The sequence below is a fragment of the Caretta caretta genome, chromosome 4 (genome assembly GCF_965140235.1).
Source record: "Caretta caretta isolate rCarCar2 chromosome 4, rCarCar1.hap1, whole genome shotgun sequence".
NCBI lineage: Eukaryota > Metazoa > Chordata > Testudines > Cheloniidae > Caretta > Caretta caretta.
In genome coordinates, this window is record NC_134209.1 from 143,534,087 (window position 1) to 144,687,519 (window position 1,153,433).

At 41.4% G+C, this 1,153,433-nt stretch overlaps 2 protein-coding genes and 1 long non-coding RNA gene across 6 annotated transcripts; 2 read left to right on the plus strand and 1 right to left on the minus strand.

Moving 5' to 3' along the window:
* Positions 1–15,682: 15,682 nt before the first annotated feature.
* On the minus strand, positions 15,683–819,229 carry CTNNA2 (catenin alpha 2). Of its 4 annotated transcripts, XM_048846330.2 has the most exons (20): positions 819,081–819,229; positions 741,588–741,730; positions 724,315–724,421; positions 660,692–660,887; positions 613,532–613,698; positions 604,475–604,594; positions 601,438–601,704; positions 555,448–555,651; positions 183,024–183,104; positions 159,358–159,510; positions 99,366–99,458; positions 98,920–99,076; positions 91,453–91,653; positions 73,857–74,008; positions 66,441–66,554; positions 61,652–61,833; positions 58,059–58,164; positions 53,852–53,986; positions 42,949–43,092; positions 15,683–16,818 (listed from the first exon to the last, which is right to left on the minus strand). In XM_048846330.2, exons 3-20 carry the CDS (start codon positions 724,414–724,416, stop codon positions 16,531–16,533), a joined length of 2,862 nt encoding a protein of 953 aa, XP_048702287.1. In that variant the 5' UTR covers positions 724,417–724,421; positions 741,588–741,730; positions 819,081–819,229; the 3' UTR covers positions 15,683–16,530. The 4 variants fall into 4 exon arrangements, with proteins under 4 accessions (XP_048702287.1, XP_048702289.1, XP_048702290.1 ...); XM_048846332.2 differs by lacking the exon at positions 741,588–741,730; XM_048846333.2 differs by lacking the exon at positions 42,949–43,092.
* Positions 242,184–244,950, plus strand: LRRTM1 (leucine rich repeat transmembrane neuronal 1). The gene has a single exon (XM_048846335.2). The coding sequence runs from the start codon at positions 243,063–243,065 to the stop codon at positions 244,626–244,628; it is 1,566 nt and encodes a 521-aa protein (XP_048702292.1). The 5' UTR covers positions 242,184–243,062; the 3' UTR covers positions 244,629–244,950.
* A 27-nt stretch (positions 819,230–819,256) lies between the features above and the next one.
* On the plus strand, positions 819,257–825,032 carry LOC125635100 (uncharacterized). Its single transcript, XR_007356144.2, has 2 exons — positions 819,257–819,432; positions 823,485–825,032. It is a non-coding gene; the product is annotated as an uncharacterized LOC125635100 (long non-coding RNA).
* The last annotated feature ends 328,401 nt before the right edge of the window (positions 825,033–1,153,433 follow it).

A 1,153,433-nucleotide genomic window follows, 5' to 3' on the forward strand; every position in this document is an offset into this window, starting at 1 on the left:
TATTCCTTAGTGTATTGAGCTTAGTTTATGTATTTTGTTTTATTTGCTCAGTAATCCGCTTTGTTCTGTTTGCTATCCCTTATAATCACTTAAAAATCTACCTTTTATAGTTAATAAACTTGTTAAAACCCAGTTTGTGCAATTCATAACTGGGGAGGGGGGGCAAAAAGCTTATCTTGCATATCTTCCTCTACACTGAGGGAGGGGGCGAATTTTATGAGCTTACGCTATATAGCACTTTATACAGCACAAGACAATATAATTTTGGGTTTAGACTCCAGAGGGGGTGTGCACCAGAATGCTGGGCAATTCCCCGATGCTGAATCCTCCCACACAGAGCTGATTGCAGACACTGTCTGATTCTGCATTTGGGTCTGTCTCTACCTGTGTGTGTGCTGTGAGGGGGGTTGAGAGCCTGTCACAGCAGCACAGAGTAAGGGGAACCTAGGCTGGGGGGACAGGTGGGCTCCATTGGACCCCAGCACATCAGGTGGCAACTCGGTGAGGGGGGGGGGGTCCAACCCGTCACACTGACTCCCCTCTGGGACTCCATCCCCATTCTGCTTTGATCATGTTGGCCCTGGTTCTGTGCAGTGCAGAACTCCCTGGACTCCCCTTGTTCTGACAGACACCAATACAGGAGCACAGATAGATGAATGGGTTAGACTGAAGCTAGGGAGTCGAAGCCAATGGGAGCTGCGGACACGCTACCTTGCAGAAATCCTCAGTAGCTTGAAGGTTCAGCCCCAGAGTTGATGCTGATTCTCTAAAATAGAGTACAGTAATACCATAAAAATAAAGAATGTACCAGAGGTCAGGAAGGATTGAAGGAAGCAGAGAGGTGCAAAGCGACCATCTTGAATAAGAACAAACAGTTCTGAGGAAGGGGAATGCTAAATTATACATTTTCAGATAGTTCTATGATGTCTGTTAAAGGTTTCCCAGGAGTCCTATAATAATCAATTGCAATTGCAGTTACTTTTTCGTACCAACCTGAGTTTATTAACCGACTTAGCAAATGCAAATTTCACTAGCTTTTCCACTCAGTCAGAACATTTCTTGGGGATCTCTTAAAAGGATATATGCTAGGCTCTTTTAGGGATAGATTCTGCCACCTTTGCTCACCTTGAGTTGTACCTTACTTCACAATCAGTTCATAAGAGCTGATGAGTGTGAGTAAGAGTGATGTAATCTGGCTGTTAACATTTGCCTGCCTACAGGTCAGATATCTGGGTTTAGAGTCACTAACGCACACTGCAGAGCACAATCTTAACAAAGAGTAGCTAAAGGGGTTACTTGATCATAGTGTGTAAATACCTACACGGGGAACACAAATTTGATAACAGAGGGCTCTTCAACCTAACAGAGAGAGTTATAACAAGTTCCAATGGCTGTAAATTAAAGCTAGACAAATTCAAACTGGAAATAAGATTATTATTATTTATCCATGATTGTAATTGACCGTCGGAACAATTTGCAAAGCATTGTGGTGGATTCTCCATCACTGGAAACTTTAAAATCAAGATTGGATGTTTTTTTCTAAAATATGTGGTTTAGTTGAAACAGAAACAGAAATTAATTGAGGGCAATCATATGGCCCGTGATATACAGGAGGTCAGACCTGATGATCACAATGGTCCCTTCTGGTTTTACAATCTATGAATCATCAGGGTTGCATCTTGCTATAGATTAAACCCATTACATCTTGTCCGACCATCAGTGGACATGGAGAACAATTGATCACAGTCCTCTTTATAACAGCCCTTAACATATATGAAGCCTTATCAGGTCCCCCTTCAGTTTTCTTTTCTCCAGACTAAACATGCTAGTTACTTTATATCACAATGAGAAACAGATGGCCCCTGCACTGATTCCACAAACAGTTACACATGCTCTCAACATACACACTGGGAGTAGTCAGCGGAAGAGCTCACAGAGCATAATGTTAATCCCATGCATTTGTAGGATTAGGACTACTTGTGAAGTGACAGGCAAGATAACAACATTTTGGGAGGAGAATCGGCAGATGGGAGCAGGGGGAGGAAGTGAAGAGTTTTTTAGAAGAGTAGACTCCTTACTGGCAGCTGGGTGTGACATAGCAGGCTCTCCTCATCTAGTACCCACTCCTGACAGCAATTCTGGCCCTGTAGTGGCCTGATTCTTCTCATGACTCAGCCTTCTGGGCAGGTCACTTGAAAGTCTCATTCCTCCTGGGGTAACAAAAAGTCTGGCAAACAGTAGCCCCATGGCCTTGAGAGAAGTCTTTGGTGCAAGTCCCAACTCCTTAGTCCTTCCATCCCCGGTCTTCGATATCTTCACACCAACTTTTTCAGTAGTCAGTTGGGGAACCTGGGGCCTCCGTCTTCTCTAAGTTCCAGCCCAGGAAACTTGTAATAAGCAGGCTAGTTCTGCCTATTTACACTCCTTGCTTCCTCCTTAGGCTTCTTCCTACCTCAGCCTGACTTCAGGCCTTTCCCTCCACCCCTATCTGGGCCCCCTGTATAGTTCTAAGGGTCCCCAAGATCTCAGACTTTCCCCCTCCTTGTGGCCATGGCTCACAGGATTCCCCCTGGAGTTCTCAAAAAAATCTCAAACCAAAAGTACAAACTGAAATCACTTCTGCCTCTTTTCAGGCCCAAACTTTAATCCTGCCCAAGTCTTCCCTGGCTCTACTCCTCAGCTGAACACAGACATCCCAGAACAGCCTCCCTGGAGTCTTGAGATCCACAATAGGAGCTAACTCCCCTCCTTTGGCTTTCCCAGTCCTCTTCTTTCCTGACTTTTATCAGATCATCTTAGAGAGCAGGAAATTATTCCCAATCTCCTTTCTCCTGGGTCTCTCTAACTGAGCTCTCTGTCCTTTTAGGGAAACCCGACTCCTTTCCAGATGGACCTACTAATTAACTTACTTAACACCTCTCTAGGTGCCAGCTGGCCAGTTAATTTAGCTATCAAGCTCCTGTTAACCATTTCAGTACCAGTATGGGACTTACCTGTAGAAGTACAGCAATAAGTACAGCTCTTACAGCAATAAGAGCATTTGTTTACTCAGTGTAGGTATGTAGTGATTAGAAAGATGATTTATGAAAGTGACGGTAATATATTATATTCTTGGCTCCCTTCTTGTGGACATCAGGGAAGTAGTGTTAAACAGGAACTTGAATGAAGAGGAAAGAAATGGCTTGGCAGGCCAGAATCACGAATTGTTGTTCACAGTATTGTTGTGGCTGTGCAGGTGACAGAATATTAGAGAGACAAGGTGGGTGAAGTCATATCTTGTATTGAGCAATTTCTGTTGGTGAAAGAGACAAGCTTTCAAGCTTATACTGAGCTCTGTGTCAGCTCAAAAGCTTGTCTCTTTCTCCAACAGAAGTTGGTCCAATGAAAGATATTATCTCACCTACCTTGTATATCCAGAATTAGGAAGACTTTTATATTAGCCCAGTGCCGAATCCGTTGAAATCAATGTGGCAGGTCTGCAACTTGAAATCTTTAAATCATTATTTGAGACTTCAGTAACTCAGCCAGAGGTTAGGAATCGATTACAGGAGTGGATGGGTGAGGTTCTGTGGCCTGCAGTGTCAGGGAGGTCAGCCTAGATTATGATGGCCCCTTCTCATCTTAAAGTCAATGAGTCTTCAACTGGAATAAATTGCTCCATTGACTTCAATGGAGGTATGCCAATTTACAGCAGCAGAGGATGTGCCCCGTAGGAAATCTTTCCATTTATTTTATAATAGAGCTGGAGGGAAAATTCTTTTCATCAAAAAATGGCCTTCTCTGCATTTCAAATTTCTGTTTCCTTCTAAATGCCCTGGCTTTTCAACAACAACAAAATACTTCAATTTCCCCACAATTTTTCAGTGAAATATGTCAGTTTCTAAAAATTAAAAAAAAATTATTGAAAACCAAAGTCTTTTTTTTCTTTTTGAAAAAAGAAAAAAATATTGGGTATAAGTTGAGGGGGGGGAAACAAAATGCCCACGAAAATGTTGGAAAATAAATCCATGGAAAATATTTACAGTTTTCCAACATGCTCTACTTCAAAGGTATGGAGCCCTATATGAATGTCATTTAAAAACTCTTTTTCCCCCAGTATTTATTTTAATATGGGATTGATTAGATGCTCAGGGAGTATGTTACATAAGGAAGCATTATAGAAAAAGAGGATCGTCCTGGATTGTCACATTGCACTTTCTGCGAGATAGAAACTGAGCTCAGTACTCTCCCAAGGTTTTGGGTATATTTGATAAAAATCAATTGTCAAAAGTAGCTCTCAGAGTCTGATTGTAAAATTATTCCTCCTTTCTATGGCGGAGGTGATGAATTAACTCAGCAGATATCACACATCATTTGAATAATGTCTTATTTCCCCTTCAGGAAAATGAGTAGCTAACCACTGCCTGATATGTCCAGGAATTTGTTAGATAGGGAGCTACTGGAGTTGTAGAAGACTATTCCCTGAACTGAGCCTCAAAGCTTGTGAGCATCCTCATATTATTTGCTCTGGGGAAATAAAAAATGCTAAGAGAGCTTATTGCTTTGCCCCAAAACATTAGAAAATATAGAAGCCCTGTCGCTTCTGAATTTCAAGTTTGCTTTATTCCCCACAGTGGTGAATATAAATATTTCCCTTAACCAATATTTAACGCCAGTCATTCCGACTTGCTTGGTTTCTTATACTTAGACAGGCAAGTGTGCAATGTTCATTTTGGATACTCATCCAGGAGCACCAAGGAATTTGGGTTTCATTTTTAATTTTGATCATCAAACTGAAAACAACATCTAGGGTTCGTATTAGCTGTATGTTTTTTTTTTAACTGTGTGTAGCAAAATCCCTTCAAAGAAAAACAGCATTCATGGCAACTCTATGGTACAACAACAAAGAGCTACCCACAAGAGAACAGCTGTAGCGAATTCACTCACACTCAGCCCTGAGCTATCACCTATTAACACAATATGCTCCCTGTGCCCCAGTAAGCTTATCTGGTAGGAGCTTATTATTTAGAACCCTTGGTGAGATTCTGTCAAGTAAATAGCGTTTCCAGTGGTTTCAAGACCTCCGAAGTTCACTGGAAAATTGTAGATTGTTTACCATTGGTGCCACTCTTTTCCTTTTTCTTTAGAGTCACCTTAGCTCTATTAATAGTAGGACTTGAAAAAATATTCGGCCCCATTCCCCTCTGTTACCTCTGTGTAAATCTGGCACTTACTCTGCTGTAATGGCGAGCAACTTTTGGATGAATTACTGGTTTAAAAGTCATCGGGCCTGATTCTGCTCTCTCTTGGGATGGCATAAATCAAGTCACTTGGTCAGATTCTCTGGTGCACTGTAAACCTTTGTAGCACGCCCATAAAATGTGAAAGGGTTGTAAAGCCAGATTAACCGGCTTCCTGAGGAATCTCACTGCATGGGGCATCCCAGGTGGCATAAATCTGGCAAAACTGGCTCTACATCACCCCTTCCTTGTAGCCCTTGAGGATGTGGCCAGCCAGAGGATCTCTTGCCTCATTAATGAAAATGTCCTTTAATCTAGTAACCCAGACTGGTGAGTAACCAGCCCCAGGACTGAGGAACTGCAAATGACTCTTTTCTGCCCCACATCTCCTTGCCCACACATTGTCCTTCCATTTTAATGGTCCTGCCTCTTCAGCTCCATGCTCAGTGTAGGATCATAGAATGTCAGGGTTGGAAGGGACCGCAGGAGGTCATCTAGTCCAACCCCCTGCTCAAAGCAGGACCAATCCCCAACTCAATCATCCCAGCCAGGGCTTTGTCAGGGCCTTAACAGCTGTAGAGCAGCCTTGAGGCCGAGTTAGACCCAACTGCCATGGCACCCGCTAGAGAATGTCCCAGCAGCCAAGGATCACCAGAATTTATGCTACCTGCGTGGTGTGAAATGACCAGATTGCAACAGAGGACTGGGCCATTATTTTAAATTTCACCGATGAGTTCAATTAATGCTAAAAAGGAGACTGAGCTGCTATTTCTTGATAAAAAGAAAAGGAGTACTTGTGGCACCTTAGAGACTAACCAATTTATTTGAGCATGAGCTTTCGTGAGCTACAGCTCACTTCATCGGATGCATACCGTGGAAACTGCAGCAGACTTTATATACACACAGAGAATATGAAACAATACCTCCTCCCACCCCACTGTCCTGCTGGTAATAGCTTATCTTGATAGTAACACCATTAAGGATAAGAACATATGAACTTAGTCTTTAACAGTCCAGTGGAAAAAGATATCCATGCTAATATGAATTTAAATCTGGGTCAGATTACTACTGGTAGAGGGAATAAATGGGTAAGAACAAGATGTTAAGTCACTGTATTATAGTCTAATTTAATTTATAATTGAAGGGCCATCATGACAATATAATTATATACCATTTATGCCCAAGAGTGAGTATTTTAAATGCAATCCAGTTCAATTTGTATATGTAAGTGGAATTTAAGTTACTCTAATGTTACCGCACAAGACAAGAACTCACATTTGTTAAGGTTTTATAATATAAAATGATACATGATTTCCTAACAGAGACTCAGTCAAATCTAATTAAGAATGAGGCATCTTTGTGACAATTTCAAATAGGATCCGTCTGTCCTCCTGATAAAATTCTGCGGCATGAGGTGTAATGCAGTCTAAAACACCTCATCACCATTCTCTACTGGCTCCCTATCTATCAACATACAGACTTTAATATGGAATTAATCGTGTCTGAGAGACTGTTCATAGAATGTAACTGAAGTCCTTATTCAGTTAATGGGTGTTTTACCTTAGTATATTTTTACTTCAGCATTGGTCCTTCAGTGACTTCTTGATATCTTTTTATAATTATTTATTATCTATTTATTAATCATAATTATTATTTATAATTACATTAGTGTCTAGAGCCTCCAAGTGAAATGAGGAGCCCTTTGCGCTAGGCCCTGTACAAAAATAGTAAGAGACAGTCCCTGCACCAAAAAGCTTATGGGCTAATAGACAAGGCAGAAGGGAAAACAAAGGCACAGAGAGATGATATGATTTGGCCTAAGCCTCTGACTGCCAGAAGCTGGGACTAGACAACAAGGGAGGATCGTGGAAAGATTTCCCTGTTTCTGAAGCATCTTGCCCCAGCCACAGTCAGAAGAAAGGATACTGGGCTTGATGGACTATTGGTCTGACCCACTATGGCCATTCTTATGCCCAAGGTCACAGAGAGGGGAGTAGCTCAGCTGGACTCAGAACCCAGACCTCCTGAATCCCAGTCCAGTGCCCATTCCAGCTGACCATGTTAGGCATGGACAAACTAGTCTGGATAAAAGTATTTTCTTCCTCCATTCCCCGCCCTCTTGAATCCCCCATGACTCAAACCCAACTCCTCCTAATTTTAGAGACAAATCTTTGCTGAGCATTCTGAAGAGTTCTGATGACATTTTCTACCTTCATTTTTGTGAGTGGCTCTGTCCCTGTAAGCCCTTAGTCATATTTTGCAAATTCAGTACGTTGGGCAAACTTAGATATTTCTTTGACCCAAAGCTAAACACCAAACCTTTGCAGTTTACCCATTACTGCCCTTTATGCCCTTGTGCTGTCATACCCATGACCATAAAGGAATTTCAGGGTTACCATGACTCTGAGCACCACAAGCATTCAGAACTTCATGGCAACATAAAGGAGAGATAGAACGCACATCCTGCTGCTCCAAAAATGGATGACTCTACCACTTGAGCTAAAGAAGAATCTCTGGTAGCTTTCAGAGTAACAGCCATGTTAGTCTGTATTCGCAAAAAGAAAAGGAGTACTTGTGGCACCTTAGAGACTAACCAATTTATTTGAGGATAAGCTTTCGTGAGCTACAGCTCACTTCATCGGATGCATCCTGTGGAACATCTTCTGTATTTTCCACAGTATGCATCCGATGAAGCGAGCTGTAGCTCACGAAAGCTCATGCTCAAATAAATTGGTTAGTCTCTAAGGTGCCACAAGTCCTCCTTTTCTTTGGTAGTTGTTAACAGTATAGTGTCTAGGGTGCACAATTGAATAATTGTGATTCCAGCCAGTAGAGTGATTAGTTATGTTTAAGCATTAGCCAGTCATTAAAGTATTTCAGTGGAAATTCATTCCTGACTTCAAATCTGGGGGTCTAACCTACATCGTGTTTCCCTCCCAGTCAGATGAGTAACAAAGTGAAGTAACAAAAAGTGACTTACCAAGGCTGGTTGGGATTTGACAGATAAAGGTCTCCTATTGAGGTTCTTGGTGCTGTTATAAACTAATGCACAAACCAGAACATCTGCTTTTTGAAGCCAGACTTCTTAGCTGACAGCAACTGAACTCACAGCTCAGAGAAGTCAGCATGTGAAATTATAGTGTAGCTCTCATTCCTCTCCCCCCCACCAGGCACTCTGTTTGTTCTGTTTCCTCTGTTCTTGTAGGTGAGGAGATCCAAGATTATGAACATTTGCTAAAGGTGCCTTTCCTTCTCTCCCAGGGTCTAATCTGAAGACCTTGCTCAGGCAAAGAAGCCTCCAGCACCTTTCTGTCATTCCTGGGAGTACTGAATTTTGGTATTGAAGCACTAGAGATGCCTTTTAACAGTCAGATAAGGACCAGATGGTGTACGTGAAGGGCTCAGGACAAAGCTATTGTGGGCCTGACTCTTAAACAAACCTGGCTTTATCATAAAAGGGTAAGAACACAAGTCCTTTTGCATTATCTTAGATTCAATTAGTGAAATACTAGACAGCTGAACTGAGTTGCTACTGGCTTCCATCAGAGTGAACTGAATAGGTAGGGTAGCAATGATGTTGGTCCTGCATAATTCTGCTGCATTTGCAGAGAATGATATCAATATGATTCTGTTTAACTCAAGAGGTTTTTGATGCTGAAATATACCCTCGGCCATATGGCATTAGTGACAAGGTGTGATACTCTGTCCTGGCCTGCAGGATTAGAGTGGAGAAGTCCTAGATTCTTAAGGATGCTGCTTTTCTTTACTGAATAAACTCTAAATGATAGAGATCCTTTCCTCCCTAGTTTTCTTTAAAAGATGGCTACAGCAAGAGAGAGGTGTGTATTTAACACCATTTCCAAAGTTCTTTTAACCTCTTATCTTTATTTATTTATTTCCTTAAAGGACATAAGGGCAGCATAGTCCCTGAGGGATAGGGCACTGGTGTCAGAAACTGATGACTCAGGTTCTAGTCCTGGCTCTGCCACTGACTCACCATATGACCTTGGGCCAGTCATTCAATTTTTTGCCTCATTTTCCCCATGTGGGGTTAATCATGTTTCCCCACCATTGTCAAGTGCTTTAAAATCTACAGATGGAGAGTGCCATGTATGTGTTTTAATATTATTTGTTGATATATTTTATTCATTGTCTTCATCTCCCTTTAGTTTCTTATCTTAATGGGCCTTGTCGTTGTTTTCTGCTAGCTGAGAAAGGAATCAGTTCCACCCCCACCCCCTAGCCATCACTTAGCAACAAAGCAACTGGTGAAATTGGTGTTTTAAGGTCCAATCTTGAGCATCTGCAGTGAGGTGCTGATTAGGATCCTAATGATTATTTTCCCACAAGCCTCATTTGAAAGGTTTCCCGGTCTGAAATGTAATGGCTTTCTGGCATCCACTGGCCTCTAGAAATGGGATGTAAAACTTTTCCCATGGCTCTTCTAAAATGGAAAGCAGTCAGATAATTTGTTGCTCAGATGATGTGAAACTTAGGTCCCAGCCTGAGACTTTAATGGGTAAAACTGATTGAGACCCTAGGCACCTCAGTATTCACACCTTACATGTTACTGCTATAATATTGGTACAGAATATGCTGTATGAGTTATCATATGAAAGCTAATAACACGTTGGTTATTTATATTGTAAAACACATGTTAATGGTACATGGGAAGTTATGAATTCCCTCTGTATGGTGTTACTAGAACATGTTTAAGCCTAGGCTAAGTAAAGGTGATAAACAGGTCTGTCCTAGAAAAAGGAATGTGGAATGCTAACCCAGCCTAGGTTATCCTGAATTTGAGAATTAACATGGCTTTGGCATCCCAAAGAGACACAGGAGAATGAATCCCCAGGAGGCCTTCCTGACTCGTAAGACAAAGACATTCCCCTTGGGGACATAAGTAACAGAGAGAGACTCCATCTTGATCTTTCACCTTAGGAGACAAAGGAACAAAGCAATTTCATCTCTAGGATGGGTCCTGTCCAGGCTGGCCCGTAAAATTTAGAATGAAGATTGTAGGTGAGAGAAACCATCTTCAACAAAGACGGTACCTTGATAGCTTAAGTTTTAGTTTTTTTAATTCATGTTTTCAGTTTTATTTGCTTGTAACCATTTCTACCTTTATCCTTTTATCTTGGTATCACTTAATCCATGAGGAATGAACGGCATATGTTTAAACGTATACACCAGATCAGAAGCTGCCCAGAACCATTCACTGTAACAGAGCTGAAGAGACACTGGATAGCATCAAGTGTGGAATAGTTGCAGGCAATGACAACATATCTCCAGAATTCCTGAAAAACCTTGGCCTCTGTGTTCAGCTTTGGCTTGTGAAATTCTTCACCAGGGTCATCATTGAAGGCAGGCTACCGAAGATATGGCGCACTGCAAAAGTCTTTTGATTGTAGAAGGAGCTGAAAATACAAGCAACCTTGAGAGTGTTGAAAGAAATCTGTGGTCCACTTTGTATCACTAGGTAGACTTATCACAAGTGGGGAGGGCTATAAGTTCCTACAGTGAATACTTTCCCAGGTGTTTGGCTGGTGGGTTTAACTGATCACCATATTTGGGTTCAGGAAGGAATTTTCCCCTAGGTCAGATTGGCGGATACCCTGGGAGTGTTTCACCTTCTTCTACAGCATGGACATTGGTCCCTTGCTTGTGTAAACTAGACTAAATGGTGGATTCTCTATAATGGGAAGCCTTTAAATCATGATTTGAGGACTTCAGTAACTCAGCCAGAGGTTATGGGTTTATTACAGGAGCGGGTGGTCGAGGTTCTGTGGCCTGTGATGTGCAGGAGGTGAGGCTGATGATCATGATGGTCCCTTCTGGCCTTGAAGTCTATCAGCACCTTATTATCAGGGGAGAAAAACAATTGTTGTATTGCACTGCCAAAAAAATTCAGATGAGACATTTTAGTTTTTGGGGTTTTTTTTGACTTTTCATAGGACATTTCTAAATAAAATGAAACTTAAAATTTTGTTTCAATTAAAAATATTTTGATTGGAATAGAAATTTTTGTTTCAGTTCAGTTTTCAAAAAACAAAATGAAACAAAAAAATGCAGTTCTAAACTGAACAATAATTTTGATATCATAGAATATCAGAGTTGGAAGGGACCTCAGGAGGTCATCTAGTCCAACCCCCTGCTCAAAGCAGGACCAATCCCCAACTAAATCATCCCAGCCAGGGCTTTGTCAAGCCTGACCTTAAAAACCTCTCAGGAAGGAGATTCCACCACCTCCCTAGGTAACTTATTCTGGTGTTTCACCACCCTCCTAGTGAAAAAGTTTTTCCTAATATCCAACCTAAACCTCCCCCACTTCAACTTGAGACCACTACTCCTCGTTCTGTTTCGTTTTGAAATTTCCCATAATTTTTTTTCTTTAAAATATTCAAACAAAACCTTTTGTTCTTGACAAAGCCAGAATTTTCAGCTGAAAAATTATAGCCAGCTTTAATCACAGGAACTTAAAAATTTAAAATAGAAAATATCATCCAGTCCACCTTTTGGCCAAAATAGGATTGTTGTCTGCAGTGTATTTCTAGTGCTTCATATCCACTCTGCTTTTAAAGTACTCTAGCAATGGGTCTCTTGAAGGTAGTTCACCATGGTAGATCACAACTGTAATAAATATAAAGGGAAGGTAACCACCTTTCTGTATACAGTGCTATAAAATCCCTCCTGGCCAGAGGCAAAACCCTTTCACCTGTAAAGGGTTAAGAAGCTAAAATAACCTCACTGGCACCTGACCCAAAATGACCAATGAGGGGACAAGATACTTTCAAATCTGGAGGGGAAACAAAAGGTTTGTCTGTGTGTGATGCTTTTGCCAGGAACAGATCAGGAATGCAGCCTTACAACTCCTGTTCAGTTAGTAAGTAATCTAGCTAGAAATGCGTTAGATTTCCTTTTGTTTAATGGCTGGTAAAATAAACTGTGCTGGATGGAGTGTATATTCCTATGTTTGTGTCTTTTTGTAACTTAAGGTTTTTCCTAGAGGGATTCTCTATGTTTTGAATCTGATTACCCTGTAAGGTATTTACCATCCTAATTTTACAGAGGTGATTCTTTTACCTTTTCTTTAATTAAAATTCTTCTTTTAAGAACCTGATTGCTTTTTCATTGTTCTTAAGATCCAAGGGTTTGGGTCTGTGTTCACATGTACAAATTGGTGAGGATTCTTATGAAGCCTTCCCCAGGAAAGGGGGTGTAGTGCTTGGAGGGATATTTTGGGGGAAGACGTCTTCAAGTTGGCTCTTTCCCTGGTTTTTGTTTAAAACGCTTGGTGGTGGCAGCATACTGTTCACGGACAAGGCAAAGTTTGTATCTTGGGGAAGTTTTTAACCTAAGCTGGTAAGAATAAGCTTAGGGGGTCTTTCATGCAGGTCCCCACATCTGTACCCTGGAGTTCAGAGTGGGGAAGGAGCCTTGCCAACACCATTGGGAAATTATTAGACCAAAGTGTTATTTTGCTTAGATTCATCCCCTTTCTACGAATCATAGCTCCGATTCAGCAGGGTATTTAAGCACATTTAAGTTTAAGCACAAGTAATGCCATTCCTAGGCAGAAATGCACTTAAGCACTTGCTTCAAGTTAGGCACACACTTAAGTCTTACTGGGAACTTAAGTTTTAATACATGCTTAAAGTGAAGCATTGGCTTAATTGTTTTGCTGAATCGGGGCCTGTAATCTGGCTTTGGCTCGCTCAAAAGATTTCTTTGATCGTCTTGATTTGTGCACCCTCCATACACTTGTAGATGACCACCAAGTGCCCTGTCCCATTAGCTGCCCTTTGGACTAGATCATATTTAACTTTTAAAAGTCTTCTTCCCTCCAATTACTATTAAAAAATATGCTATCATGGAAAAGTTCTTCCCAACCTGCAACAAAAAGTCCACCAGTTCTGTGTATTCACAAGTACCTGAGTCAGAAACTGATGGTTATACTTACCAAAGGGAGAAACTGTAAAACAGAAACATTTTGGTTCAGCTTCATCAAGGTGGGCTCCAAGCTCAAATCCCAAAACTCCACTGTATTCTCTGCAGAGGCACAGTTCAGAAGAAGCAGCCATTGTTGGAAATAGTATACGGGCCAGTCTTGTAGGTTGGATCTCTGGTCTTCTATGCAGAGGCCACACGTTCTGGCATTTGAACAACAACAATAGTGACCACAGTATGGAGGGCTATGCCAGGACTTTTTTATTCCTGCTAAAAACAGAATCCAACTCAGGGATGCCTGCCAGAACGCCACACTGTTCTTCAGTCCAATGGCTGGGAGTCTGCTCACCAGCTGGAAGCAAATCATTATCAAAAAAGCCTGATCCAGTGCAAGACATGTTACCGAATTTTACCTCCTGCAGCCAGAGGCTTAATGCTTTTCCTTGCACTGTAATTATGGTATGATATTGAGTTAGAAATGTGGCACTCACTCACTGTTTAAATAACTCTCTTTCTTTGGATTGTTACTGAACTGAATAATTGATCACCTGAGGTTGTTAATTGTCTTCACGTTTGAAATGTTGGCTTTCTACTGGCTCCCATTTTTCAGCCATCATTTATGCTGATAGGTCGGTCTGTTTACTCCTACTAAAAGTGGGGAGTGAAGGGAGGGAGACAAACAAAAAACCCACATTTCTTCAAAGAAATGGTTTGTATCATGTACTATTTATTTTTTGAAGTCATCATTTTGGAAATGCTACTTAAAGGTATCACAATGGTAATATTGAAATTAGGGAGACCAATGCCCACAATTTACACTGTTCTTAATTGGCATACAACTAGTTATAATTAAAGTAAGCAAACCACGTAGCATATAAAGATCCTCAGAGTTCAACGTGAATAGAAGGTATTCCAGTGTTACCTAATCCCAAAGGGATACTTCGAGTAGTAAGAGATCCCTTGGGAATACTTCTGACGTGCTGTGATCTTTTTTTTTTGTGATCCAGTAGTTAGGCCCTAATTGATGGCCATGAGGAACTGGTTGCAGGTTTCTAATTTAGGGCTGCTTGGCCCCAGGGTAAATTAGAGAAGGAAGGATACTGCTCTAAATTATGCTACTAAAACTGCTGGTGTAAGGACCCTACCATCAAGGACGGGTTCAGCATAGCTCTGCCATGCTCCATCCAATCCTGATACATACGCAGTTCACACCTGACTCACCCCTTCCTTTATCTTTTGTGTACACAGAGGGATTCTCTGCTGGGAAACTCTGGCCAGTTTAAAGCCATATTTTGTTGGCCTTAGAGGACTGGGAAATTTGGGCCACCGATTTTAAAGATTTCGGGGCAGGGATTACAAGGACTCATTCTCTACTGCTGTATCTCTGCTGAAGCCAATGGAGTTACACCAGCAGGGAATTTGCCCCTTGTGTCTTTGTTTTGTAAAGAGCCAACTACACCTATGGTGCTCTATAAGTAATAATAATGAATACCATATGTCATGACAATTAGTGTCACGGATTTCAACTGGCTTCTGAGGTAAGGTTTTCAGGGGAGGATTCATGTCTTCCAATGTGTTTGAAGCTCACCTAGCACAGTGGGGGATGGTCTTGACTGAGAATCTTCAGGCATTAGACAAATAACACAACATAGCCTAGGAAAACTCTTATTGTGGTGTGACTGAAAGGTATTTAATGCGTTCAGTCTGTATGTGAGGAAGCAATATAATGCTATTGTGTTGCACTGATGTTCTGACAGACAACAGCACATGTCCAACCAATATATCCTGGGCAAGCATACTAACTCAGCTCTCAAAATAATATAAAGCAGATAAATGCCATGTACTTTATAACTCACTTTGCCCCGGACAAATTTTATTCATGCTCTTTCATCAGAGGTCAGGAATCCTCTATTAAGTTCTAGGAAATAAAAATTAATTTCAACAAAAATATTTTCATGCTGATTGTCCTACATTCAAATAGAGGAAAAACCTTGTTATAGTGATATTAACCCAATTAATGCAGTTCAACCAATTCTTAGACTGTAAAGTGAATATAAGTTAATGATGCATTTTTCCGTACAATAATGTGTAGATGGTTCTATGCAACCTGGCATGTCAAAATGATCTCCCAGATGCTCAGACACCTACATTAAATAGAGCTTTATAAATTCAGTACAAATTAACTACTGTGTAGCTGCTTCGGGGTGAAATCCATCAGATCTTTTCTGCCACATTATATGAAAGAATCTGTTTGGGGAAATTGTTTTGTTGCTGTTCTGTACAATTGATAGGAAGGTATTCAACTGAAGAATCACTTAATTTTATCTCACATACATCCTCCATGCTGGGATTTGACACCCCTCCCCTTCCTTGTTGTGAGAAAGTGAGTACACAATACACTACTTTGTCTCCCCCACCCCCAAAATGCACGCAGAAATGCAAAATAAATTGATTTCCATCTGAAGGCCATGGTGAATGATACCTGTGCATTAAAAGACAGAAGTCATACCCAGGACTCCAAGGTTAAATGAGTTTATTGAGATTTAGTGGTTACAATGGTATATTAGATACCAGTAATCCAAGCTACACCTACATATTTGCCTCTAAATTCTCACATAATTAATTTCTCTGCCTCTAAGCATTCCACCACCAAGTCTTCTATTTCTAACAATAATATAATAATAATAATAATAATAATAATATAAAAGGCAATGTCAATCACCATATTTGTGCTTCATACTTCACCATAAAGAATTCAGTTGGCAAAAAGTAAAACTTTTTCCATATTAATGGGATTAATTGAAACATGAGCATAGTCATAACCACTACTAGAATATAAAGAATAAAATATGAATTAAAAGAAGCATTTTAAAAATGGATTAGTTTTTATCCTTGTTCAAAATTCACATACTATGATGAAGATGAATTAAATTTAATTATTGGGCCACACATTTAAGCATATTGGCTAGTACATTTTTGCACTGTAACAGAAGCAATACGAGCTTTATGGTCTACCATTACACTTCCAGGTTTTTTCAATTAAATATACCTGCCAACTTAATGTTTCTTGCATGCATAAAGTTTTGCTTTTCAGTTTATTATTTACCCCCACAGTTGAGGTGCAAATTCTTTGGCCAATTTTATGCTATAGTTTAAAAAAGTAAGCTTGGGATAACTCCATGTAACATCAGAATAGAATGGTCTGCATTCGTGGGTTGCAGATTGTTAATTACTTTAATAGAGCCTCAGGACGCATGCAAATTGACACTGCTTCATTTGTTTTTTCCCCCATGCCAGACGCATACAAGTCGGCAGGTATGCATACAAAAAGGAATATAAAACCCTCCTGGTAAAGCCTACTGTTTTAGAAGGAATCCATAGCTTTAAATTCACTTAAAGCCTGTACTGGGGAAATGTGTTTCTTCTGGGAACCTCTTCTCACTCGTGTCTGATATTCTTCTGGCTTTTCTCTCTTTACTAAGGGTTTCTTCTCAGGGGCCTTCATCTTCCAAGATACAACAGGTGAGTTCACTGCAGCTGTACCATAGACCTTCTGATATTTCGTAGAAGCCACATATGATGCTTTCACCGTAAGGACCACAGCGTTCATCAGATTTTTAGCTGCCTGGATGAGGGACGTAGCGCTGTCCAGCTGTGGATAGAAAAGAGAATGAAATATGAACTCACCCCCAGAAGGATTTGATATATACTCTCAGATCTGATTGGATTTTCTTGCAGAAGGCCAGCAGAATATTATACAAAAAGAACAATCTCTGTACAGGATACGCCCAGGTTTGTAGCACAGGTGTCCCAGGAACAGCCCACCAGTAATGTGCACTGAATCGGACTGCCAGCTACAGAGAAGCTGTGTGATACTTTACATTAACTTTACAAACAGTTCAAAAGAAAAGAAGTTGTTTTTCTTGTGTGTGTGAGGGGTTCGATTACATAAATTCCTCTCAAAAGTGATGTCTCACCAAACCTCTGACAACGTAGGGCTCGCCTGTCCTAGAAGTGCTGTGGCTGTGCCGCTCCAGCACGTCTGCTGAAGATGCTCTGTGTCGCCAGGAGGGAGCTTTCCCATCGGCAGAATAAAACCACCTCCACCAGAGGCGGTAGCTATATTGGCGGGAGAAGCTCTCCCGACTACTGACCACTTTCCACCTCAGTGCTTAGGTCAGTGTAACTTACGTTGCTCAGGGAGTGATTTATCACACCCCTGAGCGATCTAAGTTATACCGACATAAGTGGTAGTCTGTACAAGCCCTTACTTTTAACTGTGAGGGACAGCCAAACAGGTCAGGTGGGATTTCCCCAAACTCTCAGCTTTAGCCTAACTGCTCTCATTAAGTCAGTGTAAAACACCAATTGTTGTCATTGGGAGAGTTAAGCTAATGCTAAGCCCTTTGGGGAATCCCACCTGAATAGTTTAGAAAAGGTTGTGAAACCCTCAAGAAGCAGAAAAGACAAAGTAGCTGAGCGTAGATTTCACAGTTATATGAGTAGGTAAAACAATGGTTTCACAATTATACATGTGTAAAACTATGCAAACTCTCACCCAGGTATTCGCAAAAAGAAAAGGAGGACTTGTGGCACCTTAGAGACTAACCAATTTATTTGAGCATGAGCTTTCATGAGCTATAACTCTGAAACCCAGGTATTATTGATTCTGTGTGTTATACTTGTCACTGCCTGCATTTTCCTCCAAAGGACCTTGATTTTGCAAACTATCCCTATTCATCAAAGCCCTTATGCATATGCTTAATATTAATCCAATAGGACCTAAACATGTGCTTAACTTTAAAGCAATGCGACTTCAAGTCAACAGGATTTAATCATGTGCTTAAATAAGTATGTGATTAAGTGCCAGATTTTTTCGAGGTATTTAGACTGCTCCTGGGGTTTTGGAGGGCAGATTTGGGGTTTTAGACATAGATAGGTACCTAGTGGAATTTTGGAGCTAGGTATCCAGACGCTTTTGAAAAATCCCACAAGAAGCTACATGAAAATGTAGATCAGTGGTGGGCAACCTGAGGCCCATGGGCCGCATATAGCCCGTCAGGATAATCCGCTGGCGGGCCGCAAGAAAGTTTGTTTACATTGACTGTCTGTAGGCAGAGCTGCCCGCAGCTCCCAGTGGCTGTGGTTCACCGTTCCCAGCCAATGGGAGCTGCGCGAAGTGGCACGGGCCGCAGGGACACGCTGGCTGCCGCTTCCCACAGCTCCCATTGGCCGGGAACAGGGAACTGCGGCTACTGGGAGCTGCGGGCGGCCGTGGCTGCAGACCGTCAATGTAAACAAACTGTCGCACGGCCCACCAGTGGATTACCCTCATGGGCCGCATGAGGCCTGCAGGCTGCTCACCACTGACGTTGATCCTCAAACTCCTAACTGACAACCCTGTAAGTGCCCCAAATTCCTAGGAACCTACATTTCTGCAAGTAAAATCCTCACGGTGCCAACATTTCTGGCCATGCGTGTGCACATTGCCATCTTCTGACACTGCTGACACCATCTAAGCCACAGGGGGATTACAAACTAGGCTTTCCCCCCTGCTTATTTTACCTGCGGGGCCTGATCTGGTAAGCGTGCTCTGAAAATGCCTTAGAGCACACGTACTGGATCCGATCTCCACACAAAATGCACCCCAGAGGAGGTTTACCCAACAGCTCACTCACCCAGGATGTTGAAGACCTAGGTTCAAATCCCCACTCAGCCTGATGTAGGGCAGGGACTTGAACCAGCATCACTCAGCATTTTCCCCAACCACTGGGCTATGAAGGATCCTGGGACAGGTCTCAATCTCCTGGGGAGGCTGCTCCACTTTGTGAAAGTAAATAATTACTCACTGGGCCAGAGAGACAATGAGAACGACTCTGTAGCCTGGTAGTTTTTGTAAGAAAGGGCTCACTTAGTTTATATGGCTAACTCTAGGAGGAGGTTCACCGCTGTGAATTCTGAGCAGATTGAGGAGCCTCGCTCCCTTTGACGGGCACAGCTTAAGCCACACCCACCTCCTTAGCATTTCCTGCTGGCTCACTTAGATGGCTCCCCACAAAGATTGTTGGCTTTTGTGGCTCCCCTCTTGTAGATCCCTAACTCTCTGTGTACCTTGTATAGGGAGCTAGGGCACCTGATTTGGGGCTGAAGATTTCACCAGGTGGCAGGGCACCTGAAATTAGGCACTGAGCTTAAGTCCCCCTTGTAGATCTAGCCCTAGGCCCCTACCTGCATCTTTAAGTGCTTATAAATCTTTGAAAATCTGGCCCTAAGGCCCAGAGCCACAAAGGTATTAAGGCACCTAACTCCCATTGAGTTCAATCAACACGAATTAGATGCCAAAATACTTTTGAGGATCTGGACCTAAGTGATTTGCTAAACTGGGGCTCAAGTTACCACGTTCATGTAGTTCTTTGAAAAACATTGCAAAAGGGGGGTTAGTTCCTTGTTATTAAACCAACCAGGTCCTCATTGCAACAGGTTTAATTTTCTGCTAAAATAACAGTGTTTTCAGGCTTGTTGGGACTATGTCAGATGAGACGACTTACCATAGCGCTGCTTCCATCCCACTCTACTTTCCCAGCCAATTTCACAGTCGTTCTAATGAGCCCCTTCCCTTCCTAGTTCCCTCCGGTCCCAGCTTTGGGTGATGCATTTTCATCTTTCACAACAATTTACATGTATGTTTAAAAAAGGCAAAATACACACAAAGGCAACATCAAACATATAATGTGCAGAACACATGGACACTATGAAAACACTTTGTGTTACTCAATATAAGCAACGATGTTGCCCTAATCAACATGCTCAAAATATAACCAGAAAGAAACCCGTTCCTCCAAGAATAGAAATGGGAAAGGGGGAATGGGCAGCATAGAAGTATTATTAACAATGTTCCAGAGGCCTGGAGGATGTGTGTGAGAGAGCAAGTGAATTCACAAAGCAGAAGGAAGCAGAGGAATCCCTCACTGTCAGCAATGAGTCGCACTCTGCAGCTTCTCCGTGGAGACGGAGACACAAGGATTCCACCATCCCTGCTCCGCACAAAAATGGAGGCTCCAAAATCCAGCGAGATGACATCTCTACAGCACCCAGATTTTTAAAATGCAGTGGGAGTGATTTACATGTAAAAAAACCCCAGCAGTGTGCTCTTCACCAGCACTCTATTTCAAGACCTTTTGCACTCCGCATCTGTAACAGAAAATGTTCACGGCACTGTTTACTTTGTATTCCTCCTTGTCAATGGGTATTTCACTGCCTCATTCCTACATTTGTGCCAACCCCTGAGATTACTACCTCGGGTGGAATAGTGATTGGCTCTGTGATGAGTCGGACTGGCCCCGCACTGGGAATGAGAGGGTCAACCCTTCCCTGCTGGCAGAGGAAGCCATGCCCCTGAGGCTCTGCTAGGCATGCTCCAACAGACAGTCCAGTATAAAAGCCTGCAGAGCTGCTCAGTCAGGGTTGGTGGCTGAGGAAGGAGGACACGCAGTGGAGGCTTCAGCCCAGGAGCAATGGTGACTCGTACAGGAGGGAACTGAGGGGCCAAGAAGTGGGACCAGAGACCGGCAGCTGTGGGAACCCCAGGGAGCACCACGGCTGAGGAACCTTGAAGACCCTGATGCCACAGGGAATGCTACGTTTGGAGAACTGGTAGGAAGTGACCCAGGAATGGAAAGGGAGTGGTATCTCCCACCACTCTGAGGGCAGTGTGTTGCAGTAGGATTCCCCGTTGACCCGGGGCGGATCACGCCATAAATGACAGAGCCCTGGGTTGGAGCCCAGGCTCCCCTACCGGGGGTCTCCCACCCTTTTTGTGATGACATAGTTCACCAACCCCTCTCTTACCTCAAAGGAAATAGATGAACTCCGGCCGCTGGGCTGCACTATCCTATGAGGGGAAGAGGACTTAGAGGGACTCTAGCCCTCGGGCCACACTGCTTTAGGAGCGCAATAGAGAGACTCCGGTTGCTAGGCTGTGCTGTCCCACTAGGGGAAGAAGATTTAGAGGGACTCTAGCCATTGGGCCATACAGACCTGACTATCAGGGAGGTTGTAGAACCGGCATAGAAGCCGGGAGATGGGGTTAACCTCCTTCCCCCCAACTCCTCCACGCCCTGGAATCAAAGGGGTTGACAAAGTACAAAACCCGGCCCAGGCTCTTACAACTTGTCATGCTTCATTCCTACACTTTCTTGCTCCTTTCCCTCTCTCTGGCTGCAATGACATTTGGTTCAGTGTGCTTCCTTTTGTGCCACCATTTGTTGCTGATGAGCCCTAGCAGTCACAAGCAGATTTGTAGCACCTGATTTGAGGTGCCTTTTACTGCCTCTGCTAGGCCATTAAATCAAAGCTGAAGCCAGTGGTTTGTCACTGGAAGGGCAAAACATAATGACTGAGCTTTCATCAAAATCGTGCTGATGGAGACTAGCTAACATAACATAAGAACATAAGGATGGTCATACTGGGTCTCACCAAAGGTCCATCTAGCCCATTACCCTGTCTTCCGACAGTGGCCAATACCAGATGCCCCAGAGGGAATGAACAGAACAGGTAGTCATCAAGTGATCCATCCCCTGTCGCCCATTCCCAGCTTCTGGCAAACAGAGGCTAATGACACCATCCCTGTCCATGCTGGCTAATAGCCATTGATGGACCTATCCTCCATGAATTGATCTAGTTCTTTTCTGAACCATGTTATAGTCTTGGCCTTCACAACATCCTCTGGCAAGGAGTTCCACAGGTTGACTGTGAGTTGTGTGAAAAAATACATCCTTTGGTTTGATTTAAAACTACTGCCTCCTAATTTAATTTGGTAGCCCCTAGTTCTTGTGTTATGAGAAGGAGTAAATAACACTTCCTTATTTACTTTCTCAACACCAGTCATGATTTTATAGACCTCAATCATATCCCCTCTTAGTCGTCTAAGTCAGGAGTATTTCCTTTGTAAACAATCAGTGTGGGACAGTACTTTGCGCTCCTATGAATTCCTTTCAGAATTTCAAAGAGCCTGACAAACTTCAATTTTCATGACAAAACTTTGAGGAGGGAATGATTATAGGCATTTTCGAGATGGTGTGAACTAAAGCACAGAACCATTAAGGGAACATTTTCAAAACTTCAAAAGCAAGGCACCTAAATCCATATTTACAGCCTGACCTTACAAGCATTTACCCCATTCGGTTAAGCACGAGGTAATTCCACGAGGGCCAATGGGCCTATTCACGTGCTTAGAGGTAAGCATGTGTATAAGTGTGCGAGGACCAGGGCCTTAGGGTACCTCCACACCACAAAAAAATAACAAAAAAAACCCCAAACAAACCCGTGGCAGCGAGTCTCAGAGCCCAGTTCAACTGACTCAGACCCACAGGGCTCACATTATGGGGCTAAAAATAGTAGTTTGGTATACAGTCCAGCTCAGGCCGAAGCCAGGGCTCTGAAACCCAGTGTGGGGCGGTGGGTCTCAGAGCCTGGGCGGAAAACTCTACATTACTATTCTTAGCTTCTATCGGGTGCCCAAGTCAGATTCTGAGACTCACTGCTGCAGGGTTTGTTTTTGCAGTGTAGATGTGCCCCAGGATACCTAAAAATGTGGCCTGATTTTCAGAGATGCTAAGCACACCTGCAGCTTCCACTGATGTCTCCCATTGTCCAGCACCTCAGAAAAGCATCTCACTTATTTTTGTGCCTCTTTAATCACCTGTCCCTCCTTTTCAACCCATTATTACAGCAGATAAAGGGCTGCTCATCTTCACCAGTACTAATCTAAGGATGAGTTCCAGACATCCCATCATTGGTCTTAGTATTCATTTACATTCTAATATGCCTCCACGCTCTGAAAGCTTATGAGAGACATAAAAAGCCCCTACCATTATTAGGCCCTGGGTGTCCACCAAACCTGCTCATAAGTATCCCCCATATCCAATTTGGCCACCTAAGTGAGTTCCTTATTGCCTTCAGGTCCTGGCCTGTAGTTTAGTTCAGCAGAGAAGAATTAATCTGAATGAGCATCACTTCAATTCACTTTTTAGGCCTTGCTGTGCCACTGTGGTACTTCAGTTTTAAGCTGGCCTGTTGAAATCAGGAGGGTTACACTGGCACAGAGCGGATGCAATAGTGAATCAGGACCTTGATGTATTAATTTCCTACAAAATCTGGGCACAGAAACACACACACTTTCCCAAATATGTAATGCTGATAACTGAAAAGGGGAAATTAACGTTGAAAATAAAAGCAACAGCAGGATATTATTGTGCAGACACAGAAAGCAAACACCACTCCCTAGCAATGGAAAGGAAATTATTCATGTGATGATACCCTTCGTGATAATAGCTAACACAGTCTTTTTGACAAGCTATGCAAGTGATATATTTTCAAGAGTTCTGATACTTGGATCACTTTTTGCTTTCATTTAGGGAAAAAGCCCTCGAAGTCACAAAAGAGAAATGTAGGCGATTGTGCCATAAAACTTCAAAAGCAAAGAAGGGTGGGGAAGGAATCACAATTCTTAAAGAAACTTGGAATCATTCCGCTGGAGCCTGGTCATTCATTCAGGTTAAAACAGCCATCTACCCAAGAGGAGGCACAAATCATTCGGAAAAAAGACTTTGCTACAAGCTAACTTTGTAATTAATGAATGCAAGGTTAGAGAACTGGAGCAGCAGAGCCTATTTCCTGCCAAGAAGATAATTTCAGGTGTAACAAAACTGCATAAGGCTTTCAGGGATGTGTGATCAGCTTCTACGCTGTGCTACATTTCCCCTGAAATAGAGGCAGAATTTTCCAGCGTCTTGTGGCAATAAGGATATTTTGCTTCTTTTACAGGCACACCATAATCAGAAGTGTCTGAATAACAAAAAGCAATAGCTACAAAACTAAAGCGGGGGGAGGAAGACTGCTCATGTTTTCCTCAACAATATTTAAACGTAGAATAATTTTCCCTCTTCCTTTTATTATATCCTTAATGTGAGGGAAAATGATGACTCAGTTTTAAAAGGAAGAGCATTTTCTTTCCAGCAGTCACCCTATGATTTAGAGAAGGAGAGAGAGTGGAGCTAGCAGAAGGGAAGGAACCCTGATCTTTCACAATTCAATGTGCTTTTTTCAATGCAATGTTCATCTTTTTCTCCCTTTGGTGAGAAAGTGGTGTCGCTGAAATAGGAAAAGAAAAAAGTTACAGAATAGTTGGATACATTGGATGTATTCAAGTCAGAAGGTCCAGAAGATATTTATGCTAGGGTACGTAAGGAACTACCTGAATCAATCTTCAAACCATTAGCAATCTTCTTAAAGAACTCATGGAGGACTGGCGAGGTACCAGGAGTCTGGAGAAAGGAAAACATCATGCCTATCTTTAAAAAGGGAACAAAGAGGATCTGGGGAATTTTAGATCAGTCAGCTTACCTTCAATACCTGGAAAGATACTGGAACAAATTATTAAAAATCAATGTGTAAACATCTACGGGATTAAAGAGTAATAAGTACTAGGCAAAATGGATTGGGGAAAAACAAATCATATCAAACCAATCTAATTTCCTTCTTTGACAGGGTTACTGTTCTAATGGATAGGGTGGAAGCAGTAGACATAATATATCTTGGTTTTAGTAAGGCTTTTGATGCAGTCCTACATAACATTCTCATAAACCAAATTGGGAAATGTGGTCTAGATGAAATTACTATAGATGGGTGCATAACTGGTTGAAAGACCATAATCAAAGAGTAATTAGCAATGGTTCACTGTCAAATTGAGAAGACGTATCTAGTAGAATCCAGCAGGGGTCTATCATAAGTCTGGTGCTATTCAGTATTTTCATTAATGACTTGCATAATGAAATGAACAGTCTGCTCATAAAATCAGCAGATGACACTAAGCTGGGAGAGGTTGCAAGCACTTTGGAGGACAGGATTCAAATTCAAAATAACCTCAACAAATTGGAGAATTGGTCTGAAATCAACAAGATGAAATTCAATAATGACAAGTCCAAAGTACTACAGTTTGGAATTAAAAAACCCAACTGCTCAAATATAGAATGGGGAATAACTGGGTAGGCACTAGTCCTGCTGGGGGCTGGGTGCACAGTGGATCACATATTAAATATCAGCCAAAAATGGAACGTAGTTGTTAAAAAGGCAAATATAATTCTGGGGTGTATTAACAGGAGAGTCGTACATACGACACAAGAGGCAATTGTCCCACTCTACTTGGCACTGGTGAGGCCTCAGCTGCAGGACTGTGTCCAGTTTTGGATGCCACACTTTAAGAAAGATGTGGAAAAATTGGAGAGCACCTAGAGGAGAGCAACAAAAGTGATAAAAGGTTAAAAAAACCCTGACCTATGAGCAAAGGTTAAAAAAGAAAACTGGGCATGTTTTGTCTTGAGAAAAGAAGACTGAGGAGGGGGACCTGAAAAAAGTCTTCAAAAATGTCATGGTCTTCTTCAAAGAGGACTGTGACCAATTGTTCTCCATGGCCACTGAAGATAGGACAAGAAGTAATTGTCTTAATTTGAAGCAAGAGAGATTTAAGTTTGACACAATGTCAAATTTTCTGACTATAAGGATAGTTCTATACTGGAACAGGCTTCCAAGAGAGGTTGTAGAATTCCCATCACTGAAGGTTTTTTAAGAACAGGTTAGACAAACATCTGTCAGGGATTATGTAGGTTTACTTGATGCTGTGTTAGATCCCCTCCAGCCTTACATTTCTAAGGTTCTATGAAAATATTTGTCTGAGGAACTCTCCCAACCATTAGTGTTGATTTTTAATAGGTCTTGGATAACTGGGCAATTTTCAGAGGACTGGAAGAAAACTAATGTAGTACCAATATTTTAAAAGGGTAAATGGGATGACCCGGGGAATTATAGACCTGTCAGCCTGCTCTCAATCCTGGGTAAAGAAATGAAATGACTGATATGGGACTTGATTAAAAAGAATTAAAGGCGGGTAATATAATTAATGACAATCAACATGGGATTATGGAAAATAAATCTTTCCAAACTAACTTGATATAATTTTTAGATGAGATTACAATTTTGTTTGATAAAGATAATAGTATTGATGTACACCTAGACTTCTGCATGGCATATAACTTGGTTCTACACAACAGTTTGATTAAGAAAAGAGAACAATACAAAACCAAAAAGGTGAATTTAAATGGTTCAAAACTGTTTTGATAGATCTCAAAATATAATGGTTAACTGGGAATCGTCACTGAGTCGGTATGTTTGAAATGGGGTCCCGGAGGCATTTGTTCTTGGTCTTACACTATTTAATATTAGTATCAGTGACCTGGAAAGAAACATAAAATCATTACTGATAAAGTGTTCAGATGAAACAAATAATAATGAAGAGCACAGGTCACTGATACATAGTGATCTGGATTGCTTAACATGCTGATACAAGTAAACAAAGTGAGTTTCAATAAAGTCAAATGTCAGGTCATATGTTTAGGAACAAAGAATATAGGCCATATCTACAGCGTGTGGGGACTCTATCCCAGAAAGCCGTGACTTTGAAAAAGACTTGATGGATATTCAGTTAAATATCATCTTCCTGAAGGATGCTGTGGCTAAAAGGTCTAATGCAATGCTTGGATGTATAAATAGGGATATATTGAAGAAGAGTAGAGAGGTAATATCTCCATGTTCAGCATTGGTGTGACCATCACTGCAATACTGAGTCCAGTTCTCGTGTCCAAAATTCAAGAAGGATGTTGATAAACTGGAGAAGATTAACAAAAGATCCTTAAGAATAATTAAAGCACTGGAACATATGCCTTGCAGTGAAAGACTCTAAGTGCTCAGTCTGTTTATCTTAAGAAAGAGAAGGTTAAGTAAAGGGTTACTTGATTACAGTCTGTACATACCTACGTAGGTAACAGAAATTTTATAATAAAGGGCTCTTCAACCAAGCAGACAAAGGTATAACAAGATACAATGGGCAGAAGTTGAAACTAGACAAATTCAGTCTCATAATGAAATGTAAATTTCAACAGTGAGAGTAATTAACCATTGGAATGACTTAGTAAGGCTTGTGGTTGATTCTCCATTACTGGAAATGTTTAAATCAAGGATGGATGTTTTTCAAAAAGATATGTTCAACCACAGCTACTAGACTTGAAGCAGGAATTAATACAGGAAAGTCCTGTAGCCTGTCTTACGCAAGAGGTCAGACTAGAGTATGACAGTGGTCCCTTCAGGCTTTAAAATTTATGAATTAATTTTTACTACTAGTACTAATGGCTATTGTTAGTCTGATTGGCTTTATCAGGTTAGTTTGTGGTTGTTGTTGTTTTTAATTATTCTTATCCTTGGTTATCATATATTACAACAGCACCTAAAGCCATTGGAATGGGCACTGAATAGCAGTGTAAGGGCTAGATTGAGATTTGGATTACATAACTGTGCAGGACCCTCTTACACCCCTACTCTGGCTAACAGGACCTAGGTGCCGAGAAATAAGCAGTGCTATGCATCTGCTTTCTTCCTCCCCAGACCAAGTAGCAAGAAAGAAGTGTGAAATGGATCCATTCCACCCATTGTTGTAGGGGTAGTACTGGCCAATGAGCTTCTGGTACAGGCCAGCAGTGAAGTAGTATCCCCTGGGAGCCAAGAGGAAACAAGGGAGGAATTGCAAAAAGAAAAGGAGGACTTGTGGCACCTTAGAGACTAACCAATTTATTTGAGCATAAGCTTTCGTGAGCTACAGCTCAGAAAGGTGTATGAGGAATAATGCCTCCTAGAGCTACTGCTGTGGAAGTTCACCTTCTGCAACAGCCCTTGCTCACAGCTATGTCTTAAGGCAAAGGGCAAGTCTACACTACAAAATTAAGTTGACCTAAGTGACTTAAACGTACAGCTACCGAAGTAATTGAATCAGTTTTACATATCCACACTATGCTCCTTGTATAGGTGGTGTGTGTCCTTACCAGAAGCACTTGCACCAATTTAACTGCCAGTGTGGAGTATTGTGGGATGGTTTCTGAAAGGAGGCAACTGTCAAAGTAAGCAACACAATGTCTACATTGACACTGCATCAATCTAACTATATCAACTTAAGTACTACGCCTCTCATGGAGGTGGAGTTATTAAGTCAGTGTAGTGGGCGATTTAGATCAGTGGGAGATAAATTTTAGTGTAGATGCTTACAAGTTAGGTCGAGGTAAGGCCGCTTACATTGACCTAAACTTTGTGGCATAGACCAGACCAAAATCTAGTCCTATATAAATAAATGTATATTTTTCTCACAATTATAGTAATGCCACCTGACATTTCTGTAGTGCTTTCCATTGCAAAGCATTTTACAGTTTTACAAGTGTGTATTAATGACAACCAATATACGAATCACTACACCCAGGACTCAAATGCAGCCATCTCTGGGTTGTTTAACAGTAACACTACACAGTAGGCTAAGGCCCCAATCCACCAACTAATATAAGCACATGAGGAATTCCACTGAAGTCAATGTAATAAAGTGCTTTGCTGGATCTGGGGCTAGGACCTGAAGAAAAGTAAAATCCATTAGTCAGTTGAAAGTACATGGCAATGTGTTGTAGCTAAGCAAAATGCTATTATCCAAACCGGAATGTGGCCATGACACTGATGTTAAAAAGGTTTCATGGTTAGCTAGAGAAAACAAAGTATATTCCCCCTTTTCTTGATATTTTCCCATTGGATTGCAATTAACTTACTCCTCTTGACATGTTGACGTTTTAACTCATTTAGGTGGGTAGCTGTGTTTCATAACTTGCCAATTCACTGAGTACTTCTTGTCATTTGCATTGTTTCAATTATAGGTAGGTAAACCATAGGGACTCCCAAACAGACTTAGTTATACTGAACACATTCTGCATCCTTAGCACGGTTTTTCATACCATCTCCCTCATCATAATGGGAAACAGACAAATGTACCAAGAATTATGGGTAGCTCCTCCATATAACATGAATCATTGCCATTTTGAGGAGAGACTTATATTGAACTTGGTTGGTTACCAGTTTCATTATGACAATATCCAAAACTATAAGTAGTGTTCTAATAAAAGAAGACACACACAGAGGCAAACACACTTGATATAGAGACCGGGAGGATGCATTTGTATTGCTGAATAAATCACTTTGACCAATATTAATTGCCAAAAAAGAAAAGAAAAAGAAAAAAATAGATCCCATTTTATTTTCTTTGTATAAAAAGGTCTATTTAATATAAATAAGTATTTAATTTGTGAAAACAAAATATCTAGAGATAAATATAATAGAAGATATTCATTGAACTGAGCTATGTTTTAAATCACATTTAACAGTTAAATGAAGAGATAGTCCTTAAAGAAGTAATAAATATTATTCTATGTATAAGAATAGGTTATAATACATAATTTTAATTAAATTAGTTTTAAATCAAACCGGTTGACCGATAACTCCTGATGGTTAAAGGCTGCCATAAAGGACTTTTAATCCTAAAAGTTAACAAAAATATATGCACCAGCCCTAAAAAACCTTTCACTTTGTTTTTACACTCTGCAACTACCCAGAGATAAGGATTACCTGACTGAAAAAAATCAGGAAAATCAGGAAAAATCTTTATATCACAGTGAAATCTATTTTAAGTAAGCAAATATGAATCCAGCCCCAAATGGTCATCCAGTAGAAAAGGTCTTAAACCCTAATGGTGGGTTTCAGAGTAACAGCCGTGTTAGTCTGGATTCGCAAAAAGAAAAGGAGTACTTGTGGCACCTTAGAGACTAACCAATTTATTTGAGCTGTAGCTCACGAAAGCTCATGCTCAAATAAATTGGTTAGTCTCTAAGGTGCCACAAGTACTCCTTTTCTTTTTGCGAACCCTAATGGTAGTGAACTAGAAAGTTTGAAGATATTTCAAAGTGTTAATTTAAGATGGGGTTTGTGTGTGGATGTAATCACTAGTTCACATTTCACTGTTATGCTACTTGCACACTGCATACCACATGCAGCAGCATGTAGGGTATGTTTAGCTACACTCCACAATCAAAAGCAGGCTGTGTCCACATTGCAGCGTGTAGCTACATGTGTTAGTGAAAGGCTCTGGCAGGGTCAAGGCAGTGGGGAAAGGCTCAGCAGCAGGGAACTGCCAGAGCCTGTTCCCACTGCCTCCCCACTATCAAGGTCCTTCCCTGTTGCTGGAGTCTTTCATTGCAGCGGCAAAAGGCCCGGACACCTCCTTTCTACTGGAGTCTTATCCTGCCACAGGGAGCTGCCAGAGCCTTTGCCCGTTGCTTCCACACTGCTGGAGTCTTTCCCCTCTGTTGGATCTTTTCACTGCAGTGAGGAAAGACTCCAGCAGTGAATAGGCAGAGGGACACTACACTGCTAAAAACAGCAGTGTCATCAGGGAAGGCACTGCTTGGGCAAGTAGAGAGCCATGTAAGGGATATACCTGGGTGCATACCCACAAGATCCAGGTGTGTCTTTGCTCATCTAAGAACTCCCTCCCCGTCTACACTGATATTTGTACCCGTGCTAAGGGGGAATGTAGTGTATGTACTCCACATGCCACTGAAAGGAGTGTGCAGTGTAGATGTGCCTTTTATGTAATCGAGTTTAAGGCCACAAGGGATCACCAGATCATCTAGTCTGACCTTCTGTATATCACAGACAACTAATACCACGGCCACACTGACCCCAGTGAAATCTCTTTCTGAGTTTACTTTCACTGATGCATGGCCCTGATTCAGCAAAGTACTTAAGCACATTGCTAACTTTAACTTCAAAGCAGACTACTCACTCACTTCAGTTTAGGTATGTGCTTAAGTACCTTGCTGAATCAAGGCCTAAATCCAGAGTACCTACGATGGATTTAGAGTAACTTACTCCATGTCTGCATTGCAGACTTCTGTTGGCACAGTTATGTTGGTCATGGGAGTGAAGAGGTATGATCCCTGACCCATGTAGTTGTGACGATGGAGGTCCCTAGCGTAGACACAGTTATATCAGCAAAGCTGAACTTTTACCAGTACAGTTTGTTTCACTTGTTGTGGGAGGTTTAATTACATGAGTACAAAGTGAAGTTTTGCTGGTATAACTGCATCCATATTAGGAGCACTTTGCTGGTAATGTTTTTTCTTGCCTTCACCTTGTCCTGTTAGTTGGGCCAGCAGCTCTTGTTCAGGTCCAAGCACTCTTGTTGACTACTTTTGTCCAAGCTGACACCAACTTTCTTCATGTCCTGCTTCGGCATCTCGAACCACCTTTTTCTGATTCTTCCTCCTGGTCTTTGTCCCGTGACTACTAGATCTGATACTCTCTGACCAACACACCACACGTCTTGTTGTCTCACATGATCCAACCATCTTAGTAGATACTCTCTCCGCTTTTCCATGATGCGGGCCACCTGCATGATAACTCATACCATTTCATTGTGTGACCCCATCCATCAACTCTTGTCTTCCTAGTGTTAACCTAAGCATTCTCATTTTGGCAGTATGAAGTAATTGTTCTTCTCTCATTCATCCACTAACTTTCTGACCCATATGTCATGGCCAGTCTAATTATGGTCTTATATACTTTGCTCTTTAGCTTACCTGCCATATTCTTCTTGCAGAGAACTCCTGTCAACTACCTCCTTTTCCACCAAGTGCTCTTCATGTGACCCCTAACATCTGCTCCATGGTCCTCACATGGCTCAACACTGAACTGAGGTATTTAAATTGTTGCACAGACTTTAACTCTATACCATCTAATTATACTGACTTCTCATTGTCCCTCTCAATAAAGCATTGCGTGAATTCCATCTTTTGTTGGTTGATTCATAAACCATTTTCTTTTCACGCAGCCCTCCACTATAATGGTATTGCTATACCAAGTTTTAAAAAAGCACCTTAGTGGTATCGCTGTATCAGTAAAATGTTCTTAGTGTAGATATGGCCTTACCTCAGAGTTTGGCCCATATATTCTAGCACTGAACAATATATTGGGCCAGATCCTTAGTTGGAGTAACTCAGTGTGGCTCATTTCAGTGGAGATAGGACACTTTACAGCAGCTTGGCTTGATTAGATCAGCTAGACCATGCCCCTGACAGTGCAGGATTGGTCCCTATTGCACATTTTTCTAGAATTATAGACTCTAGAGTAAGAAAGGCCTGTTGCGGTAGCACAAAGGATCAGATTTATGTGCTTTAGCAGTCATCCATTAGCAGTAATTCCACTCCAGCTGAAATTTTGGAAATTGCTTTATCAAAATACCATTCTTATGTCAATGGCTGATGTTCCAAATTGTCAGCATTTATCCTATGAATGAGGCATGATGAGAGCATAAATTTTAACACTCGAAATGAAAATATGGAACACAAGCCAAATGGAAGCCACTGAGTTTTTAATGTTGTCCAGCTATAGCTATGTAAGTATTATTATTATTGGCTTCTTTCCATCCTGATAGGAACTGAATGTTAAGAAACAGTACTGTGTTCCACACATCTGTCATAAATCTCACAGGAAGCAGGGATATAGATCCTTGTATTATTGGTACAATAGTCTTAAAGCAATGGGGGGGGGGGGGAAATCTGACATTTCCAACTAGCTAGAGTGGTGTGGGAGGCAGTGAAACTGGACATATGGATGAGGGTTCTATTTGGGATACAGTGTTTCTTTATCCGAGTATAACAGGGTGTAGCAGGGCCCCACTTGGTCCTGCCTCTTCTCAGCTCTAAAAACCGCTCCAAGACCTTCTGCCTCAGCAGTCACCAGTGCAGTTTATTTACATCATGCCATCCCACCACCTTCTCACCAGGCACAGCTTGGGGCTTCCAGCCTTGAGGACTTCTTAGCCTTCGGACCCAGAAGGGCAGAGCTGCTCCTTTCCCCTTCCCCTTCCCTTGCTTCCTCCTTTCTATCTGCCTCCCTTAGCTTCCTTCCTCTGCGGCTTTTATACTGCCCCAGGCTAATTAGGCTGGCAGCTGTTTTCCCTTTGCCAATCAAGTGCAGATTTCTCTAGCCAGCTCCAATTTGCCTCCCTTAATTGGAGCAGGGGTGACAGAGGGCTGGCTCAGGAGTTCCTGCACAACACCCTGTCACACCGAGTGTAACTATAATAGAAACTTTGTGTTTGACATCTGCATTAAATACAGCAAACGAGTAGCTCACACATCAGAAAACTACAAAGCCATTTATTTAAACGTAATGAATTAATATTACCCACATATCGCAAAATACTTCAACTCTCTTTGCAAAGGCATCAGATTTCATGTAAAATCTAATGTTACAACAATAAAATCCTCCAAACCATTCTGCCATCTCAGCTGGATCTTTTAGTGTCTGTGGATGGATAACAGACACAGTCCCAACCACATCTGGTTTGAGGAAAAGACGAATCACAGTGTGGAGGAGAGGATGAAGGTCCCATCACAAAAATAAAATAAGATTACATCTCCTAGTGTGGTTGAGTCAAACAATACTTTGGAGAAGACACAAGATCCCAATCTATCACAGAAGATACATTGTCAGCATGGATACTGAAGTGCACAGAATAAGAAGTCTCTTGAGAATCCACTGATCCAACAAGAAGTTAGTTAGATAAAAATTCAGGTGAGTGATCTGCATACAACCAGAACTTCATAAAACTTTTTATGCTCTGATTCACAAGCAGGACAGATACACACAAATCAGTCCATCTTTGATTCTGGACATCTCCTGAACCTGAGATCGTATGTAAAACCCACAGCCAGGTCTCTCTCTTCACTAACCCTCCCTGAATCTGAGTACCCATTTATGTCAGATGCATGAAAGAAAGTGCAGGCTTTCATATTCAGTTACTATTACATCTATAAGAGGCCGATATAGGGTAGCATGTCAATACTATTGATTTGTCTCCTCCTGCTTTGAATTTTGTATTGTATGCCTTTTGTGAGACAGTTTAAAGATGTAACATATATATCTAGATTTTTTTTATATATTTCAGTTTTTCCAAGTGAATTTAATACTTCTATAAAGGTGTTAGATTGCCAACCCTGGAGACCAGTCTCCTCTTATTTATCCAGAGAACAGGAACAGCAACTAGAGAGACAGTGCATGTTTTTCCTTACTGTCTTACCTGGAGAGACTTGGAATAGACTCATGTTGATTGGTTATTGCACAATCAACACCAAGTAGCGTAACTATCAGACACAAAGTGAATCATACAATCATAGAATAACAGAGTTGGAAGGGACCTCTGGAGGCCATCTAGTCCAACCCCCTGCCCAGAGCAGGACCAATCCCAAATAAATCATCCCAGCCAGGGCTTTGTCAAGCCTGATCTTAAAAACTTCTAAGGAAGGGGATTCCACCACCTCCCTAGGTAACGCATTCCAGTGTTTCACCACCCTCCTAGTGAAAAAAATTTTTCCTAATATCCAACTTAAACCTCCCCCACTGCAACTTGAGACCATTACTCCTTGTCGTGTCATCTGCTATCACTGAGAATAGTCTAAATTCATCCTCTTTGTATCCACCTTTCAGGTAATTAAAAGCAGCTATCAAATCCCCCCTCATTCTTCTCTTCCGTAGACTAAACAATCCCAGTTCCCTCAGCCTCTCCTCATAAGTCATGTGTTCCAGTCCCCTAATCATTTTTGTTGCCCTTCCCTGGACTCTCTCCAATTTTTCCACATCCTTCTTGTAGTGTGGGGCCCAAAACTGGACACAGTACTCCAGATGAGGCCTCACCAATGTCGAATAGAGGGGAACGATCACATCCCTTGATCTGCTGGCAATGACCCTACTTATACACCCCAAAATGCCATTGGCCTTCTTGGCAACAAAGGTACACTGTCGATTCATATCCAGCATCTTGTCCACTGTCACCCCTAGGTCCTTCTCTGCAGAACTGCTGCCGAGCCATTTGGTCCCTAGTCTGTAGCGGTGCATTGGATTCTTCTGTCCTAAGTGCAGGACTATGCACTTGTCCTTCTTAAACCTCATCAGATTTCTTTTGGCCCAATCCTCCAATTTGTCTAGGTCCCTCTGTATCCTATCCCTACCCTCCAGCATATCTACCACTCCTCCCAGTTTAATGTCATCTGCAAAGTTGCTGAGGGTGCAATCCACACCATCCTCCATATCATTAATGAAGATATTGAACTAAACTGACCCCAGGACCGACCCTTGGGGCACTCTGCTAGATACCGGCTGCCAACTAGACATGGAGCCATTGATCACTACCCGTTGAGCCCAACAATATAGCCAACTTTCTACCCACCTTGTAGTGCATCCATCCAGCCCATAATTCTTTAACTTGCTGACAAGAATACTGTGGGAGACCATGTCAAAAGCTTTGCTAAAGTCGAGGAATAACACGTCCACTGCTTTCCCTTCATCCACAGAGCCAGTTATCTCACCACAGAAGGCAATTAGATTAGTCAGGCATGACTTTCCCTTGGTGATTCCATGCTGACTGTTCCTGATCACTTTCCTCTTGTCTAAGTCCTTCAGAATTGATTCCTTGAGGACATGCTCCATGATTTTTCCGGGGAATGAGGTGAGGCTGACCAGCCTGTAGTTCCCAGGATCATCCTTCTTCCCTTTTTTAAAGATGGGCACTACATTAGCCTTTTTCCAATCTTCTGGGACTTCCCCCGATCGCCATGAGTTTTCAAAGATAATGGCCAATGCCTCTGCAATCACATCCGCCAAATCCTTTAGCACTCTCGGATGCAACGCATCCGGCCCCATGGACTTGTGTACGTCCAGTTTTTCTAAATAGTCCCGAACCACTTCTTCCTTCACAGAGGGCTGGCCACCTCTTCCCCATGCTGTGCTGCCCAGTGCAGTAATCTGGGAGCTGACCTTGTTCGTGAAGACAGAGTCAAAGAAAGCATTGAGTACATTAGCTTTTTCCACATCCTCTGTCACTAGGTTGCCTTCCTCATTTAGTAAGGGGCCCACACTTTCCTTGGCTTTCTTCTTATTGCCAACATACTTGAAGAAACCCTTCTTGTTACTCTTCACATCCCTCGCTAGCTGCAACTCCAAGTGTGATTTAGCCTTCCTGATTCCATTCCTACATGCCCAAGCAATATTTATATACTTATCCCTGGTCAATTGTCTAATCTTCCACTTCTTGTAAGCCTCTTTTTTGTGTTTAAGATCAGCAAGGATTTCACTGTTAAGCCAAGCTGGTCGCTTGCCATATTTACTATTCTTTCTACACATCGGGATGGTTTGTCCCTGTAACCTCAATAAGGATTCTTTAAAATACAGCCAGCTCTCCTGGACTCCTTTCCCCCTCATGTTATTCGCCCATCAGTTCCCGGAGGGAGTCAAAGTCTGCTTTTCTGAAGTCCAGGGTCCATATTCTGCTGCTTTCCTTTCTTCCTTGTATCAGGATCCTGAACTCGACCATCTCATGGTCACTGCCTCCCAGGTTCCCATCCACTTTTGCTTCCCCTACTAATTCTTCCCGGTTTGTGAGCAGCAGGTCAAGAAGAGCTCCGCCCCTAGTTGGTTCCTCCAGCACTTGCACCAGGAAATTGTCCCCTACAGTTTCCAAAAACTTCCTGGATTTTCTGTGCACCACTGTATTGGTCTCCCAGCAGATATCAGGATGATTGAAGTCGCCCAATGGACTTGAAGTGCAATGGACTTTCGGTCCAATGGCATCAATAAAGCACATAGACTAGAACATTTATTTTCATAAGACTGCGTTAGCCACAGCTGTTCCTCATGATTTTGTCAGTGTGATCAAATAGCACAATGTGGCATTTCAATCTATATTGCTAAAAAAAAGTGTGACTGTCCAACTTTTCCATTTGTAAAACTGTCGGAACCTCTGTGTATGTGTTATATTTCTGTCTTCATCTGAGATGATATCTCACATTCCAAGGCAGATTGCTTCCTAACTAAATTCAGATGCCTGCAATTGCCTTTGCCCAGGTCAGCATAAGAAGAGTTTGAGGATGACTTTGCTGGCATACATGGTTTTCCTCAGGGGAGCTTACCAAAACCATCAATCATATTCAGTCCTGAAATAAATAGGATGTAATAGCATTGCTGAATGGCAGATATTGGCAGGATAACAGTTCTTCTATCCTGGCATGGTGTTTCACTGCTTGCCAACTAATATTTTGCATCTTGTATAAAAAAGATAACATAGGGTTTAAACTCACAAGTGCTGAACACTTGGTGAGATATTGAGTTCCCTCCATTTCCACTTAAGTCAATGAGAGCATTCAGGGCCTGATCCAAGACCCAATCAATGGAAAGATTTCTTTTGATTTCGGTGAGCTCACTCTTGCAGGTCTGAGCCCATAGCAAAAGGAAGAAGGAAAAGAAGTCCTGACCACATGAAATATGATCACATAGACAGTAGAGTATCTATATTCCAGTTGATATGATAGTCTGTCAGCTAGCAAATGCATAACTCAATTTTTCAGCAGAGGCTTAGCCATGTTACAGATTATGTGAAGATTCTCGTCAATCACCGAATACATTATTTGTGAATATAAAGAGGTGCATTACTATAGATACTATTGGCCATTTTACTCCTTAAAAGAAGCAGTTTGGAATTTCTGGATACTTTGTAAATAAATTAAAACACAAACAAATGAGTTAAAAATTCAGTAGAGATTCCAAGAAAGAACAAAAAACAAGGGAAAGTAAAATGAACCAAACCCCTCTCATTCTATTCACAAGAGCAGTCTTGTGCATGTCAAAGTTTGGTGGCCTCAGTGGGATTACCCAGACGAGTAAAATGAGAAGGATTAAGCCCAATTTAGACAACAAAGATACTTTTTCATCACTTATGTCAATTCTGCAAATGTTTATACATCTGAGTAACTTTACCGATAGGAGTAGTCCTATTGAGCTCAATATCAGAGTTACACACATAAAGTGTTTGCAGGACTAGGATTTAAGTGAATAATGATCCATTTGGCCAACTTTTAGAATTTGCAATGGAGGTCATTCAAGAAAAGTGCTAGAGGACACTAATCACACATTTGGCATTGACAGATATTTAACAATTCATCAGATTTGGCTGGTCCAACACCATTTCCTTTAGCAATTACATGTTATGTTACTGAGTTACATTAGGAAATTATAACTCATTTGGTCAAAGTTTTATTTTGAGCTTCAGAATCTTGGAAGGAACTTTACTCTGACAACACATGCAAAGGTACTTACAATGCAGTCTGAATAATTCACATGCTTTAAGATTTTTTGTACTAAATATCCTTGGGACACTCGTTTCTATGTCCATGCAGAATAATGCAACCCTCCCTCCAATCCTTCTCTCCAATTTATAATTGACCTAGAAATGTTACACAGCCAATCTCAGCCTCTACTTTAAAATGGAAAAATAAAAGGAAGCCCCTTAACCTTTTCCTTTGTGAAGACAACCCTGGTGTATTCTACAGATTTGGGGTTATTTATGGTTCTCTGTACAGTTGCCTAGAGCTAGTATTTGGTACCTGTGAAAACCATGGCCATGTGTCCCTTTATTTTGTGGAGGATCCATGATTTTTTCATGACTATGGGGGCAGAGTTGCATGAGATGCTACCAACGACAGCCTTCTCAGCTGTCTGAATCTGAGCCACTTCCTCTGCTCTGAATCTCTTTTGACGCCTGGCCTCAAAAAGGAATAACTAATGACCATGATAAGGACAGTGTGGTCCAGGGGCCTAGGCATGGAATCAAGAAGTGCATCCTAAATCTGACTCTAATGTGGGCTTCTTCTGTGGCCTTGGTCAATACACTTAGATGTAAAATGCCTGTTATATATGGATAAATCCATTTTTGGATGCCTAAGCTGACTGTCTAATTTTTGAGAGCTACTGAGCACCCAATTCAGTCAGTGAATGCTGAGGGTGCTTAGCACTTCTGAAAAAATCAGTTCCTTGTTGTCTCCAATTAAACAGGCCAAGAATTATGGTGAACAGCATGGGTGGATACTTTTGAAATTGTTGTCCTTAAGCTCTCTGTCTTATTTTTCCAAACTGCCAAATGAAGATAATTACTTACCCCATGGGGGTGTTGTGATTATTAATTAGTTGATGTTTGTAAAATGCTACAGAAGTGTTAAAACTCACCAATACCTAGAGGCTCCAAGACCCCTGGTTTATTTAAATCAATGTTCTTTGCAAAACTTTGTAAAAGTTTTGCCTTGACTTCGGTACGAGATGGGCTCCATTTCTCCAACAGCCCCATCTCATTCCCAAACTCATATTTTTTCATGTACAATACAAGGCTATTAAGCATGTTACTGAGAACATGGCAGGTGTTGCCTCTAAATGTTCAACCTTGCTTTCTGAAGCAGATTGATACCTCTTATACTCTGAATTTTCTTTGTCAGCAACATTCCCAGTGTAATCAACTGAGCAGCTAATATTTAGTGATGGGTTTCTACGAATCCAAGTTGCTATCCTGGATATCTGTGCTAATGGTATTGGTAAATGATAGCCATAACTCAGAAGTGATTTCTAATTTTACTGGAGAATACTGGGGTGATTCTGGTGCCACTGCTAATGAGCTTCCAGCAGTGATACAACCAGGTTTATGATGGAAATGGTCGACTAAGTAACAATGGCAATGACAGTAAAAGATGAAGTGTTTATAACTCAAAAGATATACAATCTTCAGAATTTGTGGTCAACTGGGATGCTTTATACAGTACAAGTGCTGCATCCTTTCATAGCTGGTGTCCTCCGTCCAACCCCCACCCACTAGTTCTTGTTGTTTTAATCTTTTTTGCCAGGGAGAGTGCAGACTGGGAACTGGTGAGACCTGGATAGGGAAGGTAGGTGTCTCAAAAATTATCTGAGGACCTAATGGCTTAAAGCACAACTGGGAGTCATGACTCCATGGCTTTCTTTCTGCCCATTACTTGATATGATGGCATTGTTCAAGCCATTCACCCTCCCTGTGGCTCCTATATTCTCATTTGTAAAACAAATAGAATAAATATAAATAACAAAAATAATAATAATAATATTTGTTTCCACCATGGGTTTTGTGAGGCTACATTGTTTGCAAAGTCGTTTGAGATACTCAAATGAGATACATTGTGAAAATGCACAGTAGCATTATTAGTTATTATGGTGAGTCTGGCAGATGACTGATTGGCTAATGCCTTTGAGAGAGGACTCTCCTTCAGACAAAAAGTCTAGGGTATTAAGGTGGTCATGGTCTCCTTCCTGGTTCCTCTGACCACTGGCGTTTAGCCAGCTATGGTTTAACATTTCACTGGTGGTTCAAGTGACTACAGGACAAGGTTTAAAAGAATTGTGATTTAAACCTACATGAAGGGTTCCCTGACTGCTATGGGTCTGACTGTATTTTCAGTGAAACAGGGATAAATCAACAGTAAGACATTTGATGTCGATGGAGTTACACCACTGTAAAGGAATTACAAATGAGGGCACAATGATGATCTGCCAGCTGACAGTTTTTGAAGAGATGGAACATTTCACAATTTCACAACTCCTCCCTCACTCCCAAGATCATAAATGGAAAAGGAGGAGATAACAGTCATTTCTAGCCAAGAAGCCTCTAATTCAACTTCTGAGAGAGTTCAGACTGGCAAGTGTTGAGGATTTGGGAATTATAGGGATGCCCATTAATCACACTGAAAATGTGTGTGGATTCATGCAGCTGAAGCCATATAATTAAGCTGCTACTCAGAATGTAGCGTTATGTGCTTGAGGAAGCCACATGGGATTTCTGTGTGTTTATCTGCTTGCACATACATGTATAGGTAAACCTGAGTAGTTCTTTTGTTCTTATACTGCTAGGCAGAGTGAGTGCAAAACTGATCCAAGACAAACTTGGATGTGTGCCTTAATTTTTTTTTTAATAAATAGTGCTGTCGAGTAATTTTCAATGCATAAAAGAGGTTGGGAAGGATTAACTAGTTCAAAGACTGGATATTTGGAACAAATTGCTCAGCTTGCTGCAGATACAGTGCCCATATTACACACTGAATGAGATCAGTGGGAAAAGAACTGGACCACCATTTCTGAGTTGGTTTTTTTTTTTACTTTACTTTAAGTATGTAACTTTCATGCACAAATACCAGAAAGTACAATCAATATTGCCAATGACAGAATAAATATTTCATCCTGTGCAGTGTGGAATATAAGTACTTTGTACTTCCAATTTCTTTATTGTCTTTAGCATATTTGCCAATTAAATAATTGAACACGGGAAGTGGTTAGCTCTGTAGATTAGTAATAGGTTATTTAGCCTTTCACTTTCAGGCTGCAGGGTCCATTACAGTCCTGGGATAGTACTGACAGATATTGTTATTATGACTAGCCATAGGCATCTGCCTGTTTTGTTGTTGCTTAGGGTTGTGTCACTTTGCATGTCCATCTCTTTACTGTCCTTCATTCAATCTCCACCCACGGGTTGGCCCACTATGGAGACCCACCCTCCCTGCATTTATCTTGGAAAATACATTTGGGGAACCAACCCTCCATGGCCTTCAAGTGACAAATGCACTGATCCCACTGCATGTCACTGCCAGTGACCTAGAGATGGAGGATTCTGCATCTTGTACCCAATTCCTCAGAGCTATCCAGTCATCTGAAAAAAAGTATGTCATCCAGCACTTTTAAATTACACTTGGGTTGAAAAGGCTATGATCATGCTCTCTTTGTCTTTTGATTTATAGAGTATGCATTACTGCCTTCTAGTACCGTTCACTGTAATATGATAAGGCCCCACACAGAGCTGGGAAGGAGCTTTAAATGTACAAGAACAGCAATATCTCTGCCATCCCTAGAGGCCAAAATCCTCACATGACCCTTCTTCTGCCCTTTAGTGAGAGAGCTCTGACATCGTGACAGCTTTAATAGGTAGCCAAGAGGCAGAACAAGAGTAAAAGATCTTTGCAGTCCATCTTGTCTTTCTAAAATTCTGAGGGATACAGGGAGGGAAACCACACACAAGTAGTAACACCAGGACCAAGAAAAGAAAAGCAAGCTTTAAGTGCTATTAAATACAAAACCTATGGTTAAATAACGTAAGGGCTGTAACACAAACCAGCAAAGCCAGGATTTTCCGTTAGAGCTCATTCTGCTCCACCATTAATTCACAGCATTCTGAAGCTTTGACTTTGAATTTCAAAGATTGTGTCTCGTTTGCGTCTAAATATTAATCATGTGTTTTGGGCTTACATCACTTGCTTAAGAGGTTTTCCTCTCCTTTTTAATATTTTTTTTAAGAAAGGTTCTTAAAAATGGCCTGATGTCAGCAAGTAGACATACACATATTTAGAATTAAGCAGAAAAACAAAATAAACATAGAAGATCTGGAGAAAAGAAATGTTCCATCTATCCTAAAAAAGTAGACATATCTCCACAGTTAATAGTAATAATAATAATAATTAATAATACATACAGGAATAACAATATCTTCCATTTATAAAGCACCTTTAATCCCAAAGCACTTTACAAAGTAAGGGCCTGATTCTTCACCCATGAAGTCAATGGAAGTTTTGCTACTGATTTCAAGGGGACCAGGATTGGGCTCTTAAATTGATATTTAACATATTCAGAGGGATCCCTTCACCCATTACTAAAATGTGGCCATCTCTGTGGTAGCTGTTTTACAACTCAGAGGAAGTCCGCACAACAGTTTAGATTGGGAAATGAAGAAAAAAAAATCTTTTCAAGTTTAGAAAAATAACATGCAACTGATTTTGTGTTAGCGCTGTACTTTAACTCCTCCCCAAAAAACTAAACTGACCAACAAACAAAATGCCCTCTTAAAATCTTTCCCCTCCCCCCCACAAAACAGTCAGAGCTTTACATAATGGTATAAATTAGAAACAAGGTTACTCACCGTGGAGGAGTCACTGCTTCCGTTCCCAAGCGTAGCTCCCTCAGCACAGGTGGGTAGGTGGGTAGAAAGTTGACTAGCCCTGCCCCCATCTATGACATCACATTCTACCTCATAAAAGGTAGTGAAAGTGCTCTGAACTCCAGTCTGATTTCCGAGAGATACAGAAAAGAGAGAGTGAGAGAGAGAGCAAGAGAAATATTGTACCCTAGTGCAGAGGGGAGAAGAGGAGAAAATGTGTGCTGAAGGAGCTATGCTTGGTAAAGGAAACAGGGACTCTTCCATGGTGAGTAACCCCACTGTGCAATTCCTCTCACTTGCTCCCTTACCGCAGGTAAGAAAATTACTGAACAATTTGCTAAGAGGGGAAGAGTGAGCTATGGTCCTATATGATGAAAACTAGAAGGGCCAGGAATGGCTACCCTGTTGAACCATGATTGCACTAGAGTGGGCTAGGGAATTTGGCAGAGGGATTAAAAAGTAACATTTCAGTGTATCTTTTTAAACACTGGGAACGCACATATAAAGGCGATGTAAGCAGTTGGAATTTCACCGACTTCAATGGGAGTTACACACAAATACACTAGGGTTGAATTTGGTCCATACAGAAGTCAGAGGAGAGTTTTAGCCAACCGTTTTATAGAAATCAGATGAGAAGGCAGGGAACCTTCACTAGCATGAAAGTCCAAACATTGTGGTCAGAGAGAGTCAACTTTCTCTCACCCTGCCTGCCTGAGCTGAGAGAGCAAGTGAGGGGAATGGTAAACATTCTGGGCAAACATTTATTTACAAAGCACACTTTAAAGTTCTATAAAGTATCAGCAAAATTACACAAAGGTGATTGCTTTAGAGAGTGTATATTTTAGTCTAGTAATTACACACAATGGCACCTTCTAGACTGAAGCCAATTCTCTCAGAGGACAACTTCCCTATAACCAGAATTGTGGTTTACAAATGGGAACTTTCATTCTAATTCTCTCTAAATGGAATTTTGCTCTATCAAATTCTGTATAAAGCAGGTTTGACAATATATATTACCATTATCCATTACAGTTTTGATTTTCTTATAACCCAACAAGGCGTCCCAGCTAAAAATGTAGTATATTTACTATGGGCTAAATCTACCAGCCTCCCTCATATTGAGTAGTACCTCCATCAGTAGGTAGCCACACTGCTTCCAGAGTAAGGGACTACTCAATGTGAGCAAGAGCAGTAGAATCTGGTCTGATTTTTTTTTCTTGATGTATAAGGAATGCTCTTAAGAGTCAGGATTACAAAGTTACACTGAGCAAATACTGATATTTTCCCTTAGGATCTCAGTTGCTACAAGGATAATGTAAATTGTAATCGACCCAGGATTATTTTTCAGTTTCACTAATGATTAATGTGCATCCTCTGCTCTGCTTGTGTTGGTTTTGGTTTCCCCCCTCTTCCGCTATAGCAAAAGAAAGTCTTTTTGATTAATGGCTACTACCAATCACTTCATCTAAAAACAGAGGTCAAGGATATTGCCTCTTTATCTGAACATCTTTCACTATATTTGGAAATGCAACAGCATTTTAACATTCAAAGTAAAAATTAAAAGAAAAGAGAGAGCAAGAACAACTTTACTACCTTGATTAGCTCCTCCAATCTGGCTTGTTCTACCTATCTTAAGCAAGAGCTACTGTAACTGTAAGAGGCGAAATATGAGTTCAGGAACCCAATGCAAAACTAGGCTGCATCTGAATGATGCAAAGTGATGGTGGGTGCTGTAACTTTAGGTTTATAATTGAATTAAGGATCAGGATTTCTAACTGATTCCTGGTTAAATGATGTCTTTAACCTACGTCAATGTTTAAAGAGGGAAAAATAACTTTTCTGCCTTGTAATAGGACTGGATTGAGTTACGTCCATCTGAACCTTATGACCTACTGCTAAAGGCTTTCCACATTTTGGTGAATCTTCAATCAGTTGGTGGAGACTTCATTGTTACCTTTTCTAACCAACATGGGTTATTACTAATCCTCCAAATGGACAGGGAAAATTTATCTTTTACGGGCCTTTGAGGTAAAAGGTAACTGCTGTAATCCAATCAGGTCACAATCCATAGGATTGTCTTGACCATTGCACTATTGTTGATTTTGCCAAATGAAGTAGGAGCATATTCTAAACTCTTCAGCAGATATCAGAACTTCAGAGGCCCAAGCAAATAGTAGTTGGCATGGTAAGACTAGATTTTGTGGGGAGATGCAAATTGTCATTTAAATATTACCCTCAAATGGAAATGCCATAGCACAGAACCTTCTGATGGATGGTGATGGCCAAATAAATTCTCCACTAATAACCTATTATTAAAAATGAGGCCATCAGATCCCACAGTGATAGCATGGTATAAATACCTAGAAAGATTAGGTTTGATGATAGACTATTAGAAAATATGAGAGGTTTGCACTGTGGAGACCGCACCTGGTGTACTGCTTTGGGCCACTCAGTATCGGAAAGACTTTGGTTGAAAAAGAAGAGGAAATGCAGAGAAGAGTAAAACAATAGTGAGCAGCTTGAAGGGATTGATTTAGGAGGATATACATAAAATTTGGTTAAACAGAGAACTAAGTAAGAACTACTACAATGAACTACAAACACTTGCTGGGCAGTATATTTCAGAAGAGAGAGAAATTGCTCCTAGTGTGCCAAAGAACTATAACTATGAGTAACTGGAAGAGCATATGCAAAGTTGAGTATCAAGAGGAACTAGATGAGGGCTTTTAGGTTGTCAAATCACTTCCTAAGGGAAGTGGTTGCAGCTCTGTAGCCTAATGATGCTATAAACTTAGTTCAGCTAATGATTTGACATCTTGCACCTAACTGTCTAGCAGCCAGGAGCTGGATTTGTCCAGGTTTGGTTTCACAACAATCATCTGTCAAATAAAACAACAACAAACTTGCTTAATAAGAATTTGGCAGAAGGTAATAAATGAATAGGCTCTATTCAGGCATTGGCGGGTGCCACTGAGATAAAGTTTGAATGCTTTCCCTCAAGATTGTGGACGTCTGAGAAAAATAATGACTGCTTAGAAATACCAGCCCATAGATGTGCTACTGTTCCAGCTAAGGAAGGTAAAAACTGATATACCATGAGAAACTCAATGATGACTTGGAATAAAATATCACACTCAAGGCATGTCAAGGTGCCAGGTTCATAAGGGTCACTAAGGGTCAAGACAGAGACCTTAACTCCACACCCCAGAAAAAAATTCTGTTTTGTTGTTGTCGTGGATTAAGTTGGTTCTGATGGATGGATAATGAAATCCATCTCATTCATCACGTCATATCCAAGGAATGGCCAAACAGATAATATCCCATATGACACTGGATAGAACATGCAAGTCCTGAAAGCTTTTAAAATTGGCAGATAACATGTTGAATTTAGTTATTGGTATGTACGAGAATTCTTGGTATGGTCTATTAGCTCAGCGCTGGATGCAGTCAACATATCTTTCCCAGATTATCCTAAAGATCTAATAGGGCCTTTAATGAGGGCAGGGCAAACCATTTGAATTTGTTGCCTCATTTTCCCAGTCTGTAAAATTGGGGTATTACTACTTACCCAGCTCACAGGGTATTTTGATGATGAATAAATTCATGTTCAACAGTACACAATTCTAGGCATTATCATTTTTAGGGTATTTTAGGAGGATTGGTCCTACGTCTGTGTCTTAAATCAATAAATATTGGCCTCACATATAGGGAGCTGGTTTGTAATTCAAGGCTAATGGTGTGATGTGGAGGATAGACATATGTTTTCCTTTCTCCTGAGAAATTCATGAATAAAAGCAGCCAGATTACATCTGGTGACTGGAAGAAATGACTTAAGAAGTTTGACACACAAGAGACTCTGAACTTTCCTAATGCAAAGGCTGATTTGCTGCTTTTTTCTTCCTAAAGTTATTCTTACATAGTTTGTGTGATGGAATTAAGTTTCCCTGGTGAGTTTTATTGAGTGTTTTATATGCTGTTTTAAGTATTTTCCTTCAGTATTTGTGATTAGTTGGAAAAACTGTGTGAAGTTTCTCCTTGAGGGTATGTCTTTGTGTGTGTGTGTGTGTACTATCCATCTGCAATGAAAGTTGTCAAGAACCGTAATTAAAGGGAAAGAGATTGAAGAGTCTAGTCTGAAGTTATTATTTCTTTAATATCACATAGAAGACCACTTAGCAGTATTTTGGAAGTGGGATTAAGTCTCACCACTGCACAGATCAGAGTGAAATAATTGGTAGAACTGGAGTTTCACTGTATATTATCAATCAATTCTGATTTTATCCAAAAATCTCCTTCCATTACTATGTTGATTCTTTAGGTGCTCCAGGCCAGGTCTGCCATTTCCCCATGCATGCCATTTAGCTAAATGCTACACCTAAATATGGCCAGATTTAAAGTAATGGGATGGACACTCAACCCTAATTTCTGAGCTGGGGACATAATCTGGCTGCAACTGGGGAAATCTCAACTGCTGTAATGCTGGTGGACACAGATCCTAAACCTTCCACTCGCTCTCAGAGAAGGGAGCCTGATGGGGCAGGCTGGAGCCTTATTTCTCTACAGAAGTTCTCAACTGCATGGTCCTTAGGGATTATAGCCAACTGTTGTAAATCAGAGCAGCACCCAGGTTCCTCTAATTTATTGAAGGGCCGGGGTAGTTTGAGAATCAGGAAGCTGTAAGTGGCTCTTTGACATTCCCTTCTCCTCCATGCTGATCATATCATGGCACAGGAAAGAATCTAGCCTAGCATTCTAGTTATTTCATGAACAGAAGTTTTTTGATTGTCAGATTTCCTATATTTATATAATGAGAATAGTATATATTGAAATATATAGATTAGTATTGCCTTCAAATCCATAACATACTTGTTTCAGGCATCAGCTTCCAATATATAACTTTTATTTTTTTTTCCATTGAATTAAATTGCTCAGGAGTTCTTATTTTTGATATCAGGCTCTTTTTTTCTTTGAAAAACACTCTTAATTGTAAATTTCAGTAAATGTACCGTCCAATAATTCATAAAGTTACTAGTTATTACAGAATATGCACCGTACAGAGAGGGAAAAAAAAAACACTTTAAAATCCCTGTGATTCCAATCATACATGTAGGATCCTTCTAGGGCTGTCAATTAATCACAGTTAACTCAAGCGATTAACCCAAAACAAATGAACTAGAATAAAAAAAAAAGCTGTGATTAATTGTAGTTTTAATCACACTGTTAAATAATAAGAGAATACCAATTTAAATGTACTATCAATATTTTGGATGTTTCTCTACACTTTCAAATATATTGATTTCAATTAAAACACAGAATACAATTTGTACACTGCTCACTTTATATGCTTATTTCTATTATAAATACTTACACTGTAAAAAAGATAAACAAAAGAAATAATATTTTCAATTCACCTCATACAATACTGTAGTGCAATCTCTTTATCGTGAAATTTATCCATTGTTATTTTTACATATAATTGCACTCAAAAACAAAACAATGTCCACTCAGCATAGGTGCTGGAACTAGGGGTGCTCCTGTACCCCCTGGCTTGAAGTGGTTTCCATTATATACAGGGTATACAGTTTGGTTCAATGGCTCTCAGCACCCCCACTATACAAACTGTTCCAGCACCCCTGCAACTCAGTGCTACCCTTTGTTCAGCCAATCGCTAAGACAAACAAGTTTGTTTACATTTACGGGAGATAATGCTGCCTACTTATTATTTAAAATGTTACCTGAAAGTAAGAACAGGCATTCGCCTGGCACTGTAGTAACCAGCGTTGCAAGGTATTTACATGCCAGATCTGCTAAACATTCATATGCCCCTCATGCTTCAACTTGTACAGTGCAAATATTTGTAACAAAAAATAACATAAAGTGAGCACTGTACACTTTGTATTCTGTGTTGCAGATTAAATCAATATAATTGAAAATGTAAAAGAATACAAAGATAAGTATAATTAATTTAAATTGATATTTATTATTGTTTAACAGTGCATTTAAAACAGTGATTAATTGCAACTATTTCTTTTAAATCTCACGATTAATTGAGATTTTTTAAACTGTCTGGCAGCCATAGTTCCTTGTACTATATTCACCGTGATTTAAATTAGATGCAATTACTAACAAACAGAAAGTAGGAATCTTATTATCAATAGCTATGAATTGTGATTAGGAAAAGATTACTATTGTATTTTAAAAAGCAGATGGGAGGACATTCTGTATAAAACATACTGCCGAAAGAGATTTCTTCCAAATCTGAGAGATCAACTGGCCAAGCAGCCCAGCACACAGAGGTCTAAATAAATTTTGGTTTATCAATCTGTTTTCAAGGGTTTATTTCATGCATTATTCTTCTGTTTAAATTCTAATTCAGTAGTAAAACATACTCAGTTAGTGGCTGGAAACAGGAATATTTAGCTTAGATTCATGATGCTCTCAAATGAAAAGTAGGTGACAGTCTTGGCAGTCTACCAAATCGCTCATTGAGCAAGCTGTCTTTCTTTCACATAATGCTAAACTGTTACCCAGTTAAAGCAAGGATTAAATTGCTGTAGGAAACACAACAGTGGACATCAAGCTCCTGACACAAACATGAAATAAAACTAAATGCAAGCTCAGGGCCAAACTGTATAGTAGACTTTGTGCTGTGAATAGATCGGTTTCAAACCGTGAAAGGAGAGACCAGAACTACTGGTTGTTTTCTCCATAGCAATAAGGGAACATACAGGTCGGTTTTGACGTAATGATATATTTTGATACATCTGCTGGAACACCGAGAAAAGAAGTACCCCAAACTTTTGTGAAACTTGGATTTTGAGCTGGATTCAAACTTCATAGATTACACCCCTTTTCAACAACAACAACAAAAACAACAACAACATGCTAATGCCTGTTGTGAGGCCATGTATCTGTAATTGACATTTACTTCAATGGGAGAAATGTGGAACTGCACCTCATAAAAGTTAGTCCATCTTAAGGGTGATTCCTGTTTATCAGGCAATAGCTGCACTTTGCACTGAATAAACTCTCTGGCTGAAGACTGAGGAAATGAACTCTGAAGTTGAGGTGCTTATTATCCCAGGATATTGTAACTACTGATTAATAAGAAATGCCTACTACTACTACTAATAATAATAACAACAATTAATAATGAGGCTGTCAAACTTATTATTAATAATTATTATTATTATACAGGATTTTTATTTGTAAATATTCAAAAGTTTGTATGCTAAAGTACAAAACCACATGGGCTGCAACAAGAAACAAAGCAGGAGATTAAATTCTGGCCACATTGAAGTCAATGGGAATTTTGCCTCCCTCACTGCAGAATCTCAGAGCCCAGCCCAAACCCAAATGTCTACACTGCAATTAAATGGCCCATATCCTGAGCCCTATGAGCCAGAGTCAGATGTCATGGGCCAGCCATGGGTGTTTAATTGCTGTGTAGACATACCTAGTGAGGCCAGGATTTGACTCAAGATCTTTAGCAGGTATTTAAAAATCATTTTGGGCATTTCAGCCTCTATTCCCCTATTTCCTTATTATTTTATGTCTCTCCCTTTATATCTTCCTTGCCTCCCTATGCTTCCCTCACTCCAGGTTAATAAGGCTCTTAATCACAGAAGAGCTCTCAAATACGGTTTTCTTAGACTGTGTTTCAAAACTCAACTGGGAGACAGGGAGTTGGAGTCTCACAATCTAAACATAAACCTACTGGTTCAGATCACCAGCTGGTATAAATCAGCACTCAGCAGAGGCCATTGAAACACATGGAGTTACACTGATTTACACCAGTGGAAGACCTGATGTATGAGATTTACCTGGGGAAAAGAGTCTTGTTGATCGGTAGGCAGAGAACATCTTGGGATGGAAAGATCAAGGGAGAGATGGAAGGGAAGTTAAGGGAGAAAGGATTGAGAGAAAGGGGGGGAATGATTTAAAGGGCTCTTTCCTCTTATTGAAATAATTTCCCTTTCAGGAGTTTGACAGCCTCATTTTCTTTGCTTTTTGATATACTTTTCAGCCTATCTGTAGGTAAGTCAATGATACCAACGAAATCTTCATATATGAGGTTAATGTCATATTGATGGAGAGAGAGAGAGAGAGAGAGAGAGAGAGAGAGACTGGGCATGTTCTTAGGTTTGAATGTAAAATACACTGCACTACAAGTAACTTATTGAGAATATAAAGAAATAGAAATTTCACCGAAAAGGCATACACCATATTATGCAATAACTTCAACATATCACATAAAATGGAACACATTTTCCCTTGCCAGAACAGAATTAAGGTAATCGGAACAGAGTATTTATGTCTCTCAGGTTCTATTCATTTTATATTTATTCACTGTATTTGGAAACACGTATTAACATTCCTAATAAAGTAGAAAGTCAAGCAGAGTTTGTATTCCCCAGAACCAGTGGTTCTGAAATCACAGCTAAACTTCTGGATGAGGGAAATGGTGAATTATACGGTGACTCCTTGTAAATACAGATGTATGTTATAGTTCCATCTCCTCCAAAATTTGTAAATGTCAAGTGCCAGGGTGATTGTTACATCACAAAAATTAATTGAACATAATGCTACACATCAGTTTCCTGCAATAGTGAATGGTTTGGGGACCACGAACTCTGGATTTCCACTGCACTTTCAAGATCATTGTACTGTATGCAAGTTGCCAAATAACTGTTGTTCTTTTTTATGCAAATAAAGTAGTATTTATTTGCAGCTGGCTATCCAAGAGAGAATGAAGAACAAGATGGAAGCAGAAGTGGCAAGTGGATAAGTAGGCTACAGATGCAGATGTGGATTTGGACATCTGATCTCTGGATAGTCCCGAGGTCGGCAAAAGAACATACAGTACCCAGCACTTAAAGATGTAAAGCATGTTTTATGCTACCAGAAAAGCAGTGGATTCATTTTGATTCACCAAGCTCTAAGATATCAGTCTCAAAAAGGAATGTACAAAAGATCAACTTTCTGCACCATCTCCATTAAGTCTATGATGGAGTAACAACTGAAGAAACAGATACGGCAAGCTTAGGTTTCTGCCAATGCCATTAACACTGTCTTTGGAGTCAACTCAAAAGCTAGTAATTTGAATGGCTGAAGTTAGCATTGCTTTGTACTGCAAGTGAATGCAAAAAAAGACAATGGTGATGAAGCCTGGGAAGCAGCAGATGTTAACAATGCCAGCTTGGGAATGAAGAAGTCAAGCATTCAGTCACTTAAATTTCACAGTGTATGATGATGTTTCAATACAACTGTATGTCAGAGGTTCACAATGGCCTGTTCAACATCCACGTACAATAAATAAAGAGAACTGGAAAAGAAATAAACACAAGCACAAAAGCCAAGCTGAGAGAAGATCTAATTTGGGCAATTGTTATAGATGGATGGGTGTGAAAGCTAAATGGGTATGGAAAGCCAGACTTGTATGGCAGCAGGTAAGATAAGGTCTGAAGCATTTGGTATGTAGTACACTTGTCAGTGATATAAGGAAAGATCACTCATTCAACACCAGGAACATGAAAAGGGATTTTCATTGCTGTGGGAAGATCAAGGTGTTAAAATTACACTACTTTGTACATCTGCCAAGAGTTGGAGACCATCTGCAGGAGAGGCACAGGTGGAGTACAGTGCAGCAGCTTCCTTCTAGGACTGCATGCATGCTTTCGAAATAATAGTTCCAAGTAGCCCAGCCAAGTTTTAAAGCTGCATACTGTGCTTTGCAAAAAAATCATTGTTTTATATCTATATTGAACAAAAGGGCATATGTTTTGTTCTCAGTTAGCTTTCAGAAAGCCCACTGATTTCCCTTGGGGGCGTATGGATAAAATAGAGGGCAAAGCATGTCCCAGAAGTCCTCAAATTTGATTGGCTTTAAACAATGAGAGGTTTTTGTTTTTTTTTTCTCCCCAAAATGGCATTTTCAAACAAACTTATCCAAAGTTTTCCCAAATCCCTGTCATCTTGAAAGCACAGTGGGGCTCAGGGAATATAGTATACACTGGTATATGCAAGAGGGAATACAGCATACACACAGTCTATATGCAGCTTGGACAGTGACCAAACTGTGGTTCGGCCAAACCTACTGTGAGCAGCATAAAGAAAAAAATCGGAAGAGCAGGAAATGCTAGTACTTTTTGCCACTGGTCTCACAGAGACAGATGGCTCAAGGTGAGGTGAAGGGGAGAAAACATCTTTTAAAATGCAGCAAAAACAGTTTATGTTCTGACTGCCTCTACACATTTCTAATCTGGGCAACAAATGTCTGGTGATTGTGGATAAAACATTTGCATATTCATTAAAAATTACTGGAACAAGCAAATGAAAGGAATTAGAATATGTATTTTTTTAGGTTTGGCAACTGTATTTGGAAACAGCACATAAAAAGTAAAATATTTTGCTGGCCTTCCAGAGTTTTTGATAAACCTAGTATGCATTGGAACCTGAGTGAATGAAATCCTGTTAGATATTACCATCTTAACAATATGCACTCCATACAGAGCAGTGCTGGCTCCTGCTCAGAGGAGGGAAATTACCAATACTAACAAAGGAAACTAGATTTACAATAAGCAAATATACAAAAGCTCCAAATAATTATAACATTCACGGCTTGGCAATGAGTTTCTAGACTATGAAATTACCTTTCTTTTGGGGGAATGAAGATTTGACAAGGTTACTATAAACAAAGGGTAATTGGAAAATCAAATTGCTCGACACAAGTTATTGTAAGGTCTGGAATAATGGAGATAACATTTTAAGAAGCTTGCTTATGACTCACTATTATTTTTGTCTTTTACATTCTTGTCACTGAAAACACTCCCTGGAAAATTGAACCATGGGATATGTAAACTGCTAAATACAAATACCAGCTTACCCCTGATACAATAAGTTCTCCTCCGAGATTCTGCACTTCTGCCTTCACCTTGCTGCAGATATTGAGCTGGTGGCAATAGAGGGCAATGCGCTGCAGATATGCCAATAGATCCTGCTTGCAGGCTGAATCAGGGCACTGCAAGGGGGGAAAAAATAAGCAACACTGATTAGATCTAGCTCAGTTTATCTGTTCATTATACAAAGGCAATCCAAGGAAACAGTAGCACTGTTGACGCCATGTTAGATTCATCCATTTCACTTAACCCTTTAGTGAGGAATTTGATGAGAGCTGAAAGCTATTCTGTACCTCTTCTATAGCTTGAGACTCATAAATTAAAATGTGAAGATAGCCTGGGTGCTTTACAAAAATAATCTCTTTTTGTCACTTACCTGATGAACTTAAAGAAAACAAACTAATCTCTGTCGATGTTTTTCTTAGGGCATCATTCAGTTTGTAATAAACATAGGAGTCTACTGATGCATAATATACTAGTCCATCTATACTGGAAGGAAATTATTTATAGTAATATACATAACATTATAGAAGATACTTTCAGGCTTGCAGCCCTTAATAAGAAGGAAATGAAATAATTTGGTCTCCTTGCCTGTCTAAGCAATACTTCTCACTACTACTGGTAGGCCATCTAAAGTACTGTACCATTTTGACATATTCCTCATGACAAAAGTGTGCAGAGAAAAATTACACTAGGTCAAACTAAGTAGAATTTGTGAAGGTTTCATAATCAATATAACCAGACAAGGCCCAAGCACAACTCATTTATAGTTCATTGAAATACACTTTTACAAGGAACTGCAGCAACCCCAACAATAATCAACAGCACAATAAACAGCACCCGTAGTTACTATTCCTAGACTTGCCTCCTGAGCACAGGCCTGTATAATTCACACAAATGAACCAGAGTGAAAAGGTCCCCTTCCGAAGAGCACGTCTCCAATAAACACTTGTCAGAGCTACACAACAAAGTCCGCCTTACAATATTGTTTGACTATGGAGATCAAAGATTCAGAGACTTTTGAACAAGTTTCTTTAGGTCATTAAAATGCTACATTCAATTTTCCATTTTGGAGAGTAAAACCACCACATGACACCTTAAATAAACATAATCAGATTAAACACTCACAGCCCAGTGGCCCCACAACTTCTGTCTAAATGGTTATAATAGCAATGACAAATAAGGCACAAGGGAAAAATGTTTACGGTGCACTTGGATGTAAAACAACAGCACTGGTTACATACACACACTGTGGCCCCTAACTCTGAAAGCAATCACTTAGTTTGCTCCTCTGTCTTTAAGTCTAACAAATAAAAAGAGCTGAAAGAACGTGGAGTACTTGTGGCACCATAGAGACTAACAAATTTATTTGAGCATAAGCTTTCGTGGGCTAAAACCCACTTCACTGGATGCATGCAGTGGAAAATACAGTAGAAAGATATATATAAATACACACACAGAGAACATGAAACAATGGGCTCCATAAAGACTGGGAGTGGATGGGTCATTACACAAAGTAAAACTATTTCCCCATGCTTATTCCTCCCTCCACACACACACTCACATAGAGTTACTCTCACCTTCTTGTCAACTGTTGGAAATGGGCCATCCTGATTATCACTACAAAAGGTTTTTTTCTCCTGCTGATAATTGATCACTCTCGTTATAGTGTGTATGGCAACACCCGTTTTTTCATGTTCTTTGTGTCTATATCTTCCTACTGTATTTTCCACTGCATGCATCCAATGAAGTGGGTTTTAGCCCAGGAAAGCTTATGCTCAAATAAATGTGTTAGTCTCTAAGGTACCAAAAGCACTCTTTTTTTTTTTTTTTGCTGATACAGACTAACACGGCTACCACTCTGAAAAAAGAGCTGGGAGTTCTTTGGAGACGTTAGGCCAATAGGCCATTTAATCTGTTCTGTACTTATGATAATACCATAACGTCTTCCTCTCGCATAGTTGCAATATCTTTCAAAAGTGAATTCCTAAGAGACCCTTTTTTTCCTACTTGTGACAATTTAATACAGTAATATTTATCCTGCTCTTGAGGCCTATGAGCTGAAATAAATGAACTTTAAAACAATATCTCTCGAGAGCTGACAAGGCTTTACATGCAAGTACCTTGAATCAAATTAAGATGTAAGATCTCTCTCATTGGATCAGTAATTAAAAATGCCACAGTCAATAAAAAGTTTATACTCCATGTATGTCTCAAAAGTTCTGTAAAATATCACCATGGCCAAGGGATTAAAAGAGACATCTAACTCTCATATTGATTAAAGACATGACTCAAGCCAATATTCTCTATACAAGCTGCGTGTGTTATGTACCTGACATTTATTTCTTTAAACTTTCCCACCTCAAAAACACCAGAATGAAAACTTCAAGATCATTAACGAGCATTTTACAGCTCTCTTGACAGTGGGAATTACATTAACACAGGGACAGATTTCTCGCTCCTAGGATGTATCCAACAGGAGTGGGCTCCAGAGGGGGAAATGGGCCTCCTGGGTGGAACAGTTCACATCACCAAATCTTTGGGGATTATAGGAAAAAGCTGCAGCTCTGTGTACAGCTCTGGCCCAGAGTATCTTGCAGGATGAACCTAATGCCATTCCCATGCTCACGTTAGAATCCCTGTGACGAGCAGACTTTCTCCCATTTTAAGGGGAAGAGAAGGATGGTTAGAGGTCACAGCTGTAGGTTTGGAGGGGGATGATAAGGGAGGGTATCTGAGAGGATATCCTCCTCACCTACAACCCCCTCCTATGGGCTTTCCATGTGAGTGGATGATCCAGGTCCTTCTTCCCTTGGGGGCATTTCTCTGTCTTTCTGTCTGTCTGTAATGAAATCATTTTTGAATGCCACATCTCATCCATTCCAATTTTTCAGGGAATTGTCTAGGTATCAGTGGACAGAAACTCATTGGTTTTGGTGAAATTTGGAAAACTGGAAGGGCTAATGGGCAACTCACAAAGGCCTCTGCATCTGGTTAGCAGGCACAGCAGTGTCGGCCACCTCTGTAATGGTCAATAAAGGAAAGAACTGGTTCTGGCAGCCAATATAACAATACTTCCTATCTCAGCTTTGCCCATCTGCCCAATACAGTTTAAAAAGTTGACATCCTGAATGACTTATCTCTCAGACAGACAGAAAAGTAAAGAGAATGGTGTGGAAAAGGGGGCACATACAGAGCCCCTAAAATGGAGGTCCCAGTATGACATGAATGGGGGCAATAAGCAATGGGGGCACACAAAGTGCCATGGCATGGCTGGAAAATAAGGGACAATGGTATGGGGTTGGAGATAGGGTACACACAGAAACCCTGAAATATGGGGGGATGGGGAAGCACATGGAGCCACTGCCATGGTGGGTAAGGGGGGCTATAGTGAGGAAGGACTGAGTGAGGGGGAACATTGATTCCCTGGCATTGAGAGAGAACTGGGGACAATGGTATGAGGGATAGAGACCTGGAGGGAACACTGAGCTCCTGGAATGTGGCAAAAAAGGGAACAGGGGCACACAGAATCACTGGCAGGAGGAAGGGGTGGGGTGGGGTTGTATGGAAGCCCTGAATTGGAGGGGGATGGGAGGGTGGTGCACAGGGAGCTTTGGGTGGGGGGAGGGGACAGAGAAATGCAAGGAGCCCTGGCATTTGCAATGAGCTTGGGCTACAGAAGCACCAAAGTGTGTGACCTTTTTATTGCTTTTCGCCATCAACATTCTACTGCAATCATCATTTGTAGCCAAGATTCCTTTGTTCCAGATGAAGACTGTTGTAACTTCTGGGCTTTTCTGGGGTTCTTAGACTAGTTTACAGATTTCCCATAGCATGAAAGGTACAGAAGGGTGTGCGTAATCCCCTTTTAAGTAAGGGCAACAATGAGGAGGCTGGAGTAGCTCAGGTCACCTTGGTGTTTTTATCTACGTTAGCTGATGCTATTATTACTTAGTTGGTTTGATTTCTGAACCAGTGAATTAAAGGGCTTCAGTATCAGCTTCATTCAACTGACAATGATCTTTCCAAACTGACTGGTGCTGTACAAACAGCCTGTTTTCAGCCACTAGATCACAGCACGAGTAGAGACATTCTCTAGAGGGTCCTTAAACCACACAGCTAATTTGTACTGTCCATTCAAAATGCTATTGATGGACTGATTCATATTATATATTTATTTGTTTGGGACATTACCTGATCAGCTACAGCTCGTGCCAATTTGTCCATTCTAGAGCCTGCTTCTGCAATCTTCTTGGCAGCATTAATGACATCAGATGTATTCTTCAATGGCCCTTTACCTCTGGAAAGAACAATATGGTTATACTACAATCTAATTAAATCATGACACAGCTGCAGTGTCCTAACTCAGTATATGATTATTTATTTTATGAATGCCTTCCTAATTTACTGCAACTTCACCTTGGACTTAACTACTAATTATACGTTAGCTTGATTAAGAAACGGGTCTGCTATATTTCCTTTCACATACAAAATGCCTCGCTAGCAGGTTAATTTGATGGTGCCTTCAAGCCCATGAACTATGTTTAATAGTGTGCGCATTTTTAAGTGCTCATTAGAAAAATGTCCTGCAGGAATACAAAACTTTTTAAAAATTCTGTTATTCCCAGACCAGCGCTTAACACCAAGTCTGACAAGTCTAGTGCAGAAATGTCACATTAGGAAATCTCTTCTCTTAGAATCATAGAATCATAGAATATCAGGGTTGGAAGGGACCCCAGAAGGTCATCTAGTCCAACCCCCTGCTCGAAGCAGGACCAATTCCCAGTTAAATCATCCCAGCCAGGGCTTTGTCAAGCCTGACCTTAAAAACCTCTAAGGAAGGAGATTCTACCACCTCCCTAGGTAACGCATTCCAGTGTTTCACCACCCTCTTAGTGAAAAAGTTTTTCCTAATATCCAATCTAAACCTCCCCCACTGCAACTTGAGACCATTACTCCTCGTTCTGTCATCTGCTACCATTGAGAACAGTCTAGAGCCATCCTCTTTGGAACCCCCTTTCAGGTAGTTGAAAGCAGCTATCAAATTCCCCCTCATTCTTCTCTTCTGCAGGCTAAACAATCCCAGCTCCCTCAGCCTCTCCTCATAACTCATGTGTTCCAGACCCCTAATAATTTTTGTTGCCCTTCGCTGGACTCTCTCCAATTTATCCACATCCTTCTGGAAGTGTGGGGCCCAAAACTGGACACAGTACTCCAGATGAGGCCTCACCAATGTCGAATAGAGGGGAACGATCACGTCCCTCGATCTGCTCGCTATGCCCCTACTTATACATCCCAAAATGCCATTGGCCTTCTTGGCAACAAGGGCACACTGCTGACTCATATCCAGCTTCTCGTCCACTGTCACCCCTAGGTCCTTTTCCGCAGAACTGCTGCCTAGCCATTCGGTCCCTAGTCTGTAGCTGTGCATTGGGTTCTTCCGTCCTAAGTGCAGGACCCTGCACTTATCCTTATTGAACCTCATCAGATTTCTTTTGGCCCAATCCTCCAATTTGTCTAGGTCCTTCTGTATCCTATCCCTCCCCTCCAGTGTATCTACCACTCCTCCCAGTTTAGTATCATCTGCAAATTTGCTGAGAGTGCAATCCACACCATCCTCCAGATCATTTATGAAGATATTGAACAAAACCGGCCCCACACTTAGATTTCTGTCATAAAGCTGCTAAACTACCTGAGGCATAATTCAGTTGCGCTTAAATCCTGCTTGATTTTTTTTAAAAAAACTTTACTACTAATCTGTTTCTCTTGATATTTGTGAGATGATGTAAAAGACACAAGTTCTTACAAATAATGACACCACCTAATTCTTTTATAGTGATTTTCACCCGCACATCCCAAAGTGCTTTAAAAAGGAGGTCCGTATTCCCATTTTACACATGGGGAAACTGAGGTGCAGGAGGGGAAGTGACTTGCCCTAGGTCACCCAGCAGACCAGAGGCAGAACCAGGAATTGTACGCTAGTCTTAAGTCCCAGTCACCTTAACAGTGACTGCCTATGCTTTGCTGTCAATTATATCAAGAGATCAGCACATCTGGCTGTAACACACTCCAGATATTTGGGAGTTATTCAATTTTAACACCACTGAAGCCACTGTAGACAAAGGAGATGCAAAGGGGTTTTGTTTGTTTGTTTGTTTTTAGTGGAAGATGTTAAAGGAGACTTTATTTAATCTGGTGTAAACAGATGCACTACAGTCCACTTTGACTTTTTTTTAATTTACTCCAAACATGACAGTGATTTTAGTCTCATTTTCACATTATTTCTCATCTTTCGATGTTAGAAACATCCAATTACCAAACTTTCAGTTTGATGATTAAGGTATTAAAACTTATGCAGCATGTGGTAGAGAAACCTTTGTATTCTGGTCCCCTGAGAAGTTATTAGATCATCATCTCTCCCTTCCAGAACTGATAGTGAGGCATGAGGAACTTTTCATTCTGCTTCAGAAAAGAGAGGTGAGAGATCCAGACCAAAAAGAGATTTTTTTTATGTCCCTGTCATGAAGGGTTTAGAGGGATTTTACACTCCTTTCCCATGAAAGATGGGCAGGGGGCTAGCCATATTGTAGGGGGAAGAGAAACTCAGCTCTCTAGAGAAAGATCCCTACATGATTCTTCTGCCTAAGGAAATTATTTTTTCCCTTTCGAGTGCAGAAAGGAAGAATAAGGCCACAGTGGGTTTGAGATTTTTGTTTGCTTGGTTGTTTGTTTTTTGCCTTGCAGAAGTGTGGCAAAACATATCCAAAGCATGAGCTTTGGAGAGGACTTTTTGGTCATTCGCTCCCCAAGACAGCAGGGATTGTAGCACTGCATAGATAACTCTAACTTTAGGAGGGTGCGTTTAATCTCTTGTAAAATGGTCCCCCTAGTCTGATTAACAATGTGACTGGATATAAACAAAAATGATTTTGTTTAAATGATAACATTAATTAATAGCCTTTTGATGCACTGTAATTAGAAAAAATATTAAAGCAAGGAAAAAAGTCATTGTTATTGACAAGTCCTGATGAAAGTTACTTCTGGATGAAATCAAGGGCTGCTTTTTTAAAGAAATTCAGTCATGAGAATGAGTTCAGTGGATTTTTTGCCATTATTTTTGATTGACATTCATTGCGATGAAATGTTGAAAGTTCAGCAAGCCTTACGCATTTTGACTCGTGTTAGACAAAAGGCCATTTGAGGGCCTATCAGGTCACACATTATCCTTGCTGCACCACTTCTGCTGAAATTAAAGATGCGCAAATAACTAACAAAACCATACATCTTAAATGGTGAACTGTCCAAAATAACCAGGTGAAAGGAACTATTTGGGCATGTCAGTAACCTGTGCGCTTTAAGCTGGCTTTATGTCCCCCCCAACCAACAAGTCACTAAGGAGTCTCAAATATAAATGTGTGTGTTTGATGTTCTGGCCCGCTGGTAGGAAGTAAAGCACCTCTGTGACTGATTTCACTGGGGCTACTCATGTGGTTAAAGTTACGCAAGTGGTTAAGTGCTTTGCTGAATCGGGATGGAATTGCTCTTGTGCTTAAGTGCTTTGGTGAATTGGTGTCTTAATACTGAACAGTGTTTAAACAATATTGAAGATCTCCTTTGTGTTAAAAGGCAAATACACAGGGCAGTGATTATAGAACCAGCAATATTAGAATTGCTACAGACACATTACTTAAACATAGTAAATACACTCAATGTTCCTTAAACACCATAATAAAGAAATGATGCAGGGTTTCAGAGGAAGCTCTCAGTCCAAACGCTTTTGTGCTTACCTAGTAAAGTCTGTCATTTCCATCATAATCATGCACATCTGCTTTGCCAACACAATGATGTCATTACCACTGTCATCCCACTTGGCCACCTCAGCATCCAATTTGCTCTTTTCTTGGTGGAATATCTCTACTTGCTCCGCAATCTTAGCCTTCTCCTCCTGGGGCAGTTGAGCCATGATAGCCTGGATAAAACATAGAGTAGTTGCCCATGAAAAAAGGAAGCTAGAAATCATTTTAGTTTCTAAGGGTCTAAACTGGCAAGGTGCTGAGCGCACACAACTTCCAGTGTCTTCAGAGGGAGCTGAGGATGCTAAATCCATCACAGCTGAACTCAGCACTTTTTAGGATAGGATTTTAATTCTGAAAGCTGTAAAGTGAAATGTTTCAGAGTAGCAGCCGTGTTAGTCTGTATTCACAAAAAGAAAAGGAGTACCAGTGGCACCTTAGAGACTAACCAATTTATTTGAGCATAAGCTTTCGTGAGCAAGTGAGCTGTAGCTCACGAAAGCTTATGCTGAAATCATAGAATCATAGAATCTCAGGGTTGGAAGGGACCCCAGAAGGTCATCTAGTCCAACCCCCTGCTCGAAGCAGGACCAATTCCCAGTTAAATCATCCCAGCCAGGGCTTTGTCAAGACTGACCTTAAAAACCTCTAAGGAAGGAGATTCTACAAATAAATTGATTAGTCTATCTAAGGTGCCACTAGTACTCCTTTTCTTAAAGTGAAATGGTGCAGATAGTTTCTTCAGAAAGGATAATTTCACACCGAACAAAGAGACTCCCGGGGACTCCATACAGAATAGCAGAAATCAATCAAAGCTTATAGTGCCAGACGCTTACCTGGTGCAAATCAACATAGCTCTACTCACTTCAGTAGGGTTACACTGATTTATACTAGCACAGGATGTGGCCCCGGCTACAGTGAAATCTGCCATAAATGAGTCCAGTTGTTTTAAGTGGACCAGATTGTTTAGAATAAGTTATAGCATAACCACATGACAAGCAAAATTGAACTGGAAACCTCACAGGTGTGCTTCAGAATGGTCTCTTAAAACAGTGGTTGCCTATTAAAGATGGTCTTTAGAACTGATTTCACTCTCAGAGCATTCACACTATTAAACATTTTTAAATTAAAGTCTATGCATTTAATAACAGGGTCCAAATTTTGTTTTCACTACATCAGCTATTTCAAGAGTAACTGCAACATATTCCTGTAAAACAAGGGATTTTTAAAGTCCTTATTAAATCTTTCCAAGATTAAAGACTGTACATCTATGACATTGCAGACTGAAGAGGGTGGGCCGAAGCCACTACAATTAAACTAAAAGACAGGATTTTTTTATTATATCTAAAACTTTAGACAGATGTAAAATGAAGGAAATACACACTAACAGGCAGCCCCGTAGTTTGACTGAGCGTCAAACACCTCCACCTCTCCATATCTCACTGTCAGTCAGAAACACCCTGGCTTTCTACTCAACTTGAGGTTGAAATAAGCCATGGCATGCAAGGGAGTATGTTTAAAATGAACAGAATGAACGTACCTTTCAATAACATTTAGTGGTTTAATTAGTTCTTGGATGATATGCAAAATGGCACTAAATAGGTTGATTCTAATTTGCCTTGACTATCAACAAAGGAAAAGGAAAATTACCAAAAAAATGGCAAAATTATGGAAGTTACTTTTGAAGATGAAATGGACACTTCCAACAATGATTCTCAAGATGAGATACTATTTGGCTTCAGGGTTCTGAAGACTGCATTATGCATTTAATGGGGTGTGACACATTTAAGTGTCATTAAATTTTTTCTTGTTTATGTCACTTTCAATCAGATGAAGTCTTTCTCTACATATTCTTACAATGCTCTTCGCTTTTAAAAATTCACAATTGACCTTTTCCAAAACTGGAATTAAAAAAGGTTATCTATAAACAGTAGATCAGAAAATGAGAAATTTGCAAGTTAATCAAATTAAAATTCAACACATGAGTTTTAATTAGGCCTTATCAATGTAACTCAGCGGTTTCAAATGTTAACACATTAGTCTTTCCACAGAGAAATGCAGTGTAAGTTAAACTCTCTCTCTTTCTCCCCCTCCAGCCCCCTCTAAACACTCTAGAACTGATGAATTCATTGTAACTAATGGGATGTGAAAATAAAGATCTGTATTATCAGGAAGCTAAGAAGACCAAACTGTATTACTTGTGTTTGGTTCCTGTCTTCGTGGACAGTTTAACCTGAGCTTCTCAGTGCTGGTTCAGTATGTCTTAATGACTCTGTTTCGGTTGCTGATGCCTTTCTAAGGAGCCATACCCAGCAGCAAATGCAGATTGTATATTCAAGTTTTATCTCCCTTCAAAGACAGACACCAATCCTTTCCACTGAAATGCTAATAGCTTTTATGGAGTAGGCATATTATACAAATCTATTATAGCCTCTAACTAAAATCCTAACTTTTCTCCAACAAACAGTCCTATATGGCATCCCCCAGGAGGCTGAGTACAGGGGTGCTGGAAAAGGAGAGTCCAAGGGGCCATTGCCCCATCACTTTTGTCCTGCCCCAAGGGTGAGTGATGGGGGGGGAGCAGGCAGACAGGAGGGAGCGGCGAGCGGGGCCTTGGGGGAAGAAGCAGAGCAGGGGCAGGACCTCCGGAAGAGGAAGAGCGACAGGGCCACCATGGTGGTGCCAGTGGCCCCCCTACATCTCGGGAGCCTCCGGAGCTCCTGGCTGACTAGCTGCAGCTCAAGGGGTCACTCAACACAGTGGCTTTTGCGGCTTATGCTCATCACACTGATCATAATCATCTCATTTTCACCTTGTCTTCCTTCTGATGCTGTTGTATCCACCCATTGGATCTTGTCTTATACTGCCTTTGGGGCAGTCACTGTCCGTTATATTTTTGTCCAGTATTTACCACAACTGACAACCACAATAATAACTATAATAGGATTTGAGATTACTCAATTGCTAGCTGGATTAGGCCCTTAATAAGGATGCTATGACTGTCCCTATTTCTCTTCATCTAAATCTATTTTTTTAATTCTAATTTTAATTACTGAAAGAGCAGCATGATCCCATTGCCCCAGGTTTAGCTATGAAAGAAATAAGGACAGAATCTGAATCCACTAAAGAGCACCAGGAAACTTTTCACACTTGAGTTTATTTCAGCACTCAGTCTTTCTGCATGCATTAAACATTATGTAACACTCTTTAAACCATAAAAACCTCTCAGATATAACTGCCATGGTCCCTGGGCAGGCTGCCTCTTCTGAGACCCTTTGCCAGTCCCCTAAGTGCTCCCCTTTCTAGTGACAGGCCTGTTCCTCTACCTCTCTTTGGAGGGGACCCTGTGATCTGACCACTCTCTGACGGGGTCCAATCTTCCTGGTTACCAACAACAATACATAGCAGGCCTAACAGGTTTGGCACCTGCAAATGTTTTTCTCCAGCACCCAGTGGGCAGCAAGAGCACACAGTGATACAGAAACAACTTTTTATTTTTTTTTTAAAAGTAAGATTTATTTGCCAAAAGGTTCACAGCACTCAGACATGGATATAAAACAGAGAGCTCTGCGTGCCCACTATTTTACCTACATTTGGCGTTCCCCTCAAGGTAGACATGACATAACCTCAGTGCCTCTGTTCTCCTGGGGACCAAGTTACAGCCTGCTTGCTGCAGACCCTGCTCCTCCTTCAGTCTGTGTCAGCCTGCAGCAGCTGAGAGCTTCCCCCTCCCTTTCAACATCTTTTGCTCTCCAGATTCTCAGCCTTGGCAATCAGCTAAGCAGGGTTGGGACCAAGAAGTTGCTGTCGCTAACCTGGCTATGGTGTTTTGGTGTTTGTTGGGATGCTCCCCATCTGGGCTATTGTGTTTCCAGTTTGGTTCCCCTAATAGCTCTCTTTTGATCCATCTGAAGAGTAAGTAACCCACCATAAGCAAACATATAGAGGGATGCACAATAGTAATAAAAATAAAACAGAGATTTTCCAGTTCTCCACAATGTCTCTTCACTGCTTCTGTACCAGGTTAAAAAAGGGGAGGATTTTAAACTCTCTTTCCAGTCAAATACATGTTCATGTGGTGTGTTAACAACACAGTATTCACTGGATTTCTTATCTGAACTGAGGAGCCTACTTAGCAAAAGGTAAACATTAATCAGAGGGTGGAATAATCCTGAGGGTCACCCAACTTCATTTCTCCAGCATCTCTGACCCCTGAAGCACTTGTCCACTCCATTTGCAATCGCCGTGCCTACGCTAAGGTCACAAATCACAATGTCTCCAGTTTATCATGATATAATTACGCTGGTAAAATTACATTGACTCAGTAACAAATGTCTTCAATTACAATTAGGTTACAGAGACTACTCAGCACCTTAAACAGCTTTCCTAGACAAGTCAGCACACTGAGAAACATGACAAATGTAAGATATCTTCAGATACTGCACATTGTGCCCTTACGTTGGTTTGTTTGTTTTAAATTTCGTGAATACTCTCCGCTACAGTACATTCCAAATGTGCAAGGCCTTTTACTATAGTTCTAGCCTGAGCAAATAACTGATACAAGACATCACATAATCCTGACAAAAATCATACAAGAATCTTGGCCCAAATGTACTGCAAGTGAAAAGACCTAAATAAATATCTATGCCTGAAAACCAAAATTCCCAGCCTTCTTGCTGAAGTGACCCCCAAAATTTTAAATCTCCCAATTTGCTTTCAGAGGCATACCTTTTCATTTGGAGCTGAATACAGAGTTGACGGGGTACACGGATTTTATACTCACCCTTGCACTCTGCCCAGCAATAAGCTGGTCATCCTCAGTCTGAACACTTGTTCGGCTGCGGACATCATAATCTTCTTGTTCAAAGTCTGAATCATCCTCTAACTCTTCAGGGGTCTAGAAAAAGAGAGAGAAATAGAGAGAGGAGAAGGCAGTGATGACGGGCTTATAAAAGATACAGACAAACTCCAGTGTACAGTAAGTTCTTATTTCATCGACTACCTGCCCAGGAAACACTGTTTCTTTTTTTCTTTTAAATTAACTTGTCTGCCCAGGCAGTCAGGTCCTGAAATTGAATTGTCCTCAGAATTAAGTTGTTCCAACTCTGGTTTCTTTCACATTCATCATCGCCTTGCTGTGATTTCTCTTAACTCAGTTAACATGATGAATGCAGTCTCATGAACGCATATCTTTTGGATGTATTCACCGCCGAAATGCAATATTTCAAAATAATGCTAATTGGTCTATAAAGGGAGACTAATACTATTAGAGTGCCAGAACACCCTGCCTAATCTTCAAGAGAGAAAGTAAGTACCTGGGAAAAGGTAACCACAGACTGGTAGAAAAAGAGAAGTCCTCAAAGCAAATGCAGGGTTTCCCCTCAAAGGAAATGTAGATGATCTGGTCAATTATTTTTAAAGCAGGTATAAAGTTTTGAAACATGCCATCTTGGTGGTGATGGAAACTAAACACTCTGCATAGTCCTAGGCCTTTGTAACTTCTTCCCCAGGTCCATTGAGTGAAAGATTGTTAGCTTTCAGGGCATGCTGCAAGATACACCTTTTCTCCCTTGCCCAAGAGAATTGGGTGTTGGACAGGGCTGAGCAGTGGTGGTGTGAGCTCTGTTGGGGGTCACGTGGGGAAACCAATTAGTTTTTGTTCTATTTATGTTGTCACTAGGTCCTTTGATCTAGTGACTGATGGAGCTATTTATTTATTAGTGTAGTTTTCCAATTTGTTTTGCATTGGATGGGTGCTCTTGTATTGTAGTTTGGGGGGAAACACAATGACTAAATAAAAATATAGCAATACATTATTAATATTAATATTTAAAAAATACAAATATTTAACAATATATTGAATAGTTAATAATATTGCTAGGAGCTACTCTATCCAAATGAATAATCAAAATAACAATATAAAGAGAGAGATCACAGGTGTCGCCCATTCCCAACTTCTGGCAAACAGGCTAGGGACACCATCCCTGCCCATCCTGGCTAATAGTCATTGGTGGACCTGTCCTCCATGAACTGATCTAGTTCTTTTTTGAACCCTGTTATAGTCTTGGCCTTCACAACATCCTCTGGCAAGGAATTCCACAGCTTTATTGCGATTGTGCTTCCTGTATGGTTATGTGCACATGACAAGAAGAGGCCATCTTCATTTGACTTTTAGAGTGTGAATTAAATATGAGATTTGACGTTGAGCTCTGAAGGAAGAAATACAGTATGACAGTATAGATATGAAACTTTGGCAGAATCACTGAAGGGATGCATGTACAATTAGTGTATGTAACAGGTTACACAGAAGATAAAGTGGAGGTGAAAATATAAATTGTCTTTTCTTTTCTACTACTGGGGAAATTGTTGAATGCTATCCATCATTATAAAATCCCACTGTCTGGTTCTGTTAATATTGTATGTGCTACAGTCATCTCTCAACTGCCTAACAGCTAGACTGTGACATTAAAATCTGCCCTCAATAAGGGACAATGTGTAGCAGATCCAGTCTAGGAGCAAACCAGAAAAGGACTTGTACCTCAAAGTCCAGCTCTTCATCAGCTCACCCCTTGCTCTAAGTGCTTTTCATGAATCAATTTATTTCACACCCACCATGCACTCAGCCAGCTATTGTGGCTGTCAAATAGAGGGTGGAGTCAGAGCTCCTCCTCATTCCTGCTCCTCTCAGCTCCCTCTACTCCCAGTTGCTCACAGGTGACAATACTGGTCAAATAGTCTCTCCTCTACCGCCCACAGCCAAAGTTGCAATCTGGGCAAGGTAGTAAGGGGGTCTTGTAACTACCCTATGCAGCCAGAAAAGGGCTGTGATAATCCAGCCCTGAGAGAACAGCCTGGGAGAACAAACAAAACAATGTGGACAAATGACATCAATTTAGGGCACAGGAGGAAGTCTGTGAAAGAGGTAAGGCATACTCAGAAAGCTCTGCATTTAAGTGGTTTACGCCTAAGAAAGCATTCTGAAACAAAACACAGCCGTTGCTTTAAAATCTGATATTTGTTGTCTTACAAACCACAGTACACAAAAGAGGGAAAAACATCCAATTTGGTTTAGGTGGTGAGCTTAGAAAAAACAACCCCTCGCCCCGCCAAAAAAAACAACAAACGGTTATCATGCAAAAGAAGGGACACTTTAATAGAGGTATTTGTATGTAACAATATTCTACAGTAGTTATATGGAACCTAAATACCTCCTCCATGCACAGCTCAGATCTAGCCCCAAGCTAGCTTTACACATCCATCCCATTTTCTGTTAAGGTTTTCAACTCTGGAGGATGAAATGTCCTCATTTTCTGCTGAAGCTGATTCTTTTCTGCATTAAGATCAACAATAGCAATCAGCTGGTTTTAGGCCCACATTCAAAGTGATTGGCATGCTTTGGAATGTGCCCAACTTCACACCCACCACATCAGGTATGCACAAAAGGGTGAATGCACTTTTGAAAATTGGGGCCTAAAACTGACTAATCAGCTGACTCTTTAGTTTGTTATTTACTATTGCAACATTGCTTTCCCGCAGCCTGATCTCTTAGGTATACCGCCGGATGCTAACTAGCTCTTCAATTTGCTTGGAGACAAGGCACAGGGATACAAACCACACTTTTATAAAACACATATTTTGACTTTTAAAGTACATGCCTTAGGCAGGGTCTTACAAAAAGTGTCATGGGGTCTTTAATGTCTGTGCACAGCAGACAGGATCTTGTTTTTAAAAACTAATCTCCGAGGCTCACAACAGTGTCTGGAACTCAATTAGTTTACTTTGGAAGAATGAAGGACTGATTAAATCCTGTCAGGACTTGAACCTGTTGCTTTTGTAACACTGACAGACCCTGGTTGTCAGTGGGCGGGATCGAACCTGGGACCTCTGGAGCTTAGTGCATGAGCCTCTACTGCATGAGCTAAAAACCACATGGCCCTTAGCTAAGGCTGTAGAGCAGACTCACTAATCTCTCTAAGTGGTCTTGGTGCCACTAGATGGGACAGAACACCACACCCAGGAGGTGTGTGGGTTACATACTTCCTTGAGCTGAGGAAGCGCGTCCCAAGCTTCAGAGACTTCCCAGTTGAAATCCAGGACGAGCCCCCACTTGTAATGCTGACAGAGCCTAGTTGTCGGTGGGCAGGATCAAACCTGGGAGCTTAGTACGTGAGCCTCTACTGCATAAGCTAAGAGCCACATGGCCCTTAGCTAAGGTTGTAGAGCAGACTCATTAATCTCTCTCTAAGTGTCTCAGTGCCACTAGATGGGACAGAGCATCACACCCAGGAGGTGTGTGGGTTACACTATAGGCACCAGTAAGACACCCATTTTAAATCCAAATTGTATCAATCACTGGGGACAGGAAGAGCAAGATCAGGCTACATTAGTGAACTGCAATGAAGCAAAATAATCTTCAGCAATATAAGTCTGTTCTATCTTCCATGTGGCCCCACCATAAACCAGAAGGAATAATTGTGCATCCATAAGATTTAAAAAAAATGTCTATATGAGGAGATTTGAAAGGGGTGTTTGGTCTTTATCCATTTAAATATATTTTATAAAGATAAAACAACCAACTCAGCCATAGTTTTATATGTATTTGACAACTGTAGGAAGTGCAATTTTTATAATAAATCCAGCATTGCTATAACTCCAACAAGCCAGTTTAACCCTCTTAACAAGAAAAAAGAAAGACAAAAAAGAAATTACCCTATTCTCCCATCACCAACCAGACACCCTCAGAATTCTTCCTACTCTCCAAAAACTAGGGGGAATACAAGTGCCTTGGCGCATTCCTTGGAGTGTCATATCTGGAGTATTCTTGGACCAAGAGGGGACTAGTTCCATAACTGAGAGGCCCTAATAGAGAATGTCCTCCTAGCAGCACCTTTGCTGACTGCAGCATTACCTTACTGGCAATGAAAGAGAGGCAGCCTCGCAACAGATTTTTGGATATTTACAGTCTTCTAGGTCAAAACCAACACGTTAAATTCAACCTGGAAACCAACAGGTATCCCATACACATCACAGAACACTGGTGTAATATGCTTACAAGACACACAACTTAACAAGCAGGTGATTAAATTCTGCACCAGCTCCATTTCCAAATAGATTTAGGATGTAGTCTCACACAGAGCATATTGTAATAATCTAATCTTGAGGTAACAATGGCACAGATGACAGTCGCGAAAGACTCCCATCTGAGAGCAAAAGACTCAACCTCCTGGCCATTCAAACATGTAAAAGATGCCCTTGTGGTAGTTGCTAACTGTACAATGGGTTTCATTTCCATTCCCATAACTAGGGAAAACTCATAAGTAGCTATGAAACAAAACGATGTGTAACAGGATCCCTAGACAGTGATAGATGACTGAATTACGTTATTTTCTATCTTCATTTTAGCTTCCATAATTGTATTACTACATTTATGCTACCATCAGTATTTTTTCAAGCTTGGAAGAAGGATTTTTTTTTATACCAACTATATTAATATTCCCCAGTAGTATAATGGTTCTCCTTTCTTTTCCATAAGGAAAATAAAGAAAAAAAAAGATTTCTTTCTCTTTCTTTAGTTTATTAAAAGCAGTAATACAAAGAAAAACTAGTTTAAAAGAACTGGATGTATTTCTTCCCTGGAATGAGACAACTATCTCAGGAACTTCCATTCTTCTGTGACATGCACATGAACAATTATTGTGGAATGATATTTTTTTTCTGTCAGATGCTCCGACAAGATTACAAGTCATTTTAATCCCGGGAGAAGGTTTAAGGCACAAATCGGAGGGGTATGTGAGACTAACTTCATCACTGGGTAAAAATACTTCAGCGATTGTTTTCAAAGTAAGCCTTCGTAACTGTGCATTTAATTGTAATATAAGGTTATTTTCATGGATCCTGTATCTCTTACTGTTGTTACTGGATTCTGGATCTCTTGTCATTATTTATCTCTTGTTATTAGCAGATTGTAGTTTACCTGTTTGTTATCTAAAGGACAGGTAAATTGACAAGAAAATCCTACTATCTCGTTGGCAATCTCAGCAGAGTCAAGACTGATGACTAAAGTACCCTTTTATTCATACAGATGGACTCCTAATGTCATAAATGAAGCAAACCAAGCAAGGCAGTGTGGTAAAATTAGCACTGCCAGTACCCAATATCATTTACAGAAGTCAATTTCTCCTACTTTGCAGTTGTTTGGATGGGTGCTCTAAAGAGAAACTGTTCAGACTGAAAATCACATTTCTTTCTGACATTTTGTACCCACTATCACTATAAGTAAGACTGCTCCTGCAAAAATGGACCCATGTAACTTTATGTCTTTGAGTTGCCCCATTGAACTTGCAAAATAATCTATCCATCCATCCCTCTCTCTTTGCTCTGACAAAACAAGTGTGAGTTTTGCCCAAGTGAGGAATGCCCATCAGGTTCCATCTATTTGTTAATGTTTGGAAGGAAGTTTTTACCCTGACCTCATAATGTGACTCTGCAGAATTCACCAGCTCAGATTTCATGCAGAACTGAAAAACAGCAGAATGATACAATTGAAAATGTAAATTGGGATATTTTCATAGAGCTCACAAGGCCTGCATGCTGATCAGCTTTCCAGGCTAGTGGTTAACATGTCAGGAGGGGAATAAGGGGGCGGGGGGAGGGAAAGGGATGTAAATCCAGAATTAAAAGTGGTGTTTTACTGCTAAGAAAAAAATCTAGCCCTTTCCACTGTAGGAGTGCAGGTGGCCTTGGTAACACATCTGGTATAGTCCTGCTGTGCAAGGGGAGGAGCTGGAAACCAGGGGCTTCTGCAGAGGGTAGCTGAAAGGCCCGATATCTGTGACAGTTTATACAGAGGGAAAGAGGACAGTCCGAGGTGGTCTGATCCTGTAACATAAGCATCCTCTAATTTCCCTCTCACGTGATGGGGTTGCATATGCCTGTTGTTAGGAGGAGGATTGCCTCTGCAAGCCTACCTTCCCAGCTATCTGGGTTTGGCATTAGACACTGGACCGGAACCTAAATGCATTGCAAATATAAAGTTAAGCATCTAAATAGCTTCCATTGCATGTGTAGCAGATAGTGGCAGATGAATAAAAAAAAGCTGACAGCCCACATCCTTCCAGGGTTTTCATCAGTGCCATGCTAGTCACAACCACCAAGCATGGTTACCAGCTTGCTGAAAGCTGCTCAAAGTGAGGGCTATTGTTTCAACACTGCCAGTTGCTTAAATAGGGAATTTTTTATTTTGCTGTGTTTCAGATTCTTTGAAGTGTTTTCACAGCTGCTGTGTTTGCATGGCTTTCACTGGGCCTGAGGCTTGATCCTGACAGGTCCTATCGAAGCCACACATCCCATTGTTTACAAACAGGAGCTCAGTTGTTCTTAGGGCCAGGCTCTTTATGATGTGGCTGTGGTGACCCTGAAGAACTAGGCTGACCTATTCTCTGCTTATTATTGCTCAGCTTATTATAAAAAGGATGACCGATCAAACTGAATCGATCAGCTAGTCCACATTCAAACGGCACCTTCTTTACCTGCATAAACATTTTAAACCATCCATTTGGAAGCTCTGTGGAGCAGCAAGGTAATTTATCTACTCATTTAGGTATTAAGAATACCTACCGAGATGCATGCAGGGATTAACAATAAAATATTCCATGCAAACAACTAAGGTCTTAACAAAACAATTGCACTAACACTGAAATAATTCTTTTGTACTAGGCCTTGCAATACAGAGAAATGTGATCAAATCCTACCCTGGATAATTAGCAAATATATCTTTTGTGCATCTTTTGCTATTTCCTTGGGAACACAGAGCTACATAAACGGAAACCTACGCAACGTCCGATATCAAACTCTGTTTTAAAGAGGCTAACGACTGGAACAACAGGGTGTGACATGTTACAATTCAGGTGCACAGACAGCTATTTGTGGAACCTAGTAGTGCGACATACGGCTGCCGCCTCTGCTGCTGCTCCTTAATTTATCCAAACCTCAGACTCACACACAAGTGTTAAAATAATCTGATCTCTTTACTAACAAGATCTTCCTGCTGTACAAACATTTGTCCTACATTCATTTCCAAGTCAAATGATTCGTCTTGATTGTAAAACAATTTAGGTGCCAGGCAGCTTTTACATTCCTCTCGTCTTTTATGACACTTTCCTTTGAGCACCAACCTTTATTTCCCAGGTGCCTTACATACCCTGATCATCAGAACAGCTTTCCTGATGTCACGAACTCCATCATAAACCAAGCGGGAGGCATCTATGAATTCATTCTCTTCAAATGGCTGCGGGACATTCGCACTCAATGCTTCAATGGCAACCTCAACTTGTTCAGCAAAACGTGGCATAACTAGATTAAACAAAATGAAAGGCAGTATGATTACAGACCTTCTTTCATGTATATTCTCCCCTGCCCTTGGCCATAAATCCTTTCCAGCGGGCATGAAACATGCTGCTGTCATAGTTTCAAGACACAGAAAGGAAGGTTCATTGACTGGATTTGTGCTGACTTAGAGGTGTGCAGGGCATTCTGTCACATTTTGTGAGAGAAAGAAAACAATGTAGTTACCTGTAATTATATGACAAAGAATTAACAACTCTTTAACAAAGAATGACTCACTGTCATTTTAAAGTCTCTAACTCATCTCATATGTCAGTTAAGTACATTCAAAAGCATGCCTAGAAAATTACAACTTGGAATTTATGCTAATACAATGTTATTCATGCAAAATGACCAAAATGCGATTTAGCCGTTATTCAAATTAGTTAACAAACCATAGTGTAACTCACAATGAATAAAAAGTCGTTCCCCCCCACACCCCCAAACCCAAAACATTCTTAGACTGCAAAAATCTGGTAAATGTTATTTCTGAAGGTATGTAAGTCCCTGCTTCTTCATTATAGTAATGTTTATATGATGAAAGACATCAGCAGCTGTAAATTAACAATCCCTTCCAGGTATTAATGACTGGGGTATATGTATGCTCTAAGAATACACACATAATGAATATATTCATTATTTATTTATTTTAGTAGTTGATAGATATTTCTATAGTTTTGTCACTGGAGTAATTGTAAAATCTTAGGGTGCTTCCCCGCTTGTATTGCCAATTTTGATTGGGTGTATTCTTGGAGGTTTCATCACATGACATAAACTTTAATTAAAGATTAATCTTTACCCTATTTCCAACAAGCACTTACCATGGAGCAAAAGACTGTCACAAACAGTCCATTGAATTCACAGTCATTGGTTCTATACAGAGTAGCAAATGTTCCCAGTATCAGGGTTTTTTTCGGCTAAGGCCAAATTCTACATACATTTAAGTACATGAGTAATCTTGCTGGGTTCTAGCCCACGAAAGCTTATGCCCAAATAAATGTGTTAGTCTCTAAGGTGCCACAAGGACTCCTCATTTTTGCTGATACAGACTAATACGGCTACCACTCTGAAAACTATTCAGATGCTTAAAGTTAAGCACATACATAAATGTTAGTAGGATATAGATATAGATATAACAAATATAAGCAATGCATGACTGATCAGTTCCCATTGGTTTCATGGATTGGTTTCATGGATTGAGGTGAATAGATTTATAAATATTTGGCCATCTTTACTGATATATAGATAATCATTATTTGAATTGTGGTAGCACCTCGGAGCTCCAGTCATTGACCAAGTACCCTGTTGAACTAGGTTGTTTACAAACCCATGACAAAAAGACAGTTCCTGTCCCAAAGATCTTACAGTAACATCTAATCCTTTTTCTGCTCTTTTATTCTTTTTCATCCCCTTTATTTCTCACCACCAGCCCAATCCTGCCATCTGTATACATGAGAAACTCCCAACAATATTACTGGGAGAAATGATCTCTTATATTTAGAAGAACCACCGATAGCAAACACAGACTCATCTTTTCCAGTTCTGAGCTTTATGCATGATTTAATTTATTCATTCTAACCTGAATTTGGCATGAGAAATTCTTATATTAATTGGTATTCATTAGACACAACTCACTTTAGTGGAACCTGTTAAACGAATAAATCAACTCAAAATATAGTTTATTCTGCCAACCCCCAAAATATATTTTATGTAAGAAGATAGTGGAGCTTTCTTTAATACATATAAATTAGGGATGGAAAAGACCTATAAGGTCCAGACAGTTCAGACAATGTAGGATTCTCCTCCACTGTATATCTGAAAGCTTTCTCTGATTCAGTTTGAAGTGAATTAAATGAAGAGGCATCTACCGCTTCCTTAAGGAGACTAACTAGTGCATGGCCAAAAAAAGCTCATCGATGGGATTTTTTTCCCCAAGTGAAAAAATGTTTTCTCATTACTTTATTTCTCCATTGTAATTCATCCCCCTGCTTGTAATATATACTGCAATTTATTTTTATAGCTGGGCTATATTTATTTATATAGGTTTTTTTCCTTAAAGCTTCACTTGATCCATGGAAATTAAACACCCCGATGCATGGAAATTAAAAAAAAGATGGAACTCTGTAATGTGTATTTCCAGCTAGCCTGGCCATCAGAAGAGACTCACTGAAATTGTAGCTTTACATATGTGGACTTCAGAGCATATTGCCTTGGAGTATTTGTAAGGGATTATTTACTTGATAAATTATGACTGCTCCTCTGGTATCATGGAAATATGTACTTTAAAACATTGAAAAGGCAGCTGTGCCTGCTTTGTTCAGCAGAAGAGCCTAAAAAATGTACATGGTAAGAAGCACTTCTCACCATAGAAAGGCTGCATATTGAATTTTTGTTTAAAAGTTTGAAACTCACATATTTACCCAATATACCACAATAGAACCCATTATTGTGCATTTCTTAGGACTAAATTGTTAAAGTAAGCAATAGCTCTGTGATAGCCCAGACAGGAGCTAGACTGTTCTCACAGGAGAATAGGGATCATTATGTCTACAAAAATTCTTCAGCTACTGGAAGCGTGTAACCCACATTAACCCAGTGAAAGTCTCTGTTCTCCCTATGCTGGCTAAACCGTGTGTAGAAGTTTATGAATCAGCTACTATTGTCACTAAGTTAAAGGACACATTTCCTTAGCTGAAGCATGTATGGGTCCCCACCTTTAAATTCAGAGGTTGTTCTGGGTTCAAGCCTCACAGATGGTCTCTCTCCAGGTGGTAATGCAAATGAGGCAGCAATTGTAGAATTAAGACTGTTAGCTCAGAGGCTTAGTAACAGATTCATAAACATCTAGCCAAGGGATCGGCAACCTTTGGCATGCGGCTCATCAGGGAAATCCTCTGGCGGGCCGGGATGGTTTGTTTACCTGAAGTGTCCGCAGGTTTGGCCGATCACAGCTCCAACTGGCCTCAGTTCACTGTTCCAGGCCAATGGGGGCTGCGGGAAGCAGCAGCCAGCACATCCCTCGGCCCACGCCGCTTCCCGCAGCCCCCATTGGCCTGGAACGGTGAACCGCGGTCAGTGGGAGCTGCGATTGGCTGAACCTGCAGAAGCTGCAGGTAAACAAATCGTCCCGGCCCACCAGCAGATTTCCCTGACAGGCCACGTGCCAAAACCTGCAGATCCCTGATTTAGCACTAGAGAGGGACAAAGAGCCATGTTTTGTTATCTTTGGAAACATCCGTGTGCTTAACCCCTCTATAAGCAGCAGGGTTTAAAGACCTTTTGGGATGGCATTAGCCAGAAGCAGTCCTTGCACAAAATATACAGTTGTGATTGGCTGCTATGTGACAAAAGGCACTTATCCACTCTCAAACCATTTGTACTCTGCCACACCTGACAATAAACTGTCCCTTAATGTCAACTATCACACACACTTTAATTTGCCTTTTTTAAATGCAGAAAGTTATTAAACTAAATTTGGAATTGCTTGCTTGCCAAAATGCATTTTTAAATCAATGCTTTAGTTGTGGTTGATGTGCTGGACAAGCAGAAAAAAACACATTAAACTAATAATGTCTTATTTCCCATTGTTTCTCTGGCCATACATTATTGTTGAGCACAGTAATGTTTTTTGGAAATTGAGGGAAGAAACCCATTGCTCTCCAGTTCAGGCTTTCGGGCCACACTTGAAAAAATGCTATGACAGTGATATTTGGCAAGTACATACCTTTATTGCATTTATAAAACCCACACTCTGCATTTCAGTCTTACATCTGTAGAGACTGGGATTTTCCTATGCAGACAGCAGAAGTCAAAAGCAAAATTCAGCTGGAACCATAAACATTTTGATTGGGATTTGAAGTTCATGGGTGAGTGCGACTAGGAATTGGTTCAGTTTATTTAGTACAGAGAAGAGGCAAAAAATGGGTTTAGTTTGACCCCAACAACATTTTTTTGGAACTGCCACTGAACCAAAAGAAATCAGATATTCACACAGCTCTAATCTTGACCTTTACTATTTCTTCTAGGTCTTTGAGATGTGGTGATCAAAAATGAAAGCAGTATTCAGGGTATTCATGAATACCCTCATTAATGTACAGCCTAACATCTTATCCATGGGCTGACTGCTGCTGTGCATTGAATAGATATCTCCAACAAGCTGTCCATAATAATGACTAGATATTTTTGAAAAAAGAAAAGGAGTACTTGTGGCACCTTAGAGACTAACCAATTTATTTGAGCATAAGCTTTCGTGAGCTAGAGCTCACTTCATCACGAAAGCTTATGCTCAAGTAAATTGATTAGTCTCTAAGGTGCCACAAGTACTCCTTTTCTTTTTGCGAATACAGACTAACACGGCTGCTACTCTGAAACCTAGATATTTTTGCTGAGCGGTTACATTAACTCAGAACCCATGAGTGCGCATGCAAGTAGATTAAATTACTTCTCTATTTTGTGAAATTGAATAAAATTACCTTTCTTGAGGTCCTTCTGACTTAGTCTTTACAGCTATATCAGTATTTTCCTTCCAGCAAATTTTGCTTCCTCACCATTGACCTGTTAATTAATATATTATGCAACACTGGCCACAGTGCTAACAACAGGGCATCACAGGATTAATCTTTTCCCATGCTTTGTTCTGGCCATTTATTCTTTACTTCTTATCTCTTAAACTATTCTTAATTCACCAAAGGCCTCTACCTTTCACCCCCTGGTTATCAGTTTCTTAAACAGCCTCTTGTGAAAGAATATCAAAATCTTTAAAAAATCTAAATACATTAAATTATATCCACCGAGTCTCTTTTTGTATTACATTTATTTTTTAAGAAGTTATTTAAACAATGATAGCAGATAAGGAAAGTATAATTTAACCTTACAGAAGCCCTGCTGATTTATCAGTCTCTTGTGAGACTCATTTACTTGTTTTATAACTCTATGTTGAATGGTTTTCCATTCTATTCCTCGTAGCAGTGAAGCATAGTACTCTCTGGTTTATAATTCTCAGGGTCACAATAAGGACTGTTCTGAAATATGGGTATAATGTTGGATATACTCTAGTCTTTTAGTATAACAGCTGTTTGGAGTGATAAATTAGATACATCTGTTAGTTGCTCAGCTACTTGGATCTTTAGTCGCTGATTCATCAAAGCATTTAAAAACGTGGTTCAGTGCTTTGTTGAATCAGTGCCTTGATTTCCTTCAGAATTCTTGGAAAAGAGCCTCTGGTCCTGAATGTGATGAAACTCAGAAACTGAAATATGGTCAACTGAAGCCCAACAAAATAAGAAATTAATACTGATCACTTACAAATATTCGTAATCCTGGAATTTTGTAACTCTGCCTCCCACTCTGATATCTCTTCCACCACCCCATCTAATATGGAGCTCATCTTCTTTCCTCCCAAACATTCCTCTCTTTTCTGTCACTGCTGACAAAATTCACCATTACCCCTGTTAACTCATGGGGGCATCTTTGAAGTCTTGCTTACCTTCTCCCTGCATGGCCAGGCCCTCAGCAATCACATTGTTTTTTCTCTTATGATGCATGTCTCCAATTTGCCTTTTCCTTTCCACCCACATTTCTTGGTAAACCTCTCTTGCACATGTTCTCCTATTCCTACCTATCTATCTTAGATACAATTTCTCTCCTTCACTCCACCATTCATTCTCCTTCTCTTTTTAGCCTCTGCAAAGGCTCCCCTCGTTCTTCCTTATACATTTCAGTCTTCTGACGTATAAAAAATTCTACTGCTTTGGCCTCATTTCATACTATAACTAACCTGTGCTCTCCTTAGCCTTTCTCCAAACTTTCCCTTTGCCTGCTCCGCAATCTTTGCCTTCTTCCACAACATCTCTAGAGTTTGCACAGCTTCCATGTCAGTATTCACCAAGGTCTTTATCTAATGCTCATTGAAGTCAATGGGACTCTTTCCATTGACTTCAATGAGTGCTGGACCAGGTTCCTTTGCTCACTTTCAAACCACTGCTAGATATCCGCATGATCTACAAGGCTGAGCTTAACTAACATCCAAATGGAAATCCACCTACTTATACCTGTGTTGACTGTATGGTGTTCTCTCTATATCTTTAGATTTTATGCCCTTTATGGCAGGGTCATGGTTGTGTGTGTTTATCTTACTTTTTACATTGATGGTGTTATATAAATGATAAATAATGATATTGCAATATGTCAAACAGAAATGAATGAATTTCTGCAAAATAAAAAGAAAAAAAATAATTATTTGTTTTATTACACAAACAATAACAACCTGGCAACTGATAGCTACACCTATTATCAATTGGAATTAGTGGCATATATGTGGAAAAAAATACTAACACAATGACAGGTTTCAGAGTAGCAGCCATGTTAGTCCGTATCCGCAAAAAGAACAGGAGTACTTGTGGCACCTGAGAGACTAGCAAATTTATTAGAGCATAAGCTTTTGTGAGCTACAGCTCACTTCATCAGATGCATAGAATGGAACATATAGTAAGATATGGTAACTTCCAACTTATCTGTAAATAAGGTCAAAACAACAGACTGGACTTCTACATAGATTGCTTCCGTCGACATGCACGGGCTGAAATTGTGGAAAAGCAGCATCACTTGCCCCATAACCTCAGCCGTGCTGAGCACAATGCCATCAACAACCTCAGGAACAACTCTGACATCATAATCAAAAAGGCTGACAAAGGAGGTGCTGTCGTCATCATGAATAAGTTGAAATATGAACAAGAGGCTACTAGGCAGCTCTCTAACTCCACATTCTACAAGCCATTATCCTCTGATCCCACTGAGGATTACCAAAAGAAACTACACCATCGGCTCAAAGAAACTCCCTGAAAAAGCACAGGAACAGATCTGTGCAGACACATGCCTAGAACCCTGACAGGGGTATCCTATCTGCATGTCGATGGAGGCAATCTATGTAGAAATCCAATCTGTTGTTTCGACCTTCAGAACGGAACTAGCTGTCAACTTCAGCCCCCAACTAAAACCTCTCCAGCGCATCATCAAAGGTTTACAACATGTCCTGAAAAATGACCCTCACTCTCACAGATCTTGGAAGACAGACCAGTCCTCGTATACAGACAGTCCCCCAACCAGAAGCAAATACTAACCAGCAACCACACACCACACAACAAAAACGCTAACCCAGGAACCTATCCCTGCAACAAAGCCCGATGCCAACTCTGTCCACATATTTATTCAAGTGACACCATCATAGGACCTAATCACATTAGCCACGCCATCAGGGGCTCGTTCACCTGCACAACTACCAATGTGATATATGCTATCATGTGCCAGCAATGCCCCTCTGCCATGTACACTGGCCAAACCAGACAGTCTCTACGCAAAAGACTAAATGGACACAAATCTGACATCAGGAATCATAACATTCAAAAACCAGTAGGAGAACACTTCAACCTCTGAGGCCGCTCAGTAAAAGATTTAAGGGTGGCAATTTTGCAACAGAAAAGCTTCAGAAACAGTCTCCAAGGAGCAACTGCTGAGCTTGAATTAATATGCAAACTAGATACTGTTAACTTGGATTTGAATAGAGACTGGGAGTGGCTGGGTCACTACACATATTGAATCTATTTCCCCACGTTAAGTATTCTCACACCTTCTTGTCAACTGTCTATATGGGCCACCTTGATTATCACTACAAAAGTTTTTTTTCTCCTGCTGATAATAGCTCATTTTAACTAATTAGCCTCTCACAGTTTGTATGGTAATTTCCAACTTATCTGCATGTATATATATATATATATATATATATATATATATATATATATATATATATGTTCCATTCTATGCATCCGATGAAGTGAGCTGTAGCTCACAAAAGCTTATGCTCTAATAAATTTGTTAGTCTCTAAGGTGCCACAAGTTCTCCTGTTCTTTCTTACTAACACAATGTTCACAAAGGTAAATACATCTGAGAGATACTTTAAGTTGTTATAGTTATTCTTAATAACCACTTTCTGTTCTATTTGTTGTAAAAACAAAGCAGAGCTAACTACACAGGGAATAGCTTGTAATACAAACAAAACTAAAATCCATGCACTATTGTAGAATGTGGTACAGGACAAAACAAAAGATTAAACTCTGGGGCCTTGTTTTCCCACTGCAGATAACAATTAACATCTATTGAAAGCCATATGAATTTTGCTTTTATATTTCTAAGAAGTCATTTAGACTTTATGTTTTCATGGTTTTTGTCTTAGATTTCTGCAACTGTCATGAAGTGGGAGTCAAGCATCTGCTTTGTTTTTAAAGGGAAATGAAACTATGTCATTATTCAAGAGGATTTAACCAGCATGTCCTTAATTAATGCTAATATCAAAGACACTGGGGGCATAAATGTGATCAGAACAGGCTCTAACAAGCACAAGAATAAAGGTCACCAGTCAACTAAACACAGCCAAGAAAGCAGGGAACAAATGAAACATATAACAACAAGAAAAAAATTCGTAACAAAAAAAACCTACACATATCAGGAGATTTTTTTTAAAGTCACCATTAAATTAAAATGAAGAAAGGATGGGTTATGGGTTATAAAGTATTCAAAAAGAAGATCATTAAATGAAATCTAGAAATCAGGTACCAAATTCAGATCTTGTGTAAGTAGGTGCCACTTTCCTAAAATCAAATATGAAATCTGTCTTCAAAAATCTCATCATACTGCTGCTCAACAGGTTGAAATCAGGGTAACTCCACTGAAATTCAGTGGAGCTAGGCTGATGTAGGCCAGCTGAGGATCTGGTCCAGTATCTCTTTGAACACCCGGTTTAAAAAAATGCACAAGGCTCTGGTACCCTGAAAAACTATATTTTGTAATTTGGGCTTTTATAGTTCAACAGCCAGATGCATTTCTTGAGCTGAGTCCTCAAAGAGTAAATAATAATAATCAAGGAAGTGTTCAGTGCTATTTTTTCTCTCTCTTATCATTTAAATTAGTTTCCCTGAGTCTACAAAAGCTTCTTCCTTTAAAAATGAATAAATGTTCAATTAAAAAAGATTAGGGACTTACCGTAGTGTTTCACACTCATAGCTATCGAATCCAGTTGGATCCCACATTCATGTCTAAGGGCAGAATCTGTCCCTATATTATAATAACACTTTATCCTTCCATCACATCTTCTCAGGATCCCCAAGTGTTCTACAGACATTACTAAATTAAGCCCCATTGTAAGACATGATAGTAATATAATTTAACAGACGAGGAAACCAAAGGAAAGAGTTGTTAAGGGATTTTGCGTAAGGCCCCATAGTTGGTCTGTGGCAGAAGCAGCAACACAACTTGTGACTTTAGTGAACCCAACTCTGGAGGGAATGAGAGGGCACAGAATTGAGTTAGGAGGCCTGGGTTTTCCCCTCAGCTCATCCACTGACTTATTACGTGACTTGGGCAAGTCATTTCACCTTTCTGTGTCTCAATATAATAATCTGTAAAGCAGGACTAATCATACCTTTGTAATGTGTTTTGAGAACTGCAGATGGAAAAACACTACACTGTATAAGTACAGAATACTATGAGCCAGATCCTCACCTGGTGTAAATCAGCGTAGCTTCATTGACTTGCACAGTGCCAGGATTTGTGCCTGTGTTGTTTTCTGGCTCACAGTCATGAGTGCTTCCACTGAAATGCAGCTCCTATTCTTCAGTGTTTTGCTTTCTGAGCAGTGGCACAGAGGCCAACAGAGAGAGAGAGAGAGAGCTGAAAGCAGAGGACTTTGACTGGAGATCTGTTGGAGGAGAACAGAGGCAAGCAAACCCCTGTTCCATAGTGGCTGTGAGTGAGTTCTTGAGAGTGTGAGGTTGCATCTGAAAAAGTGGGGGTTTTACCCACAAAAGCTTATGCCCAAATAAATCTGTTAGTCTTTAAGGTGCCACCGGACTCCTTGTTGTTCTTGAGAGTCTGTTTGTTTGCTTGCTGGTTTGCTATCAGTTTGCAAAGTCTGGTAGGGGGCAGTGTGTACGGAGAGAAGTAGAGCCTTTGATTACAGCTAAACCTTGATTAGGAGACGGGGCTTCCTTGCAGCCAACTGGCCAGCCAGCAGAACAGGAGCCATACCTGTATGTCTAAAGTGCCACCCGATAGATCCAAGGAAGAGAAGATCTAAGGTTAGGAGATACAGCTAGAAACTATGGTTGAGTTTCAAAGGAGATTTGAGCAGATGATGAGGAAAGTGGCCAGTGGAAGCATGTGACTATGAGAACAAAACAGAGGGAAAGACTGGCTCGTGAAGGAGAAATAGACCTGAGGAATAGGTTTGGTGAGTCAGAAAATGAAGCGGAGAGGCAGTCAGTACCAGAAGATGGGAGAGCAAGGAAGAAGAGAAAGTGTGAATAGCCCTACAAGGAGAGGGGAATAGACCATGGAGATAGCCAGAGTTTGGAGCCCCAAGAACTCTCAGAAATTGCAAGTGAGAAGAGAACACAAGAAGACTTGCAGTCAGAACGAGTAGAAGCAGGAGGCCTGCCAACAATCAGTGGGGCCATGAGACATTTGAGGTACTAAAGGAGCACTCAATGAAGACAAGGCAGTTGCAGAGAAGCTAAAGGAATTTGTCGCATGGGTCTTCATTGCAAAGGATGTTAGGGAGATTCCTACACCTGAGCCATTCTCTTTCGGTGACAAATCTAATGAACTGTCCCAGACTGAGGTGTCAACAGAGGAGGTTTGGGGACAAACTGATACATTAAATAATATTAAGTCAGCAGCACTAGATAGTATTCACGTAAGAGTTCTGAAGGAGCTCAAATATGAAATTGCAGAACTGCTAACTGTGGTATGTAACCTATTGCTTAAATCAGCGTCCATACCAGACGAATGGCGGATAGCTAATGTAACACCTATTTTTTAAAAAGGCTCCAAAGGCAATGCTGGTAATTATAGGCTGGTAGGCTAACTTTGGTACCAGGCAAATGGATTGAAATTATAGTAGAAGACATAATTATCAGATACATAAATGACAGTGATACATTGGGGTAGAGTCAACACAGCTTTTGTGTTGTGAAAGGGAAATCCTGTCTCACCAATCTATTAAAATACTTTGAGGGGGTCAATAAACCTGTGGACAAATGTGATCTAGTGGATATAGTGTACTTGGATTTTCAGAAAGCCTTTGATAGCATCCTTCACGAAAGGCTCTTAAGCAAAATAGGCAGTCATTGAAAAAGAGGGAAGGTCCTCTCATGGATCAATACCTGATTAAAAGGTAGGAAACAAAAGGTAGAAATAAATGGTCAGTTTTCACAGGGAGAGAGGAAAAAAGCGTGGTGCTCCAAGGATCCGTATTGGGATCAGTGCTGTTCAATATATTCAACATATTCATAAGTGATCAGGAAAAAGGGGTAAACAGTGAAGCGTCAAAAGTTTGCAGACAATACAAAATTACTAAAGATGTCAAGTCCAAAGCTGACTGTCCAAAGGGATCTCACAAAACTGGATGACTGGGCAACAAAATGGCAGAGGGAATGCAATGTAGACAAAAGCAAAGTAATGCATATTGGAAAACAGAATCCTAACCAAACATACAAAATGATGGGGTCTAAATTAGTTCAATGTTCAATGTTCAGCAGCAGTAAAAAAACCCTAACAGATTATTTGGAACTATCAGGAAAGGAACAGATAATAAGACAGAAAATATCATAATGCCATTATTTAAATCCATGGTATGCCCACACCTTGAATACTACCTGCAGTTCTGGTCATCCCATCTCAAAAAATGTTATAGTAGAATTGAAAAAAAATATATAAAGAAAGGCAGCAAAAATGATTAGGGAACAGCTTCCATATAACAAGAAATTAAAAAGACTGGCACTGTTCTGTTTAGAAAAGAGATGACTCAGGGGGGCCATGATAGAGGTCATGAAAATCATGACTGGTGTGGAGAAAGTGAAGAAGGAAGTGTTATTTACCCCTTCACATAACACAAGTACCGGAGTCACTCAATGAAATTAGTAGGCAGCAGATTTAAAACAATACTTCTTCACACAACACACAGACAATCTGTGGTACTTGTTGCCAGAGCACGTTGTGAAGCTCAAAAGTTCAACTGGTTTCAAAAAAGAATTAGCTGAGTTCATGGAGGATAGGTCCATCCGTGGCTATTAGCCAAGATGGTCAGGGATAAAACCCCATGCTCTGGGTATCTCTGTGCTCCTGACTGTCAGGTACTGGTACTGGATGAAAGGGAATGGACCACTCAATAACTGACCAGTTCTGTTCATTCCCTCTGAAGCATCTGGTGCCAGCCACTTTCAGAAGACAGGATACTGGACTAGATGGTCACTCTTATGCTCTTATGTTCTATTCTTTCCTAGGTGTAAGGCTGGTGGGTCTTAACCACATGCTCAGGGAATACTGATCACTGTATTTAGGGTTGGGAAGGAATTTCCCCACAGATCAAATTGGAAGAGACCGTGGGGTGGTTGGTTTTTTTGGGTTTTGTTTTTTTTTGCTTTCCTCTGCAATGTGGGACACAGGTCACTTGCTGGTTTGAACTAGAGTAAATGGCAGATTCTTTGTAACTTGCAATTTTTAAATCAAGATTTGAGGACTTCAGTAACTCAGCTTGAGGTTATGGGCCATCTACAGGACTGGGTGGGTGAGATTCTGTGGCCTAAATGTACAGGAGATCAGACTAGAGGACCGTGACTGTCCCTTTAGGCATTAAAGTCTATGGATTTATAGTCACAAATCTACTTCCATCTTATGAGAATAAGATAAGCAGTGACTTTGATCTTGAGGATGGAGCAGGGGATTGGAATTAGGGAACTGAGTTAGGAATTAGGGAACTAAGGTGCCACAAGTACTCCTTTTCTTTTTGCAAATACAGACTAACACGGCTGTTCCTCTGAAACTTCAGCTCCAGCGCTAACTCACACTGTGACTGGAGTGAAATCCCTTCGTCATTTGGGCCTCCATTACACTATTTGTAGTCTGAAGGTGACCATGCCATTGTGAAGCACTTCAATATCTACTGACAAATAGTGCAGTAATTGGTTAGATAAAAGTGGTATTAATCTGATTATTGCTTTAGTTTCCCCTAATTGTGTTGTCTTCAAGATATACAGTTTTCAAAAAGGACACTTCAATACACTTCCACTAAAGAAGGAAGTGGTTAGAATGCTAACCTAGTGATCAGAAAACCAAGGTTCAATTCCCTGCTCTGCCAGAGACTTTCTGTGTGACCTTGTGCAAGGCACATAGTGTCTCTCTATGCCACAGCTCCCCATAAGAAAAGGGGGTTAATAGCAATGTGCTCACCATGATGTTGTGAGGATAAATATATTAAGGATTCTGAGTTGCTAAGATGCTACAGTTATAGGGGACATAAAATTATCTGAGAGAGAGAATGTACAGAATGAACTGAAATACAGGCTTTAAAATACAGTATCTGTAATCTGGAGTCCTCTTTCTCTACAGAACAGCAACCAGGTGCAGTTTTTCCCAGACCTCACAGAAGGGGTTGGAAAAGATGCACTTAATAGAAAGCTATTATCACTTTGTTATAATTCAGGCTTTATTAAAGAACACGTTAACTATGCCATGTAAGTGTTTAATGTCCCTGTTGTAGATCCATTTTATTGTGTTTTTATCATTGTAAATTTGTTCTATGAAAGATGAATTGGACACATTTTACATAAAGTTGGGCCAGAAATGTTAGCATAATAAAAAGTCTGAAAATTAATTTTGTTCTATTTAAAAATGAATTCATATTGTTCAGAAATCGCTCAGTTTACTAATGACAGGTTTCAGAGTAGCAGCCGTGTTAGTCTGTATTCGCAAAAAGAAAAGGAGTACTTGTGGCACCTTAGAGACTAAAATTTATTTGGGCATAAGTTTTCGTGAGCTACAGCTCACTTCATCGGATGCATTCAGTGGAAAATATAGTGGGGAGATTTATATGCACAGAGAACATGAAACAATGGGTGTTACCATACACACTGTAAGCAGAGTGATCACTTAAGATGAGCTATTACCAGCAGGAGAGGGCGGGGAGAAAACCTTTTGTAGTGATAATCAAGATGGGCCATTTCCAGCAGTTGACAAGAACGTGTGAGGAACAGTGGGGGGCAGCGGCACTGCTATGGGTACCCGCATGGCCCCAGAGTATGCCAACATTTTTATGGCTGACTTAGAACAACGCTTCCTCAGCTCTCGTCCCCTAATACCCCTACTCTACTTGCGCTATATTGATGACATCATCGTCATCTGGACCCATGGAAAAGAAGCCCTTAAGGAATTCCACCATGATTTCAACAATTTCCATCCCAACATCAAGCTCAGCCTGGACCCGTCCACACAAGAGATCCACTTCCTGGACACTACGGTGCTAATAAGCGATGGTCACATAAACACCACCCTATACCGGAAACCTACTGTCCGCTATTCCTACCTACATGCCTCCAGCTTTCACCCAGACCACACCACACGATCCATTGTCTACAGCCAAGCTCTATGATACAACCGCATTGGCTCCAACCCCTCAGACAGAGAGAAACACCTACAGGATCTCTATCAAGCATTCGTACAACTACAATACCCACCTGCTGAAGTGAAGAAACAGATTGACAGAGCCAGAAGAGTACCCAGAAGTTACCTACTACAGGACAGGCCCAACAAATAAAATAACAGAACGCCACTAGCCATCACCTTCAGCCCCCAACTAAAACCTCTCCAACGCATCATCAAGGATCTACAACCTATCCTGAAGGACGACCCATCACTCTCACAGATCTTGGGAGACAGGCCAGTCCTTCCTTACAGACAACCCCCCAACCTGAAGCAAATACTCACCAGCAACCACACAGCACACAACAGAACCACTCACCCAGGAACCTATCCTTGCAACAAAGCCCATTGCCAACTGTGTCCACATATCTATTCAGGGGACACCATCATAGGGCCTAGTCACATCAGCCACACTATCAGAGGCTCGTTCACCTGCACATCTACCAATGTGATATATGCCATCATGTGCCAGCAATGCCCCTCTGCCATGTACATTGGTCAAACTGGACAGTCTCTACGTAAAAGAATAAATGGACACAAATCAGAAGTCAAGAATTATAACATTCAAAAACCAGTCGGAGAACACTTCAATCTCTCTGGTCACTTGATTACAGACCTAAAAGTGGCAAATCTTCAACAAAAAAACTTCAGAAACAGACTCCAAGGAGAAACTGCTGAATTGGAATTAATTTGCAAACTGGATACAATTAACTTAGGCTTAAATAGAGACTGGGAGTGGATGGGTCATTACACAAAGTAAAACTATTTCCTCAGGTTTATTTCCTCCCTCCCCCCCACTGTTCCTCAGACGTTCTTGTCAACTGCTGGAAGTGGCCCACCTTGATTACCACTACAAAAGGTTTTCTCCCCGCCCTCTCCTGCTGGTAATAGCTCATCTTAAGCGATCACTCTCCTTACAGTGTGTATGGTAACACCCATTGTTTCGTGTTCTCTGTGTATATAAATCTCCCCACTGTATTTTCCACTGAATGCATCCGATGAAGTGAGCTGTAGCTCAAGAAAGCTTATGCTCAATTAAATTTGTTAGTCTCTAAGGTGCCACAAGTACTCCTTTTCAGTTTACTAATGAAGACTTTAATGGAAATAAACTTCAGTATATTTTGCTGGTTTGTGAAAGTCTGTTGACCCAAGAACCCAGTCACACTGGACAGGTCATATCTTCCTGTTTTAAATCCATGACAACTGCTTTTTGCTAGAGTTTACATTATTTTGCTAATGAAATGCCCTTTTGAAGCTAATTTTATGGTTAAAAACCTTTGATCTTGCATTGAATTTGCAATAAATATGGAATTAAAACAACCACTTTCTGATCCTCTTGTGTTTCCTTGACTAAGAACTATACAAAGATTTTCTATGGAATCTCACTAATGTCAGAGGACTACCACTCCAGCATCTTCAAAGGCATAGAGGGCCAAATTCTCACTCTCTTTGAACACAGGACTGGAAGTGACCACTTGGGTCATGAAGTCCTGCCGCCAACTAGCACAAGCAGCCCATCCTATACTCCCATTTATAAATGTATCAAACTCTATCTTAAACCATTTAGGTTGTTTGTCCTTCACTATTCTTATTGGAAGGCTGTTCCAGAACCTCACTCTGATGGCTAGAAACTGTCTAATTTTCAACCTAAATTTATTCCTGGCTAATTTTTACCCATCTGTTCTTGAGCCAACATTGTCCTTAAACTTCAGTAACTGCTCTCATTCTCTTGTTTTTTTCCCGTTTCATGTATTTATAGACATCAATCATATCCCCTCTTAGCCTTTGTTTTGCTAGGCTAAACAAGCCAAGTTCTGTTCATCTCCTCTCATAAAATAAGCTCTCTAGTCCAATTGTCCACTTTCTCTGGGTGTATCCAAATATAAGCCAGAGAGGTGTTTAAGGGATGTATGCTGATTCGGGCTAAGTGGCAGGGTATAATATATACTATTATGTGCAGGTCACGCTCCCAAAGGCTAAATCCTCCTTTGAAATGCCCCTCCGTAGGCCAAAGCAAGGATAAATTTCACCAGTTCTGCGGAGACAAAGTTTGTTTCCTAGCCTCCTCTAATTTTGATCATACACTGAAAGATGTACAGTCAGAATCTGGGATTCAATCCTTAATCTCCAGCGAAGGGACATAGAAAGCAGAGCTATTAACATTTCACCTTCCTGGTTTGTTTATGGGGCCACACTGTTCAATTGGAACAATAAAATAATAATAAATTATAATCCATGTATCAATATATTTTGCTAGCTTGCTTTATAGCCTGATTTATATATCAAGAATTAACAAACATGCAACCAGTGATAAAGGATTTGCTATGTTGCAGCAACAAATCTGATTGCTTTACTCTAATATTACAGTCACTTATATTATCTGTTGCTACATGTGTTTGAATTGCTCATTGGTTATTTGTCACAACTGGAACTGTCCTGGTGACCACAAAGCCTAGAACAAATACAGTGGTAAAGAAGTATATGAGTGAGAATAGGAGTGGAAAAATTTATGATCCTGCACATAGTCCTACTATGAAATAACTATGAAATTATATTACTTTTAAAATGATATAATCATGAATTGCCAGTCATTCCAAAGGACTTTCACTGAAATTTTGTTAATTCTGAGGTTTTCTTAGATCTTTGGAGAGGACATGAGGTTTTGAAATTAGCCTTATTATTTGGATTTATTTTTTCTGTACTTTTTTCAACATGTCAGTGTGTCTTTTTTATTGTTTTGTTTTGAAACATGAACTTTAGTCACTAACAAGCAGATCCATCCACACAGAGAGAGCACAGATGCTCTTCTAAATTACAGACTGGAAAATATGGATTTAAACTGGTTAGGAACTTAATGTGTTAGAGAGCTTAGTCAGAATAAGCTTACCGGTTTCTGAGAGCAATTTTGTAGCTTCCAGTACCTTCTCAGTATAAACTCCAGCTTCATAGTTTTCCATCTCTGCATTGATGATGTGAATGACTCTGGCTGCACGGCCACGGATTGCACCTGCAGTTCTGTCCAGTGTATCAACATCTCCCTCTTGGAGGGCGATCACACATTTATTCACATCCTCCAGAATATGGTTTTCTGCAGAAACAACACATATAATTTTCAGTTCATCGCTAGGCTTATACGTGTATACTGCAACTGTTGAGTCATACGGAATAATTTGTCTGTTCCGAGTACTTTTCTCGTGTAATAGAATCATAGAATCATAGCATCACAGAAATGTAGGGCTGGAATGAACCTCAAGAGGTCATCTAGTCCAGTTCCCTGAGCTGAGGCAAGGCACAGTAAACCTAGCCCTTCCCTGACAGATGTTTGTCCAACCCGTTCTTAAAAACTCCCAATGATGGGAATGTCACAATCTTCCTTGGAAGCCTATTCCAAAGCTTAACTATCTTTATAGCTAGAAATATTTTTATATTTTATAGAAATATCTAACCTAAATCTCCCCTCCTGCAGATTAAACTGATTACTACTTGTTCTACTTCCAGTGAGCATGGAAAAGAATTGATTACCGTCCTCTCTATAACAGCCCTTAACACATTTGAAGACTGTTATCAAGTCCCCACTCAGTCTTCCGTTCTCAGGATTAAACATGCTGAGTTTTTTTTAATCTTTCCTCAGAGGTCAGGTTTTGTAAGCCTTTTACCATTTTTGTTGCTCTTCTCTGGATTCTCTACAATTTGTCCACATATTTCTTAAAGTGTCTTGCCCAAAACTGGACACAATCCTCTAGCTGAAGGCTCACCAGTGCTTAGTACAGTAGGACAATTACCTCCCATGTCTTATTTACAACACTCCTGTTAATACACCCCAGAACAATATTAGCCTTTTTTGCAACTGCATCACATTGTTAACTCATATTCACTTTGTCATTCACTACAACCACATATTGTTTTTAGCAGTACTATTTCCTAGCCAGTTATTATTTGCACTTTTTATAATTAAATTTCATCTTGTTGATTTCAGATCAATTCTCCAATTTATCAAGGCCATTTTGAATTATAATAATCTCCTCCAACGGGCTTGCAACCGCTCCCAACTTGGTGTCCTTTGGAGATTTTATAAGCATACTCTCCACTCCATTGCCCAAGCCATTAATGAAAATATTTAATAGTAGCAGACTCAGGACAGGCCCCTGAGGGACCCCACTAGATATGTCCTCCCAGTTTGGCAGCAAGCCATTAAAAGCTACTATTTGAGTAAGAGTTTTTCAACCAATTGTGCACCCACCTTATTGTAATTTCATCTACACCACATTTCCCTAGTTTGTTTCTGAGAATGTCATGAAGGACTGCATCATGTGTGACTAAAACACAACAGCTCACAATATTGTTACCACAGCACTTTAGGCCATTTCCAGGGTATACTGTAGTCTCTTAATAAGGGTACATAATAAGTTATGGTGCTTTACATTCCAGGTCTCCATTTTGAGTCTGAACCTAGGTCAGTACTGACCAAAATTAATTTCTGTCCAATGTCTGTTTGGTGACTTATTCTGTGTTAAATAGGTTGAGTAGGTCTTCTCACCACAAAAGTCACCTACATAACTAGCATTTATTCGCACCATTATTCAGAGTCTCAGCAGAGTGAACAAACCAATGACTTATTTACCATTGAAACAGAACTACCCTTCTCACACTACACATTGTCACTCCAAAACAATCTTGAGGCACAGACGGATCCAACAGTTATTTTAAGGGTAAGTACAGCTCTTGGGATTTCCAGTGTTGTAAATCTGGTACTTTTCTCAAACACTGAAATTCACTTCAAATATCAACTCTTAATTAAATTTAAGAGTTACTAAAATAACAATAAATAAAACTGGAGTATAATATGGCCATACATACTGTATATGCATTGACAAGAAGTCAATATTTAAAAGATTAGTCTGTTTATTACTGAAAAGATTTAGGGTGTGAGTTTCAAAGGTGTCTAAAGAAATAAGGCACCCAACTGCTATTGAAAGTCAATGAGAGTTTGAAGCCTGTTATTTAGGTTTACATCATGGATAAAATTCACTCTTGTGAAGAAAGTTTGCATATGCTCAGTCTCCACTAGCATGACATCTGAGAACATGGCCAGTCCAATGTCCTGACCCCTCACCTGCATCTTCACAAAACACTCTGTAGAGAAGGCACTTTAGTAGGTAGCTTTCTGTTGGCTGGGGAGCACAGGTGATTCTTGGCACAATGAAGTCAATAAGAATTTAGTCATCAAGTGCAATGGAGTCAGAATTTCACCTCTTTCGCATGGACTCAGGGGTCTGGGTTCAGTTTCCACTTGCTGTCTCACATCATTTGGTAAAATAATCTTTTTTTATCTTTGTAAGTACTATTGTGTATCGTCTCTACCACCTCTCACCCAGGAATCTTGTTAGATGGGCAGTAGAGTGGCTTTAGAAATAATCTGGGGGAGTGAGAGATTTGTCAGGGGTTCCTCTCCCATGCCCATCAAATGGTATCAGCAGTGGGAGAGTGGACGGAGCAAGAGCTGGTTTTTGCATCCCTCACTGCATCCAGAACCAGGAGAAGTGAGGGATTCAATTCAGGGAGGGAGGTGGAGGCATCCCCATGCAGAGAGCAGGAAGTGGAGGAGCAAGCAGCTCATCCCCTTCCCACAAGACCAGGGACAGAAGTGGGAAGCTTTTATAGCAGGGAACATGCTCCTAAGTGTCAGTGATTGTGGCTGTCATGATACTATACTAATGAACATATGGCAAGGTCTTCAGCTTGTGTACATTATTGTAGCTCTATTGAAAGTAAAGGAGATATACCAATTTACACAAGCTGAGGGTCTGGCCACCAGGTTTTATACACTGCAGTATATCGTGTGTGCCTTACACAGCACTGTCATGTGTTGAAGCTGATTTTCCATAGCATGGAACACTGTCCTTCTCCCCCCAGTCAACATAGTTCAAAAAGTCATGTCAACAGTGAAAGTGACATCTGAATTTTACATTTGGCTATAATCTCAGGCAAATCTGAGCTGCAACTTCTGTTTCTGCTAGTACCACCACAAATGAGCTGGGGATAAAATTACGTACCTTGTAGTAAGATCAATAAATCAAGGATGATTATTTATCCAACTGATTTTTTTATCCATTCCAGGGTTACAAAAAATAGGCTGAAATTGTCATGTGACTTGCCAAAGATCCCACGGTTCGCTCTTAATTTTTCCCCAGAAAAGTTAACAATGTTGCCTTTCAAATGGTAACAATTTTGAATGAGAACTGAAATTCTCCAGTGTTGTGAATGAAGGTCATTTCAAAGGGAAAGTTCACTTCAAAAAAAGGACATGAATACATTTCAAAAATGTTGCTCTGCAAAAAGATTTTTGTAAACCCATTTTGCTTAGCACAGCATGCCCACATTTTGCCTGAAGTGAAACTCTTTCGGAAATATGAATGGACAATGTATTTGAAATGTAAAGTGTTTGATTAAAATTAATCTCAGCTTCCTTCTGTAGCCACTGCACCGATAAAAATGTGCCATCAATTGTGGCAATGGGTAATAAGTGGGGAGGGGTCACTTTGTCAGAAATTCTTAACCAGTCACCCAACCGGTTTTGAATACTTTAATGGTTTAACAACCAAAAATAAGCTATTGCTTCTTTGTGTGAATTTCTGATTGAAGCCAAGACTTCAGAGCTCACTGGTAATAGAGCAGAGTTCTCTAAACAGCGTGGGACAGTACATCATTTTTAAACACATAAGAAAATAAAATATTGAAAAGACAGACCTGAACTCAAACACCAGATTTGACCCACCTTGGCAAAATTTGGCTCTGGATCCAAGTTTTGTAACTCAAGCTTATCCCCAATAAATATATTATGAGAATAAATTGATTTCTGACATAAACAGTCAGTACAAATTACCCCTGGGAAGAACGTGCAATTTATGAATGCAAGTGCTTTGCTTTGAACAGTAGAACAAAAATAAATAATAAAATGGCAGCTCCTCAGCTTGTGGACTGTATCTATGGACCACAGACTGGGTCCATCCATTATTTGTAGAGCTAAGTCTGTGAAAAGGTGCTTGGCAGCTCCAATTGTCAAATCAAAATATATGCTCTCCCAGGTTCAGAAGCACCCAATTTTCGGACAGTGAATTTTCATTTCATTTTCATAGCTTGTTGTAAGCACTCTGCACTGGGGTTGAATCGTGGAGTGTAATCAGGCTCAACTACACCGTTTCCTTGTTACCAGGAATAACATGACGCAACCAAACAGAAAAAAAGAAAAGAAAAAGAAAATGAAGGAATGCTTTCTAAGGATGAATAAGCCATTCCCCCCCACACACACACACACACACTCTATTTAAAATAGTATTTTTGAAATGTGTATTTTAGATAAAGTATATATTCAAAATCTTTGCCTAATATGAAGTTGAGATCCAATAATGCCTCATCTTCCAAGATTCACAAAGAATAGAGAGCAAATGCATAATAGAAACAGGGATTTTCCTGTTACTTTGAAACAAGAACTGATTACATTATTTTATGTAAAATGTATCTCTTCTTTTTTCTAAGTTAACTGTTATTACCTTTTTATTTACAAAAGAAGTATAAGTAAGTGGCTTCTGCACAGTTGACAAAGTTGTAGCAAGTGAAAACTTGTCCCTTTCCTTGGATTTGGTATTATTCTTGAAAGGATCTCAAATTAGACCACCACAGAATTCAGCCCATGCTGTCTCCTGAGGCTTGGCTGCTCTCAGAGATCCTCTCAAAGGACTGCTCAGGCCATACTCTATGTCCTTTTCTCACAACAGCCAATTCCACCTCCCTTACATCTTGATGGTTAATAAGCTACCGCAACAGTGAATCAAACAAACAACTTTTTGCAGCAGGATCACTAGCTTTTTATAGCTAGATTGTAACTTTACATTCTGCCATAAGGAGTAGTGTGTATTTACACCTCCCCAGAAGCACCAGAGAGAAAGGACTGTGAACCAGACAGTCCAAATCCCTTTCACTTTCCTTCCTGTATTTGGATGAGGAGTAAGTTACTTTAAGTCTTTTTGTGGAACAGCTTGCTCTCTACTGTGTTCCTGTCCAGCTATTGTGGTGGGTGAGCAAAGGGGTGAAGGGCCATATCAAGTATACTTCAACTTACACTCCATTCTTTCCCCTTCCCACCTATTTGGTCGCATTGTTGAGTCACAATCTGAGCAGGACTATGAAAGAGAGTAAGGCATCCTTTCTCTCACACTTGGATAAGGACCGTGACAATCAAGTTCTTACAAAATAACATTTGCAGACACTGGCAGCCTGTTACAAGACATTAATGAATGGGGAAAAGGGTGGTTCTGTACTTATTGGCAATAGAGACCGGTCCAGCCAAAACTCTAGACATGAACACCTCTGTACTTTGGTGTCATAAATATAAAGGGAAGGGTAAACCCCTTTAAAATTCCTCCTGGCCAGAGGAAAAATCCTCTGACCTGTAAAGGGTTAAGAAGCTAAAGGTAACCTCACTGGCACCTGACCAAAATGACCAATGAGGAGACAAGATACTTTCAAAAGCCGGGAGGAGGGAGAGAAACAAAGGGTCTGTGTCTGTCGGTGTGCTGCTTTTGCCGGGGATAGAACAGGAATGGAGTCTTAGAACTTTTAGTAAGTAATCTAGCTAGGTATGTGTTAGATTATGATTTCTTTAAATGGCTGAGAAAAGAACTGTGCTGAATAGAATGACTATTTCTGTCTGTGTGTCTTTTTTGTAACTTAAGGTTTTGCCTAGAGGGATTCTCTATGTTTTGAATCTAATTACCCTGTAAGGTATCTACCATCCTGATTTTACAGAGGTGATTCCTTTATCTCTATTTACTTCTATTTCTATTAAAAGTCTTCTTGTAAGAAAACTGAATGCTTTTTCATTGTTCTCAGATCCAAGGGTTTGGGTCTGTGGTCACCTATGCAAATTGGTGAGGATTTTTACCAAACCTGTCCCAGGAAGTGGGGTGCAAGGGTTGGGAGGATTTGGGGGGGAAAGACGTGTCCAAACTACATTTCCCAGTAAACCCAGTTAGAGTTTGGTGGTGGCAGTGGATATTCTAAGGACAAAGGATAAAATTAATTTGTACCTTGGGGAAGTTTTAACCTAAGCTGGTAAAAGTAAGCTTAGGAGATTTTCATGCAGGTCCGCACATCTGTACCCTAGAGTTCAGAGTGGGGGAGGAACCTTGACACAAAATAACATTTGCAGACACTGGCAGCCTGTTACAAGACATTAATGAATGGGGAAAAGGGTGGTTCTGTACTTATTGGCAATAGAGACCGGTCCAGCCAAAACTCTAGACATGAACACCTCTGAACTTTGGGAACACCTGAAATCCAAACCCAGACCTGGATTCAAATTTTGCTTGTGACCCATACCTTTATAATGAGATCAAACAAACCCTGAAGTCTGGGAAGCTTGGAATCTGGAACCAACTCAGAATTCTGTGGCTTGAAGCTATCTCTGCTAATTACAGCAAAGGCAGAAATCCTGCGCTGTGGGGAAATGGATTAGATAATCCAACAGATCTTTTCCAGGCTCAGACCTCCCCTATGTTTGAGCTCTACTAGGTGCAGGTTTGGGGAGTGCATCAGAAAGCCAATTATAACTCCATAATTCACTGATTGCCTGGTCCTTATATTAGTTAGAACAACTAGTGTGTGCACTGAAGTTACTGGCACAGGTGACTGGCACAGGAGTGATCTCTGCCAGGTTTACACTAGTGAAGAATTTTTCTCCAAAAGGAAAATCTCTGCTGAATATTTCTGTCCAGAATCCATCCATTTTGTACCACCTGAGTGGCACAAAGTGAATGGATTGCACTGGAGACTCTGGGTCTCTCTCTCTTAACTTCTTTGACTCCATGAAGGTGGTTTGCCATTTACTGCAGCACGCAGAGAAACAGCCAGGCCCCTGCCCAGCCTCTCTTTTTATCGGGGCAACACCTTCAATTCATTTTGGCTGGATATATTAACCACCGGATACTAAAAGATGCAAATTAGGTAGATAGGTAGCTGTCCAACTACGAATACATGCGCTAGCAATAAATTTTGTCCATAACAAGGGGAAAACTGGTGATAAAAATTTATATTTGTTTTACCTGCAATTGTTTTAGTCCCATCAGGGTTTGAAATTCAAAACATCTCCCAGAAGAGAGAAACACATGTACAATGTGACCAGTTATTAGGGATTAATTGGCAGGACTGGATCACTCCCACTGAGTTCAGCAAGCCAGCATTCGAAGTGGATGGAAGAATGCACTAATGGCTCATCTGTAATTCTAGCTGCCTTTCTAATGTGACCATTATTTTAATTTATTAGTTTATTTTTAGGAGGCTCCTTTGATCCCAGTACCTGAGACAGAGAGGAAGTCGTCCACAGAAGTGATGTCATCAACTGCCTCGGTCAGAACTCTCACTTGTTTCTCCCACTGATCTTTAAAGACATCCATGTTGTCCTGAGCTACTTTGCTCTGGGGTCTGGCAGCCAACGTGAGAGCAGCATTTATTACCTATTATTTAGAATAAGTTGTTACAAGAAATGACAAAACTTTGCTCAAGGGGAAGAACAAATTGATTAAATACTATGTTAAAAGCACAGCTGTGCACTGTGTTCATTCTGTTCATTAAGCAAGGCTCACAATACAAATGTATTTTTCACAGTTTTTGCCAGGCAGTCAACAATATAATGAAAAAGGCAAGGCTATAATCTTCATATGGGACATTTTTCTCTGTCAAATACCTTATGCTCTTTAATGCTTTAACAGTCCTTGAGTACTTTTCAGCAAGGATTTTGCCTACCTGTGGGCATAGACTATCAATCTGGGTTGCTGCCATACGGACTAACTTCACACCTTCTTCGTTATTGGAGATAGAACAGGCCAGATTGGCAACCTGAAATGAAAACAGCAGACAGAGTCAGGTTTTCAGGCAAATGGCACATTTTATATCTGCTTTAATATTATTACTGAACCTTGCTTAGAATGAGGGAAGCATATTAGAAGCATGAACCTGCAACATTTATGCCACTGAGCAGAAACGCACGTGGATCGTTTCCTCCCTCACAAACTAAATGCAGCCATCCGCAGTATTAATATATTTCACATGTTCCTTCACTGCCAAGTGCTCTGCATCTCTCCGTAGTTCATACATGACACTTCCTGTAAGACTGTTCAGGGGATTGTTTATGTTTCAAAACAATTATCGAGATGTTTCTTTCTCTCTCCATGTTTGTTAGAGTGTTCGGGCTCTGTCATATCCTGATAGTCATGCCCTACTGAAGAGATTCAGAGGTCCAGCTCTGCTTGGCTAACCACAGCCAACATTCTGATACCTGTACTCACATCCAGAAGTTCCCTACTACTTGAGTACTCCTTTTAGTCTCAGATTCTGATGCCCTTACTCACATTGAGAAGTACCTTACTTCTCAAGTACTCCCATTTATTTCAATGGGGCTGCATGCAGAGTAAGGTACCATTCAGTGAGGATATCAGAATCTGACCTCATGGAATGTAACCGTTTAAAAACTACATTAAGGAGGACAGGATATACAAATCTCATTTAGAAGCATGTATCCCTCCGTGTGCTGTGGAGCACCATTCCAGGAAGTGGGGCAGGTTCAAGCCATTATAATGCTACGGCTATTTGGAGCAGGAGTAGACTAGGAACAGTTATGGAGATAAAAAGAAAAGGAGTACCTGTGGCACCTTAGGGACTAACCAATTTATTTGAGCATAAGCTTTCGTGAGCTACAGCTCACTTCATCGGATGCATACTGTGGAAAATACAAAAGATGTTTTTATATACACAAGCCATGAAAAAATGGGTGTTTATCACTACAAAAGGTTTTCTCTCCCCCCACCCCACTCTCCTGCTGGTAATAGCTTATCTAAAGTGATCACTCTCCTTACAATGTGTATGATAATCAACGTGGGCCATTTCCAGCACAAATCCAGGGTTTAACAAGAATGTCTGAGGAACGGGGTGGGGGGGAGAGGGGGTTTGTAGGAAAAAAACAAGGGGAAATAGGTTACCTTGCATAATGACTTAGCCACTCCCAGTCTCTATTCAAGCCTAAGTTGTATCCAATTTGCAAATGAATTCCAATTCAGCAGTCTCTCACTGGAGTCTGGTTTTGGAGTTTTTCTGTTGTAATATCGCAACTTTCATGTCTGTAATCGCGTGACCAGAGAGATTGAAGTGTTCTCCGACTGGTTTATGAATGTTATAATTCTTGACATCTATTACCAGCAGAAGAGTGGGGTGGGGGGAGAGAAAACCTTTTGTAGTGATAAACACCCATTTTTTCATGGTTTGTGTGTATAAAAACATCTTCTGTATTTTCCACAGTATGCATCCGATGAAGTGAGCTGTAGCTCACGAAAGCTTATGCTCAAATAAATTGGTTAGTCTCTAAGGCACCACAAGTACTCCTTTTCTTTTTGAGAATACAGACTAACATGGCTGTTACTCTGAAACCTGTAGTTATGGAGATTTGTATGCAGACCTACCTGTCAAATCTTGCCCTTAACCGCTAAAAGGGCTGGAGCTCTATAGCCTGGATGTGAATGGGGGAATCAAGTCTCTCAACTGCTACAGAACGTCCATGCAAAAAATCCATTTTCAAAGGCTTTGTGTCACAGAGGGGAGTTTGGTCTAACTTGTTAAAATAGCAATTCATGCCAGAGTACAGAAAACTAAACAACATTGCACCTGTGATGTTTAGAAATATGAGTAATTTTTTTGAAGAACAGTAAAGAACTTTTTTTAAAAAAATTCACTGGGAAGTATGGCTCTGAATTCTAAGCTACATTAAAACACACATACATTTTTAAAGATGCTGTCTTGGTATTATTCATTGTGCTTGAAGGCAGAACTATCGGTTGGAAATGATTCATGAATTAGATCAAATACCCCAGTCTTTCCAATTTTCCTTTAGTCTCCCCTTGTGGTATTAATCTGTTCCTGTCTTTAGTGCACATCACCATATTTAGCCTTGATCCATCTGTTCTCCACAGAACCCATTTCATTTCATAGTTATTTAGAATGTGGTTTGCATGTATCACTGTGTCAAAATCCACGGAAGGAAACCACCCTAGGCTTCAAAGAGTCTTCTAGGCACTTCCCAGTCAAGATTTTATTATAATGTGGTGATTCTTGTTTTCATTACACGGTGAGACAAATGACTTCGTCTGTTTATTAACAGCCTTACAGCACTGATATCAGCAATGTTCTCCTAAGCTGATATACTCAAACTAATTTGCTGTTTTCTGTAGTCCCTTTTATTTTTTTTTTATTTTTTTGCATACCTCTAGCAGTACCCTTTAATCTTCATTGGAAATAAAAACTATACCAGAGAGTAATTGGAATGCAGTAGCATGTGTGGAAAGTTAGATGATTCGATGAAATGTATAGGAGGATTACAGATTTAAATACCATCAAACAATGTTACATTCAGCACAAATCAGGGTCCTCATATTTTAAAATAAGTCATCTTTTAGATTGACTTTTCTTTTTGAGATGATCAAGATGAATGAATTGTCCTGAGGCCCAAAATGTACTATATATCTTAATTTCTCTCAGGTATGAGCGATATGGAATTGAAAGTCACTTTAATAGGACCATAATAGGTCTCCTGAAATGGCAATAAAACTATCAAGCTGGCATGATCTCGCCAATTCTACTGGGAACAGACTCTTCTCATTGCATTGACATTGAAATAAAATTTTCTTCTTCTTTCTCTGTATTAATTGCTCTCTTGGTTCTATCTGGTGAGGATAATATTTGGAAACTACTTTGTAAGAGTCTGTATCGAGTCATCCTGAGACAATTGGCTATTCTTTTTTGTAAAATCCAACATACATAGTATGGGGAACTGAATGCAATGTCTGGTATAATGATCAGTACTATAAAGAATCCAAGAGTAATCAGTGGCCATACTCAATATTCATCGTAATATGCATGATACCTATCTATATCCATCTATATCCATAATGCAAATTTTTTGATGTATATCAACTATAATCTCTGCCTTTTCCATGAGTTGTTTTAAGTCTTGTACAAATATTGTGCCATGTCCATTGATTACAATCAAATGAAACCAATTTAAAACAGTTGAGGATCTGGCCAACTGACTCGAAAACTATGCACAGCAGCAAACAAATCTTACACTAGAGGTTACACTTTAGTACAAATTAGAATTTAACACCAATTCATCATAAGGGAAATTGTGCCTGTAATGCACAATGTGAGACAGACATTATTTGTCAGGAATTGTGGGGGGAAATACATTTTTAATGCTATTAAGTGTGGCTTCAAGAACAAGAACACATTTTAGCTCATTCAACTCCTCAGTCTTGCAACATTTCTCATGTTTATTGACTATGATTAACTTGGGTCATGATATTAAAATAAGAGAAGAGAGTTCTTCAGAGGTACAGGGAAACCTTGTTTTTGGTGTTCACATTTCATAACAACAATGCATATTGTGAAGAATCCTCGTTGGATGATAAGTTATTTACCATGAATTCCCCCCACCCCCACCCCCGCACCCTCCTGCTGGTAATAGCTCACCTTACCTGATCACTCTCGTTACAGTGTGTATGGTAACACCCATTGTTTCATGTTCTCTGTGTACATAAAATCTCCCCACTGTATTTTCTACTGCACGCATCCGGTGAAGTGAGCTGTAGCTCACGAAAGCTTATGCTCAAATAAATTTGTTAGTCTCTAAGGTGCCACAAGTACTCCTTTTCTTTTCACCATGAATAGGAATTCTCTTAATAGTGACACATGTACAGATCAACAGCCTTGAATCTGGATTGCTTTGAAATGACAATGAAATGGGTTGAGCACCTTGACACAATCTTGACACCTTGTGAAGACTCTGCAATACACAGCAGTGCCATTTCAAACATGTATATTGAATAGTATCCAGATATTTAGGTAGCAAGGTGACCTGTCCATAGTTCCTTAACGGCAGGGTCCAAGTTGGAAGGTACAACCATCTGCAATGAATATTATGTTCTAAGGATGTGAAATAACAGAGTACCGTGCCAAACAGTCTCTATATAGGGAAGTACCAGAAAAGTGAGGACAGATCTTGAATATAATCCTAGCCCCAGTGAAGTCAATGGCAAAACTCCCATTGACTACAACGGGTCCCAGATTTCACCCCTGGAATTTGGCTCGGATTGCAAAACCTTCAGAATGTTTAGAGATGAGAGGGGACTGCTGGTGAGGTGTTCTCTATGAGATGCTCTTGGCTTTGCAACTGACTGTCTCCCATGATCTGGCCAATGCCAGATTTGATGACTTCCAAACCATACTGCAGATACCATCTTTCCTTTTGGGCAGCTGGGGAGGAGGTGGCTTGGTAGGTAGCAGGATTGTTAATGTGGTTGGGTTTTTTTAAATGTCTGGGCAGTATACTAAGTTTATTGAACACATGGAGTTCACTGACTGCCTAAAAGGGTTCTCATTTTTGAATTAAGATTGTCGTGAAGGATCTAGAGTACTTAAATAAATGAACAGGTAACTAAACAAATCAGCAAACCATGAAACACCTTTTGAAATGTATGTGGAACTAAACTAATATTAATCATCTGCTTAAATAACCATTAAGGTCCAGAACTTCAGGCCCATTGATCCTTTTGGACCATCAGAATGATTCAAAGGGACCTTAGTTGTCAGCAGTCATCAAACCAGAGTAGCCAGCTCTATGAAGTCCCTCCTTCACCTGAAAGACTCCCCCCAGCAGTCCTTACCACCGGCCTACTTGCCACTAAGTCAGCCCCAGGATCAGCAGAAATGAACAGATGGTTTAAGAAGCACCTTTACCTTCCTTCCCCACTAGCTGGACTAAGCCCTGTAGGCCCACTCCTTGAAATTCTTATATACATATCTTTAATCATGTAAATCACTCCATTGTTTTCAGTTATTTACAGGTAAAATATATGCAGGATCAGTCCTGAAAAAAAAAATAGAAAACTTTTTTCTGTGATTTAGTCACAGGAATATCCCTGCACTAAGTAAAAATATGGCACAATTGGAAAACAGCATTTTATTTTTAAAATAATATAAATACAACATGTATTCTAATTTATTTTTATCTTTATTACTGTACACAGGATTAAATTGCAGTTCTAGGACATATTAAAGATACTAAGGCCCTTTTACATTTACAGCATCTTTCAGATCCCTTTACACTGCTAGAGTGTTAATGAGTATCAGGCTCAGATATCTTTCTTCTGTATTTCTGAACTGTACCCTTTCCACTTCCCACAGTTGAACTGAACCCTTGGGGATTATTACAAGTAATTGTGATGATCAAAATTTATTTTCCTCTGTATTAATCTTAAATTCAAAGATTTAGCAGGGCTGCTCTGGATTCACTGGAAGTGGTCCACAGAAACACAAATTAATTGCTTGGAGCAAAAATTCAGATGAAGGTTCCACAATATGTTACAACAAAGCAGGAATACAAATATAAATACGACAGGGCATTGAGGGAAATTTGCATAGTCTTTCCCTCCCCCTCTCCCACCCCCCTAACAGCACAGATTGGGTGAAGGTATCACACTGCAGAAGGACTCAGATGCTTCTGGGCTCTCAGTGACTATGCAACAGTTCAAAGATAATAGAAAAAATACATGTTTAAATGGTGATTTTGCAGCTATTGTTTGAGGTTGCCTTACCTATTGTGACAGGGTCGGGCCAGATGGCTATAGGAGAGTAATAGAAGGCAGATATATTAGCCCCAGGCTAAGTAGGTCCCTTTTCCCTGGGTAAGGTAACAGGGAAGGTTCCAGAACAATCAGGAACCTTCTGGAGACAATTAAGAGAGGCTGATTAGAACACCTGCAGCCAATCAAGAAGCTGCTAGAATCAATTAAGGCAAGCTAATCAGGGCACCTGGGTTTTAAAAAGGAGCTCACTTCAGTTTGTGGTGCGTGTGTGAGGAGCTGGGAGCAAGAGGCACTAGGAGCTGAGAGTGAGAACACGGACTGTTGGAGGACTGAAGCATTATCAGACACCAGGAGGAAGGTCCTATAGTGAGGATAAAGAAGGTGTTGGGAGGAGGCCATGGGGAAGTAGCCCAGGGAGTTGTAGCTGTCGCACAGCTGTTCCAGGAGGCACTCTAGGCAGCTTCCTTCCACAGGGCCCTGGGCTGGAACCCGGAGTAGAGGGCGGGCCCGGGTTCCCCCCAAATCCTCCCAACTCCTGGTCAGACACAGGAGGAGTCGACCTGGACTGTGGGTTCAGAAAAACGGCCAAGCTGAGGGCTGCCATGAAGAACCAAGGTGAGCAAATCCGCCAATAAGCACAAGACCCACCAAGGTAGAGCAGGAACTTTGTCCCAACTGGTGTCAGAAGTGGGATCTGGTGTCCACAGTGCAGCGGAAGAAGGAGGGTGTTTGGAAGGAAGAAAAAAAAAGAGGAGAGGGTCTATTTTTATTTTTTTTCACCATAATGGAGGAGGTAGTGCGGGCACTGATACAAGCCATGGCTGCCCAGCAGGAGGCTACTCGTGTCCAGGCAGCCGCCCAACAGGAGGTAGTGTGGCTGCAGCAAGAGACTAATCACCTGCTGATGGACCAGGCTGCTCAAGACTGGGCTATGTTGCAGGACCTGGTAAACCAGGTAAAGGCCCTTACAGAGCTGAACCGCAACCATGATGGGATGCAGTTCATGCAGGCCAGCAATTGGCTGCAGAAAATGACACGAGAGGATGATGTAGAGGCATACCTCCTGGCCTGCGGGAGGCTTGGCCCTGAGAACAGTGGTCTGGCATCCTCGCTCCATTCCTGTGTGGGGAGGCCCAGAAGGCCTACTATGATTTGCCTGAAGAGGCTGCGGCAGACTACCCCCAGCTGAAAGCAGAGATCCTGGCCAGATCTGGGGTAACGACCGCAGTGCGGGCCCAGTGATATCATCAGTGGAGGTACCAGGAAAACAAAACCCCGCGGTCCCAATTATATGACCTCATCCATCTCGCGTGAAAGTGGTTACAAACTGAGTCCCGGAGTCCGGAGGAGATACTAGAGGTTCTGGCCATCAACCGGTACGTGAGAGGACTACCGCCAGACTTTCACGCCTGGGTAAGCCAGAACGAATCCTCCACCTACGACGAGGTTGTCACGCTGGTAGAAAGGCGAAGGACGGCGAGGGAGCTGACCCGACCAGTTAAGGAAAAAGCACCCCGGGTTAAACTAGCAGCACCAAGCCCTAGAGCTCGGGTGACTGGGTAAGAGAAAAATGTTAAAACACTTTAGCTGCCATTTTCTGTGTCCAGAAGTGAAAACACTCATCTGCCTCTGGGCATGTCTACATTGCCCTGCAGTGAAACTCAGGTGTGCATAGCAGTGTGCACCAAAGTGCTGCACTGTAACGTCCCCATGTGGATGCTGCGGGTGCAAAATTAAAGGTTCCTTGTTAGTACTAATGGACTCCTGTTTGAGGAGGACTATATTAGTGTGAACTAGAAATCTTTAAGTTTGTGCCTCCAGTGTCCACATGGGGAAGGTTCAGCACAGCCTGTTGGTGTACACTGCTATTCACCCTCTTCCTTCCCCCCCCTGCCCCAGTCCAAACTGAAGGGCAGTGTAGAAATGTATCTGGCCCCCTTTAGTTTAATGTCCGAATACTTCACGCTCTGTGGAAGTACTAATCCTCACAATACCCCCATGAGGTAGGAAAGTAAGAGTAAGAAAATTGCACAGAAAGAGTAAGAGATTTTCCTAAAGTTACGAAGAGAGCCTGTGGGGGAGCAGGTCTTTCAAGGCCCAGACTAATGTCTGAACTGCCCGACCAGTCTTTTTTTAATCACTCATATTCTGTATTATGAACAGATTTCCATGGAATCGATACAGGCTTTTTGTACATACACAAATAAGTGCTAAAAACAGAGTATCACAGACTACATCTAGCAGCATTTTCTCCTTCACAGAACACAGTTCAGCTAGCTGTACCAATTCTTACTGTTAGGATACTCTTGGGGGCTACTCTCTTTCTCGATACCTGGTCCACATGGAACTGGGGAAAAGACACACTGAATGCTCTCTACAGTTCTAGGTACTTCAGTATGTGGAGGAGATCAACAAGATGGAGAGAATTTATAAATAGTAACACAGATTAAAATGGGTCTAGAGAGCCTCTTGTATGAAAAAAGAATAAAATAGCTCAGATTTCAGGCCTGGGATGAGATGCATGTAGGCTGACATGTGAGGAATGTAATTCCCTTCAACAGGACTCCTGATAAAGACAGGAGTCCACCATCTTGCAGCTTGTTGCAGGACTGGGGTTTTGACCTGTACAACATTAGCTAAAATATGGTTGGAGTAGGTGTTAAAATTGCTGCTAAGAACTCAAAGGGTGTCAGGCCCAAGGAGGAAGAGCTAGTATTTAAGGTTCAAATGAGCAGGAGCAGACAAACTAGTCAATATTGTTTGTTTGCCACTACACAAATGCAAGTGATCAGTCTGTCCCAGTGACTTTAATGGGAAAGTAATCACTAGTTTGCATTCATGAACAAATTAATGCTTCGATTCAAAGCTGAAACACTCAGCATCAGTCTACACAACCCATACAGTATCTAAAAACCTCATTGGCCTAAAACAATGCAATAAAGCATGAACTCATGATTTCCAAACAGACTCTCATTCGGCGTATGTGGTTTTGGGATAACAGTAGGAAAGCACTGTCCCCAAATAACACAATAAATAGGCACATTTAATGTTATTTTTATTCATCTGGCACCCTGCATTGCTCTTTTCCTACCTGTGTGAGCTATCATCACCCAGACAACTCAGTGTTGGTTTTTCAATTCAGATTTCTTTTTTGAGAATAAAAAAAATTAGCCTAATCACATTGCTTTTTAACATTACTAATTATTATTATTTTTGTTTTGCAGTAATACCTAGAGGCCTCAGTCAGACATCGGGGCACCATTGAACTATGTACTATACCAAAATATAACAAAAAGACAATCACTGCTCTAGAGAGCTTACAGTCTAATTAGCAGCGCTAGACAGGTAAATTTATTTTCATAGGCATAGTAACCGCTGAATTCTACAATGATTTTTCTGTGCAATGGAGCCTTCATCCAGAATTTTCTTTTTGTAACATAATGAGATTTATAGCATATTCCACTGGCTGAAAATTAGTGATGAACAATCATCAATAGGCCTGGAGTATATGTTTAATTTAGATAATGGATGGGGTGTGACAGAATACACACCTGTATTCACACCGTACACACTAGTGTCATTCTCTTTGTACAAAGTATGCCTTGTAAGGTATCATTTGAAGACTCATAATTTGCTGGTCAGCATTGTCCTGGTAAGATATGTGTGGCAACATTGTATGTGACGTGATAAGATTTCTCTGTGTAGTGTTATTAACACAAGTTCCACAGCCCTGCTCAAACAGAAGTTGGCAAACAGGTCTGTCCTAAGGAAAGGAACGTGTGTTCTGCTTAATTTGCACTTAAGCAGTGAACAGAGCCATCAAGCAGGGAGGGACACAAAGGAAGCTTAGCCAAGTGCGAAAAGCCAGCAAGGAACATCCTTCCATGTACGCTCTTTGGGCTCGTCTACACTGGCACTTTACAGCACTGTAACTTTCTCGCGGAGGGGTGTGAAAAACCACCCCCCCCCGAGCGCTGCAAGTTTCAGCGCTGTAAAATGCCAGCGTAACCAGCGCTGGGAGCGACGCCTCTCATGGAGGTGAGTTTTTGAGAGCTCTGGGAGAGCTCTCTGCCAGCGCTCTGCCGTGGCTACACACGCCACGCTAAAGTTCTGTCACAGCAGCGCTTTGGCGTTACCGGTGTAGACTAGCCCTTTGTTGGTTAGTGCTCATCTGAACATGTTTTGCAAGCGGGGGCCTGAAACTACAGAAAGGAGGGACAAACACCCCCTGGCACCTCTCCCTCTCCCTGCCTATTGCATTCAATGCTCCTGAATGGAGAAAGGAAGCAGTCATTAAAATCTGGGGGAAAGGTCGTGACCCACAGAGTTTGGTCAGTAAGGCTGCTGAAAGCATGTGGTGAGAAACTTTGCTTGAATCTGATATAGTTTGTTAAGTCAGTAATCATTAGTCACCACGGTATGCATCCGATGAAGTGAGCTGTAGCTCACGAAAGCTCATGCTCAAATAAATTGGTTAGTCTCTAAGGTGCCACAAGTCCTCCTTTTCTTTTTATCTTTATTTGTCTTGTCACCATTTCTGACTTTTATGCTTCGTTACTTGTACTCACAATCTCTCTCTCTCTGTAGTTAATAAACTTGGTTTTCTGTTTTATCTACCCCAGTGTTTTTATACTGAATTGTGTGAATAACTATTTGAAATAATATATTGGATTATTATTTCCTTAAAGGAATAACAGACGTAAAATATCTGTACTGTCTAGGACAGAGGTGGGCAAACTACAGCCTGCAGGACCGTCCTGCCAGCCCCTGAGTTCCTGACCCCGGAGGCTCGCCCCCGGCCCCTCCCCTGCTCTTCCCCCTCCCGAGCAGCCTCAGCTCACTGCAATGCTGGTGCAGTGCTCTGGGCAGTGGGGCTGCGAGCCCCTGGGGCACCGTAGCTGCAGAGCTGTGGCCTGCCCTGGTGCAGCCGTGCCCCTAGCCACCGATGCACCAGGCAGTGTGGTAAGGGGGCAGGGAGAGGGGGGTTGGATAGAGGGCAGGGGAGTTGGGGGATGGTCAGGGGCCGGGGGTGTGGATAGAGGTCGGGGCAGTCAGAGTGCGGGGAACAGGGAGATTGAAGGGGAGCAGGGGTCCCGGGGGATCAGTCAGGAAGGAGAGGGGGGGTTGGATGGGGTGATGGGGGCAGTTAGGGGCAGTGAGTCTGGGGGGGGTAAGGGAGAAGGGGTGGTTGGATGGGGCAGGAGTCCCAGGGGGCAGTCAGAAAGGAGAGGGGAGGTTGGGTGAGGCAGGGGGTCCGGGAGCATTCAGGGGACAGAGAGCAGGGAGGGTGGATGGGGCAGGGGGTGTTGGGGGGCCGTCGGGGGCAAGAAGCGGGAGGGGGATGGGGGGCGGGGGCCGGGTCACGACTGGCAGTTTGGGGAGGCACAGCCTCCCGTAACTGGCCCTCCATACAATTTCAGAAACCCGATGCAGCCCTCAGGCTAAAAAGTTTGCCCACCCCAGTCTAGGAGAAGGCTGGGCTGTACAGGACATACATTTCTGGGGGACTGGGGGTGAGTTGGGATCATCCTGCAGCATAACCAAGGCGGGTGAGAGCCAGAGTGTAACCCAAGTGTGGTTATCAGGCTGCAGATACACACAGACACTTGCATGCTGGAAGGCTGTTTTTGAGCAGTCCAGGTAGGGGCAACTTCAACAAAGCATTGTAAGGCACCCAAGGTTGCAGGGCAGGGATGACAGAGCCCCACAGTGCTCTGGACTGTACCCTGGTCACAGGGGGTAAATCCAACTAGCTAAAGAACAGGTCTGAGAGTCAGGAAATCTGTAGTCCTAGCTCTGTCACTGAGTTATTACACAATCTTGAGCCAGTCCATTATCCTATTCAATTCACCACTCACTACTCCGATACAATTCAGTTTGAAGTCAAATAAGAGTTTATAATGGGGTTAACAAACTCCATTCAGGCCGTAGGCAGAAGAGAAAAAGAGAGCCTTCCAACGCCATAGGCAACCAGGCTGACCACATGCCAGCACAGCTGCCAATCAGGGAACAAATACCCGCAGCTGGAACCAATAAGGAAAACAAGCTCAGCTATAAGGGCAGGAGAACAGAAAGAGAAGAGGAGGCAGAAGGGCCTGGGATGACAGAGGAGCATAGTGCCATGCTAGGCTACCTCTAGGGAACTGATAGAGAGCCAAAGGAAGACTGCATAAGAGCTGATAGAGTTGTTTTATGTTAAGTTGATAGACTGGCTAATTTGAGTTAAATAGAGGAGAGCCAGCTCGGTGAAAATGGGCCACCTAGAAGGGACTGCACGCAGAACCTTTGACAGAGGTACACCTATTTAACAAATTAGGCCCTTCATGTCTAGGTTTCCCCACCTATAAAATGAGAATAATAATTATTTACCTCATGGGTATCTGTAGCCTTAACTCACAGCTTGTAAAGCAGTTTAAAATCATGTGATAAAAAGTGCTATAGACATGTGAAATATGAAGACTGTCTTAATCACTTGAGTCTATAAAACTGGGCAGTAAATCTTGAAATGAATGTATTACCATAATATTTATTTGAAATAATCTCTTTCTCATGAGACTTTCTGCTTTGGGTTTAAAATAATTCTGATAGGAATTAAACCAGTATAGATCTAGAATATATTGTGATTTTCAAAGGGGATTATGGATGTTAGATGCCTAACTCAATTCAAAAATTGAAATTCCATTCTTGGTGGCAAAGTTTGAAGCAATGTAAATGAGATCAGAATGTGGCCCACTTCCTTGCAGCATTTTGGTACTTGCACTTCTGGTCGTGACTAGAAACTAGCAATGCTAGAGGGTTCCAAAATAAAATACACTGGAAAATCCTTACATTTTAGTATTTTCAAAACTGCATTTTCACTGATGACATTTCTTTCTCCATAAAAAATTTTCAGGTGAAAACAGTGACTTGGATACAGTGATTACTGAGATACTAGTGAAATGGGTGTATGAAATATGAAATTATTTTCCACAGCACATGTTATAAACCAAAATCGTGGAAGTTCTGTACCTACTGTCAGCATCCCTCCCTTTTGTGTGTGGTTGCATTTGTGGGTGAGCAAGAGTTTATAGAAATTTTTTTGTGAAAGATTGGCTCTGCTCAGATAGACTGACTCCTCATGAGAGGCCTTTTTTTTAAAAAAGAAAAAAGTACAGATTAGGAAGCAAAAGTACATATTTAAAGCAGCTGAGAATTCATTGACATAGAATAGTCTCTGTGAAATCTAATTCCCTTTGTGAAAAACTTCCGCAGTTGGGCAGAACACTCGTAATTACATATGATCCCCACTCCAGCATCAATACCATGGATCTGGGAAACTTAACTGCAGTACGATTAGGTGACAGTCAGAAATGCTTAGCAAACTAATCAGCATGATTAGGGAATAAAGTCCCATTGAGGTTATTGGATGGTTACCATTATAGACTAGCAGGTGGCTATTCTCATACTAAAATTATTCCTCATTTGAACCACAAACAGACATGTATTCTGGAAATTAATTACTTACTTTGGAGTAGCACATGTATGTACAACTCTCCTGGTGTTGAACTCAAGAACAGATTTATCAATTCTGACCAGTGTTGGTGTTTTATGACTTCCACTGGCCAGGTTTTTTCCTAGCTGAATCAGCTATCCGGGTGTAGAGCCAATCTGTGTGACCTTCCCAAATAAAGCTTTTTGTTGAATCAGCCGTGCAAAATGTACACATTTAGTAGCTCAGACTGTTACTGCATACTAATTTGGGACCCAGATGAGTAAGACACTCAAGCACATGCATAATTTTAAGTATGTGAGTAATCTCATTGACTTCAATTACGAATGTGCCTAAATACTTTAATTAAGAATCAGTTTCTAAGTTAGCATGGAGTAAGGAAAGTAACTGAAGTTACACACCTGCTTAAATACCTTGCTGAATGAGGGCCTTAAAAGGCCCAGTAACTGTAACATCAACAGGCCCTTTAAAATGATTAAACTGTGTTTATTTTTAGTTACTAAATAGTAATTTGCTATTTTGTTTAAATTAATATTATTTAAGCTCTAAGGCCCAATTCCTGACCCTCCTTCTAGAATTTGAAATTCACATATTTTTAGTATCCCTCCATTACAGGCATCCATTCCACCATTTCTGGTGGACTTCGACGCCTCAATTGATTAATTTAACTTTTTAACTTATTTAAAACAAATAACCAAACCCCTACGATATTAAAAAAGTTATATACTCAACTCAAAAATAGAAAACTAATCAGATATGCATGTAGAATAGATCATCTCATGAACATTTACTCTTATAGCTGTCTTCCTCCTCATCCTCACACTATATCATGAATAGTAATCTTACTTCTCCTGTAACTTTTATTATATGAACCCAAGGGCAAGACATTTTATTTTATGGATCAGGACATAGAGGTGAAGGAAGATGGATACAGGGATGGATTTAAGCAGCAGGCCACAATTTTATTATGTGAACCATGGGAAGAAGCAGTATCCACCCACTCCCTCTCACATACCAGGCATTTGACTGGGTCCAATGCAGGTTAAATGGATTCCCACCAGTAGGAGAAAGACCTTCTTCAGCCAACACCTAGGACTCAGTTCCCTTCTGAACCCTCTTGTCTTTCCTCTCCCAAGAGGAATAGAAGGTATCAAGGGGTACCTCACTCTGCAAAGACTTCTCTCCTTCCACTAACAGGCAAAAGGTGTACCAGTCAAATCCCAGATCTCATGTACCTCTGGGAGATGCCCCCTTTCACCTTATCTGTGCCTTGATACCAGCTGCAAGTTGCAACAAACTGACATTCCTATATTCCTACTACCATTAAATTCCTAGTCTTACTATGTTTCACCTAATCCGTGCCTCCACAATGCTGCGAGAAAGACAAACAACCCTCCTGTTTGGCACAGCAGAGAAAAAAATGCTCCCTGATCCCCAAAACAGGTCAGAACCACAACATTCTGGAAACACAGCTCAATAATACCTGAAGTACCAGGAAGCAGGGTGGGACATCAAGAGGGCAACTGGCCAATGGGAGGCAGAGTAGTTCCTTCCCCTCCCTGAGGTGCTCCCCTATCTGTACTTTGAGGCACAAGATGGGAGTTCCCTCCAGCAAGTCTGGGCATGAGCTCTCTCTACTCCCTTCCTCCCCCTAAGAATTGGCCATGCCCCTGCTTGTCCATCCAAACTCCCCGACCCACACTGGTGGGAGGAGCAATTGTTTGTAAAGTACTGCACACACATATAATGTTATAGAAGTAATAATAAAGACCTGCAATGATTCAGGGGTTAAATTAGAGCAGAATTTGGCCTCAGGAACATATTTCAATGAGACTACTTGAGAAGTAAGGCACTACGCAGCATGAGGAAGAGTGGCTGAATCTTGCCCTTAGATAAAAAGAGGTATTATTAGGGTTTATAAAAAAGCTGGTGGGCACTCCTCCATCATCTAGCTATATATAAATTTAGGTGGGCCAAGGAAAAAAGCAATCTAACCTGAGCTAAATAGCTAAATCTACCATCAAGTCCACACCTTTACTGTTCATTATTAGTTAACAGGTACTTCACTTTCTTATGTGGCTGATGGGAAATGAGTCTCAGAGATGACAGCTAGAAATTAATTTGATTTATTTATTTTTTGAGCTATGGCTATAAATGCTTTTTATATCCTGCTGATGCACCTTTATGCTCCTCCATTCGCAGAAAGCAAATTTATAGTCCCTAACAGAATTTTTTCTGTGAAGGTCAGAGATAAACGGGCACATCCATCTCTTTTTACCTTTCTTAGCAGATTCTAGTTGTTTTTCTGTTTAATTTGTGAGTCGCGTTAAGATTCCCCCCCCCATAATTCTGTATAGGTTGTATTATTTATTTAATAAGGAAAAAACATTGTGCTAAACCTTACTCTTTTGTTCAAAGATATAAATCACCTATGCACACCAACAGAACAGAAAGCTTAACTAACAGCAACTTTTACATTTGCACATACTGCGAAAAGACCAAAGGGGACACTCTCTTTCTCTTTGCTATTCCAAGAAAATGAAAACCCAATGCATTACTTGTGTATGAAATCTTTTTGCTGAGCTGGAGTTAAGGCAATTTTGGTTAAAACTTGTCACCAATTATTTTCAATGGTTACTGCAACACCATAAAAGGTAACGTACACAGAGATATGTTTTAAAATATGCCCCTTTCTTTTTAGGGGTGGAAGAGAGACAGAGACTTCAATATTAACAATATTTTTTAATGTTTATTTTAAGGCAGGACAAGTTACAATGTGGATTTTATGTGATCCTGGTGTGGTTTTTTTAAAAAAATATTTTACCATATATGACATTCTGGGGTGCAATTCAGACCAGTGAGGGGCTGTGTCATCACCTGCTTTGAAAATTTGGGTGCCTCACACTGCTTTGTAAGTGACCCAGGTGGGACCTACAGTAGCAAAGAGTCTGCCAGCATGCCGGTAGCACCCGGAATTTCAGTGTATAGCTGCCGCCTGCCAGCACATTCCAGTCACACTCTGGCTTCCACCAGCCTTGGTGCAGGGAGACCCCAACATACTCCCTGTCCCGGATTTTCCCCCCAAATTGTGTTCTGCACTGTCCAGCCCTTTCCTGGACAGTTCAGATATATTAGGCCTGTCACCCTTCTGAGGAGATCAAGATAAAACAGTTTGCCACCTCAAATGGAGTTACCCACACACTTCATAACACTGGATTAGTTTTGATTAGAGTAAAAAGTTAATTTAACTACAAACAGATAGGTTTAAAGTGAATACAAGTAATGGGGCATTACAGTCAGAAATGTTTACAAAAGAAATAAAGATAAAGCGCTTCCTAAACTTAATAAACTAGACTTTGTTCAAGGTGAAGTCCCCTGCCACATGTTTTCAGTACATTGCTGACCAAACCTTCAGGTTAGGATCTGCTCCCAAAGTCCAACGGTTTTTTCTTTTGTCTTCATAGATGAAAAGAGAGAGATGGGTAGGGAGAGACAACTTGGGATGCTTTTGCCCCTCACTTTTATAGTTCGGTCAGACTTCAAAATGTTTTTCCTGAGAGTGACCCTTAGATAAAATTATTTCTAGCTGAGAGCAAGGAGACATGGAGTTTGGTGGGGGAGAGGTTTTTTCCTTGTTGCTTGCTAAGATGCAGATGTCTCTGTTTCTGCCCTTCCCCTTTGCCAAAGAATGGCCACCTGATAGGTGAGGTCCCATCTGCTTTGATGACACTTGGCTAGGAGTGTCAAGTTGTCCTTTATCTTTGAGAAACAGGTTTACCCCCTTCCCAGACTTGTCTGTTAAACACACGTCAGTCATGATGTCAACTTACGTTCATAACTTTACATATAATGTTACATACATTTTACCATTATATTATTGGTCAGCAGGTTATTAGTTTTCAGATGATACCTTACAAAGCATATTTTGTGCAAAGGTTATTACAATAGTGTATAGGGCGTGAATACAGGGGTGCATCTGTCATACCATAGATTAGTGCTAGTTTGATGGCAATGGAAATTGATGTCTTCTACCTAGCCACGGAGGAAGTAGAGCTGGCAGCAGCCATGCAAGATTCCTCTTCCCTTCACCCCCATCAATATGCCTTAACCATGACACAGAAAGACAGCCTGTGTGGGTGGGTAGAGGAGAATAGTTATTCTCCACATTTTCTGGCAGAGTTGTGGCAGCCTTGTAGGCAGAGTGCTAGTTGTGATGGTGATTTTCTGTAATGTGGATGTCTGACCACCAAGAACCAAGGTAAGACCACCAACTTATTTCATGGGAAAGCAGACAGGTGGATATAAAGGATTTTTTATTCTAATATTATTAAGAACAGGGGGTCTCTTTTTGGCCCTTCTTTTATATTCCCTAACATTTTATATTATGTGAGACCATGATGGCTGACATAAGCTATGTTTTTCAAACATCAGAGTACATAGAATCATAGAATACAAGGGTTGGAAGGGACCCCAGAAGGTCATCTAGTCCAACCCCCTGCTCGAAGCAGGACCAATTCCCAGTTAAATCATCCCAGCCAGGGCTTTGTCAAGCCTGACCTTAAAAACCTCTAAGGAAGGAGATTCTACCACCTCCCTAGGTAACGCATTCCAGTGTTTCACCACCCTCTTAGTGAAAAAGTTTTTCCTAATATCCAATCTAAACCTCCCCCACTGCAGCTTGAGACCATTACTCCTCGTTCTGTCATCTGCTACCATTGAGAACAGTCTAGAGCCATCCTCTTTGGAACCCCCTTTCAGGTAGTTGAAAGCAGCTATCAAATCCCCCCTCATTCTTCTCTTCTGCAGGCTAAACAATCCCAGCTCCCTCAGCCTCTCCTCTAAGTCATGTGTTCCAGACCCCTAATCATTTTGGTTGCCCTTCGCTGGACTCTCTCCAATTTATCCACATCCTTCTTGAAGTGTGGGGCCCAAAACTGGACACAGTACTCCAGATGAGGCCTCACCAATGTCGAATAGAGGGGAACGATCACGTCCCTCGATCTGCTCGCTATGCCCCTACTTATACATCCCAAAATGCCATTGGCCTTCTTGGCAACAAGGGCACACTGCTGACTCATATCCAGCTTCTCGTCCACTGTCACCCCTAGGTCCTTTTCCGCAGAACTGCTGCCTAGCCATTCGGTCCCTAGTCTGTAGCTGTGCATTGGGTTCTTCCGTCCTAAGTGCAGGACCCTGCACTTATCCTTATTGAACCTCATCAGATTTCTTTTGGCCCAATCCTCCAATTTGTCTAGGTCCTTCTGTATTCTATCCCTCCCCTCCAGCGTATCTACCACTCCTCCCAGTTTAGTATCATCCGCAAATTTGCTGAGAGTGCAATCCACACCATCCTCCAGATCATTTATGAAGATATTGAACAAAACCGGCCCCAGGACCGACCCTTGGGGCACTCCACTTGATACCGGCTGCCAACTAGACATGGAGCCATTGATAACTACCCGTTGAGCCCGACAATCTAGCCAGCTTTCTACCCACCTTATAGTGCATTCTTCTAGCCCATACTTCTTAACTTGCTGACAAGAATACTGTGGGAGACCGTGTCAAAAGCTTTGCTAAAGTCAAGAAACAATACATCCACTGCTTTCCCTTCATCCACAGAACCAGTAATCTCATCATAAAAGGCGATTAGATTAGTCAGGCATGACCTTCCCTTGGTGAATCCATGCTGGCTGTTCCTGATCACTTTCCTCTCATGCAAGTGCTTCAGGATTGATTCTTTGAGGACCTGCTCCATGATTTTTCCAGGGACTGAGGTGAGGCTGACTGGCCTGTAGTTCCCAGGATCCTCCTTCTTCCCTTTTTTAAAGATTGGCACTACGTTAGCCTTTTTCCAGTCATCCGGGACTTCCCCGGTTCGCCACGAGTTTTCAAAGATAATGGCCAATGGCTCTGCAATCACAGCCGCCAATTCCTTCAGCACTCTCGGATGCAACTCGTCCGGCCCCATGGACTTGTGCACGTCCAGCTTTTCTAAATAGTCCCTAACCACCTCTATCTCCACAGAGGGCTGGCCATCTCTTCCCCATTTTGCGATGCCCAGCGCAGCAGTCTGGGAGCTGTCCTTGTTAGTGAAGACAGAGGCAAAAAAAGCATTGAGTACATTAGCTTTTTCCACATCCTCTGTCACTAGGTTGCCTCCCTCATTCAGTAAGGGGCCCACACTTTCCTTGGCTTTCTTCTTGTTGCCAACATACCTGAAGAAACCCTTCTTGTTACTCTTGACATCTCTGGCTAGCTGCAGCTCTAGGTGCGATTTGGCCCTCCTGATATCATTCCTACATGCCTGAGCAATATTTTTATACTCTTCCCTGGTCATATGTCCAACCTTCCACTTCTTGTAAGCCTCTTTTTTATGTTTAAGATCCGCTAGGATTTCACCATTAAGCCAAGCTGGTCGCCTGCCATATTTACTATTCTTTCGACTCATCGGGATGGTTTGTCCCTGTAACCTCAACAGGGATTCCTTGAAATACAGCCAGCTCTCCTGGACTCCTTTCCCCTTCAAGTTAGTCCCCCAGGGGATCCTGGCCATCCGTTCCCTGAGGGAGTCGAAGTCTGCTTTCCTGAAGTCCAGGGTTCGTATCCTGCTGCTTACCTTTCTTCCCTGCGTCAGGATCCTGAACTCAACCAACTCATGGTTACTGCCTCCCAGATTCCCATCCACTTTTGCTTCCCCCACTAATTCTACCCGGTTTGTGAGCAGCAGGTCAAGAAAAGCGCCCCCCCTAGTTGGCTCCTCTAGCACTTGCACCAGGAAATTGTCCCCTACGCTTTCCAAAAACTTCCTGGATTGTCTATGCACCGCTGTATTGCTCTCCCAGCAGATATCAGGAAAATTAAAGTCACCCATGAGAATCAGGGCATGCGATCTAATAGCTTCCGTGAGCTGCCGGAAGAAAGCCTCATCTACCTCATCCCCCTGGTCCGGTGGTCTATAGCAGACTCCCACCACTACATCACTCTTGTTGCACACACTTCTAAACTTAATCCAGAATCACTCAGGTTTTTCTGCAGTTTCGTACCGGAGCTCTGAGCAGTCATACTGCTCCCTTACATACAGTGCTACTCCCCCACCTTTTCTGCCCTGTCTGTCCTTCCTGAACAGTTTATAACCATTCATGACAGTACTCCAGTCATGTGAGTTACCCCACCAAGTCTCTGTTATTGCGATCACGTCATATTTCCTTGACATCACCAGGACCTCCAGTTCCCTCTGCTTGTTTCCAAGGCTTTGTGCATTTGTATATAAGCACTTGAGATAACCTGTTGATCGCCCCTCATTCCCAGTATGAGGCAGGAGCCCTCCCCTCACAGACATTCCTGCGTGTGCTTAACATCTATTATTGGAAGAAATATTTTCTTATATTTTTTATTTCTTATATTTAACATCTATTATTGGAAGAAATATTTTCTTATAGACCTTAAATACTGCAGTATTATTAATTATTAAATATGTTGAAATTCATATCCATACATAATACCATCTCTAAATTAAAGACTATATTTTCTGCTTTTTGCTGGAGTTTAATTTTTTATTACAGAACTAACAAATATGCACAACTTTTCATCCTAGCAATAACCTGAGCCATATGGTTTATCTGATTAAAAGACTGTAAGAGGGATAATATTGCTGATTTGGCCTTACATTTTATCCCAATCCTCACACATTTTGCAGTTCTATGCATGAAAGACGATTACCTTCTCAAAGGATCATTATTAATTCATAAATACACAAACCCATGTGTACATAATTGTGATTATTTTCTGTCCATCACAAAGAGCTCCATTTTTATAATTTTTCTTCAACTCTTCCAAATAAAAATGTCATGATACAACTCACAGACATCCAGTTTTTATAATGATTTGCTGGCAATACCAGAAATTATATTAATTGTTAGCAAGTTATGCCACTTAATGCAATACAGAAACGAGACACCTAACTGTTAATCTACAAAGGTCAAGATTCTGAATGTTTATAAGGAATCGTGCAGAGAAGTGACAGGAATTTCAGGGATGTGTTTGATTTAAAGGAGGGTGTCAGTGAGTTCTTTCTCAGGGTCACCCCATACCAGCCTCTGTTCCTTTTTAGTTTTGTGGAGCAATGACTGACAGCAAATCAGTCAAAGCCAGGATTGTCCAGCAGAAGCAGGTAGATCCTACCAATGCTCTTAGTCCCACTGAGGTTGCTTTATAATTTCAACTCAATAATGAGTCCACTCTCCTGTCTGTGGAGTCCATTGGGAGGAACTGGTCCTCCATTGGAATAGTTGTGTCCTTCACTACAGAGGAGGGTTGACAAAGTTTGGCTTGTGTGGTCAGCAGTTTGGGTTTTATTGAGAACTCCCTGTTCCACATTGATGATGATCTCCATTACCAAATATAGAAGTATCCATCTTTGATCCTTATGAGAAATATTTTCTCATCCTTTTTATGGCCTTCTGCTTCTCCTGCTTTTCCTTTTCTTTCTTTCTTCGCTAGAAGACCAAGATGACCTTTCTGAGCAAGGTCTCACCTCAAACATATCTGAGGGAAAGTTTTTCTCCTGTGTCTCCTCCTCTTGGCTCTACACTTTGAACTCCAACAAATGGACTTCCTCCCATGAAAATGCACGGAAAACCTCCCTCTTCCTTTCCTTTCTTTTTTGTCATGGGAGCCTCTCTGGCTAGACTGCATAGGACCAGAGGACACTGAGAAAAAAGAAGATGAGTTTCTATATCTACTTTTGGCTTTACATTTCTTAGGCACTAGGGCCTTAGACTACGTTTCTGGCTCTCAGATAGTTTTTTGGTCAGATTTCAACATGAATGAATGAGATTGAGGATGAGATATCATCAGCCTTTTAGGGATCTTAGAAAGAGACAAGGCTGACTTTTTTTGCTTTGATTTTTTTCTCATTTCCTTGAGAGGGACAAGGAAATGCATACTGGTAACCTCTCTACTTCATTCCCCACTGAAAATCTTGGTTGGAGCTATCCCCTTTGGGCTTCATCATTGTATAGAAGGGCTTGTACACTACACCCTTAGTGTCTCTGTCTAGGACCCTCTAATGTAGGTCTGGAGAAGAGGTCTTTATGTTGGCAAGCAACTGACACATTGAGACTGCCTCAGGATGTAGTCTAAGAGAATCATACATGAAAATTAACTTTTAATGCCTGTAATTTTACAGACGGGAATTTCAGAGTCAGAATTAAATTAAAGTAAACTTAATTATAACAATTACATGATAAAATCCACATTCTGTGGGGGGGGGAACATATTATACTGTGTGCCTTAAAATCTTAATGCTTAAAATTTCTGAAACTGTTACGACAGTAGTTATTGACAATAAACTCTGCACTCTGAAAGCCTCTGCATTAACTATTAATGCTAAGCTATCTAGGAACCTATTTTCTATCTAGCATAATTTTTATTACAAAATAATTAAAAGATGAAATAAACATTTTGGTTTGAACAGTATGAGCAAAATGCTAGATTTAAACAAAGAATATTAATGAAACTTCCAACCAGGGAAAACAAATAGAGCATTGAAAGGATTGTGGAGATGCCACTGAAGTGGGAAACAGCATAGGGTGAAATCACTGAATTGTTGAGGAAAGGAACACGAGACGGGTGGTTAGAAAGATGCCACAGGGATGTGTCAGAAATATAGAGTAAAATGGCCCTGTTTGGAAGAACTACTACATTCAGTCAACTTTTGTGTATCCAATGCTATTTAGAGAAGAAAAAAATTATGCACATTATGAGGACTGTACACCTTGAAACGTAAAAAAAAAATTACCTTTAGAACATGCTGATATGAAAATTAATTGGCCAATAATAAACACAAACAAGCCATGCTGATGTGTTTTTTCTCTCCATACACTTCTCATTTGTGGAATCATTGCACAATATAGAAGCTAAAACTGAGATGTGAGTTGCTAGATTTTGTGACTACAAGGAATAAGCAGAATAAAACTATAAATGGCAATTTCAGTAAAAAAAAAAAACCTCTTGGCTTCCTTTGGGACCATCTTTTACCTGATTTATAACAAACTCAGGAAGCTTTAACACTTTTTTTAAATGGTGTCTGAGAAGTTTTACACATCAGTACAAATAACATGAATATCTAAAACAAGAGGTTTGAAATCCCTTCGTACTGTTTTATTTGTGTGTGTATTTGTGTGTTTGAAAGAGCACTGAAAGAGATTATTTATTGAGTCTAAACATTTTCATCCTGTAAATTAAATTCCCACATATTACCTGGACCTTTACAATATTTTGTTGCAAGTGAAAGACTGAAGGAAAAAATGAAACCTTATTAAAACATTTCTCTGAAGGTTTCTTTTTTCTCTTGGGGAGACATCTTTCCCCACAGAAATATGTGAAAAGCCAGTTCCTCTGATCTGATTCTTGTATTATTATCATTGTCTATGCTCCACTGCCTCTCATACCTTAGACACTCACAGCTAAAGATAAAATACTCTGGAGACCTGAATAAGAGCTCTGTGGAGCTCAAAAGTTTGTGCCTTTCACCAACAGAAGTTGGTCCAATACAAAATATTACCTCACCCGCCTTGTCTCTCAGGTGACATCCGTAATGAAATTCTTGATCAGTTGACCATTTGTGTAATGTATACATATAATATACAGTGGTCAAACTTAAAATGGTTCTCCTGGTTTGAAAGATCTTTCCTACCCATAGCGTGGGGAATATCAGTAGAACCAGAAAGCTCATTTAAAAAGACAGAAACATTTGAAGTGTGACCATTGTAAAAAACGTTTCTTTGCCTATTTTTGCATAGGTCAACTATCAAAATATCTTTAGGCACATGAACAGTAAATATTTACCGATCACATACAATAATATTATAAAATGACATAAGGCTGACTTGAAATATATAGCCGTCCCACTCAAACACAAAATTTGAAATCCTCCTCACTCAAACCGCCTCATCGGAAGAAGGCTGAAGGCTAGATCCTCAGCTGATGTTTAGTTGTATAGCTCTAACTTTAGTGGAGCTACATCCATATACACCCGTTGAGGATTTGAACCTGAGTGTATAGGTAGATCATACAATATACCTGGTGGTCAAGACCTTCTGATTCTGTGATGGAAATGAATTCCAGAATAAACCCCCAAACTACATTTGAAATGTAGAAAATGTTCCATTTTCATCTTTGTTTAGGGGAAACAGTATTCAAGAGTTGTTTATGGGATCTATATGTGTATATATGTATCCACAAAGAATAATGAATAATGCATTATAAAAGACGTTAGATTGGTCCTCCCTACTTTTATTCTACTAAAATACATGGATTTAATGGTTGATTTATTCTGAATTCATTGTATCAATCCTCAGCATGTATTTGCACTGCTACAAACTGTGCCTTATTAGTATAGCTACAAACTGAGACTTATTTAGTTATCTGGGGTCAGTGAACATGTAACATAGTTTTATAAACTGATACTGAACAGGAAGAAACAGCATTAGAATGAAATCTGAATAACAATAAGACAAAGACTCAGGAAAATATTTTTTGCTCCAGCTGTTACACACACATATTTTTTCACTGTCAAGAAACTGAAGTTCTTTTTTTTAAAATCTTTACTTTCTCGCCAGTTACTTTTTTTTTTTTTTAAGCTCTGTAACCCCCCTGGCAGTTGCCATGATGACAACCTACTGCCATCTAAAAGGGCAGGTGAGCAAACAGCAGGAGTGCTCTAGCTGTGTATGGCTGAACTAAGCATATGATGGGGTTTCGTCTCACAGACAGGGATTCCCACATGGCAACACAGTGTGCTGCAACTTGGATTTTCAGTCTAACAGGATTTTAATACTATTCTTTTAAGTCTCCTTTTTTCTAGGAACTTTACAGTTTTTAAAATGACATCTTCTGACCAGTTTTATAGCAGTGTGAGATTATGGACTTCAGCAGAGCTAGTCCTCATTTACATTCATGTGAGTGAGAGGAAAAGCAAGCCCAGTCATTTTAGAATAAGAGCTGTTTAAAAGTGTTTATTTGTGTGAACCCAGGGAGCCAAATTCATCTCTGAGTCAATGGAATCATAATCTAGCCTAGGATTTTCTAATTTAATGAACAGCTTTTTCATGTGCAACAATATTCAATCACAAATCGGTTACTTACTATGCATAAATCAAAATAAATTGTTGAGAAACACACCAAGAAGCAATACATAAAACTCAACTATCATGTACAGTTAGACCTATGTGACATCTGAATCAGATACTGTATACTTTGGAACTAAATTGTCTAGTCAATTGCTTTGCGAAATGCCATGTAAACAGACCTGAATTTCTTTTATCATCTTTAGCATAGACCTTGTAAGGAAATATATTTCTCTCCATGAACAATTTCAATAAACCAATGAAAATGTTCTTTGAAATTGTTCAGGTTCTCATTCTAATATTGAAAACGAAAGATTTTTCAGTTTTCAGCAACTGAAAATAAAAAACAAAACAAAAGGACATTACCTGCAGAAACTGTGACAAAAAACCTACCAATAAAATTTTGATGGATATTTTTGACCAGTTCTATGGAATGGTTTAAAATGTGGATACTGTGACTGATTGTTCTGTTTGAATTCATATGACCTCTGAAAAATGTTAATTTCATCTGTATGGACTAAAATAAATTTAATTCATTATAATCATTGACAAACTAACTCTGGCTAAGAAGAATTCTATTTTGAAGAATCATGGCAAACACAAAGTAGGACCAGCTACTGCACTCAATCTCACTGATGGCAATTGCAGATCGCCTCTGCTGAAGTCACTGAAATTACTCTGGATTTGCAGCAGTGTAACTGTGACCAGATTCTGACCTTTGGTCTCCAGACATATTCCAAAAGCATTGGCAATGTCCATGGGATGCGAGTCATTTTCTATTCAGGGAACACTGTGCAAATTGGGATTACACATGTGCTAGACTGCCAAAAAAGGCCACATAACTGTGATAAATACACTTTGGAAAGGAAGAGAAGCTAGAATGAAAAAAAGGAGTAATAACATTTCCCCTTTCATAGGTTTCAGAATATTTAAAAAGCATTCAATCAGTTAAAAGAATCATTCAATGGCCCTCACTGAGCTGCTCTTCAAGTAGAAATGGCTGGAATAGAATCTCCTATTTCCAGAAATGCTGGCCCTCAGCAGAGGCAATCCTTGATGTTTATTTTGAATGTATTGTCTCTACTTTGCAGTGGCTAAAATGCCTCTGGTTTCCAAGGGCTGAAGAAGATAGAGCCTCTGTTGTCTGGTGTTTTGTGTAGTCTTTTACACCTGTGCAAGATGAATGCAAAAAATGGGTATAAAATACTACCAATCTGATTTGTGCTCACGTTTCCTCATGATTAATCTTACTTGTGCTCACATCTAACCCCAGCTCATAGTTGCATAAGACATTAACAACCTTGTGACTCCCTGCTGCATACAGCAAAAAGACTTTTGGAACCAAGCCTCTTAGGCATAGGATGAACAAAATATGACAGGTGTTGTCTCAGGGACAGTGGCAGAGCAGGACACAAGACAGTGACAGGCCAGGTTTGCTGCACAATCCACCTGGCAGACATTTATAAGAAGGCTATTCTTGGGACACTGATGTGACAACGTACCAGACTGTTGGGCCCCACCCTGCCCCTTTTCACCTCTCCAGTGGTGCATAGGGGCTGCTAGGCTGATATAACTAGCCAGCTAGGTATTGTGTAGTGTGGAGGAATCTCTGTGAGGCAAAAGGTAGGTATAACTAGCTTCTACATCAGTGCCCTCTATACCTGATCTTCAATGGAGGGGATATGGTTGGGAAGATGGAGGCATAGCCAGAATGTTGCTGGGTTCTGCTGATCTCCGGGTTGGTTATTAGCCCATTGGAACCATCCCCAACCAGTGTAGCTCAGAGTAGCTCCTAGGCTGCTTAAACTATGCTGGGGCCAAGGCCAATGTGGAAAAGACACCAAGACTGGTAGCTGTAAACAGCTTCTCATTGGCTCCCTCCATAAATGATGTCTAGCATTTACTGAGCACAGTTGAGAATTGAGCCCCATATTTATTTATTTTAAAAATAATTACAAACAAACTGTTCATTTTTTCCAATCCACTTTTGAGCAACCTGTTACTTTAGCACAAAAACCTGTGGAAAAGTCAATTTAAAAAATCCCAAGCCGACACAACCTTAATATTTATTATGCTATCAAAGTAGAGAACAATTTGCAAAGATTTGTGAGGACTAAGGGCTTCTTTCTCTGCATTTGCTTGCTGGCATAAAGGCCATTTTCAAATTAACTAAGGTCATCAACTTCCAGTAATAAGCATTGGTAGCACTTCTGCTGCTATCAAGAAATTTTCTTCTTTAACATGCACAAATCTCAAGTCCACTATGAAAAAGTGAATAACATGTAATTAACTGGTCAAATTTTTAGAGAACATGTTAACCATGATGTCTTACGTCTCCTCTCTGGGGGATTGTCTTTTGTTTCAGAAAATAAAAAAATACCGACAAAAAGGAAGCAGGCAACAATAAATCTCATAAATATCTGGGGGGAGAGACAATGTCGGGGAGGAAACGTCTTTTATTGAACCAACTTCTGTTGGTGAAAGAGACAAGTTTTGAACTACACAGAGTTCTTCTTCAGTACCTGAAGAAGTTGTGTAGCTTGACAGCATGTCTCTTTCCATCAACAGAAGTTGGTCCAATAGAAAATATTACTCCACCTGCCTCATCTGTCATATCCTGGGACCAACACAGGTACAACAACACTGCACACATAAATATCTGATGGTGCATTCTTTCTCTTCATAGATACATTTAGCAAATTACAGGGATGGGGAAGGGGTGTTGGTTGGGGTGGGGCAGTTTAGCTTCTATCCGCAAAACTGCAAACTTCATGTTCATTTTCTGTAGCAACAGAAATACTTTGGGCCTTTCACCCACTGTTAACAACAGAATGTAAGACCCAAGAATCTCAAACCAATTCATACAAATCAACGTCCTGTAAGGTAGCTATTGTTCTCATTGTCCAGATGGGTAAACCTAACGGAGCAAGCAAAAGGCTGGGATTTCCAAAGGAACCTAACGGAGTTAAAATTAAATGAGAATCTAACTCCCTTATGGTCTTTTTGAGAATACCAATCTAAATGACTAGCTTGAGGCAATATCATAAAGCAGGACCTGATAATAATATATAGTGTTTGAGAGTAATTGCCCAAAGCATGGCAGTAGCACTGCTGTAAAATATGGGGGTCAGAAATATTATATTAAAATACTGTGGTATATTTTTATAAGGAGTAGGAGAATCAGGATAATAAATGAGGGATCTTGACACCTAGTACCAGTAGATAGTCCCATTTTGAAGGGCCCAATCCTGCAAGGTGTTGAGTCAATGGGAGGGTATTCAAGGCCTCATAGGATTAGTTCCCACAGCACAAATAAATACCCTTTGATAAAGGTCAGATGATGATAGTTCAAACATGCTTAGTAATAAATAAGGAAAGAAAAATACAGAAATTGTGTCCTTCAGGGAGAACTGTGTCTAAAGAAAATGCATAGCAAAAATTTCTGCCTCAAAGAAACTGCCGTTTAACACCGCATATCTTTGATTTTGTTGGCATAAATCAAACCTTTAATGATGCATTAATGTGGTTTTGTGATGTAACATCCAATGTATGCATTTGTTTTGTGTGCGTGTGAAGAACTTTACATCCAGCTGCTATGACTTCACTTCAGAGTGGCTGTCTTCAGAATGGCGTCACCTATTACCAACACAAAAGGCACTACTGCTTTCATCCACTACCCACATGCTTTATCCTTTAGTACCAAGACTATTCTCTTAGCATTTAGCTTAGTGTCTGCTATTGCCAAAATAATTCAATGAACTATCTAATGTTTGAAAATTTCTACCCATCTTCCCTTAAACTGACATTCTGCTGTGCTGTCCCGCCATGGTTCAGCTTTATGTCAATCACACACTACTCGATACAAGTATATTTATCAATCAATAATCATACCTTACCAGAGAGTTTGAGATTTTCAGACATATTATACCCTACTCAGATTCACGTTGTTGTTATGAAAAAATACGTGTCACTCTGATGCTTAGTAATAATTAGTCAAAGCTACACAGTCACAATGTCTAGCTCAGCAGCTTTGCTAGTATAGCCCAGAGCTGGCGTGTAGAAGAAAATCATTTTGGAATAGAAAATAAATCAATAAAAATTGGAAATGGGAAAATACCCCAGATTAAGTTCTGCTCCAAATAATGATCATTTCAAGCTTCCTTCAGACTGTGGAGAGCTCTACCAATGTTCTTCCAGATAAGTAGTTTTGTTTTAAAGAAAAAAGAATGATCTGAAGGTCTCAAAAGAGTCTCTGGATAGACAGAGATGAACACAAGCAATTAAACTTTAGCCAGCATTTTCCTGTCTATCCCTTAAGATCTATATCTATCTCCCAGTAGTGCCTGCCTTCCTAAAGGTGTGAGTATCTGCAGTGTTGAAGGAATAGCATTTTTCTTTTAAGAAAGAGACTTTACTAGACCAGAAGGTTTGTATTCATTCTTCTGTTGATTACCGTACTGGAGTTACCAAAGAAGCTTGAATTAGCTAGAAGCTTGTTCATTATACCCAGAAATTGCTGAGCATGAAAAAGCATGGGGGACTAAATAAAAGGTAAAATTATATCACCTGATCAATTCTAACCAAAAATAACTTTGACATGTTTTAAGTTCAAGGGACTATTTACAAAGAGAACCAGAGGCATGAAGTAAGCCTGGGAAACCAGAAAGACCAGATCTGAGATAATCCAACCAAAAACCTTAAGCAGGTACTGCCAGCATCAAAGTTTTGCTAATACTCCTCTTGAAAGCTATGAAGATATTTCATCAGGGTAAATTGCATGGGTATTTATTTAAGAAGGTAGGCCAGATAGGCTAGGTTACCAGTTGCAATGTCTGTAGAGACCAGTAAAGTTAATACTTATGTATGGAATAGCCAGAGGATTTGAAGAGGGTAGAGTTTTGCTAAACCAGTTCAGTTCACACCGACTCAGACTGATCTCACTGCATGGAACCACTGGTGGTTATCAGAGTTCTGACCTGTAAAGTGCACCAAGTACACATCAGAGAATCATCCGCAAAGGTCGTCCAAAGCTCTTCTCCACATTGCCTTGATCCTAGCAGTGCTCTGTGCAGGCCATTCCCCCAGATGAAAGTAATACAAGGGCTTCACTAATGTATGCTGGATTCTAACAACCATCACAGTTGAAAATCTAGCCAAGAATTGGCCTAAAATCAGGGTGTGTGACCACATCCCCTCTCCACCAGCGGTGTCCTTTTTCCATGGCATGCTGGCAGCAGGAAGGATATGTGGACATCAGAGCCTCTACACCAGCCCTGTGAATTAACTTTACAGTCAGGTTACAATAGTAGTGTGACACAAAGTGGACACAGCACTGTGGAGAATCTATCCCAAGGAATTTAAAATAGGAGAGAGATAGGATCTCATTCAAGAGACACATTAGATCTCTGTAGTAAATGCTCCCCTAAAATAATTCTCCTCTCACGGCAAGTGTTGACTCCAATATTCTTCTCTCTTGAAATGTGTGGGATCAATAAGAGATCCGTATACAGAGTTAAGATCATCCTGGGGTCTGAGAGGAAAATGTTGTCCTATGTTTCTTACTAATAGAACAAAGGACTGTCTTCAGTAGACAATGAAAAGAATACAATAATAATAATGAGTATTTGAGTATGACACATCTTCAGAATTCTGTAAAAGCACTAAACATTAATAGCACTTTGGTCACAAGATCTTCTGCAGGATTGATCAGTAAAAGTAAAAAAATATATAGTTCTAAGTGTATAATAAACTTTTCTTATTCTGATAGAGATAGCAAAGATAGAATTTCTGAGCACGACATTTTATTTGTCCTTTATTTTTCTGTTTTGAAAGCTCTCTATAAATCATCTCAATAAAGACTAAATAACTCCCTCTTGCAAGATTCAGATTTCCATTACTTTATACACAGGAACACAGACGGGTTTTTCAAATCAATATTAGAACAACAAAAATGCCATAATTACAATATAGGATATGGGAAAGTACACATAGGAGCCTGCTTTATTTATTATACATGTGAGAAAAAGGGAAAGCAGAGACAATGAAAAGAATAACAAAACTTGAGCTGGAAAAGATATAGAGAACATTTATGGCAAGTAAAAATCTGTATTTCAACCTCCTCACTAAAATAACTTTGGTAAAACATACCATTATTGTTTAATTGTATAAGTAATTTGTTTTCTTCTTTTTAATTGAAGACAAAATTTGAGCAAAGAGTTTGAGAGGCCAAGTGTAACCATTTGTAAACAGGCTTAAGCAACTAAAGCACTCACCGGGCTATATTAAGTAAGGGAAGGAGGTGAATATGATGAATCAATCAAACTCTAATCCAGAAAAGCATTTAAGCACATACTGTACTTAACTTTAAGCATGTGAGTACTCCCATAATATCACTCAGCACAATGGGATTAAGCACATATTTAAGTGTTTTGGCGCCACTTCGGGATGAATCACTTGATAATTATCTGTTCTGTTCATTCCCTCTGGGGCACCTGGTATTGGCCACTGTTGGAAGACAGGATACTGGGCTAGATGGACTTTGGTCTGACCCAGTAAGGCCATTCTTATGCTTGATTGGCATTTAAATCATTCATAATCTTCACTAGGGTCTAGATTTCACAAATAATTATTGTGAACAATGTGGGAGATATGTTTTTTTTAATTTATATGATGAGTACTTTTGTTCATTTGATTACTGTAATGCTGTCTGCTATAAGGGGTCAAAGAGTCCGGGGTGGTTTTACACATGTATAAGAAGGCAGATAATAGTTGTAGATACCCCAGTCACTGATATTTAACAATGCAGATGTCGGATCCTTTCAAGGTATTCCCACCACATTCAGATGAATAGGCTGTTTGTGTTTATCCCCATCACCTTCTTATCAACAAGGGGGGCAGGCAGGGAGGAAATCCAAATGGAAACAATTAAACAAAGAAATTTGGAAGGGTTAAGCACCACAGTCCTGAAGCTGAGAGGTGTTAGAAAGAGACAGTGTCCCTCCACTCCCAGATGTTGGGATGTCTGGGATATGTCAGACCTGTCTAAGGTAAGACAATATGCATACAAGCCTCTTAGTTGTTTTAATCCTTTTCCTCTCTGATTGTTAGGTACTTATGGATAAATAAATACTATTTTGTTTTGAAGGGGCTGTTCAGAATAACTATATTTTCATACTGTTCACATATCTGGCAGGCACCAAACCCAGTTGGACCTGCTAAGGAAACCTGTCTGGTTAAAAGGGGTGCTGTAACCTGGTGACCCAATCTAAAAGTGGGATGAATCAAAGGATTCCATGGTGGGAGAAGTGCAAGCAGAGGTTCTGTCACTTTGCAGGTTGCCCTCAGAAGGACCGAGTGAGGGTTCAAAGTACAACTTATCCTGGAATCATAACAGTTATTCACTTAAAAGTCAATTGGACTACTCATGTGAGTGTAGATATTCAGAAGCATTAGTGATTGTGGGATCTGTCCCTAAGTTATGGGCATTGTTAGGCTGATTTAGAGAGCAGTAGGCATGACTATATTCTGTAAGGTGCTCACCACCCTTTTAAGCAAAATAAATGGAAAACAAAAAGATAAAGAAGTGCATGTTTGTTTTTTCTTTGAGATAAAATAAAGTAGTACAAGCAAGAAAACCACTTAATACAAAGAATCTCATGGAACAGATACTCATCTTGATGTAAAATATATTAGTTGACACTATTTCAGCACAATTTCTTTCCAGAGCTTTTTATATGTCAAGCTTTGGTCCCAACACAACAGTACCCTGAAAAAACCATGTGTAGTCCTGCATACACTTATTAGCAAACACAGGGCTTAGTACCATGAAAGTTCTCTGGCTTTCCTACTTTTGGAAAGGGGGGAAGCCTTACATTCTTAAGGCAGTTCATGGCTTTCATCCTCCATGGCTCTCTTTGAAGTCAGTGGGAGTCATTTTCATTCCCATGATATTGATGTTAAAACTAACCCCTTAATTTATTGCAATTATAACTGTTTGCCCTGATTTATAGGGCAAGTAATTCATAGAAACTTATTTGGTTTCATGAATAATAAATATAGCTGAAAGAAAAGGAGTACTTGTGGCACCTTAGAGACTAACACATTTATTTGAGCATAAGCTTTCGCGAGCTACAGCTCACTTCATTGGATGCATTCGATGATAAGCTGTAGCTCATCAAAGCTTATGCTCAAATAAATTTTTTAGTCTCTAAGGTGCCACAAGTACTCCTTTTCTTTTTGTGAATACAGACTAACATGGCTGCTACTCTGAAACCTGTCAAATATTGCTGAGATATTTAACTACTTTAACCAGCCAAGATGCTCGCTGCTGTCTTAGCAGTTTGATGCCAAAATAGTTTTCAATGGCATAAAAAAAATTGAGAACATCTTTGAGAGGCACTGCAGGCTTTTCCATGAATCTTAAATAACTGCATATGTGGAATAGGTTCAGATAAAATACAACTGACAATAAGTGATGGCTATGGGACATTATCTCCTTGTTTTAGTTTGAGTGGGAAAACTAGAAAGAGGAACGCTTTTGCACAGTTGGGGCCAGATCTTCATCTGGTGTGAATCTGTGAATATCAACTCTCACCAGCCCAGCTGAGGTTCCTGCCATTGTTTTCTTGAGTTTTCACCTAGGGACTTCACATTGCAGACTCCAACTGGGCCTTCTGGTGCATATTATAAGGGGCAGATTTTGATTAAAAGAAAAAAGTCTGTGTTTTCTGCAGAAGGTCATTACAGGCACATTATCTGCTTGCTGCACAGTGGCTGGGGACACTGAAAAAACAAAACAAAATCCCTGAGAGTCCAAAGTTAAGTGGGGCAAGCTGCGTAGACCAGGAAGGGCAATTCTTGCTATAAGGAAGAGCAGAAAACTAAAACCAGTAGATAGCAGTGGTCTGCCTGGGACAAACCCTTTACCAAGGTGACACTGACATAACTTGATCTTGATGATATGTTGCATGTTTTATCTACATTTGAATATATAATTCCTAAATGCGGGGTGGTAGCCAATGATTTCTAAAATGGATGCAATAGATTGACCAATACAACTGGCTGTTAAATGGCCCAAGCCCTTTGCACATAACTGAATCTAGTGTAATGTTCTTCAAGTCTGAAGGTTAAATGAAGATAACTGAGACTGTGGAGTGGGGAGAGGGTAGACAGTTAATAAACCCTCAGACAGGAATCAAACGTCTCCCTTCTTATGAATAAGAAATACTTTGGACTGCTAGTTGAGACAAGGGCTGTGTGCCAAATCCTCAGGTACTGTGAATCAGTGCCGCTCCATTGATTTCAGTCATGGTAGAAATCATGGACAAGGTCCTCACCTGATACAAATGAACAGACCTCCACAGAAGTCTATGGAATTATGCCAATATATACTAGCTGAGGATTTGGCCTTTATCTGTGGCATGTGTAGCATCAAGCATTATTGGTGCTTAAAACAACTAAACACTAAAAAAAAGCAGAAGCAGCTCACTCTCCTGTTTTGAAGATCTTGGAAAGAATTATTCCGTAAAAGAGAAATTCATTAGCAACAGTGAAATCAAACTGTGGAAGAGGCCATAGACCAGATTCATCAAGAGAATACTGGGATAGCATTTTTCATATTATACTTTAATGCATATACATGATGTGTAGTTGTGATGATAATTACCAAGGTTGGGTATGTATAGAACTCAATGAATGTCTGTATTTTAAGAAATCAGCACATCAAAAAATGAGAAAAGACATGGAAAGCTTCCACCAAAGATTCCATCAAAACTAAAAATACAGCAAAACATGAGAGGGCCTGGACCATCCTTTGCAAAAGAGATGATAGCTTCTTCACAAAAAAAGGAACAAAGAAAGGGGTAAATCAAAATTTAAGATAAAATCGTATTTGCACATTGTATGCCAGACTCTCTTACTGGTTTCTGGCTTTTCACCATCTCATTCTCTGTGTGCATCTTCAGCTGGGAAAAGTGCATTCAGGATTGATAGTGACTTTCTGAGATGAAAATAGATATCATCACTCAGAAATCAGTGTCACGGTAGTTTCCCTCTAATCCAGAAAGAAAAAGGATGGACTCTTACCTGGTTGCTAAAGTAAGGAGTTCAGAAAGAACATGAACAAACCTTATAAGGCTCATTTTGATCAACTTTTAATAGAACAGATAGTATATAAAAATGGAAAAATGACTGATGGTGTGTTCCACTGAAAGGTCAGCTTAAATGAATTATTTAGGTCATTCATACATTAATTTACTAGGATTCTCAATATCAGCTGTCATAACTAAGTTGTTATTATTTTACACTTCTATAATGGCTTTCAGATGAGCTTGCCAGTGATTTATCAATATTAAAGCTCATGCATGACACATCTATGAGATAGGCAAGTATTATTACAGTGATTTTACAGATATGTAAACTGAGATACAGAAAAATTGCATGGCATGTCTGTCATAAATATAAAGGGAAGGGTAAACCCCTTTGAAATCCCTTCTGGCCAGGGGAAAGCTCCTCTCACCTGTAAAGGGTTAAGAAGCTAAAGGTAACCTCGCTGGCACCTGATCAAAATGACCAATGAGGAGACAAGATACTTTCAAAAGCTGGGAGGAGGGAGAGGAACAAAGGGTTTGGGTCTCTCTGTATGCTGCTCTTGCCAGGGACAGAACAGGAATGGAGTCTTAGAACTTTTAGTAAGTAATCTAGCTAGGTATGTGTTAGATTATGATTTCTTTAAATGGCTGAGAAAAGAATTGTGCTGAATAGAATAACTATTTCTGTCTGTATATCTTTTTTGTAACTTAAGGTTTTGCCTAGAGGGGTTCTCTATGTTTTTGAATCTAATTACCCTGTAAGATATCTACATCCTGATTTTACAGGGGGGATTTCTTTATTTCTATTTACTTCTATTTTTTATTAAAAGTCTTCTTGTAAAAACTGAATGCTTTTTCATTGTTCTCAGATCCAAGGGTTTGGGTCTGTGGTCACCTATGCAAATTGGTGAGGCTTTTTATCCAACATTTCCCAGAAAAGGGGGGGTGCAAGTGTTGGGAGGATTGTTCATTGTTCTTAAGATCCAAAGGTCTGGGTCTGTAGTCACCTAGGCAAATTGGTGAGGCTTTTTACTAAACCTTGTCCAGGAAGTGGGGTGCAAGGTTTTGGGAAGTATTTTGGGGGGAAAGACGCGTCCAAACAGCTCTTCCCCAGTAACCAGTATTAGTTTGGTGGTGGTAGCGGCCATTCCAAGGATAACGGGTGTAATATTTTGTACCTTGGGGAAGTTTTGACCTAAGCTGGTAAAGATAAGCTTAGGAGGTTTTTCATGCAGGTCCCCACATCTGTACCCTAGAGTTCAGAGTGGGGGAGGAACCTTGACAATGTCCAAGGTTACACGGGAGTCAGTGGGCAGAGCTGAGACTAGTCCTGAATTTCTAGATTTTTATAGCTCACTGGCATTGTAAAGACTTTGGACATATAACACTACCCCTCCATCACTGTTCTCCCCTTCTGACAGACTATGCAGATATGAATTATTACAGTTCTCTCTACTTTGTGATTTTGAATGGTTGGCATTATCAGTTAAACAGTTGATATCCAGGTAATATGGTTTCTAGTTTTGGTTTCTAGTACTCTGTAAATTAGTCCATTATTAATATTTTGTTGGGTAGTCTAATCATTGTGGCCTGTAGCAGATACTGTTATTTCTCCTTTAGATTTCACTTTATTTCCAGACTGAATTTGTCTAGCTTCAACTACCACCCATTGGATCACATTTTACCTTTCTTTGCTAGACTGAAGAGCCCATTATTAAATATTTGTTCCACATTTAGGTACCGATAGACTGTAATCAAGTCACCCGTAACCTTCTCTTGGTTAATCTAAATAAATTGATCTCTATGAGTCTATCACTATAAGGCATGTTTTATAATCCTTTATTCATTCTTGTGGCTATTCTCTGACCCCTTTATCAACATCCTTTCTGAATTGTAGGCACTGGGACTGAACACAGGATTCTAGCAGTGGTTGCACCAGTGCCAAATACGGAGGTAAAATAACCTTCTACTCCTCCTTGAGATTCCCCTGTTTATGCACCTCAGTATCAGTTAGTTCTTTTTGGCACAGTATCACCCTAGGAACTCACTTTCTGCTGTTTATGTACCATGACCCCGAAATCTTTTTTTGAGTCACGGCTTCTCAAGTAAGGGTGCCCCATCCTGTAAGTATGGTCTACGTTCTTTGTTCCCATATGTGTACACTTGCATTTAGTCATATTAAAATATATTGTTTGCTTGAGCCCTGTTTACCAAGTGATCCAGAACATTCTGAATCAGTGTTCTGTCCTCTTCGTTATTTACCACTCCCCAAATTTTTGTGTCATCTGCAGACTTCATCATTGGTGATTTTGTGTGTTCTTCCAGGTCATTGATAAAAAAAGTTAACTAGCGTAAGGCCAGGAACCAAATCCTGTGGGACCCCGCTGGTTACAGTCCCACTCGATCACTTGTACCTAAGTTACCATCATTTTTTAGTTATGTGATCAGCTCCTCTTTATTTGTTCGGACGACGTCTAATACAGAACTTCCCGTGTCAGCTGTAACATTTTTCAAGTCATGAAATTGTCATCTCTTATGTTTAAAAATTCCAAGGATGTTTTAGTACTGGTAGCAGGAGACTTCCAGCATATGTCATTCACATTGAAGTCCCCCATGATCATGCAACCTCTTTTCCTACGCATTACAGATAGGTACGTAGAAGGCAGTCATCCTGTTCCCTAGTGTGATTTGGTGGTCTGTAACAGACACCAACTAGTACCTCATTGGGCTTTATCTATTAGGACATTAATGTATAAGCATTAAGATCATTTTCCTCTAAATTATCAGTGCTTAGGGAACAGGCAATGCCATTTTTTGCATAGAGTGCCACTCTCCCTCCTCTTTGCCACTCAGTCCTTCCTAAATAAGTTATAACCATTGATTTTTACATTCCAATTGTGCAAATCATCCCACCAGGTTTCAGTAATACCAACTAGATTGAATTAATGTTCATCAATAATCAAATCCAATTCCTTGTGTTTATTACCCAGGCTCATACCATTGGTATACAGGCAATTCAATAATTTCTTCTCTTCATGTCTTTTGGTTCCCTAATTAAGTTTGTTCTCAGTATCTTGATTTTATGCTGAGTGCTATTGGTTTAATCCCCTCCTGACTCCTCTAGCCAGCTGGTCCCCAAGGATATTGGTCCCCCTCCTAGCGTGATAGATGCTATCCAAGCTATACAGCCCCCTTTCCCCACAGAAGGTAGACCAATGTTCCATAAACCCAATGCCCTCCATCACCTACCTAGCCATAGATTCATTTTCAGAATCTTTTGCTTTCTGTCTTCCTTTGCTTGAGGCACAGAAAGTATCTCAGAGAAAGTGGCTTAGACAGTTTTCTTTAGCATGCTCTCGAGTTCCCTGAAATCATCTGTCTGCGACATATCCCCTGACACAGTGTCATGTGTGCCAGTATGAACCATCACTAATGGATCCTTGCCCGTCAACTTCAGAACTCTCTCTAATCACAGAGTGATGTCTCATGTCTTGGCTCCAGGATGGCAACACACCATCCAGTTGTCTGCCTCTCCCTTGCAGAATGTTCTTTCAATTCTTCTGAGTACTGAGTCTCCAGCAAGGATCCTCTGTTTACTGTTGATGTTTGGAGAACTCTTTGCTAGTAAGCTTGATTTTCTTACAAGTTGAGCTGAGCTGTCATTCACACCTATACCGTAACTAGCTGCCTTCCCTTGGTCCTACTGGAGCTTGAGAGGTATTTTCCACAGTATTCGAGTTGAGCAGCTGCCATGGTTTTGAAATTTACAGCTTTATGTAATTCGTCCTGCTTCTCTTCGACTGTTTGGTGGCCAGAGTCTGCCTACCTTTATCTGTCTCCAGTCATACTGACTGCTGTCACTGTGTCTTGCTTCTGGTGATTGCGAACAGTCAGGACTCCTCTCTGACTTCCTCTCTCACTGATTTCTTTGTGGCCAGCTCCATTCTTCCTTCAACCTGTGGTACTGGTGTTTCCCAAAACTGGTTGTCTAGGAACCCCTCAGTTTCTCTAACTTTTAATAGCATCTCAACTTGTCCTATCCAAGAATCTTTTCCTCCAGCACAGCCACCCACTTGCACTTTATGCACAGAAAATCCCTTCTGGCTTCAAGTAGGAAAGAGAACATGGCACATTCTTTGAAAGTCACCACCACTATTCCATCACGGGTCATCTTGTTATTACACATGTAGCCCTTCTGCCAGGCCAAGTTGATAGCAGCAAAGGCCGGGTTCAATACACAGGGGTTCCCTCTCATCAAAGCAAATGCAAAACTGGCTGGAGCCCCCACCCAGTGACCTGGGAAAATCTTACACACCCCCTGGGCGCCTCAAAGAGGCAATACTTCCCCTCTCGCAAGCACAGAGTCTCGGTGTAGCAGAGAATCTTTAATAACATGAGGTAAACGACATCAGCATTAAATTGGGGAAACACCACAACTAGTGTTCATTAACCAAACCATGAGCAAAGACCCACCACAGCAAATTGGGCCACATCCTTTCCCTTGGGTTCTTGAGTCCCAGAACCCAAACATCTCTTGAATCCAGCAATCCACAAATCACCCAAAGTCCAAAAAGTCCAGCCCCAGAGTTCAAAAGTTCATCTGCAGAGTGTTACTCCCCAGTCTGGCTAAAAACGTGCCTGTGTGTGGGTGGAAAGAGGTAAGGGGCACTTTACGTGACCTGAAGCTGACTGCCCCACAGGGCTCCACTCCGCCGTCTCACAAATGGCTCCGCTCTGCACAACTCAGCTCGCCGTCTCACGAACGGCTCGGCTCGGCTCCGCCGTCTCACGAATGGCTCTGCTCCGAATGGCTCCGCTCGCCGTCTCACTAATGCTCCGCCAGCCTATCCACGAACAGCACCGCTGCACTCTAGATCTTCCGGCTCCCCACTACTTGACACAGTGCTCAGTGATTTCAGCTCTCACTGACTTCAGCTCATAATAGTGGGAGCCTTAGTGCTGGTGCACCATAAGGCCAAAGTGAATTAAGCACAGTACCTGTAGCAAGACTCTTAATAGACCCAAAATTAGCTCTGACATTCCACAGTGGAGAGAGACAGAGGTGCAATTGGTGTTTCAGACCCTCACAAAGGGGCCCACACCACTAGGTACTAATACCTGTCACAAGCCTCTCTCAATTCACAGAGTTTTGGAACCCATGTCCCTTGCCTAGCGACTGCTACTTAGCTGATGGTGAGTCCATCCATCATAACAAAAGGCCAAGTACAGTTCCAAGCACAGTTCCCATAATCAGGGTAATAACAATTTATTCTTCCTGCCCCAATAACAGAGACACTGGGGATCCCACAACAGCCAAAGTGACCATTTGGGCAGCTATGGTCTCATTCTAGGTGGGGTGGGTGTGCCTATGCAAGTGATATCGGCCCCTGAAGTTCTTTTCCACAACTTGCCACACCTCACCACCAGATGTCAGGGTGGAGCTCATCCTGACTCTGCTTACACATATAATACTGAGCCTCTCACACTCCCTCTCCAAAACTCTCCTGTTAGCACCCTCTGTTCGACTGTTGAGTTTGCCTAGCAAGTGATTTTTTTTATACCAAGTCTTCCCTGCTTAGCTCAGCTCACCTCTGCCCCACCAGGGAGTGATTAATCGCTCAGACTTCGAAGAGCTGGGTTGATCAAAGGTCAAAGGGCCAGAGCTTCAGGGACATTAGCAAGGCTCTGACTAAAGCTACAAGAGCTTACTCAGGCTCTCCAGCCTAGCTATGCAAACTGTTTGTTCTCTGTGTGCAAACACTCAAACATACAACCCACCAATTCCAGCTACCTCCACGTACAGAGTCTGCAGCTGGAGTTACTGCCTCTGAAACTTTCCTGTTAGTTGCCTCTCTTCTTGGCTAGACTTCAATTTTTCACACAAATAATAATCACCATCATTTGGTATCATTTCCAGTTCTTCTTACTCATTTCCCATTATTCTCACCTATTAGAACATTTTTATATATTAATATTCTTTTCAAACTTCACTTTTCATTAAAAAAGATCTTCATTGTCTGTCTTATGGTGCGTTAAAGCAAATGTTCTTTTGCATTTAAAACATCCACATACTGCTTTTCACCCATGCACAGAAACACTGTTTTAGAACCATTACATAAGACTGCAGTTTGTTGCAATTTGCTTCCTTGTTCATAATCTATGAACAGTATACAGTGCCCTTATTGAATCATAACAGCTGACATATACTGTTCCACATTTCTGGTTTGTCTGTGAACAAAAAGGATTCTTGTTCTTCAATACATTTGAGGAAAAAATAAACAATAATTGACACACTTAATTTGAGGGAACAGTCTGGAAAACAGTAATCTCAAAAAAGACTACGAACATGAGCATAGCAAGAAATTACACATGTTCTCTAACTTGATATGACAGCAAAAATGGTCAAAAATGTAGATATGTTCCCATGAAAAAGGCAGAAAATAGACTTGGTCTCAGGTAACAGTTTCAGTTTTAGTCAGGGCACTATGAGAGGGAACTTGGGAAGGATTTTACCTTCCTGAAAGCAGGAGTGCTGGAACAATTTGTATAGTGGGGATGTTGAGAGCCACTGAACCAAACTATCAACCCTATAAATGATGGGATCCACTTCAAGCCAGGGGGTGCGGCAGCATCTCCAGCACCCCTAGTTCCAGCACCTATGCCTGAAGGTCCTTGAACATCTGTGAGGATCAAATGGGCATTTCCCACATGATAGATACATTTCTTGTGATTGCACCAAATATAGGTGTAGTCCAACATCCACTGGGCTTCAACACCAGCCCTGGGAACTTACAAGTTGTGGACTACAAAATGCGGAATGTTGGGAGAACTTCCTGGGTCCTACCAGGATGTACCCTCTGCCTCCACAGCAGGAGGTCTCAGCAGTGACTGAGCTGGGAGCATGTAGCAGGCAAGCAGAGACCAGACTGCAGGACTGCAATCCTGTTCTTTGTTCTTTAAGGAATAAAGCTTTGTTCCCGGTGGTTTGTCTGAGTGGGTCTGGCCTGAAGTGAACACACACTGACACACAATGCAGAGCACACAAAGGAGCCTCAGGCCCAGTTTCCCAAAGTTGTTTAAAAAGTTACAAGGCAGGCTTCCCTTATCTTGAACAATCTCATAGGGGGCCAGGCTACACAGGCACTGGGGGAACCTTTGTCCTACTTGGCATCTGTAGTTAGTGCTTTAAAACACTATCTATTTTAAAGGCACTCTGTGGCTTGCAGATTACTTTTTCTAAACTTCTAAAGTCTTAGAACCACTTCAGGATCAGCAAAACACAATTTTATTTAGAGTTTTATAACCACTCTACCGTAACACTATAACTAAGGTTGAGAGGGCACTTTCATTCCAAATCTCTGTTCTCAGTACTTATAACTTTCTCAAACAGCTGCCCTTGGGCTGAAATTTCTCATGCTTGGTCTAAGCCCAGAGGTGACACTTTTTTGGAACTTAGAAGAAAATCCATTGAAGTTCTTTTTTAAGTTATCTGAGCAAGCAAAATGGTGATTTTTCACACTAAGAAATTAATTGAGACCCTTTTTTTGGTGCTGCAGTATTTGATATCTCACAAAAGGGCTTCATACTGAAACCAGATACTGTGCTGTACATAATCCTAAATAAGCAATGGGTGTTTTGCTTCTCTGAAGAAATGTAGTTTCAAACTATGGTTGTGAAATAAATTTGGGAAACTTTTTGATGGAAGTGTGCACCGTCCTGTACATTACGTTATTTAATATTTTCAAGTTCTTTGTTTAGTGTAAATGTAGTGCTCTGCATAGAGGTCTTTAGGAATACAGCATAGACAGTGGCAGTCACAAGTTTCCACACAATGACTCTCGCTAATAATGCTCAACTCCGAGAGTGGAAAAATCACATCTAGCGGGTGAGAGGATATGTCTGTCTCCACATCCATTCAGTGCCAGACTTCTCTCTCAGCTTAAGTATGCAAGGGTGCTGATTAGGGCCCAATCAATCCTCCATACACTGAAGGAGGATTTTTGCCATTGAATTAAATGGAAGCAGGATCACGCTCATAGTGCCAAATATTCATCCTGTGCACAAATCTAGTGTTAATCTGTTAAAAGTTCAAATTTCCCATCCTAATTCACTTTTTAGCAGCTAATGGAGCTCTCAAGTTTGTTGGACTCTACAATTTCAATGTCTTTGGGTCTGATGATTCTTCTGGGTTCACTTAGGATCTCCTGGTTGCCATGACAGCTACAGGTCTGTGTCTCCTACCTGCAACACAGTGCTTACAGGTGGGCACAGAGTAGACAAACTAAAGCTTTTTAAAATGCATGTGTTCAGACCCAGATATAATAAAGTTGAAGTAATCTAGTCTGGTGGGTCCTGACTGTTCGTACACAATCCTCATCAGCTAAGACATGATACTCTCAGATGGAATAAGGTATTTTTTGCAACCACATCTATTTGAGGCTCCAGTAATAATGAGGAGTCCAAAACAACTCAAATAAATCTAATGATCCATAGTCAGACTCCCTTGGTAAAGGGTGACTTGATGGTGATTACTAGATTCTTAATGTTTCGTTCTTCCCACACATATCACCTCTGTCCTGCTAGTGTTCAGCCCCTGGATGAAAATTAGCAGGCTAAAGCTGATTTTGGCCAGACATCGGGACAAGTGGGAGGATAGTACTATTTGCATCTGAAGTGAAAGCACGATAGAATTGGTTTTCTTTTGTCAGTGTATTAGTGCCATTTGAGACCAGGGCATCTCACAGTTCCCCTGAATGGTCTATATAGCTATTAAAAGCATGGGGAGAGAATCAGGACTTGTCGGACTCCACGAGTGAGTATTCTGGAGGTGGAGGAGATCTTTGGGAGCATTCTAAAAGAAAGGGTTTGTTTATTAAAATGCATTCTGCATGAAGATACTACAGAAGCTTACAAGAAGTGGAAGATTGGACAAATGACCAGGGAAGAGTATAAAAATATTGCTCGGGGATGCAGGAGTGAAATCAGGAAGGCCAAATCACACCTGGAGTTGCAGCTAGCAAGAGATGTTAAGAGTAACAAGAAGGGTTTCTTCAGGTATGTTAGCAACAAGAAGAAAGTCAAGGAAAGTGTGGGCCCCTTACTGAACGAGGGAGGCAACCTAGTGACAGAGGATGTGGAAAAAGCGAATGTACTCAATGCTTTTTTTGCCTCTTCTTCACGAACAAGGTCAGTTCTCAGACTACTGCACTGGGCAGCACAGCATGGGGAGGAGGTGACCAGCCCTCTGTGGAGAAAGAAGTGGTTCGGGACTATTTAGAAAAGCTGGACGAGCACAAGTCCATGGGGCCATATGAGCTGCATCCAAGAGTGCTAAAGGAATTGGCGGATGTGATTGCAGAGCCATTGGCCATTATCTTTGAAAACTCATGGCGATCGGGGGAAGTCCCAGACGACTGGAAAAAGGCTAATGTAGTGCCCATTTTTCAAAAAGTGAAGAAGGAGGATCCTGGGAACTACAGGCCAATCAGGCTCACCTCAGTCCCTGGAAAAATCATGGAGCATGTCCTCAAGGAATACATTCTGAAGCACTTAGAGGAGACGAAAGTGATCAGGAACAGTCAGCATGGATTCACCAAGGGCAAGTCATGCCTGACTAATCTAATTGCCTTCTATGGTGAGATAACTGGCTCTGTGGATGAGGGGAAAGTGGTGGACATGTTGTTCCTTGACTTTAGCAAAGCTTTTGACAAAGTCTCCCACAGTATACTTGTCAGCAAGTTAAAGAAGTATGGGCTGGATGAATGGACTATAAGGTGGATAGAAAGTTGGCTAGATTGTCGGGCTCAACGGGTAGTGATCAATGGCTCCATGTCTAGTTGGCAGCCGGTATCAAGTGGAGTGCCCCAAGGGTCAGTCCTGGGGCCGGTTTTGTTCAATATCTTCATAAATGATCTGGAGGATGGTGTGGATTGCACCCTCAGCAAGTTTGCAGATGACACTAAACTGGGAGGAGAGGTAGATACGCTGGAGGGTAGGGATAGGATACAGAGGGACCTAGACAAATTAGAGGATTGGGCCAAAAGAAATCTGATGAGGTTCAACAAGGACAAGTGCAGAGTCCTGCCCTTAGGATGGAAGAATCCCATGCACCGCTACAGACTAGGGACTGAATGGCTCGGCAGCAGTTCTGCAGAAAAGGACCTAGGGGTTACAGTGGACGAGAAGCTGGATATGAGTCAACAGTGTGCCCTTGTTGCCAAGAAGGCCAATGGCATTTTGGAATGTTTATGTAGGGGCATTGCCAGCAGATCGAGGGACGTGATCGTTCCCCTCTATTCGACATTGGTGAGGCCTCATCTGGAGTACTGTGTCCAGTTTTGGGCCCCACACTACAAGAAGGATGTGGAAAAATTGGAAAGAGTCCAGCGGATATTAGGAAAAACTTTTTCACTAGGAGAGTGGTGAAGCACTGGAATGCGTTACCTAGGGAGGTGGTGGAATCTGCTTCCTTAGATATTTTTAAGGTCAGGCTTGACAAAGCCCTGGCTGGGATGATTTAGTTGGGGATGGGTCCTGCTTTGAGCAGGGGGTTGGACTAGATGACCTCCTGAGGTCCCTTCCAACCCTGATATTCTATGATTCTATGAAGACCACTACTACATTATAGCTGGAGTAGAACATGGCAGCCTGTTTGCTTAGTGGATTTCATTGGAGATAGTACATTACAATGGTGCTCCTAATGCTACACTGACTTCTTTTTCACTTCTAGGTGCAGACAGTGATCTACATTTGTAAAGCCCTATATGGTTTGGATCCACCACATTTTGAAAGTTGGGTGGGAAGCTGGGACTGAAACTGGACTGAGATCAGCTCATTTCACGAAAGCCTACAGACAGCCATCAGATGGTAACAACTTTCAGTTACTAATGACCTGCATTGTTATTGAAAGCAACAAACTATATTTCACTGTAAACTCCTAAGCTATCCAATCCCTCTATAACTTACTGATTTAATTACCCATTTAAATACCCAAGCACAGATATTTGTGCAATCATTCAGACAGCTGCTAGTGATCCTAATTTATGAGGTGTACAGGTAGGTTAGACGTGGCAATCTTGTAATCTGGGAGCCCTTCCTGGCCATCATGCATCAAGCATATATAGTATTGCTGAAGCTTTTGCTGCTACAATCATCTACCTTAATTTTTGAACTTGTCATCTGCATAGCAGTTTATAATGCTAATGACATAACACAACTCAAATAAGGACATTGCAGATTTAGAAGTACATCCTGGGAGGGATAAATTATGGGTGTGATAATCAGTTGCAACTAGAAGAATAGCAGCTGAGTGTTTGTAGGGCAGTGGCCTTGGTGGTCTGGATAAACTTGACATTGCTTCTTGTAAAAAGCTGAACAGGATTAGGTCTTCAGTGGCTGTCCTGACCATTATTTGATTTCTAGGCTTGTGGTTAATCTGGGGTAGGAAATGCTAATCTTAATGATTTTAGATAAGTGTTTAATTTCTGTGTTGGACATCTGGCCTGGTGGCTTATATTCATAATGCTCTATATTTTTATGAAGGAATATCTTCTCACTCAAGTAGTACAAAATAAATAAGTGCATTATTAGCTTGAAGTCATACTGTCCTAAACTGTGGTCTTGTGAGATTCCATAGTCTGATCAGTACTTTAAGGGAAGACCTCCGAGGCATGGGGAATTCTGTCCCTTATATTTTTGCCGTCTTGTTTTCCTGTAAGTCCTCCAGTTCCCTGCAACATCCTTATTGCCTTCCCTCCTCCAACTTTGAACCTTTTGCCATACCACTCTATGCATGAATTGTCTTTCTACACAATGAATGGAAAGTTTACTTCTTCCTTTCTTCCAAAAAGCTTCCAAAATATTTATTCCATGAACATTCCAGTTATATTGACCATACGTCACTCAGCCTTTGTGCTGTATTGTATAGCACCATTCAGTGTTTGTCTCATCTCTTATCTGTCTATGCCTTTATGCAGCAAACCTAATTTATCATCTTTAATTTTATCCCTTTGCTCCTAGTTATAGCCCCTTGCTTCTATCCTAAATCATATGCGTTAAGACAGAGTGATGTTCCACATTTGACTCAACTTAATCACATGAAGATCTGAAATACACAACTGGAAAGATATTTCAAATTGCCTATCAATTGAAAAATAGTAGTGTTACTAAATTTCAATAGAAAACCAGCCAAAAATAAGTTGTACAGAAATGAAAAGGTAAACTAGCTTCCCGGGCAGCTTTAAACAAATCCAACTGTAAAGCTGAAAACACACTGAAAACTGCTCCCTTTTAAAGAAACACAATCAACATCTGCAGCTGTGGTTAGAGAGTGTCATCATAGACACAAATGACAGAATTATTTTTCAATGGAGCCTGCATTTCAGCTCTTGCATGGGGCAGTAGATGAGTAAGTGAGACTCTCTAGAACATTCTACCTTTGAAGAACTACAATAGCAGCAAAGTCATTTTCCCTGTCTTCAGAAAGGATGTATCTCCCTTAGATGTCCACAGCTGGAGATTAGAAAATTGGCAAAGTGTCTGTATTCAGCAACACATTAAAAATAGTTGAAATGAAGAGAAGAGACCAAGAGAAACAAATGGAAGGAGGCAAGTGCTGGACACTTTGAAAATATAAGCACTAAAGTCACAATATTACAGCAAGTAAGTGGTGGCACTCAGAATAGTCAAGCTCTGGTTGCAGCATTCGCGCAAACCCTGCTGGACTTTCCCACATCCAGTTTGTCAGCCAGCATGGGGAAGGGTTTCTACAATTATTCCACCCAGCTACTTCAGCTGCTATGGAGCCCACATTAACGGCTGCCTTTCCTCCTTCCCCACTGTCACTGGTCCCTGCTGCCAGGCTGACAAACTGGGAAGAAGAGCCAGTGGGGGAGGAAGAAGTTATGGAGAGTGATGTGATAGTGTAACACTGACAGACCCCGGTCGCCGGGATCAAACCTGGGGCCTCTGGAGCTTAGTGCATGAGTCTCTGCTGCATGAGCCAAAAGCCATGTGGCCCTTAGCTGAGGCTGTAGCAGACTCATTAATCTCTAAGTGGTCTCAGTTGCCACTAGCTGGGACAGAGCGCCACACCCAAAGAGGTGTGTGGGTTAACGGTAGTAAAAACAGACGTGGGTAAACTAACCTAAACCAAACTAAACTTTTTGAGGAAATGTATCAGGAGACAGAAACACCATCCCACACACTCCCCCTTGCCAATAGCTCAGGGCACTCACCTAGGAAATAGAAGCCCCAGGTCTTGGTCCCTACTCTGCCTGATTCACAGCAAACACCCATTGGCTATTCTGGGGTGTCTCTCTTGTGTTTTTTCACAAAAGATTCAGCTTCACTCCACATCAAAATAAAAACAAATTCCAAAACCTAATTTTTTTGCAAAGCAGAAATGGTGCTTCCAGGCAGCCCTACCTGTGGGTATATCAGAGGAGAAGACTTGTAAGTGCAACTTCTGAAGGGACAGAAACTTGCCATCCTCTCTCATCCCAACTTTATTTCCACCTGCTGATCTTTCCCTCTGTACTGTTCAGATACCACCTTGGCTCTGTGAATGAGCAGAAATCACTCCCTGCCATGTTGCCAAGAAGCTAGCTAATAGTATGGTCAACCAGAGTGCTTGCAGTAACTGTACCTCTGGTAAATGTAATCATTTAGCTGAATGGTGAAGAGACTTTCATTCTTCCTACATGGCATAAAGGAAACACAGTAAAAAAAAAAAAAAAAAAAAAAAAAGAGTGCACCTGTCACTAAAGACAGGCAAATGATAGGGTTGACAGTACTGATTTCTGCCTACCAGGGCAGGCAGGGAGTTGGGAATTTTTCACCATGTCATCACACAAGTGTGTCTCTCTTTCTTTCTCACTCACACACATGTTGACAGCTTAAGAACAACCCCTAATGAGTTTTCCTTCTTCTCTGATCTATTAAAGGGTAATTAGAGAAGACTCGGCTATAAGAGTTTCTATTCACATTGTTAACATGACAGTTAATAAAAGACTGACAAGATTACAGGGGCCTAGTTCTAAGTGAAATGACATCTAGGCTTCACATGACCCTTGTCCATAGGAAGGGTCACACATACAGCCTCTCTGAAGTGCTTTCTGCTGTAGAAATCCTAAGAGTTAGGTGCCTGCCAGCTACCCTATTGTATGGAATTTCAGTGTAATGAAGTTACAAATTCAATCCCTGATTAAGGCACAATTGTCATTAATTCACTGATACATAAAAATCAATTATTTAAAATGGTGCTATGAGCTCCTGATTGAGGTATTATGGTCTAAATGACCCAGGCTGCTATATTATAGGAGTGTACCAGCTAGCGTGCAAGTAAAAGGATTGCAGAACTGGAGCTGGTTGGGAGCTTTTCGACAAAATGTTTTCTCGGCAAAAGAAGCTGATTTGTTGAAATGAAACTTTTGACAGAAACCGAAACATTACATTGGGAAGGTTTCTCAGGTCAGGATGGAATGACAGGGAGAGTGCCTCTATAGCCCTTTTGCTAAGGCATTTATCTGGGATGTGGCAGACTGAGGATCATGTTCCTGTTTTGAATCAGAAACTTTTCAAAAAAGGTTTCAGAGGGGTAGCCCTGTTAGTCTGTTTCAGCAAAAACAACGAGGAGTCCTTGTGGCACCTTAGAGACTAACACATTTATTTGGGCCTAAGAAAATACAGATAGTTTCACATATGTTCAAGTGCCCATAAGTTAGTGGTTTGTTTATTTTTAGGGTAGTATTTTGGATGCAAAGTGAAAAATTCATAGGGATATATTTACTGAGCAAGCACAGGGGAGATATAAATTCCAACTTTTTGAGCCATCCTGGATGGCAGAGCTTCACAGAAGCCTTGCCAATGAAGGATGCTGTGGAATGGGCAAAAACAGTACATCTAAGAATGTCCTGGCCATGCTCTCCAACCCCCCAACTCCCATGCCCCTTGGGCCAGGGCTCCACACTTTTACTCCAGTGGTGGCTCACCACAGAGAGAAGACTGCATCCATTTTCTGCAGCCATAACCTGCCCTTGGCACTTTCCAGCCCACGGAGTCTCTGCCAGGATCTATGTTGGCAGAAATCAATGGACTCTCACATGAATATGGTCTCTAACACTCAAACATTTATTATTTTATCACTTCTATCGATAAGGTTTCTTCCCCTGGCGTGTTCAAGAAGCTGAAGGGGTCACAAAATGTCAGTTGCTTCCCCTACCTCTTTTTCTGGCCCCCCTGCAGCAATTTGGTTTTCAGTGAAGTTGGCCATACAGGTTGAAGGGGAAATTTCTGGGGATCCCCAGATATTAGAAACTAGCAATGGGCTACCAGTCCAATGTGAACAGCAGGAGCTGAATATAAAGTCTCATAGCTTTTTCACACATCCCAAGGCCAGAAGAGACCATTGTGATCATCATCTGACCTCTTGTACTCCACAGGCCAAAAACTTCCCCAAAATATTTCCTAGAGAATATCTTTTAGAAGAACATCCAAAATGGTCAGTGAGGAAGAATCCCTTAAAAAGTGGCCCCCAATGATTAGTTACTTTTACGGTTAAAGGAAAAGAAGTACTTGTGGCACCTTAGAGACTAACCAATTTATTTGAGCATGAGCTTTCGTGAGCTACAGCTCACTTCATCGGATACATACCATGGAAACTGCAGCAGACATTATATACACACAGAGATCATGAAACAATACCTCCTCCCACCCCACTGTCCTGCTGGTAATAGCTTATCTAAAGTGATCAACAAGTTGGGCCATTTCCAGCACAAATCCAGGTTTTCTCACCCTCCACCCCCCCACACACAAACTCACTCTCCTGCTGGTAATAGCCCATCCAAAGTGACAACTCTCTTCACAATGTGCATGATAATCAAGGTGGGCCATTTCCTGCACAAATCCAGGTTCTCTCACCCCCTCACCCCCCTCCAAAAACCACACACACAAACTCACTCTCCTGCTGGTAATAGCTCATCCAAAGTGACCACTCTCCCTACAATGTGCATGGTAATCAAGGTGGGCCATGTCCAGCACAAATCCAGGCTTTCTCAGCGCCCCACCCCCTTTTTTTTTCCGGGGACACACACACACACACACACAAACTCACTCTCCTGCTGGCAATAGCTCATCCAAACTGACCACTCTCCAAGTTTAAATCCAAGTTTAACCAGAACGTCTGGGGGGGGGGGGTGTAGGAAAAAACAAGGGGAAATAGGCTACCTTGCATAATGACTTAGCCACTCCCAGTCTCTATTTAAGCCTAAATTAATAGTATCCAATTTGCAAATGAATTCCAATTCAGCAGTTTCTCGCTGGAGTCTGGATTTGAAGTTTTTTTGTTTTAAGATAGCGACCTTCATGTCTGTGATTGTGTGACCAGAGAGATTGAAGTGTTCTCCGACTGGTTTATGAATGTTATAATTCTTGACATCTGATTTGTGTCCATTTATTCTTTTACGTAGAGACTGTCCAGTTTGACCAATGTACATGGCAGAGGGGCATTGCTGGCACATGATGGCATATATCACATTGGTGGATGTGCAGGTGAACGAGCCTCTGACAGTGTGGCTGATGTTATTAGGCCCTGTGGTGGTGTCCCCTGAATAGATATGTGGGCACAGTTGGCAACGGGCTTTCTTGCAAGGATAAGTTCCTGGGTTAGTGGTTCTGTTGTGTGGTATGTGGTTGTTGGTGAGTATTTGCTTCAGGTTGCGGGGCTGTCTGTAGGCAAGGACTGGCCTCTCTCCCAAGACTTGTGAGAGTGTTGGGTCATCCTTTAGGATAGGTTGTAGATCCTTAATAATGCATTGGAGGGGTTTTAGTTCGGGACTGAAGATGACGGCTAGTGGCGTTCTGTTATTTTCTTTGTTACGCCTGTCCTGCAGTAGGTGACTTCTGGGAACTCTTCTGGCTCTATCAATCTTTTTCTTCACTTCCGCAGGTGGGTATTGTAGTTGTAAGAAAGCTTGACAGAGATCTTGTAGGTGTTTGTCTCTGTCTGAGGGGTTGGAGCAAATGCGGTTGTATCACAGAGCTTGGCTGTAGACGATGGATCGTGTGGTGTGGTCAGGGTGAAAGCTGGAGGCATGTAGGTAGGAATAGCGGTCAGTAGGTTTCCGGTATAGGGTGGTGTTTATGTGACCATTGTTTATTAGCACTGTAGTGTCCAGGAAGTGGATCTCTTGTGTGGACTGGACCAGGCTGAGGTTGATGGTGGGATGGAAGTTGTTGAAATCATGGTGGAATTCCTCAAGGGCTTCTTTTCCATGGGTCCAGATGATGAAGATGTCATCAATATAGCGCAGGTAGAGTAGGGGCTTTAGGGGACGAGAGCTGAGGAAGCGTTGTTCTAAATCAGCCATAAAAATGTTGGCATACTGTGGGGCCATGCGGGTACCCATAGCAGTGCCGCTGATCTGAAGGTATACATTGTCTCCAAATGTAAAATAGTTATGGGTAAGGACAAAGTCACAAAGTTCAGCCACCAGGTTAGACGTGACATTATCGGGGATAGTGTTCTTGACGGCTTGTAGTCCATCTTTGTGTGGAATGTTGGTGTAGAGGGCTTCTACATCCATAGTGGCCAGGATGGTGTTATCAGGAAGATCACCGATGGATTGAAGTTTCCTCAGGAAGTCAGTGGTGTCTCGAAGGTAGCTGGGAGTGCTGGTAGCGTAGGGCCTGACGAGGGAGTCTACATAGCCAGACAATCCTGCTGTCAGGGTGCTAATGCCTGAGATGATGAGGCGCCCAGGATTTCCAGGTTTATGGATCTTGGGTAGTAGATAGAATATCCCAGGTCGGGGTTCCAGGGGTGTGTCTGTGCGGATTTGATCTTGTGCTTTCTCAGGAAGTTTCTTGAGCAAATGCTGTAGTTGCTTTTGGTAACTCTCAGTGGGATCAGAGGGTAATGGCTTGTAGAAAGTGGTGTTGGAGAGCTGCCGAGAAGTCTCTTGTTCATATTCCGATCTATTCATGATGACAACAGCACCTCCTTTGTCAGCCTTTTTGATTATGATGTCAGAGTTGTTTCTGAGGCTGTGGATGGCATTGCGTTCTGCATGGCTGAGGTTATGGGGCAAGTGATGCTGCTTTTCCACAATTTCAGCCCGTGCACGTCGGTGGAAGCACTCTATGTAGAAGTCCAGTCTGCTGTTTCGACCTTCAGGAGGAAATTATGCCTTATTTTAACAGTGAGCGTTAAAAGAACCAGTTCAGAGGAGGGTTCTGGGTTCATATGCCACTAGTGGAATGTCTTTTTTCCCCAAAAGCCCCTCTATCTATGCTCCTAGCTCCCTCAGCTTCAGAACAACCAAAGTCTTGTATACTCCCAAGGTAGAGATAATAGACTTACTTAGCCTGGCTGCAGTGGTGAGTCAGAAGAAATAACTCTGCAGACTATTAGAGCTTTTCACGCTCACTTCATACTGATAATTACAACAAATTAGCCTCGCTGAAGTTTAACACATTTCTATATATTATTTTTGCTGATGTTTAATAAGGATTGAGAGCATCTGCTGCTAACACAAGGAGGAAAGGTCTGAGATGGAAAGCTGAATTAAAATGAATCAGTTGAACAGAGGAAGCAGTGGACATAAAGCTTTAGTTTTAAAAATAATCTCTCAATTTGCAGGTCTTGAATTAAAGCAACCATGACCTTCCAAATGCTGATTTATGCAAATCAATTATGAATATCCTTAGTGTATAAATCCTTATCTATTCTAGGTCAAATGTCAGGGAAAACAAAAATATAAAAAACAAATCATATCAGTATATAAGGAGGAAAACCCAGACAAGTATTTATTTTTTATGAAGGTAGCTGAGATAAAAAAGCTCTGAAAGAATATTGACACCTTCTCTTCACTACTTCAGGGTGGGGGTGGAGGGGAAAGTCCTAGGTACTCAGATAACACGGGCACAATATGAACAGAACAGAACATTTCGCAGACGGTCAGGCTTTGTAAAGTATGTTACGTGGGAATGTTCCTTGTTCAGTAATTAACTTTTCAGAATTAAATTTGTTAATCTGGATTTACACAGCTTTAAGTGAGTGCCCAGTGTGATCCTTGTGAATTCATAAAGTTCCAATCAAAGCACAAAGAATGCATTTATTTGTATTTTTCCTTCATAGAGCTTATTAGTAGTTTGTAACACCGAGATAATGGGCCAGATTTCTGCTGCCATAAATTGGCATCACTCCATTGATTTCAGAGGATTTTTGCTATTTTACACCAGCTGAAACCTTGCTCCATGATTCAATCCCAAGAGCTGGCAGCATATGTAAATGATCTTTCTAAAATGTTACACGCCAGGTGAGGTAATATCTTTTATTGGACTAACTTCTGTTGGTTTCAGAGTAACAGCCGTGTTAGTCTGTATTCGCAAAAAGAAAAGGAGTACTTGTGGCACCTTAGAGACTAACCAATTTATTTGAGCATAAGCTTTCGTGAGCTACAGCTCACTTCATCGGATGCATATTGTGGAAAATACACAACTTCTGCTGGTGAAAGACAAACTTTAGAGCTATCCAGAGCTCTTCTTTGGGTCTGGGGAAGAGCGCTCTGTAAGCTTCAACGTTCGTCTCACTTACCAACAGAAGTTGGTCCAATAAAAGATACTACCTCACTCACCTTGTCTCTCTAATATCCTGGAACTAACCTGGCTACAACATGACTTCATATGACAATGAAAGATATCTTTCTAATGATGTATGTCAACTCCTCGAAGTTCCAGTCCATCCTTTCATTTATTCAGAACGTCTGAAGTATATTTCAGAGAGAGGTTTGCATAACACAAACAATGTAGGACTAGATTCTGGTTCAGTTATGCTAGCGTAAATCAAGACTAATAACTCCATTGACTTAAGAGATGTCTCGTATCTAGCTGGCATGGTAAAGAAGTTATTGAACAGATGTGACTGCCCAATTTGTTCCTAGTATACTAGCAATGCTTTTTCTTCCTCTTTCCAGTTTTCAGATGTTTCCATGTCATACAATACTGTAGGATCAATTTGAATTGTGCAGCAACAAATGAGATATCTCATAGGAAATGAAGGGCAGTGCTCATAGTATCTTCATAAGGAGAGAAAAACTAAGTAAGACACTTACACTTCCATGACAATGTGGAGGAAAAAACTTTTCAGAATGACAACTTGATGGTCAGGAGTTAATAAAGGCTCCTGTAAGCCTAGCAGACAAAGAGACTAAAAAACAGAAATAGAAATGTTGTTCTTTGGTCCCATCTGCTGCAAATTACTGTCCAACCATGTGATGTTATTGATTTGCTTGCACTATATCAAATTTTAATCACCATAAACCATAGACTAATACAGGCCAGCCCCCAACAAGTGCTTCTAGTAGATGACTTTGATTATTTTGGACACCCCTGGCCTTTAAGTTTATATGGGAGGAAACTGATAGATCCATGTAGGGCTTCATAAAATCCTTCTTTAAATTAATTCATATTCATGCAAAGTGGGTAGGACACTGTCTTTTGGAAGGGCTGTGTTTTAGTGGGAAGAGATGCAGCACAACATTTAAAACAGCTAAAAATAAAAGTGCTACACATGGTGAGATTAACAATTGTTGAAAGAAAATTTAAGGACAGAACAATGTAACTGATTCTGGTTCACTGGTCTTTGAATGGAAAGTTTAAGTCAATTTAACCCTTTGGGCTCAGAATTTCTTGAGGCTCATGGTACCAGCAGAAACTTTTGACCCCCAACATTTAAGGACTTAATACCATTTGCAATGAATAGGTCACACATGTGAACCTACTATGCATTCCTTCTAGTGATGCAGAAGACAGTTTTCACATCTATTATAAGCCCCATCTAACATTTTCTATTGTGTCCTCAGTGGAAATCCTTTTAGGTCAAAAAAACTGACACCATTCAGATACAGCACAGCATCACCATTCTTGATCTTTTTGGCAATGTCCTTGATATTTCCCTTGAAAAATGTTCCAGCCCATACTCACTGAAGCAATGTTCCTCATCAAGATGCTAAAATAAAAGTACAGAAACCCTCTTTCCATTAAAAACACTGAGAACTACACCGTCTGAAACTTTATTTCCTTTTCACAAAGACTCGCTGTGTCCTCCATCAGATCAATGACAAGATTGTTGCACCCATTCCATTAATTTATTTATCCTCTCCAAATGACAATAGCTATGGACAAACTACCATAGTGCAATGTAGTGAAGAGTTTGTGACATTTTGATTATGGGTCAGTTGCCCTTTTCAATTATGCCATTTTTCATTCTTCAGAATTTTATAACATGACTCTCTGAACAACAGGTTCCAGCTTTGGTACTGTATGCACATTATAAATCCAGCTGCAATTCTCCCTCATACTCCGGCCTCATAATGAGCTCAGCTGTCGTTTTCCAGAGCAGCAGCCTTTTGCTTCCCCGCGCCCCTCCAAAATATCTGTTTATATAGTCAGTTTTGTTGTTGATGTTTACTATTTACTAGAGTTTACTATTTAGCTAAGAATATAAGGATGGCCATAGAGGGTCAGAACAATCTAGCCCAGTATCCTGTCTTCCAACAGTGGCCAATGCCAGATGCTTCAAAGGGAATGAACACTAGACTAGGGAACACTAATATGGTCTACACGGGCCAGTTAGTGTGCAAAACATTTGTGTGCTTTAGAATTCACCTTCCTCTGGTGCACATTGCTGCACTGTGTAGACAAGGCTTTAGGCACTTGGGAGTCTACATCCCATTGATTTTTCATAAGACTTAGGCTGCTAAGTGTCTAAGTCACTTCTGAAAATGGGATTTAATCTTCCAAGGGCCAATGTCTCAAAGGTATTTAGGTGCCTAAAGATGCAAATGCATGCCTCATGCGGTTTTCAGAGTATCTACACAGGTTGGCACCTAACTCCCAAGAAACGAAAACACGTTCTGCAAAACAGTTTAGAAAAACATACAAAGTGTTGAAGTACGGCAAACATTTTGGAAACTTGGCAAGTATTTTCCCTTGATTAGTGTTATTTCATGTTAGATTTTGGGAATCCCACATTTAAGCAGAATATTAATTTCTAATTAGGTAAAGCTATTTATAGTTAGTAAAATGATCACTCATGATCCAGGTAAAGAAGGTAGTAGAAAGCATTTTGGAGGTTAGTATTCCTGAATGAGGCACAGTGTTGACCCCACTCCCTCATAAAAGGGAGATGGGAGGGACAGAAATAGTCAACCAAGGCCTTAATGCAGGATTTTATAGTGCATGTTGCAGAAGATCTTTGAAGAAAGGTAATTTATAGAAGTCCAGTTCTTGCAACATATATCTTAGAAAAGTACTGGAATACACATAAAGTGAATTATCCCTCCCCTTTGGCTGGCCAAACGTCTACAAAAATGTCACATTTACACAAGTACATGCTGTTCTGATCCTGCATTCTGCATTATACCCAAAAAACCCATTAAACTCCGTAGGATGTGCAAGGAATGAAGAATCAGGCTCCAGAGTCACAGACTGAGACAGTAGTAATGCTACTGTGTTTGGATTCCTGGTGCCAAATTCCTCTCTGACATAAGTATGCACAACTCCAGTGACTTCACTGGAGCAGTGCCTGCCTCCACAGGCGGTGACATTGGCCCTCTGCCTGTGAGAGAATCTTTAGCTCCTTAATCAAGAAAATATAATCTTTAAATCACATTTTGTAAGTGCGATGGGCAGCACTATAATCTATTTTTATTTGCAAAATTAGTGACACAAGCAACCACGAAAACTTGGCTGCTATGACATGCCTTATGCATCTACAAATACAAATGATCAGAAAATTTTAGCTGAATATACTCCTGTATATGGACAGTAAACCATGATTTCAAATTGACATGTTCTCTTGGAGCATAATTTCCTATGAACCTACACACCTGAGGTTCAGAATTCTACCTATTCTTCAAGAAGGAAGTATCTATAACATGAACTTTTTTTTTTACCCTGCTACTTACTATGGTATTCCATCCCATTGTCATCAAGAGTGCAATACAACATAGTAAGCCAGGTTCACAAAAGCATCATTGTACAAAAATGAACAGTGTAATATGATCATAGATTCAGAATCATAACACAGTTGTAATGTTTGCAGAATTAAAATGAATGTACCTAGACCCTATTTTCTTTTTCATTGCTACTGCACCAGTCACCAGATAGCAATAATATACATGTTTATCTTAATGCAAAGCACCCAACCCTGCAAGGTGCTGAGTTCCCTCTTCTCACATTGCAGATGCTGGTACTCAACCCAGTGTAGTAGGCAGTCAGCACTGTCTAGAATCAAGCCCCAAGTTTTTAAACAGTAAGTGTCAGTTTGTGATCTCAGTTAGATGGGTAACTTTAGATTTAAACCAACCAGTATAACTGAGATCAAAATCTGTTCCTGCAGTTTTTAAGAAAAAACATTTTTTAGAATTATAACCCAATAGTCCGTGTCAAATCTGCACTATCCAATTTTAATTAAAATGCATGTACCATGAATTGTTATAAAAGATGTTACTACAAGCTGCATAGTCTTCAAAACAGTGCTAGTAAAGAGGAGTTAATAATCCCATATAATAATATCAAAGACTAAAACTACTAAACAGTATTTATATGTTCAAGAAACGAATTTTTTTAATAGTTCTTAATCTGTCATGGAGAGCAAACTTGGCTAAACAAACATGTTTGACTAGTTAAAAGTTGTTCGATAGGCATCTAGGTTCCTGACCATCATGTTTTGTTTGAATTATATCTCGAAAGAGGCAGTTTCAGGAACAAAATCATTGCAGTACTATCCTTGAAACCAGTTACAGTTTGCTAACATTGCAAAGTGTCTATATATAGAGAAGAAAAACATAGAGAAACCCAGTTTGTGTGTACCTATACAAAACAATATACTTACATACACACTATATGTATATAATATATAATACACACACACAGGGTGGGGGAGATGGACAGATTTAGACTATTATCCATTTTATGATGCTTTCACTATTTTAGCTAGACAGTCTAATAATAATCTAGTTTGCTCTCTAAGCAATCAGAGTCAGATACAACACACTGAAGCATCTATTTGGCTTCCTGCCTGGTATAGAAGACAGCCTACTATACTGCACTGCTGGTGAAGTTTAACTGAAATCTGCTTGTTGTTACTCAAGTCACTATTGACAAGACACAGGAAATTCTGCATAACACATGTTCAGCTGGTTTAATCTTACAGTAAAGCACAGGGCTGTCCCTGCCTGTCATTTTTACAAATCAGTAGATTTCTAAATAACCATCCCAAGTAAAAACCCCAAATTGCTTAAATCCCACAGGAAAAGCCTCCAACGTTTCAGCTAATTTATCATTTTCCTTGACCCTCACAAGACAATGCACTCCAATGATGCCATCAGCATAACTTACCTCAACTAACTTGTTGGCATGTTCACGGAAAACTTGAGCGTATTCCTTCACTTCTTTCTCGTTACCACTCTTCGCAGCCTCAATAAGAACAAGTAATGGAACATTGGTCTCCAGGAAGGAGTCAGATATATGATCCATAACGGCCTTCCGTAGCTGTGTTAAAAGAAAGTGGAGCAGTAAATAACTGAAGAGTTATCGATACACATTTCCAGCATATTGATCAGCGAGTTATAGTTGAGTAAATTTGTCATATCTCAATGTTGTACAACGGGGGTTTTTTTGGTAGTATTTATGGATTTGTAGCATTTTTTTTTTATTTGTAGGAATTTCTGGTAGCACTTAAACCTAGATAACTAAAGGCTTGATTCTGCAATCCTTACTCACTCAAGCAATTCCACTGACTTTAATGGGACTACCCAGCTGGACAAGCATTACACACATAAGGGATTGCATGTCTAATGCAGCTGCTAGGTACCCAACACTTTTAAAAGTCAGGTCAGGTCATTTAGGAGTCTAAATGTAGATTTAGGAGGCTAACTTTAGGCAATCATTTTAAAATATTGGCCAGTGTATTTCCAGACCTCATGTGAAATCTGTATTCAGTATTACACTTGGCACATGCATGGTGTCTCGTTTTCATTAGCAAATCTCTAATAGGAACAATCTGAAAACTTTTCCATGCATTTCACAGGCAGGATTAACAAGTGTATAGAAAATGTATTCTTAATGAAAAAATACAAGCCATTAAAGATTGAACACCTGTTCTTCCTTTAAAAAAATACCCATGTTTGAAAAAAAAATCCCACTACTTTAAGAGTGATGGCACAAACTTGTCCTCTGCCATTCTGCAAAGTACAAATCAATGTCAGACTTTCCTAGTCTCTGTAAAATGCACAAAAATATGATTGAAATATTAAATAATTCTTCCTGGAGATGTCACTGCTCTATGATAGTGTGGATAGCAGACATATTTTAGCAGACTTCCTTAAGCTTTTGGGTATAATTGTTATTAAAAATGAAAAATAGCAAACTCAAAGGCACCAGGCTGGAAGCCATCTAGCCTGGAGGTCCAACCAGACATTAGTCTCATTAAGTCATACATCTTGTAGCTAGACTGAAGGTCAATTAAGGTAATCATTCAATTTTGTAAGCCATGCTAGAAAGCTTTAACTAGCTGAGGTCCTTTCAATGCTCAAAATTGCACAGATAATTATTATATTGGGTGCTGCAAGAAAAAAGAGGATTCAAGACCCCTGTGGAGTTCAGCTGCATTGACTGTGTACGGTTTTTCTTCAAAGGGAAAAGCTAAACCAAAATATTGCTGGTGGTGACCACTCCATCCATTTCTTAGTATGGAAAAGGCAAGTGCCATTAACAAAGCAGAATGGTTTGAAAGGCAGTGTAATATTTCCTTTGTTAAAATGATGACAATTAAAATAACACAATCATGATTAGTAATAGATGAATAAAATGAGATATTATATTGCCCTGCCAAGTTGATTAAAGTGCTTCAACGTAATTATAAAAATAATTCATAAAAAATAAAAACTTGACAGCTATGACCACTACCTATGATGTGGACCAGTACAGTCTCATTATTTCCCTGTTCTCCCCTGTCTGTCTGCGTCCATCTGTTGTCTTTTATTTATATTGTAAGTTCTTTGGGGCAGAGACTGACTTGTTCTCTGCTTGTACAGTGCCTAGCACAGTGGGGTCCTGGTTCCTGAGTGGGGCTCACAGGTATTACAGTAGTAAATAAATAAATACATAATAGAATATTAAAACATTGAAAATTTAATATAAAATAACCCATGAAAGAGCAGGTGATACTGCATAACATCACAAAACCTAAGGTGCATTCATAGAATCATAAAATATCAGGGTTGGAAGAGACCTCAGGAGGTCATCTCGTCCAATCCTCTGCTCAAAGTACGACCAACACCATCTAAATCATCCCAGCCAGAGCTTTGTCAAGCCAGGCCTTAAAAACGTCTAAGGATGGAGATTCCACCACCTCCCTAGGTAACCAATTCCAGTGCTTCACCACCCTCCCAGTGAAATAGTTTTTCCTAATATCCAACCTAGACCTCCCCCACATTGTGAGGCTGATGAGTCTCCAGTCACTATCAGATTTTTTTAAGGTATTTAGGTGCTTAAAGACGCAGATTGAGGCTTAGTAGGATTTCCAAAAGCAGCTAGGTGCCTAACTCTCATTGATTTAAATGGGGGCATTCACTGTCTTATAGTGATAAGCTAAGATAGACGCAAAGAGCTTAACAAAGAAAAGATTAGGGTGACTTGATTACAATCTATAAATAGGTATATGGGAACAAATACTTAATAATGGGCTCTTCAGTCTAGCCAGAAAAGGTACAACATGATCCAAGGCTGGAAATTGAAGATAGATAAATTCAGCCAGAAACAAGGTATGAGTAATTAACCATTGGAATAATTTATCAAGGGTTGTGACAGATTCTCCATCACTGATCATTTTAAAAACAAAATTGGAAGGGTTTCTCTTCCCCCCTCCCCCTTTAAGAGATCTGCTCTAGGAATTATTTTGGGGAAGTTCCCTGGCCTGTGTTATACAGGAGATCAGACTACATGATCACAATGGTCCCTTTTGACCTTGGAATCTAAGACATGAACAATACAATTTTTACTCTGGCCAATGCAGTATTATATTTCTGACTATGTCATGATGCTCCCCTACCATATAACATTAAAACTGGAAGAATGTCTAAAAATACACCATTGATTTTCATTGGTAGTATCAAGCACCTCTACTCTTAAAACACACATTAGATGTCAATGAAAAAGGAGATCATCAGAAAACTGCAATTTGGACCTTACTATTTTAAATACAGAATTTATTTATACAGTAATGAACACCTAACTTATAATTAGAGCTGGATAATAGGGTCCTGAGTCCAAAGTCACAAAAACTGAACTGTGTTAGCATTCTGCATCATGGCGGATTTGATAAATATAAATTTAGTAGGTTTCAGAGGAACAGCCGTGTTAGTCTGTATTCGCAAAAAGAAAAGGAGTACTTGTGGCACCTTAGAGACTAACCAATTTATTTGAGCATGAGCTTTCGTGAGCTACAGCTCACTTCATCAGATGTTTACCGTGGAAACTGCAGCAGACTTTATATACACACAGAGAATATGAAACAATACCTCCTCCCACCCCACTGTCCTGCTGGTAATAGCTTATCTAAAGTGATCAACAGGTGGGCCATTTCCAGCACAAATCCAGGTTTTTCTCACCCTCCACCCCCCCACACAAATTCACTCTCCTGCTGGTGCTAGCCCATCCAAAGTGACAACTCTTTACATAATCAAGTCGGGCTATTTCCTGCATAGATCCAGGTTTTCTCACATCCCCCCACCCCCATACACACACAAACTCACTCTCCTGCTGGTAATAGCTCATCTAAACTGACCACTCTCCAAGTTTAAATCCAAGTTTAACCAGAACATCTGGGGGGGGGGTAGGAAAAAACAAGAGGAAACAGGCTACCTTGCATAATGACTTAGCCACTCCCAGTCTCTATTTAAGCCTAAATTAATAGTATCCAATTTGCAAATGAATTCCAATTCAGCAGTTTCTCGCTGGAGTCTGGATTTGAAGTTTTTTTGTTTTAAGATAGCGACCTTCATGTCTGTGATTGCGTGACCAGAGAGATTGAAGTGTTCTCCGACTGGTTTATGAATGTTATAATTCTTGACATCTGATTTGTGTCCATTTATTCTTTTACGTAGAGACTGTCCAGTTTGACCAATGTACATGGCAGAGGGGCATTGCTGGCACATGATGGCATATATCACATTGGTGGATGTGCAGGTGAACGAGCCTCTGATAGTGTGGCTGATGTTATTAGGCCCTGTGATGGTGTCCCCTGAATACATATGTGGGCACAATTGGCAACGGGCTTTGTTGCAAGGATAAGTTCCTGGGTTAGTGGTTCTGTTGTGTGGTATGTGGTTGTTGGTGAGTATTTGCTTCAGGTTGCGGGGCTGTCTGTAGGCAAGGACTGGCCTGTCTCCCAAGACTTGTGAGAGTGTTGGGTCATCCTTTAGGATAGGTTGTAGATCCTTAATAATGCATTGGAGGGGTTTTAGTTGGGGGCTGAAGGTGACCGCTAGTGGCGTTCTGTTATTTTCTTTGTTAGGCCTGTCCTGTAGTAGGTAACTTCTGGGAACTCTTCTGGCTCTATCAATCTGTTTCTTTACTTCTGCAGGTGGGTATTGTAGTTGTAAGAAAGCTTGACAGATCTCTGACAGATCTCTGTCAAGCTTTCTTACAACTACAATACCCACCTGCAGAAGTAAAGAAACAGATTGATAGAGCCAGAAGAGTTCCCAGAAGTTACCTACTACAGGACAGGCCTAACAAAGAAAATAACAGAACGCCACTAGCGGTCACCTTCAGCCCCCAACTAAAACCCCTCCAACGCATTATTAAGGATCTACAACCTATCCTAAAGGATGACCCAACACTCTCACAAGTCTTGGGAGACAGGCCAGTCCTTGCCTACAGACAGCCCCGCAACCTGAAGCAAATACTCACCAACAACCACATACCACACAACAGAACCACTAACCCAGGAAATTATCCTTGCAACAAAGCCCGTTGCCAATTGTGCCCACATATCTATTCAGGGGACACCATCACAGGGCCTAATAACATCAGCCACACTATCAGAGGCTCGTTCACCTGCACATCCACCAATGTGATATATGCCATCATGTGCCAGCAATGCCCCTCTGCCATGTACATTGGTCAAACTGGACAGTCTCTACGTAAAAGAATAAATGGACACAAATCAGATGTCAAGAATTATAACATTCATAAACCAGTCGGAGAACACTTCAATCTCTCTGGTCACGCAATCACAGACATGAAGGTCGCTATCTTAAAACAAAAAAACTTCAAATCCAGACTCCAGCGAGAAACTGCTGAATTGGAATTCATTTGCAAATTGGATACTATTAATTTAGGCTTAAATAGAGACTGGGAGTGGCTAAGTCATTATGCAAGGTAGCCTGTTTCCTCTTGTTTTTTCCTACCGCCCCCCCCCCCCAGATGTTCTGGTTTAACTTGGATTTAAACTTGGAGAGTGGTCAGTTTAGATGAGCTATTACCAGCAGGAGAGTGAGTTTGTGTGTGTATGGGGGTGGGGGGATGTGAGAAAACCTGGATCTATGCAGGAAATAGCCCGACTTGATTATGTAAAGAGTTGTCACTTTGGATGGGCTAGCACCAGCAGGAGAGTGAATTTGTGTGCGGGGGTGGAGGGTGAGAAAAACCTGGATTTGTGCTGGAAATGGCCCACCTGTTGATCACTTTAGATAAGCTATTACCAGCAGGACAGTGGGGTGGGAGGAGGTATTGTTTCATATTCTCTGTGTGTATATAAAGTCTGCTGCAGTTTCCACGGTAAACATCTGATGAAGTGAGCTGTAGCTCACGAAAGCTCATGCTCAAATAAATTGGTTAGTCTCTAAGGTGCCACAAGTACTCCTTTTCTTTTTATAAATTTAGTAAATCCTCATTTAGTTTATGTGCTATTATTCATAGCTGTCAGTGAATCATTCATAGATGTCAGTAGCATATTTCTGAACCCTTATGTAGAAAGGCATTGTAGTTTCTTTATAAATTGATTACCTGAATTTTTGGATGCCCTTGCATGGAAGTTGAAAGGTACAGATAACAGTTTTTATATATGCAGGAAACCACAAGTTTAACTATCCATCAGCACAGGCTATAAGGAATGACTTGACAAAATCATTTGTTAAATGTGACGGAGTATGAACATAAGGCATTCTTCCAATAGCTTAAACAGGTGCATGACAAGGTAATATTAATGGCGCAAGACAAGACATTTAAAGGTATTAGCTCAGCACTACCAGTCTATTGTATTCAATTAGGGCTATTTATCAATGTGAATAATTGCTGGAAAAGCTAATCTTGTATCTTCCTCTAGGTACTACAGCAAAGTCCAGCCAAAGTGATGATTTATGAATGAAGAGTATTTAATTTTTGTATGGATGCCATTCTTTCAAAGGGAAATGCAAAAGACTTGTATTTAAATGGGCATATAAAAAGTGATAGCCTAAGGAAAGATTAATCTATAGGAAATTACTTAACAAAAGATAGACAGCTCCTCTGATCTTGTGAACATCTACAGATGAACTACTTTCTTCTCCAATTACTTAAGAGCTTCCCTGATGCAGATGCAAACACTGTGTGGGTATGTCTATACTACGGAATTAGGTCGATTTTATAGAAGTTGATCTTTAGAAACCGATTTTATACAGTCAATTGTGTATGTCCACACTAAGCACAGGAAGTCGGCGGAGTGTGTCCTCACTGCTGTGGCTAGCATTGACTTACAGAGTGGTGCACTGTGGGTCGCTACCCCAGAGTTCACGCAGTCTCCGCTGCCCATTGGAATTCTGGGTTAAGCTCCCAATGCCTGATGGGGCAAAAATATTGTCATGGGTGATTTTGGGTACATGTCGTCAGGTCCCCCTCGCACCTTTTTTCCTGGTTTATCCGTGCAGACGCCATACCATGGCAAGCATGGAGCCCGCTCAGCTCACCGTCACTGTACGTCTCCTGGGTACTGCATTGCTATACAGCCGCAGCTCCTTGCCTTCGCGGCACACAGTGCAGTAGGACTGATAGCTGTCGTACGTCTCCTGGGTGCTCCTGGCAGACCTCGGTGAGGTCGATCAGGGGCTCCTGGCCAGACCTGGCTATCCTCCTCTTAGAGCACCAAATGGGAGCCAGAGAGTCCAGGTCATTCACTTCTTTAAGTTTCGTCTCATGGAGATTCAGTCCTGCCTGGACTATCATGTGAGCTGGAGGCTTCTGCCTCAGGCTGCTCTCCCAGCCTTCAGCACCACGCGGTGGTGCCTACCCCTTGCTCCCATGGCTCATGAAGCCTGGACAGTAGTAAGGAGCAGTTCAACTATAGGCTGAGCAAGTGCACAATGGTGGTAGAATGTGCCTTTGAAAGTTTAAAAACTCACTGGCAATGTTTGCTGACTAGGTCAGACCTCAGCGCAACCAACATTCCCATTGTTATTGCTGCTTGCTGTGTGCGCCATAATATCTGTGAGAGTAAGGGGGAGAAGTTTATGGAGGGGTGGGAGGTTGAGGTAAATCGCCGATTTTGAGCAGCCAGACACCGGGGCGATTCGAAGAGCACAGCAAGGCGCGCAGAGCATCAGAGAGGCTTTGAAAACCAGTTTCATGACTGGCCAGGCTTAGGTGTGACAGTTGTGTGTGTTTCTCCTTGATGTAAACCTGCCCCCTTTGTTGATTTTAATTTCCTGTAAGCCAACCACCCTCCCCCCTTTGAAATAAAGTAACTATTGTTTTGAAACCACACATTCTTTCTTCATTAATTAAAAAAAATGAGATAATGGACAAGGTAGCCCAGGTGGGGTGGGGAAGGAGGGAAGGACAAGGCCACATTGCTTATTGTAGCCACACTAAAAATCAAACTGTTTGAATGACAGCCTTCTGGTGCTTGGGCCATCCTCTGGAGTGGAGTGGCTGGGTGTCCGGAGCCTTCCCCCACCTCCTGAACCCTGCATTGTTGGGTGTCTGGGTTAGGATGCTATGGAACATGAGGAAGAGGGTGGGCGGTTTTACAGTGGATGCAGAGGGGGCTTCTGAGCTTGTTGGCTTTCCTGAAGCTCCAACAGACGCTTCATCATGTCTGTTTGCTCCCCCATTAGCCTCAGCATTGCGTCCTGCCTCTGCTCTTCACACACACTTAATTCTTTCCTGGCCTCTGCCACTGAATGCCTCCATGCATTAAGCTGTGCTCTATCAGTGCTGGAGGACTGCATGAGCTTGGAAAACATGTCATCGCGAGTGCATTTTTTTCGCCTTCTAATCTGCGATAACCTCAGGGATGGAGATGATAGGGGGAGTGTAGAAACATTCTACGCTCTGATTCTGGGGGGACTGCATGGTCACCTGTGCTGCTGAGTTCACCATGCTGACCAAACAGGAAATGAAATTCAAAAGTACCCGAGGCTTTTGCTGTGTACCTGGCTAGTGCATCGGAGTTCCAAAGTGCTGTCCAGAGCGGTCACAATGGAGCACTCTGGGATAGCTCCTGGAGGCCAGTACCATCAATTTGCATCTGCACAACCCCAAATTTGACCCAGTGAGGTCAATTTTAGCTCTAATCCCCTCGTCGGGGAGGAGTACAGAAGTCGATTTTAAGAGCCCTTGAGGTCGACGGAATGGGGTTGGTTGTGTGGATGCAGTCATTTTTAAATCGATCTAACATGGCTAAATTCAACCTAACCACATAACGTAGACCAGGCCTGTACTGTATATTGTCATTTAGAAGCTATGGCTTATATTAAATTCTCCCTCCTTGTAGTTTAAAATCAAGTGTGGCTTCAAAATGAGCATGGTTTCTATTAATTACAGGGTTAAAGTTCTACTTACTAATAGAGGGTGGCATCAAATGAAAATCATTGTTATTAAATAGAGTATGTTAAATGTAAAGTGAATCAAATTAAATCCAAAAAAGTTGATGTGTCAGCCAAGCACAGAGATGTGACGTGTAAACAAAGCATGCAAATATTCTTTTTAAATCATGAACAGTCTACTACAAGGCACATTCCCCACCTTATACAATCAATGTAGTCAGTTTATGGTGCACAGAGTAAGTTACTGTTATTCATAGCTAAGGGTTCTACCGTTCTAAGCACTAGTTGGGCCTACTTTATCATTGTTGATTCACAGCTCTAATTGCACATTCCAGAATGACGCTTTTCATTGCTGTATAATAATTTTAGAACCGAATGTCTCTGTGCTACTTACAGTCATGTAGAGAATAGAATGTCTAATCGTGACACTAGAAGGTAGAGCCACCGCAGGAGATTAACAGCTCTAACAGATTGTTAAATTTTATAAAGACTAGCAGTATAAAGCTGTCTGTAAAAAAAACTTTACTTACCCTTTGTTCATAACTATATCACACAACAAACAGCATTGCATTCACCACTTTCTACTTAACACCACAAAATATACTGAACCCAGCTCCAATCACATGGCTTGTTAGTGTTCTGTAGCAGCAATTAGGTATAGATTAATTGGCACAGACGGAAACAAACTTTTCAACTGCAGGTCTAGTGAATCAAGTATGTCTCCCGAAATGTTATGAGGAATTGAGTTTTCAGGTACAATATAGTGACCATCAGAAGTTCTTGTAATACTTCATTTAACAGGAATTTAATAATTTGCATTAGAAATTTTGAACTATGGTCACAGAAGAGGAGTGTGTGAAATGCGAACCGCAGGCCTGCCCTAGTGCTCTCTCATCTTCCTTTGCTGGCTCTGTTTTCTGAAGCTCCAAGACAATTTGCAGTGTAGATCCATGGCAGGATTCCTTTCTTTTCTAGTGACCATTCCGGCAGCTTCAGTGGTGATGCACATTTTTATATGCTCCTGCAGAGCTCTCATCTACTACCCATGTACTAAGACTCACTGTAGCTGTCATCATGGAGCAGGTCCTCAAAGAATCAATCCTGATGCACTTGCATGAGAGGAAAGTGATCAGGAACAGCCAGCATGGATTCACCAAGGGAAGGTCATGCCTGACTAATCTAATCGCCTTTTATGATGAGATTACTGGTTCTGTGGATGTGTTGTTTCTTGACTTTAGCAAAGCTTTTGACACGGTCTCCCACAGTATTCTTGTCAGCAAGTTAAGGAAGTATGGGCTAGATGAATGCACTATAAGGTGGGTAGAAAGCTGGCTAGATTGTCGGGCTCAACGGGTAGTGATCAATGGCTCTATGTCTAGTTGGCAGCCGGTATCAAGTGGAGTGCCCCAAGGGTCGGTCCTGGAGCCAGTTTTGTTCAATATCTTCATAAATGATCTGGAGGATGGTGTGGATTGCACTCTCAGCAAATTTGCAGATGATACTAAGCTGGGAGGAGTGGTAGATACGCTGGAGGGGAGGGATAGGATACAGAAGGACCTAGACAAATGGAGGATTGGGCCAAAAGAAATCTGATGAGGTTCAATAAGGATAAGTGCAGGGTCCTGCACTTAGGATGGAAGAATCCAATGCACTGCTACAGACTAGGGACCGAATGGCTAGGCAGCAGTTCTGTGGAAAAGGACCTAGGGGTGACAGTGGACGAGAAGCTGGATATGAGTCAGCAGTGTGCCCTTGTTGCCAAGAAGGCCAATGGCATTTTGGGATGTATAAGTAGGGGCATAGCGAGCAGATCGAGGGACGTGATCGTTCCCCTCTATTCGACATTGGTGAGGCCTCATCTGGAGTACTGTGTCCAGTTTTGGGCCCCACACTTCCAGAAGGATGTGGATAAATTGGAGAGAGTCCAGCGAAGGGCAACAAAAATGATTAGGGGTCTGGAACACATGAGTTATGAGGAGAGGCTGAGGGAGCTGGGATTGTTTAGCCTGCAGAAGAGAAGAATGAGGGGGGATTTGATAGCTGCTTTCAACTACCTGAAAGGGGGTTCCAAAGAGGATGGCTCTAGACTGTTCTCAGTGGTAGCAGATGACAGAACGAGGAGTAATGGTCTCAAGTTGTAGTGGGGGAGGTTTAGATTGGATATTAGGAAAAACTTTTTCACTAAGGGGGTGGTGAAACACTGGAATGCGTTACCTAGGGAGGTGGTAGAATCTCCTTCCTTAGAGGTTTTTAAGGTCAGGCTTGACAAAGCCCTGGCTGGGATGATTTAACTGGGAATTGGTCCTGCTTCGAGCAGGGGGTTGGACTAGATGACCTTCTGGGGTCCCTTCCAACCCTGATATTCTATGATTCTATGATTTAGGTTTTTTTTACCCCAAAGATTAGGAGGGCATTAGAAATCTTACAAACAAAAACACCCTGAGAGCAGCTGACCCCACACATGATAGCTCCTGACAAAATGCTGAGTAATTACACTATCTTCAGAATAGTTCTTCTGTGAACCCAGATGTCAATGCATTCATCTTGTGCCCACAGTAGCTTAAGTGGGGAGAAGGTTCAACATTTAAAGCCTCTTAGACTTTCACTGCAGATCTCCAAGATCGACCATAAGTGATGCATTTGAGGATTTGAACATCAAGGAAATAGTTCCCAGAAGAATGTTACTACAAATAAATGTGATAATTCATTTAATTGTGTGTTTGAGTGTGGGACCTTTTCTCTTCCCTTATCATGATTAATGAGATGAGGGAAAAGTCTGGGGCTGATATTACTGATGGAAAGCAATGGCAAATAGTGATTTTTTCCCATAACAATTTGAAGGAGGACAGAAGAAGTCTTCTCCAGCAGTAATACTACTAAGGGTACAAATTCCAAAAGCATCTAAGTGACTTAGGAGCACAAGACCCCGATCTTTAAAGGTATTTAGGCATTGCTCCTCTCAGCATTGCAACACCTGACTTTGGAGACCAAGTCTCATTTTTAAAAAGTGACTAAGGCACTTAAGGGCCAGATCCTCATAGGTATTTAGGTGCCTAACTCCCACTGATTGTAATGGGAGTTAGGCACCTAAATACCTTTGAGGATCTGGACCTTAGGGCCCTAAGTCCTCTGTAGCTCACGAAAGCTTATGCTCAAATAAATGTGTTAGTCTCTAAGGTGCCACAAGTACTCCTTTTCTTTTTGCGAATACAGACTAACACGGCTGCTACTCTGAAACCTAGGTTTCTTAGGTGCTTTTGAAAATGTTATCTATGTGAAAAAGGCAGAGGAGGAAGTATTACAAGCTCTTCAGGGCAGAAACTGACTCCCACTATAAGATTATAGAGTGAATAGAATGCTGTGGCCCCAAATCTGTATGGAGTCCCTAGGCACTATCATGATACAAATAATAATAACTTATAATAATAAGGGCAGTAAGAAGAAAGGAATGAGCAGTGTGCTGAGTACAGGGCCGGATTTTCAACTAGGCACAGTAGGCACGTGCCTAGGGGTGCTGGTGTTCTAGGGGCACCTTACCTCTCTAAAACTGTGGGCAACACAAAGGTCAGCTGTAGGAAGTGGGAGGAGGGGGTGAAGATGCTGTGCCTAGGGGCACGTAAGGTGTAAGGAGAACTAAGATATAGGAAAAACTAACCAGTGTTTTGAACAAAAGACTGAGAGTTTGAAACTGACACAGAAGGAGACAGAGTTTGGTGTACTTTGTGAAGAGGAGTGAAATGGTCAAAGCGATGGAAGATGATTTTTTAATGTTTGCACTTTGGGTGTTACGGAGAAGGAGAGATAAAAAGATGGGAGGCCAAAAAGGAGGAAGTTACAGCAGTCAAGGTAACAGATGATGACTAAGGCATGAGCCAGGGTTTTAGAAGTAGAGACAGTGTGGAAAGGAGGGATTTAGAAGATGCCACAGAGGAAGAAGTGATAGGATTTTGCTAAAGGCTTGGGGGGGCATGCAGGGGGAAGGACAATAAAGTGTCAAAAATGACAGTGCAAATGCAAGCCTGAGTGACACAGACAGAGCAGCTGTCACTGGAGCAGGAGAAAGGTGAGTCAGAGAAGGGTAATGGAGGAAGGATAAGAAGTTCATGGGGTAATCATTCCATTTCATTGACAGCTACAAATCATGAAACGCTGTAATTCCAATGGCAAAACGATGCAACATATATTGATCAAGTACACTGCATTGCAGGACTATATATATATTATAACTAAAATAGTCACAAAGGATATGAAAATTAGGGGCCAATATTAAAACTGGCTAATTGTGTTCAATGGCTAAATAGTCTGTGGTTACATACCCTTAGTATTTGGATCATTGTGCTATTTCCCATTGTAAGTATATGCAAATGTAAGGGAGTGCTGTAGATCAGTGATTCCTAAAATTTTGGGCCATTGACCACCAGAGGTCCACAGATCACTTGACGGGTGGTCTGTGGACAGCTGACTGGTCACCTGGTGCTAATCCTCCTTCTTGTTTCCCACTGTTAAAGTACATTGACATAAGCTAAAAATACAAGTAGTACTTTTCTAACATCACTTTTCCTGTCAGCAACTTCTGCAAATTTCTATGATGAAGTTACTTGCTTATGAAAGGGAAAGGAGCATCAATCACAAATGGTAAAAGCATTGTCCATGAGATACTCTCTGTTAAGGTATGCTCCACTGTTACCATCTTGTAGTGTGCTTTCTTGAGGAGTTTCAGTTTCTACTGACTGACCCTCCTTAGTTTGCTCTCAGTCAGGTCAATGCCTAGACCCTCACCTCCAATTAGGTCTATGTGACATATTGTGACAAAGCTCTGTCCTTGCTTCCGTGGGTCCCGTGTTTCCTGGTGGATTTTGCTAGCCTCAGAGGCTCACTGTGACCCTCCACGTAACCCTTCTCTCTCTAGAGACAAGGGTCACAGTCTACTGAGCCATTTTCATCATAAGCCTGTGAGGGAGGTGAGGAGAAGTTATCCTTCCTTGCACAGTCTCTGTTGTCTCCCAGTCTCAGTGATTAATCAGGGGGCAAAGGGGGGGGGGGCGGGAAGAGCCGGGGCCCACCCTCTACTCTGGGCTCCAGCCCAGGGACCCTAATAGTATCAGCTATGCTAGCTTTTAGAAACATGACATGAACAATTCCCTGGGCTACTTCCCCCACAGCAACCCTCACTTCCTCAAGCTCCACTTCACCCTTACCTCAGGGCCTCCTTCCTTGTGCCTGACATGGTGTGTACTACTCAGCCTCTCCAACAGCGCAACTTCCTCCCACAGCTCCTGACATGCACACCCACCTGACTAACTGGGAGGCTTTTAACTAGTTTCAGCCAGCCCCTGATTGGCTTCAGATGTCCCAATCAACCTAGCATTCTCCCTGCCTTCTGGAAAGTTCTTAATTGGCCCCAGGTGTCTTAACTGACCTGGAGCAGCTGCCATTTCACTTATCCTGGTACCAGGGATTTGTTTAGCTTGGACTAACATATTTATCTCCCACTACTTTTCTATAGCCATCTGGCCTTGACCCGTCACAATATTATATATATATATATATATATATATATATATATATATATATATATATATATATATATGTCCTTCACTTTTTGGGCTTACAGTTTCCTTCCATCTTCTGGCTGTTTTCTCAAAGGCGGCCTGATGTGAGGCTGTCACCCCTTTGTTGTCCCAGGGCCTTTCTGCTTTTCTTTCCTTCTCTGCACTCTCCCCTTTAAAGCAGACCTTGTTTCCTATATTGGTTGTAGCTGTGGGTGCCTGCCTCAATGATTGGCAGCTGTGGCAGCTGCCTGGGGTTATGTTCAAGCTGCTTGCTTGTAAACAGGACAGACTCAGCTCCCGCTCTACCACAGTGCAGTCTGAGGATTGTCGACCCTGTTAATATCCTCCCCTGCAAGGCCAAAGCCCAGCCTTGGCTGGCATAGGCCAGGTCCCTGGACTGAAAAATGGTGTTGCAATGCAAACTTCCTGCTTGGTGCTCTGTCCAAAAGGCATATGGTTGTAATGACAGTTATCATCTCATGGGATTGATACTAAACTGGGAGGAGTGGTAGATACGCTGGAGGGGAGGGATAGGATACAGAAGGACCTAGACAAATTGGAGGATTGGGCCAAAAGAAATCTGATGAGGTTCAATAAGGATAAGTGCAGGGTCCTGCACTTAGGACGGAAGAACCCAATGCACAGCTACAGACTAGGGACCGAATGGCTAGGCAGCAGTTCTGCGGAAAAGGACCTAGGGGTGACAGTGGACGAGAAGCTGGATATGAGTCAGCAGTGTGCCCTTGTTGCCAAGAAGGCCAATGGCATTTTGGGATGTATAAGTAGGGGCATAGCGAGCAGATCGAGGGACGTGATCGTTCCCCTCTATTCGACATTGGTGAGGCCTCATCTGGAGTACTGTGTCCAGTTTTGGGCCCCACACTTCAAGAAGGATGTGGATAAATTGGAGAGAGTCCAGCGAAGGGCAACAAAAATGATTAGGGGTCTGGAACACATGAGTTATGAGGAGAGGCTGAGGGAGCTGGGATTGTTTAGCCTGCAGAAGAGAAGAATGAGGGGGGATTTGATAGCTGCTTTCAACTACCTGAAAGGGGGTTCCAAAGAGGATGGCTCTAGACTGTTCTCAATGGTAGCAGATGACAGAACGAGGAGTAATGGTCTCAAGCTGCAGTGGGGGAGGTTTAGATTGGATATTAGGAAAAACTTTTTCACTAAGAGGGTGGTGAAACACTGGAATGCGTTACCTAGGGAGGTGGTAGAATCTCCTTCCTTAGAGGTTTTTAAGGTGAGGCTTGACAAAGCCCTGGCTGGGATGATTTAACCGGGAATTGGTCCTGCTTCGAGCAGGGGGTTGGACTAGATGACCTTCTGGGGTCCCTTCCAACCCTTATATTCTATGATTCTATGATCATACTCAAGGGAGTATGATCCTTAACAAGTGTGAACTCATTCTCTAGAAGATAGTACCACAGCCTTTCTATTGTCCATTTGGTAGCCAAGCATTCTTTCTATCACTGAGCATATGTTCTTGCAGGGGAAGTTTCCAGCTGATATATACTATCAGATGTTCTTCTCCATCTACCTCTTGAGAAAGGACCATCCCTAGTCCTATCACCAATGTGTCTGTTTGTAGTATGATCTCCTTTTCAAAGTTTGGGCTATACAGCACTGGATGTCCGCAGAGTATGATCTTGAGTTTTTGAAAGGCAGTTTTGCAGGTGGGTGTCCAGAGCGCCTGTCTTGGGGAGGCATCCCTAGTTAGGTCAGGCAAAATGGGGTATAAATCAGTGACAGTACCCAGGTTAGCCTAGGAAGGCATGCAATTGCCTTTTGGTCATGGGGTCTTGTATGCCTGTGAGGCATGAACTTTATCCACCAATGGACTTGTCCTCCACCAGCTCTGGGTCCCAAGCAATGAGCTTCTTCCTTTCCTATTGCACATTTAGCTGGGTTTGCTCTTAACCCAGCTTCTCTCAGGAATGGGAGTCCCAGTCCTTGATATAGATAACTACATCATCCAAAGCTGATGTTATTAGGCCCTGTGATGAACATCAGCCACACTATCAGAGGCTCGTTCACCTGCACATCCACCAATGTGACATATGCCATCATGTACCAGCAATGCCCCTCTGCCATGTACATTGGTCAAACTGGACAGTCTTTACGTAAAAGAATAAATGGACACAAATCAGAAGTCAAGAATTATAACATTCATAAACCAGTCGGAGAACACTTCAATCTCTCTGGTCACGCGATTACAGACATGAAAGTTGCGATATTACAACAAAATAACTTCAAATCCAGACTCCAGCGAGAGACTGCTGAATTGGAATTCATTTTCAAATTGGATACAATTAACTTAGGCTTGAATAGAGACTGGGAGTGGCTAAGTCATTATGCAAGGTAACCTATTTCCCCTTGTTTTTTTCCTACCCTCCACCCCTTCAGACGTTCTTGTTAAACCCTGGATTTGTGCTGGAAATGGCCCACCTTGATTATCATACACATTGTAAGGAGAGTGGTCACTTTAGATAAGCTATTACCAACAGGAGAGTGGGTTTGTGTGGGGGGGGAGGGGAGAGAAAACATGGATTTGTGCTGGAAATGGCCCAACTTGGTTATCATACACATTGTAAGGAGAGTGATCTCTTTAGATGGGCTATTGCCAGCGGGAGAGTGGGGTGGGGGGAGGTATTTTTCATGCTTTGTGTGTATAAAAAGATCTTCTACTCTTTCCACAGTATGCATCCGATGAAGTGAGCTGTAGCTCACGAAAGCTTATGCTCAAATAAATTGGTTAGTCTCTAAGGTGCCACAAGTCCTCCTTTTCTTTTTGCGAATACAGACTAACATGGCTGTTACTCTGAAACCTACATCATCCAAGTATGCCACTGCATATTGATTATGCTGTTGGAGTAATCGGTCCATCCAACATTGAAAAGTGGCCATCATCATGTGTTCCAAAGTGCACAATCTTAAATTAAAATAGGCCTAGTGGTGCAGAAAAAAGCCATCTTGTCCTAAGAATCTGTTTTAATGGCAAAGTGGGGGTAGTCTTAGCAGCTGTAGTCCACAGTGATATGGCTTCCAGGTAGCTGGTGGAATAGTCCATGATGACAAGTATATGCTCATGTCCAGAAGCACTCCACTCTTGAGGTCCTATAAAGTCAATTCCAATTCTTTCAAAGGCAGTCTCCACCAAGGGGAGCAGTATTAGTGGAGCCCACAGGATTCCCCTAGGGATTGTTAATTGGAATTTGGGACATGAAGCACAGAAATTATCTATTTCTTAAAGACCCTTGGCCAAAAGTATCAGGCAAGAAGCCTAGACTGGCTCTCGTCCTTCCCAAGATGCCTCACATAGTGTGTGTGCCAGATGCAGTAATTTGCTGCAATATACACAAGGTACTAGCAACTGTGTCTGTATCTCTTGTGTCTGCTAGTCTTGGTCTACACGATGTAACTGTAACATTATCCATTGAGTTTCCCCTGCATGTTGATTTTTTCTCACATTAAGAAGGGTGCCATTAAACATTCAACATTTGCAATTCCGTAAACCTGTGGAAGCACGCTTCCTTCCAGTCTAAACATAGGAGGTTTCTGGACTTAGCACAGGAAGCTGGGCTGGTGACCAGTGAGCTTTCAATGGAACTCTATGTATGGGGAATAATATCAAAGCGATCCGCAGGGCTCATCACTCTTTGCATAATACTCTGAAAACACCTGCCTATCGGTTCACAGCATCACACAATAAAAATTAACTGTTTCAAGCCAATGACTGCTGTGAGTTTATAGAACAGTCATGATCCTACCGAAAAGTTTAGATTAACTGTGGCTCCTTCACTTTTTGCCATGCAAAAATAATCTGGTATGAGTACTTAAGTTCCAGATCAATTTTTTCTTCATTTGATGGAAGGGTTACACACAACTACCTGTTATGGGTATAGGTTTCTGAAATACGGCACCATATGTGCATCAGTAAACATTATTTGTAGAGTAAATTAAACTGAGCCTTATAATTAGGCAGTAAGGAAATTACTGCAGACCTGAAAGAGTAAATCAGCATTATTAAAACACTCTCCATTTCCTCTGAAGCACTCTCAAGTGTCATAAAAACTCAATGTCACAGTGATAAACATCTAGAAGAAATATATTTTGAGATGGGCAACAAAAAGACATGGGAATTCAAATAAGCCTTTTAAGTTCAAGTCCAAACCACCATTAAAATGAAGTTTAGGAACCGGCTCTTGCCCCTAACTTTGACATCAGATATTTAGATATTTATTTAAAGCAACTATTCATAGACTAAATATACTAATGATTCTATTAAATAGTAGAAGACAAAAATGGTTCCAGAAATGTATACCTTGCCAGAAACCTACACCTTTCTGAGTCCAATCCTACAAATGACAGGTTTCAGAGTAGCAGCCGTGTTAGTCTGCATTCACAAAAAGAAAAGGAGTACTTGTGGCACATTAGAGACTAACCAATTTATTTGAACATAAGCTTTCGTGAGCTACAGCTCACTTCATCTGATGCATCCGATGAAGTGAGCTGTAGCTCACGAAAGCTTATGCTCAAATAAATTGGTTAATCTCTAAGGTGTCACAAGTACTCCTTTTCTTTTTGCAATCCTACAAAATGCCTCTAATTCACAGTATCTTCAATGCTGGCAGTGACTTGAATGGAAGGTGAAAGAGCTCAGCACTTTGTTGTATTGTGCGCTCATTCCCTGTACTTTGAGTAATTCAGCAACATACCCAGATTTCTATCCAAGACCAATATACCTTTGTACCAGGCTTTAAATCAAATGATTTAATTAAAGTACATATATACACAAAAACAATAACAGTACATATGCACTAAACATTATACATGGCAAAATCAAGTGTCCCTTTGTGCTACCAAGTGATTTCACAGAAACAGCTTCCTGATTTCCACAACCAAGAGCAATAGAGGCACTGCAGTCGAAGCAGTGATATATTAAGCCTCAAGAAGGAAGCTGATGAGATTCCAATGAGGAAAGGCTGATGCTGCAAGTGGCCTTAGGTTCAAAGTTATATACAAGTTCACTCAGGGAGGAGTCACTTTCAGAAATGCTAACATTTTATCAGGAAGCATTCTGATGTAGCAGGATGAAGCAATGTCACCAATCACACTGCAAATTCTCTGGGGGACAACTGAAACTTCATCTCTGGCAATACAATGCAACCTTAGAAAGGGACGGTCAAATGGCTAATTTATTCATCTACAAGCTGACTGTAACATGACTTTGCATCAACTTTGCCTCTGCAAAATAAGTTGCTAGCAAATGCAACTAATTCTAAGACTTAATTTAAAGCTGCAAGCTCTTCTGGATATTCTACTATTACATAACAAATATATACAGCTTTTCAATCTTCAGTATTATTTTATAAACTATCTAATGAATCCTCACAAGGCCCCTGAATTGGGTATTGTGGAGCCTGTGAAGCTCTCAGCTACTATCATGAAGGAAGCCATGAACCCAGAGAGACAGATTTGAGTCCATAGACTAAGAACATTATGAAAGAGTTTATCCATGGTATAATTTGCATTATATGGGTTTAGATACCATAAAACCTACTCCAACAGCATACATTTTTCAGGGTTAGGTGTCTCCTTTGTCTAACAGCTTGGCCTAAAGGACATGTTTTTACTCCTGGAGACTCTAGTGTATACATGAATTTTCAATGGCTTTCAAAGTGCTGTAAAATACGATTTTTTCCCAGAGTTCATAAGCAACGGTAATGCAACTTCCTCTAAATGGCGTTGCCCCACATAAGGAGCATAAAATAATATGTTGTCTCCCGAGTGCTAAGACAAGAGATGTAACAAGAAGGACCAAAGATATCCTGGAGAATGTTGTCTAATTCCACCTACTGTAGTCTACGCTAGAGAAAAAAGTTACACAGAATCATGGACAGTTTCTGAGACCTGCAAAAAGTGCTAAAGATGGAGTTAAATCGAGAGGTTTTCTCAAAGATCCTTTTAGTAGGTTGATACAGGAAACCAATTAATAAGTGTGCCAATGATACAGAGGGTTTTATTTATGAATTATATAAACTTACATATAAATATATAATGTGTTTCATGGTTTTCTACAATTTGAAAGACTTGGACCACCAATGTATTTACTGAAAGGAAAATATCATCTCAGTGATTTTTGGATTTTAACTTTACAATCCTGATTCCTATTCTTTTATTATAACATCCTGTGAACTAAAGTTCTGCAGAGGATGTAAACTCCATTTCACAGAAGACTGAGATTCTGCAACCTGTTTTCATGACTATTCAGAACTAAACCCCCAAACTTCTAAATTCTCCACAACAGAAAGCTCCGATTTGGTTGCCATTGGTGTAGTTGTTTTGGAGAGGTCAAAACACTTTGATTGCTGTAACTTAAAGAAACACTGGCAAATAGTGGCTGAACCAGATCAGCTGCTAAACTGGAGGAGAGTCTGGGGCACAGAGACTGTGGCAGCAAGGGCAGGAGGCAGCAGAATTGACAGGTGGCAGCAGAAATCACCACCTGCGGTGGTGACAGTGGAACAGCTGGTAGACTGCTAACTCTACTCCCAATGATCTGTAGCCATGTTGGCCATCACCGTGCCTTCAGCCGGCATGTAAGCCAAATTCTTCCCTGCTTATCTTTGTTCCAATGTTACTGCAGAGTCACAGTGTCTCAAAGATTGTGTGTACATGCTGTTTCCGATTAGCTGTAATATTTAAACGATAAGAGTTATTATTTTTTCTCAGTAGAGAGAACATACAAACAAAATAACTGGCAATAGCATGCTTCTCTCTGCTGTGATCTTTCTTGTCAGCTGGAGCATGGTGTGAAGGATGTTTCCAATTTAGGGGGGCTGGTTTGTTTTCTTTACACAAACTTGTGTGTATAAAAAAGCAAAAAATCCTGCCAATTGGCACAACTTGTTATCAGACACAGAACTCTCTGCTTTTCCCAAACAACTGAAAACAAAGTAAGTGGCAGCAAGAAGCAGTAGGTTGCTGTGGGACACTTGCTTCTAAGCACTGATTCAGTCTGACTCAGTTTGATATTATTCTCATTCACAGTTGACATAAAGGTGTAAAAATTATATCTACGTAATATTTTTCAAATACCCAGAAGATTCAAAGTGATGATTATACAAGGTGTTATTCCTCCAAAAGAGGAAAAACTGATACTGCTAGAAATTGTGAGATGGATTTTTTAACACCAGATTCCCCACCCACAACCACGTCAGCATGTTTGTGCATTCCTTTGTCTAACTAAATAAAAACCTCAATGAGATCTGGAGTAGAGTGACCTGGGAAAAAGAAATCAGTCTGACTGCTGAAGCCTGGGAAGAGAGCCCTTTCTGAGAGATGGAAGACAATCCGTCCCTTGCCCACAAATTCATTTTGTAGATCACTCAGTTCTAGGGCAATAACAATGAGCTTGGGGAGTCTGATTGACAAGAACTGAAAGAGGCTCCTACTCGAAAAAGTGACTCCGTAAAAAGGGTATTATTCCGCTTAGCGTATGTGCAATGTGCCTCAGGTAGCACATGACCAGGATTCATCACCAAATTTGGTCTGCTAGTTGGATCATTAGCTTCCCTGGCCCAGGCCAGATACTGATGGGGAGCACGACATGAACACTGAACCATGCCCCCGGATGGCATGATGCAGCTCCACATTTGTTGTCCCTGAAAAATGTCTGCTTATAATTTGATTAATTCACAAGTAAAAAGATTGCAAACTGCCAGGCTTGCACTCTCAAACTTGGTTCATTTCTTCTTGAACCTCACTGCCCATAATAAAGAATCTGTTGGACAAATCCTGCCAAGTCCACTGGGCAACCCCACACATGCAAACACCCTGTCTTCAAATGATGTCCTCAGTGACACCGGTGTAATATCATTGCTTACGTGGGGTTGCTTATCTGTAACTGAGTGGAGATTAGCACACATTCTCTTGATGATGCAGAAGGAGAAACAGAATGCAGTTTATGTCTCTTAGCTGTGGACAATTTCCCCTCTGATTATACACTCTTCAGTGCAGGGACTCTGTCTTCCTGTTCATTTCCATACCACCTACTACATTTGTGATTTGATTATAATGAGAAGGGCTTTGGGCCACTACCATAACTCGAATAAATAACAGACTCTTCAGGGCTAGCAGGAATAAAACCCAGTTAGAATGTTAGAGGTTTTGGTTCCAATTCTACAAAAACTGACATACACTTAACTTTGCTCACATGATTAGCTCCAACTTATTTTTGTGATTGAAGTAGTAGAGATGATGCCAAATGCACACAAGGAGCAGTTGTGTTGAGTAAGGAGGTGCCATTTTTACATAGTCCCATCTGAGACAGGAACCTGATTTCAGACGTGAGCAATACAAGTGTCTGCTGGGAGCCCCACACAGAATAGCAACTAGTGTGTTGACCTTGTACTTCACTCTAGCAGTGGGAACAGAGTGAGAAACAAGATGTGGTGCAAACCACACTCTTGCAGTTTGAGGTCTCACAAATCAGGAGGCTGGACCTGCAGAGAGACAGTATTTTTCTGCTCTCATCAACTGTAGCAACAGAGATAATGTTAGCTTTCCTACAGCATGGCTGATGATTCATACTGTGTGGGGGTCCAACTATAGCACATTGTAAAACTGCAATGTTTTTATTATTACTGTATTGCAATGGGCATTGAGGCCAATATTTTCAAACCTGGGTGTCAAAAGGGAAGTAGCTAAATGTATGGCCTAATTTTCAAGGTGATGAGCACGAACATACATAAAAACTGTGGATGCCTAGCACCACTGCAAGCAAGGCTACTTAGACAGGTACCTAAATACAGACTTAGGTGCTTATGTCATCATGCTTATTTGCATAGTTTGGTCTGTTTGTATACAGCAAAGGTCTGATTGGCCAGCCGATCCTTTCTGACAATGTCTCAACCATGGACCAACTCAGAGCTGGGATTTCATCACCCAAAAGAGGAGGAAGATCCTTCTACCCTTAATGTGAAATTGGTAAAACACCAAGGAGATTTAATTTAGGGGGAAAAATCCAACTCCATCCTCCCCGACTCAATTTCCCATCCCCAGTTGCAGAGTTTTGCATCATATTATTCTGTTACAAAATACATTGCCTAGTAGAATAAGAAAAAAAACATAGCATGGAAAAAGCAATAAGCACCTTTTCACTTCTGTTTTTCCATCTTCTCCCTATTCATATGCCGTTTCCATTTAACAAGCATTTTAGCTGAGTTTCCTTTTAAAATGTTAGAGGCTTTGGCTCCCATCCTACAAACACTTACACATGTACTTAACGTTTGTCACATGAATAGTTTAGTGTATTTCAATGGGACTACTCATGTGAGCAAAGATAAGCATGTACGTCGGTAGCTGCACAACTGGCTTTAGTGGTTCCCGGGTTTACTAAAGCTTAGAGTGTTTCCCTTCTCCCAGACATAAAGAGCACTGGGTGATTCATCTAGCAGGTAATTCAGTTTCTCCATTGTTACTCAGCAGGTACCAAACCTGCTGCCACCATTAATTATAATGTAATAATAAATTGTAAACAAATCATGCATTTTTCTAATTCTACTCGTGTCAAAGAGAGTCTGAACATGCAGAACAATGACTTTCTTGAAAATGAACATGCATAATGAATACAAAGTACCTGTCTTCGCAGATCCCTCGTTTTTTTGGTCATCTTATCAATGGCAATGTTCAGTGGGTCCCCTTTTTCTTTTCTCCCAGTCTATTTAAAAAAATATGTTTTTACAGTTAGAAAAAAACAGTTCAAAAATGCAAAAAATACAGTCTAAATATATAGGTTTTAGAATTCTGAAAATGTATCAAAAGAAGCATTTCAAAAGCCACCTAAATATCTATGTATACATGCAGTAAATCTATCTCTGTATTGTTTGCACCCATCACAGCACAAATCAAGGTTTCTTTTCAATATACGTTATCAACCACACTATTAGGGGGACGCTGCTGTATATAGCAGATTTTTGAACAATTCATAAAAGGATAAAAAAGGGAGATTAATGTGACTCACTAGACCGTTAAGAACTTTTGCACTGATACATTATGTTTGCATGCTATAGCACTTGCTGCCAAAATCTGGCAAGACCTCTCACTATATAACAAATATTAAGAGTTTCTAATCTCTGTCCTGCCAGGCGGTGGGTATGTTAAACACGATAATAAGCAGCAAAACAGCTTGAGGACAGAATGAAAATGTTCCATATGACTGTAACAAGAATTGTACTGGCAGACGTTAGATATAGTATAAAGGAGACTTCCACTTAAAACGCTCTCTTGTGCAGGAAGTCTCGAAGCACAGATTCTCAATGAAGATTAAAAAGGGGAGGGGAAGAAAGGGGAAGTTTTTTGCAGCTTAGTGTTAAAAAAAAAAAAAGTTTTAAAATTCCAAGGTACAAAAAAGCTTTAAGTGACTGTCAGATGTATTATCTTTCTTTTAAGAGAAGGCTGCTTCTTAAAGATTTGTTAAATTTTGTATCACATTGAAATCCATTTGATAAGGTTTTTTTTTTTTATGAACAAAGATCTCTTCAATCCTTTCTCCCATTTTCTTTTCCCACATCTGTTTTCAAATATCATATTTACAATTATCCCCCACATACCATTAACCAAGATTTTGTACTTCCAACAGAGCCTAACTGCATATGTTTCTAGGATCTACTGAAAATTCACTTTCAAAAGGTTTTTTAAACATATCCTTTCAATAATGATTTCTCTAAGACATATGACTATGCTATCAACTCTAAACGGTCATCTTCTCATCCTCCGCTTTAACAAGTTAGCTGAGTCAATGTTTGACTTGTATTACTGTAATGTTAATTTTGATAAAAGGCCAATGCATTTATAATCATTCAGGAATCTGTAAATCCTCTTTTCTCAATCTCGAAATTCAAACATTACAGTAGCAAACGACAATAGGATTTCAAACAAAATACAATTTTACTCCTTAGGTTCAGAAAAAAAAATCAATGATAAACCGATTGAAGTGAATTGTACACACCCACAGGAGAGAACAGGAACAATATACCCCTTCAATATTTTACAACAGAAGATATTTGTATAGCCTACTGGTGAGTTTGCATTACAGGTGTGTCTTTCCCCCTACCCCAAGTCCCTAGTGTGTCAGTCAAGTTAGTGGGCACCATGTTTTTAAGTGGTTAGCCTACAGTTTGTCAAGGTGAAATTTAACATAAAAAAGGAAAGAGATTTGGACTGATATGATATGTAATCAAAACATATTTAAATTGTGGCAACCGAAGAGAGATTGTCAAGTGTGCTGGTCTATATAATATATAAATACAGTCGAGGTGCTAGTTTAAACTTAGAATATAAAGTGGTACTCTCATAAAAAAAAAAATCCAGTAACTCTGTTACATATATATTAACTGTTTGCAGTAACAAGGGTTGGTGACATTAGTATTCAAGTTGCAGTGGGGGAGGTTTAGATTGGATATTAGGAAAAACTTTTTCACTAAGAGGGTGGTGAAACACTGGAATGCGTTACCTAGGGAGGTGGTAGAATCTCCTTCCTTAGAGGTTTTTAAGGTCAGGCTTGACAAAGCCCTGGCTGGGATGATTTAACTGGGAATTGGTCCTGCTTCGAGCAGGGGGTTGGACTAGATGAGCTTCTGGGGTCCCTTCCAACCCTGATATTCTATGATTCTATGATTCTATTCAATGCCACTTTCATTTCTCTGTTGCGTGACTCCATGTATGTAATGTTATGTAAGGTCTCTCTTTCTCCTCTCTCTTCTAGCTGGCTACCGGGTGAAGTTCTGATCACAGAGCTGTGGCAAGAGGTACAACTGTATGAAATGTTTTAATCCACATTTATTGCTGTCATAGGGATAATACCTCATTGTTATGTAAAAAGAGCTGCTGATAAACAATGCAAGTTACTCTGCATATTAGGAAAATGATAATAATTAATAAGCTAATCAACAGAATTTAAAGCCACTTCAGGATGAACTTTTTAAATAGTCACAACACTACGCAACAATTGACTAGCATTTTTGTACTAATTTGGTGCAGTGTAAATTTTTCTTGGGTCCTTCCTTGATTTCAGTGATGCAGGATCAAGCAATTCTATTTAGCACCCATTAAAATGGATCATAAAGCTGCCCTGACCAGGCAGCTGGTAATTCCCCCAGAGTTCAACCCTCTCAGTGCAGGGGCCAAGCCAGGGCTGATGAGGGACAAAGATAGAGCGTGCTGTGCTGTGGCTATCTCCAGCCATTCTAAGAGCCATTGCAAGGCACAATAATTTGTAGCAGCGAACCTGAGGATTGTCTAAATTATGCCATGGACTGAACCAAAATCAAAAGTCCTGGGGGAGAACAGAGATGGGATACATCCATATTTTTCTCGCTTCCCCTCCCCCTCACAACCAGGTCCTGTGCAAGCAGAACTCTACCGTAGCTGAGGATCTAGCCTTTGCAATTCAGTTGTGAATGTCCCAAATGTAATTTCTTGGGAGACTGTTCTGATGTCTTACACGACTACTCACGCTCAGGATAATTCTGGGTGACATTCAGCCTAAATGTACACCATCTTAATTTCAACACACGATTTTGATTGACCCAACATGCTTTGGAAGTCATGTCACTCCCTCCTGAGAAATTCCTCTGTCATTGCTGTTTACATTTCTAAAGGGTTACAATGCCTCCCCCAGTACACAGTTTTAAACAGGAGAGCAAGACAAACACCTTAAATAAATAGCATTATTGGCAAAAATGGTAGGGCACATGATGTTACATAGCATCCAGCAGCTCTGTCAAATCCCATCTGTTGTTGGCTGAAAATATATATGTTATAAAAATTTATTTATTGTAGTCTTTAAAAACTCTTGTATAGAAATTGTTACGGGGTAGATCTTCTGCCTGCGTTCCTTGAAGGGAACTGACTGACAAAATGAGGCCTATACCCAATATCATGGTATTTCTCTGATCCTCCCTTCCAATCCAGGGGGCATGAAAAGTACTTTCGAAGTGTGAGAGAGAGATGCAGAACCAATGGTATGTGTGGAAGAAGGGAATGTGGGGCCCACACAGCCCCAGACATGGGAGGGAGAAGGAAATGGGAGGCCCAAAGAGGCTCTGGCATGAGAGGGTAGAATGGAGTAACCCAGATACAGGGGAAGGTGGAGATGCGGGGCACACGCATCAGCTTCAGCCAGGTCAGTGATTCCAGCATCACAACTCAAGCTTAACTATTCACATATTATATCTCTGTCAGGACATTTTCACAGTACCATCTCCATCAATTTTAGTACCATCCAAATAGCCTGGGAGCCATTCCTCGCCTTGTCTGATTTCTTTTCAGCCAACTGGGATGGGTCTTTTTCAATGGGCTCCTGACAAGTATTTGGGGGGAGGGATAGCTCAGTGGTTTGAGCATTGGCCTGCTAAACCCAAGGCTGTGAATTCAATCCCTGAGGGGGCCATTTAGGGGGTTCTGGGGCAAAACTGGGGATTGGTCCTGCTTTGAGCAGGGGGTTGGACTAGATGACCTCCTGAGGTCCCTTCCAACTCTGATATTCTATGAATCTATTAGCGATTATCTTCAAAAAACTGTGGAAGATGAGAAAGATTCCAGAGGATGGGAAATGGACAAATATAATTCCAATCTATAAAAAAGGGAAATAAGGACAACCCAGGAAATTACAGACCAATCAGCTTAACTTCAGTACCCAGAAAAATAATGGAGCAAATAATTAAACAATAGATTTGCAAACACCTAGAGGATAATAAGGTGATAAGTAACAGTCCGCAAGGATTTGTTAAGAACAAATTGCATCAAACCAACCTAAAAGCTTTCTTTGACAGGGTAACAAGTGACTTGTGACTAGGGGGGAAGCCATTCCCAGAGAGCAGTTATCAGTGGTTTACAGTCAAACTGGAAGGGCATATCTAGTGGGGTCCTGCAGGGGTCAGTTCTGGATCCAGTTCTGTTCAATATCTTCATCAATGATTGAGATAATGGTATAGAGAATACTCTTATAAAGTTTGCAGACACTTTTGCAAAAAAAGCAATTATCATTCTGGGATGTATTAGCAGGAGTTTTGTAGAGAAGACATGAGAAATAATTCTTCTGCTCTACTCCTCGCTGATTAGGCCTCAGCTGGAATATTGTGTCCAGTTCTGGGCTCCACATTTCAGGAAAGATGTGGACAAATGAGATAAAGTCCAGAGAAGAGCAACAAAAATGATTAAAGGTCTAGAAAACATGACATGGGAGAGAAGATTGAAAAAACTGGATTAGTTTAGTCTAGAGAAGAGAAGACGGAGAGGGGACATGATAACAGTTTTCAAGTACATACAAGGTTGTTACAAGGAGGAGGGAGAAAAATTGTTCTTCTTAACCTCTGAGGATAGGACAAGAAGCAATGGACTTAAATTGCAGCAAGGGCAGTTTAGGTTGGACATTAGGAAAAACTTCCTGTCAGGATGGTTAAGCACTGGAATAAATTGCCTAGGGAAGTTGTGGAATCTCCATCACTGGAGATATTTAAGAGCAGGTTAGACAAACACCTGTCAGGGATGGTCTAGATAATAATCAATCCTGCCATGAATGAAGGGGACTGGACTTGATGACCTCTCGAGGTCCCTTCCAGTCCTATGATTTCATTGTTTCTGTGATGTCTATTTGCTGGGAAATGGGGATTTCATTACTCTCACAGCCTCAGCTTCCACTACAGTCTCAATTTATGGGAGCAGCCAAGCTAAGAATTTCCCCCTCCCACTCCCAGATAACTTCTCAGATGGTTTGTAAGCCTAAAAAGCTATTTACACATAAAAAGTTGGAGAGCACAGAGTGCTCAGCCTCCATGAACAACCAAGTGTGTGACACTCCAGTTATTTTCCCCCTCTCAAAACTCAACAGTCAAAAATACTTCCTGAACCATGAAACAGAGAAAAACATTAACTGGCCTCCATAAATTGAGCAAAGTCAAAGTCAACAGTTGCCACAGAGTTATTTTTAAGCTAATACAATAACTCAATTTACTTAGAGCAAATAACGAGAGTATCCCAAATACTCCACGCACAGAATTAGGAGTCAGTGTGGAAGGAATTTCATCCACCAGTGCAATGAGGTGTTCTAACATGTAGTGGTTTTTATTCTTAAGACAATTTTCTCATAAGCTGTTCACAGGTGCATGAAACTGAATTAAAGGTATATCTTTCTCTCTAAACATATTTCCATAACCACAATACCTGCTATTCCTTATACCTGCTTAGTAATCAAGATCCACTTTGACCAGCTTGAAGGCATTTACAGAACATTCTTTTGCAGCCCTAGAAATCAGTATGGGGAAAAGAGTTGGGCAATACACTATGGTGTATTGTGTATGTGATGTTATCAGACTTTAGGGAGGAGGCTTAGCTATTACAGAGGAACTCTGCTGCCAGTTTTGCATAAAATTAAATACTACACAAATGTGAGTTATTAGAGTTAAAAAAAAACAACTCCTGAAACTGACACACACAACACAACTAAGGGTGAATTTATATTTTTTAATATTGGAGGTGCTTAGATAATTGTGATGATGAACATTATTATAAAGGCATAGAGATGAAAAAGGGACCTTGAGCTGAGATCATGTATGCTGAATAATCACCCAACTGAGCATTATTACTCAGCCTCAAAAGCTAGATTTGATTAGCCAGAAGAAGGGTGACTGTAAACCCACGTACAAACAGGGCTGAGGTAGGTGCTACACAGGACTCAAAGTTGCTTCTGTGATTACAGAGCTGCATTGTTCTGGTGCAGACAGACGGCACATTTGTTGTTATGTCACCAATAAAAAGGAAGACTTCAAAGTAAAAAGTATGGAAGAAACTACCTACTTTTCCCTTTAAGACGTCTTATCTGGAAGGCTAGACAGAATAATGGTTCAATTTATTACAATACAAAAAAAAACCCTTCTCCAGCTGTGTGAGAAGGAATCAGAAGATGCTATCGTTTTTACACACTCAGACACCTTCTGTCTTCTCTGCTCAGATAAGTGAAAGCTGGGATAGCTCAGTCTCATCATGTATGACATGCTGCATGACCAAGACAGACCTGCTGTCATTTATCCAGTAATTTAGCCCAAAGGAGACAGGTGTGAAGATTATCTATTGATCCAAAAGCTACCGTTCCTTAACATACTTTTAACTATCACCTTGGTAGATGCCTCCACGATTAGAGTTTATTCACAGCTGCAACACCACACTGTTAAGGTATATATTCATCTTCAAAAATATACCAGTCCTAATATCTTCTTTTCACTGCCGAACAACATCACTCTTTTAAAACTATGTTTCTGTTCAACATCTTCATAAAAGTGATGAACTGAAACGTAGTACTAGAAAAAACAGACAAAACAACAGACTCAAGTGGCAGCTTTAAGTGGGAAGATAGGAAAATATGCACTGGTATTTTTAGCCCTGTGGTCTATAAAAGGAGACTAAGTCGGGTCAGGAGAAGACTATTCCACCTATCCCATCAAATAAAGGTAAATGTCAATGGTATTTGAAAACCCCAGGCTAAGTGGAGACAATGGTCAGGAAAATATATTTTGGATGAAAAGTCAGGTCCCCATATGAATAATCTGAATAGAATACTGCATTAGCCATACATTAAGTAAAAATATGTAATATCTGACATATTAAGAAAAACAACAAAAAATTTTGGAAGTGATAGAAAGTTTTAAACACTTTCTCTCTCTTTCTGTATATATATATATATATATGTATATATCAGCCACATACAAACCAATTTTAACCAGATTAACTAGAGCAAAATAGGGATAGATGTTCAAATGACAAAGTTGCCAGAGAACAGTATACTACGGACATTTTAATGAGAATTAGCACCAGTTAACCTTTTGTCACTTGAGAAAGCCATATTTAATTAACCCGTTTTTATCTCTGCACCCTGGCACAGTAACATAGTTAGACACGGTTCAACATATATATCACAATTTCAATTGGCTAACATGCTTTGAATCACTTTGGGAAAACAGGCAATGGTTTAACGCTCAGCTGAATCTTTACTGTGGAAAAAATTGCCTACATTTACGTCATCTTTTTTAGAAAAATTCATCCTATTTAATTTTATACTTTCCCCAGCTTTAGTTTAAGAAAGGGCCTTCCACTCATCTATTAAAAAAAAAAATCTTCTGCTTCCTTCTTTCTAGCACCCTCCCAAGAAGACAACAAACCTTTTTAACTCTTAGACACATGGGGTGAATTTCTGGCTCCACTGAAGTCAATGGCAAAACTCCCATTGACTTCACTGGGGCCAGGATTTCAACTATGCTTTTAAGTAATACCAGGATATATTTTCATTTTTGAATAGTAGAAATGCCTCCTAATAATATGCACTCACTCAATCTGTCCTAATTCAAAGTGTGTGCCTGTAATTGTGTACACACACAATTTTGTTAGGGATTTATCACATACTAAGTTTTAATGTGTACGTCCCATTTTTCTCTTGTCTATTTCCATGATTAAGTGAAGGAGCAGTGGGAAACTTTGCATAGATCAGGAAAAGAGCCCCACTTGGGATTCTTATTCCTAGACAAGCCTTTCTTGTTAATACTGTTGTTTATGTAGAGGCATTTACATAGAGGTAGGCTGGCTCAGCTCACACAGAAAATCTGCAAGGACAGAGCAGAAAGATTACTGTATATTAACTACCTTGCCTAACTGACCTATTGTGTTTATTCAGGGGACCTTCCAAGCTTTAAGTCAGTTCCAGGCTATGGCTCAGTGGAGACTAGTAACTTGTTCATTAACACAAGTGCCAAACTCAAAATTCCCCCCAACTGTCTTCATGGGTTTTCAATCACATTAAACATCTCCAGACAGATCTTTGTTGGTGTAATTAGCACTATCGCCCTGCCAGTGGCATCAATTCGCTCTCTGTACACAGCATCACAGAGATGCAGATATAACAGTCATAAAGGCATGTGCCTCTCCAGCATACCCCTTTTGGCCTGTTGTGACCCTGAAGGCAAGTTGCACTCAGTGCCCCTGGGGTCTTTTCAAAGTTACCCAGACGAGTTCAATCCCTCTTTGCAGGTCTGGTTTACTCTCTCATTCTACAGAGGGTAACTTACTTATTTAGCCACTCAAGTTCACACCCACCCATTCTCACACCTGTGTCAAAATCCTGCTCAGTTTCCACCCATGTGCAGGAGGTCCCAGCCCTCCTCCCAGAACTGGGTTGTACATCAGACAATCCTTCCGTCCCTCTCCTTAAGACTGGGGCCTCTTTTCCTTGGAGCTGGAGTCCTACTTTGGGCCAGCTGTCGAGCCTGCGGCAGCTTCTCCTCCAGCTGGCCCTTTTCCCAGTCACCCTCAGGCTGGGAGGGTTCAGCAGGCCTATTTCCCCCTGCTGCTGTCTTCTCCCTAAACTCTGGGCCCTCATAGAAGCCTTCTTGCTCTCTGCAGTGTCTACAGGTATCTGCCCTCTATGCAGGAGGAGGGCAGCATTTATGCTTGCTCCTACTGCTAGCTCATTCTTCTTTGCCTGGGGAAGAGAAGCACTTTGTCCCATCCTCTCAGCACGGTTCCAGATCATAGTCCCTTAAAAAAATACAGAACAGGAGTCCCTGTAAATGCTACTTCTTCCTGGGACCCCTTTCCTCTCCCCATATCTCCTCAGGCATTGAATATCCGACCAGCCCAAACTGTTAAAAGGCTATGGCACATGATGGGGAGTATAGACCAGCCGGCAGTATCCCCTTTAAAGGGCCAGCTACCCATACATATTTGGTTTTGGCATGCACAGTAAAATGAAGGCAATGTAAGAGGAGTAAACCATGAGATGGAGAACATGTTAATATGTTTGGAGCACAAAGCTTCATTATGTATATGAATTCAATGTCTGATTTCTATAACTCCACTATAAACAATAATGTGTAGATGTGTTCCCTGGTTTACTGTGTCACACAGATGAATGTAATTTGGCCTGAGATGCTTAAACAATTAGTAATATATTAGTAATGTGGAAACAATCCAATATTCCAGTCAAGAAAGGCTCCTATTTAGCCCTCATCACCGTCACATCTGAGCAGCTTCCTGGTGTATGTCAAATGATGTGACTAACATTTATCTCTCATCTTCTCATCGGGGTGGGGGGGGGAGGTAGGGGATTGTGGTGTAGGGGAGTGTTTCTGTTGACTTCAGTAGGCTTCAGAGACCCCAATCAGGATTAGGGCTTGATTACACTCGTTGCTGCAAACAGCAATTGCCATTAAAAATACCACATATACCAGTTATCACAAAGTGGTTAATTAGTGGACAAAACATATTCTTCTGATGCTACTCTGTGATGCTGAACTTATGGGAACATTATGGCTCTGCAATGGCAAACGGTTTATTTATGTAAACAGTACATCCAGCTATGCATGACTGTAGTATGTATTTTTTCCACAACATTTGTTGTGCATGTTAGCCCCAGAGCCATTCAAGATCCAGGATAGTTTCCATAACGATACATAAATCCCATTGAGCCGTTTAAAAGAAAAATTGCAAGAGGGGAAAAAGTTGGAGGTTTCAAAGGTGGGAGAAAAGGCTTAAATAAAACACCAATATTTTTTAGTTAATAACATCAAATATTAGATAAACTGACCATTGTTTCAATCATCTGCCTGTTACTTTAATATTAAACATCACTGTATAAATGCTATTTGCATAGTCATTATTCACTAAAAAATGGGGAATAACTGGCTCAGCAGTGATACTGCTGAAACGGAAGTGGTGCTTCCAGTGGCTCACAAATTGAATACGAGTCAACAACGCGATGCAGCTGCATAAAAGGCTAATATCATTTGCGGGTGTATTAACAGGAGTGTCGTGTGTAAGACACGGGAGGCAACTATCCCACTCTACTTGGAATAACAAGTAGATTGGAATAACAGAGACTTGATGGGATAACTCACATGACTGGAGTACTGTCATGGATGGTTATAAACTGTTCAAGAAGGACAGGCAGGCAGAAAAGGTGGGGAAGTAGCACTGCATGTAAGGGAGCAGTATGACTGCTCAGAGCTCCGGTACGAAACTGCAGAAAAACCTGAGTGTCTCTGGATTAAGTTTAGAAGTGTGAGCAACAGGAGTGACGTAGTGGTGGGAGTCTGCTATAGACCACCGGACCAGGGGGATGAGGTAGATGAGGCTTTCTTCCGGCAGCTCACAGAAGCTACTAGATCGCACGCCCTGGTTCTCATGGGTGACTTTAATTTTCCTGATATCTGCTGGGAGAGCAATACAGCAGTGCATAGACAATCCAGGAAATTTTTGGAAAGCGTAGGGGACAATTTCCTGGTGCAAGTGCTAGAGGAGCCAACTAGGGGGGGGAGCTTTTCTTTACCTGCTACTCACAAACCGGGAAGAATTAGTAGGGGAAGCAAAAGTGGATGGGAATCTGGGAGGCAGTGACCATGAGTTGGTTGAGTTCAGGATCCTGACACAGGGAAGAAAGGTAAGCAGCAGGATACGGACCCTGGACTTCAGGAAAGCAGACTTCGACTCCCTCAGGGAACAGATAGGTAGGATCCCCTGGGGGACTAACATGAAGGGGAAAGGAGTCCAGGAGAGCTGGCTGTATTTCAAGGAATCCCTGTTGAGGTTACAGGGAGAAACCATCCCGATGTGTCGAAAGAATAGTAAGTATGGCAGGCGACCAGCTTGGCTTAACGGTGAAATCCTAGCAGATCTTAAGCATAAAAAAGAAGCTTACAAGAAGTGGAAGGTTGGACATATAACCAGGGAAGAGTATAAAAATATTGCTCGGGCATGTAGGAATGAAATTAGGAGGGCCAAATCGCACCTGGAGCTGCAGCTAGCGAGAGATGTTAAGAGTAACAAGAAGGGTTTCTTCAGGTATGTTGGCAACAAGAAGAAAGCCAAGGAAAGTGTGGGCCCCTTAATGAATGAGGGAGGCAACCTAGTGACGGAGGATGTGGAAAAAGCTAATGTACTCAATGCTTTTTTTGCCTCCGTCTTCACGAAGAAGGTCAGCTCCCAGACTGCTCTGCTGGGCATCACAACATGGGGAATAGATGGCCAGCCCTCTGTGGAGAAAGAGGTGGTTAGGGACTATTTAGAAAAGCTGGACGTGCACAAGTCCATGCGGCTGGATGAGTTGCATCCGAGAGTGCTAAAGGAACTGGCGGCTGTGATTGCAGAGCCATTGGCCATTATCTTTGAAAACTCGTGGCGAACGGGGGAAGTCCTGGATGACTGGAAAAAGGCTAATGTAGTGCCAATCTTTAAAAAAGGGAAGGAGGAGGATCCTGGGAACTACAGGCCAGTAAGCCTCACTTCAGTCCCCGGAAAAATCATGGAGCAGGTCCTCAAAGAATAAATCCTGAAGCACTTACATGAGAGGAAAGTGATCAGGAACAGTCAGCATGGATTCACCAAGGGAAGGTCATGCCTGACTAATCTAATCGCCTTCTATGATAAGATTACTGGTTCTGGGGATGAAGGGAAAGCAGTGGATGAATTGCATCTTGACTTTATCAAAGCTTTTGACACGGTCTCCCACAGTATTCTTGTCAGCAAGTTAAGGAAGTATGGGCTGGATGAATGCACTATAAGGTGGGTAGAAAGTTGGCTAGATTGTCGGGCTCAACGGGTAGTGATCAATGGCTCTATGTCTAGTTGGCAGCCGGTGTCAAGTGGAGTGCCCCAGGGGTCGGTCTTGGGGCCGGTTTTGTTCAATATCTTCATAAATGATCTGGAGGATGGTGTGGATTGCACTCTCAGCAAATTTGCGGATGATACTAAACTGGGAGGAGTGGTAGATACGCTGGAGGGCAGGGATAGGATACAGAGGGACCTAGACAAATTGGAGGATTGGGCCAAAAGAAATCTGATGAGGTTCAATAAGGATAAGTGCAGGGTCCTGCACTTAGGATGGAAGAACCCAATGCACAGCTACAGACTAGGGACTGAATGGCTAGGCAGCAGTTCTGCGGAAAAGGACCTAGGGGTGACAGTAGACGAGAAGCTGGATATGAGCCAGCAGTGTGCCCTTGTTGCCAAGAAGGCCAATGGCATTTTGGGATGTATAAGTAGGGGCATAGCGAGCAGATCGAGGGACGTGATCGTCCCCCTTTATTCGACATTGGTGAGGCCTCATCTGGAGTACTGTGTCCAGTTTTGGGCCCCACACTACAAGAAGGATGTGGATAAATTGGAGAGAGTCCAGCGAAGGGCAACAAAAATGATTAGGGGTCTGGAACACATGAGTTATGAGGAGAGGCTGAGGGAACTGGGATTGTTTAGTCTGCAGAAGAGAAGAATGAGGGGGGATTTGATAGCTCCTTTCAACTACCTGATTCGTAGTTCCAGGGAGGATGGTTCTAGACTATTCTCAGTGGTGGAAGAGGAAGGGACAAGGAGTAATGGTCTCAAGTTGCAGTGGGGGAGGTTTAGATTGGATATTAGGAAAAACTTTTTCACTAGGAGGGTGGTGAAACACTGGAATGTGTTGCCTAGGGAGGTGGTGGAGTCTCCTTCCTTAGAAGTTTTTAAGGTCAGGCTTGACAAAGCCCTGGCTGGGATGATTTAGTTGGGTATGGGTCCTGCTTTTGAGCAGGGGGTTGGACTAGATGACCTCCTGAGGTCCCTTCCAACCCTGATATTCTATGATTCTATGATTCTACTTGGCACTGGTGAGGCCTCAGCTGGAGTCCTGGTTTCAGTTTTGGCACCACACTATAAGAAAGGTGTGGACAAATTGGAGAATCCAGAGGAGAGCAACACAAAGGATCAGAGGTTTAGAAAACCTGACCTCTGAGGAAAGGTTAAAAAACCTGGGCATGTTTAGTCTTGAGAAAAGAAGACGGGGGGAGGGGGAGGGGGAACCTGACAGCAGTCTTCAGGTATTTTAAGGGCTGTTATAAAGAGAAAAGTAATCAGTTATTCTCCATGTCCATTCAAGGTAGGCCACGAAGTAATGAGCTAAATCTGCAGCGAGGGAAATTTAGGTTAGATATTAGGAAAAGCTTTCTAACGATAATAATAATTAAGTACTGGAATAGGCTTCCAAGTTTGGGTGTGGAATCCCGATCATTAGAGGTTTTGAAGGATAGGTTAGAAAAACATCTCTCAGGGATGGCCTAGGTATACTTGGTCCTGCCTCAGTGCAGGGGGATGGACTAGAGGACCTCTCAAGGTCCCTTTCAGCCACAGGATTGTTATCAGATAATACGTTTGAAAGTGTGTGTGGTATAATAGATAAGTGCAATTAATACAATAGTTAATTATATATTTCTACTATATAGCGACTTTCAACCCAAAGGATCCCAGAGTGTTTTACAAACTATAAACAGAACTTTGCTCTTCATTTACATAACAAGGTCACTTTCTACTGACACTTCTAGGGTGAAAAATACCCCATAATTGCATCTAACACGGTTGAGTAATTCGGCTGCTGCCTCCTGCACCAGTTAAATCCTCTGAATGGTCATCAAGTGGAGAATGCATTGCAGTAATCCAATCCAAACAGAAGGATATTCTTCTTTGCATGGCATGTCATCAGCCAGTAGAAATCAGAAAGACAAATATTGCAGCTGGATTTTAAAATGGCGGGATAATTGTATCACTAATATTACCTGTTAATTTCAGGGTGCTATGCCTCTATGAGTTCTCAAGAGTTCCTAAGGATACTATGTGCGAGTACACAGCTTCAATCCCTTCCTTTTCCACATAAGGTATTTGTGCTGTGACAGGGTGCTGGGCAAAGGGTTGCTGATTCAGCCCTCTGCCATGCCAGTTCCCATTTAAGGGAATACATTAGTGTTGGCTGGGGGTAACCTGGCCCTAATAGGGGAAGCAGAGACAGCTACCGCCTAATTAGCCTGGGGCTGTATAAAAGCCTCAGAGGAAGGAAGCCAGGGAGGGAGCAATGAAAAGGCAGGGAGTGGAAGCAGAAGCAGGGATGAAATGGTGGTGGGACCAAGCTGGTGACTAAACTGCACCAGTGATTACTAACCCCAGGGGATCAGAGTGACTTTGTGAACCTAACAGAGGCAGGAGCAAAAGGGGCCCTGCCATGCCTGTTACAGCGCACCTCACCACCTCTTTAGACACCCGAGTCCATAATTTGAAGCCAGTGACATTCTCAAAATTGCCACTCAGCTGCTGCCTAGCCCCTTAGGCGCCTAACCTTCTGCCTGTTGGCATTCATAAAGTCACCAAGCACTGATGGCATTACACAGCTAATGCACTGCTTGGCGCCCTCGCTCAAACCAAAGCCATGGGCACCCTTAAACTCTTCTTCTCTTCCTGCCTCTCTCCTCAGCATTTCACTCCTGGCCATCTTGGACAGGATGAGAGTTGCTTCCTTAGGCACCTGACTCTCCCCATACAATGCACGGGGTGTCTGGGCACCTAACTCAGGGCTGAGACTTCCATTAGGTGGTGGCACAACTAGGGGTGAGGCACTGCAATGTGTAAGTACCTTTACAGACCTGGCCCTACGGGGCAGGTTTTCAACAGTAGACAGGATTGGCACCTAGTAGTATTATGTAAAGCCTAATTCTCATTGATTTCAAGGCAGTTCGGTGCCTAACCTGCCTAGCTGCTTTTGAAAAGCTCCTATTAGGGGCTAGATACATAGAGGCAACTTAGGCCTGGCAATACCTAACTTTTAGGCACATAGCCAATCAGTGGAATTCACAGCCCTGAGCATGTTTCCTTCATTGGGCCCTGTAGGCAAGATAGGCAGGATAACAACTACTTTGAGAATCCCACTGGGGCTGAGGCAAGAGATAGGTGTCTGGGCTCCTGTCTGAGGTGGCAGTGTGCAAACCCAGCAGCGGAAACTCAGGCACCTAGGGACTTTTACAGTGAAAATTTAGGCACCTAGGGAATGCAGATGCCTCTAGAGTTAGTCAGTAGCTGAGCAAGGATTTTGTGAAATGCGCCTAAATATTGGCCTACCACCTCCTGGGAGTTTGAAAATCTGGGGTCAAGTGATCACTCACATTAAAACTACGTTCTAAGATAAAGAAATATAGGCACCACTTTGGGGTTGCTTTCATCACACTGACTTTAAAATTACAAGGAAGTAAACATTCAGGCTCTAGAAAGGACCAGCTCTAGGAAGTCATTGGCATTGCCTGGTACTCAGCACCTCGAAAGGATTAGGCTCTCAGGATATAATAATATATTTGTTGAAACTGGAACCTTGTATGCTAGAAAAATTATTCACATTTTTAGATACGTTTTTCTCAAGGCAACCTCAGTACAATTACATACATTGGCATACCAATTTAAAGGTTTGTACTGATAAGATCTTTAGAGTAGTTTAAGAATGCCTTTCAACTTGGATCGGCTATTGACAGTGCTAAACTGGAAAAAAATAGCCGCGTTTCCATGGGATAAATCATACAGTTCGGCTCAGAAGACACTAATGTACAAAAATTGTTCTGTTACAATTTAGTGCTTATAAAAAAAAAATACTTCTGGAGGCAGAAGCTCAGCTGGTGTAAACAGCCATACCTCCACTGCACGACAATTTACAGTTGATGAGGATCCATCGTCCTCACCTTTTCAATGAAAGCTTGCAGGTGTCTTCATTTAGAAGGTCAGAATCACTTACTCTGGAAAGCTAAATTATTCTAATTTCTTCATTGCCAGCCATTTACATAGTGTCCACCACAAACTCCTAATTTAAGAACCAACTGCTTCCCAGCTGTGAATTGCAATCTGCTTTTATATCTCCACTGCTCTGTTCATAATCTCAGATGATTCAAGGAAAAGGGAAGAGGCAGTAAGCACATGTCCCCATTCACATGATGGGGCTATGTAAGGAAAAGAAGCTAGAATGAAATCATAACTCTCTTAACAAAATTACATTCTCATTCTATCAACAGTAATATGAATATTAATAATAAGTATAATAATACTTAATAACAATAATAATAATTTAATCTTCTCCACTGCTTTCTGCTCAAGAATCTCTAAGTGTTTTAAAAAGCTAACCACTGAAATTTTACAACAGTCCAATGAGTGGGTAAGAAAACTGTAGGGGTGAAACACATCAACTATTCTCACAGAACAGAGAAACTCCATGAAACTATTAAGACAAATAGCAAACAATACTAAGTGCATTTAAAATCCAAAGGAAACGTAAGGAGGTGCAATGGATTTCCCTAAATTACACTTTGGCAAGAATAGTTGGATTAGCACTCCTACTGTTTAAAAAAATGGCTATTTTTTACACTATGAGCTACAGGTAGTATGAATGTAAATAGCAGTGTAGCTATGGGAGAACAGGCAGCAGGAGTGGATGCATGGCTTAGCCATGCCAAGTGCAAACTTGCCTGAAACAGGTGGATATGTTCTCAGCAAGGCTAAGCTTCAGAGTAACAGCCGTGTTAGTCTGTATTCGCAAAAAGAAAAGGAGTACTTGTGGCACCTTAGAGACTAACCAATTTTTTGAGCATAAGCTTTCGTGAGCTACAGCTCACTTCATCGGATGCATACTGCTAAGGCTAAGCTGTGCACAAAAGCAGGGAAAACAGATCCCTACCTCATAGTGTAGACATAGCTTAAGTGACCACAGCTGGCCAGAATCTGAGTTTTAAGTCTCATTCAAAGGACAATGTATCCAGCAAAATTCCTCTCCCTAACACCATGCTAATTAGACCCGAAATGCTGACTCACAGGATAAATGTCCCCAGATGAATTACCTATAACTTTTCCTGCAGCGCGAAGGCACACCTTGGAAATTTCCCTCTGAAGTACTGCTCAGGCCTCACCTTCTTTAGCTTTTTAGATCAAGCAGGATAACCACTAAGATAGTTCGACTGCTAGGAACAACATTTTTAAAAAGTTATATTTGGCTACAATATTTGACCCTATTGTCTCCTGGGGGGGGGGTCTTTTTCCCCTCTTTTCCTTCTGTTAGAGAGGCATTGTGAACAAGAACACATCACTTACAAAGGAAGAGATTTTTGGAAATGTGGACAAACAATTAGCAAAAAGGTAGGCATATCCAATCATGAGACTAGTTGCTGATTTACATGTAAATGTTTGTCTTAATGAAGATGCTGAAGTGCCAACTGTAACTTTTAAAATATATTTTACCAGGTCTATTTATTTTTGGTTCATCTTTTACAGCATAGGTATCGCATAAATCTTAAAAATCTGAGGGTATGTCTACACTACGGAATAAGGTCGAATTTATAGAAGTCGGTTTTTTAGAAATCGGTTTTATATATTCGAGTGTGTGTGTCCCCACAAAAAATGCTCTAAGTGCATTAAGTGCATTAACTCGGCGGAGCGCTTCCACAGTACCGAGGCTAGAGTCGACTTCCGGAGCGTTGCACTGTGGGTAGCTATCCCACAGTTCCCACAGTCTCCGCTGCCCATTGGAATTCTGGGTTGAGATCCCAATGCCTGATGGGGCTAAAACATTGTCGCGGGTGGTTCTGGGTACATATCGTCAGGCCCCCGTTCCCTCCCTCCCTCCGTGAAAGCAAGGGCAGACAATCGTTTCGCGCCTTTTTTCCTGAGTCACCTGTGCAGATGCCATACCACGGCAAGCATGGAGCCCGCTCAGGTAACCGTCACCCTATGTCTCCTGGGTGCTGGCAGACGCGGTACGGCATTGCTACACAGTAGCAGCAACCCCTTGCCTTGTGGCAGCAGACGGTACAGTACGACTGGTAGCCGTCATCGTCATGTCCGAGGTGCTCCTGGCCACGTCGGCTGGGAGCGCCTGGGCAGACATGGGCGCAGGGACTAAATTTGGAGTGACTTGACCAGGTCATTCTCTTTAGTCCTGCAGTCAGTCCTATTGAACCGTCTTATGGTGAGCGGGCAGGCGATACGGACTGCTAGCAGTCGTACTGTACCATCTTCTGCCGAGCAGCCATGAGATGTGGATGGCATGCAGTCCTTCTGCATCGTCTGCTGCCAGCCAAAGATGTAAAAGATAGATGGAGTGGATCAAAACAAGAAATAGACCAGATTTGTTTTGTACTCATTTGCTTCCCCCCCTCCCCTGTCTAGGGGACTCATTCTTCTAGGTCACACTGCAGTCACTCACAGAGAAGGTGCAGCGAGGTAAATCTAGCCATGTATCAATCAGAGGCCAGGCTAACCTTCTTGTTCCAATAAGAACGATAACTTAGGTGCACCATTTCTTATTGGAACCCTGCGTGAAGTCCTGCCTGAAATACTCCTAGATGTAAAGACACCCCCTTTGTTGATTTTAGCTCCCTGAAGCCAACCCTGTAAGCCGTGTCCTCAGTCGCCCCTCCCGGCGTCAGAGCAACGGCAAACAATCGGGCATCTGAGAGTGCTGTCCAGAGCAGTCACAATGGAGCACTCTGATGGGGCTAAAACATTGTCGCGGGTGGTTCTGGGTACGTATCGTCAGGCCCCCATTCCCTCCCTCCCTCCGTGAAAGCAAGGGCAGACAATCATTTTGCGCCTTTTTTCCTGAGTTACCTGTGCAGACGCCATACCACGGCAAGCATGGAGCCCGCTCAGATAACCGTCACCCTATGTCTCCTGGGTGATGGCAGACGCGGTACGGCTTTGCTGCACAGTAGCAGCAACCCATTGCCTTCTGGCAGCAGGCGGTGCAATACGACTGGTAGTCGTCCTCGTCGTGTCCGAGGTGCTCCTGGCCACGTCGGCTGGGAGCTCCTGGGCAGACATGGGCGCAGGGACTAAATTTGGAGTGACTTGACCAGGTCATTCTCTTTAGTCCTGCAGTCAGTCCTATTGAACCGTCTTATGGTGAGCGGGCAGGCGACACGGACTGCTAGCAGTCGTACTGTACCATCTTCTGCCAGGCAGGCAAGAGATGAGGATTGCTAGTAGTCGTATTGTACCATCTTCTGCCAGGCAGGCAAGAGATGAGGATGGCTAGCAGTCGTACTGTACCATCTTCTGCCGAGCAGCCATGAGATGTGGATGGCATGCAGTCCTTCTGCACCATCTGCTGCCAGCCAAAGATGTAAAAGATAGATGGAGTGGGTCAAAACAAGAAATAGACCAGATTTGTTTTGTACTCATTTGCCTCCTCCCCTGTCTAGGGGACTCATTCCTCTAGGTCACACTGCAGTCACTCACAGAGAAGGTGCAGCGAGGTAAATCTAGCCATGTATCAATCAGAGGCCAGGCTAACCTCCTTGTTCCAATAAGAACGATAACTTAGGTGCACCATTTCTTATTGGAACCCTCCGTGAAGTCCTGCCTGAAATACTCCTTGATGTAAAGACACCCCCTTTGTTGATTTTAGCTCCCTGAAGCCAACCCTGTAAGCCGTGTCGTCAGTCGCCCCTCCCTCCGTCAGAGCAACGGCAGACAATCGTTCCGCGCCTTTTTTCTGTGCGGACGCCATACCAAGGCAAGCATGGAGGCCGCTCAGCTCACTTTGGCAATTAGGAGCACATTAAACACCACACGCATTATCCAGCAGTATATGCAGCACCAGAACCTGGCAAAGCGATACCGGGCGAGGAGGTGACGTCAGCGCGGTCACGTGAGTGATCAGGACATGGACACAGATTTCTCTGAAAGCATGGGCCCTGCCAATGCATGCATCATGGTGCTAATGGGGCAGGTTCATGCTGTGGAACGCCGATTCTGGGCTCGGGAAACAAGCACAGACTGGTGGGACCGCATAGTGTTGCAGGTCTGGGACGATTTCCAGTGGCTGCGAAACTTTCGCATGTGTAAGGGCACTTTCATGGAAATTTGTGACTTGCTTTCCCCTGCCCTGAGGCGCATGAATACCAAGATGAGAGCAGCCCTCACAGTTGAGAAGCGAGTGGCGATAGCCCTGTGGAAGCTTGCAACTCCAGACAGCTACCGGTCAGTTGGGAATCAATTTGGAGTGGGCAAATTTACTGTGGGGGCTGCAGTGATGCAAGTAGCCCACGCAATCAAAGATCTGCTGATATCAAGGGTAGTGACCCTGGGAAATGTGCAGGTCATAGTGGATGGCTTTGCTGCAATGGGATTCCCTAACTGTGGTGGGGCTATAGACGGAACCCATGTCCCTATCTTGGCACCAGAGCACCAAGCCGCCGAGTACATAAACCGCAAGGGGTACTTTTCGATAGTGCTGCAAGCTCTGGTGGATCACAAGGGACGTTTCACCAACATCAACGTGGGATGGCCGGGAAAGGTGCATGATGCTCGCATCTTCAGGAACTCTGGTCTGTTTCAAAAGCTGCAGGAAGGGACTTTATTCCCAGACCAGAAAATAACTGTTGGGGATGTTGAAATGCCTATATGTATCCTTGGGGACCCAGCCTACCCCTTAATGCCATGGCTCATGAAGCCGTACACAGGCAGCCTGGACAGTAGTCAGGAGCTGTTCAACTACAGGCTGAGCAAGTGCAGAATGGTGGTAGAATGTGCATTTGGACGTTTAAAGGCGCGCTGGCGCAGTTTACTGACTCGCTTAGACCTCAGCGAAACCAATATTCCCACTGTTATTACTGCTTGCTGTGTGCTCCACAATATCTGTGAGAGTAAGGGGGAGACGTTTATGGCGGGGTGGGAGGTTGAGGCAAATCGCCTGGCTGCTGGTTACGCGCAGCCAGACACCAGGGCGGTTAGAAGAGCACAGGCGCGGTACGCATCAGAGAAGCTTTGAAAACCAGTTTCATGACTGGCCAGGCTACGGTGTGAAAGTTCTGTTTGTTTCTCCTTGATGAAACCCCCCGCCCCTTGGTTCACTCTACTTCCCTGTAAGCTAACCACCCGCCCCTCCTCCCTTCAATCACCGCTTGCAGAGGCAATAAAGTCATTGTTGCTTCACATTCATGCATTCTTTATTCATTCATCACACAAATAGGGGGATGACTACCAAGGTAGCCCAGGAGGGGTGGTGGAGGAGGGAAGGGAAATGCCACACAGCACTTTAAGCACAGCACTTTAAAAGTTTACAACTTTAAAATTTATTGAATGACAGCCTTCTTTTTTTGGGGCAATCCTCTGTGGTGGAGTGGCTGGTTGGCCGGAGGCCCCCCCACCGAGTTCTTGGGCGTCTGGATGTGGAGGCTATGGAACTTGGGGAGGAGGGCCGTTGGTTACAGAGGGGCTGCAGTGGCAGTCTGTGCTCCAGCTGCCTTTGCTGCAGCTCAACCATACACTGGAGCATACTGGTTTGGTCCTGCAGCAGCCTCAGCATTGAATCCTGCCTCCTCTCATCACGCTGTCGCCACATTTGAGCTTCAGCCCTGTCTTCAGCCCGCCACTTACTCTCTTCAGCCTGCCACCTCTCCTCCCGGTCATTTTGTGCTTTCCTGCACTCTGACATTATTTGCCTCCACGCATTCGTCTGTGCTCTGTCAGTGTGGGAGGACAGCATGAGCTCGGAGAACATTTCATCGCGAGTGCGTTTTTTTTCTTTCTAAGCTTCACTAGCCTCTGGGAAGGAGAAGATCCTGTGATCATTGAAACACATGCAGCTGGTGGAGAAAAAAAAAAGGGACAGCGGTATTTAAAAAGACACATTTTATAAAACAGTGGCTACACTCTTTCAGGGTAAACCTTGCTGTTAACATTACATACATAGCACATGTGCTTTCGTTACAAGGTCGCATTTTGCCTCCTCCCACCGCGTGACTACCCCCTCAACCTTCCCCCCTCCCTGTGGCTAACAGCGGGGAACATTTCTGTTTAGCCACAGGCAAACAGCCCAGCAGGAATGGGCTCCTCTGAGTGTCCCCTGAAGAAAAGCACTCTATTTCAACCAGGTGACCATGAATTATATCTCACTCTCCTGAGGATAACACAGAGAGATAAAGAACGGATGTTGTTTGAATGCCAGCAAACATACACTGCAATGCTTTGTTCTACAATGATTCCCGAGTACGTGTTACTGGCCTGGAGTGGTAAAGTGTCCTACCATGAAGGACGCAATAAGGCTGCCCTCCCCAGAAACCTTTTGCAAAGGCTTTAGGACTACATCTAGGAGAACCGCAAATGCCAGGGTAAAGTAATCCTTTCACATGCTTGCTTTTAAACCATGTATAGTATTTTAAAAGGTACACTCACCAGAGGTCCCTTCTCCGCCTGCTGGGTCCAGGAGGCAGCCTTGGGTGGGTTCGGGGGGTACTGGCTCCAGGTCTAGGGTGAGAAACAGTTCCTGGCTGTCGGGAAAACCGGTTTCTCCGCTTGCTTGCTGTGAGCTATCTACAACCTCCTCCTCATCATCATCTTCTTCGTCCCCAAAACCTGCTTCCGTATTGCCTCCATCTCCATTGAAGGAGTCAAACAACACGGCTGCGGTAGTGGTGGCTGAACCCCCTAAAATGGCATGCAGCTCATCATAGAAGCGGCATGTTTGGGGCTCTGACCCAGAGCGGCTGTTCGCCTCTCTGGTTTTCTGGTAGGCTTGCCTCAGCTCCTTCAGTTTCACGCGGCACTGCTTCGGGTCCCTGTTATGGCCTCTGTCCTTCATGCCCTGGGAGATTTTGACAAAGGTTTTGGCATTTTGAAAACTGGAACGGAGTTCTGATAGCACGGATTCCTCTCCCCAAACAGTGATCAGATCCCGTACCTCCCGTTCGGTCCATACTGGAGCTCTTTTGCGATTCTGGGACTCCATCATGGTCACCTGTGCTGATGAGCTCTGCATGGTCACCTGCAGCTTTCCACGCTGGCCAAACAGGAAATGAGATTCAAAAGTTTGCGGTTCTTTTCCTGTCTACCTGGCCAGTGCATCTGAGTTGAGAGTGCTGTCCAGAGCGGTCATAATGGAGCACTCTGGGATAGCTCCCGGAGGCCAATACCATCGAATTGTGTCCACAGTACCCCAAATTCGAGCCGGCAACGTCGATTTAAGCGCTAATCCACTTGTCGGGGTGGAGTAAGGAAATCGATTTTAAGAGCCCTTTAAGTCGAAATAAAGGGCTTCATTGTGTGGACAGGTGCAGGTTTACATCGATTTAACGCTGCTAAATTCAACCTAAAGTCCTAGTGTAGACCAGGGCTGAGACAGAAAATATCTAGCCTATCTTCAAGAATTAATTGCAGGATTATTCTGGATAGTGCAATTGCTAGTGCTTTGCCCAATCTGCTTTTAAATGTCTGGAGCAAGGGGGTTTCTACTACTTCACTTGGTTGAGTCCTTCCCAGATCTTGCCATAAGGGTATATATCCTGATATCATGTCTATATGTCCCTTTTCTCAATTTCCTCACATTATGTTCCTCGGGTGACCCTACACAATTTGTCTCCATTCTCGATGTCCACACTCTATCTGATAGGTGGGTGTCAATGAAGGAAGTGTCCTCCTAAAATAAAATCTAATGTAAGGGACACAGGCAGTTAATACTGGAAGAGACAAACTGGTTTATAGCAGGGAATTAAATGCTTTTCAAATGTGCTTTCCTACTTTCTCCCCTACTCTGTCATCTCCCTCCTCCCCTCCGTCCTCTCTCTCTTTGTTTGCCAACCCATTCTCTGGGCCTCATTTAATTACAGTTTACACTGAAACCATATCTTCAAATGATTTGGGCCGATGTGCTTTTTCCATCAGTGAAATCACTGTTAGTTTCCACCGCTTTCTCTTGGCATATTACTGTACTGCCTACATAATATCAGGTTAGTGCATGTGTCAAACTCTCTGAGAGCAATGACTTGTGTGTTTGGCAGCAAGCCTTTCCCAGTCTGGCACACCTCCAACGGAAAACCCACCTGCAAGCAAACAATGTGCATGAGAATTAATTGGACACATACTGTAACTTTAGCTATCATTTTAAATTAATGGAGATGGAAGCAAGCCTGGGAAAGAAAATGACTTGATCCTCATTAATGTAAATAATGGATCACTATTGAATATTGCCTTCATCTTTGTGCCTGAATATTTCTAAGACATCACTACTCAGAGAGATAGAAGCGGCTGAAGTTTGAAACAAAAAATGAACTGGATCTAATTAAGCCCAAGAAGGAGAGATTCAAAAGAAGACAAAAAGGAAAGAATTGACTCTCTGTGTGTAATTCTTCTCCCTCTACGTACCAGACATAGTTGAGATATAGTAATAAACCTTAGACACTGTGTACTGTGTAGAAATGCTGCAATCTATTCCTGCCACCTCCTCAGATCAATGTGCTAAGTGATATCAATTCACGTTACTTGTCAGTTTAATTAGAGAAAGTGAAACACAATTACAGGGCATTAGTGCAAAGCCAGCATAAAACAGCAGAAGGCCCATTTGAGTTATTGGCGGCAATTAACTGCAGAAAGTAACTGTGCAACATTTTCATCACAATCTTTATTAAAATGTTAATCGAGAAAAACAGTTTAGCAAATACCATTATAAACTAATAGTGAATGAACTAATGTTTTTAATCTGTGCACTCATTAAACCCTTATATTCCTTTTTAGACTACAATTTTTGGCTTCTTTTTTGTTACTGTTTGTCAAAAAAACAACAATTAAATGGAGCCTCTTCTACTCCCTCCATGCTTATGAAACTTTAAGGTTGCAAATCTAATTATGAAAAAAGAAGAATGTTTTTACTGCAATGTGAACTCAGGCAAGCTACACATATCAGACCTGTTCCTGCTCCCACTGAATTCAGTGAGAGTTTATCAGTTTACAATGCAAGTAGGATCAAGGCATAAAATGTATGATATTAGGACATGATGCTGTAATTTATGTATGCCCAAAACTTCTACAGAATTCCATGGGAGTTTTGAATGCTCAAGAAATGCAGCCTCTGAATCGCCCAGCTAGTAAGCACTTTCTTGAGCTTCCTTCAGTGGATATTTGTGCTCGTATGCCATTTGTGCTTCAGGGATTCTACCATCATATTTTCAGACTGTCAGGCGATTGCACCTCTGCTGCAGTGAGCACTGCAGTGTGGCCCTCCTTTCCATCTGGCATATCTCTACCATCTTCCCTTCCCACTTTTAAACAAACACAAACCAATGTTTCCGTCCAAGAATTTTTTTCTTTATTGTGATTAATATTCTCTCATTTGCTTTTTACACACAACAGTTCCCACTCCTCTTTGTAGTTGTATGACAGGGGTTATTATCATTAAAATAGTCTTATTTATTTGTTGTGAATTATTGTTCCGTAGCCAATGTGACCTGATAGGACAGTATATAAATAAAATTAATTTGGCCGAAGGATGGACGTTGCCACCCCACTTTTAGCACAGTGCATACGTACATACTGGACCTATGTTCAAACCCATCACCCCCTTCTGGGGCTTACCTTGATTCTTAATTAAATTAACAAAAGCCTAGCAGAACTGTACTTGCACACATAAGCTTTAGTATTACATTTTCTACTGAGAGAGAGGATTTGTACTGCTCTCAGAACCATATTTCCATTTCCTTGCAGAGCTTTTCTACAGACTCATCCTGCAGGGCAGGTCAGGTGGATTTTGTTAATTGCTCCAAAGAACATTAAATATTAAGGGCCTGATTTGCCACTCACTTTCACCTTATGTACTTATTTTCACATGTTGAAACTGCTACCAAATCATAATTCTCCACTCTTACTGGTAGTAGCATTTTACACTCCCTTTAACTTTCACCTTTTCTGTTCATGAGATATATAGGAATTAATGGGACTCACTTGGTCTGACAAGCAGGGTGATTTAGTGAACAGCTCTGCACTTTCACATATATTCCTGTGAACTGATATCTACTTACATATTATTGTTACATTTATGCAATGTGAGTTAATTTTGCTATGAGTGACAAAAAGGTACTAATAATGATTGATGATTAATTTTGATGATGATTAATATTTGACCCAATATTATATCTAACCTGAAAACACGCCGTTAAAACCTATACACAACAGGCAAAACATTTAAGATAATAATAAAACCACTTTACTTTCTGCCTATCCTTTACAACTTCAAAGAGAAAAAAAAGAGTTACTGAGCATGGTGATTATTTTTAGTGCTTCATATGGTACATCTTCCTCCTAAGGCAAACCTTAAGTCAGAGAAGAGTCTCAAAGGGGCTAAAAGCAAGACAATCCTCTTTTGAACATCAGAATTAATCACTGCCACAAAGGCCTTGTCAAGGTTCCTCCCACACTCTGAACTCTAGGGTACAGATGTGGGGACCTGCATGAAAAACCTCCTAAGCTTATCTTTATCAGCTTAGGTCAAAACTTCCCCAAGGTACAAAATATTCCACCCTTTGTCCTTGGATTGGCCGCTACCACCACCAAACTAATACTGGTTACTGGGGAAGAGCCGTTTAGAAACGCCTTTTCCCCCAAAATACTTCCCAAAACCTTGCACCCCACTTCCTGGACAAGGTTTGGTAAAAAGCCTCACCAATTTGCCTAGGTGACTACAGACCCAGACCCTTGGATCTTAAGAACAATGAACAATCCTCCCAACACTTGCACCCCCCCTTTCCTGGAAAATGTTGGATAAAGAGCCTCACCAATTTGCATAGGTGACTACAGACCCAAACCCTTGGATCTGAGAACAATGAAAAAGCATTCAGTTTTCTTACAAGAAGACTTTTAATAGAAATAGAAGTAAATAGAAGTAAAGAAATCACCTCTGTAAAATCAGGATGGTAGATACCTTACAGGGTAATTAGATTCAAAACATAGAGAACCCCTCTAGGCAAAACCTTAAGTTACAAAAAAGATACACAGACAGAAATAGTTATTCTATTCAGCACAATTCTTTTCTCAGCCATTTAAAGAAATCATAATCTAACACGTACCTAGCTAGATTACTTACTAAAAATTCTAAGACTCCATTCCTGGTCTATCCCCGGCAGAAACAGCATATAGACAGACAGAGACCCTTTGTTTCTCTCCCTCCTCCCAGCTTTTGAAAGTATCTTGTCTCCTCATTGGTCATTTTGGTCAGGTGCCAGCGAGGTTACCTTTAGCTTCTTAACCCTTTACAGGTGAGAGGAGCTTTCCCCTGGCCAGGAGGGATTTCAAAGGGGTTTACCCTTCCCTTTATATTTATGACAGGCCTGTTATAGGAACCACAGTGTAAATATTTCAAAGAATATTAAATGAAATAACACCACAGTGAAAACTAAGGTTCTGCTGTACAACCTGACATAGCTTTGAAAAACCTGTTAATTGTGGCCAGCTCAATTCTACTATTCTAATGGGTGGGATTTTCAAAAGAGCCTAAGGGAGTTTGTGCCCAAATCCCACTGAAATTCAGTGGAAATTGGGGGCTAGATCCTCAAAAGCAATTAGGCATCGGAACATCTAATTTCTAGATGCCATGGTACCCAGTGGAATCCACAGCCCTGCATTAGGTGCCCAGGACTCTCTGTACAATGCACTGGGAGAGAGAGGTGCCTTAGAATGGGATCACAAGTAGTAAATATCCAGGAGAGGGTCAGGGCCTAATCGCCATCCTTCTCAGAGATTTAGCCGCCTAAATCAGCACTGGAGGGAGGTGCCTATCTAGCCTGGGAATTCTCAGACATGAACACTCCCCTGAAGATTGCCTCTGCCTCCTCCTCCTCCTTCCCCCCCCTCCGTCCATGGTAGTTTTGTGTAGGGTTAGGCATGCCTACCAGATTAGGCCCTGCAGGCAAGATAGGTAGGACAATGCCTAGTCTATGAATCCCGCTGGCAATTTGGTGTGACTGCGAGATGTACCCAGGAGCCTAGCCTTGAGGTAGCTGTGTGCATGCTCACTGGAATTTAGGCACAGAAGAACTTTAGGTGCCTCCAGGGATAGGAGACAGCTGAGCAGGGGTTTTCAGGATCTTTTGGCTTATGCACCTAAAGCAGCAGTTAGGCACCTAAATCCTATTGTGGATCTAACCCTAAGTTTCTGGCTCCTTTGGGCTACATTAAACATCTCAGCCTGTGCTGCCAAGTCACCTAAGAAATTTCATTCAGTAAGACAACTTATGGAAAATTTTCAAAAGGGCCCAAGGATTTAGGAGCTCTAATCCGATTTTTTAAAAAAATGGATTTAGGTTGCTACATTACTTAGGGCCAGATTATTAAAGATAGGTAGGTGCTTAAAGATGCAGCTAGGAAGCTGAAGCAGATATGATGCCTAAAGATGCAGATGGGATTTTCAAAATCAATGGGAGTTAGGCTCTTAGGCGCTTTTGAAAATTCTACCCGGTGCCTATTTGCATCTTTAAGTTTCAAGATATATTTAAATATCTGGCCCTTAGGCCCTTTGAAAAATATATTCAACACAGTTTAATTTTGATGTATAAAGGTGTGAATTATTCACCAGGATGTCAATAACAATTCTAGAAGTAGCATAATAGAGCATTCCAGTTTCCTTGGCTTATTATTTTATTCCATATATACAATACATGATAATTTCCACTAGCAAAGGACTAGCATAATGGTTGAAAAGGTGTTTCCATAAAACAGCAACAATTACCAACGGTTCAACTACCTGTTCAGCATCATCCTGCAAGCTAGTGGCTGAGGTGGGATGAGAACCAATGAGCTCCTTCACCCAACGCCAAGTTCAATGTGCCAGGCCAATGCTGGTCTGCTTTCTTTAAGGCGTGAATTGGCTTTAAGGATGAGTCCATTGTACGTGAGATGATCAAAATGTCTAAAGTCATTTTAGAAAATAAAATAAAGCTCTGCAGGAGAAACTCGATACCTTATCACACTGCATGGTGCTTTTCACAGAAAAAACTATTAAGTAAATTACTGAGTAAAAGTTACTGTGAATAAAAAGGCCTGCACTGTGAACAACAATTATTCTAAAGTACCAAATGGACAGAAAAAAACCTCTTATTAAAGCAGTGCCACAATGTTATATGACCTCCCTAGTATCGTTTTGATCAATCTTTTTTCTCTCTTGGGCTGCATCTACACTATGAGCTGGGGTGATTGCCCTGCTTGCGGACACATCCTCGTGCTAGCTCTCATCAAACTAGCGGGGGTATAAATAGCAGTGTAGCGGTGAAAGCAGAGATAGCGGCAGTGTAGCCGCGCCGAGTACAAACCCACCTACCGTACCTGTAGACATCAGTGGGTGCGTATTCAGCTTGCCTATGTTATGTCTCCACTGCCACAACCCATGTTACGGTGCTGTTTATACTCGCACGAGCTCTAGGACAGCTAGCGTGAGTATGTGAGCAGGGGAATCCCATCCCTAGCTCATCACTGAGATGTAGCCTTGGAGGAGCAGGTATAGAAAGGGAAACTTCATTTTCTAATGCCTGGAATTCCCAGGCAGGATTCTCTCTCTCCGGACTCCCAGGAAATGCTCACTGTTCATCCTAATTATTTGTTTAGGCACAGGCGCCAGCTTCTAATTTTTCTCAGGGGTGCTCAACCCCTGCTCAGTCCCAGGCCCTGCCACCACTCCACCTGTCCTGTTCCCCCAAACCTCCACCCTGCCCCTTCCCCCAAGGCCACACACATGCCCTGCCTCTTGCCACCCCCTCCCCTGAGCACACCCCATCCCTGCTCGTCCCCCTCTCCCGAGTGCCTCCTGCACGCCGCTGAACAGCTATTCCACAGTGTGCAAGAGGCACTGGGAGGGAGAGGGAGGAGTTGATCAGCGGGGCCACCGACAGACAGGAGGCGCTGGGGGGGAGGACAGGAGCATGGCTGCTGGTGAATGCTAAGCACCTGCTAATTTTTCTCCAGGGTGCTCTAGCCCTGGGGCACCCACACAGTCAGCGCCTATGCGTTTAGGGTAATGTCCACTATGTGGTAGGTAATTTTCAGATAGAAGTGAAGCTACAGTTCCTGTCCCAATGAGCTCACAAGCTAAGGGCAAAGAGCCAAAACAAGCAGACACAGGTTAGGGAGATCAGTCTACTGCTGTGGCTATGCCATCCTGGAAGAGTCAGGTTTTCCTTGCCATGGCGGAGCCATAACTTATCCTATTTCACGAAGCAAGTTCCTGCGGGGGTGTTAAGAGGAACAGCCCCATTAACGCTGGTTTGTGAAACAATGCTGAGCATGGTTTGCCTTTGTCTACACTTTAGATAAAACATGATGAGCACCAATTCACGCATTGTTGACAGCGGACAACTAGTAATGTTGCAGTGCAGACAAGGGTTTTAGTGTGGGGTATGGATACTACATCCCAGTGGTGTTTCAATTTTAATACTATTAGCTTGATGGATAGAGAGAGGCCTGTGCCTAAACAAATGATAATTTATTCCAGTGGCTGGATATTTTTTTTAAAAATGCTAGTAATATATGTGATTGTCTTAAATTAACTAGAAGTTGGGGGGGAGGAGAAATGCAAATAATGTGAAAAAAGAGCTCTTTCTCTAGGCCAAAAAATAATTCAAATTGGTTGTAATGTTGGATATTGGCTCATTAAAACACGACTATCAATTATAAGGTTATTTACTTATTTACACTGAAATCTGGAGGCAGAATATATGCAGACTTCAGTCCTGATTCAAAATAAAGAGTTGCAAAATTGTGCTAATAGAGTGCCAATCTGAATTCAGTGGTTTATAGGTGCAACTCAGAGAAAACATTTTTAGTTAATGACCTTTTCATCAGTGTAAATGGCCAACATATACTGCAGATTTTTTGAGTATTTACATAAAGTTGCCATCCCAAAGTGATAAGAGAGTGATTTTCTCAAATTAAATATCAGCCATATATCACATAGTTCTTGTTGCAGGGGCAAAAGGAGATGACTCCCTATTATTACTTCTGCAACATACATAATTGCTTGGTCTTAAGAACGATCAAAAGGCAACTTTAGAATCAAGAACACAACACCCTGAAAGTCATTGTAGCCTAATCTGTTCAGAGAAGCCGCCTGTATTCTGAAACAGTTTTCAAGACTTGACCTTTGAAAGGACATACAGTAACATATATGTGCTGCCAGGGGATGGCCAGGGAACAATTTTATTTTGCAAATGAATGTTGAAAAGCACTTTGTCAACTGTGTAGGCCAAGGGTTAGGACTTCAAAGGAGCCTTAGGTTCAGCATTGCAATGCCCAACGTTAGGCACCTGCTGCCTAGTGGAATCCAATGTGCCAAGTTAGGGGCCTAGTCTCCAAATACAAATGGGGAGAGTTAGGAACCAATGAATGGGATACACAAAAGCCAGCATGCTGAGCGGGGAGCTAGTGAAGTTAGTCAATGAGAAATAGAGAGGAGAGAAAATATCATATTGCCTCTTTATAAATCCATGCTACGCCCACAACTTGAATACTGCGTGCAGATGAGGTTACCCCATCTCAAAAAAGATACACTGGAATTGGAAAACGTTCAGAAAATGGCAACAAAAATTATTAGAGGTATAGAAGAGCTTCCATAAAGAGATTTATAAGATTGAGACTTTTCAGCTTGGAAAAGAGACGACTAAGGGGGGGATATGATAGGGGTCTATAAAATCATCACTGGTGTGGAGAAAGTAAATAAGGAAGTGTTGTTTACTCCTTTTCATAACACAAAAACTAGGGGTCACCAAATGAAATTGATAGGCAACAGGTTTAAAACAAACAAAACAAAGTATTTCTTCTCATAACACACAGTCAACCTGTTGAACTCTTTGCCAAAGGATGTTGTGAAGGCCAAGAGTATAACAGTGTTCAAAAAAGAACTAGGTAAATTCATGGAGAATAGGTCCATCAATGGCTATTAGCCAGCATGGGCAGGGATGGTGTCCCTAGCCTTCATTTGCCAGAAGCTGGGAATGGGCAACAGGGAATGGATCACTTGATGACTCCCTGTTCTGTTCATTCCCTCTGGGGCACCTGGCATTGGCCACTGTTGGAAGACAGGATACTGGTCTACAGACCTTTGGTCTGATCGAGTAAGGCCATTTTAATATGCTTATGAGGGGTGTGGCCTAAGCCTTGCCCCACAAAGGAATTTAACCACCTGAATCAGAGTTAGAGGGAGGTACCTATATCTGCTTGGGATTCACCGCCATGAACCTTCTCCTGGAGTCAGACACCTAAACCCTTTCTTGCAAAATAAATCATATAAGTTTGCTGGCTTTTGTGGCTCCCATTTTAGGCACCTAGCTCTCCCTGTACATTGTATAGGGAGCCAGGGCTGTGGATTCCACTTGGCGGGCAGGGAGCCTAACATAAGGTGTTGCAATGCTGAGCTGAAGTCCCCTTTGTGAACCTAGCCCCAGGCCTCTAAATACACATTGTAAATATTTCTCTGCTGAAGTAAAATGTCATTCACAGCTTGACCTCTAGGATCAGAAATTGCTACTTCCAGAAGGAAGAACAGCCATGTCTTCTTAAAGACAGTGTAGTGCTTGCTTACTGCTCTTCAAAATCCTCCTTTAGGGTGAGAATACTGTGCATTTAGAGTTAGGCATAACCTAACTGTGTCCCCACTGAAGGCACTGGAAGTTTCCAGTAGGAACAGAATTAGGCCAATGCTGAGCACTTTTGAAAATCCAACCCTTAAGGCTTTGTTTTCACAAAGTCAGGTGCAGGATTAGACATGAAAATTGGACAGCTGCATATGTGAATATCCAGTAAATACACACCTGGACATCTACATGCACATATATCACATTTGTGTATATTACTGCAGTAACTGTGCTTACAAATTAAAGTCCCAATGTTGCAAGGACATTTGGGCACAGGGATCCACCTATATGCAAGATTTTGTTCTAAATTAACTGCATGCAAATTTTGTACATTCGATTGTATACATGCCTTTTTAAAGATCAGGATCCTAACTTGGAGATCTCAATGGGAGCTGAATGGGCTCAGTATGTCCCAGGGTTTGTCCCTAAGATTCAAGTATCTTGCTTCTGCTACTAGTACATCATTGGAATGAAACAGAACTAGGTTGCTTTGGTCACTTCTGTAAAATTTGGTAAAATATTAAGGCAAGCCAATTACATTCTTTTTTAAAAATTAACCATTTAAGCTGGTTTTCAGGTTTAAAACAAACAAAAAAAACCTCCCCCCCACCCCCAAATGAGTGTCACGAATTACAGAAAAGGAGATGTGTCACCTTTCAAGCATATTATAGTGTGTTAAACTCAAGGATAACATTTCACTTTGTACATAACCTACTAAATCAAGAGACCTATAATCATCTCCCATCTAATATATTAGCTAATGAGCGCAAATCTCAGGTAGGAGTTTTAGAGTGTTTTTTTATTTTTTCAAATGAGGATAGCAGAATGACTGACTAGGCTAGTATTCGTGTTGACTTATGAGTCCCGGAACAGTTTAATATGACAAATAGTTTCTCATAGCAGAGACCTCTTCTTCTAATGGGGATTCTGTTCTCAGAAACGTGTACTTTTAATATCAGAAACAAATTGCAATGACATGAAAAAGAATGAGACTCTGCCACAAAAAGCTATTTATCATTCCAAATAGCTCCAGTTTTCATCAAATGCAAAGAACAGAGCTGGATAGAAGGTAGGATGTATTTTGAAATGATAGAGTCACAAAATGGCTGCTTCCATAATTTGCATCCATTATATTTTACTTCTGGATAAGCAAAACAAATGAAAACAAATACCTAAAGCCAAAGGCAACATGAAGTTAATGCATTTCTCACTTTCATTGTGCCATCTATTTGTTGCATCGGTTCTTAATGGAATATTTAATATTTTCATAATTTAAAGATACACTACCATATACCATGCACTATTTACTTTTTTCAATGATTTATTTCTTGTATCTTCTCTACTCATATGACATTGAAAAATGTTAAAATACTGTAAAAGTCAAAAGTTACAAAATGCCAGGATATATTACTCAAGTTGGAGTTAACAATGACGTTAACAAAGCTATGCAAAGTATCCCATGGTGTTTAAATATCATAGCTGGGCACACTTCTATTTTTCACAAGAAAAGGAATGTCCCAGGGAATGACAGGAAAAGAGCAGATGAGATACTGTGCTGATAGGTGTCACAAAAGTTTGTAAAGAGAAATAAAACTTCCTCAGAATTCCTAGATTGTTTGTGAACTATTTCACTAAAAGGCATGCGTCTTCAAAAAGTTCTATACTGAAAAAGGAACGACTGCAGTATCTCAGATACTACTGAGGAAGTATTGACCTATAATAGGGACCACCATAAAAATTACCTGGCTTTATTTCCAGCTAATGCATTTTACTAATTTGATTACGTCACTGAGTTGATGCATCAGGTTGATCTGTTTTTATTAGTACATTTTAATCTTTTTTAAAAAATAGGACAAGTGACCTCATTTGATTTTCACTGACACAAAACTGGTGTAACAGTGGAGAATTGGGCCCATTGTCTCTTCACTAAGGTATACAAGTCATGAGTATTTGTAACTCCTTGGGCATAGTCCAAACTTATTGTAGTCAATAGAAAGAGTCACTGACTTCATTGACCATTGAATTAGATGCTTATCCTTCTACATGCAACATGGTTATTAGAGTTAGAGAGCCTCCAAGAAGAAAAGAAACCCTACAACAGTAAGCATGGAGATCTAACATATTTAATGTCACATCAATCATTCTATATAGCATGTAATTTATAAACTACTGTGAATAATTCCTCAAAAGAACAGAGTAAAATAAACACAGCAACTTGAAACAAATAGAGACTTTGGGTATGGCGACACTGCAATTAAAACCCTGCAGCTGGCCCGTGCCAGCTAACTCAGGCTCACGGGGCTTGGCTGAGGGGCTGTTTAATTGCAATATAGACATTTGGGCTTGGGCAAAAGCCTGAGCTCTGGGACCCGCTCACCTTGCAGGGTCCTAGAGCCTGGGTTCTGTCTAAAGCCCAAACATCTACACTGCAATTAAACAGCTCAGCAAGCCTGACCCCGAGTCAACTGGCATGGGCCAGCTGCAGGGTTTTAATTGCAGTGTAGACAGACCCTTAATCACAAATACCTCACAGGCCTCCAGGCTTTAAAGATCATCAATAGTTTTGATATGTTGTCTTTTATGCCCATGACATTTTAGCTTAATTCAAATAATTATAATTAATCAATTTTTGCCTTCAATTTTGCTGGACAGAGAAGTCACCTGAAAGTGTAACCACTGAGATTCATATATGAGTAAATCCCCACATTTTTAGAAATGTCCATGCATCTAGAACATAATATGTGAAGAGATTATGTCTGTCTAAATGACAAGGTTTCAGCTGTGCTCCATTTGGATTGGTGCAAGGCTGTGACATCATTAGAAAAGATCAACCAGTCAATCAGAATGTGGATTTGGACAATCAATGTCCCTTGTCATCATTCAATCTGAGTTACTTGTATTCAGTAAACTGTAAAAGAGAATAAAACCTTTTTTCAGTGATTTCTTACATAGATACTAAGTAAATTATTCAAAGTAACAAGCATATTGCATTTGAAAGAACATGCAACTGCAAAAATCAGTATTTAAATTCAAGAATATTTTTAAAGAATGTTTAGAAATCAAACTGAACTTTACGCTTCTTCAGGAAAGGAGAGTTAACTGATTTTTTTCTGAAGTATGATCAGCAAAAATTTATTTTAAAAACCCAACAACTTTAACATAAACCTGTTCAAATATTTCAAACCTGTTTTTAATATGCCAATTGTTAGGATATAGATATTCAGGTCTGTCTGCAAAGGCCTGTATTTTGAGAATTTAGGTGTATTCTTATCACTTGGCTAGTTATAGAGATATAAAAGAATCAAAATCACTGCCTGCCGGTATAAAGGCCTTCTCTTACTGTGACAGTCTGAGGCCTTGTGCTTAGGCTAAGGCCTTCGGCTAAGCAGCAGAGGCAGCCATAAGCTGGGAAGCGACCGGTCACATCCTCACATTCCAAACTAGTCACATTGAAAGAAGGTGCTATTGGGCTGTTAGGAATACAGACCTGTCCTGATAATGCCTATCGCCTCCAGAGAAAGGGAAGTGCCTAGAAAATGTAAAAGGAAACTTCGTTTGATAGCATCCTGTCTGGCAAGAACTCACTGATCAATAGCTGGGATGTGAAATCCTCACTTCTGTATTGTCTTGTCATTATAGTTCCCACTTTGCTCTTGTTTGTCTGTATAATCTCTGTCTGGTTCTGTGATTGTTCCTGTCTGCTGTATAATTAATTTTGCTGGGTGTAAACTAATTAAGGTCGTGGGATATAATTGGTTACATAATCATGTTACAATATGTTAGGATTAGTTAGTTAAATTTCAGGAAAATGATAGGTTAAGGTATAGCTAAGCAGAACTCAAGTTTTACTATATAGTCTGCAGTCAATCAGGAAGTGGGTGGGTGGGAACAGGGCATGGGGGTGGGGAAATTGGAATCATGTTTGGCTAAGGGCAGGAATAGGAACAGGGACACAGGTAAGGCTCTGTGGTGTCAGAGCTGGGAAGGAAGATACTAAGGAAAGAAACTGGAATCATGCTTGCTGGAAGTTCACCCCAATAAACATCGAATTGTTTGCACCTTTGGACTTTGGGTATTGTTGCTCTCTGTTCATGTGAGAAGGACCAGGGAAGTAAGTGGGTGAAGGAATAAGCCCCCTAACACCAATCACCATAGTATCTGAGCCCTGTCATGCAGTAAAATTATGCTAATGGAGATGCTTTTGGATTGATCAATCTTTCTATCTAGGTTAATTTAGTGCTCATGGTTGGTGTTGGACTGGTAGACCCCAAAGAATGAATTCCTCTACATGATCACCAGAACACACCAGATCAATGGATTAGGTTCATTTCAGCAGAGTCTGATGGTTAATTTACATTTTACAATTTTTAAGTCTTTTCCTGGCACCCTACAAATTGCTGGTCCTAGAGCATCACTCTATTTATAACATATGTGTACAGAGCCTAACACTATGAGAATGGGAGCCCTGATTGGGCCCTCTAGATAGTATTGAAATACACTGTACTGCCAACCACAATCATTTAAAAGTCAAGTCAGTTTTAAAAAAATATGAGATTAGTTTAAAAATCACAAGATATTTAAAAAAATAAATTGGGGGTTACAATTCTGGTTCTTTAGCCTTTAGATGTATTGTCAATCATTCTTCCATAACCGAGAAGACTGAAACCATTTTTTAAAAAAAGTCATGGAATCCCATGACTCCAGAAGTTGGGCTTTCCGAAAACATCAAATATTGTTATTTCACATCTGATGAAGTGAGCTGTAGCTCACGAAAGCTTATGCTCAAGTAAATTTGTCAGTCTCTAAGGTGCCACAAGTACTCCTTTTCTTTTTGCGAATACAGACTAACACGGCTGCCACTCTGAAACCTGTTATTTTATTGTAACTCACAAAAGAGCTGGCAATACTGACTACCAATCAGCAATTACAATATCCTTACATACCTATCTTTCATGTTTGTAAACCACTTTGTTGTTCTAGTGCATCTATTCCCTCTAAATCACCCTTTTTTTCCAGTGAAACCCACAACACTCTCTCTCTCTCTCTCATACACACACACACACACACACACACACACACAGAGTGCTAGGAGCTATACAAAAGTGTAGGTAGATATGTTCCCTACCCCAAAGAGCTTACTGTCTAATTAAAGTGAGCGTAACAAACAACTGGACAGAGGCAGGGGGGATATGGAGGATGAGGGACACAGTACTAATATGCTAGTACAGAGGCTACCTATATGCCCAACAGACTGATGGCTAAGAATAATTTAAATCCTCAAACTGTAGCCCCCCCCCCACCTCATGTTCCCTTAATATTATTCTTCCCACCCCCATAAAAAGTGACCCAGGGCTTGCTGCCTATTTTCTGAATATTAATCATGTATTGTTTCCTTTTCGTCCTTCTATATAAACAATCGATAACTAACCTAGCATTATGGAGTAACTTGTATGAAAACCAAACAAGTACTATCCCCATGGCCTCTTCAGGCAATTGGCCTGCCTTCACTGTACATAACTCCCCCGTTGGGGTGGCAGCTCCATGTCAGGTGAGGAGGCCACCAAGACTGCCAAAGGCTTTCTTTGCAACTGTCGCACTCTTTGCAACTGTCAAGTGAAAGAGGGCAGAACCTCCATATGCATTTATAGAGCAATTCACAGCAGTGTGGGGCTAGATATTGCTAGCACCTCCTGTATGTAGCCCTCTACTCAATTACTATATATACCCCACTCCTTCTCCATCAAGTCATTAACCAAAACCCACAAAACAGCTCACAGACTCATAAATTGATGGCATTGTTGGAGCTCCTGAGTCTACAAATGGTCCATCTCTGGCCTTGGAATCTATGAATTTATGAATCCTGGTGCTGCTGGGACACTTCAACAAAAAATGTTGTCACATGCCCCAATTTAAAAACAAACAAACAAATGAAATAAAATGAAAAAGATCTCAGGTATACCCTGCCCCTTTGGTCCTGTTGTCTTTCTCATTCTATTTAGAATAAGCAAATTGGGGCAGGGACCATGTCTTCTTCCCTGTCTTGTACAGTGCAGAAAAGACTTATGTGCAATACTGAACAATAGAAAAAAACAAGCCTAAAAGGTAGACTCTCTCTCTCTTTAATGGTGGGTGTGATCACACCTGATGGCTATGAATGCTGACCCATTACACTGAGGGGAACCAATCATCACAGGACTTCAAAGATTCATGGCAGAGAAAAGGTAATTTAAGAAATGTGCTGAAAAGGCTCATCCCCTTTACTTTGGAAGATTCAGTCATTAATATTCAGGATCTTTGTATCATGTCATATACCTTTGTGATAAATATGTAAACCCATGTTGAATTGTAGCACAACATAACAATAAACAAAATCACATTATTTTTAACTGAAAATACACTATAGAGTATAAAATGTCAGATTTGTTCACAGCAGAACAGCAGGATGAATTACTGTGTGTGGGGAAAATCACAGGATTTCCCTTTTTTTATATGAATCACACTGTTTAGAACCATTTCTTTGGGGCATGATGTGACCTTTTCAGCTTGTATGGATTTCTCATGGGTTCTGGGGCAGTCACAGAGAAGCAGTGAATCAATTCCATATAGCTTTCCCACCAGGAACAAAAATGGCCCCACATTTAATTCACTATTCCTACTGAAATCACATTTTTATTTGAACATACAGGGTCATTCTCTCCCACCAACAGGGATCTGATGATACATATGCAGTAAACAAACTCAGTTTTTGCTCTCGTGTATGGCATAGTGTATTGCATTCATTAAAACCCCATTAAACAATGCCATCGTTACAAATACAAGCAAGGGTTTAGTTTAAATGTCATTTTAATGTCATTATTTAAAATTTCCTTGCTATTTTCATCCTCTCCTTTTACTTGTCCCAAAGCTATTGACCAGCTTTATGTGTAGAGATTTTAATTCTAGTCACACACTTGGCCATCCCAAATCATTAGGCAATACACCCGGGCTACAGCACCACGTTGGCTTAATTCACTTTATTCTATATGTTAATTACTTAAATTCATTATGTTATGGTTTATTTGGTTATGGTACCCCTATGTAAAATAACATCGGTGTTCAGTGAGCAGTCCCATTGATTCTGACCCTTTGTATCTTCATGACGGATTGCAGAATGGCTTTGACGAATGCAGACCCAATACTAGCCCAAGCCTCAGTATGTAAATCAGTTATCATGGACACAATCTTTCCCTAAGTTTGCCAACTGCAGATGGTTCCTGCAGTGGTTCTCAAACTTCATTGTACAATGACCCTCTTCTGAGGAGAAAAATTACTACACAACCCCGGGAAGGGGGACCGAAGCCTGAGCCAGAGTCTGAGCCCCAGCTTCAGCCCCGGGTCCCAACAAGTATAACGTCAGTCCAGGAGACCCCATTAATATGGGGTTGTGACCCGCTTTGGGGTCCCGACCCAAAGTTTGAGAACCGCTGGGTTAGAGAGAAGGCTAATATATTATTTTTGGTCTTCTATTCATTTTCCCAAATTCATGCAGCTTCATAGCATTTGTACCTTTAGATTCACAGGTGCTTCCTTCTTCTGTTTAATATTTTATTTTGTCAACTAATTTGTGCTTTAATTCCTCCTACATTAATTTTAAAAGCTCCTTCTTTCTGATTTGTTTTCCATAACAACATTTTTATCCAATGTGAAATGCATTCCAAATCTCTCCTCTTTTGGCATTCAGAATCTCTGCTTTATAAACTGTCAACCTTCACTTTACTCTCTTTGATGGCTGCTTCTACATTCAGTTTTATAAATCCAGCTCCTCCTGGAGAGACATTGAAGTTTGCCAGGGCTAAATTCTGCTATCAGATCTATGAAACAATGTCTATAATTTAAAAAAAAAAAAAAACAACAACAACACATAGGTGTTACAGGAGTTGCCAGCAATACCTGCATTAAAACTGCAGGTATTGTGCCAACTTTCAACAATGAGAATCCATTTGGGCATAAATAAAAGAAGGGATCGGTGGTGGGAAGTGGCTCTTGGACCACAAGAAGAAAAGACATTACTGTGAACTGCAATTTTCTCTTCCAAAGAGCGACAACCAAACAGGTGTGTAAAAAGCCCTTTCTCCTATCAAAAAAGCAGTGTTTAAATGGGGGTCTGTAAACAAGTAGAGTTCACACTCTGCTCTGTAATACACTAGGCACACCACAGAGTATAAAATCGAAACTTAGTTCCTTCCCAAATTTTGGATTTATTGGTAGCTCATAACAATGACGGTGCATAAACCCCACTTTAAGCTTTCTCCCCATGTTTAGCTGGTTCTACAGTTTTCCTGCAGGACCTCAGATTCTACCACTTGATTCCTCTGACCTAGAAAAGCCGTTCCAAAATCTCCTTCATAATCCTACATTGGGGTTAATTGAGCAGACCAGACCAAACCTCAGAATGACCCACCAACATATCTCTATACTGATTCCAAGCTCCTGACATCACAAGAGCCCCAGGCACAGTCCTAAAATCAGCCATGCTGTTTTAGAGCCTCATGGTGAGAGACTATCCCTAGAACATATCACGACTGTCATTTCAAGTCTAGTGAACTGCAAGTAAGGCCTAAGGGTATGTCTATATGGCAATTAAAAACTCACAGCTGGACCATGGAAGCTGACTCGGGCTCACGGGGCTTGGGCTAAGGGGCTGTTTAATTGTAGTGTAGACATTTGAACGACTACACCACAACCTTAATGTCTACACCGCAATTAAACAGAGCCTTAGCCCGAGCTCCATGAACGGGAGTCACTGGCATGGGCCAGCTGCGGGGGGTCTAACTGCAGAGTAGACCAACCCTGAGGAATGAGGCTCTGGTGTGTGCTTAGTACTGTAAGCAATAGAGGAATAGAGTATATATTCCAGCCACCTTCTTCAAAGATGCAGATTACAGCTGACAAAATCTGAAATAAAAGTCCAGGACAAGCTGCCATTTTTTCTGTGATTGAGTCTACCAGCTGAAGTATAGAAATTATCAACTGAAGTAACTGAAGATGCACAGGACTGACAGTTGTACTGGGACCCAAGCTCAGAGCATCCCCCCAAAAGCATCTGTAACTGGGGAGAAATGGGAAGTGGATGGGGCCCCAGTGAACATGATGTACTGGGTCCTCCAATTTCTCTTGCCTGGCACTAGGACATGGTGCAGCAGCCTTGAATGCTGTTCTGGGGAAAGAGACAGTCCAATGAGAGGGCAGCTAAAGCTGGGGAAAGTGCTCAGACTCTGCCCAAAAGGGAAGTTGAATGGCGTTTAGAGAAGAAGGCGGTGAAAAGAGACTGTGCTGGGGTGAAAAGGGGTTTGGCCAGAAGAAGAAGTGTTAGAGGAAGCTGGACCGTGACAAGCCAGGTGCAAGGAGTCTGGCTGCGAGGAGCACAGAGTGTATGTCTGGCAAGGCTGACCATTGGGACACTAACAGAGACAATACAGTTTGGGCACCTAGAGAACAGGTGGCTCTCCAAGTGAAGAGCTGTCATTCACAGGTGGAGATGTGCGGTCATTGCAATGTCAAAGCAAAGGAGTATTGCTGGAGAGAGGTGAAACTGGGATAAAACTGGACTTTGCTGCCAGGTAGAGAAAGAGTAGATTCTCTCTTGGGGTGACACAGCATGTAGCTGAAAAAAACGTTTTTATTGTGATGGTAATTTACAGTTTATTATTCTGCTAAGCAACTATTTGATGTTATTTTCTATGATATTTTATATTATTTATATTATGTTCTTGTTCCTGCCAAATTTTTTCGTTTTACTTTATAAAGTTTAACATTTAAGATTATCCACTATACTGGTTTGCCTGTGCCTCTCCTCACAGTGGGGATAGCTTAGGTCACCGCAAAGACCTGCATTATTGTACTGGGAAAAAAAACTGTACAGCTGTGTTTCATACACTACATGAGAGGAAGGATGGTCCAGTGGTTAGTATGCTTCCAGGAAACACCGGTTGAATTCCCTGCTCTGCCACGGATTTCCCATGAGACCCTGGGCTTGTTATTTAGTCTCTCTGTGCCCCATCTGTACAATGGGGATAATAGCACTTCTCTATCTCACAGTGGTGTTGCAAGGAGAAATAATATTAAAAGATTGCAAAATGCTCAGATACTGTGGTCATGGGGGCCATACAAGTACTTAAAACAGACTGAGATGTATGGAGAGGTGTCAGCTAAATGGAAAGAAATAACATTTGACATTCCCCAAGAACCTCCTTTTTGCTGAAATAGAAGAAAACATATGAAAAGGAGAGATAGCATTTGTCATTTTTGTGAGGGCCTTTTGAAAACATGAGGAAAGATGTGTACTGGAAAGAAATATACCCATATATAAATACTAAACAGTGTCTGCTGTAATCTACCTGAGTAAATAACAAAGGCTTTGCCTCTGCTATGGGAGATTAATTCCCCAAAGTACAGTTCCCTAACTGGAAGGTGTTCTGCATGTGTGATAACAACTATCAACAAGTGGTGGCTCTGGGTTGCTACCATCTAAGAACGGGCAGGTCTGGAAGCGAGTTTATTGGGCATAATTGATTCCAGACCTTCAGTGAAATAATTTACGCTTTTGAGCATTCTCATACATGTAACTGTCTGATGACATAATCTTTTACACATCCGTCCAGTAAACCAAATATCCCAGTGCTCTGTCTATCACACAGGGACATCATGTGAATGTGGAATTTCCTCTTTCAAGGTCTTTGGGGCTATATGTGAACAGACATGTGTGTCCTTTCCCTTGGCACGTGGAACATGGCTAACATTTTTTTGTTGTAATATACAACAACAATCTAAAGCAAAGGAAATGTGTAATTTAGTACAAGGGTCTATGTGACAGTGTGATTTGTCCATTTAAGTGAATACATAGTATCTTGGAGGCTTCAGAGGGAAGGATTCTTTGGCAACTTTGATGGCAAAAAACAGAGCCACCCATCCACTGGATCAGAGATCTTGTAAGGATGGAAGGCATTCCATGCCTTCTCCCTTCTAAGCCTCTGCGGATATTTCTATTTAATTTTAGGGTTTCTTTTCTTCCCTGGAAACTTTTTTGGGGGAAGAGAGGGTAGGTGTGCACATATGTCATATGAGGCATGAATTTAACTGTTCTTTCTTTTCTCATTACATCATTCCTATCTTCCTAACTGTGCCCCACAGCAAAGTTTCAATTAATGGGCTCTGTGCAATGAAGTCACCTCGGCAGCTTTGAAAACCTTAACCTACACATTTTACTTTAAACACCTTGAACCTTAATGTTTTACTTTAAACACTCAACTGGTCTGAGCTCTCTCTCCACATTCGACTCCAGTCTCTTTGCCACTGAGTGCCTAGAACAAGTTAAGCCCTTTATTATAGTGTTTTACTGTATTAGATCGCCATGACTGAAAGAGCAAATGAAAAGGACATAGTACAGTATATGCAAAAACTGATCCATTACATATTGATCAAGTGACAGGCATTTCTGGATTTTGTTTGTAGAAGTTAAATATAGGATATAAGAAATGGGTCCAAAATTCTATGTTTATGTATCTTATTTTCTGATTATGCATACTGGCATTTCGGTTAAGCTATCTGAACTGTGTAATTTCCTTTTTTATTACATAAAGTGAAATTTTTGGGACCTGAGAAATTGTCCTGAAAATTTACAAGTGTCAGCACAAACATTTACTCACCGCCTCTGCCATGAGGATGATGATAAAAAAAATGATCTCTATTATATATGTGTACACACACACAAGCACATCCTGTGCAAGTGAATGAATACAGTGTTATTAGTCTGGCATAGTTGCTCTGTTGGCCTATATGTCCTACAAAGAAATAACTGGAAAGCCTGCTCTGGAATGCAGAGTCGGGAATGTGGCATATGTGGATACCATGGTGATAAGAATGTTGTAAATAAATACAGTTGATCAGTATGAAAATGAAAATGGCCTTAAAGCAGATTTCACTGTGCAAGGAAAATGTAAATATAGTTATTTATATTACATAGGAGGCTACCATATACAAGCAGTTAGACATATCAAATATGCAATAAACTGCAATATGCCTCATAACACTCACAGCTTGCTTCAGATTTTAGTGGCATCTTTTAGGTAGTTTTGCATTTGTAGCTTCAGAAGGATAGGACTTAGTGAAAATCTAGACCGCAAGAAAGAACAGGACAAGAGTCTGAAAACCTGCGTGCATGTGAGCTGTCCTGGAAATCCAGTGAAACTTTTGGCTCCTGCCAGTCACAATCACAAGCCAAAATTCCATATGTTATTCCATACTGGGCATAAATTTATGGCACACAGCCTTTGCCTTCCAAGGCATATTTAATTTTAGAAAAACACATCAGTAAAAGAAAGAGTTATCTTTTATACAGCTATATTTTGTAAATTGTGAAAACGATATTTTTTAAAACAAGAGTTTGTAACAGAAGGGCCAGCAGTTCACACTAATGATCGTAAACCCAGCAATTCCCACTAATGATCATAAACCCAGAATATCGACTAGATTAATAATGTTCTCATAGTATAGTACTTTCTTTTGAACTGGCTTTTTCTTATGCAAAAAAAGATGAAGCTTAGCTAATTTTACAGCTTCTTTCCTTATTGAAGAAATCCCATATTATACAAACTTTTACTCACGTGAGTCCTCACGTAAGTAGTAATGCTGGCTTCCCCAGAACAGCGGGACTAGTTATGAGTAAGGATTTGCAGCAGTGAATAGCACTTGCATGCTAAAGCCACCAAAAACGGGATGCACTGTTTTAAAGGCTATTCGCACTATGAGTGCCACAGAAGAAATTTGAACTTGTTTTGTGTTATGCGTTTTAATAGAAAATAATGGTAAAACTTCTTCACTGGTGCATGAAATCTTAAGGCTACATATCTTCATCTGTGTGTGGCAACTCAATGGGTTTGTAATGTAGAAAAATATATAGTGGCATAACAGAAAAGAAAAAATCTTAAAGTGTACACTCTGCATTTGCTACTAGGTGCACATGGTCTTTTCAATATGGAAGTAGAATTTTTGCTGAAGTACCTTGTGGCAAATTTGAAATACTAGCCTGGGGGCCCCAATGAGACATAATTCACTATCCTAGCTAGAACAAATCAAGCTTCTACGTCCATGCCTCTGAACTCATTATTGACCTCAGGGAAAATGTTAGCCTTAAGCAAGTTTTAATAAAGACTCCTGTGGAGTAGTTTCTGTGGCACTAAATGAGATAATGAGAAACAAACCACTTATCTGCAATAGACCCAGGACCTGTATATAACCCTAACATCAGTTTTCTAAGATTCTTGGGATTCTTTCCAGAGATGAAACCAAGATCCAAAAGAGATTTTATTACCTTGCTCACTAATTTATTATGTAAAAGTCAGGCTTAAATTCACCAATATTCTGCTTATCCTGTATGACCATCATTTATGTTAATAATGTTTTGGTAAAGTAAAAATGTCCACATTGTAAGCAAAACTCAATTGATAACTAATTTTTTTACTAAACCAGCATAAAGTGCAAGTATCTAAAAATGGCTTTAAACATTAATATTCAGTGTAACTTTTTGTAGTTTATTTAAAACAATTGAAATACGTTATCACCATAATAGGTAGGTGGTGCATTACACCAAGCATGCCACAGGCTAGACTGTTGTTTGAAGGTTTCTTGTAAAACAACTGAACACTAACTACCATTGCTGTAGGTAAATAAAAATAAACAGATGAGCAGCCTGTGTTCTTTTGAGGTTAGCACTGTATCTCATAAACGGTGACTGAACTGCCCCTCGTCTATCATTAATTACCAAATAAAACCTGCTAGGCAGAGGAAGGGGGTTGAAAATTAAACTGTGGTCCGGATACAGAGCGACGGAAAAAGAATCCTATGTCTGATAGTTATGATCGTTAGTTTCCAACCCAGGCAGAGCGATCACAATTTTTGTGCGCGCTCATTTTCATACAGGCATTAATTCATAGAGTGATGTTGTTCTTTATTTTTTGCAAATTCCACAGGCAAGTATTAAAGAATCATGAGATTCTGTGGGGTGAAATTGAGAAAAAAAATACTATATGTTAATACCTTAGCGATACAGCTGAGGGAAACAATAATAAAAGCCAAGAAAAAGGTCAGCAGAAGAGGTACAGAAGGCCAGGTTCTGATCTCTGTTATACTGATGTAAATCCAGAGCTGTTCCATTCAAGGCATCCACATTAATCTGAACCTACTCTAACGTAACTCAGATCAGGCCCATTGTGATTAGGTTTTCATGAGAACAGTCACTTTGATATAATTTTAATTTAATTTGTACCTTTTCACTAGGTTTAATCAAGCATTTTCTATACACAGAGAAAATTAATAGACTAACATAAAACCAGGAAAAATATGTGCTATATGTGTTACAGTGAAATCATCACATATAAAGAAACTAATAAGTTGTGTTTGCAATCAATCAATTAATGTAATTCACATGAAAAATTTCTAGCACTTCTCCTTTTTATGGAATCTCTTGAGTTTTTTTTTTTTAATTGTGTCTCAGGAATCATTGTGTAGTTTATGATTCTGGAGTTACTAGCCATGTGTTTGGGGGGAGGGTTGTTTTTGTTTTTAACTGGTTGGTCTAAAAGCAGATAGTACTTGGTGATTCCAATAAAAATGGAATTGAAGCACGTTTCTATGTAACCAATAGCCTTATATAGTTGAGATGTGGTGGGTAGAGAGGAAAGAACAAAATATTTCTAGTTTGAGTAGAGATTAAATGACAAGAAGACTGGAGTTGCCATCTACTGGAGTGTACAAAGAATGACAACTGACATGTACAAAAATCCTATCATGAAATAATTAGTCAAAATAAGTCCAAGTGTTGCCACACAATTATAAAATAATAATAATAATAAAGGGATATTATTCTTCAATGACAATTTTTCAGCAATTCAAAAAATACATGAGGATGCTGTACTAAAACCATCATATTTGCTTAACTTTTTTATCCATATCTTATAAAAGATTATTCTTAGTACTTCATAGCAGCACATGCCTATTCCCCTATTCAAGCTTCACAAACATAAAACAACACCAGAAGCTGAAAGCAGTGATCCACTCTTCAAATATGAATACCTAATCGTTGTTATATTTTGTTGTGGTTTTTCACCATTATGCTTTGACCTACAATAAGAGAACTTTAGGAAATATCCTTAGCTAATGAAACATCTAAAGACAAAACAGCAATTTTTTTACATTTGTGTTACTATTAATCACAGTTACTCAGTATTCATCTGTGCAATTGTAATCATATGCAAAAAAAGCTGTTCACTTTTTTATTCAAATAAGATCTATAGCAGAAATGATGTTTCTCAGATGCCTCCTCTAACAGATAGCAGAACACACAAAAGCTCTTCAATAAAAACACTTCCAGAAACCACTTAATATACCAAATCATTCCCGAGACAAAACAGATCTTTCCCACATAGATCAGAACACCTGTAATCACCAGTTCAGTAAGGAAAGCAAGAAGTGTAGAACAAGTGCTTCAGTTGACACGCTGGCTGTCTCTGAATTTCTGGTTAGCATATCTAAAAGAGGCACAAAAGCTGCAGGGGAAATTACACCAAACTAGTAGGAGGCATGATGTCCGGTACAGCTACAACCTAGCAATTCAATGTATTCAAAGGGACAGACACTAAGAGTCAGCAAGGGCGTTGACACACTGCATCGATCCTTACAAGAAAAAGACCATGGCTGTAAGACATTTGCATTTCTTGGCATTCTTTTAACAAGTTAATTTTTCTTTAACATTTAGTGAACATATTCATTAGTCTGTTATTAAATCCTTTATATTAAGTGACTGGACTGAAGTCTCTGACGTGATCTTTGTGATTATGATTAATGGAACTCATACACAAAGGATTATTTCTCTGTAAAACGTCAAATTGTATGATCGCTGGAATTAATCCCAAAGGGCCATAGAAAATGTTCTGAACAGTTCCAAGTCACTTTTTTATCACATTTTTCCTTTGACTGGGAGGCGATCTTTAATTGCAGCTTTAAGTAAAGCAAGTACTGTAAGCAAGTCATCAAACATGATGAAAAATGATGTATTTCTCCAACAGAGCCTAAAAGTAACCAATTTATTTTTTACCCCAGTCTGTAGGCAAAATGGCAAAAGCTGATCAATAAACAACAGGGTTTTTTAAAGGGATACCATCAATTTCTTTCATCCACCAAGTTTGGAACCAACCCGACAATTGACATCAGTGGCAGTTTTGTCAGAATAAGGACTGAGTGAAAGATGGTAGGTTTTGGATTTTGGGATTTTATAAATCTAATAACTTTTTTTTACTTTTCTGGATATATATACATGATATTTCTGTAAAAATAGAAATCTGGGATATGTGGAGACAGAGTAATTTAATAATTGTCCTAACAGGTTTTGACTAGATGAGTGAAGACTTAGTCAATCTGCGAGTGGCAAATTTTGCCAGAATATGCCTATTTACCAGAGCAATCTGAAAATAAAGTGTGATTTTTATTTTTGTATGAAAAATTTCTCCATTCTCATCCAAGTGGTTATGTCCTTACAAAAATTCATTTTTGGTGAAATTTTAGAACTATTTATTATTTTTCATTGAATCACACAGAAGTTTTAAAAAACCCACCCAAGGAGTCCTTTAAAATGAGGACAAAGGATAACATTTTCCAAAGTAACTAAGGTACCTGAGTTCTATTGAAAGTCAATTGGATTTAAGCACTTCAGAAGCCTAAATCCCATTTTCAAAAATTATTTAGGAGCCTAACACACTTTTGAAAATGTTACTGTGAAAGCTGAAACTTGACCTGATGTTCAATAAGGAGTTAGTGGAGCAAGCAGCATAATGGGTGATGGGGTTTTGGTACCCATGTTGCTGAGGAGGCTGAATCTGCCTGGGTTCCCTTGTTTGTGTATCTTGGGAAGCATGCAGAAGATCTCTGGGGACAGGTTCATGGGGGATGAGTTTGTAGAGTTTCTCTTAGAGCTGTTTGGGGAAGGATTTTTACATCAGTTTCAGCTTTCATCAGGCTGATGTTGTCTGGACGAGGTATAATCCATTGTAATTTTCCAAAAGACATTTGAAAATGTCAATGCCAGGTCACCACTGGAAAGCAATAGGCAGAGTCTCCTTGATAACTGCAGTTCATGGAACATGCTTTTTGTGGCTGACGTTATGTGAGAAACCAGTTTCAGGAAGGCATCTAGGAAGACACCTAGACAGCAACTACCCTGGTGATTTGGGATAAATGTCCTTCATTGGAGGTGATAACATACTGGCACCATGTTCTTCAAAGTGATTCCTGCTGCCTTCTAGCCTGACTTCTGTCTGCTTGGGTTCATCTTCAGCCAGCTCATCATCTATTTGCAGGTATTGGCCAATGGGACTGCTGTTAAAGTATGATGTGAAGGTTGAATAGAGGTGCATACTAGATACTTCTGCCATTTGAGTCCATGGAGTCTCAGAAATTCTTCCAGTGGCTGCATGAAGATAAGGAAAAGGCTAGGAGAGATGATTAAACCTTGTCTTACTCCACAAGCGCCCTCCGATGGCACATAATCAGATGCCCATCACTACCTTCTGGTTACAGATCTTGAGGAAGGATTTAAATTGTGACAGAATATTTCCTTTCACCTCTTCAATATCTCTTAGGCAGGATAACAATATCCTGTGATCACTCTTTATTTTTGTGACAGAGGAGGGGAAGAGGTTGTGGATGTAACTGATGGGAGAATAGAGGAGGAAGAGATTGTCCAAGGTTTTCAGATACTCCACTTTGAATATGGAACAGGATTTGTGATATTATGCTAAATGCACAAATAGTGGAAAGGTTACTTGTCCATCTTTCTGTTCTGGTGAGTAGAAACCAAAGACGTATGAATACCCATAAAGGTCTGTAGTCGGCCCAGCAGCCCATTCTCATGTTCCAACAAAAGAGGAGGTCACCACTACAGAGGCTGCACTTGAGAAGCAATAGTGGCACAGCTGAATTCGATAGAATCCCACTCTGGTTCCTAACTAGCATTCCCTCTCCTAATTTTTAATTTGTACTCAAAGGATCTGACCTCAGTAGGCTGTGACCAGCACACTGACAATCACAGGATTCACTTGTAGCAGATGAACATGTAATAAAATATGATTATACAGGAACGTCATCATATAAATTGGCCACCTCCAAAATGGAGTACTTTCACTGATACTTCAGAAGCAAAAGCAAATATCAGCAACAGACCAGACAATTAATACCTCAAATAAAAGTAATGAGAACCCAGAATGAAAAATGTGCACACTAATTCCAATTCTTCCTTAGCTACATACAAGCTAGACATAGGGCAAGTTGAGATGGTTTGTATTTGGACTCAAACCTACAAGAATATGGAAACTGCGCACCTTCTAAATTTCCCCTGCTGTATGGACTCCCATACTGACACAGTGTTGTCCTTTACCCTTCAAATAATTATTGTCCTTCTTCAAGGTTAAAGGGTAATAACAACAACAAACAACAACAAAAGAAAAATGTAATCCCAGTAATAACTCCCAAAGCTACATATAAAATTATATTGTAAACCAGCCTTTTTACAACAAACCCTGTTACTGATCTTCCATTTGACAAACCCTAATTACCATTTCTGGAGTTATTTTCTTGGGGGCAGAAATGGCCTTCTAACTCTTATCTGGTATTTTTGGAAGATGACACCTTTAACATGTTTTGGCAGCATATCTCCTCCAATGCTCAATAAGCCTGTGAGAACAAGTGAACATGGCTTCAGCTGATCTACCTCAGCACACAGTTTAGGCTCAGCTAAAATAGCAATCTGAAGAAATACCATGTGACAAATCTTTCCATACGGCATGAAACACGTCACGGGCATCTTCAAATAACTTTATGCTGGCTCCAAAAATGTGTGCATGAAAGCATCCCAGTTTTGTGCATTATTATTATTATTTGTATTGAACCATAGCACAAAGACCTCAGTTGGAATTGGGGTCCAATTATGCGAGGCAGTGTGTCAAAACAGAAACAAAGGAAACAGTACATGTCCTAAAGTGACTAAAATCTAAAAAAAGACAAGGCAGGTGAAGAGGGGGAGGACAGGCATACAACATACACAAAGAATGAGCAGGATGATGATAGGAGGATGCATGATGACTTTTATATATTTTTTGAAAACTATCCTCAAATGCTCCTCCACTCAGCCATTGTTAGTTATTATATATAAGTATATAAACTATGCCCATCTTCCATTCTAGCTACACTTTTGTCCTCAGATGGCATATTCCGAATGGCAAATTGGTTTCCTTAATCACTTTTTGTCCCCTATCTTCCTATTCCCAAGGTGGATCCCATTTTAGGGCCTTGGAAGGAGGGTGGAGTTTGTAGCCAATCTGAAGAATCTCTCATGAACTAGCAATTAAGCAGACTATGATATGAGCAGGGTACTGGGCTGCTGAAGTATCATGCTGGGAAACTCCTGGGAGTTGTTTCTCTTCCCCCACTGACCTGAGGCCACGTGGCTAAGAGAAGAGGAGCTGCTTGGGGCAATGTGCAGCGGGAGGTGGATCCCCAGTCACTGGGTCTGGAGTGGCAGAGATACACTGCAAACTCAAAAAGGGGCACATATCAAGTGTTTTTAGTTTTACATCAATTATTTCCCTTGGATTTACCATTGTCATAGGATCGCATTATTTGGAACTTCACTGACGTAATCATGAAAAATTGTTATTATTTTTCCACAGTCTGGAGTCAAAGTCATATATAACACGCAGAATGGATTTACACATGTGAACACTTTGTTTATAGACAAAAATCTGTAGATAATGTTAAAAGATCTACAATACATTTTGAGCTATTGGGCATTTCACAGATACTGACCACTGATTTTGATTTAGAAGCTCTAACTAATAAAAGCTTGGCTCCATACCAAATCTGAAAAAGAAATCAAGCACTCTCTTGTCAGATTATAAGTATTTGCACTACAAAAAGAGTACAAAGTGAGCCAAGTGTTCTTTAAAAATGGTTCTCCAGTATTCTTAACAGACACAAAAGGCCCTATGTGCCGTTAGAGAGGACAATGCAGTTTTACTATTAAGCCTTACACTAATTTTGCACAAAATACGGAATGGGTCCTAATAAACTCTATGGTATTCATCCTACAGCAGAGATTTCCAAAATTAAAGACTCAGAATTGCATCAGTGAGTACAAACACTCACTAGTTAAGAAAGCTAAGTAAATTAGATGCCCCTGAGACCAAGGTCAACTTCTCAAGTGACTGTGCATCTGTTTATAGAATTCACTGTAAGTTTCAAATCATTTGTTTTAAGACAACAAGTGATCAGTAATAAGCTTTCATTCTATCATGTCTTTTTTTTTTTTTTTGCTGTCAGTTGTGTAAGATCCTTAGCATAGGAATGTGAAAACATAAAAAGATTTAAAGAGGCATGATCCAAAGCTTCCCATTGACTCCAATTGGCTTTAAATGAAGACGTTAATGAACAAAGATAGCTTTCTTTAAAATATATATAAAAAAAACCAAACAAACAACGCTACACACATACACATTAAATTGCTTAGGAATGCCTATTAATTATTGGCAATAATTTAAAGAAAGGTCAGATTGTACACTTGTTAGGACAGTGACCATCTTTATGTTATGTGTTTTTACAGTGCCCAACACTATGGGATCTTGGTCCATGAATGGTGTTTCTAGACATTGTAGCAATATAAATTATAACAATACTTCAGCTTCTCTAGGTTTACCACCATTATCAGAATTAATCCCATGTGATATGATCATCAGTATTTATATTTTTGTATTTTATATTTTCCTACTATATATGATAAGATGTAAACTTCCTGTAATCTTCCAGTGAAATGGATTACATGCAAAAAATGATTTCAAAAGGAGGTCTATATTCTGATAATGGTAATTTTGCAAATTTTCTCCTTTCTGTCTCTGTATATTGTCAGAGCAGAAAAATGGTAGCATAAAAATATTGCCCTTCTAAACAACCAAAATATAGAAAAAGAAACAGATATCTGGGCATGATTTAGTCTGCCAAAGATCTGTTTGTATGTTTTCTATAGGGGTTGTGAGATATTGATCATCATCTATCCCCATGGCTACCTAGGCCAGTCTGTATTGTTTAGAGACTGTAGGAATTCTAGGAGTTCAGAGAACATTTCAGACTATAAAACATTCCAATAAAATTATCTGGAAACATATTGCTTAACTGTAATGCCTTACTCACTCACTTGCAATATTACCTGTTCTGAGTGAAGAAAACACAACTAGAGACTTTATTCCAAGAACTTGTTTGTTCCTTGGCTCAGGTAGAAAAAAACTTGCACCAACCTAGCCTATTTGTGCTGATGTTCTCAGTGCCAAAACACCGGATGCCTTGAAATTAATTTAGTCTCAAACTCTTTAGCTAATGGGGGCAGTGCATACTCCACAGCAATGGTATAGTGGAAACTGTACTATATTCCCGCAAGAAGATTATGAGAAAACAAATATCGACTCAGGGTGGGATTTTTTTTTGTTTTGATTTTCTGGTTGTTCATGAGAAATATATTTGGAAAAGAGCAAAAGAAGTGACTTGAGAAGTATTTCCTAATACTATGAAGAACAGATTTGTGCTTAATGCACTGTGAAGATTTTCCAGGAACAGTTTATCCAGTTGTAAAATGACTCCCCGGTAAAGCTGCCAGGAACAGCTTTTAATTTGTTCACCCCAACCTTCTGAAAACTTATTTTAGAACTTTCTTTCTATGAATTCCTGCACCTTGTTAGTCTGAGTAGTGGTTTTTGGCAGAGAGACTTTGTCTTCACTGCAAAAAAGGTGAGTTTTTTACATCAAGACAGCGATCTCAATGTAAAATCCTAGTTGAGACAAGGCACAGGTAGTTTTTACCTTTAAGCTTTAAGAGTGTAAAGAGTTGATTTTGACTTGCTACTTCAAGGTAAAAACTACCTGTGCCTTGTCTCAACTAGGATTTTACATTGCAAGCACTATCTCAAATTAGCTATCTCAATGTAGAAATGTGTCTCTTTCCAATGAAACATAGCCTTAGGTTTTCTTTATGCCGGGAAAATGAGTTGGGTTACAAGATGTGTCAATTAACACACTTCAATTAATGTGTTTTAAAAACCATTTAGTATGCAGTATAGACAAAGACAGTTATATTTTGAAATGTGTTACCTAGTCATGACTAACCATAAGAGGAAACGGTGACCCTTGGGGTATGTCTACGGTGGTGTGTGGTACCATTTTAACACCAGTTAACTGGAAATCAATTAACGCTAGTTAAGTAACACCTCCAGAAATGCTTTAGAAGGTCTTGGAATAGATGTTTGTAGAGCGTCTAGATTAGCATTTCTGAAGGTGTTAACTAGATTTAACTGAAACGCAATTCACTCGAGTTACAACAAGACCAAACTTCTAGTCTAGACGTACATGAACTAGGAGTTGTTTACAACCAGCTTAATTGTTATATTTTCTTTAAAAGATACACTGACAATTTTGCATGTAGATTGCCTCCATGACTGACTTTACAGAGGTTCACATGGGAAACTGTTGTGGCTGGTGATGACAACCAAGTATCTGCATGAAGAGATAAAAGTGTATTTATCATATTGTCAAAATAAATAGGCTGATTTACATGAGAATATCTATTTCTTAAAGATTGTAACACATCCAATGTGTCTATTCTGTACTGATAGTAAGGCAGCAGAGATAGCTATCTTTTACTTATTACTTCAACACCTCGAATGGCCAGAGTCATTTTGATTAAAGAAAACTTGTATATTACAATGTTTGTGTGCCCACTAAAAATACCATTTTACATAGCTCATCCACTCCTTATCAACTGATATTCTAAATCCTATTTAGGGGGGGGACAGTGAGGCAAATGCCAGGAGTGTCCAAGATGTAAATATCAGAGCAATAACAGATTTAATTTGCTACCCTTCAAGTCATGTCTTTTCTTTTCCTTTCTTTTCCTTTTCTTTCTTTAAATGTTTATAAAAATGCCACAGTTCAGTGCACTTGAAAATTAAAGACTACAGTGTAAAGATCAAGGTTTGAGTTTGTCCATTCCTAGCCACAAAGGGAAATTAAAATCACCAATCAAATTCCTTATTACACTGATAGAAATAACTTAGAAAATACCAAAAGCAAGAAGTACATTTATGGTATTCTTTGTGCATGGCATAAACAAGATTATTTTACACTCTGCTCAATGGGATCTTGCACATTTTTGAGTTTACATATTTGATTGTTAATAAACTAAGAGTATACATACACTTAGAGATTATGAGCCAAATTCTGCATTTATTTACACCGGTGGAACTCTACTGAAGTCATAGATTCATATTTTTCAAGTCTAGAAGGGACCACTGTGATCATCTAGTCTGATTTCCTGTATAACACAGGGCATAAATCAGTATAGTGAAGTACAGATTTGGACCTAATAAATGTTTGGGCATAAATGATACTTAGAGCATACAATACCAGAAATTAATAAATATGGCGCATGATTGAAACTAGTTAATGTATTAACTTTGACTTGTTAACTTTAACTAGTTAACAAGTCAAGTATTAACTAGTTAACTAGTTAACTTTAACTAGTTAATGTATTAACTTTGACTTACTTTGACATCGTGAACAATTTTGCGAATCATTGCACTGGAATACCAGCAAATTTCATTTGTGTGATGATTTCAATACTTATTCAATCAGCTAAACTTTTTCTAAAGCTTTATATTTACCTTCTGTAACCTACTTTGCATTGATTTAATCAGTCTCCTTTAAATACATATACACTTAATTTATACTTCTGAAAACAACTTATAATAGCTGCAGTTTATACAACTAAGTTAAGTCTTTTAATGTATACAAATGTGCCACAGGGTTTTGAACTGTAGAAAATGTGTAAACTTAACAAGTTGGCAGTGATAACAGCTTTGACAGAGGAAATTAAGTCCTTTGAAGAAAAATTAGGTTGAAAGCAGATTTCTGTTTTTATTACAGTAAAAGGTACATTTAAAAATGTTTAGCCACTCTATGATAGACAAGTTTACCAAAGACATTGTAGAACCAAAACACATTCACCCAATTTTATTTTTGTTCGAACCCATATTCCATACTTCTTGGATTTAGTCAACCCACTGCTTCAATGGCTGTAGCTAGACATATTGAGCTCTGCCATTCTTAGAATGACCTGGTTTCTTTGTACAAAAGCATTTTTAGATAGGAGCACATTCTCTCCGACAACAGAGCTCGACTCAGCACACCACAGCTGATTCTGGCCCCCTAATTCTGAGAGCCAGCCTTCACTTTGACACCACTTACATCAGCTGAAGTAAGATCTAATTTATGCCATTGGCATGGGATCCTTAATAGATCCTGTGCCAATGCAAGATGTGCAGCACCTTCACCCACATCTGTCTTCCTCCTACACCAGCGAAGAATGGGCCAGATTTAGAAAATTAATGCCCTGGAGAGTACTCACCAATGCCAGAATAATTATTTTCTGATGATTTGCAGCTGACTATGGCTCCTTTATGCCATTTAAGTAGTAGATATCATCATTACAAATATAGGGCCTGCCAACCTCTCTTGAAGGGATAACAGAATTCTGTGAAGTTCCCTTTACAGAGTTGCCCCTGACCTGTTCAGGGGCAGAGAGTATTGAGCTCCTCCTGGGATTCCAGATCTAAAACCTTGGGGGGTTTGTGCAATTTCCATATAATCCCAATGCCTCAGTCTCTGCTGCTGACTTCATCAAATACTCAGAACTGGAATCCTGAATATGTCCTGGCATGGCCATGATTTTTACAGCCTCCCTTTCCTTGTTAGCTTCCCTTAGTCTCTCCCCATGTTCTTTCATCACTTTCCCCAATGTTTTTGTGTAGTGGGAAAGAGAAGCCAATATGCACTGCCACTACCGGACAGGAACAGGCTGTAGTTGCCACTACAGGACTTCCTGAGCTGTGAATAAGGAACACGAGTGGGAGGAGAAACACGGTCAATTTTCCATCCATGATTAGAAGTCTAAATACTACAAAAGTTTCAGATTTTGGTATGTGCCCAGCCACTCTTATTGGAAAACAATGGATATATACAGTAGAAGGGCATAAATACATTGAATTAGGAGGATAAATAATTCTTGATTCCCAGTTCTGAGACTGCAATCAAAGGATTTTAACACATTTGGGAAGGATGTTTTGAACAAATATGTTTGAAATGATTCACTCACATATTCATGTTTGAATTCCTGAAAATAGTTTTGGCATTACGTTTTCTGTGACTTCCCTTGGAAGAGAACTTCTGTAGTATCAAATCACTGTGTTCCTTGAGCTGTACCAGCACATGCTCAAAGCAGCCAATCAGAATCAAATACGTTTAGCAGAACCAGGATCTTGTATTGATTCGTCAAAAACCTGAAAAACTGTTTTGGTCAGTATTGTAGCCAAACTCAACGCTAATCCAACTTTACACACCCACCTAATCATCAATGGTGACTTAAATAAGAGAACAGCACTTTCTTTTGCATGAAATGTGTTTTCATATCAAACTTCCTTAAAGGGATATACTGAACCCTGAGTTGTCAGTTCCAATAGCATTTGTCAGCCGTCTCACTTCTGATGGTATTTCATAATAGAAAAGAATGGCCAATATCTCCCTGACAATAGTATTGCATATTTCTCGGTCTAAAGATTACAGAGATAGCTTATCAACAGTGGTCTTTTCTATAAATAATGATGAATGAAAATTAGTATGCAATGATTTGTTGGTACATAGAACAAAGGGCAGCACAATTGGGAAAACATAATCTAATCGGGTTCCAAATCCCGTCTCTCCCCACCACAAACACACTGAAAGGGCAACCTGCATGTTGATCTCATTCAGAAAGCACAGCATTCTTTATGCTGCATGAATAATAGTTCTGTGTGCCGTAGCATATGCTGCAAAAAAAAAAAAAAGCGCCATTAGGAAAAGCATGTGCTGACCACATTAAAAATATGCAGGATGGTAAAAGACCAAATGTAATTAAAACATACGAGTCCAGAAATTCGAATTTGCAGAGCCCTGACTGCCTTTCTGTGAGAAGGATTGCACAGAATTCTAAACATGCCGTGGTGAGAGGGTATCAGAATAAAAACATATTCCCAACAAATGACTATAAAATTCAAACGTTGGTCTTGAAAAAAATAAAAGAAAAAAATCCAAAGATCACATTTTCTATACTCATTCTCAGAACAAGAAACAAACACCCACCCCCCATCTAATCCCTATGTGCCTTATGAATCCAGGCGAGTTTAAACAAAAGGGGTGGGGGGAAGAAAGAAAAAAATCTAATTCTGTTCTTCCTACTTAGAAATGCCAGGCTGCTGATGATAATTTTTGTGTGTGTGTGTTTGAGAAATGGAGAGAGAGGCTTAAAGTATTTTCCATTTCATCAAAGAACATATATTACTTTACTGGCTCACTAAAATGTTGGTTTTATGCCCACCCCTTTTCAATCTGCCCATGTCTGAGATGCACAGTGCAGGCGTACAATCATGAGCAGCTTACGACACTCAGTGAGCACTAGGTGCCTCTGCATGCTTTACCAACATACTGCTCAGCTGAAGGGAAGGGATTCTTGCTGTCTCTCTCTCTGCTCTAAGCATCACCTAACAAGCAAAGCGAACAAAGAATGGGAAATAAAGCTATCCTTAGCCGGTCAGTGAGTGAATTGTAATCTGTCTCTGTGGAGTAAAGGTTGTGCTGGTCAATGGTCGTTTCAAATGATGGACATTAAAGAGATTGTCAAATCCTGTGGAGTCGTTAGTAAAGAGTTTGGAGTTTTTTTCACAACGTCACAGTATTAACTGCAGAGAAAAGGACAGAGAGAGAGAGAAAGAGAAGATCAAGCTCATGCACATAGTTCTGAAACTTGCACGTCCTAGAAGTCAGCTAAAAAGCTAGCTGGACATCCCTTTAGCTCTTTGAGCAGAAGCAAAATAAGACATTGTGAGCCTGCCAGCTTTGCACAAAATTGAAAGGGACTGAATTTGTAGCACAGAGAGGTCTTTTTAAGTTCTGCATATAATTAGTCCAAACACAAAGGAAGCAACTGAATGGAGGTTGTCACTCTCTGGAAAAGGGTGGGTAAGACACTTTTTAATTAAATTCTTTCATGAAGAAAGATTTTTTTTTCCTTTGCTGCAGCATCTAACATGAACAAAATCAACATCTTTTTACCTGTGAATGTCTGTGAACTTTAATGCTGCACAGCTCCTGCATGCTGTAAAGTGAAATATTTGCCTGTGTCTTTTTTTCCCCCCTGAAATAAAATATGATGTAGAATTTGAAAAGATTTCAATGGACATTCTCAAGCATATTTGGAAATATTCTTGCTAATGGATTTCCTTCTTATTGGTCTCTGTTTAAACTGGTTGCTGAGGAAGCCCCCAGGGTTGATATTGTGTACACTGGGTGTCTTTTTAAAAATGCTTCCAGCCGTGAATAGTGGGTGTCCACAGCTATGTCGGTGTGAGGGCAGGCTTTTGTACTGTGAGTCATTGAATCTTACAGAGATGCCTCGCAACCTGTCGGGCATGATGGGCTTGTCTCTGCGGTACAACAGCCTTTCAGAGCTACATGATGGACAGTTCACAGGGTTAATGCAGCTCACGTGGCTCTATCTGGATCACAATCACATTTGCTCAGTGGAGAGGAATACCTTTCAAAAATTGCGGAGAGTTAAAGAACTCACTCTGAGTTCCAACAAAATCACCCAACTGCCCAATACTACTTTCCGACCGATGCCAAACTTGCGTAGTGTGGATTTATCATATAATAACCTGCAGTCTTTGGAACCAGATCTGTTTCATGGGCTGAGAAAACTAACAACTTTGCACATGCGGTCAAACGCCATCAAGTTTGTGCCAGTGAGAATTTTTCAGGACTGTCGCAGCCTGAAGTTTCTAGACATAGGATACAATCAGTTGAAAAGCCTGGCTCGAAACTCTTTTGCAGGCTTATTTAAACTCACTGAACTACACCTTGAGCACAATGATTTGGTGAAGGTGAATTTAGCCCATTTTCCAAGGCTCATTTCACTGCATTCTCTCTGCCTACGAAGGAATAAAGTCACTATTGTAGTCAATTCCTTGGACTGGATATGGAAATTGGAAAAAATGGATCTCTCTGGCAATGAGATTGAATACATTGAACCTCATGTTTTCGAAAGTGTACCTCACCTCCAATCACTGCAGCTGGATTCCAACCAGCTAACCTACATTGATCCTAGAATCCTCAACTCCTGGAAATCACTCACTAGCATCAGCCTTTCTGCAAACATCTGGGATTGCAGCCGTAACGTTTGCGCCTTGGCCTCCTGGCTAAGTAACTTTAAAGGTCGCTATGACAGCAATCTGCTCTGTGCCACCCCTGAATATGCACAGGGAGAGGATGTTTTAGATGCAGTGTATGCTTTTCACTTATGCGAAGATGCAGAAGACCCAACAAGTGTTAACATGCTATCAGCAGTAACAAACAACAGTGACCAAATGTTCACTTATAGCCCTGCCACAATAATATATGATGTGCAGGATACTGAAGGAGAAAGAACAACAAATGCCATAACGGTAACTATCCCCAGTGAAAACACTGAGAATGCTGTTCAAATTCACAAGGTGGTGACAGGGACCATGGCACTGATTTTCTCTTTCCTCATAGTGGTTTTAGTGTTGTATGTCTCCTGGAAGTGTTTTCCAGCCAGCCTAAGGCAACTCAGACAGTGCTTTGTGACACAGCGCAGAAAGCAGAAGCAGAAACAAACCATGCATCAAATGGCTGCCATGTCAGCCCAGGAGTATTATGTTGATTACAAACCCAACCACATTGAAGGAGCCCTGGTGATCATTAATGAATATGGATCTTGTTCCTGTCACCAGCAGCCAGCAAGGGAATGTGAGGTGTGATTTTCTGTGGGGATTTAAACAGTGTGCAACCAAATAACAATGGGCAGACAGTTGGATGGGGGTTTACTGTGCTTTTCTGATAATTTCTGATGCACTTCTTTGCTGAAATTGTAAGAGGATCTGTCTAAAAGACTTGATATGTTAGCTTTATTGTGTCTTAAAATCTTCAGGACAGTCAGTCCTAACATTTCATATGATAATATTCCCTTTGAAGATCTGACAATATTCAGGAATCCGAGAGTGTAAAAAGGTACCAATTATTGATTGATTTTTTTTGTAAACTACAAAAACGTTTAAAATAAAAAAAATAGCATTTACAGTTTTTACAGACTGGTGTATACTACATGAATTGTTACCTGTATGCAAAATACAACAGTTTAACCTCTTTTCTCTTCACATAAAGTGTTGAAATGAAAATCTATCAGCAAAGAAGCCACATAAAATTGAAAGATTAAAATTAAGCAGATGGCTTCACAGTGTAATTATTACACATCCACATACACCATGTTATTGAAAACAAAAAAAAGCATGGCATAGCAAATATATTTTTTGTTAATATGCTACCTGTAACAGTATATCACTAAAAGAAGGAGCTGAGTCATCTTGGAAAGGCTAAAGTTCTAATCTGTCACAAAGAAATATTTCTGAAGATTTTTCAAGATAGCTGACTTCTGAGTTGTACTAAGAGCCACAAAGATGCAGCATTTCCCATCAGTACATTCTGTATCTGAATTAATTACATTGCAAAGTCTGATTAAAAAAAAGACAGCCTAAAAATGCTACTTTGTCTTTCCCTTTTTTAAAAAAAAACAAACACCTTATTTTAAAGGGCTTATTTAAAATCTTCTATCATTTCCCCCTTTCATGCTCTTATGCTGTTTCTTATGCCATTTCTCTCTGCAATGTAGAGTAATGATGAAAGGACTAAGGAGGCAGCAATCCAATTTTCAGTGGTGAAAGCTCTGTGTGTTTCAAAAGTAGAACCTTGGGTGTAACACTGCAGGCCCATTAAGCATTGAGTGATTAGACCATACTTATGGTTACTATAGTAAACCACTGTCTTGGGATTGGGATAGCTTGTCAGTCACTGTAATCACAAGACATCCTGAACAGCCCCTCCTTTTAAAAATACCTGCAGAGGAAGAAAGTATATGAGCCCACCTCACTAAGTATTGACACAGGGATCGGTGATTACATTCAGTGCTTTGTTAATCCAGAGCCATGCAGCGGTTTCATTTTATTGCCCTTCTTTAAATGCTTGCTTTTCCTTTTGCATTTTGGATTTTTCTCTCCAATATGTAACCAACCAATATGTACTGACTGCTCTCCACTCATGTCAATGAAAACGAGGGTGTTGCATTTTTATACCATCAGGCAGTGCATCTTTTCAAACCTTCCTCACACAGCATACCCTTCTAATAAAATGTTACAGATAATGGAGTTTGTAAAATGTATACACTTTGTACCTATTTCTTCATGCTAGGGCTAGCAACAACGGAAGGAAGTGCCACAAAATTGACATTTTTAATGTTAACTTAGATGTACAATTTTTTTAAAAAATGCCTATGACACTAACACAGATTTATAAAATGCAGATCATGAAAGGAGCAACCCAAGTTTTTTTTCTGCAGAGAAGCTTAGTAGGCAATAATGTTTAATTGCATAAAAAGGAAGATTTTATAAATTATTTCTAAATGTCAAATGAGCATATCCTTTGAAGAGCCAAAGCTTACTCTTTGTCTGCTTAACAACTTTCACCCTGATTTATATTAATTAAATATGAAGTATTGCTGTAGTGTAATCAGATTATTTTATATAGTAAAACTACAATATCATAAACGAAAGCCATGATCTGCATCGGTAGAGGATCTTTTTTTTTCATTATTGCAAATTTGAAACTCAAAAATGAATGCTTTTGTTTTTAAGCCACTTACAATTTCCCTGCTGTCTTGAAATTTGCTCAGACTATTCTAGCTAGAATGGTATTTAACCATTTAAGCAATAGTGCATTTCTCTTTATGTTCCACTGCAAATCTGCAAGGGTCTAATTCTTCAGCCACTGAAGTCAATGGCAAAACTCCCATTGACTTCACTGGAAGAAGATCAGGCCCTAAATGAGCAGTGATGAGCAGTGATGGAACCAACAGCAAGACATCCCCTTGTTTGTTTCTGTGTCTGCTGAGTTTTGTAAGACAAAATACTTTACACAATGTTAATTTAGAGCCATATTTTCCAGTCTTTGCTCATGAAAATCTCCACTGAGTGCAAAGGGGGGTTTTGCCTGAGGCAGGTCTGCAGAATTTGGCTCTCTAACTTTAATTACAAGCACTATGGTACACCCCTCAAATCAAAATGTAACTTTAATGTCATTTTGCAAACTGATTGGTTTAAGTTGGTTTGACAGAAAGCTTTCAAGAGCACCCCAAAGACAGTTAAAATTCTACATATGTGAAAAACATTGAACTGCCTTTATTTCTTCAGTAACTCCTGTTGCTATAAGAAAAAGTGCCGGTGTCTTCATTTTTCCTCAGCGTTCATGTACATAGAAGATGTCTTGGTGCATGTAAATCTGCTGCAAGACTGGTGCAAAACATACCAGCTTTCCTCATATTTTTAGCATGTGTGTGGGGTGTGTTTTACATGCAAGTCACTGCACACATCTACAGAATTATTCATTCTGTTTATCAGTGTTAGCAATTTCAAATGAGGTTTTGTGAGACTTGAACAATTCAACCTTGGTGATTTATTCACCTCTATGCTTCATGCATCTTGCATTGGCACCGTAAGTAAACTAAGAGAGATAATCTGATTTTTAAAAGTGCAATACTTTTCACAATGAGGGCTAATCACATTACTTCCTCTTACCAGTTCTCTAAAAGGAGAGTAGTTACCACCAATGACTTGCTTCCCATTGCAGAATGATAGCTGAACCCTCCACACATAAGATAACAGATATTCAACTTCAGAGATGATATTTTTCAAATAATCACAAACAATCTTTTTTTCTAAACAGACGAGTGACAAGACAAACTTCTGCTTCTTCAGGTCTCCAGAGGATACCTGTACATATCTCCTGGGAGTCCTGAGCAGTCACCGTGGCCCCTTGTCATTTAAATTAAGCTATATGGCTATAAACCACAATGATGCTCTAAAGGCTGCCCAAATCTCTTCTGAAAGTTAATGTGAGAAATAAATGAATATTCCAAATGCAAAGGGGAAGCATTTATTGTGTTACAATCCAACTAATCAAAATACAGTTATTTCCGTCCCGTTTCAGGCAGCTTGCATGGGTATATTTGAACATCACTACCTTTGTAGTGTACATGGAGCAATAGGAGAAAGCTCTTGCTGATTATTCTTTTCAGATTTGAAATTCAACTAACTATCCACAGAAATGTCAGTGTTTCTGTTCTGATCCCCTTATCAGACATTTATAGTATGGGTACAAAAATATGCTTCTGGGTGAAATGTGACACAGTTTCTCACCCAAGAGGTTCTAGGGGAAGGTTAGTGGGTAAAACTATTTTAAATAAATCCCCTTATTATGTTCCACTAGAAAGACAATCTCCCTTTTTTAACTAGGCAATTAGCTCAAGCTGTTCCTTTCAGTATTTTCACACACAAGACAAGGCAAGGAAACTATCTTTCATGAGGATTGTTAATACTCAGTCAGTGTTATGGATCCATAATAGACAATCTTTCGCTACTAACATCAATACACAGGCACAGTGTACCCAATAATGGTTTTGAAGGAAATATTAGTGTGTATGCTCTGAATACTTATGAGGGATGATTTATGTCCCTTCCCGGCTTTTTCTTTTAATTTCTGAACTACAGAAAAAAATGACCTGAAATCACAAAATCAATGTAATGTATCATATTCTGTATCTGGCCTGAATTTATAAATACAAAGAAATTCTAAGTTAAAGCTGTAAACTCCATCCTTTAGCTTCCTCATTGTGCTTAAGTACTGCTGGTACTTAAGTACACCAGTGGATGATCTTACATGCCATATGCACAGCAATCTCTACGTATTCTATAGTGGGCTAAGGATGAAACCTTAGATGAAGCTCTTAATCTCCTTGCTTGTGTATATCGAAGAAAGATCATATACCTGAACATATTTTGTATAGTTTAACATACACGGTGTGTTTTTATGGTCAGGGTACTGAGAAACTCTTCAAATGTCTATATTTAATCATTTTCTTCTGCTCTGATAAAAAGCCCAGCAATTGCTTTTTTCCAGATATACTAAATTTGTTTCCTTCTGTGTCTTGTTCTACCGTGGTTGCAAAAGAACATTCTAAATAAAAAGCCCAGTTACTTCAGACAGCTTTCAGAAAGGCAAATGGGAAGCAGCATTTAATTAGCAAGCTTATTATTACTGCTAAAATATATTCAAATTAAAGAAAAGAGGAAGGAAATGAAGACAAGGAGACAAAAGACAAGGAGGAAAGACTTAAGTGAAGAGGACTAAACCAGGTCTTTTTTAAAAAAAAGATGATAAGCCTAAAGGACTGGCAAAGATTTAAAAAAAAAATCGAAGACTGAGGTGGGTAGAGAAACATATAGCTTTACAGAATGAGCAAGCAAAGAAGGAAGGGCTTGTGGAAAGGAGAGCACAATAAAAATATAGGTTTGCAGCATAAGAAAGACAAAAAGGAAGGATGGAGGAACATGAAGAAAGGAGAGAGAAGGATAGGTGACAAGGCGGGCAAGATAAGTTAGCTTTTTCTGTGTGTTACCTCCCATGTTCTAATTGGGGGAGAGCCATCCAAAGACATTCTAGAAGGATACTGTCTCTCTCACTCTCAGGCATGAACACACACACATACTCACTCAGTCACTCACTTTCATTGGGAGGCGAATATATACAACACTGTACTATTCCCTCTCCAGAACACTGGTAGTTCAATTCCAACATCATGTCCCTCTTTCAGTTTTATCAACAGCATTTCCTAGTTGTATTAGTAGCAACTCACTATGGACTTTCTAGAAAACTAGATATTTATACCAAAAGCAGTTTGCTTTCCTAACAAAAAGTGCCCATATTCAGAGCTGAGCTTGTGCTCAACTGATTCTCTTATTAACCATACCCGGACTCAATCTCTCTCACACTCAGGTTTTGTAGTCACAGGTATTACAACAAACACATATCAGGCATTTTTCCCATGCACAATTTATCAGTATGCCACAAGGTTGCTTTTCAGGATCAGTCCAGTGTTAACAAGTTGAATGTCCGGTTACTTGAGGACACATATACTTATCCTCAAAGCCTGAATTTGTCTGGTGGGCTGGAAAAAACGCCAGAGACCTAAGGTTAACATTTCAGATGAATACTGACACATACCAAACCCATTCACTTATTAGAAATAACCATTCAGAGTATTTATTAAGTAAAAATCAAACAATCAAAACCATGCAAAGAATTCCTCACATCCTTTGTTACAGCAGAGAAACTTGCTGAAAGAACAGGGTTGAATGCAGTCTGCCTCAGAAGTTGTCTTAAAAAAAAAAAAAAAGGCCTGACTACACTAAATTAATGAAACAAAGCAACAATCTAGCTGGCAAGACAGAAATTTGTAATTGGGTGGGTGACTGTGAAGAACCCAGCTGAATGCCGAGGAGCACTATAATTTTATTGCAATATGTCGGGTTTATAGTGAACATATTTGCAGTGAAATCTGTATTTCTCTTCCAGACAGACATTTTATCATTATTATTAATTAATATTATTATTATCGTTATTAATAAAATGTCACTTGCTGGTACTCAGACACAACTGTTTAGGATTTAGACGAATTGTTCTTGTTCTCTAGTATCAGTCTTCCCTAACACTCTACTTTCAAGGCCAGGAAAAAGGACGAAGAAGCTGTGGGAAATAATTAAATGTAGCCGACCAAAATGAAATGGATTCTGAGTTCAGAAATGTGCCAACTATTTACATGAAGGGAGAAGAAAAGAAATGTACTTTACAAAAGCAATATGTAAAATTCAGCGCTCCTGGGAGCGAAGAACTATTAGCAGTAGCCAAATATAAACAGAATGAGCAGGTGCTAGGCAAACATCACACACAGCTCTACTAATACACCTCCGTCCTGATCCACACCAACTCTCCTGCACTGTTCAAATCCGCAGCAGGCACAGCTAGTAATGCCCAGCTAGGTGTTTGTTACTGTGGACAGCATGGGATTATGACCAATTCATTTCCATTTGTGACATTATCAAGAGCTGACTACAAGACTCCAAATGTGACAGGTTTGCATCAAATCCACTGTACCAGCTAGTCCTCATACTTAATGAAGATGATTTTAAATTATGATTGGTTTATATAATTAGTGACTAAGCACATAGCCTCAGCAGACTTTCCTCTGTGTTCCTCTGAAGACATGCTGTTCCCTTTCCTACTAACAGCAATCTGTAGCAGCAGAGTTTAATGACAGAAGACTTCAAATTGTTTTGTCAATAAAATCCGCGATAAGAAATATGCATGTGTGTATTTAACTGATAGAAAAGGAAATTACCCAATTCAGGTATTCACTGCAGCCTGACTCAAGACTCAAGTTACCCAAGACTCAACTGAACAGCACACCTCTGTGTTCGAATGGGTAGTAAAAGGTGCAGGGAAACAGCTTCCTTATAGATGTGGGATTCAAACTGGCAACTGTTTTATGAAGATCCTTTAAACACAGATTTTCTTTCCTGTTTGTATTAAGTCTGCTCCATTTTATTCTCCTTCTTTTTCAGTTTCCTCTTATCCCTGTCTTTCCACTCCCAGAATTCGTACATCAGCTGAAAAAGAATCTGAATCAAAAGAAAAATCAAATCAAATCAAATCTGAAAATCCAGAACTAAACTGCAAGAATAGTTCACAGCTATTGAATTCTAGGGGGTTTTATTCTTTTAGCAACTGCCAGCTCTTTGAAGCACGTCTGCTATCAATGGCTCGTGTTTGCAAGACTAGAGCTAAAGTGAGCTCTCTGGAGTAAACCTGAATCTGTGTCTGTAGTTCAATGCTTCTACTGACAGTTTGGCTTGCTAAGAGAGAGTGCGGTAAATATTAAAGAATGTTAATAAAAACGAGATAAAACATCTAGGGATTTTTTAAACTAAACTTGGCTCACTACTAAAGTTTATCTTGACAGAAAATTTACTTCTCTGATCCAGATCATTTCCCAAAGCAATTTTCCAACAGCAAACATAAATTTGTGGCTGCTGCTAAAAGGTTTTCAATCCCAATGCTAAAGAGGCCACTGAATGTCAAATGTTTACCTCAACTTCATGTAAATGTCATACTGTATTGGGCACCATTACTTCACATTAGCATAATCAGCTGCTCACGCCATGACCTTAAACCTTAATGTGAGACATTTTTGCTTTCCATATAAACAACTACAGCAAAGGATCATACCATCAGTTCATATATCTAGATAATATCTTGTTTGTAATTAACTACATTCATACATGCATACATACATCTGTAATTACAGAATGATAACCTAATAAGCTGCATACCTTTTTACTACATGAATTTATGTCAATGGGCTAAGTAATTCCATAAGATTCACAGTACAGAAAGATCCAAATCAAAGTACCAATGAGGCTGGAAAACTAGTGCTACTGACAGAAATGTGGTACAGGGCCTAGTACTACCAGAGATGAGGTGAAAGAAGATATTGCTCATATGTTCCTAAACATGAGGCAACCGGGGGGAGAGTAAATGGACAGGGGGACAGGCAGTATACATGATTGTACTCTATGGATTAAACACCATGGACCAGAATGATCAAACTCCAGAAGTTAATGCTTTCTGAGACAGAATTAACTGCTAATAGTGTGTGTATTAGAGATCAAATTTGAGGAATCAAACTCACTGGAGATAACTGGCAAAAGTAAACAGTGCCCAGTGAGGATTAGTCAGACACAGAAGTGATGAATGCCTACAATGGGGATGGCCCTCATCAACAGATCATGACATGACATGACATCCACCCAAAGACACAATCAAAGTACAAAATAAGTATATGCACCATATACAGGGGGAAACCAGAAGTCCACAAGATCTAATATAGACACTCCTGAGAACCTTCATTTGCTCTGGTATTTTCATGCTTCTTTACCCTTTATCACCATCTGTTACCCACATGGAACCTCCATTCCATTTGGCTTAAGTGTACAATGATGAAACCAGAATTTGCTTTCAGGGGCTAGCAAATGGGAGTTTTGCGAGGGAGTTCTCCATGTGAAGGAGGAGTGAACCTTGTGGTGAGTTTGTTGTCTGTTAGTGGTTTGTTTTCGTGTGCTTGCTTGCTTGCTGTGTGCCTGCTTGATAGAAATGTATTGTGTGGTCTGTTCAGGGTGCTGTGTGCTGAGCCTACGGGCCTGCCAGGTGAGGCTAAAATCTGCCTAAGGAGGCTTTAGCCTGTCATCCCTTTAGGATTACTTCATAAGAGGGGCAGGGCTAAATCAGAGAGAGCAGGGGTTTTAAAAACCAGCTCATAAGTGATCAGAGGAGCCAGCAAACAGGAGCTGCAAACAGGGGAGTTTTTTCAAGGGAGCATGAGCCAGATACACCTAATAATCATTCTCTAAACTTAGGCCAATAACACTGCCTTCTCTCTCAACACTCTCCTCCCCACCCCCTCTCCCCAACAAACATAAAGTAACCCTGCAAGCGTAAAAAGAATGCAGGCAAAAGTCTAGCAGCAGAGTACAGGGCTATCCAGTTTATTGCACTGAATGAAGCATGTATGATTACCTGCCTGGCAGGTGGCATATGTGTGTTCAGAGCAACCAGCGCATGGCACTCAGAGACCGAGGATGGGGTCCTGAGACCAAAGTAAGTGAACTACAGGAGACAGAGCAGTACATAGATTAGACTTTCTGAGATACGTAGAACGGTCCCACCTCCACTATGACAGCCTCTGGGCTGTCAAGGAGGATGAACGTCTCAAGGAAGGAGAACATCAAGCTGGAGCAGAAGGAAAGAGAAAATGATTAGGGCTGGGTCACATGAGTTATGAGGAGAGGCTGAGGGAACTGGGCTTCTTTAGTCTGCAGAAGAGAAGAATGAGGGGGGATTTGATAGCAGCCTTCAACTACCTGAAAGGGGGTTCCAAAGAGGATGGAGCTTGGCTGTTCTCAGTGGTGGCAGATGACAGAACAAGGAACAATGGTCTCAAGTTGCAGTGGGGGAGGTCTAGGTTGGATATTAGGGAAAAAAACTATTTCACTAGGAGGGTGGTGAAGCACTGGAATGAGTTACCTATGGAGGTGGTGGAATCTCTATCCTTAGAGGTTTTTAAGGCCCAGACTGACAAAGCCATGGCTGGGATAATTTAGTTGGAGGTGGTCCTGCTTTGAGCAGGGGGTTGGACAAGATGATCTCCTGAGGTCTCTTCCAACCTTAATCTGCTATGATTCTATGAAAGGATCCCATAGTTGGGACCCTTCTGCCAAACAATATCATGGTATCCTCTCACATTGAAGACCCCTCTCTGGGAGGGTGGACCCTGTTATTAGGAAGAGACTTATCTTCCATTCTGATCTTACAGAGTTGTTCTCTTATCTTTTTTTGTTCTTCTAATAAAGTTCTGTTTTTTTAAGAATCTGATTGGGGTTTTTGGGTCTTAAAAATCCAAGGCTGGTTTGTGCTCATCTTGTTTATTCTCAAGCCTTCCCAGGAAAGGGGGTGTAAGGGCTTGGGGGGATATTTTGGGGAAATAGGAACTCCAAGTGGTCCTTTCCCTGTTCTTTGTCTAAATCACTTGGTCGTAGCAGCATACTATTCAAAGACAATGCGAAATTTGTGCCTTGGGAAAGTTTTTAACCTAAGCTGGTAAAAATAAGCTTAGGGGTGTTTTCATGCGGGTCCCCACATCTGTACCCTAGAGTTCAGAGTGGGGAGGGAACCCTGACACCACCTAACCAGAAAGAAGAGGTGGATGTGGCTTTTAAAAAAAAAACAAACAAACAAACAAAATCATCCAAAGCACAGGATTTCATCGTGATGGGGGATTTCAAGTACTCAGACATCTGTTGGAAAATAACACATCAGGGCTCAGATTATCCAACAAGTTCTCAGAATGTATTGGAGACATTTTTTTATTTCAGAAAGTGGAGAAACCTATTGGGGAGAAGCTGCTCTAGATTTGATTTTGACAAATAGGGATGAACTGCTTGAGAATTTGAAAGTGGAAGGCAGCTTTGGTGAAATAGTAGAGTTCATGATTCTAAGGAATGGTAGGAGGGAAAACAGCACAGTAGAGATAATAGATTTCAAGAAGGCAGACTTTAGGAAACTCAGGGAATTGATAGGTAAGATCTCATGGGAAGCAAGTCTAAGGGGAAAAACAGTTCAGGAGAGTTGGCAGTTTTCCAAAGAGACATTATTAAGGGCACAAGAGCAAAATATCCCACTGTGTAGGAAAGATAGGAAGGATGGCAAGAGACCATCCAGGCTGAACCAGGAGATCTTCAATGATCTGAAATTCAAAAAAGAGTCCTACAAAAATTGGAAACTAAGTCAAATTACAAAGGATGAATATAAACAAATAACAGAAGTATGTATGAACAAAATTAGACAGGTCACGGCAGAAAAAGAGATTAAACTAGCTAGAGACATAAAGAATATCAAGAAAACATTCTACAAATACCCTAGAAGACAGAGGAAAATGAAGGACACGGTAGGCCTCTTATTCAATGAGGAATAAAATCATAACCGAAAATGCGGAAATGGAAGAAGTGCTAACTGACTTTTTTGTTTCAGTTTTCACCAAAAAGGTTAGTAGACATTGGACGTCCAACATAGTGAACGCCAGTGAAAATAAGGTTGGATCAGAAGTTAAAGTAGGGAAAGAACAAGTTAAAAATTACTTATACAAGTTAGGTGTCTTCAAGTCACCTGCTCTTGATAAAATACCTCTTAGAATACTCAAACAGCTCACAGAGGAGATATCTGAGCCTTTAGGGATTATCTTCAAAAAGTCATGTAAAATGGGAGAGATTCCAGAGGAATGGAAAAGGGCAAATACAGTGCCAATCTATAGAAAGGGAAATAAGGACAACCTGGGGAATTACAGACCAGGCAGCTTAACTTCAGTACCCGGAAAGATAATTGGGCAAACAATTAAACAATCAATTTGCAAACACCTAGAAGATAATAATATGATAAGTAACAATCAGCATGGATTTGTCAAGAACAAATCATGTTAAACCAATCTAAATAGCTTTTTTTTGGACAGGGTAACAAGCCTGGTAGATGGGGGGAAGTGACGGATGTGGTATATCTTGACTTTAGTAAAGTTTTTGATACTGTCTCACATGCATCATAAACAAATTAGGGAAATACAACCTAGATGGAGCTACTATAAGGTGGGTGTATAAACAGTTGGAAAACCATTCCCAGAGAGTAGTTATCAGTGGTTCACAGTCAAGTTCGAAGGGCCTATAAAGTGCGGTCCTGCAGGGATCAGTTCTGGGTCTGGTTCTGTTCAATATCTGCATCAAGGATTTGAATAACGACATAGAGAGTGCATCTATAAAGTTTGCGGACGATAAAAAGCTGGGAGGGGTTGCAAGTGCTTTGGAAGATAGGATTAGGTTCCACCTAAACCAAAATGGAACTAGATTGTTGGCACTTAAAATTAAAAAGGTCTTAGGACAGTTTTTAAAATAAGGGTGGGGGGAAAGCTGACAGGTGTAGGGAAGACATCCCTTAGGGGAGGATCTATTAATGGAGATTCTCTATGTCCTAGTAAGAGGATGGAAGATGATAAAATACAGGTAGGATCTGATGAGAAACACTCAAATGAAAAAAAGTCCTTTTCGTTTACATCATGTAATGGCAGAACGCTAAAAAGTGACAAGTTTTTAAAGTGTTTATATACAAATGCTACAAGTGTAAATAATAAGATGGGTGAACTAAAGAGCCTCGTAATAAATGAGGATATTGATATATAGGAATCACAGAAACTTGGTGGAATGAGGATAATCAATGGGACACAGGAATACCAGGGTACAAAATATATCGGAAGGACAGAACAGGTCATGCAGGTGGGGGAGTGGCACTATTTGTGAAAGAAAGCATAGAATCAAATGAAGTAAAAATCTGAAATGAACCAAACTGTACCACAGAATCTCTATGGATAGTAATTCCATGCTCTAATAAGAAGAATATAGCAGTAAGGATATATTCCCGACCACCTGACCAGGATGGTGATGACTGTGAAATGCTCAGGGAGATTAGAGACACTATTAAAATAAAAACTCAGTAATAATGGAGGATTTCATATCCCCATATTGACTGGGTACATGTCACCTCAGGATGGGATGCAGAGATAGTTTCTTGACACCTTAAATTACTTCTTGGAGCAGATAGTCCTGGAACCCACAAGAGGAGAGGCAATTCTTGATTTAGTCCTAAATGGAGCACAGGATCTGTTCCAAGAGGTGAATATAGCTGGACCCGTTGGTAATAGTGACAATAATATAATTAACTTTAACATCCCTGTGGCAGGGAAAACAACACAGCAGCCCAACACTGTAACAATTAATTTCAGAAAGGGGGACTACACAAAAATGAGGAAATTAGTTAAACAGAAATAAAAAGGTACAGCACAAAAAGTGAAATCCCTGCAAGCTGCATGGAAAAGTTTTAAATGCACCATAATAGAGGCTCAACTTAAATGTATACCCCAAATTAAAAAACATAGTAAGAGAACCAAAAAAGTGCCACCGTGGCTAAACAGCAAAGTAAAAGAAGCAGTGAGAGGCAAAAAGGCATCCTTTAAAATGTGGAAGTTAAATCCTAGTGAGGAAAATAGAAAGGAGCATAAACTCTGGCAAATGAAGTGTAAAAATACAATTAGGAAGGCCAAAAAAGAATTTGAAGAACAGGTAGCCAAAGACTCAAAAAATGATAGCAATTTTTTTTAAGTACATCAGAAGCAGAAAGCCTGCTAAACAACCAGTGGGCCCACTGGATGATCGAGATGCTAAAGGAGCACTCAAGGACAATAAGGCCATTGTGGAGAAACTAAATGAATTCTTGACATTAGTCTTCATGGCTGAGGATAAACTAACCAGTAATAAGTCACCAGGACCAGATGGTATTCACCCAAGAGGTCTGAAGGAACTCAAATGTGAAATTGCAGAACTACTAACTGTAGTCTATAGCCTACCTTTTAAATCAGCTTCTGTACCAAATGACTGGAGGATAGCTAATGTGACGCCAGTTTTTAAAAAGGGCTCCAGAGATGATCCCGGCAATTACAGGCCAGTAAGCCTGACTTCAGTACCGGGCAAACTGGTTCAAACTATAGTAAATAGCAAAACTGTCAGATACCTAGATGGATATAATCTGTTGGGGAAGAGTCAACATGGTTTTTGTAAAGGGAAATCATGCCTCACCAATCTACTAGAATTCTTTGAGGGGGTCAACAACATGTGGACAAGGGGGATTCAGTGGATACAGTGTACTTAGATTTTCAGAAAGCCTTTGACAAGGTTCCTCACCAAAGGCTCTTAAACAAAATAAGCTGGCATGGGATAAGAGGGAAGGTCCTCTCATGGATTGGTAACTGATTAAGAGATAGGAAACAAAGAGCAGGAATAAATGGTCAGTTTTCAAAAGGGAGAGAGGTAAATAGTGGTGTCCCCCAGGCATCTGTACTGGGACCAGTCCTATTTAACATATTCAGAAACGATCTGGAAAAAGGGGAAAACAGGGAGGAGGCAAAATTTTCAGATGATACAAAACTTCTCAAGATAGTTAAGTACCTCCTTGGGTGCATGCAACCTGCTGTAGACATGGCCTGTGTTGTCTCTGAAGTCATACCCATACTTTTCTGCATTCAACATCTATTTCCCTGACTACTGCAACAAATGGAGAGAACATCTATTAACCACAGTGGACTTTGACTTAGGTTATTTTTGATAGAGCTATAAGGATATATTTTAATGATTCTTCCCTGGAGTGTTAGTTGAAGAGTTTTCTGTTCTTTTCTACAGTCCTTATTTCCTATTTCATAAAATACCCTAGTCCTAACTTGTCATTATTCGAGTTCTAAAATTCAAACTAATATTAGCAGTGGAGGAACTAGGTGTGTTAATAAAAACTACCATTTAGATCACTAAGACTAGATCATACTAGGTGTGTTAATAAAAAACTACCATTTAGATCAGTAAGACTTACCTCAGTATCAGGTAAGTTGGTTGCAACAATAATTAATATGATAAAATACCTGGATGAACTTGACATGATAGGGATGAATCATCCTGGCTTCTATAAAAGAAAAGCATGCCTCTCTAATCCATTTTTGAGTATATAAACATAGTGGAGGATAAAGTAGAAAATCACACATTTGGACTTTCAAAAAGCTTTTGATAATGTCCCTCACAAGAGCTTATTAATGAAAGTCACAAAATGAGATATCACCTACCATCCTATATTACAAAATGGGACAGAAAATAAAAAGAATAAATGGCCAATTTTGTACACAGAAAAAGTTTAAGAATAGTTTGTCCCAAGATTCCATACTAGGGCTGGAGTTGTTTAACATTTCTAGTAATGATCGGGGGGGGGGGGGGGGGGGAATGTGAACAGTAGAGTAGCAACATTTGCAGATGACATCAAATTATTTAGGTTAGTCAAAAGCAGAGAAGACTAAGGATCTGCAAAGGGAGAAGGGATAAAAGGCTAATGGATGAGCTTCAGTGTGTCAAATGCAAGGTAAAGAACATAGGAAGGAATAATTAGAACTACTTGTCCACAGTGCTGAACTCTAAATTATTTGTAACAATTAACTAAAAAGACCTGAACATCATTCTGGAAAACTCAATGAAAAACTCTGGTCAATGTGTTGAGGTGATCAAAGAAAGGAAATAACATTTAAAGAAATGTGAGTAACATAAATGTGAGTATCATTGAAAACATTATAATTCTCTTGTATACATCATGGGAATACTGTGTTCGGTTCTGTCTACCCTAAATAAAAAAGGAATGTAGAAGGGGTTCTGTAATTAGTAATTTAAATGATCAGAAGCATGGAAAATCTGTCATAGAAATGATTCAGGCATACTAATGTAACACAGTTATAAAGTGTGTATCCATTCCCCCTCTAGTGGCTGGTCCATATAGAGGATATTATAAAAGAAACAAAATGGGCAATGAAAATGAACTTGCAACAAACTGGAAACTGATTTAAAAAAAATATTTCTCCCACAATGCATAACTGATCATTGATTTTTACACTGTCCAGAATTGTGTCATTGTTACCTTGTGTTCTCTCTCTACCTGTTTGTTGTACTCCTCTTTGTTTCTTTTCTAATTACTTAGATTGTAAACTCTTTAGGTCAGGGACTATCTTTTTGTTAAGCATTTAGGCTCAACCTAGCACAGTGGGGATCTGATCTATAATTGTTGCCCCTAGGCATTACCTTAATGTGAATAATTAATAATAATAAAAATTAACCGCTGGGACTCATTGTCACGAGGCATTGCTGAAGCAAAGAGCTTTCCAGGATTATTTTTAAAAAGGATGGGATATCTATCTATATATGAGACTATCCACCTATTCATCCACTTGCACATAATAAGAATATTAGGCTGGATAAAGTGGATATAAACTCTCATGCTTCAGGAATAAGACAACCAGCATTTGATACGAGTTGGGGAGAAACATCCCCTAAAGAAGATTTTTTTTTTCTAACCTACTTGATAATAGGAGTTCACCCAGTACGTAAAGTAAAAATTCAACTACTTCCTAGATTTCACTTGCTTTTTTTTTAAGGTAACATAAGGACTAGTTCAAACCTTCTGCCCAGGTTTAATTGCTCCTAGGGTTCCTCAATCAAAACTTCTCAGCCCACATGCTCTCCAAAGAGACACCCTCATTTTCTTATATCCAGGTAGAGTGGTGAGTTACCTGTCTCAGAGCCCAACAAACCATGTTGATTCCTTTCCCAAAAAGATCAGTAGTTGCTAATAGACTGCGATGTTTTAAGTTAATACAGCCATCCTGTTCAATACCTCCCGACAAGTGGGAATCATGTATTCTGGTTTCCCCTCCCTTCCTGGATTGCTTTGGGATGCTCCCAAATACTGAAACAGTTGCCAGAGGACCTACCTCCCGAAGCATCTTCTTTTCTGTGGTCATGAGCCCATCTCATGTCCACAGGTCACCCTCGGTAGCTCATGAAAAACTGAACGTATAGCTAGGCTTCCCTCAAAACAATTGCCCAGGGCAATGAATGGGTCACCACCAATAGGAGTCAGCCCTTCTATCTCCAACTCACAAGGTCACCATTGTAAAAGGATAAGCCCATGAGCTTCAGCGGTTGCAGCAGTCACCTGGAAGATCTCACATCCCCCCCCCCCCCGTACCAATGTTTGGATACACCTTGAATCCACTTGGCTGATACTTCTACTTCCCCTTTGATCCATACTGCCGTAGTATATACTCGGGGAAACCTGAGACCACACAGCCACAGCAAGAGTGCAATCTTGCTCCATTATCACACTTCAGAAAGGGACAACATTGTTCTAAATGCCGCTGTTCCCCACAAAAAAAGAATAGATTGCAGGAAGGCTGGTGACTCCACCTCGGAGTCTGAGTGAACGTCCTTTAGGACTGCAGTCTCAATGAGCACACATATCTGCCCAAACTCATATTTCCTGATAAGACAGAACTTTTTGTGTGACCCTGTTCCCCACAAGCCTGCAGCCTGGGCAATTGATGTTTTCCCTCTATAATCTCCCTATTCTCCCCATCAGTTCCTCAGTCCATCCCTTGGGCTGTCTTTTAGGTCAGAGATGCAGCCACAGATGTGTTGGGCTCTTCACCTGTTCAACCTCTATGAAAAACATGGTGTACTGCACCACTACTCTCAGCACAGATGGCTGGTGAGCCCAAATCTGCCCTCTACCAGGGTATCCAACTGCTTAAACCTTCCCAGAAGGATCAGTTGCTGCTATCAGGATGGGGTGTTTCATCCTGGTAAATGCTGCCAGGTAAATACTGCCAGATTGTTACAGCAGATTATTCCACAGTTCTCTTCTGGGTGTCTTGTCCTATCCCCTGATGCATCTGGAAACAGTCACTTTCACAGGTACTGGACTAGGTGGATTTATTGTCTGATCAGTATTGCAATTCTTATATTCCTGTGGCAATTCCCATTTTCAACTATAGTCAAAGAAGTAACATAGTTATAAAGGGGGTGTATTTTGGCTCCTAAAGCAGGGGTGGGGAATCTTTTTTTCTATTGGGAGCCACTGACCCACAGAAAAAATCAGTCGTGGGCCACACACAGCCACGCAGGGGGGCATGGAGGCCCGGGGCTGTGCCTAGGTTCTGGGATGGGGCCAGAAATGAAGGGTTCAGGGTGCGGAAGGGGGCTCCAGGCTGGGTCTGAGAGGTTTGGCATGTAGGAGTGGGCTAAGGGCTGGGGCATGGGGTTTGGGGCAGGGGTGCAGGGTCTGGGAGGGAGTTAGGTGCAGCAAGGGGTTCCGACCTTGGGCTCAGGGTGGAGGTATGGGCTCTGGGGATGGAGGGTTGGGGTTCAGGAGGGTGCTCAGGGCTGGGGCAGGGGTTTAGGGTTCGGGAGGGGGTGAGGGGTGCGGGCTCCAGTCAGGCGCCGCTTACCTCAGGCAGCTCCCGGTAGGCGGCGAGGCTAAGGCAGGCTCCTCCCCTACCCTGGCCCCGTGCTGCTCTCGGAAGCAGCCAGGATGTCTCCAGGCGGCTCTGTGCTGTGCCCACATCTGCAGACACTGCCCCTGCAACTCCCATTGGCCGCGATTCCTGGCCAATGGGAGCTGCGGGGGTGGTGCCTGCAGGCGGGGGTAGGCACACGCAGACTCAGAGCTTTCTTGATCGCCCCTGCTCTTAGGGGCCACAGGGGCAGCCAACCGACGGGCCTGGCACCCTAGCTCCCCCCCACAGTGGGACGAGCTGGAGCTCACGGCTCCAGCCTCACAGGGGGCTGCCGAAGCTCAGGGCTTTCGGCCTCTGGTACTGAGACTTGCCGCAGGCCGGATGAAATTAAACAGGGTACTGGCTCCGGCCAGGGGGCCGGAGGTTCCTTTCCCCTAAAGGCTCAGAAACAGACACATATTTAAGCTTTGTCTGATAGCTTCTCCTTATTGAAAAATATTCAGAAAACAAAGGATTTCCCCTTAGCCCCTCATTCCAAGTAACATTTTATGAAGGTATCCGTGAATCATTCTTCCCACATCAAATTAATTCACCCGTGTACCACGTATAGAACTGGATTGGGAATCTATCTTTTTCTAGGGCAGTTTCAGACTACACTTGTATTTACAATAGATTGTGTTCAGGAAGGTATAAAGAATAGGAATATAAGAAATTTTTGCAGACTATAAACCAAAGGAAAGAAAGGCACTCAGGTAACATGGTGATGGGGTGCAGTATGAGGAGGATAGATTTATGGATAAACTCACATAAAATTGATTCTTACAGGCCAATGTGAAATGAAGATGTCTCCTCTTATTGATTAAGATGACAAGATTTCTTTCACCAATACCTACAAAGAGAACTATACGGTTATGACTGGTAAACAGAAAATAATGATGTATGTGAGTGTGTGTATGGGCACATTGGGTAAGATTTAAATGTAGGTGAAACTTTTGTATCAAGGTGCTGAAATAGCCTCATAAAATCTCCAAAGTGTGTATAATCCCTCTCCAGCTAATCAGGTTGCATGAAAACTATTCCTCCCAAAATAAATAGAAATCATGCTTATATCTTTAGCCTCTTGCTTTAAAAGATTGTCTACAGATTTTCAGTGAACTTCATTCATTAGTATGGGAAATACATGCTCTTAAGAAAAACAGCAGAACTTCTATAAATAGTGAAATAGACTTTTTTGTTTTTCTTCTCTTTGCCCTAATTTATCACAGACTAAATATATTCTGTCAGATGGTTCCTCATTCTAGTTAAAGTCCCAATGCATATTTTCATTTGAAAATCTAAATCATGTTACAACTTTCAGAAAGGGTGGCTTCTTATTCAGAGTGACAGTCTGATATACTCTGTGATTTCCCAGAGTGCCATTACTGGGGCAAATTAAGTGTCAGATTCCAGACTAATTCATCACTTATTAATTAACAATATCAACAAACTCTTTTTCATTACTGATAACACATTTTACAGACTACCAGAAGGATTTTTATTACTAAACTTATCTCAAAAGCTCTTTCCTGTTATCTACCGCAATAATAAAAAAAAATCATCATTCAATCATAATTTTAATGGCTGATCGTTTTCCCTTCACTAAAATTAAATCATAAAAGCTATTTAATTAAATTGAATAGTCATTGAATGACTTTAATCATGCAAAGAATTAAAATGAAAGATTCTTTCTCCCCAAACCTTACAACATGTAATGACAATGCTGTTCCATGTGGCCTTACACAACAAACTATCTTTCTTGTTCACAAATAAGCTTTTCTATTAACATCATTGTTTCTTTCAGCTTGTAATGGAGAATTTTGAGGCCTTTTGTAAAGTTTATGAAAACTTTAGCATGCATGCTAAACTACAGTTTTACATGTTGATCTAGCTGTACAGAACATTATTAAAACTGCAAAGCTACTATGCCATCCAGCTCCTGTTACTTCAGACTCCCACTAATGTCAGTGACACTGGATCAGCCCTAGGTTACAGAGCCCTGTAAATTACATGCACCCTTTTACATGAAACATTTGTGTGGTTCATAAGATTACACTCAAAGATGAACGTTCACAGTTCATGATGAAATGTTATTTTGAACTGTCCTGTTTTCGGTAAAAATCACAGTTTTTCGTTTTATTTGCTATATTCTAATGTCCTGTCTCTCCGCTGCTAATGAAGACGTTTATCCAATACCTAGTCTAACATGCCATTGAGATTTGATGTACTTTTCCCAAGACTGCAAAGAGGAAAGCTACTTTATACTTCAAATGGTTTTATAAAACCCCTTTCTCAATACCTATTCTTTATGGTTCTAGAGGACTAAGGAAGAGGTTCAAACACAGAGAGTAAAAGGAGGTAGAACAGAAAGTAAAATGTCCTGTTTAAGGAGGCCACGTGGATCGATTGCAAATCTAATGAACATGTACAAATCACAGGCTGGAAGAACACTCATACTTCTATCAAGAAGGCAGGACAGCCACCCAAACCCTTTCAAGCCCAACCCTACAGGAACGAGAAGTGATTCCTTTCAACTGCCTATACCCCAGCAGGCCATCTTCATCCCCATTCTTTAAAAATGTAGGTATGATCCTCAACACTGTTTCCTATATGTCCCTTGGTCTCTTTACTGATCAATATTAGGCCTCCCTGTGTGAGGTGAACATAGCTCATTTTAATTCAGAGTGGTAAACAGCAAACTGATGCTTCATGCATTAACAGATCCATCCCATGACAGTGTCAAGCATGTGTGGGAATTAGAAATAACGTTTGGAAAAACTCTGGCCAAGTAAGTAATTATGCCCCAAATGATTTCGTGCCAGTTGGCTTGGGTCACAGATGGAATGAATTTTTTTTTCACATTCTTTATACACTGAGATAGTTTCCAACAATCTTGAGCTGGAAGTCTCTAAACTATTGATTTACAGTTACATATGTCTATTAATTAATTACACATTGTATAAATTACCATAAATCCTATGAACAAAATCATACAGAAAATGTATGAAAATACTTTCATTTTAAAGCCTGTTAACTGTCGAAATTATAAATAATTGTAACTAAAGATACTGTGTTCGTCAATGTTAGTCTGCGGGACTGGACCCCATGTGAACCCGACTGAACGGCTCCACCTGGCGGGCAGCACCCCCAAGGCAAGGGAGGGCGCGGAGGATTCCCTGTCCGTGTGGTGCCCGTGACAGCCCCCTGCACAGACATGGGCACTGCCCCAGTTTTTACAGTTTGGAGGCCCCTGGGTGTTGTCGGCACAGAGGCACCTGCCGAATACAGCCTATACAGGCCCCGGCACGACTCCAGTCAGGTTTTACCGTTTGGTTTGGTTTGGTTCTGATGCATGGGAGCTTTTCCCAGGGCAGAGTTTGGGTTTTAAAGGGTTTAAAAATCTCCATGTTTGGATTTGCTCTTGGCGGGGGGGAAGGGGGGGCTGAGGGGGACCGGGCTGGACAGACGGATGCCGCACGCCCCTCACGTGCTCTGGGTTCCATTGCCAGCCCCCCCATCTCACATCCTGCCAGTGGCCTCGTCCCCTTCTCTGGGGAGGGTTTATTTATTTGAGCAGCGGTTGGGCCGCGGGGCCCTGCAGAGATGGGTGTAACCCGCCCGGCTCCAGGACTGAAGTGTACTGAACATCAACCTCAGCCTGGACCAGTCCACACAAGAAATCTACTTCCTGGACACTACAGTGCAAATAAGTGGTGGTCACATAAACACCACCCTATACCAGAAACCTACTGACCACTATACTTACCTACATGCCTCCAGCTTCCATCCAGGACACATCACATGATCCACTGTCTACAGCCAAGCCCTAAGATACAACCGAATTTGCTCCAATCCCTCAGACAGAGACAAACACCTACACGATCTTTATCAAGCATTCTTAAAATGACAATAACCACCTGGGGAAGTGAGGAAACAGATTGACAGAGCAAGACGGGTACCCAGAAATCACCTACTACAGGACAGGCCCCACAAGGGAAATAACAGAACACCACGGGCCATCACGTCCAGCCCCCAGATAAAACCTCTCCAGCACATTATCAACGACGTACAACCTATCCTGGAAAATGATCCCTCACTCTCACAGACTCTGGGAGACAGGCCAGTCCTCGCTTACAGACAGCCCCCCAACCTGAAGCAAATTCTCACCAGCAACTACACACCACACCACAGATATCAATCGCTGTAGCAAACCTCATTGCCTACTCTGTCCCCATATCTACTTTAGCGACACCATCAGAGAACCCAACCACATCAGCCACACCATCAGAGGCTCATTCACCTGCATGTTTACTAATGTTATATATGCCATCATGTGCCAGCAATGCCCCTCTGCCATGTACATTGGCCAAACCGGACAGTCCCTACATAAAAGAATAAATGGACACAAATCGGACGTCAGGAATGGTAACACACAAAAGCCAGTGGGAGAACACTTCAATCTTCCTGGACATTCTATAACAGATTTGAAAGTAGCTATACTCGAACAAAAAGACTTCAGAAACAGACTTCAAAGAAAAACAGCAGAACTAAAATTCATTTGCAAATTTAACACCATTAATTTGGGCTTGAATAGAGACTGGGAGTGGCTGGCTCATTACAGAAGCAGCTTTGCCTCTCCTGGAATTGACAACTCCTCATTCGTTGTTGGGAGTAGACTACATCCACCCTGATCGAATTGGCCCTGTCAACTCTGGTTCTCCACTTGTGAGGTAACTCCCTTCTCTTCATGTGTCAGTATAATTATGTCCACATCTGTAACTTTCACTCTATGCATCTGAAGAAGTGAGGTTTTTACCCACGAAAGCTTACGCTCAAATAAATCTGACAGGTTTCAGAGTAACAGCCGTGTTAGCCTGTATTCGCAAAAAGAAAAGGAGTACTTGTGGCACCTTAGAGACTAACCAATTTATTTGAGCATGAGCTTTCGTGAGCTACAGCTCACTTCATCGGATGCATGCCGTGGAAGTGAGCTGTAGCTCACGAAAGCTCATGCTCAAATAAATTGGTTAGTCTCTAAGGTGCCACAAGTACTCCTTTTCTTTTTTCAAATAAATCTGTTAGTCTTTAAGGTGCCACCGGACTCCTTGTTGTTTATGTTAGTCAATGGTGCTTAAATACAAAAGGGTTTTAGACAAGCCAAATATATATATGCTCTTTCAACAATAAACATTATTTTTTCCTTATGTTCAATTCAATTTAGTATTCTTTTCATGTAGACTTTTTCAGGTATTTGCTGTCTCTGTAGAGAATCTGAATTGTAATACAATGTTTTTGAACATACAGCTTACTTTTTAGAAGCACTTTAAAAATGTAAAATAAAACTCCAGGAGAGCTGGACAAATAATAACAAACTGATGACTAAATAATTTGTTTTAATAACGGAAGTTGTTGAATAATGAGTCACTTAAAGCTTTTTCTGCAGCATATACTTTTATATATCAATTAATTGTATCATTGTTAAGCACGTTCTCATATTTAATAAGGAACATATTTTAAAAATCATATTTCTAATGCTAAGACAAGCTTCAGAACAAGATAAATATTAGAAGCCCAATAGAGTAAGATAGTTAAGCAACTGCGTAACTTTAAGGAAGTCAGCGGGACTACATGTGCTTAAAGATACACACATGCTATGATGAATTGGGGCTTTGTCTGTATAACTTATGCATTCAGCTTGATATTGTGAAGTTGTATTATGGAACTGCTGCAACATGAACGCCTACATGTCTGCGGATCCATCGTTGTCAGGGCCTGCAGCATGTACACACCAGACAGATACAAAGTGACCGACTGAAGGACAATGGTAGTCACTTAACCTTTTTTGAGGGCTATGTTAAAAAAGTAAGTGCATCTTTAGAAATCCAGTGTTAGATTCCCCCACCCCACCCCTCCCGCCATGGGAGCGGGGAAGCTAAGAGCAGTGGAATCTTACCAGGAAAAGCACAAAAGACCAGATAACCAGGATGATTTAAATAAAGAAACAAAGACTCTGGACAACCCAAGGGTCATGGACCCCAGCCCAAAGGATGGCTTGGAGGGTGAGGAAACTGAGGTAAGAACATGCACTTAGTGTTTACTGTTCTATGTGATCTGTTCTTCCCTGTGCTTTACATGATTAACTATAAAAGAGCACAAGGGTGTAAGACTGTGCAAAGTGTGTGTGTTGACTGCTTCACAGCCACGGCATGCCCTTGGGAGAGTCATACATTTTATAGGGGGAGTTCTGAGAAAGGGAAATAGCATAACTCAACTTGGCCAAGAGGGAGTACTCACTGGGATCTGTGACCCCTGCTTACGTACCTTCCTGAATCAGGGCCTAGGAAGCCAATCATGCATTGTGTTTGTACCCAAAACTCCCACTGAAATCAATGCAGGGCTGTGACCAAGGTAAATTATGCAGCCAGGCTTACTTCAGGGGATTTTTGTGAGGAGGCTGCTGATGGCCCTTCTTATTCTGTCGAAACACTCCTCTTTATGGTGGCCACTAACATGCCGGCGTAGTAGAAAACAAACCCTCCTCATTATAAGACAGCCATTGCCTCATGCATGCTCAGCTAGGATCTGATTCAACTTCCATTTAGTCAAAGAGAATCTTTCCATTCACTTTAATGAAGGCTGGATTGGCCTCTGCTCCCCATTGTCCATGCTACACTCACCCTGGCAATACATAAAACAGACCCCCAAAATTCACCTGATGTGAAATGATTTTTTTTGCATGGGGGAAAGAATACTAAAACATAAGAAGTGTTAAATGTCACTGTGTATAAATAGCTCTGTTGCTGCTACCAGAAAGCTGAGCCAAAGAACACTGATTTAGTAGCCACGGCTAGCCAATTACCATTCAGATGATATTGACTGGTCTTTTTTGATTGAAGTGCTCAGTTTGGATAGTAGACCACTGTAGTAGATACCACAATGTAAGACAATGAGACTATGCAATTAAAAGTAGTACTGCAAAGACATCTAAAGTGTCTTAATTAACTATGACATTAAATGTATAAAGGTTCATGGAGCCTTTCCTGGGATTCTGCAGAACAAACAATTTGAGAACCAAGCAATAGCAAGGGAGAAGTCAGATGTCCAGGAGAGCTCTCTCTTTCTCTCTCTTAATAAATGGCCTGCAGAAGGAAAACACTGGAGAATTATAGCTAGAGGGAATTCAGTTTATTAACTGGGAAATAGCATCCCACCCACTTCAGAAACATGCATTTAATAGCCGATGTTTTATGTTTAGTAGCTAATTATACCATGCTGGTTAAAATGCAGCATATTGCTTACAGCAGAGGACTGGAAACTGGCCCTGACGCGCTTAACCACTGAATGCATCCAATGAAGTGAGCTGTAGCTCACAAAAGCTTATGCTCAAATAAATTGGTTAGTCTCTAACGTGCCACAAGTACTCCTTTTCTTTAAGCACATATGTAACTTTAAGCACAGGAGTAGTCTTATAATCTTCTTGTCTGGGGGGTATACACATGCTTAAGGGCTTTGCTGGATTGGAGACTATTGCTCATTCTACAAATAATTCACTATGTGGTCCTGTGTAAGTCATTTAACCACTCTGTTCTTTAGTTTACAGTCAAATGAGCTAAAGAATTGCTTATTTCACATATGGTGTTGTGATACTTAATATTTCTTTTTGAGATCCTGTGATCAAAGTGCAATATATTATTAAGGTGTCTTCTTAATCTAGTTGGTTTATCTAATCATACAGCTAAAATTCCAGATTCTGAGATATACTTCTAAAGATGTGTGTTGTCTGTATATCTCAAGATGACTTAATTAAGATTCAACTTCAAGATACTATGCAGGATCGGATATTTTTTTCACAATGACTCATCTGTTATGGGTTGCCAATTTATAAAGCCAAAGTATAGTATGCGAAGGTTTACTTTTGCTATGCCCACTGCAAAGTTTCTGAAATTCAAATGTCTCTCTTTCCTAAGAACCTAAGTATTCAACAACTGGAAACATGTTTCTTTGTATTTTATAGAGAAAGAAAGAAAGACAGAAAGAAAGACAGACAGACAGAAAGACAGATTGATTAATTACCCTGTGTTACAAAAGTTTTAAACATACATTTTGGGGAGAGAGGGGAACTAAGGGACACTATATTTTAGTCCAAATGGGGAATATACCAATATTGACACTGCTGTGCTTAAGACCCAACTACAGATTGAATCTGTGATTTATAGAAATAGGTAAGCTAGGAAATGCAATTACTATCTGTAAATCATTTTGCTATAACTGTCTACTTCAATATTCTTAAATAACAAAATGCAACTGAAGCTATTTTAGTTAAAGCCTGCAGAAAATAAATCCTTTTGGCAACACTCATCTGTCAAGGGATTTGATGTTCTCCAAAGTACTTGTTGGTATTAAGCAAGCAATCTCTCACTTCTAATGGGCTTTCTTATTGATATGTATGAGCTAAGTAGTTTATTACTTATAGTTAAATGTGGAGTGATATGTTAAAAATACAAAATTAAGGAAATTGAATATTACATGATCTAAAGCATTTAATTACAATACAAAATAGCTTCAAGCCTCTCTAAGCTATTCCCTTAGAGGTATAGTAGCACTGTTTTAATAAAATTATGGTTCCTAGTTACCATGGGCCAACAAACATGACACAGTGAAATAATTGTGTGCAGTGTAGTTGTACCCATGTTGGTCCCAGGATATCATTATCTTTTACTGGGCCAACTTCTGTTGGTGAGAAAGACAAGCTTTCGAGCCACACAGAGCTGTTCTTGAGGTCTGGGAAAGGCACGGACCACTACCCTTGAATGGTCCCTTAGAATACATGCTAACTACTTATGCTAAACAATCTGTTCCACCTTGCATTTAGGTGTGATGCTGGTTGCACCTTTCCCAGACCTGAAGAAGAGCTTTTTGTGGCTCAAAAAGCCATATAGCTATATAGAAAGAGATAGATTGCTGTAGCTATATAAATAAAATATAAAGAAAAATAGGTTTCTTAAATGCTTATTTGGAGCTCTGATAATCCATGGATTCTGCAGATACTTCTAATATTATGATACTGATATTACTGTTTGAATTTGAATGTTTAGAGAACTACACTGAAGTAGGAAGTTTTTGGATTCCACATCTGTCCGATTTAGTGATCAAGGGTCCTTCACTCACTATGGCAGTAGACAAGGGAAGACAAGGCAGGAGGAAATTCAGAGTTCACTGTATCCCAGCATTGAGATGTATAATCTCAATTCCATTGGCTTTGCCAAGAGATAGAGGTAGTTGATAGACAAAGATCCCACTCTGCTGCCAAATGCAATATTGCTGGTTACTAAAGTATTGACTGTCCATGCCCAATCCATGGACACATCCCCCAATCTTGCACGTATTACCAAATTTTGGTTGGATGGTTCTGTTGGACTGGTTTTCCAACAGTTGATACCGACAAGGTATTTGGTACAGCATAAGCCTAAAGGGGTTCAGGAATGAGTTGGCATGACAGTGCTGTTTTCATCCAATCTGAAATGTAGGAGGTCTCCCCTTGCAACCCTGGATCAAAGGGGTATAATTCCTGGGATGTTGGGACTCGGTATGTTGTTCCAATAACCCCCTACACTGCAAAGTCTGTGTGAAATTATGAAGTTCCTTACTAGATCTGGGTGAAATTTTTTGACTGAACGTTTATGTCAATGAAAATCTTTCTTCCCCTACATTTGGGGTGGAGCACAATATTTTGTGTCAATTTCTGCAAATTATTTTAGACAACCCCTCCCAACCTAAAATTTGTTTAGCCTTTTTTTTTAAAAATGAAATGTTTAACTTTTTGTTTTGAAATGACTTTTAATGTCAAAATTTTCTCTCTCTTTTTTTTTTTTACATTAAAAGCAAAAAGCTCCACATTCTGATTTGCTCAAAACCTCAACAAATTATTTTCAGAGTTGATCTGAAACAATTAAAAAAATATATTTTTGGAAGAGGCATCAAACTGAAAAATTCTTTATTCACACAACTCTATTCCTCAGCCCAGGGGCTTTGGAGGAATAAACACTGATGGCACTCAGGGTATAAATTCCACCCAGATAACAAAGCCTTCTGTTCTGCTCAGGATTTCATGGGCTACATGACAGCCATGGAACTTACTGGGTCAACTCATATATATAGTCATATTCTTGATTTAGTGTAGGCTGGTATAATAAATTAGATGATTGAAAATTAGACCACTGTAATGAAGTGACCATTATCTTTTGTCAGGGTGAGAGACGTGTGATAGTCCATCCTTAAAGACTTACCAAACCAGGGCATTTTCAGCAGGCCCAGAGGGAAGGTATTGTTTGTTAGTCACATCACTCTGTCTCGGGTGTTAGGATCTGATAATAATCTTTTAATCTCATCCAGCAATATGGTGGCCTTCAGCACCATGTTCTTCCGTTTCATCATCACAGGTCACCTGGTCTTAAAGATTACTTTCAAGAGATGAAACTGAAAGGAAGATTACAGATGGTGAAGCTGATTGGTTGTAGGATAAAGAGTTTTTGAATTAATATAATGTGGCCAAAAAAGAGGGGAAGAAAGATTTCTATGCCTCCATCACACTGTCTGCAAAGCCTTGATTAGCAGATTGGTTTCAGATGATATGTCGTTAACCCAAACTGTCTTCCTTTGTCTGGTAGCAGCCTCCCTTTCTGAGGGATTTTGTGAGTACTATTGATTTGGTTCACCCCAAACATTGATGCAGGCAGGGCAAATCTGGAGGGGACAAATGCTTGGATTTCTCTGCTTGAGTGTCTTTTATGGAGGTTCTGTGTTGGGAGAATTTCCTGCCACAATTTGTGTCTAGGAGCTAGATCAGGGACCCATTGGACTAGACACTGTGTAAACATATATGACTGTTTCTTCTCTCAAGAAGTTATAGTCTAAAATAAAGACAACCCACAATAGGTGGATTAAAATAAAGAAACTGTAAATGCAGGAGAGAGGATGGGAGGGAGAAGAAAGAAGATGGGTTACCAAAAATAGGATAGTGTAGCTCACACTGTTAGCAAAATTCATAGCCAATTAGTAGCTGTACTGAAATATGCCACATTCCTAACTGCTACAGGATGGCAGCTTTCTGTATAAATGATGGCAGAAATGAGTTACAAGGAGGGAGTTGATGAAGGATGAAGATACTTGTGGCACAGGTCCACAATTTACAAATCCCATTTAGGAGTCAGGCTAGAGAACAGTTGTCATGAAGAGCACTTCTTCCTTCCGCATCTGTTTGTCAAGGCAAGTACAGCTATGTTTGCTGGATGCGGACGGTGCTCCATTTATTCATGCTCTTGGTCTCCTTGAGATTAGAAAATTGTTATGTGTACTATATGTGTCTTGAACACTTCCAGAAGCTTAAGCAAGTCCAAAATGTGGTTAATCATCTGTTAAACTGAGTTCTGAACCAAGAACACACAGCTCCATTGCACTGGCTATCGGCTTCTGGATGGACCCGAAGGTGTTGATTTTCATTTATGGTCCCCTTAATAGTTTGGGATCTTGTGTAATTCCAGACACAGTGGAGCTCCAGCATCCCTAATGTAAGAGAGGGCAGCTGCAAGTTGTTTCAGTAATGATCCTTCGGTTTAGGAACTTGCTACCCTCTGTAGTCTGCCTCAGGCCTGTTCTGCCCCAGATCTGTTAAAAGATGCACTAGAAAACCCTTTTTCCCCATTGGGTGTCAAAGGGGTGAAGGAGCAGTGGTTTTGGACTTCGGATATGTTGGATTTTGAGAAAAATGGGCAGTGCATTAAAAGCGGGCACACTTTATTTGGTTTAATTATATTGGATTTTGGCCTCTATAAATTTTGCCCAGAAGTTATTGTTAGGGCCTTAGAAAAATGAAGCCACATGTATTTAGTAACCTCAGTTTAGGAGGCTAACTTTAAGCACCCAAGTTTGAAAATGGGGAACTCAGAAAGTTTTGGACATGAACCTCTTTTAATATTTGGTTAAAAAGATTGAAATCAGTAAATAAAAAGTGTTTACTTCCTGGTGGATTTCTAAAGACCCTGTTCTAATAGAGTAGTCATTTGATTTGTTAATTAAAACACTATCTTCTGAAAAATGGCTTTGCCTAAGATTAGAAAAGAAGGAAAAATTCCATGTAATATTGCCTTTTATATCAGATGTTCTGCCACCAGAATATGAAGTGGTTGTATTAAAGCTAATTGAGTACTTTTAATTTACACTGGCATACATGACTACTAAAAAGCCCTGGTATATCCCCAGACACTCTACATATGCACACATGCACACATATACACAATTAATTAGATACATATCTTTATCCTGAGATTATGTCCCACCCAATGGCTAAGTACTGTTTTAAATAAATAATATTTAGGTTTCCAAATACTGCAATTATATGACATTATTATTTTGTATACTATTTACTGCCCAAATTGTATGGTTATCAGATTTTGCAATACAAGAACATAAGAATGGCCATTCCGGGCCAGACCAGTGGTCCTTATAGCCCATTATCCTGTCTTCCAACAGTGGCCAGTGCCAGATGCTCCAAAGGGAATCAACAGAACAGGACCATTATTGAGTCATCCATCTGCTGTTGTCCAGTCCCACCTCTTGGCAGTCACAGATCTAGGAACACCCGGAGCATGGGGTTGCATCCCTGACCATCTTGGCTAATAGCCACTGATGGACCTATCCTCCATGAACTTTAGCTAATTATTTTTGAACCCAGCTGTACTTTTGGCCTTCACAAGATCCCATGGCAACAAGTTCCACAGTTTGGCTGCATTGTGTGAAGAAATATTTCCTTATGTTTGATTTTTTATTGTTGCCATTATCCCCCTATCTTTTAACCAGTTACTGATGCATGAAAGCACCTTCCCTTTTATCCCATGACTGTTTACTTTGCTGAAGAGCTGTTCCTAAGGGACCTTGTCAAAGACTTTCTTTTAAAAGGACTCTATAACCACTGCATCACCCTTGTTCATATGTTTGTTGATACTGTTAAAAAATTCTAATAGATTGGTAAGGCATCATTTTCCTTTACAAAATCAGTGTTGACTCTTCTCCAAATTATCTGATCCACAAAGGTGGCCCCTATGCCCATGAAAAGTCCTATTGACTCCACATGTAGGATTGGCATCTAGAAGAATCCCACAACTGAGAAAGAAGGCTACAATGGAGATAAAAACTGCCTGTCTTAGAGAGGAAGTGAATGTGTGTGTGTGTGTGGTGTGTATCTATATCTATCTATAGATATACAGAGATACACACACACAAAGCAAATGGGAAAAGGGGGAATTTGATAGCAATGAATATACATTAGAAGTTAGAAATTGTAGAAAAAATATAAGGAAGAAAAAGGGGAAAAAAGGAGAAATATATGGCCAGCAGAGTTAAGGAGAACAAGAAGATTTTTTTTAAAGTATGTCAGGTGGAAATACTTGGTCCAATAGTAGGTGGAAATAGCAGATCTGTCAGTAAAAATGCAGAAAAGCAGAAACATTCAACAAATATTCCTTTTACTGTATTTGGGAAAAAGGCAGATGTTGTATTCATACCAGATTACAATGATTAAACACTTTCCATTCCATCAGTAACTATAGTCAATGATGTTTAACATTTACCTAAGTTAGACATTTTAAAATCATCAGATCTGGATAACTTGCATCCAAGAGTTTTAAAAGAGCTGGATGAAGAGCTCTCTGGACTGTTGACTTCCAATAAATCTTGGAACACTGGGAAAACTCCAGAGGACTGGAAGGAAGTTAATGTTGTGCCAATATTTAAAAGGATAAACAGATGACCCACATAATTATAGGCCTGACATCGACACTAGACAATATAACAGAATTATATGAAACTTGATCATCAAAGAATTAAAAGAGAATAATACAATTAATGCCAATTAACATGGGCTTATGGAAAATAGATCTTATCAAATTAAACTGATACAATTTTTGATGATATTACAAGTTTGGTTGATAAAGGCAACACTACTGAGGAACATCTGTTAGGCATTTGGCTTTGTAATCTACAATATTTTGACTAAGAAACTAGAAAGATACATAATCAACAAGGCACGCATTAAATGGATTAAAAACTGACTAACTCATAGGTCTCCAAATGGAGTTGCATATGGGAAATCATCACCCACAGGGACCATTTGGTCCTATTTAATATTTTAATGACTGGGAAGAAAACATAAAATCATTACTGATAATGTTTTCAGATGACACAAATGGGGGAACGGTAAATAATAAAGAGTACATGTCACTCATAGAGAGCAATCTGGATTGCTTTGTCAGCTGAGCACAAACAAACAATATTCATTTTAATACACAGAAATGTAAAACCATACATCTAGGAACAAAGAATGTAAGCATTAGTTACAGGCTGGGGGATTCTAACTTGAGAAAAAGTGACTCTGGAAAAGACTTGGGGATTACTGTGGATAATAAACTGAACATGAGCTCCTAGTGCAACACTTTTGCTAATAACACGTTCAAGGATTGCATTAACAGGGGGACACTGCATTAACAGAAGTAGAGAGGTTATATTCCCTCTATATTTGGTAATATAGACTGCTAATGGAAGAAGGATGTTTGAAAAATTGGAGATGGTTCAGAGAAGAGCTACAAGAATGATTACAGGATTGTAAAACATGCCTTATATCGGGATATTCAAGGAGCTCAATCTATGTAGATTATAAAAGAGAAGGTTAAGAGGTGATGAGATCACAGTCTGTAATTACCTATATGGTGAACAGAAATTTGATAAAAGTGAGCTCTTCAGTATAGCAGAGAAAGATATAACAAGATCCAATTGCTGAAAGTTGAAGCTAGACAAATTCAAACTACAATTAAGGTAAAACTTTTAACACTAATGCTAAATTACCATTGGAACAATTTACCAAGGGTTGTAGTGGGTTTTCCATCGTAGAAAATTTTGCATTCAAGATTGTTTTGTTTTCTCTAAAAGATATTCTCAAGTCCAACCATAGCTATTCAACTCGAAACAGGAATTAATTCAGGGAAGTCCTCTGGCCTGTGTTATGTAGTAGGTCAGACTATATGATCACCATGGTCCATTAAGGCCTTAAAATCTATTAAAAACATTGCTAGTGCAAATACAGATCAAGTAGTAAAAGTAGAAGACTATAAATATTTATCATCCATTTCCTGTATTTTTATGTAAAGAGTAAACACCATTTTCAATTGGCCATGATGAATCAGCTTTTATGTGGTAACAGTAAAAAGAACATGCTTGGTATTTTAATTCTTTATTGCATTGGAGCTGGATTTGGGAGATTTCAAATAATTATCTACATTTATGTTGCTATGTCATTTATGTTGAGAACTACATGAACACTGAAAGATTAAGACCTTTCTCAATTAAGTTTCATCCTGTCAATGTATACATAGTTACAAACCAATGTTAAATGTATATTAGGTAGAGCTTGACAGTATGCAAACAGATTTGTAACAAAGTCATTACATCGGATTAAGGTAATTTCTGTGGAACAAACTAACCTGCACCTTAAAGCTGGCATGTCAAAGTCAATAAATTTTATGAGTCTTTGCTACTGAGCCATCACCAGCAGCTAAATTACCAAACCTCATTAGAAGACGTATATGACCATCGAAGTCTAATCAGGCATCCAAACATTTGTAGTAAAAAGTTTATAACAAACAACATCTCTTGCTCTCTCACACACATACACAAACATAAGACTGTGCAATATTGGGGCCTCAGGCTCTGAATCACATGTAAGGGGCTGGGCTGGCTTGTCCCCAGCCCACAAAGAACTAACTGCCACACCCAGAGTCTCTTCACAGGCAATTTTTTCCTCCCAAATATATGCAAATACACAAAGTTCCTCAGCCCTTCCTGGGCGAGAGTTCCCAGGGGATTTTCCTCTTTACCTTTCTCTATCCCTCCTGCATCAGGGACTACTGCAGGATTCTGCCTTGCTCTTTTAGCTGAGCACCGCCTCTCCGACCTTTCTCCCTGCAGACTCTTTTGTCCCCAGCAAGTTCCCACTGCCTCCTCCCCCAGGGGACTCTGACAGCCTCTGTAAGGGAACTCTCCTGCTTCTTACTGAAAGCCTGGCTCTTTGTTGGGAACACCAGCCCCCTCCTCAGACACACCTGGTTAATGAACAGGGCTAGCTGGTCCCACCCAGCTACAATGTGTCTAAAGTAAAGCACATGCTTAAGTACTTTGCTGAATATGGATGGACTTAAGCCTGTACTTTTATGCTTTTGCTGCATTCAAATCTCAGTGTCCTGACTCCAGGAGTTCTTCCCTTTAATTTTTAATATGCATACTAGGTTATAAATTAGTCTCTCATTGATTGTATTTGAACACACATACTTTCTTCCACCAAGCAGCAACTAAGGGTGAATTGTTGGCCTTACTGAGGTCAATGGAAGTTCTTCCTTTGACTTCAATTGGGTCCAGATTGCACCCTAAGTATTTTTATAATTAGAACAACACTGTGCCGAATTTCATAGTTGGACTGTTTAAATGATCTTCATGCTAATGAATTAGAAACTGGTAAAGTAATAACTTCATAATCAAATGTACAATCATTGTGTGCTAATCCGAGACTAACAAACAGCTTTGTTCATTAGAATCTATTTAACTGAGTGAAGGAATGTTGGCAAAACCACCATTTTTCACTTCCATCCAGTCAGTGATGTGAAACTTTAAAAAAAATAAGTCTCTTCTCGAGAATGGCTGCACTAGTGATACAGTACCTCTGCCCCAACAGCAATGCCGTGTCAATTCTGGGTATGAGCCCATGATCTTTTGGCTCAGAGGTAGTGTCAGCTGAGACAGAATGATACTGTATGAAATTTGATACAATCTGTAGTAATTACCACAAAGAACCAAAGGACTCATTATAGTCTCTCAAGTAGACACATTTCATTTAGTATTGTGTTATCACATTTAGAGGTCAAAATTATGCCCCAAAATATTCCTTTAATCATCCACCCATTTGCGAAGGCTTTTTTCTACCAGAAGAAGGTATAATGTTTATAAGAGTTGGCGAGTAATATGGCTGGGAATATTGACTGTGTTATTTAAGGCCACAATTCAATATGATAATTAAGCACATGCCTAACTAAACCTCTGAGCAATCTTCACTTGCTTCAAGGGCCTGATCTGAAACCCATTAAAGCAAATGAAAAGATTTCATGAACTTTGGATCAGGCCCAGAATTAGACACATGCTCAAGTACCATGTGAATTGTGGCCTAATATATTTGTGGCAAACTCATCCTCTCATGAAGCTTCAACTACCATCTCTACACTGGTGATTTACAAATCTATCTTTTGAGTCCTGACCTGTCCTCTTCTATCCAGTATTGTATCTCTAGCTGTTTTTTTTTCTGACTTATATGACTTGTTCTACTGACAAACCAAACTTAACCAAGGCCAAAACTGAGCTTTCCAAAAAAACTCTCTCACATTCTTCCTGTTCTCTACTACCTTCTCTATAGTCAGACACAAAACCTTCATATTCCCTGGCACTCAGCCTCATGATCTTGGGGTTACCTTCATTTCTCCTCTTGCTTTGTACCCCTGTACTCAGGCTCACAAGAAGAGATGGTCAGGAATTGTTCAGCAAAATTGTTTTTCGTTTGAAAATGCAAAATTCATCAAAACTGTTTGTCAGGCCCAGGATGGAATTTTGGAGGCAGGCGGAATGAGGGTAAGAGAGAGTTAGGACATTGACCTGAAATTTGGGAGATCCAGGTTCCTAACTTTTGAGTGTTTGACTTTGCAACGTAATAATGTTGTTTTAACATAGTTTGAGTTGAATTTTCTAGTTTGTTTTTCAAGCGAACTGGAAAATCAGAAATCCCATCATATGGCAACATAATAACACCTACATAGGTCATTAGCAAGGTTGGAACCTTCTTATCTACTGCTCAGACTTCTCCCATGTGAGCTGACAGACCGCAGTAAGCTGTCCTCATCTACGTGAGCCAGCGCTTGAAAGAGATGAGACACACACTTTGCCACCGAGTTTCACTGATACTGACTGCTAAGGAATGCTGAGATAGGAATCCTGGGTTCCATTCCAGGCTCTAGAGCAGAGTGTACTATCGTGGGCACAGAATTGTCTGCACATTCCTGCCAAGATTGACCCCTTCTGTGCCATCCCCTGCCACCAGTCCCAGTCTCCACTCCGAGTCCCAGTCTCCTTGTGCAGCCAGTCCCAATTCCCCCCTCTCCTGCTCCAACTCTTTGTCTCCAGTCTCTTTTCCCAGTCACAGTTCCCTCCTCCGATCTCCTCCACCCTCCTCCACTAGCTCCCAGTCCTAGTTCCCCTCCCTCCGAACTTCACGTCCTTGCTCCAAGCATTGGGGTACTAGTGTATTTCAAGAGAAGATTGCAAGATTTTTTTTTAATGGGCAAAGCAATGTATTACTCCCTCAACTTGTTCTCCCAAATGTCTGGACTATTTTGGTTAAAATTAAATTAAAACAAAAATCAGCCTGAGAGCAGACATCGGGCACACAAAATGTCAACCCAAACAGTTGAAGTCTGGCAAAGTTATAAGCAACTGAAAACAAAGTCTTCTCATGGGAAGTGTCAGGCAATCTTGAAAGGAGGTGGTGTTACCAGCTCGATCTGTAATATACTTCTAAGGCAGCACTATCTTCTCAGTCTCCCAGTGTGCCTGATCCAAGATCTCCTCTTTTGTTTAGGTTGGAATCTATAAGGGGCAGACTTTGTGTCCTTATCTGTGTCTTGTGAAGCACAGTTGGCCCTTAAATAAATGGGAAAAAAACCCTGTCATAATAAACTTCAGTTATGCCATGGTTTCATTGTGCTAGCTCCAAATTATTGCCAGTATCTGGCAATATCTGGTCTTTACCTAAAATCCCATTGGAGTCAAAGGATTCTGCCTGAATTAAGTCTTCATGTCTGCACTCTTCAATTATTTTTCTATTACGTAAATGTACCCAGATAAATAGGCTATAGACGCATTATAAATAGAAATGCATAAAATATGTACACTAGTTAGCTAATTAAATATGCACGCATGTGAAGCACCAAAGGTTTGGATTCACCCATCTCATTGGGACTCATGTAACTGTTCACCTAGAACCCGGCCTTCAATGAATATAGATAAACCAAATGATTAAATTACTCTATAGACGATAAATGCAAAATATAATCTCCAAGATCATTTATAGCACCCGAGAAACTGTTGGACTATTTGTGTTCACCAATGGAAGTGAGGGATTCACAATCTAGCTCTGAGTGATTAAAATTTTGTTGACCTTTAGCTGGGCAAATATGCACCATATATAATATATATGTGTCCCTACTGACTTCAGATATTTCCTAGCTCTTGTTATCAGTTCCCAGCTAGGTATTAAAAATCTCGGAAATTCAATTTTGAATGTCTTACATTGTGTACACAGCAATTTAATAATGTGAAATGGTTTATTCCTATCAGATCTTTTGGGGACTCTTAAAAGTAAATCTATACATATTTTCCTTTTGGACTGAGGGACTAAGATTATTGCATGAATATTCATCAGATGAATGACTGATTTGATTCAGTGCTACCTTATTTATTGTGGTCAGTGATACAAAACATGGAACTGTATATGATTTGATCCTGGCTTCCTACCTCTTTCCTCAGGCTCCCCACCATCTGAAATCTTGCCAACAGTGCCTAATTCTTTGGGCTGAGGGTTCTCAGTAGAGAGCCATTGCTGCTAGAATTTGGTTCCCCATCTGGACCTGAGCACTTCAGTTCAACTTGAATTTCTGTTTGATTCATAATGATTTCAGAAGTTGATATTGTGTCATTCTATATGCAATCATAAATATGACTTTATATTTTTGTGTATCTACTGAGAGAGATTAATGACGGCAGATATTAATGACTGTAAATAAATAAAGATTTAGCAAGAAATAGGTTAAAAAGTGTCATTTCAAGAACAGATTATTGACAGCAGCCTATTTGTGGGTTGCTTATTTTTTGTCCAAAGAAATCTCATAATTAAAGTGGCTTAGGGGTTACTAGATATATAAGCTTAAAGTTTAAGGGTGAAATCCTGGCCCCTTTGAAATCATGGGGCTTTTGCCATTGATTTCAAAGGAGACAGGATTCAACAGAATAACCTTAAAAAACGGGTGATATTCAAGAGATGGTCTAAAAAATAAGTTCCTAGAGCAAGAGTGTAGTTGGCACTTCTTTTCTTTCCTCACTGGTCACAAATAAGAAGGCTGTTAAGTTTGAAAAATCCATCATTGCTTTGTTTAGTCTTTCCCAAAATTACCAGCCTCATTTGAATGTTTTACTGTGACTTTACTAGTCACAGACTTGGCAAACATGCCAAAGAGATCTGACGTCTCATCAGATAAGAATTCAGCTGCTAAGGGGAAGCATCCTGTTTCTTTCTGGAATCTTTATGTCTCTTTTAACCAAAAGACCTTTTCCTTTTGACATGTCATGCAGTCAAACAAACAAGACTTGAGTGACAAATGACATGCTTAACCCTTCAGAAAGGAATCTCAACTCCTTTCTTAGAATAAGTTTTTATTTTTTAATCTGAAAGACCAGACAAAGATACATTACCCTGTCTGGGAATTGATGATGTCATCACAATGTTTAGAAAAGAACCTCAACATGCTGCTGCTGTTGCTGTGTGGCTCTTTTCTTTGTTTGTTTGTATAATTTAATAAAAAGTTGAACTTGTAAAGCTCAGATGGGTAGACTGTCCTATATTTCTGAGACTCTGCTCTCCCAATTCAGTGGGGCCTGGACAAATCCGTCTGTCAATTTTCTGCGTGTCAAGAAAAAAAAACTAATTCCAGCACAGCAGAGTTTGAAAAAAATGCATAAACCCCTAGAGCTTTTAAAACACGTTTAATTAATAACTTGATGTTATCACGGTTAACAGTTCTTGAACTATTTTGCCCTGCGGAGGTAGTGGCACTTTCCTCTTCTTACTCCACAGAATCAAAAAAAGAACAAAATAGATTTGCTTCTCTTGCTAGCTTAGAATATGAAGAGGGAGAGCTTGGTAAAGAGTTATCAAGAAATGTGTGTATGTTGAGAAACACAGGTTAAAGTAGCCAATTTTCATAGATATATAAAATTAAGAACAGTAGGACCCAGAAAGTCACATAGAACCTGAGCCAATTTCCAGTGAAGTCAGCAGGAGCTGTATCAGATCTCTGGTCTAGTCCCATCGACATGGAAGGATTTTTACCTGTAACATATTATCAAATGGCTTCTACCAAAATATCTTGATAAGCCTTAAGTCAACCTATATTTTCAATGAACTTGCTCTAAAGAAATATTGTGTGGTATTCAACCTTCATCTTCCTTTGCTCTATTTCATTCCTCTGTCCCAAGTTGGACCTATACTCTCATCCTGCACAATTCCTCTCCTTCCTTAGCACTTATGTTCTTCAAATACTTGTGCAGATTATTATATCCCTCTTCATTCAAGTTAAATCAAAATATTAATATTTAGTCCTTTTACAGTTACCTGGCACAATGACAGTAACTGGAAATATTGACCCTCAAAGGGAGGATAGGGCCTACTAAAGATAACAACTGAGCACTTTCAAAAATAGTATGTAGTAAACTATTAAGAACTACATTTAGAGAACCAAAGGAGGAAGGACTTGTTTCAGCAACTCTTCCCTCAATCTCTTTTAGCATTTTCTTTTTGCAATGGCTCTATTTCTCCCCTTTTGTTCTGAAGGGGGCAATGGCCTACTGTAGTAAGAGCTTGTATGAAAAATGTGTTCAATTTTCTTCCTTGAAATAGAAAAGGCAATGAACCCAAGTCACAGCAAAGCAGCTTGTGACAAATAAGGTATGTTCTACTTTCCTGTTTTTTACTCAGCCATAATAGAAAAAATATGACCATGTGACACACAGTATGGAGGCCATCGTAATATGTACCTAGGAAACTGAAAATGTGCCCCAAATTCTGATTGATTCTCTCTGGCAATAACTACTTAGATGGAAGGCCAATTAATCTATGCTACTCCAAGAGCAGAAACTAGTTTTATATTATCAAAATAAAAGGTCTCTTCAGTGCCGTTTTTAAATAATGTATAATATGGCTGAACAGTTTTTAAAAGATATGTTTAAAAATAATTCAAGAGTAATTTGCACACAAAAATACGTCCGGAAGCGTAAGTGGAGAGACATTTTTATAATAGAGGCACTCCTATCAAACTAGAATGCAAGTGATTTGATGATAGATTTTTCTTCATTACTTTTTTGATTTAGGAGCTCATCTTGTCAACTTTTACCCTCCTGCCTCTCCTCTTGCCATATATACGCACTTCGGACTCTACTTTTCCTCTCAAGAAAACAGGACTATATTTCAAGGAACACTGCCAGGTAGCTTTGGTACAAAAAATAACATTTGAAATTTATACAAATATATATATATCTATATCTCCATACGTAAAGTGTGTGTGTGCACGTGTGTGCATAAATATTGTCCCAGCAATATTGGTAACCTAGCCGGAGCAGCATTGTCAGATGTGGCAAGTGAAACTGACTGGAAACAGTAGCATAACAGTTACTCTCCTTTTCTTTGTTTTTTCTTGTTCCAAAGACTATCTGGTTGGAGCAGACTCCCAATAAATTTTGACAATCTCTGTCCAACTCCTCCTTCCCCAGAGCCATTGCCTTTCAGTTTGTAGTGACTTTGCCCTCTCTGGTTGCAAATACTTAACTACCATGTGTAGTCTCACTGGGACTATTTGCAAGACTGGGACCTCAGTTTGTGTTGTTCTGGGTTGCATTACTCCAGCTTCTCCCGGTAGGCCATGACCCTACAGTGATTTACACACATGCTTAAATTTATGTATTATGAGTTGTCCCACTGGTTCACAGTTTGTAAAGTTAGGCATGTAAGCATGCCTTTGCAGGATCATGACCTTTATATCATAAACTCTTCCAGGTAGGGATCTGTTATCATCTTGTAGACGCTCACCTGTTTTGCAGCATTACACTCCTGTGTTCTGTAAATAACAATAATTATAAAGTATTTATTTTCATTGTCCAAGGTGAATTAAGTGCAAAAAAGCACAAATGTGGAAAGTAAATTGTATAGTTTTTTTAAAAAATCATTCTTAATTATATTAGGTGTTAGAAATACCAGTATAGGCAATGCATTGCATGTTGTTAAATATATAATTTTTGACATTTAAACATTCTCTTTTTAAACAAACGTTGGGCCTGTTTTACTATAACCTTTACATGAATAACCTTTATTTATGTAAGCAGTCCAACTGAAGAATTGATTGTATGAAAAAGGGCTGAGTGAGCAGATTATTTATAAATATATCAATACTGAACCTATGAGTAGTAAAAGTGATGAAGCATGAATTAATCTATTACCTTCTCAATGGAAGGATGAACATTAAACTTGAAGAACAGACAGTTATATTTTTACTAGTTATATTTATACTAAATCCAGTGCAATCATGGTCTGAAAAAATTCAACTTAAATTTTAATATTCATCTGAGTAACGTGTTGATCACCTTTATGACTGGGTGGAAAAGCAAATTCTATTGTACTTTTCACAAGTCCTTTTTCCACTTTTTATTTTTCAGGGACTTTTTTTCCTTTAAATTACTTCACATCTTTATTGAAATATGATTTATTTAATAAGTACCGATTGAACACATACACACAATTATTTACAGATGTACATTAGCAAAAAATAAACAAACTCTCTCCCTCCTCTGATCCCACCCAAAAAATCTGGCAACATTACAGGTCTATTAATCCAATTGAAAATGTAGCTGTTGTGTTTAATGAGTAAATTGCCATATAACCTAATCTTTTACATGCATTTTGAAATACCTAGCACAATTTTCCAGTACTCTAAAGAGTAAAAAAAAAAGAAAGAAATAATATTTTTATCCTTATGAAGACATTTATGCAGAGAAAAGGGAGAAAATAAGAAAGGTCAGTGAATGATAATTGTAACAAGGAACCCTACAAGTCAGGTGCAAAACAACTTATGGACCATCCAGGTCGATCTCCCTTCTCTTGAGGAACTAGTCCTTAAAGTAGATTTTCTAGTACTTTGTTCAGGCAAGTTTTAAAAAATCTCAAGCAATGGGGCTTTAAGTACTTCCCTTAACAGACAATTTGAAACTCTAGTGGGGGTCCCTGTCAGGAAGTTGTCTGGACAGTCAGCAAAAATTTTCTGGTTTCAGAGTAGCAGCCGTGTTAGTCTGTATTCGCAAAAAGAGCAGGAAGACTTGTGGCACTTTAGAGACTAACAAATTTATTTGAGCATAAGCTTTTGTGAGTTACAGCTCACTTCTACAGCTCACTTCATCCGATGAAGTGAGCTGTAGCTCACGAAAGCTTATGCTCAAATAAATTTGTTAGTCTCTAAGGTGCCACAAGTACTCCTTTTCTTTTTTCATAAATTTTCTGTTTCTTAATTTCAACTCACTACTCCTTGCAAGGAACCACAATACATAATTGCTCTGTCTTTAACATTCTTCTAATATTTGTCAATTGTTAGCACATATCCTTTAGTTATTATAGCCAAACTATAGTATACATATAGCTCTTTGAATCTTTCCTCACAGGTCAGTCTTTACAGCCCCTTATTTGTTGCTCTCTGAACTTTCTATTTTGTCAGCATCTGGTAATGTGGACCAGAAACAAAGTCTACTCAGAGCACTACAGAAAAGAATTATTGTAATCCTATTGTGTGATATGATGCCATTGCTAAAAGTGCAGCCATTTCACATTGCAAATTCACGTCTAACTCATTGTCCATTATCTCATCAAGGGTTTGCCTTGACCCACCCCAAGATGTATTAGTGGACAGTTTCTAAGATGAATCTCATTTTGTTACCTTCCACCTATAGCAGAAAATCTCTCGAAATCCCTTATATTTTCTCTCTCTGTTCACTGCCGTTTAGAATGCCTCACAATTTGGGTATCATCTGTAAATTCCATAACAGTGCCTCAGGCTCTATGACACACATCATTAGTGATGGTGTTAAACAACACCCCATCTTACACCAAACCCTACCAAACCCTAGAAGGCAATTCCTCTCAGCTTGATATATTGCTGTTTTATCAGTACCATTTGTTTTTGGTCATTAAGCCAATTTTCAAATCACATCACAGTATTCCTATATAAGCCAATTTGAGATGAATGGTCAGGTAAATTATTGTGGGACACAGTATCAGTTGCTTTTCTAAAATTAAAAAATATACTTAATCTACTTTATTTCCTTTATCCACTATTTCCCCCTCACCCCAAAGATAGGACTTTCAAAGGTAGTTAGGCATTTAAAATCCACTGAATGTCAAAACTCCCTTAGGGTAAGTCTACATTGCAAAGAAAAAACCACAGCACCAGGTCTCAGAGCCCAGGTCAATTGACTCAGGCTTGAGGGGCTCGGGGTTGAAAGCAGTGTAGATGTTCCTGCTCCGCTGGAGACCAAGCTCCGAGACTGTCCTCCCTCACCAGGTTTCAGAGCCCGGGTTCCCCCCAAAGCCTGAACCCCTGTACTGTTATTTTTAGACCCACAGCCTGAGTCCCATGGGCCTTTGTCAATTAGCCCAGGTTCAAAGACTTGGTGCCACGGGTTTTTCTTTGCAGTGTACACATATCCTTAGTCTTCTTTAAATTCCCAGCCTTAATACTTGACAAAAATATTTTGACTAGCAACATTTATTCTTTACAGTCCCATGCTCTTTATTATTTATAGCTCCATTACCTCCCCGAATTAAGGCATTTTTTCACCTCATACAATAAAAACCAAAGGTAAAGGGCTGGAAGGCAGTGTGTGTTATAGTCGTGTAATTACCACACTTTTATCAGCAGAAACTATATGGCTCTGTGTGAAGTTGGGAAACAATAGTAAATGAAACTGCCAGAAATAAATGCCTCCCTGATTCCTTTGATTATCTGAATAATCAAGCCATTGTTTCTGTGGTTGACTTTTCCTGCCATGATATACCTGATTATCAGCTTTCCTACACTGCCTTCCCACTAAATACTGTTCTCTTTATTGTGTTCTTTTGCTCGACTTGGGAGGATTTTTATTTTAAATCTTCCTTTCTCCTATTGAAATTGCCAGTATCTCCCAAAATACTAACTCTTATCCAACTCCTTGACCTGTTTGATTAAGGTAATTGAATGCTTAACTCTTATTTATATGATTCTGTTTAAAGTATCACACTAAAATCAGACATTCTTACAGCTGTAGCTCTTCATATTGCACGCAATATATGCAAGCTCCTATAACAGCTTATATGAAAAGAGTATATGACATTTTCCCCCAAACATCAGCAACTGCTAACACCGTTGATTCACTCATTTAGCATCACATCACCGCCCCACACGCTGAGATGTACACAAAAATCCCTTGATCTTGTCAGATGTTGGATTGCACAAAAACTTGTCACAAGATACTGTAGAACATTTTGTTTTAGATATATGATCTGATTGAGCAACACTTATCTGAGTATTCCTTATTCACACTGGAAGCATCCTCTCTTTAAAAATAGGACTGCTTGCAAGAGTAAGAATTATTCACATAAGAAAGTGTTGCAGGATCAGACCCATAATTTGAAAGCCATATTTTCCATCTCTCTCCTAATTTTACAGCTACAAATTAACTTGTCTGCTTCAGATTTCCAGAAAAAAAGCATGAATAGCTTTTGTTGATGCAATTTATGGAGCTAGTTTTAGAAAACACCTAATGTCAGCAGAGGGAACTATTTTCATCACAGTATATTGTTTAACGACCCTTGATGGTCATCAAATTTAGTGCACCTATAAAATGCAAGGCAGCTGCAGAGGATGAACCAGCAATTTAGAAAATACTAAAGAACAGAAAATTATCTAGTCAAGTTTCCATTTGTCATGTAGCAAATCTACTGACAATGCTGCTTCTGCATGTAAAATGAAAAAGAAATTTGTATCTGTATCTGTATAGCACGCTAAGTCAAAGGGAGATTATATACTATATTAACTGCGATTGACATTGCAAAGTTTCAAAATTAGACAATTCTAAGAACAAATTTAAGCAAATTGTCAAAATTATGAGACACAGTGAATGACTGGCAGGAGTCAACAAGCTGAATAAGTGACGTTCAGAAAATAAGTGAATTTGAACCTCACAGCAAAATCCTTATCAAATGAACCTGGGCCTGATTTCACAACTCAGTTAATTGGGAGTAATGCCAGTGACATTAATAGAACTATACTGGTGTCAATCTCCTGAGTGAGATCAGAATCAGAGCACCAGTATGCATCCGATGAAGTGAGCTGTAGCTCACGAAAGCTCATGCTCAAATAAATTGGTTAGTCTCTAAGGTGCCACAAGGACTCCTGTTCTTAGAGCACCACATGTTCACCTGGTGTAAACTGGTGTAGTTCACTGACTTCAGCAGAGATATGTTGCTTTACACCAGCTGAGAATCTGGCCCAAAGTCTTTCACACGGCCTTAACAGTAATCTAAAATCAGGGAATTTTCCTACAAATGAGTGATGTGACAGTTTAGAATATATACCTGCATATATCTACATCAATCATCAAACTCCATTTTCCTTTGTGAGCACCATTTTCAGTCTAGGATTGTACTTTGCCTAAACTTTTGCCTTTTACCCTTCATCTTCTGCTGAAACCTTCCAAGAAATGTCAGGAGAAATTATTGCACCTGCAAAGGGCTAACAATGGAGAACAATCAATACTAGTTGGTCTTTCAAACAAACAGAAACTCCCTGGGCCAATGAGATGGCTACAGCTCAGAAGAACCACCTCTACAAGGTGGGTTTGAAACCAAAAATAGATCACCTAATGAGGGACTTGAAGTCACCCAGAAGAGTCACCAGATGGGGAAGACATTGGAACCTTATTGAAAAAACTGCTCACTCATCAGCCATTTTAGAGAAGATATCAAAGTAGCCAAGATTGGGCAGGACGAAAGGAGGGTCCTAGGACCCTGATTAAAATGCAAAGTACTGAGATGTGCTTAACTTTAAGCATGCCCTTATTTCCCATTTTTCAGAGTGGTAGCTGTGTTAGTCTGATTCAGCAAAAACGACGAGTCCTTGTGGCACCTTAGAGACTAACACATTTATTTGGTCATAAGCTTTCGTGGCCTAAATGGTATAAGCACTTAGAGTCATAGAAATGGAGAACTGGTTACCTGGTCCAGTCTGAGACAGGACTAAGTACTTTCTGGACCATCCCTGAAAACTGTTAGTCTAAACTGTTTTTTTAAAAACTTCCAATGACAGAGATTCCACAACCTCCCGAGGTAATTTGTACCAGTGCTTAACTACGCTGACAGCTACAAAGTTTTTCCTAATGTCTAACCTAAATCTCCCTTGCTGCAATTTATGCCCAATACTTCTTGTTCTGTCCTCAGCGGTTATGTAGAACAATTTATCACCCTCCTCTTTATAGCAACCTTTTACATACCTGAAGACTATCTTATACCCCCTCAGTCTTCTCTTCTCGAGACTAAACAAACTCAGTTTTTTCATTCTTTCTTCATATGTAATGTTTTCTAGACTTTTAGTCATTTTTGTTGCTCTCCTCTGGACTTTCTCCAATTTCTCCACATCTTTCCAATCGAGGCCTTATCAGTGCTGTGTAGTGTGGAAGAATTATTTCTCATGTCTTACAACACTCCTGCTAATATATCCCAGAATGATGTTCATTTTTTTTGCAACAGTTACATTGTTGACTCATATTTAGTTTGTGATCCATTATAACCCCCAGATCCTTTTCTGCAGGATAGCCTCCTAGGCAGTCATTTCCCATTTTGTATTTGTGCAACTGAATATTACTCCCTACATGTAGAACTTTGCATTTGTCCTTATTGAATTTCATTCTATTTATTTCAGACCATTTCTCCAGCTTGTGCAGGTCATTTTGATTTCTAATCCTGTCCTCCAAAGCATTCACAATCCCTCTCAGCTGAGTATTGTCTACATACTTTATAGGTGTACTCTCTCTGTCATTATCCAAATCATTTATGAAGATGTTGAACAGAACCGTACCCATGACAGATAGTTGTGCGACCCCACTCAGTATGTCCTTCCAGCTTGACTGTCAACAGCTGATGACTATTCTCTGAGTATGGTTTTCCAACCAGTTGTGCACCCACCTTATAGTAGAGTCATCTACGTTGTATTTCTCTAGTTTGCTTATGAGAAAGTCACGTGAAATAGTATCAAAAGTCTTATTAAAATCAAGATATATCATATCTACTGCTCCCTCCACAAGGCTTGTTACCTGTCAAAAAGGATATTAGGTTATTTGGACATGATTTGTTCTTGACAAATCCATGTTGACTGTTATGTATCACCTTATTTTCTTCTAGATGCTTACAAACTGACAATTTGATTATTTGCTCTATTATCTTTCCCAGTATTGAACTTAAGTTGTCTGGTCTATAATTCTCTGGGTTTTCCATATTCTCTTTTTTATAGATAGGTACCATATCTGAACTCATAGATACTAAGGTCAGAAGGGACCATTATGATCATCTAGTCTGACCTCCTGCACAACGCAGGCCACAGAATTTCACCCACCCACTCCTGCAAAAAACCTCTCACCTATGTCTGAGCTATTGAAGTCCTCAAATCGTGGTTTAAAGACTTCAAGGATCGGAGAATCCTCCAGCAAGTGACCTGTGCCCCATGCTACAGAGGAAGGCGAAAAACCTCCAGGGCCTCTTCCAATCTGCCCTGGAGATAACTTCCTTCCCGACCCCAAATATGGCCATCAGCTAAACCCTGAGCATATAGGCAAGATTCACCAGCCAGATACTACAGAAAATTCTTTCCTGGGTAACTCAGATCCCACCCCATCTAACATCCCATCACAGGCCATTAGGCCTATTTACCATGAATATTTAAAGATCAATTAATTACCAAAATCATGTTATCCCATCATACCATCTCTTCCATAAACTTATTGAGTTTAATCTTAAAGCCAGATAGATCTTTTGCCCCCACTGCTTCCCTTGGAATGCTATTCCAACACTTCACTCCTCTGATGGTTAGAAACCTTCGTCTAATTTCAAGTCTAAACTTCCCAATGACCAGTTTATATCCATTTGTTCTTGTGTCCACATTGGTACTGAGCTTAAATAATTCCTCTCCCTCTCCGGTATTTATCCCTCTGACATATTTATAGAGAGCAATCATATCTCCCCTCAACCTTCTTTTAGTTAGGCTAAACAAGCCAAGCTCCTTGAGTCTCCTTTCATAAGACAAGTTTTCAATTCCTCGGATCATCCTAGTAGCCCTTCTCTGAACCTGTTCCAGTTTGAATTCATCCTTCTTAAACATGGGAGACCAGAACTGCACACAGTATTCCAGGTGAGGTCTCACCAGCGCCTTGTATAACGGTACTAAAACCTCCCTATCTCTACTGGAAATACCTCTCCTGATGCATCCCAAGACAGCATTAACTTTTTTCACAGCCATATCACATTGGCGGCTCATAGTCATCCTATGATCAACCAATACTCCAAGGTCCTTCTCCTCCTCCGTTATTTCTAATTGATGCAGATATCTAACTTGTCTAAGTAATTCTTAACTTGATTTTCCCCCTATTTTAGAGTCATATCTTACCCCACTTACACTGATGTTCACTATGGTAGTCATCCAGTCATTGCTAACTGTTTTGGTGAAAATTGAAACAAAAGGGGCATTTAACATTTCAGCCATTGCTGCATTTTCAGTTTTTGTCTTTCCCTCCTGATTGACTAGAGGGCTTACACTGTCCTTGGTCTTCCTTTCTATTCTCACATATTTGTAAAATGTTTTCTTGTTACCCTATATGCTTGTTTTTTTTATATATATATATATTTAGGTTTTTGTAATTTGACCTACTTTCCACTCTTTGTGGAATTTTTTTATGGACTCTTTTTTTTTTAATTTCAGGTCATTGAAGATCTTCTGGTTAAGCTAGGATGACCTCTTATCATACTTCCTATCTTTCCTATGCATTGGGATAGTTTGGTCTTGTGCCCTCAATAATGTCTCTAAAAACTGCCAGCTCTCCTGAACTCTTTTTTCCCTTAGACTTGCTTCCCACAGGAGCTTACCTACCAACTTTCTGAGTTTGCTAAAATCCACTTTCTTAAAGTCCATTGTCTTTATTCTGCTGTTTTCCCTCCTACTATTCCTTGGAATCACCAGCTCTATCATTTCATGATCACTTTCAACCAAGCTGCCTTCCACCTTCAAATTCTCAACTAGTTCATCCCTCATTGTTATAATCAAATCTAGCCTCTCCTCTAGTCACTTTCTCCACTTTCTATAAGAAGTTGTCTCCAATGTATTCCAAGAACTTGGATAATCTGTGCTCTGCTTTGTTATTTTCCCAACAGATCTTTGAGTAGTTGAAGTCCCCCTTCACTAACAAGTCCTGCATTGTTTATAAATTTGTTAGTAGTTTAAAAAATGCTTCATCCATTTCTTCTTCCTGGTTAGTGGTCTGTGGTAGACACCTACCATGACATCACCCTGGTTTCTTATCCTTTTTATCCTTCCCAGCTTTCAACAGGTCTGCCTCTCACGTCTATCTCAACCTCAGTATAAATGTATCCATCTTTAATATACAAGGCAACACCTCCTCCACTTTCCCTACCTGTCCTTCCTTAACGAGCTGTACATTTCTATACCAATATTCCAGGCATGTGAATTATCCCACCATGTTTCTATGATGCCAACTATGCCATAACTGTGATTATTCATTAGTATTTCTAGTTCTTCCTGTTTATTTTCCATACTTCTTGCATTAGTATACAGACATTAAGATGTTCATTAGATTTTCCCCTCTAAATTTCCTTATTTCTCCTTTGTCCCTGCTGCGATTGTCCATGTTCCCCCCAGATTCTGACCCTTCATGCAGGTCTCCATGTTTTGGACTCACTTTTGTCTGCTGCCCACCGTTAAATTGAGTTTAAAGCCTTCCTCACATGTTTCAAGTGTTTTGCTGAATCAGGGCCACAATCATTTCCAGCTTTTCTATAAAGTGAGCCATAATATGGTAATTTCTTTTATTTTTAAATATGAAAGCAATTCCATGTGGATATTGGTGACACTGATTATTCTGTATCTGCTGTTTCAGTTCCACAGGCCTAAGAAAGGACATATTCTGAACCAACCTCACTTTTTTTCACACACAAAATTTCAGTGTAACGTTCTCAGTAGTGGAACTCCCTATCTTGATAACCAGCTGGAGCCCAAGCTTGCTAACTTTCATACAGCAGTACCATGCAAATCACACATCTGTGTATAAATAAACAAAAAGGCAAAATTATATAAGTCCTACATAGCTGATTGATACAATTCCTATCAATTATGTAACACCACAGGATTGGTAGTAATTACTCTCCTTTATCCACTTTCCCTCAGTGAACAAGTAATAAAGCAGTATTTCAGTAAGTGGTACTAATTTACCTCTAGGTCAAACTCAAACTTTTTTGTTGGGGTTAGATCTGCTTGCTTTACACGTTTACTGGTTTATTTAAAAGGGAAAAATATTTTCTAACACTGATTTCCTGAGCTCTGTCGCAAGGTAAAAACAACAACTCTCATTGACAATCAAAAACCCAAGACCTTATACCACGTCTACAGGTTACTCATTTGACATGTACAGCAACACGAGTGGAGAAACAGCCAATTCACTGGAAATTGACAATTTAATGAATTCAAGCAGACCTGGAAAATTATAACATTATTGGAGCAGAGAGTAGGTTAATGAGAAATATTTCAACTCGTGAGGGATGAGCTTACACATGCCATGTGCAACTCCCTCCAGTTCTCTCTCTCTTGCGTTATGAGCTCATCCCTATCTTGTGCAAATATGTTTCACATTAGATTCTTCTCTGTCTTGTGGTCTCTATTTTCAAGACCACAAGACAATAAGGAATTTACTGTTAAATAAATTTACTACTTAACAGACATTTCAACAAATGCACAGTACAAGAGAGCAGCAGCATTATACAACATTAATTCATGTAATAGCATATTCAAAAAAAGAAAAGAATAAAAATAAATAAATAAATAGATAAACCAAAAGAGATGTTTAATGCTTTTTTAAAAATTATTATTGGTATGGCAGAGCCATTATCCAAGTGTAGACCTTATTCAAGAAAGAAATGGAAGGAGATTGGGAAGAGAAGGAAGCAGAGAGGAATATTAAGAAGCCATATTAATGGAAGGGAAAGAGAGGATACCAACTGAGAACTTAAAGACAGGTGTCAACTTTAAAGGCCTCCCCTGTGGACAAGATTCATGATGAGAGAATTTTTTGCAGGAATCCATAATATTGAGAGAATAAGAATAAATTGCTGTTTTCTTGTGTGAAAGATTTTCCTTCATTATGAGCAAGGAAGAAAGTTTTTCTCCATAAGTAACAGAGAAACTGTCTCAGCTGGATTGTGTGGTATAAATATCTACCAAACACACTTCACAGTATTATGGAGAGGGGGGCTGCCAGTGCATGCTATATTTGAGGTTGCAAAATGGTATCTATTACAACTCCCATTTCAATATGCTCACCACTTTCTATAACATGCATCTTTTGGGATGAACTTTTCTGCGCTTGGCTTGCATGCAAAGGTTATTTTTGAGAATGGGAAAAAATGTACAATTTTCCAATTTAAAAAGGGGAAAAAATCAACACAACTTTATTTTAAAAACATGGCTACAGCAAAGAGGTCTGAAATAAGACTGCTGATGGCACAACTTGCAGGAAGGAGATAGGTACATCTCAACAAGGCAGTTACAAACAAACTCCTCTGAAAACAACAGCCTTAGCTTCAGGGACAAGAGAAAATCATGGACCTGGAGGGGAAATGTGGATCCTGCTGCTTTAAGGACTCTGCAATTTCTGCTGCATCTAAAATATTCTGTAGATTCCAAGCTTTTCTTTAAAAATTGACAGCACACTGCCCCCCACCAAAAGAAAGGTGACAACTCTTTTTCCCCAAATCTGACTCATTTAAATGAGGTGTGGATTTCAAAGGCAAGCTGGAAACACTTACACGTTCACATTATTATCACAAAAGAGAATTGCTATGCAAAATTCTGTTAATTTAGACTTAAGGTGATGCAGTTAAAAAAAATGTCAGAAAATGCAGACATTAAGTTTGTAATTCCCACATTAACTTGGCTTTTTTACACATATATTTTTGATTCCTGTTTCCCTGGGTTCTGTGTAGTTTGGTAGATTATTCCATATGTTGTAGAAATGTACATGATAAAATAATCAGGACACACAATGATGCTGATTTAATGGTCCTGCAGCAACCCTCACTTTTGAATTACTTGAATTTTTGGAATTTTAACTGTGAATCCCTTTTTTCCCCATTAAACTTACATACTGGTTGCACATTAATCTTACTTCCACAATAAACAAAATAATTAGAACAATCAGGAAAACAGTCATCAGTGTTGCATAATTATCTGCAGGGTATGTTTGGTGATCATTTAGGAGTCAATTAGTGCTAGAAAGCAGTATACAACAGCATACCCAAAGCACCCACGAGAAACTCAAAGTCATGAATTACGTTAATCCACTCACTACATTTGGGGAAAGACTTACAGGCTAAATCTATATCCTAGTGCATAGACTCAGTTATCAGTCTTATTATTGCTTACTTTTTTCCAGTACGGTCCATGATGAGCTATGCACTATACTTGTAGCAAGGAAGGCATAATTCTTGGTCTTGAGAGCCTGCAATCTAAGAGACCAACGAAGGGTAGCGGAAAAGCAATATCTGGGGCCTTGTTCCCAACTTTGATGTTTCCCCTCTTCACTATCTGCCTCGTGATAAAAATGGAACAAAACAAAAAAACCCAAGCAAAGCTGGATCCCCCATCTTGGGATTCTCCTTGTTTGGGAGAGGCTCATGCTGGCAAAGCCTCCTCCTCCATCATGTCCTGCAGCTCCCAAAGTTTGGGTCCATGCCAGGAAGGGGACGTGTCCTAATCTTCACTTGCTGCAGAATCAGGGAGCCACAACCTGCACCTTTGTGGCTTCCCCTCTTATTTGTGCTCACTGGATACTGGTGGTGACTGGCGATATCTTGCCAAAAGAGTGTTTCTCATTACAAAAGGGATTTTATTTTAAATTAGAAACGTAAAACTCTCCCCAACAGCCTCTCTGCCCCACCACTATGAGACAGGAATTCTCTCCCTTAAGTCAATGTGTGGCAGCTCAGTGGTTTTAGGAAGGTTAATGCATAGTTGATCTACATAAATCCAATGACTCCATTCCCACACACAGGATCGGCTCTAGGCACCAGCAAAGCAAGCACACGCTTGGGGCGGCACAATTCCAGGGGTGGCATTCCGGCCATCCTGTTTGTTTTTTTTCGCTTGGGGTGGCAAAAAACCTAGAGCCGGCCCTGCCCACACAAAAAAAAAAACCCATTGAAACTGGAGAGCAGAAAGCCCCCTTAAGACACAGAGCAGAGTCTACATCCTGAACAGGAGAAGCACCCCTGTTCCAATGTGGCTGCGATCTTTTGCACCCACAGAGGAAGGATTTGTCCTTATGTGAATATGATTTGAAAGCAGACACATAACTATAGCCATACACCTGGCAGTGTGTATACTCTCCAGCCACAAGGCAAAGCAAGGCGTAACTGAAGGATCTGGTCAATTGCTTTTATTAAAAACTAGATATATCAAGAGGCTAAGGAGTATAATCTAATGCCGCAAATATAAGGCCAGTAGCCAAGTTGTTCTCTGTCATGGATACTTTATTACTATTTACACAGATTTAATAAGCTAAATAACTTTACATCTTATTAATTAAGTAACATGTTTTTATGTTTAAAGAGTAAAATGATTCATTTGATTGATAAACCAACATTCAAACAGGTAAAAAGGTTTCACGACACTTCATTCCAATGCTGCTTATGATGTTTTAATGTTACATTTTGTCAATAAGGTTTCCACATTCACATAAGACGGACAGGAGACTTTTTTCAGGCATTCCACATAGTCCAAACGCATGCTACTGAGGGTTGACATTCTAATCCTCTTCTACTGAGCAAGCAACTAACTGTCCTTAATTTCCTCCGGCAAAAAGATGGCTGTTACAGTCCCAAACACGAAGGAGAGTTTGTGAGCTGCCTTCCAGGGCAGATGGGTAGAGAATTTCAAGGACATTCAGTATATCAAAAAATGTGGATGATCACAGATCCAGTAGAAGGGGAAAGGACCCGTCTGCAGGGTGTATCAATGCTGTGTTGACAGAGCATAAAAGAAAATAATGGGCAGGTCTGAGAATTCTTACGTTTCCCATCAGGAAAGCGATACAAGCAGAAGGATTCATTTGGCAGTTTTCAAAGCCAGTTTAGCCGCTAGGCAGAACAGGCTAGGGTCTAAGACACTGAATCTGTGGCCTCCCATGGGGGGTTGGGGTTTTTTTGTGTGGTTTTATTTGTTTGTGTTTTGCATTATTGACAGGCACTGGAAGTTCTCTCTCTTTCTAGGATCGCATGATGATGTCACATACACATAAACAGGTATGACTTGGGCTCTGGAAAGCTCTGTAAGAGGCTGCAGAACTAGATGGGTCCCCATTTCCACAGCAGAGGACCTCTCACTACTAGGGCTCTGTGAAATAGTTAGCCACTACTGCTGCTGTTCCTGTTGGCCCATTATTATCTACCCCATTTTCAGGCCAATTGGGAAGAATCAGGCTGCGTTCTACATGAGTGAGTTAGGGTTTCCCTTCTCCCAGTCTGCTTTAGAACCCAGGGTTTGGGCATGATGAAGGAATAAGCAGGTCCCTCAGCCCACCACTACTGCACCTCTTCTGGTGAAAAGAGGAGGAAAAGCCCTCCCATTAGCCTATTGCTCATATAGTTTGGGTGGGCTGGGAAGAGAAGGACTTGGCTTGTTACACTGCATGGCTGATGGGCCAGGGTTTCCCTCTTCCTCAGCCCACTGCTGTTCCACCTCTTCAGGCAGCCGGGGAAGGAGGAACTGCCATGCTTTTGGGGCTGCAGCACCTGAACAGACAATTCTTATTGGGGGCTGGAGGAACCTCTTCAAAATCCCCTTTCCCAAGCAAAACATTGTGGAATGTGAGTGCATGAGTGGGCCCTGTGGGGTGCTGGGGTTCCCAACTCCTGGAGCAGTGTACTCTGCCACCATTGCTCTGTCCACAAGCAGCAAGTTTTATGAAGATGAGGGTGTGCCTATAGTGGTGGGGTAGGGCTACTGGGGGAGGGATGTAGCTCTCTTTACAGGTTGAGGGAAGGCCTTTTTACTTCATCTAGGGCCTCATATCTCAATGTTACATGTGTGAATGTCACAAACTTGAATCCAATAGTCTGATGATCAAGCACGGTCAACAATACCGCACATTCTTATCGTTTTACAAATTGACTCATTCTGAAGTCCAGAACTCCCAATTTAGAACAAAGAACAAGACAAATAAAAGCTCCAGATGATACAAGAATCTCAGTTCAGGTATGTCAGCCAAAATATAAGCTGCTTTAATTAATCTAAAACACCCTTAAACCTCAAAGCTGGATATCTCTTTCCCATTTATGTCTGTGTGGGACCCTTCACCCTAGAGATTATTGATTTTGCACCAGCTAGAAATCATTGATTTAGGATGAACAAATGTCTAATTTTAAGCAGCAGAGGAGAGTGATAACCAGATGTGGGTATAATCCTGGGGGAAATATGTATCCTGTGTCTAAACAAAGGGCGATTTAGGGTAAATTAACTCTGGAAACTGGATCACATTTTTCTCTCTGAAGGTTGCTGTGAAAGATACCCAGACAGAAGTGGAAGATTACATCTGTCATCCCAGAGTTACTCATAAGAGGGAGAAAATTCAGAGGATCATATTAAAATTAAGATATACAGTATGGGTGTCCATTCCATACTCTGAGGGGTACAGAAGGAAAGGAAGATCTAGCTACCTAGCTAGGTACTACCATAATTGAAGTACAGATACATTTGTTCACTCTGAACAACACTGCGTTGGAATACCATAATTTAACGCCTGTGGTCTGGGAAACATATTCCTGACAGTTCACTGGGATGCATTACAGAGCTTTACAGCAGCCTAGATAAAGTGGGTTAAAAATTGATTGAGTCATTCAACATCCTATCTTAATAATACGAAATACTAGAGGGAACAATTGTTTCCTCTGGGCATTCTCTCCCTTTCCTGCCTTGGCTGTTTACTCCGACACAATCACTTGTTCTCAACCTCACTCTACCCATTCTCCAGGCCTGCTTTCTCTCACCTCTCCACCTCCACTGCCTCCTTCCCCTGTCTTTCTATTTTGTTGCCTTCTTTTATCACCTTCACCTCAACCCAAAAGAAACATATCAAAAGCAAAACAAAAAAATGTGGAACTAAAATGCAGATGGCAGACCAGCTCTTTATTCACTGTGCTTGTTATGTTAGAACCCTTTTCCACAATGCTTTGTCTGTCTTGTTGAGACTATAAGCTATTCTTGGCAAGGACTGTCTTACACTCTGTTTGAACCATGGATAATGGGGCCCCAACCTCGGTTGCCCTCTCGGCATTACTATAAGCTAAATAAACTATAATACCAACATTTGCAAACAAGGTAGAGAATAAATTATTTCTGAGCAGTGCAGAGGTATGTGTTAAATTAAAAAGAGAGGTAGTAAATTAGAGGATCCTAAAGTATTTTTCATGATAATATAGAACACACTAAAACAACAAGGAGTCCAGTAGCACCTTAAAGACTAACAGATTTATTTGGGTGCAAGCTTATGCCCAAATAAATCTGTTAGTCTTTGAAGTGCCACCGGACTCCTTGTTGTTTTAGTTTGTTCTATATTATCATGAAAAATACTTTAGGATCCTCTAATTTACTACCTCTCTTTTTAATTTAACACATACTTCTGCACTGCTCAGAAATAATTTATTCTCTACCTTGTTTGCAAATGTTGGTATTATAGTTTATTTAGCTTACAGTAATGCCAAGAGGCCAATCGAGGTACCCCCTGATACTTGATATAGAACACACTGGATCCAAACCTTTATATTTGAATATACATCCAAATGCCTACACCATTTCTCACGATGACCATTTTTACAATGATTCTACAAGCAAAGTGAATGTGGAATTTTTTGTCAAAGACAAAAGAGGAAACAATGTTAATATTTAAATATTAATGTATGCTAGTGCATTTACTTGTCTGAGAAACTGATATAGCTACTTAGTGCAAATAAATCAAATTTAAGAAATTAAAATTACTGCAAATTGAGTTTAACCTTGACAATGAAGGGAACTCTAGTTGCTCTGTCCAAAAAAAAAAAAAGAGGAAACTTTTGCATGCTTGAATATTTCTAGTACGGAGATCATTAATACCTAACAACATTAAGTTCACAGGTCACATCCAAGACCTTGTTGAAAATTGAGGGAAAAAAATGCTTATTGAAAGACCTATAGCATGACCTTCAATTCCTAATAGTTTAGGAGAAGTAATGAGTCATACATTCATAATGTTCTAATACCATTAACTTCAGTAAATACGTATTGTTCTTACTGAAAACATGCTTTATAAAAGAATGCAGAAGCATTTTATGTCCTCAACTTTCATTTCATAAGGGAATTCAATTTAAAAGTCTGGATACAAATGTTGCATTTTTATACCAAGTATATAATTCAAGCCAATGTGTTTGTACAATTTTCAAGGGACAATCTACAGTATCACAACAGAAAAGCCAATTCATCTGCACCAATGACCTTCAAACAGTGTTCCAATCAATATAATATCAGAAATGCACACTAAAATTTACCCACCCATTTTCAGTAGCAAACTTCAGTTATAACAATGTACAGCCCCCATGCTGTCTCAGGATAGATTGCAGAACACCATCCTATCAAGATCATTTCCCAGTGTAGTATCGGTGCATCAAGGCTCGAAATCAAATACCGGTTCTGTGGTCTACACACCGTTTTTCTTTCTAGCATATCATCTGGTCAGACTATAGAAATGTGATCTTGAAAATGGGAACAACTAGTGTCATAGATTGTGCGATACCTTTGCCAATTGAGCATGTACTTGCATACCTGAAAAGGTTAACTATTCAACCAGCATGGTATCAAGATGAAAACATGTTGAAATCCCTGGGTAGTAGACAGATGTTTTGCCAAAAATGAATAGCCCTACAAGTATGTGCTGTATGTTCAGGACAATGATACCTAATAAAAATGTTAATAAGGTAAATTAAGTGCAAGACGTTAAATGATGCTGGCAGTGCCATAACTGTAAGCAAAACATCCTTTGCATAATGTTCACAGTAAGTTTGGAAAAGGAAAAAAGAAATAAAAACAAATTCTCTACACTAGGTGTCACAGCTTTCCAAACCTAAACAATCTTTTCGGCTAATGAATTCACAATAGGAAATCAAGAATAAAGCATTTTTCAAGGTTTAGCAGGGTGGAAAACCTTTTGTTTGCTTTTAAATTTGCTGTTTGGTTTAGAGGCATACATAGGAAACAACAGAACATGTCCAGGAGTTTGTCAAATGAAAAATAGACAGTTATATGTTTGCTGTGTATTTTATTTATCAGACTACACCAATCTGTTATTCTGTTTCATCTCTTGCTCACCGCTGTTGATATACTTTCACAGGGTGTCTAGTGTGCGCTAATCATTATGGACTTGATCCAGAGCCCATTGTAGTCAATGGGATGGCTATCAATGGCCTTCAGATGATAATGCTCAACAGCTGGGAACTGATAGTCAGGAGTCATGGGTTCTGTCACTGACGTGCTCTTAGGCTTTGCCCACATTTTCAAATGTGGTCTTTATTTTGGGATGCTTCAAACATTGATTGGCCAGCACATACTCACTTAGCCAGCACTCCCTGGCTCATCTCAAGCATGTCTGTACCCCCATGTGTGAAGTGTGCGTCCATCTCATGGTGTTAACTCTGAAAGCTGCTGGGATTACTGCCAATTCCACGGTACACATCTGATGAAGTGAGCTGTGGCTCACGAAAGCTCATGCTCAAATAAATTGGTTAGTCTCTAAGGTGCCACAAGTACTCCTTTTCTTTTTGCGAATACAGACTAACACGGCTGTTCCTCTGAAACCAATTTATACAGAATCCCATTTTGCACACACAGTTCATCTCTCACCTGGAAATGGGGGTAACCTCCGGTGGCACTTGCTCCTTATGATCTGGGCAGCCCTGGTGTAGGAAAGGTTTTAGGGCCAGTAGCATCTCATCCAGGCTAATGCTTTGTTTGTTGCATTGCCAGGAGCCTCCTATCAGAGATGCAAAGGCATGTAGTTAGACTCTATCTCCTGTCCAGCAGAACGAACGGTGTTTACTCTGAAAGGTATGCCATGCTCAGCACCAGTATTGACTTTCCTGGGCAATATCTTATCCTCACTTCCTAGTGCTGGAGTCTCACTAGCATGTGCTGAAGTCACTTGGGTGCAATCAGCACTGGCTTCTTCATGGTGCTTTCCAATGGCTTGTGATCAGACTGCCGAGTCACCTTGTACCCGAAGGTGAAGAGATGGAATCATTCCATTGCAAAGAGCACAGTCAGTAGCTTCTTTTCTATCCAAGCACATCCCTTTTCTGTGCCCATCAGGGTTCTACCAGCAAATACTATGGGGCTGCAGGCTCCATAGGCCTCATTCAGCGGTATTACACTGAAGTTTTAGCTGCTCTGCAGGGTTGCAGTACTTCAGGACTGGTACCTCACTTAAGCTTTCTTTATACATTTCAGTTCCTGTTCCTGTTTCTCTGACCATTCCCACACTGCACCATTGTGTGTTAACTGTCTCACAGATTCCTAGGTTTCTAATAGGTGTGCACAGAATCTGGAAAGATAGTTGGCCATCCCTATACATGGCTAGTCATCCCTGTAAGACGCTAGACTGCCTTCATATCCTTTGATCTGGGCATTTCCTTTATGACTCTCACTTTGTCTGACAAAGACCTTCAGAGGTCATGGATTGTGTCTTCCTTGTCATTTCTTTCTGCAATAAGAATCTCATCTGCCACCATCTTTATGCCTGGGAGTTCCTCTAATGCAGTGGTGGGCAACCTGCGGACCATGGGCCGCATGCAGCCAGTCAGGGTAATTTGCTGGTGGGTTGCCAGACCGTTTGTTTACATTTGCATGGCCACCCACAGCTCCCAGTGGCCGTGGTTTGCCGTTCCCAGCCAATGGGAGCTGTGGGAAGCGGCATGTGCCTGGTCACCGCTTCCCGCAGCTCCCATTGGCCGAGAATGGCGAACCGCGGCTACTGGGAGCTGTGAGTGTCCAGGCAAATGTAAACAAATCATCTGGCAGCCAGCCAGGGGATTACCCTGATGGGCTGCGTGCGGCTCGTGGGCTGCAGGTTGCCCACCACTGCTCAAATGCCTGGATCAGTTTACAATGGAAGACCAGCGGGCCTGGGCTGATGCCCATAGGCATTCATGCCCAGAAGTACTGTCCAAAAGGTTTCAGAGTAACAGCCGTGTTAGTCTGTATTCGCAAAAAGAAAAGGAGTACTTGTGGCACCTTAGAGACTAACCAATTTATTTGAGCATGAGCTTTCGTGAGCTACAGCTCACTTCATCGGATGCATACCGTGGAAACTGCAGCAGACTTTATATACACACAGAGAATATGAAACAATACCTCCTCCCACCCCACTGTCCTGCTGGTAATAGCTTATCTAAAGTGATCATCATGTTGGGCCATTTCCAGCACAAATCCAGGTTTTCTCACCCTCCACCCCCCACACACAAATTCACTCTCCTGCTGGTGATAGCCCATCCAAAGTGACAACTCTCTACACAATGTGCATGATAATCAAGTTGGGCCATTTCCTGCACAAATCCAGGTTCTCTCACCCCCTCACCCCCCTCCCAAAAACCACACACACAAACTCACTATCCTGCTGGTAATAGCTCATCCAAAGTGACCACTCTCCCTACAATGTGCATGGTAATCAAGGTGGGCCATGTCCAGCACAAATCCAGGTTTTCTCACCCCCCCACACCCATACACACACAAACTCACTCTCCTGCTGGTAATAGCTCATCCAAACTGACCACTCTCCAAGTTTAAATCCAAGTTAAACCAGAACATCTGGGGGGGGGGGAGGTAGGAAAAAACAAGGGGAAATAGGCTACCTTGCATAATGACTTAGCCACTCCCAGTCTCTATTTAAGCCTAAATTAATAGTATCCAATTTGCAAATGAATTCCAATTCAGCAGTTTCTCGCTGGAGTCTGAATTTGAAGTTTTTTTGTTTTAAGATAGCGACCTTCATGTCTGTGATTGCATGACCAGAGAGATTGAAGTGTTCTCCGACTGGTTTATGAATGTTATAATTCTTGACATCTGATTTGTGTCCATTTATTCTTTTACGTAGAGACTGTCCAGTTTGACCAATGTAAATGGCAGAGGGGCATTGCTGGCACATGATGGCATATATCGCATTGGTGGATGTGCAGGTGAACGAGCCTCTGACAGTGTGGCTGATGTTATTAGGCCCTGTGATGGTGTCCCCTGAATAGATATGTGGGCACAGTTGGCAACGGGCTTTCTTGCAAGGATAAGTTCCTGGGTTAGTGGTTCTGTTGTGTGGTATGTGGTTGTTGGTGAGTATTTGCTTCAGGTTGCCGGGCTGTCTGAAGGCAAGGACTGGCCTGTCTCCCAAGATTTGTGAGAGTGTTGGGTCATCCTTTAGGATAGGTTGTAGATCCTTAATAATGCGTTGGAGGGGTTTTAGTTGGGGGCTGAAGGTGATGGCTAGTGGCGTTCTGTTATTTTCTTTGTTAGGCCTGTCCTTTAGTAGGTGACTTCTGGGAACTCTTCTGGCTCTATCAATCTGTTTCTTCACTTCCGCAGGTGGGTATTGTAGTTGTAAGTAAGCTTGACAGAGATCTTGTAGGTGTTTGTCTCTGTCTGAGGGGTTGGAGCAAATGCGGTTGTATCGCAGAGCTTGGCTGTAGACGATGGATCGTGTGGTGTGGTCAGGGTGAAAGCTGGAGGCATGTAGGTAGGAATAGCGGTCAGTAGGTTTCCGGTATAGGGTGGTGTTTATGTGACCATTGTTTATTAGCACTGTAGTGTCCAGGAAGTGGATCTCTTGTGTGGACTGGACCAGGCTGAGGTTGATGGTGGGATGGAAATTGTTGAAATCATGGTGGAATTCCTCAAGGGCTTCTTTCCCATGGGTCCAGATGATGAAGATGTCATCAATATAGCGCAAGTAGAGTAGGGGCTTTAGGGGACGAGAGCTGAGGAAGCGTTGTTCTAAATCAGCCATAAAAATGTTGGCATACTGTGGGGCCATGCGGGTACCCACAGCAGTGCCGCTGATCTGAAGGTATACATTGTCCCCAAATGTGAAATAGTTATGGGTAAGGACAAAGTCACAAAGTTCAGCCACCAGGTTAGCCGTGACATTATCGGGGATAGTGTTCTTGACGGCTTGTAGTCCATCTTTGTGTGGAATGTTGGTGTAGAGGGCTTTTACATCCATAGTGGCCAGGATGGTGTTATCAGGAAGATCACCGATGGATTGTAGTTTCCTCAGGAAGTCAGTGGTGTCTCGAAGGTAGCTGGGAGTGCTGGTAGCGTAGGGCCTGACGAGGGAGTCTACATAGCCAGACAATCCTGCTGTCAGGGTGCTAATGCCCGAGATGATGAGGCGCCCAGGATTTCCAGGTTTATGGATCTTGGGTAGTAGATAGAATATCCCAGGTCGGGGTTCCAGGGGTGTGTCTGTGTGGTCTGGAACCCAGACCTGGGATATACTATCTACTGACCGCTATTCCTACCTACATGCCTCCAGCTTTCACCCTGACCACACCACACGATCCATCGTCTACAGCCAAGCTCTGCGATACAACCGCATTTGCTCCAACCCCTCAGACAGAGACAAACACCTACAAGATCTCTGTCAAGCTTTCTTACAACTACAATACCCACCTGCGGAAGTGAAGAAACAGATTGATAGAGCCAGAAGAGTTCCCAGAAGTCACCTACTACAGGACAGGCCTAACAAAGAAAATAACAGAACGCCACTAGCCATCACCTTCAGCCCCCAACTAAAACCCCTCCAACACATTATTAAGGATCTACAACCTATCCTAAAGGATGACCCAACACTCTCACAAATCTTGGGAGACAGGCCAGTCCTTGCCTACAGACAGCCCCACAACCTGAAGCAAATACTCACCAACAACCACATACCACACAACAGAACCACTAACCCAGGAACTTATCCTTGCAAGAAAGCCCGTTGCCAACTGTGCCCACATATCTATTCAGGGGACACCATCACAGGACCTAATAACATCAGCCACACTGTCAGAGGCTCGTTCACCTGCACATCCACCAATGCGATATATGCCATCATGTGCCAGCAATGCCCCTCTGCCATTTACATTGGTCAAACTGGACAGTCTCTACGTAAAAGAATAAATGGACACAAATCAGATGTCAAGAATTATAACATTCATAAACCAGTCGGAGAACACTTCAATCTCTCTGGTCATGCAATCACAGACATGAAGGTCGCTATCTTAAAACAAAAAAACTTCAAATCCAGACTCCAGCGAGAAACTGCTGAATTGGAATTCATTTGCAAATTGGATACTATTAATTTAGGCTTAAATAGAGACTGGGAGTGGCTAAGTCATTATGCAAGGTAGCCTATTTCCCCTTGTTTTTTCGTACCTCCCCCCCCCCCAGATGTTCTGGTTTAACTTGGATTTAAACTTGGAGAGTGGTCAGTTTGGATGAGCTATTACCAGCAGGAGAGTGAGTTTGTGTGTGTATGGGTGTGGGGGGGTGAGAAAACCTGGATTTGTGCTGGACATGGCCCACCTTGATTACCATGCACATTGTAGGGAGAGTTTCAGAGGAACAGCCGTGTTAGTCTGTATTCGCAAAAAGAAAAGGAGTACTTGTGGCACCTTAGAGACTAACCAATTTATTTGAGCATGAGCTTTCGTGAACTACAGCTCACTTCATCGGATGCATACCGTGGAAACTGCAGCAGACTTTATATACACACAGAGAATATGAAACAATACCTCCTCCCACCCCACTGTCCTGCTGGTAATAGCTTATCTAAAGTGATCAACAGGTGGGCTATTTCCAGCACAAATCCAGGTTTTCTCACCCTCCACCCCCCCACACAAATTCACTCTCCTGTTGGTGCTAGCCCATCCAAAGTGACAACTCTTTACTTAATCAAGTCGGGCTATTTCCTGCATAGATCCAGGGAGAGTGGTCACTTTGGATGAGCTATTACCAGCAGGAGAGTGAGTTTGTGTGTGTATGGGGGTGGGGGGGTGAGAAAACCTGGATTTGTGCTGGACATGGCCCACCTTGATTATCATGCACATTGTAGGGAGAGTGGTCACTTTGGATGAGCTATTACCAGCAGGATAGTGAGTTTGTGTGTGTGGTTTTTGGGAGGGGGGTGAGGGGGTGAGAGAACCTGGATTTGTGCAGGAAATGGCCCAACTTGATTATCATGCACATTGTGTAGAGAGTTGTCACTTTGGATGGGCTATCACCAGCAGGAGAGTGAATTTGTGTGGGGGGGTGGAGGGTGAGAAAACCTGGATTTGTGCTGGAAATGGCCCAACTTGATGATCACTTTAGATAAGCTATTACCAGCAGGACAGTGGGGTGGGAGGAGGTATTGTTTCATATTCTCTGTGTGTATATAAAGTCTGCTGCAGTTTCCATGGTATGCATCCGATGAAGTGAGCTGTAGCTCACGAAAGCTCATGCTCAAATAAACTGGTTAGTCTCTAAGGTGCCACAAGTACTCCTTTTCTTTTTGTTCAAAAGGTGTCATAGGTTGTCAGGTGGCTGAATGACTCATTTAGTTTGATATGCCAGAATCCATTCTTGACATCATAGAATCATAGAATATCAGGGTTGGAAGGGACCTCAGGAGGTCATCTCGTCCAACCCCCTGCTCAAAGCAGGACCAATCCCCAACTAAATCATCCCAGCCAGGGCTTTGTCAAGCCTGACCTTAAAAATCTCAAAGGAAGGAGATTCTACCACATCCCTAGTTAACGCATTCCAGTGTTTCACCACCCTCCTAGTGAAAAAGTTTTTCCTAATATCCAACCTAAATCTCCCCCACTGCAACTTGAGACCATTACTCCTTGTTCTGTCATCAGCTACCACTGAGAACAGTCTAGATCCATCCTCTTTGGAACCCCCTTTCAGGTAGTTGAAAGCAGCTATCAAATCCCCCCTCATTCTTCTCTTCCGCAGACTAAACAATCCCAGTTCCCTCAGCCTCTCCTCATAAGTCATGTGTTCCAGTCCCCTAATAATTTCTGTTGCCCTCCGCTGGAGTCTTGCCGATTTTTCCACATCCTTCTTGTAGTGTGGGGCCCAAAACTGGACACAGTACTCCAGATGAGGCCTCACCAATGTCAAATAGAGGGGAACAATCATGTCCCTCGATCTGCTGGCAATGCCCCTACATATACATCCCCAAATGCCATTGGCCTTCCTGGCAACAAGGGTACACTGTTGACTCAAATACAGCTTCTCGTCCACTGTAACCCCTAGGTCCTTTTCTGCAGAACTGCTGCTGAGCCATTCAGTCCCTAGTCTGTAGCAGTGCATGGGATTCTTCCGTCCAAAGTGCAGGACTCTGCACTTGTCCTTGTTGAACCTCATCCGATTTCTTTTGGCCCAATCCTCCAATTTGTCTCGGGCCCTCTGTATCCTATCCCTGCCCTCCAGCGTATCTACCTCTCCTCCCAGTTTAGTGTCATCTGCAAACTTGCTAAGGGTGAAATCTACACCATCCTCCAGATCATTTATGAAGATATTGAATAAAACCAGTCTAAGGACCGACCCTTGGGGCACTCCACTTGATACCGGCTGCCAAGTAGACATAGAGCCATTGATCACTACCCGTTGAGCCCGACAATCTAGCCAACTTTCTATCCACCTTATAGTCCATTCATCAAGCCCATACTTCTTTAACTTGCTGGCAAGAATACTGTGGGAGACAGTGTCAAAAGCTTTGCTAAAGTCAAGGAACAACACGTCCACCGCTTTCCCCCCATCCACAGAGCTAGTTATCTCATCATAGAAGGCAATTAGATTAGTCAGGCATGACTTGCCTTTGGTGAGTCCATGCTGACTGTTCCTGATCACTTTCCTCTTCTCTAAGTGCTTCAGAATTGATTCCTTGAGCACCTGCTCCATGATTTTTCCAGGGACTGAGATGAGCCTGACTGGCCTGTAGTTCCCAGGATCCTCCTTCTTCCCTTTTTTAAAATTGGGCTCTACATTAGCCTTTTTCCAGTCGTCCGGGACGTCCTCCGACCGCCATGAGTTTTCAAAGATAATGGCCAATGTCTCTGCAATCACATCCGCCAGCTCCTTTAGCACTCTCGGATGCAACGCATCTGGACCCATGGACTTGTGCACGTCCAGCTTTTCTAAGTAGTCCTGAACCACTTCTTTCTCCACAGAGGGCTGGTCACCTCCTCCCCATGCTCTGCTGCCCAGTGCAGTAGTCTGGGAGCTGACCTTGTTCGTGAAGACAGAGGCAAAAAAAGCATTGAGTACATTTGCTTTTTCCACATCCTCTGTCACTAGGTTGCCTCTCCCATTCAGTAAGGGGCCCACACTTTCCTTGACTTTCTTCTTGTTGCTAACATACCTGAAGAAACCCTTCTTGTTACTCTTAACATCTCGTGCTAGCTGCAACTCCAGGTGTGATTTGGCCTTCCTGATTTCACTCCTGCATGGACGAACAATTTTTTATACTCTTCCCTGGTCATTTGTCCCATCTTCCACTTCTTGTAAGCTTCTTTTTTGTGTTTAAGATCAGCAAGGATTTCACTGTGAAGCCAAGCTGGTCGCCTGCCATATTTACTATTCTTTCTACACATCGGGATGGTGTGTCCCTGTAACCTCACTAAGGATTCTTTAAAATACAGCCAGCTCTCCTGGACTCCTTTCCCCCTCATGTTATTCTTCCAGGGGATCCTGCCCATCAGTTCCCTGAGAGAGTCAAAGTCTGCTTTTCTGAAGTCACAAACTACTATGGATAAATCAGGTAGTATTTCCTCAATTGCTGGTAATGGGCAGTGACTTTTTTTTTTCAATGCTCTGTCCAATGCCTTTCGATCAATGTAGATCTTCAGTTTACCTGAAAGTTTCCTCACCACTACTAGCCTGCTAATTTTCTTTGTTAGCTTTGTAAGCTTGCCGATCAGTTCCTTCTTCAGTGGCTCCCCTAGGGCTAATGAAATTTTGCATTTTGGTAGTCTCATGGACTGGATGTTGCAATCTATTCCCAACTTCAGCTTGCCCTTTGGGTGTCCGTCTCCTTGAAATACATACTTATATTCTGTTACAATGCTGGACAGGGCTAACAGTGACTGTTCTCCCTCCTCTTTCAAGTTGAAAATTTTCTGGTGTTATACTGAAATCAAATCCATGGCTTATACTGCCCTGCTGTCCAGCAGTCAGTGGTATTCCTATGTATTAGCTACGATAAACTCTATGCAATGGTGTCTCTTATTTCATGGGTTTCTTACTGACAGCTTGCATTTGCCCACTCAGAATCGTTTTATTGTACACCTGGTCACATTTCACCAGTCTAATATTGCTGCTTATCAGTGTGGCTGGGATTAGATTGCAGCTGGCTCCACAGTTAACGTAGAATCAAATTACTCTAATAACATAGATGCAAATATGGCAGCTGAATGGCTGGCAGCCTTCTTTTGTGTATATACTGAGATTCTTTCAGTCTGCTGAAGTCACACTGGAAGTCTCTATGGCCTCGATCACTGTATGTACTGCTGGATTGTTTGCTTGTTTCCTAGTGTAGCTGCAGCACTGGGGTACAAACTGGTTCTGTTGTCTACACCTCTGACACTGTTGCCTACAGGTTGGGCATTTTTCTTTTGGTCTTTTGTGCTGCTTTCCACAGTGTATACACTGGACCATAATGCCTGCACTCTTGGTCAGTCTGTTTTTGTCTTGCTTTCTGGGGTCCTTTAACTTGATCATATACACTAGATTTGCACTAGTGGCTGTCACTATTTTGATCCATAGCCTGGACAGTTCAGATACCATTAGTATTTGGAAGCACATCTCCGGGGTTAGATCTGTTTCTCTCAACAATCTCTCCTATAAGCTGGAATCACGTCCCCCACAAATGATCCCATCTTTAATTAGGGAATCTTTCATGTCTCCAAAGTTCCATGTGGCTGCCAGAATTCTCAGCTCTGTTATGTAAGTGTCTGTTATTCCCTCTTCTGCCTCTTGGTTTCAGGTAAAAAACAGTATCTCTCCACAGTGTCATTCTCTCTGAGGTCACAGCACTCCTCAAACGCCTGCATCAGCTGTTCCAGTTTTTCAGACATCCTCAGATTTGGCTGATCGCAGCACCCACTGGCCGCAGTTCGCCGTTCCAGGCCAATGGGGGCTGCAAGAAGTGGCGCAGGCCAAGGGATGTACTAGCTGCTGCTTCCTGCAACTCGCATTGGCCTGGAATGGTGAACCACGGCCAGTGGGAGCTGCGATCAGCCGAACCTGCAGACACTGCAGGTAAACAAACCATCCCGGCCCGACAGCAGCTTTCCCTGACAGGCTGCATGCCAAAGGTTGCCTAGTGGAACAATTTACCTAGGGTTGTTGTGGACTCTCCATCACTTGACGTCTTTGAATCAAGACTGGATGTCTTTCTACAAGATATTCTTTAGGTCAGCCAGAAACTATGGCTTGACACAGGAATACATGGGTGAAATTCTATGGCTTATGTTATGCAGAAGGTCAGAGCAGATGAGCATAATAGTCCCTTTTAGTCTTAGAATTTATGAACATGTAAATGTATGAAAATACCAGCCACAACAGAAGACAGAGCCCCACAGGACTCAATCCTTATAGAACTTAAACCTGCATCCACTGAAGTCAATGGGAGTATTGCAATGACTTCAGAAGATGCAGGATCAGACTTGTAGACTCTGATCCAAATCCCACAAAGTCAATGGAAAGAATCCGATTGACTTCAGTGAGCTTTGATCAGTCTCCTGCTGTATTAGCGGTGCTATTTGATGAGCTCCTACACATTATATTGTAATTTATGATCATTGAGATGCTTGCATATTGAGTACTCAATTTTTATGTCCCAATTTGCAACATTCTACATTCTGATTTATCTATTTTTATTCTTTTACAGATTCATTCACCAACAGAGAGGAAATCATGCTTATTTACAAATTACCTATAAAGTGTTTTTAACACTGATTTACTGCAACACTTTCCTCGTTCTCCATTTTCCTGGTACTTCTCAATGATCAACATGATAAAATCTATATCAGCAAGCCTACTACTTTTACAATATCTGATTATCTAGTTTTAGCTTTGCAGTTAATGCTCATTTCCAAACCACTCAGAGCACTGATATTTATTTTCATCAGATATTTAACAATCACTAATGGAACCACCCCCATGTAGCTATTTATATTTCAAGACTGAACAATTAACGTTTCTCTCTTCTTTCTGCCATAATGCGGGGGAGTGGGGAGAACGCCTACAAGTAATGGCGGTTTGCAAAGGACACTTCTAAAGCAGTCACTCTGGGTAAATGTGCCAGAATGAACGTAAAGCAGCCAACTGTGGCTTTAAAAAAAACATCTGTATCTTAATTGTCACTGCAGAGGATGCTTCAGACTTGAGTAAGAATCTCAAGATAAAAATACAGCTTCATAAAGGAATCCCCATTTCCCAACCCTATCTATCCTTGCGGTAGGAGGGGGAAGTCTAAGCAAAATAGATTGTGGAGACATTTTAAATATATTTTGGGAAAATGCAATCAGCCTTTAAAAATCCAGTCAAACATCCCTCTTCAGACTGCAGGGTTTTTTTGGTTACTCTCACACATTGCCTGTGAGGGTTTCCCTCCTTTGCTTTTTGATAAGAGTCTAAACTATATCTTTCTCGCTTCTGCTCCTGCTTCTTTGCACACTCTCTCTCTTTCTCTCTCCATTTTCTCCCTCTCTTTTTTCCCCATTCCCTGTCTGACAAATCATGTGTTTTTTACTTTAGTGGGCCAGCCTACACCACATCGCTGCTACCCTGCTCCATCTAGTGGGATTATTGTAGAATGTATTATAAAAATCAATACTCCACAGGAGAAGGGAAGACAAGCAGAACAGCACAGAACCCAGTCTGACCACTAATATTTAACACGCTAGCTTCCAAGGATCACAGCTGATTGATGTGACTAGATTTAACTCTGAAACCCTACACTTTCCTTTATGCAATATTAAACAGAGGATAACGTTACTACTCATATAATGTGTATGCCATAGCAAGTATTAAGCCTCTGAACAACATGTAAGAATTTTACAGAACATTACAACCTTCACAGCATTTACAGCATTACAACCTTTGATTTCACTTGTATAAAACACTAATAAATGCAGAAGCATCAGCTTATTTTTAATGCTCAAAGAGCCAGCCAAAATTATGTGCACACTGTGTGTGAAAGATAAAATGATGCAAATCCCTCATAACTCCTCCAAGAGAGACTATGAACACCAGTTTGGTCAATAAAGTATTTAAGCCCTCAGTGACACGTAGTTTGATGTAGATCAATTTTTGAATCTCTTATAGTTTAACAAGGTCTTTAATTTTATTTTAACTGTAGGCATCAGACCATACACTGCCAGTAGAAGCACAAGACATCGACTTTCTCATTGGGTTTCTTTTAACAGAATGGTTCTTTTAATGGTTTCCTTTAGGTCTGGTCTACGAGACAAAACACTCAGTTACAGCATACAGTCATAAACATTCACTATGGGCTAAATCTTGAAGTACTTAGTCACTGGACGTCTGATCTGAGGATTTGCCCATGGTATTGAAGGTTCGATCAACACCCTCCACATCACATAAATCCTGACTTGGAGCTGGGTTGGCACAGTGGAGCAGCTGTGCCTATGCAACCCCAGTGCTCTGCAGAATGGCTCTCTGCATTGGCCTATGGAAATCACTGAGGCATAATCAATGCTTCAGACTCCCCTGAATCATTTTTCAGGTACTCTAAACTTAGGCAGCTGTCTCAGAGAGGGTGATGGGAGGTTTAAACTATGTAAAAGGCATAATCAATGCTTCAGACTCCCCTGAATCATTTTTCAGGTACTCTAAACTTAGGCAGCTGTCTCAGAGAGGGTGATGGGAGGTTTAAACTATGTAAACAGGTTGAGCTAAGGGGTAAAATCCCAGCCTTGTTGAAGTAAATGGGAGTTTTGCCATTGAATTTTATGGGGGCAAGATTTCACCCGAGAACCTGTTTTTAGATTTTGTTGTACGGACCCGATCCAGTGAAGTGCTGAGGACACTCAATTCCCAGAGATGTCAAAGAGGAGCAGACTTCCCTCTGCTGCAGCCAGAAATGAAGGTGGCATAACCACCTCCATGTGACCAAATAATATAATAATATATAATATAACAGAAAAATATAACAGACAATATTTGCATGTCTATATTTGGACATATGCCTGTATTAACTATGTTGCAATATTTTGTCCATTTAAAGTCAGTCACCAAGTCAGGAAGAAAACTGTGCTCACTGATGCCTCATTATCTTAAAGAGGCCGGGGCAAACTAACAGTCCCAGAAATCAGACAATCGCTGGGCTTCAAAAGAGCCATAGGTCTTTACTGATAAAACCACACCACAAGTGTGGAGGGCGCTGTACAGGCCAATTATAAAAAGAGACACGTACATGCCCTGAAGAGTTTACAATCAGAGAGTCTGGTCATGCAATCTCTTAACCACTAGTGAAACCAAAGGGACTTCTTGTGTGAGTAAGAGTGTGCACAATTAGGCCCTCTCTTCCGTAACTGAGCCCAGACATATCACCTCTATGATGTGTCTAAGCATCACTCACCCAAACAGGGATCTTGAATTTAGTCCAAATCCTGCCCTACAGTATCAGAGGGCCACACATTCTTATTACTGTCTTGTGGTTGTTCTTGGTTTAAGGGTGGGGTGCTACTGCTGACTAATTTTTATTGGATGTTTTTGAAACTATTTTAGATATCTATGAATAAACAGAAAAATTAATTAAATCCTCGCCTTTGCTACTGAATCAGAGTTACTGTTTCTCTTCTGAGCTCCCATTTTAAACTGCCTCCTTTATGATGCTTGTATGCACAATGGAGAGGCACACATTGAAATCCATTTACAAATCACAAAAGGTCCCAAGTTATTCGTTAAAACTCGCTATATGAACTTTGCAGGGCACTTTTATTATTAAGCCATAATTAGCAAATTAAGCATTGCAACTCAGAATGGCCCCTCAAAGTTCCCTACTGACAAGGAGTTCTAGCTTAAGCACTTCTGAAAGATCAGGCCTCATCATACCAGGCTTGGTGTTAGGGAATCCACATGGTGGGGGTGATGAGGAAACAAAGGACATATTGGTCCTGATTTTGAGCAATTTATACATAAAATTAACAATTCCAAAAGTCAAACTCACTCACAGGTACAATCCGGGCCCACAGGTGCTACTGTTAGGAATGAGAACAAAATGACAAAAGCCATCTTCTTTCCCACTCTGCTGGGAAACCAAGACTTGACTAGAATGACTCACAAAATGGGTGGATCTAGCCTGGACTGGGCTGGGATCAGGTTAATTCAGCACATTTCCTGTGGAACCTCCAACAGCTTTCACCCATGTGGAGCCCCAAACACAAATAGAGTTGCACTCCAGCTGTGGAACCCATGGAGGGTGGGAGGCAGCAGTGCCCTTGTCTGCCTTTCCGCAGCGATATGCTCTTACCTCCTCAGCTACGCCCATGGACAGAGATGGGTGTAAACTGCACTGTCCTGATGTGCACCACTACTAGATGATGCTGTCCTCATGTATTTTTCTTGGTTTCCATATCTAACTTTCTTAAGAACTAGAGCCTTACCCAAGCCACCATTAAACTTGCTGGAAAGACTCCTATTGATTAAAATGGTAATTGGATCAGGCCCTAAGAACACATTGATTTTGACTTAAATTTTCAAAGTGCGCTGTGCCCAAGTGTATGCAAGGGACCTAAAACTAAGCCTATGCCTAAATAACAAATGTGACCCTCACCCAATAGGAGCATAGTTCCAAAGTGCACATAAATTGGGCTTGCACAGGTGTGTATCTACATTACCAGTGTAAACCCAACTTATGGGGAAAGCTGTGCATCTATATTAACTGCACACACAAAAAAAGCATGTGCACAAATATGAGCATACAGTTGTGAAAAGATGGGCCCACTTGAGTCAGACAACACTAACAATATAATATGTTGGTATACTTCAATCAAAATATGAGCTTTCAAAAATAGCTACGTTTAGTAGTTACTATGTGGCTTCATCTGAACAAGAAGATTTACAATTTTCTCAAATATGTTTTGGTTAAATAAAACTTATCTATAATTGTAAACCTGAAATGCTAAGTATTAAATCTAGCATAGAGCAGATAATTTCTAATTCTGAACCAGTTAGCCTGAGAAGCATAAAGTGAATAACATTTGGTAGAAATTTGTACAGGCTGCAGAATGGCTTCCTAAGCTCTCTTTTCCCAGCAGAGTTTTAGGGCTATCAATGTTCATCATCAACAAGAGCTTTATTATGGGCCTGATTTCCAGAGGTGCTGAGCACCCACAACTCCAACTGAAATCAATGGGAGCACTGGTTCTCAGAGGATTCGGAAATCACATATTTATCTCCTTAACAGTTTCCCAGGGTTACACACATATTTGTAGTTAATGCTAAACTCCACTAGGTGTCTTCTAGCACTATATTTCTGTATGGAGTAGGAAATTGCCATATCATAACATCTCCCGTGTTAAAAATGTTTTTATACATCATTGGTTTCATGGTGTTTAGATCCTATTATTTTCTGCACTCAGACACTTGTTTCTTATTTTACTTTCACAGACAGGAGTTTTCTTCTAAGCTTATACGGCTAGAAAAATATGTTCTTCCTTTGGAAATACAACTTTGGAAACAAGTCACAGTGTCTTCATTTTTAGAGCCTGACAGTATTCAAATAATGTTTTCTTGTATTTCCATAGGGGGGGAAAAGCCTTCAGCTGTTCTGTGTTGTGTTTCTGTGATATTCCTTGTGGGTGGATTTCACTAAGCAAACAATACATTCCTGAAAACATAATTAAATTACTGCCTTGGCAGTTTTTTAATAAAATTGCCTCTGCTACTGCTGAAAGGCTTCTAATTTGTCTCTCTTCTATGAATTACTGGCAGTGGCAGCAAGAATGGTGTGGTGGGAAGGCTGATTTTAACTTCATCCCATAATCATCTGTAGTAAACTGGTTACAGCAAAAGGAGGGCTTCTCAAGTCCTATTCAGTTAACTAGATACAGCAGTGTGATTTTGATAAAATGCCTTTCAAACGTTCCTTATAATCAGCACTGCACAATTTCCATCTCTTTGTGGCCATTAAAGATCCATACGAAATTTCATAAAAGACTGGGAATTGAAGTCAACATGCTCTTACCTAACACCAACACAGTAATTACATTTTGTCTAAGTAAATCCCTACACCCTTTTGTTTCAGGTTTCTGTGATATTTTTTACTTCCTGTCCTAAACTGCTGTGTGCTACTGTGGTGTTGTGAAGTTCAGCTATTAACAGAAAAATACTTGAAAATCTTCAGTTGTGTCATTATAGTTATTAACACACACAAAGATAAACTATATGTAATTCAGAGTAGCAGCCGTGTTAGTCTGTATCCGCAAAAAGAAAAGGAGGACTTGTGACACCTTAGAGACTAACAAATTTATTAGAGCATAAGATTCCGATGAAGTGAACTGTAGCTCACGAAAGCTTATGCTCAAATAAATTTGTTAGTCTCTAAGGTGCCACAAGTACTCCTTTTCTTTATATGTAATTCAGACTTACTCATTTGTAATGGATCTAATTTTCCATTCATACATGTAATGTATTCCTAGGAACCTTGTGGGTGCAATTTTCAAAGCTTGGCCATTAAGTTGTCCCTGCAAAAGTTCTGTACAACCTTAGTAAAGGGAAACACCACATTTGCACATGCAGGCAAGTACCCATTTTGCAGTAACAAATGTCATTCCTCACAGGAAAAAAAAGACACTATGAATGCTAATTCCTCATGTCAATTTTCACCTTTTAAACCTCAGCTACTGGGGCTGTAAAACTGTCATTAAAAGCATCAAGAATATTTCCAGAATGGGATTGTTTATTTTCCCCTATCTTCACGCTCAAAAGCAGCAATAGCCTCTTCCAACACAGCAGAACTCACTTTCATTTTAAGTCATCAACCTTGCTATACCAACCCTTCCCTGTAGGACAAAAAGTTCTTCCATGTTCGTATATGAAATAAACCAATAACAACATTAAATAATCTAATGGTTCCCCAACTTTAAGATTTAGCACACTCCATCTAATGCTCAGAAGTCCTTGGTGCACTGCCTTAATTAGTATAGTATTAAAGGATTTTTAGCCATATAAGCCAACACTAATACCACCTGATAGCAGCCCAGTGGTGCGTGTGCCACAGTTTTTAGAACCACTGAAATAAAATCTCTCAAAACGCAAGTTAGTCTCTTTTTGGCACTTCACAGTGCATTCTAGCTACTTGGGGCTAGATCCTCAGCTGTTCATAAGCATAGCTCTACTCTCATTAATGGAGATGCAATGATCTACACCAGCTAATCTGCCCTGTGCATCTGTTTTGCTTAAACTGTAAAATCTCTTGAGCAGGGACTATCTATGTTTTGTGTCTCATAATTCAACACACACACTGTAAGCATTTTAAAAGAGAACATTCAATGAATAAATAAAATAACTTAAAAATCATTGTTGGGCATGAAAACTTTAATCTTATAGTAAAAGTTTCAGAAGGTAACGAGTGAGTGGAAACAAGGAGTCAGGATGGGAACTATTATGCAGCCTTAAGTACAGCAGTCACTGTCACTCCTGCTATAATAAGTTTCAGCTATCTCCCACAGACTATCTAGGATAACATGATTGATCAGAACCTTTTGCTGTGACCTCTTGAATAAGTTAAAAGCACTATATCTGAAAACTGCTGCTATGCTGATTCACTCTTAGCCAAAAATGGAATCTCTTTTGCCTTGTTTTCCTGTACCAAGGTGACTTTTGAGCATTATGTTAGGTAAACTGCATCTCAAGTAACCACTAAAAAATAGTCTCTATACAAAATTCAGGGGCTTACACTTAATATTTCATCTGTTTAATTCCAATATGTTGGAATCAATGGGAAAATATGTTTCCTTTGCCATTATTAAAAGCTGTGCTGAATGGAATGGTTAGTACATGATTCTTTATTGTACCACATTTACTTTTGTATAGTAAAGGAGTTAAGTACAGTAATGGAGTTAAGTACAGTAAAGCACTCCATTTTCCCCCTCACTTATGTTGTTATGAACTTCCTTCTTTTCAGGCTTTGAAAATTGGGCAACTCTGCATAGAATACAGAACTGCTTGCCAGGCAGATAATGGGGTGTCACAACATATTTTTGTACTTTTAGATTCATGCACTGAATCTGGATGAGTGTGGATGCAAGTGACTTTTTCAATGACTTCCCTAAGTGGTCCCTTTGTGTATTCATGTGTATTTAACCTACAGATATACGAGAGGATCTGAACCAAACTGATACTTTGACATGTTCCCAATACTTTGACAAATTTTCCTTTTCATTGTGTACAGTAATTCTTATTATTTACATAAAGGCATAGGGTGCTCTACGAAAGATGCACAAGACACGCGGCAAGACTTTCAAAAATACTCAGCTTTGACCTGATAGGAATTTCACCACTGACATCAACGGGAACAGAGTTAGGCCAACATGGAGTACTTGAAAACTGAACCCATGAGCCTTGCTTGAAAGAGCATATTGTCTATTTCAGGAAAGTAAGAGAGCTTTTTTGTCAGACTCAAAAACCTGGAATGAAGGAAGTATGGCACTAGCTGCCCATTTTAAAGCAACGAGCATAAAACTCTTCAGATGAAGAGCTTTCAGCCAGAATTAATGGATTGTCTTGCACACAGTTTTTTCTCCCCTTATCCCTTTGTCACCACTTCCTGTCCATTTATTTTCTCTCCCTTCATCCAATTATCTTTCACCCTGCAAGACAAAAATGCCTCCTGATTCCCTAACTTTCTGTCATGCTCCCAGACAGAACACAGAACACATTGTTCCCTTCTGTCCCTGGAGAAACCCTCTGAATTTTGAGGTGGTGACGACAGCAGGCTGTCTCAGAAGAGACTGATAGAACTCCTGAGACCTTATAATTAATGCTAGCAAATCCACTGAGTCTTAATGGAAAACTACCTTTCACAGATGGAAACTTCAGTGTAAGGGGTTGCACGATCACAACCTGCCTTCCACTGGAACTGCAGGTACAAAGAGATTCAATTTGCACAGTTTGCATTGTGCTTCTAGCCATGAAATTCAGTTGTTAAGATGAGAATCTACAGAAAGAACCACAGAAAACTATTGAATGCTACAAAAATTGTTTGTTGTGACACTGGAATCTTAAAAGGGTAACCTGAAAAAAAGATGCCATTGAAAAACAAGTTTTTCCTGTATTTCATGACAACCCTACATATTTATGAGTAATACAGATCATGTATATGGGGAAGACAGGTTTTTTCAGGCTACAAGAAATAGATATTTACAAGAATATAATATATCATAGAATGAGGCATTTAGCTCAGATCATAGAATCATCTGAAAGGGACCTCGAGAGGTCATCTAGTCCAGTCCCCTGCACTCAAGGCAGGACTAAGTATTATGTTGGTCTTGCTTTTGGGTGATACCCCAGGGACTGTATTTCATAAACAGCTCATCATTGTGTACAGACTATCCAGTGAAATTAACAAACTAGATGAGATTTTGAAGTCTTTCCTCTTTCAGAGTCAAATCGTAGATCAATAGTTGTGTGACCAAGGCAAACATGGTGTCATAAATATAAAGGGAAGGGTAACCACCTTTCTGTATACAGAACTATAAAATCCCTCCTGGCCAGAGGCAAAACCCTTTCACCTATAAAGGGTTAAGAAGCAAAGTTAACCTCGCTGGCACCTGACCAAAATGACCAATGAGGAGACAAGTTACTTTCAAAGCTGGAGGTGGCGGGGGGGACAAAGGGTCTGTCTGTCTGTGTGATGCTTTTGCCGGGAACAGAACAGGAATGCTCTTCAGAACTTCTGTTAAGTTAGTAAGTAATCTAGCTAGAAATGCATTAGATTTCCTTTTGTTTAATGGCTAGTAAAATAGGTTGTGCTAAATGGAATGTATATTCCTGTTTTTGTGTCTTTTTGTAACTTAAGGTTTTGCCTAGAGGGATTCTCTATGTTTTGAATCTGATTACCCTGTAAGGTATTTACCATCCTGATTTTACAGAGGTGATTCTTTTACTTTTTCTTTAATTAAAATTATTCTTTTAAGAACCTGATTAATTTTTCATTGTTCTTAAGATCCAAGGATGTGAGCCTGTGTTCACCTATGCAAATTGGTGAGGATTTTTTTCAAGCTTTCCCCAGGAAAGGGGGTGTAGTGCTTGGGGAGATATTTTGCGGGGAAGACATCTCCAAGTGGGCTCTTTCTCTGTTCTTTGTTTAAAACGCTTGGTGGTGGCAGCATAGGTTTCAAGGGCAAGGCAAAGTTTGTACCTTGAGGAAGTTTTTAACCTAAACTGGTAAGAATAATCTTAGAGGGTCTTTCATGCAGGTCCCCACATCTGTACCCTAAAGTTCAGAGTGGGGAAGGAACCTTGACACATAGTGTGAAGGATGAATAAATACCGCAAGATATGGCCTAGATCAATTGGATTAAAAGAAGCAGCAATACAATTCTTCCTGTAACGTTAAAGTGCATTTATATTAAAAAGCCTGAATCCTCCTTGCTTTATTCATATAAGTAGTTTTATTAAAATAAATACGCGTTGGGATTATTCATGTGACTAAGCTGGATTTGGCCCAGAAACATTATTGCAAAAGTTGCTTCAAGGGGTTCCATCATAACTTTATAGAAGATGGCAACTCTACGTTTGATCCAGTTTTGAAGTGGATATATATATATATATATATATATATATATATATATATTAGTGACACTTTCCAAGTTGTCTGATTTTCTTTGTAAGAGCAGGGTTTTGTTGGATAGACTGTACAGGTCTTTCTTCTTATGCACACTCATCTCTCCCAAATAACTCAGTCTAAGTTGTCTAAATTGTGATCATGTGTGTTGTGTGTTTTATTTTCTCATTCATATTGACCTACAATACCACAAAGAGCTGTACCTGGCCTTCAAATCTCTTAATCAGTGTCATCAGTAATTCTGTCTTGTTTGGTATGATAAGCTGACTCAGACGAAAGGCCTACCTAGGACCTCTCAGATTTGAAGTCCCAGGTTATGTTGATTAAATATAATTCTTCATCAGGGAGACACTTAGCAGCCATGAATGCCTTTTGTCTATACGGACATTTCTCACTATATTAAAAAATAAAAGAGTTTCAGTTTTCCCCTGCAGTTTCTTCTATTCAATATCCTCTCCATTACTCTCAATGCCTTTTCACCATGAAGGAGAGTAACAGCATTATTTTCAGGTGGCTGTGCAAATTTATTTGGGTCTACTGAATAAAATATGTAATTTTCAATACATATGGCACCTGGAAATAAAAATCAACCTTATGGTCTGAATACTCAATTTACACAAAGACTTCTGGGTGGCAGTTGTGTAGGTCTGTCTTATGAACATACAGGGGGCAGGCAGTGGGGCTGTCTGTTTGTTTGTTTCAGGGGAGCCTGGCTGTTTAAAAATAGCCAGAGCTTCGCGAACCAGCTGAGCGGCGGCGAATCAGTTGAGCAGCGGGGGACAGCAGAGCAGCACACAGCAGGAGTTTGCCTGGGATTGGTGAGTATCCGAGTGCGTGTTTGCTGAGTAAGTATCCGAGCGTGTGTTTGCTGGGAGGGCAGTGTGAGAGCCTGAGCGAGTGTCTGATTGGCTGGTAGCCTGCAGGGGGCGGGCAGTGGGGCTGTCTGTTTGTTTGTTTCAGGGGAGCCTGGCTGTTTAAAAATAGCCAGAGCTTCGCGAACCAGCTGAGCGGCGGCGAACCAGCAGAGCAGCGGGGGACAGGAGAGCAGCACACAGAAGAAGTTTGCCTGGGAGTTCGCCTGGAGTGAGCCCAGTGAGGCTTACATCTTGCCAACTTCTCTGAGGAAGCTCATAGTAAGAAGGTGGTATGGAAGGGAGGGGTTCAGCTATTGTGACCTGCACTGGATGTGCCATGTTTGTCTTTCTTTCACAGGACAGAAGCGACTTTGTGTGTACAAAGTGCAAGCTGGTCTCCATACTGGAAGAGAAGATTGAAGGTCTGGAGCAACAGATAACGACCCTGCGTTGCATATGAGAAATGGAGGATTTTCTGGACAAAAGTCAGGATATGCTTCTATGGGCACAAAGCTCTAAAGATTTAGAGCAGGTTGCACAGCGGAGCCAAGAGGCCAGTGAAGAAGCTTGGCAACATGTGACCTCCAGAAGAAGAAGGGGGAATGTCCGGCTTCCAGCAACGCGGACACAGGTAACTAACCGCTTTCATGTTCTCTCCACAGGTACCGTTGTGGAGAGTGGACCAGATGATATGTCTGGGGGGAGAAAGCAGAAGGAGACTCCACTGGTTGGAAGGCATGAGATGCGCTGTCCTGAGATGGGGGGTTCCACGACCACCACTCCCAAGAGAAGGAGGCGGGTGGTGGTGGTCGGGGACTCTCTACTCCGGGGGACTGAGTCATCTATCTGCTGCCCTGACCGGGAAAACCAAGAAGTCTGCTGCTTGCCGGGGGCTAAGATTCGCGATGTGACGGAGAGACTGCCGAGACTCATCAAGCCCTCGGATCGCTACCCCTTCCTGCTTCTCCACGTGGGCACCAATGATACTGCCAAGAATGACCTTGAGCGGATCACTGCGGACTACGTTGCTCTGGGAAGAAGGATAAAGGAGTTTGAGGCGCAGGTGGTGTTCTCGCCCATCCTCCCCGTGGAAGGAAAAGGCCTGGGTAGGGACCGTCGAATAGTGGAAGTCAACGAATGGCTACGCAGGTGGTGTCGGAGAGAAGGCTTTGGATTCTTTGACCATGGGATGGTGTTCCATGAAGGAGGAGTGCTGGGCAGAGACGGGCTCCACCTTACGAAGAGAGGGAAGAGCATCTTTGCGAGCAGGCTGGCTAACCTAGTGAGGAGAGTTTAAACTAGGTTCACTGGGGGAAGGAGACCATAGCCCTGAGGTAAGTGGGAAAGCGGGATACCGGGAGGAAGCACAGGCAGGAATGTCTGTGAGGGGAGGGCTCCTGCCTCATACTGAGAATGAGGGGCGATCAGCAGGTTATCTCAAGTGCTTATATATGAATGCACAAAGCCTTGGAAACAAGCAGGGAGAACTGGAGGTCCTGGTGATGTCAAGGAATTATGATGTGATTGGAATAACAGAGACTTGGTGGGATAACTCACATGACTGGAGTACTGTCATGGATGGTTATAAACTGTTCAGGAAGGACAGGCAGGGCAGAAAAGGTGGGGGAGTAGCACTGTATGTAAGGGAGCAGTATGACTGCTCAGAGCTCCGGTACGATACTGCAGAAAAACCTGAGTGTCTCTGGATTAAGTTTAGAAGTGTGAGCAACAGGAGTGATGTAGTGGTGGGAATCTGCTATAGACCACCGGACCAGGGGGATGACGTGGATGAGGCTTTCTTCCGGCAGCTCGCGGAAGCTACTAGATCGCATGCCCTGGTTCTCATGGGTGACTTTAATTTTCCTGATATCTGCTAGGAGAGCAATACAGCGGTGCATAGACAATCCAGGAAGTCTTTGGAAAGCGTAGGGGACAACTTCCTGGTGCAAGTGCTAGAGGAGCCAACTACAGGGGGAGCTTTTCTTGACCTGCTGCTCACAAACCGGGAAGAATTAGTAGGGGAACCAAAAGTGGATGGGAATCTAGGAGGCAGTGATCATGAGTTGGTTGAGTTCAGGATCCTGACACAGGGAAGAAAGGTAAGCAGCAGGATACGGACCCTGGACTTCAGGAAAGCAGACTTCGACTCCCTCAGGGAACGGATGGGTAGGATCCCCTGGGGGACTAACATGAAGGGGAAAGGAGTCCAGGAGAGCTGGCTGTATTTCAAGGAATCCCTGTTGAGGTTACAGGGAGAAACCATCCCGATGTGTCGAAAGAATAGTAAGTATGGCAGGCGACCAGCTTGGCTTAATGGTGAAATCCTAGCAGATCTTAAGCATAAAAAAGAAGCTTACAAGAAGTGGAAGGTTGGACATATGACCAGGGAAGAGTATAAAAATATTGCTCGGGCATGTAGGAATGAAATTAGGAGGGCCAAATTGCACCTGGAGCTGCAGCTAGCGAGAGATGTTAAGAGTAACAAGAAGGGTTTCTTCAGGTATGTTGGCAACAAGAAGAAAGCCAAGGAAAGTGTGGGCCCCTTAATGAATGAGGGAGGCAACCTAGTGACAGAGGATGTGGAAAAAGCTAATGTACTCAATGCTTTTTTTGCCTCTGTCTTCACGAACAAGGTCAGCTCCCAGACTGCTGTGCTGGGCATCACAACATGGGGAATAGATAGCCAGCCCTCTGTGGAGAAAGAGGTGGTTAGGGACTATTTAGAAAAACTGGACGTGCACAAGTCCATGGGGCCGGATGAGTTGCATCTGAGAGTGCTAAAGGAACTGGCGGCTGTGATTGCAGAGCCATTGGCCATTATCTTTGAAAACTCGTGGCGAACGGGGGAAGTCCCGGATGACTGGAAAAAGGCTAATGTAGTGCCAATCTTTAAAAACGGGAAGAAGGAGGATCCTGGGAACTACAGGCCAGTAAGCCTCACTTCAGGCCCGGAAAAATCATGGAGCAGGTCCTCAAAGAATCAATCCTGAAGCACTTATATGAGAGGAAAGTGAACAGGAACAGTCAGCATGGATTCACCAAGGGAAGGTCATGCCTGACTAATCTAATCGCCTTCTATGATGAGATTACTGGTTCTGGGGATGAAGGGAAAGCCGTGGATGTATTGTATCTTGACTTTAGCAAAGCTTTTGACACAGTCTCCCACAGTATTCTTGTCAGCAAGTTAAGGAAGTATGGGCTGGATGAATGCACTATAAGGTGGGTAGAAAGTTGACTAGATTGTCGGGCTCAACGGGTAGTGATCAATGGCTCCATGTCTAGTTGGCAGCCGGTGTCAAGTGGAGTGCCCCAGGGGTCGGTCCTGGGGCCGGTTTTGTTCAATATCTTCATAAATGATCTGGAGGATGGTGTGGATTGCACTCTCAGCAAATTTGCGGATGATACTAAACTGGGAGGAGTGGTAGATACGCTGGAGGGCAGGGATAGGATACAGAGGGACCTAGACAAATTGGAGGATTGGGCCAAAAGAAATCTGATGAGGTTCAATAAGGATAAGTGCAGGGTCCTGCACTTAGGATGGAAGAACCCAATGCACAGCTACAGACTAGGGACCGAATGGCTAGGCAGCAGTTCTGCAGAAAAGGACCTAGGGGTGACAGTGGACGAGAAGCTGGATATGAGCCAGCAGTGTGCCCTTGTTGCCAAGAAGGCCAATGGCATTTTGGGATGTATAAGTAGGGGCATAGCGAGCAGATCGAGGGACGTGATCGTCCCCCTCTATTCGACATTGGTGAGGCCTCATCTGGAGTACTGTGTCCAGTTTTGGGCCCCACACTACAAGAAGGATGTGGATAAATTGGAGAGAGTCCAGCGAAGGGCAACAAAAATGATTAGGGGTCTGGAACACATGACTTATGAGGAGAGGCTGAGGGAACTGGGATTGTTTAGTCTGCAGAAGAGAAGAATGAGGGGGGATTTGATAGCTGCTTTCAACTACCTGAGAGGTAGTTCCAGAGAGGATGGTTCTAGACTATTCTCAGTGGTGGAAGAGGACAGGACAAGGAGTAATGGTCTCAATTTGCAGTGGGGGAGGTTTAGGTTGGATATTAGGAAAAACTTTTTCACTAGGAGGGTGGTGAAACACTGGAATGCGTTGCCTAGGGAGGTGGTGGAATCTCCTTCCTTAGACGTTTTTAAGGTCAGGCTTGACAAAGCCCTGGCTGGGACGATTTAATTGGGTATGGGTCCTGCTTTTGAGCAGGGGGTTGGACTAGATGACCTCCTGAGGTCCCTTCCAACCCTGATATTCTATGATTCTATGATAAAATAGCATATTCAACTATGGTTATATCAAATAGACAATACAAAGGCAGGATATAAAACCCCCCAAAAGTTCTGGGGAGACTTTGTTCCATATCCACTACTTCATGTAATAAATATTTTTCTTAGTAGGTCATTCTGATTGCAAAATACACTTACGCTGAGTTGATGGGATATACAAAAGGATATTAATTTTATAGCTGTGATCCAATTCCTAGACAGACCCACCATTACTATTCTTTGAGGGGACATTGAATAAGGATGTCCTGTGGTGAGAATGTCCAGTAATAAGGTCAACTGCAGGCACATGATCCTGCTAATGAGATAAACCCATGATGACAATGCTGGATTCAGACAGTCCTGAAAGGCAATTAGAAAGGATACGATGGTAATGTGTGTGAGTGCTGAAAGGCGGAACTGAGCCCTGATCACTTTAACAATGGGATGTTTGATGTTCTATTCTATACAGGTTTTTATACTTTTAATGGTAAAATTGTATTCATCCTGGAGTCCTATACTGTATGGTACAAGGTGCAATGACTACTGAGAGTGAATGTCAACATGCTTTTTACATCACAGTCCCAGTGGTTCTGCCACTAAGAGAAATGTCAGAAACTATTTCTGTAATTGTTTTATCTCAATATGTCTTCCTCAAAAGGATCCATTACCCATTCTTCTCTCTCACAGATCAGATTGTATTGCCTCAACACCAGCAGTCCACTTATTTAGTTATTTAAGATATAACAGCAAGAAGAATAGAAGGGAGCTTTATCTTGGAGTGGAAGAGGCCACATGACCAGAGAATGGAGCCAGATATTTGGAGGAAGAATTGGGGAGGCCTAAATATAAAATAAGTCTGACAACTGTTAGGTATAACATTAAAAAAAAACCTTTTGGTTTCGACTTAGATGAATATTTTTGTTTCCAGTGTTGTAGCCATGTGATCCCAGGATGCAAGAGAGACGAAGTCGGTGAGATAATGTCTTTTATAGGAACAACTTCTCTGTGGCACTTAAAAGCTTGTCTCTTTCATCAACAAAAGGTGGTTGGATAAAAGATGTTACCTCACACACCTTGTCTCATTAACTTTTCTGGTATTTACATTATGAAGTACTCTTTAATGAACAAAACAAAAACACCAATGTATTTACTTAGGTACCTGATTAAATTATATCATGCAACATATCTGTTGCATATTCAGCTACCGATGTCTGTTAATCAGGCAACTTATAATACTCTCCATTACGCATGTATCACAACTTGACAAAACTGATTTGTAATTTCCATTCCACAGGCCATGAGATCTTTACTCCCTAACTCCTTTCACAGGCACATATCTTCACAATCAGACCAATTTATGAGAGGCACAAGGTGGGGTGAGATAATATCTTTTATTGGCCCAACTGCTGTTGGTGAAGGAGACAAGCTTTTGAGCCCCACAGAGCTCTTTTCAGGTCTTTAGGGAAGAAGAAGAGCAGCTCTTGTCTCTTTCATCAGCAGAAGTTGGGCCAATAGAAGATATTATCTCACTCCACCTTGTCTCTCTGACTTTAGGGGACCAATACCGCTACAACAGCATTGCTAATTTATCTCAGCTAAGATGAAAAACAAAAACAACATAGTTATTTACGCTACAGTGACTGTAGTTCTTTGAGATGTTGTCATTAGTGTGTATACCACTCCCCCCGCACATGAGATTGGATATTTTTTTTTAATAGCAGTGTCCATCAGGGCCACTAACAAATCCTGTGCCTCTTTGTGCTCCCATAACCCTTCCGTAGTTCCATCACAATTCAAAGCCCAATATAGCAGAGGACTCTGGAAAGCAGGGGTGGAGGGCAGGATCTACGCTGAGTGTAGTATCTTGAAGAACCAGTGGGTAAGTAACTGAATTTTCTTCTTCACGTATGTGTCAGTGTGGATCCTGCTTTAGGTGGCTGGCAAGGAGCATCCTCCCCAGATGCTGGGCCTGAGGCTTCTCAGGTAACTCAGTCAAACAGGTTTCAGAGTAGCAGCCGTGTTAGTCTGTATTCGCAAAAAGAAAAGGAGTACTTGTGGCACCATAGAGAATAACAAATGTATTTGAGCATAAGCTTTGCATCCGGTGAAGTGAGCTGTAGCTCACGAAAGCTTATGCTCAAATAAATTTGTTAGTCTCTAAGGTGCCACAAGTACGCCTTTTCTTTCAGTCAAACAGGGAGTTGAGTTAAGTTCTTCTCTTCCGAACTTTTGTCGCTGAGGAAGGACGAGTATGTTTGTGCAGCCTTGAGAGCTTGTAGTTCACGAGGTGATAGCAACAAGAAATAAAATTTTGCCATCGAGACAGTCTCATGAGCTTGAGCAGAGGCTCCCTAGGGCTGTAGAAGAACCACATTAAGCTCCCACGTAGAAGCAGGGTCTGTAAAAGAGTCCCCTTAGGTTTTTCTCCCAGATGGTCAGAGACCCTGGCCATACCCAGTTATTGACACAGGTTGGCTTATGCACAGGCCCCCGTTTCTTATCTCTTGGAAAGCGGACCCTGCCTATTGTGGGTCTTAAGTCTCTTTGGATGAAGGGATCAAAAGGAAAGTTAAATGCCCCAGTGCATCCACGAATAACTTCTTCCCAGAGCCCTCAAACAGGAAAAAGGCCAACAGAACCTCCTTAATTCAGGCCCATGTGTGTAGCGGCTTTTGAGGAGTCCTGGTGGGACTGCTGAATTGGGCTCATTCCATCAGCCTTACCCCAATAGCTCACTGCACTCCCCAGAAACTGGTGGGGTGGAAATCTCCTGGATGGGTGTTTCCTGGTCAGGGTGATCTCTCCCCGCAGATGACTGCAGTTTTCTCCTTTTTAAAGACCTCCTCCCTACTCTACATGATTGACAGGGTCAGGGGGTAGGGCTAGCCCTGCATACAGGGCTACTCTGGTGCCTTCCTCATCAGTGTGGGGTCTATACACTCTCTCACAGGATCTCTAACCAAAGGGCAGATATGGAGAAGGCCTTTGGGGAAGCTCAACACCACAGGGTGTTAAAAGAGTGAGTGTGACTGTACTAGAGTGTGGTACACTGATATTGATGTCCGATTGACTTAAAAAAGAGCTAAACCCTAGTCCTATTTGTGTCAGGAGCAGTATGTGGTCCAGACTCTTTGGCATCAGGACCTCAAACAGGTTTAAACCATTTTGCATTTCCCATATGGAAAAATCATATCCACTTCAAGGAGAAAAGATCTGTAATGGAGGGTTTCCAACTCTATAGAAGGAGCTCCCGGATGCACAGAGAACATTGTCCATCAGTCCTGCTCAACCACCCAGCAGCCAGGCCACCAAATGCAGTGACTGTGGGCTATGTGCAACATTTGATCCTGATTCTTTGGGAGCATATCTGGATAGATGGGGAACTGTTTGGATATCTGTAGAAAATCCAACAGCAAAAGTTGCCTCAGACAATAAGGGACTATCATGATGACGATAGCTTGATTCTTGGCCGGGGATGGGGGGTGTGGATCAATGGGAAAGCAGCCACTTGACACCACAAATGTGTAAATGAATCTGGAAGGGAACTGGATCACAACTCCTCTGGAGCAGGAATCCTTGCATTTGCAGTTGTCCACATAGTGTTCCCCACTGCCAGAATATTGGTTCTAGGATGTATTTCTGCAGTGATGGCTCATGTCTGGTTACCATTCCTGCTCAGGAAGTCCAACAGGTCATTGCTGACCCCCGGTAGGTGCAGAGCTATCAGAGATTCTCCATGCTGATGTCACGATTCCTAGAATTTGAGTGCCTTCAGATAGAGAGGGAATAGAGCACCTCACTGCCTATTTGGATAGTGAATCACTGATATGTTGTCCACCTGAATCTACACTGTGGGATTAGAAAGGGCAGGCAGGAATGCATTGCAAGCAAGTATGGTGGCTCTCACTGCCAAGAGATTAATGTGTGGTTTTAAAATACAAACCTTGTATTTTCAGGTGATTCAGGTGGGCACCCCAGCCTGTCCCTGATGTGTCTGCACCCAGTGCCATTGTCAGGGTAGTAAACGTAAAGGAATTGAAGAAGTAAGTTTGAAGAAGCGTTTGAGAAATTAATGCAGAACAAAGGTCTGGTGAGTTGGACACTCACCAGGTTCCATCTCACTACTTCAGGCAGTAAGAGGGAAGGGAGGAAGGGATGTAGTCGCTCCTTTTTTATGTCCCTGTATGGGAACACGAGGCGGCACAGAGCCATAGTGGACACGGTTACAAACAACAACAACAACAAAAACCCTAGTCTTCTGCATTTGGGATGCATGCATTCCAATGCAAATATTCAAAGAGCACACTTTTGTCTGGCTATTAACGATGTACATAACTAAAATAATCTATGGCCCAGTTCTGCCCTCTGAGTAAATGTATACAACTCCCACTGAACTCAAGGGAATTGTACATGCTTAGTTGAGAGCAGAACTTGGCACCCAGTTAGTAAATAATAAGTAATTAATATAATACTAACTCATAGCTTGCGTTGTCACATGGGTGTAATCTGTAAAGTTGTGTGTAATAAAAAGCCAAAAAATGATGAGAACTTAGACACTGGATGGTAACAGTCCACAAATCCCAGAGATGACTGAACCTGGTGATATTATAAGCAAAAAGAGCTCTCAATCATGTTCATAGCTTTTTCCATCACTTCACACTGATGCAACAGACATTCTAGGTTTCAGAATGAAACACAGACAGAGTGACAATCATGGAATCTTATTATGAAGAGAATAAACCAAATTAAAAATCCATACTTAGTGCTTCTATAATGCTTTTCATCCATAGGTGGCATGTGTGACAGATCGGAAGTAAGAATTGGGGAGGCCTGGTTACCTTTTCATGGTCACACAGGAAGACAATGGCAGAACCAGAAAGATAACTCTGTTCTCCTGATTCCCAATGCTCTGCCCTGTCCATCTTTTCCTAGATAGCATAATTTAATGCCCATTAGCACTACAGAAGAATTAGATTACAACACCTGGTATAAAATTTAATGTTCAATGAAATACTAATTATATTAATTTTAAAAGGTGTGATAAGGTTCATTGTTTAAATACCTTGACTACATAAGAGGATATTTTCTTTAAAAAAATCTTTAATATTTTCTTAGTCACTGTATCATAGCAGCATTACACAAAGGACCAAATCTTACTTGCCTTAAAAGCCTTCACAGTTGATCTCTGTATGCATGCTGGTAATTAACATTAATGTGCATGATATAAACACACATCAACAGAGGTAATGACACATATTTGTTAGCTATTTGATAGGTATTTGATAGTCAAATTCTTCTGATGGTCATAATTTCTAAAAACTCTTTGTATAGTTTATTTTGGATATTTGTGTTGGTGACAATCAATCCAATGCAGAACCCTGCAAAAGGGTTTATTCATTCCTTAGACATGTTGCAAGACCTTATGTGGAGCTCACATAGTGTGTTGAACTTTGTTCGGTCTTTTTGCAGTAGGGTGAATTTTACCCATTAGCATGATCCATTTGAGAAAATGAAGGGAGGATAAACCAGATTCTGAACTAATCACTAAGTACATGGGGTGAAGATATCTGGGTATTTACAAGATCTAATGGTTAGGAGTCAAAACTAGACAAATTCAAAGTGGAATCAAGGTGTACATTTTAAGTGAGGTAATTTACAACTGAACATCCTATCAAGGAATGTAGTGGGTTTTTCCATCACTTGAACTCTTTAAATCAATATTGTATGTCTTTCTAAAATATATACTGCTGTTCAAACAAGTTATTGGGCTTGATACATGAATTACTGGGTGAAATTTTGTGTCATATGCTATGTAAGAGGTCTAACTAGGTAATCACAATGGTGCTTCTGGCCTTAAAATCATGACTCCATCGTCTCGCAATGGGGGTAGATCAGGAATAATTCCACTGAAGGCAATATAGTTATACTGATGGGAAACTGCAGTGAAGGAGAGTCAGCCCTGACAAATCTGTTTTATTTCTTCTTTGCTAATGGATACCCATAAATAATAGTTCAGTTCATTTTTAAATGACTAAACTTTTTGAAGTAATCTACTAGTAGCTCCAATGACATTGACAAAAGTTGAACAACTTATACCGGGCACATAAAGCTGAGGGCATGCTCCTTCAGCGTCCATCATGGGAATTTATCATTGGCTGTTCCCTATATGGTGACATTTTTTTAAATAGGCTTTTTTAGCCCAAATAAATATTAATGTTGTCTCAGAAGGTAGACTACATAAAATATCTTCTCTTTTCCAACAGATCAATATATTTTATCTATATAGGATACCATTTTGTTGACTGGTGTCTGGAAATAATGCAAACAAGAATTTTAATAAAACAATAACTCAGTGGGGGAGAAAGCTGTATGACCACAGATTTATGTGCCATTTTAAATGAGAATCTGCCCGACAAGGTTGCAATATTTTATTCCATAGAACAATGTTATTTTTGCTGGGATTTGGTAGATGTATGGACCTAAATAAGCAATGGTGAGATCTTAAAGAATGAAAAAAGAAAAATTAAGAGACTGTAGTTTACTTGTAAAATATATACATCACATAGGACTCATAGACTACATTTTTCTTAAATAACTTAACATAAAACCTTTTTTATGGCCATCACATTGGTAGCCTTGCGATTTATAGTCAGAAACAAATGTTTTCACTAGTTTGGTCAATAAAGGAGTTCCCAAGCTGTAAAAGCGGGGAAAAAAATGGTTACTTGCATTCTTGTAACTGTTGTTCTTTGAGATGTGTTGTTCATGTCCATTCCAATAAGGTGTGCATGCATTGTGTACATGAGAGCTGCAAGATTTTTCCCTTAGCAGTATCCATAGGGTCGGTGTGGGTGTCCCCAGGAGTTGTGCCTTCATGGTGCCCAATAGAGGGCCCTGCTGACCAGACCTCCACTCAGTTCCTTTTTGCTGTCTACTCCGACAGAGGGGTAGGAGGGAGGGTATTGGAATGGACATGAACAACACATCTTGAAGAACAACAGTTACGAGAAGATGAGTAACCGTTTCTTTTCTTTGAGTGCTTGTTCATGTAATTTCCAATCAGGTGACTCCCAAGCCCAAGTTCAAGAGGCAGGATGGGTGTTGTCCACTGATTGTAGCATTGCTCCTCCAAAGGCTGCATCATCTTGGGCCTGCTGGTTGATTACATAGCACATGGTAACAGCGTGTATGGAGGACCACATCGCTGCTCTGCAAATTTCCTGGGTCCAAATCTGTGTCAAGAACACTGCTGCGGAGGCCTGCACCCAAGGGGTCGAGTACGCAGTAATCGGAGGGGCAACCTCCCCTGCCAGGTTATAGCACTCACATATGCAGGGTGCGATCCATGACAAAATTCGCTGAGAAGAGACAGGAAGACCTTTCAGTCTGTTGGCCACAGTCATGAATAGTTGGATGGATTTTCAGAACAGCTTTTTTCTCTTGATGTAGAAGGCTAGCGCTCTGTGGACATCCAATGAGTGGAGCCTCTGCTCCCTACCACTCAAGTGTGGCTTAGGATAGAACACCGAGAGGAAAATGTCTTTGTTGATGTGAAATTAGGAGACAGTCTTCGGGAGGAAAGCCGGGTGAGGCCTGAGCTGAACCTTGTCCTTATAGAACACAGTGTAGGGGGGGTTCTGATGTTAAGGCTTTGAGCTCAGACACCTTTCTGGGTGAGGTTATCGCAACCAGAAACGCCACCTTGTATGAGAGATAGAGTGGGGAGCATGTCGCCAGTGGTTCAAAGGGCAGATTCATTAGTTTGGAAAGGACAAAGTTAAGGTCCTAAGGTGGGATTGGCTGCCTGACGTGTGGATATGGCCTGTCAAGACCTTTGAGAAATCCACTGACCATAGGGTTGGCGAAGACCGATCTTCCCTCTGCACCTGGATGGAATGCTGAAATAGAGGCCAGGTGAACCCTTATTGATGACATGGACAGGCCCTCCTGTTTGAGATGGAGGAGGTAGTCCAATATAAACAGTATAATGGTGAGCGTCAGGGAAGAATGATGCTGCACCATCCAGATTGAAAATCTCTTCCACTTGGCCACATGGGTAGCTCTAGTGGAGGATTTTCTACTGCCAAGGACAACTTGTCTAACCTGGTCTGAGCAGGTAAGCTCAATCGGTTTCAGCCATGGAGCTTCCACACTGTGAGGTGCAACAACTCGAGGTTCAGGTGCTGGAGGCGACTGTGATCCTGAGTTATTATGTCCGGGAAGAGCGGCAAGGTGACCAGGGCTTCCACGGACAACTTGAGGAGGGATGTATACCAATTGTTGGCAGGGCCAGGCTGGAGCTATCAATATCACTGAAGCGTCTTCCTTCCATATCTGGAGGAGACCTTGTGAACAAGAGGGATGGGGAACTCATATAGGAGATGATCTCCCCATGGTAATAGGAACACATCCACTATGGAGCCTGGAACTATGGTTCTGGAAGGAGCAGAACTGCTGACATTTCCTGTTGAGTTGAGTGGCAAAGGGGTCTACCTGGAGAAAGCCCCACCATTGCAAGATGGAGTTTGCAACATCTGGGTGTAGGGACAACTTGTGGCCTTGGATCGACCTGCTGAGGTAGTCCACCAACTCATTCTGCACCTTGGGGAGGTATGAAGCTTGCAGGTGTATCAAATATTCTACACAGAAGTCCCACAGCACAAGGGCTTCCTGGCACAGGGGAGAGGAGCATGCACCTCCCTGTATGTTGATATAGAACATTGCCATAGTGTTGTCTGTCATAACTGAAACACACCTGCCTGTTAGGGAGGCTCAGAAAGTCTGGCATGCCAGGTGCACTGCTCTGAGCTCTCGGACATTGATATGGAGAGCCAGCTCTGCCTGCAACCCGAAGCCTTGTGTCCTGAGGTCTCCCAGGTATGTTCCCCGCCCAGCCCAAGTCTGATGCGTCAGTCACCAATGACAGAATAGGCTGGGGGCTGGTGAAAGGAACCCCAGCACACACCAACTGTGGGTCGAGCACCACAGAAGGGAATCGAGGACATGGAGATGCAGAGTCACGACTCTGTCCAAACTGTCCTGAACCGTCCGATACACCGAGGCTAGCCAGGATTGAAGCGCACCAAGTCTGAGCCTGGCGTGTTGCACCACATAGGTACACACGGTCATGTGCCCCAGGAGTCTTAGGCAATTTTGTGGTGTGGTGGTGGGAAGCTGCCTGAGACTTCGAATGATGTCGCTCATGGACCGGAACCTCGATTCCGGCAGGTACGCCCTGGCCTGGCTCAAGTCCAGAACTGCCCCTATGAACTCTATCCACTGAACAGGGGACAGAGTGGACTTCCCCATATTCAGGAGAAGGCCCAGTGCATCGCACATTGCCATGTTGAATTCGCCTTGCGCCTCTTCTAGAGCCCTGGAGCAGCCCTGGATCAGCTAGTCGTCTAGGTGCAGGAACACTGTACCTGTCGTCTGCACAGGAACGTGGCCACGATTGCCATGCACTTGGTGAATACTCGGGGTGCTGCTGACAGACTGAACCGGAGGACTGTTAACTGGTAGTGGCTGTTGCTCACCACAGACCTGAAGTATTTTCTGTGGGACGGAGTTATTGCTATGTGAAAGTATGCATCCTTCAAGTTGAGGGCGGCATATCAGTCCCCTGGATCCAAGGAAGGGATGATGGAGGCCAATGAGACCATGCGGAACCTGAGTTTCTTCATGAACTTGTTGAGTTCAAGCAGGTCTAAAATAGGTCTTAGCCCCTCTTTGGCTTTCAGTATTAGAAAATACCGGGAATAAAAGCCCCTGCCCCTATAGTCCTGAGGAACCTCTTCCAATGCTCCTGGATAAGGAGTTTCTCATGAGAGGGGTCCCTGAAAAGAGATGGGAAAGGAGAGTGGAAGGGCGGGAGGGCCAAGAATTGGAGAGAATATCTCTTTTCTACTGTGTAGAGCACCCAATGGTCCAACGTAATGCGGGCCCACGCAGGGTACAAAGGGAAAAGACGGGATGAAAAGATAAGGCTGGAAGGATTCAGTCTCTGAGCTGGTGCATCACCCCCAAGTGCCCCTTCAGAAGGCCTGCCTCTGGCCTGAGGAAGGTTTCAACAGGCCAGAGCCCTGGCCGGAGGAAGGATGAGTTCCTGTTCCTCCTTCGCGACCTTTCCTGTCTGCCCTGAGGCTGATAATTCCTTGTGCGTGGGGGAGGCCTGAAATGCCTCCTCTGGGTCGGAGGCATGAGAAGGCCCAAGAACTTCAGGGTGGTCCAAGAGTCCTTGAGGCTGTGCAAATGCGAGTCAGTCCTTTCTGAAAGCAGTGATTGACGCTCAAAGGGGAGATCCTGAATCGTCTGCTGCACCTCGAATAATAGGCCCAGGACCTGCAGCCAGGAACTCCGTCTCATGGCCACCCCCGTAGCTGTCATGCAGGAGGCCGTGCCCGCTGCATCCAAAGCCACCTGCAGGGACACGCAGGAGATCAATATACCCTTCTTTACTAGTGCAGAGAACTCCACCTGAGAGTCAGAAGTTCAGTGAACTTTTGCATAGACCCACAGGTGTTATAATTGTATCTGCTAATACCACCTGATGGTTAGCGATATGTAGCTGCAAACCCCCCAGTTGAGTATATTTTTCTCCCCAAAAGGTCCAATTTCTTGGAGTCCCAGTTTTTGGGAGAGGGTCCCTCGTAGCCCTGTCACTCATGCTGTTTAGCAGTGTCCACTACCAGGGAATCTGGCTGGGGGTCGATGTACAACTGTTCATACCCTTGCAAGGGAACAAAGTACCTCTGCTCATATCTCTTGGCGGCAGCGAGGATGGGGTCTGCCACAGTGTCTTGGTGGCATTGTTAATTGTTTTGATCAGCAGGGATGGCCCAGGAGGGGAGAGAATATCGACCATTGGCTCGGCTTCATCCACCACCTCTTCCCTTTTGTTATTTAGGTTCTGGGCCACCCATCTCAGCAGCTGCTGAAGGACTTCAGTCCCCGGAAAAATCATGGAGCAGGTCCTCAAAGAATCAATCCTGAAGCACTTACATGAGAGGAAAGTGATCAGGAACAGTCAGCATGGATTCACCAAGGGAAGGTCATGCCTGACTAATCTAATCGCCTTCTATGATGAGATTACTGGTTCTGGGGATGAAGGGAAAGCAGTGGATGTATTGTATCTTGACTTTAGCAAAGCTTTTGACACGGTCTCCCACAGTATTCTTGTCAGCAAGTTAAAGAAGTACAGGCTGGATGAATGCACTATAAAGTGGGTAGAAAGTTGGCTAGATTGTTGGGCTCAACGGGTAGTGATCAATGGCTCCATGTCTAGTTGGCAGCCGGTGTCAAGTGGAGTGCCCCAGGGGTCGGTCCTGGGGCCGGTTTTGTTCAATATCTTCATAAATGATCTGGAGGATGGTGTGGATTGCACTCTCAGCAAATTTGCGGATGATACTAAATTGGGAGGAGTGGTAGATACGCTGGAGGGCAGGGATAGGATACAGAGGGACCTAGACAAATTGGAGGATTGGACCAAAAGAAATCTGATGAGGTTCAATAAGGATAAGTGCAGGTCCTGCACTTAGGACGGAAGAACCCAATGCACAGCTACAGACTAGGGACCGAATGGCTAGGCAGCAGTTCTGCGGAAAAGGACCTAGGGGTGACAGTGGACGAGAAGCTGGATATGAATCAGCAGCGTGCCCTTGTTGCCAAGAAGGCCAATGGCAAGGAAAGTGTGGGCCCCTTACTGAATGAGGGAGGCAACCTAGTGACAGAGGATGTGGAAAAAGCTAATGTACTCAATGCTTTTTTTGCCTCTGTTTTCACTAACAAGGTCAGCTCCCAGACTGCTGCCCTGGGCATCGCAAAATGGGGAAGAGATGGCCAGCCCTCTGTGGAGATAGAGGTGGTTCGGGACTATTTAGAAAAGCTGGACGTGCACAAGTCCATGGGGCCGGACGAGTTGCATCCGAGAGTGCTGAAGGAATTGGCGGCTGTGATTGCAGAGCCATTGGCTATTATCTTTGAAAACTCATGGTGAACGGGGGAAGTCCCGGATGACTGGAAAAAGGCTAATGTAGTGCCAATCTTTAAAAAAGGGAAGAAGGAGGATCCTGGGAACTACAGGCCAGTCAGCCTCACCTCAGTCCCTGGAAAAATCATGGAGCAGGTCCTCAAAGAATCAATCCTGAAGCACTTGCATGAGAGGAAAATGATCAGGAACAGCCAGCATGGATTCACCAAGGGAAGGTCATGCCTGACTAATCTAATCGCCTTTTATGATGAGATTACTGGTTCTGGGGATGAAGGGAAAGCAGTGGATGTATTGTTTCTTGACTAGCAAAGCTTTTGACACGGTCTCCCACAGTATTCTTGTCAGCAAGTTAAGGAAGTATGGGCTGGATGAATGCACTATAAGGTGGGTAGAAAGCTGGCTAGATTGTCGGGCTCAACGGGTAGTGATCAATGGCTCCATGTCTAGTTGGCAGCCGGTACCAAGTGGAGTGCCCCAAGGGTCGGTCCTCGGGCCGGTTTTGTTCAATATCTTCATAAATGATCTGGAGGATGGTGTGGATTGCACTCTCAGCAAATTTGCGGATGATACTAAACTGGGAGGAGTGGTAGATACGCTGGAGGGGAGAGATAGGATACAGAAGGACCTAGACAAATTGGAGGATTGGGCCAAAAGAAATCTGATGAGGTTCAATAAGGATAAGTGCAGGGTCCTGCACTTAGGACGGAAGAACCCAATGCACCGCTACAGACTAGGGACTGAATGGCTAGGCAGCAGTTCTGCGGAAAAGGACCTAGGGGTGACAGTGGACGAGAAGCTGGATATGAGTCAGCAGTGTGCCCTTGTTGCCAAGAAGGCCAATGGCATTTTGGGATATATAAGTAGGGGCATAGTGAGCAGATCGAGGGACGTGATCGTTCCTCTCTATTCGACATTGGTGAGGCCTCATCTGGAGTACTGTGTCCAGTTTTGGGCCCCACACTACAAGAAGGATGTGGATAAATTGGAAAGAGTCCAGCGAAGGGCAACAAAAATGGTTAGGGGTCTGGAACACATGACTTATGAGGAGAGGCTGAGGGAACTGGGATTGTTTAGTCTGCAGAAGAGAAGAATGAGGGGGGATTTGATAGCTGCTTTCAACTACCTGAGAGGTGGTTCCAGAGAGAATGGTTCTAGACAATTCTCAGTGGTAGAAGAGGACAGGACAAGGAGTAATGGTCTCAAGTTGCAGTGGGGGAGGTTTAGGTTGGATATTAGGAAAAACTTTTTCACTAGGAGGGTGGTGAAACACTGGAATGTGTTGCCTAAGGAGGTGGTAGAATCTCCTTCCTTAGAAGTTTTTAAGGTCAGGCTTGACAAAGCCCTGGCTGGGATGATTTAATTGGGGATTGGTCCTGCTTCGAGCAGGGGGTTGGACTAGATGACCTCCTGAGGTCCCTTCCAACCCTGATATTCTATGATTCTATGACTTCAGTGTCCTCTAAGGCTGGAGCAGTTGAGGTACCCACCACTGCCTCATCCGGCGATGAAGAGGATGAGAAGGCAGCCGGACCTGGGTTCTGATCACTGTCCTCGGTCCCCAGGGTCCCGCGGGGCAAGGCGCAATGGCGCAGTGCCACAGTTGGTGATGCAGTCGATGGTACCACCAGTGCGGGGATGGTGCCTTGCTTGGTGCCAAGCTCGGCTCCTCAGTCAGTGCTGGGATAGGGGCTGTGGTCGACGCCGGGATTGGAACCACGGGCGATGCCGGGTTTGGAGCCGTGGTCGACGCCGAGACTTTGCCGTCGCTGCCGGGAACAGTGCCAAGGACAGTGCAGCAGCTGGCACTGTTGTCAGAGTGCCCAAGACTGAGGCCACCGATGCCTATCTGGAACGCTGGCTTTGATGATAGGCCCAGGGTGTCCAGAAAGGCCACTGTGGGCCCTGCCACTTGTCCTGCCAGGGTGCCAGGTAGGGATGACGATCGTGGTGGGAGTGGGATCTTCTGCTCCTGCTAGAGTGAGAGGACTCGGCCTCCGAGGTCTCTGATGACTATGGAGAAACGGAGCCTCTTGGTGCCAAGGAACAGTGCCAGCTTGGGGATAGGAGCGGTTCCCCTGCAGAACCCCCTGGTGCCAGTGGTTGATATAATGGGGATGGCCTCACAGCAGACATCTTCGCCGGCTTGCCCACAGAATGTACTGGGCCTGGGATCGGGGCCAGCAACCTGCCTCTCCTAGGAGGTGAGGTCGGCCCCGGAGTGCCAATAGGTCCGCTGCAGCCTCAAATGCCTCCAGTGTGGGGGGGCAGTTGTATGTCCTCGCAGTGGAGGCCCGGTGAGTGGCATGGGTCTGGACTCAACCGTACGCCTCCTGGTGCAGGAGTTGACGGGATCCCGGCTGATTGAGTGCCCAATGGGGGGTTGCTCGTTACGTGGTCCTTAGATCTAGCCGGGGAGTGCCCTCTGTCGGCCTTCTTCTTACGGAGCGCTGGGGAGTGAGAACGGTGCCTCACCGGTGACTTCCCGGGGTGGAGCCGTGTCGGTGCCTAGGGCCTCTAACTGAGTTCTTCCTCAGCACCGGTTCGCTCATTGACGGTGTTGGAGCACTGTGCACCGAGGATGCAGCGCTTTAGGCTGGGACAGGTGCGGCACGCTCAGGCTGGGGCCGAAGAGCTGCCTACATAAGTGGGACTCGGAGGTCCTGCTCTCTGTCCTTAAGGGTCCTGGGGCAAAAAGCCGTACAGATCTTACAGCAGTCTCTGAGATGTGGGCCACTCCTTGGCATAAACCTGCCACAGTCTGAGGATGGTTTAAAGCCCAGGGACCAAGGCATACCCAGGTGCCAGGGGAAAACATCGGGGGAAAGACCCCCCCAAAGGAAACCGATAAGAAAAAACTACCCGAACTATAACTACTATGCTACCTATGTAGACAAGGATAGAGATACTGTGAAGCATGTGCTTGCCGAGGCAAGAGAGGTAGGGAGTTCCAGCTAGCTGTCACAGGCAGTAAGAAGGAACTGAGTGGGGATCAGGTCGGCAGGGCCCTAGATTGGGCGCCATGAAGGCACGACACCAAAGGGTGCCCAGGCCGACCCTACGGACACCACTAAGGGAAAAATCTTCCGGCTGTCATGCACGCAGCATGCATACATCTGATTGGAACTGACATGAACAAGCACTCGAAGAAGAATGGGTGTCCACTGGGGAAAAAAGGAAAAGTTCACATTGCTGCATGCAATGGATTTTATAATACAGTGGCAAAGAGTCCCATGTTTTCTGCAAACATCTCACTTCAGACATGACAAACTCAATACACCAAATGCATATCTTACAGGATATTGATCCACCAACACTAACAGGTAAGGTATGTACAGAACGCTCGTAACTTATCAAGATTCATAATCATTGTGAGATGTATGGATGGGTAATGTTTAAGGACAGATGTGTTTATACTGAAAGTATGCTTCATGGCTTTAGAGTGAGAATTAGTTACCGGGGTAATGTGGCTCGGTAATGACACATTCATGCAAGAGAGTGTCATCACACATCCTTTCTCATTGGGTGACCAACGTTCTATGGTCAACCCTTGCCACACCCCAGAACAGTCAAAGGAAAACCACCAAAGATAATTGCACGGGGGGGGACTCTGGGTGACTTGCGCCTGCAGAAAATGCCCTGCCCCCTCCCCACAGAATTCCTGTGCTTCCCTGCCAAAAATGGGAGGGAAGCAAAGGGAAGCTGGAGGGACAACCAGGGGTGCCATTTTTGGGGGGTTGCCCCTCCTCCAAATAGAGGTGAGGCATAGGGGGCACACAGGGTTATGTGCCACAGCCCCCCTCATTTCTGCAAGTGCAGAGCTGCCCAGCTGAAGGAGGCTGCCTCTCTGCTCTGCAGACTCTGCAGCTGAACACTGCCTCCTGGGTCCTAGTGCCAGTTGGGCTCCCCTTCTGTGTGCTGGGAGCCTTCCTGTTTTCTGTGCAACAGTGAGTGTCTGCAGCGGGGCTGGGAAAGGAGGGTCTGGGGAGAAGAGGCAGTGGGGAAGAAAGACAGGGGGAGGAGAACGTGGCACCGAGAGGAGGGGGATGGAGAGGAAAAGGGGATGGGGAAATCGCAGGGGAAAGCAGGAGCCCGGCATGCGGCATCACCTCGGCAGTAGCTGGGGATCCCTTGTTAAGCAGGCTTATCGAACCCTCATCCTGACGAGTCCTACCGCCTCACACCTGGACCCTTCCAACGAGCTCCCTTCACCCAGACCCCCACTCCACTGATCCCCACTCCCCCAGCACCTGGACCCACCCCTTGCCGAACCCCATCTCCCCAGACCCCTATACCCCTGCTGATCCCCAACCATCTTCACCTGGACCCCCTGCAGAGTCCCATTGCCCTGCAACTGGAACCCCCCGACAAGCCCCCGCGCATCCACATCTCCCACTGAGCCGCCTGCACTCAGATTGCCCCACGCAGAAACCTCTCACCCCACAGCTGGAGCCCCTCCCCACTTGGATCCTGCTGGGCTGACCCTGCCCACTCACACCCGGTGCACCTGGCGCAGAGGGGCAGGGCCCCAGGTTGTTTCTGGGGCAGGCCCAGCCATTGCACTGTGTCAGGGTCAGGTCCGCGTCCCCATGCCAGGGGAGGTGGGGCCTTCAGGGTGATCTCCCACCTCAATGCAGCCAGTGGCCTGTGCTCCCCACTGCCATGCTGGAGCCACATTTATTAATGGCAAATACAATTTCAGAATTTTAAACTATTGGGCTCATAATTTTTATTTTTTTTGGTGCAGAATGCCCTCAGGAGTAAGGGATTGAAGCCACTTAGAGATTAAAAGGAACATTACAGCAGACAGGAGATCATCCTGGCTGTCAAAAGACTGGTTCAATATAACAGTATAGGGAAAGACAATGTATCCATTCACTAAGGAAACCCCTTACGAAGCAGAGGGCTCTCATGAACATTTAGATCCTGCTTGTTGTGAAACCAGCCAGCTCTGCAGTGGACTGAACTTTGGGAGGAAAACCTCCTTTATTAGATAGGAAAGGTAACTATTGAAAAGTGCACCAGGTTCATGTTTTGTGATTTTGTTTTGTTTTGTAACTAGTTTTTTCCATCACTCTCACTTTTAGTTAAATTTTTGTTCCTTCTCAAATAAACCTACTTCTGTTTTACTATAAGTGGTCACAAGTGCTGTGCAGGTTACAGGAGCAATGGATTAAGATAAAACTGGTAAACTGGGGCACACTGGTCTATCCAGATGAGAACGTTTGAGTGGCTGAAAGGCTGGCAGTGTTAGGGAAAAGACACCTAGATACCATATGAAGGACTCCCTCTAGCTTTAGGCAGCAGGTAACAAGGTGACTCTGAGTCCTGGATGTCCTGAAAACTGTCATAAGTACCCAGTGAAATGATGAGTTTGATACAAGGAAAAATATTTATTTGGCTGAAGGAAGGCATTATAAAATTTGACGCACATGGAGCTGTGCCAGACAGTCATGAGGAAGACACAGGACTTTCATTGCTATGGGAATTAAAAAACATGCCCTCTCCCCCCACAATAACTATGCAATCCTCTCAGGTAGGTGTGCTCTACAGCTGTGGGTTCACAGAACTAGCTACTTTGACCTGTGTTCTTTGCTTCAGCTGAGTATTTGAATAATAACTTTCTGTATGATTGGTAATAACAATGCCCTCCCCTACCCACTGACGTCAGTCAATGGCCTAAACGTAACAATATAACTACAGCATGTTTGGTGCAGTAAACTGAAGACTATAAAATGTCTAGAGGCAGGGGAAGATCTTGCTCGATCCTGAATAATTTTCACACTATCCATTTTTCTCTTCCATGTTCCACACAGTGGAACCAATGTTGTTGCCTTACTCACACAAGTAGTTCCTCTGAAGACAATGGGAGCTGTAAATGATCAGCACCTTTAATAATCCAGCCAGTTATTTATGTGCCTAACTATGGATATCATAGACAATGTTTCCTTATCTATGTTGTTTTTTAAAACTAACCTGTGGAATACCTTTCTTCTGTTACATTTCTTAGAAAAGCTAAAAAAAAAATGCTCGACAGCTTAGAATTTCCTCTTAAATTCCATATAACTTTTCCAAAAGGCATGAATCATTAGTGTGTAGATAATCCTATGGGCCTCATCCAAAGTCAACAGAAAGACCACCACTGATGTTACTAGGTGTGGATCAGGCCCATGATTTGTATTGTAGCTCAAAAGTAATTTTTTTTACACAAGTATTCTACTGTTTTTCACTATAAAGTTTTAAAACATCCAAACCAAAACCCAACACCATGTCAGTTCTGCTGTTAGAACTGTGGATGCTGCGAAATGGATGTTCTTCCTATCTGCAGAGAATCAACTCCACTTATTTATTCTTGTCTACAACATAAAAGCCCTGGTGGACATCTTTTCCAAATGCTGTCTGCTTTTCAAAACACAAACATATCACCCAAGATAAAATGCTTTCTCTAAATACATTTTTTTCATAGTCTGCTTCTCAAATAACCGTTTCATCTTCCGTCTCCCTTCTATTTTAACCTGTGTTTCATTTTGTCACCAAACCTTTAAAGGTCTTCACACTGTTATTGGATCTTTCTACCGGGTGTTCCGGTTGAAAACTGGATGCCCGGCAAACCTAACTAGGATGCAGGCTTGTGTATTTAGTAGCTTGTTTCAGATCCAGTCCTGGACATTCTACATTTCATGGCTTGTACATTTTTGGCTTAGGGATGAATGACTGCAGGAGTGAACACAGAGGACAGCTGGGTGTGAAGTGGTCAATGACTCTGCTTTCAGGGAAGCTGAATCTTGGCCACATTACTTCTAAATATCCCTGGATGATCTTTAATATAAGTAGCACTATTTTTCCCTGCCCAGTGAAAAATGGTCCTAATTATGAAAACTGCCTCACTGTGAAGAATTTAGTTTTGTGCCTTATCACTACAGAACTTAGGCACCAGCCATAGCTTCACTGAATGAGATACACTTCATTTCACTGCACCCGAGCCTGAACACACTTTCCCTCCCCAATACAATCCACGGGAAACAATTTGGAGGAAGGAAATAGCCCAAAGGAATCAGTGGTACCACAGAAAGAAAATTCGTAGGCATCTCCGCTGGTGCAGATGATGTGTATCCCCTTTGACCCACCTATCCTTCCCTGCCTCATCCAATCACTGCTCCACCTCCTGAGTAGATCTAAGTGGGAGAATGAGTCCCCTCTTCCCCCATAAAGTAGTTTCTCCAGTGCTTAATAGTGGTTACATGGAAAATAATGTTTAGTTGCTCACTCAGTCTTTTTCCAGTGGAGAGAAATATGTCCTTAATCAATGGTTGTCTTTTCTAATACACTTTTCAAACAGCCACTGATAGAAAGATCTCCAGCGACAGTTTCCTACTCATTCCTAATGAGTCTTGGCAAGCCCACACCTTCAGATATCAGCTCCCTGCTCCCACTCAGCACAGTGAGCGATGTCCATGTCACCAGTGACCACCACTGACATTCTGCCATACACAGATTATTAGACATCAAAGTGACCAGAAATGCTAGTGAATTAAGCTTTAAAAATAGTAGCATTTTGGTTTAGGTGCCAGGGGTTGCACAACTTTTAATCCTAGAAGAAATTATATCATTGTAAGTGGGAAAAGCCTGCTAAACACAACTGATTACACAGGGAAACTCACCCTAATTCCCTCTATTGTATTTTGATTAGACACCAGAAACTAAAAGCATCTGAAAGGCAAACTCAAAAGAATTTATCTTGTGAAGATCCTTGCAACTAATCCTGGTGTTCTTTGTCTGATTTAATGGTACTGATTTTCTTTTTTTTCTCTCCTGATTAGCAACTCTGTCACAACTCACACCAACCAAGGCATAACACAAATAGGAAAAAAAATGCTGTAAATGTATATGTGGAGTTATAGGATATAGCACCCATTTTTCTGTCAAGATGCTCTTTTAAATCCAGATCCGTGCTCCAGTATTGGAATGACTCACATGCTTAAAGGTAAGCACACGCTTTGAAGTACTTTGCTTGGATCGGAGGCAAAGTTCTCAGGAATATTAATAGGAAATACAATGGTCATTATTAAAATGTCAACGTTTACAACAGTTACCACACAGTGGTAGATGAGATACCAGGTGCTCCCTCACTGCCTCCTCCTCATTACATTATTTTTAACAGACTGGGACTATGGCAAATGTTGGCAAACATTCACTTTGTCACAGTGACCACAGAACACCCACTCATTGCCAGGAGATGAGATCTGAATAATGGAAATCAGTGTACTGCAGTGGCAGTATACTGAGAAATTTTCTGTCAAATCTAACTGACAAGGGAGCTGTGAAACCTTATTGGTTTTGGCATACCACCTGATTCCATCAATTTGAGAAAAAGAAGAGAATTAACATTAAAAATATATACCGCAACTTCAAACCATTTTAACACATTCAATTTGTTTTTTGTTTAAAGCTTTCCAGAAGTCTGGGATTTGCCCCAAACTGTGTCAACATGTGTGCTGGAAGCAACCTTAAAAGTAATGCTACTGTTTCTCGACCCTCTTGAAAGGTTTAAAAAGTTGATTGATTCAATGGGGAGTGTCAGTCACGCTTGTCTGGGATACCAAATTGATTAGGTTTTTCTGTCATTTAGCTTAGCCCGATGCTTTTATTATTCCTTTGATAGCAAGGATAAGAATGTGAGAGTGCTTTGCATACTGGCAGACATGTAATAAATGCTTTACATAATTTGAAATTATTTGATTTTTTTCATGGAGTATAAATGAGGCCAAAATACGAAACTGATTCCATGTTTGATATTTTTGGGGAGTGGGGGAAGAGGCATTTTAACTCATTCGTTGTAAGATATGAAAATAAAAATATACTGATATCATAGCAATGCAAGTATCTGATATGAAGTCACATAGTAATTAAAGGGAAAGATCACTAGTAAAATTTTAGATTGGAATCATTATGCAAAACTGGATGCTGCCCATATCAGATGCTGAAAACACTTGTCCCTCTAATCATTGCAAACTTTCAATTGGAGATTGCTGAAATGTAACCCCCACACCTACAAAATACACTCTCTTTGTCATTAACTATGTCACATTACAATGAAGTGGGTCTAAATGGTAAAGTAACACACAGCCAACAGTAAGCCAATATTTGATGATCACTGAACATGACCATTCTATAGTAGTCACTTTTACATTGAAATGGTGCTGTAATCAAATTTCCACTAGAAATGCAATTTAAGTACATCAATATTAAACTGTAATTGCTTACTATAGCAAGTTTAATTTTTCCCATTTACTCCTCAGCACTCACAATAATTTACTATTTTTATTTATTTTGACTTCTAAATCAACCAACTCTTCTTAGAGTTCTAGGCACTTGTACATAATTAATGTATCTAACTCATAGTAAAATTAATAGGAATTAAAAATTATGATAGCATATCCTGTCTGGATCAACTCTACACAATTAACAAGTTAACCAATCAGCCAATGAATGAAATATTAAAGAATTATTATTGGTGAAATCCTGATCCTACTATCAATGGCAAAACTTCCATCGACTTCAATGCGGCCTGGATTTCAGCCTGTATGTAATAATTTAGGATTTAACATTTCTTATAATATGTATTCCCCAATGCTCTACAGCCAACTATAATGCTCCACAATAGCCACAAAAGGGGAAACATTTTCTAAAATGGCAATATTTATGGAACAGCATAAAACCTTAAAACGTCTGCCAATGAGCTCTATTTGGAAGCAAAATACTCTCCCAAAGGAAGTGGTAGAAGATCTTTCATTTGAAATTTTAAAACTAGAATGGACAAAGTACTGTAGGAAACAATGCCCAATATGGAAGATGGAATGAATGACCTAATATAACACTTCAATTATTGTCTGAAATCCATGCCAGTGATTGGAACAAAACTATGAGCCAGACTGTGACCCTCACAACTCTGTGCAGTGGAGTCTGGGTATATCAGCAGCCCGCTCACACCAATAACATTCTGTCCGATGCAACTAAGCCAGTGCAGAATGGGAAAAAAATGTTCACCACATATATGGTTGGTGCAGATCACCTCGCTCATGGAACAGGAAGAAGCAGGGTCAAATTTGTCCCCTCCTTTGCTCCTGGGTCAGCATAACTACATGCTGCCACTTACTGAAGGTGAATTCAAGATGCCAACCCAATTTAGGGTGGCCACTGACACAACACCAGAATACAGGACTTCTGGAACAGCATGGGCCCACCACTGCTGGCATGACCACACCCCTACTGTGATCACATCAGCAGGGGGATAGCAGTGCACATACTGCAAAATGGCATCCTCCATGCAGCCACGATAATACTGGACAAAACCACATTCTGGTTTATATCAGTACTGGACAGGGACAAACTTTACAAAACCAGGACTGTTCATCTTAAAATTGGACCAATGGCCTGTCTAACCCAATGTATATGTTTTTTTTGGTCTTGCATACAATAGGAAATGAATGACTAAAGCAGAACTGTGGCATACTTTATTTTTCCTAATTCTTCCAGCATGTATTGTAACTTGAATGTCATGGGGTTGGGGAAATGTTCTAATTAGTAATGCCAACTGAATTATAAAAATTCATTAAGGTCACTTGTTACTGACTTGAACTTTTACTCTTTGGTGCAACATGTCAAAATCAAAAAATCAATTGCAGTTCTGTGTTAACTTCACTGTAGCTAGGAGTATGTGCAATTAAGGAAGAAATCTTAACTTGTATAGTGCTTTGAATATAGACAGTATTTATCAAAAGACAGAAAAAATATACCAGATACAGTATGCCATGACATTACTATTTTAAAACCTAAGACCAAATTATGTTCACCCAGCCCGTGCTAATGGTCCCATCCACTGTACTACTTGTGTGAATAAGATAAGCAGGATTTGGTCCTTACATACAGTATCAGGAAAACACCTTATAGACTATTTCCCAGGACAATACTTGACATGAAGTTAAATATCCTGACTTCAGACAAGGTTGTGAACCATTCCCTCAAGTTGAACAGTACCTTACTCACTGAACAGTCCCACTGAAATCAATACTCACCATGAATAACAGTTTCAGAATCCAAACCCTCATCTTCACATCTATTAATTAGTATAAATTAACATTTATATTTTCGTAGCACCTAAAGGCCACAACAAGATGGGGCTCCATTGTGCTAGGCACTGTACAACACATGATAAATAACAGGCATTTTCCAGGCTGTTTAATGAATGTCTTTGGAGTGTCTCTCAAAAGACTCTTGGCATTCTTCATGATATTTTATTGTTTTTTTCTGATTATTTTAATTAGGGAAGGGGAAGAGAGAAGTGAGCAGAATCCCATATTTTGTATCCAATACATACTTTTAACTATTCTGAACTGATTGCACATGCAACTTGGGGCCTGCCTAAATAAAAACAGATGCTGTTGTTGCTGTCAAGCTGAAAGAAGAAGAAATATTGCACTCTGTTATTATAAACACAATGGATATATCCAATGGTCATATCTGCTAAGGTCTCCATCCAGTAAGAACATGGCTCCACCTGCCTTTATGACAACACAACTGATTAAAACATTTTTCTGTAACATTAAAAAATTAAATCTTATAGTGACAAAGGAAGATTAAGGACTAGACTATCTCTTGCCCCATGTGGGATAATACAAGAAACCAATCCCATGAAAGGCTCAAGAACCATTTGTGCTCCTGGCACAAATACAAACTGGGAAAGTCTAAAGTTATCAGTTATCTCAAAGAGGGCAGAAAGGAGTGGGACAAAATGGGCAGCAGCTGTGTTCCCCACTCAGCTGATCCCCAACCATCAGAAAATATGGTTACTTACCTTATAATAACTGTTGTTTTTTGATATGTTCTGCACACATGGATCCCACTTACAGTTTCCACGTGCCCAAGCACAGGAGTTTGAAATGTTTTCACTAACAGCGTCCAATAGGGGTTGTGCATACACCCTGCATGCCCTCATGTCCCCCAAGGCCATAAAGGGCACAGTGACTCCCAACCACCACCTCAGTTCCTTCACCACCCAAACTCCTCATTTATAAGACTCCAAGTTGTGGGGCCAAAGGGCAGGTCTTGAGATCCATTTGTGCAGAATATCTCAAAGAACCACAGTTACTATAAGGTAAGCAACTGTTTTCTTCCTTGGAGTTACAGCACACTTGGAACACACTTACCGTGCTTGGCCAGCCGTCATTGTTCAAGGAGGTGGGAGCTAGCAGTTATCTAAAACTAGACTACAAAACTGCTCTTCCAAAGAGCACATCAGATCGTGAAGCAGTGCCTAACAATTAATGATATGTAAATGTATGAGCTGAAGACCAGGTAGCAGCTCTAGATATTTTCAATATTGAAATTTGACTTAGACATATTATCACTTCAGTTTGTGCTCTGGTGAAGTAAGTTCTGATATTCAGTGCAGGGTTCTTCTCATTAATATCATAAGCAATTAAATAAAATCTGACCCATTTCAAAAATATCTGGGATGAAATAGCCATTCCCCTTAGATTTAGTTCTGTCCACAAAGAGTCTTGAAGTTTTAAAAAAAGATTTAGTTCTGTCCAGGTAATATAACAGCAACCTTCTCCCACATAGAATATGTTGTTTAGATTTGGCCAACAACAAGTAAAGTTTTTTGGATTTTTTTTGTGGGGGGGATGGTAAGTGAATAAATTGATTGATATGAAAATCTGACAGTACTTTTGGAATAAAAGATGGATGTGGTCTCATAGTTACGCTGTCCATATGAAAAACTGCATAGGAGGGATTTATCATTAAGGCTTGTAATTTCCTTTTTCTATGAGCCAATGTAATTGCTACAAGAATGCCACTTTCACTGATAGCAGATGAATTTTACAATTCAATAGAGGTACAAAGTGGGTATCCATAAGTGAAGAAAGCACTAGGTTTAAGTCCCATATTGGAGTGATCTTTCCTACAGGAGGAAAAACATGAACAAGCCCTTTCAAATTAATTCACTAGTCAATGAGAAAAAAACTGATTCTCCCTCTACTGAAGGATAGAATGCAGAAATTACTCCTAAGTGGGCTAACTGAAGTGATAGACAGTCCCAGGTGCTTTAACGATAACAAGTAATTGGAATAGAACACTGACCTGGAACATAACCCTTAGCCTCTGACTATAATGAAAATCATTTCCATTTGGCAATGTATGTAGGCCTAGTGGATAATTTTCTGCTCCGAAGAAGAATACTCTGGAGCTCTGAAGAGCACTCCGTCTACTGAGGACATCCAGATATCATCCAAGTTGTGAGATGTAAAGAGGTCAGGTCTGGGTGAAGAATTACACTGATTGTGCTATATCAATGCTTTCTGAACTGGAATTGTGATAAATTGGTGATTTGATAATAGTATTAGGTCTGAGAAACAAAGCTGGCAAGACAAATCTGGAGGCACCACTATTATTTGAGCCTTTTCCTGTCTTGTTCTCTGTAAAACCCTTGTGCTCAGCAGAAAGGGAGGAAAAGCATACATCAAATGGTATGGCCAATGAATCATGTAGGTGTCTGCCAAGAATCCTGGACTCTTGGCTGTTCAAGAACAAAAAACAAAACAAAAAAACCCTATAACAACAGACCTTTCCTATTTTGATCTGATGAAAACAAGTCTATTTGGGGAATTCTCCATTTTTTGGAAGGATTTCGTTTTAATAGTCAATTTTTCAGTTCCCATTCATGAGACAAGGACATATGTCTGCTTAGTGTGTCCACAATACCATTTTTCTCTCCTGGGAGGTTAAAAGCTGTCAGACAGATGTGATTCTGAATACACGTTCCCAAAGTTTTATGGTTCTTGACAAAGATGGTCTGATCTCACACCTCCATGTCTGTTTACATAATACATGGCTGTGAAACTGTCCATGAGAACTTGTCTTGAAGAAGTCCTTGATGATAGCTTGCAAAGCCTTTCTGCCTAATCTCACTGCTCTTAGTTCTAGTATGTTTATATGAATCATGGATTCTAGACATGACCAGAGGTCAGGAGCCTGAAAGTGATCTATACTTGCACCCCAACCTGTCTTGGATGCTCCTTTTATCAGTTTTGGACATGCTCGGAAAGGCAAATGGATCTCCCATACATACATCTCCCTCCATCATCCACCATTCCACTGAGGTTCAGATTTCATCTAGAATCATTACTGGAGTATTGGTTTGTAAGCTGACTCGATCCATGCTTGAAATGGTCTAAACATAATATGGCAAATGGGGTTACAAATATACATGAAGCCATATGGCCTAAAACTTTGAGACACATTCTTATTGTAGTCCCAGGGTAAATATGAAGTAAAGGATCAGATTTTTTAAAAAAAATATTTAAAGTCTCTCTGGTGGGAGGAATGTTCTCACTGCTACTGAATCCAGGAGAACTCAGATGATTTCTTTACTGTGGGATGGATCCAGATTTGACTTCAAGATGATCCTAAAACCCAGGGATGAAAATAGATGAATCACTTTCCTTGCTGCTGCTATAACTTGTTTATGATTTCCCCCGCAGAAGTGGTCCAGATATAGGTAAATGTGCAAACCTTGTCTGTGTAAATGAGCTGCTGCCACTGATAGGCATTTTGTAAACAATCTCAGTGCCAATGACATTCTGAAAGGAAGTATCTGGAATTGATAATGACTCCCAGAGCCATAAAATGTAAATACTTCCAGTAGGCAGAATGCATTTGCACATGAAAATACGCATTCTGTAAGTTGATGGTAATGAACCAATCTATGGGATAACTGAAGCAAGAGTTACCATGCAGAGCTCACGTGTCAAATGAATTTGCAAACTTTCTTGAGAACTAAGTTCAGATACCAGACATCATTATTTTTTGGTATGAAGAAATAAGGAGAGTAGAAACCTTTTCTGATGTACTCCTTAAGTACTAATTCTGTTTCTCCTACCTGGATAAGGCAGTCTATCTCCTGATGCACGATACTCTTGTGAGAATGGTCCCTGAAAGGGGGTGGGTGGAAAGGAGTGGGGAGGGATAGCTCAGTGGCCTGCTAAACCCAGAGTTGTGAGTTCAATACTTGAGGGGGACATTTAGGGTTCTGGGGCAAATATTGGGGATTGGTCCTGCTTTGAGCAGGGGGTTGGACTAGATGACCTCCTGAGGTCCCTGATATTCTATGATTCTATGAGGCAGGGATTGAAACTGAATGGTGTATCCAGCCCTGATTGCTTGAAGTACCCATTGAGCTGTGGTGATCACCATTCAAGCCTCCAAGAAATAAGTTAGACTGTAGCCAAAAGGTGGGGTAAAAACATACATCTTGTAAATTAGTCCAAGATCCTTGACCATCACATCGTATCTGATGTGTCTGTGTCTGACCCAACTGAGTAATGACAGAAGAGGGTAAGAGAGCAGATCACTTCTTCCATAGCTAGTTCTCTTTTTAAATTGTTCCAAAAGCCTCTGGTGATAAGAATATGAAAATAAGAAATTGTTTCTTTTTGAAATGAGGACCATATAAACGCAGTGATCAGAGCATGGATCTTGAATCTTTTAATTAATGCAGAGATTAATTAGTCTTATCACTGAATAGATTCTAACCATCGAATGGCAAGTCTTCTGGTTGCTTGCACTTCTTTTAGTAAACCTGACCAAATAACCACAATAAGTGTTGCATCACAATACCCGTAACCTTTGATTGAGCACCAAAATCAGCAGCATCTAACGCGACTTGAAAAGAGGTTTTAGCAATAATCTGACCTTGTTTTTAAATAGCTTTAAATTCATCTCTACCCTCTGATGATAATGTATCCTTAAAACTATCCCACTACAGCAAGTCATATTTAGATAGCATGGCTTGATGATCTGCTATCCTGACCTACAATAATAATAAAGAATAACATTTCTTTCCACAAAAACAAACAAACCAACCAACCAACCAGTCTTTTGGATTCTCTCCCCTTAGGAGTAGATTTCCCAGAGTTATTTGATCTTTCATTGGCTACAGCAACAACTAGTGGCAATGGAGCCGGATGCATACAAAATTACCAAATCCTCTGGAGGGTACCTGATATCTATCATAAGTATGTTTTGAAGTAGCTGAAATGGCAGCAGGGACAGCCCAGAGATCTTTTGACAGATCCAATATCCCTTCATTATTAGGTAGTGCAACACCACTTTTGGATGCTGGCTGTAGAATATCAAATCATTTATATGCTTTTTTCCTGAACTATATCCAAAGGAACTGCCAATGTTTTTTGCCTCTGTTGTTCCAAATTTCCAGAACTGTTTGAACTTGATCCCTTGATCAAGCTGTGGAAAGTTCTGACTATTGCTGCTTTTGTCTCTTGGAGTTTCGGGATGAATTAATTCCTCAATTTGCTCTAAGGCTGAATCCTTCCTCTCTGATGGCCTATGCTGCTCCCTAGTGCTTTAGGCACTATTTGGGCTTTGAGCCACTTGCTCATTCTGCTAAGTGACTTTCCCCTTCAAAGGTCTATAGATAGAGTCATTCAATTATGCGAAGGAAGACTTTGAAATTCATGTTGCTTGACTGCACAGGCTGGGTAATGAGCAATAAATAAATACATTAATAAAAACAACACACAAGTCCTGTCTGTTTAAATCTTTGCTAATTTCTATCTAATTAAAGTAAATAGTTAAGAGCGAAAGTCTCTCTTCAATGCTGGTTAATCTGACAAACTGTGCAGGCAAGCCATGTCAAGTTCAAAGGCGTCTTCTCCCTTCCTCAGAACTGGAATGTCAGATTCAAGCAGCCAGGGCAATTATGGTTTGAGTAGTACAAAGATATCAAGTAATTTATGGACACAGAGAAGTGGTGAATCTTCTATAGTAGCTCTGAAGCATTCTTTCAAGGAAATTATTTTCCCCAAATATCTATCATTTGGTACAATATAGTGTATTATAAAAGGAAGAAAATACAAACAGTAAAATAAATTGCTTTTCAAAAGTATCTTTATTATCCAGGGTAAAATTCATCCTGTGTGGGGATGGGTTAGCAATACACAGAGGGCAATCAGCAGCACGGCAGGGAAATCTCTCCCTAAATGTGAAAATGTGCGTGTGAATACATTTTACACATAATCATTTCTCTTTATGTGTATGTATTTGTACGTACACACACACAGCTTTGAAAACTAGCTTGTGCCTTTGGTTCTGGAATCAGTAAGCATGTGTAATGTGCTTAAGCATGTTTAAACAGTAAGCAGTAACATGCTTAAGCATGTATTTTTATCAGTGGGATTCCTCACGTGGTCAAAGAGAGGCATGTATTTAAATACCTTGTGAAAATTGTAAGTTCTTCTAGAAGAGATTGTTATATTTCTGACAGAGTTTACCATGTCTATTGTAAAACAATATGTACACTTGTGCTGCTAAAACTCTCATTTTTTTTTGTTTTTATTACAATAATTTGACATTCAGCTTTCTATTAGACCCATGTATATGTCTATATATAACTTACTGTGGCTCTTGCTTTTGTTCACTCTTCTCTCAGCCCTCCCCCACAAACTCCTCTATTTTTTTCTTGTATCTCATGGGTATCTTTCATGGGTTGTTTTCTCTGTCCTTCCCCTCACACCTCCTCTTCTTCCTATCCCTGCACTGTGTTCTCTACCTCCATGTTTTCTCATCTCTGATCTATCCCAACAGTATCTTCCTCCTTCCCAAGGCCCCTTAGCCTGTCATATTTCCTTTGACCCAACCTCCACATCTGTTCATTCCTCTCTTGCCCATAGCCAGTCAGTTGCCTCCTTAGACAATGCCAAACGCTCACCCAATTACACCCATCTGGCCACACGTTCGCATACAGTGTGTGTGGGATTAGCAGAAGGGACACAATAGTCTGATAAGCAGCTACTCCAAATCTACTACTCCAACAAGCTGAGCAGCGGGGGACAGCAGAGCAGCACACAGCAGGAGTTTGCCTGGGAGTTCGCCTGGAGTGAGCCCAGTGAGGCTTACATCTTGCCAACTTCTCTAAGGAAGCTCATAGTAAGAAGGTGAAATGGAAGGGAGGGGTTCAGCTGTTGTGACCTGCACTGGATGTGCCATGTTTGTCTTTCTTCCACAGGACAGAAGCGACTTTGTGTGCACAAAGTGCAAGCTGGTCTCCATACTGGAAGAGAAGATTGAAGGTCTGGAGCAACAGATAACGACCCTGCGTTGCATACGAGAAATGGAGGATTTTCTGGACAAAAGTCAGGATATGCTTCTACGGGCACAAAGCTCTAAAGATTTAGAGCAGGTTGCACAGCGGAGCCAAGAGGCCAGTGAAGAAGCTTGGCAACATGTGACCTCCAGAAGAAGAAGGGGGAATGTCCGGGTTCCAGCAACGCGGACACAGGTAACTAACCGCTTTCATGTTCTCTCCACAGGTACCGTTGCGGAGAGTGGACCAGATAATATGTCTCGGGGGAGAAAGCAGAAAGAGACTCCTCTGGTTGGAAGGCATGAGATGCACTGTCCTGAGATGAGGGGTTCCACGACCACCACTCCCAAGAGAAGGAGGCGGGTGGTGGTGGCCGGGGACTCTCTACTCCGGGGGACTGAGTCATCTATCTGCTGCCCTGACCGGGAAAACCGAGAAGTCTGCTGCTTGCCGGGGGCTAAGATTCGCGATGTGACGGAGAGACTGCCGAGATTCATCAAGCCCTCGGATCGCTACCCCTTCCTGCTTCTCCATGTGGGCACCAATGATACTGCCAAGAATGACCTTGAGTGGATCACTGCGGACTACGTGGCTCTGGGAAGAAGGATAAAGGAGTTTGAGGCGCAGGTGGTGTTCTCGTCCATCCTCCCCGTGGAAGGAAAAGGCCTGGGTACGGACCGTCGAATAGTGGAAGTCAACGAATGGCTACGCAGGTGGTGTCGGAGAGAAGGCTTTGGATTCTCTGACCATGGGATGATGTTCCATGAAAGAGGAGTGCTGGGCAGAGATGGGCTCCACCTTACGAAGAGAGGGAAGAGCATCTTTACGAGCAGGCTGGCTAACCTAGTGAGGAGGGCTTTAAACTAGGTTCACCGGGGGAAGGAGACCATAGCCCTGAGGTAAGTGGGAAAGCGGGATACTGGGAGGAAGCACAGGCAGGAATGTCTGTGAGGGGAGGGCACCTGCCTCATTCTGAGAATGAGGGGCGATCAGCAGGTTATCTCAAGTGCTTATATACGAATGCACAAAGCCTTGGAAACAAGCAGGGAGAACTGGAGGTCCTGGTGATGGCAAGGAATTATGACGTGATTGGAATAACAGAGACTTAGTGGGATAACTCACATGACTGGAGTACTGTCATGGATGGTTATAAACTGTTCAGGAAGGACAGGCAGGGCAGAAAAGGTGGGGGAGTAGCACTGTATGTAAGGGAGCAGTATGACTGCTCAGAGCTCCGGTACGAAACTGCAGAAAAACCTGAGTGTTTCTGGATTAAGTTTAGAAGTGTGAGCAACAGGAGTGATGTAGTGGTGGGAATCTGCTATAGACCACCGGACCAGGGGGATGAGGTGGATGAGGCTTTCTTCCGGCAGCTCGCGGAAGCTACTAGATCGCATGCCCTGGTTCTCATGGGTGACTTTAATTTTCCTGATATCTGCTGGGAGAGCAATACAGCGGTGCATAGACAATCCAGGAAGTTTTTGGAAAGCGTAGGGGACAATTTCCTGGTGCAAGTGCTAGAGGAGCCAACTAGGGGGGGAGCTTTTCTTGACCTGCTGCTCACAAACCGGGAAGAATTAGTAGGGGAACCAAAAGTGGATGGGAATCTGGGAGGCAGTGACCATGAGTTGGTTGAGTTCAGGATCCTGACACAGGGAAGAAAGGTAAGCAGCAGGATACGGACCCTGGACTTCAGGAAAGCAGACTTCGACTCCCTCAGGGAACAGATGGGTAGGATCCCCTGGGGGACTAACATGAAGGGGAAAGGAGTCCAGGAGAGCTAGCTGTATTTCAAGGAATCCCTGTTGAGGTTACAGGGACAAACCATCCCTATGTGTCGAAAGAATAGTAAATATGGCAGGCGACCAGCTTGGCTTAATGGTGAAATCCTAGCGGATCTTAAGCATAAAAAAGAAGCTTACAAGAAGTGGAAGGTTGGACATATGACCAGGGAAGAGTATAAAAATATTGCTCGGGCATGTAGGAATGAAATTAGGAGGGCCAAATCGCACCTGGAGCTGCAGATAGCGAGAGATGTTAAGAGTAAGAAGAAGGGTTTCTTCAGGTATGTTGGCAACAAGAAGAAAGCCAAGGAAAGTGTGGGCCCCTTAATGAATGAGGGAGGCAACCTAGTGACAGAGGATGTGGAAAAAGCTAATGTACTCAATGCTTTTTTTGCCTCTGTCTTCACGAACAAGGTCAGCTCCCAGACTGCTGCGCTGGGCATCACAAAATGGGGAAAAGATGGCCAGCCCTCTGTGGAGAAAGAGGTGGTTAGGGACTATTTAGAAAAGCTGGACGTGCACAAGTCCATGGGGCCGGACGAGTTGCATCCGAGAGTGCTAAAGCAACTGGAGGCTGTGATTGCAGAGCCATTGGCCATTATCTTTGAAAACTCGTGGCGAACGGGGAAAGTCCCGGATGACTGGAAAAAGGCTAATGTAGTGCCAATCTTTTAAAAAGGGAAGGAGGAGGATCCTGGGAACTACAGGCCAGTGAGCCTCACTTCAGTCCCCGGAAAAATCATGGAGCAGGTCCTCAAAGAATCAATCCTGAAGCACTTACATGAGAGGAAAGTGATCAGGAACACTCAGCATGGATTCACCAAGGGAAGGTCATGCCTGACTAATCTAATCGCCTTCTATGATGAGATTACTGGTTCTGGGGATGAAGGGAAAGCAGTGGATGTATTGTTTCTTGACTTTAGCAAAGCTTTTGACACGGTCTCCCACAGTATTCTTGTCAGCAAGTTAAGGAAGTATGGGCTGGATGAATGCACTATAAGGTGGGTAGAAAGTTGACTAGATTGTCGGGCTCAACGGGTAGTGATCAATGGCTCCATGTCTAGTTGGCAGCCAGTGTCAAGTGGAGTGCCCCAGGGGTCGGTCCTGGGGCCGATTTTGTTCAATATCTTCATAAATGATCTGGAGGATGGTGTGGATTGCACTCTCAGCAAATTTGCGGATGATACTAAACTGGGAGGAGTGGTAGATATGCTGGAGGGCAGGGATAGGATACAGAGGGACCTAGACAAATTGGAGGATTGGGCCAAAAGAAATCTGATGAGGTTCAATAAGGATAAGTGCAGGGTCCTGCACTTAGGACGGAAGAACCCAATGCACAGCTACAGACTAGGGACCGAATGGCTAGGCAGCAGTTCTGCGGAAAAGCACCTAGGGGTGACAGTGGACGAGAAGCTGGATATGAGTCAGCAGTGTGCCCTTGTTGCCAAGAAGGCCAATGGCATTTTGGGATGCATAAGTAGGGGCGTAGCGAGCAGATCGAGGGACGTGATCGTCCCCCTCTATTCGACATTGGTGAGGCCTCATCTGGAGTACTGTGTCCAGTTTTGGGCCCCACACTACAAGAAGGATGTGGATAAATTGGAGAGAGTCCAGCGAAGGGCAACAAAAATGATTAGGGGTCTGGAACACATGAGTTATGAGGAGAGGCTGAGGGAGCTGGGATTGTTTAGCCTGCAGAAGAGAAGAATGAGGGGGGATTTGATAGCTGCTTTCAACTACCTGAGAGGTGGTTCCAGAGAGGATGGTTCTAGACTATTCTCAGTGGTGGAAGAGGACAGGACAAGGAGTAATGGTCTCAAGTTGCAGTGGGGGAGGTTTAGGTTGGATATTAGGAAAAACTTTTTCACTAGGAGGGTGGTGAAACACTGGAATGAGTTGCCTAGGGAGGTGGTGGAATCTCCTTCCTTAGAAGTTTTTAAGGTCAGGCTTGACAAAGCCCTGGCTGGGATGATTTAATTGGGGATGGGTCCTGCTTTTGAGCAGGGGGTTGGACTAGATGACCTCCTGAGGTCCCTTCCAACCCTGATATTATGTGATTCTATGATTCTATACTGGCTGGTGAGGAGCAAGTACAGAGGAGCCCAAGGCCTGAACAAAAGCCATTTCCTATTCATGTTCCTGGCAGCCACCAGGTAGGTAGAAGCAGTTCCTGCAGGATGCCAGAGATCTAAACTGAAGTGGTGCAAAGCAATATTCTCCTCTGTTGGCCTGAAGGAACTGCGTTCTCATGGTCTGCTGCAGTGGGACATGTTCTTCCCAGGCCTGCAACCAAAAAAAAAAAAAAAAAGAGACAAAAAAGAATGGCACTATCCTTCCCATTCAAGGAAGTGGCCTATTAGACCGTCTTGCCCAGTCCTGGACTACTCTTCACTAAATAGAGCTATCACGGCAACCTAAAAGTTCTTAGGAGAGGAAAGAAACATTACCAATGGGGCTGCTCATGGAGTATGTTGCTAATGATAAGATGTAAAGGCACCGTAGCTGTCCAGATCACACAAAGACTCTCTCCTAGCCATAATTTTTTTAACAAGAAAAAAGTTGAGGAACTGCCAGACATTGAAAGTAAACCAAGCTAGTGACCACTGGCTTGAAGAAATGATACAGTAGCTTGACTAAAGTAGGCCCTGATGTGTACTGGATGGAGCAGGAAGTCACTAATATGCAAGAACCAATCCATCTTGCTCTTACAAACCCAAATGCCAAGAGCACCCTTGATTTCAACTTCCAAGAGAACCAAAAGGGATTCATAATGCCTGAAATCTATCTAAATCAAACCTTAAGAACCTGACAGTTTTCAGAGTAACAGCCGTGTTAGTCTGTATTCGCAAAAAGAAAAGGAGTACTTGTGGCACCTTAGAGACTAACCAATTTATTTGAGCATGAGCTTTCGTGAGCTACAGCTCACTTCATCGTGGAAACTGCAGCAGACTTTATATATATACACAGAGAATATGAAACAATACCTCCTCCCACCCCACTGTCCTGCTGGTAATAGCTTATCTAAAGTGATCATCAGGTGGGCCATTTCCAGCACAAATCCAGGTTTTCTCACCCTCCACCCCCCCCACACAAATTCACTCTCCTGCTGGTGCTAGCCCATCCAAAGTGACAACTGTTTACATAATCAAGTCGGGCTATTTCCTGCACAAATCCAGGTTTTCTCACATCCCCCCCACCCCCATACACACACAAACTCACTCTCCTGCTGGTAATAGCTCATCTAAACTGACCACTCTCCAAGTTTAAATCCAAGTTAAACCAGAACATCTGGGGGGGGGGGGGGTAGGAAAAAACAAGAGGAAACAGGCTACCTTGCATAATGACTTAGCCACTCCCAGTCTCTATTTAAGCCTAAATTAATAGTATCCAATTTGCAAATGAATTCCAGTTCAGCAGTTTCTTGCTGGAGTCTGGATTTGAAGTTTTTTTGTTTTAAGATAGCGACCTTCATGTCTGTGATTGCGTGACCAGAGAGATTGAAGTGTTCTCTGACTGGTTTATGAATGTTATAATTCTTGACATCTGATTTGTGTCCATTTATTCTTTTACGTAGAGACTGTCCAGTTTGACCAATGTACATGGCAGAGGGGCATTGCTGGCACATGATGGCATATATCACATTGGTGGATGTGCAGGTGAACGAGCCTCTGATAGTGTGGCTGATGTTATTAGGCCCTGTGATGGTGTCCCCTGAATAGATATGTGGGCACAATTGGCAACGGGCTTTGTTGCAAGGATAAGTTCCTGGGTTAGTGGTTCTGTTGTGTGGTATGTGGTTGTTGGTGAGTATTTGCTTCAGGTTGCGGGGCTGTCTGTAGGCAAGGACTGGCCTGTCTCCCAAGACTTGTGAGAGTGTTGGGTCATCCTTTAGGATAGGTTGTAGATCCTTAATAATGCGTTGGAGGGGTTTTAGTTGGGGGCTGAAAGTGACCGCTAGTGGTGTTCTGTTATTTTCTTTGTTAGGCCTGTCCTGTAGTAGGTAACTTCTGGGAACTCTTCTGGCTCTATCAATCTGTTTCTTTACTTCTGCAGGTGGGTATTGTAGTTGTAAGAAAGCTTGACAGAGATCTTGTAGGTGTTTGTCTCTGTCTGAGGGGTTGGAGCAAATGCGGTTGTATCGCAGAGCTTGGCTGTAGACGATGGATCGTGTGGTGTGGTCAGGGTGAAAGTTGGAGGCATGCAGGTAGGAATAGCGGTCAGTAGGTTTCCGGTATAGGGTGGTGTTTATGTGGCCATTGTTTATTAGCACTGTAGTGTCCAGGAAGTGGATCTCTTGTGTGGACTGGACCAGGCTGAGGTTGGTGGTGGGATGGAAATTGTTGAAATCATGGTGGAATTCCTCAAGGGCTTCTATAAAGTCTGCTGCAGTTTCCACGGTATGCATCCGATGAAGTGAGCTGTAGCTCACGAAAGCTCATGCTCAAATAAATTGGTTAGTCTCTAAGGTGCCACAAGTACTCCTTTTCTTCTTAAGAACCTGAGAACATCTAGATTGTGACAATTGTTCTTCCTTTGTTTTAGGATTAGTCATTGCAAATGCCCTGTATGGAATGGATTTAGATTTATATAACAGGTAGCACAGAGTTCATAGGGTGAGAGTCCAAACTGACAGAGTCCCCTCTGCAGCTTGAAAGCGAGGGCTGCATACCCAGTTACAGTTACCTCAGAAAGTGGGCCTGGGGCTGCATTCCCAGGGAGGGAGTTGGCCAGTGTGGGCAGAAGAGTGCCAAAGCAACCAGGTTACTTATTACCCTGTGACTTCCTCTTACCCTCTGAAAACATGCTACAGTAATTGAAGGGCTACAAAATAAGAACTTCGCTTGGGTTACTATCCTGCCTAATCTGTGTGATGGTGCTTAACCCCTATCACCTGCAAGGCTAGTGAATGCACCCAACTGGTCATGCTCTGCACCTGGGGAAGTGACTAGCTAACTGGCTTCTGGCCAGAAGGGGTGGAGCTAAGCCAAACCGAGTAGACCGAAGGAGCTCAGTTGAGACAGGTCTCCCTGGCTGAGAGAAGCCCAGGACTGGGACAACAGATACAATGGGGGCAGCACAGGCTGCTGCAAGGGAAGTCCCGAGACAGGGGTTTGGAAGTTTAAGGGGAGGACTTCAGGACATCTGCCCAAGGGGAGAGAATCATAGAATTATAGAATATCAGGGTTGGAAGGGACCCCAGAAGGTCATCTAGACCAACCCCCTGCTCGAAGCAGGACCAATTCCCAGTTAAATCATCCCAGCCAGGGCTTTGTCAAGCCTGACCTTAAAAACCTCTAAGGAAGGAGATTCTACCACCTCCCTAGGTAACGCATTCCAGTGTTTCACCACCCTCTTAGTGAAAAAGTTTTTCCTAATATCCAATCTAAACCTCCCCCACTGCAACTTGAGACCATTACTCCTCGTTCTGTCATCTGCTACCATTGAGAACAGTCTAGAGCCATCCTCTTTGGAACCCCCTTTCAGGTAGTTGAAAGCAGCTATCAAATCCCCCCTCATTCTTCTCTTCTGCAGGCTAAACAATCCCAGCTCCCTCAGCCTCTCCTCATGTGTTCCAGACCCCTAATCATTTTTGTTGCCCTTTGCTGGACTCTCTCCAATTTATCCACATCCTTCTTGTAGTGTGGGGCCCAAAACTGGACACAGTACTCCAGATGAGGCCTCACCAATGTTGAATAGAGGGGAACGATCACGTCCCTCGATCTGCTCGCTATGCCCCTACTTATACATCCCAAAATGCCATTGGCCTTCTTGGCAACAAGGGCACACTGCTGACTCATATCCAGCTTCTCGTCCACTGTCACCCCTAGGTCCTTTTCCGCAGAACTGCTGCCTAGCCATTCGGTCCCTAGTCTGTAGCTGTGCATTGGGTTCTTCCGTCCTAAGTGCAGGACCCTGCACTTATCCTTATTGAACCTCATCAGATTTCTTTTGGCCCAATCCTCCGATTTGTCTAGGTCCTTCTGTATCCTATCCCTCCCCTCCAGCGTATCTACCACTCCTCCCAGTTTAGTATCATCCGCAAATTTGCTGAGAGTGCAATCCACACCATCCTCCAGATCATTTATGAAGATATTGAACAAAACCGGCCCCAGGACCGACCCTTGGGGCACTCCACTTGATACCGGCTGCCAACTAGACATGGAGCCATTGATCACTACCCGTTGAGCCCGACAATCTAGCCAGCTTTCTACCCACCTTATAGTGCATTCATCCAGCCCATACTTCCTTAACTTGCTGACAAGAATACTGTGGGAGACCGTGTCAAAAGCTTTGCTAAAGTCAAGAAACAATACATCCACTGCTTTCCCTTCATCCCCAGAACCAGTAATCTCATCATAAAAGGTGATTAGATTAGTCAGGCATGACCTTCCCTTGGTGAATCCATGCTGGCTGTTCCTGATCACTTTCCTCCCATGCAAGTGCTTCAGGATTGATTCTTTGAGGACCTGCTCCATGATTTTTCCAGGGACTGAGGTGAGGCTGACTGGCCTGTAGTTCCCAGGCACTACATTAGCCTTTTTTTAAAGATTGGCACTACATTAGCCTTTTTCCAGTCATCCGGGACTTCCCCGGTTCGCCACGAGTTTTCAAAGATAATGGCCAATGGCTCTGCAATCACAGCCACCAATTCCTTCAGCACTCTCGGATGCAACTCGTCCGGCCCCATGGACTTGTGCACGTCCAGCTTTTCTAAATAGTCCCTAACTACCTCTATCTCCACGGAGGGCTGGCCATCTCTTCCCCATTTTGTGATGCCCAGTGCAGCAGAAGAATTATCCTGATTCATTTGGACTTTGTGACTTGGCCTGAGCCACAGAAGACCTGGAATTAGAGGTGAGCAGCCAGCCAGAGGCAGCGAAGTCATACATATAGGCAACATCCCACACTGATATCAGAAGGCACACCCAGGGTGAGAAAGCCCCGCCACTCACAGCATATAAGGGAGGAGCAATTAGTAAATTATTTAAAAACAAAGTGCTGGTATTATTACATCTATAACAATAATTTATTATTATTGCTGCTCAAGCCCTGGAGTGACAGCAGATGTGGAAGATTCCTTCCTCCCCAGACCAACAGAGCTATTAGTTCACAGCCCTGATACGAAGGCTGTGCATTGGGAGTTTGATTTTCCTTATACTGTATGACTCACCTACAGATTTATTTCCTGATGGCATACAGGGTTCAGAAATAAAACAAAATTTCACATCACCTGAGTGTTGTAAAAGCCCACAGAATTCCATGAAAAATAGAGCTTCTAATTGAATCTTCCCTCGTGTTACCTGTTAACAAAATTTCTTTGAATAGGGTTAGGTTTTAATTTGTCCAAACATAAATCCTGACTTGAAGTATGTACTGAAATCCCAGTGAAGTCAATGGAAGTTACGTCTCTGCTTAACTTTAAAACATGTTTAAGTGCTTTGTTGAATTGGGGTTATTTTGTACTTTTTTCCATCTGCATCATCAAGCCCCATTCCCAGAGTTTGTTTTGTATTGTTTTATTTTCTAAAACAAATAGTCACCAGCAAAAGACAGTTTTGTTTCCCATCCTTGAGATATCAACAACAAACTGTAAAGCTGTTGGATAATGCAACAACTTAATATAGGTCATCATCCCTTACACAAATACCCAACAGAACAAATAGCCAGCAGCAGCAACAAAATGTCCTTGTATTAGTGTGAGCAAAACCTGAAATAAATATTACATTTTGAATCTGCACAATAAAAAATTCAGATCCAAGATATTATATTTTATAAATTTTGTGGTTAAGAAAAAGCACACATTTAAGGATATGCCAACTGTTTTAATGAGGCTCTGTCATAAATATAAAGGGAAGGGTAAACCCCTTTAAAATCCCTCCTGGCCAGAGGGCAAATCCTCTCACCTGTAAAGGGTTAAGAAGCTAAAGGTAACCTCGCTGGCACCTAACCAAAATGACCAATGAGGAGACAAGATACTTTCAAAAGCTGGGAGGAGGGAGAGAAACAAAGGGTCTGTGTCTGTCTATATGCTGCTTTTGCCAGGGATAGACCAGGAATGGAGTCTTAGAACTTTTAGTAAGTAATCTAGCTAGGTATGTGTTAGATTATGATTTCTTTAAATGGCTGAGAAAAGAATTGTGCTGACTAGAATGACTATCCCTGTCTGTGTGTCTTTTTTGTAATTTAAGGTTTTGCCTAGAGGGATTCTCTATGTTTTGAATCTAATTACCCTGTAAGGTATCTACCATCCTGATTTTACAGAGGTGATTCCTTTACCTCTATTTACTCCTATTTTTATTAAAAGTCTTCTTGTAAGAAAACTGAATGCTTTTTCATTGTTCTCAGATCCAAGGGTTTGGGTCTGTGGTCACCTATGCAAATTGGTGAGGATTTTTACCAAACCTTTCCCAGGAAGTGGGGTGCAAGGGTTGGGAGGATTCTGGGGGGAAAAACGTGTCCAAACTACGTTTCCCAGTAAACCCAGTTAGAGTTTGGTGGTGGCAGTGGATATTCCAAGGGCAAAGGATACAATTAATTTGTACCTTGGGGAAGTTTTAACCTACGCTGGTAAAAGTAAGCTTCGGAGGTTTTCATGCAGGTCCCCACATCTGTACCCTAGAGTTCAGAGTGGGGGAGGAACCTTGACAGGCTCGTTTTGCGTGTTGTCCTGCAATGCAGTTGCAGTGTCTGAAGGAAAGTCCGGCTCATCAGTATGCACTAGTAGTACTTGTTGATGTATGCTACCTTTTATCATTTATTATCTTGACTTATACTTTACACATGAGTAGTCTTGTCCTCACATCAGTAAATACAGCCACAAAGCAATGAGAAATAGCAGTGGGATGATGACACCAATTGTATTGTCTTCACTTGAATTAAAATTGCTAAACAGTAAATGAGATTACTAGTCTAAAAATAATCTTAATTTAAATGTGAAGCTGCATTTATCTCCTTTTAGCTGTAATTCTCCAGAAGTGCTAAAAAACTGTCTAATAGGAATCTATTGTTTTGTAGGTTTTAAACAAAATTAAATTTCCTCCATCCTCCCACCCCCTATATGTTTTGTTCTGTTGCCAAGATTTACATATGGTAATTTGCAGATCAGAACTGAGAAATCAAGTATTTTCGTAAATTTCCAGAAAGGAAATTGCTTTAATATTCTCTTCTACTTTTTGTAAGAAATCCCTATTACTGCCTATGAAGAAAACAAGGAGATATGGGTTAGTTAAAATGTAGGATTGTAATGGATTTCGTAATTTACAACTGTTCTTTGGTGAATCTTAACATTTCTTTACGAGAGTCATAAAGCAGCACAAATGCATTGTGAAAATAATTCTAAAACATTATTTAGCTTAGCAGCTAACAATGCTAGTTTTTCCTATTAACTAAGGGTTTGTCTACGCTGCAGTGTAAACCCAGGGTTAACAGAACTCGATTTAGCAGACCCTGGGTTTGTTAACCTAGGCTTGAATGTCTACACTCATTTGTAACCCCAGGTTACGAATTGTTGAACCCTGAGTCCCAACCTGGGGCTCCAGTGTCTACACTGCATTATGCAGGCCTGAGTCCAACCACCAATATCTCGGGCTTCCCAGCACCCTCCCAAATGTGGCTGCTTTAGCCCTTTGTCCATTGTACAGTGTGGGAAAACTTGACTGTCCACCATACCTGACTGTCCAGAGGACAAAAACCATCAGCCTGTTGGATTGTGGGATACATTTGGCAGAGTCCAGCGGGGCTGCATCTACACTGCAAAACAAAAGGGCTTGAACACTGGACCCTGGCTTGATTCAGGCTCAGAACCTCCACCACCCTGGTCCGAGCACTCTGTCAATGTGATTTGTGTGTAGATGGAAAGGGGGTTACGCTTGAGCCTGAGTTCAACCCTGAGCCTATGTGGTGGCACAGATACACCCTAAGAGCTATTATTGACAAGCTTAATTAAAAGATTCACAAAGCAGAAATCTTGCTTTTGATGTGTACATATACATACATAATGCCCACAGAGCTTGAGAGTTGCCTCTAGGGGCACACTATTTATTGACACCATGAGCAACATATTGAAACATGCAATTTACCAAAGCGCCTACATTCTGCTGCAGTTTTCAAATGCCCATTACTACCTTCAGTTACATGGATGTATCATGGCGGGCACCACAGAATGCAAAGTCCAGAATCCCCTTTAGGTCAGGTCTGTGACTAGTGGAGCACACCTTGGAAGATACTGTAGAGGTCATGGAAGGCGTCAGCTGACTTGTTCCAGATTGTCGATTTTTTCACTGGTTTCAGGGATCAGCATCTTTGGTACATGGATGTATTGCTATCTTCCTCCTCCCCACCCCAACCCCCCAAAAGACCTGATCCCATTTTGTGCCTCACCACTGGTGGAAATAACTGAGTACAGCCATCTGCTGTTACCTCAACGTGTAGAAATTACAGCCTGTCTCCAGTGTCCTGAAGCTCTGCAGACAGATTTCTTTCTGATGCAAATTGGACCCCTTTTGACATTTCAATGTGGGTGGGTGTCTGCTTAGAAATTTGTCCACATCCCAGTTCATTCAGAGACTAAGCTCTACTATGGTCCCTCTATGTTTGAGTTCAAAGAGAACCACGTGTAATGTTAACACCAAATAATTTTAAGTCAGCAGCCCTTGTTTTTAAAGTAATTGGCTAGCAATGACCTTCACCTTCAATAAAAGTGAGCCAACAGCAGTGAACAACAACAACAACAAAAATCAAAGTTCAGTGGGGAATCGTGGCATTTTCCAACAAAAAAGGGGGCTGTCTGCCGTTGAGTTCTGCCAGAGGATGTCACTAAAGAACTACCCCATCACGATAGTGAGGCAGGATACTGTTGGCCTGCTACCCCCTGATATGTTAGTGCACTCCCTTTTTACACCTGCACAACATCCCCCATGAATCATCTCCTCTTCCCACTCACACAATTGGACACTCCCAATTGTGTTTTGGGTGGCGGCAGGCCCAGCAAAAGAAATGTGGGGCACCAATACATCATGTTCGCTAGGACCCCAACCCTCCCATTTCACTTTATTTACACAGATGTTAGGCATTTGGGGCCCTGCAACAACTGCCCCCCTCTTCTTTCCCTTTAATAAGCACTAGGTGGATTTCAGAATTTCCCCATGTCCCCAGTCCCTCCAACCCCGACCATGCATCTTCTCTGTTTCAATGAGGCACCCAAACCCCCAATCATATTTCTCTTATTAATAAAAAACAGGGGCCACTTTGTGCCCCTAGTGCCAATGAAGATTAGGTACACTCCTGCATCTTAAAGGGCAGAATCCCAACCTTTAATTAAAATGTAAATATTTCCCAGTATTTGTGTGTGTCAGTCTTAATGTATCATTTGTGTGCCTTAATTCTACGCTGATTTGCATTTATCTTCATTAGAAACCCAATTATTTTTGTAATTGGCAATGTTTTATGATTTCACAATCCCAGGCTGGCTTTTAGTAGTGGACTCTAGCAGACTATGGAAGTGTTGAGAAGTAAAAGTCAAAAGCAACAGTGAAGCTTTCACCAGTAGCTGCTCCCACATCTTTTGGTCTCTTTAGTAACACATTTCTGGACTCATGACTTGCTGGTGCTCTGAATTGGCAGTATAGGCGGGAAAACTGTATCCGTTTTCAAACTCAAGCTTTTTTAAATACACATTTCCAACCCACGCAAGTCAGAGTGGCTCACTGCTCTGCCTATCCATGGCATCAACTCTAAATTTGACATTATCCTCAAACTTTCAGAAAGTGCTGATTCTAGAATTGGTCATGCAACTCTAAGATACACATATTGACAGGCTGGGAGGGGAGAAATTACAGAAGATGACAACAGGTCTGATATTACACTGAGATTTCCGAGGTACAGAGAAATCCAAATCTGTATCAAGAATTGCCTCTCCCTAACAAACATTGGTGAGACCACTGAAATCTGTAGGGCAGAGTCTCCTTTATTTTAATTTATTTATTTATTTATTTTCATACGGACTAGACACCCCAGTCATGAACCAGGATCCGATTGTGATAGGCACTATACAAACAGAACAAAATGGGAGATTTGTCTGACCTCCTTATGAGCAGATGGATCCCCCCACCAGTTTTAATGGGCCATAACATGTTCCCTTCCGAAGTTTGGTGTTACACACAAAAGGAACTCAAAATGTAATATTCCAAAATACACCCCATGCCATCTCCCCAGGCTTGGATGCTATCAGGGTTCCTCCATTAGGACAACTCAGCCCACACTCTAGAAAACCACTCCAACGTCCCTCCTATTTTGGTGAGATAAAACTATAAACAGCAGTGAGTAAACAGAACAACATTTTCCAGCAGGAAATTCACCTACTAACAGAGTGGGTTTTTCAAGAACACTGCCAACATGGCCCACACAGCAACTCTTATTTTAATGGTGGCACTAGAAAACATGATTCCCAGAACATTTCCTCTGGAATACTCTAAATACAATGATTAACTCCAGATGCCCTCACAATACCACATCGTCCAGTTGTCCAAATGAGTTTATCTTTTTTCTGTCTATCTACAGCAGAATCATAGAAATGTAGGGCTGGAAGAGACCTCAAGGGGTCATCTAGTCTATCCCCCTGCAGTAAGGAAGGATCAAGTATACCTAGACATCAACCTCCAATGACAGGGATTCCACAACCTTCGTAGGTAACCTGTTCCAGTGCTTAACTGTTGTTACAGTTAGGAAAAACCTTCTAGTATCTAACCCAAATCTCCATTGCTGCAAACTAAACCAATTATGTCTTGTCCTATCCTCGGTGCACATGGGAGACCAACTGATCACCGTCCTCTTTGTAACGATTTTTTCATATTGGAAGACTTGCATCCCCACTTCTCGAGACTAAATGAGCCCAATTTTTTCAACCTTTCCTCACAAGTTATGTCTTCTAAACCTCATCATTCTTGCTGGTTTCCTCTGGACTCTCTCCAATTTGTTCACTTTTTTTTTTTAAAGCATGGTGCCCCAAATTGGACACAGTACTCCAGCTAAGGCCTCACCACCACAAAGTGGAGTGACACAATTACCTCCAATGTCTTACTTGCAACACTCTTAATATATCTCAGAATGGTTCTACTTAAAATGTTTCTAAGAAGATTTAATAGTTTGAGAAGTATTTCCTATTCATATTAGGGTGAATATTAGTTATAACTGTCACACTGGTGAAAACTCAAATGCACCCCCACCCCATCTGTGTACTTGTGTGGACATTTCCTGTATGTCAGACTCATCACAGCATCTGGGGTACCATGATAATTTTAAAATGCCATCCTGGATATTCTTTTTTGAAAGCTTGCATATATTCTGTTATTTTCCTTCAAGAAAAGATCCATTGTGTGTTTACGCAGTCTTATCTCATTTAAACAAATCTTTCTGGTTTAACAATATATGTTTTGCTAACTGCTTCCCTTGTGAGGTCTAGTTGGTTGCCTTTGTGCCACTCCATTACAATCTTTTAAAAGACGTACACTACTGTAAATTGAAAGTACCTGACTCACTTCATTGATAGGCATGAAGTACCATATTAAGCAACTTAATTCAGCACACAGGGGTCTTTCAAACTGACCTTTGTCTGTATTTGAAAGAGATGAGGTATTCAGAGTTGGTGGAAGGGAAGATTAAGAAGAAAAAACAAATCTAAAATGTCTTTCCATCTCCCCATGAAACAAATGATTTATGGTAAATATATTGGAGTGCTGATTACCATTTTCCTCTCGGAAATGAAAGAGGCTATCCTGAGCAAAGCAGCCTGTGAAGCAGAAGTGACTGGCCAGGTTTTAGTTGGTGCTATTAGTTTTGGGGAATAAGATGTAAAATGTGACAACACTTATTAATATCAGCTTTCAGCCTCTTTTTTTTTTTTGCACTAGTCACATACTACCCATTTTCTCTGTTGACTCCTGTCCCTTAAGTACTGTGTACCCACAGATTCTATCCTACTGAGGCCTCCCTGAAGTCTACTGATTGTTTCTGTCCTAATAATTTTAGGCTAAATTTTCAGACCTAATATCTTCTTTTCTAGCACTGTAAGAATAAGGAGTGCCTTGGAGGCAGCATCTTCCACTTTGGGTAGGAGGAAGGAGGTCTTGTGGGAAGCAATGAGGATGAGTGGTTCTGGTTTATATTCCCAGCTATACCATTGACCAACCCTGTCAATTCCTCTAAAGTGTCTTTGAACTGGAAGGTGGTGATGTAACAAGAGTCAAGCTAAGTGGACAGATAAAATTACTACAATTCATTATTCATATTACAGCGGCAGCTAGAATTCCCAATGGAGGCCAGAGACCCATTGTGCTATGCTGAAAAAATTATAATCTATACAGATAACTCTGAAGAATTGTACCTGTGTCAAAGAGTGGGGGAGAAGGAAGTAATATTAGCCTTATTTTGCAGATGGGGAATTGAGGCACATACATTAAGTGATTTACACAGGAAGACTGACACAGTGTATGAATACAAGTCTCCTAAGTTGCAGTCCAGTGTCGTAACTAGAAGACCATGCTTCCCTTCTATTGGTAGCCATATGACTCCAATCTCTTATGTAAAAGAGACAGCTGATGTTACGTTCCACAGGAACACACTGACAGCTGATTTCACCACCAAGTTCAACAGGCTGCACTGGAAGAGACCATATGTTAACATCCTGTCATCATCTGATAAGTTATAGACTGCTGGGCTAACAATAATATATAATCAGCATCTCTATCTTCAGATAATGGCATTGTAACCCACACACCGCCTGGGTGTGGTGTCCTGTCCCATATAGTGGCACCGAGATCACTTAGAGAGAGACAGAGATAAAACGAGTCTGCTCTACAGCCTGAGCTAACTGCCAGTTGGCTTTTAGCTCAAGCTGTAGAGCAGGGGTGGGCAAACTATGGCCAGCCGAATGGATCCAGCTCGTGAGCTATTTTAAGCTGGTCCACGAGCTCCCACTGGGGAACCGGGTCAGGGGCCACACCACACAGCTCGGCCCTTCTCCAGCTGGGGCCCTGGGTCGGGGCCACACCACGTGGCTCCCAGAAGCCGCAGCATGGCCCCACTCTGAGGGTCAGGGCCGCTCCATGCGTAGCAACCAGAGAAAGGACATGCCACTGCTTTCAGAACTGCTTGAGGTAAGCGCCGCCCAGGGCCTGCACCCTTGAGCCTCTCCCCATGCCCCAACCCCTTGCCCCAGCCTTGATCCCCCTGCCACTCTCCAAACCCCTTGATCCCAGCATGGAGCACCCTCCTGCACCCCAAACCCCTCATCCCCAGCCCCACCCTAGAGCCCTCACCCCCAGCCGGAACCTGCACCCCTTTCCACACCCCTGCCCCAGCCCCGATCCCCCTCTAAACCCCTCAGTCCCAGCCCAGAGCCCCCTCCCGCATCCTGAACTCCTCATTTCTGGCCCCACCCCAGAGCCCACACCCCCAACCAGAGCCCTCACCCCCTCCTGCCCCCCAACCCCAATTTTGTGAGCATTCATGGCCCACCATACAATGTCTATTTCCTAATGTGGCCCTCAGGCCAAAAAGTTTGCCCACCCCTGCTGTAGAGGCTCATGCACTAAGCTCCAGAGGTCCCAGGTTCAATCCCACCTGCCGGGGGACTGGGATCTGTTGGCGTTACACCATGATACCTGTAGTGTTATTGATCATGCCATACTAGGCCATCAGAACCTCAAGGGAAACACTAAGGGCTTGTTTACACTTACAGCGCTGCAGATGTGCCACTGTAGTGCTTAGTGAAGATGCTACCTATGCAGACGGGAGAGCTTCTCCCATTGGCATAGGTACTCCACCTCCCCAAGAGGCAGTAGCTATGTCGATAGGAGAAGCCCTCCCATCGACATAGTGCTGTGTACACTGGGAATACCTGGATTTCCCACACCCCTGAGCGATATAGTTATGCCAACATAAGTTTGTAGCGTACACCAGGGTTCAGGAGAACTCCTCTGTGGAGGAGGTAGTTATAGACAGTAAACAAGAATAATCTCTGCGTTTGCGATTGAAGCCCAAACTTTTCTCAATACAACAAGTAGCTTTAAAAAATTAAAGAATAAAATGGTAAAATCAAAAACTGCACAAATCTCAATATCACCACTAAAGCTGAGAGCTCTCTTTCCAGCTTGTCTCTACCCCTCTCCAGCAATTTATAAGCTTTCTTGGCCCACGGACTTTCGTGACATTTTTACTTCATCCGCTTGCCAGACAGTAACCCAACTGAAAGCAGGTGCAGGAAACAGCAGACATTTCTCTTGCAGCCACGGGTTAGCATTCAAGGATTCACCTCTTGGCTCCCTTCCCATATGCTCTTGCTCAAGCTGCAGTAATATTGCATACAACCTGCCTAGTCCCCGCTCATCTCCACTTCCCCATGCAGCATAGTGTGTGTGTTGGTTTTTCAATTGCCTTTGTGCACAAACACACATTACTCTGTGCCTACCCAAGCATTGAGTGTTAACTCTTTCCTACACCAAGGGTAATTGAGATACTTTTTGCATCCTGGCAGTGGCCGTGCTGGTGAGTACTTACATGGGAAACCTCCAAGGACAATCATGGGTACGGCCAGAAGTGGTGGTAATGATTCAGTATTGTAGATGCCATTCTTCTCTTCACGTCTATATTGAACCAAAGGCCTGGCCCAAAGCCCCAGCATGGTGTTAGAGGACTCTGTGGTGTTGGAGGAACCATTTTTAGAGGGGATGTAAAATCAAATTCTGGACCTTAAAGCTACTGGGGCGTGTTTTGCGAGAAAAGAGTTTAAAGAAAAAGCATGGTCTTGTAGTTAAGGCATTGGACAGGGACACAGACTTCTACATAATCTTGGGCAAGTCACCTAACCTCTGAGACTGAGTGTGATATCCTTATTCACACTGAGTATTACCTCACACCATAAGTAAGCCCATTGAAATCTACTGGACTGTACTTGTGGAGCAAGGTTTTACTGAGCAGGAGTGCAGATCTCAAAAATCTGGCTCTCTCTTTCTCAGCTCTCCATCAGCAATATGGTGATAGTCACATGTTCTTTCACCTACCCTTTGTCTGTCTTGTCTATTTGGACTGTAAGTTCTTTCTACGTGTTTTTGCAGTGCCTAGCACACTGGAGCCCCAAACTCTGTTGTGGCTTCAAAGTGCTGCTGTAATACTACTAATATCTCTGTTCTGGTCATTTCTAATTTGGGCGACTACTTTTTACCCATATCATTTCCCCCTGCAACATCATACACACGCACACAATTGTCTACATTTCCTATAACAAGCATTTGTGTGGTATTGCTGTATACTGCTAGGCAGCTGCCACATTCCATTCCAGCGATGGCTGCATTGTAGTGGTGAGTGAAAGGATTTCTATGTATGTAATTCTTTGGGATACTTTGGAGTGAAAGGGGCTATATGCAATTTATCATTATTAGACAGTACATCTAAACAGGAACATGGAGGTCCTCCTCTTGTGTTCTAAACCTATGAGGAAAAAAGAGAAAGGGGAAACAGACACAGAAAGAGGGAAGGAGAGGGAGACATTAACAGAGAGAGAGAAAGAGAAGGAAATGAAATAAATATTGTGAAGGTGACAGAAATAGAAAGAAGGGGGAAAGAAAACAATGGGGGCTCAAAATATCTCCCACTAACTCTAGTATATTTATATAACACTCATATCAAGGATTAGCTAGACTATCAAATTTGCCTTTTGGCAACTCACTTACCCAAATCTATGTGCTTGGCTATTCTGTCTATGAAATGAGCTATTCATACATATATAAACCTCATTTTCAGTGTATTACATGTCTTCCTTTACAACTGGTCCAAATAGGCTGTCTACTCATGCTTCCAGCTATATGTAATCCTTTACTACAAGTGACAGAAGTCTGCTACATTGATGAGGTTCAGGGTTCAAACTCTGCTGATGCTGGGAAGGGGGAAAGGCATGCATGGGAAATTACAGTGACACAGAACAACCTTTATTGGCATTTTTTTCCTTTTTAAAAAAGCCCCAAGTTCTTACAAATATTAATGAATTTAACTGCACAAGTCTCCTGATAGATAGGAAAGCATAAATATCTCCATTTTAGACATAGATAACTGAAGCACAGACACACTAAGGTCAACATTTGAAAACAAATTGGATGCCTCATTGATTGTGTAAGTAACATGAGAAATCTAAGGCCTGATTTTTCTGAACACAATAGTGTTTATGTTAAAACTCAAAGACATTAATTATCTTCATAACACCCTTCTGTGGCAGGTAAGTGTTCTTATTAGAGCTGGCCGGAAAACTGAAATTCACATTTTATGGGAAATTTCAAAATTTCAACAAAAAAATTAATTGCAAAATAGACCAAACACACCAAACTTTCCTACAGAATGGGAATTCCAAAAAAATTGTTTTGAAAAAGTCAAAACTACAATTTATTTTGACTTTGTCAGAACATTTCTGCAGCTCCCAAAGTTGCCTGGACCCCCAGCAATCTACCAGATGGGAGCAGGACAGCTGGGGGACCCTTGAGCCAAACAGCTAAGAAGCCTGGGAGGCAAGCCTTCTGAGAAGCCAGGTTGGTGAGGACTTGGTGGAAGCCTGTTTTCCACGGAAAGTTCATCAAAACCGATAAATTCCTGTGGAACATTTAGACAAACTGGCATTTTCCAACAGCAAAACATTGTCAGAAATTTTCTGACCAACTCCAGGTATCACTCTCTTTTCACAGAATGCAAAACAGATAAAAGGCTAAGTGACCAAGCCCACACAGTGAGTCAATTACAGAGCCAGGATTAGCACTCAGGACTGCCTTATTCCCAAACCAGCGCTCTTTCCTCCAGGACACACTATCCTTACCACCAGAGGTCCTGAGCACTCACAGCTACCACTTAGGGTTGCCAAGTGCCCAGTTTTCAACCGGAAAGTCCAGTTGAAAAGGGAATCTGGCAGTGTCCGGTCAGCAGTGCTAAAAGTCTGGTTTTCCCTCTGCCACCGCGGGGTGGGAAGAGCAGTAGCTGCAGCTGCAGAAGCTGCTCTCTGCTCAGCTGCTCATGGAGAGAAGTAGATGGCTGGCTCCCAACCAGCTCCCAACCTCTCTGGCAGAGAGCTAGATATGGGGGGAAACCTGTAACCCCCCTCACCCCATTGTGTCCCGATTTCCCCTGGTCCCTTGCTCCAGGAACTGACCCCCCAGTCATGCCCTGATTGGGCAGGCAGACAGGCTCCGCATCATCTCTTCCCAGCCTGTCTCTGAAGGCAGCAGGTGAATCCTGGGACAAGGGGGGAGTCAATGACGGGGGTGGGGGGAGCAATGGAGGGAAGTGTAGGACCAAGCGGCGGGGGGCAGGGCCTGGAGGAAGAGGAGTAGATGGGGCCACAGAGAGAAGGGTTGGGGCAGAGGGGTGGACATGCTGTCCTGTTTTCAGCAGATAGAAAGTTGGCCACCCTAGAATGCTCAGCACTTCTGGAACACCACGGTGTCTCACACTGGGAGCTCAGAAAATGAAGCACATACAATTAGTAGCCCCTGATGAAAATCTTGGCTTAAGTAACTTACCTAGCATCACACAGGAATTCGGTGGCACAGCCCGGGATCAAACTCCCACATTCAAACGCCTTAACCACAAGACCATCTTCTCCTCGTATTGCTGTCCTCTGCCCCATTCTGTATAAACCTTTCTACTCCCTATAGTTAATGAGGACGGTGTCCTACAGATGATAGTCTCATTCACATTGCAATTCAGATTCATTTCATGAGCTAAGTCCATCACATTGAATAAGGGTGTGATCCTGTGGGGGGAAATAATGTGATCATTTCATCTAAGACTACCATAAAAGATATGCACTAGGAGTCCGAAATAACACCACATGGATAAATGTAATCCCAGAATTTCCTAAAGTCTGCTTGCTCCCGAATTTAAATTGTATTGTCTGTCAGTCAGATTTCCATTCCTGTGAGCCTCTGATGCTCAAAGATGAGGCCTCATCTGGAGTACTGTGTCCAGTTTTGGGTCCCACACTACAAGAAGGATGTGGAAAAATTGGAACGCATCCAGCGGAGGGCAACAAAAATGATTAGGGGATTGGACCACATGACTTATGAGGAGAGGCTGAGGGAACTGGGATTGTTTAGTCTGCGGAAGAGAAGCATGAGGGGGGATTTCATAGGTGCTTTCAACTACCTGAAAGGGGGTTCCAAAGAGGATGGATCTAGACTGTTTTCAGTGGTAGCTGATGACAGAACAAGGCGTAATGGTCTCAAGTTGCAGTACGGGAGGTTTAGGTTGGATATTAGGAAAAACGTTTTCACTAGGAGGGTGGTGAAACACTGGAATGTGTTACCTAGGGAGGTGGTGGAATCTCCTTCCTTAGATATTTTTAAGGTCAAGCTTGAGAAAGCTCTGGCTGGGATGATTTAGTTGGGGATTGGTCCTGCTTTGAGCAGGGGGTTGGACTAGATGACCTCCTGAGGTCCCTTCCAACCCTGATATTCTATGATTCTGTGAGCTTTGTCTCACTAGGGGAGTATGCAATGAACCTGCTAGTTTGTATGTGTATCACTGCATTCTCCTGAATTGAAATGGAGTGGCTCGGTTGTGGTGAAGGTCCTATATTCGTAATTCTATATTCCTTTCCTACAGAAGACTCTTCTTTAGCTACTGTTGCTGTAAAATTACAGGTAAACAGAGCTTTTAGCACATTGATAGCCAGGAAGCTTGAAGGTGGGCACAAACTTGTCACAGTATATTTAAAATCTTATTTCAAGGTGACTAAAGTGCAGCCTGAGGGCAAATGTGGTCTTCAGCATCCTCAAATATGACTCCTACGTATCTTTTGATATGCTGAATGTTAGCTGTGGAAGTACAGCTCACAGAGACCAATTATCCAAACAGGCCAGCGGCCAAGTGTGCTATTCCTCTTGACTGGCTTTGTGAATGTTTCAGGGTATTTTTTGTTGTTGATGTTTATTTTATTTGCTAGTGAACTCAACACAAGCTATTTCTACCCCTATATCAAGTACACGGAAACATTGTGGCTGTGTGAGTTTATTCTTAATTTAAAAAAATATGTATGCAAACTAGGTGTGGCCCTCAGCTCCAAGAATGTTGTAGTTCTTAGTAGCCGAAAGTGTGGGCATCCTTGCTTTATTTGCTTTTAACTGCAAAAATGCTAATTTAAGCCATTTAAGGCCTATTCATTTATTCCCTATAGGCTGAGTTAAAATAATTAACTACAACAATGACTGGGGCTCTATGAATTTACCTAGGTAGATTTTCAAGCATGTATCTGTATTTAGCAGCATTTACAGTAACAGCTACTTACCACATAGCGTGAACAACAGATTCATAGAGTACAAAGTCATTAAAACAATAACACAATGTCTGGATAACCCTAAATAGCTGTCACATGAACTGAAGTATCTGATGTGTGAAAAAGCCAAGAAAATGGAAGTTCAAAGAAGAGAGTCACTATGCTATCCTGGAGAATGTACATAACATGCAGCAATCTACAGGTTTACAAGGAGTAAAGAGAAATATCTGTGTACAAGTCATGAAATAGAACCCTATATTAACTTTCCTCTCCTCTACCTCTCCAACATTAATAAAAAATAACTCCTCTGTAAATCTAAAAATACAATTTGACTATTTGTATTGCTAAAGCTTCAGTGGTTATGTTTGATAAATTTGATGAGAGGACCCATCCTCTTTTAGAAGCTCCACCTTGACCACGCAATCTGCATGGGCTGAGAAACTCCATGTAGTTGCCGCCATTTTAAAGCGCCACATAGAAAGGAGGTCTTTAAATAGTAAGCCCTTTACATCTAAAACAAACACACACACAGAGTCTAGAGAATATCACATTTTTAAAATATGCTAAAAAGATGAAAACATTAGGTGATGTGGCCATGTAATGATTTCTCTTAGAGGATATCTATGCAAAGCTAAAGAGCCACATTACTTCTGTTGGAAAATAAACAAACACAAAACCAAAACAAAATATGGCACATTTCTATATAAAATATGGACATGCTGAATAGGAGGTTGATTCATAGACTGAAATCCTAACATTGTGGCAGCAGTTTGTTATACAGTGAGAATAAAACTTAAATTATTGTTTAGTCAGCTCTATCTCCTACTGTGGGTAATTTTTCAGCACTGTATCTTTTTTCACTTCCCTCCTCCCACATTATAAATTAAAAAGATTTTCTGGCACTTTTCAGAGACAACAGATGTAGTGCTTTCAGCATTTCTGATAATGCTGAAAAGCACCTCAAGCAGTAAATATCCTGCTTTGCTGCCAACCATTCCCGTTTTTTCTATTCTGTTGTATATATTAATATATGCGTGTGTGTATACACAGAGCATAAATCTTCACGTACACATGCACAAATAGAGACAGATATATATTCATTCTTTCATTCATTCAAAACAACAACATTATGTTTAAGTGATGATTTGCTGTGGTTATAAAATGCTGACATGTGGAAAATCAAGAAATTTGTCATTAAGGGTCTACAAGTAATCCTAATTCTCTTTTGGTGTCACCCATCATCTGTTCTATGGACCAGAAACCTTTTTACATCCTCCCTCAATCAATCATTTCCAATGAAGGCCCTAAATTCTCAAAAACCACCACAATTGACCAAGAGACCATCTTCTGGTTCACCCAGTATTTATAAAGTGTAACTATTGATTGTATAGAATTTACGAGCACTGCTGGGTCTGTTTCAAAGAGTGTACGTTTCATGGATACTAGCTATACTTCTCAAAACCGTTTGGAAGATACTAGTCTAAGGTTTTACTTGAGGAGCCTGTAAACTCCGTAAACCCTGAAATGAAGGACAGAGATTATTATAAATTACAGTAGAAATGGGCATAGGAAGCATATTAGCTAAGCAGGCATAGAAAGGCCATCTTAAGGTCTAAAGACAGTCTTGTAAGAATAGTTAGGGGTCTGTAGTGTTTAGAATACAGTTTTCATGCTGCTAGCCTGCAGATGAGTAAGCTCCACAAGCAATAAACAAACTAACCTGGGCGGATCTGCAGCATTATAAACACTGCAAGACCTATCAGAATGTTTATAAACTCTATAGGAACCAAAGGAGATGCAGAGATTTTTCATAAAGTAAAACCCTCTCTTTTTCAGATGTGTGTCTGGTAAAAGTACCTCCTCTGGTTAACGGCAAACTTCCTTCCAAAATTTTCTTCCACCAAGATACTAGAAATATTTCAGAGTATTTCAGATCAAAGAATTTATCTGAGAAAATCAGTGCTGGATTATATCCAGACATATAACTGAAACTCTCCTGAAACTAGACTGTGACTTCAGGCATAGTAGTGCATAAACTGTGCCAAGCCAAGAGGCAGGAGATATTGTGACTCAGAGACATGGCTTAGGCATAATTCCTCCCCTGCTACCAACTTTGCTTCTGAGAGGTAGAAATTGACTGCTGATCTGTACAAACAGTAAGCAACTGCCCACACTGCAGTGCCTCACATACTCTGGCCAGCAGGTAAGATGTGTAGCCAAAACTAAGTTAATTCCCTGCTCATATTTGTCTACTGATATTTGATCCAGGAATGGAGTAAGCAAGTATCTCTGCTTATTCCTACACAGCTGGACCCAAGATCATGGCATGCTGGGTAACAGTGTAATGTAGGGGCAGATCTTACTCCATATTACTCACTTGTATGAGCGCTTAGTCAAAATCACACCCTATCCCTTACTTTTTTTACTCATGGTATCAGTCTCATGGGATTTAACTCTGAAAATATTCTAATGTAACTTAAAACTTCCACAGGATCACTCAATGATCTATATTGCTGAAATGGATAAGGACAGCGTCCTGTTTTGCAATAGAGGGATTTAAAATGTTTTCCAGTGTCTTGATGCAATATTTTGAACTGTTAATGGGTTATTTCTAATATGAAATGCAAATCGGTTTTTACCATGAACTCTAAAGCATATGTTCTAATCTCAGTTCTGGGATGTACCCACTCACATCCCTGCACGTTATACAAAAAATAAACTCATAAATCTGAAGACGCACACAGTCTTGACTAAGTCTTCACAATCATGACTAAGGGTTACAGGAAACAGTGCAAGGATGCTGACTATGCTGAATTCAAACTGCTAACCGGAGGCAGCACTGAAGAGTACCTATTGCAGACTTATGTTGGTTGTAATCAATCCATGAGAACAGCCCTGAATTAGGAGTGGAAAGATGAGGCACTGACCCAGGTGGAGCTCTGGGTGGGACTTTGCCTCCAACCTTCCCACTATATAGATGGAGTGTACACGCTGCACCATCCTTTAGGAACAAGGTCTTTCATCCTTATTACACTCTCCTGCCCTCTGTGGTGTAGCTTGCATTCTTGGGCATGCCAGGAGGGAGCAGTCATAAAAGACAATGACTAGGAGAGGGGCTGTGGTGGGATGGGATATCCTAAGCCCATGCGTGGATCAGGCAACCTGTGGTGGGGTTCACCTCTCCAGCTCACTTCCACTCTAGCCCTTGCAGCACAGCTTGACTAATCTTGACTCAGAGCTTTAGAGCTCACACTGGAGGTGGGGACAGGATGATGTGGTATTTCCCTATCCAAAAGGAATAGGATCTCATCTGTACTAAATCTACTCCAAGCATCTGGTAATCCGAAAATCTCACTCATCCATCATAGGATGCCTTCTCTCACACACTAGTGCCAATGAGTGAGGTGACAGAGCATAGTTATTTAAAAAAAAATCACATAGTGATCGTTCAGATTTCAGGGGGAATTTCACGCTTAGGCTCAGCTAGAAATATTTATTGCACGTAAAGCACAGGCTCACATTTTCTCTAACCTGTTGGGCAGCTGCCCAGGTGATGTGAATCATTGCTCCACTAAAGTCCATGGGGCCACACCAATTTACCCAGATGAGGATCGAGTTCAGGGTGAGTGACTAAGATGTTTGCAGAAACAAAAGGACCTTTTTGAAGACGAAATGACACTTAAAAATGGCACCAGTTTTCTCTACTGCACATCTATTTGACATAAATTGTGGCTGTGATATAACACAAGGACCATGATTTATTACCAAATGTGTAAAATACAAACTGCACATTAATTCCTGAGCAGTTCCTGTTTGCTCTTTTGCCTGATTTGTGAGGCAGGTGTTATACTATGTATGTATTACTCCAGGGGGTGAAAAATACTGACCATGTGTTCATGCAAGATTGGATAGTCTTTTCACATGGAAATGCAGGTGCTGTGAACTATTTATCATATCTGGCTATTTAAAACCCAAACACATAAACATATGATTAAGTTCCCAGGGACAAACAGTAAAAGTCCTTACACCAGATGTATTTCATACATTAACACTGCAAATTGTTATTGGGATGACACCATTCCAGGACCATAATTTAGTTTTGACATCACTGACCCGGCAATCAATGTTCTGTCCATTAAGTATTTTAAACGTCACAGTAAAATTGAATGACAGTAACAGCAACACAATCAATACTATCAAGATGTCATCTACCTTTACTTTTTCCAGTCAGCTTTACTAATGTATTTTAACTGGGTAGGCATTTTAAAGTATCTTTATTTGGAAATTCATATATAGTTCTTTGCATATTTGCATTTTATTCCTATTTTTGTGTTTTTAATGTAGTGCCCAACACATAGAACACTGAACAAGTCCTTCAGGTATCTAAATAAATCAATGCACTAAAATAAATATTTGTCTTTTTTTTCTTTTTTGAGTTTCAAATACTGACAATATTTTTTTCTACCTCTATCTTCCATACAAACTAGTTTTCCACTATCCTTGAACAAAGATAATGAATCAAACTTGCAAGTTTACCTTCAGAAAGTCTAATCTACTCTATCCCCAGTGCTTTTGTGTTCCTCTTCACTGCAAAAGCTTTGTGGCTTTCCACGTTGTTGAACATCACGGATGGTTTCCTCAACCAGCCAGTTGAATAACCAGAATTCAGCTAGCATCAGAAAGCAATTTTTCAAGTTCTGCAGCTGCCTGTCACAGAGAGTTGATTAGGCCTGCAGACTTCTTTTTAATTTGTCTCTCTTCCCCTTCAAACTGCTCTCCACTTAATTCAAAAATGGTCAGAAACTGACCCCTGCATGACTGTAGAAGCTGCTTTTGTAATTTTAATAATCCAGTTCAAGGCTGGATTAGCTGCTTCAAATCTTTCAAATGCCAACTGGATGCTTCGTATACAGTTAACAAAAGTCACATTAACTTTGCTTTTTAATCTGCTCTCCTGCCTCCAGAAGAATCTTCCATTTCCTAATGTGGAGTGCAATGCACATCCCTTCAAATCATGTTTTGTTTTGTTTTTAAACCAGTCACATCTATTAATGTAATATTTCAAAACAGGTTTTGTAAACCCAGATCTGGTCTGTCAAATCCCTGTCCTCACTTCATTTAAATCCTTCTGAGTATGGTCCAGTAGGTCTTTCTTGATGATAAATAAAGATTTGCTCCTTCACATAGCCTCTGAGTAACCCCTCCACTAACCAGTTAAGTCTAGGGGGTAAGGGGAGCTTTTCTTGCCGAGCATTTTATTATTTGTCTATCTGAACAGTCCTTGGTTGCTAGAGACAATTCCTGAACCTGACTTATGTTTTTGCTTTTCCAGAACAGTGGAATTCAAAAATCCGAGTTTCAACCAAAACGTCCCAGGGACATGCTGCAGCCCATGCTAATGATCTGGAAACCTTAATTGCCGTCATCCATCCCAGTCCATTCATATTGGGATGTTCGGTTATTTTCAGGAGTCACTGAACAAAAAGCGTGACTCAGTTTGGGCAGGGGGAGGGAAGGCTGGTCTGAACCATGAAATGAACTTCCACAAGAACAAAGGATCATCACAAATCTCACCAGCTTCTGCTCCAAGAGCAAGGCACAGTTCTTTGGTCTTACTTTCTCTAATATAAAAACAGAGCAGAGTTCACACTTAAAAAAAATCACCCAAACCCAAACTCTATGTTGCACACACAATTCTTCCACTTGGGGAGAGGATAAAAGAAAGTACAAACCTCACAGGATAGATGTGAGTCATGTCACTTTCTGTATGACTGGAATGTGCTTCTATACTAAGGTGATAATGGCAGTATAACAATATATATGGAATAGAATTTAAAATATTTTAGCCTGGTGACAGCCTTAAGTCATTGTGGTGGTTTCTATGTAAATGTTCTATAGATACAGTGCTGAAGGTTTATATGTCACAGAATCTGAATACTTAAGAAGCAATTAACATTAAACAGATGCATAGTACATTCTACTTATGAATTAATGTAACTTATTCCAAAACCTAAGAGAGCTCCAAAGAATTATGAAGAATTTATAGTTTTGGAAGACTACTCTCAAATACCATTTGTGACACCAAAAAAAAAAAAAAAAAAAAAAAAAAGATAAAACACTGTTGTCATAAATATAAAGGGAAGGGTAAACCCCTTTGAAATCCCTCCTGGCCAGGGGAAAGCTCCTCTCACCTGTAAAGGGTTAAGAAGCTAAAGGTAACCTCGCTGGCACCTGACCAAAATGACCAATGTGGAGACAAGATACTTTCAAAAGCTGGGAGGAGGGAGAGAAACAAAGGGTCTGTCTGTCTGTCTGTATGCTTCTTTGTCGGGGATAGACCAGGAATGGAGTCTTAGAACTTTTAGTAAGTAATCTAGCTAGGTATGTGTTAGATTATGATTTCTTTAAATGGCTGAGAAAAGAATTGTGCTGAATAGAATAACTATTTCTGTCTGTGTATCTTTTTTGTAACTTAAGGTTTTGTCTAGAGGGGTTCTCTGTGTTTTTGAATCTAATTACCCTGTAAGATATCTACCATCCTGATTTTACAGGGGGGATTTCTTTATTTCTATTTACTTCTATTTTTATTAAAAGTCTTCTTGTAAGAAACTGAATGCTTTTTCATTGTTCTCAGATCCAAGGGTTTGGGTCTGTGGTCACCTATGCAAATTGGTGAGGCTTTTTATCCAACACTTCCCAGGAAAGGGGGGGTGCAAGTGTTGGGAGGATTGTTCATTGTTCTTAAGATCCAAGGGTCTGGGTCTGTAGTCACCTAGGCAAATTGGTGAGGCTTTTTACCAAACCTTGTCCAGGAAGTGGGGTGCAAGGTTTTGGGAAGTATTTTGGGGGGAAGGACGCGTCCAAACAGCTCTTCCCCAGTAACCAGTATTAGTTTGGTGGTGGTAGCGGCCAGTCCAAGGACAACGGGTGGAATATTTTGTACCTTGGGGAAGTTTTGACCTAAGCTGGTAAAGATAAGCTTAGGAGGTTTTTCATGCAGGTCCCCACATCTGTACCCTAGAGTTCAGAGTGGGGGAGGAACCTTGACAACTGTAAAAGATACAGTTACACAGAGTATATTGGAAATGCCTAAAAGTAAAAGAAATTGGTTAGAAAAATCCCTTCACTGAACTTGAAGATTGAATCCAGCCAGTTCTGAAATCAGAAAGGCATCTTCCTCCGACTAAATATTGGGTAACATGCATTTGCAATACATCTATACCATCGATCCAATAATGCAATTCAAAAATCTGAGAATGAAGAAACATCACCAGATTCGGAGGTATAGAGATCACATCCATCAAACCCTTCTTTGACACACCACTGAAAGTTCAGAGAAACCTCTATGAAAATACTCGCCAGCTGAGCCCAGCAGCACTTCAGTGTAAGCAGAGCTGTGAACCGACCAAAGCTGGTTTTTCAGCTCTCCTTCAGACTGGCAGTCTATGGTGCCTTCTTACCTGTAATCAGGATCCAAATGGCACAGCTGTGAACCAAAAAAAAATATGGCCATTACACCTCTCCAGTAGCATAGCAGTCAACGCTGCATTCCAGACCCCAAACAGACTCCAAAGATAGAGTAACTTTGCTGGACCCAGGAATTTAAGCTACTAGTGAGATTTCATTTAAACACACACACACACATACACACACACTGAAGTAACTGGCTAACTTTCACCTGGTTCAGAGCCACTAGAGTTAGGCTGAAATTAGACATTAAAAGCTAGTGGTTAATAACTACTCCTTAGGTGTTACCTAGTTGTCTAACGCAAAAGGTGACTACCTAGCTTTAGGGGGGAGTGGCCTGAAAAACAAAACAAACAAGTAAATCAAACCTTCAGACTATTCGTTGATCTTACATGGAAAAATCCTTCCTTGATAAGTCTTCTAAAGAACTGACTCCTCAGTGGGGACTCTAGCAAGCTAGCTGCCTGTATTAAGCACCACTCCAATGTTCCAAATCTCGTAGGCCTTATCAACATGAGAAAATTGTACCCATTTAAATAAGTCAGTTTAGAAAGTGATTTAATAAAATGGCACAACCACCCTGTATGGACACTCTTATTTCAGTTTAAGGATGCTTTATGCTGATATAGCTTAAACCGGTAATGAAACGATTTCAGCTAGAGTGATATTGCCCAATTTAAAATAAAATAAGAATGTCCATGCCAGGGGGTTACACCATTTTAACTAAATCACTTTCTACATTGATTTAACTAAATTGATACAATTATCTCAGGTTGACAAGGCAGTAGGTACAATGGAAAAGAGAGGAACGTGTTTACCTCTTCTAAAGAAGTTGCTATTGATTCAAATAATAGATCATTGTGTAAAACCTAATTGTTTGCATGATCATACATGCAAACTGCAATGTAGCCTTAACTACAGCCAAAAGACACTTTCTAAATTAAAATAATCTTAAAATGGAGGGGATGGTATGATCAAACTGCCTATGATGGCACGTGGCCCTTTGGTGATTGCCAGTAGCAAAAATCCCCAGCTGCTCGAGACGAGACATTAGATGGGGAGGGCTCTGAGTTACTACAAAGAATTATCTTTCCCAGATAGAAGAAGAGCTTTTCCAGATATCAGCCTGGTGGGTCTTACCCATCTGCTCAGTTCTAACTGATCGCTATGTTTGGGGTTGGGAAAGAATTTTACTCCAAGTCAGATTGGCAGAGACCCTGAGATTTTTTCACATTTCTCTGCACCATGGGGCTTGGGTCACTTCCAGATTTAAACTAGTGTAAATAGCAACTTTTCTGTAACTTGAAGTCTTTAAAATGAGGTTTGAGGACTTCCGTAACTCAGCCAGAGGTCAGGAGTCTATTTCAGGAGTGAGTGAAGTTCTGTGGTCTGCAACGTGCAGGAGGTCTGACTAGATGATCACGATAGTCCCTTCTGACCTTAGAAGTCTAAGAGTCTATCCCTTTGATGTATTAATCCCATGCCTTAAAATCCACTAGGTACTCTTCATTACCTTAGTATATTAAGGAGTTGCCTTAAAGCTATTATAGGCCTCTGAGTGCTTTGGGGCATCAGAATTACTTTGTGTAGTTGCCCTGAAAATATTTGCTGCCAGAGGGCTATTGTTGTTTATTCCCTCCAAAGTATTTTTGCCTCAAATGTTTCTCTTATTAAAAGATTAAGAGTCCACTTTGTGCAGAGAAATCTTGATCATTTCTTTTAAATAGAGATTACATAAATAATGCATGCATTTGTTACCTTAATTACGGCTTAAAAAAACGTATTCCGTCTTTGAAACCTGCACTACTTTCTTTTTAAATGGAATGGCTGATGTGTTCCTTTATGTGAAATTCCAGAAGCTGTCAATATTTGTTTGCTAAATAAAAACTATAACAAGAGAAGAAAAGATAAAGGGGGCCTGTTTTAAAACTGACGTCTGAAAGAAAAAATGGTTCCTTACTCCCTGACCATCCAGCTGAGTCCTGGGCAAGTGCAGACCCCTATTGGTGCACACATCCAGTTGCAGAATTAGGGCCTCAATGAGAAAAATCTTGTGCTGTAACAGTAACCAGCATGACCCCTTGTGTTAAACCTTAAGGGGATCATTTGTATTATATCTTCTGAACTATTAAACAAATATGATTAAAATGTTGCGGATATATTTTTTTTTCTTAGAAACATGCTGGCTCCCTAGGCAATTGAATACTGCTCCAAAATAATTTCCCCCCATTCCTCCAGCCATGCCAAAAAGAGAGGAAATAACTATTATTTAAGGGGCGGGGGAGGAGAAAAGGAAAACAAACGAACCATTAATATGTGCCCATGCCTATTGATCAATCATGTTTGGGGGAAGTACCATGCCTGTCTACACTCACTGTAAAGGGGTTTGTGGACATGAAGGTGATAGATAAATAAAAATTGCTACATTGAATTAGATCTGCTGCGACAGTTGTGGTGCATAGAGTATGCAGCAGAACTGTTACAAGCAGATGGAATTCAATATAACTTCTTACTTTTATTTATTAAAGAAGTAAATAATAGTGATGGATGAGCAAAGGAGTTTCAGTGAAACATTATCTAAACTAGACACTGAATTGAAAATTTCATGAGAAAGCCAGGCCACACAAGATTTCTATTATTTCTCAACTTTGGCTGCGTGGGGAATACAGTCTTGTGAAAGACTAATTAGACTAGCTAATGTTTTTCGTCACTTTGAAAATGGAAATCACTAGATAAATGTGTATTACCATCCAAAGTAGTCCACAAATCCCCAGTACAGTAAACATGATGTCAATATTAATTCAGATATTATTTTCCTGTTATCAAATAGGTCTGTGTGTAGTGACTACCCCCAAAGTTTATAGGCACTCATATACTTGGGGCCAAATCTGAGCACTGGTCCTGTACACAGTGCAGAGTCTTCAGGACTTGGATAGTCAGCCTGATCTATACACTCAAGGAGGGGAAGTAAAATCCTGAGGGCAGACCTCTACCGTACATCAGCTGACCTACCCCTTATGGAAAGGTCAATGAGTCTGCCCCAACATTGCTGTATGTGGCTAGGGATCATGACAGGGACCACCGTAGACTGCTATCTAAGAAGGAAGTGCTTTCCTGAAGCCAGTGAGACAGGAAGGATCTTCCCTGCTGTGACAACTGGGGAGTGGATGCAGGGGCAAAATGGTTTTCAGAAACAAGTGCCTATTATGGACTTTGAAACAGAGCTGTAGCAGATGTTTACAATTCTCCTGAATCTTTAGTGCAGTTATGTGGGGGAGGAGAGATGGCTCAGCCCCTGGAATTCTCCAAGCCCCAACCCAAAGAGTAGTTTTGTACCTGTCATCACCAATACTCTCTCACCTCATAGCATCTCCACTGTGGATACCTGAAGCTCAGGGCTGCAGTAGTCTGCATGGAGCAGAAAGGAAGCAGGAGCCAAGGAGGACCAGTCAGTGATCTCCCTGGCCCCTTCAGTATCTTCCTAGGTCCTAACCCCAGACCAGAGGTCCTCACACTCCCTTTCCACATCATGACTCCCTTCCACACCTCTGTACTGTCCTCTAGAATGGTCAGGCAAATGTGCAGTCACCATGTACGCATATGGGGTTAACGTACCTTTACTCCCAAATATCAAAGGGGCAGGATTCAGTCTTCAAAGAGATAATTTATGGTAAGGCATCTTTACTTTCTTGGGTAAAGTTTTCTCTCATCCAGACAGCTGTTTAGATAATATTTATTTTTTAACTTGCATTTTAAGAAAAATGTCAAATTAAATTAAAAATTGGAAACGGTGAATGAAGAGAAAAATACTGGGAGTCCGGGGACAGAATAGGCCCTCTGCTCCTCCTGCATGTTGTAAGAGGGGACGAAAAGGGGGCTTCCTGGAGAGGGACTGGCTTCACCAGGTTAGAAATTTGCCCAAGACACACCCTATGATGAGCAAGTTCAGTATTTTAGCAATCAAACCACCATTTAGCTTCCTATAACCTGACTTTTTGTAACAGGCTGCAGGTTGATGCCTACTGGCATCAATCTTTAGAAACACTTAAATCAAGATCTGTGCATAATCCTGAAAAGAACTAAAAGTCTATTTGTTTTTTATGGCCAAATGTCTTTGAAAACACAAAAAATGCTACTCTCAGCAAGATATTTACAGGTGACTGAAAACAGAACAAAAAGAACTGTGATTTATCAAATATCCCCTGAGAGTGTTCTATTTGTCACTGTGGCTTTGCAGACTATTACATCTCAAAGGTATTGGCAAGCATTTCTGTGGGACCATCAAGGCATTCAAATAATCTCAGAAAGGGTAAAGAAATATAGATGAGATGATCAACATCCTTGATAGGAAATTTTAGGAAAGAACAAAATGATTTGGTACATGTGAATGCATTAAATGCACACTGAATAGCCTTTAACAGAAAGAAAAAGGAAGGAGGGAACTGAAGTAACAATGACCTTCCCCCACACCCCCTCTTAAACAGCAGCTTCTAAAACCTCTGAATTACCCATAAAATTAGCTAGAAGATAAATCTCACTATGGTGATTTGCTCTTTATAAGTCCAGAACCAGTGTTCTGAATTTCTAGCGTATAATTACTTCCACATAGATAAAACATGAGTCATCTGTTCCAGCCTAACCTTTGCATTTAAAATTGCACTTTATTCTCGCTTATCTTTTTTTCTAAACTGATATTACTGTCTACTATGTTTATTAAAAACAACTTAAAGCCACAGTGCATGTCAATCTCTGAATTGAGGCATCATTTGTTGTTATATTGTAATTAAAATGCCTTAGATTAAAATTCTAATCATTCCCATTAAGCTTGTCAAATTTATCTTAAATGTCAAATTTTTGTTCACAAACTATGTCCAGATGCCCAGTGGCCCTCTAGTAGAGCTCTGCAGAGCCGGATGAGAGGCCCAGGTCTGTTTTGTTTCCTGAGCTCACTCTGCAGTGACCACTCCAGTTGGTTATGCAGTGGAATTGGCAAATTCTAAAAGTTACTCCACCTGGCTATGTCCTCAACCTGTCAACTTCAGTAAGAAGAAAGGTTAACATACTGTACGGCACTGAAAGATGGTTTAGGGGAGGAGGGAGAAAAAGCAGGGGGAGCGGATGTTGGAGCCTGCTGCAGTACACACTGAATGGGAGTGTTTCCATTTACTTCAGTGGGCAGTGGATTGGATGGTATCTAAATAGAGAAGTTTCAACTAGAACTTTGATTAAGTACATTCCTTACATGGTCTGGCCCCAGATGCATAATTACACCAAGACATTAAATAAAAGTTCCCTAGGGTTTTAATTTACTCATCCAGGCAGCATGGCTTTCATAGCTATCAGTTGTCTTTTTTTAAGCCATTCTAGAATCATAGAAATGTAGGTCTGGAAAGGACACTGAGAAGTCATCAAGACGAGCCTCCCACTCTGAGGCAGGACCGAGTAAACGTAGACCACCCCGACAACCTGTTTGTTCAACCTGTTGGTAAAACCATTCAATAATGGGGATTCCTCTCCCAGAAGCCTATTACAGAACATAATTACCCTTACAGTTACAAAGATATTTTCCTAATATCTAAGCTAAATATCCCTCACTGAAGATTAAGCTCATTACTTCTTTTGGACATGGAGAACAATTGATTACAATCGTCTCTATAGCAGCCCTAAATACACCTAAAGATTTGTCGGGTTCCCCCTCAGTCTCCTTTTCTGAAGACTAAACGTTCCCCATTTTTTTAACCTTTCCTCATAGGTCAGGTTTTCTAAACGTTTTATCATTTTGGTTGCTCTCTTCTGGATTTTCTCCAATTTACCCACATCTTTCCGCAAGTGTGGTGCTCAGAACTGGACACAATGGTCCAGTGCAGAGTCAAGGTCCTTTTGAATTCTAAGGTTGCTACCTGAAGTGCTTTCAGCCCCTCACTGCTTGGTGTTACCAGCAAATTGTATAAGCATATATTCCACTCCATTATCCAAGTCATTAATTAAAAAATTGAATGATACCAGACTCAGGACTGACCCAGGCAGGACCCCACTAGATATATCCTCCCAGTTTGACAGCAAACAGGGATAACTACTCTTTGAATATAGTATTTCAAACAGTTGTGCACCCACCTTATACTAATTTCATTTAGACCACATTTCTCTCGTTTGCTTATGAGAATGTCCTGCGGAACTGCATCAAAAGCCTTGTTAAAGTCAAGATATATCTCATCTATTGCTTTCCCCCATTCACTAGGCCACTAACCTGGTCAAACGGTTTAATTATGCCTTTAGTGACTTCACAGTAGTGGATTAAGCTTTTTTGTATAAAGGAAATCATGGGCCTTTTGGAGCAAATTGAATGTGGTCCCCTGACATCACTAAATATCCTTTTCCATAAATGCCCAAGGGACGCAAGCAGATTGAAAGGTTCTGCCATGGGGAAGAGGAGGGAGCAGGACGCCAACTGCAGTTTTGTTCTCATGAAAGGCAGCTCAATCAGGAGAAGGCTTTACAGAAGGCAAACAGAGACTTCCTTCCCTCCTCCTCCTGTCCACACTAAAACAAGCCTATTATATATATATATATATATATATATATATATATATATATATATATATATATATATATATATATATATAAAATGCCATGTTCATTTTTTAAAAGGATGAGTGGTCCATTTTTTTATGAACAAGGGGCATTTGACAAAATGTGCACTTATCTTAAATATAATGGAACAAGCTGACATCTTAACCTTCACTAATGCTAATTAAATTCAACAATGTGTCTAGTTAGTTCAGAAAACTGAGTCAAATAGAGCATACTGTACAGGGAAGTTCTTCTCAGCATTTACCAGAACAAAGTAACTGGGCACTCTGTATTATGGTCACCCTTTAAGACATGCACCTACTGTGTAACTCAAACACGTTCCACCATTTACTATGCAATAGTTGATCTTTTCCATCTCTTCAAAGTGTTGATTTGCAAGGAGAAGCACCTTTCAAGGAAAATATCAAAGATCATGTTATGATGGTGTTGGGGAAGGGGCGCTACATCTTGGGTTGTTTACGCAAGGCCAGATTGTCCTAAGATCCAGCATGGGTGTGACATAGGTGAAGGGTCTGCAGGCCAAGGCATACTTTAAGATGTGGACATCTAAAACAATTCCTCTCCCTCCCCTGTGTTCATGTTTGCACCCTTCAAATGTTTATAGGTATTTACTACTGTGCATGGCTCATCCTTTAATCATCTTTTAAGAGAACTGTACACATTTTGTTCCTTTAATCATTTCTCAAAAATTATGTGCTCCAACCCTGCAATCATTTCTGATGCTGTTCTCTTAATCCCCTCCAATGTGTTGATCCTCTCCAGATATTAAGAGTCTTAGAACTATATGCAATAGCTACAGTATTCCAGGCATGATCTCACAGGGTCTTACAGAGATATACTATCCCACCTCCTTTCTCCATTATGTGATTCCTCCCTGTTTAAAACACATTGGGGGAACTCCTGGACATCTTAATGTCAATGGCAAAACTCCCAATAGCCAGGATTTTGATGAATGAGGGCTGGCTGGCTGGTTTGTGTCATCATATCAAACCGAGAGCTAATATTTAATTTGCTGTTCACTATCACCTCAAAGTCACTTCTTTGGCATTATTGTTTGCCAAGTGCCTTACTCCAAGTACATGTGTGGCTTGGACTGGGTTAACTACTCCATCTTCAGAAAGAGTGCCCTGAAAACAAAGCACAGCCAGTAATCAGGGACTGTGAGAGCCTTTTATTCAAAGTGATTGAAAACAGAATTCTCTGGGGAAGGGAGGTTTGAGGGGATTGAGGCATTGGCCTCTGCAGATGTTTCTTCATTAAAGAAGAGTAGGGATCAGGTTTTGTTCAGTCATCATCTGGTTCCTCGAGCAAGTTACTCTCCAGCATAATTGATCAAACAGGGGAAAATGGAGAAAGTACTGTCTCCACTGCTTTAAGCTCCAAGACCAAGGTGAAGACACATGGTTCATATCAGGTCTCAACTGATGCAGACAGTCCTGCTGGTGACAGCAGGAGTGTGGTGGGTCTGCAGATGGCACAACAAAGGACCCTGCTAATGAAGGATCTTGCATCACACAAGGTGCGCCTTTGTGGCATTCAGGGTTACCAGTTTTGTTTGGACATATTTCTGGGGGTGTCATCATGTGACAATCTTTAATTAAAGATAAATCTTTGATTCTTGGAGACTCCAGGATAATCCTGGAGTTGGCAACCATACTACCATTTGTCTCAGGTCTACTGGATTGAAGTGGCTTTGAGAAAAGAAGAAAAATCCTAGACAGAGACAAAATGATGTTTCTGTCTGAGTCACAAATCGTGTATGATTTTTCACTGAGGGAGCAATCACCAGGGATGCTGCCAGATGTAAAGAGAAAGACTGGGTAGAAAAAACATTATTTTCCCCTGACTGACTGCTCCTTGCCTCACTATCAAACAGGATGATCTCGGTGGCCTGCAATGCTGGCAACCATGTTACAAAAACTCAGCTGACCTTAAAATTCTGTTTGGTATCCTCTGGATCACTTTTGAAGTCAGTTTTACAGACGAAGGGCTCTTTATTCATAACTATGCTCTGGATTTGAAAACACACCCGCTATTTCCTTCCAGGAACTCTTAAGTACTTGAAAACTTAGCTATAAACCTATGTAATGACTACCCAAGAGCAGTAGTTCTTAAACTTTGCATTGTTTGATGGCATAGCTGGAATAACTTCTCTACTAATTAAAGGAGGGGGAAGATCGCAGTTTCCAGGCACTGAAGGCTTCTGGAGATACCACTTTAGATCTTGTTAAAATAACCAAGGAACGTAAATTGTTCATACGTGATTAATGCCAGAGTGACCCTTTTACATATGAAGGGATATAGGTGAGTACAGTGCTTTTCAACCTTGTGTACACAAAAAGAAAGACATAAAAAAAAAGACAACTAACAAAAGCAACATGAAACAAACATGACAGGTTTCAGAGTAGCAGCTGTATTAGTCTGTATTCGCAAAAAGAAAAGGAGGACTTGTGGCACCTTAGAGACTAATAAATTTATTTGAGCATATGCTTTCATGGGCTAAAACCCACTTCATCGGATGCATTCAGTGGAAAATACAGTGGGGAGATTTATATACATAGAGAACATGAAACAATGGGTGTTACCATACATACTGTAAGGAGAGTGATCACTTAAGGGGAGCTATTACCAGCAGGAGAGCACGGGAGGGGGGGACTTTTTGTAGTGATAATCAAGGTGGGCCATTTCCAACAGATGACAAGAATGTCTGAGGAACAGTGGGGGGTTGGGGAATAAACATGGGGAAATAGTTTTACTTTGTGTAATGACCCATCCACTCCCAGTCTTTATTCAAGCCAAAGTTAATTGTATCCAGTTTGCAAATTAATTCCAATTAAGCAGTCTCTCCTTGGAGTCTGTTTTTGAAGTTTTTTTTGTTGAAGAATTGCAACTTTTAGTTCTGTAATCGAGTGACCAAAGAGATTGAAGTGTTCTCTGACTGGTTTTTGAATGTTATAATTCTTGACATCTGATTTGTGTCCATTTATTCTTTTACGTAGAGACTGTCCAGTTTGACCAATGCACATGGCAGAGGGGCATTGCTGGCACATGATGGCATATATCACATTGGTAGATGTGCATGTGAACGAGCCTCTAATAGTGTGGCTGATGTGATTAGGCCCTATGATGGTGTCCCCTGAATAGATATGTGGACACAGTTGGCAACGAGCTTTGTTGCAAGGATAGGTTGGTTCCTGGGTTAGTGGTTCTGTTGTGTGGTGTGTGGTTGCTGGTGAGTATTTGCTTCAGGTTGGGGGGCCTTCTGTAAGCAAGGACTGGCCTGTCTTCCAAGATCTGTGAGAGTGATGGGTCCATGATATATGCCATCATGTGCCAGCAATGCCCCTCTGCCATGTACATTGGTCAAACTGGACAGTCTCTATGTAAAATAATAAATGGACACAATTCCCTTTTTATAGATGGGCACTTCATTTGCCCTTTTCCAGTCCTCTTGACTCTCTGCTGTCTTCCATGACTTTTTGAAGATAAATCACTAATGGCTCAGATATCTCCTCAGTCAGCTCCTTGAGTATTCTAGGATGTATTTCATCAGGCCCTAGTGAATTGAAGACATCTAACTTGTTAAGTAATTTTTAATTTGTTCTTTCCCTATTTTAACTTCAGATACTACCTCATTTCCACTGACATTCACTATGTTTTACTTCCAGTACCTACCAACCTTTTCGGTGAAAACTGAAACAAACAAAAAAAAAGTCATTTTGCACTTCTGCCATTTTCACATTTCCTGTTATTGCCCCCCCACCCCCACCACCCCACACACCTTTGAGTAAAAGGCCTACCCTGTCCTTGGTCTTCGTCTTGCTTCCTGCTGTATTTGTAGAATGTTTTCTTGTTATCTTCCTATCATTCCCATGCAGTGGGACAGTTTATTTTGTGCCCTTAATAATGTCTCTGATAAACTGCCAACTCTCTTGAACTGTCCTTCCCCTGGGATTTGCTCCCCAGGGGATCTTCCCTACCAACTTCCTGAGTTTGCTGAAGTCTGCTTTCTTGAAATCCATTACCTTTATTGTGCTGTTTTCCCTCCTACCATGCCTTAGAATCATGAACTCTACCATTTCATGATCAGTTTCACCTAAGCTGCCTTCTTTCAAATTCTCAACCAGTTCCTCCTTATTTCTCAAAATCAACCAGTTAACAAGTCCCTTAGCAGTCAACAGATTTCTACCCATGTTGCTGTTTATTAAAATGTCCTGCAAAAAATATATTTCATACACTTTCATTCTCATCTAGGACAATTATTTTCTAGTGAAGTATCTCTGATTATATTTTTGTTCCTAGCAAAGGAACTTTTTAATACTCCTTTGAACATGACATATAAAGCACATTTGATAAGTAATATATACATGTGTGTTTCTCTGATTTTATTCAAAAAAAGCTTGTAAGAAAAAAATAAAAAATAAAATCTCCATCTATAGGGTCCATCAATAAAAAAAAACCTGCCATCTTTTTTTTTTTCCTGGCAAGAGGTGCTGCTTCTACATAGGCATTGTATCACATGACCATAGAAAGTAATGTCAGATACTCTCAAATCATGTGACACTAAAAGCCAACTAAAAATATTAGGAAAGTCAAGAATAAGGGCAGCTGATAGGAAGTAAGAAAAGGGGGAAGAAAAGAGGGTGAAAGAAGATGTCATTAATTGAAAGAACTGTTCAACCTATTTTGTCTAGGTTTTCAAGATCTTCAATGTAGCTAGCTATGTTGTTAAAGATATATGGGCATATGCTAAATAAGGTATAGGTATGGACCAAGGCAGTAATGCAAACCATCATTGAAACACAGACGCATAGAAGATTAGGGTTGGAAGAGACCTCAGGAGGTCATCTAGTCCAACCCCCTGCTCAAAGCAGGACCAACCCCAACTAAATCATCCCAACCAGGGCTTTCTCAAGCCAGGCCTTAAAAACCTCTAAGTATGGAGATTCCACTACTTCCCTAGGTAACCCATTCCAGTACTTCACCACCCTCCTAGTAAAATAGTTTTTCCTATTTTTCCAACCAGAGCTGTAAACAGGGAAGTTTGAGTGGGAGTTTGTAAGGGGAGTTTGTCTTGTGGTGCTCATTTGGGGTTTGTTTTTCCTGTGGGTGGTGGTGTTTTGGTGTGGTTTGTGTTTCCCAGATTAACAGGTTTTAGGTGGGAAGGCTATGACAGATACAGAGGCAGCAGTGGGAGTGACCCATGTAGTGGAAGACACAATGAAGATGACTGGATGTGGAAGCTGTGGTATGTACATGATCCTGGAGGGGGTACCTGGAAAGAGTTTGGTCTGTATGAAATGCCGTCTGACAGAGCTGATGGAGGAAAAGATCCGAAGTTTGGAGATGCAGGTGGAAAGTCTGGTTGAGTTTAGGAAGGGGTTTGAGCAGATTATGGAGCAAAGACATGAAGTATCTGCAGGGAAAAGCTCAGACTTGCAGATGGAAGCAGGACTGGGGAATTCTGAGGGGAGACTGGGTGAGGAAAGTGGTCAGTGGAAGCATGTGACTAAAAGAACCAGGCAGAGGAAAAGACGGGCTAGTGAAGGAGAAACAGAGCTCAGGAACAGGTTTGCAGAGTTGGAAAATGAAGAAGGGGCTCAGCGGGTAATCACTGAAGATGGAAGGGCAAGAAAGAAGAGAAGAGCGGCTAGTCCTATAGGAAAAAGGGAAGAGTTAATGGAGACTACACCAAATATGAGCCCCAGGAGGATACAGGATGGATTGAAGAGGATTACAAGGGAAAATAGGAATGGAAAGAACTTGCAGCCAGAGGGAACAGGGGATAGACTGGAGAATAGCACCATCACCAGGAAAAGGCAGGTCTATGCCATCGGAGACGCTTTACAGAGAAGAATAGACAGGCCTGTAACCAGAGCTGATCCAGAAAATAGGAGGGTATGCTGTCTTCCAGGTGCTAAGATACGGGATGTAGACCTGAGGTTGAAAAGGATTCTAAAGGGAGCAGGAAAGAATCCCCTAATTATCCTTCATGTGGGAACAAATGATACGGCTAGATTCTCGCTGGAAAGTATTAAGGGAGACTGTGCTAGGCTGGGGAAGATGCTTAAGGAAATCGAGGCTCAGGTGATCTTCAGTGGGATTCTGCCTGTTCCTAGAGAAGGGCAACAAAGCTGTGACAAGATTATGACTATCAACAGATGGCTTAGGCAGTGGTGCTATAAGGAGGGCTTTGGGATGTATGGCCACTGGGAGGCATTTATGGACAGAGGACAGTTCTCTCGGGATGGACTTCATCTGAGTAGAGAAGAAAATAGACTTCTAGGATGGAGGCTGGCACAACTGATTAAGAGAGCCTTAAACTAGGAATTTGGGGGAGATGGTTGGGAGATGTCCAGGTAATCTCCACGCTGGATTTTAGCATTGATAGGAAAGAAAACAAAGTAAGAGAGGATACAGCCGTGGGTAGGAGGAAGGGCAGTGTAGATACCAGTCTAATAGGTTATACTGGCTGTAGAATGACCGTGCCTAATAGAGTACAGAATGTGAGTGAGGCCAAACAGCAAAAATTAAGATGTTTGTACACCAATGCGAGGAGCCTAGGTAACAAAATGGAGGAACTAGAGCTACTGGTGCAGGAAGTGAAACCAGATATTATGGGGATAACAGAAACATGGTGGAATAGTAGTCATGACTGGCTATAGCTATTGAAGGGTATGTGCTGTTTAGGAAAGACAGAAATAAAGGTAAAGGTGGTGGAGTAGCATTGTATATCAATGATGAGGTAGAATGTGAAGAAATAAGAAGCAATGAAATGGATAAGACTGAGTCCGTCTGGGAAAAAATTACATTGGGGAAGAAAACTATTAGAGCCTCTCCTGGGACAGTGCTTGGGGTGTGCTATAGACCGCCGGGATCTAATTTCGATATGGATAGAGCCCTTTATAATGTTTTAATAAAGTAAATACTAATGGAAACTGTGTGATCATGAGAGACTTTAACTTCCCAGATATAGACTGGAGGACGAGTGCTAGTAGTAATAACAGGGCTCAGATTTTCCTAGATGCTATAGCTGATGGATTCCTTCATCAAGTAGTTGCTGAACTGACTAGAGGGGATGCCATTTTAGATTTGGTTTTGGTGAGTAGTGAGGAACTCATAGAAGAAATGGTTGTAGGGGATAATCTTGGCTCAATTGATCATCAGCTAATTCAGTTCAAACTGAATGGAAGGATTAACAAAAATAAATCTGCAACTAGGGTTTTTGATTTCAAAAGGGCTGACTTTCAAAAATTAAGGAAATTAGTTAGGGAAGTGGATTGGACTGAAGAATTTATGGATCTAAAGGTAGAGGAGGCCTGGGATTATTTTAAATCAAAGCTGCAGAAGCTATCGGAAGCCTGCATCCCAAGAAAGGGGAAAAAATTCATAGGCAGGAGTTGTAGACCAAGCTGGATGAGCAAGCATCTCAGAAAGGTGATTAAGAAAAAGCAGAAAGCATACAGGGAGTGAAAGAAGGCAGGGATCAGCAAGGAAAGCTACCTTACTGAGGTCAGAACATGTAGGGATAAAGTGAGACTGGCTAAAAGTCAAGTAGAGTTGGACCTTGCAAAGGGAATTAAAACCAATACTAAAAGGTTCTATAGCCATATAAATAAGAAGAAAACAAAGAAAGAAGCAGTGGGACCGCTCAACACTGAGGATGGAGGTCAAGGATAATCTAGGCATGGCCCAGTATCTAAACAAATACTTTGCCTCAGTCTTTAATAAGACTAAAGAGGATCTTAATGGGACTAAATCAGGGGGCCCAGATAATCTTCAACCAAAAATATTAAAGGAATTGGCACATAAAATTGCAAGCCCATTAGCAAGAATTTTTAATGATTCTGTAAACTCAGGGGTTGTACCGTATGATTAGAGAATTGCTAACATAGTTCCTATTTTTAAGAAAGGGAAAAAAAGTGATCCGGGTAATTATAGGCCTGTTAGTTTGACATCTGTAGTATGCAAGGTCTTGGAAAAAATTTTGAAGGAGAAGGTAGTTAAGGACATTCAAGTCAATGGTAAATGGGACAAAATACAACATGGTTTTACGAAAGGTAGATCGTGCCAAACCAACCTGATCTCCTTGTTTCAGAAAGGAACAGATTTTTTAGACAAAGGAAACGCAGTGGATCTAATTTACCTAAATTTCAGTAAGGCGTTTGATACCGTGCCACATGGGGAATAATTAGTTAAATTGGATAAGATGGGGATCAATAGCAAAATTGAAAGTTGGATAAGGAATTTGTTAAAGGGGAGACTACAACAGGTCCTACTGAAAGGTGAACTGTCAGGCTGGAGGGAGGTTACCAGTGGAGTTCCTCAAGGATCGGTTTTGGGACCAACCTTTTTATTACTGACCTCGGCACAGAAAGTGGGAGTGTGCTAATCAAGTTTGCGGATGATACAAAGCTGGGAGGTATTGCCAATTTAGAGAAGGACAGGGATATCCTACAGGAGGATCTGGATGACCTTGTAAACTGGAGTAATAGTAATAGGATGAAATTTAATAGTGAGAAGTGTAAGGTCATGCATTTAGGGATTAATAACAAGAATTTTAGTTATAAGCTAGGGACGCATCCATTAGAAGTAATGGAGGAGGAGAAGGACCTTGGAGTATTGGTTGATCATAGGATGACTATGAGCCGCCAATGTGATATGGCTGTGAAAAAAGTTAATGTGGTCTTGGGATGCATCAGGAGAGGTATTTGCAGTAGAGGTAAGGAGGTTTTAGTACCGTTATACAAGGCATTGGTGAGATCTCACCTGGAATACTGTGTGCAGTTCTGGTCTCCCATGTTTAAGAAGGATGAATTCAAACTGGAACAGGTACAGAGAAGGGCTACTAGGATGATCCGAGGAATGGAAAACCTGTCTTATGAAAGGAGACTCAAGGAGCTTGGCTTGTTTAGCCTAACTAAAAGAAGGTTGAGGGGAGATATGATTGCTCTCTATAAATATATCAGAGGGATAAATACCAGAGAGGAAGAGGAATTATTTAAGCTCAATACCAATGTGGACACAAGAACAAATGGATATAAATTGGCCACCAGGAAATTTAGACTAGAAATTAGACGAAGGTTTCTAACCATCAGAGGAGTGAAGTTTTGGAATAGTCTTCCAAGGGAAGCACTGGGGGCAAAAGATCTATCTGGCTTTAAGATTAAACTCGATAAGTTTATGGAGGAGATGGTATGATGGGATAACATGGTTTTGGTAATTAAATATTCATGGTAAATAGGCCCAATGGCCTGTGATGGGATACTAGATGGGGTGGGATCCGAGTTACCCAGGAAAGAATTTTCTGAAGTATCTGGCTGATGAATCTTGCCCATATGCTCAGGGTTTAGCTGATCGCCATATTGGGGGTCAGGAAGGAATTTTCCTCCAGGGCAGATTGGAAGAGGCCCTGGAGGTTTTTGCCTTCCTCTGTAGCATGGGTCACTTGCTGGAGGATTCTCTGCTCCTTGAAGTCTTTAAACTACGATTTGAGGACTTCAATAGCACAGATATAGGTGTGAGGTTTTTTGCAGGAGTGGTGGGTGAAATTCTGTGGCCTGCGTTGTGCAGGAGGTCAGATTAGATGATCATAATGGTCCCTTCTGACCCAAATATCTATGAATCTATGATTCATATACAGCTTCTCATCCACTGTAATACCCAGGTCCTTTTCCACAGAATTGCTGCTTAGCCAGTTGGTCCCCAGCCTGTAGCGGTGCGTGGGATTTTTCTGTCCTAAGTGCAGGACTCTGCACTTGTCCTTGTTGTCATGATTATATTTACATAATTATCTACGCTGGCCCTAATCCTGGGAGATGCCATGTTCATTGATCAAATTGTTGAATGTACCTCATGTCACAGTGACCAATGTCACTGTTAGTGTTATTGATTCTATTAAGTTACCACAGTACAGTCAGTCCTTCAGAGCATAAAAAGTGTTTGATCAAAGAACTTTCATTAGTCACACGTGCCATTTATTAAAACAGAAAACAGAGAAAATGGCTATTTCATCTTTCATTGTGACAATGTAATTGAGCTGGGATAAAGTAGATAATGATAATAAGCACCATATTACCATCACATACACATCCCACATACTTCCTAGGCACTATTTGTGCACTACTTAGATTGTTAATATCAGAATGCTTCAAGCAACATAATCCAATATAATCAAAGTTATAAAAAAACACCACACAACACTTTACCTTTTAATCAAAAGAGACTGCAAAGACTACAACCTTGATTTAGGCCCCAATCCTAAAGAGCAATTGTGCACACATGTGATTCAGCCTGTATGAGTAGATTCCAAAGCCCGCAAATCTCTGGATTCTTTAAACTGCATAGAAATTAGGTATACCACTACATTTATATTGTGTGGTCAGTGAGGCAGTCTAAGGGAACATTCCCTCACTCTGCTCATTCCAAGGTACCAGTGTAGGGGAATAAGGAGACAAGGCACAGATATGGAAATTCAGATTCAAAACACCAAACCTAGCAACCTCTCTCTAGCCTTCTTTAATGAAATCTGGGGGCAAATGGTGGTGCAGAGTCCAGAATAGGGAGAAATGTGAAATCTAGAAACAGAGGGCAGGGTGGTGCTGTCACACACTCACAGCAAGAGGAGGAGAAATAGGGAGACACTGCCAGATGGCTCAGGCTGCTGATTCAACTACTTTTGTAAACATGAGCAAGCTGGGGAGCCCAGCTCCTCCTTTCATCTGTTGCAGTGATTACTTTAACCCTGCTGTTACAGGTTCCATGTTACCCCTGGCTCTGAACCAGAGGAAAGGCGGAGAGGAGAGCATGGAGTCTGCAGCAGAAGCTTGAGAACCACATCCTCAGTGAGTGTAAGGACATTCACTAGGACTTGGAAATTCAGACTTACAATTTATATATCTATATCTCCCTTCTGAAAGTCTAAATTTAAGAGCCTTTTCTGTAAAGCACAGAAAACCCAAAATGAGACTGGTGTTACCAACACTTTAAATTTATATGATGGCCTAATCTCATGTCCAGTTCTAGGTCAGCAAGACAGTTATATGGAGGAAGTAATAAGGAGGAAATGATTTGGCTATAATATCATCACAGTCCAGGACAGATAAATATCCACATCCAAACCAGCTGCAAAGAGATATGGTACTTTCACTCTGAATGCTGAAACATTCAGACTACCTTCCTCATAATGCAACATGAAAAATAGAAAGCTATCTACTTAGAATGGAGATACTGTTTTATTTTTCATAAATCTAAAGTGCCATGAGTTTAAACGGAACGGAGTGATACATATGACCAGGGGAAAAAAACAACAAGAAAAAAAAAAAAAAACCTTCAACTCTGCATCTCCCAAGAATGATATTAAAAAACTAAGCAGCACTTACTCTTATTTAAAATGTCATCTCTGTTCAGTGTAACCGTTAGATATTTAATGCAGATAAATGAGCTAAGTGGACTCTATGAAGACTAAACTTCCCCTTTTACATCCACTCTAAAAGCTTTCAAAATCTCTCTGTCAAGAACAATTTGACTGCGTATCAACTGCATTCCCCTACTACTGCAGAACTTGCAAGGGGAAAAAAGGTAAATATACCAGTGACATGAGACACTGTCAATCTAATGGGGTAAAAAAACTGGGATTGTACATAAATCTTACTTTGCTCATTAAAGTTCTCTTGCAATTAAAACAATAGCCAGGATGTTTCAGAATGCTATCAAAATGTTGTGTTTCCAATAATGTCATTTCTGGTGTTTCTCTGTTGACCTCATGATTAATTTGGCCCTCGGACTTTTAAGAGATTGCCCATGCTTTTCTTGCCTTGGCTCATTTTATGAAATGGGCCTAGCTGAAAAAGGGCATGTGTCCATAATGTCAAGCCTGTAGTAGATATCTAGGAATAAACAGATGACTCAGAGACTTGCCTCTATATCTGCAAAGCATTGTCCCAGGTTTCATAATCCAATTCCTTTTGACGAGAACTGGAATTATATGGATAAACCTGCCCATTACTTTCAAAATGGAAGGTCTGGAATTAAGGCCTCTCCTATCTTCTTGGTTCTCCTCTGTTGATGTCCTGTTAGAAATTAAAGATACTTAACCTTTCTAGCAGATGGGAAAGAATATAAAACACATAATTTAGCCTAAAGAAAAGGAGTACTTGTGGCACCTTAGAGACTAACAAATTTATTAGAGCATAAGCTTTCATGAGCTACAGCTCACTTCACCGGAAGCTTATGTTCTAATAAATTAGTTAGTCTCTAAGATGCCACAAGTACTCCCTTTCTTTTTATGGATACAGACTAACACGGCTGCTACTCTGAAACCTATAATTTAGCCTGGCGTTCTCAAAAGGAACCGTTATGGTCTCACACATGAATACATATTTACCAACATACTAAAATGAGCGTAATTGACTCATCTTCCATATAAATCCATATCAGTTATAATTTTGATCCCCCAGGCAAGAAGAACCATTACCCAATAGTTTGCAAATCTTTAAGTCATACTTAAACGCCATGTATTCGTTCAATGATCAGTATTCGTCTCATATCACTTTCATTCCAGCTCTATCCTAGAAAACTTCATCGTGTTTTTGACCAACAACAAAAATACTGGGTATTTTCAAAGGACAACTTGGCACCTTAGCACTAACTCAGAAAATTTCCTCAAAAATAAAGGAAAAATTCTAGATCTGGAAGGAAAAACTTGGGGCCCAATTCAGAACTTATTCATGCTTGTCGTCATTCCGGAATAACTCAATTAAAGACAGTGGAGTTACAGAGATGTGAAACTGGGAAAGAGGGATCAGAATGGATTCTAAATAATTTTTGATATCCCCAGTATGAATCACCACCATTAGGATATTTCTGTCTATAGAAAAAATTAGCCACAGGAGTCAATTTTTAACTATTGTGAACTTGCCATTTTAAGTTAAAGGAAAAACAAAATATTCCTTGCCTCAGAGTTATGCCTGAGTAACCTTTCCATACACAGAGGTGGCACCTTCTGAACAAACTTGAAGCATGCTGGCTGAGTAACGTAGAGAAACTTGTACTGCTTCTACCTACATTGCTTTATCGGTTCTGTGGACAAAGGTTGTAATTTTCCAGGGCTGCCAATCTGGCACTCTTTATGACAAATACATTCTTGAAAGAAAATCCACAGGGTCCTATTAGCCAAGAGCAGGAAATATTGCATTGTTAAAACAAACAAAACACTGAGAAAAAAAAAACATTTTTAAATTTTAACAGGGTAGTAAACATCTATGATTTCTGCCCCCCTAACAAATTCAGCTTAATGAAAGGCAAAATGTGTTCCCTTGCCAAGACTTTACATGATAAATTTTATCCTAGAGTGATATTTCACAGCTGTATTATAAACCCCTAAATAGCAAGGACTCATAATGGAACTGCTGAATTTAGCTACAGGTATACTAGTAACAGAGTCAATGATGTCTTCATAAAATTATACCTTGATGTCCATTTGCCAGAACTTGGCATACAAACTTAATACACAAAACCATCGCTGAAATCTGGCATCATATTGGCTTTGATGGACACTTTACAACATAAACCATGACATTGCTTTGAAGTGAGATTTTACCTTGCATTCCCACTTCTGTTTTCATATGTTGCACAACACAGGATATGTAGGACAGATAAGATGGTATGACAGCAGTCAAAGTTATAGGCAGTATCAGGGCCTCTGAATTTCACTACTATGTTCCTGTCTTATCTACATCATGGTCCAGTTTTTGTGGGATAAGGACCATTCAGAATAATGCCCTGGAGTCTTGACAGTGAACTTACAAAAATGTTAAAAATAAAATACTGTACAAATCTGCACAACTAAATGTGTAGGAATTGTCATTTTTAACACTACAAGGAAGTATAGTCTAGATGCCATTACTGTAATGTGGGTGCACAACTGTTGAAAGAGTAGTTATCAATGGTTCACTGTCAAAGTGGAGGGAAAATCTAGTGGGGTTCCACAGGGGTCGGTCCTGGGTCTGGGGTAGTTTCATTAATGACTTGGATAATTGACTGGAGAGCACTCTTATAAAATTTGTCGGTAGCACCAACCTGGGAATGGTTGCAAGCCCTGTGGAGGACAGGATTCGTATTCAAAACAATCTTGACAAATTAGAGAATTGGTCTGAAATCAACATGAAGAAATTCAATAACAATTCAATAAAAAATTAAGTGAAAAGTACTACACCGAGGAAGAAAAACAAAACAAATACACAATCAAAAAGGGGAATAACTGGCTAGGTAGTAGTACTGCTGAAAAGAATCTGGGGTTGTAGTGAATCACAAATTGAATATGAGAGAGGCAAATATGGGTGAAGAAAAATCTTTTACTGGACCAACTTCTTTTGGTCAAAGAGACATGCTTTCAGGCTACACAGAGCTTTGTGTGAAGGAGAGTTCTGTGTAGTTCGAAAGCTTGTCTCTTTCACCAACAGAGGGTAGTCCAGGAAAATATATTCCCTTGTTGGACCCCTCTCTCTAATATCCTGGAAACATCATGGTTACAACACCTCAAACAAAAACTGAATATGAGTCAACAATGTGATGTACTTGCAAAAAAGGCTGTTATCATTCTGGGTTGTTTTAACAGACCTGTCATATGGAAGACATGAGATGTAACTGTCCCATTCTGTTCAGCGCTCAGTACTGTATCTAATTCTGAGAACCACACTTTAGGAAAAATGGAATAAATTCAAGAGAGTCCAAAAGAAACAAACAAAAAATTATAAGCAGTTTGGAATACCTGATTTATGTGGAAAGGTTAAAAAAAACTGGGCATATTTAATCTTGAGAAAAGAAGACTCGAGTAGGGGGAGACCCGGTAACAGTCTTCAGGTATGTTAAGGGCGGTTATAAAGATGATCTTTTGTTGTCCATGGCCACTGAAGGTAGGAAAAGAAGTAATGGGCTTGATCTGTAGCAAGAGAGAGTTAGGTTAGATATTAGGAAAAACTTTCTAATTTATAAGGATAGGTAAATTCTGGAACAATCTTGGTATCCCCATCATTAGAGTTTTTAATAAGAGGTTGAACAGACACCAATCAGAGATGGTCTAGGATTACTTGGTCCTGCCTCAGTGCATGGGGCTGCTCTTGATGACCTCTCGAGGTCCCTTCCAACCATACATTTCTATGATTCTATGAATACATAACGAAAATAGCACATTTGTCTACAGATTAATTATACAGATCTAAAACAAACATGGGTTTCATTATAGCTCCAGCATTAATTTACGGAATGGACCAGCTCCTGCCCTGTGTTACACTGGTCCCTTGAGCATGAAGAAGGGGATACAGAATCACTACCCGCCACACCCACAGATGTGCTTTTGAAGCAACAGGGCAGGAATCATTCCTCATGCTCAAGAGGGAGCCTAGAAGTGATCTATTTTCCCCATCATCCAGCACAACCCAGTCCCAAAAATTTCCTGCTGATTAGGGGGCATAGTAAAGGCTTCAGTTTGTTAGTGTGTATACCGCGTTCAGAAGTATACAGCAGCTGTAAGGTTGAAAGAGGGTGATCCCCACATCCATGACCTTCTCTGCACCATCCTGATACAGAATGTTATTATTGTCCTTATTTGTAAGACAATGATACTCAGACCTCAGTGGTTTAGGAGCCAAAGGAGCTACAGTCATGTGAATTCATTGTTTCATTACTATAGTACTATAGATTCATATTTAAACTGTATGACAGTGGGAATATTTAATGTATTATTGGTTTTTTTCACAGCAAAATGACTGAACGAGTATTATTATCTTATCAACTACAATTGGTTAATAACACAATAAAAGCATCCTGATTGGTTAATAATTAAATCACAGTGTTATAATAGGTGCTGCAAAGTGCTGCAGGAGGCACGTTACAGAGCCACTTGCAGCTCGTGAGCCTCAGCCTTAGTATTACTGGCCTAGGAACCCTTGTCATGGAACAGGAACCCATTGTGCTGGGGGCTGTCCAAACACAGAACAAAAAGATTCGCAGGGCCCAAAGAGCTTATGATCTAAGCATAAGACAAAAGACCACAAATGGATAGAGACAGTTGGGGGAGTACAAGGAAACAATGAGACAATATGTCCTAAGAAACACACTTATCCTAGCACTCCTGCACCTTCCCACCAGTATGGTCGGCAGATAGTTCAGTTACATTAAGTAGGCTGATATTTAAATACTCTTAAGACATTTCCCTAGAGTCAAAGGTCAGGGTGAGCCATTGTTGGGAAGCCAACATTACTACACACCTTGCTGTAATTGTTCTGAGGTCAAGTCTGTCCAGGAACCTCTAGAATGTGCACAAACACCCTTGGAGGGACACTTGCTGTTAAAAAGAAAAGAGCAGGTGGAGCCATATTCCCTGTGCCCCTGCCATGCCCCAGAGCACATTCATTGTGTTTAATATTTCGATTGCTGGAATAGCCTCATGAAGTTCACATCTCATATTTAGTAAGGAATCCCAAACTGGAAGCCTTATGCATCATGGGCAAAATGGACTTACAACAGTAACTTAACTTACATTTCCTTCCATTCAATAAATATGACAGTTCAAGAGCCAAACCAAACCACTGGTTTAATGTATTGGGTGACGAACCTTAACTGCTTTAAATTTTAACAAATAAAATCAAGTTTTTTGACACTGCAGTTCTTTACCAAGTTTACTACTGTTTGCTTTCAAGCAAGGCCTTTCTAGTCAATAATACACATGCTGAATCAATAACTTACTACATCTCACTGCATCTTTTGCACAGCGGCCATTCAACAGCAGGGGGGGAAACGATACTAGAGTTTCATCATGAATTCTACCAGACCATACTGTGTCTCATGGTTATTGCCTTTCACACCTAATCCTCACAATCTGCACATCCACGTTAAAGTGGATCCTGAGTGGACCTCCCAGAAATGTACCTGAAATAGACTCCAGCTCAGCAGCTCTGACAGTTAATTCTTTCTCAACAACAAAACCATGTCAGGAACACCCTCAAGTGCAGCATAACTGCACCAGCTATACAACATTATGGAGGTTCAGAGACAGTTGAGCCCAGAGCAATACATTAGTATTTCTTTATTTGGAGATTCTGAATACATGGAAGTTATTTATATGTCTTTCAGTATTTGGAAATTCTATATTTTCAGGTATTTTAGGATTCTATAATCAGGAATTCTCACATTTGCCTTTAGTGCCTGTTTATCTCCATACAAACACAAAAGACCTGCCTTACAATAATAATGAATTTTAGACTCATGATTTAAGCTTGTTAGTCAAAATTGGGAACACAATATATAAAAATAAATAGTTTACCATGTTCATGGGGTTTTTTTTTACAGGATAATAGAATTCATATTTTACTATGATCTGTTTTATTATGAACAAGTGAAAGTCAGTCATGGAAACTTCTGCTTTGAAAAGTAGCCAGTGTGTATGGGGAGACTTTGGCAAACCAGTAGAGTGCCTGAAACCACTATGGCTTATTGCTAAAAGCAGCCAAGTCAGCGGGGGGGGGGGTGTTGGGTGCCACAGAAAGGGCAGCTTGACCCCACATCCTTCCTGATAAGAACTGTGTTGAAGTTGCTGATACATGCATCTTAGAAGAGCAGGATGTGCCCCAGGAATGTCTGTTGGGGCCTCAAGGCTGCAAATTCTGGAAAAACCCACACCTGGTTAATCGATAATCAGAAGGAGCCTCTTGCTTGCCCATTGGAACTGCTTGCTTAACAAGTTTTCTTTAAGGGACATGTCATTCTATTACTAATGTATAAATAAGGGGGAAAAAAGTTTGAGGTGGGGGACTCTTCAGGACTGGACTCCCCCTCGGGATGCATCTTGTGTTCCCCAGTAGCAGACGGGCTGCCGTTGTGCCACTTGAGAGCCACACTCAGCTTTGGTAATTATCAGGGGTTCAGGGTGTTTTACTAACCTGTTACAGACATGTATATAAGTGCTTGAGACTAAGTAAAGTTTAGCTTTAAGTGAAAGCTCTCTTGTGTTGTCCCGTTTGTGCCAGCCATCTATCGGTCGGACGGCTGTGTCTCCCCTTATTTATTTCTTGACACCACCTCGCACAGAGTAAAAGTTACCAAGAGCGTTGGGTTGAAAGAACCCCGGGTAACAAGGGCAGTTAGATATCTGAAGACTACGCATGATAGCCTCAATAAAAAATAATGCCGCTCACCTTTTACTTCATCCAAACAAACTTCTGTGGCTTTCATTAATATTTCAAATTTACAAGTTATATTTCTGGCTACAATGCCTTTGAAGTTATCAGTCTTTCAGACTTCAAAACACACAAATAGACTCCCTTCAAGTCTGCCATCTCGTCAAGTGCTGTTTCCTGTGTTCTTTTATTTTCCCAAGGGCCTGAACTGCAGCCCTGACTCCTGTGAGTAGCCCCATTGACTTCACATGAATAAAGCCTGTAGGACTGAGCCCAAAACTAGAGCGTGTGTGTAATCTATATCACACATACATCATATTCACCATTTTTAAGGATGCAGCGATGTAAAACAAAGAAGCAGAATAATGCGTGTGTTTTTGAACATATACAGTACAATGCATTCCACAAGGGAAGAGGAAAGCAGTCATGCCCCTGTTCTAAACTGAGGAGCTTGTGTAGCTTCCAAGCCATAGTGCATCCTTGACATCATCAAGAGAGCTCTGTGGCTCTGGAGGTTACACCATCTTCTTAGCTGGAGAAGGTTCACTGTTGTCTGGTGAAAATATTTCTTCTCCTTTCCTCCGTGTAGTGTTCCATACCCAGCCATGTTATTCCGGTTGGTGAAATGATTTTGCCCATGTGCTTGTGCCGCAGGAATCAAATTCAACCCTGATGTAACTTGAGTGAAGTCATTTTAAATTTAGAACATGCATTGCATTGTTTGGAGCACAGGCACTGTGATATTCTGCTATACCCCAGGTCCACCTGGTCTCTAATAGTGATCAGTAATGGTTGCTTCATAAAAAGTTAAAAACAAAACAAAAACAAAAACAAAATTGCAGACAGTTATGGGATAATTGAAGCAGCTGACATTGGCCACTGGCAGAAACTGGGATATTGGACTAGATGGACCACTGATGATCTGATCCAATTTCGCTGTTCTTATATTCCTGGCCACCAGAGACATATAGATGCAAACTTTGTTTCAAGAGGCCATGTCTTTAGCAATAAAGCTGTCTCTCAACTAAATAAAACACTAGAGAATATACTGTAGGAAGGTAATGATTCTCTGGAGGTCATCTGCATCTCTAATTTCCATGATTCACTATTACTGCATTGCAGTGCCAGCACTGGGTGTATCCTGAAGTGGGAGTTGAAACAGCCTACATCTTCTGATTCAGAACCTTAAGAACAAGTTGCTATTTGAATGAGAAATAAAGCAACATTAGTAGGTCTCAAAAAAACACCACCATAATTTAAACCAAATTATATATTTTTTCAATTCAAGTTTCTAATTCTTTTTCCTTTCACAGTTCCAACAGGCTAGTTCTACACCTCCAGCTGTGTATCAGTGTGCAACCTCAACTTTATCTGATTTTCCAGTCCTCTACCACTTTCAAAAACAGGGAAGAATTTTTGGAAAGAAAGGAAACAGTCCAAATAATCTTTTTCTGTTATCAAATAAATATTTTCTGGAAAGGAAGCGCATGCAAGTCCTCTACTGAAGTACAAGAGTTATTTGCAGGAAGACTGGAATTACTGCTTAATCTCTCCACATTTTACAGAATTAACCATGTCAGCAATGGGAGGAAACAGGCTACTTTCAGTGAACCCCAAAGAATTTCAAACACCTGCACATTACTACAAATGCTGCAATATCATCATGTAGCATATTTCAAATAATGAACATGCATATCTCCTAACTAACCTCACTCAGGTGACAGATTAGCTATGGTCATCTTAGTCATTGGGAAAAGCCTTCATGTAGCTTCAAAAAAAAAATATGTCTGTTAGACAGTGAACTAATATATACCCTGATTTACACTTCTTGTAGCTCCAGCAAAGTCAATGGACTTGCAAGAGATGTATTGATAAAACCTGTAACTTCCCATCAATGGCTCTAGTGGACTTTCACAGGATATCCCAACCTTTCATCGAGGAGCACAGTTCTCTCAAATTTCTGAGCTGGCAGGATAACCATCCTGAAACAATAAAATCCGTGCCATTCTTTGGTCAGACAGGCAGATTGTACATCTCTCTTTCAAAACTAACTACACCAAAACCATGAGTTTGGAGTGGGGGAGGTAGAGGGAGGGAGATATTAAGGGTGAAGCAGCTAGTATCCTCTATTATTAAGGTTGCCTGACGTATCCCATTATAAAACCATTTTCAGTTACATATAATTTTGCCAAATTTTAACTGTTTGATTTTAACATTCCCATGCTGTCTGCCTGCCTCAGACTGATTTTTCTTTTCCAGCCAAAACATTTAAGCCATTGCAGAGACTGCATTAGGGAGAAATATGTTTTGTGCACATTAAAAAAAATTCTGCCAACGGTTTATTTGAGAAGTGCTCCCATGCTCTGGAGCAGGGACTTGAAATTTAACAGGAGGTGTCTTTGTGCCAGGGATGTGACTTTTCCTGGGACAGTAAAAATCCACCCAAATTTGGACAAGTTATAAACATGTGAAAATCAGTTTGCACATGCTCAATAGAGACTTACTAGAGCCTCAGAACTAAATTTCCTGAAAATTACATCCGCATAATGCATATGGACCTGGGAGCCAATTAAGGTTGCAGAGGCAACCTTAATTCTGGAATTCCCTAACTTGAGTGTTTCATTTTACAATCTTAATAGTGTTCTTTTAACACAGGTTGGGGTATTGTTTAGTTTTTTGCTTTAATGTAGTATATTTTAATATTTTTGTGTTAACTATTTTAAACACACACACACTTTATATTACATACCAACTTTCATCTGAAAATACAAAAGTTCTTTACAAACATTAATTACTTAAGCCTAATAAAAACACTCATATTAGACTGAAGATACTATTATTCATATTTTACAGTTGGGAAAACAGACTCTGTGAGGTTTAAGTGTTTTATCTAAGGCAGGATTTCTCAACCCGTGGATCGCGACCCAAACTTAGGTCTCCAGAATGACACCAGACTCATGGGACTGGCTGGACTTGGCTCTCTGCTCTGACTGCTGCAACCGCCAGTGTCACAGCACCACTCCAGTTTGATTCAGCTGCCCCTCCATCATGACGACAGGGGGCCAGTCAGTCCAAACTTGAGTGAATGATGCTGCGATCCCATGGGCCAGGTTGCAATGCCACTCATAAATTTGGGCCAGCTGTGCCTCCCTCCCACAACTGCTGTTTTTCTTTTAAGTTTGACATCCCTTCTACTCTGTTACTGAAGTCATACAAATCCATAGAACAGTAATCTATTTCACAGTTTGCTCTATCACATAAAATAGTAAAGTGGGTTGTTCTAAATAGTCTGTCACTTAAAAAGCCCTCACCAGGGAAATTATGTTCAGCTGAATCTCCTGTGCAAGGTTAGGATTATCAGATTCCAGATTAACAAAAAATGAAAGAAGTTTGCTCCATGTCCACATCACTCCAATGCCCCCTTTCTCAAAGCTCCATCTCTTCTCCTGAGTTATGTTCAAGCTACATTCTGACCTCTGATATATTCTTGGCAGTTCTCTATCACTTGACAGCTGGTTCTCCACCATCCCCTCTTTAGATACTAAATCCATCTTTTGCCCTGTTGCTCTGTTCTTATCCCCCATGCCACATACTTACAGATTCCCCTGCCTCCTTTTCTGCAGTCAGCAGTTCCATGGATATGTCAGTATTTCCTGCACAGAGACCCTGTGTGCTAAAACTAGGCAGTACAGTCTGTATCAGTCAGGCTGGAAGCTAGACAAAAGTGTGTGTATATCAGTCCCATAAATAACCACCTTTCCATTCGATGAAATAGAGTTGTGTTCCTTTTCTGCTGCAAGAACACAGTTGCTTCATACTGTTGCCTTTAGATGACTACTACCCAGGTTACTGTCACACTCCAGTCCACTCCCTTCTGTGTCATCTGATCACAGTGCGTTCATTACTTCTACTTCACACTTAAATTAGGCAGGGTGAGCAGAGCTCCAGCTTGGAGAAGCAACTGAGGGGAGGGTTCCACTAACAGTATCAGGAAGGAGGAAAAATTTTAAATGGTGTATCTAGAGGTAACCTTGTTAAACAGAGCAGATTCACTACAAAAATCTAATTTCCCCCTGCTGATACTCACACCTTCTTGTTAACAGTTTGAAATGGGCCACCTTGATTACATTGGACTCATTAGCACTACAAAAGTGACTTCCACCCCTTCTTGTCAACTGTTGAGAATAGCCCGCTTCCCCCTTAATTGAATTGACTCGTTAACACTGACCCCCCCACTTGGTAAGGCAATTCCCATCTTTTCAGATGCTGTGTATTTATACCTCTCTACTGTATTTTCCACTCCATGCATCTGATGAAGTGGGTTTTAGCCCACGAAAGCTTATGCCTAAATAAATTTGTTAGTGCCACAAGGACTCCTTGTTGTTTTTGTTAGAGCAGACAATGAGTTTGAAATCAGACTCCTGGGTGCTCAAGTTGAAAATCATGAAAGTTGGCCAAACATCGTCCAGTATTGCTAACTTCCAATTCCACACACCAATTTCAGGCACTTAAAATCATGAGATTAAGTTAAATATGAGATTTTAAAAATACATTTTTTCATTCTTTTTATTTGCCTTCTGGATTTAGAGCCTTTAAGGATCATGTTTTCAAGCTTTTCTCTACAGCCATTGAGCTAGAAACTTACTTTTGAGGAAAATGAAAATTGAGATGGACATGCCAATTGTCAGGAGCTGGGGTTTTAAGAAAAATACCGAATACTGTGAGACTTGTGATAAAACTGCAACAGCTGGCAACACTGATTGTGTTTGTTAGCAGATTGACCAATCAAAGGAAGCTCCATCTTGGGAGAGGACAAAGCTCAAGGAGGCTCAGTTTATAAGCATCAGTGTCTTTGCTGAACTATCGTAAAGCTGCCTCCAAGCTCTGCACTTCCCAAGCATATAGGAATGAGGAATGAAGTTCTGAGGAAAGGTACCTGGAGAACATCACAGGAGCCAAGGCCCAGGGAGGGGCGCTGGGCCACATTGAAAGCACAATGGGGGGTGGGGGAAAGGTAAATCACTGCCAAAAACGAATCATGGAAGAATGGTATCTCAATAATAATCTTCCATGAAGAACTATAGTTGTGTGTTCCGGTGGGAGGGTGGGGATGGAGAGTATTTCACAGAGATAGAATGGATTAGCATTGCTGAGGCGTTTGGGGTATTTCGGTTCCATTGCACTGCACAGTACACAGGACCTTACAGCAAAGTAACATGCTGATTTTTGTGAAGAAAAGAAAACGGTGTGAAAACACACTGATGCATTTATTATTATTCAGAGCCAATTAAAAACTAAAAACAGGCTAAGGAAGGAGGATTTTAAGATAAAAGAAACAATCTGTTGGCACATTCTTAATACAGTGGCGATTGTTTAAAAGGAGGGTGAGAGAGAGAAATGAAATCAGCATTAACTTGGAGTTGGCAGGCAGCGGTATCTGAGATAGCCCAGTTATTTCCAATATATAGAAACAAACAAACCCCCCTAAATATGTAAAAATATTCTCCAGGTATAGGGTTTAAATGCAGTATCTCAAATGTATATAACAACTACTGGCTTTCACTCTTTTTAGTGGTGACCATTCCACTTTGCGTGCAAGAGTAAACAAAGTTAACATAATGATGCTATTTCTTACTCACACATCTTCAGTGAGTTATTAACTTTCTGCTTCCCCCCCCTCAAAAAGATTCACAGAAATGCATTCCCTTAAATGGGCAAATAGATAAGTTTCACATTAATATCACAAGTCTGTCATCCTGTGGCAGTATTTTCCACAAGAATATATCGGGTAGGGATTTATTTTAGAGGCTTGTTCTATTTGTGCATTATACATAATGCATTCTTTCAGTATCATTTGAGATTACTGTGTTCTAACATTTCATGTCACACTACTCATCTATCTAGCTATCTATCTACACACACAACACACACACACACACCCTCACTAGGCAATTAGGATTGTCCTATGGTACCTTTCTTTTCATAGATTCAAAGAGTTTTAGAGGCAACTCAAATACACATCAGAAAACAAAACAAAAAAGAAAAAACACTAAATGACTGGCAGAGAGCAAAGACCGGGCAGGGGGGTAACAGGACTCCAGGTAGGAGCAGCACCCTCTGTCAGTCACAGAGATGAGATAGATTTTCTTTAAGGAAAATCTACACTGGTACTGCATAGTTTGGGACCAATAGAAGAGAGCTGAACCACCTGACCCAATGAAGGAAAAAGAGAGCAGAGAGGGTGAATAAAAAGCAAAGAGGGAAGAAGTGTAGGTGTCATTTTACTTTGGCATTAAAATGCTTTCAGGTTTTCAAAGTGCCACACCCCCTTCACCAACCCATTAATAGCTTTGGAATTCACCATCTGAAAATTCAATTTCTTCTCTTGATATTTTCCTTCCTTTCTTTCCATTTCCTCCCCAGTTCAGCTTTGTTATAAATCACCTGCTCCATTGGTGCCTGGATACAGTTCAATGCCAGGAATTTGACATTCCTCCCCCTCTGTGAACTTAGCACATTCCAAAGCTTGGGCTCCTATTTATTGCAGAAGGTAAGCGTAGAGCCCTTGCATTTGTAAATTTACTGTTAAATCATTCCTTGTGCAGCCAGACCACTGCCTCGATGGGAGGCTGTACCGTACACACTGTGCAGTTACATGAAAATATTTCACAGGAATAACCAGCTCGGATAAAGAATCATGAAGAATAGAGATGGAAAAGATGCAGTCAGTCATCTAATATATCCCTTGACAGTTCAAGATTGTTCCCTGGTGAATTAATATTCGTTATATGCTAATTTCCCATTTTGCGCTCTGCAGTGCAATAGGTTTCTACCCAAGGAGATTTGAGAGAGACAAGGAACAGACTTAAACACATGGGATGTGCCCGCGGATGGTGATAATATAAACTTTTAAAAAAATATAATTGTAAACGGGGTGCGGATGGAATTATCTTGATGTCATCTACCTCAGGGAGCCTCCCAAAAGAAGCCTGGTGTTGCAAAGGAACCAAGTCTCTGTGCTTCCTGAACGGTTTCACATAGCACTGCTGCCCCAGTTCTCCCAGCACAACCAGCAGCGGCAACTGCTGACATTTCAGTGGTTAGAAACTGACCTCAAGCCCCCTCACAATCCTGTTTCTCCTCCTGCCTGCTACCCCCAGCCCCATATAGTCCCATTTCTCCTTCTGTACAGCCATGTTCCTCCATCCATTACCCTTGGGTGTCCAACCTGCCTTCCTAGCGTGGAGATGGTAGAAGTATATGAACTAAGGAGAGCGGGAGATTCAAAAAGGCAGGCTAGGCAATGTTGAAGAGCAGCAGTAGTAGCTAGGAGAATGCAACCGTTCATTCGGCTTCTCTCTGGGAGAGCTAAAATAGTTATGATTAATAGGGGGAATAATCCTTATGTTGAAGTCTAAAATTGTCTTATCCCTAAGATGTTATCAAAATGCATGTGTGTGAAATATGGGACTTACAGTTTCTGGATCCTTGTATCTTTAAAATAAAATCAGGAAATTTCAGACTCTTTTTAATGTTAAAACAAAAAAACCCTGATAAAATTATGGAAAATGTAATGGTCTCCAGAGTTGCTGTGTTAAATATGGGAAGTTAAAATACTAAAGCATGAAACTGAGGCATTTTAATCCTGCATTAAAGTGTAATTGTGACAGCAAATTTAACTCCAATTATACACATATAATTGCATTCTTCCGGGGGTTTTAAAAGTCCAAATTATAGAATCCCATTTCAAACAAGTAATTTTCAATGTACACCTCTATTTTAAAGAGCACAAAATGCTAAAACTAAATGTTATTTGAGGAGCTAGCTCAGAAACCATAACTCAATTAAAATAGCAATGGGAAAATTTGACCTATATGAGAAATCTTGCCATTATGTTTGGACTCAGGTGAAGAGGGCAAGAGGTATATCATCAAGAGGAAAGCAGCACAGTAATAACTGTAATGGGACATGACCAAAGTAAGAATTTCCCACGTCATACACGGCAATATTTTAAGTGCTGAAATCAGAGAGATGGTGCTCGTGTCTGCCATTGTCAGAACTGGACATCAAGCACAATACTTCCTCTTCTTTAACTTACTTTTTGTGTTCCTATGATGTGTTTTGCATTTTTGGTTGGGCCTGCAAAATAATGTTTTGCCCCAATTGCCCAAAAAGGGCACGCTTCTCATTTTAGCCATGTGCATGTCACCAGCCTGAGGCTATTGAGGAGTATTAGCATAACTGATATAAAACATGGGGGAAGATGCAGGGACTCAGCAACTTGTCCATGCATAGCTAACAACTTCTACTAAAGCTTGCCAAGGACAATTGCCCAAAGAGTTAAGAAGAAGCTCAGTTAATGAAGAAAGTTATTATTCCATTTTAAAGATGGGGAACTGAGGCAGGGAGTGACTTGACCAAGGTCATGGAAGGAGTCAGTGTCAGAGCAGGATGAGAATGTACAAATCCATGCTCCAAATCCCACAGAGTCCATCAGATCACGTTGTCTCTCATGCTATTAAGCAGTTCACCACTCTAGCCAGAGATTAGACAGCCTGCTCAACAGGAAGAGAGCAAACTAGTTGTAAGCAGCCTTCTGCAATATGCACTTCACTGGCATCTGAAGTGGCCATGCTTCCAACACTGAAAGACGGTTGGGGTCTTTCCCCCCGACACACTTCCCTCCGTCAGCCCCCCCCTCCTCAAAACAAACAAACAAACAAACAAAGGACCTGTGTCTGTAGGTTTCATAGGTCCCCAAGTCAGACTTGGTGTGCTGATTGTGCACAAGTACATGGGTGTGTGCTGATTGTGTGTGTGTGTGTCTGCGTGCATGCTGATTTTGTGTGGGTGGTTGGCAAAGGGAGCATAGTAAGCCACCTGGGATCTTTAAGAAAAAACTGTGACAAACTTTCAACCCCAGTGTCATAACCATACAGCAAAAGGTAGCCTAGAATTCCTCCTTACCTGTAAGGGGTTACGAAACTCAAATAACCTGGTTGGCACCTGACCAAAAGGACCAATGGGGAAAGAAGATACTTTCAAATCTTGTGGGGGAGGCTTTGTTTTGTGTGTTCTCTTGGGAAGCAGAGAAGCATCTGGTCAGAAAACTCCTTCTCCTATAAACCATCCTAAAAGTCTCTCATATTACAAAAATTGTAAGTAAAAGCCAGGCAAGGCGTGTTAGATTATCCTTTGTTCCACTTGTGAATTTTTCCTTTGCTGGAGGGAGGTTTATTCCTGTTTTTTGTAACTTTGAAACTAAGCCCAGAGGACGTTCTGCTGTGTTTTTGAATCTTTTGTTACCCTGTAAAGTTATTTTCCATCCTGATTTTACAGAGGTGATTTTTTCCTTTTTTTAAAAATAAAATCCTTCTTTTAAGAACCTGACCGATTTCTCTCTATTGTCCTAAGACCCAGGGGTTTGGGTCCTCAATCACTTTGTAACCAGTTAGTTAGGATATTGTTCTCAAGCCTCCCCAGGAAAGGGGATGTAAGGGCTTGGGGGGATATTTTGGGGGAATAGGAACTCCAAGTGGTTCTTTCCCTGATTCTTTGTTAAATCACTTGGTCGTGGCAGCATGCCGTCCAAGGGCAAAGAATTTGTGCCTTGGGAAGTTTTAACCTAAGCTGGTAAAAATAAGTTTAGGGGGTCTTTCATGCAGATCCCCACATCTATATCCTAGAGTTCAGAGTGGGGAGGGAACCCTGACACCTAGCAACTGGTTTATATTTATATTCACGGGGGGGGGGTAGATTTTAATTAATTAATTAATTATTAAGAACAAAAGTGGAGGTTTGGTGTGACTTTGCTAGGTCCCCAAAACCATAGGCCCAAAAGGTCAGTTTTGGTTCTCAGTTTTAGATCATGCACCCTATCCAAAAAACATGCACAGAAATAATTGGGGGGGGGGGGAGGATTTAAAAGCTAAATTCATCCCAAGTGTACTTGGGTTTATGTCAACATATTCCATGATGAACAAGAATGTTATATTGACTTTCAAAGTCTCTGCAGCTAGCCATGAGTCTAATTTGCTATTTTGGAAATGCAGCAGTGCCTCAGATTACAGCAGATTCTAAACATTACCATGTAAATCAAGCACTACAATAGGCTACAAGACAACACCCATGCATCTCAGAATGCATCAATATGCATGAAGCAAACACCTCCTCCTAGTGCAATAACCACTGCAGATAATGAATATGTTCAGCTCCCACCTCTCAACTCTCTTTCACTCTCAGATAGGAGTGCGACTTTGCAAACAAAAGCAGCATTTTAAGGCCATTTGTGTTAAAGGGTTCTGAAATACAGATTTTAGAATGACATTTTTTGTTTTACATTAAGAAGAACAAGAGGTTTGAAGTTTACCAAGATTTTTAACTGTTTTAGATAATATTTTTAGAGTGTACACTTCTCCCATTAGAGTAGTTAATCCACCTCCACAAAAGACAGTAGCTATGCCAGTGAAGAAGCCCTCCCGTCGATATCGCACTGTCTACACTGGGGGGTAGGTTGGTGTAACTGCGTCAGTCAGGGGTGCGGATTTTTCACACCCCTGAGCAACATAGTTATACCAATGTAAGTTTATAGTGTAAGCCTGGTGTGTGTGTGCGCGCACACATGTACTTACATGCACACACAACTTATGTGGAGATGATAAAAGGCATAGCCATGCAATAAATGAATTTATCAGGCACCTCTGACTACTGTCTCCTGTCTTGTGCTCATTAACCCATCTTACTCTAACATTCTAAACCTTTGAGAAGTTTCAAAAAGCTGTTATTTTTGTTTAAATCAAGGTGCCACTGAAATATTTCTTCTTTCCCTGCCCCCACAAAAATGTGGATTTCCTCCCAGCATCCCCAAATTACATCAGCCCAAAGGGGGCACAACCCAGACCTAGCTCAGTAATAGCTTTTCTACGGATAAGGATGGTAAAATTTTAGAATCTGATATCCTGCATCTGTACAGGACTAGGGATGGGAGCTTTATCCTGTTGGGAAAGAGAGATTACCAGCTCCTGAAGGGACCAAGTACTCACTTCTGGCTCTAGAAGAGTCCAAGATAAAAGGCTTTACTATTATAAAATTGTTATATATTTTATCCTATTTTCAGTCTTGCAGATTGTTTTTTGATTCCCTCAGAGACGTGTACATTAGCACTCCTGGCCTTCCTGCAGGAGGAAAACCAGCACCTTGCTTTACAAGAAGAGCAATAAAGAAAAATCCTAATTAATTAAATATACACACACACTATATTTATAAAACCTGTTCCCACCCTGTTCCCAGTGTACCAAGTCACTGTTTTCTCATATTCTCTAGAGAGCATAGCTGAGTAGGTGTCATTAAGATAGACAGTTCTACAATTGGATCCAAACTTACTTTATCACACAGAGATATGGCACTGGCCTTTGTTTACTATCCTTGATATTTGCTATCATGAGCAACGGTCAATTATGACCAAAGCATCATAGAAAATCTTACTATTCAAGGTGATCTTCAGAATATAAAAAACAAACTAAAAACTTCAGTATTTAAGGGATACTTTCAACTGAAATCTCAGATTTCTGTTTGAGGATGCTTTATTTACCATTATCACTATAACACCCAAGATCATTACCTGAAAGAGATTAAAGAAATCTTTGCAATCAAATGAACAAAGATAAACACCCTGGAAAAAATACAATCTGGGCCCCATAGCATGAATAATACTCATGAGTAGTCCTGCTGACCTCAAAATAACTAATTATAGAAAGAGTACTACTCAATGTAAGGGTTAGAAAATCAGATCATTGTTCCATTGGTTGTTCATAAGACTTTTCCCACACATTAAGAAAGGAGAGAGGTTTTTAAAATAGGAAAATATTGTAAAACCACACAAACAGGAGTGGGCAAGGAAGATTCAGGGATATGTGTACTCTCCACTAAAACCTTTTCAGTCCCTAAATCACTGACATGCAGGATTGCCAGCCACCCCAGATTTCTGGCATTAACCTGTGTGATCCCATATCCCTGAAGTGCTCCCTTGAGAAGCAATCTAGTTTTGGCGACTATGACATTGAGTTGTGTTGTGATGCTATTTTGATACAAGATCACCAAATGATGTTACAACATGCTGAGAAGGCTTAAAAGTCATGACACTCTGACTGCTGCTAAGTTTGTCCCACTGGGCAAACTCCAAAGACGGTGCAATAGTTCACAATAAAACACAGGCTATATTGGCTTTTCAAACACTCCTTCCACTCCCAAACCAGTGTGTTTTTCTTGCTTTTATTCTATCTATAATTTAGACTGTCCATGGTGTTTTCCATTTAGGTTCTGGAATAATCAGTCAGTGAGATGAGAAAATCAGATAATTTTTGCCCATATTTAGGCCAGACAGAGACAAATAGAGTTTTCTTATGATCAGAAAATTACGCAGAACTGACTAGGTTCACGTGCCTTCTTCAAAGCTTTCAGGCTGAAAAGCAAGGTTCTTAATTTATTTTGTTCAACTTCACATCTGACACAGAACTGCTCTTCAAAAGGTTCAGAATGACAAGCAAAAAGTTTACTGTTAAAAATTAATCATGTTCTCTTTCTGTTCCCACTCTCCTCCTACTCTGCGCTTTTAAAGGGATACACGGCACAGTAACTTCACTTTCACATTACTAAGCCATTTCTTTTAAATATTCCGTTTGTTCAGTTTGTTCTGTGTCATTTCATGTCCTCACAACGTGCAACAGAAAACAATTACACTTTCCATGCTTCTTGATGACATGGAATACAATTTGCTTCATTATTTTTTACTAATAAAGTTTTGCATCTGAAGCCTTCTTTTTGCAAGTCTTCATACTTATCCATGACTCCAAAACGCTTTTTTGCTGAGACTTCCCTGGTCTTTCACTTTGTCTAGCTCCTCCTCTGCAACTTTGTCCACATGAATCCTTAAATTTGATCCCATCACTGCAAATTCTTAGTCCTGCCTTAATGTCTTTCCCATATCAATGGCTGCTATTTACCCTTTACTTATTTACTCTTCACCCCCTGCTCTAAACATTAGGAGGTCCAGAACATTGTAGCAGGCTTTTTTTTTTTATTATTCTAGGAAGTGAGACCTTATCTGGTTGGTGATGCATTGTGTCATCTGCCTAGTTGATCTTTAATTTTCTATTGCATTTCATTTATAACATGCTTCACTTCAACATTTGACTATATATCAGCCAGCTCATCACTGTCCTGGTGACTTCTTTATCCTCTCCTTGTGATACTCCACAGTTAGAGGTTATTTGTGCCACACAGTGTATCTGAAACACCCTTCTCTTAAACACCCAGAAGAAACACTTCTCTTTTTAGCACATTTCCTCACCTCCTTTTTTTCTTGTTTTTATGCTTCAGTCTCGGTAAGGCTTGTTGTAATACCCCACATAACGAAGAAAGGATTGTGTGATCAAGGGCCTCTAGGCAGTCCTTCACTCTGACCCCAGGGTCAATGAGCTTCAGAGTGCGAATCACATCTAATGCTGGGCCGCCAAGGCTCTCTAATAGACATCTTTGCTTTTCTGCACCTGGTACAGCCCACGCCTGCAGCATTTCAGTGGTATGCTCTAACCAGGGTTCAAACTCCTCTTCCCCAGCAAATAACCTTAACTTATGACAAGAGTTTGACGTAGCATAGGACAGCACAATCTTTTCCAATGTTTGCCCAAGGGGATTTCTGGAGCGCCTGCCACATTTCAACGTCTCATGGAAGAAGTTGTGGGAGACATGAATTTACTGAAAGTGCTAGTTTATTTGGATGACCTGACTGTGTTTGGAAGAGCCTTGGAGAAGCATGAAGAACAACTTCTTAAAGTGCTTGATAGGTTGGAGGACTATGGTTTGAAGCTTTCAATAGACAAATGCCAGTTCTGCCGAACCTCAGTGAAGTGTGTGGGTCACACCATGTCCCAAGAGGGTGAGAGTACTGATCCCGATAAAATAGAAGTACTCACTCCCTGGCCATGTCCAAGTAACTACAGAAAACTCAAGATCGTTCTTGGATTTAGTGGCTACTACCGCAGATTTGTGAAGAACTATGCTTCGATTGTAAAGCCTCTAAATGATCTTACCAGGGGATACCATTCAGGGAAAAATACAAATCTAAGACAAAGAACAAGGGGAGGTCCCCAAAGCCTCCTTTGCAGAGACACTATGGCCCCTTCGAACCTTTTGGGCCACAGTGGGATGAGAGATGTGAGAGAGCATTTCAAGAAATCATTATTTGCCTAACTCATGCTCCAGTCCTAGTCTTTGCTGACCCCAGCAAACCATTTATCCTGCATACTGATGCCAGTTTGGAGGGTCTGGGAGCAGTCCTGTATCACGAAGTGGAAGGCAAATGTAAACCTGTAGCCTTTGCCAGCCGAGGACTGTCTGATAATGAAACTCGCTATCCCACCCACAAGCTGGAGTTCCTGGCCTCGAAATGGGCCATCACTGAGAAATTTCGAGACTACCTATATGGTGCTCAGTTCCAGGTGTGGACAGACAACAATCCACTGACTTATGTGTTAACAAGTGCTAAGCTCGACGCTACAGGGCAAAGATGAGTGGCCGCTTTGGCTAGCTATGACTTCAGCATTCAATTCTGATCAGAAAGAAGCAATGTAGATGTGGACGCATTGTCCAGGCATCCACAGGCACCGGAAATCTCTGTGATACCCATGGATGGAGTGAGAGCTATTTGCAGTGTGAGTCATCGAGAGCCAGAGGCCCATGAAAGCCTTCATGGATGTTGCAGAAGCTCTGGGCCTGCCCCCTGAAAGGGTGCCTTCTGCCTCAGTGAGCTATATAGCATTGGACCAGTCTCCATTGCCCACGCTCAATGTGGCTGCCTGGCAAGAAGCCCAGCTGCAACATATTGACATCTGTGATACACTACTTGCCAAAAGAGAGGGGCAAAGCCCAGCTGCAGTTGTCCCACCTAGACCTGAGGGTAAACTACTATTGAGAGAATGGACCAAACTTAAACTGATTCAGGGAGTGCTACAACGAGTGACCCTAACCTTTTACAAAAGCAGCGAGTACAACTAGTGCTGGCAAAAGAGTACAGAGCCCTGGCCATGAGGGCCCTGCATGATGATTTTGGACATCTAGGGATGGAGAGCACCCTGGAACTTATTCCATTGGCCCCGGATGGCTGAAAATGTTCGCAGGAAATGTGAGACCTGCGCCACGAGGGCTGCATATCTCAAGAACATCACCAGCAACAAACCTTTGGAGCTGGTATGCATTGGTTTCTTGTCTCTAGAAGTAGACAAGAGGAATGTCAGGAACTTTCTAGTAGTGACTGACCATTTTACGTGGTACTCACAGGCATATCCCACACGTGATCAGAGGGCCACCACCATCGCTCGAGTATTGTGGGAGAAATATTTCTCAGTCTATGGATTCCTGGCCCAGATACACTCTGATCAGGGGTGGGATTTTGAGAGTCAACTTCTGAAGGAGGTGCTGAGGATAGCAGGAATTAATAAGTCTAGGACAACAACTTATCACCCGCAAGATGATCCTCAGCCAGAGAGGTTCAACAGAACCCTATTAGATATGTTGGGGACTTTGCGATCAGAGCAGAAGGCAACCTGGAGCTTGCATGTCACATTCCTGGTGCATACCTACAACGCCACAAAGAACAATGCTACAGGAGTCACCCTATATCTCTTGATGTTTGGATGAGAACCAAGATTACCCATAGACTTGTGCTTTGGTGTATCAGAGGATGGAGATAGCTATGAAACTCATCAGCACTATGTATCCCGACTAAGAGAACAGCTGCCAGATGCTTATAACTTAGCTACCTCTGTGGCTCGGAAGAACACAGACCGCAACAAACATTGATATGATGCTCGAGTGCATTTGCAGGAGCTCCAGCCAGGGGACAGAGTCCTGCTGCGAAATTTGGGTATTGCTGGCAAACACAAGATAGCTGACAGATGGAAGGCAATACCTTACCTGGTGATGGAAAAGCTGGAAGATCTGCCTGTCTACAAGATCAAACCTGAAGAGGGTCTAGGGCAAATAAAGACAGTGCATAGAAACCTTTTGCTCCCTGTGGGGGAATTGGAAGGCACCCCTTATGAGATGGGCCATGACAGGGCAGCCAGCCAGAACAGAAGTGCTAGACCAAAGCCACAATCCAGCACGGACAGCAGGCCCCCTGTAGCTAACCTACCCCTATTCAGCACATCCGAGAGTGAGTCTGAGGAGGAAGACACAACCGTGGTGTATCCTGGAATAGAGACAAGATTTCAGTCTCGATCAGCTGAACCAAAAGAGAGCTCCCCCTCCTCTGCCCTAAAATCCCATGGCAGAGGTATTTAGGCCCATTACTGGCACCCCTGTGCCACCAATGGGACCCGCCCTGTGATGATGCACACAGGTTATTGGGCAGTGGAGACATCCAGGGGGAGAGGGCCCTAGGCACATTGGACCTTCCACGGTCAGAACCGGAGATGCAGGGGCCTATGCCAGTAGCCGAGGGATCCTCAAAGGAAACCTTTCCATCCGTTGCTCAAGAAGATGTCCCCCCTACCTCTGCAACAGAGATTCTCAATAGACAAGACAGGGTAATAAGACCAGTAAAATAGTTAACTTATGATGCACCTGGAGAGACTAGTGATACACTTAGCACACAGGCTTGTGAAAGCCGAAGTGGGCTTTCTGAGGCCCTTTGGAAGGAACCAGTGAGTTGGTATAATAGGGAGTGTGATTTGTCAGGATGACAAATTCTCAGCAGCGGGGAGGATTTAAGCAGAGTCAGGATGAGCTCTACCCTGACATCTGGTGGCGGGTTGTGGAAAAGAACTTCAGGGGCTGATCTCCTTTGCATGGGCGCACCCACCCAGCCTAGATGGTCACTGTGGCTGCTGTAGGAGCCCCAGTTTCTTTGTTATTGGGGCAGGAAGAATAAACTGTTATTATCCTGATTATGTGAATCAAGGACAGTGGAACTGTACTTGGCCTTTTGTTATGATGGAGGGACTCGTCATCAACTAAGTAGCACTCGCTAGGCAAGGGTCATGGGTTCCAAAACCCAGTGTATTGAGAGAGGCTGGGAACAGGTATTAGTACTTGGTGGTATGGGCCCCTGGTGAGGGCCTGAAACACCAATTGCACCTTTTCCTCTCTCCACTGTGGAATATCAAAGCTAATTTTGATTCCATTAGGAGTCTAGTTACAGGCTGCTGAGCTGAATTCACTTTGGGCCAATGATACACCAGCACTGAGGCTCCCCTACTACAAACTGAAATCACTAAAGAGCTAAAATTACTAAGAGCTGAAGTCACTGAGCGCTGTGTTAAGTAGTGGGGGGTCCTAAAGATATATTGTGGGACGGCTGGCAGAGTGAAGCAGTTTGCGGGATGGCTGGAGTGGCTCACGGGATGGCCGGTGGAGCAGAGCCCCACGGAGGGGGGGCAGTCGGCTTTGGACCACGTAAGGTGCCCCTTTACTCCCCACCCCCATTTTCACCCAGGCTGGGAGGTAAAACTCTGCAGATAAACTTTCGAATTCTGGGGCTGCACTGACCAGGGAAAGAGACGTTTGGGTTGTGGGACTTTGGGTGACTTTTGAGTTGCTGGACTCAAGAATCAAAGGAAAAGAACACGACCCAATTTGCTTGGGGTGGGTTTTTGCTCATGGTTTGTGTTATGAATCCTGTTGGTGGTATTTCCCCAACATATTGCCACAATGTTTCTCTCTGTTATTAAAAGGCTTTTGCTACACTCAGACTCTGTACCTGCGAGAGGAGAAGTATTGCCTCTTAGAGGTGCCGGGGGGGGGGGTAGATATTTGTCCCAGGTCACTGGGTGGGGGCTCGAGCCGGTTTTGCATTGTGTTATTGGAACAGAACCCCTAGATACTGAACCCAGCCCTTGTTGCTGCCAACTCTGACAGGCAGAAGGATTACACTAAATTGACCACAAGTGCATCAAGTCCCATCCAGAATCCACCTGGCCAAAAATCTAAATTAAAATAAAGTATTCTACCTCAGCCCTCTTGTATCACATTTGAATAAGCATCTTAATTAAAATAGTTTCTCATCATATTATCCTCCCTGCAAGAGCTTCTATAAGAACAGGTTGAATAAAATGATAAAATCCTGATCATGCATATTTATGCATCCAGGGCTTACGAAATCTGCACCCCCAGGGTGAGTATGAAGCTTCCCAGATGAATGCCATCAATGTCTACAGAGTCTTAGCTTCCAAAAACAAAACAAAAAAGGTGGGGTTTTTTAATAATTTATGGTTTCAAAGATAATCATCGAAACACAAAAGAGTGAAAAGTCAATGCAGTGCCAGTTTTCTAAATCTGATAACAAGGAAATGCCAAGCAGCAGCTGTGTGAAACTAACAAAACGTTAGTCAGTTTCACAGCATGACCCCAGTTTCTCTTCCAAAGCTTACAAATAAAATTACTGTCTACTATGCTAACTGCTGAGAGACCAATCTTGATGTGTTATTCGAACTAAGGAAGAAAGATCCTGCCTCCCTCTGAAGGGGATTAGCCAAGCATGCTGTCCTGTCTTAATGAATCCCTGCAAGGAAGAAGGGGAAAAAAGGGAGGGGGCGGGGAAAAGGAGGGAGTCTGCCCTACCTCCATCATCCATAGGTGAAACTCTGCTGTTGCATCACACTCGGTCTTAAAAAGAAAAGGAGGACTTGTGGCACCTTAGAGACTAACAAATTTATTTGAGCATAAGCTTTCGTGAGCTACAGCTCACTTCATTGGATGCATGCACTTGGTCTTATATCTGTGGTTTGGTAGACAAAAGCCCACTGCTGCCTATTTGTTTCACAAGCTAGATGTAGTTGTGCCCATGTGAGGTGAGGATACAAGTTACAGCAGCAGTGTCAGGGCTCCTGTACAAGACAGCTCAGTCATCATTTATACCAATGAAATGTTTATTACATGTGACTTTACCTTAAGCTCCAGATGCCATAACTTGAACATTTTCACATGTCATTACACTCTGTCCCAACAAGGGAATATTGCATCAACTGAATCCCATTACTACTATGGTTCAAAACAATAATGGCAACAAAAGGGATGCAGTTGTCATTAATAAAAGTGTCCTTATGTATTTTCCCCCTTACATATGCATCAAACACACAAATAATGAGCTTCCATTTGGTGGTTTTATTCTTCCACTGAGTCATGGAGGAATTTATATGCACAACCTCCACTACTATTCATGGAAGTTACCTGCAATAATCCCCTATCAGTCAGAGGGAAATATATCAGTAAGCTTGCGGTGCTGAGACTAGCAACACAAAAATGCATTATGCTCTATGTCAGCAAAATCCTGAATGTCAAGGGGTTAATCGAACTGAACACTGGAATGAAACATAAAAGTAAACATGTTTTATTGTTAATTTACAAACATTTAGATAAACTCAATGAATGTAACATTTCACTTTTAATAAAGTGAATGCAGAGTTTTGCACACCAACAATTAGACAATTTAATTGTAAATTAAACAAATGAAGTAAAAATGGTACACATTATACTAAACTATTAAAATCATGAAATGACTGTTTCTGGCCAAAGGAACAGAAAAACAGTGGAATTTAAAATGGTTAAGCCTCAGTTACACAGTGTCTATTAGCAATTACAGCAGCCCCACATATTTAGTTATTGCCCTATGATTAACTACACCCTTTAGTGATAATGGGCATTGCATTCAGCCTGCAGGATGATATTTTATGGACTGCTGGAGGCTTTTAATTTCTTTATAGTACATTAAAATATAGTCAGTCTTTGAGCCATTTTAACCTTCTTTAGCATAAATGGTTGAACTTGAAATTCACCGACTTATACGGTCCATAGAGGATGTCATTAAGAATTGCTGTACTGGATAATTTTTCCCCACGAATGTATAATAAATTTAATTATTAATGTTCCTATATCATTTATGGCCCATTGTTTTTGAGCCATTCCAAATCTTTTCACCTTAAGTGTTCAGAGAGTCAGAAGAGTCATAGCACAGCATTCTAGATAAAGACAAAGGCACTTTCTTTTGTCACTACTCCCTGTATTAGCTAAATTAACCTACATTCCTGAGTGCTGACGATTAGACAAATTTCCAAGGTCAAGTAGAGAAATTTACTGGGGGAGCAAAGACATCTGTTGTTATGCAAGTTAATGATTTTTGCATCAATTCTAAGAGTAAATATAAAAGGGTTTTATTGTTGTTTTCAATACAGAAAGCACAAATGTGCAAGGGGAAAATGGAACAACTGTGATTATTTAAAGAAAAACTATGGAGAGGTGAGGTTTTTTCTGTAATGAGAAGGGCTATTACCTTTGCCGGTTATTAATTTTGATTAATACTATCTAAACTATGCACCTGTATTATTGTAATATTTTACTGCCATTTAGAAAACTCCATCTCCATCACCTTTGCAAAAATGAAACAAGCAAAAAACCCCAAACAAACCCTATCTTTTCTATATGCTAATATACACATAATCAAATCTTATGCTTCGGGGCATTATCTGATTGCTGAACAACTCAGGAAGGATTTTTTTTTTTCCCTACAAGAACAGAACTGCATAATTGGCCAGGTTCTGTATTTTTTCATGTATATTTTATTTATTTGCCTTGCTCTGAAACATCAACTCTTGGCCTCTGTCAGGCAGGGAATTGGAGCTGATGGAGCATTGCTCTAATTAGGCATGGAAACACTTATGTTTTTCTACTAATGCTACTGAGATGTCCTCTACAGATCTTTGTCCTTCTCTTCTAGAAGGGTCCTGTGGAAGTTACTGTAGCCTCAGAGCTGAAATAATGTAGGAGTAAGTTGAGAAGTTGAGTATTCTCTAAAAAAAAAACAGGAGTACTTGTGACACCTTAGAGACTAACACATTTATATCAGCATAAGCTTTCATGGTTAAAACCCACTTCAACAGATGCATGCAGTGGAAAATACAGTAGGAAGATATATATATATATATACACACACAGAGAACATGAAACAATGGGTGTTATCATATACACTATAACGAGAGTGATGAGTTAAGGTGAGCTATTACCGATGAAGTGGGTTTTAGCCCACGAAAGCTTATGCTGAAATAAATTTGTTAGTCTCTAAGGTGCCACAAGTACTCCTGTTCTTTTTGTAGATACAGACTAACATGGCTGCTACTCTGAAACCTGAGTATTCTTGGTGAATCACTGACATCTGCCAGTGCCCAGGGAGACAAGGAATTCAGAGACCCCAGGGAGTCTCCAACGGGTACAGGTGGACATCAGCTGCACACCTGACAAAATACAGCTCGAGATAGGGCTTGTCATCACTAGGTTATTTTTTTTTAAAAACTGAGTTAATTGACGGCCAAGGCTCTGATCTAAGGTAAACCACTGTTTGTACCCTGGAACAAATGTGTGGAGAGTGTCCAGAATAGCCTGAGTGTCCTGATTTTCAAAGGTGTTAAATATCTGAAGTTAATTGACCAGGGCCAGCCCACAACATTTTGGCATCTGAGGCGGGGAGTTCAAATGATGCCCCCTCACTTGGGCCAAAACTTTGAAACTCTGGGTCCTTGGCCTCCCCCCCACACACACACAGAGTCTGGCACCTGAGGCAGCTGCCTCAGTTGGCCTCATGGTAAGGCCAGCCCTGTAATTGACTACCAGTTAACTCGGGATGAAAACTAAACATAGACTTATCTGGAGGGTTCATTTAGTTTCCCACAGCCATGGAATGCTACATGGCATAGGTACAGGCCCTAAGATCTAACCATTAATGAAAGGAGAAAGAAACCCAGAGAAGTCCAAAGTGACTCATGGTAACTAACTCATGCTGCTCTATGAAAGTTTGTTTTATAACCTAATAGTCATAATCCTCTGAGTGTCAGACCTGTGCAACATTAGCAAGCTAGGAGAAATGCTACTTTGCATTTATTTTCCGTGTTTGAATTAAAGCCGGTTGGACATTTTCAGACAGAACAGTTTTCCATTGGAACGCGCTTATTTGATGCAAAATATTACCGATTTCCTGACAGCTTACCTACACACACTCCCTGTGGCAGCCCACCTACTGGGCCCCTGGGGAGCCTAGATTAGCAGTCTCCTCAGCTTCTTGGCAGCTCCACTGTCAGGCTGAAGCCCAGGCTCCCAAACTTCTTGGCCAGAACTACCTGCTAGGAAGTCAGGCAGCCAGTTGTCTGGCTCCCTGGGCTGTCCTGTTTTATTACATTTATGTGGATGCGAGTGTGGGGAGACCTGCTGAAGAGCTGAAAATCTGGTTTCAATCTAGGTCATACGGAACCTCTGCCATTCCCCATCTCTGAAATTTGTGAAATAAGACTTAAGGTGTGGCAGGTCTTTTGTATTTGGGGGAGGCTTAGCCTCTTCTATGCACTACCCATGGCTCAATCACGGTAATGATTAGTTACCATAATGTTGGCAAAGCACTTTAATTGTTTTAAACTGCCATGTAAAAGCAACATTTTTTTCCTCATATAAAAGGAACATTCCCCCCCCCCTTTTTTTTCTCTTGCCTGGAATGTTTACATCTCCAGAAGAAGGACCCTTTCCTTTGGGATAGGCCATAACTTCATCCATGGTGGTCTCTGACATCCCACAGGCAAAAACTAACGTTTTTTCCTCTTAAAAATATTCATTTCAACATGTCAAAAAATAAAACTGCAAATAGGGATAGACACTATTCTCTATAGAATCGTAGAACTGGAAGGGACCTCCAGAGGTCTTCTACTCCAGTCCCCTGCACTGAGGCAGGACTAAGAATTATCTAGACCATCCCTGATAGGCGTTTGTCTAACCTCATCTTATTTTATTTTAATTGAACAAGTTTTAAAATTGTTTCTGTTGGACCCATAATTTTTCTGTAGAAGCATCCTTTCTGTGGGTGTATTGTGGGCAAAGCTGGGTCAAGATCTCTATGGTAAACCTCAGATTTCAGAAGTAACGTTATCCAGGCTTAAAACTTGGCAGAGAGGATCTCTACAATTTTGAAATACTTTAGGTTTGCAGTTTGAAATACACACCCACACACAGATACTTTCACATTAAAATAAAGCAATGCAAGCATGGAATTTTTTGATTGACAATTTTGCACTTATTTGCCAAACACAATGGATAAGGATAGTACCCAGATTTACATAATAACTGCCCAGGTTAAATATGTATTTTGATAGTTACTGCTGATACATTGGTTGCAGGTTTATTGTACTAATTTCGAACATATACATCATTCGTTTGCAGACTCATTATCCTTCACAACATAAAAATGGATTTGGAACTTTTAAATTAAAAGTAGATTTGGGAGCCTAAGGAGCCAGAGATTTCCAGTGAAGCTATTAGAACACCAAGGCCGATAACCCATGAGATAATATTTACATAACCTACTTGTTTATTGGGTGCAAAACAAACTGGGGACCCAAACATTCAATTCTTATGCACAGGAATGAAGTCAATGGATTAACTCTCATGAGAAAATGTTGCAAGACAGGACCAATGGTTCAGTAATTGTGTCCACTGGGCTTGACCTATAGAAATACTTTTAATCAAATGCTAATAAAAGAAAATCACAGCCTAATAGGTGATTAAGTATAGGCATAGACCTCCTATCTACCACACACAAATTATTATTTAACTCTGAAGAACTATAAAAACTCACATTTATGTAGCATCTTTCACCTTACGTATTGTATAGCTATAAACTATATACTGAGGTCCCTTCTAGCCCTACGGTGTACAATTCTGTGATAAATACACAGCACTAAAACTACTGTTACAATATATCAGGGGTAAAAGGCAACAGCCAGACAGACTATGCATAGCACAGTACACCCCTGTAGAAAATTTTGGACAGACTCTGTGTCAAACCTCTCCTTCCACAAAAAGTATGATGGGGTTGTTAATGACTGTGCAGAGAAGACTGATCTTCAGTTATTTTTAGTTTTCCATTTGAAATTTACCATCCCCCAACCACCAAACATACAGAAACACACATGTGAACATGTGCTCACACCATAAAATACATGGGACTCCATTCATCTGACTAAAGAAAACTAAATTTACCCTATCGGGGTTCAAACCTCTATTTCTACAGCCTATAGATAAATTAAAAGCACAAGCTAAGATCACTAAAGTCATCCCTTGTAGTTTCATAACAAAATATGGGTACAATCCTGCATGTGATCTGTGCACAGAGTGGCTAAAGAATTAGATCTTAATTTTTTTAAGCTACTGGTGTATTTATAAGGATCTTTTGCTATTTCTAGACACACATTTACATAGGCCTAAATACATGCACATAATCAAGCAGCAATCACTGCATTTGGATTTATCTGATAAATAATCAACGCTGAATAACCAACAATGAATGACTTTAAAGGATATAAAGTATAGACGGATCATTTCCCTTCACGTTTGATTGTCCAGATTTGGTTGGCTTTGATTGTAACTGCAATGTTATTTATACTTATCTTTTCTATTTACTACAATTAATAAAAACATCCTTATCATTATATATGTATTTATATGTAGATTACTATTATACATTTTTACGCCTGTTCACTTCATTATAACCAATGAAATATTAGGTCCCAAGAGAAAAATCGATGATGAACTATCCCCAGATTATTTAAAATGTTCTGCACAATGTAGACTACAAATTGAAAATTAATGAGGAAACTTGTTTAAAAATTGGCTTCAGTTACCCAAGGGTTTAAAAACATTTTTAAAGTGCATGTAGAACTCATTTTTATATGCAAAAGTCCTTAGTGATAAATAAATCACATTGTTTCTCAAAATTACTCCTACTAGATTAATTTTTCAATGTTTGTCTCTATTAATATTATTATAGCATCTCAAAAGACTAGCTTATACAGTAATACTTATTTAAATTATATCCCTTCCAGGCAAGATTCATCTTCCAACATTAGTATTCAAGGTAAGTGACTCCAGACTGGGTACAGCTATTGCTCGTGAATGAGCGGCAGCCTGAAAACTCAACATTTATATTCCAGAGTGTCTTGAGTCAGATACTGTACACATATGTATATGTGCATGCACACACATGACAAGTCCAAGTTATGTGATAAAAAGGGGTCAAAGAAAGAAGTAATGTATGATTGTAATATCTGGAATCTATTTTTTTTTCTAGCTACACACGTTAGTGAACGCCTGATGCAAGGGCCACCTAAGTAAATGAGAGTCTCTTCCTTTACTTCAGTGGATTTTGGATCAACCCTAAGAGAGGCTGAATTGTCTGGGGGAAGAATGGTCTTTCGGTTAAACCGTTGAACTAGAACACAGGAGATCTGCATTCAATTCCTGGGTCTGCTACAGACTTCCTGCATGACCTTAGGTAAGTCACTTAAGCATACACTTAAGGGTTTTGCTGAATTAAGGCCCTGAATTAAGTATCTATCACTAGATACTCAGTACACACCTTTAGGTTTGCATGGAATTAAGTTGAGCTCCTTTCAATTCTTTAGGTGTGGTAGCTTACTCTTTTCTCCCAGCTGAAGATCTCATGGCTAGGTCAGGGCTTTGGTGGTTAGTTGCTTTTCCCCAACTTGATTTGTGAGAGCATCCACATTTCTTCCAATGCTTTAGAATTTCCAGATGGATAATTGTCATTAGGGAAGATTTATGTGATCTTCCTACTGCAAATCTTTTTAGTGTCAGTATTTTTTAGGCCAGCTTACTTTCCAATGGCCCCCAGAAAAGTGTGTTTCCTTGCTATTGATCCTGCCTGGGCACCAGGCATCCACTTCCCTCTTACTCAGCTGAAAACTCCAGTCTCTCAATTTCCATATTGCCAGGAAAGGAAAATGCTACTTCCTTCCTAAGATACTATTTGGCCTTTAATCAATTCACATCACTCTCCTGATGATTTTGTCTCGGCTCCAACAAGCAGTTGCAGCTGCAAATTGCACCAAATGTTTGCCCACATAAAAAAAATTACAACATCATAAGACAAATGGCAACATACACAGATCTTCTCAACTTATAAAAGTTTAAGGGCATTCTAAAATAGAATTATTGTAATATGGTTCTCTCTTTAAAAGACAGTGGCTAGGACTGAAGTACTATTTTACTGGGCATGCATGAGAAAGGTCTCTTTTCCCCTTTATTAAAACCTAATTTTGAAGTGAAGGATTAGTGTTTAAAATGATAATCTAATGAAAGTGTTATAATCAAGCTCATTCTATCTTTGTGTGGGAGGGAAAGGTGAGGAGAGTGCTTGTTAGCGAATATCTTTTTTAAAGAAGTGTTGAGAACTTTCACAGTGAAAGGAACAGTTGATAAATGGCAGTTAGAATGAGAAAAGTGCTTGTTCATTGAACAAAGTGGTGTGTAATTTATTTTACTTCATTAGAAGCTGAATTCTTCAAACACTGAAAGAAATTAGAATGCTTGGAAACTAATTATTATAAGTATGTTTAATCATAGCTTTGAAGTTACTTTCAAAATAGTACTCTACTTCAGATTAAATTATATATCTTTCCCATTCACTGTAACCATCCAGATCCAGAACAGTAGAAAAGCTGCAAAAAAAATCTAAGTGCTCAGAGAAAAGAAAGATTGTTTCTGCTGTTTTTTTGCCTCAGTTCTTCAGAAATATTTTCATATTCACATCTTGCTATTAACCTACCAGTCCCATCCAAAAATAAAATTAAAAGTTAATACTCAGCATAAAACAAAACAACACAATAATATTAATGGACAAACACATGCAGAGAAGTAAGAGAACAAGAAATGAGCAGATAATCTAACAGAAAACAGAAGTCATGCCTATAATTTAGGAAACCCGCACACAAACATTTTAAAGTCTCCAACAAACAGCCACAGGTATCTGTATTTTCTGTTGTTTTGACAGCCACAGATCACGGAGCCAGAAATCCCTGAATTCTAGTTTCAAATCTGGCATTGACTGTGGATTGGAGCAAGCAATTCATAAGGACACTGTCTTTTCTGAACACAAAAAAGAAGCTTACAAGAATTGGAAGATTGGACAAATGACCAGGGAAGAGTATAAAAATATTGCTCGGGGATGCAGGAGTGAAATCAGGAAGGTCAAATCACACCTGGAGTTGCAGCTAGCAAGAGATGTTAAGAGTAACAAGAAGGGTTTCTTCAGGTATGTTAGCAACAAGAAGAAAGTCAAGGAAAGCGTGGGCCCCTTACTGAATGAGGGATGCAACCTAGTGACAGAGGATGTGGAAAAAGCGAATGTACTCAATGCTTTTTTTGCCTCTGTCTTCACGAACAAGGTCAGCTCCCAGGCTACTGCACTGGGCAGCACAGCATGGGGAGGAGGTGACCAGCCCTCTATGGAGAAAGAAGTGGTTTGGGACTATTTAGAAAAGCAGGAAGAGCAAAAGTCCATGGGGCCGGATGTGCTCCATCTGAGAGTGCTAAAGGAGTTGGCGGATGTGATTGCAGAGCTGTTGGCCATTATCTTTGAAAACTCATGGAGATCGGAGAAAGTCCCAGACGCCTGGAAAAAGGCTAATGTAGTGCCCATCTTTAAAAAAGGGAAGAAGGAGGATCCTGGCAACTACAGGCCAGTCAGCCTCACCTCAGTCCCTGGAAAAATCATGGAGCAGGTCCTCAAGGAATCAATTCTGAAGCACTTACAGGAGAGGAAAGTGATCAGGAACAGTCAGCATGGATTCACCAAGTTCAAGTCATGCCTGACTAATCTAATTGCCTTCTATGACGAGATAACTGGCTCTGTGCATGAGAGGAAAGCGGTGGACGTGTTGTTCCTTGACTTTAGCAAAGCTTTTTACACTGTCTCCCACAGTATTCTTGCCAGCAAGTTAAAGAAGTATGGGCTGGAGGAATGGACTATAAGGTAGATAGAAAGTTGGCTAGATTGTCGGGCTTAATGGGTAGTAATCAATGGCTCCATGTCCCGTCGGCAGCCGGTATCAAGTGGAGTGCCCCAAGGGTCAGTCCTGGGGCCGGTTTTGTTCAATATCTTCATAAATGATCTGGAGGATGGTGTGGATTGCATCCTCAGCAAGTTTGCAGATGACACTAAACTGGGAGGAGGGGTAGATATGCTGGAGGGTAGGGATAGGATACAGAGGGACCTAGACAAATTGGAGGACTGGGCCAAAAGAAATCTGATGAGGTTCAAGAAGGACAAGTGCAGAGTCCTGCACTTAGGACGGAAGAATCCCATGCACCGCTACAGACTAGGGACCGAATGGCTAGGCAGCAGTTCTGCAGAAAAGGACCGAGGGGTTACAGTGGTCGAGAAGCTGGATATGAGTCAACAGTGTGCCCTTGTTGCCAAGAAGGCCAATGGTATTTTGGGATGTATAGGGGCATTGCCAGCAGATCGAGGGACGTGATCGCTCCCCTCTATTCGACATTGGTGAGGCCTCATCTGGAGTACTGTCTTCAGTTTTGGGCCCCACACTACAAGAAGGATGTGGAAAAATTGAAAGAGTCTAGCGGAGGGCAACAAAAATGATTAGGGGACTGAAACACACGACTTATGAGGAGAGGCTGAGGGAACTGGGATTGTCTAGTCTGCAGAAGAGAAGAATGAGGGGGGGATTTGATAGCTACTTTCAACTACCTGAAAGGGGGTTCCAAAGAGGATGGATCTAGACTGTTCTCAGTGGTAGCTGATGACAGAACAAGGAGTAATGGTCTCAAGTTGCAGTGGGGCAGGTTTAGGTTGGATATTAGGAAAAACTTTTTCACTAGGAGGGTGTGAAACACTGGAATGCGTTACCTAGGGAGGTGGTGGAATCTCCTTCCTTAGATATTTTTAAGGTCAGGCTTGACAAAGCCCTGGCTGGGATGATTTAGTTGGGGATTGGTCCTGCTTTGAGCAGGGGGTTGGACTAGATGACCTCCTGAGGTCCCTTCCAACCCTGATATTCTATGTTTCTATGATTCTAACTTAAAATTGAGTCAAAAAAAAAAAAAGTTCAGGCACTGCACAAACTCTTGATTACCCCTGCCAATTTTCATGGTTTTCCAATACATTTTCCATGTTATTTTTAAATATATATTTTCTCTCTTCTGTTGATAGGCAAAACACCTACACAAGTAACATATGAAGTGGTGTAGTTGGTTGTCCATATAGAAGAAACAGCAACACTGATGATACCCAAAGTACATAAGTAAAACTCAAAGTAAAGAAAAATTGTAATTTCTTTTAATCTGATTCAGTTCTTGTAATTGTGGATGTTACTGGTAACAACAGTAGGTAAAAATAAAATACTTTGTGGTAGAAGTGTAATTTTTAGTTGATAATCCCTTTAACCACACAGCCTGGACTTTCCTATATTTAAAACAGGGTCAGTACTATTTATATACCACACTGGAATGCTGTGAAGATATCTGTGCAGTAATATAAAACCAGATAATACTTAGTCCAGCCATCAGTGCAGAGGACTGGACTAGATGACCTCTCCAGGCCCTTTCCAGTCCAACAATTCTATGAAACTAGTAGGCTAATGCTGTTGGCAGACTATGTACCTGTTCTTGCAGCAACAACCATTAAATACCTCCTTATTTGGACAGCTATTACTGAACATTGCAGAATGTTCCCACCATTGTTTACATAGTTAGTAACTGCATTGACTAATTTTATGTTGGGTTTCAGAGTAGCAGCCGTGTTAGTCTGTATTCGCAAAAAGAAAAGGAGGACTTGTGGCACCTTAGAGACTAACAAATTTATTTGAGCATAAGCTTTCGTGAGCTACAGCTCACTTCATCGGATACATTCAGTGGAAAATACAGTGGGGAGATTTATATACACAGAGAACATGAAACAATGGGTGTTGCCTTACATACTGTAAGGAGAGTGATCACTTAACGTGAGCTATTACCAGCAGGAGAGCGGGGGGGGGGGGAACAGACCTTTTGTAGTGAAAATCAAGGTGGGCCATTTCCAGCAGTTGACAAGAACATCTGAGGAACAGTGTCGGGGGTGGGATTTGGGAGCACCACCATACATGCAGGCAATGATTTGTTTCTGGTTTAGAAAAGAGTCAGCTGATCAAATACAATATAGGGCTTTCTTGACACATACATAGTAGCATCCCCACATAGAGAAACAAAAAGGGAGCAAGAGAGCAGACGAACTCAACTACTACTCATCAATATATGGAAACTGGGGGGATATCCCCAGCCTTCAATGAAAAGCATCAGGAAAGTCTATAAATAATTTTAAACCTGTCTTACACAACGCTTCCCCATTGCAAGTGTAACTTCTTTAATGACACGAAACAAAGGTTCTCCTGGTCCCATTCTGTTTTTTTGTCGGTTTTTGTTGTTGTTGCATATGCTGTGAATTGAGTATTTGTCATACAAGATGATTAGATGGAAAAAGTATTCAGATACCTAAAACTGCAATATGGCACTGATGATGACTGTTGCAATACCTTCCTATCAAAGAGAGCACTTTTTATTTCATAAGATTGATTGACTTGTAAATTTATGAGCATTCTTATTTCATGCTTGCCAAAATCTATCAAAGCAGCACACAGCAAACTTCAGGGATGTTGAGGAGCCCGGTCACATTTTTAAGCCATCTGTAGTCTTAAATGGATACACACTGACTCACGAGTTAGAAGACATATTTATGTGTTGTTGTTTTTTTTATTTTTGTGACTCAACAGCCCTGCACACAAGTGTACTGACATATCAAACCTACCAAGGGACCAATCCTGCAGGGTGCTGATGATTCTCTGTTCTATGGCTTCAATGGGAATTAAGAGAAATAAGCTTTTTACAGAACATAGGTCCAAGTTAGGGCTTCCCCTTTCCCTTCCCGGCTTTATAACATCAGCTTCTTGATGTGATAAGGATACTAGAAAATAACCAGTAAAGCATTACTATGCCACCACCAAGTACTACTGTCCAGGACCATATTTGACCATGCAGGTCCTGAAATGCTACAGTTAGCTCTTACCACACCTGTCACCCATTCATCTCCAGTCTATCATAGTGAAGAACAGCTTTATAGATCCCATGGCTTGCTAAAGCACTATGGCCATTCCATTACCACTATAGCTTCTCCGTAGCATTCAATATTTCCTTCACTTTAATTCTCTCTCACGCACATTTGTTCATTCTCCTGTCTCTAGTGTTACCAAACATACATCTTTCTCCGCCCTGCAATTAAGGACATAATGCGTGGCTGTCCTCTCCAAACGGGTCCATTCATGGTAAAAACACTTTTGTATAGTTCAGTTTCTATGATCTGGAGGGCAGGAAAGGGATTTAGCACTGTTGCGAATGTTATGCAACTGGTAGCACTGATTGAATCAGCCAATACTTATTCAGAAAAAGTTTAAGGGGTTCTTTGATTTAAAGTTATCTATTTAATGCACTTTTCATTTGGAATTTATGGAAGTAGGGATTCCCATCAGAAATGAGATGGCCATAAATAAGCAGTGGACCTGTGATGTTAAACAGTGATAAGTTAGTAGATTTTTGGTTTTTGTTTTTGTTTTTTTAAGGGGGTCAGAAGAGAAATCTAGCAAACTAATGAAGACAAGGGTAGAAGCATCAATATGTTTATTTCACAAACACATGTTGACACTTTGTAATTGGTAGAGACATTACTTTAAAACTTCAACCATAAGTGGAAGGGTGCCATTTCATCCTCTGCATTTTCTACTTTATTTATTTATTTTGGTACTTTCCCTGTAAAACACATTCTAACACATCCACACACTGTCTACTCTCACTCTGCTCTGCCCACCAAACCACATGCATCCCCTGAAAGGTTCCTCATCAAGGCACCTTTCCCACCTACCATCTGGCAAAGTTTTATTTTTTGAAAAAAGACCATATTTCAATTAAAAAAAAACTTTTTGGGAAAAATTAGTTCTGCCTATCAGTAAGATCACATAGGAATAAAGTAGGAAAGGTAAGAAAAATCCTGACAATATCAAATTAAATACCCTTTTAAAATATAATAAAATACATAGGTTTATTACTAGCAGAAATATCTTACTTTTGGGAGTACTGCATGCTCTCAAATGGAGAAAAAATAAGTTCTCTGTTTCAAATACTCTTTTATTCAAAGTTTAAATTAGTTTATGAACTGCTACAAATTGGCAGGTCTTACTTTTCAATACTCCCTAACTACTTATGGCAAGGGTGTAATAAAATGTAACAGGCTAACGTCTCCTGTGCAAACACCAAACACAAATTGCTAAATAAAAACCCAACTGAAGCCTATTTGTTGTGAGTCATATAACTGGAAATATAGTGTTTATTAAGGTGCTGTTCTTTAAGTATCTGATCCTCATCCTGCTGAGCTTCCTTACCAACACTTAAAATATTAACGTACTGGTTTTATTGCTTCCATCCACTGTTTTTGCGGTTAGCAATACATACATAAAATATGTCACATTATGTGTGTCTACATTATGTGGATCTATGATTTAACTAGAACGTGTGTTTAGAAAATAAGTAGGATACCTTTTTCAGTTACCAGTTATTCATAAGATTTTATATCAAAGCTAGTTTCTGTTGTACGAATTTCAGATAGTTTAATTGCAGTCAGATTTTAATGCAAATCATGGTTTGGAAACACTTAAGGTTTATGTCTGGATAGCTTTAAAAGCAAAACTGCACTGCTTTATTCTCTCTTTTGCAAGGCAGATGCACTGGATGATTGTCTCATTGGCCTTACAAAATTGCAATATAAAGTAACAAATATTACCAGCCAGTTTCTATGCTAAAATAAAAGGATTCCAGATTATGAAAGTGTCCATAGTCATAGTAATTATTGTTATTAATGTGAAGGCATACCATCAAGGATTAGCCTTTTGAACAGTATAAACTAGAAGACAATGAAGGAAAGAGGTGCTGGTACAGTGTCCCAAGTGAGACAATACTAATAACCTAATAATAATTAGCATGTTATAAGTGCTCAGCAAATAACATCAGACCAGAATTGGCATATGAAAAAGGGTTTTACCATTTTGAACAATTTTCCATACATGTATAATATCAATATTGATCAAACAATTTATGGTTTTCAAAGTTTTTTTTTCCTATTGTGTGTCCCCCCATTGTGTGGTAGTGACCACTATAGTTACCATTAGAAAAGGGTCTTCTTAAAAATACCTGTTTTCATATATTCATAACTTTCTGAATTATTCCACTTTGCCGTGGAAGTTTTCTGTTCTTGGTCATTTGGACAACATTCAGCAATATTTTGGAAATTCTAAGCTTTCATTATTTTTAAGGTTTTATTCCCCTTCCTTCTCCCTTTGGGCAAAGGTACAATGATCACTTTATAAACAGATAGTTTTCTGTCAGGCTGCTGTCCTGTTAACCCAGCCTATCTGTAGCCAGACAAGAGAGAGAAAGGGGTAATGATTTCCAGTTAAAAATAAGTTTATTATTGTTAAAGTTTTGTTGTACATGGAGTTTATTTGCGTGTTTTAAATCCAGAACAAATAAGGAACAATCTCACTAAACATTCACTTAGGTCGATCATCCGATATTCTGAGAGCAGGACAAGACAACACCACCTACACTACAATAGAAGTGCTTCAGAACCTCCGGCGAATCAAGATGGTGAAAACGATAATATATTCATAATAATATTTAATAACATTAACAAGATACCATATAAAACATGACTAACAGTTGTGGGACTTGGTCTCACATTTTATGCAATACATGACCTTGGCACAAAGACTGAACTATGCATAGTCTTTGAGATAGCCCCTCCAGAATATTGATGGAGGCATATTGATGACCAGCACTGAATTCCTCAGTTAAGCAATAAATTCAATTCAAAACACAAAATATCAGGGCACATTTTCCTGTTCCACCTATGAAGCTTAACTGTGTTATTTGTGTAGTCCAACAATATAAGGGCTTGTCTACACTACCTGCCAGATCGGTGGGCAGCAATCGATCCAGCGGGGGTCGATTTATCCCATCTTGTATAGACGAGATAAATTGACTGCTGAGCGCTCTCCCATCAACTCTGGTACTCCACCAGAACGAGGAGTGCAAGCGGCATCATCAGGAGAGCATCAGCTGTTGACTTACCGCAGTGAAGACACCGCGGTAAGTAGATCTAAGTACATCGACTTCAGCTACACTATTCACGTAGCTGAAGTTGCGTATCTTAGATCAACCCCTCGCAAAGGTGTAGACAAGCCCTAGAAGGCCTTTCTTAGGCACAAGATTATTCTGTAATAATCATTCTGATAATGCCGAAATCTAACTTTATTTAAAATAGTATTATGACAGCATGACAATTATAAAAACAAGGGTAGGAAAAACAACTGCCATGAATCATTAAAACTGTATTAAGTGAGGACTTCAGAATCAGAACATTGGACATGATGGCACAGTGATTCTGTAAATTGAATTCTTTCATTTACAAGATATTATACCAAGGAACCAGACAGTACTATTAAGGTCTGAATAGTACAACAATACTTGGATAAGTATAAAATGGTAGAGTCCAACCATGACAATTTTTGCCAAGGAAACTTGTCTCTCTACTCTGTCCGAGTTCTTTGAGAAAGTTAAGACCACAGAAGGTAAGCCAACCTACTGGAATCAATTTACTTGGATTTTGAAAATGGTTTTGAGAATGTCCCTAATAAAACCCCGAGACTTTACACGTTTGCCTGTACTTCAGCCAAGGAGCTTTTATTTGCAGGAACTCAGTGATATTCAACACTTCAAGTCAGGAAATTCCATAGAAGAAAGCAGGAATTTTAAAGAACCAGAACTATACAAGACTCACTAAAGAAAATAAACATGGGGAAGGAGACAACGCATGTGTTAACTGATTTAGAGTAGCAAGATAGAAGTCATTATACAACGGGGAGAGAAGTTAACAGTAAGTAAATGCTTAATTTTGGGGGAAGTGGACAGTGAGTTAGTAAAGGTTGCTAATGGCATCTAATATTTTTAAATTTGGTAAAAACAAAGGAGGGTTATGATGAATCCTAGGGAATTCCCCAAGGGGCTTAGGGAATCCCAGAGCTAGATTTACAAAGGGATTTAGGTGCCATTGATATTCACAAGACTCAGCTCAGCTGCCACTTAACCCTACAGAAGTCTAAACACACTCAACGCCTACATGTTTTCAGTCACAGGTGCGTATATACACTGCAGTCTCACTCCAATAATCCAGACTTCTAACCCCAGAGGAATTCACAGACTGGGGGATGATAGATGTTCCTCCGCTTAACTTGCCAGCAGAGCCCGATTGAGAACATTGTTCTCTGATCGTGCCTAACTCCTCACAAAGTTCTCTGATTGGGCCAGAGACAGAGAGAGAGAGAGAATGAAAATAACCTGATGGGTTGAGCACTCACCTAGAATGTGGGAAACCCAGGATCCAGTCCCCCTGCTTCACTGTCTCTATTTATCCAGAGTAGAACAGATTCAAGAGGAGAGATTGAGGCAGACCCACATCAGACTATGCCATAGCCCAATAGTTAGGGCAGTCACCTGAGAGGTGGCAGATCCATGTTCAAATCCTTTCTCCATGTGAGGCATAGGTGGAGCTTGATCCAGGGGTATCTCACATCCTAAGTGAATACCCTAGCCTCTGGGCTAAAAGCTATGAAAGAAGGCCTCCTTCCTGCCTATCCCCCTGCTTCTTGCAAGTAATGCCTGACTCTAGGAGGGGGTTCACAGCAGAAATAGGTGCCTCCTTGCAGCCTGGTTTTAAGAGCCAAACTCCCTGAGGTGGGCAGGGCTTAGGAAACAGCCCTCTTGCTCGTCTCCCATTGGCTAATTTAGATTGCTCCTTGCTCAGTTTGCTGACTTTTGTGAATCCCATTTTAGGTGCCAATCTCTCTCAATTCATTGTACAGACAGCCTGAGCACCTAACTGAGCAATTGTACATCCCAGCAATTTTATAGGCACCTAAAATTGACACTGAGCATCGCAACACCTACATCTCTTTGTGAACCTAGTCCATTGTGTCTGATCCTGAACCACTAGCATCATTTATGTTTTTGTTTTATTGAAAGTGGACCCAATCCTGCAAGGTGCAGAGCACATCTGAGGTGCTGATGTCTCAACGCCCAGTGGCTTCAATGAGAATTGAGATCAATCAGCAGCTCACCGGATCAAGCTTTTTAATAGGAGCAGACTCGGAATACTACTAAACCTGAAATGGTATATGAATACAGAAAAATAGTAATACATTATTCAGTCCCATTTATTTTATATATGCTGCTGGATATTAGTAGTGCAGAATCTCACTAATTCACGTTGAAGACCCATTGCACAATATTAAATTTTATAAATTAGCAATTAAAAGGCTAAACACAAACAAAACAAGGACAATGTAACACAAATAATGTTAATTTGTCCCACAAGTTCTGTTGAAATTATTTATGATCAACTTTCCACCGTACTGGTATAATAAAGAGCCTGAAATACATTTTGTAAAAGTATCTAAGTCTTGTAATACTCATATCATACAGTAACACCCTGGTAATAACTAATAGCTCTGGAGAAAAGAGAGATCATCACAGGAGGCAACCAACGCAACAAGTACAGTTTGTCTGTCATGACCACGTGTAAGGTGAGACTGTAAAGGATCGGCACTGTCTGGGGAATGCAGATGTCACCAGATAGGTCTTGCCATGACTGTCTCAACAATGTTCCCCCAAAGAGAAAAAAACTTGAAATAGGGTGATAGTTACTGTTCATCAACATAACTATTTATATTGGTCAATGGTTTTCAATAGAAAAAAAATGGAACATCAGCTTACAAGGTAAAAAAACAAAAACAATTCACTACCATAGGTACTCAATGTATTAAAGATTTATGGCAGCCTTGTGTTCCTGAAAAAAATTTCTACAATATGTTGTCAAACAAAATTTAAAATGCTCTATACATCCTATTCACACCAACAGAGAGACTGTTTGTAACACACATGGAAGCAGGGTGAAAGAACGAACAAACCATAGGGTTCATGGTAGGGGAGCTCCATGCTGCCCAGAGAGACAGAGGATGAACCAGTATCCCTATTGGCATATTAGTCAACATCTCTAGCACCTATTCAATGAATGCTTCATCAGGGATTCTAGAGTCTTGACCTACAGTATTGCAGCATGTGTGACTTTGAGGCCACACCCACTGCCAGTTCTGACAACAGGCTCAATGTGCAATGAGATGACATGTATAACCTCCAGTCCTCTGATTCTGAGGATATTTATTAATAAATTTACCCCATACACAAGAAGGAAATATATGACTCTATACTTACAGTTACTGCCTGAGCATGAGCTAATTCTGCCTACATTGTATCCAAATTTCTATTTATTTCCTCTAAAAGGGTTAGCATTAAAGATTGATGAGACAGCCATCCTGCTTCAGGTAGCAAATCATTTCTATTCAGAGTCTTTTCACAGCATGCTCCATTTCTTCGGGCTAGGCAATGTGGATGCAAAAGAAATCTTAGTTAGAGTCTATATTCTTACATGTAGACATTATTCAAAGTAAATAGAAAACACACTGTATGAAACTGATACAAATCTGCAAAAAGAACAGGAGTACTTGTGGCACCTTTGAGACTAACACAAGTACTCCTGTTCTTTTTGTGGATACAGACACAGCTGCTACTCTGAAACCTGATACAAGTCTGAAATTATCCTTAAGGGGCAATTAAATAAAATTTAAAAATAATTAAAAACCCCCCTTAGAAGTCAGTGAAAAGCATGCCTGAAAAGCTCAATAGCTCACCTGTAACCCACAGGCTGAACTTTCTAACTACTTAATTTATATTACTTAATTCTCTGTTCTACACTGCAGATCTTTAAATTTGCAATAATTCATGCATTAGAGTGACTACAAGTATCTTCTGTGCTAAACTGTTGACTGGTCAAGATTCTTCAGCCCTCTCAGAAGTGTATACCACTAGACCTATGACCCTGTGTAAGTTATTTTCAATTTCCAGATGTGAGGTGCTTTACAGAATTTGGGGAAACTTAGCCAAATGCATACTTCCTCTGTTTGCTACCACCTTAAAGAAGAAAATCTTAAATCAGCATAGCAGATTATGACAGACTGTGTGCTGCTAAAATGCCTACTGCATAAATGCTGATAAAAGTATTACTAAATAGTAATTAAAATTCTTTAAAAAACACCTTACTATACTGGGTTAAGCTCTCTGTAAAGAGCCTATCTCCATCTGCACAGTAATACATCAAATGCTACTCAATTTGTTAAGAGTGAAATTTATGGTCTATCACTTAGATCATAGGATTTTTCTGAAATAGGAAAATCCATTTATTAAACGGATCGAGATATCAATGTAAAATTAAAACCAAAAGGATAAATAAGAGGATAAATAGTATTAGTCAGTATATTAGAAAATCATTTTTGCATACACAGAAATACTCTAATCGAGTTGGTTGTTGTAGGAAAGTATCAATTGTATCATTTTTTAATGTCTCCATAATCTCATCCAACAATGGATGTATTTACTGAGTTATGTAAACACAGAAGGCAGATCATGTCTGTACTGGCTGAATGCACATTTAGGGCCCTCCACTGGCATTAAGACCACCTGGACAGAGATCAGAGAGATGCAAGCCTCTCACAACCCCCACTTTGCTCATTGGTACAGCTCAAACTGGGCAAGACTGGGCTCCCAGGAGCTGAAGCAAGGCTGGCTTGGAGTTATGCCGAGCCAGTGCATTGCACAAGCAGACTCTGCCTAGGGCCCCTATGCATTTCTGATTATAGAAAAGACTGCTCCATGACCAGCAGAACCACAGCTTAAGAGAGGCAGTTATCAACATCTACCCCGAAAAGTGAAAACCTCCCTCAGCCACTCTCAAGGTGTTGGGACTGCTATAAGTTCTTTTATACACATCAAAAGAATCGGGGCTATAAATGAAGACTTTCTGGGTACATGACAGTCGTTTACTGGCAAGGACATGGCACAGGCTTTCACTGCAATTTTGCCAAGTGGCTAGGAACAGAGTTCTAAGATGTTCTCAGGCTGCTTCCTGCAGTATCCATTTAAGCTTCATTTTTAGTTAAACCTATCTTTTATTTCAGGAATTTTCCTATGTCTCTGCGAATGCCAACAAAACTTTACTTAATTTAACCTGAAATTGTGTTTAGAGCCTGCGGTGTTAGAATGGCCAAGACGGGGCATAGAGGAAGGAAGTCAGAGTCTGTATGTAAAGTCAACAAGCTACAGTGGAGCATTAAAATACTGCAAAGGATAGTTGTTGTTTTTTTAAAGGTGTAGAATATTGTCCACTCAATAGCCCCAGCAAAATTCCCTTCCAGGTAGACGCTCTTTGATGGACTTTTCAGATTTTAGCTCACCACATAGCAACCCCTCATTAATGAGGAAACTCTGACAAATGTGCAAGTTAACGGTCATCTCTTCCCCTTCCCATGGTTCCTTCACTTTCCCTTCTAATGAATGTTAAGATTTTAAAAGTGTTTCTACTTACATCACTCAAAATTGCAAAATGTCTTGTTACAAGACAAATATCTTCTTAAATGTTTCATGCCATGAGATGTCATAGTATGGCAATATGTAACAAGACAAGGTCTGTTCATTTCTCCATAGCTATAGTTCTTCAAAAATTTGTATTGATTAAATGATTTTGTGAAATTCGGATACCTAATTAGCATGTTTGGTTATTAGAAATAAAGTGTGGACTCCAATCGTTACTCTTTCCACCATATTAATCTGCTCCAAAGAGAAAAATATGAAAGTTTCTCAATGGTCAAAAAGAAATTACCAATCTATTGGACAGGTTTAGAGACACAGGGAACATATCCACAGCAAACCCAAATATAGACCAGTGCAAATTAGATCCAACATTTTAAAAAAAAAAAAAAGTCCATTACTTTTTATATCCAACTTCAAACACCTAGATTCAATTCTCAGAGGTTATAAACAGCCCAGATCCTATTGCAGTCACTAGGAGGTGAGGGTTTCTGAAAAATCAAGCCTATATAAGAGAACTGTTGCCCCCTTACTAACATTCAGTGGGGGTGTTTTGGTTCGCTAGCTCCCAGTACTAAAAGGGGAAGGATCTATGGGAAACCAGGCCCCTGAAACTGATAGTCCCCAGGAACAATGGGGAGAGGCCAATGCTCCAGGTCAGCCTGAACCACAGGGCGAGCAGGCTAATAAGGGAGTCGAGGCCAGGGAGGTCCTGTCCTCCGTGTGAGCTGGAATTGCCTGGGTCAGACAGAGTGGGGCCGAGCTAAGGAGAAAGCAGGGGCCCAAGTTAAGCTGGGGAGCTGAGCTGTGCCAGACCCAGAGGGACCAGAAAAGCAGCCCAGAGAGAGCAGACCCTGTCCTGGGAGCAGAGCTGCAGCCCCAAAGCCAGAGGCACAGCCCAGAGAGAGCAGACTTGCCCTGGGAGCAGAGCTGCAGCAACGAGAGCCAGAGGAGCCAGAAAAGCAGCCCACGAAGCAGGTCAGTGCTGGGAGCAGAGTCACAGAAGCAGCCTGCAGAGCAGACCTGTTCTGGGAGCAGAGCTGCAGCAACCAGAGCCAGAGGGGCCAAAGAAGCAGCCCAGGGAGCTGGAGGCAGAGAAGCAGCAGCAGCGCAGAGACCGAGTGGTGGAGCTGGGGCTGGAGCAGTCCGGAGCTGGGTGCGGTGAGCAGCTGGGGACAGCGAGGGGGACCCTGGACGGCGGGCCCAGCACAGGGAGACGCCTCAGCCAAGAGGCTCTTCAGGCCAGGCTTGGATCGTAACCCCGACAGGGCGGAGGCGACACTGGGAAGAAGGGTCCCACCACTTAGTGCCTGAGAACATGTGGCCACCTCCAGAACAAGTGTCCAACCCACAGTATCCCTGCAGCACAGCCAGGGCTGAGAAGAAGGCCGGGGACTTCCTTGGAACAGACTGTGAACTGCCCTGACATTCCAGAGACACTGTTTGTGATGTTCCCTGCCACAGAACGAGGTGATGTGTTTCCTTTAACCTTTCCCATTTTGCCTTATTCTTTTTCAAATTAATTGTTGATTAAATAACTTGCATTTGCTTTAACTTGTATGTAATGGTCAGTGGGTCAGAGAAGTGCCCAGTGCAGAGAGAGTACCCCAGAGTGGGGTCACCCTAGCCCCTGTCCTAGGTGACCACAGCAGGGTTGGGGGTCGAGCCCCCCAGGAATCCTGAGCCGAGCCTTGTTGGGGTTACGAGGACTCTGCCAGACAGGAGAGTGGAAGGGGGGAGTCCTCAAGGGCAGGAAGGCCACTGGGTAAAAGAAGTGGGAACGAGGACTCAGATCCTTTCGCTAGCCCACTTCACCGGGGTAGTGCAGAAGCCAGGAAAGTTCTCCACAATTGCGGGACTATTCCCCCACTTACACCTAGATGTCCAAAGTTGGGCACCCATAATTAATGGATGTTTTTGAAAATTTAATTTGAAGCGTTTTAGCTTGGGTACCTGATGACATTTCATGTACAGCCTGATCCTGGGTGGGGTGTCAGAGATACCCAAGCCCCTTTCCGTGTACAGGAGGGGAGATCCATGTGTAGAGATCCTTCCATATGCAGATCTAAGATTGGCCCAGACCATCCCACTGTTTTCTAGTGTTTTATCTAGTTTAATTGTATATCTCTGGGAAAGGGCATTAAGCCATTTCTCTCATGAAAACATTCCGTAGTCTTTAGAAATGCTTCTATGGTTGATAGGTTATAGACCTCATTCAACAACAACAATGTAGCCTAAGTTTTACATCCTGTTCCTCGTCTTCATTCCAACTAAGCATTTGCTGTCTTTATCCTTCAAATTATTGTTATGTAGTCTTTGATTAGCCACGGAATACAATACTGATCATTATTGTACATTATATTGTTGAAGCACTTCGGGACCCAAATCATAACCAAGACCTCATCGTGCTAGCCAGTGTACAAACACATACCAAAATGTTCCTACCCCAAGAAGCTTACAGTCTAAACAAACACATTGCTGCTTTTCTTGATCTTTCATCACTGGGCGTATTCCCTGACCCTTAGGCATTATCATATAGTTCCAATATTAAAAATCCCGGCTCCCATTAAAGCGCCAGCACTACCGGGGACAGTGCAGAAGCACCCTGGCTTGTTCACACTAGCCTGTCCACTTCTGGAGCCATGGGAAACATGCCCAGGCTCTTCAATGTGTGTGGCGACATCTATCCTGCAGGAGCAGGGTGAAAAGACCCCAACTCTCTCAGCAGCAGTAATGGAAGAGGAGCAGAGTGTAATTTCCTCCCCTTTCCCTTCCCATATAAACATGAGAATCTTGCTTGGGGTTCTGGAGATGCCCTAACTCCTCCATGCTGCTCCAAAGTGATTCTCTGCATAACCTTAATCTTCCCACCTCCAGCTTCCTTGGAAGCCCTTACAGCCCCAGAGTCAGCAGCATTAGCATCACGTACAACAAACAAGCATTCCTGTTCTCCAGCCCCCCACCCTTTTATCAGACCCTTTGGCCTTCAGACTTTCCAATTGCAGTTAATGGATTTCTTTGTTGACATTTACTATTATCCATTTGTTCTTCATCACCAGACACTGCACCTTGTCTCCTGATCCATACCCTCAATCTTTCTCCACTCTCCCCCCAAACTAATATCCTTTAAATGATTATCATCTCTTCAATTTTATACTCTCACAAATCCATCCTCTAAGCCCCCCTTCACCAACTGCCCACACCCAACCTATCTAAGCACAAGAATTAAACAAACACATCAGATCTTTAACTGATGCATTTCATTTAAATTAAAAAACAAAAAACTTTCATAGCATGTTGTTAAGGTTCTTTCCCCACTCTGAACTCTAGGGTACAGATGTAACTCTAGGGTACATGTGGGGACCTGCATGAAAGACCCCATAAGCTTATTTTTACCAGCTTAGGTTAAAAACTTCCTCAAGGTACAAACTTTGCCTTGTTCTTGAACCGTATGCTCCCACCACCAAGCGTCTTACACAAAGACCAGGGAAAGAGCCCACTTGGAGACATCTTCCCCCAAGTCTTACACCCCCTTTCCTGGGGAAGGCTTGATAAGAATCCTTACCAATTTGTACAGGTGAACACAGACCCAAACCCTTTGATCTTAAGAACAATGAAAAATCAATTAGGTTCTTAAAAAAAGAATTTTAATTAAAGAAAAGGTAAAAGAATCACCTCTGTAAAATCAGGATGGTAAATACCTTACAGGGTAATCAGATTCAAAACACAGAGAATCCCTCTAGGCAAAACCTTAAGTTACAAAAACAGGAATATACATTCCATCCAGCACAGCTTATTTTACCAGCCATTAAACAAAAGGAAATCTAAGCATTTCTAGCTAGATTACTTACTAATTTAACAGGAGTTGTAAGGCTGCATTCCTGATCTGTTCCTGGCAAAAGCATCACACACAGACAAACCCTCCAGCATTGAAAGTATCTTGTCTCCTCATTGGTCATTTTGGGTCAGGTGCCAGCGAGGTTATCTTAGCTTCTTAACCCTTTACAGGTGAAAGGGTTTTGCCTCTGGCCAGGAGGGATTTTATAGCACTGTATACAGAAAGGTGGTTATCCTTCCCTTTATATTTAAAACACATGTGCATGGCTACATACATATACTTATAGCAACCATCAAGAGGGGCACATAACTCCATGACCAGACTTGCTCAACCCTTGTCTTACTTCCCCCCACCCCACACTCCCAGCCTATTGTTTGTTGCATCTTGTCCAAAACATCAACTTGTAAACTCTTTGGGACACAGGCTGTGTCTTTGCTATATTTGGACCATACCTACCACCTATTCGGAGCTCAGTGAATATTTTTAATAATGATAATGTGAACTCCAAAATCTTTCTAATCTCTATGGTACCGAGGTGCCCAGAACAGAAAGCACTATTCCATGTATAGTCATGCCACAGATGTATTAAGAGGTGCTATTATTCCCCATCTCAGTGGCATGAGGCCTCTGTTTGTCCCCACGACAACCCAGCCTCCCAGTCGATTCTTCTTTCCAAGAGTTCTCAAACCCTTGCCCCTTCCTGCTCTTCCACAGTAAAGTTCCCCAAGCACCTTCCTTTTCATGACGTATCCCATCATCACTGATGAAACTGAGAGACCCAGAAGTTCGTCACAACCATAACTGTTTATTTTAGCGCTATAGAATTAAACGTTAGCATAACATGAAAATTACATAAAACCAGAGTATGTCCATAAGTTAAATTCAGGTTATTTTCTTCAATAAAATGCACATGGATTAAAGGAATCTAAGGAATGTGCAGTTCAGGAGGGAACTCTGACTAAAAGGTACAAATTAGATATAGCCCAAAATGGGGCAATTCATATTAAATACAGTTTGCAAACATTTTCCCCCATCATCACACCCCCTTAAATATCTAACTTTATCTTTATTACTGTTTTTCAGACAATCACTCTGATTTTGATCCTCTGTTTCCTGTTAAACTGGCAATAAACTTTTACAGAAATGGCCTAAAATTAAGCCATTGTGCTTATAGTTGCAAGTTTTCAATTCCTTTCTAGATTTTCTTCCCCGCGATTACATCCAAACTTTCTTAGAATTCAATTTAAAGAGTAATTAGTGAAATGTATTAAAACAAATTAAATTGATCCACACTGATTTGTCAATACTATTCAGCTGTAGCTAATTGTCATCTAAAGGTCACTTATAATCAGCTATGGAGCATCCGCATAAACTTGCCACATCGTCTTTCTATTGCTGCAGTTAACCTGTATGAATGAATACTGAAGTGTTGCACTCTCTGTTTGCTTGTCTATTCACTGCAGCACCATTTTCTCATGAGCAGTAAAATCAATTCTAAGAAAACTTTATAGAACCAGTTGGCTGGGAACCAGCTTTGTATAGATTTGGATTTGACCTTGCTCTTTTCAAGTCTATGAAGATAGAGAGCAATTCTCTCCCTGTCTACCTTAGGTTAATGAAGCTGTACTGCCTGACTTACTCAACACACAAACTTTTCTGATAATGGGCCATTCAACTGAAGACCAGCACTACTTCTACATTTTTCTTTAATATATTAAAGACTTCCAAGCTACTAAACAGGTTATACTAAAAGGTTGAGTTTTCAAAATAAAATAGCTATACACACAATATGAGAACAAAGTTCCTTCCCGTGAAACTCTGACAGATACTTGATTCACACTGAAGGGATCTGTCTTATAGCCTACCCTCAGGAGTTTTATATTAATAAAAACACAGGGCAACATTTCCATAAAAAAGGCTCATAGAACATCAGGGTTGGAAGGGACCTTAGCAAGTCATCTAGTCCAACCCCCTGCTCAAAGCAGGACCAACCCCAATTTTTGCCCCAGATCCCTAAATGGTCCCCTCAAGGATTGAACTCAGAAGCCTGGGTTTAGCAGGTCAATGCTCAAACCACTGAGCTATCCCTCCTCCACTAACTTTTAAGCAGTCTTCTACTCCTTGGAATGCTTGAAAGAAAAAAATCCTCTTCACTAATATGGGTATTTACAAAATAGACATTACCCTAATCCTATTTTTGCTCATACCCTATACAATCTTTTTTTAAAAAAAAATCTAAAATTAAAGGTATTTTTCCTGGTTTATCCTGTTTGACAAATATGTGGTTGGTGTTAATATTGTCTTTGAGCATTTTTCTCTCATAAAAAAAGTTTAAGAAAGACTTCACCCTTTCATCATGTTCTACTACCCACTTATCTCCCTCTCTAAAACAAAGATACTAAATTTGATTATCTATATAAACAGACATTTTAATTGTGGGAGCTAAAGGACAAAAATAAATTTCCACTTGGGGTACCTATATGTGAGATTTTTCCAAAAGTTTTCCCCATTCTCACTTAGAAATCCTCATTCACCATGGCGGATTGCTCAGTGTTGATCAAGTAGGAAAATCAAGTGTTGATTAGTATGCAACACTGTGTTGCAGCAGATGGAGTTCATTTGCTGAATTTCATAATTTCCATGTGATATGAAGTCCAAATTAAGTATTTTCTCAACAGAAATCCTTGTTTGCCACTAAAAGCCACATACACCCTGCCCCGTCCCCTCCCCCCAAAAACTAAGTTGTTAAAAAGTTATTTTGCTTTTTCAGAAAAGCAATGAAAAAAGGCAACAACTTGTCATTTTCATCCAAAACTTTTGTCACAGCCCTATTACACTCTGAATTTTGAGTCAGAGCTACATGCATTAACTTTCGTATCAAGTTCACAGTCGTTCTGACAACATTTCACTTTTACATATATCATATAGTAGCAAGTAGCACAGTGCTGACCAGAGGTTTTGAAAAAAAAATATCCCCCAGATGCAGTCTAAGAACAAACTCTGATTTATGGAATGTAAGTGCTAGTAATGACTTAGTCTGGGTGAAACAAGTCTATTACCCTGCAACCATATATCAAGTAGCTTTCATTTCGGTTATATACAGAATGTCAGGTAACCCACAGTCAGAACTGAACACTAAATTCACTCCAGGGTTAATAAAACTTTCTAGTGAGCAAGAATGACAGACAAGGTCTTGATTGTAATATGCAAGATAGCAATTTCTGTATAAGTGCTTGAACCTATATTTCATAAGACAAACTTAAAAAACTGAAAATAAAGCATTAAACAGAAGTGGAAATAGCAGAGAGTGGTACTGGTAACTCATTTATAATTGTAAAACCAACCTACACTTTAAAAAAAAAAAGGCTAAAATATTCAAGAAAGATTTGTATGTTGATTATGAATTGCCAACACTTTTCAAAATGCTCATTTTAAAAATCATGTTACCTTTCCTGTTCTGCACACAGTGATAATGTTCAATATCACTTCTGGGAATTTGTGCCATTACCATGAATATTCCTGGGCCAAACAAGCACACTTCATTTAAATTTTAAAAAATAACCCAAAACACTAATCACCAGGAAAAAAAGAAAAACTAAAACAAAAAGGGTGAAAGGCAATAAAATGAAAACACCAAAAGCAAGTTTATTATACTTTTCTACTGATAGATTTTGAATAAATGTCACCGTGCCATTTGAAGACCCTCAAACAACAAACCTGCCAGTGAGAAATTACATGTTCTTTCTGAATTGTCTTGAAATTAACATTCCTTTTGTCCACATCCCAAATGAAAACTACCAGTCAAAACTTTTAAGCAGGAGAAGAGAACCATGGTAGATAGATAAACATATGGCATGCGGAGAAGAAAAAAAAATCACATCAAATCTCATTGCAGAAGAACCGCAGTGAAGTATTAAAAATAGCTTTGATTTTAGGCCTTGTCTTCACTAAAAATTTTAGGGAATTTTCTGATCAATCTCCTCCTACTTATGTTAGCAAAGGTAGACGCACTAATTCAGCTCAGCGGACTCCTCACCAATAGCCCCCTCCAAACTGTCAGCTTGGAAGGGAAGACAATGTCTGCGCTGGATTTGCTGCACGTTTTCCGGAATGGATGCCCTGGGCTCCTTATCCCTCCTGACTAATCAATACTTGGCATGGTTTTGGACTGTGTTAAAGGTTGCTCTTTTGTCTCTAAAGAGTCGTCTTATTGACGCAGAGGGAATTCCCCCCTCCCCACTTCCCCCTCTCCCAAGGAGGCTGAACTGGCGAAGAGCTGAGTTTCATTCAGCCTCTCCTTCTTGCATTGTTGCATTCTTGCATTTGCTTCTTGCAGCAAAGGTTTTCCCTCCCACCCCTGCACTTAGGGCAAGTGACTGGTGTTTAATCCTAGGAGATTGCATTGGCGTATAACTGCTGGAGGTACGCTGGTTTGATGTTCACTAGCCATTGCATCTTTGTTGTTGTTCCGGACAAACCTGAATTACAACTGGGTTACACATGTTCCAGTACATTCTGTTGCAACTTTAGGTGGATGTAGTCTTTGCAGGGGGTACATTTATTCAGCTGTTTATGCTGGGATGGTAAGTAGGGAAGAGTCTCTCTCAGAGAACAGAAGAACTCCCATATATCTGGGACCAAAAGACTCCCTGGCAGAGTCTGCCTGGAATTTGACCCTGCTGTAGCTCTAACCCTGTGTAGAGCGGTGGAGCTTGGCTTTGCACAATCTGTGTGTCCAGGCCTGCATGAGCCAGACAGCATCTCTGGCTGGTAGCCATTTTGACCTTGGGCTCCGTCAATCAGGACACAGGGTGGCTCATGTTTGGGCTCAGCAGCGATGAGCCGCATTTTCCTGCTACATTCGTTTTCTCCTTTGTTTATTTACATTCCTGTTTATTAATAAAGTTGCTGCCTTTGTGCCATAAGCCTGTCTTTCTCAACCTTTCCGGACTACTGGAGCCCTTTCAGGAGTCTGATTTGTCTTGCATACCCCCAAGTTTCACATCACTTAAAAACTACTTGCTTATAAAAATCAGACATAATTTCACTATTACTGAAAAATGGCTGACTTTCTCATTGTTACCATATAATTATAAAATAAATCAATTGGAATATGAATATAGTATTCACATTTCAGTGTATCCTATATAGAGCAGTATAAACAAGTCATTGTCTGTATGAAATTTTAATTTCTACTGACTTCGCTAGTGCTTTTTATGTAGCCTGTTGTAAAACTAGGCAAATATCTAGATAAACTGACGTACCCTCTGGAAGAGCTCTGTGTACCCACAGAGGTATGTGTACCCCTGGTTGAGAAGCACTGCCATAAAGTAGCCTTAATTTGTGGAGCTCTCCTGGGCAACATAGATGAGAAAGGATTTTTTACCTTGCTCACAGATCTAAGATGAGTTAATTTCCCTTAGGTACAGACAGATAACTGATTCCTGCCCTCTAGAGCTCACAGACTAGGACATAACCATCCATAGGATCAGGACCTTTAGACCTGAATATATCTGAAATCATATTTTGTCATTATTTAGATTTACATAATGTTTGTTTTGCAAGCAGCTTGATAGGATAATCTTGCTTCCACAGCAAGAAACTGTCTTGGCATTGTGACTTTAAGGAGACAAAGCCACAATGATACACTTTTAACTTTGACACCGTAACACCTTCTTTGGGAAGACAAAATTTAAAATGTCAAGAGATTGCCATGACACCACTTTAGCTGAGACTTGCAGATTTCAGTGAAGGTGGTACAGATTATACCAGAAGAACTGAATGCAGAATTTGGACCTGTGTCTCTAAACAGGAAATTAGAGTTGGTAAATATTTTGGAAGTGAACATTACTGTGCATGCTACATATGCCACTGTGTGTTAAATTAGTCCTACCCTCTAGTTATGCATATCAGCAAGAATCTTATCACGTTATTCTGAATTACTTTTACAGTTATTATAAAATGTGTGTACAGTGCCACACATTTACACCAAATACTACAAAGCACACTCTCTGCCCCACAGATCTCCGACCTCAGTAAGGGCAGGAGTGTGGATTACATCAATGAGAAGGAGAGAGGGATTGTAAGGAGAGTTTTGAAGGTACAGCGATAGAACACCAGGTGGATGAGGAGAGGGAGACTGTATCAGAAGTCAGGGGCAATATGATGGAAGGCATGAGAATGGGAGGAGATTAACGGATTGGAAGACGGGAAGGGACTAGGTGAGAATAGAGACATAGGTGAGTATATAAGTATGTAGAGGCTCTTAGATGAGACAAAATTTTTAATTTAATGCAGTAGGGCATTGGAAACCAACAGAAGGATTCAAGGCGGGAAGAACATACCATACTCAGAATGTTAGTTGAAGCCATGAGAAGAAATGAAAATGCTGAGAAAGGAGAGAAGAGAAGGGCTCCTGTAGACAGAACTCTGAAAGACAACAGACAGAAGGAGGAAAGAGGGTGAGGTACCATCAAAGTGGACAGTGAAGGAGCAGTCATCAGGAAAGGAGCAGAAAAGCTTGGTCTTAGAAAATGAAAGACAGGATGAAATGAACATGGTCTTCCTATGGGTCCTCATTTTCTCTCCATCCCTTGCCTATTGGCATCTTTCAGGTTCTGTTCAATGTCCCCTCCTTTTGACTTTTTCTCAGCATTTTTATCGGAAATTGATAGACCCTGGAGGAGGAGAGATGACCAGGAGTATCAAAGGAAATAGATATCAAGGATGGTGATAGAGGAGTGCACCTTAGATTTAGAAAGTGGGTCCTCCATAATATTGACAAGGGTGGTTTTGTTAGAGGGGAGAAGTAGCTTGAGCAGTCCAAATAAAAAAGAATCCACATAAGAAGGATCAAGAATGGGAGCTGCAAGAGACCGTGAGAAGTAGATTGTATATACAAGGGTGTCAAAGACAAAAACAGGCAGGGGCAGAGAGAGGACAACAGCAATTTAGAGACATACTGGATTGAAGGAAAGGTGTCTGCATAGGACCTTATTTAAAATCTGCATTGTGTAGACAAATTGTGCCTTCTTGTATTTGACAGTCTTAAGGGGAGCTACAGTAAAATAACCTTGAAAGAGCTGCAAATTGCACCTGTAAATTTTTCAGCACAGTTTTGAAGATTAAGCAAAGACAAATGCAAAATTTATTCTAGTGCATTACTTGCCCATTTCTTCTGAAATAGCAAAATTGTGCTTACTTTATATTCCTACACGCAACACTTAATTCATCAGTCTGCTGCCAGGTTTCCATTCCATATTGTATGTCATTGAAGTGTAAAACTACTGAATACATTCCAATGTGATTTTAATCAGATTACAGAATATGTTCCAAGTTGATGTAATCAAATGGCTTTTATTGTGACAAAACTTAAGTTTACTGCTGCTACCCAAAATTTAGCACACAAAAAGTTGGAACTACAGTATGTGACACTGGGTACTGCTCTCTGTGCATGACTTGGCTAAACTTCACAACAATATGCCTATTTCAATCATTGGTACAAGTACTGTAGACTCCCTCTTTGGGACTAAATGAGGAAACAATGCAAGTCTTAATAGTAAATGAACACTTAAAATACTCAGCTTGAATATTCTCTTTGTTGTTAATGGGCAATGCACAAAATGAGGTTGGTTTCATAGTACAGAACAGGATAGCTTCCTCAGTTATGCAAACCCTTATAGAATCTGGTGCAGGTAAATAGCTTTATACCTCACATTTTGGGGCCATGGAAAATGAAGCCTGCCTTAGCCCCGCTGTGCCACCAGACTTTACCAGCCAGAGATCACAATTGACTCTCAGAGGCTCCAGGATCGACCAGTCGATCATGATCTACTGGTTGGTGACCACTGCCACTCTGTAGATACCCTTTCCCCCCCAGCAAATGGAGAATCAGGGCCTGTATCTTCACTCTGTTGTCAATGGTTCAACAGTAGGGGAGAATGATTCCCTGCATTGCAGGATTTAGTGAGTGAAATGCTATGTGCTGTATTATACACGAGGTCAGAATAGATGGTCATACTGATCCCTTCTGGCCTTAAACATCTGTGTTATCACTGTTTGATGCTTAAAAAGAAAAAAAATCACAAAATAGTACAAGCTACTCATTAACACCTTAGTTCTATAAAGGGCTCTTATAAATAGATTGGATTGAAAACACAAACATGTATTTTGAGTAATATTGGACAGATGGGAAACATCACTGAGTATATAGCAACATTTTCCTGACATTGGCCATGATCAAAAAGAAAACAATATGAAGCTGACTGCCCAAGAGACAAACCATAGATAATTGACTTGTAGAGGTGACCTTTTAAATAAAAGTGTGTCAAGGTTCCTTCCCCACTCTGAACTCTAGGGCACAGATGTGGGGACCTGCATGAAAACGTCCTAAGCTTACTTTTACCAGCTTAGGTTAAAACTTCCCCAAGGTACAAATTATTTTACCCTGGGATTTCCACTGCCACCACCAAACTTTATCTGGGTTCCTGAAAAAACGTAGTTTGGACACGTCTTCCCCCTCAAAATCCTCCCAACTCTTGCACCCCACTTCCTGGGAAAGGTTTGGTAAAAATCCTCACCAATTTGCATAGGTGACCACAGATCCAAACCCTTGGATCTTAGAACAATGAAAAAAGCATTCAGTTTTCTTACAAGAAGACTTTTAATAGAAGTAAAGGAATCATCTCTGTAAAATCAGGATGGTAGATACCTTACAGGGTAATCAGATTCAAAACATAGAGAATCCCTCTAGGCAAAACCTTAAGTTACAAAAAAGACACACAGACAGGAATATTCATTCTATTCAGCACAGCTATTTTCTCAGCCATATAAAGAAATCATAATCTAACACATACCTAGCTAGATTACTTACTAAGTTCTAAGACACCATTCCTGTTCTGTCCCCGGCAAAAGCATCATACAGACAGACACAGACCCTTTGTTTTTCTCCCCCCTCCCAGCTTTTGAAAGTATCTTGTCTCCTCATTGGTCATTTTGGTCAGGTGCCAGCGAGGATTTTTCCTCTGGCCAAGAGGGATTTTAAAGGGGTTTACCCTTCCCTTTATATTTATGACAAAGTGTAAATGTAGTTTAAAGATGTTGCCTAAGAAAGCAGGATGCCAGCTGAAAGTGATCTGTATAGTTTCAATGTAGGCCACATGCCATGGGAGGAAGTTTGTATTGTGATAGACCCAGGCCAGTTGGGTACAGCAGAGCAGTAAAAGGCAGATATACTGGCCACTGGATAAGCAGTTTTCTGTTCCCTGACTGAGGAGAGCAGGGGCTGCTCCAGGCTAGAGTGGACAGATGACTCCAATTAGCCTGCAAAGAGTCAGTTGAAGCTGTTAGGCTAATGAGAACACCTGACTCTAATTAAAGCCCCTCTGATACTGTAAAAGGGCTCACTCCAGTCAGGCCGAGGAGAGTCAGAGGAGAGGAAGTGGGGCTGAAGGGCTGGGTAATGAAGACATCCTCAGCCACTGGGAAGGGAGCCCTAAGGTAAGCGTGAAGAAGGCGTTAAGAGAGAGAAGCGAGGGAGCCGTAGGGAAGCGGCCCAGGGAAAAGTAGTAAATCTGGCAGTGAAAGGTCGGCTGCCAACAGCTGCTGCCATTAGGGTCACTGGGTCGGAACCCGGAGTAGAGGGTGGGCCCAGGTTCCCCTCAACCCGCCACTACAGAAACACCTCCTGCGAGGGGAAGACAGGCCCCTGTCAGGACAGGAGGCTAAACTGTTCTGGAATAAGCCTGTAGGGACAACAGAGGCTGTGGGAGTTCTCTCACCAACCTCCTTGCTGGCTTATGATGAAAAGGGCTCAGTAAACTGTACCCTGGCCCCAGAGAGAGAAGGGCTACGTGGAGGGTCACAGTGAGCCTCTGAGGCCAGCATAAACTGCCTGGAAGCGCGGGACCCATGGGAACAAGGTTGGAGCTCTGCCACAGTATGTAAAGGAAGGCTGGCGAGTGATCCCAAGGCCAATGAGCCTTGGGGTTTTCTGTCACATAAGTATCCATTTTACCTGAGAAAAAGCTGAGCAGTCCTTGAATATCAAAATAAGTCTATGTCAAGAACCTAGATAGATTAGTGTATATAGATCAGTAGTTCTCAAACTATTTATCATTGTGGGCCACATCCAGAGGTGAAAGTAAGCCGGAATGGAGCAACTCCAGCTGAGGGGGAGATGGCACCGGAGTGCCCTGCTGGAGCACTCCTGCCATTAGGGAAGACAAAGCAGCCCCCTGTGGTGAGGGAGAAAGGAGCTCAGCTGCCAATTAGGAGCGCTGCTGGTTCCTCTTCCCTCCCCGTGCTGCAGGAACACACTGCCAGGTTCCAAGTAGAAAAGGGAACCTCACGGAGTCGGTGCCTATGACCACTGATAGAGATGCTTTAAAAGACATATCCAGCTTTGAGCAGTGTTAAGAGTTTTATATTTGTTGAAGAGAAGATTTGATCAATTATGTTAGAATCCATCTGCTTGGCTACCCATATCTCATCATGGACATTTTTCTTAACACACAGCCAAAGACAAAGGTAGTTGCACAATAATAATAGTTCATAAACTAGCTAATTGCATGTGTTAACTTTGAAAAGAACTGGACTTAAGTGCATGCTGAAGTCCATTGAGGAAATAGACCATAATCTGAAACTTTTGGGTGGGAGGGAACCCACAAGCAAACTATTTTGCATGCTTACAAACAAGTTTAATGAGGAATGATTAACTTAATCAGACATTTGCAACTATAGTTGAAGAAGTAGGTTTCCAAGGTTACAAGGGGGAAAACACTTGTGTGGGTGAAATGGTTGTCTTGATTTTAGAAAGTGTATTTAGGGAAATGGTTGCAAAAGGAGAAAAAATACTGATTCATCTTTGAGTTGGTAACACATGTCCACTAATATATGGCTCATTAGTATCCAGGATGCTAGAAAGCCTCTGTCACTGACAGTCAGGAGATTGGTTTTAAAGTTAAGAAAAGAAATATTTGTCAAATGAACCCTCAAACACAGTTGTAAGCATTACAAACTTTATTCCTAGAGTATTACAGTCACATTTCCACCTGTGTCTCAGGGGATTTCTTGCCATGTAGGGAGAATCCCATTGACTAATACCGAGTGCCTATATAAACATAGCTTACAGAAGCATATAATTTGGTATGTTGCTTCTGAAAGGCTCTATGGCAAACTGGATGAGATTTGGGTTGTTATATTAGAAACCTAGGTTCTGTTCCCATCTCTGGCTGAAATGACCTTGTTCAAGCTCTCATTATCTTTGTGTGAAATAGGCAAATGACAGCCACCCGCCTAAGGTAGCAGAACGTGCCCCTTACAAACAAAGCCAGGCTTCAGGCAGACATTTTGTGAAGTTAATAGACAGAGGAGTTAAAAATAGGACTTTTCACAACATTTTCTTAAATATACTGGAAGTTTCCCACCACAGCTGCTGCTACATTGCGAGCAGAGAACTAACAGGATTGGCCAACACATCACTGGAGGTGTAACCATGCCCCCAGGCTAACCAGCATCCCTGTCTTGTGGGTGGCTGCTATTGGTTAATCTCATCACTTTTATCAAGAGGTGGGAACTACTGGCAAGGGACCACTCAAAGGGTGGCACAGAGCAGAAGTAGTCCACTTCTTGCAACTGCCATCTCCTGTTGCATCATGCTCTGCTTTATCGCCTCACATAATGAGTTCCTGAAGAGCCATTCAGCAAAAACAGCAAAGGTTTGCTGCATAAATAAACCCAGGCTTCAACTCAATCAGCCTAATTTGTTCTTCCTTGAACATTGTTAGTTAACATGAAGAGGAACTAAAACATGGCCATCTCAACTTCCTTATAGCATTACTTTAAAAAGTTCCTTTTTTAAATGTAGGAGACTCCTACAGAAGCACATCACACCAGAACTACCATAAAACAACTGCTTCTCAGTTAGCCTACTCATATGATCAAATTATTTTGATTAAAAGTTAGGGCTACGCTAACAAACATTATTCCTGTCTTTTTAAAAAAAAAAGGCCTTAGCAACATAGAATATTGCCTACTTAAAGCACTGTGACACAAATATGTGTAAGAGCAGGTCCAGGGGGGAAAAGTCTCATGGAATTACTACAAGTTCTTGACAGAAGTCAGGGTATTTCTTCTCCTCCCCATTGCACAATGAACTGGAGTTCCCCTCCCATAGCCCAGTATATCTTGCAGAAGCAGCACCACAAAGATTGGGCTCAAACTACAGATTCAAAGGAGCAACAGAAGAATGGACCAGTAACGTCTCATTGCAGAAGAATATAATGGTAAATATCACAACAGGTTCTAAGAAACGGTGGAGAGGGGGTGGTATGAGGCATTTTTCTCTTGAGGAGATGAGTCACAGGTACACTAGTGTAAATGTATAGAAATAATTGTTCATAAATGACAAAGAGCTGCAAAAAAGAAGCCAATTACACTGCCCAGGAAGCTTTACTGGTCCTATGAAATGCATACTCTATGCTACATATTATGAGTGCCATCTACTTACATCTTATCTAGTCACTATGTACAAATTTACCAATAGATCACACTCTTGTAAAAGTGATACCTGAGTCTGGGTGAAGGAAAAGAAGAGGGATTGGTTGGGTCCAGTTGTTGAGAAGAGGCTCATAGGTATAGTTAGGGCAGCTGGGTATAAACTGCATTGGAGCTGGTATACTATTATTTGGCTCTAAGAACGGTGAAGACAATAAAGTATCCAAAGAAATTGAATTTAAAATTTCAGAGGCTTAACTAAACCTTTCAGAAATGTCTGTCCCAAGAAGGTTTTGAAGACAGATCCATCCACAACAATACAGGAAAAATTCAGGGTACATTTGACACAAAACAGAAACAGCCATGGTAGGTCTGTGAACTTCTACCTTAAGTACCTACCACAGTGGGAACTAAAATATAATGAGACCAATCCATGGACAAGAGCAGTTATTGAACGGAGGAGTATTTGTACTGAACAGGTGAACAATTCTCATTTTCAGTTAAATGAATCCTGCAAAGGTCTAGTGCAGCTGTAAAGATGACAGCATGTCTAAAAGTGATCAGATTTCTCAAGCAGAAATTTTATCCAAACAATGAACATCTTAAATTAGTGAAGAACTGTATGTATCTTTTCTTTATTGTTTGTTTCTATTTCTTTGTCTCTACATTTTCATCATCTTCCCACAGTTCTTTTTATTTTAGTCTCTTTATGGTAATGACAGCAGAAGAAAAGATTAAATATCCTTTAAGTTAAAAAAACCCCACAAATCCAGCAGAGAACTGTGTAAGAATCAACATAAGACAATAACCTATTATATAAAAATTTTGTAGGGTTAACTAGCATGTATTGTGAAAGCCCATATTTGCAAACATTTAAAAAATACTCAGACCAGTTCTAAAACCGATCATAGAATGTCAGGATTGGAAGGGACCTCAGGAGGTCATCTAGTTCAACCCCCTGCTTAAAGCAGAACCAATCCACAACTAAATCATCCCAACCAGGGCTTTGTCAAGCCTGACCTTCAAAACTTCTAAGGAAGGAGATTCCACCACCTCCCTAGGTAACGTATTCCAGTGCTTCACCACCCTCCTAGTGAAAAAGTTTTTCCTAATATCCAACCTAAACCTCCCCCACTGCAACTAGAGACCATTACTCCTCGTTCTGTCATCTGTTACCACTGAGAACAGTCTAGATCCATCCTCTTTGGAACCCCCTTTCAGGTAGTTGAAAGCAGCTATCAAATCCCCCCTCATTCTTCTCTTCCGCAGACTAAACAATCCTGGTTCCCTCAGCCTCTCCTCATAAATCATGTGTTCCAGTCCCTTAATCATTTCTGTTGACCTCCACTGGACTCTTTCCAATTTTTCCACATCCTTCTTGTAGTGTGGGGCCCAAAACTGGACACAGTACTGCAGATGAGGCCTCACCAATGTCAAATCATGTAACAGCAGTATTTGGAAAAGCAAATATAGGGACATATTCCATTCTACTGACAGAAATCTGGATTTATACCGGTATAACTGACAGCAGTATTTGATCTATACTAGCTACCAAGAACTATATCGTATAGTTTATGGTGTATAAATGCACATCTGTATGATTCCTGAACTGAATTAAATATTGGTGTTAAACTCCTTGTGTTATAGAAGCACTGTTGGTGATCCCAAAGTTAAGGCTGAGCTGAGATTTAGGGCTTTTGCATTTAAAGTTAAGTGAGAAGGGACCAACACACATTACTTTAATAGTAATGGAGAAAAATACATACAGGGGCAGTTTGTACAAAGAAGTAGATGGACACAGCTACAGAAAAGCCCAGAAACTGCTAAATAAGGTTGACACACTCTTCTCAAAGGTTGATATATTGTTGTATTCTCTAACATGTTCAGATAACCCTGGGCTGCTTTCTGCACATAAATGCAATTGCTGCAACTCAAGATTCTTGAATCTAAAGACAGCTCAGAATGTTTAGATTATAAATCCTGATTGACATACATGAACCACGTCATTGTATTCTGCCTCAGCTGAACCAAGTATCCCTGCATCTAAGGCATTTACTCCAAACTAAAACCCACACATTGAAAGATTCAGTGCACATTATATGATGCACAATGTTAATAAAACTCTCCTATGAATGTGAGTTAAGAGCACAGTATGCCAATTTTAGTACTTAATCTACCATTATGTTGCTTTTATATTTGGGGGACAAGGTGTTTTTCAGGATTAATCTTTTTTGTTCCTTGCCTCAATTTCCAAACTAATAGACACATTTTTCACATTTGAGGGCCCAAAATCAGATCCCTAAGTATTGATTTAGGTGTCTAAGTAAGCTGCCCTTTTTTGATAGGTACAAAAGTACCCACAACAAGTACCCTTGACTTCAGGTGCCTAAATATGTATTTAGTTTCCTAGCTACAGGCACTAAACTTAGAAAATTTTGGCCACACTGTTTAGTTGAATTATTCACATATGATCATGGGTTAAACATTTGAACAGAAGAAAAGTGATTTATTTATCCTTGAAAACAAAATGGTTTTATCTAGTAATTACTGTATGTAAATAAGGTGTATATTTTTGGAAAAGTTAGAAAAGGTTTGAAGGTATATAGACAAATTTCACTGCACATATAGGATGAGGACCTGATCCAAGTGCACATTGTTTCAGTGGTTCCAATATTTTTCCCCTCTCTCATGTGCCGGTCCATTCCAAACTAGCAATATGAAAAAGCACTCTGTTTTTGCAAAAGTACTGTACTTGGAATTATTTCTTAAATTGCTTAAATAAAACGGCCACTGGACAATGAGCTTTTAAATCATGTTTCAAGCCCCTGAGGATTTATATTGCTAAACTACCACAGGAAAAAAAAATCTGGTTTTGTAAGAGAAGTGCTGATGACATGATCAGAGAAGAATGAAGTAGTAATGCCACTCTAATAAACCATAATAACTGTTAGCCTATTGGACATTACTTGTGACACATTTACAACCCATGGCTAACACCAGGCCGGTTTGTTTACCTGCCGCATCCGCAGGTTCGGCTGATCGCGGCTCCCACTGGCCATGGTTCACTGCTGCACTTAGGACGGAAGAACCCAATGCACAGCTACAGACTAGGGACCGAATGGCTAGGCAGCAGTTCTGCGGAAAAGGACCTAGGGGTAACAGTGGACGAGAAGCTGGATATGAGTCAGCAGTGTGCCCTTGTTGCCAAGAAGGCCAATGGCATTTTGGGATGTATAAGTAGGGGCATAGCGAGCAGATCGAGGGACGTGATCGTTCCCCTCTATTCGACATTGGTGAGGCCTCATCTGGAGTACTGTGTCCAGTTTTGGGCCCCACACTTCAAGAAGGATGTGGATAAATTGGAGAGAGTCCAGCGAAGGGCAACAAAAATGATTAGGGGACTGGAACACATGACTTATGAGGAGAGGCTGAGGGAGCTGGGATTGTTTAGCCTGCAGAAGAGAAGAATGAGGGGGGATTTGATAGCTGCTTTCAATTACCTGAAAGGGGGTTCCAAAGAGGATGGCTCTAGACTGTTCTCAATGGTAGCAGATGACAGAACGAGGAGTAATGGTCTCAAGTTGCAGTGGGGGAGGTTTAGATTGGATATTAGGAAAAACTTTTTCACTAAGAGGGTGGTGAAACACTGGAATGCGTTACCTAGGGAGGTGGTAGAATCTCCTTCCTTAGAGGTTTTTAAGGTCAGGCTTGACAAAGCCCTGGCTGGGATGATTTAACTGGGAATTGGTCCTGCTTTGAGCAGGGGGTTGGACTAGATGACCTTCTGGGGTCCCTTCCAACCCTGATATTCTATGATTCTATGATTCTAATGGGGGCTGCAGGAAGCGGCAGGGGCTGAGGGACGTACCAATCGCCGCTTCCCGCAGCCCCCATGGGCCTGGAGCGGCGAACCACGGCCAGTGGGAGCCACGATCGGCCGAACCTGCGGACGCGGCAGGTCAACAAACCGGCCTGGCCCGCCAGGGGCTTTCCCTGAACAAGCGGTGTCCCAACTTTGGGAAACACTGCTGTAGGAGATACATTAATTTATTCTTGAGGGGCTAATTCTTGAGGGGCAACTCCTCATACATTTTCTGAGCCAGAATCTAATGTGAGAGGGCTGGGACACCTTTTGAAAGATCTGACTGTTCTTGTACAAATACATGATTCATCTGTATTAAATGAGTGGTTCATCTTCTTGTCCAGATGACATGTCAACATGCGTTCTTGCATTAATAACTGCAGATAGTGCAGGCTTGATCAGCCTATGGACAGTGCCATCTCAGTCCTTTTTCTAGATACTCTGACTCTTTCACTTCCACAGCTCCATTGCTCCCCCTGTCCCCCATACAAGTTGCTTGCTTTTTTAAAAAAATATTAATGAGTAACCCTTCTGCCTGTCAGAGTTGGCAGCAACGAGGGCTGGGTTCAGTAGCTAGGGGTTCCGTTTTAATAACACAAGGCAAAACCAGCTCAAGCCCCCACCCAGTGACCTGGGATAATTACATACCAACCCCCAGGCACCTCTGAGAGGCAATACTTCCCCTCTCGCAAGCACGGAGTCTGAGTGTAGCAAAAACCTTTTAATAAAAGGAGGGAAGCAATAATGCGGCATTATGTTGGGGAAACACTGCAAACAGGATTCATAACACCAACCATGAGCAAAAAACCGACCCCCAAAGTAAGTTTGACCGTGTCCTTTTCCCCTCAGGATCTTAAGTCCAGCAACCCACCAGTCACTCCACCCACAGTTTTCTGACCATGGTTTGTGCAGCCCCCAGAGTTCAGAAGTTCCTCCACAGAGTTTACCTCCCAGCCTGGGTGGAAGTGGGGGGAATTATGGGTGGGGGGATCTCACATGCTCCACTGCTCGGGTCAACAGCGGATTGCCACACCCCTCCATGTGACTCTGCTGCAGTCTTCACCACCCGCTGCTCCTCTCCACCAGCCGCCCTGCTATCCGCTCTGCTCCACTCACAGTCCTGCTGGCCACGCCTCTCCCCCAGCCGCCCTGCTATCAGCTCAGTTCACCACACTATCCACTCGCCTCGCCACTCCGCTATCTGCTCCATTCCTCCAGTCGTCCCGTGAACTGCTCCACTCCGCTAGCCACTCCACTCCAGCCGTTCCGTGAGTCATGCCAGCCATCCCGCGAACTGCTCTGCCAGCTACTCAGCAATATATTTTCAGCCCCGCCCCCCACTACTTAACACAGCACTCAGTGATTTCAGCTCTTAGTAATTTTAGCTCTTTAGTGATTTCAACTTGTAGTAGGGGAGCCTCAGTGCTGGTGCACCATTCGCCCAAAGTGAATTCAGCTCAGCAGCCTGTAACTAGACTCTTAATAGAATCAAAAATAGGTCTGATAGTCCACAGTGAAGAGAGAAGGAGGGGAAATTGGCGTTTCAGGCCCTCAAAAGAGGCCCACACCACCAGGTAAAAATGCCTGTCCCCAGCCTCTTTCAATTCACTGGGTTTTGGAACCCATGTCCCTTGTCTAGCGAGTGCTACTTAGTTGATGGCAAGTCCCTGTCATAAAATAGTTCCACTGTCCTTGATTCACAATCAGGGTAACAACACTTTATTCTTCCTGCCCCAATAACAGAGAAATTGGGGATCCCATAGCTGCCAAAGTGACCATTTGGGCTGCTGTGGGCTCATGCTAGGCGTGGTGGGTGTGCCTATGAAAGCAAGATCAGCCCCTGAAGTTCTTCTCCGCAACTGGCCACAATTCACCACCAGATGTCAGGGTAGAGCTCATCCTGACTCTACTTACATCTGTAAAACTTCTCTTTTACAATGCAATGGAATATGGGCCAAATCCTGCTTGCTTTATTCACATACATCATTCCACTGATTTCCTGAGATGCAAGCAGTGACACTAAGCACAGGGTTATGAGTGCAGACCAGTATACTAAAAGCAGTGTTTTGTAGCTGCTGGATTCTCCTAAATAAGTAGAAAAGGGGACCTTTGGCAAGCAGCAATGAAACCCACATCTCCATGTTAAAAGAAGTCATCAGCCAAGAGCAGGGACGAATATGTGACTATTAGCAGCTAGGAAGGAAAGGCCATGTCCCTACCATTGACTTACAGCAGTTAGGAAGTTGTCAGTCTTAGAGATTCAGTAGCTGAGCAGCTGCATGTGGCAGGATTCCCACACAACACCCCACCAAGTTTGCAGGAGGGCATCAGTGCTGAGGATTTGAGGAGTGAACTCCCATGAAAGCAAGTTTGTTGGGTTATTCTGGAGTTGAAGGAGTTGACATATTTGGGAGAAGGACTGAGGCTACAACTTTAATCCAACCATGTGCTCAAGATATTACAGGGATCTAGTTTCCTACGGGGTTTCAGGAAAGGGACAGATGTCCTTAATGTCTCCATGTCTGAAGAAACAAAAAGTGTTAGATATTGGAACATCTGCAGACAGAGTTTGATTAGGACACCATCTTATATTAAATTGAAGTTTGAGAAGGTTATCAGGCCAGGGAACACAATGATAAAAACTAATGTAAAGAGTAGTGGGGCCATCAGCCTTTATGACGTGGGGATGCTCTGCTGAATTTCTTGATCATGCTTCCCACATCAAGGAAAAGCAACAAATGGGCAGGTTTAAGCCTGCTAATTTGGGAAATCACTTGAAGGGTGTCTATTGAGGAGTTAGCCTTAATGATATTTGAGACAGTTTAATTTGTCCATTTAAAACAAACATTATCTGTGCCCTCTTCTGCTGACTGAGAGTCCCACTCCTCGACCGTATAGGCTCATTTAACAACTGACAGTCTGACACATTCTGACATCTAATCAACTTGCTGAGGTTCATTACATTCAACAATAATTCTACTGTTCCAAAAAGTGACTGGCAATTAGCATTTTCAACTGGCCCTCTCTCCCCTTATGCTTAACTTGTTTTCATAAGTAAATCTATAAAAAATGGAGAGATTCAGAAATTTTAAATATATACGTCTTTGTTGAAAGTCAGATAGGCAAAATCCAGTTGTCCGCAAGAGACATACTAGTTTACTTAACTCAACCTCCAGCCAAAGCACATGTGCTACTTATATTTAAGGCTAAGATTTAATCATGGGTATTTTTAGTAAAAAAGTCATGGAGAGGACACGGGCAATAACCAAAAATTTACAGCCAGTGACGTGTCCATGACTTTTACCATAAACACCCCTGACTAAATCTTAGCTGCCCCATCATCCCACTATTCTGGGGGGCCCACTGGGCCAGCCCCACCGTCCCTGCTCAGGCGGTCCCTGGGGCCAGCTGCCTGTGGCCGCCAAGCAGCAGGTGGTGCAGCCGCCTCTGGGGTCACTCTAGCAGCGGCCACTGTGGCTAGCCCTGGAGCCAGCTGCTCGGGCGGCCCTGGGTTCACCACACTGGCTGCTGCAGAATTTGATGAAGATCACAGAAAGACTCTGAAGCCATGGCTTCCGTGACAGACTCTCAGCCTTATATTATCTACCCATGTCTCCGGTGTTATTTTAAGCAGTGATGCTAAACCCAGTTTCCTTAGAAGATTTTGAGGTCTACTAGATCTCATTGTTGGGAAAACTTTCCAGATATTCAGTTTAAATTATTTTTCTTCTCAGTTTAATCTCATACCTTGTAATGAGATGTACATGCCTGTAACACACTAAACATTCTCTCCTCTCCTATAGCTCCTTCAAATACTTGTAGATGAAAATGTCTCTTATATGTTTCTGTTCTTAGAAGGACAAAGCACAGGATTGGGAGCCAGGAAAGGAGTTCTAATCACTGCTCTCACAGACTTTGTGTGATGCTAGCAAGTAACTTAACTATTGTGGTACTCAATTTCCATCTCCGTAAAATCAGAACTAAAAAATACTTGCTTCATGTGTGTTGCAGGGATCTTGTGAGGCTTCTATCATTGTCTGTAAATTAATTTATCTGAACATAAGAGAAGCATAGTGATCTGATTTTGGAAGTATTATTTAAACACTATATGCTGTATAAGCAGTCTGACTGAAATGTAGCTACTTTTGAGGTTGGATCCAGTAGACAGCTTACAGAAGAGCCACAATGGAAGGGATATTTGGATAAGGGCAGGTGAAATTCCCCTACTCTCATGAAAGGTACTATGGGATCTTTCATGTTCATAAGGAGAACACAGGTCATTATTTTAAGACTATATAGTGAACTGAATGGTACTCAGTGTATCTATTCAGGAAGGATGAAGGCCTGGGTTACACCTGGGTTACACTTTATACTGGCATACTACATACATTCCCTTGTAGTGCACAGCTACAGACTAGGGACCGAATGGCTAGGCAGCAGTTCTGCGGAAAAGGACCTAGGGGTAACAGTGGACGAGAAGCTGGATATGAGTCAGCAGTGTGCCCTTGTTGCCAAGAAGGCCAATGGCATTTTGGGATGTATAAGTAGGGGCATAGCGAGCAGATCGAGGGACGTGATCGTTCCCCTCTATTCGACATTGGTGAGGCCTCATCTGGAGTACTGTGTCCAGTTTTGGGCCCCACACTTCAAGAAGGATGTGGATAAATTGGAGAGAGTCCAGCGAAGGGCAACAAAAATGATTAGGGGTCTGGAACACATGACTTATGAGGAGAGGCTGAGGGAGCTGGGATTGTTTAGCCTGCAGAAGAGAAGAATGAGGGGGGATTTGATAGCTGCTTTCAACTACCTGAAAGGGGGTTCCAAAGAGGATGGCTCTAGACTGTTCTCAATGGTAGCAGATGACAGAACGAGGAGTAATGGTCTCAAGTTGCAGTGGGGGAGGTTTAGATTGGATATTAGGAAAAACTTTTCCACTAAGAGGGTGGTGAAACACTGGAATGCGTTACCTAGGGAGGTGGTAGAATCTCCTTCCTTAGAGGTTTTTAAGGTCAGGCTTGACAAAGCCCTGGCTGGGATGATTTAACTGGGAATTGGTCCTGCTTCGAGCAGGGGGTTGGACTAGATGACCTTCTGGGGTCCCTTCCAACCCTGATATTCTATGATTCTATGATTCTATGATACTATGGAAAGTAAGAGGGCTGAACACTGCCCATTCAGCTATGTTGCAACATATTTCTGTTGTCTGAACTCCCTCCTCAATTGCATACATTTCACTTGCATCCAACTGTCGTTTTAATCCATTTATCTGTCTAGAATTATGTTTGTAGATTACCAGCATGAACAAATTTGTTTTCAAAAAAACAGTGGGAAAAGATCAGTGGGTAGCAAACCTCCCAACATGTCTAGTCTCCAAAGCGGAACCGTTGCGTCCAACCCCTGTGGAGCCATCCCCACTGCAGCTGCATTACCCGCCAAGTCTGTGCCATACTCAGCCCCACTTTCCACCCCTGCCCATTCAGCTGCAGTGTTACTCCCCATCCCTGAGCTTCTCGGCAGTCACTGACCATGCCACTAATTTATGGCAAAAGCTGGGCCAGTGCCCAGCTTTTCTTAGGGTTTGGGAAACAAAGGTGGTTTAAAGCAATCTTCCCTCTTAGGCTCATCCCTGACCTGCTTAGCCAGACCAAGGATTCTAGGCTGGTGTTTCTAATAGAACTAGCTTCTTTGCTTTGGGTTTGTCTGCTCTGTCCTGCACTTCACACAGCATGAGTGTAAACAGTAGCGCGCACAGAAGTGCTGCACTGTAACTTCCCTGTGTGGAAGCTATGGGCTCAAACTAAGAGGTTTCTAGTTCACATGAATGCGTACTGGGAACCCTTTAGTCACACCGCAGTGTCCACACAGAGTTACAGCACAGCACTTTGGTGTGCACTGTTATTCACCCCCAGAGTCAAACTGAAGGGTAGTGTAGATATAGCCTTTGCGTATGGTAGCACATGCCTCCTTGGTTTTGGGACTACTTCAAACACCATGCTTAATGACAATAACATTATTCATAAATCACCTTTGCATTTCAAAATTATCACTGGATTCTCCGAAACAGTATTTGTTCAAACACTAACGGGCATATTATTATAATAGGATATGACTTATCTAACACTTAAAACCAATAAATTAGTCTAATGAGCAACACAAAATAAAGCCAAATAAATACAACCACATATTGACATAGTAGATGAAATATAGGTCTGTGAACAGAAACTGAATACGCCAAGTCACTTGTTTACATCAAAGCTGTGAAATTTTCTTTACAACTACACTCCCACAAAGAGGTCTTCTCTTAAGTCTTTCTCCAAAAGAACTTCTGCTTTACTGCTCTACTTCACTGCCAGTTATTGGAATGACACACATTTTGGTTTATTTAATGGAATGTATGTTGCTCATTGTGGTGTTTAGGCACATGGGAGTTTAAAAAGCAGGCAACACTGTCCTCTCTGGTTGAGATAGTTTACTAACAGCCTCACTTTCTGCACCACGTCAATCCATCAGATGAAAATTCTGCCCCAGAGCAATCTATACTCAATCCAGAATATTACACAAGTGTTTGTCTGAAACTATGTGCCACCTATTGCATTCTGAATGACCAGTATATTGAGTGTTAATTCAAGGAGGAAAAAAGCCACACACAGATGCTGAACCTTCTCAACACAGCATGCCGACGGAGAAAAGAAAACGTCAGCTGTGGAAGCAATACTATAAACTTAGCTATTCAGTTAAATTAGGAAAAAGTACAACCTGATTGGTCCATAGCTGTGATGCTATTTGGGAAGTACTTTTATTTACCAACCACATTACATATAATGTCAAGGCACCTCTCACGGGTAAAGCAAATTAATTTCCCAGAGAGCAGGATTATCCCATTTATAAACATTTACCTGTCTTTAGCATTAAGAGAAGCTGATCTAAGAAATTTCAAAACATATTGAATTCTTCCCCTGAGCTATGTGTCCTCTTCCTCTGTCATCTGGGTGTAGTGACTTGTATTAATTACTTCTCCCTTGGACTTTCATTTTTCTTTAAATCCAAGAATCAGACTACCTACCACAATTGGCACATCACTAAGCTACTCCAAGCACCTAGTAACCATTTTTAAAGGCTGCTACTTTTCTTTTTTGAAACATTTTTCCCCTCCTCCCTTCTCTGAGAAGCTACAGCTGTTCACTGTGCCTCCTCAACACTTTTCCAGCTCTGGCAAAGGAAAGGTGGGTGGGGTTCTCTGCACCTTCTCCAGGGGAAAAAACGTTCAAACGTACTTGAAAACTTCTGATATAGCTTTGCAGCTTTCAAAGAGACACATGAAAATGTCACTCCTCTACGTAGCAGGGAAGTGGAGCTCATACACGATGACATCAAGAATGCCTATTTGGTTCAGTCTTCATCAAAAAGGTTAATGGGAACCAGATACTCAACACATTTAGTTTTCACAACCAGGGAGACAAACAGGTTCAAGAATATTTAGATAAGATAGATGTATTCAGGTCAGTGGGGCCTGATGAAATTCACTCTAGAGTACTTGAGGACCCAGCTGAAGCAATCTCGGAACCTTTAGTAATTATCTTAAGAACTCATGGAGGACAGTTGAGGTCACAAAGGACAAAAGGAGGGCAAACATAGTTCTTATCTTTATAAAGGGGAACAGAGGACCCGAGGAATTATAGAGCACACTTTGATACCTGCAAAGATACTGGAACAAATGAATAAGCAATCAACTTGTAAGCACCTAGAGGATAATAGCATTAAGGAATAGCCAGCATGGCTTTGGCAAGAACAATCATGCCAAATCAACCAAATTTCTTTATTTGACAGTGTTACTGCCTGAGTGGCATGGGGAAATCAGTAGACATGATAGACCAGTAAGGCTTTTGGCAGTCCTACACAACATCCTCATATGCAGACTAGATAAATGTGGTCCAGATGAAATTACAGTATGGTGGGTGCCCAACTTGTTGAAAGACCATACTCAGTAGTTCTCTGTCAAACTGGGAGGTAATATCTGGTGGGATCCAGCAGTTGTCCTTCCTGGGTCTGGTACTATTCAATATTTTCATTAATGATTTGTGTAACAAAATCAAGAGTATCCTTATAAAATGTGCAGTGACACCAAGCTGGGAGGAATGGCAAGAATTTTGAGGACAAGATTAGAATTCAAAACAACCTTGACAGATTGGAGAATTGGTCTGAAATCAACAAGCTGAAATTTAATAAAGACAAGTATAAAATACTTCTCATGGGAAACAAAACCTCAAAGGTATAAAGACAAAATGGGGAATAATTAGTCAGGTGGTAGCATTGCTGAAAAGGATCTGAAGGCTATAGTGGATCACAAAGTGAATGAGTCAACAATGGGACGCAGTTGCAAAACAAGCTAGTATTCTGGGGTGTGTTAACAGGAGTGGAATATGTAAGACACAGGAAGTAATTGTCCCACTCTGCTTGTACTGGTGAGGCCCCAGATTGAGTATTATTGTGTAATTCTGGGTACCACACTTTAAGAAAGATCTGAAAAAATTAGAGGAGAGCAATAAAAATGGTATAATGCTTAGAAAACTTGATCTATGAGGAAAGGTTGACAAAACTGGGCATGTTTAGTCTTGACAAAAGACACCTGAGGGGGACTTGTTAACAGTCTTCAGATATGTTATGGGCTGTTATAGAGAGGACTGATCAATTTTTCTCCACTGCAGGTAGGACAAGAAGTAATGAGCTTAATCTACAGTGAGGAAGATTTACATTAGACACGAGGAAAACTTTCTAACTAAGGGGAGTTAAGCTCTGGAATAGGCTTCCATGGAAGGTTGTGGAACCCCCATCATTGAAAGTTTTTAAGAAGAGGTTGGACAAACTCCTGTCAGGGATGGTCTAAGTTTACTTGATCCTGCCTCAGCACAGGAGGCTGGACTTAATAACTTCTAGGTCCCTTCCAGCCTGACATGTCTATGATTCTATAATATAAAATAAATTCTCCCCCAAAAAAAAATCTGAAAGGGAAAAGACAGATGAGAGTAAGAGGAAGTAGATGATAGGGAAGTGGCTGAGGAAGGTCATTTCCTTCTTGAGAAACAAGGAAATCCTAAAAAAGAAACACTTTTAGTGTATGTTTTCTTTATGGTATTATTAGCAGTTGTTTAAAGCATAAGGATATTTTGCATTATTATTTATTTTTATTACAGAAGCACCTAGCCCCTTTACAGAAGATAAAGATTGCCAGCCCAGATTACAGACCAGGATGCTATGCTACCAGCATAGGGTACCGCAAACACTTGCCTATCCTCACACCCCTTTCTCCCTCTTTCCTCCAATATAAATAGACACTCACCTTCATTGGCCTCCACTTCTTTGATCCTTAGAAACATTGGGGGATTGGTGCTGCTGGAGAGACAACATGTGTGTATGGGACACACAGTATTGCTTAAATATTCGGCCCAGCAAAAGTGCAGGTCAGAAGAGGCCAGGATATTTTTTTCTGCCTCTGTAGGACTATTTGATCATTTCAATGAAACACTTCACAAGGAGTGTTACACTGGGAGATTGCTATTTCTCAAAGGTTTGTAACAAGTCTTGTGTCTCATCATCCATCCAAGGTCTGGCAATACCCTACCACAACAATCTTCCAATATCTTTGTTATTTAAGTAATCCCTGGACACCATTAAATGTTTTGCAACCTTTAGCACTCCTCCCTTTGGCTTACCTAGAATTGCATTAAGGTTGCAATCATCAAGCCTATTTCATTTTTTCACCAGTCCTCTCATGATCTATCCAGTGAACATATAAAATTAGACACTACACAACTATAAAGAGTGTTATAAAGAGTGCCGTATTAGATTATCACTAATTAATGTCATTAACTGTGTACTCCTGAATAGCCAGCACAAAAATGATTATTTGCCTTGCAGCAGTGTTGAAATTAAAACCTATTATGAGGCAGTATCAACTGCAAAAGGCGTCAGCAAAATATTTTTATTTTGTAATAAAAACCACAGTAAAACTAGTCTTTATTCAGACGTAGTTGTAACGTGGAAGGGGAACCCGAAAGTAAGAGCAACAAGACCATTTTGTAAACCTGAAACTAATGCTAGTTGATGGTTTTCCAAAATTTCACTATGCATAAAACACTGACATCCCTATATGCAAAGACTCCATTTAAATAATATTTTTTATGACATTATAATCATTTTTTCAGTATTTTCAGGGCCACTGGGGCATGGCAGAGAAAACGTGTTACAACTGATATTTTTATGCTGATATATTGGTTGCAATAAGCAATAGTTAAAATATAATAGTGATATATAGTATAAGTTCACCCATAACTTGTGACACAAAACAAAACAGGATGGAAATAATCCACCAAAGTTGTAACAACTTAGACTTAATGATGAGCAATAGAACATGCAACTCAGTATAACAAGTAAATAATACACAATTACGACCAAAATGAATAATTCAAGTACAGTAGAAGCTCAGAATTACGAACACCTCGGGAATGGAAGTTGTTCTTAACTCTGAAATGTTAGTAACTCTGAACAAACGGTTAGGGTTGTTCTTCCAAAGTTTACAACTGAACATTGACTTAATATACCTTTGAAACTTTACTACACAGAAGAAAAATACTGCTTTCCCTTTATTTTTTTAGTAGTTTACGTTTAACATGGTAATGTCATGTATTTGCTTTTTTTCCCCTCTGCTACTGCCTGATTACATACTTCTGGTTCCAAATGAGGTGTGTCTTTGACTGGTCAGTTTGTAACTGATATTCTAGTGTAAGCAAATATCTGTTGCCAACTAAAGTTGACATTTCTACAGTTCTGTAAGCATTAAAATTTCTTGCTTACAGAAACACTATCTCCATATTAGCAAAGAGTTGAAATCTACATTCTTTTAGAAAGGAATATCATGAAAGTTGAGAAGCCAATAAAACTAATACCGTGCCCACAGTAAGACATGTATGTAACAGAACTGTCACTTGTTAGCAAACATAAACTTCAATGTCAGCTTACTAAGAAAAGTGAAGTAAAAATTTTGTTCGGGATATATATATATCTATAAACACCCACCCACTCATACCAAACAAAAAACTTACCTTCTACCCAGCATATAGATGTTAAGGCCAGAATGGGCTACTGTGACTATCTAGTCTGCCCTGCAAAACTGCATAACACATGCCCTAGAATTTCACACAGTATCCTGCATCAAGCCCATAACTTCTGTTGAGCTAGAGCAATTTTATAAAATAGATAGAGCAAGTCTATAAAATCATGACTGGTGTGGAGAAAGTACATAAGGAAGATTTGCCTCCTCATAACACAAGAACTAGGGATTACCAAATGAAACTAATAGGCAGCAGATTTAAAACAAACAAAAGGAAGTATATTTTCACACAGCACACAAGCAACCTGTGGAACACTTTGACAGAGGATGTTGTGAAAGCCAAGATTACAACAGGGTTCAAAAAAGAACTAGATAGGTTCATGGAGGATAGATCCATTAATGGCTATTAGCCAGGATGGGCAGGGATGGTGTCCCTAGCCTCTGTTTGCCATAAGCTGGGAATGGATGATGGGGGATGGATCACTTGATGATTACTAGTTCTGTTCATTCCCTCTGGGGCACCTGGCATTGGCTACTGTCAGAAGACAGGATACTGGGCTAGATGAACCTTTGGTGTGACCCATTATGGCCATTCTTATCTTCTAGAAATACACCTAAGCTCAGAAACTAACGACACAAACACCTCCACATAAGTCAGTTTTCCTTGGAGCTGGCAGATATTTTCTTCTGGATCAGGTCCTAAGTAAGTAAATGGGTCACATGCAGTTTTCTTAACAGCAGTAAGTTCACTTCTTTATTTTTTTTTTAAATGCATGCAGTAGTTCTGCCATTAAAGGGGCTCTCTGATGATATAGGCCCCAACGCTGCAGTACCAGTTGAGTAAATATCTTACTGTAAGCACGTGTTGTCCCATAGAAGCCAAATTTCCCACAATGCTATTTTGTCACTATTAAAGTAAATTTGATTTTTTAAATAAATACAAATTACATATTTTTGTTTACCAATTAAGATGCAAATAAAGTCACCCTGAATAGACTGTGATCAAGCAATGGAACTGGGACTTTTTTAGGCTCTCATATTCGTACTGAGATTCCAGGATGGCAGTGGATGAAGGATTGAATAGGAAAATAAAAGTCAATTGCTCTGAGTCAGAGAAAAGTTAAAATAAACCAACCCCAATCATCTCAGTTTTAAACCCATGTTATGTCCTCACATTCAGTTACTGGTCTCCATGGCAGGTAGTCTCCTTCTCTTAGCAGGTCAGCCTTGTGCAAAGCCAAAATTAATGACCACATAAATTCTTCATGGCAATGAAAAACAGCTGATGTCTGCTTCTGAATAGACTTGGAACAATTTAATGATTCATTAATACAGGGTTCCTCAAAATATATGTTCTGATCAAGTTCCAGAAAAGTCAATTATTTTTTAATTTATTTTTGGTTCAGCCCCTGGTTAGAAGAGTTCTTTTCTTAGCTGTTGACTGGTGTGTGCACATGTCTTCCTGCTCGTTGCTTCATGCTCCCTGAACTCAGTTTTCCTGATCCCATGTGTATGTGCAGTTACTCAGAGCCTGTCACTACATACTTGTCATACTTTGGACTTCTATGTTTTGTTCAGACTGTTGCTGACTTAAGTGGTTCATGATTATTACATATTTTGATTGACCACCTACCTGTACATCTTTCTTTGATTTCCCTGTGTTTTGGGATTGCTGTTCTGGGGTGTGTAGCCCATAGGGTTGACTTGCCTTTATTATATTTTCTGCTTTGCATTGTATTCAGCAGTAATGCAAGGAATCTACAGGCCTGTATCCTGTAAGACATTAGCTTCAGCAAGTTGGCATAAGGCTTGAGGCCTATGAACTTTGAACAGATAAACTTTGAATGGATATACGGCCCAACGTAAAACCCCAAGTATTGGGGAGCTGAAAACAGAGTGTATAAGGGGAATTTCTGAGCACAGGAATATACCCAACCACAAGAGTGTCATGGCAATAAATTGACGTATATGATAATAGGATGAGATCATTGATATACTAATCTGTAGAAGGAAGACACTCCAACATTAGTAAGGTGAGCATATACAAATAAGGAAAAGAGGAAAAAACCCTACTGAGTATGCATCAAACATAGTGGCGTCAGCGTATCATATAATAAAAGTTGCATCCCAGTCTATGGGGCAGTAGAAGAAAGACATGTCATCCTTGGGAGGTGCCAGAATGATAGCCACTGATGAGGGGGAAGGTGATGGTGATGAGGAAGATGATGGGTAACATTTCACATTATTTTACAAGGGATGCTCTGAATATATGAATGTGCAGATGTACATTCTGTAGTATCGCTATCTACCTTCCTGAGTTGGGGTGGGACTGAGTGTGCTCAATGTATTAATAAACTATTTGTAAATATAGAAGAGTTCCTATAGTGTGAGTGTGCAGCTGTGCACATTGGGGTTCCCAACTATATAATCATTTGAATAATACTGGGCCTGATCTTGGGACAAGAACCTGTCAACCCTCAAAGTGATAACTGGGAATTCTTAAGTAATCAATATAATCATATATAATCTATAGATCAGGCTACAGGCGCATCAGAGCGTAACACTTAATATATCATGCTAGACATTAAAAACACGCCATGATGTCTCATGCCAACAGTTGCACTATCATTGTTTTTTAATGCTACCTCAATTACTGCTGATTTTGCAAATGTTAATCGCTAATCCAAGCACTCCTAAAAAGTCAACCCTTGCCCATTTTGGTCAACTGCACTTGCTTTGGATGCATTGGTGAACTAGGCCCTCAGTATTACTGCAGACTTATGCCAGTATAAATCCATTGGCAAAACCCATACCCAATGAGGACTCCATCCTGAAAAAAAATCTTTCCCAACCCCGCCCTTCTGGACTTCAAACAACCTCTCAGGCTCACAAATCTCATCATCGGAAGCAAACTACCCACAATCAGGGCACACTAACTCAAAGCTGCCAGCACAGATACAAAACCTGGAAGCATATTTCCACTGCTAGGATGATCAATACCCCCCACAACACACTTTTCAAGCTCCCTGGGTCCTACACATGCTATTACAACATGTGGTGTACCTCATCCAGTGCACAAAATGCCCCAACAGCAACTATGTGGGTGACACCAGATAATCACTACATACTCAAATGAACTCTCACAGAAAAATGATAAGACAAAAAGCACCCTACCACTCCTGGAAAAATGCTCTTCACAATGCACTAACTCCACATCAGACCTCTCAGTCCTCATCCTCAAAGGAAACCTGCACAACACTACCTTTAGAAGACGAGCTTGGGATATTAAATACATCACTTTCCTAGATGCTAGAAGTGATGATCCCAATACAGACTTTGGATTTATGATTTATTACAATAATCTGTATCCCACTAACCACCACCCCCTTTTTTTGTCCCATGACTGCCAAGGTGTTAACTGGCCATTTCACTTTGAATGTCCCTTGAAATGAGTTAACTCCTTGTGCTAAACAATCTGTTCCACCTTTTATTTAGCTGTGACACTGAGTTCCTTTCCCAGACCTGAATGAGAGCTCTGTGTAGCTCAAAAGCTTGTCTCTTTCTTCAACAGCTGTTGGTCCAGTAAAAGATAGTACCTCACCCACCTTGTTTCTCTAATGTTGTGGGACCAACAGAGCTACAACACTGAGACATTCCCCACAGTACAATCTGGACTGTTGGACAGCTGTGTCCCCTCAATATTCCAGCCTGGGGTGCCATTTACACTGCTTTGCTGTGAGAATCGCCACTCCTGGCCAGTTCACATACAGCCTCTAGCATGAAAAATCACTCATAACTATATCACATGAATGCTCCGCCCAGCCACTCATGAATTATATATAGGGTAATACCAGCGAATTGCCAGTCCCAGACCTTCCCCCAGAAATGTGCATCTTATACTGCCCAGCTCTCTACTTGACAATGCAAGCCCATCATTTGATCAATGTTAAATTATATGCACCAGCCCTATTATATCAAGTGAAGCTCCCACACACTTCAATCCAAACACACTGGTTTAGATAAAACAACAATAAAACAAGTTTATTAACTATAGAAAGATAGATTTTAAGTGATTACAAGTAATGAAGCATGAAAGTCAGAATTGGTTAAAAAGAAAATAAAAACATAAAACACAAGCTATATGCCTAATTTAAAAATCTAAGTGAATTTAAAATCAAAAGGCTTTTCTCACCACAAACTTACAGCAGTTTGTACTGGCTGGAATACCTCCCAGTCAGGACCCCTCCCCAGTTCAAAGATGTTTCCTTTGTCTTTTCAGTGTTGTAGTTGCTGAGAGTAGAGATGAGGGAGAGAGGTAATTTGTTGTTATATTCTTATACTTATACTCCATTCTTATACTCTTTCCCCCTCTTTGAGGATTATATCCAACTGGGCTTCAGAGGACAAGCAATCTGTTTATATGGAAACCCCCCACTGTGTCTTTGCCAATATGTAAAGTCCTCATTCATACCCTTCTTCCTGCCAAGGAATGGCTGTTTAACTAGGTGATTGTCCAATTGATTATGCGGATACCCAGCTGGCGTGCCAGTGTGTCTGTGCCTGATGAACTAGTTTGGGCCTTCCCTTCTAACTCTGGAATATTTTACAGCAATGTTATACAGTAGAAACGTATAGCTTTACATACAGTGTCGATACATATAATTTACCAGGACAATAATGTTCAGCAGATTATGAGTTTTCAAATACCATCTCACAAGGCATACTTTATATAACATTTATGATAGTCTTGTACAGGATGAATACAGGGGTACAGTGTCACACACTGCAAATGAAAATCGTTGAGGCCATAATATAACTAATTTAAACAAGCTAATTGCCCCCCTCAGAAAATAATACAGGTTATGTCTACACTATGAAGTGAAGATGTGCATGTAGTATGGGTTAGCATGCCCATGTGTGACATTATTAATATGAACTGTGACTGTATAGATCATTGCTACAACCAAGGTCCAATAGTGGCACCAAATCTTGTACAAAGGAGGTCAAGTAAGGTATCTATGAAAAGGTTACAATTTGCTGGTTATGATTTGCTATCTGTATGCAGGTATCATGTTTGTATTTAAAATTATATGTATTGGCTCTATACTGTCTGTATTTCAAACTTGTGCTATGCTTCTAGTGACACCCCAGACAGTTTGGCATCAGCACTGCCTAGCCTGCTTGATGGCCCATTAAGGAACATCAGCTATATAACTGACCCATTGAGAGAAGGCAGATACACCTTATGACTCAGCAAGGCATGCAGGGACATGTTATGGAGAGAACTTTAAGAGAGAACTTTCATGCCATGTGCTGGGCAGCTTGTGTTTGAAATAAAGGAAGCACAGGCCACATGACAAGAGACTATAAAAGGCAGCTGCATCTTCTCCATTTTGTCTTCAGTCCTGCTTCTTACCTCTGAAGGAACTTTACTACACTAAAGCTCAGAATTGACCCATCCAAATCTGTGGATGTACTCCAGAGACTTGATTTGAGCCTGCAGTTTATTCCATCACTGCTACAAACCTGAAACAAGAACTTTGCCATTGCTGTATGTAATTGATTACTTTGACTGATTTTCAAAAAGAAAAGGAGTACTTGTGGCACCTTAGAGACTAACCAATTTATTTGAGCATGAGCTTTCGTGAGCTACAGCTCACTTCATCAGATGTTTACCGTGGAAACTGCAGCAGACTTTATATACACACAGAGAATATGAAACAATACCTCCTCCCACCCCACTGTCCTGCTGGTAATAGCTTATCTAAAGTGATCAACAGGTGGGCCATTTCCAGCACAAATCCAGGTTTTCTCACCCTCCACCCCCCACACAAATTCACTCTCCTGCTGGTGCTAGCCCATCCAAAGTGACAACTCTTTGCATAATCAAGTCGGGCTATTTCCTGCATAGATCAAGGTTTTCTCACATCCCCCCCACCCCCATACACACACAAACTCACTCTCCTGCTGGTAATAGCTCATCTAAACTGACCACTCTCCAAGTTTAAATCCAAGTTCTCTGTCAAGCTTTCTTACAACTACAATACCCACCTGCAGAAGTAAAGAAACAGATTGATAGAGCCAGAAGAGTTCCCAGAAGTTACCTACTACAGGACAGGCCTAACAAAGAAAATAACAGAACGCCACTAGCGGTCACCTTCAGCCCCCAACTAAAACCCCTCCAACGCATTATTAAGGATCTACAACCTATCCTAAAGGATGACCCAACACTCTCACAAGTCTTGGGAGACAGGCCGGTCCTTGCCTACAGACAGCCCCGCAACCTGAAGCAAATACTCACCAACAACCACATACCACACAACAGAACCACTAACCCAGGAACTTATCCTTGCAACAAAGCCCGTTGCCAATTGTGCCCACATATCTATTCAGGGGACACCATCACAGGGCCTAATAACATCAGCCACACTATCAGAGGCTCGTTCACCTGCACATCCACCAATGTGATATATGCCATCATGTGCCAGCAATGCCCCTCTGCCATGTACATTGGTCAAACTGGACAGTCTCTACGTAAAAGAATAAATGGACACAAATCAGATGTCAAGAATTATAACATTCATAAACCAGTCGGAGAACACTTCAATCTCTCTGGTCACGCAATCACAGACATGAAGGTCGCTATCTTAAAACAAAAAAACTTCAAATCCAGACTCCAGCGAGAAACTGCTGAATTGGAATTCATTTCCAAATTGGATACTATTAATTTAGGCTTAAATAGAGACTGGGAGTGGCTAAGTCATTATGCAAGGTAGCCTGTTTCTTCTTGTTTTTTCCTACGCCCCCCCCCAGATGTTCTGGTTTAACTTGGATTTAAACTTGGAGAGTGGTCAGTTTAGATGAGCTATTACCAGCAGGAGAGTGAGTTTGTGTGTGTATGGGGGTGGGGGGGATGTGAGAAAACCTTGATCTATGCAGGAAATAGCCCGACTTGATTATGCAAAGAGTTGTCACTTTGGATGGGCTAGCACCAGCAGGAGAGTGAATTTGTGTGGGGGGTGGAGGGTGAGAAAACCTGGATTTGTGCTGGAAATGGCCCACCTGTTGATCACTTTAGATAAGCTATTACCAGCAGGACAGTGGGGTGGGAGGAGGTATTGTTTCATATTCTCTGTGTGTATATAAAGTCTGCTGCAGTTTCCACGGTAAACATCTGATGAAGTGAGCTGTAGCTCACGAAAGCTCATGCTCAAATAAATTGGTTAGTCTCTAAGGTGCCACAAGTACTCCTTTTCTTTTTGCGAATACAGACTAACACGGCTGTTCCTCTGAAATTTGACTGATTTTAGCTCTCATCTATATTTCTTTCTTTTTATAAATAAAACTTTAGATTTTAGATTCTAAAGGATTGGCAACAGCGTGATTTGTGGGTAAGATCTGACTTGTATATTGATCTGGATCTGGGGCTTCATCCTTTGGGATCAGGAGAACCTTTTTTCTTTTACTGGGGTATTTGTTTTCATAATCATTCATCCCTATAAGGAGTGGTGCTGGTGGTGACACTGGGAAACTGGAGTATCTAAGGGAATTGCTTATATGGCTTCTGGTTAGCCAATGGGGTAAAACCGAAGTCCTCTCTGTTTGGCTGGTTTGGTGTGCCTTAGTAATAAAGGAACCCCAGCCTTGGGCTGTGACTGCCCTGCTCCAAGCAATTTGTCCTGAATTGATACTCTCAGTGCTGTCCCACAAAGGCAGCATCGTTATACCATATTAGTGCTATTCCAGCCTGCATGGCTAACAATAGTAGTGAAGACATGGCAGCATGGGCTTCAGCTCAGGATACAATCCAAGTACAAGTCCACCTGGGACTGTGGGTATGTACTCAGATTACTAGACCATTTTGAACCTGTGCAGCCTTCCCTACCCCCAGCACTACTATATTACTGATGCTAGCTAAATTATGCCTAACCATGCTACAATGACTCCTTAGATTTGCAGTGTAGACGTACCCCAAAAGAGCTGTAGTCAAATTATGTGTTTGGGTTTTAGTTGCTATCTCTGCCTATGACAGTATCAGCATATGAAAGCAACAGCTGGATTTACATAAAATTTGGCCAAAAACAGGGCATTAATAAGTTACTGATCATTTTAGGTGCCTTCATGAACACTGTTGAATGCAGTATTGTTGTAGTAGTGTTGGTCCCAGGGTATTAAAGAGACAAGTTTGGTGAGGTAAAGAGCCCTGTGTAGCTCAAAAGCTTGCCTCTCTAACCAACAGCAGTTAGGTCCAATAAAAGATATTACCTCACCCACCTTGTCTCTTTTGGGAACATTGTCATGGTAGAAGATGATGTATGAGAAAATTATTATTGCTAATTTCTCAAGCATTGACAATATGCTCAGCTTTGTACCAAGCATGGAGAAGATAAGGTCCCTGGGACCTCAGGAAGATCCTTCCTGACAAACTGGTTAAGGAAATCCCAGACAAGGATGCACTTGGGTGGTCATTATTTTGTAACCCTCCACTGGCAGTAGCACTTATTTCTGAAATTGAGATGTCAGAGTATTCATCATATTCTGATGAAAGCACTTGCTTCTAAGTTGGGAGCAATACTTTCCAGAGCAGGAAAGTCAATAGCAGTCATTCTCAGAAGATAATAAATGGAACCTCACCTGCAATAAAATGTTATTTGAGCTGAACAGCTCTTGTCCCTTGGTAGGGTCAGCAGTTTAATGTCGCAACATTTAGTGTAATGACTGTGATTACAGCTTGTTTATTTACACACCTACTGTAGGGGGCTATTAAAGTTGCATAGTTTTATTTCTACTTATGATGTAGTATTGGTTTAATCTGAATTGGAAAAAAAAAAAGACAATGTACAGGATCAGGTCAAGTAGGAGGCTTTATAATTACCAGGTCAGAACTTAATAAGCTTGATCTTGTTTTTTTTGTCAGGAGAAAAAACTAAAAACATCCAATCAGTAAAACAGAGTAAAAAGTCTCTGGACTTTAGGTCAAAAAATGTAAAAAGGCACAAGAAAGTAATGAAATATAAATTATGTATTTTTAAATAAGAGTTTAGTTTGTTTCCCCAGAATAAAATAATTACACAAAATGAGAGTAGAAATATTTACTGCTATATTGTGTTTTATTTTAGTGACCAAAGACATATTGTATATTTTGGTTAAGTTTTTTATTTTTTTTAAAACTTGGATTAATGTCTTTATTCTAGTAGCAACCATGGTTTGCTAGGCATTGATCGTACACGTAGTAAAACAGTCCCCGCTCCAAAGAATTTATAATCTATTATTTGTGTGATGTTTCTCTGAATTAAGGGGCACGTTTTGTCCTCTCTTCTACAACCACTTAGGACCTGGAGATCCAAGATGAAACTGAAGTTATTTCTGTCATCCTGTTTGTCTACAAGTATTATGAAGTGTCCATCAAAATGGTACCCAAGAACATTTAACAATGTCGAGTAATCTGGGATTAGTTTTTCAGAAGTGTGTCCATAAATGTCCAGCATGCATGAATCCTGATATGCACATAACTACAGCATACATATACTCGAATCTGAGGGGCTCATTCACTGAAATTTGTTTGTAGCTGAAAAAGTAGACACTTTTTAAATCTGTACCAAAAGTTCTTAGATAGGGTAAAAAAAAAAAAAAAACATTTCACTGCTAGTAAGTCATGAGCGAGGTCACTAGAAAAATCTCAAAGGGCTGTGGAATCAATTTTTCTAAGTCTGCTCTTCTGCTTTATATCACAATTTTTACTGCTACTGCATTGCTTGCAGTTGTGGGAAATTATGGAGGGTGGTTCAGACAATTATTTAATGAGAGTAGCTGTTGATAGTCAAAAGAGTTACAACTTTGTAAAACCATTAAACCAAATTGTCAACATTACATGTCAAAACATTCATAATAAATGTCTTCTAATCAACAATTCAAACCATTCACTAGCCCATTCATAACAACCCTAATTCAGAAGTTTAAATCACTTAATTTTGACTCTAATCAGTTCTCAAGCAGCATTTTTCTCTTTTCCTATTTGTAAATTTCAATAATCATCAATGGTTTGTGTGTGCATGCATGGTGAAATCAACAATTAATGACAAAAATGTAATCCTTTCAAGCCTGTCTATAAACATACTGCCTCCTCAGCAAGCTGAACATTTAATTTCCAACAAAGCACAAGTGTGGTGGTGTTGATTTTTTTTTTTTTTTTAGAATTAGTTTTCTAGTACAATTTCGTTTGATCTGCCCTTAGAAGTGTTTACAGAGTGTTTTATTATTTTTCATAAAATGATTCTCAGTATTCTGGCCTTTCACGCACTTGTACAAAACTTGCACAACCCATGATAACTTTAACTGTTAAAGAGGGTTTGCAGTGGTCCAGCTACTCAGCAATAGTAGTTATAGTGCCCTTTGTAGTATTATTATATAAGGAAATCCAAATTTCAACCATTTTCTACCAAGTAAATTAATCCCAAGGGTCCATAACTAGACAAATCTCACTGAGGCAAAGCTACGTCCTAAACATAACTGCTATGACAGATTATAAAAATACATTCATTGCATTAGAATAGGAACTGTTCATGTCATAAATTCTCAAATTTTTGCCACACTGAATAAATATACTCATATACTCAATTACATAAATGTATAATGTTAGAAAGACATAAGGGACCAGTCCAGCTCCCATTAAACTGAAAAGAAAACTACAATTGAATTTATTTCCCACAATATTGGAAGTAACAATTACCAACTCATTTGCCACCCCCAGGATTTCTTGGTGTGACATTAGACTGGAGCCTGCATACCACCAGCACCTGAAAAATATTCATGACAAAATGAGGATGTGTGTACAAATCTCATCCAGAAACTTGCAGGAACAACCTGAGAAGCCAATGCAAAAATCTCAGATCTCTTCACTGGCCCTTGTCTACTGTACCACAGATACTGTTCACCTTCCTGGACACATAGCTCCCACGCTTCACTTGTCAATTCTCAACAACGTCACATGGATTCTTAGAGAAAGAAAAATGAATGCCACCACCATGGCTTCCTGTACTGGTGCAAATACACCCCAAATTCATTGCAACATGAATTCTTCAGGTGTTCCATTGTATGTGAGGGAACAAGGATCTTCCAATACCTGAAGAATTAAATAATATACTGAATTCTGACTCAAATCCAGAAAGCCTTTTTGGCTTGCAGTGCACGAGCTCAAAAACTTGGAGATTAACCCCAAAGATCAGTGGTGAGCCAGATGGAAGGACTCCAACATCCCAAATAAACAACTAATCAAGGATCCAACAAAAGAACCTAGTGGCTTTTCCCTCCCACCGAAAACTGACACCTTGTCAATCAACATCCCAAACGAGCATCTCTGCCATCCACTTCTTGTCACTTGAAGAAATCATTTGGACCGCCAGCCTAGACTCGGACGTCTAAATGCCAGTTTTAAGCCATACAAAAGATAGCTTGTTGCTCCCTCATTCTTCCAGATCACAACACTCCTTTAATCCTGAATATTAACTGCGATAGATTTGTGTACGTTTGTGTGTCCATCTGGTCCAAGAATTTCCCACAACCCACACAATAATGTCCAGGGCTTCTGTCCATTTGTCACTTAAAGTTTGGTCAATTATAATTGAAATTAAATCTATTTGTCATCAAATCCACTGGACCGGAATTCTTTGGCACTACTGTGGCAGATTGGAAATTCTGCAGCAGGCACATTTCTTATTTTTCTAATGAGTGTACATTATTGAATCATAGAAGCTGATAGGGAAAATGGTTAATTGGTAGGTGAGACATGAGTAGGAACAATTTAGCTTGTGGCAGTTGGGAAGAATGAGAGGCAGTTGGTGATTTTGGACCATTGGTTAAACCTGTGACTCAGTTCAAGTTGTTGTTCCGCAACAGAGGTCTTGGCAAGTTAAATGAAAAAAATCAATGGATGTTAGGAGCCTAAATACCTTTGGCACCCTGTGCCTCAAAGCCATCTTTGTAAAATGGACTTCCCTACCTCACAGAGGTGTCATGAGGATAAATGTGTTAAAGACTGTAAGGCACTCACCTACTATGGTGATGGGGACCATAGAAGCATCTTGATAGATATAAGCACATTGAGGATCTTTCTACTAAATAATCAGCAATAAAACAGTTAATGCTGATATTTAAATGTGAAACCTTATATTTCAGAGCTAAAACATAGATGGAAGAGAGAATCCAATGCCTTTCAAGAGCCACTCTTTTGGATGATCTGCAGTCAAAAGAAGACAACATTGTTTCATTTAGTTTTTCAAGGTTCTCTTGGCAGCCAAGAGGACTAGAATTTTTTTTTTGAAATAAAAGTTTAGATTCTGGAGCATTCATATGATGCCAAAGTACTTGACAATGAAAATAATTGATAACAGGGAAATAGAAGCAATGTTGACTTAAGAGTTAATAAATATAATAAACTTCAAATGAAATCTAAATAATAGATTTTCAAAAAAATCTACAAGTGAGTGAATTTCAAAATCTTAAATTCCAGACATTTGCTACAAAGAGATCCAAAAAATTAAATTTTAAATTCTTAAAAGTCCCTACAAGTAAATGCTGTGGATTTGGGGAGAATACAGTAAATACACTTGAAGATCTAATCCCTGCTTTAAATGCAAATCTCCTCGAAATGCTAAATATGGAGTCAATCTGCCACGTCCTTTATTAGGCACACAATCCATAACTCCTGTCTGTGTTGTCTAGGCAAGCACCACTTACCACATCTAACTGCTTATAACAGTTCTGGTTCATAACAGCTACAGCAGTAGCCACTTATGGCTTCAAAGGTAATGATCTGAGAGGACTGAGAATGCCAGTAACTGGAAGTAAAATTTTTCTTCCGATGTTTATGATGTCACTTAAATTGAAGGGGAAACAAAGAACCACAGACTGAGATCCTGACAGGCAGAACTGATTTATTATTTATTCTGTTTCCAGTACTGCCCCACCATACATGAGGAACTTTCCATATGTAAAAAATGAAAGTATGGTCCTTGCCTTGAAAAGGTTCACATTTAAGGCCCTGGTCCCTGCACTGGAATCTGTTCATGCAGGTCCATGCACAGTCCTAGTCGTTGAGAGCTGAAGATGCCCAGCATCTCTGGCTATGTCTACATGCTGATGGCGGCATCTAGGGTGTTGCCACATGCCACAGTGGAAAGCATGGTGTGTGTACTCTGTGGTGTATAACTGTACAGTTGTGAAAGGCTCTGGCAGAAGGTACGGAGAAGGGAAAGGTTTCAGGAGCTCCCTGCTGCCGGAGCCTTTCCCATTTGCCTCCCCATGCCAGAGTATTTCCCTCCCACTGGAGTTTTTTTTCTGTGGCAGGGAAAGGCTCCAGCAGCAGGGAAGCAGTAGTAAAAATAGCAGATATAGAGCTGTCATAAATATAAAGGGAAGGCTAACCACCTTTAAATCCCTCCTGGCCAGAGGCAAAACCTTTCACTTGTAAAGGGTAAAGAAGCTAAAGATAACCTCGCTGACACCTGACCAAAATGACCAATGAGGAGACAAGATACTTTCAAAGCTGGAGGCGGGGAGAAACAAAGGTTCTCTCTGTCTGTGTGATGCTTTTGCCGGGACCAGAGCAGGAATGCAGGTCAGAACTCCTGTAAAGGGTTAATAAGCAATCTAGTTAGATATATGTTAGATTCTGTTTTGATTAAATGGCTGATAAAATAAGTGGATTCTCTATGTTTTGAATCTGATTACCCTGTAAGGTATTTACCATCCTGATTTTACAGAGAAGATTATTTTACTTTTTCTTCAATTAAAATTCTTCTTTTAAGAATCTCATTGCTTTTTCATTGTTCTTAAGATCCAAGGGTTTGGGTCTGTGTTCACCTATGCAAATTGGTGAGGATTTTTATCAAGCCTTCCGCAGGAAACGGGGTGTAGTGCTTGGGGGGATATTTTGGGGGTGAGACGTTTCCAAGTGGGCACTTCGCCTGTTATTTTTGTGAGATGCTTGGTGGTGGCAGCATAAAGGTTGAAGGATAAAAGGTAAAAGTTTGTACCTTGAATAAGTTTTTACTTAAGCTGGTAAGAATAAGCTTAGGGGGTCCTTCATGCAGGTCCCCACATCTGTACCCTAGAGTTCAGAGTGGAGAAGGAACCTCGACAAGAGCCATTGCTTGAGCAAGTATAGAGCCATGTGTGTATATTTCCACAGACTTCAGGCATGTCTCTAGTCAGCTAACCTGTGCATCTCTGTCTGCCCTGCTATTTATACCTGTGATAGGGGCTCTGCCCATGTATGTATTCTACATACCACCATAAGAAGTCTGCAGTGTAGTTGTACCTTAAATTAAAAATGGATTTAGGATCCTAACTTTAAACAACCAAGTTTAAAATTCAGGCCTGAGGCACTAGTTTAAACATTTGAGGTGAGAGAAGTTACATTTTCAATAACTGTTAAGCTATGTTGCTGTAGTTGTTTTTAATAGCTTTTTAAAGAGCAGACCTCTTCCCCTAGGTATAGGCAATTCTGTGCTACTGAGATGGCGGGGGAAGGGGAGAACTGCTCCATAAATGGTTATTAAACAATCTTGTAAAGGAATCTGCTTTAGTAACAGTAAATACCAAAGCTCATGAAATCCCACATGCAACAGCGGATTCTGCAAAAGTTATTTATTCCTTCCACTCAGTACATTCCCATGGCTTACCTGACTTTGCCTAAGGGAAGATGCTGACAAGCTCTGATGCCTTAAATTACATGTAACCTGCACTTGGAGTTTGTCCGCTCCCGAAGCACCACACTGATCCTCTACCCTAACAAAAGGACTCCAACTAAGACAGCTACCAGAGCCCTCTGACACCAATTTTCAGCAACTTTGGAGTCAGGAGTTAAAGACAGAGAGAACTAGAAATCCCTAGTGTAGCCAATAGGGAAGTTTCTGCCTGGGTGATCTGGATAAGCAGTTCACTGGACCAATGACAAGCCAGGAATGTGCAGACTCCAGTGAGGGGACAGTCTGACTCTATACATATGAGTGAGGAGTTGAGTTTCAGTTTTGGTTTGGAAGCTGAGGGAGAGGTAGTGAAGCTCAGTGAGCCCCTGTTAAACTCCCTTGTTCTGCTGGGAGATCCAGCAAAGTGGATCAGACAGTTCCAGCATGGCAGTGCCCGGCATCCAGCTGGGAGTTTTCTGACCCAGTGCCATTTACTGAGACCAGCCAAGGCCCCCACAGGATTCCAGACCTCCACTATATGTGAAAGAAAGCATAGACTCAAATGAAGTAAAAATCTTAAAAGAACCTAACTGTCTCATAGAATCTCTATGGATAGTAATTCTATGCTCAAATAATAAGAATATAGCAGTAGGGATATATTACTGGCCACTTGACCAGGATGGAGATAGTGACTGTCAAATGATCAGGGAGATTAGAGAGGCTATTAAAATTAAAAAAAACAACTCAGTAATAATGGGGGATTTCAACTATCCCCATATTGACTGGGTACATGCCACCTCAGGATGGGATGCAGAGATAAAGTTTCTTGACACCTTAAATGACTTCTTGGAGCAGCTAGTCCTGGAACCCACAAGAGGAGAGGCAATTCTTGATTTAATCTTAAGTGGAGCACAGGATCTGGTCCAAGAGGTGAATTTAGCTCGGCCGCTTGGTAATAGTGACCATAATATAATTTAATTTAACATGCCTGTGGTAGGGAAAACACCACAGAAGCCCAGAACTGTAGTATTTAATTTCAGGAGGGGGCACTACACAAGAATGAGGAAGTTAGTGAAACAGAAATTAAAAGGTACAGCGCAAAAAGTGAAATCCCTACAAGCTGCATGGAAACGTTTTAAATGCACCATAATAGAGGCTCAACTTAAAGTATACCCCAAATTAAAAAAAAAAAACATAGTAAGAGAACCAAAAAAGTGCCACTGTGGCTAAACAACAAAGTAAAAGAAGCAGTGAGAGGCAAAAAGGCATCCTTTAAAATGTGGAAGTTAAATCCTAGTGAGGAAAATAGAAAGGAGCATAAACTCTGGCAAATGAAGTGTAAAAATAGAATTAGGAAGGCCAAAAAAGAATTTGAAGAACAGCTAGCCAAAGACTCAAAGAATGATAGCAATTTTTTTTTAAGTACATCAGAAGCAGAAAGCCTGCTAAACAACCAGTGGGGCCACTGGACGATCGAGATGCTAAAGGAGCACTCAAGGATGATAAAGCCATATCAGAGAAACTAAATTAATTCTTTGCATCAGTCTTCACGGCTCAGGATATGAGGGAGATTTCCAAACCTGAGCCATTTTTTAGGTGACAAATCTGAGAAACTGTCCCAAATGGAGGTGTCATGAGAGGAGGTTTTGGAACAAATTGATAAACTAAATAGTAATAAGTCACCAGGTCCAGATGGTATTAACACAAGAGTTCTGAAGGAACTCAAATGTGAAACTGCAGAATTACTAACTGTAGTCTGTAACCTATCATTTAAATCATCTTCAGTATCAAATTACTGGAGGATAGTTAATGTGACGAGAGGTGATCCCAGCAATTACAGGCCAGTAGCTCTGACTTCAGTACCAGGCAAACTGGTTGAAACTATAGTAAAGAATAAAATTGTCAGACATATAGAGGAACATAATTTGTTGGGGAAGAGTCAACCTGTTTTTTGTAAAGAGAAATCGTGCCTCACCAATCTACTGGAATTCTTTGAGAGGGTTAACAAGCATGGGGACAAAGGGGATCCAGTGGATATAGTGTACTTAGATATTCAGAAAGCCTTTGACGAGGTTCCTCACCAAAGGCTCTTAAGCAAAGTAAGTTGTCATAAGATAAGAGGGAAGGTCCTCTCATGGATTGGTAACTGGTTAAAAGATAGGAAACAAAAGGTAGGAATAAATGGTCAGTTTTCAGAATGGAGAGAAGTAAATTGTGTTGTCCCTCAGGAGTCTGTACTGGGACCAGTCCTATTTAACATATTCATAGATGATCTGGAAAAAGAGGTAAACAGTGAGGTGGCAAAATTTGCAGATGATACAAAACTATGCAAGATAATTAAGTCCGAGGCAGACTGCAGAGAGCTATAAAAGGATCTCTCAAAACTGGGTGACTGGGCAACAAAATGGCAGATGAAATTTAATGTTGATAAATGCAAAGTAATGCTGTGGCACATGGCCAGAAAGGGTTAAACATCCTGCAAAATAAATAACTAAAGACATGAGGGGAGATAATGTTTGTGTTTTTGTGTATTTACATATGTACGAGGAGGGTCTACAGTGAAGTCAACAGTCCCTGTCTATGCTCTATTCTGATAATTCAGAGATCAAAAGACCATCCTAGCATTTAAATGAATTGCAAACATGGGATCGCATTCTATTCGTCTCTTTGAAATGTATAGCAAATAATCTGTGAATAGTGGAGGAAGAAGCATATTGCCTTATGTTAATTGCATAGCTAAGTACTGGTGATGCACCTCCTTCAAAGTCATCCTAATTACCTTTTTTCCAAGGAGGAACTCACAACTAGTCAAAGAGGACATGAAGTTATATAAAAGATCCGTGGGTCCTGAGCCTGTCATCTCACATCTGCTTAAGGTTTCATGCAGGGGAAGCCTAAGCCACAAGAACTGAGATCCCAGTTCTAACTGGATCGCCCTGAAATATAAACATTGGACTATAAGCGATGAAGTATTTTTGAAAGAACTCTTTGCAACTACAAAGCTCATCATCTCCGCTATGTATCTAAACCTCAAAAATTAAACTCATGTCTGTATGTTTATTGATCTTTTTAACCATAGTCTCTTTTCCTTTTTAATAAACTGTAGTTAATTAATAAGGATTGGCTGCATGCATGTGTTTAGGTAAGATCTGGGGGGAGGGATAGCTCAGTGGTTTGAGCATTCGCCTGCTAAACCCAGGGTTGTGAGTTCAATCCTTGAGGGGGCCATTTAGGGATCTGGGGCAAAAATTGGGGATTGGTCCTGTTTTGAGCAGGGGGTTGAACTAGATGACCTCTTGAGGTCCCTTCCACCCCTGATATCCTATGGTTCAGTAACCTGGGTGGTAATGTGTCTGATCCTTTGGGATTGGTGGAACCTTTTCTTTTATATGATGAAATAAGATGTACAGGAATCTTCATCATATTTGACTTGGGTACCTGGATGGAGGCCTGAGGCTGGGCACTTTAAGGGAACTGTATTATTAACTCCTGAATAACCAGTGAGGTAATTAAGAAGCTGTTTTATGTTGGCTTGGTAAATCTAAGATTGGAACATCCACGAGCGTTTGGGGGGTTGTCTGCCCCATTCTTTGCAGTTCACCCTAATTGAGTGACCACAGCTGGTCCCGACTGGGACTCTGGTCACAAATGCACATTGGAAAACATAATGCCAAGTATACATATAAAATTACGGGGTCTAAATTAGCTGTTACCACTCAAGAAAGAGATCTTGGAGTCATTGTGGATAGTTCTCTGAAAACATCCAATCAATGTGCAGCAGCAGTCAAAAAAGAAAACTGAGTTTTAGGAATCATTAAGAAAGGGAGAGATAATAAGACAGAAAATATCCTATTGCCTCTATATAAATCTTGAATACTGCTTGCAGATGTGGTCTCCCCATTTCAAAAAATATATACTGGAATTGGAAAAGATACAGAAATGGGCAACAAAAATGATTAGTGGCATGGAACGGCTGCCATACGAGGAGAGATGAATAAGACTGGGACTTTTCAGCTTGGGAAAGAGACAACTAAAGGGGATATGATTGAGGTCTACAAAATCATGACTGGTATGGAGAAAGTAAATAAGGAAGTGTTATTTACTCCTTCTCATAACACAAGAACTAGGGGGTCACCAAATGAAACTAATAGGCAGCAGATTTAAAACAAACAAAAGGAAGCATATTTTCACACAACACACAGTCAACCTGTGGAACGCTTTGACAGAGGATGTTGTGAAGGCCAAGACTATAACAGGGTTCAAAAAAGAACTAGATAAGTTCATGGAGGATAGGTCCATCAATGGTTATTAGCCAAGATGGACAGGGGTGGTGTCCCTAGCCTCTGCTTGCCAGAAGCTGGGAATAGGCGACAGGGATGGATCACTTGATGATTTCCTGTTCTGTTAATTCCCTCTGGGGCATCTGGCATTGGCCACTGTCGGAAGACAGGATACTGGTCTACAGACCTTTGGTCTGACCCAGTATGGCCATTCTTATGTTAGTACACACCAGCTTCCAAGATACAACCCCAGATTGCCACTCACTTAACTCACGGCACTTCAATATATTTATAGTGAAAACAAGAAAAAGATTATTATCAAAGAACAGAGATTCAAAAGACAGTGAGAAAGAATATTGCAAACAAGTGGTCACACTCAAAACAAAATCATAGCATTTTTACTCGAGCCTAAACTTAACTCATAAAACATTGCACTGTTTCCTTCAGGAGAGCTAACCCTAAGTCCTTTCCTTGTGTTTTAATAGGATGTCTGAGATAGCCCTTTCATGAGATCAAGCCCATTGGAGGCTTGTCTTCACTGACTCAAAGATGCTAGAGCATCTCTCTGTACCCCCAGATATACCAGGTCATACTTCTGTTTTTCACCTAAAAAGAGGGTCTCACCCCCGCTGTTTATCTCTGTTTGTTAATTTGCTTCTGAAGTCTCTGCAAGCTCTTCAGTAGCACTTGAATCAATATGCCAATCGAATTCTATTGTAAGATGCACAATACATAGAGGTCCACCAAAGAGATAAGTGTATCACACTTTCTGTCTGGAAAGTTTGTCTCAAGGCACATTGCCTTGGAGTGGCCTGTCTTTAATTGCAAGTTGTAGAGAACATAATTTTCAGTATATATCCATAGATTCTCACGTATTTTCCATACATACATCTCACAGTGATTATGATGACCAATGTGACAGGCTTTCATTAGAGACTTTACATGACATTCCTTTGGTGAACTCTGTACTCATCTGTACCCCTGTACGGTTTGCATCCAGAGGTCCTTGGTTCACAGCTGTGATTTTTAATCTATAAGATAGATGCCCAGAAACTGGATGCGTGCCTATAGATGCATTTTAGAAAACGGAAGAAAATAAAATGTTAATACTTTAAGTGATTTTGAGCTGTATTCATCTTACAAAGTGATTTTCCCAAATGTATTCATGCACTTGAATAAAACACCAAAACCACACATCTTTTAATAGGTTGTCAAAGAAACTAATTCATGGTTTATTACCATTATTCATCCTTACTCAATAAATGGGCTCAGTACCATTCATCATTCATTAAAAATGGTTCATTTCCCTTGGCCTTTATTCACTGCTTAATATTCCTAATGAACTTAATGTAGCAAATGATGTAATCAGACAAAAAGAATGATAAGAGCTCTTTGTGCCACTATAAGCACAATCATATTTAATTAAGGATTGAGTATGAACTAAAGACTACCAGTTAACTGTTACAGACCCAAGATATTCTCTAGTTTAGAGCAGTGCATTTTTCTTTTTGCATGAAAAAAACAAAAGCAGAAAGTTCACTGTTGCTTATTTCTTTTTTAGATGCCTCTTCTGCTCACCATGTATGCTTGACATAACAAAAGGGGTCTTTTAAACCTAGCAAAAAGAGTTGGCAAGAAGCTAATAAATTAGCAATGGGTCCCATGGCACCTTGTCCAGGATCCCTCTGTGAAGGAAAAGATACAGTTACCCACTAATTAATGGGCACCTGAACATAAGTAGTAAAATTAGTAATCACATTCAATCAGGAAAATTATTGAAAACAGAAGAGCTATTTTGAAGGCATAGTTATTAGTTGATTAAACATTGTCCTTTACAGACAGCGCTGAAGCTGTGGCTAAAGGGTATTTATCTTCTGTTTCTAACTTTACCTTCTCTTTCTCCATGTATTTTAGATTTCCATTTTACAACATTTCCAATGCATACATGTACACAACAGCCTCTTTTCAATGTATGCAATATACTATAGATTGAAATACAAAATGTAATGATTTCTAACCTTATCTCATTTCTTCTCCTGGAAAAGACTTATAAAATCTTAAGGAGTCCCTTGTCTTTCTCCCCTCATTTTAAACTACATCTATTCAAGATCTTAGCTTAAGGTCATCATCTTCACAATCATGGAGAACAAATTAGTCTCTCTCAGACCCCAGACAATGCTATTCCTTTGTTGGCTGATGGAGTCCCTTGTTGAGTCAGCCAGAACATTCCCTCCTCAAGCAACAGGGAAAAAACAACAAAACAAAAACCAGCCCTGCTTCACCACTATTCCTGTGATATTTTTTAAATTGAGCTGTACCACCCTTTGTGGAGAGACTACTGAAATGTTTGCTCTCTAGTTGGAATACAATCAATGCCATGTTACTGAACTCCCAAGAGGAGGAGCTGAAGTGTTTTATTCCATACACTGTCCATTGCAAAGGCCTCCAAGTAGGAGATGATCTCCAAGAGCAAGAATCTAGTGCTACTTCAGTCCAATCTGGTTCTTTTGTTTTACAAACTGAATGAGATACTATCTAAAGCTCATGGCTGAGTGGAAGGATGACAGAACCCATAAGAATTCTGTTTTACTGGCACTTAAAGCTAGATTTCGGGTGAATTTTGAACATATTTATGTCTTTAATCTGAAAATCTGTAAGGGATTTTTTTTTTTGTTTTTAAAAGATTCTAGACTCATTCATAGAAACTGCTGCAATACACAGCAATATCATGCATCTGATGAAGTGAGCTGTAGGTCACAAAAGCTTATGCTCAAATAAATTTGTTAGTCTCTAAGGTGCCACAAGTCCTCCTTTTCTTTTAGCAATATCATGAAAACTCAGAGTATAAGGAAACTTTACACGCCTTAGTTCTGCATCTCCAGTTCCAATAAGAATTTTAGCTGTTTATCCCTTTGAACATCAAACGCCTTCAGAAACAACAATGTAAATTTCAGACATTAAACCATATTCATTTTAATTACCCTCACAGTGAAGCTACTAATGGGGGCAAAAAAAGGTCAATACCCTAAACATCTAAGACATTCCAATGACTACACAAATTGGAATGAAGACAAATAGTCAAAAAAGATGGACTAATATTGCCATTTTTCATTCTTTATGCTTCACTGCTAGTGATCATCATGGTACCAACCTGTCCCATTCACCTGTCCTGTTCACAGAGAGGTTCAAAAGCTTATAAAAATTATCTAATGAACAGGACCTTCCAAATGTAACAACATTACAATGAAAAAGTCTATTAAATCTATACTTTTCAGTAACTCTACACAATTATTCAGTAAACGGCACTTATACAAACACATACATATATACACACAGCGATGAAACCAAGTTTTGCTTGATTTTTATAAGGAGTTTCCATCCAGAGAAGATTTAGCAAATATATCTATTTGCAGATCAGTGCTTCTGGAAATCGGTAGCATCATGCCACTGCATTTGGATAACACCAGTTAATACCAAGTAAAAGACTGATTTCTCCAGGCAGAATGGAATATCAACAAAATCTTCAAGCAATATAACAACAAATGTTTACCTAGTTGATTGTCAGTATCTGGTTCCAGCTCACAGAGGATATTTGAAATTTAAAAGAGGATGTATGATAAATGATGAATTTATTACATTTTCTATTACATTTTCTATCAGATTTCTTTCTTTGATGACACTTGCTCTTTGCTCCTGTCAAGGTTCCTCCCCCACTCTGAACTCTAGGGTACAGATGTGGGGACCTGCATGAAAAACCTCCTAAGCTTATCTTTACCAGCTTAGGTCAAAACTTCCCCAAGGTACAAAATATTCCACCCGTCGTCCTTGGATTGGCCGCTACCACCACCAAACTAATACTGGTTACTGGGGAAGAGCTGTTTGGACACGTCTTTCCCCCCAAAATACTTCCCAAAACCTTGCACCCCACTTCCTGGACAAGGTTTGGTAAAAAGCCTCACCAATTTGCCTAGGTGACTACAGACCCAGACCCTTGGATCTTAAGAACAATGAACAATCCTCCCAACACTTGCACCCCCCCTTTCCTGGGAACTGTTGGATAAAAAGCCTCACCAATTTGCATAGGTGACCACAGACCCAAACTCTTGGATCTGAGAACAATGAAAAAGCATTCAGTTTTCTTACAAGAAGACTTTTAATAAAAATAGAAGTAAATAGAAATAAAGAAATCCCCCCTGTAAAATCAGGATGGTAGATATCTTACAGGATAATTAGATTCAAAACATAGAGAACCCCTCTAGGCAAAATCTTAAGTTACAAAAAAGATACACAGACAGAAATAGTTATTCTATTCAGCACAGTTCTTTTCTCAGCCATTTAAAGAAATCATAATCTAACACATACCTAGCTAGATTACTTACTAAAAGTTCTAAGACTCCATTCCTGGTCTATCCCCGGCAAAGACAGAATATAGACAGACACACAGACCCTTTGTTTCTCTCCCTCCTCCCAGCTTTTGAAAGTATCTTGTCTCCTCATTGGTCATTTTGGTCAGGTGCCAGCGAGGTTACCTTTAGCTTCTTAACCCTTTACAGGTGAGAGGAGCTTTCCCCTGGCCAGGAGGGATTTCAAAGGGGTTTACCCTTCCCTTTATATTTATGACAGCTCCATTTTAGCCTTGCCTATGTAGTTTGTAAATTGCATAACATTTTCCAAGAGAATGGCATGCATCACAATTTATAATAATGACGTTAACTGTCCATTTGTATGAATTATTACCAAAATAACAAACACTGGACATGATAGATATCTAGCAACAATTGGGCTCACAATATTCAGAAACAGCACTACCCCACCATGGTACTGCAACAATCTGGCAGGTACTGACTGCGCAAAGACAGCAGCTGGAAGAACTGCTTGGATTGCAGAAGCACAAAGAGCTAGTAGCCATATTAAACCTGGGGAGAGTTCCTGAGAGGTTTGCCAAAAAGAAACCACCACCAACAATACCATTAGAAGCCCATACTAAATTCACCTTCATTTTGTTGATTATAACTTGGCAGGCTAGCCCTCAAGAAGAGTAAATCCATCTGCTGTTTCTTACCATGTTTCCATTTTCAATATATATTTTATTGACTATATTTAAAAAATCAGAATTAAAATGTATGTGAAATGTCATTAGCATATGCCTATTAAACCACAGAACTAAGAACTAAAAAGTTACCATTCTTTTTTCAGGCATGGTTCTCACTTCTCACTTGAAATTATCTGCTGAATCATAGAATCGTAGGGTTAGAAGGGACTGAAGGGTCATTTAGTCTAACCCCCTGCCAAGATGCATGATTTATTGTGTTTAAACCATCTAAGACAGATGGTTGTCCAGCCTTCTTTTGAAAACCTCTACTGAAGAAGCTTCCACAACCTCCCAAGGCAGTTTGCTCCTCCATTATCCTACTGTTCTTACAGTTAGGAAGTTTTTCCTGAGATTTAATCTAAATCTGCTATGTTATAGTTTGAACCCATTTTATCTTGTCCTGCCCTCTGTAGCAAAAGAGAACAATTTTTCTCCATGTTTTTTATGGCATTATTTCAAGTATCTGAAGACCACTACCATATCCCTCCTTAATCACCTCTTTTCCAAACTAAACATACCCAATTCCTTCAGCCTTTACTTATATGGTTTGCATTCCATCCCCTTGATCATCTTTGTCACTCCCTCTGTATTCTTTCAAGTTACTTTACATCCTTTCTATAAATTGGTGACCAAAATTGGACACAGTACTACAGCTTTCAGAGTAGTAGCCGTGTTAGTCTGTATCCGCAAAAAGAACAGGAGTACTTGTGGCACCTTAAGAGACTAACAAACATATACGAGCATAAGATTTTGTGAGCTACAGCTCACTTCATCGGATGCATTCAGCTGAGGCCTAACCAGCGCCGAGTAGAAGGATACTCTCACCTCCTGTGATTTGCATGTTATGCCTCTGTTAATGCAACCTAAAATTGCATTTGCTTTTTTTGGAACAACATTTCATTGCTGACTCACAGTGAGGTTGTGATCCACCTCAACTCCCAGATCCTTCTCAGCAGTGCGGCTGCCAAGCCACATTTCCCACATTCTGTATTTGTGCATTTAGTTCTTCTTCCCTAGGAGCAGCACCGTACATTTGCCTTTGTTGAATTACATTTTGTTGCCGATAGTCCACTTCTTCAATTTACCAAGATCCCTCTGAATTTTAGCTCTTTCCTCCAAAGTATTGGCAACCTCCCCAGCTTTGTGTCATCTGCAAGTTTCTAAGATATAAATATAATACATTCATAATTAGGATATTTTAAACTGTTTCTAACAACTCGAAGTCCATTTGGTCCATTATTTTAGTGTTGACAAAAATGTATTCCCCCCCCAATCTACATTTCTAGTTAATTTAATGCAAATGATTAAAATTCTGTTCTTTCTAAATTACCTTTTTTAAAAAATCTGAAGCAGAAATTGACTTGTTTTCTTTTCTCACCTTCAAAGTTTGACTTTAATACCAATGTGAAGACAAATTACTTTATTATGTTCAGAAAATCTGCTGAAAATCATTGAATTTTTAGTCCAAGTTCAGAAGATATTTCTTGTTTGACAAAGTAAATCAATATCTGCCACTGCCATAGAGATTGAATTTAAAGCCATTTTTCAGAACAAAAGAAACAAAGATTTAACTATGACATTCATTTAAAGTAAAACATCCAAATACAATAAGAGCTGTCAAACATTTACAGTCGAGGCCTGTATTTCTGTTTGCTTTAATTACTCATACCATAGAAACATCTGTAATCGTGGTCGACCAAAAATGTGATGAACTTTTAAGATCATTCTAGCAGCACAAAGCCATGCATTTAAATGCACATTTCCAATTGCAATGATATTAAGAATAGAGAATAATAATGTACTTTGGCTATCACCATAGTGAATCCAATAATATATAGGGTGCAACAACTTGCATGAACTGTTTCAACATGGAGAAATGTCTTGTATGTAGTTTTATAAGCCATTACATGGAGGGTGAAACTGTGGTTTTGTTAAAGTCAGTGAGGGTTTTGCCATTGACTTCCATGGAGTTAATGTTTCACCCACAGACTTAAGAGGTGTTTTGCTGAAGCTACTACTTTAGTTCAAGGGAACAAAACTGACAGCTGCAGGCTGCTTTCAAACAGCTCAGTTGGATGAAACAGGGCTTTCGATGAATGCTGAGAACCTAGTAACAGTGTGTTGTGGGTTTTTTTGGTGTTTTATTCTCTGTTCATTGCCTTTTACACTGTTTCCCGTGGAAGGACTCCAGAAGTGTTTAAGTTTGTGCTTATTGAATATATGCCTCTAAACTGCCCTTATGTATGGAATGCCTTCCTGACACTTATCTATACAGCCACAAGCCTCTTTTCCTCCCAATCCCTCCTTAACAGCCACTTCTTCTGTGATGACTATGAAAAAAACAAACAAAAAACAACCCAGGCTAACTAATAATGGTTAGATTGAAGGGGTTTCTGGGATATTCAAGGTGAAATCCTGAACTCATTGCAGTCAATGGGAGTTTTGCCATTAACTTCAATAAGGCTGCGATTTCACCTATGATATGTATTTATTTAAAACAGAATTATGTAATGAATATAGAACATGTTTTAAAATGTGCATAATGTACATAAAGTAAGTGCTCGTTATTGTTTCCTTCTTCCCTTCCCTTTATAATTGTACTTACTATCTTGGGAACCAAAATAAGAGGAATGAACAAGGGAATATGCCTGCCATCATTCTAACCAAATGCCTTGTAGAATTAGTACCTTTGCCTGGTTTTGGCCTGTGTGGAGTGTGAGTCTTTTGGTGGAAGATACTATGGATACTTTGTGATGGTACATCGCAAGAGAGCCAATGTTCTCACTAGAACCCTAGGACAATATAAATAGCAGCCGTTGTAGCAACAGCAGCGTGCTTTTTCCACTTTTCCACCTTCCAGGAGTCATAAAAGGAATATTACTGCATCTCTACTCACATTAAACTGCTCTGCAGAATTCAACTGTAAGAATATTTCCCCAAAAATCAGATGTGATTAATTACCGGATTCTTATTAAAGTCTTACAAAAACATTAACATTGCTCTGTTTATTTGGAAGGAAGGGGATCACGTTAGGATACAGCATAAGCTGTTTTCGCTCAGAATCCCCAAAATGTCTGGGTTAAAATCTTAGAGATTCAAAGTCGAATTCTGCAAATCAACTTGTGGATGCCGGGGTCTGCCCATGAAAGGTCAGTTGCAGGACTAGTCTCTTACAGTGTATGTTTTGATTGCAACTGAATATTGCATATTTTTGAGAACTTAGTATTTAATTTTTTTCACAAATAAAAAGCAACGTGTTTAACTCCCAAGTACTTTGTATTTTTCCTTTGTGTTTCTTTATATACATATGTACACACATTATATATATATATTATATATACACACACATACATACACACACACAACCACCCTCTGGAAGAAAGTTTGTGGAATTAACATATCACACATTTTTGCAATAATCTCAAAGAACTAGTTGAGATGAAAGGAAAAGAACAATGTATATGGAGCTGCAAAGTAGAACAAAGTGAATTAGTATTAAAAGAACAGTTAGTTTATGGCTAAAATGGCAAACTGCAGAAGATCACAGGATTTATATGCTTTTCAGATGTCATCTCAGTGACAATTTTTTTTTTAGAAAGATTAATATATACGGTAAAATATTGTGTGTATTGATGTTCCTTCAGTGTCACAAAGGAAGATTATTTGAAAAAAAAAATTCAAGATGATTTATGTCCCTGTCCTCATTTATGGAAACTAGTAGCAAGTTGAAAAGTAAATGATGGTTGATTTGGATGAAGAAAATTAAAATCTTCCTCAAACTGAAAGTCAAATCACTGACTTTCTGAGGAAGCTCCTCCAGTGCACCACACTGCATTGCTATCCAGGATGGATTAGACTGTTCCTTTAAAGCACCACCTTGTGTTGGAAGAAATTGTGCTTACTGAGCAGGTTGCTCCATAGCATGGTGCAAAGGTGGGGTCGGAGAAGTAGCAGAGCCAAAGACTGACAAACTCTGTGGGAGTCACTGAGTGCTCAGCATCTTTGAAAATCAAGCGGCTTATTTCAACGCTTAAATTTTCATTTAGGAATGGTTTCAGAGTAACAGCCGTGTTAGTCTGTATTCACAAAAAGAAAAGGAGTACTTGTGGCACCTAAGAGACTAACCAATTTATTTGAGCATAAGCTTTCGTGAGCTACAGCTCACTTCATCGGATGCATACTGTGGAAAGTGTAGAAGATCACTTTCCAAGGTATGCATCCGATGAAGTGAGCTGTAGCTCACGAAAGCTTATGCTCAAATAAATTGGTTAGTCTCTAAGGTGCCACAAGAACTCCTTTTCATTTAAGAATGTTTGCTTTAGTTTGTTTGTTTTCAATCTGAGAATTACTCTATATTACAGAGGCCAATAGAAAAACACAGGATATTCATTAAGATTTTGAAACGCACTATTTCAAAAAATCAGAATCCCCGCAAAAATGTTTATAGAAATATCCTATATTATACATCAGTAGCCTTCTCCTAGGCAGTGTTGTGGGCCCTACAGCCCAGTCTTCTCATGATTTCTGTAGTAATTCTAATAATGTTACTTGTATCTTGTGTTAAATTGACCTTAATGTTGATATTTTTGCACACCCATAGATTTGCAGGTTCTGACACCTTATATTGAATATAGGAACAATTAGGATTCCTTGGATACTAGAAGAGAAACTGTGTTAGTGTGAAACATATTTAAACATGGCTCTTCCTTATATAGCTAGAGCTAACAAAGGCCTGTGTTCTAAAATCTTTTACAGAAGAGGCCTGTGTTACTGACTGTTTAACAAACCTAGTTGCTGCCTACTTCCGTAATACCTAGGCCATTACATGAATGGTCATTCTTGCAAACCTTTACTCACACAAGTAGTCCCATGAAAGCTAATGGGGCAAATCACGAGTGAGCCTTGGTCATTTGTGTAACATTTTGCAGAAAAACAACAATGCTTAAGTGCAGTCTAAACTAGGCAGTGATGGGGCCTTCAAATTTCAATTAGAATAAAGTGGAAACTTGGAAACAGACTCTTTTATTAGAACATAAGAACGTAAGAGTGGCCATGCTGGGTCAGACCAAAGGTCCATCTAGCCCAGTATCCTGTCTTTGGACAATAGCCAATGCCAAGTGCCCCAGAGGGAATGAACAGAACAGGTAATCATCAAGTGATCCATCCTCTGTCACCCATTCCCAGCTTCTGAAAAACAGAGGCTAGTGACACCAGAAAAGAAATTGAGCATAGTTCAATACCAGTGAGCTCAATAAAAATGAACAACAATGAAGTTCTGATTAAATAGAAGTGACTTATTAAAATTCAAAAATACTTAAGATTGAACTTGCAATCAGTTGCTCCGATATCTTGTACGACAAAATCAGATCCAATCATATTTAAACATGACATTTTCAATTTTCTGATAACATTTACTTTCAGGTTTGAATATTTATCACATTCCTTGTGAATACCCTAACATTTCATGTTAAAAGTTGTTTTTGTAGAGTTAAGACAGTTAAAAAATGTAAATATTAAATCAAATTATTCAGGATTAGGACTAAATCTTCCAAAACCCGAAAACAACAACAACAAACACACGGTCAAGTTGCAACCTTTCAGCTTTTTCTTTTCCCAAATATTTTATGTATTTCACAAAGAGAAAGGAAAGTTTTCAAGAGTCAGACTTCAGAAGCACTTTATATAATTCTAAGGACAAAACACACGAAATCCAGATTCAGAGAGTTTAATACTGTTTTTTTGTTTTGTTTTGTTTTTTGTTTTTTAAATGTTCCTGGTTTGTTTGGGTACCTGGCAGCCAATGGAACACATTTTTGGCATTGGAAACAGAAGATAGGATTCCTTTTAGGTTTTGGCCATATGTGAATTTTGTCCAGGAAGGAATTAGTATCCTGATCTAAAAGACAATATTTTAAATCATCTTTTTTACATTGCTCTGGACTCAGTACTAAATACAATACTTTACAATGAAATAAGTTAACCTACATAGAGAATTGTTGACATTGGGGACAGAAAAGACCTATGTGGAGCCCACACTGATCCCATGCCAGTGCAAAATGAACCCCTGAAAAATATTTTACAGTGCTTTATTCAGTCTGGTTCTAAATGTCACATCTGCAGTGCCAATTTAAAGTTGCGGATGACAGGAGACAAAGTTAAATGTCAATAGTATGAGAGCCTGAGGGAGGAGGTGTGTTTGACCATAAGTTTCAAAGATAAGACACCAAAGTGGTTAGATTCAAGTTTAAACCTTGGAATTCATCAAAGTAGCAAACAGACCAAAAACAGGAGTTACAAGGAGAGAAGAGAGAAATGAGAGAAGAAAGTAATCTAAAGGGTTTCAGGGATCCATAGACTCAGTGTTACCATATCTTGCTATATTATTGAAAACAGAATAGATTTTAAAATAAAATGGGTAAATACAGTTTTGGAAAAGTTAATCACAAAATGTGCCTAACTGAACATGATTTTCAGCAAATTTGTAATTTCAAGAGCACAATTGAGCCACTGGTTGAATTTGCCAGACACGTGTCTAAAAACACGCCCACACACAACAGATAGCCTTGTAAACAGAATCATAGAATATCAGGGTTGGAAGGGACCTCAGGAGATCATCTAGTCCAACCTCCTGCTCAAAGCAGGACCAATCCCCAATTTTTGCCCCAGATCCCAAATGGCCCCCTCAAAGATTGAGCTCACAACCCTAGGTTTAGCAGGCCAATGCTCAAACCACTGAGCTATCCCTCCCCGAGAAGAACATGAGTGCATATGCAATCATTCCCACCTGGTGTCTCCAATCCTGTGTCTACATAAGAACATAAGACAGGTTTCAGAGCAGCAACCATGTTAGTCTGTATTCACAAAAAGAAAAGGAGTACTTGTGGCACCTTAGAGACTAACAAATGCTCAAATAAATTTGTTAGTCTCTAAGGTGCCACAAGTATTCCTTTTCTTTTTAAGAACATAAGAATGGCCCTAGTGGGTCAGACCAAAGGTCCATCTAGCCCAGTATCCTGTCTTCCAACAGTGGATAGTGCCAGATGCCCCAGAGGGAATGAACAGAACAGGTAATCATCATGTGATCCATCCCAGGTCACTAATTCCCAGCTTCTGGCAAACAGATGCTAGGGACACCAGTCCTGCCCATCCTGGCTAATAGCCATTGATGGACCTATCCTCCATGAATGCATCTAGTCTTTTTTGAACCGTGTTATGGTCTTGGCCTTCACAACATCCTCTGGCAAGGAGTTCCACAGATTGACTGTGTTGTGGGAAGAAATACTTCCTTTTATTTGTTTTAAACGTACTGCCTATTACTTTCATTTGGTGACCCCTAGTTCTTGTGTTATGAGTAGTAGTAAACAACACATCCTTATCTACTTTCTCTACACCAGCCATGATTGTATAGACCTCAATCATATCTCCCCTTAGCCATCTCTTTTCCAAGCTGAAAAGTCCCAGTCTTTTTAATCTCTCCTCATGCGGAAGCCATTTCATACCCCTAATCATCATCAATTATTCCCCCACATCATCAATTATTCGACCATTGCCATTGCATACAACGAGTACACTGAGAGAAAGACACACTTGCCATTCACAAAGAAGCATTTTATCATTAGGTCATATCTGAATGGCACTGGGTATTCAATATCTCACATGAGCAATGATAAATTTACTAAGCTATAAGATTAATGCAGGCACTGCTTGCTGCTAGTACTTCATATCATTGTAAAAATTAATATGTACATTAGTTCTCAAAAATGCCTCCGTCTATTGATAACTGCAGTGACTAGCTACATATTTGTTTATTTATGTGGTATCTTTCAATAATTTTTGAAGACTGAATTAGGAAGCCAAGTACTGAGGTGATCTCAGGTAGTTCACGAGTCATTTGTGTTGACCGCTCTATTTTCCTCATGGACAAATCTCAACAGATGTAAAATGTTTGGTTCAATTCAGATAAGAATTCAAAACTCTGGTGGCTTATCTAAACTTCCACATCTACAGAAGTCCCCTCCCTCCTGAGTGGAAACCTTACCCCCTATTTTTATCTATCATACATGACCTCTTCCATTCAGAGCTATTGTGAACCATCACAACCACCCCCCTCATCTGATCCCTTCCAGTTCTGTTTGTGACATTGCCTTGAGTATGGAATTGAAGACCTTGACCACACTTCACTTTCTTTGCTGGACCTGAAAGTTAGATTTTCTTTTCACAATCTTGCATTCCAGAACAGCACTAGATTTAACAGGAAGTCATTCTGTGTGTCTTTTTAACTAATGCAAATGACAAACACCACAAAACATATTGATGACTAGGGTCATAAAATTAAATCAGATCAATGCTTTTCATGAGAAATGTTTTATTACAGTCCTGTCATAAAAAATAACAAACAAGATTTGCAGATAAATGCTAATCTATGGCTTTTACTGAATGATAATAAAATAGAAAGTAACTTTTTCCATTCGTTGCTTCACGCTTTCTTTCATATTGTTCCAGAAAACTTTGAATTCCCACTCCTTTTCCTTGTGTACCAAGAGATCTCCCTTCGCTGCATTCACATTACTCCCAAATCTCAACTCTTCTGTGAAGCCTTTCAAATAGTAATTTACCAATAATTATTTTTTTAATTAAGTTTTTGAATTACTGAGAGATTGGATCATTAACCAGTTTATCATTCATGGTTAAATTGTACTCTGATTTAGACTGATAGCTTCTTGGAGCAGGAGCAGTATCATCAGAGTTTATAAGGCACTAGGCATAGTTACAATACTCAGTAAACAGTGCTAATAAATGAAGACATTCTATGTGAATTATTAATCCAAAAAAAATAAAGAAAATCTTTCTACTTTATGTTCTAAAACATGCTTTGTTCTGCTTCCATGTTTACTTGGTCTTATATCATTTATTGCTACATGTTCACCCTGCAAACTATGTGCAAATAAAGCTTTTATGTCTGGGATATAAGAAAATATATCATTTTGACAGTTGTAAATGACAAAAATATCTCTCAGAATCCTTCCCTACTTGGCTGATAAATGAGGCATATCAGCCATGGATTCTACTAACAAGTAAAGCCCGGTGTAAACAAGCTAAGCATTCAAAAGATGGCTTTGAAATTGAGTGCACTCTGTTTTGGAGAAGGAATAAGATTAATCCAGCAATGAATTGTACGCAACAAGCAAAATGCCTATTGAGTTATCTTACAACTTAATACTTAGCGTTAATGGGCCTAATTCTGCACTTTGTTACACCAATTTTATGCTGATGTAACTACTTTTGAAAGGAATGGAATACAGGGGTATAAAACTAGTGTAAAGGATGAGGGATCCTCCCTAATATCTTATTTGCAAGGGCATTCCAATATCTGACTATTATTTATTTCATTTATCTATGAATAATAGTGAAACTTATTTTTCATTATTATTTTGTAGTATCCAAACTGTGCTAGGTGTTGTACAGTCACAAATGAAGACAGGACAAAATTCTGACCCCACTGCAGTCAACGGGAGTTTTGCCACTGACTTCAATGGGGGCAGGATTTCACTCACAGCTCCTAAAACAAAGCTTACAATTCAAGGAGTCAAATAACATATGAAGTGTGTGGGAGAGGACTAAATTAAAATATTTACCATCTTATCACAGAATCACAGGGTTAGAAGGGACCTCAGGAGATCATCTAGTCCAACTCCCTGCTCAAAGCAGGACCAATCCCCAATTTTTGCCCCAGATCCCAAATGGCCCCCTCAAGGATTGAACTCACAACCCTGGGTTTAGCAGGCCAATGCTCAAACCACTGAGCTATCCCTCCCCACCTTATATACATTTCAAAAATAAATATCAGTTACACTCAGCTGCTCTTAAACCTATCCATTGTTAGTTGGGTAATTTACTGCAAGAAGCATAGATCCTACTAGAGGCACGGTCCACTAGGGCCACAGTCAAACATGCTCCTCTTTTTCTCATCTCATGAAGTGCCGTGAATGGCAGAAGCTCTGTCGGTGGGAGAAGCTCTCTCGCTGACACAGCACTGGGCACACAAATGCTTATGTCAGCATAACTTATGTTGCTCAGTGGGGTGGTTTATTCATACCCCTGAGTGTCATAGATTATGCCAGTATAGACATAGCCTTAACCCAAGTAAGCTTCCACAATTAAACCAATGCATGGGACTGTGTAACTATATCAAAATTAATTAATGCACTATCACAATTACCCATAGTTCTCAGCAGCAATATAACTAACACAGAACATGTTTGAATTTTCACATATACTTTTAGGTCCAAGATGGAGAAAATTAAATTATATGATAGTTGGAAAAAATGTTGATTTTCTTGCAAAAATGTGGAGGCCAAGAATAACAAAAACGAAAGAGACGGCTGCCTAACTAGAATACCACCTAGAGTCGTACAGGTAAGAATCAGGAGACTTATGCTTATGCTCTTTCTGTATTTCAGATTCGCGCTCTTCCATCCTTTTGTTTATTTGTGCATTAGGATATTTTCTGGAAAGTTTTGTTTAATAACACAAGAAGAAGAATAATTAATATTAAGCTTACTCATCCAGAAAGGTTTAGAAAATATAGGGAGCTATAAATTAAGCCAAATAAAGTAGCTATTTTAAATTGTGGATAGTTTCATTCACAGGCATTTGAACACACTTTTATGTGGCTAACTGAAAATTCAACTTACATAATATCTCCAAACACTATGAATATCTCCAGTGCAAAAGCATCAAACCAACAATGGAAATTTACTTTGTGAGAGTTCTAAGGACCTAGACAAATGGAGGATTGGGCCAAAAGAAATCTGATGAGGTTCAATAAGGATAAGTGCAGGGTCCTGCACTTAGGATGGAAGAATCCAATGCACCGCTACAGACTAGGGACCGAATGGCTAGGCAGCAGTTCTGCGGAAAAGGACCTAGGGGTGACAGTGGACGAGAAGCTGGATATGAGTCAGCAGTGTGCCCTTGTTGCCAAGAAGGCCAATGGCATTTTGGGATGTATAAGCAGGGGCATAGCGAGCAGATCGAGGGACGTGATCATTCCCCTCTATTTGACATTGGTGAGGCCTCATCTGGAGTACTGTGTCCAGTTTTGGGCCCCACACTACAAGAAGGATGTGGATAAATTGGAGAGAGTCCAGCGAAGGGCAACAAAAATGATTAGGGGTCTGGAACACATGACTTATGAGGAGAGGCTGAGGGAGCTGGGATTGTTTAGCCTGCAGAAGAGAAGAATGAGGGGGGATTTGATAGCTGCTTTCAACTACCTGAAAGGGGGTTCCAAAGAGGATGGCTCTAGACTGTTCTCAATGGTAGCAGATGACAGAACGAGGAGTAATGGTCTCAAGTTGCAGTGGGGGAGGTTTAGATTGGATATTAGGAAAAACTTTTTCACTAAGAGGGTGGTGAAACACTGGAATGCGTTACCTAGGGAGGTGGTAGAATCTCCTTCCTTAGAGGTTTTTAAGGTCAGGCTTGACAAAGCCCTGGCTGGGATGATTTAACTGGGAATTGGTCCTGCTTCAAGCAGGGGGTTGGACTAGATGACCTTCTGGGGTCCCTTCCAACCCTGATATTCTATGATTCTATTCTCAGAAGATATGTTAATATGAAATAGCAATATTTTTGCCATATTAAAACACTATTTTAGATTTTTTATTATAAAAATAAACAGATATGGTCAGGCTGAGATACATCGCAAAATGTTCATAGGTAATGTCTTTTTTTTTTTCCAGTAACGATGATCCCTTTTAGCTCTCTTTTATGTACTCAGTGTTACTCCTCAGAAAGTCATACTAACCCATAGTAATGGGACTCAGGAGACCTGAGTCTATTCCTGGCTATCCCAAGAACCCACCCAAACACACCAAGAAATCTGTTACCTACAACCAGGTACTCAGATGCCACAGAAAATTCTCTGTGGAGAAAGTCCAGCATATACACCTTACACACTTAAACTGCCTTCACCAAACAAGCACACTCTAACAGAGAAATAGATTGCATCATGCAAGAGGCCACCAAATACCCTGAGAGAACTTACTTTCGTACAGAAATGAAATCCCCTCTGACCACACACCATTAGTTGTCACCAGACAGTGGAATCCTTATGGGGTATCAAACAATCACAACTCATATTTGATAGGGACCCCATTCTAAAAGAAATCTTTCATGAACCCCCCTTTTCTGGCCTTCAGGCCTCTACCCAACCTCTCCAGGCTTATCTTCAGAAGCAAGATCCCCATAAACCAGGACACACCAATTCAAAGTGGCCCGAGATACTGCCAGAACAACAGATCTTCTCTGCTGCAATGATCAATACACCCCACAACACACCTTTCAAGATTTATCATAAAATCATAGAAGATTAGGGTTGGAAGAGACCTCAGGAGGTCATCTATTCCAACCCCCTGTTCAAAGCTCAGGGATAGCTCCGTGGTTTGAGCACTGGTCTGCTAAACCCAGGGTTGTGAGTTCAATCCTTGAGGGGGCCATCTAGGGATCTGGGGCAAAAATTGGGGATTGGTCCTACTTTGAGCAGGGGGTTGGACTAGATGACCTCCTGTGGTCCCTTCCCACCCTGATATTCTATGATTCTATGAAAGCAGGACAAACCCCAACTTAATCATCCCAGCCAGGGCTTTGTCAAGCCGGGCCTTAAAAACCTCTAAGGATGGAGATTCCACCACCTTCCTAGGTAATCCATTCCAGTACTTCAGCCTCCTAGTGAAATAGGTTTTCCTCATGTCCAACCCAGACCTCCCCCACTGCAACTTCAGACCACTGCTCCTTGTTCTGTCATCTGCCACCAGCCTAGCTCCATGCTCTTTGGAATTCCCCTTCAGGTAGTTGAAAGCTGCTATCAAATTCCCCCTCCGCTTGCAATGCGCCTACTAATGCAGCCCAATGTGCTGTTAGCCTTCTTGGCAACAAGTGTGCACTGTTGACTCATATCCAGCTTTTCGTCCACTGTAATCCCCAGGTCCTTTTCTGCAGAACTGCCGCATAGCCAGTCGGTCCCCAGCCTGTAGCAGTACATGGGATTCTTCCATCCTAAGTGCAGGACTCTGCACTTGTCCTTGTTGAACCTCATCAGATTTCTTTTGGCCCAATCCTCCAATTTGTCTAGGTCACTCTGGACCCTATCCAACCCTCCAGCATATCTACCTCTCCCCCCAGCTTAGTGTCATCCGTGAACTTGCTGAGGGTGCAATCCGTCCCATCATCGAGATCATTAATGAAGATGTTGAACAAAACCTACCACAAGACCGATCCCTGGAGCACTACGCTTGATCCTGGCTGCCAACTAGACATCGAACCATTGTTCACTACCCATTGAACCCAACGATCTATCCACCTTATAGTCCATTCATCCAATCCACACTTTTTTAACTTGCTGACAAGATACATCACATCCACCAAGCCAGTTATTTCATCATAGAAGGCAATCAGGTTGGTCAGACATGACTTGCCTTTGGTGAATCCATGTTAACTGTTCCTGATCACCTTCCTCTCTTCTAATTGCTTCAAAATGGATTCCTTGAGGACCTGCTCCATGATATTTTCTAGGGACTGAGCTGAGGCTGAACGGTCTGCAGTTCGCTGGATTCTCCTTATTCCCTTTTTTAAAGATGGGCACTACATATGCCTTTTTTCAATTGTCCAGGACCTCCCCCGATCGCCACGGGTTTTCAAAAATAATGGCCAACGGCTCTGCAATCACATCAGCCAACTCCCTCAGCACCCGTGGATACATTAGGTCCGGTCCCATGAACTTGTACCTATTGTAATATTCTGTTTCTCTCCAACTTCCAGCCATCTGTTAAAGTCTCCTTCTAAAATCTACCTGTGGGCTTTTGTCACCTGTCCCCTTTGAACCTAGTTTAAAGCCTTCTTCATTAAGTTGGTGAGTTGGTGTCCAAAGGCGCTTCTTGATCAAGGGGTCCCTATCACTTCCCAGAAATCCTCCCTCCTGGAACAGCACCCCACGGTCAAGGAAGCCAAAGCCCTCCCATCGATACTATCCAGCCATGCATTAATTTCCAAGATATGCTTGTCCCTGCCTGGACCACCAATCTCAGCCAAAAGCACGAACAAGAACACCACCTGTTACCTTGTCTCCTTCATCCCCTCTTCCAGAGCCACTCTTGGTCCATTCAGGATCATACGTGGCATTATCATTAGTGCTCACATAGATGTACAGCATAGGGTCAGATGAGCTTCAACAACCTTTCTGTGACATCTCAGAGGAGGCCTCCAGGCAGGCAGCACAACTCCCAGGATGTCAGGTCAGGTCAGCAGATGGATACGTCTATCTCCTTTAGAAGGATGTTACTGACCACCCCCTCCTTATGTCGTTTCCTCTTGTGTGCGGTGACTGTGAGCCTCCCAGTGCTGGGTGCAGATGGCTTCTGTTCCTCAACCAGTCAGGTCTGCACATCTCCTGTTGCCAGTACAGTATACCAGTTCTTGACCACAATGGATGGGCAATTTGGGAGCAGAGTGAAGCACTGTCTGCTGCACGAGGTGGCCAACAGCCAGTCTCCTCCCTGCAGAGCAGCTGGCTCTCTTTCCTCCTCTGGTGCAGCTGTAGTTCTCTCTAGTTGGCTAGTATTCTCCATCCCAGACATGTCCATGTGCATCCTGTCAATGAAATCCTTATGCTTCCAGATGCTATGCACATGAGCCCACTTCCTCCTGCAGATCACTTACGTTTTTCCTGAGGGACTCCACCAACAGACGCCTCTCACACTGGGTGGTTTCCCCCAGCTTTGTTTGGCAGGTACATGAAGGTTGCACCCAGCAAGTCAAAACCAGGACCTGGGTAGAGGCCTCCAGGGTCAGGATGTTTATTTGACCAAGGTCCCCACAGGTATAGGCAGAGGAAGAGCTAGCAATCGTAGTGGTAGTCTGCCATTTTTCTCCCCACTGCAGGTTCTTCCTTTCAGATTACCTGCAAACTTAAAAAAAGACACCTCTCTACATTCCTCTGCTGGTGAACTCCACTGGTTAACTCCCATAGTCTCCCAGCTTCCTTCATCTCACCAGCTCCTGGGAACCTGCATTGCTTCTTTAAAATCTGTCCCTCCCCTCAACTTTAGAGGTCACAGCTGGAACAAGTGACTCACTCCCTTGACCCTCTATTGCAACAAATGCAAGGAAAATAATATTAAAAAGCAATGCCAGAATAAATGTAAATATGAGTCAATTCCATTACTGGAAAATTTCTGGTAAGACATTTTTAATCTACCCATTTTACCTTTTTCCACTTCCAGAACTGTTAGGAGCTTGTTAATATTAGTTGCTAAATGGGGTGCAGTAGATTATAATGTCACAAATCATCAATTGTTTTGGCATACATGGAAATTGTTCTAACATACTCAGTGGTTCATGTGATTATGAAGCCATCAATGTAAATTATATTCACATTCAATGTAACTGATCTATGTAGTTAGATTTGTAAAGCTGTTGATATGAAACTTTGAATAGGGTTTCAGAGACTTGGCATCCGTTAGTGAATTCTGACCTCTAGATTTCATTATAATGCCCATAACATATTCAAGAAAAGTGTCTAAGGAGCAGCTCTAGCAATTAGAATAGGGGACAGAGAGTGAAGAGATTTTGGCTCTACTTCTAGCTCTGCTAGTAATTTGCTAGCTGATCTTGGACATGTCATAACCTCTCTGTGCTGCCGTTTACATGTGTAAAATGAGGAAATAATATATATTCACCTTTGTAAAGCAATTTGAGATTCTCAGGTGAAAGGCACCCTATAAATGTAAAGTATAATTACTATTATCAAATGCTATTTTGAAATACAGTACTTTTGGTGCATAACATACAACTGGATGTTTTCCCTAGTGAAATTTATGTCACAAAAAATTTAAGGTCCAGATTAAGTGTTAGCAAAAAGAAAAGGAGAGGGGTGAGAAAAGCTGGATTTGTGCTGGAAATGGCCCACCTTGATTATCATGCACATTGTAGGGAGAGTGGTCACTTTGGATGAACTATTACCAGCAGGAGAGTGAGTTTGTGTGTGTGGGTTTTGGGGAAAAAAAAAAGGGGGGGGGGTGAGAAAACCTGGATTTGTGCTGGAAATGGCCCACCTTGATTATCATACACATTGTAAAGAGAGTGATCACTTTGGATGGGCTATTACCAGCAGGAGTGTGAGTTTGTGTGTGTGGGGGGGGGGGGGGGGAAGGTGGAGGGTGAGAAAACCTGGATTTGTGCTGGAAATGGCCCAACTTGATTATCATACACATTGTAAGGAGAGTGATCACTTTAGATAAGCTATTACCAGCAGGAGAGTGGGGTGGGAGGAGGTATTGTTTCATAGTCTCTGTGTATATAATGTCTTCTGCAGTTTCCACTTCCGATGAAATGAGCTGAAGCTCACGAAAGCTTATGCTCAAATAAATTGGTTAGTCTCTAAGGTGCCACAAGTACTCCTTTTCTTTTTGCGAATACAGACTAACACGGCTGTTACTCTGAAACCTGTCATTAAGTGTTAGATCAGTCTAGGTCTATTAAAGACTAGGGTTGTCAAGCGAGAAAAAAATAATCATGATTAATCGCGTGATTAAAAAAAGTAATTGTGATTAACCATGCGATTAATCACACTGTTAAACAATAACAGAATACCATTTATTTAAATATTTTGCATGTTTTCAAATATATTTATTTCAATTACAACAAAGAATACAAAAATGTACTGTGTTCACTTTATATTTATTTTTCATTACAAGTATTTGCACTGTAAAAAACCAAAATAAATAGTATTTTTCAATTCACCTAGTACAACTACTGTAGTGCAATCTCTTTATCATGAAAGTTGAACTTACAAATATAGATTTATGTAAAAAAAATCTACATTAAAATAAACCAATGTAAAATTTTAGAGCCTGCAAGTCCAATCAGTTCTACTTCTTGTTAAGCCAATTGCTCAGACAAACAAGTTTGTTTACATTTGCAGGACATAATGCTGCCCACTTCTTGCTTACAATGGCATCTGAAAGTGAGAACACATGTTCTCATGGCACTGTTGTAGCCGGCGTCACAAGATATTTACATGCTAGATGTCCCTTCATGCTTCAACCACCATTCCAGGGGACATGTGTCCATGCTGATGACAGTTCTGCTCAATAACAATCCAAAGCAGACGGATGCATGTTCATTTTCATTATCTGAGTCAGATGCCACCAGCAGAAGGTTGATTTTCTTTTTTGGTGGTTCGGGTTCTGTGGTTTCCGCATCAGAGTGTTGCTCCTTTAAGACTTCTGAAAGCTTGCTCCACACTTCACCTCTCTCAAATTTTGGAAGGCACTTCAGATTCTAAAACCTTGGGTCGAGTGCCGTAGCTATCTTTAGAAATCTCACATTGGTACCTTCTTTGCGTTTTGTCAAATCTGCAGTGAAAGTGTTCTTAAAACGAACATGTGCTAGGTCATCATCCAAGCCTGCTATAATATGAAATATATGGCAGAATGTGGGTAAAACAGGGCAGGGGACATACAATTCTCCCCCTAGGAGTTCAGTCACAAATTTAATTAATGTATTCTTTTTTTAAGAAGCATCATCAGCATGGAAGCATGTCCTCTGGAACGGTGGCTGAAGCATGAAGGGGCATACGAATGTTTAGCATATTTGGCAAGTAAATACCTTGCAATGCTGGCTACAAAAGTGTCATGCAAATGCCTGTTCTCATTTTCTGGTGACATTGTAAATCAGAAGTAGGCAGTATTATCTCCTGTAAATGTAAACTCACTTTTTTGTCTTAGAGATTGCCTGAACAAGAAATAGGACTGAGTGGACTTATAGGCTCTGAAGTTTTACTGTTTTGTTTTTGAGTGCAGTTATGTAACCAAAAAAACCCCTACATTTGTAAGTTGCACTTTCACGACAAAGAGATTGCACTACAGTATTTGTATGAAGTGAATTGAAAAATATTGTTTCTTTTATCATGTTTTACAGTGCAAATATTTTTAATAAAAATATACACTTTGATTTCAATTACACCACAATACAAAAGTAGAAAAACATTCAAAATATTTAATATATTTCAATTGGTATTCTATTATTTAACAGTGTGATTAAAACTGCAAGTAATTGCAATTAATTTTTAAAACTGTGATTATTATTATTTTTACTTAATCGCGTGAGTTAACTATGATTAATCTCTTGCTATCATTCCTCTTTGTGATCTATTCAGCAGAGGAAGGGGAAGCAGAATGCAGATTCTGTCAAGCCAAGGAGACAAGTATCCACAACCTGCAGCTAGCCTACATGGAGGAAGGGAGATGTGGAAAACCACATCTAGCATCGAAAAGAACAGGGAGACTGGAACAATCTACTAGAGTTCCCTAAGAAACCACTATCAAGCCTCTAGTCGCACCAGACCCAAAGGGACTCACATTTAGCCATAGGAGAAACAGCAGCAAGAGCAATCCTGGAATTATCCATGGGACATTTTCAGTACTATCCTGTCTATGTGTTGAACTTCTAGCTGAGCAGAACACTAGCTCCCTAAGACCCTTCTGAGAGGCAGACATATGATCTGCTGTCAAGAGGGAGGGGAGAAAGAATAAGTAAGAGTTTCATCTACTTCCTTTCCACCACAAGGCCCTTCTGAAAGCATTAATCCCCCTGGCCTGATAGCCACTGAGAAAGTGAGGTGCTGAAAAGAGTTACCATATTTCCTCTTACTTCTTTCTGGAGAGCAGATTAACAGGTCAGCTGCCAAGGGGGAAAGGTATGCTTGGGTTGGGGGTCTGTAGAAGAAAGCAGGAGTGGAAAGATTAGTCCATGTCATAGACATAGACTTCCCAATGGACCATTTCCCTTCATGTGGCTGGATGTTTTAGGCCAAACAGCTGCTTTTCCCAGACACACCAGGTAGTCAACGTATGTAAGGTAGTAGGAATGTACACTTGTCCTCCAGGCACACACATAGTATAAATATGATTATTTCCTTTCTTCAGCAACAAGTGCTGCCCTCCTCCTGCACACAGATTACTTTTTTAAAAACAAAAATAAGATATATTTTTTCAAAATAAAGAAATAATAAAAATAATAATAGCATTAACCAGTTTCAACTATTGAGAACCCATGGGCTGATTCTGCTCCGACATGATTATTTAACTAGAGAAATAGAAATGGCAGGCTGGGGAGAAATCTCCTTCCGGGAAGGAGAAAGAACAAAAGAAAAAGAAATCAGTGGGTCCCCCAAAATAAGTTGTTGGTTTGTTTGGTTGGTTGGTTATTGGGGGGGGAGGGAGGGTTGCTTAAGGAAAACAAGATTGATTTATAAGTTGATCTGACCCTCACTTATTTTTTCCTCACATAGACAAGTCTGGTCACTGATGCCAGCCACACTTTAATATCACAGTGTGACAGGAAATGGTTGCATTTCATATCCCAGTGTCATCCTACTTCTGCTTCCTTTCAGCTGAGGCCTTCATGCATTATGTTCCAGGTACAGCTTGTCAGTTACATGTCATGCAATCTGGAAAGGAGTCAGAGAAATGAAAATGCCTCTACAAAGAGTAATACAAACATCGAGCTCAAGATGAGAACAGCAAGAATTGCTCTGAATTCTTAATAATGCTTTCAAAGGTCATTTAACAACCCTAAATATAGTTTCTTCTATGTAAAAGTAATTTTAATGAAGTGAAAACTAATCTCAGCACTCCATCTACAACTTTTAGCTGAAGTAATAAAATGTATCATGTTATATAAATATGTTCTATATAATATGCATATCACATGTACTTATTATAACATTCAATGATATAATTCCTTTAATCATGAAAGATCATGAAGTGCTTTGTACACCTACCATTTACCTACCCTCCTGAATGCAATCTTAACAGCTAATAGCAATACTATGCAAGTGTTCAGAAGAGGAATTGAAGAAAGCTCTACCCAAGGGAACATTGACAGACTGAATATATGAACCGTAGCTGCACTTTAGCCAGGACATCAATGTTAACACTAAGGATGCAAGAACGTCCAACGATGCAGTTTGTAATAGCCATCCAACAGTCTGGACTCAGGCAAAATCATCAAATGTTTTTAACGCACCCTGTCACAGGTGGGGATGGCTCCTTCAGGGAGGTGGGTTTAGCCTCATCTGTGAGTAACTAGCTACCTCCCAAGAGATGATTTTGAGGCCAGGAATCAGATGGTACACTGCAGGTCACCTGGCCCTCAGCTAAAAGGCCAACAAGCTCAGTTTAGCGGAAGAGAACTTACCAGAGCTGGAAAGCTCCTGCAGAAGGCCAAGAGAAAAAAGACCCAGACGGGTTCTCTCCACAATAGCTAGGTGGAAGGCCTGGCTAGTTACCTGCACTGTTGGCAGAAGCAGAAACCTTATGAAGAAGAGACTTATGGTGGGGCCAGGCAGCAGGGCGTGTTGTGTCTCTTTTTATTTGCTTTGAGGTGCTTTGGTATTGAAAAATAAATCTATCCCTGGAGACGGGGACTAAAATCCTGCCACTATTGGGAGCTTTCTCTGATACCCTGGCTGGTGAATTAACCCACTAATTGGCTCATGCACCCCAATTACTTTTCTTCATCATGATCAACAGCCTCATAATAAGTCTCTCTTCACTCCTTCACCCAGAGACCCAGTCTCTCAGCAATTACCTAGAAATAAGCACAATGGAATATATGTACCCATATATACTTAGTGTGTGTTCACATCTCCTTCATCTCTCTTTGTACAGATGTAACTCACTCATATCACCTGATCTCCTCCAGATGCTTCTACTAACAGCTACCCCTCTGACCACTCCTGCTTGTCCAGGGTCCCATATCATATTTTTTCTTTGACATCTCTTCTTAAATGCCCAGCTCCTAACAAAGATTAATTCTCGACGAAACTTTTGTATTGTCTTTTGTATCCTTTAGGGCTGTAACTTCAGCACAGTCTGAGTATTCATTACTTTTCTCCCTCCATAGCCAGGATCTCATTACATCGTTTGTGCTTCTTCTTCCTTAAGATAATCAAAACTCCCCCTTTCCTTACTTTCGTCACCATTAAACCGTGTACAACAGCTGGTCATCTCTAACCTTGATTGCAATAATTTTCTTGTGTCCAGCCTCTGACTCTCACCTGCACGCAGTTCCCTTTCCAGCACATCCAAAATGCATCTGTTAGTCTTCTCTCTCTCTTCACTGGGATAACAGCACCAACCTACCAACTCTCTCTCTTTGTCAAGTGCCATTTCCCATCACCAGTTCAAATCCCTCTTTAAAACCAACCTCTTCAAGCAATTACTCTTTTCTCCTTATTATTACTCCTCTCCAGCAAGACAGGATGACTGTGCAGGTCTGAAAATCTGAGCTTAGTATTTTTCACATTCAAAACACAGGACATTCTACATTATGGTTCCCATAGTGACAATACATTGAGATATAAAAGCCACCCGAAATACAGAGGACAACAATGGACTTGTGGCTGTTTTAAGAGCCATGTCATTCTTACTATCCTGGTCTTTGCGTGTACTCTAACATTTCCAACACATAGTGCATAAATATTGCAGTTTTTGCACTTAATTTTTATATAGTGTTTTTGATAAATAAATATACTTTTCTTCTAAATAAATATAACTTTCATTCTCTTAAGTATTAACTAACCACCAAAAATAAGTATCAAAGTTGGTCTAATGTATAATACTTCATGGTTTTAAACAGAGCTGGGTGAACATTGCAAACAATTTCCTCTAATAGAACAAGTGTTTAGATAGATTTATCATCTATGCTAATGTCCCTTTTTCGCCTTCTTTCCATGAATACAAAGGCAATTAAGTGACTTGGCCAAATATTTTGGGGAAAGCAAAGTTTGAAGTCATGTGAATAAAGATTTCCAGAGACTGAATTTTAACTTCACACGTGTATTTGTGCCAAAAGTGTTTGTGATCCCATACAGCCATGGAACAGAAACAACATTATAGAACCTATCTGACTGATCGCAAACTAAACAACTCAACTCAAAACTTGGAAAACTGAAAATCAAATGCTGTAAACAAACTAGTTGTGATTAACCCATCATTGTTGTTGAAAAGTTCAATAAATACATTTGATCAAATACATTGAAGGCACTGTCTGCTTATATAATGTACCCTAACAGAGAGGCTAAATTCAACCAATTCATTGTTCATTAAGAATGATTTCCTCAATGCCCGTTTCAAAGAAAGGATGTTTTCATTGCTATATTGATATTAGAGTGTATTCATCCAAAATTAGAGCTGTTCCTTTTAAACCAGTTTTTGACATCACATCTTTAATTCTATCTATGAATTGTAAAAGACAACATACTGAGGGATTTGCTAGTTTTGTTAGGGGTGTTTTTTATTGTGTGTGGTGGGTGCATGTACACTTGTTGAGAATGTATAAAAATGTAAAGTGTAAATGTTAACTGCTGAACAACAATTACTCCCAAAACACATTTTCACCCTTTATTTATAGGGTTTTATAATTGAACATTATAAGCCAGGAAAACATTTTTTATATTCCAGTCTTGGTGGAAGTCACTTCTTTATTACTGAAGGCAGGTTTAATTTCATTTCCATTAGCTGGAATTGTACTTCAGTTATTATGGGTCCAATAGGTGTAATGTCATTGTGCTGCAATGCCACAATAAGAAAAAGCATTACAAAATCAATATAATGGTTAGGGACTTTCTCACCTTTCTGACCCGCGTGCTTTGTTTTACAGAAGAAGCTACTGGTTACAACTATATTAAGGCTTACCACACTTCCCCTTATAACACACAGTTTTAAATTTTGTGACAAATTTCAACTGTTCCAGCAGGAATTATCTATGGTTGGTCTTCGCCTCAGGTTCGATTCTTTGGAAAATTTGAACAAAGATGGGGGAGCTGGTTGATCCAAACACGGCCAAGGAAAGTGTGGGCCCCTTACTGAATGAGGGAGGGAACCTAGTGACAGAGGATGTGGAAAAAGCTAATGTACTCAATGATTTTTTTGCCTCTTTCTTCACTAACAAGGTCAGCTCCCAGACTGCTGCGCTGGGTATCACAGCATGGGGAGTAGATGGCCAGCCCTCTGTGGAGAAAGAGGTGGTTAGGGACTATTTAGAAAAGCTGGACGTGCACAAGTCCACGGGGCCGGACGAGTTGCATTCGAGAGTGCGAAAGGAATTGGCGGCTGTGATTGCAGAGCCATTGGCCATTATCTTTGAAAACTCGTGGCGAACGGGGGAAGTCCCAGATGACTGGAAAAAGGCTAATGTAGTGCCAATCTTTAAAAAAGGGAAGAAAGAGGATCCGGGGAACTACAGGCCAGTCAGCCTCACAACAGTCCCGGGAAAAATCATGGAGCAGGTCCTCAAGGAATCAATCCTGAAGCACTTGCATGAGAGGAAAGTGATCAGGAACAGTCAGCATGGATTCACCAAGTGAAGGTCATGCCTGACTAATCTAATCGCCTTCTATGATGAGATTACTGGTTCTGTGGATGAAGGGAAAGCAGTGGATGTATTGTTTCTTGACTTTAGCAAAGCTTTTGACATGGTCTCCCACAGTGTTCTTGTCAGCAAGTTAAAGAAGTATGGGCTGGATGAATGCACTATAAAGTGGGTAGAAAGTTGGCTAGATTGTCGGACTCAACGGGTAGTGATCAATGGCTCCATGTCTAGTTGGCAGCCGGTGTCAAGTGGAGTGCCCCAAGCGTCGGACCTGGGGCCGGTTTTGTTCAATATCTTCATAAATGATCTGGAGGATGGTGTGGATTGCACTCTCAGCAAATTTGCGGATGATACTAAACTAGGAGGAGTGGTAGATACGCTGGAGGGCAGGGATAGGATACAGAGGGACCTAGACAAATTGAAGGATTGGGCCAAAAGAAATCTGATGAGGTTCAATAAGGATAAGTGCAGGGTCCTGCACTTAGGATGGAAGAACCCAATGCACCACTACAGACTAGGGACCGAATGGCTAGGCAGCAGTTCTGCGGAAAAGGACCTAGGCGTGACAGTGGACAAGAAGCTGGATATGAGTCAGCAGTGTGCCCTTGTTGCCAAGAAGGTCAATGGCATTTTGGGATGTATAAGTAGGGGCATAGCGAGCAGATCGAGGGACGTGATCGTTCCCCTCTATTCGACATTGGTGAGGCCTCATCTGGAGTACTGTGTCCAGTTTTGGGCCCCACACTACAAGAATGATGTGGAGAAATTGGAGAGAGTCCAGCGAAGGGCAACAAAAATGATTAGGGATCTGGAACACATGACTTATTAGGAGAGGCTCAGGGAGCTGGGATTGTTTAGCCTGCAGAAGAGAAGAATGAGGGGGGATTTGATAGCTGCTTTCAACTACCTGAGAGGTGGTTCCAAAGAGGATGGTTCTAGACAATTCTCAGTGGTAGAAGAGGACAGGACAAGGACCAATGGTCTCAAGTTGCAGTGGGGGAGGTTTAGGTTGGATATTAGGAAAAACTTTTTCACTAGGAGGGTGGTGAAACACTGGAATGTGTTACCTAGGGAGGTGGTAGAATCTCCTTCCTTAGAAGTTTTTAAGGTCAGGCTTGACAAAGCCCTGGCTGGGACGATTTAATTGGGGATTGGTCCTGCTTTGAGCAGTGAGTTGGACTGGATGACCTCCTGAGGTCCCTTCCAACCCTGATATTCTATGATTCTATGATTCTATGTAGGAAACAAGACACAGACAACAACATTAGGTTGAATGTGGTGGGAAGCAACTTTATTAAAGCCCAAACTCCCGGGAGGCTGAAGTTATCCCCCACTTTGCCTACCAGGCAGTTACTTGGGTTCAGTGTGGTAAAACTAACCAAATTAACCAAGAGGAGAACTGAGGGGAATTGGCTGAAGCCTCCCTATTGATGGTCCATGAGTGTCTGGATCATTCATGTAACACAGTTGGGTGTGTTCCTGCCTGTGGATGGGAATGTAAGGACCTGTCAGATGCTTTTGCAGCACCACACCGTGAGAGGCAGCCCAGGCTGCTGCATTTGAAGGGCCCACTGGTCCCAAAGTCCAGGTTTCACACCAGGAACCCCGTCACATACAATGATTAGAATTACTTTGCTTCATTATAGACTTAGAACAAATCTAATTTATTCCGCATAATGAACAGTTTGAGGAAGATGATTTTTTAATTTGTTCTCAAATTTTATTTTTTATTAACAGCTATTTAAAAAAAAAAAAGGATGAATTTGGCTTGGAGTTTAGCACCAAGCAAACACAGCATATTGTAGTCTAGAAAAACCACCTAAGATCACTTATTGGCTCATCAGTGGATTATTGGCTCCAGGGGGCCACTCGGGCAGGGCTCACTGCACATGCAACTCCTGCCAACTGATCTTAATAGTGGCAGTAGCATTATCGCTGCAGAATGCTTCTCTCAGCCAGAACAACAACATTGTGGCTGCTACATTTTCAAGATGAATGTTGTTGCCATGGTAAAAAGCTTGTGGTCTCTAGAATGAGAACTTTGAAATATTAAGGACACTATGTGATTAGGGAAAGGTAGAACCCATGTTTTGATATGAGAGACAGGAAAATGAGAGAAACTATTTCTAATTACCATCTTTTCTCTCTACTGGCTTTCTGAGATGCACCCTATAATGAACATGCAATTACAATCAAAGCATTAAATAAGCATCCCCTCACTCCCACATTATACAGATTACTGAAGGAAGCACATAATGGAAAATCATTTTAGAAACCGTAGTATTGAATGTACTGTTAAATATATCTCACCATGTTCTGAATACATCCTCCTATTTTTAAGTGTATCCTTAACCAAAGCATGTTTAGTGAGATCAAAACTCTACTCCACATTACTATAGTCTTCCACCCTACCCCCAAAATGCATGCATAGCCCTACCCAGACCCCTGTATGTGTGGGCTAAATGTTAATGTATTTTGTCAAAAACAGATTACCTTCCATGGCTAAGTTATTCCATGTCATCATCTACAGTAGCCATCTGCAAGCCTAATCCCCTTGTGCTCTCAAATTCTGAGTGCGTGCTACACTATTTTTGTTTTACGTTCCCGCATAAATCTGTTAAACTCAATATGTTACAGCAAATTCCCCAAATCAAAAGCAATCTGCTGGCCTATAAAACACTGGCTACTGAAAATCAAAGGGTTCATTATGGTAACAATTCAAGAAGTCAGTAAGCAATCTTTGCGGTCTGAAGCTTGAATCACACACTACAGTATCTGCTCAGATAATCCATGCTGTAAAATCTGATCTGTTCTTGCTATACACAGTGTGGCCTGGCCTTGCACCCATTCATGTATTTCATATCTAATAAAAATCTGAACAGTTGGTCTGATTGGATTTTAAGTGATGCAAATTTGAAAATCAAAGAGGCAGACTCCCTTTAGACTTGGTCTATTTAGATTATAATTGTAAAGAACCTCAAATTACATTTACTGTGCTATTGAATTCTCAAGAGATTCAATAGGAGTTTTACCAAATGAAAACTATTTGTCATTTTAAATTTGTTAACAGCAAATAAAAGTGTATTCAGTATATGATGCCTTTTTTTATTTTAGTACAGCCTTGCTTACATATGCAGTAAAGGTGTAATCACTTTTCACTGCATGGATCACTCTTTGGTTTCCACAGTAATTTAATTACATTGTTTGACAAAAATAGTTATTTTATTATTATTATTATTCTATTAGCCTGGCAACTAAATTAAATAGATAAATACCATTTAAATTCCCCATCAGACAGATAATCATTTGGAGAGACCAATTTGACATTCCCAATTAGAAATTTCTTCTCGGAAATGTAAATATGATGAAGTAACACATGTTGAAAGCATCAGTAGGCTTGAAAAGCAATAAGCTTTCCTAGCCTAAGATTTTTTTCTTAAAAACAAAAGTTGTTTGAAATATTTAGATTGATTTTGGTCAAATGCAGGCTTATAAACAGAGGCAATTATCATGATGGATAGATATCACTTTCCAGTTAAGGATTCTAACAGTAGAAGTCAAAATCCTCCCTAAAAACTTTTTTACTTGTTTTGATCACCAATCTCTGCTCAGATAATACCTCCTTGAAGATGAGATATTTATAAGTATGTATTAAAAACAAACAAACAAGATAACTCAAATGTAGCAAACATGACAATGGAAAAGAAAGTAGAATGCTCTCCCAAATCCAAATTTCCTTTTTTGGCATTGCTTTTCGTATTCCCCTAGTATGTTACATATTACTTGTGTTATCTGTCCAGATTAGGCCCTGATACAGCACCTGACTGACTGCAGGCAGAGCCCTGCACAGAGCTTCTCTGATCTTTAAAAAATGTTCTTCTGTGTAAAGGCATACAAACTCATAGATGCAATAGAATTAACCACACAAAGGAAGTGTGTGTATGTATGCTCATACTTTCCTTATAAATATAAGGAAACCTTGGAGCTGTGTTAGACTTGCAACTTATCATATGAAAAATAAATGATCTTCCACTGTGGCTTAAAATGCAAAATAAGGAGTCACTAATTAGGGTATATTACTCCTGCAAACTCTTCAGCACATTTTAATACAGTTTGGTATCTGAGACAGACAAATGAATAAATATATCATATGTCATGTTATTTAAATATATTTGTTGAGAATTTATCACATAATTTATTAAAATAGCAGCTTAGTCCATCACTACTCTTGCCACCCCACCCTCTGATGTGGATCTGTAGATGCTTCAGGCCCAGGCTAGCTTACCCTATTCTGGGTACAGGTTTGAGCCTGTGCTCCAGTTTAAGTCAGGCTGGAACCCACCCACCCCTCTCAGTGAGGATGCAGACAAAAATAACCTGGGCTAAGCAACGCAGATCCTCAGACCTGGGTCTCAAAGGTTAACTGTGCAGTGAGTCTTTACTCCTCTCTGCATCATAGACACCAGACTGCACAGAGAAGCTTCTGCTGATTTGGGAATAGGGGTGGGGATGAAAGGCAAAATGCCATAGACTGTCTTCTCCACACACCAATCTAGGAAGCATAATCTGGCACCAGATCTAACCTAATTTCTTCTCATTCTCCAGCAAGTATTCTGTACAATGAATCGTAGGTCCTCCTCCTCCTGTGTCCCTAACATCTAGCATAGCCTCATTGCTAAATACAATCCTCAGCACCATCAGTTGCCTATTACCTCTTGCTTGACTCATAAATAGCTGCAATATTGATGGGTTAGATTCTGCAGTCTTTACACAGAGAAAACTGCAATTGAAACCAACAACATCTATAAGATTTGGCTCAATATATTTTAAAAATAACTATAACTATCAGTATGCAGCATTTTTCATCCACAAGGAGCACAAAGTGGTTTACAGACTGATTATGTAGGAATCATTCATTACTCTTTCAAATGCAGCCACCCCTGGGTAAGCCACTGCAGTCATTCTATACCAACAGCAATATAAATATGGCTTAGCCTTCTTGCTGCCTCCCAAGCTGCTCTCTGTTTGCATAATTATTCTGTTCTCCTCTTTGGGCATCGTTCCATGCAGCCTCTTGTGTCTGTAACTTCCAACCCTTCCTTGTATACCAAACGACCAACCTCTCGTCATTCAAATCCATTCTCAAAACTCTCTATTTCCATGAAGACTTCCAAGATAATACACCAATGAAAGTAATCATCAACTATCCATGAGGCGTATTATCTGACAGAAATGTACTGCCTGTACATAACTCAGAATATAAAATTATTTGGGAAGAGATCCTGTTTTCATCCATAGTTTAGTTTTCAAATATATGACACTAATGACTACCTCTAATAAAGCTTAACAACATTGTACCTCTAGCTCACCTGGAAAGAATTATTCGCCACTCACACTTAAGTAGCCTCATAAATGTGCTCTGACAGGACAGCGCTAGAGGCTATGCATTTTGACTAGATTATCTAATCAAATGTTTTGCTCCCCAAAACAGCTGTACATCGTGAGTGGTATGGAACAACCTGAATAATTATGCAAATTTGAAAAAGAAACTGGTGTAAATCTATAAAAATTGCAGATTCTCCTCAGCCATATGTATTTTAAAGGCAAAGTACTTTGTTTCATGCAGTTCTAATCAAATTGCCCCTTACCATTGCCACTGGCTGCTCCTATTTTTATTATTATTTTTTTAAAGTAATTTGCCTAAAGATCTAAATCACACTAATGGAGTTAGACTACTGTGGGGTTAGCCATCTGGCTTAGTGGCTCATTAGTAAAGAAATGACCCCTATGCATAAAACACAGCTGGGTCATTCCAAGCTAATGAGCCTTCAAGTTTTATTGTCTGGTACATCTACAAATGGCTGGACGTGGATCTCTTTTATAAGTCTACAATTTTTACATACTAACAATTAGGCATAGAATTGATTAAATTGTAACAAATATTATGATCTGTGAACACAGACCTAAAATATCTACTCATGTAACATCAATATGGACTTCTTTAAAAGAACATTTCTATACTGTAAGATCTTGATAAAAACAATGCCTTTATCTTTATTTTTTCTGCATTAGAACTTGCTTAGTAACTTAATGTAACATGCGGATAATGTACTGCTCATTAACTCATTTAAGTTTAATATTTTTACATTTTTACTCTATAATTTTAATGTAAATATATTGTAATAAAACACAGAGAGTTCATTCCTGAAAAATAATGTGAACTATTTATGTAAGGCTACTCACATTAGAAAGATTTACAGGATCAGAACCCAAACACCTGCTCCCACAAGAAGCTAAGGCCCCAATTCAGCAAAGTACTTAAGCACTTACATGTCTAACTGTAAGCATATAAATAGTCCCATTGACTTCAGTGGGACTCCTCACATGCATAAAGTTATGTACCTACCTAGATATCTTACTGAATCAGACTCTGTATATTCTCATGAGATATTGAGTTACCTCCACTCCAACACAATGGGAGCTGATATAGAGTGATCTGGATTGCTTGGTAAACTGGGTGCAGGTAAGCAAACAATGTTTTATATTACTGAATATAAATGTATCTATCTAGGAACAAAGAATGTAGACCACACTTAAAGGCTGGTGGACTCTCTCCTTGGAAGTAATGACTAAAAATGTTCTGGGGGTCATGGTGGACAATCAGCTGAAATGAGCTCCCAGTCCAACACTGTGGCCAAAAGAGCTAATGTGATCCTTGGATGCATAAACAGAGAAATGTCAAGTATAAAAAGAGATACCTCTGTGTTTGGCATAATGTGTCCAGTTCTGGTATCCACAATTCCAGACAGATGTTGCCAAATTGGAAAGGGTTCGTTGAAGAGAATGATTAAAAGATTAGAAAACATGCCTTATAGTGATAGACTCCAGGAGTTCAACCTATTTAGCTTAACAAAGACTTGATCACAGTCTATAAGTACCAACACAGGGAACAGAATTTGATAATGGGCTCTTCAGTTTAGACAACAAAAGTATAACAAGATTCAATGGCTGGATGTTGAAGCTAGACAAATTCAGACTGGAAATGAGGTGCAAAGTTTTAACAGACAGGATAATAAGCCATTGGAACAACTTACCAATGGGGTTCGTGGATTCTCCATCACTGACCATTTTTAAATCAAGATTGGATTTTTTTCCCCTAAAAGATATGCTTGAGGTCAAAAAGGAATTAATTCAGGGAAATTCTATGGCTTGTGTGATGCAGATCAGACTGCATGATCATAGTGGCCCCTTTGGCCTTCGAATATATGATTTTATGAGCAACAGTGAAAATCAGACAGTTTTTCCAGTGTCTTTTGTACTAACTTTATATTAAATATTGTGAAATAAAGAAACATTTAAAAAATAGTGAATGCTTCTTGTTTTCTTACAAAAATAAGCATAATAAATTAGAGATAATTGAATATGCACTCACTGCAATCACAGGGTCTTATTCACACCAGTAGTCTTTACTTGCATTTATGTAATAAATTACACACATAAAGGTTTGCAGGACGAGGCTCTTAGGCATTCAAAATATTGTTTAATTTTAACAGGTAACAGATATTTTTAAACTGAAGTAATGGTATAAGGAGTGAGTGCGGTGCTTGAATTTTATAACCTAATTTAAATTTCAGACATTTGAACATGTCTATACAAAAGCCAGATGAAAGACAGACAAAATGAAGTTATTAGGAAAAAGGTCATGTCTGCAATGAAAATTAAATTCTCCACTGTAAAAAATCATCAGCTTGTTAATAAGAAGTGAGATAAACAAGCTAATGTTACTATCCTTTCACAATAAGCAGTAATTTCAATTTTGCTCTTTAAAAAAATAAAAACCAGTACATTCTCTGCCTCAGTGGTCCTACCAGCTGGGTAAAATTCAATTTTGTTTTTTCATCAAATTGCTATAATAAAATATAACTAACACAATTTTGTCCAGTTCCTTGGGTTTCCAGTGTTCAAGATAATGTGATTATATTAGATAACACCATTTCCTCTACCTATCCGTGTCAATCTTTTTCAACTCTTCCATGACATTTCTTATCAACGACAGATTGTATAGTTTTTAATACAATAGCCTAAGAGAGGCAAGGGTTTCATTACATTAATATGTCTCTGGTTAATTCTACCTTATCTACTTATTCAGCTTAGCCTTAAAACCCAATTAAAATCTAATTTATCTGATCCCTGGATTCTGAATACCATTTGGCAATGAATCTGACAGCCTTGTAGTAACTACATTACTATACATTGTGCCCCAAGGTATTCTAAATAATGTTTAAAAAATTCATTTAGAGCAGTAGAATTCTCTTTTGGGGCTCTTTGATTTCATAGTGAAGAACAAATGTTTTATCATAATGCAAAAATCTAGTTATGCTATTTAAAGATGTAGGGCCAGATCCTTGGCTAATGTAAATTGACATAGCTCCACTGGAACTAATGGGACTGTGACAGTTTAAACCAGCCTAAGATCTAGCCCATAGGCCCCAATTCTCCACTATGTCGGAGCTGTACTTGGTCATAGTGAAGAGTGGCGTCTGCAAGGGCACCAGTTGATTCAGTGATCCTTGACTTCCCAGCATTGGCAGAAGTTAGAGTAGCAGAGGGTGCACTCTAACTTTCACCACTGACAACTCCATTATGAAGTTTGCACCAGCAGAGGATCAGGTGTAAAGTGTATGTGGTGGACTGTAATATTAATCCTAATGTGTTAAGGGAAGACATTCTTTTTGCTTTCTACGGCCCCAAACTTGCATTCACATCCTTTTGCCTGGACACATACGACTGCATGACTTCTGTGATGATTTGCTATCATTTTGATACATGAATGACTTCAGTGGGGCTCAACATGGCACAGGGATCCCCGCTAGTGGATCCAAATGAGGGCCCTATATACTGCAATAATAAACGTATTGCAATAATAGATGTGCAGTATATTATTTCAGGTTTCATTGTATATTACATTTTAAGACTAATGAACAGGAAAACCTGTTACACATAAATGTATTATAGTGAACTCCTCCTATGTCAGGAAATTCCATATAATTTCAGTGTAACAAAATGGAAGCCAAACTATTTAAAATAGTTTTTTCTTGTATCAGTAACAAGACAAAGGTGATATTTAAAATATATTTACCTGGTGATAAAATGAGTTCTATGTAAGTTGCATGTGCTACTTGTGTGACAGTGATTCCATTGCATTTGTTTTGTGATATCCTGATATATTACAAGCTAACCCAAAATAATCATATTTTATGCTAGATGTTTAATAAGATATCAGATTCAACTGTTTTGTGAAAAGAAATCCAATATTTTAAATTCAGTGCTAAAAATCCAAGAATAAATTGAAAAAATTAATATTCCAACCCAGTTTCCCTTCTGTTAAAAAAACCCTGATATTGTAATATGTGAGTTTTAGGAAACTGATCATATCACAGGTTATTTTTCTTACTTTCATTTGTCTATGTTAAAAACAAAAACATCACATGCTGCTATTGTACGAAGAACACACAGATCTGGATGGAATAGATTTAAGTTAACTGACGAGTTACCCTATGATATACTCACAAGGTTATGATCTGTCACAGTAATTCTATTGTAATCATTAAATCATAAGATGATATGACAGGTCAGACAGTAAAATTCCACTGAAAACAATGCAATTACTTTATGACATTCCATTATATTGTATAATTTACTTTAGTAGAAGGAAACTTGTAAGTAGCCTATATCAGTACTGTATATCCTTTGTATATTTCAGCATACATCTGTGATATCTTCCCATATAGAGATAAATCAGAAAAAATACATGTTTATTCCTGGAACAATAATTTCTCTAATATTTTAAAACCAAAATGCCAATACTTTTCAGAAATGCAAGAGGGATTTAGCACCTAATCTTTGATTTGCTCATTTATGCACATATACTACACAACATTCAAAATAATTTATTTGTCTTCACAAACCTTTTGACTCGGGTGTCTTGTTAAAGATCCTGTACCTAATAAAAATAAGCTTTCATTTTTGTTTATTATTAAATTTCCTTTTATTACAGCTATACAATATCAGAATGCAGTTCTTTTAATTATGCAGAGAATCCTTATAGCATGCAAGTGTGCCCTCTTCTGGACCAAGCCCATTATTTCAGAACCAGGCTTCTAAAAGGGCGTCTGAATTCTTATAGTCCATCAAACACTTAAATAGAATCATATCAGAATAACCATAAAAGAAAAACAGTAATCCAAACAGTAGTAGCACTGATTGACCTGTAATTCTACATGAAAATTCTACATCCAAATAAATGAAACTCACCATTGCAATATATACATGGCACATGTTTACATACTAGAGTATCCAGCATATATTTTTTTTCAATTTTCACATTTAATGTAAGTTTTGATGCCTAATGCAAAATAAAAATAGAATTTCCAACACATATGTAAAAGAGAGGATTGGCCTTTACATGTGACCTTCAAGGAAATGCACCCTGGTTATTAAAACACCATTGTTAATTTATGTATTAATATTGGAGGGGATTCATTTTTTTTTAAATTTCAATCACTACTGGTTTTGTAGTTAGAGGAAGAACTGATTTTATACATAAAATGGATTAAATACAAGGCAGCTTTAAAATTACTATTATAGGTCAAAGTCTGGTTAATGTAGGGATAAATGGTATAACTCTATATCTCAAATTGTGATATCGATAAGATACCTCCCTCCCAAAAACCATATTGCTTACATGGACCTGCATGCTGCCTGAGACCAGTCTCATGTACAGCCACCTCCGTTGACAATCCCGGTTATGCTAAACCACAGAAAGTACAGAATCTAGAGGAATCAAAATGGAGATACCTAACTGACACCATATGTTCCTGCTACTGTCTGTAGGTTTTTTGGCCTTATATCTGGATATTACATAATTAAGATGCCATGATACCAAAAAATCCTTAAGAGAGCAGAAGACATGAAGCCTTTTGGGAAAAATAAATTCAAAACATGAGTTTCTGTAAGCTCACTAATTTCAGCAGACATGTTTATTTTGATACATTTCCAATAAATATTTAAGACGTTTTTTCTTTGTGCTCAACATCTATAGGATATACAAAGATGGAAATCTGCCCTGTAAAAATAGTGAAATGCAGGAGAAATATGCACAAAGCAGAGGTACATATAGAAAGCAAAATCATCATACCACAAATGATATTGCATTAACTACAGAAAAACTTCTCTCACAACAGGATAATAAACTCCATATGACATGTAGACAAACAATAGCAACAAATTAATGACCCATACACGCAAACTCCAACACTGAAAAGAGTAGTTAAAGAGCATTGAACAGTCACACAACTATAATCAGGGTTCACTCTGGAAGGTATAAACAGATGAACAAATAACTTTAAACAATAGCATGTTCAGTCACTCAAGAACTGACAATCGTTATTGAAGTACAAACTTCTCACCTAGCAAAGTGTATATGATTAGCTGTTGAAGGAGTCTTTACTTCTGTAAGCAGATGCATCAAAACAACCAAAAAATAGTCTACTACTATTGAAGAACTGAAATAAGAAAAAGAAATTGTTACCCTATACTTCTAAAATAAAAAAGGAGGGCAGAATGAAAATGATAGAAAGACTTCGGGTTGTACCGTACCGTTTGTATTATTGGACAAGTCACATATCCCTTTTATTTGATTATAGTGACTTTTAGAGGGGTGGCAACAATTGTAAGGTATAAATATTCAGGCGCACTCATGGGGGCAAACGGAGAGGGAGATTGTGCCTGGACATTTAGGATATGTCCACACTGCATCTGGGAATGAGCCTCCTAGCCCGGGCGGATAGCCTCACACTAGTCTAGCTTGAGCTAGCACACTAAAAACAGCAGTATGGACGTTGTAACTTGCGGTCTCAAATCTGCCCCACCTGGACATGCGAACCCAAGTCCACACTGCTATTTTTAGTGTGCTAACTCAAGCCCTTAAAAGTTAAGCCTGCCCTTAAGAACTCTGCTGATTTGGGCCTAAGAGGGAAAAAGGATAAAAGATCATACCCTGTAGGAAGACATCTCATAGTAACTGAAGAGGAAGAGAGCCCGAGGAAGGATTTAAAAAAGGGATTAAAAAACAACACACTTAGTACCCTTAGTTCTATTGAACAAGTCATATATTCTATAAAGTATAATAGTTTATATAGATTGTAGTGGCACATAGAGGAGATGACAGAAATTATGAACTGTAGACAATTTGCTATTGTACTTTTGTGAAGAAATGCCCTTGGTCATACAGTTTTATTTATAGGTTGCATTGTTTTTTGTTGAATATCCCTTTTCTCCATACATTCATTTTCCCCAGAACTGAGTCATGTACATGTACGTACACACACACACACACACTTTATAAATGTGTGTATGCGCGTGTGTGTCGGGATGTATGGAACATTCACTTCTCAGTTCAGGGATTGCATGTTCTTTTGCATTTGTACTATGTCCTTTGTGGGCAGTACCAGGAATTAAGAATAAACAAACACCACAATAAAAGCATTACTTGGCCCTCAGAAAACAAGGACTTTACTTTTGGTTTTGGGTCTCTTACCCTAGCACGGGTGCTCTGGGGAAGAGACAAAAGAGGGAGAATGCCTTTTGAAATGCAAAGTGTTCGACATCCTGGTCATGCAGGCTGGGTGAAATTTAGGTTTTGGAAACTTTCAGTTATGTTTATATTTTTCTGCTTGCAGCTTGTTCAGATGTATGCTGATAAAGATTTGCTCCTGCTGAAAAATCCTGCTCATTATTGCTAAATTCCTTCCTAGTAACCCCGCTAATCCCTGGTTAGAAGGGATGTGAAATTCCAGACTCATACAGAGAGTGAGGACTAATTAAAAAACAAAAAAAAAGGTAAAACTTGATGTTGTGGATAGCTTAGCAGAGGGAGAATGAATAGTTCCCAACTATCTCCCACTGATGCTACAAGAGCAACACCAGTAGGAATACTAAATGAAGCAAATAGGATAGACACCCCAATGGTAGAAAGAGCTGCACCACCCTGTGCCAAACTCCAAACGGGAGAGGGTTCTTGATAAAACAGGATGAGGAAATGACTCTGAGCCGTATCTTGAACCATTTGAACATTTGGGAAGAACACTTATGTTGAGCAATGGGCCTGCTGGGGGGGGGAGCCCTAAGAGGCCTATAGCTCAATGGACTGGTGATTATAATCTTCTCAAAGATATAATCTATAGTCAGACATTCTGTATGAGCTGGGGGAGTGAGAAAGGTTATCGTGGCAGTTTAGAGCAGTTAATTCATGATTTCAAGCCATGGCACAGGAACTGGTTTTGCCTCTGCAATCAGTGGCTGCAAACAGAGCCTAACTCCACTGGAGAAGTAGTAGAGCTGATTATGTCAGAACCACATTGTTTCCACTGGCTGGAGACAATGATTGCATTTGAGGCCAGCCTAGGTGACCACATGACAGGTGGAGAATTTCCTGGTTTCAGAGATTGACTGTGGAAGTGTGAGATTAGCTAGGAAGACACAGGGCTGGGTGTTCAGATGAAGAGAAGCCAGGAGAGATAGTAAAGGAAAAATAGAGTTTTCTCTGATGTCTTTTGAAAGACTTGCATTGGACCAAATATTTTCCCAATTTAACTCTGATTGCCCAGAACTGTACTGAAAACATCAAAGATTCCACTTGGGATAGACTAGGCTCTGGGTGAATCTTTCTAGGGAAGTCAAGGGGCAGTGACAGTTGCCACACGAGTTGATGCCAGATCTTGTACAACCTCAGGAAAAAGAGCACCTGGAGTTGTTTTTCACGTAGGTAGGAGGGTCATGGCTGCCATTCCTGCCCCTTGAAGGATTATAACTATGCTGTAGCTTGCAATTCCATTTTACAGATGTCTCCAGTGGTACTGCAAGATTTGTTTGATTCCCGTCATAATTCATGAGCTTAAGTTTCAAGGGTTGTTAGATTCTTATTATGCTGAAATGTTTGTGCCAGAATGGATAGTGGGCCCTGACATACATCTGTCTGCTATGATGTTGCACATTGGCTGCACTTAAAAAGAAATCCAGCCTTACCTTAACTCCTGGGTTATAGTGACAGTAAATAGACGAACTTCAAAAAAGAAAAGGAGTACTTGTGGCACCTTAGAGACTAACCAATTTATTTGAGCAAATAAATTGGTTAGTCTCTAAGGTGCCACAAGTACTCCTTTTCTTTTTGCGAATACAGACTAACATGGCTGTTACTCTGAAACCAGCCAAACTTCAGTGATGGTTATTCCCACTGTATATGATTTTTATTGTAACCGTGTGTGTGTTTCCCTTGTTCCACTGAAGTTTTAGACCATGAGTGGGAACAGACTGATACGTTTTCAAATCAATGGTGGCACTGACCTGGACTCAATTGGATCCATGACTGGCAGATTTGAAAGGTCTTTCATTTTAGTTATTCTGAACTTTCTGGCCCAGTAGGTGGAGGCAGTAGAGACAGAATACTGGTTAGCTAAGAATGGAATAATAGTTACCCAGAAGGAACAAAGGAAAAGGGCCCACAGTGGCACTGCAACTTAGTGTGCTTTAAGACCCTCCAGGGATACTCAACTAGGGGGGATTCATTCAAGGTTATACCATTAGTGGATGACCAATCACTCAGTTCCACTAATTTTATAGAAGAGAAAAAGAGGCAATGAAAAGCTCAGTCACATATATGAGTGCTTGGCTGTGGTTAGTGAGGCTCGGGTGGACCTAGTATTTCGATTTTGACTTAGAAGGAAATATGCTGGTCAGAATCATCAGTGAACCTCAAATAGGAATTCATTTTCCCAAATTCTCATTCCAAGGATTTCCTGGAAACAGAGCTTTCTGAGTATTTCAACAACACATATGGAACCTATCTCCTGCCAGCGTAGAACCCAAGACATATTTAAACATTTCTCCCCGGTTGACTTGCCCAAGGTAATAATGTTGACAGACCATGGCACGAGCATTACTTCTCAGGTGCTGCAAAAAGCATGCTTTCTCCTAGATATTTTTAAAGTCAGATAAAACCACAGTCTATCATGCTCAAACAGATAACCTACTTGATCCTTTTAATAGAACACTCAAAGGAATGCTGTGTAAATGTGATTACCAAAGCCCAAAATTGGACAAAGTGCTGATATATAACTGTTATCTGCAAAGCACGAGGTACCACTCTTTTCTACAGGGCTTGCCTGTTGTGAATTGTGTTTATGGAGGAGAGCAACCGGATATTTTGGCCCTGCAAAAGGAAACACAAGGCAGCAGACGTGATCCTGAATATCCTGAAATTATGGAAACATCTGGATTCTGTAGCAGCTTTTGCTTATAAAAACCTGCAGGCAACACAGATTCCCACAGTACTATCATAAAAGTGCTAAGCAATGGGTATATCAACACCAGGTCCTGCTGCTGTTACCAAGAAAAGACAAGAAACCAAACTACTTGCCATGTAGCTGGGACCCTTTGAACTAGTGCTCTGGGTAGGGTATGCAGATGGTAAATTTTTTGTAGTTGGGGAAAGGTAAGGTACCCAGAAGTCTCTCAAATTTAGACAGCTAGATGGGTACATCCTATGGAAGTAGGAGTTAGAGTGAGATTGCCAGCAACCAGGTGCTAGGCAAGCCAGGAATTTGATAATCACTTTGAAACAGCACATTTCATGATTTCCATAAGAAGTACCAGGAAAAATGATATTGTTGTCAACCATCCCAGTGACTCAACTGCTCAGAATTTTGTGAAGAGGGGGGGGAATCTGCATTTCTCTCACCCAATAAAGCCAGTATGCTTCTAAAAAACTGCCCGAATACTTCATTTTCAACAAAATATTGAATCAGTTACTAAAAATTGCTTGATATCTCAGGGATGGATCATTGCAACATAAACACACTGTTCTGACTGGTACTTAAAAAGGCAGAGACCCACCCTTTCACAGTCCCAACCTGTTTGTTTCCACATCACTTTTTCAGGCCAGGAAATATAAAACTGTTTCCAGAGATCCTCTAGGAGAGCAAAATGAAATGGCCCAGTTCATTATTTCAATCTTGAACTACAGTATGTAGCTTTAACTAAAACTTGCTTTTCTAAGTATTCCTTGAAAAGCTAGCAGAGCAATACTGAGAACAATTGATAGATTGTCCTTTCTAGGCTGCTGTAACTAAATCAGACAATTCTGATGACTCAGCAGTCAACCTCTGTCACCAATCACTGATTACGGAGTTCGAGACAACTATGGACATTTTGCTGTCTCGTGAATGTAATTTAATGTTCACTGTCACACCAATTAATCTTGTGTGATTCAGAGCCACCTCTCTAAAGGATGTAAGAATGATTTTTTTTTCCTTTTTTAAATATGAGTTCAGCTATAGCTGTTAAATATGGAACTTGACAGTGTCTTGAGAGTCCATAGATTTTCATTTTCCATCACCTCTTTCATTCCAATTTGGTTGTGCCTTCAAGAACAATGACCTCTAACTGCCCATTAAAGACTTTTAGATTTTACTCACTGCAGCACTTTTTTAAAATACCATTTTATCTGGGACAAACTCAAATGTATTTCCAGTATTTCAGTGAGCAAAACCACCTGAAGGTCTACATTTTCTCTACCTTCATTCCCTTACATTGTTTATCTTCAGACCGGGCATTCCATAGACCCATGGTATAGCCACAGAGCTCCAGTGACCAGGAGTTGAGAACAGGCGACAACTTTGGAGGACAAGTTACAAAAAAGCACCGAAGGGTTAAGGGGAATCTTTCCACTGTGTCATATCAAATATGTTTAGGGACTTTAAAAACAAAAGCCCACACAGATTGAGGAGAAGGATCAGAAATCTGGGAAATGCTGAGGAGGAGCAGAGGAGGAGCAGAGTAACAAGGAAAACAACAAGAGGATTCTGCTTCTACTAAATTTACGCCATAGAATAAGCGGGTCTTTAAAAGATTGCTGCTGCACCCTGTCACTATTTTGAATGCATGCATTCTGAAGTTCATTCTAAGTCCCAGACAGTGCTGCTATGAAGTTCCCTTTCCCCAGCCTTAGTGTACCTGCTGATAGAGGAACCCCATCTGCAGGAAAAGCAGCAACAGTGACTCTTGGATACTAGCATCAGAGGCGTAGCTGTGTCAGTCTGGACCTGTAAAAGCAGCAAAGAGTCCTGTGGCACCTCATAGACTAACAAACGTATTTGAGCATAAGCTTTCGTGGGTGCATCCGACGAAGTGGGTATTCACCCACGAAAGCTTATACTCCAATACGTCTGTTAGTCTTTCTTGGATATTAGGTGCAGGAAACAGCCAGACAGGCCCCAAAGCCCTGACCAGAAACATTCCCTGAACCGCAAGGGGGGAACCCAACAGAAGCGCCTGAGCCCATGAGACTCAATGGCCATGCAAATTCCCTGTCTCCCTGCCCAGAGCTCCCGCCAAAAGCAGTCCCACTTCACAAAGGGGAAGAGCTTTAGGAGTTGACTTGGGAGCCTGCAGGCAGGGACCAGCCACTGTGTTCTCCTGTCCTGCACCTAGAATCCCATACCAGAAGCAGACCCCAGTCTTCTCCAGGGTGGAAAGAAGTGCCAAGAGCCAGTGGACTCTGGAGGAAGACGCCAGTCAGGAAGGCCCCATTTCCACACTTCTTCTGAAAACAGGAAAGTTAACTACCATTGAGCCTGTGACACTCAGTAGTACGAGCACTGATCTAACAGGCTGATTATTGTCAGGGAGGAGTTAATTGTGGCTTTTTGGAAATGGTGGGCATATTAGAAGGTGTTTCCCTCTCCCATATAGGCTAATCTACACTACAAGCTATGGGTGTGATTACCCAAGAAGGGGGTCACCTGTTGGCACAACTCATCATTCTCACAACTAGTGAGAATATAAATGGTACTGTCACCATGGTAGCATGGGGTAATGGTGGGTACAAAGTCAGCATGGCAAAGCCATTCTACTGGGAATCATAGAATAACAGGGTTGGAAGGGACCTCAGGAGGTCACCTAGTACAACCCCCTGCTCAAAAGAGGACCAATCCCCAACTAAATCATCCCAGCCAGGGCTTTGTCAAGCCTGACCTTAAAAACTGCTAAGGAAGGGGATTGCACCACCTCCCTAGGTAACCCATTCCAGTGCTATACTGCTATTTATACTTGGGCTAGCTTCATGAAAGCTGGCATGAGTATGTGTACAGAGCAGGGGAATCACACCCCTCTTTTATACAGTGGACGTAGCCATATTTTCTGAATATTCTTGTGGTGGGGCCAGGGGTGGGAGACTTCAGTATTACTAATCCCAAGATTTTAAAAAAACACACACACACACACAAAACCTGAGTTAGCCCCGCAAATCATGAGACTGATTTAAAAATGAGATTATAAGAAGTTTTACTTTTTGAGTTTTTTATTTGCCTTCTGGCGTTTGAGTCTTTGGGATTCACATTTTCAAGAAGGATTATGGGATTTCAAAATTGGGTTTTGTTCCAATTTGGAATTAATACCCAAAATTTCAAAATTCTCCAGGTAACAGAATTAATGATATTTTTTTTTTCAAAACTTGGAACAATTAGACGATTTAAAAATGAAATTCTGCCTATCAAATGAAGGGGAGCCAGGAGCCTGGAAGCCCCAGATCCCAAAGGTCCAAGGCTCCCAGGTTATCTGGGGATTGCAGGATCCTGATTCCCTTTCAGCTCACCAGGTGGGCTGAAGTGGAGCCAGGAAGCCTGGGAGCACTGGCAGAGCAAGAAGCATAGGAGCTGGCACGTTTACAATTTGTGGGGCTCTCAGCTTCCCATCATCCCACCAGGCTGAAGAGCTGGGAGCCTGCCAAGGAGCCAGGTAACCAAACTGGCATGAAACTAGACAGCAAAAATTTCTGATGCGTTCTCCTTTCAAGCTCTTCTGTGACGCCATGAGGACTAGAAACTTAATCTCTTTCATTTAAAAAGAAAAGTATCGCAAAACTACAGGAGCTACAGCTTAAAAAAAATCACCAAATACCATGAGACTCACAATAAAATCAGAGTTGTCCTTTGGGAGAGCTAAGAAAGAAAGAAAGAGGGACTATTGAGGGGAAATCTTAAAAAAAATGTAACTGACAAGATACATACCTTTGACATTTTAGTTATATGAGGTTTATGACTTTGTCTATCTTGTCTTCTTCGAGGTGCTTCCTATGTGTTTGTACATCTAGCACAATGGAACCCCAGTCCTCATGGGGGCTTTTGTGCACGATCACAATACCAATATACAATTATTAAAAACAATGATAGAGCTCCTGTGGGCTGATACTGCAAAACCTCCCACGGTATTAATCATTCAAACAAATATTTGCAATGGAGCCAGAATATCTGAATATTTGATGAGGGAATAAAACTGAACCAAATCTAATTCAGTATTTTAATGAAAATCAAAGTGAAATTGTCAAGTTTTGTCTTTTCACCCCTTCTTAGCAAAGTTGTGTCACTTTGCCTGAAATCTTCATAATATTGAAAATCGTTTTTTCTGAGACTGAAACTTAGTCTTCCCCCTTTCCCCCCTTGCAAACCTTCCTTCCACCTGAATATAAAAACTAATGTCTGAACAGTGAGAGAGGGAACAAAGCTTTTTACAGGATCCTCAGACCCTGAAGTCCTACTGTGCCTCTCCCCTCACCAACTGATCAGACATCCAGTGGCATCTTTCTGAACTACAAACCAGCGCTGATCGGCTCAATAAAAATTTGCTTGGAACATTGTATAGGTGGCAGTGTATGCTATATACAAGAACGCCATTTCAAGCATATAATTAGCTAGACGGACATTGTTAGCAACTCACTAGCACATCAGGGATCTACAAAATGAGCAGAAGAATTCTCCCTCCTGCATCACAATTTTCTTTCCGTTACCAGTTTGACCTAAAGCTATGGTAACATCACCTATTGTCACAATAGTGAAAAGTAAGATAGGCTGATTTGTCCTAAGACTGAATGCATCCAGTCCAATTCTACTGTTTTGCACCTAGTCATTCATACCTGAGCAAACGGATTGTAAAATGAGAGGTAACACACTACAATTTATACCCACTTTGTACTCACTATGCACAGGTGTAAAGGATTAGCTTAGTGCAAGAGCACGGAGAATCAGGACTCTTCTTTAAACAACATGAAACAAAAAAACAACTTGTAGGTGAAGAGTGAGTCTCCCTTGCCCTAGATCACTGAAGAAGGTAAGTGGAGGGGCACTTTTCGGCTGAGCAGAGCTATTAACATTTGAATAGGCAAGAAAATAATCATAGCATTGCAACTGCAATGTACAGTCTCTCTGAAATACTGGCATGCAATATTACTGGCATAAAATAACGGTATTCTTAATGAAGAGTATCAAAGGAGCGTGCACATTTTATGACTGATTATTAGCCACACAGTTTCAGTTTTTTCCATTACCTCTTCCTCTTGTTCTTTAATCAAAATAATATAGGAGTAGATTTAAAATGAGGTACTGATAGCACTGGTTAAAGGCATTCTGGGCAGATGTTCTACAAGCTTCCCTTGGACAGCTCTGCAAACGTATCTCAGTACTAACCGGGAACAATATACTCTTACAGACTGGCCATCTCTTGATCAGGCTGTCAGCTGTTCCAAGTCGTGCCTTATCGCAATCAGATTTAGTTTTACCTTGCAACAATTCTACCAAGCTTTTGGGAATTTTGCAAGTGAAATCTTTGGCAGTTGTAAAGCCCTTGCTTCTCATTACTGAAAACCCCATGTCCTCTTATCAAGACAGGGGTTAAAAACAAAAATGGAAGCCATGCCGGTAGATACAAATGTTGTATCTTAAAAAAACAAAAACCAAAAAACAACTAGGAAGTGATTACATGACATAATTTATTTTTTAAGTTTGAAATGCTATACCTCAAACTAAACACTCATTTGTTAAGAAGAAGATACTTATACATGAACTGTTAAACTGATTTCATTACGTTCCATACGAAACATGAAGAGAAAAAGAATTGGGAATTATGGATCTTAGATCTAATTAGACTGCTATTAGACGAATAGAAATATAAAGATGGACAAATATCCATCAGCTCAGTTACTTAAACACCATATATAAAGTGTAAAACAAAACTCTGTTCCACTAAGCATTCTAAGAGAAACCCTGAAACTACATTAGCCATCCTCTGCATGGTCATAAACGTATGCTGTCGTTTAAACTCTAAAGATTCTTTTGCCTTATCTGAAAGTGGTGTCAGAAATAAAATAAGTAATGTTTCTGAAGCAAGGGCAAATTCATTTTGCTATCACAAAGCATGGTACATAAGAAACAGGATACAACAATCCATCAGTTTTGGAATGATCTTTGTAGAGACCTTTTAGAGCTTACACCTAAAAGTAATAATTCTGTGAAACAAGATTCTGCAGACAGCAATCCAAAAAGCTATATTTCACATCATCATCACCTGTTCTTTAACTCACTCTCTTTACGGCTTTCACCTCAAGATAAAACAACATCAGCTTTGCTGTCATTTGCACCAAAAGAACATATCAACTGTCACCTTAAAAAACAGCAAACAATTTCTGTGTTGTAATCCTAGACTGGGGAAATAGCTGTTCCTTGAAGCCAACACCATTTTACTGAACAGTAAAAAGAAAATATAAGCAATTTAAGAAATAAATTCTAGTTGTCTCAGGTATACAATAAAGCAAATAGAAGATTGAATACTTTCACTGGTTTGATATTGTATATTATCAGTCTTGCAACTAGAAATAATAATAATAATAATAAAAACACTTAATCCTTGAATGTTAGTTTTCAACATTTATCAGAATTGGGGACTTGGAAAAAACAGCATCAAAATATGCAATGTGTTTACTTAAACTCTAACGTTACCAGCAGATGAAAAATGAGACATGCAGTAGAACACTTGCTCTGGTAAATATATTTGGATGGCTTAAATGTGCAAATACTCATTTGGAAATATTTCCAATCATATAATGTATGTTCAAAAAAGGGGAAATGGATTTGAAACCCTGTAATATCCTTAAACACAGTATCTAGGAGCTCATGGAAAGACATGGGCATCACCATTACCTCTTGAAGTGGCTACCACCATATTGTCAGAGAAGAATTGCTTCCGACAATATTTCCAGGAATTAAGTTGTAATATAAAAAAAAAGGTTATTGACTGGTTATGACCTCACTGCATATATCACAGCCTTGCAATGATGGATGAGTCTAGTAACAATAGTGCAGAATATTCACAAATAATTTTGGAAGTATACATAGGCACTGTTAAGAAGAGGATGTTTATCATTTAGGAGATTATACACATAAAGCAAATGATACTGTATGTCTACACTGTGGTGACTGATGCATTTAAGATATTTTAAAAACATTTCATTATGTGCACTGCAATAATGATAGATAATACTGAACGGATTCAGGGAATCTGCACACTTACAGTTAATAGCTCCAATTACACTGTTAGCAAATAAGAATCCTCATGGTTTAACTACATCCTCCCACATGCAAACTTAGAGCTACTTCATGTGAACTTCTGTGTGTACATCTGAATAAAACACTACATGACTATTTCCCTACAACAATGAATAATGCTAGAAACCGACTGTACACATTTTCTTTTACAAAAATAGTATCTAGGATATTTTCATTTGACTTATCCACGTTCCCTGTTTGCTTACCAACTAGGAGTTTTATACACATTTCACAACAGCGTTTGGGCTCACTAGAAATATTTAAAAGTTGCGTGGACTACCTTTTAGTTAAAATGAAACAAATCACTGATTCAGAACACAGTAGTCTCTTATTCTGCAGTAGAGGAATCTTACAATTGGGGGCTTTCCTTTTCAGAACAAAATGCATTTCAGGATATAGTTATTTGTAACAAACTACTATAAAGCAATCTCAACCTCCCAAATGTTGAAAACCACAGAAGCATTTTAAGTGACTACCTTGATTTTCTTGAACTGCTGCTATTTAGGATAGTCAGTTTTACTAAGCATGTAGGCATTTTAGAATAGTCATAAAACTGCTTAACAATCCATACAGGAGGAAAAGAGAGCATAGAACTTACATTATTCATATACTCGCTAAGTAGGTCCTGGAGGGCCTGTCGTACAGCATTGCACTCAGCAACAATTCTTTCTCGGCGGTCATCACGTGTGCATGAAGAGTCTGCCATCAGTGCTGCTCCACTGATAATACTCTCCAACCTCTCTTCAAGAGATGGTCTGAATCTGGCCTCACTGAAAGTCATAGGGTCTAAAATAATCTTGTTCTGAAATATAAAACATAATGTAGAAAAATGAACAGCATTCTTGGGTGTTTGCTATTGTTTTTGAAATATCCCCTTTTATGGCTTTTCATCTTTCCTACTGAATAAATACAGGAGTTCTCTGCTACATTCGAGGAGGAACTACACTTACTGAAATATCTAGTCTCTATTAAATTTGAGGTCCTTAAATAACATATTTTAAAAGGACCAGACAACATACGCTTGTTTTAAAATTTGTTTAAAATAAACATCTCAACAGATGAGTTTTCAAATATGTCAACAGCCTAAAGCAAAAGGAGGAGGTGACCTTTAAGCACAGTAAATTGTTGACTATTATACTTTTACTGGATCTTATGAAGCTTTTCACAGCTCGGAACTGGTACATGAAATGTACCAAACATGCTATTTTTTTTTTTGCAAATGTCACATATTCATTGAATACTTAAATCTCTGTTAATATCATATAATATTACTGCCTCTGTATTTATTCAAGTAATCTAATGTTCAGTTCTGTGTACAATGAATGGGTCTGCTCCACATTTTCAGCATCATTATAATTTACACTGATTTCATTAAATAGGACTTAACATATTTTTCATAATTTTTACAACTATTGCTTAATGATTTGTGTAAACCATCATGTCCTGTGAATACATTTCTTCCTTACTTAAAAACACAAACAATGTACTAATGTAAGCTTGCATTTAGGTGTTGGGCTGGTAGGGTTATGTTTTTGTTTATCAGCGCACTGACTTTTATTTGACCCACTGCTCTGGGACTCAGAAGAGCAGGGTTCAATTCCCAGTTTCACAGATTTCTTGTGCTAGTTTGGACAAATCCCTTGATCTTTCTGTTTCCCCCCCCCCCCCCCCCCCATTACATGTGAAATGGCAAAGGTAAATAATACTTCATCTCCCCCATCTTTTGCATATCTTGCCATGACAATGTACCTGTTGCAATGTATCTGCTACAGTTGTAAACAAGAACTGGGGAAAGAGGAACATCTTGGGCCTGGGACTGTTTCTAAACCTCTTGGATTTTCGCAATTTGCCCAGAACTGTCTCTTCGAAATTGCCCAGACAACTGCTGATGTGACAGAATGGATTATAAAGGATGTTAGATACACTCACAATTTGGAGTCGTTTGTGGATCCAAAGCCCTGTTTAGATTAAGATGTGGTAATCCTGGCTCCCCGCATCTTGTGATTGGACTGAATGTCAACTGGCCATTGGGACTTCAGTTCTGATCTTCAGATTCTGGTGTAGTATGCTTGGGTTATGAATGTAAACTGAGTGGTTTATTTTGTAACAATAAGGAGTACTTGTGGATTATATATGAACACTGTGTCTGGTATCTGCCTGCTCTCCTATCTCATAGGGAGACTCCTGCTGTGGGTCTAACAAACCCTACATTGTGGGTTGAGGAAGCCATGCCCCCTTTACTGTACTGGGCATGGTCCAAGTGCACTGGTATAAGAAGGAGCAGCTCAGCTCAGTTGGGGCTGACTGCCAGGGAGGAAGGACATGCTCCGTTGGCTCCAGCTGAGGATCAGCCAAAGTCCGAGGCCAGGGAGGCCGGAGACATTGTAACCCAAGCAGACGCTAAGGCACCTATGGGAACCCGCTGCCTCAGGAGTCACTGGGGACAGCACAGACCGGAGAACCCGGAGACAGCAGACCACAGCAACAGAAACTACAGTAAGCTGCAGCCCAGGGGAATTAGATAGTGGCTTGGTTAGTGAGCCAGTGTTTTGAGTCATTGTGTTTCAGTCGGAACCTCCCCACTGACTCAGTGGCATGTGCCCCTGCCACTACCAGGGCCTTGGGCTGGGATCCAGTGGAGAGGGAGAGCCTGGACCCCTTACCAGGGCTGCCACCCTCCCACCCCCCTTGTGTGTGGTGGTCCCCTTCCTGACTGACTTTGGCCACGAGGCCTTACTGCCAGTCTTCCTGGGGCGAATATACTGATTGTGGCTACTAGGCCTTACTGTCCCGCTAAGAGGGGCAAGCCTATTGACTTTGGCCATTGGGCCGAACTGACCAGCTACTAGGGGCGAATACATGGACTCTAGCCATTATGCCTCACTGCCCTGCTGAGAGGGGAAATATATGGACTTTGGCAGTTAGGCCTTACAGCCCTGCTAACTGCGGCAAAGCTTATGCTCAAAAAATTTGTTAGTCTCTAAGGTGCCACAAGTACTCCTTTTCTTTTTGTGAATACAGACTAACACAGCTGCTCCTCTGAAAGCTATTAACGTTGGTCGGTTGGCCCACTGCCCTGCAAACCGGGGTGAATTTACTGATTTTGGCCACTCAGCCTCACTGCCCTGCTAAGAAGGGTGAATCTATAGACGGGGACTACTACACCTTAGAGCCCCACAAAGAGGGGGCGAATCTATTGACTTTGCCCATTGGGCTGCATGGTCCAGCTCTTAGGGTCGAGTACATTGATTAGTCATTAGGCCACATTGCCGTGCCAAGAAGGGCGAATTCATGGACTTCGGCCACTAAGCCTTACTGCCCTGTCATCCTGGGGCGACTGTATTGGTAGTAGCTATTAGGCCCTACTATCCTGCAAAAAGGGGTAAATCTTTTGATACTGGCCATTGCGCTGCATTGCCCTGTCTCACTGGAGCGAACTTACTGACTATAGCCGCCAGGCCTTACGGCTCTGCCGATGGGGACCAATTGATTGACTCTGGCCATTGGGCTACACTCCCCCGCTAAGAAGGGCGAGTATATTGACTGGGGTCTAGGAGTGTGACGGGGTGCACTCATCCTACACTGGATGTGGTCATCCCCAACCCTGTCACAATAGGTTATATGTACATTTTTACTATCTCAACTCAACATTAACTAAGATTTTTGAGGGGAATCACCACAGGTGTATAGTAACTTTGCATCATGGTTATTACAGCTAAATCATAGAGACAAATATTGAAATACCCCCATTTGGCACCCTTTAGTATGCCACACCTCCTCCATACCTCTGCTTTCCCTCCCTGTTCTCCCACTTTTCCCCTTAGAGACTCATCTTCCAACCAGCATGCTTCCATGTACAAACTCCATTCCTGAGACAGCTTCTTCCTCTGGCAAATCCCTGAGTTTGCCAGAACACAGTCCTAGCATGACACTTCAGAGCAGGTCCATCTCTCCAGAACTACAATTTTCTGTGTGTCCCCCATTACTGCCAAATCTGAGCACCCCACAATCTTTAATGTATTTATCCTCAAAACCCCTGTGAGGTAGGGGTTTTGAGGGGAGATAACATTATTATCTCCATTTTACAGATAGGAACTGTATCACAGAGACATCAAGTGGCTTGTACAAGGTCACAGAAAAAATCTCTCAAGTCCTACACTACTGTCTTAACCACTGGGGCATCCTTCCTCCTATATATCCTCCTACAACTGGAGAGGTGGCTGGGAACATGAGGAGAGAAGCATGTGTATGAATTGGTCAATATGAGGAGCATAGGTGGACAACTGGATAGTCTCCCTGCTTCCCTCAGTTCCAAGTTCTCTTTCCCTTCCCCCATGCAAAACCCACAACTCTCTTCTCCACACCACTTATCCCTTACTAGCCAGCCTGTCTCCTGGCTCCCTATGGTCTCTGTGATGAGTCAGCTAAATAGCGATGGAATTCAATTAGGTTGTCATGGATTGGGGAAATAAATTATTTCAATTTTCCAAGTTCAGAAGTAAACAGTCTAAGCTATTTTTCACAATAAGGTGGGGGTTTTTTTTTTGGTCTGTGCAGTTTGGGGACTATGGCAATTTTAGCTAGAGGAATCTCAAACAAATTGGGGACTTTTATTTTTATTTTAAATGAACGTTCAACATTTTTCCTCCACAAAAGTTACTGTTTTATGAAAAGATTATGTAGAAAATGCAACTGTCCCGAGAGTTAATAGGTCAAATTTTAGTCCTACTTGAAGAGCAAATCTCAATGCAACATTAGCAATAGAGCCTCTTCCAGGACCTTCACAAGAACAAAAGATAACAGGATACCGATGCTGCTTCAAAAAGCATCCAGCAATGTAAAGATCAGGATGATGAAGTATGGACACTAAGCCCTGAGCCTCTGAGATATCTGGTGACTTGGGGAGCAAAGGGAGAAAAAGAACCATGACCTCACAGCACAAAGTGCAGGGAAAGCAGTGAGTAGCACAGGAGCAAAAGCAAGAGGAAACCAAAGGCCAGCTGGTGCCAATGAAGTCTTTTGACACGGATTTTTTTTTTCAGGTCTCCCACCAGGCTGCCTCAGCTCTACTTCCAGCCGTTCTTTGACGGGAAAGCCAAAGAGAGGTTCCTCACCTAATACAGTAACTGGAGTTCTTCAAGATGTGTATCCCTGTGGGTGCTCCACTCTAGGTGCGCATGAACCTTTGGAGATTTTTTTTTTTAGCAGTGCCCTTTATGCCCGCACATGGGCCCTGCACATCCTCATGCCCTGTACCAAGGCTGTATTGGCCTGTGTGGATGAAGTGCCCTCAGTTCCTTCTCTACTATAAAGCCGACAGAAGCAGCTCTGAAGCAGAGTGGAGGAGGGCTGGTATTGGAGCAACCAGAGTGGGACATATCTCGAAGAACTCCAGTTACTCCTTCATCAAGTAGCATCCCTGTGGTTGTTCCACCTTAGGTGATTCCCTAGCAGTTACCCTTTAAGGAGGTGGGAGTTTTGGAACAGAGTCCATCACTGAAGAAAAACCTGCACTGCCTACAGCCAAATCTGACCTTCCAGTGTGAATTAGGGCATAATAGTTGGAAAACATGTGCACCAAGGACCCTATTGCAGCACTTCAGATTTCAGCAACTGGAACATCTTTGAGTAGATTTACAGACACACTGTGATCTAGCAGAGCATGCAGTTACTTTTAGGGGAGGTGTAACATCAGTGAAAACCATAGCAGGCAATAATACATCCAGAGATCCATTTAGAAAGTCTCTGAGTGCAGATAGGTGTTCTCTTAGACTTAGCTGCAAAAGAAATAAAAAGAGTCTAAGGGTCTTCCTGAATGGTCTAGTCCAATACAAGTAAAAGGCTAACACCCTTCTAATATCCAGTGTCTGAAAAGCAGACTCTTGCATAGACTGTTGAGGCTTTAAGAAAAAAACACCCAGAAGATTAATATGAAATTCAGAGGACGCCTTAGGTGAAGACTTCGGATGAGGTCGTAGAGATACCTTCTCCTTGGGGAACAGAATAAATGGAGGGTCTGCCATTAGAGCCCCCATTTCCCCAATGCTTCAAGCAGAAGGGATGGCCACAGACAGATGTAGCAGGATAGATTGTCGGGCTCAACGGGTAGTGATCAATGGCTCCATGTCTAGCTGGCAGCTGGTATCAAGTGGAGTGTCCCAAAGGTCGGTCCTGGGGCCGGTTTTGTTCAATATCTTCATAAATGATCTGGAGGATGGTGTGGATTGCATCCTCAGCAAGTTTGCAGATGACACTAAACTGGGAAGAGAGGAAGATACACTGGAGAGTAGGCCCTAGACAAATTGGAGGATTGGGCAAAAAGAAATCTGATGAGGTTCAACAAGGACAAGTGCAGAGTCCTGCACTTAGGACGGAAGAATCCAATGCACCGCTACAGACTAGGGACCGAATGGCTCGGCAGCAGTTCTGCAGAAAAGGACCTAGGTGTTACAGTGGACGAGAAGCTGGATATGAGTCAACAGTGTGCCACTGTTGCCAAGAAGGCCAATGGCATTTTGGGATGTATAAGTAGGGGCATTGTCAGCAGATCGAGGGACGTGATCGTTCCCCTCTATTCGACATTGGTGAGGCCTCATCTGGAGTACTGTGTCCAGTTTTGGGACCCACACTACAAGAAGGATGTGGAAAAATTGGAAAGAGTCCAGCAGTGGGAAACAAAAATGATTAGGGGACTGGAACACATGAGTTATGAGGAGAGGCTGAGGGAACTGGGGATGTTTAGTCTACGGAAGAGAAGAATGAGAGGGGGTTTGATAGCTGCTTTCAACTACCTGAAAGGGGGTTCCAAAAAGGATGGCTCTAGACTGTTCTCTAGACTGGTAGCAGATGACAGAACAAGGAGTAACTGTGTCAAGTTGCAGTGGGGGAGGTTTAGGTTGGATATTAGGAAAAACTTTTTCACTAGGAGGGTGGTGAAACACTGGAATGCGTTACCTAGGGAGGTGGTGGAATCTCCTTCCTTAGAAGTTTTTAAGGTCAGGCTTGACAAAGCCCTGGCTGGGATGATTTAATTGGGGATCGGTCCTGCTTTGAGCAGGGGGTTGGACTAGATGACCTCCTGAGGTCCCTTCCAACCCTGATATTCTATGATTCTATGTAGCTTATAGTTCAAAGGATTGTTTCATGAGATGCTTAAGAATCAGGCTGAGATCCCAGAGTGGTGTAAGGAATCCAATCTGCAGAAAAAGATGGATAAATCCTTTTAGAAATCTTGCTGTGGTTGGGTTAGTAAATACTGAGAAACCTTCTACCAGCACATGGAAAGCTGTTACTGCTGTTAAATTAACCTTGATGGAATTCATAGAAAGGGCTGAATTTTTCAATTCCAACACAAGATTGAGGAAGTTGATGATTGTATGAACAGAGAGGAAAGGTTGTATCTTAGAGATGTTCTTTAGAAAGAATCAGCAAGATATAGACAGCCTGGATGTGTGGATCTAGAGACAGGTCCAAGTCAAAGAGGACCTAAATGTAAACCTTAAACTTTCCATAAGGTATTTCCAAAGTTACTGTATCAGATGAGCCTAGGGTAAGGTGATTTCCTGTCTGAAACAAAGATGACATCATTTGATGATGTGAAACAAAAAGTGAAAATACTGTAATGACTCAATTAGCGTATATGAAAATTTCTGCTAAACTGTGTGGCAGAAGCCCTTTACTGTTCATTGGTATTGGAGCTGAAAGATATGAGTTCTGTCACAGAGATGTACTAACTGGTCAAGTTATGCCATGTAGTGACACCAATTACATTGCTAGGTGGTCACAAATTTATGTTTCTGATTATTGTTTAATCTAGCAGAAAAAGCCATAATGAGATCCAACAGCTGGAATATGAAGATAGACAAATTTGGACTAAAAATAAGGTGCAATCTGTTTACCAGTAAGGGAAACTAACAATTGGAACAAATTACTTAGGGATGTGGTGTATTCTCCATCATGTGAAGTCTTTAAATCAAGACAGGATATTTTCTAAACTTATAACTCAAACAGAAGTTTTGGTCCTGAGGCACAAATTGCTGGGTGACGGTGTACGGCTTATGTTATACAACAGGTCAGACTACATTATCATAATGGTCTCTTCTGGCCTTAAAAACGTATGAACCTATTACCTTACTGGAATTATTTCAATTAAGTTAAATTGGTTTAGATGGATGGTTTCAATGATGTGCACTCCCTGTTATGGCAAAAGTTCTTATATATGACTTGCACAGTAGTTAGGATTTTTCTGGAAAAATATTGTAGCAATGAATAATGTTTGTTTTTGTGCTAAAAGGCATAAGTACTGAATGACAAGTACTGTACCAATTGGTAATGTTGGAGGCCAGCATCACAAAAGGTCTGCTGCTACTTTCTGGCAGCTACCCACTACTTTATTTTTTCTGACAGAACCTCTACTGCTGCCTTCCAATTTTCAATGACAGAAGGTCTAGGTTGTTTACCCAAGTTTTCATTTTAGCCCATTTTTCACCTCCTACCCTCATTCCATACTACCTAGCTGTTATTCCACACTGTGTAAAACCTGAAGGATCGCATGGACTTTGCTTACTTTTGCCTAGGGAGTGAACATTTTGAAATTGTCTTGAAGCCAAGTCTCCTACATAGTAGCACGGAGGTCAGCTTCTGAACAAGTGAGTCAGTAATTAGAACTGATTAGATTATCTAGGCAGATTTTGATTAGAAAAAAGATGCTTTTATAATCAAATTATTTAACTGAGCAGTCCTTAGAAACAAATTAAACCAAATGTGTTATGCATTCAGTCACATAATGTATTAGGAAAAAAAAACATTTTAACTCCAACTGGAAAGAATATTTTTAAAAGAACAATCTACTTGCTTTCCAGGTTAACACTTATCTCAAATTAATGTTATTGTAGGGGTGCACAAGTTGATTTGTAGTTTAGAAGCTAAACAAATTACCAGATGGCAAATTTTGCAAGTGTACATAAACCTTAACCTTAAGTGTGTTGTATGAGATAACGATAAATGATTTTGGATCACCATTGGGTTATTTTCTGACTCATTTTTGTTTCTTTATAGTTCAAGGTGGCAGGTGCAAAAGAAGAGTCAATCTGTGCTCCTACCTAGAGGCACTTTACCCACACCACCTGCTGCTCTATAAAATTTGGCTGGAATCATGCAAGCAGGTTTCATATTTGAACAGTTTGCAAAGATGTTGTGTTACCATCTCTCTGCTGTTACCATCTGAACCTTAAAAGAAAATGAGTCAAGAAATAAATAAATATATAGAGAGCTACAACTAGGGATGGGAGAGAATTTATCCAATTATTGAGATGCATAATATTTCAGTCATTATTTCAAATAGACCATTCAAATGCCAAATCATGATAAATTCTAATGGAATATTTTAATTTTCTCAACATTTTAATGAAACATAAGTTTGTACAATTTACTGCCTGGGATAGCCCAAATCAACACAGCATTAATAGGTCAAATGACATAGCTAATTAGGAGAACCAATATATTTTAAAATCCTGATAATATATTATAACAAACATAAAATGCACTCCCTAGTTGTCAACAGCCTCTAACAGTCTGAAGTTATAGAAAAACTAACAAATTGTATTCTGATTACAGTACACTCATTCACATAATGTAAAAACAAAGTCAAAGGTGAAATCCTGGCCTCAGTGAAGTCAGCAGAAGGTTTGCCATTGACTTCAATGGGGTCCAGATTTCACCCCAGATATCTAACTTTTTTTTTTTTTTTTTAAAGTGTCTGGCTCTATACATAAGGACAAATGAGAAGATAATTTTCCTTCCCTGGGGGGGGGGGGGGGGGGGCTACAATCTAAATAAGTGAATAGCAGAGGAACAACACACACAGAAATATGTGGGAACCTTGCTATGATTCATTGTTTAATAAAGAGGAAACTCACAGTTGAACAATTTCAACCAAATGTCACATTGTTCCAGCTCCACCAACTGCTGGTGTAATGGAAATTCATGTATCATTCTCTAGAATGTGCCATTATGTTTCTTACATACCTTCTAGCATATATGTCAAAAAAAATTGTTCCAGTTTTACTACCAACTAAATCATAACTGATCTCTTTGAAACGATCCATACTGATAGGGCTGTTCTAGTCACTCATACGTTAATTCCTTAGGTATGCACTTCACTGTTGCACTTGAAAATGACCTAGTTTCATTCACATTCATTGCACATCCTTAAGAATTAACAAAAGAGCAAAGTTACCTTTACTATCATACTTATAGTTAATAGATCTGTATCGCTAGAGAAAATGCAGTGAATAAACTGGGATAATTAAAATGTATGGAAATCATGAGAAATAATTTTTGCAGCCAACAGTCAGTCGATTACTACTTCTTCAGAACCTTTTCAACATTTCCTTATTAAAGGGGATTTTTAATTAGAAACATACACACTAACATTTAACACATGCAGTCGTCTCTACTACCAACCAGAGGATTTTCCACTGCCAACACTTCCCATGCTTGTAACACATTTTGTCCACACACACAAAGTACTTGCACTTGATTAAAGCAAGACTCTGTATATTGCATCTTGTACTGGGTCATTCTGCACTCTTGTTGCTGTAGTGCAGAGGTTATCAAATTGTGGTCTGCGAGCTCCATTCAGGTGGTCTGCGGATAGTTCCCTCTAAGGTATGTGCCTGGGCGGTCACACACAAGAGAATGAAGGGCCACCCACGTAATTAGTGGAGCCACACAGGCGTGGCTCCACTAATTATGTGTCTGGACCCTGGAGAAGACATATGTAAGGTGGGGGGCTGCCATGGCAGGGGAAGAGAGGGAGAGACCCCCCTCCTTCCCAGCCCCAAGTTGGGGGCTACCACAGTGGGGGAGAGAGGGCACATCCACTGCATTAGAAAGGTAAGACTAGTGATATTAAAATATGAGTTGTGTGCGTTTATTTGCAGATCCAAAAAACTGTTAATTATTAAGAGTTTTTTTATACAGAGCTTTTATCCAAAGCGCTTTACAATATTTAGCTAAAGATACAAACAACATTTGGAACGATCATTAAGTGGTCCGCTGAGACCCTCAAGGATTTTCAAGTGGCCCGTGGAAAAAAAAAAGGCCTACACACCTAACTTAATTCCTCTTTGGGGAAGAGACTGTCTCTTAGTTCTTTGTAGGTACAGCGCTTAGCACAATGGGGTCCTTCTCCATGACTGGAGCTCCTTGGTACCCCAATTAAACAAAAGAAACAAATACATAAAAATAAATATTAAATAGATAATTCTCACCTACTAAAGGATATGAGATAAATAGTCATATCAACTTGATTAGCTCTATGACCAGGAGAAGTCTGTTGAGTCATCTGAAAGATCCTGTTGGCATAGAGGGAATGGCCTTCAGTGGGTTCACTTTTTTCCTTCTGGAAATACTGGAATACCAGTGGACAATGCTTCATATTCCCTGAGGGCGGGGTCCCATCTGCCTCTGTTTTATTTCCCCTCCTATTTAATGTGCATGTAAAGCCTCTATTAGTATTAATGATATTTCCAAGGGGCATTGCTTTTCCAGAAGATTCCTGAAGCTCATCATTAATAAATAATAATACTTATTGTTATTACAGCATAACCCATAACAGGAAAGATGTTTTCAGTGGTTGGGATGCTAGCCTCGAACTCAGGAATTAAAGGTTCAATGTCTCGTTCTGCCACCAACATCCTGCATGACTTTGGACATGTTACTTAGTCTCTCTGTGCTTCAGCCCCCATCTGTAAAACGCACATGCCTCTGCCTCAAAGGGGTGCTGTGAGGATTAATACATTAAAAAGTGTGAGGCACTCAGATAACATTGTAATGGAGGACATATGAGAACTACTTCAGTAAGAATCAAGGTGACACCATACAAAGCAAGTAGTAGTCCCTATCTGCAGAATTTATAGTCTAGGTAGAGGAGACAGGTAAAATGCGAGTGATCAAGCAACACATTTAAAAAGTAAAAAAATGCCAATGTTGTTTGTTCCTTTTTCCCCCACTCAAAATTAAATTGTGCCAACCCATCCCCCACATTACCATTGCCCAGGTGCTACAGTCAGCCTGCTTAGGGTGACCAGACAGCAAAGGTGAAAAATAGGGCCTGGGTTGGGGGGTAATAGGTGGCTATATAAGAAAGCCCCGAACATTGGGACTGTCCCTATAAAAGCAGGACATCTGGTCACCCTAAGCCTGCTTCACCACTGATAACCCAGTACACCCACCCCTCAGTGATGCAAGCAAACAAAAGAATCCAATACAATAGTGTTTGTGTACCTGAAGCTATGTACAGACATGCCCCTTCTGCCCAAGGGGCTCCAGCTGCTCTCTACCCTATGGCCAGAGGACTAATGAGAGATTTCTTCCTCCTCCAGGACTCCCTGCACTTGGGAGCAAAAGCTGGCCACAGCATATCCCACAAGTGGGGAAATATGCACAGGCCCTATCAGACATCAGGGCATGCAGCTGAGCCTGGGACCAGATAGCTGCCCTCCAGCTGAACACCATGATGACCAAAATACCTGGTTGGCTGAGAGGCATCACCCGACCTGTTCTTAAGCCCATCAGCAGTACCAGGCAAGTGGCTGCTCAACACTTACACCTGAAGCTGCAATCACTCATGTGCCTGCCCTGCTTCTGCACTGCTCCCTTGCTTAGTTTCTGACCCCTACCCCTCTGACTTTGCCTCCTGGTTGTCACAGCTCCAAACATTAGGTATGACTGCCCACTGCCTGGTCCATGACAGTTTCAGCAGTCTAAAACCAAAAGGAAGAAAGGACAGGTTCTGCCAGCAGAATGGATTTCATGAAGGTCAGCATCTCCAGGGTCAGAGATAGCAGGCCCTTTGCAAAACCTGCAGATGCAGATTGCAGGCACAGAGTGAGACACTACAGGAACAGGCTGTGCTATGCACAACTCTGATGCCAGCCCCTTGAGAAACAAAAATTCCACTGCCAGACAAGCTTGCCAGGGACCGTGGTAAAATCTGTGGGTTTCTGTTGCCCCTCCAGTCATTCCCCATCCATCAGTCCCAAGTGGGACTTATCCTCAGCCTGCTGACCCAGAAGGCCTTAGCCAGGGCCTCTCTACTCTTTGAGAAATCAAGCCCTCTCCTGAGCCAGCTTGTCTTCTTGAGAACTTTGTTCATGCCACGGAAGTGATTTTTGATGACCCAAGACATGTGCATACAGCAGAAGCTGCACTCCAAGCATTGCCAGCCAGTTGCTAATTGCGTTGTGGAATTTTGATGCCTGGCAGCAGACACCCAATGGAATGAAGCTGTGCAGCACTGTCACTTCCGGCTCAACCTAGACGAAGAGATCAAAGGTGGGGCTGGTGTGGGTGGAGCCTCTGACTGGCCTGGACACCCTAACTGAACTGTGCATTAAGATTGACAGCTGCTTGATGGAATACTGCCAAGACAGAAGGACAGCTTCCCAACCCCCATCAGTCTCGCTGACTCCAACCCACTAACCTTCCACATCCTTCCTACAGCCCATAGGTGCTGGAACTAAGGGTGCTGTGTGTGCTGCCACACCACCTGACTTCAAGTGGTTTCCACTATATACAGGGTTTACAGTCTGGTTAAATTGCTCTCAGTACCCTTGTCAAGGTTCCTCCCCCACTCTGAACTCTAGGGTACAGATGTGGGGACCTGCATGAAAAACCTCCTAAGCTTATCTTTACCAGCTTAGGTCAAAACTTCCCCAAGGTACAAAATATTCCAGCCGTTGTCCTTGGATTGGCCGCTACCACCACCAAACTAATACTGGTCACTGGGGAAGAGCTGTTTGGACGCGTCTTTCCCCACAAAATACTTCCCAAAACCTTGCACTCCACTTCCTGGACAAGGTTTGGTAAAAAGCCTCACCAATTTGCCTAGGTGACTACAGACCCAGACCCTTGGATCTTAAGAACAATGAACAATCCTCCCAACACTTGCACCCCCCCCCCCCTTTCCTGGGAAATGTTGGATAAAAAGCCTCACCAATTTGCATAGGTGACCACAGACCCAAACCCTTGGATCTGAGAACAATGAAAAAGCATTCAGTTTTCTTACAAGAAGACTTTTAATAAAAATAGAAGTAAATAGAAACAAAGAAACCCCCCCTGTAAAATCAGGATGGTAGATACCTTACAGGGTAATTAGATTCAGAAACATAGAGAACCCCTCTAGGCAAAACCTTAAGTTACAAAAAAGATACACAGACAGAAATAGTTATTCTATTCAGCACAATTCTTTTCTCAGCCATTTAAAGAAATCATAATCTAACACATACCTAGCTAGATTACTTACTAAAAGTTCTAAGACTCCATTCCTGGTCTATCCCCGGCAGAAACCAGCATAGGACAGACACACAGACCCTTTGTTTCTCTCCCTCCTCCCAGCTTTTGAAAGTATCTTGTCTCCTCATTGGTCATTTTGGTCAGGTGCCAGCGAGGTTACCTTTAGCTTCTTAACCCTTTACAGGTGAGAGGAGCTTTCCCCTGGCCAGGAGGGATTTCAAAGGGGTTTACCCTTCTCTTTATATTTATGACAACCCTCACTATACAAATTGTTCCAGCACCCTTGCTACAGCCTGAACGCTCATATCTGCTGGCAGGCAGGTATGGTGCATTTTACTTAGCCATGCTGCCAGCAACCTTACCTACCAAATCCAATCACAGACTAGAAGTCCTCTGCAGCTCTGCCTGCCTGCCAAGGGCTTCCAAGACAGAGGTATTACCCTGAAGAGAACATCAGCAACCCAACACCCTCTGTGATGCCTGCCAAAAATCAAAGCTTCATTGACATGTTCAACAAAAAGAAAGCTGAGATCCTTCTGCCCCATCATAGCTACAACTGCCCCATCAACCTCCAGCCTGGCACAGAGCTTCCTTTCAGGTGTATCTATTCCTCTGGAGATATCTTAAAGAAAACTTGTTCCTAAGTGACCAGAGGAGCTAACAAACAGGAGCAGTGAACAGGTGAGTTTGGTGAGGGAGTTCTTCAGGTGAAGGAGGAGTGACTGTGTAACACTTGGGGTGAGTTTGTCATTTGATGTGTGCTTGCTGCTTGACTGAATTATATAGTGTGGTCTGTTGGGGCGGAGGAGGGGGGCAAAGTGCTGAGCCTAAAGGCCTGCCAGGCAAAGTAGAGAGCTTCTTAATGAGGCTTTGATCCCTGATCCCTTTAGGATCCATTATCCACAGGGTGGGGCTACTCAGGGATAACAGGGGTTTAAAAAGCTAGTTCATAAGTGACCAGAGGAGCTAGTGAAAAGGAGCAACTAACAGGGGAGCTTTGTGAGGGTGTTTAGAGAGGAAGTGTGAGAGCAGCTCCCCCGATTAACAGTCCCTAAATTTAGGCCAATAAACAACCTCCCCACACTATGCCCTTCCCCCCCCAAAAGTTCCAGGAGTAAAAATAATGCAGGAAGAAGTCTAGCAGCAGAATGGGGGCTATCCAGCTTGTTGCACTGAATGTACCATATATGATTATCTGTCGTGTGGGAAAGTGGCATGGGTGTGCATTCAGTGCAAGGAACTCAGGGCCCTCAGAGATCAAGTACAGGCTCTGAAGACCAGAGTGGCTGAACTGGAGGAGCTAAAGGAGAAAGAGAGGTACATAGATAAGACTTTCTGGGACACAGTAGAGCAGACCCAACCCCAGCCTGATAACCTCTATGTTGTTGAGGAGGACAATAGTCTCTGGCAAGGAGAACATCAAACTGCAGCAGAAGGAAGCAATCACATAGTTGGGACCCTTCTTCCAGATGATGTCATGGTATCCTCTTGCACTGAGGGTACCCCTCTGGGGGGAGGGAACCCCTTTTATTAGGAAGACTCAGGTAATAGTAATGGAAGAGTCTATCATTAGAAATATAGATAGCTGGGTTTATGATAACCAGGAAAATCGCACAGTGAATTACCTGCCAAGGATGAATATTGTGGATCTCTCAAGACATCTAGACAGACTTATGTGCAGTGCTGGGGAGGAACTGGCAGTCATGATAGACTGATGACATATGGAAAGGTAGGAGAGAGGTGCTGGAGGCCAAATTTAGGCTGCAAGGTAAGAGATTGAAGTTCAGGACCTCCAAGGTAGCATTCTCTGAAATGCTTCCAGTTCCATGTGCAGGGCCAGTTAGACAGGCAGAACTGGGTCTCAATGTGTGGATGAGATGATGGTGTAGGGAGGAGGAGTTAAAATGTATTAGGAACTGGGGAAACTTTTGGGAAAGGAGGAGCCTATACACATAGGGTGGGCTCCACCTAAACCAAAATGGAACCAGATTGCTGTCACATAAAATTTAAAAAGCTTAGAGAGGAGTTTTTGAACTAAGGGTTGAGAGGCAGCCAAGAGGTTCAGAAGAGCACACAGATCGGACAGACACATCCCACAGGGGAGGCTCTGTTAACTGAGATTCCCTATATCCTAGGAAAGAGAAGAGGCTAGAAGTTGATAAAATACAGGTAGGAACTAAAGAGAAATAGTCAAATGAGAAACCGTCCAATCCAATTACATCACATAATGGCAAACAAATAAATACTGAACATTTTTATAAGTGCTTGCATAAAAATGCAATAAATCTAAATACTAAGATGGGGGAACTTGAATGCCCTGGTATTAGATAAGGATATTGATATAATATTACAGAAACGTAGTGGAAAGATAATAATCAGGGGGATATGGTCATACCAGGGTACAAAATGTACAGGTGCTGGTAGGGAAGTGACACTATATGTGAAAGAAAGCATAGAGTCAATTAGTAAAACTCTTAAATGAATCAAACTGCACCACTGAATCTTTATGGGTAGAAAGTCCATGCTTGAATAATAAGAATATAGCAGTAGGAATATATTACCAACCACCTGACCAGGATGGTGATGTGAAATGCTCCAGGAGATTAGAAAGTCTATAACCATAAACTCAGTAATAATGGGGGATTTCCACTATCACCATACTGACTGGGTGCATGTCACCTCAGAATGGGATGTGGAGATAAAATGTCTATACACCATTCATGACAGCTTCCTGGAGCAGCTAGTCCTGGAATCCACATGGGGGGAGAGAGGCAATTCTTGATTTAGTTCTAACTGGAGAATAGGGTCTGGTCCAAGAGGTGAATACAGCTGAACCACCCAGTAATAGTGACCATAATGTAACTAATTCAATGTCCTTGTGGGAGAGAATATACCAAAGAACGCCACCACTGTAGCATTTAACTTCAGAAAAGGGACCTACACAAAAACAGAAATTAAAGGAGTAGCTGCATGGAAACATTTAAAAAAAAAAACTCTATAAGAGAGGCTCAGATTAAATGTATATCCCAAATTAAAAACATAGTAAAAGGACCTAAAAAGTACCACCATGGCTAAACAGAGTAAAAGTAGTAGTTAGATTTAAAAAAAGGCATCCTTCAGAAACAGTAGGTCAAATCCTACTAAGGAAAACAGAAAGGAGCATAAACTCTGGCAACTTGAGTGTAAAAGCATAATTAAGCAGGCCAAAAAAGAATTAAGAAAAACTAGCAAAAGACACAAACTAACAGCCAAAATAAAAAAAAAAAGTTTAAGTATATCGTAAGCAAGAAGCCTGCCAAACAATCACTGGGGCCACTGGACAATCAAGGTGGTAAAGGAGCACTCAAGGAAGGTAAAGGGCATTGCAGAAAAGCTAAACGAATTATTTGCATTGGTCTTCACTACAGAGGATGTGAAGGAGATTTCCACTACTGAGCTGTTCTTTTTACATAATAAATCTGAAGAACTGTCTCAGAATGAGGTGTCAATAGAGCAGGTGTTGGAATAAATAGATAAATTGAATAGTAATAAGTCACTACGACCAGATGGTATTCACCCAAGAGTTCTGAAGAAACTCAAATATGAAACTGCAGAACTACTAATTGTAGTATGTAACCTATCACCGAAATCAGTTTCTGTTCCAGATGACTGGAGAATAGCTAATATGACACCATTTTTTAAAAAAGGTTCCAGAGGCAATCCTGACAATTACAGGGCAGAAAAGCCTAAATTCAGTACCAGGCAAATTGGCTGAAACTATAGAAAAAAACAGAATTACCAGACACATAAATGGACAGGATTTGTTGGGGAGGAGTCAACATGGCTTTTGTAAAGAGAAATCATAGAATCATAGAATATCAGGGTTGGAAGGGACCTCAGGAGGTCATCTAGTCCAACCCCCTGCTCAAAGCAGGACCAATCCCCAACTAAATCATTCCTCACCAATCTATTAGAACTCTTTGAAGAGAGACAACAAACCCATGGACAGTGGTGATTCAGTGGATACAGTGTACTTGGACTTTCAGAAAGCTTTTCACAAGGTTCCTCACCAAAGGCTCTTAAGCAAAGTAAGCAGTAGTGGGATAGGAGGGAAGGTCCTCTCATGACTCTGTAACTGGTTAAAAGACAGGAAACAAATGATAGTAATAAGTGGTATGTTTTCAGAATGGAGAGAGGTAAACAGCCATGTCCCCTAAAGAACTGTACTGGGACCAGTGCTGTTCAACATATTCATAAATTATCTGGAAAAAGGGGTAAAGAGTGAGGTGGTAAAACTCCGAGAATGATGGGGGTCTAAATTAGCTTTTACCACTCAGGAAAGTTCTTGGAGTCTTTGTGGCTAGTTCTCTGAAAACATCTGCTCAATGTGCAATGGCAACCAAAAAAGCTAACTGAATGTTCAGAATTATTAGGAAAGGGATAAGATAATAAGACAGAAAATATCATAATGCCACTCTACAAATCCAGGTACACTCACACCTTAAATACTGGATGCAGTTCTAGTCACCCTATTTCACAAAAGATATTAGAACTGGAAAAGGTACAGAGAAGAGCAACAAAAATGATAGGGGTGTGGAACAGCTTCCATATGTATAGTGACTAAAAAGACTGGGACTGTTCATTTTAGGAAAGAGATTATTGGAGGGGGAATATGATAGAGGTCTATAAAATCATGAATATTGTGGAGAAAAAGTGTTATGTATCCCTTCATATGAAATTGATAGGCAGCAGGTTTAAAACAAACATAAGGACATACTACTTCAAGCAATGCACAGTCAGCCTGTGGAACTCATTTCTAGGGGATGTTGTTAGGGCCAAAACTATAACTGGGTTCAAAAAATAATTAGATAAGTTCATGGAGGATATTTCCATCAATGGGTATTAGCCAAGATGATCAGGGATGCACCCCATGCTCTGACTGTCCTATGCTTCTAAATGCCAGAAGCTGGGAGTGGACAACTGGGGATGAGTCCCTTAATAATTGGCCCTGTTCTGTTCATTCCCCTTTGACTTATCTGGAATTGAATATTTTCAGAAGTCAGGATACTGGGCTAGATGGACCATTGGTCTGTCCCAGTATGGCTGTTCTGATGTTCTAAAACCTGAAGAAAGGGCTCATCTGTCCCTCCATGTCACCAGCCGGGGCTTCACTTTTCTTTGTAAGGAGGAGTGCTCTACAATCTTGTGTGGATTACTAGGCATTAAATAGGGTTACTATCTGTAACCGGTACCACTTACCCCTTATCCATGAGCTCTCTGAAAAGCTCTGATATGTGAATTGTAAATTGAACCTTCTTGGAGCTTACATCTTGATTTGGATTTAAGATGATGATGAATGGAAGATCACCTTCTGCACCTAGTATTGCCATCTTGACTACTCAGTTACCTGGTTCCCATTCAAGGTCCTTATAGACCACTAAAACCTAGAATACCTCCTGACCACCAGACATCTCAACCAAAATCAGATCCCTAGTCCCTCTTTTTTTGTCCAGTTTGACTTTGTAGGTAAATGTCCAGGGATGAGAAATGGAAAGGCTGACTCAGTGTGTCACAACAATAAATACCTCGAACCTGGCAGAAAACCTCCTTCCACAGATCATAAGGTGTCCTATTTTGTCAGTGGATAGCAGTCTGATGTTCTATATTCATTCTCTGCTGCCCAACAATCCATTCACCACCCAGATCCACCAGGCCCTGGGTGATGCAGATGGCCAGCATGACTATGAATTCAGGCTGCAGGATGGTGTCCTCTATCAGGAATAGGATTTATGTTACGGAGGGGCAGCCTAGACTTCAAGTCTTGAAATTGTGTCATGACGTGCTTCTGTTCTGTCACTTTGGCCAATCCAAGACTGGTTTGGTGGAGTTTCTGGTGGCCAAGTCTATGCGCTTATGTCAAGGAATATGTGAAGTCCTGTAACCTCTGCTCTCAGACAAAGTGCCTGTGCTCTGCTTTTTGCAGTACTTGCCCATTCCACCTCAGCCTTGCTCAACCTTATCTATAGACTTCATAATGGAGATGCCTCACTTTCATGGGTGCACAGTGATCCCACTGTTGGTCCATCTCCTAACTAAGATGGCAAACTTTGTTCTTGCCACACCATCTCCAGTGCCCTGGAAACTGTGGGTCTCTTCTTAGAGAAGATCTTCCATTACCACAGACTACTAACCAGAATAGTGTCTGACCAAGGCCCTTGCTCATCTGCTGTTTTTGATGGGAGTTTCTAAGACTTCTTGGAATAGTCCCTCACCTCTTCTGCCTATCACCTACAAAGCAAGGGGCAAACAGAACAAGTCAACCAGATATTGGAACAGTATCTTCATTGTTTTTTGAATTGCCACCAGGATTACTGGTTTTCCCTATTTTCCTATGTGCAATTTGCCTACAATAATACAATCTATGCCTCCACCCAACAAAACCCATTCTTTTCTTAACTATGGCTCTCACTTTCACCCAGACATACCTAGAAGTTCTATGGTACAGACTTGGCTACCCACCTGTGCCAAGTGCACTGAGAACTCAAGGAGCAATTGAGATCTGCTGAAGAAGCTTACAAGCACCATGCTGACCAGGCCTGCCCCTGACCTTGCTGTATCAGCTCACCCATCAGACAAGCTAGATCACCAGTACCTGGGCCCATTCAAGATTTTGAACAGGTTAACCCAGTAAGAGTCAAACCGCAGTTACCCACGTTCCTAAAGTTCTATCCAGTATTTCATATCTCCCTTCTAAAGATACATTGAGAACCTGTTCCTTAACTGCTCCAACCCACCTCCACTGCCCATAAGCATTTGAGGATAGGAAGAATACTTGAGCCAATGAATTCTTCACTCCTACTGAGTTAGGGGGGAAAATCCAATACCTGCTGGATTGGGAGGGCTATGACCCAGATGAGTGGTCCAGAGAGCTGATTGAGAACATCCACTTCCTGGACCTGCTACGGGACTTCTGTTAGAATATAGATATTCAGGCCTGTCTGCAAAGGCCTGTACTTTAAGAATTTAGGTGTATTCTTATCACTTGGCTAGTTCTAGAGGTATAAAAGAGAATCAAAATCACTGTCTGCTGGTGTAAGGGCCTTCTCTTACTGTGACAGTCTGAGGCCCTGTTCTTAGGCTAAGGCCTTTGGCTTAGCAGCAGAGGCAGCCATAAGCTGAGAAGCGACCGGTCACATCTTCACATTCCAAACTAGTCACATTGAAAGAAGGTGCTATTGGGCTGTTAGGAATACAATCCTGTCCTGATAGTGCCCATCGCCTCCAGAGAAAGGGAAGTACCTAGAAGATGTAAAAGGAAACTTAGTTTGATAGCATCCTGTCTGGCAAGAACTCACTTATCAATAGCTGGGATGTGAAATCCTCATTTCTGTATTGTTTTGTCATTATAGTTCCCACTTTGCTATTCTTTGTCTATATAATCTCTGTCTGGTTCTGTGATTGTTCCCGTCTGCTGTATAATTAATTTTGCTGGGTGTAATTAAGGTGGTGGGATATAATTGGTTACATAATCATGTTACAATATGTTAGGATTGGTTAGTTAAATTTCAGGAAAATGATTGGTTAAGGTATAGCTAAGCAGAACTCAAGTTTTACTATATAGTCTGCAGTCAATCAGGAAGTGAGTGGGTGTGGGGGTGGGTGTATGGGTGGGGGAGATGGGAACAGGGAATGTGGGTGAGGAAATTGGAATCATGTTTTGCTAAGGGCAGGAATGGGAACAAGGACGCAGGTGTAAGGCTCTGTGGTGTCAGAGCTGGGAAGGAGGACCCTAAGGAAGGAAACTGGAATCATGCTTGCTGGAAGTTCACCCCAATAAACATCGAATTGTTTGCACCTTTGGACTTTGGGTATTGTTGCTCTCTGTTCATGCGAGAAGGACCAGGGAAGGAAGCGGTTGAAGGAATAAGTCCCCTAACAACTTCCATTGAATGTATCCCAAGTAGCCAGACCCTAGGGCATCCCTGAAGGTGTGTGTTAGGGGGTGGGGGGTGGTATTGTCAGGAATCAGGGCCTGCAGCTGAGCATGGGACCAGATAACTGCCCTGCAGCTGAACACCTTGATTCACCAAACTATGTGATTGACTGAGAGGTGTCACCAGACCTGCTCTTAAGCCCAGCAGCAGACTGGGCCAGCAGCTGCTCAATGCTTATACCCACAGCTGCAACCACTCATGTCCCAGACTTGCTCAAGCCCTATTCCCCTCCCAGTCCTACTCCCTGCTTGGTTCCTGACCTTGGCTCAGACTCCTGGTTCCTTACTCCAGCTCTGACCGTTGGTGCTCCTTCTGGTTTCTGACTCCATGTCCAACCACTGTGTCTGTCTGCCACTGCTCCAAACCAGTAGGTTTGTCTGCCCACACCTGGTCCATGACAGGCCTTCTCAAAGAACAATTATTGTCTGACACTTAAGGTCTTAATTTCAAGTTACTGGGGAATTTTTTCATGTTTCTAATAAGCAAATAAACTGTTAAATACATTACTTATTTGAGAGATTCAATCAAATAAATGAAGAGGAAATTCTGAAGAACTAATTACATGGAACTGATAGCTCATTAAAGATGTCACTTTCCTCAGCTACTAAAAAGACAGATTCATGGATGTGGCTAGGAGAAATTAAGAGATCCAGCCAGCTCTAAGGTACACAATTATACTTTGTGCCCGACCTCAGAACTAAAGGTAATAATTTGTATCTTTAAGGAAGGATTTGAGAAATAAAGAACTGTATATATCAAGTGGCTGCATTACAACAGAATGAAAGTTAAGGGTCTGAAATATTTTCCATGAATTGAAGATACCAAATCATTCATAAAAGCACAAGAGGAAGTTGGTGATAGGTCTTATTTACAGTATTGAGATTATTTTTTTCCAGGATGCTCCCAGAGGACCCCATCAGTGCCAGATCCCCATTATTCTAGGCAGCGTACACACACAGATGACATAAGAACGGCCAGACTGGATCAGACCAAAGGTCCATCTAGCCCAGTCTCCTCTCTTCCGACAGTGGCCAGTGCCAGGTGCCCCAGAGGGAATGAGCAGAGCAGGTAATCATCAAGTGATCCATCCCGTTGCTTATTCCCAACTTCTGGCAAACATGGGGCCAGATTCTCCCATCTACCAAGTGCACTTTGCAAATTCACTTTTTACTGTTTACACAAGGTAAAGTGATCTTAAAATGATGAAAAGATGTGCTCCGAAATGTGCTAGAGCTGCGCTCAGTATAAGGAGAGGCATGGGACTGGGAGGGATGGGGAATTTTAGGGAAGTAGGGGCCTTAAATTAGCAGCAGCAGAGAAAACTATCCCCCTGAAGTTTTAATTTACACTGGGGTGGGGCATTTGATAATCAGGAAGCTGCAATTGACTTCCCAACATCTTCGGTCAGCTCGAGTGCAGTGGATAATCAAGATAACGGTCACTTCCTCAACAAATTTATAATCTAGTTTTAAATTGAGACAAAAATGAATGTAAGCAACCAAAAGGGAGATGAAGGGAGTGCAAGGGAACAAGATTACAAGGCTACATAGTCTAAAAATATTCCAAACCTCTATTTTTTTATTATTCTTTCACTGCCTATTACCTTTTTATTTTATTATACACTTCCTTTCATTTTTCAATTATATTAATTTCTTAAATTTGTGTACTGTTTCTTTGCTTTCTTTAAGTAATCTCTAAGCAATTAAGACAGATTTACATCTATAATTTAATGCCGTGATCAAAACCATAGTATCTTAACACACAACACATTCTATAATTGCCCTTGTGAACTGAAGTGGACAATGTTCAGTGCATATCAGCTTCCTCAGGAGGGATCTGCAAAGAATCTGTGACCCTTTTGATAAGGTTCTGGAACTGTTTAAAATTGTCAGCCAGGATTGGTGGAGGTGGCATGACTGCTTTATCTGGGGATAAAGAAGAGATTTTGGCTGGTGGAGAGATCTATTCATCAGCCCTAGCTTCCAGTTAATCAAAAGGTTTCCTCCTGTGCTTCCGGTGTCCTGGAGAGGGAAGGTGATGAAGGTTGTCTAACTCTGTGATGGGTGGTGCTTGAGGCCCTAGAGAATTGCCGACGATAGACCACCCACCGGTCCCAGTATGGCCAAGGTGATGGTGCATATCAGATGGAATGGGTGGAAGCATCCAGGGGTGCTCATACCAGCGAGATGGTGATTGTGGATCTCTCTCACCAGTGAGATCAACTTAGTCAGAGACCTCTGGAAAAAAGAGCCTCTATTGAAATGGAGTGGAAAGCCTTGGACAATATTTGAGAGACTGAGGCAAGATCTTCAAATTGACCTACACAAGGAGGATTTTGATGAAGTGGTGGAGCTGCAGAAGAAACTTGAGGTATGACTGTGGGTATTGGACAGGCATCCAGGGATCTGGAGGTCCTTGGTACTGAGAACAGATTGGAGCCAAGAAATGGTGAGCCACGTGTCTCAGGCACAGCCAGGTCTCAGGAAAAGCAAAACTCTTGTGCCACTGAGTGTTGTGGTACTGTGTCGAGGGCTTGAGACAAAGTTGATGGTACCATGAGTCTTGAGTGCTGCAAGAGGAGTCCAGATGGAGCCCTAGCAGTCTTTTTCAGTACTGAGTATGAAGAGGTAGAGCTCTTCATGCCACCTCACTCCTTTCATGGTACCAATTGTCTATTGGAGCCCAACATTTTGAAGTCTCTAGGCTTAACAGTGCCATTGTCGGTACCTGAGGAACCAGCAGCCTCATGGGTTCCGGGTTGGAGAGATGGGAGCCAAAGTGGCTGGAGTCACTGGCAACCTTGACTTTTTTGAAGTACATTCCATACCCAGAGAACTTGGGGCACAGTCTTTGGAAGTCTTATGAGAGGACACTTGAATCTTCTTCTTAGATGCCTTGAGGAGTGTGGCTCGGAGGTAGTAGAGATAGTCAACTTACTTGAAGACCAGCATATAGGGGCAATGGGGGAGGGGTCCCCGGCCCAGATCAGAGGCAGGGCTCAGTGAGCTATCCATCATGAGAAGACGAAGTTTGAGCGCCCTTTTTTTTTAAGCTCTAGATTTTAATGCCAGATTACAGAAGTTGTACTTTTGGGAAATATGGAATTTCCTGAGGCATTGGATGGACTGGAAGTGTCCATCAGTCACTGGTATTACCTCCCGGTATGATAAGCAGTGTTTAAAACCGAGAGAACCAGGCATGCCCTGCCAGAAATGTAGAACTCCCAGGAGGGAAGAAATTATCTAAAACGATAACAGTCCTTTTCTCTCTCTCTCTAGATAATTTTCTTTTCTTTTCAAAGCCACTGCAGCTATACTACAACTAACTACTACTATCAACTATAATTAACTAGTAAAAGAGCTAAGGGGACACATTTGAGGTAAAACTCACAATGGACAACTGCGAAGGCTCTGCCCCAGGCCTAGGCCACTGAAAAGGAGCTAAGGGCGGGTTGTCCACGCAGTACTATATAGCAACGGTGTGGAGCATGACACTGAGTAACACACATGAATAGGCCGAATGGACATAGCAATGTGAAATCTCCAATCAAAGGGGCATGTAGCGATAGCACACCTAGTGTGGAGAACCCATAGGTACACTATTCTAAGAAGTAATTATTTCAAACGAACATAAAGTAGTATATGAAAGAACATCAAAGTCATGGTCCAAAATTACCTAAATATACAGTTATCAAGGTGGGTGTTTTGTTTGTTGTTTTTGCAAATCTTGGTAAAATGTTTTACTAAAACAGTTTATGGTCCAGGTCCTAAAGTCCTTACTTAGCCCAAATTCATACTGAAGTCAAGTTTTCTTTCATATATAGAATCATAGACTATCAGGGTTAGAAGGGACCTCAGGAGGTCATCTAGTCCAACCCCCTGCTCAAAGCAGGACCAATCCCCAACTAAATCATCCGAACCAGGGCTTTGTCAAGCCTGACCTTAAAAACTTCTAAGGAAGGAGATTCCACCGCCTCCCTAGGTAACGCATTCCAGTGTTTCACCACCCTCCTAGTGAAAAAAGTTTTTCCTAATATCCAACCTAAACCTCCCCTACTGCAACTTGAGACCATTACTCCTTGTTCTGTCATCTGCCACCACTGAGACCAGTCTAGGTCCATCCTCTTTGGAACCCCCTTTCAGGTAGTTGAAAGCAGCTATCAAATCCCCCCTCATTCTTCTCTTCCGTAGACTAAACAATCCCAGTTCCCTCAGCCTCTCCTCATAACTCATGTGTTCCAGTCCCCTCATCATTTTTGTTGCCCTCCGCTGGACTCTTTCCCATTTTTCCACATACTTCTAGTAGTGTGGGGCCCAAAAGTGGACACAGCACTCCAGATGAGACCTCACCAATGTCGAATAGTGGGGAACGATCACGTCCCTCGATCTGCTGGCAATGCCCCTACTTATACATCCCAAAATGCCACTGGCCTTCTTGGCAACAAGGGCACACTGCTGACTCATATCCAGCTTCTCGTCCACTGTAACCCCTAGGTCCTTTTCCGCAGAACTGCTGCCGAGCCATTCGGTCCCTAGTCTATAGCGGTGCATGGGATTCTTCCGTCCTAAGTGCAGGACTTTGCACTTGTCCTTGTTGAACCTCATCAGATTTCTTTTGGCCCAATCCTCCAATTTGTCTAGGGCCCTCTGTATCCTATCCCTACCCTCCAGTGTATCTACCTCTCCTCCCAGTTTAGTGTCATCTGCAAACTTGCTGAGGGTGCAATCCACACCATCCTCCAGATCATTTATGAAGATATTGAACAAACCCGGCCCGAGGACCGACCCTTGGGACACTCCACTTGATACCGGCTGCCAACTAGACATGGAGTCATTGGTCACTACCTGTTGAGCCCGACAATCTAGCCAACTTTCTATCCACCTTATAGTCCATTCATCCAGCCCATACTTCTTCAACTTGCTGGCAAGAATACTGTGGGATACCGTGTCAAAAGCTTTGCTGAAGTCAAGGAATAACACGTCCACCACTTTCCCCTCATCCACACAGCCAGTTATCTCGTCATAGAAGGCAATTAGATTACTCAGGCATGACTTGCCCTTGGTGAATCCATGCTGACTGTTCCTGATCACTTTCCTCTCCTCTAAGTGCTTCAGAATGGATTCCTTGAGGACCTGCTCCATGATTTTTCCAGGGACTGAGGTGAGGCTGACTGGCCTGTAGTTCCCCGGATCCTCCTCCTTCCCTTTTTTTAAAGATGGGCACTACATTAGCCTTTTTCCAGTCGTCTGGGACTTCCCCCGATCACCATGAGTTTTCAAAGATAATGGTCAATGGCTCGACAATCACATCCGCCATCTCCTTTAGCACTCTCAGATGCAGCGCATCCGGCCCCATGGACTTGTGCTCGTCCAGCTTTTCTAGAAAGTCCCAAACCACTTCTTTCTCCCCAGAGGGCTGGTCACCTCCTCCCCATACTGTGTTGCCTAGTGCAGTAGTCTGGGAGCTGACCTTGTTCGTGAAGACAGAGGCAAAAAAAGCATTGAGTCCATTAGCTTTTTCCACATCCTCTGTCACTAGGTTGCCTCCCTCATTCAGTAAGGGGCCCACACTTTCCTTGATTTTCTTCCTGTTTCTTCTCGTTACTCTTAACATCTCTTGCTAGCTGCAATTCCAGGTGTGATTTTGCCTTCCTGATTTCACTCCTGCATGCCCGAGCAATATTTTTATATTCTCCCCTGGTCATTTGTCCAATCTTCCACTTCTTGTAAGCTTCTTTTTTGTGTTTAAGATCAGCAAGGATTTCACTGTTAAGCCAAGCTGGTCGCCTGCCATATTTACTATTTTTTCTACACATCAGGATGGTTTGTCCCTGTAACCTCAATCAAGATTCTTTAAAATACAGCCAACTCTCCTGGACCCCTTTCCCCCTCATGTTATTCTCCCAGGGAATCCTGCCCATCAGTTCCCTGAGGGAGTCAGTCTGCTTTTCTGAAGTCCAGGGTCCGTATTCTGCTGCTCTCCTTTCTTCCCTGTGTCAGAATCCTGAACTCGACCATCTCATGGTCACTGCCTCCCAGGTTCCCATCCACTTTAGCTTCCCCTACTAAGTCTTCCCGGTTTGTGAGCAGCAGCTCAAGAAGAGCTCTGCCCCTAGTTGGTTCCTCCAGCACTTGCACCAGGAAATTGTCCCCTACCCTTTCCAAAAACTTCCTGGATTGTCTGTGCACTGCTGTATTGCTCTCCCAGCAGATATCAGGGTGGTTGAAGTCTCCCATGAGAACCTGGGCCTGCGATCTAGTAACTTCCGTGAGTTGCCGGAAGAAAGCCTCGTCCACCTCATCCCCCTAGTCCGGTGGTCTACAGCAGACTCCCACCACGACATCACCCTTGTTGCTCACACTTCTAAACTTAATCCAGAGACTCTCAGGTTTTTCTGCAGTTTCATACTTGAGCTCTGAGCGGTCATACTGCTCCCTTACATACAATGCAACTCCCCCACCTTTTCTGCCCTGCCTGTCCTTCCTGAACAGTTTATATCCATCCATGACAGTACTCCAGTCCTGTGAGTTATCCCACCAAGTCTCTGTTATTCCAATCACAACATAATTCCTTGACTATGCCAGGACTTCCAGTTCTCTCTGCTTGTTTCCCAGGCTTCTTGCATTTGTGTATAGGTATATGATTTGTGTTGTTTTATACATTTGTGATATTTCATGCTCAATAATTCTATAACTCATTTGAACTCATTCTCCAACTCAAAATTTCATAAATCTGGTTTAAAGTCAGCAGGTTAAGGACCCAGAGAACCAGCAGGAGCTCAAAAGAAGGAGAGGCAGGCTAACTGCACCTAACATTCAAACCACAAATAAAGAAGACAGTCTCTTATGGAGATTGCCATTGTTAAGAGAAAACTATTCCGTTCATATTGTCATATCAGTCCACGCTCCCTGAGGGACTGTTACAACCCTATGTTTTGGTTACTTATTTTGTTTTGTAAACTTTGCCTAAGTAAGCATCCTGAAGAAAGGAGGGCTCTTGGATGGCTTTCTAAAATTAGGTCCCGAAAAAGAGAGGTTATTCTTCTGCTCCAGACAGTTTCCTGCTCTTTTCAGGAGAAACTTTAGATCTGGGCACAGGCTCAACGTACATTACGGTGACCAGATGTCCCAATTTTGTCAGGACAGTCCTGATATTTGGGGCTTTTTCTTATATAGGTGCCAGTTACCACCCCCCCCCCCAATCCTGATTTTTCACACTAGTTATCTGGTCACCTTAACATACGTTAACAGGAAGCATGACGACAGGTTTCAGAGGAACAGCCGTGTTAGTCTGTATTCGCAAAAAGAAAAGGAGTACTTGTGGCTAGTCTCTAAGGTGCCACAAGTACTCCTTTTCTTTTAGGAAGCATGATGTTCTTATACTAGTGATTTGATGCTATATAACTACTAACCTTAGAAAAATCTCTTAGAAATAAAATTGATTATCTGACAAAAGATTTCACACAAAAATACCCTTCAAAAATGTGAAAAGGACACTGTACACTTTTCATCATTTGCTGACAGTCAATTAGTGAATGACTAATGTAAAGTGTTCCAATTCATTTATATTTATAATTAATCAACAAACTTTAAAGTCATAAATCAAAGACTCAGAGTAGCAGCCGTGTTAGTCTGTATCGGCAAAAAGAAAAGGAGTACTTGTGGCACCTTAGAGACTAACGAATTTATTTGAGCACAAGCTGAAGTGAGCTGTAGCTCACAAAAGCTTATGCTCAAATAAATGTTAGTCTCTAAGGTGCCACAAGTACTCCTTTAAATCAAAGTCTGACACTATAATTCAGGTTATGAATAATTGTTTCAGGTTTCCTTACTGTTGAAGATACAGTTTTTCACAAATGTATCTTTACTGGTATACTAAATGTACATGGATTTTTTTCAATAGATGAAATAAAATTTAAAAAAATTATTATACCTTGACATAGAAACTTATTATTAAAGTCCTGACAAATGCCATTTTAACATGGTAGAATATACCAAATGTATTTATCTTATGAAAAATAATTAAATGCTCTCCATTTGTTTAATGCAGTGTTTCCCAAACTTGGGACGCCGCTTGTGCAGGGAAAGCCCCTGGCGGGCCGGGCCGCTTTGTTTATCTGCTGCGCACGCAGGTTTGGCCGATCGCGGCTCCCACTGGCTGTGGTTCGCCACTGCAGGCCAATGGGGGCTGCAGGAAGTGGTGGCCAGTAGGTCCCTGGGCCCGCACCACTTCCCGCAGCCCCCATTGACCTGCAGCGGCGAATTGCGGCCACTGGGAGCCACGATCAGCCGAACCTGTGGGGGGATTAGGGATATGGAACAGCTTCCCTATGAGGAGAGATTAATAAGAGTGGGACTTTTCAGCTTGGAAAAGAGATGATTGAGGGCAGATATGATTGAGCTCTATAAAATCATGACCGGTGTGGAGAAAGTAAATAAGGAAGTGTTATTTACTCCTTCTCATAACACAATAACTAGGGGGTCAACAAATGAAATTAAGGCAGCAGGTTTAAAAACAAACAAAAGGATGTATTTCTTTACATAATGCACAGCCAACCTGTGGAATTCTTTGCCAGAGGATGTTGTGAAGGCCCAGACTATAATAGGGTTTTAAGGAAAAAAAAAAAACAAGTTCAGGGAGGATAGGTCCATCAATGGCTATTAGCCAGGATGGGCAGGGATGGTGTCCCTAGCCTCTGTTTGCCAGAAGCTGGGAATGGGTGACGGGATGGATCACTTGATGATTCTTTGTTCTGTGCATTCCCTCTGAAGCACCTGGCACTGGCCACTGTCAGAAGACAGGATACTGGGCTAGATGAACCTTTGGTCTGACCCAGCATAGCCATTCTTATGTTCTTAACTACCCCTATTATAAGGTTTGCAAGAGCTGGTCTGTACAGATGAAAACTGCTCAGATGGCCTATGTACACACGTAGCTGAAAAGTAAAAGAAGCATCAGCATGGGAGAAAGGCTTAGATAACTTCCTTTGAAAAAATAGTTTTAAATTTAATGTTTATACACTTCACCAGACAGCTTTATGGATTATAGATCCTCCCCCACACTCCCGAAAGTATTAATAAATCATCATTTTACACATAATACAAAAGTCAATGCAATGATATTTTCATTAAGGAGAAGTCTGAGGATTGCTGGTTTGTTAGTTTTTCCCAATCTTTTTAAAGACAACAAAAGTTGCCTCTGACCATGGCAGAATCTAAAGAGAATCTATCAAATCTTTTAGAAGCAAAGATAGTTTAGTTTCAATTTGTTCTAATCTAGTGGGGATTGGTTACTAATCTTCTATACTCTGTTTATTGCATGATAAAGTTATTCAAAAATAAATTACAGGATGACCGTACAATAAAAAACACTAAATGAATTTGTATTTCCATTCTAACTTTCTTAAAAAAATATTTCATTTCAATGGAAGTTAGGATTATAAATACCTTTGAGGATCTGGGCCTTAATCTCTCTGTGTCAATTATAAAATAAGGATAGTACTTCCCTAACACCCGGGGTGGTGTTAAGATAAATACATGAAAAGATTGTGGGGCACTCAGATCTAACAATAATGGGGGGCTGTATAACTACCTCAGACAGAAAGAAGTGTCCTACCTCTCCCACCCCCGCCCCCCAAGTAAGAAAATTATACTCCAGGCTTCTAGTAGCTCTACTTGCATTGCTTGATGTTCCTGAGTTATTATATATAAAAGTCATGATGACAGTATTGCAATCCATTTATCCACTTTGTGGTCTAGCATCCTACCTCCTCCCATTTTTCGATAGCTAACACATAATAAGAAAAACAGATTTTGATGCTTTTGGTTCCAGTTTAATTTGTCCACTTTAAATATCCGCACATAAATTCATTTAGATGATCTCACACCACAGAAAGTCATGTGAGACAAAAAAGTTATTACTATACTGCTCTACTCTCCATGTTCACTGCACAGTAAATTTATTCAATAATAAATGATACTGGATGCTGTACAATAAAAATACTAAGTGGTTTTGTATTCCCATTGGATTTTTAAGTTTACTTTTGGTATCCAAGAAAGAAACAAACAGTATTTTATCATTAATTATAATCTAAATCATATTCACGATGAATTGCTATATCTTTCTGTAATATTAACTTACTAGGGAATGGAAATGCTATATAGTACAGAGTAGAAACGGAAATAATTCACGTGTCCACTAGGTGGTGATATTCTACAAAAAATAGAAGGCAGCAGAGACTCTTGCTGTATAATACAGGTGCAACGCACTGGAGTCCCATGCATATAACATGGTTTTCAAAAGGTTTTTTCTCTGCTGCATGACTGAGGTGAGCACCCAATGATTTCCAGTGTCTACAGTTACCATTCCCTCTAAAAAACCAACTTCCACAAACTAACATAGCCCACTTATCTAAACACACAGAGACACTGAGGACAGAGTTCTGGCTCAGGTCACTCAAATGCTCTGCATTCCAGGGCAGACTGATCCTGCTGCTCAACTGTTCCACTTCAGTTGGAAGCCTCTCTGCTCCTGTAAGCGGAGGGGAGCCAGAGAGAGTAGGGAGCCCAGAGCTGCCAGAGAAGTCGTATATGGGAGACTGAGGAACTTTTGAGTCTACAAGGGGTACCAGCTGCAAGAAGCCCTGAAAAGAGGTAGCCTAAATTAACTGAATTGTATTCGGGAAAAGGAGCAGTGTGAATTTGGGAAGGGGAATTTCAGCATACGCCAAGACTTCTTTCACATCAGTGTATGGTTCTTTTCTTAAGCATGCTGCAGAACATTACGCAGTTTCTTGTGTTCTTGATCATTATCAGCCCAGTTCAACAGAACAGAACAATTAGCTCCACCCCAGTCAGACCCGCAAATATATGTAAAATATCAGAATTGCCATATTGGATCAGACCATTAGTCTGTCTAGTCTGACAGTGTCCAGTACCAGCTGCTTCAGAGGAAAGCTCAAGAAATCCTAGGTGGATATTCATGGAATAACTTGCCCATAGAAGAAGTTTCTTCCTAGCCCACTCACCCACAGGTTGACTTAAGTGCAGATTATGAGGGTTTATAGCCCCTTTTATGTATTTTTTTTAATCAGTTGTACCTCTGGGTTGTTCTCATTATCCATAGAAGTGTCCCATCCTTTTTAAAAATCTTACCAAACTCCAAGCCTCAACGCTATCTGGTGGGAATGAGTTGGAGGGTGCAGAGGGGAAATCACATAAATGTTCACCCACCAAAAGGAGAATTCGAAGCTGCAGGTTTTGCACTCTTTGCCACTTTTGTACTTGGCAAAACTATTGGCTCCTATTGAAAAAATAAAAATGCTCTTGCATTTTGAAGCCTAGACATGATCTCCTCCACTAAAGAGGTAGCACTTGTAGTGGATGGCCTTATTCAAATCTTTTGAATCTATACAAATCCTTAACTAGTTTTGGTTTTATTACAAGGCAATTTTGTTTACATCAGTTATGTCTATTTGTTCAATAACGTCTAATTTTCACACCTGATCAGTTTCAGCTTTTACTTTTGTTTCCCAATGCTACTGGGACTTTATGGTCTGTATGCATTTTTAGTGGGACATTGTGATCTATAGCATTGTAATGTATTATAGCCTTAATGCATCCAAGTTCAGTAACACCGCATCAAATTCTTTAAGCACAAACATTTGTATCCTATTTGGTAGACCAACTGATCATATATGGAATCACATGTATTTAGACAAGTTTAGCTTAGAATTTCTATACAGGGTTCTCAATCTTTTTTGTAAATGTTTGCTGTGATTCCATACTGCTCCAGTTTCTATTCTGATATTTACTTTTAATTAATTAATTTCCAGTGTCACAAACCAAGCTATTGTATACCTTTGCTTTATAAATATACTGAGATCCAACAGAGAGTTCTGTGTCAGCATAGCTTTGTATTGTAACTGTATGTTCATTAATGTAGTTTGCTTTTTATTTCTTTGCAATTTGTTTTGAGAACATGCTTTTGCAAAATGGTCACTTTTATTGCCGACATGACATTGTACCTCTTATGTTGAGCACTTTTGTTTCACACTGTGACTGTTCCCCCGTGTATTACAAACAAAAGTGTTTTCTGCTATTTGTATACCATTGTATTCTGTTTTGTGCCTTGGTATGCAGTTTTCATTAGATACACACCAGATCTTTCATTACATTTAAGAAGCACTGTTTCCACTAGCCCTGTAAACTTCCATTTTTTCCCCCGAAAGCCAAGTCAGTTTCTCACACGAACCGTACTATGACTTGATTATCAGTTATACCACAAACAATTCACTCTATAACAGTCCCTCTGTTAAGTGCAAATTCACATGACCTAGCTTTATTATATAGATCTGCAAGATAATGCCCAGTCATTCAATCTGGCAGCTGGTTAGTAATAAAGAAATGGTGTTTTCCAAAATGATGGGCTTTGACTGATCACAGAATTATTGAAAAATTTGAATTACTTTGTGTAGCAGTTTGGAGCCTTCTTTTTCCTTCCAATAGATCACGCTGTAGATTTTCAATATCTTGGGGCCTTCTACCTGCAGCAGTGTGGATGGTTAAACACTCTGATTTCTCTGCAATAGAAACCATTTGCCTCCAGAAATTTTTGGAAGTGTTCCAGACATCTCTTTCAGTTCTCAACCAAATTCCCTTCCTTCCAAATGGCGATTTTAGAATGGCTTAATTTTCTCAAGTTCAGTTTGTTCTGACACCATGTAATAAAGGTGTGACACACAGGCATGCTGGTAAGAAGCATGGCATGGATCAGAGTTACCAAAGATTATACAGTTCTGTCCCATGGCAGGGATAAGTAGCCAATGTCTCCAGTAGCTACAGTTATAGACTGCAAAAAGAAAAGGAGTACTTGTGGCACCTTAGAGACTAACCAATTTATTTGAGCATAAGCTTTCGTGAGCTACAGCTCATTTAATCGGATCCATGCTGTGGAAAGTACAGAAGATCTTTTTATACACACAAACCATGAAAAAATGGGTGTTTACCATTTGGATGTAGGAAAAAACAAGGGGAAATAGGTTACCTTGCATAATGACTTAGCCACTCCCAGTCTCTATTCAAGCCTAAGTCATTATGCAAGATAAAAAACAAGGGGAAATAGGTTACCTTGCATAATGACTTAGGCTTGAATAGAGACTGGAAGTGGCTAAGTCATTATGCAAGATAACCTACAACCCCCCCACCCCCCCCCAGACATTCTTGTTAAACCCTGGATTTGTGCTGGAAATGGCCCACCTTGATTATCATACACATTGTAAGGAGAGTGATCACTTTAGATAAGCTATTACCAGCAGGAGAGTGGGGTGGGGGGAGAGAAAACCTTTTGTAGTGGTAAACACCCATTTTTTCATGGTTTGTGTGTATAAAAAGATCTTCTGTACTTTCCACAGTATGGATCCGATGAAGTGAGCTGTAGCTCACGAAAGCTTATGCTCAAATAATTGGTTAGTCTCTAAGGTGCCACAAGTACTCCTTTTCTTTTTGCGAATACAGACTAACACGGCTGTTACTCTGAAACCTGTTATAGACTGGTCACTCTAAGGCAAACATACACACCTAGTTTTATCTGGTCATAGAATAAAATACTGAAGTGATTTGTCAGGATTTTGGGGAATACATTTACAAGGATGTTACAGAGCCTTAACATGGATGACTAACCCCAAAACGGATCTTTGTACTCTATGTAGCAGCATTGATTCAGGGCATGAGTTATGTTGATGCTCTCAGTTCCTGTGCTTTGTGCCACAGCAGCCTATGGATACCAGGAGGAGCAAATGCAGGGAAAGTCAGGCCCTTGGATGGAGAACGTTCAGTGTTTATGGAATCTCTGGAGAATTTAGCAGCCAAGTTTTTAACAAGTCTCAACTGAGCATGCATGAACCAAGATTTTCCATATGCTTATAACTTGGTCAACTTTTCATGGAGACAGCAAAAAGGTACATTCCTGACACCTCGTACCAAATTTGAAGTCCCTGCTGCAAAGCATGGAGGCATTACAGCTTCTCAACAAGACAGTTGTAAGAATTTTTAAATATGGGGAAAACAATGTATTTCATTTTTGGAAATGGCTGAACCATTTTAGCTTAAACTCCAAAACCAAAAACAAACAAACCAACAAACAAGAACAGGAACATTTTCAGCCTAAATATCTTAAGTTTGACAAAGCTATACAGAACTGAAAACAAGGTCTCACAATGGAAAGTGCTAAGCAGTCTTACCAATCTGAGGAACAACTAGTTGTGCCTATAACACCACTTTGGATTTTATACACTTAAACAAATGATTGTCCTTTCTTCTATTATATCTTATTCTCTTTCTTTAATAAACCCTGAATTTAGACAAATACTTTTTGTATCTATGTTATTGGTCACAACAAAATCTAGAGAGTCAGATAAATTGTATGGAAATTAAACATCAAACCCAAATTATCCAGTTGAAACTAAGAGCAATAATACTTACATTAAATATAGGCAATGTCAAATACTATACACTTACTATCACCTGTTTAAAACAAAAGAAAAACATCTAAAACTAAAAATATTTCAGTGTCAAATTCTGACTAAATGGATTCATAAGCTCTTTACATTCCTATATAAAATATTTCCAAAATCTAGTAAATTATAGTTCTTCTCCAAAGACTAGGATACATACAAATTATACAGAGGTAGCTGTTTCATTGCAGTATACAATCAACATGTCATAGAATATGACAATTACCATGTGAAATCTATTTAAAGATGACAGTTTAAGTGTTTAAAATAGGTACAGCCTAATTTAAACTAAATATGAGGCTATTTTGGTTTACAAAGTACTTCAAATCATTAACAATGCAGGTATTTGCAAATAGCAGTGATGTTGAGAACTATGGAAAGCCGAGTCTGAAATTAGCAGTAGCTCAGTGAAAGAAGTTTCAAGTGGTTTTATGCTTAAGGACAAATCCGCACTCTTTTTGCTTTAGTGAAGAATGATTCTTTTGCCCTACCGTAGGTGTTTAGTATACACTTCATATCAATGCCAGGTTACCACTCATGCAAGTTTTTTACTACAGGAGATATTGAAACATTAATGTAGCAATGCTAATTACTCAGCCAAAAGGATTAAAAGTAGTATTCTTTTCCCTTGCTGAAGTTATACTTTAATAAGGAGGGTCAGAAGTTTCTCTCTATCCCCTTGTTTCCTGTGCTGCAGTCATGCTGGCCTGTTTTATCTGTTAGCACATAGAGAAGTGACTTCAGAATCATCTCAGAATTGCAGCTACATTTGTTAGACAGGTAATCTTAGAGCTAAAGAGAGTGATGTGTCAGCCCCAAGAACAAGGCTGAGTAAGTCCCTGTCTGCAGCTAAGCATTCAGGTGAAAGTGGCTAAAAGCGGGCAAAACAAGATTACATTCAAATGAATCTTCTGTGTCCTCAGTGAAATGGACAAATTAAAATAACTTCTTTTTTACTTCTTAATATTAGGAAGAAAGAGACTTTCTGAAAATAAAGCATATACATTTTTCACAAGTGCACTTACAAATCATGATGTGACTATGATTTTACGTGTCACACATGAATCTATTACACTTGCAACACAATGCAAAAGTGTGAAAATATATTACCTGAAAGAGGAATGATGTCTGAATATTCCTACGAAGAACCAGGGGATCCTACCTGATGACCAGCATAGTCTTCTCAGTCCCAAATATCAATGCATTTATTATCACTAAGCACAATGCCCCTTGTTGCATTGAACAGTAGCCCTTTCCAGATCGTGGTGGCAGCATCAGTTAGAAACTGATAAGCATCACATGATAATGGTCAGTTTCAAAATTCTGCTGTTCATACCATGTGAAAAACCCTCCTGTGCAAGATCCAAAGTACAATTAGATCAAACAGTGATAATTTTAGGGGACTCTCACCATTAAGGAAGTTTAAAAAAATATATGTACAGGCACTTGAAAAATATGGGATTCCTAAAATCTTGACCCACCGTTTAAAGCCACAATTACTTCAGTATGAAAAAATATGATCAGTTTAATCAGAAGATACAGCATATGTATTATGGGCACAAAGAAGTTTTGAAAAAGCACAAATCAAAAATTATTTTAAACCCAGATGGGTCACACTTTAAACAGAGGGTCCTGCAATATCTACACAGAGGGGGTTTTCTTGGCCAATTTCAGACCCTTCATAATCAGGTTTATTTTTGCTGAAGTCAATAAGTTTGCCAGAGATAAATTTGTCCTTTTATGTATTATCAAGGCTTTTGACACTGCACGAGCAATTCTGTTCCATGCTAGCAGTGATAAACATCAATAATTTTAAAGATGTATTAACATCAAGACAACGATCAGATTCCATGCCATTTAACAACATATTCACAGCAAAAAATAAAAGGATTAATAAAGTCAATATTGACCGTTTCCAAGGCTACCAATATTTGCTAGACCATTTAAATTGACACCCAGCACAGAAGAAACACAGAACCATACCCTATAAGAAATCATTTTAAAAAAAAAACAAAAAACAAAAAACAATTTTAAACTTTGTCTAAATAGAGCTCTTTTCACATAGAATCACACAACTTTCCTATCCCAGCTATTAAGGTAACTCATGTCAATAAATTTGTTTCTGGATAAGGCAATCAAAGGCATATTAAATATCCCCTATATAGATAGAGGAAAAGCTTGATAAAACTAATTGTGTCTTACAATGTGTGCTGAAGGTACCAAGCTCTAGGCAGATGGAGCATATTCCCGAGACATAGGCTTTCCATTGAGAAGCCATGTCATCAGCCATTACAGGGTGTTAAATTCAAGGAAAAAATAGATAGAACAAGGGGAGGGGAAGAGCTGTTCTCTCAACAGTTCTCAAACAACTCAGATTCAGACCATTTAGGGTTTTATAGATCCTAACCAGCACCTTCATTTTGCACCTGGGACTGTGCATGGTAGCTAATGCAGAAAACAGAGTACTGATGTTCATCTTAAAATGGCACACTTTGGGGTCTGTTTCTGAGTGTGGAAAATGGTTAGGACACTGTGGAGGCTACCACAACCAAAATAATAAATCACATTTTAAAAACCTACATTACAGGAATGCTTACATTGCAAAGTCAAGCACTCAAAAGCCAGAAAATGCCAAAATTGGGGCTGGCTCTGCAAATTTAATCTGGCCCCCTTGTTGCTATGCATTATGATCACAATCTTTAATTACATGATCACATATACTTTACCAGTGGGTTTCATAGCTATTTGCTGATAGCAGAGGAACATAGAGACTGAGGACCCTGGGTTCAATTCCAGGTTCTGGAGGGGAGTGTTCTCTAGTGGGAACAGACCTTTCTGGTCCTGTACCCCCACCCTGTCTGTCCTCTCTGCTCTTATCCACACACACACACCCTGACCTCCTCCTACCCCCAATCTCCCGGCTCCAGCTCCTCTCCTCCAGTGCTCCAATGCACTTCTTACCCTGGCTCCTGTCCCCTCTTCTCCTCCAACCTCCCTAGATCACATAACCCTTTTCCTTCCTCTGCTCCTATTTGCCCCAATACAGACAAGGAGACAAGTGGAGCATGATTGAAAAGGCCCAGCCTGTCAAAGAATCAAGTTCTTACATTCTAAGTGAGATGGAGCATCTATGTTGCTTCCACCTTCCCTACAACTGAATGCCCCAAAACCATTGCTAAGGCAGAGTTAAGGCTTTACAGTGGCAGCTCCTGCCCTTCCAGGATGGCATGACCTTACCTATAGCAGAGCTGCTGCTCTGTTGCTGTAATTAGAGAGAGTGGAGAAGGGCAGGGCGGGGCACTACATCTATAAGCAGCACAGGGGGTTGGGAGAGGTGTGAAGTGAGCCACACAGCTGAATGAGATGTTCTCTGATTAAAGAGGATGCCCCAGGGAGAGGAATGCAGCCTGAAAAAATAGCTCGGAGCAGAGAGAACTGCTCCATTCATGTTAGTGGGTGTTCCTATTCCCCCCACCTCCATGTTGGAGAGTTTCTGATTGTGTCAAGCATACCCGTTCGGTGTCAGTAGTGTGTTCTTGATACAGGCGCCCAACATGACTGTTCAACCTCCCCACCCAGACAGGCAGGGCTTCCCCAGATTGTGGCTCCCCTGGGCCAGGTGGGAGGGTAAAGAGTTGGGCTCAGAACCCCCTGGAGGGACAAGGCACCCCAGCTCCCAGCTCACATGAAGGGGGTAAGGAATGGGGCTCAATCCAAGAACCTGATTCACACAAGGGTGCGTGGGGGAGTGTCAGACTCCCATAGATGGGTCAGGGCTTCACAGATCCTGGCACATACACACAGGGGGAGGGAGTGGGGTTTAGACACACCTGAGGGCACGGACTTGTGGGGGGGACTTAATGAGAGGGGTTTAGACACCTCCCCAGAAAAGCAAGACTCCTCCAGAAGCAGGCTTATATGAGGGGCCATGGAGGGGGTCAGACTCCCAGAGATGGGCAGGGGCCATCAAGCCCCCACCCCCAGATCCTGACACAAACAGAGGGAGAGGTTCAGAAACTCCCAGATGGCAGGGACCCAGGACATCTCAACTCACATGAGAGAAGATAGAGAGAAGATCTCAGGCTGCTAGCCCACATAGACAACTGCTCCCCCCCAGAGGAGGCACATGGAAGGGGGGTTAGATCCCCATAGATGAGTAGGGGTCCCCCAGATCTTGGCACAGACATTGGGGTCAAGGAGCAGGGCTCAGACATCCCAAAGAGACAAGGCCCCCCCATAATCCAACCCACATGAGGCAGGGAGATTGGAGAGGGGCTCAGATTCCCTAGACAAGTAGGGGCCCCCCAAATCCTGGTGTAACACTGACAGACCCCGGTCATCAGCAGGCAGGATCGAACCAGGGACCTCTGGAGCTTAGTGCATGAGCCTCTACCACATGAGTTAAAAACCAACTGCCTCTTAGCTAAGGCTGTAGACCAGACTCATTAGTCTCTCTCTCTGTAAGTGTTCTTAGTGCCACTAGGCGGGACAGAATACCATACCCATAAGGTGTGTGGGTTACACTGGCACACACATAAGGAGGAAGGTAGCAGGGATCAGAGGCCCTGGTGGGGGCAGGGATACCCAGATCCCAGCTCACATGGGATGGGTGGGGAGAAGGGGTCAGACCACCACCAGATCCTGGCACACACACAGAAGGAGAAATGTGGGATGACAGCTCCCTGACCCTATTCTTTGCCAGTCGTCCTACCACTCACCCCTATGTCCCCTTCCCAGCGTCCCTTCCCCTCCCCCTCATGAGCCCCCCCAACTCCTCTCACCTCCCCTACCACCCATCCGCATTTACCCCTCCCCTCAATGCAACCCCCAAATGATTCTCACTCCTATTCCCCCCACTTCTCCACCCCCTAAAATGCCTTCCCACACCACTGAGGGCAAGCCTTTGCATATCAATTTAAAACAAATGTTTACAAAAATACTTTGATTACACTGTCTCCCCCGCCGCCCAAAGACAGAGAAAAAAAAATGACAGAGATTTTAGCCAAATGTCTTTCTACCTTTCTCACATTTCTGTCCAAGGTGGGACTCACCCTGACACTGGGTGATTGTCACAGGTTCAAAGAACTACTGCCTAGTCCCTTGAGATATGAAGCACGTGTAGAATCATAGAATCATAGAATATCAGGGTTGGAAGGGACCTCAGGAGGTCATTTAATCCAACCCCCTGCTCAAAAGAAGGACCAATCCCCAATTAAATCATCCCAGCCAGGGCTTTGTCAAGCCTGACCTTAAAAACTTCTAAGGAAGGAGATTCCACCACCTCCCTAGGTAACACATTCCAGTGTTTCACCACCCTCCTAGTGAAAAAGTTTTTCCTAATATCCAACCTAAACCTCCCCCACTGCAACTTGAGACCATTACTCCTTGTCCTGTCATCTTCTACCACTGAGAATAGTCTAGAACCATCCTCTCTGGAACCACCTCTCAGGTAGTTGAAAGCAGCTATCAAATCCCCCCTCATTCTTCTCTTCTGCAGACTAAACAATCCCAGCTCCCTCAGCCTCTCCTCATAAGTCATGTGTTCCAGACCCCTAATCATTTTTGTTGCCCTTCGCTGGACTCTTTCCAATTTATCCACATCCTTCTTGTAGTGTGGGGCCCAAAACTGGACACAGTACTCCAGATGAGGCCTCACCAATGTCTAATAGAGGGGGACGATCACGTCCCTCCACCTGCTCGCTATGCCCCTACTTATACATCCCAAAATGCCATTGGCCTTCTTGGCAACAAGGGCACACTGCTGACTCATATCCAGCTTCTCATCCACTGTCACCCCTAGGTCCTTTTCCGCAGAACTGCTGCCTAGCCATTCGGTCCCTAGTCTGTAGCTGTGCATTGGGTTCTTCCGTCCTAAGTGCAGGACTCTGCACTTATCCTTATTGAACCTCATCAGATTTCTTTTGGCCCAATCCTCCAATTTGTCTAGGTCCCTCTGTATCCTTTCCCTGCCCTCCAGCGTATCTACCACTCCTCCCAGTTTAGTATCATCCGCAAATTTGCTGAGAGTGCAATCCACACCATCCTCCAGATCATTTATGAAGATATTGAACAAAACCGGCCCCAGGACCGACCCCTGGGGCGCTCCACTTGACACCGGCTGCCAACTAGACATGGAGCCATTGATCACTACCCATTGAGCCCGACAATCTAGCCAACTTTCTACCCACCTTATAGTGCATTCATCCAGCCCATACTTCTTTACAATGGTGAAGGCTAACAGTCATGTTAACTCCTTCGTCTGCGCACGTTTGATGTAATGAATTTGGCATGTCAATATGTGCATGAGTATTAGAACTGCTTGGCACATGCCTAACTAGAGAAGCAAACTCTTTTTCAAATAATATTTTAATTTCATTTCCCCCAAAGGACTGATGGGTGCCAACAACTCTGTTGGGATAACTCTTGAGCATCTGAGCCCCTGGTGCAATGATATGAACTCTGGTTTGATCCCTATCTGTGCACTAAAAACAGGGGTAGAGAGGTTATTTTATCTCCATACTTTTCACTGGTGCAGCTGCTACTGGAATACTGTGTCCAGTTCTGCTGTTCACAATTCAAAAAGGTTGTTGATAAATTGGAGAGGAATCAGAGAAGAGCCACAAGAATGATTAAAGGAATAGAAAACCTGCCTTATCGTGGTAGACTCAAGGAGGTCATTCTATTTAGAGTAACAAAGAGAAAGTTAAGGGTGACTTGATTAGTCTATATGTACCTACATGGGGAACAAATATTTAATAATGGGCTCTTCGATCCAGCAGAGGAAAGTGTAACATGATCCAATAGGTGGAAGCTGAAGTTAGACAAATTCAGATGTGCCAGGGACCAGACCAGCAAGGGACAACTGCTGTCCTGCTCCCTGATTAACTGTGCTGCTAGGCAACCAATGAGCCCAGCTGCATTGCCTTAGACCAGAGGTTCTCAAACTGTGGTCCATGGACTGCGAGCTCCATTCATGTGGTCCGCGGATAGTTCCCTCTAAGGCGCAGGCGTGGCTCCACTAATTAGGTGCCTGGACCCTGGAGAAGATGCATATGTAAGGTGAGGTGGTGGCCTTGGGGGGAATAGGGTGAGAAGAGGGGGTGGGGGAAATCTGGGACATGCAGGGCTGCGGCAGCCAGAAAAAGAGGCGACTTTCCCCAGCTCCAGGACTGTGGCTGCTGGGGAGAAACAGCCCTCCTTCCCAGCCCCAGCTCAGGGGCTGCTGCAGCGGGGGAGAGAGGGAGACCGCCCCCTCCTTTCTAGCTCCAGCTTAGGGGCTGCCATGGTGGGGGAGAGAGCACATCCATTGCATTAGAAAGGTAAGACTATTGATATTAAAATAGGAGTTTTGCTTTTATTTGTAGAACTAAAAAACCTTTTTTATATATATAACACTTTTATCCAAAGCACTTTACAATAGTTAGCTAACAGTACAAACAACATTTGGAAAGATCATTAAGTGGTCTGCTGAGACCCTCAGCAATTTTCAAGTGGTCCATGGGGGGAAAAGAAGTTTGAGAACCACTGCCTTAGACCTCTTAGGGTAGCCACAGCCCCTGACTGGCTGCTGGTTTAGCTGTGATGCTTATAAGCCTGCCCCCCACAGCAGTTCATAGGCTGCTCAATGCATACTAGACTCACAGCAGTGCTTGCCCTTGTTCCAGTTCTTGCTCCTGCTTGTTCTAGTTCCCTGCTCCTGCTTGTCTCAGCCTGCTTCCAGTGTATGCTCCTGCCCAGCTCCCCAGTAGCTTCAGTGTTTTGGTTTCGAACACTGGCTTTGCCTCTGCTGGCTTATGACTCCGGTTAACCTTCCTGTTCTGGCATTTGGCTTATGCCCCTCTGGTACTGATTGATCAGCTTGTTTCCTGTACTCCACTCACCCTGGACCCAGTTCTAACTCGTAGGTTGAACTCTTGCCTTCACCATGAGGCATGACTGCCCATGGCCTGGTTGGTGATAGACTGGAAATAAGGTGTAATTTTTTTAAGGGTGAGAGTAATTAATGATTGGAACAATTTACCAAGAGTCATGGTAGGTTCTTCATTACAACAATTTTTAAATCCAGATGAGCTGTTTTTCTAAACAATATGTTCTAGGAATTATTCTGGAGAAGTTTTCTGGCCTGTGTTATACAGGAGGTCAGACTAGATGAACACAATGGTCCCTTCTGGTCTTAGAATCTATATTTAGAATTCAATACAATCTTGATATATTACAGAATTGGTCTGACATCAACAAGACGAAACTCAGTAAAGACACATACAAAGTACTGCATTCATAAAGGAAAAAATGACAAGTACAAAATGGGGAATAACTAGCTAGGCAGTGCTGAAAAGGATCTGGGGGTTATACTGGACCATAAACTGAATATGAACCCCCGCTCTAAAGTGCTAGTAACCCCTTCCACCTTGGTATCATTCACAAATTTAATAACCATACTTTTCACTCCATTATCTATCATTAATTAAAATACTAAATAGTATTAGACCCAGGAACACATCCCTGTGGGACCCCACTAGATGCGTACTCCCCATTTGACTGAAAACCATTGAAAACTACTCTGAGAGTATAGTTTTTCAACCAGTTGTGCATCACCTTACAGTAATTTCATCTAGACCACATTTCCTCAGTTTACTTATGAGAACACCATGTGGGACTGCATCAAAAGCCTTACTAAAATCAAGATATACCATGTCTACTGCTTCTCTCCTATCCACTAGGCTAGGAAACCTATCAAAGAAGGAAATTAGGTTGGTTTGGTATTATTTGTTCTTCATAAATCCACGCTGGCTATTATTTATCACCCTATTACCCTCTAGGTGCTTACAAATTAATTGTTTAATCATTTGTTCCAGTATATTTCTAGGTATCAAAGTTAGGCCGACTGGTCTAATTCCCCAGGTTCTCTTTGTTCCCCTTTTTAAAGATAGGTACTATGTTTGCCTTCTCCAGTCCTCTTGGATTTGCCCATCCTCCATAAGTTCATGAAGATAATCGCTAGTGGTTCCAATACTGCTTCAGCTAATTCCTTAAAGACCAGCTACTTCCTTAAAGAATTTTGTCAGGCCCTGCCAATGAAATTATGCATCTAGAGCTCTTCCAAAAATGCCTTCTAAATGGTATTCCACAAAAATGGGATGAGGGAAACTTAGAACTAAGAAGTCATTGACAAGGCTTTAACCATGGCCCTTGCCACCACCTGAATTTTGAAGGCAGTGGCACCCTGTCTGCACAAAAGCTAGTAGCAGCGGTCTTCTCTGAAAATCTCCTTGTAGGTTTTTACTGGACGTGAGGGGCAAGAATCTAATGAACAAGCAGTTGGGCATAGCTCCTTCAACATTTCAGAGAAGAACATGTATTTATATCTTCCTGCACTGAATTTGCCTGTGACAACAACCAAATCATCCTAAATCACTGCTTATCTTTTTCAGCAAAGTAGATAAAGACACTCTTAAAACTCAACTTTTTAACAGAACTAAGGCAACCAGATTAATCAGACTACCAACCGACTTGAAAAATTTAGCTGGATAAGATTTTGCTTATGCTGAGGCGGAAGAAGAGAGACTTCTCTGCTTCTGTCAGTCACAGCAGAAGAAAACAAACAATGACTTGGAAGTTCTAGCATTCACTGAAAGCAAGAGCTATTCCTCATTAAAAATTGATGACCACTTGCATCTTGCTTGCTGCAGCCTAACAAAAGAAAGTTCTGTACAAAGCAAACGTATACCGTTCAAATTCTGTTTGACAAAAGGTACGTGGGATTTCCTGAAAGGTGTGTCATTTTGGGCACACACTTAATACTTACATCAAATTCATTTAGTGCCGCAGCAAGTTCTCCAATGCCAGTGTGCCCCTTGTTCTCATCGGTTGGTGAGGTGGCCTGTGCAGCATTAGAAATACCGGCTATTGCTTCTTGTACTTGTTTGAAGACATAATCTCTGTTGGCCCTAGTGGCTGCTACATCAGGGTGACGGAGAAACGCTTGAGAGGCAGTGTACAGCATAGTAGCATTCTTCTTCAGAGCACCTCGAGCAGCAGCCATTTCATCCCTACAGTGAGGATCTTTCAGTTCCTGTACAAAAATATATGTACACTGTACAGTTATATAATGAAGCTTTAGCATTAGAATATGCTACAGTTACAATGTTTATTCATATATACTCTTAAGTAGGGCCCTGTGGTCCTGATTCTGTAGCAATGGAATCCATCACAGAATTTACCAGTTATGTCACAACAAAATGTTCCTTCTGCCCAAGAAAATCTGTTTTTTATTGTTTTGTTTTTCTTCTATGTTATAACGGGTCAGCCACATGGAAAAATGGAGGAAAATAAGAGGAAAATGCTAACTATCTTAAAATGCAGGAAAACTTCTGGGCAAAACATCTAAAAGAAAAGCAGCAAGGTACACAAAAAAGGCAGTATGGAATGCCAGTGGACTTCAGGGGAAGAAGAAAAAGAAAGAGAGGGTGGCAACTACATGGAGAAGTGAATATTCTTAAATACCAGGGAAATTATTAAAAATATTTTAAAAAATAACTGAAGTAGAGAAAATATACAAAATATGTATGAACTAGAAACATGTGTGATGTCAAAAGAAGAAGGAAAGAGCCATTTCCGGGGGGGAAGAAACAAACACAAGTCAATATTCCTAGAAAGGTGGCCTTCTCTGCAGTGTAAATTGTGTGTGGAAGTATATTGTTTATAAATTATGTTGCACACTACAAATTATCTGTAAATTGTTTATTGAAATAATACACTGCAGAGATATTTTGCAGCTGCACTATAATCTGTTCTTTTTCACTCTATTAGAAGGTGCGGTGACTGACTGAAAGCAGCATTGCCCAGGAGGAGGCCTAGCTATGAGCAGCCTAGTGAATGGACGTGTATTCTCCCTCCTTTATTTCCACATCTCCACAGGAAAATATACTTTAAAAATCTGTAACAGGGCTCATTGATTGGGCTGCTTAGGTGAAAGCTATATGCTGAGTGGAAGGGAATGCATAACAGTGAGACCCTATAAGGTCTGCCCCTATAAGTACCCAAGGTTGCAATAATCATCAGCTTTGTGTGGGCTCTAAAAGGGAAAAGTCTGACCTTATGCACAAACATACGTAATTTTGGATGCTGAATCATTTTTGTCACTTTCAGGTCTTCTATTTTTTTTATTTCTTTGTTAATACAAAAAAATTAAATTATCTTTTTAATCATCTGAAAACTAACAATGTTGTTTGTGAGCATCAGAATAAATTCCTGTTCCTTCTGAAATGGAAAGACTTCTATTACATTAGACTACCAGAGACCTCCATCCATATGAACAACTTTTCCTTGTAAAAAATAAGGCAATTAAAAAAAATTGTATCTAACGTTAGGCACCTAAATATGTGGGATAATTTTCAGGAGAGTAAGGTCCTACCAACTCCCTTTGATTTCCTTTACTAGTGTTTATAATTTGAGTTGAGTTGTTGGGTGTTTTAGAAATTAGAGCACTGATGTGATAAATGAAGAAAGGGGGGTAGCTCCCTTTTATGGAAAGCTAGGCAGCCAGTAGCTATAAAATCCCTCTTAGAAGCTGTTCTCTAATCACTCTACCTGTAAAAGTCTCACTGCTATGCATACGTAAAAGGAAGGGAGTGGGCACCTGGCCAAAAGAGCCAATGGGAAGGCTAGAACTTTTTTAAAATTGAAAAATGACTCCCCTTTTGTCTGTCTGTGGTTGTTCTCCCGGAGAGAGGGGATAGGGCAGAGCTATGCTGTAAGGCGCTTGGGCCAGGTATGAAAAATCATCCGTATCATACCTAGAAACTACTCATTTAAAACCCCACATATGTAAGTAGATCAGGAAATGTCTAGGGAGACGCAATTAGGTTTATTCCTTTTATTTCTTTATGGCATGTGGATTCCTCTGTGCTAACCCCAGGTGCTTTTGTTTTGCTTGTAACCTTTAAACTGGACCTCAAGAAAGCTATTCTTGGGGCTGAATCCTTGCAGTTGTTTTTTTTAAAATCTAGCAATGGCCTGAGTTCCCAGATGTATTTTCTTTCTTTCTTTTTAATAAAATTTACCCTTTTAAACAGCAGAATTGGATTTTTGTGTCCTAAGAGGGTTGTGCACATGTTGTTTAATTAGTTGGTGGCAACAGCTGATTTCCTTTGTTTTTCTTTCTTAGCCCTTCCCTGGAGGGGCGGTGAAAGGGCTTGAGGGTGCCCCACGGGAAGGAATACCCAAGTGCACCTTCCTGGGCTCTCAAAGTGGTTCTGCACTTGGTTGGTTTAACCTTGAGAGTTTAATACAAGCCTGGAGTGGCCAGTATTAATCTTTAGAATCCTTGCGGTCCCCCACCTTCTGCACTCAAAGTGCCAGAGTGGGGAATTAGCCCTAACAACTTATTTAGGTGCCTAAATATGAATTTAGAAGCTTAATTTTAGACATTCATTTTTGAAAATCTGTCAAAACATTTTTGTAAAGAAAATATTTTCTTTATAAAGAACACTTCATGTAGACCACCACACAATAATCAGATAGTGACCTCCAGTCTCTACTGACCTGGACTGAAGTAACCACTAGATAACGTAATTTCCTTGGTCATTTGCTCTCTTATTCTTTAAGCCATTCTTAACTGAAGCATTGTTTTTTAAGATTTTCCTTTTTTAAAAAAAAATCACTTCTAAAAAAAGGCAACTGTGCATTGGAAAATTAATAAGCTTAAGATATAGGTAATGATATAATAATTATTGACAAATCTGATGATGCAAAGCAGAAACAACATTTCTTTTAACATGATAAAAACCCAGGTTATTTTATATGGCTGAATTTTCATACCCACTGGTTTACAATTTACCCACCTGTTGTCTTCTAGCAGCCACATAGTTAAGTTTCACCATCTCTTTCCCAAATTCTTTAAACCGATTTGCTAGGTCTTGCTCATTTGTTGCGTTCTTCACAGCTTCCAGTGCTTCTTCTACCTAAAATAATATATGAAATTTATTAGAGTTTTAATCTCTCTGTCATTTTTCCCACCTTGACCAAGTCACTAATCATTTTATGCCCCAGTTTCTCATAGGCAAATTTGACTCTCAGTTACACCAATGTACAGTTCTCTTAATGTTGTTCTGTATTACTTCTCCTTCTTTGCATGCCACTATAATGTATACCTCATATAACAGGCATTAGTTTAGACACTATCTTATTCAGATATACTTCCTACATTAAACATGTTTAATATCTGTGTCTTTTCTTTTTTATTGGCCAAGCTTGCCAAGGACCTATATTCAACTGTATGTAATTTCTCTGTTGTGTGTCTGCATGTTTGTCTGTCTGTAATGCAATAACTTATGAATACCATACCCAATCCACTACAAAATTTTAGAGGATATTCTAGGCATCAATAGTCTGAACTCTACTGATTTGGGGGGAAAGTGGAAAACCAAAAGGAGAAAAGTAGGGGGCACAAGGAGCCTGTATCATCTGATTAGCAAAGCCACAGCTGCAATCAGATCTGCATCTGTCTATAGAGCAAACAACTGGACGATGGTACCATTAATGCCACCCAAGAAAACAATACCCATATCCAAGCTCTGCCTATCCTCCCCATGGAGTTTAATAAGTTGACACCGTGAATGACTTCTCTCCCAGACTGAACGAAAACTAATAACTACGATGGGGGCAAGGTGAGGGAGACCTGGGGACTAGCACCCATCTTCTGACATGGGAGGAAAACTGGGGACCCAGGTAAGGAGAGGGGGAAATCTGGCAAAGCCGAGATTGGAGGACCCTGGCCTGGGGGAAGTGGGAAATGGAGGCACACATGGAGCCCCCAGCACAGAGGAAAGGGTGGGAATGAAGGACCCTGGAATAGTGGGAGGAGGACAGCGGGGGAGGGCATACACAACGCCTGGTGCAGGACAGATTGAGAGACTCTGATATGGAAGAAAGGGGCGCACAGAACCCCTGGCAAGGGAAAATTGGGGGGAGTTGCAGGGAGTCCCTGAAATAGAGAGGGATAGGACGGTGGCACACAAGGAACTTGTGGGGTGGAATGGAGGGTTGTAAGGATCCCGTGACATGTGAAATAAGCCTAGTCAACAGAAGTTATTAAGTGTATGACCCTCCAATTGTAAACAGAGAGAAAAATTTCCTAATGGTGTATGTGCAGTATAGGCTTTCTGTGAAAACTAAGAGTATGTCTCCTCTAGGACTTTTGTTAGTACAACTTACGTCACTCAGGGTTGTGAAAAAACACCCCTGTGAGAGACATAAGTCACGCTGACAGAAGTGCCGGTGTGGACAGTGCTATGCCACTGGTAGACATAGACTCCCGTTGGCATAGCTACCACCACTCGTTTAATTATGTTGGCACAGAACAGCCACACGGGAGATCTTACAGCGGAGCATCTGCATCGGTACAGCTGGGCCACTGTAAGGTCTCTAGTCTAGACGGGGCCTAAGGCTATTTACAGCTTATGGGAACAAATCTAAAGCAAAGAAAATTAAACTTGCCGTTGAAACTAAATTTGTAGATTACCCTATATTACATAGCTAACATAGCATCTTTTAGAATGTAGTTAAAACAGGAGGCGGCCCAACATGGAATAGTAACTATGGCATAAGAAGTAGTTTGGCGCTTCGTTTTCTATTTTTTCTACTGTTATCAGAACTGTTGCATTTACTTTTACATAAAGAGCAGAACTTAACAGAAAAAACACACTCTCCATAGTGATTCAAATTCGTTCAGCAAAAGAGGTAAAGATATGAAAATCCTAGAAGTATTACCAAGTGCCCACTTAGTACAGCTATCACAAACTTACCAGCTTCAGCATAAAAGCTGCTTACCGTTACGATTATAATGAAAAGATTTAAAATACTTTATTCATCCAGGAAATAAAATTACCTGCCCTGGGAGCAAGTGGGGCAGTGGAATTTTGTGAACTTGTTCTGTCATTTGAGAGATGAGTGAAATTCCCAGCAGAAGGGTTGAAACAGTGAATGTAGATCTATCTGTATCAAGTTGAATTAATGAAATATTTAACTGGAACAATAGGTGTTGTCAATCTGGACATGCTGTTAACAGCAGACACATGAACCGTCCTTTTTCAGAGGAAAGGTTATTTAATTCCAACAGGGACTGGTTCCTAAGAAAGGATTTAGAACTCCATCTTGCTCTCTGTAAAGTCTCTGGCACCTCATCAACATCAATAACAAGAGCAGGCATCTAATTAATTTAGACAGGGTTTAAAATATACAGGGTCTGCCTCACCACTAACTTGTACATTGTGTTATTTTTACCTTGCAAAGTGAATGTAAAAAGTTAGCACCAGTCCGAGTGGATAATATTCCGTCTGTCACGTTTTGCACCCACTTTACACAAAGATAAATGGCTGCACAAGGTGTAAGGCCATGGAGAATCAGGCTCACCAAGTTCTGCAGAGAAATATTCTGGCTGGAAATTTAAATCCATAGCTGTTTTCTGGAGGTGTTATGCTACATCTAACAGTTACAAGCTGCACTTTGCTTTTGTGGTCAAATCAATCTGGGCCTGCATCATCTCATTTCTTACCCATAAACTGAACAATGATGTTCAAATCCTAACTGCCATGACAGCTCACAAAATTAGTATGAAAACTATATTGTATGGTCTAATTTGTTCCTGCTATTTATCTACCACCATTTGAAATACTAACCCTCAAGTTTTCGAGCCGCACAGGTATGTCTACCCAGCAAAGAAAGATCCGCAGCTGGCCTATGCCAACCAACTCGGAGTTGCAGGGCTCGGCTGTGGGGCTGTTTCATTGTGGTGTAGACTTCTGGGCTTGGGCTGGAGTCCACGCTCTGGGACTCTCCCACCCTACAGAATCCCAGAGCATGAGCTCCAGCGCAAATCCGAAAATCTACACAGCAATGAAAACAGCCTCGCAGCCCAAGTCTGAGTCAGCTGGCATGAGCCAGCCACGGATTTTTCTTTGCTGTGTAGATATACCCACAGAGTTCTTCTTCAGGTCTGGGAAAGGAATTCCCAGCAAAATGCAAAGTGGAACAGATTGTCTGGCATAAGTTGTTAGCACATATTGTAAGGGATCATTCAAGGTACAGTGGCCCATTATAACCTGTGCAGTCACAGGAGAAAAAGAGGGGGTTACTGGGTTACAGATTGTTGTAATAAACCATAAATCCAGTTTGTCTGTTCAGTCCAGAATTTTTGGTGTCTAGCAGAGTAATGAATTTAAGCTCCCAGGCTTGTCTTTTGAAAGTGTTGTGGAGATTTCCTTTGAGGATGAGGACTGAAAGGTCAGATATAGAATGATTGCTTTATGAAAAGTCTTCTTCTACAGGGGATACGATATTTTTTATCTTTAATTATTTTCCTTTTGTGAGTGAATTTCAGAGCAAAGCGATTGTTTGGTTTCACCCACATTTTTGTTACTGTGGCATTTATTGCACTAGATGAGGTATAGCACATGTTGCAATAGGCATGTGTAGGATACATGCATCTTGAAAGGTGTGTTGTGTGTGGGGGGGTGTTGCTTATTGTAGCAGTGGGGATATATCTGCAAGTTTTGCATCTGTTGTTTTGGCAGGGTCTGGTGCCACTTTGAGTCGGCATGCCCTGGTCTGTGGAAATGGTCCCTAACAATATGTGCTAATAACTTACTTATGCTAAACAATCTGTTCCACTTTGTATGTTGCTGTGATGCTTCATTTCCCAGTCCTGAAGAAGAGCTCTGTGTGGCTCGAAAGTTTGTCTCTCTCACCAACAAAGTTGGTCCAATAAAAGATTTTACCTCACCCACCTTGTCTCTCTAACATCCTGGGACTGACATGGTTGAAACTACATTGCCTACATTTTTTATTATGATAGCAGGGCCGTCCCTAGCCATTTTGGTGCCCTACACCCCCTTCCACCCGCCCCGTGGGTGTGGGTGGGTGTGCTAGCCTCAGGCCTCTGGGGGGAGGGGGAGGAGGAGGCAGGGGAGCTGGTGCTGATGAGAGACCAGATAAATATTTTAAATTAATCCCAAGCAGTAGTAATTTTTAAATCAATGAGAGCTGCTGGCTATTCTTCACATTTAAAATCAGGCAACGTATTTAGGTGCCTAAATAAGTCTGAGCACATATTTTTGAAAATCTTTATTAAAAAAACAAAGTACATTTAGAAAGCACATAATAGGTCATTAGCCATTGGTGTGAATTGATTGTAATTCATTAATATTATTTATCTTTACATTTCAGGTGAAAGCTTAAATATCTTATTTAACAATGTTTTATTTCTATTTTCAGAAGAATAATAGCTCCAGTGAAGTAACACAGAGCCAGTTTGCCTCCACAGGGTGGAATCCTATCTAGGAAGTGATGTTTCCTTGGATCATTCCATCAGGATGGGTGGGAGATTGCCTCCAATGTAATGAGCAGAGGGTCTGGCTCATAGAACCTGTGCCATTCTGTTTCCCACTCTGTCTCCCTGGCAATTGCCAAGGTCTCCCCTTGCATACTGTAATCCTGTTCTGTTAAAGGGGAGAGCAGATTCACCACTGTTTGCCAGGGAAACATGAAAATGTGCATATAACACCCTAGCCCCACACCCCACTTGCTGGCCCTCTCTCCACATGAAGTTCCCCAGATCCGTACAAACTCCTTTTGGGCATGTGGATGGTGTCTGACATTTACCAAGTAAAATCTAGGCATAGGTTTGGGTTGGAGTGCAGCATTACAATTCAATTCAACTCAACAATTATTACTAGGCCAATATCAGAACAACTAGGTTACAAGCAGCTGATAGATAAACTGTTATAATTCCAAGTACTTGAGTTATTTCTGCATCACCTCATCAGGCATTTCTCCCTTCCAATAAAGCCCCTATTGCACCATCCTTATTGGGAACTGTAAGAAACAATACATTTGATTTCTGTGCCTACTTTGTAAAGCTATTTAAGATCCTTTGGGACAAAAGGGCCTACATGTATTATTTCTACAATAACTTGAGCTATGTAAGTTATACCTTTGTTATAGCTCAGTGACTATTTTTATTTATTTTATTTTATTGAAACATGGTTATGGCCAGAAAAGTTGCTATAAAAACATCTTCTTATGCAACAAATCTTCTGATTGTCTCGAGTGGCCCAGGATGCTGCAATGCTGAAAGCACCTTGGTCTATCTGTTAATTAGCCTAATTAAGGGATAGGTGACTATATCACTGTTCAATATCTGCCAAACACCAAGGACATCAAGGATACAAAGTAATGTAGGGATGCAAAGCTGAGAATTGGTCAAAAGTAGATGCATTAGTCCCAGATTAAGCAGGTCCCTTTTCCCTAGGTAAGATAACAGGGACTATTCCAGAACACTCAGGAACTTGCTAGAACCAATTAAGGCAGGCAGGCTAATTAGGACATCTAGAGCCAATTGGGAAGCTGCTAGAATCAATTAAGGCTAATCAGGGCTCCTCGTTTAAAAAGGACCTCACTTCAGTCAGTGAGGGGTGTGTGCGAAGAGCTGGAAGCAAGAGGCACTAGCAGCTGAGAGTGGGAAAGCATACTGCTGGAGGACTGAGGAGTACAAACATTATCAGACACCAGGAGTAAGGTCCTGTGGTGAGGATAAAGAAGGTGTTGGGAGGAGGCCTTGGGGAAGTAGCCCAGGGAGATGTAGCTGTCATGCAGCTGTTACAGGAGACACTCTAGACAGCTGCAATCCACAGGGCCCTGGGCTGGAACCCAGAGTAGAGGGCAGGCCTGGGTTCCCGCCAAAACCTCCCAACTCCTGATCAGACACAGGAGGCGTTGACCTGGACTGTGTGTTCCACCAGAAGGGAAGGTCTCTGATCTGTTCCCCGACCCACTTGGTGGATCAGCAGAGACTGTGGGGATTGTTCTTCTTCCTTTTCCCCATGCTGGCCAGTGATGAGGTTAGCTGAGTGACTGGCTGATTTGAGCCATGAAAGTGGCCAAACTGAGGGCTGCCATGAATCTCTGAGGCAAGCAAATCCGCCAAAAAGCAGAGGACCCACCAAGGCAGAGGAGGAACTTTGTCACAATATATATCAGTTATTTCAAGAGTCAGTGAGTCACAAGATATTGGTCCTTAAATTGACATGATTCCGATTACCATCTTACCTTTTCCCACCTATTTTTGACCTTAGCTCAGTGTTTATTCAACTGAAACTGCTCAAGCTAAAACCAACGTCTTTAAAGCCTGATAAAATCATGGCACAATTTAAGTGGGTGAGTGGGAAGGGGAAGTAATGGGATGTACAAAACAATAATGAGAAGGACTTCATTTTAAACCCAGTGTGGTATCCAATTTACTTATGAGAAAGGAATTGTTTCTCTTCCCCAGAAATGTCTGGGAGGCGCAGTTCCATCTAACATTGCAAACAGCTCCAGTTTCCACGTTCAGTAAGACCCCCAATGGCCCAATGAAGTAAAGTGGAGAAAACAAATGGATTTATAAAATAAAAAAAGATAAGGCCAATTTCAATTAACTTTATGGGGTCATTGTAGTTCTTAATAAGATTGTGCTACTTTTTTAACTCCAACTACTATTTAAGAGTCAATATATCACAGGGAACGATAACTAGATTTTACTTATGCTCATATATTATCAGCAGAACTAAGTAAGTTCAGAATGAAAAATATGCAGGATTGGCAATGACATGCAAGTAACAAATAATGCAGTATGACTTTCAAGTCTCGGGTTGAGATTGTAGGGGTAGAAGTGAAATTTTAAAATGACAAAATTGTATATGGAAGCTATTGAAAATCTTTGAATATGGATTCCTAAACTGATATTTTTCACAGTCACATTTGAGAATATACTTGTTCTTCAAATAAATATGTTTAAATGAATATGCATATATTGTTACGATTAAACAGTGATTATAAATATATAGGTATTTACATACATATTTTAATATTAATGCTAACAGTAAATGATATGATAAAGTGATTAACAATCTTTCTGAAGAGCACCTACGTACATTCACAAATTGATTAAAATGCACTTCTCTCCATAAAGACTGAAGTGCAACTCACTGCCTTGACATGATTTAAATTAGAACTGATTATAGTACATTTTAGGGTGCGTGTTGGATAAATCACCTCATATAACTCTGACAATGCAAAGTGATTTTAATTCATTAATTTTCAGAGTACCTGAAGTGAAAATTACATATTATAAATTGGTCTTTGTACATTAGTTGCAAGTTAATATTAATGCTGTTCCAAGTGTGACAACTACCACCATCAATCTTTGGCCTTTTAATGCCAAAAAGTGGCCTAAAGCTACCTTGGTCTCAAAAATAATATAAAATAATAATAAGATGCAAATATTTGCATTGCCCTGCTCTCTTGGAAAATAAAAATAACTAGTGTTCTTTTAAAGCTGTAAATAATGCAAAATGATCAAATGCAAAGTTAAACTTTCAAGTGCTTAAACACACTTAACAAAAAGCACAGGAGACAAAAATACATAAAAATAAGGCTGAAGGTTCTTTGAAATAATTTCTTGGATGATTTGCAAAAGCTACAGACTATGTTGATGTATGCTGCCTTGAGAATCCACAGAGACAAAAATGATATGAGAACATTACTAAACAGCGCCCACTTACAAAAGATCATTTGGAGAATGCTACTCTAAGCAGTGTATCATACTACTTCCAACAAAGGAACTTATCAACACAGAAAGTCAAAAAATTCTGGCTTCTGCTCAGATACAAGAACAAATGACCTCTTCACCTTTGAAATGGTCTGAATAAGAATTTGAACTGTCGTGTACACATAGGAGTCCTCTTACTGCTAAAATTAAGAGTTAGAAAGTCTCTACTGACAAAGCATTATCTGAATTAGAATGTTGTTCATTATTAAGTTGAAAAAATGAAGGCATATTCGAGAGTCACACTGCTTACACAGCATGTAATCACGGGACAATGTGCTGACATTTTACTACGATAGCACTGCATTCTTTAGGGCAGTGCTTTCTAGCATTTGTACAGAAAAGCGTTTGCCATTTTTCATTGTAGAGTCTGTTTTCAAAGGATTAAAATTTGTTTCTACAATCTCATTCCAGGCTAAAGGTTCTCATATCTCTGCAAGAGAACAATATCTAAAATTTACCAAAATAGGGGTGGGGGAGTACCTTTTGGGCCATCTATCAATAAACAAGGTTTTAAACATTATGTATATGCATTTTTACACCTAGGGCAGTGGTTGGTTCCCCCCCTCCTTTTTCTTCTCCCTCCTCCAGATTAGCAAAAGCTGGCCATGTGATAAAGACCAAGAGAAAAATCAATCATTAAACTGGTTAGTGACAATTACAAAACACTGTATGCCTTTACAGACAGGTAGATAGACAGCATCAAAAGCAGAATACAAATCTACAGCAATTCATTTGCAAATCTACATGTCCTCTCTGCTATTTTTTTTTTTCATTTTTGAATACTAATTAGACACTTACCCTGCTTCTAATCCCAATCAATGTTCCTCCCTTGTGATACATTCAGTAGTCATATAGAAGCACCTAACTTACACGGCACAACAAAACTGTAGTACTTAAATTCTGCCACAAGATAGCAATACTCTACAACTACTGTGGATTATTAAACCACTGGCATGAGCTTCACTGTGATTTAAATGTGACTTTTAGTCCAGCATGGTACACAACAGCAGTACAAGTACAATCTATCAGAAGTACCTAGCGATGCTGATTTTAACTCCAACACATTAATTCATTTAGATTGAACATATAAGGGTCTAAAAAGTAGAAATGTATTATATTCTAGTTCCACTTTAGTGCTTCCACAAGAACAGCAACTACAAAGACAATAGAAAACTTGTGAAACTTGGACTTTTGTTTATAATTTCAACACATCTTAAATGAAGAAAACAGTGTAGAAAATTTTAAAAAGTCATACAATTTTCAGGTGGGACAAAAGCCTCATGACATCAGCCATATCAGCCAGGATGAGTAAGCGAGTAACAGCCGACAGCAAGGCCCGAGCAGCCCGCACCATGGTGCCTCGTTTCACGGAAGAACATGGATCATCAGCAAACTCTGAAGAGGCAATTCTCATTGTTTCACCTACAATACAATAAAATAATTTTGATTACACAAAATGTTTTACATTTATACCATCCAGAAAAACAAACAATTCCCTGAACAAATTAACTGTTGCTAGCCAGAAAGGAATTTAGTTTTTGGTTTTGGTTTTGATTTTGGAGTAGTAGGTTGCTGAAGAGAGGAGTTCTGTGCAAAATGTTTTAGAATCTCAAAATAACCTGGGATGATCAGGTCAAATACAACAAGCTACACAGGAAGTAGCTATGTATTTGGCAGACTACTCAGCAACCTTCTCTACACAGACTACACTCCTTACTGTTTTTCTCCCATTGTATAAATCTCTTCTGTTTCTATTGCAGCCCCCCTGCTGCAGAATTAGAGGAATAAGATACCAAGACAAACTGTTGAATAGTCACCTGCAGAGATATTCACCATAAGGTTAGAGAAGCTGCTATTGGAGAGCTGTAGGAAACATAAAAAACTCACCTCCTTTTATGCGGATGGACAGAGTCAGAGATTCATTAGGTTGACGCCAACCAAAATATGCAAAATTTCCTTCCATAAACAGACTTTCTAATCTACTCCCATTGTAGCTGTCTTTCCCCTGTGAAGGGCTCCTATCCTACTATCATGTAAATCACCACCTTCTGTGCAGACTCACCAATCCACTCTCTCTCTGCTCCCAACTTTCCCTGCCATTTCTACATTATTTCTTGACCAGCTCCCACTCCAACTATCTCCCAACTTTCTACCACTCATTTGTTCTGGGTCCCCATTCCTCGTTCATATGGACAGAGATCCTGATCTGATCTTCTCCCCACAGCTATCAATCCTGTTGATAGAGTTTTTATGCCATTACAATTACCTGTATATTCAGCCCTGTAATGAACCCACTTCTCCAGTCCTCCCCCCTGACCCCAATCTACACTTGTTTCACTTAAGATACTTCTCCCAATGGACTTGACAGAACTCTCTCTTTAAGCTACTTGTTAGAGACTTAAAACATGGAGGACAAAGTCCTCTGCTTACAGGATGTATAGTATTTATGGTATTTATTATTATTTGTTAAACTTCAACCACGTTATCTATCAATCATTTTTTTATTTTGTTTAGTGTCTGGATAATGTAATAACATCCCTTATTATTATATGTATTATTATTATTATTGTGCCAAAAGTGTTCAAGGTGCTTAACAGACTACTGAAACCAGATCTGAAGAAGAGTTCTGTGGAGTTCAAAAGATTGTCTCTTTCACCAACAGATGTTTGTCCAACAAATTATGTTACCTCACCCGCCTTGTCTCTCTACAAAGACTACATCTTTTAGAATGAAGGATGAGAGTTCATAGGTAAGGCTCTGTGTTTGTAATGGAGGTCACAGATTCCGTTACTTTTCGTGACCTCTGTGACTTCTGCAGCAGCCCATGCGGCTGGCTGAGGAGGCACCTGAGCAGCTCGGGCAGCCCCTGGGCCAGTTGCAGTGGCTGCTGCTGGGGCAGTCTTGCCCCCCCCCCCGCCCCCAACAGCAGGATTATGGGGGTGGGGGCTCAGGGCTGGGGAGTGAGGTACAGGGCGGTGCTTACCTGGGGGGGTGCTCCCTGGAAGGGCTACAGGAACTCCCCTCCCTCAGCTCCTAGCTCCACATGCTGTCTCTGCCTGTAGGCACTGCCCCCACAGCTCCCATTGGCCATGGTTCCCAGCCAATGGGAGCTGCAGAACCGGGGCTTGGGGTGAAGCAGAAGCAGCACATGGAGCTAGGAACTGGAGGTTGCCGCTTCCCAGGAGTCAGGTAGAGAACCTGCCCCAGCCCCACCAACCCCCCACCCCCTCTGAGCACCCACGATGCCCCCCCCCAGCATCTGCGGCGCCCATGCTTCCCAACCACCCGCGGCGACCCCCTGGGCTGTGCTACCCCTGAGTACCAGCAGTGCCCCCCGGGCCACCCCATCAGCATCCACTGCCCACCCCTCCCCCAAGTTTTCATCAGGAGTATATAGTAAAACTCATGGTGTGATAAGTGAAAGGGTGGGGGTAGCTCCCTTTTATGGACACCCAGACAGTCAGTTAGCTATCAAGTCCCTCTTGGTGGCTGCTTGCTTTACTTGTAAAGGGTTAAAGAGTCCCCCAGGTAAAGAAAAGGGAGTAGGCACCTGACCAAAAAAGCCAATGGGAAGGCTAGAACTTTTTAAAATGGGAAAAAAAGCTTTCCCTTTGTCTCTGGGTTGATCTCTCTTGGCGGAAGAGACAGGGGCAGCAGGAATGCTGTGTAAAGTTTGAACCAGGTATGAAAAATCATCTTCCATACCTAGAAGGATTCATTGGGACAGGGAATGTTTATTTCTTTATTTTGGCTTGTGGATTTCCTCTGTGCTAAGCTTGGCTATTTTTGTTTTCTTTTGTAATGTTAAGCTGGACCCCAGGAAGCCATTCCTAGTGTTTAACCCTTTTTCAGTTGCTCTATAACATCTAGCAAGAGTCTGATTTTCCAGATGAGTTCCCTTTCTTCTTTTTAAATAAAATTTACCTTTTTAAAAAACCTGATTGGTTTTGTATCTAAAACGGTCTGTGCATATGTTTTTCAATTAGCTGGTGGCAACATCTGGGTTTCCTTTTCATTTGTTTTCTTTCTTGGCTTCCCCGAGGGAGGGGTGGAAAAGCCAAGCGGCCTCAGGGAAAACTTCCCAAGTGAATTTTCCCAGGATCTGCAAGTGGAAGTTTTTCACTTGGGTGGTGGCAGCATTTACCACGCCAAGGTCAGAGAAAAGCTGTAACCTTAGGAGTTTAATACAAGCCTGGAGTGGCAAGTATTAATTCTTAAAATCCTTGCAGGCCCCCACCTTCTGCACTCGAAGTGCCAGAGTGAGGAATCAGCCTTGACAAATGGACAGGTCATGGGCCGTGAATTTAAATTTACTGTCAGTGACCTGTCCATGGCTTTTACTAAAAATACCCATGACTAAAATGTAGCCTTATTTATAGGCATTGTGGGGAAAAGAATGTTTTAAGACAGCACTTGGAGAAAAGGATTAAGGCAATGGTGGATGAAGGTATGGAGGTAAGTATGGAAGGAGATGAAGGGAATGGTTTTTCATATAGTTTGGGTGGAGAGGAAGTATGACAAAGACAGGAGATGGAAAAGAGATTATTGCAAAGATATAGGCATGAGTTCAATTGTGAAAGGCCTTGAAACAAGAACCATGGAGTCTTCTGGCAGCTTGTAGAGGAATTTGATCAACTCAGCCCAAGTGGAATAATCATAACAGGGCAAAAGGGCTTAATGATTCACTATGCACAGTGGTAACCCTGCAGCTGAATATATCTCTCTGCTAGAAATATCATTGGGGGTGGGGGGCATCTTTGTCTTTGGGAGTAGCTTTCACTCTACTTTGGCTGTGTCATTCGTTGACAGCCACTGCCCCTGCCCCCAGGGTGCCTAGTGGGGTGTGCTGATAAAAATTGTACTCTTGTGAAGGAATTTGGTATTTGTGTTCCATGCACAGTGCTACCAGTATTAGGGATGTGGGAGTTTGCCCTAAGGCTTTTATAGGCAGCATAATTGCCTCTTTCTAGGGAGAGCAACCTTCCCTGACATAGCGAGGTATAATATGTCCATGAGATTGTGAGGATTTTTCTCCACAAGCTCCATCTGTATTCCCACAGATATAGCCATCCTTTTTAGGAGATCCTGACAAGATTCAAAATCATCTGGTACCAGAAAAGACTCTGGTACAAGGGCCTTATGTGGCGAAGAGGACTAGGTGTTCAGAGGAGGCAGGTTAGAACCCTCCTGAGGCTGGTCTTGCACTGTTGATGCTGGAGGTCTGTCTGAAGCCGGCAACAGGCGGTGCCACTGTTCTTCGCACCGCAGAAGCTCAGTACTGACATTGAGCAGTAGATTGTTACCTCATGGAGAAACTTCATCCTTCAGTGTAGTGGTTGCCTGGTACTGACTTTGGAGTAGAAGACTTAGGAACCCCTTTCAGACTCTGAGGAATATAGTACTCCAAAAGCCAGGATGGAGCAGTACCAGATGGCACAACAAGACATTGGGACCATGATCTACATGGGCTTGTAGTTCCGGAGCCAACACCATGGGCTTCCTAGATATCTCTACTGTGCCTTGTGGCAGAGTGGTTACCACTGAACTCAGAGCTGGCACCGAGATTGCTGGAAGTGCTGCCAGACCTGAAGCCACAGGCACTGTTGCAGATCCCAACATTGAAAAAAACATGGGCACCACATGTGACAAGCCTGACAAGGTACTATCAACCTGAATAATCACCAAGAGCAGTACAGAGAGGCTCAGCAGATCCTGCACAGCTGTGTATGCTTCTGAGGCAACCGGTACTAAAATGGGCCTTTGCTCCACTGTGAGCCTGAGGCAACAGCTTCAGCATGCATGCCAAGGAAGTAGCCAGACTCGATGGTCCCAACATGGGAACTAGAGTCACTGGCTCTAGCCTGGTCGAGCCACTAGGATGAGGTACCATGGAGCAGCAGGCCAAAGAGGGTGCTCTACCTTTGGTACTAGAGCAGCTAACTTTGCAGTTGACGAGTGCCAAGTACTTTGAGGATATACAAATCAACCTCTTCTTTGGCTTCGGCGGCCAAGGGTGCTCCATGCACTTATACCTCTTTGAGACTGTCCTGGCAGAGAGGCTCTCCTCCTGGCGCTATCCCCAGGTAGGGCTGGGAGATGGGGGAGGGAGGAGTACTGCTGGACACAGAAGAGTGGCATCCATGAAGATGTACCTGAGGCGTTCTTCTCTCTGCATCTTATTTCTTGTCTTGAAGGCCCAGCAAATCAAAAACCTGTGCCTAATATGACCCTCACTCAAGAACTTCAGGCAGTAAGAGTGTGGGACACTGACAGGCATTGGTTTATGATACCCTGATGCATGATTCATTGACTGGTTATTGATTATATTGATTTTTTAAGAATTTCCAATTAGTCACTGATTACAATTCTAAGGTTTAAAAGGTTCCAGTGGCAGAAGCAGGCACAACAAAATTAAATTCTATATCTGGTTGGAAACCTTGGCATGCAAGCGACACACTTGCTGAGGGTGAAGCAAAGCTTTAAATACTCTTATTAGCATAATTAGTAAAAATTCAAATGTTCCAACCCAAAGGAGAATATAGCTGCAGTGAAGAATGAAGACGGTATCCAGCACTATCTCTAACACATACTCACAGCCTTATCATGTAAACGTAGTGGTTGGTGGGAGACAGTTGGTGTTGCGCGAGGGTCCTATCCTAACTCCAGCATTTTAAGCGAGTCTGATGGTCAAGATCTCAAAGCTTACATGGTGGTTTGGCCAATTACAGGGCCTGGTGACTGTCATGAATATTCATATGGATACCTGGTCTCCTTTGTCCATAAGTAACTTCCTCACTCTAATAATTATGAGGTGCCCTTAACCTATAGGGTAGTATATTAATGATCTCAACTCTATATCACATATGTCAATTCATTGCCAACACAAGTTGTGGTTATACTTTTGCAGATGCTCCTATCCTAAAATATCCAAAATCTGGTATCAGTTCATATTCCTGCAGTTATATGGTTTCATTCTGTACAAAAATCCCCTAAATGCGACAGTTCCCCAATAACTCAGGGTCATTGCTGTGTAACTTGCTTATCCTAAGGCTCATTGGCCTCAAAGCCTTATGATAACTACTTAAGTTAAATATCTTACAGAGGGTAGGGCTGTAGGTGTCTTGTGTTCATGCAACATAAAATACCTTTAATCTAGTTCTATGGGCTACAACCCAGAGAAGGTTTTGTAGCCAGGGGATGTTGGCACAGGCTCTCCCAGAGTCCACTGAATGTGGACAATTGGTGAAGAAAAGAAAAGGAGGTTCAAGGACCAAAAAGTGAGTGCCATTAACCAGCTAACAACTAAAAATGGCATGTTTGCTAAAGAAATGAACGCCACCAATGGTAAGAAGAAACTGAAGGATGGGTGATGTGTTTCTGCCCTTTATACCTTTGGCTTGGAGCACAAGAAATACTAGGGCACAGGAGTTGCTGACCCTACCTCTGGTACCAATGCATGAGGGGAGCACTCATCTTGGGGAATGGATATATACAACTACTCAAAGAAGAACAGAGGACACTGGCATAGTGGGGTGGAGAAAAAGTACACGATCCCACACACGTACAGTCAGGGAGATGCTATTTCCTTGTTAAAAGATCTATTTCTGTAAACACTTATGAACATGAATAATTTTACACTTACATGAAAATGCTCGTTGATTTCAATGGATCCTAATTTTGTATGATCATTCAAAAGAATGTGTAATTAAAAGTCTCTTGCAATGCTAATTTGAATATAAAGCAGTACTCAAGTTGGGGATCTGTTGCAAGGCTTAAAATGGATTGGATCAAAGCAGTGTCAAATAAAGAGTTTTCAGAAGAGCCGTTTGCTGGTGAGAGGGCTTTAAAAAATATATTTGAACAAGCTGTCCAATCTGCAAAAAATTGTCATGATATCATGAATTGCCATCAAGAGCAATGACAGCACTTATGAAAAACTGCTCATTGCTGTCAACTGGAAAACAAGGAGAAAATCAGAACATACCATCTTCCCAATTCAGGCAATGAGAGCAAAACGACATTCTGGAAGTAAGTGCAATTATAAAGAAAAATTCATTACTGAGATTACTGATCTGTGGCCCTCTCTAAAAACAAAACCAACAGTTGACAATTTTTAAGGCTCTCAGAGTGTTTAAAAGTAAATGAGTCCATTTATGGAACATTGTTAAGGCCCCATCTATACCGCAAACTGGAACCATATTATAACTGCACTGGGTGAAAAGAATCATCCCCTAACTCAGCAAGAGATGAAGTCAAATGCCATATTCTAGTTGCCTTTTTGAATTCACTATTATCCATCTGAATCCCAAATATCCTGCTATATCTACAAAAAGAACAGGAGTACTTGTGGCACCTTAGAGACTATCAAATTCATTTGAGCACAAGCTTTCGTGACCTTTGTGACTTTGTCTGCACCCACAACTATTTCACATTTGGGGACAATATATACCTTCAAGTCAGCAGCACTGCTGTGTGTACCCGCATGGCCCCACAGTGTGCCAACATTTTTATGGTTGACTTAGAACAATGCTTCCTTAGCTCTCATCCCCTAACGCCCCTACTCTACTTGCGCTACATTGATGACATCTTCATCATCTGGATCCATGGAAAAGAAGCCCTTGAGGAATTCCACCATGATTTCAACAATTTCCATCCCACCATCAACCTCAGCCTAGACCAATCCACACAAGCAGACACAACTGTGCTAATAAACGATGGTCACATAAACACCACCCTATACTGGAAACCTACTGACCGCTATACTTACCTACATGCCTACAGTTTCCATCCAGGACACAAAAAGAAAAGGAGTACTTGTGGCACCTTAGAGACTAACCAATTTATTTGAGCATAAGCTTTCGTGAGCTGAGCTGTAGCTCACGAAAGCTTATGCTCAAATAAATTGGTTAGTCTCTAAGGTGCCACAAGTACTCCTGTTCTTTTTGCGGCTACAGACTTTCATGGCCGCTACTCTGAAACCTGCTATATCTACAGTACTTGTGACTTGGTTTTCCATAATCTATAACTCTCACAACTTTTTTAACTACTGTAGTAAAAAGGGAATTAATAGGATTTAAGATCATATTTTATCTTAACATGCATCCACTATTGCTAAAAGATTTTCAGTTTGCTCCAACTTTATCTCCAGTGTACGGACTCATGTGCGAATGTTCCTAATGTGCAGTCAAACCTTACTTCCATTGTCTTTATGACCACTAAAACAGCATTCAAAGCAACCTCTGAAGACAAAATTCCCCAGAAGACAATACAAACAATGTGCAGGAGAGGCTTTGGTATTCTCATTGAAGAATTCCCACTGGGACCTCCTTCCTTTACGGTTAGGCCTAATTATTGTTAGTGTAATTTGTGTGCTAAGCACCTAGGGTGTTAAGTAACGAATGCACAGTCTAAGCGCATACATGAAGATTCCAATAGTTTATTTCTCTTACTGTCTCTATTTTGCAGCCAGACTAACAAAGACAGAGTTTGTTAGATCTTCAAAAAACTGCCAAAACTCATAACAGAGACTCATAAAAATTGTTTGTAAGAGTAAAAAGAGAGAGAACAAAACTAACTCTTAGGAAGCAAAATGACAGATAACAGCTTATACTGCATATCAAGCAGAATGAACTATATGAAAGAAAACTACTAAGCTGCATTAATGCTGTGGACAATATTTCTGAACCAAAGAGATTCAAGAAATTTCACCTTATGAAAAATCCTCCTATGGGATCTTCCCTCTCCCATTTCCAAATATGACATCATCCTAAGATGAATCACAAATACTCATAACACAAAATGACCACATATCCATCTTTAAAGGAAAGCTGCTGGTAACTGGATGATTGCCCCCCTTTCTGTCCTGAGGTAGTAGCGGTTGCTGTGTGGCTACACAGCCAAACTGGCAATCACAAGCGAAACACAGACTTACAATTAAGCTTCACAGTATTCCTGTGCAATAACTTAGGTACAGTAAGTACTATACTCATTTTATAGATGAGGAAACAGTGAAAGAAAGAAGGCATAGCCAACTTCTAAAAAAATTATTACCTTTTTTAGGTGCCCCTCGAGACACCTTTCGTCTGGTTGACATTTAAGTCCCTGTTTTTAATCCATCTGCAGAAACCTGAGTGTAGGCAATACACTCCTTCCCAAACCCCAAATGATCCTCTCATGCATTGGTCTTGGGAATTGGCAACTACAGCACATACGGGTTTCCGACTACATCCTGGATGGAGTTCCAAACATCTTATCTCATGTGTGCAGCAGAACAACATTGGCTCCACTGCCTTCAGGTTCCTCCAAAGCTAGTTGTGGGATGGGAAGTGGGATTTTCCCCGTACAGGAAAGTGCAGGATTTCCAAGTGCATTTTAATGCAAGGTTTGGCTTAGTATGAGGAAGGATTTTAAACTTGCAAAACCCATTTGTCCAACAGCAGGAAAGTGAGAGGATACTTGAATGAGTTACTACTACTTATGAATCTTCATAATGCTTTATTCCAAAGACTGTCAGCAATGACATATCTAGATTTAAAAGAATGTTCCAGTTATTTAGTTGTGAATTGTTGTATTAATTTAGATGGAATATACTAGTCAAAGGTTAACATAATCCAGTCACTGTGCAACATTAAACAGTGTTAATCAAGGTCCAGGGTTTGGTATATAGAGAGATCTCAGCTTGCTTAATACAATTGAAAACACACTCCTAAAAATATTTTTTTAACCTTCTATTAAACAAACAGTAATTAAAATTATCACAACAGAACACTTAATATTCAAATGAAGTTTAACTGGATCTGTAGTAGAGATTTCTGTACCAAAGTGACCGGTTCCAAAGTACAAATTCAATATTTTGTCTTATATTTAAATTAGCATGACAAGGCAGTGTTGCTATGTCAGGGAGAACCAGGGTTTGAAAAGTCAGCTCCTAAGTGACCAGAGGAGCTAGTGAACAGGAGCAGCAAACAGGGGAGTTTTGTGAGGGAGTTTAGACAGGGAGCATGAGAGCCAGATACAACTAATAAACAGTCTCTAAATTTAGGCCAATAAACTCCCCCTCAAAACAAAAAAACAAACAAAAATAATCCAGTAAGAGCTAAAATAACACAGGCAAAAGTCCAGCATCAGAGCGGGAGGCTACCAAGTTTATGGCACTGGATGCTCCATGCATAATTACCTGCCTTTTGGGCAAATGGCATATGTGTGCATTCAATGCAAGCAGCTCATGGCCCTCAGAGACCTCATACGGGGCTCTGGAAACCAGAGCGTCTGAACTGGAAGAGATAAGGGAGACAGAGAGAAACATACAAAAGACTTTCTGGGACAAAGTAGAGAGGTCCCACCCCCACAAGTCTGACAGCCTCTGTGCTACTGAGGAAGATTAAAGTCTCAGGAAAAGAGAACATCAAGGTAGAGTGGAGCGAAACAATCGCATAGTTGGGACCCTACCTCCAGATTAAGTCATGATTTCTTTTCGCACTGAGGATACCTCTTTGAGGGAGGGGATCCCTGTTATTAGAAACAGACAGGTAAAAGTGATGCTGGTTTCAATTATTAGAAATATAGATAGTTGGGTTTGTGATGGAGAAGCCTATAGAGGATGGTCTCCACCTAAACTAAAACAGAATCAGATTGCCGGCATGTAAAATTAAAAAAGTGGTAGAGGAGTTTTTAAACTAAGAGCTGGGAGAAAGCCAACAGGTGCGGAGGAGCACATGATTTGGACAGGCACATCAGTTAGGCGAGGATTTATTAAAGCATACACTCACTATTCCAGTAAAGAGGAGAGGATGGAGGTTAAGTTCAGGTAGGAATTGAAGAAAACAGTCAAACAAAAAAAAAGAGTCATAGTCATGCAATCATAGAGTCATAGAATATCAGGGTTGGAAGAGACTTCAGGAGGTCATCTAGTCCAATCCCCTGCTCAAAGCAGAACCAACCCCAACTCAATCATCCCAGCCAGGGCTTTGTCAAGCCAGGCCTTAAAAACTTCTAAGGATGGAGATTCCACCAGTTATAGTCAGTTATATCACATGAAGACAGACAACTAAATAGTGACAAATTTTATAAGTACTTGTATACAAATGCAAAATTCTAAATGCTAAGATAGGTGAACTTTGAGTGCCTGGTATTAAACAAGGATATTGATATAATAGGCATCACAGACACTGGATGGAAAGACAATAATCAATGGCACACAGTAATACCAGGGTACAAAAATACATAAGAGTGACGCAATAGGTCACACTGGTGAGGTATTGACACTATATGTAAAAGAAAGCATACAGTCAAATACAGTAAAGACCTTAAATGAATCAAACTGTAACACAGACTCTGATAGAAATTCCATGCTTCAATAATAATAGTTCAGCAGTAGGAATACACTACTGACCACTTGAGTAGGATGGTGATTGTGATATGCTCAGGAAGATTAAAGAGATTAAAAAACAGAAAACCAAATAATAAGGGGGGATTTCAATTTTCAGCATACTGATTGAGAACATGTCACCTCAGAACAGGTAGCAGAGATAAAATTTCTAGCCATCATGCATGACTGCTTCTTGGAGCAGGAAGTCCTGAAACCCACAAGGAAAAAGACAATTCTTGGTTTAGTCCTAAGTGGCACACAGGATCTGCTGTAGACAGAATTATAACTTCCTCTTTTACATTTTGATAGTCATTAAACTTTGGTGAAAGATTAGACTTTAATTCCACAGGAGTACAAGTATTTTACTTCTAAAAAACACAGTTTGGGGATTCAATTTCTATATACAGGCCTCTTTGCCTCATGTCACAGGGTAGCTGGTCTCTGTGGATAGACTGAGCCAAGCTCCCCTGGACTGGAGCAGGAAGGCCTCATACAACTAAATAAAGAGGACTGGGCTACTTGGGCCTATAAAGGGCTGCTAGTAGGCAGCTAAGGAGGAAGGATGGAGACAGGCTGAGTCCTGGTCAGCAGAGGTCACATTGGAATGGAGCAAACTCCTGTGGTGGGTCCCTGGAGCAAGTGGGTTGGGGCTCAAGGAAGCAACCCTGCAGCTGTGCCCCTAAGAAGGGAGCAGAGCTGGAGGTGGCAAGGATGTTGCCAGGAATTGGAGAGCTGGAGGCCCGGAGACCCCTGGGAGGGGTGGCTCTGAAGACTGTGGGCCAGGTATTGACTTAAGACTGCCTTCTGTATGTTTATTAACCTTTGTTAGAAAAGAATGAACTGGCCTGACTGGGGCTGGGTATGACAGCACATGCTTGGAGGAGGTGTGTTGCAATGGCCACCCAGTGACACTTTTTCTTTGGATTGTCAAAATAGATGGCCCTACTGGATCTTAGATACACACATAGCAACAGTAGCCACAAATGTCATTGTTCATCTAGCGGGTCATCTTCTAGGTAAAACAGACCAACCAGAACATAAAGGGAGTGTTTGCCTACTACCTGAACTGCCATTTCATTCTGGATTGGAGACTAGATCATCTACCATTCAAACAATTTACCTCAGGATGTGATGGATTTTCCATCATGGGAAGTTTTTTTTAAAAATCAAGAATGGATGTCTTTTAAAAAAAATGCTATCGTTCAAACAGAAGCTTCCATTCTAATTCAAAACATTCTTTTTTGACCTGGCCTCCTCTAAGATCAACATATAAGCACATTATGCAAAAAACAACAACAAAACAATCAAACACACACAATCTGCCTGTTCCAGGAACTTACAGAGTAGAAACTATATGTAGAAGAAGTTAGTCTCCTTGACTAATTTTCTAATTCTAAAAACTGTCAGTTGCCACGGTTATAGGCACGGTGTAATAGAGCCAGACTCACCCAGTGGCGCCTCCTGCTGGTTGTCCTTGGGATTTAGCTCATCAGCCTCTGGAGCGCCCTCTGCCGTCTTGTGATCCGCCTTAGCGCCAGCCCCAGTTCCTCCCAGGACCCAGTGCCTCCTCCCACTGGGGTGCTGCCCCCGGCAGTAAACCCCCAACAATCCCTGAGGGTCTCCCCTCCCCGGGGAACCCCCACCCACTACCCCCACCTCGCCTCAGTCTTGGCTACTGCCAGTCATCATTTAACCCCGCTCCCTGGGGCAGACTGCAGCGTATCAGCCACTCATCACAGGCAAGGGGGTTTTGACCTGCTGCCTCTGTCTATCCGTGGGCTGCCCCCTTGCAACTCCAGTACCTAATAGGCCTTAATCTAGGCCTCGCAGCCTGGGGGTTTCCAGATTGGAGCTCCCCTGGCCTTTCCCCCTCAACCCTGCTCCAATCTAGGTATTCCCTCAGGTCCCTGCAGCCAGGCCCTTCCCTCTTTGAATGCAGAGAGAGACTCTGGCTAAGAGTTAGCCTAGCAGCCCCTTTATAGGCCCAGCTGCGGCCATTTCCCCAATCAGCCTAGCTTCTCTTGCCCTCAGCCCCGGCTCTCTCCCAGGGATTTTAAGCCCCACAGGGCAAGAACGGGTAACCGTCCCGCTGCACACAGTTTAAAAAATAAATAGACTAGAACAGGATGAACTTGAGTCTAGTCACCTTTAGAGTTCATCCTCTTCTATTCTATATAGTTCCAATAATTTACAACCTCACATAATGCACAGATCATTAAATATAAGAATTTAATTATCGTAGCTATAGGCTGTTCCTAGGGATGCTTTAAAAGCATGCACAATTTTATGGCGTTTCAGTAACAAAACTATCAATCTGATAATCTGCACTTTACAAAAGTCCCCTTAACAAAGGACCTTTTTAGACAGATACTAAGGTAATGGTGTTTTGGAAATACCTAAGATAAATTTAAATGAAGTAACATTATGGCATTCATTAAAACAATTAGATTGGCGTGGATATTACCATTAGAAAACAGATTACTATTTGTCATTACACCTGGTGATTGGTCCTCTGCTATCTGTCAATGTATTGCACTTCGGGGAGCTTAGTGGGGTTCCACAGAAATCTACACTGAGAACATTGTGATATTAGCGGCTGTGCCTTTAAGGGCTGAAAGTCCCTGACAGAGAGTCTGGGCAGGCCACTGTGAAACTCCTGTTGTTATGCACAGCCAGTGGGAACCAGACACCAAGTAAACCAAAACTCTTGCAAGCATCTTAAGTACTGAGTGTTCACTGAACAACACACACATTATTTAAAATCATGTTTCATGATCTGCAAAATGGGATTACCAGCACATTACTTTAATTTGCAGGTGACAGTAATATGGGATGTACTGAATCAGATGTGAAAACAGAAGACTACTAAACAAGACTTACAGAGGTTGGAAATTTGGGCAGGAAATAAAACATGAAGCAGGTCTCCCTTCAGTAATGATGTCAGCTCAATATCTCAGCAACACTCCCTTTGGATATTAACAATAGGAGTGATCCCACCTAGTAAAGTTTCATAGATTTGAAGACTAGAAGTGATGTAAAAGATGCTATTCTCAGTGATCTGTGTGTCTAAATACTATGGTATTGGACAAGTTCTAAATGGATAGAGAGATGAGAGCCACAAGGCTGCATTAGAGGCTGTGGAAGATTCCTTTTCCCCTGGACCATATCAATTATCCCTTGTGTAAAGCTCCTTTATTTCACATTGGCATGGAAAAGAAGCCTTTGCCTCTCAGAGGAAAGCTGTCACTTAATCTATGGCCACCACTCAAAGAAAGCACTAACTGAACTCAGCATTTTAGAATAAGAGGTGACATCTGATACATGCCCTGACTGAAGTGTTTAGTAGTTTAGAGAACTGAGAAGCTATTTGGGAGATGAGGAGGGAAGAGAGATGGTCAAGTTGATTGCTAGTGCTTCCTCATAGTAAGTGTCCAGTGAGGTACTCATTCCATAGGGGGTCAAGACCCTGATAAACCAGAATTGGAAGCAAGTATAGACCAGGTGTACCCTAAGGAAGCTGAGAAATGGGGTTGAGGCTCCTACTGTCTGGTGCAGTGAGAAGACAATGCCCTTTCCCTAGCCCCTCATATGAGGGGAGTGTGATGGAGTCTAGCAAAGGGTTGGGGAACAGCCCTTGTAAGGGTGGGGGGCTGATCGGAGCACTCCACCAGGTGGAAACTATTATGGAAGTAATGGTGACCTGCATCATACAAGTTATTGTGGGATAGTTCCCAAATGACTTAGGTTAATAAAGTTGCAGCCTAATATAACCATATCCCTTCCACCTTGTCTTTCTTCGCACATGTCTGGGAGGCATAATCTGATCCATGCCCTAACTGCCGTGTTTAATATTTTAGAGAACTGAGAAGCTATTTAGAGCTTAGTCTTTATCATGAGAGTAAGAGCTTTATTGTCACTCATTCTTTCAGATAGCTGCACATTTGACTAAGCTGAGTTGCAGGTTTGATATGAACAGTTATTTTAAAGGTTACATGCTGGAATCTAACAATCTATCATTGCTAATATATTTTTTTAAATATGCAAGTTGTATTAAAATAATGTTAGCTTATTTCTTCCTTCATGCGCGCGCCGCAGGTTTCCCACCACTGCTCTTAGTGGTTAATCCTTCTCCATAAGTGAGGGGTAGTAATGACACCCGAGGCTAGGTGTATAAAGGCACTTGCAACCTGAAAACCTGAGCATGCTAACCGGGGTTTCTGAGGCAGTTTGCACAAAGGAAAGAAGGAGCATTTTCTGTAGTTACAGCTCTGCATAACAAATAACAACAGAACATTTATTGTGACCTGTAAGGGATATGCCAAAGATTTGCTATGCATGAAGTGCAAGTTGATATCTGTATTAGAGGGGGGGAAATGTGGTCTTGAAGAGCAGCTTTTGAGAGCTGTGTAGCATTAGAGAGTCAGAAGAATTCTTGGACCATCGTATTTGGGTAAAACCATTGCAGATCCAACCAGAGAACAAATTGGTGTCAAGAAAACAAGAGAGACTAGACAACAGAAGGACTGGCAGTTTGTAATCGAAGAAGCAGGAGAATATGGGCAGTATGTGACTACCAAAGGAAAGGTGACCAGAAGAAATCTGACATATGCAAAGGTATATAATTGCTTTCAAGTACTCAGTGTGACAGCTGCAGAGAATGTCTTGGATGATCCAATGGGAGGAAAGGGATCTCTACAGAATACACCAGCGGATGGATTGCCCAATCCTTAAGGATGTCAAATGTGCCTAAAACAAGAAATACAATCCTTAATTGGGACTTGATATTAAAAAGAGCTGACAAAATATTCTGTAGGGGATAGTGGATGATGGGTGTAAGGGACCAAGTGCTAGGTGGTCTTGCCTAGTGGTCACAGCTGGGCTCGGGTCTGCACATCAGGGGCAGCAGTTGCTGAGCTGGCGTCAGAGGAATCACAAGAGCCAGGATCAGTAATCAAGAGTTGGGGTCAGAGTCAGGCTGTGGTCAGAGACCAGAGGTCATATGTAGTGCCATGCTGGAATCAGGAGGCAGAAATCAGGCTCAGAGTCAGGCCAAGGTCAAAGATCAGAGATAGTATGAAGCCAGAGTCAGGAGGCAAGAGTCAGGGTCAGAGTCCAGCTGAGACCGGAATTTGCAGATCAGTAGACATGGCAAAATCTGGAGTCAGAGCAGGCCAAAATTTATGTGGTTGCCCAGACAACTTCCTGGGCCAACCCCTGGAATTAAATAGGATACTTGGCCAACCAGAGGGCTGCAGGGTACTGTCATTCTGGCTCCCTTGGGTGGTACTTCCTGAGGCACCTACTCTCTATCATGCTCCCTGACTGTATTTCTGCCTCCTGGTGGCACTGTGGGAATATCAGCCATCCCAGGCTCTGCAGATCCAGGTTCCAGTTCACAGCTCCTTACAATGGGATTCTGTGCTGTCTTCCTGGAGCAAAGATAATACACATGACTAGATGGAATTCTGAAGACTACAGGCAATAATCTCTTTGGTTATTAGATACATTAGAATTAATAACATTGCTTCAAAAGACACCTCACCAATCATCAAAGACTTTTCAATCTCAGAATAGAGCTAAATGAGATGAAAGTTCAGGAGATCTTCTTGGTGAATGTATTCAAATAATTACAACAGTAATTACTATAAAATGTTGCCAATTTTTTGGTGAACTATTCATTTATTCAAATATAAGAATGACTCTCAATTACAAGGGAATTGTTTGAAATAGGCTGTCATTGATTAGAAATGTTACCATATTATTTTAAATAGAACAGTAACATGGTACTTCACATTTTGATCAAACTACAGAAACTCCAAAAATATGAGGTAAAATATACTGTTTAACTGTATGAGGATGCAAAAGACTGACACATCTTATACTAAGTTATTTAAAATCTTGCATTTAATCCTTTAAAGTGTTCTTGCATAACCATTCATGAATGAAAAGTGCATTATGATTAATAAAAAGAAAAGGAGTACTTGTGGCACCTTAGAGACTAACCAATTTATTTGAGCATAAGCTTTCGTGAGCTACAGCTCACTTCATCGGATGCATACTGTGGAAATGATTATGATTAATGAACTTCAATTAAGTGTATCAGCTACATGAAGGACAATGCCCGAAGAGGATGCAGATACTCTAACATACATAATGTGAATAGAAAGGGAAGTAGTGTATGCAACCTACTGTAGCAGCCTGCATTAGAAAGATTCAGATTGCATCATTTAGAATATTACTTTGATTCTGCTCCTTAAAGCCTTTTAAGTCCTACTTAGTCAAGCCAGTTAGTGAGTACATTACACCTGGGCTCTTGGCACTGCACAGATTTCTCATTTTTCTGGGTGCAATTCAAAATGCTGATGTGCATAAGCCCGGTGTTTTTAGAATTACTTCCTTCATTCTCTATATACCGCCACAAAAGTTTAGATCAGCTCTTGCTATTGGTCCCCCTATTTGACCTCTTGAGAAATGGAGGCAGGGTCTTCTCAGTGCTACATTCTGTTCTTTGGAACTATCTCCCTGTGACTGCCTGCTCATCTGGGATGCAAGGATTCTATTTTCAACCACGCATTTGCTTGACAGAAGCCTAAGACTATAGTGGTGTATTCCACCAGGTCAGCTGGGGGCATTTACACTAGAAATGGTGGTTATTGTTGGTGCAGCCATGACCACATAATAATCGTTTTCTTTATTATGTTACTACTTTGAATGTATAAAGTTATAGATGTTCATTCTATAGGTTAAAACACACAAAATAATATAGGAGGGCTGTCCATAAATATAGCTGCCCTAGCCCTTAGTCCCTGCTCAATAACCTGAACCCAAGAGACACAAAAGATGGGCTTTATGACATACCTGGAAAGTTAACAAATCCATAAATAGATGAATGCATAACAATGTACATTTAAACACATATTTATCGCTATTAATGTATAACTTGTACAACACTAACAATGTGTCAAATGCTTTATAGACACATAAAAAGGCACAGCCACTGTGCCCATGAGCTTACACCTTGGGAGGGGGTTGAAATGGAAGTGGGGTTGAAAAGGCTGGTGATGGGGGATATAGGAAGAGACAGAATATGCACAGGCATGTACAGAGGTTGGTGATGGGGGTTTGTGCCTGGGGAAGATGGGTCTATGAGTGAGTGCTTCATGGTGGGGATGATAATAGTGGGGAGATGACATGGGAGGGGTGAGCAAGTTGGTTGGTACCTGAGGGGAAGTTGTGGGGGTAGGTACCAAGGTAAGGTGATGGTTGGATGGTCAACTAAGGGGTTTGGTGACGGGGGAAACTCAAGTAGCTGGAAGTGGTGGGAAGACTGCTGAGGGGGCCAGCTTGGGGTAGCTGGGTGGATGTTTGTTGGTGGGAAGGGAAGCCTGGGGCCAGTATTGAACTTATCACCTTGTTTCCTGACCAGCTGCTTTCTTCTGCCTGCTACTACATCCTCTGCTCCTGGCTGTTCATTCATGACTTGAATACAGCAAGAAGGAACATAAAAGTAGAGGCAGAAGCCACCTGGCTTCCTGCAGAGTAGGTTCTACAGCAGACCCCAGTGAGCAACAGTTACCACAGTAGAGGAGTCCTTGCTTCCTGCCTGTTGCTCACCTGGATACACAGGACTCCAGTTGGACTATGGGCAGGAGAGAGAAGGAGAGAGGTGCAAGTGAGAAGGTTACATGAAACATGTGATACTTGGCAGATTTTGTCTTGGTGGTAGGGATGGGCAGATTATGGAGATGTTGTTGGGGGAGGGGAGTTAGCAACATCAGCAAATTGTAGGGAGCAGTAGGTGAAAGGTTGAAAATAACAACCTCCAGAGATTCTTCTGTAGTGAGAGGACAGTGATGTTACCACCAATGATAGATAAGTGAGAAGGGAATAATTTGGGAGGAGAGAAAAGGAGTATAATTTTAGACCAGTTTTAGACATCCAGGAAGAAATAGAAAGGCACTCAGAAACTGGATGGCAGAAGATAGGACAGAGGCACACAAGAAGTCTCTAGAAGAGAGGGAGTGACTGCATCACAGGTTTGTGGTAATAAAGGTAGAAGTCAGGAAGGAATGCAGGAGCAGGTTCAGAAATTAATGAAAGAGAGCTGGAGACATATTTACAAGTTGCATTAGCACTGGCTGAGACTAAAGTATTTCATTGCTACCAGTTTCCATAATCTTCAAACTAGGCATTTATAAGAACTTATATTTGAGACCCAATTTAGCAAAAACATATGGCTGGCTTTTGTATCATAAAAAAACCCAGCACTGATCTTGGAATCATGCCCAAAGAATCAACTTGCATGAAAGCTAAATCTGTTTTTTGCTTATCTATATAAAATAAATGGCAACATTAGATAAAAATCACAAGGAAGTTTAACGGAGTACAATAATCTCTGACCTATACTTGATTTCTGGTAAAAATTTAATACAATACCACTTTGCTGCCTGTTGAAATCAGAATTCCTCTACCGTGTATGTTAATATAATGTAGATAACCTCTTATCTAATGATGCACAATGCATAAATGTTTCAAAATTTCAGCAGCACTGATGTAGCAAGATAAAGATACCTGCATTTCATATTGTTAAATTATATTCTGATCTGAATCAACACACACAGCATTGCACTGCCCATCAGCAAAGAGAAGAATCAAAGAGGCAGGTTGATGTGTTTTAGAATATAAAAGGTTAACAAATAATGCATGGTTATTGTTAGATGTATAGTGACAGAAAAGGACACTGCTAGCTCTGAAAGCTGCAGACAAGGATGTCACAGAAGAAAAGCATGATAACAGCAGAAACTGTGGCTGAATATAAGCGAAAAAGACAAATAGGGTAGAGAAGGTGGTTATCAATGAGGAAGATACAGAACAGAAAATAGTATTAGGGAAATGGTGGCAGAAACAGTTTAGCAAAACAAATGGGGTAGGGGAGAAAAAATAAGGAGAAAGGAAAGAATGTAAAATACAGAAGTTTGCAATAGAAAGTAACCCTTTCTATTGTGATAGAAAATAATCTCAAGGAACAGACCCTGACTAAAGTATTGTGTGCAATATGCACATTCTGTCATATGGAGAGTTGTGTGAATGATAACTTTGTGGATGGTTTCAGAGTAACAGCCGTGTTAGTCTGTACTCGCAAAAAGAAAAGGAGTACTTGTGGCACCTTAGAGACTAACCAATTTATTTGAGCATAAGCTTTCATGAGCTACAGCTCACTTCATCAGATGCATACTATGGAAAGTGTAGAAGATCTTTTTATATACACACAAAGCATGAAAAAATACCTCCTCCCACCCCACTCTCCTGCTGGTAATAGCTTATCTAAAGTGATCACTCTCCTTACAATGTGTATGATAATCAAGTTGGGCCATTTCCAGCACAAATCCAGGTTTTCTCACCCCCCTCCCCACACACACAAACCCACTCTCCTGCTGGTAATAGCTTATCTAAAGTGACCACTCTCCTTACAATGTGTATGATAATCAAGGTGGGCCATTTCCAGCACAAATCCAGGGTTTAACAAGAACGTCGGGGGGCGGGGGGAGGAAAAAACAAGGGGAAATAGGTTACCTTGCATAATGACTTAGCTACTCCCAGTCTCTATTCAAGCCTAAGTTAATTGTATCAATAACTTTGTGGATATGTTTCTTTTACAAGAACCATACACTAACAGGATATGGACCAGGACAAGGCAAGAATTTTATATAACATTTTTCTCACAGTACGATGGCTTTACAGAATTACAAATTAATGTTTCTATATTTAAGGATCCTGTCACCTTCCACTGAAATGCATCCACTTCTGAGATGGAACACGCAAGCAATTTAACATTGCATAGCAACACCAAACCAAGGTTTAAGTATGAAATGAGTGCAGTGCAGGGGGATTCTGAGGCAGGGAGAATATAGTTACCATATTAGTATAAGGGTTGGTATGCTATGGATAATATCTTTATTCTTGCAAATAATTTAATACAATCTTTATCACAAGAGATCCAACACGGGATTTACATCATTATCCAAAAGACAACAGCTGCAGTAGCCCAGTACGTCCTAATATCAAGTTCAGGAAGTAATTTCATTCTTACTCCAAAGGAAAAGTGCAACCTGAGTTAATGTCATTTCCTGCAATGCCTTCCCCTCCTTTGGAAGTCTCTCATCCAGCTACTAATCAAGACTAACCCTTCTTTGCTTGTGAAGGAGGGCAAGTGACTTTGATGTTCTGAAGACATTTAATTCATAATGTTATAGAAGACATGCACAGTACTTATTTTTTGTTATTTTTGAACGGTCATTGAGTCCACTGTCCAGAGATACACAAGTATGAATATCTGGAGGTCTGAACGCCGCTGGAGTTATTAGAGTTACAAAGCAGCACCCTACTCCCCCCTCCTAAAACAACTAAGTCTATGGAATTTTATATTTAAAATAAGTTCTTGAATTAGCCAAGCACAGAATAGCATGACTTCCTTTATATATATAAAAAAAAAGTGAGAGGTACTTTTTCATGGTTGCAACACTGAAAACCAGGGTAGCAGACAGGATTTATAGACACTGGGATAAGAAAGAAAAGCACTCCCACTGTTTTTACACCAACATCATGCTCCCAGTGTTGTTTTGGTTTATTATACCTATCCTTACGCCATTTCCAGCAGCTTAATTGGGTTTTACTTTGCTAACTTTCTATTAAAAATAATTTTTCATACCCAAATCCATTAATTCTGAGCATTAAACTTTCTATTAAACCCTACAGCAATTAAGTTACTGTCTCCCCTTTTATTTTCTCTCTCAAATATCTCTTCATCCTAGTTTAATGTTTACCTTCCTTTTTTCCAGATCCTGGGAGACAGGCCAGTCCTTGCTTACGACAGCCCCCCAACTGAAGCAAATACTCACCAGCAACCACACACCACACAACAAAAACACTAACCCAGGAACTATCCTTGCAACAAAGCTCGTTGCCAACTGTGGCCACATATCTATTCAGGGGACACCATCATAGGGCCTAATCACATCAGCCACACTATCAGAGGCTCGTTCACCTGCGCATCTACCAATGTGATATATGTCATCATGTGCCAGCAATGCCCCTCTGCCATGTACATTAGTCAAACTGGACCGTCTCTATGTAAAATAATAAATGGACACAAATCAGATGTCAAGAATTATAACATTTAAAAGCCAGTCGGAGAACACTTCAATCTCTCTGGTCACTCAATTACAAACCTAAAAGTTGCAATTCTTCAACAAAAAAACTTCAAAAATAGACTCCAATGAGAGACTGCTGAATTGGAATTAATTTGCAAACTGGACACCATTAAATTAGGCTTGAATAAAGACTGGGAGTGGATGCATCATTACACAAAGTAAAACTATTTCCCCATGTTTATTTCCCCTTCCCCCACCGTTCCTCACACGTTCTTGTCAACTGCTGGAAATGGCCCACCTTGATTATCACTACAAAACGTTTTTTGGTTTTTTGTTCCCCCCCCCGCACATCTGCTGGTAATATCTCACCTTACCTGATCACTCTCGTTACAGTGTGTATGGTAACACCCACTGTTTCATGTTCTCTGTGTATATAAAATCTCCTCACTGTATTTTCCACTGCATGAATCCGATGAAATAAGCTGTAGCTCGTGAAAGCTTATGCTCAAATAAATGTGTTAATCTCTAAGGTGCCACAAGTCCTCCTTTTCTTTTTCCCTTTCTTGTCTTTCTTACTGAGTTTTCCCTTCCATCCCAATGATCTAGAGCAAGCTGCCATTTTTTATCCTCTGATCTTTTCCATCTCCCTTTTTGCTCATGCTGACACACTCAAACACCCCAACACATTTTATTGAATCATGGTTATTGCAGTTTATATTTACATTATTCATCTTCAAATACATTCTATAACATTGCACATCAAAAATATTTCTAACTCTTTCTTGCTTTCCTACTGGTATAGGCCCCGATCCTATAAGCACACACCTGCAGGAGAACTCTTGTGCCCACAGAGAAGCCATTTGACACCAATGAGTCTCTGAAGCACACCAGACCGTGTGAACTTGTAAGATAGGTGCTATAGTTTTGTACAAGTTTGTATTCACTGCCTTGAGCTGCCATGATCATATCAGAACCACCTTATGGCATTTAAAGTGCCTGAATAGAAGGTGGAGGTTTGGCAATAGATAGTACTCTTCCCTGTGTCTTAATTTGTTGTTTACTGCTATCTGCGCTCTGACACTGCTTACATTTTTAGAGGCTCCACCCTTAGACCTATGTTTGATGGATTACTGAGCCATTTCTACTTTGACCTCTGTGGTAGAGAACATGCTGTCTTTGGGCAACTACCTCATCTAGGGTGACCAGATGTCCCAATTTTATAGGGACAGTCCCGATTTTGGAGTCTTTTTCTTATATATGCTCCTATTACCCCCCACCCCCTTCCCAATTTTTCACATTTGCTGTCTGGTCACACTAGCCTCATCCAATCTCTCTTCATTATTAAATTACTGATGACATTCTTCTCAGTAATGTTGCCTGTTTAACCACTGTAGGACCTTGAGCATAATGGCCACCAACCCCCACTTTCCATGTACCCCCACCCCTGATGACTCTTCTATGTTTCAGCTTCTTAATCTTAATGCTATTTGTTTTATGCGGTTTTAATTTTTCCTGTTTATTGATAATTCTGTAGAGCTCTGAGAATCTCAGTGTGAGTGGGGTTTGTTTTATAAAGAAAATAAATATTACATAATAACACAATACTTTGGTTAATTTATTGCATAATAATCATTCTTCTTCTTAAAGAATTAGAGTAAGCACGTAGAAGAATCAACATATGACTAGGAGCCAGGAAATCCTAAATTCTAACCATGGGCTCAGACACTGGCTTGTTGTGTGGTCTTGGACATGTCACTTGGCCAAAGGTTTCAGAAAGTCACCAACTTGAGAAATCTACAACCTGACATTCAAGAGGTGCTGAGCAACTATATCTGATTTACTTCAACTGGAGTTGTGGTTGCTAGGGCACCCAAGATTAATGGATATGCTGATCATTTTCGCCTTAACTTCTCTGCAACTCAGTTATCCCAGCTGTAAAATGGATTTAATAATGCTTACCTACGTAACAGGGTTATACTACAGATTAATTAGATAATGTTTACACAGTTTACATATATATATATATATATGTGACTAAGATGGATTTTAAAAGAAATATGCTATTTTTATTCTATTCAAATCTTTTTAAATTAAAAAATAATAATACTGTCATCGTTTCCCTTTAACAGAATCTAGTAAACAGAGCAACCCTTACTTTGACTACTTTGTTGAATTAGTAATGGGAATTCACTATGAATGAAAAGGAGGCTTGTCCACATGCAAAGTTTTCTCACAAGGTAAAAACTGTAGGGGAGGTAGAGGAAAAGCAATGATGGGCAAAAGAGAGAAGTGGAAATTGCTTTTCCCAGTAGGATATATAAGATTGTTGAACTAGAGGCATATAAGGTATATGTCCATGGAGAAGCATAAAACTAATGAAAAATTATATAAAATTCTTTGGAGATGCTGCTAACAGCTTCACAGTTGGGCAGTACTAGGATTTTCCTTTCAGTGGCACCTTTGCAATCTTCTTAAACACTTGGGGCCCAATTCTCTCACCATCTAAGGCTACAAAGTGGCTTCAGAGCAGTGGGAGAGAGCCAGTGGAGAATTTCCCCTGCACAGAGGAATTCTGCCAGTGGAAAACTCCCCCTGCCATCTCCACACTCGAAGCATAAGGGAACAATGGGGTTCAGTTTGGGGCATTCTAAGGGCAGGGCTTGGACAGGACAGGAAAGAGAGGGGTCACAGTACTGCAAAGCTCTACTGTACCCCACTGTCCTAATATCCCCGAGGGACCTTAACTGAGTGGTGTCAGCTAATGCTGCTCCCTTACACCTTTAATTTACAGCAGGATAAGTTAGGTGAAAACCAGGTAGCCAGCAGCTAGCTCCTCTACAGTCCTCTCTCTCCACTGCAGAGTCCTGGTGCAGCAACTAATCTGCCCCTTCTCTATTTAATATCTATAGATTCAAATTCACTCTCTCTATATATATATATCAATAAACTTCCATAATATAAATACCTGTAACTATCTAAGTGGTTGAGGACTCTTCTAGGCCTAAATGATTTACAGCTTTAAGTTACTGGAAAAAAATCATTAACTCACACTAGTTTTGCAAACATTGTAAACCTAAAACAAATAAATAAAAAATTGAGAGTTTCCAGCCTCATAGGCATGTCAGAAATACTTAAGCTATAAGAAAAGTATATACAAACACTTGACTATTTTTTACCATCTTTGCTATTTTCAGAGGATGAAGCTGGAGCACTGCATACAGATCACATTTCCTGATCCAAAACACAATTATCATTATTTCCTATCTTAAAGCATCCCAAAGTCTGTTAAGTGTCTCACAGCATAGATAAGACATGGTCCCTTCCCCAAAGATAATTACTGAAAGGAGGTAAGAGGTAATAAAACAATAGGGCAGAGGGATAAATGACATCAAGTTTACACAGTGACTCAGAAAAGGGATGTGAAATAGCATGATATAGCATTACATATAAATATAAATCAATATAAATATCTTATTTGCAATGTTGTTCACAAATGAAACATGAAACCAATGATATACCTGAGATATATCAATGATATTTTTATCCTCTGGACAGATGACCTACTCTTCCTAATAGATTTCTACCACAACTTCAAGAACACCACCCATTCATCAAAATCTCTCTAGTACACTCCCATGCCAGCATCAACTTCCTAGACACCATAAGCAGCTTCAACAATAGAATCTTACAGATAAGTATGTACAGGAAATCCTCAGATCACCATACTTACTTTCACCGCTCCAATAATGACTCCAAACACACCAAGAAATCTGATATCTACAGATACCACAGAATATGCTCCAAGGAGAAACACCTTAACACACTTAAAAACTGCCTTCACCAAACAAGGACGCTCTACCAAACTGTATCATGGAATGGGACACCCAAATACCCTGAGACTGTCGCAAAAAAAAGCAAATGCAATTTTGGGTTGCATTAACACAGGCATAGTATGCAAGTCATGTGGGTGATAGTACCGCTCTATTCAGCACTGGTTAGGCATCAACTGGAGTACAATTTTTGTCACCATTGTATAGAAAGGATGTAATGAAACTAGGAAGGATCCAGAGGTGAGTGACAAAGATGATCAAAGGGATGGAATACAAGCCATATAGACAAAGGCTGAAGGAACTGGGTACGATTAGTCTGGAAAAGAGGAGATTAAGGTGGGACATGATACTTGAAAGACTGCCATAAAAAAGAATGGAGAAAAGTTGCTCTCTCTTGCCACGGAGGGCAGAACAAGAGGCAATGGGTTCAAACTACAGCACAGCAGATTTAAATTAAACTCAGAAAAAACTTTCTAAGGGTATGTCTACACTTACCGGGCTTACGATGGCTTACACTTACGATGGCTGCAGCATCGATCCACTGGCAGTCAATTTAGCAGGCCTAGTGAAGACCCACTAAATCAACCACAGATCACTCTCCTGTCGACTGGGGTACGCCACCGGAAGTCAACTGGGGTACGTCACCGAAACTAGAAGCATAAGGTAAGTCAACGGGAGAGTTTCTCCCATTGACCCAGCGTGGTGTAGACACCGCAGTAAGTCGACCTAAGCTATGTCGATTCCAGCTACATTATTCACATAGCTGGAGTTGCGTAACTTAGGTCAACTTAACTCCATTTTGTAGACATGCCCTAACTGTAAGGACAGCAGGACAATGGAACAGACCGCCTCCTTCACTGGAGGTTTTCAAAAGGAGTCTGGATAGCCATCTGTCTTGCATGATTTAAACCTAACAAATCCTACATGTTAGCAGGGTGTTAGATTAGATGACCCTTGTGTCCCTTCTAACCCTATGATTCTATGAGACAACCTGCTTCAATAAAGGAAGAGTGGGAACACTGACCATGCAACTGCAGCTGTCACCTACCAATCCACAATTGAACCCATACGGGGTGTCATTAACCAATTACAACCCATACTTGATGAGGACCACAGCTTGAAAGAAATTGTTCCCAAACTCCCTCCTTTGGCCTTTAAACAACTCCCCACCCTTGCTAAGCTCATAATCAGAAGCAAGCTCCCCACAGACAAGGGGACACTAACTTAAAGTGGCACCAGATCATAGAATCATAGAATATCAGGGTTGGAAGGGACCCCAGAAGGTCATCTAGTCCAACCCCCTGCTCAAAGCAGGACCAATTCCCAGTTAAATCATCCCAGCCAGGGCTTTGTCAAGCCTGACCTTAAAAACCTCTAAGGAAGGAGATTCTACCACCTCCCTAGGTAACGCATTCCAGTGTTTCACCACCCTCACAGTGAAAAAGTTTTTCCTAATATCCAATCTAAACCTCCCCCACTGCAACTTGAGACCATTACTCCTCGTTCTGTCATCTGCTACCACTGAGAACAGTATAGAGCCATCCTCTTTGGAACCCCCTTTCAGGTAGTTGAAAGCAGCTATCAAATCCCCCCTCATTCTTCTCTTCTGCAGACTAAACAATCCCAGCTCCCTCAGCCTCTCCTCATAAGTCATGTGTTCTAGACCCCTAATCATTTTTGTTGCCCTTCGCTGGACTCTCTCCAATTTATTCACATCCTTCTTGTAGTGTGGGGCCCAAAACTGGACACAGTACTCCAGATGAGGCCTCACCAATGTCGAATAGAGGGGAACGATCACGTCCCTCGATCTGCTCGCTATGCCCCTACTTATACATCCCAAAATGCCATTGGCCTTCTTGGCAACAAGGGCACACTGCTGACTCATATCCAGCTTCTCATCCACTGTCACCCCTAGGTCCTTTTCCGCAGAACTGCTGCCTAGCCATTCGGCCCCTAGTCTGTAGCGGTGCATTGGATTCTTCCATCCTAAGTGCAGGACTCTGCACTTATCCTTATTGAACCTCATCAGATTTCTTTTGGCCCAATCCTCCAATTTGTCTAGGTCCTTCTGTATCCTATCCCTCCCCTCCAGCGTAACTACCACTCCTCCCAGTTTAGTATCATCCGCAACAGATCCTGCCAGAACAACAGATGTAAAACCTGCAGACATATCTCCACGGCTATAATGATCAATACCTTCCCCAACACACCTTTCAAGATCCAGGGGTCCTACACATGCCTATTACAACATGGGGTTAGCTCATCAGGTGCAATAAATGCCCCAGTAACAACTATGTGGTTGAAACCAATCACGACATTCCTGAATGAACTCACATAGAAAAATGATAAAAGATAAAATACCATGTCACTGGTGGGAGAATGCTTTTAACAAAACGATCACTCCATATCTGACCTCTCAGGTCTCCTCTTCAAACGAAATCTGCACACCTTCAAAAGGTGAGCCTGGGAGCTTAAATTCATAACTTTTCTAGACAACAAAAATAATGGATTCAATAAAGACACTTTTATGGCTCATTATAACAATCTGTAACCCACTAAACCTCCTTTTCTCTACAACCACAGAGGTGTTAACTGCTCACTTCACCTTGAATGGTCTCTTCCAATCTGTAGGTTTCAGAGTAGCAGCCGTGTTAGTCTGTATTCGCAAAAAGAAAAGGAGTACTTGTGGCACCTTAGAAAATGTGTTAGTCTCTAAGGTGCCACAAGTACTCCTTTTCTTTTTTCCAAACTGTATTAACTCCTTATACTGAACAATCTGTTCCACCTTGTATTTAACTGTGACATGCTGAATACATTTCCCAGACCTGAAGAAGAGCTCTGTGTAAGCTTGAAAGCTTGTCTCTTTCACCAACAGAAGTTGGTTCAATAAATGATATTATCTCACCGACATTGTCTCTTTTATAAATACCTCACTTAGACGAATGACTTCTTCAATTTTAATATAAAGGAAAATACCATGTTGATTATAAAGGAAGGAATGTGTAACATTGGTGAAATCTCAACTAAATGCTTTTAGGAACCTGGCTAATGAAAAGCTAAAGAGAACTGAGAATTAGAAAAGAGACTGAAAGAGGAACTCTGAATAACAGAGTGTGCTTACTAAGCAAAGATTTTGGGAGAGGTATCTCATATTTACATGACCAACCTAGTGTAATAGCCTTTGTGAATAAGGTTTGTGTCCTTCCTCCTTCCATGCTCCCTGCATAGGGCTGGGTTTTCTAATCTGAATAGTCAGTGTCCAGCGAGTCACAGTAATGAAGCAGATAGCAGACTTGCAAGGTGATATAGGCATGAGAAAGAACCTGGTTATAATCTGAGTGTGCCAAGTTCTGGTTCTGGTTTGCTTTTACTGTTTTTGTTGTACTTGCTTTTATTAAATTTCAAAGCTTTTTCCCTTGCATTATTTTTTATTTATATACATTAAATGTGCTTATTCCAAGCTCTAGGTACTTTGTAAACCAAAAAGAAAAAAAAATCTAGGAATAAATTCCATAACAAAATTTCAAAACAAATACTCTGTTAGATATAAATGTGTGTCTCTGCACGGCAGATCTATCTTTAGTCTCTTGCATAACATAGAACCTTGGGTCACATTCAGCCTTAGTGTAACTCCACTGAGCTTGAGTTTTTCTCTCCTGTAAATGTTAAAATAAACCTGCTCTTTTATTTATATCTGTGATGTCTGTATCCTGTAGCTACTTACAAAAAAAACAGGCTTTTTTAGCAGATAAGATCTCCAATGAATGCATGAGAACTGTAAATTAACCTTGAAAAGAAGGGAAATACAGAAGTATTTAGCCTGTAGGGGTATCTCTACACTGCTATTAAAAACCTGAAGCTGGCCTGTGCCAGCTGACTTGGGCTTGCGGAGCTCGGACTAAGGGGCTGTGTAATTGCAGTGTAGACATACCCTAGGTATTTCAAATACTCATTGGTGCCAACAACTTGTGTTCTATCTCGGCATTTATACAATCCTTATCATGGTGGTATCTGAGCATCTGTTTAATTGTGTCTTTGGATATTTGTTCAAATGTTTGTCAGGTTCAAATCACTGCTTTGAGGGAAGCCTGTGACAGCCTATTACTATGGAGGCATCATTAACAGCTACAAAGTTATGATAGTGTAAACTATGTATAGGGAAGCAAAGTCAATCTATTTACCAATTCTGTACTACAGGTTCTTCTCTCTGACCAAGTATTTGCACAGATCCTGAATCTCTATCCTCGCAAGAGACTATAGCTGGATTTTCCACAGGAACCTTCCAAATACTAAAAGGGGAAATTATAATAGGATTCACTTTCTTTCTCGTCTTAGGAATCGAGTACTAGTCTTTACCATAAGACAGGTAGGTACACACACACACACACACACATTAATTTTAAATTCCTTATTATGAATAACACACCAAAGATAAACTGTTACAACACAGCAGTTACAATGCACCTACTAGACTAACATCTCTAAGTAGAGATTTGTTATTTTCCTTTAAGTGAAGAATAAAACACAGGGCCTAAACCCCAATATATAATACCATACAAAGTAAATACAAGGATTGGAACTTCTGACAATCAGATATCTTCTGCTTTCACATTGGCTCACCCTGGGTATTTGTCATAAATATAAAGGGAAGGGTAAACCCCTTTGAAATCCCTCCTGGCCAGGGGAAAGCTCCTCTCACCTGTAAAGGGTTAAGAAGCTAAAGGTAACCTCGCTGGCACCTGACCAAAATGACCAATGAGGAGACAAGATACTTTCAAAAGCTGGGAGGAGGGAGAGAAACAAAGGGTCTGTGTGTCTGTCTATATGCTGGGTTTCTGCCGGGGATAGACCAGGAATGGAGTCTTAGAACTTTTAGTAAGTAATCTAGCTAGGTACGTGTTAGATTATGATTTCTTTAAATGGCTGAGAAAAGAATTGTGCTGAATAGAATAACTATTTCTGTCTGTGTATCTTTTTTGTAACTTAAGTTTTTGCCTAGAGGGGTTCTCTATGTTTTGAATCTAATTACCCTGTAAGGTATCTACCATCCTGATTTTACAGAGGTGATTTCTTTACTTCTATTTATTTCTATTTCTATTAAAAGTCTTCTTGTAAGAAAACTGAATGCTTTTTCATTGTTCTCAGATCCAAGGGTTTGGGTCTGTGGTCACCTATGCAAATTGGTGAGGCTTTTTATCCAACATTTCCCAGGAAAGGGGGGGTGCAAGTGTTGGGAGGATTTTTCATTGTTCTTAAGATCCAAGGGTCTGGGTCTGTAGTCACCTAGGCAAATTGGTGAGGCTTTTTATCCAACATTTCCCAGGAAAGGGGGGGTGCAAGTGTTGGGAGGATTGTTCATTGTTCTTAAGATCCAAGGGTCTGGGTCTGTAGTCACCTAGGCAAATTGGTGAGGCTTTTATCAAACCTTGTCCAGGAAGTGGGGTGCAAGGTTTTGGGAATTATTTTTGGGGGAAAGACGTTTCCAAACAGCTCTTCCCCAGTAACCAGTATTTGTTTGGTGGTGGTAGCGGCCAATCCAAGGACAAAGGGTGGAATATTTTGTACCTTGGGGAAGTTTTGACCTAAGCTGGTAAAGATAAGCTTAGGAGGTTTTTCATGCAGGTCCCCACATCTGTACCCTAGCGTTCAGAGTGGGGAAGGAACCTTGACAGTATTATATTGACAAGTAGATAAAACATTTAGTTTTGCTACACAACTAATTATTTCAGCTATTCACACTACTGAGCATATACACAACTTCAAATAAGATCAGAAAGAAAACTTGACAACTACTGCAGGTGTTAGGCTAGCACACTTGTCTTTGGTTCATTTATGTAGTATACCTCCTGAAGACGTTTGGCCTCCAGTCTGTGATTCCTCCTTAACGATGTTTCCCAGTCTAAATCTCACTGACTTCTGTAAAATTATATGAAAGTGCACTGAGATCCAACCCACGGATTCAGTCAGGGTTACCCCTGGCAGCACTATCTTCATGGACCGTGATGGATTTGATTGGTGCCCAAATGGATGTGAGTTTTGCACTCCTGACAGAATTCACTGCTGATTGGCTAGGAGCTTCTAACTAAGTTGGTATGTGTGTAGATGCAGAAATGTCTACCCTTAATGAAGACTTCCACCACCAGAGTTAAAACAGTTTCTGAGCATGAAAAACAAGTCCCTGCCATCCGTCTGGTGTGCTGAAATCGTAATTACTTCTTTGCAGCCACTCAAGGCTCTATATTGCCACCTTTTCAGGACAGGACAGGACATCTCTCTGTCTAGTGTCTCTCAGGTGCAATCCCCTCCACCATCATTCCTTTCTAACCTCCACTGCTCGACTGGGAACAGGTGAAAGTCATAATTCCTTTGTTTACAACTTTACATTCTAGGTGGGAAAAGCTTTCCATGTCACTTAAACTTTCTAGTTTGGTGCTCAGTGCTTCTCAGGTTGCCAAGTTTCTACTGCTTCATGTGAAAAGCTTTGAACACAAGAGAGTGAAAGCTGGAGCATCAATAAAATCTTATTTTCTCTCTGACATGCATAGTTTAAATGGAGGAGATATGTTTAATTGACCCGCTTCCCAGCTGACCCATCTTTGCAGGCTTTAACCAGTCCTCCGGCTATAGACCAGAGTAAAGATTTGGGAACACTATGAAAAAGTCACAAAGATGCTTGTGGGTAATATTATTGAATAAGGGCCTTGAGGTTGGCATCACTGTAAAGCAAAATAATAGCATACTACATCAGAAAAACAGGTGATGGTTTGCAATGCTTAAAAGGTGAGGCTAGAAAGTCAAGAGTCATATAAATGATTCCTAATAATATTAAAAGGATAGTCTGAATCAAATTAATTACAATCCTTTCCAATTACTAAAATTGTGGGCCAAATCCTGCAATCCTTTTTCACACAAAACTCTCCTTAAAATTAATGGAAATTTTGCTTGTAAAGGAATGGATTGCAGGATTTGGCCTCACAATTGCAGACAAGCAATAATATAAGATTTATATAAAAACATGCTATAAATGTTATTAGTTAAATATGAAAAAAGCCATGCTGCTTAGATAGATCTATTTTCATTATTTTCCCCCAGTAAAAGCATTTCTGCAATTCTTAATTTCTGTAAGTGCTGTCAGAGTCCACCAATGTGTTCCAACAGCAAGAATCTTTCAGAGAGAGAACTTTCCTCCCCGGTGTATGCTGGCATGAATTTATACATTTAACAGGTTAAAACAAAAACATAAGGTGAAACAGAACTCAAAATAAAAAAAAGCAAAACTCAAGCTACACCTAAAGCCAGTTCCTTTATAACCAAGTGTGGTCCTCTCCTCTGAGGTGTCCTGCTCAGCCTGCTCCCTACTAATCTTAGTTCTTCCCTGTTCAGACTATTATTGTGCTATTTTATAGGGCTTTCTGATATAGGTCCCTGTTTGACTTAAGTTAAAAGCCCTATATCTCATTACCCAAAATCCTCTCCTTGTGGTAGCTTGGACCACCAGAGATTTGAGTAGGAAATTAGCTCCTGATTTCCTTTTTTTTTTTCATTTTTAAAGTAAATTTTAAAATGTGGACCACAATTCTGCAGCAAGGAGTAGCTTCTCTGGAAAATTTAATGGCTAAGGATCAATGAGATACTACATCCCTGTTGTGAATTTAAAAAAAGAAAGAAAAAAGCTGGTATCAGAATGAGGTAATGCCTCCCCAGATGTTGAAGGTACTTGGTTCTTCATTTCCCCCAATCTCAAAACAATGTCTTGTCATGTTTATTGTTTAAGAGTTACTACTTTGTTCTTAAAACCAAAAAGGAAATGTATTATCTGTACAACACATCTTTGAGACCCTATGCAATGTCTAGTATTCATTACAGGTGCTTTATATCATCCTGGAATGGGAACATTAATATCTTTCAGAAGCTATTTCTCTAAGAGCTGAAAGATAATTAATAGATTTGAAAACGGTCTGAATGAACTAACAATAGAACATTTGCATAGAGTGGCACTTAGTGTACAATATTTCTTAGACTGAGCAAATATGAATAACAATTGAATTTACTTCCAAATGTAATAAGCACTTTAAATTGGTTATGAATATTTACTGGAATAATGAGATGCCATTGTTCAGGCTACAAGTGCACTGTTTCCTCACTGAATACACAGTTGAATTCAAGGCCTCTGTCCTGATTTTCAAAGTCCTCCACTGGACTAGCACTACCCATCAGAGAGACCACTTCAGAATAAGAGGCAAAGAACTTCCAGTGGCAGTAACTATAAAACTATTGGCCAATGTGTGGAGATTTGAGTGCAGAAGAAGGAACTTTCATAGGGTGAGACCAAAACTCACTTCCAGATGAGATATAAATGCCTACAAGCCTCACTGCATTCAGTACTAAATGCAGAATTCATTTCTCTGACAAACCTTTCCACCAATAGGTTCTTTTATCACACACATTCTAAATAAGCAATTTGCTGCTAGCTGCTGCCTGGATGTGAAAGAAAGGGAAGTGATTATTTCTTCTTAAATACATGTGGGGTACCTAGATACTTTGGGGATGGGCAATCTATACAAATCTAGAAATAATATATTATATAGGCAGACAGATTAAATTCACTAGGGAAGGATTATTAGATAAATTCACTAGGGAAGGATTCCTTTCGCCACTAATCCAAGATAAGAAGTAATGACTCAGTTTACTCAGAAAAAAAATCTGAGCCTCACAACGTATTTGCTCTTTAAACCAAAAAGGCCATGACCTGCTCCTGACCAAGGACAAATTCTATGGACCCAATTTGGAAGAGGTAGTTAATTTGTCTGAACACAGCCTTACTCTTGGACGGGTTGAGGGAGAGGGGAGAAATCTGGGATAGGGGGTCCTTTTGAATTCTATGGCATAACCCTTGAAATGATGTCTCTCCCTCATTTGTCAAGGGTGGAGGTAAACCAGGTAGGAATATATAGAGACAGATGCCCCCCAGGGGAAGGTTGGATAGTGACTGATGATTCTTAGCGGCATTCCTGGAGAAGGAGTCACCTCTGGGTTTATCAGGCCTGGTTTTCTCCCATCTATTCTTAAATAATCTGTTGTCTCTCCTATCATATCTATATAAATTTCTGTAACACCACAACGTAGCTGTTGCTGAAGTTGCTTCATAGCCAATGTAGAGAGCTGATTTCACCCTTCTGTCAGAGATATGTTTGGGTAAGAAGTCCCCTTCAGCAAGGAGGACAGTGTCCTTGACAAGGTTTGACAAGGCTGCATCCGTTTTAGGTAATCCAACCATGAATGTTTTTGACTGGTGGACATTTGAGAATTTTTTTGGCTCTTTTGGTCAGACTCTTTGCCTTTCCTGAGTTTTCCAATTCAGCCTTTGCGACTTTCATAGGGCATGACAACTGGAATGGGAATGTGAGGGTCAGTTTTCGAGCCTGTTGGAAAATATTTACAGATATTTTCTCTCTTTTTGACCTCATCCTTGACTCCTCTTTTTTTTTTCATCCTTTTTGGCTGAACGCTATGGGAGATACCCAAGAAGGCAATACCCAGATGCCTTAGATTCTGAACGTCTATCCGTTTGGAGGAGGAATGTCTAGATTTAGATGATTTCTTTGATGTATGTCTGCTTTTTGGTCCCTCCCCCCCCCCCCACCTGAGCTCCAGGCAGGAGGAGGGGGAAGTAGATGAGGAGTAGCTTCTACATCTAGAACTCCTCCTTTGTCCCCTTTCTTCTGCAAGTTGAAGATTGTGAGATGCTGCAGAAGAGGAGACTGTGCAGGAGCTTTTTCTAAAATGGACACCCCCTGAGGAGCTAATGCTCCCAGTTCCAAAATGGCCTCTGAAACCCTACTGCAAAGGAAAGTGGTCGGCAACGGCAGGATATTATTTTTTTTCAGTCTGTGGGTGGTTCTTGAGACCCCAGAGAGAAAAAGAGGATGCCCTAACTGCAGTACCTGCTCCCTTGAAGGAAGAGGGGTGTCTCTGGCAACACATATAGCCACTTGGCATTGTGCCCTTGTTGCCAAGAAGGCCAATGGCATTTTGGGATGTATAAGTAGGGGCATAGCGAGCAGATCGAGGGACGTGATCGTTCCCCTCTATTTGACATTGGTGAGGCCTCATCTGGAGTACTGTGTCCAGTTTTGGGCCCCACACTACAAGAAGGATGTGGAAAAATTGGAAAGAGTCCAGCGGAGGGCAACAAAAATGATTAGGGGTCTAGAACACATGAGTTATGAGGAGAGGCTGAGGGAGCTGGGATTGTTTAGCCTGCAGAAGAGAAGAATGAGGGGGGATTTGATAGCTGCTTTCAACTACCTGAAAGGGGGTTCCAAAGAGGATGGCTCTAGACTGTTCTCAATGGTAGCAGATGACAGAACGAGGAGTAATGGTCTCAAGTTGCAGTGGGGGAGGTTTAGATTGGATATTAGGAAAAACTTTTTCACTATGAGGGTGGTGAAACACTGGAATGCGTTACCTAGGGAGGTGGTAGAATCTCCTTCCTTAGAGGTTTTTAAGGTCAGGCTTGACAAAGCCCTGGCTGGGATGATTTAACTGGGAATTGGTCCTGCTTCGAGCAGGGGGTTGGACTAGATGACCTTCAGGGGTCCCTTCCAACCCTGATATTCTATGATTCTATGATTCTATGCTTTGGCTGTCAGGGTGGGGGGGGTCTCTAGGGAATGACCTCATGCCAGTTCTGTTGGCTTCAGCTCCTCAAGCCAACACAATAAACCCACCTGGGGTATGACACCCGGCAAAGGGTCCTGGTTCATGTCAGTGGCCACAAATTGAACCCTAGTGTCCTGGGTGTTTTTTTTTCCAAATCCTTGTCTTTCTGGGCCATTCGTTTGTTCACAAACACCACTGCGCTGTCTAGTTAAGCAAGAGGAACACTTTTCCCCTTCAGTGCACTCAGCCAAGGCTCTATCCATTCCCTTCCTTTTTTTTTTTTTTTTTTTTTGCTTTTCAGCCATTACCAGGGGTTAATTTGGGAGGAGAGCTTAGTAAAGTTCTCTCAACTGGCCGGAGCTGAGTAGAGCAAATTTAAATGGCCCTTAAAAAGTTAGTAGCCCAAAAAAGTAGAGAGTTGAGAAAACAGGGCTGGGGGGGGCGGGGGATGTGGGGGTAAGAAAAATAATCAGGTTATGATCTATAGAGAACCTGACTCTTAGCCTGCTTCACTTTGGAGGCAGAAATAATTTTGGAGGGGGTCTTCAGTAGAAGGAGTTATCTGGAGAATCAGTCCAGCCAATCAAAAAGATCTGACTCTTCCTCTTGTAGTGTAGGGGACTGAAGAACCCATCACTACTGTTATGGACCCACTCCTGAAGTGAGCATGACAACTGAATTTTGGTGATTAAATAAACAGACCTCAAGAAGGGAGGCTGGCTTGATACAGAAGAGCTTGAAAACCCCCAAGAAGGGGAAACCTAGGAAGCAGCAGGGTCTGACATAGGATCAGGTAACAGACAGTTAATGCACTCTCACTCTCTCTGCATACCGTACTATTGTCGTTGAGATCAGCAAAGACACTTAAACTTAAGAAGCATCATTATTATAAATTAGAATTGTAGTTGGTTCCATGGCTTTGGAATATACTCCAAACATTGGTCTGAAATAGAGCAGACCTGATTAACTTTGCTCCTCATCTTTTTTTCCAAGGCATTTGAAAACAGGGGAGAATTGTAAGGGGAGTGAAATGTTGGAGAAAGAAGGTGGGCTTAGCTTTTAATTTTCTTGTTTTATGTATGACTGTTTCCGAATATGGAACACTCCTGCAGTTGCAGGGGGATGCATCCAATGATTTAATAGCTCTTTTTCTATCTCGCTATTCTAAGACACAAAGTTCAGACACCTGTGAGTTTGCATTGAGTTACACATAATAAATATCACATTGGTCTAAAAATAGTAAATTACAGCTAGACCAGATCATATTTAAAAAGGTCTCCTGCTGAAGTTCTGTGTCTTTGATGTGCTTCTGTGATAATTACACCAAAATCAGACAGCCATTGGCATAATAATTATAATGTTAAATTTCACACACCATATAATTTTAATAGCAGTTACTTTCCAGTTTCTGATATCTCTGCCAAAATTAGTTTTATTTCTAAAACTATATGCTATTGACTTTAACCAAAGCCAGCTTCTCCTTTACATTAACTATAGTATTAAATTAATTTATAGAATGTTTTAGGAACTGATCCTACTTATACATTTATCCATTCAACTGTAAAGCACTCATGAAGATACAGAAAATTGGTTCATCTAATTTTCTGAACAGTTTGACTTTTCTTTTCTTAAAGTTTCAAATTATTTTTATTAAAACCATATCAATTAAAAAAAATCTAAAAGTATTTTGTAATCATTTCAAATGCTGTGCAGTCATTACCAAAGAGCAGTATGTGTTGTATTTGGGGAAAAGAACAAATGTCTCATGTGCTGACACTGTATTATTACAAATGGTTTATTTAAAAATACCGTGTTGATTTCATATTTCACCTAGTGACAGACCATTTGTAACAAAGGGATAAATTTATAGTTGAGAAACATTTGTTTACACCTTTTTTTATAACTATATGTTGATTGGTGGCAATAAGGTATTGAAGATAATGGGAAGTAGTATTTTACATAATTCAAATGTGAAGAAAGGGACTCAACTGAATGAGGCATTAAAAAATTGTCTGAATTTCAAAAGTCCCACAAAACTTCAAGAACTGATGTGTGATGTTTTCATTTTGGGGTGGAGGCAGACATAATTATTCTCTCATAGCATGCATAAAAAATCTTTTAAACAAAGCAGAATTTTAAAAATAATGTTCAGTAACTGATAGGCTGAACCTCACGTGAGGTGTTATTCCACGTATATTGGCTATACGTAAATCAGAGGAGTTTTTAATGCTGCATGATTCAAAAGTCTAGAGACCACATAAAATGGCAGTTGGAAAGGAGTTCAAAGGAAGACCAACATTTTCAAACCCAAGACACCTTTAAAAAGGTGCTCAATGCTTTTCAAAATCAGGCCACTTATTTGGGGACCAATCTTTAGGCACCCATATTTTAAGGCATTGGCTTTAGTCCTAGTTATCTCAGAAATCATCATTAGACATTCTAATTAGTGTACAGTCATTTTGAGTTAGGACTAGAGATTATTTTCTGACCTGTCTGACAATTTAGTTAAATCTGTGAGGTTAGTCAAGACATGCATACCTGATATATAAACACACCTAGAATTATTTTTGTAATAATTCTGAGAGTGTGACATTTGCAAGAGACTTGAAAGAGCTGTTTTCTTGTTCCCAGAATAGCTGCTTTCAAGAACTCTTGACTTGTTAAACTGAAAGTGTTGATCATCAAGATGTTTTGCCTCATTCCTGCTGGGGAAAAAAAATCTTAATTATTCCATTTTCTTCCAGTAATAATGATCTTATATTTGGATAGTCCTTTTTAACAAGTAGGATTCCAAAGCACTGAGCAAGCAACATACTACAATTGCTTCACCCATTAATGAAATGCATCCCGTTCCCAGCTGTTCAACTGCGTACATAAGATACAGCAATTTAGGACTGGAAGGGAAGAATATCATATCCAGTTGAAACTGCAGGGGAAGCTTTTAGATAGGAACTACCCAATATGAAATTTAGCCAGGAAATCCACACACAGTACTCTTGCAAAACATACGATGAGATTTTTATTTCAGCAATTTATGTCATCTAGTTAAACGTGTCAGTTCATGCTTCACCACAGCTGGACTGTCCACGAGTCACTGTATTAAAAATGGCACATGGATTTCTCTTGATCAAATAGTAATAAACCCATTGTGTTTTGCAAACCCACAATCCACCCCATTCTTATGACAGACATAGAGTGTTAACATAATCTGAATATTTGCAGTGTTTCACAGAGTACTGTTTAACACCTTTATCTTTTGTTACACTATTTCTGTGGCTTTACACACACATACACACACCAGTTTTTTTTAAAAGAGGCATGTGAGCAATTTGAAAACATGCTCATGTGCCATAAATTGAGTGAGTGGAGGGGTAAGGGAAGGATTCCTCTCAGGTGCCTTTAACTTTATGAAGCACAAGTTTACAAATCAAATTAGTATTAAACTAATATAAGGCACTGATAAACTGAGTAAGGAGCTCAGATATGATAATGGACATGCTATCTATGCTTAGATTAGATAGGCTTCATGGATCACCCTAAGTCAGGCACACATGGACTAAGAAAAGCAAAACTGAACAGCTGAAATTGCCAGCAGTCACAAGTTATCACACAGCTCTTTATAAGTAAGCACAGTTATTCTTAAGATGTAAGTATCACTGAGAAAACATATTAAAAACAATAAAAGAACCAACATTCATGCTAATAAGTTTCCCAGAGATCATCCCCCAACTCCAATTTCAGGTTCTGGTAGGAGTCTAACACTTCTAACCCAACAAAGGGTTGTTGTTTTTTTTCTGTTGATTACAAAGTTCATAAACAGTCTTAGCTCAGAACTAGCGTCCCCATGAATAGGTTACTCTTTCCTTTATACCGCTTGGGCCTTTGATGTTGAGAGTATAGAATGGGTAATCAGCAGATAATGGTCCTCTCGTCAGGGCGTAGCTTCCATAGCTTGCTTTTTTAAATAGCCACAGGTATGAAAATTGCATTCACCTTCCCCTAGAGATTCTCCAAGCAAACCACTTGGCACTGTTTCTCCCCAAAACCCATTCTTGTCTGCCACATTGTTCAACATAGTCTTTTGAAGTTCATGACACTTTCAAGGGTTCACATCATATCTCCACAACAGAGAGGTTACATACAACCCCAGCCCACAATAATACATAGTCGCTGCATTTAATACAATGGATTCCAAAAATACTTAAACTTAATTCAGTAAGGTTTTTCAAGGATAATGCAGGGAATTGTCACAACTGTCACACCTGCTATGTATTTTACCTTTAAAATTCTTAGCTGAGATACAAGGTTACTTTTGAATTTCCAAAGCCTTATTGTAGTTATTATTTATTTGAAAGCAGGTGTCCTATAATAACAATGCAAACTATTGTAATGGTTATAAAATGAATTTTCTTAAATTTCTTTTCCACATGCTACTGTGAAAGATGCATATTAGATGAGTAGCTTGCATATTGTTGGTATATCCTGAAGTTACCATTCTATAAAATATGCAAGGTATCCTTAACATCTATTTAACCACCAACTACATAGTGAAGATCAGATTATAATATTGCTTGTATTTTTGTGATTTAAGATTATGCTAATCTTTGTGTTACACATTTAAAAACCAAAGAATTCTACATCATTGCATTATTTGGTTGATAATTATTAAATTGTTCACCATGCAAAATATTGATTACATACATGCTATACATGCTTCTTCTTTAAGCCACTATTCAGAGCTTAACAGATTTGCAATCTATTTTCCCTGTAATTTCATTACAGAAAAAAGCTCATCCTCCACACAGTGATATAAAGAATAACTTGAAGCAAAGTCAGCCTCATGGTTTTGCATCAGCACTGGTCATTTACGACACTGAACAATCTCCGAGTTTCCTATTTCCTGAGTCAGTGGAGCTCAGGCAAAATGATGAGATGATGTGGTAAATTACCTAAGATAGACTGTTCTGTAGAGTTGGACAACAGTTTTCAGTTTATTCACTGAAAAAATCAGTTCCAGCCTTTGCAAAACTATTTGTGAATTTGACACAAATTCTCCAAGCAGTTTTGTCCCACCCCACACCCAAATTTTTCAGAGTACATTCACAAAATGACGGTATTCACAATAGGCACTGGGGGGATGGGATCAGTGGTGGTGCCACCTCCCTCATATTTTTAAATTCAATGGTTAGGACAGGCATTCAGAATAGTCATTAAAGTAGAGGGACTTGAACATGGCAGTCCCAGCTCCCAGATAAGTGCCCTAACCACCTGGAATCACAAGCACTCTCACTTTTTGCCTATTAAAGTATTTTATAAAGAGGAAGAGCTTCAACAGGAGAGACTGAAAAGACTAGGCCCAGAATACTTCACATTACACTCGTTAGGATACTCCCCCTCAACACGGGATTTGAACCTAGGTCCCTTACATCCCCAGTGAGTGCCCTAATCGCTGGGCTAAACGTTATAAAGGGTGTGGGCACCACCTCTGCCTTCTCCCTCCCCATTTTGTGACTCTAGCCCTTTAAAAATGTCCAGAAACAAAATGTTTCATGCCAAACAAAACATTTTGCTCAACCAGTTCATCAACATTTTAAGCATTTATTGGTTTCAGTTTAATCTCAACTAATTTTTCCCCCTGAACAACGAATAAATAAAAAAAATCAGTTATTGACCCAGCTGTAATGTTCAGCTAAACACATTGCTACTACTGAATAAACCATTAGTTATTTCGAAATACTACTATTCGAAAGAATAGTAAATATGGCAGGCGACCAGCTTGGCTTAATGGTGAAATCCTAGCGGATCTTAAACATAAAAAAGAGGCTTACAAGAAGTGGAAGGCTGGACATATGACCAGGGAAGAGTATAAAAATATTGCTCGGGCATGTAGGAATGATATCAGGAGGGCCAAATCGCACCTGGAGCTGCAGCTAGCCAGAGATGTCAAGAGTAACAAGAAGGGTTTCTTCAGGTATGTTGGCAACAAGAAGAAAGCCAAGGAAAGTGTGGGCCCCTTACTGAATGAGGGAGGCAACCTAGTGACAGAGGATGTGGAAAAAGCTAATGTACTCAATGCTTTTTTTGCCTCTGTTTTCACTAACAAGGTCAGCTCCCAGACTGCTGCGCTGGGCATCACAAAATGGGGAAGAGATGGCCAGCCCTCTGTGGAGATAGAGGTGGTTAGGGACTATTTAGAAAAGCTGGACGTGCACAAGTCCATGGGGCCGGACGAGTTGCATCCGAGAGTGCTAAAGGAATTGGCGGCTGTGATTGCACAGCCATTGGCCATTATCTTTGAAAACTCGTGGCGAACGGGGGAAGTCCCGGATGACTGGAAAAAGGCTAATGTAGTGCCAATCTTTAAAAAAGGGAAGAAGGAGGATCCTGGGAACTACAGGCCAGTCAGCCTCACCTCAGTCCCTGGAAAAATCATGGAGCAGGTCCTCAAAGAATCAATCCTGAAGCACTTGCATGAGAGGAAAGTGATCAGGAACAGCCAGCATGGATTCACCAAGGGAAGGTCATGCCTGACTAATCTAATCGCCTTCTATGATGAGATTACTGGTTCTGTGGATGAAGGGAAAGCAGTGGATGTATTGTTTCTTGACTTTAGCAAAGCTTTTGACACGGTCTCCCACAGTATTCTTGTCAGCAAGTTAAGGAAGTATGGGCTGGAAGAATGCACTATAAGGTGGGTAGAAAGCTGGCTAGATTGTCGGGCTCAACGGGTAGTTATCAATGGCTCCATGTCTAGTTGGCAGCCGGTATCAAGTGGAGTGCCCCAAGGGTCGGTCCTGGGGCCGGTTTTGTTCAATATCTTCATAAATGATCTGGAGGATGGTGTGGATTGCACTCTCAGCAAATTTGCGGATGATACTAAACTGGGAGGAGAGGTAGATACACTGGAGGGGAGGGATAGGATACAGAAGGACCTAGACAAATTGGAGGATTGGGCCAAAAGAAATCTGATGAGGTTCAATAAGGATAAGTGCAGAGTCCTGCACTTAGGACGGAAGAACCCAATGCACAGCTACAGACTAGGGACCGAATGGCTAGGCAGCAGTTCTGCGGAAAAGGACCTAGGGGTGACAGTGGACGAGAAGCTGGATATGAGTCAGCAGTGTGCCCTTGTTGCCAAGAAGGCCAATGGCATTTTGGGATGTATAAGTAGGGGCATAGCGAGCAGATCGAGGGACGTGATCGTTCCCCTCTATTAGACATTGGTGAGGCCTCATCTGGAGTACTGTGTCCAGTTTTGGGCCCCACACTTCAAGAAGGATGTGGATAAATTGGAGAGAGTCCAGCGAAGGGCAACAAAAATGATTAGGGGTCTGGAACACATGAGTTATGAGGAGAGGCTGAGGGAGCTGGGACTGTTTAGTCTGCAGAAGAGAAGAATGAGGGGGGATTTGATAGCTGCTTTCAACTACCTGAAAGGGGGTTCCAAAGAGGATGGCTCTAGACTGTTCTCAATGGTAGCAGATGACAGAACGAGGAGTAATGGTCTCAAGTTGCAGTGGGGGAGGTTTAGATTGGATATTAGGAAAAACTTTTTCACTAAGAGGGTGGTGAAACACTGGAATGCGTTACCTAGGGAGGTGGTAGAATCTCCTTCCTTAGAGGTTTTTAAGGTCAGGCTTGACAAAGCCCTGGCTGGGATGATTTAACTGGGAATTGGTCCTGCTTCGAGCAGGGGGTTGGACTAGATGACCTTCAGGGGTCCCTTCCAACCCTTATATTCTATGATTCTATGATTTGTACAAATATTGAAAATATAATGCAATCTACACCATATCAGTAGTTTTAATCACATGATCATCATCCAGGAAGCTAGAGGCATACTTCTCTTGGAAGAAATCCAGCAATCATAGAATTATAAAACTGGAAGGGACCTCAAGAGGTCATCTAGTCCAGTCCCCTGCAATCAAGGCAGGACTAAGTATTATCTAGACCATCCCTGACAGGTGTTGGTCTAACCTGCTCTTAAAAATCTCCAATGACGGAGATTCCACAACCTCCCTAGGCAATTTATTCCAGTGCTTAATTTCCCTGACAACTAGGAAGTTTTCCCTAATGTCCAATGCAAACCGCCCTTGCTGCAATTTAAGTCCATTGATTCTTGTCCTATCCTTAGAAGCTAAGGAAAACATTTTTTTCTCCCTCCTCCTTGTAACAACCTTTTCATAGAATCATAGAATAATAGAAGATTAGGGTTGGAAGAGACCTCAGGAGGTAATCTCGTCCCTGCTCAAAGTAGGACCAACCCCAACTAAATCATCCCAGCCAGGGCTTTGTCAAGCCAGGCCTTAAAAACCTCTAAGGATGGAGATTCCACCACCTCCCTTTTATGTACTTGAAAACTGTAATTGTGTCCTCCCTAAATCTTCTCTTCTCCAGACTAAACAAACCCATTTTTTTTTTCAATCTTCCCTCACAGGTCATATTTTCTAGACCTGTAATAATTTTTGTTTCTTTTCTCTGGACTTTCTCCAATTTGTTCACATCTTTCTTAAAATGCGACACCCAGAACTAGACACAATACTCCAGTTGAGGTGTAATCAGTGTGGAGTAGAGTGGAAGAATTGCTTCTTGTGTCTTGCTTACAACTCCTGCTAATATATCCCAGAATGATGTTCACTTTTCCCGCAACAGCGTTATACTGTTGACTCATATTTAGCTTGTGATCCAGTATGACCTCCAGGTCCCTTTCTGCAGTACTCCTTCCAAGGCAGTCATTTCCCATTTTGTATGTGTGCAACTGATTGTTCTTTCCTAAGTGGAGTACTTTGCATTTGTGCTTATTGAGTTTCATCCTATTTACTTCAGACCATTTCTCCAGTTTGTCCAGATCATTTTGAATTTTAATCCTATCCTCCAAAACACTTGCAACCCCTCCCAGCTTGGTATTGACGACAAACTTTATAAGTGTACTCTCTATGCCATTATCTAAATCATTGATGAAGATATTGAACAGAATCGGACCCAGAACTGATCCCTGTGGGACCCACTTGATATGCCCTTCCAGCTTGAATGTGAACTACTGAAAACTACTGTCTGGGAACAGTTTTCCAAAAAGTTATGCATCCACCTTCTGTTATCTCCATCTAGGTTGTATTTTCTTAGTTTGTTTATGAGAAGGTCATGTGAGACAGTATCAGAAGCTAAAGTGAAGTTATATCATATCATCTGCTTTCCCCCTATCCACAAGGCTTGGTACCCTGACAAAGAAAGCTATTAGGTTGCTTTGAAATTATCTGTTCTTGACAAATCCATGCTGACTATTACTTCTCACCTTATTATGTTTTAGGTGTTTGCAAATTAATTATTTGGTTCATTACCTTTCTGGGTACTGTCATTCCCTGGTTGTTCTTATTTCTCTTTTTATGGATTGAAACTATCTTCGCCCTTTTCCAGTCCTCTGGAATCTCACTCGTCTTCCATGACTTTTGGAAGGTAATCACTAAGGGCTCAGATAACTCCTCAATCAGCTCCTTGAGTATTCTAGGATGTATTTCATCAGGTCCTGGTGACCTGAAGACATCTAACTTGTCTAAGTAATTTTTAACTTGTTCTTTCCCTATTTTAGCCTCTGATCCTACCTCTTTTTTTACTGGCATTCACTGTGTTATACGTGCAATTATTACTAACCTCTTTTGGAGAAAACTGAAACAAAGAAGTCATTTAACACTTCTGCCATTTCCATATTTTCTATTATTGTTTCCCCCCTTCTCATTGAGTAACAGGCCAACCCTGTCCTTGGTCTTCCACTTGATTCTAATGTATTTGTAGAATGTTTTCTTGTTACCTTTTATGTTTCTAGCTAGTTTAATCTTGTTTTGTGCCTTGGTCTTTCTAATTTTGCCGATACTTACTTGTGTTGTTTGTTTATATTCATCCTTTGTAATTTGACCTAGTTTCCACTTTTTGCAGGACTCTTTTTTTGAGTTTCAGATTATTGAAGAGCTCCTAGTTAAACCAGTGTGATCTCTTCCTATACTTCCTATCATTCTTTTACAGTGGGATAGTTTGCTCTTGTGCCCTTAATAATAATCTCTTTGAAAAAAGTGCCAGTGCTCTAGAACTGTTTTTCCCCTTAGACTTGATTCCCATGGGATCTTACCTACCTACTCCTTGAGTTAGCTGAAGTCTGCCTTCTTGAAATCCATTATCTTTATTGTGTATATACCCTTCTAGGTCAATAGAAGATGTGTATTATCCCATCAACTGTGATGCCAACTATGTAATAGTTGTGCTTATTAACTAGCAATTCTAGTTTTTCCTGCTAATACCCAATACTCCTCGCATCAGTATATAGACATCTAAGACATTGATTTGATTTCTCCCCTATGTTCTCTCATGTAGCAATTATAATAAGTTCAGAGTTAGGACAGATTCACTGTACATACCTTGTTTGCGTACATCCTCTACAGCAACAACCAATTCCTCCTTGAGGTCATGGCTCTCTTTAGCAATCTGTTCTCCTTTTTCCAAAAAGTTTTGGGTAGCTTGCTCTACCGAAGCAGCCAACACATGCGCTTTCTTAGATCGCCCTTTCTTTTTACCAGATGGCCCTTTGTTGCTTGTGTTCACAAGGGTTGTCACCTTTGGGGAGGGAAAAAAAAAGTTTTTAAAAAAAGTTTGCACAGCACTTTAATTAGTTGCCCTAATTAGTATGAAATTAGCTGTCCCATATGGAAGATCACGTGATCTGTATGTGTCAACTTTTTTTTTTTGCAATAAAAATAGCCCAACCTTCAGACGTGCCAAGCATGCACAGATTTGATTGGCTTTCATTGGAGCTAAAAGTGGTAGGCACCTAAATTCATAAATTTCAAGGCTAGAAGGGACCATTGGGATCATCTAACCTGACCTTCTGTAGAACATAGGCCAGAGAATTTGCCCCAAATAATTCCTAGAGCAAATCTTTTTAGAAAGACATCCAACCGTGATTTAAAAGTTGCCATTGATGGAAAATCCACCACAACCCTTTGGAAAATCGCTCTAATGTTTAATTACCCTGTTAAAAATATATGCCTTATTTCCAGTCTGAATTTGTCCTGCTTCAGCTTCCAGACATTGGATCATTGGAGACCTTTCTCTGCTAGATTGAAATGCCCATTATCAAATATTTGTTACCCATGTACTTATAGACTGTGATCAAGTCCCCACTTAACCTTCTTTTTCTTAAGCTAAATAGATTGAACTCTTTGGGCAGGTCTTCACTACCCGGCAGGTCGGCGGGTAGTGATCGATCTATCGGGGACTGATTTATAGCATCTCGTCTAGATGCGATACATTGATCCCTGAATGCACTCCCCGTCGGCTCCGGAACTCCAGCTTGTGAGAGGCAGAAGCGGAGTCAACGTGGGAGTGGCAACGGTTGACTCGCCGCCATCCTCACAGCCAGGTAAGTCGACCTAAGATACGCCATCTTCAGCTACGTTATTTGTGTAGCTGAAGTTGCGTATCTTAGGTCGACCCCCCACCACCAGTGTAGACCAGGGTTTTGAGTCTATTCTTATGAGGCATATTTTCTAATCCTTTAATCATTCTCATGGCTCTTCTTTGAACCTTCTCCAATTTATCAACATTCTTCTTGAATTGTTGACACCAGAACTGGACACAATGCTCTAACAGTAGTTGCACCAGTGCCAAATACAGAGGTAAAATAACCTCTCTACTCCTATCCAAGATTCCTATGTTTATGTCCCCAAGGATCACATTCATCCTTTTGGCCACAGTGTTGCACTAGGAGCTCATGTTCAGTGGATTAGCCATCATAATCCCCAAATCTTTTTCAGAATCACTGCTTCTTAGGATAGAGTCCTCCGACTTTTAAATATGGAATACGTTCTTTATTCCTAGGTGTATGCATTTACAACCACTTGTTTTAATTTCTTAAATATGGATTTAGGTGCCTAATATGAGGCTCCCAAGTTTGAAAATGTGGCCCCAAATGTCCAGAAAATTATACTGATAATAAGGAACAGAGATATTTGTACTGCTTATTTCTTGATCCATAGCCAGCCCCGATTGGGAGAGCAAAATGTTATTAACTCTCAAACATTTGAAGAGATAGTGTTAAGAAGCAAAGTACAGAAAGTAACAGTATTAAAGTAATGCCACAATCGAGCAATTAAATATGATGACACAAAAGTTGGCGGCAGTCAAAAAAGCAACACTTTTCTGGGATGACAAACGGTATTACTTATATTGCGGTAGTGTCTAAATTTTGGGCACTTTCCAGGCACAAAGGAAGATGTTGCCCCTGCTGCAAAGACTACACAAGCTAAAAAGCATTATTAGTTTTATTACTTCAATGTACAGGTACTATGGTGGGGCAATAGTTAATGCTGCAGTAATGGTCCCATTTTTGTACTGAAGACATTTTAACTTAAAAATACTGTTCATGCAGTCACATTTTTTTTTAGTATTAGGTCACACTTAGAATTTATTAGACAATTAGAATTTATTGCAAACATGTTAAATAACTTGAGTAAGAATTTTTGGAGATTAAGAGACCAACATTTAGAAAACATTGCACACTGTATCTAATGTGCCTTTCTGCCACTCTGCCTGCCCAAAGAAATCACATTACATCACAAAATGCAAATCATTCAAGTTATATACAACAGGCTAATATACTTTAGGAACTAACATAAGCATGCAGGGCACATCTGTTGATGTGTTCTGTTATCATGTGCTTAAATCCTGAACGAAGAAACAATGGAATTACTGCTGAGTCAAAATGGCAGGTGGATTTAAATAGCTCTAATCGGGATATAAAAAGTTGTTTGGGTGACCATAAGGGTACGTTTTCACTGCAGGGTTAACCTGGACTGTTATCTGAGAGTTAAACCCTAACCCCTCCCTACCATCCTCACACAAAATCTTTGTACCCAAGTTTGTATCTGCTTTGGACCTGGGCTTACTATGCCAGCTGGGGCTATAAATTAGAACACAGGTTTCTCCAACTCCCTTTGCAGTCTGGACACCCACACACAGATCTGGTGAACTCAGAGCCCATGTTTGTTTGTTTGTTTGTTTATTTTTATTTTAAGCAGAATTTGAACTTTGAATTTCCATACTTTTAAAAGTTGATTTCACTGTTTATATCATGGTGGTACATCTCTGTAACCTAATTCCAGATTAACAAAGAAACACAATAAATTACTCATAAAAGATTAGTAAGAACAGGTTTCAAAAGCAGTTGGCAGTGAAACTAATTGACCTTATACTTTCAATAAAAAGATATTGCAGAAATTGGCATGGTTAAACTGAGGGCAAAGAATATGAACCTGGGATTTGAGTTTAATCATACCCTTGACGGGGGATGGATGCGACAAAGCATGTGTGACCAATTGACAGTGCTGGCTAAAGCATTCTGATCTCCAATGTATGGGGCACATGACCACAGAAGTAGAACATATATAGACTAGCACTCACAGAAGAATTAGGTCTGTTGATGCCAAGCTACTTCAGATAATACATACACAGGGAGAAAACATAAATTAACGAAAAGTTGGACAATAAAGAATTGTCATCAGAAAGTTTCTACATAGAGAAGAATCACTAACATGTTGCAGCACTGGCAGCCAAAGACAACGGAGTCCAGCGGTTCAAATAATAAATTACTCTAGTAACATATAGAATTTTTTGTTGGTAGAAAAATTGCTCCTATGAATGGGCAGAGACAGAGGACGCCTAACTTTTTCCTGTTCCCAAAACATTCAGTTTTCCATTAAAAAAAACAAACAAACGTAACCTCGTTGATTGGTATAGTGCACCATTCTGCACATCCCACCAAGATAAAGAAACAACTAAACAAAAATTAAGTAACCAAAAATTAAATAATCAAAATCACCTCCACAAAAATTCAATATACTGATTTTTGTTGAACCTTAATGGAAATGGTCCGTTATTGTGGCTATAATAGCATAATATTCAGTTTTCATTAATTATTTAAAAGGAAATTATTAATTTTCAAAATATTTACCCATCCTTAGAGCACTGATATCAAGGAACTTCACTAAAATAATACACATGTTGGGTACTTTTATTTCAAATTTTCCCCAACCACTGCAATGCTAATATGTGATGATACTGAGGGCAGAACTAGGTTATAAATTTTCCAACAAAACAGTTTAATCAGAAAACGTAGGATTTATAGAACTCAAAATGCTTTGCAGAAACATCATGGGTTTGATGAGCTTTTTGTGAATGAAAGGGAGGTTTCTGTGGGAAACCTGCCACCTCTTCAGGCTGCTGAGGTCTTCCAGGATCCTCAGCTCCACAGTAGCCAGATGTATCAGGGCTTCCAGACTCCTGGTCATGGATCCGGGAACCTGAAAGCCCAGGAGCCCCAGCTTTACCCAGGGCTCAGCTTCTGGCTCCATAAGCTTCAAGTTTCCAAGCCAAGTACAAAATATATCAGAAGGACAGAACAGGACATGCTGGTGGGGGAGTGGCACTATTTGTGAAAGAAAGCATAGAATCAAATGAAGTAAAAAACTTAAATGACCCAAACTCTTTCAAAGAATCTCTTTGTACAGTAATTCCATGCTTTAATAATAGGGATGTATTACTGACCACCTGACCAGGATGGTGATAGTGACTGTGAAATGTTCAGGGAGATTAGAGAGGCTATAAAAATAAACTCAATAAAAATGGGGAATTTCAGCTATCCCCATATTGACTGGGTACACGTCATCTCAGGACGGAATGCTAAGATCAAGTTTCTTGACACCTTAAATTACTGTTTCTTGGAGCAGCTAGTCCGGGAACACACAAGAGGAGAAGCAATTCTTGGTTTAGTCTTAAGTGGAGCACAGGATCTGGTCTAAGAGGTGTATATATCTGGACTGCTTGGTAATAGTGTAATTAAATTTAACATCCCTGCTGCAGGGAAAACAGCACAGCAGCCCAACTCTGTAGCATTTAATTTCAGAAAGGGGGACTACACAAAAATAAGTTAATTAAACAGAAATTAAAAGGTATAGTGCCAAAAGTGAAATCCCTGCAAGCTGCATGGAAACTTTAAAACCACCCATAATAGAGGTTCAACTTAAATGTATACCCCAAATTAAAAAACATATTAAGAGAACCAAAAAAGTACCACCGTGGCTAAACAACAAAGTAAAAGAAGCAGTGAGAGGCAAAAAGGCTTAATTTAAAAAGTGGAAATTAAATCCTAGCGAGGAAAATAGAAAGGAGCATAAACTTTGGCAAATGAATTGTAAAAAATATAATTAGGAAGGCCAAAAAAGAATTTGAAGAACAGCTAGCCAAAGACTCAAAAAGTAATAGCAACAACAACAACAAAAAAAAAGTACATCATAAGCAGGTAGCCTGCTAAACAACCAGTGGGGCCAGTGGATGGTAAAAATGCTAAAGGAGCACTCAAGGATGATAAGGCCATTGTGGAGAAACTAAATGAATTCTTTCCATCAGCCTTCATGGCTGAGGATATGAGGGAGATTCCCATCCTTAGCTATTCTTTTTAGGTGACAAATCTGAGGAACTGTCCCAGATTGAGGTGTTATTAGAGGAGGTTTTGGAACAAATTGATAAACTAAATAGTAACAAGTCACCAGGCCTAGATGGTATTCACCCAAGAAGTCTGAAGGAATTCAAATGTGACATTGCTGAACTACTAACTGTAGTTTGTATCTATCATTTAAATCAGCTTCTGTACCAAAGGAGTGGAGGATAGCTAATGTGAAGCCAATTTTTAGAAAAGGGCTCCAGAGGTGATCCCAGCAATTACAGGCTGGTAAGCCTGACTTCAGTACTGGGCAAACCGGTTGAAACTATAGTAAAGAACAAAATGGCTCCAGGGAGACTCTTCCAAGCATGATCTGTTTGAAATGTCATGTTAAATGTAGTGGGGCTGGCTCTGTCTGATATTAAGTCTGTCTGGTAAACTGCCAGAGAAAGACGCACACGGAAAACCCCAAAACCACAAGCCTGCAGGTCTTGACTGACTAAAGATACCCAAGTGCTCAAAACCGCTCCTTATATGGCAACAAAAGGTCATAGCAGATGCAAACATAAACAGGGGCGGAGGATTTAGCAGGGAAATTAGAGGGCAATTATTGGGCCGAGACCGAGACTAGAACTGCCCGCCTGGGGAGGAGAAGGACTGATGATTACAATAAAGGGGAAACGGGTGGTTCAGCTATGCTTCTGCAGGGTGTAGCGGAGCTTCAACAGGAATGGAGTCTTAGAACTTTTATATGCATCCGATGAAGTGAGCTGTAGCTTATGCTCAAATAAATTGGTTAGTCTCTAAGCTGCCACAAGTACTCCTTTTCTTTCTGCGAATACAGACTAACACGGCTGTTACTCTGAAACCTGATCCATAACTGAAGACTCCAGTCTCCGTGTGTTCCTGTGTGTCCCTGTTGGTTGTGTCTGAAGACATAGGAGACTCCAACATTAATCGTCATTCTTTACATCAGTTTCCCTTTTCTGTGATTCTTCTCTTCATCTCTTATATCCCTTTTGTGTAATTTCAAGAGGCCTAGAGTGAGACACATTAGAAGCCAGTTTTTTTCTTTGACAGTTTCAATTATTATGTGCCTGCAAACACATGCACCCACACTTACTCTCTTACTCCCTCCCCTCCTCCCCCATTAGCTATCTGCCCTCAATTCATCTTTTTTTCAATGCATTTTCATAGAATCATAGAACTGGAAGGGACCTCGAGAGGTCATCTAGTCCAGTGCCATGTACTCATGGCAGGACTAAGTATTATCTAGACCAGTCGTTCTCAAACTAGGGTCGCCACTTGTTTAGGGAAAGTCACTGGCGGGCTGGGCCGATTTGTTTACCTGCCGTGTCCACAGGTTCAGCCGATCGCGGCTCCCACTTGCTGCGGTTCACCACTCCAGGCCAATGGGGGCTGTGGGAAACAGCGTGGGCCGAGGGATGTGCTGGCTGCCCTTCCTGCAGCCCCCATTGGCCTGGAGCGGCGAACCGCGGCCAGTGGGAGCCGCGATCGGCCGAATCTGCAGACGCAGCAGGTAAACAAACCGGCCTGGCCCACCAGGGGCTTTCCCTGAACAAGTGGCCCTAGTTTGAGAACCACTGATCTAGACCATCCCTGACAGGTGTTTGTCCAACCTGCTCTTAAAAATTCTCAATGATGGAGATTCCACAACCTCCCTCGGCAATTTATTCCAGTGCTTAACCACTCTGACAGTTAGGAAGTTATTCCTAATGTCCAACCTAAACCTCCATTGCTGCAATTTAAGCCCATTGCTTCTTGTCCTATCCTCAAAGGTTAAGAACATTTTTCTCCCTCCTCCTTGTATTAACCTTTTATGTACTTGAAAACTGCTATGTCCCCTCTCAGTCTTCTCTTCTCCAGACTAAACAAACCCATTTTTTTTTCAATTTTATACTATCCTATATATTCTGTTAAACACGGAGTCTGAATGCACATCTTTACATTATATCCTCCAATTAAAGATATGCCTTTGTCTTTCTATACCCATACACTTTACAACAAAGGGGGAAAACAAAGGAGGTAGAAGAGAGGAGATTCTTCTCCCTAGCCCAGAGTCACACCAGTAGAAAAGCTTTGTTTTGTTTCAATTTGAGGCAGGGGTGCCCTAAATATATTAATATCCTCGATGAAGAATTTTTTGACACCTAAAAACATATGTAACAGAGTTAAAACCAGTTAACACAAAACAAATGATAATACATCATGTTTCAGAGCTGCTCCTAAATCACAGGTAGACATAAACATGAATACGGAAAATCCATTATTTATATCAATTTGGTTGTCAGTGGCAGAATTTTTCTGCACTGTCTAATACATGTATATAAAGACAGGTCTCCAAAAAGCATATATTCATCTGCTCTAGGAATTATTTTTGGGAAGTTCTATGGCCCGTGTTATACAGGAGGTCAGACTAGATGCTCACAATGACTTCTTCTGGCCATGGATTCTATGAATCTTTCACCAGTGGTTCTTAACCTTTTCCATACCAGGACTCCTTTTCTCATGCCAAGAACTGGAGTCTTCCTCCCATCCAGCTGGGACTCTTCTCTCCTTTAGCAATATGAGAAAAGCAATCTGGCTGCAACCCACTGGCATGTTGTTCAGAACTGTTGAGAACCCATAACCTAGATAAAGATTAATCATCTAGATCAAAATATAAATACAAGCTTTGCAGAGGATGATGAACTGACATAAGTATGAAATATTTTTTTAGAACCCTCAGGGCTGTTATAAGTCGAAAAAGGAGCACCATACACTAGGAATTACTGCTTTCCACTCCAGCATCAGGCTTTTCCTGTCTTTTTACATTACTGAATTGCAGATGAAGACATCTCAAACAACAAATCTCTTTTACAATGAAATGCTGATCTTTAAACCAAGATCATAGTTTCATTTATAAATGAGAGGGTTTTTTGTATGTCACATGCGTAAAAAAAGACATTTTTGGTATCGCTGGCAAAAACTACACATTTCTGGTTTGCAATAAATTTCACTATTTCAGAATTTGGTTTCATTCCAGCTTGGCATGGAGCCTAGAAGCTCTGAGAGCTGCAGTGTTACCAGACTCCCAAGCTCCATGGCAGGGAGTATGCAAGCCCTGGCATGGTGGTGTCATGCTGGAGCCATGGATTCTTGGAAGGGTCTCTGACAGTTGGCAGGGAACCCGGCAGGTGTCCGTTGCAACTCTGTCAAACAGGGTTGTGTGAGAACCCTGCCTGTGATAAAGCAAAATTTATCAAACCATTTTCATGCTAGAGGCACAGATTTTCCAACAATTGACCTGCACTGACTGCTAACTTTTAAACAATGGCTTACAAATTTTAAACAATGGACAGACAATAGCTACAAACGTGGAAGGCATGAACTAGCAACATCTGACAATTATCAAAACAAAGGCAAGTCATTGCTAGTAGGTTTTTATGCAGAGGGTTGATAATTCCCATAACAACAAAGTAACATCATTCACCTTTGAACAAAGGAGAGATTTGGAGTCTAACTGCAGCCTGAGATCAATCTCATACATACTTTTACTCTACTGAACATGACAATGAAGAGGAAAAAATAAATACTTAGAACACACAAAACCCCTCTCCCCCCAAGGTTGGCTACTATTCCAATAACTCATTATCCTCATCACCATGGCAAATCCCAAAGGGATATAGTCTCCTTGCAAATTAAGGACTACTCAGATTGCTCTCTGGCAAGGTGCTTACGGTAGTCTGATTATGTTTAATTTATGTCTCTCACTGGCAATTCTGTTACACCACTGAAGCTTTTGACACACACACAATCAACAGCCATGTAACAGTGTTCCTTGGTGCAAAAGTTTCTGAATTTGCAGGTCTTTCATTCCTATAGTATATCCATACCAAGGAAACTGCCAAAACTACGCCAGTACTGAAGGAGGTGATTGTTGGTTTCAGCTTCAAATATTCTCACTTAGGATCTTGTCCTGCCACTTGATATGGAGCAGCTGATGGAAACAACAAGAATCAGAAATGTCAATCTGGTGTTCGTCAGCCTCCCTCAGCACCCTTCCATGCAACAGAGTTGGTGTAACTGTGATTCCATAGATCCACAGCTTTGTAGCAAGCTGTCATGACTGGGCAGCGAGCAGCCAGATCTAGTTTGAGTCTGCAGTCCCAAGAGAAGAATCAGGCTGGGTCAGGATACCAGGAGGTCAGAGTCATGAAACAAACTGGAGATCAGAACCATGAATCAGATGCCAGGAGTCACACCAGGTTTGGATGATAGAAAATCAAGCCAGTGGAGTAGGAGCGGGAGCAAAGAAGCACAAGGCACAGAGTCTAGAAGAGGGTGGACCCCAGTTGTTTGGACAGCTTCCTGTTCCTGCTGCTGGCTTAAATAGGCACAATCTTGATGTCATGAGATCCCTACAGAGACCGAGGAAGGGCCTAAAACATGGAGGCAGCTGCTGCTATATGACTGTCCAAATCTTTCGAATATCCTCCACCATTCTCTCTGATGCCTCCCAAGTATTTGACACCTGCCATCTGCTCAATGTCCCTTCCAGACAAGTTAATACTGAGCTGGAAGCTATGCTATGGTAATGACCAGAGCTTAGTTTTATCTGGATTAATAACCAGAGCAATGCACACTGCTTTGGGCCAGACCAGATTAACTATCAGCTGCATCAAATCATCAAACTAAGCCAACAAGACAAAGTCACAGATGTATTCAAGATCTTGAAGCAGAAAGGTGTTCGCCCCAATGCAATTTACAGCTGACTCCTCAAGCTTATCCATCAACCAATTTATGTTGATACTGAACAATAGTGAGAGATCACAGCCTTGCCAAACTCTTGTGAAGATAGGAAACCATGCTGTGTATCTGCCATTGACTCAAATGCAGCTGTCCATTGTGTTACAGAGCTCTACCAATGACACTATTGCAACGGACAATGGAGGAACATCTTTAAATGTTCTTCCCACTGATGCAACTGATGCTGCAGACTCTGGCTGATAGAGAATTCAGATGGCGCTACCAGACAAGCTGGTGCCACCTTCCCTTGCAAACACCTCAAAGTTGAATAGAGGGTGTAGAGCTTGTGCTTGATGGCAGCCTGTTGTGAACTGACTGCCTGAATAAATCACCAGTAACTCTAAATATATTAACTCTAAATAGCCATGTTTTCTGAGTCATGCAACCTAAGACCAATTTTGTGCTATCTACAAACTTTATCAGTGATGATTCTGTGATTTCTTCCAAATCATTGATAAAACATTAAAGAGCACAGGGCCAAGAATGGGTCTCTGAGGGACCTCACTGGAAACACACCCTCTTGATGACAATTCCTTATTTATAATTACATTATCATACATAGCCATTAGCCAGGTTTTAATCCATTTAATGTGTGCCATATTAAGTTTACATCATTCTAGGTTTTTTAATCAAAATGTTGAGTGTTATCAATGCAAACACCTTACAAAAGTCTAAATCTATTTTGTCAACACACTACCTTAATCAACCAAAGTTGTGATCTCACCAAAAAAGAGATATCACGTTAGTTTGACAGAATCTTCTTGCCATAAACAAAGGCTGATTGGCATAAATTAAATTACCCATCTTTAATTCTTCATTAATTAAGTCTCATATTAGCCACTCCATTACCTTGCCTGGGATCGATGTCCGGCTGACAGGCCTATAATTATCTGGATCATCCCATTTACCCATTTTAAAAATTGGCACAACATTAGCTTTCTGCCAGTTTTCTGGAACTTCCCCAGTGCACCAAGATTTACTGAAAATCAACCTAAATGGTCCAGTGAACTCCTCAGCCAGCCAACATTTGGAGACTAAAACATCACTGGGAATAATTAATCCAGACTTACGCACCTAGGCTCCAGAGATGACAGTGGTCTGGTCTGGTGTACCGGTAAGAAATGGCGTACCGTAAGCAGCCCAAACCACTAAGTCTTTTATGTTACTTTCACCCCTGCTAGGCTCCCTGTACAATGACTGGGAGAGAGATAGGCACCTAGAGAATGGGATTCACAAAACCCAGTGTGCTAGGCAGCTCCCTGCATAAGCTAGACAATGGGAGATCCCAAGGAGAGGGCTGTGTCCCAAGTTCTGCTCCTCTCAGGGACAACAGTACTTAAGGCTAGGCTGCATGTCCCTCTGCTTGGGAGTCTCAGTTGAAGAATCTTGCTGTTAGGTGCCTGCAACTTTTTGACAAGAAGCTAACAGAGTGGTGGTGGTGGGAGTGGAGGAGATATAAATCGGGCCTCACACTTGCGTTAGGCATAGGAACGCCTATCTTCTCACCCATTGTGAATCACACTGGCACTTAGGTGTCCAGAAGCCTAAAGGGGAGCAACCGTGCACATGCTTAGAAGGGGGAACACAGTTGCCTAGGAAACGTTTACTGCAAAAACCTAGGTGCTGATTGAGTTTAGGAACCTACAGAGTTTGGTGGCAGCTGAGCAGGAGTTTTGTGAATCTTAGTGGGACCTAATTCTGGGATTTAGGTGCCTAAAAGGGCAGTCACAAGTCCTTTTGTGACTCTAGCCCACTAAATTAAGACTTTTACTGGATTAAAAAAAGTGCTAAAAAATTAAGGTAATTCTTGTAAGACACGTTTATTTTATTGAATTTATTCTCTACACATATATAATGCATATTATAAACATAAAATTCCGGTTGCCAGAGATAAAAATATTAATTTACAATAGCATCTCTGAAAGGTTATTAGTATTCTGCAAAACATTTTTCCATTTCCCCCTAATATCCAAGTAAACATTTCTTGTTCCAGACAGTGGCATTTCTTGAACTCTAAATGGAAATGGTTGTATGTTATTCTTCTCTTCTCAAAATACTAATATGTCATCAATCTGCTAGAAACAGTCAATGACCTGAATAAAGGCAGCCCTGACATTTTAGTGTAAGGACTTTTTTTCTCCTTCTAGATATAATGGCAGCCTTCCACCTGAATGCACTTATTGCCCGACTGATTATACTAATGGAATCACTCTGAGCATTGTTTTTTTTTTCAGAATGCCCATGGTTCTGAGAAAACTTTGTGTCGTCAGAGGGAAAAAACATGTTTGTAATGATATGTTTCCCATACTTTATCAAATGAAATCCTTTTGCAAGAATAAAGTTACAAGGGACAGTAATCTGGATATTATGATTCTTTAACATTGTATTTTCAAAAACAGACCAATTATTTTTCAGAAGTGACTGGTAATTGTGGTTGATTCAAATTTTGGGCGACACCTTAGTATGTTATATAGTCATATTCAGAGGTGCTAAGCACCTACAACTCCAACCTTTCAGGATTCGCTCCTAATACAGAAACAATTCAAAATTTTAAAAATGCCCATAGAAAAAAATGTTAAACGTAGTCCATTAGTCCTCCTACCTCTCTAACCAACATTTCTTTCCCTCACATCCATCTGACACACTTTGAAACTAGGTAAATAACTCTAGAAATAAGAGATGGAAAAGTCCTGTTACGAATCTATCAACTGACCAATACAAGATCATTCCCTACTCTATATTTTCTAGTGTTTTGTCTGGTCTGGATTTAATTGTCCTTTGTGACGGGGCTCCCTCCATTTAAATTTGGAGACAACGTCACAGTCTAATGTATTTCACAATCAGGACTGATATTCCACTTAAAGTTTCCTCTTCTCAAGGTCAGATATATCCTGAAGAGTGATTGTGAAAAATGACATCCTGCCATACTAGATTTCTTGGTTCTCAACTGCTCACACATTAAATTTACAAGTTTATAAGTAATATGTGGTTTTATTTGCTTGTTTTATAAACTTTCAGCTCTGCATACTGTAAGTTCCTAGGATCTGGAAGTCAAGCTGTGCTCTTTCTGGGTTCATTACCAGTCATCCATAATAACGCTTACCCAACTGAGAAGCATTAGATGCTAGGAGAAGGTAAAAGCATTTGACAGCTGGTACTTGCATTCTGTTCATGAGCAAGACAGAAAAACATCTAACATGCTCTTCCATAGCTTTGTGGGCTCTGTAGTATTAATAGAAAAAATACAAATTTACTTTTTGTTTCTAAATTAAGCCAATACAATTCTGAACACATACAGAAAGAAGATCTGTTGAGTAAGATGTTGTGTTTTTATATAACTACTTTTCTGATTATAATCATGCTTCAATATTTCCAGTTACACTCTCTTGGTCACTTTAAATAAATTTGCACTCTCCTTACCACAAACTGTATTGTTTAATTTTTCCTGCCAAATTACGTCACAAATATATATAATTCGTTCTACGCTATCAGCTGTAAGATTCTCTGAAGATTCCAGGTATCTCTCTTGTCGTAAATATCTGTGTTATTGATTATTTTATTTTATACCCAGCAACAACATCTTCTTTTTACTTAAAAAAGTCTGTGTGAATGTATTGTTCATTAAAGCTACCTGACTGACATCCATCAAATTCTCCATATATCCAGCTAACATGTCCATGTAGTGTAAACTTCCCCACACTGCAAAGCCAGCATGCCTCAGTCTTGATCAAGCGAAAGTCCCTTCAGGGGTAAGATGGTTGTTCTGTAGTTATGGCTAAAGCTAAGATTTAGTCATGGGTATTTTTAGTAAAAGTCATGGACAGGTCACGGGCAACAAACAAAAATTCAAGGCCCATGACTAGTCCATGACTTGTACTATATGCCCCTGACTAAATCTTAGCTTGTGGGAAGGCGCTGCTCTGTGCGGGTGCAGCAGACCGCTGCTGGGGCGGGGCAGGGGCAGTGGCTCCAGCTGCCAGAGGTCACCGAGCAGCAGCTGCTCTGGCTGTCTTTGAGGCCACCTACCTGCTGCTGCTCCCGCAGCCCCCGTGACCGCTTCTGGGGGCCGCTGAGCTATGACTGCTCCTGCTGTCCCCGGGCTGCTGCTCAGTGCAGGTGGCTGCTGAGCTACTCCAGCAGCAGCCGGCGTGGCTGTCCCTGGGGCCAGCTGTTTGGACAGCCATGGGGTCAGCCACACTGCAGAAGTCACAGAATCCATGACCTCCATGACAAACACAGAGCCTTAGTTATGGCCCATTTCAACTCTGTGCTCAGTCTGACAAGAATGTCAATTTGTGCCATTTGTGCTGGTGCCTTGATGCAACATGGACACTTGTCAAACACATACATTTACTTTTAAATAATGCATCTTCTGTGCTATGCTTTAGGAATTCAAAACCTGTCCCTTAGTTTACTAAATTAGATTATAGATATACATGCACACACATATAGATATATTTTTAGCACCTTGTTAGTAATTTTGATAAATATGGCTTTTGTCAAATTAGAAAGGCTTAGACAGGTGTTTAATTGAAGCTAATTAAGCAATCTATAGTCACTTCCGGTTTGCCATTTAACTCTCACTGAAGGGAGATTTGAACAAAATTGATTGCTTACTTGTTGTATTTAAAAGGCTGTTCAGTGGTTTTTATCCAAACAAAATTTAGAAAATCTCTCAAAACTTTTTCCCTCATCATCTTCTTAATTCATATTGCCTCCAATTTCTAACAAACACTTCTTAAAAAGACCTGCCTTTCCAGTGCAATAGCATTTATACAGAAAACATTATAAAATACACATTCATTGTTTCATTATTTTTATATTATTTTATTGACTGAGTCTCCCACACTCCATTCACAACACCTGTTAGATTTTAATCCTTTTCAGCTCAATAAACATTAAATATTAAAAAATGACAGAAGGATATACTTAAATCAATCTCCATAAATGTTTCTCATGCATTCTCATCTTTTCTCCATTATCAGTTTCTTCCAAAACAGACAGCAACTTTCTAAAATCCTAAATATCTTCTACAAACAAGTTTTTCCTACCAACAGAATTTTTTCAATTTTAAATAAACATTGTTAATCTAGTACCACCAGACTGGCAAGAGAGCATCTATAAGAAATCTACATTGGTTATATCTAGTTTATGCCATTTTGTATAGTCACATTTATGTTTAGTACTAAAATGTGAGTTTGGGCTGTTATTTACTCATGAAAGACTAGTAAGAACTGCTGAAGATACTAACAGGCGTGTATGAGTAAGTAAAAGCTAGAAAACATATTGTTGGGAAACTTTCACCAGGTCTGCCGATGACAGTGCCATTGGCCCAGTTTCTAGAATTGTGCCTATGGATTACTGATTTCCCAATGACATGTAATACCAATATATACGACTGAGTTTTCTTACATCACATTTGAATTTATCAAAGGAAATTCAGTCAACCAGACTGAATCAGAATCAGGGTCGCTCTCTGTTAGCCTTCAGAGTAACAGCCGTGTTAGTCTGTATTCGCAAAAAGAAAAGGAGTACTTGTGGCACCTTAGAGACTAAATAACAAATAAATTGGTTCGTCTCTTAGGTGCCACAAGTACTCCTTTTCTCTGTTAGCTGTTGTACATATACACAGGAAGACCAAGTACATGCCCCAAAAGACCTCAAGATCTAGAAGACAAACAAAATACAAAGGTTGACTGGTCGGGGGGAAGGGACACATTTTAATTTTTTTTTTTACTGATCCCCAAAAACTAAATAATTTAACTTTTGTGTGTTGTGTATCAAAATCCCATTTATTTACCAGTACTTTCCTTTACAGGAAAACTATTTTCCATTAAGCCATAGAACTTTATTTTTCTCCATTATTTTGTATAGGAAGAGACTAAACCCAAATTATGCCAGTCTGGGTCATGGTAGGAAGTTCTTTCACTTGACCACAGGAGGGCATCCTATACTATAGTAACAGGGGGACATGCTAAACTGTGAAATATCTGTGGTGTGTATATCTTTGGGATGTAACAAAGGGTTTGGGTGGTATGTGGGGCTAACCACACCTTGTACCTTGAATGCCATTTACAAAGCATTGCCTTATCTGAGATCAAGAAATATGTTGCTTTTTTAGTTTTAAAAACCTATTAAATTTAAAAGTGTAAGAGCAGACTTAATTCTTGTAAGATCTATTTAACGCCAACATGTGCAAAATTCCTGTTGAAAAAGGCACGCCACCATTGCTTCTACCAGGGTCCTATGATTTTTTCCAAAAAATAAATAAAGCTAGGGTCATTCATACTTGGAAAAATAATGTACATTTGTTAGATTAATGGATATCACATCTAAAAGAGAAGCTTTAACATTACATTATCTTTATTTTTGTTCCAATGGTTAAGACTTTGTATTAACTGAAATAAGATAAGAGGATTTAAATAATCCTTAAATGGCGATCCATTTATATACTTAACCTACATAAATGTAACTAAAATCAGACCAAATAAAGCACTAGACAATATACTGAAAACAACAGGCCTAGGCTGATCAGAATACTGGACCAGATTTTCTACCCTTTTCTAACTTCTACTATTCCATAAACAGTCTTTTAATCATCCAACATGAGAAAACAAGGATTTGAATCAAAACAGTTATATACAAGAATACATCCAGTATTCATTCTTTTGCTTCAGAAGTCATATTTCCCATGTGAAATATCAGCTGATTTGGCAATCAGCTAAAAATGGCTAACATAAAGGAGAGACATATAGATGTATATCTCTTGTAGCATAGCAGCTGGCACAAGAGAACATTAAGGGATTCATGGATTATTATAAATATACAAATTAAAAATACTAGATAAAAACTTGTCAATTATTTTAAAAATATATATCTTTTACTAAACAAAGTTTGAATTCAGGTCCAAGAATGATGCTTCTAGCACAGTTCTGCAGCTGTATTCTGGATCCAAGTTTAATAGAAACCATATGCGATATAATAAAATAATAATAATAAATGCATTTTATCCAAGGATCTTAAGCACTTTCCAAATATTCAAAGGATACTTCGTTGAGTGTGTAATACCTAAGAATACAATCAACCAAGAGATTAGGGGAAAAAAATATTTCCTCTATTTTGTTTTTCAGCATGTTTTACATGGTGCACTTGACAGCACTGGTGAAATTCAGTCCATGTACTTAAAGATAAAAAATCAGGACTCTAAGAAGGTGGAGTGTAGTGTATCTGAGGAAATGAAATCTCTCTCTATCCCGAATTAAGATGGTTTCCCATATAAAATGAGTCCCTCAGTCCACCCCACCCCCTCCTCCCTGGTTTGCATGGGTCTTTTACACAGCAACAGGGAAACAAAACTTTTTACAAAACAATACAGTGTAACTATACAATTGCAAACATTGTTATGGTGACTCAGGACATTTTTTAAATTGACTAGATTGCAAGTCTGACCGTATCCCCTAACATGAGCCTCCACACACTCTTATACCTAGGTGGCGTACCTGTGTCCAGCCAGCAGCAGCACCTCTCCTCAGCATCCAGATGCATATGTACCCAAATATACGCTGAGGAATACTGCTGCTGGCTACCACAGGTAAGCTATACACTTCGGGTGTAATCCTGTACTGGCAGAGGAATAGACTGGATGCTCTAACAGGTCTTTGCCAATACTAAGTTTCATGATTCTGTGTCCAGGGAGCGCATGGAGGAATAAGTAGGAGATGGTGGGCAGTAAATCAACTAACCTAGCACACTAGAAATAAGTATGTCTCCTGATTGGCTTGCCACCAAGGTGAGACAAATTGTTGGAACCAATAAAATAAAAATATAACAACTCTGCATGACTACTGCTGATCTGATCTTCCTCAAGAGTAGCAGAACCATCCTACACAATTTTAAAACTGACTTCTGTCCCACATATTCCACATGTATATGTAGTTGCACAGAAAGCAATACTTTTTCCTCTTTGTTTTTTCAACAAAAGTATGAGTAATACATCTAATTATCCCATTGCATATGGTGCCTATGCCTTTTGAATCACCACAATACATGGCATTTCTCTGCCCACCAGATTACCGGATTTTGCTTTTCCTTCCATGCAGAGGCAAAGGGTCTTTTCTTGCAACTGGAGTTATCATTCCTACCCTATTATCTTTGCTACCATCACCAATATCAGCAGTCACTTTCCGAATAACCTTGGCCCTGATTTTTGCAGTAACTGTACGAGTCTGTGATTTACCAACATTTGCCATCCCTAGTGAGGCTAAAACTACAGGCACAACCTTATTTGAGAGAAGATCCCTCTCTATACACACACACACACACACAGGTACACACAAAGGTAGCGAGAATACAAATACTATGTGTTCTAATAAATAGATCTAATATATAGTTTGCCACCAACAAGTGACAGTTGGCAGGACAAACCAGCAAGAGTCAAATCAGGAGTGCAGTTTTTTCTGTAAGATAGAAAGTGAGATGGAGTTGCTTAAACTCACTCAGCCACAAGCAATGAAGGCGCATATAATGGGTGTTCTTATCACATAACAAACATATGACTTGATAGCAACACTGCAGTACGCTGACTTGATGCAGAAATTACTAAGTGAGGTTCTTTGGCCGGTTTTGCAAGAGGTCAGAATAGATCACAAAATCTGGCTTCAGAAATCTATGAATCTATATTGCATTGTACACTAATTTTATGTGGACTACAACAGGACTAGGATACCATTATAGGAAAGGGATTTTTTTTTTCCCTAGAGGCACCTTCTAAAGATATTTTCTTTGATTTGTGTGTAAGGAAAAATATTCCCCAAAGTTCCTCAATTTCTTTATGTAATTTATTATTGTTTAATACTTTGTAAAATTATTTTTACCACACTACTCACTATAGCTAAGCCTGGTACCCTCAAGTCTTTTTGCCTATGCATGTGCCCACTATGTCCTTAGTCAGCTTCTGGGTAGCACTGCCCCGGGGAGAGGAATCACAACCCTTTTCAACTTTGACTCTGTGCTCAGACCATTACCACCTCTGCTCACTCAGCCTCCTCTGAGAATACAGTTTAGTTTTCTTCTCTACAAGATAGCTCATAATGGTTAACCTCAATTTCACAATCTCTCAATGCAATAAAAACAGAGTTTACTGGCAGAATACCAAAACTAGAAACATCAGAAACGGAAAGACATTTGAACATAAACACATCTGGGTGCACAGTTCAAAAAGCTCCACTAGACCTGTATTAAACATTTGTATTACAAGTTATAGAAATATTACCTGTAGCATGGCTTAATTATACCTACATGTGTCTCTCTCATTTTCTCAGTAAAACAGGACGTCAGGGATTCTCCCAGCCTGTGACCTAAAAGGTTTGGGTGTTGACCAGGGTCATCCTTTTCCCTTCCTTCTGTGTGAGGGAATACCTTCTGGATATCACCCTTTTAACCTTGGATATGGTGATTAAGGGCTTCTCAGTTCCTTATACACTGATGGAGTGACATCGTTGACTTGATTTGATACAAACACTAAAATTAATTTCTCTCTGTTACTACAGATAATTGAAACTCGGAATTTCCATTTCAAGGGAAAATGTTGACATTTCAGAATTTGTTTTCATTCTAATTTGGAACAAAAACAAATATTTTCTAAATTTCCCACAAAACAGAAATTTTGAAAAACATTCAAATTTTCATTTCAAAACATTTTTGTTTCAACCTTTTATGTTTCATTTTTATATTTTTTGTCAATATTTCATGAGGTGTCAGTAAGACATATGTGAAGTCATGTCATAGTGTGACATAATAAAAATATTTGAAAGATTATTTTTAATTCACTTTTAAAATTATTGAGTACATCAGGGATCAGCACTGAATCCTTTCCTGTTTATTCTCATCCTGAATACTCCCACATGGAACATACAGAAGGAGGCACCTTGGTGCATGTTCTACGCAGTGAGGAGAAAGTCTAGAAGAGGATGCTAGTAATTGGAGAGATGGGTTAGAGAGGCATGGGCTCAAAATAAGCAGAGGAAAAGCAAACAATGTGGTATGTAATTTCAATAATGTGAATACTGAAGAATTACCCTTGAAACTAGATGGGAAGATAACACTGAAAACATAAAGTTTAAAGTACCTGGGTTCAAAGATCTGAGAAAAGAGAGGACAAAATTAGAGCTAGGATAATAAGTGGCTGGCTCAAATGGAGAAAGATAAGTTGTGAATTGTGTGGCAGGAAGATACCAGTAAGATTAAAAAGCAACATCCATATAAAATGGTGGTCTGTCCAGTTTTAAATGTATGTCACTGAGTGCTGGACAGCCAAGAAGAAACATGAGCAAATGAGTATGAGTGGTGTAAGCAGGAAACACCACACAAGGTATGTGTTTATTAGAGACATGCTCAAAGTAATACCCATGCAGGGAAAAATGAGGGGGTGCAAGCTCAGATGGTTTGGTTATGTAAAGTGTAGTCCTAACAACCACGTGGGTAAGACAGTCCAACAGATCAAGACTGAAGGAAAAAGAGAGGCCAAAGAAGTGGTGGGATGTCATAAAGAAAGCCATGTTAGCATGTGGTATGATAGAGGATATGGCATTGAATAGATCACTTTGGAGGGAGAGGATTTGTAGAGCAGACCCCATTTGATGGGATTAACACAAGGAAGAAGAGGAAGATGGTACCCAGATAATCCTGCCGAGTGACCCGCACCCACACACTGCAGAGGAAGGCAAAAAAACCCAAGGTCATTGCCAGGCTGACCTGGGAGAAATTCCCTCCGTATCCCTCGTATGGCAATCAGGTAGACTCTGAGCATATGAGCCAGAACCAGCCAGCCAAGTACTGGAGAGAAAGAATGCTCAGACCCACTTCAGAGCACTCACCCATCCCTTCCAGTATTCCATTTCCAGCAGTTTGACATTTGATCTAGAAAATAAAATAAGCACTCTGAGTACTAATAAATGAAGCAGCTGTTTTCAATATTCTGGAAAATTCCAATTGGAAATGCTATTTATTAGCTCATAAAAACATTGGTTTTCATTTTTCCCCTGTAGGAAATTTCTTCAAAATCTATACGACTGTGTGAAAAAATTCTTTAGTCGAAATGGTATTTTGGACTAAAATAAAAGTAGTTCATTTTGCAGTCTAATTATTATGTACATAACTTCTATAATTAATTTCAGCAAGCTTTATACATCAGTCACAATCATAGGTTTATTTTTATTTACAGGCATTACCAGTTAGGAAGGGAGATTCATGCTCCAAACAGTGACCTGTATCAAGATGTTCCTAAATGGCTAACAAGCCCACTGAAGAATTTTCATTTTGGGCCAGTACAAAGCCATGAGAAGAGAGAGGACATTGGGAGGGAGAAGAGACAGAACTCCTAAAGTCTAGTTTACACACAAAATTGCACCAGTTTATCTAAAGGTATGATTTCAAACCCATTTAGTTAAACCAATACAAAACCCACTATAAACACACTACTTGAATTGTAATTTGATTTCATGTAGGACTACATCAGTGAGAACTAGGGACCTTTAAGTTCACACCATCTTCATCCACACGGGGGAGGTACAGCACATAATTTTGAAGTGCACTTCTATTCATACCCCCATTCTGCTAACTGTGGGGCAGTGTAAACATACCCTAAGCCTAAGACTTATCCAAATACCCATTTGATCTTACACTTCCCCTTCTCCTCACTGGGTAAACCATGGTCTTCTTAAGAGTGATCCCCTTTGGTCAACCTGACATAATTTAAAATATAGTAAAGGTAGGGAGAATACATGGGCTTAGCAGCATCCTTTAAAGACCATCACATTCAGGATCTATTTTCTACTATTATAGACCTATATTTAAGAGTGTAATCTTTAAGTCATTTTTACCCTTTCTGTTGACCTCACTAGCCCTGTAGCCTATCAAAGAAGGAAATAGGTTGGTTTGGCATTATTTGTTCTTGACAAAACCATGCTGGTTATTCCCTATAGTCTTATGATCCTCTAGATGCTGTGACGGGGCAAGGCCAGATGTCTATAGAAAAGTAGTGGGAGATAGATATATTATCTCCAGGCTAAACAAATCCCTGGTACCAGGATAAGTGAAATGGAAGCTGCTCCAGGCCAATTAAGACATCTGGGGCCAAGTAAGAACTTTCCAGAAGGCAGGAAGAATGCTAGATTGATTGGGACACCTGAAGCCAATCAGGGGCTGGCTGAAACTAGTTAAAAAGCCTCCCAGCCAGTCAGGTGGGCGTGCATGTCAGGAGCTGTGGGAGGAAGTTGTGCTGTTGGAGAGGCTGAGTAGTACACACCATATCAGGCACAAGGAAGGAGGCCCTGAGGTAAGGGTAAAGTGGAGCTTGAGGAATTGAGGGCTGCTGTGGGGAAGTAGCCCAGGGAATTGCATATGTCATGTTTCTAAAAGGTCAGCTACCATAGCTGATACTATTAGGGTCCCTGGGCTGGAGCCTGGAGTAGAGGATGGGCCTGGGCTTCCCCCACCCCCCACCTTTGCGCCCTGATTAATCACTGAGACTAGGAGACAACAGAGACTGTGCAAGGAAGGATAACTTCTCCTCACCTCCCTCGCTGGCTTATGATGAAAATGGCTCAGTAGACTGTGACCCTTGTCTCTAGAGAGAGAAGGGTTACATGGAAGGTCATAGTGAGCCTCTGAGGCTAGCAAAATCTGCCAAGAAACGTGGGACCCATGGAGGCAAGGACAGAGCTTTGTCACAATGCTTACATATTAATTGTTTAATAATTTGATCCAGTATCTTTCCAGGTATCAAAGTTAGCTGACTATTTGATAATTCCCTGGATCTGCTTTGTTCCTTGTTTTAAAGACAAGTTCTATGTTTGCCCTTTTCCAGTCCTCTGGGACATCACTTGTCCTCTCCACGAGTTATCAAGGATAATTCCTAACTCTATCACTAGGTCCTTGAGTACTCTAGTATTCATCTGGCCACACCAACTTGAATACATATACCTTATCTAAATATTCTTTAACCTATCTTTTCCCATTTTGATTTGCATTCCTATCCCATTGTTGTTAATATTAATTGTGTTGAGTATGATCACCATTAACCTTTTTAGTGAAGATTAATGCCTATTTTGCTTCAAACTCCTTAGCCTTCTTGATGTCATCAGTTATTAGTTCCTTCCCCTGCTAAGTAGAGTACCTGTACTTTCCTTGATCTTTCTCTTGCTCATTGTGTATTTGAAGATCTCCTCTTATAGCTTTTTATGTCCCTTTCTGTAAGTCATTTTGTGCCTTAGCTTTTCTGATTTTGTCCCTACATGTTTTTCCTATTCTTTTGTACTCCTCCTTAGTAGTTTGTCCATGGTTTCCACTTTTTGTAGGATTCCCTCTTGATTTTCAGGTCATTAAAGAACTCCTGATGGAGCTGTATTGGCCTCTTACTACTCTTCCTACCTTTCCTTCTCATTGGAATAGTTTGCAGTTTTGCCTTTAATATTGTCTCCTTGCGAAACTGCCAGCTCTTCCAAGCTCCTTTTTCACTTAGTTTTTCTTCCCATCAGACCTTTCCAAGTTCTCTGAATGTGTTAAAATCTAGTTTTTTTTTTTAAATCCATTACCTTTCTTTTCCTTAGACTCATGAAGTCTTTCATTTCATGATCATTTTCATCCTAATTGCTCTCCACTTTCACATTTGCTACCAATTCCTCCCTGTTGGTCAGAATCAAGTCTAAAATGATTGTCCCAAAGTTACTGCCTTCATTTCCTGAAACAAAAATGTGTCTCCAATACATTCCAAGAACTTACACAATGGGTGTAATTTATTAATTAGAATATTTGAGTAACATAAAAAAAACGCACAAAATTTTAAGAACATAGTTCTTTGATACGTGAGTTTGTTATCCAGGAAATTCTAGTAGGAATAAATTGATTGGCTGTGTTGACAGATTGTCAGAAAGGTGGGAAGAGTTTTGAGTGGTACATGTGGGAGTATGATGCACAAAAGTACATGCTTGACAACTGATTTTTTTACAAAATCTCTGAGATGAAAGCGGAAACACTGAGCACATTTGATAAGATATACTTTTCAAAAGTGTGTTAAACTCTGAATTAGATTATAGCAAGTTACCCATTTTCACATGGCAGCTAAATTAGGATTGCTGTTAGGAGAAATTATTGTAATTAAATTATTTTGGTGCAAAAGTTGCTATAAATGCATCTAAATTGCTATACAACCTCCTACCTCAGATCAGTATGCCCTAGGAAGAAAAACATACTCCGCACATTCATTCCCAAGTATAGCCCTAGGTCTCAGCAGATCCCAGAATCAACAAGGTCTAATCACCAAAACAGTCAGTGATGAAACCCTATGCTTCAGGTACACTTAAACTTCCAATTGCCAGAAACTGGGATTGGATCATAAGGGATGGATTACTTGCTAAATGCCCTTTATGGTTCATTCCCTCTGTAGCACCTGGCACTGACTGGTGTCAGATGACGGAATACTGGGCTAGATGAACCACTGGTCTGACCCAGTGTGGCCATTCTTATGTTCTTAATCAAAATTATCAGCTATGGTGAAACAATTCCATGTCTGAAACACTTTTTTTGTTTCTCTGGTGGGCAGATCTCTGGCAAAAACAACCTTGCAATTCAGAAAAGGAAGAAAAAAAAGGAAAGAAAAAGGAACTATAGAGGGCTGATCTGCAACTTTGGGAGTGGAGGTTCTTAAGAATGTGGTCCTAGCTCCACTCATCTCAGAAACAAGCTGCAAGCCACCCCAACGTAACACCTCCACAGCATTTTCAGTGGCAATGACATATCATGCCCTTTATGGCATATTTCTGGCAGATGAAGCCACATACCTTGGAGGCCCAAAGGCTGTGTTGTCCAGAAAGATATTAACAAATTGGAGATCATTTGGAAAACAGCATTCAAATCTGATGAAGTGATTAGAGGGACTGATTTGTGAGGAAAGATTAAGTGAGTTTTGTATCTATAGCTTGACTAGGTGACAAGTAAGAGGAAACATGATAAAATCTGCAAACATCTGAACAGTGTAAACTTCATAGAGGGGGGAAAATGATTTTGGAAAGACAAAAGGGTTTAACTAAGAGCAATCAGATAAAATTAGGAAATAGACAATTAAGATTGAATACCAGGAAAACTTCCTGAAAATGAGATGTATTAAGCAGTGGACTATTGTTTAAGGGAAATAGTGAAGTCCCTGTTGTCTGACTGACTTAGATTTAGACGAGACAAAAGATAGAAAATTGACGACAAAGGAACATTCCATCTCCAACTTGCATAATTCTATAAACAGAATTTGAAAAAGATTTATATTCATAATGGTGAATTACGAATAGACTTACATATTGTAGATATCTACCTGTAGTAGAGACTAAATTTTTAGTGGGCTAAATCACCTTATGTTAACACTTAAAGATATCTCCAATACTTCAAGAAAGTTTTACTACTTCTGTTAAAGCAATTGGATCTACCAATGATCACTCATTGCTGGTCGCAGATGTAGAATCACCCTCTCCTAAAAGACCAAGGAGACTTGTTTTGGAATTCAATACCCATAATAAGCAACCTTTATAAATGCATAAGTTGTGCATAGGAGATTCTTCTATTTGCATAGTTGTGTGTACTCTAAGTTCACCAGGCAGCAGTTAAATAAAATATACTTCATATTTTTATTTTACTGCATCAAGAGTAACTAGCAGACAGAACAGGTTTCTTTTGGCTACAACTTATCCTCAGAGGACATTAAGTGTCTGATTTTCAAAATGGAAGATTTTCTTTTATGGACATAATGAATTTGTGTGTGCATTATTTGGTGCCAACAACTGAAGTACATAAATATATCTGAACTTGATAGTTCTAACATCCCTGATTAGGTAATCAAAAGCAAAAATACAATTTTGCCCCCAAATTTGCTTTTCAGGCACAAATTGATCCCACAGAAATGCTATACCCCTTTTGAAAATTACCCTCAATTTGTTTTTGCTAAATATTTGGATTTGAAATTAATAAGAAGAATAAAAGTATTTCAGTATTTGTATTTTAAATATGTTATAACTCAAATAGAATAATCTAAAATTCAAAACAGAATAGTTTCCATGTTTATACTATGTAGAGGACAAATCCTTCAAAGCATTTACCGCTAGATAGCAAAAGAGCTAAGATGTGTATTCTGTATCAGATACTGTTCATTCTAAAAAAGGCATGTTAAGAATTTCCCTCTTCTAAAACGGTTGAAGATTGCACACAAAAACAAACAAAGTGGTATAGTAGAGATTTTAAGCAAATCTAGTAAGTTCTTTGGGGGCAGGGATAGCCTTTTTTCATGTGTTTTAACAGTGCCAAAAACAGTGGGGGCCCAATCCATGATGAGGCCCCATTCTGCCAGGCACTATACCACAGAACAAAAAAAGACTTTTCTCACCCCGAAGGCTTTCAATCTAAGATATATCTTTCCATTTACAATCCTATTACTGAAGGGAGATAGAAAGGAGAGAGCCTGCCACCTTATCACTAGTGTACAAATTCCCCAAATTTGAGGTGGGTGGGAATTAGTTTGCTTACTAGTAGAGGTGCTCAGAATTTTTCAGGCAAAGCTCTTTTTTGGGCAAAAAATGTAGATGGAGCAACACTTAAACATTTTGCAAATTTGTGTCCATTTCATCTAATTGTTTTGCAAAAATAAAAAATAAATCAGAAATAATCAGAATGTTTCCTTTCACCATTTTTAAAATGAAATGTTCTGATTTTTTTAGTTTGCAGCAACTTTTTGTTGCAAAATTCCTTTTTTAAAAAACTCAAAAACGTTTAATGTAGGTAGTGTCTCCACTAAGCACTACCGTGGATGCAGCTGTGCCACTGCAGTGCTGTAAATGTAGACAGGCCCCAAGCACAATAGGCTCTTTCGGACTGAGCGGAAGTAAGACAACAAGTTGCCCCCAGACTAATGGGTTGTAATGCTGTACAAAAGTTCTAAGCATTCCCTGCCTTTAAAATAATCTTCAACTTTTAAAAGAAACAAACATACATGCATCAGAGGCTGCAGCTACTGTTTCTCATCACAAAATGCAAAGAAAAGAATGAGGAGTCACAGGAAAAGGGGGAATACTATAGAGGATGCTAAAATTTTTGACAATCTGTAATTTGGTTCTACTTCTGCTTGTCAGTCCATGAGAGAGGCTGTAACCTAACCAATTCAAAGCACATTTCTAGTTCCATTCCAATCAATGAGAATGTTACCACTGATTTAAATGGAAGTAGGATCAGCCCACTTGAGGATCCTCATGGTAAAGTGTGTGCTACAATTGTTAACTACAAAGAAGTCCAATAATTTATATTGTACTGCAGGGGTACTATAATGCTAAAAGACTTAAAGTTAGTTATCAATGGAATCAATAAGATTCTTGGAGTTGACAAATTATGCCTCCTTGCAGATGTTGGTATAATTACAGACATATTCAAGCCCCCTACAAAATTTGTATTAAAAAAGATGCAAACCAGCTGGGTCATTCAGCTCCACTGAGAAGCTGTCAAACTGTCAGGAGCCTGCCTACATCTATTATCTGCTTTTGTTATTGAGGCTGTCCAATGTGCTCCAGTGTAATGAATAATGTAGAACATTTAGCTTGAATATTCAGTATTAGAGTGTACCAGTGAACATCTATTATATAACAGCCTATTTTGATAAGTTTTTATAATCTCTACTTTACATTTAATTAGGACTTATTGTGTCAGTTTTATCCTAACTTCTAGAAAAACAGACTCTTAAAACTTGAACATCTGTTGGGGAAAAAACAGATCAATTTAAAATACATTTGGATATATCATTTTAGCAATACAATTCTTTTCACTTAGATGGCACTCTGTAAGTATGAAATCTTAGCCTCTTTACTCCCATCTGATATGAAATTTCTTTATATATATATATATATATATATATATATACTGAATTTACTTTCCAATTTATTTGTGGGCATATAACTCGAGGAGGAGGAGAATCACTTGATAAAAATGCCTAATTATTTTGTACATATACAATATTTTCCATCTGCTATATCAAGTCAGGATTAATTCCTGCCACCAGGAGGAGACAGAAAAAGCTAATTAGAACTGTTTGATGCCTTTTAAGCAGTTGTCGTACATAGCAACCAATAAACTCAAAAACTAGAGGACTGCAAGCTACACTCCTTACTGCAGACTTGTTTCAGGAAACCATCTCTATTCAGGAAAAAGAAAAGGAGTACTTGTGGCACCTTAGAGACTAACCAATTTATTTGAGCATAAGCTTTCATGAGCTACAGCTCACTTCATTCAGGATGGCACTTAAGCATGTGCTTAACTTTAAACATGTGCTTAGTCAATAGGACATAAGTACAAGCTTAAGCGCTGTCATGAATTGGGGCCACAGTTTTTACTATATAAGGAACACCACATTCTTGGTGATGATTCCCATATTGCTGCAGTAGAGTTGTCAGAAACTAAATTTGAGGCTAAATAGTTTCATTTCTGCAATATTTTTTAAACCAATGCAGGCACGATCACATAATTTAAATTATCAAAGTATTTTCTAAAAAAAAAAATAATTATAGGCAACACAATTAGTGATGACCGTAGTTAAGAATGCCAGACACTAAAACCCGGTTTTCAATTGCTTGTAACTTTGCCATACTTTAATAATTTGGGTTAAAATTTTTCCTGCTGGATGTCTGCATCAGGCTGAAGTTTCTTTTGTTTTCTGGTACTGTTTCAGCAAAAAATGATTCAGCCAACTTAAAAGAAAAACGATCAGGGAAAAAATGCATTTTTGCCCTTGTTAAAAAAAAAATCTTACAACCACTTTGTTAAGCTGCAGCACCTCTATGCTTTGGAGCAGGGACTTGAAATTTGGCAGGAGGGGGAGGAGAGAGAGGTTGCCCAGGTGTCAGGAATGTGGGTTTTTTTTGCTGTTACGGTGAAAAGCCATCCAAATTTAGCCAAGTTATAAGCCTCTGAAATGCCCCACTCCTCCCCCAGTCCCTCCCATAGTGGACAATTCTGAGGGTATAAAATAAAAGGGTTCTCAAGCACACTCCAGTTCTTTCCCTAATTTCATAATTCTTTACTTGAGGCTCCAAAGAGGTCAGGAAGGTGGACAGGGAGTGTGACAATGTAGAGGTGACATGCTCGAAGCACAGCAATGATAAGTAATCTCTCTTTCTTCAAGTTGCCTCTGCATAGTCTCATTTGTAGATTAGCAAGCAGATTAGGAAGGTGGACTAAGGAATTCTAGATAAATAAGGACTACACAACTGCTGAAAAAACTATTGGTTCTAGATAGCAGCTCAGTAGTGACCACAATTTCATTCTCCAAGATTGCACCTGAGTGAAGGATAATTTTTTTTCCATAAAGGTCACACAGTCCTTCAAGTACCAGCACTGCAAATTCTATGAAAAAGACATAACTCCTGAAAATGATGCTCACTTCAAATAGTTGAGTACCTTTTGATATATCCAGGTGAATGAATAGCTGGTGAGTCATTACAATGGGCCTACTCACATATTTAAGGTTAGACAGAAAAGGTGGGTGAGGAAATATATTTTATTGGACAAATTTCTGTTGCTGAGAGACACAATCTTTTGAGCCACATGGAGCTCTTCTTCAGGTCAGGGAAAGATGATCTGAGCATCATGTAGTTGGGGATTGGCCCTGCTTTGAGCAGGGAGTTGGACTAGATGACCTCCTGAGGTCCCTTCCAACCCTGATATTCTATGATTCTGATTCTATGATCACAGTTAAATACAGATTGTTTAGCAAAAGTAATTAGCACATATTCTAAGGGACCGTGCCAGGTAAAGTGGCCTGTTAACATCTCTGCAGTCATCAGAGAAAAAGAAGGGGTTAGTGGGTTATAGATTATTGTAATAAGCTATAAATTCACTGTCTCTGCTCAGTCCATGATTTTTAGTGTCTAGCAGAGTTATGAATTTAAGCTCCCAGGCTCGTCTTTTGAAACTGTGGTGCAGGTTTCCTTTGAGGATGAGGACTGAGAGGTCAGATATAGAGTGATTGCTTTCTGAAAGTGTTCACCCAAAGGTGATAGGATGTTTTTATCTTTTATCATTTTTCTGTATGAGTTCATTTAGTGAGAGCAGACTGTCTGGTTTCACCCACATAGTTGTTGTTAGGTATTTAGTGCACTGGATGAGGTACACCACATGTTATAGGTAGTGTGGGATCCATGAATCTTGAAAGGTGTGTTGTGGGGGGTGTTGATCATTGTAGCAGTGGAGATATGTCTGCAGGTTTTGCATCTGGTCTGGTGCTGCTTTGAGTTGATGTATCCTGGTCTGTGGGGAGCTTGTTTCTGATGATGAACTTGGAGAGATTGTTTGAAGGCCAAAAGTGGGTGTACAGTTAAAATTTAATGGGTCTCTCTACGCTGAATGGTCCCTTAGTATATGTGCTAACAGTTTATGCTAAACAATCTGTTCCACCTTGCATTTAGCTATTACGCTGGAGTACCTTTCCCAGACCTGAAGAAGAGCTCTGTGTAGCTCGAACGCTTGTCTCTCTCACCAACAGAAGTTGCTCCAATACAAGATATTGCCTTACCCAAAGTGTCCCTCTAACATCCTGGGACCGACATGGCTACAATTACACTGCCTATTTAAATGTAGGCATATGTGTGAGTACTTTGCAGAATTGGGGCCTATGTGATCATTTGAGGAATCTTTCTGTACAACTTATGCATTCTGTTTGATATTTTGAAGTAGTGACTCTGAACAATTGCTGTATCATGGAATGCTTCTAAGTCTGTGTTTTCAGCATTCCCTATTCCAGCATAGGGACAATAGCTGACATTAAACACTATCAGCACCAGAATGGGAAACTACTAGCAGTAGAACGACGACTGGAGGTGATGATGCTAGCTTTTAAAAAGAACTTACAGAGTGAAGGTAGTGAGCCAAGCCACACAAGATGTTTCAGACAGGAGAAAAGAAAAGGATGTACCAGCCAAGGTCAGAGAAGGCTCCGTGTTGAGAACCCAAGCCATGCACTGCAGAAGAAGGACTCTGACCCCAGTCCAAAGAATACTCTGGAGTAGTGAAGACACTGAGGCAGGGAAATGCATGCAGTGCTTATTATTGCATAGATCTGCATATTTGTTAGGTTATAAAAGAGCAATGATCTCAGCATCCTGTGCAAAATCAGTCTGAGTGTATGAATTACACTATTCACATACCTCTTGGAGAGGTAACCTGTGGGCCCAGAAAACCCACCCAACTACAGTTCTCTGAGAGGGTGTGTTTAAGCTACAGGGGAAGTCAGAGGAGTTAGCACAACAGGGCTGGACAGTGGATTACACTGTCACGGCTCTCAGGAGATGGTGCTAGGACAGTGGCTGGACTCTGCTCACACTCTGAAGGCTTAAAACTCCTGGGGAATCAACTGCATTACATTACAGAAATCTGGTGAGTGGCTAAAGGGAGTGCTCAGCTAGACCTGTGACAGCCTAAAAGAGTAGATTAAAATACCAAGTTACACTTATGCAAACAGAGAAAAGAAGCATCACTTGGAAAAAAGCATCACTGCTACAGAATAACCAACACCATAATAGAATAAACTTTTTTTCAAAGTATATTGGTACATCTTGCTCCAACATCACAACTCACCTCACAAAAACAGTCCCCCGCTCCCTCTCCCCCCACCCCACCCCGCATCTCCCTTTAGCCATTTCAGAGCTAGGGCAAAAGGAGGTCAGATTTTTCATTATAAATACAGCATGTTAAACTTTTATAGGAGCCTAGTGAAAGTTCTAGGGATGACTGTCAATTTATAGAAAGATTACCTAAGAGAAAAAGTCAATTCTGATTCAGTGCCTGGTGTAAGTGAAAACCTGCTTTTTGGCACAAAAGGAAAGTGACAGAGCAGCTCAAGTATTCTTGGGTGTCCAAAACGTCACAGTTGAATTACTGTTTTTAAAGCCGGGGCAGTGCATTCTAACCTTTTTCTAATATCACTTTATATCTACCTAGAGAAAACCCACAGAGTTGACTAGTGAAATACCTGTCTGTATATCACTTTACAACTATCACCCAAATTCAACAGTTTGTTCTGTAAGTTAAAGCTTTCCAAGCTCCAGACTGTATGTTTATTACATGAGGGGAATGCTCCTTCAAAAATCTGCCACTTAGGAGTCAGGTCAAGAGAAATAATAGACTAGACAATGTAGTAAATCTTCAACGCAGAAAAAAAGTTATCTATCTTGCACTCAGTCACCCTTTGAAACAAACCACTTCTGTACCAAATGAGAGCTATAGTAAAGCAGAATTTTTCTCTGATTTCAGCTTTCCTGGAAGCAAAGCATTAGAACACAAAATGTATGAGTATCTATAACAATATTTTTAAAACCGGATATCTGAGAAATTCCTCTACTTGCTGGTAAGAGTCACCCCAAATATCAATAAGTGTGATATGCCAATTAAAAAGCCATGCAACCATAATGATTACCAATCAGAGCTACTTAACAGAGGACACACTTTGTTTTTCCAAGGCTCATCAGCTCCAGATTGTTCCAGTTGCTCCAGATTTCAAAAGGACATCTTAGTTTAGGTTTAGCTTAAAAGAGCAAAAATATTATGAAAAAAAATTCTTTTTTACACAAGAGATCTAAATGTTTGTATTTCTACACTGTAATCTCAGAATGTCATTCACATGGCAGAAGGGAATATGTGTACATAATTATCATTATAAGAGCTCCATTGTTTGTTTCTAGAATTATAAAGTATTGTCAAATGTTCTTTGAGCAATTCCAAGAACTACTTCTCCCTCGTGTGAAGGAGTTAGTATCATCAAGACAACAGATGAGAAGAGTTTTTAATTCCAAGAAAATACACGCAGGGGAACTCTTATAAATATATAATAAAATATTCAGTGTTTAACAGCTTGATTCTTTTGTCATTCAAAATAAAAAGCAAGCAGCAGTATAAACCAATTAATTACTTGTTTCCCGGTACTTGACCTATATAAACAAGTACTGGACATTTTAAAAAAATGTCTTTCATGTTCCTCTTCACAGTTAACTGGAATTTTTACAGCTTGCTGGCTATTGCTTCCCAGCCCAGTTGCTCTGCTTAACGGCTCTTCTTCATTGTTTGCCTGACCCCCAGGGGGATTGTGTAAATCATGTACCATGACTGCCTTCCCAGGCCTAAGCTCTGCAGTCAGTCAAGTATCTTTGATGCACAGAGTTTAACCTCCCGCTGCTGACCAGAAATTAAGGTGTTGGACAAAGGTTTTCTCACTTGTTCTCAGAAATGGTTCCTGGCATCTCTTCCACAGATCCCATTATACCTCTTGGTCAGTTTTGCTCTTCAGGGTTGTTTGGTCATGCTCATCCTACTAAGGGTCCTAAATAAGTAGCTGCAGTAGAGACAACTTCATTTGAGCAGTCTAAATGTTGCATCACATTTACAATCTGGTAGCTGACAATCTTGCCATTATAAGTACTAATGCCTCAACAAATCACAACTTTCTACCCCCAGCTAAATGGGGAAGGAAAAGGACACAGCTGGGGGGTGGGGGGTGGAAAGGGAAGAAGAGAAGACAACAAAGTCTCACATTCCAGGAGGTGTTCAGAATTTAGCTGTAGCCAGTGTCATCTGGGTCCCTGTCTCCGGTCCATCTGGTCAGGACATCTCTCAGGATCAGGATGAAGAAGGTCTGGGGTCCCAGGAAACAGTGGCGGTGACAGCCAGGATAATAAAGCTCACAGCAGCAGTTGTTAGCTGCTTCTTTTCCTAATTTTTCCCATAAATATTTTCTTTTTAAGAACCCAAAAAGGGAGCATTAGGCCTAATTTGTGACACATCAGTTTGGTTCATTGATTTCTGGTCCTTTACTCCTCTGGTTTACCATAATCTTAACACAAGTCCTTGAATGGTAACAGTAAAACCCTTTCTGTTTAAATTAATTCAGTCTGTCTCCTTCTTACATCTTTTCTTAAACAATTTTATATAATAAATAGGTCAGTGTGACAATTTATTAACTTTCACTCCCTTTTTACAGTTGAGCTTATGATGAAGGTAAATTTGTAGGCTCAGACACCCCCTCAGAGCTGTGATCCCATTAAGGTGCAGCAAGCAAACGCAAGGGAGAAGCTGAAGACCAAGCAGCAGGTGGGAGTTGATCACAGGCACTATAAAAGTACAATTATTTACCCTACAATAATGGTAATTCTCCAAGTATTGTCCACATAGATTTGTCTGTTCGTGCCCATGATCAGATTCTTTTGGACAGCAGTGTCCTTAGGTCCCATCCACCTAAAGCATAAAGGGAAGAGCAGGTACAACTATCCCTCAAGTTCCATAAGAATATGACTCCTAGTTAGGGTGACCAGATATCCCATTTTTATATAGGTGCTTATTACCCCCCACCCCCATCCTGTTTTTTCACAGTTGCTATCTGGTCACCCTACTCGTAGGTAGCAGGGGAGGAGGTTATGCCATAGAATGTGTAGACAACACATCTTGAAGAATCACAATTACTGTAAGGTAAGTTCTTTCTTCAGGGGACTGTCCATGTGGATTTTATTCTTGGTGACTAAGAAGCAGTCGTCTATTGCTTCGAGTTGGACAATGGAGAGTAATGGACTTCATCAGTCCTGTTACTGAAAAGTTCATTACCTTCAATTGTTGTCTGGTCCTTCACTTGGAACCCTAAGGACTGAAGCTTTTAAGATTTTAGATATTGATACTTTGGATCATTAATAATAAGACATTAGATTTACATAGTCTTACATTGCCCTCCCCCCTTTTTTTTCAAACTCATTTGAACACTACCTTAACATGGTGTGTACGTGCACATTTGTGCATGTGTGTAACCATTCACATTAATTTTTTTTTGTTTTGGGGGCAAAGCTGAATGTTTTTCTGGGGGACAGTGGGATGGGGGAGAAAGTCTTAAGAGAACAGAAAAGAAAGGAAAGTTAACTGGGGGAGAAGGGATGTAATTCAATTATTATCCTCTTTATATTCATCTTGACTATCCTATAAATACAGGATTACTGTGTCTATATCAGAGCATATCAATAATTTCAGTATTTCTATTGTATTGTTTTCCTGTGACAGACATACTATTACTTTTATCCTTTTTAAAAAAAAATTGTGTGGAACTGTTCTCACAAAAAAAGTTGTCTTCCATTATAAGATATTATATCAGGGGTGGGGAATGTATGGCCCACTGCTAAATTTCATCTGGCCCGCAGTGACCCCCTCATCCCCATGGGTCTGGAAGCCCCAAGCCTCCAAGCAGAGGCACAGGAACTAGGGGTGTGCGGGATCCTGGCTGCTCTGCTCCCAGCCTCAGCCCCCTGATCCCTGTATGCATCCTTCCTGGAGCCATGGCCCAGTCTTGACTCCAGCTCTGGAGAGGGGGCATGAACGGGGTACAGGAAGTATCAGGTAAAAAGTTTGGGGAACACTGGCTTTAAGCACCCCCACTGTAAAAATTGTTCCAGCACCACTGCCTCCACGTCCCCCATGGGGCTGGAGCCGCGAGCACTGGCTCGCCTTGCTGCAGTGGGAGGCCCCCAGCCTTTGCCCCACCGCAGCAGGTTAGTGGCTCACAATTGATTTTTTTCTGTGGGTCAGTGGTCCATGACAGAAAAAAGGTTCCCCACCCCGGTATTATATTTAGAGTTTTTACCAGTGATATGCAGTAGGGATCATTGCCTGAGTCCACACATTTAAGATTGCTTTTTTTGCTGTGGCTGAGTTTGAATCTTTTTACAGGCCAACTCCCAATACACCTGTCTATATCCTGTTTCAGTTCTGTCTCTATTTTCCAGAATGGTTTTCCAAAAATATTTTACCATCCAGCAATCCCATATCATGTCCATGAAAGAGGGCCTCCTGTTTTGTATTTCATACAAATGTCTGGGACAATATTATGTATTTTTAGGCTTTGAAGGATGAGATTCTAATTGACAATGTTGATAGACATCAGTGACACCATACACACTAACCAATGGACACATATTTTCATTGGTAATAACTGAAATGTATAGATAGGCAAAGTAAGAAAAATGCTGCTTGAGAACTTATCGGAGTTTTATTTAAGGGTATAGTTTGACATACAATGTCCCCAATTTGTATTTTAACCATTATAAAGCTTTAAGTTTTTGAATGTCAGTGTCTACTGTCATTAAATAATTATTGTTTGACTCCCCCCATTGTCTGACCCTACCCCATAATTTCCCACAATTGTGAAATTTAAATTGATAAAAATAAAAATAAATATTTAAAACCCATAATTCTGTGCAACTGTGAAAATTTAAATAAATAACAAATAAAAAATTGCTTAAAATAAACATGCATGAGGCCACCTCTGCTGGTCCAGAAGCGGGTTGCAATAGCTATCTGGAAGCTGGCTATCCCAGACTGCTACAGGTCTGTTGCCAACCAGTTTGGTGTTGGAAAGTCAACTGTGGGTAAAGTGGCGGAGGTTTCTGAGGCAATCAAGCATGTGGTTTATCCCATGGTAGTGGGCATAAAAGATATTCCTCACGTAATTGCTGGCTTTAAGAGAATGGGATTTCCAAACTGTGCCAGGACCACTGATAAGACTCATGCCCATAGTTTTCCCTTGTCGAGAAGCACATGAGTACACAAACTGCAAAGGGTACTAACTCCATTGTTATGCAGGCACTTACGGACCACAGAGGTCAATTTATGAATGACAAGACGACTTATGAAATGGGGGTGGAGGAATGGTGCAGCGATTACAATAAACTTTGTTGATGACATAAAAGGCTTTATTTATAAAAATGTATTAAAAGAGTACAACAGTCACCCATTGCCAGGCAGGCCCACTGCCATTACAATGCCCAAACACCAATTACAAAAGAACATTTCCAAAACAAAACAACAAATGTGCATGAACAAGTGTAAACACTACAGAAACCGCCTACTGCTGCACATCCTCCGAACACCCTGTTTTCTTTTCCCTTCTTTCCTCCTTTTCCACGCACTCGGAGCCAGGGATGAGGGGTGGAGGTATCCACGGGAAAGAGGGTTAAGATGGAGAGCTTCATGGGGTTTAGTTGCCCTGACCAGCTGCTCCTGAGGCCACCCAGATATGGAGTTTTCCAGGCTGTTTCTGGACTGAGGGTAGGTCACAGGGGAATCAAGTCATGGTGTGGGAGAGGCAGCAGGAGCCAGTAATATTGCAGCCATGATTGAGATGAGCCACTCAAACAGTTCTTTCTGCGAGCACTGTCCTCCTCTCTTAGCCACCATTCCTGTTCCAGGAACTCCAAAGCAAGTGCCTGCTCTCACGATGAAACCCAATCCTCAGGCTGTGCAGGTAGCCTCAGCGTTTTCTCCTGCCTCTCGGCATGCCTTTTCTCCAGTCTTAAGTTCCTACATTTCCGGTAGTAGACCTGCTATTGGCTCTCTCAAGAGCTTCAACTATCTGTTCATCATGGAAACACTTCCTCTTGGAATATCCGTACATCAGGCCAAGCTTGCAGTGCACTGAGGTCAAGCTGTGGAGCTACAGGCACCAGTAGAGGTCGGAGGGCATGCAGTAGGACAAGACACAGAGAGTTATTGTCTCATGTAGCTCAGCAGAGGAGCACATAATTAATTCTTGTGGAATTTCAAGGACAGAAAATGTTACATTTAAAAACTGAACTGCAATCTATTGTGAAAGGGATGCTTCAGTCCACTGAATCTCCCTGGACACAGCCTGGCCAATCACAGTTAAAGTACTGCAGAGACATGGCAAGTAAAAAAAAAAAATCGAATCTGTTTTTGTTTCACAAAAATTGCATACCTACTTGGGTTGGAGCAGAGGGTGAGGATGGGAGCTTTGGCCTTACAACAAAAGGCTTTTTCTATCATTGCAGGCCTTTCACATTTTGAAAGATATAACTCTTCTTGTAGTGCCCTGCTGACAAAGGGAGATGTTACTCCAAGCTGTTGGTGGAAAACCTGAGGTGTTCAACATATAGTGACTGGACAGCACATCTATGAGTGGAATGGGCTGGTCAGCTACTGAGGTGGCCCTCGAAAATATGCCCTTTCCTGTAGTGACTACTTATCTGGGTTACGTGCTTCAGGAACACTTTGTGGCTATCAGCAACTAGGATTGCATCATAATTCATGAGGGAATCAACAGGCTACTACATTACCCTCCATCTCACTCACCCTGTTATTGCTGCACATTTCTGGACAAAAATTCAAACCCCAGTCATCCTTGGAACAAATGATTGTGTCACCTATGTACAACCTCTAATGTAAAGGGACTAGATTTGTAAATGGATCACATTTGTCCAAACACAAGCACACACACTTCACTGTTTCTACATGGCTCCATAGACCAAGTGATAGAGCAGCAAACAAAGGAACTGCAATGTAATATTATTAGGGCTCTCTCAGTTAACTCACATGATTAACTCAAAAAGTAAATTGCGATTAAAAAAATTGTGATTAATCACAGTTAAACAACAGAATACCACTTGAAATGTATTAAATACTTTGGATATTTTTCTACATTTTCATATATATTGTATTCTGTGTTGTAAATGAAATCAAAGTGTATATTATTTTTATTACAAATATTTGCACTGTAAAAATGATAAACAAAAGGAAAAGTATTTTTCAATTCACCTCATACAAGTACTGTAGTGCAATCTCTTTGTTGGAAAGTGCAACTTACAAATGCAGATTTTTTTTGTTACATAACTTTTTTTGTCAAACACAAAACAAGGTAAAACTTCAGAGCCTACAAGTCCACTCAGTCCTACTTCTTGTTCAGCCAATCGCTAAGACAAAAAGTTTGTTTACATTTATGGGAGATAATGCTACCCTCTTGTTATTTACAATGTCACCAGGAAGTGAGAACAGGCATTAGCATGGCACTTTTGTAGCTGGCATTGCAAGGTATTTACATGCCAGATATGCTAAACATTCATATGCCCCTTCGTGCTTCGGTCAACATTCCAGAGAACATGCTTCCATGCTCATGACGCTTGTTAAAAAAATAATGCATTAATTAAATTTGTGGCTGAACTCCTTGGGGGAGAACTGAATGTCCCCTGCTCACTTTTACCTTACATTCAGTCATATATTTCATATTATAGCAGTCTCAGATGATGACTCAGCACATGTTGTTCATTTTAAGAACACTTTCACTGCAGATTTGACAGAATGCAAAGAAGGTACCAATGTACCTTCTAAATGTAGCTACAGCACTCAACCCAAGGTTTAAGAATCTGAAGTGCCTTCCAAAATCTGAGAGGGATAAGGTGTGGAGCAAGCTTTCAGAAGTCGTAAAAGAGCAACACTCCAATGTGGAAACTACAGAACCCGAACCACCAAAAAAGAAAATCAACCTTCTGCTGGTGGCATCCGATTCAGATAATGAAAATGAACATGTGTCGGTCCACAGAGCTTTGGATTGTTATCGAGCAGAATCCATCATCACCCTGGATGCATGTCACCTGGAATGGTGGTTGAAGCATGAAGGGTCATATGAATATTTAGCACATGTGGTACGTAAATATCTTGCGACGCCGGCTACAAAAATTCCATGAGGAAGCCTGTTCTCACTTTCAGATGACATTGTAAACAAGAAGCAGGCAGCATTATCTCCTACAAATGTAAACAAACGTGTTTGTCTGAGTGATTGGCTGAACAAGAAATAGGTCAGTGATATTGCAGGCTCTAAAATTTTACATTGTTTTATTTTTGAATGCAGGCTTTTTATACATAATTCTACATTTGTAAGTTTGACTTTCATGATAAAGAGATTTCACTACAGTACTTGTATTAGGTGAATTGAAAAATACTATTTCTTTTGTCTTTTTACAGTGCAAATACTTGTAATAAAAATAAATGTAAAGTGAGCACTGTACACTTTGTATTCTGTGTTGTAACTGAAATCAGTATATTTGAAAATGTAGAAAACATCCAAAATATTTAAATAAATAGAATTCTATTATTGTTTAACAGTGTGATTAATCGCAATTAATTTTTTTAATCACTTGACTGCCCTAGTTATTATTTTTTAAAAAGCTGGAATGGGCCTAACAGAAATCTGTGCCTTTCCAGTAAAAGTCCTCTTTACAGGTGTTCTTTACAGTTTGCATTTCCAGGTTGCCATTTTGAACTACATGTGGTGGGAGGTAGGAGATGGGGGGATGCAAAAGCACTGTGACACAGTGCACGATTAGCGGAGACACATCTAGCCTGGGCTTCTTATGACTTTTGCATTTGTTTTAGAGTGGAAATCCCTCCCTTTACTGTAGCAATAAACATTAAATTGGAGGCAGAAACTTACCAGTTTCAGGGGCGGCTTCTGTGCCCTCCACATCTGCTGCAGGGTCGGCAGTGGGCTGTTCCTCATGGGTGCAAGGGTATCAAACAGCCCCTCCAAGAATGGACCCAGAATTTGTGATTGATCCTGTTCCAAAGCCTGCTCTGGGATCGGTTTCAGCAACAGAGTGACTTCATGGTCCTCACTCGGTGCCTGCTGCTGGCTCCCATAAGTCCCCATGCTGGATTCTGGGGCCAGCAGGGCACCTTGCGAGCTGACAACATCATACACCACGGTCGGCTTCATGCTAGGCCCAGTGCCTGGCACCTGGTCAAACTCACAAAATGGGAACAAAGTTGGCAAGTTGCCCAAGGTAAGGGTCTGGTCCCAGGTCTTCTGGTACTTGCTCTTGAGTCACTTAGTCTGCTCCCTGCACCGGTCTCTGGTTCTCTAAATTTGCAATGCTGCCAGCTTCTTCCCAATCTGCTGTTATGCATGATCATTCCTGATACCTTCACTGAAGTTCACAGTTTTGCTGGCCTTGCACCAGAGAGTCACCAAAATCTGGCTGTGCTCCCATTACCATGAAGCAGTGCATTTTGCAAAAGGCTTGTTCTGGTCTATGCAAAAACAAAAGGCTCTCTGATGGTGTGTTTGCAGCTCTGTGGTCAGAAGAAAATGAAAGGATTAACGCCGACTCACTGTGCTGCTGCTGTATGCCAAGGGGGTGACTTCCATTTTCAATTGAGTTGCCTGGAGATTGTTGGGATAGAGGAAGAAGGAAGTTGGACCATGGGATTCTGGGATACTTTTGGCGGACTCCCAGGACCCAAGTGAAGAGGGGTTGTGTCTACACTGCAAAGCAAAGGGCCTCAAACCCCAGGTCACAGCTTAACACAGGTTCAGATCCTCTACCCTCCCAGAGTGCAAGTACCCTAGGTCCAAGCCCAAGTCTGAGATATGTGTGTGTAGATGGAAGGGGCAGGGGGTTGGTCTCAAGCCTTAGTCCAAGCCTAGGCTTACATTTCAATGTAGATATACCCTGGGAGACCTAGCTCTGAGGCAGTCCACATGTCAGGTTGCCCTGGAGCTAGGGTCTCTAGAAGCTCTGGCTGCTGAGAATGCATGAGCCTGGTAGTCCTGGTAGCTGAGTAACTGCCACTTTTGTCTCCAGGCAAATGGGTAGAACACCCCCCCCCTCCCACCCCCCATCCACCCCCCCCCCCCCCGTTTACTTTTAGGGAAAGAAAAACTCTGGGTTGGAAGACTGTGAATTTCCCTGCAGGAGTTAAGTACCCTGCCTCCAGGCAAAGAAAACCTGCAATTCACAAAGATAATCCCCTTTTGTCTCAGCTCTGGCTCCAAAGCAGAGAGAAAACAAGCTGCTTTTCCAGCAGCTCCAAAGGAAAAAAAAATTCCTTTTTAAAATCTGTATTTCTAGTTCAAAAAATCTCAAATTGATCTCAAAATGATTTCAGGTTAATCCTACCACTCTGCCACCATGTCAAGGTTCCTCCCCCACTCTGAACGCTAGGGTACAGATGTGGGGACCTGCATGGAAACCTCCTAAGCTTATCTTTACCAGCTTCGGTCAAAAAGTTCCCCAAGGTACAAAATATTCCACCCTTTGTCCTTGGATTGGCCGCTACCACCACCAAACAAATACTGGTTACTGGGGGAGAGCTGTTTGGAAACGTCTTTCCCCCAAAATACTTCCCAAAACCTTGCACTCCACTTCCTGGACAAGGTTTGGTAAAAAGCCTCACCAATTTTCCTAGGTGACTACAGACCCAGACCCTTGGATCTAAAGAACAATGAACAATCCTCCCAACACTTGCACCCCCCACCTTTCCTGGGAAATCTTGGATAAAGAGCCTCACCAATTTGCATAGGTGACCACAGACCCAAACCCTTGGATCTGAGAACAATGAAAAAGCATTCAGTTTTCTTACAAGAAGACTTTTAATAGAAATAGGAATAAATAGAACTAAAGAAATCCCCTCTGTAAAATCAGGATGGTAGATACCTTACAGGGTAATTAGATTCAAAACATAGAGAATCCCTCTAAGCAAAACCTTAAGTTACAAAAAAGATACACAGACAGAAATAGTTATTCTATTCAGCACAATTCTTTTCTCAGCCATTTAAAGAAATCATAATCTAACACATACCTAGCTAGATTACTTACTAAAAGTTCTAAGACTCCATTCCTGGTCTATCCCCGGCAAAAACAGCATATAGACAGACACACAGACCAGACCCTTTGTTTCTCTCCCTCCTCCCAGCTTTTGAAAGTATCTTGTCTCCTCATTGGTCATTTTGGTCAGGTGCCAGTGAGGTTATCTTCAGCTTCTTAACCCTTTACAGGTGAGAGGATTTTTTTCTCTGGCCAGGAGGGATTTTAAAGGGGTTTACCCTTCCCTTTATATTTATGACACATGGACTGCCAAGGAGCTGAAGAGCCTGGAAGCCCTGGCAGCCCTCAAGCAAGCGGCTTGGAGCCAGTGACCCTGGGAGCTCAGGATGCTGAAGAGCTGCACACCTCAGGTGCAGGAATCCCAGACTCCCAAGCTCCTGGCTCTTCTTTGGCTTGCCACGCAGGCTCTCTGGGCTGCTGAGGAGCTGGGAGGCCAGGCTGGCAAAAAAACAGGCAAGGTATTCTCAGGCTGCCAGTGATTGGGAGGTCTGATTCAGCACCCAAGGTGCAAGCAGGCTGAAGTACCATGGTAATGGATCTATGGATTTTTGCCTGAAGAAGAAATTACTCAGATGACCACTGCTTTCTGGATAATTCCCGGACTCAGGATGCAGGCTCCCAAGAGTGGGGCTTTGCAAGGCATTTCCCAATGGAGAAAGAGGTGCTAGAGAGATGATGTCACTGCAGAAATAAAGATGAAGACAATAGAAAAGAAGTGGATTGGCTGACTGGGGATTGCTAATGAGATATTAAACAGCTCACACACAGATTACACATTTGAATATATCCAGGACAGGAATGACCTCATGTACTTTATTGGTGACCTTTCATTGTTTATTTGTATAACTGTATCACCTTGAGGGTCCAAACAGTATCAAGGTCTTATTAGGCTAGGTGCTGTCAAAACATGCAACAGTCCCTTCCTCAAATTACTTAAATCAACACTGAGAAAAGATGCATCAAGTAAGTGTTAAAAACACGAAATAAGAAGGAAGGGAATACTAGGGAAATAAAATAAAATTATGAAGTTACATATGTTGACTACTGCATATGCAACTTAAAAATAGAATTGGGAATCTTTTTTGATGATTATTTTAAATACATAAAATCAGCTAAGTCTGAATAATAAACAAGCAAATTATCATTGCTTAATTGACTTCCTAATACTAGCAGTAGTACAATACTGCACATGCACTGGACAGGACCAAATGCCCATGAATCAGTGTTTCTGTACTTTTCAGGCTGGAAATATATGGTATGAGCCTGATTGTATCTTGAGGTAGGGCAAGCTTGGAGTCCAGAATGGTCCCTTTGAGGATGAAAAGCTGAATAGATGTCAGCATATTTACTCTCAACCCAAATGATTTGAAAAGGCAGACCATCTCCCATAGGGCGTGGACAACTCTGTCATATGGATTGACTGTTCTCAGCCAGTAATACAGATACACCCAGCTTTCCGTTATACAAACAAATAGTTTCATTAAAATAAATAGGATCAGTTGCATAAATTAAGGGGTGCACAATCTGATTCTATGCATATTTTGCTTTGTCTTCTGATTTTTCAACTCTTGAGTTTAGCAGCATTACCCACTGCCAACTGGTGGGCACCACATCAGACACTGCCATATCACCACTCCAGGCACCAGCCTTGTTATTCTCTAGGGTAGTCTCACAGTACTTTGTGATTGGCAAATCCAAACCATTTCACCTTGGTATCTACTTTATTGCTGGTGTCTAGAACTAGAAATAATTTCCCTGTCCTCTCAAAGGATGAAAATAGCATCATAAATGTATTTAACCACTGAAATTCCATCACTGAACAATGACAGACTTGGCACTTATTTGAGACCATGGAGCCCAAGGGTTTGAAAAGACAGAACATATAACCATCACAGACTTTTCGTGCTCACTGGGGAGTAGTATTGTAAACTCTGAGTTCTGTATTTACACAAAGCATGTAACGATACTAGGCATTTTGTGTGTAATGGAAAAGACAAATTGTGGGAGGTAAAGACACCCCAAAATGAACACTGGCTCCAAAACCTCCCTCTGCAACTCATATCAGCCCAAAATTCTTAACACATTGTTTCAGAGAGGGGAAAGCCAACTTGGCAAATGCCCAGGGGCGGAAGAGACTGATATTTTGCTCTCTCAGAAACAAAGGAATGTATGCCTTGACTTTTTACTATTTTGTACTTGGATTAGTACAATCTTACAGACCACTATATTGCTAATTAAAGCATTACGAGCCATGTATTAAAGCTTAATCACTCTGTTCTATAGAGTGCACACATATGCTTAATTTGCTGTGAAAACCTGAACAGATTAATATACATCCTCTGGAAATAACTCAGTATTCAGTAGCTGTTCAGTATGTTGGATTGTTTATGCTTCCACATGAATAGCTAGTAATAAAAGTACTTGCTATCAGCCTAAAAAGGTGAAATACATTTTCATTGTTGTAGAGTAACAAGAGAAAAATAATTCCTGCTTGCAAATTTCATTTTGTTAAATTCCTATACAAGGATGCAGCTTACCCTTTTTATGCAAGCAGATAATGGAAGATATTAAACAATACCGCTTCACTTTAAGGCATTTGATAGGACTACTCCAGTCTTGAAATCAGGAGAACACTATAAACATGCAATAAACAAATACAAATAAGCAAAAGCTTCCGAGCCTCCAACAGAAGACCATATGTATTGAGAAAACTGCAAGGTTTCCAGTCTGATACATCCATTCACAGAAAATACATTTGCCACAGCTTGTTACGCATTGCTATGCAAAAAACTACATTGTATGCATCTAGCCTTTAAAATTGTGTCTACAAACAGTCTAGACAGCAAATGAGATTATGTGGGAGTATCATTCGTTTGGGGACACCATCAAGACCAGCTATGCTTGTTACTAAAAAATACGTAAATTATTACCTATGTTAAGCACATAAAGTTCAATAGTTTACAACTGATTCTGACATAGAAGTTCTAATCAGCACATTTCAGTTTCTGCACTTTTAGAACTGGCGTTATCACTTTCATATTTTGAATGGAGTCCTTGAGAAGCTAAAACTGATTCTGCAAGCGTGCACGGTACTTTTGTTTTCATAAAATCATAGAATATCAGGGTTGGAAGGGACCTCAGGAGGTCATCTAGTCCAATACCCTGCTCAAATCAGGACCAACACCAACTAGATCATCCCAGCCAGGGCTTTGTCAAGCCTGACCTTAAAAACTTCTAAGGAAGGAGATGCCACCACCTTCCTAGATAACACATTCCAGTGTTTCACCACGCTCCTAGTGAAAAAGTTTTTCCTAATATCCAACATAAACCTCCCCCACTGCAACTTGAGACCATTGTTCCTTGATCTGTCATCTGCTACCACTGAGAACAGTCTAGATCCATCCTCTTTGGAACCACCCTTCAGGTAGTTGAAGGCTGCTATCAAATCCCCCATCACTCTTCTCTTCTGCAGACTAAATAACCCCAGGTTCCTCAGCCTCTCCTCGTAAGACATTTGCCCCAGACCCCTAATCATTTTTTGTTGCCCTCCGCTGGACTCTCTCCAATTTGTTCACATCCCTTCTGTAGTGTGGGGACAACTGGATGCAATACTCCAGGTGTGGCCTCACCAGTGCCAGAGAGAGGAATAATCACTACCCTTGATCTGCTGGCAATGCTCTGACTAATACAGCCAATATGCTGTAGACCTTCTTGGCAATGAGGACACACTGCTGACTCATATCCAGCTTCTCGTCCACTGTAATCCCCAGGTCCTTTTCTGCAGAACTGCTGCTTAGCCAGTCGGTCCCTAGCCTGTAGCAGTACATGGGATTCTTCCTTCCTAAGTGCAGGACTCTGCACTTGTCCTTGTTGAACCTCATCAGATTTCTTTTGGCCCAATCCTCTAATTTGTCTAGGTCACTCTGGACCCTATCCCTACCCTCCAGCACATCTACCTCTCCCTGCAGCTTAGTGTCACCTGCGAACTTGTGGAGGGTGCAATTAATCCCGTCATCCAGATCACTGATAAAGATGTTGAACAAAACCGGCCCCAGGACCGACCCCTGGGGCACTCTACTTGATACCGGCTGCCAATTAGACATCGAGCCATTGATCACTACTCATTGAGCAGATAATCTAGCCAGCTTTCTATACACCTTATAGTCTAATTCATCCAATCCATACTTTTTTAATGTGCTGGCTATAATACTGTGGGAGACTGTGTCAAAAGCTTTGCTAATGTCAAGATATATCACATCCACTGCTTCACCCATATCCACAGAGTTTAGACAGGCCTTAGCTTCATACTTTGGATCTGTCTGCTGTAGCTCAATTCAAACTCATTTAATACAGGGGGGTGGAAGCGCCCTGTGAATGGGGAGCGTGGCAGAGGGATAGGAAGGGATAGGAGCAGGAGTGAGGAGAGACACTGAGACTCAGCGGGGAAGGAGCCAAATTCTGGATGGGAAGGAGGGCCCTAGGGTTCCTCCCTACTCCTGGGCCCATCCCAGGGCTTTTCGGTGCTGCTCATTGTTCCCTGGCCTGGTCATGGGCCCTGTGGCTACAGCTCCAGCTCATTTGGGTCCTGGTCTTGCCTCCACCCGCAGCGTTCATGAGTTTATGCAGGGGTGATGCCTTCACAATAGGTGCTAGCCCCACTGCCTGTCCCCGGAGTTCTACCACCACTGATTTAATCTGTCATTTGAAGTCTCATGCAGTGTTGTAGCTGTGTCGGTCCCAGGATATTAAAGAGACAAGGTGGGTGACCAACAGAAGGTGGTCCAATAAAAGTTACCACCTTACCCGTCTTGCCTCTCATTTGAAGTCTCAGACCTTTTCTGTTCTAAAACAGAGAGGATCCTTAAAAAAAAATATGAAAGTAACAAAGTCAATAGCTAGGGCTTTTAGAGTAAACCATGTTCCTATCAAAAGAGATCTCTCTTTTGGTTTCAAAGTAGCCGGTACCAGCATAATTTATTGTTCAGATGTTTCTAGCAGCAACCAACACTGAATTAGCTGGGGTAGTCCTGTAAACCTTGACAGAGGAGACAGAAGTCTTCATCCTCCAATTCAGCAACAAGCAGAATCTGCTTTTAAGCAGCAGATCTGTAGCTGTGTAGGATAAAGCTGTAATAAAACTTAAGACAAACTTTTCATTTTCTATCCCGTCATTTTGGAGACCATTTTGCCCATTTTTTCTTGGCATTGTAAGTTCTCTCTTTAGAATGATGAGTCCTGGAGATCACTGAATGTGATATTTCCCTCAGTTAGTGGCCACACCAAAACCCAACTCTTTTCTGGGGAGCAGTACAAAAAGAAATATCAAGTCTCTTGCAACTGAGAGCCAGAGAAAAGGTGCCAGTCATATTGGAGCACAGGTTTCCTTATCCCAAAAGGTATGCTAGCAGTGCCCCTGTGTGGACCTCTATCCATTATAGAAAAATAAAATGTAGCCAAACTCTCCACAGAATGTACAGGTAATCCATATTCTAAATCTTTGGAACTGTCTCTGAGCAGTTAACTTTCAAGATGTATTTTACACATCTCCATGAGACAAATGCACAGGATGTACCTCAGATTCCATGTGGATGACAAACATAGTTAATACAAAGTTCAGGCTTGTGGTTTGCAGCTTGTCTTCATCTTGGGCCCTGGAGGTATCTCTCTAACAGGCTCATCACAGCCCAGTTATACAACAGAATAGTTTGCCCCTTAGGCCCATGCTCCAGCTGAACCATAATTTGCCTCAAAGACAACAAAAAGACTATTTGACACAGCTAAACTGATATCAGTTTTTTGTTTGTATGTTGAGGGGAAGCGCATATTAAACAGACTTTACCAAATATCAGGGCAAATAATGCAATAACCTTTCTTTCTTTGGTGTGTGTGTGTGGAGGAGAAGGTTTTACTGAATAGTTTAAATGTTTGTTTGTTAAATTATAATATTCAGAATTTTGTGAAAGTTGAAAATTTTATTTATAAATTGACAATTTCTTAAAGGAAAAAATAACGTATATTTCTTATTCAATTATGTGGATCTATGTTATCAGTTCTATCTTCAGTTCATGTTCCATCATGCTGCAGTTTCTTTCAGAGTCTAGACTATTTTTTAAACGAAAACATTTACATAAATAGCAGGAGCTCAAGCAGCTTCTTTGTTCTGGTTGTGGTGAATGCTCAATAGCCTTTTATTTACAAGCTGGCTATGAACCAGCATTGAAAATTTGAGCAATCAGCCTTCTGTTTGTTTAGTTGCACAACATGAGCCAACAAGTCAGGTAAAATTATGGAGAAACTGTTTAAAAAAAAAAAGAAGCAGGTTTAAATTCCAATTTTGAAATTTGCATTCAAAACTTGCTTTCCCCCGCTATGTTTAATCGTAAAACAGTTGCCTGAAATAAAATAAATGCTTCTGTTCAACTGACATGAAGGCAATATTTATTGCACACTTTTCTAAAGTGTCCTTCATATTAGAATCTGAGTGTTCAATGAGCTGTAAATTAATTAGACATATTTAAGATTCCCATTATACAACAAGAACAGGTTAAAGTTTCATAGCACAATGCCTGTTGACCAACACAATGCAGATTTAGAGCAGACCTACATGAAGGACAAATGGTTAATCACCCTTTGAAAGATGCAGAAACCATAAATTTCCTCAAGTTCAGGTACAGAAAACATTTCTTCACAATTACAGCATAGATAGCTCTGAGCTGCAATCTTCAGGTAAAGACACTGACCACAAATGAAGTTGTAATAGGAGAGGGTTATTATCTGGATTTTAGCAAGTAGAAGAACTAAAGATTACATAAAGATTTTAGTAGGTTGCTTAAGACAAACATTTTAACATACCTCGACTGTGTGAGTGAGTGAGAAGCAACGTTTAGTTAACATATTTAGCCAGAAGAGGACAGTTTCTGCCCACAGTTTGACCCAAATGCTTCTGAAAGATTAAAATGAGAGCCAGCAAAGAAAGATTTGTTAGGTACCTTAAGATATGTAAATTTCAATGAAAAAGTGTACATCCAACAACAATGGCAACAGACTATTCCCAGGTAATTAGCATAGGAAAGAAAAAAATGGAAAAAATGATTGTGCAATATATTTGAATTTAAAAGAATTCTAAGTAAATATGCAGTTTTCAGGTGCATTAATGTGCATTAATGTGTTATGAAAAAAAAATCTATCATTTTCCAAAAGCTTACATAGAACAACATTAACTTAATTAAGACTTCAAAGCAAGATCTGGTAGTTGGTTTACTTCTTCAGTAATCAGGATGGTTGGGTAGCTTTTCTAACTTTTAAGATAAACATTGTATGAGGTCATATAGCAAATTAATGCAGTGAACAGTAATAAAGCAAATGAGATGTTTAATGTACTACAGCTCAAGCTTCATTCTCAATACATAGCTTAGTCTCTGTGGGAGGAAGTTCTCATTTTAAATACCCTGGGTTACAAATCAAGTCTTTGGTCTCTGGGGAGTTTTAGCTGCAAAATGAGATTAATATCTGTTACAATTTTCTTGCTTTATTTATACATTTTAAGGTCAGAAGGATCCATATTTATCATCCAATCTAAGCTCTCTATATAACATAGCCAATAGATTTTGATGCTGTAATTCCTGAATAGTATCGTAACTTCTGACTGAACTATATGGCTAAGGCCCTTCATTTTCAGTTTTTACCGATTTTTACCAAAAATGTCCTAGGTTTTACAAAAGCTATTATTTGTTTGTTTGTTTATTTGAACCAGTTTTCAGTCAAATTTTGGATGCAGCTCAGTAACTTGGCCAGTTCTTAGGGAAACTCTCTGCGCCCGGATCCTTGCTCTACAAGGAGAGATGGCAGCTTGGCAACCTGGGCAGACCTCACAGGATCCTAGGGAGAAGCCCCCCAAACCCAACTCTCCTGCTCTGAAAGAAGAGTTGATGGCTTGATAACTGGAGCAGGTCCATAAGTGGAAGATATGGAGCAGGCAGCATGAGGAGATGGCACCCTCGCCTCATCCACCTCTTCTAGTTCCAGAATCCTGATACTTACCCAAAAAACTGTGGAGTCAATTTTTTTGCAGGTTTTTTTTTTTTTAATTTTAGTAACAAATACTAAATTTACACAAAATAAAAACCAAAAATGAAGGGCGTGAACTATAGCATATATTTTAGAAACACATCCAATCTTGATTTAAATACTTCAAGAGACAGAGAATCCTCCACATAGAATTATTCCAATGGCTAATTACACCACTGTTAAAAATCTGTATTTTATTTCTAGTTTGAATATGTCTAGCATCACCTTCCAGCCATAGGATCCGGTTAGGCTAGATTAAAAGGACCTCTACTACTATGCAAAAGATTATATAGATCCTGACCAAGTGACCTCTTAACCTTCTCTTGGAAAAACAAAGTAGATTTTGAGCTTTTCTAGTCTTTCACTCTAAGACAAGTTCCCCAGACTTCATAAAATTCTTTTAGCTCTTTTCTGAACACTTTCCATTTTGTTAACATAATTTTTACAGTGTGGATACCAGAACTGGAAAGTATTCCAGGAATGGTTTCACTAATGCTGTATTACAGTGATAATACCACCTCTGTCCCTGTGTTTGATATTCTCCCACTTATACCTTCAAGGATCATATTAGCTCTTAGCCACTGAATTGCATTTTGAGCTCATTGTTCAGATGTTATCCACCAAGACTCTTGAGTTCCTTTCAGAATCACTGCCTTCCAGATTACAGACCCTATTCCAGTAAGTGTGACCTGCATTCCTTGTTCTTAAATGTTTGACCTTGCATTTGGTTACATTAAAATTGCATTGTTCAAGTTAGCCAAGTTTACTAAACAGTGAAGATTACTCTATAGAATTAAGCTGACCTTATTTATCACTCCACCATTCTTTGGTGTCAATCTTTAAACTTTGCCAGTAATTATTTTTTATTTTCTTCCAGATCATTGATAAAAATATTGAATAGCATTGGGACAAGAACAGATCTCTACAAAACTCCATTTGAACTGCGCCCCCATTGGATGATGGTTCCCCAGTACTTTTTGAAATCTATGTGTCAGCCAGTTTTTAATCCATTTAATATGTGCTACATTTTTTAAAAGCACTATACAAAATCAGTCGGAATGGCATTTGGCACTCAATCAAATGGCTTACAGAAATCTATTATGTCAACGGTGTTTCCCTTATCAACCAAAATTGTTATCGGATAAAAAAATGTTATTAAGTTTCTGTGACAAGCCCAATTTTCCATTAAACCATGTTGATTTTCATGAATTAGACTCCCATCCTTTAATTCAATTAATGTTATCTGATATACCTTCCTTATTTCTGTTTATATATTTGAGATAAAAGTTGAGGTTAGGGGTTAGAATCCTGATCACTTTCCACCTTGTTCAGATCAACACTACCACAAAGTATGTGAAACACTAGTAAATCATTTTTCATACACAACAATGAATTATAAACCTAATTTTGAGTATGACATTTAATTTCACAAGACATTTTGACAAAGTTCATGGAATTGCTTTTTAGACAAGCTGAGAAAATACATTATGCACCAAAACAAACTAATTTTTTTTTTCACTAAACATTGTAGAGCTTTCTTATTTTCTTACTTTTGTAAACCTTACTCTAAAGGCAACCTCCCTCAATTAACTGGCATTATCCATTTAAAAAATAAAATAAGAATTCAGATTATTAATTAATTTAAGAGACAAGAAAAAAATATGTTTCCCCTGAAAATGGAGTTCAGGTTCTTGAACATATGTAGTAATCTAAAATAATATACATGGCATATATTTTAAAATATTAATTTACGTATTCCTTGTGGAAGATTTGAACTTGGTTGGGCAGGGAGGTGTCCATAACCTCTGTTTGCCAGAGGCTGGGAATGAGCAACAGGGAATGGATCACTAGAGGATTATCTGTTCTTTTCATTCCCTCTGGGGCATCTGGCAATGGCCACTGTCAGAAGACAGGATACTAGGCTAGATGGACCTTTGGTCTGACCGAGTATGGTCGTTCTTATGTTCTCGATGTTATCCCTTATGTGCACTTGAAATTTCATCCATAATGTTACACTAGTTTACTGTAATTATAGTAGTTACTAGTAGTGACACCTATGCTTAAAGGCTGTCTAACACTTTCCATTATAAACCTTGTTTTCAGTTACTTCTTACTTTGCCAAACTAACTGTTCAGGCTGAAATGTTATGCAGGGTGTCTGCCTCACACTGATTTTTTGTTGTTGTTGTTGAAAATTTCAGCAAAAGCAGTTAGCCATTTCCAAAAAAATGAAATTGGTGAAAATACGGTTTGCCTGTGTTAAAAATTTCTCACAACTCTTTAAATGGGAAACTCTAGGACCTACTTATTTTGGAGCAGTCAATTGAAATTGAGCAGGAGAGTCACCCTAGTGTTAGGAAAGTGCCTTTTGCTATCTCAGTGAAAATCTGCCCAAGTTTGGCCAAATTACAAGCCCCTGGGGTATGTCTAGACTGCAGGTGACAGTAAGCCCCTGAGCCAGAGCAGACAGACTCCTGCTAACAGGGCTCAAGCTCATGTGCTAAAAATAGCAGTATGTGCATTGCAGCTTTGCAGGGCTGGCCTTACCATGAGGTGAACTGAGGCAGCCGCCTCAGGCGACAGTCTGTGGGGTGGGGGGCGGGCGCCACTAGGACCCAGAGTGTAGGAAATTGTGTCTGCTGCTGGTGCACATGTATTCTCTCTGCTCTAGATGGACAGAGATGGTGGAGTGCTGTGCTGGAGGAAGGAGGGCACAAGAGACCTAACAGGCAGGCAGAAGAAAAGTGAGAGGGAATAACAGAAAGTAGCTGGAGCTGCAGGGAGAGAGGAGGAGGAGCCTCTTATGTACCTCTCTAGCACCCCCAGGAGCCTGGACTGATTAACACCAGCTTCTCAGGGCTCTTCCTATTTCCTGCTGCTTCCCGGAACCCACCTGGGGCAAACAGGCAGCCAACTGAAATAGTAGGAGCCAGTTAGGCCCTTACGACGCTGATATCTTCCCTCACTCAGGCCCTGCTACCAGCCTGCTTATTTGTCCCCTTCAGTTGAGTGTTGAGAGCCACTATAGCTGGCACAGAACAGCAGTCATGAGTGAAAGAAGAAATCGCCCCTCTGGGGCAGCATTCAGAAAAAGAAAGAAAGCAAAGGAATCTTTTCTATCTAAGCAGTAAGGAGCTCTCCTGAGATACGTAGACATAAATGTTCACGGTGAGCCTTTCAGCCCCAGTGAGGATGTGAGTGGTGAGGAGATGCCTGATCTTCCAGTTAGACAGAGTGCAGGTGACCTGGCAGCTACTGCAGCATCCATATCTCCATCTCAAATGGATGTAACCATGCATATTCCTGAAGAAAAGTGTAGATCAGAGAAGAGTGTGGTGGAGGCGCAAGAAACAGCTGCTGCTACCATAACAAAAACGGTAGTAACAGTCACAGTCCTATATTTTCCCTTTATGACTGAAAGTGAATGCTCTGTAATTAATCCACTCATATTTATAATAGATGTTTTTGCCAACCATCGTCCTTTGTGCAAATTTTATTACGAAGAGGAACTAGTGCCCCACTATTTGGGTGACATTACTGGAACACAAAGGCAAACTAATTCTTCTAGTTTTTTTCTAGAGTCTAAACTATTCATAATCAAGAAAGCAATTACAGAATCCTCTTATGAATGTGCCATAGTTGGGGCTGGTCCTGCTTTGAGCAGGAGGTTGGACTAGATGACCTCCTGCCGTCTCTTCCAGTACTAATCTTCTATGATTCTATGAAAACCCCCTGCATTTGGAGGGTCTAATCACCTTTCCATCACAGTTACAGGTTTTGAACCAGCTGCAGTTAGGTCTACCAGTGTCGTTGTCATCAACAACAGTGAAGGAAGTACAGAGGCCATATGGCCCGGAGTGGGGGGAGGGAGGGACAAAGGCAATACGGAGCTTAAATATGGATAACTTTTCAAACTACTAGACACCATTTATATTAAAATATTACCCAGAACTATCCGCAATCTTTATGAACCAAAGTCAACCCCCAGCTATTCGTGTACAGTTTCCACAGAAGCCAGTGGAAGCTGTACACAAGTATCCGAGCACAGAATTCAGCCCTTACTAACCTCGATGATTTTAGATTGCTTTTGGTTAAAACTCAGTCTATGGAAATAAACCTATCACTTACTTTGGTCACTATGTACTAAGGTGCATACTGTTCCTTGAGGAAGTATTTCCAGTTATATTTATGTGTGATGTAGTATTCATAAATACAAAATTTTATAATGAAGGGAAATTGTAATAAACCTTCATAAAACAAAGAAGGCAACAAATACAGTAATTACTTTTTATTGTTAGTTGTAGAATGAGTGAGGCAGAGGAAAGACAAACATGACAACTGTAATCATCAGATAAATCTATTCAGTATTTTTCTGTAAGAAATAGAAATTCTGCTAAATTCTTCTCAATTAAATTTCTTCCTAAAAAGCCCGCTTAATAACAGCAGTAATATGAAAGTCAAATGCCATGTGACATAGCATATCTATTGTCCTTTCAGGATGAAGACAAGCAATGGGGATATGGGTTCTTTCGCAAGTTCTAATGCTCTTAGATCTCTGACAGCTATGTAAGTTCTAATTAGTCTGCTAGTCCAGGGTTTCCTCATGTAAAAGCAATTCTATCATTTCTTATGAATGCTCATGATCTGTTAATTGATTTTTTAAATCAGCTTAATAGGTTTTCCATAGTTTCTCATTTGGAACTTTAATTAACTTGTCTAAAATTCAGTTTTAATGTACCGTTTTTGGCTCAATGAGTCACTATTTTTCTTGGACATTTTTTTTTGTTTTTGTTTCCCTTTTTAAACCCATTTTTCTATTCAACTTTTTAAATATCTATTCAAGACTTCAGTGACATTAGTTGGGTGCTCAGTGCTTTTGAAATTCAGGTCACTTATTTATGTGTCTAAATATGAACTTAAGAATCTAAATTTAAGCACCCATCTTTGAAAATTAGCCCAAGAACTTTAGGTCCAAAGAGCTGGATATTATTGTTCCTACTTTTCCAAAATGCCCCTGAAATCTTTTGCATCGTGAGCATTAAGAATATAGGCTAACATATTCAAATTTTGATGCCTAATTGAAAAATGGTCCAATTTTAGAGGTGCTGAGTATCTGTAGCACCTACTGACTTCAATGGACACAATAGATGCTCAGCACCTTTCAAGAGTCAGGTCATTATTTAGGTATTTAAATACAGATTTAGGCACCTATATTTAGAAAATATTTCTTAGTTGAAGGTACAGAAGAAAAAAGTAGTTTAAATATATTTTTGCATTGCCTCTGAGTCCAAACTTTTGCAACCCATTCAACAATGTTCATTTCTGAAATAACCTTCCCCTGGTTCTGTAACACCAGATGCCTCTATTAACAATTGCATTGTAAATTCTGTTAAACTGAATGTATAATATGTTGTTTAAGAAAGAAATGCTTTTTGCCAGCTGTGATGAGTTTTGTTTTAGTTATTTGGGTATTCCCAGTAAAGCCTATTTTGCCTGAATCTCTTCCTATTAGTACACAAAATCACTTGTGTGAGAGTTAGGTATATTATGTATAGATCATCTGTAAAACAAAACCACAAAAGCAAGGAAAAGAAATGTTAAGGCATTTAACGTGCCTTGTATTCCTCCACCCAGAGAATAACACTTCACTACTAGAACTACCACTATACAGCGCAGACAACCCACCACAATCTTAATTTTGCCTTAGTGGGATGCCAGCCTACCATCACACCTTCCCTGGACTCCCTACTACCATAAAAAGCCAGACTTCCTGTCAAGGTTCCTCCCCCACTCTGAACACTAGGGTACAGATGTGGGGACCGGCATGAAAACCTCCTAAGCTTATCTTTACCAGCTTCGGTCAAAAAGTTCCCCAAGGTACAAAATATTCCACCCGTTGTCCTTGGACTGGCCGCTACCACCACCAAACTAATACTGGTTACTGGGGAAGAGCTGTTTGGAAACGTCTTTCCCCCCAAATACTTCCCAAAACCTTGCACCCCACTTCCTGGACAAGGCTTGGCAAAAAGCCTCACCAATTTGCCCAGGTGACTACAGATCCAGACCCTTGGATCTTAAGAACAATGAACAATCCTCCCAACGCTTGCACCCCTCCCCTTTCCTGGGAAAGGTTTGGTAAAAATCCTCACCAATTTGCGTAGGTGACCACAGACCCAAACCCTTGGATCTGAGAACAACGAAAAAGCATTCAGTTTTCTCCTCTGTAAAATCAGGATAGTAGATACCTTACAGGGTAATTAGATTCAAAACATAGAGAACCCCTCTAAGTTACAAAAAAGATACATAGACAGAAATAGTTATTCTATTCAGCACAATTCTTTTCTCAGCCATTTAAAGAAATCATAATCTAACACGTACCTAGCTAGATTACTTACTAAAAGTTCTAAGACTCCATTCCTGGTCTATCCCCGGCAAAGGCAGCATAAAGACAGACCCACAGACCCTTTGTTTCTCTCCCTCCTCCCAGCTTTTGAAAGTATCTTGTCTCCTCATTGGTCATTTTGGTCAGGTGCCAGCGAGGTTACCTTTAGCTTCTTAACCCTTTACAGGTGAGAGGAGTTTTCCTCTGGCCAGGAGGGATTTTAAAGGGGTTTACCCTTCCCTTTATATTTACGACACTTCCCCACTACTGTCTGTTATACACCATTCTGGAAAATCACAGTCACTCATGTCTGGGGACTAACCACAACGTAAACCAACAGTTTACCAACTTTTGGGGGAGCCAATTTTTAATTGATTAGAAATCAGAAAGCAATTCACCACTTTTCTTGAAATGCCTCAGAAAATTCAAGCTTTCCTGAAAGATGACATGCTGAACATTTAGGGCAGATATGCTGTGCTCAATAAAAACAAAGAGCCTAAGCTCCTGCTTCAAGTACAAAACTGAATGCAAACTTAACTATGACAATGCCAGAGTTTCCGTAAATGCAGCGGCTAGTGATGTTATGTCTCTGCCGTCTGAGCAGAATAAAATCAGAGAAAATCAGGGGGATAAAATTCTTCTTGTTCTAAAATGACTAAGTATTTGTATGCAATAAGGGAAAGTAATTGAGCTGCTCAGTAGTATTTACATAGATTGGGATTAACCAGCCCACATTTTGCCAAGAGCATACATAAGGTCTTTCATCTTGATCTTTTTATCGTTTTAAATTATGAATTCAGATCTTCCTCTCCCGTATTGTGGTAGGGGTTTCTAACGGCTTTCTTAAGAGAGCAATACAGCTAATTTTAGAGCTTTTGAAAAGGAAATGTAAGTGAATATACATCCATAACTACTAGAGAAAATGGAACACATTCATATTAACACCAAAAACTTCAATTGCCACAACAAGACATAACACAAACCTGCTGATGCTAACAAGCATTCCTGACATAAACAATTAGAAAAAACAATTAATTAATTTCTCAAGATTAATTTGTTTAAATTTGGCTGTAGTGACCTCTCTGACACAAAGGATATAACCAGGAATTTCTAGAATAATTTCTTGCCTTAAGTTCCACCAAAATAATTGCTATCGGCCAACTTGCTGTGGTTTTTTCTTGTCGTAATTTTAATTTTAATTTAAATAAGATTAGTTCTGAAAAACCAAATGTATTTAAATTAAAAATCATATTTAAAAATCTGTTTTATTATTATTGTTATTTTAGTTATTTTAGTTATTTTATTTTATTATTTTAATAATCAATTCTTATCCACCCTGATTTCATCAATATAGTTATTCAGTGCATAACTTTTATAATTGTTATTTTCATCTATCTTTCCATAACTGTTGTTCTTTAAGATGAGCTGCACATGTCCATTCCACTGGAGGTTTGTTGCATGCAATTGGAGATTCTTCCCTCAGCAGTAGCTGTTGGGGCAGCACATGTAGCTCATGCCACTGTACATATTGCCTCCAACCCCCTCAGTTCCTTCCTACCAGAAAGACTCCAGTGGAGACGGTTATCCACCAGAGAGTGAAAAGCTGAGATAGCTGTCAAATGGACTCTGATGGAACTACACGCTAGCTCTTGTTGTTTCAGGAAGAGGTGAAAGTCTAAGATACGGGAAATGGAATCTTGGACTGCGTGGATGCCTCTTTGCATAGACCAAATGGAAGATCTCTTCCATTTACCAAGCTAAGTAGATCTAGTTGAAGACTTTCTACTATTTAAAAGAATTTCTTGTACTCATTTAGAGCAATCTTGCTCTAAGACTGTCAGCCATGAAGCAGCTGTCAAGTGGAGGGCATATAGGTTGGACTGTAGATGTCCCGGTAGATGTCCCAGGAGATCACATCTTCATCTCTCGGAAGCGACAAAGGGGGTATGACCGACAGGGTTACACATCTGACTGCAGTACCAGGTGGGTGAAACCAGTACTAACAAGTAATCCCTGATCTGCCTCAAAAGCTTCAGGTACAGATGATATCTTCAAGGGCTCCTGACACTGTTGTGACACAAGGTGTGCTAGTCCTGGGATCAGTCTCAATGGGCCCTTTCTGGGCTCTGGAGTCAACAATATGTCTTGGCATGCAGACTATATATGGGGATGCCTCTTCTTTGAATGCTCTTCAGAGTCCTTGGCTCCAATTGATGTCTTGCCTGCAGATTTCGATGTCCCCGGTACCGAGTTTTTCAAAGACTCACAAAGTCTTTTATTTGGTACTGATGAGGTGGGTCTGTCTATAGACACAGCTAGAATCGGCAGAGCACTCCTGAAAGACTTGGACATGCTCAGTATCCGCTCCAAGTGGGAATGTTCCAATGGAGGGTGAAATGCAGACTCCATGACTAAGTAGTTGAGCCTGGCAGCCCTGTTCTTTTTGGAACAAGGTTTGAACCCCTCTTCAAATGTGATATTTGTCATCTACATGTGCTCCCCCAAATATTTAAGGCCGCTGGGGTAAAAGTTGCTCACCGACATAGGTTTGCCACATGAGCAACAGGCCTTGAAACAGGGAGAACACAGCATGAGTTCAGTACAGGATCGGTACCCAAATGGGCACCAGAGACTGCACATCACTAAGAACTAAACTAAACTTACTCTAATCTCTAGCTATGTACAAAATACACTACTCTATGCTAAACTAACATGACAGATACTATAAATACAAGAAGAGAGGGAAGACTTTCAAATGCAAAGATAACAGCTCCAACAACGGTCACTGGTGGCAGGAAGGCACTGAGGGGAGTCGGGAGCTGATTGGGCCTTTATACTGGTGTGCAGTGGCAGGTACCAGAGGGCACTTGTGCTGCCCCAATGGGTACTGCTGAGGGGAAAATCTCTGACAATCATGCACGAGGCATGCACACACCTACAGTGGAATAGACAAAGGCAATCACTTTGAGAAAAACTTGAATATTTTAGCCTACACTCTTTTTCAAAAGGTCCTATATCATTTTCAATGTGTCTCCTACGATTCCATTTTAGTGGGAGCAAAGGGCTGACAACATTGACCATGAGATGTCACAGGAACAGAATTCCACAGGAAGACTTCCATACGTGGAAAGGAGATGGATCATCACTGTCAAACAAATTCAGAAGCAATCATTTTTGTGTAATATGTTTCTGTTAAAAATAAACGTACTGTGCTCAGAACATTTCATACTAGCAGGGCCAGTCATAAGCAAAGCAGAAAAGACCAAAAAAAAGTATGTGAAAACTGAAGAAATATTCTTATAGCAAGAGACTTAAGAAGCTCAATTTATCTGGTTTATCAAAAAGAAGATTGAGTAGTGGCTTTATTACAATATGCAAGTACCTTTACAGGGAGAAAATACCAGGATTAACAGGATCTTTTATCTACCTGAGAAAGGTATAACGAGAACCAATAGCTGACAGATTCAAATGATAAAGATGGCACTTTAAAAAAGAACAGTGAGAATGATTAACCACTGGAACAAATTACCAATGGAAGCAGTGAATTTCCCACTTCTTGAAGTCTTCAGATCAAGAGTGGATGCCTTTCTGGAAGATATGCTTTAGTCAAACACAAGTTATTGGACTCAAAACAGGGTGGCTGGTTTAAATTTTGTAGCCTGTGTTATACAGGAGGTCAGACTAGGTAATCTAAAGGTTCCTTATGGCCTAAAAAATCTATGAAATCAAGAAGTTGCTTACGGACCATCAGAAACTCTGAAATGTACAAACTGGTTCAATTTTCCCCTCCTGAAGCTAGACAGTGCATTGCCTCCCACTCTCATCTTGTTGCTAAACTATGAAAAAAATCAACATGTTGCTGCACTCAGCGAAATGGTGGTGGACTTCAGGGCACATGTTAGTTTCTATTGTTGGATAAAATGATGTTACAAAGTCACGTATAATTATTTATATTATGTACATTGGTCTTGCTGATCTTAAACCCATCAACACCAAACCTGACCAAGGCAAATGCAGAAACCTGTGTATAAATCACTAGTCCCAACCAAACAGGAGCTTTACTGTTTTCGTCTGAAGTCTTCAACCATCCTCTCAGAGACCATGGAACTTTTCCCCTGGCAGACTTTTCACCCTTTAGTAAAGGCTACCTTCTGCTGACCTATTACTGCCTAACAGAGTCAGCCTGCTATAACTTCGCCTGACTTCCCTCTCTATCAGCAGGACCAGAGCGAAAGATAACTCATAACCTAATTTGTCACCCCAACTCAGCATGTTAGGATCTTGCAGATTTTAAAAGAGCCCTCCACATTGGCAGCAGATTTATCTGTCTAGGTTTGTCAGGAGAGTTCATTAACATGTTAAATGAAAGCCACACCCATGTGACATTCCCCTGGTGTTATCTGGACCGGTGATCTGCTAGGTCACTCCAATCCTCAACTCCAGGAGCCAGCCTTACCCTGCTCTACTGTGAGAACCCCCACTCCCAGGTTGTTCTCGCACAGCCTCAAGCATGTAAGCTGCTCCCAGCTACATGAGTGAACACTTTTGGCCAGCCCCTGCTTGGATTGTGCAAGCAAATGATGCTAGCCAATATTTCCAGTCCCAGACACAAGCCTATTTCCCCTTGTTTTTTCCTACCCCCCCCCCCCCCAAGATGTTCTTGTTAAACCCTTGATTTGTGCTGGAAATGGCCCACCTAGATTAACATACACAATGTAAGGAGAATGGTCACTTTGGATAAGCTATTACCAGCAGGAGAGTGAGTTGGGGGGGGGGGGGTGAGAAAACCTGGATTTGTGCTGGAAATGGCCCAACTTGATTATCATACACATTGTAAGGAGAGTGGTTACTTTAGATAAGCTATTACCAGCAGGAGAGTGGGGTGGGAGGAGGTATTTTTTCATGCTTTGTGTGTATATAATAAGATCTTCTACACTTTCCACAGTATGCATCCGATGTAGTGAGCTGTAGCTCACGAAAGTTTATGCTCAAATAAATTGGTTAGTCTCTAAGGTGCCACAAGTACTGCTTTTCTTTTTGCGAATACAGACTAACACGGCTGTTACTCTGAAACATGTTGGAGTGTCCAGTTATGCCCACTGTATGCTGCAAGCTTATATGAGCTTGTCAATTTAACAAAGACATTGATATGTACCAGGATTGTTAACCCAAGGGGAGTCTCTGATCACTTCAAACCAAAAACGCTGCTTCAGGTAGAACAAACAAACAAATGTATTAACTACAAAAGATAGATTTTAAGTGATTATAAATCAAAGCACAACAAGTCAGATTTGGTCAAATGAAATAAAAGCAAAACACATTCTAAGCTGATCTTAACACTTTCAGTGCCCTTACATACTTAGATGCTTCTCACCAAAGGCTGGCTGGTTGCCCTTCAGCCAGGCTCTCCCCTTTCATCAGCACTTCAGTCACTTGGTGGTGGTGTCTGTAGATGGAGGTGGAAGAGAGATAGCATGGCAAAGTTCTCTCCCTTTTATCATGTTCTTTCTTCCCTCCTGGCTTTGCCCCCCCCCTTCAGAGTCAGGTGAGCATTACCTCATCCTAGTCCCAAACTGACCAAGGGAAAGGGGGTGAATCACTTGAGAGTCCAACAGATCCTTTGTTGCTGCCTAGGCCAGTGTCCTTTGTTCCTGTGAGGCTGGGCTGGGTTTGTCCCATACGTGCCCTGATGAAATGTGAACTGCCCCTCTACTCCTGGAGAGTTTTGCCTGGGCTTGTTTTAAGCCATGAAGACACATTTTCAGCCGTATAACTATATGCATGAAATCACAACCTATAACATTACTATAACAACAATGCTCAGTGCATCATGAGCCTTCTGAAGATACCCGACATGACAAACTTTGCACTGGATATCACACAATCAAATTATAAGGATGAACACGGTGAGAACATGGGGGTACAGAGTGACATAACCCATTTGATCACTTCATAAAAAGGTCATGTAGCCAAGGTTTACCTTATACTGGGTTGTCAAATGTAATTTGAAGAAAAATATAAAATACCTTTTTGTCCCAACATATAAAGGGCAAAACAAACATATTACTGGTTTCAGAGGAACAGCCGTGTTAGTCTGTATTCGCAAAAAGAAAAGGAGTACTTGTGGCACTTTAGAGACTAACCAATGAAGTGAGCTGTAGCTCACGAAAGCTCATGCTCAAATAAATTGGTTAGTCTCTAAGGTACCACAAGTACTCCTTTTCTTTTTGCAAACATATTACTGGTGGCAGCAATTTTGCTGGAAAGTGACATCATTCAACATGAGCAGTATGGGAGCCTCATATAAAAAAGATCATTTAAAAATAGAATTTTTGTTTAATATCAGTTTTACTTTCACTGTAGAAGCCAACATTAATCTCAAAAGAAAGCCTACCCCTTGTCCTTCAGACCACTCCCCAAGGTCCACCTCTGCCATAATGTCTGTAAGAAAACTGCCAATTAATAATGACGTAAGGGACAAAAGGGGATAGTTGGCATTTACTTTATATATAATTGTTAGAAGAATAATTGCAGATTGTCATTATCTATTATAGCTATATAAAAATTGTATTTGTCTGATTTTATTTCTCTCCCACGATTTTTTTTATGACATTTGTCTTAGACTGCAAAGACTCTAAAGCAAGAACTCCTGAATGTGTGTTTGCACACTGCCTCGTGCAAGGAGACTGCCTGGGAGCCCTTTAGCACTACTGTAATAAAGAATAACCATACATTGAGATATAGCATCACACTCAAGACAACAGCTAACTACTGTACAAAAAAATCAACTTACCTGTGTAACAAGGGGTTCCAAGAGCCTCTCTACTGTAAGAGTCCTGATTTCCAAACTTTTTGGGTCCCATTTTAAAATGATAGGTGAAGTTGCAGAAGTCATGCTCCCTAGAAGAGACAAAATTACATAAACCTATGTAAATTATTCAGTCTGTGTATTTTTAGATATTACATAAAAAGGAGTACTTATATATTCTATGCACACAAGATATACAGCAAATATTCCTGCATCACTTACCTACCTCCCATATGTACACAAGACCCACAACTAATTTCACAAAATGTTTGAATTAATTCACAAGGTCCCTTTCCTGCTACATCCTCACTGAACTCCTTCAACACCCACTTTTGTCATGCTGCCTACATTTGATCTAGTTGCAGTGCTGCCAACTCTTGCAATTTTATCATTAGTCCGGCAATATTTGATGTTTTTCTCAAAGCCTCTGCTCTTGGAAAAATGTAATTATGTGAACATCTCAGCATTTATTTACAAAACGAAAAGGAAGTGTACAGCCTCCACTACTGCAGAGAACAGCTTGAAGATGTGAACCATAAAGGCTCAAAATCCAGAACACTTATAAAAAGAAACAAAATGTATTATTTTTAAAAATCTCATGATTTGGTGGGGAGAGGCTAACTCAGAATTTTTGAAGGTTTGGGGTTAGCAGTACTATGTTGACTTGTATAAAAGCTAACCATTTGTTGTTCCTCTTCCTCTAACCTCTGTCTACCTAGCTGTCTTTAGACAGTGAGCTCACTGGGTTAATTTCTGAAAAGTGCCTAGCATAGCATGAGCACTGTCACATAAAAATAATAAATAATAATAAAAGTAGCAATAATAATGTTTTACAATGTCTTGTATAGCTGAGATCAGAATAATACCTTCTATATTTAATTAACCCGGACATTTAAAATGGTTTTCTTAATCCAAACTAATTACTGCCTACACTAAACCACAGAGGAATGTATTTGAGTAATATGAAAGGCATGTTATAATTTACAAAAGCAGAGGCATTCAGGCACATACCCTGAAATGTACAATCCATAGCACGTACTTAGTACTGTAAGTATTGCCTACCACCAGACAACATCTGATGGAGGGATTTGTAATAAGAAGGACTTGCCCTGTATGATTCAGGAGAGTTGCCGTGCCCATTAACTACCACTCAGAACCATAGGTAGGTAAATGCAGATCAAAGGCATTTCACGAGAGACAAAGAGATATTTATCTTGTCCACACACTACCTAAAATATATCATAAGCCAATACAAAAGCAGAGTGTAATACCACAGAACCTAACTAATCCATGCTCCTTATAATTTGCAGATGCAAAAAGAGCCCTCTCTTCTCTCTTGTTTGTAGACATTTTGCAAACTGAATGTTGGTGTGAGCATTTGATCAAGATATTTACAGGCTACATCTAGTGATGCTTAAACCCATATTGGTCAGCTCCAATGCGGTCAGACAGGTACTAACAATGAACCCTTAAGAGTTTACTTTTTTACACCCTGTAACAAGCAAGTGTTGTCATTGCCAATTACTGAATTCAACCAAAAAGCAATTTGAGACAGTTCATGATTATTTCTAATCTTAATCCAGATAAGATTTACAACCTCCTTTCTCCCCAAGGCCTTTCCTCCCTATTTCTTTCCTCCTTCTTGCTGATCAACAGTTTTTCCTTTGCACCTAAATTCACAGTGGACATAATTTTTTAGATAATACTGGTATGGGGGGTGGAAAGGTCAGTGTTGACTCTTTTTTTAAGACAGATTCTCTTTGTCACATTTTAAACCATCTGCAGGCATCCTTATTGGTCAGAGGCCTTCCGTTTAGAAACTTCCCCTTATTTCATTAGTTATTCTTTGAACAAAAATATCATTGACATTGTTAATTCATTATGACCAGACTATACTCCACCTAGCAGAGCAGACATTGCTAGAAGTTTTCTGGATACAGTATGTGAAGGAAATTGAAATGTTTGCAAAAAACATTGATGGGAAATTCATTAATCTGAATCTTGATGGGTGGAGCAATGCACACAATGATCACATAATATGCACCTGTGTGATGACATAAAATGGGATTATCTTTTTTACAGAAACTATTGATGCATCAAGAAATGCCCATACAACAGACTACTTAGAAGTAGTATCAGTAAAAGCTGTAACAAACTGTGAACAAAAATTTAAGTGTCAGGAGTGCAGCTTTATCAGAGAGAATGTTGTAAATTTAGCAAAGATGAGGAGAAATCTAGAAGAGGACCATGAAGGGAACCTGAAACTTGAAGGGAATCTGAACCTTGAAACATATGGGTTCAGTGCTCATTTGATTAATCTTTTAGACAAAGACTTAAGTACAACTCCGGGAATAAAGGAAAATGTCAAAACTGCAAAAATACTTCTGTAACAACCACTTTGCTTCAGCTTCACCAAAGAGAGCAGGAGGATGCAAATTAATTCTCCCCTAAGATGTATGATGGAATTCAGTGGTTGACTGTTTCGAGTTATTAAGGACTGGCCTATTCCGATGAGAATTTGTGAAGAAAATTGTGACAAAACATATGGAAATAACACAGCTAAAGTAGTCAACATTGGACTGAAGAGAAATGTAGAAGATATGCTGAACATACTGAAAGCTATTTCTGTAGCCTTGGACTAACTGCAGAAAGAATGCTACTTCATTGCTGATGCTGCTGAAATTTGCAAAGCGCTTCAAGAGACACTGAAGAAAGAAACACTCAACAACAAAGGAAAATTGCAGGCAGTAAAGAAGCTGATGGATCAAGCAATTAATCTACCTCATTTTTTGGCCAATATTCTCCCCCCCAAAGTATCAGGGTAGATTCCTAACTGCTAAAGAAGATGGTGCTATATGACATAGGCATCTAATAATCATCATTGTCATGCCAACCATACTAAATTTAAGGGTTCAAGGTGAACCATTCAAGCTGTACATGTTTGCTGAAGAAGTTTTAAAGAAAGTCACACCACTGAACACACCACTGGAAATCACTAGCTAAGCACCTGGAACAAGAGTCTGTTGAAGTGCTAAACCAACTTTTGACAGCAGTAGCCTCTTCTTCAGGCACAGAAATAATATTGTCTTCATTTGGATTAATTAATTTAAAGATGAGAAATCGATTGGGAGTTGAAAAAGTAGGAAAACTCGTCTTTCTCTTCCAGTTTATGAATAAAAATGAGACAGGAAGGAATGAGATCTACTAGTTTTAACAGTTTAAAGGACAGCTTAAATAACTTAGAAGACTGTTGTCTCACTTTCAAGAGACGTAGGTGAGTAGAAATTTAAGCTACAGTCATTTTCATCCAGGCATATTTGAAAATTTCTCCAGGTTGAACTGAAATAATCAGTTTAATACACTGTCTAGTAAATAAGCAGTATATAATTCACTATTTTCTAATATACTAAAATGTACTATAAATAAAAATCTTAAAATATTAAGCTATATAATTGCTTAAATAAATGTATATGGTTATAGAGTACTGTTCTAGGTAGCAAAAAGATGTACCAAATCTAGTATAAAGACGCCATTTAGTTGTGAATCAACATGTTTTAATGATATCAACCAATAAGAAAACACCTGTATTTAGAAAATAACAAAGTACAAATGGAAAAATTGATTAAAATCAAGGCTTTCCAATTTGTGATTTAAACCATAACTTAAATTGCCTTGCTTTAAATCAATCTACCCTGATTGCAAAATCAACACAGTTAAGCAAAACAAACAAAAATGTTAAGTTAAATAATTATTCATTCTATTTCATTAACTAATGCCACCTGAACAATTCAAAATGAAAAAGAGAGTGAATAGGGATTACACTCCTGAGCATAATCTGTTAGGATTAAAGATTTTCCTTGCAACTGATAGGGAATTCTTTCCTAGCCGAAAAAAACAGTCAAACAAGGAATAGGTTGCATAATGACAGCTTTCAGTGTAGCAGCTGTGTTAGTCTGTATTCGCAAAAAGAAAAGGAGGGTTCACTTCAATGAAGTGAGCTGTAGCTCACGAAAGCTTATGCTCTAATAAATTTGTTAGTCTCTAAGGTGCCACAAGTCCTCCTTTTCTTTTTAAGGAATAGGTTGTTGATCATATTCTGTTCACATATTCTATTATCTCTTCTACCCAAACAAGCAAAAACATTACTTCACATATTGTATTTAAACACAAGAATCTCACAGCCCTGAAGTATTGCAGTGTACTTAGGCCAGGTGGGACACTGGCAGACCGGGAGCCAGCTCATGCCAAGGCCCCAGGCCTCACTGAACATTTACAAATGCATAGCTGGAAACCAGATAGATGCTGCATGTATTTTTCTCACTCCACTACGCCCCATGTTACAATATAACAGTGAACACTTGCATTGTATATATCCCTGATAACTGAAAGTGCTGCAGCCTGGGGGAATTATGAAGGTTAAGATTTTGTCACGGTTATCTTTAGTAAAAGTCACGGACAGGTGGCAGGCGTACAAAAAGAAAATTAATGGGAGCCATGAACTGTCCGTGACTTTTACTAAAAATAATGAGGGGAGAGAGGGTGGGGTGTTGGGAGGGAAGGAATGACAGCTGGAGCTCCATGGTGTGGACTGACAGCCCCAGTCCCGCCGTCATGGTGGGGATGGGTGGGGGAAAGCACAGTCCCAGCTTCAATCCTGACTGAAGCCATGGGGCAGGGACAAACAGCAGCAACTCCAGCTCCAGCCACACCTGAAGCCATGGGAGGGGAGATGCACAGCCCAGGCTCTAGAACTGGCCACAGCCACAGGGATGGGGGGGGATGCACAGCCCCAGCCCCGGCTGAAACCAAAGGTGAGGGGCTCACATCCCCGACTCCCGCCCCAGCTTCTAACAACTGAAGCCGAAGTCATGGAGCTCTGGTAAAGTCACAGAATCCATTACTTCTGTGACCTCCATGACGGAATTGTATCCTTAACAATTACACACCTTCTGGTGGGGGATTGTGACCACCTGGATAATAATCACTGAGCTAACAAGGTAATTGGGGAGAATATAAGGAGAGGAAACAGGAAGCAAAGGCAGCTGAGGAAGGAGCTGAAGAGGAGCTCAGAGGGTGAGCCTGGGCTGAAGAATTAGGGCTACAGGGAAGTCTGTCCTCGCTATAAGCCCATGTTGGATGTTCTGGTGATGTAAGAGGGAAATATATGCACACCTTGGTGAAGGATAAACAGCCTGCTGTGTGTTTATGACTGCGGAACCACCTGAACTAGTGCCCTGTGACACACTGTAACACGCTGTAACACTCTGTAACTAAGTAACCCATCAAACACAACAAATGTGTAATGCAAATGAAGGACTATAGCAGGAAGGTGCGAATCCCTGCATATTTCAAAAAAAAAAAAAAGGTCATGTGTGACGATCAAAGACTCTAAATGCTTTCCTCTCTCTCCGCATCATCAAAGAAAGAGCCCATGTCGGTAGTGACTCTGTCAACTTGTTTTTCTGTGACAAGAAGCTATAAGTATGGACACAAGGAAAAAATCTCCATCTCTGGACTGTTTGGATTCTAACGGGGCAGAATAACCAAACAAGAAGACAGGGATCCCCAGAATTATTCTGGGTGGCCCTGAGAGACTTTTGAGAAACGGGCAGATTACTACATCTCTGCTACCATTTGGAATTATAGACTGTGACGCACCTGTGCATATATTTTACCTGCATTAATCTCTCAATAACTCTCATTTCTTTTTCCTCGTTAATAAACCTTTAGTTAGTTTGCTATAGAACTGACTACCAACATTGTCTTTGGTGTGAAATTTAGGAAACAAATCAATCTGGGTGAGTAACTGGTCTGTTGGCACTGGGTGCAGCCTGATTATTTTGTGGGTTTTGGTGCAAGTGACCATTTATCACACAGACTAGCTTGCCCAGTATCTAAGGGGACTGTCTGTGACTCCATTATAAGACTATTGCATTACTTTAGGAGTTCAATTTGGTACTGTCTTGGTGAAATCTAATTACAGAACATACCAAAGTTGGGTGTCTGCCCTGAGGTAGGCACTCATGGCCATGAGCCACTCCAGACAACATGACCCCACATTTGTGCCAGCCTATTATGTAGAAGGAGGAGAACCTATGCTATCTGTCAATAGATGATAACCACAAGACTTAATACAATTAATATTTTTGTTTAAATATAAAATATTATTTTTTTAGTGTGACAGAGAAAAGGTTGTTGTCAGGAAAAATTCTCTCTTTTCATCTTACTTTCCCAGCTCAGAAAGAAAGCCAATATTTTCCAAGAGAGAGATGTGGTAGAAGTAATATCTTTTATGTAAGCTCAAAAGTTTCTCTCTCTCCAACAGAAGCTGATACAGTAAAAGATATTACCTCATGCACCTTGTTTCTCTAATATCCTGGGACTAACAGGGCTTCAACATTGCAAACAATCTTTTCCAAGTTACTTTAATTTTCTTGCTTTTCTCCAGGAGTTTCTGCTTTGCAAAACTTTCCATTTTGAAAACCTATATTGACCATGTAGTTAGATAAGCAATAATCCAATGTTTCTTGAAAGCTGAAGTTGTTTGGGTGTAAACACTTATAATTTACAGGTATGTGCTGCTCTTTATTCAGAGTAAGTTTCACTGAACTAAACTATGACCAGCATCTTTCTAAATGTTTATTGGAGAGGACATGCAGTTCCTCAGTACAAAACCTGACTGAAAAACATTCACCATTGTTCCACTGACAGCACGTGATTTAAAGTTCAAACCTTGAAGCATGTTGTCAACAGTGGAAATCCCTGAGCCAGAGAGTGTGATGAGTCATCAGAGGCAATTACCTTCTGATAGGCCCCATGCCAGTCAACTGGGTCCAGCCAATCACAGGCAAAGACCCACCCAAATGATCCCAAGGTAGATATATAGGCTCTTAGGGGAAACAGTCTCTTCAGTCTACTCAGCATCACTACCTGGTCAGGAACACTCCCACTGCCAGTAGTGTCAACCCACTACCCTTGCTCCTGCTCCTACTCCAGTCTGTATCCGTTTCCATAGTAGCGTGGGCCCCTGTGTCAGTGCAGAATCCTAATGTCAGTGGAATTCTGCATGGGTAGTCCACACTACCCTGAGCTTTTAAAAAACAAAACAGACATATTTTACTGTATGTGAGGCTTTTTCTTTTCCACTCATGGAAAACAGGGAGGAATTAAACTCGAGTCTACCACACTACAATGTGTTGACTTCATCCATAGTGTAACGATCTTGGGGTTCATTAAATAACAAACTAGTGAATGGGAAAGGAATACAGCCTTCATAAAATAAACTGGAGAGCCTCTCTGCTGAACTGCTGCACACAGCCATGCTATGTTTCCAATTCTAGTCTCCAGGGCACATCACCAAATTCCTACATTCACAACACTATCCCTTATGAGGGAGTGTCTCCAAATCACAATCTTTCATAAACATCTCTCTACACATAAAGAAAAGGAGTACTAGTGGCACCTTAGAGACTAACAAATTTATTTGAGCATAAGCTTTCGTGAGCTACAGCTCACTTCATTGGATGCATTCAGTGGAAAATACAGTGGGGAGATTTATATACATAGAAAACATGAAACAATGTGTGTTACCATATACACTGTAACCAGAGTGATCACTTAAGATGAGCTATTACCAGCAGGAGAGCGGGGAGGAAAAAAACTTTTGTAGTGATAATCAAGGTGGGCCATTTCCAGCAGTTGACAAGAACGTCTGAGGAACAGTGGGGGGTTGGGGAGGGGGGGAAAAACATGGGGAAATAGTTTTACTTTGTGTAATGACCCATCCACTCCCAGTCTTTATTCAAGCCGAAGTTAATTGTATCCAGTTTGCTAATTAATTCCAATTAAGCAGTCTGTCCTTGGAATCTGTTTTTGAAGTCTTTTTGTTGAAAAATTGCAACTTTTAGGTCTGTAATTGAGTGACCAAAGAGATTGAAATGTTCTCCAACTGGTTTTTGAATGTTATAATTCTTGACGTCTGATTTGTGTCCATTTATTCTTTTACGTAGAGACTGTCCAGTTTGACCAATGTACATGGCAGAGGGGCATTGCTGGCACATGATGGCATATATCACATTGGTAGATGTGCAGGTGAATTAGCCTCTGATAGTGTGGATGATGTGATTAGGTCCTATGATGGTGTCCCCTGAATAGATATGTGGACACAGTTGGCAACGAGCTTTGTTGGAAGGATAGGTTCCTGGGTTAGTGGTTCTGTTGTGTGGTGTGTGGTTGCTGGTGAGTATTTGCTTCAGGTTAGGGGCTGTCTGTAAGCAAGGACTGGCCTGTCTCCCAAGGTCTGTGAGAGTGATGGGTCGTCCTTCAGGATAGGTTGTAGATCCTTGATGATGCGTTGGAGAGATTTTAGTTGGGGGCTGAAGGTGATGGCTAGTGGCGTTCTGTTATTTTCTTTGTTGGGCCTGTCCTGTACTAGGTGACTTATGGGTACTCTTCTGGCTCTGTCAATCTGTTTCTTCACTTCAGCGGGTGGGTAATAGCTCACCTTAAGTGATCACTCTCATTACAGTGTGTATGGTAACACCCATTGTTTCATGTTCTCTATGTATATAAATCTCCCCACTGTATTTTCCACTGAATGCGTCCGATGAAGTGAGCTGTAGCTCACGAAAGCTTATGCTCAAATAAATTTGTTAGTCTCTAAGGTGCCACTAGTACTCCTTTTCTTTTTGCGAATACAGACTAACACGGCTGCTACTCTGAAACCTCTCTAAACATAGTTAGTGTTCTACCAAATTCATGATCCATTTTGGTCAAATTCACAGTCATAGGGTTTAAAAAACCCTAAATTTCATGATTTCAGCTATTTAAATCTGAAATTTCACAGTGTTGCAATTGTAGGGTCCTGACCCAAAAAGGAGTTGTGTGTGCGTGGCCGGGGGGGCGAGGGGGGAGGAAGAGGAAGCGGGGAGTTGCAAGCTTATTTTGTAGAGTGGGGGGTTGCATTACTGCTACCCTTACTTCCTGCACTGCTGCTGGCCAGGAGTCTAGCTTTCAAGATAGAGCCTCCTCCAGGAGCAGCGCAGAAGTAAGGATGGCATGGTATGTTACTGGAACCTTAATTTCTGTGCTGCTGCCTGCAGAGCTGGGCCCTGTCAGCAGCTACCACTCTGTGACTGCCCAACTCGGAAGGCAGCATCTCAGAAGGAAGGGTGGCATGGTATGGTATTACCACCCTTACTTCTGTACTGCTGCTTGCATGGCGCTGCCTGCAGAGCTGGGCACCTGGCCAACAGCCGTCGCTCTCTGGCCGCCCAGATCTGAAGGCAGCACAGAAGTAAGGGTGGCAATACCGTGACCTCCTAAAATAACCTTGTGACCCCCTGCAACTCCCTTTTGGGTCAGGACTCCCAATTTGAGAAACTCTGGTCTCCCCCATAAAATCTGTATAGTTTAGGGTAAAAGGACACGAAAGACCAGATTTCACAGGGGGAAGACTGGGGGGGAGAGACCAGATTTCACCATTCGTGATGCGTTTTTCATGGCCATGAATTTGGTAGGGCCCTGTCATGGATATAAAGGGAAGGGTAAAACCCTTTGAAATCCCTCCTGGCCAGGGGAGGGCTCCTCTCACCTGTAGAGGGTTAGGAAGCTGAGGGTGGCCTCGCTGGCACCTGACCAGGGTGACCAATGAGGAGACAGGATGCTTTAAGGGGCTGGGAGGAGGGAGAGAAACAAAGGGGTCTGTGTCTGTCTGTATGCTGGTCTTTGCCAGGGACAGAACAGGAATGGAGTCTTAGAACTTTTAGTAAGTAATCTAGCTAGGTATGTGTTAGATTATGATTTCTTTAAATGGCTGAGAAAAGAATTGTGCTGAATAGAATAACTATTTCTGTCTGTGCATCTTTTTTGTAACTTAAGGTTTTGCCTAGAGGGGTTCTCTATGTTTTTGAATCTAATTACCCTGTAAGATATCTACCATCCTGATTTTACAGGGGGGATTTCTTTATTTCTATTTACTTCTATTTTTTATTAAAAGTCTTCTTGTAAAAACTGAATGCTTTTTCATTGTTCTCAGATCCAAGGGTTAGGGTCTGTGGTCACCTATGCAAATTGGTGAGGCTTTTTATCCAACATTTCCCAGGAAAGGGGGGGTGCAAGTGTTGGGAGGATTGTTCATTGCCCTTAAGATCCAAGGGTCTGGGTCTGTAGTCACCTAGGCAAATTGGTGAGGCTTTTTACCAAACCTTGTCCAGGAAGTGGGGTGCAAGGTTTTGGGAAGTATTTTGGGGGGAAGGACGCGTCCAAACAGCTCTTCCCCAGTAACCAGTATTAGTTTGGTGGTGGTAGCGGCCATTCCAAGGATAACGGGTGTAATATTTTGTACCTTGGGGAAGTTTTGACCTAAGCTGGTAAAGATAAGTTAGGAGGTTTTTCATGCAGGTCCCCACATCTGTACCCTAGAGTTCAGAGTGGGGGAGGAACCTTGACAGGCCCTATACATCATATAGCCCTTTTCCTTCCAAGTCACACAAGTTTCCTTTTAACTACTACCTGGTTTCCTTTTAACTACAGTCCAGGTTCCAAGTTAGAATGCACATCATCTAATTAAGTTTGCAGCTACGTAAGGGTAACAGGAAAAATAGTAATTAGCTTTCTATATGTAAAGCAATACTCACTGAACAGAATAAATATATAATTTCCTAGAAAGATGGGAACTAAAATACTAGATCAGACCTGTGGCCCATTTTATCCAGTGTCTCAGTCTCAGTAGTGCCCAGCACCAGATGCTTAAGATGCGGTGCAAGAAAGCTGTACTACATGTTATGTCACCAGCAATAATGAAGTGACAGTATTGGAGGAACACAGAGCGGTACTCCTAACACGACATTTACTAGTGGAAGGAGATAATTGTAGCATGAAGAAGGCTTGAAACATAAGGCTTTGTATGTGAGGCCTTGTATCAGAGGCCTCATACCAGGCCTTACTACAATAATGTCAGGCAAAGGATACTTGTTTATTTAAAAAGGAAGACACAGGAAGGACAAAGCAGAAAAATAGAAATAAGAGTAACAAGAGAGTTGCAACAAGCAAGAATGAAATAATACCTTAGTCCTTTGATAAAGGCTTACATTTTCAAAACCCAGTGGAAATATGAACTAAATCATTCTCAACAGTCCTGTGTAGTAAATAGGTAATATCCCAGACAAAAACAACAAACAAACAAACAAACAAACAAACAACAGTTCATTCAGAGTTAAGTTTGAGCAGACACACCGCTAATGCATTTAGAAAATTCCTTAATGGAACATTGCAGTTTTAAAAAAAAAATCATTGGGAGGCATGAAAGTGCACAGTTCAGATAAACTAAGCAACTTGAGCTCTGCTTCCCTACTACCAGCAACCTCCCATCTCTCACCTAGCGGAGCCCTCATATATGTTGTGACATATGGTTTTAAACGAATCAATCTACAACACTTTAAATCCGTTTTTATAAGGGATTTGAGAACTCCACATCTTATATTCAGAAAAGCCATGCTGTTTAAAAAATGTATGTGGCATGTAGTAAATGTGTTCTAAATCTGATTCTCTGACCAAAAAGGGTGATCTTTCGCCACTACGCTATCTTTTACTCTCAGAGCGTAAGTCACAAACTAAGTGTTCTCTGCTTACCTGATTTATATTTGTTAGTAGAAAAATATTTTAAAAAATATAGCTACCCTATTTGGAGGCACATGTGTTTTAAGAATCTATGTTTCCTCCTCCAAGGACCTTAGCTTCTGTAGATCTCATTAGAGTGTAAGTGACTTGCCCAAAGTCACACTATGCATCAGTGCAAGAGCCAGGACTGGGACTCAACAGATCCTGGTTCCCAGCCTTTTCCTCAATCCAGTGGCCTGTGCTACCTGTCACAATGGGTAGGGACAGACCAAAAGAATCAGACTTGACGTAGAGGAGGACACAAAGTAGAAAGAATCTGAAAGGTAATTGTGCAAGAAGTAGGGGAAAAAAACAAATTCAGGGAAATATGAAAGGAAAGAGGTAGACAGGAAGAAAGAAAGATACAAACACAGAAAAGGAAAAGAAGATGACAGAAGTAGGCAGAGAGGAGAAACAACCTGTGGGCACGAGCACCTGTCATCAGTCACTGACAAACAGCACAGCCGTAAGCAGATCTGTCTGAAATAACAGCAGTTGACATTGGAGGCCCAAACCACCTTACCTAAAGAAGAAAATTAAAAGATGGGACAGGATGGTTTGGAGGGATATTTGTCTCTGTTTATTTGAACTACACATTTTTGACATACCTGTTTATTTTGTTTCTTGTGTGTGCTGCCTTTTCTCTCCATAAACTTAAACAAGAAAAATAACGAAAACATGGTTACACACATACTACACCCATACACGAGGGTGGCAAGGCCAACTGCTCAAGTCAATAACAATTAGAGGGTGATTGCTTGACTCAGAAAGGAAAAACAATACGGTCAAGTTGTAGGTGTTTAATTAAATTTTTTCCAACTAGTTTTTCAATAGCCACATGTAAGAACATAAGAACATGTAAAATTCCTAACTCTATTTTTTTTATGCCGTGCAACATAAGAATGCACTTTTGTACAAAGAATAATTATGACCATCGAGAAGAAAAGCACCTCAAAAGTACCTAGGGTTACTTAGGCTTAAGTCTCATTTTGAAAAGCACCTAAGTCCCATTGAAAGACTCTTACATCACTTAGATACTGGACAATTTTATCCTGGACCACTAGCCACTATTCATTCACACACAGCAGCTTAGCCCCATCGGCTCCTACGACCTCAGATGGAAACCTGTACTACCTATTCTAATGGGCTGTAACAGACCAATACCTCTGAGCTCACCACCACTCTTGGTTCGCTTGGAACCAGACTGAAAGCTCATTGAAGTCAATAGGCTTTGGATCAGATCTTTGTGAAAAATGATATTGAGAAATGGATTACTGACTGGGTTGGGTGAATTCATACCATATGGTACAGTCTGACCCTAGCACGAATTGTCTCCCCTCATAGAAGCAGAGGAGGCCCTCAATTTCTATTTATTGCTAGTGAGCACCTTCATGAATATCAGATGTTCTCATTATCTACATATTTCACAGTATGGACCAGTTTTCATACACTTTTCATCATTTTGTGGCAATATCAATGCAATATTCCCTCTTCTTTTAAAGTAGGTAGACATAATTTGTGGATTAAGACAACCAAAAGGAATATCTATTTCATTTTCACATCTTGCACCAGATGTATGCCGTTACTCAGTAAGCATGTTTAACTACTGGAGATTTTTTTTATTCAAAATATCTAGCTATTGGCATTTATAAAATACTTAGTGTAGTAAGCAGTAATTATCTTTGCTTTAAAGTGGTTGACAATTTGTGCTCCAAATATCATACAGTAGACTAATCCAAATGTTAACAACTCCTACAAGAAGCCCTTTCTAAAATGTAGCCTAAACCTTTCCTGCTCAAGCTTTTATTTGTGAAAATATGAGATCCCTTCCTTATAAGTATCACTGTGCCTACTCCTAAATTCCTGTACTAGAAAACTTTAATGAAATCACACCCGAGTCTCTCTGCATCTCTTTCCTCAAAAAAGATTCCTTCCATTCTTTAGGTCAACCTTCCATATTGTCCTCCTCTGTGCTCTCTGTAATAACTAGAGATCTTTTAAATTAAGTTACCTAAATTTCATTACAATGTTCCAGAAATATGCAGAAGTGCCATGCAGAAATGCAAAAAACAAAACAAAAAAACCCATTTCTTTAGATTTAATATGTATTCTTTGTTTAAAGCAACCTATCCCCCCTATTAGGATACGGATACTGCTCATATCACCTCTAAATGCCTTTTTTGCCTGTCTCATTAATATTTAATTGGTATTTCACGTTTTTGTTCTTCTCAGCCCAGAAACAACACATTTCCTAAATTTAAAAGAATATTTTAGTCATCTGACAATTTACCCAACAAGTCCAAAAGCTCCTACAATTTCACTATATCCACCACTGTGTCAACTATCTCATGCTTCAGTACCATCTGCAAGTATGGATGCCACACAAATACAGTAGTTCAATTTTCCAACTCAGTAATTAATTTGTTAAAGAGGATTGCTCTCCACACAAAACCCTGTGGGAACCCAATTGTCATTTCACTCCAGGAGGATTTTGTGCCATTAATGATAACCTTCCTCACTGTTCCTGCCAACTTGCACATATTTTCTCATCAGTGCTGATATCTAGATTTATCATCTTGTTCAACAACTGCCTGTGGGGCAACTTACTAAAAGCCTTACTGAAATCCAGGTAACTCACATCCACTGCCATGCTTTCATTATTTTTTTCGCTCCTTCAAAGACGTTAGATTTCTTTGACCTAATCTATTCTTAGTGAGCCCCTGCTCAAGAGAGCCTAAACTCTCATATTCATTTCTAAAGCACTACGCCAGGATTTGTCTTTGATGGAGTCCAACTATGCCATTCTATAATTATTCACTTCTCTCCAGCTAATTTTTTTTAAAGTAATATAATCACAGAAATTAGAGATGGAAAAGACTCATTAGATTTTGTAGCCTGACTTCGTTTCCCCTTACTGACAGGAAGTTTCCCTGATATTCATCTTAACTTTTCTGTTTGTTTGTTTTTTTAAAATTTAATCACAATTCATCATGGGAAGCTCTTGAATTCTCATAAGCTGTTTTGCTCCTCTGGTCCATTGGACCATTCTGCCCTGCTAGGGATTTGATCAGGAGAGTGGTTTTATAAGCCACTTCTGAAATACTGGTTTCAGAGTAGCAGCTGTGTTAGTCTGTATCCACAAAAAGAAAAGGAGTACTTGCGGCACCTTAGAGACTAACAAATTTATTTGAGTACAAGCTTTTGTGAGCTACAGCTCAATAAATCTGTTAGTCTCTAAGGTGCCATAAGTACTCCTTTTCTTTTTGCAGATACAGACTAACACGGCTGCTACTCTGAAACCTGTTGTTATGCAAGGCACTGAATTTAGCCGTATGGAGTGGAAATCTATCAACTTCATGAAAAAACTCATACAGATACAGTGACATGCATCCGATGAAGTGGGCTGTAGCTCATGAAAGCTTATGCTCAAATAAATTTGTTAGTCTCTAAGGTGCCACAAGTCCTCCTTTTCTTTTTTTCTGAAATACTGGAATACAACTTGGGAGCAACATCATAGCTGTATTTTGAGAAGGAATAAAGCTGACTAAAGGGTGTTAAAGCTAATGAAAGTATTGTTTTCTCTTGTATGGGGCAGTCCGCTATCTATTGAAAAGATACTTGATAAAGCAATGAGCCAGAAAATGCATGCAGTCCTCTTAATTTAAGAGATAACTATCCAGAGATGGAAGAGTGCAGACAATGTGCTAAATCAGCACAGCCAGATTGGTCCTTAATTTTATTTTAAAAAATAAACTTTGGAAGAATCTAATTTGAAGAGGATGCATTTGTTACACTCCTGGGTTATTGGTCTACAAGTATCATACCATACATAACTATTGTGAAAGGGTCCCCACCACTACAATCACTGGTCTGATACAGTCAATTTGCATGCTCTTTCATTCCATTTGGCCATACCTTATTCAATAAGCAGCAAGGTAAGCAACTTCAAGGAAAATGGTACCAATTTGTGCCTTAATGAGGATTTACTCTTACATAGGACTTGTTGTACTGCAGCCATTGCTGTGCCTACTGCAAACCAAAACACTGAGGGGGCCTCTGGGCTCAAATGTTTTACACTATCAAATGGATGGGGTCCATGATGACGCAGTGACACCATGGAGCTATGTGCTGCTACCTCCACCAAGTCCAGAAATATTATGTTCATCCTATTAGCTTGGCTCCACCCACTTAGCTGTTTTAGAAAATTGGGGAAATACGAGAGGGCTACTTTCCAGCAGGGAGCCAACAAAAGTAGGTGGGATACTTCTCAACAGAGAGCTGTTATGAAGAGTATAAGATTACTAAATACACTTTGCTACAAATGCATCTGATTCTGAAGGTATGAAGAGGACTGAAAGAAAATTTACCCCAGAAATAAAGGCATGAGAAAGAAACACAGAGTAGTTCAAAATAAATTATTGAAAAACTAGACAAAATGAAGACTCGACCAGAGAGGATTTCATAAAGAATCTGCATGCAAATTGCAAGTAGGTTCACTTTGTTGATATTGATATTTAGTGGTTCCACTGAACATAGATAGGAAAAATTAAGATAATATTATGCAGCCAGCTGAGAAATTGTGCAGAAAGGGAGTACATAATACACTTAAGCGGCATGAATTGATTTAGGAACAAAAAAAACAAATAACCCCCCTTTTCACCCCCCATATAAAACAAACAAACAAACAAACCCAAAGCTCTCTAAAGTCAAGTGATAAAGCTGCAGTAGACTAGCCCCAGGCAGGAGCAACTTCTACAACTGCAGCTGTAATATTATAGCAAAGATGAGCAAAAATGAGCTTCTAATAAGTCGCTAAATTATTAGCAACAAGGCTGGTTCCACTCAATACCAAGATTTACATGCATTGTACAGACACACCCCTGTCTTAAAAAAAAAAAAGAGAACAAAATACCAGCAATATCTCTGTAGTCACGGCAGGTTTCAGAGTAGCAGCCGTGTTAGTCTGTATCTGCAAAAAGAAAAGGAGTACTTGTAGCACCTTAGAGACTAAGAAATTTATTTGAGCATAAGCTTTTGTGAGCTACAGCTCATTTCATCGAAGCATAAGCTTTCGTGAGCTACAGCTCACTTCATTGGATGCCTCCGATGAAGTGAGCTGTAGCTCACGAAAGCTTATGCTCAAATAAATTTGCTAGTCTCTAAGGTGCCACAAGTCCTCCTTTTCTTTTCATAGTCACAATGTCACCCAAAATAGTCATGGAATACAATCATGAAAACAAACTCGAGGTTACAGTTTGTACCTAGCTGCTCTTACTTTTCTAATGTTCTTATACAAAACAACAGAAAGCAATCCCAGACAGAGAGGCAGTCCCTTGGGTAGGCCAGCCCCAGGCAATTTAGGACTTTGTAGGTCAGAACCAACAACTTATCTCCACCTGTAGACAACAGGCTTTATCCAATATAGTCAATCCACTACCTTTCATCTGCAAACTATTTTTAAAAAAATGTATTTACAAAGTTATCCATGAAAGGTACTAGACAGGTAGCATGCATTCTTCAGCAATGTGTCTCATACCACATCTAGAAGGACCACTTGGAGAGGTAAAGAGAAAGTTAAGTTACCATGCCCATTCACTTACCGCTCTGTTGAGATTGCCAACAAAGTTGTCAATATCAACTATTCTGTTACTGATGCGGATACTTGTCCAAATAGATCATCAACAGCCATCTGATGGTAATTGTTCAGATTACTACAGATCTGGGCTGGATTTCAATCACTGACCTAGGGGTGAAGGTGACATTGTGATTACCAAATTATTGAGCCATCCCATCCCCCAAAACAGTTATTTTAATCAATTTTAGAAATAACTAGCATGTGGTTCCCAGTAAAACTACCAGTAATCTCATATTAAATAACCATAAACATCACAAGTCACATAGTATATACATTTAATGAGACTGGGGAGGGAGCAAATAAAAAATGAAAATTCGGACAACTTTGTATGTTTTATAACTACACAAAATGGAGCTGACAGTTCTGATTTTCCACAAGTTTATTTCTTGCATTTACAGCCACATTCATATTTCTGTTTAATAAATTCAGGCACTGTAAGATGCCTGCCTACATCTCTCTATCTGCTTTACAATCCATAGCTTGAACATGCTTGAAGCTTCCTCTAAACTTGTGGGTGGAAAGGTGCTTAATGCATGTGAAGAACGCTCCTGTAAAGTTCATAGTGTAGTTGTTGTTTGGTTTTTTTAAACTACCCCTCTATTTTTCTTCATAATACATAAATGCAATATATAACATTACCAGTAATAAAGATTTGAAACTTAGCTAACATGTCTATAGTCTAGATAATACTTAGTCCTCCATGAGTGCAAGGGACCAGACTAGATGACCTCTCGAGGTCCCTTCTAGTACTACGATTCTATGAATTCAGTTGATGATGCACAAGCCATAAAATCCAATATCTAGTTCAGTATTCATAATGATACTGGCTAAGCAGTGCTGATAGGAATAAAAGCAATAAAAACTTGATTTTAATCAGTAAAAAAGAAGGTGTGATTTAGAATATAACAGAAGGCGGATGAGTTGAATAAAATGCTACCATTTTTGCAATTGGTAGTATAACCATAACAGCACTTCAATTTCTCTTCCTCAGTTTCTTCCACGTACAAAACAGAGATTGTTACACCTACCTATTGTACTGACAGGAGAGTTGTGTAGATTATTTTATAAAATGCTTTGCAGATTTAAAAAAAATCTAGTTTTGAAGTTGAAAAGCATGATAAAAGTGCAAGGAACTTTCCTTTTTGTTTGTTTGTTTTTGTTTCCCTAATTTCAGTACATGCTTCTGGATCTCAACCAACACAGTAATGCATGGACATTCTCAGCTAAATAAATACTAGGACTCTACTGGTAGAAGTGGCCAAGCCAAACAAAATTAAACATTCCCAAAATGTAAAATTAACATTACCTTCAAATATTTTCATTTCTTCCTCTAGCCTTATGGTTTAGAAGTGATATTTAGAGAGGCTACAGTTTTTTTTAAATCTAGGAGCTAGCCATAGTTCTAGGAAGATCCCAAAATGTGAAATACATCATTAACAAATTTTAAAATAGCAATGAAATATTTTTATTCCAAGTTCCAATTACAGAAATACCAATATATAGATTCTTCCAAGAGAGAAAAAAACGAAAGACGTTCTACCCACTTATATCACAAAACCTCAAGGAATATCCTTCAGTCTCAACTCCTCCACTTATGGCATTCAATTTCCCTAAAATGCTTACGAAGAAAGATTTGTTTTGCAGCCTGCTCAGATGGAGCAATGAATTCTGGCTCTGGCAAACTAAGGAGGGTAGCATGAATTCTAAGGTTGAGAATCCCCCACAAAAAACTCTGCCATCCACTTCCTGTTCATACCAAGTGAGCTTCAGCTAGAGTGTTGGTGGTAATACTGGTGTGGGGAGAGAGGCTCTCCAATCAAGTAACCAGGTGCTAAACTATTTAGATCTTTATACTTTGGTTTAAGAGCAGCATCTTGAAATTCACTCCGAAACATTTATCAAAAGTTTTGAATTACTGAGCCTGGTACAATTTGGAATTTTTCATTATTACAATGTTAAACCTCTCCCAGCTTTTACACAGTTATGTTTGAACCATATAAGTGCTACTGGCTTCTTCCTGCCTCTGCACCCAAACATTGCTATTGTTTGACTTTGTTTTATTTTATAATACAGTAGTTACCACGTAGTTTGCTTCAGGATTTTTTTTTTTTTTTTAGGATGAAAGGGGCATTGTTGCATAAAAATCACTTCAGTATGATCTTTTTTTTTCCCTACCGTCACAAGTTACATTTAAAATTACTTTAAATAAAAAAATCAGAGAAAAAAAACTCTATTTTTTTCAGTTTCTTTATTTGTATGTAGGGGCCTTTCACATACCGAAAAGGGAGAAAAAATAAAAAATATACGGCTAAAAATATCCCCACAAAAATGGCACGTGGCTGCGGGGCATGTTCGTATCAAGCTGATTGAAAAATGCAGAAAAAAACCCCATGAGATGTGTTTGTTGAAATTAAGGAAAAATATTTAGCAAACAACTTCTCATGAAACTTAAACTATTACAAAAATTGATAAACTTTAATGCAGTATCTGAAACCATTTGTAACTAATCAATTTTCAAAATGGACTGTGTCACATTACAAGTGTCTGTGAATGATCAAACTATTTGGAGTATAAACATATTTTAAAGCAATTTTATCATGTCAATATACAGTAGACACATCACTTTCTGTCCTTGGCACTTAAATATGATAATGAACTCACTTGTTTTCCAATATACATATTTGTCTCCTATTTCTTCGAATGTGGGACCTGTTAAAGTGTTTATACAGAAAATTGGGTGAAATAACTCTCTATTGATCCACCTAGTCCAATTTGTGTGGATTCAAAACTAGAACTTTCCCACAGTTGTCAGGTTCAACAAAGCCATAAAGCAAATTTCAGCTGAAACAGCACAGGGTTTTCAGATTTCAAGCTGAAATCAGATGAAACCACAGTTTCACACAATTTCTTCCCAACACACCAGCCATGGTGAAACGACTAGTGAGCTAGAACAGAATTTCACCCAGCCTGTTTTATCTGGTTTCACATTTCAATGAGAAAAGTAAAAGGTGTCGAGTCCAGGGTGGAATGTTTTAAATTTTAAATCATGATTTAACTTGATTTAAGTAACCCATGTTAATCTTGTTTGGCATTTGTACTTTCGAGTTATTTTCCTAAAGAAAGGTTGATTTTTATTGGTTGGTAATAATTAAAACATTGTTATACAGCTAGATCTAGCCTTTACATTGAATTTGGTACTTATTTTTGCTAACTGGGAGCATACACTAGATCTAAACACATTTATTTAAGAAATTATATAGATTAATATATATTTATTCAGTTCTTATTTTTTATGTATTTATTGTGTTAGAAAATGGTGAGTGATGTATTTATTATTTAATAGAGGATTATTTTTTTTACTCATGATTTGTGTCAAGCTCGATTTGGATGGAAATTAGAATTTGATTAAAAATGCTGCTAAAGGCATTTAAATCTATTTCTATCTGCTAAATAAAATTACTTTAAATGTGCTAGATATATAAGAAAAAAGTAAGTTTATCAAAACATGTTTTACATTTAAAACAAACAGGTTTATTAAACAAAGGAAGTGAATTGAACTCAATTTTTGGTCATCATGTCCTTCAAGACCTTAGAACTAGTAGATCTGATCCTCTCACACCTAGCTTTTATTCATAAGTTAGAAAACAAGCTTTTCTGCTTTTTCAACTCCCAATCAGTTTCTTGACGTTGAATTAATTAATCATTGAACTGAACTCGATAAATAAACTGAAATGAAGAAAATATTCTCTCTCAAACTATCAAAGCTGGTATAGCACTTGAACAAACTCTGATTCTGGGTGCTTAGCCAACATCTTCAACCAGTTCAGTGGTCTGACTTTCTTTAAAAGCTTGGCAGCAAATATGTACTGTTTAATTTTAAAAAAAAGTTTAAATTTTAATAGATTAGAATAAGTATAAATAAAGACAGTATATGTGTTGTCTAGAGTTAAAGTTTAAATAGGATTATTTTAAAAAAAGAAAATGTACTTAGTTTTAAAAATACAAGTTTTATGGGTTTTTTTTAAATCATTTATTTTTATGCACCCTGGCTGATTGACCAAGTAGGTGGTAAGCTAAACATTGGTTTCTCTTGCTATATTGGCCACTAATTGTTAATGAGACACTTCTGAAAAGATTCCTGCTTGAGCCAAGTCAATGTCTTGTACTTTGGCACATGAGTTACATTCCTCAGACTGCATCTTAGAAAGATATGGGCTGTAGCTTACTGATGCAATTTAACTCAGTAAGTATGTAGTGGGGAAGAGGGTGAAGGAGGTAGCTAATATGACCCTATATAAGTTATTATAATACTTATTGTCGTATTAATTATATCTAAGCTTCTCTTATGAATATTTGTTTTGGAATATGAAGTTAGGGAGGAAATTACCTCTACAGTACCACCACACCATCTAAGAAAAGAGAATGTAAATCACTGAAAGACAAAATTATGTTTTTTTGAAACTTTATGAAAGATCTGGGAGAGAAAAAATCTAGGATTTATAAAATAATAAAGAGCAGAAAACCAAGGTTAGGAAAATTATTTCATTTTAGGATTCTGAAGATATAAACCACTTCTACTTTGTCTTGTGCTGACCAATCTCAACAGAAACTATTGTTTTCTTGTATTTCATTAAAAGTTGTCCATTTTTTCTCAGCATAATTTATATTTTTAGTTGATGGCTCTCCTTCAGTATCTATGAGATAAAAGCTTTTATGTAGCACATACACACAAACAAAGTTTCCGGTATGAATAATTTCAATCTCATTCATGGCAGAAACAAAATAAACCATTACTCAGAATAAGTTTTGTACTCAAGAATACAGATCAGCAAACCATCTCATGTCCTGGAGGATGTTACACAAGCAATCTACAGATTCTAAAGGAAGTGTGCCGCAGAAGCTACTCCTCACTGAAGAAAGAGGATGAAATTCTACAAAGCCAATTTTATGTTTCCTTCCATGAAAACTAGAACAGAACCAGATTTAATTGTATATGTTTAATCTGGCTTTTTGGGTACATTATTCTGCTACAATATCTCCACACCAATCAGTACCTTTGTATTAAGCCAATTGTAGAAATTACTTAACAGTAAAAAAGTAAATCTATTAAAAAAATCCTCATTGTCTCATCAGTAGTGAAGTATTTGTCCTGTAGATTAAAACATTAATTTAGACCTTTAAATAAAGTGAGTTTTGATTGTTGGTAATACATCTCCTTAAATTGTTTTGATTAATGTAGAATATTGGAATGATGGTCTTATAAATCACTTAACTCTTAACTGCATCTTACAAATCCCTTAGCTCTTCTATGTTGGTCTTGCAGATGGGAAACTTGATTGGGACTCAGAATAAGTGGATTCAATTCCCAGCTCAGCCACACACTTCCTGTGTCACCTTGGAGAAGTCACTAATTTACCCTATGTTTCAGTTTTCCATTTGTAAAATTCCAGTACTACTTTCTGCAACTCATAGGGGTCAAACATGAAGATAGAAATCTATTCATGGTTGAGATGTGCCAATACTATGGCAATGATGGCACATACATGAGTACAGATTCATAGGCTGCAAGGCTAACATGCACCATTTTGATCATCTAATCCGATGTCCTGTATAACACTGGCCAGAGAATTTCCCCAAAATAATTCCTAGAGCATTTCTTTTAGAAAAACATTGAATCCTGGTTTTAAAATGGTCAGTGACGGAGAATCAACCACAACCCTTTGTAAGTTGTCCCAATGGTTAGTTAACCTCAGTATCAAAAATATAGGCCTAATTTCCAGTCTGAATTTGTATAGCTGCAACTTCCAGCCATTAAATCATGTTATACTATAGTCTTTGTTCCTAGATGTATACATTTAGCTGTAGTAAAATGCATATTGTTTGCTTACACGCAGTTTATCAAGCAATCCAGACAGTTCTGAATCAGTGAGCTGTCCTCTTCATTATTTACCACTCCTCCAATTTTGGTGTCATCTGCAAACATTATCAGTGATGATTTTATGTTTTCTTCCTGGTCATTGAAAAAGCTGGTAAAGAGCACAGGGCCAAGAGCCAATCCCTGTGGAATCCCACTAGAAACAGACCCACTCGGTGATGATTCCTCTCTACAGTTACATTCTGAGGTAGTCAATTTTCTGAGCAATCCAGTCCCCCAGTGTCTCAACAGACCCATGTAGTTCAAAACTTTGCAGAACCAAACTCAGCTAGACAACTGTAACAATGCAGCAATTGCAAGTGATCAATTTTTCCTGAGAACTTGATTGAAATGTGAGAATCAAGTGTCCAAAGAATGCCCTGTCCTTGTCCGATCATTTAAAATATTGTGGATAGAGCTTTCTATTTATCTGGAAGCATCAGCTGTTACCCTAGTCAATCTATCATATTTAAATGTACAAGTATGTCCTTTGTTGCCACAAATCAAGGTAGCATTCACGGGCACTTTGCCAATTCTAAAGGAACATATCAGATACATAGGGCATTAATGAAGATGCATTTTACCTTACATACCACAGTATGGACCTCATCCTGCTCCACTGATGCCAATGGGAGTTTTCCATTGACTTCAGTGGCGGAAGAATCAGAGCCTGTGAGATGCAGTATATATGGTGAAGAAGCCATACAACATATCCTGAAGTACGACTGCCTCTAAGTCAATTAAAGGTCCTCCTGGGTTTTATTTGCTGATTTGCATTCCCTTCTTATCACACACTTTATTTCAGTAACTCTGTAGGCTTGTTGAATAATGTTTCCATAATGTATTTTTCCAGTGGACTGGCTTCCTAAAGTGTACCTCGCCTTAGAAAACTTCCCTTATCAACTTTTCTAAAACAATGATTTTCATCAGTGTTGTATTTGCAAGATGTGTATTCTCATCTGTTGAAATCCTTGGGTTACCACCAGAAAAGAAAAGAAAAGAAAAGAAAAGAAAAGAAAAGAAAAGGTCTATGCTCTGCAAATGAAGATACGATGGCTACTGAGACAAATGAACTATATTATATATAGTTTATCACTTGAATAAAAGCAACAGAAAAATATGATGGGAAGGACCAAGTTTCACTTATATCTGCCCCCTTAAATCACAACTGAGTGTATGCGACACACTCACCTGATCCCAGGGACAGATCTCTGCTTAATACTCCAGAAGAAACAAGAAAATACTTCCTAACACCAGCATTAAACCGTTGAATCCCATGCATGTGATCAACGATCACCATAGTTAATCTGCAACATAACTTTATCGTTTATTGGCTTTTACCTAGAACACTCTAAATGGTTTTAAGGGCCCATTACTTGAATACTACCTCTCCATGTGATAATGATGTATTTATGAAGTAATGAGCATAAATTACAGCACTCTAAGTCCCCCTCAGTTTAAAAAGAAGGAAAGTTAAGGCAGGGTTCTCTCTCAGGAGGCCTAGACTTTGCAGCTTACTCCCCATCTGGTTTGAAATAGCCTGAATCCATGGGCTTTAAGGGCACACTGCAAAGCCCCCTGTTCTCCCTGACTTTTGGAGAGGCAGAGTACAATGAAGACTGAGGACTGATGGCAATGAGGTGTATTTCTCCCTTGTTTTTTGTCCAAACTTTGCCTGATCATGTTCTGTTAGCACTCTCATTGAAGTGCATAATTAGTCATTTTTAAACAGTACAAATTATTCTCACATGAATATCAAATTCCTATATACCCTAAACAAAAGTCTGAAGATTATTCTCAATCTTCACACCACAGGATTGAGTCGTCTTTATTTTTCCAACTGTCTGTAACCCCTTCCATCATATGAATGCCTCATTGCACACACAACACAAACCAAGCAACAAAGAATTTCCATAGCAACTGTTGAAACAGACTGCAGCTCAGCAATTCATATCGTGTCTTCTTAACATTTTATGTTCTTTCATCCATTCCTTAATTTGCTTAGTTGTGTTTTCCTATCTACATTGGTCTGCAGACTCTAAAAACAATCAAATATACATTGCTCATTAAAGGTCTAATAAAATTAAATTATTTTCTTAAAGACAAGTGGGACTATTACTGTTCAGGGATAAATTAAGTAGCTTCAGTGTTCACAAATGTCTGAAAGGAATAAACAGTTCTTCAAAATATATTTAAAGCAACCCTCCACCCGCAAAGAAATTTTAAGTTTCACTCTTCAAAAGTAAATATTTCTAAGAATGTATCTGATATTTATATTAATATTTCCAAGAGTAATGATAAGAGAAAATATACATTACTGTGAAATTTGTAGAGTATACTGTATCAGAAAAAATATAGGAAAGAAAAACTTTTCCAATTTAGGAAATATAGTACCAGAGCAGATTTACAAGTTGGAATCAAGGCAAATTCAAAACTTCTTTCTCCTAGAAGCAATTTAAGCTGGGTGCTATCTTGTAGACTTTTGTTAGATTTTGGTTTTCTGCAATGGCTTCTATGAATTAAGTAGTATTTTAACTTATCTCTAACATCTGGTGTACTACAGCCAACATTAATTCACCCCAGCAATACTGACTAGTCCACAACAACATTCTTTGAAATAATCAAACAAACAGTTGCTAAGCTCTCAACATCAAGCACCATGGAAAATGTGCTGATCACAATACTCTCTGAAGCGTGTTTTGCATATTGTAGGTGCAAACTTTGCAGTTTTTTAGGACCACAATGGTAGAGTTGACTACATGGGCCAAAATCTGATCTGAAAGCCATGTAAATACAAAGTAATGTCACTGAAGTCAATAGATTTACTCAGGATATACAAGGGTATGATGAAGTGGAATGTGACCCAGTGTTGATATTATGTTTATTCACACAAGAGGACACAGGTCATATCATAGAATCATAGAATATCAGGGTTCGAAGAGACCTCAGGAGGTCATCTAGTCCAGCCCCCTGCTCAAAGCAGGACCAATCTCCAACTAAATCATCCCAGCCAGGGCTTTGTCAAGCCTGACCTTAAAAACTTCTAAGGAAGGAGATTCCACCACCTCCCTAGGTAACACATTTCAGTGTTTCACCACCCTCCTAGTGAAAAAGTTTTTCCTAATATCCAATCTAAACCTCCCCCACTGCAGCTTGAGACCATTACTCCTCATTCTGTCATCTGCTACCACTGAGAACAGTCTAGATCCATCCTCTTTGGAACCCCCTTTCAGGTAGTTGAAAGCAGCTATCAAATCCCCCCTCATTCTTCTCTTCCGCAGACTAAACAATCCCAGTTCCCTCAGCCTCTCCTCATAAGTCATGTGTTCCAGTCCCCTAATCATTTTTGTTGCCCTCCGCTGGACTCTTTCCAATTTTTTCACATCCTTCTTGTAGTGTGGGGCCCAAAACTGGACACAGTACTCCAGATGAGGCCTCACCAATGTCGAATAGAGGGGAACGATCATGTCCCTCGATCTGCTGGCAATGCCCCTACTTATACATCCCAAAATGCCACTGGCCTTCTTGGCAACACCGGTACCCTGTTGACTCATATCCAGCTGCTCGTCCACTGTAACCCCTCGGTCCCTTTCTGCAGAACTGCTGCCTAGCCATTCGGTCCCTAGTCTGTAGCAGTGCATGAGACTCTTCCGTCCTAAGTGCAGGACTCTGCACTTGTCCTTGTTGAACCTCATCCGATTTCTTTTGGCCCAATCCTCCAATTTGTCTAGGTCCCTCTGTATCCTATCCCTACCCTCCAGCATATCTACCTCTCCTCCCAGTTTAGTGTCATCTGCAAATTTGCTGAGGGTGCAATCCACAGCATTCTCCAGATCATTTATGAAGATATTGAACAAAACCGGCTGGAGGACCGCTAGGGGCGCTCCACTTGATACCGGCTGCCAACTAGACATGGAGCCATTGATCATTACCCGTTGAGCACAACAATCTAGCCAGCTTTTTATCCACCTTATAGTCCATTCATCCAGCCCATACTTCTTTAACTTGCTGGCAAGAATACTGTGGGAGACAGTGTCAAAAGCTTTGCTAAAGTCAAGGAACAACACGTCCACTGCTTTCCCTTCATCCACAGAATCATCTTGTCATAGAAGGCAATTAGATTAGTCAGGCATGACTTGCCCTTGGTGAATCCATGCTGACTGGTCCTGATCACCTTCCTCTCCTCCAAATGCTTCAGAATGGATTCCTTGAGGACCTGCTCCATGATTTTTCCAGGGACTGAGGTGAGGCTGACTGGCCTGTAGTTCCCAGGATCCTCCTTCTTCCCTTTTTTAAAGATGGGCACTACATTAGCCTTTTTCCAGTCATCCCTTCTGGCCTTAAGCTATGAATTTGGCTCAAGGAACACAGCCAGAAATTATTAGAAATATAGATAGTTGGATTTGTGATAACAGGGAGAACAGCATGGTAAATTGAGAAGGTTGTATATCTCACAAGACAGGTAGACACAAGCGTGCAGTGCTGGGGAGCAGACAGTGGTCATGGTACATGTAGATACCCATAACACATGGAGAGGAAGGAGAGAAGTCCTGGAGACCAAATTTAGGCTACTAAGTAAGAGTTTAAAGTCCCAGAACACCATGGCAGCATTCTTGGAAATACTTCCAGTTTCACGCGTGGGTCAGAAAGACAGACAGAACTGAAAGGTCTCAATGAGAGGATGAGATGATAGTATAAGAAGGAGGGTTTTAGGTTTATTAGGAACTGAAGGAACCTTCTGGAAAAGGAGGAGCCTGTACAGGAAGGATGGGCTCCACCTAGACAAAAATTAGATCAGACTGCTGACATGTAAAATTGAAAAGATTGTAGAGAATTTTTTAAACTAAGGGCAGTGGGATACCTGACAGGTGTGGAGAAGCACATGATTCGGGGAGAGACATCCCTTAGGGATGAATTTATTAAAGGGGGATCTCGAAGTCCTACTAAAGAGGATAGGAAAGAAGTTGGTAAAATACAGGTCGGAGATAGTCAGGAACAGTCAAATGTAAGAGTTTCATTTAAATAATGACCATGAAGGCAAGCAATTCCATATTCACAAAATGTACAAGCACTTATATACAAATGCTAGAAGTATAAATACTAAAATGGATGAACTAAAATTCCTGGTATTAAATGAAGATGTTGATATAGTAGGCATTGTGGAAACTTGGTGGAATGATGATAATCAGTGGGATACAGTAATACCAGGGTACAAAATGTATAGGAATGACAGGAAAGGTTGCACTGGTGGGGGACTGGCACTATATGTGAAAGAAAGCATAGTGTAAAATAAAGTAAAAATCGTAAATGAATCAAACTGTACCATACAATTTATATGAATAGAAATGCCCCGCATAAACAATAAGAGCATAGCAGTAGGAATATACTATTGACCAACTTAGCAGGATGGTAACAGTGATTGTGAAATGCTCAGGGAGATTACAGAGGCTATGAAGGCAGAAAATACAATAATGGGGGATTTCAACTATGCTCATATTGACTGGGTATATGTCACCTGAGGAAGAGATGCTGAGATAAAATTTCTAGAAACCATAAATGATTGCTACTTCGTGCAGCTTCTCCTGGAACCCACCAGGGGAGAGGCAATTCTTGGTTTAATCCTAAATGGATCACAGGATCTGTTCTAAGAGAATATTGCTGAACTTCTTGGTAAAAGTGACCACAATGTAATTACATTTAACATCCTTGTGGGGGGAAAATGCCAGAGAAACCAACCACAGTAGCATTTAACTTCAAAAAGGGGACCAAAATGAGGAGGCTAATTAAACAGAAATTTAAAAAACAGTCACAAGAGTGACATAGCTGTAAACTGCATGGAGATTATTTAAAAACACTATAACAAAGGCTCAAATTAAATGTATAGCCCAAATAATAAAAAAAGTAAGAATTAAAAAAACGCCACTGTGGCTAAACAGCAGAATAAAAGAGGGCATTCAAGACAAAAATATATCATTTAAAAATTGGAAGTCAAATAAGGAAGCAAAGGGTAGGAATAAATGGTCACTTTTCACAATGGAGAGAGGTAAATGGTGGGATTTCCCAAGGATCTGTACTGGGGCCTCTGCTGTTCAACATATTCATAAATGATCTAGAAAAACTGGTGAGCAGTGAGGTGCCAAAATTTGCAGATACTAAATTACTCAAAATAGTTGAGTGAAGCTGACTGTGAAGAGATAAAAAGGGATCTCACTAAACTGGGTGACTGGGCAACAAAATGGCAGATGAAATTCAATGTTGATAAAGGAATGCACATTGGAAAAAATAATCCCAACTAAACATACAAAATAAATTAGCTGTTATCACTCAAGGAAGAGATCCTGAAGTCATTGTGGAGAGTTCTCTGAAAACATCCTTTCAGTGTACAGCAGCAGTCAAAATAGCTAACAGAGAGTTAGGAACCATTAGGAAAGGGACAGATAACACAGAAAACATCATAATGCCACTATATAAATACATGGTATACCCACACCTTGAATACTGTGTGCAATTCTAATTTCCCCATCTCAGGAAAGATATTTTAGAACTGGAAAAGTTACAGAGGAAGGCAACAAAAATTATAAGGGGTATGGAACAGCTTCTGTAAAAAAAGGCTGGTCAGCTCAGAAAAGAGACGACTGAGGAGGGGAAATGATCGAAGTCTATAAAATCATGAGTGGTGTGGAGAAAATGGCGAGGGAAGAGCTATTTACCCCTTCACATAACACAAGAATGAACGGTCACTCAATGAAATTAATAGACAGCAGCCTTTAAACAAACAAACAAAAGGAAGCACTTCTTCACACATAATCAGCCTGTGAAGGCCAAAAGATAACTGGGTTCAAAACAGAAATACCTATGTTCATGGAAGATGGTTCCATCAAAGGGTAATAGCTAAGATGGTCAGGGACATAGTCCCATGTGTCCGTAAACCTTCATCTATCAGAAGCTGGGACTGGACAACAGGGGATGGATCACTCAAAATTTCCATTTTGTTCATTCTCTCTGAAGCATCTGGCACTGGCCACCGCCAGAAGACAGGATACTGGACTAGATGGACCATTGGCCTGACCCAGTATGGATATTCTAATGTTCTTATCAAAAAAGTCACTACTACAGTCTCAGGTCTGTAGCCGCAATTGCAGCCCACGGTTCTGGCAAGTTGATCTTTGTAAAACAGTGAATTTACAAAAACTCTCACATAGCCTCTCCACCATTTGCCTGTCGTTTTGCTTCCCCTGTTGTGGGGGCCTTGGGCATACATGCAATGATACAGAACTTGTTCATAAATTGTAAATTTCTCACACCATGCTGTAGTTGGCTAACCACTACTATGTTGCAAAGAAATTGAGAGCCATACTGTTACATTTTGTTTAAAAGTTTTATACAAGTCTAATATGCATACAAATATTCCCATAAATGTTTTTTGTAATTTCATTTCAACACTTTTATTTGAATTTCACATTGCTCTCAAATGTTTGTAACACAAACACTGAAACAATATGGCAGCATATGAGAAGCAGAAAGTGAAAAATTTGTGCTCAGCTTGTGTGGGGAAAAAGGAGAAAGTACCTATGTGACAAACAGGTAGCAAACCTGTGTATTGCAAGATGGAGTTTTCAGTGGTAATCAGATGATAGACAATGTGGGAGGTAAGTTAGATTGTTACCATGGTTTTAGTTATTGTTGACATGACAACCAAGATGAAAAATCTAAGATAAAGTGACACAAAGAAGATAAGTGATTTGTTCAAGGCTACATGGTGGACTTTGGAAGAGCTCGAACTAGAGTTCAGGAAATCCTAGCTCTGAACTGTTACTGAATTCATAGACCATATTTCCTTTCAGAATTTTATATGCACAAAAGTTACAAGAATCATACTGATGCTTCCAGAATTTGTATTTATTTATTTTTAGTTATGCTTGTTAGTTCTTGTGAGTTTGTCTCATGGAATAAAATATTTTAGCCTATAGAAATAGCTGTGAATTGAAATTACCTTTGTTATAGTTGGCATGTATGTACAGCAGAGTTGATATAGGCTTCTTATCCATGGGTGGCTTCTAAAACATGCTGACTACTGTGCGCTTGATGTGAAAGGTAAAAATAATAATCGTACTTCTGTGTAAAGTAGGCAGCTTCTGAAGATGTCCATACACACACAGTGTATGTTCAGCAACTGAGACTCAGTGGTAGTTATCTTTGTTCGTAAAGTCAGCAGTTCTTTTAAGGGTGTCACAAAATATGTACTTAAAGTTTTATCTTCTTAGGGTTTTTTCTGCCCAAAAATATGGACAGCTGTTCTCTGTGTATACTATATGCCTGGCATAGTGGGGTGTTTTGTTTACCATGCATGTGCTGACCTCTGTGATTGTGGTCACTTGAAAGCTCCTATTGCATTGTGTTACCATTTATGACTTGTGTAGAGGTCATGAAATGTTGGGCTAATTTGGTAGTACCTTCACAGACAAAGGTTATGGAGTGTTTTAATCCATATAAATTTTGTCCTGGTTTCATTTTTAATCTGGTATTAAAAGCAACATGAAAATGGATTTAGAATGTCTTATACAGAAGCTTTTTTGCTGCCAGTGTTAAAATGAAGTGAGTTAACAATAAAATCATAGAATCATAGAATATCAGGGTTGGAAGGGACCTTAGGAGGTCATCTAGTCCAACCCCCTGCTCAAAGCAAGACCAATCTCCAACTAAATCATCCCAGTCAGGGCTTTGACAAAAAAGTAATAAAATAACTAATAAAATAATTATTAGTATGCATGCTCCTGCTGGTGAGGGACGTAGCTGCCGTCAGCACTCTACAGTTATATCTGTAGTCCATTTTTCTGTTAAACTCGGCCTTTGCATGATTTAACTTTTCCACAAAAAATACAGGGTATCTCCCAAGTTATCATCACTTGTCCTTGGAAGGTAAGTGATGACCCCTGCTTCGTACATGGTTATTTTCTTAAATATTCTCATCGCATCATTCCTAAAAGTGAAATAATAAAACTGAAAGTTAAAGATGTTAAGTTGGATGTTTGAATAACTGCATTTATACCATCTGTCTATATAGACTGAATATACTGTAATGAAACCATCTTTATATAGAAATTGTGTAACTCTGCAACTACATTCAGTCTGGTTTCTGGTCTCTCCACTCCACCTAAGTAGCTGTGACTAAAAGGTCTCAAACGGTCTCTTCCTGGTCCACTTGCAAGTCTTCTATTTTCTCCTCCCTTGATCCTTTGGCACTTTTGACACCATCAACCTTGTTAAAATCTTGTACTCCATTGGCCTTTGTGACTCTGTCCTTTTCTGGTTCTCCTCCTACCCCTCTGGTCTTCAATGTCTTATTTGGTGGCTCCTCCTCTTCTTACCTCTCTTTCAGTAGATGGGCCCCCTCTCCCCCCTGAAGCTTTGATCATGGCCCTCTGCTTTTCTCTTTTCAACCTATCTCTAGAAACTGGTACTCAAAAGTATGGCTTCAAATATCTTGATGCAGATACCTCTCAACTCTCTGCTAAAGACTTATCTCCCTCCAACCAATCCTACATATTAGCCTGCCCTACTGACATGTGCCCTGTCTTTGCCTTTCAGTTAACAAGAGGTGCACTCCAAATCCTCTTGAAGCTTTCCTCTATGATATACAGTGCCTTACGTTGGTTGCTCACAGAAATCCCAGATCCTCTGTCGCAAAAGGAGCAGTGTACCCCAGTTTACCAGTTTTACTTTAAACCACTCCCCTCTATTACATGCATCACTTACAATGAAATAACAGAAGGCTTATTTAAAACAGAATAGAAATTCCAAAGTGGTGGAAGCAAAAGGCTACAATACAAAACAAAATCATAAAACACAAACTAGGGTCTACACTTCTTAATAGTTACCTGTCTTACCTAATGAAGTAGGTTTTTCCTCCAAAGTTAAGTCTGTTGCAGAGCTGGCTGGCTTCAGAGGAATCAGAATCCAATCTTTCATGAAAAATATCCCTACTCTACAAGATATTTCCTCAGAGAATGGATACAGAGTGTCTCTCCTGACTCTGTTATACTGAAACAGTCGTTTATCTTTGTTCATAGACAGGAATCATCCCATCTGTTACAATGTTTCTTTTTTACCACCAAGTGGCTTTGGTTGTTCACATTTGTCACTGATGATTTTCCATTGACCATTCTGTGATGGGGCAATGGGATATAATAAAATCGTGCATTGCCTCATCGGCTGATCAGGGAGGGTTGGCCACTCCCTCGTGCATAAACAGGCTGTCACTGAGGGTATGTCTACACTACAAAATTAGGTCGATCTTATAGAAGTCAATTTTTAGAAATCAATTGTATACAGTCAATTGTGTATGTCCAAGCTAAGTGAATTAAGTAGACAGAGTGTGTCCACAGTACCGTGGCTAGCATCAACTTTTGGAGTGTTGCACTGTGGGTAGCTATCCCACAGTTCCCACAGTCTCCCTGCCCATTGGAATTCTGGGTTGAGCTCCCAATGCCTGATGGGGCAAAAACATTGTCATGGGCGGTTTGGGGTACATATCGTCAGTAGCCTCTACCTCCGTGAAAGCAATGGCAGACAATCGTTTTGCGCCTTTTTTCCGTGCAGACACCATACTGCTGTCAGCAGATGGTGCAGTAGAACTGCTAACCGTCTTCATCATCCACTGCTTCTGCTGCAACTTTGCTCTGCTGCTCTTGTCTCAATAGCGAATTTCTCCATGTTGTCTGTCATGTGCTCCCGGATACTTGTGTTCTTCCTTGGGAAATGTGCGCGATGCTAAACATCATCCTCCATCGCTTCCGCTGCAGCTCTGCTCTCCTGGTGCCATGAATCCACCTCGCAGGTCCTCTCATTGTTCTGTATAAATATCTATTCTCATGGCATCTGTCGTCAGCCACTGCTTCTGCTGCAACTCTGTTCTCCTGCAGACGCCATACCCTAGCAAGCATGGAGCCCGCTCAACTCACCACTGCTGCAGTATGTGCAGAACCTTCAAAAGCAGGCAAGGAGGCAACGACAGCGCAATCATGATAGTGATGAAGACATGGACACAGACTTCTCTCAAAGCATGGGCCCTGGTAATTTGGACATCGTGGTGGTAACGGGGCAGGTTCATCCCGTGGAATGCTGATTCTGGGGCCAGGAAACAAGCACAGACTGGTGGGACCGCATAGTGTTGCAGGGCTGCTATGATTTAGTGCCTGCAAAACTTTCGCATGCATAAGGGCACTTTCATTGAACTTTGTGACTTGCTTTCCCCCGCCCTGAAGCACAAGAATACCAAGATGAGAGCAGCCCTCACAGTTCACAAGTGAGTGGTGATAGCCCTCTGGAAGCTTGCAATGTCAGACAGCTACCGGTCAGTCAGGAATCATTTTGGAGTGGGTAAATCTACTGTGGGGGCTGCTGTGATCCAAGTAGCCAATGCAATCATTGAGCTGCTGCTATCAAGGGTAGTGACTCTGGGAAATGTGCAGGTCATAGTGAATGGTTTTACTGCAATGGGGTTCCCTAACTGTGGTGGGGTGAGAGACGGAACGCATATCCCTATCTTGGGACCGGACCACCTTGGCAGCCAGTACGTAAACCACTGCAATGGTGCTGCAAGCACTGGTGGATCACAAGGGACATTTCACCAACATCAATGTGGGATGGCTGGATAAGGTGCATGATGCTCACATCTTCAGGAACTCTGGTCTGTTTGAACAGCTGCAAGAAGGAACTTATTTCCCAGACCAGAAAATTACCATTGGGGGTGTTGAAATGCCTACAGTTATCATTGGGGACCCAGCCTAACCTTAATGCCATGGCTCATGAAACCGTACACAGGTACCCTTGACAGTAGTAAGGACAAGTTCAACCATAGGCTGAGCAAGTGCAGAATGGTGGTAGAATGTGCATTTTGACATTTAAAAGCATGCTGGCGCAGTTTACTAACTAGGTAAGACCTCAGCGAAACCAGTATACCCATTGTTATTGCTGCTTGCTGTGTGCTCCACAATATCTGTGAGAGTAAGCGGGAGATGTTTATGGCGGGGTGGGAGGCTGAGGCAAATCGCCTGGCAGCCGATTACGCACAGCCAGACACCAGGGCAATTAGAAGAGCACAGCTGGGTGCCCTGCGCATCAGAGTAGCTTTTAAAACCAGTTTCATGACTGGCCAGGCTATGGTATGACAGTTCAGTTTGTTCTGTTTGTTTCTCCTTGATGAAAACCCACCCCTTTGGTTGACTCTAATTCCCTGTAAGCCAACTGCTCTCCGCCCTTCGATCACCGCTTGCAGAGGCAATAACATCATTATTGTTTCAAAATCATGAATTCTTTATTAATTCATCACACAAATAGGGGGAAACTCACAAGGTAGCCCGGGAAGTGTGGGTGAGGAGGGAAGCACAGGGTGGGATAGTGGATGAGGGGAGGAGGGAAGGACAAGGCCACACTACAGTTCAAAACTTATTGAATACCAGCCTTCTGTTGCTTGGGCAGTCCTCTGGGGTGGAGTGGCTGGGTGCATGTAGCCTCCCGCACCCCCGCATTCTTGGAGGAGGATATGGAGCTTGGGGAGGAGGGCGGGCAGTTATACAGGGGCTGCAGTGGCGGTCTGTGCTCCTGCTGCCTTTCTTGCAGCTCCACCAGATGCCTGGGCATATCAGTTTGCGCCCCCCCCTTAGACTCAGCATCGCATTCCTCCCTCCTTTCATCGCATTCATTTAACACTTTCCTGGTCTCTGCCATTGTTTGCCTCCACGCATTCTGCTGAGCTTTCAGTACGGAAGGACTGCATGAGCTCTGAGAACATTTCATTGCAAGTGTGGTTTTTTCACCTTCTAATCTGCGCTAGCCCTTGGGAGGGACATGATAGCGGGAGCATAGAAACATTTGCAGCTGCGGGAGGAAAACAGGGAGAGTAGTATTTAAAAAGATACATTTTAGAGAACAAAGGGAAGACTATTTCACACTGAATCAAGCGATTCACATTACATAGCACATGTGCTTTTGGTACAAGGTTGCATTTTGCCTCCAATATTGAGTGCCTGCCAGTTTGGTGTGAGACATCACACATGCTCGGCTGGGCAACAGAATTGGGCTTGCAGGAACAGAGTTCTGCCTGCATCGATTCTTCTCCCCATACAGCGATCAGATCCAGTGTCTCCCGTTCGGTCCATGCTGGAGCTCTTTTGTGATTCTGGGATTCCATGGTTACCTGTGCTGATGAGCTCTGCATGGTCACCTATGCTGATCAGCTCGCCATGCTGGCCAAACAGGAAATGAAATTCAAAAGTTCCTGGGGCTTTTCCTGTCTACCTGGCCAGTGCATCTGAGTGGAGAGTACTGTCCAGAGCGGTCATAATGGAGCACTCTGGGATAGCTCTCGGAGTGCAATACCATTGAATTGCGTCCACACTACCCCAAATTCGACCCAGTGAGGTCAATTTTAGCACTACTTCCCTTACCGGGGACGAGTACAGAAATCGATTTTAAGAGCCCTTTAAGTCGACAAAACAGGCTTGGTCATATGGATGGGTGCAGGGTTAAATCAACCTAACACTGCTGAATTCGACCTAAAGTCGTAGTATAGACCAGGGCTGAGTCACTCCCTGGTGACTCCTTTTAACTTTAAGACCATAAGGGCATAAACTTGAATATAGTTACATTATGCCTTAAATATTTCCTATACACACATCACACCATGATTACAAACATTAGTATGTTGCAAGCTTTCACTAGAGACCACTTAAGCAAGATAGCAGTGAAAATCAAGACATTGCAACAACCTTCTCAGAGAACTGGTTGGTTCTTCATGGGGAGTCCACCACCAATCAGTTCCTCATCACAGACCCTCCTGCTTGCCTGCCCAGCTTTAACCTTCCACGTTGTCAGTGGTCCCTGATTAATCAATTCTGGACGGGGCAAGGCCTTTGTGCAGTCAACCAATACCATTGTGGTCTTCAAGACAATCCAAGCTGCAGCTGCGGCACAGATCAAACAATGATACATATTGTCAAGGAGTGCCTGCTAACTAAATTTAGCGGTGGGCTCCAAGAACTCCACTTGGCCACTGAGAACACTACTGCTTCGCTTAGCTAATATGCAAATGCTAAATAAATACTAGAGACTTTAGATGCTAACTTTATGGGAAATTACTTTGTAAGCAATGTGTTTGATGTCGTGAGTTTGTCAGGTATGAGACGAGAATAATTTTCGAAGAGCAGGGGACCCTTTGCCAAGGGAGCTGTGTGTCAAAGATAAGGACTGTATTATTTTCTGCCTTACATAGCACTGAATACAATAGTTCTTAAGAAGCTTTAAAAAGACTGCAATGGAAAAAGATTATTTCTTCCTTCGGAGGACTGGATTGGAAAGGGAAATTTCACGTACACTTTTGCATGTGCCTTCTTGCTTGTCTTCCTTATTTGAGAAGCCACTGACCACATCAAGCTCAGGAGGGGGTAGAGTTATGCTTTTTAGTAGCCTCACACTTCCTGGGACAAGTCTAGCTTCTGCTTGTGATGGAAACAACAATGACTGATTTCATTACGCTCTACATCTTGCCATGACCAGCCAGTCCAAGTAAAAATATCACTTCACATCCTAAATTCTGGATCTTAGTCATGTCAGGGTAGTTAATGAAAGGAAAGAAAGTGATTCGTTGTGGTGTCATAAGTCCTCTGTGCGACTCAGTAATTGCCTGCCAAGAAGGCACACATGGGAAAGGTTTGTGGGCTGGAGTGGGCATACTAAAAGGAATCCTTCACAGTCACACACACAAACACACTGATTGACTTTTAATTCTCTTCCTCGATTATGAACTTGCTCCCATAAAGGTCATTTGGCAGCTATTTTAGTTTTTCTATCAGCACTTAAAATATACTGTTTTTCTTGGGAGCAAACTTATCAGATTTATGAAGGGCTTATGACATCTAAAACTCCTTCCCAATTTTAAAAGTCCCCTGTGCTATCCAGTTCTCGTGTAATCTTAGTTGGCTAATTAAGCTTCCTTTTAAGCCAACTGATAGCCATTGCTTAATTTTCGAGTTTTGGAGGTTTCACAGCACTGCCAGTGATGTCAGCTGACAAACCCCATGAACTTTTGGCGCTACTGCTGGATCCATTCTATACCAAATTTAACAAAAAGGCAGAAACAGAATTTAATGTTAATTGATCCCAGGTGCTCTCTGGTCCTGCATTTGAGGTCATGGATTTGGTGACAAACAATGGTGAATAAATAAAGGAATCATTTCTCCAAGATAGATCACATCCTTTACTAAAGGGGCAGCAGAAGAATGGATCTAAATAATTAATATCAACTCGTTCTCCTTTATCCTGAATATTATTGACACATTAAAACAATTCTAACCGATTAGAGAAACATTCTTCTTCTTTGCTGAAATCGTGCTGGTGAGATCCTAACATATTAAGATCTTCCAGATATTATTATTCTATTTCTAAATTATTGTTTCAACCAATTTACCAGGTATAGATGTGAGACGTACTGGCCCCTAGTTCTCCAAATCACCCCTACAGACTTTTAAAAAATATAGGTTTCAGAGTAACAGTCGTGTTAGTCTGTATTCGCAAAGAGAAAAGGAGTACTTGTGGCACCTTAGAGATTAACCAATTTATTTGAGCATAAGCTTTCATGAGCTACAGCTCACTTCATCGGATGCATACTGTGGAAACTGCAGAAGACATTATATACACAGAGACCATGAAACAATACCTCCTCCCACCGCACAATCCTGCTGGTAATAGCTTATCTAAAGTGATCACTCTCCTTACAATGTGTATGAAAATCAAGGTGGGCCATTTCCAGCACAAATCCAGGTTTTCTCACCCCCCCCCCCACACACACACACAAACTCACTCTCCTACTGGCAATAGCTCATCCAAACTGACCCACTCTCCTTACAATGTATGATAATCATACATTGGCCCACCTTGATTATCATACACATTGTAAGGAGAGTGGTTGCTTTGGATGGGCTGTTACCAGCAGAAGAGTGAGTTTGTGTGTGTATAGGGGGGGTGGTGAGAAAACCTGGATTTGTGCTGGAAATGGCCCACCTTGATTATCATGCACATTGTAGGGAGAGTGGTCACTTTGGATAAGCTATTACCAGCAAGAGAGTGAGTTTGTGTGTGTGTGTTGGGGGGTGTGTGTGTGAGAAAACCTGGATTTGTGCTGGAAATGGCCCACCTTGATTTTCATACACATTGTAAAGAGAGTGGTCACTTTGGATGGGTTGTTACCAGCAGGAGAGTGAGTTTGTGTGTGGGGGGGGGGGGGGGGGAGGGTGAGAAAACCTGGATTTGAGCTGGAAATGGCCCAACTTGATTATCATACACATTGTAAGGAGAGTGATCACTTTAGATAAGCTATTACCAGCAGGATTGTGCGGTGGGAGGAGGTATTGTTTCATGGTCTCTGTGTATATAATGTCTTCTGCAGTTTCCACAGTATGCATCCGATGAAGTGAGCTGTAGCTCACGAAAGCTTATGCTCAAATAAATTGGTTAATCTCTAAGGTGCCACAAGTACTCCTTTTCTTTTTTAAAAATATAGGTACATTTGCTATCCTCCAATCTGCTGGTACAATACCTTTTTTTTAAATAAAGGATCACATACTTTTGCTTTCTAGCACAGCCACTTCATTCTTGATCTCCTTCAGAACTCTTGGATGTATACGGTCTGGGCCTGGTGACTTACTGCATCTCACATTTTTGACAACTTGTCTTCTGACATATCAATCTCATAGCACCTCCATCTTTATTTCCAGGAAAGAGCAAGTTTGGAGTAAGTATGTCTCCAACATCCTCAGCGGTGAACACTGATGGAAGAAGTTGAACAACTAGTGTCTTTTCAGCAACAGATTTGCGAAATAAGAAAGTGAAGGGAAGGGCAGGAAGGGATGTCTCCCTGCCACAAATCCCACCTCTTTCCCCAAAGAAAAATGTAGCTATTTTAGGGGTTTGGGTGAAACACTACAGCATGTAGGTTGTTGATTAATCCCTTTCTCAGAAATATCACTCTTCCTGTGTGCTGCAAAGGAGAAACTGTTGAGGGTCATTTAGGCAGATGTACTCTGAAGAAAAAGAAAGGCTGCTGCAAAGGCAATTGAAGTGTGGTTGTTATATTTCTACCCTCACCACAGTCAGTCAGTAAGACAGTCATACAAAAAATATCTGCTGAAGACAAGAAATATCCCACAGTAGCTCTGGCAGAGATGGATAAAATGGAAAATAGCATAGTGCTGGGGTGAATTCTGGTCTCATATTACTAAGACTTCATTAATTTTGTAACATACAGGACTGAACATTTGTTAGTATGCTATGAAGTATCACAATAAAACTCAGTTGTAATTGTAAAAATAAATGAAGATACATTTTGTGATGCAGTATCCTTGATATCTGTTTTATAATATCTGTGCATTTACTGTCTAAAGTGCAAGGATCATCTAGTCACTTGAGCAAATTAACAAGAGTCTAGTATATTTCTAAATGAAAATCACAACAAAGTCTGATATGTATTAGCAACATTGTCTCATCAGATGATGTTACATTTCCCCCTCGCCCCAAATTAAAAAACAAAACAAAAACAGCTGTTGGAGTTAGTGATCTACATAATTCACTCCTATTCCTCTGCTAATTTGGAAGCATAAAAATCAAAATTAATTTATATTCCCAAAATAAATCCAATGCTATTGAAACTAAATATAGAAGCTACTTTTATAAATGTAATATCTTTAAAGACTAGCATTTTAGTTTAGACAATCCAAAATGAATATAGGATTTGACAATATCTTAAACTTCTTTTCTAGAAGCAAGTAAAACAGTACTCCAGGCTGAATCTTTTAAAATTCAAGTGCCTGATAAAACAACTAAGAAGAAAACTGTCAACTGTGGATAGCGAGCTAAACAATGAGGCCACAGTGCAGATGTAGAATTGAAGAATCACATTTCAGATACATAAAATTAACTTAATTGAAAATGAGAAGTTGCCTATACTTTTATTTTACTTATTTCATAATTGTCAGGTTGTTTTTTTTCTCAAGGATTTATTTCTAATAAAATACAGGTAGTAGTTTTATTTTAAAAACATTTTATAAACTTTAATCCTCAGTGCTTCAGCGAGAAATTATATTCACGATTCCACATCAGGGCAAATAAGGCACAAAGCAGTTAAGTAAATTGCCCTGGGTTACACAGGAGGACTCTATCATGGCCAAGATTAGGATTAAACAGTTCCGCATTTCCAGTCCTGTGCATACACTCTAGATCATCCTTCTTTCACACTTCTGTTCTTGAAGTCATACTTTATATAAAGTGCATACTGTAGAAAGTTTCAAAGCAGTGTTAGAATACTGCTGAATACCTGAATGTCTAAAACATTACTGATAAAGAAAAAAGTGCAACATTAAGGAGCAATTTAGAGGGATAAATCTGTTTAAAATAAAATACATCTAGATTCACTGGGATAAAGCTCTATATATTCATAAACATCTGTAAAAATAAACGTTTGACTTTTAAAAAATGTTAATTCATTTTAGATAGCACAGTTTGGACAAGTTAGATATAAATCTCATTTGGCAAACTATATCCACTAAATATAGTGAATATAACAGTCTCTCTGGGTATTTCTATGTGTTAGCACATCTGTAATGCTCCCTTCTATTCTGGGCACAAGAACATTATCAAAAATATATGGCCAAATGAAGAAAGTTGAGTGAATAGCAAACAGAAATGATAGAAGATTGGAGGGATTTACTGATCAAAAAATGCTAGCTAGCTATATATTGGTATATAAATAAATAAAATGTACACACACCCACTTTCTCTAAAATTTCAGAGAGGGGAGGGAAGGCAAACACCAAAACACATCAAAGAGGAAGAAGAATGTTTTAGGATGATGCCCAGCAGTATAATTATAAATAATGGGATGAAACTAAGGATGTGGAAATAGACATATGTTTTGGATAGTGACATTTATTAGAGACTATGGAAAAATCTTCCCTGGAAAGTGGCAGAAGCAACATCACTTGAGATATTTATGATTAAAATGGACAAACACAATTGAAAAAGTAGTTTAAGGAAAAATCCTGTGTTGGCAAGGAAAGGTCTTTTTCCACTCTATTTGCTAGGATTTCAAGACTTGTAGATCAAACATTTGCTACCCTACAGCAAAACTGAATACAAAAACTTTTAAGACCGAATTCCATTGCCTAAAGCATCAAATACAGAACAGTACTTTTTCCAAATGATTAGTTTCAGTCGGTCACTGGTTTATATCTGCTTTGCACAAATTTACCATTAGCATTCAAATCCATTTAAAAAAATGTAACAATTAAAACAAAAGCATCTACACCATGTAAAATACAGAACTTCCTCTCTCCTACAGTTGCAAGAATGCTGCTATTGTAATCAAAGAAGAAAAATTAAAGATAAATATTTAATCTTGGCACTCCACTTTTTGAAAATTATATATATATTTTAAATACCTAGGTAATTAGATTAAAACTAATGAAATATGTGTTCTACCTGAAAATTTTGTTTATGTGTTTGGGCTTTTAAAATAATATATTTTTCCCGTGGGTTATTTCTAGGGCTGTCGATTAATCGCAGTTAACTCACGCGATTAACTCAAAAAAAGTAACTGTGATTTAAAAAATTAATCAGGATTTAATGCAGTTTTAATCGCACTGTTAAACAATAGAATAACAATTGAAATTTATTAACCATTTTCAAATATATTGATTTCAATTACAACATAGAATACAAAGTGTACAGTGCTCACTTTATATTATTAATTTGGATTACAAATAGTTGCACTGTAAAAATGGTAAACAAAACAAATAGTATTTTTCAATTCAACTCACGCAAGTACTGTAGTGCAATCTCTGTTGTGAAACTGCAACTTACAAAGGTAGATTTTTTTGTTACGTAACTGCACTCAAAAAACCAAAAAACAGTGTAAAACTTCAGAGCCTACAAGCTCACTCAGTCCTACTTCTTGTTCACCCAATCACTAAGACAAGCAAGTTTGTTTACATTTACAGGAGATAATGCTGCCCACTTCTTGTTTACAATGTCATGAGAAAGTGAGAATAGGCATTCATATGGCACTTTCGTCACCAGCATTGCAATGTATTTACATGCCAGATATGCTAAAGATTTGTATGCCCCTTCATGCATCAGCAACCATGCCAGAGGACATGCTTCCATGCTGATGATGCTCATTAAAAAAAATAATGTGTTAAGTATATTTGTGACCGAACTCCTTGAGGGAGAACTGTGTGTCTCCTGCTCTGTTTCACGCACATTCTGCCATATATTTCATATTACAGCAGTCTCGGATTATGACCCAGCACATGTTGTTCATTTTAAGAACACTTTCATTGAAGATTTGACAAAACACAAAGAAGGTACTAATGTGAGATTTCTAAATGTAGCTACAGCACTCAACCCAAGGTTTAAGAATCTGAAGTGCCTTCCAAAATCTGAGAGGGACAAGGTGTGGAGCATGCTGTCAGAAGTCTTAAAAGATCAACACAGTCACGCGGAAACTACAGAACCCGAACCACCAAAAAAGAAAATCAACTTTCTGCTGGTGCCATCTGACTCAGATGATGAAAATGAACAAGCGTTGGTCCATACTGCTTTGGATTGTTATTGAGCAGAACCCATCATCAGCATGGACGCATGTCCTCTGGAATGGTGGTTGAAGCATGAAGAGACATATGAATCTTTAGCACATATAGCACGTAAATATCTTGCAACACCAGCTACAACAGTGCCATGCAAATGCTTGTTCTTACTTTCAGGTGACATTGTAAAAAACAAGCGGGCAGCATTATCTCCTGCAAATGTAAACAAACTTGTTTCTCTGAGCGATTGGCTGAAAAAGAAGTCGGACTGAATGGACTTAGGCTCTAAAGTTTTACATTGTTTTGTTTTTGAATGCAGGATTTTTGTACATAATTATACATTTATAAGTTCAGCTTTCATGATAAAGAGATTGCACTACAGTATTTGTATTAGGTGAATTGAAAAATACTATTTCTTTTATTTTTTTACAGTGAAAATATTTATAATAAAAATATAAAGTGAGCACTGTACATTATGTATTCTGTGTTGTAACTGAAATCAATATATTTGAAAATGTAGAAAACATCAAAAATATTTAAATAAATGGCATTCTATTATTGTTTAACAGTGTGACTAATCACATGATTAATCGTGATTGATTTTTTAAAATTGCTTGACAGCCCTACTTATTTACCTTTAATAGAAAGTTTCATCACAGCAAGGATTAGTTTACAGGTCCAACCTTTGGTGTTTTAGGCAATTTTTTCAACTGCTTCCTCCTTCTATCCGTGCTCTCCATGGCAAAACTTAGAGGAAACAAACACTTTTTGAGTAACGTTGATTAAGTTTTTTTTTTAAAATGTTCAAAACTATTCAGCAGTTTGAGTAAATCAATCGTGAATCATATCATACACTAATTGTTCTACAGGATGGCCACTTCAATAAGTGAATTGAGCTGTAGCTCACGAAAGCTTATGCTCAAATAAATTGGTTAGTCTCTAAGGTGCCACAAGTACTCCTTTTCTTTCTGCAAATACAGACTAACATGGCTGTTACTCTGAAAAAAGTTATCAAGGTAGAAATCAGTGTCTCTCAAACTTCATTGCATGGTGACCCCCTTTTGACAACAAAATTACTACATGCCTCCCGTGCTCTGTGTTACTCTAGAATCAGCACCGATGTTAGGGGTGACAAGCAGGGCAATTGCCCAGGCACCCCACAAAGCTAAGTTGCTCAGGCTTCAGTTTCAGCCCTGGGTGTCAAGGCTTCGGCTTTCAGCTTTGGGCCCCAGCGAGTCTATTGCTGGCCTTGGTGACCCCATTAAAACAAACTCATGACCCACTTTGGGGTTGTGACCCACATTTTGAGAACCACTGAGGTAGGTCGCTGTCAGTGAAAAGATAGCTACCACCTAAGACATAAGGAGTGTGTGAACCCGCCAAGAGTTTTTGGCTGAGTATTGTTTTAGTGGTAGGGGAGGGGGATTTGAAGGCAGGAGAGATAAAAGACTGAAAAAAACAAGACCAGAGAGAGAGAGAGACAGAGAGAGAGAGTCAGAGCAAAAAACAAGAAAGCCAAGAAGTAGCCTATGAACACAGTGTGCTCCTGAGAAAAGCTAGAGAAAGAACTTTTGGGTCTTTGGTCTGTAAACTAGGAAACTGTTCTTTTTGTTCTTGGTTCATCCTGTATTCAGAGGAGACAACGTTGGATACTCCTAGTAAATCAACAAGACTGCATCAAAAAGAATATCAGACTCCCATCAATTTCTACTTTCAACTGGAAGTTCCTCAAGGCCCCAAATTTGACTAGTCACTCTGGTTGAAGAGGGGCAACAATATTTTCTTGTGGCTAAAATACCGGATTAGAAATGAAGAGATCTGGCTTCTGTTCCAAGCTGCCTATCCTAATATGTCTCTTCTTATTTTTTTAATGTTTCAAGGAGGAGAGGGTAACACCACATTTCTTTAGGGAAATCGGAATACTGTCTATTCCTTAAGGAAAGGAACCTGTGACAGCATTTAACAATCCTTGATATCTACTTTTCAAAATTAACAGGTTAACACACAAGATCCAAGGGTGAACTCTAGTGACACTAATTAAGATATTAAAATTAAAATGTTTCAGTTTTCCAGATAGAAGTTGGGTATGTCCTCTTGTGGAAGTTTCTGTCAGCAGACAGACTTTGTAATGTGTTTTTCAGTGAGAATATTCTTGATCATACTGCTTATCACTGCATTCTGATACAGATAAGAAAGATTGGTACAGTAATGACAAAGTGAAATTTATCCTGCTGTACATGTAGTTTTTATAAGTAACATGCTATCAGTTCTTGCAATAATTATGTAACAATTAAATGTTCCTATTCCTTTTGCAAAGTCTTCTGTTTAAAATCTCTGTATTCGTATATAATTAGAGCAGGCTGATTTGACAGAACATCAAGGATCAAATAGACATTCTGACTGAGTAATATATTTCTGTCTCTGACTGCTGGCACGAGCCCTAGTAGTGCCAGATACATTATTAATTAAGAACACTGGAAATGACTAGACTATTGTACACACACACAATCATATTATCAACAAATCAAATAATACATTCCCATTTGAGTCCAAACCTGGGCAGTAGATATCCCAATTGCACCCCTGAACCTTCACAATAACCTAAACTATGCTCCAATGCCTAATGTGGAAATATATGCTATGTGCCAGCACATGAATAGCCAGCACACAACCTTGGAGGTCCTCAGTGAGATTTCCTGATAGTTTAAGTCTTTCTACTACACAAATAAGACTGATTTTGAGTAGAGAAATTCATTTAAGACTAGTTAATTAAAGCATTCCATGAGTTAATTTCACCCCAATAAGTGTTTTCCGTTAAAGAGGAGACTCAATCTGTGCAGTACATGTATCCCAGTCCTTTGCAGGAATTTGCAATTACACTGTACCACTTTAAAATATATATTACTTGAAAATTATTTTGAGCGTAACCCTCATTTTTATCATGGAAGCAACCTAGAATTCTGAATTTTCTACTTAAAATTGGATGTATATCCCTAAAACATAGTAATTCACACAAAACCTTCTCAAATCTGGAATACTTCAAGAAAGAAGGCAAGCCTTACTTTCCTGGCACTACTCAGTCTCCCTAAAGCCACCTTAAGATTTCTAAAGATTTAAAGTTATTCCTCTTTTGAGATTTCCACAAGGATTCTAATTTTTGAGGCCTTCATAGCATAACAGACACACACTCTCAAAATGTCACATACTTGATATTTCACAAAGAGCTTCACACAACAGAAGTCCACCAGAATAATTTTTGAATTCAAAATACTATGCAGAATGAAAATTCTTTTCCTGATAATTTTCCTTATTTGGGATCATCTACACCAGGTCAAACACTGTATTTATAATTTCTCCCAAAGGACAGATAGAAACAAAAAAAAATATTTTTTTTGATATTATACTCTATCTATACAAGGAGTATACTTTCTCTCAGACTTCTCTTGAAATACTATGAAAGCAGTACCAACAGACAGGCAACTGTTATAAACAACAACCAATAACTCTAGTACAGTAATATATGCAAACATCCCCATGAAAATTTTTATTTAAACCTAGTTTACAGCAGATTATCCTAATCTGTGTGAGGAAGGAGTTTAGACTAGTAAATCAACTTAAAAAAAAAGAAAATTATCAGGTGAAGGAAATTTCACCTTCTCTCATCCATCCTCTAATTTTAATCCAGATGTTTAGGATCTCCCCAAACAGTTCAAGAACCTCAATTAGTGAGAAACTAGAACCTGCCAGCTCCTGTCAACACCTGTATGACAAAAGCCACATTCATGGATGTCTTCACATCAATCCTGTAATGTTTGACAGAGGTGTAAATGAACATCCAGGTGGCTGCCTGAATAATATGTAGCAAGAATGCTTACCCTCTGTCCGAAAATGACTAAGCATTGATCAAGTCAAAAGCCCTTAACTGGCTCTGACATGTTTTTCCCCAATGTGAAAGTAAGTCTCCTCAATCAGTTCTTTAATTTGCTTTGAGGGAGTTGACTTAGACACTGCTTGGCCCTTTTTTGTTCTTAGGTGTATGACAACCTTTTCAAGAGACTCCTGAAAGAACCTGAAGACTGGAGCAGTGTAAGAATGTTATTCACATTTATTATTTTTCAAGCACCCAGAAATAAGCTAGTTAAAACAAGTAAATATATGGTTTTGTCCCCAAAAGTATACAAATTCAAACTGACAACTGAAAAATCAAACAGACAGGTCGTGGAGGAGAAGAAGAGGGTAGGAAAGACAAAGGTGACAATGGTAAGCACATGAGATTAGACAGTAAGGAATTACACAACTTGAAGGTTATGTTATTAATTATTATGAATTATTATTATTTGTTTTGTAGTAACACCTAGGAGACCCACCCCCACCCCCCATTGACAAAGCCCTGGCTTGGATGATTTAGTTGGGGTTGGTCCAACTTTCAGCAGGGGTTTGGACTAGATGACCTCCTGAGGTCTCTTCCAACCCTAATGTTCTATGATTGTGTCAGACTCTGTATAAACACAGAATGATGGTCCCTGTCCCAAAGAGTTTACAACTTAAGTATGTTACTTCCCCCTCCCAATTCCCCCCCTTGCTTATATTTTCTCCCCCTAGAAATAGCAGGAATTAATTTCTAGTTGGAATTTCAATATAGCCAGGGACATGGTTTGGAAAACAGGTTTGGATAGACTATTTCAAGAATAAACAACAGCATGGAGAAGGTAGAGCAGCAACTGTGAGAGAAGACAAAGGGACTGACGTGATTGGCAAAGCGAAGGAAGCAGAGAGAAATACAAAAGGAGACCAGCTCAGAAAGGTGGGCAGCAAGACCACTTTGACTTTACAAAGGAAAAACAAAGTTTTTAAAACAAAAGAGTTTAACTCCGTTCGTTCTTTAAATAAGCCTGCTTTTTCCGGGTCTGTGACCTTCCGGGCTAAGTCTAATCCCCTCCCGATAGGAGTTCTGGGGCCTGGGGTACTGTCTCTTGTATGCCCCAGAGGTCCCAGTAGGGCCATTGAGTGGGGAATGACACAAGCGATGGCATCCATAGGTGGCCAAACCAGGTCTGGGTGTCAACCCTGTGGTTAGAGTTAGGCTGTAGAGGTGGGCCTAATGCTGAAGTACTTTGTATGGGAGAGGAGTGATGTGATGAAAAAGCACTCTCCTCCTTGTCTTCCTCTTTGCTACAAAATGCAGGGGCCAAAGATGAGGTACCGAAGGGTGGTGATTTTGGCATTGCTGAAACCAGTAACTCTTTGTGGTGCAGGAAATACTGCAGTGCTGGTGGTTTTGGTTCCAAGGTGGCCAGTGGTGACAATGCTGTTGTACTTGCAGGCGTTGGTACCGAAACGTGAGCACTCTGTGTTATGGGAGCAGAAGGTGGCGCCATAACCTGTGGAGAGTACATCAGTGCCGCATCAACTCCAAGCCTGCCCATTTGGGATCATTGGCTTTTGCAGTACTGGAGGATCCCGGTGCCTTGTATGCACTCAGCTGTGGTGCAATTGGTAACGAGGATGTAGAACAAGCTGGAGACCATTTCTTTTCCAGTGGCTCTTTAAGAGGGCAGGTTATTGCTCTTTTCCTCGCTACCTTTTTGGCGGAGTGAGCCTTCCTCTGTGAGAAAGGTGAAAGTTGTCTTTCAGAAGCAGTCGTTAGAGACCATTATCCAGAGGGGGTCCGCTGTCAGGTATCGGATGCCGGCCGCAAAGACTTCTCCATCAGGATAAGTTTAACAAAGCGGTCTCTGTCCTTCCTGATGCGAGCCTTTAAATTGCTGTAGTGAGAGCACTTCTGTGGGACATGTGTCTCACTTAGGCACCGGACACATTGAGAGGTCCATCTGAGACTGGGATCATCTCCTGGCAGAAAAGGCAGTGAACCAGCATACTCTTATATCCACAATCAAGAACAATCTTGAAAAATTGGAGATGGTTCATAGAAGAACCGTGAGATTGATTAAAGGATTAAAAGACATACCTTTCAGTGACAGACTCACGGAGTTCAAGCTGTAGCTTAACAAAGAGAAGGTTAAAGTTAGTTACAGTCTATAAGTACCTACCTGAGAACCATATTTAATAATGAGCTCTTCAATCTAGCAGAGAAAGGTATAACACAATCCAATGGCTGGAAGTTGAAGCTAAATAAATTCAGACTGGAAATAAGATGGAAATGTTTAACAATTAGAGAGAGTAATCAACCATTGGAACAATTTACTTAGGGTTGTGGTGGATTCTCCATCACTGACAATTTTTAAATCAAGATTGGATATTTCTGTAAACGATCTGCTCTAGGAATTATTTTGGGGAAGTTCTCTGGTCTGTGTTATACAGAAGGTCAGATATGATTTTTGGCTTGGAATATAGGTACTTCCACAGCTTTCCCCGAGGAAAGCTTTCCATGAAGAAGGAATGGCTTAACTCTTAGTCTCAGATTCAGGAAAATACTGAAGCACATACTTATGTCTATCTTTATTCAGGACAGAACATAACACATGGTTAACATTTGCAATGTGTTTAAGTGATGTTCTGAACAGGGATGCTTTCCTGCACTGGGATCTTAGATCATATGCTTGGACAGAGAACTGAAGCAAACAGAAATAGATTTTCCTGTGTTTGATTTTTTTTTCCTTATCATGATGGAACATTCACCCCACACCAGCAAGGATGGGGTTCAAGTGGCAACAGAGGCCAATTAGCCATAGGCTGCACCTGCTGGGGAGCTAAGGGTCAATGAGACTGATTGAGAACAAAGCTCAGAAACAGGTAGGGCTTCTATAAAACCTAGAAGATGAGGATGGAGCAGGGGGCTGTAGTCAGGGAGCCAGCAGTCACGCTCCCTGATACAAGGAAGAGAGTAGGACCCTGAAAAAGGCAGGGTAAGAAGCAATACAGGGAAGAAGCAGTAAAGTCTGACACAGATAGAGCTGATCTGCTGGTTCAAGGATCCCCGGATTTCCCTAACAGCCACTGTGGGAGTGGTGCAGCCAGCACAGTGGCAATGGAGAGGACTTCAGGAAGGAGACTGCCACGGTGCGCGTCACTCACCACACTGGGCTGGCATCTTCTCTTGGTCTTTCTGGGGATTATCTTGAGGTTGATGCCGCTGTCCACAGTCTGCACCCCACTCCTTCTTCGTAGTCCACCTGCAACCCCTCTTGCAGTGTCAGGAACCCCAGCATCCTCGTCATAGCTCATCCTTCTGGCTGCGTCACTGTCTGTGTTCCCCTCTTCCAGGGGAGTTTAGCTCCAAGTCCATCCACTTCCTAAGGGGCGAGTGGTGGGGACCCAGGCTCACCCACTACTCCAGGTCCCAGACCAAGGACCCTCTGGACCACAGACTCCTGCTGTGCCTCCAATTTTTCTCCCTGCTGCTATGTCTCCATATGCCACTTACCCATAGCCCTAACACCTTCTTCACCCTTCCTCAGGGCCTGCAATTACCCAGCCTCAGCAGCCAGCCAGGGGCTCCTCTTGCTCACCTAGTCCCTGCCAGCAGTAGCTCTGTCCAAGTTGCAGCAGGTCTCTCAGTCTGTTAGAGACACCGTTTTCACTCCTTGAGCCCCGGGCAGCTACTGATCCTGCTCTGCCCTTAGGTTCTTTTTATATGGGCCTGCTGGAGCTGACTGGCCACTCCTCACATCCCCTCTCCTATTGGCTGCTTTTCATGCATCCTCCCAAGGGCTCTATTAAGTCCTTATGGCCAGTGTGGGGCAGATGCCTAATCAGATTCCTCCCACTCAAGACCCACCACCCCAGGATAGGGGGTATTACCTCCCCTGCCTCCCACACAGCTGTGCTCGCAGAACGTCTGTCTCCTGTTTCAGGTCACCCACTGGGAGGTACAATCTGCCTCTCTCCTATATGGTCTGAGTCCCTACCACAGCCTGTTCTGCCTCCTTGTGGGTTCTCTTGTCTGTCCGGGTCCTCTCCATCCCAGTCACCTTCTCCACCACCTCCCTACCACTCCCTGCTGGGTGTGGGAGATGGCTCCCTGCCAGGTCCAGTCATCACTGACAGATCCATCTTGATGGCCTCTGACCTAGCCTGGTTCCCAGGCACCCCTTTTCTATCCTGCCTTCTCCTAAGGGGGCAATGCCTTTATATATGGCCCTCCTCATGGCACCCAAAGCAAACTCTTTGCCTCCCCTTGGCCATGGGACTCCCATTGTCCTTTCCTTACTCAGCCTCTTCCCCTGAACTAGCCATGACCCAACAGCTCATGTATGGGCATTCCCTCTCCAGGTGCCCCTGTTGCCCATGGCCCAAAATGCCAATTTCCTCCTTGTTCTCCTCACAGGTAGGACTGTCCTGGGCTCGCTCTTCTTCTCATTCTCCAGGTGAGGCTTCTGTCCCCCATCCCAGTAGGGGCATGCTCTCTTCCAGTGTCCTTGTCACCTACAGGAATAACATGGCCCTGTCTCAGACACCGGCCTCCTGGCCCTAGTGCCTTGCTTTCCCTCTTTCTCTCTGCAACATCTAGTAACCTTTTCCCACAGAATCTTGAATATATACAGCTGTTGTTCAGCTTGCTGGGCTATATAGATTGCAAGTACTCCTGTGCCTCCCATTGGGTCCATTGGGTTTCAAGTACCTGCTGCAGCAGGGCCTAGATTCACCCTTGCTGCTTGTCAGTCCATTTCTTCAGGGGTAGCAACTCTGGAGTCCAGCCTGGGAGGGTATATGAGCCTTCAGCAAAATGTGGTTCCACATATTGCGGTTCCATTGTCTCTCAATCTTCACTGTCTCTACTTATGTCCTTTCTTACTCCCCTTATGTGAGGGTCACTTCCCACACTGGCCTCTTCCCCGTTCCCTTGTATCAGGGGCAACCATGTGCCCGCATTCTCCATCACGGGTCACGTGCACATCACTCACAAAGCTGAGCTGGCGTCTCCTCCTTGTTGTTCTAGGGATTAACTCAAGGCTGATGCCCCCGTCCATGGTCTGCACACCATCATTACTTCTTCTCGGTCCACCTGCAACCCCTCTTGCAGTGTCAGGAACCGCAGCATCCTCTTTATAGCAGAGCCCTACATCCGTTTCACTATCCATGTTCCCCCCTTTCGGGGGAGTTTAGCTCCTAGTCCATCCACTTTCCCCAGTGGCGACTTCAGTTTAGAGATGCAATGGAGGAACAGGATAAAATGTGTCTCGGGGGGGGGGGGGGGAGGGGGTGACTTGGAGCAGGAGTGGGATGACTTGTGAGTGCAAGCTCCAGCAACTCCAAGGGAGGAGGCATCCCTGCCCTCAGGGGTTACACACATCAGGGGAGTGTGTGTGATGGGGCATTCACTCCACACCAGCAAGGATGGGATTAAAGTGGCAAAAGAGGCCAATTAGCCTTAGGCTTTACCTGCTGGGGAGTTAAAGGGCAATGAGATGGATTGAGAAAGAAGCTTACCTGGGCAGGAACAGGTAGGGCTTCTATAAAGCCTAGAAGCTGAGGATAGAGTAGGGGGCTACAGTCCAGGAGCCTGCAGTCACACACACTGATACAAGGGGGAGAGTAGGAGCCTGAGACAGACAGGGTAGGAAGCAGTCCAGGGAAAGAGCAGTAAGTTCTGACAGGGACAAATCTGAACGGGTGGGTCCAGGTTCTCCTACCACCCACTGTGGGAGTGTTGCAGCCAGATAGATGGACACGATCTGAGACTTTGAAGAAGGAAACTCTGATAATACCCTGAAAGCGGAGGACAATAGTAATTTGGCCAGAGGCCTAAGCCACAAAGCAGAGGTGCTGCAGCTCCTGACCAGCAAGACAGGGGCTGCAGAGTGTGTGACTAAGGTAACAGGCTGACTGACTGCCAGATGGGGTATGGACACTGGTGATCTAATTCCCCAAATGAACCATAAGGAGGACTTGCCAAGCAGTGAGTAGCATGACCCCTGACACTTTTCCCTCAGATTGACAAGTAATGCGATCAGATTTCTGCCCACAGCTGTAGGAATGGTAGTAAACAGCAGTACAAGCTTCCTCATCTTTAGGGGAGAGAACTCCATATTGGTGCAAAATGATTATGAATAAAATTATTATAACTTATTTTACTAGGTTGTTACAAACTTGTTTGTGCCTTTACTGAGTATTAAGAGATAGTTACAAGTATCAGAGTAGCAGCCGTGTTAGTCTGTATTCGCAAAAAGAAAAGAAGTACTTGTGGCACCTTAGAGACTAATAAATTGGTTAGTCTCTAAGGTGTCACAAGTACTTCTTTTCTAGTTACAAGTATGTTATAGCCACAAAGCTTGTAAATATAACATATGATTAACTAGTTATGTTATAAAATGTAAAAAGAAAAGGAGTACTTGTGGCACCTTAGAGACTAACCAATTTATTTGAGCATGAGCTTTCGTGAGCTACAGCTCACTTCATCGGAAATTCCACGGTATGCATCCGATGAAGTGAGCTGTAGCTCACGAAAGCTCATGCTCATATAAATTGGTTAGTCTCTAAGGTGCCACAAGTACTCCTTTTCTTTTTGCGAATACAGACTAACACGGCTGTTACTCTGAAACCTGTCGTTATAAAATGTGAACTCTAATCAATGAAATTATAAATGTTTAAAACTCTTGTTCACTTTTTAAATGTTGAAATGGGAAACACCTTTGTGAAATGCATACTTGCAAATATGTTAGCTAAATGCAAAGGCCCTCTTAAAGCTCCTAATATTATTGCTATGAAAACAGCAACATGCTATATACAATCACAGATATCATAGAAATGTAGAACCGGAATGGACCTCAATAGGTCATCTTGATCAATCCCCTGCACTGAGGAAGGGCTAAGTAAAGACCATCTGACAGGAGTTTGTCTAACCTGTTCTTAAAAACCTTCAGTGACGGAGATTCCACAACCTCCATAGGTAATTTGTTTCAGTGTTAACAAACCTAATGTCTAGCCTAAATCTCCCTTGCTGCAATTTAAGCTCATTACTTCTTGTCCTGTCTTCAGTGGTTACTGAGTATGATTTATCACTCTCCCCTTTATAGCAGCCTTTTATGCAGTTGAAGATTGTTATGTCCCGCCTCAGTCTTCTCTTCTCCAGACAAAAACAACCGATTTTTTTCACCCTTTCCATGTAGATTATGTTTTTTAGACCTTTAATAATTTTTCTTGCTTCCCTCTGGACTTTCTCCAGTTTGTCCATGTCTTTCCTAAAGTGTGGTGCCCAGAACTGGACACAATATTGCAGATGAGGCTTTATCATTGTGGAATACAGGAAAAGAATTACTTCTCATGTCTTGCTTACAACACTCCTGCTAATACATCCACAAATGATGTGTGTTTTGCTTTCTTTTGCAACAGTACTACATTGTTGACTCATATTTAGTTTGTGATCCTCCAGATCCTGTTCTGCAGTACTGCTTCCTAGGCAGTCATTTCAAATTTCGTATCTATGCAATTATTATTCCTTCTTAAGTTTAGTACTTTGCATTTTTACTTATTGAATTTCATCCTATTTATTTCAGACCATTTCTCCAGTTTGTCAAAATCATTTTGAATTCCAGTCCTGTCCTCCAAAACACAAAACACTTGCAACCTTTCCCTGCTTGGTATCATCTGTGTACTCTCTATGCCATTATTCAAATAATTTACAAGGATGTTAAACAGAACTCAACCCAGGATAGATCTGTATAGGACACCACTCGATATGCCCTTCCAGCCTAACAGTGATACCATTGATAACTTCTCTCTGAGTATGATTTTCCAAGTAGTAGTGCTCCCACCTTATGTTAGGTTTGTCTAGGCCATATTTCCCTAGATTGTTTATGAGAAGGTCATGTGAGATTAACAAAAGCCTTACTAAAGTCGAGATGTATCACATTTACTGCTTGCTCCTATCCACAAGGTTTGACGGGGGAAGTAGTAGATGTGATTTATGTACCAACATGGAATCTAAGGGCCATGTTAAACTAGTCTAAGAAGTCATTTAAGTGTAGAATATTTATATTAATGGGGGATTAATTACTTACTGGCAGTATGCAAGCCAACCCGCATCCAACTCCAGGAGGCAAGAATAATCTCTCCACAAATTGTTGTTAGAATGAAGAACTCAAGCTAAAGATTTTCTATGAGTTTATTTAATTTTAAAAGGCGATTTTGAAAGCTGAAATCTTTTATATGAAGAACTGGAGTGTTTAGACTTTTTGAAAACAGAATTTCATTTCCTGACAAACGCTAAAAAAAAATTCTCAGAAAATGGACTAAGTAGGAAACAAATGTTAAAACTAATTTTTAAAGTTATCTGTCACTTTTCTGCCACAAGAACAACAATGGCAATTAAAGAAATGTTATATATTCGTTAGGCAGACTGCATATTAGAGCTGCATGTGTCACCTGAGCCAAACCTAAAGCCACAAAGCCAATGAAAGGGTGACAGAAACAGATTTGAATATAAACAAGAGGTATGTTTCCTATAATCTAATGAAAACAGGAAAGAGACGGGTATAACAAGACTCTGAAGTGAGCAATCCATTTACACATAGCCCTGCTACTTTTAGACAGCAAACGTTCCATAAGTCATCCTGTGCATCTCTATAAGCAAGCTGCCACAGACAAATGAGAAAAAGAAAGATGACTCAAGAAGAAACCCACCCAAGGAGAACTTCCCCAAAACTTCAACGTGGATTAATGAGAGAAGTTTACTAAAATGCTGCCAAGAGATTAGGTTTAAATTCATATAATGATTCTATTAGGATACTCAAATCCTACTGTAACTTAAAATATTAACAGTTTCTCCTCTTATTTACCAAGTTGTTATACCATGTATTTCTGGAGAGGAGATGGGGCTATACATTGGTTAAAAAAAGAAAAGAAATAGTGGTATTTAATTAGATTTTAAAATTCTTAATATCTGTAATTGACCTGTCTCAAGACTGTCCTTAAATGGCTTCTTTTAAGTAACTGATTTAAATATTTTCTTCAATTTCATAGGATTTAGTTAAGATTCCTTATTTTGCTCAATTACAAACTATCTGGTTATTTACTACTAATCAACAGGATCCATCTGCCCTTAAACAAAATCATTTTGTCCAGTAAAAACTGTTTTAAAATATCTAATAAGATACTACAGAATGGATTCCAAATAGTTTTGGGAAACAAAATAATTTGATCTCAACTTACCAAGAGGAAATGCCCCACCAAAGGCAGGTTCACTGTCAAGGATATAATCTCTTTTAAAAGGTCTCCACAGAGAGATTGTAAAGGAACTGACCAGTTTATCATTTGTTTTCAGATACTCAGGTATGTAAAAAAAAACCAACCCGTGACCAAAGAGTGGGAACTACAACTGTAAGTTAGCAATAGCAGAAACAATTCGTAAGAACTGGCCCTACCATTTCTTGTTTCTCTAAACTAAATATTTTTAATAATTTTAGAATAAAATTACTTGCTATCCAATGATTTAAAATTACCCTTTCAAATCCCACACATGTTCCTGCCCAACATCTTCAGTTCTGACCCAAAGAACCATTTTCAAAGCATTATGGAGTTTTCCACCAAAATACTACTGAGAATTGTTATTTTCATTTTTGGCCATCTGGGATGGAATAACTTTAAGACCCTCTTGTCAAAGAGAAGTAATAAATGAACACTGTCCTCAAATAAGTTATGTGATCCAGATCTGATATTTTCACGAACAGACTCTTAAAGGTCCAGAATTTTAGAATTGGAGACATACATTAAAATTAAGAAGTTTCAAGAAGTCCTAATACTGAATAGTATATTTTATGACCTTACAGCAAGGGTTAATAATGTGAAAAGGTCTGAAAAAGTTACTGGTTCCCCAAGTGCCATGCCTAACCCACTTCTGAAAAATATATTCTTCTGGGAGCATTGCATTAACTCATGCTACTTCCCAGAGATTCCTTCCATTTATACATTACACAATTTTCTCTCCGCCTTTTTATATGTGGTGCACACGTGGGCGCACACGTTTTTTTTCAGAGATTCCAAGGCCAGAAAGGACCACTGTGGTCATCTAGTCTGACCTGTATAACACAGGTCAGGGAACTTCCCCAAAAATAATTCCTAAAGCAGATCTTTCAGGAAAACATCCTTTCCTGATTTAAAAACTGTCAGTGATGGAGAATCCATCATGATACTTGGTAAACTGTTTCAGTGGTTAATTACTCTCTCTCACTGTTAAAAAATTCTGCCTTATTTCCAGTCTGAATGTGTTTAGCTTCAACTTCCAGCCATTGGATTGTGTTATACCTTTCTCTGCTAGATTGAAGATCCCATTATTAAATATTTTCCCCCAGGTAGGTATTTTTACACTGCAATCAAATTGCCCCTTAACCTTCTCTTTGTTAACCTAAGCTTCAGTATCACTATGAGGAAGGTTTTCTAATCCTTTAATTGTTTTTGTGGGTCTCCTATTTATCAACATCCTTCTTGAATTCTGGACACCGGTATTCCAGCGACATTTTCACCAGTGCAAAATAAAGAGGTAAAACAACCTCTTCATTTCTACTCAAGATTTCCCTGTTTATGCATCTAAGGATTGTGTTAGATCTTTTGGCCCCAGCATCACATTGGGAGCTCATGTTCAACTGATTATCTGCCATTACCCTCAAATCTTTTTCAGAGTCACTGCTGCCCAGGATAGAGTTCCCCCATCCACTATGCACAGCCTAAATTCTTTATGCCTAGATGTATACATTTCGATTTAGCCATATTAAAACATATATTGTTTGCTTGCACTCAGCTTACCAAATAATCCAGATCACTCTGTATCAGTGCCCTGTCCTTGTCATTATTTACCGCTCCCTACCCAGGTTTTGTGTCATCTGCACGTATGATCAGGGATTATTTTATATAATGTAGATGTAATGTTCTGCCTTACCATTGGTCTAACTGAACAACAAGTTCTGGAACATGCACACATCCCCAACATACTTCAGAATATGAAAAATATAATGACCATGACTTGTTGTTTACTTTACGAAGAATATCTTACTTCAGCATGGTCAGACAGATAATGAATTAGCTATATAACCCAATAGCCACAATCCCTATTTTAAATGCAAATGCCAATATTTTCAAAGTTGGGGGTACTAAACTTAGGCAACTATAGCCTATTTAGCTACATAAATAAAAAAAGGCTTGATTTTCAGAGGTGTAGGGCACACACAGCACTCACGTTTGAAAATGTTGACATTACTGAAAGGAATGCAGGTAGATGTACACTTACCACAGACATCTGAAGAAACAATTGTTCATTTACAGTCCTGGCCGTACTGTGCCTTAAATAATACTGAAGAAGTTTTCTTTTAGCTCAAAAGAAACAAAGAATGTTATCTATGAGAGCTCATCTTACATCCACATGTAATGGCCGCCATTTTACACACACACACCTTCAATCAAGTAACTTGCACACAGGGTTTTTGGGCACTAATTAAAGAATTTTACACATTGAAGCTATTATAATCTTAATAGAAACAAAAGTGAAAAGAGAGGATAAAACAGGAAGAAAAAAAGTGCCTGTAACACATATTTGTTCTATAGAATAAATACAATGGCAAAAATTTTCAATGCAGTGAATCACAAGCACAGTCATAAGACATTTTAATACTACCCATTATTCCTCATGCCACTAAAATAATTAATACATCTTTTGAATCACAAATTGACTTTAGCTATTGATCAGAAATCTTGATGGCCTTGGAAGGAGAAGAATTTTCAAGAAGTCTTTATACCATTAAGCAGTCTAAAATAGATTTATATAGAGTACTACACAATGGGACCAGCTTTCTGGCTTATAACAATACCTCAGCAACCATACAACTACAGTATCAACCCAAATGTAAGCCACAGTAAGGAATGTGGAGAATTTCAGATTTTACGGAAAATAAAATTATAGTACTTGGCTGAGACACTTCTGTGCAACGAGAAGGGAAAAAAAACAGGTACCTTTTCACAGTGTTGTTCTTTCAGATGTGTTGCATATGTCCCTTACACTGTAGGTGTGTGTACATCTAGTGCACTGGTGCCAGTGGCACCTGTCAAGGCAGCTCTGCCCACTCCCGAGCTACACGTGTTCTGAACCGAGGGTATAAAGGGCGAAGCTCCCCATCCCTCCTTCAGCTCCTTTGCATTGGAAGCCAATGGTAATTCCAATGTGTCAGGGAAGGAAGGTGCATTGCGTAATGCACATGTGCAACCTATCACAAAGAATAACCGTTATGAGAAGGTAACATTTTTTCCCTTCAAGTGCTTGCTTATGTCCATTACATTGTAGGTGACTCCCATGCTGTGACCCCAGGCAACAGGGCTTGGGATTGCATCAGAACACGGACTGTAGGACTGCTTTTCCTACATTAACAACCTCCTTTGATGCAGCTGTCAGTTGACAATACCTGGCAAATGTATGAAGAGAAGACCATGTCACTGCCCAGCAGATGTCCACAATGGGGATGTATACCACAGAAGACGGTGAGGCTGAATGTGCTCTGATTGAGCGTTCTGTCAGCTTGTCAAGAGGCAGTATCCCTTTGCCAGTGTAATACATGCCAATGCAGATAGTGATCCATTCTGAAAAGGTCCCTGTGTTGAAACTGTTTGTCTTTTCATATGCTCTGCAGATGAAGATTGAAAGAAATGTGAAAGGGCTTTGTCCTACCCAGGTAAAAAGACAAAGCTCAGTGAATATCCAGGTGTGCAGCATTCACTCATCTTTGTGAACATGCAGCTTCAGAAAGGAAACTGGCAAGCATCTGGATATATTCAGGTGGAAATCAGACACCACTTTTGAGGGTAATTGAGTGTGGGATATGAGAGTGATAAACTGATTTGAGCCAAGCCTGTAATGCTCTGAGGGCAGCCTGGTATGAGGTGTCACACAAGTACACAAAGCCATGTGGCCTAAGACCCTGAGGTAATTCCTCACAATGGTCTGTGGGTGATCCTTGAGGGACATACAGAGGTCCCATATAGTCTGAAATCTGGAAAGAGACAGAAATGCTGTTGCAGAGATTGAGTCCACAACCGTCCCGATGAATTTGTAGAGACAATAATGTCGACTTTTCTTTGTTTTACTTCAGGACCAGGATGTTGAACCAATAGAGAATTTGATGGACAATGGCATTTGCCTGACATTTGGAGTGACCCCAAACCAACAAAGATGCTGTTCCCAGAGCAGCTTTGTCTTGGCCTTGAAACCCCAGTGAATTTTATGTGGTGCACACGTGGGCCATTCCCAGCGAATGGAGCACCACACATGGCCCTCACCCATGCACTTGAAACAGTGTGAATGAGAGTCACCAATGGGCATGGGCTTTCAGCACTCCAAGCAGTTTCAACCTTAGGGACCCGGGCATAGCCTCTCCAGTACTGAGATGGGCCTGGAGGCCCACCTGAGAGGGGAAAAAAATTAAAACCAGAAAAATGAAAACCAAAATAAATATTAACAGAAAACTAACATCAAACAAAAAACGAAAGAGTACCACTAGTAACAAAAAAGAAAAATATAAAAAGAACTTCGTTCACAGGGAACAGAATATGCTCTGACTACCAACAATAGTAAGAAGGAACTGAAGGAGGTGTGGGCTGGTTCCGCCCTTTACAACCTCAGTTTGGAGCATGAGGAGCTTGGGTGTGGGCGGGGCCATTCCTACCGGTCCTGCTTGGGAAAATTCTCCAACACGCCACTTGCAGACATCCACATATGCAAGCATTCAAAAAAAAGAACTCTGATTTCTCTGCATCCTAAGTGTCTCAATTTTGTGGAATATATCTAGAGATTTAAAAAAAAAAAAAAGAAAGGAAGAAAAAGCAACTAAAGGATAGTCAGGTAGTATGACAATTTGACAAGACAACACAATTATGTTAATTTTAGAATAAGTTTTAATATAATAAAACATCACTCCAATAATATATTCAGTAAAAATAGTGCCACTCTAGTTTTGCAGATTTCAATAAAACCCAGCAATTTCACACTATCAATGATCAACTATTCAATTATAATACTGATAGAAAATTCAGTGGAATAAACTCTATTAAAGATACTCTTACAGACCAACAATCTGATCCTGCAAACACTGACCACAGGGCATGATATTTAAGATTGTAGTATGTTGCCTACCTCTGCAGCAAGATGCACAGTTCACTTGGCGGTTTAAAATAGTGTAAATAGTGGATTATCTGTAACTTGAAGTCTTTAACTCATAATTTGAGGACTTCAGTAACTCAGCCAGAGGTTATGGGTCTATTACAGGAGTGGGTGGGTGAGGTTCTGTGGCCTGTGATGTGCAGAAAGTCATGATCATGATGGTCCCTTCTGAGCTTAAAGTCTATGAGTCTTCCCTGCAGTTAAGTCAAGTGATCAGCCTCTGTCTTGTCCATTTGTAGAATTTGCACTGCTACATCCCAGACTGTACATAAATCTTTTTGCAGCTACATATGAAATGACTTGCCCTATAGATGTTTCTTCTGCAGATCAAAGACCTTAATATAATGCCTTTGATTACATATTTGGCAGAACAGTGCTTCCATTTTTTTAAAAAAATGAGTAGTAATTCTCAACCATCCTGCTGAAGATTGTCATTGTTAGGTAGTCTTCTACAATAGGGATCTGTGAAGACAGTATCCTAAAACACATAGACGGTTTTTGGCAGTCTTGTTCTCTGAATGTATTATATATGCAGATCCACACACTGACAATCTCCTGTGCTTAAGAACTTTAAAAAAATATGTCAAGAGTTGGAGAGAAACTAAGGGATGGCTGGGGGATAGGTTGGTTCATTCATGCTGTCTTATCTTTACCTTTTATCTCTCAAACCATCTCTATTTCAATGACACTTTCAGATATACCTATTTAGTAATGTTTGACCACAGTATGAACTTCTAAGCAGCATTCTTCCCTTAATTCCAAGTTTCAAAGAATATGATTTTCATTACAAATTCTAAGACACATCTAATATATAATGCAGTGCATTAACCTTAATTAACTGTCTTTTTATGAATGCCTTTTAGTATTGGAGAAGCCTTGGAGAGATAACATCTCATTTTCTTAAGTAAATCTAACATACAGTATAATACACCTAAATCACATGCCATGTAATGGAATAGTTGGAAACTTAAAACAATTCAGCAATATATGTTCATAGTTATTACACTGATGTAAGAACACTAACAGACATTTTAATTAATCATTTAGAAAACTGAATAGCAGTGCAAGCTGTACAGATCTGCAAGAGAGAATGGTTAGGAAACTTTCCTGATTGCTATTGGTCAGTAGGCGACTACATGTGCACCAAAGCCAATTCAGTTGGTATTCTCTATCTTCCACTCCCCTTTAAAAAACAAACAAACAAACAAACCACAACCCTGAAACGACTTTTTTGAAATGAGCACATCTTGTGGATGGATTACAATTTGAAGCCAGATTGCAATTTGAAGCAAATTCTTACAGATGAGTTTTAAACTTCTGAAAATGGGACTTTATGATGGAGGTACTGATGTAGTTAACCATCTCAGCTCAAAAGTCTTTCTTCAGTGGTTGAGATGGAAATAAAAAAAAAAGTGTATTGAGAGGACTGAAGAGAAGACTCGTGACTAGACATCACCAAATCAGCTATGGAATAGTCACCTGATTTAAAGCTGTGCTGGAAGGAAGATAAATTAAATACTAAAGTCTGTTTGTAAAAGGCACCTTTACAATCCACAAAATTTAAAAAAAATATATATATTGCAGATTTGAAATTGAACCCTTCTAGAATCTTTGTCTTACCTAAGAACCTAGGCATAATGGAGTGAATTAGAAGAGAAATTAAATTGTTCATATTTTTAACCCCTGGAGCCACTCTAATTCTCTCTCATTATGAAGAATATCCCATATATAGTTTGACATTTACTTCTATCCATGAGCAGGGATTTTGACTTTTTTTTTTTAAAGATCACAACTTTTGTTAAATAACTGTTTTTCTGAACAAACTCAAAAGCCCTTCAGAGAGTATTTTTCTGCATGATTGGTTCATCATGGGCTTTCCGTCTTCCTGTAATTAGCAGATCAGTAGTTGATATACCGATGAAAATAGAAGGGTTATAATGGGGAACTCTTTACTGCAGTACTGAAAAAGTGCTACAACGTTTACACTATTCATGTTTAATGGTACTCCCACACAAACTGTCAACATTCTAACAGTGTGATTTTATTTTATTAAATATATTTATATTGATTAGTTTTATCCTCACAAAACAATAATTGAGTTGTAGGCACATTCTATACAGAAGTTGTCTTTTGAAATCTTGATATTTCACTCTTTGTATTCTATGCAGGACAATTTACCTCTTATTGGTTGATGAGAGAATTGGACAACACAGAAAAAGAGAGGTGAAACTGGTCATGAACATGGACTTTAAATGTAATGGGAAAGTACAGTAACTTTATATGAATGGGAGGGGAGCCTATTGGCTGTTCTGCGAAATATGCACATTTGCTCCTTCCTGAGGAGTCTGAAAGAGGGTGCTTAGTATAACCATTGGTTTTAAGGAGGTCTGTGATTGGCTTTGGATTAAACAGTCCTCTAATGGCAGCCATTATCACCTTTCAGCAGAATAATACTGACCTTGTACATCCACAGCCTTGCAAAAGGAATCACAAAGGTGTATGAAGCCATCAATATACGCATACAGAGAAAACCAAATGGGGTTACTAGTCTGAAACCATTCCCTGTACTCCAACTTGGGAAAGACTTCTTGAAGCTTGAGAAGCACTTACATATGTCAGAAATTGAGTGGGTTCCTGTGGTGCTCCGGGGTTTCATCCACATCAATAAGAGGATGTGTCACCCCCTGCCCTGTAACCCTGAGTGTTGCTGTGCTATACAGCTTTGGCTAAGAGCCCTGACACCAGCAGCCTTGTCACAAAATGGCCTCACTAGCAGATGGGTTACTCATTGCATGGTGTTACCAATGCCCTTCCACTCCCAAATCTCCCCAAACCCATCTCCTCTGCAGTGTCCAGTCCCCTTGATACTCACAGAAGTTAAGTTCACTACCTTCAAAGAAACAGAGGACACACCAGCCTGTTACTTTAGTGGAGGACTTCACCCTTCAGTTTAATACACAGCACTTTGATGGATTTGTCATGAAATAATAAGTTTATTAACAAAGAACAGATATTTAAATAAGTAAGAATATGCTTACAAGTAAAACAAAACAATTTCTAGTAACTAAAACTCAACTTCAGCAAGTTACAATCTCTATCTAAGCAGGTTTCTCACCTACAGTCAGTTTCAGGCCAAGCGGATCCACTTTTCATGAGCTCATAGAGTGCTACTCACCCTTTGATCCCTAGGTAGTGGATGCCAAAATAGCTTTCTCTTTCTGGTTATATTTCCCAAAGTCTATTGTGTCTGTTTCAGGAGCCAGAAAGGCTTTCTGAGGGATGCAGACTCCATTTCCCATTATGATCCTTATGCAGTCTTCCCTCCCACCACTCATTTAACTTGATGACTTTGTTTAACTTCTATTTAGATGCACTTTTCATTGTCCTCTGAGGTGTTAGCTGGCTCCCTTTACATTGTAGACAAAGGAAAACAAGTGAAAACATTTTTTTTTTTCTAGGACAGGCTGGGCTTATGCACTTCTTACAAAACATCTTTTAAGACATCTTTCCAGCACACATCTTTAATTCTTTACAAATCACCTGTACATACATCAAACAATAATATTAATGACCAGTGTGTTACCAGTTTGCATATGATGCCTTACATGACACCTTTTAGATACAGCTTATGACAACCATGTTTTGGGGCAATGAGTGTGTCAGGCCTGATGTGAATTATGGTATGGTCTTCACTCTGCCAGTTGGCATTAAGGAACTCCCTGGGTCACAGCTCCAAATCCAACATCTTTATATTTACTGTTAAGCCAACAGAGCTGAAGAGGTAGCATATACTCTTTAAAACATGTATTACTCCACGATACAATTGTACTCTTTGAACCGGTTTCAGAGTAGCAGCCGTGTTAGTCTGTATTCACAAAAAGAAAAGGAGGACTTGTGGCACCTTAGAGACTAACCAATTTATCTGAGCATAAGCTTTCGTGAACTACAGCTCACTTCATCGGATGCAGTCAGTCAAAAAAAAACCTGAATGCATCCGATGAAGTGAGCTGTAGCTCACGAAAGCTTATGCTCAAATAAACTGATTAGTCTCTAAGGTGCCACAAGTACTCCTTTTCTTTTTACTCTTTGAACCAGCCATCCAGATACAGATACACCTGCTGGCTCTGATAATGGTGGACAGACATGACTGTCATATATTTTATTAACATAGAACTTCAGCCAGTCTGAACAGTTATGTCCTTATTCATATGATTACCACTCAGATTGAATACGAGATACTTCTTGTACCTCTGCCTTAACAAGACGTGCAAGTACGCATGCAGAAGGCCAAGGGCCCCAAACCAAATATTCCCCTGAGAGACTACATGGAATTTTAAATGCTGAGATATGAATTTAATGTTCAAAATCTATAACAGAACATAGGCTTTTTTCTTTTGTTGGGGCATAAGGAAATTAAACCAATGAAAACCATCTCCCCAGTAAAGCTCTGGAATTAACTCAATAGCACCTATCCCCAAATGGAAGTAGATTTCATTTCATTCAGGAATCTGTTGAGAAGGATCCTTGAGATCCAATAAGTGGTTTAGAAGGTTTTGGCAAGCCTCAAACCAAAGCATTTGATCACTGGTCCATGTCTGCAAAAACTGGCACAATTTGTCCTGAAAAGGAGGAATAAGTGTAGGCTAGTTCTCAAGCTGTAATTTGGATAGTGTAGAGGCAAACATGCACATTATATGCCTCTATTATGTTCTGTCATGGGCCAAATCTGGCGTGTTAGAGGATAGAATGCTTGTGAAGGACTGGTGTCCATTGATGCCATCCAGCCATTGTGTTTTAGGTCTTCCAGGTGGTCTTTTCCATCCTGCTGTCATTGGATCAAAGATAATTCTTGCAGGGAAGTTGGTAGGCATCAGAGCAGATTACCATACCTCCATAAGGAGCACTGGGTGACTGCTTGAGAGTGTGTGACCTGTTTAGTTAGAAAATGGGATCTCTTCATTCAACTTGAATTCATACCATTTAATGTTTTCTATTATTCAGAGATGCTTTATCTGAATGGTGCCCTATTTCTTTTCAATCTTGACACTGAGGGACCATGGTTCAGTCCCACAGATCAGAATAATGACCACCAAAGCATCATTAATCCTCAACTTCATTTCTCAACTTATCAGGGTGTCTGGTGCGCAAAGGACATTCTTGATGATGTATGCCATTATGGGCCATACTTTTGCAGTGCGGAATTCGAGTTCTCTCTTGATGATGCCCATGTTAACAACAAAGCTGAGGTAGGTGAAATCACTGACAATCTTGAATGGGTGATCACCCACTAAGTTGCAAGACCCCACAACATGCTCAAAATCATCAACTGGAAGATTAACCTCCAATTAACTTTCAGGCCAACTTTTGCTGCTGAGCTTTCCAGGGCTTTAAGTGCTGCAATTAGCTCACCCATTTATTTGTCAACAAAATTGACATCAGTGAGGTTCTTATCATCAAGGCATATGCTTAAAATGGGTTTACTTAATGTCTGGTCAAGCATGTAGTCTATGATGGCATTGAAGACTTCTGGAGTGCCAACGTGTCCTCTCCCATCCATTCCCATGCACCCACTGAGCCACAACAACACATTGAACCCTCCACCATCTTGTGCTAGTTTCTGGGCTGATTGTGTTAGGCTTTGTATTATGTGTGGCCCCTTAACTGTCTCTTACAACTGACTTAAATAAACACATCAATGTGAAGAGGTTTTAACCCTACCCATGACAAGATTTCAACCAATTTATAGCAATATAGAAGACAGAACATTCTACAGAACTTGTCAGGGAGGCCTGCAAATATTAAGATCAACCAAAGTGATTTCCTATCAGAGTAAAATACAGCCTTGATATCCACAAATTCAATGTGAATGGGCTGCTTGAATTCTTGTGCATTCTTCGTAAACTGGCGTACTGTGAAGATTTGCTCCATAATGGAATGGCCAGCTTGTTGTGATCTTCTCTTGCTCCTTGAGACATCAGTGGCTCAGGCCAACAAGGCAAAGAAAAAAAATGGATAGAAGAGTAATGCTGAGAAAGTGATGTCTCATTTCCTGTCTTTACTTTACTTTTCCAAAGTGGTAAAATAATGTCTTTTTCTGGTCCAGCATTTTTTAACAGTTCCATAGGAATTCCACAGGTATCTGCCTCTTTATTTCCCTTAAATGTATTTTACAGCTCTGTGGATTTTGCCAATAGTGAATTTGCCAGGATCATTCTGTACAGAATGTATCAACTTGCAGAGGCCTTAATATCAGGGTCCAAAGAAATTGGGGATGCATTTAGCAGCTGACTGAAATGTTCACTCCAGTGTGCCAGGCACTCCGCTTCTGCATTGATTAGCTCAGCAGAACTAAAGTAGACCGCACTGAGTGAATGATCTTTTTTATCAGTTAGATCCCGAAAGCATTTATCCTTGAGAGCGATAACTTTGGCTTTGGCTTTCAAAAAAGTTTTACAGTCATTATGTACTGCTTTATTTACAAGAATGATTTAACTTATGATACATACTTATATTATCTCTCAAATGAGTCCTGAGTTTATTAAGGTATTACTAGAAATGCAGGGCTTCTTAACTCTTTTTTTTGGGGGGCAGGGGTAGGGGCAGGGGTAGGGAGGAACCAAAGGCAGGGGTAGGGAGGAACCAAAGGCAGTCACAGAAGTATTGATTACCCGAGATAAGAAGTCCATCCAGGCGGATTCAGCATCAGTATACAGTAACATGGTCTCAAACTGTTCAAAATTTCAACTATATAATGGTTTCCACTGCTCTCAATTTTTAGATTTGATCATTCAAATTTTGGTAGCCTAATTGTCATCTTTCCTATGCTTTTTCAAGTCTAAGATGGACATTTCTTGAGACTACTTTGTGGTCAATGAGTAGCAGCCGTGTTATTCTGTATCCACAAAAAGAAAAGGAGTACTTGTGGCTCCTTAGTGATTAACAAATTTATTTGAGCTATGCTCAGATAAATTTGATAGTCTCTAAGGCGCCACAAGTACTCCTTTTCTTTTTGTGGTCAATGTTACCGAGCTCAGCAGATAAGTAAGTTCTGCAGTTGCTGATGAACAATTTCCAGCTACAAGAGATAACAGTGTAATCAATCATATGCTTTGTTTGGCCATAACTACTTATCTAAGTAAATTGGTGAATTTGCGTTCTATGAAACCAGGTGTTCATAATGACAATCTATGAGAAACATACAATGTAAAAGGCATTTGCCGTTGTCATTTAAGATATCTGGGATAAGAAGTCCAATAGTTTCTCCATCCTCCACTTGAATTATCAACAGGAACATTAAAGTCACCAAGGAACGTGACGATGTCATAATTTGAGATAGTTGAAAAAAGAATGCTGAATTTAAAATTGGTTCTAAGCTGTCTAGCCCATCTGTATAATTATTATTTTACCGAATCCATGGAGGAAAGCCAATGGACCTGAAGGAGAAGTTGACGACTGCCTTTCTTTCACCCTTTGAAAGACTTTCCAAACCGACTAGATCCAGAACCTTGTTAGAACTGGAAATAGTCTGAAAAGGAAGTGGAATAGTGAAAATTGCTTCTTTACAGCCCCTTATGTATGAAGTGACTCCTTGAACTCATCTGTAAGACTTTGCTATGCATGAGTGATTGATGAAATACTGACTACTCTGTTGTCACTTTACAAGCTAAAAGAAATGCAAGATGTGAATAAAGATCATAAATGATTAAGAATAAAATAAATTTTGAAAATTGTCAATTTTGCTAACACCAACCCAGTTTTTCAACACAGCTAAGAACTCTTCTCTCCATATATAACTATATATTCACTGTGACCCTTTGAGCTAATGTGATTACTTTCTCAATCTATATAAAGATCAAGGGAAAAACAAAGAAAACTAGATGAACTTGGAGAAATGGCAGAGACAAACTGAAGCCTTTCAGGTCACCAGATAAGTATAATTCTACCGGTACTTCCATGCAGTATGAAATATTTTAGCACATAAAGATTGTTGGTGATGGAAAGAGAGGAAGTAAAAAGCATACCAAGAAATAAATAGACATAAGAAACTTTGTCAGACTTGGAAGATTTAATAGTTTTCCCATGGTGAAGAATTGCTACCACTATCACCATGTTAAAAATCATCAATAAGAGAGAGATGCAAAACTTTGAAATACGAAGCAAAAATTGTTCTGACTGCTGCAGAATATTGTGTTCCATATACTACATTATATTTATGTTCAGAAATTGCTACTAAGTGTTTAAACTTGGTCTAAATGTTTTGACAAGCTGCTCAACAGTGAAAGAGTTTTGTCTGACTTTTAGTCTCAAATCATGAAAAATTTCTAGTAGTTACAATCCAACCCAATGGTTTTAAGATTAACCAATAGGTTACCAAATGCTAACAATACCTAGTTAAAATCGTGTTAGTAACCCTAAAATCAACATTCTGATGGAAGGAAAGCTTTGCTACATTTTAAAGCAAAATACAGTTTTATATCAGGCAACTAAGAACATAAGAACAGCCATACTGGGTCAGACCAAAGGTCCATCCAGCCCAGTATCCTGTCTGCCAACAGTGGCCAATGCCAGGTGTCCCAGAGGGAGCAAACCTAACAGGCAATGATCGAGTGATCTCTCTCCTGCCATCCATCTCCACCCTCTGACAAACAGAGGCTAAGGACACCATTCCTTACCCATCCTGGCTAATAGCCATTAATGGACTTAACCTCCATGAATTTAGCCAGTTCTCTTTTAAACCCTGTTATAGTCCTAGCCTTCACAGCCTCCTCAGGCAAGGAGTTCCACAGGTTGACTGTGTGCTGTGTGAAGAAGAACTTCCTTTTATTTGTTTTAAACCTGCTGCCCATTATTTTCATTTGGTGGCCCCTGGTTCTTATATTATGGGAACAAGTATCCTTATTCACTTTCTCCACATCACTCATGATTTTATATACCTCTATCATATCCCCCCCTAGTCTCCGCTTTTCCAAGCTGAAAAATTGGAGTCTCTTTAATCTCTGCTCATATGGGATACGTTCCAAATCCCTAATCATTTTAGTTGCCCTTCTCTGAATCTTTTCTAATGCCAGTGTATCTTTTTTGAGATGAGGAGACCACATCTGTACACAGTATTCAAAATGTGGGCGTACCATGGATTTATATAAGGGCAATAAGATATTCTCCATCTTATTCTCTATCTCTTTTTTTAATGACTCCTAACATCCTGTTTGCTTTTTTGACTGCCACTGCACATTGCATGGACGTCTTCAGAGAACTATCCACGATGACTCCAGGATCTCTTTCCCGATTAGTTGTAGCTAAATTAGCCCCCATCATAGTGTATGTATGTACAAAACCTACAAAAGCAAACAAAATGCTCTGGATCACAGGCCAGGTTTCCAATCACAAGTTTATCAGGCTTTATCCCAGCAAGCAGCATTAATTAATGGTTTCCCTCCAACTTTCAGATAGTGTTTAAAAAACATCTCTTGCATAGAAGAGCTGCACTATTTTTGCCCTCTTAACAAGTGGCTGAACTGGAGAGCCTGCATAAAGTAGTAAGAGGAAAATTCACAGCATGTAAAGAAAGAGACAGAATTTCAATAAATTCTGAGAAGGCAAACAAAAAAATCGGATTATATAACAATATCAAATTGTCCATAAATATCCAGTTTCATGGTGATTCACTCACTGTAACTTAGAGAGTAACAGATAAATGGTAATGAATAAATGTTACTAAGTTAAAGAGAAACTATGAAGTAGTTTAGGCCCAAAGTTTCTTTTTAAAGTCCTGGAGGAAAATATCTGCTCACTTTTATGGATTGTTTTCAAATACATTCACTCCACCCAGATTTTTTCTTATTTTTAAAACAGCCAGTATACGCAGTAACTAGAGTTGTAATAATATAAAATAAAAGTATTTGCACATAACCTCAACCTCACTAACATTGAGTTTTGATATATCATTATTGACTGATATGTGGAGGATGTAGCTGTTCATAGGGTTTGAAATATTTTGATGTTTAGAAATCCTGAAAAAAATGATTTTATAGTTCTTGGAACTTTCTTCATACCCCAATTTGGTTTTAATTTGGCAAGTATCTGTTCTAGGAGATCTCCAAGAAATAAACTAAAAATCTTTAATCAGCTTTATTGCACTTTGCACAGAAGAATCTTGGCTACCTTTATTTGCCATTCTGCCTTTTTAATCAACAACATATTCAGTTCTCCCTTCACATTTATTGGTATATTGTCCTTTCTTTACCTGCACTGTTATGTAGCACTTCCCATCTTTTCCTCCCCTCCCTCAAATGGATAGCAATTCTTTCCAATCACTTTTTTTTTAATTGCTAGCCACTTCAAACAATGCACCTTGAAGAACTAGCTTTTTTTTAAAAGGTCCTTTCTGTGTACTTGTGGGATCTCCTGGGGCTCCGTTTAAGCAGGCCGCAGCTGGTGAAATTGGTTGAGAGAGCCAATACTATGCAGGCTGTCAAGGTTACAGTGCTAACTGCACCTGTCCCTTCTTCTGGCCTCACTGAGTGCACACTCTGAGATGTTAGGCTTCATGGATATACGTATCCTGAGTTGGAATCCTGAAATTTTCCCATTCTTAGAGCAGGCCCTACGCTACGGTACCCCATGTACCAACTATGATTACTCAGTAGACTCAACTGGGTTTAGTACTTGAAAGCCTTCCTTTTGGGAACTTGTGACCAGTGATTAATACAGCTGACCAGACAGCTTTCTCAGATAACAGTATGGTATAATCTTAACTATTCTTGACTAACTATTCTTAACTCATCTTGAGTATTCTATCATTCATAATGGCAATGAATAGTCATTGGGCCATATTATGCTTTATTCCTACTGTGAAGATTACATAACACTTTGGTGTAAGAAGTATATTTAGTTACACTATTCATCACAGGTCACAAACTTCTGAAGGGAAAAACCATAGATGTCTAAGCCAGTATTAAACCAGTGGAAGGAAATGGATACTGGGAGACCAAGTCCCATATCACAGAGCCTAGGGCAGCCAAGGCCTACTGACCTAAATCATAATTAGGGTAATCCTAAAAGGCAGAGACAATACTCGAGCACAAATACCTGCCACGAAGTATCAAGGAGGTGATCTCAAATAGAGCCAGGATTTAAAAATATTCTGCATACAGTATCATCTGATCCTGGTGACTTATTAGTGTTTAGTTTATCAATTTGTTCCAAAACCTCCTCTAATGTCACCTCAGTCTGGGGCAGTTCCTCAAATTTGTCACCGTAAAAGAATGGCTTAGGTTTGGGAATCTCCCTTAGATCCTCATCCATGAAGACCAATGCAAAGAATTAGTTTAGTTTCTCCACAATGGCCTTATCAATCTTGAGCATCTCAGTCATCCATTGGCTCCACTGGTTGTTTAGCAGGCTTCCTGCTTCTGATGTTCTTTAAAAAATGTTTGCTATTACTTTTTGAGTCTTTGGCTAGCTGTTCTTCAAATTCTTTTTTGGCCTTCCTAATTATATTTTTACACTGCATTTATCAATATGCCTTTATAATTCTATTCCCTAAACAACTGTTAAATGTTGATTTTCAGTAAGTCTTGGAGAGATTAGTTCTTGGCCTTATGCTAGTTAATATTTTTATCAAGAAAGAAAGAAAGAAAGAAAGAAAGAAAAAGAAAATCATAATAATTGACAAAGTCTGCAGATGACAGAAAAATTCAGAGAGTGGTAAATAATGAAGAGAACAGGTCATTGATTCAGAGCTTTCTGGATCACTTGGTCAACTGTGCACATGTAAATGATGTGTGTTTTAATATGGTTAAATGTAAATGTAACCCATGTGCCTAATAGGGAGATATTTCTTTAAGAGATCTATTGGGAGGGTAGGAATGAGTTGTGTCTGGGTCATTGTTGCTAGGCAGATGCACAATTAGCACTCCACATCCAGAAGTTTCTGGAATTGGTGTGGTAGTTTTGGGTATGCTAAACAGGTCCTCTGTAGCTGGACTCAGACTCCATGAGGGCAAGCAGTCAGGGTAGCTATTTTACAAAAGGCCATGTGCCCTGTGTGGGTTGGAAGAAGCTGAGCCACAGGAGCAGAAAACAGGCTGTTTTCCCTAACTCTGAAGCATTTTGCAATAGGGTTTTTAAAAACTATATACTTAACTGAGCGGTTGGTTAATTAGTTAGCTGGTTAGCTAACTGAGTGATTTCAAAGGAGGAGGAGGAAGAGTCAGTATGGATTCCAGCTGAAGATTTCTACAATCAAGTGGAGGGAAGATGTTATTGCAGTGCTTTTGACTAAACAGACTGTATAGATTATGGTGATCAAAGACTAACTGAAACTCAGGTGAACTTAACCTAAGATTTTGGGAACTCTGAGTTACTTCTCACTGTGTTTTTGTGGGGACTGACCTGTTTAGATTTAATTTGTTTTCTTTATTTTTGTTTATGTACACCTCTGAAGATAATGTACATGGCTTATATAGTGTAGAAATTAAGTTATTACTATTATTACTACTATTCCATTCTTTATATTTATAAAGTTGGTACTTAAAAATTAAGTTAATTCCCTTTGTTCTTTTTTGGACTTGAATGTGGGGAAGTTGACGCCATGCAATCCTTGCAGAAAATCCTTAGTGACTGAATGCTGTGTCTCCAGGTGCTTTTCTATGGGAGTTGGGTTTTTTTAGGCACTGGAGGGCAGTGAAGTAAACTCTAGCCCACCCAAAGGTTACATATACATCAAGAAACAAAAAATGTAGGCCATACTTACAGGATGGGGAACTCTTTCCTAGGAAGCAGTGACTCTAAAAATTATTTGGGGGTCACAGTGGATAATGAGCTGAACATGAGCTCTGCTTTGAGCAGGGGGTTGGACTAGATGACCTCCTGAGGTCCCTTCCAACCCTGATATTCTATGATTCTATGATGCTGCAGCCAAAACAGCTAATGTGATCCTGGGATATATAAACAGGGGAACCTCAGGTAGGAATAGAAAAGTTATTTTACCTTTATATCTGGCACAGTTGTGACTGTTGCTGGAATACTGTGTCTGTTATGGTGCCCACAATTCAAGGAGAATGTTGATAAACTGGAGAGGGTTCAGAGAATATCCACAAGAATGATTAAAGGATTAGAAAACCTGCTTTAGTAATAGACTCATAGATGGAGCTCAATCTATTTAGTTTAACAAAGAGACGATTTAGGGGTGACTTGATTTCAGTGTTTAAGTACCTACTGGGGAACAAATATTTAATAATGGGCTCTTCAGTCTAGCAGAGAAAGGTATAACACAATGTAATAGAAGTTGAAGTTAGACAAATTCAGATTGGAAATAAGGCATAGATTTTCGATAGTCAAGGTAATTAACCACTGGAACAGTTTACCAATGGTCATGGTGGATTCCCCATCACTGACATTTTTAAATCACAACTGGATTTGTTTTCTAAAAAATCTAATGTAGGAATTATATTGGGGCCATGTTATACAGAAGGTCTGATTAGATTATCACAATGGTACCTTCTGGTGTTGGAATATATATGAACGTATATATTTAGAAAAAGAGGTGCCTTCCCAGCTGATTACATCTTGACTCTAAAGCTATAAGTATCTTGTTAAGACCGTGAATATCTCAACTTAAACACCCACATACCATGCCAAATGAATGTTGCTAATAAGTTACTTTTGCAACATTAAGAATGAAAATGGAAATATACAAGTCAGAATATTCAAAAATTTAGGTTCCCTCATCCACAATAACTGAAGCATGTTATAACACATAATATGTTCATATAGCACTGAGGCCATATGAACATTGCCATGGGAAGCTTAGATTTTAAGTATCCCACATTTGTGCATTTAAATCTTCAATTTTAGTATTGTATTAAACATAGTAACACAAGGAGAGCAATCACCCATGCAACAGGCCAGATCTGCTCCACTTGATGTTTTAGTCAACCTCCCCAGGAGAGATTATTATTCTGCAGAATTTAAAATTTCATATTTTGTAATACAAGGTTCTAGTCTGATCTTTCTTTATGATTGCAAAGAAAACCTAATGTGAATCACTGACATAGAGACATAGCTAATTATCTGGATATTTAAAATGTCATCATCATCAAGTTTCAGAGAAATTTACTGAGAAGAATGGCCTCCACTACTGTTTCAGTCTGTCTGCAACCCTGAAAAAATAACTTTTCACTATTGATCAATTTTAGGAGAAATATCAATCCATTTTTCCAGGATCCATCTTGGAAATATCAATCCATCTTTCGCTGGCATAAAGATGCAGACTGCAGCAGTGCTGTCATTTCTACTTCTGATTCTGTGATTGAGCCTCTGTCCAAAAGAGAAGGAGGAAAGAAAAGTGTGTCACAACTAGGCTCCTTTGTCCCCTGCCCAAAGATGTAGGGAAGAAAAATGAGCCACTTTTGGGTTTCCCTCACCCACTTAACAGAAACCATATTCTACCTTCAATCTTTGTACCAAACTCACATTAATTTACAGTGGCATTCATGCTGAAGTCAAAGGTTATTATTTATATCCGCTAACTCCTTCCATAGCTGCCAAGTTTTTTGAAGCCACATGTGTGACATTGTATGCAAACTATTTAATGAGAAATATGCACATTTGCAAGTAATTTGAATATAAACTGAAAAACAACTGGAAGTGATTTAGTGTCCATTAAAGGCATCTCGTGAATGAGGCACTCTGTTCACACAGAGGGGAGCCGCAGGGCAATCATCCTTCGCACAATGCCCTCCCAATATACCTCTGGGAGGGTGGCAGAGAGAGGGAAGTTCCTGTAAGGGTAACAGAGGTAGTTCATTGTCCATGGTCCCTAGAGTTCTTGGCTTCTCTGTTGAATCTACAAGTTTGTACTAAGTCTGGTGGTCACTTTTTCAAGGTTTTTTTTGCAACCATAATGGCTAGAGACTTGTTTGATTGTTGCTTTGCAAAACTGAAAGCTGGAATTAGAGATTTATTGAGAGGCCATCCTCCTACTCCCCCCAGCAACTCCTTTGAGCCACCTCCAGGACATGTATGGGAGTGGTGAGGGGATGCTCCACTTTTTGGGAAACTGCCTTAGGCTCTACAGAATATTTTGTTGGAGATGGAGGTGTCCCTCTCTCACCAGAGCTGCTGCTACACCTAATACCTTCTCCCTCTCCAACCAGTGCAGCAGTAGTTATGTAACCTGACAACTCAAATAATCACCTTATACATTTCTCAGTGGGGTGGGGACAAGATCTGGCCAGGCTATGAACCGTTTAAAAAAATTATCAGCGTGATTGAGTGAGGAGAAAATCTTAACATTCTTTTAACACAGGTTTTTGTATGCTATAATCTTCCTATAAGTTTATAGGCAGACTGATGGTTTACTGCATTGCTGACGAGCTACACCAGCTTTCACTTCTAGGTCACCTATTTGAATTCAACCCAGCTCAATAGGGATTGAATGTCATTCCCTAATAGATGTTTGCTGGCCCCTGCATGAGATGAATTGGATGGACCTCTTTTACAACTCCCACATCACAGATTCACCACAACACTGCGCACTAAACAGACTCAGAAGGAATTAAGAACTGCATGGGCCCTGGAGAACAGACTACGTCTGTTACTTCAGTGAAACTTCCCCACACTCACCCTGCCCTCTTAGATCAGGGCTGAGGCATAGTGGTAGGACACTTCAAGAAAGAAGTGTCTCCTGTTGCTGTTCTCTTGATAATTAATCTGACACCTTTTGCCAACATTAAATTACATATTATATATTAAAATTTAAGAGAATGCATACTTGCAAGTAATTTGCATATAGCCAAAGTAGCTCATTAAATAATTTACATAAAATGTGGCCTCCCTCACCTTCTTCTCCTAGGATAGTGGTGACTTAGACCTCGTGCCACTGATTGGTAGAGAAAAGGTTTCTCACGGTCTCTATCACTATTTTACTTTTGCAGAGAAGGAAATTGAGAACTTTTCCTAATTCCATATAGTTAGAGAAAGCTGAGAGAGAAAAAAAAAATCAGCAGCTCAACTGATTTTCCTCCTTCTCCTGATCTAGCTTCTTAAGGGAATTCAGTCAAGATGATGTATTTTGGCCATGTAGCCCTTTAAAATTTCTTTCATTGCTGACTGACAGCCACCTAGCAAAGAACCAGTTTTGTGCATTAGGATATCAGGAGAACACCTGAGCATGCTTGTATTGTCAGTGCATTTCAATGTCATTCTCATGAGCCCTATAGCCATAAAACAATTAGGCTGAACCTCATCTGACTTAATCCCATGATGGATCCAAAGTATTGTCTTTGGAAGAGAGGGCATGTCATAAATATAAAGGGAAGGGTAAACCCCTTTGAAATCCCTCCTGGCCAGGGGAAAGCTCCTCTCACCTGTAAAGGGTTAAGAAGCTAAAGGTAACCTCGCTGGCACCTGACCAAAATGACCAATGAGGAGACAAGATACTTTCAAAAGCTGGGAGGAGGGAGAAAAACAAAGGGTCTGTGTGTCTGTCTATATGCTGGTTTCTGCCAGGGATAGACCAGGAATGGAGTCTTAGAACTTTTAGTAAGTAATCTAGCTAGGCATGTGTTCGATTATGATTTCTTTAAATGGCTGAGAAAAGAATTGTGCTGAATAGAATAACTATTTCTGTCTGTGTATCTTTTTTGTAACTTAAGGTTTTGCCTAGAGGGGTTCTCTATGTTTATGAATCTAATTACCCTGTAAGATATCTACCATCCTGATTTTACAGGGGGGATTTCTGTATTTCTATTTACTTCTATTTTTATTAAAAGTCTTCTTGTAAGAAAACTGAATGCTTTTTCATTGTTCTCAGATCCAAGGGTTTGGGTCTGTGGTCACCTATGCAAATTGGTGAGGCTTTTTATCCAACATTTCCCAGGAAAGGGGGGGTGCAAGTGTTGGGAGGATTGTTCATTGTTCTTAAGATCCAAGGGTCTGGGCCTGTAGTCACCTAGGCAAATTGGTGAGGCTTTTTACCAAACCTTGTCCGGGAAGTGGGGTGCAAGGTTTTGGGAAGTATTTTGGGGGGAAAGACGCGTCCAAACAGCTCTTCCCCAGTAACCAGTATTAGTTTGGTGGTGGTAGCGGCCAATCCAAGGACGACGGGTGGAATATTTTGTACCTTGGGGAAGTTTTGACCTAAGCTGGTAAAGATAAGCTTAGGAGATTTTTCATGCAGGTCCCCACATCTGTACCCTAGAGTTCAGAGTGGGGGAGGAACCTTGACAGGGCAACTTCCACATTTGTCACGCCAGATCAGTCTATAGACCAGCACTCAGGTTACTAAGGTGTTGCATAATTATTATTCTTCAAGATGCACATGCCCATTCCACTTTGGTTATTGGTGCGCCCAGCGCACAGCCATTGGAAACTTTTCCCCTGAGCGGCTCAAGCTGACATGTGCCACTGCATGCAGTTATAAAGGACAGAGCCGCCCCTAGCTCCTCTCAGTTCTTTCTTGCCTCAACTCTGATGAAGAGGTATGGGAGAGTGGGTCATGGAATGGACATGTGCAACACATCTCAAAGAACAACAGTTACAGAACAGGTTCGTAATAGTTTAATCTTCTTCTTGTGATTGTAATGTGCATTCCACTCTTGGTGACTCAGAAGCTGTAAGACAAAAGGCAGGATCAGACTCTATTTCAATCAACACTGGAGAACAACTCATCCCACTCTAGCATCGTCTCTGGAGTCTTGAGCCACAGCATAGTGGGAAGCTAGGGTATAGACAAACAACCAGGATGCCACTCTATAAACATCCACAATTGGAACTTGTGTCGAAAGGCCACTTAGGCAGATTGCTACCTTGTTGAACGAGCTCTGATTCTGTCACGCAGAGCAACATTAGCCAGGTCACAGCACATGCATATCCAGGATGTGATCCAGGAAGAAATTCTCTGAGTAGAGAATAACTGACCTCTTACTTGGTCTGCCGCTATAAATAGCTGGGAGGATTTACAAAAGTGACAGGTTCTGTCCAGATAAAATTCCAAAACTCTTCTGATATCCAAGGTATGCAAACATTCTTCCTTTCTGATTGTATGTTGTTTTAGGCAGAAAACAGACAAATAAATTGGCCAATTGATTTTGAAAGAGGAAACCCATCTTTGGAACTAACTTTGGATGAAGATGCAGGTAAACCTTGTCCTTAAAAAGCTTATTTATGTAGGTCCCAACATTAATTCCTGCATCATCCCTACTCTTCTGGACAAGGTAAAGGTCACCAAAACATATCACTTTCATTGATAGATGCAGTGAGGATGAAAAGGCTGCTTTCCTGAGCTGCAATAAAAATACTTGGCACACCAGTCTAATAGCTTTCAGTTCTCTGACATTAATGTGTAAAACTAAGTCCTCTGAGGACCATAGACCCTGCGTTTGTAGACAACCCAGGTGGACTCCCCATCCCAGAGCCGAAGCATCTGTCACTAACATGAAAGTTGATTGGGGACCAGCAAATGGAACACTTATACATAAATTGGCTGGATCTGTCTACAAATCTAGGGAATGAGTTTCAGTCTGGTGTATTTAACCACATAAGTGCAAGAGGCCAGGTGACCCAGAAACCTCAAACAATTTCAAGTTGTTGTGATCAAGTTAGCTTTCAAATCTATAACAGTCGATCAAATTGCCTGTAACCTGGAGTGTGGAAGAAAAACCCTGGCTTCAGATGAGTCCAGTACTTCCCCTATAAACACTATCCTCTTACTGGGGAGAGGACAGATTTTTCTGTGTCAATTAACAGTCCCAGAGTGCTGAATGTTAACTGGATCAAGGCAACACTCCTCTGCATTTGCCATTTGGACTGGGTTATCTAGGTAGGGGTAAGCCTGTACTCCCAAACTTTAGAGGAATGCAGCTACTACTGCCATGACTTTCATAAAAACTGTGGGAGTTGCTGATAGGCCCAAAAGGTAGTATAGTGAACTGGTAATAATTTTGACTTACCAGCTATTGGAGGTGCTTTCTGTGGACTTGATTCATTGTCACATGAGCATCTTTTAAACTGACACCAGTCCCTAGGATCCAGGAAAGAGATAATAGAATCTAGGGTGACTATGAGAAATGTTATTATTTTTAAGAATTTGTCAAGATGATATAGGTCTCAATTTAATCTGAGACACCCCTGCCCCCTTCGGTTTGAGGATTAAGAAATATTGGGAATAAAACCCCTTCCATCGGAGACCACATGGAACCTCCTCTATGGCTCCAAAGCAAAGGAGCAACGGAACTTCCTGGATAAGGAGTTTTTCATGATAGTGGTCCCTGAAGAGGGACAGGGAGGGAGGGTAGGCAGGAAAGGTAGAAGCAAACTGCAGAGTATATCCCACTTACATAGTTCTCAAGACCCACTTGTCCAAAGTAATCTGGGACCAAGCACTGCAGAAGTGGGACAGATAGTTTGTGAAAGTGAGGAGGTTCGGGTCTGGAGAGATGGAGACTTATGTCGACCTTGACTGGCCCATCAAAACACCAGAGCTGGAGCTGAACAGCAGAAGGGGGAGGCCTATGGTTTCTGCCGAGGAGGAGTGAAATGTTGGGGTGTCTGGTGTGGCTGACAGTACTTCCTCATTGCAGCAGGTGTATACAGACCCAAGAACTTCCAGGTGGCACTAGAGCAGTGCTACTCAAAGTGGTGGTCCGCGGACCAGTGCTGGTCCGTGAGCAAATCGGCTGCCGGTCTGCGCGCACATTGGAAAAAAAATTGCCGGTCCCCCACATCAGAAAGCTTGAGAAGCACTGTGTCTAGAGTCCTTAAATCCATGAATCTTGCTGTCTGTCTGGTCCGAGAACAAAGAGGGACCCTTGAATGGCAAGTCCTGTATAGTACTCTGCAGTCTTCTGGTCTTCATAGGGAAGACCAGAAGACTGCAGCCAAGATGATCTATACCTTGCCACCACAGAGGCCATGGTTCTAGCAGCCAAGTCTGCTGCATACAGCCCCACCTGCAGCGAGGTTCTTCCTGCAGTCTGCCCTCATTGACCAGGGAAAATAAGTCCTGCTAGTGTTTTCCAGAAGCAGCTCCTTGAATGTTACCATGGAACCCCACAAATTAAAATTGTATAGTCCCAACAGAGCCTATTGTTAGCTATACACATCTGCAAATCCCCTTCGAATAAACCTTTCTGACAAAGAAGTCTAGTCTTTTAGTGTCTTTTGACTTGGGGACAGCAACCTGTTGCTCCTATTGTTCTCTCTCAATAGCCACTGCAATGACTAAAGAGCCCAGAGATGAGTGAGTATAAAGGTGTGCAGAGAAGAGTGAGGGGGGATTTGATAGTAACCTTCAACTACCTGAAGGGGGTTCCAAAGAAGATGGAGCTAGGCTGTCCTCAGTGGTGGCAGATGACAGAGCAAAGAGCAACAGTCTCAAGTTGCAGTGGGGGAGGTCTAGGTTGGATATTAGGAAACACTATTTCACTAGGAGGGTGGTGAAGCACTGGAAGGGATTACCTAGGGAGGTGGTGGAGTCTCCATCCGTAGAGGTTTTTAAGGCCCAGCTTGACAAAGCCCTGGCTGGGATGATTTAGTTGGGGTTGGCTTGTTTTGAGCAATGGGTTGGACTAGAGGATCTCCTGGGTCTCTTCCAACCCTAATCTTCTATGGTTCTATGAAAGGTACTCAAACCCACGTGAGGGTACATAGTACTTTCTTTCCACTCTTTTAGAGGTGGGAAGCAAAGAGGATAGAGTCTGCCAGAAGGCTTTTATTGGCTCTAGTATCTCTTCAACTCACAGAGCCATCCTGGAGGGATTTGTCAATGGTAAAATGTCAACCCCGGGAAATGGAGGGCTACCTGACCTCTTTGACCTGTGCACCTAAGTCGGCAGCCACTCTCTTTAATAATGCCTAATAAACTTTAAAATGTAGGGAGGAGGAGGTGAAGTCATGCTGTACAAAACAACCTCCTCTGGAGAGAATGAAGAGGATGCCAAGACTGGAGGGGGAGAATACCTTCTAGCAGCTGTTGCTCCAGTTCTGAAACCTCCTCTTGTTGCTCAGTACTGGGCCAGGTGCGAGACTCTGGGGATGGAGTCTTTCAGTGCAGACTCAGAACTTCTAGATGAGACCACTGAATATGCATAGTGCAGGGAAGATCTGGAAGCTAGGAAAAACCCTAAGGGTTCTACAACAGCCACTGATATGGGGCAGGGCTCCCTTGTCCCAGCCACATTCCTATGGCAGGTCCAATTCAAGGATCATGATGCTAGGTGGGAAGAGAGGAGTTCTTTGGAGACAGGTGGTTCTTGCTTCGGGGTTCTAATACATAAGATCCCATCTCATAGTCTGATGACAATGATTCTCCTTCCTCTGACCATGGCAGGGCTGATCCAGTCAGTGCTGGAATCCTCTGCCAAGAGCCTGGTGATGGACGGTGTCACACCATCATAGCAGGTTTCTCCTTGGACAGTACTGAGGGGTGCCTGTCTGGGAAGCAAGAAAATGTAGTACTAGAGGTTGAATTGCTGGCACAAGTGATAGCAGTGACAAAGGACTGGATTCCTATAAGTAGACACCAGCACGTAGAGCAGGTTTCTTGCAGCTGCAAACATCTCAGGCATAGTTGACACCAAGATTGTCTCTCACTGTGGTGCCAAAGAAGCTGATGGTGCCACTTCTGGCACCAAGTTCAACAGTGCCTCTTCCAGAGCTAGAGACAACTGTGCCAACTTAGGCACCAAGTTGGAGGAGGAGTGCTTAGATTTCAGGTACACACTACACGACTCCTCCTTGAGCCTCTTACCAGATGTAGAGGGTAGGGCCCTTCCCATGGCCAGTGCCTCTCTGGAAGCTTTGCATTTCTTCCTCAGTATGGACAAGAGAAAACAGAGCCAGGATTCCACTAAAGCTAGAGGTGCACTTCTCACTGAAGCTGCAGCATTTGGCACTGAGTCACACCGGGACAGCTCTGATGTGGCCTGAGTGTCACTACCATCAGCAGGGATTTCAGCTTAGCCTCCCTATCCTTCTTCATCCTAGGTTTAAACTCCCTGCAAACCTGGCACTATCCTTGAGGGGTGCTTCCCCCAAGCATTTCTGGCAGCTATTGTGTGGGCTGCTCACTAACATAGGCCTGGAGCAAGAAGCACATGCTTTGAAACCTGGTGACCAGGGCATCCCTCAGTACCACGCATAGAGAAAACCACAAACAGGGCAAACAAGAAGTCAGAAAAACTTTATATAAACACAGCTAAAACGTACTATCTTAAGAACACAAAATAATAGACCAACGATATATGTGCACATTATGTTCACAAAGGCTGAGAGAAAGAACTGTTCTGGTATAGAACACAGTTCCAATGACCATCATGGGTGGTAAGAAGGAACTGAGCAGGGCTGCGGGACTCTGCCCTTTAATACCTGCTTACAGTGGCGCATGGCAGCCAGGAGAGCTGAAGACACCCAACAGGTACCACTGAGGAAAAAGTGTTTGATGGCTGAGTATAGTGTGACAAAGCTCTGTCCTTGCCTCCGTGAGTCCCGCATTTCCTGGCAGATTTTGTTAGCCTCAGAGGCTCACTGTGACCCTCCACATAACCCTTCTTTCTCTAGAGACAAGGGTCACAGTCTACAACAGCGCAACTTCCTTCCATAGCTCCTGCCATGCAGACCCACCTGACTGACTGGGAGGCTTTTAACTAGTTTCAACCAGCCCCTGATTGGCTTCAGGTGTCCCAATCAACCTAGCATTCTCCCTGCCTTCTGGAAAGTTCTTAATTGGCTCCAGGTGTCTTAATTGACCTGGAGCAGCTTCCATTTCACTTAACCTGGTACCAGGGATTTGTTTAGCCTGGAGCTAATATATCTATCTCCCACTACTTTTCTATAGACATCTGGCCTTGCCCCGTCACAATAGGTATCGTTCAGGACTGAAGACTATGTCTCCCACTAGTGAAAAAGTTTCTTCTGAGACTGTCACTAGAGAGTTTTGTGCACCTGGGAGGTACCTCACCGAGAGCGTGACATGGTTCTGGATACACCAGAGAGGAAGAAATTTCACTCCTTCTCATTTATTTATATAGAAGATGGCCATCACATTGTCCAACATTATCTAGACATGTCAGGACTGTATAAGTGGGAGGAATGCATTGCAGATTACTCACACTGCCTTTAGTTTTAGGAGACTAACGTGCATCCTGACCTCCCAAGGTCAGTGTGATTGCCCATAGGGCTCCCTAGCCTATAAAGGATGTATCAGTGATTATGATTTATTTGGTTATGAATGGAAGCAAAGCGATTCCAGCACACACCTGCTCTGAGTTCATCCACCATACAAGGGAAGCCATGACCAGACAGGAATTGTTACCCTGGTGTTCATGTTGTCTTTGTCATGTTGTCTGAGCAAACAGACCAAAGCTAGGCCTGTAGGAGGTGAAGCCTGGCAAGTGGTGTTACATAACAACACAAGGCCACATGGCAGGGAAAGACAGACTCTGACTGTGGTTCGAAACCTATGGGCGACTTCTTATCAGGCTGTTCTTGGCCAGGGATCTGTCCACATGGAGGTAGGCCTTTGCTGAGTCAAGTCAAGGTCACTCCTAGAAGATTTATGATTTTTCTGGGAGTCAAAGTAGACTTTTCCCTGTTTACGCAGACTCCCAAGGATGCCAGAAGGCGAAGCAAAAATGAAATTGTCAACTGAACTTCCCAGCTAGATAAGTCTGCTAGAAGCCAATTGTCTAGGTATAGAAATACTGCATAGCCACTTCATCTCATGTGAGCCACCACCCCTGAGATGATCTTCATGAAGACCAGGGGTGCTGCTGCCAGCCCAAATGGAACTACTCTGAACTTTCATGATGAGAGCTATGAACCAAATGCACTTCTCCAGGGAGGAGATTATCAATGCAAACATAACAAAATGGAATTTTGATCTGCAAATAAAAATATTCAGCTGACATATCAAGAATGGGTCTACATCCTCCCTTTTTTCTTGGGGACTATGAAATTTTCGGAGTAGAACCCTTTCCCTTGATGTTGAGGTGGCACTTGCTCGATATCTCCTCATTGGAGGAGAGAGTCCACCTCCTGGTAGAGAATCTCCTCATGAGAGTGGTCCCTACAGAGGGGACAGAAAAGAGGTTTGTGGGGGCGAGTGGAAGGAAATTCAATGGTGTAGCCAGAAAGGATGATATCTAGTACCCACTTGTCCTTTTTATTACTCTCCAGTTGTGGGCAAAGTATGATAGTCAGCCACCAAAGGTTAAGGGTGCAGGGAGGGAATGACATAAGTTATGGTATGCAGTTCTTGAGCATCCCATCAAAAGTGACCCCTGGATGGTAGAAGGGGTTGAATGGCTGAGGTAGAGGAGGCTGTATACCTTGGTTTTTGTTTCTTCTGGCATTTGCTTGGCAGCTCATACAGTTTTGATGGTAGAAAGGCTATGGGGGAGAAGGGCTTGGATTATACATTTGTATGTGGTGTTTCTTCTTTAGGGCCAGGGTATAAATGCCCAGGGAGCAGAGGGTCGTCCTGGAATCTTTTTAATGAGACTTTAATGTGTGTATCCAAGTAAAACAGTTAGCCTTCAGAATTGTATTATTGGTTACTATAAACAAGCCAAAAACAACCCATCTTGGTTTTCAGATTGTAGACTGAGCCTGCAACACTGGCAGTTTCAAAAATATATCTTCTTTTATCAGAAAAGAGAGAAAACTGATTCTAGAAATCAAGGAGAGTCAGCAAACATGGAACCTCACTGTGAATTTGTGATAGTCATTTTTAGAGTAGTTTGTATTTTAATTCTTAAAAATTAAATAAAAATCCTTAAAAAACAAAGCTTACCCAAATTATTTATAGGATGTGGAGGCTTAAAAATTACAAATATATTTTAAAAGTGAAATGCAGCCAGAATGCAAGATTAGACCTCATAAATATAGATGACAGCAATGACATGCGGAGTGGTGTTAGGAACACAGCACTTGTTCTGCTCTAGATATTGAGCCACAAGCTTTTGCAGAAGACATACAGAAATTTGAGGGCCTGAACTTGGACCTTATCATATAAAAGCCTCTTCCATTCACTTAAAATACAAGTCTAACCATGTATCCTATTATTTTTAAGTCTTCCTGTGTATCCTATTATTTCATATTTCAAAATAATGTAGTTGGAAGTTTTTTAAAGACATTTCTCTTTCTCACCACACACATACACACACTTTTAAAGGAGAAGATACTAGGTGAAAATGTTGCTTTCAGGTGCAAAGATCAGAATTTTGAGTAACTTTTCATTAAAGCTGCTCTGGATTTACACCAATGTAACAATGGAAATTAGCTGACCATTTCTACCAACGTTATGATTAAGTAAACTACCAAGATACAGCAATTTGTGCTCACTTCTTAGTCGTTTACTCTGTAAACAAAGGTAATTAGCATGCTATAGCTCATTTTAAATAAATATATTATTTTTCTAGGTGCTAGATAAACTACAGGTCACAATCTGATCTCATTTATACCACTGCAAATCTGGATTAATTCCACTTACGTCACTGGAGTTATTCTGGATTTACACTGGTGTAAATTAGATCAGAATTTCTCAATGAATATAATTCTATTAGCAATTTCTCAATGAATATAATTCTATTAGTCAAAACAATCATAATTTTTACTTCCAGGATGTTAACCATGGGCTTTGTCCTCTTTGTACTATTAAGCAAAGACTGCAGCTCTTTTATTTTACCTTATAGATTTATGAAAGTCTACATTATACAGCAAAGACCAAGCACAAATTTTAAGGGCTAGACTTACAAGGAAGACTTAGGCATAGCAACACTGAGTGTTGCAATATCCACCTTTTAAACTCCCTGCCACCTCGCAGATTTCACAACCTTAAGTCAGGCACCCAAGCTTCCCATACAATGCACAGGGAGAGTTAGGCACCTAAAAAAGAGATTCACAGAAGCTAGTATGCTGAGTGGGGAGCTGCCAAAGCTAGCCAGTAGGAAATGCTGGAGAGGGGAGAAATGCCTTAGGCCCCACCCCTCAAAAGGGAGTTAGGCACCTAACTCCTGGCCCGAAGGAGGCACTTCCCTCCATTCAAGATTCACAGCCTAAGACAGGTTAGCCTTTTCTTGCCAAAAAACAAGGAGGACGACATAGCACAGCTAAAACTCCCCCTCACCCACCTTGTACTCAATGGTTAGCGCACTCAACACGGATGTGAGAGATCAAGATTCAAATCCCCACTTTGCCTGATTCAGAGCACTGACTTGAACCCAGGTCACCCATATCCCAAGTGAGTGGCCTATATAGAGTCACACTCACTCTCTGGCCCAATGATTATTTAAACACAACAGCTTCAAAAGGAAACATTGAGAGAGGCCTGTCTCAAAATACGCTCATATAGCCTATTGGTTATAGCACTCACCTGGGAGGCAGGAGACCCGAGTTCAATTAGCTACTACAAATTAGAAAAAGAGTGGGGATTTGAACATGAATCTCTCATATCCTGACAAGTGCTGTAAATACTGGGCTAACAGATATAAAGGGGGCAGCAGCACCTCCTCTTTGCTCTCTTTTGTGTAGGTTAGGCATGATCAGAGCATGACTACTGGACCGGGCTCTGCAGGCAAGACATTCAGGGAAACATGTAGTTTGAGACTCCTGCCTGGGCTTAGAAATTAGTTCGGCACTGAACTGCTAATCAGTGTCAGAACGTAGGTGGTTTTGCACATACCTAGTAGAAGAAATGTAGGTGCCTACAAGGTTTGGCAGCTGCTGAGCAATGGTTTTGTGAATGTCAGTGGCATCTACAGTGGCCACTAGGAGTTGAAATCTTCTTTGTGAATCTAGCCTTAAGTGTTAACATTGACCCCAATTCTGTAATTCTCTACGTGCAGGTGCACCATTGTACTCACATGGAGCCCTGCTGATTCATCTGGGCTCTATATGGGTGTAGCTGTGCGCACATAAACAAAGAATTGCAGAATTGGGGCCATTGTCAATAATGGACAACTCAACACAGCACAAACTTGATAATTTAAAGCAGAAAAAGAGGTTGTTCAGCAAACACTCAAGGGCAAAAGATATTTCATCACAGGAAACACTGCCTGTGTTGCACATCTATTTACATAATTTGTAAGATTACAAGCTATGTGGACTCAAAAGTCCTAAACCGACATTAAAATAAAAATAACATCTTATCCTAACTGAAACAGAAAATACCAAAATCTCTTTTCCAGAAGCAGCCAAGTATATATAAAAACTCATCAGACAAATATGTCTCCTCAAACTATTCAAGCAAGTTAGAACTGCAAATAATTTTTGCGCTTCTTCTCAATAGGTTTTCTTGCATTCATACTTGTTAATATGATTCCTTTGGAAAGGGCACAATTACTACTACTGTAGTTTAACAATATTTTCTTCTGGATTGAACTCACTGATCTACTGTTAATATAAAGCTCTTGGAATTGCTTCAACCATGACATGTCACTTGCTACTAATTTAAATCTAGTTACAACAAACATTCTGCAAGACAAATACCTAACAATGTAACAGAAAATAAAATCTTAATATCAAAAAGAGAAATAAATTAAAAAGAGGTATATTTATATATACCATAAGTATGTGATTCTAACTGAAAAGTTACATATTAAAGACATTTTCCCTTTGATCTTTTCTATTTTGATACATTAAGCTCTCTAGTCAAAGCCGTTTTCTTAAAGTGATAAGCAAGTATGGTAAAAGCTATCACACGATGGATTCAGCTTCACTCAGACTCTGAATGAGAAAGTGTTGTCAACTGGTCCATTTTTGTAGGAGAAGCGCTGAAATTGAGAGGTTTAATGGCCTCCTTATGTCCTGAAGGGACATTAATGTAAATTGATACATATTTCCCCACACACGGATTCAAGGCAATATAGAAAAGATGGCTTACTAGTAAACAATAAGGTATTTTTAAAATATTTTAAAAATTAAAGTCTATTATTTATTAACATCATGAACAAATTAATCATTTCAGGTAAAATTTTCAAAAGCGCTTGAGACTTAGAAGCCTAAGTCCCATTTTCAAAAGTGACTGAGGCATTTCAGAGTTTAAGTTTCATTAAAAGGGACAGATGCTAAGTCACTTGAAAATTATGTCATCCATTTACAAAGTGTCCCCCATCGCCATCTTCAAATGCATTCTAAGCCTTTTGCAGCATATAAACACGATTAAGAAACCCAAATATAAAGACAAAGAGAAGAGGGGAGGAGAGGAGAGAAGTTATACCTAACTTAATCATTCCAACCCCGTTTACAATAGCAACTGACTCCCAAAAGAGCCTACACTGTCTATTAGTTAATACTTATAAAACACTTTGAATATGTAAAGCACTATATAACTGCCAATTATTATTCTTTCCTACCTCTCAAACAAAAACCAGGTGATGTAATCTTACTGAATATTTTATGGGATTCAACCTTACTAGAAGTGATCAATTCTCATTAAATCTTGAAAAATTGGTCCAGTCTCTGTAACAATGCTGAAACAGGAGGAGGAGGGGGTTGCATGAGGGGGTGTTTGGATTTTTCCTTCTTTCAATGATCCAACCAGCAGACCAAATTCAATGATGAATCCTGGTCACATGCCACCTGAGGCACATTGTGCATACACTAAGAACACCAGTACAGGGGAAACTGTGACTGATAACTGCAGCTGGTCAAAAATTTTCAAACAGGAATTGATAGATTTCTTTGTAATGTTACAAAAAGTTTTGAAGCATTTCATGTTGATAATATAATATAAAAGTCTAAAAGCACCACTTCTACAAGGTTGTTCAATAGTTCTAAAATAATTTTGGGTGGAATTTCCATTTTTAAAGAAATTTGAAAATTTCATCTTTTCATTCCTATTTGGGACAAAAAGAAATTTTAAGTGTCAGTCTTTCCTGTAGAATGGAAATTCTAAGTTTCAACTAGCTGTACAGATAAAAATTAACAGCCACAGTTCAGTTTCCTAGAGTAGTTGGATTTTAATGGTTTAACCCTGTCCTCAACCTATCTATTCACTCCAGAGTTTACCAGAATGCCGCATTTACAATGAAATGGGAGAGTTATTGGAGAAAAATCTGTAGGACACCTCGTGACAGGAGAGACCTGTGTTTTATTATTGACTCACCGACTGACTCACATTATGAACTTGAATAAATCACTTAACCGGTTTGTGTTGTAGTTTCCTGTTCTGCAAGATTGATTCAAGACCTCATATTTGTGAAGCACTTTGAGTCCCCATGACAAGAGATTCAATACAAGCATAAAGTACTGTTTTGATTTTTAAAAGAATTCTTGATGGCACAGCAACAAAAATGTTTAAGAAAAATAGTTCTGGTTATGAAATTTATTAGGAAACAGTGAACTATCCCACTTGAATAATCATTGTTAGCTGTCCCTCACCATTCAATTTTTTAAAAACTTGTGCTATGGCTTAATTAATATTTCGTGTTTCAGTAAGTATCACACACATTTTCTACAACGTGGCAACAAACATTTCTACATTCTCTAGTAAGGAGGTAAAATACTTCAAATATTGTGAAAACCAAATAAAACAATACTGCACTATTTTTTAATAAAAATAAGGAATTATAATACAGTTGTTGTCACCACGGGTGCTCTGGAACAATTAAGTTAGCTGTCAATTCCATCCTGTTAATGAGCCAAGTCTTCCTTTCTCTTCTTAGTAGAATCACGTCTTAATCACATTTTCTACAATCGTGTGGAGAACAGATCTGTCCCATCTACACTAGCAGTTAAATCATGTTCACCAGCGTTCAAGGGTACCCTTTGCTAACAACTCTTATCAGCAAGGGGCAATTTTCTGGTGTAGATAAGGCACTAGAGTCCCATAGCCAGGGTTTTTGGTGCTTTGCTTTAGAAAGCAAACGCCACAAACGAATTGGTGATTTGGGTAACCTTCAGTTTCAATAAAGCCCTAGTGTAGTGAAAGTACTTTAGTGAAGTTCTATCAAAGGTTTGTGTCTGAGCAATTGCCAAATAATTAAGGCACACACATAGATAAGTACTGAAAAAAAGTTTATTTTGGCTAATGACTATGAAGATAGACAGTGGTAATTGCTGAAATGTATTGTGTATCTTTATTTATACCTTATAATTGAAGAACATAGACCTTAAATGATGTTAGTCATCAAGCTGAGCACTTAACTAATCTATATAAACATGCGTTTATCACTGTTACCCTTATTCTTCCTCACCCAATCATTTATTTTGTCACATCCTCTTGTATCTTCTTTTACATCAGATTGCAAGCTCTTTGGGAGAAGAACTGTGTCTTCTTCTATGTCTGTACAGAGCCAGTACAATAGAGCCCCAAACCTGATTAGGTTCCACACTGCTACTATAATACAAATAATTTTATATTAGTTTAATTTTGGCATTCTTTGTTAACATTACTTACTGTATTTATTGTTTCTATCCTTTGTTTTGGGTTACAAATCCTAGCATAAATAGAGCTCTTCTGTTTTGTTATGCTTTTGGAGGGCTATTTGTAAACAAAGGATACAGAAAAGGAACAAATAGCTTGCCCTTCTTTGGCTAGCACTTGAGAGTCCACACTGCCCTGAAAACTAACCATCTGAGTGGCCGGGGCAGTATACAGAGAAAATTTTCCCAAACCCACTGATACAGATAGTGTACAGTACCTATAGAAGACTGTCATGACAAACACTATTTGGCACAAAAGATAATTAAGTAACTCTAGTAATTAAAAGTGGCTCTGTGGCATTTCAGCGGTACCCACACATTTTCAATGTTAACATGACATAAGGAACCCCCAAAACATACATAAATTAAGGTTAATTCCACCTCTGAGTTCCAGTGATATTGACAAGGTAGTAGAGCTGCACTCTTGTGGCTTATGTCGTCACCAGAACCCATTAATGGAATTACAGTCTCATTATGTACAGTTGGGGGTACATTATTCCTCTAACAGTCCCTAAATACTGTTACATGATTGACTGCAACATTTCTTCTACCCAAGTCAATGCTTGTGCATTTCTAGGAGGAATTCTGTTAATTTCTATGATTTTTTATGCCCCCAGTTGGGGGAGGGGGTGGAGGGAGAGAAGAGAGCTACAAAACTATAACATTAACCACGAAATTTGAAATGAAAAAAATCAAATACATTTTAATAGTTAGCTACAGAGCCAATAAAGTCTGTCGTTCTCATCAGGAATATCACTAGATTTAAGTCTATTCCTTACTTTTTCACCCTCCGCTCCAAAATACACAACTATATTTGCAGTAATCTTGACAAGTTACATAATCTTAATGTTCTCAAGGAATATATGCCAAAATATGGTACAGTTTGAAGGTTTTTACATTCCTTTGACTGATAAGAGTTTTGCATTGCTAGCTATAGTATCTTTTTATTTCCAAAATAACAAGAATGCTGGAACACATTCATCCTGACAGAGTATAAATAAACTTCTTATAGCTCAATAAATGGATGTTTGAAAAAGAGGAGGAAAAAAAATAAAATTGCCTGGAATACAGTACCTATCACACAAATGCTTTATATATCTTTGTATTGAAGCTGAAGAGAGAAAAGGCAGCGTTCACATAAAGCATTTCTTAAAAATGCCTGACCAGCACCTTAAAAAGAAACAAGAAATTTACACCCCCAATGTGTCACGAGATAATATAACCCACCCACCCATCGAGAAGCAGGTGCATGCTACATATTACCCTTGCAAGTTTCTTTTAAACACCCTCTCTGTTTTGCATAACAACATTTTAAAAACATGTTCACTGTGCACACCACAAAACACAGCCCTTCAAAGAAGCAAACAAAGCAACAAAAATCACACCTCTACGTACCAAGTACCACCCTGTTTATACACCCCATGTTTAGCGGAATCTGCTCCTAATCCAAAACCCAGCTATGTCCCATAGCGTAAAACACTTTGTCACTTCCCACCCCTAATTATCCAAACCCCATTCATCTGAATGTTTTTGACATCCCCAGAACATTGTGGATAAAGACAAGGTTGCACTGTACATATTAAAAACTTTAGTTCTTTGCCCCTCACCAAATGCTTTGACAGGACTAAGGACCTTTCAGGATGGATTCCAAATCAAATATTAAGCGGGTGGTTTGAAATATAGTAGAAATTGGAAGAGGCCTAAAGGGAAAGGGTGTAAAAAAGCTGCTTTCTCCACACTAGCCTCCCCCCTCCCCTTTCCTGGTGGCTTCTTACTGAGACAATCAGAGCAGCAGCAGAGAAAGGCTGTAAATTAGAGACACAGGGTGGATGGCTAAAAAGCCCTCTGATGCCTGAAGAAAGGGGAATTTAAAAAATGAATAAAGAGAGGGAGACAATGAAAAGAACAGAGAGCTAGAAGCACCTCCAAGGGATGGCAGGGGGGAAAAGAAAGGACCCAAGCCACCTCTGACCCTTTCCCTTCCCTTCCTAAATATAATCCTCCGCTTCCCACCATCCACGCCGCACAACATGACCATTAATTCAAGTCCATCCTTGAAAGGGGGGGGGGGGGGATTATCTCTGCCTGTGCCTGTCTGATTCTCTCCCCCCCTCCCCGGGGGCGAGCATTACGACCGCATTAAAAATCGGGAGAGAATTGTGGTTCCTTCTGGTGGGTGCCAAATGGGGACCGGGGGAGAAGGCGCCGGGGTGGGAGGGGAAGGAGAGAAGAAAGGAGAGGAGGAGGAGGCGAAGGGGAGCCGGGGAGAACAGGGAGCGAGGCAGGATGAGGGGAAGGCAGCAGGGCGAAGGGAAAGGGGGATGAAGGGAAGGAGCCCGGGGATGGGGGGCGAAGGAAAGGGAAGATGCTTTGCCCTGGCCTCACCTCAGCTGGGTGGGTGGGGATGGGCGAGCCCCTCGCCTCCTGCTTCTCCCCGGCAGCGACGGTCCCTAACGGGCCAGGGGTGCGGTGCGGCTCCCCTCACACAGCGCCGGGTCCCCGCCTCCTGCTGCCCGAGCCGCGCTCGCTGGGCTCTGAGGGAGCCGGGAGCCGCCGCCGCCGCCGCGAGGCTCTGAGCAGCCGCCGCTAGGGGAGGAGGCAGCGCGCCTGCGCCGCGGCCGGGCGGGGAGACTGGAGGAGCCGGCGGCGGCTCCAGTACCCGGGGAGGGGGAGTCCGGTCCCGGCCCGGCTGCCTGAGACCGGCGCGGGGCACGGGCCGCCTCAGTGCGCAGGTGCGGTGAGTATGGAAACCGCGTTACCAAGGGCCGGGCGCCGGGGCCGCCACAGAGCGGGCGGGGAACGGGCCTGGGATGGGCAGCAGCCGGGCACGAGGGGTCCAGGGCAGAGCCAGCAGCCGGGCACGGGGGTGGGGGGTCACAGGGCAGAGCCAGCAGCCGGCCACGAGGGGTCCAGGGCAGAGCCAGCAGCCCGGCACGGGGGGGGGTCACAGGGTAGAGCCAGCAGCCCGGCACGGGGGGGGGGGTCACAGGGCAGAGCCAGCAGCCCGGCACGGGGGGGGGTCACAGGGTAGAGCCAGCAGCCCGGCACGGGGGGGGGGGGTCACAGGGCAGAGCCAGCAGCCCGGCACGGGGGGGGGGTCACAGGGTAGAGCCAGCAGCCCGGCACGGGGGGGGGGGGTCACAGGGCAGAGCCAGCAGCTGGGCACGGCGGGGGGTCACAGGGCAGAGCCAGCAGCCGGGCACGGGGGGGGGGGTCACAGGGCAGAGCCAGCAGCCGGGCACGGGGGGGGGGGTCACAGGGTAGAGCCAGCAGCCGGGCACGGGGGGGGGGGTCACAGGGTAGAGCCAGCAGCCGGGCACGGGGGTGGGGGTTCACAGGGCAGAGCCAGCAGCCGGGCACGGGGGTGGGGGGTCACAGGGTAGAGCCAGCAGCTGGGCACGGGGGGGGGGGGTCCAGGGCAGAGCCAGCAGCTGGGCACGGGGGGGGGGGTCCAGGGTAGAGCCAGCAGCCGGGCACGGGGGGGGGGGGTCCAGGGCAGAGCCAGCAGCCGGGCACGGGGGTCACAGGGCAGAGCCAGCAGCTGGGCCCAGGGGACAGAGCCGACTGCTGGGCATGGGGTGTGGGGCACAATGCGGGCCAGATCCGGCTGCTGGGCATGTGGGGGGCGCAGTGCAGAGCACAGCCAACTGCTGTGTGGCAGGGCTAGCAACTGGGCGAGGAGGAAGGGCTGGGTGAGCAGCTTGGCATGTGCAGGGGAAGACAAGGTAGGGCCAGCAGCTGGGCATGGGTAGAGTGCAGTGTGGGGCAGGGCCAGTAGCTGGGTATGGGTGGGCACAGTGTGGGGCAGGGTTTGCAGCTAGACACGGGGGAGCACTGTGGCACAGGGCCAGCTATGGGGCACAGGGGTACTGTGCAAGGCAGGGGTGGGGCCAGCAGTTGGGCAAAGTGTGGGGCATAGCCAGCAGCTGGACACGGGGCCAGTGCGGGGCATGGCCAGAAGCTGAGCATGGGGGTACAGTAGCTGGGTACAGGGGGCACAGTGTGGGGCAGGGGCAGTAGCTGGGCACAGTGGGGCAGGGGTAGTAGCTGGGTACAGGAGGCACAGTGCCAGGCTGGGCAGTAGCTAGGCACAGTGCTGGACAAGGACAATATGGGGTACAGAGCTGGGACAGAAAGGGAGATGGGGTTCATGGTTTAGGGCAATGGGATGGGCACAGGACTAAGGCATTAACAGCTGGCCACTGGGTGGAGCTCAAGTACAGGGTCCGGATAGCAGTGGGCAGGGTTACCATGGGAATGGAAAAGGTAGCAGCAGGCACAGAGCAAGAAAGACAGGAGTGCTGATGGGGCAGGGTAGCATTAGAGGATATAGCACTGGATCATATTGGGTGCAAGACACAGTGGTCAAGGGTGGATCATGCCAGTCTGACAGAGAGAGAGCCACAGATGGCATGAGGCAATCACCTCAGCACAAGAATAGGCTCTCTCATTTATTCAGATTTTGGTCTCATACACACACCTAGGGTGCCCAGTTGGTCTGGGGCATAGCAAATGGTAGCAGGCATAGGAGGGATGTGATATGAAGAGAAGTAATCTTCCTGGAGTTTTAAGTGTGTGTGTAAATTAAGCCCACCTTTCAAGATCCCATAAGTTTTAAGTATAGTAATGGGAGAGGCCAGGAGACCAACATCCAAAAATAAGGCAACTTGTTACTAATGTGTTGCTGACGATTTAGATTGCTGAAATGACACCCCTCTGAGCAGGGTCCTAGAGCCAAGATTCAGCCTGACTCTAGAAGTCTGCACAGCAATGAAACAGCCGCGCAGTCCAAGCCCGAGTTGGCTGGCATGGACCAGCTCCGGGTTTTTCTTTGCTGTGTAGACATACCCTCTGTGTCTTCTAGTCTTGGAGCAGGAGGATATCTTGTTATGTGTCTTGTACAACTCCAGAATTCAGGTCTTACATATCTCTGCCAAATCCCCACAAGCCCCATTCACACCTTTTTGCGCTGGTCTTATTCCATGACACTTCCTCACATCCTCAGTTTCAACAGTGATACCAGCCTCACCACACTATTTGGTCCTTACAGATGGAACACCTTCACTGAGCTGGTTCACAAGACTATACTTCTCTGTAAACGACACCCCCTTCGGGCCTGGGGTGACTCTGCAGGCATCTTCCTCAGTTTCCCCAGAATAATGTGGTCACAGTCTTTGAAACAATATTCCCCTTCTGCTGAGGTCTAATTCAGTATCATTCATCTCCTACAAAGGCTTCTTTCTGCCCACCCCCTCAGATTTAAAAGTCCTCCATCTTGGGACTGTGGCTTTAAAATTCTGGCCTTCCTTGAGCTGTAACTCACCCTTGAAGGCTAGGGTCTCTCAGTCCCTCCTTCCTGGGGCTGTGTGCTGGCTGACATCTATTGTTCAGCAGCTCCTTACCCCTCAGATCTAGGCATGGACTGAGTTAGTCACATGACCGAAATCATTTTCCCACCTGGGGAGGCAAGTTAGGCTTGTCACAGTTGGATTGGAGCCCATCTCCCCAAAAAGGCCAGCTACCCTATGTAACTCTCCATATCTACGTCTCTCTTGGAGACCCCACCCCCAGCACGATGCCAGCACGAAACCAGCTAATTATATCAAGATATGGGAGAGTCTACATTGGTGTTCCCTCTGACTTTTGTTTTTAAGTGCATGCAGAATGACAGGCTGAGTTCAAGTTTAATACTTATGAGTGCAGTCCCTTCAACCTCATTCACCTTGTTGTTGTTCTCATTCCATCTCATTTGTTCTCATTCCACAAATTCCATCCAGCTATTGTCATTCGCTCTCTCTCTCAATCCATCTTCCATTCTTATTCACTCCATCTCAGTCATTCACTCACTCTTTTCACATTCTCTCCCAATCTGATTCTATTCTCTCCTCTTCTCCCCTATCTCACATTCTCTCAGTCCATCTCTCTCTCTCTGTCTTCCCCATTATTCCTCCTCCTCACCCAAATCAGTAACTGCTGTCCCTGTCTCTTCCTCTCAACCATATACTGCTACCTCCCCATTCGAAAATCATGCAGTGCCTTCAACCCCCAAATCAATGGCTTCTGCTACTCAGGCCAAGATGGGCCCTGTTGCTGCTGCTCACTTGGGCAGCAGGAGGCCCTCATCTTGGGACATAGGTAAGGATACCTAGATTTTCATCTCCCCCTTCCTTTTTTCAGGCTTAAAAAGGGGGAGGGCAGATCTGCAGAAGTCTTCACGCCCCATCAGCCATAGAGGATGGTCACAAGGATCTTCAATCTCTTTCCAATATTCAATGCTGGGAGAGGGGTTGTTTCCAGTCTTCTCTTCCTCCCATTCCCATGTCTGAGGAGATAGCTTCCCTCCCTTGGCTTGGGAATAAGGAAACTGCAGATTTCAGGGCTAAGTAGGGATCTTAATTCTGCCTTCCCCCTAGCCAAGAGCAGCAGAAGTGGCCATGGAAGAGGCAGCAGAAGGGAGAACCCAGAGCACGCTTGCCAGGAGTCAGTACCAGGAGGAAATGGGAGATCCTGGAGGCAGATGCCATCCTAGGGAAGAAGTTCCCCCGCACACCATGCCCATGAGCTATGCAGCTTATGGGTAATCTTGGTCTACATCCCTAACGAATGAAAACATATTATCAAAACAATGTATATATACCTCCTACCCCTGTCCTTCATATGTCTGTGTTTATTCAGTCTTTTAGTTTGTGAGATCTTCAGGGTAGGGACTGCACCTTATTTTATATTTGTAAATATATCTAACACATGGTGGGGGCTAATATTGGTAATTTTCCTTTCTCTCTACCCCAGACAGAATCCCAGCATGCTAATGAATCTGAGGATGAGGCATCTTTAACTAGCACCTCTCAAGATGCACTTGCCCCGGACCTGCCATGTGCTGAAAACAGTCCATGAGGGTTTTTAAGGACCTTAGTAGGAAGAAGACTATAGATGTTTCTGGATTCAATTCAGGCTTTGATGAATCATGAAGATAACAGAATGTTAGTTTTCTGGAGAGGCAGGAGGCTAAAAACAAAGGGAGGAGAAAGATCAAAGAAGAGATTAAAATAAGGAGTCCTTGGAAGCCCTCATGGGCTGTTTTCAGCAAATGATTGGAGAAGATAGAGGCCTAAAACAGGAGGTGGAGTTAATTTGAGACAGACTAATGAGATGCAAAATATAATGATATTAGTATCATTTAGATTGAGTAAATGGGCCAAAGACGTTAACATAACACAGTCTGGCATTAAACAGTGTTAAACAAAGTTCAGATTTTGATATATGGAGACTTTAGGCTGCTTAGTAGCATGGCAAACACACTATGAAATTCATGCCAAAGACTATCAATTTATTGACTGAAACGCACAAAAGGAAAAGAATAAAATGAGGTAAAGAGCATTGAAACAAACTGATTCTTTATGCAAAACAAACTTAATCAAAACTTAACAAAGTTCCTTTTTGTAGATAGTGTATATTGATTAAAGTCTCTTATTCAGACAAATAGTTCTGCCTGAGGAGGAAGAAAGGGTTAGTTCAATTCTGAATCCCTTTCCTGCTTCAGACAAAAGAGACAGACACAGAAGGGAAAGAAGAGGTAGGATAGTAAAGATGCAGGAAATACAGCTGTGATGCTGGCAGGCCTGTTTCCAGCTAATGCCGAAGTCCCCATGTCTCAAGTGAACACTGACAAATACATAGCTGGAATCAGTCTGGCTCACCTGTCTGTCAGTATTGTTAAATAGGTATCGGCATTATAATAATGTATTTAGTCTTTATTGAATGCTTGTGAGTTGCTGCATGCATTAATCTCATTTATAACATCAGTATCCCTTATTGTAAGGTGTGGTTTGAGTGATTGCATTGTGAGCCTCTGTGACTGTGTACATCACCAGACAGGAGAGACATACATTAATTAGTATGAAGGGATGATAAGCAACAGAAGGTGTTACATCCTTCCAAACAGGTAATCTGCATCAACACCAGACAGACTATTGTGGGATGTTGTAGTTCTGCTCTCCTGCCCTCCAACCCCAAAGATGAATCATGCAAGAGGATTCCTCCTATCAGCTGAGTTTGCAGTTCAGAGCACATGGCAGGAGAGGGATAGAAACCTCAAACAAGAGGAACTAAGGAGCTCTATACTGCTTGCAATCTGGGGGGTAAGCAAGAGATATCCAGCTGTGTAGACTGGCTTAGCCCTAAAGGATATATGGAACTTGTTGGCTATAGAAGCTTCTATTACCTTTTCAAACTTAATATTGTAACTCATTTGTGAATCTATGTTTACCTGCTTTAACCTTGTAAATAACTCTCTTGTTTTCTTTTCCTATTTAATAAACCTTCATACAGTTTATTATATGATTGGCTACAAATGTTGTCTTTTGTGTGAAAGCTAAGGTGTAACTGACCTGGGATGAGTGACTGGTCTTTTGGGACTGGGAGTAACCTGAATATTGCCATGATTCTTGGTGTAAGGCACCATCTTTCACAAAGGTATACTCACTGGGGTGGCAGCATACAGAATATCCACCAGGACTGCATGTAGCACCATGTTTAGGCTGTTATTGTGCCTGAGGAGTTTACACTTGATAATTGGTTGGTGACATCTAAGTATAGATCTCCCAACCAATTTGAGGTTTGTGCCCTACTTCCTAACAGTCTGCCCTGAGGGTGACACTCACGTTCTTGAGTCACTGTTGGAAGCATTACAACAGCTTTGTTGATGTTCTCAGGATATAGCGCAGCTGGTCAGCCATGAATGGATGCTTTGGGCTGGCATGTTGGCCTGTTGCTCTGGACCCAAGCTCACCTTCCTGTTCTTCACTGGAGTTTCTCAGGCCAGCAGAGCTGGATGGGCATCTCGTATCGCTGTGCTGGTGACCTGCAGTGGATTTCAGAATCAGGTGAAAAGCCACGAGAAAGAGAGAGACCAGGAGAAAAATGAGGGGTAGAAAGGAGCACATGAGGGAAGGGAAGACTGAACAAGTTCTCACAGGTATCAAGTTTGGGTCCTTGCTGGTGCAGTGTTGATGGTCAAGTGTCCCCACTGGACTATCAAGTTCTGGTGTCACAGCAACAATCCTTCCACTGCAGCTATGGTAAGGGTAAAAATTCCTTTCTTCCCCACCCAAGTCTCTTTCTAAGTAACCCAAAAAGGCCATGAATGAAATAATCCATCCTCTCATTATTTGTCCACCAACTAGGCCTAATTTCTGACACACCAATTTTGGCTGTGCTCTGCTCCATTTGTTTACCAGTCATAATCTTAACACAGTCCTGAAGTGGTATCAGTAGACCTTTTCTGTTTAAATTAATTCAGTCTCTGTCTCTTTAGACCTTTTCTTAAACAGTTCTATATAACAGATTATTGTGACAGACCTGGAAGAGCAATAGGGACTTTTCCCTGGGTCGGTAAATCACTAGACGTTGTTTCAAAAATACTATTTGCAATGGAGGAATTTATTTCTCTCCTTTAGGATATTACCTGGTTTGAAACTACTATTATTCCTCCCTCTTCTTTTATCACTGTTAACTGTTTCATAAAAATGGAAACAATATTACCACTGGCTACCAAAAACTGAGATAATTTAAGTATTATTTGTAACCTAATGATGGTAGCATTTCTGTTCCTTCAAAGAAAACACTTGAGAGCAAGTCTTTCAGCCACAAGAAACCAACTGACTGTTCCTAACTGTTATTTCCAACTCTCATGGAACTATCCAGTACTAAATTCTGTTCCTTGCATTAAAGAAGCATCATCCCACTCCTCATGCTGTTTGATTACCAGGGGTGAGGAAAAAATCACTCTATTGTACCTAGATGAAATGTACATTTTTTTACACAGTACATAATTAACCTGTGGAACTCAGTGGCATAAGATAATCATTGAGTCCAAGAGTTTAGCAGGATTAAACATTTTTAAGGAAAATGAGAACATTCACAGTTACATTAGGATAAAAAAGCATAGAAACCCACGTTTCAGGGCATAAGTCACCTACTGCTGGGGATTGGGAAGAAGCATCCCTTGGGGTCAAGTTAATGCATTGCACAGATTCTCGCACTTCTCATTGTAAGTGAGAGAGTATTGAGTAAATAGATGACTGGTCTGATCAGGTATGGCAATTCATATGTTCTGAAACGTGGTTCCATCAGGACCATAACAGTATTTTAAACATATCGCCAAATTTAAACAATTTGGGAACATGTTTAAAACAAACTTAAGTCCAGTCTTGGCATCATGAGGAAACTGTTTCAGCCATTTAGGGGAATTCCTGTGTTGTATTCAGGTCCCTCAGCAAGATTAATCTGTAGTGCAGAATTTAAAATTATTTAAAAATTAGTATGGAGTTAAATTTACATATGAGATTTTTTTTTTTAATTTGATGTTGGCAGATCAATTACTGTGTGCAGTTCTCCTCTTCTAGTAAGTTGCTAAATATAAATGTTGACCATCCTCATGCACTGCCCAACCGGTTGCACTATATGCTTCATTCAAGGGCCATGTGGAAATAATAGTATGGGATAACGTAATTAAAGATTACGTAATTAAAGCGTAAAGGGCAAAATTAAGGTTGCCTGCGCAGTGTTAACTTTGGTGTTTCTTGACTTTTGAGTGCTTAACTGTACAACTTTAATGTTCTTTGAATATATTTTGAAATAAATGTCCTTCTCTTCCCATCCCTCCTCCTCCCGAAAATCTATAGACAAAAAAAGAAGTTCCATAATGTGGTGGAACAGAGCTTTTATGAATAGGGACAGTCTTAAGTATATGTTTAAGTACTTTGCTGAATCAGGCTCTGAGTGTTTTCTTTTGTGCACCGGGGACCTAATTCTACAACCCCCACTCACTATGAGTAGCATTTACCTACAAGAATAGTCCTACTGAAATGAATGGTACTGCTAGTACGATTAAGTGTTGGAGAATTAATGCAGGGTTCTCTGTACCTTCAAAGATGTTGTGGTGCGTGGCAGCATGGTGTTTTATGAAGGTTTGTAGGCCATTTCCAAAGTAGGTTGGGTGGATGTGAGGAAGTCTGGTCTATAAGTGACAGCTGAGCACGACTAAAGATGGTTGTTTTTTGAAATATGCTGTATAATAATGTAGCTTTATTTAAGAGATGATATGAGCAATGAGGATATTATAATATTGTTCATCCATCACGAGAGTGTATTTCAGACTTGGTTGGCTAATGTATGCACAGAAATCCATATGTGGACTCTTAAATACCCATTTTATGCATCTGTGTGCTAATTTGGGTGCTTAAAATAGGTATTTAAGTGCCTACATATGGAGGTAGGAGTGTAATTTTTGGCATTTATGATTGAAAATTGAGAAGCACAGCAACAGTAATGCTTTCAAAGCTTGCAGGTCATTTCAAATGAGTATTGTAGGACATGTCCTTTGCAAGCTGGGATCCGTCACTGGCCATGCTCTCAATCACCTTTTCTCCCTGCGTTCTCTGACTCTTAAAGAATCTGTCAGTCAGAGCGGGGAAGAACTTACACTGACATGTGTTTGTGTAGTAGCTAGAAGGCAAACAGCAGCTGTAGTTCGTTGTGAAAAACCACGGGGGTCACTTCTGCCCCTTCTTTTATATTGCAAAGATGGTGGGACAACTACCCTTTTTCCCTTTGGAAAGCTGAATTTAGAAATTCAGAAGCCATAGCACTTTTCATTATAATATATCCTCTGGTAATAAATCCAGTGATATAGTAATATTTCTCATTAGAGACTGATTTAGGGACTTTTCTTTTAATGATTGCTTTACAAACCACAAAAATAGTTTTGCCTTTTTATTTTCCTTTTACTTTGAATTTCTGTTAATGTTAGCTTTTTCCTTTCTTTGTGTGTGTGTGTGTGGGGGGGGGGAAGTGCTGTCTTTTATTTATTTGTGAAAGATGCCAAACATCTATATAGTTTTCTATTGTTGAAGTGAGGGAAAGGGAGTTAGGGAATTTGGAATATGTAGAGATAATATGCCATACTCATTCAAACATTAAGTTCAGATATTATTAAAAATTGTTGTCGTTGTTCAGATAACTAAAGCAAGCATCTCTGGAGGATGGCAGGAGTTAAGGACCAGGAATGGGACGCAGAAAATGTGGCTTCTATTCCCAATTCTTCCACAAACTTTACATATGACCTTTAATAACTGACGTAGCCTCTTTTAAACAGCTTCTTTTTCCCCATCACAAAAATTGTGATAATTACACATACTTCACAGGATTATCTTCCTTCAAATCCCTCCTTTGCCATAGTGCCTACAGAAAACTTAACAGATAGGCAGCTGATTTGTGGACACCACCAGCATTGTCTCCTAAGGCTTCCTACTTCTCTGTTGTCTTTTGCCTAGTAATTAGATTGTAAAGTCTTTGGAGCACAGACCATCTTTTTGCTGTGTGTGCGTACAGTGCCTAACACAATGGGGTCTAGGTCCAAGACTGAGTCTCCTACATGCTACCGCAATACAAATAATTGTTCTGTGTGTCCCATGACTGACTTGGTCATGGGGGCACCATTCCAACAGGCAGTGAGTGCTTTTAATCTGGTGGTGTCTGTTTCTGTTCCAGGACCCCTGTAAGATAGGGAAGCAATATAATCCCCATTTTAGAGTTGGGGAACTGAGGCACAGAGAAGCTGAGTGATTTTGCCCAAGGTCCCACAGGTAGTTCATGTTGGCACAGGGAATTTAACCTGGGTCTCCCACATCCCAGGCCAGTACTTCAACCACTTGGCCATCCTTTTTCCCCGTAAGTAATTGTTCAGAAGCTTCATTTACTAGAATACTTAACAAAACAGTCAATGCACTTGCTTCACCTCTGTGACGCTTGTATGTACCTATTACCTCACATTCCTTTATTTGTGGCCTCCCATTTACTTGTGCTCTTCCAAGATTCATCTGGAATCTTCTAGACACTGAGTCACATCAATTCTCTTCAAATTTCACTTTAAAAATGTTGAGCTAAATCTCAACAGTCTTACTCAATCTTATTCAGTCCTTATTTAGGCAAACCCCCACTGGCTTCAGAATTTGGCCCTTCATGTTTACTTTAACACATGCTGAACCATAAATTCTACCCTTTATGACATCTTACTGATTTTACATTCCATATTTTCCTTTACAATTTCTTGGTACTATGCCCCTTTTACTTTTGGACAATACGTCATGAGTTTTAGGAACCAATTTATGCCAGACACCCCTGACTACATTCTGGATGCTAGAATTTTAACCAGTTACTGATGGACAGCTCTTTTGGGAGAATCTCAGCAATCTATCTGATGTAGGAGTTTTTCCTAGATTGTCTATTTCTTTGAACTTTAAAATCATGAAGAAGTTTTCTGATGGTTAATGTTCCGCTTTATACATGGGGATCACAGTCAGTGCATGTTTGCTTGTGCACAATACCTGATTTGTCCAGTTGCATCCGATCTTATTGTTTACTCTTGTCAGTTGTCTCATATCATAGCAGTCCTATTCCCCAGTGGTCTGGTGGTAGATAAGTTCACATAGCAGATGAGGAATGTTCACTAACATCACAGTGGGTAATAGCAACCACAGGCAGCAGAGTTGTTGGCCTGTAAGCAAGGAAATCATTAGTCTTCCTTTCATTAGCTCTGCTACTGTGGTTACTGAACTCTGTTTTGTAGTACATTAGACTAATTAACATTAAATACCATTATACAGTGGATTGGCTTGATGTAAGGGTAGCTAGACAGTTCTTAATCCTCTCTCTCTTACATCACAAGAATAACAAACAAAAAACCCTCTGACCTCAATACACTGTGTAGCTTGAAAAAAATGCCAAAGTCAAGATTCTAGACAGGGACAAAATGGCCCAAACAGAAACAGTGTCTTACATCATGAGGTTAATGAGATTGTGTTCAGATAAGAAAATTAACTATATTTCACTTTCTCTCCACTATCAACAGAATCCCAGCGACTCTGAGGATGATGCATCTTTCATAGAATCATAGAATATCTGTGTTGGAAGGACCTCAGGAGGTCATCTAGTCCAACCCCCTGCTCAAAGCAGGACCAATCCCCAATTTTTGCCCCGATTCCTAAATGGCCTCTGCAAGGATTGAACTCACAACGCTGGGTTTAGCAGGCCAATGCTCAAACCACTGAGCTATTCCTTCCCCTTATCATTATCTAACACCTCTCATGATGCACTTGCCCTTGGACCAGCCAGATGTTGAAAACAGTCCACAAGGGCTTCCCAGGATGTTAGTAGGAAGCAGAATAGAGGAGATGTTTCTGGAGTCCATTTCAGGCCTTGATGAATTATGAAGAAGACAGAACGTTGGTTTTCCCATGGAGGCAGGAGGCTATAAAACAAAAGGAGGTCAAGAAAGAGATTAATGTAAGCAAATAGAAGCAGTGCAGCACCAGGAGATGGAGGCCCAGGATAGGAGATGGAGTAACAGTGTGAGACATAGTTGGGGATTGGTCCTGCTTTGAGCAGGGGGTTGGACTAGATGACCTCCTGAGGTCCCTTCCAACCCTGATATTCTATGATAGACTAATGTGATGCAAAATATAATGATGATATTACTATCATTTATTCCCAGACGGCAGGCAGTGATCTCAGATGAACTCTAACTCCAATTCTTATCACTACCACAACATATTTAATGGCAGTGATTTTCACATCCTCTCTTTTCTTCCAGATATCTAAAGCACCTTACGAAAGAGGTGTCAGTATCATTATCCCCATTTTACAGATGGAGAAACTGAGGCACAAGGAAATGAAGTGATTTGCCCAATGCCACCCAAGAATATAACCCAGATCCCTTGAGCCCCAAGTTCAGTATTCTATTCGTTAGGCCACATTGCCTCTCTTGTGTAAGATTTTTTTTTAAAGTCACAATTAAAAAAATGATTTAGTTGAAATAAAACATTTCGATTGACTCAAAATATTTTTTCTTAATTTTCCTTTGCAGAGAATTTAAAAAATCTTGAGTTTTGTTCAGATTCAAAATAAAGCCAATTTTTCATTTTTCAGTGGACCCTTCGGTGAACCCTTTTGTTGCTCAGTGTAATTACACCAGCAATGAATTTGCGCCAATATATTTGGGATAGGTGTTTCCTTAACTATGGTTCAATGGAAAAATTCATTATTCAATGATACCTTACTGAAATTCACTCTGTCATATATTGTACTGTGCATGTGGTCATCCAGTGTAAATACTCTTTCTTATAATATAAAATCTGTAGGAACAGCAAGTGATTCATGACCTGCTACTGAGGCTTCTGAGTCCCCTTCCAAAGAGGGGCAGCAGGGGATGGGGAGAGAGACACACACACACTTTCTCACCAGTGGGGTAGCAGAATCAGGGCCTTGGATATGACAAAACAAATAAGGATAAGGGGAGGGGTGAGACAAAGGTTACAATACTGGGATCATGCAGTTACTCAGTTAATGCATGTATACATCTTAATTGTAATGGTAGATTTTATTAGTTTGGGGTCATTTTTGTTTATTTAGAAGTACATTTCAAAGCACTTCACTGAGTTACAGCTGTGTGATTGGTTGACTTTTTAACTGGAGTCATGGGAGTAAAATCCTGTGCAATATGAACTTTTACTCCAAATATATTTTAATTATATCTACATATTTGAAAGACACATTTTTTACTGTTGTTTGCAAATGGCAATTCTCAACAAGGATGGCTTCTCAGGAAGCAACTATCTAGGTGCTCAGATATATTATAAAGTACTGCAGGTTTGGAAAGTTTTTTAAACCAATTTTTTAGGTGACAGTGAATATCCCTTGAAAAACTGCCTAATTTATCTTCTGTCTTATCCACAGACTATCTCTGAAAACTGTTTCATTATAAATTATAATGAAACTCAAAAAATGACCAGAATGGTAATTGAAAGAACATTTGGTATCTGAAAAATGAGATTTAGATGCTTAGATAAATTTGGTGGAAAATTACTAAACTGCCCTTCAGAAGAGTGTAGGATATTCCTGGTTGGCTGTACATTATATAATGTGGCCATTAAATATGCCCCATCTTTAAAAAGAAGAGGCAGCAATTTAATGAGTAAAACCAAATTACTGATGTAAATTATCATAATAATGTATACTTGAAAGATTAGATTACAAATAAAGCAGAAGAAATTGAAAATAGAGCTAGATTTCTAGATCTCATTTTTAAGGTAAAGCAAAAATCAAAGCCTCCATTCATAAGGATGTAAATATAATTGTGTGCTTAAATACAGGGCTGCAATTCAGGAGAGCTGGGATCTATATCTAGTTCTGCCACAGACTTCCTGCATAATATGATCATATGATCTCTCTGAGCCTCGCTTACCCCATTTGTGAAAAGAGACACTTTTCTGCTTCATGGCAATGTTGAGAGACTAAATATATTAATGTGTGTACTTCATCCATAGGTTTGTCTGAGAGCCCTACCAATTTTTCCCTGTACGCCATGGAGCTTCACTTGCAACACCCAACTCTACGGTTAATGTAAAGATTGTACCAGATGAAACCGTGACTCCAGGAGGAAAATGTCTCTCTATCCTATGTTTTCTGATTGGAGCTCTGGATTTAGTTTAGTGAGTCAGCCAGGGGAGACCATAGAAAATAGAGGTCTCATCCACAGTAGCTAAAATCAATGTCTGCAAATAGTACTGCTGGCAAGGTCCTCCAGGGGAAGAGGGACTGCCTGATTTGTCCATTCTCAAAAGCATTTGGGTACCTTTTCCAGCCAACTGTAAGGCAACACCTTGGGCCTGATTCTCCACTGCCTTGCACACTGTGTCATTATTGACAACTGTGCACAGTAAATGTAAATTGTTATTAGCACTGTAAGAATGTGAAGAATGCTGATTTGGTAGTATTTTACTTTGCTCTACTTTGCATAGGTGTAAATAAAAGGTACAAATAAGGAGACTGGGGAGGGGGGAAGTGTCACATGGTAACCATGAGGATAATGGCTGCTTAGTCCTGGACCTCCTCACTCCCTACATATCAATTCATCTCTAATAATTACATTCCTAACAAATAGTCAAGTAAGTTTCTGTCATAAAAGATTAAATTAATCCCCTGGATAAACTTCAAACTGTTGACTATGGATTCCAATGAAAAAATGAGAGGCAACAAAAGACCTATGCCTGAATTACCTAAGCAGCTGAAGCGGGAGACTGCAAGGCCGCAGCAGAATCTAGGCCAGGATATCGTGGCACTAAAAGAATTCCTCGCAGACTGACTGGATACAATCTCAAAAGATATTTATGGCCTCTCTAAAGATATATGTGATGTAAAATCCCAAATGGTTCTCAGAGCTACAAAAGATTGTCATTGAAACCAGGAAAATTAATGAAGAAGCTGCCTCGTTAAAGCTTAGACAAGACAAACTGGAAAAAAAACAGGATGACAGAAAACAGAAAGAAATATCTCAAAGAAATAACCTTTGCTTTTGGGGCATTGCTGAGGGTCTAGAGGGGAAGGATATTATCAGCTTTCTTCAGAAACGGCTACCTGATATACTTAAATTGGACCCCCCTGTTATGCCTATTAGATATTGTAACGGCTCATCAAATGCCTGGTACTGGAGGGCAGGAGTCTGGCAAGCCCAGACCCCATCATCTTCAAGCTGCTGAAATTTACTGATAAAGCAATGTTAATGAATGCTGCCAGAAGGCTGAAACCCATATGTACAAAGGCCACAATTTTTTTTCCTGACTTCCCAGCTGTGCTACACAAAAAGAGGGCTGCATTCAGTGGCATAAAGTAAATCCTGAAAGGGACCAATATCAGATACAGCATCAAGTACCCATCCACTTTCACTATGGATTTAGTAGGCTTCACAAGATTTTGCAAAAACCCCTCTGAAGCTTGGCAGATACTTTCAAAGACTGACACCAGATTTGACCAAAAATAGCAGAATGTTTTTTTTCCATCATGAAAAGCATACCTCAACAAGTTTAAAAATCATTTTGTTTTCATGGAATCTTCCAACTCCTAGCCAATAACCAGCTATACTGAACTCTTCTGCTGATATCCTTTGGAACTGAGCAACAACAACTGCATAGCACGGGAATGCATAGACTAACAGTTTAACACTAAGCGGGCGTTTATAACACCATCTACTGACTGAAGTATTATCAGCACTAATCATCACAACTTGTACTGCTAGACAGAATCTCTTCACTAACTCTGCCTCTGATGGATTATGTTATGGTGACCACAAGACCCTTGGAACAGTCAACGCTCCTGCCATGTAAAGTAGACTATAACTGATTTTATTTTTCATACTTAGGTTTTGTACTCATTTATATTTGATTTACCAAATTGATTGTAAATTTACATGTGATGAGTCTGTATATATGTATATGCATATACATATGTGTATGTATACATAAAATCTTCTGTAGAAAGAAATATATTATATATATTCTAGACTGCCCAATGGTATTTACAGGGTAATATTTGACTTAAAATATATTTGTATTTAGAGACATTTAGACTATTAAATTAGATAATATAGGAAGAGGAGGAGCAGATGGAACTGAAGCCATCAGGGATCTGAATGTGCCCAAACTGGCTTGTTTTATGGCTATTAATTTTTTTGTTTGTTTTCCGTTACAAATATACTTTGGAAGACACATGATATTTAACTATAGATCTTTTTTGTATACCTGGCATTCTTAGAGGCTAAACTGAAGTCATAAATTCATTCAATACTAAACACTATCTAATATATATAAATACAGACCGTGTCCTAGAAATGTGGCTGTAGACTATGAACAGGGAAATATGTATCTTTAACATAAGGTTATATATCTTAATATATCTTTTAAAACTTTGCCATTAATTTTCTTAAAGTGTGTTCCTGGAATGTAAGTGAACTTAATCAACCTTCCATAAGAATTAGAATCCTGAGATACTTCAGATTGAAAAAGTGTCAAGTAGCTTTACCGTAGGAAACTCAGCTAGCAAAAATAGATACCAATAGAATCAAGAAGATGTAGGTAGGTGTTGAGTATCATTCTTCATTGAATTCTGAGAGCAGAAGCACATCCATATTAATTCATAAAAGTATAACTTCTAAATGTATAATTCCTGGTCTGATCCTGTAGGAAAATATGTTCTTCTTGAAGGCTATTTTAACTCAAAAAAGTTAATTCTAGGAAGCATTTACAATCCAAGTGGAGGGTAGTTTTGACGTTTTCAAAGACACTGCAGGTGTTCTCTCTAATAAACAAATATTCCTATAATATTGGGACATGATTGGAATACTACACTAGATAGACATCTGGACAAATCCAATTACATGAGACCCAGGTCTCAAAGCGCCATAGGCCAACCCACACTGTTAATGAATGAACTTGATTTAAAAGTATCAGGGAATAGCCATGTTAGTCTGTATCCACAAAAACAACAAGGAGTCCAGTGGCACCTTAAAGACTAACAGATTTATTTGAGCATAAGCTTTCATGGGTAAAACCCTCACTTTTTCAGATGCACCAGCATCTGATTTAAAATATTGTTGTTCTTGATTTAAAATATATAGGAAGACTGAGACACACCAAGGAGTGTAACTGTACATATGCGTAACCTTTCTGCCAGGCCGAGTTAATAGCAGCAAGGGCCGGGTTCAGTACATAGGGTTTCCCTCTCAACAACGCAATGCAAAACCGGCTCGAGCCTCAACCCGGTGACCTGGGAAAATCTTACACACACCCCTGGACGCATCAAAGAGGCAATATTTCTCCTCTCGCAAGCACAGAGTCTCTGTGTAGCAGAAAATCTTTAATAACATGAGGTAAACGACATCAGCATTAAATTGGGAAAACACCACAACTGGGTTCATAAACCAAACCATGAGCAAATTGGGCCATGTCCTTTCCCTTTGGATCTAACAACCCAAAAGTCTCTTGAGTCCAGCAACCCCAAAATCATCCAAAATCACTCTGCTAGCCATCCCATGAGCCGCTCCGCTTCACCAGCTATCCCACAGTATATCTTCAGTCTCCTGCCCACTACTTAACACAGCACTCAGTGATTTCAGCTCTTAGTAATTTTAGCTCTTTAGTGATTTCAGCTTGGAGCAGGGGAGCCTCAGTGTTGGTACACCATTGGCCCAAAGCGAATTCAGCTCAGCAGCCTATAACTAGACTCCTAATAGAATCAAAATTAGTTCTGATATTCTACAGTAGAGAGAGAATGAGGAAGAAGAGGAGAAGAAGAAGGTGCAATTGGTGCTTCAGGCCCTCAAGACAAGCCCACACTACCTGACACAAATGCCTATTCCCCCATATCTTTCAATTCACTGGGTTTTGGAACCCATGGCCCTTGTTTAGCGAGTGCTCCTTAGTTGATGGTGAGTCCCTCCATCATAAAACAGTTCCTCCGTCCTTGATTCACATAATCAGGGTAACAACACTTTATTCTTCCTGCCCCAATAATAGAGAAACTGGGGATCCCACAGCAGCCAAAGTGACCATTTGAGCTGTTGTGGGCTCATGCTAGGCGGGGTGGATGTGCCTATGCAAACAAGATCAGCCCCTTAAGTTCTTTTCCACAACTTGCCACAATTCACCACCAGATGTCAGGGTAGAACTCATCCTGACTCTGCTTACATCTGTTTCTACAGTACATTCATTTTACTCCACAATTGACTTTTTTCTTGTGTCTTCATAACTGATTCCAGGACATCTGGAAGCAGCTATTGATAATATATTAATTTCAGATCATGCTCCCATTATATTTACCATAGACATTGGTTACACATGATTAAAATCTTCTAGGTGGAAGCTGAACACTCTGCTACTAAATGCTGCAACATTTTATTCCACAGTCTATTCAGTCATCTCTAACTTCATACAAGAAAATAAGCAATCAGTTACCTCAGATACCATCTTTTGGGAAGCTCTGAAAGCAACTGTAAGGAGTAAATGCATAAAGTATGCCTCCCAAAAGAAAAGAGAGACTCAAGTTGCTAGACTCTCTGGACAGGGAAATAAATGAGTTGCAGAGTAAGTATAAGACTGGCCCAAATAATCAAAACCTCCTACATTCTCTAATCAATGCCAAATATAAATATAATGAATGTTCATCCAGCCAAGTCGAATTTGCACTCAACAGGATCAAACAAAGATATTATGAATGGGGAGATAAAGCAGCTAAATTACTTGCCAGAAGACTTAAGAGGGAACTAGCCAACAATATTTCTTCCTTATTGCCATCCTGGAACCAATAGATAAAAATAATCAATTTAAACTATTATATCAAGCTTTGTACAAAATCTGACAACCAATCTGACTTTGATAAATTTGATCATTTCATGAAAGGCCTACCCTTTAATACCCTAATTTCAGAACAAGCGTTGTTTATGGACAAAACAATCAAAACACAAGAGATTGAACAGGCTATGCAAATATGAATTCAGGCAAGGCCCCTGGGATAGATGGGTTTCTGGTAGATTTCTACAAAACATTTTGAAATCAGCTATCTTCTGTTCTTTCTAACGTTTTCACTGAAACATTCCAAAAATGAATCAAGTCTTGTGACACGAGAACTACTTGAATTACTTTAATATTAAAGAAGAACAAAGACGATTGCAACTGTGCTGACTTCCACCCTATATCTCTGTTGAACACAGATTGCAAAATAATTGCAACATTTTTAGCAACGCAACTGAACACCATCACCCCATCAATTATGCACACAGATCAGGCTGGTTTCATTAAAGGAAGATTAGCTGCTGATAATGCTAGAAAAATTGCTCACCTGACCCAGCAAGCTCAGATGTCAGATTTTCCTTCCATAGCCCTATCGCTAGATGCAGAGAAAGCCTTTGATAGGGCTGAATGGTCTTATCTAATGGCTGTCCTAAAAAAAAACCACACACAGATGTGGACCAATATTTCCGAATTGGGTCAGTGTATTATGTAACTCTCCCCTCACTTCAGTATCATCTAATGGAGTTATTTCTTCAACATTTCAACTAGCATGTGGGATGTGACAGGGCTGTCCTCTCTTGTCCCTCCTTTTATATGTTGCACTTGAACCACTGGCAACGTACGTATGTCAGCATTCAGGCATTGAAGATATGACTGTAAGCAGGAAAGAATATAAAATCAGTTTATATGCTGATGACATTTTTGTACTATTGAATAATCCTCTGTCCTTACTGGGGAGACTGGAAATAGCCAAAATGAATACCTGCCCTAGAATGACTTATATCATTCTCCTATTGCCTGTCAAGGTCTTTTCGTTGCTCTTAGTTTGAATAAATAGGCTTATCATACAATGTATATGGGATAAAGAACAGTTTCCCATGTCACACAAGACCCCTAAAAAACCCTGGGCAACAGGAGGTAGGGGATTGCCAGATTTGTATCTATATTTTCTAGCATACCAAATGCATCCTAATGTAAGGTGGGTCCCCTCCAGTAGCTCTGTATACACACCGGTCTGGTTTGAGATTGAAAAAAGCTTAGCTATGCCATTTGGTTCCTTCTCTTCTTTTTTATTCCTTAAAAAGCTACCCACATCCTTAAGAAAAAGCCAGTCTTTGCATCTGTATGGGACATTCTGCAATGCATTAAGATGACTACAGCATCCAATCTCACTAATTCTCTTCTCATACCACTATGGAATAACCCATACATCAGGATCAAGGCCAACTCCATGCTTAATGCAATTCGGATAGAGAAAAGGTTAACAAAAATTAAAGATATAATAGGAGATGATAGACTGACCTCCTTCGATTACATGTGCAGGAGATATCAACTACTGCTCTCTAACAGTTCCTTCTTTCAGCAGCTATGCTCAAGGATTTATGCAAGGATGGGGGACAACTGGCCTGTTTCAACTTTCTCACCTCTTGAAGAACACGTTAAGAAATATGGAAACAAAAGTCACTTTTTAGGAATTACTTATTGGTGGCTTAATGGTTTTCATTAACTTCTCAATCTCCGGGAACAATGGGGAGAAGAACTTAGCCTTACTATCACAACAGAAACCAAGGAGAGTATCTGGCTCAATGTGAAACATACTTCAAGTTATTTATCCTTGCAAGACTTCCACATCGAGCTATTAAACAGGTATTACTGGACTCCAGAACATTTGTTTAAGGCTAGACTGGCGATACATAGTGAAGGTTGGAGCTGCAAACAGCTCCATACCAATCTTTCACGCATCCGCTATACCTGTCAAAAATGCATGTGTTCCGGAACACCATATTTGGTGTTCTCTCAAAAACTTTGAAGTGTTGCCATTTTTCATTCTCCAAGCCTGTGTATTTTAGAGGTGCTGGATGAATTGGTCTTGCCAATTAACATTAAGATACATTGCAGTAACTATTTTAGTGGCCAAAAGTGTTATTCTGAAGAAATGGAAATCTGCAATTTCCCCTTCATACACAGACTGCTTAGTGAGCTCTCTATTACTGCATTAATGGAAAAAATATGGCTCTGTCTAATAGAAACACTTGGAAAAATATGAGGTTGTCTGGTCACACAGGAAACTATTGCATGCTTTTGCAATTTATTATATATTCGTCCTCAGTACTCAGAGGTTATGGTCTCACTTATTTTTCTATTTACTCAATTTAACAATTGATGCCCTGCATGGCTTCTACAGGTTCAGGGCTTTTGTTTATTTGTTTTTGGTTTGTTGTGGGTTTTTTTCAGATTTTATACTGAACACTGAATTTTGTTATTTATGTGATATTTCCATCTTATGAATGCATTTATATAGTTTTATTTTAGGTGTTTATAGTTTATATTAAAAATAAGGTTTTAAAAATAATAAATAAGATCTACCCCTTCACTAGAGGTCCAATTTGTGAACACCTAGGAGAGAATAAGGTGAGAAGGAACAGTAAGCATGGATTTTTCAAGAACCAATCATGTCAAACCAACCTGATAGCTTTCTTTATAGGGTAACAAGACTTGTGGATGGGGGGATGTCATAAATATAAAGGGAAGGGTAAACCCCTTTGAAATCCCTCCTGGCCAGGGGAAAGCTCCTCTCACCTGTAAAGGGTTAAGAAGCTAAAGGTAACCTCGCTGGCACCTGACCAAAATGACCAATGAGGAGACAAGATACTTTCAAAAGCTGGGAGGAGGGAGAGAAACAAAGGGTCTGTGTCTGTCTGTATGCTGGGTCTTGGCCGGGGATAGACCAGGAATGGAGTCTTAGAACTTTTAGTAAGTAATCTAGCTAGGTATGTGTTAGATTATGATTTCTTTAAATGGCTGAGAAAAGCATTGTGCTGAATAGAATAACTATTTCTGTCTGTGTATCTTTTTTGTAACTTAAGGTTTGGCCTAGAGGGGTTCTCTATGTTTTTGAATCTAATTACCCTGTAAGATATCTACCATCCTGATTTTACAGGGGGGATTTCTTTATTTCTATTTACTTCTATTTTTTATTAAAAGTCTTCTTGTAAAAAACTGAATGCTTTTTCATTGTTCTCAGATCCAAGGGTTTGGGTCTGTGGTCACCTATGCAAATTGGTGAGGCTTTTTATCCAACAGTTCCCAGGAAAGGGGGGGTGCAAGTGTTGGGAGGATTGTTCATTGTTCTTAAGATCCAAGGGTCTGGGTCTGTAGTCACCTAGGCAAATTGGTGAGGCTTTTTACCAAACCTTGTCCAGGAAGTGGGGTGCCAGGTTTTGGGAAGTATTTTTGGGGGAAGGATGCGTCCAAACAGCTCTTCCCCAGTAACCAGTATTAGTTTGGTGGTGGTAGCGGCCAATCCAAGGATAACGGGTGTAATATTTTGTACCTTGGGGAAGTTTTGACCTAAACTGGTAAAAATAAGCTTAGGAGGTTTTTCATGCAGGTCCCCACATCTGTACCCTAGAGTTCAGAGTGGGGGAGGAACCTTGACAGGGGACTTTAGTAAGGCATTTGATACTGTCTTTCCTGACCTTCTCATAAACAAACTACGGAAACAGAAGCTAGATGGAGCTACTATATGGTGGGTGCATAACTAGTTGGAAAACCATTCCCAGAGAGTTCCCAGTGGTTCACAGCCAAGCTGGAAGGGCATATCAAGTCGGGTCCTGCGGGGATTAGTTGTGGGTCCAGTTCTTTTCAAAATCTTCATCAACGATTTAGATAATGGCATAGAGGGTACACTGATAAAGTTTGCAGATGATACCAAACTGGGAGGGGTTTCAAGTGCTTTGGAGGATCGGATTAAAATTCAAAATGATCTGGACAAACTGGAGAAATGGTCTGAAATAAATAGGATGAAATTCTATAAGGACAGATCAAAGTACTTCCTTTAGGAAGGAACAATCAGTTGCACACATACAACATGAGAAATGACTGCCTAAGGAGGAGTACTGCAGAAAGGGATCTGGGGATCATAGAGGATCACAAGCTAAATATGAGTTAACACTATCGTACTTGCAAAAAAAAGCAATCATTCTGGGATGTATTAACAGGAGTGTTAGCAAGACATAAGAAATAATTCTTCTGCTCTACTCTGTGCTGATTAGGCTTCAACTGGAATATTGTGCCAAGTTCTGGCCACCACATTTCATGAAAGATGTGGACAAATTGGAGAAAGTCCAAAGAAGAGCAACAAAAATTATTAAAGGTCTAGAAAACATGACCTATGAGGGAAAATTGAAGAAATTGGGTTTGTTTAGTCCGGAGAAGACTGAAAGAGGACATGAGAACAGTTTTCAAGTACATAAAAGGTTGTTACAAGGAGGAGGGAGAAAAATTATTCTCCTTAACCTCTGAGGATAGGACAAGAAGCAATAGGCTTAAAGGGCAGCAGGGGAGGTTTAGGTTGGACATTAGGAAAAGCTTCCTGTTAGTATGGTTAAGCACTGAAATAAGTTGCCTAAGGAAGCTGTGGAATCTGTCATTAGAAATTTTTAAGAGCACGTTAGACAAACACCTTTTAGGAATGGCCTAGATAATACTTAGTCCTGCCATGAGTGCAGATAACTGGACTAGATGATCTCTCGAGGTCCCTTCCACTCCTATGATTCTCTATGGTAAGCTAGTGCTTGTCGATCCTCAGATAGAAAGTTCTCTAGAAATGTGAAGTATTACTACAATTATCATTATCTACATATTTTTATTCAAAAATTGAAATATATAGCTGAATACAATGGATTTACAATTAAAAACAATGTTTTAGCCAAAGCCTACAGTGTGTTCTCCCTGGCAACCCTCACAGTGACATATCAAATAAGCTTCCTGGAAAAGATATCAGTAATGTGATGGAGTTTTCCTGAGCCCTATTATTATTAAATTTGGGACTGGTCCTGCTATGAGCAGGGGGTTGGACTAGATGACCTCCTGAAGTCCCTTCCAACTCTGATATTCTATGAATTCTATGAATTATGTATTTGTATTCCAGTTGCATTCACAACGTGCTAGGCACTGTCCATACACACACAGGAGAACACAGACCCTGATCTAAAAAACCCTCATGATTTAAGGGCCTGATCCTGCACCAGTTAAGTTAATGGGAGTTATGATATTGACTACACTGGGAGCAGAAGCAAACCAGAAGGCCCCAGTTATGCAAGCTGCTATACATTGGCAGACCCACAGCTCACACAAAGCCCTAAATCGATCTCAGTGGAGGATTGAGCCCTGGCATATTCATATTTTTATATATACAGCACTATTAATGTGCATAGCACATTAAATAGGGATAAAAGACTGGTTTTACAACCCCAAGAATACTGTGGCTCCTCCTGCATCCACTAAAATCAACAGCAAACTCAACCTGAATTTTATTAGTGAATGTCAAGGTTCCTCCCCCACTCTGAACTCTAGGGTACAGATGTGAGGGCCTGCATGAAAAACCTCCTAAGCTTATCTTTACCAGCTTAGGTCAAAACTTCCCCAAGGTACAAAATATTCCACTCGTTGTCCTTGGATTGGCCGCTACCACCACCAAACTAATACTGGTTACTGGGGAAGAGCTGTCTGGACGCGTCTTTCCCCCCAAAATACTTCCCAAAACCTTGCACCCCACTTCCTGGACAAGGTTTGGTAAAAAGCCTCACCAATTTGCCTAGGTGACTACAGACCCAGACCCTTGGATCTTAAGAACAATGAACAATCCTCCCAACACTTGCACCCCCCCTTTCCTGGGAACTGTTGGATAAAAAGCCTCACCAATTTGCATAGGTGACCACAGACCCAAACCCTTGGATCTGAGAACAATGAAAAAGCATTCAGTTTTCTTACAAGAAGACTTTTAATAAAAAATAGAGGTAAATAGAAATAAAGAAATCCCCCCTGTAAAATCAGGATGGTAGATATCTTACAGGGTAATTAGATTCAAAAACATAGAGAACCCCTCTAGGCCAAACCTTAAGTTACAAAAAAGATACACAGACAGAAATAGTTATTCTATTCAGCACAATGCTTTTCTCAGCCATTTAAAGAAATCATAATCTAACACATGCCTAGCTAGATTACTTACTAAAAGTTCTAAGACTCCATTCCTGGTCTATCCCCGGCAGAAACCCAGCATATAGACAGACACACAGACCCTTTGTTTCTCTCCCTCCTCCCAGCTTTTGAAAGTATCTTGTCTCCTCATTGGTCATTTTGGTCAGGTGCCAGCGAGGTTACCTTTAGCTTCTTAACCCTTTACAGGTGAGAGGAGCTTTCCCCTGGCCAGGAGGGATTTCAAAGGGGTTTACCCTTCCCTTTATTTATGACAATAGCACATTAAATAGGAATAAAAGACTGGTTTTACAGCCCCAAGAATACTGTGGCTCCTCCTGCATCCACTAAAATCAACAGGAAACTCAACCTGAATTTTATTAGTGAAAAATTGTATCTTAACGTAGACAAGATATTTCATAGAGAGAGAGGCCTTCAGAAAAGACAGCATGGGATAATCAATGGAAGTTTTGTCTGGGAAAAAGGATCACAGTATTTGATTCTACATAAATAAAATCTAACAATGGGCTTGACCTTGTGCCATTTCAGACAGTGGGTATTTTGCCACTGATTTCCATTTTAGCAGGCTTTAACTTAAAGTGAAAGAATGCTACGAAGACAATATAAATTCCTTTACATTGACATGTACTGTATACGTGTAGTCCACTGGCTCAGTTTTATTTTGCTCAAATGTTTTATTTGATCATTTTAAATGACAGGAAATAAATGACAAGTAAATGAAACACATTATTAAGTACAGGATCATTATACATATGTCATGGGAGGGAATTTGTCTAGTCATGATGCTCCTGAGAGATTTAAAATTTTTGTTTTTTAACTGAAATTTTTCCAAGTTAAAGCCATGGTGTGTACATAAGATGTACACATGCAGAAGGAAAAAAAAAGACTTATGGCCTGGTTTTTACTTCTATTTATAGACTTTTATATATTTCTTACTTATAAGAAATAAGGGCTAGATTCTCAGATGGTGTAAATCTGTCTCATTTCAAATGAATGGTGGCTCAGTGCTGCCTGTATTCCCATCTATTCTGACATGAAAATTCTGTCTATGTGCCTGTCAGATTAAAAAATAATTTTAAAAAAATTGTTCCACATGATTTTGTCAGAACTTTCTAGTTAATAATCAGTTTGACCACCTCCATCTTCACACACATTTTTAGAATTTTCACTTGAATAAATGAAATCGGTATCAAGTGGTGTGCCCCAAGGGTCGGTCCTGGGGCCGGTTTTGTTCAATATCTTCATAAATGATCTGGAGGATGGTGTGGATTGCACTCTCAGCAAATTTGCGGATGATACTAAACTGGGAGGAGTGGTAGATACGCTGGAGGGGAGGGATAGGATACAGAAGGACCTAGACAAATTGGAGGATTGGGCCAAAAGAAATCTGATGAGGTTCAATAAGGATAAGTGCAGGGTCCTCCACTTAGGACGGAAGAACCCAATGCACAGCTACAGACTAGGGACCGAATGGCTAGGCAGCAGTTCTGCGGAAAAGGACCTAGGGGTGACAGTGGACGAGAAGCTGGATATGAGTCAGCAGTGTGCCCTTGTTGCCAAGAAGGCCAATGGCATTTTGGGATGTATAAGTAGGGGCATAGCGAGCAGATCGAGGGACGTGATCATTCCCCTCTATTCGACATTGGTGAGGCCTCATCTGGAGTACTGTGTCCAGTTTTGGGCCCCACACTTCAAGAAGGATGTGGATAAATTGGAGAGAGTCCAGCGAAGGGCAACAAAAATGATTAGGGGTCTGGAACATATGAGTTATGAGGAGAGGCTGAGGGAGCTGGGATTGTTTAGCCTGCAGAAGAGAAGAATGAGGGGGGATTTGATAGCTGTTTTCAACTACCTGAAAGGGGGTTCCAAAGAGGATGGCTCTAGACTGTTCTCAATGGTATCAGATGACAGAACGAGGAGTAATGGTCTCAAGTTACAGTGGGGGAGGTTTAGATTGGATATTAGGAAAAACTTTTTCACTAAGAGGGTGGTGAAACACTGGAATGCGTTACCTAGGGAGGTGGTAGAATCTCCTTCCTTAGAGGTTTTTAAGGTCAGGCTTGACAAAGCCCTGGCTGGGATGATTTAACTGGGAATTGGTCCTGCTTTGAGCAGGGGGTTGGACTAGATGACCTTCTGGGGTCCCTTCCAACCCTTATATTCTATGATTCTATGATTCTATGAAATCAAGTGGGTTGTAGAACAGTAAGGGAGTTTTTGTGCTTCAATATTTTGTGGAGTTGTTTACAGCTAGAAGATGGGAGGAGAAGTGTTGTTAAAGGAATAACCTTGGTTCATAAACCTGAAAAGTAAAACAATGTGGGAAAGTTCACAACAGGAAAAAAGGGAAAAGAATATCATGCTCCGATGGAATAATCATATTGTACAATAATTCAAAATAAATGAATCTGTTGAGCAACTAGCGACACTACATGAAAAGAGCTTTTTACAGTGGAACAAAAGTGGTACTGATATCTTAATTGCTGATTAAAGTCTGCAAATACTATATCTATAAAATTATGCACATTTTAAACAAGAATCAGCAAGACGTAGCTAACAAGAAAAACGAGTTCTACAGTGCAATGCAGACTTCTTCAGTTTTTTTATATGACATTGCTGATAAACAATTTTGTTGTTATTATTTCTGCCTCATAGCAGCCACAATGTAATCACCAGTTTCCACACATTGAAAGTGTGGTCGCTGCTCCACCGAACTTACCTTCGAAATGTTACAAAATAAAGGAGAATCAGGGAAACAGAAACAATAGAACCATATGTTTTTTATATTTTGGCTGGTAACAATGGAGCAGAGTCTGATTATTTGTTATATGAATGTTATATTTTTAAAGAAGACTGTCAAGTGTGTCCAGAACTTGGGATGGCACTTTTTTTCCTTGTTTAGATTTATACCACATCAGCAACAACCAAAATCAAGCAATTAATTATATACTGATATTTTAATGCCATATTTTTTGTTTTGTTTATCAATAGCAGTATAGGCATTCCCAAGCTGCTCTACATGCTGATGAAAAAGTGGGACTCTTGAGAACCAGGTCAGGAACTTCTCTGCATGCATAGGATGTAGCGTGGAAGAAGGCACTGAGAATCATAAGCAGAGTGATACAAACGATTAGGGTACATAAACTGGAAAGATCAGAGTTATAGAGAGCCTTGCAGAAACATTAGCAAACACTTGATCATACATAACAGCAAATAGGCAGATCAGATTCTTGCATTCCATCCAATGCTATTGATTCAGTGGAACAATTAATTCAGAGAGCCTGTTGAACAGAATGTTTGGCCAACGCTTCCCTGAGGCCAAATCCTCCAGCTCGCAATGAACAATGGAAGAATAGAATTTCCATCTTTGAAACCATCTGATTTCCTACCCATTCCATTGGTGGTACACATTTCTTGTTGTCCCAGTCTATTTCTGAATAGGAGGTCTAGCCTAGAATATCAGCAAAAAGCCAGGTCCTACAGCAAAATACCATTCAGAGTTACTGTAAGGTGTGATAATGGAACAGTGACAAGAATTTCTGTAAACTTTTTTTCAAAATAATTATTTAGAGATGGCACATACCAAAACTTCAGACCCAAACCGCTGCACATAAATGGGTTAGGATTGTAACTGCCAGAGCTAAGTCTGCCCTGTAGTTTTAGTCTAAGATTGGATCATGAATGGGAATAGTATTATTTTCCAGGAACCAATTTAGATGTGGCACAAAATAGTTGAAATCTCATGAAAACAGATAATCCCACAGGAGTGAGATTTTTTTTTCAAGGTGGCAAAAATCTTCTTAGATCAGCTAATTTTACACAATTTCCAGCATTTTAGACTTTGGTCTCAGAAGAGACATTGTTGCCCCTAAATTCTTATTCCTTTCCCAGTCAGATTTCTGAACCTTAGCTAGAACATAAACCTGGGTCAAATGTTGCTTTCTTGGCCCACTCTGTTAAAATTTCGTAAGCATTTCTCTAGGTGACTAAAATATTATAGCTAATCACTGCAGTTTTCCTTTTAAAACCATCTATTTTTTATTCAGGCATTACACAAGCTAAGACTTTATCTAGCAAAGTCCTCAGGAGGATCTCCCCATTCAACAAGACCCAAAAAAGCTGCAAATGTAATAAATATAACATTTAGGGTACATCAGTAGAACAGCTAATAAATATGCCTGTGTACAATACTTCCTTAAAGTGTGTCTTCAGACTGCAAATCTGATCAGTCTTTGCTCAATTTACATCAAGCTGGAGTGCTTGAAATTGCTTTTTGATCTGAATAAAGCATGCGATGCAACGGCAAGACTGTAGCAAAGGGCTTTCTGGGAAATGACAGAAGTGTCATGGAGATTCCAGTTTATTAAAGTGCACATTGTTAAACAATAAGGGAAGTTACTGCTAAAACCTGAACCATGGCATAACACTTCCAAAATGAACTCCTTAGCGCAGGATGAAGGAGAAGCCTCATTGGCTGAAAACATCAGCTATTGCAATCACGATTTCCCACATTATTTTATGCCTGTTATAAGATCATTCTGTAGGCACATTTTGAAAATTACGTTGCTGTTCCTTTAAAGCAGCTTATGTGAACTGCAAGCCTGAACCTGCTACTCTTCTTCATCTTATTCTTGCCACTTTTATTCGCTGCCACTCTTCTTCATATTCAGTTGGGTGCGGGGGTCTGATTATTTATTATATTGATGTTATATTTTTAAAGAAGAGTGCCAAGCATGTCTAGAACTTGGGTGGCACTCTTGGTTAGTTTAACTTTATACCACAGCAACGACAACAAAAATCAGGCAATTAATGATAGCCTCATAATATTTTAATGCCATATAGTCTTTGCTTCTGGATAGTAGTATAGATATTCCCAAGCTATTCTACAGACACGCTGATGAAAAAGTGGGACTCTTGATGCAATTCACTCCATTAATTCTGAGAGTCCTCACATGGGAGAAGCTGCAAGATCGGGCTCATACACAGCATTCAATGTATCATACAGATACTTTTTGCCCATTTGGCGCACGTGTACTTACTATCACATTTTACCTCTCTAGAATTCCTGAGCTGCCCTATTTCTACATCCTAGTTAGCACACAATGAAGGTGGCTTCATTACCTTTGTATAATGTTCAGAAGGGTCCTAATTAAAACAAACTACAGGTTCCAGGGAATTGGTTCCCTTAAAGTGCATCTTCCAATGGTCTGAAGATTCTAGTGTAAGGAAATAGGAAGCCATACATGGTGCCTTCTTCAACTCCTCAATGCTCAGGGGGAGAATGTCCACTGCTATGCCCCTTAAGTGGGTACAGAATACATTCAGTGATCACTCCACCACTTCTGCTGGCCAGTGCAGAAGGAAAGCAGGCCCAATACCCATTTTGGGATAGCCAGCATCTGCTGTGGCAGCAGGAAGGAGCAGTCTCTGAACTCAGGAGAATATGAGGACTCTATATTGTGCTCAGGCACAACACAGGGATCTAAGAATGGTTGGGGACTCTTGCTTCCTCTTCCCCCTGCACATCCAAGCAGCCACATGCAGACAGGTCCAGTATTCTGCAAGTGGTTGCACATCTCCAGCCAGGAGGGAACTAGGTTTGAAAGCAATTTCAAGCGTACCAAAAAAGTTTTCCTGCCCACAGCATCTCCAACGTTTTTTAGAGTGTTTACCTGAAATCTTAGCTAATTTGTCTGGTGTATTCTTGCTAATGGTTTAAACTGTGGTTGTGATAGACTAATGAGACCAATAAATTCTTTAAAGAATACATAAACCCTGTCCAAGCTTCTTGGCCAATGCTTATGCTCAGCTCTTTATCCCCCATCCACGTTTGTTAACAGTATGGCTGGCATTTCTATTATTTCATACATTGTTATATCCAGGTGAATATGTTTTCCGTTTATTTGTTCTTTGATATCTGAGTTTATAGCACATCAGATTGAAAATACAGATACATGGGAAAAGTGGATAATTTCCAATTAATATTTATATTATGGAGGCTCCAACTATAAAGGGCTCCAACTAGGATCAGAGCCCCATTTTGGTCGGTGCTGTACAAACACACAAAAGAGACAATTTATGCCAGGCTTACAGACTGATGACGGGGTAGGGGAAGAGGATACAACATGCAAGTAAACTGGTGAAAAATTGACACTCCTTTGTTAGTTATGATTTGGTTTTGTTAACTGGAGGTAGCACTGGAGAGGAAGAAAAGGAAAGAAGGGGAAGAGAAACTGTCAGTTTGTTATGACACATGGCCATCAGGGTTTTGTAGACACCTTGGAAGAGATGAATCTTCAGGAGGGTTTTGAAGGAAGATAAGATAGTAGCCATAGGCACCGACTCCGTGGGTGCTCCAGGGCTGGAGCACCTACGAGTAAAAATTAGTAGGTGCTCTGCACCCACCAGCAGCCAAGATCCCTTCTATCTAAAACTGCAGTTTATTAGATTTAAGCACCACACAGACATAAGCAACAGGTTTAGAACATCCCAGATATTTACCTAACATCTGGAACAGTATTTAGTAATTAAGAGCAGTTTCAAAACGGGCAGTTGCTCACCTGCTGGGGAGAAAGGGTGTTAGGAAACCTGTCTCTCATGATGGCTTCAGAGGACGGCTCTAAAGTACACTCTATTAGCTAATCTTTTATAACTAACTTCTACAAAACATAAAAGACAGAATGACCCCTACTGCATCATCACTTTTCCTAACTTTAAATAAACTTTCTAATGTCAGAGGCATCTAGATTCAAGGTTTTCCAGCCACCAAGGTTTTCAGTCTAAAGTTGTTTATTTTCTGCCCCCTCCTCCTATTCTGATTAGCAGAAACTGCCAGCTAGATTTACCTATTTCTTATATCCTGTATCCAAATTAACCCTTACCTATGTGGTGTTCTATTTCATTAATTCAGAATGGCTGAATTCACAAAATATGGTTGCAATTAACTTGATCACATTCTGGGGCATACACACCCCTCAAATCCAGGGCAACAGTAGGACTGGAAGGGACCTCAATAAATCATCTAGTCTAGTCCCCTGCACTGAGGCAGGTCTAAGTATTATTTAGACCATGCCTGACAGGTGTTTGTCTAACCTGTTTTTAAAAATCTCTAGTGACGGAGATGTTATATGTTAGATAGTCACGATTAACAGTAAGGAAATCTATTTATTGTTTTAATTACAGTAGCATCCAAAAGCCTAGTCAAGATCAGATCCCCATTGTGGTCGGTACTGTGCAAACATTGTAAAAAGTTACAGTCTAAATAACTGACGTTTATAAATAAATAAATTTATTTATTTATAAATAAATAACTGACGTTTTAGGGTAAAAAGAAATAGTGTGTATCTCGGATGCCACCAGATGGTAATTATTGGCAAATAATGTTTGTTGTTCTTCAGTTTTTAAATATGCATTTGTATGAATCTGGTAGATAGAAATTTCCACCTCCCAGATACATCGACTTTTTGTGTGTGTGGGGTGGGGAAGGAGTATATATATTAGCACATTCTTTATATTTAGGAAGATATGAAAATATACTGATTGGCCCCTTTAATGAAGAAAATGTTGTCATATTTGATAAATTGATACAGAAGAAAAATTAAACACCATTTCTCAGAAGAATATATAAAAAGCAAGACTAGATTATATATGTATCTTGATACATCTTTATATTTTGGTATTTTCAGGAAGATGGATTCCAGTCCATTAAAACTAAGGGTTCAAGAACAAAAAGGCAGCTATCTGATGTATAATCTGCCACATAAAGAACTACTAGCTAGCTGATATGATTGTATATCCACATTTCTATATGCTTTGAGAAGAAGGAAAATGTTGAACTGAACAGTCAGTAACGTTGCTTAACACAGCTACCACTCTGAAACCATTTGCTAGAAAATAGATTGTGGTCAAGAAGTCAAATTCAAATCAGAGCTGCTGCATTACCAACACGAACATGCATGAACTATTCCTGTGTCTTCACTTCTTTTCATTTGAAAAGACTGTTACTTCAGCATCTTCTTAAATCAGGACTACATAGGAATAAAAAGCAAAGTGGCCTCCAACTGGAAGGAATCTTATATATTCTACGAGAGGTAGTCATATGAGAACAAAGACTTCCTTAGTTATTACCACCTTCTATAAGACTGTTGAAGCCCATGCAGATAAAGAACTGAGAGACTTCACTAAACTGCCTCCTTTAGAGGTTAGGAACCACAAAGGCTATTTTAATATACACTATACAACAAACAAACAAACCAACTATACCACCAGGTGATGCAGCTTGGAATAATTTTATAAGTGTTCTGAAAGTAGCCAGCATACTGGTATGGATACTGCTAACACCTTCACCTTCACCTCTATAAATGAAAATGTCAATCAGTCTCCTTGATACATTCAATCCTTAGCCAATCAGCATAGCAATTAACGCTAGTTGTGGTAGTAAGTTTGAGATGTAGACATTTTTCCAATAGGAACTGGACTGAAACTACCCAACCCATTTCATACAGTCGATAATAAACTATCAGATTGTAATAACTTTCCATATCTCCCCTCCTGACCTGGATAAGAAACAGCAATGAAATGCTGACTATCATCTTAAACGTATCCAACCCTCCACATTTCTCCATTTTAACTTAGGGAAAAGGGCAAGTACTTGAGAAATTTTTAAATCAAGAGCAATGCTGTTGTGATTTTTCCTACAAGATTCTTTGTAAATGTAAATTCGGCATAACCTTGCCAAAATCGTCATTAAAATAACAGACCTGAAAAATCCTACAGGACCTCTGAACAGGTTTTAGCTATCTCAATGGTATGTATATATGAGGGTCTCAAACTTTCCCACAGTGGGAACTACATTGTTATACAGTTTGTCTCAGGGACATCTCCATTCACATTTCTGATCACACAACACCCCTAGGGCAGTTATCAATGACAGCTATTGTTTACATGAAATAATGACAATGGATTGCTTGGGAAGATGGGCTCATTCAAACAACATGCATTTTAATATAGCAAAATGCAAGGTCATAACTTTAGTGCCAAAGAATGCTAGTCATAACTGCAGGATGAAGAACTATATTTTGGAGAGCAGTGACTATAAAAGGGAATGGAGATCATGAAGATCTGGAAAACCTGCTTTATAGGGAGAGACTAAGGAAACTTAATCAATTTAGTTAATCCAAAAAAAGGTTAAGAGGTGACAAGCACAGTCTGTAAGTAGCTACATGAGGAGAAGATTTCTGATAGTAGAGGGCTCTTTAAACTGTCGGACAAAAGCATAATAATATCTAACAGGCAAATTCAGACTGGAAACACATTTTTAACAGTGATGGTACTGTTGTGACCAGTGGAACAAATTACCAAGGGATGTGGTGGACTGTCCATCTCTAGAAGTCTTTCAGTCGAGATTGGATGTCTTTTTAACATCTATGCTCTAACTCAGCCAGAAGTTATAGCCTTGGTGAAATTATATAATCTGTGCTATGAAGGAGCAGTCAGACTAGGTGATCATTGTGGTCCCTTCTGGCTTTATACTTTATGAAACTATAATGTTAGGAAACTATTTATGTATTTTGCCTGTGGATAGTGTGATTTTTTATTTCCAAAAGGACAAAACAACTTATTACTTTGTCTTCATTTACTCTTCATTTCATATCACCAAGCAACCTACCCATTCTGATTATCTGAAAACAAGGAGAACTGGCTATAACTAGCATTCTGCATATCACTACCATGTGTTCCATGGACCCCATTTTGTACATAATAGTTTACCTGCCTTGCAAACAGCAAATGTATTTTTTCCCTCCTGATCCCAGACTACATATCTGTGAGAGCACAAACCCATTTTCCCCACTTTGAGACTATTGTTAAACAGAATTATATAGTTAAATCACAGGCTGTTGAGTAGCAAGCAGAACTTTAACAGGGTTTGCCAATCATTAGCATCATCTTTATTGACTTCCTTGGGGTTTGGATCAGGCCCATCCAGCTACCTAAATTCCATTCTACAACTTCAACTGTCAATTTAATTAATTTTATTTGTGTGTATATATATATCTAAACTTTAAAATGATATATACACAATGTCAACTGTAAATTATGTAATTTCTAAAACACAGTGTAGTATTTCTGTGTGACAATGAATAGCTTCCATTACCCAGAAGTGGCTGCTTTTCAGTGAGTAGGAGGGATGAGGGGGGGAGGTCAGTGCTACGGAAGCAACAGATCCTTTATTCTATGCAGAAGGGAGAGATCAACGTGCAGAGAGTCCCCTCTGTGCTCACATCCAGGTGGTGTTATTCAGTTTAGTGTGTAGGGGAAGATTGGGGTAAAGTTTTGTACTGAGATTTGAAAATATGATTTTGTTTCAGGACATAGAAGTGTTAATCGAGTCAATAAAAAAGCACCAGTAGGAAGTAAAAGCAGGCTCACTGTAAATCAAAATGAAAAATCTGGAGAATCACAATCTGTTAATCAGCTTTTAGGAAAAATAAGGGGCTTGATCCTACCTTTCAGCCAAGGTAGTAGCAAAAGACCAATTGAGTTCAATGGGAGAAGGATTGGGTCCAGAGTGAGAAGACATAACAGATATACTGTTTTGTTGATGAAGAGTTCATAAATAAATTCACGGGGGAACAGTGCAGAAAGGATATTAAAAGAGCCAGTGAGAACCATGGACTGGAGTGTCATTTCTCAGAAGCTCTGTGGTTCAAAAGGATGTATTATAGTTTATATTGATTTACAGTTATTAGACAGTTATTGTAATTTGTGTTGATAAAATAATCACAGAGTATGGAAAATATGTATTAAATGTGAGCAGCTCTGTAATACTTATACACTTATTGCAACACTGATCATCAGAAATAAGTATATTCTAATACACAGTTAATGAATATGTAACTTGCAACACATAACAGTGGGTCTGATGGATCACACCCACAAGGACTGGTTAGATGAAATGGTATTGGCCTGGTTTTAGGATTATTTAACTGATATATCACAGGATTTCCAATTAGGAAAGAGTTTTTCAAAAAGTGTGTGGTTTTCAGTGTCTGACTTCCCCAAGGAAACAGTATCAGGGCTAATTCTGTTTCTTGTTTATTGAAAAATTAGCAACCTTGAGCAGGGGGTAATACAATGGTGAACCAGCTATATTCCAATTAAGTGGCATTGTTCTCTAATCATCATTTTCATGGACTTTTTGGAAGGTACCATCCAGGTTTCTGCAGAAAGCAAAATAAAATGTGGACCTCATCCAGGAGAGCTCCTTGCATGAGGTAAGCCGAGAGGAGCAAAGGTTTTTTCAGTACACTGGTGCAGTGGTTAGAGGAGAATTGGGAAGGACTTGGGGCCACAGCTCCTGTCATAAATATAAAGGGAAGGGTAACCACCTTTCTGTATACAGAACTATAAAATCCCTCCTGGCCAGAGGCAAAACCCTTTCACCTGTAAAGGGGTGAAGCTCTGTGCTGAATAGAAAGTATATTCCGGTCTTTTTGTAACTTAAGGTTTTGCCTAGAGGGATTCTCTATGTTTTGAATCTGATTACCCTGTAAGGTAGTTACCATCCTGATTTTACAGAGGTGATTCTTTTACTTTTTCTTTAATTAAAATTCTTCTTTTAAGATCCTGATTGCTTTTTCATTGTTCTTAAGATCCAAGGGTTTGGGTCTGTGTTCACCTATGCAAATTGGTGAGGATTTTTATCAAGCCTTCCTCAGGAAAGGGGGTGTAGGGCTTGGGGGAATATATTTTGGGGGGAAGACATCTCCAAGTGGGCTCTTTCCCTGTTCTTTGTTTAATACGCTTGGTGGTGGCAGCATAGGGTTCAAGGACAAGGCAAAGTTTGTACCTTGGGGAAGTTTTTAACCTAAGCTGGTAAGAATAAGCTTGGGGGTCTTTCATGCAGGTCCCCACCTCTGTACCCTAAAGTGCAGAGTGGGGAAGGAACCTTAACAGCTCCTGACATACCCTTGCATAAAAACATTCAGTGATATGGAACACATGCACAGCAAACCAATGTGAGATGACTCATCAGCAAGGGGCCTGGACTTTTCAGAGAGTGAGGATAGGTACAGCCAATAGTCAAAGGGGAAGATGGGATACAAAGTTTCCAGGTGGTCCACAGTGGTCAGTCTAGCTCAAACAGTTCTCAAGATACTAGCCATTAAAAGTGTTGGATAGAGGTGAGAGGCAAGGTCATCATGTGCTTTAGACAACAGTGTATTAGATTGGGACCCTGGAGTCCTGGATTTTGTTCCCAGCTTGGACACTGGCTGACTGGGTGACCTTGGGCAAGTCATTTCACCTCCCTCTGCCTCAGCTTCTCGTTCTGCAAATGGAGATGTTGATACTGACCTCCTTTGTAAAGCACTTTGAAATCTACTGCTGTAAAGTGCTATATAGGAGCTAGGTATTATTTCTGTTACCAGAATTCTGTGATTTTAAGGTGTGATCTTCTCTCAAACCTCTAGGGTGAGAAAAAGCTGCTAAACATCCCTGGAAAGCTTGAATTCATTTCCCAGCTCCATTGGTGTATAACATTATTTTTTGTTCCTGGTGGCTAACAAGATATTAAGGCTCCTAATTCAGCAAGGTACTTAGCACTTTCATAACTTTGTGGGTAGCCCTATAAGGGCCATTACTACACACACACTTAAAGTTGGGTACCGGCTCATTCAGAAATTAATGTTCATTTGGTCCCTGAGACAAAGCAAAAACACATGCCACATTTAAGACAAGCCAGACTGCTTCCACCATCCCAGTTGTCCTTGTCCTGTCTCTTGCTAAGAAAGTTATGCAGATTGCTGGTGTAGGGGAGAGTGTTTTATGCTCATTCCCTCTCCTTGGGACAATATAAAGCTATTTGCAAGGAAAGGAGTCTGGAAAGAGGTTTTTTCACTGTGGTTCTGCTTGTGGAACTATTTCCCACTCCCCTTAAGCTCACAGTAGCACTAATTTTGCAACTTTTGAACTTTCACTGGTCATTTGGGGTGTCTAAGAACTGCAGCAGCTGGCCTCTGGTCCTTTGCCAAAAATTAAAAAACCACAGTACTAGAACCTGCTGATTGTAGCTATTTTTAATTGCTAGATATGGTGTTTGTATATGGGTTATCCATAGTGTGCACTGCATGCTTTCATTTGAGGGACATGTCTGAAAAGGGAAGCATGATCTCAGTCTACCTTTCCAAGTGAAAATAGATATAAACAGTAATGGCCAAATTCCGGGTTTATTGGGGTCAATGGGACTTTTGACACAGATACCAGGATTTTGACTTTAAGCAAACAAACAAAATTGTTTGAGCTCTAAATTACATGCATGTTACACATGTTAAACAACGAGTGGCTGCTTTTAAAGCAGGAATAGAAAATGAGAAGGACATGAACCATTACCAACCTCTATCAAAGTAATTGTGAGCCATATAATAGAAAGCCAACAGTAATACGGAATTGCTGGGGAGAACATAATACAGGATGCGAAACATTAAGCTTTATAGATAGTAAACAGTACACAGAAGTTGTCTTACAATTACTAAAGGAAACAGGAAAGTTATGGCAAATTCTGAGAACATGGGTCATCTAGTTATGAGAACAATTAGTATGAATTACAAAGGTTTTGTTCATGCTACTATAATTAAAGGTCACTTTAATTTAAGTATCTATTTCCAGCGTTCTTTAATTCACTGCAGAAGTTCATTCTGGGCAAAAATTTATCATACCAAGTTTCAGTCAGGGAACCATGTTTTAAAAACGTAGCTTGTGCGTATGATTTACAAATTAAATTTGACTGCATATTTGAACAGAACTATTGGAGGTTACATTACATGGGATAATTGCCTTTTTATTTTTCTTGTTTTTTATTTTCTAGCCACAATTTTGATAGATGACACATCCAATACTTAGTAGGCATTAACAGAATACCCTGTAACAGTCCCTCTATTACCAGTATTCTCCTACACATAATTTTTAAACTGTAATCTCTCTGGGGCAAGAACTGTCACAAACTGAATACTTGTACAGAGCTTAGTGTGACAGATATGACAACTTCTTGCAATATCCTTGAAAAACCTTATGGAATTAACTTTAAATATCTTAGGAGTCCATTGCATTAAATGCAACAGCTACTTATTATTCTGGGACAGGATTGTATGTAACCTGTCTAGTGTGGAGAAGAGATGTGAAGCCTCAGAAGTGTTATGAATTTCAAAGGACTGTATTGAACAACATTTCAGAAAAGGATGGACTTTCAGAACAAACAACATAAAGTGGTTTGCTTGAGGAATCTTTAGGAAATGGTGAATGCAAATTCCCCACCTCTGGCTAAGCCAAAAAAGAAAAAGGCCTTTTGAAGCTCCACCCTGAGAAGAGGACCATTATCTTCTGAGTACCTGTTCCTGGAGCCTCAAGACCAAAGGCCTGAGCTGTATAAAGGAAAGAATAATTTATTTATGGGATTCTAGTTCTGAACTAGCACTGTTTTGAAGTTATAACCATGGGAAAAACCCCTTTGTAGTGTTTGATGAACTGACTCCTACTAGAGCCTGAGGTTGGAGTTGGCTGGTGATCTCTCATAAACATATTAGCATGCATGTAGGGTTTTTATTTTTTTAATCTATTTTATCTGTAATGCCTTAAGAATAAATGTGCTTGCTTATAAATAGCTGTGTAGTAACTTGTGACTGCTGACAATTACAGCTGTTCAGAGCGTTCAGACAGAAAGCAAAGCACAGATGCTGGTCGGTTTAAGCAGTCTGGTTTGCTAGGGATATCACAGTGTAGGCAAGCAACTGTGCACCCTGGAAAAACCCTGGGGAAAAGGGAAAGACATGAGGTTCTCTCCCCAAAAGGCTGACAGCTGAGGAGCCAGGAACCTGAAGTAGCTGCCGTTGACGAGAGAAATACAGGGATAGTTGCCCTGAATTGTGATATTTAATACAATGGGGCCCTGCAGTATAAATGTTAAATAATTTTTTAAAAATAATAATATGATGTGCTATGTCAAGACAGGTGACAGTAATACACAAAACATAGTTATAGATTAGTGGGTCTGAAGGTTTCTGGGACACAGTGATATGTTGCTGATTTTTCTACAAATGGAAATCCCACGTAGCCTGTCATAAACCCTAGGTGGTTGCATGCTCTTGCAGAGAGGGTTGAAGGACTCAGGAATCTATTCATTTGAAAATAAAAATCCTTGCTCATATGCATAACCAAGGATGGTGGCAACACCACATACTTATTGTTTGCATGATGGCAGTACCTACAGGTCCCAGCCATGGATCAAGGCCCTTTGTGCTAGGTCCTAGTACATATTAGTAAACAAAATTGTAGTATGGTAACATGCTCGAAGTGGTTATACCTTTTTGTCCTGCATAGACAGCATGTCCTGGAGTTCTAGATGGGTAATTTGAGATGGCGGGGGAGAGGACATTTCTTGTAAGGGGATCCTATGGTTTCTCTAAGAGAACACTGAAATATAAAAACACTGGACACTTGGAACAATCTGGGAAATTTTAAAAAGAAAAATGTTGATCTTCCAACATATTTGTATGCATCCCAGGTGGAAGTGTTCTCTCACATGAATGATTTAGCAATATCCACAGACGGGGTGAACTCCATCAGAGCCGGGGAAATTACCCCAAACCTCCATTTAATTTGGGGACAGAATATTTAACCAGGGACTCCGAACACCACTCATTAGCATATCACTGCTGGACCCACCTAGCATGTCAGAGAGACACTTGCCTCTCTCTGATTACTGCAGTAAAATAAAAGAGACTGAAAAAAAAAGAACACTCAAAACTATGTTACAATGACATGAAAAATCCAACTCACTGTAAAATCATAATAGCTAGCAAGTCACAGTTGTCACTCCAAACTATAGTAAATTCATCCTGTCATTACAGCATCCTGTTATTACAATGCCATTCTCAGACCCCTGCAGCATATGGGTAAGAAAGGGTGAGTAACGGACAAACAGCCTATACTTGGTATTTCCTTGCTGTTTTATGTCAAATATTAACTGTGGCTGTAATGCAGTTTTTGTGTTGGTGTACATAGGAACTCTGTTTGCTGGCTGAATTGGGAACACTGAAAGAGAACAACCCTTTCCTTTCTTTTTGCCTCCTTTTTCTGTCTCTTCCCAAATGGCAGTAGTATGTAATAGTTAAAACAAGAGAATGGGAGTTAGGGCTCTTAGGTTCTATAACTGACTCAGCCACTGAGTGACTCAGTCACTTTCTATGTGACCTTAGGCAAGGTTTTCAAAATTAGAAGACTGCAGTTAGGTACCTAAATCCACACGAAGTATCCTAAATTAGTGGCCTTATATTTCAAGGTTGTGGACTACCTGCAGTTCCCACCACAATCTGTGGGAACTGTGGGTGCTTAATACCTCTGAAAATCAGGGCTCTTTATACCATTCTCAGGACTCGATCCTGAACATTACAGGTGCAGGATGCTGTGCCTATGAGCACAAGGTTAAAAATGAGGGGAAGGACTGGGAATAGAGAGAAACCTAAGTCTGAATTAATGAGAGGATTGCTGTGTGGTCACCAGGTTACCCTTACTCTTACAGTAAGAGTCAGGCCTACGGTGGAATGAGTTGTTGGCTGAAAATTGCACCAAGAACACCGTTCAAGTACTCTTCAGGTGTATGGGGCTTCAGGCGTACTTTTGCTCACTGTATGTCTACCTTGGTTCTTTGACAGTTGGCTAGGCCTAGTGCTTACCCCTAAGAAACCCACAGACAATCTCTGCTCACACTTGTACAAGATGTTAAGAACCCTGCACTCATAGCTATGCACTCAACACACAAGCACTTGCAGGGTAAAAGTTTCAATGTCCTTCCTCAAACATTTCCACTGATACCCAAAGGATCTGTACTGGAATCCATGCTGTCCAACATATTTATAAACTACCTGGGAAAGACGGTGAACAACAAAGTGACAAAAATTGCAGACAACACAAAATTATTCAAGATAGTTCAGTTCAAAGCTGAGGGCGAAGAGTTAAAAAGGGATCTCACAAAACTGGGCAACAAAACGGCAAATGAAATTCACTGGTGATAAGTGCGAAGTAATGCACATTGGGGAAAAAAAACCCAATCCCAACTATGCATACAAATAATGGGATCTAAATTAGCTGCTGTCACTCAAGAAAGTGATCTTGGACTCTTCATGGATAGTTCATAGAATCATAGAATCATAGAATATAAGGGTTGGAAGGGACCCCAGAAGGTCATCTAGTCCAACCCCCTGCTCGAAGCAGGACCAATTCCCAGTTAAATCATCCCAGCCAGGGCTTTGTCAAGCCTGACCTTAAAAACCTCTAAGGAAGGAGATTCTACCACCTCCCTAGGTAACGCATTCCAGTGTTTTAGTTCTCTAAAAACATCCAATCAAAAAATCTAATAGAATAGTAGGAACCATTAGAAAGGGATAGATAAAAGAAAATATCATAATGGCAATAAATAAATCAATGGTACACCTACATCTTGAATACTGAGTGCTGTTCAGGATGTCCTAGCTCAACAAAGAAATATTAGAATTGGAAAAAGTACAGAGAAAGGCAACGAAAATGATTGGGAGTATGGAACAGCTTTGTCACGGAGTCCCTGGGCGATGCTCTGGAACTGCTCCCCATGAAGCCAGTCAGGACTCTGGGGAAGTCTCCTTTCTGTGAGCAGCTTGTCTTCAGGACACAAAGCTCACACAGCTTCCACCTTCGTGGGTCTGACCTCGGAGCATTCAGCATCCTCTGCCCCTCCGTGCGCTTCCCACAGCGAGTTCGCTCAGGCGGGGCTCCTGGGGAAGCCAGAGGGTCCTGCACCCCAACTTCGCAGTCAGACGTGACTCTCAGTCAGCCAGTAAAACAGAGGTTTATTAAACGACAGGAACATGGTCTAAAACAGAGCTTGTAGGTGCAGAGAACAGGACCCCTCAGCTGGGTCCATTTTGAGGGGCAGTGAGCCAGAAAACCACGTCTGCCCTTCACTCCACGTCCCAGCCAGCCCCAAACTGAAACTCCCTCCAGCCCCTCCTCCTCTGGGCTTTGTCCCTTTCCTGGGCCAGGAAGTCACCTGATTCCTTTGTTCTCCAACCCTTTAGCTCTCACCTTACAGGGGGGAAGGGCCCAGGCCATCAGTTGCCAGGAAACAGGGTGTCGGACATTCTCTGTGTCCAGACCCCTGCACATACCTGCCCTCTAGGGCTCTGCAATGATCATACACCCTTACCCCACCACCTAGATACTTAAGAACTGCATAGGGGAAACTGAGGCACCCCCACACTATTCAGATGAAACATTAAGAACAGTTCCACTTCGTCACAAGCTTCCATACAAAAAGAGATTAAAAAGACTTGGACTGGTCAGCTTGGGAAAGTGATGGCTAAGGTGGGATATGATAGACATCATTAATATCATGAATGGTGTGGAACAAAAGTGTTATTTACCCCTTCACATAACACAAGAACCATAGACCACCCAATGAAATTAATAGGCAGCCAGTTTAAAACAAACAAAAATAAGTACTTCACACAATGCACAGTCAATCTGTAGAACTCTTTGCCAAAAGTATAACTGTGTTCAAAATAGAATTAGCTAAGATCATGGAGGATAGGTCCATCAATGGCTATTAGCCAAGATACTCAGGAACACAACCCTATGCTTCAGGTGTCCCTAAACCTTTGACTGCCAGAAGCTTGGAAGAAAGACAGAGGGTGGATCACTTGAGAATTATCCTGTTCTGTTCATTCCCTCTGAAGCATCTGGGACTGGGCACTGTCAGAAGACAGGATACTGGATTAGATGGACCATTGTTCTGACCCAGTGCGGCCATTCTTACATTCTTATGATTGATTGTTCATGCACATTGTTGTTGCTGCCACCACTGTTGTTAAGCTTTGCTGATTCTGTGCCCTACTCAGTTGGCTTCTCCTTTCTGCACTGAATGGTGAACACTGAAAACAGTGCTGTGTCACCCTGATAGAATCTAAGAACAGGAGGGGATTTAAATCAGCTGGGGCATTCAATGATTAGAGATACCGCTTTTTAGCAAGGGGAAACTAATGTGTCTTATCAAGGAGAACAACATTTACCTCCGACTTCTTGTTTCCATTACCCATCAAATCAAGCTCCAGCTACCTATTCACCTGATGAGAGACAATAAAGCAAATGGTGAGTACAAAACAAAGAGAAACTAGAGCTTATGACATTCAAAAATTAGCCCATATTGTAGCCCAAATATCTCCCTGCAAATAAAATATTCAACAGAGCATAAAACTACATTTCACATATTCAAGGTGCATTTGATTGTTATAGGAGTAGAGGCAAAATCAGAGAGCTTTTCAATAAATCAGCTGAATTGATTAACTTCTTGATGGATTCAGGATATTTTAAGTCTGACCAGACACTGTGCAACTGCTGTGCCTTTGAATATGTACCAGGTAAAGTGTATCTTCCAATTTACTTCAGTGGAGTGTTAATGTATGATAGAAGGCCCAGCAGCACTAGGGTTAATGAGAGTTAAATGTTATAATCTTATGAAAACAAAGAGTCAGAAGGGAGTGGGGTGGGGAAATCAGCTTCTAAAAAAACCATTTTATCACATGGTGAAAATGGAAACAGAAGTGTTGGAAGGGCATTAGAATGGTACAGTTTATACTGTATCTATCAAATATCCCTTGGAAGAGTAAGGCACCGGAATCAATTTTGAGAGGACAGTTAAGGGGCCTACAGACTGGAAAGACATCAAGAAACCAAGGTGATTGGGGAGATTCACCTTTTCCTTTCACCAAGTAGATACATTACAGTAGACGGTTTTCTAGGACTGAAACAATCTGAACAAAAGCTAGAACTGTATAAAAGTGACAAGAAATAGGTCTTAAAATTTCACCTCTGAATTTATCTTTTCCTTTTGGGCCATTATATAACTTAAATTTCACTTTTGGGTGGAATTTCATCAAAATAGCCATTTTCATACCCAAAATACAAGAAGTAGAGCATCAGTACACTGTAACCCTGAGGCTATACCTAGTATAATGTGTTTATTTCTGGCATCTCAATACCAGATTAAATGTGATGGAAACCAAAGAGCAATAAGAATGATTAAGAGGGATAGTGTACAGGAAAGATGTAAAGAATTAAATATATTTAGTTTGGTGACTCACTGTAGGTACACACTATATTTTAAGGATGACAACATCTAGGGCCAAATTTTGACTTGAATTACACCCTGAATAATGCCCCTTAAGTCAGTCACTGATGTAACTTGATAGCAAAATCTGCCCCACAACATTAATAAAGGAGAACACGTGATAAAGCCTTGCTCTAGTTAGGATGGAATTATAATGGTATTGATTAGTTCAAAAGGGGTTTGGGGTGTTTTAGAAAGAAATTTTCACAGAAGAAAAATGAAACTCTTTGTTCCCATTTAAAACACAATATAAAATTATATAGCAAGCTATCAAAACAAGTAAGTTGGGTTGATGGAGTGTATATAAACTCCAGGAACTTTTTGAAGATAATGAATAAAAACAAGCAACCTACTTGAAGATTTTTAATAACCTTGCATCACAGTCCAGCTGCTTACATTGTATTTTCAGCTTTTTTTGAAATGACGCCAAATTAAAGTAAATTTGAATATTATCTACAGAGAAGTTCTCTGTGGAATAATCACCAGAATGTTTTTCATTATAACACAATTATATCACAAACTCCTAATGATAAGAATGCAGAGAGACTGATTATTTTCATTATGCAATTACTTTATAACAAACATTTTAGAAAATTCAGCTGCATGCAAACAATTTTCTCAAAATACTTCATTTGCCAGATTAACCACCGGATGGGATCCCCTTCATCTCCCATCAGAAACTCACCTGTTCTCACTGTCGATTTAAATTACAATAGCAAGCACACAAAGATGAGAGAGAGAGAGAGACAGAGAGAGAGAGAATGCTTGCTTCTTTGAGTTTAGAGAATGATTTTAATGGCCAGATTTTCAAAGCTAGGTAAGTACAATTGTTTGCCTACATTTTCACATGCCTCCATTTATGTGTGCAAATCCCCAAGGTATAAATGCAAATCTAGTATTTGTGCCTGTATATTAGCTGGTCACAAATGCACATAGCTATTTAGGAAATAAATTAACTGTGTACACACATAAATGCTTGATGTGCGTATTGGGTACTTAGGTGCATAAGTTAGGGATGCACAAATATATGCATAGAGTTGCATGCAGCTAACTTTAACATTCTAGCCCTTAGTGCATATAAAAATGATTAGAGCTTTTGCAAATAATCTGAGTCTTTCATACATACATAAATTAGTCTTATAAGACCGAATCTATCGCTCATGTAGCACCACCACCTGAATTGGGTTAACTAGGAATGAATTTAGGCCATTATCTCATTTCACAGATGAGGAAACTGAGGCATAATTTGGTAAAGCATATGCCGAACTTCACATGAGGAGTCAGTGGCAGATCCAGACAGTGGATGTATGCTGCCAGCATAGAGAAAGCCACACAGAAGAGCAGCCGCTCCTTACAGGCTGAGGTCTTGGGTTGTCCTTTGATCTAGCATATCTGCAGGGCTTCAAAGTTGCACACATTCCTCTCTGTCAGACCTAAGGACCTTGCCCTCTCAGGGTAGCATTCCTTGGAAACTGCAGGAGTGCAGTCTCAAGAAGGTTCTACAAGAGCCCTCCCTCTCCCAGATTACTCCCAAAGAGTTATCAGTTTGGAAGGTAATCGTTTGAAATGGGGGCCTGAGGGTAGAGGATGCTTAGATCTTAACAACTCTCAGGCTGGTGATAAAGGAACAATGAGAAAATCCTCCATGCTAGAATTTGGATTCTCCCACCTCTGATGTTTCTTTTAATGCTCTAGACGTCTACCTCTAAACCTTCTTTAATGGGAAGTGAGTTCGTCAGAATTCTCAGGCTTGTTTGAACCTACTAAGAGAACAAACAGCGAGGCTGGGATATTTTGTAGGAAAGCCTAGAGTAGGTAAGGCCAGTAAAGTTCATGTTTCTGACAAGCCAGCTAGATGCATCTTGTGGACAAATAATGCTCATTATAGAAGCCATGCAAAATATATTTTGCACCGTGAACGATCACAGATGTAAGGCCGGCTAGTGCATTTTGTGAATGTGTATTTTTGATGTTCTTTTTTTCCTATTTAAAATATTTTCATTTTGTTCAATAAATGGGAAATACATGTACCCACTCCAGTAACACAAGATCAGCTGTCACATATCCTGACAGCAAAAACACAAACAAAAATGCAACACATCATACACTAGTCATATTGGTCCAAGTTTTCAAAATGGCAGTTTTGCACATGCCTGACTTGAACACTCCCCCAAGCTATTTTGAAATAGAATACTCCATCCAGTCTAATTTTCCTTTACTGTTCTTTATAATAGTTGATTCCATCCAATTTTATCAAAACACATGGAAGAGATGTGTTATGCCTAATTTAAGGATGAATGAACAGAAGAATCATCTGCCATGTGACTTACAAAAGGCCACTTGCTGATTCACTGGCAGATGCTCTGAAGACATGACTCCAAGTTCTTTCTCAAACCACTTGTTTCCACTAACAATGTTACTGATAGCCACTGTTACTTTAAGGCTCATTTTGCCTGATATTTTCAAAAGAGGCCTAGAGAGAGTCAGGCCCCCATTTTCAATTGATTTTTCAGTGAAAGTCAGTGGGAGTTGGGTGCCTAACTCCCTTAGGCCCCAAGTATAAATCCCAACCTTTATCTTTTGCTATACATAATCCATATATATTACTGCGCTGTGCATATATTTAAAAAAATCCTCACATATACCCACTAATAGCAAAATACAAAGGAGGAAAATGTACAAAAAAGAAGTATCCTCCAAACTAAATGATACTTGACACATTTTTGTTGGTGCCAGGATACCCAGTGATTGGCACTTTCAAAGATGATATATACGACAGGTGGAATTTACATTTATTTGAAAGTCTATGGGATTTGTGATCTTAGGTTCATTTGAAAATCCAACCCACAGCTACTGGAGCTGGTAAAAAGCAATCATCATTATTATTATTATTGTGTAAAAACTGTTGAAGTTGTTTCCATTTTGCAGAGTTCAAAATAGAGCCTTTTCTATTTTCAAAATTTGTCATGATATTTTAACCAACATTTTTGACAAAATTACAGTTGAAAGTTTCCATTTACAAACATTTGTTTTTTTCTTATTGAAAACTAGATTTGCAGTAAACAAAACATTTTGGTAATGTTTTTGCAATCAATTCTAATAAACAGTTGATTTAATTGGTTCATAAAAATATTAACAAAAGTGGAAAATCTTTATAATGGGTATTTTTGGCAAAACATGTTTTCAATAAAAGGACATTTTCAGCAAAAAACTTTGTGCAAAACACTTTGATCAACTCTAGTGATTATTCATATTTTACTGCATCAAATACTTAATGCTGCTCTTGTCTTAAACCAACAATTCATAATATAAAAAAACAATATACATAAAAATTGGTATTGTAAAAAATGAACCAATCCACACTAGCCATACATATGCACACCTCTCCTCATGCCTTAGTTTGGCACATTGTCTAATGAAATACACAACTACTCCAGTATAAAGAAGACAGCACCAAATGCAGCTCCTTCCTCTCCTTTCAGTCAACTGGACTTCAGCCAACTGGGAAATAGATTGGATCCAAAGGGGGTTCCAAAGAGGATGGATCTAGACTGTTCTCAGTGGTAGCAGATGACAGAACAAGGAGTAATGGTCTCAAGTTGCAGTGGGGGAGATTTAGGTTGGATATTAGGAAAAACTTTTTCACCTGGAGGATGGTGAAACACTGGAATGCGTTACCTAGGGAGGTGGTGAATCTCCTTCCCTAGAAGTTTTTAAGGTCAGGCTTGACAAAGCCCTGGCTGAGATGATTTAGTCAGGGATCGGTCCTGCTTTGAGCAGGGGGTTGGACTAGATGACCTCCTGAGGTCCCTCCCAACCCTGATATTCTATGATTCTATGATCCATAATTAGGGAAAGTCCAGTAAAAACAAAAAAAATAGGTCATTGTTCTTAAAACAACAAAGATGATGCAATGCTTCTGGCCAGTTATTTTTATACATGCATGTATGGGCTGTGATTTAGATTAATTTGATTTAGCCTGTTTTAATAATTGCATTACGTTTATCTGGCTTTCCATGCCAGATGGTTCAGGCAGCTTAACAACAGGAAAGATGTTGTGGCTGTCGCCGTGAAATAGAACTTATTTATAGAAGTCTGACCGTCCCTCGCACACATCAGAGTTCTGCACTCCTGCATTTGAGCACTTTGCAGTAGGTTGCCCTTATGTATATCTGCTTGATTCTATATAATTTATTTACCTCCGGGGAGGAAGTGAGCCAGTACGGGCCGGTACTGCGTACTGGTAAGAACCCACACCCAGCCCACGTTAAAGCGCTGCTGCCCCTTTTGCGCCCTTTTGCGCCCTTTTGCAATAGGGAGCAGCTGCCCTGGGGCTGGCGATTTAAAAGTCTGGAGCCCCGGGCCCTTCAAATCAACACGGGAGCCCCAGGCGGTGTGGGTCAGGCGGCCTGGAAGGGCTGCTGACCTTGGGGGATGCTGACCTCCAGCCCTGCCCCTTCGCCTTGACACCCCGCCCCTTCCAGGGGCCGGAGCCGCCCTGGCCCGGTACCGGTAAATGTCCTCAGTTACTTTCACCCCTGTTTACCTCCCAAAGTTACTTAAGTCATTTTATTCAGAACGTGCTTTTTTCCTTCGGTTGGTCTCCTAGACTGCATGTGTTCTTGCAGCTCCTGATTCTGCACTCACACCATTGTAAATTGAGAGCTTCTCCACTGAAATCAATGGCGTTACACTGTGGATAGAGAGCTGGCAGAATTGAGTCCACTGCCTTTAATCCTTACATGAACAGCTCCCATGCTTCAGGAGTTCTCGCAACACATGGATGTTTAAAATGTCTTCAGTTTGGTAATTCTCTTATTCAGAATCCCAGACACATGCTAGTTTTAAGCTCTGATCCAAAAGCTTTCATCTGTAGAGACTGAAATTCAGGAACCTGCTGTTTCTGATTACTTGTATTATTCCATTACATTTCCTTTGACTTGCTTCTCCTGATTTAATTTACATTCACACACAGTAGGAAGCAATAGTCATTTTGCCCTCTGATTTAGCATTAGAGACTTCCTGTATACAATTCATCTGTTTTTCAGACCTCCAATTATACTGTACATAGAATAGTTATGCACACTTAAAGGCTCACAAGATTGAACAACAATTTAAGAGAGGTGGAAATATGGCTGGATTGACTGGTTTGGAAGACAGACATCCCAATTTTGCCTTCAACGTGCTTCACAATTAAATAATTTGAATAGTGCCACTAAAATATACAGCTCCCAGCTGTTTCTATCCACCGTGACACTCACTATCAATATTCTGAGCAATAATCAGTGCCCCTTTTACTTCTTCAAGAGATATTTGTCTGACAATGAGCTCAGTTCTGCAAAGTGCTGAGCACCCCTCATGGAGCTGACCATTCTCAACTCCCTTGGATATCAAGACCAGGCACATTAGGTCAGCAATCTGCTCCCACTGAAATCAATGGCTACATTTCCATTGACTTTAATGGCAGAGTCAAGCCCGCTGTGCTCGAAACAAAATGCTCATTCCATCAACCTGTGCATAGAAATTATATATTTTGCAGAGAACCCTAAAAAAGTGCTTCTATTATTTTGCAAATCACACAAATAGAAAATCCTTTTTTTTTTGTGGTTAAAACGTTTCCCCCTCATTTGTCTACATAAAATCAATTCAAGAATATGCATTTATACGGCTTTCATCCCAGCCATGTGTCTAGCTTCTTAAAATAAACGTTATCTGAGCTCCAAGTCCTTTTGTCAAGCACGTGTCGGTCAGCAGCGGTAAGAAGGGATTTCCTCCTTCCCCTACTCCTCTCATTCCTTTCCATTATGTGGCACATTTTGAAAATCTGGCAAAGCTGTAACAAAATGATCACTAACTTTCCTAAAGGATCTGAGAGAAGAGGTATGTTGTTTAATGCCAAAGAAAGTCAAACAATCTCAGCATGCACTTTACCTGTTAGGACCTAATTCTGGTCCCACTGAAGTCCAAGCAAACGGGAGTTTTGCCATGCATAATCCAGACCAGACATTCCGCTAATGAGTAATCACTTATCCAGTGAATTTCAGCCCTTCGTTCTGTTCATGAAGAGTTTGCTATCACACACATCTTTTGCATATTTGTTATCTGTAATTGTTAAATAATTTAGGGGAACAAATTTCAGCCTGTGGCGTTTTCACAATTTGTTTTTGTTTTTTAGACTTTTCACTTTTTGTGATTCGAGGCTGGTGACTCAGATCATATGGTACTATTTTTGCTCCATGACTGTGTGATTGAAACTTTTTAAAAAGTGGAGTGGTCAAAAAATGCTATATATGTTATGCTTTGACACAGATTCCCTCCCCCGTCATTTTTTTTTGGCTAAATAAAATTGATTTTTTTTCGGTTATAAAAAAACAAAATTTGTTCAGTTTTTATGTGTCTTCCTTCTTCCTCATTTTTCATGAGAAAAATGAAAAAAAGAAAAGAAGGTGAGCATGGGAAATTCTCCCAAAAGATGAACACTTTGTTTGGGGGATTTATTTGTTGAAAAAAACAAAAATTTTGAAAAAACTGAAAATTTTCTTGTCTATCTAAAGGCCATTTTTCATCTAAAAAAATAACTGACAAAAATTTCACTCAGTTGCAATAAAAAAGAAGATATGTAACAAATAGCAAATAACATAATTTCATGCACACATGAATATTAGCAGAGCATAGCAAATAGAAAGAAGTCATGGACGTGGTTGAATTGAAGAGTCATTCAGATTCCATAGGAAAGTCTGTGAATTCTGTTTTTGTAAGCATTTAGCGAGCAAATCTCCTGGAAACAGATAAATTAGGACCTGATTGAAAGCCCGTTGATACCAATTATTTTTGGATCTAGCCCCTAAAAAGTTCCCCCATCCCCGTAACAGAATTGGTATAGCACACATTATCCAAAAAGGAAAATATGGAATGTAGGATCACATGAAGCAACTGAGAGCTAGTAATGTGGTAAATAACCAGATAATAATCGTCTTCAGTGATGAAGGGCTTATTTATATGCACATAGGCCCCTGTCATAACCATAGGGGTAGCCTAAATTCCTCCTTACCTCTAAGGGGTTAAGAAGCTCAACTAACCCGGTTGGCACCCGACCAAAGGAACCAATGGGGACAAAAGATACTTTCAAATCTGGGGGAGAGGTTTTGTTTTGGCTTCTTTGTTTTCTGTGGCCGTTCGCTCTTGGGACTAAGAAGTATCGGACATCAATCCATGTTCTCCAAATCTTCCTGAACAAGTCTCTCATTTTTCAAATTTGTAAGTAACAGCCAGGCAAGGCATATTAGTTTACCTTTGTTTTCTCAACTTGTGAATTTTCCGTTTGCTAGAGGGAGGTTTATCCCTGTTTTGTTGTAACTTTGAAACTAAGGCTAGAGGGGGTCCCTCTGTGCTTTTTGAATTTTCTGCTACTCTGTAAGGTTAACTACCAGCCTAAGTTTACAGAGGTGATTCTTTTACCTTTTTCTCTTTAAATAAAATCCTTCCTTTTAAGAAGCTGACTGATTTTTCCATTGTTCCAAGACCCAGGGGTTTGGGTCTTTGATCATTTTGTAACCAATTGGTTAGGATATTATTCTCAAGCCTCCCCAGGAAAGGGGGTGTATCGGCTTGAGGGAATATTTTGGGGGAATAGGACTCTAAGTGGTCCTTTCCCTGATTGTTTGTTAAATCACTTGGTGGTGGCAGCGATCCCAAGGCAAGAAGTGAATCTGTGCCTTGGGGAAGTTTTAACCTAAGCTGGTAAGAATAAGCTTAGGGGGTCTTTCATGTGGGTCCCCACATCTCTACCTAAGACTTCAGAGTGGGGAAGGAACCCTGACAGTAAATAACCAGATAATAATAGTCTTCAGTGATGAAGGGCTTATTTATATGCACATAGGCCCCAATCTGCAAAAATACAGGAGTAATTTTATTCAAGGGACTAGTCCCATTAAAACCAATGGGACTTCTCATGTGCATAAGTATTTGAAGAATCTGGTCCACAGATGGTGTATGCAACTTCATATTTTGCATTTCTTAATTCTAGTATGCTTAAATTCTCAAACTTAACATGGCCTTAATGTAAATCTTTGCATTTCACTTAACTCCTTCCTCCTTAACATTTAAAATCACTCATGTACATTTAAAAATGATCATTCCAACAGTGTTTTGCCAGAATTACAGTCTAATTTGGCTTTGAAGTCCCAGGCTGTCTCATTTGCTGATGGCTGCTAGGTATTGTACTTCAGCCCTGTTTCAGGGTTTCTTGCATGTAATTTTTGAAAGTTGCCTTTGAGTTGGTGTGGTTCACTGACACCTCATCTGCTTCTGATCATATGCAGATGACACACAGTTACATCTCCAAATGGATTCAAATGACAACCTTTCACTGACATTCAGCACTAATTGCCTTTCAGACATGAGGGTCTGGTTAACGATCAATATTAACAAAATGGAAGTCAATGAATCATATATATGATCCATTGACTTCCATTTTATATAGTCACCTTACTTTATACAGCACGATTTGAAACTGGGGTCTTCTGCCATTGCAAGGGTTGAGCAAATACTGGGGAGAAGATAATAACTTTATTGGATCAACTTCTGTTGTTGAGAAACACAAGAAGTTGGTCCAATAAAAGATATTACTTCACCCACCTTGACTTTCTAATTTCAACCTCTTGTGTGTCTGCATTCCATAAATATTCACTTTAGCAAATGACCTTACTGGCAGGGTATCTGAAATTAGTTTTCAATTTTGAAATAGGTAATAGTCCCACCAGAAGCCCAATTCTAAAGATTAACACTTGCCCAATAAGGGGTTAAAAGCTTATCATGTGACCTATTTTCAACCAACTACTGCTCAAATTTTGAAAACACAATACTTTCAGCCAGCTCTTGACTAAAGAACAACAGACATTTTTCAGTTTATAATTTCAAACAATCCATGTATCTGAGAAAGTTCTGATAAGGTTCATGGACAATCCAAGAACAGAAAAAGAAGTGAAATTCACTAAATAAACTATTCATCATTAATTATTCACCTCACCTTAGTAAATATACAGACTTTGGCATGTGGTTATAGTACATGTAGGTGTAGTACTTGTGAAACTATATGCATACAAACACAGGCATTTAGTCAATATGTTCAGTATTCCCAATGGTGTTTCTTTGAAACTAGAGATGCATCTACTAAAGGTATGTATGCTCTCCCACTGCCAGGTGCCTTCCACTACATGCTGCCAAAATTGCAGGCTTATTGCTATGATGCTATATCACTCCAAGAAAAACTGACACCCCCCCCATGACATTTCTACCAGCAATCTCAGAATTGACAAATTGAGATGAACTGATTCTTTGTGAACCCAGAAATTGTTTTAGTTGACCCAAATCTGCATTTTTCCTCCAAAAAGAATTTTGGCTGAAAAGTTGTGCCCAGCTCTAGTGGAGACCCATTCTGTGGGGTCAACATAAGAACATAAGAATGGCCATACTGGGTCAGACCAAAGGTCCATCCAGCCCAGTATCCTGTCTACCGACAGTGGCCAAAGCCAGGTGCCCCAGAGGGAGTGAACCTAACAGGTAATGATCAAGTGATCTCTCTCCTGCCATCCATTTCCACCCTCTGACAAACAGAAGCTAGGGACACCATTCCTTACCCATCCTGGCTAATAGTCATTAATGGACTTAACTTCCATGAATTTATCCAATTCTCCTTTAATCCAGGTCCCTTTTCTGGATTCTCTTCCCCTCCTCCCACCGCGCGCCCCCCCCCCCCCCAGTACCCACATATATGGAGGGATTATAAGTAGTGAAGAAGGCATTTTGACAGCCCTGTGTACTGTGGGAGAATTTCACCTTGGGAGAAGTCACAGTACCTAAGCTTTACTCTGCAAAATCATTTCCACAGTGAAACTCACTTAAAGACGCTTTCCAATGAGCAACTGCTTTAAAGTATCCCCAGGTTTCCAAAGCAATCTGAGACTATGGCCTGAACCCCGCCTGGAACAAAGAACATCACAAACCTCACCACCTTCTGCTCCAAGTGAAAGGCACATTTCTTTGACTTTGCTTTCTTAAATACACAGCAACATGTATATTTTTTTAAAAAAACAAGCTACCAAAACATGACACTCCACTTCATAAACTTCTCCCCTCTGGAGGGAGCATGAGAAAATAGATACCACATTAATCATGTTGCTTAATTCATTATTGGAAGGTGCTCAGATACTATGGTGATAAGCACAGTTTAAGAATCTATAGAGAGTGGAACTTTCCCTTTGGGATCCACTAGAAGATGATTGGCTTTTGTAGGTCCTTTGAGTGTTCGTTCACTCATGACAGGTGCCACTATTGCTATGTTTGCTTACCTCATAAGGCGTGTTTGTGAAGCTAAACTAACCTTTGTGATGGCTTTTGAGAGGCTTGGATTCAGGGAACTAAAATGTGGAAAATGTTCTCACTAGCTTCTTAGCACACCTTTCACGATATGGACAACTGCAGGAGTCTTATACTTGCTTTGTAGTGTAAATTCTTCAAAGACCACGGTACCAGTGTATCAGTGTACATTTCTCTGAGGCAACTTGAAAAGGTAAAAAAACAAAACAAAGACATATTTTCAAGGTACATGGATCCTGCTGACCTTGAATTCCAAACTTAAATAAACTCTTTCTCAGGGTTCCAAACACAGAGGAAGAGAATGATGGGACGACTGAGTCATCCAAGCTTTGGGTTTGAAAACAGACAGGGTCTGGCTCTGATTTCATTTGCACAAGTGTAATGCTGTTGACAGCAGTTGAGTTAATCCTGATTTATCCCAGCATAAGGCTATGTCTACACTACAGAACATGTAGTGGCATGCTATGCTGGCATAGCCTCCTAGTATAGACACAGCGTACACCAACAGAAGAAGTTTACAGAAGAAGAAGAGGCTTACAAGAAGTGGAAGATTGGACAAATGACCAGGGATGAGTATATAAATATTCCTCGGGCATGTAGGAATTGAATCAGGAAGGCTAAATCACACCTGGAGTTGCAGCTAGCGAGGGATGTTAAGAGTAACAAGAAGGGTTTCTTCAGGTATGTTGGCAATAAGAAGAAAGCCAAGGAAAGTGTGGTCCCCTTACTAAACGAGGGAGGCAACCTAGTGACAGAGGATGTGGAAAAAGCTAATGTACTAAATGCTTTTTTTGCCTCTCTCTTCATGAATAAGGTCAGCTCCCAGACTACTGCACTGGGCAGCACAGCATGGGGAGGAGGTGGCCAGCCCTCTGTGGAGAAAGAAGTGGTTCGGGACTATTTAGAAAAACTGGACGTGCACAAGTCCATGGGGCCGGATGCGTTGCATCCGAGAGTGCTAAAGGAATTGGCGGATGTGATTGCAGAGCCATTGGCCATTATCTTTGAAAACTCATGGCATCAGGGGAAGTCCCGGAAGATTGGAAAAAGGCTAATGTAGTGCCCATCTTTAAAAAAGGGAAGAAGGATGATCCTGGGAACTACAGGCCGGTCAGCCTCACCTCAGTCCCCGGAAAAATCATGGAGCATGTCCTCAAGGAATTAATTCTGAAGCACTTAGATGAGAGGAAAGTGATCAGGAACAGTCAGCATGGATTCACCAAGGGAAAGTCATGCCTGACTAATCTAATTGCCTTCTATGATGAGATAACTGGTTCTGTGGATGAAGGGAAAGCAGTGGACGTGTTATTCCTCGACTTTAGCAAAGCTTTTGACAGGGTCTCCCACAGTATTCTTGTCAGCAACTTAAAGAAGTATGGGCTGGATGGATGCACTACAAGGTGGGTAGAAAGTTGGCTAGATTTGTCGGGCTCAACGGGTAGTGATCAATGGCTCCATGTCTAGTTGGCAGCTGGTATCAAGCAGAGTGCCCCAAGGGTCGGTCCTAGGGCTGGTTTTGTTCAATATCTTCATTAATGAGCTGGAGGATGGTGTAGATTGCACCCTCAGCAAGTTTGCGGATGACACTAAACTGGGAGGAGTGGTAGATATGCTGGAGGGTAGGGATAGGATACAGAGGGACCTAGACAAATTGGAGGATTGGGCCAAAAGAAATCTGATGAGGTTCAACAAGGACAAGTGCAGAGTCCTGCACTTAGGACGGAAGAATCCAATGCACCGCTACAGACTAGGAACCAAATGGCTAGGCAGCAGTTCTGCAGAGAAGGACCTAGGGGTGACAGTGGATGAGAAGCTGGATATGAGTCAACAGTGTGCCCTTGTTGCCAAGAAGGCCAATGGCATTTAGGGGTGTATAAGTAGGGGCATTGCCAGCAGATCGAGGGACGTGATCGTTCCCCTCTATTCGACATTGGTGAGGCCTCATCTGGAGTACTGTGTCCAGTTTTGGGCCCCACACTACAAGAAGGATGTGGAGAAATTGGAGAGAGTCCAGCGAAGGACAACAAAAATGATTAGGGGACTGGAACACATGAGTTATGAGGAGAGGCTGAGGGAACTGGGATTGTTTAGTCTGCGGAAGAGAAGAATGAGGGGGGCTTTGATAGCTGCTTTTAACTACCTGAAAGGTGGATCCAAAGAGGATGGATCTAGACTATTCTCAGTGATAGCAGATGACAGGACAAGGAGTAATGGTCTCAAGTTGCAGTGGGGGCAGTTTAGGTTGTATATTAGGAAAAACTTTTTCACTAGGAGGGTGGTGAAACACTGGAATGCGTTACCTAGGGAGGTGGTGGAATCCCCTTCCTTAGAAGTTTTTAAGGTCAGGCTTGACAAAGCCCTGGCTGGGATGATTTAGTTGGGATTGGTCCTGCTCTGGGCAGAGGGTTGGACTAGATGGCCTCCAGAGGTCCCTTCCAACTCTGTTATTCTATGATTCTAAGTTTTGTAGGAACACAGCCTCCCTGAAGCACTTTGTCAGTGTAGCTATTCCAACAGTGCAGACACAGCTGTGTCAGTCAGGGTATTGGTATTTTACCCCAACCAATATAGGTATGCCTATGCTGATAAAAGTTTCAAGATTGGACTAGCGTGGGTGAGATTAGAGTCAGGTACTTAGACTTTGAGGAGTCCCCTCAAGTCTAAGGGACTTAGAAAAGGGAAAAAGAAAAGGAGTACTTGTGGCACCTTAGAGACTAACCAATTTATTTGAGCATGAGCTTTCGTGAGCTACAGCACACGAAAGCTCATGCTCAAATAAATTGGTTAGCTCTAAGGTGCCACAAGTACTCCTTTTCTTTTTGCGAATACAGACTAACATGGCTGTTACTCAGAAAAGGGAAAGTGAACTGGAGCTATCATTACTTTCCCTGCTGAAACTTCACGGGATCAGGGGGAAGCAAAGGTGATGGGCACCCCTTATTCTGAGCCACAGCCCACATGCTGCCCACCCACTACTTATTTCTAGGGAAAGGGGAAGCACTGCTGTGGAAGTGGCTGACCCCTAGTTTGGTAAGAGGGAGGAGAGATCGGGATCCCTTCGCATTTGATTCCAGGGTGGCATGATATGGCTCAGGGTACTTTAGATGTGCCAGATGCAAATGCTTTAATTCTCTGGAGCAGCAGCTACTGACATTGGCACTTTGCTTGTGCTAAAAACCAGATGCATTCTGGGAAACATATAAGCAGAACTGAGGGTATGCCTCCAAGTTTGGATAATCATTTTAGGGACAAATCCTGCAAATTACATAAAAAAAAAAGACAACGACATCATGGATATTTATAGATCCACAAGACTCTGGAATTGTGTGTTAAGCTGGATCTTTTGAGACTTCTTGGTTACAATGATTTATGTCTATGCCCATCTTTGGCCTAATTCCTTACTGCCTGGATTCTTGTTTAAAGCCATTTACTCCCGCATAAAGTAGGTGTAAAATGCTGCCATTCTAATTTAGTACTGTTTTACACTCACTCTGCACTGACTGTATGGGGGTAAATGATTACACAAGATGCAAGGCAGTGGAGAATCAGCCCTCTCTTCTTTTATTTTCTTTGTTCTGCTCAGATGTTTCTGCCATTTTGCTTCTGTTTTGGTAGATGTCCCTCTCTTCGTAGCACTGCCTGTAACATGCTTTCTTTGAGAGATCTGGGAGGCTGAAATTCTGACCCTAAATCAATGGGAATTTTATCATCAGCTTCAATAGCGTGAAAATTCCACCAGCGGTGTTTAGATAATAAAGATACCTAAGTCTTACATAGAACTTTTCATCAGCAGATCTCAAAGTGCTTTACAAAGGTCACTCAGCAGGCCAGTGGAAGAGCCAGGAACTGAACCCAAGTCTACAGAGTTAGTCTAGTGCTCTCTACTGTTTACATACAATTTACGTCTCTGTACTTCCAGCAGTAAGCTCCATGCTTGAAAGAAGCACAAGATCTGCTGCTGCAGTTAGAGAAAGGGATCGTTGCAACACAATGTAAATGCCCTTGATTCTGAGAGGAGACACCAGAATCAGAGCAGGGACAATCCTCGGTCCCAACTGGTCAATGGGCTTTCTATTCCTAATTAAAGTTCTAAGGGCAGCGTCAGGCTCTCTTTCCAGTCAGTGGCGTTCGGCAGGAAAGCCGATGACAGGCTATAACACTGTTTAAAAGGTAAACAAAATGAAAGACACGGTGGTACGGCAAACTCCTCGTTGCAGTAAATCATCAGAATTTGCATCAGTGAATCATCATAAAAACAGAACTCGTAACACAGGAAAAGCAGAAGGAATGTAAACATTTAAGAAGAAAGAGATGCACACAGTGGTCCTGATTCTCCACTACCTTGAACCTTATTTAGACATTGACAGCTGTGCAAAATAGATTTAAAATACAACCAACCCAGAATAGCTATGGCACACTCCCAGCCTAAGGGCTTTGTCTACAGGAAAAGAAGTGTGACCAGACATCCCTACTTCTAGCAATCCCTGGTGACTGGAATTGACCCTTGAGGCTGTTGCATCTGGCACAGTAACAATGGGGAGTGAGTTGGCAAAGAACTGGGATCTAAAAATCTGTCCCTGTTGCTTTAAGATTAATTTTTAAGTTTAAAAATCTCTGTAAAAAAAAATCACAAGATGGAAATGAGAAGGTGCTATAATTCTCAAACCACTGATTTTCCAGCCTGTAATGTTGCTGAAGGATGTTGTCATTTGAGCATGTGTCACTACATACTCTCAGCAACACTTAAACCTTACAGACTCTTGGCATTATCTCTATTCTGTCAAACTGGTTCTGCACTACTCAACCATAATTATTAGGAACCAAAATTTATTTGATCTTAAAGCTCTTAAAGCTTAAACTGTGTGTTTGCTGCATACTTCTAAAACCAGACAGGATAACACAACTTTTACCACATGCTTTCTCATCAGTAGTAAGGACCCTCTGTGTGTGGAGCTGGCTTTGACAGCAGTTTGCTGATCTGCACCTCAGAAGCATAGCAGGATCATGATTCAACTACTAGCTATCTCTAGATCTGTGGTAGACATGTATGGTTGGCTTAAATGGTCTTGTTCTGCTTTATAAACATTCCTTCATTTGCTTTCGGGACCTGGCATAAATCATCTTTCGAATTTAGAACTGCATGACCTGAATCACCTTGATTTATATGTTGATTAAGCAGGACCCCCCAGGGTAATCAAAAGACCATTCCCACAACTGTGGACACTGATTTCTGAATTTGTTTCATATCTAGGCTTGGAAGGATTAGATTTGTATTGGTAAATGATGATAAAAACGTTAATTTCCCTGTATGCACACAAACAGGCAAAAAAAAAAAAAATTCATAGCTAATAGAAATTCACAGCTACACAAAGTAAGAAAATCGCTGCTGGAGAAATTAGAGTTTGATGTGAGGGTATTTACTTTGTATATTTTGACAGATGATGTTGACAATTTGCATTTGAATGGCTATAAAGCTTTAATTTTTTGAATCTCAATATCTATTGTCATTACATAGATATTGTCTGACCCCTGCCATAATTCCCCACCCACATTAAAATTTAAATAGAACAGAATAAGATATATGCTGAAAACCTATCATTCTGTGCAACTGTGAAAATATAAATCAATAAAAATAAAAAGAAATACTTCAAAATAAACATTGATGTTATTGTGGTGAGGCGTCTGCCCCACACTGGCAGAAGAGGGGTTAAAGCAGCTCCGGGGAGGCTGTGCAGGAGGCAGCCAATTAGGAAAGGGCTTGTAGAGACAGACAATCAGGAGAATGGTTGTCTCTCTAACCCATCAGGGCCAGGCTGAGCCATATAAGAAGGGCTGCTGAACAGAGAAGCTTCAGTCACTCCCTAGAGCTTGAGGTGGGAGGACTGGCTGCCCTGAAGGAGGGAGAAGAGACAGCACCATGGTCAGAGCAGCGCTGGGTGGGTCAGGGGAGCAGGAGTGAGCTCCCGGCTGACTGCTGCCAGACTGGGGCCCTGATACAAGGGCGGAGAAGGTGCTAGGGCTGTGGGGAAATGGCCCAGGGAAACAGACGCAAGTGAGTGGACCCTGGACTGCAGCCTGCCACTGAGGCACGTGGCTGGACAGAGGACTGCTGCCCCCCCATTGGGCTGTGTCCGGAAGAGGACACTGTGATCCGGAGAGTGACACGGGTCCTGATGACAGAAGCAACAGTGGCGAGACGCCACTAGATGAGGGTGCACTGATGAACCAAAGCTAATTCCCAGGACAGCCAGCAGGAGGTGCCGCAGCGGTGAGTCGCGCCCCACCACAGTTATGGATTGAAATTATATTAACATGATAAAATTCTACAAAGCCTACTCATATCAAAATCAAGTTGAGTAAGATGTATAGTAACTTCTCTGCTTGAAAGTTCACCAGATTCACTTTGATCATCAGGCTATACCCCAAGAGTGAGGGTCTGTAGCATTTGGGGTATGCATCTATCTAACTTTATACACAGTCACCACACCCTGCTTTTCAGCTGGGGAAAGCCCCTGAGATATGCCATTTCCCTGTGTATGACTGAGTCACAGGAGTTAAAGGGGGTATTGAAAGAATGAGTCAATTTCTTTACTTTAAACTAGAGGAGTCATAACTGCAGCAGAAAAAAAATATCTGAGCTTTTTGGAACAAGTAATCTCTCTCACAATTTTCAGCAATAAAGCCAGCACTAAAGGCATGAATATTAAATTAAATAATCTGAAGCTCTTAAAGACGAAAGGTCAGTGGGAGGATTGAAGCTGTTGCCATCTTCCCAAGAAAGTCCCCATTGTTAGTTTGGGTTGATTTTTAGTGGGAAGTGGAGAAGCAGTATTCTGAACCAGAGTTCCTACCACAGGCCTTGCTGTAGAAGAGAATATGCTTTCATAGGGAACCCAACCCTGGAGAATTACTTATTTTAGAGCTTTAAATGGGATACTGTGTACAAATAAATGGGGCAGGAAAAGAAGAAGGAAAGACTGAATGTAACGTACAATTTTTGGTGATGTTTTGTGTGTAGTTTTGCAGAAGGAAAAAAAATCGCTAAGCCAATGTCTCCCTAAATTGGGGAAAAAGAACACACAAGGAGGAACTTCTGTGAATCTCTTTTTAGAAGATCTGTTACATATTGGGACAACTGCAGAGACTCAACTATATACACTGCTCTTCAGGTCTCTCTTCCCTTGGCAGCATGACCCAAGTTCCTATCCCCATAGCCTGCCCTACACCGTCTTTCCATCCCACGCCACCCTAGCCTACCAATGGCTGCAGACCCAATTACAAAAGGCAATGTTTCTTCTAGCCATGTTATAAATATAAAGAAGGACAAGGCAAAGTTTGTACCTTGAGGAAGTTTTTAACCTACGCTGGTAAGAATAAGCTTAAGGGTTCTTTCATATCAAGATTCCTTCCCCACCCTGAACTCTAGGGTACAGATGTGGGGACCTGCATGAAAGACTCCCTAAGCTTATTCTTACCAGCTTAGGTTAAAAACTTCCTCAAGGTACAAACTTTGCCTTGTCCTTGAACTCTATGCTGCCACCACCAAGCGTGTTAAACAAAGAACAGGGAAAGAGCCCACTTGGAGATGTCTTCCCCCCAAAATATCCCCCCAAGCACTACACCCCCTTTCCTGGGGAAGGCTTGATAAAAATCCTCACCAATTTGCATAGGTGAACACAGACCCAAACCCTTGGATCTTAAGAACAATGGAAAAGCAATCAGGATCTTAAAAGAAGAATTTTAATTAAAGAAAAAGTAAAAGAATCACCTCTGTAAAATCAGGATGGTAAATACCTTACAGGGTAATTAGATTCAAAACATAGAGAATCCCTCTAGGCAAAACCTTAAGTTACAAAAAGACACAAACAGGAATATACATTCCATTCAGCACAGCTATTTTACCAGTCATTAAACAAAAGAAAATCTAACACATTTCTAGTTAGATTGCTTACTAACTTTTTACATGAGTTCTGAAGAGCATTCCTGATCTGTTCCCAGCAAAAGCATCACATAGACAGACAGACCCTTTGTTTTCCCCCCACTCCAGCTTTGAAAGTATCTTGTCTCCTCATTGGTCACTTTGGTCAGGTGCCAGCGAGGTTATCCTAGCTTCTTAACCCTTTACAGGTGAAAGGATTTTGCCTCTGGCCAGGAGGGATTTTATAGTTCTGTATACAGAAAGGTGGTTACCCTTCCCTTTATATTTATGACAAGCCATGTAGAGATCAGTGTCCAAGCTGTTCCCATGTCTATTGCCCATGGAAGGCAACATACTGTGTCATGTGGGTACTCCCTATCTCCGCTACCTTCTGTCCATGACCTACTCCAGGTCCATGCAAAAACTTAATCCCATGGGAGCACATTGGTGGGGCTTCCACAAGGTCCTTACAATTGGAGGAGTATGATGCAGCATTGAACCCCCTCCACAAATAGGCATGATCTAGCTAAGCTTCTCTTCACATATGAATTACCCGTTAGTGAGTGTCTTTACAATAGAAGTTCTAACGCTCCATCGTAAAAACACTTGGACTTCATTTGCACTCTAAACTTAATGGATCAGATTCCTTCCTAGTGTAAGTCCATTGACTTTAATGCAGTTCAGTCATTGACGCCTTTGGTCTACAATCTAAGTTCTAATGACAGACTCTATTGTCAAACACTACCATTCTTTCCAGAAAATCCACTATCCACATTATGAATTCACTTCAGCTTTGAATTAATTGTGCTTTAATTGGCAGTCATGAATTCATTTGCCCTTTTATCTGCAACAATGATTACTTATGGTATTATTATAAATGACTGCAACTACAACTAATGAGTCAGACTTCAAAGCAGAGACACTAGAATACATTTCTAATTACATTTTACATACATTTAAGGAAGTCCCACTGTAGTGGGAGGATGCAGAGCAAAAATCTGATTAGATTTGCAGTTGCTTAACCTGCTGTTGTACGATTCTTCCATGCCCAAGAACAATTGGGTGTAGCTCAGCCAACCAGGTCCAAGGCCTGTAATCGAAACAATCACATTTCCTTGGACATGAAAATTAAAGTTAACAGAAGGGGCAAAAGGAGAAAAAAAATTATTGCCTGAAAAAAGATGGCTCAGATGAAAATGGCCTTTACTCTTGATGGTTAAACTATTGGGTTCAAGCCATAAATTTATGAAGACCTGAACACAGTGTGTATTAACAAGTTTCAGAGTAGCAGCCATGTTAATCTGTACCCGCAAAAAGAAAAGGCGGACTTGTGGCACCTTAGAGACTAACAAATTTATTTGAGCATAAGCTTTCATGAGCTAAAGCTCACTTCATCGGATGCATGCAGTGGAAAAAAAAAGTGTATTAAGTAATCCAAACCTGTTTGGTTAAAGGTCCAGAAAAGGCATGCAATATTCTTGGTGAGTGCATTCAAGACAGACAGTATCTCAGCTTTCTCTCTATCTATAATTATAAAAAGCAAGATTTTTTACTGATTTCTCGACTGAGTTATTAGCTGGAAAGTCCATGCAATGGTCTTCATAATGAATCTGAGATCAGGTATTCGCATCAGTCACTGAACTTCCATGCAAGCAAGCTGGTTGTTGATTTGATGCAGGTCAGTAGTTAGAGCTGGAACATCCAAATAAATTACATAACTTGGCAAACTCCTTGCTTTTTCAGTCTCTTGCATATTCAGTGTACCTTCCTTTCAAAAGCTTGAAAGGAAAGGCTTCCAGGAACTGTCAGCTTTCATCTGGGCTTTTCTACAGCCTGTTGTGAAATAACCTCACCTTCTTCTGGGCTGTGCTACTCACTAATCTAAAAGAGGTCAGGAGTTCCCTTTTTATGCCTCAAAGCTGCATTCATATGAATCTAACTTAGTTTAGTTTCTTCAGCCAGGGACACATTATGCCTGGCTCTTGCATCAGTGTGCAACGAGCTTCCCTTTGTACTTTCTGTGTAGGGCTGGCCACAATCACAGTCCCTTGTGATCACCTGAGGCTTGTGCAAGTCTAGAGCTGCTATCCACCCCCAAAAGTGCCAGGGAGGGATGTGGAGAAGACAGGTACATGTTCCCACCAGGTTCTGCCATTGGGGAGATGCCTACTGCAGTCTCTTGGGAGTCAGAACAGCTAAGGTGTTGCATGGGAGTCCAGAGCCCTGGGTTCTATTCCAGCTACTGACCTGCTTTGCGACCTTGGGCAAATGATTTCCCCATCTACTCTCTAACTTCAGTTTATTATTTTAAGCTACTAATTTAAATGCCTTGATCACTGCCCTGTATTTGCTTTTGCATTTTTCTTGAAATTTTTTTTTAAGTGTAGCGAATTGCTGGGAATAACAAAAACTAGAAAATCATCTGCTAAAGCTTCTTGCAAAGTCAAAAGGAAGGACAAACAAACTGCCATCTTCTATGTCTTAAGAGCACTTATGTTTGAGCCCTTTAAGAGAGAGCCTGTAGGATGCTCTTGTGCCCCTGGTGGACAAACTGGCTGCTAGAGAAAAATCAAAAGAAGAGAAAAAGCCTTTCAATGTAGTTTTTGCTAAAGGCAGCGGTGAGCTGGAGCCGGTTCACACCGGTTTGCTAGAACCGGTTGGTAAATTTAGAAGCCCTTTTAGAACTGGTTGTCCCTTCCGTTCTAAAAGGGCTTCTAAATTTAACAACCGGCCAAAAGTGGCACCTTAGGCGCCAACTCCGTGGGTGCTCCGGTGCTGGAGCCCCCACGGGGAAAATTTGATGGGTGCAGAGCACACACCGGCAGCTCCCCGCCCCACACCCGGCCCCAGCTCACCTCACCTCCGCTCCACCTCTGCCTCCTCCACTGAACGCACAGCCCCTCTCTGCTTCTCTGCCCCCCCTGGCTTCCCACAAATCAGCTGTTTGCGCAGGAAGCCTGCTGGGGCTGAGAAGCAGGCGGCTTCGTGCTCAGGCCCAGGGAGGCGGAGGTGGAGCGGAGGTGAGCTGGGGCGGGGGGGCGCAAGGAGGGCCGCCCGCGCCGCAGCAGGTAACCCGGTGGTGGTGGGGGGGCGCAGGGGAACCACTCCCCGCCCCAGCTCACCTCCGCCTCCCTGGGCCTGAACGTGAAGCCGCCACCTGCTTCTCAGCCCTCCCAGGCTTCCTGCGCAAACAGCTGATTTGCGGGAAGCCAGGGGCGCGCGGAGAAGCAGAGTGGGGTGGTGTGTTCAGGGGAGGAGACAGAGAGGAGGTGAGGTGAGCTGGGGCCGGGCGCAGGGCAGGGAGCTGCCAGTGGGTGCTCTGCACCCACCAAATTTTCCCCGTGGGGGCTCCAGCCCCGGAGCACCCAGGGAGTCGGCGCCTAAGGCGCCACTTTTGATGTGATCAGTGGGGGGGAGCAGCTGCTCCCCCTGCTCCCCCCCTAGCTACGCTCCCCCACCCCTAGGAGCTGGAGGGACCTGCCAGATGCTTCCTGGGAGCTGCCCCAGGTAAGCACCGCCGGGACTCCCCACCTCGCCCCCCAGCAGGTTCCTCTGGCTCTTAGGGGCGGGTGGGCACCCACTATGATGGCCCACGAGACCCTCCTGCCCAGTTCTGGGGGTCGACAGGGGAGTGGGGTGGATGGGGCAGGGGTCTGGGGGGGCATCAAGGAACGTGGGGATTGGATGAGGCAGGAGTCCCCGGGGGGCAGGGGTGGGCCACGACCCCCTTGTGGGGTGAGGAGGGAACTGGTTGTTAAGATTTCGGCAGCTCATCACTGGCTAAAGCATTCTCTTGTCAGCAAGAACACAGGCAGAACTTCTGGGCTGTTCTTTTAAATTCTTATTTCAGTCTTTTTAAAGAAAGTCCTAAATTGAGACACTGAGGGTTAGTGTGACAGTGGTAAAAATACACAGAAAGGGTCCTCTCTGAAGCTTCTCTGTCCTTCTACTTCACTGAAGAGTTTCTACCGAGTCTGCCCCATATCCCCTCCACGATCCATTCCTCCAGCCTGGCTTTCTCCTACAGATCCAAAAAAATGTTTCTCACCCCTCCTTATCCTCATGTTCCTTAAAGAGAACAGGAGAGGCTGCACTCTCAGCGGTGATAGAGCAGTGAATTTATGCCTGTGTGTTTCTGAATGGTCAGAGGGCAGAGAAAGTAGAAGCACAAAGCAGCAGCAGTCAGGAATCCCTTTCAGATTGGGCTGCTCTTCTCATTCCATGAGCTGGCAAAAGTTTGACTTTCTTACTTTCAAGGCCAGTGAAGTTCTGCTCTTTGATTTACAACACAAAGAAAATAATCGAGTCTGGCTTTTTCCCCAAATGTGGCTGCAGAATATACTGCCTGTTTGTTGAAGTCAAACACTTTTTAAAAAGTATCCTTATTGCATCATTTGCCCTGAGCTGCTGGTTACACTGTCGCTGAAATGAATGGGGCCAGCATATCATTCTATTGCACTAGCATCAAACCCCATTCATATAGCACCACAAAGTTACCCACTGCTCTGCATACGCAGGAAGGCACGTGCCCTGGTCTAAACAGCTTAAAATCCAAGAATGACCGGATGACCTAGCAGTAGACAAGGCACTGGACAACTGTTCAGCAAAGGGATAGGAGAGAATTCTCCCATCCTTGGAGGCTTTTAAGAACAGGTTAGACAACCCTCTGTCATGGATGGTCTAGGTATACTCCATCCTGGCTCCACAGGTGGTGGGGGAGGGGGAAGGATGGTAGACTAGATGGCCTCTTGAGGTACCTTCCAGCCCTACATTTCTATGCATTCCCACAGATGGTAGTTTTTAAAGAGGATTTGAAGAACAGAGGGTAAAAAGAAGGGGTAGTGGTATGAACCTTTTGTGGAGAGTACACAAACTCATACAGTAGATCTTGAAGGCAACTAATTCCCTCAATGGCTCTTGTGGAGAAAGTCATTAGACACCCCCACCAGGTATAAGCATGGGAGGTGTCACTACTGGATTTTCACAAGAATCACCGTTATTTAGCTCAGATTCTCTATAATTAATATATGAGGTCCTTAAACTCATCCTTCCTGATCTGATGGTCTAGCAGCAGCATGGTCTAGGATTGGGCAAATGGCCAGGCTCTTCTGAGTAGCGATAATACCCTACATCCCAAGGATGTTCTGGGAATTAATTAATGTTTGTGAGGTGCATTACTAGTACTAAGTATTTGGAATAGTGAGGAAATCACTATACAATCCTGGATATTCTGGAAGCAGAAAAAGAAGCTAAATTCACTATTATTTGTTAGGCGTTATTTGCTTGGCTGTAGTAATTCAATCCTTTCCCATCTCTAATTTCACTACTATTCCTACAGTGATATGTACTGCCTAAACGTATCCATTCTCAAACTGACTCATTACTCTCACCTGTTTCCATTTCTGGATACTTAACTGGAGACTTCTACAGCCTAATTTACAGAGTTGCTGAGCTCTTGTTGACTTCAACTGGATTTGTGAGCACTTAGCATCTCTGGAAATCAGGCTGTTTTGAGGCATCTCAAAATGGTCATCCAAAATCAGTGGACGCTCTTGTCACTTTTAACCTTAGTGACTTGTCCAGTGTCACAACAGCAAGACAATGGTACCACACAGCGTGGGCTAGAGCTCTGGAATCTGAACTCCCTGGCTTTTGCTCTGACAATTACTGTAGACAGAAAAATGCCTCAGCTGTTCGATTACTTCTTGAAATGTGCACATTTTAAACCCTATTTTCAATTTTAAAAAGGAAGCAATGAATTTTCATTACCAGTGGTGGAATTCCAAAAGTTAAAAAAAACATTCACATCCTTCTCCCCCACAATAAAAAACCCTCTTAATTTAATGCAAGTTTTATGCAACCTAATATTTCATGTGCCACTGATATTAGACTTTATCCCTTAGTAATTACTGGTTGCTCACACACCAATTAATTAGACTGTAGCATTAGTGATCTTTTTGCTTCTCCGAAGGGCTGAAATAGTGATGTCTAGCATATGAACTATATCTTGACTTTGATTAATTTAGACACAAAGCATTATTCTGCACACAAAGCAAATAAAATCATTTAAACTGTCTGCATCTTCAGCAATATCCAGGAGGGCACTGCAGAATTGTGCATTGATTACAGCATTCAGCACAATGAGAATGACTCGGACTCTTCTCCTGAGGTCAGCCAAGATAAGCCACATTTGTCTGCATAGCCCACCCTCTGGTTTGTACCTCCATCTCTTTCTCATATGAATGAACAGGTGCAATCAGTTGTAGGTCATCTACCATCAGTTAAAAGTTTTTCATCTAACCTGATATTTGTTTGTGTTTGCAGAGTTGGAGAATGGTAAGCAAAAACTCACTGCAAGAAAAATAAAGTTTCAATTTGTGCAAATCACTTTGGGATTTAAGTTGATTTACCTGTGTTTTTTCTTCTCTACCATTATGACAGCTTTCTTAGTTCTAATATACCACTGTATCACTTCTCTATGGGCCAGATTCTGCCACTTTTATTCCCACTGAGTAATGCCTTATGCCATAGTCAACACATTGATTTCAATGGGACGACTGAGAGAATAAGATACTGCTCAAAATAAGAATGGCAGAATCTGGTCCCGTATGTTGATATGTCACAACCGATTTGGACAAAGTAACAGGCAAAATCATGATCTCAGTTAGCCCTCTTGTCATAGACAGCATTGCAGAAGAGTAAGTAGGCACAAAATGTATCCCAGTGATTCTTTCTTCTTCATTACGAACACTGGCAATGGAACGTACACTCAACAATTCATTATTTCAGAATGCATCAATCCAAACCTAATGCTGGTAATATAAGTGGATGCAACAATTCTTTGAGTTACTACATACCATGCAGTGTGATATTCAAAATGGCATTCTATACCATGTATTCGTGAAAGAAAATCAAAGTAAATATGTGACAGTAGTCACCAGTGTCGTCAGATGTTTGGCTGCATGTGTGTGTTCTCTCTGTATGCTGTACTGACTCTGGCCAGATAACCTGTACAGCAGGCTCCGATCGAACTGCCCAATAAATCCACAGATTCAGTTTTCAGCAAATGAACTTGGTCAGGTTTATTGCCGACGAAGCCCAGCTATAATGCCCGACTCAATGGTTACAGATACACTAACACATGTATGCTCGTGACAATGGACTGGCTCACTGAATGGCAGGGCTTTCCATTCTCCCCTCAGGCAGACAAAGACATTGCCTCTGAGATACATCTTTATATATGATACAAACAAATTATGTATTACCCCTCTGACGTAATTAGGTGCCACGCTCTGATGTAGTTAACCACCACCTGTTTCGATCAAAACATTTCTATCCTTCATGCTGTCCTCCTGACCTTATCTTCAGGATGGGTCAGTGTGCTTATCTTTGGGGAATGTGCTTCTATCAAGGTGTTCTGGTACCTTGGAATGTGTTTGCATATATATCTTTATGCTTAGCACCACTTAGGAATGTGTGTTTCTGCAATATCAGCACTGTTCTTGCCAGATTCTGTGAGCAGAGCCTGCCTCTTGCTCACAACTTAACTTTGCTTTATATCAGCAAAGTTTTGACTACTTTATACCAGGCCTCTGATATATAGGCTTATGTTTCAGGCCCTCTTCCTACTACAGTGTGGATAATGACACAGGTCAGTCCAACTGCATCAAGAGAGCTGATCACCAATTCAACTTCACAATAGCGAGCGTTGTGTAAACCTTGAGTGAGACAGTTTCTGTAGACACTCCCTTTGTGAAACCATGGGTCAAATATTTGCCCATATCTAATGTAGGGCAAATAGTAGGTGGGTATTTGCATGCAGATCAGGCATTAGCCCATGTATGTGGCCTGTTAAATAATTTGGGCCTGATCCTTCAAGGTGCTGAGTTCACTTAGCTCCGTTCAAGTCAATGCAAGTTAAGACACCTTCAAGGACTGGCCCTTTATAATCCTGGTTTCCTGTCCACTGTTCTAATCCCTAGGATTAAACTGGTCAAAGTGATGGTGTGTACATTTTTCCTTTTTAAGATAGCTATAGCTCAAACAGGAAATTAATTTAAGGAAGTACTTTGGCCTGTGTTATGCAGAAGGTCAGATTAGATGCTCACAATGGTCAGCTTCTGGTCTTCCTCCATTCTTCTATAAATCCAGGACGAAGTGCTCTTGACAGATTCAAGGAAAAAGAAAGCAAATTAACAGATGACAATGACTAATAGTGTAAAGGTTCTAGATCAAGCTTCCTTAAAGTAGGAATAATCAACACCACACTTGAATTCAGACAGAAATGCTACAGAAACTAGGGACTAAGTAATAATATATAAAAAGCAATGAAAAGCACCTGGACCCCATTGCACTAGTGAAAAAAAGACAGTCCCTGCCCCAAAGAATTTAAGTATGAATTTACATTCTCAATTTAAGACCTGACTGTACAATCCTTTTGCTGGGTGCGCGCCTGCTTGTCTGAACAGTCCCACTGAAGTCCATAGAGTTACCCAGGTACGTAACTATTCCCCAGAGTGAGTAAGAGGAGCACAACTGGCCCTTAGGCTGGGATTCTGAAAGGAACCAAAGGATACATCCACACTGTGTTTTAAAACCCAAGGCAGCAAGTCTTGGAGCCTCCATCTACAGACTGTGTTTATGGGGACTAAAACCAGCTGTGTAGAGGTTCGGCTTAGGCTGTGAGGCCCACCCTCCTCACTGGGTTTCAGAGTGCAGGCTCCTCCAGCCTGAGTGGAAACCTCTCCAGGGCTGTTTTTAGCCCTGTAGCGCAAACCCTGCGAGCCTGAGTCTGTTGACCCAGGCTCTGAGACTCACTGCTGTGGGTGGGTTTTGTTTTGTTTTGTTTGTTTTTTTTTTACAGTGTAGACATACCCTAAGGATCTGACTCCCTTCCATTGAAATTTGTGGCCTAAAGGAACAGATTCAGTGAGTAATTTTTGCCAAATACGTTTTGTATTTAAGGGTCTGCATACTTAATCTCAGTGAATTTAAATTTTCTTTTGACACTTATGGAGTAATTCCAGACAAGCCTCAAAGGGCACATTTATCTATATTTCCCTTCATGTCATTACTATTCCGCTGTCAACTGTGCACTGTGTGTGAAGAAAGTAGCATAATTATTTTGCCCATTTCCAGCTTATGCTCTAATGGTTGGGACAATTCCAGTTTTTAATGGTTTCTCTTGCTGTTGGCGTGTCCATTTCTTTAACATCTTTTATGCTGAAAGAAACTGGTATTATGAGAGACACAATTTGTGGCAGGTTCACTCGGTCAGCAGTATGACATTATTATATCAGAATTTAATATAATATGAAAGTACTTTTGCTTAAATCTTTCTCTATCTGCCAGGGGGTAAATGCTTATATTTTCCATGTAGACCCAGCCTTTACAGGCTTCAAACATGTCAACTTATCTTAATGGCTATTGTAATACTGTATATTAAGATGATGCCTAATTTTAGAGATACCAAATAGCAAATCATATATTACTGCTGCAGATAAACAAAAGAGCCTCAAGAAAGATACCAAAATAAAGGACTAAAGCCAGAAAAAACATTATTCTGTGCATTAATTTTTAAAGCAAGTTCACTGCAACACTTGGACAGAAGCATAATAACTCTAGAACTCACGTACTCGCATAGAGTATTATACTGCAAACACAGAAAAAAATGTTTGCGAATAATTTTGCAAATAAAACCCTAGCCAATTATTTGTGCTGATATACACAACCCTTTTTTATTTATGAACAGTCAGGTGAATGAGTTTATATCCCTAAGATATAAATGGCAGAGAATACTGGCAGAGAACAAAAGCTTCATGAATACTAGCACAAACAAACACCTGTAAAAATGTCCACAATGTCATAACCATCCTGGAAAGCTCTTCCTTCTCACAAAAAGGTACCTTCTTATGTTGCATCATGATGTGGCCATATTTTGGTTTTGCAACATGATTATGTTTTGCAGGCCAGAAAAAAATGATGTTAAGGGACCTAGGAATGTCATGCAAGCATGATGAGATAGACTCAACACAAAGGTGGAAACTGTGAAGATTTAATAATCAGCTAAGTAGGTCAACTTTTATCACTAATTTTTATGCTGGAGGTGAGCCAACCTTCAAAGTTTGATGGCTTGATTAAGTGTGTCACAAATAGAGTATTCATTGGCTGTTATAGGAAGGTCAATTTCATTTCCCATCTATAATTTTAAAAGTGGTTATTGGCAAGTGAAAGTAGATCTAAAAAGCAGAGAGAAGACGTCTTTTGAAGCAGGACAAAGACTGACAGTTTAAAAGTAATGCCTTTTGGATTATGCAGTGTGCTTGCCAACTATGAATGGTTCATGGAGAGGATACTGCGACAGCAATTGCACAGAAAGCCTCTCTCAGCCTGTTTATTAAATCTGGGTGCCATCTTGGCGCATGCTAAATCATAGAAAAAAGAACTAATGTATTTACCAAATGGTTCGTGGTAAGTGTAAATTTGCTAGTTTGAAATTAAATTCAAAGGAGTGAGAGTTGGTTTAAAAAAAGTGTGATTTATGTTGGTCACTTTATCAGCAAGGAAGAAATTTCCCCTGATTAAAAAAAAGTGAAGCAGGGAAGACAGAGTGATCTGGATTGCTTGATAAACTTGGCATAAGCAAATAATATGCCTTTTAATACATAGGTATGCCGTACTTACAAGATGGGGGTGGGGGTCTATCCTAGGAAATAGTGACTCTGAAAAAGGATAATCAGATGAACATGAGCTCCCATTGTGATTCTGTGGCCAGAATAACTAATGCAATCCTAGGATGCATAAACAGGCGAATCTTGAGTAGGAATAGAGAGGTTATTTTACCTCTGTATTTGGCACTGTAGTGACCGCTGCTGGAATACGGTGTCCAGTTCTGGAACCCATAATTCAAGGATATTGATAAATTGGAGAGGGTTCAGTGAAGAGCCACGAGAATGATGAAAGGATTAGAAACTCTGCCTTACAGTGATAGAGTCAAAGAGCTCAAATCTATTTAGCTTTACAAAGAGAAAGTTAAGGGGTGACTTGATTACAGCCAATACATATCTATATGGGAAACAAATATTGAATAATGGGTTCTTAAATCTAGCAGAGAAAGGTATAACACTATCCAATGACTGGAAGTTGAAAATAGACAAATTCAGACTGGAAATAAGGTGTAAATGTATAATGGTGAGAATATTTAACCATTGGAACAAATTACCAAGGTGTGTGGTGGATTCTCCATCACTGACAATTTTAAAATCAAGATTTGAGGTTTTCCTAAAAGATATGAGCTAGGAATTCTTATGGCCTTTGTTATACAAGAGGTCAGACTAGATGATCACAGTGGTCCCTTTTGGCCTCAGAATCTATGAATCTAACACCAGGCCAATCCCTTGTTCATTGGTGGGTTTGCAAAAATAGAAAGATAATTGGAATAATGGTTAGTGGATAGAAGGAAACCTCTGCCTACCCCAACATCATAGCCAGGTAGAAGAAAGTAGGAGAAAAATGTCCTAAACCTATGACTCCGTTTTTTGTTTGGTTTGGTTTGCTTTTTGGGAAGAGCTTATAATAGCACCCGCATTCACAGAAATACTAACCAGAATGACTTAAATTCAGGCAAAAAGCTAATGCTACAAAACAACTGTGCTCCTGTTTTTATTCTCTAACCTCTCCCTTCTTTATATATATATAGTGACAAAGCTCTGTCCTTGTCTCCGTGGGTCTCATGTTTCCTGGCAGATTTCACTAGCCTCAGAGGCTCACTGTGACCCTCCACATAATCCTTCTCTCTCTAGAGACAAGGGTCACAGTCTATTGAGCCATTTTCATCATAAGCCAGCGAGGGAGGTGAGGAGAAGCTATCCTCCGTTGCACAGCCTCTGTTGTCTCCCAGTCTCAGTGATTAATCGGGTTGGGGGGGCAAAGGAGGGAGCCCGGTCCCACCCTCTACTCCAGGCTCCAGCCCAGGGACCCTAATAGTATCAGCTATGGTAGCTGACCTTTTAGAAACATGACACGTACAATTCCCTGGGCTACTTCCCCACAGCAGCCTTCACTTCCTCAAGCTCTACTTCACCCTTACCTCAGGGCCTCCTTCCTTGTGCCTGACATGGTGTGTACTGCTCAGTCTCTCCAACAGGGCAACTTCCTCCCACAGCTCCTGACATGCACACCCACCTGACTAACTAGGAGGCTTTTAACTAGTTTCAGCCAGCCCCTGATTGGCTTCAGGTGTCTCAATCAACCTAGCCTTCTCCCTGCCTTCTGGAAAGTTCTTAATTGGCCCCAGGTGTCTTAATTGACCTGGAGCAGCTGCCATTTCACTTATCCTGGTACCAGGGATTTGTTTAGCCTGGAGCTAATATATCTATCTCCCACTACTTTTCTATAGACATCTGGCCTTGCCGTCACAATATATATAATATATATATATATATATAGCTCCTTTTTCCCCCCTTCATCCATATTAAAAATACAACCTCCCGCAAAAGACAGAAAAAGCTAGAAGGCATGGGAAAAATCAATCGCTCTGTTCTACTCCTGAAAGATACTGCACATGTAAAATAAAGGCACATACCTACTTTGTTGCTGTCTTACTCAATCAGATCATCATCTCCAGGACACGAAAGAACTGGAAGAGAAAGAAGAGTGAAGATTAGTAACACATTTTCCACAGTTCATCAGAATACCAATCATCTTCAACAGACAGACTAGTCTAGCTATCAAGACATTACTACCCAAGAAAATCAAAACTTCTGGAGGTGGTTCTTTCTCTATCCACAGTTTGTGTCCCCTGCCTAGGTCTCACAGTATTTATTGCCAAGAGGACCACTTGCACAGATGACTGCTACTGACTCTGGGTGCAGGAGGCACATGCTTGGCTCACGCTCTGACCCCGCTAAAGCCTGTCTGTTGATTCTAAGGAGAGAATACAAGAGTGCAGGAAACTACTGGTGCAAAAAGAACCAGGAAACCAACAAAAGAGAAAAAGAAAAACTTTCCATAAAGTGCACACGCAAAAAAAGGAGAGAACAACTTGCTTGTATCCTCGAATATCACCACTCACATAACGTTGTGCTCATTACAATATATTCTAAGGCAGCAGGCCCACAGTCAGTTAGGGTGTGGAGAAACAGCCTCTGCCATCTCACTACAAAGAGCAGTGCGATGGTATAGCTTCAAGGAGTGCATGTGAAGAGCCTGTGAGAGGTATTACAAACTGAAAGCAGTTAACAAAACTTCCCACAAGTTGTCTATTCTGTTTATACAGACTGCAAGCTCTTTGGGGCAGGGACTGCCTCTCACTGTGGGTCTGTATATGTCAGTGGTTTTGGTTGTGAGGCAACTGAAGAAAACTGATGACCATTTTGATTTAATTGGCAAACACAAGTATAAATGCTAGCATAGACATTTCATAAATGTTTGTTCCAGGACACAAATATTTTGTAATTAGGTTGAACGGCAAGCAGGGACAAAACCATTGGGAGCATCTATATACTAGTATTTACAATGATCACAGTCAACTTACATTAATTTGCAATTACTTGGCTCAAATTACAACACAACCACAGACCCGGTCTGCATATACAGCACCTAATACAATAGGCTCTTGATCTTGGTTGGAGCCTCTGGGTGCTGCTGTAATACAAATTAGTGATAATAAAGTCACTGGAGGTAACAGCCAAACACCAATAAATAAAAGCAGAATCCGATACGGTAACCGTTACAATATCAATCTAGTGACACATTAAATAAATTGTCATATTAGTTTTAATGTGTTTCCCAATTTGTGGCATATAATGTAATATTTGCAGCACAAACTTTGAGTCAAGTTTTCAGTATACTTCTTCCACTTAGGCAACTGCAGTGCACCTGCTGTAGAAAGCTGTGCTCAGATCTGTGGGAGAGGCAGCCCAATCCAATGCTACTGTATCCACTTGCAGAGAGTACCATATGTATAGACACAGGGCAATAGTGCATCTGAAATAGGATGGCTAACGTGGACAGCACCATGAGAGGGCTGCCCTCTTGGCCAACACACAGTGAACTGAACCTGGTACCTCCAGAACTAAAAGCATGAGATGAGATAACTTGAGTTAAAGCACTGTATGTAGGGCTGAACCAGACGCATATCTTCTGTGGACTTCCACACGGGGTGAATGGATACTCTCAGTCCAGGTGGGTTACAGCTGCACTGCTGCAGCTTGTCCCTGTTCAATCACTGCAGTGCAAACTGCAACAGTGCATATCTCTACAGTGAACAAAACGCGAGGTGCTAGCTGGTTGGTACCTAGGGCCTGAACCTGCAGGTGTTGAATGCATGCAACTCCCACGGAAGCCAATGGGAGTTTTGCTGCCTGCAGCAACAGCCCCTTAGAATAGCACAAGATATATTTTTGTGCTTCGGATCCCTAAACACTTTTCCCTTGAAGTAATTCCCAGAACTGTACATGGCTTGCATTTATTGTCACACTAAGCTCCTTGCTTGTTCCAGTCCACCTGGTAATAGTCCATGTTGCAGGCCAAGGAGAAGAATCTTTATTTTGCTTTCCCCGTGCTCTCAGTTTTGGATCCTTGCATCCTTTCTTTGGGTCTGCTGTGTGTATTTCTCTCGGCTGTTTGGTACACAGTTTCATTTGCAAGAATCCCATTTAGAGAAATGCCAAATGATTTAACATTCATGCAGGTAGCTACATACAGCTTGTTCCAGTAAACTCACTTATGTGGGTATATATAGAATAATATTCAGCACTTTATAATTGCTGATGAGGGAAAACAGCATGTCTCTGAAGTCTCCAAGGTAATAGAACAGCTTAATCTTGAAACTACATCAACCAAAATTATTTCACTTCCCACCAATATTGAAATAAGCTGGGAGTGGATCTGAACGTGGTCATTACCATACGAGGTCGGACCAATAGTCCATCTAGTCCAGTATCCTGCATCTGAAGCAATGATTATAGTAAAACATTTTTGCAACTGATCTCCTGCAATGGAGCAGCTATACCAGTGCTAGCAATAATAAAACTGGATTGTTGCAGGGAAATGCTACAAAAGTTTCTAGTAGACAAGGCCAATTCTTAGATGCTTCAGTGTAAATTGCAGAGAACCCTTTAGTGGACACATATGGAATAACCTTTCCATGGGGGAAGTTTCTTCCTAACCTCATCAGTTATGATGCAGAGCATGAGGTTTATATTCCTTGGCAGTTTTCAGCCTATGTATGTAACTGCGTATGTTGTTATTCATATACGTGGCTAATCTTTTTTGAATGGTACCAAGTTCTTTGACTCCATATATTGTATCAGTGAGTTCCACTGGTTAGTTATGCCTGTTTTTTTTTTTTAAGGGATTCCTTAAATTAGTTTTGCATTTTTAGTTACCATGTTTTGTATTATGACAGAGGACAGATAGGGCCTTTCAATTCATTTTTCCTAAGGCATTTTATAAACCTCCATTAGGCCACCTGTTCTCCTTTCATAGATGTGTTGTAATCATCTTTTAAATCTCCTTTCACATGGAAATCTCTTCAAGCCTCTACTAATACATGGTGCCCTTCTTTGGACCCTTTCTATTTCGAGGATATAATTTTTGAGATGGGATGATCACAACCGAGCACAATCGTCAAGGTGAATGCACATCAATTTATACCAAGGCATTAAAATATTTTCAGTGTTATTCTCTGTCCCTTTCTTAATATATCTTGATATCTTCTTTGCGTCTTGATCACAGCTGTGCACTGAGCAGATGTTTTCCCTGAGCTGTCCACAGTGACAGCCAGATCTTTTTCCTCAGTAATTACAGTGAACGTATAACTTAGTAATGCATATGAGTAGTTTGAATTGTCCTTTCCAATGTGTATCACTTTGAACTTGTCTACAACAAATTTCATCTGCCATTAGTGTTGGCCAGACATCTAGTTTAGCCTGGCCCATCTATAGTTCTGCAAAGTCTTATTTAGTCTTGACTGACGTAAATTACGTTATATAAAATAATACAATAATTCCACTTTTATGCATCCGATGAAGTGAGCTGTAGCTCACGAAAGCTTATGCTCAAATAAATTGGTTAGTCTCTAAGGTGCCACAAGTACTCCTTTTCTTTTTGCGAATACAGACTAACACGGCTGCTACTCTGAAACAATAAAAAACGTTGTTGCCAAACTAATTTTGCCACCAAACTCATTTCTCCAGATTATTAACAATAATTATTGTTATTTATTTCAGCTAGTGCCCACTGTGTGCTAGGTGCTTTTCAAACTGAAAAGAAAGCATGGTTCATACTCTAAAGAGCTCACAAGATAGAGTTTTGAGGCCAGGGGTGTAACATATAAGCAGAATTTTCAAGGTGGTGATTGCCCACATCTTGGTAATATAAAGGTTATGTTTACAATTTTTAAAAACGGTTTGATATAAAACTATCCCAAATGCTTCTCAGACTTGTCAGTGTAAGTCAGCTAGTTACCCTGTAGGCATCGTAACATAATACATTTTATTAAACAACCACAGCCCTCACATGGACTGTTGTGGCAGCTTTCCTTCCATGGTAAAATTTGACTTTTTATTCCTACTCTTCAATTTTTATCTTAAGAATATAAGAATGGCAATACTGGGTCAGACCAAGGATCTGTCCAGCCCAGTATCCTGTGTTCCAACAGTGGCCTCTGCCAGATGCTTCAGAGGGAATAAATAGAACAATGCAATTGTTGAGTGATCCATCCCCTGTTGAGCGATCCATCCCAGCATCTAGCTGTCAGAGGTTTAGGAACAACCCGAGCATGGGGTTGTGCCCCTGACCATCTTGGCTTTGCTCATCCATTAATTTTTCTAATTTTTTTAACCAAATTACACTTTTGGTCTTCACAACATCCCCCTCAATGAGTTCCACAAGTTGACTATGTATTGTGTGAAGAAATACTACTTTAGATATTTTTTTATACCTGTTGTCTACTAATTGCATTGGGTGACCCCTGAATTCTTGTGTTATGGAAAGGGGTAAATAAAATTTCCTGATTCACTTTCTTCATACCAGTCTTGATTTTATAGATGTCCATCATATCCCTCTTTAGTTATCTCTTTTCTAAGATGAACAGAGTCTTTTTAGTCTCTTCTCGTATGGAAGCTGTTCCATAACTGTGTTCATTTTTGTTGCCCTTCTCTGCACCTTTTCCAATTCTAATACATCTTTGTTGAGAATGGGCAACCAGAACTGCATGCAGTATTTAAGGTGCAAGTGTATCATGAATTTATATAGTAGCATTATGATATTTTCTTTCTTATTATCTATCGCTTTCCTACTGGTTCCTAACATCCTGTTAGCTTTTTGGAGAGGCACCGAACATTGAGAAGATGTTTTCGGTGAACTATCCACTATGACTATCAGATCTCTTTCTGGAGTGGTAAAGCTAATTCAGACCCCATAAGTTTGTATATATAGCTGGGATTATCTTTTCCAATGTGCATTACTTTGCACTTAACATTGAATTTCATTGGTCATTTTGTTGCCCACTCGCCCAGTTTTGTGAGATCCCTTTGTAACTCTGTGAATTTTGGACTGAATTATCTTGAGTAATTTTGGAGAGTCTGCAAACTTTACCACCTCACTGTTCATCCCTTTTTCCATATAAATTATGAATATGTTGAACATCACTGGTCCCAATACAGATCTTTGGAGGACACTGCTATTTACCTGCTATTTACCTCCATCCTGAAAAGTGATCATTTATTCCTATCCTTGGTTTCCTATTTTTTAACCAGTTGCTGACCCATGAGAGGTCACTCTTATTCCACAAATGCCTACTTTCCTTAAGAGCATCTGGCCAGGGTCCTTGTCAAAGGCTTTATGAAAATCCAAGTATACTATATTCACTGGATCACCCTTGTCCACATGCTGGCTGATCCCCTCAGTGAATTCCGATAGATAGGTGAGGCATGATTTCCCTTTACAAAAGCCAGGTTGACTCTCTCCCAACATATTGTGTTCATCTATGTGTCAGTTAATTCTGTCCTTTACTATGGTTTCAACCAATGTGTCTGATACTAATCTTCTTTGGAGATTTTTTTTAAAATCATTATTACATTAGCTACCCTCCAGTCACCTGGTACAGAGGCTGATTTAAGCAATAGGTTACATACCACAGTTAGTCGTTCTCCAATTTCATATGTGGGTTTCTTCAGAACTCTTGAGTGAATACCATCTGATCCTGGTGACTTATACTGTTCAATTTATCAATTGGTACCAATACCTCCTCTACTGAGACCTCAATCTAAGACAGTTCCTCAGATTTGCCACCTAAAAAAGAAATGGCTCAGATGTGAGAATCTCCCTCATATCCTCTACAGTGAAGATCAATGCAAAGTATTCATTTAGCTTCTCTGCAACAGCTTGGTGCATCTTGAGTGCTCCATTCGCATCTAGTGGCCTCACTGACTGTTTTGCAGGCTTCAATATGCTTAAAAATGTTGTTAGTTTTTGCACAGGTGCCGACGTTCTAATGTGTTGGGGGGGAGTGCTCTGCCACAGGCTCCCCCCACTCCAAGGCCCCACCCTGCCTCTTCCCACCCCACACTGCCTTGCCTCATTCCATCCCCTCCCCCAAGCAGATAGGGGGGCTTCTGGTGGGTCCTCAAGACCCACCTTTTTTTTTTTCCCTCCATGGGCACTCCAGGCCTGGACCACCCATTGAGTCAGCACCTATGAGCTTTCGTGTCTTTTGCCAGTTATTCTTCAAATTCTTTTTTGTCTGCCTAAGTATGTTTTTACTATTAACTTGTCAGAGTTCATGTTCCTTTCTATTTTCTTCAGTAGGATTTGACTTGCAGTTTTTAAAAGATGCCTTTTGTCTCTAACCACCTCTTTTACTCTATTGTTCAGCCATGGTAGCATTTTTTTGGTCCTCTTTCTGTGGCTTTTTAAAATTATTATTTGAGGTATACATTTAGTTTGAGCCTTTATTATGGTATTTTTAAATAGTTTCCATGCAGCTTGAAGGGATTTCACTCTTGTGACTGTTCCTTTCAAATTTCCATTGAACTAGCTTCTCATTTTTGTAAAATTCCCTTCTTTTAACTTAAATGCTACTATGGTGGGTTTCTTCAGTATTTTTTCCCCCACAAGGATGTTAAATTTAATTACTTTATGGTTGCTATTACCAAGCGGTTCAACTATATTCACCTCTTGGACCAGAGCTTGTGCCCTGCTTAGTGCTAAACCAAGAATTGCCTCTCCCCTTCTGATTCTAAAGCAAGCTGCTCCAAGAAGCAATGATTTATGGTGCCCAGAAATTTTCTCTACATCCTGCCCTGAGGTGACATGTATCCAGATAGTTGAAATCACTCATTATTATTGGATTTTCTATTTTTGGATGGTGTAAAGTATCAGGGAGTAGCGGTGTTAGTCTGTATCCACAAAAAAAAACAAGGAGTCTGGTGGCACCTTAAAGACTAACAGATTTATTTGACAGGTTTCAGAGTAACAGCCGTGTTAGTCTGTATTCGCAAAAAGAAAAGGAGTACTTGTGGCACCTTAGAGACTAACCAATTTATTTGAGCATAAGCTTTCGGGAGCTACAGCTCACTTCATCGGATGCATACTGTGGAAAGTGTAGAAGATCTTTTATACACATAAAGCATGAAAAAATACCTCCTCCCACCCCACTCTCCTGCTGGTAATAGCTTATCTAAAGTGATAGCTCTCCTTACAGTGTGTATGATAATCAAGGTGGGCCATTTCCAACACAAATCCAGGGTTTAACAAGAACGTCTGAGGTGTGTGTGTGTGGGGGGGGGGTAGGAAAAAACAAGGGGAAATAGGTTACCTTGCATAATGACTTAGCCACTCCCAGTCTCTATTCAAGCCTAAGTTAATTGTATCCAATTTGCAAAAGAATTCCAATTCAACAGTTTCTCGCTGGAGTCTGGATTTGAAGTTTTTTTGTTGTAATATAGCAACTTTCATGTCTGTAATCGCGTGACCAGAGAGATTGAAGTGTTCTCCGACTCGTTTATGAATGTTATAATTCTTGACATCTGATTTGTGTCCATTTATTCTTTTACGTAGAGACTGTCCAGTTTGGCCAATGTACATGGCAGAGGGGCATTGCTGGCACATGATGGCATATATCACATTGGTAGATGTGCAGGTGAATGAGCCTCTAATAGTGTGGCTGATGTGATTAGGCCCTATGATGTGTCCCCTGAATAGATATGTGGACACAGTTGGCAACAGGCATTGTTGCAAGGATTGGTTCCTGGGTTAGTGTTTTTGTTGTGTGGTGTGTGGTTGCTGGTGAGTATTTGCTTCAGGTTGGGGGGCTGTCTGTAGGCAAGGACTGGCCTGTCTCCCAAGATTTGTGAGAGTGTTGGGTCATCCTTCAGGATAGGTTGTAGATACTTGATAATGCGTTGGAGGGGTTTTAGTTGGGGGCTGAAGGTGACGGCTAGTGGCGTTCTGTTATTTTCTTTGTAAGGCCTGTCCTGTAGTAGGTGACTTCTGGGAACTCTTCTGGCTCTATCAATCTGTTTCTTCACTTCCGCAGGTGGGTATTGTAGTTGTAAGAATGCTTGATAGAGATCTTGTAGGTGTATGTCTCTGTCTGAGGGGTTGGAGCAAATGCGGTTGTATCGCAGAGCTTGGCTGTAGACAATAGATCGTGTGGTGTGGTCAGGGTGAAAGCTGGAGGCATGTAGGTAGGAATAGCGGTCAGTAGGTTTCCGGTATAGGGTGGTGTTTATGTGACCATCATTTATTAGCACTGTAGTATCCAGAAAGTGGATCTCTTGTGTGGACTGGACCAGGCTGAGGTTGATGGTGGGATGGAAATTGTTGAAATCATGGTGGAATTCCTCAAGGGCTTCTTTTCCATGGGTCCAGATGATGAAGATGTCATCAATATAGTGCAAGTAGAGTAGGGGCGTTAGGGGACGAGAGCTGAGGAAGCGTTGTTCTAAGTCAGCCATAAAAATGTTGGCATACTGTGGGGCCATGCGGGTACCCATAGCAGTGCCGCTGATCTGAAAGTATACATTGTCCCCAAATGTGAAATAGTTATGGGTAAGGACAAAGTCACAAAGTTCAGCCACCAGGTTAGCCGTGACATTATCGGGGATAGTGTTCTTGACGGCTTGTAGTCCATCTTTGTGTGGAATGTTGGTGTAGAGGGCTTCTACATCCATAGTGGCCAGGATGGTGTTATCAGGAAGATCACCGATGGATTGTAGTTTCCTCAGGAAGTCAGTGGTGTCTCGAAGGTAGCTGGGAGTGCTGGTAGCCTAGGGCCTGAGGAGGGAGTCTACATAGCCAGACAATCCTGCTGTCAGGGTGCCAATGCCTGAGATGATGGGGTGCCCAGGATTTCCAGGTTTATGGATCTTGGGTAGTAGATAGAATATCCCAGGTCGGGGTTCCAGGGGTGTGTCTGTGCGGATTTGATCTTGTGCCTTTTCAGGGAGCTTCTTGAGCAAATGCTGTAGTTTCTTTTGGTAACTCTCAGTGGGATCAGAGGCTAATGGCTTGTAGAAAGTGGTGTTGGAGAGCTGCCGAGCAGCCTTTTGTTCATATTCTGACCTATTCATGATGACAACAGCACCTCCTTTGTCAGCCTTTTTGATTATGATGTCAGAGCTGTTTCTGAGGCTGTGGATGGCATTGTGTTCCGCACGGCTGAGGTTATGGGGCAAGTGATGCTGCTTTTCCACAATTTCAGCCCGTGCACATCAGCGGAAGCACTCTATGTAGAAGTCCAGTCTGCTGTCTCGACCTTCAGGAGGAGTCCACCTAGAATCCTTCTTTTTGTAGTGTTGGTAGGGAGGTCTCTGTGGATTAGTACGTTGTTCAGAGGTGTGTTGGAAATATTCCTTGAGTCGGAGACGTCGAAAATAGGATTCTAGGTCACCACAGAACTGTATCATGTTCGTGGGGGTGGAGGGGCAGAAGGAGAGGCCCTGAGATAGGACAGCTGCTTTTGCTGGGCTGAGAGTATAGTTGGATAGGTTAACAATATTGCTGGGTGGGTTGAGGGAACCATTGCTGTGGCCCCTTTTGGCATGTAGTAGTTTAGAAAGTTTAGTGTCCTTTTTCTTTTGTAGAGAAGCAAAGTGTGTGTTGTAAATGGCTTGTCTAGTTTTAGTAAAGTCCAGCCACAAGGAAGTTTGTGAGAGTGTGTGTGTGTGTGGGGGGGGGGGAGTGAGAAAAACCTGGATTTGTGCTGGAAATGGCCCAACTTGATTATCATACCGATTGTAAGGAGAGTGATCACTTTAGATAATCTATTACCAGCAGGAGAGTGGGGTGGGAGGAGGTATTTTTTCATGCTTTAGGTGTATAAAAAGATCTTCTACACTTTCCACAGTATGCATCCAATGAAGTAAGCTGTAGCTCACGAAAGCTTATGCTCAAATAAATTGGTTAGTCTCTAAGGTGCCACAAGTATTCCTTTTCGTTTTTAGATTTATTTGAGCATAAGCTTTCGTGAGTAAAAACCCCACTTCTTCAGATGCATGGAGTGAAAATTACAGATGCAAACATAAATATACTGTCATATGAAGAGAAGGGAGTTACCTCACAAGTGGAGAACCAGTGTTGACAGGACCAATTCGATCAGGGTGGATGTAGTCCACTCCCAATAATAGATGAGGAGGTGTCAATTCCAGGAGAGGCAAAGCTGCTTTTGAAACAAAGGAGGTGCTGTAGTCATAATGAACAGGTCGGATTATGAACAGGAGGCTGCCAGGCAACCCTCCAACACCACATTCTACAGGCCACTATTCTCCGATTCCACTGAGGAGTACCAAAAGAAACTATACCATCTGCTCAAGAAACTCCCTGCTACAGCACGGGAACAAATCTACATGGACACACCCCCAGAGCCCCGACCAGGGGTATTCTATCTGCTTCCCAAGATCCATAAACCTGGAAACCCTGGACGCCCCATCATCTCAGGCATTGGCACTCTTACAGCAGGATTATTCGGCTATTTGGACTCTCTCCTCAGACCCTATGCTACCAGCACTCCTTGTTATCTTTGAGACACCACCGACTTCCTGAGGAAACTACAATGCATTGGTGATCTTCCTGAAAACAGCATTCTGGCCACCATGGATGTAGAAGCTCTTTATACCAATATTCCACATGAGGATGGACTACAAGCTGTGAAGAACAGTATCCCTGATGAGGCCATGGCACACCTGGTGGCTGAGCATTGTGACTTTGTCCTCAACCACAACCATTTCAGATTTGGGGACAACTTATACCTTCAAGTCAGTGGCACTGCTATGGGTACCCGCATGGCCCCATGGTATGCCAACATTTTTATGGATGACTTAGAACACTTCCTTAGCTCTCGTCCCCTAGAACCCCTCCTCTACTTGTGCTACATTGATGACATCTTCATCATATGGACCTACAGGAAGGAGGCCCTTGAAGAATTCCACCTGGATTTCAACAATTTCCACCCCACCATCAACCTCAGCCTGGACTAGTCCACACACGAGACCCACTTCCTGGGTGCAAATAAGTGCAAATAAGTGATCGTCACATAAACACCACCCTATACCGGAAACCTACTGATGGCTATACTTACCTATATGCCTCCAGCTTCCATCCAGGACACATCACACGATCCATTGTCTACAGCCAAGCCCTAAGATACAACCGAATTTGCTCCAATCCCTCAGACAAACACCTACAAGATCTTTATCAAGCATTCTTAAAACGACAATACCCACCTGGGGAAGTGAGGAAACAGACTGATAGGGCGAGATGGGTACCCAGAAATCACCTGCTACAGGACAGGCCCAACAAGGAAAACAACAGAACGCCACTGACCATCACGTCCAGCCCCCAGCTAAAACCTCTCCAGCACATTATCAACGATCTACAACCTATCCTGGAAAATGATCCCTCACTCTCCCAGACCTTGGGAGGCAGGCCAGTCCTTGCTTGTCTCCCAGACAGCCCCCCAACCTGAAGCAAATACTCACCAGCAACTACACACCACACCACAGAAACACTAACTCACGAACCAATCCCTGTAGCAAACCTCATTGCCTACTCTGTCCTCATATCTACTCTAGCAACACCATCAGAGGACCAAACCACATCAGCCACACCATCAGAGGCTCATTCACCTGCATGTCTACTAATGTTACATACGCCATCATGTGCCAGCAATGCCCCTCTGCCATGTACATTGGCCAAACCGGACAGTCCCTACGTAAAAAAATAAATGGACACAAATCGGACATCAGGAATGGTAACATACAAAAGCCAGTGGGAGAACATTTCAATCTTCCTGGACATTCTATAACAGATTTGAAAGTAGCTATACTCGAACAAAAAAACTTCAGAAACAGAGTTCAAAGAAAAACAGCAGAACTAAAATTCATTTTCAAATTTAACACCATTAATTTGGGCTTGAATAGGGACTGGGAGTGGCTGGCTCATTTCAAAAGCAGCTTTGCCTCTCCTGGAATGGACTCTTCCTCATCTGTTATTGGGAGTGGACTATATCCACCCTGATCAAATTGGCCCTGTCAATGCTGGTTCTCCACTTGTAAGGTAACTCCCTTCTCTTCATGTGCCAGTATATTTATGTCTGCATCTGTAATTTTCACTCCATGCATCTGAAGTGGGGTTTTTACCCACGAAAGCTTATGCTCAAATAAATCTGTTAGTCTTTAAGGTGCACCAGACTCCTTGTTCTATTTTTGTAGCATCTCTAATCTCCCTGAGCATTTCACAATCACTGTCACCATCTTGGTCAGGTGAGTGGTAGTATATTCCTCCTGCTACTCTCTTATTATTCAGTTGTGGGATTTTTATCCACAGAGATTCTATGGTACAATTTGATTTTACTATATTTGACTCTGCTTTTTTTCCCTCCATCATCGCGACCTATGCTGTCATTCCTACGTATTTTGTACCATGGTATTACTGTGTCCCATTGATTATTGTCATTCCACCAAGTTTCTGAGGTGCCTGTTACATCAAAATCCTTATTTAATTCCAGGCACTCAAGTTCACCCATCTTTGTATTTAGAGTTCTTGCATTTGGATACAAGCTCTTATAAAGTTTATCAACATTTAGTGGTCTATCTTCATGTGCTATAATTGAATGGAACGTCATTTTACTGATTCTCTTCAGTTCCTGCCTGTACTTTATCAACGTCTATCCTCTGCTCTTTACTGGGATAGAAGTGTCTCCCATAAAAAATCCTTCCCTAAGGGATATATTGTCCAAGCTTCATGATCCTCCATGCCAGTCAGCTTTCCCACAGCCCTTAGTTTAAAAACTCATTTATGTCCTTTTTAAATTTTACCTGCTAGCAATTTGCTTCAATTTTGGTTCCTTCCTGGACAGACTCCCCCTTTCCCAAAAGTTTCCACAGTTCCTAATAAACCTAAATCCCTCCTCCACATGCCATTTTCTCATCCAAGAATTGAAACCCGTCAGTTCTGGCTATCTGCCCTGCCCTTGGACCTGGAAGCATTTTGGCGAATGCTACTGTGCATTCTTTTGATCTAGTTTCATGGCAGAACTTTCCCTCTCACCCTGAGAAGAGATAAACAGCCTCTTGTGATGGACATAGTCAAATGCTTTTTGAAAGTCCAACTAAATAATATTACCCCCCAGTTCTGGGGGCACCAGAACAGGGGAGGCCAGGGGGCCATGGCCCCATCACTTTTAAAAGTGGGAGGGCTATGCCAAGGGGAGGGGCCTCAGGGGAAGAAGTGGCACAAGGGCAGGGTCTCGGGGGAAGGTGTGGTGCGGGGGTGGGCAGTTCAGGTGCCTGTCCCCCTCTCCCACTTTTAGGAAGCTTCCACCACACATGCCCAGTTCTTCTTTAGCCACCATTTTACAGGCAACCTTAAGCCCTGATTTACCATTCAATCCATATGCAGTGAAGCACTTAATCACCTCCTTAATGTAAAGGATGTCCTTAAGTGCTTTGCTGAAAAGGGATGACTTAAGTATGTGTAAAGCTTTGCTGAATTGGGACCTTAAGGAACTGATTAAGCAAATGGCAAGCAGAGACTTTTACTGTAAATTGTATTCTGTTCATGTTTACCTCCATTTCCTATCGTCCCTCATATTTTTCCATTTCATCCACCTGCTACGTACTGTCCGACACCAAGAATGTAAATCTTTCTGGGGCAGGGGATGTCCATCTGCTTTGCTACACATCTGTACAGTGCCTCACCCACTGGAACCCTGATCTTTGACTGGGGATCCTATGTCTATGGAAATATTTACTACTAATTATAATTTGGAGAGACACAGGAGCCATCTAAGTGTTTAATAACTATCTTTATTTCCTTTGATATTTTCAAGGAATTGGCATACATTATACCTACTCTCTGTACAGTGTATCAGTTTTGTTTGACTATTAGATGGAGGGCATTCATTCTGCTGTGTTAAATGCACAGTGTAAGAAAGTCTCAAACTTTCTTGAGTTTCATGGGTTTCCTTCCTCTCAGTGTCTGTGGAAATATTATTCCTTGTAGTTCACAGATCATCCAAATGACATTCAGTTGTCATTACCCCCCCTCCTTTCATTCCCCCCCACCACCCCATTTCATGCCATACTGGTATTCTACACCCTATTTCAGCATCTGGCTACAGAGAAAATTGAAATACTTCTGGGCTCTCAGTTTCTTCCATCACGTTGGCAATGATAGCTGAAACAGAAGAACCTTTTACATCACTGAATGAAGACTAAAAATGTAATTAATCTCTGCAGTGCTTATTGAATCTTAAGAGGATTTCATCACAAATTTTTCTTAACTTATAAAATGTTTGGCATATTTGAATCTTGTACAATATGATGAATTTGCTTTATGTACAAACCAAATTTTTAAATCATATTAATAGGTACTTTTTATTGGGCAGGTGAAGACACTGGTACACCCACTTATCTACAAAGGTTCAAAATGTATCTGTTTCAAATGTGGCTTCTGTTTATTCTTTTCTTCATACACAGGTAACTTTAATAACTAACTAACTAAAAACAAGCAAGGGATCAGATGCCAATTAATGCATGAGAACACAGTGATATACATTATTCACCGATAATGGGATGGACTAAATCCTACATTCTTTCTCTCAAATAAATCTCCCACAGATGTCATCAGAAGTTATGCCAGTTCGTCCTGCAGGACTGTATTGACAATTAATTGGTATGTATTGTTCCACTACCCAACAAGATGTGCACATGGAGAGAAAAGGTCTTCTACCTGTGCAGACAGGGGTGTGGTAGGCAGGTGTCTCCATGTCCTGGCTTCTTTTCCTCTGACCATTCCCCCTGTAACACCATGATAATAGCCATCACAGCTAGAATGAAAGCCCTACAATGGCTTCAACTTATTGTTTTTTTTATAAACCATAGTGCCCAGGAGCCCTAGTCATGGAGCAGGACCACACTGTGCTAGGTGCTGAACAAACACAGAACAAAAAGACAGTCCCTCCTTAAAAGCTTACAATCTCAATATAAAAGACAACAGATGGATATAAGCAGACAGATGCACAAGGAAACAATAAGACAATATTAGTCAGTGTGATCAGCAGTGATTGGAGAGGCAAGTGGGGTCAAGATTTTTTTTTTTGACAGTAACACTTTGGAGACTGGCATATTCCACATCCTATATAGCTTCCCTCCCCCCAAGAAGCCATTTTGACAGCATCCTTGAGAACACTATATGTTAATCTGTCTATTCAGGACACATTGAATACTGGACCATCAGAGAAAACATTTAGTGCCTATGTTAATTTAGAACTGGACCCAAGTGTTACATGCAGTGCATTAGCTGCAAATCCGATTAGCACGAATGAGTTTCCCAGAGAAATACCTCTACAGCCTAGCACTGTTCCCTGACACATAGACTGCCAACACATAGATCCTTGGAGTTGAAGAGGCTGCTTCATATTTCAGGGAACAGTGTTAAGTCCCTTCCAAAGCTGTTCTCTATGGGACAAATTGGGGAGAAAAGCTTGGGAGAGGGAGCCATGCGTGCATGAAAACTCTGAGGTTCCCTTTGTAGTTTCTTCTGAATTCTTCCACTGCAGGGTGAGGCAGCATTTGCCCCGGGAAAATGCCTTAGGAAAATGCAGAGCTTTGGACCATAAGTCTCATAGATCACTTGTGTTCCACACAGAGATCTGCTGGTGGTATAAGGGGTCCACACTAGCTTACAGGAGCCTTGCTCCCTGGGATCTCAAAATGAGCCCATTGAAAAGTTATTGCATCACCAGGCCACATTGAGTTTCCTGCAGATTCCGTGCATCCCTTATTGAGGGATGGGATAAAACAATAGGGAATCTGCAATCTGTTTAGGCCCCTGCTCTGCCCAGTTGGGAGGAGGAACTTGCACCTGGGTCTCCCACATCCCAGGTGAGCACCCTAACACCAGGTTGGAGAATCAGTCTCTCTTTCTTGCCCAATGAATGTTTAATTCTTTATGCCAAGTGGAACAGTACGACAGAATTGATTAAAAGAAAAGACTCAGCCATTCCCAGTCTCTATTCAAGCTTAAATTAATTGTATCCAATTTGCAAGTTAATTCCAATTAATTCCAAAAAGTATGTTTTCGAATTGTTTTTGTTGAAGGATAGTAAGAACCAGAGAGAACCAGTCAGAGAACACTTCAATCTCTCTGGTCACTCGATTTCTGATCTCAAAATTACTATCCTTCAACAAAAAAAATTCGAAAACAGATTCCAACGAGAGACTGCTGAATTGGAATTAATTTGCAAATTGGATACAATTAATTAAGGTTTGAATAGAGACTGGGAATGGCTGAGTCATTATAAAAAGTAACCTATTTCCCCTTGCTTATTCCTTTCCCCTCCCCCCCCCCCCCCCCCCACACACTGTTCCTCAGACGTTCTTGTTAAACCCTGGATTTGTGCTGGAAATGGCCCACCTTGATTATCATACACATTGTAAGGAGAGTGATCACTTTAGATAAGCTATTACCAGCAGGAGAGTGGGGGGTGGGGGGGGGAGAAAACCTTTTGTAGTGATAAACACCCATTTTTTCATGGTTTGTGTGTATAAAAACATCTTTTGTATTTTCCACAGTATGCATCCGATGAAGTGAGCTGTAGCTCACGAAAGCTTATGCTCAGATAAATTGGTTAGTCTCTAAGGTGCCACAAGTACTCCTTTTCTTTTTGTGAATACAGACTAACACGGCTGTTACTCTGAAACCTGTCAGAATTGATTAAGAGAGCCCCAATGGTCTGGTGGTTCAGATACTGACCTGGGCTATAGGAGACCAGGTTCCGCTTGTGTCTTTGTTTTTCTGTGAACATTTTCAAAAAGATCTGTTTCCTCCTGGTGCAGGACAAAACCAAATGCCAAAACCTTGAGATTTTTTGTGAAAGAGAATTCTTGTTTTCTGGTCAGCCACACTCATTACAATAGCACAGCTAATATAGCTTCCAACAGCATCTTCTTCCTCCCCTATAGTGGCCTTCCTGTTTGCTTTCTCATCCCCCTATGTGAATAACCAACTGAAAGCCAGGCAGACAGCAAGAAAAAGGGATTAAAGGAATACAGCAGTAGCCACAGAATAACAACGTTAAGAGAGAGGAAGTCTCCTGCAAGTGGTTTTAAGTAAAAGCTCCCGGCACAGCTACAGCCTGCATTTGTTGCCTGATGTTGACTTTTCTGTGAAAAAAAGGAAATTCAATTTGGAGCACGAAATGGGGGAGGAGACAGGCAGAGGAGAGAATGCTGAAAGCCACACTGGTGGAACTAAGGGCTGGTCTACACTATGAGGTGGTGGTGGTGGGGAATCGGTCTAAGTTACGCAACTTTAGCTATGTGAATAATGTAGCTGAAGTCGACGTACTTAGATCTACTTACTGCGGTGTCTTCACTGCAGTGTGTCGACAGGAGACGCTCTCCCGTCGATTCCCCTTGTGCTTCTTGTTGAGGTGGAGTACCAGAGTCGACGCTAGAGCGATCGGTGGTCATTAATCGCGTCTATACTAGAGGTGATAAATCGACCCCCCTGGATCGATCACTGTCCATCGATCCGGCTGTAGCATAGACAAGCCCTCAGGGACTGTACAGAGCTCTGCCATTTCAAAACCCACTCTTCTCTCCTCTTACATTCTTTCTTCCTTTGAATCGCACGGTCAGGCTCTCCGGTCTCTTTTATGCCTTATTTATTTATCCTTCTCTTCCCCCTACAGGCCTCTTCCTCTCCCTCTGATTATTTTGATTAAAAAATGTTAAATTGTCTGAAGGGAAAAATACAGACGTCCAAGAGCTGGTTATTCCCACCCACCCCTCCCCATTGAAGTAGCTTTGTTTTCTAATGCATTACTTGTGAGTAAAGAAGCCACAAGTTAAAAATGTTTTATTGGTCCTTTTTCATATCCCTCTACCTGTAAAGCCAGTTGTCTTGGTTACCATTAGCCCAACTATATGGGTTACAGAGAGACAGGAGAATAGAAGTGATACATTTTAGTAACCTCTAAGAAAATGACCTAAAATAGCTTCTTCCATACATAAGGAAGACTGTACATTTAAGATCTGATATCTTAGAAGCTTTCAGATCTTGGAACAAGTGTTCTGTCCCCATTAGGAAGCTGTGAATCTCCATTTTCCAGTGGCATAAAGCACCTACTTACAGCCTCAATGAGTTAGGGGATAGATATTGCATCTTAAACTTGTCCCTGGTCCAGGACCAAAAATTTAGAGCCCTGCAAAACTGCAGATATCTGCTTTATATCCGTGGACCATTTTTTCAGATTGCATATGGATACAAATTTTGTATCCACGAAGGGCTCTGCAAATATTGCTCACCCTGCACTTAAGACCACCTTAATTTGGGGCTAGAAACATTCCACATTTAGGGAAAAGAAGGAAAATCCTTGGAAGTTTTATTTATCTTTTACATAAGAGATCAGCTGCTTAAAGCTGTTCAGAAATATAAAAAGTTAGAAGTAGTCCTGGAACAGGGATGGAGCTATAGGGCAGCGTGCAGGTGATGGAGTCAAAGGTATGTGAAAATAGCAGTTTGTCACCTGGTTATGAGGTTTGTCACATGACTATCAACACCAGACATATGACGTGAAGACAAATGCATGCATATACTCATCAACCCTTTGACAGACCATTACAACACTACACCACACAAGTTTAGGACAGGAAGTGAAGAATGCCTTATCTAATTGAAACTGCGGGGAAGGGTTTGGAAAAGAGAAATGTAATATCCAAATGGGATTTCACTAAGAGATCAGGTTTAATACTTTAACACTTGTGAGAAATGAGGACCACAAGAGGTCAGGAACTAGTCCTTTTATTTAGAATAATAATCAATATTGATTTTATAATACTGTGTTGGTAAATGCATTTCCTTGTTTGTTTTAAGTAGGATTAAATCTCTCTTGTCATCAAGACACGCTACATTTCCTTGTTTCCAAAAACAAAACAAAAATATCCAATTTAGATGATTGTTTTCTCCAGTGGCAGACGGTTTAGCCTAAACGATTCAGAAAAAAAAAGGACAGCTAATTATTTATTCCTTTCCACGCACTTTAACAGAGCTTTCTTTGCTGCGAGTAAACAGACTTTCCACACTGGCTCCTCGCCAAAGTAAGGGAAATAATGGAGGGCAAAGGAGACAGAACCTCTGTCATGTATTTGTAATCTTCAGGATGCATAAAGAAAAAATATAGTCTTTTATAGCTTGGCTCTGCCTGGCCATTAATGGGAATTAGACATGGTCAGCATTATATACCAAACACGACCATTGCACCTCATTACAAGACACAGACCTCCTTTTAGATTCAAATTTAACTCAATCTTCCACATAGTGGGGGTCCTCCCCAGTCCATGGCTTAGTAGTTACAGAAAGAGACAGAGTTGAGATTCCTAGGCTGTATTCGAAGCTCAGTCACTGATTTGAAATGACATCTTGGTCACTTTATAAGTATTTATTATTTATACTACAGTACATCTACTGGTCTCAATGAAGATCAGAACCTCATTGTGCTAGGCACAGCAAAAGCACACAGTAAGAGAGAGAGACCTTGCATGAAAAGCTCACAGTCTAAACAGACAAAGGATGGGAAATGGAGGCACAGAAATGGAAAGTGACTTACCTGAGGTCAGGGCAGAGCAGGGAACTGAACCCAGATCTCCTGAATTGCAGTGCCATGCCTGAACCACAAGCCCATCCTCCTTCTCCACTGCTTTGATTTCACTGGTACTCTTGCCTATAAATATATTTTGAGTCCAAAACAAGGGCCAAATTCTGCTCCCCTTAAAACTTATGCAAACAAATGGATTCACTCTGGTGCAAGTGAGAGCTGAGTTTGGATCAAAGCATGCTAGAAAGATAAGTTATTAATCACCATTGATTATTTACATTGTGGTAGAACTGAAAATGTGCAAGAGGCTGTACAAATGCATCAAAAGTCACAGGGTCAGATCCCCAGCAGGTGTAAACTAGCATAGCTCCTTTCAATAACACTCAGGGTTTTGCTTTGGTGGAGCGACACTGGTTGAGACCAACTGAGGAACTGATCCACAGGTCCTGGCTGACAGGCTAACACTGAGCTTTACATTATAACATTTTTATATACCTTTTTAAAAATACTGTTGAAAGTATAAAATGAAGCATGTCTATTGGGGGGGAGGGATAGCTCAGTGGTTTGAGCTTTGGCCTGCTAAACCCAGGGTTGTGAGTTCAATCCTTGAGTGGGCCATTTAGGGATATGGGGCAAAAATTGGGGATTGGTCCTGCTTTGAGCAGGGGGTTTGACTAATGACCTCCTGAGGTCCCTTCCAACCCTGATATTCTATGATTCTATTCTGTACCCCGACGGGCCATGTGGAAGCTTCAGGGCAACATACTCATATGAGAAAATGATCAGTATTGTTAAATGGGGGTTGTGCCTGTGAGAACACAGAACAATCTTCAAAAAAAATTCAGCTTGTGTAATCCTGTTGAAATGCACTCGGACTTCCCTAGCTGGGATTCTTTAAGGAGAAAGCCATGAAGAAAGAACTGAATGAAGAAGAAAGAAATAAAAAGTCTATGCTGGTTGTACCGTTCTGTCTGCTCGAGGCAGAGCCATGTGGGATGGCTGTTTGAGCTGAGTGGCACTGCAGAGGAGAAAGGCCTTGACATCAGCAATGCTACGACTGTGAGCCAACAAAACAGAGGGCAGTACAGTGGGAATAGGGATGGCATGAGCGAAAAAGAAGGTCTCTGAAGTTGGGCTGAAAATATGTTTAGAAAAGTATATGAAGGATTTTTTGGAACTGGAGCATGAATGTAGGGACAAGGGTGTTGCTGGAGGATGGGTTTCATATAATCCTGCCCTTTTTTACACACGAAAAGCCAAGCAGTAACTTGGTGCATGTACAGAATTTAACTGCTGAGCTTTGAGACAGTCACTGAGGAGAGATGCTCTCTGACCCCAAATTATAGGTCTTTGTGGGGAAGAGCTATATATTAGGGCTGTCAAGCGATTAAAAAAAACAAAATTGAAAAAATTAATCGTTATAAATCACGCCGTTAAACAATAATAGAATACCATTTATCTAAATATTTTTGGATGTTTTCCACATTTTCAAATATATTGATTTCAATTTCAACACAGAATACAAAGTGCACAGTGCTCACTTTATATTTACTTTTTATTATAAATATTTGCACTGTAAAAACAAATAGTATTTTTCAATTCATGTTACCAATTATACTTGATAGGACATGCACACAACTGCTGCGAATTATACCTGATAGGTCACTCACAGTTCGAATCTAGGCTGAGGCACATGAACAAAGTCCACAACGGCAGAGTTCCCAAAAAACACCAAGTTTATTACGCTCGAGCATGGTGCCCCCTGCTAGCCAGGAGGGGACCCCGAATACAGATTATACAAAGGTTATATACCTCTTAGCAAAGCATGTTGCCCTCGTGCATCGGAAACCCTAGCCAATAAACAAACCCTTTTCTTAACTACCACATATCCCTGCTTGGTGCATTCCTCGTGCTAAACTAGTATGTTAATTACACAGCATGGTCCTAAAGCAGTGCATCAGTAACTTTTATTATCAGGATGGGAGGCCTCACATCAAAGGCCAGGAGATAGGGAGTTAGGGACAGACGAAGAACAGATACCTGGAGTCAAGGCAGGCTGGAGACAAGGAGGAGGATTTTCACAGGAATGCAGTATCTAAGGAACACTCCTCCTGGTGCATGATGTGCTTGTTTTTAGACAATGGTGGGCCCCAAATCAAAATGGAGTCACATGTGCTAACTTTTCCTTAACATTCACTTAATCAAGTACTGGAGCGCAATCTCTTTAGCATGAAAGTTGAACCTACAAGTGTAGAATTATGCACAAAAATAATTGCATTCAAAAATAAAACAATGTCAAATATTAGAGCCTACAAGTCCACTCAGTCTTATTTTTGTTCAGCCAATCGCTCAGACAAACAGGTTTGTTTACATGTGCAGGAGATAATGCTGCCCGCTTTTTGTTTACAGTATCACCTGAAAGTGAGAACCGGCATTCGCATGGCATTGTTGTAGCTGGCGTTGCAAGATATTTGCTTGCAAGATGTGCTAAAGATTCATATGTCCCTTCATGCTTCAACCAACATTCCAGAGAACATGCATCCATGCTGATGATGGGTTCTGCTTGATAATGATCCAAAGCAATGCAGATGGACACATATTCATTTTCATCATCTGAGTCAGATGCCAGCAGCAGAAGGTTGATTTTCTTTTTTGGTGGTTTGGGTTCTGTAGTTTCCGCATTGGAGTGTTGCTCTTTTAAGACTTCTGAAAGCTTGCTCCTCACCTCGTCCCTCTCAGCTTTTTGAAGGCACTTCAGATTCTTAAACCTTGGGTCGAGTGCTGTAGCTTTCTTTAGAAATCTCACATTGGTACCTTGTTTGCATTTTGTCAAATCTGCTGTGAAAGTGTTCTTGAAACTAACAACATGCTGGGTCATCATCCTAGACTGCTAAATATACTAAATATAACTAAACACTAAAAACACTAAATATATGACAGGATGTGGGTAAAACACAGAGCAGGAGACATACGATTCACCCCCACGGAGTTAAGTCACAAATTTAATTTACACATTACTTTTTAACGAGCATCATCAGCATGGAAGCATGTCTTCTGGAATGGTGGCCGAAGCATGAAGGGGCATATGAATGTTCAGCATATCTGGAACGTAAATACCTTGCAATGCCAGCTACAAAAGTGCCATGTGAATGCCTGTTCTCACTTTCTGGTGACATTGTAAACAAGAAAAGGACTACTTGCGGCACTCCTTTTCTTTTTGCGGATACAGACTAACACGGCTGCTACTCTGAAATTGTAACTAAGAAGCAGGTTGCATTATCTCCTCTAAATTTAAACAAACTTGTTTGTCTCAGCGATTGGCTGAACAAGGACCGTGTGGACTTGTAGGTTCTAAAGTTTGTGTGCAGTTATGTACCAAAACCCCCAAAAAATAAAAAACCCTACATATACAAGTTGCACTTTTACAATAAAGTGATTGCACTACAGTACTTGTATGAGGTGAATTGAAAAATACTATTTCTTTTATCATTTTTACAGTGCAAATATTTGTAATAAAAATAATATAAAGTGAGCACAGTGCAAATATTTGTAATAAATAGAAACAACACACTTGTTTGTACACTTTGTATTTTATGTTGTAATTGAAATCAATATATTTGAAAATGTAGGAAAAAACAAAAATATTGAATAAATTTTAATTGGTATTCTATTGGTTAACAGTGCGATTAAAACTACGATTAATCATGATTAATTTTTTAATCACGATTCTTTTCTTTGCGTTAATCACATGAGTTAACTGTGATTCATTGACAGCCCTACTATATGTACAAAATGGACTGAAGACAAGATAGTATTTGCTATTCCACTTCATCCTCCCTCCCACCACCCCCATCACTGATAAACCAATATCCTGCCTTCAGGGCAGAGATTTCCTAGAATATAGGCCCCGGGGTTATAGGAAGCAGCAGCAGTGATTTGGAGCTGGAGCAGTGCACACTGGTGCAGCACACCCCTCATTTGCCAGCTGCTGGGCTACATTGGGTTGTCTTACTTGTGAGGAAGAACAAGGCTTCTTGGGTGCAAGAAAGACTGTTGTCCACCCAGCAGTAGGGGGCGGAGGAAACTGGGATGAAGTTTTGGTGGAGCAAGGCCCTGTTTATCTTTAATAACCCCTCTGCTAACTATGGATTTGGCAGCAGTTTTATATTAAATAATGACTCATTCTTCGATAGTGACTTATTTATGTGCCTGCCTTAATGTTTTGCAAATCACTGTTTTGAGGACGCCCAGCTGGAAGCCGCACAAGCTTGGGGAAAAGAATCAGCTTGATAGAGAATCAGATTCAATAAAGGCAAGATGGAAATTGACAGCTGGTGCACATGGCTGGAAATAGAAAGCATGTCATCTGGAGAGTAGAAACACAGACCTACTGCTACTCCACGTCTGATTTGCATGGCCTCAGAAAGCAGGTTGTTACTGGCTATAGATAAATAAAAAATGAAAAGAAGGAGGAAGAAAAGAGAGATAAATTTGCTTATGTTCAGTGACAGCATTTCTTCAGGTCTGAAAGATTCTATTGGTTCATAGATTTTTAAAGCCAGAAGGGACCATTATGATCACAGAGTTTGATCTATGAAAGATATGCCCAGTACTTAAAATGGAGAAGACCAATGAGACCAATAGTTGCTGTTAAAACTGAAGTAACTTTTAAAGTGTGACCAATGTACCAAGAGGTTCTAGTTTGTTTCTTTTGTACTGAAGACAGACATCTTCTCCATGGGCCAAACTTCCATGAGTCCTAAGGCAGGCATACAATTTGTGGTGGTGAGGAAGGAAGGAAGCAGAAGGTTTCAGTGGACAAGACAATGGCCAGGAGTTAACAGACTTGTATTTTATTCCTGGCTCTGCCACTGACTTGCTGTGTAACGCTGGACAGGTCCCCTCCCTGCCCTCTTTGTGCCTCAGTTTCCCCATCTATGAAAAGTGGATAATACCTTCCTTTGTAAAGTGCATTATAGGGGCAAATTGCTCTGTACATGTCAAGAATTAAAGGGGAGATTTTTCAAAAAGACAAATGCAACTTAGGTACCAAACTCCTCTTGTAAGTCAACAGAGGTTAGGCACATAACTGGCATCTATCTGTGCCTCTGAAAATCTGCCCCTAAATACTGTTATTGTTATATTGATATTCTTCTCAATGCTGAATGTGACTAAACTATTATTGTCACTATGTTGTGTTTTCATGGTACTATATCCATATATCTGAATATATCCTCCCCTATACATATATACATGTCTAGAACTGTGATTGTGGATGACTGATGCTTAATTCCCAGAAGATGTTTTTTTACTATTAATTGAAAAGCAAGGACTTTTTCCGATTGTATCTATTATCTATTATAAGGTAAGTTACAGTTGACATGGACAACATTACCAAATATCCATTCCTGTTGATAGGTAATCCTTCCTTTCAGGTCTACATGTCATAGAATATCAGGGTTGGAAGGGACCTCAGGAAGTTATCTAGTCCAACCCCCTGCTCAAAATAGGACCAATCCCCAACTTTTGCCCCAGGTCCCTAAGTGGCCCCCTCAAGGATTGAACTCACAACCCTGAGTTTAGCAAGCCAATGCTCAAACCACTGAGCTATCCCTGCCCCCCCAATGTCATTCAGTCTTCCTCAGACTTACGAACACCTTGGGAATGGAGGTTGCTCGTAACTCTGTAATGTCCATAACTCTGAACAGAACGTTACGGTTGTTCTTTCAAAAGTTTACAACTGAACATTGACTCAATACAGCTTTGAAACTTTACCATGCAGAAAAAAATGCTGCTTTTAACCATTTTAATGTAAAGGAAACAAGCACAGAAACAGTTTAACTACCTTGTCAAAAAATTTAAACTTTCCCTTGATATTTTTAATAGTTTACGTTTAACAGTACCGTATTTGCTTTTTTGGGAGGGGGTCTCTGCTGCTGCCTGATTGTGTACTTCTAGTTCCAAATGAATTGTGTGGTTGACCGGTCAACTGGTCAGTTCAAAATTCTGGTGTCTGTAACTCTGAGGTCCTATTGTACTGAGGCTTTTCCCAATCTGTTGTTTAATGGTTACAGAGGGGGAAAGAGTCAGGTCTCCTAAACTGCATTCTTAGTTTGGTCATTGACTTACTATGAGATCTTGAGGGAGACAAGGTGGGTGGGCCAACTTCTGTTGGTGGAAGCGACAGCTTTCAAGCTTCACAGAGCTCTTACTCAGGTCTGGAGAAGGAAAGCAGTGTCCACGTTAAATACAAGGTGGGACAGAATAAGCAAATGGGGCTCACACATGTTCTTGGAGACCACTTAAAATGAAGTAACAATTAACACCTCTGCAATCATAGTACAATGGAAGATTAGTAGACAGCAGGGTATGTTACAAGTTGTTATAATGGGCCACAACACCAATTTATCTGTTAAACTCATGGTTTTTGGTGTCCAGCAGAGTTATGAATTTAAGTTCCCAGGCTTGTCTTTTGAAGGTGTTGTATAGGTTTCATGTGAGGACAAGGATGGAGAGGTCAGATAGGGAGTGATCATTTTGTGAAAAAAAGTTCCCCCACAAATGTTACATGTTTTTATCATTTTTTGGTTTGAGTTCATTCAAGAGCGCAGTGATTGTCCTGTTTCACTCACATAGTTATTGTGGGGGCATTTGATACACTGGCTGAGGTAGGCCACAGGCTGTGATATGCATGTGTAGGGACCTATGGCGCTTGAAAGATATGTTGTGGGGAGGGCGTGACGCTGGCAGACCAGGTGCCAGCTTATCCCAAGGACCCTTAGCCTCAAATAAACTCTGACATATACATAGCTGGAAGACGGTCTGGCTCACCTACGTGTTAGCATTGTTAAAACAGATGTTAGGTTTATAAGAAGGTGTTTAGGCTTTATGAAATGATTGTAGGAGGCTGTATGTAGTAATCTCACCTATAACATCTATACTCCGTGTACCCTTTGTAATGGTGCAAATCATCAAACAGGAAAGGAGCAATAATTAATGTAAAATTCTGGCTTTCTACAGAAGATGTTAGGTCCTGTCCACTAAGAAAGTCCATTTAAACCAAATGAGCTATTGTGAAACATCAAAGTAGAAAGATTTTAATTACTCTCCCCACAACCATGAGACTTGGACTTGTCCCATCTTGTACTCTGGGGGAAGGGAATACAAACCCCTGAGAAGAAAAAACTGGATCTCCGTGCTGCTTGAACTTTGAGAGGGCAAGATTTCTAAGCATAAGAAAGGGATTTCTAGCTGCTTAGCCTGGTTTAGCCGTAGAGGACATATAGAGCTTGCACAGGACAGCAGCTTTTATTACCTTTCGAAAGCTAAGACTGTAACTCATTTGTGTGGGTGCGTATGTTTACCTGCTTTAACCTTGTGAACAATGCTGTTTCTTGTTCCTAGTTAATAAATCTTCAGTCAATTTATTATAGGATTGGCTACAAGTCTTTGGTAGGTGAACTGAGGTGCAACTGACCTGAGGTAAAATACTAGCTATAATTATAGCTATAAAAATGCTGAATCAGGATAATAAAGGCATAGGAAATGTCATTTATGTTAAATTAGTTCAGGGTAATTTTAATTGCTAGCCCTTTATTGAAGACCAACGTGGGATAATTAACAGCAAAGTAAGGAGAAGAATAGGTAGGACCCAAGTCTCCTCTCATATCAGTTTTATGTTCACGTAATTCCACTGACTTATTATGATGATTATTTGGATTGCAGGGGTGCATAAGAGACCCCATAATGGATGAAGACTGCACTGTGCTAGGCCCTGTACAAACACAGAGTTCAAGGTGCTGCTCCTGATGTATACTAGTATAAGCCAGATCAGAATCAGACCTGTATTTCCTCTACACAATGATGATCTAGTGAGCCAACATTATATCCTTAGTACTCTGCCTTTTGATCTAGTGGGTCTGTCAGCATTGTATCTATACCACCTTCTATCAAATGACTTCAAGGTGCCCTTCAAAACAATGAATTTTAGTCTGCCAGCAGCTCCGTAAGGTAAGGAAACATGCCTGATTGGAGTTAGTTGCACATTTAAGACACTGTCCCTGGAGACTAAGGGGGCATGTGGGGGTGCATCACCACAGCAGGGACCCGCAAGTATTGTGACTGATGCAGTAGGATTTCTCCAGGGCTCTGGAGAAGCACAGTCCACAGCCACCCCTGGGAGTTCCAAGTATAAGACGGAGCATGGAAACAGTGCAAAGAAAAGGGGCCAAAATCAGGCGATGCACTTTGTTTCCCTTGTATTGAAATGAACATGACCATCCAGGGTCATCCCAAGTGAACATGACCCTTGCAAGATTCAATGTCTCGCTCTAATTTCATTGCACAAGGTGCTGTAATCTACAGTTTATAGTCCTGTTTTCATATGTTTCTGCTTGTTTCGGTCATTCTTACATTCAGTTGGATATAGGTTGAGCCCACTCACTTCCACTTAGTGTTGTATTTAGTAGAATATTTTTGACAGACAGGAAAAGCTAGATTAGGAATTTCATTTGAAGGAGTGGAGATTTGGTGATATACAATCTAAATTTAGATTGAGCTCCTGAAGAAAGAGGGGAGAAGATTATTGGTGTCTCTGGACACTTCGAGTTACATAATCTCTCCTGTTCAATACTCCCCAAAGTTTAACAAGAACAAGAAGCCAGGTATAGTAGGACTATCACAAGGGAAGGTTCTTATATTTAACTCTTTTCTACATTTAACTCTTATACCAACTCTCCATTGCTTCATGCACATTGCTGGTTTCAGTTCCTCAAGGTTCTCATTGTCAATTTTAAGGTGCCCACTACTGCAATACTGTGTGTAGTTCTGGTGTCCACAATTCACGAAGGATATTGATCAACTCCCTGTGCGCTGTCAGCACCAAATCCTGAGCAGAATGTGGTTCAGCTTTGTGTGAAATGCCACAATCTTGGAAGGATCTGGCCTTCCTCCAACTAACTGTTCAGTGGCAAAAGCAGCGTTGCATACTTTTCAGCCACATCATGTGGATGGTCAAAAAAAACCCCAAACCATGCATACCATGCTCTGAAATGCTCCATGGACACGTGAAGGAGTGCGTGGCCTGATCCTATCTACAATTGCTCATGGGGCTGCCTCGGAGATTCATGGATTTGCAGGACTGAGCCAGACCTGGAAACGTCACACTATGATGCCTGGTGTGATCTATCAGCCTTGGTCACTCTGGCTGGTTCAACAGTTGTCAGCAGACTATATGCATTTGCTGATGATACGGTAACCAGATGTCCCGATTTTATAAGGACAATCCCGATTTTGGGGTCTTTTTCTTATATAGGCTCCTATTACCCCCCCATCCCGTCCTGATTTTTCACATTTGCTGTCTGCTCACCCTAGCTGATGATGGTTGATCAGTTGGAGAGGGTTCAGAGAAGAGCCACAAGAATGATCAAAGGATTGAAAAACATGTCTTACAATGGTAGACACCAAGAGCTAAATCTATTTAGCTTAACAAACAGAAGGTTAAGGTGTGACTTGATCACAGTATACGAGTACCTACACGGAGAACAAATATTTGAAAATGGGCTTTCCAATCTAGTGGAAAACGGTATAACAAGATCCAATGGCTGGAAGCTGAGGCTAGACATATTCAGACTGGAAATAAGGCACAAGTCTTTAACAATGAAGATAATCAACTACTGGGGGGAAAACAAAACAAAACAAAAACAAAAAAAACAATTTACTAAGGGTTGTAGTGGATTCTCCATCACTGGCAATTTAAATCAAGATTGGACTTTTTCTGAAAGATCTGCTGTAGTTCAAACAGGAATTCATTGAGCAAAGTGCTATAGCCTGTGTTATACAGGAGGCCAGACTGGACAATCACAATGGTCCCTTCTGGCCTTGAAATCTATGAAGACATTACACAGCTTTGCCCCATCTCCATCTCTTCTCCCACTTTAGCCTCTAATCTTCTTCCTCTCCTACTAATCTTATTTCTCCCAAGCTTGGGCTCAAATCTGGCATGATTTAAACTGGGGTCAATGAAGAATATTTGTATTGAAGTCAATAAAGTTACACCAGCGTAAAACTCTTGTGAGGGGAGAAACAGCACCATGATGTCTTGACCGCTTCCTTTGACTCGTTTGATGACACTCATCTTCAGACCATCTCTCAAACAGCCTGAGTGCTTGAAAAGGCCGCTTAGTGAATATCTGCCAAATGCCAACTGCTAGATCTGGTCCATTTTTTTTTTGAGGTGGGGTGCTGTCAAAATGTAATTTATGTGAAAAATGGCTTTTTGTCAAAAGTGAAAATTGTAACAGAAAAAATATTTTTTGATGAATGGTTTCTCAATGAAAAACAAAAAATATTTAAGTAAAAATTGTCATTTTTCAGTTAAAAATATTTTTCAAAAAATGGGCAATTTTGACCAAAAACAGCCTTTGAAATATTTTTCAGTTTTGTTTTCTGAAAAAAACTCCCAGAAATTTAATTATGAGAAATTTCAACAAAAAATTAATATTTTCTTCTGAAATTTCCCACCAAAAATAATTGTTAGTTGGGGACCAACTCTACAACCCTGGCCTTTAAGAAACTCCCAGATGTCCATTTCTTTTGGGGAGAACTTCAGCTCTGATGACCTCACTCTTTCCACTTGGGTTTACCTTGTTCTAGGACCTAGGTTATGTAGAATCTAGGTTATGTTTTAGATTGTAAGCTCTTTAGGCAGGGACTCTCATTTGTTCAGCACATTTTACCTACTGCATGGGAAGATTTTTCAATTTCCCTGTCACCCAGGAAAGGTTTTATCCTTCTCCTCTCCCTTGCCTATGAAGGAGTGAGATCTGGGAGCCCAGCCGGTTTGCTAATGCGCAGCCTGAGCTCTCTTCTTTCATCCCTTCCCTCCCTTGTCTGATTCATGCTAAGGCCAGTGCCTAGGAAGGACAGAGTCAAGGTGAAGTGCTCGAGAGGAGCAATCTCATGCTTTATTATGCTACCTGTGTGAACCAAAGATTAAATACTCTCAGCTGGAAGGTCAGCCCACCTAGCTGTTAAGGATCAGAAAACATCCTACTTGTCCCCTACTTCTTTCCTTACTGGTTCCCAGCCTGAAGCAGAGGTTAAGAATCAGTAGTGGGGTAGTTGTGGCTTTTTTTCAGCAGAGTGGATTGGGACCTCCTTCACCACCCCAGAGCTCCTAGCTGCCCATCTCTCAGCAGTTAGAAATGCCCCACAGTGGCCACCTGCAAATGCTGGAAATTAAGCAGTTGGCAGATGTTGTACATCTGGGAATTAGCAAATTGTCTAAGGGTTAATAATTGGAAGTGCTGTACCTCCCCCAGCAGGAATGACCATCCAATGACCCCAAGTTAAAACAGAAAAGTTTTATGTTCCTCCCCTCCCAAGAGGATGTCCCCCAAAAAAGACTTCCTTGAAACCTGTTAATGATCCCCACGTTAAGAACCCATGACCTATGCCATCAAGTAGACTATCCTCTCTGTGGAGTAATTATCTCTGAAACTGGGAAATGTAGAGAGGGGAGAATGGAGAAACCAAGTGTAAGCAGTGCTAAAGAACTTACTTACCATGTTACTGCATGTGTCATTAAGGTTCTGCGAGTAATGTAGGCTGTGTATATGCACAGAGTATGCTAAATTCTGCTCAGTTATGTGTGTGTAAATCTGGAGTGGGGTCATTCCATTGACTTTAATGGATTGGAGATGGATTTATGCTAGTCACTGAAAGCAGACAAAATAAAGCTAGCCCAGTGTATTGAATGCCCTGAATTGGCAGTAGCACTGGGAACAGAAAGTGCCTTTTGAAACGCACTGTCTAGACTCTTCAGTGGAAAGCGGTCTGTGCAAGTGTGTTGGGAGAATGTAGATTGAAGTAGACTAGACTGTTAGGAGTAAACCTCAAGGTCTTTCCTTTTGCAAAAACCAAAATCCCATGTGTACCACATACCACAATCTGCTGGCTCTCTGTCTATAAATAGTGACTGCTGATAGAAATCGTGGTAAAATATTGCCCTAGGGATAAAAGATTACGATGCAATGCCTGGAGCTAAAGGCTGAGATTTGTACAATACAACAGAGATGACTTTTCCTGTCCTGAGGGCAATGTTATACTCAGCAATTGCTCAACAAAATAAAGATGAGAATGAAGCTCTCTCTCTCTCTCCACATATACACACATGCAATCAGCCATTACTTTGTTGTGTTCATTGTGCTTTTAAAACACTGGCTGTTAATGGGAAAGTTTTAAGATAAATATATATGTTATCCAAAGAACCATGGCAAAAGAAAGTTAAGGTTGCAGAGTCAAACACTGAAAAAGTTCGGAAAGGCCACAATTAGAGTAGCCTGGTCAACTTGAAACCAGCCCCCTTATGCGTACATATTATGATTCAGTCTATAATTACATTATATCCTGCTATATTTTCCAATAAAAACCCATTTTTTATCCTGATGCTGTGATGCAAACAGATTAAAAACAAAAAGTTTCCTCATGACTATTCAGACTCCTTGCTCTTCAAGACTTATGCTACCTTCTTGTGCTACTGGTTCAGCCTAATTTCTTGCATTTCCATTAGTATTTATCGACAGCTACTGACTTCATGGTCTGCTGTATCCTCAGTTGGAACCTGCCTTTCCTGCCCCAACCAATATCAACAACAAATATATCCCTAAGCAGACACATTACCCAAGAAAAGTTAGGCAAGCCAGAGACTCCAGTTGTCCATTAGGGACTTTACTATTCCGATGGATCTTATGTAGGAGGCTCAGATACTACATTGATGAGCAGCAGCATAAAACACTAGGGTAGCTACATAGATCCCATGGAAAGCAGTGGGAGCTTTTCCATTGACTTGAGTGAGAGTTGGGTCAGCTTTGTGGAAGTTACTGCTCAAATACCCACTTTTGATGTAATTTATAATATTATTTCCCCATTTGACAGACAGGGAATTGAGAGAGAGAGAGGCTTACCCAAGGTCACAGAAGAAGTTTACAGCAGAGCTGGGAATTAAACCAGATCTTGTAAGTCCCTGTTCAGTGCTTTAACCACAACGCCATTATCCTTCTCCCCCGCTTACACTGTTACACGACTCCATTTGCCAAACACCATCTTTATCCATTCCTTTGCTTTTCTTTTTCTAAATTCTCAAATCAAACAATAGGATAAGCCCAGAGACGTGCACAGTATAAATACCTTGGCAGAGAGAAGGTATTGTAACAGGCTAATAAGATGGTTTATACATCCCTTGAGAAACAAACCACCTGGCTTAGAATTTGTTGGTTTTTTCCATTTATTTTTTTTGGCTAGTAGTTTCGTCTCTCTTCCATTGTCTTGTAAACACAAAGAGAGAATTCATGTTATATAGCCATTGTCTAGCAGTTGTTACTCTATGCCTCTTGAAGTTTATTTGAAGGAGAAAACAATTAAGGCCCTTATCCTGCAAAATAGTTAAGCACGTGCTTAATGTTAAGCATGAAAACAACAGGACAACCCACATGCTTTAAGATGAGCACAGAATCATAGGATTGGAAGGGACCTCGAGGTCATCAAGTCCAGTCCCCTGCACTCATGGCAGGGCTAAGAATTACCTAGAACAGCAGTTCTCAAACTTTAGCAACCTGAGGATCCCCATTTTGATATAAAAATTTTTGTGGACCCCCAAGCCCCCATGCTCAGTCCCAGGGGCCTCCTTATCCCAAGATGCCACCCTTACTCCACATCTTCCTGCGCCTGTTCCACCCCTGCCCCTTCTCTTCCCCACCTCTTTCAGCCCCCCTCCCCCGAGGGCGCCCCAGCCCTGCTCCTCCCCCTCCCTTCCAGTGCCTCCTGCATCCCACTGAACAGCTGTTCCTCAGCGTGCAGGAGGCACTGAGAGGGAAAGGGAGGAGGTGATCAGTGGGGCCGGCAGCCTCAGACATGACTCATGGACTCCAGTTTGAGAAATCCTGCTCTTAAAAAACTACTATGATACAGATTCCACAACCTCCCTGGGCAATTTATTTCAGTGCTGAACCACCCTGACAGTTAGGAAGTTTTTCCTAATGTCCAGCCTAACCCGCCCTTGCTGCAATTTAAACCCATTGATTCTTGTCCTAGCCTCAAATGCTAAGGAGAAAAAAATATTCTCCCTCCTCCTTGTAACGACCTTTTATGTACTTGAAAACTGTTACCATGTCCCCTCTCAGTCTTCTCTTTTCCACACTAAACAAACCCATTTTTTTCCAATCTTCCCTCATCGGTCATGTTTTCTAGACCTTTAATCATTTTGTTGCTCTTCTCTGGACTTTCTCCAATTTGTTCACATCTTTCCTGAAATATGGCTGGACACAATACTAGGTGTAATAAGCATGGAGTAGAACAGAAGCTTATTTGTTTGCAAGACTGGAGCCATCCTTGTTAAAAACAACCAAGCAAACATGCAAGATATCCTCAAAGACAACAGTTCCAGAACTGTTAGAGTGAACACGGCCTATTCTGTTTTTAAAATGACCTCCCCGAACCATCCAAATCAGACCACGAGGAATAGTAGCAGCCAAAGGGACCCAGAGCACAGAAAATAGTAATGTTTTGTTGAATGTGCCTATCTACTTTCTGGTATCACCAGTGTATGGTGGTTTCCATTTAAGAACCTCTTTCTCCTCCTCCATCCAAATTTCCATTAAAAAAAAAAAGATGGCAGCTAGATGATGTCAGAGCAGTAAGACTTTGGCTAATGCCTGAGTCATGATAATTCTCTCTCTAAGAAGGGACACTGTACTTCCATCATTCGTACACTTTTTAACACAGAGAAAAATTGTGTAGCACTCTGTTGCTGAACTGCATTCCTGGACTTGCTGTGTGAGTACCTTATCTCATGTCACAACTTTCATACTTTAGCTCCTCAGGCTGCATTAAATTCATTTCATGCCATTTCTACAAGCAATTCTAGTCTACTTTGGAGCTGGAGGTGTAGACATATCCACACTAGCTTGAACTGAGCATTGTAACTATGGTGGCATTGGCAGTGGGAGGGGCTAGCCGCCCCAAGTCAATTGTAACCCACACACCTTCTGGGTATGGTGTTCTGTCCCATCTTGTGGCACCGAGACCACTTAGAGAGAGTTAAATGAGTCTGCTCTACAGCCTTAGCTAAGAGGCCATTGGCTTTTAGCTCATGCGGTAGAGGCTCATGGATTAAGCTCAGGAGGTCCCAGGTTCGATCCTGTCTGCTGACAACCAGCATTACACAATCCCATCTGAAACTCTAGGTATATATTTGTAATGGCTAGTCCCTCCCACCACCTGTGAAGACATGGCTACACTACTAATTTAGGCGCTCTAAAGCTATCAGAGCCAGTGCTGGTATGTCTACCAGAGCTGGAAATTACACCTTAAGCTCCAATGTAAACACGCCCTTAGGCTAGTGTTAAACACGTCTGAAAATCCCACCCTATAAACAGTGAAACAGACAGCATATTCCCCGCCCCCCCCCCCCGCCCCAACTGCTTTGGATCAAAGACAGAAAAAGTTGTGTGCGCACACACTTATAGATCCTGAGGTCTCAGGGTCTATCTGCACATTTTGAACTTTTTCAAAATATTCTCACTTTTCATTAAAAACAAGTTTAAGGCCCCCCTCCCATTTGTGAAGATGAAGCTATTAGAATGTAAATGAAAGCGCTGCTGCCCTTTTGACATAGCCCTGTAGAGAACTTGCCACCAATTGAATAATAACAGCATAAATGCTAAATCGAAGCATGGGGAGTTTTTCCCTCTTATGTTAAGAATCAAGGAAATTAAATGCAGATGCTGCCCCCTGTTATATATGTGTGAATCCCACTGGGGTGGCAGAATTTGGCTATTGAAGTAAATTCAAATTCAAATCTAAGGCTGATTGATTTGGGGGGAAAATGGGGAAAAACCTGGAAAGAAATGCTCAGCTGTACCATGATTAAATAGATCCACTGGGACCATAACAAATGAAATTGCTGTCCATAGAATAGCAGAGGGAACACGAGTTCATTGAGAAACATTGCACTCAGCTTGGGAAGTCTTGACTTTTCTAGAGTAATTTTTCATTCACCTCCCTCCGCAGAATGGCAGTGTATTCCAGAGGCATGGGGAGCCAGGAAATTGGGGTTGTGACTCTGCCACTGATTTTCTTAAAGTGGTTCACGCAGTGATAACTTTTGTAATCCAAATGAATAAGAGACCGTGTATAAGACAATAGTAGACGTTCTCATAACATGAACTCCTTGACATAACGCACGTCTTCGATATAGAACTTAGAGCAGAACATGTTCCAGATGTCAGTGACCGCACCGCACTCTACATCCAGTGCAACTCCATTAATTTCAACTGCGTTGCTTCAGAATAACTATAATCAGAATCTGTCCCTTCACAGCTAGTCCAAGTTATTGATAATCACAGGCCTGATTTTCCATAAACTGCACAGTAGTATAATAATTTTCTCCAATGCAAAGTGAGTGTAAACTGGTTGGAAAATGCTAGCACTAGAATCAATGACTAGTGAGTTCTGACTGGGTAGTGTTATACACCCACTTTTGCGCTCACCTGTCATTGGTTTGACTGCACCAGGTACAAAGTGGTGCAGCATCTCTCCCGTATGGGTAACTTAATATTGTGATAATGTTATGGCAGCTTTAGATTTTTTTTCCATTCACTGACTTGCAGGCCTGGTCATCCCTTGCCTTCTACACTATTGTCCGTTACAGTTGTGCACAGAGGGGTTAAATGCTACCAGTTCAGCATTATCCTCCCACCTGTACCCACTTTGCATGGGGTAGTAAATGAGGATACAAAATGCAAAGCAAGGGAGAAGAAAACTTTGCATGGGGTAGTAAATGAGGATACAAAATGCAAAGCAAGGGAGAAGAAAACTTTGCATGTGGTAGTAAATGAGGATACAAAATGCAAAGCAAGGGAGAAGAAAACTTTGCATGTTTAAATTTGCACATTTCCCTTCTTTTTACATTTTTCTCTAAGTGACACAGAGGCAGACTTAAAAAAACCCCAAACAACAACATAAGAAAACAGATCAGAGGCGCCTTTCAGATTCTAGAACAGGTTACAAAATGTTAAGGAAGGTCAAATTTTAAACCTCACCTACAAGACTGTGTCCTTTGTTAGGTCATCATCAATGTAACCTACTCCCTTTTGTGACACCTAGGGCCTCTTTGCTGGACATGACTGTATGCAAAGCAGTTCCCATTAAGGATTAAAAATGGAATGGGGAAATCAAAGTGAAGTGGAAATGAAAGATTTATTTCTTGAGAAGTGACTAATGTGATTAGCTTTATTGTAAGGGAGAGCTACTGAAGCTACGTGTTTGATCTCTGACTAGCTGGGGAATTGTAACCATGCTGAGCAGTGTGCTTTCAGATCTTTATGCTCCGGGCAAGGGGTTTGTTCTTTGAAGTGCTTTTCTTTTTTTTCCCCTTGGTGGACAGAGAAACTAGAAAATATTTAAACAGCCTAGCTCTTTCAGGAGAACATGTCAGATCACTGGATAGTAGTAGTTACTCTAGTTACAGTTCTGACCACCAGCATCAGTACAGAATGCTCTGAACAGCTGGCTTCACACTGACAACAATGACAGTGATAGTTGGCACCTGTGCATTTCAGAGGGCTTTATTGAGGTGGCATGACAACACTTTACAGATAGGGAAACTGAGGCACAAAAAGGCTCAGGGACTTGCTCAAGACCATGCAGCAAGTCAGTAATGGAGTAAGGAATACAGCCCAGCTCTGATGGCTCCTATCCATTTGGCGGTGTTGCTTTTCTCTGCAGAGGGAGATGAAATACAAACAATAGAAAGTCAAGTACAAACTACTTTAAGCCACACACACATTTTATAAGGGGCTGTAGAAAAAGATTTTGCTATATATAGCACACATTCCCCCTCCTTCCCCCCGCCGCCCCCTTCAAGTTCTCTGTGGAGCTATTTAAACACAGCATTTCTCTCTGTTTTCGTCAACTTATTCCAAAAAGTAATCAGTCTTACATCTAAATAGAGTGTAGGGCTAATGACCAATTATTCCACCACATTCACACCCCAACTCCTATTTGAAGTCAATGGAATTTCTGCAGAGAAAACAGGGGAAAGCATCTGTCCCATAGACCCTGATCCCACACAATGAACCTTGTAAATACAGAGATCTGTTCTTCATGGAACACATTACAGGATTAGGACGATAATATAATTTCCCCTTTTTCGTGCACTGCATGTGAAAAACAAACACAATCTTAATGTACACATTGCTTTTTTTTCTTAAACTCGTTTTAAAAGATGGTTTAGTTTCCTGACTGGACCAGAGGGAGGGAGCAGAAAGTGGGTGCTGTGTCTCATATGGGAAAAGGGAATTTGGTGTTTGAAGGAAAGGATGGAACATGGAAGAATCCTCCTTCTCTTATGGGAAGTAGATGTTACAAAGTGGATGTAGAACACAGAAGAACCAGATACCGTTCTGAGGAGGGGCATGCACATAAGAAGAATATTCTTTTCTACTGTGAGTTTCAAAGGAGTGAAGGTATTTTGGACAGTGGAGGAGAAATTGAGGAGAGGGACCCATGGTGGGAGCATTCATGGATGGAATGGATGATTGGTGTAGCATATACACCACTGCCTTCTACGAAATAGAAAGTCAGAGGCTATAAGATAATGGAGATCTTTCTTTAGCTCAAGTTATGTTTTCAGAGCAGAAGTTCCTGAGCTTTCTCCAGGCTGTTGACAAGGAAACCCATAGGACTACATTAATGTAAGGGGGGGGGAACTGTAAGGGGGGAGAAGTCCTGCTCTTGTGGGGAACTTTTCTGTCTTCTGCACTACCCTGGTGAAGTGGGCTAGCGAAAGGATCTGAGTCCTCGTTCCCACTTCTTTTACCCAGTGGCCTCCCTGCCCTTGAGGGCTCCCCTTCCACTCTCCTGTCTGGCAGAGTCCTTGTAACCCCAACAAGGCTGGGCCCAGGATTCCTGGGGGCTCGACCCCCAACCCTGCTGTGGTCACCTAGGACAGGGGCTAGGGTGTCCCCACTCCGGGGTACTGTCTCTGCACTGGGTACTCCTCTGACCCACTGACCATTACATACAAGTTAAAGCAAATGCAAGTTATTTAATCAACAATTAAATTTAAAAATAAGGAAAAAATGGGAAAGGTTAAAGGAACCACATCAACTCGCTCTGTGGCAGGGAACATCACAAACAGTGTCTCTGGAATGTCAGGGCAGTTCACAGTCTGTTCCTTGGAAGTCCCAGGCCTCCTTCTCAGGTCCTGGCTGTGCTGCAGGGATGCTGTGGGTTGGACACTTGCTCTGGTGGTGGCCACACGCTCTCAGGCTCTAAGTGGTAGGACCCTTCTTCCCAGCATTGCCCTTGCCCTGTTGGGGTTACGATCCAAGCCTGGCCTGCAGAGCCTCTTGGCTGAGGTGTCTCCCTGTGCTGGGCCCACTGCCCAGGGTCCCCCTCGCTCTCCCCCGCTGCTCACCACACCCAGCTCCGGACTGCTCCAGCCCCAGCTCCAGCTCCACCACTTGGTCTCTGCACTGCTGCTGCTGCTCTGCCTCCAACTCCCTGGGCTGCTTCTCTGGCCCCTCTGGCTCTGGTTGCTGCAGTTCTGCTCCCAGGACAGGTCTGCTCTGCAGGCTGCTTCTGTGACTCTGCTCCCAGCCCTGACCTGCTTCCTGGGCTGCTTTTCTGGCCGCTCTGGCTCTGGTTGCTGCAGCTCTGCTCCCAGGACAGGGTCTGCTCTCACTGGATCTGGCCCAGCTCTGCTCCCCAGCTCAGCTTGGGCCCCTGCTTTCTCCTTAGCTCTGCCCCACTCTGTCTGACCCAGACAAATCCAGCTCAGACATAGGACGGAACCTCCCTGGGCTTCTGACTTCCTGATTAGCCTGCCCAACCTGTCATTCAGGCTGACTTGGAGCCTTGGCCTCTCCCCATTGTTCCTGGGGACTGTCAGTCTCAGGGTCCTGATTCCCCATCGACCATTCCCCTTTTTACTACTGGGAGCTAGCAACTAAAACACCCCCACTGAATGTTAGTAAGGGGGCAGCAGTCCCCTTACATTAAGCTGAAGAGATGACCATAAACTCTGTGCAGCTATGGAATCATTATAGCATGTGTCTCAAGGAGCACATAGGAGAGGTCTACAAGGGGAAAACGGAAATGAGGACACACATGACTTCCTAATACCATAAATTTCTGTTGTCTTTGTAGTGAGGTGGGAGAAAAGTGAGCACGGTAGCCCTTTATTTTACCACTAATGATTTTTATTACAATAGCACCCAGAGGCCGCAACTGAGATCAGGCATTCATTATGCTAGCTGTTGTACATACACACATAGTCCCTGAAGAGTTTACAGTATAGAGAAGACATGGAGTAGGAGGGAAAACAGAAGTACAGAAAGATGTAGTCCAAGATGACACGGGAAGTCATTGGCCAAGGCAGGAATAGAACCCAGCCTCTCCTACAGAGACTTCCGTTGCAGTAGAGGTTGGTGGTGTTTGCCACTTCCGGTGTATTTTATTTCTTTAAAGTGATTTTCTCATCGATTGTAATAGATGGTAAAATGTCAGAGCCATAAAACTCTGAAAGAACAATGCCTTGTGCAGAGTTTTAACATTATATAAAGAGTGCCACGTGGCCAACGAACTTCTAACTCTGTGAGAGCTAGATTAGGCAAACCTCACCTCACAGAACCTCTCTCCAGATTCCATCCCTGCACATAGGCCTCAGCCTCATACTCTAGCAGCGCCTGCTACTCAGTGTTTTCATGACCAAGCCCAGTTTTATAGTGATTTATAAATCAATGATGAAAACTTGCTCTGGGCTAAATCTTGGCATACAACATCACAGCCAAAACCTGATGTCACTAAAGCTGATTAAAAACTGGTTTGACGTTTTAAATTACACTGAAGGAGAGAAGGGGGAAAAATCAGTTTATGTGGATTTCCCCCCTCAGCCCCATACCATTTGAATTAAAATATATATGAATAACTATGCTCTGCCACTACTTTCTCTTTTGTAGTCCTGCCATCCGGCCCTCTTATGTGCCAGACGCTGCTTTTCTAGCCTTTAGTATGTGCAAATGAGACCCCTTAAACAATATCAGAAAACATTTCTGTTTCAGAAGCACTTTCTGCTTTGGAAATGATTTGAGAGCTATGGTGAATAGTGTTCTACAGGCCTGATCCAAAGCCCACAGAAGTCATAAGAGTCCTTCTGTTGACTTCAGTGGACTTGGGATCAGGTCCTAAAAGAATCAAGTGTTCTTTAGTATAATATTTTTCTGCAAATTCTAGTGCTATAGAATGCTGTAGTGAAATCATTTGGATTAGTAAAGGTTTTGGGCATTGATGGTGGTGGTAAAAGTTTTTAGCTAGCTGAAGAGTTTTGAGCTTCATGAGACTACAGAGATGAGGTGGTTAACTTGGAGGCCTAATTATAAACTCTGAGGCCCCCATATTTCTTCTGTTGAAGCAAGCTCCAGACCTACACCAGGAGCCACCCAAAACATTGCAGTTGCACAAAGATGAACTGAAATTCCAACAAGGGAACTGCTCTTGTTCCTATTTAAATCACTAGAATTGTTACCATTGACTTCAAAGGAAACAGGCCAGGATTTGCATTGATGAGCATTGTACCAGAAACACCTAGTTATTGCATTTATCTAGTTTGGCTAGAAATTAAATCAGCATTTCCAACTCTTGTGATTTTATCACAAGTCTTGTGATACTGGCTGTATTTTTCACAGCCACAGCTTCACAGGTCATAAGATTACATGAGCATCTCAGCTTTCATTTTAAAAAATGAAGTGTTGAGCCCTCCTGATTGCAGATAGATGCTTGTACATAGGAGCCCTAAAGGTGAAAACCTGAGAAGCCAAAGAAAAAGAAACCCAATTTTAATATTTAAGTCATTCACAAGGGGTTTCTTTTTCTCTCTCTCTCTTTTTTTTAGGGGGGTGGGGTGGGGTGGAATGCTTGGGGTTAGTCCTCACATTCATGCCATTTGAGTTGCACAACATCAGAGATAATACTGATTTTGCCAAACTTTCTCAGTAGCTTTTTTTTTTTTGGGGGGGGGGGGGAGCTCCAATCAAGCTATTTTTTTATCCAAATTCCTAAAGTTGAAGAGAAGCAAGCAAGGAGAGAGAGAGTTTGAATTTCAGCCTCTCTCTAAAATATTTGGATGACTCTTCCATAGGCTGCTTTCTTTGAAGAAATAAAACACCATCTACACTCCCCAAAAAAGAGATTCATGAATAGTCAGCAATAAGAAGAAGGAAAACATAAGAAGTTCTTACCAGCTTAAAGAAAAAGCATAACAGCTACCATTTGTAAAATGTCTAGTTTAAAGCTCTAGGTGTTTGGTTCTGCCAAATTTAAAGGGCCAGCTGTAGAAAGGCATGCTGGGATAAAGTTCCCATTACAAGGTAACCCTTCACTAAAGAGCCTTAATAAGCCGGGGGGGGGGGAGATCACCAAAGGAGGTTTCTCTGTGTGGTGTCATGCCTGGCCTCTCAGTATCATATTAGGTTATATGTAGGGTTTATTTTCTCTGTTTTTGTTTTCTTTAACTTTTTTCACTAGGGAGAAATATATATTTCCTATCCAGCTCTATTAAATATCTGCATACATGAGGATCAGGGCTAACATTTGTACAGGGCTGCTTGTACTTTGACTGGAAGTACATATAATTGTTTTTTGTTTCATAGCACTGAATTCACTCAAGTCTTGAGAAAAGGGGAAACTGAAAAATTTGTCCAATACCTTGTGTTGGGTTAGTACTGCTGCCTCTGTATAATTACAGCCGATTGATGAGACTTTAGATGCAGTGCCTGTCTAAATGACTTTTATTTGCTTTTGTTCAAAATAATGCTTTATTTTAAAGGAAGCAAAGTCAAAGTAATAATGCCTATGTGAGGGAGAAACATGTTGCAACCTTCAGTTATTGCAGAGGAAAGAAAAATCACAAGATATATGGTCTAATCAACTGCTGTGTGCCCAGCAATTATTAAAAGGCACAATCAAATAACAGCGTGACATGGAATGCTGTGTTGCATTTCACTACGTTACCTACGATATATCTTGTGCTTTATAAACCTTATTTGTTTGGATTTAACACAGCCTGCAGCCATGCCACTGCATTGGGGGATATTAGCAGGTGACATAAATGAAGCAGGCCTGAGCCCAATTAGTTTTAGCACCGGATTCCTCAAGGAAATTCAGGTGCTGCAGAAAATGATGTTGGTGAAGCAATTAGTGGCACTCTTGGTTCATTCTGAGTCAGTATGAACCAGTGTCTTACCGTGGAGTGATGGGGTGTTACATAAAAACTGGTCTACTTCAACTGGTGCAAACTGGCTTAAACCTCTAATGTAGCTTAAGCCACTTTAAGTCTTGCTTAAATGACTTTAGCTTGTATTGACAGATGACTGAGAAAGATAAATCAATATAAGCAAAAATTAAACTGGTTTAAGTGTAACTTCATTAGGAGTTTGCATCTGTTTAAACTGCTTTTTAGATACAGGCAAGGCCTTACTGATGTAAATGGGAGTTGTGCATGTTTGGGATGAAGAGCATAGACCCCTGGCTATAAGCCTTTTCTCTCTGTAGTCAGAAGGAGCAGGATGGTATAGGAAGATGGGATTGCAAATAGGCATGATGAGTTAATAACATGGACAATAGATTATAACGTGATGGGGGTAGTTTTGGTGCAATGAATCATTATCTTTACAAGGCTACCCTGCTTTCCAAGCCCCCACTCCTGATGGGGGAACCCTGCCATTCCCTGGCAGTGCTCAATTGGTAAAAAAAAGAGGTGCCCAGGCTCTAGCAAAAATGTTTTTACTTTCATAACTGACGTGGCAAGTTCAGAGGTGCCAGGACTACGAACCCCCAAACCTAGAGATGCTGGGGCTCAGCCCTGGCAAGTCCTAGCATAAATTAAGCACTTTTGTCTCGACTCAAGCAGCCTCAAATGAGGCTAAATCTTGGTTCTACTAAAGTCAATGGCAAAATTCCTACTCACTTCAGTGGCAGCAGAATTTGGCCCTAACTTCTCTGGGGCCTATTAGTTGTTTTGTAAATCCTGTGGGCTTTCTGTCTGTATCTCCAGTGCATGTAGGAAGAATAATCTTTATACCTAAAGTTATCCCCATACGTCGTAAACTGTGACAGTTAAACCCAGGTTCCCTTGCCTTATCTCAGTTTCTTACCAGCTAAGCCAGGGTTCAGGGACATGTGAATGTCCCAGGGGCAACAATTTCCCAGAGAACACTTGCTATCTTTAATGTAGATTGGGGCAATCTGGGGCATCTTGCTCACTCTCTAAATACTAATCTAGGCAGAGTGATCCTTGTTTTTCAACAGCTGTGTCTCCCTGCCCTGCCTCTTCCTTTAAAAATATATTTTTGTTTCCCCAGAGTCAGTCAGCTGTTGCTCTTTAAAAGGTAACTACAAATGGTCCAGGTACGATAGTCAGTTTTGTAGTCTTATGGAGATGATAGTCATCCTTGTGACAGCTCTGGTGTTACACAAAGCCCTTGCATACTCCTGGCTCACTCAGTACGTGGTCCTCGCTTCAGATCCTTCAACTTCCAGCCATGTAAATGGTTTCACATAAACTGAAACAAATATTAAAAAGGTATTCACATGGTATTCATTTCCATAGAAGTAAGTTCCAACAACATTCTAGAGAAGGGTTTGCTTAGTGGCTGCTTCTCGCTTGCAAACCGTTGGTGCAAACCTGCAAACAAATGCTGGTACAAGTAGTTGCATTAAAGCCAATCAGATTAAGGCTAGTTAATGCCTTAGTTATGCCACCGACTTCAGTGGGAGAAGGTCTGGCCCTAAAAGTGCAGTCAGCTACTGCAGGATAATTAACAGGTTTGCCACCTCCCAGCATGCTGAGGCAAGAGACATTTTATTTGAAACTGTCACATTCAAAAAATTCATGCAAAGACCTACACTGTACAATACTGATCTACAATCCATATTTTAGTCTCTTGTGCAAAGCAGAACAGAAATGTTAATCTATTTTTCTTCTCCCTCTAGATACTGAGTCATGCAATCCAGGAGACTTGGTTATATTCCATGACTCTTCTACGGAATGGTTATGTAAACTTGTGCAAGTCACTTCACCTCTCAGGACCTCTGGCCCCTCCCACCATTCCCTCCCCCCCATTTAGACTGTAAACTCTGTATGGCAGGAGTTGTCCCTAATTATTGAAGCATTTTCAAATGAGCCCAGCACATAGGGACCTCAGCCCTTATTAAAATCTGACTGTTCATTATGGGGCCTACATGGGAACTGAAGTCTTGTAAATCTGGCTCCGAACACAGATGCTGAGCCTTTCTGAAAACTCTTGCCACGAGTATTTGTACAGTGTGCAGCTGATACACATTTTCTGATGTGAACTGATTGATGAGGCCCCAATTTCATTTGGAAGGATCGTCCAGAGGACAGGATTCTACTGGCAGGCACATAAGCCCTGACTTCAATTCCCTGCTCTACCACAGATTTCCTGTGTGACCATGAGCAAGCTACTTAGGGCTAGATTCACAAAGGTATTTAGGCACAGAACCACTGCTCACCTGATGCCTTTGTGGAACCTACATTCCCACCAGTAAGCCTGCACAAAGCTGCTTAATTCCTGACATCACCCCACAGCTAATGAGATGCTCAGTGCCCTCGCTCATGCCTAAACCCAATAGGATTGCCAAACTTCCTCAACATGGCTCAATGTGGTAGGCATGTGCAGATCATGCACACTGGATTGGGCCCCAGACAGACAGCTGGGGCAAGAATTTGTGTGGATGTGGTTGTCCATAATAATAATAATAGCCCAGTGGGTAGGGTATGCACATGGGATGTTGGAGACCAAGATTCAAATTCCAACTCATCTTATTTGGAGCAGGCACCTGAATGCAGGTCTCCCACATCCTATGTGCCTAGCTACTGCAGGCTCTAAATAAGCCATGTATAACATACTTTAATTGATGTGTAGAATATCTATTTTAATAACTGATGTTTTCAAAGGCAGTAGCTAATTAATATGAGGAATGCAAAAAAACCCAACCAAAACAACAAAACAAAACACAACCACCACCACCACCGGCATGCTGGACCAATTAATAGTCCTTCTCCTAGCTAGCCAAGATTTTCAAAACTAGGAGACTAAAAGTTAAGCAGCTAAGTCCTTATTTAGGCATCTACAGAAATGCCCTGATTTGCAAGAATACTGAGCTCTTAGCAACTCCCATCACCCAAATGGGAACTGTTGGGTGGTCATCACTCATGAAAAATCAGGTCACTTACTTAGTCTAAATAGGGATGTAGCTGCCTAAATTTAGCTAATTTTGAAAATCTTGACCAATGTTTCTTAAACCCTAACTAAAATCCTGAGATGATAGTACTGTGGGCAGATGGTCCTGTTCAGCAGCCATGAAGCTTGAGAAGTGGGCCAATTTCTTGACAGATATAGTGCCTAGGAGTTTTAAATCAGTGAAGCTTGTGAGTTTGTAGAGTACTCTTGGTGGCATGCCAAAGCTAGAACACAAGCCTTGCTGTTTCAAAGCTCACCAAATTGCATTATTAACCTTGCACTTAAAATACAAGACCATTAGCAAATATTATTTGGATAATTAACATGCAAAAGTGATAGAAAGCAAATAGCAACATTCCCCTGGACACCTACTCCTCATTTGCACATGCTAATTACTTCCATTTGCATACACATGTGAAAACACAGTGTCTTCCCCATTAGTACTGATCACATTCCTCATTAACTTAAGTCAATACCCCCAAAATGCAAATACAGTTGTAGCTAAATTTAACACTGTTTTGCATAGACCAATAACCCATAACCTCTTTGGATTTTTTTGGCCATCCTGGACAGTAACCTAGTGACTAAAAGAACAGTTGCACACTCTGACAATGAAGGCAAGTCAATCTCTTGCAGTGTCACCTTCTGACGCCGTCATCTTCTTGGCCTGCATTTGTCAGACGTGGGAAAGCTGAGCAGCTGTTGGCACAGGCAGCTTATTGGCATGCGGCGAATATAACATTTCCTCTGTGTGAATGACTTGGGAATACAACTCTGTTCAACCCCTTTCACCGTTTCTGAATCAATACAGACTACACAGACTCCTTAGTTTCAACCTATAGTAGAGAGAAAAAAGATGTTGGTCCTGCTTTGAGCAGGGGATTGGACTAGATGACCTCCTGAGGTCCCTTCCAACCCTGAGATTCTACGATCCTTTCTAGTGTCTACATTAACCATTGCAACAGGCCAGGCTGTATTTTGTGGAAGGGATTGTCGTGAGCTGGGTTAGGAACAGCATGGAAGTTAGAGGTTTTTAATCTTTATTAGGCCATCTACTCCATACCCCTCTTTCTAATGCAAAATACAGCCGGAGGAAGAAGAGATTATGGCAGTGTGAATCTTCAGACATGGTATTTAAGCTCTGATAAACTACAGGTGTAAGTATTAGTTATGCACCTAAATTCTGTTCCTTAAGTTTTCAACATGGGTCATTGCCAAAGCTGTTTTGGACTTTATAAGGGTATTACAAGCCAGGGGCCAGTTTCACTGCTATGCTCTGGTTCTTTTGCGCTCTCCAATTAAGCCACAACCTTTTGCAACACCAGTGTGAAACAGCCAGAGCACACTGATATACCTGGCTTTCTGGTATAGAAAGTTACTTCTGGCTTTTGGGTACACCACTGCAAGTTAGATGCTGATGTAGACTGTAAACATAGACATAAGATGAGAACGTAGAAATAGTGTCATAGAATCATAGAATATCAGGGTTGGAAGGGACCTCAGGAGGTCATCTAGTCCAACCCCCTGCTCAAAAGCAGGACCAATCCCCAATTAAATCATCCCAGCCAGGGCTTTGTCAAGCCTGACCTTAAAAACTTCTAAGGAAGGAGATTCTACCACCTCCCTAGGTAACGCATTCCAGTGTTTCACCACCCTCCTAGTGAAAAAGTTTTTCCTAATATCCAACCTAAACCTCCCCCACTGCAACTTGAGACCATTACTCCTTGTCCTGTCCTCTTCCACCACTAAGAATAGTCTAGAACCATCCTCTCTGGATCCACCTCTCAGGTAGTTGAAAGCAGCTATCAAATTCCCCCTCATTCTTCTCTTCTGCAGACTAACTCCTTTAGCATTTCTTTCAAGAGTTGTACTAAAATGGTCAATTTTTATCATGGCAAAAGGCTAACTGTGGGGAGTCACAAGGTTCTGTTCTAGAATGGGGTTTTTAAAATGTATCTATTAATGATCTAGAACAGGGGGGTGAGCACGGAGGTGGCAAAATTTGCAGATGACACAAAAAATATTATTTTCAAGCCTTGAGAAGACTGAACAGAACTCCAGAGGGACATAACAAGCTAGGTAAATGGGCAACTCAATGGCAGATGAGATTCAGTGCTGATAAATGTAAAAAAAGGCACACTAAGGGGGAATAATTTGAATGACTCATACACCATACAGTGTGAGCTGCAAATTAACTATATCAACACAGGGAAAAAAAGAAGATGTGGGCATCACTCTGAACAGCTCAGTAAAAACTTGTGCTCAACGTGCAGCTGCAGTCAAAATAGTAAACAAAAATGTAATTTTGTACAGAGAGTAGGAAGGAGAATAATACAGAAACAATCACGAAATTATATAAATCAGCCTTTACCTGGAATATTAGGTTTGGTTCTGGTCACCCGTTGTCTCAAGAAGCAGAACTAGAGATGATTCAGAGGCAGGCGATTAGAATAGAAAAATTCTCATAAAAAAGAGAGTTAAAAAAAATTGACCCTGATCACCTTAGTGACAGAACAGATAAGAAGGGCCAGGGTACAGGGATAGAACCTAACAAATGGTATAAAGGGGAAAGATGAAGAACTTCCACTCACCCTTCCTCATAATACAAGAATAAGGGGACATTCCTGAAGTTGGAAGGCAACAAATCCAAAACTGGTTAAAAGAAATTCTTTTTTCACACCATTCCTAGTTAGCCGGTGGAACTCTTTGCAACATGATACCACTGAGGGCTAAAGCATATCATCAAGATTAAAAAAGAAAGGGTTGTTCTGCCTCTGGCTGCAGAAATAAGGCTCTCTCTGGAACACAGTTTATAATTTTCATTCTGGGGAAGGTCTAAAGACACAAGTCCCTGAATGAAGCCATGTCTGGTACTTATGTAATATGTAGAGTCTTATAATTATATTTTTACCAGCTTCAAAACATTTTCAGAGCAGCTAGAGTCAGAAACTGTGCCAAAATGTACTGCAGGGAGATCTTGCACCTCAAAGATGGTCTTCCAGGACATCCTAGCCAGGAGAAACATCTCACCTGCTCCTCAGGAGAAGGATTCCAGAAGGAAAATTTCTTCCATCTCACCTACTGCCTAGGATCCTGATGATGGTCATTGTCCTGCTGTGCTGGAAGGTACTCAAACCAGCAAGACCAGACTTCCCTCAGAAACCACCCAGCTGGACCTCAACACCTCACTAGATGCCTGTCCAGCTGAGCCTCTCCATACTACTCTCCCAGAGCCACGAGAACCATCTAGTGAATCTGCTGCTACAACTGAAGCACATCCAACAGAGAGAGAAGAAAAGGAGAACGATTGCATCTATCTCCAGTATCCCCTCCTTGCGGACACACTCCTCTGCCTCTTCTGCTATCCGGTCCGAGGATTCCAGTACATTGGCAATCTCAAGAGAATCCACAGCAAGCAGATCGCTTTCCGGTATGCACTCTGTGACCTGCCTTTTGAGACGCAGAAGAAATGTAAGTCTCATCAAGTCAACTGCAAAGGACATCTCAAACTGGAAGAGTCCAACTCTATCAATCCATGTTGCCGCCACCCCATCTCTGCTCTGAAAGCAGAAACACCACATGCTCCAGCTCTGGCTTTCGACTCCCCAATCACTCCAGCTATTGCATCCCAACCAACTCCCCCAGAGCCACAGCACAAAGAGGTGGTCCAACCATCTACTGAGGGAAGGACTACCCCTGACCCTGAGACCACCCAACTGGATACTACCATTGAAAGAGTAAGTGCTGCCTCAAAAATCCCTAAACTGGACCCTGCCAAGAGAAGTATCAGTGCTCCCTTGCAGCTTATGCAAGGTAACTCCATCTCCAGATGGCTTAGTGCTTCCTCACAGTATGTCCAGCACAATGCTGTTGTCAGAAGGGTCAGCCCCCCCCCCAGATAACTTCACAGGATCCTGTCATCTGAAGAGCGAGCACAACCTCACAGGCCACCCAGCAAGACCCAGACAGTGGAGGAGCTATTTCCACTGCTCTCACTCTGCAACAGGACCCCACCCCTAGGTGAACCAATACAGCCTCCAAGATCACCCAATGGGACCTTGCCCCAGAAGGTCTCAAGTTGCATCAAAGACACCCCCCCACCCCAGACAGAACTCATCCACAGAAGGACCAGCATCGCTCCGGAAACTCCCAAGCAAGATCACATCCCTAAAAGGGCCAGTACTGCTGCCTCTAAAACTGTCCTTCCTAAAAGGACCCGTGCTGCCCTAAAATCTGTAAGGGAAGACACTGCTCTTGTTCTGGAAGATCCTGCTGAATGGATTTCTGAAAACCGGGAGGGGAAAAAGGCAACAGGCTAATCCCACAGCAGTTTTCTAGCCTAAGCCTGAGGAGATTGAACAGCCGGAAGAGCAGCAGCCCACGGTGAGGGCTGCCACCCATGGCAAACCACTTGGATGGAGGAGTTGGTGAGGACAGCCTCCTTGTAGACAGACTCACTAAAGATTACTCTGCAGAAATCATTTCTGGGAGGAAGGAAACTCAGGAGATCACACTGACTGCGCACAGAGCTCCTGCATCCAGACAGAACCACAACATCATGAGGGAAGCCAGGGAGAAGGAAGACCAGTTGCCACTATGACCCAGAAGCACATCCAGGATCCAGAAGCTCTACCAGTCAAACCGCCCTCAGGCTATGAGAGAGATCTTCGACAGACCCACATCCCACTTTGCAATCCTGTCCGAGAGACTATTCTCATACTTCAAGGGGGGTTTGACTGTGTAGCTCAGAATGATGCACAGCATCCAGACTGCCTTCATCCTTTACCCCACATTGACTGTGCAGAGGACCTGGAACAAGACTTTACATCACAGGAAATAGAGACCAGACTTACAAAGACCAAAAACACAGCCCCAGGAAAAGATGGCATTCAGTATAACATCCTGAAAAAACCAGACCCCAGCTGCCTGGTATTAACTGCACTTTTCAACAAATGCAAAGAATTCTGCCATACTCCCAGCTCTTGGAAGAAGTCTGTGACGGTGCTTGTCAACAAGAAAGGCGAGCGTGATGACCCCAGCAACTGGAGACCCATCTCTCTCTCTGCTCCACCATGTACAAGCTGTATGCCAGCTGCCTTGTAGCTAGGGTCACAGACTGGTCGGTGAACAGAGGAGCCATTAGCTCCATCCAGAAAGGCTTCGTGTCACGCCAAGGCTGCGATGAACACAACTTTGTCCTTCAGACTGCCATCCACGTGGCCAGGAGGGCATGGAGGCAACGTGCCTTAGCATGGCTCGACCTGGCTAATGCTTTTGGATCAATGCTGCACCGGCACATTTTTGTTATGCTGCGAGAGTTCGGGATGCCTGAAAATTTTCTCCAACTGATCTGTATGAACTGTTTGAAGCCTGCATCACCACCGTCCGCTCCATGGAAGGAGAAACGCCGGGAATTCCTATCCGTAGTGGCATGAAGCAAGGTTGTCCCCTCAGTCCCATTGTTTTCAACTTAGCCATGGAGCTGCTCAGTCCTCCCTACCGGCACCATGGCAGAAGATCAATGCCTTGAACACCTTCCTGATATCCCATATCTCATTCATCCTGAGGGGATCTGCCGTGGCGAAGGTATCTCTGAACAAGGCAGACAACACCATCAGACAGCTAATAAAGAAGTGGATGTTTCTTTCCCAGAGAGCCAGCAATAAACTGGTGTACATCTCACACAGGCAGGGCAGCACCAACATCCCTGGGATGCGTGATCTGTGCAACGTTGCAGTGATCACTCATGCCTTCCACCTACTGATGTGCCCAGGCACCATGGTGAGGAGCATCGCAGAAAGTGCTTTGCATGATGTCATCAAGAAGTGAATCACCAGGACCCCCTCCAACCACGATGTCGCCACCTACCTAAGCGGCTCGCTGGAAGGCGAATTTGGAAGAGATGGGGGAGACTTTGCTTCGCTCTGGACTTGTTCCCGCAATGCTATACGATGACTGGAGAAGTGTATTGGCTGTTGCTGGACATGGTGCGAGAAATGCCAGGAGCTGGGAGGCCTGGTGCCACAGGTGAAGAATACGGTGCACACAACCATCATTCCAAGAGCTAGAACCATGCTGGAAAGGATGTTGAAGGATGCCATCCACTGCCAGTATGTGGAAAACTGGCAGCAGAAGCCGGAACAGGGCAGTGTTCAAGGTGATGTACAAGTGGGATGCCAGCAACCACTTCCTCCTCGGAGGCAGCTTCACCCGATTTGCCGACTGCAGGTTCATCCACACGGCCTGGCTCAACTGCATTCCACTCGATGGAGCCATTCGCCACGGGAATCAGGACAAGCGATGTAGGATGTGTGGCTATGCTAACGAGACACTACCCCATGTCCTGTGTAGCTGCAAGCCCCGTTCCAGAGCCTGGCAGCTGCGACACAATGCCATCCAAGATCGACTGGTCAGAGACATCCCGCCACCCATAGGGAAGGTTGCCGTGAACTCCACCATCCCCAGAACCGACAGCCAACTGTGACCAGACATCATCACCAGCGAGGACCGGAAGATCGTCATGGTGGACATCACAGTGCCCTTTGAGAACAAGACCCCGGACTTCCATGATGCCCAAGCTCAAAAGGTGGAGAAATACGCCTGTCTGGCCGACACCTTGAGAGCTAGGGGTTACCAGGTTCAGACACATGCACTGATCATTGGAGCCTTGGGCGCATGGGACCCCCAATAACGAGCGAGTGTTGCAAGAATGTGAAATCAATCAATGCTATGCTTGTCTGATGCGGCAACTCATGGTGTCAGATGCCATCAGATGGTCGAGGGACATCTGCATAGAACACAACACCAGACTTTGACAATACCAGGGGGGATGAGCTAGAGTGCCGATGAGAAGCGCAGTAAGGAAAGTAACTGAAAGTATTTCCTAAATGGACAACCTACCCTAATTCTCAGTTACTGAGGGACAATCTCCACTCATTGATATATTTTGCTTTCCACAACCAAATCTCTGTACAACTTCTCATCAGTGATATACGCAAATATCTGGATGCTAATATCTAAACTGTATTCTTAAATTTATTCACCTAAATTTGGGTTATTGCTGATTATGTACTCTATGTATCATATGGCTTTTAAAAACAAACTCTGTATTTGTGGATAATCTAAGCACTATAGCCAGATGTACAGACACTTTTCTCAACCTATGTAGTACATTTTTTTTAAGATTAGCTTTAATAAATTTTTAAATCAGGTTAAGCAGTTATGTCTCCTTCCTGATTCAGAGGACTGTATCCTGCAGTGATTGAGGAGATGTACTTTATATTCAAATAGGTCTTTTCTTCCCCTGACTCCATGACTGACTTTTAGAACAAAGGTGTTACTTCTGTTCCAAATACTCCTGTTTTGTGAATTAATAAAATGGTATGTCCTATTTCCCAAACACAGGATGTACTTTTAGTCTAAAATTAGTCTGAATCAAGCAAAACAAGAACAAGAATAAAATCTTCAAGAGAGCACAGTGTATGCATTGGTTCTGTAATAGGTTGTTGCAATTCAGAAAACAAAATGGCTATCTCTGCAGTCCAGGAAAAGCTCTTAGGTGCTGTAAACAGGAAATGAAGACATAACATTTTAGACCTATGGTACCTATTGTACAGGACAGTATGATTCAACTTTACCCGATTACCCTCTGCCCCCTATTTTTACATTTTTCCTAACCAGAGTATGAGCAGTGTGGGTAATGCATCTCCATCAACAGGTCCCCTAACCCTGGAAAGTGGAGTTTGAACCAGTTTAAGAAGCCTTTTCCTTATGCATTTCAGAAGCCTACATTTTGTATAACATCAGAAAACCAGGGTATATCTTGCTGTTCTATCAATTCTGTAGTGAGGAGTGGGTGCTGCTCTGTAAACCTAAGCTTGGAAAAGTTAGATGAGGCTTTGAGGCACACCAGTGAGAACTAATCTTCCAAGGAAAAGTCTATTTGTGGTACCATTGTAATAAACAGTCTTTGATTTGGTGCAAAAGCACCATATCTGTCATCTTACCTGGACAGTCATTTTGTCAGAATTACAAGGGGGAACCATGCAGAAATAAATGAGTTTTACTAAGGGGTCAGAAATAGTTGCTTCTTATTCAAGAAAGATTAAGTAACAAAACTTTGAAATGGAAGGTATGGAAATGCATTCCTAAAATCCCCATTTTGTGTAATTTTAGGAAATGTATGTGCGTGCTAAAGTATCTTGTTCTGATGTTTTTTTATCAGATCCACATGGAGTTAGTTCCAGCTATGAAATGCAAATTTGTCTCACACTGATCTTGCTGGCAGCATAAAGATTAAAAATACATATGTAATGCTTATCCTGGAACGTTTGAAAAGGTTTTTAGATGGTGATTCCAGGTTTTATGCTGCTGCTCAGAATAGTGTTAATGTCACAGACTTATACTGGCCCAAAATGTATAGAATGGTATCTCCTTTGGAGATAATATTTCTTTGCTATTAAAGGGACATTGCCAAGTAGGGTAGGTCTCCAAAATGGAGGGTGTTTTTGTTTTTTTAAAAAGGGAGGATTTGCAAATTCTAATATGCACACATCTGTTTTTGTGGCTTTTCTTTTTAATTTCAACTTTTCTCTGAAGTACTAGAAACCCCCAAAACAGTGCACCATTGTGTTAGTGCATGAGAGAGCTAATAATTGACATACTGTCAGATTTGTTGACCAGAGGGAAATGCAAGAAAGAAATAAACAGTGAAGAAGAAGAAGAAGAAGAAATAAAAGTAAAGCAACACAGATAAAAATACTTTAAAATAGGAACCATATTCTCCAAGAGCGAGTGCCTAAAGTTAGATCCACACATCTAGCTATCTAACTAAAGCTCAGATTCAGGAAAGCATCCCTGTTAAGGACAATGCTAAAGCACATGTCCTGAACGGATGCAAAGTGGCCTGATTTTCAGAGGTGGTGAGTCTGATTTGCATGGGAACTATTGTTCCTCTGGAAATTAGGCCACTTAAGATCTGATCCAATGACCAAAGAAGTTAATGGAAGGATACCCCTTGACTTGAATAGGTGTTGAATAGGCCCTAGGTTGGGTTCTTAACTTTATCTTTCCCAGAAACAAATTTTAATTTATAATATGATGGTTCTTGTTTTATAATTCTTTTTCTGGTGTGCACAGATATAAGAGATTTATACTGGCTAGTAAATGTAACCACTTAAGGGGAGTAATATAAAAAAGTGCAGGTGCACTTAAGTTTGAAAAATCTGAGCTCCCAAACCATAAAATGTCTGAAGTAGTAGGTGTTTCAAGTGTCCTTATTAGTGAAGGTGCTTAATCTGTCCTATATGATCACCAGTGATGAAAAGAACGATTATCAGCAGAATAGTAAATCTATGTCTTGTCTGAGTAGCTGTGAGAGGTTAAACACCATAAGCAATCATATCAACTAATGGTGTATATAGAGTTCTGAGAAATGCCATATACTAGGCTCTGAACAAAGAGGTTTTTAAGGGAAACTAATAAAACATAATTGCCTAACCTGTACAGATTCAAGGTGAAACTATGAATTCCGAGGACTTTCTTAATACTATCATGAGACCATACTCTGCTATTGTAATTCCAAATCTAAAAGCTCAGGTCCCTATTAATAAGGCTCAAAACTAAATGCACTCTGATAATTAGCTGCATAAAAGGGATGGAAGGAATACAGTATGTGATAGACCCAGGCCAATTGGGTACAGCAGAGTAGTCCTGTTGGTATCCAGGAGGTGAGAGGACTTCTGCCTGCCCCGTATTCAAGGACTTCCCCCCAGCCTAAGGAGATGATCCACAAGTCTGGGATTCCAAATATGTTTGGGGGACAACTAATGAGATGACAGGAATGGGAGTGAGGTCCCAGGGCTAAACAAAGGGAACCTGATGGGGACACCGAGCAGAGATCCCCGGACAGCACCCACTGCTCCTCAAAGGCATCCAGGGAGCCAGCGGACGCCACCCAGAGGAACTCTGCCTGGATGCGTGAACAGACTGAGGAACTGAAATAGGCCCCACAGTCACAGGAAACCCCATTGGCCAACCTCCTCTCCCTGGTTTTGTAGATGGCCATTTTGGCCAAGGCTAGGAGGAGGTTGACAAGGAGGTCCCGCGACTTTGTGGGGCCACGGATAGGGAATGCATAGATGAACAGGTGAAAGGAAAAGTGCAACCAAAACCGTAATAGAATCTCTAGGAGGAGCTGGAATAGGGGCTGCAACTTGGCACACTCTAGGTACATGTGTGTCAGGGTCTCCCTCATGCCGCAAAAGTGGCAGGTGTCCAGGAGGGGAGTGAACTGCGCCAAGTACACACCCGTGCTCACGGCTCCATGAAGGAGCCGCCAGCTGATGTCTCTGGTGGGCCTTGGGACCAGGATGGAATATAGGCTGGCCCACCAGGGCTCCTCACCCTCCAGAGGTGGCAAGAGGTTCCGCCACTTCATGTCAGGGCGGGACACGAGGGTGAGGAAGTGAAGAGTGTGGAGCATGAGCGTGTATAGATGTTTCCTTGGCACAGTCTGGAAACGAACTGGCTGCAAGTCGTGTAGCCGGCTCACAGTGAAGGGGCAGGGGTGTTGGTTGGGTCCATGGGGCGGGGGCCCGATGAAAAGGTCTGGAGGACCTGGAGTGGAGGGTGGGCGGGGCGTACCCTCTCACAGGACCCAGTCGAGGTAGGCCCAAGCAGCGGGCAGTAAAGTGGCCCTCACCTCCTGAAGTACGCGCAGGGGAGTACGAGGTCTGGAGAGCCCATGCGCTGAGCAAGCATCAGGGGATCCAACCAGTCTCCCCAGTTGTAGTCCAAGAGGTCTCCGACTCTGGTGACTTCTGCCAGGACCAACCTCTGGTGCACCCAGGGGGACTCTGCCACCTGCACACAGAGCTGGGAGTTGTGTAGCAGGGGCTCCATAGGGAGATCTGCCCCCTCGGTGGCTGCCATGGACCTTGTCACAGAACAGTTTCCAGGTCCCGAAGAGGTCCTGGTAGAAGACCAGCAGCCCAGAGGGGTCTCACGGAAGACCTCTCAGATAGAGATAAAGGAGATGCCGGTCGTATCGGAGCCCTCGGAAGCGGCGCAGGAAGGCGTGTGCCAGTACGCTCCACGCCGGACTACCTGCACCATAAAGGAGCCTCTGCAGGGCCTGGAGGCGGAAGACCTGGATCTGAGTGCGTAGGTACTTCAGGCCCTGCCCTCTCTCCTCCAGGGGCAGATGGAGGACCCCTGCAGAGACCCTGTGCGCTCCTGGCCAAATGAACTCCAGACTTGCCATCCAGAGGTTGGCCAGGAAGCCTGGGGCTGGGAGTAGGGTGTTGAGCATGGACAGGACTAGTTGATTAAGCACCAGTGCCCTCCCTCAAAGGGAGAGACACCAGAGTAGTCCTGTCCATTTCTGGAGCCGCTCTGTCACCCTGCCCTCTAAACCATGCCAGTTCTCTGGCAGAGATGGATGCGTGGCAGAAAGGTAAATGCCCAGATAGAGCAGCGGACCCGCGCTCCACTGGATGGCCTGAAGCGTGGGTGGGAGGGAGCTCGCCTGCCACTCATCCCTGACCACCAGGCCAGAGCTCTTGACCCAGTTGACCTGGGCGGAGAAGGCTGCTGAGTAGACTGCCTGGCAAGCCTCCACCCACACCAAGTCACCTGGGTCCTGGACCAAAAGGAGCAAGTCGTTGGCATATGCCGACAGGACCAGCTGCAGCTCCGGCTCTTGCAGCACCAACCCTGTCAACCTCCTGCAGAGGAGACAGAGGAAGGGCTCAATCGCCAGAGAGTACAGCTGGCCCGAGAGGGGGCACTCCTGCCGTACTCCCTGCCCGAAGCTGACCGGCTCAGTCAGGCTCCAGTTGAGCCTGACCAGACACTCTGCGTAGGCGAAAAGCACCTGGAGAAAGCCCACAAACTGGGGTCCAAAGCCTAACTCTCGCAGAGTTCCCAGGAGATACCCATGGTCCACCCTGTTGAATGCCTTCTCCTGATCCGGGGACAGGAGGGCGAACGACAGACCATCCCTACACTCAAGCTCCAAGAGATCCCGGACCGATACACGTTATCAAAGATGGTACGGCCCGGGATGGTGTAGGTCAGCTCTGGGTGGACCACGTCCACCAGCACGGAGCCCAGCCACAGCAAGATGGCCTTCGCTATGACTTTGTAGTCCGTGCTGAGGAGTGAGACAGGACGCCAATTCCGTAAGTTGCAGAGGTCCCCCTTCTTCAGCAATAAGGCGAGCACGGCTCGCCTGCATGAAAGAAGGAGGACCCCGCTCTGCAAAGACTCAGCCCAGATGGTGACGAGGTCTGGGCAGAGGACATCCCAGATCATGCGGTAGAACTCCACGGTCAGCCCGACCATGCCCAGAGATTTATTGGTGGGCATGCGGCAGAGGGCTTCCGAGAACTCAGCCAGAGTGAGAGGCAGCTCTAGTGGGTCTCGGTCGCCTGTGCTGACCGTCGGGAGCCCGTCCCAGAGCACTATGCAAGCGTTAGGATCGGTCGGATCCAGGGAGAAAAGGCCTGCATAGAAGGTCCTGGCCCTCCTGCACATCTCCACCGGATCCGTGAGGGGGGTGCCATCCTCTGCCAGAAGGCAGGTGATGTGCTTCTTGCCCCCCCCCCCACTTTTCTCCAGGGCACAGAAGAAGTGGGAGCCATGATCCGTCTCCCAAAGAAGGCAGATGCGGGATTGAACAAAGGCACCCCAGGCCCGATGGTCTTCGAGGGCCTGAAGCTCCTCCTGCCTCTCCCGACATGCTCCGCAGAGGGATGGATCCTCGGGGCTGGTGGCCAGACGCCTCTCCAGCTCTAAGACCTCCTGTTCCAACTGCTCTATTGCCGCATCCCTCCGTTGGCTAGCGCCCCGGGTGTAGTCACGGCAGAAGAGCTGGGCGCGCACCTTCCCCACGTCCCACCACCGCCGTGCCGAGTGAAAGGCGCGCTTCTGCCCTCGCCAGGCCAACCAGAACTCCCAGAAGGATGCTATGAAGCCCACATCCTCCAACAAGCTGTTGTCGAAATGCCAATAGGCTGGCCCCGGCCTCTCCGCGCAGAGAGAGGCCGTCATGGTGGCTAGATGGTGATCCGAAAACGGGGCCGGCCGGATGCTGGAGCAGTCGGCCCATGAAAGGTGGAAGCTTGAGAAGTAGATGCGGTCCAACCAGGAGTGGTGCTATGATGACCGTGGGCCTCACCACCCTTGCCAATACCCACACCTAGGTCTCCACATGGGGCAAGGAGGGCACCAGGAGGCAAAAGACACTGTGCCTCCTGGTCAAGGTGGGAAAGGGGCCCTGGCCGCTAGAGATGGTAGCGGAGGCGGTGGCCGGGAGAGATGATGTAGGGGCGGGCGGGGGGGCTGCCGCCACCTGGGCGTACACCCTGGGGGTTGGGGGAGGGGCATCTGCAGAGCTGGTGGAGGGAGCAGTGGGGAGGGATGCTGTGGCTAGTGGCAGGGCCACGGTATTGGGGGCAGCCCCTGCCATGGAGGGTCTAGTCATTTTAGTGGGGCCCTTACCCTTCTTGCCCTGGCCCTTCCCGCTGGCTGGAGGTCACCCCCAGAATCGGAGGGGGCAAGGGATGTGGTAGCAGTGGAGGTCACCCCATTGCCCGCCGCTGCCGGTGCCCCAGCGGGGGCGGTAGCAGATGGTTCAGCAGTGGCAGTTGAGGTGGAGGCTGGGGGGGTGATGGGGGGGCGGGGCCTGCCCGAGGGGTCCCACCTGCCTCGTCCCCCACCATAATAAGAGGGGGGAGAACAAACACCGGAGGTGGGGGGAAAGGGGAACAGGTCGACCACTCCTCCCCTCTAGGCTGCTGGAAGGGGAGGGCTGGATGGGGAGCGGGGGGCTATCAAGGACGTGGGGCGGGGTCAGTCACCAACTCAAAATAGGATTCTGGCTCCTCTAGCTGCACTAGGGGAGGGGGGTTATAATAGCATTGGGGGGTGCAGTGATACAGGGGTCAACTAAAACGGGAGGGGCACAAGCACATGGGAGAGGAGCATGGGCGCACAGAGCGAGGGGCTAATCAGGGCAGGGGGGACCGCAGGGGGAGGGAAACAACCAGGTTGGAGGTAGGACAAGGAGACCCAGGGGCTAGCTTCAGAGGCTGGGGCGGGGCAAACAGAGCAGCGGAGGGAAATGGGTGGGGCAGACAAACTGAAGCTAGTGAGGGGGCCTGGGGCAAAGGGGAGGGGCAAAAGGCTGCAAGGGCCAAATGGGAAGGTAGCAAGGGGCAAAGCAGGGGGTTTGCTGTGGGGGGGTGTCAGTCCAAGGAGGGGGGAAATGTGCACCCTCGTGAGTTTGCAAAAAAAGTCAGTGCGGGCTGGCTGCTGCTTCAGGCCCAAAAGGTGGTGAAAGGGCACGGCAGGCCTGGTGAGCAGCTGAGTCCCAGAGGCAGGAGCTTAAGGCAGATGTTAAGTGTCCACTGGGGGTGCTAGAGGGGGCAGCAATGGCAGTGGGGGAAAAGGGGGACATGCAGAGGGACCGGGGGCAGGCTCCATGCCACACCCCCTGTGCCCCCACAAACACAGTCAAAACCCCCACCACAAAAGCACAGGTCGAAAGTTACTCAGTCTTAGAGGCCCCCTCCACAGTGGTCTGCAGAGTCTCTACGCGCTCCCCCAATGGCAGATGCTACTCTTCTTCTCCTCCTCGGGGCCCCAGCAGCTCTAAGCAGCAAACACAGCAGCAGCTCCAGGCGGCAGTGTGGTGGCCAGGCAGGAAGGTGGAGGTGATGTCCATAGCAGCAACAGCTGGGACTGGGGTCCCTCGCTCCCCTCCTCTGGGGAGCATGCCAGCATGCCCCCCAAGGGGCTGTAGCACCAGCAGCAACCAAGGATTGGGGGGTCCAGCAACCAGGTAGCAGAGAAGGAGGGAGTGGTGTCTGGCCCAGCCAGGGGAGCAGCTGAAGTAGCAGCAGCGAGAGCCCAAGGCCTAGTAGCAGCCCTAGCAGGAGCAGCAGCCTCTCACCTCCCTCCAAGCCAGAGGGCTATAGAAGAGTAGTCGGGGTCAGAGCTTCTGGGCCCTGGAGAACCAGGTTGCGGTTGCTGTTCCCGGACTGACCAGAGCAGGGGGCTGCTCCAGACTAGGGTAGACACATGACTCCAATTAACCTGCAAAGAGTCAGGTGAGGCCGTTAAGCTAATGTGAACACCTGATGCTAATTAAGGCCCCTCTGATACCATAAACGGGCTCACTCCAGTCAGGCCAAAAAAGCCAGGGAGCTAGAAGAGAGGAAGTGGGGCTGAAAGGCTGGGTAGTAAAGACACCCTCAGGCCACTGGGAAGGGAGCCCTAAGGTAAGCGTGAAGAAGGCGTTAAGAGAGAGAAGCGAGGGAGCCGTAGGGAAGCGGCCCAGGGAAAAGTAGTAAATCTGGCAGTGAAAGGTCGGCTGCCAACAGCTGCTGCCATTAGGGTCACTGGGTCGGAACCCGGAGTAGAGGGTGGGCCCAGGTTCCCCTCAACCCGCCACTACAGAAACACCTCCTGCGAGGGGAAGACAGGCCCCTGTCAGGACAGGAGGTTAAACTGTTCTGGAATAAGCCTGTAGGGACAACAGAGGCTGTGGGAGTTCTCTCACCAACCTCCTTGCTGGCTTATGATGAAAAGGGCTCAGTAAACTGTACCCTGGCCCCAGAGAGAGAAGGGCTACGTGGAGGGTCACAGTGAGTCTGAGGCCAGCATAAACTGCCTGGAAGCGCGGGACCCACGGGGACAAGGTCAGAGCTCTGCCACAAACATCTAAAGAGACAACAAGTAATGAAAACAGAATTACTTACCAGATCTTTAGTGACACTAAGGACAGCTTAATCTTAAATGAATGTTTAGACCATAGGTCATTCTAGCCGTTAGGGAATCATGAGTTATTCTTTGGACACCCCAAACAAACAGTAATTAAGGATTTGCACTGGATTACAATATAGCACATCAACATTTAGGAAGATGAAGGTAAATGCCTTTTTGCTATAACGTGATAATTGTCTGAACTGGTAAAAAAAAAGAAAAAGAAGAAGGGCATGTCTGCAAAATAATGGTTCAATAAACTAAGAAATGGAAATGAATGAGGAAAAACACATTTGCTCAGGACAGTCAGAGAGGAAGGTGAATTTATGACCAGGCACTAATTTTGTAATCTCAGTCCCTCAGCAGGGTGGCAAGATGATATAAAAGGTCCTAATTTAATAGTGCTGAGAGGAGTGATCAGACTGAAAGAGGATAATTTTCATCTGAACCACAACCATGTATTCCTACTGTAAATTTAAAATAATATTTATAAAGATAAAGCACTTGCACTTAGCAAGTTGAAGAATCAGAACAAGTAGGTGCCTCTCTTGCTTATTCCATAGTTTCGGGCATAAAAGAAAAGCATTTTTTTTAAAATTAGAGAAAAATCACAAGCATATGCACACACAGCTTTTTCATTCATGTAGGTTAGCAAATTGAAACACAGTTATAATACGTACAAGACCAGGAAGTTTTGCTCTTAAGAAACTCTTGTGTTTTAAGATTACACCATACATACAGTACCTGTCACACAACCTTGCACTATTATTCTCTTAGATTTCACAAACTAAATGAGGACAGGCTAGTTTAGAACTGGGAAGGAGACCTAGTTGTTGAAAGGAATTAGGATTGGTTGTCCAGTGGGTAGCACTTTTTTCTATGAGGTAGACAATACAGAGTAATGTTCAATGAATCAGGTTTGTCAGGAGAGAATGCTCAGGATTTTACTTAATTGCAAAGCACTCAGCTCAATCTAAGTTTGCTCAGGCTCCTGAAGAGCTGAAGATGGGAGTTTTACCATTGGTTTCAGCGGAGCCAGGACTCATCCCTTGTTCTGCGCTGCATTCTACGCTATCCTCCACTCCTGACTCTTTGCTCCTTTTTCCCATTGCAAGGTCTACTCTCTTCACCCGATGCCCTGGCTCACCCCCAGCTTTCACTTCCTTTGCTCCTGTTCTTGCATGGTCAAGCATTTTTGTTGGCCCATCCGATTAAGCTCAGTATGGCTAAAAAAAGAGTTCTGAATTTTCCTCCAAACCTTGCCCCCTTCCTCAATCACCATGGACACCACCACCATACTCCCTGTCACGCAGGGCCATAGCCTGGGCATGATCTTGGACTCAACACTTTAGATCTTCACATACAGGCTATATCTAAATCTGCCACTTCATTTGGCATTAAATCTCTAAAATGAGGCCTTTCCTCTCTGTTCACACAGATAAATCTCTTCTCCAGTCCCCCATCATCTCATGTCCTGACTACTACAATCTCCTCCTCTTAGCAGTGACAAACTCCATCTTAGCCCACTTATTTCCATTCAAAATGCTGTTGCAAAGATCATTTTCCTGGTTCTTTGCTTCAAACGCATAACCCCCTCTTTGCATCCCTCAGTTGAATCCCCTTGCTCTAATGCAGTGGTGGGCAACCTGCAGCATGTGGCCCATCAGGGTAATCCACTGGTGGGCCACGAGACAGTGTTTACATTGACTATCTGCAGGCACGGCCTCCCGCAGCTCTCAGTGGCCGCAATTCCTCCTTAAAACTTTCTTCTGCAGTGATGACTACAAAAAATTAATCTATGGTTAGACCACTGATTTGCTGTGACATGCTGCCCAATATCATCTCATTGTTTCCTTGTACTCCTTGCTGTAATAATTGGTCCTACAAATTTACCTTAATTGTAAGCTCAGCTCTAAAAAGTATGTAAATGTCCATAAAATGTCACAATAATCTAGAATAACAAAGGTTGATAGGAAAAAGTGCAAACAGGAGACAGAAAAACTGAATTAGTCTAAACAAAAAAGGCTTAATGATATAACTCAAGGACTATGTTAAAATCATTCTCAGTAAAAACAGAAGCTGTGGAACGAGAAATGAATGAACTAAAATTGGTTAGTGAAATATTAGGCCTAAATGATGGACACGGTATGAGGGGATGGACTATTCCACCTACCATTCCCTTTGTGGGTCCTTAATGAAGGAGACTTTGAGGCTGGAGAATAGAGAAGAACAGAAGGAGGGGCTACTGAGGCAAGCTTTGTCATCATGGCTGCCATCTCTACCATCTCCTGGGACCCCACACCTTTGTCTTCCTAATCTGGAGAGATGTCCTGACTGAACCAAGCCAGGAAGAGGCATTCAGATTACATCGCCATCCCGAACAGCTCCAGCTGAATCCCAAATACCACCCAAGATTAAATGAGATCGGACTTTTAACAACAGCAGCAACAATGGCTCCAGCTCATCTCAACTAACTTTTTCTCATTTACAGTTCTTACCAGCTTTGATACTGTCTAAGAGATTGTCAAACAAGAGTGTTTCCTTCTAAAAACTCTTTCCAGCTAAAGGGAACAAGGGCTGATGTTAAATGAAAGACTTGCTTAATGCTTTGCATTTCACGTTTTAAGTTTTTCCTTCTTTCTGGTATCGCTAATAAAAGGCTAAAAAGATTTTTAATGGTGTGTTTGCCATTGTTAGGGGATTATTCCTTCACCCGCTTACTTCCCTGGTCCTTCTCGCATGAAACAGAGAGCAACAATACCCCAAGTCCAAAGGTGCAAACAATTTGATGTTTATTGGGGTAAACTTCCAGCAAGCATGATTCCAATTTCCTTCCTTAGTGTCCCCTTCCCAGCTCTGACACCACAGAGCATTACCTGTGTCATAGAATCATAGAATATCAGGGTTGGAAGGGACCCCAGAAGGTCATCTAGTCCAACCCCCTGCTCGAAGCAGGACCAATTCCCAGTTAAATCATCCCAGCCAGGGCTTTGTCAAGCCTGACCTTAAAAACCTCTAAGGAAGGAGATTCTACCACCTCCCTAGGTAACGCATTCCAGTGTTTCACCACCCTCATAGTGAAAAAGTTTTTCCTAATATCCAATCTAAACCTCCCCCACTGCAACTTGAGACCATTACTCCTCGTTCTGTCATCTGCTACCATTGAGAACAGTCTAGAGCCATCCTCTTTGGAACCCCCTTTCAGGAAGTTGAAAGCAGCTATCAAATCCCCCCTCATTCTTCTCTTTTGCTGACTAAACAATCCCAGCTCCCTCAGCCTCTTCTCATAAGTCATGTGTTCTAGACCCCTAATCATTTTTGTTGCCCTTCGCTAGACTCTCTCCAATTTATCCACATCCTTCTTGTAGTGTGGGGCCCAAAACTGGACACAGTACTCCAGATGAGGCCTTACCAATGTCGAATAGAGGGGAACGATTACGTCCCTCGATCTGCTCGCTATGCCCCTACTTATACATCCCAAAATGCCATTGGCCTTCTTGGCAACAAGGGCACACTGCTGACTCATATCCAGCTTCTCATCCACTGTCACCCCTAGGTCCTTTTCTGCAGAACTGCTGCCTAGCCATTCGGCCCCTAGTCTGTAGCGGTGCATTGGATTCTTCCGTCCTAAGTGCAGGACCCTGCACTTATCCTTATTGAACCTCATCAGATTTCTTTTGGCCCAATCCTCCAATTTGTCTAGGTCCCTCTGTATCCTATCCCTCCCCTCCAGCGTATCTACCACTCCTCCCAGTTTAGTATCATCTGCAAATTTGCTGAGAGTGCAATCTACACCATCCTCCAGATCATTTATGAAGATCATTATGAACAAAACCGGCCCGAGGACCGACCCCTGGGGCACTCCACTTGTCACCGGCTGCCAACTAGACATGGAGCCATTGATCACTACCCGTTGAGCCCGACAATCTAGCCAGCTTTCTACCCACCTTATAGTGCATTCATCCAGCCCATACTTCCTTAACTTGCTGACAAGAATACTGTGGGAGACCGTGTCAAAAGCTTTGCTAAAGTCAAGAAACAATACATCCACTGCTTTCCCTTCATCCACAGAACCAGTAATCTCATCATAAAAGGCGATTAGATTAGTCAGGCATGACCTTCCCTTGGTGAATCTATGCTGGCTGTTCCTGATCACTTTCCTCTCATGCAAGTGCTTCAGGATTGATTCTTTGAGGACCTGCTCCATGATTTTTCCAGGGACCGAGGTGAGGCTGACTGGCCTGTAGTTCCCAGGATCCTCCTTCTTCCCTTTTTTAAAGATTGGCACTACATTAGCCTTTTTCCAGTCATCTGGGACTTCCCCCGTTCGCCACGAGTTTTCAAAGATAATGGCCAATGGCTCTGCAATCACAGCCGCCAATTCCTTCAGCACTCTCGGATGCAACTCGTCCGGCCCCATGGACTTGTGCACGTCCAGCTTTTCTAAATAGTCCCTAACCACCTCTATCTCCACAGAGGGCTGGCCATCTCTTCCCCATTTTGTGATGCCCAGCGCAGCAGTCTGGGAGCTGACCTTGTTCCTGAAGACAGAAGCAAAAAAAGCATTGAGTACATTAGCTTTTTCCACATCCTCTGTCACTAGGTTGCCTCCCTCATTCAGTAAGGGGCCCACACTTTCCTTGGCTTTCTTCTTGTTGCCAACATACCTGAAGAAACCCTTCTTGTTACTCTTGACATCTCTTGCTAGCTGCAGCTCCAGGTGCGATTTGGCCCTCCTGATATCATTCCTACATGCCCGAGCAATATTTTTATACTCTTCCCTGGTCATATGTCCAACCTTCCACTTCTTGTAAGCTTCTTTTTTATGTTTAAGATCCGCTAGGATTTCACCATTAAGCCAAGCTGGTCGCCTGCCATATTTACTATTCTTTCGACTCATCGGGATGGTTTGTCCCTGTAACCTCAACAGGGATTCCTTGAAATACAGCCAGCTCTCCTGGACTCCTTTCCCCTTCATGTTAGTCCCCCAGGGGATCCTGGCCATCCGTTCCCTGAGGGAGTCGAAGTCTGCTTTCCTGAAGTCCAGGGTCCGTATCCTGCTGCTTACCTTTCTTCCCTGTGTCAGGATCCTGAACTCAACCAACTCATGGTCACTGCCTCCCAGATTCCCATCCACTTTTGCTTCCCCCACTAATTCTACCCGGTTTGTGAGCAGCAGGTCAAGAAAAGCGCCCCCCCTATTTGGCTCCTCTAGCACTTGCGCCAGGAAATTGTCCCCTACGCTTTCCAAAAACTTCCTGGATTGTCTATGCACTGCTGTATTGCTCTCCCAGCAGATATCAGGAAAATTAAAGTCACCCATGAGAATCAGGGCATGCGATCTATTAGCTTCCGTGAGCTGCCGGAAGAAAGCCTCATCTACCTCATCCCCCTGGTCCGGTGGTCTATAGCAGACTCCCACCACTACATCACTCTTGTCCCTGTACCCACTCCCCACCTTAGCAAAACATGATTCCAATTTCCCCCCGTATTCCCTGTTCCCATCCCCCCTCCTTACTTCCTGATTGACTGCAGACTATAGAGTAAAACTTGAGTTCTGCTTAGCTATACCGTAACCAATCATTTTCCTGAAATTTAACTAACCAATCCTAACATATTGTAACATGATTATTTAACCAATTATATCCCACCACCTTAGTTTGCACCCAGCAAACTTAATGATACAGCAGACAGAAAATCACAGAACCAGACAGAGACCATGCAAATAAACAATAGCAAAGTGTTAACTGTAATGACAAAACAATACAGAAGTGAGGATTTCACAACTACACCTATAAAGACATAAGGGTTTCCCAGCTGTGTCTATTGATAAATGAGTTCTTACCGAACAGCCTCTAGACTCTTCCCTTTCTCTGGAGGGGATAGGCACTATCAGGACAGGATTGTATTCCTAACAGCCCAATAGCACCTTATTTCAATGTGACTAGTCTGGAATATGAGGATGTGACCCATTCGCTTCCCAGCTTACAGCTGCTTCTGCTGTTTAGCCAAAGGCCTTAGCCGAAGAACAGGGCCTCAGACTGTCACAGTAAGAGAAGGCCCTTACACCAGCAGACAGTGATTTTGATTCTTTCTTTTATATCTCTATAACTAGCTAAGTGATAAGAATACAATTAAATTCTTAGAGTACAGGCCTTTGCAGACAGGCCTGAATATCTATATCCTAACAGCCATGATACCAAGCAAGTGGAGGTATACCAAACTCTGGACCTTGCTTAACACTGTTTAATGTTGGACACTGCCTGGGTTATGCTTATGCTCAAATAAATGTGTTAGTCTCTAAGGTGCCACAAGTCCTCCTTTTCTTTTTGCGGATACAGACTAACACAGCTGCTACTCTGAAACCTGGGTTATGTTTGACACCTTTGGCCCATTTATTCCATCCAAATTAATACAACACTCCCTGTGTTTTTTTTCTCCACTTGTTATCCAGTTCTTACACTTACATTGTAAATTCTCTGGGGACAGGGAGCATGACTTTGTTATATGGTGCACAGTGTCTGGCACAATGAAGGCCTGCTATTGTAATACAAAAAATATACATCCATGCTCAGGGACTTCGCACTCACTTTAGCAAAGTCATAGCATTCCATCCTTTCACTCCCACACTGGTAAGGTGATACCTCTCCTCACTTACTGACCTGTAGTGCCAGCATTTTGTAATGAGCAAAGGGGTGTGTGTGTAGTGACAACGTCAGACCTGGCAGCTCTGGAAGGATGGTGAAGGCAGGTATATCAGTCTTAGAATGGTGAAAGTCCTTTTTTCCTATGAATTAAAAGAGGTTATCACACGTTAATTATGGACACCTGAGTGTAGTCAAGGGCAGACTCTGACCTTTTTAAACCTCTTCCAGGGATGAGAAGCAAGCTCCAGAAGGGTTGTGTGCAGTGAGGGGGAAAGGATTCTCCTATATAAAGAGTTGTTTATTCCTATCAAGGGAAATTTATGTATTTCTGCTTGGTGAGAGGGCCTTGGTTCCTAGCGTAGCTGGGCCAAGAGTGCGTTACAGAGGATGACTGGCAATTGATAGTCAGCAGAAGAAGAGACAGTTCTTCAGTAGGAGTTAGGAAACGTAATTTGTTTTGGTTTTGTTTATTAAACAAACAAACAAACAAAAACACCCTCAGGCCAACCCTAAAAATATTGTAAATAAACCATGAAGTATCAAACTTCCAGAGTGGGAGTGATTTACTCCAGGCCCTCCCAATGCTAGAGGGAGACACACTGAGCCCTGACATGATTGTCACTCTATATGTGTGTGTGTGCGCGCGCAAACCAATTCTCACATTCACACAGTATGCATTTACTTCACAGAGTGAATGCAACATTTTTTTTTTCATATTTGGAAACAAAAAATGAACTTCTGAGTTTCTAATGGGTAAGGCCATTAGAAATAGCTACTTTTCCTCCTCAAATCTGATGTCTTCGGGTGAGCCTGGGGGATATAACTAGGAGTCATAAAATGAGACTGAGCAAAACCAAATGTTGGCTGCATGTCAGGGAAAACATCTGTGTGGTGCAATCTGTTAAACTACTGAATGACCAGTTGCTTATCGAGGTGTCCACATACCAACGACGAGGTGATTAAACAAACACTTCCACGGCCGTAACCCAAGCGGGTTTTATCCCAACAGGGAGAAAAGCTGGAGTCCATGAAGAGCAAGGGGAACAAATGACTATTTGGGCCAGATCTTCAGCTGGTGTAAACTGGAAGCCAATGGAGCTATACTAAACTGGAAGCCAATGGAGCTATACCAGTTGCATTGTTCATGATTTTATAATGTGCTTTTCCTGTATTTTCACTGAGAAAAGTTGTGAGGAAAGGCAATGCTGCTGAGACCCAACTCTGTGGTTAATTCTGTATAATGTACGGGCACAGCCTATTGGCTAGATATCACCATTTACAATACCCATTGGGCAAGTCTTTTTGGCAGCCCCATAGATTTATATGAGGCTACAGCTGTGTAACTGCTGTAGCGGAGAACATATTCAAAAGGTATACTGTACATGGAGCATACATAGCAATGCTAACTGGGATATTATATTTTGCATTTAAATGTATTTCCAACCTTATATAAAACCTTCAGAATTAAAAAAAAAGAGCCATTTTGTAAAAGCATCAGAGTAACTAATGTGCCAGAACATGGGCTGCAAATCACAAGGATAACTGCATAGCCTGGATGCTGGCTAGAGGCACTGAGAACCAAATTCAGCGTCTGATGCAGCTCCACCAAACTCAGTGGAATTAAATCCATTTACACTGAGGGTGAATTTGGCCTTCAGCCTTTCGCCACATACTGCATGTGGCGATCACATTACTTCTCATGCCATGCTGAGTGTTGTTATTGCTTATGGGCTGCTAAAGAATTATCAGTCATTCAAATGATTGGCAGAGAATTCCAAATTGCACTCTTTCACTGAGCTCTGCACGCCAAATGTGATGAAAATCCGTTTCTAGCGAGGAAATATGCCTTCTATCTCTTGCACGGTCAAAAGCAATTCTGTAACAGGGAGGCACTCTCCTCTTAGCTGGATTTTGATCTCTCTTACACTGGTCTAAATTAGGGAGAGCTCAGGTGAAGTTAGCAAAACTGTGGGAGTGTAAAACTAATATGTCGCAAGCGAGATTAGAAGTGTGTGTGTGAGTGAGAGAGAGAGACACTTCTTTTACACTATAGAAAGGCTACTTACCTCCCCACTGCTTGTGTGTATTGATGAATTTCAGGTAGAACGAATCATCACAGGGTGACGCATAAACAAAATCAAGCAATATTGACAAGAAGTAGTTGGTGACAACAGTAGTTAATGCGAAAGAGGCAGAGAGAGGATTTAGTGGTTATGGCATGGTACACCCAGGGAGATAAGGCAGAGGCAGTCAGCAAAGAAGCAGTGGGAACACAGTCAGCAACAGGCAGAGAGAACGGAAGGAACAGATGACTGATTAGAATAAAAGCCACTTACGGGTATATGCTCCCATCACTGTATGCATGCAGCTCCTATTAGAGTGAATGGGAATGACAATAGGAGTGTGTCTTGACAGAAGAATTAGATTGTTTTAGAGTACAGAAGCAGGAAAAATGTTTGCTGTGATCTGTTTAGGTCACTACTTGGCCCCCATCGCCATAATATCTGATGGCAGACTGTGAGGGTACTACTAATATTCAAATCGCTGTGCATAATAGAAATTGCATAGCTGGTTCTGTAAAGCTACACCAAGGGTGAAATCCTGGCCAAATTGACATCAGTGGCAAAACTCACTGATTTCAATGTGGCCAGGATTTCATCTCAGGAATTTAAGGAGGGAAAGAATTAAACACTCAGTGGGAAGGCATATGGTCCTGTGAGTTGAACAAGATACTGGTGATTAGAACTCTTGGATTTTACTTCTGCCACTGTTGGATCATATAAAAGAAGTTCTGTATTAAATCACAAATGAGTTTGATTCCCCATAGTTTAAATTCCAGGGTATTACTAATTAAGAGGTCTCCTGGTTTTTGGTCTCTTGTTTTTACTGTTTCTCTCCCTCTGTGTGAAACTTGCAAGCTGCTAATTGTGTTAGTACATCCTAAGACAGAGTCTGTTCTCAAAGCAATACTTTGTAACAACAGATACAGCACAAAGAGACTCCCCGCCCTTTTGTTGTATTTATCTCGCTTTGTTAACAATTGTGATTAAAATAGAGATAGAGGATGTATGTGGATGGATGCTTGGTGTGGATAATAACTAAATGATCAGGGAGGTCCCAGCCTAAGAATCCAGTGTCCATCTGCCGAAGAAGGTGTCAAGTGGAAACAACCAGAGGACCCTCGACGAGCAGACTGGAATCTACCGAACAGCATCAAGGATGGGAGAACCGAAGAACAACATGGAGCCATCAGGAATGTGCCATCTGCTGATTGATTCAGCAATAGCATGATGAAGCAATTCCCATAGACTGGCATAGGAATAAATTCCTATAAAAATGGACTCTAGAAACTGAGAACTTTGGGGTCTGATTTTGCAAACAAACTTCCAGGAGCATCAGATGTGCATTTGACAAGGCCCTGCTCCCTCCTCGTGTCCAGGCCACCTGGCCAGTGGCTTGGCATGAGCAACTCTAAGGCTGGTAACTATGATAACAACTTTGCAGAACCTGTGTGTGTGTGTGTATGAATATATGTGTGAATAGATATGAAATTGAATGGAAAGTTATAGCTATAACTAACTGCTTACTATGATTCTTTCTGTATTCACAATAAATGTGGCATTTTGCCTTATTCCCTTTAATAAGATCCTGCTGGTTTTTATTTTATTGGTATAACACCACTTCCTGTGGCATTTGGTACTGTAAGTCATTTAAGCCCAGATCCTTACTGGTAATTAGGCTCCTAACTTCCACTGGTTTCAAGTCAATGGAAGTTAGGATCCTAAATACCTTTGCGGATCTGGAACTCAGTTTCCCCCCACGCCAGTAAAATTGTGATAATACCAAGGCGCTCTTCTCTCTCTTTCTCTCTCTCTACCCATGGAAAACAATCCCATTTTTCAGACAGCAAAATGGCAAGTTTCCTGGGGCACTGTTAAATGTCTTTAGCACATATTTTAGAGGCCATTACCAATCAAACGCTAAGGTGCTTGAAGTTTTTCCCCACCTTTCCATTTGCTTTTTAGCTCCTTGGAGCTTTACCTGGAAAAAGAATGCCAAGAATGGGAGAGAACGTGTTCAAAACTGCAAAGAACACAAATAAAATTAAGGTAAACCTAAGTTCTATAGTTTTGCCCAGCTGAGTGCAACCTGTTGCAGCTTGCTGTATAGATTCAATATCGAGGTTTATGAACCTAGGATCAGCGTTTAGCAGTAACGTAAAATTGGTCCTTTAGCCCTTGTCGTGTGGACCGGCACACAAAGCCAACTAATTGTTTGTCTTGTCTGGGGTATGTTCTGCACAAAGGGCTCAATCCTGAAAGGTACTGATAATTAATTAATTTGTATTTCCTTAGCACTGAGGTGCCCCCAGTTATGGACCAAGACCCCATTGTGTTAGGTGCTGTACGAACATGGAGCAAAAAAAGAGTCCACAGAGCGTTTGCAATCTAAATATAAGACAAGAGAACTTCAGTGGGATAACTCACATGGTTCAAGTAGAGCACATACTTAATTATTTTGCTGAACTGGGGAAAAAGCACTCAGTACCTGGAAGGATAAAGCCCTAAGCTGCTGAAAAGTGAATGATAGAGGTCTTCACATTCATTCCAACTGGCAGTTTTCTTGCAAGCAGATTCAAGGGAGTGACCTTCACATTAAGCAAAATGATTTTCATAGAGAAGCAAAAAACCCTCTGGAAACTGGATTTTGCACAGCACAGTCTAGGAAAGGGGGATGCAAAGAGCGCCTTAGTCTGCCTTTGTTCCTCCTAATCAGAGACTAGCTATGCACCTCTGTTTCCATTTGTAACTTGTGCCAGGTGTCAGTGGCCTCAGAGATCTAATATTGCAGCTGAGGATCCTCAGGGCATATCTAAATAGATCAGGGTATGTATTTACAGATACGTTCCTTTTCTCCTATCTACAAGCTGCGCTGGCCATAGGAAGGGGTGATAGAGAAGGAGCCACTATAATGGCTTTATGGCTCTGAAGAATTCCTCTATACTGGGCTGATCCTCTTATGGTCACTTTTACACTGACTTTAGGTTTCAGAGTGTTAGTCTGTATCCGCAAAAAGAACAGGAGTATTGGGGCTTACTTAGAGACTAACAAATTTATTAGAGCATAAGCTTCCGTGGGCTACAGCTCACTTCATCGGATGCATAGAATGGAACATACAGTAAGAAGATATATATACATACAGATAAGTTGGAAGTTGCCATACAAACTGTAATATGCAATTAATATGCAAACTAGATACCATTAACTTGGATGTGAAGAGAGACTGGGAGTGGCTGGGTCACTACACATATTGAATCTATTTCCCTAAGTTAAGTATCCTCACACCTTCTTGTCAACTGTCTAAATGGGCCATCTTGATTATCACTACAAAACTTTTTTTTCCTCCTGCTGATAATAGCTCATCTTAACTAATTAGCCTCTTACAGTTTGTATGGCAACTTCTAACTTATCTATGTGTGTGTGTATATATATATCTTCTTACTATATGTTCCATTCTATGCATCCGATGAAGTGGGCTGTAGCCCACAAAAGCTTATCCTCTAATAAATGTGTTAGTCTCTAAGATGCCACAAGTACACCTGTTCTTTTTACTGACATTAGGGCTGCTTTGTGCCAATAATGCAGCATAAGGTGACCACAAAGCAAATTAGTATCTGGGTGCATATGGTTCTTAAAGTGAATGGTCAATTTAATGATTTGCACTGAATTCATTATAACTATGAAAATAGCAGCCCTAATAATACCTATCTCAGAGGAGTGTTGTGGGGTCTATTTTAAAGTAATGCCTGTAAAGCACTTTGAGATCCTCAGACACTGCTGCAAACTATTATTAGTTAGCATCCATACCCTTACAAATTTAGTGCATGTTTATAAAATGACGTGCATCTCCATATACCATTCCAAATTTTTATGCCCTGGAGTCTCAGGAAAAGATGAAGACAATACCGTCTTGGCCACAGATCTGTAGAAACATATTATATATATAAAAGCCAAACCACCCAGGGTTGCCAACTGTATAATTTCAAAAATACATCCGATGAAGTGAGCTGCAGCTCACGAAAGCTTATGCTCAAATAAATTTGTTAGTCTCTAAGGTGCCACAAGTACTCCTTTTCTTTTAGCAGATACAGACCAACATGGCTGCTACTCTGAAACCTGTATAATTCAGAAAATCAAACACCCTTGCCCCACCCCGTGCCCTGCCCCTTCTCAAGGCCAGCCCCGCACTCACGCTCTCCCTCTGTCTCTCGTGCTCCCCCACCCTGTCACATTTTCACCAGGATGGGGCAGAAGGTTGGGATGTGGGAGGGGGTGAGGGCTCCAGCTGAGGTTGCAGGATCTGGGGTGGGGCCGGGGATGAGGGGTTTGAGTTGCAGGAGGGGGCTCCAGGCTGTGTCCAAGGGGTTTGGAATGTGGCAGGGGACTCATGGCTGGGGCTGCGGGAGGGGTTAGGTTGCATGAGGGGATGAGGGCTCCAGCTGGGGGTTCAGGTTCTGGGGTGGGGCCAAGGATGGGGGTTTTGGGATGCAGGAGGGGGCTCGGGGCTGGGGCGTGGGACCGAGGGTTCGGAGTGTGGGAGGAGGCTCCTGGCTGGGGCAGGGGGTTGTGGTGGGGGAGGGTGCCAGCTTGGGTGCAGGCTCCGGGGTAGGGCTGGAGATAAGGGTTTTGGTGCAGGAGGGGGCTCCAGGCTGCGGCCAAGGGTTTTGGGGTACAGGACAGGGCTCTGAGCTGGGGAAGGGGGTTGGGGCACAGAAGGGGGTTCAGGGTACAGGCTCTGGCCTCAGGCAGCTCCCAGGAAGAAGCGACACGTCAGTCTGGCTCCTAGGTAGAAGGGCGGCCAGGGAGCTCCATGCACTGCCCCCACCCATACATGCTGCCCCTGCAGCTCTCATTGGCCATGGTTCCAATGGGAGCTGTAGGAGCAGCATGAAGAGCCCCCCTGGCTACCCCTCTTCCTAGGAGCGGGAGAAACATGTGGGCCACTTCCTGGGAGCCGCACGGAGCTGGGCACAGAGCCTGTCTGCCCACTGGTGCTGTGGCCAACTGTACTTTTAGTGTTTCTATGGGAACAAACCTGACAGAGGATAATAGCCACAATATAACTTCTGCATCCCAGTGCATATTTCTGAGAGGCTGGGGAATAGAGCTGGCCTAGGATAACTGTTGCTGGAGACACTGCAAGGTGTTAAAATCACCGGAATGCATTCTGGACTAAAAACAAAACAGAAATTCTTAAACTGTAAAGCAGAGTGTGAAAAAAGCAATTGCAAAATACATACCCCTGCAAGAGGAACAGCAGAGTTAACCCCCTGCAACTAGGAATTCTTGCAATCAATGGAGACTGGTAAATGTGAATTACTATCTTCTCACAGCATGTAAACTTTGTGTACTGGGGGAATATAGCAAGTATTTCTGATTAAAAAAAAAATCTGGAAAACCAATTAAACTTACCAAAAAAAGTGCTGTATTAATTCTCCATCACTGGCAATTTTCAAATTGAGAGTGGATTTTTTTCTAAAAAAGATATGCTGTAATTCTAATAGGAATTAATTCATGGAAGTTCTAAGGCCTGTAGTATAGAGGTCAGACTAGAAGATCACAGTGGTCCTTTCTGTCCTTAGAGCCTGCAAATCTATGATTTTATGTAGCTGCTAAACCTTTGCTATCTGTATGCTGCACCTTCTAATCTCTAAGGACTCTGCCCTCTGCAGAGACACTTCACCAATTTATGTTGGATTAGGTTTCAGTGCAAACTGTCAGAGAAGAGACACACCCTTTTGTTCTTTCTTATCTAGTGGTTTCTTAAATATAGGGCGTTTTGATAAAGTATGGTTGCTATTTGTGTAAGGAAAAACCTAACCGTCTGCATTTTTTAAAAGGGAACATAATAGCATAAGAAGTGCGATATGTTATGTAGCATCATAACAGAAGTGGATTGTGTGGGAGGATTCTCAGCATATTTGGTACCCAGAATATATCTAAAAAGCAGCAGAGAGTCCTGTGGCACCTTACAGACTAAGAGATGTATTGGAGCACAAGCTTTCGTGGGTGAGTACCCACTTCGTCGGATGCATGGCTGTTACTGTGGCAGCAATGTGGAGATGGAGCTACCTGGTCCTCCACTTTCGTTTGCACAAATGTGGAGCGAGTTTCTCTCTCTCCCTTTTTACCACCAAACTTTTCTTTAGTTGACTTATTGGTTCAATCTGGTGGCCCTGAAGATGAGAGCCCTGTGTTTTTCAGAATTACTTGGGGCAGCTGATGACGACCTGCTCATGGTCTGCCTTTTGACATGCCAACGCACAACCAACGTAATCACATCAGCATCTGAACATCAGTCAGTGAAGTCCTGAATTGACCAGCAATGAAAATAGTTACTCTGCAAAGAGTGACTCCCTCCAGAGCCATTTGAAGAGAACCCTATGCCCAGCGCTATGAATTTGACAATTGGGCCTCAAAGGTATGTTCTGTTCTGAAAGCTCGCATTATGAGAGACAATACGATTGACGTTGTTACAGTGCAAGAAACCCATTCCAAAGATGATGCCATCCAAGAATCATGATGCTGTATTGCCGGCTATAATCTTGTCTCTTTCCTCCATAGCTCGAAAGATGGCCTTGCCACTTATTTCAAGCAGTGCATCAAGGATTATGACATGATAGGCATCATAACCTTCACCATCGCAATAAGAATTAGCAAAATCAAGGTGGCTAACACATATAAACCAATGAATACAGGTGGGCCATCTCACCCATCACCCACAGCCTTTCAGCTGTCTATATATGTCGGAAAGTACAACAGCCACCACATGATGTGAGGGTATAATAGTAATGATACTGCAGGCAAGGCATTTGCAGAATAAAAGAAGACACATACCTTCTTTTCAGTGTGAAAGACAGAGACACTTTTTATTCTGCCCACGGGAATAGAGGCTACAAGCCAGATCTCTGTTTCCTTACCAAAGACCACTTCAGAATCACTCATCACCATTCCAGAACTATTCTTGGCAGCTTTCCACACACCCAGCTCAACCAGGGATAATCCACAGTGGGACTGAACTCTCAATAATCATATTATCACCCACGCCATGCTGGAATTTTTGAAAGACAAATTGGCCAGGGTTCACTGCAACAACTGAGGCAACCAATGATATGGCTCCACTGATGCCGGAAAATTCTGATGGTTTTTCTTGCGGTTATGTGCATGAGCTGGGTGAAAATCTCTCACCGCTATTGAAAAGGATACACCCCATCCTGGAAACCAGAAACAGAATGGCAATTAAAGGAGTACCAAACGCCTGGTGACCCGGGTACTTGAATATCCTTGTTTGAGTCACTGAATGTAGCGCACCATCAAAGATGGATCAGGATGGCTGAAACTCTGGACTTCACTCATTCCAGCCACAAAGCTTGGCTATTTTTGAGTCAGCTTGGAGCTTCAAACCCACTTAAACATCAAAACCCTGACATCTCAGAGGATGCAATCACAAGAATGCTCCTTATGAATTCCCAAGTGCTAGGGGATGTCTCTATGAAGTGCCAAGTACATAGACAGCTCTGATAAATAGTCAGCTCACTACCTGTCTCCTCCCCCGATCATTGCCCTATACTTTTGAGGAAGGAAACAAATCCTCCTCACTCGCGAAAGCCAGGAAAGCTGCCGGGCCTGATGGCGTTTTTCCAGAATATTTTATAATCCTTGGAGCCAAAGAACTGAAATGGTAGGCAGCACTGTTTTCCAATATCCACTCCTCAGGGCTCGTCCTGAGGATCTGGCATGAGGTATGGTTATTGTCACTGCCAAGCCTGGGAAGCCAACCAGTAATCTTTCCTTGTTCCAGGCTGTATCTCTCCCCTGCACATCGTACAAGCTCATGGACAGAATATTACCGACAAAGATTGTGCCACTTTTCGAAGCATTGTTATTGAATGAACAAGTGGGTTTCCAACAAGGCTGCAGCTGCCCCTGCACCAACCATGTATTAGCCTTAACACACACTGAGGTGGGATTCCAGCAAAAACTCAGGATTGGAACAGCTTTCTTAGACTTATCTGCCACCTATACCACTATATGGAGGTATGGTCTCTTCCTAAAAGCCAGCCAAATTAACTTGTGCAATGCAATGATAAAAATTATTCCAAGAAATTCTGACTAGTCAAAGGTTTTACATTTCCCTTAGTGATCAGGTCATCAGTCCCTGCATTCTCAGTGATGGTGTTCCACAAGGTCCAGTCTAAGCACTGATCCTATTAAATATCTATATCAGTGACCTTCTGTGAACATCGTCACAGAAATTTGTCTGTGCTGATGACTGCTCTGACCATACAGACATGGGATTTGCCTACCATAGAAAAAATCTTCACTAAGGACCTTAAAATCATAGAAGAATATTTCTTATGTGGGTGGTTAAAACCAAACCCTGCTAAGACTTTGAGGTCTTCATTCCACTTAAACAATTGAAAGGCTAGGGAAGAACAGCATGTGGATTTCTGTAGTCAGCAGATGAGACACGATCCCACTCCGAAATATCTCAGTGTGACATTAAAAAGAAGCCTCGCATACCACCACCCTCACCTGACAAAATATCCATGAAAAAATAAAGATGCTTGTGAATCTCATTCAGACACTGGCAGGATTGATCCGGGGAGCTGATGCAAAAACTCTGTAAACAAGGACTACAGAAGAGGTCTGTTCTATTGCAGAATACTGCTCACCCCTCTGGACACATAGCTCCCACGCATCACTTGTCAATTCTCAATATAACATTGTCATGTGGATTATTACAAGCACAGTAAAATCAATGCCACAACCATGGCTTCCTGCACTGATGCATATCCACCCCACTGCAACTTTTCTGTGATATATGAATTCTTCAGGAGCTCCACTGTATTTGAGGGAACAAGTCTCTTCTAGTACATGAAAACCTACATAATATACTGAGACTCCAATTCAAATCCAGAAAGCCTTTTTGGCTTGTGGTGCAAGAGTTTGAAGACTGGGGGGTTAGCCCTGAAGATGAGCAAGCTGGAAGGACTCCAGCATCCTAAATAAGCACCTCATCAAGGACTCAACCAGCGAACCCCATGGCTTTTCACTTGCACAGAAAACATGGTCCACTTTGACTCTCATCCACACATCCCGTGACAGATGTGCCTTCCTTCTCCATAAATGGAGACGGAGACACAATCTTATCTGTGACTGCAGAAGTGGGCTTCAAACTACAGCACATCTGCACACCTCATCAAAGTTCCAAATTATCATATACTGGTGGTATCTCTGCCATCCGCTCCTACGCGCCTGAAGCCATCAGTTGGATCACCAACCTAGCCTTGGACATATAACATTGCTGTTTTTGCACCATATGAAAGAAGACAACTCAGAGTTTGTCTAGACAGTGAGATAGCTGCAAGCTGGGGAGTAACGCCATAGTGCATTAGCTTGCCGCAAACTCACTGCTGGGTGGACCCTGCTACTATGCACTAAAACCTTCCCAGTGTGCTTTGAGCTCCAGTTTCAAACTGGAGTAGATCAAAACACACTGGGGAATTTTTAGTGTGCAGCAGCAGGCCCACACGGCAGTGAGTGTGCACTGTAGATTTGCATACCAGCTTGTCTCCGTCTAGACAAGCCCTCGGGTTGTGAGCTCTTTGAAGTGGGGACTGTCATTTTGTTCTGTGTTGTACTGCACCTCGGACACTGGTCTACGACTGGGGCTCCTGGGCTTTACAGTAAAATCAATAATTAATAGTAATAATCTTGGTGGAAGCACAGAATTCATAGAAGCACATCAGCTGCCCCAGAAACATGCCTCAATTCATAGTTGCAGGATCCCAGTCTAGCAGGGAGATTGTAGGTCATTCTCTATCAGTCTTTCAGCTGTTGGTGAGAAACTGACAATGCTAATTGAGGGGGTGATCTTGTGATTGGACACCTGTCTGGCAGAAAGTGGCCTAAGACTCAGCAACTCTTCCCGTAGAGCAGATTATCTGGCCGAACGGTGTGAATGTCATGCATGCTATGAGATGCTGATGTATAAAGACTCAGGGCAGAATTCTCTTCGTACTGAGACACTTATTAAAGGTCAGTCTCTAAGGTGCCACAAGTACTCCTTTTCTTTTTGCGAATACAGACTAACACAGCTGTTACTCTGAAACCTGTCATTAAGGGGCTGCAGGAAAGCACAATCAGACATTTCCTGAGGTCTCTTGGTACTGCAAAGTAGCTGCACAAAAGGAGGATCGATGTTTAGGCTCTCATTTTTGGGCCACATAGTTCTAGGTCAGCAGGTTTGGGCTTGGGGGGTTCTAAGGTAAAAAGCTCAGGAGCTGAGGGAGGGGCAGGGAAGTCATGAAACACAGGCCCATAAATGCCTCTTTTTTTTTTGAAAGGCTAGTAGTGCTGCAAGATGGAGTTGCTTGTGTGTGATTTGTGACCGCGTCTGTTCATTTGTGACTAAGTAGAGTGCACTAAGAAAATACCCTGCCCCTACAAAAAGAACAGGAGGACTTGTGGCACCTTGGAGACTAACAAATTTATTTGAGCATAAGCTTTCATGAGCTACAGCTCACTTCATCGGATGCATTCAGTGGAAAATACAGTGGGGAGATTTATATACACAACAGAGAATATGAAACAATGGGTGTTACCATACACACTGTAATGAGACTGATCACTTAAGGTGAGCTATTACCAGCAGGAGAGAAAAACCTTTTGTAGTGATAATCAAGGTGGGCCATTTCCAGCAGTTGACAAGAACATCTGAGGAACAGCGGGGGGGGGGGGAGGGAGGAGGGGGGAATAAACATGGGGAAATAGTTTTACTTTGTGTAATGACCCATCCACTCCCAGTCTTTATTCAAGCCGAAGTTAATTGTATCCAGTTTGCAAATTAATTCCAATTAAGCAGTCTCTCCTTGGAGTCTGTTTTTGAAGTTTTTTTGTTGAAGAATTGCCACTTTTAGGTCTGTAATTGAGTGACCAAAGAGATTGAAGTGTTCTCCGACTGGTTTTTGAATGTTATCATTCTTGACGTCTGATTTGTGTCCATTTATTCTTTTACGTAGAGACTGTCCAGTTTGGCCAATGTACATGACAGAGGGGCATTGCTGGCACATGATGGCATATATCACATTGGTAGATGTGCAGGTGAACGAGCCTCTGATAGTGTGGCTGATGTGATTAGGCCCTATGATGGTGTCCCCTGAAACTTGCTTCTCTGCTGACATGACAGCTATAGAGACAAATAGCCCATGGTTACTGTGCCATTGCACTCTATATGATTTGATAAAATATGCTAATGAGTGTGAATATAATATAACTGGAATATGCTTCATGCAAAAGGTCTCTTGTAAGGTATCATTACAAAGTTTATAATCTACTGAGTGTGGTCATCCTATTTGTATAAATGTATCACTCTTGTATCTGAAACTAGAAATATGAAATATAACTGAGGTCCTATTGTAGTTATGCAAAGTATGGGCCATTAATGGTGGTTTGGAATCTTAAGGGCTCCCATTAACCAGGACAATTGACTGTAGATGACTCTGTTTTACTTGTAAGTCTTCCTGTATACAGGTGGGCTGGCAAGTGGGTAATGAAGTCTTACAGTGACATGTGATCATGTCACCTGAACTAGAATCCATCTTTAACTTGGTGCTTTTCCATTGAGGAGGGTGTGGGAACCCAGAGGGGCAAAGGATTTCCTCCTTATGCAAAAAAGATATATAAGTGGGTGGAACAGAATAAATGGGGCAGCCATCATGAGAAATCCCCTAGCTACCACCTGAGCTGGAACAGGGGCTGTGCCAGGGGAAAGGATTGTGCCCAGACTAGGACGGCATCCAGCCTGTGAAAGAAACTTATTGAAACATCTCTGAGGGTGAGATTTTATCTGTATTCAGTTTTATTATTGTACTAGGCTTAGACTTACGTGTTTTATTTTACTTGGTAATTCACTTTGTTCTGTCTGCTATTATTTGGAACCACTTAAATCCTACTTTCTGTATTTAATAAAATTATTTTTTACTTATTAATTAACCCAGAGTATGTATTAATACCTAGGGGGGCAAACTGCTGTGCATCTCTCTATCAGTGGTATACAATCATAGAATATCAGGGTTGGAAGGGACCTTAGGAGGTCATCTAGTCCAACCCCCTGCTCAAAGCAGGACCAATCCCCAACTAAATCATCCCAGCCAGGGCTTTGTCAAGCCTGACCTTAAAAACTTCTAAGGAAGGAGATTCCACCACCTCCCTAGGTCTCGCATTCCAGTGTTTCACCACCCTCCTAGTGAAAAAGATTTTCCGAATATCCAACATAAACCTTCCCCACTGCAACTTGAGACCATTACTACTTGTTCTGTCATCAGCTACCACTTAGAACAGTCTAGATCCATCCTCTTTGGAACCCCCTTTCAGATAGTTGAAAGCAGCTATCAAATCCCCCCTGAGTCTTCTCTTCCGCAGACTAAACAATCCCAGTTCCCTCAGCCTCTCCTCATAAGTCATGTGTTCCAGTCCCCTAATCATTTTTGTTGCCCTCCACTGGACGTTTTCCAATTTTTCCACATCCTTCTTGTGGTGTGGGTCCCAAAACTGGACACAGTATTCCAGATGAGGTGTCATAAATATAAAGGGAAGGGTAAACCCCTTTGAAATCCCTCCTGGCCAGGGGAAAGCTCCTCTCACCTGTAAAGGGTTAAGAAGCTAAAGGTAACCTCGCTGGCACCTGACCAAAATGACCAATGAGGAGACAAGATACTTTCAAAAGCTGGGAGGAGGGAGAGAAACAAAGGGTCTGTGTCTGTCTGTATGCTGCTCTTGCCAGGGACAGAACAGGAATGGAGTCTTAGAACTTTTAGTAAGTAATCTAGCTAGGTATGTGTTAGATTATGATTTCTTTAAATGGCTGAGAAAAGAATTGTGCTGAATAGAATAACTATTTCTGTCTATGTATCTTTTTTGTAACTTAAGGTTTTGCCTAGCGGGGTTCTCTATGTTTTTGAATCTAATTACCCTGTAAGATATCTACCATCCTGATTTTACAGGGGGGATTTCTTTATTTCTATTTACTTCTATTTTTTATTAAAAGTCTTCTTGTAAGAAACTGAATGCTTTTTCATTGTTCTCAGATCCAAGGGTTTGGGTCTGTGGTCACCTATGCAAATTGGTGAGGCTTTTTATCCAACAGTTCCCAGGAAAGGGGGGGTGCAAGTGTTGGGAGGATTGCTCATTGTTCTTAAGATCCAAGGGTCTGGGTCTGTAGTCACCTAGGCAAATTGGTGAGGCTTTTTACCAAACCTTGTCCAGGAAGTGGGGTGCAAGGTTTTGGGAAGTATTTTGGGGGGAAAGACGCGTCCAAACAGCTCTTCCCCAGTAACCAGTATTAGTTTGGTGGTGGTAGCGGCCAGTCCAAGGATAACGGGTGTAATATTTTGTACCTTGGGGAAGTTTTGACCTAAGCTGGTAAAGATAAGCTTAGGAGGTTTTTCATGCAGGTCCCCACATCTGTACCCTAGAGTTCAGAGTGGGGGAGGAACCTTGACATGAGGCCTCACCAATGTCGAATAGAGAGGAACGATCATGTCCTTCAATCTGCTGGCAAACAATTTATGAGTTTATCCTGTATACACTTTATACAGGGTAAAATGGATTTATTTGGGGTTTGGACCCCACTGGGAGTTGGGCAGCTGAGTGTTTGTGGTGTTTAGATGCTGCTTGTAATTATTAGAACTGGGAGCACTGGCTGGTGGGGGTCTGAAAGGACAGGAAACAGGAAGGAGGGGGGGAAAGTAGAGGAGGTGGAGTGAGAGCTACCGAGGGTGCAGCAGCAGCTTGGTAAAGAGGTTTCCACTTTAAAAATAAAGTCCTGGTGAAGTTTGTTAGTACCTTGCCTGGTTGCTCCAACAGTGTTAAAGACAGGAACACTTCTTAAGCTGCTTTCAATTAAGCCTCCAGCTGTTAGGGGACGTGGTTCAGACCTGGGTCTGGGTTTGCAGCAGGCTAGCGGGTCAGGCTCGAACCAGACAGGGCACTGAAGTCCCAAGCTACCAGGGCAGGAAAGCAGGGGCAGAAGTAGTCTTGGGACATCAGTTGGCGGCCCCAAGAGGGTTTCTGTGATCCAACCCGTCACAGTTATTCCCCAGGGGAATGGAGTTGAGCGGCTGGCAAACCCAGAGGAGTTGGGAGAGGCAGAAGGAAGCATTGCTGGCCCCACTTTAGCGACGAGGAACTGAGGCGCAGAGGTTGTGTGACTTATACACAGTCACGCAAAAGGTTTGTGGCGGAGCTGGGAACTGAAGCCAGGGCTCCTGAGTTCCAGCTTGTGTGTTTGTATTGCTCTCTTTTTCTCACACATGCGCACAAACACCCCGCATCTCCTCACATTCAAAAGCTGCCTACGTCCCTGCTACCTCATAGTTAAGAGCTCAGGGAAAATATATAAAAAAGGAATAATTTATAAAAAAAATAGTAGCTACTTTACAGTGAGCGAGGAGAGCAAACTGAATGGACTGACCAGGAATTGCAGACAGAAAGTCTGGAACCACCACAGCAAATTAAGGCTTTAAAGACGCGCTTCTATGTCTCCTTACTTATCTGGGACCAGCCCATGACTCTTGCTTCACAGAGGAGCAAGGGGTCGTAAGGAGCACACTGTGCTTCCTGCCTGCCTTATGCATAGCAGCATCTACGAGAGAGCAGCTGTTCCCTCTCCCAGGAACATGAGTTGGTGGGCAGGGGTGAGGAATGGGCAGGGGCTTGGTGCCTCCATTCCAACATGCTGGCCCGGGGAAGATAGGGCAGTCAGTGTTACCAGGTGAAGGTCTGGCACAGCTTACTTCCTGTCCTGGAGCACAGCTGCCTGCTCTGCTCTTGAGGCATCACAGCTGTGTGTGCCCTTACTAATGGCAGCTGGAAAGATTAAACTAATGCATGATAACAGCAGCAGGTTGTTACCACAAGTAGGAGTTTATCATTAAATTGACAAGGAGACATTTAGTAGGGACCGCGCATCCACATGGGAGGAGGGGTAATGCCAGCAGAAGCATTAGGTTTTGCAATTTTCATGTGCAATTTTTATGTCCAGGCCCTTCTGGATGTTATTGTATTTTTTCCCTCCAGGATCAAAAAAGGAATTGCTCTTTTGCCAAAAGAGCAGGACCATAGCGGTCAATCTTTGGCCATGGGCTAGGCACTGTTTTATAGGTGGGAGTGTCATTAACTCATCTTGAGGGTGTGCTGGCTCCCACTCTTAACAAGGTGCTGTCTGTGTATTGTAGTAATAAAGCTGGCAACTACTGAAGAATAAGGAGCCAGTCTGCCTAAGATGGCTAGATGCCATATGCATAAAAGGGCAATTCCTTATAGATTAGCATCATAAATTTGTTAGACATAGTTTTCTGTTGGCTCTCTGTTGAATCTCACCTTCAGGAAGAATTAAAAAAAAATCCTTTCATTTACCGTGAAAAAAAATCCTCCAGGGTTAGGTTTGCCAACTTGGGAATATTTACAGACTGGACACTCCCCTGCCCTGCCTCTTCCCCACTGCCGCTCACTGCTTTTTCCTTCTCTTCCCCCACTCAGGTCAGGAAGGACTTGCCTGCAGAGTTAGAGCTGGGAGCTGCAGCTGGCCAACGCAGGTAGGAGGAGGCCCCAGCTGAGTAGGGGCTTGTATGGGTGGTGACTCGGCGAGTCCTCGCCTTCCCTGCCCACAATAACCGGACATTGGGTGTCCGGTCAGTAGATTTGACTGGACACTGTCGGGTCCCCTTTTCGACCGGACTTTCTGGTCAGAAACCGGGCATCTGGCCACCCTATCCAGGGTTTTCCCAAATACTTTCTCAAGGAGGGAAGGCCCAATGGATGAAGGGATATAAAATTATGAAGGTTCACTTCAAGCTCCAAACTAACTTTTGCTTTGTTGACACGAAGGAAGCTCACCCTGCTTTGTTTTCTAGCCCCATCTGTAAATCTGGCACACCCAGAACCCAGCTCAGGTTCACAGAAAGGTCGAGCTGGTTAGGATTTCCCACATGAAAAGGATTGTTTGTAAATGAAAAATGCCTCTTCTTTTAAGCCAATGTTTTTACAAAAATTTTTATCGTTGTCAAAGTTTCACTTTTTTACACACACAAATGTAGTGCTTTCTTGGCCAGATATCTAAACACAAAATGCAGTGGGGTGAAGGAAAGAAAATAGCAATATTTCAAAATTATTACAGTACTGCATTGATTGGGCCCTAGGTGCTGTACATACACAGAGTAAGTATATAATATTACACAAACTACATTAAAAGAATGTTATTAAGATTGCAAAGTCAAGCACTTAAAAGTTAGGAAATGTCAGAATTAATGCAATCTTAATTCACTCCCCTTGTGAATATGCATCATCACCACATACTTGTTTTTTTTCCCCCACAGGACTTCAATTTCCCTGGGAATTTTTTAAAAGGTTAGGCTTTATTATGTGCCGCTTTCAACTGCTCTGTTCGTCCCATTGCAGTAATGGAATGCAAAATGCTAGAAAGTGGTCTATGGTTTTTTTTCAGCAAATTTGTTTCAAAGCCACACTGCAGTACTTAAAAACGGATGACTGACCAGTATGAGCCTGGTGCTGTTAGTCTTTAACAAACTGAAGCTGAACCTGGCTTGATTTAACAAATAACTCTTGTAAACCATTTGGTATAACCCAGCCATACGTAGGCGCTGCAGTAATTCACAAGCCTCAGCTAATTATGCAACAAGAATACTACGCTGGTACTTCCCATAATATTGCTTTTATCTTTAAATAAGTATAGCAGGATTCAGCATAAAAACCAGACATCAAGGATGCTGCTAGAATCATCTGCTAATTGGCTTGGATTCTAATCAACAGCATGTTTATTCAAGTGAAACCTGGTGATAAATATACTAAATCAGAGGCACATTGTGATTCAGAGCAAAATCCTCAGTGTTAAATTAGTTTTTTTTTCCTCCCCAATTGAAACAGTCATTACTTTAACAGAAACCCCAGAAAACAATTTCTCCAAGGAACCTCGTCCATCAAATTGTACATCTCAAATCTTTCCCAGGAGTCTGAATTTCAGTACATTCACTGTAGAAAGAAACTGATTGGAAGATTTTTATTAACACCACTTTCTCCCCCTAATATCCTCAACCAATCCTCTTCCTTACACCACAGGCCAGCTGTGATGTCAGCTATCCTGGTGTAAGTCAGGAGCAACACAACTGAGATCAATTCATGGGGAAGCTAGAGGGGGAAAATGGCTCCCTGTGGACCAGTTTTCTTCATGAAGATCGTACCGCATATTTCGAAGATACAGAAGGCCGTTATTTTTAATTGCTTTTATGGCTGTGTCACCTGGTGAGTAAACTGGACTTAAGCAGTTGGGGTTATCTCTGTAAAGACTGAAGGCCACCTCCTCCCACAACAAACCCACATGGCTGCAAAAAGACAAACTCCAGTCTTTAGAATTCCACTACTGGAACTGAGCAAGTGGGTGAAATCGGGGCATGAATACCATCTTCCTTCCTGGGAGTATGGAAACACTGTGCCACGCCCTTTTCCCCCCTCCGTCCCCTCTGATTGGCCAGCTGTTTTGACATTTTTGCTCCACTGATTGCTTGGCTGATCAGGGCTGGGGAAAAAAACATAAGAATGGCCTGTAGCGAAGCAATGACTCACCAGTGTGGTGCCTCCTGCTGACTGTCGTGAGAATTAGCTCTCCAATGTACAGAGCACCTCCTCCTGGCTGGTGTCTTGCCTGCCTCAGGCCCCCATGTCCCTCCTGGACCCCGATGCCCCTTTACCTCAGGGTTCTGCCCCCAGCAGTAGCCCACAGTCTGGGTCTCCCCTTCCAGGGGCACCCCCAACCCTCTATCCCCACCTTGCCCCGGTGGCTACTGCCAGTCATCATCTAGGCCCCGCTCACTGGGGCAGACTGCCGTCAGTCGTGGCCACTCAGCATTGGCAAGGAGGTCAGACCAGCTGCCTCTGCCTATCTCTAGGCTGCACCTCCCAGCCCCAGTGCCTGCATAGGCCTTTATCAAGGCCTCAGCCTGCGGACTTGCCAGGCTGGAGCTTCCCAGCTCCTCTGGCCGTTCCCCAGCCCTGCTCTGCTCCACTTCGCATATCCTTTTCTTCCCAGCAGCTAGGTCCTTCTCTCTCCACAGCTAGAGAGAGACTGACTCAGCGTCTCCCTGAGCCCTTATAACAGGGCCAGGTGTGGCCTGATTGGGGCATGGCCCTAGCTGTGGCTGCTTCTCCAATCAGCCTAGCGTTTTCGCTCAGGAGCAGGGTCACTGCCTTGCTACATGGCCACATTAGGCCCAGACCAAGGGTCGATCTAGCCCAGTTTTCTGTTTCTCACAATGGCCTGATATTTCAGAGGGAATGAACAGAACAGGGCAATTGAGTGATCTATCCCGCTGTTGTCCAGTCCCAGGTCCTGGCAGTTTAAGGACACCTGGAGCATGGGGCTGCGTCCCTGCCCACCTTGGCTAATAGCCATTGCTGGACCTATGCTCCACTGCAGCATAGGTCCAGCAATGGCTTAGCTAATTCTTTTTTGAACCCAGATGTATGTCTGGCCTTCACAACATCCCCTGGCACTGAGTTCCAAAGGTTGACTCTGCATTAGGTGAAGAAATATGTCCTTATGTTTGTTTTAAACTTGCTGCCTATTTAATTTTACTGGTTCTTATGTGAAGGAGTAAATAACCTTTCCTTATTCACTTTCTCCACACCATTCATGATTTGATGGATCTCTCTCATATCACCCTCCGAGTCGTCTTTTTTTCGAAGATGAAGCCCAGTTTTTTTATCTCTTCTTGTTCCATAACCCTAATCATTTTTTTTTTTTTTGCTGTCTCTGTACTTTTTCTAATATGTTTTGAGATGGGGTGACCAGAACTGCACACAGTATTCAAGGTGTAGTCATACCATGGATTTATATAGTAGCATTATGATATTTTCCTGGCTTCTCTGTCTTTTTCCTACTGGTTCCTAACACTGTTAGATTTTTTTGACTGCTGCTGCACATTGATCAGATGTTTTCAGAGAACTCTCCACAATTTCTTTCTTGAGTGACAATAGCTAATTCAGAGCCCATCACTTAATAGGTGTAAATTGGGATTATGTTTGTTGGGTTGGCTTGGCATAAGTAATTAGATATGGGTGAGGCCTCATTTCTTGGGAGATTTCTTGGATTAGGGAGGTAAATGCTGCGGTGCTGGAACTAGGAGTGCTGCCATACCCCTGGCTTGAAGTAGTAATAACAAACACCAAATACATGGTTTCCATCACCAATAACCTCACTAGAAAAAATGTTCCAGATGATTGTGCTGTAGTTGCACAGGCAAAGGAGGATCTACAAACAGCCCTTAATTGCTTCTCTGAAGCTTACACAAGCCTAATGCTAACTCTGAACATCGGCAAAACAAAAGTTCTTCACCAGCCTCTCCCCAGTCAATCATCAGACCCCGCAAGGAAGATCTACGTCGTCAAAGAAGAACTGGAAAATGTAGACTACTTTGCCTATCTTGGCAGTCATCTCTCACCAAGGGCAGATATAGACGTCAAAATTCAGCTGTGCCAGCCCAACCTTTGAACACCTGGCGAAACAGTCTGCCAACAATCCCAACATCAGAACACATACTAGACTTTTAGTTTATAAAGCGGTGGTAATCCCAACTCTCCTCTACGGCTGTGAGACTTGGGTGACCTATAGAAAACACCTGAAATACCTGGAGAGCCAACATCAGCACTTTCTTAGGAAGATCCTCAACATAAAGTGGGAGGATCATCACACTAAAGTCAGTGTCCTCAGAGAGGCCAGCATCTTCAGTGTTGAGGCCCTGATTATCCAGCACCAGCTGAGGTAGAGTGGGTCCTGTGTGCGCATGCCTGATATATGCTTACCTAAACAACTGCTATATGGCCAACTCACCAAAGGAGAAAGGAAACAGGGAGGCCAAAAGAAATGCTTTAAAGACACCCTCAAGATAAAAAGCAAGAGATGTCATATAGACACCACACACTGGGGGAGAGCAGCCCAGGACAGGGATAACTGGTGAAGACTTGTTATAGAGGGGAATGTCCACCTGTGAGGAAAATTGCTTTGCCCTGGTCGCAGAAAAACACCAGAAAAGAAAGAAAAGACAACTGTCACACAGGAATTGCAGCCCAGCCCTGTCTTCCAACACTACCTGCAATGTCTGCCAATGAGCCTGTGGCTCAAGGATCGGACTCCTCAGTCACCAGAGGACCCATGGAAAATAAAACCTGTGAAAGATCATCCTCAACCTCAGGGGATCACAGACAATAAGATCACTTACAATAGTTATTCTTTAGCGACTTCTACTAAATACTACTAATAAAATATGGCAATGTGAATTTCTTCGCATTTGAGGGTTTACAAAACTCTTGGGCAAACTTTTGGGTCTGCAAGACTCACTATTTGTTTGCAAGCCCTGTAAATCCATGTTTTATTCCAAAGGGGAAATTATTTTTTTCTCTCTAAAGATGATCATGTACTACATATAGGTGACAGAAAGAAGGGCTGATCAGAAAGGAAGGTGAGACTTGTGGTTAGGGCCCAGGACAACTGGGTTCATTTCCCGCTCTACTACAAGGCCAGATATAGATTTTTTTTCTATTTTTTTTACAGAGCATCCAGTGTACTGAGTTTTATTGAAAATCTAGCTACATATTTTGGTGCCTAAATGGGAGCTGAGCTCTTCTGGAAATCTGGTCTTTAGTTTCTGTGTGCCTCAGTTCCCTACCGAGGATAATAACCCTTCCCTTCTCCTACCAATCATCTGTGTTCAGATTGTTAGGGGAATGAGTCTCTTGCCTAGCATAATGGACCCCAGCTGAGACCAGGACCCTATAGGTGCTACCACCATACAAATAATAAAGAACATACTCCAGCCCAAGCCTCAGGGTCATTACCAACCCCCTGTGTCCAACTGCCTTTCTCTTCAGGGAGACTTACCAGATACTGAATAACTGATGCTACACCTGCACCTGTCGATCATTGTAACCCACACACCTCCTGGCTGTGGTGCTCTGTCCCCCACACTTGTAACTCCGACAGACCCCAGTCATCGGCAGGCAGGATTGAACCCGGGACCTCTGTGTATGAGCCTCTATTGCACGAGCTAAAAGACACATTGCTCTTAGCTAAGAGCAGTAGCAAAATCATTAACCTTTAAGTGGTCTCGGTGCCACTAGAGGGGGACAGAGCACCACATCCGGGAGATGTGTGGGTTATATCATATACACTCTTGCCAGCTTTTCTGCTGTTTGACTGGCCAGGCCAGTAGGGATGGACATTTCATGTGGTGTGATTGCTGGAAGGACTGCAAGGTCTTTTGCGTCACTGTCGTCTTTGCCATCAACCATTGCAGTGTGTCCTGCATTGCCTAGACTGCCAAATCTTCTCACCAGTTTCCCCTCTCAGGTTCTCCATTATGACAGATGAAGGAAATGGGTCCCGGATAAGCCCCCAAATGTAACAGGGCGGGCTTCACTCCTGCCCTGGGCTCCCACAGAAACAATCTTTCATTCTCTTGTTTAACATCTCTGTGTGATTTATTAACATTACCATAACTATCACGCACCTCTGCAGCAGTTTTATCTACAATATTCCTCAGATACCAGCCCTTTCTCTAGAGAGAGAAAAAAGATTTTCCCCTGCTGAGATCCCTTTCCCCTCCCTTCCTGTGCTTTTTAATTATCCCTCCCAAATGAGGGGACTATTAGCTACTTAGTGCCCATAGCCTGATTAGGTAATTAAGTATCATAGATATCAGGGTTGGAAGGCACCTCAGGAGGTCATCTAGTCCAACCCCCTGCTCAAAACAGGACCAATCCCCAATTTTTGCCCCAGATCCCTAAATTGCCCCCTCAAGGATTGAACTCACAACTTGAGGCTTAGCAGGCCAGTGCTCAAACCACTGAGCTATTGGCCTGGAGCAGCAAACTGCAGCCACTGGGAGCCGCGATCGGCCGAACCTGCGGACGCGGCAGGTAAACAAACCGGCCCGGCCTGCCAGGGGCTTTCCCTGCACAAGCGGTGGAACAAGTTTGGGAACCACTGACATAGAGAGTACACATATGGAGTTTGCAGATGATACCAAGCTGGGAGGGGTTGCAAATGCTTTGGAGGATAGAATTAAATTCAGAATGATATGAACAAACTGGAGAAATGGTCTGAAGTAAATAGGATGAAATTCAATATGGATAAATGCAAAGTACTCCATTTAGGAAGGGACAATAATTTGAACACATTCAAAATGGGAAATGACTGCCTAGGAAGGAGTACTGTTGAAAGAGAACTGGGGCTCATAGTGGACCACAAGCTAAATATGAGTCAACAGTGTAAAGCTGTTGCAAAAAAAGCAAACATCATTCTGGGATGTATTAGCAGGAGTGTTGTAAGTAAGGCATGAGAAGTAATTTTTCTGCTCTACTCCATGCTGATTAGACCTCAACTGGAGTATTGTGTCCAGTTCTGAGGGCCACATTTCAGGAACGATGTGGACAAATCAATGGAAGTCCAGAGAAGAGCAACAAAAAATGATTAAAGTCTAGAAAACATGATCTATGAAGGAAGATGAAAAAAATGTGTTTGTTTAGTCTGGAAAAGAGAAGACAGAGGGGACATGATAACAGCTTTCAAGTACATAAAAGGTTGTTACAAGGAGGAGGGAGAAAAATTGTTCTTCTTAACCTCTGAGTATAGGACAAGAAGCAATGTGCTTAAATTGCGGCAGGGGAGGTTTAGGCTGGACATTAAGAAAAAATTCCTAACTGTCAAGGTGGTTAAGCACTGGAATAAATTACCTAGGGAGGTTATGGAATCTCCATCATTGGAGATTTTTAAGAGCAGGTTAGACAAAAACCTGTCAGGAATGGCCTAGATAATACTTAGTCCTGCCTTAAGTGCAGGGGACTAGACTAGATGACCTCTCCAGGTCCCTTCCAGTCCTATGAGTCTATACGCCACTTGACAAATAATGGGGGAGAGCGGGGAAAAGGGAGTGAGAAGTGAAAAATAGAAATAGAAAAATCAACAACAGTGGGAGTGATGCCGTAAAGCAAAAACACTTTCTGGAAAGTTTGATGGGGAAACATTCAGCATGGCTGGGCGATGGTGGCCACTACCACCACACCAGCTGGTTGTGTTCTCAGCTACCTGTTGTGTGATTGGGGACAGGTCTATTCTGTTCTCTGTGCCTTCTCCCACCCTTTTTCTATTTAGACTACGAGCTCCTTGGGTCATCAGTTATCTCTTAGTATGTGCCTGGACAGTGCCTAGCATACTGGGGTCCTGCTCAGGACACTAGTGAAATACATAGTACCAATGTATGAGATATGGGCAACAGAGTTCATGGCCACTCCCTAGGTCCCTCAGACTTGATTGGCAGCACCAGGCAGAGTAGACAATGTATGAGTGGGGGTGGGTGAGGAAGAAGATTTATGATATATTGGTGAAATTGTCTCCTGCTAAAAAAGGATAATTCCAGTTCCATATTCCATTACGTTATCAAGCACTCTATGTGGAGCACTGCAGAAGTGTGACAAGGGCTTTTCACATAGTGGTAAGAACTCACTTATGCTAAAATTCATTACTGGGATAAGAAAACTAGACTCTTGGCCCATTTACTACTGAAGAAAATGTGCACTATGACTTTGCAAAGAATGTATTTCCACAGCAGAGTTCATTTTGGTTGCTATCCAGCATGTGTGCAGGTGATCTGCAAAAACGCGAACATCCATTATATTTTAAAATGGCATCAACAAATGAGATGAAGTAAAGCCCGTCATACAGCATTTCAAACATCGGTCAAGTGTGGCTGGGTTTTAAAATATGTATCTAATTTGAATTCAGAATGAGGATTCATTGTCACTTTGCTTCTTAACTCTTAGTCCCAAAATAAGTACATGATAAATGAAAAAAAAAAATCCAAGGTAACTTTAGAGACAGTTTTCTATCTTGTCACTTTCAAAATATCCCAACAATGGGTAAATAATAGTTTGCATCCATCCATGGCAAGGAAACAACCTATTCTCTTTTGTAAAGGGTTGCTAAAGACGATGACTTATTTTTGCACAGAAAGTAAAGACCGTCTGTAGTCTGTGAAGCGAAAACAATGAATGTTAAAGAATGCATGATGGGCCCCTGTTAGCATAAAATATTGATATCTTGTATGAGGCTCTTTGGGATCATCATTCTGCTGTCATCTAATTAGAGGACGTTGTTTCCTAGCAAAATTATAGTGCAATGTTTCTTCTGTGTATTCAAACCTGCCCCTCCATCCTGCCTGTTTCCTCACCCTCCCTGCAGGCTTCCAGGGCTGCCAGGGCAATGTCTGCCTCTTTTAAAAAAATGTAAGTCCATATGCTGCTAAACTGGAGTGAGGAAACCATTCCACAAGTCAGGTTCATTGGGGATTCAAAAGACCCTGTTTTCCCAGGGTGTTTTTTCTTAACCTGGAACGAGAATCAATCTTCAAATGTATAAGAAGAATGGGCATGTTTTAAGTATCCGGCTTTTTCCAAATAAAACCACTAGAAATGAGCTAGGGAGCCTTTCATTTCTCGGGCTCTGATCCTCCAAGTGGCTCTGCATGGTGAATCTTTGCACTAGGGGCTGCCTGGGCAGAATCCGCCCCGGGATTTGGGCCTAAGACACTTATTCAAATCCTTTCCAGGTCAGTGGTGACCCAAACTTGTCCCTCCCCCTCTGTGGTTTTTCAGTGGTCTTTTCAAAGTGAGTTTGACAGTTTCAGATCAGTACCCCATGGGCAACTGGGCCTGTGCCCCAACACAGCATCCTAATGGGCACTGTTAATGGCAGCCACAGCAGCGAGTCTAAAGAGGGAAGAGGTTATGAAGAATTGATTGCCCTCACCCTCTGTGATGGGATCACCAGTGTGCAACCTAGACTGTGGGACTGCTGAGTCCTCCAAACCCACCAGCCTGGGCTGCCTCTCACAATGTGGTGCTGATGTCAAGCTACAAGCCTCTGCACTTACCCAGCCATCCACAGACAGGGACACCCCAACAGCGTTACATGAATGATCTCCCAGCCACTCATGAACCATCAATAGAGAGACTTCAGCCAAGACCCCCCAGCTCACCAGCCTTGCACCCAGAACTGTACTGTCTTGCACTAGTCAGAAGCCTGAACAGTGTAAGTTCATTACCTAGTTCACCACTTCGTCAAAGGGAAGTGGACAAGCACCAGCCTTTGTAACCTGATTTCCCAAGCACTTTATCCTCACCGGTAAGTTTGTCTAAAACGTTAAAATAAGCTTAATTACAGAAAAGTAGATTTATAAGTGGTAGGTATAAAGGTCAGAGATAGTTACCTCAAGAAAATAAAAAGTAAAGGTGCATTCTAAATCCTAAACTTTTAGTCTAAGCAATAGCTGAATCAAACACCCCAACAGCTGATACAAGCAGCTAATAGTTCTTCAATACACAGACTGGACCCTTTTCCAGCTTGGGACCAAACTCCTTCAGTTCAAAGTCTTTTTCTTCCAGACCTTCTTTCAGGTGTTGAGATGGGGAGAGGGAGAGAGGCCAAATGATGATGTCAGTGTCTCTCCTTTTATACCTTTTCCCAGTTGCTAGAAACATCCTTGCTGCGATGTGTGTTGGTCTGCCCCCATGGTGTATGTGCCTTCTCCATGAAGTCTCTGGGAGAGTGGATTGTGTGTTGAGGAGCCATTAATGATCATCTGGCTATCAATGGCTACTCCTTTGTTGTAACTGAAAGGCTGGTTCTGGGTTTTCCCAACCTTACAACATATTTCAGTAACACACATAGCAATACTTCATAACTCCACACAGCACACACAATCCAACAGGATATTAATGTTCAACACATAAAGACCTTTAAAACGATACCTCACAGGCATACTTTGTACAAAACATATCATAATTATATGACAGTGGTGAAAATGGGGGTTTCACAGTGCTACTTTGAGGTACACAGTGTCACACCCCTAGAAGTGACCCTTCCAGGTCAGGTGTAAGACGTAGAAGCTGGTCAGTCTGGATTAGTCTGCAGTGCTGATGTCCATGTGGTGGTGTGGATAAAAAGCTTGTTAAATGGATACACAAAAAAGGTCAGTCCCAGAACTTTGCTCCTGCCTGGTTTTAAAGAAACAATACCAATAACCTCACTGTTGGTGTATCCCTCCTCTCTCTCGCTAGACTGTTGGATGTTGCCTTTCATCAACTGCTATGCAGCACTTTGGCTCATCGGTACACAAAGCACAGTGAAAAAGGAGACCCCAAAATCTTGGATGCCTCTGGACCAAAACTAACTATGAGTACTGACAGCTCCAAGAGTTCAAAAATCATGAGCCAGGTCTCCCTCAAAAACAACACCAAGGGCTTAAAAATCATGAGGGTTTTTTTCTGTTGTTGTTTAAATAATACATGTTGGGGTTTATTTATTTATTTGCCTTCTAGTTTCTGAGCCTTTGTTCCACTTGGGCATGCTTGCAAACTTTTCTCCTTACTGTGAGGGCTAGAAACTTACTGTTTTGAAAATGAATGCTGATATTTTTATCTAATCACCTGACTCCAGGAGCTGGGGTTTTTTGAAAAACACCAAATACAACAAGACTAGCAATAAAATCATGGCAGTTGGCAACACTCTCTATTTTCCCAGGTTTTGCCTGACACAGGAATCACATTCTCCGTGAACCTTTCAGGTCAAAACGCATTGTTAGGCAAAGAATATCAGTTTTAATTTCAACAAAAGGGAGAAGGGGAGAGGACGAGGAGAAGATGAAGAAGAAAGAGCTGGATTTTTTCAGATCAAGCAGCACAGCTCTAGCTCTGCATACACACGGGCTCGGCCGGAGATAGCCCAGTTACAGTATTCAGCCAAAGCCCAAACAAAATAGATTTCATCTACCCCTGGCTTAAGCTGTAACCATATTGAAACTATCAGCAGAGCCTTCATTTCTAATGTAAAACATCATTTCAAAGCAAGAAAGGGTTTTAGCCTGGTTTCCCATTAACCTCATGTGAAATGTCAGCTCTTTGTATCCTTCTTATTTCTGAATGGAACTTCTGGGACTTTATTATTCGTAATCAGCCTGACGCCCTTGGGGCCATTGCATCACTAGGTTCATCAGCTTCTTCTCTCCACTGGCCCTAAAATCCAGGGATTTCTTTGGAAAGAGTCCTTGCTTGTTATAATTGAGACCAGACATTAATTTTGCCCAGAAGGTATGGCTTAGTTGCTAAAATTAATCTCTGAACTTCATACGTTCTCTGAAACCGTGAGTTCAAGTGACTCAGAATCTTACTTTTCTTAGGCAGATAAACCGAGTTCCACGCTCCACTGAGTGGAGAGTCTTTCAGATGACACTTGATGGCCTCATTTTTGAATGTACTGAGCTCTCTGATACCCCTAACATCATGAAATCTTGTTTGCTGTGAAGATCCTTTGGCAGGCTACATAACAAAAGAAGTAGTGCCCAGTGTCCTTGTCCAAATGTCCTCTTCTCCCACACTTAGCATGCCAGGCACTGGCTGATCGTTACCCTCCCAGTCTAGAAATGGCTGCATTTCAGTAGTGTTATATATACATAGTATGTAAAGAATTTGGGGATCCTTCAGGATTAGACGTGCCATAGAAATATAACAGTATAATTATTCTAGTCTATAGCCCAGTCCACTTCAAGCCTCTGCCCCAGAATTTCTGCATGAGCCAACATCCCTTTCTTCACCTCCCATGAGCTTTTCATTGACAATGTTCCCTTCATATTTAAATAGCATGTCAGGAATCTTCCCAGCTTTTGCCAGATGGCAATTAATACAGTACCGAGGACCTCACATTCAGGTTTCTCAGCTCATTCTATTTTCACCTCAGATGTTCACCATCCATTACAGAAAGTAAATGGGCTTCCTTTTTTTTCCAGTTGTACCTTGAAATATCTTTAGAATGTGTCTAGATCATGATAATCCATTCAGAAAGGCTGAGCTCATGTAATCAATAATAATATACACATCTGTGCTTGAATAGAAACTTTTATCTGAGGATTTTAAAGCACTATGCATCATATCTGTGGTGTTACTGATGCATCTGAAAGGGTTAACTTGAAAAAGTGGCTTTCAGAAATTGCTATAAATATTGTCATGATGGATTTAGGATATGATCAGCCAATGAGAATGTGTTCCGCTGATGTAATATTTCTAACTTGATATTCCTTTGGTTGATTATGTTGTCACATGACAGCTTATATCACCTCACGCCTCTCTGACTTAGCTCTTGTCAGTGATCATTAGGGCTTTTTAACTGGGCTCAGCCAACCAGTGTCCTGGCATTGATCACACCTTATGGACCAGACTTTTTTTCCTTTTGACCAAGCATTCTGAATGGACATAGACTCTAGACCCAGATGAGAAGGATCCTGCAGGATGGATCTGGGTGAATATCCTGGATACGGAGTCAGACCACAAGTATCTTGAAGAAATTAAGATTTGCTAAAAACAGAGTGATCAAAATAAAAAGCAAATAGCACCAAAGTCAGAGTTGGGGCTAAAACATTGCCCAGGTAAGCCCCAATCCCTGCGAAAATATACTTAAGGGGAAACAAAATGAGGCACACATCTTTAACATGAAGCATCAGTCTCTCATGGTCTGGCAATTTCTGCCCATAACTCCTACACTGACAAGTCAGTGGAAAAGTGTGACTTTGTTCATTAGCATCCCAGGTATAACATCCTCCGTTGTAATTATCATCCTGACAAAGGATATTTGCACTGGTCTCCTCACTGGGGGGAACATGACAAATCCCAGTCCCTTATTGACATAATATGTATTGTATGGTTCCAGTTTCATTCAATATTGTATTTGCTGCCTTGGGCAAACAGTTTTGGTGCCTGGTTTCTTGTCACCTTTGAGCATCTCAGAGACACAGACCTATTCAAACATGTTACAATGGGTATATGCCATTCAGTGTCTTCCTCTTCACAATAGATTCACCACTGCTAAAGCTGACTCACTTAGTTTTTTTTTTTTTTTACTATTATTAGCAGCAGCAGTATTACAGATGTGTACACAACATGCAAGGAGCTGAGGAGCTGGCTACACACACAAGAAGATAGTCCCAGTCTGGAAGATCTCACCATCTAAAACCATGAATGGTTGGGAAGAAGGATAAACCATACAATTCCTTTTATTTAATGATGCCTCAGCCTAGATTCTCCCCTATTCAAGGTGACTGTCTTTTCCACCTAAAGGATCAAGACAGGTGTCATGATTTGTTTCTGGAAACAAATTTCAACACTTTCCACAGTTTCAAGGAATTTCTAATCTAGTAGTCATTTCAAGCAAGGCGAACAGTGCTCCCTGGCCAGATAGTATCAAGTCCGTCACACCCTGCTGTACAGTTCAGTGGAAGACCAGAACTTACTTTACATTTCATGCAGTTCAGGTGAGCTGCACATAACCAAAATTTCTCTTGTTGCTGGAGCCTTCACATCACAAAGAGCTGGTGGGTGGGTGGCACCCACACCTGCCCCTCATGCTGTGACTTGGCAGAGTGGTGGCATTCCCTGTTTTTTTCCTGTCTGTTCCCTCTCTGTCTGCTGTCCCCACAGCCTTTTCTTTTGCTTTCTTTATTCTCCCTCTCTGAGTAAATTTTTCCCTCTCCCCTTTTCCTCTCCTTCTTCTGAGTGCACATCTCTATAACCCCACTTCTCTGATGGATCTGCACTGATGTGCATATGCCTCTGAGCCACGTGTGTTCTTGTAGCTGAGCTGACTGCTACCAGAACATAAAAGAGAGGCTTGGCCCTGTAAGTTTCTGCCTGGGACTGTAGTCCTCTACATATAAGAATCTCCCCCAGCCATCCTCATTAGGGCCACCATAGGAGCAGGGAGAGGAGGCCAGCAACTTTTGAAGAGTCACCTGAAGTTTTTCCCAAGAGCTGAAAAATATGTTTGCAATAGATCCAGAGTTATGAATCTTTCCTTATGTCCATTGTTCCTGTCCATCACCTGTTCCCTCACAGCCGCCCCCTCCCCTGTTAGCCTGCTGCATTCTGAGGTAAGCTTTTACTCAGTTATTTTCCAAATTGCTGTCTAAAATTAGAATTGCTATTGCCCTAAACACAGCATCCTCCCAATGAGGTAGGTAAGCGCCCAATTTAAAGGTGGGAAAGGTAGAGAAAAATAATCATCATCATAATTTATGTTACAATAGCCCCACAAGACCCCAATATGCATACACATGGTAGGAGATAACTCTTTGGGGCAGGGACTTATAACCTAAATAGGCAAACAGGATGGGAAACTGAGGCACAGAACTATAAAGTGACTTGCCCAAGCCAACAGAACAGATCATTGGCCAAGACAGGACTAGAACCCAGGTCTCCTCAATCCCAGTGCATTCTCTATTTGTTAGACCATCCTGGCTCAGGAAATACAGCTAATAATGAAAAAGTAACTACAACCCAGGAGTAACTTTTCTTGCTTTCTTCCCCCATAAGCTCAGTAGATCATGAATTCCCTTGGCTATCTCTTTTTTGTGTGTGCCTCTGACATTTCAGCTTTTTCATCAGTGATTCTATTTAGGAAGATGAAAACCATCCACTGCTGCAGAAGCAACCCCCTGTAGAGGTTAATGTCACTGAGATGGAAGAATTTATACTTCAAGCACTCCTGGCCTGGACACCTCTTCAGCATGGACAGGAGGCTCTGGGAAGACTTGTCTATTTTTCCCTTAGAATTTATGATCTGTAAAAAAAAAAAAAAAAAGCTCACAAACACAGGCAGGAGAGGTAGCAGCAAGCCAGGTTTTAATAAGGGCCTTGGCTGAAGCTTGCTAAGTCATATGCTTCCTGAATTCCTTTAATAATAACCTCAGCTGAGGACCCTTGGGCTGAACTTCTTGGGTTCCCTGCATTCAGTAATAACCATGCATTAATCCTTAAAATCATGACAGCTCTTTTATTCACAGTGAACCTCAGCATTTATCACCAGATATGCTCATAGCTTTCAAAAAAAGCCTATTTTTGTGTCTCTAATTCTTTATCTCCAGGTTTTTTTTCAGAAGAGACATAAAACCAAGACCTGCGGTTGTTAAAGATCCCATGGAATTTTTTGTGAGAGGAGGAAGTGATAACATCAGGGTCTTGGCTATCTCTCCAATCAGGTATTTAGAAGTGCCTGCCTAAATTCTCTCTTTGGTTTTGTTGGGAAAAGGCTTCCACACCTTCTCTTCACATTCCTTAACCTTTATGTAATTAGATGAGGTATGAGCAGCTGTTGCATTGTGGAGAACAGATTTTCATTTTTTCCTGCACTTTATCATGTAGCATATTTTAAAATGTTGGTTCAGGAAATCTCTTAGGATTGAATAACTAACATCTTCAAGACGCCATTCAGGTTTAATGATCTGTCTGCATAGATCAGATTGACCGGAACCTCAGAGCTGGTTCAAAGTCCAGTGGAGTCAATTAAAGGACACCCACTGACTTCAATCATCTTTCATTCAGGCTCTCAGAACCCAATTCAGCAAAGCCTTTAAAACATGGTTAATTCCATCTGTATTCTGCAGAGTGCTTAAGTACATGCTTAACTTTTAAGTTCCAGTGATGTTTATTAAAGTTAAGCATGTGCTTAGGTGCTTTGCTGAATAGGGATGAATTGTTAAATCAAGGCCTAAGTTTGTATGAAAGGCGGTTTGGGATCATTATGGATGAGACACATTATGTGACATTTACATTATTATTAGCCCTTGTAAATAAATTAGCCACACACCATGTCGAGAGAGACCAGCACAGAGAGGAAAATGCATATTAACTGAATCAAAAATTTCTATCCTTTTTTTTTACAATATTTGTTGAAGTGGCTGTGAAGTTCTTACCTTCCTCTGATGCATCTGATCTCCCTTCTCCTAAAACTTTTGAGTAAAAGCTCCTTTCAGCAAGGTTAATTAATATTGCTTTAGAAGTCGAAAAGGTGATGGCCAAGTATTCTTAAAATGATCAGCAGCCCAGTTCACTCACGGATGAATAATGAATACTTCTGGAAATAAAGCAAATTTTAAAACATGCAACAAGAACAGAGAAACGGTGAATTAAAAAAAGTCATGGTGCATAAATGGCAAATGGCCTTTTCTTGTTCCCTCCAGGCTTATGTACCATAGTGATAGGTCTGCATAAAAACTTAAGATAGGCCTCAATATAGCAAATCACTTAAACAAATGCTTAATTTAAGCATATACATTAATCCTATTCAATTCAATAGGGGACAGGGATGGATGTGAGCATAGGCTTAAAGTTAAGCATATGCTTATGTTGAATCTAGGCCCTAGTTAACATCTTACTTGCAATTATGATTGGTGTGTGTAATATTATTGAGTACAACCAATGTAAGGCCTTGATACTCACAGTTCTTCTAGGCCAAGTTAACATTTTCAAAAGTACCTAGAAGATTATGAAGCCAAGTTCAATTTTCAAAAGTGACTTTTGCACTAAGGAACATAAGTCCTATTAACTTTCTCTAAGAATAAATGCCTACATCTCTTCTGAAAAATGGAACTTAGATTCTGAACTAGGGCTGGCTGAAATTTTGTGGTCAAGATGGGTTTTTTGATGGAAATTTGTTTTTCTTGAACGAAACAAGTTTGCTCATGTCAAGTGTTTGTGTTCTGAAGAAATTTTTGACATTTTGATTTTTCAATAAATACCCAATTCCTGAAAAGTTTTGATTTAAAATGCCACCCCCAGCGCATCTTGGGAGCTGTAATATGAGTGCCTCATGCCCTCATTCTCCTCTCTGGGCTGCATTGCCTAAAAAGACTACATATCTGATTATTAGGGCCCTACCAAATGCATGGCCATGAAAAACATGTCACAGATGGTGAACTCTGGTCTCCCCCCATGAAAGCTGGTCTTTTGTGTGCTTTTACCCTATACTATACAGATTTCATGGGGGAGAACAGTATTTCTCAAACTGGGAGTCCTAACCCAAACAGGGCTTGCATGGGGGTTGCAAGGTTATTTTAGGGGGGTCATGGGATTGCCACCCTTACTTCTGTGCTGCCTTCAGAGCTGGGTGGCCGGAGAGCAGCGGCTGCTAACCATACCATACCATCCTTACTGCTCCTCTGCTGCTGACGGTGGCTCTCCCTTCAGAGCTGGGTTCCTGGCCAGGAGCTGCCACTCTCTACCTGCCCAGCTCTGAAGGCAGTTCCACCGCCCATAGCAGCGCAGAAGTAAGGGTGCAGTACTGCAATCCCCCTACAATAACCTCGCGACCCCCAAGCTATAGAGAATTATAACTCCCATGAGGAACCGGAGTCACATTTCCAAATGGAAATTTTTGATTTCCTGATGGCACAAGTGCACCGAAAAGTCAAAAATTTCCATGGGGAAAGACTTTTGAACCAGCTCTACTCCCAAGGTACTTAAATATTTTACCTCAAATCCAGATCTGGTACAAATGGGTGCAACTCCATTGACTCGCTTATAAAAAGTGTTTATTAAAAAGTTCTCATAACATGAATTGCCTCCATCTACACTGGCCGGCCCCACTGGGCATAAACAATTTTAGTCAAGATGGAGTGGTAGACCAGTACAGCAAACTCTGAGTTAAATCAGATGCTACTAGCAGAAAAGAGAACAGAGATTAAACAGTTTTATGCTTGGGTTCCTATTCGGTGCAATATTATAGCTCAACTTAAGTATTTTTTCAGGCTTCTTATAAAAAAGGGGGGCCTATTAATTAGGAGGAATCTTCACTGGGGAGATGGGTGTCTCAATTAAGAGGATTTTACAATGACTGTGTTCAGACCCCATGGATATAAGCACCATTTAAATACGGATTATGTGTTATTTTTATTCTCTCTCAGTGAAAAAGCGTGACATAGCCTTCACACATCAGTCCCCTGAGGACCAGTGCAGTGCTATTTAATATGTCAATGGTCTTATCAAACCAGGGAAGACTGGTAGTACATTAATGGCCGATTTCACCTTTGGTGTAATACCACATTGAAACAAGCTGCATTACCCCAGGGATCAGTTTCACCCTATGTGCACTTGTGCCTTAGACACTTAACTCACAATGATCTCTTGTGAACGTGGAGGGTTTGTCTACACCGCAGCTGCAGCCGCGCATTCCAAACCAGGCAGACAAACTTGGGCTGCTGGTGCTTGAGGTAGCGTGCTAAAAATAGCAGCGCTTGGGCTCTCCAGCCCCTCTGCATTGAGAACCCAAGTTGCCGCCCACGCCACAATGTCCACACTGAATTATTTTTAGCGTACTTGCTTCAGTCCTGCAAGCATGTGTCTGTCTTCCTGGGTGGGAAGGCTCTTGTCCTGCTGCAGTGCAGTCATGCCCATTCACACTGCCCTGGAAGACTTTGGGCCTCATTCTGAGCTCACTGCAGTGCAACTCCACTGACTTCAATGGAATTCCAGGGTTGGAAGGGACCTCAGGAGGTCATCTAGTCCAACCCCCTGCTCAAAGCAGGACCAAGCCCCAATATTTGCTGCAGATCCCTAAATGGCCCTCTCAAGGATTGAACTCACAACCCTGGGTTTAGCAGACCAATACCCAAACCACTGAGCTATCCCTCCTCACACCGTCAGTCAATCCGTCACAATAAACCTTCCCCCAGGATGATAATTGTTGATTGTTTCCAGTTGTCAAATGATTGCGGTAATTACCGTGGTTGCTTCTTTTTTAACCAGTTTCTGCAAGCAGGAAGGAAAAAACAACAACTTGGGAATAAAAGCGATTGCTGGCACATATGCGTATACTGCTTATGTATGTAGAGGAAGGAGGTTTTTGCTGAGGAAAGGGAATAGTTATCAGAAGGGAGGTGTCAAGAGAAGACTGGAAAAAGGGCCATAGACCTCTGGATAGAGAGAGGACAAAGTGTGGCAGAGGGTCATTGCTAGAAGGAAGGAGAATTTAACAGATAAGACCAATAAAAAACAACAGCAATAATAATGTGTAGGTTTTAATCAATGGGTGAATAGGCATGGGTTGGGGATGTTAGCTTAGTAATAAAACCTTATAACTACCTGAAATACTGAGGGAGAAAATCCATACAAAATACAAGGGATGGGCAAGAATAGAATGAGCTAAGGAAGAGTTAAAGGGGTGGGTGCGGGGGGAAGGATTACCAAGTGTATTAACATCATAGCCTCTAAAAAATTAAATGCAATCTGTGTGTGTGACCATGCACGTAGATACAGACATGTACATATAGATTTACACAGATATGAATGCTACAGGGGCTCTGATCGTGGCTCTACACTTAAGTTTACACTGAGAATTTATATATGGACAGACAGACAGACACAGTCAAATGTGGCCAAAAGCCTAGACAGAAAGGGACTATATGTAGCCTGTTTGTAAAATGCTTGGCACACATTCAGCAATAATAATAATAAATACAAACATGACTGTCGAAAAGAGGAGCTAGACAGGGGGAATGTTTGCACACTCCAGAAAGCAGAGTTCTGTGTTGAAATGAGGTGCGAGCATTGCTGTCAATTTGCACTGCAGCACACTTGATCAAAACCAGCATACATGCCTCTTGCCAAGGCAAACAGACACAAGCAGACAACCTGCAGCCACATGGTTTTCATCCTGGTAAACAGAAACAAAGCATTTAGGGCTGTTGCACCAACCCAGGGTAAGATTACAGCTGTGGCCATAAAATAAAAATAAAATATTGGATGAGCCATTTTCCAACTATTCAAAGACAAGTGAATGCGGAGGGCGCTTGCCTGGCTCAGAGGCATCGCACACGTGATGGCCACTGTCACACTTCCAGAAAAGTTACTTGTAAACTTTTAAAAGCTACTCTGCGGAGACGGCTGAATTACATGTTGAATCAGAGTCTGTGGAGCTGGGGCCAGGTCTATAAGACAGAGTTAGGCAGATTACGTCAACCTAACTCTGTAAGTGGCTACACTACAAGGTTGCTCCCACCAATGTAAATAACCCCACTACACCAACCTAATAACTCCTCCTCCATGAGAGGCATAGCGCTTAGGTCAATGTAGTTAGGGTGACACAGGGTCTGTGTAGACACTGCATTGCTTATGTCATAAATATAAAGGGAAGGGTAAACACTTTTAAAATCCCTCCTGGCCAGAGGAAAAACCCTTTCACCTGTAAAGGGTTAAGAAGCTAGGATAACCTTGCTGGCACCTGACCACAATGACCAATGAGGAGACAAGATACTTTCAAAAGCTGGAGGGGGAGAAATAATGGGTCTGTGTCTGTCTGTGTGATGCTTTAGCCGGGAACAGAAAAGGAATGGAATCTTAGAACTTAATAAGTAATCTACCTAGAGATGCGTTAGATTCTGTTTTCTTTAAATGGCTGAGAAAATAAGCTGTGCTGTATGCAATGGAATGGATATTCCTGTTTTGTGTCTTTTTGTAACTTAAGGTTTTGCCTAGAGGGATTCTCTATGTTTTGAATCTGATTACCCTGTAACGTATTTACCATCCTGATTTTACAGAGGTGATTCTTTTTACTTTTTCTTCTATTAAAATTCTTCTTTTAAGAAACTGAATGCTTTTTTATTGTTCTTAAGATCCAAGGGTTTGGGTCTGTGTTCACCTATGCAAACTGGTGAGGATTTTTATCAACCCTTCCCCAGGAAAAGGGGGTAAGATTTGGGAGGATTTTGGGGGGAAAGACATTTCCAAACAAACACTTTCCCAGTAACCGGTGTTAGATGCTTGGTAGTGGCAGCGAAAGTCCAAGGGCAAAGGGTAAAATAGTTTGTACCTTGAGGAAGTTTTAACCTAAGCTGGTAAAAGTAAGCTTAGGAGGTTTTCATGCAGGTCCCCATATCTGTACCCTAGAATTCAGAGTGGGGAAGGAACCTTGACAGCTTATGTTGCCTGTCAGCACTGCCCAGGCTGTGAGCTCCATACAGAGCAGACAGCACAGGCTGCGGGTCCCCAGCCGTGGGAGTGGGGCTCCAGCTGTCAGACCTGTGCAGAGCTGACAGCTTATGTTGTCAGCCCCTCACACCCCCTCTCCCCCCCACCCCCGCCCCGGGCTGCCCTACTTAAGTCAGTGTAAGTGCTCCTGGTGAGGACACACCCCATCAACAGAAGGAGGTTAGAGTGGATGTGGAAAACCACAGTAATTACTGTGGTGGCAGTACGGTGACCGGACAGAGGTCGACTTCATTGTGTCATATAGACAAGGCCTGGGACTGAACGTTAAAGACTGTATACTAATTCTGAATCTATAGCTGGGCTCCCTCTGATATCAATGGGAGTGTGCACCAAAATAGAAGGCTACAGGCTGCCCCCACGTAGGTGCTTAATTTTCTAAGGCCAAGCCAACACTGAAAGTCAGTGGGAACCTTTCTGTTGACTTAGTGGTCTTTGGCTCAGGCCTTTAGAAAAGATAACTGCTGCATTCAGCATTGCTCAGTAGGAGGGGGGAAATGGTGTCAGGAAAACATTTGTATTGTCACTGTTCCTGCCCTTTGTTTCTCTTCCTGCACCATCCACCTCTCTCTGTCTCATCTCCTTTTCCTATGAACTTGGGCCAGGCCTCCTCCCCTAGACGTACTCTGCCTCCCTTTCCCTAGCAAAGTCTGTCCTGCCTCCCTTTGTGACCTAAGATCCATGGTCTGCACAAGCCCAGAGATCCTCCAGGCTGGGCTAACCCCAGCAGTTCAGCCAAGAGGGACTTGTGCTCCTCTGAACAGGTGAATAGATGCCAGAATAGGGGGAGGAGGCTGAGGAGGACAATGGGGAGCCGTTGGCAGCTGGTGTTAGCCCATGAAAATTGGAGTTTAGGGGAGGTCGGGAGCAACAAATGGTAGAAATAACTCAGGAGGCTGATAGGGTCTACTCATGGAGGGGCCTTTTGCTGCTCATCAGCTAGACCTAGGGGATGCCACATGCAGCCACATAGCTAGAATGACCCTTGGACCAACACTGGATTTCTCCTTCCCCTCTTCCCTTGCCAAGGCTGATTTTGAATTTTTGGGAGGGTCTTGAACTGCTGCTTCCTTTGATCCCAAGTGAGAAAACACATAAGCCTCTGTCTGGTCCCTATACAAACAGGCAGAGCATTGTGTCTTTGATGTCAGTCAGGAAGCACATTTAAGAGATCATCTGGTAGCTGAGATTTGGAGCCAGAGACTTTCAGCAAAATTGTAAAAAATGTCAGAGGTACTCCTAGAACAGGCAGGGACACTGCCCCAGCTCTCTGAAGTGGGGAAGATGCAATCGGCGAGCTAAAGAGTAGTGGGATCATGGTGCAAGAATCAGCAGAGAAAAAAAGTTCCCCTGGGGAACAGAGAAGCCTCATCTTTCACAATTCTGAATGACTATTTTTAGCAGTAGTATTACAATAGCACCTAGAGGGTGTAACTGAGACTCAGGCCATATTGTGCTGGGTACTGTACACACGTATAATGAGACAACTGCTGCCCTGAAGAACTTACAATCTAAATAAACCAGAGGCACAAAGGGAAAACTAGGGATAGAATGGTGAACTGCTTTGCCCAAGGCCATACAGTAAGTCAGTGGCATAGCCAGGAATACAGCCCAGGTTTCCTGGTCCATAGACCTAGCCTCTCCACCACACCATGTCCATAGGCATGAGGCAGTAGTTAATTAGGGCCCTTAGATTCATTTTAATGTCTGTTCTATAGGAAATTGGTGCCAGAACACATGCATCTTCAAGCAACAAAAGCAAGCTGGCTTCAGTACTGATATGGCCGTAGAAAAGCATGCCCTACAAGAAAAGAATCCTACCTCTCCTCCCATCCCATCCCCCAACAAAACTTAACCATTGTCAGCAGAGGACTCAAATAACCAGAGAAAAATATGACTTTTTAGGGGGATCATTCTAACCTTTGGTGTAGGTGTAGAAAGCATAATTTCTGGACTTTTTGCTGCACATTTCTTCTATGTGATCAATGGCTCCCTGTCTAGTTGGCAGCCGGTATCAAACGGAGTGCCCCAAGGGTTGGTCCTGTGGCCGGTTTTGTTCAATATCTTCATTAATGACCTGGAGGATGGTGTGGATTGCACCCTCATCAAGTTTGCAGATGACACTAAACTGGGAGGAGTGGTAGATACACTGGAGGGTAGGGGTAGGATACAGAGGGACCTAGACAAATTAGAGGATTGGGCCAAAAGAAATCTGATGAGGTTCAACAAGGACACATGCAGAGTCCTGCATTTAGGATGGAAGAATCCCATGCACCGCTACAGACTAGGGGCCGAATGGCTAGGCAGCAGTTCTGCAGAAAAGGACCTAGGGGTTACAGTGGACGAGAAGCTGGATATGAGTCAACAGTGTGCCCTTGTTGCCAGGAAGGCTAACGGCATTTTGGGCTGTATAACTAGAGACATTGCCAGAAGATCGAGGGATGTGATCGTTCCCCTCTATTCGACGTTGGTGAGGCCTCATCTGGAGTACTGTGTCCAGCAGAGGGCAACAAAAATGATTAGGGGACTGGAACACCTGACTTATGAGGAGAGGCTGAGGGAACTGGGATTATTTAGTCTGCGGAAGAGAAGAATGAGGGGGGATTTGATAGCTGCTTTCAACTACCTGAAAGGGGGTTCCAAAGAGGATGGATCTCGACTGTTCCCAGTGGTAGCAGATGACAGAACAAGGAGTAATGGTCTCAAGTTGCAGTGGGAGAGGTTTAGGTTGGATATTAAGAAAAACTTTTTCACTAGGAGGGTGGTGAAGCACTGGAATGCGTTACCTAGGGAGGTGGTGGAATCTCCTTCCTTTGAGGTTTTTAAGGTCAGGCTTGACAAAGCCCTGGCTGGGATGATTTAGTTGGGGATTTGTCCTGCTTTGAGCAGGGGGTTGGACTAGATGACCTCCTAAGGTCCCTTCCAACCCTGATACTCTATGATTCTTTGATTCTATGCGTTCTCACCTGTGTGGCAGTAATAGACTGCAGGTGTTCTTGCATGTGCAAACATTCCAGTTTCACTACCTGAGGGTCTGATTCAAAAGCCCATTGAAATTACTGGGAGTTTCCCTGTTGACCTTGAAGGGTTTCGAATCAGGCCCTCAGCCCTGAAGAATGGGCTTGGAATATGGAGTTAACCTCCAGCCCTCTATCATGTATCTTGCAGGCCTGCTGAAGTGCTAACAGAATGGCTCACGTACTTGCTAAGTTATATCACTGACCATTTTTAAACAGGAACATCGTTTGCTATGGGGCAAGGCAGGCAGTTGTTTCCACCCCACAGACTTTTCATAGATCTATAAGCTCCACTTTTTACCTCCTAACTCCCCCAGGCTTTCAAGGATACAGTATAATCACATACAATATTCTATATTCTGATAACTCCTCCCCCCAAACCCAATTTTTTCCTGAAATGTCACCCTGTTTTTAAACCAAGCTTGAGTGTTTTTCTGAAAGATGTGCTCTAGTTCAAACAGGAATTAATTCAGCGAAGTCCTATGGCCTATGTTCAGACATGCCAAACCCGGGGGGGGGGGGGGAGGGAGAGATGCAGAAATTGGGCTTGTTTTTGGCTTAATTGGCTTGTGAGTTGCTGGTTGCTTGTTTTGTTTTAATTGTTGCTTTTTTTTATTTTCGATTGGCTCCCGGCAAGCAGGGGCAAGGGGGAGAGAGTCAGGGGTGCACAGAGGGCCCACCACAGTCCCAGACTGCACGCCGGGGGGATCTAGTCACATAGAGTGTTGGGGTTCTTAGGGTTTGGCTTGTTTTGGCCTTGTTTTGAAATGGGATTAGCTTGATTTTTGGCTTATTGTGAAAGTCGGGGTGCTTATTTACTGCGTGAAAGTTGGCAACTGTGACTATATTATGCAAGAGGCGAGAAGATCACAGTGGTCCCTCCTAGTATTCTGATCTATGAATCATTTAAAATATTTGATGGGCATGTGCATGGCACAGCCCTGAGCAGCTATGGCAGTCTTCTCGTAGAAATGGCTCTAACACCTCCAGTTTATAAACAATGATATGGAGTGTAGGTTATCTGAACCACCACTCTTTACGGCGCATCAAGTCTGTTTACAGTGGCATACCAACATCATCTCCCTTTTGGGCTGCCAACCCTCCAGTATTGTCCTGGAGTCTCCAGGAATTAAAGATTATGTCATGTGATGAAACCTCCAGGAATACATCCAACCAAAATTGGCGACCCTACCCCCCTTTACCATAGAGAAGAGAACTCCTCATACAGTGATCGCCCTTTGCACTGGCCTTGCGAGCCACTCGCACTTTCTCTCTCACATTCATCCGTTGCACGTCCTTCCTGTGCACCTTTCTGCTTTGCCAGTTAATGAGTTAATTATCTCCTTAATTCTCCGCAGCTCAGAAGATCTAATAATTAGCCCCAGCTTCTTACAGTCAGGCCCTTCTCTGGAGAAACTAATTGGACTTTCAGTGACCCGAGCACTGGTTCTAGCACCGTGTCATAGCACCTCACAAACATAAGTGAATGAACTCTCGGAACACTAACATGCCAGGGTAGTAAATGATTATTCTATTGTAAATTGGTGGGCAGTTTCTCCAGCCAGGGAAGGGAAATGAAGCTGAAAGCATTAGCCTTTAAAGGCCCTTGGCTTTATTGTCCACAAAAGAGTCACAAAACAAAAAACAAATCAACCAAGAAACACTGGGCAATAACCCCTAGAGGCTTTCCCTGCTTCCATCAGCCAAGAGAGGAGAGAACAAACCTCCACTTTAGTTATTCTTTAACCCCACTTCCCCCTCCTTTTATATGCTGCCCTAAACAGTCATGTTACCTTCAGGAACTTATTAACCCTTAAGAGACTCCATTGCCCTTACCTTGTTGTGCCCATTTTACAGGGATGTGAACTGAGGCACAAAGAACTTAAAAGACACATTTTCAATAGTGGTCTCTGGTGGGGTTTTTTGGCTTCCATTTTTTTGGTTCTCAGTGTTGGCCATTTAGGAGTCTAAATTTGAGCACCCCAAAAACAGAAGTCACAAAATGAATAGCCACTTTTTAAAACAGGGGCGTGAGTGAGTTGAAAATGTTCACAGGAAGGCTGCTGCAAAGTCAGGAAGAGAAGCCAGGTCTCCTTATTGTCAGTCCTGTTCCATATCTAGAAAACTTTCCTCTATCATTCTATAATGCCCCATGTAACTGGCACATCCTCTTGGATGGGAATGGAGGGGTGCTTTGCTGTATGCACTAGGGCAGTCAGCAGTCAAGGGCTTAAATTTCTGCAAAAATAATTGCTTCGGTACAGACTGGCTAAGCTGCACAAGAGGCAGTGTTCCCTTATTGCTGTAGAAAGAGGTGATATCTCTATAGAAGTTTTGCTCCATTCCAATAAAACTCAGAGACAAACAGTGCATATATAGTTTCCCTGATCCTCTGCCACCCACTTTCCACACTGGAGATTTGGATAGCACAAGACTTTAAAGTCTTAATACAATAGACGCTATAAAAGCTTTAGAGTTTGTAAATATTGTATGTAGTATAAAAACCCCCAACCTTTGGTATTCATTGGGGTGATTTAAATACTGCCCGTTTTTCTTTTTCCCATCTGAGCAGATGCCATTCTATCTGACCAGCAGAATATTGCCCAGAAAGATTTTAATCAAACAGGAAATCAAGTCTCTGAACAATCCATAAAATGCATTTCTCCAGTTGGGCCATGCCGGAGTGATATGTAGGTGGCAGCAGAGATGAACACCTGTCAATCTCCTGAATTAATACAAATCCCTGTTACCTAGGGTATCCCTTCCCGAGAATAATGTCTAGTCCTTGGTCACTCTTAAATTGTACTGACTGTTGAAATGTCTGGGTATATAACAGAAAGTTGTCGATACTCTTAGTGGCAGCAGGAATTTTTTTTGTCTGCAGTCGGCTTTACTGATATTCAAACATGTTTATAATTGTTATATGAAAATATGGATGTTTGACAATACAGCTTACTTAGTCATTATTTGATTAGTCACCTATACAATAAATAAAGCTGTGTTATGGTATGTAGTTATCACAGACATGTCCCTGGACAGATAGAACACAGATCAGACATAATCTGAAAACAAAGAACATGATTTAAGGCCTAGTGAAATGAATGGGAGTTTTTCCATTGGCTTCAATAGTTCAGAATCAGGCCCTTAGTACCTATTTTCAAAAAAACTCAGCTTCCGTTTAGGCATCTAAAGGAAATAGCCAAGTTGCAATGGGATCCACTGGGTGTGGAGGAACACTTGAAAGTCTGGCCATAGTGGGCACATAAGAAACGTCTCTGATAGAGGGACCTAATTGTGTTTTAACTGTGCCCTGGAACTATGTAGAAATGCCACAAAAGGCACTGCATTGGTCACCTCCATCCAACTCAATATATTTCAGCTTACTGCTATCCTTTGTTTACAGTCTTTCAAACAGTTTTTAATCAATGTAACTCACATCCAAGTGAATTTGAATGGTTTTTAAAGAGAGAGCCCATGGGACATTGCATCAAATGCTGTACTAAAGTCCAGAAACATTTACCACATTCCCTTTGTCCTTAATTTGATAAGGAAAAGCTATCCAGTTCATACTGTGTGATTTGTTCCTTGGGGAGCCAGTTGTGCTGCAAGGATAATGCCCCAGATTCCACAGCAGATTTGGGTCCTGTCTGAGGCCCGATTCTCCTTTTGCTTACACCAGTATAAATCCGATTAATTTCATGGAAGTCAATAGAGTTATACCACCAGAGAACCAGGTCATGGATGTTTTAGATTCTCTGCCCTGATGTCGTTCATTTGCACTTTTCAGCCAGCACAAATGGTCTGGACACAGGCTATATCTAGTTATCATAAAACTACCCCTTAGCTAGTGGATAATCTGGTGCTATGCCACGCTTCTCTCTTGGACATGGCAGGAGGGCCGTGTGGATGCACTTCAGATAGAGGGGACATAGCCAGAGCATGTTGCTCTGTCAGTTCTGTATCGATAAAGGACCCTTTGGGAAGATTTTGACAGCCAGAGTGGGTTAGAGTTGCCCCTCGGCAGAAAGCAAATTTCAAAGGTACCAACATGAGTATTTACAGAAACCGAATTTTCAATTCACACTAGCAGGCATTGGCATTTAAGTGTTTGCCTGCTTACCCAGTCCAGGGACAGAAACAGTGCCATGGGACTTGTTGGACTAGCCACACTGAAGCACCTGCGTTTGGTTTTTGAATGGTCAAAGTGAATCCATAAAATTAAAGAGATATTTATTAAATAAATTCAAATGGACAAATAAATGTGAAATGCCTGTGTAATGGCAACAGACCCCGGTTGTCGGTGGGCAGGATTGAACTAGGGAACCTGTGGAGCTTAGTGCATGAGCCTCTACCACATGAGTTAAAAGCTAACAGCCTGTTAGCTAAGGCTGTAGAGCAGACTCATTTTAGCTCTCTCTCTTTAAGTGGTCCCAGTGCCACTAGGTGGGACAGAACACCACACCCAGAAGGTGTGTGGGTTACACCAGCAGACATTATGTGAGCAGGAAAAAAAATACTTTCATTGACTATATTAGGCCAGATCCTCAACTGGTGTGAATCAGCATAGCTCCTGGCCCATTAGTTGTTGAAATCATTTGGATCCTGTCTGCTGTGAGCTCTGCTAATGGTATTTTAACTACACTTGGTAGCCACAACAAATACTGGGTCATCTGAGTACCTAGGTACTTAACAAGATCTGAAAGGCTGAAGTCTTTTTATCTATTTGCCAAGGAACTTTAACAAGATTAACACTGAGAAACAAAACTGGTACATTTTTGTGCTGAAGTGAAGAAGCCACAATAGAATAAGTAGTTAGAGTATGACATATCTATCTTGAAAACTGTGACAGCAGAGAAGGTGAATTCAGCCTGAAATAAAGGGAAAGACCTCTGGAGTATTTTCTTTGCAACAATAATTATGCTCAAGTGTCTTAACAAGATCTAAGAAGATTTAAAAGTCATTGTAACCTCTTTCTTGTATGGCTTAGTAATTGTCAAGACATCAAAGGCTGATGAGAGAGGATAAGCTATTCCGAATCAGATCACATGATCCATAGGGTGAAAGCAGCAAGATAAATTGGCAAGTGTGGACTCTGCAGAAATACATGGCTGTAAGTGGAAATCTTTATTCTATGGTTTAGGTAAGATTGTGCACCCTTACAGGACATCTTGGAAATATGCATCAACAATCCCTGAAATGTAATTGGGAAAACAGCTGCCATGTAGAGAATTAAGTACTGGCAGCTATATTTAGGCTTGGAAAGATTATTTTTTAATATATTTCAGCAACCTATTTACTTATATTTTGCACTCGCAGGACATTATTTAAAAACCTATTTTTAAAAAGAGGTACCTAAATATGGATTTGGGTCCAAAAGTCAGACATGACACCTAAATAAAAGGAGTAATGAGTACATGCAGTCTCCAGTAACTGCAATGGGATTTATGGAGTGGTCATCACCACTGAAAATAAGGCCACTTTTCTTTAGGTGCCTACAGAGGGACTTCAGGACCTAGCTTTATGCACCTAAGTTTGAAAATGTTGAACTAAAATGCTAATGATTTATTCAAAATGTATGCCAATTTTTAAAAAAGTTAAGTTAGGATGCTAATCATAGAACCATAGAAATGTAGGGCTGAAAGGGACCTGAGGAGGTCATCTAGTCTGTCCTCCTGTGCTGAGACAGGATTAAGTATATCTAGACCGTCCCAGACAGATGTTCATTTAACCTCTTCTTAAACACCTCCTTGCCATACATAGCCATCTAACGAACTCCCTGGGAGCTGCTGGCTGCTCAACATTTCTGGAAACTACTTATTTTGATGCCTAAATATGACAGTAAGACTGTTAAGAGCTTAATTTTAAGCACTTAGATTTTAAAATATTGGACTTAATGAATGTAGGAGTCAGTCAAAAAGCATATTCACAAATGAAGGCAAAAGAGGTCAACAGTTGCAGGCAGTTAGGTTATAATTTTTCCTCTCTGTACTTTTTGACTATAGAAGATGAGGGGGAAATAGGGAAATGGCAGGTTGGAAAGGAATGGAAGGAGAAATCAAAAGCAGAGTCCCCCACAGATTTGTATTAGGGCCTGTGCTGTTTAACATAAACGTAAATGATCTGGAAAAAGGGGTAAACGGTGAGGTAGCAAAACTTGCAGATATACTAAATTGTACACATCCAAAGCTGAAGAGCTACACAGGGTGACTGGGCAACCAAATGGCAGATGAAATTCAATGTTGATAATGCAAAGTAATGAACATTAGAAAAAATATTCCTAACTATCCATACAAAATGATGGGGTCTAAATGAGGTGATACCACTCAAGAAAGAGATCTTGGAGTCATTGTGGAAAGTTCTCTGAAAACATCTGCTCCATGTGCAGCGCCACTCAAAAAAGCGAACAGAATGCTATGAACCATAGGAAAGAAAGCATAATTCAAGGTCATTTTGAATTCTAATCCCATCTTCTAAAGTTCTAGCAACCCCTTCAAGCTTGGTGTCACCCACAAATTTTATAACCATCTATCTATTCCATTATCCAAGTCATTAATGAAAATATTGAATAGTACCAGAACCAGACTGAGCCCTGCAGGATTATTATCTACCAAATTATCAATGGTAGAAACCCTGTCAATGAAGGTTTTAAGAACAGGCTAAACAAACACCCGTCAAGGCTGGTCTAGATGTACTTCCCCCTGCCTCAGTGTGGGAGGATGGACTAGAAGACCTTGTGACAGATATGGCAATTTCCTGCAATATCCTTGGGAGAAATTGTTGAGCGAGGTGTAAGTATGTTTGAATCAAGTGTATGAAATGAATGGTTTATATATTATTGTTGGCCAGGATTGTATGTAACCTCTCTCTAGAGAGGAGGTAGGATGTGCACTCTGGGAAGTGTTATGAACTTCAAAGGACTCAACTGAACAATGTGCCAGAGCAGAAAAGTGACGACTGAGGAGCTGAGAGACTAGAATAGATGTCTTTAGTACACCGCGAAGTGGGAATACAGGTACAGTTGTCCTGAACTGTGACAGACATTTCAAGGTCCCTTGCAGCCCTGAATTTCTATGGTTGTATGATTGGGATCCAAACTCCAAGCAGCAAATCTTCAGATTGTCCTGAGTAACCCAGATTGACCTACATGACTGGCATTCTTAAGAAAACATCTGATGTAATTCTGCAGAATAGGTTTGTGCTCTAGCTAAACCAAAGCACAAATTCACAGCGACTGGGAACACTGACAGACAAAATCCAGGTGCCTCTGATGGGAGAGTACAGTCCTATTCAAGGGACCTCATGAATTCCCATATTTCATTGGCCAAAGTTTTGACCTTTTACTGTTTCCAGGAATGAGTTTGATGAGCAGACATCCCACATGCAATGTGCTGATAGCACAAAATTCGAAACAGTGTAAACAAAAGGAAAGGACATCAATATTTCAAAAGGTTTGAATCCCTTCATTGATGGAGCTGAGACAGTGTAGAGCAAACACAATTCTACACAACAGATGCAAAGTTGATAGGACACTCACACAAGACAACCAAATCTGATAACATTTTGAGTCAGGAAGATGTTTAGAAAGAGCCTCAAAATAAGACTGGCCTCCACGTTTCGCCTACTTTTTTCGTGTGTGACCCACAGAAAAGTATGGTTCCATAAATCCACAACTTTAGGTATAGCTAATTAAAATTTTATATGCTCAGCTGCATTATATTTGAAGGTAGAGCATCGGGAAAGTAAAATCAATCAGACCAGTTAATTTTAGACTTAAAAATTTGAGGTCATGTAATGTAGAACCCTCAAGTGGATTTCTCTCTCTTACTATCAGGACATTATGACAAATGAAATAAGCTGAAAGTCAGGAGAAAATGTAGTCAGTTATAAGTCTAAGGAAATTACAGTGAGATTTCTATAATGAATGGGTCAGAGCTTATTTAGAATACTGTACTTACGAGAGCAAAATCACACTGTGTATCTTGAAAAGGTACAGCATAGGGTAATCAGGCTTATTTTAAAATAAAATATGTATAAAATAAATGCAATTAATGTTTGAAACATGAAATGTAAAAAAGCCTGGTCCAAATGACCTCTTACCACCCCTCTGCCCACCCCTACAGAAAAACAAACAAACAAACCCAACCTTTGAGGAGGAAAAGGTAATCCTGAAGCTTTCCCAAATCTTTGTCAAAACAAGGCAGAATGGCTGGCAAAGACAAGTCCTTACCTACGAGTTTGGGGTCTCAGACTCCTTCACTACTCACTAGCGAGGCCAAGTTTTTAAAAAGTGACTAATCATATTTAGAACTCAGCACTTTTGGATAATCAGGTTCTTTCCAGTTGTCACCTAAAAAAAGAGGCATCCCCAATCATTGATCAATTTTGAAAATCCTGACCTAGACACCGGATTCCAAAGCCCAGCATGAGTAAGAGTAGGAAAATCCATTCTTTCATGAGATTTCTTCCTCAAGGAACACTCTTTTGAGATAGCTGATGTGCTGTACGTTCAGAGTGGAGATTGGATCTTCCTGTGAAAAGCATCCAGAATGATTCTGGACACTACCACAGTACCAAAACAAACAAACAAACAAAACCCAATAAAACCATAATAAACCTTGCTTCCTTTTAGATATGTTTTTAAAATAAATGTGGGGAAAACATGTCAGCAGATTGGACCATCTGAGGCATTTTACTTTCCTTCTGATTTATAGATACAGCAGCAACTTCTAAGACAGCATCAACCCCCTGCAGAATCACTATCCTTTTTAAACCAAATAATTGTCTTCAGAAGTGATACAATTTTGCAGTGTCTTTAGGCTTGTGGGCTTCCATAAAAAGTTCTCTTGGATGTTAATTTATTTGGTTATATTATTGCAAGATAAATCTGTTTTCAGGAAGTCACTGGTGGGGCATAAGCAAATAAAACAGATAACTGCTATAAGCTAGAAGCATTATGAGACAGAGTATGGGGGAAAAGGGAATTGTTGGAAAGGAGAAGATGGAAATTTTAACCGTAGGCAGCTCCTGAGTATTTACAATCCTTTGACTGGCACACTGGTCATCCTATATGACTGTGATATGATTATAGAGAGGATTAGGGCTTCATGGACAGGGCAAGACACTTCAACCTCGAGGCATCAGTTTCCCCATTTCTAAAGGAGGAAAATACCCACTTTTGAGATGAAAAGTGCTCTGTGAGAGCTGTGTATGCAATGTTGTTACCCAATTGCTATGTCTACAGTCATACCACCCTGAACATGCCTGATCTCGTCTGATCTTAGAAGCTTAGCAGGCCTGGTTAGTACTGGGATGGGAGACCTCCTGGGTGCTGTAGGCTCGATGGGGAGGAATAGCTCAGGGGTTTGAGCATTGGCCTGCTAAACCCAGGGTTGTGAGCTCAGTCCTTGAGGGGGCCATTTAGGGATCTGGGACAAAAATTGGGGATTGGTCCTGCTTTGAACAGGAGGTTGGACTAGATGACCTCCTGAGGTCCCTTCCAACCCTGATATTCTAATTGCTTCTGATACCTTTATCTGGGCTATTTAAAGAAGATACAATGCTAGCCATAATGTTTAGAGTCATCCCAACTGGATCTTGAACTGCATCAGGATGTAAGGTTTTTCTCAGGACATCAGCCCATTGTGACATTGAACCCACAAGAGTTTATTTTATAGGGAACCAGCTCCAGAGCATCGATGGAAATGGAGGGCTGGCAACATGGGCAAACAGATGACCCAGAAGAGCTCTGTGCTTCATGAGCCCACTGTGATGCTGCACTCCATAATGTTTTATGGAAATATGCTTATGAGTGTAAATATGATGTAACTGGAATATGCTTCATGCAAAATGTCTCTTGTAAGGTATCCTTACAAAGCTTATGATCTACTGAGTGTGTTCATCCTATTTGTTTGCATGTATTATTTATATATCTGGAGTTAGGAGAATAAGATATAAACTTGTATTACTGATGTAAACACATTAAGTGGAAGCCATTAAGGGTGCTTCAGAATCAATTAACTGAGAATGGGTTTGTTTACCTACAAGCCTTCCTGTGTAGGTGTCGGCCAGCTCCTAGATAATGAAGGAGGTCTTACAGTGACATATGATCATGCCACCTGAACTGGAATCCCTCTTAAACCTGGTGCTTTTCCATTTAGAAGGAGGGGTGGGGACGCAGAGAGACAAAATATTCCTGCCTTGTGCCAAAGCTATATAAGGGGGTGGAACAGAACAAAGGGGGCTGCCAGTCATGAGAACACCCCTAATTTCCACCTAAGATATCTTCTGGAACTGACAAGGACTGTACCAGGGGAAAGGATTGGGCCCAGACTAGGAAGGAGTCTAGTCTGTGAAAGAAGCTTATTGGAACATTTCTGAGGGTGAGATTTACCTGTAAACAGTTTCTTAATGTATTAGGCTTAGACTCTCTCTTCATCTATTTGAGGTCCTGGTGCCTCTGGTGATGCCACTGCATGGATCATAAAAGTAGGAGTGAGAAGAGGAAGGCAGCTAAGGAATCCATTCTCTGCTGATGTTGGAATAATGAAGGACCATAGACAAGGAATCTTGGGTTTATGCTTTGGCTGGTGGGTGCATATATATAAGAGAAGAGAGACCCCAACATGGCTGGATAGGCAGCTTCGCCTAATGCCACCATTGCTCCTAAATACTTCCCTTGTATTAATGACCTATCCATTGGCATTTTGGCATCCATTCTTCTGCAAGGATTTACTTGTTCATTCTGCAGTATGTAAATGTGCATCTCACACTGAAAGGGCCACATCTTTAACTTCAGAAGAGCCGGTTCCATTGAGACCAGCCTCCAAGTTCTGAGAATCTTGTTTTACATACAAGGTAGGTGTAATTAGCTGCATTGGTTTTGCTTCTACAGTTAAAGTTCTGGTTTCAGAGTAGCAGCCGTGTTAGTCTGTATCTGCAAAAAGAACAGGAGTACTTGTGGCACCTTAGAGACTAAAAGTTATTTGAGCATAAACTTTTGTGGGCTACAGCCTACTTCATCAGATGAAGTTCTGTGATTGTTTCCCCATCTTTTTCTCCAGACTTCCCAGGAATGTTCATTCAATTTTTAAAATAAATTTGCTTCCACCATGGTTGTATGTGGTTTTTGTTCCCTTTCCATAGATCATTCCACCAGTCAAGTTTTACAGGCAAAAGAGTTTATGCAAAGTAAATTCCAAAGTGGCCTGCATTAGTAGTTGCAGACACTGAACATCAAATGTGCATCTGGCAGTATTTGCACTAGAAGACCTTACAGTCAGGGAACATGTGCCATGTGACTTATCTGACCAATCACAAATAAGCAATACAAATCAAATTTCAAATATTCCTCATCAGGCCATAGCATAAAACTTTAGAAAAGGCCGTTGTCAAACAAGAAGCTAAATTTGTTGAATAAGTTATTCGTTATGAAATTATTTGGTCAGCTCTGACTGTTTCTATTCCCATTATTAATATAAATGTCAATGGAGGGGATTATCTATGACAAATAGGCATTTTACATTAGAAAATGCCTGACAGTGGGAAATACTAGGAGCTAGCTGATGCAGGTTAGTAGCTTTCACTTTCTACCTCTGGAGACTTGAGTTCAAACCCCACTTAGACCACAGTGGAGGAGAGTGGTCAGATGAAAAACTAAATGACATTGGAGTCTGCTGTGATATGGACTGCACTGAAGCATCTAAATGTGTATCCCTTCAGCTGTATTTGTGTAATCCCCCATTTGCAAACTGAGATCAATCGCACTGGAGGCTTTGAGCCAGATTCCTCTTTTCACCTACACCAGTATATCCCCAGTGAATTCAATGGAGTGGCTCCTGATTCTCATTTGCATAAGTGAGAGGAGACTCAGACTCTCTCTGTGCAGGTGTGTGGCACCAACAGGGGACAGAGTGTATCAAAGAGGGTTGTATTCAACACAGCTCTTTAAATGAGTTGTTTCATTTCCCAGAGAAGTGGGAAGCCTGCCTAATCCATAATGACCCAGATCATTTGCTGTATGTTCTTTTAAATGAGTTTTGCCATGTAGTTTCTCAATGACAAAATCCCTTCATTTTCTGGGGCTATAGAGGAAGATTAGCACACCAAATAACATCTGTCTCTGCTGCTGAAAGATCTTCCTTTCTTTTCCACAGAGCAGGTTGCAAACCTCCAAAACTGGAGATTGCAAATAATCATTATCTGTGGGAGACCAGGCACCAGCCTGAAACAAATATATCCTCTCCCAGTGATTTGCTGAAGTGGTGTTGGCAACCAGTCTCTCAGCACCCTCACTTGTAGGGCCATGCCTGGAGCATATCACTGCCAAGGTAAAGCATCTTATCCACCAGCTATCGGTGGCTTTTCTTCATTTTCGAGATCACGTACAATCAGGTCTTGCCAATGGATCAACTGTTCCACAATCCCATCTTTTCACATTCAAGCAGTAACCTTTCCTTAACAATGGCCACCAAAATCTTGTAGTAAAAAAGAAGATTCTTTAGCTGTCAGGGCAGGGGCCCAGACTCCTGGGTTCTGTTCCCTATTCTGCCACTGACTCACTCAGTGACCATGAGCAAGCCACTGTTTATTATTTGTATTAGTGTAGCCCCAAATGAGACTACAGGCCACACTGTGCAAAAACAGAAATAGACAGTCCCTGGCCCAGAGAGATTACAAACTAAGTAGACAAAACAGACAAAGGGTAAAAAATAAGCATTACTTATCCCCATTTTACAGATGAGAAAACTGAGGCACAGGCTATTAAATAATTTGCCTAAGGTAACACAGGGGCACTCTGGCAGAGGCAGGAAACGAACCCAACTTCTTTTGGGTACCTTCCAGTACCTTAACTGTCCCTGAAACACTGATCCTGATTATTCACTTTCTTGCACCTTGAACTGTTGTTTAGATCCCTGAGAAATGGATACAAAATGCTGCTGCTCTGATTTGGTAGCATTTTGCATTCACTTTGAACAGGTACAAACGACTATACACAGTACAATGCAATAGCTAACCTTGCCCTCAGCCTCCAATATCTCATCCAAGTGATAACTTGCTTACAGTATATACTAAAGCAGAGAGGGCTTCTAGGAGGGGACATTAATATTTGCAAAATGCTCTGATATGCTCAGGTGAAAGATGCTTTATAAGTGCAAAGTATAAAAATGTTATATTCTGGGGATTTGGGCTCAGCCTGTGTTATTGGATCAGTTACTATGACTACTAGATCTAAAAGTTGCATGTATGGCATTTGGGTAGTGACCGGCATGCCAAACTGACCACTTCAATTCTATAGCTCTAAAAGATACATTTTCTTGGGTCGGGAACTTGGTTTCCTGCCTTCTCCTTTTTCTGCGTTTATCCTGGAAGTGGACTGGGTGCCCACATCTCTTCTGTTTGCTAACCACCAGAGTGTATTTCGAGCATGACTCAGAAAAGCAAATCCCCCTACCCACCTCCCTGCAAATAAAAATATCCTGTTGTTCTCAGCCGGAGCGAAGCAAGGCTCGGGGTTCTGGTGTTAGCCTAAGAATTCTGAGTAGCCACCTTACTATTAGGGGCAGACGTCTGTTGAAACTGCATTGATGTAGGATAGGGACTCACCCCCTGAGCCACTTAGAGGGGCCCAGTGCTTAGGGCACTTGCCTAGGCCTTGGGAGACATTGCTGACAAAGGCACAACACACTTTGGTACATGTGCACATGAAAAAGAGATTTAAAAGGCAAGATGCAGAAATGGTCTTATTTATGGTTGATGTGTGCCTTGGACCATAGCAAGCCAGGAAGTTACAGGGAGCTGATCTGGGAGAAGGCAACATGATCTACCACTGGGAGCAGAGGTCTAGGAATGTAGACACCAGTGTTCAATTCCCAGCTCTGCCATTGACCTACCACATAACCTTCTTGAAGTCATAGTAACCTTTGTGCCTCAGTTTCCCCATATGTAAAAGGAACCGGAGACAAGTGCTTCTCTAGTTTATGCTAGCTGGAACACCCATTTTGCCAGGGAATCCTCAGGTACAGCTTTTCTGTCTAAGCAGTAGAAAGCTGCTGAATGGATCTGACCTCAGGTCTTCAAGGGGTCTTAAACTGGGCACCTTAGCAACACAGGCCACTCTTGAAATATCTGGCCTAACAGCTGGGGTAACTTGCCTCTTGCACAGAGAGAGAACAAGAGACAGCATGAGTAACTGCATACCAAGCCTTCCTCACCACACACAGGTTGAAATCCAGCTTCCCACTCCTGGAAAGGAGCAGCTGAGTCTTAACTGTCTGGTGTAAGGGGACTTTTAAAATGAGTGGTTTGGTTTAAAACCCATAATTGCTCACACCATAGATAATGTACTTGGCGGAAGGGGTTCAAACTCACTTGAGATGTGTGCTACCCTGTATATATCTATAGGGTCTGTTCATTGCTGTGCAGCATCCCCTTTTGGCTTTCTTCCTACACTTCAAATTTTAATAGGCAAATGACTACTTTCTTTTATTATTATTATTATCAAGTTGGCAGGAGCTGAGCAAGTACTGGCAGCGAACATGCAAACTTGGTTCTTTGTACCCACGGGAGATGGCCAGTTGTAGCTTTAATATGGTCTTGCTTTACTTTCCAGGAGATTAGAAAAGCATCATAGACAGAATGGATATCAAGGGAGATGTCTACGCTGAGTTGTTCTCAGGCAATATTCCAATTGGCACCAGTGGATATTTGCTTTATGTTTGACAGGCAGGATCAGCTTCAGGGGTGCGGGGACTCGGAGATGGAAAGCAGGTTGTATGGTTGCCCGGATTTCATTGCCTCGATGAAGCCATGTTATCCATGTAGTTAGTTATCAGCCATGTACTCTAAGAGAAGTACAGCATCTAAGGGAGGATTGCCCAGTGGTCAGGGCATCTGCCCAGGCAGTGGGAGACATTGCTGACAAAGGCACAAGATCCAGGGGCTGGAAGTTGAAGTTAGACAAATTCAATCTTGGAATAAGATGCAGTTTCTTAGCAGTGAGGGAACAGCTAATGAGGAAGATGGTGGAATCGCCCTTGGTTGGAGCCTTGAAGATGAGAGTAGCTACCTTTCTAACCAATATGCTTTAATCAAGTTTCTGGGAGAAATATAACGGCCTCTATGTGTGGGGTGTCAGGCTGGGTGGTCGTGCTGGTCCCTGCTGGCCTTGGAGTCTATGAATCACCTTGTTCATTCCCTTTCATCATGCGACATTGCTCCTACACACTCTTAACATCTGGAGCTCTTCATAACACCAATGACTATAAAACTCATGTTTCAGGGAATCAGGAAGGGTTTTTTTCCCTCCAACATAACAGGCCAGATGTATTTAGGTGCAGGGAAATGAGGCTGCACCTTCATCTGAAGCATCAGAGATTGGCCACTGCTGGAGATGGACATTGCATGGGGTGGCCTGGACAATGCCCTGAGATGGTAGCGAGAATCCTCTTTCTTAGATGTTGCATAATTTGAATGACCTCTACTTCAGTAAAAGGGGGACCAACCTCCTTGGGAACAGGCTAGCTAGAGGAGTCAGGAGGAAGTTAACTAATAGTAAAAGGAGAGGGTAAAAGAGAGAAGATATGAGCATTCAGCACAAATGAGATTTTGAGAACAAAATTAAATCAAGAAACCAAAGGATATGAGGAGAAGAAATTCTTGAATTCTTGAATTAATGCGAGCAGCTTTGGTAACAAACAAGAGAAATTGCAACTACTCATTTATGGCCATAAATTTGATCTAGCTGGTAGTATTGAAACCTGCTGGGATGATTTGCATGATTGTAATGCTAAAATCAATGGTTATAACATATTTAGGAAGGATCAAGTAGGCAAAAGGGGAGAGGGAGGGGCATTCTGCATCAAAAATGGCATTACCTGTTTCTGAGTCACTGATAACTTGGAAGAAAATGATCTAGAATGCTTATGGATCAATGTCCTAACAGATAAAGCACAAGATGGGGTACTAGTTTGGTGTCTGCTATAGACCACCAAATCACAGTAGGGAACCGGATGACCACCTCCTATGCACCTATCTATGAAGTGTAGGGAAAATGTTATGTGATCATGGGGAACTTGCATTTGAGTGACACAGGGCGGAAGTCTCATGCTGTCAGTAGTAAAACATCCTTTGAATTTCTAAACATAGATGACAATTTCCTAACTCAAAAAGTGTTGTAGCCAACATGGGGGAATTCTTTATTAAACCTTCTTCTAACAGATAAAGAGGAACTGATCACAGAACTAAGAGATAATGGTAATTTAGGTGCCACTGGCAGCATGCGGCCTCCACACTGTCACTCAAATTGAAGTTCCCCATGATCACCCATCATTTTTCCCTACATACCCTGATGCGTTAATAGGCCAATGTCACAAAGCTGAAAACAATTATGAGCCAAATCAGCTGGGATGAAAAATTTAATCTGAAAAATGTGAATGATAATTGGCAATCATCTAAGAACACCATTAAGCTGTCCTACAGTGGCTCAAGAGCATGAAAACCAACCTCAGGGCAGATTGTTAGGAAGTAGGCACAAACCCCAAATTGGTTGTGAGTTGTATACTTAGATTTCACCAACCAATTATCAAGCATAAACTCCTCAAGCACTGTAATGGCCTAAACATGGAGTCTCAGACAGTCCCCTGGGGCACTCCCATCTGTCTAGCCACCCAGGTAAGCTTACCTTTGTGATAGATGGTCCATTATGCCAAGTATCACAGCAATATCCAGGCTACTCCCAATCCCAAATGACCAGTCACTTAGCCAAGATCAATTTCACTTTGGATCTCACACCAAAGACAATGCTTGTAGCCAATCTTATAATAAACTATGTAAAGATTTATTATATAGGAAAAGGAAATGAGTTATTTACAAGGTTAATGCAGAAAAACAGATGCACAAATGAGTTCCAATTTTAAACTTCAAAAAGTAATAGAAGCTTCTATGATAAGTAAGCTCAGTATGTCCTTTAGGGCTAACCCAGGCTAAGCATTGGGATCTTTTGCTTATGCCTAGCAATCCTTGTCCCCCAAAGTCCAAGCAGCAAGAAAATATAACTCCTCCTTTTTAGGGTCTTTTATACCCTTCTCCCCTTCTGCTTTGAGCTGTCATGTTTGCTGATGGGAAGAATTCACTTGCAAGACTCATCTTTGGTGCGGGTGAGAGTAAACAACTGCCTTTTGTCCTCTTTGATGTTCCACTCTAGGTCATCTCACCTTGATGGGCCTTCCTTGTTGGGCAGGCTATAACACCATCCGTTGGAGACCAGCATCTCATATTAATAAATGTCTCTCTCCTGTTTGGTGATTTACACCATTACAGAAGTTTACAATACGAATGCTCAAATATTACCTTACAATATAAGATACTGGTGTTATAAGTGAGATGAATGCATGCAGCAACTCACAAGCATTCAATCAAGTCTAAACACATTCTTATAATTCCAAGACCTATTTTAACAGTATCAACATGCAGGTGAGCAAGATTGATTCCAGCTCTGTATTTGCCAGTGTTCAGTTGAGACACAGGGACCTTGGTCTGAATTGGCACCTGGTCTGCCAGCATCACAGACATCTTATTAGAAGATGTTCTGAAAGCCACAATTGAGGAAGAAGGCTGCGCTGGTTAAAAAACCAACCTGGTTTAGAGGGGAAGTGAAGGCAGCTATAAAATATAAGAAACTAATTAACAAATGGAAGAAAGGGGAAGTTTGATAGTAATGAATTCAAATCAGAAGTTAGGAACTGAGGAAAACTGATAAGGAGAAATCTATGGCCTGCAGAGTTAAGAGCAATAAGAAGGAGTTTTTAAAATATATTAGAAACAAAGAGAATCCTGACAATGCAGAAAAAGCACACATGTTTAATACATATCTGTTCTGGATTTTGGGGGTGGGGGAAAAATCAGATGAAAGTCTCATAAATGTCTCTGGAGGATGCTAACCAGAAGCTACTGAAGTTAGTCATTTTTAAATCAGCAGGTCAAGATAACTTGCATCTAAGAGTTTTAAAAGAGCTGGCCGAAGAGCTCACTGGACAATTCATGTTGATTTACATTAAGTCCTGGAGCTCAGGGGAAGTTTCAGAAGGGATGATGGTGGTAATTATAGGCCCGGTAGCCTGACATTGATCCTCAGCAAGATAATGGAGCAGCTGATACAGAACTAATTAATAAAGAACTAAAGGAGGGTAATGTAATTAATGCAAATCAAACTGGATTTATGGAAAATATATCCTAACTAACTTGATATCTTTTTTTTTATGAGATTACAAGTTTAGTTAATCAAGGTAGTAGTGTTGATGTAATATATTTAAACTTCTGTAAGGTGTTTGATACACAATTTTGATTAAAAAACTAGAATGTTATAAAATTAACAGGGGGCACATTAAATGGATTAAAAACTGTCTAACTGATAGGACTCAAAATGTAACTGCAAACAGGGAATTGTCACTGAGGAGACCTGTTTTCAGTGTGGTCCTGCAGGAACTGGTTGTTGGCCCTATGCTATTTAATATTTCTATCAATGACCTGAAAGAAAACAAATTAATAACTGCTAAAGTTTGCAGCTCACACAAAAATTAGGGAAGTAGTAAATGACAAAGAGGACAGGTCACTGATTCAGAGCAATGTAGATAGCTCTGGGCACAAGCAAACAATATGTATTTTAATACAGCTAATTGTAAATTTATACATCTCAGAACAAAAAATGTAAACCATATTTACAGGGGACTCTATCTTGAGAAGCAGTGACTCTGAAAAAGATTTGGGAGTGTGAGGTGAATAATCACCTGAATATGAGCTTCCAGTGTGTCGTTGTGGCCAAGAGAGCTAATGCAATTCTGGGATGCATAAACAGGTGAATCTTGAGAAGGAGCAGGGAGGTTATTTTACCTCTGTATTTAGCACTGGTATGACAGCTGCTGGAATACTACATCCAGTTCTGGTGCCCACAATTCAAGAAGATGGTCAATTGGAGAGGGTTCAGTGAACAGCCATGAGAAAGATTAAAGGACCAGAAAACATGACAGACTCAAGGAGCTCAATCTATTTAGCTTAAAAAAGATAAGGTTAAAGGGTGACTTGATTACAGTCTATAAGTACTTATATGGGGAACAATTATTTAATAATGGGTTCTTCAATCTAGCAGGGAAAGATATAACATGATCCAATGACTGGAAGCTGAAGCTAAATAAAATCAGGCTGGAAATAATCTGTAAATTTCTAATGGTGGGTGTAATTAATCACTCCATCACTAACCATTTTAAAATCAGGATCGGATGTTTTTCTAAAAGATCCACTCCGCTGTAGGAATTATTTGGGGGAAGTTCTGTGGCCTATGTTTTACCAGAGGTCACAATACATGGTCACAATGGTCCCTTTTGGCCTCAGAATCTATGAAACTATGAATTTGACTGATGGCTCTGGCTCACATGCTCAGGGTCAAACTGGTCACCAGATTTGGGACTGGGAAGGAATTTTCCTCCAGATCAGTTTGGCTGGGATTTCAGGGGGAGGTTTCACCTTCCTCAGCAGCACAGGGCATGGATCACCTGCTAGGATCATCCGGTCCTATCCCACCAATCAGTTCCCTGCCACTGCAGGGGTCTTGGGCATTGGTGCCCCTTAGTGTCTCCTGTCTTCTGCCTGGCACGTAACAATTTAGTCTCTTGAGGACTAAAATGCTTTAACCTAACTCAAGTTATTGGGCTCAATATAGAGGTATCTAGGTGGAATTTAATGGCCTGTGATATACAGGAGATCAGACAAATAATCCCTGCTGTTCTTAATCCCTGTGAAACCTGAGTGCTATTTCCTGCTTCACCACCGACTTCCTGTGTGACCTCAGGCAAGTCACTTAGCTGCTCTATATCTGAGTTCCCCATCACTACAATGGGGATAATAGCACTGCCCTGCCTCCCAGGGGTGTTGTGAGGATAAATACATGAAAGACTGTGAGGGGCTCAGAGACAGTGGCAATGGGACCCCATATAAGTACCTTAGATAGAGATAAAGTCCCTTCTCCGAAGAGCTCAGTCACTGTTGAGGTTTTACATTTCTTCACCTGGCCTGTGTGCCAGCCTACGCAGCTCACCCTGAGGCAGGGTTTCAAAGTCAGTGGGATTACCCATATGAATGAAGCTAGAGGGATTTGGCCCTATATCTACCTACAACCCCCAGGATGAATAATCCACTGAGGGACAGAAAGATCAGGATTTGGGTAAGAGATGGCAGTAGAAATGGGAGACAGTGGAACCCCCATCCACATGCGACTTTTAAAACTAGCCTGGACCAAAGGCTAGGAAATGTCCTGAAAGAATCCACCCTGAATGGGCCAGTGTAACCCACACACCTCCTGGGTGTGGTGCTTTGTCCCGCTCTAGTGGCACCAAGACCACTTAGAGATTGAGGAGTCTGCTACCGCCTTAGGTAGCAGCCACGTGACTTTCAGCTCATGCATTTACCGTTGGAGGTCCCAGGTTCAATCCTGCGTGCCAACAACTGGGGTCTGTCGGCGTTACACTAGCCGGGGATGTTAACAGTTACTATTATTATGCGTCCTGTAGCAGTCGCCCCAGCCTTGGAGCAGGACCCCGCTGTGGAAGGCACTCCGTACAAGAGGAGCTAATGAGTCCTTCTCCACCTCTAGGGAACATACACAGCCGGGAAGGAAATGTGAGACAGAAGGGCCACGTCATGCCGTCCAGTTATTTGGCAGGCAGGGAGGGGAGTCCAGGCTCTACCAGACAGAAGCACTTTGACTAACCCCTCAAAACGTGATGCTCTGGCAACGTGAAGACTCCAGGAGGTCAAATGCATTACTGCCTGATGCAGGATCACTTCCAGCAGTCTGAATGAAGGATTAATGAAGAGGACTTGACATTTACCTAGATTCCTGTGCCACTAATAGGGTTGACAAAAGTGCTCGATGAATAATTTATGCAGAGCAATTCACAGATGGGAAGATTCATTTTCTTCTCATAAGCAGAAAAAGAAGGTGGGGTGGGGTCAGGGGTCGGGGGGGGAGAAATCAGACAGAAAGGACTGGTTTCAGAGTAACAGCCGTGTTAGTCTGTATTCGCAAAAAGAAAAGGAGTACTTGTGGCACCTTAGAGACTAACCAATTTATTTGAGCATAAGCTTTCGTGAGCTACAGCTCACTTCATCGGATTCCCTCGTTCCATAATACCATTATCAGTGTAAAGTGGGGTTAAGGCTTGATGGTTTAGTGTCACGGTCACTTGCTTTCCATTAAGGAATTAATTTTAATTACAAAGAAAGGTTACAGGGCTTTTTTTCTTTTTTCGGTTGTAATCAGTGCGGTAGCTTGCAGCTGAGCTCCTTGTGACTCTAATATACTTGGGGGGGGAAGGAAAGGGAAGAATTAATATATTCAGGGATATGAGTGCCCCCTTTGTGCACACTACACTAACTTTATGGTGTGGTGCTGTTAGAAACACTGAGCCTTGTTTCTCAAGGAGAGGTGAACACCAGCATCTGGTGTAACCACTGGAGGATAAAATTTTCACGTTCCAATCAGCTACAAAAATTTGAACTGCACTGCAGTTCCAAGGCAAGGTTGATAATGAAGTATCAGCATGGATACAGTGCTCTTCAAAGTGCTTGGCTAACCATAACAGTAATTAACTAAACCTAACAACTGCCTTGCAAGGTAGGTACAATCATCTCCTTGCTACAGGTGGGGAAACTGAGGCAGAGAGGTGCCGTGAGGTCAAACATCCACGGTGCTGCTAAGATAATTAAAAAAACCCCACTCTTCACTAAATAAGCTAAATTGGTGTAGATTACTCCAGTTATATATTTGGGAGATGGAAATCTTTTAATAATCCTTGCAATATAATACATCCCATCTAAGTACTCCCAAGAATCCCTGCTTATCTACCAGAGACTAATGTAATATTCATACCAAATCACAACACAGAAATACAGTTTAAAGAGGGGAAAAACATCTTTACTTTGACATTGAAAATACTAACAATGCTATTTGTACAGAGCTAAGCATTTATGCATAATTATTGGATTATTGCTAATGTTCAAGAGACCAGCATATAAAAGGAGGAAGGCACAGAGAGAAATACACCAAAGGCAATCTTCATGACTCTGAGCACTTATAGAGCATTTTACTTCTTTAAAAGTTAATTTATTAAGGCATCTGATCTGGAGTGCCCTGATCCTCCTCCCAGGTTGGTTTAATCCTGCAACAGCTCATGGATCCATTCACCTAGAAGCTACAGAGTAAAGCCCAATTTTGCCACTCCCTCCTAATTGAGGACTAGATTCTGCCATCATTGCTCACATGAGCAGTGCCTTATACAGACAATAGTACTAGTCTGGATCAATAATGCTTAAACCACTTCCTCCCTGAGGCCATGTGCACCAACAGGGATATTTCTTCCTCATCACAGGCTCTCTACGACATTGTTCTGCCATGCAATCCAATGGCAGCTGGGTCAGAGCCATTGAGACCATTTTAGGGCTAGTTGAAAATTTTCCACTGAAAAAGTTTTTCCATCAGAAAATTGGGTTTTCAGCCAAAAAAGAAAACATTTCCCCATTTAATTGAAAAAAAAAATGGAAACTTTCCATCTGAAAACCAAAAAAGCTTTCAGTTCTTTTGATGAAAAGTTAAATTTTCCCTGCAAAACAAAATGCTATTTTCTGACCAGTTCTAGACCATATAGTTTTGTTTTCATCTGGACAGACCCATTTTTTTCATGAGACGTGTCTGTGTCCTGAAAACCTTTATTTGGACACCTGAACTGTCTGAGTTTTTCACTTAAGCAAAACGTTCATTTTTTAAAGAACTGCAAAATATTTGTTCCTGGCATATTGGCACTATTGTAATGGAAAATAGTGTTTGGAAAGGCCTCCTTCCCACTCATTACAAAGCCAGCATATGTTTGTAAACTCAGTTCTTTAAAGCAAACAAGCTGAAATGATTTGTGGTGAGTGAGCTAGACGGAGAAGCAATCTCCATAAAGTGAAGTGTGTGAAGAAGCGCATTGAAGGTAAAAAAAAGCATGGAACGTGAATGGTAAATCTGTGGGTGAATGTAGGGTTGAGCTTTCTCACTATGATAAGGAATACAGGAACTGGATCAAACCCCAGTGTCATGGGGTCCACTCACTGCTAGGCAGGGGTGAAAGTGAGCTGGTAGGGGCCGGTACTGGGTACCGGTAAGAACCCGCACTGGCCCATACCCAGCCCACAGTAAAGTGTTGCCACGGCAGCACTTTAATGTCCCTGTCGGCGGCCCTGCTGGTAGGGTCCGTCCCGGCAGGGCCACCAACGGGGGGGGGGGATGGGGGGGAAGGGGCAGGGACATTAAAGCTCTGCCACAGCAGCTCTTTAAGGATGGCCCTTTGCTGCCGCGGCACTTTAATGTTGCTGTGTCCCCCTTAACGTTCCTGCCCCTTTTGGCCCCCCCAGCTACCAACAGGCGGGGTGGGGCAAAGGGAGTAGCTGCCCTGGGGCCGGCAATTTAAAAGGGGCCCGGGCTCCGGACGCCGGTGCAGGAGCCCCGCCCCTTCCACCCAAGGCCCCGCCCCTTCTGGGGGCAATTGCTGCCCCACCCCATACCAGTAAGTGGCCTCAGCTACTTTCACCCCCGCTGGTAGGGTACTGCCTCCTGGCTTTTCTGGGGATTAGCTCATTCTAGGTCTGACACCCCTTTCCTTGCACTGTGGCCCTCTCTCTCTGGGACTTGAGGTCCTCCTTTGTTGTGACTCCACACTCCAGCTAGGTCATAATACTCCTCCCCTTCGAGGGTATCAAAGTCCTATTAGACAACTGTTCCAGACAGTCTTCTGTGCCACTGCCCAGTCTATGCCATTTCCCCCAGTAGCTGGTAGGGGAGCCCAGGCCCACCCTCTACTCTGGGTTCCAGTCCAGGGACCCCATGTCTAGCAACTGTAGACGGCTTTCTCTCAGACCCTGTTGTGCTTTCCTTGGACTCCTTCCTACAACTTCTGGCTCCCTCCTCTCTGGGCTCACCAGCCCAAACTCCCTCCCCCAGGGAGTAACTACAGACTACCTACCTCCATAGCCCTAAACACACCTTCCCTCTCCCAGGGAGAGGCTGCAGACTACTTCCCCTGCAGCCCCTTTCTGGGGCCAGCTTCCTGGCTTTTTCCGAGCTTCACATGTTCCTTCTCAACTGGGGTCCATCATCAATCAGCCTTTTAATCCCTGGATTCCCTCCCTCCCCCAGGTGTATCCTGTCAGGTTAATTAGCCTAATTTAACCTGCTCTACCTTGTGTGGGCATGAACACCCCATCACACTCAGGGCCAACAGTGGCCAGAAGCAGATGCTTCAGAGGAAGGTGCAAAAATCCTTTCATTAGACAGATGTGGGATAATTTGTCCCCCACATGGGTCTCCTCCTAATACCTTATAGTTAGATATTGAATTAAGGCATGAAGTAGGAAGTCTAATCCCGATTTTCTGTGGAGGTACTACGAACGTAGTAGAATCATTTTTTAGTGTACCAGAAACAAACAGTCTATTTGAATGAGCATTCCATGTGAAGAACAGCATTTGGGGTGAAGGGGCAAATCACATCAGTATAGACCAGTGGGTCTCAATCTTTTGTACTGGTGACCCCCTTCACATAGCAAGCCTCTGAGTGTGTCCCCCCTGAAAAATTAAAGACACATTTTAATATATTTAACACCATTATAATTGCTGGAGGCAACGTGGGGTTTGGGGTGGAGCCTGACAGCTTGCAACCCCCCATGTAATAACCTCACGAACCCCTCAGGGGTCCCGACCCCCAGTTTAAGAACCCCTGGTATAGACACTATCAGAATTGATCTTTTGCTCAGAGTTATGCTTCTGCAATTTTGCATGATAAACTTACTCCTTCAGAGCACTGTGGGTACATCTACACTGCAAAAAAATCAACCAAACAAAAAACAACAACCAAACAAAAAAAACCTATGGCAGCAAGTCTCTGAGCCCAGGTCAACTGACTTGGGCTTGTTGGCTCACGCTATGGGGCTAAAAATAGCAGTGTAGACATTTCTGCTTAGGCTGGAGCCCAGACTCTGAGACCCTCCCACCTCGCCTGGTTTCTGGGCCCAGGCTCCATTCTGAGTTGGAACATGTACGTGGCAATTTTTAGCCCCATAGTGTTAGTTAATTGACCTGGGTTCTAAGATTTGCTGCCATGTTTGGTTTTGGTTTTGGTGGGGTTTTTTTGCAGCGTAGACATACCCTGAATTACTGGAGAATGCCATCCACTCTGAGAAATAGCCACATAGAAGTGTTGAGCTGGAAGCTGCTAACAGTTATACCACAAATTATTTTTATTTAAAAAAAAGAGTACCTGTATTTTTGTCTTTTTATGATCATTTAATGAGCTTACAGACTCATGACCTTGTAGATGGAAATTTCAGGGGTACATTTCACCCTTACACAGTACAGCAATGAGGAATAACTTGCTGATGGAGTACAAGAATCCTGCATTTCTAGATAAGGTGATATAATTGAACACCTGCAGTTATCTCTTTGGATGGCTCTGTCTAAAGTACTACGAGGGAATTTCCTCCTGGAGAAAAATAATTATTTCCAATGAGCTTACAGACTCATGACCTTGTAGATGGAAATTTCAGGGGTACATTTCACCCTTACACAGTACAGCAATGAGGAATAACTTGCTGATGGAGTACAAGAATCCTGCATTTCTAGATAAGGTGATATAATTGAACACCTGCAGTTATCTCTTTGGATGGCTCTGTCTAAAGTACTACGAGGGAATTTCCTCCTGGAGAAAAATAATTATTTCCAATTAAAAAAAAAAAAAAACCTGTTTGATTTCCTAGTATCGCTTCTCCACATCCTCATAAGCAATCATTCCTTCAAGGCGATTCAGACTCCTCAGGACACACCGACTGAAAAGGGATAATTTTTAAATGTGTTGGTGGCTAATTAAAATGTGGGACATTCAGCATGTTGTCAGAACGTGTCATAAAAACGAATTACAGGACAATACAACCTGCCCCAGATAAGTGCTCAAATGAGAACTTGGCCAGTCAAATATTATGCAGGGGAAGACAGGTTGGATTAGGCACTTTGTGGACATTCGGGGCCTCTCGCACCCTAGCTGGATGGTATTGGTCTGTGTATTGCTGCTACTGATCAGTTTCACTCCTCTTCTTCAGTCTTTATGCAAGTTTCTCTTCTCCAGTCTGTGCTGCAGATCTCTGGCCTGGTGGTAGCCAGACATACAACAAGTAGTTCAATCCTTGAGGGGGCCATTTAGGGATCTGGGGCAAAAATTGGGGATTGGTCCTGCTTTGAGCAGGGGGGTTGGACTAGATGACCTCCTGAGGTCCCTTCCAACCCTGATATTCTATGATTCTAAGTACATCTTGGAGTACAATTTTAGATTCCCAGGGCAACATTTCTTACAACAAGTGACTAAGACTGGTGTTTATATAATATGCTACTAGTGCTTTCTGACAGCACCAACTGAGGACATGAACATACTGGTCTTGACTAACCCTCACTTATACAAGCAGGTGCAAATTTCACTTTCCTGAGCTAGCAAGGACTGCTGCGCTACACTGGGGGGATTCACCCCAAAAGAGACCAGGGGTGTTCCCTACTAGCAACCCCGGTGGAAAGACAGCTTTTAATGGCAGTTGAGCTCTCAACAAGCACCTCACCAGCAGAGGCAGCCTGAGGGATGCACTGGAATGAGTATGATTTGAGAAGGCTCAGCCCCTTGCAGGATCAGGTCCCATGTGCGATGAGTCCATATACCAATATCTGTGACTCAACCAGTTTCCAAAGGCCAGAATCTGGTGCCTTAACTAATGCCTTAGTGGTCCCATTAGAGTAAATGGGAACATTTGTGGAGTGAGGGGCTGCTCAGTCTAAGCATCAGAATCTGGTCTTCACATTCTATCCAGCCCAGTGTCCTGTCTTCCAACAGTGGCCAGTGCCAGATGCTTCAGAGGGAATGAACAGAACAAGGCAATTATCAAGTGATCCATCCCTTGTCATCCAGTCCCAGCTTCTAGCAATCAGAGGTTTAGAGACACCCAGAGCATGGGGTTGCCTCCCTGACCATCTTGACTAATAGCCATTGATGGACCTATCCTCTATGTCAGAGCAAATGAAATATGTTTCCGCAAATGCAGGTTAAATTAACTATTTTGGTCCTTTAGAATAAATAAGAAAATAGCCTCTCCAATATTCCTTTGGAAACAATTTTCATTTGCTAATGAGTATACTATATACTATTTTTCTTAATTACAGCAGTGCTGCTGAGCAGCACAACAAAGGTTAAAGGTTTTTCATTATTTCAGTTAAAAATCATTAAAATTAAACCCAGGTTCATAACTGTGCTATCAAAATTGTCAGTTTTTTTTAATGCACAGTTAAAAATATCAACTTGGCTGGTTTACAAGAAGAGCCACACAAGGAAAAGGAACAGATGGAATGTGAAAAGGAAAGGCAATATCCCACTACTGCTAGATTTATTTCATTCCTCATACTTTTGTTTGGCTTATGTAAATGTAAATGAAAATCCATAATATAGACTAGGATCCTTTTTGTACATGATTCAAATGGATAGATTGAAACATAAAGGATGGGATTTTGAAGTTTGCTCAGAGTTGGCCAAATTCTGGTCCCATTAAAGTCAATGGTAAAACTCCCATTGAAATCAATAGGAGAAGAGTTTTGTCAAGTGCTGAACATTTTCAAAAATTCCACCCAAAGTAGGTGCCGTGGATTGGGGATAATTCTCAAAGCACTGCAAGAAGTTTAGCACTGTTCCAGAGTCTAGTCCTTTGGCTAAAATATGTTCGTAGCTTTTGGAAAATGTACATTCAAAATCTTATTGGATAAGTGGCTTGCCACACCAATTTACAGCAGCCTCATCAGTGAAGTCCAGAGCCCTTGGACCACCATCATCAAATCTGGTCAGAAGGCAGTTGTCAGTGAGGTGTGACATTGTCAGCCTTTGGCCACAGCTACTCTCTCTCGTTGGCTCTGGGTGTGAAAACTGGATGTACATTGACCCTTGCCCATTAGAAATCAGTTCAAAAGGGCCCATGAATGGCATGGCAAATCAAAACCGGGTAGGTGCATGGTCGGGTGAGTTATAAGAGACTTGTTTCTGAAATGAGCTGCAGACCATTCTTCACACTACTTCAATGTTTCAGAGAAATCTAGGCAGGGCAAGTGGGTCCGCAATGGGTGCCTCAATGACAAGCATGCTCTTGGGTCTTTGAAGACTTCTGGGTAGAAGAGGCTCAGATTTGCCCTGATCTCCTCAACCATTCTGAGTGTAGCATCCTTACGACAGATGTGTGGAGGAGTGATGTTGCTTAACATGGAGAATCATGGTACTAATGGGGGTTGAATTGTCCCAGTTATGATGTGCATTGCTGAATGTAATTGTGTGTCAACTAACTTGACGTGAGACAAAGGGAACCAGACCAGAGCACAGCATTCTGATGCAGAGTAACAGAGGCTAAACCAGATGATTAAAGAGTTTGAGAATCTGCTTCCCCATGAAGTGCCAGCCAATATGCTTAGAAGGTTGTTATGCACACTCACTTTAGCCAGAGTTTTCTTCAAGTGGCTAAGATATGTGAGAGATCTATCTAAGGTTACTCTGAAGATGATTCATGTTTCCAGTGATGTCCATTGAGAAAGATATTCCATTCTTGTTCTCCTTGGTATTGTAAAGATGGAACATACTCAAAATTGTCTTGCTCACACTTGGTTGTAAATGCCACCAACTATGCTAGTTGGACATCTTAATTAAGTCAGGGTTTAGAGCATTTTCAGGTTAAGAGAATGACTGTGCTTGGATGCCTAAGCAAATGTCATCTGTGTACATGAACTAGTGGGACTGGGTGACTAGAAGGTCATTTGTCTATAGGTTGAAAAGCATTCATGCCAGCACTGAACCTTGGGGGAGACCATTGGTTTGTCTTTCCCGCACACTTCCATGTGCACTTGGAAATGTCTGCTGCAAATGAGAAGGTCTGTGACATTGACTACCCATGCTGGGAGTGCTCTTGACAATTTGACTAAGAGCCCCATGTACCAGACCATGTTATATGCTGCTGTCAGTTCCAGAAATACGGTTCTCATCTTCAAGCTTTTCTGAAAACCATTTTAGATGAATGTTGTCAAAGCCAGCACTTGCTCATAGGTGTTTTAAACTCTCTGAAAGCCTGTTAGCTTGACGCTGAGTATTGACTCCACTTCTGGGTAGATGAGCTGAAGAATGAGATGGTCCAGCACCTTGAATATCACAAACACCAGATATATAGATTGATAGCTTGCAGCATTATATAGGTCTCTCCTTAGTTTCAGGAGAGCAATGACTTTTGACATTCACCATGTCTTCGGAAGATGCTCTTCGTTGACTATGTGTGTGAAGAACTGCGCCAGCCACTGGTGAGCACTAATCCTGAGGTGCTTCAAGAATTCTGGCAATATGCTGTCATAGACAAAGACAGTCCTGCTCCTAATATCGCTCAGAATTTTATCTAAGTGAGGGTGTTAGCAGCTCTATGAATTGCTGAGTGCCATTTCTCCAGTGGATATGATGCAATTTTTCATGGGCTTGTCATCTGACATGTTTCCTATTTGGGGCCTTTGACACATACAGCAGAAGGCTTGCAGCTTGGTTTGGCGTGACAGGTGCTCAGATTAGGTCTGGTGGTTGCTGAGCTGCACCGTGACAATGAATCAAATTCCAGCATTGCCAGCACAAGTGAGAGACATCAACATTCTGAGCTTTGTTTTCCCATCATGCCCATCTATCCAGTGACTTGATTAGGTGATCAGCAATATCTGGATCACCAGAGGATTCATGCTGACTGAGCAGTTTGGCACATTCAGCAACAAGGCACGGTATGTAGACTGCATGGTGGCCGTGCAGTATGGATGTGCAGGTGACTTTGAAGATGGCTCCTCAGAATCCCAATAGCCGTAGTGGATGATAAAAAACTAAAAGATTCTCCTGAGCTGTTGTGTTTTTGGCTCAAGAACTCACACTGGGTGAAATCAGACTGTGTATCAGGCATAAATAAGGAAATAAGAAGGCAGAACAAAAACCAGTGACTGGAAATCAGAGAAATTCAAATTAGAAATAAGGCATCTTAATGAGGCTGATTAACCATTGAAGAAAACTACCAAGTGGTGGATTCTCTATCTCGTGATGTCTTCAGATCAAGACCGGATGCCTTTCTGCTTGAGATGCTTTAGCCAAATAAAAGTTATTGGGCTCAATGCAGGGGTAAGTGGGTAAACTTCTATAGAGTGTGTTGTGAAGGAAGTCAGACTGGATGATCTAATGGTCCATTCTTGCCCTAAAATCAATTATATTCACCCCAATGCAGAGGACCAGCCCTGATGAGCCAGACTCTCTTGCTCAATCTTTGCTTTGAGCTCTAGGACCCCACTTTTTAATCTTTGGCCAAGACAATGTACAAGTAGGTGCTGTAGCAGACTCACATTCCCTGGAGATTTGAAAGACAGGGAGAGGTGGAACACACTCTGACTGAGGAGTTATATCTGCACAGGCAAAACCACCACTGATGCATAGGATAGCTTTGCCTCCGCAAAGACTGCAGGAAAAGGAGCTTAATGGTGTGTACTATGAACAGATTTTAGAGCTTTCAATACCACAGATATAAATGATACATTTCACTTTTTATACGACCCTTTTAAATCACAAAAAAAATAAATTCTATTAATGTCGAAAGGCAGAAGCCTACGGTTCCTAACTCACCTTGCCTTATAGTACTAAAATAAGCTCTTCCTTAACTTTCTGTAAGTGATGCAATATATTTCTGGCCCAACAGGGTAGAACTGCAGCCTTAACTCAATATTTCCTGGCTTTTGGATTTCTTCATAACTTTCAACTGCAGATAGCTTGTGTGGTATAATAATAAATAAGCTCCATGAAAGTGTAACTGTCCACAAGAAATCAATTGCAGAACAAGAAACACTGGGATAGGGACACACTGATTTTTTTATATTTTTCCAGCAGATGTCTTTACTCAAATCCCTTCCTTCCCTCCACCGCATTATTGCCCTGTTAATTGTAATAACGATACCCCCTAGTTCCTTAGCAGAAGAACGGCCACAATTAGTCCATGACTTTACCTTGCCCATGCCAAGGCAGCTGGTATATGTGTTTTGGACTCTGAGCACCTGCAAACACAGTGCATGGTGGATGTTTGGATCCTAAAACATACAGCTGTTGGCTTTCCCAGAAGCATTGTGTTGGGAGTGGGGAAGGGCACAGACATGGAGCATGAAAAAATGGCTATCTGTGTTAATGCTGTGTTTTCCACACTTTGAGCTTTAATCTGTGCATTTCACTCTTGTTTGCTAAATCTCAGTTGATTAAGGGATAGATTAAGCAGAGCTATCTGCAGATTATGCAGTCTGTAGGGTTCCATGTGTTATGAGGCTTTGTGGATAGTTTGAAGTTTCTAAATATAGTGTGAAAAAGACCATGCATTTATTTTGATTTATTTCCTATTACTCCTCTTTCTGAGCTGCTAAAGGACAGTTCAATTTGGTTTTGCACAGTTCTCAGTTTGTGGAATCTGGAATCTGGCAGTTAGCACTCTGGCAGTTTTACCCCAGTGAGTTTAATAAGCACTGAGAATTACAATAGTTGTGTCAAATGTTCAGAAATGGCCTTGGATGCATTTCTTTTCCCCAGCAAATGTTAAGTGGCATTGCTCATGTGGGAAATTTGAATGTGGGTGGCATCAATTTGAAATGCAGATGGCATATTTTATTGAACACCATTTTAGCTATTTGCAGAGCTCAGAATAGTATTTGCCTTGAATTTAAATAATGATACAAAGTATTTGTTAAAAACATGCTTGGGCATGCTTTGTTTAATTAGCAGTTTGAAATTTCCTAGCATATGGCTCATGATTTGGTAAAAAGATATGCAATTATGAACTTCCTTGAAGTTTTACTATTTAAATACAAAATTAACTTACTACGTTCATCAGTTAATGGCAGGCCATTAAATATAGTATTTACTAAACAAAAGACATATAGGAACATCACAGCCCAGCTATGCCATCTGTACCTAGCCCAGTGTTCATCTTTAGGTTCACGGAAAATGGACACGACACAATCTGTTCATACAATCTATTACCAGAGTTTTCTACACTTCAGTGCAAACCACATTTTGTCTGTTTATTGTCTTTAAAGGCACGACTGCTACTTTAGAAGCAGTATTTTAATTCATATACAGAAGGAAAGCTAACGGGCCATCTGCTTTTTGGAGAGCTGCAGGATGTTTTCCCTCTTAGATACAGAATGGCCTTTTAAAGTTTTCAGGACATTTAGTTGTTTAGACACTTTGTTTTTCATTGGGAAAGGAAGAAGAGGAATTGTGATGTTGGAGGATGGTACATATATAAAAAGCTTTTCTTATCTTGTCTTCTCTATCCCTTACTTTCATCACAGTAGGTGACTGATATACTTACCAATGAAAAGTCTAACTCTACTGCCCCGACTTCCTTCCTCTAACTTCCTCCAGTTTTAAACCAACTCACCCATTCACCATTTTGATCCCTTACTTAATTGGTGGGAGGGGGATTATTCCAAATCGCACTTAAGGTGATAGAAAGACTGGCATCATACATCTCAACCAGCCCTCATTTCAAGCATCACCACTCATATTAATCCCAACTTGCACACAAATTGGATATCCTTTCACGTTTATTGATGAAAATTGCTTCCATGAAAAGTAAAGAAATGTGAAAATGAGGTTGCAGGGAGAATAATTTACACTAAAGGAATTAATCCTACAACAATGTGTCTCCTGAACGAATAATTTTATGTGTCCTTCATTTCGTGTCTTTGTCACCCACATTGCAACGTCCCTTATAATGGCTGAGAGTCCTGAATCCCACTGATTTCAATGAGAGTGGGAGTAGACATATGGTGTTCACTGTGGCTGACATACTGGGCCCAGTGAAGACAATGGTAAAACTCCCATGGACCCCAATGGGGCCAGGATTTCACTGTATGTTCTTTCTAATTGTTATTCTTTGGTTAGCTAGCACAGACAATATGCTCAGCACTGTGAAAGAGACAAACTGAGACAGAACCCCTCCTATGAAGACCTTACAAATAGACAGAGACAGAGAAGAGAGGAGCAAGAGAAAACAGAGGGAATAACTCAAAGTTATTTTAAATCACCATTTACCATTTTTGTTTTCAGTATAGTGTGTCACAACTTGCGGGGAGGGATAGCTCAGTGGTTTGAACATTGGCCTGCTAACCCAGTGTTGTGAGTTCAATCCTTGAGGGGGCCATTTAGGGATCTGGGGCAAAAATTGGGGATTGGTCCTGCTTTGAGCAGGGGGTTGGACTAGAAGACCTCCTGAGGTCCCTTCCAACCCTGATAGTCTATAATTCTATGATGAACTCTAGATGAGCGCCCCCTCTTGGCCACTCATCATACTGCTGTGAGGGGAACCACCTCACTGTGCTCCATGTGCTTTAAGCCTCTGGAGTCTGAATTGAGTCCAGGAACTGCTTGGGGTCTCTGGGAACACTCTTGAGGTGCAGATCGTCCTTGTATCACCCCCACCTGAGAGCTGTGCGGACTTACCAGACTCCAAAGCTTAAACACATCCTCTTCCAGAATGCCAGCCACGTGAGTATTCTGGGTGCATAGGTTAACTCTGCAAAGAGACATGTGAAATGTATAACCCATAGCACCCACACAGATAGACTTCACACAGGATTCTAAAACACCATGGTTCTTCTTTAATAGCACAAGAAATTCACAGAGCTGTACAAAAATAATACACCCAACACATATTTCCCTGCCTCAGTTCCCTCACCACTCTGGAGAATTCTTTGTTCTGTGGCATGGGTCTTCTGGTGGTATCCAGACCCCTTCCCTCTCTCTCTTTCTCTAGCTCAGTTTACTTTCTCTGACCTTGGTTGGTCCTGAAGCTAAACTGCTCCCCTCTTGCTACAAAAGAATGCCTATGTCTTCCCTTCCTACCCAAAGCTTCCTCTGTTACTCTCAAGTTTATATGTCCCACCACCAACACCTGGGTCCCTTGTTCTGCTGGTGGTGATTTTCCATTTCCAAATGCCAGCCCTCTGCAGAAAAGTTGGAGGAAGTGGCTTGTCCCAGCTCTAGCCAATTTCCTTAGCATACCCACTGACTGGTCAAAGTACAGTTGTTAAGGTTAACCACTCTCCATTGTATCTCACCTGGGATTCTTAAAGCCTTGTCAGCAATGGTGGATAGACAGACAAAGAGGCACTCCATGATTCAGCAATTGTCCTCAGAGCAACTTCACAATATCAACTAGAATTCATAAATCGTACACTCCAAATTGTCTCACTGTGTTAGCAAAGCCCATCCTCTCCAATCTATCCATACTGCAGAAACCTCTGTTCAGACCCTGCTTCTCTCTCACCTTGATCACTGTAATCATCTCTTCCCTATCCTCCTAAGTATTTCCCTGCCCCCACCACTCTTACCATGTTATTCCACCATCTCTCAGAATCCCTTCACTGGCTTCCTGTCTTGTAACAAATTCAGGATCCTTATTTTCACGCCCCTCCCCCCAAGCTGTCCCTTCCTTTCCCTCAGCACTCATTTCCTCCTGCTCACCCTCTTGCACCCTGCCCAGGCCTCGCTACTTAATGCTCCCGAAGTCCTCTTCCATTCTTGACTGCAATTTTTTTTCATACTGCTCCTTCCACCTGGAACTGACTCAACAGGCTTATAGAACAAACCACCTCATTATCCTTCAACTCTCACCTTGAAACCCTCTTCTTTTCACAAGCCATCTTTGCTCCAGTGCTAGCTACTCCTGGTCTGCCACTGAACCATATGTAACAGCAAACAAGCTATATCTGACTCTCCCCACCCCCAAAACCCCAACATATCTACTCTCCCTTCTCTGCAGAATACAAAGGGAGATCCCTCAAGAGCAGCATTCTCCTCCCTTTATTTACTGCTGTGTCTCTTTCCCTCGCACCAGTGGTGTATGTATCTTTTAGTTGTGTTATTGTTTTATTATAATAGTACCCAGAAGTTCCAGTCAGGATCAAGGTTCCATTATGCCAGGCACTACACACATCTACAGTAAGAGACAGTCTCTGAATCTACTTGATATGAGTAGTTCCTAATACCCATCTTGCCAGCATTTATTATTAAGTTAGACTATAAGAACCTAAAGGTGGGGACCTGGCTTCTTTCTTCTTCTTCTTCTTCATTATTTCTATTCTGGGAATGCCCACAATGTGCTAGACACTGTCGACACACATGAGAAGGCAATTTAGGTTGTAAGGACTCTTTCTTACTATGTATATATTGATCTTTGCGCCAGCAGCTAGTACACTGGGGCCTGATCTTAGCTGGGGCCCCTGGACGTCATACAGATACTAAAAAAATTCTTAAAGTTGAAAGAAAACCCAAAGAAATTATTATTATTATTTTTAGGATAGGAATCACAGTAAATGTGACTTCTCAACCCTGCCTAGGGACTGCCTTACCCTTTTAATAAGTATCTTTTTGAAGCCATCCATCCAGTCTTACACAAATGTGCCATATATTCCTTCCATTGCCAAAGGACTCCAGGCCAGATTTTCAAAGGTATTTAGGTGCCTAAAGAAGCAGATAGGCACCTTGTGGGATTTTCAGAAGGGCCTGGTGGCCAGATTTTTAAGACATTTAGATGCCTAGGAGTCTGCTGGCACCTTAAAGACGAACAGATTTATTTGGGCATCAGATGCGTCTGAGAAGTGAGGTTTTTACCCACAAAACCTTATGCCCAAATAAATCTGTTCATCTTTAAGGTGCCACCGGACTCCTTGTTGTTTTTGTGGATACACACCATACCCTGTTAGATGCCTAGGGGTATTTTCAAAAGCACCTAGGTGCCTAATTCCCATTGAAATTAAGGTTTTTATATTTTTAGGGTTAGGTGCCTAGATTCTTCTGGAAAATCCCACTAGACTCCTAAATACCTTTAAAAATCAGGCCCAAAGTGCCTAATTCACATTGACTCTGATGACAGTTTAGTTGCCTATGTGCTTTTGAAAATCCCACTACGTCCCTCTCTGCCTCTTTAGTCACAAACTACCTTTAAAAAACTGGCCCTCTCTCAGCAGCATTCTCTAGCCATTTCTTTAAAAGCTCTCTGAAACTTTGTGAAAGATATATGGCCACATTCTGAATTCCATTCGTCTGAATTTGACCCATGGAGTATTTTTAAGGCTTTGAATGCTGGCAGAAAGATCCTTAACCCTTAAAGAACATTGACACTGTATATTAATAAGACAGTATAGTAACTTTTAGCCATTGAATTGGTGCTCCATTACGAGCTACTTTGCTCTAGAGTCTAAGGAGCCCTTTATTCTACATCTGAACTGTAAGAGCTGAAACTTTTATTTTATTCCCCCATCATAAATTCCATGTTGGATGGAAGGCCAGAATTTGATTTCCTACAGAGAAGAAGAAAAGGAAAAGACCAAATAAAATACTAAGTCATCCATCCCTCATGGCTTTAAATTGTCACTCCGAGCAGCAGAAGAAAAAAAAAAACCCATACACAAACAAACCAATGAGCCATGATAGCAGGCAAGAATCCATTAGAGAAAAAGAGAAAACAATTCAAGCTTTTAAAAACACAAACACATTCTAAACGATGAAATGAATCCCACCATGATCAAATGGACTTCCCTGTGTCTGCTTCTTTTAGACTTCCAAACAGGGATGAAAGTAACTTAACGGACTAACTGGTATGCAGGGCAGCCAGGGTCCTGGGCAAGGTGGGGGGGGGTGGTGGTGGGGCGGCTCTGGGGCCTCCGGCGGAAGAGGCAGGGCTGGGCCAGACTCCCTCAGCTAGCCCTTCAGCGCTGCCCGGCCCGTGCCACCTGGGGCTCTGGTGGCGATTAAAAGTGCCCGGGGCTCTGTCTGCTGGCGCGGTAGCAGCAGCGACAGCCGGGAGCCCCAGGCCCTTTAAATCACCACCGGAGCCTTGGGGTAGGTGGCAACAGCCAGGAGCCCCGGGGCTCTGGTGGCGATTTAAAGGGCCAGGGGCTCCTCCCGCTGTCAGGAGCCCCGGGCACTTTTAAAACGCTGGGCTCGCCCCCTCTCCCCCATCAGTGGCCCTGCCGTTAAGGTCGGCTGTGCTGCTTCCAAACCGTTCAACTTGACTTCGCAATGCAAACAAATTGGGCTCGTTCACTGTTTAGATGAGACCCACTTCTCCACGGCACTGCTATGTATTACAAGTGGTGCCGGTAATACGGTAGGTGTCACTCTTCCCTTACTATGCTTTTTAAAAAGTGTGGCAAGCGCTCTCCCATCAGTGTAGCCATCTTGAGCCACAGTCAAGCCAAACCATGGACCCTTCCAGACCCCTTCTAGAAATGAGTCTGCTGTAGGTGGCAAGTGCTGGAGACAGCATTAGCTATCCTCACTACCTTCTACTCTAGAAGACTGTGTTGCATGTTTGAATTTAATAACAAAAATAACAATGTGAGCTGTCAAAATAACAGGCGCCCATGAAATTATTTAATCAAATATACTCCTATAGGCATCTTTCACTAGTTTTGAGGGGTCCCTTTCCTGGGCATTTGGACTCTCACAGACTGAGAGGTGCTGAGGAGAATTAGGTACAACGCAATATATAAATTCCTGAACATTGGCCACACACTAAGTTCAGGTTAAGAACCAACATTGTGAGGCCTTAGCGCCCAGACACAGTTTTGCCTAATGCAGCAAAGATTAATGTACAAAGAATTATGAGAGTTTAACATAAAAAATCTTACAATGTTGATATTTAACAATAATTGGTTCCCTTCAGCATTGTCACACTCAGAAGGGAGAGGGTTCCCTGCACTGTCCTCTCCCTGCAGCAAAACCATGCAGCTGGAGCAGGCATAATTTGGCTCTGTATATTAGTTAGAAGTGTACAGAAAGGAGAGACCTCTGATCAACAGTGACTTGTCTAATCAATACTTTAAACTAAAGCTAAGATTCTCATTAGAAAACATGACTCCAGGAGCTGGGGCTTTAAGCAAAACACCCAATATTGCGAGACTCGCGATAAAAGGGCAAGAGTTGTCAGTATTGTAGCTGGACCTTGCCCTGAAGATCAGTAGACATGGGTTCAGTGCAGGGAGGGAATGTCAGAAGTGAGGGCCCTTCCCTCAGCACATCTTGCAGCAAGACATTCCTATTTAGGGTTGGTGAACAAGAGCACCCTACTCTCTGCTGTGGCAGATAAGAATATAAGAACAGCCATACTGGGTCAGACCAAAGGTCCATCTAGCCCAGTATCCTGTCTTCCGACAGTGGCCAATGCCAGGTGCCCCACAGGGAATGAACAGAACAGGTAATCATCAAGTGATCCATCCCCTGTCACCCATTGCCAGCTTCTGGCAAGGAGAGGCTAGGGACACCATGCCTGCCCATCCTGGCTAGGTCCATAGGAACAGAGAAGGCTGCATAGGTAGGGAATATTATGTTTACCACATACCAAGAGAGAAGTTAGATATTTTATGTTCTTATCTTTCTGGAAGGTTGCAACATAACACTGTTTCCCCCCCCTTAAAATTCAGAACTTCAACACACAAGAATAAAAAAAGAGAGACAAAGCAGCCTGCTCCCTAAGGCTGAGAGGCACAACTCATCCCACCTTGCTGTAGGCTGGATCTCTGCAGACTGATTGCTGAAGACTCAGATTGCATGCTTTCCTACAGAACCCCTTAGCCTGTGAGCAGGGTCAGGAAAACCACAGAGAATTTAAAGTGATAGCTTGTTATTTTAACATAGTCTTCAGTACACCCACAAGGAGGGCCCCAAATCACATAAGGTCAAAAGCAGCACCCTGAACTGAAAAGGAAGCTGGTATGGTGCCTGGAAAACTGGATGCTTTCTGTGGCCAAGATCAGGAAGCAAGGAAGCAACTTTGCCAGCTACAGCTTCTGAGGGGTCTTCAAGGGTGGAGCTTTGCAGTAATCAAATCCTGAGGTCACTGAGGTGTGTACAAATGAAGAAAGGTGTATATCAGAGAGAAAAGGCACCTCTGATGTTACCCATTTATACAGTGCTTTTCATCTTCAGATCACTTTATGAGCATTCCCTAATTAACCCTCACAACACCACTGTGGGGCAGAGCAGGTAGAGTTAGTTAGATGGACAATTTTAAAAATACTATGTTTTTAATTTACTCTTTATTAATGTATTTTATTTTTAAGACAGTATTTGATGGGCCAATTCAATAGACAGATTCATTGCTCTAGGCCCATGATATGAAGCAGCAACAACCATAACCTGCTTTGAGTGCAGGGGCCTGGACTAGGAGACCTCTCAGGGTCCCTTCCAGTCCAACAATTCTGTGAGTCTCTGATACTAGTTTTACTATGGGGCATCTTTCCATATGATAATACTGCAATGAAATAATGATGCAAGCAGCAGCTCAATCATTTCAATAGGATGTTGCATAGTTAAACAAAATAGAGTAAAATAGAAAGTGACACAGATGCCCAAGAGACTTGCTCCACAGAGACCTTTAAAAAAAAACAAACTATAAAGGGTTGTATTGTCCTCTGTGCCTAGCAAAGCTATGCCAGTGGAGGATTGCCATGGCACGGCAGAACTCCAGCACAACCCCTCCAACCCCTATCAGGCCCCCTCCTGCCCCCAATATGTCCCTTAGAGCAAAATCAGGACAAGGGTGCAGGGCCCGGCTGCACTGCAGATAAACCAGCAAGGAATTTGTCAGGGAAATTCTTTGCTGGGCATTTGTGGCTGAGTTACAGCCTGCTTCATTACCTTTGTGGCATAAAGGAATCAGGACTAATTTGTGAATCTGGCCCCAAATGTTCAGAGCCCCAAATTATGCTCAATACCCCTTCCAGATGTACCTTTTGGGACTCTGATTTTGTCAGATCTGACACTCTCAGCAGGGTCAGGTCTGGCCAGTGCTGGATGACAGTCATTCAAGCAAAACACAGGTGCAAAAAATGTGTTCTTGGAGCGGACTGACACCTTAAAGACGAACAGATTTATTTGGGCATAAGCTTTCATGGGTAAAAAAACCACGTGCATCTGAAGAAGTGGTTTTTTACCCACGAAAGCTTATGCCCAAATAAATCTGTTAGTCTTTAAGGTGCCACCGGACTCTTTGTTGTTTTTGTGATACAGACTAACATGGCTATCCCCTGATACTTGGAGAAAATTGTACTCCCTTTGAAATTAATGGTAAAACTCCCATTGTCTTTATGGGAGCAGGATCTGGCCTTTTGACTCACCCCTTCCCATCAACTTCATTAGGGTACAATCCTGCAAGGAGCTGAGCACCCTTCTATCTCCACCAGAGCTGTCCCTAGTGCGGTGCGGGGCCCGTGGCAGAAGTGACAAATTTGTCACTTCTGGGACCGACCCGTCACTTCCAGGACCGACCGTACCAGCCAATTGCACCGGCACTTCTGGGACCGACCATGCCTGGCACCGGCCAATTGCATCAGTCGCCCTGATTCGCCCTACCCAAGGGACAGCGCTGTTATTCTCCATAAAGACAATAGGAGCTGTGTGTGTTCAGGACTTGCCAGGATCAGGCTTTTTGGGAGTACTCTTCCTTCTCAATCAGGACTGAAAGCATGCCCCAGATTTCTGTTTGAAGGGCTCCAGGCTGTATGAGGTGTTGTATTTCAGATGAGACATAAAACCAGTGTGCTGGCTGAATTACAGTTTGGATAATTACATTTTGCTCACATAAATTCCTGTAATAGTTTCAATGGGGGAAACTATTCACTTCCTCTCATAAAGCTTTTGTGTACTATTGCTGGCACAGAATGGATGGGACAATTAGCCTGAGAGGTGGCTGGATTTTAATATCAGATGAATTAATCCCCACATAATATATACTTAGTGCACAGCATTCCAGGATCCGCCTGGCCTGGATGAAAGGTGAAGAGTATTACCATCTCTCTGAAATCTCACAACTCTACATCTCTGCCACCGATATGTCTTCCTTGATCCTATCCCATGTCTCAGCCTGACATCTCTTCTATGATATCTCACTTAGCAAGGGCTAAAATTGAACTCCTTATTTTCCCACCCAAATCCTCTCCTCTTCTTCTTTTCTCCATCACCTGTTGACAATAGCAGCATCCTTCCTGTCACCTTGGCTCCTAACCTGCCAGTCATCTTTGATTCCTCCACTCTTTTTCCCCTCACATCCAGACTGTGAGCAAATCTTGATGGTTCTTCCTCCACCACATTTTGAAGACCCAGCCCTTCTTCTCTTTGCAGACTTGCTAAAACTCCTGTCCATGACCTGATCAGGTCCCATCTGTTTTGGCCTCCTTGACACCCACATCACCTGTTACCATCTTTGCTGTCTAATTGTTTTCCATACAATGACAAATTGCAGCTGCCAGTGTTATCTCAACTGAATATTGACAAAATGTACAAATGCTTATATACAAATTCTGGAAGTCTAAATACTAAGATGGGTGACAGGTTTCAGAGTAGCAGCCGTGTTAGTCTGTATCTGTAAAAAGAAAAGGAGTACTTGTGGCACCTTAGAGACCAACAAATTTATTAGAGCATAAGCTTTTGTGAGGTACAGCTCACTTCATCAGATTCATGGGTGAATTAGAGTACCTGGCATTAAATGAGGATATTGATATACCAGGCTTCCCAAAACTTGGTGAAATGAGGATAATCAATGGGACATGGTGATGCCAGAGTATGCAATATATAGGAGTGACAGAGTAGGTCACACTGGGAGGAGTAGCTCAATATGTGAAAGAAATCATAAAGTCAAATAAAGTCAAAATCTGAAATGAACCAAACTACCATAGAATCTTTATGGATAGAAATCCCACGCTTGAACAATAAGAGCATAGCAGTAAGAATATGCTACCAACCACCTGACCAGGATGGTGACAGTGATTGTGAAATGCTCCAGAGGCGATCCTGGCAGTTACAGGCTAGTGATTGAAACTATAGTGAAAAACAGACTCATCAGACACACAGATGAACATGATATGTTGAAAGAAAAGGAGTACTTGTGGCACCTTAGAGACTAACCAATTTATTTGAGCATGAGCTTTCGTGAGCCACAGCTCACTTCATCAGATGTGTACCGTGGAAACTGCAGCAGACTTACTGCAAGTCTGCTGCAGTTTCCACGGTACACATCTGATGAAGTGAGCTGTGGCTCACGAAAGCTCATGCTCAAATAAATTGGTTAGTCTCTAAGGTGCCACAAGTACTCCTTTTCTTTTTGCGAATACAGACTAACACGGCTGTTCCTCTGAAACATGATATGTTGAGAAATAGTCAACTCTGCTTTTGTAAAGGGAAATCATGCCTCACCATTCTATTTGAATTCTTTGAGGGTTTCAGCAATTATGTGGACAAGGGTGATCCAGTTGATATAATGTTCTTGGACTTTCAGAAGAAATCTGAGAAGGACACACACCAAACACTGTTAAGCAAAGTAAGCAGTCACGGGTTACGAGGGAAGGTCCTCTCATGGATCAGTATGTGGTTAAAAACAAAGGGTAGGAATAAATGGTCAGTTTTCACAATGGAGAGAGACAAATATCGGCAGCCCCAAGGATCAGTACTAGGATGTGTGCTGTTCAGCATATTCATAAGTGATCTAGAAAAGGGGCTGAATAGTACAGACAATGCAAAAATTCTTGTAATAATTAAGTCCAAAGCTGACTGAAGAGTTAAAAAGGGATCTCACTAAACTGAGTGGCTGAGCAACAAAATGGAAGATGAAATTAAATGCTGATAAGTGCAAAGCAATGCACATATGAAAAAATAATTCCAACTATAAATACAAAATGATGGGGTCTAAATTAGTTGATACCACTCAAGAAAGAGATCTTGGAGTCACTGTGGATAGCTCTCTGAAAACATCCGCTCAATATGAAGTGGCAACCGAAAAATTTAACTGTGTGTTAGGAACCATTAGGAAAGAGATAGATAATAAAACAGAAAATGTCATAATGCCACAATATAAATTCATGGTACACTTACGCCATGGATACTGCAGGAAGTTCTGGTCACCCTATCTCAAAAAAGATATATTAGAGTTGGAAAAGGTGTGGAGGAGGGCAACAAAAATGATTAGTGGTGCAACAGATTCCATGCTCTGAGAGATTTAAAAAACTGGAGCTGTTCATCTTAGAAAAAAGAGAACCAAGGAGGGGTGTATGTGTATAATAGAGGTCTATAAAATTACGAATGCTATGGAGGAAGTGAATAGGGAAGTGTTATTTACCCCTTCACAAAACATAAGGACTAGGAGTCACCCGATGCAATTAAGAAGTAGCAGGTTTAAACAAAGAAAAGGAAATACTTCTTCACATAATACATAGTCAATCTGTGGTACTCATTGCCATGAGATTTTGTGACAGTCAAAACATAGCTGAGTTAAAAAAATTAGCTAAGTTCATGGAGGATAGGTCCATCAATGATAGTTATCTAAGACAGTCATGGACACAGCCCTGTGCTTTGCATGTCCCTAAACCTTCAAACGCCAGAAGCTGGCAATGGGCAACATGGATGACTTGAAATTGCCATTTTCTTTTCATTCTCTCTGAAGCATCTGACACCAGTCACTCTCAGAAGACAGAATACTGGGCTACATGGACCATTGATAGGATCCAGTGTGGCTATTCTTATCTTATCTCCTGCAAATTATCCCTCCAAAATGTGGCTGCTAAAATGACCTTTCTAGTCCCCATCCCCCTCCTTAAATCTCTCTACTAGCTGGTTTGCCCCAGCAAATCAAATTCATTCTTCTTGTCTTCACTGATGAGCTAATCACAAATCTGAACCTTCTTGTCTATATACTCTTGTCTTTTACTGAACCGCTCCGGTCTTTTACTGAACCGCTCCAGGGAAAGGAGTCCAGGAGAGCTGGCTGTATTTCAAGGAATCCCTGTTGAGGTTACAGGGACAAACCATCCCGATGAGTCGAAAGAATAGTAAATATGGCAGGCGACCAGCTTGGCTTAATGGTGAAATCTTAGCGGATCTTAAACATAAAAAAGAAGCTTACAAGAAGTGGAAGGTTGGACATATGACCAGGGAAGAGTATAAAAATATTGCTCGGGCATGTAGGAATGTTATCAGGAGGGCCAAATCGCACCTGGAGCTGCAGCTAGCCAGAGATGTCAAGAGTAACAAGAAGGGTTTCTTCAGGTATGTTGGCAACAAGAAGAAAGCCAAGGAATGTGTGGGCCCCTTACTGAATGAGGGAGGCAAACTAGTGACAGAGGATGTGGAAAAAGCTAATGTACTCAATGCTTTTTTTGCCTCTGTTTTCACTAACAAGGTCAGCTCCCAGACTGCTACGCTGGGCATCACAAAATGGGGAAGAGATGGCCAGCCCTCTGTGGAGATAGAGGTGGTTAGGGACTTTTTAGAAAAGCTGGACGTGCACAAGTCCATGGGGCCGGACGAGTTGCATCCGAGAGTGCTGAAGGAACTGGCGGCTGTGATTGCAGAGCCATTGGCCATTATCTTTGAAAACTCGTGGCGAACCGGGGAAGTCCCGGATGACTGGAAAAAGGCTAATGTAGTGCCAATCTTTAAAAAAGGGAAGAAGGAGGATCCTGGGAACTACAGGCCAGTCAGCCTCACTTCAGTCCCTGGAAAAATCATGGAGCAGGTCCTCAAAGAATCAATCCTGAAGCACTTGCATGAGAGGAAAGTGATCAGGAACAGCCAGCATGGATTCACCAAGGGAAGGTCATGCCTGACTAATCTAATCGCCTTCTATGATGAGATTACTGGTTCTGTGGATGAAGGGAAAGCAGTGGATGTATTGTTTCTTGACTTTAGCAAAGCTTTTGACACGGTCTCCCACAGTATTCTTGTCAGCAAGTTAAGGAAGTATGGGCTGGATGAATGCACTACAAGGTGGGTAGAAAGCTGGCTAGATTGTCGGGCTCAACGGGTAGTGATCAATGGCTCCATGTCTAGTTGGCAGCCGGTATCAAGTGGTGTGCCCCAAGGGTCGGTCCTGGGGCCGGTTTTGTTCAATATCTTCATAAATGATCTGGAGGATGGTGTGGATTGCACTCTCAGCAAATTTGCGGATGATACTAAACTGGGAGGAGTGGTAGATACGCTGGAGGGGAGGGATAGGATACAGAAGGACCTAGACAAATTGGAGGATTGGGCCAAAAGAAATCTGATGAGGTTCAATAAGGATAAGTGCAGGGTCCTGCACTTAGGACGGAAGAACCCAATGCACAGCTACAGACTAGGGACCGAATGGCTAGGCAGCAGTTCTGCGGAAAAGGACCTGGGGGTGACAGTGGACGAGAAGCTGGATATGAGTCAGCAGTGTGCCCTTGTTGCCAAGAAGGCCAATGGCATTTTGGGATGTATAAGTAGGGGCATAGCGAGCAGATCGAGGGACGTGATCGTTCCCCTCTATTCGACATTGGTGAGGCCTCATCTGGAGTACTGTGTCCAGTTTTGGGCCCCACACTTCAAGAAGGATGTGGATAAATTGGAGAGAGTCCAGCGAAGGGCAACAAAAATGATTAGGGGTCTGGAACATATGAGTTATGAGGAGAGGCTGAGGGAGCTGGGATTGTTTAGCCTGCAGAAGAGAAGAATGAGGGGGGATTTGATAGCTGTTTTCAACTACCTGAAAGGGGGTCCAAAGAGGATGGCTCTAGACTGTTCTCAATGGTTTCAGATGACAGAACGAGGAGTAATGGTCTCAAGTTACAGTGGGGGAGGTTTAGATTGGATATTAGGAAAAACTTTTTCACTATGAGGGTGGTGAAACACTGGAATGCGTTACCTAGGGAGGTGGTAGAATCTCCTTCCTTAGAGGTTTTTAAGGTCAGGCTTGACAAAGCCCTGGCTGGGATGATTTAACTGGGAATTGGTCCTGCTTTGAGCAGGGGGTTGGACTAGATGACCTTCCGGGGTCCCTTCCAACCCTTATATTCTATGATTCTATGATTCTATGATTCCACTGACCTCCCCCTGCTCCACCATTGATCCCAGCCCCCTTTGTCAAGTGTCTGAACCTTTTCTGTTTGCTGCCTGTGTTCCCTCTGAGCTGCGCAGTTGGGTGGCCGCCCAGAAGAGATTCAAGTGCCGAACACTTGATTAGGAGAGCCACACACATCCAGCACCTTGTGTTCAGCTGCCCCTTCCCCCACTGCTTTCCAGCCACATTGCTCCTGCAGCTGCTCCCAGGACCCTCCTGCTGCCTGTGCAGAGTGGGGGTGCTGACGTCAAGGTGTCCCCCTCCCCCTGAGCCTGTAGCCCATCTCCACAGAGCAGGGGAGAGGAGACAGCCTGGCTCAGGACTCGGAGCAGGAGAGAGCTGCTGCGATCTGAGGTCTGAACCAGCCTTCTGGGTGAGTGAGTGAGTGTGCCTGAAAGAGATAGCGCACGGTCTCAGAGACTTCCCCAGCAGCCAGCACACACAATCTCTGTCTCTCTCTCTCTCTCTCTCTCACACACACCGAGAGTCTCTGTAGCACACACACACTGTCTCTTTCACACTCACCTCCCAACACGTACTTGTATTATTGTTGTTGTTACTTCTTGGTACTTCCTGCAATGCACATATATTCTCTGTAATTTTATTCTTTCAAAGGGTGTTATTTTATTGTTTTGACTGGTCTATGCATTTCATAATTTTTATTTCTCTTACACTTAAATTTAATTCTTTGAGTAGTGAGTTCTAAAATGCCTAATCTGTCCTGGCTGGACTAATTATCCCTATGATAACTTTTTAAAAATATATATTATATCCAGGGTTTTTGTTTCTACTGGTGGTGCACATCCGCACATACCTCGGTGGACATAACAAAATTTATTCTGCACAAGGATGGAAAAAATTAGAGGGAACATTGTTTCCCACTCTCATGCCTGCCCTCCTAACTCTGCTCAACTAAGCAACTGCCCTTTTCTCATTTAAATACCTCCAGAAAACCAAATTCTCCCTGGATTAGGAAATCAATAATTTTATCTTTATTATTGTTTTAGATTAGAAAACGAACTTTACAGAATATATGTACTTGCATCAACCAAGAGTCCCCAGGGCTCTATTTCTGCAGCACAAAAATTGCCACAAAGTAGCATTCAGGCTAAGAGCTTCAGAGGATCCAGAAAAGAACTGATGAACTACATGGCTAACAAGAACATCTAAGGGACATGAGAAAGGATTAAAAGAAAGAAATAAGAATCTTAGAAGAGACATAAACCACCAGACTTCAGGGCAGAACCCAGCCTCCAACTAATGGGAAACCAGGAAGAAACTTCCCCTGGGGGCAAGTTATCCTGTCATGGCCTATTGTAGGGCTTCTTGTGCCTTCTGCCAAAGGAGCTGTTACTGGTCACAGCTGGGACACTGGACTAGATGGTCACTGGTCAGATCCAGCCTGTCAGTTCCTATGTCGCCTCCTCTCCTGCTTCCTACAGTTTGTTTTTTATGTTGTCCATTATGTTATGTCTGAAATATAGGCCCCAAGCCTTGTACACCTCTTACATTAGTATGGTCAGTAGTCCTGCTGATTTCAACTGTGGGTGCTGAATCGATGAAGTGAGCTGTAGCTCACGAAAGCTCATGCTCAAATAAATTGGTTAGTCTCTAAGGTGCCACAAGTACTCCTTTTCTTTTTACACAGTTGAGAATCTTTCTCCAAAGTTTCTGTTTTAGTAGCTGATAACGTATGTAACACCTACTGTTGCATTATGTTCTTATCATGAGCAGATTTTCTCAAAACATATTGCTTTAAACATTTTTCCCTTAGTGTTTGCACTGCCCGCACAATCCCCCTATATTTATCTCGGGTGTTTACCTCTGATATTTACATAATATGTAAACCACAAGGAGCAGTGTGAGGGAGATAGCCAGGGCAAATGTGACTTGAAACCAACTTTACATCACCTGAATGCTGGAGCAGTCCCATCATGAATTAGAGCATAAATTAATGCTGGAGGCTACTCTAATTCATGGAAAACTTTTCTGGGCTGCCAATGTGCTGTATCACGTTCCATTATTTCTGTATGGTTTCAGAGTAGCAGCCATGTTAGTCTGTATTCGCAAAAAGAAAAGGAGTACTTGTGGCACCTTAGAGACTAACCAATTTATTTGAGCATGAGCTTTCATGAGCTGTAGCTCACGAAAGCTCATGCTCAAATAAATTGGTTAGTCTCTAAGGTGCCACAAGTACTCCTTTTCTTATTTCTGTATGGTGACCACCCTATCCCCCCTCCACTCCCGTATGCCTGTTTCATGAGTCTTGTAAGAGCAGTGGTACAGGGCAGATTGCATCAGCCCTACATTTCTCCCACAGTGGGGAAATTGTCCATTAGTGACTTGTGTTGCCTTTGCAGCCCACATACTCCACCAGGGTGGCGAACAGGAAAGGAATCTTGCCCCTCGGGTTTTCTTTGTCTCATCTCCCTCCCATTTTATTTTATTTTATTGAAATTGTATTTACACTGATGCTCAGGTGAAGCACGTCAGTCCAAAAGTCTTAACCATGCAAAAACTAAGGGAAGGGCATTGTGCAAGTGTAGGAGCATTTGGCCAGTGGGTGCCGCCTACCAGTAGGCGGCCTACACGTTCTAACTCTCCACCGCCACAAGTGGGAGAGTCAGAAAAGCCCCACTTCTCGTCCTTTGCAGCGCATTGGATCACTCTGCATCTGAAGCGATTGAGCTTTACTCGCAGATGTTGTGGAAAGTCAAATCAGGGGGCTGGACTGTTGGATCCGTCAGGAGGTAGGCCTTGGCTACATTTGAAGCCTCTTCCTACCACCTGATGTGCCATCTGGAGATGACTGAGTTCTTTACAGGAATTCTCCAAACTGGGCACCTTGAGATAAGATGGTAGATGGGACACATCTTTAAACAGGGGTAGATGTGGCATGTTTTGCACCCTTCCATTAATGTAAATGGGAACACACCTTATTGACTTTAAAGGCAGTTGGGTCAGGCCCTTAATCTACATTAAAAATATTAACATTGCCAAGTGAAGTGCTCAGGAATCAGGAAGTTGCTATGTTAAGGTGGCAAAGCAGTAGGTGAAGGAGAGTGAGTGGAGTCACTGCAAGAGAGAGGAAAGGGAGTGACGTAGTCAGACGAATGGCAAGGAAGGTAACTTTAGTAGCTGCATTTTGGACGGGCTGGAAAAGAGTGGCACAGGTGAGACTGAACGCAAGGACAGGAGAAAGAGTAATCACTGGAACCCACAGTACTTTCAGTTGTTTAAAATCCGATGGAATTCATGTTTCATCTAGTTTAATAATAAACTAAGCGTGACACTTCTTTTTTTCCTAACTTCTCTGCAAAGGAGTCTTAAAATGCAGGCAAAAATTCTTATCAGCATTTCTAAAGCTGCTTTAATTTGGATAGAAGATATATTCAATGTTTTCCATAGGGGTTCTGGTTTAAAAAAGAAAAGAGAGTGAATAATAGCTTGGGCCAAATCTTCAAGAGGTATAAATCAGATTGTCTCCATTGGCTTCAGTGGAGCTGTACTGATTTACACCCAGGCTCTTGTGATAGTCACAAGCACTGTAGCTCACAAGAGTTTGATTATAGTGCTTTTGGTCATTGCTAAAATCATTGCAGGGTTTCTAGTGCTTAATGTAATTCTGATCCCACTGACTTCAGAAGCTTCCCTTCGATTTCAGGGGGAGATCAGCGCACTCAGCACCTTGCAAGATTGGGCCCTGATATGTGGAAGCAAATTGCCATGTGTTCTTGTACAGCCTGTAATCATGCTTGTGCAGTCAGGCACACCAATTGGTCATACAAGCTCCTGAATGTTCACTGGACTTGCTACTACACCATGGCTATTTTATAGCAGCCTCACTACAATAACAGTAATTATATTTGCCCTTTACAGCACTCTTTATCTAAGGATTTCAAGGTGCTTTTACACAGGTTAATTAAGCCCCACTTTGCTCCAGTGAGGTAGACATTATTATTACCATTTTGCAGATGAGGAAGCTGAGGTACAAAGAAGCTATAAATAACTTTGCTCAAGATGTTGTGAATCAGTGCCAGAGCTAGGAATAAAATCCAGCAATCCTTGCTCCTGACCCTTTGCCATTCTAATGTTAATGTACTCAGATTACCGGACTAGTCAAGGTTTTTAAGTTCAATCGTCAGGCAAAGAACATATACAGCTCTGTAGATAGTTTTTATATATATTTGGGACACTTTAAATTCCTATTGCTATACAGTCACCATTCCCTTCAATACTCTTGTATACTATAATGCATAATGTATGTGTCAGAAAACTGCTATGGAAATGAATAAGTTGAACGCACCATCCAAAGAGGACCTGATCCAATGCCTACTAACGTCAATGGATCAATCCTAGGGGTCCTGATTCAAAGACCACTGAAGTCCCTGGCAGTCTTTCCAATGGGCTTGGGATCAGGCCCATGGCTAAAAGGCAGTCTTATCTCGATCACTCCACTGCTAGCTTACGGTTACCATACGTCCATATTTTCCAGGACATGTCCAGGTTTTTGGTTCTTAAATTGCCGTCGGGGACGAATTTTTAAATATCTAAAAACATCCGGGATTTTGCCATTATTAATTTACCCCAAAGAAGAGATGATCGTTCAAGAAAGAGAGTGAATGTTGATCATTCAAGAAAGAAAGTGAATGTTGATCAGTTGAGAGAGTGCCTGCTTTTTCTCCCTAGCTCCCAGCACTTGCTCCGTGAACCAGCTATCTTGAGCGGCTGGGAGGGAGGGTGGAGGAGGGGGAACGCGGTGCACTCAGGGGAGGAGGCAGGGCCAGGGCGGGGGTTTGGGGAAGGGGTCCAATGGGGCAGTGAGGGGGCGGAGTTGGGGCAGGGAGTTGGGGCGGGGCCGGGGGTGGAGGGGCGTGAGCAAATTAACATCCCCCCCGTGGAGTGTCCTCTTTTTTGAATGTTCAAATATGGTAGCCCTATGCTAGCTAAAATATGTCCCAAGGTATGTTCTAATGACAGTGCCTGGAATTTAGATTACTTACTACAATTTGCTTCTTAGATAAGCTTCCTTGCTGTGGCAACCTAAAACTTGATTGTTGGATAATAAACTGTAATTATTACAGCAGGATTAAACTTTTAGCTGGTGTCTAAAATAAGTATGCAAAACGACTGTTCAGCTAGGGAAAACAGAGACACTTCCTGAGATGAAGAGGTGATTACAATGCTAATAGATCTATTCAAAATGGGATGTTTGCTCAAGTCCACAGCAGGGGACGGCTAGCCTTTGGGAAAGAAAACAGCACCTAGGATGAAACTCCTAATGCATGTGTACACTGATACAAAGTTCCCTATGAAATTATAATATAATACCATATTATATTATTATTATTCTACATTTATACTGCAGGGTCACTCAAAAGCCCCAAGCAAGGTTTGGCGGCCCATTGTGCTGGGCACTGTGAAATCACACAGGGAGAAGCAGCCCCACCTGTGAACAATTTACAGTCTAAGAAGAAACATTAATTTGCTAATTACTGTTCAACAGTTAAGGGAGGAGGCCCTTCTCTCCCTATTGGGATCAGAAACTGGACCAGCAATGGCTGAAAGCTCATTGTGCTTGGCTATTTGCCTAGAAGTCTGCCATATCAATAAGGCTTTTGGAGTACAAAGGCTCACTTAAGCATTGGTGCTCAGATACTATGTGGTGGGATGTAAAGAATATAAATGTCAGATGGGAGTGAAATCCTGGCTCCATTGTAGGCAATGGGTATTTTACCCTTGACTTCACTGGGGTCAGGGTTTCACCCAGGGAGTTTAAGAAACACTGCACTAGTCAGTACAATAACTGACTGAGGAGCCTTTAACATGTCAAAAGAAAAGGAGGACTTTGAATGCATCCGATGAAGTGAGCTGTAGCTCACGAAAGCTTATGCTCAAATAAATTTGCTAATCTCTAAGGTGCCACAAGTCCTCCTTTTCTTTTTGCGGATACAGACTAACACGGCTGCTACTCTGAAATTTAACATGTAAGACGTTTAATCCTGTTTAGTCACTATCTTGTAATTACAAGATTTGGCCTAGCTGAAGCTGCTGTTGCCCAGTCATTAGATTAGTTACAATTTATACTGATTAACTTTCTATTTTCTCTGTCAAATGCAATATGTTGTATTGAAGCTAAAGAGGCCTAAGGACTAGAGCTGCGTGAATAACCATTGCTTTGGTTTGTTTGGGTGCCAAATCCAGGGCAGGGGGAATCATTTCAGCTTGAACCAAAAAAAAGATTTTTTAAAATTTTTTTAGGGAAACAAAAAAGTAAAAAGAAAAAAAAAAGATACTTTTTGGGGGGCAAGAGCTGTTAACATTATAAAATGTGTTTTTAAACAAAATTATGGAAAATTCCAAAAAGGAAACATTTTTTTGAAATGAAAGGTTGAAATGTTTTGCTTTGGAAATAACAAATGAATCTTGATATTTCTGATTTTTTTTTATTTTTTTGGACAAAAACTATTTGCCAAAAATCTACCCGAATTTGTGAATACTTTTGCTTGACCCAAATCTGCATTTTTCAGCAAAAAAACCCTACTTGCATGAAAAATTTGGTCCGATCTAATGTGGATCAGTACCATTGGGCAGATGTTTCTGGACATAGCTGCTGAAATAGATCTCGCTCCTGTCCTCAGAAGAGCTAGACTGGGGCTTGAGGTGCCATCATGTCAGAGGCCTGGGCCCTCAGAGCCAAAAGGTGCTGGAAAAGCAGCTGCCTGGAGTCAGTGTGGTTATGGAGAAAAATCTAAAGCCCAGCAGTGGCAGACTTTGGACACCTCAGCTAAGGTGTGCACTTGAAATTGTTTACAAACAATCCTTCCTGCAACAGAAATACACAGAACTGGTCAGGGGGGGAAAAAAAAAACTGGGGAAAAGTTTGAAGTAATTACCCTTCCACATATTTCAGGCTTTTCATGGAAATTTTTAATGTTTGAAAATTTCAGGTTTTAAAAAAGTATGTTCCTTCTACTCCTTCCCTTCTTTTTCTCCGTTTCCGATTTTGCAACTGAATACGTTACAATGAATGACGTGCAGGATTTTTTTCATTGTTTCTTTTCTTCATTTTTTTTTCTTTGTCTCGTAGACTAACTCCCCTCCCTTTCATGAACCACTTCCTCTTCCCACCAGTGACTGAGTAACATCTTTGAGATTCTGTAAAAAAGTCACAGTAGGAAACTTTTTACTGTACTGTTAGCTTATTCTACTGTGAGTTATCAGTTGGAAACAAGGACAACAGCCAACACCATGTGACTAACCAGCATTCTGCAGACAACAAGCAATAATGCCAGGACTATATTCTGGGAACACTGCCCTAGATCCCTGAACACCTTAATGTATCCTTACTGTCAGTTTTATTGTGGTGTTTACATATTCTCTTCAGCTGTTCTGCCTTACCTAACACAGGTGACCAGATAACAAATGTGAAAAATCAGGATAGGGGTTGGAAGGTAATAGGCACCTATTTAAGACAAAGCCCTGAATATCGGGACTGTCCCTATAAAATTAGGACATCTGGTCATCCTAACAGGAGGGCTTTCTCAGCTCATCAAAGCCCACCTGTTAGGATGACCAGATGTCCCAATTTTATAGGGACAGTCCCGATATTCAGGGCTTTGTCTTAAATAGGTGCCTATTACTCTCCAACCCCTGTCCTGATTTTTCACATTTGCTATCTGGTCACCTGTGTTAGGTAAGGCAGAACAGCTGAAGAGAATATGTAAGTAAAGGACATGTATACTATGCTCCAAAAGTTTATATTGCTGAACTGAAGCAGAAACTCAGACCAATTAATTATTTACTTAACTGGAAACTTTTAAAACACATTTCAAGGAAGTTCACAGCTTTTTATTAATTTCAGTTCATCTGGCTTGGATTTTTTGCTCATGGAATTTTCAGCAGGTGAACAGCTGTTTATAGTTATATGCATCATACACATTTTAAATGTCATTTCATTGAAAGCTATTTATGGAGCAGAATGTTGATATAATTAATTTTTTGAAAGAAAATGTGAATCGCCCAAAGTATTTTTTCCCCCAGCGCCTGCGGTTACATTGCTCATTGAAACCACACATTTGATGGACTTTTTTGTACTATAGGATTTTATTCCATGCACGTAATAAATGAAAAACATATTTGACATTTACTATACTGGGCATAGCGCCTTGAAGTCCAAGATCCCAAAGCACTCATTAAAAATTAGATTTCTAGGAGGATTATTTATCCCCCTCCCCAAACTGAAAAGCAGCTACTGCTGGTTTGGAGGAGAGCACTCTTAGAACTGTAACTCTGCGAAGTGAGAAGTGCTTTATCCAATATAAATTTCAGGAGGAATTTAGATTGGCACAGAGTAATTCTCCATTTGGAATTTCGCCAGCCTATTGAGGCTAGAACTCCTGCTCTAACAAAGCTAACTTCGAATCTTAATGACAAATAATGAGAACCTTGGGAATGTCTTACCTGGAGGGAGGGAGAGAAGAAAAGAGCAGCTCTTGTAGCTTCCCTGCAACGTTAACTGAACTAAGACTCAGCACGTACACAGCACTCTTCTCCCATAGACATCAAAACACTTTGCAAAAGTAAGGGTGTCATTACTCTTCAATTTAGCCCCTGTTCTTCATTATAACAGATGCTGTATCACTCCTCCAAACTCTAAGCATGAAGAACTTTATCACAAGCCAATTTTTTGGCTCTATTCTGGCAACTAATTTTTATGCAGCATTTCCCAATGTTTCCAGTCGGGATGCTTTCCACAAGGCTCACTGGCAGGATGTAGTTACAAGGTTGTGGTCCCATGATAGTGAACCATAGAGTTAGGTTTGGTTTGAAGAATATTTCACATTCCAGCTGATTGCTGTCAGGTTTTCCAGCAGTTTATTTGGTATTGGTGCCAAAGTTGTCAGTGGATTGGTCAAAAAAGCATCCGCGGTCGTTTAAAAGCAGAAAGAGAAAGATTCCAGCGTGGGCACATTGTTCTTCTGTACAGTAGTGAACATTCACCATTGGTAATAAGCTTCGTTCTCCAAAGCAAAATAGAACAAGTCAATGAATTCATCTTAGCAATGGCAAGTTGCCTGTTTCTCACATATCCTTGACATTTTCATCACTTTCCCAAGGGATACTAGTCATCCCTTCAAGAATGCCATCAAAAGATCTATTAGAGAGACAAGGTGGGTGAGGTAATATCTTTTATTGGACCAACTTCTGTTCATGACAGAGACAAGCTTTCGAGCTACACAGAGCTCTTCTTCAGGTCTGGGAAATGTACTCCAATTGTCAGAGTTAAATACAAGGTAGAACAGATAGTTTAGCATAAGTAGTTAGCACATATTCTAAAGGACCATTCACGTTGAAGTGGCCCATTAGCACCCCTCTAGTCGTAGGACAAAAAATGGGGATTAGTAGGTTACAGATTGGCGTAATAAGCCATAAATCTAGTGTCTTTATTAAGACCATGGTTTTTAGTGTCTAGCAAAGTTTTGAATTTAAGCCCCCAGGCTCGTCTTTTGAAAGTGTGGTGCAGGTTTCCTTTGAGAATGAGAACTGAGAGGTCAGATACAGAGTGATCACTTTGTGAAAACTGTTCACCCATAGGTGATAGGGTGTTTTTGTCTTTTATCATTTCCCTGCATGAGTTCATTCAAGAGTGTAGTGATAAATTGCTAGATTTAAAAAGAGCAAATATAATAATTAAGCATCAAGAATGGTTTTCTTGAGGTCCAGCTTAATAGTTACAAGCAAAACAAAAGCATTTGGGGGTTAGCACAGAGGAGTCCACATTTGTGCGACATACAACAGTTTACTGAGACAGTTACAGGAAAAGAAGTTTGGCTACTGTTCATATTTTATATGAGGTATAAATAGACATTGCATGCCCAGTCAAGGCACAAACAATGCTGCTCTCCACTGAGGTACAAATGCAGATTGGCAGCTGGCTATACAGCTATGCATGCTCAAGCATGAGACTAAAAATATAAACAATATTCCCTGGGTGTAAGTGTTCTCTGTGGGATGCCTTGCTGGTTGCTCGAACCACGGAGCAAGACTCTGCACCTTAGCTTCCCGCCCATCGGTAATACTTACCCCTGGGTCTCACAACTATTGTGCAGAACACAGCACACAGCCATAATGGTTGAGACATTTTTTCTGCTGCTTCCAAATGATTCCATAAGCAGCAGCATCTGCCTTTCAAAAGGCCAGATACACATTTGAGCACCATTCTGCAATTTCTCAGGCAACAGTTAAAGACTGTCTGCAGTCTGTACAGCTCTTTGGGACTATCTGGAATGAAAATCCTGCTTTTAGACCAGGAGTTGGTCATGCCCAGGACAGCGTGGGCTAGGCAGTCTATTCAACATTTCCATAGCACCGTTCATCTTCAAAGGGCTTTACTGTTGGTAGATCATTATGCCAGTTAAGCTAGGTAAGGTATTAGGATTAGGTATTAGAATGATTGTGTGGTAGTATTAAAATAAAAACCAGCAGGATCTTATTAAAGGGAAAAAGGCAAAATACCACATTTATTGTGAATACAGAAAGAATCATAGTAAGCAGTTAGTTCTAGTTATAACATTCCATTCAATCTCATATTCATTCACACATTCATTCATTCATACAAACACACACACACACACACACAGAGGTTCTGCAAGGTTGTTATTATAGTTACCAGCCTTAGAGTTGCTCATGCCAAGCCACTGGCCAGGTGGCCTGGACATGAGGAGGGAGCAGGGCCTTGTCAGATGCTCATCTGATGCTCCTGGAAGTTGGTTTGCAGAATCAGACCCCCCCAAAGTTCTCACTTTTTAGAGTCTATTTTTATAGGAATTTCTTCCTATGCCAGTCTATGGGAATTGCTTCATCATGCTGTTGCTGAATCAATCAGCAGATAGCACATTCCTGACGGCTCCAAGATGTTATCTTGTTCTTTGGTTCTCCCATTCTTGAGGCTGTTGGGTGGATTCCAGTCTGCCCTCCGGGGGGTCCTCTGGTTATTTCCACTTGACGCCTTCTTCAGCCGATGGACACTGGATTCTTAGGCTGGCACCTCCCTGATCATTCAGTTATTATCCACACCAAGCATCCATCCACATACATCCTCTATCTCTATTTTAATCACAATTGTTAATACAACAAAAGGGTGGGGAGTCTCTGGGTGTTGTTTCTGTTGTTAGAGTATTGCTTTGAGTCTCTCTCTCTGTGAATTGCTTTGAGAACAGACTCTGTCTTAGAATGTACTAACACAATTAGCAGCTTGCAAGTTTCACACATAGAGGGAGAGAAACAGTACCAAAAACCAAGAGACTTCTTAATTAGTAATACCCTGGAATTTAAACTCTGGGGAATCAAACTCATTTGTGATTTTAATACAGAACTTCTTTAATATGATCCAACATAATCCCCCTTTTGACACTAAGATTTATAATCGTCAGTGTCACTTTCTATGTAGCCTATTCAAGAGAAAGTACTGTGAGGCAATTTGAGTTTGTGATTCCAATTCATGCCACATACATGATCCTAGTGATGTATCTTTACTACAAGGTTCTGGGGCAACAGGCAAGGTGAGGCACACCCACTTTTGAGGAGTCCATTCGGTACAACCTCTAGTGTCCAATAGCTTCCCTCCTTCCCCAGTCCACTGGCTCAAGGTCCAGGGTAGCCAGAAGGATCCCATGTGTAATATGGGGAGTGGGTTAACCTTCAATACCTTTGCCTCCAGGGACTGTTGGTGTGCAATTTTGACAACAATTTCTCCCATTAACAAGTCTGGTTTACAGTACTGGAAACATATTGCATCCATTCATATTGATAAGTGTCAAACAATGATCTCTTTCTTTTTTTAACAAATGCATCAAACCTTAATATTTCCCGATATGACCCAGAACATTTTGTGTTCCAAAGTAGCTAGTGCAGGTATCTGCATTTCAGTGCATCCCATAGCTATGGCTGTGTAGTTTCCTATTTCTAATATTTTTTTTTTCTTATGGATAAGCCATGTGGTAGTATTAAGCCATTACTAAAGATTCCATCGGCCTTTTAGGTTACCCAGACCAATTTGGACCAAGTCTACATTGGCATGTACTTGTTTTTGTATCAGGCTGTCCTGTAGCTGGGACAGAAAGCTTAATTTATTTTTAAGTTCCTGCAGGTCTTCAGTATTTTTTTTTTTTTAAACACACAACAGTGCTAGCAACAAGACAAAACACAAGACAAAACATAGAACACAGAACACAATTTCTATTGTGACAGTAGATTCATGGTATTGGGTTGCTTTTCAGCTGGCATCAGCTTTTCCTGATTTTCTGAAAGACAAAAAGAACATGTTTCTACCCCTTTTGGGGTCGCAGATTATTGCTTAAAATATTTCTTTTACAAATACCCTGGCTGATTGCAGGCAAAACAGAGAAATTGCCCCCATATTTTCCTGTTTTTGTTCTATAGGCAGGCCAGGTTTCAATGGCTTTTATCTTTTAAGGGTTATGGGGAAATTATCCCACTGTTTAGTCATTAAATCCCTGAGTTTTCCTTCTTATACAGCAGACCAAGTTTATAATGTTTTTCCTGCTGTGTTAAGCTTTAAGTTCTATTTACAGGTAGTAACTGAGAAGCATCATTACCATACGACCTTAAAGGATTTTTCCAAAAATCATACACACTATACGTTGTTACAGGGATACTTATTACCATTAAATTTATTAAAATTATCTTGTTATCCCATGCCTTTTATTTAGACAATTTGTTTGCTGACCAGGTATGTCCTTTATCTGCAGCTCCTTTGTGCTGCTAGTTCTTTCCTTCCTTTATCATTTAGGTAATTTGCATTTTCACAGAAACTTCCTGCTTTTGGATTTAAAGCCATCAGCAGCTCAGAGACTCTATCTTAAAAGGGACACAATCAACTTTCACCAGAGTTTTGATTACTTTTAACTTCTGCTTCCAAAACACACAGCAATCTGAAAAAGAAAACCCAACCTATTGTGGCTCCCTTTGGAGCCCTAATAGCATTTTAATTAAGTAGCATGGTATGTTTGCATTTCTTTTGCCCCTTCTACAATATACCCTGCACATGTCCTGGGGCAAATGCACATTCCTTCCATAGTTTAACTTCTATAACATTATCCAGATCCATTTTTACATAAGGTGTCACTATTTCTTTTTTTGCTTAGAGTTTTCATGCACCTTTATCAAAGTGACAGTCTGATTACTCAGAGCCATTTTAAGACTCAGTGTTTCTAACATTGCTTCTTTTTGTTTTGTGCACCTCACCCCTGCTGTTGCTTCAGAGAGGCACTGTCTTTTTTTAATTTTTTTTTTACTATAACTCTCATCTGCTATTTTGTTACAAAAACAAACAAACAAAAAACAAACAAACAAAAAGAATCCAAAAAAAAATTTTTTTTTTATATTCTCCTGATTTTGACTGCCCTGCTGCAGCCACAACTTAAAAACATTTTAAATTTTGTAAAGCATTGAGTTACCTTTTAAGGGTTAAATGCCAAATCCCAAAGCCAAACAACACTAATTACCTGTGTCTAGCAAAAAGGTCTGTCAGTTTTGCAACTTTGAATTAAAGAGTCAAATGGATTTTTAGTGGCATTATTTAAAACAAAAACAAAACTAACTGGTCCTTAGAACTTTACATATTTACACACACACAGACAGATACATACACGTTTAACTGCTTAATTCCCTCCAGCCTCTGCAGAGTTAACTTTTTTTTTTTTTTTTACTCTCTTTTCTCTTTGTAATTATGCCTGGGGGTGCCGTACATAGGGCCTTCTCCCCCTTTACCTGCGTCCCTCCAGCCTCTGCAGAGTTAACTTTTTCACTCTTTTTGTATTCCTGGAGTGCCTCTTTCACTATTTTCAGCTGGCTTTGGGTATTTGTAACCAGCACCTTCCAATTGTCTGCTCCCTTTTCCGTTTGTGCCTTTTCCTCTTTACATGAGGACAAGCGGAGGGAAGAATCCTTACATGCCTCCCACAACAACCAAATTGCTGCTGCATCTCTTTTGGCAGCACTAGAAGGTTTGTATATGAGGATATACTGAGCCAATCTATTCTCTAGGTCCGAAATAGTGCAGACATCAGCTAGGGCTTGTTTAGTCCAAGGACTGTGCCCACATTTTTGAAGGATTTGTTTAAAAGGTGTAATTTCTTTAACAAAAGGTGAGGTTGGAGTTCCTTCTGACTCCATTCCTCCCTCTGGTACTGGCTTACCCTGTTTTCTTTTAAACATCTTTAACATGGATATTTCAATCTCTTTGTCACTGCTGGTATTACTTAGCAAGTGACACAGCCTAGATTCTGAAATCATAGCTTAATCTATGCGTTTTTCCCCTGCTACCTTCTCGGAGGACAGCAGGTCCCCTGCTACCTTCTCGGAGGCCAGCAGGTCCCCTGCTACCTTCTCGGAGGCCAGCAGGTCCAGTTAACCTATTTCTCCCTGCTACCTTCTCGGAGGCCAGCAGGTCCGGTTAACCTATTTCTCCCTGCTACCTTCTCGGAGGCCAGCAGGTCCGGTTAACCTGTTCTTTCCTGCTACCTTCTCGGAGGCCAGCAGGTCCCCTGCTACCTTCTCGGAGGCCAGCAGGTCTAGTTTAATCTGTTTTCCCTGCTACCTTCTCGGAGGCCAGCAGGTCCCCTGCTACCTTCTCGGAGGCCAGCAGGTCTGGTTTAATCTGTTTTCCCTACTACCCTCTCGGAGGCCAGCAGGTCCCCTGCTACCTTCTCGGAGGCCAGCAGGTCTGGTTTAATCTGTTTTTCCTGCTACCTTCTCGGAGGCCAGCAGGTCCCCTGCTACCTTCTCGGAGGCCAGCAGGTCTGGTTTAATCTGTTTTCCCTACTACCCTCTCGGAGGCCAGCAGGTCCCCTGCTACCTTCTCGGAGGCCAGCAGGTCTGGTTTAATCTGTTTTTCCTGCTACCTTCTCGGAGGCCAGCAGGTCCCCTGCTACCTTCTCGGAGGCCAGCAGGTCTGGTTTAATCTGTTTTTCCTGCTACCTTCTCGGAGGCCAGCAGGTCCGGTTTAATCTGTTTTTTTCCTGCTACCTTCTCGGAGGCCAGCAGGTCCCCTGCTACCTTCTCGGAGGCCAGCAGGTCTGGTTTAATCCAATAGAAATGCCTAGCTCACTAGAGCTGGCGGTGTGCACACCAATATTTACAATAACTGAGGTTTTTTACCAATATTCCCCCTTTCGCAATTCTCCACCAAAATGTGGTAGTATTAAAATAAAAACCAGCAGGATCTTATTAAAGGGAAAAAGGCAAAATACCACATTTATTGTGAATACAGAAAGAATCATAGTAAGCAGTTAGTTCTAGTTATAACATTCCATTCAATCTCATATTCATTCACACATTCATTCATTCATACAAACACACACACACACACACACAGAGGTTCTGCAAGGTTGTTATTATAGTTACCAGCCTTAGAGTTGCTCATGCCAAGCCACTGGCCAGGTGGCCTGGACATGAGGAGGGAGCAGGGCCTTGTCAGATGCTCATCTGATGCTCCTGGAAGTTGGTTTGCAGAATCAGACCCCCCCAAAGTTCTCACTTTTTAGAGTCTATTTTTATAGGAATTTCTTCCTATGCCAGTCTATGGGAATTGCTTCATCATGCTGTTGCTGAATCAATCAGCAGATAGCACATTCCTGACGGCTCCAAGATGTTATCTTGTTCTTTGGTTCTCCCATTCTTGAGGCTGTTGGGTGGATTCCAGTCTGCCCTCCGGGGGGGTCCTCTGGTTATTTCCACTTGACGCCTTCTTCAGCCGATGGACACTGGATTCTTAGGCTGGCACCTCCCTGATCATTCAGTTATTATCCACACCAAGCATCCATCCACATACATCCTCTATCTCTATTTTAATCACAATTGTTAATACAACAAAAGGGTGGGGAGTCTCTGGGTGTTGTTTCTGTTGTTAGAGTATTGCTTTGAGTCTCTCTCTCTGTGAATTGCTTTGAGAACAGACTCTGTCTTAGAATGTACTAACACAATTAGCAGCTTGCAAGTTTCACACATAGAGGGAGAGAAACAGTACCAAAAACCAAGAGACTTCTTAATTAGTAATACCCTGGAATTTAAACTCTGGGGAATCAAACTCATTTGTGATTTTAATACAGAACTTCTTTAATATGATCCAACAATTGTTTAAGGAGAAGTAGTGAGTCAGTGGGTCCAAAGGGGTGGGGGATAGAAAGAATTCCAGACAGCATTTCTGTAAGACTAAAATAACCATAGGCTTTTTGGCCCGAGACCTGGACTGCTAGGAGATTTCCTCAAGTTGTAAGAGCTGCCTCCAAACACTCAGGAGCTTCAGTAATGCCATCTTCATGAATGGGGCAGTCATGAAAACAACACTGAATAGAAGAGAAGCAGTTGAACAAGGATTCCAGTTAGGTCCCAAAGAAGACAGTTCTTGAGTCCCACCAACGTCCAGTTTCACTTATGGGGAGATTTTAAACATGATGTAAGGGATTTAAGAGATGTACTGAATGCATATGATGGTTTCATCACATTACAAAGGAAGATGTCTGGTGTCAGACCAACCAGCCTCCAATGTCTTCCCAAGTGATTCAATACTGGATTCGGTGGCTTCACCATCTGCTTCATATGCCAGTCCACCAACTTTATGCATTTGAGCCGACTCAAGCTGGTTGGAGAAGATCTTGTGGACAACCTTGCACACACTCTGAAGGGATGCTGTGTCTCCTGATCTCGTTCAGCTCTGCCTTAAAATAAAGCAGGGTGCAATACTGGTAGCACACAGGGCTCTCTGGAAATGAGTGATCCGAAGTATGCATTCTGTGCTTCGTGAGCTGGAGAATGAATGAATGAATGAATGAAGAGCACATGTCCCATGGCCGATAAAAGATCTCTTAGCATCCTGTGGCACTTTGGAAAATCTCCCCACTTCATATTTGGGAGGCTTTATTTTCTGATTAAAAACACCCAGACATTTTGTCCCAGAGTCTCATAGGTATTTAGGTACCTAACTCTCTTTGAAATCTGGGCTTAGGTAACAGGGTGCAAATGTTATACGTGAGGAAAATCTCACGTGTCCTAAATGCTAATATCTCATTGTTAACAAATACAGAGTAAGATTGCCCCCTGCCCAACAGAATTACAGCCCAACAGGCTGTGTGTGGTGGAATGGAGTTAAGCAGTCAGGATAGGGTGTGGATATGAGTAATTTTTGTAATTGTGGTGTAGCCCTCAACAGATTTCTATCAGCAGACTGTCTATTCTGAGGAAGCCAAAACATGGGCTACTTTTCAGCAGTCTGTGGGCTTCCAGTATTAATGAAGAAAGCTTTCTCCTTTTCTTTTTTTAATATATATATATATTTGTGTGCACATCACAGGACTAGGAAGTTGCTATTTCTCTCCCCCCCCCCCCCCCGTCCCCGCCACTACCCTCACAGTGACATTTGAAATCCCTTTTCCTTTTTAACAAACACATCCATCTTCATGCTGCCTTTGCTTCCAGGTGCTGTGCAAATCAAGCCAAAAGATGTTGCTTTTAATGATCCATCTTGCCAATATCGGTAATAGGTCTTGAGGGCTGAGATAGACTCTAGGTTCAATATTTCTCATTAATTGGTGTGTTTCTCCCCGAGAATGCACACATGCCTAGGTAATCATCAGCCATGTTTTAATCTTGTCCTAGAGATTGCAGGCACATATCAAACCACTGCTGCCTGCAATATATCTAAAATATGACCCTGCCTACCTTTCTTCACAGCTAAAACACTTGCTTCTTCACTCCCTAATTATCTCCCCCCTCATTACTGCAACCTTCTTCTCACCAACTTCAATAATTCCCAAATCACCCTTCTCCAGGCTCTCCAAAATCTAGATGATCATTCTCACCTGTTGATCTGATGATTTCACTCCCCTCTTTGAACAAGTTTACTAGCACCCTTTATTAGTATTCCTACTGGTAATTTCAGTAGGGCCTAGATTCCCCACCTGAGATTGGGGCCTCATTGTGCTAGGCACTGTATGTAAACATAATAAGAAGCAGTCCCTGTCTTGAAGAGCATGCAATATAAATGGACAAGAGAGAGAAAGTTAGGTATTATTATGCCCATTTGACAGGTTGGGAACTGAGGCACAGAGAAATTGTCTTTCCCAGCATCACACAGAGAGGCTGAGACAGAGGTGAGAACTGAATATAGCTGTTCTGAGTCTCAACCTAGTGCCTTAACCATAAGACCAGCCTTCCTCTCTCCTTGCCTAGAGCATAAAGTAATGTTCTCCCTTTTCAAGGCCTTGAAAAATTCTCCCACGGCTTGTAGAATTGAGTGTCTCTTTCCATATTTTCCCACCAGCTTCTCTCTGCCAAGGGTGCTAACCTAGAAGTCCTGTTTGTTTCCTTCTCCCACTGCTGCCTTTTTGCATTGAATGTTGTCCCACTTCCCATTGGCCTCCAACTTCTATTTGTTCAAATCCTTCCTAAACGCTAAATCTCTAAGTTGCCCTCAAGAAATGAGATGATGATGATGAAACAAATAATAAAAAAAAATTAAATTAAGCTACAAGTTAATTCCCTCCTGTGGGTTACCGATTCTTTCTTGACATCTATGCAGTAAGCTCCTTGGTGCAGGAATTCTGTCCTGTACAGCACATTGTGTTTAAACAAATACTAACTAATGATAATAAAGCAGATTGGGCATACTCAAACATTGCCTGAGTGCTACTACAGCGCTGTACTAACTTCCCCCTGGCTCCACATACTTGGAGACACACCAACAAGTTGATTTGTTATTATTTATTTATACTACACCATAAGGTGGGTCTGGTGCCTTGTATGTATAAGATGACGCATCTCTGCCCCAAAGAGCTTAATTAAGATATTTGCAGTGCAGGGAGGGGAAGAGGATGGAATAGCAAAGATAGTCGGTTAAATTGTCCTCGGTGGTATCCCAGTAACTTAAATGGAGTCCCACCAGGGAGGAATGCATCATTGCAAATGCATCAAGCTAGTACTGGAATTTTCGTTTTATTGGGCAAAGATAAGACCATGCACACTTGCATGAGTGGCTGGCATAAAGAGTAAAGATCAGTCATGAAAGGATAATGGAATAAAGGAGGAATTCACAGGAGGAGCGTCGGATGCCTGGCATGATGAAACAGGGTGTCTCTTCCAGGCATAAGGGATGCTGAGCAAAAAGGCAGCAGACTGTAGCAGAGAAAGAGTAAAGGAAGGACAAGGCAAGAGAAGCAATCCATAGTAATGTTAATGGTAGTATCTAAGCCACATCCAATGAGCTGAGAATTCTGAATCATCTGGAGTGATTCACTGCAGCAGGAAATAGCTTTGTGTGTGTTGTTTAATACCAGCTCTGTTTATCTTTCTTTAGGCTCAGGTACTAGTGCAGAACTTATTACACAAAGACTACAGAGAAAGGACAGGGGGATGATAAGCTCTGTGACAAAAGTCTGCTTATGTCATTCCATTTTGAAAATACGATACTGCTTTTATCGAGGAAGGAAACAGCCAAACTCTGGGCCCATTGAAATCAATGGCAAAACAACAATGGGACTAGTCCAATGCATTTAACAGAGGTAAGAGAAATTGGTGAGGGCATGGAAAATCCATATTTAGCTACTTTTCCCAACAGTTGCTGAGCTTTGTAGATTCTAACCTTTCATTCAATACGAAAGCTGCTGACTGTGTGAAGATGTGAACTGGGTCTGTTCATGTGGAGGCGTCCTGCTACACATCAAGCAGTGATCGTCCCTGTCTGTGTTCAGTTCAGGACACCTTATTACCAGAAAGAGGAGCTGAGGAAAGCTGGGTGGCTTGGTTTAAAAAGGCATTTGCTAGGTGAACTTGAGAGCCATGAACAGAGGCCACAAACAGGAGACATTTGGAGAGCATTTGGAGAGGAAATGTGAGAGGCTTTCCTTTCAAGTTCAGCTCTATGTGCAGTATCAAGATGGTCAGCATCAGGACAATGGTCTTCACCTGCAACAGATGAGCCAAGTTTTCTTTTCTGCCTGAAGTCAGAAGGGATATCCTGTGCATGAAGTGCAAGTTGGTGGCTGTGCTGGAGGAAAAGATTTTGGACAGGAGGGGCAAGTAGAGACACTACTGAGAATCAGAGAAGCTGAAGAGTTCCTAGTCAGAAAACATCAGTCCCCAGATTCAAGGAAGAAAGGAGCTGGCCACCAAAGAATCAGACAGATGGGAAGTCATAGAGGAGGTGTGGCAATTCATAACCACCAGATACAAGAGGTCATGTTGGTATTCTTCACAGCTGGAGACAGAGGAGGATGGGTAGACCGTAGCTACCAGAGAGAAGAGGAGGAATTCCACTCCACTAAAAGTTTCCAATTCATACCAGGTCCTCAAAGTGGAAACTATGGAAGATACCTCTCAAGATCCAGCTGGTCCAAGAGTACAGAGAGATATACAGGACCCACCTGTGGATGGTAGCTTGGCCTAATCTGTAAGAAAGGCAAGCTTGCCCACAGAGAGTTCTCCAACAGTCCAAGGAAGATGGACAGTCTTTGTTGGGGATTCAGTACTCAGAAGAATTGAAATAACATTCTGGAAGGGACAGGAAGACAACAGGACAGTGTGCTCCCTTCCCTGAGCCAAGACATGAGAAGTCACTCTAACAATTAGGTAGGCTTTTGAAGTTGATGGTACAGGATCCATTGGTGAGAGTTCTCATGAGCACTAATGACACTGCACTGCAGATATCTTACCTATAAGAACATAACAACTGCTATACCAGGTCAGACTGTGGTCCATCTTGCCCAGTATCTTGTCTCCGACAGTGGCCTATACCAGAGCTTCAGGGCAAATGTACAGAACAGGGCAACTATAGAGTGATCCACTCCTGGCTTCTGGTAGTCAGAGGTCTAGGGTTGCCCCAAGCATTGGGATGTGCCCCTGATCATACTGGCTAACAACTACTGAGGAACTTATCCATTTCTTTTTTGAACTGTGGGCCACCACAATAGCCCATGGCAATGAGTTCCACAGATTAGTTGTGTGTTGTGTGAAAAAGTACTTCCTCTTGTTAGTATTAAAACTGCTACCTATTAATTTAATCAGTGACCCCCAGATTTTGTACTATGTGAAATGGTAAATAACATTTCTCTATTAACTTTTTTCACACCATTCATGATTTGATAGACCTTTATCATACCCCTTAACTCATCTCTTTTCTAAGTTGAAGAGCCATACTTGTTTTGGTTTCTTCTTGTATGGAAGCCGTTCCATACCTTTGATCATCTTTGTTACACTTCTTTGAATCTTTTCCAGTTCCATCATATCTTTTTTGAGATGGGACCAGAAAAGGATACAGTATTCACGGTGTGGGCACATCATGGATTTATATAGTGGAATTTGGATATTTTCTGTCTTATTTTCTATTAGGAAAACCTGCTGTGCATTGAGATTAAGTTTCAGAGAACTATCAATTGTGATTCCAAGATCTCTTTCTTGAATGGTAACAGTTAACCATCATTATATATGTATAGTTGGGATTATTTTTTCCAATGTGCATTACTTATCATTGCACTTATCAATGTTGAATTTTATCTGCCATTTTGTTGCCCAGTCACCCAGTTTTGTGAGATCCTTCTGTAACTTCTCACAGTTTGCTTTGGACTTAACTATCTTGACTAGTTTCATATCGTCTGCAAAGCTTGCCACTTCACTGTTCACCATTTTTTCCACAGCATTAATGAATATGTTGAATAACACAGGTCCCAGTACAGATTCTGGGGAGGGGGGCTTACTATTTACCTCTTTCTATTGTGAAAATGGACCATTTATTCCTACCCCTGGTTTACTATCTTTTAACCAGCTACTGATCCATGAGAAGACCTTCCCTCTTATCCCATGACTGCTCACTTTGCTAAAGAGTCTTTGGTGTCAGACTTTGTAAGAGGCTTTCTGAAAATCCAGGTACACTATATCAATACATGTAACATCAATGGTAGAGTTACTGCAGTAACAGAACCCAGGAGCCCAGCCCTCCAGTGACTACTACACCACAATCCATCCTTTAGCACACTGCAATTCATGTGGGATGTTTACATGTTTCTATTGAGTTTTTCCCTTCACAGATTGCTGTTTAAAAAGGCTACTTCTTAGTATCTGGGAACAGATTTCTGACAGACAGCTCTTGAACTGAAAAAGTCATAAGATCCAACAGCTGGAAGGTGAAGTGAGACAAATTCAAACTAGAAATAAGGCATGATTTTTAACAGTGAGGGTTATTAACCACTGGAAAAAAATTGCCTATGGAGAGGGTGGATTCTGCATCACTTCCAGTCTCAGTCAAGACTGGGTATCTTTTAAATTATATATGCTCTAGCTCGAACAGAGGTTAAGGGCTTGATGCAGGAATCACTGGGTGAGTTTCTTTGGCCTGTGCTATGCAGGAGGTCAGGTGAGATGATTGTAATGGTTCCTTCTGGCCTGAACAATCTATTAATTTGTAACTGGGAACAGACAGTACATTCTACTGAACACAGGAAGCATTGCCAGAAGAACACGCCTGATTTGTTGAACAGAGCAGACATACCTGGCCAGGAAGGTTACCTGCTGCCATTATGAAGCTCAAGGAACAACTACACTTTGTTTTTGACAGAGTTTCAGTCATTTGTTTATTTATGTTTAGATTCTGGTTTCTATGTTTTACAGTCTATCCATCAAGGGTCATTGCAGCTATTTTAGCTCCTGGGAATTGTCCAGAGGGTTAGAATGACCAAACAATCTTCTCTGAGATCCTTCCTGTCCCGCAGGCAAAGGAAGACAGAAGGCAGAATATTCTGAAAGTGAAGCCCTGACTAGGTAAGTGGTGGAGGGTTTTGGTTTTGTGGAGCATAGGTCCACCTTCTGTAGGGAGAGGGGACTTTATAGTTTGGATGGCCTCCACGTCAGTAGAATGGAAACAAAGCTCTTTGGGGACAAGTTGGCTAGAGTAGTCAAGAGAGTGTTAAACTAATAACAAAAGGGTAGGATAAAATGAGGGAAGATATGCACAATCCTTTAGTAAAGAAGCAAGATGTTGAGAACAAAATTAATCAAGGAACCAAAGGACATGAAGAGAGGAAATTCGTGAATTGCCTTTACACCAATGCTATGAGTCTGGGTAACAAACAAAGGGAATTGGAATTGCTCATTTAGGTGTATACATTCAGTCTAGTTGGTACTACTGAACGCTGGTGAAGTGATGCGCACAACTGGAGTACTAAAATCAATGGTTATAACCCATTTAGGAAGGACTGAGTGGGCAAACGAGGAGGGAGAATAGGACTCTTTGGGTATGTCTAAATTACAAAATGAGGTTAATTTTATGGAAGTTGATTATTAGAAATCGATTTTATACAGTCAGTTGCGTACGTCCACACTAAGCGCCTTAAGTCGGCGGAGTGTGTCCTCATTACCGTGGCTGGCATCGACTTACAGAGCGTTGCACTGTAGGTAGCTATCCCACAGTTCCCACAGTCTCCGCCACTCATTGGAACTCTGGGTTAAGCTCCCAGTGCCTGATGGGCAGAAACATTCTCGTGGGTGGTTTTGGGTACATGTCGTCAGGCGCCTCTCCCTCCGTGAAAGCAGTGGCAGACAATTGTTTCGTGCCTTTTTTCCACACAGACGCCATACCACGGCAAGCATGCGGCCTGCACAGCTCACCTCACTGACACCGCTGCTGTTGTGTCCTGGGTGCTGCTGGCAGCAGACAGTGCAGTAGGACTGCTAACTGTAGTCATACACCGCGTCTGCTGCAACTTTGCTCTGCTGTTATTGTCTCAATAGCGAATTTCTCCATGTTGTCTGTCATGGGCTCCCAGGTACGTGTGTTCTTCCTCGGGAAATGTGCACGGTGCTAACTGTCATCCTCCACCGCTTCCGCTGCAACTCCGCTCTCCTGCTCTCATGAATCCACCTCGCAGGTCCTCTCGTCGTTCTCTATAAACATCTATTCTCGTGACATCTGTCGTCAGCCACCACTTCTGCTGCAACTCTTCTCTCCTGCTCTCCTGTAGATGACATACCACGGCAAGCACGGAGCCCACTCAGATCACCGCCGCCGTTATGAGCATTGTAAACACCTCGTGCATTACCCTGCAATATGTGCAGAACCAGAACCTGCAAAAGCAGGTGGGGAGGTGACGGCAGAGCGATGACGAGAGTGATGAGGACACAGACACAGACTTCTCTCAAAGCACAGGCCCTGGCAATTTGGACATCCTGGTGGCAATGGGGCAGGCTCATGCCGTGGAACGCCGATTCTGGGCCTGGGAAACAAGCACAGACTGGTGGGACTGCATTGTGTTGTAGGTCTGGGATGATTCCCAGTGGCTGGGAAACTTTTGCATGCGTAAGGGCACTTTCATGGAACTTTGTGACTCGCTTGTAACACCAGACAGCTGCAATCAGGAATCAATTTGGAGTGGGAAATCTACTGTGGGGGCTGCTGTGATCCAAGTAGCAAATGCAATCAATGAGCTGTTGCTATCAAGGGTAGTGACTCTGAAAAATGTGCAGGTCATAATGGATGGCTTTGCTGCAGTGGGATTCCCTAACTGTGGTAGGGCAATAGACAGAACACATATCCCTGTCTTGGGACAGGACCACCTTGTCAGCCAGTACAAAAACCACAAGGGGTACTTTTCAATGGTGCTGCAAGCACTGGTGGATCATAAGGGACGTTTCACCGACATCAACATGATGGCCGGGAAAGGTGCATGACGCTCGCATCTTCAGGAACTCTGGTCTGTTTCAAAAGCTGCAGGAAGGGACTTATTTCCCAAACCAGAACATAACTGTTGGGGATGTCCTACCCCTTAATGCCATGGCTCATGAAGCCGTACACAGGCACCCTGGACAGTAGTCAGGAGCTGTTCAACTACAGGCTGAGCAAGTGCAGAATGGTGGTAGAATGTGCATTTGGACGTTTAAAGGCGCGCTGGTGCAGTTTACTGACTCGGTTAGACCTCAGCGAAACCAATATTCCTATTGTTATTGCTGCTTGCTGTGTGCTCCACAATATCTGTGAGAGTAAGGGGGAGACATTTATGGCAGGGTGGGAGCTTGAAGCAAATCGCCTGGCCACTGATTAAGTGCAGCCAGACACAAGGGCGATTAGAAGAGCACAGCGGGGTGCGCTGTGCATAAGAGAAGCTTTGAAAACCATTTTCATCACTGGCCAGGCTACGGTGTGAAAGTTCTGTTTGTTTCTCCTTGATGAAAACCTGCCCCCTTGGTTCACTCTACTTCCCTGTAAGCCAACCGCCCTCCCTCCTTCGATCACTGCTTGCAGAGGCAATAAAGTCATTGTTGTTTCAAAATCATGCATTCTTTATTAATTCATCACACAAATAGGGGGATAACTGCGAAGGTAGCCCGGGAGGGGTGGGGGAGGAGGGAAGCACTGGATGGGGTGGTGGATGAGGGGAGGAGGGACGGACAAGGTCACACTGCACTTCAAAACTTATTGAATGCCAGCCTTCTGTTTCTCAGGCAGTCCTCTGGGGTGGAGTGGTTGGGTGCCCGGAGGGGCCCCCACCCCGCGTTCTTGGGCATCTGGGTGAGGAGGCTATGGAACCTGGGGACGAGGGCGGGCAGTTACACAGGGGCTGCAGCAGCAATCTGTACTCCTGCTGCCCTTCCTGCAGCTCCACCAGATGCTGGAGCATATCAGTTTGATCCCCCAGTAGCCTCAGCATTGCATCCTGCTTCCTCTCATCATGCTGCCGCCACCTCTCCTCTTGCTCCTGCCACCTCTCATCTCGCTTGTCCCTCCTGTCCTCACATTCATTTTCTGCTTTCCTGTACTCTGCTATTGTTTGCCTCCACGCATTCTGCTGGGATCTTTCAGTGCGGGAGGACTGCATGAGCTCAGAGAACATTTCATCACAAGTGAGTTTTTTTCGCCATCTTATCTGTGCTAGCCTCTGGGACGGAGATGATAAGGGGAATGTTGAAACATTTGCAGCTGCGGGAGGAAAAAAATGGAGAGTAGTATTTAAAAAGACACATTTTAGAGAACAATGGGTAGACTCTTTCACGGTGAATCAAGCTGTTAACATTACATAGCACATGTGCTTTCGGTACAAGGCTGCATTTTGCCTTTTATATTGAGGGCCTGCCGGTTTGGTATGAGAAATCACACACGCAGGGCCGGGCAACAGAATTCGGCTTGCAGGCAGCCATGGTAAGCCACAATCTTTCGGCTTCTTCAACCTTCATAACATGTGGGAATGGTTTCAAACAGCAGTGCCCTCCTTTCCCATACCAAGCACCAGTTGGGTTGGCCATTTAAAAGGAGGGGCTGCGGTTTTTGGGTTAATGTGCAGCACAAACCCAACTACACCCTCTCACACCCCCACAATTCTCTGGGATGATCACTTTCCTGAGGATAACATAAAGATATATAGAACGGATGTTGCTTGAATGCCAGCAAACACCGGGACCATATGCTGCCATGCTTTGTTATTCAATTATTCCAGACTACGTGCTACCGGCCTGGCGTGGTAAAGTGTCCTACCATGGAGGATGGAATAAGGCTGAACTACCCAGAAACCTTTTGCAAAGGCTTTGGGAGTACCTCCAGGAGAGCCTCATGGAGATGTTCCTGGAGGATTTCTGCTCCATCCCCAGACACATTAACAGACTTTTCCAGTAGCTGTACTGGCCGCGAATGCATCCCAAGTCTTCAGGGCAAATTAATTATTAAACTGCTTGCTTTTAAACCATGTATTATATTTACAAAGGTACACTCACCAGAGGTGCCTTCTCCGGGTTCATGGTCCAGGAGCCCGCCTTGGAAGGGTATTGGCTCCAGGGTGATAAATAGTTCCTGGCTGTCGGGGAGAATGGTTTCTCTGCTTGCCTTCTGTGCACTATCTTCCTCATCATCATCATCTTCCTCGTCCCCAAAATCCTCATCCCTGTTGCATGAGACTCCCCCCTTGCAGGTATCCACAGACAGGGTGGGGTAGTGTTAGGGGCACCCCTTGAATTGCATGCAGCTCATCATAGAAGTGGCATGTCTGGGGCTCTGACCTGGAGCATCCGTTTGCCTCTTTGTTTTTTTGGTAGGCTTGCCTGAGCTTCTTAATTCACGCGGCACTGCTGCGGGTCCCTGTTGTAGCCTCTGTCCATCATGGAGCCATTGATCACTACCCGTTGAGCCCGACAATCTAGCCAACTTTCTACCCACCTTATAGTGCATTTATCCAGCCCGTACTTCCTTAACTTGCTGACAAGAATACTGTGGGAGACTGTGTCAAAAGCTTTGCTAAAGTCAAGAAACAATACATCCACTGCTTTCCCTTCATCCACAGAACCAGTAATCTCATCATAAAAGGCGATTAGATTAGTCAGGCATGACCTTCCCTTGGTGAATCCATGCTGACTGTTCCTGATCACTTTCCTCTCCTCTAAGTGCTTCAGGATTGATTCTTTGAGGACCTGCTCCATGATTTTTCCAGGGACTGAGGTGAGGCTGACTGGCCTGTAGTTCCCAGGATCCTCCTTCTTCCATTTTTCAAAGATTGGCACTACATTAGCCTTTTTCCAGTCATCCGGGACTTCCCCCTTTCACCACGAGTTTTCAAAGATAATGGCCAATGGCTCTGCAATCACAGCCGCCAATTCCTTTAGCACTCTTGGATGCAACTCGTCTGGCCCCATGGACTTGTGCACGTCCAGCTTTTCTAAATAGTCCCTAACCACCTCTTTCTCCACAGAGGGCTGGCCATCTATTTCCCATGTTGTGATGCCCAGCGCAGCAGTCTGGGAGCTGACCTTGTTCGTGAAGACAGAGGCAAGAAAAGCATTGAGTACATTAGCTTTTTCCACATCCTCTGTCACTAGGTTGCCTCCCTCATTCATTAAGGGGCCCACACTTTCCTTGGCTTTCTTCTTGTTGCCAACATACCTGAAAAAACCTTTCTTGTTACTCTTGACATCTCTTGCTAGCTGCAGCTCCAGATGCGATTTGGCCCTCCTGATTTCATTCCTACATGCCCGAGCAATATTTTTATACTCTTCCCTGGTCATATGTCCAACCTTCCACTTCTTGTAAGCTTCTTTTTTATGTTTAAGATCTGCTAGGATTTCACCATTAAGCGAAGCTGGTCACCTGCCATATTTACTATTCTTTTGACACATCGGGATGGTTTGACCCTGTAACCTCAACAGGGATTCCTTGAAATACAGCCAGCTCTTCTGGACTCCTTTCCCCTTCATGTTAGTCCCCCAGGGGATCCTACCCATCCGTTCCCTGAGGGAGTCGAAGTCTGCTTTCCTGAAGTCCAGGGTCCGTATCCTGCTGCTTACCTTTCTTCCCTGTGTCAGGATCCTGAACTCAACCAACTCATGGCCACTGCCTCCCAGATTCCCATCCACTTTTGCTTCCCCCACTAATTCTACCCGGTTTGTGAGCAGCAGGTCAAGAAAAGCTCCCCCCCTAGTTGGCTCCTCTAGCACTTGCACCAGGAAATTGTCCCCTACGCTTTCCAAAAACTTTCTGGATTGTCTATGCACTGCTGTATTGCTCTCCCAGCAGATATCAGGAAAATTAAAGTCACCCATGAGAACCAGGGCGTGCGATCTAGTAGCTTCTGCGAGCTGCCGGAAGAAAGCCTCATCTACCTCATCCCCCTGGTCCGGTGGTCTATAGCAGACTCCCACCACTACATCATTCTTGTTGCTCACACTTCTAAACTTAATCCAGGTTTTTCTGCAGTTTCATAGAGGAGCTCTGAGCAGTCATACTGCTCCCTTACATACAATGCTACTCCCCCACCTTTTCTGCCCTGCCTGGTGCTTTGCAGTTGAGCTAATTGTAAGAAGTGGAATTTGGCTGAGCAATAATCTTTAGTGTATTTTTAAAACTGCTGTTGAATCAATAAATGCAAAGCTGATTTATCGGTTTGTTAGGATTAAACTAAACGAGACTCTTGGAAAACCCCGCTCACTAAACATGCAGTCTTGGTTAAAATTGTTCTCAGTTATTGGTTATCAATTGGTTATTGATTATCAATATATTACTAATAATCTATTAATTATCAATAAGTTGTGCAAGATCAGGGACCTTGTCAGGTGGCCATTGACTGATCTGGCAGGATGGATTTGCAATTTACCTGCCAGGAGCAGGACTACTTAGAGTAGAGGTGGGACTCTGACTGGATGTTCAGGAGCATAGCACACCCTCCATGCAGGCCTTTCAGATCAGATACATAGATACAGAAGCATCAAAATAAGAGATAAGGGCTTAACCAGAACATATAAAATAACTAAGCAAAACACTGCCCTGGTGAACCACCGTAAAGGAATAATAGCAAAATGAATACATATATCAATAGAAGAGAAGGGAGAAAGGCATAACACCACCCTCAGTAAAAAATAGTAGCATAATGTCAATTTATTAAGTTAAAGGAACTCTAGTGTCATTAGTTAAAATGTTTATCTGTTTCCATGGAGGTGCAGACAGAGCGTTGGACACTGTGTGCCACCCAGACCCGTGGGGTCCCATGGAATCACTGTTTGCAAAGGGCATTAAAGGAAAAGTACAGGACAAAGAACTAAAGGGCAAAGCAATGCAGTATCTTCTCCTGGTTGCCAGAGCTTGCAACTACAGGGTAAAGGAAATAAAGGGGAAGCTTAAGGAGCTGGGGGAGAAATTAGAGAAGGAAAGGCAGCAAAATGTAGAATTAAAATAGCAATTAGAAAAATCCTAGAGGCCTGAATGCTTCACTAGCCTACCATGTACAAGAAACCAAAGAGAAATTCAAAAGACTGCCAAGATCAGTGCAGACAGGGGAGAGAAGAGGATGGGGAGAGGAGATAGAACAGGAGGTTAGTTGGAAAGAGCTAGGGATACTGGATAGCAAGTGTGAAAAATCGGGATGTGGTGGGGAGTAATAGCCACCTATATAAGAAAAAGCTCTGAATATCGGGACTGTCCCTATAAAATCAGGACATCTGGTCACCCTAGAAAGAGCAAGCCGAGCATTTAAAAAGTACTTATGCCGTTTTACAGGAGAATCAGGTGTAAAGAGGAGCAGGAAGAATTAAGGCAGCAAATTTATGTATTGAAGGGACAGATCGCTGCTCTGGGGCCCATAGTGTTGTGACTCTCTGCTCCACCCTATCTGGGTCCCATAGGGAAAACATTTCTTATTATCAGAAATCTGACTATGAGTGGGACCAGCTATGGTTAGTTACTGAGTAGAGCTACAAGCACAAATAAAAAAGATTCTCTGAAGAAACTACCAGGGTGGAATAAAAAGTCTAATAAGTCTAATAAGAGATCCAGACAAAACTCCTAAAAGAAAACTGTAATATTAAGTCTAACCAAAATGATTAATTTAAAAAGAAATGCAGTGTGGTTTTAACAAATTTTATATTAAGTTGAAAAAAAAATACAGTTGGCTATTGGTTAAAAAGCTGCTACCCAACTAAATAATTTAAAAACGTGAATTTGCCATAAAATGCTTTTGCAAAACGACATATGGGTGTGATCCGTGCACATCACCCCTCTTCCTGCAGAGGGAGTGGGATGTCCATGTAATCACACGAGTCTAAGTTAAAAATTAATTTAAGTAAATTAATCTAAATTTTAAGCAGAACACTTAAAAGGAGAGGCAACACATGTGTACAATTGTGAACGGCTTTAACAAAAGCTCCCTGCTTAGGAGGATGGAGGTGTATGTAAAATGTGTGTCTAAAACAAACTGGCTTTCAAAAGATTCCCCTAAGAATCTGCCTTAATCATTAAAGAGTTAAATCACTGTAAAGGTGAGATAAAGTAACCTTGTTGGAATAAAGGTATTATTCAAGTAATGCACCATATAATTTAAAGTTAAAGGTATTAAGTCGTTAAATGTTTCTGTGGTTTCTGTGGTTAAGTGTAATTCCTGTGTAATCATTAGGTCCAAGTTGAAAAGCTGACAGGGATAGTGAAGAGCAAAGGGCAAAAATGTCATTTAAGACTCTTTGGCCAGCGGCCAATATGTTGCAGTAAAGAAAAAAAAAAGTGTCTTTCCTGGAAGTCTTTGTCTGTAAAAAAAAGAAACAGATAAACAAATTGCTGTTAATCTAAAATTTGGTTTAATGACTATTAATATTTGTTGCCCATGGCTCCCAGTCCTAAGACAAAAAAATGTAAATAAATAAATAAATTACATTTAAAGTATTATTTTTTTTTTATTTTAAAAGTGAATAATGGATCTTAAACTCTAGAGCAAAATGCAAGTCAAACACAAGTAACTACTATCAATTGGCTTTGTCGTTTAGCAATTAAACTATACATTTTAATTAGCTGCCCCTTTGAGCCTATCAGTGCTTTTATAAAGTTCAGCATCTGTCTAAAAAGACTATGCCTGATGTAAATGGAAAAGGTCAATTAATAAATGAAAACAGGGTAAAAACAAAATCCTGCTCACCATCCTTCTGACCTCAAAGTATGGCAGGGGAAGTAGGAGAAAGAGCAAAAGTAAAACCTTTAGGAGTAAATGAAAGCAGAGAGAGAGAGAGAGAGAGAGAGAGAGAGAGGATGTTTCATTGCTTGTTTATTGGTAATGTAAGTTATTAGTTGAAGGTGATTCATTTAATATGTTTATCATAAATATAAAGGGAAGGGTAAACCCCTTTGAAATCCCTCCTGGCCAGGGGAAAGCTCCTCTCACCTGTAAAGGGTTAAGAAGCTAAAGGTAACCTCGCTGGCACCTGACCAAAATGACCAATGAGGAGACAAGATACTTTCAAAAGCTGGGAGGAGGGAGAGAAACAAAGGGTCTGTGTCTGTCTGTATGCTGCTTTTGCCAGGGACAGAACAGGAATGGAGTCTTAGAACTTTTAGTAAGTAATCTAGCTAGGTATGTGTTAGATTATGATTTCTTTAAATGGCTGAGAAAAGAATTGTGCTGAATAGAATAACTATTTCTGTCTGTGTATCTTTTTTGTAACTTAAGGTTTTGCCTAGAGGGGTTCTCTATGTTTTTGAATCTAATTACCCTGTAAGATATCTACCATCCTGATTTTACAGGGGGGATTTCTTTATTTCTATTTACTCCTATTTTTTATTAAAAGTCTTCTTGTAAAAAACTGAATGCTTTTTCATTGTTCTCAGATCCAAGGGTTTGGGTCTGTGGTCACCTATGCAAATTGGTGAGGCTTTTTATCCAACATTTCCCAGGAAAGGGGGGGTGCAAGTGTTGGGAGGATTGTTCATTGTTCTTAAGATCCAAGGGTCTGGGTCTGTAGTCACCTAGGCAAATTGGTGAGGCTTTTTACCAAACCTTGTCCAGGAAGTGGGGTGCAAGGTTTTGGGAAGTATTTTGGGGGGAAGGACGCGTCCAAACAGCTCTTCCCCAGTAACCAGTATTAGTTTGGTGGTGGTAGCGGCCAGTCCAAGGATAACGGGTGTAATATTTTGTACCTTGGGGAAGTTTTGACCTAAGCTGGTAAAGATAAGCTTAGGAGGTTTTTCATGCAGGTCCCCACATCTGTACCCTAGAGTTCAGAGTGGGGGAGGAACCTTGACAATGTTAACAGATACAGTGGGTTTTTTTTTAATCCTGTATATGTAAAAAAACCACAACCACCACCCCGTATTCCTCCTCTTCTCTCTTCAGGAAAACCCTTTGCTTTTGAAAATTCCTTTAATTTGTTAACCTCTTCTGGTAGCAACAGGATTGATGTTTAGACTTTGTTTTCGTGCGTGCCCTTTTATTGGAACCACAAGATATCCTGGGATCTGACTTCATGATTTGACAGTTGGGCAGGAAAATGATTTGCTCTGCCTATAGGAGATACGTGTCAACCACCATAGTCACAGCACTCAAAAGCATTAAGCAAGGCAAAATTCCTGATATCATTAAGGATGGGCAGCTTCTCAAATTCAGCTTCTAAGGGAGCTTTTTTTTTTAAGAACAGGTTCGACAAACACCTGTCAGGGGTGGTCTAGGCTTACTTGGTACTGCCTCAGTGCAAGGGGCTGGACTTGATGATCTCTTGCTGTCCCTTCCAGCCCTATATTTCCATGATTTGACATGGTCCTGTCCCCTGTGGGTAATGAGGAAAAGCCTCAGTGTATTAAATTATGTAAGAAGATACCTTTTAGTACAATTAAGAATTTGGGGTCAGTGACACCATATTCAAATCAAGGCTACCATAAACAACACAGTCATGTAGGGCTCCACACAGCTTGCTGTTACTTTGGGGGACATCAATATGTTTGCAAGTCTTTGATATTGCAACCCTGGTGAGCGTATATACAGTGCTGGACCAATTAGATGGGGTAAATGAGACAGATGAACTGGCCACCACAGCCTGATGCCCAGTCAGGCTAATGAAATGGAGACAATCAGCCAGAAGAGTAACCAGTAACATGGAGGGACTTTATTGTGTTGTCACTAATCATAAAACTGATGTATACGCAAGCCTTAGATAGTGTGTCCCCACCCTACATTTTTCTTTTACAACCTGATGATTGGATGAATAGTAATAACTCCAATCCCTTCCTTTCATTTCAAAAGAAAACTTTGCAGTTTTCAGCCACTGAAAACTGAAATGTTTTGGTGTAAAACTGAAACTGTTTGGCTTAAGGTGACAAAAATGAAATTTGGTTTTCAATGAAAACCAGAAACTGTTCAGCAAAAACATGTTTTTTCATGAGCATTTCCATTGTGTCAAAATGCCATTTTTTGTTAATCAACAACAAAACTTCTGACCTGCTCTAACTGGGTACAATCTGGATCTAGTCTTCTTACAAGGCTTATTCTGAAAGGTTGAGGGCGCTATTCAGAGCATAAGGCGTTTATTCAGGCTTTGTCTTCAAAAAAGGTGCATTTTTATCATAGGAGGAACATAATATGTTCACTAACTAGTTGTAACATCTTGGTGGAGACAAGGCCCTATTCTCTTACTGTGGGGTAAACTACGCGCATCAACCGTGTCAAAGGTCCCCCAAGTCAATGGCTAAGCACGCTGATGCAGTTAAGGCACGTCAGTTTTACAGTCAATGGTACAAAAGTGAACGATGTGGCCAGCATCACGTCCGGCTGCCTTCGACTCCCCTAATGCAATGGATCAGGTACCCATTTTGCAGCTGGCTGAACTGGAGTAGCCTTTCAGCGTGAGATCAAGTGAAACTCGAATCCGCAACCTTCAGAACTGTAGGCAAATGCTGGGGAAGTAATACTGACCTCAACAAGGTTATGGTTAAAAACTAGAGGAACCTTGTCTCCACTTATGATTTTACAGTGGGATAGTTAATGCAGGTTACCCAGCTGTAACCCCCACTCCACCGCAAAAAAACTCCACAATACCTGGTGTTTTTTGTTGTTGTTCTTTTGCAGTGAAGTTATAGCCTTACTCATCCTGAGAAACACTTCAATCTGGCCTGAATTTTCTGCTGAGTTTTACTGAGCCAAGTATTTAGGTATAAAATAGAATCTTAATGAAAAGGCAAAAGTGAATTTCTGCACAGGAAATTCAGATCTTTAATAGGAAGGTAATTGGTGTCATGAAAGCCTAATAACATGAGTATATGAATAGCAGCTAGGCTCACAGAGTCCTAGATAGGGCCAACTTAAAGCCTTGACACTTTATTGTGCTACCATATCTCACTCTGAGGATGGAGAGAAAGCACCTAGAGCACCATATAATTAGTTAATACAAGAAAATAATCTCTCTTTGCTAAGATTATTTTCTTATGTTAAGATCCATATGTGGCTGCCTTCTGGGCATTGTTCTTTTAGCAGTATTAATTAGTGCTGGTGGTATTAACTGCCTTTTGTGTTTGCCTGTCAGATGCAGTGAGCTCAGTTGAAAATGCAATCTTCCTCTGACCTTTGTTTGCGGAGACAAGCCCTATACAAGGAAGAGTCTACAAAATAGCCAACCCCTAACAACCAAATAAAAAAATCAAGAAGTTTTGTAATATTAATGTTAGAACTTTATAATAGTAATGGCTTTTACTTGAATACTTTATGAGCTTTTTTATCGGCTCAGGAGTCTGTCCAAAGCTTTAATTAAAAGATACATCCAATATATCTTCAGTCTTTATAGTCCTGTTTCCTCTAAGGCATGATACTTGGCATGAGCTGTGCAGTCTGCCTGTGATCTTTCTCTGTAGAAATATATTGGTAGAATGAGGGAGGTCATAGATTGTAAGGCCAGAAAGAGCCACTCTGATCATCTTGTCTGTCCTTCTGTATAACCCAAGCCAAAAAAACCCTGTCATAGGCAAATGAATAGCTATGCACGCACTAACCCTAGCTCCTACCCAGGGGGCTAAGTCCCAGGCCCTTGTTGAGGACATCTGAAAGGTTCTAGTCACATACAATACCACCCGGGCTTTGCAGAAGATAAGGGAGCATCTCACAAAGGTACTCACAACACTGGGTAGACATACACCTTGGCTGATTCTCCACTGCCTAGTATCTTGTGTTGTCATTTACTCCTGTGCAAAGTGAATACAAAGAGAGTTTCAAATGCTACTGGATCAGAGTGGTAGCATTTTACACTCATTTTGTACAGAAGCAAATGATGACAAGGTACTGACCAGTGGAGAATCAGCCTCTTAATTTCCTATTCTGCATCTGCATTTTCCATTTGCACATGCAGATTTGGGGATTTCCTCATGCTCTGAGGGTTCCCTTTACTGCTTGCTTTTAATATGATGAGTAGTACAGTATAATCCAGTTTATCTGAAAACATGTTTAACCTCTGCATTAACTGAATCCCTTCCTTATCCAGTCTGGATGATGCGTTGGTGTGGATAAAGAACAGAGACTGCCTGGAGGAGAACGAAGAGCCCCCGGCCATGGGGGAGGCAATCCCTCTGCTTAGTGGCTCCTACCCTCTTGATTAGCTGAACTCTTGAATATCTGAATGAAATCCATGTCTCTTACACCATTCAGATAATCAGACCCCAATGACAGAAACTCCACTGAGATCAGGCTTCCATTACACTAGGCACAATGTAAGACACATGTAGAACTGATCAATGAAATTGTTTTTAATTGTTCACTTTATTAATATAACTTCATAAGCACATTTTTATGAATGAAACAACATTCATTCATAAAACCGGCTACCCCAATAACTAGCTATTGAGTTTCACTTTCAATCCAATTGCTGCTTAAATTGCTGAAACTTACACTGTTTCAACATTGTAACTTCTGCTCACTGTTTGTCATTATACTTGTCTCCATTGTAACTTCTGTTCACTGCTTGCCATTCCTTACACTTGTCCATATTGTAACTCAAACTCCATTTTAACTTGTCCCAAACTCCATTTTAAAATGCTCACTCCGTTTTGTAAAAGCTTGCTGCAACCTTCATTTTTGCAAAACCCTGCTGTAATCTTATTAGTGTAGTTTAGATGTGTGAATGAGGTATGTATGGATGATGGAATCAACCTCCAGCCCCAGCTTGTCCTGATGAAATAAAGTGTAAACACCCAAGGGCTGAAGATGCAGACGACAGCCCTGACAAAGTAAGAGGAGTCCACCCTCAAAAGAAAAGAACAAAAGTACAATTGAAGAAACATCAAAGCCAGGTCCTAGTCTCAAAGTCATGTCTGCAACTGATGGGTGATCAATCACACCGGACCCAGAGGCAGCGTGACACAGCAAGACCGATAGACTCTGGATTCAAACTCAACCCTACAAAACGGATGGGGGAGATGGAAGACTTTGGAGGGTAACATTCTGCTGCCAACATGGAAAAGCATCGGTGCATGCCCAACAGAGACCCAGCTCTTCCTTGTGCCCGGCTTTCCTGGCCAGTTAGCCGCCCCAAGCTACGAACCCAAGCCACGAACTCAAGCTACATTCAGGACTGGTAACTATACAGCAGCTGCAGAACCTGTGTATGTGTATGAACGAATGTGTGAATGAATGTGAAACTGAATGAAATGTTATAGCTATAACTGACTGCCTCCTAGGATTCTTTCTGCATTCACAATAAATATGACATTTTGTCTTATCCCCTTTAATAAGATCCTGCTGATTTTTATTTTATTGGTATAATGCACAGACCTGCAAGAACTCACAGTTTAAATAGAGCAAGATGAAAAATGGGAGGGGGAACCAGAAGCCCAGAGCGGTGAAATGGCTTGTCCAAGGTCACACAGTAAGATGTTAACAGAGCTGGTAACAGCTCTCATCTGCTAGGGGCTGATCCTTTCTCACTAGACCACACTGCCTCACAATCTAAAGGCAAAACTCACTCTTGCTATCGTGGCTACTGAGAGCCCTGGCACATGTTGACTCCACCAGATCTAGAAATGAAAAATAATTTTAATAAACGCTAAACAGATGAACTTCAGGACACGCGAAAAGACTTTAAAAGCTCGGATGATAAATTGGGAAGAGGAAGAAGAAAAAGGAAAGATGTTAGCCTGAAGCAAGATATGGGAGATAGAATGATAAATTCAGAGGTAGGCTGTTAAACACATTTAGCAGTTCACAAAAAAAAAAAAAAAAAAAATCCAAAGATACCAAACTCTTAGTTATCAGTGTGAGCCATGCTTCAGGCAAAATTTCCTTGGTGCATTATCGACCTTTAAAATTACATCCTACTCCCAAATATTGCTCCTTACTGCTATCTTTTATTGTGCTTGGCTTTCTGGCAGCAGTTGTTTATCAGGTTGCTCCTCTTTGTTTACCTTAAGCCTTTCAGAACCAATTATACAGAAGGTGAACAAAAACCAAATAACTGGCATGGACTAAGCTACTGAAGCCAATGGAGGGAATAAATAAAGGAGAAGAGGAAGGAGAAAATAGATTAAAAGAAGAAGAGGGGGAAAGAAGTGAGAGGAAGGAACCTGTGATTTTCCTCTCACTTACACCAGTGTAAATCAGAAGTGATTCCACTGGAAAGGGTAGTATTACACCAGTGCAAAACCTATACAAGCAAGAGGAGAATCAGACCCGTAAGTGAACTGAGATACTACCCACAAACCAAAAGTGATTAACTTCTGGACATTCCCACTAGAGACAACCTATGCCAATCCTCACCTCCCCCAGACCCAACAGCCATCCACGAACCTTAGGAAGGTTCAAAATCCAGATCTTCATTTTGCAGGTTCCCCCTCTATGTCTGTACGATGGGGCAAGCCAAAATCCTGGAGTGATATCTGTCTGAACTTTGAGTGATCTGAAAGGAGGATCTGGAACTGGACTTTGCAGGTTGAACCTTCTCCGTGTCAAACACAGTTACATGTTGCCCAGTAAAGGCAGGGTTCCAAGATGCTGCAGGCAGATATTCAAGGCTGAGTGGTCTATGCTTGAGGTCACATTACCAGTGGAGAGTTGTTGTGCAGGCAGTGAACTTCCTCACCCTCCAGTCTGCATGCAGAGATAGGAAGTGGTAGGGGGAGCAAATGGGACCAGATGTTTTTCCCCATTCTGTTCCCACTAGTAGAGAGTTGGGGCTGGCCCATGACCTGCTCTGCCAATGATGGAGTCACAGGTTAGAATCATAGAATATAGAATCATAGAATATCAGGGTTGGAAGGGATCTCAGGAGGTCATCTAGTCCAACCCCCTGCTCAAAGTAGGACCAATCCCCAATTAAATCAACCCAGACAGGGCTTTGTCAAGCCTGATCTTAAAAACTTCTAAGGAAGGAGATTCCACCACCTCCCTAGGTGACGCATTCCAGTGCTTCACCACCCTCATAGTGAAAAAGTTTTTCCTAATATCCAACCTAAACCTCCCCCACTGCAACTTGAGACCATTACTCCTTGTTCTGTCATCTGCTACCACTGAGAACAGTCTAGATCCATCCTCTTTGGAACCCCCTTTCAGGTAGTTGAAAGCAGCTATCAAATCCCCCCTCATTCTTCTCTTCCACCGACTAAACAATCCCAATTCCCCCAGCATCTCCTCATAAGTCACGTATTCCAGTCCCCTAATCATTTTTGTTGCCCTCCACTGGACTTTTTCCAATTTTTCCACATCCTTCTTGTAGTGTGGGGCCCAAAACTGGACACAGTACTCCAGATGAGGCCTCACCAATGTCAAATAGAGGGGAACGATCACGTCCCTCGATCTGCTGGCAATGCCCCTACTTATACATTCCAAAATGTCATTGGCCTTCTTGGCAACAAGGGCACACTGTTGACTCATATCCAGCTTCTCGTCCACTGTCACCCCTAAGTTCTTTTCTGCAGAACTGATGCCGAGCCATTCGGTCCCTAGTCTGTAGCAGTGCATGGGATTCTTCCAACCTAAGTGCAGGACTCTGCACTTGTCCTTGTTGAACCCCATCAGATTTCTTTTGGCACAATCCTCTAATTTGTCTAGGTCCCTCTGTATCCTATCCCTACCCTCCAGCGTATCTATCTCTCCTCCCAGTTTAGTGTCATCTGCAAACTTGCTGAGGGTGCAATCCACACCATCCTCCAGAGCGTTAATGAAGATATTGAACAAAACCGGCCTGAGGACCGACCCTTGGGGCGCTCCTATTGATACCGGCTGCCAACTAGACATGGAGCCATTGATCACTACCTGTTGAGCCCAACAATCTAGCCAACTTTCTATCCACCTTATAGTCCATTCATCCAGCCCATACTTCTTTAACTTGCTGGCAAGAATACTGTGGGAGACCGTGTCAAAAGCTTTGCTAAAGTCAAGGAACAACACATCCACCGCTTTCCCCTCATCCACAGAGCCAGTTATCTCATCATAGAAGGCAATTAGATTAGACAGGCATGACTTGCCCTTGGTGAATCCATGCTGACTGTTCCTGATCACTTTCCTCTCCTTTAAGTGCTTCAGAATTGATTCCTTGAGGACCTGCTCCATGATTTTTCCAGGGACTGAGGTGAGGCTGACTGGCCTGTAGTTGCCAGGATCCTCCTTCTTCCCTTTTTTAAAGATGGGCACTATATTAGCCTTTTTCCAGTTGTCCAGGACTTCCCCCGATCACCATGAGTTTTCAAAGATAATGGCCAATGGCTGTGCAATCACATCTGCCAGCTCCTTTAGCACTCTCGGATGCAGCGCATTCGGCCCCATGGACTTGTGCTCGTCCAGCTTTTCTAAATAGTCCCGAACCACTTCTTTTTCCACAGAGGGCTGGTCACCTCCTCCCCATGCTGTGTTGCCTAGTGCAGTAGTCTGGGAGCTGACCTTGTTCGTGAAGACAGAGGCAAAAAAAGCATTGAGTACATTAGCTTTTTCCACATCCTCTGTCACTAGGTTGCCTTCCTTATTCAGTAAGGGGCCCACACTTTCCTTGACTTTCTTCTTGTTGCTAACATACCTGAAGAAACCCTTCTTGTTACTCTTAACATCTCTTGCTAGCTGCAACTCCAGATGTGATTTGGCTTTCCTGATTTCACTCCTGCATGCCCGAGCAATATTTTTAGACTCTTCCCTGGTCATTTGTCCAATCTTCCACTTCTTGTAAGCTTGTTTTTCATGTTTAAGATCAGCAAGGATTTCACTGTTAAGCCAAGCTGGTCGCCTGCCATATTTACTATTCTTTCTACACATCGGGATGGTTGGTCCCTGTAACCTCAATAAGGATTCTTTAAAATACAGCCAGCTCTCCTGGACTCCTTTCCCCCTCATGTTATTCTCACAGGGGATCCTGCCCATCAGTTCCCTGAGGTTGTCAAAGTCTGCTTTTCTGAAGTCTAGGGTCCGTATTCTGCTGCTCTCCTTTCTTCCCTGTGTCAGGATCCTGAACTCGACCATCTCATGGTCACTGCCTCCCAGGTTCCCATCCACTTTAGCTTCCCCTACTAAGTCTTCCTGGTTTGTGAGCAGCAGGTCAAGAAGAGCTCTGCCCCTAGTTGGTTCCTCCAGCACTTGCACCAGGAAATTGTTCCCTATGCTTTCCAAAAACTTCCTGGATTGTCTGTGTACCGCTTTATTGCTCTCCCAGCAGATATCAGGGTGATTGAAGTCTCCCAGAAGAACCAGGTCCTGTGTTCTAGTAACTTCCGTTAGTTGCCGGAAGAAAGCCTCGTCCACCTCATCCCCCTGGTCCGGTGGACTATAGCAGACTCCCACAACGACATCACCCTTGTTGCTCACACTTCTTAACTTAATCCAGAGACTCTCAGGTTTTTCTGCAGTTTCATACCGGAGCTCTGAGCAGTCATACTGCTCCCTTACATACAGTGCAACTCCCCCACCTTTTCTGCCCTGCCTGTCCTTCCTGAACAGTTTATATCCATCCATGACAGTACTCCAGTCATGTGAGTTATCCCACCAAGTCTCTGTTATTCCAATCACATCATAATTCCTTGACTGTGCCAGGACTTCCAGTTCTCCCTGCTTGTTTCCCAGGCTTCTTGCATTTCTGTATAGACACTTGCCATAACTCGCTGATCGTCCCTCTTTCTCAGTATGAGGCAGGAGCCCTCCCCTCTCGCGTGCTCCTGCTCGTGCTTCCTCCCGGTATCCCACTTCCCCACTTACCTCAGGGCTTTGGTCTCCTTCCCCTGGTGAACTTAGTTTAAAGCCCTCCTCACTAGTTTAGCCAGCCTGCTTGCGAAGATGCTCTTCCCTCTCTTCACTAGGTGGAGCCCGTCTCTGCCTAGCACTCCTCCTTCTTGGAACACTGTCCCATGGTCAAAGAATCCAAAGCCTTCTCTCCGACACCACCTGCGTAGCCATTCGTTGACTTCCACAATTCGACAGTCTCTACCCAGGCCTTTTCCTTCCACAGGGAGGATGGACGAGAACACCACTTGCATCTCAAACTCCTTTATCCTTCTTCCCAGAGCCATGTAGTCTGCAGTGACCTGCTCAAGGTCATTCTTGGCAGTATCATTGGTGCCCATGTGGAGAAGCAGGAAGGGGTAGCGATCCAAGGGCTTGATGAGTCTTGGCAGTCTCTCCATCACATCGTGAATTCTAGCTCCTGGCAAGCAGCAGACTTCTCGGTTTTCCCGGTCGGGGCAACAGATAGATGAATCATTGATAGATAGTCCCCCTGAGGAGAGAGTCCCCGACCACCACCACCCGCCTCCTTCTCTTGGGAGTGGTGGTCATGGAACCCCCAACCCTAGGACAGTGCATCTCATGCCTTCCAATCGGTGGAGTCTCCTTCTATTCCCTTCCCTTAGATGTATCATCTAGTCCACTCTCCACATTAGTACCTGTGGAGAGAACATGAAAACGGTTACTTACCTGTTTTGGTTCCCCAAAAATTCACAAGCAGTCACACACAAGGCTCATGCCCCAGGCCCTCCCTGCTCTAGTGAGCCTAAACTGGACCTTTTGAAACCTCGCAGGTTTGAGATTCATCATCCAGAGGCCATTTCAGCATCAATAGTTCCAAGGAGCCCAATTTAGCCATGACAGTGCCAGGCTTTTTCAAGGGGTGACAGTGAAAAGTGGCCATGTGCCATATATCATGCAAGTGTCATATATACTGTCCCATGTGCCCAATCCACTGTTAACTTAAAACAAATAAATTTTACTGTAAGAAAGTGAAGTGGAGTTTCCATGCTGCTGTCATTAGCACTGACCTACTGGATAGAGTCCTATCTTATCAGCTTTCTGGGGTCTGCCTTTAATGTTAACATAAATACAAATGAAATATAAGTTTTCTCCTGATCTTGGCTGTTAGGATTTTTCTTGTAGGGGTTGTCCCTGGCCAAACTTCTTTGTACCTCAGAGAAAAAGGCCACCCCCTTCTATTGTTCAGTTCATAGGACCCACAAGCTCTGACATCAGAGTGAGACAGCTGAATTAACCGTGCATCTCTTTACAAGACTCTAGCATCAGACTTCTGAGCAAGTCAATAATAAAAGATCATTGTGCCACTTTGAAAAGACCTAGGACTTGCACTGCCTGTTATGAAAATGTAAAAGATTTAAAAGCTGCAAAAAATTGAACAGTGTCCTTCAAGTTTCCTTGGCTTGACGTGGCAAGTCGATGATTTGTCAGGTCTGGTTACATTGTCACATTACACTCAGATGACACATGAAGACGGCACTTTCAATAGGAACATGTCAGTTAAGGTAGAAACCTCATAATTTCCATGCAAGGTGGTTGTTTTTTTCATGATAAGTGAATTTTAGTATATCAAAGGATGCCAAATTGACAGCACAGCACTGGAGAAGGACGTCACCTGTTAATCCAGAGAACAGGGAAAGAAAAGACAAAGGGGAAGCTTCCCCAGACCTCACAATCACTGTGACCGGTTTGGAGCCAACCGTGGCCTCTCTTGTGGGAACACAAACTAGAATCCTAATGAGGATAGTGGCTTTTGGGGGAAGAAGAGTGGTCCAGTGTTTAGAGGGCTAGCCTGGAATTCAGGTAAGCCAGCTTCAGTTCCCTGCTCTGCTACAGACTTCCTGTTGACCTTGAGCAAAATGCGTAATCTCTCTGTGCCTTAGCCCGTCTCTGTAAAACAGAGATAATAGCACTTCTGTATCTCCCAGGGGCACTGTGAATGTAAATGCATTCAGGTTTATGAGATGCTGAGATACTACGGTGATACGAACGCCATAGATAGATTACATATAGGAGCTGCCCTGAGACCACTGAACTCCTTTTCACATAGGCCAGCAAGTAGCTATTTTGTCAGCTACTAACAATGTTTTACCTCTCCCAACATGGGGTCACACAGTGAACAAGGAAGATAAAACAAAAGAACTGCTCATTAAATGAGCACCATTCACCCCATGCCCTGAATGATGCAGTCACCTGTGGGGAAAATAGCATGTGATCAAGTAATTAAAGGCTATCTCATAATGGATGCACACAAGGGAGAGCAAACTAAGATTGCACAGGGAACCTCAATTCTGGCACTTCTCAACTTTTGAGTGCTTGACATCACAATGTTCTGTTATTTGAATATAGCTTTGTATACGTAATTATGTATTTAACACATTTTTTTAATGGGAACATACTGTCCGGGCCAATCCATACCTGCCAGTCTAGCCTGTAGCTGTCTTTGAATTCTATGATTGTGGGATCATGTTGGTATTTTGGGGAAATGTGCCAATAGGTTTATCTAAGTACCCATAAAGAGGGGCCAAATCCAATGAAGTCAGTGGGAGCCTTTCCATTGACTTCAATGGGCTTTGGGTCAGGCTCATAGCAAATATCTTTCCAGTAATAATCCCTCACAGAGATGGCCTGGCACATACTGCATTGCTTTAAGAGGGTGGAATTAGCCACTCAATCAACTTAGCCTCCTCATTACCGTACTAACCATGAATCAGTTTTTTCCTCCTGATAGCTAACATCAGAAATGTGATTTCAATATTATTTAAAAATATCTGCTGTGTGGCGCTGAAGTTTACAGATCCCATTAATCATAATAAAGCATTAGGGTAAAAAAAAATTACACACACACACAATTAGGAATTAGACCCATATCGTACTGATATCAGCTTGTATGTATGTTTTAGGGCCTGAAGAGGAATTGAAGTTTCCCCAAGGTTTCATTAATTACGTCAGACCTTCTGTTAAATTTAATTTTAATTGCCAGTCTGAAGAAATTCATTTTGTGGATATTATCATTAGGCAGATTGGTTAGAAGTTTTATACCACCCTGTAGAGGAAACCCACAGAGCAAAAAACCATGCAACTGGGTAATAGCTATTGCTTTCTCATTTTGAAGCAGGGATTACTCATCAGCCAATTCTTCTGCTTTAAGCACATTTTATCTTTGGCCCTAAATGTTATCTGTGCAAGGAATTATAAACTCAGGGAAAGAGAGTATCCGAATAAGCTTCAACCCACCTAGCATTAGACACTGGATTTTATTAGTCATAAACGTAGGATAAGGTAGCATGCTAGCAATATGCACCTGTATATCTGCAGAGCCTGCTAGGTTGCCTCTCCATGCTGGATGGCTTCTGGGCAATATTACAAGCAAGATGAATTGAAGCTGCTTCATTCTCAAACCAAGAATGGAGGCTTGCAGGGTATGGGATCATCTCCTGAGGAGGCTCTCTCTCTCTCTCTCTCTCTCTCTTTATTTGTTTCCTCATTTAGGGCCTGATTCTCCTTTATACTAAGATGGCTTTATATTGCTCTTGCAGTGTCAAAGGGTTGTAAAGTTACTGTAAGTGACAATAATACCCTTAGAACCTGATCCAAAACCCTCTGAAGTCAGAAGGAGTATTTCCCTTGACTTCAGGGGGCCTTGGATCAGGTCCTTACTGAGAGGCATGTCTGGAAGTAGGCTGAAAATCTTGGCCTTATTTTTAATCATTCAGTCCCTCCCATTGAAAACCACATGAGAACAAAAGGATTTTAGGTTTTTTCTTCTTCAGCTAAGGAATTTCGCACAGGCCCTACCATTATTTATGTTGCAATAACTTCACCCTCATGGTTATAAAGCGCATTTAATGTAATTCCCTTTTAGTAGTGGCCCTTTATCACGCAGCCTCTGCTTACACTGTGGACGTGGTATAGTTTCAAACCCTCTCCTCCGCTCTTCCAGTACCATCAGAATTCAATAATCTATGTATCTCCTTGTCCCACAGGTCCTTCCATGCCTTCTTCTAAGCTGTCCCTCATGCTTGTGTAATGCCGACAGACTCTGGTCGTCGGTGGGCGGGAGCGAACCTGGGACCTCTGGAGATTAGTGCATGAGCATGAGCTAAAAGCCAACTGGCAGTTAGCTTAGGCTGTAGACCAGACTCATTTTATCTCTCTCTTTAAGTGGTCTCGGTGCCACTAGATAAGACAGAGCACCACACCTAGAAGGCATGTGGGTTACACTTGCAACCCCTTCCTCAAACTCATTCCTCTCCACTTCATAGAATTATAGAGTCATAGAATATTAGGGTTGGAAGAGACCTCAGGAGGTCATCTAGTCCAACCCCCCTGCTCAAAGCAGGACCAACACCAACTAAATCATCCCAGCCAGGGCTTTGTCAAGCCGGGCCTTAAAAACCTCTAAGGATGGAGATTCCACCACCTCCGTAGGTAACCCGTTCCAGTGCTTCACCACCCTCCTAGTGAAATAGTGTTTCCTAATATCCAACCTGGACCTCCCCCATTGCAATTTGAGACAATTGCTTCTTGTTCTGTCATCTACCACCACTGAGAACAGCCTAGTTCCATCGTCTTTGGAACCCCCCTTCAGGTAATTGAAGGCTGCTATCAAATCCCTTCTCACTCTTCTCTTCTGCAGACTAAATAACCCCAGTTCCCTCAGCCTCTCCTCATACAAATCCTTCCTATAAAGTCACTCCTGTGCCCTGCTTACTAGATGTGAGGCAGAACTAAAGTAATAACATATATAAATATAAATTTTATGTGCATAAAACATTTGTTCATGACTCAATGACGTTACTGTCAACCTTGTCCTGACTTTTCCCGCCTTTTTTGCTGCTACTTTCTAGTAGCTTTTTTGCTGCTACTTGCTAGTTTTCTGCTTCCACCTAGTTAACGGGGCAGCATGACAACTGTCACAATTGAGCTGGTCTTGTGGCTAAGGGGTTGGACAGGGATTCGAGAAACCTTGGTTTGAGTCTTGCTTCTAACCCAGGCTTCCTGTTTCTAACTCTAATCCATTAGGTTAGGATTTTCAAAGGGTTGCAAGTGAGTTTAGCATTCAACTCTCATTGAGGTAGACTCCTTTGAAAAACCTGGCCTTAATCTCTCCCCAACTTAGTTCCCAAGCTTATGCTTGTGTAAGCAGGCTCTGAATACTTCCCTGACAGCTCGCTGGGAGGGGAACAGACTTGGGTATGTTTATGTAAATACAGTTTGTTCCTGCTCTGCTTAGATATTCAGCACATAGGGCAGTGTCAAAGTAATCAATTTTGGCTGGTGTTGGGTACAAATCACTTTAGTACTTAATGCAACGGTAGTGAAATGCGGTTATCAAAATGTTGTAATTATTGTGGGAATACAGAGAAGCAGGGAATATTGTGGGAATACAGAAATGTGCTTAACCTTTCCCAAATGAGGGGGGTCATCTTCAGCTGAAAGGACCTCGTTAAGACAGGGGCTCAAATGCCAGAGCCCTGTGAAAGTAAGAGGGGTGGGGACAGGAATCCCCAGGCAGGAGGCTGCAAATTCCTATCAAGGGTCCTCCCTAAATTGATTTTACTTGTTCTTCCCATTGTTCAAAGAATAGAGCTAAATAGGCTTCTTTAGGAGCTTCTTTGTTATGTTAAATGAGTGGCTGGTGAAGTGGAGAGGCATGATGAGCAGCCAGCAGGGCGGCTGGTGGAGAGGCGTGGTGAGAAGGCAGCCGGTGGAAGCAGCAAGCAAGTGCGGCCAGTAGGGTGGCTGGCAGAAAGGGGCAGCAAGTGAGTGCCCAAGCAGTGGAGCGAGTAAGGTACCTCTTTACCCCATCCAGGGTGGGAGGTGAACTCTGCAGATGCACCTCTGAACTCTGTGTCTGCACTGACTAAGGACAGCAACTGTGAGTGGGGTGCACAGAAGGGTCAGGCACGTGACAGGCAGGTGAAAGGGACTTTTGGGTGGCTGGACTTAAGAACCTGAGGGAAAAAGGACACTACCCAATCTACTTGAGGGTGGGCCTTTTACTCATGGTTTATGTTTATGAACCCTGTTTGCTGTGTTTTCCCAAATTAACATCCAGTTACTTCCCTCCTTTTATTAAAAGTTTCTTTTCTACACTCAGACTCTGTGCTTGTGAGTGGGGATGTATTGCCTCTCAGAGGCACTTAGGGGTGGTGTGTAAATTTCCCAGGTTACTGGGTGGGGGCTCGATCCACTTCTGTGTTGTATCAATGGAAAGGAACCCCTAGATATTGCACCCGGCCATGGTTGCTGCTGGTTCCACCTGGCAGAAGGGTTACACTTGTATATTTGATCCCTTTCCCCTACTTTTTGTCCATTTAGATGGTAAGCTTTTTGGGACAGAGAGTCTTTGTCTCTTATTGTGTGTCTGTAGAGCACCCAGTGTGAGCTGTGGTAGTATCTTTGAAACAATAGAAAATACCCAATTATGTTTTGAGCTTTTTATTTTATTTTTGAAAAAGTGTGGAATTGCTAACATTGCAGGATACAGTACAAACATAGGAAAGACACTAAAATAACATAATATATAATTTTATTTACATATCTAGTTTCCTCCTGGACAAGGCTATGTTAAGCTCTATTGCTTATCACACACCCACTGAAAGTCTTTGAATGTGACGTTTGAACTTTATTTTTTCCCCAATCCCAGCAAAAGTGCTAATGCTCATTAAGAGGTAGTTACATGCCAGTTTTCAAGCTGCAGCTGTTTTGACTTTAGCTGTGACTTTAAAAAAAGTGTGGGTAGAATTCTCTTTGAAATGGAAAAATATATGTAATTGGCTGAATGAAGTTGCCTCAGATAGTCAAGAAAAAAAGATCAAAATTTGGCTGAGACCAATGATGGAAGGGTCCAGCCTGAAAGGGAAATCTTTGACAGAAAATTACAAGAGTCTGAAGTCAGCGGTGTATAACAGAAACAACTCTTCAACTATATGGAAGTCTTATTTACACAATCAGGGTTTCCTTTACTAATGGCTCATCCACATAAGAGGTTTACCAGTTCTTTATAGCTTCCAAATAATGGACGTAAACCCAATCCAAAGTCAACGAAAAGACTCATTGAATTCAGCGGCCTTTAGCTCAGATCCTTGAACTTTTACTTGGAATAGAAGCAGCTGATGCTTTTAGATCAAATGATCCTTTCTTCACATCCTACTGATGAGCCATCCAGGAGTGTTGTTAAACTTAGCTTTCCCTCTTAATGGGGGATATAATAGACCATAGTTTATATCTGGGCACATGAATGAGAAAGCAGGTCAGGAATCCTCCTTCCCCTAACTATAGAGCAGTAGAAAATTCTGTTAAACACTGATGAGGACTGACTTTATCTCAAAAGTGACAAAGTAACTAACTCAACAAGTAGCCGTGAAGTTTATAGCAGTCTAGTATCTCTCCCTATTTGCGGTGTACATACAAAATGTTAAGATATCTGCCTGTCTCTCTGCTCTGAGGGTTTCTATTCTGGAGAACAGATTCAGTTCAAGGTCCTGTTGTTACCGATCAAGTTGTGCACCACGCTCTCTGTTTCATGGAGACTTTATATTGGTTCTTTCTTATTTTGTTGTTTCCATTAATCTAAAATAACTTATTCAGGCTCAAGCTATAGAGCTTCTCTTCATAGGTGGGTAAACATCAAATGATCTGTGCTATGCTGCCTGGACTGAAATGAAGTCATTAATAGCTCAGGCTCTGCCCTTCTCAGATTCTATTGGCTAAAACGGGATGAGCAACTTTTGAAGAAACTCCTAACGCTCCCACAAAGATGCATTGGCAATTCAATAGAAGGTGCTCTTCCCTCTGAATCAGCATGGAACTGATATCTAATTTGGTGAGAGGAGCTGACTGAACTAATCAGATTCTAAAAAGCAAGACCCTGACCATTTATAATCACCAGTGATCCTGGGACACTTTTCCCAAGCAAGCCTAAGGGTGTTAACGCCATAGATTAGGCCAGTTTCCAACATGGGTACCTCAATGCTTGTGATGAATGACTCTTAAATCATTATTAAGTTATCTGAACCTCCGCCCACTCACTGACCTTGTACTTTTTTCTACAGGGAAGGCATAATACCAACAGCAGCTTCAGAGATTCTCCTTCCTGTGGTAGCATTGTTCAAAGGTGAGACATGGTAGTGGCCCCTATACAGCAGCAGGAATTGATAGCAGCAGGTTCTCCAGCCATCCCTTCACCATTCAGAATGCAGTGCCAGCCCCCTTGATTCCTCTGCAATTTCTTTAGTAAGAGCACCAAAGAAAAGACAGCAAGCACAGACAATGTAGAGGTGCCCAGTGTGACCCAAGGACTTCTTGATGCCAACCAACTGTAGAGGGCACAGAGGGCGTACAAGTTACAGGGAGCCCTAGGGTCTGGTATTTACATTCTAGTTCACCAAAGACTGTCATGTAAGGTTTTTACTGAAGACTGGTCTTCATAGTCATTGCAAAATGTGTGTATGTGTGGAAAATATTTAAGAAGGGGTGTGTGTGTGTGTGTATATATATATATATATATATATATATATATATATATATATATGTTGGAAATTATGTGCTTAAGGCCTTGTAGTTATGGCAGGTCACCAAAAAGTGATTCACATACTCCTAATCAGGTAGGGGAGGGGAGCGGAGGGAAAGATACTTCTCTCTTTCTCTTTCTGACCAGACATGTGCAAATTCAGTATTATATGGTTCAGAATGGATGACCATTTGAATTCTGAACAAATGTTAATCAATACATTCCAGGGGCTGCAGGAAAAAATGATTTGATTTTGTACGTAACCCTTTCTTTCCAACAGTTCTGTTTGGTATCACGTGAATCTCTATTCCTTGTTATACTTGCTTTTTCTATAAACAAATCTCATTGCTGTGTGTGAAGCAGAGCTGGGTTCTAAGGTGTAACTAGTAAGCCACAGTGGACTGTTCTTTGGGGACAGCAACCCTGGTAATTCTGTGAGTATCCAGTATATCAAGGGCTGGAGACCACAGCGGGATGCTCAGAGGACTCAGGCACTGGACCATCCCTATCGCTAGCCTGCATGAGGGACAACGTAGCCTGCACGGGCTGAGAGGGGAGTGCTTGTGTTGCTTGGGGCAGAGGTGGCAGGTAGCTGACCTCTGGCAGGCCCAGACAGAGATCCCTCCCACTAAGGGCAGGTAGTAGTGAGATACCTCACAACCCTGCGTCCCCCCTAGAAAGCATCCACACCCAGGCAAGCTGCCTAGTGGAGGATTCTACTGGAGGTACTCAAACATCCGTAGCAGAAGCAGGCCAAGGGCCTGCTCATACTCTCAGTAGCGTGTGCACAAAGCTCCATGACTCGAGGAACAAACACTATGACTGCAGAGGGAGTTTCAGGTGCATAATTAACAGGATAGAAGAACTAGATTAGAACCTGGATGGGGGGATAGAAGTGATGGGCACCAATATTCCATCGTCAGAAGGTCCGGTGTTTGTTTAGGTTTTGGTGTTTTGGGGAGGGCAGTGGATAAAGGTTCAGATCGCACTCGTTATGTTACCCAAACTGATTAGTTCATTCTTATCAGATTTCTCCTGTGTACAAATCTCAAACACCAATCTTTACTCCCCCATCCCAAAACACTTGCAGCCACATTGCCATCATACTTGTGGCAGCTGATACCAGACAGAGGGGGTTGAGGTTCTCTGGGATTATAAAATGAAGTGATTCATTAGTCACTAGTAGGTAGATCCCATCACATGTGAATTTTGACCTTCTACCATTGAAGTATCTTGTTTGTTCCTCTTGCTGGTTATGATCCCTGTTCTCACTCCCAACTGAAATGGACATGTGCTTGCTTCATTTGGGTGTAATCCAGATTTTCTTGTTCTATGTTTGCAACTAGGCTTTTCTTGTTCACTTTCCTTTCCTCTGTGTTGAGTGTAATACATATCGGATGCTTCTAAATATGCATCCTCTTTTGTTTAAATTGTTGCCCATTCTGCACTGGATTTTTTTCTTTCTTTCCGGCGCAATTCTCTTTTGCTTAACCTCCCTCAGAAGGATGCTCTTGTCTCTTTGTGTGAGATATTCTACGTGGCTGTATGTAAGGCTCATTCCTTAGGTAAGAACATTGACAAGGGAAATAAATAGGAGCTTTGTCTGGCTGTGGACTGCAGGATCAGGCCCTTAGTTGGGATTGCTTGTGATCAGTCAGCCAATCACCTGTTAGGCTCCCTTGATTTAGGTGATTCTAATTTTTAATGTGAGGAAGCAGAGCTATTGCTGATCAGGGACCTTGATCCCTCTGCTGATCATTTATACAAGCAATCTATATAAATGATGAGGTTCATTGCATTTACTTGCTCAAAAGCTGGTGTCAAGAGTTTCTGTGCTGCCACACTTCACTCAAAAGCCAGAACCACAACATACGGCAGCAAGTTTAAGTCGCATGCTGTATTCAGAGGGAGAGGGATGAGATGACTTACGTTGTCTTATCCATTTCTAAACTCCTGTGATAGCTATGGCTGTTCTAATTAAGCATCATTTATTGCACTGAGTATCATTAGGCAAAACTGGTTACATGGGAGATATCCCACTAAAAGAGCCATCCTGATTAAGCACACGCTGATTAAATGGAGTGTACTAAACCAGCTTTCTCAGCACATCCACACTCAGTCAGGGGCAGATTCTCTGCACAACACGTAGCGTGAGTAACAGGGCTGGGTGCTGGGCAAATGCACTGGTGGGCAGAAGAATAGCTGGAGAAATGCTCCGTTCCCATTGGTGCGGATAAGGGACTACATGCAGCTGAGGATGCCCCAACCATAGCTCCATCACTAGCCAACTCTTGCCCTGCCCTGCCTGAACTGAATGGCAGTTCCATTGTCAAGGAAGCTTCCACCGTCATGGAGACAGGCCCACGATTCACCTTGAATAAAAACAGTTCCCTGCATGCAGTTTTGCTCATAGCACATTCCCTTCAGAATGGAATGATCATGGGGCTACAGGCCAGAGATTTGGTTACGGAGTGCCAGCCTAAAGGAACTGCTGTAATGCTCTGTGTACCTACGTTCCTTTTAGCAGCAGCAAACAGCAGTACAGTGCTTCTAAACTTCCATGATAGGATGACTTTTTTAATCACCAGAGAACAGTGACCCAAAGGGGCTCATGCCATATGTATCAAATTTTGTTTCTGTAAGCATCCTCGATACGCCGTTTTCAAATAGACACAGTACTGTCTCTCAGCATTTCTCGTCTGCAGCCTTTTTGCAGGCTATCCTTCCAAATAGAGTCAAAGAGCCGTGTCTTCAATTGCTTCCAAAGCTTCCTTTCTGGATCATTATGTTAAAGATTGTTTTCTCTGATGGCACTTACAGGGAGGCTGTTAGTACTAAACACTTAGCGTGCTGTACCTTGACCGTTATCCCATATTGCAAATTTTTACTTGAAGGACTTGCCTTTCCAATGATTTTTTTTTAAATAATCTTTACTACAGTGCAGATATAATAATTCCTTGTAAATATTCAAACAGAAAATCAATGTTAAGGCTGAAAACTCAACCATAACTATACTCCCTTGTGTATATGCCTAATACCATGGTCCCTGTTTGTACCATTTTGTATTATTTATCAGATATTAGGACATGTAATATAATAGGACTGGACTGTGACTTTAGGTGCAACCTAGGGCTGCACCACTCTGCGACTAACCTCAGGAGCTGTTGTCACTCTTCAGGGCAGGATTGCCTCTTACTCTGAAGCTGTGAAGTACGGCCTCATTCTCAGTTGGCCACGAGATAGTAATGTAATAAACACAAATAAATAACCCCCCTTATTCTCCTCCATGTGTCTGTAGCTCAAGTTACAATCTAGCTCATAGAAACTAGAATATCTTCTCCAATCTAACATACAGTCCATTTATTATAGTTTACCAAGCACTATAGATTCTGCATCTTAGGCTTGTCTGAAGTGACTGGTCTTTCATCTGTTCTCTTAGGTCAGTGGTTCCCACCTGTAACAACCTGTGAACACCTTTCAATAAAATGTCAAGTCTCGCAAACCCCCTCCTGAAAATGAATATTTCCAGGGATTTTCTGTTTTACCTGAGTATAAATTATAAAATCAGTGATCTTGGAAATATAAAATTTGTTTTTATGACATGCTTATTACACACTATTTATTATTTATCATTACAGTATTTTTACTACATTATGAAAATGGCAACACTCTTCCAAGATCTCACTTTCATAGCTTGTACCACTTTGAGTAAGTCTGTTATAAGACAAGGCTCCTATGTTTCATCAAGGAGTATCAGATGTAAAACAGCATGATGATATTTAAGAAGCCAACTCAAAGGGTTCCTCCTATACAAGCATTCAGGTCTTGAGAAGTCCAGGCAAACAACGGACGTTACAACAAAGCTTAAACTTGTTCTTCATAATAATTTTAAAAACAATACTAGCTGCCTATTTAATTTTAAAAACAGCAAAAAATATCCACCTCCCTTTCCATTTCTTATGAGGATTTTTGAAGTTTAAATCTCCTCAGTGTGATAGATATGCTTGCTTTGATCTGCTTAGCTCTTGGAAGTCCAGGGGCTCCGGGGCTGCTGGCCCCATGCTGCCTGGGGTCCCTAGGGACAGCTCTGTCCACCGTTAGGGAATTTTTTTCCTGAGAACCCCCTGTAACATTTTGCAAACCCCCGTTTGGGAACCACTCCCTTAGAAGAATATTCCTGATCTTACTATGTTGGAACATTTTTTCTACATTTTTCTTTTCTTGCTCAACTTCACCCCATCATTCTGGACCCTGAGCACAACTATTGTCATGATGTGGTCATTATAACTCAGTGTGGGAACAGCGTTCTACCCCAGGAGTTTTGTAGTTGTTCTTTTGTCCTTCCTAAAAGACTTTTACATTTCTAAAGTTTGTCTCCACAAATTCTGTCTAGTGGCTTCTCTAGGTCTCTGATGGTTTTCTACTTTATTTCCCTGCCTTTACTCCTCCTCTTTTAGCTATACTATCCTATCTTTACTTCTCTCATTTGGTGCTTAGATTTTACCTAGATCTTTGCATCCAATTCCTCCTTGTCCTAGGCTTGTCTTTTTTCTCTTCAAATTGAGACCTTGAAAATCTAATGTAGCATAAAGGTGATGGGTTAAAGATCATCTTTTTTGCCTGGTACCAATCTCCATTTGCTTACAACTTCTAAGTACTGCAAGGATACCATTAGCAGAGGTTTGAAAGTCAAAGTTCCCTGTGACACCATGTATCCCATGTTCACCACTTTCGTAAGGTTATAATATATTTTGTACAAAGTATGCCTTGAAAACTCATAATCTGCTGAATATTATTATCCTGTTGAAGTGTGTGTAACATGACTTCATGTAAAATTATGAGATTATGCTATATGATGGTTACTGAAATATGTTGTATTTCTGGGGAATGCTCACAAACCATTTTCTTATCGACAAAGGCTTACTGGCACACCAGCAAGGTGCTAAAGAGCCATTAGCTGCTTAACTAGCCAATCACCAGCAGGAGGGAAGGTATAAACAAATAATTTATATTTCATCCCAGAAACACTTCAAACCTCATGTACACGGGAGACTGTCTGGACCCGGGTGAGGTATAATTCTCAAAGAAAGGAGGAGGGTACAAAAATAAGAGACAGCGACCTCCAATCCCCTCTCCCCCCCCCCATCTCTACTCACAGCACTGAGATCGCTTGAAAGACAAAAGTAGCATAATTGAATTGGGGAGTGGTCCTGGCTGGAGGTTTCCCAGACAGTACAGACTGCAATAGGCATTTGGTGATAAAAAAAATCCTTTCTTGCTTTTAAACTAGATCTGTCAATTAATCACAGTTAACTCATGCGATTAACTCAAAAAAATTAACAGCGATTAATCGTACTGTTAAACAATAGAATACCAATTGAAATTTAACAACTATTTTGGATGTTTTTCTATATTTTCAAATATATTGATTTAAATTACAACATAGAATGCAAAGTGTACAGTGATCACTTATTATTATTACAAATATTTGCACTGTAAAAATGATAAACAAAAGAAATTGTATTTTTCAATTCACCTCATACAAATACCATAACACAATCTCTTTTTCTTGAAAGTTCAATTTACAATTGTAGAATTTATTTTTTGTTACATACTGCACTCAAAACCAAAACAATGTAAAACTTTAGAATCTACAAGTCCACTCAGTCCTACTTCTTGTTCAGCCAGTCACTCAGAGAAAAAAAATTTGTTTACATTTATGGGAGATAATGCTGCCCTCTTCTTATTTACAATGTCACCAGAAAGTGAGAACAAGCATTCGCATGGCACTGTTGTAGCCAGCATTGAAAGGTATTTACGTGCCAGATATGCTAAACATTCGTATTTGCTTTCATGTTTCAGCCATCGTTCCAGAAGACATGCTTCCATGCTGATGACACTCGATTTAAAAAAAAATGTGTTAATTAAATTTCGACTGAACTCCTTGGAGGAGAATAGTATGTCTCCTGCTCTGTTTTACCCACATTCTGCCATGTATTTCATGTTATAGCAGTCTGGGATGATGACCTAGCACATGTTGTTCATTTTAAGAACACTTTCACTGCAGATTTCATAAAACGCAAAGAAGGTAAAAATGTGAGATTTCTAAAGATAGCTACAGCACTCACCCCAAGGTTCAAGAATCTGAAGTGCCTTCCAAAATCTGAGAAGGACGAGGTGTGGAGCATGCTTTCAGAAGTCTTAAAAGAGCAACACTCTGATGTGGAAACTACAGAACCCGACTGTCGAGGGTTGACGACTCACCGCTGTGGCTCCTCCTGCTGGTTGTCCAGGGAATTAGCTCTCCAGCCTCCAGAGCGCCTTCTGCAGCCCTGTGTCTCGCCTGCCGCTGGCCCCTGTGTCCCTCCTGGACCCCAGTGCCCTCCTCGTAAGGTTTCCACCCCAGCAGTAACCCACAAGCCGAGTCTCCCCACCCAGGGGATCCCCCAACCCTCTACCCCCACCTTGCCTCAGTGGCCACTGCCAGTCACCATCTAGCTCCTGCTCTCTGAGGCAGACTGCAGTCTATGAACCACTCATCATTGGCCAGGGCAGTTGGACCAGCTGCCTCTGCCTATTTCTGGGCTGCCCCTTTGCAGCCCTAGTACCCTTTCATAGGCCTTTCACTAGGCCTGCAGCCTGGGGCTTTGATAGGCTGGATCTCCCCAGCTCCCTCTGCCCTTCCCCAGCACTGCTCCACCTTAGGTACCCTTCTTAGCTTCCCAGGCAGCCAGGTCCTTCTCTCTCTAGGAAGCTAGAGAGAGTGTCTGTCTTTGCCTCTGGCCCTCAGCCCTCTTAAAAGGGCCAGCTGGGCCCTGATTGAACTGGCCACTGCTGTGGCTGCTTTCCCCATCAGCCTGCTTTTCCCATCCACAGCCCTCTCTCGGGCTGCTTTAACCCCTTCAGGGCAGGAGCGGGGTAGTCACCCCACTACACCAACCCATCAAAAAAGAAAATCAACCTTCTGCTGGTGGCATCTGACTCAGATGATGAAAGTGAACATGCATCAATTTTCACTGCTTTGGATCATTATGGAGCAGAACCCTTCATCAGCATGGACGCATGTCCTCTGGAATGGTAGTTGAAACATGAAGGGACAAATGAATCTTTAGCGCATCTGACATGTAAATATCTTGCAATGCTGGCTACTACAGTGCCATTCGAACATATGTTCTCACTTTCAGGTGACGTAAACAAGAAGCGGGCATCATAATCGCCTGCAAATGTAAACAAACTTGTTTGTCTGAGTGACTGGCTGAACAAGAAGTAGGACTGAGTGGACTTGTAGGCTCTAAACTTTTACATTGTTTTATTTTTGAATGCAGTTACTTTGTTGTACATAATTCTACATTTGTAAGTTCAAGTTTTATGATAAACAGATTGCCCTACTGTACTTGTAGGAGATGATTTGAAAAATACTCTTTATTTTGTTTTTTACAGCACAAATATTTGTAATCAAAAATAAATATAAAGTCAGCACTGTACACTTTGTATTCTGTGTTGTAACTGAAATCAATATATTTGAAAATACAGAAAACATCCAAAAATGTTTAAATACATGGTATTCTATTATTGTTTAACAGTACAATTAATCGCGTTTAATTTTTTTAATTGGTTGACAGCCCTATTTTAAACCTATTAGCCCTGGTAAAGTTTAGGAATTAGCTTGCGTATTCATCCTTTTATTTCTTTTGTAACCAATTCTGATTTTTATGCCTGATCACTTGTATTCACCTAAAATCGCTCTTTCTCTGGTTAATAAACTTGTTTTATCTAAACCAGTGTGTTCTGAAGTGCTTGGGAATCTCTCAGGTGCTCAAGTCAACAAGCCTGATGTGTAATCATTCCCAGTGTTGGAATGATACATTATCTATGAGCTTACACTGTCCAGAAAGATGTAGAACAGCGTGGGACACACATTTCTGGGGCAGCAAAGCCTGGGATTGGAGATATGCAGGTGTCACCCTGTATGTAATTCATAGATGGCTGGGCATAGCATTCAGGTGGGAGTGATTTTACATGTGTCTGAGCAGAGCCTGAAGGGCTTGCTGTTCACCAGCAAAGCAGTGTAAAGACTGGAGAGGTAAGGGGACACAGCAGTCCAGGTTGCATCCTGGGCAATGTCACATTCCCCCAAGCCAATGGCTCATTGCGCTGATGTAGTTAAGGCATGTCAGTTTCACAGCCAACAGTACACAAGAAAGTGATGTGGCCAGCATCACCTCTGACTGCTTTTGACTGCCCTAACCCAATGGATCAGGTGCCCATTTTGCAGCTGAGTGAACTGGAGGTTTTCTGCTTGAAAACTGGTGACAAATAGCAAATAATTAAGAATGCCTTAAAGTGTCTTTATTCACTAACAGCCTGCAGAACCGCACATCCCTCCTTCATCGGCAGAGTCTCTATTCATTATGATTAATTACTTTCAACTCCATAAGCCGGTAACAGGAAGAGACAAGATACCAGCTATAAACCTGTAAATAAAGTATTTACAGTGAAAAATGGGCAGAGGGATATTTCAGCTGTCAAGTTAGCTAAGTACATTAGAGGAAACATACAATATTTAAGTTCTGGAGTGGTCTTGCTCAAGGCCCTGTGTCTCTCAACTCCCCTTTCAGCTAGCTTCACTCAATTAACAGTGGCTTCCCTGTCCCATCATATTCAGGCTTCTCCTCTACAGCTCCTGTCACCTGTAACTGTCCTGTACATCTGGGCTCCACCTGGCATTAGTGTGTCCAGGGCTGGTGTCCATATTTTGAAAAGGACTTTGACAAAATGGAAAGTGTTCAGAGAAAGGTGGCAAGGATGCTGCGAGGTCTAGAAAACCTGCCTTACAGCAAATGTGTAAAGTCAATTTCTTTCATTTTATCAAAGAGAAGATTAAGCAGGTGATAAGCACCAATGTGGGGAGAAGACTTCTGATAGAAAAGGGCTTTTTAGTTTAGTAGACAAATATATAACCATGGTCAAAGGCTGGAAAGTGAAGCTAGTCAAATCCAGACTAGAAATGAGGTGCAAATTTTTAAGTGTGGGTAATTACCCATTCAAACAGCTTCACTAGGGGTCTGGTGGAGTCTCCATCTTTTGAAGTCCTTAAATCAAGATTGATGTCTTTCTAAAAGATGGGCTCTAGCTCAGCCAGAAGCCATGTTTCGGCGCGTAATAGTCAGCAGATCTATGTATTCATTTGCTCCCTCCCCATCAGAGTTGGGCAGGGATTGAGTTCAGCCTCTTCTCCACACACCATACTCATTGTCCAGCGTAAATTCATAAGGAACAGGTGTGGCAGAGGAAGGTTAGTAGTGGTAAGTTATTAATGGTATAGGCCAGCAGAAAAATGACTACCCTTCCCCGCTCAGAGTAAGGAGGAAACAGGAGAGGCATTATGACTGAGAGGGGCGTCGCTGAAGCATAATCCCTCCTTAGGCAGCAAATGGAGTAGTACATCTTACGCAACACCCATTCATCAGGGCTGTTCCTAAAGACATGATCTAGCCTAGAATTGCACTCTGAGTCCTCTGCATGGCCAAAGCAGGCCAGATATGTAATTGACACAATCTGGACCTTCCAGTCTCTCTCCCTTGGCTATTATGTTCCTTTTAATTGTATCATTTAAGACTGAATAGGCTTTGGGATACCATTTCTATGGGGCACCGTTGCACAAAATAAAGCTGAAATGTGCATTATGGCGTTTATTTTGCTTACTGATTCCTATTTGAAAGTGAGTGCTGGATTGCTTTTACACTGGGCCATGAGAATGGCTAATATTAATTTTTCCCTGCTAGTTGCAAGATATCTTTCCTCGCTGCACATATTGACCAAATCCACGGTACAATGGGAAAGATTTGCCTCTGTATAAGTGATAAGTCATTATGCATTATCTAGGCTGGTGATTTAGCAAAATATTAAATCCGCATTACGTCAAGACAGAGGAAATGGAGTTGTAATCACAGTGATTTGTGACATGCAATTAAGAAAGTTTGTAATTTGCATTTGTGAATAAAACTCAAGTTTAAATGGATATTAAGCAGAAGCTAATGAGGTTTTAAGGACACTGCGAAGGTATCTTTTCATAGATAACAATATGTTCATACAATGTAAATTAATTAAGCGTGCATGATAAATACAAAAATATGTATTGTATAACCCTTGCCTTAATGAAAACATTAGAAAGGGGAATAATACTGATGCAGATTCAGCCTTATTTTGCTATTTGAAAGGGCTAAATATTTATTGATAGCAAGCTGGGTTGTTGGTTTTCACCTTGAGAGACGGTGAATATTAGGAAAATAATAAAACAGCACAGGTTTCTCTGCCCCCACAACTGCCTCCCATTGTTTACATATGCAATTTATGTTCAAAGCGTTTGGGTAAGTCTGGGTATTAGACTGCAGCTGACATTTTAACAGGCTGGGGAAGGTTGTTTTTTCCCTTTCCTTCTCTAAACTGATGTCCTTCCTGGGCCCTTCTGTAAGAGCCCAATTTCACATGGACAGGTTACGTTTTATTAATGCTTCAGGCATCTAACCATTCAGATGTTCATAAGTAACCTTAGGAAGCATCCCCAAGTGTGTGTCTGAAGTTGTTGCCTCAGGCTGTTCTGATGAATATTTGAGAGGGGTAACAACAGGCGTTTTAATGCCAATAGTAGTGTAAAACATTCAGAAACTATAAGCATGTAGTTGGGGGTTGGGATGTTTGGGGAGCACGTTTTCAATATGCTCCCTCAGCTACATCCATGTTTCCAGCAAGAACAAAACTTTGCTACCCTGAAATGTGTTTTAAGGAGATTGGTAAACTGGAGTAATAGTAATAGGATGAAATTTAATAGTGAAAAGTGCAAGGGATTAATAACAAGAATTTTTGTTATAAGCTGGGGACACATCAGTTGGAAGTAACAGAGGAGGAGAAGGACCTCGGAGTATTGGTTGATCACAGGATGGCTATGAGCTGCCAATGTGATATGGCTGTGAAAAAAGCTAATGCGGTCTTGGGATGCATCAGGAGAGGCCTTTCCAGTAGAGATAAGGAAGTGTTAGTACCATTATACAAAGCACTAGTGAGACCTCATCTGGGATACTGTGTGCAGTTCTGGTCTCCCATGTTTAAGAAGGACGAATTCAAACTGGAACAGGTACAGAGAAGGGCTACTAGGATGATCCGAGGAATGGAAAATCTGTCTGATGAAAGGAGACTCAAGGAGCTTGGCTTGTTTAGCCTAACCAAAAGAAGGCTGAGGGGAGATATATATTTATAGAGAGCAATCATCAGAGGGATAAATACCAGGGAGGGAGAGGAATTATTTAAGCTCAGTACCAATGTGGACACAAGAACAAATGGATATAAACTGGCCATCAGGAAGCAAAGACTTGAAATTAGACGAAGGTTTCTAACCATCAGAGGAGTGAATTTCTGGAACAGCCTTCCAAGGGAAGCAGTGGGGGCAAAAGACATATCTGGCTTCAAGACTAAGCTTGATAAGTTTATGGAGGGGATGGTATGATGGGATATCCTAATTTTGGCAATTAATTGATCTTTGACTATTAGCGGTAAATATGCCCAATGGCCTGTGATGGGATGTTAGATGGGGCGGGATCTAAGTTACTACAGAGAATTCTTTCCTGGGTGTCTGGATGGTGAGTCTCGCCCACATGCTCAGGGTTTAGCTGATCGCCATATTTGGGGTCGGGAAGGAATTTTCCTCCAGGGCAGATTGGCAGAGGCCCTGGGGGGTTGTCGCCTTCCTCTGCAGTGTGGGGCACAGGTCACTTGTTGGAGGATTCTCTGCACCTTGAAGTCTTTAAACCACAATTTGAGGACTTCAGTAGCTCAGACATAGGTTAGGGGTTTGTTACAGGAGTGGGTGGGTGAGATTCTGTGGCCTGCGTTGTGCAGGAGGTCAGACTAGACGATCATAACGGTCCCTTTTGACCTTAAAGTCTATGAGTCTATGGTAAAAGCAAGAAAGTTGAGCCAGAAATGATAATGGCAGGCAAAGTAGCAAAAAAACTATAGCCACCTATAAAAGGCAGCCATGCTGACTACCTGTGTAAAGCTGATTTTCACTTCTAAGCACCTTCAAGCCAGGAACATGTTGACAAATTGGAGGGAATTCCAAAAAGAAAAATGATTAGAAGGCTGGAGGGGCTGACTTTTGAGAAAAGATCAGAAGAACAATGATGTTGAACTAAGGAAAAGGGGAGTAAGTCTGAAGGGTAAACATCATGAATGGAGAGGAATTGTTTAAGGTGGCCCACAGGGCATCACTAGGAGCAGTAGGATTAAATTAAGCAAAGGGAAACACAAGCTTTAATGTCAGGAGCAATACTCCAATGGAGAGATGTATGGGTTTGACCCTTCGAGAGGCAGAGCACCTCCTGAAAGGTGCTCAGCTCAGCTCCAATCCAGAGCCTCTCAAGAGACATGTGCAGGTTCAGGTGGTATTTGACTGCCTGAAGGATGTGTTAGAAATACCGGGGACATTCAAAACTGCTCTGGACAAAATATTCCAATACAGTGGAAAGCAGGGAGAAGTCCCACATTGTCACAAGATGGGCTAGACAACCTAACAGGGCTTCTATAATTTGTATGATTCGGTATAGTAGCAAGAGTGGAGAGTTCAGTGTTTGAAATCCTGTAGGTACCTTCTGATCTTTTATTACACAAACCTTCCCGGGGCATAAAATGCAGAATCCTGGAATTCCCTGTGGGTTTTAGAGAATATCAAAGCTTTCCTTGCAGGAGTTTTATTGTTATGAGTCTTAGGATGATGCTACTAACATCAGACCATCATAAACTGCATTATATCGAGGGTAACACAGCTACCCACATACAATTGACTGCCTCCTGCTACTACTGATGGTTCTTCCTCTGGAAGTTACATTCATTGTAGTTATTCCAGATTTACACTGGTGTACCTCAGAGCACATTTTGACCTACATTCTTTCATTTGTCTATAAACCACTGTGACCATTTATAAAATAAGTAGAGCTGGTTTAGGACCTTCCTATCAACATGAACTATATCTCTGTAATAAGATTCACCATCCCAGAAGCACACTTGCCCAGCATGAACTGGCATTGCAGCAACTCAGCCCTGTCTCCTTCAGGATTCAGTGCATCCCGTATGGTGACTTGGCCCCTTCACCCAGTTCTCCCTCAGTTCCATCCGCACTACCAGGGTAAACAAAGTCCAAACCAAATATCTTACATACCACCAGATCAAAAGATCATCTACCTCAGCTGGGCTTATCCTCAGTTCCACTCTCCCAAGTGGAAAGTAAATATAACAGAACATAAACTCTAGCTCTCTTCTTAGGCTCAGTTTTCTATGGACTCTTCACCCCCTCACCTGGGCTCTGCAGAGTTCTTCCCTGCTCCTCTTATAGAGCACAACCTCCCAGGGCTTTCTCCTGGAGGCCTACCTCCCCTCAAGCCACTGACCCTCAGCCTTCTTCCCTAAAGTCCTTCCCCTTGTCTGCCTCTTCCTAAGCTAGATGCCTATCCCCATCTGACTGACGGGGTTTGGCCTCTTCCTTCAGGGCCAGGCAGAGAAGACTCTATCCCTCTGGCAGCTCCCCCATCAACAGTCCCCTCTTGCAATTCTCCTGCAGCATTGAATAGGGCACACCTGTCCCCTTCCCACCCACATCTGATTCATAAACAGGGCTAATACACAGACCTCTGGCCCTTAAAGAGGCAGACAACAGTTACAATAACCTATGACACCCCACAATCTCCCCTATGGTTGAACTGTCACAGGGCATCATAGGAATCTCTTAACCATGGGGCATCATGAGAGATGTAATCAGTGGTGAGCTGGAGCCGCTTCGCACCGGTTCACGTGAACTGGTTGTTAAATTTTGAAGCTGGTTTAGAACTGGTTGTTAAAGGGCTGGAGAAGCTCAGGGGGGACAGACAGGATGTGGCCCACAGGACCGTCCTGTCCGTCCCGCTTGAGCTCTCGGCTGGGGAGGCTCCCATGTGAATTTTTACTGACCCGGCGGCACTCCGAGCCTTCGGCAGCACTTCGGCAGCAGGTCCTTCACTTGCTCCGGGTCTTCGGCGGCATTTCGGCGGTGGGTCCCTCAATGCCGCCAAAGACCTGGAGGGACTGAAGGACATGCCGCCGAAGTGCTGCCGAAGACCTGGAGCGAGTGAAGGAACCGGTTCTTGAGCTTCTGGCAGCTCGTTACTGGATGTAATCTGGTTGAGCAGTCTGGCTCATAGACGAGAAGAGAGACATGAGGTTTCTGAACTACAATTCCCATGAGGCACCACAGCCTGACCTTTTTTAAGCTTTCTGCATCATGAAAAAAATTGAACTTTTTGCCCCTAATTTAGGGTAAAAACAAAATGTCAAAAATTAGAAACACTAACAATGTCAAAATAGTGTAATTTCCCAGGGGAAAGCAAATGCTAAAGAGTCCATTTTAAGACAAAATCCAACTGTTTCTCCCACACTTTTCAGAAACAGTTTATTTTGTCTAAAGTGTACTTGTTGTCTGACACATTGTCATAGTTGGTTACCACAGCAGCAGTGGCCAAAGTTACGTCACATGTCTCATGCCTCATCTGAAATTAACCATAATTCTTCCCCGCACCCCCTCCTCACCCCCGTTTCTTCTAAAAAAATAGAGAATCATAGAAATGTAGATCTGGAAGGGATCTCAGGAGGTCATAGAGTCCAGACCCCAGTGCCTAGGCAGCATCAAGTATCATATATATTATTCACATTTTTGCACTGGGCCTTCATCCAAATGAAAACGCCTCTTTAGCTGACAAGCAGAAATGCATTTGGTGGCTTTATCATAGTGCCCGGTGTCTCTTTCTTGACCTTCTTCACAGGTGATTGTGCTGAGTGCTTTACAAAACAGACATAAGACCTGCGTAAGAAATCTGCTGTTGAGTTTGGATACTGACTTAACCATTCAGACACACCCAGAGATTTTTGGATGACAGCACAAGATTGAGGTGAAGGAATTTTCTCCAGTTACCTTTGAAAGGTTTTGCATCACAAAAATCAGAGTGGGGGGATATTGTTTGCAAAGATTTTCACAAAAGTTTGTCCCCTTTCTTTGTCAGAAAATTTCAAATTTTGACATTTTTTGACTGTCTGTCAATGTAGTTCTGTTTATAACAGCAGCATTAAGGCCTGAGATACATAAATGGGCCAAAGTATGACATTGCACTTGATGTGGCTAAGCCCAGAATTTTGGCAGTCCCCCTTAAAACTCTCTGCAGTGTTGTACATGTTGACCTTATTTTGTTCTCTGTCCCCTTTGACTTCAATGCATGCCTATAGCAGCCTGCCCCGAGCAGAACAGCGAGTACAATGAGCTCAGCATCAGTCTTTAAATGGTTAAACAACAGAACTTGGCTGTCTGCACCTCTAAATTAGCAAACTTACAGAAGTGGCAACTGCTTGGTTTCCGCATTTTAAGCAAAGGCCTGGGCATGGCCTTCAGGTTCAGGAATAGTGGTGTGGTTAGAACTAGGTTCAACTCAGTTTTCAGTTCTAACCACACCATTATTCCCGAACCTCAAGGCCCAGCCCAGGCATTTGCTTAAAATGTGGAAACCAAGCAGTTTTGAAGGAATCTGAAAGGAAGCAGCCAGCCAAGCCTTCTTAACTGGCCTGCTGGCTCCCAATTTGTCTGTGTCTAGGCTTCTGGGGGGCTAAGTCTTGTTGGTAGCGCCACTTGAATGGGTTTTTGTCAGGGCACTGAAGCCTGCAGCTAGAGGCAGAGAAGGCCTGATAGACCCAGTCACAGTGCCATGCACATAAAGTAAGAATATACTTTAGCCCTCCTTGTGCAAGGAGTTATTGGCCACCTTATAAGCCTTGATCAGTCAACGCAAAGGGGGAGGAGTGGGAATGAACCAACCAAGAAAATCTGAGGGCAATTTTGTTCAGGTAAGTTTAGATTTCCATTTAGCATAACTGAGAAGGGAATGGAAGTCTCTCTCATCGTTTTCTCACTGTAAATAGGCACCTCAGATGTCCAGTTGAGGCTCTTTCAAAAGCTGTCACTATGGTAGACTTGCAATAGTAGGGCTGAAGCCAGAAAGGAAAAATCAATAAGAAGAAATTATGCTGACAACATCAAAATGGATAATTATTTGAAGGATTTCTTCCTTGCCTGGAAGTGGTAAAAAGCCGAACAGGGAGAAAGACATGGGCAATTTGCCCATGGCAGGCCAGCAAACATACTAAGGAGAACCTGGAAAATCTCTTTAGATTCCATGTACCATTGATTATGATCTGAAAAGCCTTTCAATGTGCTTTTAAGACCCAAAGAAAAGGATTGTGAACTGAATGCATAAGTAAATTATTCAGAGTGACTGGAGATTAAAACAAAAGTTTTTATTTCATGCAGCAGACCGATGAGAGTTAATTTCCCGGGCTGTTTTCACTTTGTTTCTCTCTCAGTCATGAAGCAGTTATATCAAGGGCCAGATCCTGAGCTGGTATAAATTGGCATTGCTCTACTGACCTCAATAGAGCTACACCAATTTACACCAGCTGAAGATTTGACACAATCTTCTGACAAATCACTGAATCGCCAGTTTACAGCAGCTGCGGATCGGACACGAACTTCTGCCAAACACCGAGTTGCCAAGAATTCCCTCCACTCCCAAATGCAAGTGTCTATTCTTTCTCCCCACCCCAACCTTTGCTGAGACACCAATGAAGAAGCCTTGACTGACACTGAATTTAGACACCGGTGAGGGTGTGAAATCAGTGAATAAATTGGTTAGTCTCTAAGGTGCCACAAGTACTCCTTTTCTTTTTGCGAATACAGACTAACACGGCTGTTACAGTTGATCCACAGGTTTCAGAGTAACTCTAAATAAATCATGTATTTACAGCAAATAAACACAAGAGGGTGCACTAAGCATGTCCAGAGACCCTTCACTTTAGCTGTCATGGAAACGCTCCAACCACCGGAAATTCTGCTCAAATACATACATTGGTTTGATCTATTGTTTAGTATCTCCACGTCAGAGGCACAGCTGACTTATTCATCAGCATTCAAGGTAGAAGGAAAAGCATCATGCATCTGGATTCAGGGAACATACGCAAGGCAGTTCAGCTCAGCAAAACATGACAACTGTTATGTAAGTCGTTAAGTCAGTATAAAGAAAGCAAAACCAAAACAAAGAAGCAGCCACTTATAAAGGCTGATCTGAGTGTGCGTAGAGTTAGGTATAAACTCACTGTCTATTGTAAAAGGAGGTTTGCCATCTTCCTTACCAGTAGCACTCAGATAAGCAAGCTATGCTGAATGACTCCTGCTAGCCTATATTAAATGGGAGTGTGGCAGCATGAGGACACAATTGCTTTCTGTTGTATTTAAAGCTGACAAAAAGGAAACGTATATTTCCGCCTCGCCCCGTCTAATTAGTCCATAGAACTCACTGACACAAGACAGAGGCCAAGAATTTAGCAGGGCTCAAAGGAAAATGAGACATTTATTATGGGGCAAGCTTGTGAGGCCTTATTCTCAACAGGACAGCATTTCTGTTTGTCCATCTGCAACATGGTAACTTTTGAATACCGCATCCAATTGATTCTAAACTTTCAGGGAACACCGGGCATTAATGGTTAGAACTGTATTGATTGGTGGGACAATCAGAACATTGAAAGAGGGGACTATGGGGGACACATGGAGCTGCTGTCGTCTGTTGAGGGCAGCCATTAACACTTTGTAGCACAACAAAACCCCTGCTCATCCTCCCAGAGTTCAACGTGCTGGCATCCTGAATGACAGCAGGGGAATAATTGCTCTGCCTGTTGAGAGCCGTGGGGCAGATACCTCAGTCCCTGGAAAAATCATGGAGCAGGTCCTCAAGGAATCAATTCTGAAGCACTTACAGGAGAGGAAAGTGATCAGGAACAGTCAGCATGGATTCACCAAGGGCAAGTCATGCCTGACTAATCTAATTGCCTTCTATGATGAGATAACTGGCTCTGTGGATGAGGGGAAAGCAGTGGACGTGTTGTTCCTTGACTTTAGCAAAGCTTTTGACACCGTCTCCCACAGTATTCTTGTCAGCAAGTTAAAGAAGTATGGGCTGGATGAATGGACTATAAGGTGGATAGAAAGTTGGCTAGATTGTCGGGCTCAAAGGGTAGTGATCAATGGCTCCATGTCTAGTTGGCAGCTGGTATCAAGTGGAGCGCCCCAAGAGTCGGTCCTGGGGCCGGGTTTGTTCAATATCTTCATAAATGATCTGGAGGATGGTGTGGATTGCACCCTCAGCAAGTTTGCAGATGACACTAAACTGGGAGGAGAGGTAGATATGCTGGAGTGTAGGGATAGGATACAGAGGGCCCTAGACAAATTAAAGAGGATAGGGCCAAAATAAATCTGATGAGGTTCAACAAGGGCAAGTGCAGAGTGCACTTAATGTTTATTGGGGTGAACTTCCAGCAAGCATGATTCCAGTTTCCTTCCTTAGTGTTCCCCTTCCCAGCTCTGACACCACAGAGCCTTACCTGTGTCCCTGTTCCCATTCCCCCCCTTAGCAAAACATGATTCCAATTTCCCCATCCCCATTCCCATTACCTGTTCCCATTCCCCCCCTTACTTCCTGATTGACTGCAGACTATACAGTAAAACTTGAGTTCTGCTTAGCTATACCTTAACCTATCATTTTACTGAAATTTAACTCACCAATCCTAACATATCGTAACATGATTATTTCACCAATTATATCCCACCACCTTAATTAGTTTACACCCAGCAAACTTAATTACACAGCAGACAGAAACAATCACAGAACCAGACAGAGACCATGCAAATAAACAATGGCAAAGTGTTAACTATAATGACAAAACAATACAGAAGTGAGGATTTCACAACTACATCTATAATGACATAAGTGTTTCTCAGCTGTGTCTATTGATAAGTGAGTTCTTACCGAACAGAAAACTATCAAACTAAACTTCCTTTCACATCCTCTAGGCTCTTCCCTTTCTCTGGAGGTCACCTTTCTAACAGCCCCAGATTGCCTTATTTCAATGTGACTAGTTTGGAATGTGAAGATGTGACCGGTCACTTCCCAGCTTACGGCTGCCTCTGCTGCTTAGCTAGAGATTTTAGCCTAAGAACAGGGCCTCAGACTGTCACAGTAAGAGAAGGCCCTTACACCAGCAGACAGTGATTTTGATTCTTTCTTTTATACCTCTATAACTAGCTAAGTGATAAGAATACACCTAAATTCTTAGAGTATAGGCCTTCACAGACAGGCTTGAATATCTATATCCAAATATCCCTCTCCACCCCTTTTGACTGTCACCTTGCTAACAGCACCTTTAAACAATTACTTGACACAGGAATTTTTCCGCAGCCTTCAGCTCACCTACTTGTGAAAGCATCACTGAACTCATAAGAAGCCCTTACCCACTAATACCAGTTTTATGATTATATGTTGGACCCACTCTGTGAGTGGGATCTTTAGCTGGTGCCAATCAGGATGGCTTCACCACAGGAAATGGAACAGTGCTCATTTATAGCAGCTGAGGATCTAGCCCGTTATGGTTTCTTGCAAACAGAAGCAAGATGAGCATTTGGGAAAACGAATTCAATTTTCTACTTGAGAACTATCTGGAGCTGTGGGTGAGCGACTCAGAGGATTTATAGTGTGTATTTAGACAGTGCAGCAACTGAAAATCAATTTTATCTGAATGTAATAAAATTTGTGATGTAGCCAGGGATGCACTGGAATTCTTACAAGGAAATTCTATTAATTTTGCATGGGCAAATCTGCTCTGCATGGACATATCGGTCTGCCCTCCTGAAGCCCCACTGAAATCAATCCAGTTGTAGGATCAGGCCTTCCTAGCCAAATCCTGGTCTGTACTGACAGCAGCACCAAAACTCCATTTGACTTCAATGGGACCATGGGTTTGGCACCTGGAGTAAGAGCAAGCTGAACTTGTTTGTACGAAAGATCATGGGGGTAGCATATGAAGTAGGTTTATCAAGTGATTAGAGAAAGAAGAGGTTAAGACTCGGTCCTGACACTGACTTGCTGTGTAACCTTGAGTAAATCACTTGACTTCAGTGCCTCAGTTTATCCTTCTGTGACATGGATACAGAGATTCATAACTCACAGGCGTGATGAGGCTAAATGGTTATAAAGACCTTTGTGATACTCTAAGGAAAGGTGCTAGGAAGTGGAAAGCATCACCATTGTCAAAGTGGTCAATGGAGGTTCTAGCTGCTCCGTTCCCATTCCAGCTTGTGGTGTTGCCCCACAAACAGATTTAGGGTACCCCCAGAACATAACTAATCTATTGTCCCCATCTGGGTTTACCAAGGGAGTCCCTCAAAACAGCATTTTTTACAACCAATCTGTTTTCCAAAGGTAGTAGTTTGCATCCAAGGTGGCTAAGAAAATACCTGGAGGATACGGATACAGCCTTCTGATAAATGACTGACACAAAGACAGTTGTTTTTTCCAAAGCATGGCACCTCTTTATTGGGGCAAATAATAACTCCTAGTAATAATGATCTAGAACACAAATCCCTTATAGCAAAGTTAAAAAGCATTCCAAACCGCAATAACGTACAGTTGAAATGAGTCTAAATGGTTGCATCCTGTCACAGGTGGCCAGTCTATCACAGGTTGCTGATAGCGTTTTTTAAATGTTTTAAATCCTATACATTTCTTTCACAATCAATGCACACACATACATCTTTATTAATCCACACACTAACACTACGCTGTACTATACTACAATTATAACTTGACAAGCTTATTCTGTCTGCTGACACAGGACTCCTGCTACCGGTGGTTATTCCTGTTAGTGCTGCTGCTGATTCTGCCACTGCTGTTCTTCTCTGCTCCGTGTTTCTCCACCACGTCCACTCCACTCTAGTCCACTCTTCACCTCCTACTCCTTTCTTCAGCTATCCTGTCAGCTGCCCACTGACACACTGACCTTTATACCATTTCTCAATTCTATTTTAGACATGACATCAAATCTTTACTGCATAGACTCAGTACCAACATTCCAAACATTCTTGAATGCATGCCAACATTCAAAACATTACACACATGCTCACTGCCATCATTTACCTCAGAGTTATGCTCAGTTGCTCTTTTCCCTAGTTTGGTTGTTTACCTCATTTGATCTTTCCCCTACTTTCGAAACTCAGCTAACCTTTCCCCTGCTTTTGACTGCACATGCTTGGTAATATCATGGGACCTGTAGCTTCCAACGGTGGAGTGACTCTTGCTTATTCAAAATGGAGGTCAGGAATGTGAAATGGAGTGTGGAGAATTTGGAATCAGTGGGTGTGGTGCAAATTAAATGTCACACACTAATTTAATAACACAGTCCTTTTATGTCAGTCAGTAGCTTGGAACTTCCTAAGGGAAGCTTTATTGAGGCAGCTGACAAGAAAGAGAACACAGCAGTGCTCTTAGGATATATCTCTGCAGCCTGGAGATGAATACATAGCTACACAGATTGTGTCAATGGGAGGGTTTTGGCTTCCTTGGCCTTGGGAGCAGTTCTGGGAAGGAGCTGGAAAGAGATAGGGTCCAGCTGGCCAAGAAGATGAACAGCATTTTTGCATACTAACTAGCCAACCTAGTGAAGAGGGATTTAAGTTCAAAGGGGTAAGTGACAAAAGCCCATAGGTAAGCATTAAAAAGATGACCTTGGAAGGTCAGATATTGTGGGTAGCACACAGGGTCAGAGGAGCAACAACAGGGAAATCAGTGGGGGGAGTCTGCTCAACATCTTAAGTATCAGAATGGTACCCATGTTAGTCTATATCCACAAAAAAATGAGGAATCTGATGGCACATTAAAGACTAACAGATTTATTTGGGCATAAGCGTTCATGGGTAAAAAACCCACTTCAACAAAATCTTAGGCGTCTATACACAAATGCAAGGAGATTGGGACATCTCCCAAACAGGCAGAACTAAAAGTATTAGTACATAAGCTAAATTATGACAATCTCATGACAGGAATATCGGGATAGAGGGTACTGCTTGTTCAGGAAGGACAGATGGCATCGGGAGGAGGTGTTTCATTGCACATCAAGAATCCCAGATTGAGGTGTCATTAGAGGTGGTTTTAGAACAAATTGATAAACTAAACAGTAATACGTCTCCAGGACCAGATGGTATTCACCCAAGAGTTCTGAAGGAACTCAAATGTGAAATTGCAGGACTACTAATTGTCATCTGTAATCTATCATTTAAATCAGCTTCTGTACCAAATGAGTGGAGGATAGCTAATGTGACGCCAATTTTTAAAAAGAGCTCCAGAGGTGACCCTGGCAACTAGAGGCCAGTAAGCCTCACTTCAATACAGTGCAAATTGGTTGAAACTATCGTAAAGAACAAAATTGTCAGACACATAGATGAACATAATTTGTTGGGAAATAGTCAACATGGTTTTTGTAAAGGGAAATCATGCTTCACCAATCTACTAGAATTCTTTGAGAGGGTCAACAAGCATGTGGACAAAGGAGATCCAGTGGATACAGTGTACTTAGATTTTGAGAAAGCCTTTGACAAGGTCCGTCACCAAAGGCTCTTAAGCAAAATAAGCAGTCATGGGATAAGAGGGAAGGTTCTCTCATGGATTGGTAACTGGTTAAATGATAGGAAACAAAGGTTAGGAATAAATGCTCAGCTCTCCGAATGGAGAGAGGTAAATAATGGTGTCCCCCAGGGATCTGTACTGGGCCAAGTCCTATTTAATATATTCATAAACAATCTGGAAAAAGGGGTAAACTGTGAGGTAGCAAAATTTGCAGATGATACAAAACTACTCAAGATAGTTAAGTCCTGGGCAGACTGTGAAGAGCTACAACTGGATCTCACAAAACTGGGTGACTGGGCAACAAAATGGCAGATGAAATTAACGTAGATAAATGCAAAGTAATGCACATTGGAAAACATAACCCTAACTATCCATATACAATGATGGAGTCTAAATTAGCTGTTACTACTTAAGAAAGAGATCTTGGAGTCATTGTGGATAGTTCTCTGAAATCATCCACTCAATGTGCAGCGGCAGTTAAAAAGGTGAATAGAATGTTGGGAATCATCAAGAAAGGGATAGATAATAAGACAGAAAATATCATATTGCCTCTATATAAATCCATGGCATGCCCACATCTTGAATACTGCATGCTGATATGGTCGCCCCATATCAAAAAAGATTGGGGGTATAGAACGGCTTCCGTATGAAGAGAGATTAATAAGACTGGGACTTTTCAGCTTGGAAAAGAGGTGACTAAGGGGGGGGATATGATAGAGGTCTATACAATCATGAGTGATATAGAGAAAGTAAATAAGGAATTGTTATTTACTCCTTCTCATAATGCGAGAACGAAGGGCCACCGAATGAAATTAATAGGTAGCAGGTTTAAAACAAAACACAAGAAATTATTTTTTTCACTCAACGCACTGTCAACCTCTGGAACTCCTTGCCAGAGCGTGTTGTGAAGGCCATTACTATAATGGGGTTCAAAAGGGAGCTAGATAAGATTCATGGAAGATAGCCATTGATGGACCTATTAGCCAGGATGGGCAGGAATGGTGTCCCTAGCCTCTGTTTGCCAGAAGCCGGGATTGGGTGACAGGGCATGATAACTTATCTGTTCATTCCCTTTGGGGCACCTGCCATTGGCCACTGTCAGAAAATAGGATACTGGGCTTGATGGACCTTTGGTCTGACCCAGTATGGCCACTCTTATGAGTGTACTCAAAAAGTAGTTACCAATGGTTCACAATCAAATTGGAAGGATGTATCTGGAGATGTCCTGCAGGGCTCTGTCCTGGGTCTGATATTATTCCATATTTTCATTAATAATTTGAATAATGGAGTGGAGAGTATGCTTATAAAATTCAGGGAGGACACCATACTGGAAATGGTTGCAATCACTTTGAAGGACAGGAGTAGTATTAAAAAAAACCTTGACAAATTAGAGAATTGGCTTGAAGTCAACAAGATGCTAAATCCATGGCCTTTCCAAGGTGAAGAAGCCAAATGTTCCCTGACTTGTTTACACAGGAACATATGGGCACTCTTTACCTTATTCTAAGAGCCTTCTTCTCTTCAGCTTAACACCATGTGATGTAAATTATAAAGTAAAGGAGATAGAGATAGGCAAGTGTAGTCACTTGTGTAGCACTTGCTTACAACATTAGAGGGTCTGAGGTCAAATCCTGGGAAAGCCTTTGTGGAAGAAGTCAAAATTATGCAAACCTTTACTTTTTAGAAAGGAAAAATGACCCAGTAGACACTAGTCTGGGACTGGGCAACTCGGGTATGATTCCTCGCTCTGCCACAGATCCCAGGAGGATCTTGGTCAAGTCATTAAGTTTCTCTGGGCCTCAGTTCCCTATCTGTCAAATGGAGGAAAATAGCACTGTCATTCCTCAAAGGAGTGTGGAGGATAAATACGCTATAGACAGAGTGCTCAGTTACTATAAAAATGGGGCGATGTAAGTGCCTAAGATACCGATACAAAGAGGCTGATACATATTAGTCTCTTACAATTGTATTTTGTACTCGAAAAGTTGTGGAGAAAAATCAAAGTAATTCAATAAGCCAATGGCTCTCAGTCTGTTCCATAACATGACCCCATGTTACACCTGAAAAAAATATTGAGACCTCCACTCTACACCTATCCATTTAGCCATAAGAAAAGAAATCATGATCACAACCCCTGAAACCTGTTCACAGTCCCGTGGCTGAGAACTCATGACCTAGGCTGATCAACAGCCATCAGATGAAGAAAAGGAGTACTTGTGGCACCTTAGAGACTAACCAATTTATTTGAGCATAAGCTTTCGTGAGCTACAGCTCACTTCATCGGATGCATACTGTGGAAAATACAAAAGATGTTTTTATACACACAAATCATGAAAAAATGGGTGTTTATCACTACAAAAGGTTCTCTCCCTCCACCCCACTCTCCTCCCGGTAACAGCTTACGTAAAGTGATCACTCTCCTTACAATGTGTATGATAATCATGGTGGGCCATTTCCAGCATAAATCCAGGGTTTAACAAAAACATCTGAGGAACGGGGCGGTGGGGGGATTAGGAAAACAAGGGGAAATAGGTTACCTTGCATAATGACTTAGCCACACCCAGTCTCTATTCAAGCCCAAGGTAATTGTATCCAATTTGCAAATAAATTCCAATTCAGCAGTCTCTCGCTGGAGTCTGGATTTGAAGTTTTTCTGTTGTAATATCGCAACTTTCATGTCTGTAATCACGTGACCAGAGAGATTGAAGTGTTCTCCGACTGGTTTATGAATGTTATAATTCTTGACATCTGATTTGTGTCCAGTTATTCTTTTACACAGAGACTGTCCAGTTTGACCAATGTACATGGCAGAGGGGCATTGCTGGCACATGATGGCATATATCACATTGGTAAATGTGCAGGTGAACAAGCCTCTGATCGTGTGGCTGATGTTATTAGGCCCTGTGATGGTGTCCCCTGAATAGATATGTGAGCACAGTTGCCATGGGCTTTGTTGCAAGGATAGGTTCCTGGGTTAGTGGTTCTGTTGTGTGGTGTGTGGTTGCTGGTGATTATTCGCTTCAGGTTGGGGGGCTGTCTGTAGGCAAGGACTGGCCTGTCTCCCAAGATTTGTGAGAGTGTTGGGTCATCCTTCAGGATAGGTTGTAGATACTTGATAATGCGTTGGAGGGGTTTTAGTTGGGGGCTGAAGGTGATGGCTAGTGGTGTTCTGTTATTTTCTTTGTTAGGCCTGTCCTGTAGTAGGTGACTTCTGGGAACTCTTCTGGCTCTATCAATCTGTTTCTTCACTTCTGCAGGTGGGTATTGTAGTTGTAAGAATGCTTGATAGAGATCTTGTAGGTGTTTGTCTCTGTCTGAGGGGTTGGAGCAAATGTGGTTGTATCGTAGAGCTTGGCTGTAGTAAATGGATCGTGTGGTGTGAAAGGGTGAAAGCTGGAGGCATGTAGGTAGGAATAGCGGTCAGTAGGTTTCCGTTATAGGGTGGTGTTTATGTGACCATCGTTTATTAGCACTGTAGTGTCCAGGAAGTGGATCTGTTGTGTGGACTGGACCAGGCTGAGGTTAATGGTGGGATGGAAATTGTTGAAATCATGGTGGAATTCCTCAAGGGCCGCCTTCCTATGGGTCCAGATGATGAAGATGTCATCAATATAGCGCAAGTAGAGTAGGGGCGTTAGGGGACGAGAGCTGAGGAAGCGTTGTTCTAAGTCAGCCATAAAAATGTTGGCATACTGTGGGGCCATGCGGGTACCCATAGCAGTGCTGCTGATTTGAAGGTATACATTGTCCCCAAATGTAAAATAGTTATGGGTAAGGACAAAGTCACAAAGTTCAGCCACCAGGTTAGCCGTGACATTATCAGGGATAGTGTTCTTGACGGCTTGTAGTCCATCTTTGTGTGGAATGTTGGTGTAGAGGGCTTCTACATCCATAGTGGCCATGATGGTGTTATCAGGAAGATCACCGATGGATTGTAGTTTCCTCAGGAAGTCAGTGGTGTCTCGAAGGTAGCTGGGAGTGCTGGTAGCCTAGGACCTGAGGAGGGAGTCTACATAGCCAGACAATCCTGCTGTCAGGGTGCCAATGCCTGAGATGATGGGGTGCCCAGGATTTCCAGGTTTATGGATCTTGGGTAGTAGATAGAATATCCTAGGTCAGGGTTCCAGGGGTGTGTCTGTGCAGATTTGATCTTGTGCTTTTTCAGGGAGCTTCTTGAGCAAATGCTGTAGTTTCTTTTGGTAACCCTCAGTGGGATCAGAGGCTAATGGCTTGTAGAAAGTGGTGTTGGAGAGCTGCCGAGCAGCCTCTTGTTCATATTCCGACCTATTCATGATGACAACAGCACCTCCTTTGTCAGCCTTTTTGATTATGATGTCAGAGTTGTTTCTGAGGCTGTGGATGGCATTGTGTTCTGCACGGCTGAGGTTGTGGGGCAAGTGATGCTGCTTTTCCACAATTTCAGCCCGTGCACGTCGGCGGAAACACTGTATGTAGAAGTCCAGTCTGCTGTCTTGACTTAGGAGGAGTCCACCTAGAATCCTTCTTTTTGTAGTGTTGGTAGGGAGGTCTCTGTGGCTTAGTATGTTGTTCAGAGGTGTGTTGGAAATATTCCTTGAGTCAGAGACATCGAAAATAGGATTCTAGGTCACCACAGAAGTGTATCATGTTCGTGGGGGTGGAGGGGCAGAAGGAGAGGCCCCGAGATAGGACAGCTGCTTCTGCTGGGCTAAGAGTATAGTTGGATAGGTTAACAATATTGCTGAGTGGGTTGAGGGAACAATTGCTGTGGCCCCTTGTGGCATGTAGTAGTTTAGAAAGTTTAGTGTCCTTTTTCTTTTGTAGAGAAGCAAAGTGTGTGTTGTAAATGGCTTGTCTAGTTTTGTCTAGCCATCAGATGGTAACACCTTTAGCTCCCAGTAAAACTCTACTGAATCTCTGCAACTACAACTCAAACTGATCCTATTCAGTTTCATTGTGGGGTTCGTTAACTACAAGAATTGCAGGTCAGCTTTGTGCAAACCTTACAAGCCCAACGTTATGGTTTCACATTAATGCTATACCAGGCAAACATTGTGGCTTCATATGATTGATGCAAAAGACAAAAATTCCCCAAACCTAGGGAACCTCAGATTTTTGACTGAGTTTGGTCTGGTGCGTCTGGGTTTGTTCACATCTGAACCTCAGCAAAATATAGCTCTTTACTGACAGGACTGGCTAGAGACTTTAATGATAGGAAACTTAACTTCTTATATGAAATCTATGTACTTAGCATTCTGTTTTTAAGCAAATAGCTTCTGCAGTACAATTTTTTGAAAAGAATATATTCATGAAAAGATAAATATTTAAAATAAGAAATGGGACAAAAATACCCCCATGGTAACACCATAATGAATATAATTTGCCCCTCATGAGACAATATGAACATTAATAGAATATATGTTTAGTGCCTACATTTCTTTATGAAGAGTCCCTGAAGCACAGAGATACTGTAGTACAGCCACAGTATGATAAAAAAAATCCAGAACACGAATGCATATTTCTTACTACTGTAACTAGCAGAGTGAGTCAAGGTCCAGATTTTGCCCTCTGATGCACACACACAGCTCCCATTTACTTCGATGGGATCTTTGAACATGCAGTTAAGTGCAGAATTTATCCCCACATACTTAGTAAAGCATGTGCACTTCCACTATGGTGAATCACGAGCAGTAAGCCAGTAGCTGCTTTTCACAAAGGAACTGATTAGTTGTGATAAATAGAAAGTTATATTCTAAGGTTTCAGAGTAGCAGCCGTGTTAGTCTGTATTTGTTAGTCTCTAAGGTGCCACAAGTACTCCTTATATTCTAAGCTTTCCTTGGTATGGAATTCTCCCAAAATTATCAGGACAGTGCTGTGACTGTTCATTTCAGTAGCATGGACTAAAGAACGAAAGATAGAAGCAAGAAAAGTGGCATTTGATTCATAACCACCTGTGTGACCCAATGAATCTTAATCATGCCTATGGAATTGCAAAAAGTGTTTATTCCATAGGGAAAATGACAAGGAGTCCGGTGGCACCTTAAAGACTAACAGATTTATTTGGGCATAAGCTTTTGTGGGTAAAACCCCCCACTTCTTCAGACACATGGAGTGAAATTTGCAGATACAGGCATAAATATACTGGCACATGAAGAGAAGGGAGTTACCTCACAAGTGGAGAACCAGAGCTGACAAGGCCAATTCAGCCAGGGTGGATGTGGTCCACTCCCAATAATTGATGAGGAGATGTCAATACCAAGAGAGGGAAAATTGCTTTTGTAGTGAGCCAGCCCGTCCCTATTCAAGCCCAAATTAATGGTGTTAAATTTGCAAATGAATTGTAGTTCTGCAGTTTCTCTTTGAAGTCTGGTTTTGAAGTTTTTTTGTTGAAGGATGGCTACTTTTAAATCTGTTATTGAATGTCCAGGGAGATTGAAGTGTTTTCCTACTGGCTTTTGTATGTTACCATTCCTGATTTGTGTCTATTTATTCTTTTATGTAGAGACTGTCCAGTTTGGCCAATGTACACGTCAGAGGGGCATGGCTGGCATATGATGGCATATATCACATTAGTAGATATGCAGATGAACGAGCCCCTGATGGTGTGTCTGATGTGGTTGGGTCCTCTGATGGTGTCGCTAGAGTGAATATGGGGACAAAGTAGGCAACAGGGTTTGTTACGGGGATTTGTTCCTGGGTTAGTCTTTCTGTGGTGTGGTGTGTAGTTGCTGGTGAGTATGTGCTTCAGGTTGGGGGGCTGTCTTTAAGCAAGGACTGGCCTGCCTCCCAAAGTCTGTGAGAGTGAGGGATCATTTTCCAGGATAGGTTGTAGATTGTTGATGACGTGCTGGAGAGCATTTAGTTGGGGGCTAAAGGTGGCGGCTAGTGGTGTTTTGTTATTTTCTTTGTTGGGCCTGTCCCGTAGTAGGTGACTTCTGGGTACCCATCTCACTCTGTCAATCTGGTTCCTCACTTTCCCAGGTGGGTATTGTAGTTTTAAGAATGCTCGATAAAGATCTTGTAGGTGTTTGTCTCTGTCTGAAGGATTGGAGCAAAATGTTGTTGTATCTTAGGGCTTGGCTGTAGACAATGGATCGTGTGATGTGTCCTGAATGGAAGACGGAGGCATGTAGGTAAGTATAGCAGTCAGTAAGTTAATGGTATATGGTAGTGTTTATATGACCATCATTTATTTGTAGTGTCCAGGAAGTGGATCTCTTGTGTGGACTGGTCCAGGCTGAGGTTGATGGTGGGGTGGAAATTGCTGAAATCCAGGTGGAATTCTTCAAGGGCCGCCTTCCCATGGGTCCACATGATGATGTCATCAATGTAGCACAAGTAGAGGAGGGGTGCTAGGGGACGAGAGCTGAGGAAGCGTTGTTCTAAGTCAGCCATAAAAATGTTGGCATACTGTGGGGCCATGAGGGTACCCATAGCAGTGCCACTGACTTGAAGGTATAAGTTGTCCCCAAATCTGAAATGGTTGTGGCTGAGGACAAAGGCACAAAGCTCAGCCACCTGGTGAGCCATGGCCTCATCAGGGATACTGTTCCTGACAGCTCGTAGTCCGTCCTTCTGTGGAATATGGATGTAGAAGCTCTGTACACCAATGGTGGCCACAATGCTGTTTTCAGGAAGATCACCAATGCATTGTAGTTTCCTCAGGAAGTCAGTGGTATCTCAAAAGTAGCTAGGAGTGCTGATAGTGTAGGGTCTGAGGAAAGAGTCCAAATAGCCAGATAGTCCTGCTGTAAGAGTGCCAATGCCTGAGATGATGGGGCGTCCAGGATTTTCAGGTTTGTGAATGTTAGGTAGCAGAGAGAATACCCCTGGTTGGGGCTCTAGGGGTGGGTCTGTGTAGATTTCTTCCTGTGCGATAGCAGGGAGTTTCTTGAGTAGATGGTGTAGTTTCTTTTGGTACTCCTCAGTGGGATCGGAGGATAATGGCCTTTAGATTGTGGTGTTGGAGAGTTGCCTGGCAGCCTCCTGTTCATAATCCGACCCATTCATGATGACGACAGCACCTCCTTTGTCAGCCCCTTTGATTATAATGTCAGAGTTGTTTCTGAGTCTGTGGACGGCGTTGCGTTCTGTATGCCTGAGGTTATGAGAAAAGTGATGACACCAGACTCCTCATTTTTTTGTGTGGATACAGACTAACACGGCTACCCCTCTGATAATAGGGAAAATAGTTTGTTCAATCCCTAGGCCAATAATTTCAACATTGGGTGCCTAAAGTTAGGTGACTACATATGGATGAGTTTTTCAAAATCTCAGGGGTTTCCATTTGGTGTTTTGGGCAAAGGTTCTGATCAGTTATGTCCCTTATTCTGCCCTATTTACACATCTTGAGAAACACTACCGCTGCTTTTTGGATCAACTCTCCACATATGTCTGGGTGATGCCCAACCCGAGAGAATAAATGACACAGCCACCCCTCTCTTGTGTAACAATTTTGCTTCTCAGATCTACACAGATCTCTTATTTATTTATCTCTTGTCAGATTGATGTACTGACATGTTGCCTCTAGGCTCAGCAGGCCAGCATTCTTCCCATTTGTAGAGCGTCTCTCTTCCGCCCTCCATACCCCCCAATGCCAGATCTATGTTAAATGTTGTTCCTCACATTAACCACACACTATGGGAGATGAATTGCCATTACAAACTGCTGTTTCTCATTTATTCTTTAAACAAGGCTTTAGCTATGCTGGCTGTAACGTTGTTTTTAAATGTATTCACGTTCCTGATGACATTAATCTGCTTGGGAAATAGCTTAGACCGAAAATGAATGAATGTTAATGAAGCAAAATATTTGTGCAGTCTCTTCTAAACCAGTGTGCTATGACATATATTCTCTGTCTCATTTCATGTTTAAGTCGATATTTTGCTTGCTCTACCATAGGAAAAAATTCTGTATATTCCTCATTTGTTATCTCCCTACTTACCTATTTCCCTCTAACTCCACCTTCACCTGTGAAGGTAAAACAAGCCTGTGTACCTCACAAATTTCACTGTGACTTGCAATCAGCAACATACAAATGTACAATGCCATTCATGTATAATTATCCCACTGCCTACTTGGTCCCCATTGTTATAGTATCTAAGCACCTCACATGCATTAATAAATTGATTGTCACAACACCCTGTGAGATAGGGAAGTGCTATTGTATGGGGAGATTTTGGCAAATCAGTAAAGTGCCTGGATCACTATTGCTTATTGTTAACAGTAGCCAAGTCAGCAGGCCATAAATTGGCCATGGAGCGGCCCTAGCTTAACCACGGTAGGAGGGGATAGGGTTTTGGGTGCCACAGAAAGGGCAGCTTGACCCTGTCATAAATATAAAGGGAAGGGTAAACCCTTTTAAAATCCCTCCTGGCAGGAGGGAAAATCCTCTCACCTGTAAAGGGTTAAGAAGCTAAAGGTAACCTTGCTGGCACCTGACCAAAATGACCAATGAGGAGACAAGATACTTTCAAAAGCTGGGAGGAGGGAGAGAAACAAAGGGTCTCTGTCTGTCTGTATGCTGCTTTTGCCGGGGATAGACCAGGAATGGAGTCTTAGAACTTTTAGTAAGTAATCTAGTTAGGTATGTGTTAGATTATGATTTCTTTAAATGGCTGAGAAAAGAATTATGCTGAATAGAATGACTATTCCTGTCTGTGTGTCTTTTTTGTAACTTAAGGTTTTGCCTAGAGGGATTCTCTATGTTTTGAATCTAATTACCCTGTAAGGTATCTACCATCCTGATTTTACAGAGGGGATTTCTTTACTTCTATTAAAAGTCTTGTAAGAAAACTGAATGCTTTTTCATTGTTCTCAGATCCAAGGGCTTGGGTCTGTGGTCACCTATGCAAATTGGTGAGGATTTTTACCAAACCTTTCCCAGAAAGTGGGGTGCAAGGGTTGGGAGGATTTTGGGGAGGAAGATATGTCCAAACTACGTTTCCCAGTTAGAGTTTGGTGGTGGCAGTGGAGATCCAGGGACAAAGGAAAAAATTAATTTGTACCTTGGGGAAGTTTTAACCTAAGCTGGTGAAAGTAAGCTTAGGAGGTTTTCATGCAGGTCCCCACATCTGTACCCTAGAGTTCAGAGTGGGGGAGGAACCTTGACAGACCCCGCGTCCTTCCTGCTAAGAATGTTGAAATTGCTGATACATGTATTTTAGAAAAACAGGAAGCTTGTCTATATGTGCCCGCGGGAATGTGTTTGTGAGGGCTCCAGCACATGCACACTGTGAAAAAACCCACAGCTGGTTAATTGAGGAGCAGAAGGAAACCTCTTGCTTGACCTTTAGAAACTGCTTGTTTCGCAAGTTTTCTTTAAGTGATATGTCATTGTATTACTAATGTATAAATAAGGGGGGAAATTTTGAGATAGTTGGACTCCTCAGAAGGGGCTCTTCTGGACACATCTTGTGTTCCCTACCGGCAGACGGGCTGCCGCTGTGCCACTCAAGAGCCACACGCAGCTTCGGTAATTATCGAGGGTTGGGGGTGTTTTACTAACCTGTTGCGGACGTATGTAAGTGCTTGAGGCTAAGTAAAGTTTAGCTCTAAGTGAAAGCACTCTTGTGTTGTCCAGTTTGTGCCAGCCATCTATCGGTCAGACAGCCGTGTCTCCCCTGATTTATTTCCTGACACCATCTCGCACAGAGTGAAAGTTACCAAGAGTTTTGGGTTGAAAGAACCCTGGGTAACACTATCACCCCATTTCACAGAGAAACGGCTCAGCTAAGGTCACACAGCGCTTATGGCATTGGCTGGAACTAAAATGAGATCTCCTGAGTCATAAACCACAAGACAATCCTTCCTCCACATTTTAGCCTGTGCAGCTGTAATGACCATAGTCTGAGTCATCAGCAGAGCTTGAGCTTAGGCCAGTCAGCACAGATCTCTACCACATGGCAAAAAACACTTGAAGAAGCAGCAGAAAAGACATTGTACCTCCCCAAAGCAGACAGTGACATGCATCAGTGACATAGGCGGAGGGGCCAATATGAAAGTGTCCCACCTGTTTTTAACATTAGAGTGGATTATCACTGAAAGGCTTTCAGGAACGTGCACAAGTTTAAGGAGAGATCTGAAGGAAGAGAAGGAGGCAAACTGACACACCCTGGGAGCTGGAAGCAATTCCAAGGAATAAGGAGTATGTTACAGGAAGAGAAATGGAGAGAAGTTTCCCATTTCGGTCGCTGCTGAATTGGCAGATAAAGGCTGAGGGTGTGACTGTACTTATCTTTGTCCTTCAGCACAGTCTCATGAGGGAGGCAGTGTGGTCCAGTGGTTAGAGCTCAAGACTAGACATCAGGAGGCCTGGGTTCTAATTTGAATTCTGACTTGCTATGTTATCTCGGGTAAACCATTTCACCTCTGTTTCTGCTTCCATATTTGTAAATTGGGGATGACACTTATGGTTAGTCAATTACAGCCAGATTTTGATACCTTTACTCCACAAAACCTTTCCATTGAAGTCAACAGAACTACTTGTGGAGTAAGGGGCTACTGAAAATGTGTATCATCATCAGAATTTGGCCCTTAGTGTTTGTGACATGATCTGTGATCTTCAAATGGAAGGGACCATATAAGGGCTTATTACAATGGAGGTATGCCTGAACATCTGGTTCAGAGAGGTTAAGGGCCAGATATTTAAATGTATTGGATTCCAGTGGGTGTTAGGTACTTAGATACCTTTGTGAATCCCACCCTAGATGCTTATCTACATCTATAGACACCTAAATATCTTTAAGAATCTAGCCGTAAGTTATTTGTTCAAGCCCGTAGAAGTCATTGATGGTCACGTTAGTAACAGAACTCAGGAACACCTGGTTCTCAGTCCTGCTCATGGACAGTACATCTCTTTCCCACAAGCAGCAGAAGGTGCCAGAGTCAATGTGAGGTGAGTAATATCTACACTGAATTAAAACAATCCTGATTATCAGCATTTAAAGTCTGTCCATCGACAACTGTCTCTTTTCCAACATTGTTTGCAGCGTTGTTCCCAGGACATTACAGTGATAATGTGGGTGAGGTAACATCTTTTATTCTACCAAGGTTGGTCCAGTAAAAGATATTACCTCAGCACCTCTTGTCTCTTTTCCGAAGTGTCACTCATCCAGCAGAGCAACAACATCCCCCTCCAGAATTAATATTGCAATTACATTCATGTTTGGTTTCAGAGTAGCAGCCATGCTAGTCTGTATTCGCAAAAAGAAAAGGAGGACTTGTGGCACCTTAGAGACTAACCAATTTATTTGAGCATAAACTTTCGTGAGCTGCAACTCAACTTGTGGCACCTTAGAGACTAACAAATTTATTTGAGCATAAGCTTTCGTGAGCTACAGCTCACGAAAGCTTATGCTCAAATAAATTTGTTAGTCTCTAAGGTGCCACAAGTACTCCTATTCACGTCTGGGTAACTGAACAAAAACTGCTTTTCCCCTGAATCCAAAGTCAACAAGTAGAGCAGGAGAATGGAGGATTGCTGCACTTGTACCTTCAGCAGAGAGAAAGATGAAGCGACATGGCTAAGCACAATAATCTGTTGATGGATACATTCAACAAAACAATAGGTTTCTAAATAATGTTTATCTTCAGCCCCAGAGGTACCTGCTCTGTGGGAGCTGAAGTTTAAAGCTGCATCATTAAGATAAAATAAACCGAGCTGCTGTCTCTCACATCCATTCTCTTCCTTAATGTTTTAATGCTGAGGGGAGCAGATACCTTCTAAGAAGCTGCTGCCTTCTCTGAAGCTGACATAACACAAGCAGGATCCAAGAGACTAGACAAGAACAGAGGCTGTTGCTGGGAAGGGCAGAAATAAATGACAGAGTGAGCAGGAGGCAGCAAGAAGAAATTAATTTGAGCTGATCAAAAAAGGCAATAATTCTTTGTGGGTTTTTTAGTTTTAATTGTGTTGAACCCCCTCCCCCCACAACCACTACCTTACCCGTCACCACCTCTGTTCTTGTAAACATTTTTCATTTTTTCAACAAAAAACCTAAAGCCAAGACTCCAGGTTTGTTTGTTTTCACAAGCCAGTTTGGGGAATATATTTACTTAGTTAGGGGTGACACTTTAAAAAAAAAAACAACATAAAAATATTTGGGTGTTTTGAAATGTTCCAGTTTTTCTATTGGAAAAACTGGAAATTTTCAACCAAAATGAAAATGTTTGTTTTGGACAAAGAGCAAAAAAGAATTCAATCAGCTTTACAATTGACTGAGCCACATCACCCCGCTTTTGAAGGGAGAGAGAAAGAAGAGGGCCGTCTACCTTGGAGATTCTCAATCTATGATTTCTGGAAACCTGATAGGGAGACAAAGTAGTGCATGGACTAAATAAAATAAAAATATTCCTACTTGACACTCCAAATATCAGTGATCAAACAAATGGTCAAAATGTTCTGCAATAATCGGTATTGTGCTGCCGCAAAGATCGTGAGGATTTCTACAGAGATGAGGAAGAAGCCTTGCCAGATCTTCTGCAAAACATCAGTTTCACTCCATGACACTCTTTGGCAGCAAAGAAGTCAATGCTAAAAAAAGCTGCTTTGACAAAAATTATCCTGCTGTATCATCTATGGGGGCAGGCGGATTCCAAAAACACGTAACCGAGACAAAGAAACCTATCCACTGATTGAAGCCTGCTTTGCTATTTCTCTGGAGAAATGCATAGGTTCTTTCAGACTCTCGTTTGGAACAAGTATTTCCTGACTCCAATGCTGATCACTATAAATACATTAGAACTGATAACGCACAGGCACTAATCCTTTATGATCGAATATCTTGCTGTGTCAATTACAGCCCCCTACAGAGTATTCAGATCCATCAGTCTGGCACCTTCCAGAAGCATTGTGCTCATGTCACAGTTTCAGGGTTAGCTTCACCCCCTGCCCTTCCGTGGCATCCTTGATGGCACTCACTTAAGGTTTCATGCCTCCTAGCTATCACCTCTCTTGGGAAAAACTCACATCTCTTTCACTCCAGAGCAGCGGTTTAGGCTTTCATTTCCTCTGCACATCACTGTGACTTCCTCAGCAGATCTGACTGGGGGCCGAGACCTATGGTTTGCTCTTTCTCCAGGGGCTAAAACAGTGTATACCAGTTATCAATCAGCCTCCAAAAAGCAAAGTACATTCATTCTTAGGGCAAAAGTATCACACAGAAAACATACACAAGACAATAAATGGTCCTATATGCATAGTAAGGTAACCCCAACTCAAAAATAGGGTTCTGGTAGATGTCAGTCTTTCAAACCCCTCAACTGGGTTTGCTCTCTTAGTTAGAAGTTCCTGTTCTTGATCTGAAATCTAAGAACCATCTTGGGACAGCTCATAGATTCTAAGGGCAGAAGAGACCATTATGACATCTTATCTGACCACGTGTATAACACAGGCCATAGAACTCCCCCCAAAAAATGCTTTGAGCACAGTTTTTAGAAAAAACATCCCATCTTCATTTAAAAGTTGTTAGTGAAGAAAAATCCACCACAAGACAATGGTTCATTACTCTCACAGTTAAAAATGTCTGCCTTGTTTCCAGTTTGAATTTGTTTAGCTTCAACTTCCACCCATTGGACCATGTTGTACCTTTTTTTGCTTCACTGAAGAGCTCATTATTAAATATTTGTTCCCAGTGTAGGTACTTTGAGACTGAGCATGTTACCCCTTAATGTTCTCCTTGTTAAACTAAATAGATTGAGCTCTTCGAGTCTATTTAGTTTAACAAAGAAGGCTAAGGGGTTGACTTCATTACAGTCTATACATACATATCTATTTGGGGAAGCTATTTCTGTATATGCTTCAGGACCTTGATCTTTGGCCTCCTGTAACAGGTAACACCAGTAAATGGCCCTCTTCTGAGAGGGTGAAGCTTCAACCTCTGGGTTTTTGCCTAATCAGTGTTGGGGAATTTGCATTAACTACGGCTCAGAGATTCCCCAGGAAACCAGCTCAGTAAGCCAGGAGCCCCAACACACATTTAACATTTATTGTCCCAGTAGTCCATGCCTGCCTGGCACCTTTCAATAAAATAATCTTTTGAAGACCTCATGATTCCCAGGTCTCACATCTGTCACAGCAAGTACACGCACGCACACACACATCCTTCACTGGGTATGGAAAAACCATCTGAGAAAACACTCTGGCCTACATTTTCAGAAGGGGCAATTCTTGGAAGTCTGCTTTGAGACACCTTCAGGATCTGGTTTTCAGACACTGCTGAGCACCAACCTAAAAAACCAGGCCTTTTGAAAATGTCTCAGACTGGACACCCGATGACTGAGACATCAATAATGACTAGTGAACTTTTGAAAATTTAGATCTTCCATTTCACTCAAAATCTTGTCCTTTTTATGAATTCAAAGTGTATTTCAAATATTTCAGGTTCATTACATTGTGAGTAGGGCTGTCAATCATCATTAACTTAAGTGATTAACTCAAAACAAATTTACTCGATTAAAAAAGTTAATCACGATTAATCACAGGTTTAATCACACTGTTAAACAGTAACAGAATACCAATTGAAATTTATTATAAATATTTTTGGATGTTTTTCTTTTTCAAATGTATTGATATCAATTACAACACAGAATACAAAGTGTACAGTGCTCACATTATTTTTATTACAAATATTTGCACTGTAAAAGATAGAAGAAATAGTATTTTTCAATTCACCTCATACAAGTATTGTAGTGTAATCTCTATCGCGAAAGTGCATTTTACAAATGTAGAATTTTTTTTTTACATAACTGTTTTATTTTTTACTTCAATGTAAAATTTTAGAGCCTACAGGTCCACTCAGTTCTACTTCTTGTTCAGCCAGTCAGTAAGACAAACAAGTTTGTGTACATTTACAGGAGATAATGCTGCCCAATTATTTACGTCACCTGAAAGTGAGAACAGGCGTTCACGTTGCACTGTTGCAGCCAGCATCACAAGGTATTTATATGCCAGGTATGCTAAACATTTGTATGCCCCTTCATGCTCTGACCATCATTCCAGAGAACATGCTTCCATGCTGATGACAGGTTCTGCTCGATAACAATCCAAAGCAGTGCAGACTAACACACATTCATTTTCATCATCTGAATTGGATGCCATCAACAGAAGGTTGATCTCCTTTTTTGGTGGTTCGGGTTCTGTAGTATCTGCATGGGAGTGTTGCTCTTTTAAGACTTCTGACAGCATGTTCCAGACCTCGTCCTTCTCGGATTTTGGAAGGCACTTCAGATTCTTGAACCTTGGGTCAAGAGCTGTAGCTATCTATACACTCACACACACTACACACTGCACTTGAAGGGGAGAGGGGTAATGCAATGATTTCTAAAGGGATCTTCCATCTCTCACTGCTATGATCTAATCACCAGTTTTCCACAGAATTAACCATGAAATAAAAAAAAAAAAATCCTACAACCATAGGTGCCGACTTCCTCTGTTCCTGGGGGGTGTTTGACCCCCACTCTGCCCCAGGCCGCACCCTCACCTCACCTCTTCCCCCTGCCTGTTCCTGCCTCTGTTCCTCCCCCTCTCCTCCAGCGCCTCCTGAACGCTGCTGAACAGCTGACCGCGGCAGGTGGGAGGTGCTGGAGGGGAGGGAGAGGCACTGATCCACAGGACTGCCAGTGGGTGCTAAGCACGTATTATTTTTTCCCATGGGTACCCCAGCTCTGGAGCACCCACGGAGTTGGTGCCTATGCCTACAACCATGTGATGGTAATAATTTCTAGTGAATCAAGATTAGTGTACAACAAGTGAAGAATTTATGTGGAATTTACTCTTTTAGCACATCACAGAAAACCACAATGAGACTGCCGTTCATTTCTGAGTCAGAGTTTCTACAAAATTGGCTGGAAAGTTAAAGACGATTCTTAATCTGACACCAATACATGGGAATCTGATCTATAAATTCTGATTAATTACTAAAAAGGACCTTTTAACACCCTTACTCTAACACATGGACCTAGCTTCAGTGGTTCAGCAAGAACTGGGGGGAAGGAAAGAACAGAATCTTTAACAGTACAGTTCCTACTACAAATACTATTTTTACAGAGCCGATTGCTACAGTAGTTGACGTGAACTAACTCTCCTAGAAAGTTAACTATTGTACAAACAGCAGCACACACTGGAATAAATTAGAAAGCTTGCAATTTAGGACCTGTTTGATCATCCAGTTGATTTCCCAAACTTAGAGTTATTATAGTCTCAGATCTTTTTCTCTCTTATTGCAAGATACGATCAGATTAGAGACTCGGAGAGCTGTTTCTCCAGTGATGTGTGGGGGAGTTAAACAAATGGGAGTTGCACAAGTAAATTTCCTTGTGCACAGATGGGAACATAGCTCCCTTTTGATTTTTCCCTGCACTGCAAGCATCTCCCCTTCTCTCCTCCCTGCCCCCCTCCCCCCAATTTATTACTACTTGAATCTATTCCAGATAATTATGTTTTCAAAGTAATCTCAGTAAAAGACAATTTTGCCAAAATTTCGTACTTTGGGAATCCATTACAGTCATGGTCTTGAAGTCAGTAACTAAAACCATCATGAAACTAAGTTAATTATAATAAGCATTTTTAGCAGTCTGTAAACTAGGACAAGTTATTCATACTTCAAGACTTTTTTAAAAAAATATTGTTTGGACTCCCGTTCAGGAACCATTTTTCATAGCTAGAGACTCTTTGGTGCTATTATGACCTTTTCATTCACATTAGAAAAAACAAGAGTATTGGTTTCAGGAATGAGTTCTCATTAGCCTTATGTACAATTGTATATTCTATGTTCACCCCTTCTACAAGACTATGTTAAATGTTACAAAGCATACTGTGTAAGGTATCATTTGAAAACTCATGATTTGCTGATCATTATTGTCCTGGTAAAATGTGTGATGACATTGTATGTAAAGTTACAAGATTCCACTGTGTAATATTACCAAGACATGTTCTGAAGGGCAGTCACAAACAAGTTCTCCAGAGATAAAAAGGCTAGCTAATGCCTCAGCCAGGTGTCAATGGAATCAAAGGGACCATCACCTGATTCTCCTGCCTTAGACTGGCCACTTAATGGGTGTGAGTAAAATATCTACATTTTGACAAAGGAACAGCACAAAGTTCCTGGCCACACTAACTATGTCTCTTGAACATCAGCTAGATAGGATTCTTGTGCAAGAGAAAGTGAAATAAGAGGAGAGGACGATACCCCAAATCACCTCACTTATTTTCTACCCATGGCAACATCAACCCCTTAAGAACAAGGGAAGAAACAGATTGGGATGGGAGGGGGGTAGAGATGCTGACTGAAAGAGTTTCACCTAGTAAGATTGTTGGAACATGTGGTGAGAAGGACTTTTGCTTTGTAGTCACATTTAGCTTGTTAAAAGGTAAAATGCAACTAACACCTAACTTATTTCTTTGTAAGTTCCTCCCCAAGGTCATGTCAGCATTCCACCTCAATCAGTTGTATGCCTTATTACTTATGGCCACTTACAATCTTTCTGTATTTAATACATTTGTTTTGGTGTTTTATCTAAACCAGTGTGTTTGGATTGATGTGTTTGGGAAACTCCATTTGGGATAACAATATTTGTGCATATCATTTTCTATTAATGAAATGATGGACTTTATATGAGCTTTTATTATCCAGGATGGTGCTGGGCAGTACAAGATGCACATTCTGGGACTAGGAGTTTGTTGGTGTTGCCCTGTAATGTAATTCATGAATGGCTGGCTATAGCACACATTCAGTCTAGCTGGGAGTGATTTACGTGCTGGAAGCTGTGTGAGAGCAGACTAGGAGTGGTTGCTCTCACAGTGAAGCAGGGTGAATGGCACCCCAGGTAGAATAATTGAGGGGACACTGCTGTCCTTCAGTCCAGATTGTATCCAGGGTAAGGTCATATCCAGTGAGGGACTTATATTGTCACAATTGTGCATCTCTGATTGGATTTCCCAGGGCTTAACCAACCCAGTATTTAACTGATCTGGTGTTTTTTTTTTTTAATTCCTTTCCAGGATAACATAAGTGAAAGTAGGAGGTTTTGCAATTAATTGATTTCTTCTTTGCTCATCTGCATAGAGCGATCATTTTTATTTTATTTTATTTTTTTTAGACCAGTAAACAAAAATCTGGTAATCACAAGAAGTTTGGCAGACTTTTAAAAAGCAGGTAGTTAACATGCCAAATGGGTCTAACTAAGTCTGCTGGGGGAAAATGGATTATTCTTTGGCCTTGTCTAAAATAAAATGTTGCGTGAGTTTGGATTTTAAACCCATTTAGTTAAACCAACGTAGGAGACGGCATGGACACTGATTTTGGTTTTGCTCAAATTGATCCTTGATTGATTTAAAACACTTAACTGAAATAATCCAGTCTCTTCCACCCAAACTCCAGTTGGGCACTGTTCCTCCTCCCTGCAGGTCTGTAGTTCCTGGTGAGGAGTGGCACAGTCCTCCCCCAGACTGTGCAAGTTTACCCAGGTTCCTGCTTCTGGAGAGGACCATTCTTCTCCCCCCTCTTAGGCTGAGCCCAGACTCTCCTCCCACTTTGAGTAGCTGTTCCAAGGCTTTGTTTCCCTCCCCCATTCCTCACTCCTAAAAGAGGCCTGGTTTAGTCACTTGACAATATGTCACAATTTAATTTCATTCTCTCCACCTGGAGAGGTAAACTGGCTGTATCACAGATGGGCTAAGACGTCACTCCCTTTAAAAAATCAGGCACCCGATGGTGGAATATTTAGCACAACACACCCACATATTTAAAAGAGGATACATTTACAATAAGGGCTAAACACCAACTGGGCCTTGCAATGTGACTCTTGAAATGGTGTGGTTTTGCACTCATTGGGCCAGAGTCCAGCTTTGTTTAGCATGTGGAGAACCCACTAAGGCTGAGGGGAGTTCTGAGCCAAGATAAGGGATAGAATGGTGTCTGCTGTAACAGCAACGGAGTGAAAGTGAAGGAGGTTAGCTCCAAAAAAATCAAAATCCAACCACTATTCTTTTCCTTGCTAATTTATTTCAGTCCCAGTTTATTAATTTATTAGTAATAGTTAGGAGGCAGCATCATTCAGACAATGGAGCATCTGACTGGGCCGCAGGAGGCCTGGGTTTTAACACAGCTCTACCATGGACCTTCTGTGTGATCTTGGCCAAAATCACTTCACTTTTGCTTCCTTTCCCATCCTGTGTCTATTTAGACTGTAAACTCTTCCAAGCAGGGACTGCCTCTTACTAGGTGTACGTACACACCTAACACAATGGGGGGCTGATCTCTGTAGGGCTCCTAGATGACTTTCCATGGTATGTACAATAATGACCTGGTAATGGTACTTTACTGTAAAATCCACTCCCTTTGTAAGTTAACAAGGCATATGGATTTCCCAGTATACACAGTACTATTGTCAGATGACACCTGTATTTAAAAAGTGTACTTTATTTGAAAGAATGTTTGGCCAAGGTCCTTTCATTTATGTACTGTTCCCAGACAAGTGCAAAGCTGTTCCTAAATGGTTTCACAAATTGACAGGAATGAGCAGAGAGCCTGAAGTGCCAGCCTGTTACAGCTCAGGAGTCCAGTAAAACTTGAACAGAGTTTAAAACTCTGTTGATCAGAGGCTAGAATCCATTTCTATGCTGTAGGTTTAGGACAGAAAGATATTCCAGATCTTCTCTTTACAGCGGATTCTAGGTTTTGCTCCCAAGATTTTGTTAAGAGTTTTCAGTGGCAGCGTCCAATAACCAGGTGCAGACACCAAATACAATGTTTGATTTCTGCGGGATTAAACTTCAGGGGTCCTCTACAGTTTGTTCAAAAGGAGCAAGATGTGTTATCCTACAATTAGCATCCCAGCTTGCTTTACAGGTGAAGGACCAGATATAATTCCATGCCTTTTCCTTAGAGGTGATGTTCTGCTCAAACAAATTTTGACTTCAAGGTCTAATGACCAGTTGTAGATATATGCTCTGTTTTCTGAAGGCTTATTTTAAGCCACTTAGGTATTAGATTATTTTGGTCATTTGAGATGTGTCCCATAAACTCTACATAGTGTGTTTTTTTATTTGTGTAGCACCTATCACTTGCCAAGTGCTGTCCAAATACATATGAAGACACTCCCTGCCCAAAAGATCTTACACAAAGACAGAGCCAGGTTGTGGGGAAAAGAAATACTACCATACAAGCAAACTTTCATTCAATAGGAAATCTGTCACATATTTAAGAAAACAAAAGCTAACTGTCCCTCTACCCAGCCATTAGATGGCTAAAAAGGATGGGGACGACGACAACATCATGGCAGTAGTAGATCTTAGGAGAGATTTAAATCTTTGAGACTGATGGGAATTTCCGAATTTTCTTCTTGCTATTTTTAATATAAGATTTATTCCAAATACTGTAGTTAAGAAAAAAGTCACCTTGATTAAATTTTCAAAATTCTGTGATACTTATTACAAGATTTGAGATGTGCCTTGCTACATGGCTTTAGTTTAAATCCTTCTTTATTGGAGGTAAATGCTAGCCCCCTATGATCCTGATCTTTGGGATGACATCTTGACTACAGTGGTATATTTTCATGGATCTGTTATATCCTAACAGTCTGTGATGATATCAACATTTGGGTTTGTTCAGTGTAAAAATACACTGGGTAATTTTAAACTCCCCCAATCTGTTTAATTTGGCACAGAGAAAGCTAAGGGGTGACTCCATCACATTTCAAAATACCTACCTAGGGGAAAAAACTTTGATAATGGTCTCTTCAACATAGCAAAAGAGCTAACAAGATCCAGGGGCTAGACATGAAGCTAGACAAATTCAGACAAGAAATAGGGCACACTTTGTTTAAAAAAAAAAAAAAAAACAACCCTTCTTCTCCCCCCCTCCCCACACACACAGTGTGAGTGTAATTAACCATCAGACAATTTACCAAGGGTTGTGGTGGATTCTTTTTCTCTGGCAATTTTAAAATCAAGATTGGATGTTTTTCTAAAAGATCTGCTTTAGTTCAAATAAGAATTAATACAGCCCAGTCTAATGGCCTATGTTATATTATACAAGAGGTCAGACAAGATGACCACAATGGTTCTTATCAGCCTTATAAGCTATGATTGTCTTCAACTGCAAGAATCTTAGTTTTCTATTCTATGCCTTTTGTTATCCAAAACAATCTTGAGATGGAGGTTTCTTATTATTTAAAGAATGTAACTAGGCTATCCAAGGAGAACATATGGAACAAGTAATGACATTTAGGAGCTAGCTATTTTAATTACACTTTACTCCAAAGACTGAGGTTTTGCAGATTCCACCATGTCCTCTTTCGTATTCCACAACTGGGCCAAAGTTACCACCATATTCCTCAAGCCAGGTTTCACGTTTATTCCTAGTAATAAATGTTTTCATTTTTTCTAGTTGAAGCTCCAGATATTACTTGAAACAACATTGAGGAACAATATTTTGAAATTCAAATCTCTTTCAAACCAATTTATTTTGTGATATCTTGTTAAGATGGTGCCAGAATTTTAGGCATTGTTGTGTTGGGGTTCCTTACAAACACTAGTTTGTACTAATCATTTATGGCAATCAGCTCCAACGGTAATAGCTTCTATCTCTGTTTTTTGTCAGAAATGGTGGTACTTAAGGTCCTGAAATCAGTCATCTTTGGACAAGCTCCTGAGGGTTCACAAGCGAAATGGACTGGGTACAGAGAGCAACCATGCAGGGCCGCCCAGAGGATTCAGAGGGCCTGGGGCAAAGCAATTTTGGGGGCCCCTTCCCTGTCTTAGACCTCAGACATTCTCGTGGGGGCCCCTGCTGGGCTCGGGGACTGGGGCAAATTGCCCCACTTGCCCCCTGCCCCTGGCGGCTCTGCAACTGTGTTAAGAGGTAAGGAAAAAAACATGCCATTTATTAACATTTCATGAACTCATCCATTAGCCTAATAAGTTTTTTGAATTTTAGAGTGCATCATTAAGGACATAGCCACACCCCTGGAAGTTAAAAATGGAAAAGACCTATTGGGTCACCCAATCAATATGCCTGCTGGATTTTCCCTACAATACATTTGCCATCATTTGGTGAAGTCTGCTGGGGAAATTTCAAAGTAGGGAGCCTTCTACTATTTCCTTTGGAAACGTTTCTACTCTAATGCATCTCAGTGTCAGGACCATTCCCCCTGCTATTAAGCCACATTTTACCATCTCAATTTCATGTAATTATTCCTAGTATGTATTGTAGGTAAATCCATTTAGACCAGTCACAAGCCTTTGATATTAAGGGAAATGGCAGCAAGGGAGGGTGGGAGGCATAGCTTAGTGGTTTGAGCATTGGCCTGCTAAACCCAGGGTTGAAAACTCAATCCTTGAGGGGGCCATTGAGGGATCTGGGGCAAAAATTGGGGATTGGCCCTGCTTTGATGACCTGCTGAGGTCCCTTCCAACCCTGATATTCTATGATTAATCATTAACATTATCAGTCTCCTCCAATGTATGAAATACTCCCACTGACATTAAGTCGACCTGATACAGATTTCAAGTAGCAATAATTTGGGGCCCAATTTTGCTATCCTTACTCATGCTGAATGGTACCTTACTCCTTGAATAATTCCATTTAATTCAGTAGTACTTTTCTGATACATAAATGCTAGGTAATGTTACTAAAGAATGCAGAACAAGGCAAAGGTCGGAATATGAACAAGAGGCTGCTAGGCAGTTCTCCAACACCACTTTCTACAAGCCATTACCCTCTGATCCCACTGAGGGTTACCAAAAGAAACTACACCATTTGCTCAAGAAACTCCCTGAAAAAGCACAAGAACAAATCCGCGCAGACACACCCCTAGAACCCTGAGCAGGGGTATTCTATCTACTACCCAAGATCCATAAACCTGGAAATCCTGGGCACCCCATCATCTTAGGCATTGGCACCCTGACAGCAGGATTGTCTGGCTGTGTAGACTCCCTCCTCAGGCCCTACGCTACCAGCACTCCCAGCTATCTTCGAGACACCACTGACTTCCTGAGGAAACCAAAATCCATCGGTGATCTTCCTGAAAACACTATCATGGCCACTATGGATGTAGAAGTCCTCTACACCAACATTCCACACAAAGATGGACTACATAATAAGGATAAGTGCAGGGTCCTGCACTTAGGACGGAAGAATCCAATGCACCGCTACAGACTAGGGGCCAAATGGCTAGGCAGCAGTTCTGCGGAAAAGGACCTAGGGGTGACAGTGGATGAGAAGCTGGATATGAGTCAGCAGTGTGCCCTTGTTGCCAAGAAGGCCAATGGCATTTTGGGATGTATAAGTAGGGGCATAGCGAGCAGATCGAGGGACGTGATCGTTCCCCTCTATTCGACATTGGTGAGGCCTCATCTGGAGTACTGTGTCCAGTTTTGGGCCCCACACTACAAGAAGGATGTGGATAAATTGGAGAGAGTCCAGCGAAGGGCAACAAAAATGATTAGGGGTCTAGAACACATGACTTATGAGGAGAGGCTGAGGGAACTGGGATTGTTTAGTCTACGGAAGAGAAGAATGAGGGGGGATTTGATAGCTGCTTTCAACTACCTGAAAGGGGGTTCCAAAGAGGATGGCTCTAGACTGTTCTCAATGGTAGCAGATGACAGAACGAGGAGTAATGGTCTCAAGTTGCAGTGGGGGAGGTTTAGATTGGATATTAGGAAAAACTTTTTCACTAAGAGGGTGGTGAAACACTGGAATGCGTTACCTAGGGAGGTGGTAGAATCTCCTTCCTTAGAGGTTTTTAAGGTCAGGCTTGACAAAGCCCTGGCTGGGATGATTTAACTGGGAATTGGTCCTGCTTCGAGCAGGGGGTTGGACTAGATCATAGAATCATAGAATATAAGGGTTGGAAGGGACCCCAGAAGGTCATTTAGTCCAACCCCCTGCTTCTCATCCACTGTCACCCCTAGGTCCTTTTCCGCAGAACTGCTGCCTAGCCATTCGGTCCCTAGTCTGTAGCTGTGCATTGGGTTCTTCCGTCCTAAGTGCAGGACCCTGCACTTATCCTTATTGAACCTCATCAGATTTCTTTTGGCCCAATCCTCCAATTTGTCTAGGTCCTTCTGTATCCTATCCCTCCCCTCCAGCGTATCTACCACTCCTCCCAGTTTAGTATCATCCGCAAATTTGCTGAGAGTGCAATCCACACCATCCTCCAGATCATTTATGAAGATATTGAACAAAACCGGCCCCAGGACCGACCCTTGGGGCACTCCACTTGATACCGGCTGCCAACTAGACATGGAGCCATTGATAACTACCCGTTGAGCCCGACAATCTAGCCAACTTTCTATCCACCTTATAGTCCATTCATCCAGCCCATACTTCCTTAACTTGCTGACAAGAATACTGTGGGAGACCGTGTCAAAAGCTTTGCTAAAGTCAAGAAACAATACATCCACTGCTTTCCCTTCATCCACAGAACCAGTAATCTCATCATAGAAGGCGATTAGATTAGTCAGGCATGACCTTCCCTTGGTGAATCCATGCTGGCTGTTCCTGATCACTTTCCTCTCATGCAAGTGCTTCAGGATTGATTCTTTGAGGACCTGCTCCATGATTTTTCCAGGGACTGAAGTGAGGCTGACTGGCCTGTAGTTCCCAGGATCCTCCTTCTTCCCTTTTTTAAAGATTGGCACTACATTAGCCTTTTTCCAGTCATCCGGGACTTCCCCGGTTCGCCACGACTTTTCAAAGATAATGGCCAATGGCTCTGCAATCACAGCCGCCAGTTCCTTCAGCACCCAGATGACCTTCTGGGGTCCCTTCCAACCCTGATATTCTATGATATTCTGTACAAGCCATCAGGAACAGTATTATTCCCATTAATGTCACAGCAAAGCAGGTGGCTGAACTTGGTGACTTTGTCCTCACCCATAACTATTTCACATTTGGGGACAATGTATACCTTCAAATCAGCGGCACTGCTATGGGTACCCGCATGGCCCCACAGTATGCCAACATTTTTATGGCTGACTTAGAATAACGCTTCCTCAGCTCTCGTCCCCTAATACTCCTACTCAACTTGTGCTACATTGACATCTTCATCATCTGGACCCATGGAAAAGAAGCCCTTGAGGAATTCCACCATGATTTCAACAATTTCCATCCCACCATCAACCTCAGCCTGGACCAGTCCACACAAGAGATCCACTTCCTGGACACTACGGTGCTAATAAGCAATGGTCACATAAACACCACCCTATATTGGAAAGCTACTGACCGCTATTCCTACCTACATGCCTTCAGCTTTCATCCAGACTACACCACACGATCCATTGTCTACAGCCAAGCTCTACGATACAACTGCATTTGCTCTAACCCCTCAGACAGAGACAAACACCTACAAGATCTCTATCAAGCATTCTTACAACTACAATACCCACCTGCTGAAGTGAAGAAACAGATTGACAGAGCCAAAAGAGTACCCAGAAGTCACCTACTACAGGACAGGCCCAACAAAGAAAATAACAGAACGCCACTAGCCATCACCTTTAGCCCCCAACTAAATGCTCTCCAACGCATCATCAAGGACCTACAACCTATCCTGAAGAAAGGCCCATCACTCTCACAGATCTTGGGAGACAGGCCAGTCCTTGCCTACAGACAGCCCCCAACCTGAAGCAAATACTCACCAGCAACCACACACCACACAACAAAAACACTAACCCAGGAACCTATTCTTGCAACAAAGCCCGTTGCCAACTGTGTCCACATATCTATTCAGGGGACACCATCACAGGGCCTAGTCACATCAGCCACAATATCAGAGGCTAATTCACCTGCACATCTACCAATGTGATATATGCCATCATGTGCCAGCAATGACCCTCTGCCATGTACATTGGTCAAACTGGACAGTCTCTACGTAAAAGAATAAATAGACACAAATGAGACGTCCAGAATTATAACCTTCAAAAACCAGTTGGAGAACACTTCAATGTCTCGTCACTCTATTACAGACCTAAAAGTGGCAATACTTCAACAAAAAAACTTCAAAATCAGACTCCAAGGAGAGACTGCTGAATTGCAATTAATTTGCAAACTGGATACGATTAAGTTAGGCTTGGATAGAGACTGGGAGTGGATGGGTCATTACACAAAGTAAAACTATTTCCCCATGTTTATCCCCCACCCCACCGTTCCTCAGACATTCTTGTCAACTGCTGGAAATGGCCCACCTTGATTATCATTACAAAAGGTCTCCCCCGCTGCCCCTGGCTCTCCTGCTCGTAATAGCTCACCTTAAGTGATCACTCTGGTTACAGTGTGTATGGTAACACCCATTGTTTCACGTTCTCTATGTACATAAATCTCCCCAATGTATTTTCCACTGAATGCATCCGATGAAGTGAGCTGTAGCTCACGAAAGCTTATGCTCAAATAAATTTGTTAGTCTCTAAGGTGCCACAAGTAATCCTTTTCTTTTTGCGAATACAGACTAACACGGCTGCTACTCTAATGCTTCACAGTGATTAGCTTCGAGAGGTCAGCATTTCACAAACCTGGTACATTCAGTAGCTATCTTCTACCAGGGGTTGTGTCTGGCACAGTTTGATAATTCAGGGTCTCTTGTTCCTATTGTCAAATGAGCTGCTTAGCTGTTGACCAGTTTGAAACTACTCAGAATATCATGTTACTAGCCCCTTCTGGGTCAGAGTTAATCTGCAAAGTATATACAATATCATCTTTCTGTGGCTGCAGATGGACTGAAACAATAACTCTGAGGGGGTGTTGACCAGCAGTAAAGGATTTATTTTTGCAGAAACATAATATGCTAAGTAACTCTTACGAGAGAAGAAGTTAGGGGGGGAAAAAAATCTCTGATCAACTTAAAAATGGGAAAGTAAATAGAGGGGATAATGTTACTTGAGATGGTTAAATCAAGTGACTAAACAGCCTCCAGACTTTCCTTGGGTTTTTGGATACAATGTGGAATGATGAAAGGGAACCCAGCTCTGTGGAAGGAGGCCTTACAGTAAAATTGCCAAAGAAGGGTGACTTTACCAACTGCAATAACTGGAGAGGAATCACATTACTTAGAGCCTGGAAGAATCGTATCCAACATAATCCTGAGTATATCAAGGAAGAATTAGATCGCCAGTTTAGATAGGAACTATTATATTTGGACCCAGTAAAGAAGGAGACAAAGGGAGCAGATAGATACACAGCTGTATGCTGTTGTGTTCTCTGGCAACAAACTAACACACTAGAGAGGGGTGAGGGGCAGAAAAGGGTCCCTGAAAATTTAAAGGGACAGGACATCACGGGAACAAAAAGGTTTTAGACAACCGAGATCACATGCAGACTATTCTGTGTTATATAACAATGTCTGAGAACAAAAGCGTGGAGTAGCAAGCAACTCAAGATTTTTTTTTTGGTAGATTTCCAGAAGGTTTTTGGCAATCTACTCAGAGACAGTCCTTAGAAAACTAGGGTGTATTATGGAATACCAGCAAAAATGATGATGGCAACTTCGGCCAATGGTTTGCAGAGATAACTAACGTAAAGCAAGGGTGTATTATGCTCTCAATGTTGTTTCCACTGGCCATTGACTAAGTCATGGGCAAGGTAAACTAAGATGACAATTGATAACTGGGATTACCTTGTTTTTGCTGACATTTTCCTGCCAAGTTCAACACATGGAAGAAAGACCCAGCAAAAACAAGACGACGACAAAAATATATGGCTAGCCGATCAGAGTGCCAAAAGCAGCATCCGAGTGGATGGAGAAACACTTGTAAGTCATTTTAACCTGTCTAGGGAGAAAGTTATGCAATGATGGCGACACCAAGCTAGGTGTTGCTTTTGATAGTCATTACTTAGCAAGTGTTAATGGGCCACTATCTTGAATGACCCCTTCCAATATGTATTAACTACATGTACCAAACCATCTGTTCTACCTTGCATTTTTAGTGATGCTGTGGAGTATCCTTTCCAGACCAGAAGAAAAGCTCTGTGTGACTCAACACTTGTCTCTTACCAAGAGAAGTCATTCCAATAAAAGAAGCCTCACCAACCTTGTCTCTCTCAACGCAAACAAACAACTTCCATAAACTTGAAAGATTTGTAAAAACAGAATGATTGGCACTGATGCAAAAACATGACTTTTTAACACTGGTGTTATGTTTGTCCCATTTTATGGAGGAGAGTCATAGATATCTGTAACAGAAGTTGAGGAGATCAACTTATTCCAAAGTGAATGCCTGTGGAAGATCTTCAGAGTCCACTGGAAAAAATGTTTCTTGCAACATCAGAAATTCTATGTCTAGCAAGCCAACATAAAACACCCAGTGTGGCAAAAACAAACCAAACCAACCCAAAACGATGGACCTATTTAGGACATACTTTGAAGGATGCCACTGACACAACTTCCTCATCAAAGTA

What these genes read in the sequence shown, in the direction of transcription:
- LRRTM1 (XM_048846335.2), top strand. Translation starts at nt 243,063, where the DNA reads ATGGATTTCCTTCTTATTGGTCTCTGTTTAAACTGGTTGCTGAGGAAG.
- CTNNA2 (XM_048846332.2), bottom strand. Translation starts at nt 724,416, where the DNA reads ATGACTTCTGCAACTTCACCTATCATTTTAAAATGGGACCCAAAAAGT. An exon ending in CGAGGGATCTGCGAAGACAG is followed by an intron (nt 159,511 to 183,023) that starts GTACTTTGTATT and finishes CTTTTAACACAG; the next exon opens with CTACGGAAGGCCGTTATGGA. An exon ending in CGACTTCCTCTCTGTCTCAG is followed by an intron (nt 91,654 to 98,919) that starts GTACTGGGATCA and finishes TTGTTTCTGCAG; the next exon opens with AAAACCATATTCTGGAGGAT.